We start from the raw sequence: 918,160 nt of genomic DNA, 5'->3' as shown, positions 1-918,160 counted from the left end.
ACATTTTAAAGTTTGTGGGATGAAATTTCAGGCACAAATGAAGCTAAATTACCATTAGATGTCTACCATTAGGCTTTTGGGCTTTCAGCATCCAAAAAAAAGGATTCAATCAAGTATCATTGTTTTGCCAGATGTTACTGCTTTTGATATGAAGCACAACTACCATGGTGTGTGTGTTTGTGTGTGTTTCCTGTTGTGCCACTGATGTCTAATATCACCTGCAATGTTTGTATTAACAGTAGCAGTATTCAATAGTAACTAATGACTCTCACATACAATAAAGAACCATGCCTAGCAAGCACAGCAAGGGGATGAATCACAAGTCCACAGATTAAAGAATCTAATGCCACAAAATGAAAAATGATATAAATTAAGTATTTATGCACATTATTTTGGAAAATAATGAAGTCAGATAGATTTGGGCTTTTTCACACTTGAAAGCAGATTTCCCAGTGTATTTCTATCCTCCTTGGCTGTAATATTATAACAATAATCAGAATGCTTGATGCAGTTTTCTAGCAGGTCTTTCTGACTTTGTGGAACCATCAAGCTTCTTCTATGTGCAGTGCACTAGCATAATACCGTTGCAATCCTATGACCTTATAGAGCAAAAACAGGAATAAACTGAGCAACACCAGCAGTTAATATCATAGCATCCATGGCAACATCATCACTAGTTAGCAGCAATTGCAGTGCTGCATCCTAATGGTGACACCACAATATGCATGTTCAGAAGAATATAGTAAAGGTACACATTGCAACATCCTCATGATACTACCACGCATAGTACATGGTGGCATAGTGGAGCCAGGAATCACATCAGAACCACATGGGACTTTTTGATTGGTTAGGGTAAACAGATATCATTTTCCTCTTCCCCAAACTTACCTGAAACAAAATTTCACTACTGGAAAAAGAATGCAACTTTCCAGATGCCTTCTCAGTACTCATTCATCAATAATAGTTATTGCTGCAGAATAAGTTCTGAGAAGGGATCAGGAAAGCTGCACTTTTTTCCTGGTTAAGTAGGTGTCTACATCCATTTTCCAGTCCATTTAGGCAATTACACTGAACCTATGACATTATATATTGTACTCCTTATTCAAGCTCTGAACCTAGGGTTCATTAGTATCTGAAGGGTAATGCAGATTGCTGAATTTGTGTTCACCGATTTGGATCTTTGTAGAATTAAAAGCCTTTCCAGATACATGGTGGCACCTCTCACACATCAGGAATTTATGGCAAGCAGGGTCATGTTTTTGTACAGTAAATATTGATTTTCTGATTCCTAACACCAGGCACTTTTCTGACCACACCAGGCACTTTATTATTTATTTATTTCATATATTTATATCCCGCCTTTCTCCCCACAAGGGGGACTCAGCATGGCCTCACATGAGCATCAGAGGATGCTAACAATATAAATACCATAAAAACTACAACTTACAATAAAATCATTTTAAAACATTGTACATCATCAATAAAAGTTCTCCCTCATTCAGAGTTGTACAAATATCCAACACTGACTTGGATTCAGATATAAAGAATTATGAACTAGCAACACTGTAGGATCCTGAAAGCAATGAACCCACCAAAGCCTATCTCCCAGAGACTGTGAGGCAGAACCTATCAAGAGCCTGGAAATCTTGTCCCCAAGGCATCACACTCCAGTAAACCTGCTTGCTGCTGTAGTGCCACAGAGGAGGCCTATTACAAGGAACCCTCATTGGAAGAGCTTCCTGTTTAAGGTGCAAAACAAATTTCTACAAAATGTAAAAAGCTGGAAAGGGGGAAAAAGAATAAACCTACTCAGTTTAGATAGCCATTACTGGGAAAAGGCTTGAGAGCTCTGTCCAGGGTCCTGAAAGACAAGGCTTTGTCATTGTCGGCTTTAGTTGATTTGGAATTCAGTATTCCCAGAGCTGTTCACAGAAATCATGTGTGTTTGTGCATCCATGTTTGTGTGTCTAATACAAATATAAAACACAATGTAGTACAGCATCAATGCAAAGGAAAATACAGACATTTTTTTAATCTAGTAGAACTAACATTTATGATAGCAATTAATTTAACATGGAACAGCAGTAGAGAAAGGGATTAACCTCTTCCCTGTGTATTACCTATATTCTAATTAAAACATACCCCTGTGCACCTCCAGGTATTTGGCCAGGAGTGAAAATATGACTGACACCATAAAATTCTTTGGTTTTCCCTTTTACCTTAGTTTAAGGCTGCTTCTTTTTTTCCTGCTTGCATTTAACCTTTTTCCCCAAGCCTTGTATGTTTCAAAGTGGAGTGGTCTGCTTATCACATAACAGCAGTGCAATGAGCTTTCAGTTCAGGAAGAAAAATTACAGAGAAGATAGTGCTTCTTTCTCAGAAATTGATATTTGCTCATGGAATTAAAACACAAATGCTGTTCCACTAATGAAAACATGCAAGCCATTTTTGCTTTTCTTTGGACTATATCAAAATAGATCTTTTTAGCAAGTATGCATATAAAAAATCATGGGGGAAATAACTGGAGAAAAGGTTAAATTGATGACCTTTTGCTTGTTTGCTTTCCAGAATTGATCTCTTTTCAATGTGTTTTTTTAAAAAATAAACCATGTTATACTGTTATATTTATAGTTTAGGAAACAAGACTTTCATTTTTTCTGATGATATAGCAGGTGAGAGTTCAAAGGGTTGCAACCTGGAATATAGAAAGCAGAGATGAATGATCAATGGATTTAAAGATATTCTAGGCTTTGATCATAAAGAACATTTCTACATGATGATATATAGGCGGCATTTGACCCCTGACAAAACTATCTAACATGTATAAAGAGATAAAAAATGTATGCTGGAAACGTGAGACACATCAAGCTAAGAAATATTGGAGATGGATGCAAGATGGATGCAAGTGGATTTAGAGTCAGCTTTATTTCTGTTAGGACTACTAAATGAACAAATTCAACACCTGAATTTTAAATTATTACACTATATTCTGTAAAAATACTGTTGTTTCAAAAATGGAAGAACACAAATGTACCTACACAAGAACATGGCATCTTAAAAGATATTTTAAATGGCAGAAATTGACAAATTATCTAGTATGATTGAAAAGCCAGCCTTAAATAACTTCTTAGAAGATTGAGAACACTTTTTAACCTTTGTAAAAAAAAGAAGGAAAACATGGAAACGTTTGTGTGATTTAAAGATTACATTCCATAATATTTTTGTAGTTATAAGGTAGAAATCAAGACTATATATTACACTATAGTGAGAAGATGGCTACATATTCAAAGAAGTGTCTTTAGGTTGGAAGGCAGGAAATAAAATTTAATATTTTATAAGTGGGAAAGGGTTGAATTAATTTTAGAGTGGGGATTTATATATGTAACATAAAAGCAATATAATACACTTATATAATAAGTTACAGTATATAAAAGTAATATAGTATATTAGGTTTGTACTTTGATGTAACATTATATATATGTTTCAATAATAAAAAGATTGGGAGAAAGGAAAGTTCAGAATACTTAACTATTTTTATATTTAAAATGTGGTATCATCTACTGCAGAAAGGTCATAGGTTGTTGATCTCCCTACAATTTGATATTAAAAATAAAAGAACAGGAAATGAGATATAAATCTCATATTAATGTCTTATGTAAATATTCAAATTTGGAGTAAACCAAGCCAGACATTCTGGAAGGTATTATTGTATTATTCATTGTTGCTCAACCACAGGAATAAAGAGACAAGACACAGGATATTCAATGAAATAAGAGTAATTTTTATTATTACTATTTCAAATTGTTTCTTATTGATGAGCAAAAGCTAAAGCAGGGAGTAAAACTTATGTGGGAGTGACAGGAGCAAAAGGTCTAACCCAGACCACAAACCATAGTCTCCCTGGGATGGAAACACCATGCCCTCCGAGAGGAATCTCTGAAATTGAGGGTTGCTCTCACATAAGCCATAAACTAGAAGGCTAGCAAGAAAGTGTAAGCCTTGGTCAGGGCAAAGACCAAGAGACGGACAGTTTTTCCAACCCCCAGATCACATGAGACCCAGGGACACACCCCAAATCCCATCCAACACCAAAATGAACCAGAAGATGTTCACTAACTCATATTTTGCACCTATACCAGCCATAGATAGGGGTCAAGCATCTACTTAGCCCCTATCCCCCACCAAACTTAACAAAATAGCTTTAATTTTCTTTTGCAAAACACAAGAAACAGCTCATTGCCAAAATGAGATAAGTAGACTTCATCTTTGCAAGTAATTTGGGTCTGTAATAAGTGATTTCAGGGTGTAGAGTAAACCATTCTCTTATGGACAACATCTAGTGTGTGGACATAATCCCATCCCATAACATATTCCACTAATGAACCTCTCTTATTTTCAGGAAGTTTTTCCTAATGCTTTGGTGGAATCCCTGTCCATCTTTCTGACTTGGCATGAACTGTATCATGGTCTGACTTGTTTTCAAATCTATCAGATGTTCCACACTGTATTTGAACCCATTCCACTAGTCTGCAGATCTGCTTTCATGTTATGGGTTTATTATGATCCCTAAGGAGTATACAACATAACTGAATCTACTTTACAGAAACTTCCACATAATTTCATAATGCAATACAAACTTTGCTTTCTGTTTGACTCTTACTGCATTCTGGGAACTCCTTAGATCTAGGATCATTTTAAAAGCATTTTCTTTTCTTGGAAGGAAAAAAAAACACCCTCTGGGCACATTCTTTTGGCAGTTTGCATCAAAATATAATAGAGCTTTCACAGTAGACTCTATGAAGAGAACTCTATTAAAATCGGCCTTGCATCTCATATGTATTTTTCTAAATATTTACACATTAATATTTTGTTTATTTTACCTTTCTGACAACTTTAAACATACCACATGAATGTCTGATTATGAGTTATAATTGTCACAAATTCAGTTTTCATATGAAAATATGTTTAGTGGTTTGGACAGTTTGGAGTGGAAGGACCTGCTCCATTTACAGACAACAGATTTTTTTTTTTTTTAGCAGTAGGGGAGAACACTGCTTCAGCTTCTTCATGTCACTGCACCAAGCTATGGTCTGTCTTCTTGATCTGTTTCAGAATTGATTGAACAGCTTCTGTGGTGGTTCCTTGACCACCAATATCTGGGGTATGGGTAACTGGATCATCCATAGAGGCTAGGACTCCCTTGCAGATAACAGATGCGTAGTTGTGCAGTTTGAGATGGTCCAGCATCATGCAGCCAGCCAACAATGTAGCAGTAGGGTTGGAAATGTTCTTGCTGGCACTGCTCTTGCCAGTATTGCGTGTGGCCATTTCAAACACTGCGTAGTTGTGCCCATAATTGGCCCCTGGCACCAGACCTGGGCCCCTGACCAATCCAGCACAGACATTGTTGACGATGTTGCCATAGAGGTTTGGCATAACCATGACATCAAACTGCTGTGGATGGGACACCAGCTGCATTGTGGTGTTGTCAACAATCATGCTCTCAAAGGTGATGTTTGGGTACCCTGCTGCCACCTCTTTCAACACTGCAGGAAGAGACCATCGTCCAGCTTCATGATATTGGCTTTGTGGACAGCTGTCACCTTCTTACGCCCCAATTCATGTGCCAACTTGAAGGCATATTCAGCAATGCACAGGGACTTGACCTTGGTGATGATCTTCAGGCTCTCCACGACACCAGAGACACTCTCATGCTCCAGGCTGCTATACTCCCCCTCTGTGTACTCTCGGATGATGAGGATGTCAATATCGTGGTGCCTGGTTGCCACTCCCTGAAGGCTCTTGCAATGAATAACATTAGCAAAGAGATCCAGGTTGGTACGCAGGATGCTGTTCCGAGACTTGTGGGAAGGTGGGAGGTTATGGTTCTTCTCAATATTTCCTTTGAGGGCCACACGATTTTGCTGAATGGCAATCAAGGCATTCTTCATGTCCTCTTCAGATGCCGCTGAGCTCACAATAACCTCTTCAAAGTCCACAGGTACGCAAGCATGCCTGAATACTTCCTTGACATGAAGCATAAGTTCCGGCCCAATGCCATCTCCAGGGATCATGGTCACGGTGTGCTGCCCCCCATATTTGGCAGGAGGAAGAATTGTCTGCTGCGAGGCCACATTCTTGGATGTAGATTAAATTTAATTGACAGTCCCAACAAAACAGATCCACTGAATCAGTGATCTTTCAACAGAGGTGACTCATTCTTCACCAACTTATTCTATGAGTCTACTTTAAATAGATTTAGGCATAAAGCTATAATTCTATCTCTACTTCCCTTTCTCTACTTTGAGTAGACATCTACCTGGAAGTGAGTCCTATTCATTTATAGGATACATAATTTTGAGTAGACATCTAAGGATGCCCTGCAAATTAGTCATTTTGTGATCTGACTGAACTTGATAGAACATATTTGCTATAATTCAGAGCACTTCTAGACAGCATCAAAGCATGGGACAAAGAAGTGGGTTTTTAAAATGTGGGACCTCAAAGGGAGTCCAAACACAGACCTGTCAGTCCGGCTGCATAGTTCCCTACCGTTCTCACAGCTTTTTTTTTTTTTTTTTTGAAGCAGATGAAAATGGAGGGTGGATGGGGAACATCTGATGGAAGTTTTTTAAAAACTTCACTCCAGAGATGTACATATGTGCATTTAAGGTCCAGTGCGTAATGGAGCAAAAAAATTAAACAAACTTCCCTTGGATCTCTGTCTTCCTCCAATTGTTAGTTCAAACTCTGTTTAACATTACAAAGTGTAAAAGACAGACTTTGACAAAGTTGTATTTGCTTTCCACTTATGGTTTCCTGAGCCACCTGTGTCTCCATTTGACAGCTGTTTAGCTGATCAGCTGTTTCAGTCTTTTCAGAAATGCACGTCCTCTGGAGGAGTCCACACGGAGGGAGGGAAGGAAAGCACGTGTTTTCCATGACTACTGGGATACACAAACATGGAAAGATGCAAGTTTCTCAGGAAGAATCAGGTTTAAAGAGCACATTTTAAACATGTGTTTTCCAACCCTTAACCCAGTTCCTCCTGATTCCTCCTACATTAAATGGCGTTTACCCCCTTCCCTTTTTAACCTGCTTCTTCTCAGGTTTTAATGCATGTGTAGAAGGGCCCTAAGAGAACAGCCCTATGTGTACCCCAATGGAAATATGTTCCACTGAGTTCCAGGGGCCTACAGCCAGGTAAGAGGGTGCAATTGAATTTAACTGCCATGGAGACATCCATGTGCACTTATAATGAACTGTTATTTTCTGAGATTTTGCCATTTATAGATAATGTTTCAGAGCACTTTTTAATATTATATTTGCATCCTAATATTTTTCTATTGTGGAAATCAAGTATTTGTACAAAGAGTGTGCAGGCAGTTTCCCATCCACCCTACCTTGCAATTCAGATCACCATGTTCCTGAAACAGAAAAGAGGGGTGCTTGAAAAGCTCTACAGAGCATTAGCATCAAATGATTCATGCAAATAATCCAAGCCATATGTTGAAGAACAAGGAGTTCCTGTTACAGCATGTAAACTTCTTTTTTGCTGTTCTCTTCAGTCAGTGATCAGAGAATATTTCAAGAATATTAAAAGCTATTTAAATTGTAATGATAGCACTTTTAAATGTTATAGCTAAGTCTAGATTCCCTAAAAGAGGGAGGAATTGTTGTAACTAGTGAACTCTATACCACTGAGAATTCAAATAAGTATAAGGCATAGCTATGCCGTAACTTGAAGAGTTTTTCTATTATACTACACAGATCCACATGCTTAATATTTGAATATGTGTATATTATCCAACAGAACCAGAAGGAAGACTGAAGTATTAATTTGAAACTTGCTTTGGTACCTCACACTAACAAAAAAGTTGAATTTAAATTTTGTTCTAGAATGCACTTTTTTTTGAATTTATAGAACTTAAGCCAACATCCTGATAATATAATGTCTGTGCTTTGAATTGTTATTCTTTCCCAACATGACTCATTGCCAAGAAAATTAAAATGTTTTACTTTTCATGTCTTAACTTAAAAATAGCTCACTCAGCCAGCTACTCTCATGTGGTAATCTGACAGTTATGGGTGTCACATTATGCTAAATATTGTTCATGCTTTGAAATCTCCTATGGCTGCATTTAGAAAATTCCTCCATGGGATAATTGCATTTGCTGTCTGGTAATGGTGTAACTACCTTTATTGTTAAGAAGTTTCCATTGAGTCCAGGAGGTAGCATTAATTAATGAAGCAAACTAGTAAAAACAAATGTGGAGAAGTTTGAGAAAATTCTGGGTAGTATATAAGCAATGACAGAGAAAACCATACCAATGGAATGTAAAACATTTCCTCAGCCAATTTTCCACTCCTCCCCCATTACAAAAAAGACACTCTTGATGGTACATGTTTACATCTGCCCCAGACAGTGAATACAATTTTCTCCCATTCATTCCAAGGTAATGTTGAGAATTTAAATATATATATAGCTACAATGTTATAGGTGACTATTTTGTTCATATTGCCAAGACTTTGCTGAAGATGAGGTATAATTCAGTATCCAATCACAGTTCTAATATATGAGCCTCACGTAGGGAGATCATAGCACAGATGGGAAGTTGTGTAGCCTCTTATTGGCCTCATGTCATGCACACTGAGAACTCACACTAGAAAACCTTAGTGATGAAAACCATCTTGGGCACAAACAGAGCGCTTGGTGCAAAACAGATACCTAGAACCTTGAGCACATTGGTAAACACTTTCCCACTTTTTCTTGAGTGTCCTGTCTGATTTGGGCCTCATCAAGACTGCCATTTAATGTAATTGGACTGCATTGAACTATATTATATAGTAGTGGTGACACATATAATGCAGTTCAATGCAGTCAAATTGCACGATGAAACTGCATGATATGGCAGTGTAGATGGGACCTTGAACTGTAAACCTGAAGACATGGAACTGTCACATTAACAATTTCCAAGCTATTGTCGAAGGCTTTCATGGCCAGAATCACTGGGTTGTTGTAGGTTTTTTGGGGCTATATGGCCATGTTCTAAAGGCATTTTTTCCTGATGTTTGCAGGCCTTTAGAACATGGCCATATAGCCCCAAAAAACCTACAACAACCCAATTTCCAAGCTGCTCTGAGAGCCTTTGTGACTGAAGAGTGTAGCATAAATATTTCAAATAAACAATAAAAGATGGGAATATACCCCAGGAATTTGACCAGGATGCTGTAAATTGCTGAGCTGCAGCTTGCCATGGAAGCAAAGCTTTGAATGTCATAGTGGAGTAGAAGAAACAAACATTGGACTTTCCATACTTAAAGGTTAAATGCAATATTGGTGAATGTTGCATTCGCATTTATAAATCCACTTTGAAAATATGGATGTTTGAAAACTCAGTGGAACAATGTTGACAGTCATAATGATCACATATTTGTGTGTGGAAAATGACATTTCTGGATATTCTCCTCTACTACCTAATATACCCATCCTCAAAGGATACCTGGATACCTGGATGGCCTTTCTTACTATCTTTGGCTCAAGAGGTTTGTGAAACTCGCACAGTGTCTGATATTAGTAGTCACTTCTCCTGTTTCACAATCATAGGTAGTGTGTGGAGTCTAAGAGCTTCTATCCCAGAGGAACAAGAGTATTTCTTTTAGATACATTTCTTCATGGCTGACTTCAGCAAGTAATCCAAGCTATCAAAGACATCAACTGTAGAAAATCTCTGTACTAGCTCAGTGAACAAGTATCCCTGATATTATGATTTTTTAAATAAAAAATAGAGTTGTAATTATTCTAGTGAGTGCAAGAATTATATAATTATAGTATTAAATTATTTGTAAAAAATGCACACTACATGTACATTTTTACTTTAGAGTATAACAGTTTTATTTTTCATTCCTTGGCATAATTAAATTATGTGTATCTAGTTATTTCTCAGAGGCTGAAGATCAGTGGCTCAGTATAATATTATGGCAGTGACTCAAGGAAACTCATTGGGTCAGATTTTAATTTTACAATATTTTAGTTAATAATGTCTATTAAAACATCCATTAAAAGTCCATCATGCTAATTTAACTAGGAGAATCTAATAGAATGCCAATGGAATTCCTCCATTAAATTAATGATAGGGGCTTCTAACTGATTCCTTAAACAGATGTTGTTATTAAGAAGAAAAATGTAATTTTAATTAAAAGAAGCCATGGGTTTCATTGAAGGACAAAACCATTCTTATGTAAAACATTGTGAACAATTCAGTGATTAAAAAGGAGGAAGGAAGATGGAGGGGGGAAAAAAGAAACGTGGCAGCCCCTTTAAGACTAATACATTTTTCACATGAGCTTGCATAGATATAAACCCATGTCCTCAGAGATGCACCAAGTGTTATTAAGGCTTCAGGCATAAAGCATGAGATAGAACATAACAGCGGCCAGAAGAAATTTAAATAATGTCACTTGTCCTAAATTTTCAAAAGATTTTCAGATATTTAGAGTGGTCATTTATTATTGATAGGTAAAAGCAATAAATCTGCATATCAAAAGTCAGTTTCTCAGGAATCAAAAATCTCTCTCATGCTGTTTGTATGTGTTATAGAAATATTAATTAAAAACAAGATTGTCTCTTTTGTTATATGTGCAGTAGTGAGGACTTGTATTATCTATATATATAAAAAGAGAAAGGACGTTCAACGGGACAGCAAAACGCAAAAACCCCTGGACCAAAACTCCCCAAACTTGGCGCGCACAAGTATGCACAACTCTCATCAAAATAGTAAACAACATTTCAACAAACCCACCTTTTTCAAAACAAAGGGAGCATGCGCAGAGGCGCCCCGGCACGAGTCCTCTGCCGCATGCACATTGCTGGACAACGCTCCCTCACTGCAAACCATGCCTCCTCCCTTCGCCGCCCCGCCCCTACCCGCCCTGACTCAATTCTTTCCCTCCTCCACCTCCTCCGCCGCCGACCACGCCCTCTCCACAGAAGCCATGCCCCCTCCCTTCGCCGCCCTGCCCTTTCCTGCCCTGACTCGATCCTTCCCTCCTCCCACGCCCCCTCCAGGAAGTCACGCCCCCTTCCTTCACCCCCCTACCCCTTCCCACACTTCCGCTCCCTCGCCTGTCAGTCTTGCTCCCAGCACTTCCGGCGGAACCGCCATAACAACCAAGGCCTCGCCGAGCGACCTGGTAGTTGCAGCCTCCTAGGCGGCGGGCCCAATCAAGGAAGAGGAAAAACATTGAAGGAAGGAAGGAAACAGAGAAGGAAACATGGAAGCAAAGAGCAAAGGAAGGAAGGAAAGAGGTAGAGAAGGAAGACAAGAAAGAGGAAAGGAAGAGGGATGGAAAGAAATGGGTAGAGGAAGAAGGAAGGAGAGAAGGAAAGAAAAGGAAGGAAAGAGGAGTGAAGGAAGAAGAGAAAGAAAGAGAAAGAGGGGGGAAGGAAGGACAGATAAAAGGAAGAATGGAAGCAAACACCAAAGGAAGGAAGGAAGGAAGGAAGGAAGGAAGGAAGGAAGGAGGCAGAGAAGGAAGAAAGAGAAAGGGAAAGAAAAAAGGAAGAAGGAAAGAGGAAGAGAAGGAAGGAAGGAGAGGAGGAAAGAAGAAAAGGGAATGAGGGACAGAAGGAGAGAAAGAGGGAGGTAAGGTGGGCCACAGCAACACATGGCAGGGAAAGCTAGTTATATATAGTGCACGATCAGCCATTGTCTTTATTTGTATTTCTGCTAACAATTTATATTTTGTGAATATAAGTCCATCCAGCAGTTTCTCTTTTCAATGTTTTTTGTAATTTCCTGGTTCAAGGATCACAACCTGCAAATCCCTAACTGTGTGCCCAGGAACGTTACCATCTGGATTTTGAGGATTCCTGTTTCTAATGCCAGATTTGTGTCCATTAATCTTCTTGCATAGAAACTGTCTTATTTTCCAATGTAGAAGGGCATTTATGGAATATGGAAGGGGTTCTCAAACTTTTTCATCTGTGGAGCCCTTTTTGAAGCAAATATTTCTTGTGGAACCTCAAGAGATGTTATTATATTATATTATATATTACATTTATAATGTATATAATATATCAGGCATGGGCTGGGTCAGTGGCAGATGGATGGAGAGTATTTGTGTGAACTAATTCACAGTCCAAAGAAAAGAAGGAAAGAAAGAACAATACAACATAAACTTACAGCATTACAGTGGAATACCCCAGGGGCCATCCAGTCCAACCCCATTATGCCATGCAGGAAAAGCACAATCAAAGCACCCCTCCCCCTTGAGCACTTGGAAATAGGGTTTTGGAAGCAAAGAAAGTGACGGGGTTGTGGGAGGTCTAGGTGGAAAGAAAAAGAGCCTGGGCAGTGAGGGAGACAGGGGAGAAAAGGTCTGTGCCCCAGGATGCTGCTGCTATTTCTGGAAGAAGAGGCAGGGAGTAGCATGTCGCCACTGAGCCCCTCCCTATCACCTGGGGGGCCCCAAGGGCTCTGTGGAGCACAGTTCGAGAACACCTGGCATAGGGGCATTAATGGCATAGGGTAGCATGTATCATCTTGGAGGAAGAAAAAATAAATGTGCCTCTGATTCAGAATTAGTTACATAACACAAATTGCAATACAGAACCAAGGTCACAAACCCAGCTGTTATTCCAGTGAAAGGAGAACCACAATTACCGTGATTACCCTGGAGTTCTTAGGAAGCTCTGGAGCTATCTTGATATTTTTGAGCCCAATCCAGCATTCATACATATGATAGACATCTGTAGCAATGCTCTGCCAAATATTCTTCAAGGCAGGACCTCTGCTGAAGATCTAAAAATCTATGTAAGTATGTATGGGAAGATACAATTCTTCAAGTAACTAAAACCAAGATCATATTGAGCAATGTAGGTGATTTCTCACACTTTGAATAAGATCAGAAACAGACAAAAGCCATATATTTGTACAAACAATCTGACTTGGTAAAAAAAAAGCTATGGGATTCTCATATGTTTAACTTTGTTCTCCATTGTGACTTTTTAAAAAGTAAATCAATGAACAGAGTGTGCTATTTTAGAAGTGTGGTGGGCCATGCTTTCAAAGTTTTTTTCTAGGTTCTCATAACTAATCTTGCAAATCCAAGAGAACATCATATGATTCATTTTTAACCTGCTTCCCATCTATAGCATTAGAGCACAATATGACTCTCTCTCTCTCTCTCTCCACACACACACACACACATTGCTCTGATGCTATAAGAAATCATGTAAATAGAGAGATATGATTTATTAAAATGTTTCTCTTTAAAGTGAATGGTACAGCAAAGCAGACCTTCTGAATGTTGAATAGGTAAGTGAGAATCTCACTCTTAGTTTAGAAGTTGCCATTTACTGACAGTATAGAACTGAAAGAAATTTTAAAAATTAACATGGGGAATGAAGTGAAAGCTCATAGTTCTGTCTTCAGCAGAAAACCAGTCTCACATCACCAGGCTCATATTTCCTGATATTTGTCTTATCCTGTTATGATCAAAGAGTTACAATATTGTTTGGGAAAATACTAGAGGAAGAATTGGGTTTGATGATTATGTAAACTTCCCAGGAGATGCAACTTCCATTATGCATCCTGGCTTAGAGGTTGCATATTTCTAAATATAACAGGTTCTCATCTGGCAATTCCTTGGAGCTTTTTGCATGTTCCAGTCAGTGCACAGCAGTGTCTGCCATGGCAAACTCTTGAAAAGGATCCAACTGCTAAACGAACAACATCCACACATGTAATACATCTTATAACGCCAGCCAGCCATTTTGTTATGAGCTGGTAAGCAAAGGAAGCCTCACATGCAGATGTAGCACAAAACTGACAGCATTGTTCGTGTAACCTGGAGGATTCTACATGTCAAGCTATGCTGTGGCATTTCCAGCTATCACGGCGAAACAGAGTCTGAATTAAAAAAGACTGTGTTCTTGTCTGCCAAGGGGTTAAAGGCAACAGGCAAAATATCCAACCCTACCATTAGGCAGAGTGGAACAGCCAACTTAGACATTAAATTCCGAATGTCCTGAAAAGGATACTAAGTGGTTCATTATATAGCTTGTTAATATTTTCTTTTACTGTCAGGTATGGATAGGAGTGCCTGAGGGATTGTATATTTCATGTAACATAACATTTTGAATGGCTTTAAAGTGTACATTTCCTTTAGAAGGGGATGGGAAAACATTTGCTGCTATACCTCAGGCAAGACCTCTTGGATCAATTCTGACAGCCAGAAAGCTAAAAATTGGATAACTCTTAAAACATACTATATAATGGGATGCCCATGGACCTAAGCAGTTAAACCCACTCTTATCTCATGGATCTATGCAGTTAAACCAGCTCTTATCCTTCTTCCCTGCAAGAGCCATTACAGGAATCTAATGGAGCCTTAGTCAGAGCTTGCATTTCAATAATTCAGAGAAAGAGAGGCTGGGGGGGGGGGGGGGGGTTAAAGATCTATAATTTGACTTGATACAATGGGTCAAAGATCCATGTTCCAAAGATAGCTTTTCTGTATAAATAGGTTAATTTGCAAAATAAATGCATGAAGTCTTTGCAAAAGAAGTTTTAATGCAACTTACAGTGGGAGAAAAGTGCTAGAAAGAAAAATCCAAAACTTCAATCATAATAGAAAATATGGAAGTGACCTAAATCCAATGTTAGACTGGCAGAACTAGATTTGCTTTTCCTACTCCTTCACACTGCAAAATCATGAGTGTCCAGTGAAACCTCTGAGTGTACCTTTTCCACTTTCCACTGTATTGTACTGTTCTACCAATAGCAATGTAGTGCTGGAGATTGGTATGTGTACGTTTTTAATGTTTGGGAAATTTCATCCAGTTATAGCTGCCACTGTAAGCCTCGATCTTTCATTTAAGAATCAAATTGAATTGATACTTCAGAATCAACCCCAAGCAAAAGTTATGTAATGCAGATGCTCTGTGCCTGTGTCACAGCAGACTGGGGCATCACACACTTTAGATTAAAAGAAAAGAAAGTTCACTAGATTGGAACTGCCTTATCAACAAAGTTTATATAATTCCAGTTAACCATAACACAGAGTAAACAAAGATATTGCCTTGACAAGTATAAATATGAATATAAAAGAAATAAGGGTATTTAACCAATCCCACCAGTACTCTATTCTCCTCTTGGAAATTCTTATCTTTCTCTTCTACCCTCTTCTTCCAAAGCATGGGCATTGTAATTTGAGGTTCTTACATTCAACATATGTAAAGACTACTGTTTCAGAATCTCAAACATACTGTTTCCACCTTCAACTTACATTTTGTGTAGCACATTCTCCCTTCATCTTTCATTTCCAGTGCTTTCTGAAGCCTAAGATCTAATGTATATGTTTGGGAAACGCGTGAATAGTTTCATATAATGTGGTTTGTTTACTTCGTGTGTTTAACTGTAATAATTGTTTTAATTGTTTTAACTATGACTTTATTATGTGTAACTGTAACTGTATAGGCATCAGATGGTGCATTGTTGTGTAAGCCGCCCTGAGTCCCCCCTCGGGGTTGAGAAGGGCAGGGTAAAAGTAATGGAAATAAATAAATAAATAAATAAATAATTCCCACCTCTACATTAGAGCATAGTGACTTGAGGCTACTTTCCTGGTATAAGTCTTTCATGGAGCAAATGGTGCAAGGACCAGCACTCTTGTAAATCAATACTGTTCTTCAAAGTGTGTCCTGTATCTTCCACTGCACAAATCAGTGTACTTAATCAAATAGTCAATATGGCATGCTATCTAATGACACCAAAAGGACTACAGTAATGTTTTGGATTCAATCCATAAATTACTTTATTTAAAGTCTTTGGGTTCTTGTATTTACACACCAAGTTTCACATGGTATTTAGACATCCTGAATATTTTCAGATAAGTTTGGTACTGATCATCAAATTTCTACTATTGCTAGTTTTTAGTCTATTTCTAGTGGAAAGAAATTTAAAGCTTGCTGGTTACACCAAACATGTTTAATTCAAAGTACAAGTGAAATCACCAGTATCAATCTGTGCAATACTGACTAAATTTCTTGGAATTTATATAAGAGGAGCCATTCTTGAAAATATTACACACAAAATGCATTACGCTCATCACTTATATTGAACTGAATAGGTATAAGACATAGTTATCAAAAGTGTTATGGATTAAATTTGGGCACTGAAAGATTGGAAATTACTAGAATGCTACTTCTAAACTGCATTAAACAATAAAATATTTATACCAGCATAAGAATCCAGTTTTCCATCAGAACAACAACCTCATCACATGGGGCAATTATTAGCACCATGTGCCGGTTCTTCAATAGTTTTATGACGGAGTCCACTGCCTTCCATCCCACAATATAAAACTACTTCCAGTGGGAAGGTCCATGCCCCATGCTGGACACCATCATACAAGTCTGATGAGGTAGTTAGAATGTTGTAAAGGAAACTGGGAGATCTAGTCACAGATGACCAAGCATTCTTTCTTACCATGACTATGGAGGTGAAAATAGGGAGGAATATAAATGCAGCTAATATATAAATAATAAATTTATGGTGCAAGTACAACAGGAAAGGTTAGTACACTTGAATCTGTAAGGATGCACTCTGCTGATGTAAAGTCACGATTATGAGTTGAATGCTGTGATAATTTCCTTACAATGAGTGTAGAGACTAATGCATAAAATAAGGAGTTCTTTATGACTACATGTAAAACATCAAGGATGCTTTTGTTTGACAGCAATTTATCCTTCTTTTCTATTTAAGCTTCCAAGTTGACCTTGAATTTCACAAGCAATAAAGTAATCTCATCACCCAGCTTTGGATATAGCAAGCAGACTGCATAGGTACTGACTAATCTGCTTACATTGAAGGTATCTGCAACACTACTTACAACATCTTAACACCATAATAATTGCTGTCTTCTGCATATTTGGTCAAAGCAGACATTTATTATATTGCCCTAAAAGTGCCTTACTACTCAACAAGTGGGTTAGGAATGTAGCCTCTTTTTGAATTTGAATACTTTCAAGAATTGGCTTTAGAGATCCAATATTCAACATGTCTATGTGTGTGTGTGTGTGTGTGTGTGTATACACACACAAAGATGTGAATTTTTCTTTCAAAACAGAATTTTCATTTATGAATATTAAGTGCTACAGAGATATTGTCTTCCAGGGAACTTCCAAATACATTATTTTAACATTCTTCTACACACAACCATTACGGTTACTGATTTCTACTCTGATTTGGCTCATTTGCCACCTGTTAGGTTTTCTCATATAGAACATCTCTAGTTGTTATTCATTAAGGTTTTAAGGAGGGAATTAGACGTTCCAACTAGTACGGCCAATGACAAGGGATTATTGGAGTCTAATGGGTTGTAATGCTCCTGATTTCAGATGTGAGATCTCTCCTTCCTTAACTCTTGGCAAACTTCCCTTTATATTTTGTATTGGGCCAATTTTGAAAAGGCAAACTTAGCACTTTCAATGTCACACTGTTTTTAATCAGAGAGTTACTGACTTACAAAGTTAGGGAAGGTTGCCAACTTTTTTTTCTCCCAAGATTCTGAATTTTTTAACAGCTGCAAGACAGGGAAAAACCGAGTCCATGAAATATTTCTGAAAGTGAAGATGAAGTGACAGGGAAAATATTGCCTCATACATTTCAGCCCATTCCATAACTTCAAAGGCACTGATGCCTTGGTACAAAGATAATAAAGGAAAGGAAGAGGAAAATATAATGCTGTATTTCTCCATGCTCCAAGAAATTTTCTCCCATTTAGTTTGTTCCACTTACACATATGTATTCTCCCCATCTCTGTGTCTCTTATACTGCTTGCACTGCCATTCACGATTGTGCATTTGTGCATACATACTGTATTACTAATGACCTCATCAGACAGCCACCACCACCACTCCAGCTTCTAGAGGAGTGTGGGAAATCCGGTGCCCCACACCCCACATTGCCCAGCTCCAGCTGAAGGCAATCAGATAGGAGGAAGTGTGAGCATGCGTTATGCATGTAGCTTCCCCCCATGCATTCTATGGCAACATGGGAGCTCTCCTGTGTTGCCCTGCCAGTGGCATGCACCAGCTCTGCCCTCCTTTACCCATAGAGCTGGTGTGGTATCATGTGATGGAAGCCAGATGGTTCCGTGGGTGATCTGGGCTAAAATTGGCACATGCCACTGATTTTAGCCCTTTGTGAAAAGCTGGTAAGTGAGAATACAGATGCCTATGGGGAGTCCTGGAGTTGCCTGTGTTCTCTGCATAGCACATTTACTGTATGAACTATGTTTGAATTGGAATAAGAACAATCATTTGTATAGACATGTAACCTGTCAATAATATAATTACAGCATTTGTAGCAAGGTTTTCTTGCAGGTGGACTTGAATCATGGAACACCCTGTTATCCATTCCATAGGGGAGCCTTTCTATAATTTAACTGAGCTTCTGAAGTTTTAATATGACAGTAGACAGACAGATAGACAGATTGTAGGTAGGCAGGCAGATATAAGTTTCTATTTATTACTACCTATCTTACCACTCTTACATTTTCTGTGATGTCCTATATATATATATATATATATATATATATATACACACACACACACACCCTTTCACACAGCCACATAAGCCAGAATATTAAGGCAGAAAACCCCCACAATATCTGTTTTGAACTGAGTTGTATGAATTCACACTGCCATATATTCCTGTTCAAAGTAGATAATGTGGGATTTTATTCAGCTGTATGGAAGGGGTCTCTCAACTATCACTTGTTGATCTATCCTTGGATAGAAAGTCAGGTTTGTTGTTTATTTATTCAGACACTTCTGACTCTTTGTGACCTCATGGACCAGCCCACATCAGAGCTCCCTGTCAGCTATGGCCACCCCCAGTTTCTTCAAAGTCAAGCCAGTCACTTCAAGGATATCATCCATCCATCTTGCCCTTGGTTGGCCCTTCTTCCTTTTTTCCTTCCATTTTTCCTGTCTTCTCATTATGTGGCCATCTTTGCCTCAAATATCCTTCCCTCCAGTGAGCAGTCAGGCTTTATTTCCTGGAGTAAGGACTGGTTTGGTCATCTTAAGGCCCAAGGCACTCTCATAATTTTCCTCCAGCACCACAGCTTCCTCTTCATCTTGGAAAGAAGTGACAAGTGGAGTGCCGCAGGGTTCCGTCCTGGGCCCGGTCCTGTTCAACATCTTTATTAATGACTTAGATGAAGGGCTAGAAGGCATGATCATCAAGTTTGCAGACGACACCAAATTGGGAGGGATAGCCAATAGTCCAGAGGACAGGAGCAGAATTCAAAACGATCTTGACAGATTAGAGAGATGGGCCAAAACTAACAAAATGAAGTTCAACAGCGACAAATGCAAGATACTCCACTTTGGCAGAAAAAACGAAATGCAAAGATACAGAATGGGTGACGCCTGGCTCAAGAGCAGTACGTGTGAAAAAGATCTTGGAGTCCTCGTGGACAACAAGTTAAACATGAGCCAACAATGTGACGTGGCGGCAAAAAAACCCAATGGGATTTTGGCCTGCATCAATAGGAGCATAGTGTCTAGATCTAAGGAAGTAATGCTACCCCTCTATTCTGCTTTGGTTAGACCACACCTGGAATATTGTGTCCAATTCTGGGCGCCACAATTCAAGAGAGATATTGAGAAGCTGGAATGTGTCCAGAGGAGGGCGACTAAAATGATCAAGGGTCTGGAGAACAAGCCCTATGAGGAGCGGCTTAGGGAACTGGGCATGTTTAGCCTGAAGAAGAGAAGGCTGAGAGGAGATATGATAGCCATGTATAAATATGTGAGAGGAAGCCACAGGGAGGAGGGAGCAAGCTTGTTTTCTGCTTCCTTGGAGACTAGGACGCGGAACAATGGCTTCAAACTACAAGAGAGGAGATTCCATCTGAACATTAGGAAGAACTTCCTGACTGTGAGAGCCGTTCAGCAGTGGAACTCTCTGCCCCGGAGTGTGGTGGAGGCTCCTTCTTTGGAAGCTTTTAAACAGAGGCTGGATGGCCATTTGTCAGGGGTGATTTGAATGCAATATTCCTGCTTCTTGGCAGGGGGTTGGACTGGATGGCCCATGAGGTCTCTTCCAACTCTTTGATTCTATGATTCTATGATTCTAAGTGTCTATCTTCCTTAAAGAGCCTGCAAAAAGTGGAAGGAGATCTCCCAAAAACCTTTTGGTGCCTATAGAAAGATTATAAAATAAAAGATGCATGATGAGAAATGAAAAGGTCTACACTTTCTATTCAGATAGACAAAATGCTTTTTCTTCTTTTTTGTTTTATAAATGGAAATTTTTCAATAAAAACAACAAAGCAAACTGCTCCCCCCAAAAAACCTCAAAAAACCAAAAACCTCAGCTATTTATTATTACTCTCTTACACCATAATGCAAGCTGCATTTTGCTTATCTTTACACACAGCTTTACATTTCAGTTGAGTAAAAGTAATTCGGTAGTATATAATTATGCAAGCATACATAGAGTATAGCTAGTGAGGAGGAGAATGGGAGAGAAGAAGAGAGGAGCAGTAGCTCAATATGACAAACTTCAAAATATTAACAAAACATGCTGACCTTTTCAATATCCCAGTCACATTGGTCTTGCATTATTTTTCTTCTTCCCATCCATTTGACTGATAGAAGGCTCAGAAATCCAAAGCAATTATCATCAGATACAAAGGTTTCTGTAAATATATTTTCAGCCAATAATATGATATCATATTCCTAAGTTAGAAGCACCTTTTGCAGCTGCTATTGTAGAACCTGTACAAAACTGGGCTCAAAAAGGACAGTTACATTATGCAATCAATAGGCAAGGTAAAATAAAAGTCACAAGATCTCATATAGAGTTGAGATCTGCCCCATCACAGAAATTAACCAAGAGGAGTGGCTCAATGGGTTAAACCCTTGTGCCAGGAGGACTGTTGATGGAAAGGTTGGCGTTCGAATCCAGGGTGAGCTCCCGTCTGTCAGCTCCAGCTCTTCATGCAAGGACATGAGAGAAGCTTCCCACAGGATAGTAAAACACCTGGGCATCCCCTGGGCAATGTCCTTACAGACTGCCAATTCTCTCACACCAGAAGTGACTTGCAGTTTCTCAAGTCGCTCCAGACATGGAAAAAAACTAAGAGTAAGAGCCACTGGTGACAGCATTAATCAAAGCAAAAGAACAACAAAAGGGGAGTTGGAAGAAGACATGAGAATGAAATAAAGAATAGATGTGTAATAAGGTATTAACAGAATAAAAATAAATTCAGAGAGAGGTAGCTACTAGCTAGAGATTCAGCCAATCCCAAGGCATGTATCATAATTGCCTGCCTGTTTTGTAGGGACAAATTAAATGATGGCTGAACTTTTTCATCTCATCTCAGTAGGGCAATAAATCTTCTCCAGATTTTAATTTTAATTTCAAAGGATTTATCTAAGTTACTCAAGGCATTGTGGAAAGTGGGGAAAAGGAAAGTACAAGGTTCATCATCTTAGGCCCTTTCCACACAATTGAGTAAAATCCCACATTTTCTGCTTTGAACTGGAATATAAGCCAGTATGGACTCAGATAATCCAGTTCCAAGCAGATATTGTGGGATTTTCTGCCTTGATATTCTGTGTGGAAGGGCACATAGAGAGGCAAATGATGATGAAAGAGAAGAAGGGAACTAGACTTAGAACACTTAGATCACTTCCCCACTGACATGAAAACTGCAAGCCATTACTGGCTGGATGAATTCATCACTCACTGAGTACAATATTAAATGACATCATGCAAATAAATAAAAACATTTTGCTGTGCAGTGTTGTCCAACAATATAGATTCTATACATTTGTTGTTCTTTCAATTAGTAGCTGTCCATGTGTTGGAGCTAAGCAGAGAATACCATTATTTAGAATAATTTGGCTAAATTCAGCAATAGAGTTCTGGATTAATCTTAGGAGTTCCAAATTCAAGTCTCTACTGAGACATGAAACTCACTTCACAGCCCTGCTTCCAGTAAAACCTATTCTACACTGCCATATAAAATCCAGATTATCTGTTGTAAACTGAAATATATGGTAGTGCAGAAGGGGCCTAAGGGCCCTTCCACACAGCCATATAACTCAGACTATCAAGGCAAAAAATCCCACAATATCTGCTTCGAGCTGGGTTATCTGAATCCACACTGTCACATATTCCAGTTCAAGGCAGATAATGTGGGATTTTATTTCAGCTGTTTGGAAGGGGTCTACATCTCTTTAAACCTCACTTGTTGTGAATATCAAGTAGAAATCAAGAATGTATGCTGCCTGGCCTGAGATCACTGAAAGGAGGCCACAGAAATGCCAAAAAGTAAAGTAAATTAAAACCACATTATTTATTTATTATTTATTTATTTATAACGTTTATATACCGGTCTTCTCGACCTCCGAAGAGGGACTCAGGCTGGTTCACAACACAAGATTCATAAACAATAGTTTAAAACATCACACTCCAAAATACACTAATACATAAAATACACTAAAATATAATCATATAATTACATAAAGCCAAGTCGTCAGAATGAAATCATAATTCATCACCATCCGTCCGTATGGTCAAGAGTTATTGACTCACTCATCAAATGCTAAATTCCAGAGCCAAATTTTCACCCGCTACATGCCATTAAGTAATGGCATGTAGCAGAGTCCAGTGGTTTTAGAAGAAACTTTTTTTACCATTTCACATAATCACCCCTTTTCCCACTTCTCATATCCTAACACCTATCTGTGCTGTTACTGTCAAATGGTGAAAATCACAAGTTTAGCAGTTTTCAAGATGGGGTAATTTTGTAATTTTTTTCTGTCCAGTGGTGCTACTACAAAAACACTGTACAATACAAAGATAACAGAAATCTGAGATGCATGTGCAATTATCAGGACTAGAATATTATGCAGTAGTAGTTATTTTATCTACAGGAGAGCTGAACTCATAGTTTCCATCCTCGTCTTACCAGGAAACATCATAGGAAAATTTCTTTGAAAGTAGGTCATTCTCTACCTCCCTATTAAAAAATGAAATATCTTTTGTCTTCCTGCACACAGTAAATGGTTTCAAGACAGAAACTGAATTTGATACCTTAAGATGTTTTGACCACTTTTCCAAAGATGCCAAACATCCAGAAGAATAGTGTGTGTTTGTGTGGAGATAGCTATCCCAATGCTTTAGAAATCAATTCTCATTATACTTGTTGTTACACAAAATACTTTGGAAGTATATTTTTGCATGAAGGGGGAAAATGTCTCTTGCTTCATTTTGTTTTGATAACAAAACCCTGGGATAGAACTGAAGGGGGGAGTATGAGAGTTCTACTGTAAGTCATGGTATTACATAAGAGGTGGAAATGGGTGTATGGGTAACAGATGGTGAGAAGTACAAATCTGCCTTGCTAATAAGCTACAGAATGTCAACCAGATGGTTGTAAAGCCAGTCGTCATATCTGTTCCCATAAACCCTTTTAGGATGCCATAGAACTCTAAGTGGACTCACCTCTTACTTACAGAACATCAAGATAGCAAAGATCGAGCCATGAAGAAATATAGGATCAAACTGATTTGAGGGGCTTGTGGATCAAACTGATTTGTAGGACTTGTGGGAAGAAAAACTTGGAGTTGTACCAAGCTTAGAAGATGTAGAGTTTAATGCCTATAACATTTCTTGCCAACAGCTTTAGACTAAGCACCATTCTACACTACCATATAAAATCCAGATTATCTGCTTTGAACTGGATTATATGACAGTGTAGACTCATATAATCCAGTTCAAAACAGATAATGTGCTATCCAAGGCTAATATACAGTGTGTGTGTGTGTGTGCATGTGTGTGTGTGACTGGTGTAGCTTGGGGACTGCCTGTACTGGGAACACTTCCAATAGAACACTAGTTGGCCTTGGAATGGCACTTAAACAATCTAAAATGTGTGGGCATTACCTTGATAATGGAGGAACACATTCTCTTCTTTACTTGCTGGTATTGTAGCCAGGCACTTTACAAGCATTACAAGTTTGATGGTTGAAAATACCAATACATGTGTGTTGTCACCTGCTTCCAGATCCTATCATATCAGCCAGATTGGATAATACAATCTCATCTGGACACTGATCTGCTTCATCCCTAGTCCAGTGCTATAACATATTACTAGAAGCAAGAAAACGGCATGCATCAGGAAGCAGATATGTTTTCTATACCTTCTTAGAATGAGATCAAGTTGGAGAAGAAATGATTTCTGTACCATTTTCTTTAATCTACTCATGAACTCTGCTCAGCCACCTATATATGTGAAATATGGGGGGAAATGCAAACAGATAAGCATTCCCAGATATGGAACTATTACACTAGCCTTTTTGGGATTGTGAAACTGAAAAAAATTATTCTTACAACTATGCAATTTGCTTATCACTTTGTACGTTTCTGTATGTCTTGCAAAAGGAGGCAAGCAATTTTCTCCTGTGTCTTGGTTAAATTGATACATTAGTATCTGCAAAACAGGAAATGTAGCAATGCAAATTATACACACACAGAGCATACATTTGGGGAGGGAGAGAGACCATCATACTTGAGAAAGCTATAAATAAATATTAACAGAATGATACAATGTTCAGGGATCAGCAAAACGCAGTGGGGGAATTTGCTGAGAAGCAGGATATTTATATGCATACATCTATGCCATGTTGATATAAGCTGAACCTTGTAAGCACTTGTAAGATTTCTCCCTGGAAAAATATGTTGCTTTTATAAATATATTTGTACAGGTTGAGCATCCTTCATCTGGAATTCTGAAATCTGAAATACTCTAAAATTGTCCACATGGGGTGACCTTTGCTCTCTGATGGTTCAATGTATGCAAACTTTGTTTCATGTGCAAAATTATTTAAAATATTTTGCATAAAATTATCTACTGGCTATATGTATAAAATGTATCTGAAACATAAATGAATTCGTGTTTAAACTAAGCCCCCATCTCCCATTGCATACCTAGATGTCTCATTGCATACCTATATGCAAGTACAAGTATTCCAAAATCCAAAAAACATCAAAAATCCAAACACTTTGGATAGCAGATACTCAACCTGTACCATAATGTAACAATAATACTAGCAAACCTTTGTTCTTATTAAGGCAATATTCAGGTTTACGGGTGGTGGCTTCTCAGCTCCAGAGTTTCTTGGAAGAAGCTGATTATCTGGATCCATTTCAGTCTGGTTTCAGACCTGGTTATGAAACTGAAACAGCATTAGTTGCCTTGGTAGATGATCTATGAAGAGAGTTAGACAGGGGGAATATGACCCTGTTGGTCTTCTAGACCTCTCAGTGGTGTTCAACACCATTGACCATGGTATCCTTCTGGATCATTTTGCTTGGATGGGATTAGGAGGCATTGTTCTACAGTGGCTCTGTTCCTTCCTAGAGGATTGTACCCAGAAGGTGGTGCTAGGTGACTCCTGTTCGGGCCACTGCCCTATGGGGTCCCTTAGGGATCTATTCTGTCACCCATGCTATTTAACATTACATGAAACCACTGGGAGAAATCATCTGGAGCAGGGGTCCACGAACTTTTAAAACAGAGGGCCAGGTAACAGTCCCTCAAACTGTTGGAGGGCCGGATTATAATTTGAAAAAAACATGAAAGAATTCCTATGCACACTGCACATATCTTATTTGTAGTGCAAAAACACTTAAAACAATACAATAATTGAAATGAAGAACAATTTCAACAAATATGAAATTATTAGTATTTCAATGGGGAAGTGTGGCCCTACTTTTGGCTGATGAGATAGGATTGTTGTTATTGTTGTGTGCTTTCAAGTCATTTCACACTTAGGTTGACCCTGAGCAAGGGCCGGGTAAATGACCTTGGAGGGCCGCATTCGGCCCCTGGGCCTTAGTTTGAGGACTCCTGATCTGGAGTTTTGGAGTCTGGTGCCATATTTATGCAGATAACACCTAACTCTTACTCCTTCTTTCCACCAAAAGCTGAAGATGCCGTTCTTATCCTGAATCTGTGCATGTCATCAGTAATGGACTGAATGAGGGTAAATAGATTGAAATCAAATCCTGACAAGACAGAGGTAGTCTTGGTCAGTCGCAAGGCAGATCAGGGTATCGTGATGCGGTCTGTGCTGGATGGGGTTATTGATTTATTTCTCGCGCTTCTACCCCGCCCTTCTCAACCCCCGAGGGAGGACTCAGGGCGGCTTACAAAAGGCACAATTTGATGCCAACACAAACAATAAGATAAAAGTAAAACATATATAGACAGTAATTAAAACAATTAAAAAACAATCCATTATACATCATAATCAATAAAACCAATCCCTCTCCCTCTGAAGACACAGGTTCACAGTCTGGGGGTGATCCTGGATTTATTGCTGACCCTGGAGCCTCAGGTGTTGGCAGTGACCAGGACTGCCTTTACACAAGTGAAGCTTGTGCACCAGCTGCACTTATACCTTGAGACACCGGATCTGACCACTGAAGTACATGCCTTAGTTGCATCTCGATTGGACTACTGCAACATGCTCTATGTGGGGCTGCCTTTAAAGAGTGCATGGAAGATTCAGTTGGTTCAGAGATTAGCAGCCAGGTTACTAACTGAAGCTCCATACATGGAAGAGAACAACTTCCATGTTACGGCAGCTTCACTGGCTTCCAATTTTCTACCGGGTGACATTTGAAGTGCTGGTCGTTACTTTTAAAGCCCTAAATGGTTCATGTCTAGACTACCTGACAAATTGCCTCTCCTCATATGAACCTCGGCCAGATGATGCAGTCATCAGGGGATGTCCTATCAATCCCACCCCCATCTCAAGTCCAGGTGGTGGGGACCAGAGAAAGGGAACTCTCTCTGGAACTCTCTTCTGAAGGAAATTAGAATGGCCTCTTTGCTGCCATCTTTCAAAAGCTTTTAAAAACTCACCTATGATCCCAGGCTTATGAAGAGTCTAACATTTGAAGATCTGGCTTGTTAAATAAGGACTGCTCAACCAGATATGGCTTTTCATTCTGGATGCGGTTTTTAACTTTGGACATGGCTTTTAACCTTGTTTTATTGCTTTAATATGGTTTTTGTAATTGTGCTTTATTGACATTATGATAATTTATTTTATAATTGATTGTTTATATTGCTCATTTGCTTTGTTTATTATTTCATGCTGTTAGCAGCCTTGAGTCCCCACAGGAAGAGGAAGCAGGATACAAATAAAGTTTTGATTGATGGCGAGTGGCTTAAAGAGCTGGACATGTTTAGCCTGCAGAAGAGAAGGCTGAGAGGAGACATGATGGCCATGTATAAATATGTGATGGGAAATCATAGGGAGGCAGGAGCAAGCTTGTTTTTTACTGCCCTGGTGAGTAGAACTCAGAACAATGGCTTCAAACTACAGGAAAGGAGATTTTACCTGAACATTAGGAAGAACTTCCAACTGTGAGAACTGTTCAGCAGTGGAACTCTCTTCCCCGGAGTGTGGTGGAGGCTCCTTCTTTGGGGGCTTTTAAACAGAGGCTGGATGGCCATCTGTCAGGGGTGATTTGAATGCGATTTTCCTGGCCCATGAGGTCTCTTCCAACTCTATGATTGAGTTTTTATTTTAATTTTGTGGATTTGATTATCATGCAGATTTGATTAAAATGTTATCTTTAGGAATCTCTAGGCCCCACAGTGTATCAGCTTCCACCAGATGTGGACTATAGAGGGGGTTTTTTTCAGAGAAAAAAACAACAATTTTCTAATTTTGTGTTTTTCACTTTTATGATAATCCAGTGCCAGAGGCTCCTTCTACACTGCCATATAAAAGCCAGATTATATGCTTTGGACTAGATTTTATGGCAGTGTAGACTCATAAAATCCAGTTCAAAGCAGTCAATTTGAATTATTTGCTTTGATAATCTGGATTATGTGGGAGGGTAGAAGGGGCCTAAGACCAAGCAAATGTAGAAGGCTGGCTGTAGTTATTAATGAAATAAAGAGGAAAAGATGTAGCTCAAATATGGAGGCTTTACAGGTCACCAGTGAAAAAGCAGCTCATGGAACTACCATGCATTTCCTCTCATTTTCTTTGCTCAGCTACAGAAAATCATGTCTTAAGAAAGGAGATGGGCTTTCTTTATTAGAAACCATATAGTGTGTCTGTTTGTTATATATCACCAAGCCTGATGTCAGCAGGGGGACATATGCCCTGGGTTGGGCACCAGGGCTGACTCTATCATCTCTTTTTATCGAAAAGTATTTTTAATGACCTGGTGCCCTGATGGAAATACTGAGCGTATGGCTGTAGCTTCTACCATCTTTATTACCTCCTGAATGCCTCTGGGCATAGTACATAATAGGACCCAAAGATATTCCGAGGTAATTTATTTGTAGCATTTATACCCCAGCCTTTAATCAAAAAAGACTCCCAGAATGGTTTCCAAGTGAGGTAGTAATGACAGTCCATGCCCTCAGGCTTACAATCTGTTAACACACAAGAAAAAAGGCTGTAAAGGAGGAGATCTGAAGGAATTAAGTCAAATGCTTACAATAAGACAGCTAGTTGGAAATGGTTTAAGCAGCCTGCTGGAATCATGGCTTCCAGCGGGCAGTAGAGGGAGAAAAATAGAAATATTTTCCTTTGCCGCTGCTATCTCTCCTATCACAGCTGCACTGTTTCTGAGCAGTCAGATGGTAAAATGGCTTTACAAGCTGCTGTGCAAACAAACAACTCTTGGTTGCTCAACTTAGCTAAGAATTGCAGGAAAAGAGTCCTTGTCCAGCTGCAATTTGAAACTGAAGAGTGGGACACTCGATAGAACAAGTATGTTTGTACCCCAAAGCAGTGGCAGCTAGGAACGAGAGAGAAGGGGCTGTCAGAAAATACTGAAACCTGCACAACAGAGATGTCAAGGATTGTCAGCAGACACCAGTTCAGATTGTGCAAATCTGTTTTCTAAGTCAGAAATGGGGAAAGTATAGCTTTCCAGCTGTTGGTAAACTATCATGCCTAAAAGAACTAAGGCCCCTTCCACACTGCCCCTATATTCCAGGATAATCCACATTATCTGCTTTGAATTGGATTATATGAGTCTACACTGTCATATAATCCAGTTCAAGGCAGATAATTTGGTTTTTATATGGCAGTGTAGAAGGGGTCTCAGGGCCCTTCTAAACATGCAGTAAAACCCAGAAGTAACTGGGTTAAAAGGGGGGGGGGGGAAGGTGATGGCTACATTATTTTTAGAGAAAGTGCAGGAGGGATCAGGTTAAGAGGTTAAAAGCACATGTTTAAAAGGTGGCCTTAAAACCCAATTCAGCCTGAAAGAAGCACACCTTTGCATGACTGTATATCCCTGCAGTTATACTAAACATGTGCTTTCCTCCCCTTCCCTCTGTGTAGACAGCTTCAGTGCATGTGTACTTTTAAAAAGCCTAAAACAGTTGATCAGCTGACACACAGGAGGTTCAAAGGAAGTATAATTTTTAAACTACACATATTCCATTTTTCCCCCATATTTGAATATTCAAAGTTCTTCCGAAGTCTAATTTCCACATATCTCTTTGAGATGGTTCTTTGGGGGGGGGGGGGGGGGTTGACTGGCCCCATGCCACCCCTGAAGTTACCAGGATGGCATGGGGACACCGAAACAGGAAAGTCTAGTTTTTTGGGTGGGCATGGGGACAAAAACCCATGCCAAAATTGTTTTTTTAAAACTCACTTTGGTGTGGGTTTTCCCCATGTGTGGAAGTGCCCTTAGAGCTATATGGTCAATATATATTATAGCCACCAGGACATTGGTAGATTTTTCTTTCATAGATTTCCATTAGAGACATCCATGCTGGTAGTCATAATCGTAGTATTTATTTATTTATTTATTTACTCTACTTGTATACCGCAGTTTCTCAGCCCAACAGGCGACTCAACGCGGTTTACAGCAAGGATAAAAAGTCAATCAAACGATATACAATTTAAAAACCATTAAAAACATAGTATACAAAATAATGACACATCAATAACAGCACAATAACATCTCGTAACTAGAATCGTGATCCAATTCGTCGTCCATAATTCCGTTCCTCTGTTCATCATATTCCTTGCACTGTTTATCCGAATGCTCGTTCAAACAGCCAAGTTTTTAATTTTCTTCGAAACACCATTAGCGAAGGCGCTGATCTAACCACCGTGGGAAGGGCGTTCCACAGCCGAGGGGCCACCACAGAGAAGGCTCTGTCCCTCGTCCCCGCCAGCCGCACCTGTGAAGCAGGCGGGATAGAGAGCAGGGCCTCCCCAGAAGATCTCAGAGTCCTGGAGGGCTCATAGGCAGAGATACGTTCGGATAGGTAGCTTGGGCCAGAACTGTTTAGGGCTTTATAGGCCAACGCCAGCACTTTGAATTGAGCCCGGTAGCAAATCGGCAGCCAGTGGAGCTGGTGCAGCAAAAGAATTGTGTGCTCCCTGCGCTCCGCTCCTGTTAGTATCATGGCTGCCGAGCGTTGGACTAGTTGGAGCTTCCGAGCCATCTTCAAAGGCAACCCCACGTAGAGAGAGTTGCAGTAGTCTAAACGGGATGTAACCAGAGCGTGGACTACCGTGGCCAAGTCAGACTTCCCAAGGTACGGGCGCAGTTGGCACACAAGTTTTAACTGTGCGAATGCTCCCCTGGTCACCGCCGAAACCTGGGGTTCCAGGCTCAGCGATGAATCCAGGATCACGCCCAAGCTGCGAACCTGTGTCTTCAGGGGGAGTGCAACCCCATCCAACACAGGCTGTAACCCTATACCCTGTTCGGCCTTTCAACTAACCAGGAGAACCTCTGTCTTGTCTGGATTCAGTTTCAATTTGTTCGCCCTCATCCAGTCCGTCACAGCGGCCAAGCACCAGTTCAGGACCTCGACAGCCTCCTTAGTAGCAGGTGGAAAGGAGTGACAGAGTTGGACATCATCCACGAACAGATGACACCGCACTCCGAAACTCCAGATGGGTTAGTAGCAAATTTCATAGCAACTATGCATGAGTAGAAAAGTTATTTCCTTTTATCTGTTCAGAATATTTTACTCCTCAGCTTCATTTTTTTAAACATATTTCTATTTTGTCCTCTAATGTCTTTTTCACTAGGGACTTCATCCCACAAAGGGGAGGGGGAAGTGGAGGGGGAAGTGGAGGGGAATAATCTTCTTTATGTGGTATTTCATGATGTACCATCTTTAATGAAGATGGAGAATTTACTTACTCCCATCACACGGAATCTCCTCTTTCCACTTCTAGCTCAGTCATCAGCTTAGAGGAGACCCAAGGCAATGTTCTGAAGACACCACTTCTATGGAGTCCTTTACCTCTCAAGCTCCTTCCTCTAGAGTAGACATGAAATCTTAAGATACCACTTCGAAGGGGTCCTTTGCCTCTCAAGCTCCTTACTCCAGGGAAGACACAGGGCGTCGTTCTCAAGACACCACTTCTAGGGAGTCCTTTGCCTCCAGCCCCTTACTCTAGAGGGGACAAGCACTGTTTTAAAAACATTTCTTTCAATGGGACTTACACTGTTTTTAAACCACAGAAGGATCACAGAGGGGCACTTCATAAAACAGAGTGTGACAGATAACTCCCTATTCCATTGATAGATATCCATCTTTAGGAGTTTCTATGTACATGCAATGGAGTGGAGTCAATTTGTGCCTGGCTTAGAAATCCTGTTTCTACACACTGCAGAGATGGAGCCCCACACTGGGGATATGGGCCAACACTGGAAGCAGTCCTGTGTCGTTTGATGGGCTCCATAGGAGCCCATCTTTGAACCATCTTTGAAGTGTGCAGAAACAAAGGAGGAAAACCATCTGATGAAGTCCTACCTTAGAAAGCTCTGATGTTGTAACCTTTCCTCCTACAGGAATTGTTCCATTTCCATCATCATTGTACCTTTCAATCCAACTTTTTCCGTTTCTTCAAAATATATTTTAAATACAATGTAAACAGTATTTATTATTTTTGGGCATATCTCCTAAAGATGATAAAACTACTCTGAAGTTACTGGTATCAACATCATATAACTTTACTGAGAAATACATGCCTTGAAGTAAACTGTTGAACATTAATAATTGACACAAAAGGATGTATTAGCCACTTCTTGGTGACCTGTTGATGGTTCTCTTTATGCCTCTCAGTGCCCTCACCCCCATCATCTTCAGAAATTCATGAACTGGTTATTGAATTTCAACAAGAGGTTCATGAATCACTTAGATGCAGGACTGATTAAATAATAACAAGCCTATTTCCATAGAAATTGCCTCATTATTATGTTTTCAGGTGACAGTTATATGTGTATATTGGGGAGTGGGGGGGGGGGGGGTACCACTTCTGCCAAGAGACAGACTTTTTGAAGGGTAACTTCCATCAATTTAAAAAAAAGTACTCATGGAAGGAAAAAATAAATGTTATTGTTTTTAGGCATCTTTACTTATAGGTCCATATTTATATGTTATTTTTAAAGATACTTTTAGTTATTCAGGGTGGGCCAAAGATTATGAAGAAGTTTCAATATGTAATAACTCCTTTCTTTTTTGTTTTTAATTTGCAGTAACATAACATCATATGAAGTGTGTGTATATATATGTATGCATATATGAAATGGCTTTACCTTATGTATAAAAAAATCAAGTATAAATTGTATCTACAGCCATAGCATCATATGCAGTATACAGCAAAACCTCGACTTAAGAGCATCCCAAGTTGTGAGCTTTTCTAGTAATGAGCCATCTAAAAATTAATGCTATTTATATTCTTTAGGGAATCTCTAAAAGAAAGCTTGTTTTGTATGAGTCATTTTGTAATGAGGACCTATCTACCCCTCTCAGTCCATAAGCCACGCTTAATCTTGTGTGTTCTGAAAATGTCATTCATTAGTGAGGTAAACCCACAATGAAACCAACTTTTAATAAATTAATTAGTTATGGCACAGACAGAAGAACAAAACAATGGAAATGTGTTCAATTTAAGAATCATAATGGAGGTCTCCCTGATTATTACATGTATGATACAACACTGGAGAATATGTGGTCTTCCAGATATTTTTAGATTACAACCCCCTAAATGCCACATTATTGCTAGCTTGGATTGGTAGGAATCACATTTCAACAACTAATAAAACACCTGGAAGTTCGGAAAATAGACACAAGGGGTTAAATTTTGTCCTTTCTATGGTGGGACTTAAAATGCATTGGTTACTAGCATGAGATTTAAACAGCCGAAACAGCAAACTCATAATGAAATGCAAATACAATTTAACTAGCTCCTATAAACAATAGATCTCTAGCAGCAAGAATATTCAAATATGGGATGCTGCCACCAAGAAATCCATAATAACTACATGCCAACAACCCACAGGCCACACTATTTGGGGGAATCAGAGATAGAGAATCCTAGTACCCAGTTCCTGAGCTCTTTTGAACGTTATATACTAGTATAAGTAGCTTGAATTTAGCTAAAGAGCACTGACCAACCCAGGAATCATAGAATCATAGAATCAAAGTTAGAAGAGACCTCATGGGCCATCCAGTCCAACCCCCTTCCAAGTAGCAGGAATATGTACATGCAATGGACATCAGATCCATGGAAGTCAGTTCAGAGTGCTCAAGTGTATAAACCCATAACTAAAATAAATTCAAGTTTTTAAAAAATAACATTTTGCTCATAAATGTACCTACCGAGCAAGTTAAATCTTATCTACTGACCTACCATAAGTGGCAAATGCCAGAGGTTGAGGTGTGGCACAGAGATGAAAAATATATTGCAGTCCTTTATTTTATGGTTGTTTGTTTGTTTGTTTTCTGGCATACCATAGCACCATGGATGTCTCTGCTGGGATTTGGTTCCATGACCTTACCCCCCTGCAGATACCAAAATCCGTAAATGCAAAAATACCATTATATACAATGGTGGATGGTTGAATCCATGTATACTAATTCCATGGATAGAGGGTGAGCAGCTGCCTTGTGGTGGTCTGGACATTTTTGGATGCCTTTCCTCACCTAAAAATTAGGGGTTCCAGGAGTGTTGAGGAAGTCCTGGAGAGCTCTGGGTTACAAAAGGGGTGGGGAGGGAATCAGGGTTTCATATAGACTGTGGACTATCCCGTCTCCTGGCCCTATATAAGTGAATCATTTGGATATTGTACTTTGTTTTTATATTTATCATCTGAACAACCATCTTCAACAGACATGTTCGGACTCATCATCCACTGTGTCTTGATAGTTGTAGGACACTAAAATTTCTTGATATATCAACTCTCGCTTATCGTTCTCTATGTATCTTGTTTGTGTCTGTATAAGTAACACATTTTGGCATCAGCTACATTATTTAAAAAATATTGTGTGAGCCTTATTTCAGAGTTTCTTACATTTTGAAACTGAAGAAAAACTAACAAAAAAGAGGGCAATTTCCCACTGGCTTCATATAGTCATTGTGCCATACAAAACAAAAAAACAAAAACATTTTAGTACTTTCCAGCACTTGCTTTGTTTGATAGCCTCTTTCCCCCTTGAACGGCTCTATTTATGGTACATACACAAGCATTAGAGGTAAGAGTAGATCGAACAACAAAATAAGCCCTGTTCAAAAGCTTTGAAAATATGCAGACTTTTAATAACCCAGGCCTTTCTAATAACAATAATGCTTTATCATTCAACAGTAGTGAACAAGTGACAGAGGAAATTGTAAGAATTAGTCAAGAGCGCTTTATTAAGATTAATCCTCTAGCACCTAAATTGGTGACAATGTGTAATTTTCTCCTTTGCAGCCCCTGCGATAATTTCCTCCATTTATGCTGCAAGAAAGAGGTAAGCGGTATTTTTCCATGCTCTTGGCAGCAGGTTCAAAGAACAGGCTGTTTGCCAAGCATTATAAGCATCATCAACAGCAAATACAATCTGAAAGGTTAAACTTCCATCAGGGCCTTGCTTATGATTTGCTGAGCAAAAGTGTACCAGTCATCTAAAGAAGGGGAAAATATCTTCCTGTGCTTATCTAATGCCTTTCTTGATAGATGACTGATAAGAAAACACATTCATGGCAAAGAACATTAGATGTTGAACCACAAAGTAGGTACACCCTTGGCAGGGTGAAGTTTATATAAACTTTCCGAAAGATATTACAGCTTCAGCTTGATAGAGTGACTGAAATATTTATTTATATCACGTTAAAGTACTGTGTACATTATTTTTGCAATGAATCTCTGGGCCAGTTATCTTACTGCACATGCTAATGGCCAGATTAAATAACAGCACTGAAACGTACATTTAACAGGTGAAACAATACTTTACAGACAATAGTAACATTTTAGAAGGTGTTCCTTTAAACATGTTTTATTATCTAAATTGCACATGTTTAACTGTCCTACTAAAATAATTGGAAGGGTTTTTTGGTTTTTTTAAGCGACCTTGTGCTGATTTGTAACATTCTGTTGGTTGAATTTGCAATTGTTAGCAACAGGCTAGTTCTCACCTCTGTGTTTTTAAGAACATAAACTAGTACACAGGAGGAAACAGAGGACAAAGAAAAAAGAGAACAAAAACCAAGAAATATGGCAAACCTTTCCTAGAGAACATGGAAAACTTCTTTTCAGAGGAGACAATAGTATGCTGGATCAGGAGTGAGCAACTTTCACAGGTCACCTCCCCTAGTGCCTACCGCAGGTTGCATCTTTACAAAATTGAGTATGACTAGAAGTTCTAGTTTTGGGGGGAGAAACCACAAGAAAAGCATGCTTATCTTAAAGAAAGGGCCTTTGGCAGGAAGAAAAAAATTTATAGAAGAACAGCTACTCCTACAATTATATTGGATCAGCAACACTTCTTGTTTTCAATCCAAAACCCAGGAACTAGCAATGAGCCTACGGGTCCAAGGGCACCCAGAGACCCACAAAATGAGCTGTGGTTTCTTCACTGTGGTCTGGATACGTAAATCATTCTGCCTGTTATAAAGTTTCTTCCTATGTTCTTGTTAGCCATGGTAGGAAACACAACTGAATGCATATTCATGTTTGTCATTTGATAACTCTACTTGAGGAGTCCAGCACTCTCTCAGGGTGGTTCCAGTCAGGGGGAAAGACTGTTCTGTTCCCATACCAATAAAAAATATTGTGCTTTCCCGGGGGGGGGGGGGGGAGGCATCCAGGACACCTGGTCATAAAAGGAAACCACCCAGAAAAGCACCAAGTCACAAAAGAACGCCTTCCCCCCATTTCCCTGGTTTTGACCTTCTCCTACCACATAGAAACAACAGGCCAGGAGAAGGGGGTGATGAGTGATTTTCTCCCCACCCCCGCCTCCGCCTCCGGCCCCGCCTCCGCCTCCGCCCCTGCCCCCGCAAATCATTTCTATGCACTAGGAGAGAGCCAGTAGCATTTCTGCCTTATACTGAACAGGTATTTCCTAGTCATGTTACTTTTCATTTTGGTACATTGTGATTGGTTATTAAAATTACCTCTGACTATTATTTGCCAAAAACCCAAATCCAATGAAATTCATGGGGCCACCATAAGTTGACAAGCAATTTAAAGGTATGTTCACTTGGCAGAAATTTTGTGAATGGGCCACGTTCCCTAAGTCATTTTATAGGACTGCATGACATATTCTCACCGTTTTAAACTAGAAAATTTGGGTTTTATACTATGCTTTATTTGCATCTCAATATGACACTGTTTTTTTCAGTTACCTCCACAGAGAGTGATAGAGTTGTGGAAGCTAATATGAGTTTCAGTGCAGCTCAAAAGCTACTCTGCCATGACTTTCCCTTGAACAGCTTGTTGGCTATATACTCTATAGAAAATCCCTTTCATAAATTTCTCTCTGTTCCTGCAGAAAGCGGTTTGGCAATTTTCTACTCTGAGTATTTTCTTTATTGCACTCTCGACCAAATACCATGATTATAATGTGGATGTTACAGGGATATGAACCTACAGCTGAATTTGATCATGAGAAACTAGGTACGCATAAATACTTTACAACCTCGGGCCTTGCTTTGATGCCATGGGGTGCTTTTCATCCTGTGTTTTCCATTATGCCTAAGCTCAAGACAGTGTTTTAAGTTTTTGCTTTCATGACCAAAAAGTGTGCTCACAACTGGTTAAATTTTCTTTTCCCATTTAAGTGCATTCTGAAGCGAGACAGCTCAGAACTGCATGAAATTGATATCCACCCAAAAGCTGCAAGATGCCTTGGCAGGGATTAGTTCATCTAGCTTTATTAAAATAATTCTGGGGAAAAAAATCAAAATATTTCAGAGGGAAAAAAATAAGGGATCACCAACAGCTCTGCTTGAGTATAATGTACCTTCTGGGAAATAATATGAAATTACATGGAAGCTAAGCAGGGTCAGTCCCAGTTAACATTTGGATGGGAGACTGCCAATGAATGCCAGGTGTTGTAGGCCATATTTCAGCAAAATGAATTGACAAAACCACTTCTGACTTTTCTTTGCCTAAACCCTATGAAATTCATGGAGTTGTCATAAGTGGCCAGCCACCATGAAGTCATGTTCATACACATTAAAATGATAGCAAAGATGGTAATTATAATACTATATTTCTGTGATTATACCCCTGAGAGTCAGCCAAGATGTCCACTTGGCATAACTCAGTTCTCTCAAAGTCTGCACTTCTAAGAAAACCTCAGAGGTTATTGGACTGCATATCACAACATTTCTCAACATTGGCTATGCTAGTTTGAGGAGATGGGGTTATTCCAATAACATCTGGAAAGTGCCATAGTATATCTGGTCCCACTTCTTTCTTTGTGGTGGGAGGCAACTCGTTGGATAAATCATATCTCCACTATCAAAAACAGCAATCTCGTGGAATCATAGATTCCAACTTCATCCTAATGCCATTGTTTTATTGCAGCTTGATCCCATTGGCTCAAAAGAAGACGATAAAAAAAGATGATTTGGTCCTTTAGCATTGTTACATCTCATTTCAAACAAGATTTGGGTTGCCAGATCAGGGCCTGCTCCTGAGTTTCCAGTTTTCATCAGTCATCTCTAGTCAAAAAACAAGGGCACAAGTTCTCCAGTTTTAGGGAAAGAGAAAAGAACTGTATATAAATATCCATCTCAGTAATGTGCTTGGTGCTTAATCAATAATGTTCAACGGTAAGCAGATGCTTGTCCCTGAAATGTGCTGGTGATGGAAGTACAGGAGACATGGGTAGGTGAGCACCCTGAGTCACATTTTTGGAGGAGAATCCAAGTTTGGAACTCCTATGTATTATGGGATCAAGGAGTTGGGAAAAAATCCTGTCCTATGAGCAAGTCTCTAAGCCTTTGCCTCCACCAGGGGCCATGTGTATTGAGGGCTTATACAGTACCTCTGCTCAACCTTCCACTGTGCAGGGATTCCTCTTGGGGTTATGGTGCTTCTACTTTTAGTTTTGCTCATCACCCAAAAACAATTAAATAGGTAAAAGATAATGTAATAAAATTGCTATTATTTCATCCTAGATCCTGTGGTCAGCAGGAGCTATCTCTAGGTTTCAGGTTTTGTCTTAAGAACCTTGGGGTCTAGTATGATCTTGACTTGGCAACCCTAACTAAAGTAAACCTTTCTAGCACCTTTGCCTCCTATATCTGATGTTCTGCATCTTCTAACAGCTCCTTAAACAAGATCTCAAACATTCAGTTAGTTACAAACAGATGGATGCAACTCTATGAAAAGATTTCATGGCTAGTTGGAGCAATATTACCTTTTACCAAAAGCCAAATCAAGGGAGGAAACCTCTTTAAGGGTGCCACAACTGGTATCGATGATCAAGGTTTCACATTATCAGTGGAGACTAAATGGAGATAATCTATCAAATCTGGTTTCCTAAAGAACACACAGTCCCTCTAACATGAAGGCATCCTTCTGGTATTTGTATGGCCTGGCCCTATAGAGAAATTGACACAAGATCAGGATTACATTTTATCATTATGTATCTTACAAGGCTGGTATCAAGTGATATCCAAGAGTAATCTTGAGTAGTTCAGATGATATGGGTTCAACTCCTTATAATATAATGGCCGATATCAAATGCTATTTTTCTCTCCCACTTCCTCGCAACACCTCTTTTCACCAAAGTATAAATGAAATGAACATGAAATCCTTACTCTTAGTACTGAACATTTGAAGAAACAGATGCTACCTCTGGTACTCCAGATCTGGTACTCCAGATCCCCATGGACTCTTTGAGACATCTGAGTTCACTTCTCAGCTATAAATGAACTTTGTCCTAAAGGCTTCTACAAGAACACCAGGTAAGTTTCCATTTTTCTAATTATCAGAGCCCTGCCATCTCCCACTACTTATACAAAAAACATCTGAAGTCAAGGGTTATTATACCAGAGGAACCCAACCTAGAATGACTTTTAAGAGGCATGCTTTTAAATGGTGTTTCTTAGCTAACAAATCATTACCAGAAAAATGAGTACTCCAGAGGATGTTTTCATGCTCTGTTTTGCTTTTATTATTAGACTAAATTAATGATGACTCTTGGAACATATAAGGGATCTTCAGCAACAATTGCCTAACCTTGTGGAAGGAAATAACAAGGATTTTTGCAAATTGTACCTTAAAGTGCACAGTTAGTAAAGAAAAAATAGCCTTGAAGGAATTATAAGACTGCAATTCTCCAAGTGATTTTGCAACAAGATTGATTTAGAAGCCAAATTGTATTGTCAGAGAGGAAGAGATACACAATGGATGTGAACAAAGTACAATTTCTTACAGCTGTCATGTTTTTTTAAAAGGTAGAATGATTCATAGCAGTGTAAATGGCCAGTTTTCAGGTTGTAGTTATGTCCTCTTATATCAACCTTCAAAAGTAAATAGCTTTGCGGAATATACCACTAATGAAAACAATCTTTTTTTCTAAAATGAAGCTTTGAAATATTACACAATTAAATTGGTAAAATAATCTTGATCAACCAATAAAGAAAAAAAGGAGACTTTGTTATATGTGGTCCTATAGATGAACTTTTCAAAAGTATGTTTCAACTGATTTTACTCCGATAGCCAGATAATAGGCCATATAGGCCTATCATAAGCTGTTCTGTTGAACTGACTGTTTTTGTATGACCTGACAAGACTCTTTGGCTTGCTGTAATATGTGAACTTGAGATAAAAGCAGTAATTCTTTCTGGTCTTGAATGCTAAGCAGGGTCAGTATTGACTAGTACTTTGATGGTTTTATATGTAGTTTAGGAGAAGCAACAGGAAAAGCAGCTATGAATATTTCTCATCTTAGAAAACCCTGTGAAATTCATGGGGTCAGCATAAGTTGTCAGGTGACTTGAAGGCGCACGTACACACATGGATGTGTGACAGAGGAGCACATATTTATATTACAAATAATGGATGTGACATTAGTCATCATGTTATTATCTACATTCCCTACTAAAGGTCAACGATGCAGGCTTGTTAAACTTCTGTTTAACCTTTCACCAGTAGCTCATTGTCCAAGACAGAGGGCAGAATTATTCCTCACCGCACAGTGGCCTTAGTGAGCCCTCTCCCTGCACAGATTCCAAATGATCAGTGGCAACCATTTTGGGAAAGTAAGAAGCTAGTTCATAGGGGGTCAGATCATTGGTCTACTTAGTTCTGATTCCTCTACAATGACTGGAAGGGTTTTCTAAGTAAGTTTCTGACAAGAGTCTTTCCCAGCCTACTTAATACTACAAGGATTGGGCAATTTAGAAAACTCCAAATTTACCAGTAAATTTGAAGTACAATTAGTGCTACCAGCAAATGACTTGTTGTTGTTGTTCATTTGTTCAGTCGTTTCTAACTCTTCATGACCTCATGGACCAGCCCATGCCAGAGCTCCCTGTCAGCCGTCATGACCCCCAGCTCCTTCAAGGTCAATCCAGTCACTTCAAGGATGCCATCCATCCATCTTGCCCTTGGTCGGCCCCTCTTCCTTTTTCCTTCCATTTTCCCCAGCCTAATTTTCTTTTCTAAGCTTTCCTTTCTTCTCATGATGTGGCCAAAGTACTTCATCTTTGCCTCTACTATCCTTCCCTCCAATGAGCAGTTAGGATTTATTTCCTGAAGTATGAACTGGTTGGATCTTCTGGTGGTCCAAAGCATTCTCAGAACTTTCCTCCAACACCACAGTTCAAAAACGTCTATCTTCCTTCGCTCAACTTTCCCTATGGTCCAGTTCTCACATCCGTAGGTGACTATGGGGAACACCATTGCTTTAACTATGCGGATCTTCATTCCCAGTGTGATGTCTATACTCTTCAGTATTTTATTGAGATTGGTAATTGCTCTACTCCCAAGAAGTAAGTGTCTCATGATTTCCTGGCTGCAGTCTGCATCTGCAGTAATCTTTGCACCTAGAAATACAAAGTCTGTCACTGCCTCCACATTTTCTCCCTCTATTTGCCAGCTATCAATCATTCTTGTTGCCATAATCTTGGCTTTTTTATGTTTAGCTGCAACCCAACTTTGATGTTTAGCTGCAACCCAGCTTTTGCGCTTTCTTCTTTCATGTTGATTAGAAGGCTCCTCAGCTTTCGGCCATCAAAGTTGTGTCATCTGCATATCTAAGGTTGTTAATGTTTCTTCCAGCAAGTTTTACCCCAGCCTTGGATTCGTCAAGCCCCGCACATCGTATGATGTGTTCTTCATACAAGTTGAATAGGTTGGCTGAGAGTATACAACCCTGCTGTATGCCTTTCCCAATCTTGAACCAATCTGTTCCATGGTGAGTTCTTACTGTTGCTACTTGGTCCTTATACAGATTCCTCAGGAGAGATACAAGGTGATTTGGTATGCCCATACCACCAAGAACTTGCCACAATTTATTATGATCCACATAAAGGCTCTATAATAGTCAGTAAAACAGAAATAGATGTTTTTTCTGAAACTCCCTGCTTTTCTCCATTATCCAGCAGATATTGGCAATTTGGTCTCTTGTTCCTCTGCCTTTTCTAAACCCAGCTTGTACATCAGGCAACACTCTCTCCATGTATTGCTGGAGTCTTCCTTGCATGAGCTTGAGCATTACCTTACTGGCATTACCTTACTGGCATGAGAAATAAGGGTCACAGTGTGAAAGTTTGACTAAATGATTAAATTTCCACAAATTTAGCAAATGACTAAATTTCCTCAATTCAAAACAGAATTGGGAAGTCGGATCTGGCCACAATGGTCCACGCTCTTGTTACATCCCGAATAGATTACTGCAACGCACTCTACATGGGGTTGCCTTTGAAGACTGTTCGGAAACTTCAATTAGTCCAGCGGGAGGCAGCCAGACTGCTCACTGGAGCGTCATACAGGGAGCATACCACCCCCCTGTTATGTCAGCTCCACTGGCTGCCGATCCAGTTCCGAGCACAATTCAAGGTGCTGGTTTTGACCTACAAAACCCTACACGGTTCCGGCCCAGCGTATCTGTCCGAACGCATCTCCCTTTATGTCCCACCTCGGAGTTTGATATTGTCTGGGGAGGCCCTGCTCTTGGCCCTGCCTCTGTCACAAGTGAGATTGGCAGGGACGAGGAGCAGGGCCTTCTCAGTGGTGGCTCCTCACCTATGAAATTCACTCCCCGGGGAAATTAGATCAGCAACATCCCTCCTTTCCTTCAGAAAGAAATTAAAAACATGGATGTGGGACCAGGCATTTGAGCAATCTGGCAGATGAATAAAGGACTGTGACGACGGATAGGAATGGACAATGTGGAATGAAATATGACTCTGAGTTGGCGAACGCTGTGTCTGAATTGGCTATCGATTGTGAGATATATTGTTGTTTTAATTGTTTTAATTGTTGACCATTTAATTGCTGTTTTTATATGTTATTGTGGCAAGTTCTTAGTGGGATGGGCATCCCAAGCCACCTTGTCTCTCTCCTGAGGAATCTGTACAAGGACCAAGTAGCAACAGTAAGAACTGACCATGGAACAACAGACTGGTTCAAGATTGGGAAAGGCGTACGGCAAGGCTGCATACTCTCACCCAACCTTTTTAACTTGTATGCAGAACACATCATGCGATGTGCGGGGCTGGATGAATGCAAAGCTGGGGTGAAAATTGCTGGAAGAAACATTAACAACCTCAGATATGCAGATGACACCACTCTGATGGCCGAAAGCGAGGAGGAGCTGAGGAGCCTTCTAATCAAGGTGAAAGAAGAAAGCGCAAAAGCCGGGTTGCAGCTAAACGTCAAAAAAACCAAGATTATGGCAACAAGAATGATTGACAACTGGAAAATAGAGGGAGAAAATGTGGAGGCCGTGACAGATTTTGTATTTCTAGGTGCAAAGATTACTGCAGATGCAGACTGTGGCCAGGAAATCAGAAGACGCTTACTTCTTGGGAGGAGAGCAATGTCCAATCTCGATAAAATAGTAAAGAGTAGAGACATCAGACTGGCAACAAAGATCCGCCTAGTCAAAGCCATGGTATTCCCTGTAGTAACCTACGGATGTGAGAGCTGGACCTTAGGGAAGGCTGAGCGAAGGAAGATCGATGCTTTTGAGCTGTGGTGTTGGAGGAAAGTTCTGAGAGTGCCTTGGACTGCGAGAAGATCCAACCAGTCCATCCTCCAGGAAATAAAGCCCGACTGCTCACTGGAGGGAAAGATACTAGAGACAAAGTTGAAGTACTTTGGCCACATCATGAGGAGACAGGAAAGCCTAGAGAAGACAATAATGCTGGGGAAAGTGGAAGGCAAAAGGAAGAGGGGCCGACCAAGGGCAAGATGGATGGATGGCATCCTTGAAGTGACTGGACTGACCTTGAGGGAGCTGGGGGTGGTAACGGCCGACAGGGAGCTCTGGCGTGGGCTGGTCCATGAGGTCACGAAGAGTCGGAGACGACTGAACGAATGAACAACATATGTTATTGTATTTGTGTGGGCACCAAGATGTGCCTTTTTGTAAGCCGCCCTGAGTCCCCCCCTCAGGGGTTGAGAAGGGCGGGGTAGAAGTATACGAAATAAATAAATAAAATAAATGTAAACATTCCCTGAGTTTCTGGCCTTTACTGTAACTGATACATGAGTGACTCAATTTTACTAAATATCTGTAGCAGACAGATGAAAACTGGGTGAATTGGAACATGACTTGCTCTCAGACAAATGGTAGGTTGATGTAATTTCAAGTTATATGGTGGAAACAAACAAATAAGTAAACTACCCACCCACCCCCCTTTTACCTTTCAGGCAAAGTTCATTCTGACCTAGATCACTCTAAGGAAGCAGCAAGATTTGAGTAAGTAGGTGGGAGGGGGATTAAGAGTGAACATTATTTGATTTCAGTGGCTTAACTATAACTAAGTGCTGTGATTGAGCCTCTGTATGTTAGAGCATAATACTTTAGATGTGATAAGGAAGGGCAAAGACTCAGAATAACGTTTATCATTCAAACAGAATATTTAGAGTTCATGGGGGAAAATAGCTCTTTTGTGAACAACAAGCAACTTTCAATTGGCTCCATATTGGGAATGGAGAACTTTGCTTTTTGGGAGTTTTTTTTTTTTTGCCTTTAAGGGCGATTTCTTGAAAAAAAAGGGTCTGTAGCATATGATGATGCTAAAAAGGGATTTGTTTACAGTGTGTGTACACACATATACATAAGGAAAGAACACCATAAAAGTTTGCTCAAAATTAAAACTCCTTTCCCCTTATCTTTGCCCTATCTCCCAAATATTTCTTCTTTCCTGTGGTCTCCTTTTTTACCTTGCTGTCTATTCTGGCATTTATTTGACTTGCACCGGTTTTATCAACATTACAAACCCTTTTGTTTCGCTCACTCTAGTTCTGCTTCTCTTCCTCCTTTTCCTTTCTTACTGGTCTTTTTTTCTACCTAGGTGTTCTTTTAGCATTTTCACCTCCTGTCTCCCCCACTCCCATTACCAGCAACTAGAAGCCATTTCTTTCATATTCTCTCCTTGGGTTGCCATCTTTTAGGGTTGACTGGCACTTATACATACCTAGTTTCCCTCTCTGAACATTCATTTTAAAGATTACTTTATAGTGTAGATATTTTTTCAACCTTGCTCTTCTAACATGTGGCTTCATTTTCTTAGATTCATAACATGTAGAGCAGTTGAACCTCCAGGGGTATTCCCCAGTTGGGAAGTCAAGAAGTTCTTTCTCCTCACAGATTTTTTGTGCCTTTACGTTTTCATATTGCAGATATTTAATAGAAATAATTTCCCTGGGAATTAGGACTTACCAAAGTTTGAGATCCAACCACCACTAAGCTCAGCATTCTTGCTGTTGCCACTGTAACCATTGTTAACACTATCATGTTTATTTCTGTGCCAGTTTTTGGTAAAAAAATATTCTTAAAATGTCAGTAACATTTTAAAAGTTGCATAACACAATCCAACATTTTTTAATAATTTGATAAAACAAACATCAAGATTTCATACCCTCCAAAATTTCACAGATGAATCCGGGGACAGATGTGGCTAAGCAACACTGCATGTAATTAAAATGGAAAAATTATTAATGAGGAAGAACAGACAGTCTAGGGTAGCAATTTGATATTCTGAGTCTACTGGAAAGGCACAATCCCACCATAGTCTCTCCTTACTCCCTGCTAAATCAATTGACTGTAAACTATTTCTGTACTTTGAATTCATTTTGCAGCAATCAATGTAAAATGAGAACAAAGGAGAAACTGAAGGAGGATACAGAAACAGATATTTTACAAACAGCAGAGAAAGTGGGACAAGAGAGGGTTAATTGATACTTCTTCATACAATTTGGGACAGTTAGGGGAATTACATTTTAATAACAATTTAATAACTTAACAGTAAGAAAGATATACAATCCAGTAATAATTGACCATACAGCCTAATGAAAGAAAGATCTGAATAAAAGTTGTTATACCAGGAGTCAGTCAAGATTACTTAATGTATGTTTGATATTTTTTTAAAAAAAATGCTATGTGTTATTTGTGAGTATATGTGCCTTCAAGTCACCTATTAAACCATTAATTTTCATAGGTTTTTATTTGGCAAGGAATACTCACTGGTGATTTTTTTTATTGTCTTCCTACAAAATAGCAATAGGACTATAGCACCTGTTATTCCTTTGGTGAACTTCCATCTGAGTACAACTTAGAACAGAGTATATCCTGGTTACTTTTCAAAATCAGACGGGATGTGGAGCTTTCAGGGTATTTTTGTTATTTGATACATAAGAAATAATGTGGAGAAACAAAAAATCTAGAGGAGTAATTGCCTCCCATTTTCAGTCTGACTTGGCCATGGTGGTCCATGCTCTGGTTACATCCCGAATAGACTACTGCAACACACTCTACGTGGAGTTGCCTCTGAAGACTTACTGGAAGCTCCAACTTGTCCAACGCTCGGCAGCCAGGTTGCTCATTGGAGTGGGGTACAGGGAGTGCACAACGCTCTTGCTACACCAGCTCCACTGGTTGCCTATTAGCTTCTGAGCACAATTCAAAGTGCTGACTTTGGCCTATAAAGTTCTGAACAGTTCTGGCCCAGTTTACTTGTCCAAAAGTATCTCCCGCTACGATACACCTAGGACCCTAACATCATCCGGGGAGGCCCTGCTCGTTGTCCCCCAATCATCACAATTGTGTTTGGTGGGGACAGGGGACAGGGCCTTTTCTGTGGTGGCCCCTTGGCTGTGGAACTCCCAAATGAAATTAGATCTTCTCCATCCCTCTTGATCTGCTGGCAAAGCAACGGCTTTAATGGACTTGACGGACTGCTTTTAGGACGATGACTTAAATCGGTGACTGTTTGAGTGTTTGAATGTTTTTATACTGTTATTATATTGTTTTTATTTAAATTGTATATTTATGTTTTTGGTTGTGGGCACCATGGTGTGCGGATTGTTAACTGCCCTGAGTCCCTGTGCGGAACTCGAGATAGGATGGGATACAAATGTCCGAAATAAATAAATAAATAAAATAATTGTATCTGAACTTGTGTAGAAGGCTTACCATTTTAATATGAATTTTATTTCTCTTAACAATGTCAAGAAACAGTGCATTACTATACATGTCTAACTCATAAGTACATTTTAGTTATTATAACTTACCAATGGGTAAGTGAATTTAGGATAGATTGTAGCCATGTCCATCTACACAGGCAATATATCCCAAAGTGGGAGAGAATTTTCTCTGTGGTATTTACATAATGCAATTTACATAATGCAATTTACATAATATATATATTGCCCACCTACATGGGGCAAAGCTGCTTAACACAGTTTTGCCACACATTAGGTTAAGTTGGGGAATGCTTTTCATATACATACTCCAGTGTATCTGTAGAAAGCTGGGCTGCTTCTGATTTGGAACTGGTCTAGCTTTTTTACCTGGGCCAGTGCCCACCCCACTTTCTCCATGCTCTGTGGCATGGGGAAAACAGAATAGCCCTTACTTTTGTCAATTTTTAACATTGTTGCAGCTGCCATGGGGCTCCAGAGAGCTCCTGGACATTGCTCAGTGCCTTTTCTGATTTTATCAAAGGTGACCATGCAATTTGAAGAGGGGAGGAGGACCACATCCCTCCTTTCCCCTCTTCCCTCCCCAAGTCATGTGGATGTCTTTGTTGACATCAGCTGTCCATAACTCTTATTGTTATCCAATTGAAAATTTCCCCTTCTGCAACTCTATCTCACATGATTGTTGCATGGATATGGATCTGCAGTAGTGGAATAATAGATAACGGCCCTTCCACACAGTCCTACATCCCAAAGTATTGAGGCAGAAAATCCCACAATATTTGCTTTGAACTGGGTTATCTGAGTCTCAGATAATGTGGGGTTTCTTGCCTCAATTTTCTAGGATATAGGGCTATGTGGAGGGCCCTAAGAATGTCCAAAAGATGGTCCTTTAATTCCAGGTTATGTTGGAATATAGAAATTTGAATTAAACATCACAGTGCCCTGCTTTTCAAGAGACATCTTACCATTGAGGCAGTTATAACTATGAAGGAGCTGTCTTATTTCCAAGGGTCCTGATGTCTGCCACCTGGCAATTGAATATGGTGCTGACAGTTTTTAATAAACTCAAACAAAATAACTATAAGAGAAACACTAGACTTTCAAGTTTTGTGGTTATGGAGCTATGGCATACCTATTTATCTTCTTTTTTATTATTATGGGCATATAGAGAGAGTCACAACAAAAAGATCCACAAGTATGTGTTTTCAGATGATACTTAGATATGATGGATACATTTCAAAGGTCAAATGAAAATAGTCAAGGTAGCTTTAGGATTACTTTTCTAATTCAAATGATAAGGATTAGTATTTCCATCAGAACTGCATGGTGGTGATCTCTAATGATGAACAAAGTCTCCCACCACATTGGGTTATCTAGATGATAAAGTGACATTCATGATGTTCATTGGAAAAATGGGCGGGAGCTGTGAGATTAATCTTTTCATACCTTTGTCCTCAAATAGCTAAAAACTCTTGAACGGATTAGAAGAGATGGTTCCCATGAACTAGCACTGGGCAAGTTTAAGGTGTAAAATAATCTGTGAAAGGGAAAAGCCCTATAGTAGAAGAATATGTACCTCAATGTAAAGTTTGTTGCAAAAAAATTGGACTTGAAAATGATACTGGAAATTATCAACTAATTTATATCTAAATCAAAGTGATCCCAAAATACATACCCTTCATGTCACTCTTAGATGATACTATAAAGACACCCAGCTCCCTCTGATGATGATGATAAAATCACCACTAATATAGCAAGAAATTCACAAGACAAATATATTATTTCAGAACCTCTAAAATCAGCATCGGTGCCAAATTCTTCACCTTGAAATCCAAATATAGGTAATAATAATCACTGTCAGGGTTGCTAGCTTCTGTGTAGCAGCAATGGCTTGTCGCCGCAAGATGCTGACATAGCCTTAGAAAGTTTTAATATATATTTTACCATTGACAGTCTAGTATCTAAATGTTTAACACCATTTTAATTATCTTATTCAATATTGGGTTTTAAACTTTGTTTTAACATTGTTTCTTAATACCCGGATGTGTGTGTAACCTGATGTTTGTATATTTATGTACACGTGCTTGTACATGTGTGCATACTCTGACATTTGCACACCCTGTCACTTGTACCTTTTGATGCTGGTCATTGACCATAATAAATGTTTATTTATTTAATAATAATAACTTTAGTTTTGTATCCCACCTCCATCTCCCCGGAGGGACTTGGAGTGGCTTACATGGGAACAAGCCCAATCAAAATAGTTAAAATATAATACACTAAAATTAATAAAACAACAGTATAAAACAAAATAAAACAACAACATTATAACACAGTATAAAAACAACAATCGAACCAACAGCCAATGGCCTGAAATACTAAACAGCTTCTGTTTACTAGACTTTTAATGATGTCAAAACAATGCAATAAAGAACCGATTACAAAAATTCATTTGAAAGTACAGTAATGGAATGGTTCACATTTTAAACATTCCATCTAATTTAAGTGTTGGGTTTGTTAACTGCTGTCAGATTTCTTTGACTTATGGCAACTCCATGAACGACAGACCTTCAAGTTACCCTATCCATAACAGCCATGGTCAGGTCTTGCAGACTCAGGGCCGTGGTTACTTGATTGTATCTATCAATCTGGAATATCTTCTACCTTATCAAATGTTTTTATCTTTTCTAAGAACACATATTATCTCATTATTATCTTTTTTAGTGAGTCATATCTTTCCATGATATTAATAAAAGTCCATTGTATCCATGGAACTTTTCTCTAGCAGCACATTTCAAATTAGTTGATTTTCTTCCCATCAACATTTTTTAATGTCCAACTTTTAGAGCCATACATAGAAATGGAAAATACAATGGCATTAGCAACCATAACTTTAGTATTCAATTGTATATGTTTACACCTTATGATGGAAGGACAGTTTCCTTCATAACTGCCTTTGTAAGTGCTAGTCTTCTGAGACCGTAGTTTCTATCTTTTTAAATGACTGAGCCAAGGCATGGAAAATCTTGAACTATTTCAATGCCGTTATCTATTTTAAGGTTATGTAAATTATCTGCGGTATTGCTGATTGCCCATCCATTGGAAAACCAAGCAGGGCTATCAAGAAAGATACCCTGGATAATTTGTAAATTAAGAGAAAGCCACATTTTTATGTTAAATGCAAAAGTATAAAAGTAAAATCCAAGATACCTTCAGAAATACTTTTAATCTCTCAGACAGTAGGAAATGAGAAGTCAGGTGCAGGACTGAGGGAAGGAAAGATAAGAAAAGAAGTGAAACCAAAATTGGACTCTGTTGGAAATGCAATAGCAGTCAGAATTGAAAAGTTCAAATGTATATTAGACAGAGCAGCAGCAATAGGGTAAAACAATGCTTCAGTGATCCAAGATCTTATCCAATATCCTAACCTCTCTGAGATGCAGACTGATGATAATTTTAAGGATCATTCTACTTCTTGCCTCTGCCTTCTCTTTATTACCTCAAGTAGGTTTAGTCCTGATCTCTGTTTCTGCTTAGCCTAGCTTAGTTTAGCAACCTTAGAGAGCTTTCCTATCTATAATGGAGCTCCTCTAATTAAATCCCTAAGTTGGACTCCTTAGTATTGGAAGGTAGGATTATGGCTGGGAGAATGTGTGCACTACAGAGGGATATTACAGGGGAAAGGAAACATTTCCCTTAAAGGATATAGTTTTGAGGTATCCCAAATTACAAACTTTCTTGTACTGCTGGAAAGAATATAGGAAATTGAAGGCTGTTTATCCTTGAAATATATTATTATTATTATTATTATTATTATTATTATTATTATTACTGCGCTTGTATACCGCTGTTTCTCAGCCTACATTGGCGACTCAACGCGGTTTACAACACTACAATAATCAACAATATTCAATATAAAAAGCATAAAAACACATACATAATATACAATATTGGGCCACCAATATCGAACCAATGCATCTCTTAACTAAAAACGCAGTCCAATTTCATCGTCTGTGATTACCAGTCCTTGATCATCAGATTCATTGCACCGAGTTAACCGAATGCTTGTTCGAACATCCATGTCTTCAGTCTTTTTCGAAACACCATCAGCGAGGGGGCTGATCTTACCTCTATGGGGAGGGCGTTCCAAAGCCGAGGGGCCACCACAGAAAAGCATCGGTACTCATAGTGGCAGGAGCAGCTCTCCACTCATGCTTTTAGAACAGAAGGAAAGTACTTTCTTTTCTATAAACTCCATCACACACACATGATTTTCACCTACCATATAAACATTATTCTCAGTAAGAATTCAAGTCTAAAAAATTCTGCCATTGTCTCTTTCTACTCTGGTGTTCAAAGATCTGAGGTTCTTTATCAGTAACACTAAAGGCGGAGAAGTTAGGTAGAGCTGTTTTAACCATGCAAAATGCAATAATTGGTCAATTCATACTGAATGCCTATGAAATCAAATCAAATCACTTATTTCGGTCATAGACCAGCACAGGAAACAAAAGTCACATTTTCATACGAACTTGGTATGCTTAGTACATTTAAAATGGAAATATAAATACTGAAGCAAAATAGGGGGCAAGGGAGCATAAAGAGAAACAGGATAAAAACATACAATGCATAGGTCTATCAGCAAATTATAGAATCAAGGAAGATGATTACTGGATACACAGTTAACTTTTGGGAGCAGTCATCCCCTGATGGATTTTGTATGCTGCTGCACAAAACTTTGCAACATTGTAGGTTGTAGCTGAATTAGTATCTACAAGTAGCAGGGAGGTATAAAATTGTCCTGAACAGTCTGGGTACTTGTATATCAGAGATAAGATAAGCCTGGCACAGATATCCCTGTAGAACAGGCACTGGAGGAGAACATGATCTATTGTTTCTATATGACCCGAGTCACAGGGGCAGAGTCTCTTTGGGAGAGGGATCTGCTGGTAGCGGCCTTTGAGTACAGCTGATGGGAGAGCATGGCATTGAGCCAGGGTGAAAGCCCTTCAATGAATAGGAACTTCTAAATTTGTTAAATATGCCACAGGGGAGGCAAGATATCTGCTGTATTTGTTGATAAGGAAGATTGGAATGGAGGCCAGATCTATCTGGCACTCTGTGTCTGTGATACGTTGTTTAATAAGTGCTTTGGCTTCATTGTAATCCATATTGAGTAGTAGACATGGAGAAATTTCAATGAGGAGATTTTGGATGTTATCGCTTGCTTCCATGTGGATTGGAAGTCATCCTCCATGGTTAGGGTGCACAAGATATTCTGAGCCAGAGGTTGAGTATGGCCACCCACACTCTGGCCTCCACCCTCATAAAGCCTTTCTCCAGTCACAGGGTGGCATTACAGATGCATTTAGGTACCTGCAAGGCTGATCTCAGAAACTTTGACTGAACCAGCTCTAATGGGGCAAAAGAATGCCTATAAATACGATATATAAAACTATCAGATACAAATGAACTTTCTCAATATGAATAAAGTACATCTAGTTCCGAAAAACCCAGCCAAGCAAGAAATCGAAAAAGGGACAAAGAATTAAAAATAAGAAGAACAAAACCTGTGGTTACTTTAATTCACACCCTTCAGTTAAATCAGCCTTTCTTATACACCCTGCTAAGTAAGTGCAGTGTACATTTTTTTGCTAGCTAGGCCCCTTTTGGTGATTACGTCTCAAAGTTCTTAGAAATAGCAAAATTAGCTATAATTACACCTTCTGTGTACAAGTTGAGCATGAACTTCACACAGGTGCAACTGCTGGTGTGCAAAGCATTTAAAAAATAGCAGTGAGATTATCAAATACAGAAGATACCTACTGGGTGTGAGACTTTCTTACAAACTGAAGCAGTGTTAGTAGAAAATGAAACAGAGGCAAGCTGTGCCCTGTTCCTGTTCCTAAACATAGGAACGTGTATTCAGGAAAAAAGGACAAAGCATACTGTGTGGACCTTAAGTTACCTATGCTTATTGTGTGGAAGAAAAATACTCATTGTGTCAAGAATTTGAGTCTATATAGCAACAATTCATAGGTGGCAGCAACTTATATCCTAAAACATGCACTTATATATCTGCCCATTTATTGTGAACTGGAAACTCTTCATTTGCTAGCACTCTGTCCAGATTTTGAAGAACTTTTGGTCAAGATGTCATTGGTGGTCCTACACCTCTATTTTCTCCATCTCTGTGCTGTCATTGATGTCTCCACATTTTTTGGACCCAATCCAGAGCATTGCACAATTTAATTGCTGCTGATATGTTTCTGCGCACAAGTCAAAGTGCTAACAATGGCCCCTTCTACACTGCCATATAATTCAGATTTTCAAAGAGAATAATCCACATTATTTGTATTGAACTTGATTATATGAGTCTGCACTGACATATAATCTTGTTCAAAACAAATAATCTTTATTTTCTATGGCAGAGTAGAAGGGGGCTATGACTTTCAAAGCCCAGTTGTGTCCAGATTATTTGAAGGAGCTTTTCTCCATCCTCACACCATCACAGGTACATTTGATGAGGATGCAGTGGAGAGCCTCCTCTGTGATTGCTCCCAAATTGTTTATTTATTGGTTTCTACCTGTACTTTGCTTTCAGGCTTGGGTCCCATACCAAGAGAGAAGTCAATATAAATTAGAGAAATAAACAAATTTTGTAATGGCCCTAAGGGTTGAATTGGAACTAAAATGGTCTACCTAAATTTGCAGGACCCTCACTGACTTACCTTTTCATATCTAGTTTATATTCATTAGCTTTTATTCAGATGTAGAAATGAATGGCATGCTTTGATATAGATCAGGATATTTAAATGTGTTAAGCTTCTGGGCACGCAGAAAAATCCATCTTTTTCCCACAAGGATAAATGTATGTAGGTTATTTTATTATTAGTTTTAATCTATTGCATCAGTAGTCACCCACTAAGTTCTCCTCCTCTTCCCATTAAGACCAGAGCCTTCCCCTCATTCATTGTGACAGTCTTGAGTCAAAATGACTTATGGATAAAGCTGACATACTTTTAAAAGTAGACATTTCAGAACTACAGTTGATTTTTTCTTTGTTCCAAGTAATATTTTTCCCAAGCTTAAAAAGTTACCTCTAAAGACAAATTCATTGCAACACTTTCCCCAGAACCGATAATCATCATTTCAATTTTGCTGCTTCTCATAAATAACTAAATTTAACTTTTCCTTTTTAGAATGTACAAGGTGACATGCAACACATGCCAGCATTTTAATCAAGTGATGTTCTTCTAACACCAAGACTGCAGTCCTGTAGCTAGGAATCTAATTAAAATGTCACAGTTCTGCTGCAAAGTAGTAAACCAGAGCTACAATCAGTCTGCAACATAGTTAGTGCATGAGCTATTAAGGCCCCTTCTACACTATATAAAATCCAGATTATTTGATTTGATCTGGAATATATGGCAGTGTAGACTCGTATAATCCGATTCAAAGCAGATAATGTGGATATCCTGCTTTGATAATCTGGATTATATGCAAGAGTAGAAGGCGCCTCAGTGCCAGCATGTGAAAACACTGAAATCTTGAATAAGGCTTTTGTTATTCAAAGCAAATCAACTGAAATTTTTGAGAGCAGTGCAAAAACTGGTATATTTGGGATAACATTTTTACAGAAAAACCCCTTCTAAATATGGGTGGGATTTGATGGCAGTCTCATTGTTTCTGAAGTACCAGAATTTGAACTAATTCCCCAGTATCAAACCTCTGTGGCCCCTTCTACGCTGCCAGATAATGTAGGTTATCAAAGCAGAAAATCCACATTATCTGATTTGAACTGGATTATCTTAGTCTACATTGCCCTAAAATCCAGTTCAAAGCAAATAATGCAGATTTTATCCAGCTGTGTAGAAGGGGCCTGTGTTTGTGTGTGTGATGATGAAATGCTCCAAATAGGTAACTCACATCTTTGCCACAGTGACCCCGCAGTTAGCAATGTGACCCCATCATTAACAATATCCCAGTCCTTAGATTTTGGGGTCTCATGTGAAGTATAAGGATGGTCTTGGTGACGTCACATGTGTGTTTGGTTTTGAGTAGAAAAAAATGATAAAACTCAGTATAGGTTAACTATCTTTTATACGGAATGCTTAGGACCAAAAGGGTTGCGGTTTCCAGAGTTTTTTGTATTTTAAAATATCTGTATTTCCATATATGTGCACAATGAAATATCTTGGAAATGACACCCAAGTCTAAACATGAAATTCATTTATGTTTCACATACATCTCATGCACATAGACTGAAGTTAATTTTATATAAAACTTTTTATAGTTTTGTGCATGAAATAAAGCTTGTGTATATTGAATCATCAGAAAGCAAAGGTGTCACTAAGGGGCCTTCCATACAACCATATAACCCAGAATATAAAGATAGATAATCCACAATATCTGCTTTGAACTGGGTTACTTGAGTCTACACTGTTATATAAACCAGTTCAATGTGGATTTTATACAGCTGTGTGGAAGGGGCCAAAGCCACCCATGTGGATAGTTTTGGTTTTTGGAAATTCGGATAAGTCTATTTAAGACTCTTTTTTTTTTACTATTGCTTCTCGTCTGTCCTTAACTTTTTGAATAGTGTCATCTGCTGTCCTTTAAGGCTTCTCATTCTGTCTGGTTTTAGATGGTGTCTTTTCCCATTCCTCCTTTAAAATGGCTTAAGTCCAGAGTTGCCCAGGCTTAACTCCAGTATTTATTTATTTTATTCACTTCATTTATACCCCGCCTTTCTTGCCTCCATAGGGGGACTCAAGGCAGCTTACAACTCTGGCAAGATTCAATGTCACTTAAAACATAGTCATAAAACCTATCCCATATAGTGAAAACAGTATTCTTTTGATCAATTATGCTCAATAATGCACATTAATTTTTTTCTATTATCTTTAAATTCTATGGGAATACTCATCAGTTTGTATTTTGGCGCAATAGTTGGTATTCTTTTTATTGAATAAAATCCACATATAACAAAAAAGAAATGAAAAGTGTAATAGAACCAAACTACAAATTACAAAAACTGGGTAATCTGACTCAAAATGTCCCATAATATCTAAGTTAGCTCACTCACTTGACGTACTACAATGTCTGAAGATTCCATTTCTTTTTGTACAATGTCTAGCTTCTCCTGATTCATGTTCTTGGCATTACATGTTCCTATAATATGTGATCTGCAGCTTCAAACTTTCCTTTCACTTCTGGGCATGTCTTTTCAGTCTGAGTCTATAGGATGTTCCAAAAGTCACCATGCATAATCCATTACATATGTATAATATGAGTTTGTTAATTTTCCCTATGTATGGTGAGTTTTGGGACACCTTGTATGTGTCATTAGCCAGAATACTTGGTCCAGGAAGTCATTAAGTGTCTTCTGACCTGGGAGTCTCATCTTTTGGCATAATTTCTTGTTTAATTTTGGACTGTCTCATTATAGCATGTTTAAGGTTGTAAGCTTCAAGAGTAGTTTACCATTTTGATCTTCTACCCAATACTAACAAGTGGTATCTATGATGCCTCTGCTGTTGTCTCTGAGAAATTCTCTGCCAGTGTCACCCTCCACTACTGCTGCTGCACAATAGATATTTGGCACATTTAGTTTGATTCCTCAGCAAAAACCTGTCTTAAAAGCAGCACTGCTACAATCAGTATTGCCTATTGCTTCACAGGAGCAAGATTTCCCACCACCATGGGAAGGCAGTAACACTGGTTAGAATTATATTACAATAGATTTCCAATTAGGGCTAGTGCTACATGACTTCTTGGCTAAGCATTGCTTTGCCATCCAAGAGGATTTTTTTTAATATTTCTATCTAATTTCAGACAACATTGTCAACATATATATTGGAGGTGGGGGGGGGGGGGGGGGAGGAGGAGAGAGAGAATTATCAATGAAGCTTTGCATACCACTACATGTAATTCTGCTGCAGCTGAGCGATTGCTAGGCAACAGAGAATAGATTAATCATAGAATCAAAATGTATAGCTAGTCTCTTATGCCAGCTTTTTCTTTGGCAGGGCATAAAAATATTTCCAGTATTTACTGTTCAGAATTCCATGCATCTTTAGAATGCAGAGAGGAGTCTCTTCAGTCATTTCCATAATTTACAACCAAATTTACAAATACCACATTACGACATGAATATGAAAAATGCAGTGTCTGTCCCTGGGACTCCAGTATAATTTGCTCTTATGTGCTTGTGAAGCAATTTTTGTTATAGATTATGTAACAGTGCTGCACTCGCTGTGCATCCCTAAGGCGAAGGAATAATCACTGACAAATAATCAACATTTTCAGTCAGTTTTCTGTGCTGAGACATTTTGTTGTTGTTGTTAGTAGCACATAGAAAAGTTATATTCTGATCTGAAATCTCAGGGCACAGAGAGCATCAAAAATTAAGTACCGAAGTCTTAGTATTTCATCAGTCAGAGAGTTAGGTTTGAACTCCCACTATGAAATAAAGAGACCAGACACAAGAAAACGGATCTAAAGGGCCTTGTAATAACCTGTAATGGAAAAATTTGTAAAACATATAACATGTAACTCATGGGTTAATGACCACCTAGTGAGCCTTGTCCCTGGGTCAGGTGTCAGTCCCTCTGACCACCTCCAAGGACATGCTTGCACCAAGGATCCCGAAAGCCAACCAAAATACTTCGATTGCACCTCTGAGCCTGTTTCCTTCACAGGGTCTTTCAAACTGCCTCCCCCCTCACACAATGCTTTAAGCCTTACTCCGCTGTGGGTGGGGCATGTGCTTAGTTCTCTTTTATTAAAATCACTAGAATGTTATTGTTATGAACTTTGTAGTCCATAGTGGACTGTAAACTATGGTCTAAGTAAAGTGGGGGAAACTACTCAGGATTTGAGATTGAATGTTAAAAGATGGATTAAAAATGTGTGTTCATGAAAAGGTTCTGTGATCAGGATGGCTCCTTTAAAAATCAAGCAAAAACCCAGATTAGATTTCTTGCCCTACTAATATGGTTACCACCATTTGCCACTGTCCATATTGGAAAGGGAAGAAGTAGATAGATTGGGAGCCACAAGTCACCACTAATTTTAGGCCAGGTAGCATGGGTCTTCCCACTCATTACACAAGTCACATAGCCATTTGTTTTTGCAAGCTAATTTGTATATATTATGTATACTGAGGAGCCCCCGGTAGCGTGGAGCCCCCGGTGGTGCAGTGGGTTAAAGTGCTGAGCTGCTGAGCTTGTTGACCGTAAGGTCGCAGGTTCGAATCCGGGAAGTGGCGAGAGCTTCTGCTGTCAGCCCCAGCTTCTGCCAATCTAGCAGTTCTAAAACATGCAAATGTGAGTAGATCAATAGGTATCGCTCTGGCAAAATGGTAACGGTGCTCCATGCAGTCATGCCGGCCACATGACATTGTCTATGGTGTCTATGGGCAATGCCGGCTCTTCGGCTTAGAAATTGAGATGAGCACCACGCCCCAGAGTCGGACACAACTGGACTTCATGTCAGGGGAAAACCTTTACCTTTATCTATGTATACTGAACCATCAGAAATTAAAGAGTGTCACGATCTTAGGTTATTTGCTTTTCCCTGGTCTCCCTTTGGATTGCTTTGTTACTACTGAGTGACCATGCATTAGACTGTACAACATTAAACTCAACTTTTCTGAATTTCTCTGGTGTTGAAGTATCATCTGCAACTACACCTGTGCTCTTTGCTGCAAAGATCTTGGTTCAGCAATTTAACTATACTGAAGTTGTAGGTCAGCCAGTCCTTTGCTGGGAGAGCATTAGAAGTGATTGATAATACACATATATTCTTAGCCTGCTGCTTCTCTTAAAAAATTAAATTCAGATTCTTGATAATTAGCTCCTTTTGTCAAAGCTTCAGTTACAGTTTGAGAGGAAAATATTCCTAAATGTCAAGAACCATGCAGTCTGATAAATATGGATGACATTTAAAAGCAGGGTAGGTATTTTCTACAAAATGATAAGAGACAAGAGGGAACAGAGTGTGATTTTTAATATTATTATTCTTGTTTTAAGAGCTTAGAATGCTGTTTTAAGAGTAATGTGTTAATTATTAGACTCTTGTTTTAAAAAGTAACTTGGTGATATTAGTCATTAAGTATAAGTATGCTTAATTATTGTTCAATTCTTTCATTAAAACAAAATAGAAAAATTGTCCAACATTTTCCAAAGTTTTCTTCAATTAATAGTTTAGAAATAATGAATACAAATTATTTCTTTTATCACTGATATAAAAAAATGAAGTAAAGCTAAAGAAGAATTCTTTAACCCAGTGGCGCAGTAGGTTAAAGCGCTGAGCTGCTGAGCTTGTTGACCAAAACCGGGGAGCAGCGTGAGCTTCTGCTGTCAGCCCTAGCTTCTGCCAACCTAGCAGTTCAAAAACATGCAAATGTGAGTAGATCAATAGGTACCACTCCGGCAGGAAGGTAACGGTGCTCCATGCAGTCATGCCGGCCACATGACCTTGGAAGTTTTATTTATCGTGTCATCAGGAACCATACCATTGTATTACATTTATAACAGAACAAAACAAACAAACAGATAAAAAAACACAGATTTTGCAAACTTGGTAGTTGATTAAATGTCCTTTGACCAGTATCTGGCCACTTGAAGTGCTTCTGGTGTTGCTTCAAGGAGGTCCTCCATGGTGCATGTGGCAGGGATCAGGGTGCATTGCAGCAGGTGGTCAGTGGTTTGTTCTTCTCCACACTCGCATGCCGTGGATTCCACCCTGTAGCCCCATTTCTTAAAATTGGCTCTGCATCTCGTGGTGCCTGAGCGCAGTCTGTTCAGTGCCTTCCAAGTCGCCCAGTCTTCTGTGTACCCAGGGGGAGTCTCTCATCTGGTATCACCCACGGATTGAGGTGCTGGGTTTGGGCCTGCCACTTTTGGACTCTCGCTTGCTGAGGTGTTCCAGCGAGTGTCTCTGTAGATCTAAGAAAACTATGTCTAGATTTAAGTCGTTGACGTGCTGGCTGATACCCAAACAAGGGATGAGCTGGAGATGTCTCTGCCTTGGTCCTTTCACTATTGGCTGCTACTTCCCGGCGGATGTCAGGTGGTGCAATACTGGCTAAGCAGTGTGATTTCTCTATTGGTGTGGGGCGCAGACAACCTGTGATAATGCGGCATGTCTCATTAAGAGCCACATCTACTGTTTTAGTGTGGTGAGATGTGTTCCACACTGGGCATGCGTACTTAGCAGCAGAGTAGCATAGCGCAAGGGCAGATGTCTTCACTGTGTCTGGTTGTGATCCCCAGGTTGTGCCAGTCAGCTTTCGTATGTTGTTGTTTCTAGCGCCCACTTTTTGCTTGATGTTCAGGCAGTGCTTCTTGTAGGTCAGAGCACGGTCCAAAGTGACTCCCAGGTATTTGGGTATGCTGCAATGCTCCAGTGGGATTCCTTCCCAGGTACTCCTCAGAGCTCGAGATGCTTGTCTGTTCTTAAGGTGAAAGGCACATGTCTGTGTTTTAGATGGATTAGGGATCAGTTGGTTTTCCCTGTAATAGGCAGTAAGAGCACCTAGAGCTTCAGAGAGCTTCTTTTCAACCATCTCAAAGCTCCCTGCTTGAGAGGTAATGGCACGATCATCAGCATAGATGAAACTGTCCCTTCTGGCAGTGGCTGGTCATTTGTGTAGATGTTGAACATGGATGGAGCAAGCATGCTCCCCTGAGGCAGGCCGTTCTTCTGTTTTCGCCATCTGCTTCTCTGACCCTGGAACTCAACAAAAAAGCTCCTGTTTTGTAGCAGGTTTCCTATGAGGCGGGTGAGGTGGTAGTCATTTGTGATATTATACATTTTTCTCAGGAGGAGGCAGTGGTTCACAGTATCATAGGCTGCTGACAAGTCTATGAAGAAAGCTCCTGTGATCTGCTGCCTTTCAAAGCCATCTTCTATGTGCTGAGTCAGGTTCAGCACTTGCAATGTGCATCTTTTGCCTTTCCTGAAGCCAGCTTGCTATAGGATCAGACAGGTGTCTATATTTTCCATAATTCTATGCAAAATAAGTCTCTCCAGAACTTTGTAGAGGTGGCACAACAGGGAGATTGGTCTGTAGCTTTTTGGATCATTACGGTCTTTGCCTGGCTTCAAGATGGTGATGACTCTTGCTTTCCTCCAGATTTTGGGGATCTGACAGGATGCAGTGCAGTTGTTCATCAGCTCCATCAGCCAGCGCCTTGCTTTTGGGCCAAAGTTCTTGATTTGTTCCATCTGTAGATCATCCAGGCCAGCTGCTTTGCCATTTTTACATTTATTGAGAGCCATGTCCAATTCAGTAGATGTAAAGGGTTCATGAAGGTTGTTCTCAATCTCTGGTTGTCTGGCTATTGGTTTCTTTTCTACTTTGGTGGCAAGGTTGGGATTCCCATTCTTCAAGAGTATGTGTGCTATCTGATCTGCCTTTATGTTGGCATGGGTATTGATTTGTGAGGGGTCATTGGTCAGCCATCTTAGCAGCCTCCACGCCTTCTGGCTGCTCCTGCCCATGTCGACCTCTGTGATCAGCTTGATCCGAGAGGCTGCAGAACCAACTACCTTCAGCGCATTACTCCTGAAACAGCTGCCTTGTTGGAAAACTATTACAGGCTCCACAACGAAGACCCATTTAGTGAGCAGGCCCTTCAGGCAGCACAGAGCATTGTGTCCTCCATCTCTGAAGCCAAGAAAGAACAGTGGATCAAGCTGATCACAGAAGTCGACATGGGCAGGAGCAGCCAGAAGGCATGGAGGCTGCTAAGACGGCTGAACAATGACCCCTCACAAATCAATACCCATGCCAACATAAAGGCAGATCAGATAGCACACCTTGGAGGTGTCTATGGTCAACGCCGGCTCTTCGGCTTAGAAATGGAGATGAGCACCACACCCCAGAGTCAGACATGACTGGACTTAATGTCAGGGAACAACTTTTACCTTTACCTTAAAGAAGAATTCTAAAACAACGATTATGAAAAAATACAACTCAAGAACATCCATGTAGAATTCAAAGATAATGTAAAAAAATATTTGCACTATTAAATCCAATTGACCAGTAGCCAGAAGAATTCTGGATTAAACCCAGTGATATTGTCAGAAAGCGTCCGTCTCTGGGGGGTGGTGCTCATCTCCATTTCTATGCCGAAAAGCTGGTATTGTCTATAGATGCCTCCAAGGTCATGTGCCAGCATGAGTATATGGAGTGCCATTACCTTCCTGCTGGAGTGGTACTATTGATCTACTCACATTTGCATGTTTTCGAACTGCTAGGCTGGCAGAAGTTGGGGCTAACAGCAAGTGCTCACCCCGCCCCCCAGATTCAAACTGCTGACCTTTTGATCAGCAAGGTTTAACCCACTGTGCTACCAGGGGCTCCAACATATTCACTTGTTATTTATTCTAATAAGGATATTGCTTTCCTGTGGACTTAACTCCTCACCTCATCATTAAGGTGTGAGTAGAGCAGAGATTTTATTTTTCAGTGTCAGATCAAGGAAATTCAAGCTGAGATGAGCTGCCTTTTATGCCGCCCCCAACTTTTTACAATGTAGTTGATGCTTCATGTTTTATATTTTATACAATATTAAGATTTTAAAAAAATATTGTATGTCCTAGTTTAGTATTACCAGATGATGTATAAAACGATTTAACAAGCAACTATTACTCATGACTTCTGTTTCTTTCTCATTCTTAGAGAAGTTGTATTGGTAATCTTGTCCACTCACTGCACATGATGAAACCATTATCTGCTGGAACATGATGAAAGGCAAGTGAGTTCTAGGGCATGCATAAAATTTAGACTTTTTCCACGATTATCAATTGATTTATAACATCATTCACATCTGTTATGGCTCTGTCTCACTTCAAAATGGACTCTTCAAAGCAGACTCCGGTAGGTGTTTGACATTTTCTCTAATAATCAATAGGAGGTTTGAGGACTAGCCTTTTAAAATCCAGCCTTTGCATTCTCATGAGGAGAAATCTTGATACCAACTGTGCTTTCTTGTAGAGTACAGTGTGTGATGGAACAACCAGATGGAGTTGTTTCTACTATATCACAAATAAAGAATAAAGTAGGAAAGTGAAATAATAATAATAAAATATTCTGGTTAATTGGAGCTTCGAAACTGGGAAGTATAGTAAAAGTAGAGAACAAAGTACTTTGGGAAGGAACAGAGATTGAAACTGTCATTCTTCAACTGCCAGCATGTATTACCATTTTGACACTTAACTTTTACACTCCCACTTAGTGTCATAGGCCCCATTTACATATCAGATAATGCAATTTGAATCTGCATTATATGGTAGTGTAGATAGAGCCAGAATATGGTTCCTTTTGACCCCACTGTGTTTCCAATGTATTCTATGGTTTCAAATTATCAATTTAGCCTTATTATTGTGTTTTAATTGTCTTTTAAACTCATTTAATGAGAATGCTGCAAGATGCCAAAACCTGTAGAATTCTTTGTAAATTCTGCAACAAAGCACGACTATGGGAGAATAAAGTATACCTAGATCATATAGGATGAGTATCTTTTATCCAAAATACTTGTTACCAGAAGTGTTTTGCAATTTTTCCAGATTTTGGAATACCTCTATTTTTATATGTGTATGTCATGAGATATCATGGAGATGGAACCCAAGTCTAAACATTAGGCCTGGGTAACAATGCAAAAATTTGTTTCTAAAATCGATTTGTATTTGGGGTTTTTTTTTTGTTTCGATATTTAAAATAATTACAAAATTTTCCTTTTAAAAAGTTCAATATTTACGAAATTTCGTAAATGGTAAAAAATTAACGAATCGATTTCCGAAACAATAACGAATTGATTCGTTAATGGCGGACGCGACCGCGAAATACGCTAAAAAACCTCCAAAAACTTCTGAAGCTTCCCTCTCCCTCTGTTCTTGACTGTTGGTGTGATATTATAATTTTTTTTCACTAATTAAACCATAAAACTGGCCCAGACATGCGGAAATAATAACGAAACGACCTCAGAACAATAACGAAACGAATACAATAACAAAATACGAAGCATTTACAAAACGTGTTTAAAAATTCATTTTTTTAATGATTGCTCCAGAATGGTTCGTTATCGTTTTGTAATTGGAAAAATTAACGAATTATTAACGAATTACGAATTAACGAAACGAAACCGCCCAGGCCTACTAAACATGTAATTCATTCATGTTTTATATATGACTTATACACATAGCTTGCAGGTAACTTTATACAATAGTTTTTAAAATTTGCATGAAACAAACCACCAGAAAGCAAAGCTGTCACTGTCTCAGTCACTGATGTGAACAATTTCAGATACTAGAGTATTATGGATTTTGGAAATTTGGATAAGGATTCTTAACCTATATTCAGTGAAATTATTTTATTTCAGTTGCCATATCAGTCTTATTTCTCACTTATCCTTCTAAATTTTTGCAGTGTTTTCAAAGTGCAGATTTTCATGTATATTACCATTCCACAAAACTTTGAGTGAGCAAAGAGAAGAAAAAAATCACTGGACAAGTCACATACTCTCCACTACAGACAGAAGGGAAAGGGTTGCAGAAAGAGTGGTATCTTAACTCTGATACTTTTAATTCACATCTTAATGAAGGATACAAGGAAACAATGCCTAAAATGAAGAGAAGGGGAAGCCCCCCACCCCATAATGGTGCTTCTTTAACCATATTGCTGACACACAGGCTGCCTTGAAGGGAAAAAAGGAAAGGGTCCCAGAAAGAGTGCTTTCTTAACCCTGTTGCTGACACCCAGGCTACCTTAAAGGGAAAAAAAGGAAAGGCTCCCAGAAATGGATCTGGCCATATTTTTTGGGTGAGGGCCACAAAAGGCTATCTGGCTACCAGCCCATTTTCGGAAGGCATGCAAAAAACAGATTCAGAGGTCTACCGAAATCCGGCCAGCAAAAACAGACCAAGGTTCAGCCAAACTGCACACGTGAACTGAGTGTCTTTCTCTTCCATATAGGGAATTGCACACAGAATAATCCTGATGTTTCATAAATCAGGTGAAACAGGTGATATAGCTTGATGTGATATTATTATAATACCAACATGTTTAAATGGCATGCTGAAAGCACAGAGTTTAGAAATTGACAGAGGGCAGAGTTTGAAGCATCTCAAAAACTATGAAGTATTTATGTTGAAAATCTTGTTACTCTCTCTTTCTGGTGGCACTCAAGAATGTCTCGAGATCAATCTGTGCCATAGTCTCAAAAGAACTCTATGATATGGGAGCTGGATTTAATATTCTAAGATTTAGAGAAAAACAACTCTTTAACTGCTCCATTTTATGTTCAGTGACTTGAATCCTTCAGAAAACAGAAGACTATGCTTCATATAAGGTGCCTACCCAAGATTTTAAAAAATGCAAAATATTTATATACAAAACCTAATGCCTTAATTCTTAATGCTTCCCTATAACAATCAAACTGAGGTAGAAAACATGTAACCTTTAGCCTCCTCCCAGATCACAACATGAGCCCATCCAAAGAAGGTGAACTGTTGCTTTTTGTTGTTGTTATTTCCAAAATCAGAAATGGGAAATGTGCATTGCGTGTATATATATACACAGAGAGAGACAGACATATGCTTCCCAGTGGTTGTTGGAGAGAATTTCCCACTTGAAAACCTTGGAGATTGTCCTTATTTAGTGGGAAAGGCTGTCAAAATACATTACAACAATTTCATTCAAAACAAGCATGAGTACTATCAGGCCCGTAGCCAGGATTTCGTTTCGGCGGGGGCTAAAAAAATTTCAGGGGGGGTTTCGGGGGGGGCTGAGTTTCGGGGGGGGGGGCTGAGTCTGAGTGAAAGAGGGTCTAGCCTAGCAAACCTTTTGTATCATTACCCCAATACCCCCATGCATATGGGATATATTGAGTATGGTGATCAGATCATGATATGAATAAACATAACAGTTTAAATAATGCACCAGTAAGGCCTTTTCGCGAACCACCATGAGAATTTCGGGGGGGGGGGGGGGCTGAAGCCCCCCGAGCCCCCCCCCCCCCTGGCTACATGCCTGAGTACTATGTTATATGAGCACCACATTACAATATAGTAATTAAATGACTAATTTTGATTCTAGTATAAATGCACACCATTCAGAAACCTATACAAACATATGAATTCTAAAAGATATGCATCTGCATATTTTGAAAACAAGTTCAAGGCATATGTTCTCTGGATTAGAATTAGAAATTATCTTTGCTAGGAAAACTATAAATTATTTAGAAAACAACCCAGAAACTTTGAAATGAAGATATGTTATAAATATAAAGTTCTTTTTCTGTAGCATAAAAAGCAGCAGAGCAATAGAGAAAATCACAAATACATTGCTTCAAAACATGATTGCTTCAAAACATGATACCACAGATAGGGAGCAGATGCTATAATGATAGTATCAAAAGCTTGTTCTGCCACAACAGGCAACTTTTTTTCCTTTTATCGTTCACTAAATACCAAGACCACAGAAGCTAAATCCAATTTCTCTCCCTCTCTCTCCCCCACTCCCAATTCCATGGAATCAGCAAACCTATCCAGAGTTACTTTATGGTAAATATAATAAAACAGCTACCTAATCTCAGATGTGTTCTAGCTGCAGGGCCCCCATTGGAAGCATACTTTTGCTTTTTTTTCCTTAACAAAGAAATAAAAGAAAAAATATATGGCTTTCCCCTCAACATTTCATGACAAATTTGGTTGCCTTGGATGGGATAGGGACCAATGAGGGCTCTCCAACTTTAGAATTGCCATTCTAGGTATGTGGAGTTTTGTGTCATAATACTATTTACTGGAAGTATAAATCATCATGAAAAATGATTCTTGGTCCCTAGCAAGCATATTTAGAATATGAGTCGTAACGGTCCATTCAAAGTTATTAGGGGAATAGATACCTTACAAAAGAGGGGTGTTTTGCAAATCTGCTTTGAGCAATCTGTGGATCTACAGTTTATACATATTTTGAATAAATAATTAAGTAAACAGTTAAATAAATAAGTGATTCTATGGAATTGCAGCTCCCATCAACTGTCACCTCTGGCTATACAAGTTGGGCATGATGGGTATGGCAGTCCAACAACATCTTGAAGTCACATCGTCTCCATCTCTTCATGATGCACTCTTATTATTTTTGAAGGGTGTTTTAAAAAGCTGTTTGGTGTTTTGTCTGTTTTTACTTGCTTGACATTGCCTCAGGATCTGTGGTGATCTGAGACATGATAAACAAATATTTAAATAATTAATAAACAAGTATATATGAATCATTCCTCATTAGAGACAGGATTTATCTGATGAAATAGACTTAGTCTATAGAAGCTTATGCTATCAATGCCTCAAATGTGCTATAAGGTCCCTTTGTATAATGATCCAGAATAACATGGTAATATTCTAGGGATTAACGTCTTGTTATATGCCTTTGATTCCTGCATATGGCAATTCCCAGAGTTGTGTGTGTGTGTGTATGCATGCAAGATTTTTTTCAGAGATGGTTTGTCATTACTTTCTTCTGAAGTTCAGATTGTGACTTGCTCTCCAAGACCTCCAGTGAGGTCCAACTCACATTGATCAGATCATAGGGTTTCCTTCACAAGATTGATTCAAACTAGGGTTGTAATTGCTGTCTTCTAAGACTGAGACTGTAATTTGCCCAACATTACCTTGTGAGGTTCCATGGCTGAATGGGAATTCCAACCTTGGTCTCATGGAGTCATATATCAAACTCAAACCACTTGTTATTATTTGGCATCAAATTCTCTGTGACTTATGTCAGCTTTATGGAGAATCCTTCAAGAATCGAATAGTTAACTGTCCCACTGAGACTCTGCAATTTAGGTCAATGATATCCTGGATTGAATCACTCCACCTGAAATGTGGTCTTCCTCTTCCTCTCTCTCTCGCTCTCTCTTGCAGCTTTTCACTTTACCAAGCCTTACCATATTTTCCAGATTTCTGTGACATCACATGATATGTTAAAAGCATGATAGCTTGAATTTAGTCATTTAAACTTTTAAGAAGAGTTCAAATCTGCTTTGCTCTGGAATCCATTTATTTGTGTTTTTGGCAGTCTTTTGGTATCTGTATAATTCTACTCCAGTCTCACATTTCAAATCAAAGTGGGGCATTTTCTAATGTAAAGAAGCAACTTAATTAAATTTATTTTGTTAATAAGCATGATTGAATTTGGCAGACTTTAAAGGTACTTGTTAACATAAAATTTATTTTAATTAAGATGTTAATTAAATGAATCACATTGCTAAAGGTCTAACAATCTTTTCATTTTGCTGCAGGGTTTGCGAAAAGCCTAGTTCCCTTAGAATTATTTATTTAATTATTTGTTGCAAAGTATGTAGCGTATTTACAATGTTTAGGTCACAGGTTCTAAACTATTAAATTCGGTTCATGGTTAAAAGATCATAAATGTGAGCTTGCTCAGGTCCTAAGCTGCTCAGGTGAAGCCCTTCTCTCGATCTCATTACTGTGGCCTTCCTAATGACTACCATTTTCTAGAGAAGTCAGAATAGTCTCCTCCTTGCTGCCCTTCTATCAGCAAGGAGATTATATATATATATGACAACACAATACAGCAATAAAATCAAAGCATATACATCAGACAACAACATTATCAAAATGACATTAAAATAATAATAAAATAATAATATAATAATAGTAATAAAATACAAATAAAATAAATAAAATTCCAATAGACCCAATCACGATAGAGATGACAATGGGTGGGCCACATGTTCCGAATAAAAAACAATTAACAGACTATGATGAGATAAAATAGGAGCAGGGAGTTTAAACAGATAATTACGCATATATATATTGGAAGGCTTTTAAAACATTGCACTGGGAGTGAGGCATTGTTTTATATTAAAAGCTATTTAATTGCTTTTATCTTTTAATTGAATATTTTGAAGTGTAAGTTTCAGTTGTTTTAATATTGACATTTAATTTATTGTTTTTGTGTATTTTTTTTTTCTTTTTAAAATTATGAAACAAGTTTATTTGGAAAGAAAAGCGAGATAAATATGACAATGATAAAAATAGTTTGTATAAACAGAATTGGATTACTTATGTAATTTCAAGTTGAAAATATTTTAAGCCAACATGTAGTCACCCCTTCCCCCCTTCCTTCCTTCCTTCCTTCCTTCCTTCCTTCCTTCCTTCCTTCCTTCCTTTTTTCTTTTTCTTCTTTGCATCTAGATGATTTTCTGGCTCTTCATTTGTTCTGGGATGGGCCAAGAATTCTACAGGAAATATTATAATAGAGTTAAGGGAGGTTTTCAAAAATGTATGTTATTTGTTTTCTTTTTTTCCCAAAGTCAAAAGAGACAAATGGAGATGGAGAGAATAAAATCATGAATGGATTTTTTTCTACTTCTGTGAAACTTTTAGCACATGCATTTAACTAAAATTTAAATGATTTTTTTTTATTTCGTGTCAGGAGCGACTTGAAAAACTGCAAGTCGTTTTTGGTGTGAGACAATTGGCCATCTGCAAGGTCGTTGCCCAGGGGACATCCAGATGTTTTGATGTTTTGCCATCCTTGTGAGAGACTTCTCTCATGTTCCCACATGGGGAGCCGGAGCTAACAGATGGAGCTCATTCACACACTTCGGATTCAAAGCTGCAACCTGTTGGTCTTCAGTCCTGCTGGCACAAGAGTTTAACCCATTACACCACTGGGGGCTCCACATGATAATTTAACTTTACCTTAATAGTTAATTCCTGACTTCTAATGTAAATGCAGCTGAATTATATTGCCTGCCTTATAAACAGTTAATTACGCACATCACCTGTTTTCTTCTAACTTTCCTATCTCAGACACTCCCCCTGGAGTTTCTCCTCTCAAAACTAGGTGGCTCTCAGATTTGTTTTGGGCAGTCCATGGTATAATAATAATAATAATAATAATAATAATAATAATAATAATAATAACAACAACAACAACAACTTTATTTATAACCTGTCCTATCTCTCAGAGGGGACTCAGGGCGGTTTTCAACAAAGCTATCAAACTCTCCTCCAGCCTCACATTTCAAATCAATGTGAGGCATTTTGTTCCCAAAATGGACAACAGTTGTTCAAAAAAATGTTAAATTTTGTAGTAATGAATATGAAGTCAATATAATGTATTTATTTGTTTATTTCTTTACTTATTTCTAACCCACTTTTTCCCAGATCAGGACTCAAAGTGGTGAACAACATGTAAACAAAACATTGCATAGCATACACATAAATATCACCATTAGACAAAAACATATCTGATTAAAAAAAACCCACAACATACATATTACAAAACTAGCAAAAACACAATTGAAACTTTCAATAGATATAAAATCCAAACTAATGTCCATTTCTATAGGCCATTGTCAGCCCATAAACATTTAAATATGCTTTGAAAATTAATATGAAATCCATAGGAACAAAAGTAACATTGCTATGACTTCTCTCTCTTAAATGGCAGCAAATAGATTCAAAAGCAAAGCAAGAGCAAATATTGCTGATCAACCAAAAGTATAACAAGACCAGTCACAAGAAATGGGATAAAATAAGGGCAACTTTGTTAATAGGTCTTACCTATACTACATACTCTAGATTCCCCTAGATGAAAACACAGTAGTCCCTGAAAAGAATATCTGAAAATCATGGCTAGTTCTCCTGGCCAGCTACAAAGCTGGAAGGCTGACCAGAGTGTGTGAAACTTCAAGCTACATGGTTCCTGATGAGGGAAAAGACCAAAGACTTCAGACGGTCTTCGGGCTCTGAGCCCCACAAGAGTCCCACGTAAGCAATCACATGATGCAAGGAAACATCTGGTGGGATTCTGTGGTGCTCCATTTCCTACGCATATGGAAACAGAGCCCAAAGACCATATTCTGATATCTGGTGTTATCTATCTCTAAGCAGCAGAATGCAGGGTAAAGCGGGGTGAAGACAGGGAAAGATGCAGTAAGCACGTGGGAAGGCCAATAACCAATCTCTCTCACTGCCATTATACTATGGTGGGAGAAATCAAATTCCAAATTATTTTCTGGATATTATTTGGCTGACTCACCTGACAGGCAGTTTGCCAGTGAGAAAATTATGTCTGTATCTGTCAGCAGAGTAACTTGTGGAGAAGGTTGTTACACTACATACTTCAGGTTACCTTGTAAAAAGTGCTAAATTCGGAAGTTTGGAATTACATTATTTCTTGTCCTTAAGTCAACTAAGATTTGATATAGAAGTAATGTTATAGATTCATTTTCAAATATTAATTAAATCCCAAAATTTACAATTTAGCACACAAAACACAAATGTACACATCATGCTTGCATTCTTTCAAATATGGCTCAAATAAATCTTGAGACAGAATATCAGAGTGACAGATAAGTACCATGGTAACAGTATAGTTTTCACAGACTTAAGCCTTAGTGTAGATTCCAAACAGCAACGTAAAGTCATTTCTTCAAAACCATCTGTCCCAAAAGTTGCTTAAATAAGCGAATCTGTAGATTTATCTCCAGATACAAACTCCAAAGTCAAAGTTAGTTTGAAAGGTGGTTGATGGTGATATATGAGCTTAGAAAAAGGTATCTATCACAGAAAATAACTCCACATCTTATAAAAACTGTAGAAGGTTTGGGGGAAAAAACAAAACCGAGCATTGAAGAGGATCATCTGACCTTACAGAAATGTTACACACACACACACACACACAGCTCTTTGCAATCTGCCTTTGATTTTGATTCTCTGGATTCTGATAAAGATGTGAAGCATAAAACTAATCTACCTGTGTTAATAATATTCACATATCTGTGTGAAGTCTAGCTATGCTTTGCAGACAGTTAATATAATCACCAACAAAGAAGCATTTTTGTCTTGCATTATGTTCTAGCTTCTTAAAAACAGTAAAGTATGTTAAAATCCGCAGTAGACACTAATATTCATAAGATTTGTAAACAAGTCAATTTTCTTTTGTTGTTGCTGCTGCTTTAGATTGCCTTGCCTTAGCTCTAAATGAGCTTTGCAGTTTTGCATAGTAATGAAGTTTAAATTTTCTATGAGCAGGTGATTGTGCAGTACAGGTTTAAATTCTGCATGAGTGGGTGAACATTAGTCATTATGATCACATTATAAAGAAGAAGGTTCTGGTAGATTTCCACTATGCCTACTACATTATGGTAGAAATAAGCAATCCACTCTAGCTGCTTAATCTGACCACTGAAGCAGTTCAGAAATGGCCACACACAACATCCCCAATGCACTGCACAGAGACAGAGACAGCTGGACAGAGACAGATCTCACTGGATTGTCATCTTATTGTCCCTGTCATGATCCCCTCCTCCTCTCTGGTTGCCTAAAGTATAAAATGGTTGCCTATCTTATAACTCTTTTTTCTTTGCTGATGCCATCATGGGGCGCCAGTAATGACTGGGAATGGAGATGACAATAACAGAAGCAATTTGTCCCCTTCTCCCTGTGTTGATGAGTGCAAGAAAATTGGGAAGTGGTGGCAGCAGCCTGTGTGGACCCGGTCCTGCTGTGCACCCTGTACACAAGCTCTGGGATTGCTCTGGAGTTTTAGCCAAACTTTGGAGTATTCCATAATTTTCCTTAACATGAAGCTAAACCAGATTAAACTGGTTTACCTTGCAATGATTGGAAGTCCCTGAACATCTTGAAGACAGCCAGAAGTGACTTCAAGCTAACTGTGGACTATTAAGCCCTTGCAAATGAACCTTAGGACATCCCAACATGCAGTTCTCTCCAAAGAAGCTGTGATGTTTTTAGGCCTACCCTTTCCCCCCTCTGTTCATTTCCTTGTTTTGTTCTCTTTGGTGTGGACTGTTCCATTTGTGCTGAGTTTTAGGGTTGGAGCTTAAAATCCCCCTAGAGGCCTGGCTCTGATGGTTTAGCCCTGCTGCCTCAGAGCCTGTTTAAAAGGTCGTCCCACCCACTTTTCTGAGGCAGAGCTTTAGGGCCAGAAAAAAGGGCCAGAAATAGTCTGGGGTTTTGGCTTGGCAATCTAAACACAGGCATCCTATAGCACGTACATACCTCATAGCCTTGTACATACCTCAGAGTTTCTATAGTTCTGTACTTACCTTATAGCCTAGAGTACATACCACACCCTTGTACATACCATAGCCTTGTATAGACCACTTAAAGATTATAGCCCATACATACCACATACCTCAGAGTTAATATAGTTCTGTATATACCTTATAGCTTTGTATTCTTACCATCATTACAGAATTTACCATATAGCCATCATTGTAGCATATACCTCATAGATTCTCATAGCTGTATTTACCAACTATACAAACCTCATAGATCTTTATTAGCACTATATACCTCAGAGTCACCATAGCTGTATTTGCCACCATATAGCTTAGTATTTACCAAGTAGAGTCATTATAGCTTGTACTTCACCATTTTAGTTCAGTATTTTACTTTAATAGCCAAGTACCTTACTGAAGCCAATTTAGTCCAGTATTTTACTTTCAATAGTCAAATATTTTACCTCATATTCTATGAGTATAGTCAAGTGTTTATTTTCAGTGTAACCAAATTCAGTCAACAAACTGCGTCTTTGTAATATTTTGTTTTGGTTCACCTTTCAATAACTGACTGAAGTTCACTTTGCCTTTGTTTCCAGTAAACTTATTTGGTTAACCTTATTCCTGTCTCAAGAGTCTTTATTTTCAAAGAACTGAAGTACATCACAGGGTATACCAATAGCCACCGGGAGTAGGTAGACATATAGGTTTCCTTTCATCCCGGCGTGCCATCACAGAAGCTTTGGGATGTTTGGCTGTAGAAGTATGGACACTCAAAAGATTTTATGCAGATCACAAGACCTCATTCTTTATCATTAGTCATATAACTGGAGAAGATGTAAGCTGTATAACTAAAACTTGCCTCACTTTTTGTTAGTTCTTAATTGTAGCATTGAGGAACCCGTCAGAGTTGCCACAACTGAGTTATCAATAATGCTACTGGAGTGAATTAAAGACCTTTAGTATACATAATCATAGTTGTCTGTGAAAGGGGGAAACTTTGCTTTTCTTACTTGAACATGTGTAGAAGGGATCTTTGATAACTTAATCAAATTTAGAGATGGGATCACAGTATATAAGTAGAATTTAAGACTTTCATCCCGTGCTACTGTCTCACTGGCCATGCCATTTACACACACCCCACTGAGTTTTGTGGTTAGGTATGTTTGACCCCATTGTTTGCTTACTTGCTACAGCTCATCAATCTAACATTTGCTTGGAAAATGGCTGTATGTTGCTTCATTTCCCATTTTAGGAAGCAAAGGATTTGTGTCACAGACATCAGTGATTTGTTGTTTATGCCATTCTTCCACTTGGCTGTGTTCATTTTGAAGATTGCTTGTGTTGAGGGAGTGGCATAAATCAATTCTCAGTGATAAAGGTCCAGAAAGTACACTTACTACATGTTCCAAATAAGTCACTGGGAACTTTCTTACTGGTGGACAGATTTTTTTTTTACAGCATTAGATGTTGATTGAGTAGGCTATGCTTATCTCCAAGAGGCAAGGGTTCTGTTTCTGTTAGGAATCTGCCAAAGCACAGGTTTTATTGACTAGATTCTCCTATGAACTTTGAATTGCCATAGAAAAAAAAAATATTGAATGTACATATATATATATATATATATATATATATATATATATATATATATATATATAAATGACCAGAGCATCAAAAATATACAAACGTCAGGAAAGGCAAATATGCATTTAGATATTGTTGTAGTAGAGCCTGAGAGTAACGTTACAAACAGTAGTATGGATGCCAGAAGGAGGAAAAGGGTTACTTGGGAGCAGGAATCTGATTATGAGCAGCAGAAAAAGAGGATCCAGACGTACTTACAGCACCTACAGATGAGGAGTCGTTTGAGGGATTCTCTGAGGACAATGGGTCAATGAGTGAAGGAGAAGAAGGAGACACCATAGATTGGACTAAGATAAGAGAAGTGCAAGCTATTTGTGAGGAGCCAACAACTAGTGATACCTTTGTGGGATTCTCTGGGGGTGAAGAGTGGCAATCAGGATCCAACTGAGTCCTGGGGGGATCTAAGTCTTGACAGGAGATGGAGGAATTGGAGGGATAGTCAAGGGAATTCACGTGAAGAGCTGGGAGCAGCTGTGGGGTGTAGTGATGGGGCAGTGGCCAGTTCATCTTCTGATGATGATTTGTAGATAAAAGTGGGTTCAGGGATGAGGGGTCTTTGCAGAAGGCAAGGTGTTGATGTGTGTTCATGCGCTAGGTGCTGTGTATTGGGAAAGAATCTTGTAGACTTGCTGCTGCCTGTTTCGTGTTCGGCATTGGACCTCCTGATCATTTGTGTGTTTTTCACCCGGATTGGCTTCTTGTGACTGTGGACTTCTCTCTTCCTGGACCTAGACCAGTTTGGCTAAAGATGCTGCTTCCGTGGACTCTGGAGCTACGCTGTTTTGGATTTCTCCTGCTTCAACCTTGGACTTCGGCTGATGACGCTTCTCTTCCTTCGGCTCCTTTTGTTAACTATTTGTGTACTGTGCCTTTTTGCTTTGCCTCAGAGCTTTGTTTGATTTGTTGCTTTTTGCATCCAGTTAATCTGGATTATATTTCTGTTAACCTTTTAGGAGCAGGTCTGGTTTGTTTCTTGAGTTTTGACCAGTGGCACTGAATTTAAGTGCCTCTGCATCCCTTTTCTGCTGTGTTAATAAACTCTGTTTTGAAGCTACTTTTGTGTCTGGCCCTTTAAGGAATCTGTGATTCCAACAGGTATTAAGAAACAATGTCAAAATTAAAGTTAAAACCCAGTATTGAATAAGATAGTTAAAATGGTATTAAACATTTAGATGTTAAAATGACAATGGTAAAAATTGAAATAAATACTAAAACTTTCTAAGACTGTGACAGCATCTTGCGCCGACAAGCTATTGCTGCTGCACAGAAGCTAGCAACTTTAGCAGTAATTTTGGGGTGTTGGCCAGCCAAAAGATAATCAACATAAAACTTTACAGATCTCCCTGGTAAACTTTCTAAAATTGGATTTATAAAATGTTTACAAAGGTCTCGGTAAAAAGAGCAGTACAACAAAATGTGCTCCACAGTTTCCACTACCTCTGCCTCAAAGGGACATGGGCGTTCATTGTACGGTACTTTGTTATATCTTCCCTCCAGTACAGCAGAAGGGGGTACATGGAATTTAGCCAAAAAGAACATCTTCCTATGTTCTGGGATAATGAGGTTGCCTAAGGACAGCATGAAGGAGTGCCCCTCCACTGTCTTTGAAGACTGGAAGAGTCTTCATTTAAATAGTTTTGCAGCTCAGTGTCCCAGATACGCTGTCGTATGTTTTCTTTTGGCTTTTGTATAGTTCATAGGCAGAATGGTATTTGGTGAAAATCCAAGATTTAGGATTTTCTCATGAATTATATTTTTCCACCTTGATTGGAATAGATCATCAAGGCTCAATAGGGCCAAACCTTTAGGCATAAACATTAGTTTTAACCAAAAAAATAGTTTATACATCCAGATCCGAGACTCAACAGAGATCCATCTCTAGAAGTAAAATTTACATAGACACAGAGCTTGAGATGCTCTGAATGGCTTCTAAAGCCTTGAAACTTTTAAATGCACACAGTTATGCTCCATATAACATTCGAAGCAAAATCTTAGCATTAAAAACTTGAATTGCTGAAGGTACATGCTGGCCTCCTTTACCATAAAAAATGACATAAGTGCCTTGTAATGCCACTATGCAATTGCTATAGAATGGGACACTTGAGCTTTCCAGGAACTGGTGGACTGGAAAATTACTCCTAGATATTTATAGAGTTCAACTTGTTCTATTGGGTGCCCATTGATTTGCCAGTGGTGTGTGCATCTTTTCCAAGTAAAAACGAGCACTTTTGATTTGTCAAAATTAATTGCCAGCTGTTCAGTATTACAGTACACATCTAACATTTTTAGGAGCCATCTCAGCCCAACACATGTTAATGATAAAAGTACTGCATCATCTACATAAAGTAAAACTGATATTACTCTCCCAGTCAATTTATTATGATTATTATCATTGTAATGAGTATAAGGCTCAAAGTTTTTGTCATGCAATTAGTTTGGCATTCTTGGATGATAAACAATGGCCACTATTAGTGGTCAAGAGAATTATTATAGAAGTTCATTTATCAACCACTGACTAGGAAATAAAATGTGAGGGGTCCCTGAAAATGGTAGCATTTTGGTTCCCCTTTCATCTGTAATCACAGGCAACTGCCTTTAACATGCCTCCACTGCACTTCTGTGCTGCTCTTTTCTCCCTGCCTCCATACTTGCTTTGAATCAATAGCACACTGAGCCACTGTCTCTCAGTCAAGACAACCCTTAGTGGCTTACTGATTATTATGATTATAGCTTATTTACAAACTACTTACAGGTCAGACAGTCATGGCAGGAGATCATTTGTAAAAGAGAAAGATCGTCTGCCTAGTCGCTGCTTTTAATAGACTCCTTATCTTCAGTTACCACCCATGGATATGGTGCTTCTTGACTGGAGGTGTTGTCCTGGTCTGGTCTCTCTAGGCAGTCATTCAGGCAACTTAAACCTTTAATTATCTGGTGGTACTGGCCACATGTCTTGGGGATGATTTTTTCCTGTTTTATTGTTGCATGAATCCACTGATATAAAAAGTAGGCAAATGCAATTCAAAGCTATGTCAAAGTTTTGTCAGAGATAAATACTGGTTGATAAATCAGAGTTAAATGCACTTGTTACAGTAAAGACAATTTACATGATCAGACAGAAGTTAAGGTTGGCAAGCGTGCTTCAGTCTGGGGCTGTTTAAGTACAGACATTAAAAGAAACTGAAACAACAGAGACATTCTTTTTTTAAAAAAAACATTCCTACTTTTAATTACTCAATTGTTTCAATTTGCAAAACCAATCTTTAAGGATTTTGCTATCTTTATAAATATTATTGGTTCATTTAGATAATACCTGGATATATGACCATAGCTTGTAAAATGCATGCTACCTCCTATATTGTAGCTAGGTATTTCTGAAGGAGTTGCAATTTAGCACCTCTCCAGAGAAGGAATTTTTTTTCCAAGACATTGAGCTAATTGATACAGACAAAATCATACGATCTTCCCTTACTTCCATGTTCTACCCACCTGGGCATTTAAGGTTCCCCTTTAGTGACAACAACCATATAATATTGGAAATTAAAGACACCTTATACATTTCCCCATTTGTCAGGGGTGGGGAGGGGAGGAGTAAAAACAGCAAAACAGTAAGTCTTGTTTTTTTTTTAAAAAGCCTTTATTATAGAAATTAATCAGGCTAACAAAACTACATCCTAGGCACACCTTATCTGGAATCCTAAAATCTGAAATACTCCAAAATCTGATATTCTCCACATGGATGGCTGCAATAACTACACCTTTACTTTCTGATGGTTCAATGTACACAAATTGTGTTTCATGTACAAAATGATTACATAATTCAATAAAATTAGCTTCACATATATCTTCATAGATATGATATATATGAAATATACATGAATTTAGTGCTTAGACTTGGCTCCTACCTCCAAGATTTCTCATTATGTATGTGCAGATACAAGTATTCCAAAATCCGGAAAACAAAATCTGATTTCCAAAACAACTCAGGTGCCAAACATTTCAGATAAGGGATCCCCAACCCATTTTAAATCTCTGAATTGAAGATGAGATTAAGGGAAGAGAAGGAAAACCTGAAATCTTAACCTCTGATATGATGGTTTGGTATTATAACAAAGGGTTGAAATAGATGACCATCGGTCCTTTCTCAATCTATGGATCCACTAGTGAAGCTATTTTTTTTCAATGGGACCAAACAATTAAGTAAGAGGTCTGTGGTGTGGTCATGTAAGATTTTTGAAGTACTGGAATTGGGAGCATTTACAATCAGCATCTTTTACAACTTTCAGCTCATTCTATTTTTTTCTTGATTGCCTTCTCATTGATTCTTGCTGTTCGGTCAGAATGACCAAGATAATCAAAGTTAGGAGCCTTGAAAAGGTCAGCATTAGTTGCATTCATCATCATAATTTCCCAGACCTTCAGCTCCTCATGCACAGTTTGGTAAAAACAGATTAACAGGAAATGAAATATGTACATTTGGGCCTCTGCTCTCTTCATCAGGACTGCAATTGGCTGCCAAGTAATAAAAGAAGTCTGCAATATAAAAAATCTCACATGCTAGAGCAACATTACATTTCTCAAGATAGGAGTCCCCTTGCCATTCTTTTAAGTTTTGATTTCAAATATAAGCAGATTCAGTTGGTGTAATAATATGTCTGTTGCCTCCAACTACCATGAATGTTGCAGACTGGCATTTTACTATGAGTTTAGATTAAAAGAAGTCTTTTGTACTAAGTATTTTTGTCATGTCCCTCTGAGATTTGTTAGAAACCACATTACTGACCCTGTCTTCATAGTACTTCAGCCACACGAAGTAGCATAAGAAGCCTAGAAAGATTTGAACAGCTCCTTAGGAAGACACAAACCTTTCAACAACATAAATGTGGTGGGGAGACCTAAAGTGCTGGAGAAGGGACAGTAAGTGAATGCCTGAAGACTAGTGCCCTCTATTCACTTATATGGAAGTTACTGGAGTCATTCTTTGGAGATGGGAGGCACAAGGGTTATGAGTCTCTTTTCCTGCTCTATTTATTTAATTAAACATATTTTCTGATTTTATATACTATTATGTGGTGTGTGTTGCAATGACTCACTTTGTAGTTCTTTACTATATTTATTACTCACTGTAAAGGTGCATCTACGCGGTAGAATTAATGACATTTGACACCACATTTACTGGCATAGCTTACTGTTATGGACTTAATGGGAGTTGTCATTTCACTAGATCTTCAGCCTTCTCCGCTATATAGTGCTCATGCCTCTCACCAAATCGCAATTCCCAGGCTTCCATATCATTGAGCTATGACAATTAAAGTGTATAAAGTAAAATAATAAAATTAAATCTACAGTGTAGATATACCTTGGGTGATTTTGTGAAAAACAATTGTCAAAAATCTTTCCAATGCAATTCTTCCTTTCAAAGGGTACATTTACATTTTAAATTAATTCAATTTGACACCACTTGAACTGCCATGCCCCAAAGCTATGGTATCATGGACATCATAACTTGGCCAGGCACCAGCACTATTCACAGAGAGAGTTAAAATTCTTGTAAAACAATAGTTCCCAGGATTCCATAGCACTGAGTCATTACAGCAGTAGCTCTCAACCTTCCTAATGCTGTGACCCCTTAATACAGTTCCTCATGTTGTGGTGACCCCCAACCAAAAATTTATTTTTGTTGCTACTTCATAACTGTAATTTTGCTACTGTTATGAATCATAATGTAAATATCTTATATGCAGGCTGTATTCTCATTCACTGGACCAAATTTTGCACAAATACCAAATACGCACAAATTTGAATACGTAGCACACAGAACTCCCATGTCCAACAGAAAATACTGGAAGGGTTTGGTGGGCATTGACCTTGAGTTTTGGAGTTATAGTTCACCTACAGCCAGAGAGCATTGTGGACTCAAACAATGAATGCTCAATATACCCAAATGTGAACACTTGTGGAGCTTGGGGAAAATAGACTTGACATTTGGGAGTTGTAGTTGCTGGGATTTATAGTTTAACTACAATCAAAGAGCATTCTGAACCCACCAATGATAGAATTGGGCCAAACTTCCCATACAGAACCCCCATGATGAACAGAAAATACTGTATTTTCTGATGGTCTTTGTGACCCCTCTGACACTCCCTCACAACCCCCCCCCCCCACCCAGAGGTCCCAACCCCCAGATTGAGAAACACTATATTATAGCTTAAGTGGTTCCAAACTGCACTGATTCTACTGTACAATATAGATCCATCTTTAGTTTCTCCTGTGCCCTCATGTACTCTCACCTCATCAAACCGCCAGGCAGTGTTCCACTTAATATGGTTTATGCCAAGTAAAAAGGGAGCAGCAGGGCAAATCATCCTGTGTGTTGCTTCCTCTTGATGACACTTTCCTCACCACATCAGAAAAGCATTACCCTTGCAGGGAGGCCCCGTGCTGGCCTACACCAGAAGCCACACAATGTTGTGTATCCTCTGGTGTTGGCCTCCTTCCCTCAGATGGGTAAAAACATCCTAGGACACTGATTTCACCCCATCTGATGAGGTTATAAGTGTATTACATGATTTGACAGATCTGGTTGGCACTATTAATGACTGATATTGGAACAAAATGGTACATGAAGCCAAACTCATACCTTGCTATAGCTTTTCATTCCTTTTTTTAGAAATAAGGAAGTCTATTCAGAAGAAAGTGTCATTGAGTTCAGTGAGACTTATTACAAATTAATAGACATAGGAGTGATGCATCTATTTTTAATGAGGGGATGAAAGGCGAAGTTAGAACCAGCAAGACAAGGCTTCCTCTTTGAGTAGATGTTTAAGGCTTTGTTAGCAAAGACGACTGGCATTCAATATTGTAGTATAGATTTATAACCTAGAATTATGGATCTATATCTGCTTTGAATTAATCAAGACTATGTTGCTTTAATGTAAATGACACCCTAGCTCACCTTAAAAGCTATTCACTATATTGAGAAAAGGGGGGCATTCCATTTCCAAACAGATATTAGGATAAATGCAGTGCAGAGAGTAATGAGCTTGTTATATATCTGCTCTTTTACTATGGAGATGCCATGGACCGAACTTGAGATTCCTATCACTCACAGGCAAAATAGTGCTCTGCCACTGATGTTTTGAGACCACATTTTTTGATTGGGAATGGGATGCAGTGATTCAGCTTTGCAGAAAAATGTTCTCTATATGTTCAGAGGTGTTCAAAGCATGTTTTATCGAGAATCTTGACTTTTGATTTACTCTCTGATCTTTCTAACGAGCCACTTGTTGCTGTACTTCCAGTGAATCAGTGTCTTCTAACTAAAATAAACTCACAATTCCTTATTTATTAAACCCATTCCTTATTAACCTTTAAGAAAGATGGCATTTGAAGGGTGATTATTCATCTGGTGTTGGATAGCGGTGGGAAGTAGGAACGACAGATATTGATCAATGACAAAAGTTAACTGAACGAGTTATATAATGGGACAATTTCTAGATGTGTTGGATTCCCATAATCCCCAGCAGAAATAAAGCAAAAAAAATAATCCATATTATGGATTTGTAGGTCATTTGAAATAAATGCCAGATTAGAAAGGCAATATTAAAATTACAAAAATGTTTTTTTTTGCAATGTAGCAACAAAATGTTTCCCCTGGAGCAAACTCTAGTACATTCAGAGATTTCTTTTCTTAAAAAAGACGAATATCAATTAAATAATTAACACCATGGTACCATTAAAACAATATATAGTTAACTTTCTCAATTGTGTCATTCAGTAGTAACAAATTCATTTTGCAATTGTAGCATGGTAAACTCTGACATCTCTCTCCCCCCCCCCCCCCCCCCACACACACAAATTTTAGCATGAAGGATACAACATCAACCCATTAAATTACACACAGAATATTACTGCCATTACGTAATTCCCACATTTGCTGCCTGAGATAGTTGCCTCACTCTGACTAACAGTAGGGCTAACCCTCCTGGGGATTATAGCTTCTTCCACACAGCTGTATAAAATCCACATTGAACTGGAGTATATGGCAGTGTGGACTCAGATAACCCAGTTCAAAGCAGATATTGTGGATTATCTGCCTTGATATTTTGAGTTATATGGCTGTGTGAAAGGGCCCATAGTTGTTTTCAAAGACATTAGAGGACAGACTCAATACAGTTGCCTCACTTCCTTTGTCCATATTATTTTACAATGTTTTTTTTCCCATGTGGACAAGAAAGTTTTCTTTCCTTTAGAAAGTTTTATGTGCACATCAGAGTTATCAGCAACACACCTAATGAAACTTTGTACTACTCTGTAATGTTTTTGAGTATGGCAGTGGCCTGTGTTTGGGATTCCCATTGAAGACTGTTCAGAAAGAACAGTTCAGAGCGCAATGATAGAATTGGCAAATTGGGAGAGAATAGAAACACGATATGTTTCCAATGTTACAGCCTGCCCACCCTATACATTTTGGATGACATTAAAATACGCTTTGGACCAGAACGCCTTATGAACTATCTCTCTCCATCCATATGCACTGGCTAAACTTTTAAGCTCTCTCAGATGTGTTCCCTGTAGCACATAGGGATTTGCCAGCTGTGGGAGGCCTTCTCCAAAGCGCTTTCTTTGATGCCATGTTGGAAGGCCTTTTTATTTGCGTGGGCCCTTAATCTGTTCCTGCTTGACTTTTTATCTGTCATACATTTTAGCATTGTTTAAATATGTTTCACAGTGTTGCCTTAGGTATTTTATCTTCTTTTCTGTTTCTGAACCATACTGAGAACATGATAATAAGATCCATAAAATATATTTTAAATGAACTAATTAATAAAATGCAAAATGGTTTGTATTTATTCATGTTGCTCTTCTCATTACTGATTTATGTATTATTCTGCATTTGTTTACTGTTGATACAGCATCTTGATGTTACTGTTCATTGAAATGAATGCAAAAAAGGAATGTAATATATTTTGGATAGGCATCAGCTCTTCTGTGGGATGTAAAAATAGGCATGCAATAAGCACTGCTAATACTTATCTATGTTGGAATGACTTCATTACTTGTCCAAATAATCCATCAGGCCACAAAAGCTTTTGCTAAGAACCATAAATGGATAACAGTAATGGGTATAGCTACAGCATGGGGCACCGTCTTCTCCCCAAATAAGAATTCTTCACCAATGAATTTTTCTTTCAGTACCTACATTTCCAGCATTGCACTGACTTAAATGTACAGTGAAGCATTTAGAAATATAGTTTAGGCATCCAAATAAAAAGGCAGGAGAAGTGACCATAGGAATGTGAATACATCAAATAAAAGAGTTTTATGGGTGAGCAGTTTGAAATGTCCCATTCCCTGCTATGTTAAAAACTGAATCCTTATATTAGGAGAAAGATGGGATAAAAATAGGGAGCTGAGAGAGAATTCTTATTGGAAGGTCAATACCTTCATTTTGGTTGTTCCATAAAGTACACCTCTGATAACAGTAAAGGATTGCCTGTCTTTCTATCTAATGGGATATTTTTGTCATTTAAAAATATGTCTTGAGTAAGTTACTTTTCACTGATGTAACTGCAACTCGGCACACAGAAGAGTGGAAGACCTGGAAGGCACTGAACAGGCTGCGCTCTGGCACCACAAAATGCAGAACGAACCTTAAGAAATGGGGCTACAAAGAGGCGTCCACAACATGCGAATGAGGAGAAGAACAAACCACAGACTACCTACTACAATGCAACATGAACCCTGCCACATGCACAATGGAGGACATAGAATCATAGAATCAAAGAATTGGAAGAGACCTCATGGGCCATCCAGTCCAACCCCCTGCCAAGAAGCAGGAATATTGCATTTAAATCACTCCTGACAGATGGCTATCCAGCCTCTGTTTAAAAGCTTCCAAAGAAAGAGCCTCCACCACACTCCGGGGCAGAGACTTCCACTGCTGAACGGCTCTCACAGTCAGGAAGTTCTTCCTCATGTTCTGATGGAATCTCCTTTCTTGTAGTTTGAAGCCATTGTTCCGTGTCCTAGTCTCCAGGGAAGCAGAAAACAAGCTTGCTCCCTCCTCCCTGTGGCTTCCTCTCACATATTTATACATGGCTATCATATCTCCTCTCAGCCTTCTCTTCTTCAGGCTAAACATGCCCAGCTCCTTAAGCCGCTCCTCATAGGGCTTGTTCTCCAGAACCTTGATCATTTTAGTCATCCTCCTCTGGACACATTCCAGCTTGTCAATATCTCTCTTGAATTGTGGACATCCTCACAGCGACACCGGAAGCACTCCAAGTTTCTGGTCAAAAGACATTTAGCATAATGCCAAGGTTTTTTAACTTTGTGTTATTTAAATGCATTTTAACTGTATCCTCAATTCTCTTCTAACACGATAAATAAATACCAATGTAACTTTGTATGTATATATAGAAAGACAACAGGTCATTTAGTTTGTACCTTTCATCTCCTGTAGGAATACCATGGTGATAAATCATCTGAATGCAGCCAATATCCTTTAAAAAGCTAAACACATTTGGTAAGTAGTCAAGCTATAAAGAATTTGGACTCCATGATACTGCAGCTGGCAGCCATGAAAGATGAGAAACTAGTGAAATGTCTGTAGGGGGAAAGTTTTCTTTGTGTTTGCCTGAATAGCACATTTGCCCCAGATTGTGTCATAACAGGAACTTTCTTTTTAAAAGATGAAGCTGCTCACCAATCTATTATGCTTTCAGGCATAGATGGAAGAGTGTCAGAAATGGAATCCCCTCAGCAGTGCTGTGCCACACTTGAAACATTTTTTGTTTGCAATGATGTATCACATTTCAGTTGCCTCTTCACTTCATCTTCATGGTGGAAGACTCACCTTTGCAATACTGATGCACATAAACAGAGGCAAAAATAACCGGCTCCCTTGTAAAAGACAGTATTTGATGTCTGGCCATGTGAACTGAAAGCATGAAGATTTTGTTATAACAAGAAATCAGAAGCATAAAGAGAAACAACAAATTCAAATCTCTCTGGTGTGATTCATATAAACTTTGTTGTTGTTAACTGAAATCAGAGTTACCCTGTGCTGAGAAGGAGTTGAAATAAAGGCAAAGTGAAAGGGAGTAAGAAGAAGGTGCAAGGTGCAAGGAACAAGAATAATAAACTAAGACAGTGACTGAAGTTCAAGGGTAGATTCAGCTGACCTCTTACAGAAGCAACTGACAAAAAGGTTGCCAGTCAGTGAAAGTACAACAACTACTGGAGACTACTCCATATATCTTTGACTGGACTTCACCTTGACATTGGGTTTTGCTCTAATTCTCATAGTAACATAGATTTTTGTATTTCACAAGCCAACCCATTGAGAATTTCCAGCATTTAGGTAATTTTACAAGGGATATGCAAAGTGTAAAGTGTTTGGGATAGTTGCTCTCCCTTATTTTTATAATTCTTTTATTTTACTATTAGCTGCTCTAATATTTTACTATTAGCTGCTCTAAAGATTTTGCAATCTTACTACTTACAATTTTACCATTTTTATTATTTTAAGTATTAATTCAATGAAACATATATCTTTAATGTATTCTCCTGTTTTTTAATAATTTGAAAGTAAGAGTAGTAACGTCTTTGTACAAAACCCAGGAGTATCAAATAATTCAGACTTTGATTTTAGGCATAGTTAAACTCTCAAAGCCATAGGATGGTCTCTACACGGGCCCAGTCACGCAAAGCCTCTGCTCTTAAAACTCTGCCAACTCTTGTCCAAAAATCAATTTTATGACCCCAAAAAATGCTGGGAAAGAATCAACAGCAAGTGAGCACCAGTTGAATCAAGAATTCACAGATCTCACCACATTTGACAGAGCAAGTACCACAAAGACCGTTTATACTGCAATGGAGACCAGAGATGATGGTGAAGAAGTGGAATCTACCTCCCTGTTCTCCCTTAATGAAGGAGCTGCAAATTGGTCCATTGACCCAGGCCTAACAGAAGTGTCTCCCTCACCAGCATCAAAAAGACAATCGTCTTCATATAAAGAAATTATAAACACTCTCAAAGAGAGGTCTGGCAGACTTCACCCAGCAGCTAAGGAGAATGCTGAACCCACAATGCATGACCTCACGTGAGACCAATGCTTCTTAGCAGAGCAGACAGCAGCAAAAAATTTTCAGAGAATGGATGTGCTGCAAAGAGAAGTTTCCGGTCTAAGGGCCACCATCGAAGCTTTGGCTGGGCTGGTAGAGCATGGGATTCTGACTGCGGCACCTCCAAGAAACTACCCAAGCCAAGAAATGTAGAGCAGAACTGCATCTGTAGATTGCCAAGCTGACTATGAGCCAGAAGTAGCCAAATTATCTGAAGAAACAATGGGCAAGCAATTAAAGGACATAATGGAGGACTGGAACCTGAACTCCAGGAAATGTCCCCTATTTGGAAAAAACGAGCTATGCCCCAACAGCACCAATTTAACCTCAGTGCTTAGTCTCACTCCCTCAGACTCAAAATTCCAGGTAATAGATGAGTTCCTGGAGAGCCATTCAGACACTCCCCCTCCTCCCTGCAACCAAAGGACATACAACAGCAAAAATAATACTACACTCAATACCGCATCAAAAAACTCCAATAGCTCTGCTGTAAAAGAGGCTTCAGTCCCAGGAAGTGAATGCCCTACTCTCTCAGCACTCCAAAAGAGACTCAGAGAAATGGCTAAAGGTAGTGGAGAAGTAGATAACAAGCTCCCCAATCAGCTGAAAAAAAAAACCCGGCCCCCAACCACAGTCAACATAAAAAGAGACCCCCTAATGGAGGGCAAGTGATTATACATAACTGGATTGTGAAGAAACCAAATGGGACAAAGATATCAGCAAAGGAACACCTAGCAGAGCTACAATCAGCCCTGGGGCACACATTGGACTTAAATGATGGTGTATTATGTAAATACCTGACACAGAATGAGCAAAGAGGGAGCATAGAACTAATATTCCAGGATCCTGAGGTGAGATGCAAATTCTGGTCCTTATTACACTCTCTCAGTGAAGATCTACTATTTGAACTAAAACAGCCACTGAATGAAAACAGGCCTTGGCATCCCGAACATCCAGCATCCTGCTTACAGGACAAGCGGGGAAGCCCACCTAGAAATGGAACCTGGAGGGGAGGGAAGAATCATCGTCATAGCACCCCACCCTTCATTACATATCCAAACAATATCCAGCTACAACAAGAACATAAGATCAGAAGCACAGGACATCATAGATACATGGTGGATGGAGCATATCTGGGCAGTCCTAAACAAGAATGTGCTCCCAGCCTTTTTCCCAGAAGCTTGGGAGGTCACCACAGTGGGATCCTCGTTGGAGATGAAAGAACTAACACTGAACATCTTCAATCATCCACTAGAAACTCCAGTTGACTGGATAAAAAGCAAATGGGGTTGGATATAGTCTCCTGGAATCTGGCCGGCTGGGAAAATAAAGTGACAGATAAGGAATTCATTGAAACTATTCAGAAATTCGACATTATCTATCTGCAAGAGACCTGGACACATGAACTTAACCCTCCATTCCTACATGGTTATAAAGCATTTAGCCTCCCAGCTGTTAAAAAAATTAAAAAAGGGTAGAGGAAGTGGTGGTTTGGTGTCCTTTGTCTCAACAGAATTAGCTGTAGAATCCCAGATGGTGGATTTTGGCCTGCAAAACAATTATCTTCTGCCACTGCAAATAATCACAGATACAGGGAAGTTTTTTTTTCTGTATAAATTTGTATTTCCCCCCTCCTAATGGTCCTATAGTGACTTCCAAAATATGGGAAGATCTAATATTCCTGCTCGAAGAGATACAGTCAAAAGTTCCCACAACATCAATCCTTATATGTGGGGACTTCAATGCCCGGATTGGAGATGCTTCAGAAGGCCTTTTGCAACCCATAGGGCTAGATTTGGAGGATATTTTTCTAACTTCACATACCTCTATGGATGACAAATATAATCAGCAGGGTATTAAACTTTTAGAATTCATATACCATCACAGCTTATACACTTTGCATGGGAGTCCAAAGGACTTATCCAGAGGCTATTACACATATCTGAGCAAACAAGGCGGCAGTGCCATTGATCACATCATGGTATCACCAGGGTTGTTTACCCAAGTAAATACCTTTGACATCCTGGAATGCATAGAAAGTGATCATTTCCCTTTAGCAGTGTCCTTAGATCCAATTCTGGAACTGACAGAATTATCCAGAACAGAAAACTTAACTGGAGAATTGTTGGGAGAAAGGAGGGTGAAGTGGTCAATTGATCTAAGCAGTTCTATCAAAGAGAAATTACACAGTGACTGCTTGATGAGTATACATCACCAACTTGGTGACAAGTCAACAAACCATCTAGAGCTCTGTCAACAGACTGTAAACAAGCTCAGACCTTGCGTAACAACTTCTACACACAAAAACTTTCAGTCCACAATGTATGGCTGGTTTGACACAGAATGCAGGGCAGCCAAAAGAGATCTGGCAAATAACATAAGGGAATCACGCAAAAATCCATCTGGAAAAAACATGGAAAATGCAACCAAATGCAGGGAAAAGTATAAAAGTCTACTTAAAGATAAGAAAGATGAGCATACAAAGTCCAAGTGGCAGGAACTGGAACAAGCACTTACAGAATGGAAGGAAGACAAATTCTGGGAACTTGTCACTAGAGGAACTCAAGGAGTAAGATATACTTTGGAAGCCTCAATCTCTGCCTCTACATGGATTAAGCACTTTTCCAGCATCTTTTGCTCCAAGACAAGCAAAATGGAAGTGGCAGGGTGGGATAAAGATAAAGACAAAGACTTCTTGACCTTACCAGAGTGGGATGCAGTCTCCAGCAAAGAGGTAAAGTCTCTAATTGCTTCCCTGAAACCCAAGAAAGCACCCGGAGAAGACATGCTTCCTCCAGAACCTTTCAAGGAAAATGTAGAGTGGTTGAGCCCCTTTCTTACTAGCCTCTTTACCACCATAAATAGTTCAGGACAAATGCCACACGGATGGAAAACAAGCATAATATTTCCAATCTACAAGAAAGGTGGTAGAAATAACCCACAAAACTACCGCCCAATCAGTTTACGTAACATCACCTCAAAGCTATATGCTCAACACCTGCTACACAAACTGACAGACTGGTTACAAGAAAACCAATTTATACATGAAGATCAAGCCGAGTTCCGGAATGGTTATACTACCATAGACCAGTGTTTCATACTAAACCATATAATAAGGAAATACACCAAGCAATACACTACTTCTGCTTCATTGACTATTCTAAAGCCTTTGACTGTGTGGATCATAATAAATTGTGGCAAGTTCTTAGTGGGATGGGCATCCCAAGCCACCTTGTCTCTCTCCTGAGGAATCTGTACAAGGACCAAGTAGCAACAGTTAGAACTGACCACGGAACAACAGACTGGTTCAAGATTGGGAAAGGCGTACGGCAAGGCTGCATCCTCTCACCCAACCTTTTTAACTTGTATGCAGAACACATCATGCGATGTGCGGGGCTGGATGAATGCAAAGCTGGGGTGAAAATTGCTGGAAGAAACATTAACAACCTCAGATATGCAGATGACACCACTCTGATGGCCGAAAGCGAGGAGGAGCTGAGGAGCCTTCTAATCAAGGTGAAAGAAGAAAGCGCAAAAGCCGGGTTGCAGCTAAACGTCAAAAAAACCAAGATTATGGCAACAAGAATGATTGCCAACTGGAAAATAGAGGGAGAAACCGTGGAGGCCGTGACAGACTTTGTATTTCTAGGTGCAAAGATTACTGCAGATGCAGACTGTGGCCAGGAAATCAGAAGACGCTTACTTCTTGGGAGGAGAGCAATGTCCAGTCTCGATAAAATAGTGAAGAGTAGAGACATCAGACTGGCAACAAAGATCCGTCTAGTCAAAGCCATGGTATTCCCTGTAGTCACCTACGGATGTGAGAGCTGGACCTTAGGGAAGGCTGAGCGAAGGAAGATCGATGCTTTTGAGCTGTGGTGTTGGAGGAAAGTGCTGAGAGTGCCTTGGACTGCGAGAAGATCCAACCAATCCATCCTCCAGGAAATAAAACCCGACTGCTCACTGGAGGGAAAGATACTAGAGACAAAGTTGAAGTACTTTGGCCACATCATGAGGAGACAGGAAAGCCTAGAGAAGACAATTATGCTGGGGAAAGTGGAAGGCAAAAGGAAGAGGGGCCGACCAAGGGCAAGATGGATGGATGGCATCCTTGAAGTGACTGGACTGACCTTGAGGGAGCTGGGGGTGGTGACGGCTGACAGGGAGCTCTGGCGTGGGCTGGTCCATGAGGTCACGAAGAGTCGGAGACGACTGAACGAATGAACAACAACAACAACACACCAAGCAAAACGACAATCATGTCTTTGCCGCTTTTATTGACCTCTCTGCTGCCTTTGACTCCATTAACAGAAATAGATTGTGGAGAAAGTTACAAAACTCTGACATGGATTGCAGACTGGTGAAAATTATTCAGGAATTATACACCAACACAGAGATGGGGGTCAGAGTTGGCAAAAACGGTTCACTGACAGAAGCCTTCACTACAACAAGTGGAGTAAAACAGGGATGTGTATTGGCTCCCACTCTTTTTAACATCTATGTGAATGATTTAGTGACATGTTTATCCAAAACAGACTCCCCTTCACCAGCAATCAGGAATAGAAAACTGAAATCAAGTTGATTTTGGACTTATGGTGTCCCCATGCATTAGAGACCCTGTTATTGACAGCTCTCTCAGGTCTTGCAGATTCAGGTTGTGTCCCCCTTGATTGAGTCTATTTATCTGGAATGTGATCTTCCTCTTTTCCTATTGTCTTCAACCTTACCATGTGCTATTATATTTTCTCATGAAACATGTCTTCTCATGATATGGCCAAAGTATGACAGTCTCAAGTTACAGAAAGCTAATGTGTTCAGAATCTCATATTTTCAATTATGACATGGAATACTAGGCAATTTCATTATGTGGGTATCAGCCAATGCTCTGTTTAATGTGAAACCAAACATAAGTTGTGCAATTCAAGGAGCAAATGTAAAGTACCAACACTTGTAGAAGTGTTAAATACAAGTTGTGTAAGAGTAGTTGGGAACAATGTGAAAAGCAAAGTGCTGAATCCCACTCTAGAGATCTGAGCACATTAAATGATAATCCATTTCTGAGCTCATTTGCATACAAATCTTGACAGGTCATATAAAATGACATTTGTTCCCTGTCATTGCCAACCTGTTGGAAACTGTGCAAAAGGTGGCAGAAATATGTGGACACAGGGGTTTCACATCATGCTTTAAAATAAAAATAACATAAAATGTGCTGCTTTTATGTGTGATTGGTGAAACAGTAAGCATTCTGTCCCCTGTGCTGTGCTGTGCTCTTCTTTGGGAGTGTGTCTCTGTGTGGTCCCTGCTGACTTCCAGGATTTTTCATGAAGGGAGCGTCACCATTTGTCTCTAACTACATGGCAAGAAAAGACCTCCATAATAGCTACTTTGAAGGCTTCAGTCTTTTTAAAAATGTGTTTTGAAAAGAATTTGACAAGAAAATAGCTCAGAATATGTTTGTATAGTACGATAGTAATTGCTATTTGCTGGTTTACACTAAATGACACCTTTAGCGGCTCTCTACTGCGCAGATGCAAGCTCTACATAATCAGTGACATACGCAGAAATTAGAATGAATTAGAAGGAGCAAGGCTTCCATGATGTGATGAGTAAAACCAAATTATTTTAAACAGTAAGAAATTCATGTGATGAGATGTCAGGATCCTGTATGCATCCTGTTGTAAAAAAAATGCAGGATGCATACTGATTAAGCATTTTAAAGTTTAAATGTGATGAGGTCTTAAAAGCTGAGAATTATAGAATTGTAGAGACTCTGACAAGACATTTTTATTTTCCCCACATGCCACCAAAGATATCTCCCATAGACTTTATTGCTTCACATATGTAGGTATTCAGTTATACAATATCTGTACTCTGGGGGCTTTGTGGGGGAGGAGAGGAGCTAATGAGTAATGGATGCATGAAATGTTATTAATGCAATAGCAAATTAATATGTAAATGTGTATTGCCTTTGTATATTGTGCACTATATTATACAATGAGTTGTCAGCCGTGTTAATTGAAACCTTGTGCTATAATGGTATTTGGTATAGGTGCTTTGAGATACAACTGACACTAAGGACCTTATCAGAGGGGCAGGGATAAAGTAGGGGACAGTGGAGGACAGCAGGTGAAATCTTGGGTAATTGGAGGGAACTGTCAAGCTCTGGCCCCTCCTATCGGGATCCCTGGTCTTCCTGTCCACAACGTTTCCCTGTCTGACCCTGATTCTTCTTTGGCTCTTTGTTCTTTCTTCACTGAGGTGTTGGTGTATAGCCGACTCCTCTGGTCTCATTTGCTGCCACACTGCCACCACGAAACCCCATGGAGTTCTGCCGGAGGTAGCCCTGCATCCTATGATGGGCTCCATTGGATTCTGTTCCAACAGCAAAGAAAAGCAGGGAGAAGATGCTCATCTCCCTGCATATGATAAAGTCATAGAACAAGGTAGCATCTTGGAATCCCCTCCCCCACCCCACCCTAAATGAAAAAAGGAATAAGAAATGACCTCAGAGAAGTCTGTATCCAATATGCACCTAGTTCTCAAAAGCTTGCAGAAAAGCTGTTTCCCACTTTAAGTGTGATAAGGTCCTATGTTTCTTCTCATTTAGCAGTTTTGTCTTTTGTGATCATCCCCAACTCATTATCTTTCCTTTACATCACCCTCTCAGATTCTTTAATTTGAAAGGCTTTGAGAATATTCCATTGTTGTGGTGGTAATTGGATGCTCCCCCACCCCACATATATGGTCAAGTATTATGTATGGTCTATCAGTTTTCGACATGTAAAAAGTAATGCATGCATATCAAGTAAAGATCTTTTAAAATGTTAAGGGTATACACCAGGAATTTATGGACAATCAGGGTTTCCTGGTTAGTGTCCCCAATGTTTAGGGACATGTATCTGTTGTTTACACTGTTTAGTGAAGAATGAAATCCAGGCCATGCTGTTATTTACTGCACTCAATATGACTACTGCATAAAGTGCAAAGTATCCTGGGCTATAAATCATTCAATATCTTAGCTGTAAGTGCAAACATTTTCCAGTGCCACCAAGAGATTTGATGCTAGAAGTACTAAATCTGCAGCATAGTTTTAAAAAGCATTGTCCCAGTTGCCCTTTGAAATATGATGTTAAATATCATCTTAGAAATATATAACAGTTTCTATTGTCAACTTATTTTCAGATTGAATTGTTCAGATCCAAAATAAGATACTAACTCTTTGTTCTTTCTTCCTTTCCATTTTGTGGCAATATCTTTATCTTTTGCTTTCAGATTCTCCTTCTTAATGTCTGCATTACTTTGGAATCCTTTTTCTGTTTATAGCTTGTGGAAAATGCAACAGGAGAAAGCTGCAATAAAAATGGGCAGAAGAAGCAATCTATATATTGCTCAGCTGTCATGAAAAATGGCATAGCTTAGAAAGTTTCAGCTCCATTCCAGATTTATAGCATAGATGTGAAGTTAATGTTGCCTATTTCAATATCTGGCATTATTTAGATAAATGTGCATAAGGTCTGATACAAATGTATTAGAGTTATAATCTACTTACCTTTGCTTACTTAATATGTATCACATTTCAGTTCACTGGCTTGAACCACAATTTTACGTGGAAGCTTTTTTTCCTTTTGCTTTCCTTTTATTCAACATCTGAAACATGTTCAAAATATTAAAACATAATGGGAGAGTAAAGGTCCCCTTTCCCTTTCTTCTGCTAAAATCGATGCATCTTTAAAATGCACAATCTACTTTGGTGGATTATGCCTAACATCTTTAAAATATGCTCTGAATCTCACAGATACAACAGCACACGGAGGTGTGACCGCTGCAGTGGATTCACTCTGGAATCATTGTTCCAAATGCAGCAATTCAAACTTAAATCAAAGTTGTTATGGTCTTATAACTACATAGTTGCTTCTCTCCCAGTGGAAATCACTGTCTACTAACAACATAAAACTTCCTCTATGGCTGGAATTTGTAGACAGTTCTGTTGACTGCCTCAGAGAGGCTATACAGCTGAATGCCTATAAAGATTAAATTGCTACACATCTTGAACTGAGGAACTATAATCAGTTGCAGCAAAACGGAACAGTGTTATATGTTCTTTATCATTATATCTATGTCCACCTTTATCACTAGTGTTCAGTCTAAAATAGCAATTCTTCTAAATTCCAGGTTTGTGAATAAACCAATTATCTAATGCAATGGTTCTCAACCTTCCTAATGCTGTAACCCCTTAATGGAATTCCTCAAGGTGTGGTGACCCCCAACCAAAAAATTATTTTTGTTGCTACTTCATAACTATAATTTTGCTACTGTTATGAATTGTAATATAAATATCTGATATGCAGGATGTGTTTACATTCACTGGACCAAATGTGGCACAAATACCAAATGCGTCCAAATTTGAATACTGTGAGATTTTTTTTGGGGGGGGGGGAGAGGGGGATTTATTTTGTTATTTGGGAGTTGCTAGAATTTATAGTTATGCTACAATTAAAGAGCATTCTGAACTCCAGCAACGATGGAATTGAACCAAACTTGGCACGCAGAACTCCCATGACCAACAGAAAATACTGGAAGGGTTTAGTGGTCATTGACTTTGAGTTTTGGAGTTCACCTACATCCAGAGAGCACTGTGGACTCAAATAATAATGGATCTCGACCAAACTACCTACACGGAGGCAGATAAGAATGGGATATAAAAGTTCTAAATAAATAAATAAATTTGAATGCTCAATATGCCCATATGTGAACACTGGTGGAGTTTGGGGAAAATGGATCTTGACATTTGGGAGTTGTAGTTGCTGGGAATGATAGTGCACCTACTATTCAAGAGCATTCTGAACTCCACCAACTATAGAATTGGACCAAACTTCCTACACAGAACCCCCATGACAAACAAAAAATATGTGTTTTCTGATGGTCTTTGGCAACCCCTCTGACACCCCCTCATGACTCCCCCAAGGGTCCTGATCCCCAGGTTGATAAACACTGATCTAATGGTTTATGAAAAATCAAATAATTCATGTGAAGCATGCTAACAAACATATTTCATATAATTGAATATTATGCCAATAATAATAATTTATGGCTTTGCAAATACATTTAGAAAAGTCAAGAGGCTGAATTCAGAAATCATTATCTCAGGCTCATTTCAAATAATGGCTCCATCTACACTGACACTATAATCAGGTAGTGGCAATCACAAAGCACACCCTTCCAATGTGTGCTGCAGTGTGCATTTAAAAGTATACACTGCATTAGGAAAATAGATGCCAGTCTATCACAGATCTAGGTTGAAATCAGGTCTGTGAAATGCAGTGTGCATTGTAGACATCTGGCCCTGCTGAAGTGCATTATAGGCTTCAAAACAGGCGGTGGCAAAATTGCCCCAAGGGCATGGATGGCTAACAAGGGCTAATGTTTTCTTGGAAGGGTAATAAATTACCTCCACTCCTACCTGTCATTTTCTCTTTTTTCCACCCCATATGTTTATTTATTTATTTATTTATTACTTGCACTTATTTACCGCCACTCTCAGCCCAGGGGGCGACTCGTGGCGGTGAACAACAACATAGAAAAGACAATTTACAGTAATCAGAACAATACATAACATGCTACTACTACTTGACATATACTTATACTAAAAATCCGCTTCGTCATATCATGGGTCATAGTCAGTCTCATAGTCGTGGTCCATTCCGGTCATCATTGCCAAGATATAGCACTCAGTTAAAGGCCAACTCGAAGAGCCATGTTTTCAGGCTCTTACGAAAGGCCATAAGGGAGGGCGCCTGTCTAACTTCAGCAGGGAGGGCGTTCCACAGCCGGGGGGCCACCACCGAGAAGGCCCGCTCTCTCGTCCCCGCCAGGCGTGCCTGTGAGGCAGACGGGATCGAGAGAAGGGCCTCCCCGGATGATCTCAAGGTCCTCGTGGGCTCGTAGGCCAAGATGCGGTCTGCAAGGTATTTTGGGCCGGAACCGTTTAGGGCTTTGTAGGATAGTACCAGCACCTTAAATTGGGCCCGGTAGCAAATCGGCAGCCAGTGGAGCTGGGACAGCAGGGGCGTTGTGTGCTCCCTACGCCCTGCTCCTGTTAACAACATGGCTGCCGCGCGCTGGACTAGCTGGAGCTTCCGGGCCGTTTTCAAGGGCAGCCCCACGTAGAGAGCGTTGCAGTAGTCGAGGCGGGATGTGACCAAAGCGTGTACCACCGTGGCCAAGTCAGACTTCCCAAGATACGGGCGCAGCTGGCGCACGAGCCTGAGCTGTGCAAATGCTCCCCTGGTCACCGCTGAAACCTGGGGATCCAGGCTCAGCGACGAGTCCAGGGTCACACCCAAGCTGCGAACCTGAGCCTTCAAGGGGAGTGCGACCCCGTCCAGCACAGGCTGTAACCCTATACCCTGTTCGGCCTTGCGACTGACCAGGAGTACCTCTGTCTTGTCTGGATTTAATTTCAGTTTGTTCGCCCTCATCCAGACCATTACAGCGGCCAGGCACCGGTTCAGGACTTCGACGGCCTCCTTAGTAGCAGGTGGGAAGGAGTGACAGAGTTGGACATCATCTGCGTACAGATGACACCGCACCCCGAAACTCCGGATGATCTCACCCAGCGGCTTCATGTAGATGTTAAACAGCATGGGGGACAGGATGGAGCCCTGAGGAACCCCACAGGTCAAAGGCTGTGGTGTTGAACAGGAGTCCCCCAATAACACCTTCTGGGTACGGCCCTCCAGAAATGACCGGAGCCACTGCAAAGCAGTGCCCCCGTGACCCATCTCTGCAAGGCGCCCCAGAAGAATACCGTGGTCGACGGTATCGAAGGCCGCTGAGAGGTCCAGGAGCACCAACAGGGACACACTCCCCCTGTCTAGCTCCCGGCGCAGATCATCGACTAAGGCGACCAAGACCGTCTCGGTACCATGTCCCGGTCTGAAACCAGACTGTGCCGGATCCAGATAATCCGTGTCTCTCAAGAATACCTGGAGTTGTGAGGCCACCACGCTTTCCATGACTTTGCCCAAGTAGGGAAGATTGGAAACAGGCCGAAAGTTTTCGAATTTGGTGGGGTCCAGTGATGGCTTCTTCAACAGCGGCTTTATAATAGCCTGTTTTAGGCTCGCTGGAATCTTGCCTTCCCGAAGGGAGGCATTCACCACCACCGTTACCCACTCGGCCAATCCCCCTCTGGCCTCCTTCAGAAGCCAGGATGGGCAGGGGTCTAGGATGGACGTGGTGGGCCTCATTCCTCCAAGTATCTTGTCCACATCCTCGGGCTTCACAAACTGAAAAGAATCCAACAAAATAGGACAAGCAGGTGCTTGTGTCACATCCACAGAGACTGCACTTAATGTGGCGTCCAGCTCAGAGCGGATCAAAGCGACTTTGTCTGCAAAGAACCGAGCAAATGCTTCACAGCGCGTGACCGAATTGTCAGGGCTCCCACCTGAGGTAGGGGGAGTTAAAAGACCTCTGACAATCCGAAACAGCTCCGCCGGACGGTTCTTTGCAGACGCAATAGTAGCCGCAAAGAAAGTTTTCTTTGCGGCTTTTATTGCCGCGGCATATGCCCTTAGAAAGGACACAAACCGTGTTCGATTTGGCTCGCTTGGGTCCGAGCGCCACACGCTCTCTAGTACCCTCTTCCTTCGCTTCATCGCTGCCAGCTCCTCAGTGAACCAAGGGGCTGGTTTAGCTCGGTTACTCGAGAGGGGACGTTCCGGAGCGATCCTGTCAATTGCCCTGGTCATCTCCCCATTCCAGAGAGCGACCAAGGCCTCAACATGGTCACCTACCGAGGTGGCGGGAAAATCCCCAAGAGCCGTCAGGAATCCATTCGGATCCATAAGCCTCCTGGGGCGGACCTTCTTAATGGGTCCTCCACCTCTGCAGAGGTTAGGGGGCGCAGTGAGCCTAAATCTGATCAAGAAGTGGTCGGTCCATGGCAACGGAGAGATAGACAGCTCCTCCACACCGCCACCCTGCTCCCATCCCTGGCAGAAGACCAAGTCCAATGTGTGTCCAGCACAGTGGGTGGGGCCAGTTATCCGTTGGGACAGCCCCATGGTTGCCATGGCGGACATGAAGTCCTGAGCCGCTCCTGTGAGGGTTGCCTCGGCATGGATGTTGAAGTCCCCCAGCACAAGGAGCTGTTGGGACTCCACCGCCAGGCTCGAGACCACCCCCGCTAGCTCAGGTAGGGAGACTGTAGTGCAGCGAGGTGGACGGTACACTAGCAGAATCCCTATTCTGTCCCGGTCACCCACCCTCAGGTGGACGCATTCAAAATTTGTGGTCTGCGGGATGGGGCTCCTGGTCAGATGGATGGAATCTCTATAGACCACTGCGACCCCGCCTCCCCGTCCTCCGGCTCTTGGTTGGTGTTGCACGGAGAAACCTGGAGGGCAAAGCTGGGAGAGATTTACGCCCCCAGCTTCATCCAACCAGGTCTCTGTGATGCACGCCAGATCTGCCCGCTCCTCCAGGATTAAATCCTGGATCCAGGTCGTTTTTCCGTTGACAGATCTGGCGTTCAACAACACCACCTTCAAGCCGGAGGGTCCGCTCACCTGGTTACACCAATTTACCTTAGGAGACAGATTGGGGGTTGTTAATATGGATAAGCGTTCCGAATTAGGCCGAATTTGAGGTCTCCTTTTTCCGCATCTCCTCCTTCCCACCACGACCTCTATGGGGGCACCTCGGCTAGTGGAAGACCTCCCCCCCTCCATGCCGCCATCCATAGTCAAGAAATTGCTTTCTACTTTGCTCGTTGTTAGATTTTTTGGTTCTTGCCAACATCCTCTCTCCCCCTCCCCCTCCCTCCCTATCCCATTTTCGTTCGCAGGCTCCAACCCACCTCCTTTTTTGCCCCCTCCGCTACACAGAAGTAACAGGGACAGTACATAAATGGGGATGGGGAACCACATGGATAGCAGCAATACAGATGGTGGTGGTGTTCCAGCCACACCAATGGGCTAGATCTTAAAGTGCAAATTTTTAAATGCAGCCCTGTCTATAGTAGTATTTAATCAACAGCAGACACTACGTGCTATCGGGCACAATCATAAAGTGCTGGGTCTAAAGTGCTCTATTCGACAATAATTAAAGTGCGGCACGGAGGGATGGGGAAGGGGCGAAAGTGCTGGTGCAATCTAGCAGCAGGCGGCAGGCGCCTAAAGTGCTCTATTATGTTCTCACCATATTGGTACAAATGACAACCAGGAATATACTAAGTTGGTAGTATATATTACCCTCCAATGGGGATGAAAGTGATGGCAAATTAGTTAACTATTGATATGATCCCCGGTGGAATCTTTAGACGGTTGGTATACAAGCGGATGGGGCTTCCGGAGGTGACAACTCAGCGGTGGGCAGCACAGATGGTCAATCAAACTCTCATTCAGTATGTATCAATATAGGGGCTGGCTTAAAGGTCTATTAAGGCTAGCACCAAAGGTCTACACACTACTGAGGCCAGCACAAGAGGTCTACACAATATTAAGGCACATACAAAGGTTCTACACAATATTAGTCAACGCTGAAAAGATGAAACTCTAGAAGATCCAGCAGTGGTGGCAAAGGTGAAATCTAGCAGCGATGACAAGGCGGCGGGCCAAATGGTGGTGGCCGCGATGGAAGGCGGCAGCGATGGCCCAGCGGCGGCCCAGCAGCTGCAGCGGTAGCGATGGAAAGGCGGCGATGGTGAGGCGAGGCGCCAAGATGGCGGCCGCAACAGCCGCGGCGTTCTCCGTGCCCTGGCTTGGCCCAACGGCCCCAGCGGTGGACCGGTCGCAGCAGCGGCAGCGATGGTGAAGACGGGGCGCCAAGATGGCGGCCTCAGCGGCCGCGACGCTCTCCGTGGCCCAGCAGTGGTCTGGTCGTACCGGCGGCGGTGAGGGGACGTACCGGCGGCTGTGTTCTAGAGCTTCTGTAAATGGGGTGAGAATCCTCACAAAGCAGCTTAAGGCTGGTTGCCATGGTTTATGTAATCACCCACCTGGCCTCAAATCAATTCCAGACTTGTCAGTCAAATCACTAGTACAGCGAAACCAGTTTCTTCCAAACTGGTTCACAGCTTCATCATAGCATCAGGGTAGATATGCCCATAGTAACCTGATTCAGAAGTAACTACCTTCAGAAGAACCTAGCTTCAGCAGACAAAGGTCCTTTGTCCCACCCTGGTCATTCCACAGATATATAAACCCATTTTCCTACTTCTAAACAGACCTCACTACCTCTGAGGATGCTTGCCATAGATGCAGGCGAAACGTCAGGAGAAAATATGCCTCTAGAACATGGCCATATAGCCCGAAAAAACCTACAACAACCTAGTAACTACTTCAGACTGATAAACTAATCTGAGAAAGATTGCTGTCTTATATGCTTCTTCTTCCTCTCTTTTCTTAATTCACAATCAAACTTAGACTACAAACTTTTCACCTCTTCACACAGGCCACCAGAATGGCCATGCATCATGAAGAATCCGGCGACCGCCATTGGGAGGCATGGGAAACCCATTGCCCCACACCCTGCATCACCCGGTATTCCTGTGCATCGTGAGATGGGAGCTGGTGGGCTCTGTGGGTCAACTAGTGATGAACCGGCATATGCCACTGAAATAAGCCCCATCTAATGAGGTCATAAATCACATGTTCCATAGTAGTCATGCAATAACTGGTATCAGATAATATCAGTACGATTATTCCCATTATCACACATTTGCACAATTGTGTCCATTCATGACTCATGGTCCCATGAGTGTATTTCCACATACAGTTGTCACCATGCCTTCCTGCACATATGCTGCATGATATTTTAAATATTATTTAAAAAGTTGGGAGGAGGTAGTCCAGGAGAAATATGTACATAATGTCGTGTTTCTTTATTTTTTTATAAAAATAATATTTTTTATTTTATTGTATATATGAGAAAAAGAAAAGAAAAAACAAAACAAAAAGGCATACATTGAAAGACAAGAAAAGAAAAAAATAACAAGATGTTATACAGCAATAAAATGCAAATCATATAAAAGCTATTATTAACTGTACAATTATCACATCTTATCAAACCCCTACCCCTCTTACTCCACACCCATGAACCCATCACCCAAGACCTCCGACACCACTCAATGTACATCTCATATCTAACAGACAACTACCCTTGTAACTTATTTTGAGAAATTCCCCTTGTGGCTACTTTCACATCTCCCTTTGTCTTCCTTTCCAAATAGACAAATGCCAGCCTCCATTTATTTGCAAATCTTCATTATTTCCTCCTCTAATGCCATTTGTTAGCTTGACCGTTTGGATACAGGCTAGTAGTTTATATCTCCAATCTTTAATGGTTAAACTCCACGCCCCTGTATAGTCTTAACAGGTATATTTCCATCATGTTTCAATGCTGCTTTGCCACCCTTGTGTGACAAATCTTTAAATCCAATGTTTGTCATCTTGGTTTGTAATGAGTGCTTAATACGGTTTTCTAATTCATTCACAATGAGAAATTGGTTTACCTGTATATATGCCTAACATGAGAGAGAAGGAAGAGAACTAACAGACAAGGAAACTCAAAACTTATAGCTATATTACAAATGTAATGCTCTTGGTCTGATAAACCACAGTTTATTTGACCAATTCTATTAGACCACAGCGATTACATTTGAACTTGCCCTGTGCAGAGACAATTCTATGTCTGACATAGGATGTACATTCAATAAAGAGCTGCAAACGACCAATCATGGCTACATGACAGGTGTCAATGTATGATTGCAGATTATGATTACACATGTTTAAGTATAAACTTTTGATATGTATAGCGGAGATTTAAAGTCCTAAATAAGGACAGATCATTGGCAAGGAAGCAGAATAAATACCATTATTTCAATATAATATCTAGTGCATCTTTTCTGGTTTAGTATTCAGGCTTAACCTCACTGCCAACTCTGGGTGTTAATTTTTCAGCTGGTTTTTCAGCAAGAAAACCCAGTAGAGCCAATCTTGGCAACATTCAGAGCAATCTCATAGTTATCAAATAGCAGAAAGACAACAGGCTAGGAACAGACAGCTGGTGTAGCCTAATATAAGCTATCTATACTCTTGACTAGCAACACAAAAAGTAGCAGCTGTGAGGAAACATCAATTGTACATCTGATTTGGTTTTGCATACCAAATATGTGCCTCATATTACCCCAAATCTTGTTAATTAATCCTGATGAAATCATAATGAAAAGTACATTGACAGTAATAGACGCAGATGAGATGAAATTTGAGACCCTCCTGACATTTCTGACATAGTTACACTGATGCTAGCATTCAGAGCTGTCTTTTCTAGAAGTGAACAGAACAAGAGCATGACTGCACATGATTACCTTACTAACAGAAGGCGGAAAAAGCAGAATTCACTGCACTTGACCTATGCTAAGAAGTTAGTAGCACCATTTTAGCATTAGAGGATTGTACAGTGTCAATGATAAATTAGAGGTCATGCTTTTCAAATTTTCAGATGCTACCAAATTAGGAGGGGACAGTAGGGGACTAGAAGGGGAACTAGCCCAAAAGTAACAAAACAAATTTCAAAAAGGAGAAATGTAAGCTACAGGCAGAAAAAATAAAATGCACAACTATAGGATGGATGACACCTGGCTTAAATGGATGACACCTGATTTGCAAGAAATATGTGTGAAAAAAAATCTATGGATCTTAGTAGATCAGAAATCAGACATGACCCCCCTCCCCCCCCCTTTCTCTGCACACATGGTAGCAAGGAACTCTGCGACCATCTGTCAGCAGCAATGTCAACAATAAAGGTAAGCTGACAGTTCAGATAGGCTAAAAAAAAATTGGTCCCATTGGACTTTGTAGACTCCATCCCACTGCTGCTGCAGGTCACATAGAATGTGTACACATCTCCAGGACCTGTCTGGAGCATTTCAACTCTGGATTGACTCACAAATAACTGGTCAATAACAAGCCACTAGTTAAGATTTGTCCCCAGTCTGTTTAATGACCTGTACTAGACACAGAGTTCATTTTTGTCCATCATTCTTCCTAGGTCTTTAAGCGTAAACTTATTTCTTAATTACTCTACTTGTTTAATTTTATTTTCATACAGTTGGAATCATATAATACCTATATATTTCTACCATTCTGTGGCTCTTTTAAGATTACAGTGGGCCCTTGGTTTCTTCTGGGGTCTGGTTCCATAACCCACGGATCCATGAATGCTCAAATCATGTTATATACAACGGTGCCTTCTCTATAACATGCCAAAATCAAGATTTGCCTTTTGGAATATTTTCAAGCCATAGATGGTTAAAACCATGGATACAGAATTGGTGGATATGGAGGGCTGGCAGTTTATATTAATTTTAAACTCCTTTTGACCTTTGGGTCTTTTTATTGTCTTGCCTCTATTTACCTTCATTGCTCTCTTTCTTTGTTATTTTTTTTATCATACTTCTATTCAAGATACACTAATTTTATTACATAAGCTCTTTTCACTTGGGCTATTTTTGGTTTTTTTTCCCTTCACTCTCATTGCCCATCAACATTGAAGAATTCTGTTTCTGTCATGTTTGGTTCTGCTTTTCTTTTTTAAAGAATGTGATATTTTGAGCAAAGAGGGTATTTTTCTACAACACATGGTGCAAAAAAATTAAGTAAATTTGATACAGGAAGGAGAATGAGAACAAGCTGCAATAACAAGCTGTTGTTTGTTCTCATTGACAGGAGCAGCCTATGACCACTTTAACTGTTATGTGACCAAAGGAGTTGCAGTTTTACAAGATCTTTAGTTTTCACTGCGAAATAGTGCCAGTGTTTCACCAAACCATAACAATGACTCCATGGCATTGAACCATGGCAGTTAAAGTGGTATCAAATAGCACCAATTCTACAGTGTAGATGCACCCTTGGTTCCTCAGGCAGCAGAAGCTGCGTGGTGTAGTGTTGATGTACCACATAGCTGTACTTTGTATCTGCTTCAGGCAGAGAAAATTATTGGCCTAGTTTGTCAAGGCAAGAAGCTCATCAGTGTGTCTCCATTCGTAACAATGAATAACGTCATTTTGAAATAAATAAATAACTTATTGAGTGCTGTCCTCTAGAACTATAATTCGCCAAAGGACTGCACTATATTTTTAAGTTTTTTCCATCTTTGGTCATTTCTACTTGAATAAATCTTTCTTTTTAAAAGCATAACTGTGAAGTGAATCTTGGTTTTTCTTATCTGCCAGGCTGATATTAGAATAGCCGTGGGTGGATGGGTAAACTGACTTGATCACCAGAACAAATCCATCGCAGGAACTGTAAAGGTTGCCAGATTCAGGTTTAGCATTTAAAAGCACTACATTTCTTATTCTAAACAGGTCTCAGTTTGATAGCGAGCTGGGAAAATATGGCTATGAATATAAAACTGAGAGAAACAAACTTACTTAGAGCTGAAGGATAGTCCCTTGTGATCTTCTCCAGGAACCATGTGAGGTCTTCAGGCTGTACTTGGCTGAGGTTACATAGCCAAGGGACTTGTCTCACAATTTATCCTTCAGTTTTTGTGTGTGTTCGTACTTACAAAAACCCTGAAATAGCTGTGTATAGTACCCAGAGTCCCTGTTTATATCCATCTGTCACAGACATTAAGGACAGCTGCATTTTGAAGTACTTCATCATACTACTATGACAATGACTCAGTCCACAAAGGCACATCTACCCAAGAGGTGAAGAAATGATTGCATATTCAGTTGGCTTTTCCTAAGTCCATCACCTCAGTAGGAAGGTAGTCAATCATGTATTCTGTCTTACATCTCTGATCCATCTACTGGAGACTGGCAGCAAGTGAGAGCATCACTTAGAAAACATGTCTATTCTTGTTACAAGGGAAATGTGTTTTTAAAAATCCCTGAAATATACTAGGAAGCTTTCTTTCTTTATTGTCTGTTCTCTACTGTTAAAGTCAACTGCATGTATTATCACCGCTCCTTTGCTCAGTGTTGACAGGCTGAATTTTCCCGCTTTTTTTCTGTTTCAAAACACTGAGTGTTATTGTCTGACTAAGTAGCTTCCAGGCTTCTATAGGTTAGACATCCATAGGTTAGCTTTCAGTTTTATCAGTCTTCTTTTCTTCTTCTCTGTCTAAGGATGCATCTACACCAAAGGTCTCCAAACTAAGGTCGGTGAGCTGGATGTGATCCTCCAAGATCATGTACTTGCCCTCCCACCCTAAACTTTAGCCTTAAGGTCACCCTAAGTCTAAAATGACTTGAAGGCAACCACAACAATCATAATTAACTTGACTATCTTGTCAGCCAAAAACAGGCCCGCACTTCCCATTGAAATAGTGGCAAAATTATGTTGGTTAAAATTGTTCCTCATTTGAAATAATGTATTGTTCTTTGGGAAAAAAATTCCACTACAAATAAGATATGTGCAATGTGCATAGGGATTTATTTGTGTTTTTTTTCCAGATATGGTCCGTCCATCCACCTGCCCCCCCCCCCCCAACAATCTAATTAAGTATGAACTAGCCCTCTGCTTAAAAAGTGTGAGGCCTCCTGATCTACACTATAAAATTAATGCAGTTTGACACCCATTTAACTGCCATGGATCAATGTTTGCATTTTTCATTTTTAAATTCAGCATGAAGCATATAAGATTTAAATATTAGCAAATAACCTTAGGTCTATTGTAAACACATTTTTTTCCAAAATGATATACAGAAAGGTATACCATTTCCAGAATGGGTTTTTTCCCTAAATGTGCAAGATTGCTGTAAGAAATTTTTACAATGTTTTTAGATAGTCACATTTTTAAATGTACAATAAAATAATCGTCCATGTTTTAAAAATGTAACTAATAATAATCTTCAATTTTAAAAAAAATGTAATTAATAATAATCTTCTATATTTTTTTTAAATGTAACATTTGAGAAACATGAAGGTGTTTGCACTAAAAGTGTATTTTTGTATAAAAACCATTTTTTTGCACACAAAACTTTCCAACTAGTCCATATTTTGAGAGAATTTGAAGTTTTCACATAATAACACTTTTCCCAGATAACTACAAGGCTTTTGTATACAATTTTTTTGTGTAAAAAAAGAGAAGCAGATAAGTCCAAGTTTTCCCAGTTTGTTGAATCAGACGTATATGAAAATCTCCTTTCTGCCTTTTCTACTCTTTGACATATAGCCTTATGAAAATTCAACCACTTCTGCTGAAAAAAGCTAAATATGGACACGTCATTAAAATTAGGCATGGCCTAAATTATTCTTGCAATATGTATTCAAGAAAATTGTTTATACCTTACTAATTTGATGAAAGAATTAGTTTATTAATTACATCCACTGATGTAATAATCCATGTATGGTCTTTACACTATAAGTGGAAGATCACAAATAGCCGTGACTCATATCTTCATGACTCTTGTTACTGTCCAAGAATCTGCTATGGCAAAAACTCATTATGTATGTTCTCCCACTTCGTGACCTGACCTACACCGGTGCTTCATATGACAAGGCAGCCTAACAAATGGCAAATGAATGAATATAAGTTCAGACTTTGAGCCTTTATACTCTATTTCAATTTTAATGCATTTCCAGACATGCCCTCATTGACAGACCAAAGAAGCATAACCCAAAAGAAAAAGAGTCAGAGACATCTTCCCCAGATACACTGAACTAATTTAAATTTTTCCTAAAAATGGGTTTATTATTACAACTCATGTCAAAAACTCTGGGCAGAAAAGAATTATTAGAGGAAAAGAAATAAATGTAATGTTATTTGATCCTTTACACTCTTGTCACTGATTCCTCAGTAACCCAAATCTAACCCAATCTCTCAAGCCAATAAGGAGGCAGGTTAGGAAGGAAGGAACAAGAACTTCATGTCTTATTTGTGCAAAGAGGAAGCCACAAAGCTCAATGAATTCCTACCTAACCTTTTTTTTGTAGGATTTTTATACTTTCATTAAGCACTTGCATGATGTTTGCTAATTAGCTATTGTTCCCTATCTTACACACTTCTAATTGGCTATCATTCTACATTCTACATATGTCATTGGTTTTCTATATATTTGATTAGCGCACATTTCCTGCCAGGTGCTCATCTGTATGTCCTTGGCTTTTGAAACTTTTCTTTTTCTAGACAAAGTGCTCCTGTTTTCACTCTTCATGAGTGCTACAATTTTTCTAAGGGTACCTGTTTGCCTCATGTCTAGTTTATCACTCTGTCATATGTATTTATATAAATATTTATGCTCTGTCCTGTACTGAATAATCTCTTGTTGTTTGATCTATCACCTGTTTACCAGTTCATACAACAATTTGTAGGCCACTCACATCCCTTCTGATGTTTTGCAGGTTGCCAAGACATATAAGAATGTCATTAAGATAGCAAACATCATTAACTAACCACAAAAACATTTGAAGATGCTACAGCTATTTGCTTTGCCTGAATATACTGGGAAATGCAAAAATGTGTTCCCATCTTTCCTCTCCCCTCCCTCCTGTTACGTTAACTAAATGCAAACCACGTTTCCACTTTGAACTCAGTCTTAAGTAACAGAAATAAGTCAAGGGAAAAAAGGGTAAAATGGGAGGACAACAGAACCTAGAACATTTTAAAAGCAGCTGAAAAAGTGGCATGACAGATAATTAATCAGAATTTACCTTGCCAAATTGGTACCATTGAAGTTCATGCACTCATACTGCTGTTTGGTTGGATTGCCTTTAAAGAGCACACAATAGCTGTTTATATAGATTTAAAGGTCAAAACCACCCCAAAATGGGTCCACATGGGTGGAGTTAAGAATATTCCAAGAAAATATTTTAAGTTACAACAGATTGTTATTGGAAGTGTTTTTTTTACTGCAGCTCCCATAATTCTGCAAATAGCATGTCCATGGGGTCATCTGAGAATTGTAATTCAAAGAGGTCTTGCAATGAATGCACATTTTTATAAATTGCTAAAGGAAGAAATATGCTTCATGGTTATAACCACCATCCTGCTTAATGAACAGTTTCTAAGAGTTACTAACAGTTGCAGACCAATTCAAATAGGCTCCAAGGCCTTTGCCCAGTGTGACATAGAAATTAATGACAAGGTAGAAGACATGGCTGTTGTCATTTTAACATTTGTTGAAAGAGTGTTGAGGGAATAGATACACTGAATATCTCCTTAACACATTTTATTAGCATTTCACTCTGAGGAATGTATTGTATTCTACTAGTAACCGATTGCTGAAATCAATTTTTCTGGACTGATCCTTGTGACATTTTTTGCATGACAGAAAAGCTCTCTTTTACATATGGTTCTCATTTCCTTAAGAACCCTGCTAAGTAAATCCTACTGGTAAAATGATCCTGTAGCACAACTCTGAGGTCTTTGAAAAATGCCTGGGAGGCAAAGGTGACAAATATACAAAAATAATATGGATCCATAGCTAATGTTGGAGGGCATAACCAGTGGGGAGATAAGGTCTGTAATTCCAATGCCAAGGATCAACAGATTACAGAATGTTACACAGGGCAAGATCAACCAAAGGCTATTTGTTGCCTGAGAAAGAAAAGCAGAGGGCTCTTTTCCACATCAAAATTCACAGTTATCAAGTTAAGCAGAAGTGCCTTGCAGTGGCAGTGAAATAATAGAACAATAATAAAATAATTAGTATTCTCCTGCCCCAAAAGGACCTTGGATGATGAAGGCATTTAGTAATATTTCAATTAAGTTCTACTATATGTTGGAGGACCATCATATTTAAATACTGAAAGATATAACAGAACTGAATGTCAATATTGAAAGCATTTATCTTACGAACTCCATGCTTACAACAGTTTTGTATTAAATGCCTCATTAAAAGCTGACAAAATAATATCAATTGCTACAGTAGCTATGCGATTTAGCATTGTCTGCTACTGTGCGATGATACAAATGCATTTGTTCTATGTACCTTAATTTGCTAGGGAAATAATTGAGACAATAATTGAAGAAGATTGAATATATAATTGTATGTTTGGATAATGATTCCCAGCTTGGGTTGCACTATGTACTTTGATTTGCCATGGTAACCATGAATTGGATTTGTGACAGTCTGCGTTCTGCTTTAAGTGGAACTGATCGAGTCAACAATTCTCAATCTTGAGTTGGATTTGATGGCTTCCAGTGACAATTTATTACACTGCACATCTTTTCCAGTAAGAATAATTAGGAGATACATGTTGGCTAAGATACAGGGAAAATGTATCTCCTCTCAGTGTTTTCTTTTAGAGATATACCTACGTTAGCAAAGGATTGGCCTACACTGTAGCTTTAATGCAATTTGATTCTGATTTAACTGCCATGGCCCAATGTTATGGAATCATAGGAGTTGTAGTTTTATAGAGTGTTCCTCTGCCAAAGGGGGCTGGTGTCTTGCCAACCCAAAACTCCAGTTATTAAAGTGGTGCTGAACTGCATTAATTCTACAGTGTAGACGATGTTCTCTGTCTAGCTGGAAGGTTTTAAAAACCACATTTGGCACTGGGAGGATGAAGAAGGATAACCATTCATTGTCACCTTGCTACACCATGACTGCAGTAAGCAATGCAATAAAGCTTGAGCTGGGAAACAATGAAATCTCACTGATCTTACTATAGCTGTGTGTGGCTGCATACAACAGATGTAGTAAGTAGTAGATGCCTCCAGAATTTCTCAGACTGCATCTATCACTTTAATTGCCATGGCTCAATGACCTGGAATCATGGAAAATATATTTGTACAAGGTCTTTAGTCTTCTCTACAAAAGTGTGATCTTGCCTCACCAAACTAGAAACTCCAGGATTCCATAGCAATGTGACATGACTGTTAAAGTACTGTCAAATTTCATTAATTCTACTGTGTTGATGTACCATCAACATATGGGAATAGCAGAACACAGAGAAAGGTGGAAACAAGATAAGATTTCTTCACCAGCTATACCTCTAGAGATCTAAAAGTTTGGCCATCAAAGTAAAAAGCATAAGGAAGGTGGAGGTTAATGAAAGAAAAAAAGTTACTGTTTTTCTTTACTTCTGCAAGACTTACTTGACCTGGTTGTTTCACTCCCCATGTATATTTTGTTAGTTAAAAGTTTCAAACTGCTCTTCTTTTCTGTGGTCAGGAGCCAATTGCCATTCTTTCTGTCTTATTTCTGCCTCTAGTATCAGATTTCCCCTTTAAAAAAGTAACTTTATGGATGGAAATGTACCTCTGTTTTGCACTTTTATTCTTTTAATCAATTAATTACAAATTAGTTTGTGTAACTGGCTTTTTTATATGTATTAGGCATAGAGTATAGCTCAGAACAGGAATCGTTCAGCTGATTCCTCCCTTTAACCAGTCCCAAAGTGACAATTAGGAATGTCATGACACAGAATTTAAAAATTAAGCAGCTCCAGCAGTATGTTCCTAAAACCACACAGACTAGTAAAGCCAGAAATAAGTAGTCATTAAAAATAATTAACAAATAAAAGTAACCAATAAACAGGCTAAAAACTAAGCAGTAAATATATCACACTTTACAACTGTTCACTGAAAGTAGTTCAAATGCTTGTTAAAATGCTGCAGTTCTTGACTGATAAAAAGTCTGGCACTTAAAACCCAGCTGTGAAGTCACCTTCATAGAGAAAGCATTCACAGCACAGGCCTTCATGTGGCTATCATCTGGTTGCCAAACAATGAACCATGTGGTTTTGTGATATCTTGTAAAATATGCTAGAATACGCTAATTCTATATCTCTCTGGGTTTCCTTGCTATCATTGGCATGGGGACATTCCAGGAGAGTACATTTCACAGATGCTTCAAATTGTCTAGCAGAATCTTTCAGACTTCCAGTTTGTCAAGAGCGAGGCAATTGGGTAGAGAACGCTGCCTGATCACCGTTATTACAAGTGAGAATGGTTCAATAAACCACTGACCTGCTACTTGTGGTTTGTTTGCTGTGACATGTTAAGACATCTAAAAGTCAAGGAGAGCTTTCCTACCTTGGGAAGTAAGAATTGGCCACGGTGGTCCATGCTCTTGTTACATCTCAATTAGACTATTGCAATGCGCTCTACATGGGGTTGCCTTTGAGGACTGTCCAAAAGCTCCAAGCAGTTGGATGGGTGGCAGTTGGTTTCCTCACCAGAGTGACGTACAGGGAACATACAATCCCCTCCCACCCCCCATTACATCAGCTCCACTGGCTGCCGGTTTGCTACCAGGCACAATTCAAAGTGCTGGCTTTAGCCTATGAAGCCTTAAATGGTTCTGGCCCAACTTACCTGGCCAAATGTATCTCCCTGTATGAACCAGCTAGAGCATTAAGATCTGCTGGGGATGCCCTGTTCTCAGTGCCTCCCCCTTCACAAGCATGATTGATGGGGACAAGAAACAGGGCCTTCTCAGTGGTGGGCCCTCGGCTATGGAACTCCCTCCCTAATGATATTAGATGGTCCCCTCCTTCTTTGTCTTTTTTTAAAAAGGGGAGACCTGGCTCTGGGATCAGAAATTTGGGAATAGTGCATGCAGAATCGATATGCATCAACATGAAGGATGACTACAGTTTTAAGTATATGGTTTTAAGACCTTTAACAGTTTATGTATTCATATGTTTTTTGTGGATGTTTAATGCGTTGTATTTTATATACTTTGTATTGCAATGTGGCACTAAAGTGGCCAATCTGTAAGCTGTCCTGAGTCCTCCTCGGGGTGAGAAGAGCGGAGTATAAATATAAGAAATGAACTAATAAAATAAATCATCTGGCTTGTCTATTGTCTAGAAAGCTAATAAAATAACCCATTATTATTAATTCTTTTGTTTCTTGGTAAGACCTAAGACAAAGTGCCAGATTTGAGCTACATTGATTCCAGTGGAATCACTATACAGTATGCAGAATTTAAAAGATTTCCAGTCTGTTGTTGTATATGAATGTGGTCATGGTGTCATGGAGAAGACTTGGCAGCCATACTGAAACTAGATCCTACCTAGGATGCATTCAATTTGGTGCCAGTACTTCTCGAAATCTTTAGAAGTCAGATTCTTAAAAACACTGGATTGAATCCTATTGTGTAGGTGGACTTATATTGACAAGAATTAGAGTTAGGAAGTTACATAATGCTCATTATGCTGTTGTTATGTTACTATATAACACAGGAAAGTGACCAATGTATATTGGACTAATACTTTACAGACCAATGCACAACAGATTAATGCACATTGAGACTGATATGCAGTGCATTACAGCCTCATCAGAAAAGCCTGACCAATCACAACACTGGAAGCCTCCCATGTTGGTGAGAAATCATCTGGATACATTTTCACTTCAATTGCGGCTGGGCCTCCACCAGAAGTCACATCACATGGGGCTCCATCCTGATGATGGAGAGAAGCATCCTAGGATGCTGTTTAAGGATTAGTGTGATGAGGTCCTTGGTCCTGATGAGCCTTGGACATCAATATGCATTGGCCACTCTTACTGGCATCCTGTTATCATCTTTACAATTTAGAAACTGGGGTTCTTAGGATATATACGCACACACACACACACGCGCGCACACACACTGTAGGACTATTGTAGGTTGACACCACTTTACCTGCTATGGCTTATTGCTATGGAAGCCTAAGTGTCATAGTTTGGTGAGGCATCAGCAGCCCTTGACAAAGAAGGCTAAAGAGTTCAAATTAAAGGAAGGGTTCAAATTACAGGAAAGGAGATTCCACCTGAACATTAGGAAGAACTTCCTGACAGTGGAACTCTCTACCTCAGAGTGTGTTGGGAGTTCCTTCCTTGGAATCTCTTAAACAGAGGCTGGATGGCCATCTGTCAGAGATACTTTGATTGTGCTTTTCTGCATGTCAGGGGGTTGGACTAGATGGCCCATGTGGTCTCTTCCAACTCTATAGATTCTGTGATTCTACGATCTTGTTAAAATTCTGATACCATAGAATTAGCCATGACAGTTAAAGTGGTATAAAACTGCATCAATTCTACAGTACATCTGCTGTGTAGTTCACACAAAGATATGTAAGATCACAAGTCAAATGTGATTCAGAGTGATCTTCTGTTTTTATATGTTTTAGGACTTTGTTTTAGAACTAAAAAAAACCCCCATTAACTTATTAAACTTTACCTTAAGCTAATCCCCAAACAACTCTTGTATGTTGTAATTACAATGCCATTCATTAACGATCACACATTCTGAATCTCCATAAGGGTTAATTTTAGCAATGGAAAATGCATCCTATATTCTATTGTGTATGTGTTTGTGTAATTTTTAATTGGCTTCTGCACCTTACTAAATTAGCAGTCTTCCTCATATGACAGTTTCCAAGGGAATGATTGAAGCATATGAGCAAGTAATTTAAAAGCAAAACTTTCATGAGCATTTCATTATTCCCCGCAATCTCTTTTAGGGATTTGAGCACACATGTCAATATTCTGTTTAATCCCAGTCATTAAATGATAGTCATTTCATGACATGATTAATTATTTTTCAACAGGTACATTTCAAGACCTTTATAAAGCAATTTTATCTTTGAGTGTAATTATGATGCACACTCTTCCATTCTCCCTCTTTTGTAGAACATGAAAATATCTAATGGCTGAAGACAGGTATAACTCTGGAAATTTTCAGATAAATGTACTGTGATTGCAGTTGATTTATTAGGGAAATAAGAACATGAATAAGCACTGCTATCAGGTTTTTTTCACACGAGTGAAGAAAATAGTGTCTAAAAAAAGACCAACAACTTAATACCGCTGTGAATTTTATTAATTTATTTGGAGTGCCTACTTCTTGTATAATAAAATATTGGTTAGTCCCTTTCATCATGCATTACTGAAAGTAAAAACACAGTATATGTTTATATAGCAGTAAACATATTGGTGCATAATGGACAATTAGTGGTATAGTTAAGTGTTATTGTGCAGCATAAAGCTATAATGTTTATGACCAACAGCATACAATTTAAAGTTGGAAAGAAGAGAACTGAGTAAAACATTGCAAAAGGCTTTTTATTTAGTTAAAATGTTTTAAGAATGCTATTTGTGACTCACGTGGTCCTTCTCATATTGTTAGGCTTGAAGTTCAAGCATTCCTTACTATGCTATGCTGGAGATGGTTGGTAAGACTTGCAATCCATCAACATCTGGAAAGGACATAATTTTCATTCTGATCCAAATAGATTCCAAATTCAAATAAAAGGGATGAATAAAATTAATTATGTAAATATAAATGGCAAAATGGATCTGTTTAATTATGGAGATAAGTGATTATTAGGGTGCCTCTAGTTTTATTTATTTATTTAAAATATCTATATTCCGCTCTTCTCACCATGCAGGGGGCTCAGGGCAGAGTACAACATATATAAGGCAAACATTCAATGCTGGGACATAAAACCATAAATATATACAAACATTAAAATCATTTATATCCACTTTAAAATCAGTTGCTTAAAAACCATCTCAGGACACTATTTTGTCTCATTGCACTGTCCCAAAGGCTTGATCCTACAACCAGGTCTTCACCATCCTTCTGAAGGATAGGAGAGAGGGGGTTGATCTAATCTCACCAGGAAGGGAGTTCCATAGCTGGAGGGCAATCACTGAGAAGGCCCTGTTTCTCGTCCTCGCCAATCGCACCTGTGATGGTGGTGGGACTAAGAGCAGGGCCTCCCCAGAAGATCTTCATTTTCACAGTGGTTCATAAAGGAAGATGCATTCGGACAGGTAAACTGGCCCGGGGCTGTTTAGGGCTTTATAGGCCAAAGCCAGCATTTTAAATTGTGCTCGGTAGCGAACAGCCAGCCAGTGGGGCTGACGTAACATGAGAGTTGTGTGCTCCCTGCATGCCACCCCAGTGGCTGCCTCTCATTGGACTATTAACCTGGCTGCCTCTCGTTGGACTATTTGAAGCTTCCGAACCATCTTCAAAGGCAACCCCACATAGAGCACATTGCAGTAGTCTATCCTAGATGTAATGAGAGCATGGGCTACTGTGGCCCATGGGCCACTGTGGTCTAATGTTGCCCAATCCCTTTAGCTGAGGAACTAGAAGATACAGTTAGCAAATTTGCAGATACCACAAAAATAGGAGGGGTAGCAAATATCCAGAGGGATCAGAATCAAAATTCAAAATTACCTTGATGGATTAGAGAGTTGGAACAAACTAACAAAATAAATTTCAGTACGACTAAGGCCGCTAAGGCCCACACAGCTGAATATATGACAGTGTGGACCAAGATAACCCAGTTCAAAACAGATATTGTGGGATTTTTTGCCTTGATATTCTGGGTTATATGCCTGTGTGGAAGGGCCCTTAATCTAAGATACTACATTTGAATTCCATCCACACTGTAAAATTAATGCACATGAACAGTGCTTTAACTGCCATTGCTTCATGCTATGAAATTATAGGAGTTGGAGTTTTACACGTTCTTTAGCCTTCTTTGCTGAAGAGTGCTGATGCCTCACCAAACTAAACATTTTATGATTTCATAGCACTGAGCAATGGCAGGTAAAGTGGTGTCACACTGAATTAGTTCTACAATGTAGATGTTAGGCATGTGTGATCAAAGAAAAATGTTTTCTTATACAATTGGAGGGCACTGGCATTTCATTTCTAAAGTGTGTCTAAAGTATCATTAGTAAAAATATTGTTACTATAAAGAAAGTAATGAAAATGTGTTATTTTTTTGTTATTGTAATTGCACAAGTAGGGAAAATTCAGGGGCTCCTTTCTCCCTCAGTTTTACAGCTATTTCTGCAGTGGTAGAACACATTTACCACTGTTTGCCCATCAAGTTTCAGAATGTTTCACTTATCCATGGAATTTTGAGGAATTTTCATTTTTTATATAAACAATATTTTTTAAAAACCTACAAGAGCTATCTCCTTGAATGCTCTATACAATAATACAAGATAACAGGGGATCATTCCCTCTATGTTCTGAAATATTCATATTTCTACTAATTTTAGGGATTTTAAAAAAGTTTTGACAAAAACATTTTTTTAAAAGCCACAACAGCTGTCACATTGAATGTCTTTCATATTAACCAATAGAATTTCCATTTAGGGATTTCTTCCCAGCCAAGCACGGAGATTTACTTACTATAAGTATCAGTCAATTCTCCTCTTTGCAGATTCAACAATTTATTAGAACTCTGGCTGGCTGCTGCTACGGAGGGACAAAACTCTCCCCTATCCTGATTGGGGCTTTCTGATGTTGAGCGGAATTCTGGGAAATGTAATTGAGGGCAGTGCCTTTTGAATTCTCTGGCATAGGGCTCCTTACCTTCCCAAACTACATTTCCTAGAATTCTGTGCTTTCTTAGTCTCTTTCCCAGTAAACTCTGCTTTCTCCCTGCACCTTCATTCTCCTAATGGCAAGAGGTCATTAATTTAAAGAGGAAAGGCAGCCTTTCTGACTTTGCTTTACTTCCTTGCGCTGAAAATGAAACTGACTTTGGAGTGCTTCCTAGACTTACAATATGCAAACAAAAAATTATTGGGTAAGTTTCGATTCTTAAGTTTTTGACATGGGCCAAAACGTGTCAGACATTGCATTGTAAGTACAAATTTAACGAATTTGATACAACTTATGTTAACTAACAAAAAAGTTGCACACCCCTAGTAGATATACCCTTGGCCAGTAAAATTGAAATACACAGATATAAAATTCATAAAATTTGACTTGCAAGCAGTTACATGAATGTGATCTAGAAGTCCTAAAAGATCTAGCCTGCAAGCAATAGTGTGATGTAATGTCCAAAAAAATCAACAGAAATTTATCCACAGGATTATAACATCTAGATCAGTGGTTCTCAACCTGTGGGTCCCCAGATGTTTTGGTCTTCAGCTCCCAGAAATCCTAACAGCTGGAAAACTGGCTGAGATTTCTGGAAATTATGGGCCAAAACACCACAGGTTGAGAACCACTGATCTAGATTATGGGAGGTAATAGTACTGGTCCATTCTCTTTTGCCAAGGCTCACCTGCAATGCTATATCTAGCTCTGGACACCACAGTTCAAGAAGGATATTGACAAGTTGAAACGTGTCCATGATTGTTATCACACCAGGGCTTTAAATTGGGCAGCCCTACATTTCTGCCATTTGCAGAATTCTGAGAAGGCGAGGATCTCTGTAGCTGAGAATTCAAAAGGCCCTACCCTACACTAAATTTCTCAGAATTCCTCATGTCACAGAAATGTGGGACTGCCTGATTTAAAGCCCTGTGAAAATGTGGAGATGTGGTAAAAGTTCTTGAAATAAGCTCTATAAGGACGACTTTGGAAACTGTGCATGTTTTTCTTGAGATCTCATTACATGGGGCAATTGAAGCATCCTACGACACTTCTAGAACACCTCAATTAAGGCCATGGTGGTGCAGTGGGCTAAACCACTCAGCTGCAGAACATTCTGACCAAAAGGTCGGTAATTTAAATCTGCAGAGTGGGGTTAGATCTCATTGTTAGCTCCAGCTTCTGCCAACCTAGTAGTTTGAAAACATGCAAATGTAAGTAGAGCAATAGCTACCACTCCAGCGGGAAGGTAACATCACTCCATGTAGTCATGCTGGCCACATAACCTAGGAGATGTTTACAGAATGCCCACTCTTCGACTTAGATGTAGACATGAGCACCACGTCCCAGAGTCGGTCTTGACTAGACTTAATGTCAAGGGGAAACCTTTACTCTTAGGACACTTCTGCCCTGGTTCTCCCATCCAATGACGTACAGCGACTTCTGGTGGGGCCCAATGGGCAAACCAGCACAGCAGCATGGTGGGATACTGCCACCACCAACACAGAGGCCACCCCATGTTTCATAAAGAACAACAGGGCTGTGATGCAGTGGCAACACTTTCCCATGTGGGATGGGAAAGTGTCAGCTGGCATTTTGTCATTATGTTTCTTGTTTGTTTTGTATGATATGTGGAGTAACTTGCCTCTTGGATCCACAATGGCATTACAATAAGTGAATTGTGGGAAATTTAACTGTGATTATCCACCAACTAATATCTTTGCAGCTAGAGGATGTCAACATAGTAAAGGGAATTCCCAGAAGGCACTCTGCCAAGGACCACCCCAAGCCTAACTTTATTTCTGGGGTGGGGGTCAGTTAGAGAAGTGTGAAAAGAATGACATGTTTCATGCTTGGGAAAAGCCTACGACTGAGAGCATACCTAAATCAGTTTTGGCTTCTAGCCTAGAATTGCATCAACAGTCTCTGCTACATTGCCAAGCAGATGATGGGACTGTCATTTTGATGCATATTATTTCTGTTTTGCTGTTGCTCTTAAAGCCAGGTTATATAATAGGTTAAGTGTGCTCAACAGAAAATAGAGGAGAAGGAAAAGCACCTGGGTTCTGAATTGTGCACCTGTCTTTAAAAAATAACGGGCAGATCCAAAATGAATCAATTAGTGGCTGAGTATATTTTTGTTTCCTGGTAGCAGCTAGGTAAATTGGCATGACTTTTTATTTTCAATATCAAGTATTCTTAAGACGAAGAAGACAGCTGTGCTTAAAACTGTGCATTTCTGGATTTTAAAAAAAGAGAATCCTAACAAGAGAAAAACAGGTTATTCTTATTCCATAAAATCTTAGTTGGAAAGTTTTTTTAATTTCTGAAATTAATAATATAAAACATTAATAATGGTGTACAGTGTTTATGAGCTTATTAACAAGTCAGAAATTCCAGAGAAAATATTTGACTTTCTGTGGATAAATTCCCTGTAAAAAGGTGAAAAAAGAACTTCCCATGGTTTTGTAAGCAGGAAGGCTGTCCATATCTTGCACCATGGCAGTGGATTTTCACAATTGTTTGGCAGGGATTGGTGGCCTAGACATGCAGCCTTTAAAATCGGATAAACATCTCAGTGCATAGTGGCAGAGCCTCCCTAATTTGGGATGCACATAGTTTCAACATTTGCATCACATCTGGGGAGTGAGGTAACACACTTCCTTCTCCCAAATGAAGGCTTCTTAGTCCAGCTGAGGCAAGCCCTTCCTTTTATTAATGCTTTGCTTTCCCTTCCGTTCTTGGAAGCCTCTCATAAAATTTACAGGGGCAGTTTTGACTCTGATGTTGGATGACCAGAGCATTCTGTGAAGTATCTCCTCCATGTTGAAATGCTCCAGTTTCACCTTGACTTGAATTAGATTCATTTCAGTTTTTTTAAGGAACAAGGTCCATTTAAAATACTACTATGACCCTTGGAAGATCATGGAGAAACACAATATTGAAATATCCTGGAGGTACTGTTCCATTGTTCAGGTGGGGCCGCCGGGGGTGGGGGTGCTGGAGAGAGAGAGGGATGGTCCATTTTGTGGGAGTAGAGGGTGGATTGAGGAAGGAAAACCCTTTCCCCCTCTTTTCCTGTTATTCCCCCACTCATGTCCCCGTCATGGAAACAACATTCTCCAGAGATGGAAAAATGGGGAAGGCCTTTACCTTTTGCTGTGTTGTATGTCATTGTTCACTGTATGTAAAAGGCTTTGAATATTTGCCTCCTATATGTATTGTAATCTGCTCTGAGATAAAGTGGAATATAAATAAAGTGTATTATTATTATTATTATTATTATTATTATTATTATTATTATTACTAGAAACACAGCAATATGAGTCCACAGCAAACAAGATCACTCTGCTAGCTGCTGTATTGGATCACACGTTGGACACTTCCCAAGTGTCTAGGACTGTGTGTATTGGTGAATAATGTGTGCAGATCCCAGTAAGGTGGCCTTTTGCAGCTGGCAGATGGTAATTTTGTTAGCGCCAATTGTGTTTAAGTGCAGACCAAGGTCTTTAGGCACTGCACCCAATGTGCTGATCACCACTGGGACCACCTTTACTGGTTTGTGCCCGAGACTTTGCAGTTCGATCTTTAAATCCTCATATCATGTCAGCTTTTCCAATTGTTTCTCTTCAATCCTGCTGTCACCTGGGATTGCAACATCAACAATCCATACTTTGTTTTTAACACGATCATGAAGTCAGGAGTATTGTGCTCCAAAACTCTGTCTGAATTCAGAAGTCCCAGAGTAGTTTGATGTGTTCATTTTCTGTAACTTTTTCAGGCTTGTAGTCCCACTAGTTCTTTGTCACAGATAGATGGTATTATTATTATTATTATTATTATTATTATTATTATTATCATCATTATTATTTAAGCAGTTTTGTGATTACATGTTTATCAAAAAAGATTTTTGAACACCATGGATAGAAAATAAAGTATAATAGATATGAATGCATTGGCGCATTTTTTTTATTTTAGACTTCCTTGGTGGATTTCCCTCTTGTGCATTAGAAGAAGTGATTTAAATATCCAGGTTGAAAATATACATGATAATTTGGTGGGAGCTAAAGACCTCATTGCAAAGGGAGAATTTGCAAAGGGAGAATGTGCAGAATTGGAATGACCCCACACTTCAGATTTCTGCTTTTCATGTTATCATGTATAAACAGACTCTTTTATTGTATGGGTGCAAAGCCTGTGTGTATTCATTGTATGGGTGCAAACCCTGTGTGTATATATATTAAAAGAATTTCCTTTTGGGTTTGTCCACCCATTTCATTTTGCAAACTTTATCTCTTTATGAATCAGTTTGCTCCCATTTGTCCCTACCTTATGTTACAAGCAGCTTGTTGTTACCTGTAGCAGATTTCCTACTAATTGTGTAGAATTAACTTTTGCCATTACTTAGACATGGCATGGTAGTTTTTCTCACCAAACTCTCCCTAATGGCAGTATTTAAATAGCAGAATGTCTTTTATAAAGCAAAAATCCATATAATGCTCAAAATCCAAACATTTGAAAATGTAATTGAGGATATTGTCTAAATTAACAAGCATATTTGTCTTAATACAATTTGAGATGAATGTGTAGTGGTGCTTATTTATCATTCTGTGGTTTTTCATAATAAATACAGTTTATTTTGTTAATACTACAGGGTCTTTTGAAGACTTACTACTGTGTTGTGATCTGCTCTAAACAATTGTTACCAAATGAAGCTGGAAGCTACAGTGTCACGAACTGCACAAGGGGAAAAAAACAAGACCGGTGATAAGGGAATAAACAAGGCTGTGTGTTTATTTGGCTTCAGATTGTTTGCATTCAGCTGATTTTTTTTCTCTTGAAACAGCCTGCTTTAGACAGTATTCCATCAATGTATCTTCATATCACTTATAAACTGTGGTTATCAACACTCTATATAATTATTGTAATATTCCTGTTGTAGTAGAACCTGTGAGTAACAGTAGTATGGGTGCCAGAAGGGGGGGGGGAGGGTTACTCAGGAGCAGGAATCTGATGATGAGCAGTAGAGAAAGAGGATCCGGGAGATATTTACAGCACCTACAGATGAGGAGTCATTTGAGGGATTCTCTGGGGATGATGGTTAATGAGTGAAGGAGAAGAAGGAGGCACCATGGATTGGACTAAGGTAAGGGAAGTGCAAGCTATTTGTGAGGAGCCAACAACTAGTGATACCTTTATGGGGTTCTCTGGGGGTGAAGACTGGCAATCAGGGGTCCAACTGAGTCTTGGGGGGACCTAAGTCTTGACAGGAGATGGAGGAATTGGAAGGAAGGACAAGGGAATTCATGTGAAGAGCTGGGAGCAGCTGCAGGGGATAGTGATGGGGCGGTGGTCAGTTCATCTTCTGATGATGATTTGTAAATAAAAGTGAGTTCAGGGGTGATGGCTCCTTGCAGAAGGCAAGGTGTTGATGAATGTTCATGTGCTGTGTATTGGGAAAAACTCTTGTAGACTTGCTGCTGCCTCTTTCGTGTTCTGCGTTGGACCTCCTGATCAAGGTTCTGAAGCTTTTGTCATTACTTCCTCAAGACTTTTAAAAATTCTGGAATGGACTTACAGCTTCACTGCCCCACTGGCATGGTGTCAAGAGCCACCCTTACACAGGCTAGTCCTGCTGTAGTGAAATCTACCTTTAAGGCGTCCAGGTCGAAGCCTGAAAGTCAGTGGCTGTCATCTTGAAGTACAGGCAGAAGCAGGAGGAGGAGTCAAGCCGACTCCTGATTGGTCAGAGCAATTAGGGGAGGAGTCGGTTGAGAGAGGGAAAGAGGCTGTCAGTTTTTGACAGGAGAGAAGTGTCTTGACATCAGACACAGAAGGAAGGGATTTTTAGGAGAGGAAGCTAGATAGAGTTCTGACAGGAAAGAAAGCTTTAAAGTGAGCCTTAAGGATAGGGAATGAGTTACAGACAAGGGCTAGGATTACTGTATTGAGAGAATCAGTAACAGAGAGACTTGTCTTCTTATACTTAGGGAAAGTATAAGAGAGCTTTTTGCCCTGTGTGTGATACAGATAGGGGTCTGTTCTCTAAGTGATACTGTTGCTAAAAATAGAGCAGTGTGTTCAAGGAAACTCACCGTTTTAAAAGCTTTAATGTCAGTGGAACTACTTGTTTAAATAACTAAGTCCCCACAACTGAATTACGCTTCTGTACCGTTCATTTTTTGAGTTGATATGTGTTTAAAGTTCAATAAACCTTCTCTAGTTCACTTTTAATTGGTGTCAGCTTCAGTCTGTTAAATCCTTTTAGAGTCCAGTCAACCAGTAAAGCAGTTACAGAAGAACCTAAGGCAAACACACCTCACCTACAACACATTCACACCTTTTGGTTCCTCAGACCAATAAAACTGAGGTGGTGGCAGCCATACCTACCAATATCATCGGTCATTACTATATTCAATCTATGGTCGGCCACTAATTATTTTACAGTGGTGTCCAGTGGCAAGTTACATTATGTATAGTCTACATTATATTACATTGGTGGCAGAGGTGGGATTGTTTGACCACCCTGTCCAAGCTGTGGCCCTTAATTTCTTTATACTGGTGGCAGCGGTGGGATTGTTTGACCACCCTATCCAAGCTGTGGCCCTTAATTTCTTTATACCTGCCAACTGCTAGAACTGCATGGCACTTGCCCTCTCTGTGATGCATATCTAACATACTCTCACAAGAGAGAAATTTCTAGTCATCCATTTGTAATTTGAACATACAGCCCCTACACTTGAAGATGCAATTTGGTTGAGCAAGACACACTCTTGTGGCTAGTAACTTTTCAATGTAAATCTAACAATAAGGGAATTCATTTTCATCCAGAACCATTCAAGATGCAAATATTTGGAGGAGTTAGCACACCATTCTGGAAGTGGGTAGGACTAGCTTGTATAACCACATCCACATTTTTTTCTGACACATTAAGTGTTTGCCAAACATTCCATGAAGAAATAGGTCTCTGGGAAATAGAAGAGGACTATCTCCAATTTAAAGGAGCCCGAGTGGCCCAGTGGGTTAAACCACTGAGCTGCTAAACTTACTGACTGAAAGGTCGGCAGTTCGAATCCAGGGAGCAGGGTGAGCTCCCACTATTAGTCCCAGCTTCTGCGAACCTAGCAGTTTGAAAACATGCAAATGTGCATAGAGCAATAGCTATCACTCCAGTGGGAAGGTAATGGCGCTCCATGTAGTCATGCCAGCCACATTTCCTTGGAGGAGTCTAAGAACAATGCTGGCTCTTCAGCTTAGAAATGGAGATGAGCACCACCCCGGACATGACTAGACTTAATGTCAAGGGGAAACCTTTACCTTTACCTGTATCTCCTATTTAACCAAACCTTGTTTCATTATGGAGAGTTTGGGATCCAATTGCAATGGCTATGAACAATAATTCATTAAATATTTTATTATCATCAATTTATACTATTAGATTGTTTTAATACATGCATCTCTTTTATGTAAGCTCAGGATTTTTGCATTGATGCAACACTGGACTGTAATGTTACAGGCAATGGAATCACATAACTGCCATTACTTTTTCCTATGGCCTCTGCTTTATTGAACACCATCTGTCATTAAGGGCGCACAGTGGTTGGTGAGCCAGAATAGCAGCCCAGAATCATTTTTTAAATGCTGGCAGTGATTTCACACAGAAGAGCAAATGAAAGTTTCACCAGAGAAACAAGAAACATTTGTAATATTCTGAAATATAAGTAACCATAAGCTTCAGTGATCATAGTAATATCAGTATGAAGAAGTGACGTTTATAAGTGCAGCATGCCAGTCACTATGTAAGATCATCAGGAATGTCCTTACTTCTATGTCAACATACTCTGAAATGTACTCCATGTTTCAGTAGAGAATTGCATACTGTTAGGTGGAATATTGGGAAATGTTTACTCTGGAAAATTTTTAGTGTCTTGGTTTTAATGTATGGTTACTCCGATTCACCAATGGGGAGATGTTTGTAGGAAAACATGCAATTTTCACTATTACAATGTTACTCCAAACATTAGTCCATTGAAACTAGAGGCAAATTTCACTGGGAGAAAGGGCTGCAGCTGCCAAAGCAGGCTGAGGAGAAGCTAGTGCTCAAAATTCACTATCCATACCTTCCCTTCATGCACCTATACAATTTGAGATCAAGCAGTTTGAAAGACTGCATCTTTTACATGTCCCTTGCGTTTCCAAATTTCTTTCTCAGTCTCACCATCCTCCAAAACAAATTTGATCTGTTATAGCCAGGGCTCCGTGTTACACTGTGAATTCACTCTAGTTTAAATCCAAATTATAAAATAATTATCCATCATAAATTCAGCACTTTGGATAGCTCCTTGAAAATTTGGAGATATTAACTAACCCATTAGCTTAGGGTGCATCAACACAATAGAATTAATGCAGTTTGTCACCACTTTAACTGCTATTTATTTATTTCAAAATTTATTTCAAACATTTGTACTCCACCCTTCTCAAACCTCCACAGGGGGACTCAGAGTGGAGTATAAGATGGTTCATGTTTTCCCTGGATCTTTATTGCCCAGCATACTAAATAATTATTTGACACAGCAACTATTCACTTATTGAAATATCTTCCCAAGATATCTTCTCCACATTTAACAGATAGAGAAAAAGAAAAGATAGAAAAGGAGAACAAAATAGACTCAGCTGTAAAAGTGCTTCATCCACATGAAAAATAACTTGAATCAGATGTTAGTAGAAATCCAGAGGCATCAAAGATTTAATTAGATTGGGATTCTTCTACTTCCTCAGAGGTGACAGTTCAACAATCATACTCTAGGTCTCCAGTGATCCCATCTTTATACTCCAGAGATCACCTTTTTCAAATAGTTCCACAGTGGGAACCATATGCCTGTGATTTCTTCATTACTTAATGTATATTGATACAAAAGGAACTAGAAATAAATCTTTAAAACTTTTCAACAGGAACTGGAAAAAAAAAAGACAAGAGTAATTGAGAAAATCAGTAGCCATCAGGGATCACAGTCCAATGGAACAAAATAATTAGCTATGGTGGCTCTTGCCATAGTCTCAGATCATGCAGCTGTGTTGGCACCATATCTATGGTTTATAGGCATAACCAACAGAAGCCTTCACACCCAATTCTTCACACTTACATGCCAAATAAGTACATCTTATATTCTGACAGTTTGTTTTTATGTGCAGATTGGAAACTTGCTTCAGATTCATACAATGTTTAGGTATGACACTAAACATTTGACACTAAAGACAAAAAGTTCAATTGAATTCATTAGCAGGCACAATTATTGTTTAACTTTTATTGAATGTACTTAACATTCTCTATAAGAATTATTAGGTTGTGGCCTCATATTATTTTAAAGACTGAATACTTTTGCTGAATCTACATTTATAGCAATGTTTGACTTACCATAAGTGCTTTTTGCTTGGATTAGCACGTTAGTGCATTCTTTACTACTACAACTATGCAAATTTACACAGAAATCAGTTCCATGAAATTAAATTAGGATTCTTTCCACGAAAGTAGATAACTTTAAGGCTATAAAAATGTAGTAAGGATTGGTCCATGCTGAACATTGTGTGTGTGTGTGTGGTAGCATATAGACATGTGTACACTTTTTGCCATATTTAATGATTGGGAAAGATGTATGATGTGCGGGGCTTGACGAATGCAAGGCTGGGGTTAAAATTGCTGGAAGAAACATTAACAACCTTAGATATGCAGATGATACCACTTTGATGGCCGAAAGTGAGGAGGAGCTGAGGAGCTTTCTAATCAAGGTGAAAGAATAAAGTGCAAAAACTGGTTTGCAGTTAAACATAAAAAAAACCAAGATTCTGGCAACTGGACTGATTGGTAACTGGCAAATAGAAGGAGAAAACATGGAGGCAGAGGCAGACTTTGTATTTCTAGGTGCAAAGATTACTGCATATGCAGACTACAGCCAGGAAATCAGAAGACTTTTACTTCTTGGGAGGAGAGCAATGACCAATCTTGATAAAATAGTGAAGAGTAGAGACATCACACTGGCAATAAAGATTCGCATAGTCAAAGCAATGGCATACCCTGTATTAACCTACAGATGTGAAAGCTGGACCATAAGGAAGGCTGAGCGAAGGAAGATAGATGCTTTTGAACTATGGTGTTGTAGGAAATTCTGAGAGTGCCTTGGACTGCGAGAAGATCCAACCACTCCATACTTCGAGAAATAAAGCCCGACTGCTCACTGGAGAGAAGGATATTCGAGGCAAACATGAAATACTTCGGCCACATAATGAGAAGACAGGAATGTTTAGAGAAGGCAATGATGCTGGGGGGAAAAGAAGGAAAACGGAGGAGGGGCAGAGCAAGATGGATGGATGTTATCCTTGAAGTGACTGGCTTGACTCTGAAGGAGCTGTGGGTGGTGATGGCTGACAGGGAGCTCTGGCGTGGTGTCAGGATGTGTCCGTCCAAGCTTAAGTCAATAAACTGATCGTCCACTCCATGACACGAGATTGGAGTCAATTGTTGGGAGTCTGATAAGGGCCACCTGGACATGGGGGGAGAGATGCTGCATGTTCTGTGGGAATGGAATGTAACTGTTAGAATAGATAAGGAGGGAGGTCATGGGGCGGATAGGTAAAATACAACCGCTTGCTGGGAACAGAGTTAGAACTAGCTTTTACTTTGCTTTGGTAAGATCGAATAAAACGTGTATCCTAGGAGCCTTCCTTGTGAGCTTGTTTTTGTTCTAAAATCTGCCAAGTGCTGACACGTGGGCTGGTCCATGAGGTCATAAATAGTCAGAAGCGACTGAACGAATAAACAACAAAATGATTTGCCTGTGCTACATTGTACATATAAGTGTATAACCAAGCCTCATAAATGTGATTCATGCATGATTTAGGAAAAATAAGTAACATATATAGGAAATACCCCCACAGAAGTGTACATGGACAAATTCTACTGTCACTATCAAATATGCATTTATTTATTATTTGCCATATTTACATCCCGCCCTTCTCACCCCAAAGAGGACACAGAGCAGTGCACATAAAGGCACAATTTGATGCCATACAGCACATATTTAGCTAATAAACATGTACATATACATTAAAACAACAGCTAAAACATTCCGACATTACAATTAATCAAAAACACATAATTCAATATCATAATCCAAGGCCGTTTCAGTTATCATTGCACCATTCAACATTCACTTATTCCACTGATAGATTATCTGAAAGTTTGATCCCACATCAACATTTTCAGTTTTTTCGTGAAGGTCAGGAGGAAAGAGGCTGATCTGATATTACTAAGGAGGGAATTCCATAACCAAGGTGCCACCACTGAGAAGGCCCTGTCTGTCATCCCACCAATTGCACCTGCAAAGAAGGTGGGACTGAGAGCAGGGCCTCCCCAGAAGATCTTAATCTCCAAGGTAGATCATAGAGGGAGATACGTTCAGATAAGTAAGCTGAGCTGGAACCGTTTAAGACTTTATAGGATAAAGCCAGCACTTTGACAGTACTATATATTTTCTAGTATCCCCATGATACAAATAACTTACATTTAAGGGTACTGTTTAAACTGGTCATTTCATTGAAAAGCAAGCTTTTTTGGCTTCTTTGTTTGTTTTTCAAAATAAAAATTACATAATGAGCCATGTTGGGATTAAAATAATCCAGCAATATGCATTTTCTCTAGTTCTGAAACTAACATTTCATTAATTATCAGAGACAGATGAGACTGTTGAAAGCTAACTTTGTGCAGGGATAGCATATTCCAATTTTCATTAATGATATTTTTAAATACATGTTTCTCTGCTCTAACAGAGCATACAATTTCATGAGAGACTGCAGCACTAAAGGATTTTTAATTATGAAGCATTGTGCTATCATTCCTATTGCATGATTTTGCCCTAAAGTCCAAAATAATCCCTCCCTCCATTTAAAAAAGATGAATTTGGGTAATAGGACACATAAGCAAGCATTTTTGTCAATGTACAGTTGTTTCTGTGAAGGGCATTTTCAAACATACAGTAGATGGAAAATTAACTACTTGGGAGATATTGTTTGGGCCATATATCTTGACATCTTAAAAGTAGAATCTAGAAGCTTTTTTGGGGGGGGGGAGGGGGGCTGGCTGTATTTACATAGAAATGACAATTCAGACATTAAAATGTTAAAACAAATATCATGAAAGGCCTATAAATGTTGCAGATCATGATATCAAATTATTCTCCACCACTTAAGAGTCTCTGTTTCTATGGTTCGTATGGAGAACAAAATAAATGTATGGAAAAGGGAGTGTACGAATTGCTTGTTAGAGCATGTTGTTTATATGTGAGGACATTTTCACTTCTGACATTCCCAATATCTAAATATGGAGGCATACATCTGGCATACATCTATGTGTTGTGGAAAACGTGTACTCTGTGTCTGCATGCATGTGTGTCAAAATGAGTGTAGGGAGAAGAGTATGCATATTTGCATGTGTGTGTATTTACATATATGTGCACACACATGTGTGGCCTTCCCAATCCATATTACAGGAGTCCCTTGGATTTGAAAATCCTATGCATACTTGCTTCAAATCATGGCTTTATGATTGTTATTCGGATTACATCTGTGGATTTCCTGCATTTTCCACCAATTGAATCATGATTGAGGATTTGAAAGCTGTCCACATTAGTGTCTATTTAGTTTATTTCTGAACATGTCTCTTGACACCAAGCAGAACAAAATGGAAGACTGTGAGCCTTGGGAGTGAATTCTACAAGATGGCCTTGACATTCCTTTTCTATCATCTGTATGTCTGGTAGAAACAATATCTTTCTTATGCTGATCTCCCTTTGAAAAAAATATGGACTTCTCATAGTACATTCTGTTTAGGTCATCTGTGCGATTCCTGGCTGCACAGTGTGTCACATTCACTGATCTCCTGCTTAATTATGTATTCTTTTTAAGTGTTTAAAACCATTTAAGTGTTTCATTATACTGTAATATAAAGTATTAAATGAACCTGGTATAGTGATCTGAATGTTGACCTTGGATTCTGAGAAATGATGTTTTGAATTCCAGCTCAGCCATGAAAACCCACTGGCAAGTCTAACTGTTTTAGCCTAAGAGGAAGCCAAACCTCTTCTTGAATAATAAATCTTGACAAGAAAAATGTAGGATAGAGGTTGATGCAAAAGAATTTAAGAATAAATTGATTTAAAAAGAACTGCTTTGATATTCCTACCACCAGGCATTACTAGACTTAGAGCTGGGAACCCTTGGCCCTTTGTAAGTGATATGCATTTGGAAGAATAATTTGGAGCCTTTTTGATAGCAAAGTGGTTTGAGATTTTTGGTTCAGGCTGCTAATTTGGTCCTATTTGATTTGTTGCTGTGTGCCTTTCATAGGGCTCTGTAAATGCAAGATTTTTGAGGTGTAGACATATTAAGGCAGTCTCCTTAACTCTTGTTAAGAGCCCCATGTAAATTATGCTTCACCCAAGAAGCTACCAGATAAATACCTAGATAACATCAATGACATGGAGAACAACAGTTGTTTCATTGTTTCACGCACCATGAAGCTGTGTTCTGGCTTATAAGTTTGTCTATAAAAATTGTATCATATATTTCTTACCTTCTTTTCCAAATTTGTACCTAGGCCTGGCTATTTCCTTCCAAGCACAGTGCCTCCTTCCCTACCTTTGGCTTACCATTGCAGGAGAAAATTAGCCATGGGAGTCAAGTGCCATCTGGACCAGCCCAGAGCTGAATCCCTTCATTCTCTGCTATGAATATAAAACACCCTACTGGCTTCTTAATGTGCATTAAAAAAATAATCACATTTCTATTTAGCCAGTTTGAGGGGGAGTTGTATGTGTCATAAGTACAGGCCTGAGGGTAATTTTTGAAATAATGAGCAACAGCATGTTGCTGAGGAAGATAATACTTGTCATTAATGCCATGCATCACCTGGAAGTATTTAACTGTAGTGTGCACTTTTATAATTAGTAAAGAATTTCAGAAAGCACAGAGATAAACTAACTAGCAAAAAGCTTCACTCTGTGCAAAAGTTGTGATAATTCAAATACTAGAAAAGTTGGCCAATGCCATACAGTGTAATTCCTCCTGCCCTTAGCAATTTTTCCATAGCTGCAAATCCCATACTGAATTCCAGCTACTGAAAAAGAAAATCTACTCAGAAGTAAGCCTCATTGTGAGAAGTGTTCAAACCATGTGCTCCATTACTGATCTTTCCAGATCATGCCTCTTGATAGAAAATAGAGCACATGCAATACTTTTAAACATTTTAACTAATGTATCTTAACTGTTAGTGGTGATTAACTGCCCAATTTTTAGTCTTCAACACTATCAAATTATTTTTTAAACCCAATGCTCAAAGGTCCAAAATTATGTAATATCCACCCCAAACCACCCCTAAGCTAAAAAAAGAACATCCAAGAAAGGTTTTGAAATAGGCAAAAAACAATTATTTTCATAACCACTAATATAGACACTGATAAATATGAGCTGTTAAGCTCAGTAGATATGCATAGCCATATCCTTTAAAAACTATTGCATTATATGTAAAGATATATTTTCTTGTTTTCATATGAACTGAAAACTTTCTCAGCTTTTCATTAGCAGGATCAAAAAGATATTTTGTGGATATGTCACATTACAAATCAGGATTAGTGGCTCCCAAGCAATGTGTGAATGATTAAAATTGGCTGAATTACTTTTGTAATTATTTAAAGCAACTTCTAATCAGGATTTAAGAACCATAACCATACTCTCATTTTTAATTACAAGCTGATGCTTGAAGGGCTTTAGCTTGGCACAAGTGCTGCAGACAAATTCCCCTCACAAATAATATATGCTGAATGGTCCACCCATGATAACAAGGTGTCATCATGATTAGTATTTCTCATTTCAGAGGGAATTCTTCCTACTTTTTTGGTATTACTACACTGAAACAATATTTATGTCAAAGGCTCTCTCAGTGTGGGAAGATTTTACTGTGCAAATCAGCTTTTAGTTGCTGATGGTTGGCTTGAACAATAGATTTGGCTCTTTAGTTATAAATAGAAAATACGACGTTTTCAAGAACAGAAAAGAAAGCACATTTATTTGAATATGAAATAGGCAAGAGGAAAAGCCACTGAATTTACAATGTTTTCCAAGTGGTAGAAATGTCCCCGTAAATCTTTTAATAAACAAAAACAGAAAAACAAGGATCTGTAAAAATTTCATGGATAATGGGAGGAAAATGCTAAGCCTCTCTGCAAGAAATAAACCACCCAAGACTAATCTTACATTTTTAAAATTGCAGTTTATTGATTCTCCCATAGCTTAAAGCAGCACAAGGTCAAATCTCACCTGCTAAATGTTGGACTACAAGTTCCATTATCCCTCATCATTGGCTATTCTAGGTTAGGACTGGTGAGAGTTGCAGTCTAGTGACATTTGTAAAAGAGTGCTACAATGTGCATGCCCCTGGACTGGGAGGAAATCAGGGTTGAGGATATGTCTTTTAGACAACCTCAGAAAATCTGGTATCCTTTTGATAGCAAGGTTGTTCCCTCTCACTGAACTACTTAGGCTTGGGAGCTTAATGTTAAAGTCTCATGCTCTGAATGCAGAGGAAATCAATTTTGACTTTAGGCTGAAGACAACAAATAGAACCCCTCTAATTCCTCATCCTGCTGGAGGGCTTCTTTTGTAACTTACTGATAATGTTTGAGCATCCTTGGCCTTTGTATCACTGTGTTTTGAATTTGCGGAAAAGACGCAGCAGGATTTAATTGCCTGCAAAGGTGGACACTCTTTTACACCTCAACTGCTTATATCTTGGGCCCATTTACACTGCATAATTATGACTCTTATTATTCCACTTGAACAATCAGGTTCTAGCCTATGGTATCTTGGAATTTGCAGTGTTTACAATTCTTTGACAGAGACCTCCAGTATCTCACCAGACTACAAACTCTGGTATTCCATAGGCTAGAACTATGGCTGCTAACACACATAATTGTGTAACACAGTGGTTCCCAAACTTTATTTTGGCTAGGGACCACTTGACTAGGGACCATTTGACCAGGGACCACTCTCCAACATTAGTACCAAAAAGGTTTTTGGTCAACCTTAGATTCAGTTTTATTATTTGGGGTGCTGATTCAGAAAATTGTATTGAATAGACCACATCAGCTGTAGTTTCTGATACAGAACAGATGCCATCCAGTAGTCACCATCTGCTCACCTACAGAAAAGCATATTTAATAAGCCTCGGCAATATAAGAGGGTTTTGTGAGACCAGTTGCTCTCATTGCAATGATGTAGTAATGGTGAGGCTGCAGAACATGTTTTAGTTCTTGCGGAACACTGGTGGTGCACAGTCCACAGATTGTGAACCACTGGTGTAACATGAGTGGGGAATAATCACACTATAATTGTGTAATGTGAGTGGGGTAAAAATATAAGAGGTCAAGGTATAAAAGGGTATTCATTAGGCATGGTTAGGTTCACTTGGAATCTTTGTAATTCAGAATAAATTTGAAAAGATTTCCTTTTTGAAGCGATTTTGAAGTTTTTAAGGAAACTGGAAGTCCCTTTGCCTTTCTGAAGCTTTTTCCGCCATTTCTTTTATGAATCAGTAAGTGAGTCGGAAATGATTCAGCTTTTCAAACCAGTGTGGATGGATTCCCTTTGGTTTCCTTTCTCTCTCAGTCAGCCTTCGGTGAGAGATGCAGTTTTATCCTGTGTGGATGGATTCCCTTCGGTTTCCTTTCCCTCCCGGTCAGCTTTGGGAAAGAGATGCAGTTTAAACCAGAGTAGATGGATTTCTTCCCTTTGCTCCCCCCCCCCCCCTTTCTGGAATAAAACAACTACTTTCAAAGTAAAGGCCACCCAATGAAATGGAAAATAACACTTTGAAACTATTAATGAAGGATTCGGAAGTCTCCGAAGTTTTGAAAAGTTTTGAATTTTTTTCTGTGAAAATCAAAATTTACTTTAGATCCGAACCACTAATGCCCCCTACATCCGAAACGAGTTTTGAACCATTTTTTTTATCAACCAAGCCTAGTATCCATGCAATGCTCGACATTCCCATTGATTACATCAATAGTGTACATGGTGCTTCTATCAGAACTACAAACCACAAAAATATCATTTTGTATAGTGTCATATAGAATCTCAGACACCCTCCATTCAGATCTGCATTGCTTGGCTGCTATGGGCTCATTTTTAAATTTGACTTCCAGTTGTCAAAACACATCTTATAGTTTTGTCAGGCTTCCACTTAATCTGAGATAGTCATAATCGGTCTGTGACTTACATACATCATATTACCTAATTTTACTGCACCCATAGTCGCCAGCAGTCCAAACAGGCAATTGTAGATGGATACTATACATGTCAGACCCCTGCCCCATTGTTTAGCTGACTTTCTTTGTTCCTAGGAAATATATCAGGACTTCATTCCCTCCCCATGAAGCCTCTGAGTGCCTCGTGTGACCTCTGGACTATACCAGAAATATCACTGGGTTGCTAATTAGCTTTCATCAAGATAAATCCTGCCCCAAAGAGAATTGTCCCCAAGGACAGGGGATCTGATCCCTGTGACTTTCAAAGCAAGTCTGCTTCATGCATCTTTTCCTCCTTTTTTTTTCTTTTGCAGGATTGCATAATGAAAGCAAAACAGATGAGAGAGATTGTCACTCATATCCATAAACAGGGGTACATATACTATTTCCTTCACTCCCCTGCAACCCATATACACATGTGAGAGGCTATCTTGATGTGGGTAATGTTAATGTGTGCATCAGTCCTTATGGGATGTTGATACCAACACGCTGTGTTTTTTAAAAGCAGGAAATAATTTCAGTGAGGGGCATTTAAGACCGAGAAGCACCAGATTAGAGACAGTGTTCTATTTATTAAATGTTTTATTGATTAGAAAAATCCCATTCTGGTGTCTGAGCTATAAAATAGGTCAGACAGGGGAAATCATGTTTTTTCAACTGAAGCTCTCTACAAACTGCATTTGCTATGATTTTTGCTGCTTCTGCTCGGTTATTAAGCAAGAGATTTGCGGGCAAAAAGAGAAAATGGATACTACAGCGATGAGAGCCTCACCCTCTGCAGCAACACAGGGAAATGTCAGTCTCTGCTGGGTACATTTAGGCAGTGTGCATTTTTAGCTCACAGATGTGTGCAGTCAGTGGGCGGGCAGCAAAAGAACACAGCCATGCCTGAGGAGAAGTGTCATTGCTTCAGTGCTCCCATTCCCTTCATGCAACACCCTGCAGCTCAGCCATCTTTCTGCTGACTCCCTTATCAGAAGATACAGTTTCCCCTGTAGCGACCTATGCTTGGTGTCTGAGCAAGGAGAGACTCCCAGAATACAGAGCAAAGCCAGCTGTTTGAGGTTTAAAATCCTTTAGGTGAAAACAATCCATGTATTTTCCATGCATTAGAAATCCAGCCTCCAAGCCCCACTGTCCTGCCTATAATATGTCCTTCCTCTTTGCAAGTGACAGAGGACCAAAGCCTAAATATATTAAGCCTTTAAAAATCATGAAAACTTGAAACCCATCTTCATCTTGTTTCAGTAGAAGTAGAGAAGCACTTTTTTTTTTACTTTTCTCCTCTTCCCTGGCTTCTCCAATCTCTTTTCTGTTATTTCCTTTTAATTTGTCTATCAAAGTTAAGGGGCCCAGAAGGAAGTACTTGGTTACATGTGTAGCAGACAGATAAGCAAATAGAGGAGGAAGCTGAGAACAAGGCATTCCTTCCTTTGCTTTATGTCTCAAGAGTGCAGAAGAGATGACTTTATAAGAGATGACTCTGTTGGCTCCCACAGTGCTAGGCTAGAATTTATAAGATCCAAGATCCTAAAGAACGATTACATAGTATATGGAGTTATGCATTGATAGTGCTGTGTAATCTTTGGGTTGAATGGTAGTGTTGTAAACAGAATGATACCATATATAAAACGGCTTCCACAAACTCGAAATGAGTGAAGATGTTCTCCATGTTTGTTTTCTACCCTTTTGAGAAATATCTGAGTTAGAGAAATCCTATCAAGAACTGACGAAAGGGATGTAGTCTTCCATCACTCTTTAAAATCTTACCAGCTGCTGCAGAAAGGTCTACAGAGTGTCCTATTGAGACCCATCTTCTATCTATAATTCTTCCAAACACATATATTACTGTTACTGTTTTCTTGACTCACATTTGGTTAGTTCAGACATCATCATCACAATTATCACAATTTTTATCATACATTATGTTTATCATTATGAAAACCATCTGCAGGGATACTCAGGTCAGCATACCCTCCCTTTCTTTCATACCAGGAAGGAAATTGAAAAGTTACGCATCCTTTTTTTTACAATCAGCTGCAGTTTGTTATGGCACCATCTTTGTTTAAATTGTGGTTACTCTTAACTATGGTTTATTGAAACATGATAATTCCAAATCTTTGTTCAGGAAGCTGTTTTATTTTAATAAACATTAGATCAATCACACTTTAGGTGTTAGAGGTTGTAGTATATCCCAGTTTATTAAACAATGGAAGTAAACTTGTCCCTTTCTCTTCATGGGTCTGCCAGAGAAGAGGAGATAATGATATGAGTGAATTTGGTGCTCTTTGTAATTCACGATCCAAACATAAGTCCATGTAGGACTTATATATGTTTAGGGATGCAGGGAAACCTAAGGCTGTATTTTTATAGTCCTAATCTTTCTGCATCTTCATACTGCAAATGAACATCTTTAATTGTACCTTTTCTGAGTCTATTAGCATTTAATGATTAATCCAGGAAGAATCTTAATATTGAATTTAAGGCCTAATCAGTTTAATTGACTCTGTTCATTATGAAAATCATAACAACTTTGTTTTTTCAATTAGCAGAACAAACAGAAATAAAACTAAAGCTGTTTGCAGGCTTCTCTGAAGTTAGCAGCTGAATAATATTCTTCAAAATAGTCAATCTTCAAAGGGTAATGTTGTCCTGAACACATTTTTTTTCAAGGTGACAGTCTGGGGTATATAAATCTCCCAATTTCCTTGTTCCTGTCCATATGATTTTTTTCCATCCTACACTAAACATGTGAAGCAAACGAGACAATTCAGCATTATACATGCAAGGAACCACTACTTAATATATCCGTGTGAATCATTATTCGGGGACTTTTGTCATCTTCTTTTTATTCCTTCCTCATCTCTAGATTGTTCTTTTTCCATGCCCACCACTGGTCCCATGATAGTGAATATGGTTTTCCTTTCCCTTCTTCTAACATTTTAGACTAAAGAGGGAGTGGGAGAGAGTGCTGCGTGTAGGCGTAAATGCAGTTTGACACTTGGCTATGAAAATTGCTGTTCATTGCAAGTGAACAGTAAATTACAAGGCTGTTGTTAATTTTTGGAGATATATCTTTATGACTAGTATATCTGCATGGCATGCTTCCAAAGGACTGAAGTAGATGGTGCTTGAATATTTATTAACACAAGGTTTATATGGCTTCTTTGGATTGTTTTGAATATATAAGTTTTTAATAATTTAATGAATTTATTTTTATTGTTCCCTTCCTTTTCCCCAATATAATACTCAAGGCAGTTTTACAAGTTAAAGCAAGGATAGCCAAAATACTTCATTGTTGTTGGGGTTTTTTGTTACTTCGAAGTGCTTCTGACTTCTGATAACCCCAAGCAACACCTATCAGGTGGTTTTCTTGGCAAAATTTGTTTGGAGTTACTTTGTCTTTGCCTTAATCTGAGGCTGAGAGAGAGTGACTTGTGCAAGTTAACCCAGTGGGGTTCCATGGCCCAGTGGGAACTCAGGCCCTGGCTTCCAGTTTTAAAACTAATTAAACTATGATACTAAAATATTGTGCAATGAACACTGCTAAAAGGTTGAGAACCACTACATTAGACCTTTGTAACAGGAAATTTCATAGGATGGAACCATGACAGTTAAAGTAGTATCAAAGTGCTATAAATGCATAATGTGAAAGAGACCCAAATTATCATACTGCTAATACTTCAGGAAGATTTAATTGTCTATACCTTATTGAATTGGTAGGAATAGGAAGTATTTGTATTCCACCAAGGGAATACAAGCTTCAATTAATGTTAATTAAGACTGAAATATAAATACTCAATATCTTACCAAAGTAATAATAGTAATAATAGAATCATAGAGCTGGAAGAGACCTCGTGGGCCATCCAGTCCAACCCCCTGCCAAGAAGCAGGAAAATTGCATTCAAAGCATAATAAATAAATAAGTAAATAAGTAAAAAAAAAATGTTCACTGCTTGCTTAGCATAATATGTTCTGAAAATTAAAGGTTGTTGTATGAACTTTGTAGTGTATTATACTTTGGGCACTACACGTTTATACTAGCTTCCAAGGCCTCCCTGCAGCATTGTAGCCACGGGGGTTAGGGGTTCAACCCCCACCCCGAACTTTTTCAAGTTAAAAAAACCTGGTTTACTCATGAATTTTAACTGGTTAACCAAATCCCCATGCTATGAGAATAAAAATTAAGTGCTTCCAGAACTGCAAGCACTATCTCAAACCAAAGTTTGACAACTTATTTACACTGCAATTACTTGCAACAATATAGCTGAAGCAATCAAGTTGGCCCACCCATAATTGGCAGGCAAAGCCTAAGGCATTTGAAGGCCCTCACGTAAGTTGGGGCAGTTGACAGGGGTGGAGATGCAGGCTATTTAAGGCTGTTTCACCTTCTGCTGTGCTCTTTGCTTTGGTGTGATGTAAGAGGCAGGTTCTTAATGGGGTATTAGGTCTTTTCCTCCTTGCTCCCTCATCTCATCTCTTCCAGATAGTCAGGTTCCCATTGCTATGTCTTTGCTTTAGCATTTATTGGCAGGGATTTCCCAACAAAACCAGGCCTGTAGCCAGGATTTTGATTCGGGGGGGGGGGGGGGGCTGAGTCTGAGTGAAAGAAGGTCTACCCTAGCAAACATTTTGTATTGTTACCCCAATACCCCCATCAGGCCCGTAGCCAGGATTTTGATTTGGGGGGGCTAAGTTTGATTGGGGGGGCTGAGTCTGAGTGAAAGAGGGTCTACCCTAGCAAACCTTTTGTATTGTTACCCCAATACCCCCATGCATATGGGATATATTGAGTATGGTGATCAGATCATGATATGAATAAACATAACAGTTAAAATAATGCCCCAGTAAGGCCTTCTCGTTTGGGCGCTGCGTTTGGTGGTCCCTATGTAGACTTGTCCACAGCTGCATGGTATACGGTAGACTCCTGCAGAGGTGAGAGGATCCCTCTTGTCCTTTGCTGAATGTAGCATTTGTTGGATTTTCTTGGTGGGTTTGTAGATTGTTTGTATGTTGTGTTTCCTCATCAGCTTTCCTATGCGATCAGCTTTCCTATGCGATCCAACAAATGCTACGTTCAGCAAAGGACAAGAGGGATCCTCTCACCTCTGCAGGAGTCTACCGTATACCATGCAGCTGTGGACAAGTCTACATAGGGACCACCAAACGCAGCGCCCAAACAAGAATCCAGGAACATGAAAGGCACTGCAGACTACTCCAACCAGAGAAATCAGCCATAGCAGAGCACCTGATGAACCAACCTGGACACAGCATTTTATTTGAGAACACAAAAATGCTGGACCACTCTCACAACCACCATGTCAGACTACACAGAGAAGCCATTGAAATCCACAAACATGTGGACAATTTCAACAGAAAGGAAGAAACCATGAAAATGAACAAAATCTGGCTACCAGTATTAAAAAATTCTAAAATTAAAACAGCAGAGAGAAAAACAGGCAGGGACTTCTAAGCACCTTTCATTAAGAGTTTGCTCCAGGCACAGTCAGCCCATTGTATGCTAATCAAGGTGGTCAGTTGAAAAGATTCACACCTAGCCCAACTTACAAAAGCCTTTTGTCTCACCCTGGTCAGTCCACAGATATATAAACCCCTTTTTTCCCAGCTTCAGCAGACCTCTGAGGATGCTTGCCATAGATGCAGGCGAAACGTCAGGAGAAATGCCTCTAGAACATGGCCATATAGCCCGAAAAAACCCACAAGATCTAAGTAAGTTGTTGCCTGGGTGAGTCACACTTTCTTAGCCTTCAGTCGTGATCGCTGGGCCAGTAAGAAGGTTGCAGACAACTCCTTCCTTTAAAATAATGCTTAATGATTATTTCAGGAAGACACAGGCAATTCCACACACTAACTGTGTCATCACATACTGAGGCATACATTTTATTGCACACCTCATATTAAGAGCTTTGGCTTCATGTTAAGCTTTGGCCTCATGTTAGGTTTAGCTCTTTAAATTATATTGAGGGAGGGAAGCTCTCCTTTGTTTCAGGCCTCATGTTAGGCTTTAAATCTTGCCATTGTATTGGGAGTGTCCATCTTATTTTATGCCTTGTGTTCAGCTTTATAGACTTTGCCAGTATGTTAGGAAGCCTTCATTTACAGGCCTGTCTCCATTTTGTTCAGACCACATGTTGGGCTTCATGCCTTTGGGCTGTTGTTGCCTCGGGCTGGGGCCAATCTGGAGGAGGCCATGTGGTCTACTCCTGTATTAGAGAGGCTCTATAGTTTCCGACTGGTCAGGCTCGTGGCCTAACAAACTAGAAGGCATCAGATCTAGCTTGTTCTGGAAGCCATGCAGTCATACAAACTTGCTGCAGAGAGCTCTAAAGGGGAGGAGAGGACAAGTTGGAGGGAAATTAGGTTTCAAAGATAAAAGCAAAGGAGAGGGGACAAGAAACAAAGCTGTTGTTGTGCCTAGAAAGGGTGAGCCATGAAATAGAAGAAAGAAAGATCCAATTATTTTAGAAGTTGTGGTGTGGATAAACAGAATTATTCCTTACATGGAGAGCTCTGTTCCACAATTTCATGAACCAGGGAGATATAGTATGAAAAGGACCATCATATTACATCTCCCAGAGCATCCAGAGGGTTAGGCCTGGCATACTAACTTCCCTGTGTATTTATCCTAATTTGTCATTGTTTGAATAAAGTGCTACTGCAACTTGAATATTGATGTTGAATAACTATGTTTAGACTCATCAGAATTCTAAAGGTGTCAGGTAAATTTAGTCTCATCCACTTGAGGTTCAAACTTCTTATCATGCCTTCTAATGGAATTAACTGGAAACTGAAATGTGCTCATTCCAGTGTTCACACTCTGACTTGCATTCTTGAGTATCCACCAAAGTTTAACAATGGAGCTTGATTTCTGTCAAAGTGTATTGACACAGTTTTCAAGTGTTTCCAACAGATGTTGTGGTATTCTTTTGTAACTATAAATTACCAATTAACAGTCATTTTCTGTTAATTTGAGACTTGAAACTTTGTAACTAAAATATAAATTTGAGATATATAGAGTGATCTTGCATAGGTAATTATAGAGTGATCTTGCATAGGTGCCATCTGAGTATTCACTCTTCAAATAAATAAAAACTCATACTATATAATCAGACACATTCTGCACTCATATCAGAAGAATTTTATTGCACTTTTTGTTGTGCCAGTTATGTGACGTTTGTGAGGGGTTAATAAGCAGAACATATACATTAGTTTATTCCAATATCCCAATGACAAAACCTCAACAACTGTCATTTCCCTTGATAGTTACTATTTTTGAAATCAAAACCAAACCTATTTAAGTTTTTAATAATACCTTTGAAACTGCCCACAATTTTAAATCCAAAAATAGAAATCGGTAGTGTGTAAATGATGAGTGAAACAACAGGTGCTAGAACAAAGACTACAACAGGATGCTATTTTACTCCATTTAAATTTTAGTCATTATAGAAAATACTGTTATGTTTTCAAATAAAATGGCCGTATTTACTGCCTCACGTTTATTAGTTCTAAAAGGTTGTTATATTTTTTTTCCAATTTTATGAGCAACAGAAATATGGTTATTGGGGATAAGTAACAGCTAGGGTTAGATTTACATGTTTTATCACTCCTCCCTCCCCCAAATATACCAAACCATATTTCTCACAGACCCATATGTGAAACTGGTTGACTTGTCCAGATACTACTTTTTCTTCTGGTCAAAATGCTGTAGCATGCACAGTTATGAAGAATATCATTTTTCCATTGGCTGTGGAATTTTTCCATATGTTCAGATTCTTTCCATATTTGGTCATTGGTTAGGGGGGATTCTAACTGTTATTGAAGTTCATCTTAAAATGGTAATGATATTCTGGAATTAGGGAAGAATTTCGCCATGGAACAGAGAATAATCACTAACACTCAAATTTATAGTGCAAGTGTATTCAGTGGTGGCACCAGAATGCAACTAATATATGCTAGCCTTTCTTTTTATTCACAATATGGAAGGAACTCCTGGTTTACACATAGTGAGGTGCATACTAGTCATGTGGTCCTGAGGCCACATGTTGGCATTATTTTGATTGACAAGTGTTTCTGTTTCCACACAAGTAATCCTTAATCAGGATTCTAGAAGCATAAATTGGAAAGAATAAAAATGCAGTTATTAATGGAAAAAAATTTTTTAGAGTTAGATGCATGTTTCTAAATATCCTTGATAAGTTGTTGGTTAGAATGAAAGAGGCAATGGACCATATTCTGTACTTCCACTCCAAAACATAGCTGCATTTTTCAGGGGTGGGGGTCGAAAACATTCCTACTATTGTAACAGTTTGCAAACAATTTAATATTAACATCTCAAGCTCTTGTGGGCCACACTCCAGCATTTTCGGGAACTGGTGCTCCTTATTCCAGTCCTGAGAAGCTGAGAGCTTACATGTGCCGCATCCTGTTTTCTATTTGATCAATTTGAGGAAACAAATTGAGAAATATTTTAAGAGAACGTCAAATAGGTGAGGAATAGTCTCCTGCAGTCTGAACATCCACTTTCCATGTTTAAAAAACACCATGTCCCCATTCTACATCGAGGACTTTCTTAGTATTCTGTGCTCATAACCAGAAAACTATTAGTGAGGAATAGAAACTTAATTTCAGACTGAACGGGACAAGAACTGAAGTTTTTTAATGTGTGACAGACCCTAGATAGTTTTAAATCTGAAGTTAACAGGCTTTCTTCCACACCTAACTCCTATAGATAGATGATCTGATGCACTCATGTCATTTCTGAAGCACAGTCTTCCCCTTCCTACCTCCATCATGCCACAACCATTTCTATATCCTGACAAATTAAAAACCAATAATAAACAAAATGTACAGAAAGAAGAACATCTAGCTTCACTTTTCGAATTAAATGGATTTATTTATTTATTTATTTAGAGCTTTTATAACCCGGTCTTCTCGACCTCCGAGGAGGGACTCAGGCCGACTAACAATAGAGAATCAATATACAAATAAACTAAAGCATAATAACATCATCCAGCAAAGGATCACCGCCTTGTCGGGGCGCTGGAGCTTGAGCACCTCAATGATGTCATGAGCGAAACCGTGAAGGGACACCCAAGACGGGACGGTTGTGACAGAGAGGTCAGACCAAGCGTGATCCCTGGGGAAGGCAATGGCAAACCACTCCAGTATCCTTGCCAAGAAAACTAAATGGACCAGTACAACCAGAGATATGTCGGTATGCCATTGGAAGATGGGACTCCCAGGTCGGAAGATGGCCAAAATGCTACTGGGGAGGAGCAGAGGATAAGTTCAACTAGCCCCAGATGTGATGACGCAGCTAGCTCAAAGCCGAAAGGAAGGCTAGCGGCCGACGGTACTGGAGGTGAACGACGAATCCGATGCTCTAAAGATCAACACACCATAGGAACCTGGAATGTAAGATCTATGAGCCAGGGCAAATTGGATGTTGTTATTGGTGAGATGTCAAGACTAAAGATAGACATTCTGGGGGTCAGCGAACTGAAATGGACTGGAATGGGCCACTTCACATCAGATGACCACCAGATCTACTACTGCGGACAAGAGGAACATCGAAGAAATGGAGTAGCCTTCATAATTAATAAGAAATTCGCTAAAGCGGTGCTTGGATACAACCCAAAAAATGACAGAATGATCTCAATTCGAGTGCAAGGAAAGCCTTTCAACATCACAGTGATCCAAATATACGCCCCAACCACAGCTGCTGAAGAAGCAGAAGTAGATCAGTTCTATGAGGATCTGCAGGACCTACTGGATAATACACCAAAAAGAGACATTATTTTCATTACAGGAGACTGGAATGCCAAGGTGGGAAATCAAATGACAACAGGGATCACAGGCAAGCATGGTCTGGGAGAACAAAATGAAGCGGGACGCAGGCTGATAGAATTTTGCCAGGAAAACTCGCTGTGTATAACGAATACTCTCTTCCAACAACCTAAAAGACGGCTTTACACATGGACCTCTCCAGACGGTCAACACCGAAATCAGATTGACTACATCCTTTGCAGCCAAAGGTGGCGGACATCCATCCAGTCGGTGAAAACAAGACCTGGGGCTGACTGTAGCTCAGATCACGAACTTCTTATTGCCCAATTTAGAATAAAACTAAAGAGATCAGGGAAAATACACAGACCAGTTAGATATGATCTCACTAACATTCCTAGCGAATATACAGTGGAAGTGAAGAACAGATTTGAAGGACTAGATTTAGTAAACAGAGTCCCAGAAGAACTATGGACAGAAGTCCGAGACATTGTTCAGGAGGAAGCAACAAAGTACGTCCCAAAGAAAAAGAAACCAAAAAGGCAAAATGGTTGTCTGCTGAGACACTAGTAGTAGCCCTAGAAAGGAGGAAAGCAAAAGGAAACAGGGATAAGGGGAGATACGCCCAGTTAAATGCGCAATTCCAGAGGTTAGCCAGAAGAGATAAGGAACTATTTTTAAATAAGCAATGCATGGAAGTGGAAGAAGACAACAGAATAGGAAGGACAAGAGACCTCTTCCAGAAAATTAGAAACATTGGAGGTAAATTTCAGGCAAAAATTGGTATGATAAGAAACAAAGATGGCAGGGACCTAACAGAAGCTGAAGAGATCAAGAGAAGGTGGCGAGACTATACAGAAGATCTGTATAGGAAGGATAATAATATTGAGGATAGTTTTGACGGTGTGGTGAATGAATTAGAACCAGACATCCTGAGGAGTGAGGTTGAATGGGCCTTAAGTAGCATTGCTAACAACAAGGCAGCAGGAGACGGGATCCCAGCTGAACTGTTTAAAATCTTGAAAAATGATGCTGTCAAGGTGATGCATGCCATTTGCCAGCAAATATGGAAAACACAAGAATGGCCATCAGACTGGAAAAAATCAACTTATATCCCCATACCAAAAAAGGGAAATGTGAAAGACTGCTCAAACTGCCGTACAGTGGCCCTTATTTCTCATGCCAGTAAGGTAATGCTCAAGATCCTGCAAGGAAGACTCCAGCAATACATGGAGCGAGAGTTGCCAGATGTTCAAGCTGGGTTTAGAAAAAGCAGAGGAACGAGAGACCAGATTGCCAATATCCGCTGGATAATGGAGAAAGGCAGGGAGTTTCAGAAAAACATCTACTTCTGCTTCATTGACTATTCTAAAGCCTTTGACTGTGTGGATCATAATAAATTGTGGCAAGTTCTTAGTGGGATGGGCATCCCAAGCCACCTTGTCTCTCTCCTGAGGAATCTGTACAAGGACCAAGTAGCAACAGTCAGAACTGACCACGGAACAACAGACTGGTTCAAGATTGGGAAAGGCGTACGGCAAGGCTGCATCCTCTCACCCAACCTTTTTAACTTGAATGCAGAACACATCATGCGATGTGCGGGGCTGGATGAATGCAAAGCTGGGGTGAAAATTGCTGGAAGAAACATTAACAACCTCAGATATGCAGATGACACCACTCTGATGGCCGAAAGCGAGGAGGAGCTGAGGAGCCTTCTAATCAAGGTGAAAGAAGAAAGCGCAAAAGCCGGGTTGCAGCTAAACGTAAAAAAAACCAAGATTATGGCAACAAGAATGATTGACAACTGGAAAATAGAGGGAGAAACCGTGGAGGCCGTGACAGACTTTGTATTTCTAGGTGCAAAGATTACTGCAGATGCGGTCTGTGGCCAGGAAATCAGAAGACGCTTACTTCTTGGGAGGAGAGCAATGTCCAATCTCGATAAAATAATAAAGAGTAGAGACATCAGACTGGCAACAAAGATCCGCCTAGTCAAAGCCATGGTATTCCCTGTAGTAACCTACGGATGTGAGAGCTGGACCTTAGGGAAGGCTGAGCGAAGGAAGATCGATGCTTTTGAGCTGTGGTGTTGGAGGAAAGTTCTGAGAGTGCCTTGGACTGCGAGAAGATCCAACCAGTCCATCCTCCAGGAAATAAAGCCCGACTGCTCACTGGAGGGAAAGATACTAGAGACAAAGTTGAAGTACTTTGGCCACATCATGAGGAGACAGGAAAGCCTAGAGAAGACAATTATGCTGGGGAAAGTGGAAGGCAAAAGGAAAAGGGGCCGACCAAGGGCAAGATGGATGGATGGCATCCTTGAAGTGACTGGACTGACCTTGAGGGAGCTGGGGGTGGTGACGGCCGACAGGGAGCTCTGGCGTGGGCTGGTCCATGAGGTCACGAAGAGTCGGAGACGACTGAACGAATGAACAACAACAAATAACATCATTGTACATTAATACATTAAAACACATTAAAATACAGATCAAGAATTACATAAAGAGGCCAAAGAGGAGGAGTACAAAGGCCTCCCCCCGGATGATCAGGAGAGCCTAGAAGTCGAGACTGCGCTAAACAACTCAGAGAGAGATGGTCAAAGGAAAAGGAGCAGGGGTAGGAGCAGGAAAGAAGAAGATGTGGGATTAATACATCTCCTACTTATGGAGTATGATCAGTTGGTGTGGCGCTTTGGACATTTTGGCGAATTGCTGAGTCGGCTAAGCAGTCTGCCGCTGCTGTGCCCTGATTGGCTACAGGAAGGGACATAGTTTGTTACAACTTGTTGAAAATGTGCTCAGAACATGTTCTGCTTCACATTTTAAACTTCAGCCTTTGCATTGTCATGTTTGCAGGAACAAACCTGTTTGATTTGCTGTCCTGATATTAACGCATATATACATGTGAATAAGTATCATTTTGCTGTATGTATGACTAATAGATACTTTCAAATAGATTGAATAAAATGGGCATTTTAACCAAGTGGGTGTTAAAACTGACCTGGATGCTTATTTTGAATCTACTAACCACTGTTCCTTTCACTTCCTGTCTCTGAATGGTAATCAGAAGGAGGATATTTATTGTGTGTGTCCATGGCTCAGGTGTGAGGATTGGCCTCAGCTGTTATACTGGGCAATGCTTCCATCTGAGGTATAATAGTGTGAACTGGGAAAATTAAATAAAATGTGGAATGTAAAACTGAGTTTGCATGGCCCTTCCTCAATACATTAGAACAGGGGTCCTCAAACTTTTTAAACAGAGGGCCAGGCCACAGTCCCTCAAACTGTTGGAGGGCCGGATTATAATTTGAAAAAAAAAACAAAACATGAATGAATTCCTATGCTCACTGCACATATCTTATTTGTAATGCAAAAACCACTTAAAAACAATACAATAATTAAAATGAAGAACAATTTTAACAAATATAAATTGATTAGTATTTCAATGGGAAGTGTGGGCCTGCTTTTGGCTGATGAGATAGGATTGTTGTTGTGTGCTTTCAAGTCATTTCAGACTTAGATTGACCCTAAGCAAGGGCCAGGTAAATGACCTTGGAGGGCCGCATTCGGCCCCTGGGCCTTAGTTTGGGGACCCCTGCATTAGAAGGACGCATGGGGCAATATGGAACCTCACAGGTTAGCTATGCACTGTGGCCAGCAACTATTGTAAAAATGCTTCACAATATGCACATTTGGATAATGGTAGCAAAGACCTTATGTACTGATGTATGTATAGAAAGCTCCTCCATGTGAAGAGGGATCCCGCGGGCTATGTCAGTTTGGATGGATGAGTTTATATATTAGAACCATCTTTTAAAAATGAACACATTTCAACTATTGTCAAGTGTTCTTTTCTTCTGTCAAACGAGAGAAGAAACAATAAAAGAAGCAATCTTCAATTTGGGTGACTGTATACCAGTGCTACATGTCAGCAAGCATTTAACCATTTGATTCTGCTAAATGCAACTGATTGATCCTATTTACAGAATAGCCTTCTTTCATAATTGATTTAATAAAGCTTGGCAGGAATTCTATTGATGGCATATGCTGGTGTAACCTTTAACATGCATATGCTTCCAGTCATTGTGGAAGAAAGTATCTAGTACTCCCTTAAGTGATAACCCCCAATCAACGTCCAAGAGGGTCCATCCTAGGCATTATCCAGGTGCAGTCTTTCAGCTGGGAAAGGGAAGAGCCATTGCATTCATTAATGTTCTAGGACAGTAGCAGCTCTTCTTTTTTTATACACGCAGAGCTATAGCCAGATGGTTCCCAGGATCGTCCTGCCATTCACCATCGAGTGACATATGAAGCTGAGTTTGTGGGCACATTCACACAGCATGGAAAATGCATGACCTCCCATGCTTTTCCCTGAGGTGTACAAAACTTGCCTTAGGTAAAAGCAAATTAATTCAAGACAAAGCACAAAAACCCTGTTTTGTCCTAAAATAATCTGACACCTGGAAAGACCCGGGTCTTTCAGAAGACCTGGTTCTGTGTGGATTGGGCCCACAGAACCCAACTGGATTGGGCCTAGAGATTGTGTCATTGGACTTCCAGACCTAGTCCACACAGCTGTTTCAGGATTTCTGGGTTTTTGGAGCCTCTAAAATCTAATTCAGCTCCACCTTCCAAAACTCCTTTTAAAAGGTCAAAACGTTTTTTTAAAAAAATCCTTACCTGGTCGGTATTAAAGTGCTACTGGCCCTCTCCTGGCACATAGAAATGATGCACCAGGAGAAGGGGAAGGAGGAAAATTACAGGTTTTGGCGGGAGGTGTGTGGACTTTAACTGAGCCCAATAGGGTTTCTTAAACCTGATTGGGTGTGAGTTAAAGGGCTGTGTGGGACTGGCCTGAGTCAATTAGTTTTACAATCCAGGATCCTGTGAGTTAGATCAATAAAGTTAGTTTCCCCCTCCTTCTTACACAATTTACATTAACTTAATTTTTCAGAGATGAAAGCAATTGGCCACAGACAAATAGATAGAATAAAGTTGGAAAATATATGGTCCTAGTTCATGGTTATATCCTGTCTTGATCAAATGACCACTGTGTGGTCTTAGGCAATTCAATCTTTCTCTGTTCTCACGTCTGTTGCATTATAGCTTGTCTTCTAAGGCTGTTAGAACTAATCCTTGGATTAGATTGGAACTCTCAAAATGTTATTGTACCAGATTTCTCCTTTCAGTCCTAGCTGCCAATAGTAAAAGATGATGGTGTTCTACGTCAGCAACATGTAAAGAGCTGTCTGTTCCTCATCTTGGCCTTTAATAATATATCTGAAATATTTCTTTAAAAGCATCATTATTTTTAAGGTAATCACCCGTAAGATTCCATTTTATATGTACTTGCCTACTTGGTTATCTCATCATGATTTAGTATTTATAGCAAGTGGAGCAACATTATCATAATTTTCTATATTTAATTTCACACTAAGGATTACATAAATGAAGAAGCCTAATGTTACAAAAGTCTTCAGCAGTGTGGCTCAGTGAATGATTCATCAAAAATAGCCATCAATGGAAAACCTTTCAAGAAAATTTCAACCACCATATCATAACAAACAAAATTTCAGATTATTGTGAATTACATGCATAACTTGGGCACACACACAATATTTTCAAAACATACTGTAACACACACCCCAGCACAAAATTCTATGGGAACACTAAATTTTACTGCTTTTCTCCCTTGTCTTGCTTTGAAACAAGCACTAGAAAGCTGTTTTTCTCTGCCAGGAGGTAAAGTGGGGGGATTCTTCATTTCAATTGAGCCAAGTAATGTAGATTAAAAGATCTGGCAGATATGTGCAGACTATTCTTTATTTGGCAAACCAAATCTCCACAACCCACATTACAATCCAGATTAAATGATTGTGTGGAGGTTCCCACAGTTATCTAATTATGCAAAGTTACTTTTTGCATCTGTAGTCTAAAGAATCTTTTCTGTCTCTATAGCTGTTAGACATATGTCTTACTGTGTTGGACAGAATACCAGCAGTATATAATTCCTCCAGTTTGTTTTTCAAAGTTAGAGATGATGATGATGTTCATGATGATGATCTTCTCCCAGTTTGGGATTCAATTTGGCTTATAAATGAAAATTATTACAATTAAATAATTATAAAAACTCATTATAATCATTACAATTTCAATATTCTTAATCAGTTGTGTAGTCCTTAGAGACAAAGGCAAACATATCCAGTCATACTTTGTTTCCTCTTACATGAATGCTAAAGAGGTTTGGCTCAGAAATCTCTAACGTAATGGAAATCCAGCTGCCATGAATCCTGAGATTTATGTCTCTTCAGGTTTTTGACAACAGGGAAGAATGGAGTAGCAGAGAAACTGAAATTGACACACAAATATAGCCTCAAAAATTAGCAAACATCATAAAAGTTGAAATTGAAATTGAATCCAGACAAGACAGAGGTACTCCTGGTCAGTCGCAAGGCCGAACAGGGCATAGGGTTACAGCCTGTGTTGGATGGGGTTACACTCCCCCTGAAGATGCAGGTTCACAGCTTGGGAGTGACTCTGGACTCATCGCTGAGCCTGGATCCCCAGGTTTCAGCGGTGGTCAGGGGAGTTTTTGCACAATTAAAACTTGTGCGCCAGCTGCGCCCATACCTTGGGAAGTCTGACTTGGCCACGGTGGTCCACGCTCTGGTTACATCCCGTTTAGACTACTGCAACGCTCTCTACGTGGGGTTGCCCTTGAAGACTGCTCGGAAGCTTCAAATGGTCCAGCGCTCAGCAGCCAGGTTACTAACAGGAGCGGCACTCAGGGAGCATACCACTCCTCTGTTGCGCCAGCTCCACTGGCTGCCAATCTGCTTCCGGGCACAATTCAAAGTGCTGGCGTTGGCCTATAAAGCCTTAAACGGTTCCGGCCCTACTTACCTCTCCGAACGCATCTCCACCTATGAACCGACCAGGACATTAAGATCATCCGGGGAGGCCCTGCTCTCGATCCCACCTGCATCACAGGGGTGCTTGGCGGGGACGAGGGACAGGGCCTTCTCGGTGGTGGCCCCTTGGCTGTGGAATGCCCTACCTGTAGACATCAGACAGGCCCCTTCGTTGCTGGCGTTCCGGAAGAAGGTGAAGACCTGGTTCTTCGAACAAGCGTTTGGCTAAACAGTGCAATTGAATATAGGAACACGGTGCAATTGAACATAGGAACATGAAACAAAGGATTATGAGAATGGATTCCGATTTGTTGTTGAGGCGCTATGATAATGATTGTTTATTGATATTGATTGTTATGTATAATGTGTTTTTAATTGTTATGATACCTTCTTGATAATTTGTACTATGTAAACCGCTTTGAGTCGCCTAAGGGCTGAGAAAAGCGGTATAGAAATAAAGTAAATAAATAAATAAATAAAGTTGAACTCAAGGACAATATATTGTTTTCTTATCTCTTGCTTACCAGAGTGTATGAGTGTGTGCTGTATGCTCAAATTCCCCCAACAACCATTTCCTTTTGCAGCTTGATCAAATTTCACAGAGATCCTGCTGTCTCCTGACTTCTGGAACCCAAGATATGGAATGATGAATTTAGCTCTTTGCTATTGGTCTCACTGTATTGGGTGTTTCAATACGATGGACCTGATTTTAAAGCATTCTATCACTACAACCTGAATCGCTCATGCATGAAAGTCTTACCACTTGAAAGGGCGGGACATAGAGCTTTAAACAATTATGGCTAGATGCCTCTCCCAGTGAACTTGAGATACCTTGACTGCACAGTTTTGTGTGAAAAGGTGCCATTGCTTGCTGATAGATTCTAGCATAGGCTTGAATCCATGCAATGAACTTTTTCCAGGCAATGGCACTTTTTCATGCAAAGCTGAGCAGCCATGGCATCCTGATTTCAACAGAAGGCACAGCCTTTTAAAAATCAGACTTTCATTTCAAAATTCTTTTTAAATTGATTAGTTGCCAAAACTAAGTTTCCAAGATTCAGAACACAAGGTAAACATTTCCTCACTGTCTTCAGTTCAGCCACCTATTTTACCTTACCCTGCTAGCCTTTTCCTTGTGTGCTTCATTTCAAATGTCATTCTGTCTACTTACTACATTCTGAGATTATTTCATTAATGTGCTTTGTGGCAAGTACATTTTGTTTTATAAGCTGTCACCTGAATGACCCCAAATAGCAATGTCGCTGAAGTCTCATATTGAGCCCTTGTTGAAAATGGCAAACATTTGAATATTTTACTCATTCTTCACTCAAATGCTTTCTGAATCGGTAGAGTCCCACTCATGCCATCAACTGCCCTTTCCAACCTTATTGGAAATGCCAAATGTTTATCAACCTTTACTGGCCATTTCATACACAATGCTTTCCCAGAATTTTTTTTCATACAGAGCTTTTTGTTCCAGTATCAATTTCTCTGTTTAAGTAATAGGATAGCTTACTTTCAGACTGTATTGATCTAGCTATCAAATGGGCAGATTCATACAGACATGTGCATCCTTTGATATCTTGATGTCTTATTATTTAGACATTGTTCTCAGATGTCAGAGGCTAGAACTCAAGAAGCCATGGATATTCAGTCTGATTTTTTATTGTGACATATGAATCCAGTTGGAGGGGACTCTCTGGTCTGTTTCCTCCCTAAAAAGCCAGGGAATTAGGTCATGGTTGGCTATTTTTCTTACTTGTTAGGAGTGGGGGGCAAGCCCAAGAACCGACGCCTATTGCACAACATAAAGCAGAACTGAAGACTGAAGTGGCATGGTTTGTTTACCTAGATACCTTATCTCCAAGTGGTAATGATAAGGCTGTGTGAAACTACACACTGCTCATATGTGGTAAGCCAGCTTTCTCACAGGAGCCTGGCTTACCGAAAACTTAACCAAGCCAGTAACTGACAGCTAAATATGGGAAGTGCCTCCACAGGAAGATATTAAATCTGAAGAGCAGAGAAACCAATTCTGTGCCAGAAATGTTTGATCAATGCTGGCTATGTCGTAAAAGCAAGTCTTCATGTACCACAATTACGTTTCCATGATTGCACTTTAAAACCCATGGAAACATCCTATGGGATCTTGAAATTTTCCATTCAAGGAGATATTTGAGCAGCTATGGCAATTAAAGGGCAATGAAAGTGCTGTAATTGTGCAGGATGAAGGAGACTCCAATGTTGCTGCCAATTAGTAAGTGAAAAACATTTGTGAAAAAAAGATCTTTATCAACCAAGAGTTCTATTCATAAAAAGCTAGAGGCACCATATTATCTGTCTGTCTATTATCTATCTATTTTGAAAGCTTATGTATTCTAATGTAATAGAACACTATTAAAACAAACATTGGCATTCACACTAAAATAATACACTATATTGTTCATCATCAGTGTGATGTAGCAGCCAAAAATAGCCAATGCAATTCTAGGTTGCTTGAATAGAATCATAATGTCAAGATCAAGGGAAATTGTAGTGCCACTCTGCACTCAGTTCTGCTTTGGTCAGACCTCACTTGGAATTCTGGGCATCCACTTCTGAGAACTACACATCAAAAATATTGACAAACTGGGAGAATGACCAAAAGTCTAGAAACAAAACATTATGTGGAACAACCTAGTTGTTATATATTCCATAAATCTATATTCATAATAAAAAAACAAAATGAACAACATTGTTTATTACTGAAATGGCATTTGTGCCATTACTTTATTAATAAAAATATTATTCTATTGGATGCTCTGTCCATTTTCACTGTAAGTCAAAGGACAGGTTGTAATAGCAGCATTCAGCACATTGGCCAGAAGTGGGGGACAAAATAGGATGCAAGCTTTTTTTATTAGAATGATGGAAACACTGACCGAGAAAACAGAATAAATTAGATAAATAAATATTTAAAAATATGCAAGTAGTGAGAGGAGGTAAGAGCTGGAATGAACAGTCTCAATCAGAGAAGGGCAGCTTAGGAATGGATTTGAGGCAGAACCACATGCCCAAAATAATATTGGTTATTTTTGGAACCTATGGACACCTCCCTTTTGAAAAACTTGGTTTTTTCCCCTGGCTCTTAACTCTACATCTCTTTTATTTTTGGTCTATTGTTTTTTGTACATTTATGTGGAAGCTGCCTCATCAGTTTATTCATTAGTCTAGTCACTGTTGTCAGTTTCATTGCTTCCTTGTGTGTTTCAGTGTGCCTGAATTGTATCATTATTATGCTTAATTGAGTTTTAGGAGCTTTCAAGCACTGCTATTATTTGTTTTGGTGTTATTTTTGATATGCTTATTGGATTGTAAGCTGCACTGAATGTTATTAGCATGTGGAATTGTTGCTGAATTATTTGTTAAATGCTACTTTAACAAATGTACATAAGTAAGCACAATTGAGTTCAATAGTAGCATAGGACTGGACTAATGATGGGAGCATAGGATTAAACTCATGATAATGCTGGTTAGATAATGACATGGTTTAGCTTGTTCTTTGTTTTGTGACTATAATTCTATTTTAATATTTTGAGTGTTTTTATATTTTGGCCTCTTTGTTTTTCTTGTATTTATTTTTGGCAGCTTTTCTTGGAAATGAAAAGTAGGTTAAAAGTAATGAATGAACATGGAATTTATGAACAATTCTTATGAAACAATCTCTTTTCACATAGCGTTCAATGACCTGAATGTCTAATCTCCTTCTGTTCCACTATCAGATCCAGGAAAAACAGAAGAAAATAATTCAAATTTCCAGATAACAGAAAAGTCTAAAGGTCACATTAACCTTTTAGCTAAGGGCAACAAGCCTGGTTCTATGCTGGACTCACCTCCTCTCTTCGCAGGTTGGTAATGACATATCCAAATCTTCTTACCAAATCATGGCTTATATTGGCTTCATGTTGCTCCCACTTTGGCAGAAACTACTGCAGGTACTGGGATCAATATAAAAACCATATCAATAGACAGTTATCTTTTGTATTAGAGAGAGATTGTGAAAATTCATAGATAACACTTGGTAGCATTTATTAGCCCGGGGGCTGGTAGGCAAATACTATGCCCATTGCGAATTCTAAGAGTTTCTAATGCAAACGAATGTTAGACATGATTGTTGATTTCATGGTCTGTGGGCATTGTGATTTCACTTATCCCATCCTATGAAACTGTAGGATTTGCAGTTTAGGAAGGGGTATTCAGAGTTATTGGCCAGAGAGCAGTAGTGTTTTAGCATAGTACAAACTCTAGGATTTCATGACATGTAGTCATGACAAAGTCAAGTCATGACAGTTAAAGTCAAGTTATAACATTATAAACAAGCGGCTCTGTTTGTGTGATCCCTAGACTCATTTGAGTGGTCTTTTCAAGAAGTGAAGTACTGGGCTAGAAAGTACTCTTGCATTGGATCTTCCATATCAGCATCAGTATTCATCCTTATTTATTGATAACAGACTCTGTTAAGCATTTCCATTTAATCAATTGCTTTGGTTAGTTTTGAGACTGATTGACTCAAGTTGAGGCTAACATTAATCTTTTCAGCTCCCATGATAAAGCTTTTCCTATGTCTGTCCTGCTCACACTAGTGACAGATCATTTTTCAATGTCATCAGGCACTGTTCATTGTGGTAAGTCTCACTTACTGGGCCAAGGGCACTGAAAGAGTGCACGGCATTTAAAAACCTAAGCAGTAAGGGGAGGGGTGTGAATCAGCCATTGGTTAAAATGCACTCACACCACAAATAGTGGCCCATTAAATACACTTCTATTAGAATGTAGTGGTATAATATTACCGTATGGGCATAATTAGCTGGCTTAAATTCTGGCTAGTCCAAATTCTGCAAGGACATACTCAGAAGGCTTTATTTATATTATAACAACAACAACAACAACAACAACAACAACAAAGATATACTTTTGTGATACCTTTCCTATTGATTTAGATGTATGTTTATTTGAATCCTGGCACAAATCTATGAATGTTATTGACGTCATCTGTCTCAGTCACACATAAGGAAAAGTTAGAGTGTCTTTTTAAAAGGTGTCAAGAGAGGCGGAATCACAGCCTGGCAACACATGTCTCTGTTACCTTGTTTCAATAATTTTTCACCTTTATCCAGATCATTTCTGGTGTCAAATTTCAGTCAAGAGAAGGGAAGAATGCTGCACAGTGGGCAAGTGAGGCAGGGGGTGGAGGACTGCTGTGTTCTCCGTATCTGTGTGCTGCATTTCATGTACAAAATAGGCTCAAATCTTCGGCTTTTAAAAATGTTTTTGTTATGTGTGACATTTTATTCCATTTCAAGTGATTAATATTTCTCCATGACAGTCCTCTGAAGTAGGTTAGGCTGTGAGACGGGAGACAGTGAAAAGTGAAATACCGAGGTAGTTTACCAAGCTTACTAGCTGAATGGGCATCTCACTCCAAATCTCATGCAATCCTGTTCCAAGATTCTTAACGACTATGCTGAAAAAAAAAAACCATGGCTGTGGTGTCACATCTAGTTTGACCCTAATGTAGTGTTTACGGGGAAGGTTTTTACAGGTAGTGAAAAAGAAAATGAGTACAGTCTTGTGTAAGTTGATTTTCTTCAAGGCCAAACCTGCCATAACAACATTCATGAAATTATTGCTGTTTAAAAATGCGTTACAAGTAGATACAGTCCCTCTGACTCTGGAGGCTAAAAGCTGAAGTCCTTTTATTTCTGCCACTATCTGAAACTATTGGGGGCACATCTGCCATTCACACAGTGGCTCATTACATGGTTTGTATGACTAATCCAATCCAGTTGAAGGTTTAGTAAAAGCATAAGCCAATTTTCTCCCAGTCGCCTCCCATGGGGCACATCCCCCATCATGCGAAATAACTCTATTTATCTTCAGAATATGATTCAAAATGGCAACCAGAAGTAACACCCCTTTTCTATCACCACTTTCAAAAATGATCTTGAAAAAATGTTTTATTTGGAAGGGTGATAGTTCTGGAAGTGTTTTCTGTGTAACAAGAGCTTTCTGAACAGTTTGGGTTGAAAGTCATACTTTTTTACAAAAAAATAAATAGGGGTTGTGGGTTTCAAAAGGACTGGTAGGAGGCTTCAAGGCCTATGATCCTTGAGGCAATGCCATCCTGTCACTCAAAATCTATGACTCAGAAGGTTTCATGGATGTTATCCTACCATGCTTTCAAATCAAACCATAGCAAATATGTGCAATTTTCTCATGGTCTTTTAATCTGCAAGAACATTCTGTTGGAACACAAATAACAAAAGTACCAGCTTTAATTATTTCTAAACATTGTGTTCCATTTAGAACTTTGCTCTCTATGGAAGTTTTTGCATCACTTTCATAGTGTTGTGCACTTAAATTATAATACAGGAAGCCCCCAAGTTACGAATAAGATAGTTCCCAAGGTTTGTTCTTAGGCTGAATGTTTATGTAAGTTCAAACAGGTACATTTTAAAAGTGTAACTCCACACACACAGGCACTGGATAGCATAGAGAAGGGTTAACACCCCTGTGGTGTTTGTTTTGCTGTTTGTGCCCTTGTTCAGAAGATTTCACCTCACTTTCTATCTCTGTGATAACTGGATTTTGAAAAAATTGGCTTGTTGTGGAAACAAGGATTGGTGAGAAAGCTTCAGTGGAGACATCTTTTCCCCATGAAAACTGTTCCAGGAGTGAATTTACCTTCCTAGGGAAAGATTTCTCTCACTTCCTGTTGTCTCACCCCTGTTCTTAACTATGAGTTATCTGTAGGTAAGATGTTTGTAACTCAGGGACTGCCTATACTACAATATTATGACAACATTTTTATCACACCATAACATTGGCTGGTTAAAAATATCAAATTAACCTGGATCCATTTTTTATTGTCCCCCAACTTTATTTATGTTTTTTGGTCATTTCGCCTAACAATGGAGGATTCTGCAGGTGAAAGTGTGTGATTCACCCAAAGTCACACAGTGGGTTTCTATGTCTGAGTGTGAAATTCAACCCTAGTTCCCAGACTTGTTCTTCAGTGCTCAAATCACTACACCACTCTAGCTCTCACAATGAATTAAAGAGGTCAAATAGCCAATAATGGTTAAAACATTTTCTTAAGTCCTGAAAATTTGTTCAGTACACAGTGTGGAGTTAGGAAGACCACGTTGTTCTCAAGCTTTCTATCCTCCCTTTGGGTCCATTAAAGTGGTTTAATATTGCTTTCTCTGAGTTTCTTGTTTTTTTCCAATTAAGTACAAGTATTAATGTTTTGACCCTGTCAAAGCTAGAATCAATGCATCATGATTTGTCTACAGGGCATATTGTCATTTATTGATTTGTTATATCTGCATTCCATCACTCCTCCAATGAACATAAGGTGGCGGGCACATCTTTCCACCTCTCTGCTTTAGCCTCATGGCAAGCTTATGAGGTGGGCAGACTGAAAGAAGAATGAGTGGCCCAAGATCACCCCATATGTTCTATGGCTCAGTGAGAAATTAGATCTCAGTTTTCTTGAATCTGCATCCAGCACTCTAATGAACAAACCACACTGCATGTCGTGCCCCCACACAAACCTTCTCTATTTTCCTCCTTAGTTAGAAGAGGTTTATTTGTTTATTTCATTCATTTGTATCCCATCCTTCTCACCCCCAGAGGAGGACTCAGGGTGGCTTTATAACAGGCAATCATTAGATGCCAAACACATACATTAAAATACACAGTTACAAATAAAATAACAATTAAAAAATTATAGCATTCAATTTAATAAAGTTCTGCCAGTTCAGAATTATAGTCCAATGTCAGCCCATAGCTGGTCACATAAAATCACTCTCTTCCTAGTTGCTACATCTACTCCTCAAATGCTTGATCCCATGGCCAGATTTTAAGTTTTTTATGTAAAATACTTAGCCTGCATATTGTAAATAACCATTATGGGAGGGATCCAGAGTTAGCCCCTTCCCTTTAAGATATCCCCTTCCCCTTCCCTTTCAGAATATTCCCCAGGGGCAGAGCCTCGCAGCTAGACTCAACTGCATCACTGGAAGTCAGCCATTAGACCAGGAGGTGTTAGAGGAGTTAACACCCAGGTCACCCAGGCAATGGTTGAGTATATAAATTAAGCAATCAATCAGTTGACCAGTTGGTTCTGTAAGCAAAGTGGCTTTGCTGAAGACACAGAACAAAGAAGAAAAGGCAACAGACAAGTAGACAAAGATAACTGTTAGAGCAAGTCCCCAACCTCTTAAGAGACTTTTGCCAGTTAGATCAGGAAGAGTTGGGATTTCAACTTTGCTATTGTTTTATTAAAGCCTTTAACAACTGTTCCTCTGAGCATATCAACTTTCTTCCAAGTAAGATCAGGAGACTGCCATGCAGGACACCTCCAATCTTGTAGGGGCAGAACACTGCCTTTCTTGGTTTTCTTAACTGAAGAAACATTCATCTTGTGACTCAAAAGGCAGAGATGATCCAAGTGAGGAATTCCTGATCCCCTCAATATAAAATGATTTTTCTGGCTTATATTTGAGATGGCTAGAAGTATGAGTCACAAGCAATTCTGTTTGCTTAGCATTTTTCCACTTTATGATCTCTCCCTTTCTTTCCAGTCAATTTTAGGGAAGTCACCAGTTTATGAGATCTGCAGCCTTTTGTTCTCACTCCAGCTGCAATGCCACTCAGTTTGAAAGCTCCATTTCCATCCTTACCATTTCATAAAAGACAAGCAGCTGCAGGGGGAAGATTATAAATTAAAGGCAATTTCTTCGGAGAAAGGGGAAAAAGATGAGGTATAAATAAATTCACATGGATTCTGCTGTTTTGTGCCTGCCAGTTATTAAGGTAGAGCTTAGAGCAACTATTTTGACGGTATCTCTGTGTTTACAGGTAATATTACAGGTTGGGCCCCATGCTGACAGAACAAACAAATATAAATGGAATGAATAAGAGAAGAAATGAATTTGAATTCTGGCATATGCATATATCTATATCCTTTTGAAGGAACTGATATCACTTCCATGCAGCAGCAGAACATTTTGCTTTCTCTATTTTGAGTTCCAGCTTGAATTAATATTCCATTTTCTTCTAAACATTATTCTCATTTAAATTGGTAAAATATTTTCTGTTTTTACCTAAGCATATGTCAAGGCTGACTGCCTTCACTAGTCCTGGTAACACTTCTACAGTCCTGTGTTCCAGTTTATAGAGATCCTTGGTGACAGTAAAGCTGATGATACAAGCATTTCAAGTGGCCGTTGCATATGAAACAGCAAACACTTGCTCAGACCTTGAAAAAACACTCTTCTTTTGCACTACATCTCTCATAATTTCCCAGTCATTTGCACATTGTACATGACCAGGCACACAAAGCAGCTCTAATGCCAGTGTAATCCTGCATTGCTGAGAAATATGGCCATAAGAGTGTTCTCAAGTTGGTCACCATTCAGAATGGGTGGGAATTTCATTTCACTTCATGGATTTACTAAAATCCAACATTTCTCCATGCTCAGGCAATGGGAGCTAGTGGTTCTGGTACTAGTGGGACTGTGCATCTGATCTAGGTTTTAATCTGAACAATAAAATAGCTAGGTTCTTGTGGGTTTTTTCGGGCTATAGAGCCATGTTCTAGAGGCATTTCTCCTGACGTTTCGCCTGCATCTATGGCAAGCATCCTCAGAGATGCAGGCGAAACGTCAGGAGAAATGCCTCTAGAACATGGCTCTATAGCCCGAAAAAACCCACAAGAACCTAGTGATTCCAGCCATGAAAGCCTTCGACAATAAAATAGCTCTTTATGATATGAGCTTTTGTCCCCTCAAAAGGTTTCAGCACTTTGGATAACTCCTTTAAAATTGGAACTAAAATCAAATGGTGTTTCACTTGCCTACTGGCATGAGAGCCACCAGCCACAATGGTTTCATAATGGAGCAGACTAGAGGTATTAGAAATGCATGTGGGCAAAATCAAAACTAACATTTTGATCTATGGCTACAAATGTGCAATTCTGAATAGTCTGGGATTGAATCTTTAAGTACTCAGCCTTGTTAGTGTTGAGTAAGGCTTGCCATTTCTATTTTTTTTTCTGAGGGGCTCCACTTCTTTAGTGCATTTTTTGGGGGAAATACATGCAGTAACAGGGCACATCTACAATGCAGGTTGACTTTAACTGCCATAGCTATGCAATCTGGAGATTTGCAGTTTGATGAGACACCAACATTCTTTGGCAGAGAGGGCTCAAGACCTTGAAAAAATTACAACAGCCACAATCCCATATCATTAAGCTATTTCAGTTAAAGTGATGTTCAACTGCACCCACAGTGTGGTTCTCTCCAGGACAAACTGAATGTGAACTTGATTTGTGCTTGGTCCACAAAGAATTTACCAAAATTGCATATGTCTTTATATCTAGGAGACACACCTTAAAGCCAGCATCCTCATACTGACACAAACAACAGTAAATCCAATATACATGTCTGTATGACATTTTTAGTTATTGCGGAAATTTACATTCTCTTCTCTTTTCAATGCCCCAAACCTCCCTTACTTCTCCAGGATTCACCATTCTATTGTGATGTATATATCTTTCCCCACATCTATTCAGTGACTGGTGGAGAATGAGGGAGTTTGGAGATAGCTCCATTGCAAAGTACTATTACTACTAGAAATACTATTTCTGGCCCCTCCATGTTCTTAATTCCACCTATCAAGAATGACTGTTACCTGCCTTCTGTTCATGCAACTTAGGGCTATAGCTACTCATCAGTATTTCTGGCTACAAATGAGCTGGATTCCCCGAAACCTGCCTTGAAAAACATGTCCCTGGTGGGCCTTACATTCTTCCCTATGGAAGGCAATGTTCTGGGATAATTTCAACATCACTTCCCATATATTGCTTCAGAGTTGCTTCCCATATATTGCTTCAAATGTTCAGAGAGAAGCAAAATGGACCACATGTTTAAATTCTCTTCTCGAGGCAATCTAAATCTAATAAAAACCAAGAGAAACCTACAATTAACCTGTTTTTCAGTTATTCTTTTGGCATTGTTTTGTAAATGAATATTTGTTCCACAGGAAAACATTCCAGCATCCAAACAGTGAGTTTTGAAGAAATGGGGGTGGCTGGGTTAAGAAGATCTGTCTCTCTGAGGTGTTTTATCTCTGTACTGCTAATTAATACATTGTTGATTAGGGCCATGTGTTTGAGACGGCTACACTTCAGGTTGTGACAGCTTTTCCATTATAAATTCCTATTTATAAATCAAAAAATCTAGCAACATAATTTCTCAGGGTACCTGTGAATGATGTCAAGGGAGTAAGATTAGCAACACACAATCAAGAGGAAGTCAGTTGTTATCTAGTAATGGATGTGCATTTTTTCTTCCTAGTGAATTTTAACAAGCTAACTTGCTTTTGCAGCCAATTCAATGTAATACAAAGAATAGTTTACTGTGGTAGGCTGAATATTTTGGCATCAGGTTTTTTTTTCCTCTGTAGATTTTGGTTAGTAAAAATCTTGATCATATTATCCAAAGAGGTTAAGCCATCCACCTTTTATTTGTTCCATTTTTATCCAGTATATGATAATGGAGAATGCAATGCATGCTGTTTTCTTTGTGATCCAGCATTTCTCAAGACTAGGTATTTGAAAAGAAGTATCAAAGATCATGTTACCACTTTAACTTCCCTGGTTCATTGCTATGGAATCCTGGGAGCTGTAGTTTTACAAGGCCTTTAGCCTTCTTCCAATTCTCAGCACTGCATAGCATTGAGTCAGGGCAACTAAAAGTGGTATCAGAAAAGAAGAAAGATGAGGAGAGGTGGAGAAATACAGGGAAGATGAAGAAGATATTTGATCCCTTCACTCTAGAGCAGTGGTTCTCAAAGTGTGCCCTGCAGAGCCCTTGGGGCTCTGCAAAGCATGCTGACGATCTCCATAGTTCCTACTCTCCTCTCCCACCAAGCTTTTCTTCCCTTTTCCTGCTTCTCCCCCTCCCGCTTGCCAACAAAAGTCCTTCTTCCTTGCCTTCCTCCCCACCCAGATCTTTCCCCCCTCATCTTACTCGCTTCCTAAAGTCTGTTTCCCTCCCACTGTTCAGGGAGTGCTTTGTTTGTGCTTTTCCTGCATGGCCGAAGAGGTTAGGACTGGATGATCCCTGGGGTGGCTCCTATTACTATGACTACTACTACTATTACAAAAGCTGGATGGCTATCTGTTGGGGGAGCTTTGATTTTGCTTTTCCTGCATGGCAGAAGGGGTTTGGACCAGATGGCCTCTGAGGTCTTCCACTGAATTACTGTTAAGTTTATATTGGTCAAAAAGTTTGGTAACATTGGATGTATATTCATTATAATATAATATAACATTATATAATATAATTAGTATGATATAATATATAAACATTTCTAAGGACTCCACAAGAAACGTTTTCTTCAAAAAGAGCTCCACAGCTGAAAAAGTTTGAGAACCCCTGCTCTAGAGCATCTATTCATTTTAAATTAGTTTCTGGCTCTTGCAGAATTCTGGGGTTTGTAGTTTAAGGAGAGGTCTTTAAACTCCTTAGTCAGAGAGGCCTCGGGCCTCACTATACTACAAACCCCAGAATTCTGCAGGAGGCAGCAACCAGATTTGAAAGTGGAAGAAAAAGAAAAGGGGGTGGGGAGATGGATAAGAAGAAAAGGGAAAGGGGTTTAAAGAGATTTTGATAGGAAGAAAAAGGAAAGCTGGATGGAGATACAGACCCACTTTGGCTCGGTGCTAAGATTTCATGGCAGGGAGAGGAGGGGAGAGGCCTGTTGGTAACTATGAGTTGTTTGTAAATCAGATGTTTGTAACTTAGGGACTGCCTGTACTGTGAATCACCCCCCTCCATTACAGAATTTCATAGTTAACAGATCTTAGTTTCAAAAATGTGCAGACATTTTCAAAGCAGGGTGTTTCAATCAGCAAACCCACAGATTATTTTTTATTGCTTTATGTGGTGAAATAGTCCACCAAGTTGTTATATGTCTTCTGTTCCATGTTTAAAAGAGAAAGAGAAAGAGGCAGAAAAATACAACCACTCCATTAGAAATCCTTTTAATCCATCAAGTACTGACAGAGTAGAAATTATTCTGAGAAATGTAGGCGTAACAATGCCTCAATCTTTTCAGTACATTTTATCTCAGGTGATTACCTACCCATTAAATTTGTCCTCATATGTACAAATGTGACTTACTACAGGTAAGCTAACAGCAGTGTCAACAAGTTGAAAATTAAACTTGGTCGAACCTTTGCAGATGTCTCCATTTTCCATGAAAAATAAAGATCCGTCCTCAAGTTTGCTTTGAACAAGAAAGTTACATACTGTGCAGATACATATTTAGTTTATAAAGTACTCAACAATATATGATATTGAGCCCAAAACTACATTACACACGTGATCTTGCTAAGAATGATTGAGCCTAGTTAGTATTTGAACAAGAGACCCTCAGCAAATACTAGGGATCCCCAGATAGGATTTGGAACAATGCTGTCTGAAATCCATAGAATCATAGAGTTTAAAGAGATCACACAGGCCATCCACTCTCTCCAGAAAAACTATTACCAACCAAATCTGGCAACACTTAACTGTATGCCCAATCATTTGACTTCCTATGTTCCCAAATTTGTATTTTTAAAATGAGAGACTGATGTTTAATAAAGTCAATTGTGTAAGATATGGGAAGGTTATCCACATATTTGGTCACCGGTATGCTGATCAAACCAAACTCTATTTCTTCTCCCTACCTACCTTCAAGAAAGCTCTTTTGGAGCTAAGCTTAGTGTGTACCATGATAAATTAATAGATGAATGCAAGCAAATTGAAACTTAATCCAGACAGGATAGAGAGTAATCATAAGAGGCAGCAGAGAATAGGGATGTTTATGGTGATACAATTTGCTTGAAGACACAGATGCACACTTTGGGTGTCCTCTAAGACTAAGGTCTGAGACTGGATTTAGTGGAGACCAGAAGTGCAGTTGCATAGCTAAAACTATTGTGCTAACCATGCATGATCCTTAAGAAGGCAGATCCGACTACAGATACATATTCTTTTATTGTATTTTGTGTGGATGACAGTAAAATACTCTACTTGGGGCTCCCTTTGAAACCTGTTCAGAAATTTCAGTGGGTCCAAAATGCTTCAGCCAGGCTGCTGGCCAAAATAGTTATAGAGAACATAAAATTTCCCAGTTGAAACTTCTTAACTGGCTATCAATCCATTCTCAGTCAGAATTCAAAGGGCTCTGTTTATGTCCAAAGTATCTTAAATATGATATCTCCATACATGAGCCTCCCTAAGTTTAAGAATTTTGTGGGGAAGACTTTGCCTCAATCTTTCCCTCCACAGTTGCATGTTAAGGGAGGACATGAGAGTGAACCTTCTAAGTGGACCCTTCTGAGCTGTGGAACTCTCACACAAGGAAGATCAGGCTGGCCCTTTCTGCCCTCTTTCACAGACAGTTAACTTTTATTTAGGCATGGTTCTTCCATTATTTAGCAGAAAAGTGTTTTCAGTGAACTGCAGTGTTCTGTGCTTTTATGTCTTGAATTTAAATGTGCTTTAAACTGTTCTTGTTCTGTGTCATTAAATAGAGTTTTTTTTAAAAAAAATGTACAACAACATTTAGCAGAATTCTATTTCACATTTTTGTAAGCTACTTTTGTGCTCTTTTTGGGATAAAGAGAAAAAAGTGTATTAATATAACAAAATGTTGGTCTTCCACAATTTGAAAAATTGGATATTGCAAAGCTTGCATACATACTTTGGGGGAAGAGTACCCCAAGAATAAGTCACAAAAATCTTCAAACATTAGGACTTACTTTGCACAAAATTCACATATGACTTTTTTAAACAGAAAAATTGTATTTCATGCATAAATTCTGCTTCCTATGGAAGGAACAATTTATGCATGAAATATTTCCTTACAAAAACTTAAGTGTGATTTTTGTGCAGAATAAGCTCCAAGGTGCAAACTGAATAATTTTTAAAGACTTTACAGAGCAGGAAGAATTTTGATTCCTCCACACAAAAAACAAAAGTAGCAAAGAATTACATCCCTAATATGTGTGTCTGTGATGAGGGGTGCATGAACACACACAGTGTGTGTGTATATATATATAATAACCTGGGTTTATGCAAATACAAAAAACTTGTGCAAGTTTATTGCAGAATAAATCCCTAACTGTGAACAGCATTTGAATTTTCTTATATCAGAAAAATTGATAGAAAACCTCATTCCTCCAAGAACAACTTTAGTGAAAAATTGGCCCCTCCCTCAAATAATACATGGATAATTCATTTTGGGATTTTTCTTTGAAGTGATAAATACATTTTCCCATGAAAGCATGGAATAATATGGATGAATACCAAATAAAGAGGTTTTTTTTTCCTGCTCCATTCTACTGTATATTTATTCTAGGATACTATGAAAATATCTATATCGTATAGTAGTTTGCTTGTTTTATGGGACACATGGATGAAGTCATCTGGATTAATTGTGTAATTTTGGAATAGCACACTCTTTGCAATTTATTAATAATAGTGATAATTTTACTAGATTATCTAAATATTGCAGAGATAGTGTATGTGACACTTCATGGACACTTAAGAAAATGGTATATGTTTTGATTATTTTATAGTTATTGACTTAGATCCTATTGCCAGTCATGAACAAGAGTAGAACCATTGAATTAATTGGATTTACTTATGACTTGACTCACACCTCAGCAATTGATACAATGGATCCCTTTTGCTAATGACCAGGATTCCAGCCATTATTAATTATGTTTGGGTGGCCCAACCCACTTTTTATAATTGGATTTTCAACAGTACTTTGTTTTAATCTTTGCTATAAACTGCTTCCATTCTGTATTGGGAGAAAGGTGAAAAAGAAATTAAATTAATATAATCATTTCCTAGTTGAACTAATTGGATTAATATTGATTTATGGTCTCATCCTAAGATTTTCTGCAAAAAGAAAATGCAGGTATATAAAAAGATTCTTTAGAACAGCTTACAAAGCAAATAGATATCTCTTTAATAATATTACAAATATTCATTTGAACTTAATTCAATATCCTGTTCATACTGAGCATCCTTATTGAAACAACTTTTCATTTGTATCAAAGAAAAATGAAGTCCACAATGGCAGCTGAGAAGTAAATGTGTGTCACATAGGCCAAACAATGCAACACATCTCCTTCAGTACTGTTACCAAGGCATCTAAATTACCAGGGGAAATGCATATTATTGCTGAACAAGCTCTGATAGTGCTCCAGGGATTTGTGTCAATTCTACATAACTGTCTTATATTATGAAAAAAGGAAATGAGCCAAAGAAAAGCCCATATAATAAAAACAGTATAATACTGTTTGGTGTCTTTGGGGCGATGGTGGTGTTGTCCTATGGGTATCTCATGTCCTTATTTGCACTCTTAATGTACATTGGTCAACCTCCAGAGGTGCCAAACCAAGGCACCAATCAGAGATAGAATAACCAAGGGTAAATGTGCTCAGTTGTTAAGAAACTTTAAAAAATCAATTATTTATAATAGATGTGCACAAAATTTAGTTTGAAGTTCATTTCTCAATGGCATTTACATTTTAGTTGTTTAGTAATTTTAGACTTTTCAGAATAAGGTTTAAATGTGTCATCCATGATTTAATTGCTGCTCTACTTCTCCTTTTTTTGAGCTTAGAAAAGAAGAAAATAAAGGCACGTATTTTTCAAAATCCCATTTTTTTGACTATGACATTTAAATTACATTCAATGCTTATAATGTTTTAACTTTTGTCTCAGGTATTTTAATATGTGTATGTTTAAATATATGCTTTTATGGTTTCATTTCTTCTATGGTTTAAAATATGGTTTTATAGATGCATTTGACTACGTTGTATTCTGCCTTGAGTGAAAGGAAAGGTGGGTATATTATTATTATTATTATTATTATTATTATTATTATTATCATTATTATTATTATCGGGTGAAGTGGATAATAATAATAATAATAATAATAATAATAATAATAATAATAATATCCACTTCACCCGACATGCACAATGGAGGACCTTCTTGCAGCAACACCAGAGGCACTCCAAGCAGCCAGCTACTGGTCAAAGGACATTTAATCAACTACCAAGCTTGCAAACTTTGTGTTTTGTTTGTCTGTCTGTTTGTTTGTTTGTTTTTTAAAAAAATGCAATGCAACTGTTTGGTCTGCCCCTGACACGATAAATAAATACTTCACCCCAAACACTTCTCTTCCTTTCATTTTATTCCTCCCTTGTAGTCATACACCATGCCTTTTCTTTAGCATACTGATCTATATGTAGATCCCACCAAAGGTTCCAGTTGTAAAACCTTCAAAATATAGTTTCCTGGGATGGAGCAGCAAACTCTATGTAGTCATGACTCAAAAAGCAAATCTGGATGAAAAGGCAATTACCTCCTTCCAAACTTGTTGATACAAATCCTTTAACCCTTGAATTTAACTAAACTGCCATACTCGAATCATGAATTGACAAATGTAGTTGGGATCCTGTGAGCAAACATTGTAATTCACCAATTTTGATGGAATAACTACTTTAAATATAAAAAAGCAGTTTAGAAAAATATCTAGGCTTTGGGTAAGGAACCAATTAAACAATATAAGATTTATTTGCTTTTTAGCATTGTATCTCATTTAATTAATTAATATTCAATCACTTTTAATTACTAATGAGACAATTATGAAATTAAATTAACAACAAAATAATTCATCACAATCAAATAAGGGAAGAAATGAAGGAGAATAACAAAGTCTGGGTCCTTATTTTTATTGATGGTCTGTAAAATGAGCTGATACTAGCAAAATATTGTATTGTATGTCTTTTTAAAAATATGTTTATTTTAAAGACTAATTACAATATGTTAACAGATGGTCTTTGTCTAACTAATGCATTAGTTCATTTATTAAAATTTCATCTTAATTTGATCTCTTTAGCTTTAAAAAAATCAAGTTTCCCCTTGACATTGTAAAATGTTCAATAACAGAATTGAATAGTATCATTCTAATAAAGTAATATGGTTCCACTCACAATATAAGAATTAGCCTACAGTGCCACAGCTGTTGATGCCTTGTAGTCTCATGGAAAGAAATCCAATTTTTTTTTAGCTCAAGAAGCTTGAGTAAGTTTCTCTCATTTTGTTGATTCATCAATAATGGGTTACCATGAGGAAGAGCTTGGTTTCCTCCTAATCCTATCCTAAGAGCAGGTTCAAATTCCTGTGATTTGCCACATCTTGTCAATTCAACTTGGACTGTCTATCGTCTATCTATCTATTGGCCACCAGAATCATATTGGCTGCTGGAATCTCCATCAGAAACCCCACCCCACCGGGAAGTATCTGCCTCTGGCTTCCCCCCATTAATGCCAATGCAACATGGGAAGCCTCTCATGTTGATCATGGTGGCATATGCCAGTTTAGCTGTAGTTTAGCCACAGAGCCCCACTGAAATTGCTGTATGTCTTGAGATGGGAGCCAGCAGGCTCCATAGCTACAGCTGAATCTGGGTATGCCATCGAAAAGAGCCCTGACTGATGAGGTTGCATATTTAATTAGATGTCAGTATTCTACTGATATTTTTTTTAAATTCCAACTGGATCATAGAATCATAGAACCATAGAATCATAGAATCAAAGAGTTGGAAGAGACCTCATGGGCCATCCAGTCCAACCCCCTGCCAAGAAGCAGGAATATTGCATTCAAATCACCCCTGACAGATGGCCATTCAGGCTCTGTTTAAAAGCTTCCAAAGAAGGAGCCTCCACCACACTCTGGGACAGAGAGTTCCACTGCTGAACGGCTCTCACAGTCAGGAAGTTCTTCCTCATGTTCAGATGGAATCTTCTTTCTTGTAGTTTGAAGCCATTGTTTCACGTCCTAGTCTCCAGGGAAGCAGAAAACAAGCTTGCTCCCTCCCCCTGTGGCTTCCTCTCACATATTTATACACGGCTATCATATCTCCTCCCATGCTCCTCTTCTTCAGGCTAAACATGCCCAGCTCCTTAAGCCGCTCCTCATAGGGCTTGTTCTCCAGACCTTGATCATTTTAGTCGCCCTCCTCTGGACACATTCCAGCTTGTCAATATCTCTCTTGAATTGTGGTGCCCAGAATTGGACACAATATTCCAGGTGTGGTCTAACCAAAGCAGAATAGAGAGGTAGCATTACTTCCCTAGATGTAGAACTTGACCTTAAAAGAAACAGTGCAGCTTTAGTCTTGCTAGGCTCCATATTGAATTGATGACAGGGAAGAAAATTATGCCTAAAAGAAATACCACTGGATTCTGGGAAGAGAAAAATTGCACAAAGGCCATAAAAGAATATTGTAAAAGTATCCAATATGGAATGGAGAATGGCAGCAATGGAAAGCTATAACAAAAGGAAATTATTTATCTTCTGGTTTCAGGGCAAGGAAACATTTACCATGATAAATCATTATAGGACTGCTTATTATAAAGTGTCTTATATTGGAATTAGTGGTATTTTAAAGTCTCAGTAAAAACTAGTATCTAACCACTCCTGAATACTTATTCACTCAGAGTTTATCACAAGAGCAATCTGTATATTGCCTGTCTGCAGTCTGGGAGTCAAACTTACTTGGAAATTTCTTTTTGTGAAGAGAATCTGTAAAATCAAAATAAGCTTCCAAACCCCAGCAGATCCCAGTAGAGTAGAAGAAAGGTCAAAGTTAGACCTTCATTGTGCTTCAATCACTCCACATTCTTTAAAGAGCTGTTACAATAACAGTGAAATTGACAGGCTTTTAAGTATGTGAGCATTTTTATTATTACACTAATTTGTCTTGGCTTTTAAGAAACTGCACACAATATAGTGAAATCACATGCTAGAGCATCTAATACGCAGTTCAGAGACCATGCATTAAATCTGTGGAATATTCATCTCAAAATAAAGTCAATTTCTTCTCATACCTTAAAAACAAAAACAAAAAAAACCCCAATGAAATATGCATACTTGTTCCTTGAGCTTACTAATATGCACAGTATAGCATGTTGCAGTTTAATTTAGCTGATAATAAAGTTTAGCAAGGACACAGCATGTATTACAAGGAAGAAAATTAGTATATTATTCCATAAGATGGTATGCACTAGATGCCATCACAGCTTCTGTATTCTTCTTATATCCTGGGTTCTTCAGCTCCATTCACAGCCCCTGAGCAATAGAGAGAACAGCAAACATCCACAAAATGCACCTTTCCATTTTTCATTTGATAAGAATATCAACAGCTCCTAAAAGGTGACATAGTCTGAAATTTATTATTGTTGTTGTTATAATATAAGTGCCCTCAATTAACATCTTCCTGGCAACATCCTGAGCGTAATACAGATTCTTTTGTATTAGGTTGTCGGGAAGCATGAATAAACCCAGGAAAGCATTGGTTTCAGTGGCCCCTCCTCATTTAATTTCATTTGGCCTTGCAGGGATGTGGTATGAAATTATTACCATTTAGATATCATATGAGACAAGAGACAAGCAATGTAAAGATGAGAAAGAGACTCTTTACATTGCTACGAGGAAACAATTAAGCTGGCAGTGCATCAGAAAAAAATGTATTGTGATTGTTAACAGGCTTTTCATGTTAATTCCCCCCCCCCCCCTTCTTACCCTTTTCACATACTGTTACTCAAGTCAAAAGATCAAGGACAGTAAATGTATTAATGTTTGCTTTGTATCAGGCTTTCCATGGCTTTCCATGTAAGACCCTGTAATAATTTTATAAAACTATGACTATAGATTGCACCAATAAGATTCTGCCAAATAAAACCTCTAGTTTCAGATTGAAATCTATATATACTTACATTATTTTAAGAAGCCATTCCTAACTTGTTGTTTGTTTCATAGACCTATGGTCTGTGACAATAATTGATTCAGCATACTAAGGACTTGCACTTTGCACTTTGTGTAGGCTGTCAGAATGTTATCATAGCACAATAGGTTAAACCCTTGTGCCAACAGGACTGAAAACCAACAGGTCAGGTTCAAATCCGGGGAGAGCATGGATGAGCTCCCTCTGTCAGTGGGGACATGAGAGAAGCCTCCCACAAGGATGGTAAAACATCAAAACATCCAGCCGTCTCCAGGGCAATGTCCTTGCAGATGGCCAATTCTCTCACACCAGAAGCGACTTGCAGTTTCTCAAGTCAGTCCTGACACAAAAAGTTACAACCTATTGAAATACTATTATTCCATTTTGTCCATGTTTTATAAAGTGCTTTGTTACAGAGCAGGGGGTGAGGGTGTTTTCTCTGCCTGCCCAAAATCTTTCTCTATTCCCATTGGCCCCTATCCCAACCCTGTCATATGATTCAAAATATACCCTTCCACAGATCTTGCAAAGTCCCCAAAGTCATGTCTGCCCTGTATTTTTGTCACGCTAATTAGCATCATTAGAGGTACTGAATGATTACCTCTGCCAGTCTTGTGTTCAGTGGTTGTTGCTAATAGTGGTGATCCTGCAGTGCCAAATCTGTTCTGGTGCTGCCAGATTGTGTGGATGACAACCAGTGTCTAAGCGGGTTTGGTGTTGTGCAGCGCAGTGTAAGCTCCTGAGTTCCTGAGCTGGCTCAAGGGCTGGCTGTATGGATTTTGGCCACACTGATCCAACACGACTGTTTCTGGCACATGTAATGGCTCCTGAAACCACTTATAAAGAGAACAAAATAAAGAGTTCCCATCGACTAAGGAATGAGAGGAGAAACAATATTTCAGATAAATAATGGGTAAAATGTTATTCATTGCTGGCCAGATCTCCAGTGAGGTAGAATACATTCTGCCATTGCAGATATTTAGAGATGTGATGGTGTATGCCATTTCCTGATACTATGTTATTTCTCACAATTTTGGTTGATAGGTTTCTGTGTTCAGCTTTGTATTTTGCCAGTTTGTCATGAATATTACACAGGAAGTCAATTACATTTTTACATGCATTAAAATCACTTTATGTATGTATTTTGAAAAATAATGGTGTTTTGTCTCCTTTGAAAATAATATGGTAACACTGAACAATATTCACCTCCCAAAATTCAAATTAGTATTCTTTGTTTTGTAAAATCTATAGTGGCCTGCAAGTTTTGCTTGCCCTCTTCCATCATGCTTCTCTTCCTTTTCTATACAAAGCTGCTGTGATATTTATAGCATAACACAAGGCACTGAAATAGAACAATAGCTGAAATGGATGTGGCATGCCAAGTGAAGCTGAGAGCTTCATAAGAGACACAATTTTACTCATTTGTTCCTTATTAGTGTTTGGATTTTACAGGATTGCTCTACAAGCTCCTGCTTTGGTTCTTCACTAAAAGTCAAATCCAATGCCTACTGATCATATGTGTTATCTCCCTGAGTTATCAAATTTGATCATCTTGAAAGAGCTCCTCTTTATATATTTATCTTCCTAAGAACTGAAATCTGTTGGAGGTGCCCCCTTTGTGTCTCTCTACCGGGGGTGATAAATCATACAGGAACATGAGAATGCCTCCATTTCCCCTTGGAGATATGATCAGTGCCAATGTTGCCTAATGTTTTCTGTTAATATCAGACCCCTCCCATTCTTAGATTCCCCACTAACTTTGTGTATGCCTTTACACATATTTATTTTTATTGTGCTTGCTTTAATCTCTGTAATCCACCTTGAGTCCCAGTTTTAGGGAAAAGACAAGATATAAATTAAACCACCATTTTCACTTCAGCTCTGCGGTGGGCAATCTTATGTTTCCTGCATGTCAGCATCTAGTTTACATATTTTATTGTCACTATAAAATAGGTAATTGATATTCCCAGGGAGGAAATTAAAAGGAAGTATTTGCACTCTTCCTAGTCACACACACATTGCAAAATACAAAGCAAAGCAACCCTGTCATCCATACCAACAGCCTTCTGGCAGTACCTCCAGGTCCTATGACAGCAACCCACAAAGATGAATGTGAGAAGAAAGTGAACAGTACTACAACATTGTACTGCACCACATAAAGTACTATCAGTGAAATATCAATTTAAGGACCCATCTGTATACATACTGAATCTCAAAGGTGAGGTGAATTAACTCTGAGATGGCTATATGATACCTGTTAACGAAAGTTGTGGATTGCTATGGAGTTTCCCTAAGAATCCAGGGCAAACTGAGACTTTAGGTCCATGTAAACAGTTGGGCCAGTTCTGAGATGGAACCAGCTGGAACTGTTTACATGGTTATCCTGTGTTCCTGTGCTTAAGTATTCAGGAAACATGGAATGACACCTAACTTTTCCCATCCAACCCACTACTACAACCCCCAACCTCAAAATGCCTGTGGTCCTCCCTTTTCCCCAATCACTTCACCACCACGGGTAACATCACAATTGTCACTGATGAAGGACAACAAACCGTCTCAAGGCTAAGAGTTACAAGAACATGGCAGATGGCCAGCAGAAGGTAAAAGCAGCAGGGTAGTCGTAGTGAATCAAGTTTACCACCACTGGATGGTCAGGAGACCCTCCCGCCTCCACAGTCACCCAGGGACAGACCGTAAAAACCATCTCAGGGCTGATCCAGAGTTGATATTATGCATTGGTCCCAGGATATTGTGTCCATGTAGAACCACCCTTAGTGACCATCTACAATGTAGAGTTAATACAACTTGACACCACTTTAGCTGCATGGCTCAATGCTATGAAATCATGGGAGTTGAGGTTTTACAAGTTCTTTAGCATTATCTGGTAAAGATTACTTGTGCTTCACCAGACTCTGGGAACTCAGTTTGCCCTCTCTATATAATTTCCCCTATGCTTCTATTACCAGTATATATGCAAGTATAACACACATAGAAATGCTGTAGTGTTGTGCCACTGAGTCCTAGCCCTATTTGGACATGAGAAAACTCCCAGTCTTTACAGCTTCCTCATATAATGTGGCCAAAATTTAACCTCCTCTAGCACTGCTTGTCTTTTCCCTTTTGTATTGTGCATTTTAGTTTCTGAACTCGCAGGAAGAAACTATCTCAGTATTTGACTATACCTGGTAAAGAAATCTTTTCTCTTTCAGACGGGTTGAACTACAACTTCCATAATCCCTGATGAGCTATCATTGAGGCCAGGAATTCTGGTAGCTCTGGTCCAAAGTATCTTCTCTGGTTTATCCTGAGCAGCAAGAGACATATTGAATCTGTTTTCTGATTAAGAACATTTAGAAATGTACGTTCAGCAGGGGAGTGTGTTTATTTTACAGACTTTTCCATATGTGTGAATACTAAGTAGGTCTTTTGTTACCAAATCATTTCTGTAGGAGTATAATACACATGGAAAAATGCATAACTGAAAAGCTGTTAGGAACCCAAGATGAATTTGGAATATCTCCTGAGAGATAAAAATGCATAATTGCTGATGTGATTTGCAAGACATCCTCTTCTCTTCAAACTTACCCATGACTACAAGCAATGTTAGTAATTATACATTTTGATAATGGAAAACTACATCAGTTGGGGCTTAAATAATGGACATAATGACTGTGCTCAAGACGTGAATATCATATCGATGATTCATTGCAATTTCCATAATTTAACTCTTTATCTAAATTATGTCTGTCTAGCATGGAAGGCAAAATATACTTTCCCCTGAGATCTATAAACAATATGTAAGTGTCAAAACTATGAAAAGCAAGTTCTAGACTGTGTAAATTAATTATGTTTGATTAAGTCTGAACATTAAAAGAGTAATAACTAAAATAAAATGAGTACTGCTTGATCAGAACAAGGATCTACTTTCCTAGGAGTATGGATGTGCTAGTTTGCAGCAAAAAACAAAACAAAACAAAAAAACTCACACAAGCTCTGAGTGGTGTCCTCCTTTTAGAAGTGGTTGGCCTTATATTCCTGGAAGCAAGGACAAGAAAACATGAGGAAGAAAGGCTCCTCCTATTAACGGTAGGTATTTAACATGAATGTGCCTACTTCCAACCATCACTACTTCAAACCACAGGTGTGTGATCCTTTCCTGTGCTATCTAAAGTCTCCCCCTCCCTCTCCATTTGGCTGGAATTACACTTAAAATGTACCTGTTCTGACTTAAAAACAAAGTCATCTTAAGAATAAACCTACATGACCTATCTTGTTTGTAACTTGTGGACTGCCTGTATTCAGAGAGGAGGGTGTAGAATAATACTGACTTGTAACATTTCAGATTTTTGGGGCTATACTATAATGTTTGGGCTTATGGAAGCTGTATCCTAAAACAATTTTTATGAAAAATTGATCTAGAGTTTCCTCTGCAAAGTATCCCATGGTCTTACCAAGATTGTAAAGGCTTTCACTACCCAACACAGATGTTTATATGATAGAAGATACTGGAGAAGATTTTATGTGACAGAGCAATAGCTTTTCTACTAGTTGTACGATACCAGGGTCTCTAAGGTTGTTTGATTGTTTATTCTTGCATGGCAACCCTATGATTCTATTATTCTAAGGTGCTTGAAGCCAAACACTATCCAGACTCAGTTGAAGCTGATTGTTGTGTGGGAATCATACTTTTAGATTGTGGGTGTTAATCTTTTTCAAATGTTGCATAGTGCTCTAGGTACGTATTCAATCAAATTGATCTCTTGGCTTGTTTCTATCCGGCAATTCAGCCATCCTCTCAGCATTGACCTTCACAAACAGCATAAACATGCTCAGTGTGTTGTATGACTATATATAGATAATGAGCTGTCACCTTCAGGTCACGATACATAATTCTCCTTGGAGTAGAAATTGCAACAACAGGGATGGTAACTGTGCCAAGATCCAGTTAGCAGTTAGGTACAGAATTGCTTTCTTCCCAAAGACAATGAAAACAGAATTGTTAAAACATTTTATTATAAATTAGGTGTGTAAATTCATAATAATTTGACTGCTAAATCACAATAATGAAAACAAATGGATACATTTTTCCTTGTTGAGTGTTATAAACAAGAACTGTACATAGCTTTCTGAAAATTAAGGAATAAAATGGGTAGTTTTTAATAAGAGCTGCCAGAATATTTAAAGGAAATGGTTCTTTTCGAAAAGGAATGAGTCATCTGTAATAATTACACACTAAATTTTGCAAAGCTGTTCTTTGTCAGGTGCACATGCTTAATTTTTTAGATTTTCAGTTTGTCAGATGGATGAGGTGGTGGTCGTGGATGCTCCAGTAACAACTTTAAACTTTGTTGTGAAAACCAGAAATCTTCATCAAAAGATATGAAAACAACATAACAGCCATGATAACTAGCGGTGACTGGACTTATTAACCAAAGTTGGATTGGAAACAGCTTTTTATAGAATTCATTTTGTCTTGTAGAATCATGTGATTTTGGCAATGACAAACTGGCTCAGCAATACCACCTAGGCTAGTATGGGCATGCTGGGGCATGCTGGGACCAATGCTGTTCACAGCAGTATCCCTTCTCATATTTTTTAAAGTCAAGTGAAGCAGCCATGTGGACATGGTTGTGCTACTGGTGCAGATTAAAGATCCACTATCTCTTTCAACAACAACATCTTGTTGAATTCTTGTGAATGTGTTTAGGAAGAGGGCACCTAAATCAAACTCCCTTTCATGACTTGGCCACAATGTATTATGATTTATGTTATTTCCCCCTTCTGCTTCTACTTCTGCTTCATTGACTATTCTAAAGCCTTTGACTGTGGATCATAATAAATTGTGGCAAGTTCTTGGTGGGATGGGCATACCAAGCCACCTTGTCTCTCTCCTGAGGAATCTGTACAAGGACTGACCACAGAACAACAGACTGGTTCCAGATTGGGAAAGGCGTACGGCAAGGCTGCATACTCTCACCCAACCTTTTTACCTTGTATGCAGAACACATCATGCGATGTGCAGGGCTTGATGAATGCAAAGCTGGGGTGAAAATTGCTGGAAGAAACATTAACAACCTCAGATATGCAGATGACACCACTCTGATGGCCGAAAGAGAGGAGGAGCTGAGGAGCCTTCTAATCAAGGTGAAAGAAGAAAGCGCAAAAGCTGGGTTGCAGCTAAACATCAAAAAAACCAAGATTATGGCAACAAGAATGATTGACAACTGGAAAATAGAGGGAGAAAATGTGGAGGCCGTGACAGACTTTGTATTTCTAGGTGCAAAGATTACTGCAGATGCAGACTGTGGCCAGGAAATCAGAAGACACTTACTTCTTGGGAGGAGAGCAATGTCCAGTCTCGATAAAATAGTAAAGAGTAGAGACATCAGACTGGCTACAAAGATCCGCCTAGTCAAAGCCATGGTATTCCCTGTAGTAACCTACGGATGAGAGAGCTGGACCTTAGGGAAGGCTGAGCGAAGGAAGATCGATGCTTTTGAGCTGTGGTGTTGGAGGAAAGTTCTGAAAGTGCCTTGGACTGCGAGAAGATCCAACCAGTCCATCCTCCAGGAAATAAAGCCCGACTGCTCATTGGAGGGAAGGGTACTAGAGACAAAGTTGAAGTACTTTGGCCACACCATGAGGAGACAGCAAAGCTTAGAGAAGACAATTATGCTGGGGAAAGTGGAAGGCAAAAGGAAGAGGGGCCGACCAAGGGCAAGATGGATGGATGGCATCCTTGAAGCGACTGGACTGACCTTGAAGGAGCTGGGGTGGTGACGGCCGACAGGGAGCTCTGGCGTGGGCTGGTCCATGAGGTCACGAAGAGTCGGAGGCGACTGAACGAATGAACAACATTTCCCCCTTTTAAAAATGTGATTGTTAAAGAGTTGGTGTATATTTTGCTTAAATGTATCAGAAACATAAATGTAATTGCCGAATTGCCGAAAAGAGGGGAAAGAAAAATATTGGGGGGGGTGGTATTTCACAACCGAAGTTATAGGTAGGACATTTCTCCTCTCTATCCCCCAAACCATTAAATCCATGTTTAACAATTACCATTGTTGCCATCATGCCACCTCTTATTGCTAATTTTAACTGTTTCAAAAGCTTCAGCAGAACGTTTTTCATTTTGTTTCCTGCTAATTTTCCTAACAGAAACAAGTTTCCGAGCAATTTTACAAGGTCAGGTTAGGTGAAAGGAGAGAGTGTAGAAGACGTTTTATGTATTCACAATATTTATAAGTATAAAGAGAGAACAAGGACAAAGCAGCCAACCTTAGGTCTAAAGTGCTTTCCAAGTCCTTCAGTTAGTTTTGCTTTTCAGAAATCTCTAAGGTTGAATCTACCCTGTATTATAAATCTGCATTATATGATTAGTGTACATCCATATGATGCAATTCAACACAAGTAAACTGCATCATATGGGTCTACACTGACCATATAAAAAAGATTCAAGTTGTGTTATTTGGCAGTTTAACCTTTTGGTTCTTTTTCTGTGAGCTCCAACATTTGAATTCTATTTCTCTGGATAAACTCAAAACTTCTCAGTACACAGGAAACCACCTGTGGCAGATGGTGGCTCTCATTTCATGGCACAGTGAATCTGCTCTGGATTTAAGTCCAAATTGTAAAGGAACTATCCAAGAAACTGATTCTATCCCCTAATTGGTTAAGCATCCTGGGCTATTTCTATACAGACGTTATAATGCATTTGGAGGTGGAGTAAAAAAAAACCCGATTTCGCTGTGCAGTGGTGGCCACAGTATCCACTAATTGTGGATTGGAACCAAACCCAGGAACTGTAGCATCTATGGCTGGAAATCAGTTTTTTTTCTTAACCAATCTACTCTGAACATAGCAAGGCACTGAGAACAAAATGGTGGAGAGTTGGAGTTCTCATGAAAATGATGTGGCTTTCTCTCCCGGGGGAATAATGTTTTACCTCCCAGACAGCTGTGTCTCAGCATTTTCCAAACTGTTTCAGCACTAGATGCATCCTGAGAAGTATTTTGGGTCTCAGATTCGAATCCTGCATCTCTGATTGGCTGCAGCAACTTATTAAGCTTGTTTCAGACTTTGTAGTAAGTTTTTTAAAAAAAAAAATAATCACTGTTTCTGCCTTAATGCATGCTGCAGCACACACTAATTCTGTATGTTTTGTAGACAACTTCAAGATAGCTTCAACCTGCATTGTATGATCTGTGTAGATGCAGCCTTGACATTCAGAAAAGGTTTCCTTCACCAGCATTGCTAGTAATTAAAATCAGTATGAGATTATGGGAGGTGCTACACAAAAGGACCCTTCTGATTTTAGCTGTAGCCTCCAGATCCCTACATTTGAAGTGAATGACTTCTGTCAAATGGGAAGCCTGGCATCTTAGTCACATTTCCGTTTTTGAGATCTTGTGTATTGCCCCATCCATTTCTGTGTCATTGATAGCTGTGTTTAAAAAAATCCTTCTGTTGCTTTGCAACAGTGTCTTGTGAGGGCTAGAGAAATCAAGGGAAAATAAATGAAGATCTCACTCCTTCATAAAGGAGACTTCATAATATATATTTCCTTCTTCATGTGGTGTTAGTTGCTAGTACATAGGAAGAGCCTTGCTGTATGACACACATGTCAAATGCAAGGCCCACAAGCTGAATTCAACCTGCCACATCATTTTATGTTACCCACAAGGCTTTCAGTGCCAGGGAAACAAAGTTACATTTACACAATCTAACAATTACAATTGGCCCTATGTTGGCAACCATAAGGCTGGTGTGCCATCCATGAACATGAGTTTGACACTCTTGCTCTGTAAGATCAAAGGCTTGTCTACTTTTTCCCCCTACAAGGGCTAACCAAATTGTTAAGCCCACAAGCAGGAAATGAGAGCAGTAACTTTCTCTTTCTATTGTTTCTCAGAACCTAGTACCCAGAAGCTTGCTTCCCTTGATCCAAGAAGCACAATATATTTTTGTGACTTTAACCTCTATTAATTTGTTACCTTTTACATCCATCTGCATTGGCTGGTAAACCCAATGAGAGTAGCCACCATGACTAGGGAAATGTTGGGGCCCCTTCAGGCTCCTGTGAAAAGTGTGCTGAGGAACCTCACTTTAAAACATTTCCCAATGTTCTCAGTAGTGAGTGAAACTGCTACAACTATTATCATGCCTTTTACCTTCCTTCAAAATATCATAAACCAGATAATTTCATTTCTCAAATGGGTTCCTATTGATTCCTATTTTTAAAAATGTACTATATAAGCTTTTATTGACACTCCAATAGAGCAATGGACCTAAGTATGCTACAAATAGAAGACGAGTAAAAGCTTAGTAATGGCCGAATAATGGCAAGTAATAAGAAGACAGCATTATGTGCTGTATGCCTTTATATCTCTGTGCTTCCCTCTTATGCCCTTTTGCCGAACTTTCATATACTCTAAGATTTCCTGTAGCAATACAATTGGAGCTTAGCAGTGGGAACAGTGGACGGAATAGTTAACCAGCTAATCCCAGTTTGGATATATCCAATTAGTAGGCAAGAGATATTTTGGTGTTGTCACCTGTCAATACATTTTATAAAGCTTACTCTTATCTGTTCTCTTAGTCAACAAATCTAACCAGTATCATCAGTCAGAGCAAAACAATGTTCTTCTCTCACACAAAGAAAACAGGCAAGCATGTTTTGAACCTAATTTTGGGGTTTTATATGAAGTATTTAGAATACTGCATGAAAATGAATTCCATAAGTCAAGTTACTTAGTATATACACAGTAATATTTTTTTTAATTTTTTTGAAAAAGTGCATCTGTTTCATTTTGTCTTTTCTCTCACTCTGGGACATTAAGATAGATGTTGCTATTAAATGATGTTGAGGATAACCAGAGGGTTAAAATATAGATAATGTTTACCATGTTGGACTGGGAAATTACAGTTTCATAGCTGAATCCTTTTAAATCTGTGAAATTCATGACAAAACCTTGGACCAGCTGCTTCCTCTCAGGCAGCAATTATCAAAGTATGCTCTGCAGAGTTGTCACTTTACTTGCTTCCAAAACCTTATTTACCTCTCACTGCTCAGAGAGTGCTTTGATTGTGCTTTTCCTTCATGGCAGAAGGAAATTGGATTGGAAGGCCCCTGGGGTTTGCTATTATTGTTGTTGTTGTTGTTGTTGTTGTTATTATTATTACAAAGGCTGGGAGTTGGGTGTGCTTTGATTGTACTTTTTCTGCATGAAAAAGGGGGTTGGACTGGATGGCCCACTGAAATACTGTTAAATTTATTTTAGTTAGAATTGTTTTTCATTTTAAATATTATATTGTTCTTTCTTTCTTTCTTTCTTTTTGCAATACAAATGAGATATGTGCAGTGTACACAGGAATTTGTTCATGTTTTTTTCCCAATTAATTCACACAAACACTCTCCATCCATCTGCCACTGGCTTGGCCCATCTGTCAAAAGGTTTGTGCATGTCTGACATATAAGCATAAATAATATAATAAATATAATATGATATTATATAATATAATAACATTTCTTGAGGCTCCTCGAGAAACATATGCCTCAAAAAGGGCTCCATGGCCCTCAAAATACACAGCAATGGCAACTGAAATGCACAAAGAACCTTTAATCGGCTATTGGGACCAAGGCATGATGAGGACCCCTTCTCTAAAGTCATCTCTTCTTTGGAAGAACAGCTGTATGGAGCCATAAGATAATTAAGAAATGGATTTTAAATGTATTATCCCGGTATATAATGTTCATGGGCTGTTTTCAGGGCAAAAATAGAGGGGGAATTGTTCATTTTCCAAACACTAAACATTTATAAAAGTAAAATTGCCACTCATCTTAAAGGTTTTATCATAAAAAAAGTAAATTAAAAATCCTTGACTAACTTGTCACATACTTCATAATAGTTGCATTCATCACTGTGTATTTCTGGCTCAGAATTTCATCATATAGACACTACAGTGCTATTCAGTGCATGTCTTGCCTTTGGGTCTGAATTAATGTGACCCTTGCTGCAATACATCATCTGACTAGTGAATCTAGGTGCTCTCTCAAGTAATAAATTAATGAGACTAATTAGCATGTTGGGGAAAGTCCTGTATTTTGTTAACACTTCAGCACAACTGTAGCCAGAGTTTACAGGCCATGTTCTGATCAATAAGGTAAACAAAGTACCAATGGTGTACAGGTATATTTTTGAGTTACTCATCAAGGTCCTTTGTGCATTTCAATTGCCATTGCTGTGGTTTTTGAGGGAAGAAGAGCAGTCAGGATCTGCTGGATTTTGTTCCCTCTCCCATTGCTATCCCTTTTTCCTTGTGTATTATATCTTATTGGATCATAAACCAGACTGCAGAGAACTCTTAGATTAACTCTCAAAGTCTTTTTAGCTGAAGCAAAGTGCATTAAATACTCCAATTAAATTAATAAACACATAGCCTAACAAAAGAAAACCCAGTTTCTTGATGTCTTGGTTTTTAGGCCTGTTTCTCGGGTTATTTGGGGTGCTGCTTCAGAAAATTGCATTAGAATGACTGCATCACCACTAGTTTCTTAAATATGGTTATTATTTTCTATGGGTTATTTGGGGTGCTGCTTCAGAAAATTGCATTAGAAAGACTGCATCACCTCTAGTTTCTTAAATATGGTTATTATTTTCTATGGGTGAGTAGATGAAGACTGACAGACAGCATATGTTTTGTATCTCAAACACAAGAGCAATATGGACTTAGATTCTACACTAAAACACCATTATGGATCTCATCTATAGAGTCTAGACAGAGAAGACAATTAGGTTGGATAAAATGGCCCACATACAAAGAAATATTAAAGAAACAATATTAAAGATACAAGAAGAAATCAACAAATCATACAAGAATGTATCTTGGTTCCAGTACAGACAACTAAGAGAGTATTACAACAAAGATAAAACATCAGAATTTACAGAAAAAGAAGCCTTCTGGGAAAGAAAACAAATACAAAAATATACCAGCCATGCAGTCAGTAGTCTGTGGTTTAGGTAATTACCATGTGCGCATCAACCCATCAGGCTGGACATACACTCGACCTGGTTTTTATTGCGGACAGCGAAATGGTCAGAGTGGAAGAGCAAAACATTCTTCCATTGTCATGGTCTGACCATCATCTGATCAGTCTTAGGCTTGCTGTGACCTCTAAGGGGTGGGAGACCAATTAAGATGGTCCGCCCCAGGAGACTGATGGATCCGGATGGATTCCTGAGGAATCTTGGGGCTTTTCCTGTCATGGAGCCTGGCGATACTGTTGACACCCTAGTTGATCGCTATAACAGTGAGATGGCCAGGGTGATAGACACGATCACTCCCGAAAATCCCCTCTAGTTGCGCAGAGACACACCATCTCCTTGGTTCACTGGGGAGTTGGCTGTGATGAAATGCACGAGAAGGAGACTAGAGTGTATCTGGAGGAAATCTCGGGGTGTCTCCGACTGAGGCTCTAATGTGGGTTAGAGCCTCACTTAGGGCCTATACCACGGCTATACAGGTAGCCAGGGAGACCTTCCTGAGTGCCCACATAGCGTCTGCATCTAATAGATCTTCGGAATTGATTTGGGTCGTTGGGGAGCTCCTTCATCCTCCGGAGTGGAGGAGGCCTTTGACGACCCAAAAACTTGGTGCTGTGAGTTCGTGCACCATTTTGCAGATAAAGTCACTCAGATACACCTCGAGTTAGACACCAGCTTAAACACAGTGCCAGGGGAGGTGACTGAGGTATCTGCTTGTCCAGTTTTGGGGATTCTTTCCATCTTGTTCATCCTGAGGACGTGGAGGGGGTCCTTGGGGCTGTGAGGGTGACCACGTCGGCTCTGGACCCTTGCCCTTCTTGGCTAATTAAATCAGCCAGAGGTGGTTTGATTGATTGGTTTGTATTAATCATTAATGCATCATTGGAGCAAGGGATTTTTCCATGCAATTTATATTAATTGTATTGTTTTGATTGTTTTGATATTGCTTTTGTTTATTGATGTACTGTGGGCTTGGCCTCATGTAAGCCGCACCGAATCCCTTGGGGAGATGGCAGTGGGGTACAAATAAAGTTATTATTATTATTATTATTATCATCATCATCATCATCATCATCATCATCATCATCATCATCATGATTCCAGGATTTCCTATGTGATAATCTGCATAGTGAAACCACTTTCTTCAATACTGGTTTGAAACTGACTTAAGTGTGCAGTAAAGATGTACCCCCAATTGCAGATAAGTTTAGAGGAAATGGGAAAGCCTGAGATGACATGATTGTCCCTTATAATAACACGGTCCTGATACTTTGAACCTATAAACTCTGCTTGAATTACACCCAGCAGAGACAATGTAGACAGAAGAAATAAGAGATAATTGTTGGGATATCATCATATTGAATGTGGTAGATATGGTAAAATACGATTTAGGATAGAATAGATACTCACACCTAACACATCCAATAGACTGGACACAATTGTGTTTAAATATCCAACTACAATAAATAGTAGTATTTTTGACACATGGTGCATTTTTATTAAATCAAAGGTATATTGACCTTGCTATAGAAAGAATTTGAAAGTTTAATAGCAAATCTCAAAGAATATTCTTCAAGAAAGACATTAATAAGGCATCAAGTCCCATTTTGAAATATCTTGTGTATTAGGTAAAGGTTTTCCCCTGACATTAATACCAGTCGTTTGTGACTCTGGGGGTTGGCGCTTACAATATGCGTTATCCCTGGGAGTAGAAATAGGATGTGTCTTGCACATGTAAAAACTTTAATAAAATGTTCTTAAAAATGACTTGCCCACCATTAGGTCATGACTTAGTTGATTAAAAGTAGCAAAGTTATAGTTTATCAGAATTCTGATCATTTCCCCGCTAGCAGCCAGCATTGTTGAAAGGTTGCGAAAAGCTGGAATTCTTATCATTCTAATGCAAAAATCTAACATCTTTCTGATTGTTCTGTTTTTGGCAGTTATTACACAGTGAGATGTGAATTGTTTGATGAATAGATTAGTACAATAAAATGCAAAGAGAGCCAATTTCCAGAATCTCTGTCTCTCCAGTGGCAAATATATTCTCTATGAGATTTCCTATGCTTTATAATATGTAGCAGGTGACAAATCCTCACATTTCTCTGGGCTCCTTTCAGCCAAGCTAGATGTGACACAGAGGATTTCTTAACAGTCTTGCTTAACATATTTTGAAAATAAAATTTACAGAAACTATGGAGTCGGGGAGGAGTTTGGACTGGAACCAAACTGCCCTTTCAGTTTTTAGGAGGCTTAAGCTTTGAGGTTGGAGAACCACACATCATCTATTCTCTGATAATTTGAAAACCTCACTACTGCAGCTCTATTTGTTTATCTTGTTTCTGTTTAGATGTTGGGGTGTATGTGTTTGCTTTTGAGAAAATATGGTTTGCCTATATTAGCTGATGCTTAATTGATTAGCCTTTGATCTTCATTAGCTTTGTGTCTTTTAATTTTACTTCCTTTTTCGTTCTTTTTATTTTTCTATCCTATTACCATACTATATTCTGTAATAGATTATTATTGTCTTGATTATCTATTCTTCAAGTGACTTTTTTGCTTATTTCCAGCAGCAAATATATCCTCCCAGCTATCTTTGCAAAACCCTCTTATACTAGGCTACCATCATCAGCCCTATGTTAGAGATGGAGCTTAAGTGAGGGCAGGCTTTTCAATCAACTGTCTTCAGGCTCCTGGGCTTGTGTATGGTCTAAACATTGATTTAAGAGAGTCAGAGTGTTTGGACCACTCTGGAGCATGTCTTAATATCATTTGCCCTTTCCTTAAGCTTGGAGAAGCAAGCTGCAGTGAGCCAGATAAGGCACCAGCCACCCCTAGAGGTTGTCTGCCAGTAAAATTCCTTTTGGCTAGCTAGCTCTACTTGATTCTTAGTGTATCATGCCTGATAAAACACCTGTCAGAGCCTACCCTTGGTATGAAATCATATGCAAATATTAGCACTCATTTCAGATGTTGTGCATATCAAGTAAAGCAGTTGCCAAGAGTTGACAGAAATGTTTCCCTTATGCATTCTTCAATTAACTTTCAAATTAAAGCTACATTTTATAACTTACCAGTTTCCTATAGCTTTTAAAATGGTTTTGCTTGATTTTCATAAACAAGAAATATCCATTTTTCAAGAACCCCTACTGCCTCACACTTAACTAACCATTAGGCCTGGGTAACAATGGAAAAATTTGTTTCTAAAATCGATTCGTTTTTTGGGGGGGTTTGCGTTTCGTTATTTAAAATAATTACAAAATTTTCCTTTAAAAAAGTTCGATATTTATGAAATTTCGTAAATGTGAAAAAAATGACAAAACAATAACGAATCGATTTCTGAAACAATAATGAATTGATTCGTTAATGGCGGACGCGACCGCGCAATACGCTAAAAAACCTCCAAATGGGACAGGGGGAACTTCTGAAGCTTAATTAAACCAAAAACAACTATAAAAACCCTTAGAAAATAAAAAACAACTATAAAACTTGCCCCAGACATGCGGAAATAATAACGAAACGACCTCAAAATGATAACGAAACGAATACAATAACGAAATACAAAACATTTACGAAATGATTTAAAAATTCGTTTTTTTAAAAAATTGCTCCAGACTGGTTCGTTATCGTTTTGTAATTGAAAAATTAACGAATTTTTTAACGAATTATGAATTAACGAAACGAAACCGCCCAGCCCTACTAACCATGATACTTTCTTGTCCTCACCTTTCTTTCTCTTTTCCTGTTTCATTTTCATCTGCCCCAATTCCCTCTTTTGCTCAGCAAACTCAGTTACCCTCTCTAACCAGACAGATAGTCTTTCCCCCACTCTCTCTTAACTGTTGAGGTATTACATGTGCCCCACAATAGGACACACTACATGGGACTACTACCCATGGATCTTCTAGAGAAATTGATACAGTCCAACCTCAGTATCCATGGGGGATATGCTCTTGGAAAAGTGGAAATAAAAAAACTGCAGAAAATAGTGAATCCTAATGAAATAAACAACATCTGGTAGAAGCATACAATAGATTCACACTGAGGAATCTAGCAAATGCCTACAGAGGACACTTGTTTAGCATTTGTATATCTTCCACTATGACTCCATGATCAACATCCAGTGGAGACATACCATAGAATTTTGCTGAAAGACTTGGAAAATGTCTAGAGATAACATTTTTAAAAGTGAAACTGCGATAATCGGCCCTGCAGATACAAGAGTGTTACTATAATCCAGGCCTGCAAAGCAGTTTCATCACTTCCCGTTCGATCAAGTATGTCTGCCATCTAGTAAATGAAAAAGTAGTGCAGGCCAAAGATAGATTTTGATTAATTAAAATTTGTAAATCATTTTAAAAAAATGCTGATGTGTATAGCATACATCAAGACAGAGTTTATAACAATTGCTATACTCCCAGAATCCCTTTGCTGTGGAACTTTGAAAGTTATAGTCCAAGAAAATAGGATTTCCAAATTCTGCTTCCAGTTCCAAGTGTCCTTGTTTCACTGTCCTGGAAATATTACTGATTCAGGCATTCATGGAAACACACATTGTCTGTTATAGATGAGCAGTATTATCATTAGCAGTTTATTTTATTCTAGTGAGCTAAGTACATTTCTAGTAATATTTTCTGTTACGTCTTAGAACAAGAAACTCTATAGACCATCACTACCACAAATCAGGTGTTTCAGAAGTATGTTATTTAAATACATGAAGAGAGGAGCTAGTCTTACCCCTTTGGTGTCCTGCTTTCAAAGTAGTAACATTTTTGAAGAGGAGAGACCATTGTACTCATGGACTGTCTCCACAAGCAAGAATATGGAGAAATCTGGTTTTTGTTCATTTGAAGAGTCTAAATGGGAGGAAGGACCTCTAATTTTTAGACATGTTGCTTTTGCAAGACTAACCATGCTGGCTGAGAATGATGAACATTCAAAACATATAAAATGTTATCAGTTTGCCAGCCTCTGTTGTAAGCAATGCTGATTTGGCTTGCTCTAAAAAAGCTTCCTTTATTCTCATATGAGCTTAAGACCATAAGATTTACCACCAGTAATACATGATGGCTAAAAATACAGATGCATCTCAACTAATTTAACCCACAAAAAGAGACATAATTTATTTAAAGTAATAAATAATTTAAAGATACACACAAGTGTAACAGGCTTATGAATCTAGGCAGCAATATATTGAATCATGCCAAATGCTTCGTCTAACTATGGAATTTGCTACCAAAAGATGTAATAATGACTACCAATTTGGATAGAATTAGACAACGTTGTGATAGGGCTGTTAACATCTACTATTCATGATGGCTATACTTAACCCCATATCAATCATAGTCTGAAAAACAGTTGCTGGGGAATATCAATGTGAGGATGCTATTATATTTGGCTTGTGAGCTTCTCATAAGCATCTGTTTTGTCACCCTGGGATCAGAATGCTGGCCGAGTTAGGAATTTGGCTTGATCAAACATGACAACTCTTGATTTTTTTTATTGTGTTCAGATAGCAGTCTGTGGTGGGATGCCATAAGTGGGGAAGTTGACAACACTCTGCTTGGTAAATCGCTGCTTGTGGTCATAATAATCAAGATAAGACCACAGCCATTAACAAAAAAATAACCAATGACACAGTAGTCAGGAACCCAAGAACAAATATTCTTTTTATGCAGATAAATGATCACAGAAACAAAAACTCTTCCAGCGGATTCTTCTATAAAATAGGTTTCTGATCTCCTATATCTCATACCAGATGAGGATGGCAGGACAGATCTACAGTGGAATGCTATCAGAGGAGAAGAAATGTGTAACATGTAACAAATAATAAGCACGCACCAAGAATTTGACAAACCTCATGTTTTCCTTTCTGGCTCAGACTATAGTCATTAATTGTCAAGCAACTGGCAAACCTCAGCACATGATTGTCAGGCTGTGTTCAGCATGATGGCTCACCATTACCAGCCAGGTTTTTCTGCTAAAAGCAATTCATCCCCAGTCTGTTGTATTTATCTAGATAGAATTTCAATTTGTTTTGCAACATGTGTAACTGTGTGCCATGTTTAAGGTGTAAGACACAACAGATTTACTGAGTTTGTATTTTGACGCAGAAATGCCCATTTTGTACTTTGTGAGACTACATATGGGAAAAAAACATTTTGACTCCAAAACTTCTACAGAATTAAGACTTGTGATGCATTTCAGGTGGGGAAAATGTGCATGATACCATGTGTATATTTGGAAAATATGATTAAAATAGCTAGAATATTTTAAAAATGGGTAGAAACACGCTTTAATGTACAAAGTAGAAAATGTATACAAAATGTTTTTAAATGTGCATGAAAACATCTGTGAATCTTCCTCTGTAATATCATAGTCCAATGAGGGTGGTTTTCAGCTGGAAAGGAAATACTGTTAGGGAACTGAGAAAATCAGCGAGATTGTACATCCCTTTTCTGAATCCATAAAATTATATTTCATCTCTTTTGTCCCTTTTCCATGCAACAGAATTGAGTGGGTAGCATTAAATACCAAAGCTGTTTTCTTTTTCCCCTCCTGCTGTATTTTGTAGGCAAAGAAGATTAGACATTCATGTTGCTATAATCGCCAGAAATGGGAAGCTGGAGTTGATAAGCTTGGCTTCCTATATAATCATTTCAGGTAAGCTGGTGACAGCTGAAATCAGATACCAGGGACAAGCAGCTGTGTCTTGTAGACGGTTGAGTTCTTTCTCCTTTTTCTTTACCATTACAGGTAAAATTTGCTTTCTGAAAAAAGTGGAGTAATTTAAAGATTCAATTAGGTTCTGCTCTTTCATATTATTCATACCCAAGGATTTCTTTTTCATCCTTACTAATATGCCTACAGGGACTAAGGAGTATTTGGCTAAGACGGCAATTTGCTATACCCAGAAACTATTAAAGGAGGACAGCATCCTTTCCCCACCACATTCTGAAATTACACTTCTTGTTTTGTCTGTTATGAACAAATATCTTTATTTTTCTTGCTACTTCTGAATTAGAGTGATGAGTAGGTCATGGACTTGTGTGTTAGCTAGAAGACTGAATCCTAGTTTTTAAGAAAGGAGTTGGGAGGGGAGACTACTGGCTATCGTGATCTATATGCTTTTCCCTAGTTAAGAAAGGATAGAAATAGCATGCTGTGTCTGAACTGTGATTGTGTACTTTGTTTCTGAGCAGCCATTCATTTTAGGACTTTCCAGCTGCAAACATAAGCAGTAATACATAAGAGGTGGCTTCAGGGATTAAGATACATGTTTTTGGGGAATAACGGGGATATTGGGTGTAGGTGAACTGAGTAGGTGATGGAGTGCCAAAATGTTGTGCTATAGAAGAGATCCATAGGCAAGATTGAAAGAATTGCTGATAAATAGTAGAAAATATGAGAAACAAAGCCAAGATAGAAGCGATCATGTAACACAGAGCTAAATCAGATATACTTAGCACAATCTTAGAAGAGGCGCTGCTTCAAGTGGTAAAAGATAAGTGTTAGTCAAAGAGCTTGATTTTCCTCAACTGTTTTGAATTGATCATTGGAAAGTAAACATTGCAAGTCTGATTTGCCTGTGTTTGGTTAACATGGTCAAAGCTGCTTCCATCCAAAGGTTCACTTTGCAAATCTGATTGCTGAAGCACAAATCACAGAAGCACACATTCTACTGTGACAAGGAAACTGTGTTAAATTTGGGAAACATTCACCTTTGGCTGAAAATATTAAATACCCATTTCTAAATTTCAAATCAAGAGGGTTCCAGGATTCTGAAGGATGGAACCATGGCAGTTTAATTATAATCATAATGCTTTGGTAATATAGTGTATCAAAGCATAGTTGTAGACTATAATGTGTGATCTAAACTGTGACCATAAAGGCTACTTAGTGGCTGCTTTTTTAAAGGAATAGGCCAAGACAAGGAACTATTTCACACATATCTCCACTGCTGTCACAAGAGTTAATAGGTGGTAGTTTTCATTTGGATGGATGCAGCTTTGACCCATTAAACCAACTGTGGGGAAAAACAAAATGATTCAGCAACACAAAGATTCAGCAATAGCTTTCATATTAGAAGCAGTTTTTTTAAAAAAGCTGCCATCATTATGTAGCTAGTTGTATTAATAAATATAGACATTTGGTTTACTTGTAGCATTTACCACAAATATTGAACCTAAGAGTACAGGCATAGGAAGACAGAGCCACAAAGCAGTGTATTTGTGTGTGTGCATATGTCCCTTCATGATTATATACAAACTTCCTTCTTGTAAATGCTACTTTTTTAATATCTGAGAAAGTAGGAAAACGGTGTGTCTATATTGTAGAATTAATGTAGTTTGGCACCACTTTGGACCACATCAAAAAGGCCCATGGGTTCACCACACATAGTGGTGAATTCATGGGCTCCTGGCCCAGGGGGTGGGGCATGGAGAAGCTATTGCTCCATGCCCTATGTGACTTGCCTTGCCCCTCATCCCATGGGAGGAAGCATCACTATCCAGCTCCCCCCCTCCCCAATTACTCATATGGTAACAAGGGAAGGCTTCTGTGTTGCCATGGCACAGGTGTGTGCCCCCGGTGGCTGAAGACCAACAGGTCAGGTTCAAATCCGGGGAGAGGCGGATGAGCTCCCTCTATCAGCTCCAGCTCCTCGTGCGGGGACATGAGAGAAGCCTCCCACAAGGATGATAAAAGCATCAAATCATCCAGGCATCCCCTGGGCAACGTCCTTGCAGATGGCCAATTCTCTCACACCAGAAGCGACTTGTAGTTTCTCAAGTCGCTCCTGACATGACAAAAAAAGGCATGTGCTGCTTCCTCTTCTCTTGTGGCAAGGAGCCCGATCAAAAGTTTCTGTGCATCGTCTAATGGGCTCCATGCTGAAAATGGAAGCGGCACGCAATGGGTAAATCGGCCCATGTGTTGAGTTACTATAACTTCCAAGACACATGGCTATGGAATCCTGGGATTTATAGTCTGGTGAGGCACCAGCACTTTTTGGAATAGTATAAAGGCCTTGTAAAACTATGAGTCCCATGATTCCATAGCATCCAGCCATAACAGTTAAAGTAGTGCTTTACTTTTAAAGAAAAGATATGTCTTTGGCCAATGAAAGTTTCTGCTACCAACTTCTTTTTCTTACTTAATTTATACGGAGCTATAAGATCCCTTTGCATACTTTTTGCACAATAGCACTCTGTTTTCCAACATTATTGTTATCATCATCATCATCATCATCATCATTTTTAAAAAACTTTATTTTTATACTCCACCTCCATCTCCCCGAAGGAACTCGGGGCAGCTTACAAAGGGACATACCCCCAAAAAACAGGTTAAAATAAGCATATCAAACATCAATATACATAAAATCAAACAGCATTATAAAAACAATTAACAGCAATATCATAGCTGAGCAAATAAAGTGCTGGGTTTTAATCCTAAGTAGAGTCAGGGAAAGTGCGACAATTGGAGGACTGGGCTAGGAAGCAAATGTTCTTAAGCTATTGAAATGTTAGAAGTGCCAGAAAGGGACCGTGTTAAAGTGCAGGAGCTGGATAGGTCAGGAAATTCTGTGGTGAACTGCCTAACCAAAGGCACAACAGTACAGCCAAGTTTTTATTTCCTTGTAGAAAATGGAGAGCCTGTCTGATCTCCCTGGGGAAGGAGTTCCAGAGCTGAGAGGCCACCACAGAGAAGGCCCTTTCCCTCATCCCCACCAACCTAGCTTGTGAGGGTGGTGGAAATGAGAGAAGAGCCTCCCCGGATGATCTTAAAGTATGTGCTGGGTCATAGGGGAAGATGCAATCACGAAGATGTTCAGACTGTCAGGGGGGCAGACCATAGATTGAGAAAAACATGAACGGATTCCTGTGTACACTCCACATATCTTATTGCTGATGACTATCCTGGTTATAAAATTATAAGAGCTGTAGTCCCAAAATAACATTTCCAATCTCTGCTCATACAATTCCATTGCCTTACAAATAATAATTATTTCATTGGTTTAAGTAGGGGTCCTCAAAAATTTTAAGCAAAGGGCCAGTTCATGGTCATTCAGACTGTTAGGGGGGCAGGACATAGATTGAGAAAAATATCAACGAATTCCTGTGTACACTGCACATATCTTATTTGTAGTGTACAAAAACATGAAAGAACAATATTACAATTAAAATGAAGAACAATTTGAACCAACATAAACTTATCAGTATTTGAATGAGAAGTGTGGGCCTGCTTTTGGCTGATGAGATAGTCTAGTTAATTAGGATTGTTGTTGTGTGCCTTCAAGTCATTTCAGATTTAGGGCAAATCTAAAATTTAAGGCAGGACTGGCTAAATTATCTTGGAGGGCTGCATCTGGCCCATGGGCCTTAGTTTAGGAACTTCTGGTTTAAAGCCTTAAACAATAATATTAAACTACCAAGATTTACTGCTCCATATATATGGAGCAGTGTACTTTGTATACCACCCTTCTCAACCGTATATGGAGCAGTAAATCTTGGTAGGTGAACATTATTGTGAACCACCCTGAGTCCCCTTTGTGGTTGAAAAGGGGGGGGGGGATATTTTAGCCCTTAACATTTGTCATTTCATTTAAATAAAAATTGGACCACTTGGTTTTTTTTTTTAAAAAATCAATTTATTTCATGGAAAAATAATGCAAGTAGAGATCCTGACGGATGTTGGAAGCTAAGGACCACTAATATTTGGATGGAGAGTGCCAAGGAATATGAAGTGCTGTAGATTACATTGCAAAGCAAGGAACTAAAAACCACCACTGAGCATCCTTTGTTTAAGAAGCCCTTATGAGATTTATGGGGTCACTATAGGTGCCTTCAAGGTGCCTGTTGATGTAAACACACACCCAAAATGCAGATGGGGCTTGTGCTGACACTCGACTCTTTTGGATGGCATTACACTCTATAATTTGCTCATTCAGATCACTGCAGATTAGAGACACTGGAAATCTGCATCCCAAAATAAAGTACCCTCTAGTGAACTCTGGCAATTGCAGAAATGTTATATCTATTCAAATTGCTCCATTGATGTACCATGCTGTATGTGAATTCTGGCAGATATAATTCAAATATTCAGATTTTCCTATCCTACAATAGAATGAGAAGCCTTAGTCTACATAAAATCTTCAGCAAAAAGTACCTATTAAGCAGAATGTAAAATATCTCCTTGCTTCTGCCTTACAGTCTAAGAGCCAAAAAGGACTTGGGCAGGTAAGAGGGAGAGATATAATTTGGCTAGTTAGATATAGGGAATGTAGCTATTCTAAGCCAAATGAAACTTCACAACAAAAGAAAAATCCTACTATGATCTGCCTGTTACTGATCTTACGCACACCCACATGGGGAGGTAACTTCTCTGTTAGCATTGGAATATGCTCCTTGTTCCTGATTACACAAGCCTTGTTACATGAGAATTGTACCATTTTTCCTCTGAAAGTAAGAAACATGGCACATAAGGATGCCAGAGACTAACAGGCTTTTTCTCTCCAAGAGCCGGATGGAGAATAACAATCTTGGAAGGCAGCACTGCCATCTGGGGGATGAAAAGCCAACAGCTAAGCTGCAGGCTGATGAGCAAACAGGCATGCTAGTATGGGCACAAACATCCAGTGTCTCATGGTAGGTTCCTCCTAAACTGTACATGAATAATGCTTTCCCCTTGGAGTATTATGCCTTCAAAGTGAAAACATTATAGTCCACTTAGATACATGAGGATTCTCCTGCCCCCTACAAAGATATAAGTGAAATTTACTCTCTTCTCTGTGTTTCTGGCATTGTGCTAAGACTCCTGTAATGAATTCAATCCCATTGCCTGAAATACTGTGTTATTCCCTCTTTGCTCAATTATAGCAGTAAACAAGGGCAGAGGTGATTTGCTGAACCCAGCTAAAAATGGCTCCGTCTCCAGCCCTGCAGTCTTTTGAAACTCATCACAAATAATAATGCAGAAATTACCATACCCTTATCTCTTGACATCTTCCTGAGCTCATTGTCACAGCCTTTACATCTGGAATTTATTTCGCAGCACAGCCTTAGCCCTGTAAACAAGACATTTCTTTGCCCCTCAGCAGGGGATTTATAATTTGGCTCACAAATCAAGAAATGGGGAGCATTTGTGTCCAAAAGCCATTGGTCCTGCTTTAATGCTGCTCTGTTGCTAGAGGCAATTTGGGTATTCAAGGGGTCCTTTTGCAAAATGGGCCATAGATCTGAAAACAGCTCTTTGTATAAAAGAAAACTGCTCAACCCCGCATCTGTCAAAATGCACTTACACTCTTGTAGTGACAATTAGCACTTCAAAACAAGTAAATTCATGCATCTGTTTGTTGCAATAAATTTTGTGACTTGATTCATTTTTAAAAATAATGTTTCAGATGAAGAGCAAAAATTGTGATGCTTGTACAATGCTAGGCTATGAAGGAACCTAAACTACCTGAGGCTACTGTAAGACTGTAAGAACACAAGGCAAATATTTGAATTTTTTGTTAGCCATACACTGTATGTCATATCTTCAAAACTATATAGGCTACATAGGGCATATGTTTCTTTCTTGGGCAGTAATTGGAGTTTGTGTGAAGCCTGGATTAAAGAGCTGATTTGATCCAGTCTGTGATAAATCAGGACCAAATCAGTTCAGGTTGAATAGGGACTCTTCCAGACAGGCCTTATGTCCCAGGATCTGATCCTAGTTTTTCTGCTTTAAATTGGATTATATGATTTATATGAATCCATACTGCTAGATAATCCGGGATAAAGAGAAAACGTGGAATCAGATCCTGGGATATAGGGCATGACTGGAAGGGCCCTAGGGCCCAGGACAACCCATTCTGTCCAGAAAAGCTCTGGATCTTTCCAGAGTGCTTAGAAGTAATTAATATTTCAACATGTGGATGAGGAATACCTGGGAAAGAACCTTATTCCTTCATTGTGGAGTGATCACAGCTTCATGGGGAGAGGTGGGAGGACAACTTGACCATTCTACTTTCCAGCCCATGGGAAGAATAATTTTAGCATGATGGTAACACCAGATTAGTAGGAGAGTGGTGTCATTTAATGTGACTGAAGCCAGATATTCCTTTAATTTTATGTCAGGCTGCTCAGAAGACTGGGAGAAGCTAGTAGAAGGACACTGGAAAAACTTAAAAGCTATATCCACCTACTTATTGTTAGCTTAGGAAAGCAAGACATTTTCCCCATTTCTTCTTTTGGATCTCTTGAATGGGATAGTGTATGATAGTTTCACCTCCCTCCCCCTTTTTTACATTAAACTTGTTAAAGCTGTACTTGTGTAGGCTGGGAGAAGACCTCCCAAATTCCTCTGTTTTAGTATTAAATTTATTCAACTGTCTGAGATAATTTTATTCAGCAATTTGAGCAATAGCCACCTGGTTTTGAGTTGAAAGGACTGCTATTTAGGGAGTGGTGGAAAATAAGTGTGTGTGTGTTCACAGCCATTGTCTATTTGTTTATTGATTTTAGTACATTTTATGGTTTTTTAATGACTGCTCAGCCCTCCTGTTCTCTTTGTTCTCTATAGCTGGCCCTTTTTTGTGAGAAACAATATTGGCATTATGAGAATGAGGAAGGAGACCTGGAGCAACACAGACTTTGGGTGTTGGCTTGCAAAGGTACACAGTAAAAAAATATAATAAAGCTACAGTTGAGAAAACATGAGATTCTGCTCTAGGTGATCCTATTTATTTATTTATTTATTTATTTACAGCTTTTATATTCTGCCCTTCTCACCCCGCAGGGGACTCAGGGCAGATTACAGTGTACACATGAATGGCAAACATTCAATGCCAATTTTGACTTACAACATATACAGACATACATAGAAGCTATTTAACTTTTTCTGGCCGCCAGGGGAGCTGTTGCTTTCATCGTCCATCTGCTTTCATCGTCCACCTCCGCATTCCTCGCATGCTTCCCCGCTGGAGTGCTTCTTTATGGCCTCATAAATTAGTTAATTTTAGCCTCCCCACACTTTTAAGGCGGTACCTTATTTTCCTACTTAACAGATGCAACTGTCTTTTGGGTTGCAAAGGTTGACAACAAGGCTACACAATGGTTGGAAACCCACTCCAACCCGGGCTGGCTTCGAACTCATGACCTTTTGGTCAGAGTGATCTTAATGCAGCTGACACTCAGCCAGCTGTGCCACAATCCCGGTCCTATTGTAACTGTGTGTACCTACCTACAACAGGCAAGGCTAACCAAAACTGCCTTCAGAAGCCTTGATAGGCATGCATGAACAGTAAAACAGAGGGGAACATGCTACCCATCCTGCATGTTAAAGAAGGATATGCCTATATGATTTCCACCCAAATGGATGGGGGTCTACATTGTTAATTGCAGAAATAATATGTTTCATGCTTATGTCTATGTTTGATGTTTTTTATAGTTTTAATGGTTTTTATCTGTAGTTATATGTTATTGATTTAGATATGTGATATTTTTATATATATGTGAGGCATTGAATTTGCCATTTATTATGTTGTAAACCACTTTGAGTCCCCCCAGGGGTGAGAAAAGCGGTATAGAAATGTAGCAAATAAATAAATAAATAAATAAATAAGAAAAGTGGAGGCTTGGTGAAAGGGAAAAAAAACATTTAATGAATTTTGAGGGGGAAAGCGTTTAAGAGGTTATGATTGCTTTTCCATGTTTTACCTCACCTAGTTTAATTCCACCTATGTACGGCAGCCCCCAAGTTACAAACATTCAACATACAAACGATTCCATTACAAACAGGAGTGAGACAACCAGAAGTGAAAGAAAACTCATAAGAAGGGAAATTCACTCTTGAAAGAATTATCATGGGGGGAAAGGTGTTGTGACTAAAGCTCTGTCTCCAATCCTTGTTTCCACAACAAGCCACATTTTTTCAAAATTCAGGAACACAAAATGAAGCAAAATCTTCTGAACAGGAGCACAAACACCATAGGGGTGTTAACTGTTAACTCTTCCTTATCTATCCAAAGCTATCTGTCTGTCTGTCTGTCTAGCTAGCTAGCTAGCTAGCTAGCTAACTAGCTGGAGTTATACTTAAAAATGTACCTGTTCCAACTTGCATACAAATTTAACTTATGAACAAACCTACAGAACCTATCTTGTTTGTAACTTGGTAACTCCCTGTACAATTATTATTTTTGCTTAAAAAGTTTGCCAAAATGTGTTCAACTGTTCTTCATGTTTGTGGTGCAGGAACATCTTCCTATTTTTGCTATGTTATTTCTGCCCCTGGGACTAAATTTTCTGTTAAGAAGTAATGTCACGAACACAGGTATCTTGTTAATTGAGATATATCTGCAATGAGAAAAGGGGCCTGAAAAATAGGGTAGGGCAGACAAACCCAATATATTGGTTGTATTTATCTCTTTCTGTAACATCCTTGCCTGATTAACTTCCTGGATCCTTAAAGTATTTCAATAACTGTGAACTGCACTGTTACTCTGTAAGAGTCAATTATTTTCCATCTATTAGTTAGGAGGTCTGCAGCATCTTGATATGAGCCACACCTGTGCTTCACCTTGATGCTTTTCTTTTCACCTCCCTGGAAGCAGAGATTACAGCATTTTATTTCTCTTTATCAGACAACTAAAAGGATGTGGCTGTGTGCATCGTTCACAATTCTTTTGCCACAGTCAGAGACCAACAACTCAAGTAAGTTTGTCCCATATTGGTAAGTCTATTTGATGCTTTCTGGTCATGAAAATGGGGGGGGGGGGGGGCGGGGGGGGTGTCTTTCATCATATGATCCTCTGTATCATAAAATCATGTTTGGCTGAATTACTATAAATTCATAGTAATGCTATAGGTATCAATTTGTGTGGCTCTGAGTGTTTGCTTATGCTTTACAATATTTATAATGTTGTACAATGTCCCTGAAAAAGGATTTACCTGCAAAAGAGGCGGAGTTTATGAAGTGTACTTTTGAGCACAGAATCTTACATTGTACCTTCCTGGTTGGTCCCTCATATTGCAATTATTTTGAGCTATCAGCAATTCTTTAATGCGAGGGCATTACATTTCTTGAAGCATTTTCCATTAGAGATATACATGTATATTTAAGCACTGAAGACCAGAAAGCAAGTGTCAATAGAACAGCATGATGATGTTTGTCCATTCCCAAAGAATTTGCCTTCATTTTAATATATTCCACTTCTGAGATATAATTCCTGCGTATGGTTCTTACAGAGGAAGTAAAATTGGTAATCAAGCAGGTGTGACTTGGCTTACCAATTCAATAAAATGATGCTGATAGCTTTAATTACACATTGCTAAAACATGTGGACACATCACAGGCTTTTTAAATGGCTGCTTCAGAGAAGACCTTTTTTCACTCCCTTGTTAAAAGTAGCTCTTTGCTTGCAAACAGTCTTGAACAGGCAGGCACAAGACGGGGGTAGGGCAAAGCTATGTTCCTGGAAATTATTGCTTTTTGACTTGAGGTATCTCAACAAGTCCTGCTTTCTTTTGAAGATGAAAAAGAAGAAGGCAGAAAAGGGAGAAGAAGAGAAAGAAATTTGGTTGCACCTTTAAGACTAACTGGTTTTTATTTTTGCATGAGTTTTCATGAACATCAGACCACTTCTTTGTATGGAGTATAAAGGATGTTGAGGATGGTGAATATTGGCTCTAATGGAATTTCAGCCTGTTGTACACATAAGAATTAGTTTTCTAGAGCAAACCAGAGTTGTCAAACTACAGCAATCTGTTTCTAGTGTCAAAAAGTCAGTTGCTTGTGATAAATACCTGAAATGGTCTGAGAATAACCTTAGTAACTAGTGAGAAGGATTCATTCAAATGTATAGTGAAACAACTGAAGATTCATCTTTTAAAATTGCATTCAAAATATGAGCAGTGTTAACTGGACAGCTTACTCTTGTTTTGCTTTAGCTGCTGGCATACAAAAGAAGTCTGTGCCATGTCCACCATGTGGAATATAGTACAAATAATGCTTATCTCTCTGGTTTGTCTGCCTTCAGGGCTGGCAACAGCTTCAATGGGCAGAGAAGGCAGTCACCTAGGGCAACAATGCAATGGCAGGTACTCTGGCAGAATCAAACGCATTTGATTCTGTGAGAAATCTAAGTTTTGGAATATAAAAATATTGCTGGGCGCATTTTGTTAGCAGTCGTAGCTTCTCATTTGAGAATCTGGCCTTCAGAGGGCACTTTTAAGGAACCCATATCCTCAGTCATATCACCGAGAAAAACTACACCTACAGAATTTTGGATTGTCATAGGACCTTATCACCACAAGGACCCTAACACAGGTGACAGCAGGGGAATTTGCCAGGCAGTATGACAAATCCATGAGGCTGTGGGGAAAACTGTCATCCCATGCCCCGCATTGCCGCCTTCCCAACTCACAGGGGAAAGCATTGCAGCCTGGCTTCCCCCTCTGCTGGCCCAGTTGTAGGCTATGAGAACATGAGTAGCCACCATTGTTCTCAGGGCCCCATCCTAGGATGCTTCCAGGTTGGAGCCCTGCTGGAAGTAGCCCTGTGTTGTGTGAAGGACTCCCGTGGGCTCCGTCCTGGCAACATCCTAAGACGGAGCCAGAAGTCCATGTGATGAAGTTGATACATAGCTGTTAATAGCTGATTATAGATATTACACAATTTCCTTGCTACAACAGCTTCATTGGCTACTGCTCGGTTTCTGGGCAAGTTCAAAGTCCTGTTTATGACTTATGAGGCTCTATCATATTCATTAAATGCTACTTAATGAATATGATAGCCACTCACTTAAAAAATGTAAACCTACTGTGTTCATCACATGACGTAGGCTTCAAGTGTAGGGTAGAGATATTTTGGGTTTAAAAAGCATTGCAAATGATTATCTTTCCAGACACTTTCTAAACTGGTTGGCAAGTTACTTTATTGCAAATTATCCAGCTAGAGATGGGGAAAATAGTCAATTCTGTCATATCATGGTATTTGTCGTTTTCAGCTTTAAAATAATCTGGTTAGGCAATTTGTGGGAGGAGCCAAAATGCTCCTTTAAAAAAAGCTCCACCATTACCTTTTGCTCACAGAGGAGAGAAGATTGGCAGTATGTTGTGTTCCTTTCTGTCTCATGCACTTTCTGGGGGCTTTCTTTCCTTCTGTGTGTTTGTGCCATGTGTTACCTCTGCCAGATGCCCCTTTCCCTCCTCCTCATTTGGTTGACTCCAAGGGCCATCTAGTACAACCCCTTTCTTTTTGCCATGTAGTAAAAGCACAATCAAAGTAACCCCAAAAGAAGGCCATCCTGCCTAAGAAATAATAATAATAAAGAAAATATGTCCCCAGTTTGCAAGTGTTATTTCCTGTTTAATTGTGTAGTCCTGACTTTGAAAGTAGTTGTTGTGCTCCAAAAACTTCTTTGTTGTGACCAGAAACCATGTTAAATTGGTGGAGACTCCACATGATATCCAGTCATTGAGAAACTAAAGCAAAATGTGCTATAGCAGGATGTCCCACCTGCAAAGATAAAGTTTTTGCAGTTTAATAAACTTTTCCCACATATTTATGATAGAAATAATTCGGAAATTACATTTATAACTGAATAACAAAAATCATAGTCCAGGAGAGGAGGTGTTTTGTCGGAATCACAGACGCCTTAAAGGGCCAGACTCAGAGTTAGTTCCAAAACAGAGTTTATTGAAGCAAAACAAAAGCGACACAGAGGCACTTAAACTCAATGCCCCTGGCCAAAAACTCAAGTGTAAAACCAGGCCTGTTTCAAAAGGTAAACAGAAATATAATCCGGATTAACTGGATAAAAGAACCGAATCAAACACAGTACTCTGAGGTCACACAAAGAAGGCACAACATGCAACTGGTAAACAAAAGCAGTGAAGCCACAGGGAGGGAAACATAGTCAGCCAAAGTCCAGGGTCGTAGCAAGAGAAATCTGATACAGTGAAGTTTCAAAGTCCCCAAAAGCAGCATCGTAGTCAAACCGGTCCAAGGACAAGGAAGGGAGAAATCCACACTCAGGAGAATCCAATCCGAGTCGAAAGCACACATGAACAGGAGCAGCAACCTGCAGATCCCAAACCCACTGCCAAACACGAAACAGGCAGCAGCAAGTCCAGACAGTACCCAGTGCACAAACGTTCACCAACACCTTGCCTTCTGCAAAGATCCCTCATTCCTGAACCCACTTTTATTGCACATCATCATCATCAGAAGATGAACTGACCACCACCCCGTAGTTATCCCTTGCAGCTGCTCCCAACTCTTCCGGTGAAGTCCTACACCTATCCCTCCATATTCTCCATCTCCTGTCAAGACTTAGATCCCCCCCCCCCCCCCCGCCAAGACTCAGTTGGATTCCCCGATTGCCAGTCTTCACTCCCAGAGAATCCCATAAATGTATCACTAGATGTTGGCTCTGCACTTCCTTTACCTTAGTCCAATCCACAGTGTCATCCCTGTCTTCCCCACTCTGTGACCCATCATCCCCAGAGAATCCCTCAAATGAATCTTCATCTGTAGGTGACATAAGTATATCCCAGATCCTCTTTCTTTGCTGTTCCTCATCCGATTCCTGCTCCCGAGTAACCTTCTTTCTTCCCCTAGTCCAATCAATTGTGTCTCCTTCTCCCTCACTCATTGACCCATCATTCCCAGAGAACCCCTCAAATGAGTCCTCATCTGTAGGTGCCATAAGTATATCCCAGATCCTTTTCCTCTTTGTTCCTCATCAGATTCTTGCTCTCAAGTAACCCCCTTTCCCCTTCTGGCACCCATACTACTGTTTGCAACGTTACTCACAGGCTCTACTACAACATGTTTCTTTTCAGAAAGAAAACAAAAGTTGAACAGTGGGTAGGAACAACTCTCTACAATGTGATGGCAAATCAACTGAGAACACATGCTTTGGGAGAATACTATTGCATTACAAAATAACATGTGCTCTAGGATGGAATGGGGAACAGTCTTTCTGGGGTTTTTTTTTCTTTTGTAGTGGGGGTAAAGTCCCTTGGTCTTTAACAATTGCTGGTCTGAAATATGAATGCTTCTGTGGAAGTATCCTGATAGTGCTGCTAGCAGCTTCCAGGCTAACAGTGCAGTCATAACTCAAATATGTACCAGCTGTAGAACACTAGGAATAGGCAGAAGCCTCTTGCATTGGTTAAACTGGCATATTGCCTGTAGAATGGCCTTTATGCTGATGTAACTTTCTTCTGCCAAATGATTGTAGAGATCAGCTGGAATAGGGGCCTGCCAGCTCAACTGCTCTTGTAGGTAAATCAAGCATGCAAAAAAGCTGGACAAGGGACAACATGAAGCAAGAGCTGAGTTAGGTCAGACACAAGGGATGGAGTTATTGTGACAGCTCACAGTTAGACCAATGCCAAAGCAATCCTAAGTCATTTCCAACATTCCTGGGCTAGGAAAGACTCAGAGTCAACACATCTCTAATTGCCCTAGGAATTGCTCATTCACATTACACAATTATAACACTATGATTTCATGGAAGCATCCTGTGGACTCCTAGTGTATGTACTTTAGTGAGCTCTAGAGCTCTTTAGTTCAATATTGGTTTTAAGCATATTTGTACTGGAGGTTTCCAAATATATTAAAAGTATGCATAGAAGAAAGAGGAAAGAAAGAAGAAAGTCAAAAACCATTACAGTTGAAGATGAATAGGGTAAAAAGAAAGTTTACAATAACTTCCAACTTTCTTTACATTCGTTATGTTTATTGTGGTGTTGGATTATTGCCAATTTGGAAGCTGCTTTGAGTCCCCTTCAGGGTTGAGATAAAGCGGGGCAAAAATACAGTAAATTAAAAAAATTGTCCTAGAGACTCCAAGTCTTTTTAGTATTTCTGATATTATCTTATTTATTCTTGAGAATGCTTTCTAATCCATGTCACCAGACCAGACCCATCCTTAGAGCTCTCATTAAAATGGCCAACATTATTATAGCCTTTTCTTCTTCTAGACTGGCATCCATTTTATTAACTGGAGCTGAGATATCAAGACTCATTTCACCACATTATCACTTGCGCCACAACATTTCTTTCTGATTGCACCCTTCTCATGGGTGAATCAATAAATGGACACAACCTTCAGAATAATTTAATGACAGTTTATTGAACTTTCCTGCTATGGCAGGGATCAATCAACAATGTCATTGTATGAAGCCAAGAACCAGTCAGGGAGCTTATCCTAGCCACACACTTTCTGAACCAATCAGGAGCCAGTGCAGTAGTCTTGAATAGCTGTCAAAATACAATAAATATATTATGTATTCAATTATGGTAAGTCAGTTCTTTGGAGTGCTGTCTCTGCTGACATCCTATTTGGCTATTAAGAATAAAGACTGTGATTTTGACTTCAAACCATCTGTGTCTCATCTAGCTTTCTGGGAAGTTAGACACGTCTCCAAACCTGCGGTTCTTGCAGAAGCTAAAATTTCCACAGTAAATCGAGTGAGGGCATAGTAGAAATATAGTATATACAATTATGCTTGGCTTAGATAATGGCTTTGACCCAGTATCAGCCATCATAGCCAGTGAAGTAAAGCCAGTCATACAAAAAATAAAGAAAAGAAAGGCCACCAGCCCAGATGACATACCAGCTGAAATTTGGAAAATGCTCAAAGACTGTGGTGCTACCTTTATAGCACCACTGTTCAACAAAATCATAACAGAAAAATCGCTCCCAGGGACTGGACTACAATTATGACCATACCAGTTTGGAAGGGAAAAGGAGACATCTGCAATTGTTCAACATATTACCCAATATGCCTATTGTGTCATGCAATGAAAATATTTGAAAGAATACTGGATGAAAGGCTAAGAAGTCACACAGCCATTACACCAAATCAGGTGTTTTCAGTAGGTATGGCACAATAGATACAATACATACTCTCCGATTACTCATGGAAAAACATGGAGAAAAGAAGAAACCACTGGATCTTGCATTCCTTGATCTCAAAACAAACAAACATACATTTGATTGGGTTCCCCATGACCTCATCTGGTGAAAACCACATGGAAAACCAGAAGACTATGTGACATGGATAAAGCTACTATACAATAATACAAGTATTATTTGCTGCCTGGCAGGGATTTCAGCACCCTTCAATGTCATTGCTGGCGTACATGGGGGATAAGCACTCTCACCATTACTATCCATATTCTGCATGGACACTGCTTCAGTAGATTTGCAGACTATTCATCCCTGGACACTCCTATATGGAGATGGCATATCACTCGGCCACCAAAAACATGCAGCCTCCAACAATAGCTGCAGACATGGAGTGATAGATTCAGTGAAAATGGACTTTAACTGAACATATCCAAAACAGAGTATCTGAATGTGACCTTCAAACTGGAAAAATAATTCAAATTAATTGACAAGTACTAAAGAAGGCCACCCAATTTAAATACCTGGGGTCACTGATCTCCACAGATGGTGACACAATGCCAGACATACGGTCATGAATAAATACAGTCTCGTTGAAATGGTGGCAAACTACTGGCATTCTGTGTGACTTTAAAATGTCTGAATCACTCAAGGCTAAGATCTACACTACGGTTGTCTGATCAGTAGCCCTCTATGGGGCAGAGTGCTGGCCAGAAACAAAAAAAAATGAACAAGCCCTTAACACAATGGAAATGAAAATGCCAAGATGGACACTTGGTTTGACATTTCTTGACCATGTACCAAATGATGACATCTGATAAACACTAGGAATAAAAGTGATCAGCAAGAAAATGCAGGAAGCAATACTATGGTGGTACAGGATGTCATGAGGAGAGAACCAACATCAGTAGCACAAACAGCACTACATTTGGAAATTGGAGGACTACATCCACTTGGAAGGCCAAAGAAAAGATGAATGGACACCATCAACGAAGACATGCATACTGCCGACCTGAAAATGTCCAAAACAAAGCCCTGTGGAAATGACAGTCACAATTCTAACCCCTCCATTAGGAAAATAGCTTAGAAAGAAGAATAAGATAATGTCTCATAATGCTAGAACCTCAGATCATCCAATAAAGCTGAATGGTGGGAGAGTCAAAATAGATGAAAGATAATACTATTTGATTGCTTGCATAGTTTAATTTTTGGAATTCATTATTACAAGATGTAGTGATGGCCACTCACAAATAGCTTTAAAAAGGCTATGAATTCATTAAAGACAAGGCTGTCAATAGCTAATGGTTATGATGCTTTTTTGTGGCAGTAAATATCAGAACACAAACTAGAGAGTGCTATTGTGCTTATGTCATCATTAAACTGTGTGGGCCATTAGCTGGCTACTGTGGGTAATGAATACCAGACTAGATGATATTCATTAAACTGGGGGAAAATATTCTTTCACAGAAGGGTACGGGGAAAAGATGGTTGCAAATAGAAAAGCCTTACTGCTAGTTCACCTTGGAAAGAGGCTCAGAAAACTGCCTTTTTTTTAGCATTGATGAAGGCAGTTTTTCTAGTCCAATCATTAAAGAAGGCTCTTTAGAAAGTGATTTCGTGTCAGAGGCTGCCCTTTTTTGATACCTATCACCTTTTTGGACTGTAAAATGAGGAGCTTTAATTGGAAAAAAATGTGTCTGGTTAAAAAAGAACTAGGGTCACGAACTCTTGCCATAGTATGTGCCTGTAGGCAGGAATCAGGCCAGCTTTGTTAAGTAGGCTTTTTTGTGAGCTTGAAGAATTCTCTATAGAATTCTCCATTTTGCTCATAGCTTCATCTTCCCTCCCCAATCTCCTCCCTTCGTGTCTCTATCTTTCTCTGGTAGTGAACCAGTTCTAATGCAGCCCTTATCCATCTGAAATAAATCTCAAAAGGAGAAAGGCTTTCTGATTTCTTTCATCAGGGTGAGGCAAGGTGAAAGACAGGCCACAAGCTCTGAGTGGCAGAACCCTGCCGCAGGTCTATAGTCAGGTCAGTTTTGGCATCCACTCTGAACAGAAAAGAGGCTAAAGATCCCCTAAGCTCCACTTACAGTGTATAAAGCCATCCTGGCTTATACTGTCCTAGATATTTTTAGAAACATCATGGCATTTTTCCAGAGAAATAAAGCACACCCACATACATCTGTGCGTGTGTGCATGAGCAAACACACACAAATCCCAATTTGTAGAAGAAGCTGCAAGTCAGGCCAGAGCTTAAGCCTTGGGCTGTGCAATCACTAAAGGACGAAGCGTGTGTGGGGGAGGAAGGGAGGAAGTAATACATATGTACAGTCCTATGCGTCCTTCATGTGGTTTTTCCCCTCAAAGAAGCTAAGTGGAAAACTCGGAAAGGTTACTTTTTGATCAGTTGCAACTCCCAGGATTTGGGGAATCGTAGTTAAAACAAACAAAACATTTCTAGGCTCAGAATAATTGTTCATAGAATTTCAGCTACAAAGTAGCTTTCAGATTCCTAGGAGAGCTATTACACATTTCCTGATTGAAGTGTTCTGGTTTCTTTTTGCTGATCCAGTAAACTTTTTTAAAACCCCAAAACTCTGACATAAAAGACATCCACATTGCATTTCTCTTTTATCCACATAAACCTCTATTCTCCCCACCCAGTCACAGAGAGAAATAGTTTACTGTATTTCTGTTCACCTGTTAGAACAGTTTTCAATTTGAAAAAAAAACCCTATCTTTTGGAATGTCTTCTAAACATCTATCCAGTCCCCTGACTGCCTATTGAACACAGCAATAGGATTAGTGACACCTCATTTCTCCTGTCTTCTGCAATCAGCTGAGCAGTTGGAAAGGGAGTATAAAAGCCCAATAGTGGAAGTTGCATGGGGTAGATTGATTCTTTTACCCTGAACATCTCCTGCCCATGGTGGAAGTTGAACAGATTTCATCCAGTTCCCTTGGAGTTTCATAACTTGTTATTCATTGTTCCAGTGTGTTGCTCCTGTCACCTCACACTGACCGGAGACAGGCCCATTTAGTTTTTCTTTGTCAGAATAGCCACAGTGAACACCAGGAAAAAAGGTCTGTCACTCTCCCTTTAGAAATCAGCAGATGAAAATGGAGAGAAAATGGCAAAAAGAAGTTATCTTAAAGAGATATCATTGTTCTCAGAGTACAGAAATAACAGAAATACAAGAGCTCATCCCCAGTGAAAACTGCCAGCTTAAGAACAATATGGGTTGGATCCAGAATGTGGTTCCTGCAGATGGCAGAGCTCTTCCCATCTGCAGGAAGATTAAAATCCACTGAAGGGGTGGACTGTGTGTCACAGCCATATACAGCCCAAAGGCTTTTTAAAAATGCACCACCAGTGAATTTCTGAAAGGTAGGCTCCTGAATTTTGGTGCCAGATAATGTCAATCAGTTTTGGTGACAAATAGTGAATCTGCTGTGGTGTGGTGAAGTCTCCTCTGCAGTTTTTAAAGCAGGGATTGAATGGACATCTGTTGGAAGTGCTTTGAGTGATCCCCCCCCCCCCCCCCCGGCAAAGGTTGGACTGGTTGGTCTCTGTGGTCTGTTCCAACTCTATGATTTCAACCCCACTTAAAATAAAACATACAACTAAGTATGGCTTATACCACTTACCTGCTGAATTTGATGGTGGTGGTGCACTTCGTGGGAGGTCCTACATGAGTGAAATTAGACTTTGGAGCCAGAATTATAGAGTTGGAAGGGAGTGCAAGGGTCATTTAGTCCATGTTTTGCTAGAAAAAAGTTGGTGTTGAGTGAAGGATTGAATAGGGATGAGAAGTCAGGAGTCGTTGCCTCCCTATCAACATACCCATCAGCTGGGTAATTTTGAACAGAACCAGTTAGCACAATGTCCCCACATATTGGGAAAATCAGATATATCTCACTGTGTTATTTTAAAATGATGTTCTATAGGGATAATGTGACACAGAATACTGGGGACAGGTGGTTGTAATAGGAAGAGCTTCTCTCAGGCTACTTTTAAAGAAGCCTTTGCCATCCAGTTCTGAGTCACTGCAATCAACCTACTCAGAAAGCCTTCAAGATCTCATATCACTGGGAACAATGTTGTGTAATAGGAAAAGTTTACTTTGGAAGAGTGAACGGCCACATTCAGGGTTCAGTGGGGAAGCTTGAGACCTGGTCTATGGGAATATCTGCAAGTGGAGAAGGACCCCAGTTCTGGGAGACTCCCTTGCCTAACATTTCAAGTTCAATTCCTCAGGTAAACTTATTATTGCATTTGAACTCCTCGGCAGCATTACCAGTACTAAGAAACGATATGAGTTTCTGTCCAACAGGATACAGACACATATCTCCTTGCATTATGGGCATCAACTGTATGTAGATATGTGCAATATAATAGTGAAACTTTAGCTAATAGTATCCCCCAGGGGTGAATTACATATTTTGAAATAGGCTTTCATCTCCCTAGCATGTTTTCTTAATCTATATAGCTCTGAAATACAGGGGCGTGCTGGACTGGGGTTTCTGTCCATAGTGGAGCAATGGGACAGCATCTCTTTAACTGATTTGGCATTGCATTGGACTGAGTAAAAAAAAAAAAAAAGCAGCCACCTACATTCACAAGAATGATTCTGGTGTTGTCCAAAGTCTGTCTTTGAAGGGTTTGTGTTGTTACTTTGCAAAAGATGACATGCTGAAGGTACATCTTGGTTCATGAGTCTATTATTTTTCATCTCAATAATTTAGAATTGTGTATCTGCAGGGAAACAATGACTTTTGACATTTGGCAAAGCCTTTCAGCTGGATGTTTATCTAAAATAGAATAGCTAACTGCAGATAGCTGAGAGAACCTAAAATCCAGTATCTCTGCTTTGTAAGCTACTTCAATATTCTTGTTACAGCTGTGTGCTTTCTTTCTTCCCTTTCCCAACATGTCCTTTCTTCTCCTTTCTACTGAGTGCCTAGCCACATATTAACTTTTCTTTCATCTCAGTAAAGTTTTCACAGATTGCAAGTTCTAAGTGTTATTTGCAGTCTGAAATAAAGAGGCAGACACTAAATTTAGATTGCATGTTGTGCACTCTTTTATTTAGCACCTGCAGGCTATAAGTAATTTATCTTGACAATGGTAAATACAGGGGAAAGGGCACGAGTCATTTCTGTCTGAGGAATGCATGTATAAATCTAGAATATATAGTCAAAACATCAACCCAAAAACCCTAAATGGACTTATCCATGGGTCAAAGTAAGTCCTGTATTTTAACTCTTATTAAAAAGGAACCATCTCTGTTAGAATTGAGTAGTGAAAGGCAAAGGCCTTCTTGGAAGAACTTGAAAGATGCACTAACCCTCTCTGCTTTCTATAGTGTGGTACTGTTTCTCACTTTTTTGAATGCCTAGTTGGGGAAATTATTGCAGCTAGGGCCAGCTGGTTCCTTGGGGCATTGGTGCTTTCCCCACTCCATAGAGTTACCCTCAACTTATCAATTGGTCAAATCAAAATCCATAATTTTGCCCCCCAAACTTGCCCCTGACATACATGGGGTTGGCTTATACATGAATATATATGGTAGTTTGGGTGTCCCTCTGCTCATGCTTGAGCCATTTATCCACAGTGGAGCCCTATGATTTAACATATTGACTAAGCACAAATCCCGTCTCCAGTAATTTCCAAAATCTGCCAGGTGATTCCTATTCTCTCCTATCCAAGTCAGTGGTTACAGCACCTCCCACACTCTCTGTGGATCAGCCATCTGTGCAAATGTTTCAACACTTACTTTTCTTTTGCTTTTATTATTTAATAAGTTATGAGAGAACCTACTTGCTGCCTAGTCTTCATCAAGACTGCTTCAAAAATGTGCCCCCACCTATATCCTGCCGTTGTTTGCATGCATATGTAGGTTTCTTGTTTCCTATTAGATTTCCCTATGACCAACAAATGCCTTCAACTGGGTGCTGGTAGTTAGACCATTGTTCTTCCTAGTACCCTTATTGCCTTTTTGTTCATTGAACTAGATGTAGTCTACTTTGGTTTCCTTAAAACAAGTAATGCAAGAACAAGGTCCTCTACAAAGTTGTCCATGTAGTCTCAAGCATGTATGGTACCCTATGATATTATAACTCCATCAAACCTGAATGCCAGTATTCTCATCTGATAAGCAAAAGGAGGTTGTTTTGGGAATTATGACTATCAGCCTTTTGCCTTGGTGAGATTCAACTTCCAAATGATATGACTAGAAATCTTTCTGGTGTTTGTGTTCCACTACAGTGGAGTGGGCACTGCGGCCAGGCTGAAGGCCTTCATTTTTTTTTCATGTCAGGAGAGACTTGAGAAACTACAAGTCACTTCTGGTGTGAGAGAATTAGCCATTTGCAAGGACGTTGCTCAGGGGACAGTCAGATGTTTTGAAGTTTTACCATCCTTGTGGGAGGCTTCTGTCATGTCCCTGCATGGAGCTGGAGCTGACAGAGGGAGTTCAAACCATTCTCCCTGGATTCAAACCACTGACCTGTTGGTCAGCAGTCTTGCCAGCACAAGGGTTTAACCCATTGTGTCAACGGGGGTTCCAAGGCCTTAGTGATACACTTTGGAATGAGGGTTTATTTTATGCCAAAATGGCATAAATTGGCTACATATGTATGGCAAATAAATTTTAAAAATTCTATGGTCTTATTGTATCCTCAAACCATGCACCTAAGGATTCAGCCCACCAGGGATTAAAAAAAAATACCAGAAAGTCTTATTCAAATTTGGGTTGCTCAGTCCTCTAAAAAAGGGCAACTGTAACTTTCTCTAACAGAGCTTTCCTCTAATTTTTCTCTTCAGTTGCTTCCTGTTTACTTACTAAAGTAAATCCATCTGTTTTAATCGGGAGCCCCCGGTGGCGCAGTGGGTTAAACCTCTGTGCTGGCAGGACTGAAGACCGACAGGGCGCAGGTTCAAATCCGGGGAGAGGCGAATGAGCTCCCTGTATCAGCTCCAGCTCCTCATACGGGGACATGAGAGAAGCCTCCCACAAGGATGATAAAAAACATCAAAAATCATCCGGGTGTCCCCTGAGCAACATCCTTGCAGACGGCCAATTCTCTCACACCAGAAGCAACTTGCAGTTTCTCAAGTTGCTTCTGACACGACCAAAAATCTGTTTTAATACAGTTTGGTAGGTGAAATCTTCCATAAGGGACTACTATAATTTTTACCTGGATCTGGCAAACTGATATAAGGTTATACCCTCTTGTTGATTTCCAGTTATTGTCAGTGAGAATCACAAAGATCTGGACTGCTAAACTGAGATTTGGATTCAGATCAAGCAAAATTGGGTGGTCTGTGAAATCATTTCAGATGTATTGGGGTGTTTTCTAAATCACTGAACTGGATGTGAACTGAATCTTGTAGTCAGTGCATACTCGTAGCAAAGACCGGATGCTTTGTTATGTAAACATGCTTGATTTCTCAAGCATGTTGCAAGCATTACTACAAGATGATTTATGTCGCAAATAAGACAGTAATTATAGCATTTATTTTAAATGACGCAATTTGTATGCATGTAGGTGGTTTAGAAAAGAGTTTCTTCTCCAGCTTGTTAATGGCATTTATTAGCCCCATGAATTTTAATTGTATTAATCACATTGCGATAAGGGGGAGGAAAATGCTAAAATATAAATTGTGATGCATAATTTGTTTGCCACTTAGGGAAAACGGAGGCACCTTTAAAATGGACATCACTTGGTCAGTGGGTGTATTTTTCTTCCATAGCTACCAAAAAGTCAATTGGCTAAAATCAGGCCTTTGATTTAACTGCAGAGTTATCCTACTGTTATTTGAAAATTTGGTAACATCCTTCATTCATTGAACAAGAAGATATTATAATATGCTAGCTAATCTATGAGCAAATGGCCAGAGCCAACAATGTTTTATTCAATACTAGCTTGGGGACCCGGCGCTGCATGGGTTATTTGAGATAGGCATTATTTGTCTGTTCTGTAGTTTTAGTCTAGATCCAATGTCTGGTGGTTCAGTGGCTGCGGGTGAACTACAACTCTCATATGCAAGTCCCATTGTCCATGGTCCATCCTCTTCCACACTGCACAAGGATGGTGGGTGGGTCATGGGGGCTTTGTTTGTCAAGTTTCTTCTTGATCGGTCATTGGTGTGGGATGCAGTGGTCTCAGGAAGTGAATGAAGATACCCATCATCCATGGTGTCTCATCCCACAAACCACACCAGGATATAGAATGGGTAATGGAATCTCTGTATGCCAAGTTTGATCTTGCTCAGTCACTGATGTAGATCAGAACAGTCTGAAGAAATGAGTGACGATACTGTAATTCCCATCATCCATGGTCTAAAGTCTTTCACACCACACCAGGATTTAGAATGGGTTATGGGGGATCTGTGTTCCAAGTTTGATCTTGCTCTGTCATTGGTGAGGGTAACAGTGGTCTCAGCAAGTGTGTTTAGGTACTGCTAGTCCCATCATCCGTGGTCCATCCTCCTCCAAACAGCACCAGGATGTAGAGTGGCTCATGGGGCTCTGTGTGTCAAGTTTGGTCTTGATCAGTCATTGGATGAGGGTTGCAGTGGTCTCAGAAAGTGAGTTAAGGTACTTGAAGTCCCATTATCCATAGTCTGTTCTCCCCAAACCTCACCAGAATTTTGAGTTGGCCTCTGTGCCAGGTTTGGTCTTTTTTGGTATTTGGGTGAGTGTCGCTGTGGTCCCAGGAAGTGAGTGAAAGTCCCTTCCTGGGGAGTTACGCGAGTCCCATAATCCATAATCCATCCTCCTCCAAACAGCACCGGGATGTAGAGTGGCTCATGGGGGCTCGGTCTGCCAAGTTTGGTCTTTATCGGTCTTTGTTGGGGGCTACAGTGAACCCTGGGAACCAAACTATTTGAAAGTACTACAAATCCCATAATCCATGGTCCACCTCCCCCAAACCGCACCAGGACATAAAGGGGTTCATGGAGGTTATGTGTGCCAAGTTTGGTGCAGGTGTGTCACCCTTGTTGGTCACAGTGGCCTGTGAAAGTGGCAGCCAAGCAGAAAGCTGCCACATACACTTCCATCCTTCCTCCCTCCCTCCACATACACACATACATACAAACATTCTCTTTTATTATAGACTAGCTTGGGGACCCGGCATTGCCCGGGTTATTAGAGAAAGTGGGTAATGGTGGTTCTGTATGCCAAGTTTGGTCTTTATTGGTCTTTGGATAACAGCTGCATTATTTTCAGGAAGTGAGTGAAGGTACTTGAAGTCCCATCATCCATGGGCCATCCTCCTACAAACAGCAGCAGGATATAGAGTGAGTCATGGGGGCTCTGTGTGCCAAGTTTGGTCTTTATCAGTCATTAGATGAGGGTGTCAGTGGTGTCAGTAAGTGAGTGAAGGTACTGCAAGTCCCATCATCCAAAGTCCATCCTCTTTCAAACTGCAGCAGGATGTAGAGTGGATCATGGGGGCTCTGTGTGCCAAGTGTGGTCTTGATTGGTCATTAGAAGAGGGTTGCAGCAATCTTCGGAAGGGAGTGGAGGTACTTGAAGTCCCATCATCCATGGTCTGTCCTCCTCCAAACTGCAGCAGGATGTAGAGTGGGTCATTGGAGCTCCATGTGGCAAGTTTAGTCTTGATTAGTCATTGGCGAGGGTCTCAGTGGTCTCAGGAAGTGAGCAAAGGTACTGTAAGTCCCATCATCCATCTCCAAATTTTTCCAAACAACACCAGGAAGTAAAGTGGGTCATGAGAGGTCTATGTGCCAAATTTGGTCTTGATCCGTCATTGGATGAGGTTTGCAGAGGCCTCAGAATGTGAGTGAAGGTACTGGAAGTTCCATCATCCATGGTTCACCCTTTTCCAAAACTGCAGCAGGATGTAGAGTGGGTCATGGGGGCTCTGTGTGCCAGTGTTGGTCTTGATTGGTCATTAGATGAGTTTTGCAGCAGTCTTGGGTAGTGGAGGTACTTGAAGTCCCATCATTCATAGTCTGTCGTCCTCCAAACTGCTCCAGGATGTAGAGTGGGTCATTGAAGCTCCATGTGCCAAGTTTAGTCTTGATGAGTCATTGGCGAGGGTCTCAGTGGTCTCAGGAAGTGAGTGAAGTGACTGCAAGTCCCATCATCCATTGTCAAATTCTTCCAAACCGCATCAGGATGTAGAGTGAGTTATGCAGGCTCTCTGTGTAAATTGTGGTCCTGATCCATCATCGTTGGCAGTTGTAATGGTCTTAGGAAGGGAGTGCAGGTATTGCAAGTCTCATCGTCCATGGTGCATCCTCCTTCAAACTGCAACTGTCTTGGAAAACACGTCCGCCCTACATCCTACCTACCTCTGCCCTACGTCGCATACAAACTTTGACTTTTATTACATATATAGATAGATATAGATATAGATATAGATATATAGATTATAAACAGAGCTATCCACACAAGGTAAATTACAATATGTTTTCATTTAAAACCACAACCAAATATTAGAACATGAAGAAATCTTTGCCCTTCATCCAGACGTTTTTGATACAACTATTTATCTGAAACACCAACCCTTGGCAATGCTATTTGTCTTTGACAGAATGCCTCTCAGAAGCATCTTTTCCAAACACAAATTTGAAGCTTGACTCTGTCCACTACTTGGTAGACCCATTTAATTGAATAGAACATTACTTAATCTTGACTTCTTTTGTATCCACAGTTCTTCAGTGGTTCCCAAGCTTTGGTTCTCCAGTTGTTTGGACTTCAACTCCCAGAAATCCCAGCCAGCTTACCTGCTTACAAGCCACAGGTATGATGGTTATTATTGTTGTTGGCACCTGCAGGACAAAGGGTGGGAACCACTAGTCTACAAGAAAGTATTTGAAGGATGTGGGAAAGGGGGATACTCTATATGGGAACAAGAAGATAAAAAGGCCATTCTTTACTTGGCTATAGATTATGGCAGAGTTATTGTAATAACCTCAAAGAAGAGCAAAAATGGCTGCTGCAGACATTCAGGACATTTTGAATGGTAATATTAAGGTGGCTAACCATTGTCCTCGCAGTCATATTTTTCAAGGATGCTGAGATACCAAAGTGAAAATTGGCATATGTATTCAAGACAATGCAATGCTTCATTTTTGAACCCATGCTTCATCTTCTGAATCCCTGTTCAGAAATCCTGAGAGCAAGTGAAATACTCTAATGCTGTTCTTTAAACTTTTTCCTTAAAGTTATAGGCTGCTTAATGACATGAAAAGCTGGAACTATAAAAAATAAAATAAGCAATAAGTAATCTTACAATCCACCAAGCTGAACGCTGCCACCCAACATTCTGACTTGGCAACAGAGCTATTTATTTTTTGTGACAGTTGGCCAGCAGGGATGGAAAATACATTCTGTGCTTACATGCACATGTAATGTCTAAGAAAGAAAGAGGCACATATATTCTGAATGATAGTCTACTATCTGTCTTGGAAAAAAAACCCTATAAATTAAGTCAAGGAAAGCTGACTAAGGGATTATAGGAATTGTTATCCCCCCCCCCCCCCACCCCCAAAATACTGTGTGAAAAATTGAGGAGGGAGAGAATTACCAAACTTATTCTGAACATTTTTAGGGCATGTGAAAAGATTGAATCTTGCTCCCCAGTTGCCAACTGTGGCTGAAATATCTCTTCACCCAGAAAATGTATGGAAAATGAACACAGACAATATGGGGCGCAGAGACTGTTTTTAAAGTAATTGTAGCAATTGGTGTTTGAAGATTGACTGCTTCATGTGAAGCAAATAGACAATTCTCAGCAAGACAAAAAAAAATCCCAGGGAGCTCTATTTATCAGGCAGGCATTTCTAAAAGACAAGTTACTCCACATTTTCTTTTTAATATTGATTAGCTATACTGTGCTGTTCTTTTATTCATACCAAAATGGAATTGAATAGAAACATGCATGAAGAATAATCGGGAAGATCGAAAACTGGATAGTCTATTTGTCTTTTTGCCCAGTCAGGTTTATTATTAACATATTTATATCCTGTTTTATTGCTAAGTATCTCAGTGTAAAAGTGACTGGATGGAACAAAATAATGTAAAATATAAAACAATGAAAAAATACACATTCCTATCACATTAAAATATCTAACAATTAAAGGATTTACAAATGTACAAATAGAATAACATCATTACACCCCAGAAGCTTTAATTAAAAAGAAAAAAATGTTTTAATGAACGTATCAGAGTATAGCCATGATGACAGGGAAGGCAGCTCTTCCAGACTGAAAATTCAGCTTCTCAATACCTCAATCCATTGATAGAAAGTTAATGCATATCAGGATTGGCTTGACATGCCATCCTTTTGACATGTTTGTCCCCTTCGGCCTCCATTCATGCCTCTTCGAATTCTACAGCACTGCTGGTCACAGCTGACCTCCAGTTAGAGCGCACAAGGGCCAGGGCTTCCCAGTTCTCTGCCACCATTTTTAAGTTTGGCTTTAAGCCCACTTTTAAATCTCTTTTCCTGTCCACCAATGTTACGTTTCCCTTTCTTGAGTTGGAAGTATAGTAAGTGCTTTGGGAGACGGTGATCAGGCATTCAGACAACATAGCTAGTCCAGTGGAGTTAATAGTATAAGAACATTGCTTCAATGCTGGTGGCCTTTGCTTCTTCCAGCACACTGACATTTGTCTGCCTGTCTTCCCAATATATTTGCAGGATTTTTTTGGAGGCAATGCTGATGGAATCATTCCAGGAGTTGAGTGTAACGTCTGTAGACAGTCCACGTTCTGCAGGTGTATAGCAGGGTTGGGAGGACAATAGCTTTTTAAACAAGCACCTTGGTCTTTTTATGGATGTCTCAGCCTTCAAACACTCTCTGTTTCATTCAGAAAAATGTTGCATTCGCAGAGCTCAGGCAGTGTTTTATTTCAGTGTCAATGTTGACTTTTGTGGAGGGGTGGTCAACATTTTCTAATGTTACACCATTAAGCTCTATTTCTGGCATTGCAGAGGGATTGGCTGGTGACTGCTGGAAGAGCACTTCAGTTTTCTTGATGTTCAATGACAGGCTGAGCTTCTCGTATGCTCCTGCAAAGGTGTTTAGAGTGGCTTGTATGTCATCTTCTGAATATGCACAGAGTGCATTATCATCAGCATATTGTAGTCCTATAACAGATGTTGGTGCCTTGGTTTTGGCTTTCAGTCTGCTGAAGTTAAATAGCTTGCCACCTGTCCGATAGATTATTTCCACTCGAGTGGGAAGCTTCCCATCCACAAGATGAAGTATCTTGTGGATGGGAAGCAGCTGAAGAATTCACCATGGAAGTACTAAACTGTACATAATTCCAAAGTGTATATGGATGTGTGTACGTGTGTTTGTGAACAATGAAATGGAAAAATGTATATTATTAGATCATTCCTATAAGCAATGTGCTAAATATTTATAATAATAATAATAATGTTAAAGATGCATCAACCAAGCTTTAACATTATCCTGTTTTGAAATCTTCTTCAGGATAGACATTTCTTCCACAGGGCAAATGCAGTTTTTGCATAGAATCACACTGCACATTGAGCCAGCATTGAGCCCTCGGTATCTGCTCAAGTTTGGTTCCGGCCAACCTCCCCCTTCCCCCCGCACACACACACACACACTGATACCACTATGTGGATGCTCAAGTGCCATTATCTACAATGGTGTCATAAGAGGGCACAACTTATATAAAATGGTGAACAACTCAAATGAGTGCCAGAGAGTCTGGAGATTTATGAAATGCTACAGAAGATTATGCCTACATATTAGGGCTGGGCAATTTGTTTTGTTAATTCGTAATTCGTTAAAAAATTCGTTAATTTTTGAATTACGAAACGATTACAAAACTTTTTTTTTAACCTGGAAGTGTTTTTAAATATCAAAATGGCAGGCGCCAAAAAATTTTGTATTTCCGTCCATTTCGGAAATACGTAAGATGGCCGCCTGCCGATGCTTGCTGGGAGCTCTCCTCTCTCGGCGCCGGCTGAGCAAGCGAGCGAGAGGGGCGAGCGAGCGGCGAGCGAGCGGCGAGCGAGAGGGCCCGCCAGAGTGAGTGCCTGCCTACCCCCCTTAATAATAATTTTAATTTCTCCTCCCTATTCTACTAAATTAATAATTAAATTTAAAAAATATTTTAAAATATTGAAAAAAAAGGGCGCCATCTTTACAAAATGTTTTGTAAATATTTACGAAATTTCGTAAATACCGAACTTTTTTTTTGGAAAATTTTGTAATTATTTTAAATATCGAAACAAAAAAAAAACCCCCAATTACAAATCGATTTTAGAAACAATTTTTTGCGTTGTTACCCAGGCCTACTACATATATGCCTTGATGTGTGACAAAAACAGGGTTTGCTTTTGGGGGGAAAGTATTTGAAGTAGTGGTTAGCTGAGACAAGTTTGTGGTTGTGATGATGTTGTATCTGGGTAGCTACAGAATGTACAGTTAATTTGTCCACATAATAGATAAGAAGGGCTGACTGTACCATCAAATAATTTGGAAATTTAGAGATTTGAAGTGTAGGATAACTTCCAAAGCAACAAATTATGTGGTCAAATTAACTGTACATTCTGTAGCTACCCAGGTACAATATCATTACAACCACAAACTTGTCCCAGTTACTCTCTGAGAGGCACTTTTGCTTACATATTCTGTTCAGGAGAAGCCAGTGCCCTGAAAAGAGGAGTGGCACATGATTCTGCTGTCAGCTTTGACTTAAGTTCAAATATACCCTTTTGCAGTGGAACTGGTTAAATGATCATTAAGATGGTATACTTCAAGTATTTGGCAAATACAAATGGTTTTCTGCATGCACTCAGAGAAACTCATCATTTGGTGGTACTGTAAAAGCTCTTCTTTGGAATATGTTAATGGTCCAGGTAGCTGATGCTGTCATTCCTAAGTGCTCTTTTCCTTCTTGTAGAGTCAGGTCAGTTCTTTGGTTTAAAAAAAGAACTGGGGGTAATGTAACAGAAGTGTCAACTATAACACAGGTGGAATAAAATGAAAGATGAATCAGACTGAGCTCAGGCAAGAGATGACTTTTGAAAGAGTATTCCCAAGCAATGAGAGACACATGGAGAACTTCTGTGCCACCATGACACATCCACACAGAAATAGCCTGACAGTTCTGCTTTCTACTAAGTCTTCTTCACAAGAAAGCTGGAGCAGATGGTGATGTGCTATGAACAATCTGTTTCAATTTTTTACATATCAAATCACTCAGTTCCACCTTGATATAGATGTCAGTATTGGAGCAGATCATGTTGATGTAACTTCTGCATTTGCTTGTACCGTTGCATTTGATTGTTTTTTGCATGTTGATTTCAAGGATGTGGATCGGCTTTGTAGGATGACGAGGTTTGCTAAGTCTTTATTTGCCCCTTTGACCATGGTGGCTGATTAAATAAGCCAAGCAGTTGGTGAGGTTGATGGTTAATACTTCTACATTTGCAATATATCCATGCTGTTTCTTAAAGAATGTTTGGATCAGTGGAGATAAGTAACTATGTGTGTATTTTTGGTTAAGGCAGGCTTTGCCAGGATAAGAGACTGAAGTTGCTTTGGTGGACAACTTGAACTTAGTTGTGAAGTATGACCAATAATAATAATAATAATAATAATAACAACAACAACAACAACTTTATTTTTATACCCCGCCAACCATCTCCCCTTGGGGACTCGGGGCGGCTTATAAGCCCAAAAAACAATTAAAACACAGAAGTAAAACACTTACCAATTAAAACATTCTCTTGGACCTATTGGCTGCTTGTGATTAACCATAGACTTTTTCTGTCCCAGCCTTTGTCCACAGGTGTATTTTATTTATTTAAATATATATCCTCAAATCTCTGTGCAGTGTATTTTACAGTGTGTAAAATAGCACAGTGTGGTACACCTCTCCTAAGGCATGTATAACCTGATGACCTGCACCTTTTCCCTTGCTGAAAATGCTGCTAAAATATGACTGGTGCATTAAAGCAAATGCACATGATTGGTGTGCAAAAGGAATAGTTTGTTGTTGTATCCAATTCTTCGTGACCTCGACCAGCCAACACCAGAGCTCCCTGTCAGCTGAGGCCACCCACAGTTCCTACAAGGTCAAGTCAGTCACTTCAAGGGTAACATCCATCCATCTTGCCCTTGGTTAGCCCCTCTTCCTTTTTCCTTCTATTTTCCGCAGCATCATGATCTTCTCCAAGCTTTCCTATCTTCTCATTATGTGTCCAAAGTGCTTCATCTTTGCCCCTAATATCCTTTCCTCCAGTGAGCAGTCGGGCATTATTTCCTGGAGTATGGATTGGTTTGATCTTCTTGTGATCCAAGGCACTCTCAGAATTTTCCTCCAGCACCACATTTCAAAAGCATCTATCTTCCTTCACTCAACCTTCCTTATCGTCCAGCTATTGCAGCCACAGGTTACTATGAGAAATACCATTGCTTTCACTATGCAGCTCTTCGTTGCCAGTGTAATGTCTCAACTCTTAATTATTTTATCAAGATTGGTCATTGCTCTCCTTCCAAGAAGTAAACATTTTCTGATTTCCTGACTGCAGTCTGCATCTGCAGTAATCTTCGCTCCTAGAAATACAGTCTGTCACTGCCTGCCTACATGTTTTCTCCCTCTATTTGCTAGTTATCAAAAGGAATAGTAATCTATTATGAGGAGAAAAGTGGATTATTGCGTTTTTTAATGGACACACTTAAAATGTGAAGAAATGTTTGAAATGGAATAGAGGGCTCTTATTGCTAAACCTCATTTATTGAAATGTTGTCTAATTACCTGCATTTCTCTGGATGCACCCTGTGTCGCTTTGTGTCAGCATGAACCCGTGCAAGCAGTGCTCCTAATTAATCATGTCACTAGTTGCTCAGATGTTTAGAATCTTTGCCAGGTTATTTGAATAAAATAGTGTTACAGTATTTAAGCATATGCAGATGATTGAATCAACAAGTATGTAGTATTATTTCTAAAGGATAACAATTATGAATGCCTCGTATCAAATAATGGATATAAAAAACCTACATACTTAAGAATAAATCTAAGATTTCTCATTACCATGACAACAATCCACTTTGGCACTTTGTTTGTTTTCAGGCAGGGAAGAGACTAGTAGCCCTATTGCACATTCAGAGGAAAGACCATACAAAATAAGACAAAGGGAAAAATATCAGCTGCATCCCAGTCTTAGACAGTTAGCACAAGAAAAGGAACAGCAATCTCCAAAGGCAGCGTTTGTTGTGAAATGATGCATCAGAATCTTTTAATCATGTAATTTACTATTCATTTAGATGATTGTTTTACCGTGGATAGTAATGCTTTCAAAAGCAAGACCTTTATTAGAATTTTCATCATTTGGCACAATGTGCCCCTTTCTGGCACCACAGGAGTTCAAGAGTTAAGCTACCAATTACGCAAACAGCAGGGGAGATGAAGTACACTGTCTCGATAACTGCATGATACAAACACTCTCTAGGCACTTGCTTGTTTAACTTAAGAGGAGGAAAGTACAATGAGATGTTTTAGGTTTTAGCCTTTGTACCCAGTGATGTCCAAAGGCTACTGCTCTTCATTTAAAACTATTTTAAATTTCATATAAAACAGTCCAATAATAAAGAATTAGTATACTGAAGTCAGGGTATAGTTGGGAGGATAGGGATGAGGGAATCATCCAGTCATAAGAATCCTGTCCACGTTTATTTTTCCCCTCCAGTTTCTAACTTTCTAGTATTGAAACTAGAAAGTTAGGTGTCCAAAAAAACAAGGAAGGCAAAAGTGGCCAAGGGAATATGAACACAGCAAATATCAGAATTCTAGCTGTAAATGGTTTTTAACTACTCACTTTCTGCAATGCTACAAACCTGGGATTTGAAAAAAAAGGTTCCTTGAGCAGAATTCTTGTTGGAAAGGATGGTCTTATTTAGTCCCCTTTGCACCATAGCCATACTCCTAAGGGAAATATAGATGAATCCTATCTAGAGACTGCATGGACTGTCAAAGTCAGAAATAAAAATGAAAATGATAGGGTCAGTGGATAATGAGGAGGGGACTGTATTCTGTTTTAAATGGTGTATTTACTGCTCCTGGAAGTTTTCAAGAAGCAATTTGCCCTTTTGTTCTGAGCTAGAAGGGTTCTCTGGTGATTCTGAAAATTTAAAGGGCCATGCAACCAGCCTTTCGCATTACATGTGACATGGGGCGGCTCAACCCATTACGCAAAGTAAGCATTTGCAGTATAGTTGATTTTACCCAGGGGCACTCCTGAGGCACTCTTGGGGGGAAACAGACCTCAACATATGCGAGTTGTAGTTACTGGGATGCATAGTTCACCTACAATCAAAGAGCATTCTGAACTCCACCAATGATGGAATTGAACCAAATATGGCACACAGAACTCCCACGACGAACAGAAAATATATATCAGTGATTGGTTGGTTGGGGGGGGGGGGCAAAATACTGCTTGCTTACCATTGAAAATTACTTCGGGCTGCCTCTGCATGTGACCAAGTTCCTCACTTTATCTCCCCTTCATCTAGAGTTTTGACTGTTCTTCTTGCTCTCACAAATAGTTACTTCATTAACAGGCAGTTATAGGCCCATGCAGAGATAGTTGGCTCATTTTGAAATATATATATGTAAATCTTCTCCTTCTTTTCCACAATAAGGATTGAATTGGTGGTGAGGATTTTATCTCAACCACTCAAAATGGAAATTCCGTTCACATTGAATAGGAGTTCTGGAGAGAAGAGTATTTTATTGATACCATTCAGATTTTAATTTATTCTCCTATTCAATATAAAAAGGCTATAAATATTAAATTAATTTAGGGACTCCAAAAAAGCATTGCTATTTTTAATTCAAGAGAGGTTTGCTGAATATAACTTTGAACAAGGGCATGTTTTGTTCCTACAATATTTAATATTGTTTTTCAAATAAAATAATCATGCAAGACCGCATTTCATTGCAACCAATGTGGAGACTGTGTGGCAGGATACAGCATCTTAAACGAAACTCAAAATAACAGGCAGACAGGAAGGTAATCTAACAATTTCATGACATGGACTAGCATTTGGTCCTAGGAGAGGCAGCACTTGGCAGCGTTAAATTAGCTTAAATCTGCAACTGTATTCCCCTAGACTCAATTGGCAGTTTCAAAATCTTGTTACATTTATTGCCCTATTCATTCTGAGGCCCTGCATTCTAATTTGTACCATGAGGATATATTTGTTGCTCATTTACATGTGAAGATACAGAATAGTACAGTAATGATCCAGGCACATGATAGACAGCAAAATTGCAACTTGCTCACAATTTTAAATAAGACTTTGATGCCTATCGGCTAGCAATTTACATTTGCAACAGATGAATTGCATCTTCTTTCTGCCCAAGTTCATCAGAGCTACTTCTGCTGGAATTGTACACACATATCTGGAGATTTAGGATTCATCTGCATTGTAGATTGTGTGAAGTTTGACACCTCTTTAACTGTCATGGCTCATTGCAATCTTGGAAGTTGTAGTTTTATAAACCATTTAGCTTTCTCTACCAAAAAGTATTCCTGGTTCATCAAACTACAACTCCCAAGATTCCATAGCTTTGATCCATGGCAGTTCAAGTGGTATCATACTTGGATAATTCTGCAATATAGATACACCCTTAGTCTCTAAGGGTCTTACCTCTGAATAAACATACTGATATATAAGAACATTTGCTTTAGTTTTATTATTTTGTTTTAGGAAAATCAGTGAGGCATATAGTGAGCATATTTCCTTGGAAAGAAAACACATTGAATTCATCTAGGCATATATCCAAGTAAATATGTACATGTTTGGAGCTTTAGCTTCATTTTCCATTCTGTAAAATAAAAATAGGGGAGACCTACACTGCTGACCGGTCATCAAGTTGAACTGCAATTTGTAAGCCCCATTGTAAATATAGAGTAATATCCCTTACAATCAAAAACAATAAATGCAGCGGTCATTACCTTATTAAACCATTCTTTCTATCTCCTTTTCTCATTACTACTCATCCATAAATCATATGGTCACATGTAAATAGCCAAGTGTCAAAAACTGATTTGTTAAAATGTATGTCTGAGATTTGCTCTAAGCAAATGCCTTCCTTGGATTTCCCAGAATTGTTAATCCTGTTTCCTACAAACAAGCCTAGACGTGCTGATGAAATGAGGAGGGAGGAAGATGTTCAAAGAGTCAGCACTTAGATGGTGCACTGTGTACATTCTCTAACACTTCAGAATGACATTCAGAGCTGGCGATGATGGTAGAAAGCTGATTTATTTGTTCAGGACAGCACCAGTATTTTCCTTGTGCTAATCTACTTTTATACAAATATGAATGTGAATACAGTTTAGGTCACAGTGCAAGACAGATACTGTGCACACACAGGGAAAAATATTAATGAAGCATATTAACAGTTGTCATACACTGCTGTGTATAGCAAAATTAGGTCGCTGCACATCTAGAACTCCTGTTGCAGAATAAGAAGGTTCTGACATATAATGGGGACGACTATAAATACAACAAGAAGGGATGTAAGGGGAAGGGATTTTTAAAATCCCTTATTCTAAGGCACGCAGTTACTGAGTCTGTACCTTAGGTATCTTGAACTAGAAAGACATGGGGAATATGAAAATGGGAAGATTATAGGATGATATTGCCCATATTTAGTACCAGTAAGGTTTTTGTATACTTGGACCACAGTCCAAGGCACAGGAATGTTTTTTAGGTCTCGAATGGTCTTGTGCCCATTTTAAAAGACTAAAAATGTATCCTAGTTGTAGATGCAAGTTGGCCATGTTATTGGCCCTTTCTGGTTTATTCTCCATGCCTAAAACAAACCCAGACTATCTAATGCAGGTCAGCCAAAGTCATTTTCATCAAGGGATACATCAGCCTTATAGGGCTGCTGAATCCATGGATGAAGATTCTGTGGATACAAAGGGCCAACTATATATTTTTATAGTTTTTGGGGGTTTTTTGTCATGTCAGGAGCATCCTGTTGTGAGAGAATTGGCCATCTGCAAGGACGTTGCCCAGGGAATGCCTGGATGATTTTGATGTTTTATCATCCTTGTGGGAGGCTTCTCTCATGTCCCCACATGAGGAGCTGGAGCTGATAGAGGGAGCTCATCCGCCTCTTCCCAGATTCGAACCTGCAACCTGTGAGTCTTCAGTTCTGCCGGCACAGGGCTTTAACCCACTGTGCCACTGGGGGCTCATTTTTATAGTGGTTAGTGCTCTTTAGTTTTTATCTAAATTGAGTAAAACATATGTTATTGAACAATAACTCCTGCCATATTTGATTAACTGCCATGTGGACTGGGAATAATGGGAATTGCAACCCAACAGCACTTGTGGTCCTGAGGTTAGGAAATGGTTAAAATAAATTTAAAAGTCAGTCATCATATCTCCAACCTTATATCTAAATTCAAGCTGTACTCTCCTGACTAAGCAGAACAAACTGCATTCTTCCAGATGTTACTGTATCACAACTTCCAACAGCTCTAGTCGTGATGTCTAATGATGATAAATATAGGAATTGTAGTCCAGCATATGGAGGGCCACATAAAATGACATGGAGGAAGGGATTCAGCCTGTGGGCCTTCAGTTTGACATACGTGATCTAATGAGAACTTGAAAAAAGAAAGGAGAAAAGGAGGGACAATGTAAAAACATAAACTCTAAGAGAAGCAGGCATGTAGCCAGGGGGGGGGGGTTCGGGGGGCTTCACCCCCCCCCCCCGAAATTCTCATGGTGGTTTGCGAAAAGGCCTTACTGGTGCATTATTTAAACTGTTATGTTTATTAATATCATGATTTGATCACCATTCTCAATATATCGCATATGTATGGGGGTATTGGGGTAATGATACAAAAGGTTTGCTAGGCTAGACCCTCTTTCACTCAGACTCAGCCCCCCCCCCGAAACTCAGCCCCCCCCGAAACCCCCCCTGAAATTTTTTTAGCCCCCCCCCCCCCCCCGAAACGAAATCCTAGCTACGGGCCTGAAGAGAAGCACAGTGAAGGTTTAGTCCTTTCCGGTCTTACAATAAATCATTAACAGACACAAACACCCGCTCCCAGTCAGTTACGGCTTGCTTGTTACATTTTGAATGCCACTTCGTCCTAATAAAAGACATTACTTCCCCGATTCTGTGACATCTGTTTTAGTTTGTCTCTAGATTGCTGTTGATCCCCTGCAAGGAGAAGTGCCAGCGGGGAAATTCAGATTGACAAGCAGTCACCTGGTCACTCTGCAAGCTGCATGTCTCATGACAATCTTCTGTGCAAGGGGGAAAAAAACCTAACAGCTGCGTGCTAAGCTTTGCTGTCTGTAACTAGGGTGTGCCAATTCTGGATGCACACTGCTGATGAAAACCAGAGCATGAATACACACACAAGCATAGATATTGGTCTCTCGGCTACCATGACATTCACAATCTGATATTCCTCAAACAGTCTCCCTTTCAGGAAAAAACTCAAAATACTGTTGTTGTTTTTTTAAAAAAGAATCCCAGAGTTAGTACTCCTGCCAGTTCTCCACTTTGAAAAATTAGGTCAGTATAATAAAACTATGTTTCTGGACTGCCCTCTCTCCCCGAAGGGACTCAGGGCGATTTACACACAAAAAAGGAAAACATAAAATGTCCTAAATAAATACAAACACATAAAAATTAATACAGAATAATGCAGGATGATAACCGTAAACTTATAATAAAAGTGTTAAACATTGAAATGAAAACAAAATAGAAATAATCCAATAGGACATAACACTAAAACACAAATTAACATTAAGGCATATAACCTAAAAAGCAATTAAGATATATTACATTAAAAATGACTATCACAGGTGTTCATTTAAAATGTATCATAGCCCCTGGTGGTGCAGCGGGTTAAACCACTGAGCTGTTGAACTTGCTGACCAAAAGGTCAGAAGTTTGAATCTGGGAAGTGGGGTGAGCTCCCACTGTTAGTCCCAGCTTCTAACAACCTAGCAGTTCGAAAACATGCAAATCTGAGTAGGTCAATAGGTAACACTCTAGCAGAAAGGTAACAGTGCTCCATGCAGTCATGTAAGCCACATGACCTTGGACAACTCCGGCTCTTCTGTTAAGAAAAGGAGATGAGCACTACCGCCCAGAGTCAGACACGACTAGAATTAATGTCAAGAGGAAACCTTTACCTTTACTTTAGCAGCCACATGGTACAAAAGGGTTAACCAGTGTTCCAAATCCAGTGTCTTAGTCCTCCTCCTCTCCATATGGTGTGTGTGTATGTGTATGCATAGGTGCATTTTCATGAGTTTTTTTAAAAAGGAGAGGAGGGGTAGGGGCCATTTTTATTTCTTTAGAGAGGGAGTTCCAGAGATGGAGAACGATCACAGAGAAGGCCCCCTCTCTTGTTCCCATCAGCCTTGCTTGAGACAGGGGTGGGACCAAGAGCAGGACCTCCTCCACTGACCTCAGTGCACAAGATGGCCTACATGGGGAGATGCAATATAAATATGCAATATTTTATGAATGTGTATATGTGCTTCTCTGCATTAATTAGGCTGCTTGTGTGTGATGCAGGAGTTTGCAATGCACACACACAAGCTAGAAAAATAGCAAAATAGATCAACAAACACACAGTCACAGAGCAGGTTACAGAGCTAAAAAAGGCTTTTTTATATTTGGGTCAGAGGGAGAGAGAATAGGCAGACACCCAACAACACACAGTAAGATGATAACAGAAGGATTGGAGGGGAAGTCAGGCAGGTAAGGGCTGGGATTAGCTAGTTAGCTATGAATATTGGGAAAATATGTTTTGGGGGTTCGGATAATTTCAGCAGAAGAAGATAGACTAGATAAAGGGACAAAAAAAACCCCCAGAATTCTCAAAAAACTAGCATGTAGGTAAAGGCTGGGCAGGGATTAGCTAGCTAGCTAGGAGAATTTGGAAAATATAAGTTTGGGGAGTGGGGCGGGGAGGTTGAATTATTTCAACTGAGATTAGATAGACTGGATGAAGGGACACAAAGAAACAATTCTCAAAAAGCTATCTACTAAAAAATTTTAAGAAACACAAAAACCGAATGGAGCTCCAAAGGACCCATCTCCCCTGCAAATGCCACACCACCTAAATATAGATGCTGAGTGGCCATATATAAGACCAGCTTTGCAGAAAGTCACGTGATCAGCTTTCTTCTTCTGATTGGAAGCCAAGGGGAAAAAAACAGCAGGCAGCTGCCTTTGTCATGCACGTCAGCCCCAACCCTCTCCTACCCCAGGGTGATGGAGTATGTTACATTGGAAAAAAAGAAAGATCTGAGTCAACAAATATTTTAACAAACTTCTTTGAGAGTTTCAGAGCCTTTGTGTATTGATTCATAATGCTTCGGAGGGGTCCTTTGCCCCACCTCATGTCTCTGTCACTTTCTCTCCTCCCACTTTAAAATTCTTTTTAACCTTTCTTTCTGTTCTTATGATTTCATTGCTATCTTTTAATGTTCTGTGACCCCTTCCAGTTCATAGGATCTTATTCTGTTATTTCTTTGCATTGCTTTCTATCCATACAATTTCAGCATTTTTCTCTTCTGCCCCACCCACCCTTCTCTTAACTTGTTTCACTTGCTCCATGCTTATCCTACCATGCACCTCCTTTTCTCAATACATAGGCCTTCCACTCCCATGTGTACTTCTGTATCACAAGAACATTTGCTACAGGTGTGTCTTCCTACCCATTCTTCCCTCCTTTGTTATGGTAGTAGTTACACTCTGGGCTGCTAGATGATGTACAGTAGTGTCCAACTAAGTGTTTGGGACTCCAACTCAGTTATCCAGTTCCAGTTATCAACCTGGCCTTAGCTATCTTGTCCAGTAGCCAGGAATTCTGGAAAGCCACAAGTCGGATACCATTGTTTTACCACATGCATAAAGAACACTTGCAAAGGTAACAGAGAATAATGGGGTCCATGACAACCTTCTACTGTTTCACACCAGAATGTCCAAATTCAAAATATAAAGAAGCCCCTGTTGTATTGCATTGGATTTTGTCAAAAAATGTACCTGGCTTGAAGGTTGTTTTTTTTGTTGTTGAAATAATTAATGCAATTAATATTAATAGATCAATTTTGATCTGTGAATGGAATTGTGGGGCTGTTATCTTTATCTCCCTCTCATAATGCTAGGATGTGGAGTCACCAGTGAAGCTGAATCGCTGGAATCTGAGGACAGATAATTGCAAAAAAAGTACTCCATATGTATCATTGAACTATGCCATTCTTGTCCATAGTATGCCTCTGAATAACAGTTGTAAGAAAACAATTGCAAGAGGTGTATCTGATTTGCCACAGACATGATCTTCTTAAGAATATTTAAGAATATTTATTTTGACAACAATCAACACAGCTTAAATCCGAGGACAAGATGGTAGATTCAATCGTTTGTGTGTGTTCCTTCAAGTCCCCTGTCAAATTATAGTGAATTCATTAATTTCATGGGTTTTCCTTATGCAAGGAATACTCAATTGCAGGAGTTTGTTTCACTTGTGCAGCTCTAATGTTAGAAAAGCGATTCTTTTGAAAGAATGTTGCAAAATAGATTCAGAGGTGATTGCTAAGTGACATGGTAGGAGCCAGAAAGTTTTAACTTTAATGGGGGTACAAAATTATTATGTCATTAAAAACAGTTGGAAGGCACAGTGTATGTGCTGGAGTTGCTCTGAGTTTACAGTTCACATTCATATTTCAAGTATCCCTCACTTGTTTCTAGTTTTACTGGGTACAAGTTTTGCAGCTGTGACCTGCAACAAGTGTCATCTTTCATCTTTTGCTTTGAAGTTGTCATAGGGATTTATTGGAAAGACAGCATTTGTGTCTCTTATATCTGTCACACTTAGCAGCACAATGCCTCCTATTGATTAGCAGGACCAAAAGTACTCACTTTGTCTAGACATGACATTTACTATTATCTCTTTGCAAAACATGGTGATCTAAGGGCAGTGAAAAGAGGACTCCACTATTGATTAGAACAACCCGAATTTATTAAGAATGCTACTGACATTTCTCGTGATCTGTGACATTCCTTCTTTGGCTTCAAACACCATAGTCATTTATTCTGCAATTCTTATTTAACTATTCCGGACCTTAAGAGCATAGCTTACTTCTTGTTTATTCTGTGCGGCTGGTAGCTATTATAGTCTCATTCTTAGAAAATGCCTGTCTGGTAAACTTTGAGGGTGAGCTAATATAGGACAAATAAAATCTTACTGATGATTTACACTGATTAGGGCAGGCTGGCATTGCAAGGATATTACTACACTGCTCTGCTGTCATCAGTAATAACAGATGAAATATTGAGAAGATAATGGGACTGAATTGGAAGGACTACTCTATCCTTAAAACAGGGATGTCACTATAACTCCCTACACCTAATATGAAACATGAGGAAATAATTTGAATGGTACAAACTAAACTAATTCACAGTTGCTGAACTAATAGGTGTACAGTCAATTAATTTTATATTTTGTGCTGCAGTTTTGTCCCCAAAATGTCTGGAATCCTATTGGGATCCTACTTCTCTATAAATGAAGTTACATCTTGGGGATAAGTATTGCACAGTTGTGTAATAATTATATCCAGTAGAAGACTTCTTTTGTGTTATGATGTAGCACAGCTGAGAAAATGTCTGGTATACATTGGTGCATGATGTGCATTGATGCTCAGTAAGCATTGACACACAGTGCACATCAGTCCATAGAGTGCACGGATAGGCATTGCACCCTTATAGGCATTGTGTATCAACACAGATTGGGTTTATGCACATTGGCGCTGTTTCTTGTGCCCCTTCTACACTGCCCTAGATCCCAGGACTTATTATCCCAGATTATAGGGCAGTAGAGACTCATATAATCCAGTTCAAAGCAGATAATCTGGGATCGGATCCTGGGATATAGGGCCATGTAGATCCAGCTTTACTCCTACTATATAGCTCAGTATATGCAAAATTACATAATGTAACAGGTCATGTCGGATGCTGGCACATGTATGTTAGGAAAAAAGTTAAGAACTGATACGGTAAATTGGAAAGAGTATAAGAAGATAGAAGACAATTCCAACAGAAGATAACACTAATACTAACAAAGCTATTGGGGACTTAATAAGTAAATAAAAATGCTAACACACTCCATGTCCCACTTTCCAACCGAGCACAACCCCCTACTTTCCCTGAGTTGGATCGCACCCCTCCCCCTACTTCCCTTTCCCCCCTCTTTTCCCTCCCCCCTTATTGGTTAGGTCCCAGCCTTCCCTACCCCCCTTACCTACACTACCCCTAACATTTTAAATATATATATATATAATAGATATGTCAATGATTAACACCTTTTTGATGTATTGTAATCACAAAACTTCAATAAAAATTATTTTTTAAAAGGAAAAAATAGTTTGTAAAATTCATATTAGGAAAATTGCAAAGAAAATATTGCAAATTGCAAAGAAAATATGCTTGAAGTCAAAATAAATTGCTGCTACAAAATTTCAAAAATGTTAGAAAGTGAAAACGGCACACTTGTCAAATATCAAGATCTTGAAAATGAGTTGAAATCTTTCTGTGATAATTATTCATTTTGACCTATCATTTCATATATCATAAAGTTCAACTTTTATCTTAAAATTCTAGTTCTTTTAGGGCAAAAGACTCACATTTGTTCAAGGTTGACTAGAACCCACATTGCTTTCAACAGTAGTGTGAATTCACATTATTAATTTTATGTAGTTGAACAGTTTTTAAGTGCCATCTCCAGCCTGTTTTGATCATCAGTCCATTGGAAAAAGTGGATATTGATTTCTATGGTAGCACAATTCCACCTCAGATATTATTTACACGTGATTCCAAAATTAACATTGCTCTTTTCATGAGTTGAATGATGGTTTTGTAAATGTTAGAAACTAGGCCTCTGTATTTACAAAAATAAATATTTAAATAAAAGACTTAGGACACATTTCAAACTTTTGTGGTCTCTGATGTTCAGCAGCACCTGTATTATCTCCCTTGCAAATTTCTCTCTCTCCTGTGCAGTGGTACTTTAGTCATTCTCTGACATCTATAAATCAGCCTCCAAGTAAGTACAGGTTGTTGCCTCAAAAATTCATAAATAAATAATATTATTAGAAAAAAGCTGGATTTGATTTTCAGAAAGAGACAGTCCATCAAATGTCTGACACAATGGAAACAGCATAGGTCATTATGCTGCCTTATGCATAAGATTTATTTATTTTTCTGATATCAGTTTAAAATTTCTCAATTTTCAAAGTAAAATGCCAAAGTACTTATGTCCCCTCCACTGGAGTTGGTTAAGAGCAACCTGTCTTTGATTTTTCTAATAAAAGCCTGGTGCAGTATTAGAGCAAAATGGATTTGCTGCCAAAGTGTGATTTGCAAGCTGAATAATTCTGTATTAAAGGAAAATCTGTTCAGTTTTGTTATATAAGAATAAAGTTATTTCATGTATAATGATATATTCTTGGAGAGAGTAATATAAGGAAAAATACATTTTTTTAAAAAAGTGAAAGAAAGAAATAACTTTAAACACACTAAATGTCTCCCATTATTTCATATTCTGTGTGTAAAGCTGTAGGGTAAAATAAGAACCCTTTTGTAAAAGATAGTAACGTTATATTTAAAAGTGATGTAAAGAACTTGGTATTTCCACTGTGAAAAGTTCTTCATGCTTCTGTTGAGAAACAATGCAAACGGCCTTTTAATTATTTTCAGTGTTCTTGCTTGCTTGAAGGACTATAGATTGTGAAGTGATTACGGATGAAAATCTCTCATTTTTTTATTCTGCATTCAAGAATGGGGGAAAATCCTATATTTTCTTCATATGGCTTGAAGTAGCAAGAGTAAGTTGGGCAATGATTGAGTTCAATGTTTCAAGGTTCTGGGATTTAATGTTTCAATGTTTCAAGGTTTCCCGGTTCAATGCACCGGGATTGTGGCGCAGCTGGCTGAGTGTCAGCTGCATTAAGATCACTCTGACCAAAAGGTCATGAGTTCGAAGCCAGCCCGGGCTGGAGTGGGTGTCCAGCCATTGTGTAGCCCGTTGTCGACCTTTGCAACCCGAAAGACAGTTGCATCTGTCAAGTAGGAAAATAAGGTACCACCTTGTGTGGGAGGCTAAATTTAACTAATTTATGAGGCCATAAAGAAAGAAGACTCCGGGGAATGTGGAATGCGGAAGAACTTCATCGGTGTCGTTGATGGACGATGAAAAGCAGCAGCTCCTCCGGCGGCCAGAAAAAAGTTAAATAGCCTTTGTCTGTTAAATGTTGTTTGTCAAACTGGCATTGAATGTTTGCCATATATGTGTTTACTGTAATCCGCCCTGAGTCCCCTGCGGGGTGAGAAGGGCGGAATATAAGAACTGTAAATAAATAAATAAATAAATAAGTAGCTGTCCATGGTTCTGAAATCTTTCTGCCCTTTGAACTTAGCTATGACCTCATCAGTTGGTCTGAAATTTGGCAGTGCATGGGTGGCAACATGGGAGGCTTCCAATGTTATATAATAAAGATCAATTGGAGGAAGCCAGGTGGCAGGCACTTCCCCTCATGGAATGAGGTAAGGGAGAAGACAGATGATGCAGGGCATGGGGCGACGGGTTCCTTACACTTCACACAGGGCACTGCCGGATTCTCCACAATCCATAGCAATTTTGATGGCAAATGTAATGAGGTTCCAAGTGTAGAAAGGAGCTGTAAGCATAGTTTGACAATCATGCCATGAAATCCTTTGTTACTATGGTATAGAAACACCTTGTGCCTGATATATGTGTAATGTTACAGCCAGTTGGTAGTTACAATTTGAGCCAAAGGACTTTAAACATCTAGAACTGCTTTGATAAATGGTTGTGCACCTGGAGTGATGGGAATCATAGTCTTACACATCTGAGGGGCAACATATTAGGGCAGGCTGTTCTAGAAGCTACTTAGCTAAATCCACATTGGATTTGAAATGAACCTCCAAGTGAATGATTAGATTTCTGCTTCTGAAGTAGAGCAAGCATTCAAACTAGGTCAGTATTGTGGAGAGAATAAGAATTCCAGAATATCACCAAAGAAGTTGACACGGAGCTCACAGCCAGTTTTTCAGAAGGAAAAGGGTACAGAGGCTTGTATTTTTCTGTTAAAGAAACCTTTCCCCCTTGACATTTTTTTCAAGGAGAATACAGAAAATCATTTAAACTTTCTTAATAACGGAAGGAAGGGAAGGATGGGGGGAGGAAGGGAGGGGAGTGGGGGGGGGGGGGAGAAGAAAAGGGACCTGTATTCTGTATGCCCAAAAGATGAATGTCCCATAAAGTTTCTATGGCTTTTTGTGGTGATGAGTTGGATGAACTCCCCAATTTGAAACAATATCAGCAATCACTCCAAAGCTTCTAACATATATATTGTTGCTGTTGAGATAGAACAGGGCAATGATGAATCATAGAATCAGAAGAGACCTCGTGGGCCATCCAGTCCAACCCCCTGCCAAGAAGCAGGGCTATCGTGTTTAAAGCACCCCCAACAGATGGCCATCCATCTTCTGTTTAAAAGCCTCCATAGAAAGAGCCTCCACCACACTTCGAGGTAGGGAGTTCCACTGCTGAACAGCTCTCACATGATCTCTAATTAAAAAAATAAACAGTAAAGCAATATATGAAAAAAATGACATATAAACCAAAGTAGAATAGCTTCCAGAAAATCCTTGGTTCCCCTCCCTTTTCAGATTAATCTTGGCTTCATCCCCCCTCCCCTTTGCTTAGCCATGAAAACCAATTGAGTGACCTTGGGCAAATCATATTCTCTCAGTCTCTGAAGAAGACAAGGGCAAAATTCCCTCCAGACAGAAAAGCTGCAATAGGGTTGTCCTAAGGCAGAAGTGTCGTAAAGGCACACAACAATTATGAAACAACAAAAACAACCATTGAGTAGAGTCTTGCATTCAGACTAAGCGTATATTAGCAAAAAATATCAAATAATGCAAAACTATCCACCATCTGAAAAATGAATAATAGAAAAGTAATATAAACTAACCAATTATGAGGAAGCATTAATTCCATACTGCACATGTCATACTTGAGATACAGTATCTTCTAACTAATATCTCTTATCAGCAGAACATTCAAAATGTCCCAAAATGTCCTGCTCAGATTTAACTTAACTTGAATTATTACATACTTAATATTTTCTACATGTAAGCAGACTTTTTCCTCAACATGGCACAACATTGTCTAGGCCTTACGTTCTGAGAGAGAGAAACCATCTCACTTGGCATAAGGTGAATATGTCTTTTTAAACTATACCTTTTCACCTTATGCCAAGTGAGATGGTTTCTCTCTCATTGTCTAACCTGGTATTGCCTATTCTCTGTTCTGACTAGCAGCATGTCTCCAGGTTCTCAGGTACCTTATTTCAAAGCGCTCAGTACTATTTATGAAGGGCTACCAGAGATTGGCTGTGCTTTAAGAGCTGTAAAATTGAGATCTGATTGAAGCAGAAATACTAAAAATGGAGATCATGAAGGACCTTTAATTTCAGATATTTTTGTTTTCATTTGTGTGTGACCAAAAGGGAAAAACATTTCTCTAAATGTCATTTAAAAACCCACTTCTAATTATTGGACTTGTTTGATTTTTTAAAAAATGGCTCAAAACTCATTTCGGATGTAGGGGGCACTGGTGGTTCGGATCTAAAGTCAATTCCAATTTTCACAGAAAAAAAAAGTTTAAAATTTTTCAAAACTTCCGAGACTTCTGAATCCTTCGTTAATGGTTTCAAAGTCTCTCCCAAGACTGACAGGGAGGGAAAGGAACCTGAAGGGAATCCATACACACTGGGTTAAATTCCTTCTCTCGCCCAAGGCTGGCTGGGAGGGAAAGGAAACCGAAGGGAATCAATCCAACTGGGTAAAACAGCATCTCTCGCCCAAGACTGGTTCCTGTAGAATAGACCCAGTGAATCAATAGCAGACTGGGAAGTCAGTATCCCATTGATTCAGTAGGTCTACTCTAGCTGAAATAGCGAGTAGCCACTTTTAAATGAATATTTAAATATTAATATTTGTGAAGACTTTAAAAAAGTATTGCAGAAATAACAACAACAACAACAATAATAATAACAATAATAATAACTTTATTTTTATACCTCACCTCCATCTCCCCAAAGGGACTTGAGGTGGCTTACAAAGGGACATGCCCAATGGAACAGGTTTAAATAAGCATAAAAAGAGCAATATCAAACATCAATAAACATGAAATCAGACATCATTATAAAAACAATTAAAAGCAATATCATGGCTGAGCAAATAAAGTGCTGGGTTCGGTTCATAATTGCAAAGTGTAATGAATCCTAAGTAGAGCCAGGAAAAGTGTGACAATCGGAGGGAAGGGCTAGGAGGCAAATGTCCTTAGGCTATTAAAGTGTTAGAAGTGCCAGAAGTGTCAAAGAAGGAACAGACTTACTAGTCAACATATGCAGAGATGACCTAGAAACAGATTAAGTCATTTGTTCATAGCTGTTAAAGAGGATAAGGGCCTGTAGCTCTTTAGTTGTGCAAAAGTTTACAATGGTTTTGATTGTTCAGTTGGATAACACTTCTGTTTGAGAGTACTGATAAGGAAAGGAAATGGTGTGTGTGTGTGTGTGTGTGTGTGTGTGTGCAAGAGAGAGTGTGTGTCTTTAGCCTTATCCAATCATTAATGATGGTACATGAGCCATGGCAGTTCAAGTGGTGCCAAACTGCATTCATTCAAATATGTGTGTGTGTGTGTGTGTGTGTGTATAGTGAACTCACATTAAAGAAACAGGACATAAGCAATACAGTAATGACCTCCTTTAACTTTGTGACCTTGGGGTGAATTAGCTAGACAGCAGTGTCCCTTTTTAATTTTTTTTTCAAGGAAAGGAGAAGTTGCATCTATTGAGTAAAACTGTGGCTTTGTTTACTCTAAAAAAACTGATTTTGTGCAATGAAGCAAAAATTATATTTCCAGCACAGTGGGAACTGATTTGAGTGCATCCACAGAAACTACTGAAATGACACTCAAATGCTATTTTGCAGCTATTGGGAGTTTATTGCAAGCCTCCATAACTAATTTGGTAATTGAATTGTAAGTACGCTGCCTAGTGTGCCTTCTCTGGCTATTGTGCATAATGTGGAAGGGTCATCGCTTGTAGGCGTAACACAGGCTTTGCATGCAAAAGGTACCAGTTTCAAACCTGGCATTACTAGATTTGGTTGACCTTCATATAGAAGATCTTCATCTGTAATTTCAATGAGCCACAGCCAACCCAATGTTGACATGGAATATCCAGCCTGACACCTTCCAGACTTACTTTTATATTGTAGCTCATATTATTCATTATGACTGGTGTCGTGGGAGTTGTAGACTGGCAAATATGAAGGATACCAAGCTGAAAAAATTGGATCGATACTAGTTAACTAGATGGACCAATGGTCAGATGTAGTTTCTCATATTTCTAATGTGAACTAGCAAAGTATCTAGAATGAACCATAAGGGCAAGTAGGGCTTTCAGCATTGTGACAACTGCATTATTTCAATAGCTTGTAGTGCATTAAAAAATACTGAAATCATCCTTTTAAAATCAACATAAAAGAATGTCTTGATATTATTTCCTTCCACCGAAAGGCTCCTTCATCTTTTGCTTACCCTTTTGCTTTATAGGCAAGCATTCACCATGCTAAGAAACTGGATGAGTCATGCATAACGATTTCCTTGCATCTTTCATCAAAGTAAATTGTATTGAGTATGGAAGAACAACCTGTTTCAGTAGAGAAATTGGTTTTTAAAACATAATAATACTGTGCACTGAAACTGGAAAGGTTTCTCTTAATTTGTTTTATTTTAAAAAAGCAAAAAAGATGAAAACTACTGGTCACACCCTTTACCCTAAGAAAAGCCAGACAATTTCTAAAGGCTATTTTCCTTTAATGCCATTCAACAGCTAAAACATGGCAATTACCTCCAAATGCAACTGTCACTGAGTGGAGGAAATGGGGAGAACAGTCTTGAAAACCTATTATTTCCTCAGGAACACTGAAGTATCTTTCCATTCCTATTTTTTTCTTTAAACATTGCTTCCCATTTTCCCCTTTAATGTCATGTGTGACTTTCTAATAACGTTTAATAGGAGCCACATACCCATATGTGCATAAGGTAAAGGAGAAACCTTTCAGAATGCAGATTAACTGCATTGAACTGGATTATATAGTATGTATACACATATAATACAGTTCCATGGATTTAATCTGCATTTCGAAACTGCATTATATGACAGTGCCAATACAGCCCTACTGGCAACATGAAAGAAATATATTTTCTTTGAAAACATGTACATACCATCCTTCAATATGAATCTTGTATTGTTGAAGACTTTCATGGCCGGAATCACTGGGTTGTTGTAGGTTTTTTCGGGCTATATGGCCATGGTCTAGAAGTCTTCTAGACCATGGTCCTCTAGACCCTGGCCATATAGCTCAAAAAAAACCTACAACAACCCAATATGAATATTTCCAAGTGTTTTGTGTGGTATATATCCAAATATAAATATTCCCCTTCTTCTTTTTAGTGTCAATGTGTGTGCACGATATCTATGCTCATTTATGTAAGTTTACATTTTGTCTTCTCTCTCTCTCTCTCTCTCTCTATATATATATATATATATAATAGTTGATGTTCCAAATATAGCAAAAGTCAGGTGATGTGGTCACGTATTTTATATATCAAACCACAAATAATAAAGCTGTTTTTGAGGGCCTCAACCTTTGAAACCACCCCATTTTGAGGAGTCACTGCCACTTTCTCAAGAACAAATGAATGAAAAATACCTAGCTATTCGTATAGCCAGAAGATGTATAGGGAGGAACACTTTTGGGAAATGTTTTTTTATATATATACTTTGATCCTGGTAATAGCAAACTCCATCCCAGAGAAGCTGCAGGAAAATATCTTTCCCCTGGAGAAATGTACTGAAATTATCCTCTCTCCATTTCTTTGTACAAAAATAAAGTTGAGAATCCATGTCAATATTTGTGCACAGCTCTGGGTTGTATTTAATGCCTTGCAGTTTTGTACTGACGATATTTCCCCTCTATTAAAGGGTCAAGAATAGGTGGCACAGAAATAATAGAAATCTTAGCTCCTAACCAGGGAGCCTGAGACTACATACCTGGGACAAATTTATAAGGGCTCTCATCATAATGGAGACATGATAAGAAATAACATACTGGCAGCCTTGTGACCACAAAATGCTACAAATCATGATGATATTAGGAATGACATGTTTTTCCGCCTATTATTTGAAATAACACCACAGCCATTTGACTAAGATGATCTTGACATTTTGAGTACTTTTGGAACATTCTAATCAGTTAAAAAGCAGGGATGAGCTCAGGTTTGTTAATGTTGTTTGAGCAGATGGGGAGGCAGACGGTGCATACAATCATGTGGCAGAGGAGAGCAAGAGAAGCAGCTTGCTTCCATGAACTGCTGCTTGTAGGCGAGGGAAGAAGGTTTGTTTTTTCTTTAATGTGATAGGGACCTGGATCAAGCAGAACCAAACCCAAAGCTGTTGATAATGAAGTCAGCTCCAGTTCTGTAGACCTTCCAAACAAAGAGGTGTCATCATCTCAGTAGATTGAGCTAGAATTATCTTTACTTCCACCTTCACATGGTTTGATGGTTTGGGGAAAAAAAAATATTGAAGAATTCCATGCCTAGTTAGAGAAAATAGAGCTTAAAAGAAGGGACATGACTTGTAGTTAAGGGGTTGTAAGAGAAAGTAAGACAGAGTAGGCATTTCATGAAATAGTGGATATACTAGCAGTTGATGCAATTGTGAACAGAGGTAAAAAAGAAGATAATGGGGCTGGGGCAAAATCCTATCAGAAGGTAGGAATGGAATAGGTGGGAAAAACAGCTTTGCAAGCTGGAAAACATTGGATCACTGAGCCGAGAAGGAATAGGGTCTTGAGAAGGTTATTTTTATTTTTTGTCGTGTCAGGAGCATCCTGTTATGAGAGAATTGGCCGTCTGCAAGGATGTTGCCCAGGGGACGCCCAGATGATTTTGATGTTTTATCATCCTTGTGGAAGGCTTCTCTCATGTCCCCGCATGAGGAGCTGGAGCTGATAGAGGGAGCCCATCTGCCTCTCCCCAGATTTGAACCTGCGACCTGTCGGTCTTCAGTCCTGCCAGCACAGGGCTTTAACCCACTGCGCCACCAGGGGCTCCTGAGAAGGTTATGAGAGTTGCAAAGAAATTTAAAAATGCACCAGGTTAAACTCCGTTATAATACTTCCCTGATCTCTTTCCTTTAATGGTGGTGTTGGGTCTTAATTCCAGAGAGAAAACCATCATCATTGAGAAACTGAGGTAGAATATTCTCTTCCTCTTTCATGGCCAGAGTCTAAAAATAAGCACAGTTACAGTTTAAGTTTTGTCTTTGAAACACACAGGAGCCCTCTCCAGCCCTATCTTATTTACCTACCTAGTGTCTATCTTATTCTTTGCAGTTTTTCTGGCTTGTGTGTGTACTCCTGCACCAGCAGCCTATTTCCTCCACCCCTACCCCGGTATATCACTGTCTCAAAAAGCCCTTTGTTAGTTGTTAGCTCAGTTCTGTGACACTTTGTAGAAATATTGACATGTTCCTAAAAACTGGTGGATAACTGAAACTTGGCAGGCTTGCAGATGTAAATATAGCCTGCAAGTGTGGCAAGTTAGGTCTCAATAAAAAAAATGACTGAAAGGTGAGCCTCTCAAGTTTCCCCATTGGTGCCAAAGGACCAAATTTTCCTGGAACAAAAATGGAAATCTGTATTTTGAATTATGGATCGAACCACCACCACTCCTCTCAAAACTTCCAAAAATGAAATGGGGTTCATTTGGAATTTGAAATAAAAATGGGATTTCTACTAGGCCTGGGCGGTTTCGTTTCGTTAATTCGTAATTCGTTAATAATTCGTTAATTTTTCCAATTACAAAACGATAACGAACCATTCTGGAGCAATTATTTTAAAAAACGAATTTTTAAATACGTTTTGTAAATGCTTCGTATTTCGTTATTGTATTCGTTTCGTTATTGTTCTGAGGTCGTTTCGTTATTATTTCCGCATGTCTGGGCCAGTTTTATGGTTTAATTAGTGAAAAAAAATTATAATATCACACCAACAGTCAAGAACAGAGGGAGAGGGAAGCTTCAGAAGTTTTTGGAGGTTTTTTAGCGTATTTCGCGGTCGCGTCCGCCATTAACGAATCGATTCGTTATTGTTTCGGAAATCGATTCGTTAATTTTTTACCATTTACGAAATTTTGTAAATATCGAACTTTTTAAAAGGAAAATTTTGTAATTATTTTAAATAACGAAACGCAAAAAACCCCCAAAAACGAATCGATTTTAGAAACAAATTTTTCCGTTGTTACCCAGGCCTAATTTCTACCATTTTGCACACCCCTAGTTTTAATTATAAGAAAAGGGGGTCAATATTAGGAAGAAACTGATGGTATAAACTCTGCAGTAGTAAGCAAACGGTCTTTGAAAGTGAATTTCTCTGTTATGAGCACAGACATATATCAAAGAAAATTAATGTGTTGCCAGTAAACCATAGATTTTCCTCCAACATATGTTTTGGCTCTATTAAATGTCTAGTCATAAGTAACCACAAAAGAGTTCAGTTGCAGCTATTTCCTAGAAGTGTGAAGGAATGCAGCCAAAAATGGCCCAAGGGAACAAAGAGCCCTGCTTATGATCTGAAACTCCTCCTGGATTCAAGGCAAACTGTTACTGACAGATGCATTTCAAAGCATGGGTAGCCATGGGTGAAGAGCATGAAGTCATCTCAATGTGGAAGGGTGAGTTGGAGGGAGGAAATCACATACAATGGTGTGCCTTGATATTTTGGAAAAAGTGAAAGACCTTCTCTTTAGCCATGAATGTACTACAAATCTGTAAATCTGGCATATATTCTTCCTTGTTTTAAAAAATTGCATCAATTTCTGTAAATCTGGCTTAAGGGACCCTATGACCATCAGGAATATTTCCAAGCAAGTCTATTCTGTTTACAGCAAATTGGAAAGGAATGTGAAATTTAAAGCTTATCCTTCACTCTCATTTTTTCTCATATTACAAAATTATTCCAATTTTCCTGATAATGTTCTTAAATATTTAAGAGTGACAGCTGCTAAGCTTTCCACCAGAGACATATTTCCTATCCTATCTAAAATCTATTTGTCATCAAATCTTTTCTTTTCTGACTGATTTGGTTAACAAATTCACTGTAACTCAACATCATTAAGGACTGAGGGCTGTTCAGTGACCTACATGGAATGAGCTGGTGATCCCAGTCCAGCTGTTTACATCAGCCCTTCTAGCAGGCACTAATTAGTAGCATAAGTAAGTGATGAATATGATCTACTAGGAAGTTCTACACAAACCCCTTTGAATATAAGTTGTACAAAGCCAGTGTGCCCTTGTGCAGCATCCATTAATTTCTCAGTTGTGTGTATGCTGAAGTATATCTGAAGTTTCTGATGCACACACACTCTGTTCCAAAACCATAATAATGATGTTATTAGTGTTACAAATTCCATCTTAAATTGTAATTTTATGTAAGGTGTTCACATTGTTATCCCTGTACAGGAATGCAGAGTTCGTGTTGTCAAAACATAAGAGTTGTAAACCTCAGTGAAAATTTAACTGTAATTACAAATTAAATTATAGCATTTCCCTATAATTGGAATTTTTAATCCTATTAAAAATGTATACATTGGGGGGGGGGGGGGGAGACAGAGAGAGAGAGAGAGATGCCAAGAAATATAACCAGAATCTTAAACTGTTAAAGAGTGTACACTTTATTTCACATTGCTATATGTTTGTGTGATATCAAGTGTGCATACATTATAAACCAAATTTGTAACATCACAGAAGGAATGTGAATATGAATTGGGAAAGAAGGTAACCTGAATCGGGTAAACATGATTGACTCTTTACCACAGCCAGAACCTCAAAGCCCTGTGACCTCCAGGTGGGTCAGATTGCAGTTTCCATCAAATACTGTAATTATGGCCAATGGTGACCATTCTGATTGGGCAAGGAGGAAGGTGTTGTTTAAGATAAAGATCCTGTTGGTGCATTACCCTAGCAGCTGCACTTTCCCAAGTTTTCACAACAGTAGCAAAGAAGCTGCATTGGCTACCAATTCACTTCTGGTCTGAATTCAAGATACTAGTGATGACATTCCAAGCATTAGGATGCTGATGCTTGGAGGTAAACCTCTTCTTGTGATTACCTGCCTTTGGCAGATGTGGTTTTAGCTCACTGATGGTGTATTTAAATGGTATCACCTGTGGGCTGTGGGTGACAGCTAGTGGTGCTTTGTCATGTTTCAGTTTGGGTCTTCCTTAATATATTGTTTGCGGTGCCAGTTTTGCCTTTCTGAGTTCCTTTCTGGGTATTTTTTCAGCTCCTTATATGAGGTGGAATTTGAGAAATGCCTACTGCAGTAAATCCATGAGTTTTAAGCCACTTTTATGGGTTTGAGTAGGTGTCAACAATCAATATCAAGTAGAAGACAGGTTGCTTGCGTGCAGAAGCTGAGCCTGTGTTTTCTCAGGTCAGTCATGAAGGTGTTTGCTGCAGTAATATGCAAGTGCCAATAGTAATTCCCTTAATTTGAAGGTGCGTATTATTCTCAAAAGGGTCAGAGTTGTGAGTAGTGAGCAGTGGGTAGACATATTGTAGTCCCATTCAGAACATTACTCTTGATAACTGGTAGTCTAGCCTTGTGTGGGATGTTGGTGTACAGAGATTTTCACATCTATAGTGGCTAGGATGGTGTCCAATGGGATTTTGAGGACCAACTGTTACTTTCCTTAGGAAGTAAAGTGTATTCCTCACAAAGCATATAGAATGTTGATGGCACGTGATCAGAGAACTAAGCCCATGCCCCCAATACCTTGACATTGAGGTTTGGGGTGGTTTAGAAAATGGGCTATGCTGAGCTGTCAGATTTATGTCTTTTTCTAAATGCCTCCCATCTCTTCCTGTTTATGCTGCAACCTATTACTGTGGTTAGCATTTTGATAATAATATTGAGAATGTATGCTTTAATCATTACACTACACTTTAATTACATTACACTTTAATCATTACAATAATGTATTTTGGTTCTGTTGAACAGTGCAGGGATGTGAGAAGAAGAAGTAACTGAAAGCTGTAGGAAATTAATTGCTTGTGCAGTATATACACTTGGGATTATGTGGAGGAATTCATTATACATCAGGTTCACAAGAAATATAATTCCAAACTACAAAATATGGGGAGAAATTCATAAAGTCCCTTGTACAAAACTAGTTCAACTCTATCAAACAGAGAAATATCTACATAGCTCATAGCAATCAGTGAGTTGTTCATTGAAAATAAAGGATTAACAACAACAAACACCCTGCTGCTACCAAGCATCTGGTCACCAGATTGCTGTCAGCCACATGCAGAATCTCACTTCACATAAGGAGCTGAAGAAGATCTTCTTGGGAATGTGAAATTATTTTTGTAAAATGTGAGCATTAGAAGATTGGACAGAATTGTGTTTCCATTAATACAGTTGATGTAATCCAAATTAGAATGGCCATGATTGAAATTGTTGGTAACCTCAAAAAAGCTTTAATCCAAAATGAATTCCATTGAACTAAATCTTTGGTCACTATGCATAGAATAGTGATGTAAATGGATCTACTGTTTAGGTTTGTCTACATGTTGATATGTTCATGGCAGGGGGGGGGGGCTCGGGGGGCTTCAGCCCCCCCCCCCCGAAATTTTCATGGTGGTTCGCGAAAAGGCCTTATTGGTGCATTATTTAAACTGTTATGTTTATTCATATCATGATCTGATCACCATACTCAATATATCCCATATGCGTGGGGGTATTGAGGTAATGATACAAAAGGTTTGCTAGGCTAGACCCTCTTTCACTCAGACTCAGCCCCCTTAAAACTCAGCCCCCCCCCGAAACCCCCCCTGAAAAAAAATTCAGCCCCCCCCCCCCCCCGAAACGAAATCCTGGCTACGGGCCTGGTTCATGGTATACCTGTTGGGGTTGGAGTTGCAGGATTCAGTGCAGTTATTTTCCTTTAAAAGCACATGATAATGTGGGGAATATAGGAGACTTGCTCTGCTTGTGTATGTTTTCATATTCTGACTAATATCTTTGTGTCATAATAATGATTGGAAAGTTACCAAGATTGGTCTGAATAAGCTAGTTTGCTCTTTTGAACTCCAGTAGAGAGCTGGAGGTAATTTCCTTTCCTGGGTGTTTCTGTAGCCCCTCTCTTCTAATAAAAATGGAGCTTCCAGGTTTTGAAGTTGGCTGCTAAGACTGTTTTTTTAGATCTAGATGTTGTTGCCCAAAATAGATCTGGGGATGCCCTCTCTGTAAACATCTGCTCACATGTCTCTTAGCAGCAGCACACATGGGTGACTAACCTTCCATGCCCCCTAGAGGCATGGAGGAAATGTCGTATTCAGTTATTTCAAAGCATTTTGCCTCTAAAGTGAGCTAAATTTAGAAACATGGTTTCACATTGTAGCAGAAAGACACACGCTCAGGGTCTGCTATTCTGTTAGTGTATTTGTTGCATGGAAAAATGAAAAGGAAGTACAGTAATGTATCGGGTTTTTAAAAAAACTGGTCACCAAGTATTCTGGGAGATCTTGTCCATTCTCCCTGTTAATAACCTATTTGTTCATTGCAGGAAGTTGGAATAGATGGCCTTATAGCTTTAAAAAGCTATAATTATGTGTCTCTAACATGTTGAGCTAGATTTACATACTTAGACAAATATATTGTCTTCCCATTATAGTCAAAACAAACTATTGTGTATTCAGCTGCTATTTGATAGTATTTGATATTCAAGTTCCATTTTTTCCTTTAAACAGGTTAACAAATAATTGTATATGCTTCTCTGAACCACTCTTGATCTTGAAAAAAAATGCTCTGAGTGAAATTGTGTACAGAGACAAATTTCCCTCAGTTTCTCCACACACACCCTCCATCTTTTGGTTGCCAGCACAGGAACTTGGTTTTCCTCCTGTAGCTTTCCATATATACTTTGATACTTCTTTAAAGGGGTGAAAGGATAGAACATGCAAAAAGCTATGGAATCTGGGCTTTCCACAGAAGTTGAGGAAGCAGGAATCCATTTTGTTTCCTTCTGCTTCAGGATAAGCTTTGTTTAAATTTAACTGCTTTCAGTGCTGCTTTGTTTGAGAGGCAGGGCTTCCTGAGTTTAAAAATTAACTGCTTTGTTTGAGAGGCGGGGCTTCCTGAGTTTAAAAATTAACTGCTTTGTTTGAGAGGCGGTTATCCTATATAAACCATATCCTATATAAACCTGGTTATCCTATATAAACCAGCGTCGCGCGCGCCTCACGGCGCGCGCAAACTTGTACACTCAGTAACCTATACTTTCACCCCTGCATACAGACAACAACATCAAACACACACCAAGAGGAGGTCATTAGCAACCTCCAGATGGAACAAACACGAAAACTTCCCATCTCATGCACAAGCTGTGGCATGTTCAGCTTTTTCACACTACAATTACTCAATTACATCTGCCCCAAGTGTAAACAGATCACTCGCATGGAACACAGGATCCGACAACTCGAGGACTGTATTAAGACCCTTAAGGACATTCAGGAACTTGAGCTGTTCTTAGACACCACACACCACACTGTCCTAGACACGCAACCCATATCACACCAACATTACGGGGAGCCTCAACAGAACAGCACCTCAGATGTGGACAACCCTCAGGCTTGGAGAAATGTCACCCTTAGAAGGACACATAGGACCCGGAAGCCTCCTCAGAATACTTCCGCTCAGCTGCAGTTACACAATAGATTCCAAATTCTCACACAACTATCACCTGACCAAAAAACACAACATATTGGGGAAGACCAGAATGGCTTAGATACTGATCAGTGGCCCATCCTTGATCAGTGTGCAGGGGATAGCCCTGACTGGGACAACACTTCACAACATTCACACTTGCACAATCGTGCAGGTGTACCATCCCCAACCATAGACCAAGTGCAACAGGAACACATACAGGAGAACCATAGGCTCTTGGACGAATCTCAATGGATTGTCCTTGACGAATGCACCGGGGATGTCGAGGAGGAGGACAACACTTTTCACCTACACAATTCACACCAACAGGATCACTTTTCTGGAGACCTACACACTACATTGCACAAAAGGGGCCCTGTCATTCCCGAAAGTAAACAGGTCTTGGTAGTAGGCGACTCCCTCCTTAGAGAAACGGAAGCTGTCATTTCCAGACCAGATGGGATGGCTCGAGAAATATGCTGCATTCCGTGGACACAGATACTAAAAGACAAGGGAGTTACGGATGGATGGGAATTTTTCAAGAGTGAAATACTCAAGGCGCAATTGCAAACCATGCCAACAAAGAGAAAAAATAGGACAAGTGCAAAGAAGCCAGAATGGATGGCCAAAGAACTTCTAACTGTGCTAAGACACAAAAGAGACATGCACAAGAAGTGGAAAAAGGGAGAAATCACCAAAGAAGAATTCAAACAAATAGCCAACACCTGTAGGGAAAAGGTCCGCAAGGCTAAAGCAAAAAACGAGCTCAGACTTGCCAGGGACATTAAAAACAATAAAAAGGGCTTCTATTCTTATGTCAGTAGAAAAAGAAAAAACAAGGAGGCGATAGGACCTCTTCGAGGAGAAGATGGAGCAATGCTGACACGGGATAGGAAAAAGGCAGAACTACTTAATGCCTTCTTTGCCTCGGTCTTCTCACAAAAAGAGAGTCTTCAACCTCAGCAAGATGGAGTGGATGAGGGATTGGAGGACATCCAACCCCAAATTGGGAAAGAAGTCGTCCAGGAATACCTGGCCGCTCTTAATGAGTTCAAGTCCCCAGGGCCAGATCAACTACACCCCAAAGTATTGAAGGAACTAGCGGAAGTCATTTCGGAACCATTGGCAACCATCTTTGAGAGTTCTTGGAGAACGGGAGAAGTTCCAGCAGATTGGAGGAGGGCCAATGTGGTCCCAATCTTCAAGAAGGGAAAAAAGGATGACCCAAACAACTACCGTCCGGTCAGCCTCACGTCGATACCGGGCAAGATTCTGGAAAAGATTGTTAAGGAAGCGGTCTGCAAACACTTAGAAACAAATGCAGTCATCGCTAATAGTCAACATGGATTTATCAAAAACAAGTCATGCCAGACTAATCTGATCTCTTTCTTCGATAGAGCTACAAGCTGGGTAGATGCGGGGAATGCCGTGGATGTAGCGTACCTGGATTTCAGTAAGGCCTTCGACAAGGTCCCCCATGACCTTCTGGCAAGGAAACTAGTCCAATGTGGGCTAGGCAAAACTACGGTGAGGTGGATCTGTAATTGGTTAAGGGGACGAACACAGAGAGTGCTCACTAATGCTTCCTCTTCATCTTGGAAAGAAGTGACAAGTGGAGTGCCGCAGGGTTCCGTCCTGGGCCTGGTCCTGTTCAACATCTTTATTAATGACTTAGATGAAGGGCTAGAAGGCATGATCATCAAGTTTGCAGACGACACCAAATTGGGAGGGATAGCCAATAGTCCAGAGGACAGGAGCAGAATTCAAAACGATCTTGACAGATTAGAGAGATGGGCCAAAACTAACAAAATGAAGTTCAACAGTGACAAATGTAAGATACTCCACTTTGGCAGAAAAAATGAAATGCAAAGATACAGAATGGGTGACGCCTGGCTCGAGAGCAGTACGTGTGAAAAAGATCTTGCAGTCCTCGTGGACAACAAATTAAACATGAGCCAACAATGTGATGTGGCGGCAAAAAAAAGCCAATGGGATTTTGGCCTGCATCAATAGGAGCATAGTGTCTAGATCTAAGGAAGTAATGCTACCCCTCTATTCTGCTTTGGTTAGACCACATCTGGAATATTGTGTCCAATTCTGGGCACCACAATTCAAGAGAGATATTGACAAGCTGGAATGTGTCCAGAGGAGGGCGACTAAAATGATCAAGGGTCTGGAGAACAAGCCCTATGAGGAGTGGCTTAGGGAACTGGGCATGTTTAGCCTGAAGAAGAGAAGGCTGAGAGGAGATATGATAGCCATGTATAAATATGTGAGAGGAAGCCACAGGGAGGAGGGAGCAAGCTTGTTTTCTGCTTCCTTGGAGACTAGGACGCGGAACAATGGCTTCAAACTACAAGAAAGGAGATTCCATCTGAACATTAGGAAGAACTTCCTGACTGTGAGAGCCGTTCAGCAGTGGAACTCTCTGCCCCGGAGTGTGGTGGAGGCTCCTTCTTTGGAAGCTTTTAAGCAGAGGCTGGATGGCCATTTGTCAGGGGTGATTTGAATGCAATATTCCTGCTTCTTGGCAGGGGGTTGGACTGGATGGCCCATGAGGTCTCTTCCAACTCTTTGATTCTATGATTCTATGATTCTGAATTAGAAACCCATCAGAGTTAGCAGAAGTGATCCTTCAGAGGTGTGCACATGCATAATAGAAAAGAGAGATAATTTGTGAAATGCAGATGTTATTTATTTATTTACTTACTTACTATACTTGTATACCGCCTTTCTCAGCCTTATCGGTAATGTCAGACAGAGATAGGATAGCCAGGCATTCTTTTCCAAAGAGAGTTGCCCTTTATCTGAAGGTATCCAGAAAGATTAGAGATTTTGAAACTGCCTAACAATAATTAACTTACTTATGAATAGACACAAGTAGGCAATTTATCATGATCACGACCTTTCCTACTCATGAAATATGTGATATATGTTGTATTTATATTTAAAGAAATTATTTTATGTAGGCATCTGTATTTTCAAATTAGCATATACTGATGTATTTTGCCTGTTTATTTTGCATGTGTTAAGTGGCTAACCCAGAGAGAGATGGAGCTAAAGGTGCCTAGGAGAACACACAATCTTTTTCTGAATCCATCTCCTGACTGTGGCCCCTTCAAACTCCACGTAACTCATCTTGAGGATTAGAAGGACCCCTGATACAGTAAGGATCTTGAATGTTGTTGGGCAGTGGGCATATATGAAATTTTGAGAAAATGGCATGAACATTGCCACAAAATGGCTGTCTGGAGAGGGCTCCCATTCATTTTGTGGAGGCATGTATTGTTGTTGTTGTTCATTCGTTCAGTCGTCTCCGACTCTTCGTGACCTCATGGACCAGCCCACGCCAGAGCTTCCTGTCGGCTGTCACCACCCCCAGCTCCTTCAAGGTCAAGTCAGTCACTTCAAGGATGCCATCCATCCATCTTGCCCTAGGTCGGCCCCTCTTCCTTTTACCTTCCACTTTCCCCAGCATAATTGTCTACTCTAGGCTTTGCTGTCTCCTCATGATGTGGCCAAAGTACTTCAACTTTGTCTCTAGTATCCTTCCCTCCAATGAGCAGTCGGGCTTTATTTCTTGGAGGATGGACTGGTTGGATCTTCTCGCAGTCCAAGGCACTCTCAGAACTTTCCTCCAACACCACAGCTCAAAAGCACCTATCTTCCTTCGCTCAGCCTTCCCTAAGGTCCAGCTCTCACATCTGTAGGTTACTACAGGGAATACCATGGCTTTGACTATGCAGATCTTTGTTGCCATTGTGATGTCTCTGCTCTTTACTATTTTATTGAGATTGGACATTGTTCTCCTCCCAAGAAGTAAGCATCTTCTGATTTCCTGGCCACAGTCTGCATCTGCAGTAATCTTTGCACCTAGTAGGCATGTATAGTATACAACAAATAGCTCTCAAAAAGAAAAACTGTGAAATTAACTAACTGGTAATTTACCAATTTAGATCCTGAATTCAGATCCAGGTACTGTGGGACTCAGGATCTGAATGTAGATCCTGAGTCCCACGGTACTAAACTTTCCCCTTGAGTCCATCATTTTCTGTTGCATATGTAATAGCCATTTCATAGAAAATCCAGCCAATTAATTAGCAGAAGGACTGTAGCAAATAACACACAAGGGAGTCCACATCCTGCATTGCAAAAACACAAGAAGTGACATCTTATTTTAATTCTTACTGACGTGAAGGCTGACATTTTTAAATCTGGACTCCTGTTGATTAGTCCCACTATTTAGTGAGTTCACCGTTTACTTAAATTCCATCAATTTGATGGATCAACTCTAGCAAGGAGTAACAATTACTGAAGTTACTCAGTTTAAAATAATAATTTAAAGTGTTTTAACTTGGATAATTTAAAACAGTATTTATTTCTTAATCATTTTGAGTGCTTGAAAATGGTAAAACTGAAGGGTGTTCAAATGGCAATATTCTTGTTGTGTATATAGAGCAAGTTCCAGTTGGTAGTGTCAAGCTGTCAAAGTAAAATGTTAAAAATAAGAATTAGTTTACACAGCTGTAGGTCTTGCCCTTTTCTTCTACAAGAAATACAATTGTTTTCCTGAAAAGCAATTAAAGTTAATAAATAGTTTGAAAGCAAAATTGATTGATGAACATAATAGAAACCATTAACATTATAAAGCTCTGGCCACAGAAGCATTTTGAAGAAGATTTATGTAAATGGAAGGGATTGACAAACAATGTAAAATGTGTAATACGTGACAAATGAAAATAACTGCTTGGATGGAAGAAATGCTCAATCCTGCAGGAGTTATCCTGAATTTTGATACAATTTTCTTCTAACTGGTATCTTTGGTATGGCACCATACCAAAGTTATGGTGTCTAATTCTAAATCCCATTGACTGCTGTTACCTGGCCTAACTGATAATTTGACTGTATAAATCCATAAATGAGCTAGAACTGTTGGAAATAGCATCCTTCTTTAAGTCTTCACTAGTTATTTGTTATGTATATAATTCAGATTGATTACTGTATTGTATATGAGTGTATTGATTTGCAGTTTTTCTTTAACTCTTCATTTTCAGTGGGACTGCAGACCATATGATCAGGTCTGGGCTTGTTCAGGACTCAGACTCCATTTTAGAAACTATGCCTTTAGACTTCTGTAGAAACTGTATGCTTTAGACTTCAGTAGGAACAGTATGCTTAAGGACCCCATAGGACTTTCAGATTAGACAGAGACTCTATTAGACACTCAGTCTTTAGATTATGGACTGATAATTCTACGAATGATGCCCTGTGTTACCTATCCAGAGAAACTACTTCAAATGCTATTTGTAACTGGATTGATAAGCAAAGTACCTGTATGCTGAATATTTGAAGTTTGTGAGTAACTACGTTACTTTTAAGGAAATCCACTTATTATTGTCTCTTGGGAGCATAATTTAAACGCAAATATATTTTAAGGGAGAGTAGTTTTTTGGCAATTAAAAAGAAACTCTTCTGAAACTCTGCTATATACATATATGTGTGTGTGTTTTGTGCATTGACATATCTTTGTCCCTAAGACATACCTAGATACATCAGTTTAACAGCTAAGAAACCTAATTGCCTTGCATGAATGCAATTTTCCCAAAAGGTCATGGCTCCAACAGGTTATGCTTTTTACCGAGAGGTTATGGCATCATTTTTCAAAAGGTTATGACTTCTAACAAGGTCATTCCTTTCCAAAGATCATAAAATCTCCAAAATGTTTTGGAGATTTCCATCTTCAAAAAAGAACTCAGGTACTTAAACCTTTGTGAGACTGTTGGTTAAATTCAGCTAGGGAGGCTCTGCTTGTAGTGCCTGAAAATACTGCAGGATGGTTTTCTAAGGCCATGCTCACACAACTGAAATAAAGTGGACTCACAGCTGTTGCAGGAAGGCTACACGATAAATGGTAGGACTTGCTGCAGAAGTACTGCATCTAGCCATTAACATGGGCCAAGGGGACATGGTGATCCCAGTATTTTGGAGATCTGGACAGTTGGATTAAGCTGATTCTGGGCTGATCCACTGGGTCCCTACCTCCAATGGATCAATTGCTACATCACCACCAAGAAGCAGCCCCCATTCAGAAGAAAGGCAAATAATCACAAATCCTTTCTCCCCTATCTGTGTACTTCTAATATGAATAGGCTTTCCATACCAAAAAAAAAAATCATTTAAGGTCTTTCCATACAGACCCAATATCTCAGGGTCTGATCCCAGGTTTTCTGTTTATCTCAAATTATCTGGTAGGGCAGGCTCATATCATCCAGTTTAAAGCAGAAATCCTGGGATCAAATCCTGGGATATAAGGCCTGTCTGGAAGGGTCTTAGAAACTAGTAACAAAAGTTCAGATGCCTTACAAAATTTCTAATATTTTCTGATATTTTATTGGGTTTCCAGCCTATTATGGAGGTGTGGGCTTGTCATGACAAAATTAACAAGAAAGAAGCATCCTGGAGGAACAATCCACTTAATAATGTGAATACTATTTGCAAGAATTGAAAAGGGGAAATGGGAAAAGGAGAGGAAAAACTGGGACATTTTGAAAAAAGTTGAAAAATGGGATGGCAGATGATTAATTGAGGTTGTCCCTCCCAAGAGTATGGAGCATTTTTCCCATCAGTAGTTTAAATGCTGGAATCTATCATGGACTATGAGCTGATGATTGTTGCTGGTAATACAGATCGTGGATTGTGTGATGATTTGCAAGACAAGTCTCCCACAGAGCAAGAGAATGCTTATAAAGAGGTATTTTCTCCCTCTGACCTTTTTATTCCTCCTCTGTTTATTATCCCCTTTCCTTAAGCTATACTGGTTTATTTTCTTTTAATAAGAAAATAATCTAATTGATTACAATTATATGTGAGGGAAACTCACAGCCAAAAGGCAGTCAAAATATTATGTTGTATGATAAACTTGATCTCAGCTAGAAAGATGCTCTTGTTAACAATGTGATCACTCTGTACTATTTATCAATGTTTACTTAAGAATGTAGTTGAAGGAGGAACAAACAAAAAGCAATTTAATGTAGCTGACAAGCCACATGGAATGCTCCTTGCATAATTTATCTTCTGTGACAGATTCCATTTTCTGCTACTGTTATTATTATGTAGAAATACATTTGTATGGTGAGAGTGTGTTCATTGCTACAGCATGACTTAACTAGTGGTATCAGCCTTTACTATGAACGATATTGTTATCAGGACAAACTAAACTTTTCTCTTGGGAACAATGGCTGTAATTCCCCAGGGAATTTACAAACACATAAGCTAGAGTTGTATTTGTAAAGGCTTTCATAGAATCAAAGAGTTGGAAGAGACCTCATGGGCCATCCAGTCCAACCCCCTGCCAAGAAGCAGGAATATTGCATTCAAATCACCCCTGACAGATGGCCATCCAGCCTCTGCTTAAAAGCCTCCAAAGAAGGAGCCTCCACCACACTCCGGGGCAGAGAGTTCCACTGCTGAACGGCTCTCACAGTCAGGAAGTTCTTCCTCATGTTCAGATGGAATCTCCTCTCTTGTAGTTTGAAGCCATTGTTTCGCGTCCTAGTCTCCAAGGAAGCAGAAAACAAGCTTGCTCCCTCCTCCCTGTGGCTTCGTCTCACATATTTATACATGGCTATCATATCCCCTCTCAGCCTTCTCTTCTTCAGGCTAAACATGCCTAGCTCCTTAAGCCGCTCCTCATAGGGCTTGTTCTCCAGACCCTTGATCATTTTAGTCACCAGAGGAATGATCCCTAGTTTGGGAAAAACATAAGGAATATGAAAATGTTCCACTTCCTATTTATCAGGAAACACCACTGTGATTGATGGGGGTCCATTTGTCTGTCATTTGGGAAGCAGCTGATGGGTGTCCTCATCTTCCCTTTGCACAAGCAATCTCCAGTGTGAGGGAAAATTGCAATGTGGACTCAGTTTCTGCCTGTTTCAATGGAGATCATTCATGGGAAGAAGAAAGAATGTGAGTCAGCTGCTTCCTGAATGACAGGGGAACAGATCATCCTTGATTTCAGTGACTGCTTTCCAATAAATGATGATAAAGGCCGTCAGGTTGGGAGTCTTTCTACTGCTAATGAACTATGTTGGGTTTACTTTGTAAATCACCAATAGGATTCTGGTCTATCTTTATTTAATGAGAACCAGTTGTGAGAAATACAAATAAAATGGCACAGCTTTTTGTGTGTGAAAATCCTTTAAATATCTAAAGTATTCAGCATTCTGTATTTGCCATTATTTATTTATTTATTTATTTACTGTATTTATACCCCGCTCTTCTCAACCCCAAAGGGGACTCAGAGCAGCTTACAGATTATGGAAACATTCAATGCCGCATCATACAACAAATAAATATAACTTATCAAATGATAAAAGAATTAAAACATATAAATGCAATAAGTGCAACAACAAATAATAAATATATCAAATTATGGAAAAATTAAAACATATAAATACAATGAAACATATGAAAACATAGTTTTAACAGAGCAGATGTCCCATCAGGGGAAGAATGAGATGCAGTGTTCACTCAGGGGAGGGCTCAGGTGGATCAAGGGCCATGGCTGGAAGAATCAAATGTTGGTACCTCTGTGCTGACCCAAGGATGCTGAAATTGAGACCAATCAAGATAGCACCAAGTGGTCCCCAGAAGCTGAGTAAGTCTCTAGAAGCTGAGGCAGCAAGGAAACACTGCCCCTTCCCTCAAAGCCCCTGGTGATGTACCTTTGCTTCTTGCTTCGGCCTGAGGCCATGCAGGTGTGGTTCTTTTTATGCCCCAGCCTCTGGGGCAAGCAGGTGTTATTGCTGGCCTTGAGCTGCAGAGTCAGGGCCTCAGTTCTGCCAGGAATGAGTCCACAGGAGCTGAGTCAGAGGCAACAGGAGAATCAAACACTGCCCCTTACCTCAAAGCCCCTGGTGATGGTACCTTCGCTTCTTGCTTCAGCCATTGCAATCTGGAAAGTCATTTCACTTTTCCTGAATATGTGACTAATAAATAACAGTGCAGATGAATAATCAAATAAATGTAATTATGTAATTAAATAGTAGCCAGTTATACCTATAGAGAAGATATGAGTAACTCTAAGTCATATAGGACCACATCACATTGAGGTCCAATTATGGGCAATATGGGGGGGGGGGTTCACTATGCATTGTGGTGAATCTGGCGGGCAGCGGGAGAACCCATCACTCTGCATCGCCCACATTGTCCACTTACTCATTACATAAGGGGAAGTATTGCAACTCGGCTTCCCCCCGCACTAGCTTTCTACGAGAGCTTGATCTTTCTTCAGCATCCTAGGATGCTTGCAGCATGCTGGAAGGATGCAGCTCTGCTGGAAGTAACTCTGCATCGTCTCATGGCATCTAGCATGCTCCATCCTCCCAGGATACTGCAAGGGTCCTAGGACTCTAAAAATCCCTAATATGATGAGTTCTGTAATCCCCATAGTTTATAGCTGTGAAGCAATATGCATCCACTGTCTTTGGTGTGATGAGGCCATGGATTTTGATATTAAATTTCTCAGCTAAAGAGGGTGAACAACGCTGAGTATCATACAATTATTTGGTGCAACTACTGCTGTGTATACAGAAACATAACAGGATGTGACAATGGCTGCTGCAAGGATGTATGGAGGAGAATGCTGGTAAAAATTATTTTCATCAGAAGGGAAAACTGCAAGTTTCCATACAACTTGGGAGCCAACTGTGCAGTTTTTGTTACCACAACTTCTTGTTCTGATGCTGTAGTCCACTCAAGAAGTGCATTATGCAGGCCTAGTGTTTCTCTGTGTAAGATGGTGAGGTTCAAAATTATTTTTCAATCATTACCCAATATTCATTGACATAGAAACACAGTCATAATCAGGTATCGTGTATTTGAGACCACATAATTCTTTTGAAGGTTTCATGTGGCTATAATTAGGGCTTCGCAACTGCCTGCCTTTTATATTGAGAGAATACAGATATAGATTATAGTTATAGAATTTTGCCCATCTGTTATATTGTCCACTCTCTTGCATTGATCAGTAAGGTATAACTAGGTAAAGTCTCAGTGTTTTCTTTTTAGGTGAATGACAGTACAATTTGGAGAATCCTTTTACAAATGTATACAATTTCTAGAATAGTGTTGGATGGTTGTCTGGGCAGGGATTGGAGGCAGACAATGTCTTGAGGGGTTTTACATGTGACTTGCAATGAAGCTCTGCAGTTGTTTCTGGCTTAAATCATAATGTTCTTTCCACCTCTTCAAATATTACTGCCACCAGTTTCTCACTATACTACTGCACAGATGATTTTATGCCTTTTTACTGCAACAGCTCTTTCCCTTTTTATCTGGCTAAAGGATTGGATGCAGAGGCAACCATAAAATGACATTGAATCAAATGGACACATCATTTCTTTGTTCTGAAAGCCCCACATGAAGGTGTTCTGGAGGATCAAGAGAAGGACAGAGACATTGATCTCATAATGAAACACAGAGCTTCCAAGAGCAGATATTCTGTTCCTGGAAATTGTTTTTGGCCTGATCTTCCCCCATTTCTCCTTGGCTTCCTCAGCCACAATGCACCTTATTTGTTGGTCCAAGAGAATGGGGTGGAAAAGGAATAAACCCCATTTCTTTCACTTACATCTGGATCTAACTGTGTGTATTTAAGCCATCGGGGTTTGAAAGGCAATTATATATGTTATAACAGGGGTCCACAAACTTTTTAAACAGAGGGCCAGGTCACAGTCCCTCAAACTGTTGGGTGGCCAGATTATAATTTGGGGAAAAAAAACATAAATGAATTCCTATGCACAGTGCACTTATCTTATTTGTAGTGCAAAAACACTTAAAACAATTCAATAATTAAAATGAAGAACAATTTTAAAAATGTAAACTTATTAGTATTTCATTGGGAAGTGTGGATCTGCTATTGGCTGATGAAGTAGGATTGTTGTACTTGTGTGCTTTCAAGTAGTTTCAGACTTAGGTTGACCCTGAGCGAGGGGCGGGTAAATGACCTTAGAGGGCCGCATCCGGCCCAAGGGCCTTAGCTTTAAGACCCCTGTGTTCGAACTTTCCATTCTTCAGCATTAAGGGGAGAGGACAACATGTGTTTAACTAATGATTTTCACATGGGTATTCGTTCCATTGGGCAGGGAAATCATGTTACCATCCCCTAAAGGCTCCCAGGAATGGGTACATATGCAAACAGTAACATTCCAAAAAGAAGAATTGTGAGGTGCATTTGCATGAGTTCTCAGATTACTTTTCTAAAGGAGTGTACATTATTTCTGTTTAAGCCAAGCTATGACAAGGCCGATGGTTCATCCTGGAAGTATATCTTATGCTGTAGCAAGTCCAGCAATTCTTACAAGAAATGGACTAAAATATCTTCTATTTTTATTTTTGAATGCTGCACATTATAATTCAGTTTAATGTAAAAGAAATTGCCATTTTAAAGAATATAAAGTTACACCAACATTCTCATGGGTTTGTTTAAGGCAGAGGTGGGAGTGATGTAACTTTTTAAAGGTTGTTGAAACACAACACACAGCATTAGTTATAATTGGCAAAGCTGGAAGTTGCCAGTTGAATAGCATCTGACTGGCCACATATGTTTCAACCCTGGTTTGGTACTTCTCATGTTTGCTTGATTAATAGGACAATGTGTGTGGATCTTTTGTCACACTAGTCATCTTTGCTGTTTCTAGACCCTATTGCAGTTACGGATTCAAAATCTAGAGTTACAGATTTGTAACTATTCTATATTATAACATTGCAAGAGTATACAGTGGTAGTAGAAGAAAACCTTATTTCTCCTTTAAAGGAGTTAAAATATATGCTATACCCATGCCTAATGTCTCACATTTGAGAGGTTGTAAAATACTATTCCTACTCACCCCTTGTGGAGAAATTCTGTCAAATAGACCGCATTTTCTGTCCATAAACATGGTAAAAAATTTTAGAACTACTATTATTATTAAAGTTCTTAGTGATAATATGTGACTTTTCAAGCTAGTTGCTCATGTAGGAAGGAATATGCACAATAATGTTTCTATATTATTGGGATATGGCTGAGCTGTTCCGAGTTGTCAGAGGACTATTAAATCTGCCTCAGAGCGAGATCCCTGACAACTCGGCAGATCGCTGTGAAGCATTTGCTCGGTTCTTTGCGGACAAAGTTGAACTGATCCATTCCGACTTTGACGCCACATTAACAGCAGTCTCTGAGGATGTAACATGAGCACCTGCTTGTCCGTTTTTAATGGATTCTTTTCAATTGGTTCAGCTCGAGGATGTGGACAGGATCCTTGGAGAGGCGAGGCCAACCACATGCATCCTAGACCCTTGTCCATCCTGGCTGATCAAAGAAGCCAGAGGGGGTTTGGCAGAGTGGTTTAAGGTGGTGGTTAATGCCTCCTTACAGGAGGGCAAGACTCCGGCCAGCCTAAAACAGGCTGTTGAAAAAACCATCACTGGACCCCACTCAATTAGTCAACTTTCGGCCAGTTTCCAATCTTCCATACTTGGGCAAAGTCATGGAACATGTGGTGGCTTCGCAACTCCAGGGGTTCTTGGTAGACACTGATTATCTAGATTCGGCACAGTCTGGCTTTAGGCTGGGACACGGCACTGAAACAGCCATGGTTGCCTTAGTAGATGATCTTCGCTGGGAGCTCAACAAGGGGAGCGTGTCCCTGTTGGTTCTGCTGGACCTCTCAGTGGCCTTCAATACCGTTGACCATGGTATCCTTCTGGGACTCCTCGCAGAAATGGGACTTGGAGATACTGTTCTGCAGTGGCTTCGGTCCTTCCTGGAGGGTCGGTCTCAGAAGGTGTTACTGGGTGACACCTGTTCAGCTCCACAACCATTGTCTTGTGGAGTCCCTCGGGGCTCTATATTGTCCCCCATGTTATTTAACATCTACATGAAGCCGCTGGGGGTGATCATCCAGAGTTTCGGAGTAAGCTGTTATCTGTACACAGATGGCATCCAAATCTGTCACTCCTTCCCACCCATTACTAAGGAGGTTGTCCAGACCTTGAACCAGTGCTTGGCCTCTGTGTTGGACTGGATGAGGGCTAACAAATTGAAATTGAATCCAGACAAGGCAGAGGTCCTCCTGGTCAGTCGAACGGCCAAACAGGGCATAGGGTTACAGCCTGTGTTGGATGGGGTTACACTCCCCCTGAAGATGCAGGTTCGCAGCTTGGGAGTGATCCTGGATTCATCGCTGAGCCTGGAATCCCAGGTTTCGGCGGTAGCCAGGGGAGTTTTTGCACAGTTAAAACTTGTGCACTAGCTACGCCCGTACCTTGGGAAGTCTGATCTGGCCATGGTGGTCCACACATCCCGAATAGATTACTGCAACATGCTCTACGTGGGGCTGCCTTTGAAGATGGTTCGGAAACTTCTGTTAGTCCAACGGGAGGCAGCCAGATTACTAACTGGGGTGGCATACATGGAGCATACCACCCCCCTGCTATGTCCGCTCCACTGGCTGCCAGTCCATCTCTGAGCCCAATTGAAAGTGCTGCTCTTGACCTATAAAGCTCTATATGGTTCTGGCCCAGCTTACTTGTCCGAATGCATCCACCCCTATGTCCCACCTCATAATTTAAGATCGTCCAGGGAGACCCTGCTCTCACGCCCATCAACAGCACAGATGCGCCTGGCGGGGATGAGAGACAGGGCCTTCTTGGCTGTGGCCCCCCACCTGTGGAACACACACTCAAATGAGGTAAGATCCGCTCCCTCCCTCCTGGCTTTTAGGAAAAATTAAAATCATGGGCAGTAGAAGTAAATATATGCAGCATTTCAGGAAGACAATGACTGGAATGGCGATTTGACGAACGAGACTGTTTTATTGTTTTAATGATTGTTTTATTGTTTATGGATGTATGGTTTTAATTTGATTTATGTTTAATTGTAGTGTATAATTGTAATTGTTTGTACTGGCATTGAATTTTGCCATTACTTATGTGTAAACCGCTTTGAGTCCCCCTCGGGGTGAGAAAAGTGGCATAAAAATACTGTAAATAAATAAATAAATAAATACTTATCTTTCACATCTTATTTAAACTCATTTCTCTCTCTTTTTTCCTTTGTTTTGCTCTTGAGAGGCTGTCATGTAGAATTGTGCAGCAAGAGGATACTTGATATCCAAATAGTTCAGGCTGGCATCCTTTTCAGTAATTGCAATGTCATAAATATCTTATTCTTTTTAATGGTCCTAATACATGCAACAAGCAAACCCTCCTCACAAAGTCTACCGTTTAGCAGTACAGCCTGCAACCCACAAGATGGCCATTGTTTCCAACTGCCCTAAGTCGCCCTCGGGCTGAGAAAGGTGGTATATAAATAAGGTAAATAAATAAATAAATGTTTCCACCGAGTGGAAAGAAGTATTCAGACCTTGGGTGTTGCAGATGCCTATTACAGCATATTCATAAAGAGACTCAGATGTATCTTTGCTTACTCCCCAGCAACATAGTTATGGTTGTGTTGGGAGGGGGCTGTGTTGCTGAAAAGATAGATTTTGAAGGGTTGCACAAGAAGACATAGCTATGCTTCCTAATGCCACAAAACATAAATATTACCATGAGATTGCCTAACAGTCTTGATCTCTTACGTGCAAAGACAACAGACTCAACTGTCAATAAATAATTCCACTTTAATGGCAAAGTAATAATTTAGACAGATACAGTGTGCACACCTGCAAAAAATATATGCAAGCTGGTTTACAAGCTAGAAGAACAATAAATCAATAGAAAATACATCATCCAGTTAAGTCTGATGACACCAAATACTTATTATTAGGGCTTTACAAAGACTACAAAACTTTTCAGATGATTTATCTCACTGTTTCTGTCTATTTACATGATATGTTACATCAAAAATGTACAAAATATAAAATGTGTACAGACAAATGTTTCACAAACAAATTTTTAAAGTTGTAAACTAGGTGGATTCACCGAGATGTATTGCAGGGAATGTTGTATTACATGGCACACATATATAGGTTTTGTGTAAGTGTGTGCATGTGTGTTGGAAGTGGCAGGGACGAATGGTTTGCTTGTTGTTTTAGACCACATATATAATAAAGACCAGCTGATGTTATAATATTTGCCAGAGTGTGACATGCTATTTAACAATATAAGAAAAGAATCTTAATTTTGGTGCCTGACGTAATTCTGACTACATTCTGTGTGCATAAAATCAGAGGTTGATTGTTTTTTGATTAGGGCAATAGCACCGCGTAGGAGACCTGTATCTTCAGTGATACAGCAAGGAAAACTGCACTGGTCTTAGTGTGACATAATAGATGGCCAAAAGATGGTCACCAGAGTTTGTAGCACCACTTGGATGTCCTGAAGATAGCCATTGGCTAGCTAGAACCAAAAGTGCTTCACTGGCACACACCAGGCAACTGGGCATGCTTCAAGTGAGTATTTTCAGGACTGGGACTCCAAATGTACAAGTCCGTATCTACACAATGCCATAGCCCTTGGCTTATCTGTGTTAATTTGAATCAGCACATCCAATTACTCTGATCAGTTTTCATTCATTCTGGTGTAGCCTGCCAGGATAGTTAGCAACGTAATTTTTTGTTTTCTCCTACAATTTATTGGCTTTATAATGTAAATTGAAACATGCTCACTCTAGCACAAATAGCTCCTGCATAGTCATAACAATTCTAAATACAAGACAAACACACCAGGTGAGATTAAAACAGATTGTAAAGTTTGCGCTCTGGATTTTGTTTGTAACATACAGATCATCTCAATAAATGAAACATCTCTTAACACCAACAGGATAAAATACAGTTTCTTATTTTTTGTTGTTGCTGTTTGTTTGCTTTCATTTGTGCAAGGCTCTTTTTTAATATTTACAATACCCCTCCCAGTAGACTGTGCAAAACCAACCCCCTCCCCTTTTACAGTATAAACTTTTCTCTCTTCCACAGTGGGTATCACTGTGGCAGTGTTCATAATGCTGAATTTCTTCATGTACAACAACTGCAATTAAAACAACATGCTTCAAACTGGGGGGAAAAGAGGAGGGAAGAAGAATAAAGAAAAATTGTGCTCATGCTGCAACACGCTTACCCAGCTCTGCTGGGTGCTTTCCCCCCCAACTATTTATCTTTCAATCAGCTCGTTCCATAGGACTAAATGGGTTTGAGCCAACCATCTTGGGCTTTTGTCTTTAACCATAATTAATTGGGTGTGGCTTCTGAGTCACTTGAACATTTTGGATGGTAGGCAATCTACCCACAAGATAAAAAATACTATCTATATATCTATATCAATAGTTCACCCTTCCAGCCATCTCATTTTTACACATCATGGCATACAGACATGAAGCTTCTGTGTTCATGGATGCTCTCTCATTAGTAAATGAAGAAAGAAAACAGTGTAAATAATCAATGGTTTAACAAATTAAACCAACTGTAAAACTGTTCTAGAAATTGATTTTAAGGCAGTGAGACAGCACCATAGGAAATATTCTCTTTTATTTCCCCTCCACTGAAAAGGCTCAAAAACAAAGCCCTAAGAAAGCCTTTAGTCAGTGTTGGATGTGAAGTTAAGAGATGGGCAGGTGTTTATAAAATACCCTTGTGGTTAAAAACAACTTGTATATAAAACAGATGAGTTTTTACACAAAAAAACCCAGAAACCTTGATGGACCATATCACTGCAAACATGGCAGTTTAGTATCAAATTGGCACTTATCCAGCATATCACAGTAGCGTTTTTTCTGGCAATTGCACAATACTTTTGTGCTTATTGAGTTTACTCTCATGTCCTCCCCCCACCCCATTCTACCCCCCACCCCATAAACTCATTTTGGAATGGGCAGCAGTGTACAACTGAAACACTACTGGAGTCCTGTAAGAAGTGCCGTTGGGGCACAACAGAGGTCAGAGGAGGTGGATCAAGAAGACCACCAATGCAGCACCTCAGAGAAAATTGAAGTGTAAAATAAAAATACTGCACTGTAAACCTTTGAGACAGGAAGGAAAAAAAAAACAAACCCAAAGAGGTTCCAGTTTGGCTAACACATGTGCAATCAGATTAGTTGCCCTCCTGTGAAAAGGCTTTTTCCAGTTGATTGATGGGGTCTCACTCAGCTCCATAGATACTGAAATGTCTTGAAATTAAACTAATTCAAGCTTTCCTTTTTGATTTGTGTTCCTGACTTTTTCAGAGTGAAGTCGACCACCTAAATATGACACAGCTTTTTTCTTCCTTGCTCTCATTCTCACTCTCTGTTTCTTTCTCTCAATCTCTCTCAATCTCTCTCTCTCTCTCTCTCTCTCTCGGGGCGCCCTGACTTACTGCTTCAATACTGGCAGAACCTGAAGCGGGAATAGGTTTACCAACATCCTCTACCCATGCACAGTCCCTTCTAGAGTGTTGATTCAAGTGAGGGGTCCAGGATTTCATCATGGTGACTGGCAGTATCGCTGTCACAGCTCTGTGCACTTGAGTAGCTGGCTGCCTCTTTGAGCCGCATTAGCATATTCATCTGAAAAAGAGGTAAGGAAATGCTTGTCGTTTGATGTATGAATTAACACAACGGTATCTATATTTTTCAGAGCCCCACAAAAAGCAAAGAGGATGGGATGGTCACAATAAAACTTCACAATATTACAGAGCTTGGAATACTCAAGACTGAATACACTGCCTTCTCCAAGGTACACCTTTGATTTCTTCTTTTTTGGAGGCCTGAATAGTCATAAATGAATAGAAACAAGGGAAAAAATGCAAAGAAATGGGAACTGAAAGGTGTGGGAAAGGGAGCTCTTGATCTGAGCCAGTCATTTTCCCAATGCCACGGTTTATCTAAGTTTAAGAAGGATTCACGGGGGAAGAAAAGGAAACATGATCCCTTTCATATTTGCATCTCTGATAAAGGGGAGGTGGAATGTATGAAGTGGAATGGGCAGAAGCCAGCTGCTGAATGCTAGAGCACCATCTGCTGTCCACAAGCTGACCTTGGCAAGAGAAAATAGCACACCACAGCTGTGAGGCTGGGTTCCAGTGCAGACTTTAAGCACATCTTACTTAACATCAAGAGCCCCAGGGACTCCTGGGATGCTCAGTGTCTAAAATTACCATAATTATAACTGATATTTATAAAGCTTCCCTCTTGTCATGGTGTTCAGGGAAATGATCTACACTGACAGCATTTTTAAATGGTGCATTATTTAAAATGAAGAGCAAAGTTGTCTTCCATCAAAAATCACGTAGAAATAGCACTATGTTTTAATCCACCCTCCTATGTCCATCTTACACATGCCCATCTCTTAACTTAACTTATTTATATATATACCTCTAATATTCTCTGGATTCTTTTGCATTTCTCCCTTCAAACATTCCTAATGTGTTCACTCTGTCACTGCCTTCTCTGTGCTTTTCCATCCTCACAATAGTTTCTCCTGAGTTTTCTGCCCATTATCCATCATTCTTCTCAATCTATCTTTATTCCCTTACAAATGCAATCCCCCCGCTGCCTCCCAAAATTAATGGCAGCCATTCACCCACAAGAAGTAAGAATTAGATTCAAGAAAACTTTTAGGGAAGGGAACAACTTAAATAGCATGAAGCAAATATGAGCATATCTCAATATCACTAACTTCTGTTCTGCTTTTAGCTCATTCTGATGTGATATGGAATGTTAGCAAACTTTGTGTATAAATTCTGAGATTTGGCTCTTAAAGTAATTTGATCTTGAATGTTAGGATATCAATTTTTTTTTCTCCTGGTGTCCCAGGATGACAACACATATTCATAAAAACAGATGTCTGTTCTATACTTTCACATTTTTAGCTGGGAAACAAACTGAATCCATGTACATTTATTAATGATGAAAAGCAAACAACATAGCTTATAAAAAATAATAAAAAGTTTTCATTTTACCAAGGGATCGCCTTCAGACTCTGTTTGTGGAATGTGCTTTGAGGTCGTTCCTTCTTTGGCAGATGCATAACCTTCATAACCAACATCTTCAGGTCTTAACTGAAGTAATGATGACCAGTCATGCTGCAAAGAACTCCATGGGCACGTCTCTGCTATCCACTTTGAGGGATCTTCCCAAGGTGCTCGTTTACCATACATCTAAATGTCCACCCCAAAATAAAAATGAAGAACAAAATTCAGTAAGTGATTTGTACTTTCCTAAATGGGCTCATCTGTAAGAAATAAAACAGAGTCATTTCACAATGTCAATATTCATCAACATGTCCTACATTATTACATAGCCCGTGAAGTGACTGATGTATATTTAGACAATGGTTTGTAATTGCCAATATACATTGGTATAACCCAATGTGCATTAAGACACTCTCATCAGTGCCCTGATTCATATGTTTGCAATTCACTAACAGGGTTTTTTAGATGCTGTGCTATGAAGGTAAGTATTAGGGTGTGCGAAACGGCAGAAATCAATTCTGTTTTCAGTTCTGTTTTTGGTCCCCCCCACCATTCTGTTTTTGGGAAAATTCAGGAGATTGGGGGGGGGGGGGGTGTCAGATTCATAATTCAGAATCCTGAGTTCCATTTTCATTTTGCTAAGATTTGGTCCATTGGTGTCAATGGGGATACCTGCACCCTTTGGCTTTCCATCATTTTTATGGCTATCAGGATAAAACTTGGCATACTTGTAGGATACAGTCACATCTACAAGCCTGCCATGTTGCAAATCATTTTGCTAATCCATTGATTTTTGGGAAATTAAAAAAGTTTTAGAAAATAACATTCTTTTAAAAAACCACAAGAGGGGTTTCTGGGATTTGAAGCCCAAGCCAGTGCATGCCACAAGATGGGAGGAGAATGGCCACAACAAGCCTGTGTCTGGCTGAGAAATTGATGCAGCTGGCTGCATTCAGAAACATGAGGGGGGGGGGGGAATTCTCAGTCATTTTATGGCTATCAGGAGGAAATTTACCACACTTTAGGACATGTTTATGACTGCAAGCCTCCCAAGTTTCAAAACATTTCATTAATTCACTGATATTTGGAAAAAAAATTAAGTTTTTATAAATAACATTTTTTTTAAAAAGGTGTCCTATGGAATTTCTCCATAGTGACAGAACAGGAGTAGGGCATGATTTCTGCCAAGTTTCAGAAAGATCCACTCATCCACTGATTTTAAGGACATTTTTCCAATTTAAGCCTTTTGGACAAGTCACATGCTTTGAGGCCTGATTTTTTTTAAAAAAAAGTTATTTGAATGAAACTTGTCAGACTTGTAAGCCACATTTATGATTGCAAGTCTGCCAAGTTTCAAAATATTTCACTAATCTACTGGTTTTGGGAAAAAAATTAAAGTTTTTGCCAATAAGATTTTTATTTTTTTTAAAAAAACCATAAGAGGGGGTTCTGGGATTTGAAGTTCAAGCTAGTGTGCACCACAAGAGGGAAGCTGTATGTACAGAACCAGGCCTGTGATTGGCTGAGAAATGTGATGCAGCAAGTGTGGCTGAGCTCGTCGTTTAGCCCCTTCACCCCCACCACCGAGAGATTGCTTGCAAAATGAACGGTCAGATAATCAATGTGAAAAGTAAACCCAAATCAATGAACCGTTCCTGAATTTTTAGCTGAATGATTAGGTGGTCCACTTTTCATTCTGGGAAGGTTCCAAAGGCATCCTTCCTGGTACATTTCAAGCAGTTCAGCTGCTGGATCTCTGAAATTATCCAAAATCTAAATTGGCCGACGGAATTTCACACACGCCTACTAAGTATATATACATAACTAAGATAACTATAGAAAATTCTAACCAAATAAACACACATATTATTTCCTTTTGTTTGAAGAATGCTGGAGCAAAAATTATAACCAAATACCATCTTGCTCCAATGTGGACAGAGGAAAGGGGTGGAGATGAGCACTGACTAGTTTTGTTTCAATTTCAGGGAACAAAATTCTCCTTAGTGTTTATGGCCACCATGTTTGCTTCCCTTGAATTTCCACAATAATGCTACTTTGGATTATAGCATCATTTCATGGACCATTTTTATGAGAAAATAGTGGTTTCCAATGAGGATTTTGCTTATTTTAGAATGTATCTCCACATTGCATAGTATTATTCTGGACATTCTGTGAAAGAAGAAATGGTAGTTGGCAGTGGCAAGAACTACATATGCAAAACTTGAACATAGCACACTAAAGTTTTACCTGAAGTCCTTCTCTCACAGCTTCCATAATATATGGTACCAAGGAATAATTCCAGAGATCTGTGAACCACACCCTGGAACCATCAACGTCTATAGGGCAGGGTAGAAAAAGGCGAGGACCTGGAAAAATACCATATTTGTTTTTTAAAATGTGCTAACAATATTATTTATAATATTAATTGCCTGTTCATTTAAAACATCAAAAATAATAGAAAATGTTTTTCTTTATGTTGTTTATAAAGTCTTAGAGTATGGCTTGTAAAAACTACATTTATAAAAATACATTTCTTCATAACTTCCCGTTGGTATTTACTTATGTTGGGAGAAACAATAAATCATACTTACTTTAAAACAAGGCACGCTGCCTCTTAAATACTTTGAACAATAGCTCACTTACTTGTCTATACTGCAGCTGCTCACAGCTGCTGTGTAAGTGACTGCTAAATTGAGTTGGAGTTTCTTTAAACAAGAAAGCTCAGTTAAAAAACTCTGTTTGTTCTTAACATGTAAAATGATGTTATTCTTGGGCACATTATTCATGTAATTATATCCTTGGTCTTTGAACCTTCTGCCTTCTCTGTTTCTATTAGTGTTATTGGCTGATATATTTTGATGCCGTAGCAGGGTCTAGGCAAAGATTGTTGGAGGAAAATGTGAGGAAAAAAAATGTGTGAGTTAAAATGTACTTCTCCTTTTGGGGGTTGTTGAGGGAGTCTAACCTGCACATATATAGTAATAGTTGCTTTGATATCACAAGCGTGCAGGGAACTTTTGGATTAAGCAGTATAATGCTGAGAAGAACTAAATAAACCTTCAGAATTTGAGATCTACTGAAATACAATGAATTGGAAATATTGGCCAGAATACTGTGTGGGAATTATGTCCATTTTAAATTGATTTATGTCTGTTAGAACAGTTTTGTAACATTTACATCCAGCAGAGATAACGTGCTATGTAGCAGAACCAGAAAAGTAACCAATTGGACCCAATACTTATTGGGACTAATGTACAACAACACAGACTGATACACACTGGAATTCGATATGCATCAGAACAGCAGCTAGGGAAGGCCAATGCATCACAAGATCTATTGATGTTCATTGCAACACTCTTGCTCAGCCATGGGCAAACTTAACCCCTCCAGGGGTTTTGGACTTCAACTCCCACAATTCCTAATGGCCTCTAGGCTGTTAGGAATTGTGTGAGTTGGAAGTCCAAAACATTTGGAGGGCTGGTTTGCCCATGGCTGCTCTTGTTGGTGTCCCATTATGCATCTTTGTTGTTCACTAACAGGGTTTCTTAGTGCCTTTGCTTGTAGTTAAGTAGATTTACATTTTCACAACATGGATTATGGTATAGGACTCTGGTCCATATTTGAATTAAACATAGTTACTGTTTTTGGCAGGGCATTATCTTCCAAGATATCTTATTGGCAATGTGTGTTAAGTAGGTTGTAGTAGCAATATGCAGAGATAGGCCAAAGGAAATACAGTTCATGTTCAAGAACAATAATGCTGTGATGTTGTTTCCCTGATCTACTCTACTGGTGGATGTTATTCCTCACAATTGTCATATCAGAGCTACATTTTCAAAATGATTTTCTATTTAAATCCTAGGCACAAATATGCCATTCTGCAATTTCACCAAACTAAATAAATTTGTTTAAAAATATAGTGAAGATGGTGTTAGGATTGTTTAGAAGTGTGGTGAATCCTATGAGTTCTTGCTGAGCTGATAACGTTGTACAAAAATGAAGAATGAGCTCAGCCAATATACTGCAGCTGTGAAGCAGATGTCAATGATTTTGTGTCTTTTAGCAAGGAAATTTTCATTACAGCTCTTAAGCAGCAATATGAAGTTCACAAATACAACTTCCGATTCAACCAACTTCCAAATGTTTTCTTTAGACACAAAAGGTTAGCTGCCAATTATTCTGACATCAGAGAACCAAACTGAAAGTAAGCCTGTAAGTTTAGATAAGCCTTGAGGTTCCGTATTGACATTTAATTAGCATTATTAATTGAAGAAAGGCCTCACCAATGGTTACATCAGAAGAACTGTGTGTTTCTAAGAAGCTGTTGAGATGATGCCATATCTTAGGAATCCAGTCAATAATTTTTATGAGGTCATTATTGCGGAAATTTCTCTCAATTTCTGTCTCAATCAATTTCCTTCTCAAATACCTAGATAAGAAACCTTTGACTGGCTCCATGTGATTAGCACACAGCACCCACCTACACAGACAAAGACAAAAGAGATAAAGATAGTGGATTCAAGATACACAAGTTCTGGACTACACACTCAAACTGACAGCAGAGTCATCCTCTAGCATTTCAGTAACTTCAAACTTCACTTAATGATTTTAAATACAATTTTGGGCATCCAAATAGAACAGGTAGTCAAATATATCATGGGAATGCAAGCACAAGAAATAGAAGACTTCTATAGGTGAACAATTTTTGGTGTCTCACTCTCTGGAGTTTTAAAAACTTGGGGACTGAAAAATAATAATTTATTTAACAGATTTTTTTTGTGGGGATATTCTTTTATTTTTCCCTCCTATAGCTATTTTCCTAATATCCATATTAGAAAGAACAGAGATTTAATCACTCAGGTATTCTAATTAAAAATAAATCTTCCAGAAAGGTCCTAAAATTGGTATTTCAGGCTGTAATCCTATCCAGACTAATGTGGAAGAAAGGTCGATTCATCTCAGAGGGACTTAATTCTTAGTTGGCATGCATAGGATTTCACAAGCAGAAAGAACACTTACCTGAAGTTCTGGTGCAATTCTAGGTTAGGTGAAGATGAAACTCCCTGGTTCATTGTTCCAATAATATAGGGGCTAAAATATTTAAGGTTGAAGGTGTTAATTCATTTATTTAACCCATTTTGACTCTAACTTTTAAGTTAAGAGCTCATCCAAAAAAGAGAAAAAAATCACTATTAAAATTCAACAAAATACTAAATCAATTGAAGGGTGGAGATAGAATAAAAACACAATAAAATCAGGTTCATTATTCATGCAAAACCTAAGTAAAATGAAGTGTTCTACTGGAGGCTTCTTAAACTCCAGTGGAATAGCATTGTCAGACCTCCTCAATGACAGACAAAGCAATAGCTAGTAGAAAATATTATTATTAAGGTTATACTGCTATGGTGAATAAAGATCAGTTTGCCATTTTATTATAAGCGGAGAAGACTTAAAGCAGTATGCTAAAAATGTCTAGTTATACTGAACTGTTTCACTGAGTAAGGCCTTGAATAAGGTCTTTGTTTCAAAAGAAACATTTCAGAATTTTATCATTAACATTTAAGTTTATTTAACCTCATGCCCTAAAAGTATACATACAACATGCTTAACAGACAATAATGGAATTGCTCATGTTTCTTAATTAAATTGGACTGATTGTACACAAAATTAATCTTCCATCTGCTATGCTAATCTTTATGTTTAGATTTATTTCACAACAAGGTAAAGACAAAACTTACCATTTGTTATATTTACAATTAAGGAAACCATTGAAGATGTCACTCAAAGAACCAACATGGTGGAGGTTGTCAAGAATTATTACCACTGGGAGGTCAGCACTACTGTTGTCAGCACTGCACTGTTCAGCCAAATTAGCAAGATATTGTTGCACATCCTTGTAGAAAAGAAAGGCAATAGAATAAAATGGAAAGATTTATACTGGTCTCCTCATGTCTACCAAGCTTCTGTTAAAGCAAGGGCTTCCTGTTGTCATTTGCCTAATCCCTGTTCTGATAGACAAGATCAGTAGTTCTCAACCTGTCGGTCCCCAGGTGCTTTAGCCTACAACTCCCCAAAATCCCAGCCAGTTTACCAGCTGTTAAGATTTCTGGGAGTTGAAGGTGAAAACATCTGGGAACCCATAGGTTGAGAACCACTGGACAAGATGCTAGCTACAAGTGAGCTTGAGGGCCTGCTAATGCTTCCTGTTCCTGCCCTACCAGGGATGAAGCTCTGACAGGTTCTTACATGAGACAATGGTTTCTGATCATGCAGGGTTCTTGATAGGAGATAGCATATAATACAACACACAGTACACAAGCAATAGACTGAGGCTACATTTTCTTCAAGCTGTTAATAATGACATTATAGTCAGGCTCCAACTGATTATGTAATGCGGATTCCACTGCCACTCACCACTCTCTCTCTCTTGTAGTCCCATTATTTATTTATTTATTTATTTATTTATTTATTTATTTATATTTAGAACTTTTATATCCGGTCTTCTCACCTCCAACGAGGGACTTAGGCCAGTTTACAACAAGGGGGTTCATACACAATAGTTTAAAAACATCACATCGATAATATAAACACATTAAAGTACTATCATATAATTATTATTTTTTAAAAAAATATTTTTATTGCATTTTTGTGTGATTACAAGGAAAGTGGGGGAATAATTGTGAAGGAGATAGTAAAGTAGGAAATGATAGTAAATATTGGGTGTTGTGTAGAGAAAAGGTCTACACATACACCAAGAAAGAAAAAAAGAAAAAAAAGGTCTCAAAAAGTGCAAGAAGAAAAAAAGTAAAAAATCGAAAAGTAAAAAATAAAAAGAAAAAAAATGAAATTGGTGGACTTCCATCTGTTCTTTGAAGATCTGTATTTATTTTAAAGGAAATAAAAATGGAAAAAGAGATAATATCCAAGTCCATAATCTGGAAAAAAGTTGTGGTGTCCTTCATTACTAATGGTTCTATATGCTTTCCTGTGGTACAGTTATTTTTATTTTGTTGTGATTTTCAGGAAACGACCTCTATATTTTGATGTTTGAAATAGTTTTTCACCAAGTCCCAATTTGTTTGCTTTTTCGGTTTTCCTTCAATCGGTGTCAGCCAGTACGTCAACTCATCCATGTTCATCATTTCTAATATCTTACATTGCCATTCTTCAATTCGTGGTATCTCACTCTGTCTCCATCTTTTAGCATATACAATCCTGGCTGCTATAATCAAATAGTTAAAAATAATGTCTTTATTTTTATCTCCAGTTGTATTGTACATTCCAAGCAGGAAGAACTCTGGTTCTTGCTTTATTTTTATCTCAAGTATTTTTTGTATATTGTTATGAATTGTATTCCAAAACTTTTTTGCTTTCGGGCACGTCCACCACATATGGTAGAAGGACCCTATGTGTTGATCACATTTCCAACACCTGTCGGGTGCCTTCTTGTCAAACTTTGAAATTTTTTGTGGTGTAATATACCACCTATGTATCATTTTAATTTGATTTTCTTTTAAATTATAGGAGTAGGTGTATTTCATTCTCTGGTTCCAAATCTTCTCCCATTGTTCTAAACGAATTTGATGGCCTATATTTTGTGCCCATTTAATCATAGATTCTTTTATTTGCTCTGTTTCCGTTGTCCATTCTAATAGTTTTTTATAAATTTTTGTTATTATTTTATTGTTTGTCTTGATAATAGTGTCCCAAAATCCCTCCTTGTTTCCAAAATTTGATTCTTTATCAATTTTATAGCAGTCCAATATTTGTCTGTAATTTAACCATGATAGGGTGGTAAAAATTTTTTTGATCTCCTTTTCTTCTTTTAGTGTAAATGTCCCCTTTTCTGTCCTAATTAGGTCTTCATAGGTGGGCCATGTTTCCCAGCCAAGCTCTCTCCGCTGAAATGCTTCCAAGGGTGACAGCCATAGTGGTGTTTTGTTATAAAATCTTCTTTTATATTTTTCCCAAATTTTGATTAAGCCAGCTCTAATATAGTGGTTTGTAAAATTTTTCTCAATCTTAATTTTGTCATACCACAAATAGGCATGCCACCCTCGCCTTAGGTCTGCCCCCTCTAATGTTAAGACATTTCTCCTTTGTAAAGTAGTCCAATCTTTAATCCAGCTAAGACAGCAAGCTTCATAATATGTTTTCAAGTCCGGTAGTCCAAGGCCGCCTCTCTTTATTTCATCTGTTAGAATTAACCTTTTTATCCTCGGTTTTTTCCCTTGCCAAATGAATCTGGAAATGTCCTTATTCCATATATTAAAGATATTCATATTTCTTATTATTGGTAGGGATTGGAAAAGAAATAGCATTTTTGGGAGAATGTTCATCTTGATTATCGAGATTTGTCCTAATAGAGAAAGTTTTAAGTTTTTCCAATTTTCTAGGTCTTTTTTAATTTCTTTCCATTTTTGTTCATAGTTATTTTTCATTAGTTGCGAGTTTTTTGCTGTCAGTGTTACGCCCAGATATTTTATCTTCTCTACTATTTGGAATTCCGTTAGGCGTGCGAGTTCCTCTTTTTTCTTTATTGGGAGATTTTTTGTCAATAACATTGTTTTTTTCTTGTTTATTATTAATCCTGCTACCTTCCTGTATTGGTTGATTTTTTCTAGCCATTTTAATATGTTTTCTGTTGGGTTACTAATAATGCAGATTATATCATCTGCGTAAGCCCTTACTTTATAATTTTCTTTGTGAATTTTGATGCCTCTTAGTTCCGGATCATTCCTTATGTTGTTTAGTAGAGTTTCTATCGCCATTATAAAAAGCAGGGGTGAGAGAGGACATCCCTGTCTTGTCCCTTTATTTATTTTTATGCTTTTGGACTCTTGTGAGTTTATTAATATTTTGGCTTCTTGTGTGTCGTATATTGCATCTATGGCATTAATAAATTGATATCCGAGATCCATTTCTTTCATTAGTAATTTGAAGTAATCCCAATTTAAATTATCAAATGCTTTTTCAGCGTCTAGGCTTAGCAGGGCTAGTTCTTCCTGATTATGTTTTTCAAGATACTCAATTGTGTTTAATAAAATTCTTACGTTATCTTTAATCTGCCTGTTTGGGAGGAAGCCTGATTGTTCTTCTTTCACCCAATCATTTAGGAAGCACTTCAATCTTTCTGCAAGGATACTCGTGAAAATTTTATAATCAGTATTTAGGAGTGAGATGGGTCTGTAATTTTTGACGTCTCGCGGGTCTTGGTTTTCTTTGTGAATCATTGTGATATGGGCTACTTTCCATGATTCTGGCATTTTATTTTGATTGTTTATAATTCCATTCATCAGTTTTTGTAGGTGTGGGGTCAACTCATCTTTCATAACCTTATAATAAGAGGCTGTGAAGCCGTCCGGACCCGGTGCTTTGTTTCCATCCATTCTCATTATTGCCTTTTTAATTTCTTCTTCCGTTATGTCTTTATTTAAATTTAATCTTTGTTGCTCTGTTATTTTTGGTAATTTCTGTTTTCCCAGAAAAGACATGACCTCTTCTTTTTTTATTTGGTCTTTAGCATAAAGTTTTTGGTAGTATTTATAAAATTGCCTCATAATATCTTGATTGCTTGTATATTGTTTGCCCTCTACTACTATTTCTGTTATTATTTGTTTCTGCCTTTTCTGTTGTATCTTCCTAGAGAGCCAGCGTCCCGGCTTGTTTGCATGTTGGAAGTCTCTTTGTTTTATATATTTTAATTGTTTGGCTAATTGTTCTGTTTCCAATTTCTCTCTTTGGATATGCCATGATTTCAAATCTTGTTCTATTTTTTTATCCATTGGGTTCTGTTTTAGACTTCCTTCTAAAATAGTAATCTGTTGGGTTATCTTTTCCATTTTTTGTCTTTTGAGTTTCTGTCTATATGCATTTTGCTGGATGAGATGCCCTCTCATTACAGCCTTGCTGGCATCCCAGATTGTTTGTATTGGCACTGCTTGGGAAGTATTAAGTTGGAAGTATTCCTTTAATATTTCTTTGTTTTTATTTATATCTTCTTCTGACTTTATGAGGCTGTCATTTAATCTCCACCTGTAGGTTCTTTTTAATTCATTAAATACTAATTCCATAGGGCAATGGTCTGATAATATTCTCGGCTGAATTTTGATTTTTGCTGTTTTTGTAGATATTGTTTTTGAAGCCCATATCATGTCAATTCTGGACCATGATTGATGGCGATTTGAGAAATAAGTATAGTCTATTTCTTTTGGATGTGTTATTCTCCAAAGGTCGATCAAATCAAATTCTTGTTTCAAATCTAAAAATTTTTGGGGCAATTGGTTCATTTTATTTCCTTTACTCCTCTTTTTCTTTTTAGATTTATCCAATTTTGTTTCCATTACACCGTTGAAATCGCCTGCTATTATTAGGCTGTCGAAGTTTTGTTTAAGGAGATTTTCTCTTAAATCTTTGATAAATTTTGTTTTAGGTCCATTGGGTGCGTATATGTTACAGAATAATATATTTTGACCATTTTGTTTTATACTTATTCCAACCATTCTTCCTTCCTCGTCTTTAAAGGCTAATTTGGGGTCTAATCTTGGGTTAGCATAGGTTACCACTCCTCTTTTTTTTTCTTTTGCAGAAGAATGAAATTCTGTCCCTATATTTTTTTGAGTTAGGTGTGAGGTTTGTTTCTGGTTTATATGTGTTTCCTGGAGTGCCACTAAATCAAATTTTCCTTTTCTTATTTGATTGTAAACTTTTTTCCGTTTTTGTGGGGAGTTCAATCCATTGACATTAAGACTCCAACACTTCAGTTGCATCATCATTTTTATTTATTTATTTAGTCTCAGCCAGTCGGTCCAGGTCCAGCTTAGGGGGGTTCGGGGTCAGGGTCATCGTTAAGGTCGGGGACAGAAATCTTGCCCTTTTCGTATCTCTATCATCTGGATCATCTGGTGACATGTCTCTCTTCAGATCTCTCATCAATCTTTTGTAAAAATTTTTAGCTTTTTCTTCTGATGTTACCCAGATTCTTTCTTCTTTGTATGTAATCATCATACCTTCTGATCTTTCCCATCTGAAGCGGATTTGGTTTTTCTTTAGTTCTTCTGCTAAGAACATATATTTCTTTCTCTTCATTTGTGTACTTACTGGATATTCTTTTAGAATAAGAATCTTTTTTCCATTATAGAGTTGGGGGTTTTTGTTATTTTCTCTCAAAATTTCTTCTCTCAAATTTCTTCTGGCCAGATGAACTATGATATCCCGAGCTACTTTATGTTTTTTAGCATAACTTGTCGTTATTCTGTAGGACTTCTCCACGTCGTCCGATATCTCCTCTTCCGTAGCACCGAGTAGTTCAGCCAATATCTTACATATTTTGTTTCTTGTGTTTTCTTTTGGTTCTTCTTCTATATTTCTAAATCGTAATTGGAATTCTGTCTCCTTTTGTTCTAGCCTCTCCTGCCTTGCCTCCAATTTGTTACATGCTGCCTCCAAATTCTCTACTTTTGTCTGCAATGTTTCTTGTTTTTGTTTTAGTTTTTGTTCTTCTTATAATTATATAAAGCCAAGTCGTTAGCATAAAAATCACTATTCATCTCCCTCCATCCATCCGTGTGGTCAAAAGCCATTGCCTCACTCATCAAATGCCGGTTTACAAAGCCAGGTTTTCACCAACTTTCTAAAGGTCAGGAGGGAAGGGGCAGTTCTAATCTCCAATGGGAGAGAGTTCCAGAGTCGAGGGGCCACCACCGAGAAGGCTCTGTCCTTCGTCCCCACCAGACGCAATTGCGAAGATGGTGGGACGGAGAGCAGGGCCCCTCCAGAAGATCTTAACAACCTTGATGGTTCATAGGGGAGAATCTGTTCGGACAGGGAAACTGGGCCGGAGTCATTTAGGGATTTATAGGTCAACACCAGCACTTTGAATTGTGCTTGGAAGCTAACTGGCAGCCAGTGGAGCTGGCGCTCCTGTTAGTAATCTGGCTGCCGCTCGTTGGACTAATTGCAGCTTCCGGGCAGTCTTCAGAGGCAACCCCACGTAGAGAGCATTGCAGTAGTCTAAACAGGATGTAACCAGAGCGTGGACCACCGTGGCCAAGTCAAACTTCCCAAGGTACGGGAGCAGCTGGCGCACAAGTTTTAATTGTGCAAAAGCTCCCCTGACCACCGCCGAGACCTGGTGTTCCACTACCTATTTATCTTCAAAACTTATTTTGTGATAATGGAGAAAAAATTTAGTGCACAAGGGGTATGGGAGACTCGGTAATTCTGGAGGAAGCAGAAGGATTCAAAGACGGGCCAAAAACATCTGTATACAGCACAAATGGCTGGATGGCTTTTTTTAATGTTCACAAGGGTTCTGGTGAGTATCCCAGGGTAGTGGTGATGGCATTTTTGTACATTTCATGTTGTCCCACTTAGCTAAAGTCTGAAGATACTCTGGAACTTATTTGAAACTCCAGAGTATTTGGGGACTTCAGGTTAGTCTAGACACTGGGTTGGGTCCCATTTGGCCAGACATGTTGTCCAGGCAGACATCGTCAGCATTATCCTTTCCCCTTGCTGATCAGGGAATGAGATGGTTTACACCTATGTAGTCACCACTGTCACTGCTAGCCAACTACAGAACTCAGTCTGAGTGCCTGGACACTGCCTGTCATGTCTCCTTCCTGCTGGTCATGTGGCCACCTCATTGTGACATCAGTGGATATGACCACAATGGTCAGCTAAAAGTGGTGTGGAGCCCCCGGTGGTGCAGTGGGTTAAACCCCTGTGCCGGCAGGACTGAAGACCCACAGGTCACAGGTTCGAATCTGGGGAGAGGCGAATGAGCTCCCTCTATCAGCTCCAGCTCCTCGTGCAGGGACATGAGAGAAGCTTCCCACAAGGATGATAAAAACATCAAATCATCCAGGCGTCCTCTGGGCAACGTCCTTGCAGACGGCCAATTCTCTCACATCAGAAGTGACTTGCAGTTTCTCAAGTCGCTCCTGACACGACAAAAAAAAAAAGCTAAGAGTGGTGGCAGGTGCACTGATACAGAAGTGACAGCCCCAATGGGGCCTATGCAGTCCCAGTCTGGACAATGGCCTTGATTGAGCACATATTTGCTGTGTCTGTAAGCTGCTCTGGGCCAAATTGACACAGGAGTAAAAGCATTTGGTTAGTGCAAGCAGAAAGATGCGATTTATGATTTTTCAAAAAGATGAAAATGTTCAACCTCTCTTCAGAAAAAAAATCATTGTATTCTATGTAAATGCATATTGTATTTTTGTAAGATATTCAAATTTCCATTTGTATTTGTATTTACACTGGCTGGGCAATATACAACAACAAATAGATAGGTATTTGTATCTGTGTATGTTTGCATGTTTCTCTCTTAGATCTTACCTTACTTGATTTGTGATCTACATTAAAAATAGCAATGGCATCTTCTGTTTTCTTCCTTCCAGATTTAGTTATCACATATTCAGCAAGCTTGTTGGCTAAATAAGTCTTCCCGGTGCCACTGGGCCCTGACAGGATAATTCTATGATGCTCCATCAGTAAATTAAAGTACCGTTGACTAACGGGTTTAGGAATTAATGTATCAAACACAAAGCTGTCCAAACTATTCTCCTCCACTCCTAAAAAGGGAGGAAAGGGAGAGAAAGAAAATGCTGTTTTCAAGAACATGCGGACTAATTTCAAGAAAGAACTTCTGTGTTTCCCCCTTTTTTCTTTTTGTAGTTGTTAGTGGGTACATGTCTTTGGTACAAACCTTTCTTCCAGGTTTTGAAAAACCCTGGAAGTGCATAGATCTTATTTCAGGGCCAAAAAGAGAGATTAAACAGTGCCATAGCCACATGACAAGATGAGTGGAAGCAACGTAATCAAAGCAAACGTGAAGCAAAAACTCAGTGGGGCAGTGATGTATATCTGAAACATTTGAGTCATTTAAAAGAAAAGGGTCAAAGTGAAAGCAGTAAGGGTTAGCAGGAGAGAGATATCACACCAAATGACACAAAGGCTTTTTCAAGAACCTCAAAATAGAAAGCCCCCATGTCTACATGAAATATTTAAAGTCCCTGTTTGAAGTGGTAGATTCAGGATTCTAACCCCTCATTTTATACTAAAATTCCATTTTGTTCTAATTTTATATACTAAGGGAGGAAACTCAGTATTGAAATAGCAAGCTGTGATCATGATGTGGTTAGGATAAAATACTTAAAGTCTGAAGGTTAGATCTAACTTGTCCTATTCTACACAAATACATCCTCTTCACTCACCAATAATTAGTTCACTATGTATTATCCCTTGATATATTTCAGGGATTTATTTGGTCTGCTCTGCTAAAGAAAAACACCAAATCACATTGCACTTCACCAAACGTTGTGATATAGTTTTGGATAAACCGGTATAATGAAGTGAATATACATTGCATAGAGTGTGAAATAAGAAAATACATTGGAATGTATTTTTCTCTGCATTTTAAACAAATTGCAGATTGATGCAGATAAGAGGTGAAATTTGTGACTTGACATTTCCTAAACTGAAATTGATTAGAAATAGACTGATCTATCCAAAACTAACAATCACATTAATATCTGATTGGGGTCTCACCATGTAATATCTGATTGGGGTCTCACAGGGAATTAGAATCTGAACCACACCTTCAAATTCAAGGTTGTTAGAAAAGGCAGCTGCGCATCTCCATAAGCAGTATGCATCTTCACTATAAACATAACTTTTACAAATGTAACTATAAAAATGTTTTGTATGTTTTTCATCCACATGTGTTTTTTACCTGTATCTCTTTCTATTCTGTAAGATGCTTTGAGTCCCAGCTTTGGGAGGAAAGCGGGATATGAATAAATAAATATAATACAATACATACATGCCAGATGGCTTAATGCAAGTTTTGAATCTGATTAATACTCCAAGGTACATTTTTACAGTTTGCTACCACAGAGAAATTCCATTTTCTGTTGGGATCCAATAATTTTAAAGCACATTTTGCAACATTAGCTTTACTATTAAAAGAGATGCAAATATTTGAGTATTTCATTCTTGCCAAGTAAAGATGAGTAATTTCCAGTTTTCTCCTCATTGCAAAGAAAACGAGCACTTCTTCACAATTCTCACTTGGCAGTCACACATTTTGAAATGTTTCAGGAAATTGTTCTGAACAGAAATGGATGAGTCTTGTTGCATTAAAAGTGTTGTTTTTTGTGCCAAAAAACCACTGGGTAGTTTTCTGTTAGATATTTACAATTGTTTTCACATTTGCAACTGTGGTACCATTGCAATGACCACAAATGCCCCCAAATTTACCTTAAAATCCAGGCATCTGTACTGAAAGAAAAAAAACTGTGATGCTGGTGAACATACAACCACTCACTGATGGGCCACCATTTATTGGTGCGTCATTCCCTAGTACTACAGAATGTTGTCCCTCTGTATGGCTGCCTATATTTAAGGGTAGCTTCAGTGTTATGAGTGGGAGATGAGGCATTTTCATAACATATCTAGGTGTGTGATGCATGGGCAAAGCCACTGTTTCCAGACAGCTATTTATTTTTGTGCAAGGTTGCTATTTCTCTGTGTTCAGAAAACAGAAATATTGCACCAAAGAACCATGTGCATTATTTTTGTGCAAGATTGCTGCAAGTGGGGGAAACGTTGGTGCAGAAAACAACCATCGTGCCAAAACAACCATCTGTCTATCTAGAAAGAGTGTGCAAAAGAACATTTCTGTTCAGCATCAAATATCAGTATTTCTGTGCAGAATTCTTCCCTGAAAAACATAAGGAAGCATGAATACTAGGCAAAAACTGTGCAAAATTATTTCCAACCCATCTTTTTTTTTTACCAGAAAATGAATTAATAGCAGTAACCATTATTTTCACCCCTCCTCATATTTTTACTGACAAAACTGATCATGCTTGATATGTTAATTTTTACTTAAACATTCCAATATTAAGCTACTAAACTCAATGCTGAAAAAAATGAAGAAAAAATTATTTGGGGTAAGTAAAGAAGAGGGATATTAAGAAAAATCCAGTATTACCTTTAAGGTTCACGGTGATTATGTTACTATCTCCAACCAGATATCCACAAGGTAGTAGTTCAGGCACTTCTTGGCTATGTGATCTAATTACATCACCTATACAATAGCTAGCTATACAGTCTGAGCCTAAACCAAGGCTAGTACCTGGATCCACTCGGAAAACATATTCCTAAATTAAAATATAAACAACAAAAAAACGGCATTATATATGATAGGACAGAATAAGTAAATGTACCCACATCTCCAAATGTCAGCCTTATTTCCTTCATTTGCAGATAAAGGACATTTGCTTTGTTTGAGGTTTAAATGTCAAAAGGCAGGTTCATAACACAAAGGTATTTCCCACTGGACCTCATGCAATCTTCAAAAGTTTTGACATTTATTATATATGTATTATAATGTAGCTCATGCAGAATGAAGGAAAGGAAGCAAGATTAAGGTAGGGGCATAGCTGTATTAAACTGGGGCCTTTACAGCAATACTTTTGCATATATTGTCTACTTTTTGCATGTGGTAAAAAGTATTGCTCTCAATGGGTAAATCAGTGAACATTTTGGTAATCATTCAGATATACATCCCAGTGGACATAACTAGCAACAAAATGGAGGATCTTTAGAACAAAAACAATTAAGTGTGGTTTGTCCTTGTTGTTGTCACTATGGCCCTTTCCACACTGCCCTATATCTCAGGATTTGACCCCAGAATATCTGCTTATCCCAGATTATCTGGCAGTGGAGGCTCATATAATCCAGTTCAAAGGAGATAATCTGGGTTCATATCCTTGGATATAGAGCAGTGTGGAAGGGGCTAAAATTATCAAGTCTGATTGGTTCTAGTAACCTTGATATAACATATCATGTGAAGGGGCATAATGTATGGGAAAGTGCTAAGGGATCACTATCAATCCCAGTCACACATTAATCACAGGCACCTGTTTAATCAGGATCCTAAATTGCATGGAGAGCTACATTTCTCGTACAATAACTGATTTCAAACACATAGATTTCAGAAGCAGGGCTGACCGCAGTATATGACATCAATGTAGGGGACATTCAAAATCAATGTCCAGAGCCACTTCATGGTTCTATCTAACAGGAGGATATCATAGACCAGCACCCTGTATTACAGTTATAAATGCGTGTTGCAAACCTTTAGCTATACATTTGTGGCTGTTATGTATTCACTGTCCCTACATAGATTACCTTTTAGATTGCACAGGGACCATGAAAGTCCAGAAATCTCCATTAACCAGGTAGCAGCCATTGCGATTGATGAGGAAGGGGTCAATTCCCTTGTTGCTTAAGAATCCGTGGCTGCCATTCCCATTATCACTCATACAAGTGATTTCTAGTGTAAGGGACCCTTTTTCTGTCTCTCGTAATGGGGATCACTTGCAGGGAACAATGGAAATGGCAGCTAGTTGCTTCCCTAGTGATAGAGGCATATATTTATTGCAGTCACTCATCTCTAGTAAGTGAGGAATGAGGGGTAATGCCAGGATGAAGGCATAGCACTGTAATTACAGTGCTTATCTATATACAATGACTGGACAGGATTCCAGCCTAAAGTCTTATCAAGATTAGCATTCAAAATGTTTCATTTTTGGATATTTAAGCAACTTTGTTCCACACAGCAGCCATGCTCTAGGCAGAACACTATGATAATTAAAAAACATGAATAAACATTATTCATGATCTAATTGGTTAGGCAAAGCAATAGATAACAGATAAATCATCAGAGTAAACTGGAGCCAATGCTCCTACTAATAGACTGATCGAAGTCTCACCTTGAAAATCCTCCTGATTACACCATCCAATACATCCCATTTTGTTTTACCACTGACTCCGATAGAACCTACCAAATATGCCTGTATTTTTTGGTCCTGCAGAGTTAAAAGAGGAAGTGAACAAAAGCAAGAAGGGGAGGAATTTCACAGTTCAACAAAGTATTACTGTATATACTTGTGTGTAAGACCCAAAAAACCTGGGTCAACTGATCCATGATCAATGTAAGTAATCTACCTTACCTCTTACCAAAAAAAGGAACCGTCTCCTGTTTTGAATCACAAAAGGCAGGGGCTTATTTTGTCACAGGAGAATCTAAAGGAAGCACAAACCCCCTCTAATTCTCTGCCATGGCACCACTCCTAGAAATTTTTAATGCCAAGGGAGGGGTTAAATGGCAGCAGCAGTAGTGATGGCTGTTGGGTACTTCCCCTCAAAGGAACACCAAGAGTGCAGAAGGCATTGGAGCTTCCTTTAGGTTCTCTCAGGATGGACTAAGCTCTCACTCTACTAAAAGAAGGCTATGGTTTCCTTTTTTTGATAAGTCCTTCATGTTTATCAAAAAATGAAAGCATTCTCTTCTCTGAATAAAGTAGCAAAAGGTCTTTTTGAATGCCTGGCCAGGAAAACAGTGATAGTGTGGCAACCAAAAGGGGCTGCCCTCCCAAGGTGATGCTAATGCTTTCCTCTCTCCACAGAATGACTTGTTGATAAGTCATATATATATATATATATATATATATATATATATATATATATATATATATATATGATCCAAAACCCATCCCCAACGTATACATGAAGTTGACTTATACATGATAATATATCATATTTTGTCAGTGTTTTATTTTTCATGTCAAGAGCAACTTGAGAAACTGCAAGTTGCTTCTGGTGTGAAAGAATTAACCGTCTTCAAGGATGTTGCCTAGGGGACACCCAGGTGTTTTACCATCCTATGGGAGGCTTCTCTCATATCCCCACATGAGAAGCTGGAGCTGGCAAATGGGGGCTCACCCTGCTCCCCGGATTCGAACCACCAACCTTTTGGTCAGCAGTCCTGCCGGCACAAGGGTTTAACCCATTGCATCACTGGGGGCTCCTTTGTCAGTGTTATTTGATTATTTCCCCACAGAATAAATTGCAACTCTTGAAAATATGCTTTGGACAGTACAAAAATAAGGTACATTTTATTAATTCAGAGATCCCACTATAGTTTATAATGGTTTCCTTGCTTATATTTTCACTCAGCAATAGCTTTAAGGATAGAAACAGTAGCTTTATATTCTTAGATCAGAAATGTAGTTATGTCATATTCCCTGAATATTTATAAACAACTATTAGAATTGGCAAGATGTCACAAATACACGATGAGAATAACATTGTGTTCAATGTTACCTGTTGGACTCTTAAATGAATATACTACATTGTTGGTAATGAGAGAAATACAAGTATCTTGATGGACACAGCAATAAAAGGGTAAAGTCTTAGTACCTGGGATCGACCATAGCCCTTGTTTATTGTAACTATAATCTTAACATTCTGCCCTTCTTTGTGGAGTGTTCCATCTGACACGTCTTCCAGTAAAATATCTAGCAAATAAAAAAGAAACACACATATCTTTAAATATATATATTTAATTTGGCAAATGGTATCTACTTGATTTTTTTTATAAAATTCTAAAATCTACTTCTGCTTCTAGGATCATTTCACATTTTGAAGGCAAATCACTGACATTTGTAATGAATAGGTTCCACAAATGGTTCTGGTTCTCTAAGGGTTTTCAGCATCATTGGTCCATGAATTATGGATTCATTTTAGTTAATGAAGCCTAAAACATGGGTTGGATGTGTATGTTTGTGTTTGTTTGTGTCTTCAAGTCCCTTGTGGACTTATGGTGACCCATTAATTTCATAGAATTGTCTTTAGCAAAAATACTTAGAGGTGATTCTGCCAGTGCTTTCCCCTAAAATATACTATACAGTACCTGGTATTTGCTAGTGATCTCCTATTCAAATACTAGCAGGAGTTGATGCTGCTTAGCTTACAAGATAAAACTGAATAAGGTACCTTATTAGGGGCATCTTTCTATTATAGATCCAGTTGTTTCCAGGAAATAATGTAAGTGATTGATTTGTTTTATCTACTCTCTGAATTACTTTTGGAAAAAAATATTACTAAATGTTTGCAATTCATAATTTTAGAGGTTACAATTTCAGGTGATTTGTGATATTTAGATATGTATTTGCAATGTGTGATTTTAATTGATTTGATATTTGATTGTAAGACACTTGAGCTCTTAAGAGGCTGGGTGGAGTATAACTCTACTAAACAATGATGAGTTTTGTTCCTTTCCACCTTTTCCCCTTGGTTTGCCACTCTGTCATTCTGATAATACAAATTGCACATTATTATTTATCATCAATAAACTCATTTACTTCCAATTTTAAAACAGAAGACCTTATTTTTATAATGAACAGCATTTCAGCATTTAAAATATGAAATTGCTATACAATATGGCAAGGCATTAAAAACTGTAGAAAAGCAGAAAAAATTGATTTACCTGATGTAACTGAATCAGTGATGTTCAAGTTATTCAAGGAAAGCCCCAAAGACTGCCGTGAAGAAGAGGAAGATGTGCTGCTTGAAGATTCTGAACTTGGCCTGGTGGGTTTGCTAGTATTTGTAGTCTCTGCCTTTAAACGATCGTTCTCCGCTTTCAATATCTCAATCTCATTCTAGTATTTAAAGTACAGGAAATCAATATTTAACAGTGGGATAGTAGCAGTGGTAAACAAGGAATTCAATATAAGTGAATGAATTATGGATATGCATAATATGTCACCCAAAGTAAAGTAAGTTTCAGGGCTATAAGAAGGTCAAACTAGAATTTTCAGCAGCATATCAGCTGAAACTTTTATGTGACACATTTTTATTTACTTAGTCTAGTAAAGATCGCCTCTTTGATTCTATGAAAAAGGATCTAGATAAAACATATATACTGGAACTTCAAATTAATTGTACCATTAGGCTAAATCTAATTTGCAAGTCAAAGAGGCTGAACATTTCATTCATATTTATTCCTGTGCAGTCCAAATGATTTCGCCACTGTCTGACACAGGGACCCTCTATTAACATTGTAAGATATGGTAAACACAATCACCGCCAGAAAAATAGGATGGCTGGCTGGAATAAGGGCACAGTGGTACAAAATTATGTTCTACATTTTCATGCTATTTGCTTTGTCCAGCAAACAGGTACCAAACCATGACTCTGAGAGGCTCATTTTTCCATTAAAAATAGGAAAACACACCATCCAAGGAAATTAACAGTTTGGAATTTAATAAACTCTCAGTTTTCAGTACTTTTACATGTTTCTAGCGGCCTAAATAAATATCTGTAAATGAGACCCTGCTGTATGTATGTGGAATCTGGCCATGATAGAGACCCACCATAATCAATAACAAAGATCTAATCCTCCAAGGAAAGTTTTATTTCTAGATAAAACCTATGCACTGTTAAATTATTACTCAATTGATACTAATGGCATAAGAAGATACATGATGCTAGGAAGTGAGTTCTTGGATCAAATCAACATATTGACTGCTTCATGAAGTTCAAACAACTATGTGCTATGAATCTAAAACTATATTTTGATCTCAAATTTGTAACATCCTAGTGTTGTAGGATTATTAAAAGATTTTGCATTCACATTCTCATCATAAAGAAAAACAAGAAACTGAAAATGACAGCTTAGAAAGATTAAAAAACCAATTAAGCAAGAAACTAATTAAGCAGTTGGGAAGAGGTAGAGCTGCCAAGCAATGGATAACCGTGGTGCCTCTAAAATGTGCCAAAAATACACAACTCCTTCCAATAGCTTTTGGGAAATGGCAAAAATCCATAAAACTACTTGAGTGGCTAATAGAAAGTTGAATCCCAATTGATATGTGCTCTGAATAGCCCACTGAAATGAGTAATGACTTTACTTACTTCATGGAACTAGTTCCATTGGAAATTCCAATTAGAATGAGTACTAACTCAATTGTAACTTGGTAAATTATCATTTATTAATTTGATTAATATTTTCTTTTACTGTTGAGATGCAATATATTATGTGTGTGTGTATGTGTGAGGTGTGTTTGTGTGTGTGTGTGTGTGTATGTATATATATACACACACAAGCAGTCCCCAAGTTACAAACATCTGACTTACAAATGACTCATAGTTAAGAATAGGAGTGAGACAACAAGGTGAGAGAAATTCACTCCTAGGAAGGGAAATTCATTCCTGAAATAGTTATCATGAGGAAAAGGTGTCTCTACTGAAGCTTTTTCACCAATTCTTGTTTCCACAAAAAGTCAAAATTTTCCAAATCCAGTTATTACAGGGACAAAAAGTGAGGTGAAATCTTTTGAACAGGGGCAGAGACAGCAAAATAGATACCACAGAGGTGTTATTCCATCCCTATGCTACCCAAAGCTGATAGATAGACAGATAGATATGGCTGGAGTTAACACTTAGAAATATACTTGCTATAACTTACATAGAAATTCAGCTTAAGAACAAACCTAGAAAACTTATCTTGTTTGTAACTTGGGGACTCCCTGTATAATATATATATATATATATATATATATATATATATATATATATTAAAGAGTCTATTGTGTGTGTGTCTCTTTAATATGCAGTTGTTGCTACACCCTTAAAAAAACTATGCAGACATCATATTGGTGCTAGTCCATGAGCTTCAAATGTGCAAATGCATTCCTGGCCATGTCTGAAATAGAGGTTCAAGGATGAATCCTATAACACCTCCTCTCAAAACTGTTTAGGGAAAATCTGATCACATCCAGCATAGTTTGAAAGCTATTTTCTGACTGCCTTTTGACTGATCAGAAACACGTGCATTTTGAATGGATCAAACTTCAATTTATTTGATCCATCCAATTCATTACTGATTAAAGAGCTTTATCTCAGAATTAGAAAAAAGAACGAGAGAAGGGCGTCATTAGCATATTGTTATACCAAATTCCTCAATTCAGAACAACCTATCTCAGTAGTTTAAAGTAAATGTTAAACAGCACAGGCTGCAAAACTGAGGGATGCTGCAGTTGAACAGCTGGAGCATGAAACAGGCATCCTCGAGCACTACTTTCTGAACTTGACTAACCAAAAAGAACTGAAGTCTTTGCATAATGGCATTTCCAAGTATCACCCAAGAGAATTGACCCAATAGACTACTGTGGTATCAAATGCTGCTGAGAGGTTCAGGACCAACAGAATACAGTATCCTTAATCAAGTTCCTAATGTAGATTGGCCATCAAGACAACCAAAGTTATCTCCTTCTCTTAACCAGATTGAAACAATTCAATAAAATTAAACCCATGATGGCATTTATGTTTATAAATAACCATATTTAGGTTAGGACTGTGGGCTTCAGGCCATGCCCCTATAAATAAGTCCTTCTAAAGTTAGTGGAGCATACCTATGAGTATACAGTATTGCATTACACAATTAACTACCTTGTATGTGCCTGCAACTAATTGAGTTTAAAAATCTTAGTAAGTATTATCTTACAAATCAAACTGGTTTACTATCTTGGAAGCCTGGCTATTGGAAGAAGATGATAACAGCACAAAAGCACAAAGCTGGAAAAGACAGAATTTAGGCCAAGGGTTAAGAAGTCATAAAGACTAGCGTTGTGAAGCCTGGAAACAGCTAACATTCTTCTAAATCCCCAGCAGCCATTCGGCTTCCTTTCTAAGTAGATTATTTCTTAGGACATTTCTGCAGAGAAACTAACAATTATAGGGGATCATTGCCAATGACTGTGACAGGCAAAATAGCACATTTCACAAAGAGACAATAATCTAAGGATCTACTTCTGTATTTATTACATTATTTTCCAGTCACAGCTAAATTATTTCCACTGATCCCATTTCTTTCTTCCATAGTGATTGTCATTTCAGGTTTAAAATACATGGCTTTAGTGAGTAATGTTCTAGTCAATTATTCTGCTGATCTGACCTGCATGCGATTCATGGCTTCTCGAATCTGGTCAAGATGGTGTGCTGAACTGAGAGCCTCAAGACGAATATCTGTTAACTTGAGCTCTTTCTCCCTGAGCTCATTTTTCAGTTGCAGAATTATTTCAGCTTCTGCCTCTGTGCATTCACAGATCCTAAAAAAGAAAAGAGAAAGTAAAGAGGCAGAAGATTAAAGAAATGTTCTCTCTAAATGGTACAGTGCCATTGTTCTGTGTCAAATAATAGAAAAGGGTTGCTGTGTGTGACTCCTAGGTCCAATAGGGACAATTTCATGAATTCAGTAATGCAGTGTGAATGGGCTCCATTTAAAAACATAAAAGGAGCAAATATCTAATAACCTTCCTTCTATAGCTTTCCTACTTAACTCCATATTTTTGCATTTATTATTCTGCATACTTATTTTACTGTATTTTACAAAACAGCTCTTGGTTTATAATGCAGTTGTATTAAACGTGAAGTATTTTCCAATGGTCATGATTAAAAGGAAAGTACTAAAGTGAACAGTTTGTTTATATTTGTCAATATTCTCTGCATTATGCAATGAAAAAAATACATGGTCAATTTACCTGTGCATTACTATTTCTTATTTACTCAGTATTGGTATCATTCACTTGTTTTTGCAACATGCATTGTGAACACATTCTATTAATATATTACATTGCTTAACATCAAGTTTGGACATTTGGAGATGCCATAACTGGGTATTTGATACTTGATGGAGCAAATTATCACTTGGTGTTGGATTCCAGAAGTGATAAATGGGAATGTTTAAATTCACCAGTTCAGTTGCTTCATCCGTTAATATAGTCACATGAGGATCTCTTGACGAATGATTGCATATGGCAGTGACTCCACACTAAAAACTATCCAAATGTTGAGGTTCTCTGCACACTCTAACCAGTTCACCGTGCAGGTTTCAACCTAGCTACAGACCTAACTGCACTATCACATTTCCTTGAATATCCATATTGGGGTTGACATATGATGCGGTTCAATATTTTTCCTCCTGGAGACACATAGGAATGTAAAATAGTAGCCTAGTTGCATATTTATAGCCTGCCTTGCTGCAACTTTCTCACACAAACCAACCGCTCTAATACAAGGGAGACTCCTTGCTCTCTCCCATGTGCAAAATGGAAAGGACTGTTACATGAAGCTCTCTTTCTTAAACCAGATGAGAAGTAATTAAGCCTAAAACTAAAAGTAAATGAAAGAAATTGCTTTCCTCTTGAAACATACTGAAATTTTTTTTTCAGTTGTTGTGTGAGTGAGTCCTGGACAGTATCCCTCTACATAATCCGACTATTAAAACACTACATGTTATATCATGCATGCTATCTTACAGCTGCAGTATAATGTAAACATACCCCACCCCCAAAAAAACAAATAATGACAACAAAAATTGACTGGGGGGGGGGAGATAACTGCCAATTTTATTCTAGTTTTTGGAAGATATCATTTGAAGCCCCACATGCCAGTTTACCGGGATCTATGTTTGTAGATCACGTGACCGTTTTGTCTTTTCTTTGGAGCCCAGATTAAGGAAGACCTGCATATACATGCATTAGACAGACAGATGCAAGTGAAAGAAAGTAAAGGAAATGATTTAGAAAATGGGAATCAGGCCAAAACAAAACAAAAGGAACATGAAAAGCCAACTATGCAATAGAATGGAAATATAAGATGGTTGGGTGGGTAATGAATGATAAACTAAATAATAAAAATATAGCATAATTTAGATTTTAGATATGCCAATCATCATCAAGCTGAATGGATACCTCTTTGCACAAACACAAAACAATCTATGTGTAATGTCAAAGTGTATTATCAAAAGAGCATATAGTATTCCGTTTACCAAAATCCCCAGAACATAGCTCAATTCAGTGGTACACAGAAATCAAAAGGAGCAGCCGCTCTCAAACATAACAGTTCTAGGTCTGGATAAGGATTCCACTGTATATAGGCTTCAGGGATACATTCAATAAGAAAAGTCATATAAACAAAGTAAGTATTGAGTCATGAGGCTATATGTAAACTGAAGACAATAAGGAGGATGAAGCGCCACTCTCAAAACAATCTTCATGGAAAAGATCCAACTAAAGTCCAGTGAAAATGGAGCACTGCTTCTCAAAATAAGTCTTCAAAGGAAAAGTCCCAATGGCATTCAACAGGGGTGCCCGGGTATTTTTGTACCCTGTTTCGGGGAAAGCAATCCCCTTCCTCAGGAGTTGATAAAGTCAGCAACTCTAGACTATTATATCATGCCAAATAGCTTATACAAAAAGTGACTGCTTGAAGTAAATTCACACTTGAAATGGAATACTATATGCACTTTTGATAATACACTTTGACATTACGCATAGATTGTTTTGTGTTTGTGCTGATATCTTACAAGTACTCTGGGATATTGTGTAGTGGATACCTCTTTGCCACAAAATCAGACAGCAAGTAAATGTCTGAATGTATGATCACCATAAAATGTGTGCAGAATTGCAACTTCAATTTTCAAATGCTCTCTCATGTCAAAGCCTTCCTACATAAACAAACTTATCTATATATGCTTGTCTAGATCAAGAAAAATATATCAAGAAAAAGCTGTTAGGAAAGTATGAGAGATTATTTTTTATATATGAAGGAAGATTTTGGGCATGACAAAAAGTTCCAAACTATCAATCAAAAACCTGAAGTTATTTTAATTGCACATTTTTAATGCTTAGGCAGAGGAGTGGGAAGGAAGCAACATTGGCAATATATTTTAATGCATCAGTGCAATCTATAAGGAAAGCATATGTTCAAAGGTATATAAAAGCAATTAGCTTGTTTTGTATTGCATTGCATTTGGCGTTTATATTTCTATTTTGGTAACTTGTTTTACAAATTATTATATTGGTCATGTTACTCTTTCCTTCTCATTTTTGGCAGGACTGGCTGCCTCTTGTTATTTATTATGTGAAGTGCCATTACATGACAGCAACAGCAATTATTGCTTCACAAGCCAAGCCACACAGTGTTTTGCAAATGGCAAATGTCCCAGGGAGCATCTTTAAGTGCTTTGGTGGACAAAACCTGGAGTTAATTGGAGTTACCCATGTCTAATGAGAGGCGGTAAAAGCATTAAACTTGAAAGTAAATAGCTTATTTCACTACTAGAAGGACCTCTTCCCTGCCTTAGGTGTTTTAGGATGCATCTCATATTGCAGTGTCTGCTCACTATAATATTCTAAAGACACTAAAAACACCTGATATCAAAAGATCTTAGAATCTAAGCAGTTCGGCCCTAATTAGTATTTGGATGGGAGATTGCTAGTGACTACCAGGTTTTGTAGGCTGTGTTTCAGGGAAAAGAACTGGCAAAACCACTTCTGAACATTCCTTACCTAAGAAAACACTATGTAAATAAGGCAACTTAAAGGCACATGTGTACATACTCATTACTACTTATATGATCATATAGTCTCTGCTGCATTTCCTGGTCTATTGACTGGATCATATGCTGTCTAATAAAGGGGAATATTTTAACAATATTTGTCTCACTTCCCATTCTACTTATATGCATATCTAGGTGTGTTAACACATGTATCCTGTCAACACATGTGCATACATGCATGCTTCATCAATTGAGGATTACATTTTGTGCATCTGATAGGATTATGACAATTTATGCCATAATGGATTCAGTTGTCTTCAAAACACTGCAAAAATGTTGGTCCTAGATAGTGGAGGAGTGTTGCTTTTAGTTAGAAGAGAAGTGTCTGAAAGATTTTGAGGCAAGGCAAAAAAAACCAAAAGACGGGACAGTCAGTCAGACATGTACCTCTCTGCTCCAAAGGAAGGGGGGGGGGGGAAGAATGCTAGATCTGTATTTTTCAAGAAAGTTGTAAAGCAAGCATATGAAGCTAGAAAACAGCCAGGATTTGGCCTAATTTCTAAATAGTGGAATAAGAGGTCTAAAATTAGAAAGGAGTAGTATTTACATGGGAGCACCAGACCAAAAGTTCAGAGGCAGAGTCAATACTTTACCAATCACAAAACCAAGGGTTGCTCCTTTAACTACTATGTTGATCATAAACAATCTTTTAAAAGAAAATCTTGTGCAAAAAGAAGAAAACATACGCAGATGTTGATTGGGATGGCTTTATTGATGAAGATGGACACTCTCCATAGCTGTGGGGCAATTTGGGCGAGGAAGGAAGAGACGAATCTGTCACTTCTTCTATGTCAGAATGTGAAGAAGGAGGCTTTGTAGATTTCTTCTTCCCAAAGGCCTGTTTGAATGAACTTCTTAGCTAGAAAAAAATGAAAACAGAATACATTTATTTGGATGTCTTTTGATGCTTTGGTTCACTTTATGTTTTTCTTTTACTGAAAAGTTAGTTTGCAGATGCCAATCTAGCTACTGCCTGAAGTCAGTATATAGATAAGCAGGTATTAACATGTGCAACACAGTATCTTTAGGAACATGAATGAAAGAGTTCTTTTAAAAATCAACTGAGCACAGCGTTATGGAAAAGGTGCAGGATCAAGTAGTACAGCTAAATAGATGCTCATTTAAAACCCTACACCTCCCGTGGAAGCCTGTTTTTCAGGCATTCCCTTTCAGGTGACTGGTTTTAAATTGTTTAAAATTCATCATTTTTTTAAAAAAATACATTCCAATCAATATGATTATGTGCATTGTTCATGACTAATTGTTTTTCCTTTAATATTTTGAACCTATTACTTCTCAGAAGCATAGATTAAAAATAAGCATATTCAAGCTGCAATAAGGTGCTTGTCTTTTGCTAACAAGAAGCTGAAAGGATCGGGAAAGAGGAGGCATTTACTGCAGTTCAGTTTTAAAGAAGCAAGTTCACATGTACAAGCACTGCCTTTTTCTTTTTCTTTTTCACTTTTTGTTGCTATAGAAACTTTTATCCATTGTTGAAAGGGACAGAATAGCCAAAGAGCCATTTATTTCAGAAACTGAGATGGCAAAAGTTAGGTTTTCAATGAGTATGATGCAGTTATCTCTTGAGTTGTCATATGATTCTGATCGATGCACGCGGCTACACAGACCAAAGGGAAAAGTTTGTTTTACCCCACTCCCCTTCCAAAATAATTGCTTTGATCACCCAAATTATTCTTCTGTGAAATATTGGAGCACTTTATTCTACAAACATCAGTTCAAGAATGAAAGTATAAGCAATAAGCATTGGATTGGATTGCAATAATTTATGCTCTTTCTGGATATCTAAGAAGAAAGAAATGGATTTTGGCAACACTCCCCCTTTCTAGATTTCAAAGTTGGAGGCAAAATGAATAGAGAAAAAAACTAAGGAGACATAAAGAATAATCTGTTTTAGAAGAGTATAAAAGCCTACTGCCAAAATGAATAGCAATCATGCCAAGATAGAGTTCTTTGAGATGCATGCCAAATTTTCCAGGGGTTTATATTCACCTCACTTCCTCTAGAGTTCACCTTGCAGAAACATGAAAGAGTGTGCAATTACAAATCAAGGGAATGAAGTTGGAGTCAGTATTTTTAAAAATATTACCTGTGTAATAAACATATTTTAAACAATAGAAGTAAATTATCCCATTATTTCAGCAAAAGCTAAAGTCCTCATGATACGTATACAATCTTCTCAATGCAAAAGCTTTATATTTATTTAGGTTTAAACATTTCCATCAGATTTCCTCCACTGTATAATAAAGTATTCTGGACATTTGACCCATCATACAAAATGAACAGGAAAAAGCTAGAAAATGCTGTAGCTTACATATGTGTTTAAAATGATATAAATACATTTGGTTTGCCAATATTGCTACCTCACACATGCAAATGGTTCCATATCAATCTAGCAACAACGGCAACACACTAACATGGATATTTATATACGCCGTATTTTTTGAGACAGGGCAGGGGAAATACAGAAGGACAGTAAAGCAATATTTCTAAATCTGTAAAACACTTACCCAATTTTTCTTTTTCTTTTTCTTGGAGTCAGCATCATTACCACTGCCCATGCTTGAATGGCTTGTGCCACTGTTGATGCTGGAAACGCTTTCTGAGGAATGCTGTCGCCTTATTCGCAGATCTATAAAAGATTTCAGTGTGGAAATACCTTTCTTTTCTTTGTTTATTTTTTGAAATTTTTAAGTTTGCACATTTGTTATTATTAGTAGTAGTAATTGTAGAAATAGTAGTAGTAGTAGTAGTAGTAGTATTCATATACCACTTTTTCTCTCCATACGGAAACTCAAAGTGGCTCACAATTAAAAGCATTACAATACATTTGTCAAGAACATCAATAAAAATATCTATCATCTATCTATCTATCTATCATCTATCTATCTATCTATCTATCTATCTATCTATATCTATCTATCTTTCTATCTTTCTATCTATCATCTATCTAATATTTACCTATATCTAGACCAGTGGTTCCCAACCTTTTATTGACCATTTGACCAGGAACCACTCTCCAACATTAGTACCAAAAGGGTTACAAATAAGTTTTGGTCAATGTATTGTCGAAGGCTTACATGGTCGGAATCACTGGGTTGTTGAAGGTTTTTTCAGGCTATATGGCCATGTTCTAGAGGCATTCTCTCCTGACGTTTTGCCTGCATCTATGGTAAACATCCTCAGAGGTAGTGAGGATGCAGGCCATAGATGCAGGTGAAACGCCCGGAGAGAATGCCTCTAGAACATGGCCATATAGCCCAGAAAAAACCTACAACAACCAAGTTTTGGTCAACTTTAGATTATTTGGGGTGCTGATTCAAAAAAATGCATTGGATAGACCACATCAGCTCTAGTTCCTGGTACAGAACATAAGCCATCCAGTAGTCGCCATCTGCTCACCTGCAGAAAACCATATTTAATAAGCCTTGGCACTATAAAAGGGTTTTGAGAGAACAGTTGCTCTTATTGCAATGGTGTAGTAACGATAAAGTCACGAACCATATTTTAGTTCTTGTGGACCACTGGTGGTCAATGGACCATAGGTTGGGAACCACTGATCTAGAGTGTAAATGCTCCTATTTTTTTAATTTAAAAATTCCATGCAAAAATTCTAACAGATCAAATTACAAGGCTTTCTATAACAACCTCTCCCTCTTTCTTTTTACAAAGTTAAGACATAGCTCCCAGTCTATGAAAAAGTTTTTGTGAAACATCTTTCCTTTCAAGGAAATTTCTTGATCCAAAGTGTCAACATTTTGTGTATTTTTATTCCACCAAAATGAAGGAAGCTGGACAGGCTCCTAAGAATCAAAACAATCCTAAACCCTTAATTCACCTTATAAATGGGAATGTTTTGGTGTAACTACAGCAGCTTGCATAATGATGCTCTGCTATATATTGTGATTATTCTTGCATCTTAACTTTTCTTCCAGGAATGAAATAGAGTTCATGTTTGTAGAACAATGCTTTTTTTTCCCTTCTCATTTCTCTTGCAGTCCCCTGTGTCCATTGCAAATGGAAATGGAAATATAATTTGTATTCGCTTTGTTTTAAATTGTGACCAAAGTGTGTGATTGTTAGAAGCCTTGAGTCCCCCCTGGGAGAAAGGCAGGCTATAAATAAAGTAAAGTAAGTAAATAAACAAACAAACAAATATCACAGATGGAAATGGGTCAGTATCCTGCCCGAAGGAAATGTCCAACCAACATGAATAATATTTTTCCTGATTTCTATGAATAAAAGTTAAACACACATTTTCACTCTGTTATTCCTTAAGAGAGGCACATTTAACCCACAAATATAGAGAATGAAAGTTGTTATCTAAATTCAGCTAGAGAAAAAGAGAGTAATCTAATCTATGTCGTTTTCTGGAAGTGGTTGAATAGAGCAAGGAAGGATTCCATTGTCAAGATCAGTAGTTCTCTACCTGTGGGTTCCCAGATGTTTTGGCCTTCAACTTCCATAAATCCTAACAGCTGGTAAACTGGCCGGGATTTCTGGGAGCTGTAGGTCAAAACACCTGGGGATCCTCAGGCTAAGAAGCACTGGTCTAAACAGAAAGCTACTATCACTAGGGTTTCCTCTGTGTCCTTGGAGAGATTTGCAACTGGAGGACTGCTTGGCAATAAAAATGTAGAAATCTAGGATGCAAGTGGAACCTACTCTAGAAGTTCTGGATTCCAAACTATTTTTCTTTCCAAAAAAGCACCATCTAAACCTATATCTTATTCTCCTCTCCATTTTTATTTATTTATGTATTTATTTATTTTCAGCATTTATATTCTGCCCTTCTCACCCCGCAGGCGACTCAGGGCAGATTACAGTGTACACATATATGGCAAACATTCAATGCCAATTTTGACATACAACATATACAGACATACACAGAGGCTATTTAACTTTTTCTGGCCGCCAGGGGAGCTGTCGTTTTCATCGTCCATCTGTGACACTGATGAAGTACTTCCGCATTCCCCGCATGCTTTTTTTTTTTGCTGGAGTCTTTTTTATGGCCTAATAAATTAGTTAATTTAGCCTCTCCACACTTTAAGGTGGTACCTAATTTTCCTACTTGACAGATGCAACTGCCTTTCAGGTTGCAAAGGTGGACAACAGGCTACACAATTAGTTGGAAACCCACTCCAACCCGGGCTGGCATTTTTTCTATGAATGAGTGAGATATTAAACAAAGTAAAATATGCTGGGCTAGAAACCAAACAAAACCATTTTTGCTCTGACTTTCTATATTGGCAGGAATGTGCAAACAGGGTTTTGAATGTGATGGCTGCCCCCTCCCAGCTGTTCCTCTAAGTCTCCTTGACCATTTTCAAAATATCTTCCTGCCCTTTGCAATTCCTCAAGAGAACTCTGATTAACCAAACAGCTCCCTGGTATTTTGTGGGATATAAGCAATAATGTGAGTTTTTCCCAGAAGCAAAAAACAACAACAACAAATACTGCAAACATTCTGTGAGAATAATATCTCAAAACCAGAGGATGGGAGAGTTGTTTACAGCAACTATGCTGGCCCCAGTATTTGCCAAGCTCTTGTTAAATAGTGGCACAGATTCCATTCTTCTAAGCAACGGAAAATCAGTAGTTTAGCAAATCTCTGGAGCATAAATCTATTCTCAGTGCAACACAAACAAACAAAACACTGTACCTTTATGAGTGTGGTCAGGGCCATTCAAAGCTCCTTGAATAGCCGCCTGTGCAGCCGAATTCTGGGCTTTCAGCATTTCAATGGTTTCCCGTAGTTCTATGAGCTCCGATTCCTTTGGAAACAGCGGGAAAAGAGTAAAAATGTATCAGAATAACCATGTTTTTTCTCCTCTAGGGTAACAATTTACACAATGCTAGCATTGTATTGTGGGTGAAAATGAGGAGAAATGATTTTTTTGAATCCTGGGTCAAAATTCTCAGATTGGAAGTTTTTAGTGTTTACAGGACTCTGTAATAAGAATTAATGCTCTGTGGGGGAAGAAATAAATATTCCTTAAGATTTCTTTTTCATTCACAAGACATGCAATAACAAAATATCTGGGTTGTTGTAGGTTTTTTGGGCTGTATGAACACGCTCTAGAAGCAGTTTGTGAGGATGCCTGCCATAGATGCAGGCAAAATGTCAGGAAAGAATACTTCGAGAAGATGGCCTTAAAGCCCCAAAAACCTACAACAACCCAGTGATTCCGGCCATGAAAGCCTTCGACAATACAACAAAACTCTCTAGTAGGATATAATTTAACAAGCAGAGTTTGAATTAAAACTGCTTAGATTATTGCCATTTCATGTTCTCATTTTATATAATGGAGATTAAAGTTGCTAAAGATGTTTAACCTTAGCTGCAAGGAAGTAGGAAAACAAATATCTGAGAAAGCCTATTGAGGTTAAAGTAATGAATACAAACTCCTTTAAGAAAGGCAGCAATTTTACAAAATATGGAATGAACAAAATGGAAGAAGTTTATTTCGGAACATTTTATTTAAAAGGAAACCAACATCTGAACTGTTTCAAAATGAACTATCTTACTGTATGTAATTGTTGCTCAACTCGGCATAGGAAGAATCTACTTCTTGGGTTATAGGATTCCTTAATTAAGTCAAACTAGAAGGTAAGGTGACATCATTTTGCCTACAATGAGCCTCATTTCCCCCTCTGCAACTCAGTTTCAGCAGTAAGGTTTGAAAATGTTTACTTTGAGTGATGGGCATATGCAAAAGAAAGTAAAAACATGAACTGTCCTCCATCACCCCCCTTCAAGAACACTTAATAAAAGTCTGAAAACTGTCTTTCCAGCCTCCTTTAAAAAAATCTATCATCTCACATTAAGTATTCTGATAATGTGATCCAAATGGAACAAACACTCCATTTGGTTTATGACCAGCTTTTGTTGTCAAACCTTTCAATACAGATTAAATCCAGACTCGTAAATGTTTTAATTAAAAACTGGAAATGAAAGATTTTATCTTCACTCTGCCTTCTGATATAGCTACATTAAACCTGATGGTGCACAATGTTATTCTTATTGAGACTTTATGAAGCTTCGATAGGGAGGGTCATGAAAAAAGGATGCACCCATCTGTTTATTCTTACAGCTGTCCTTTCACTCAGCCCTCAATGTAAACTTTAATATAAAGCAACGACTTTTTCCACATTACAGCATCTGCTGTTTCAAACATACCTTTTGTTCAGCTGTCATTGTTAGGCTTTGCAACCGGCCTGTCATATTTCCTAAGCTCTTTTCAAATGCTGCCACAAGATGGGCCTGTGAAAAAGAGGGAAGGGGGGCTGTTGAAATGTCACCACACTTCAAATGACTGTAGAAAATCTATAAAAATATGCTATAATGTACCCTTGCTGAGAAAACTATATAAACAGGTTACCTCTGCTTGTGACTGCTACAGCTTTATAGTCTCTGGGAGAAAGGTAGGCAAGAATGAGTAAAAGAAAGGTAGGCAACAGCATACCTGACTCTGTCCTGATTTAGCTAGGACAACCCCAATTCATCTTTAACTGTCCAAACTTTTCAGCTGCATTTCAAATTTCCTAGTTTCTGACTTATCCTTCAGTTTTCTCATTTTTGTCATTAACTTACTTCAGTTGCTAAAAACGCAGTTGACTGGTATACCTCCATTGCCCTTCTCACAGGCAATGTAAAATCAGTAGGCCCTTGGTAGCCACGGGGATTTGGTTCCAGAGTATCTTGTGGGTACCACAATCCATAGATGCTTAAGTCCCATTATAATGGTATAGCAAGATAGAAATCCTTATATGAAATGTCAAAATAAAGTTTTGTCTTTTGGATTATTATTATTTTTTTTTTAAAAACCATCTGTGGATATGGAGTGCCACCTGTATCTGTAAAGCACTATAAAGATGTGAATTTTCCATGTTCTTAACATTATTGAAGTTTTGGAAAACCATAATGACAAAAAGGCTATTTTGATTTTTTAAGATACTCAGAAAAACAACAACGACGACAACAACAGGCTCTATCTGCCTAAAAAGTCTGGTGGCAGAGGACTATTATAAGTAAAACAAGTAGTCAAAAAAGAAAAACATGCCCTGGCAGAATATATAAAGGAAAGCCAAAAACTTGCTTTGATTGAAGTCAATAATCGGAAACTTCTCAAAGCACAGCAAACAAAGAACCAATACAAGAAAACCGCAGTACAAAGCACAGCTGACAGCTGACACAACAAAGCAATGCATGGACAGTTCCTTGACAAAATTGAAGGAAGAGTCGAGAAGGAGAAGACCTGGTTATGGCTCGCGAATGGAACACTGAAAAAGGAGACAGAAGGCCTGATTCTTGCAGCCCAGGAGCAAGCCATCAGAACAAATGCCATTAAGGCCAGGATTGAAAAATCAGCAAATGACCTAAAATGCAGACTGTGCAAGGAAGAGGATGAAACCATTGATCATATCCTCAGCTGCTGCAAGAAAATAGCACAAAGTGACTACAAGCAGAGGCACAACTCTGTGGCCCAAATGATTCATTGGAACTTATGTCACAAGTACCATCTGCCAGTAGTAAATAACTGGTGGGATCATAAACCTGCAAAAGTAGTGGAAAAAGAGCACACAAAAATACTGTGGGACTTTCAAATCCAGACTGACAAAGTTTTGAATCACAATATGCCAGACATCACTATTGTGGAAACGAAAAAAAGTTTGAATTATTGATGTCACCATACCAGGTGACAGTCACATTGAGTAAAAACAACAGGAAAAACTTAGCTGTTATCAGGACCTCAAAATTGAACTGCAAAGGCTCTGGCATAAACCAGTACAGGTAGTCCCAGTGATCATCGGCACACTAGGTGTCGTGCCAAAAGATCTCAGCCAGCATTTGGAAACAATAAACATTGACAAAATCACAATCTGTCACCTGCAAAAGGCCACCTTACTTGGATCTGCACGCATCATTCAAAAATACATCACACGGTCCTAGACGCTTGGGAGGTGTTCGACTTGTGATTTTGTGATATAAAATCCACCATATAGATCTCGTTTGCTGTGACATACTGTGGCTTTGTGTCAGTAAAACAATTATTATTATTATTATTATTATTATTATTATTTGTAACCTACCCTATCTCCCCGAGGTGACTCAGGGTGGTTTCTATCAGGGAATGGAAAACATTCAATGCCACAAAACATTAAAAAACAAATAATCCATAAATAAAACATCAGTAACAAATTATAGCATCTAATATTTCTTGGCAGTACTAAACTTAAATATTGAGAATAAAGGACTTTGGTGAAAATATTATTTGGGCAATATATTCAGTTCAAAAAGCCAAAATTTTAGTAAATGGCAATGCAACAAGACTAACTGAAAGGATATCTCCTTACACTTTTAATGTTTATTTGGGTGTTGGTTATCTATTAGGCTTGGTTGATGCAAAAAAAATGGTTCAAAACTAGTTTCAGATGTAGGGGGCACTGGTGGTTCGATTTGGAATTGAATTCTGAATTTTTCCAAAAAAAATTCAGAATTTTCCAAAATTCCATCTTTTGTGGCAACACAGAGCAAACCAAGGGAAAAAAGAACACAGAGAGACCTTTTGGCCTTGGAAGCTGATTTCACAACTTTAGGAAGGAGAGTTTGTGTTCAAAAAGTGGCTTGAATTGATGGGAGAACTAGTTCTTTTGAGGCAATGTGCAACAAATTAAGAAACACTGAGGCCAGAGAGATCTGCCAGGCAGGCAACAGCCCTTCTCCCAGCCCTTCTCTGCTTGATTGCTTGCCCTGCTCTTCTTCCAACCTCCCTTCAACACAACCTCCCTTCCCTTTCTCTTTCCCTTCTCCCTTCCCGGGTTCCAAATGAGCCTCTAAGCCGTGTGCTCCTCTTTAGATAGAGCAATATAGAGCAATGGCTGCCAAAGCCCCTCACCTCCCCAAAACTTCTCCCCTGATTGGCAGGGAGGCAAGCAGCCTCCAAGCATTCAAGCTGCATGCCTCTCAGCATGCTAGAGAGCTGAAAAAACATGGAACCATTTCCACCGAACTTCCTGGGTTGTAACAAAAATGGTGAAAAAAGCTTCAAAAGGGCAAAAGGACTTCCAGTTTTTAAAACTACCTCAAAATAGCTTCAAAAAGATAATTTTAATGAATGTATAACTAGTTACGAATTATCTGATGTGGACCTATCCATGGGTATTATCTTTTGAAAAATATCAGACAAAGTGACAGGATTTATGGCATGAAACAAGAGAACAGTATAACCTGAGAGTTTTCATGGTTGATATACAGCCTCATCAGACGGGCAAAACTGGCCATCATATGACACTTCCATTTTACTTGTGGCACAGAGCCTACTGGCTCCCACCCTATGACATCAATCCAACAGATCTCCATGCCATAAGTGAAGTAGAAGCATGGTAGGCTGCTACAGTGGCAATATGAGAAGCTTCCCATGCTGCATAAGAAACAATGGGGGAAGGTGGACAGTGGCTGCTTCCTTGTGTGGGATGGGATGAGGGGGAAAGCAGGCAATGCAGGGTGTGAGATAAAGGGTTCCCCATGCTGGGCCCTGCTGGATTTGCCACAATGCGTAGCTAATCCCAATGGGATAAGGTCCCTCTAGAATCTAGACAATCACACAAAACCCATTCAATGAAGGCTCTTTTTAGTACAAAATGAAGGTATTTTGGACATGCCCTGTGTTTAAAATGCATTTTGGCAATGCAAAACTATTGACTAAAACATGACTTTAGAAGAGGATGAATAACTAAGTTTTAAAGTGGAAAAAGTGGGATTAAATATCTAGGTGTTACTATTATAAAGGACAAGAGAGTATTATTTCAAGACAACTATGAAAAAGTCTGGAAAAATTAAAAGACACTTACAAAAATGGGGAAAGTTAAATTTATTATTTCAGGGAGAATTGTAGGAATAAAAGTAAAGCTCCTATTTTTCCTTCAAATGAACACTGTTTTTTAAAAAAGAATATATTTTGTGGAATGGCAAAAAATACAGAATGACATTAAACCACCATATGATGCTAAGGAAAGAGGTAGCTTGAGATACCTCAATGTCAAATATTCTGTTTTGTTTTCTAGGATTCCTAGAAAGAAGGTTGGGTCTGCCATCATTTGCAGGTCTAAGAAATCTTGATCCTCTCAGCAAATACATATTTCAGGAAAAGTCAGAGCGAGTAATAAGGCTGCATAGTCATAAAAATAACTATGTGTTGCATGATCCAGAACATAAATTATTTCACTAATTGCATGAGGCAGTGAAGTATTAAAAATTAAACTGAAAGCACTTTTTAAATAAAAATCAAAATAACGTTCAGCATTAAAACAGAAAATTACATTCCAAAAATGAAAGCATGTCTGCTGCATTTACTCATACCAAGATTGAAAATGCTTATTGCTAGGCAACTGTCATTGCTACAGGAAAAAATAGACTTCAAGAATGTAAATTGGTTCTTGTCTTGCACAGTGGAATTTTATATTTTAAAAACTGGAATAATGATCTATCATTTCTCTCAATAGCAGTATATGTAGCTGAAATCTTGGATTTATTGACAGTATGAAGGTTGGGGACAGTCCCTCGACGGACTGTCACCTTGTCGTGGTGAGGGGGCTTGCGTGTTCCGATGAACCTGTGGGCACAACAACTGGAGTCGTGCACTCCCAGGAGTGGCCGCGGGGGAGGTCCCAGACCAAGCACAGTCCGAAGACCCAAAGACCTCAACGGCGGAGCAGGCGGAGGATAACATGGCACATGTTACAACGGCTGCGAAGGCGGAAGAAGGCTGCAACAGACTGAGAAGCCATGGTCATTGTGTTAAACTACATCACCAGTGGAACCTCATCTGTGAAGACTGTGTGTTGTTCAGTTGTGCACTGACCTCCACACATTAAAAAAACCCACGCACAGGCATCTTCCAAAGAAAATAAAAACCAAGCAACCAAAGTCCCATGGCGATCAGCGAGTGGCGACGGGGGCAGGACTGTGAAATCTGGAAGCCCCTAGTCACAGACTGGCACATGGGCGGTGGGTATGGACTCAGTCGTTCTACCTCAAGGTCCAAGGCAGTTGAGTAGTTCGGCAGCTGTATCCGCGACTGAGCAGCCCTTTTTAGGACCCACTTTGCTCACCCCACACGGGGAGGGGGCTAGAAAAGGTGCCCTAAACATAGACTGCCTCACTTATCCCTGACTGGACTGCCGCGTCCAGTGGGGTCACCATCCTGCGGCCAAAAAAGAAAAATGAACTTCGGTACGTGGAACGTACGGACACTGATGGACAACAGTGACAGTGAACGCCCCGAACGCAGAACTGCCATCATCGCAAGGGAGCTGGGACGCTTCAACATCGACATAGCAGCCCTTCAGGAGACCCGGAGAGCAGGAGAGGGACAGCTGAAGGAAGAAAAAGGAGGCTACACCTTCTTTTGGAAGGGACTGCCTGAAGAAGACCAAAGAATGCACGGAGTTGGCTTCGCTATAAGAAATGATCTGATGAAACATCTGTCCGAAGCACCCACTGGCATCAACGAACGACTCTCCACCCTCCGAATTGATCTTGCCAAAAACCAACGGGCAACCATCATAAGTGCCTATGCACCAACACTAGACGCTGATGAAGACATCAAGGAGAAATTCTACTATCAGCTGGACACTGTTCTATCGGGGATACCTAAGGAGGACAAAATCATTCTCCTGGGGGACTTCAATGCAAGAGTCGGGCGAGACTTCGACCTGTGGCCAGGCACCATAGGAAAAGACGGGGTTGGAAACAGCAACTCAAATGGCATCCTACTTCTCACCAAATGTGCGGAGCACAACCTTGTCATCACCAACACGCTCTTCCGCCAGAAAAACAAGTTCAAGACATCATGGAAGCACCCCCGGTCAAAGCATTGGCACCTCTTAGACTATGTAATCACACGTGCCAGAGACCGCCGTGACGTACTCCTCACAAGAGCCATGACAGGTGCTGACGACTGCTGGACCGACCACAGGCTAATCCGATCCACGATGGCTATCAAAATCGCCCCCAAGCGCAGACTCCAAGGAAGAAAGACAAGGCGCAAAATGAACACCCAAGCCCTTCAAGAGCCCTCCAGGCGAGCCCATCTCCAAACAGCACTCAAGGACCATCTACCCACAGTACACCCCGAAAATGTTGAGGAACATTGGAACAAACTGAAGACCTCCATCATCCAAGCCTGCGAAGAAACTATTGGATACCAAGCCAAGAAACATCAAGACTGGTTTGACGAAAATGACATCGAGATCCAACAGCTAATCGACAAGAAAAGGAAAGCCTTCCAAACATGGCAGAGAGACATCAACTGTGCTGCTAAGAAAAAGATCTACGCCAGTGCAAAAGCTGAGGTCCAAAGAAGGACAAGAGAACTCAAGAACATCTGGTGGACAAAGAAGGCTGAAGAAATCCAACACCTGGCAGATACCCATAATGCTCAAGGATTTTTCAAAGCCACAAAGGTCATCTATGGGCCAAGAAACCATGGCATACAGCCTCTACGCTCATCAGACGGAACCAAACTCCTGAAGGACCAAAAGTCAATTGCACTACGTTGGAAAGAACACTACCAAAGCCTCCTAAACCGCAGCTCCAGTGTGGCCGAAGAGATCCTCTCACAAATCCCGCAACAACAAACCAGGGACGAGCTTGCAGCACTGCCTAGTTTGGAAGAAGTCAGCAATGCCATCAGCCAACAAAAGAACAACAAAGCCAGCGGACTGGATGGGATCCCTGCTGAAATCTTTAAAGAGGGAGGACCTGCGCTGACACACCAACTCCACCAGCTCATAGAAAAAGTGTGGGTGACCGAGAAAATCCCAGCAGACTTCAAGGATGCCACCATCATCACCCTCTTCAAAAAAGGGGAAAGAACAGACTGCGGAAACTATCGAGGTATCTCCCTTCTAACCTCTGCTGGAAAAATCCTCGCAAGAATCCTTGCAAACCGCCTTCTGCCCCTCTCAGAAGACACCCTCCCAGAATCCCAGAACGGCTTCCGCCCCTCCAGAGGAACTGTGGACATGATCTTCACTGCACGACAGCTCCAAGAAAAATGCAGGGAACAAAACCAACCTCTGTACATGGCATTCATCGACCTTGCAAAGGCATTCGACACAGTGAATCGCAGCGCTCTCTGGACCATCCTCCAAAAAATCGGGTGCCCAAGCAAATTTGTGAACATCCTGCGGCTCCTCCACGATGACATGATGGCAACAGTCTTGGATAGCAATGGCTCCCAAAGTGACCCATTTAAGGTGGAATCGGGTGTCAAACAGGGATGTGTTATTGCCCCAACTTTATTCTCCATCTTCATCGCCATGATACTACACCTTGTTGATGGGAAGCTTCCCACCGGAGTGGAAATCATCTATCGGACAGACGGCAAGCTATTTAACCTCAGCAGACTGAAAGCCAAAACCAAGGTCACAACAACATCTGTTATAGAACTCCAGTATGCTGATGACAATGTCGTCTGTGCGCATACAGAAGAAGATCTACAAGCCACTCTCAACACCTTTGCAGAAGCATACACAAAGCTTGGCCTGTCACTGAACATTGAGAAAACCAAAGTGCTGTTCCAGCAGTCACCAGCCGCCCCCTCTCCAATGCCAGAGGTACAGCTTAATGGTGTAACACTAGAAAATGTCGACCATTTCCGCTACCTTGGCAGCCACCTCTCCACCAAAGTCAACACCGACGCCGAAATACAACACCGCCTGAGCTCTGCGAGTGCAGCATTTTCCCGTATGAAGCAGAGAGTGTTTGAGGACCGGGACATCCGTAGGGATACTAAGGTGCTTGTCTATAAAGCTATTGTCCTCCCAACCCTGCTATATGCCTGTGAGACGTGGACTGTCTACAGACGTCACATGCAGCTCCTGGAACGATTCCATCAGCGCTGCCTCCGGAAAATCCTGCAAATCTCCTGGGAAGACAAGCGGACAAACGTCAGCGTGCTGGAGGAAGCAAAGACCACCAGCATTGAAGCAATGGTCCTCCAACATCAACTCCGCTGGACAGGCCACGTTGTCCGGATGCCTGACCACCGTCTCCCAAAGCAGTTGCTCTACTCCGAACTCAAGAACGGAAAACGGAATGTTGGTGGACAGGAAAAGAGATTTAAAGATGGGCTCAAAGCCAACCTTAAAAACTCTGGCATAGACACTGAGAACTGGGAGGCCCTGGCCCTTGAGCGCTCCAGCTGGAGGTCAGCTGTGACCAGCAGTGCTGCAGAATTCGAGGAGGCACGAGTGGAGGGTGAAAGAGAGAAACGTGCCAGGAGGAAGGCGCGTCAAGCCAACCCCGACCGGGACCGCCTTCCACCTGGAAACCAATGCCCTCACTGCGGAAGAAGATGCAGAGCAAGAATAGGGCTCCACAGCCACATGCGGACCCACAAGGAAACCCATGATGGAAGACCATCTTACTCGTCCAACGAGGGATCGCCTAAGTAAGTAAGTAAGTGGGGAGTGAAATTTTATGCTTTTTTCAGAGATTGGCAAAGTTACTTTTTTTCCACAGCTCTGACAATTCTATAGCTGTGATAGCTCGGGGACTCTTGGAGCTGTAGTTCAAAAAGTAATTTTGAAAAATTTTGATTCTTCCCTGCAAGAAATAATTTCATGAGAATTGCTAACAATGCCAACATTGCCATAAGAAAGATGTGCTAGATGAGGATTGGGTTTCTGGTCTCTCTATGCTGCTGTTCTGCTAATATACTCCAGATACTACCAATTGTGAAGACTAGCAGAGGAATGACAGCCTATGATTCTGAGTGATTCTCCTCATGTGCCTGAAGTTCAGAGATTCAGTGGATATTTGGGGAGCAGGAATATATTGTGGATGCAAGGAACTGTATATGTATTCATGCTTGTATCCATGACATAGCATATATGTTAATATGGATTCTCTTGAGCTGTTATGCTGTTCTCATCTGAAATCACTACATGCCTCTGGGACAAGGAGCAAAAACAGGCCCAAGTAAGATGTTGCAGGAAAGAGCAAAACCTAGTTTGATAATCCTATATTGTTGGTTCACATGTGTATTTTATTATATTCCAATTGAAGTTCATAAATATGGATGGTGGCAAATTTTAGGGCCCCATTTTTCTCTGTCCTGATAGGCATGAGGACACATTTATGACTACCCCCATAACCAATAATGGAACATCAACAGCATATAGGTTCCATCTATAGTATACATGTCTTGTATATTAAAGTATACAGCATATAGTCATTGACCTATGGGACCTTGGTGACACAGTCTCAACAATAAAGTTATGAAGGCAACTCAGGTCTTCTTCCATAGGAAGGACACATTTCTCTCTTCTCTCTTCAACATAAATGGCTCCAGTGTATAGTTACCTTTCCCAGCTGTGCTCTAACCATGTATGGAAGGTGATTTTAGCTTTGTTCGGGGTGGTTAGAAAAGAGATATCTGTCCTAAACCCACACCATCTAGTCTTTCAAATATTCCAGTAACACCATGCAAAGCATTCATTGGATGTGAAATATGGGATTTTCCATTCATGTGAAGCTGGGCAGACATCCTATCTCCCCAAAAGGCTACATGCTGCTACCTGTCTCAGGGAGGGGCATGATGTGGGCAACAAATGAGATCAAGCTGCTTTAATTTCATTAGCATGAGGAGCTGACCTGAGAGAAAACTGTAGGCTTCACTCATATCAGCCTCAGGATCATTTAAACTCCTGCCAGGTGCTCAGCCAGGCATTCGACTTCTTGTTCTAAAGATAAAATTGGTGTGTGTTTTGTAACTGGACGGAGTGGCATAACTCTATACATGTAAAGGAATATAGATAATCTATTTTATTTCTTTTATTTGTGGAGTTAAAACTGTTAATATTATTTGAAGAGATGCTTATGTCTCTTAGCATGCGTTGATCTCTTCTTCTTGTGTTTTTTCTTCTTTTGTTTCCTCCTCCTCTTCCTCCTCCTCTTCCTCTGATTCTTCCTCCACATTATCCAAATTCATTATTTCTGTGCTGCTTTTTATATTCATGCTGTATCCCTCTGGGTCTATATCTTCTCATTTCTGAAGAATTTACCACTTCCTGTTTTCCCACACATGTTTTCCTATGTAGTTAGTTTCTAGGTAATAGGTTCAAGACTTAGTTCCATGGCTAAGTCACAATTGGTTATATGTTGACTTAAATACTATATGTTTTAGCCTGTAAATTCATCAAATTTATATGGCAAGAGAAACTTTGAATACAGCTGAAGCTAACAAATCTGAATGAAATTGGAGCACTATCTGATCAAGTCCTATAATTTGATTTTTAAAAAAATTGCAACTATCCTTCATAAAAATCAGTAGTGAGATTTTTCCTTCAGCAGCACAGAAACAAACAAGATAAAACTCTGTCTTCAAAAAGAAGTATCTGTAAATCAAGACATCAGCAGCAGCTGGAGTATATTAAATTGTGGAAATTGAAGGTGCCTTGGGCTTTGTCAAATGAGATAAATAATAAGATAGTGAAAACATAATGGGAGTTTCAGATAAGAGAATTCTGCCAAACAAACAAGAGATAAAAGACAGGCAAGAAAAATTAAGAACTCCAAATATTTTGTTAGTATGTCAAAAAACAGGAAAATGTAAAAATATGAATTTTTAGTTTATTTTTACAATTATATAATTTTTCAGATTATGGATACAAATCTGCTTGTGGATTGGGTAAACAATTAGTCAATTGAGAATACTATTGGTTTAAATCAAATGAATGTATGGCAAGGCTTGTAATATTATGCTCATTTATATTAGGGTAAATCATGTTAAATCCAGTGGGATTTGCTTTTGAATAGGTTGACATACAAATGTTTTATTAATCAGAATCCAGCTCAGTGAGTTCAATTCCAAGTTACTCTCATGTAAAAAAATGAATACAAATACATAGCAAATATCTATGCTCACATAAGCCACCTTATCACATTGGAGCAAATTGGCCCCTTGCAATACCTTGAGGACTGGGCCTGGTGACTGCCATCAGATGACGCTTGGCAGGTGCCACCCAATTGATCCTCGAAGTGGCAAGGAAGCATCACAGGATACTTCCTCAGCCACGACAGGAAGGTAAGTGATGGGGGGAAAGGCAATGCAACAATGCACATTGCTTCCCTTTCCTTGTCTGATAGGGGCTGGGACAGGATGTCAACGTGCCTTTTTCCATTGCCCCCATCTGATGGGGGAAGAAGGGAGGGTGCATGGGGTCCCCTGTGTGGTGCACAGCTTCATGTGAAGAGGTTCTTAGTGTATTGTACTTTTTTTTTGAAATAGATACAGTAATTATTGTCATGTACAAAAACATACCTCACATGACAGATAAAATTCATATGTACACAGTGGGGGCTCCATATGGACAGATTCAAACAACCATAGATTGAAAATAAAAAAATTGAGGTGGAAGGTTTCACTGAATCTACACAAATGAAGACCCTTTGTATAATGGACTTTAGAATCCTTAGTTTTTGGGATTTGCACCAATTTTCTGTAGATAAAAACAGTTGCATGTGTATCCTGAAAGCAACATGTACTGCTATGTTATGACACAAGCATGGGAAAAAAATAGTAATCTCTTCCAGTAGCAGTAGAGTGTCTACATGCCCAACTTTAGAAACAACAGCCTTCTTTTAAAGAACTATCCAGGGAAAATCCTTTACCTGAAGATATCATCTGTTGAAAACTTAGTTTAATCCAAGTCCATTTTAAAAATAAAGAATTATTAAGAAGGGGGACGACTGCGGATGGCATAGTTTCCCCCACTATGAAGGGCTGTATTGCAATCTACTTGAAGCACAGCAATTACATCCCAATTTGTATTTATAATATAAAAGAGCATATGTAAAAATGTAAGAAGTAGCGTCTTCTGCCCCCCTTTCGGTGAAGTTTTTTACCATCTTAGCAGCACTTGTAACAAAGTAAAGAAAACTATGCTTTTCCAAAGATTGAAGATATAAGAGCCAAAGGATTTTTGCTGCATGAGCTGTCAATGGATCGATTCCAGCTGAAAGCTATAATAAAGCAAGCTGGCATTTAATACACACAAGCCTTGAAGTTCTACTCAAATTCTGGACTGCTATGGCGAACAGGAAAATGATAAGTTAAATAATTAATGATTTACCGCTCCTTCATGACATCCCATATCTGCTGCTGGAGATGGTGAGTTCATTCTGTCTTATGAAATGTAGGGCAAAACCCCTTCATTTCAAAACACATAGCAATTTGAATTATTCTGTAAACACCCACCAATATCACAAGGTGACATCTGACATTTCCATCTTTGAAAGCTCAAAATTTCAAATGTTACCTCCTTTACTTCTTTAGTACATTTTTATGACACAGTATAGAGTTCTTTGTGGGCTGGGTACATGACAGAATCAAATATTGACTTGCTGATAATAGGAATTATCGTTATTATAAGCCTGAATGCTTGTGCAAGCTTCAGTTATTTCCGTCAGAGCTTTTTGTGAGTGTCTGTCTGTGTGATGGAAGTCCCTTGTTTCTAAATAATAATGATAATACATTGTGGGGGGAAAACAGTAAGGAAAATCACTTTTGCATTTCTATTCCTTTTCATATATAATGGAGTATGAAATAAGGTGAAATACAATACCATTCAATAAGAAAGAATAAAAAAAATGCCTGATGTAAAAGCAGGAAAGGTTTTTTTGTAAGATAATTGTTTAGATGAAGAGCAAAGTTGTAATACCAAAACTTTCATTTTTATAGATTCTTCAGCAAATGAATTTCTCCTAAAAATATGAAAGTTGGCCAAAAAGTTTACCAAATGTTGAGAGACACATGTGCTGGATATCATAGCATGGCTTTCAAAGAGTGGCCAGTTGTTTTTTTAAAGTCATGGTATTGTGTAGAATCAGTGCAAGCAACAGTTAACTTTTGAGAAGTCAAATTGGCAAGGTGCTATAAAATACCACTCTTACTGACAAGTTTCTCAAGGAAAAAGAGAGGGGTATGCTACCTTGTTAATCTTCCTAGACGATTGATACCAGAGCTTAGAGGACTCTGGTTCAGCTGTTAAGGTATTTGGTGCCACAAGGGTACATCTTATCCCTCCCATAATATGAAGTTGTGAGTGACGTCATAAGGATATTTGGAGTGGAGTGCCAGAATGCTGTGTTCTCAGAATTAAATGAGGTCATACAGAGGCTGGATCAATGTCTGCATGGTGTTATAGGCTGCATAAACTGAAGCTGAATTCATAAAAAATGAAAGTTCTAGGGACTGCTGGTTCTAGGAATTGGACAAATTATGTGTCTAGATGGTAATGTGCTCCTTCTTAGATGTATCTTTGTCATCAGATGCTCAGGTTGACCCTGTGACCTAGCTTTGACTGGTTTGCCACCTACAGCTGTATTGGAGCATGGATAATTTAGTGTCAATACTCCATGCACGATGTATTGGCCTATTGTAATATTCCAATACACATTGTCTAGAGCTACCACTGAAGTTGCCCCTGAAGCTTGGGCTAGTGCAAAATGCAGTATCTAGACTGGAACACCATAAAGAAACCTCTTATAGCAGTTTTAAAGAACTGCACTGCCTAACAATACACTTCAGGCCTGCATTAAAGGTGCTGGTAATGATATTCAATGCCCTAAAGGACTTGGGCCTGACTATTTTAAGGAGTGCCTCTTCCTATATACAAATACCCTTGCCCAGGATTTAGGTCTATTGAAGGTGTCCTTCCTGGATAATATATTATAGGAGGATGTGAAACAGAGTTTTCTCCATCTTGGTATCCCAGTTATGAAATCTCATTTATGAAACTTGCATCAAAACTGTTGCCATTCCAGCAGCAAGCAAAGACAAGACTATTTATTAATGTTTTGAGGGCATGATTGCTTTTGCTCAAATATAAATGACTGGTTTAAAACTGTTTAAATTGCATGTAAACTGGCCCATTTTAAGTGTTAAATGTTTTAGTATGCTTTTTTAGCAATATTTTACAGTATTTTTGCCACACACACACACACACACACACATATATATATATATGAGAGGGGGGGGGGGAGAAAGAGGATGGAAAGGGGAAATACCAGGAAGATCCTCTTAAATGTAGCATGCATATTTTTTTTCTTGGGAAGGCAAGCTGCAGATTGGGGAAATTCTGCAGTCATTTCCAGTCTGAGATAGGAGAATGTGGGGAGGACAGGAGGATACCCTGCTGCAGGTACATTTGATTGGATGCCAGATATAACATTAGGATTTAGAGAATGTGAGCCCTTTTCACTCACATTCACAATGGGAAAAATGAGCAGAGCTGGGGAAAATGTCATTGCTATCTCATATTAGTGGTAACAGCAAGATTTATCCTCCAGGCCTCTCTCTCTACATAGATGTCATCAGCTCTCCTTGCTTAGACTATACATTTCAACACTTCACAAATGAAAAGCAGTGAATGTGTGGCCAAGCAACATCAGAGTATGGTCCAGAGAGGAAAAGTTATTAACACTGCCTTTCAAAATAATTGACAACCAGTTCTGTCTGTATGTGTGTGTGTGTGTGTGTGTGTGTATACACACACACACACACACACACACACACACACATATACAGAGAGAGAAAGAGAGAGAGAGATTATTTTATTGGCCAAAACCATTTTACATGAACTAACAGCACTACTGTTAGTGCTGTGTCCCACCAGACATAGCATTTTATCCATCTATCTATATCACCCACAGGTTTTATTTATTTATTTATTTATTTATTTACTATATTTATATACCACCCCTCTCAGCCCAGAGGTGACTCGGAGCGGTTCACAAATTGGCAACAATTAAATGCCTCAACAATTATAACAAGTAAAAACAATCAAGAAATTCTGTTAAAAACAATAACATATGATTTAAAAATATGCTATTTTTATCCTTTGCATTTGGCCCAGCTCGTTGCATTTCTTTTAGCATTCCATTCTTTGTTTTATTATGGCATTGTCATTATTTAATTCCATTACAATGTCACTGTTAAGCATTTTTATTTGATGTTGTTGTCTGTTCTGTATGTATTTTATCTTGCTTTATTGTAATTATTTGGGCTTGGCCTCATGTTAGATGCCCCGAGATGGTGGCGGGGTATAAATAAAGATTATTATTATTATTATTATTATTATTATTATTATTGAAAAAATATGTTTCTTTGATGTTTTGTCATTACGTATACTTCTGACAAGATAGCTAAAAATAAGAGCGTCTTTTTGAACAAAAATTAAAAAGATGATGTAAACAAATCCTGTTTCTAATCCTCAAATAAAAAATACCTGGCAACTATAAGCCTTAACACACGTATTCATGTGCACCAACAGCTCCCCTCTGGTGGTTTGTGGACACAGATGGCCAGACATAAAGGGGTTTTCTTTTTACACACACTTACAGTCTCAAAGTATCTGAGAAACTGATGTGGCACAATTGAGAGCCACCACATCAATCTCATTCAGTTTTTCTCTCTTTTTTTCTCTGATTACATTAATAAATCCACAATGTCTGCAAGCTGGGAAAGTCCCTCCTCTGCTGGCCTTCTTAAATGTCAAGGTCTATTTTCCCCAAACTCCAGCAGTGTTCACATTTTAGGCATATTGAGGATTCGTGCCAAGTCTGGCCCAGATCTATCACTGTTTGAGTCCACAGGGCTCAGTAGATGTAGGTGAACTACATCTCAAATGTCAGTGCCCACCAAACTCTTTCAGTATTTTCTGTTGGTCATGGGAGTTCTGGGTGCCAAGTTTGATTCAATCGCATCATTGGTGGTGTTCAGAATGCTCTTTGATTGTAGGTGAACTATAAATTCCAACAACTACAACTCCCAAATGACAAAATAAATCCCTCCCCCAACCCTACCAGTATCCTAATTTGGGCATATTGGGTATTTGCACCAAATTTGGTCCAGTGAATGAAAATACATCCTGCATATCAGATATTTACATCATGATTCATTACAGTAGCAAAATTACAGTTAGAAGTAGCAACAAAAAAAATGTTATGGTTGGGGGTCACCACAACATGAGGAACTGTATCAAGGGGTCATGACATTAGGAATATTGAGAACCACTGCTGTAAATGGTTTGGTTCAATGACCTGTGAATACATATATATATATATAAAGGGGAAAATCTGTGTGCCAACAGTCTATAAAAAGCAACCCATTTGTTTTTATAGATAGTTTCACTCAATATTTTCCCTTTATTTAGCACTGATAAAAAGTATAAGCACTGTAGCATATATCTACAGAACTAAAAAGTAAATGGGCAGTGAGATTTTAAAACTTTGTTTTCATAGTTTCTGCACAATTGGCCTCATGGAGGTACATTATGTTTCTGGATGATTAATTTTAAACCTATGTACTTTTTAATTTTTTTTATTTAACTAATATAGTTTTACAATTGTGTTTTAAATGGGTTTCTCTTTAAAGATACCTGCTTCTGAATGGGAATCTGTAATGTCTGATCATAAAACTAAATAAATAGAACTATTTGTCTGACACTTTTTTACATCAGTAGTAAAAAAAAAATCCCCATCATTAAAAAGAAAAGGATAAATAAAATTTGGTCTAAATATACCATTCTCCTATTTTTTGTTTAATAATTTAAATGAATGTGAAATAAGATTTAGGATTCTAACCTATGGAAAGTCTTTCATGTGATACTTTGGCCATGAAATGGAACAACTGTCCTAATACATGGAGGACAAAGGATGTTGTCTGGTTGCTTCCAAACAGTGCCAAAATATGGGATTAAAAAGGAGGACAAAAACAAGGGAACTCAGAGCAAGTCCCCACACAAACTTCCTGGTCCCTCCTCAGTGGCCTCCGTTCTATGTGGAGGAGGGTGGATGGGGGGCATCAGCCAGAAGGGTTTTTTAAAATGTTTATGCACTGATCTATATATGCGCATATGCACATATTCCAGTGGAATGAATACAAGTATATGTGCATGTGCACATATACAGATCAGTGCATAATTGAGGGAATTAAAAAAAGCTTCTGCCGGATGTCTTCCTTCCTTAATTATTTATTAAACCTCTGTAATATTATACAGTGTAAAATAAAGAGTTCCAGGGAGTTTTAATACTTCCCCTTCGTGCTTCCTATCAATCAGTTGTGCATCCTTTTGACAGCCCACTCATCTAATCAGCTATTTTTGGGCTTTTTAAAAGGGATGGACCAGTCTCCACAGTGGGAGGGAAGGAAAAATAAGTTTTCTGGCATGCAGGATCACACATACATGTGAAGATCCATGTAATTCGGCCAGAAACTGGATAAAAGAGGACATTTTTTTCTCAGGGCTTTGCTTGCTTTTCCCAGTAGTCTCAAATAATAGCAAACAGCTACATTCTCTCTTAACTTTAACATCTTGACCATATTTTGATGTAACTTTGCAATATGTTTCAGTTTACACCTGAAGTGATGTAGGACATTGCCATCTCATGTTTTATGATGGAAGCACTGCAGTATAAATAACTATATTATAAGTTTTGGAGGTTGGGAAACAAAAGTTTAAGGATTCCTAAGGACTGTCCTCCCTAGCAGAAATCCTTTTGTTAAGAAAATTGCCAATAAGATGGCTACTGGTGCTATTGGATGATTAGGAAATAACTATATGGTCCTGGAACTGAGCATGCCTTTCTTTCTCCTGCCCAACTAAAGATGACAACATCTATGATGTTTCTATGTGACAAAAAATATAAACACAAATTTAAATCAGGATGTTAGGAGAGAGAGAAACTGAGAAACAGGAAATAATTTTAGCCTCTTTAAACTGACAAATATTTGTGCTTCTCTACTTCTTTGTGTATGTCTGAAATGAGGAAGCAAATATTGATCTGGAATGTTTGTCTCAATCTATGTTCAGTCTGCATAGTTGAAAATAAATTCAAAATATTAGGAATTATCCCAACCTTCTAGTGGTCCCTTCCATAAAAAAATCCATAGCAATGTAAATGCACTGCTTGTAGAATTTCTCATGGTGCAGGGAAATTGGGCATAGCATAACAATAATTAATATTCCCAAGCCACTTAGAGTTTCCTTTAAGAGAGAACCAGTCGGGTATAAATAAATACAGTAATAAAATATAATAGCAAGATCTTCCCACTTGCTAACAAAGTAGAGAAAATAACATTGTACATTGAAAGGACTTGAATCACACATTTATGTTCCATGACATTAATGAATTTAACCAAGTTCCATTACACTCAGAATATGTTTCTCTTAACTCCAAGTCAAACAACATTTTCATCATAGTTCTGCTGTAACACATTTTCCTTTATAATTTACAATCCTGTTTTGAAGAACAATATTGAAAGTTTGCAAGTAGATTCATTTTAGAAGGACTCATTTGAAATATGAGAAGGAAACATTTGACTTTCCTCCAGATTCTCGCTGTTATCACTCTGGCCTGTTTTTCTGGACCCTACCCGCAATATCATTGCCATTGCTTTTGTTTCTGAAAAGAGAGGCCAGTATTCAATGGACTTAATTTTCCCATACATCATTCTTTTTTACTTTTGTGTCCTGCTTATAATTATTTGTAAGCTGTTCTGAGAATCTTTTGGCTGCATTGGACAGTATAAATAACATATATAAGGTCACCTCTATTATTCCATTTTCATTGATAGCACCAGTGAACATCTTCACATGAGCATTGTGGTTTAAATGTTGGTTGGAATCATGCAGAAGTAATGAATGGCAATAATAAATGACTTACATTTGCTGACAGCTGTGAAGTAAGGGTGGCCACTTTTTCCTGTGATGCAACCAATTCCCTTCGTAGTTTGTGAATTTGCTGGGTATAAGAGCAGACAAATTCTACTTAAAACATGCTTGTATACTATTATGTTTTAACCAAAAATCATTTGGCAGTCTAAATTACTTCAGGAAAAAACAGCTGGTATTAATTTTTCCCAATATTTCCACATTAAATACTTATGACCTCATCATATGAGATCCTTTTTCAGTGGCATGTGCCAGTTCACCTCTACTTTTATGATGGAGCCTGTGGCTCCCATCCCATGATGTAGAGCAACTTCCACTGGGACTCCATTGTAAAAGTAGAGGCAAACCAGGACATGCTGTTGCAGCAACATGGGAGGCTTCCTGTGTTGAATACAAGTCAACAGGGGGAAACTGGGATGCCAATGCTTTCCCCCATGAGACTCAGCTGAGTGGGACAATGTTGGGTGATTTTGGCAGCCCATCTGATGAGGTCGCTAATCAAAACAACAGGAGAACCATGCTGACTGATACCACAGGCCCGTCTAGTACAGCATGCTGTTTCCACTATGGACAATATTAAATCTGACATACTAGACACCTTTGAAAACCTGATCAGTTATTAATGTATCCAATGCTTTAAAGCTATAAATGTAGACACATCTCATGCATAGTCTACAAATAAAATACATCATCTGCATATTGCTATTTCTTTCTCTCTGTGCTTCCCTGTCTCTCTCCTGCAGAAGCAGAACAGAGAGTGTGAGAGATAAAAATATATGTGCCTCAAGAGGATTTGTCTAAAATTTATGAAGGATGAAATTAACTCATATACATAAGCATACGATTAAGCATTTGAAGTAAGTATTTACTGCTTTATATACCCGGTAGCATAATCTCTCAAGAGCTCTACCGAATGAACAAAAGGTATTAGTAAATGCCCAGTGAAATGTGTACTGCACTTCATAGGATCACAGAAAGATCTTTACACTAAGTCAGGACCTTTTATCCAACCACATAATTTAGCAGCAATGACCCTTCATTTATCAGATAGAATTCTTTCTTAGCTCTGTTTGGGTATGAATCTCAAACTTTCTGCATGTAAAAGATGTGGTCTACTAATGAGCTACAGCCTTCCATACCATAGAACACTGACTGAAGGGCTAATTGATGCTATTTCGCTACTATCAGATAACATGAATTCTCACAGAGAATCAGACTAACTGGGAAATTCTAGAAGTTAACAGTCTAAAGAAGGTAAAATAGTCTACACGAACATTAAAGTAGTATAATATTTACCTCTGAATGTGCCTTTTCTTCAGCCTACAGGGAGAGAGAAAGCTGTTTTAATATAAATAGATTGATACCATTTTCATTGCAAAATAGTTGCCACCACGTCATAGTTGCACCCTCATTTTTTTGCTCCCCATTTTTGTTTTTTTGTTTTCTCCAAGTAATCATCCCAAAGTACCCTCTTCATTGGTTCGCCCATGTGTCTGCCCCCTTCCAGCTACAGGACTTCACTTGACCTATTATTCTTATTTTTAAATTTTTTCTCCCCATAAGGACTCAAAGTGTCTAACAATGACACAACATGATACAACAATTTTAAAGGCAAATACATATACATATACATATACAAATACATATACAGATGAATATATTTTAAAAAAAAATTAAATAGGTAGGAAAGGGGTAATGCATAAGTTGTGCACTTCCCACACCCAATTCAGACCTAAGATAAATAAATATAATAATAATGATTTTCTGAGAAGCAGAATAGGTACATTTTAACCTGAAAATGCAAGTAGGAAATAAGTAATAATGATCGTCTAATATCACAAGAGAAGGCAATGTTGTTTTTATGCTTGACACATACATCACTGATATCAATATTTTCTTTGATGTTTCTACTAGAGTGCAATTTCTTGATTACGAACTGCATAATTATGTGAGCATTATTCCTAGGTGATGGCAAGAATCAGCAGGAGAAGCACTGATTAAGGATTATGACCTTCAAGTACAATACAAATTATCAATCTATAACCCCAAAAGCTCCTTTGTCCTTAACAGACATGTTCTTCAGCTTCCATTATCACAGCTAGATACTGTGAGGCTGAACAAGAAAAGTTGTCAAGTGGTTGGAAATGAAGATGTAATGGCTCAAGATACAGAAATCTTAAGAAGGCTGTTTCGCAAGTAATTTGTTATATAATGCTGCATAATTTGGCTGGCCTGGCAGCATGGCAAAAAAAAAAATCAACTCAGTCTGGAAATTCCAAGACATTGTGGGTTCTATCATACTGCACAGTTATAACACTACTCTAGCTGCCACAGTTCCATTTTATAGGATCCTGGGATTTGCGGTTTAGGGTTTGCAGTATTTAGAATTGTCAACCAAAAAGCTTCTGTGCCTCACCAAACTGCAAAGCCCAAGATCCTGACTAGTATAAATCAGAGCTTGTTAATCTATGGGTAACTGGATGGTTGGGGTGTGTGAAAGCCTTCCTCCCTCCTCTTACACAGGGCAGGTGGGTCTGCTGCTGCATAGAAGGAAGAAAATAAAAAGGCAAGCCCAAAGTACTAAGAGAAGGGGAAAAGGCCCAGCCATGTAGATGGATGGGGGAGAAAGGAACCAGCCCTGCAACAGAGGAGGCCAAGGAGAAAGGTGTGAGTCAAGGAAAAGAAAGGAGTCATGTAAGGGTGAAGGAGGTGGTGGAAGAAACCCCTATCAGACATTTACTGCCAAACATATCCCGAGTTGAAGGAAATCAGATTAGCATGTGTGTGTGTGGGGGGGGGGGGGGGGGGAGGTATTTCAAGGATTAAATCTTAATCTTCCCACAAAGCTTGGCTTGGAATAGGATGGGCCCTATTTATCCATGAATTCAACCATCCATGACTTGAAATTATTGATATATATGTATTTAAAAGCAAAGCTTGTCTTTGCCATTTTATATAAGGGACACAATTTCACTGTACTCTTGTTTATGATTAGACTTGAGCATTGATGAGTTTTGGTATCCACATAGGGTTCTGGAACCAAACCCCAAACAACCTCAGTGGATTCTGAGATTCCACTAAATTTTATTTAAGGAGTCTGTTTTTTTAAATGTATTTGGGACTTAGGTGTGCAATAATTGGTCCTCTGTATCCATCCGATATTTTGCACTGATGTAGCATTAGGGGTTGTGCAATATTTCAGATTTCCATTTTGCCAAATAAATTATGTTGTTAAAGACTGTTTGGAATTTGAAACATCATAAATCAAGTTACAATTATAGTGTTTAGAACAGTGGGGTTATGCAATGATTGTATTCCCAGGAAAGAAGTTTTGCCCTAGTTGCATTCTCAGGATCATTACACAAGGAGTGAGCAACATGGTTGTTGGTAGGACAAGGTGTCTTGTGGTAATTGGGAATAGAAAATGGTTGAAAGTTCTGGGTGCCCTACTCCTGACTGGAAAAAATTCCTCATATTTTGTGGTACCCTGCTGTGTAGTGGGTTTTTCAATATAGTGATTTATTGGAGAAGCAACTTAACTATCACATCGCAAAGTTATACATTGCAGCCTGGGATGCATAATATCAGCTTGGATTGTATATCTTTTCCCATTTTTCTATCCATATTTTGAATATTATTTTAGTTTCTTTTAAATCTTCAAATGCAGTTTGGATAAAAATATGTAAATTGTGGGGTTTGATCATAAAATGTAAACCATACATATGAAATGTTCATTTTATATTATGCCCTTAATTTCATTATGAAAGCACTACTTTAGTTTTTATAGAATTTGTTATATTTCAATTGGGGGAGGAGTTTAACAAAAAGCAGTCTGATGGCATTAATTTATATAGGGGCAAGTGATGACCACAATCAGAACCTTGGTTGAATAACTTAATTCAGTTCATGTAATGCTAATATATTTCAAAAACCTTTAGACCTCCTCCAAAGGGAGGCCTTATCTCTATATTCCTATATGGGGCAGCGGGACAAATTTGGCAGGCAGCCAGGGAAACTGTCGTCCCGCACCCCACATTGCCCACATTGCCTCTTCCCCATTTCCATAATCACTATCTGGCTTCCCACCACGAAGCCCTGAAAGAAGCAGCCCTGCGACATGACATAGGATCTGGTGGGATGCATCCTGGCTCCATCTTGGAAGCATCATAGCACAGAGTTGGCCCAACGTGATGAGGTCCTAAATGACCCAGGTCCCCCTTCCATTAAATGTTTAAATGATATTTTCATGAGTATTAACTACTGCAATATAATTATTCAATCCATAATATTATTCTGCTTCTAATATTCATCATAGGAAAAACCTTTCATTTTGTTCCAGAGAAGAAATATGGCTAATAATTAACGTTATCTACTGTCTAGTTCCAAAAATATCATTTTTTGATAGAAAACAGTGTTGCTCAAAACAACACTGTAATTTCAGAGTAATCTTCCACACATCAGTAAGCTTTGTTCAACACAGCAAAAGTAATCCAGCAAGTTGTCAATTTCTGCTCTACTGTCTATCAAAGTGCAAAAAAAAAAAAAACCCTGAAAAAAGAATAAGTGTGAATGGCAATGTAACAACTACAGGTGGCATGCAAATGGGCTCAAGCAGATTCTTTACAATTTGGCTTTCAAGGGAAAACACAAAAGATTTTCCATAGAGCCAAATTTAGCACTGGTATTTTAAAAAGTACTAAGAAGATGTTAAATTCAAACAGCCACATTTTACATTGTCCCACCAACGTTAAACATTCATATTTGTTTTTGGGGACCATTTAACAAGCTTTTCATAACAAATACAATCTGAGCTCTGTCAATACTTACCGTGGAGTAGAGAGAAGAAGTGCTGGAAACTAGTGATAATGAGGACCCATGTACTAAAAACAGAGAAACAGCAAGAACATTATTACAAAAATATTGATGAAACAACAGGGGTTATTTGTTGTCAGGCTCAATAATAGAACATCTCTTTCAAATGAAAACAATTTTCTACAAAAAGAAAGCTATTATAAAGGCTATCCATTTAGAAACACACACTGTGTTATTCCTCTTGCGCTGAGAATGATTTTTCTCTACAGAGAAACATTTAGCTACAAAGATTTTAATGGTGCTTTATTTTCTAGTGGTAAACAACATTTACCTCACTTTGAGAGCAAAACACAATTTGAATACTGCCTTTTGGCAAATTAATGTTTGCCAAGGCAAATGTATGACTTCTAAAATGTTGCTTGAAATCCAAATTGTCTTTACGATGAAAGTGAATCTTGCCAGGCATACAACTCTAGGGTGTACTCCGTTTATTTTTAAAAGCCATTCACACAATCACTAATTGCTAGTTTGATCCTTAGAATCAACAAGACAACTTAATTTCAGCTTCAGTCTATAATATCCACTGGATTAGATTACTGCCTTCCAGTTTTAAAAAAATTGGTGCATTGATTTGTACATTTAACATCCCCAAAGTTATCTCATGTAGCTAATATAAGATCAAAAGCTAAAAAGACATCACATGAAATAGCCCTTTTTTCAAGGAGCAAAGTTGAAAAGAACAAAATGAAATAGTTCCAAAGAATTACTAAGAAAATTTAATTAGGAAAGGCCCATTCCTCAGAATAACTCTGGGTCATATTTAAGGGTTTTTTGGAACCATACAAGAAATATTTAGAAAAAAAATCTGAAGCAAAACAGTAAAAATATTTCAAATATTTTTACTGCTTTGCTTCAGATTTTTTTTTTCTAAATTGGTTTACCAATTACCATTCTTGGTGATCCAGGTGTTTTATTCCTTATTTAATACTTCTGAACTGCTTTAGTTCATCTAATGTCTAGTGTAACCCAGTTATGTCTATTGTATTTATTTATTTATTTATTTATTTATTTATTATTTATTTATTCATTTAGGGCATTTATATCCCATCCTTCTCACTTCCAAAGAGGGACTCCGGGCAGCTTACACAGGCAGCCATTAGATGCCAAATAAATAAATAAATACACAGTTAAAATTAACACAATTAAAACAATTATAAGTAATCAATTAAAAACAGTTTGCTGGTTCAAAACATAATCCAAAGGAGTCCTTTGTGGTCTACTAAACATTCTCTTCCCAGTTGATCCATCTAATGCACATATGCTTGATCCCAAAGCCAGGATTTGAGTTTTTTTCTGAAAGGTCAGGAGGAAGGGGGTGGATCTGATGTCATTGGGGAGGGTGTCCCACGCCGAGGGGCCACCACGGAGAAGGCCCTGTCTCTCATCCCCACCAGTCATAACTGTGAAGGAGGTGGGACTGAGAGCAGGGCCTCCCCAGGTGATCTTAATATCCTTGGTGGTTCATAGAAGGAGATACGTTCGGACAGGTAAGTTGGGCCGGAAGCGTTTATGACTTTATAGGCTAAAGCCAGCACTTTGAATTATGCTTGGAAACTAATAGGCAACCAGTGGAGTTGGCATAACAGAAGAGTTGTTTGCTCTGTGTACCCCGCACCAGTGAGCAATCTGGTGGCTGCCAAGCATTTGAATAGCTGGAGCTTCTGAGCAGTCTTTAGTGCATTGTAGTAATCTATTCGGGATATAATCTATTCGGGACTTGGGAGATCAAGTCAGATCTCTCAAGACACGGGCGCAGCTGGCACACAAGTTTTAATTGTGCAAAAGCTCCTCTGGCCACCACTGAGACCTGGGGTTTCAGGCTCAGCAGTGAGTCCAGGATCACTCCCAAGCTACGAACCTGCGCCTTCAGAGGGACTGTAACACCATCAAGCACAGGCTGTAACCTTATACCCTGTTCAGCATTTAGACTGACCAGTATAAGGAAAATAAGGATAAGAATAACTTAGCCAACACTAGCCCTTCAACTTTCTGCTGCAGTAGAGATGTGAAAAAAGTTCATATTGAAATATCTGCATATAAATGTGTCCAGAAATGATAAAGTGGGATATTGCTTCTTGTTTCCCTGACATGCTTGTATTAGTGGCGCTTATTTTCTAAGCCATTGCTTCCAACCTTTGGTCCTCCCAGTGTTTGAGACTTCAGATCCCAGAATTCTTGGCTAAGTTGAATGGGGCAAATACCTGAGCACCCAAACAACTGAAGAACCCCTGCTCTAAGTCCATGATGTTTCTTCATTTTAAGGAAACATCATTTTAAAAATTTGTATATCCACAACATGTAAAGAATCATCACTTATCAGATCAATGTTTCCCATTTATACTCATATAGCTCAACAATATCCCTAGATTTTTAAATATTGATATTCCTAGCTGAGCACAGATGGCCATGGCCAGCTCAGTATGTTGGAAACTATGTGTTAAATTGTAAAATCAGCTGGAACTGCTGTAACCAGAGTAAAAAAAAAAAAAGGATGGGAAGCTTGGGTTGCTGTCAAATGTAGACACACCGAAGAGTCAAAGCACTGGAAGAAGGGGAGGAAGGCACCTCTGGTTTTGTGTAGTTAAGAAGTGTGAGAGAGCTTAACCAGGCAAGTAGCCAGCAACCTTTATGCACATTGTGACAGTAGAGAGACAAAAATAATGTTGTTGATAGTAAAATCCTAGGAAAGCTTAGTAATCAGAATGGCAGAATGATAAATGGCTCCTTAAAGCATAAGAGTAATATCAGTGTTGGCATGTAACTCCAATGATTTTAACCACATTGCCAGAAAATCTAATGAACTGGCAACCTAACACACTAATTAGTTCAAGACTTCTAAGTAATAGACATCTTGATTCAGATCTAGCCTTTAAGATATTCTGCCTAGGATGTGATTTAATACCAAATCATGGATTGCTACTAGGATTGGATAGGTTCACTCCGATGTGGCGTAATTTGGAAAAAAATCAGATGTTTTTGCCTTCCGAAGGGACTTCTACCATGTTTCTGTGAGGCTGTAGTACCTTATAGTTTCAACTCGCCTTGCATGATTGATTCCAGGAATGCAGAAGTGAGTCAGAACTATGATGAAGAGTTTTTAATGCAACTAAGCCTGCTGGGAGGTGATGCTACATTTTCTAACCTTGCTGGGCCGCAGTTGCACAAATGGTGCCTTCCAAGAATATGAATGTGTCTGAAAGTTGGGGGGAGTGATCCCCTATAACCTTTTGTTATTTCCTTAAAAATTCAATGAGGTAGCTCTTTTATTTTAATTTTAATAAATTATTTATAAAACTGATTTAAAAAATTCCTAGAAATCTGCAGATCATCTGAACAAGTTGAAATTTGGTATGCTAACAGAGAAGGATGTGTTGTAGCAGTATGTCAAGTTTCATTAAGTTTGGTGTAAAATTAGGGAGGGAGAAGGCCCTGGAGTTTCCCTATTGCCAGTGCTGTTTTCCGCATATTGTGCAATCGCCTCCACCATTAACGAAGTGATTTGGTAGTATCAGAAGCTTTGAAAAGTTCTGACTTTTTTTGGAAAAATTCAGAAGTGACTTTTGAATCAAACCACCAGTGCCCCCTATATCCTAAACAAGTTTTGAACCTTTTTTTTAAAATCAACCAAGCCTAGTTGCTACAAATCTGATCCTGTCATGGTTTTTCTGGGCCAACAGACCAGCATCAGAAGTCACAGTCTGAAGTTGGTTTGCAAACCAAAACATGCAATTCTAAGCAAACAGACCTCTGGAGAACCACAATTGAGGTAATCACTCTTTCTTCATTGGATGTTGATTTATGGAAACAAGAGTTGTTCCCCCTCAACAGGTAGTTGTACTATGCAGGTAGAAGAGAATTTAGGAAGTGGAATTATGAACCAACAAGATGTAAAAACCAATTACCAATTGAAAAGTCCACTTTGACTGTTGCACATCATGAAGCTCTAATTATGGTGTGACTGCTTAACTATAGTTAGCACAAACCATGGTTTTCTATTAAGTTTGAAAGTATCTTTTGCTTAACACACATCACACATTCTTACCTTCTTCCATGCTATCCCTGAATGAACCAGAATGACTGATTGCACGTGGTCTGTCTTCTAAGGATGTTGCACTACCACAAAGTTGTGAATCATCATAGAGATCAAAAGAAGAATCTTGTGCAGGGATGCTGTTTGACCTCATCATACTTGGACCAGGAAGTTTGAACTGAGACAAATTTGTAGGACTCACTGCAATAGCAAACATAAACTGTGTTTAAGAGAACATTATATGTCAGCAGAAAAAAATATTTTAATGCAAGAATTAACACTTTCAAAAGCTCTTTCTTTACTGGTCAAAATAAATGTTTTCATACTGTCTTCAGAACTTTCTCTGAAAATTTCATTTTCAGAAAAAAATACTTTTGTGCAGATTTTTTTGCAAAGTATGCTGTCTCCTATGAAAATATTCTCTGTGCAATTTTTCAAGTTTTCAAAATGAATCTCATCACAATTGACCCCATTTTATGGGATGTTAGGAAACCTTTTCTATCATGAATATAAAAATATCTGAATATTTTTTTCATCCCTAGTTAAAAGAGATATCTTTTAAAATATTAAGCTATTTTAAATGTTTTATGATAATTATTTTGTCCAGATTATAACTGCATAAAATGTATCTTTTTACTGTTTGTCCCTCCACCTACATTTGCAGTTAAAGTGGGAGCCTGAATTTTACATGCAGGTTTTGTCTAACAGAGAAGTAACTGATTTCTTTTCAGTTCAAATGCTAAATTCACTTGGAAAATCAGTTTTAAGAAAACCTTCATGGAACATTTTCAGCCCTTCTAGTTGGAGTGGAATTAAGGCCAAGGAAAACAGAATTTATCTGTCTGCTTTCAGGCTGTCAAATACTTTCAACTGATGTGGTAGACCAAGACCTTTCTAACAGTTCTGTCTGTGTATCAAATAAAAATGTCTGAAAGAGCCCCCCCCCCCCCCCGGCACCAAAAAAAGTTATGTAATTCAATAGGAAAATGGCGTGTCTAGAAAATAAATACTGGGTTGAAGGAAAATGTTTCCAATAAGCACCTGTATTGCAGACAACCCTTAAGAAAAACAAATTTGTTAATATTTCTTCTAAAGTCACATTTTAATTGTCTATATCTCAATTAGAAGCAAGAGTGCAAAACATCTATAATAGAGTCCAGAAATAACAAGTTACAAATAATGTAGATACTCTTTTTTGTAATTAATAACCTCTAAAAGTGAAAGTACTTTACTTGTGAAACAGTTAATAGTTTATAGTTAATATAAATGTTCTCTAAATTGAATTATTGAAATTATAGGAATTTCCCATGCTATATGCTACTCCTTTATCAAATCCTAAGGGTTTTTCAATCCCCTCCCCCAAAAAGAAAAGAAAAGAGTGGAAAGTTAATGACCAGGTCAATAAAAAGATCACTTTAAAAAAAACTACATTTAGCAATGGCAATGAAGAACTTTTCAAGAATTCTAAGTGAAACTGGAACAAGTACATTTCCCTTAACAAGTCAAAAGAGAAAAATGGCCATTAGGCTTGTGCATGGATTCAGATTGGTTGGTTCCCTTTGGCCAATCTGGTGTGTTTGAGGCCAAATGGCCATAACAACAAGGTCCCAGCTATCACATTTCCACGTACATAACAAGACCACATGGCAGCCAATCATGGCTCCTTCTCCCCTATTTGACATCTTAGTTACATCCTGGCATTTTGGCTTGGCTTCTGGATTGGCCTCTCTCTCGGATCTTTTTGATTTTCCCTTATTTTCTTGATTGGTTTTATTTAGAGAGAGTGACTGAAAGTTGGGAACGTGCAGGACGGGTGGATTGGGGTGTGCACGTGCATTTGGGGGCTTCTTTTTCTTCTCCCTCCCTCTCCTTCAGCAAATACTTCTAAAAGATGATAATAATTATCATTAATAATAGTAATCCCAGCAAATAAAAAGAAAAGCCTCATTCTCAGAAAACTACTACCACCTAGTAGCCTCTCCTCTACAGTAGAAAGTCAAAACAGCTTTAAGAAACCATTAAACCCAAAGCAGAAAGGCATGAGGGAGGGAACGGCACCATTCCATGTAGTGCCTGCAGTGTAAATCAAAAGAAAAGAGAGGGCTTTTTAAAAGAAAAGGGTAGGATAGCTCCAGGCCATTGCTCTTCCTTCCCTGGGAAGTGTGAAGCCTCCTTAAAATGCCTTGGAAAGCTGTGTGCAGGGAGAGGGCGTGCGTACTTGCAGCGCCTGTCTTCTATAGAGAGGAACACCTTTAAGGAAACATTAAACCCAGGTGTCCTCTACAGACCAAGGGGAAAGGATTCCAGAAAGAGTGGTATCTCAACTCTAATGCTCTTAAATCCAGGTCTTAATGAAGGATATAAGGACAAATGATGAAATTGCCTAAAATTATGGGAAGTGGAGCCTGGGAAGCCCGTCCATTGCCACCAATGGGCCAGATCTAGCCACATTTTTTGGCTATGGTTCAAAATCGTCCATCCGGCTGTGCACCCATTTTTGGGAGGCATGCAAAAACAGATACAGGAGCCAACCAGTATCTGACCAGCAACTACGGATCAAGGTTCAGCCAAAATGCACAAACCTAATGGCCATTACAGAGATGGTGGAAAATTATGACGAACTCATGATGACTATTTGCTACTAAGATTGGTTAAGTGAGAATATATTCCCATTTTAATATACTTTTTTGAACCAACCTGTAATTACAGAGAGAGCTAGAATGTAGATATGCTCCCATCTTTCTGGCTTTTTACTGTACAAAATCAATGTTCAAACTGTCACTATCAGTTTCCAAAGTGTCCTTATAGGATTTCAGAACTTTTAAATTGAATGCAGTACTTATTTTTTCAGAAATTATCATAGTATATTTCAGAGTGATTAGAGAAAGAAAGAAATCTGCTACAGCAGGGGGTGAGGAGTACACATCCCTCAAGACTATGTTGGACTGAAGCTCCCAGAATCAATCAGCACTCACTCTGCTATCAAGGCCTACTGGAAAAGGAAGGGCCAACAACACCTTAAAGGATGCATATTCACTATCTTTTCTCCAGAAAGCCAGCCAACTGAAGTTAGTAAAAACCACACCCAGTAAATGCTCAAAGAAGTAAGTCATATTCATATTATGTTTCAACATAATATGAGCATAAAAACATGCGTACATGATTAAGGCAGTTGGAAGAATATGTTCCTCTGTACAAATCTTGCTTGCACAAAATGAGCACTTCTAGGGAAAGTTGAAATTATTTTGTTTTTTACCTAAATTGGAAAAATATTTTCCAGTTGCAGATGAAGACATTGCTGTAGGAGAGATCAGGGGAGACTGATTTCCAGTATCTTGCAGACCTCCTGTAGAATGGGAGCGTAGCCACTCTTTCCCTTCCTCTTGACTGGCCTGCCGAGAGGATGGTGTATACCTGAAAAACACCACCACTTGCAGACTTAAAACTTCCACAAGTGAGATACACGTGAACTATTCTGAAGAAAAAGTTAGTAGTTTCTCTCTAGTATAATCATATAGTAGTTTCAGCTGATTTTGAACAGGATGCTTGGCTTCCAAGAAACAGACAGACAAAACAAGATCAATTTGTGTATGATGGAAAAGACATAAAAGAAAGCTGTTAGGGTGTTAAGAAGAGGTTGTGAAATCCAGCACAGGAGAGGAAAAGGCATAAAATTGACTGTCAGGCAAACAACAGAGCTCAAGAATGATAGACTGGTAAATGAAGACAGGTGATCAATTTGGACATGATAAAAAGAGCATACTATATAGATAAACTGAGAGAACAGTATAGCAAGTTTTAATTCATTTGTTAGTCACTTCTAGCAGAACAATGTGCAGTGTTTGTTTCTCAGAATGTTGTTCTGCTCTGTCCTCTCACATACAACTGATAGATTTAAGGCAAGAAAAAGAGATACTCACATATACAGAAATATGCACAGGAACAAAAGCTTTGGAAACCAAATCTTTCACTGACTTTTTGCCAAAGACAAGAATGTAACGGCAGCAGTGCACTACAGCTCACTGGCCAGACTGTGTGGCAGGAACTGAGAAAAGCAAATTCTTGAATGGATTAAGCTGGCAAGTTAGCATGTGCAGGCATTTCAGGCAGTTCAGGTTTCATCTCAAGAGCTTGCATTTTCTGTGTCAGCCCACCCAAATTACTCCCAAATCTATACATTCTGCTTGGATAGCTGGGCTTTTTAAAATTGGGATTTGATAGAACCTAATCTGTAGCTATGTTGCTCAGGGGATTCTGGGAAATAGTAGTTCAAACCCTTTTATGCTCTGAAAATACCCATAGAATGGGAACAAAAAAGAGGATCAAAGGAATCTAAACTCTGTAATTCTGGATTATATCCCTCTCTATTTTTCCTAAGAAAACAGATTGAGCCTAAAACTTAGTTGGAAAACCTATAACTGAATTGGAGTAAATATTCACAGAGATCAGCTATGGCAGTTTTTTTTAAAGTGTACTTTTTTCACAGAATTGTACTTTCCTTCGTAAAAATATTCAGTGTTTCAAAAGCACATAGGAAAATCTGCTACTAAATGTCAACCTATGAATCTAGAGAACATTATCATTTGTGGTATGTAGAGAGAGCATTCTGAAGATCTAAGGATGAAATAGGTTTTTAAGAACTATTCAAAAGTAATCGCTACCCAATAAGAGATGCTGCTTATCTTTTATTTCTTTCAGTAGTTCTTATGGCAATGCCCAAACTTCAACAGGATGGAGGGGGAAAAACTGATGAGTGCAAAAGAACCATCTTAATCTTCTGAATCCAGAAGATATATTAAAGTGTTCTGCTGAGATCACTATAACCAAAATTACTGCCAAAGGTTTTTCTTTTTTTAAGTATTGGGCAAGGATGGAAGTTGGAAACAATTTCTCTCATTTTAATTTCCAAACACTCTTGTAAACCTGATCTTAAACTGCTGCATCAGTAGAGTGACAACTCAGTTTGTTACAATACAAGTAGAACAGAAAGGACTTGTAATCTTCCCCCCTGAAAATATCAATGCTGGTGGTATTAGGCAGTGTAATAACCATACTAATTCAGTGTGTGTAAGACTAAAGACTAAAGTTGCAGAAAGATGATAATTTTGATTTGGAAAAGAGGTGGCATTTTAGAGGATATCAATCTTTAGGATGGCAAGAAACATAGACACGTGGTAAAGGGAAGTTACCTTTGTGCTACTAATTGAGTCAAAATTTGATTACCTAGTGTCTAGTTCCCACATGAGCAAGTGGCTGTTGTCTGCACTGAGATCTCTGCAGACCATCTTAACTGACAGCAGAAGGAACTCTGAAGTGATATGTACATTAGGTGACTCTAGCATAATCACATTTCTTGTCTTGTATTATTTTTTTATCTTCATCTGAAGAAGGGGGGCAGTGGAGCTTCAAAAGCTTATGTGTGTATTTTGATTGCCCAATAAAGGTATTGTTCTTCTGTGAATCTTAAATTTTGTTTAGAAGGGATGTCAGTCTTTTCTAATTTCTCTCTCAAAGGAAGCAAAGGGTATTTTACCAATTTTCTTCCTGATGTGATAAAGTATGTGGAAACTGCTGTTTTTGAACACTATTTGCAGCTCGGGATTTGTTCTGCCCAAAATTTGAGTGTGGTAATTTAATTTTTTTGCAAAACTCTACAAAAATATTGTTATTGGATTTGGTTCCGAAAGATTTTGGAGAAATACGTTTGCAACAATTTGAATCTTCCAATGTAAACAGAGAACTTGAAGTAGTTAGAAATGCAAAATCACAATTAGTACAATAGACAAGCAATTTCAGTTGTTCCAAAGTAAAAGAGAACATTTTTAAAGGATTGCTCAGAATAAATTGGAATTGTATTGTGTTCTTCAAAAAACAGGGTACACAGTGACAGGAAAAAGGATGAAATATTATAGAAAAGGGTTACAGAATAACAGAGAAACAGCAGTCATGCTGAAAAATATCATATACCTTAATCCCTTTTTGGGTAGTGTATTTCTGTCAAGCTGCATGCTGTTAAAACAAAGAAAACCCCTAAGGACACACAGCAAAAAGAATGCTTAAACTGTAAAGTTCTTTAAAAAGTCTATTTTTATTAATAAATTATCTTTGGAGTTATTTTAAAGTATGTTTTAAAATATATCCCACAAAGAAAAAAAAAACAAAGTATGAAAAACCTTGCAAGGATTGGCTTGCCCTTTCTTTTCAGCAGAAAGAGAAGCTACATCAATATCCATAACCATATTCCCCTTACTATCCCTAGTTATCAGATAATTTGAACTGTTCAACTCTTCGTTAGAATTATTTAGACTGTAAACTTTGGGCACTTACCACATTCCAGTTACCTGTGCTATTTTGATTTTCTTCCTTAAACATTATTCTCCTGAGCATTGGAGAGATTCTGTAAGGCTGCATCTACACTGGTCATTTAATGCAATTTGAAGCTAGCATCAAACTACAGTGGCTAGGCAACAAATACCCACAAAAGCATGTAAAAGAAAGCCCTTAATATGCATCAGTGCTCTGTGGTTTGTGTAATCACCAGTCGGGTCTCAAACTGATTCTAGGATTTGGGATGCAATTATAAAACCACTTTATTCAATACAAGTCTGAAACTGATTTAACTGGTCAGTGTAGATGTGCTCCATGTCACAAGGATTCCTTAGGCCATTTTGAAGCTATTAAATTTTAAAAGGGGTTTGGACAATGGATTATGTTCAACGTCCAAACTTTTTTTCATATGACTTTATTTTTATTTATTTCATACATTTCTACCCCGCCCTTCTCCCCAAAGGGGACTTGGTATTGAAAGTCTCCACACAACTATACCAAATACATTTTGGGTAACCTGTACCTGCTGTATTCAATGATGCCAGTGACACAACTCTGTTCATGTGTGAAGCAAAGCACTGCTGAGGGTCCCACTCCTAATGGTGACTCATCTGCTATCTATGCCCTGCAGCAATATTTCCAAGTATTTAGCAGAATCTCTGCTTGGGTGCACATATCTAATTTCACACATGGAAGGGAAGATTTGAATTGTACTTTACAAACGTCATGCTTCTCACTATTACACTGTAGTTCAGGGCTGAATTTCAGTATACCATTGCTTCGATTATAAGGAATAGTTTGCCTTGGAGTAGTGGTTCTCAACCTGTGGGTCCCCAGATGTTTTGGCCTTCAACTCCCAGAAATCCTAATAGCTGCTAAACTGGCCACAACACCTGAGAACCACTGCCTTAGAGAGGAGTGGGCCTTCCATCTTTGGAGATTTTTAAACAAAGTTTGGAAGGAGTGTCTTAGAGTGTCTTCTGTATTGCTACATGGCAAGGGATTGAACTAGATGTTCTGCATGGACCCTTACAATTCTAGGATTGTAAGATTCTGCAATTATATGGAGGTTGTATGATAAATTGGCTAGGAGAAAAGATTTATTTAGGCATACAGAGAAAGATGGTGATGCACTGGCATAAGTGTTAACCTTTGTTACTAGGAGCAAGATACTTTTACTATTTTAATAGAATGCAACAAACGTATCTTATTTAACTTTGTTTGGCTTCCACCTCCTTTTGTGAGAATGAAGAAAAGGTTTAGGGGATGCATGTAATAACAATGGCACACAGATTAAAAAGAAATGAGTCTTACTCAGCATTCACATATGCAAGTCAACCTCTGAATGACTTAGATTGTTAGTCAGATCAAACATCATAGGTCACTGCAGACAAATGTTCAGTTACTCAGTTACTGTGTAGACCAGAGTACACTTTTCTGGAGTAGGTTGGTGATTTCATACAAAAATGAATTAAAAGCTGAGTGGAACAGACTAGGCCAGAAGGTAACAGGTTGGAAAACTCAATGCCACACCCGATGCAGACTATGGTATGTGCATCCATGGCGATTGCTTATAAAATATCCACAAATACCCACCAAGACATGAGAGTACTGAAAATGGAATAGTGAATTTTGCAGACACTGTTAGAAGCAGCTGGGGAAACTTGAAAATGTTGTGGTCTTCTGGTGGGATTAAAATGTAAACTTTGCTTGAGGGCATGCAGTCTTTAATGCTTCAGCTGTGTGATAGAAGATGTCAAATCTGTCATAGCTCACTGAAAAAGCCCTCACCATTAAAGGACGAATCACCAATGTTGTTCCTGTCTTCTTGTCAGATACTAGTAGAACACTTCCATTACAAGGCATCAAAACTCTGTGAGTTACTATCAACTAAACATATGGATGTGCTGATATGCTGCTTTGCTAACTGCTGTGCTTCTGCTCAGAATTTTCTTGCTGTTATCTACTTCACTTCATAAGAATGATCCAATATTGCTGTCATTCTCTCACTCAGAAAAAAAACCCTAATAATGTGCCTTATAGATTGTATTGTTTGCAATATGAAGGCCAAGTCAGGTTTTGTTCTGACAAAGTAAAAAGTCATGACTTTCTTGCACATTATTTTATGGCCTTCTTGACTAATAGGGGCTTGTACCAACTCCACAATTAACAGAGTTTGAAAGCTGATATATTGTGGGAACAAATAACACACATAATTCAAATAGGAAGCATTGATTAGACCAGGAATCTCTTACAGCTTTAAACACTGAAATAGAAACCTCAACTGAAATATTAAAGTTGCTGGATATACAGGGCATGTTAAGGTGCCAGAGATTGCTGAATTCACTAAATGAACCATGCAACAGATTTATTCAATGAATAGGCTGTTGTCTTTTGGTGGAGAAAATGGAAAAGATCAAATATCTTATTAGGTAGATGATAAGAATACTAGTGACACTGAAGACTGACAATTAGATTCATAGCTCATACACTAATACCACAGGTCATTTCTTGCTGAGCAATGAGATGATCTCCATCCTGTGTTTGGTAGAATGTTGATGTTATATCTAGAAAACAGATTTGTAACAGAGATAATGATATCCTATGCTAAACTGCCCTGAGTCACCTAAAAGCTGAGAAGGGTGGTATACAAATATAGTAAATAAATAAATAAACCAAAATACATTTAAGTAAGATGCTGCCTACATTGAATTGTATGAATTCACGTGACTTGTCATGGCAGTGAAAAAAGCAATATTGAGAGAACCAAAGTGGATCATCACACGGATGGCATGGGATCAAGCCTACCACAGGATGGCAACTCTGGGGACTGGTTTCTAATAGCTCTCTGTATAAAGGTCCTATAGCATGATTTTTATCAAAAGTATTGTCAAAATCTTTTCCTGCATGGCTGGAGGTTGGACTTTATGGCTTATGTGGTCTCTTCCAACTCTTTATTATTCTATGTTTCTATGAATCTGTTTTCTTCTATCCCACACAAGAATAGGAAATGACAACAGTGGGTCAAGAGAAGATATGTGGAGAATAGATAGTGTAGTTATCATGCCCATTACTGACTATTATCACCACCACTTAAAACTCTCCTCCCCCCCCCCCCATATATACTTATATCTATATTTAAGGAGGGAGGGAGGGAATTGGATGGAGTGGTCAAAGTTGCCAGCTTGGTTACAAGCTCACTTTTATTTTAATCAGCTCAAGAAAGCAGAAGACAAAATGTTTTGCTATTAATTGAGCTGTGAAATTCTGTTTTCAATTACTCTAACAAATATGTATTTTCAGTGATTAGTTGCATCATTTCAAGAGCAAGAACAAACCTCTTGCTTCTTTGATTTTAAAAATTCCAACACAGCTAAACTTAATTCTAGCAAATCAATGTATTATCCAGTGCTTCCCTAAAAGATGATGAAAAAAACCCCCTGAGGATAGGAGCTAGATAGTTTGAGTGTGAGCAGTGAAGGTGTAGGGCTATTTCTTTTTTTAAGTTCACTTCTAGTGTGTTCTGGAAGAGATTCCATGTATGCACACAACTGCATAACGATGGGAATGCAGGAGAAGGCCTTCTATGTGAGTGTTCCCACATTTTGGAAGACAGGATGGCTTCTTCTTTGTTGTCTTTTTTTGGTGACAGGTTAGGACAGTGGTTCTCAACCTGTGGGTCCCCAGATGTTTTGGCCTTCAACTCCCAGAAATCCTAACACCTGGTAAACTGACTGGGATTTCTGTGAGCTGTAGGTCAAAACATCTGGGGACCCACAGGATGAGAACTACTGGGTTAGGACCTTTCTTTTTCAGCTAAACTTTGGGAATTTATTTGTACCAAAAAGGGCTTTTTATGCCATTGTCTTGTTTTTAATATGTGTGTTAAATTAAGATTTTAAATGGTTTCAATTCTGCTGCTATTTAATACTAATTTCTGTATTTTTAACTATATCTGCTTGTTTTGTAATTTACTGCCTTTTCGTAAACTACCTTGAGTTCCAGTCTGGAAAAAAAAAAAAAAGATAGGACAGCTGCCTTGAGTTCTCACATTGGGAGAATGCCAGGATAAAAATAAAACAAATAAGTATGTGAATAAACAAATAAAATGAGATGAGATATAAATAGAGAAATGGATGGACTCTCCCAACATCAGTAGGACTGATGGCTTCCTTGTCAGTTTTAGTCCATTCATGGGTTTAGTCCTCAATTTAAAGGCCCTGTCAGAGGTGGGAAGGGAATTTTCCACCTTTGATGGCTCCTTCAAAGTTCAGAAAGCCAAGTGTGGATTGAGGGGACCCCCATTTATATGGAAGGCATGAGCTGCCATTGCCCCCAAAAAGTTATACTGAAGACCTTTTTCATCGTTTGATAACATGATTGTCTCAAGGCACATTCAAAGATATCATTCTGGCTGCTTTGACTTTTGTGCCTTAGGTATGATTATGGCCGAGACACTTCTCTCTGTCATCAACTCACCTTTCGGAAAGGGTAGATCTCACGCTGCCAGTCCTCATGAGCAGGCTCTGCACCTCTTGAGTACTTGTAGTCAATCCTGACAGGGAGCCATGATGGCTGAGAGGAAGGTCAATGGATTCAGAGCTCGTGTGGAGGCTCGTCATTGACTGGTAGCTTGGTGTATCCTTACTGCCAGCAGAGGAGCTGCTGAGGTTAGCAGCCCACACAAGACCGCCTGATGTGAAGGAGTGGGCTGAGGCTGGGCTAGAAGCCAAGGAGTGACTTAAACTTACAACATCTGTATTTAAGTCTGAAGGTTTGCTGAAAAGGGGGCTACTGCTGCCACTCTGCCCGCCTGTGCTGCCCATGCTACCTGTACCTGAAGATGGAGATTCCAAGCTGCCTTGCCGAGCCAACGTGGTGCTAGGGCTGGGCATTGCAGATGTGGATTTCACCCCTTCCGTATTTGGTGTAGGGGCAGTTTTGCTGCTCGCTTTAGCACCGAACAACCTATAAGAAAACAAACCATGTCAGCATTAGAAGCCAAGGCTTCACATATTAAAAGTCTGAAATCCAAGGTACACACATCATTAAAACAGCCAACATAATACCCCGTTGTCCCCAATTAATTTGCTTCTCACAATCAAATCTACTTAAAACCTGCTTTACTCTAATGTATTTATTTTTTCAGTTTCAAAGCATTCATTCAGGATTTGTCTTCTAAGAGGTACAGACTTTCCCATGGAGTTGAAAAGCACAACAATCCCTTGTTATATGATTGCATAAAAAGATTAAACTTTCACCCAAATCCAGCAATTAGTTCAATGTTTTCTACAACCAAGATGTGTTATTTTGAAATTAAGAGCATTTCAGAGCCAGCCAAATACTGCTCACAGATTTCTTCTTATATTCAAAAATACTGATTTATTTCCTTTTTAAAGCTTGATCTCCTTTCTTAATGTACCAAAAATATTTAAAAAATAAACTTTGCATATTAGGACATTACATTTCCTAATATGCAAAAAAAAAAAAAACGGAAAAGGCAAAGCTAGAGGTATGCTAGAGGTTTGTTGGCAGGTATCATGTTCTACAGTATATTCTAAATATACTGTATATTCCGGCATATAAGACGACTGGGCATATAAGACGACCCCCAACTTTTCCAGTTAAAATATAGAGTTTGGGATATACTCACCGTATAAAACTACCCCTCTTCCAACACACACCCTGAAAGGGCCCTAAGTTATTCTAAACTGACTAAACAACTTTGTTTTGGTCTGTACATTGTCATTTATTGCAGCTTGCAACTGTTTGCCTCTTTCTACGTTGCCATATAGTGCTCCCGCATATAAGATGACTCCCATGCATAAGGCTACGCCCGCGTATAAGATGGCCCTGACTTTTTAGAAGATTTTCTTGGGTTAAAAAGTAGTCTTATACACCAGAATATACAGTACCTTTCTTTTCGAAGGGTGTAACATTTCCATTTCTAACTATGATGAACTATTTTACATTATTATGACCAAAAGCCGGGTAGTATTTTCTGAATTTATAACATAATGTCTTAAACAAGCTAAAGATTACACCGCAGAATATTAACAATATGGGAAAGTGAGATATTAGGTAATAGGTATCATTGAAAATAATTATTTTGGCATTTGGCCACAAGAGGGCAGCATTGGCTTTGTTTCAGGAAAGTAATGTACTTTTTTTCTAAGTAGATTTATGGATTTGGAGAAAATTATGTCTTGCTATGGTATATATTCCATAGTGGCTAAGTTCAGTAAATTTGATATCCAGATGTTGAACAGAAATATAAAACAACAAATTGGATTAACTCCTACCCTCACATTAGAAATAAACAAGAAATAAACAAGACTGGCCCTATTAAAGCAGCTCCACTGGTTGCCAATAAGTTTCCAGTCCCAATTCAAAGTGCAAGTTATGACTTAGAAAGCCCTAAATCAGTGGTTCTCTACCTGGGGTCCCCAGGTGTTTTGGCCTATAACTCCCAGAAATCCCAACAGCTGGTAAACTGGCTGAAATTTCTGGGAGTTGCAGGCCAAAAACATCTGGGGACCCCAGGTTGAGCACCACTGCCATAAATGATTTGGGTCTTGCCTATCTTTGTGACTGCATCTCCCCCTATGAACTGGCATGGATTCTAAGATCTTCCAGGGAGGCCCTCATCTTGCTCCCACCACCATCACAAACACTGCTGGGGATGACGGAGAGGGCCTTCTCCGTGGTGGCCCCATGACTTTGGAACTCCCTCCCCAGCAAGCCCTCGACCTGTTCTTCTTTTGCAGGGATCTAAAAACCTGGATTCTTCAGCTAGCATTTGAGAATGGCTTGCCCCTGGTTATAAATGCCCAGTCCTTAGGTTGCCTGATAATATTTCATTCTCTGCACTTCATCCAATATCCTGTCCCTGTGGTACGCTGCTTTGTTCTATCCCATGCCCAGCCCTTTTTATAGTCTGGTGATGTCCATTGTATTACTGGTTTTGGTTTTGTTGAGCATTGTTTTGAGTTTCAACATTGCTTTTTATATTCTTATGTTTTATTTAATTGTGTCTTTATCTCAATTGTTATATTTTACTATGCTCTATTTTAATTGTGCTTTTGTTTTAATGGATTGTTTTGCTTTTATGTTTTGTGGGCATTTTGACCCATATGTAAGCCGCCCCAAGTCCCTTTGGTGGCAGGGTATAAAAATAATAATAACAACAGTTGTTTATTGTTATTGTTGTTATTAGTAGTAGTAGTAGTAGTAGTAGTAGTAGTAGTAGTAATACTGGTAAAGGAAGAAAGTCCTCCCATGTAAACATATTAAAGTATACCACCCCAATTAAGAAGTTGGGGAAAAGTTTCTTTTTTCATTTTTGGACTCCAACTGCCAGAATAACCCAGGTGGCTTGGGAACAACTCTGCTCAAAACTGTAGCTCTCAAAAAACAACCTTTTCCAGCTTTAATTCAGCCTAGGGTGACAGCCCTGTGTCTGTGGATACAGAGTTCCAGGTGCATCTTCCTAGATGGATGGAGTGGGAAACTGTATATGCAAATAGCTATTCTGCATGAGATTTCTTAACCCACAGCATTGCTGCTGTAGTCCCAGTTAGAATGACATCCACCAGCTGTTCAAGACTGGATTTAGTTCCTCCTCTGGTCTGTTCTCCTTTCAGGACAGCTGGTGGGTCCTCTTTCAGATTTCCCAAAATTGGGTGTACAAATATGTGCCGATTTTTGACTGAGCCACATATGAAATGCTTGTGATTTTAAATTCAGCCACATGTGATGCTTGTAATTTTCATATTTTTAAGGCAACAAAGTTGCAATGACATGAGACTGTCACATATTACTTTGCCAGAGGCATTCTTAAAAGCCTCACTAGTTGTATCCCAGAATATTCAAATAATTACTTACACAATTCAAAAAATTCTGAGTGAACTGGTCATTAATGCTTTTAAGATATCATGTTACTAGTAATTTTGAGGTCAATTCTCCTTTTGTTGGAATTATTCTTTTAAGTGTGTGTGACTGTGTTTGAGTGAGAGACTATAGGTGTGAATCATACTTACACATACACCCTGGTAACCCATCTTCCTGCACTACTGCTATTTTTAAAATCTTTTCATTTTTATTTTAAGTATTATTGTGCAATTCTAGTCAGGTAACACCCAATTGAGTCTCTCTTTGTATCTGCATGCTGGCAAGACAGATTCCCACAGGCAGCCACCAGAAGTGACCGTGCATTATTAGATGGCCTCCATGGGACTCCATTTTGCTAGCACATGAAAACAGAGAGAAAACAAGGGGAAACTTCCATGTGCTAAGGTACTAAATGGAACCCATTAAACAGAATGATTGAGGAAAGTGGGAAGAAGGCAGGATATGGGATGGCTGACCATCCCCAAAAGTGGACCTTGCCAGGGTAAGTCAAGTCCCACTCTTCCAAATGTTTCCCCCCATTTCTCTCCTGCCCATGGGATAACATCTGTGGAAACTCCCTGAGGATGCTTCTGACTTGAAAAGGTGGTATAAAATATTCTGAATAAATAAAATCTGTTCAAAAAATCCATATCAATTCAATCTTCTGTGATGAAACTTCCTACTGCCTGGAATTTTGCTATTTTCATGGCCCACACTGTCTGAAGGGGATGTTAAACAACAAGGGAGAGTGACTTTGGCTGCCTTTACACCTTGACCAGCTGCTCTTATAACAAAGAGATAATTAAGACAGTTGGAGTCAAAAGATCATATGAAACTATACAGAGTCAACCTCCTGTTGCATAAAGTCAGCCTGATCTCCACAACTGAGGTGCTTCCCTGTCTGATGTATTCATCAACCTAGCCTTCCATGGCTGTAGTACACCATACAGGGTCTCCCATAAGGATATCAAATTCCAGACAAGTTTATATGGGAAGAAGTTGTCTTACAAATATCATTGCAGATAAATGATACTAGTCTTTTTTAATTATAGTTGCCTTTGGACAGAGTGTCTTAAGAAAATGGTAAATGAAAAAATACTTGTCACAGGACAAAATGAGTGAGTTGTGAAAGAGCAAGGAAGTGCTGTCTTTAACTGGAAAATCATTAAGGCATGAACCACAGTGGCCAAATCCATTTTTGCTAGAAAGGGTCACAGTGTAAATCACATGTGGGGCAATATATTTGCTGTTGGGGCATTTAACATTTCATGCTGTTTGTTTTTACCGATATGCCTGAATTCAAATATTACTTACTGTTCTCATTCAAACCCAAAAAAAAACAAGTTCACTCTCAGCCTTTCACCTCTCAAGTGGAAATTACTTTCCATAGAAAAACTCTTACCTTCTAAATGTGGGCGATGCAATGTCAGGGTATTTTGAGCCTGGCTGCCTGAGACCTGGAGTTGTTCCACAGGCATTTGCTGAAGTTGGGCTTGATTTTGGAGAGTTAGACAATGATGCACTCTCAGAATCAGATACTGCCACTTTTTCTTTCTCTTTGTCTGTCTGATTGATGGTAACCGGACTGGACCGTCCTGAGCCAATCTTGGTGGGCTCCCTCAGTTTGTTGGTGGCAGTTGCCCCTGCAGATTTGCTGCTGACATTGGAATCAATGCTACTGGTGCTGGATCTGTGCCCACCTCTACCAGGAATCCCACTGGTACTTGATTTTGAGGGACGTGGCAAACTTCGGTACTGCAGGGTGGTCTTTGAGCTCACATGCAATACACCGTCATCTTGGTTCTGTGAACCATCTAGGCTGGTTTTCCTCCCTGCATTTGACTTTCCACCAATAGCAGCAGACTTGGGCATTTTTCCTAAAGTTGCTGACCCACTTGTTATAGTTGCGCCACTTGCTGTGATCATTGTTGAAGAGCTGACCCCAGCTTTTTTGAAACCAAAGGAACTTGTTGCTGTTGATCTGCTGATGCCTGAAGGAGGTTTTTTCCCTTCATCTCCACTGCTTTTACCTGCATCTGAAGGGGAACGTTGAATAGAAGTTCCTTTAAGGGGAGTTTTGCCTTTTTCTGAAGCCTTTGCATCATCTGTTTTTCCTACCAAAGAGGACAGCTTCAGGAATAATCCATGTTGTATCAATACATTTTTAGTAACATGTGCATGCATGCAAGTTAAGAGATTTGTGTTTTTTTATTTTAAAAATACATAGAAGATTGTTTGACCTCAATTGGAATTTCTTTTCAATACTCAGGGTGATCTGTGTGTGTGTGTGTGTGTGTGTGTGTGTGTGTGTGAGAGAGAGAGAGAGAGAGAGAGAGAGAGAGAGGAATGTGCTGACATTGTCAGTAGCCACAGTTTGTCTGAGAAATGTAGTTGATTTACTTGATCCTCCTTGCTTTCTCATGCTTCCTACCATTAACACTACATTGCCTGGAGATGGCTGCATGCCTTCCTCACACTCAAAATCCATTGAACTCCTATAATGTGACTACAATTAAATTAAATTAAAAATACACAAAATATGTTTACACTTGGTCTAAATACCCTGAAGGCCTTAGATCCTGGGTGATCTTGACAGCTCTGGATTTTTAAAATAAATTAAAGCAATCATCTACATAAAAGTACTTAATTATCATTGTGGACTTTTCCTGCTCCAAAACAAAAGATATGACTTTTTTTTCCTAACCCACTCTTAGATTCTAAAATGGCTTGGAACATTTTTAGAAACACAGCAGAACTGCTGAACTCAGGCATGTAGCCAGGGGGGGGGGGGCTCGGGGGGCTTTAGCCCCCCCCGAAATTTTCATGGTGGTTCGCGAAAAGGCCTTACTGGTGCATTATTTAAACTGTTATGTTTATTCATATCATGATCTGATCACCATACTCAATATATCCCATATGCATGGGGGTATTGGGGTAACGATACAAAAGGTTTGCTAGGCTAGCCCCTCTTTCACTCAGACTCAGCCCCCGCCGAAACTCAGCCCCCCCCCCGAAACCCCCCCTGAAAAAAAAATCAGCCCCCCCCCCCCCCCCCCCCCGAAACGAAATCCTGGCTACGGGCCTGGCTGAACTCTTATCTTACCGGGTGTTTTGAGAGTACTTGTTCCTGTTTTGTGTCTGGATGATGTTCCTACTTGTGCGCTCATGCCTCTTCTCCAAGAGCCTGTCTGAGAGACAGTCAAAGGGTTTTTCTGCCCTCCCTTCTCAGCATCTTCAAGCAGTCCAGTGGGGTGGTTCTTCCATTTCCCACTGCTGTCAACATTGCTGTCGAAATCTTCTTCAGGCTTCTTCAGTTCTTCACTGCTGCCCCATGGTTCTCCATCTGTGACCAAACGTTTCTCTGAATCAGTCTTGAGCTATGGAAAATACAGATATTGTTATTCAGCAATTGCCTTTTCTCTGTCATTCTTTATAGTGAGAGAGTTTCAGTCATTAGAAAAAAGAAACAAGTATTTTATTTTAACAGTTTTCTTGATTTTCATTAATGGTATCTGAGAAACAATCTTCTTCTATTAGTTTTCACAAAACAGTATGTTTTTCTACTGATGCTGAATGAGTAATCATCTGAGAATTTATTACAGATTATAAAACTAGGAGGGGCACTAATTTAATAGCATCAACAGGGTTTTTTTTAAAAAAATTGATGTGTTCTGTTTTTGTTTTTTGTTGTTGTTTTTTTTTTTGTTTTCTGATCCTGAGCAATTTTTATTAGAACAGAAGTATTGCCTGAGATGCCCGCAAATAACTGCCTACACTTTCTTTCAACGTAAATTTTCTCATACTAGGTTTCAAGCTTTCTTACAATCAGTACATAAATCCAAGGGTTTTTCTAATTAATATCCTTCATTAATATATTTTGCCCTCTTGTATCCTGGCTACATCCTTTTGACTATACTTTGATGTTGTTCAACCACATGGTCCTGGTTTTCATCTGGAGGATATGAGAAAGGAGCATGATATGCCACAAACCAGACACCTTTATAGTTTTAACAGAAACCCACACACAAAATGCAGTGCAGAACATCGTTTTGGATTCTTGGAAATTCCATGCTGTGATCAATAGAAACTTTGATGGTGTCATTAAACTCCAGCAGTGTTTACTACTCTTCACAGGCTTTGATTGGGAAATAGGTTGTCCTTTCTGATAGATGAAGATACATACACAGAAGGTGGCACTTGCTTGCCTTTATTCAATTAACAATTTCATTGTGGTTTTATGACAGTCCTATATCATGGGATTGCCAAAATAGAGATCATGTTGCACTGGGGGAGACTGAGGACATACAGTTATTACAAATAAAATTGGATAGGATAAACACAAGTAAAAACTGGGAAAGATAAGTTAGCCTGTGAAATTGCCAGCTGAAGCAGCTCATCATTCTTGTTCAGATAAAAAAAGAGAAAATTCAAAACACCTACATGGGAATGTGTGTTCTTTTTTGAAGAGGCAGTAATATTGGAGTAAGAGCTGATGGATGATGTAGTGTTCAGGTCATCTGTGCTGATGTTGTCCAAAGTATCACTGAGGCCACTGCTAACTGAGCTGCTATCATCCCAGCTGTAAGAGAAGTAAAAAGGAGAAAGAATGAGCATTTAATCTAATTTCTCCATAAAAAGACAAAATAGAATTCAGCTTGCAATAATAATAATAATAATAATAATAATAATAATAATAATATTCCACATCACGATTGTGGAAAAGAGAAAAGTTTGGATTATTGATGTCGCCATACCAGGTGACAGTTGCATTGAGGAAAAACAACAGGAAAAACTCAGTCATTATCAGAACCTCAAAATCGAATTGCAAAGGCTCTGGCATAAACCAGTACAGGTGGTCCCAGTAGTCATCAGCACACTACGTGCTGTGCCAAAAGATCTCAGTCAGCATTTGGAAACAATAAACATTGATAAAATCATGATCTGTCAACTGCAAAAGGTCGCCTTACTTGGATCTACACGCATCATTCGAAAATACATCACACAGTTCTAGATGCTTGGGAAGTGTTCGACTTATGATTTTGTGATATGAAATCCAACATATATAACTCATTTGCTGTGACATAGTGTTTTTGTGTCAGAATAACAACAACAAAACAACAACAACAATATAAAACTTTATTTCTAGAATGCCCTCTCTTCCCGAATGGGAGGGCTTTCAGCCTTTGGTAGAGCTAAAAAATATTAAACCATTCTTACTAATATACAACTGTGTGTTTAAAGGCACTGCTAATTAACCATTTATTGCAAAAAAAATGCCTTGCTAGTAGCTTAGTCAGTGAAGATGGAGAGGTCCTTCAAAAATCCAATTTCAATTTTTAGCCAGACCAGGTAGCAGTTGATAGAGCACCCTGCTTCATGGTCCACTGCAACCACATTCAGCTCACTGCCAGGGGGATTCATTAAACCAACCTAAGCTTTATTATGAGCTTGAAGCACTTCAATGAATTTCTGAGGGAAAGAAAAATAAAAGAAATATTTCTTTTGGCTATAGTCAAGCTAACTGTCAAGGCCAATTTATGTTTTAGGTGGTAGATTCAATTTCCAGTTTGTCCACTGTATGTTTTCTAGTCAACATCAATTATGCCTAAAGGGTGAACTTTTGCAGCAGTGAGAATATACAGATAGAATGTCTCTGTTAGAGATAGACAATTGCATGCTTTCAGTATACTTGCACAACTTACACCAGATCGACCTAACCCTCCATCCACCAATCATATGGTTTGAAAACTATGTCTTGCTTTGGTTTGTCCTGAAAATGTATCTTTAAGATAATTTCCTGTAATTCTGCATATCTTTTATTTTTGTATTTAAAAACATGTTCTTAAGATTCTTACACATTATTTCCGGCCAAAGAGCAACTACTTCAAACTTTCATCTTTAATGAAAAATGTGAGAAGTGGCTATTCCATCTGAAAAATGATATAATAATAAGTAAAAACACCCAGTTAACATAGTTGCGTCCCATTCCCAAGTAGAAGTCACTGGTGAAAATTCACATCTGAAAAAATAGGTTTGGAAAACACTCACAGTAACCATTGTGGAAATTCATCATTCCACTGCAGCTAACATGACAGATTTCAGTGTGATACATGTACTTGTGAATATTATGAACTTAATTGTTATGTTAATAGTGATGTTACATTTGAAAAAAATATATTTCATAAAGGTAAAGGTTTCCCCCTGACATTAAGTCCAGTCATGTCCGACTCTGAGGGTTGGTGCACATCTCAATTTCTAAGCTGAAGAGCCAGCATTGTCCGTAGAGATCTCCAAGGTCATGTGGCCAGCATGACTTCATGGAGCGCTGTTACCTTCCTGCCAGAGTGGTGCTTATTGATCTACTCACATTTGTATGTTTTCAAACTGCTAGGTTGGCAGAACCTGGGGCTAACAGCAGAAGCTCACACTTCTCCCCGTATCTGAACCTGCGACCTTTCAGTCAGCATGTTCAGCAGCTCAGTGCTTTAACCCACTGCACTACCAGGGCTCTTTCTCATATAAAACTTGAAAAATTCTTTTTTTCAATCTCTTCAGTTTACTTTTTTCATTTTACCTTATTAATACTAAGCATTATGTTAATGCTTTTTCCTTAACCAAGAAACTAGAATTTTTCCAGATGTTATATTTTTCTCAACTTATTTCTGATTTAAACTATAGATTTTTACTAGGTCTGTGTGATCAATGAAAAAAAGTTTCAATACTCATTATGAAATTAGCATTTGGGGAAGAAATCATTCCTAAAGCATTTATGATATTGGACAGGGTCTGTATCGTAACTATAATGAGTTAACTATTTTTGTGTTACTTTTTGTTAAGTAATTGTGCCAATGGGGAAGCTCCAAGGGCTGCTTTCTTCCTCATTGTTAGAGCTATTAGCATGAAACTTGCTACAATTATAGAGCACATTTACCACTGATAGCCCAACAAGTTTCAGAACATATCACTCATCACAGATTTTTGGGGAATTTTCAAAGTTTTTACAAACAACATTTTAAAAAATAACTACAAGACCTAGTGCCATGAATGTTTGATAAAATGACACAATGTATCAGGGGATCATTCTCCCCAAGATTAAGATATATTCACACATCTACTGATGTTTTGGAATTTTTAAAAGTTTTGATAAAAACAGTTTTTTAAAATTTTTATAAAAGCCACAATAGCTATCTCATTGAATGTCTTTAACCAACAGAACTTCAATTTAGAGATTTCTTTCCAGCCCAGCATAGATTTACTTACTAGTATTGAAGTATCATTCCGTCCTCTTCTCAAGAATGTATTGGAACTCTGACTGATGCTAGGAGAGGCAAATCTATCCCATTTGGGTTTTCTGATGCTGAGCAGAATTCTGGGAAATATAGTATAGGGCAGGATCTTTTGAATTTTCTGCCATAAGGCTCCTTGCCTTCCCAAACAACATTTCCCAGAATTCTGTGCTCTTATAGTCTCTTTCCCAGCTCACTCAGCTCGTTCCACCCTGTTGCTTTCCTTTCCTCATGGCAAGACACAGCCTATCTCTTCTTAATTTAAAGAGGAATGGCAGCCTTTTTGGCTTCACCTCACTTGCACTGAAAATAAATATATAGAAAACTTACAAATTATATATGCCCTTAATTTTTATAGTATGCTCAATTTTTAGTTGCAAATATCAAACTTAGTTGAAGTCAATTACACATAATCAGGTTTATAGCTTAAATATCATTAAAAGAAGAAATGTATCAGTTGCACAAGGGAGCACATTTGGGGTAGAATGTCAGTACTGGATATCACCCATACCATCTCTTTAATAAATTCTAATTGCCCTACCCTGGAAGGGTATTCCAATTTATGCTTGCACGACAGTGTAGTGTAAGAAAATATGTCTGACTATGCCTTCCATATAACACTACTGTAAACAATGCTATTGGATACTGACCTATTTTTCCACTCTAGCTTTTCTAATAAATGATATCTGCATACCCTTCATTTCCTAGTCTATATCAATATTTCTGTATATCAGTATTTCTGTAACCATAGCCTTTAAGATATGGGTAGAAATGTATAGCCCTGGTAAAAAAAAAATCCATAACATTTACAAAAGAGGCTTTAAATAAAAAATAAAAACCAGGGGGTGAGGGTGGAGTGAGAAGTTGTTTTGTTCATTTTTTCCCCAAGGGGCACCTGTTAATTTAACATCACTCTTTGATCCCATTGAATGAAAAGTTCCAGTCTACCTTAGTAACAGGGGGGAGTTAATCTGTAATAATGAACACAATCTGTCACTTTCCATAATTGATCTTAGTTTACATTCTGAGATACATAAAAAACCATCCAATCTCATATTTGGTGTTCATTCGTTCAGTCGTCTCCGACTCTTCGTGACCTCATGGACCTCATATAAAATTACATATATTAAAAAAAAGGTACAGTATCTAATCACAGCGCTATAGTGTTATGAAACAAATATTCTACTGATTCAGTCATTTTCTATCAAGTTTGGGATCAATATGTTGAGTTTGATTGGACTTGGCCAGTATTAAATTGCAAATCATTGAAATTCTCAGCCATTTATACTGATATAAATTTTTCACTATTTTTAAATATGGAACTGTTTCCCCAGTCTAGATGCATATAAATTAATCATGTGATCAATTCTTTTCAACACTTCCTTTAAAAATTACATCTCTTTCATGTGAGCTTACAAATCAATTGCCCCTATTCATTCTTTCACCAGATCAATATATTCTCATTCATGTTTTAAATAAAGCTCTTGAATTTTAGAAGCTTCAAGAAACTGTAAAGGTAACAACTAAATACTTCTTGTGTATATCTCAAATCCTTGGGTAACAAGTGGTTTGCTTTAAAGAAAACAATATACTTTAACAGGATGAGTATGGAAAAGGATCTTGCAGCATCTTTAAACGAACTCAGAGAAAGAGGCTGGTAGGATAGGATTTCATAGACTCAAGTCTACTTCATCACATACAACATCAAAAATAAGATTAATATTCTGCACTATCAGGGCGCTCCCATCATCAAAACCTTTGCACCCAAATATTAGAAGTCACAGCACCCTTTGCTCCCCAAATATCAATATTAATTGAGATTATGCTGGATAGCAAAAGCAGCAAACTCCTCATAAACCATTTCCACTGAGGCCCATCCAGTTTTTGTTTTTCCAACATGCATGAAGAAATTCTCCATTTGGCAAGCATTTCACAGAAGGGGATTATTTAAGCTTGCAGTTATCATGACATTGTAATTCCTTTCCAGATTTTAAAAATTTAGTATATAGTTTAGTATTGATTTGTAAATTATATTTCCATGCAAATATGCAAACTCCAAAAATGTTTTGGCCACAGGATTGAAGCTTAACAATTCCCTTTTAGCTCATTACCAACCATCTGCACCAGGATCCAGACAATCTATTACGGTCATTAATTGTGTTTAATATTCTGTCTGGAGGAGAAATGTTGCATTCAGTCTATTCATGTTCAGGACAGATTGGGGGAGGGGGCTTAACCAAAGAATATTCATGCAATAAAATAGTCCAGATATGGTTCTTGGCTGATTTAAGTAAGAGGTGACTAGTAAAAATCAGTTCCATGCAGCTTGTTGAATGGGGTTGGATCATTTCAAGTTGATTTGCAGTCACAGCATTGGGTGAAGCATTTGCAGTATGCTCTCATGTGCATTACTGCCACACCAAGACAGATAAATGCCAAAGTATGAATGGGTGCTTTTTACTTGAGTGTACAACATTAACTTTTTATATGACCCTTCTTGATGTGTAAGAGAAAGCAGCTGTTGCTCATCCCACAGCTGTTTCCTGAACAACACCCCCTTTCCCAATCTATTAAAAGAGCTGGATGCCACTGTGAGGTAGCCAGACATGTTGGAGCTGGGTGATTAGAAACACTTTACAAAAGAGAAACTTGATCATTTTAGGAATGTTACCAACTGCTGTTTTATAGAAATCAATGGAACTTTCATGATTTTTAAGGTTTTGTTATTCCCCAAACTACATCAGTGTTCACACTCCTGTGCAATCTAAAAAGCATCATTATCTTAAGTAAGAATTTTCTTAAGCACTTGCCTGTGAAGAAGATAAAATCATTATCTCAAACTAGAAAGTGTCATTAATTCTGCTTCCTGATTTAATCAGCTTTCACTGAAACATATGCTCTTGGAAGTGAAATTCAAACACATTACATTCACTCCAACTACTTGGAAGACTTTAGGAATTCATCACATGGAAGTTATCCTTCATTTTCTGTTTTAGCACGATGGCAAAATGGAGTCCCACTGAGGCCATCCCATGATGCACTGCCACTTCCAGTGGTTATCTGTGGGAATCCATCTTGCAAGTGTGCTAAAACAAAAGACTCTGTTTGCAGGAGTCAGGTGTTACCCAACTCTTGATTCAAGAAAGCAGGGGGAAGGAGGCCAAAGAGGGGAAAAGATGGGAAAGGATGTTGGATGGCAGTTCATCCCCAAAGATGGACCTTGCCAGGAGAAAATGGGTAAGATGGGTTGCCACTCTTCCAGCCACTTTCCCTTGCTCCCCTCCCTGCCATCTGATGAAGTTCTTAAATCATACTATAGTGTTGAAAGGGACTCTGTGGGTTATCAGGTCCAACTTCTTACTTAATGCAGGATCCCCTGCTAGAACATCCAAGCAGGTAGCTGCCCAATTTCTTTTTGAAGACATCCAGAAAAGGAGACCCACCACTTTCTAGGCGATTTGTTAGTCTTACTATCAAGAGCTAAATACGGGAAATCAGGGATGAAGTGTTATTAAGGTATAAATGGAAACACTGAATCTTCTCTTCCTTTTTCTTTAATGGCCCTATTTTCCCACAGCCATTTTTTATTTCTCAGGTATTGATTTATGATAGGTGGAAAATAACTTACTTACTAACAAACACAATATGGATTTTGGATTCTGAATTGATGTTCGCTTAGATGTTTTCACCAGTCATAGAGATAGGTTTTTAAACTTCCATTATCTTCTACTGAAATTGAACATTTCCAATGGTTTTTAACCCATTAAAGAAGTTCTCCACTTCACCTTCTAAGATCACAAGTAACATAGTTGTCTTGACTGAAAGTAATTTTTCTCTATCACTTATAAAATGTCTTTAAAATAAAATACAGATCACTGTTTTGTGCCAAATGTGGAAATGTTACTTTTTTTTTCTAGCTAGCATAGCCAGTTCCAGTAGATGGTTGCTGTGAATATAGCAGGTTTATGGAAAGAGTTCATACTTAATGTCCTTTCACATGAAAGCATCCCATCCCTCCTTGCAGGGGATTGGCCATGCTTTGTGAGAGACACCAGGAATTTTTGTTCAAAAAGTAAGTTTTCCAGTTTTATAATTTCAGTAAAGCAAAGTGCACAATGACAGCAGCAAATGAGCTGTTTTACTGATCATTAAAATGGCGAACAATTCAGGCTGCCTGGACTCACAGCCGGCTACGCTCATTAAAAAGCAAGCTAAATTTAACTTGCAGGCTGAATTAGGGCAAGAAAATGATTTTATAACTGATTCACCAACATTCTTCTGATTTATATTTCATAAAGCGAAACAGATAACAAAAACAACAGGACTACTTTATCTAGAAAAAGCCCTCCTGGATATATTGGCACATCATACTGGCCAAGGCTGCTCCTCTCACTATGACACAAAGTCCAAGCCACTGTTCATTTTAGTGTCCTATTTTTGGCATGGCTGCTAATGAGTCATAAGATAGCAGCAATGAGGCTGTCTAGTCAGATTCAAGATGACAGAGACTTCATAAAAATCAAACCATAGAGAGTGCAAGTCAAACTAGGCAATGAATCCTTCTTGGAGTTTATAAGGGCTATCAATTTTGCTATTGCTATTCTGTCTTCATAGGTAAATACCCATGAAGGCCATCAGACTCATACGTTACATTCCTTTCCACCACAAATGTAATGCATTACCTGTCATCTTCTAACATGACAAGCACTGAAGTGTAAATTCTGTATTACCTCAGGGTCACAAAACAGATTTAATTAGCGTTTTCATAGATAAAATGTTTGCTGCTACAAAAAAACATATATAAGAACAAACAAAAGCAATCATTTTGTTTATCATTCCTTAGGGTTGCTTTTTCATTTGGGGCAAAAACATAAAAATATTCATTTAAAATATACAATGAAAATAAACAAGCCATTTTCCAAATATCAGTAATTGGATATTGTTGTTTATGCCAAGTTAAGGAATTTTACTCTCTTGCATCTCTCAGTATTTATCATGTAATTAACAAAATGTGTAGAGCTGGGAGAGAAAAACAATTCAAAATTAAAATTCTAGTGAAATAGGGTACAGACTTTGTAAACACAATATAGGCATCAGCAATTGGCTGAATTAATATTGTCTGGAGTCATTTTCAGCCATAATTTCCCTATGAACTACCAGTAGTGAAGGAATATTACAGATGTCTAACAGAGGCAGCTGTGGGACTGGTAACAAAACATGATTAAATGTATTAGCATGGCAGGAGAAAGGTGGGATAGAAATCAAATCAGTCAATCAAATCTGCTGTTGATATCCATCTTATTTTAAACTGATAAGCATCAGTATAATATTTAAGTGCATTCCAGAATCTATTTAAATTTAGATATTTGTTTCACATGAACATATGCAAACTAAGTTAAAACAAGAAAATTATTCAGTCAAGAAATTATAATTAATATTATATAGTACTGACATGCAAGAACAATGATTCTGTAATTATTGCCTCTCACATGCCTTTAGTTACAAAACATACCGCTTGCAGCCATGGGACTGTTTACATTTTTCACACACAGATGCTGACAAGTTAATTAACACTAGTTAAATTTAGGCCAACGTGCAGGAGGAATACATGAGGTCTTTCTTCAATTCCAAGACACCAATTGGAAGACAGACACTAATTTGAGCACCACCAACAGAAAAAAGTGTGTGTTTGTTTGTGTGTGTGTGGCACCACCCATTTTTACAAATGTTTATATTGGGGATAAAATGCATATATGTTTATATATCTACGAACATCACACTCAACTCCTGGAATGATTCCATCCTCATTGCCTCTGAAAGACAGGCGGCAAATGTCAGTGTGGTGGAAGAAGCAAAGACCACCAGCATTGAAGCGATGTTCCTATGTCATCAACTCTGCTGGACTGTCCATGTTGTCAGAATGCCTGATCACCATCCCCCAAAGCAGTTACTATACTCTCAACTCAAGAATGGGAAATGTAATGTTGGTGGACAGGAAAAGAGATTTAAAGATCGGCTTAAAGTCAATCTTAAAAACTGTGGCATAGACACCAAAAAACTGGGAAGCCCTGGCCCTTAAGTGCTCTAACTAGAGGCCAGCTGTGACCAGCAGTGCTGCAGAATTCAAAGAAGCACAAATGGAGGGCAAAAGGGAGAAATGTGCCAAGAGAAAGGCATGTCAAGCCAACCCTGACCAGGAACACCTTCCACCTCACTGTGGGAGAACATGCAGATCAAGAATAGGGCTCCTCAGACACCTATGGACCCACCACCAAGCCACTACAGTTGGAGGACCATCTTCTTCAGGCTACGAGGGAAAACTTATTGAAGAAATATAGCATGTGAGTTATAAAATTTTATTCACCCTTTTCCTTTCTATTTCAGTAAGACAAAAAAACATTTTCTGCTTCTGTCAATTTTAACTAATGGCACCATATTGTTACCTAAAAGATTCAGAAAATGCATGTTCAATAATATTAAAATGAAACCAGCAACATATTTAATGTTATGTTTCATTTATGTGATGTTGACTACTTCTGGCTTGTTCCCTCTGGCTGAGTTTCATATCTTTGAAACAAAATGAGATAAAAACAAAGACCCATGTGAAATATATAATTTCACTAGTTCAAGGCCTGTTACCCATTTTCAGAGTTGGCATGAGGGCAAATTCATGATGAATTGTGGTTGTGCAAATGGTTATACAAAACAGCAGAATCATGTAAAATGCTTACAAAACAAGTTGTACAATATAGCTTGATATAATATCTCGTCTGTAACCAGTTCTGCAATATCGTGCACAAATGGAGGTGCAAAATTGTCATCCAAGTGCAACTGTGTTAATGAAAACTTTCAGTCTGCTTGTGTGGAATTAATGAGTTTTAATTTTCTTTCAATAAAAAATCAGGGATAAATCTCAGTGAAAAATCATTTACTGGTTTCAGGTACACAAAAATTCAAGGATAAATATACAATTTACCTCCATGCTTTTGTGGCAACCAGTGGTCAAGTTGGCAATCCAAGACTTTATATGAAATTGTGTTATGTCCTCTTTTGAAATTTTAGTTTTAATGTTCCTTTTTTCACAATTCAAGATAGCTGCCTAGCTAGTCAATCTGCTGAGGAGGGTTCTAAGGTCCTGGTTTTTGGTTGTTGTTTTGTGTGTGTGAAGAGCGACTTGAGAAACTGCTAGTTGCTTCTGGTGTGAGGGAATTGGCTGTCTAAAAGGACGTTGCCCAGGGGATGCCCGGATGTTTTGATGTTTTACCATCCTTGTGGAAGGCCTCAGAGGGTGAAACAGCAATGCTGTTTTTCTGACCAGATGTTTGCTCAGAAGTGAACAATGACAGGCAGGCTTGCTCAGATATGCATTCAGCTCTTGTATTTGCTGGCTGATAAGGAAAGGGCAGCAGAAGCCTCAGTAAATTTACAGCCATTGCATTGCTCAATGTATAGACATTGTTAGTAACTTTTCATAAGAACCGGTTAATTCCCTAATAAGCATTCAAGTAATTATGCACAAAAGATTAAGCCGTGCTATAATTAAAACCAGACATTAATATGGTTAAATGAAGATAAGCAATAAATTTCTTCAGGCCATTCCCTTTATAGAGTTATCACTTTGTTCTTATAACAGCTACAGTTAAATATTATTTTTCCACACTTAAAAATATATGTGAAATGCATCACAGCAAGGTATGCAGAAAAGGTGATGCTAATCCTCAATGTGTCAACATATTCCACAGCACAGAAATGACCTGTAAGGTTTTTTTAACTGCATATGCAGGTGAATGTTCCTAAAAAAAACCTCTTCTTTTTAAAAAAATCATTTTTATTAGTGTGTAACGTAAACAACCTTGACCACATAAAAAGAAAATATAGGTAAAACGTCATTGACATGACTATGATACTGGTTCTTAATACATTGAAAGTTGGTGAGTAGGTTTAGAGTAGTTTTAGAGAGTTCAAGTTTTAGAGAAAAGTAGAAGTGTAAAAATGGGGAAAGGAGAGAGGGTAGAAAGAGGGAACAATCCAAAGGAAAAAAACCAGGATCTATACAATACATACATATATACATTTTCCTATCACTTCCAGATCGCTTCGTGTGGTTTTTTTTTCTTCTTTCCCCTACATATTATTCCTATTATATATGTCTCTTGCATTTCTCTCCTTTGGTTTGCCTCATTTGGTGAGAACCACATTGGCGTTTTGGCGTACCATCTTCTTTTATATTTATTCCATGTCTTGATTAATGAGGCCCTTATAAACAAAAACCTAAAAACCTCTCCTGATAGCCCTATAAACAATATGACTTGCATGAACAGTTATGCCTTCCCTTTTTGTATCACATCTTTTAAAATGGCCACGAATGAATCCAGGAAAAGGAGGTGGGAATGGTAGAGTTGGAAGATTTCAGAAAACTTCTATTGCACTGTCTAGATAACTGAGTTTCTGTTTTGACCACTTTTGCTTTCAGTAGAGTGGATACACAGCCTAGTAACGATCTTGCCAATAAAGCTGGTGGTGTTCATACATCTCTCCAAAGGTTCTATGTTTCAACCGAATGTGGGGAAATGGGAGACAAACCTAATCTGGGCACTATGGGCACCCAAAGCCTATAGACATTATGTAGCTCTGTAGGAGAAATATGTATTATATCATTGCCTATTGCCAGAGGGCTTTGATCCGTTTCTTTTGTTAGAATAAGCAATGTGACTTTTCAGTTAAGACTGAGCCATTTCTTCTCTGTTTCCTTTGTTTTCTTTTGGCTGAGAGAAGATAGATGAGGAAAAAGCTGCCTTTTTCGGCAGGGCAGTGATGGAAATGCACCTTAGCTAAGTCCCCTTGTTGGATTAAAAAAACCACATGAACAGTTCAAAAACAGAGAGCAAAAGAACCTTAAAATGCATTGCTAATATAAATGCAGTAGATTAATATACATGAAAATACGTAAATTACAGGAGAGAAGGTTCATCCAGGGTTCATCTGCAAACAAGTGTTCAACCCCCCTCCCCCCAAATAACTTCTGTTTTGCATTTACTCTAGGATCTGGCAAAACCCAAAAACATTCTAATGATTTGCTTTCCTAAAGATGTATACAGCCAAGATATGGCCTTCGATCGTACAAACTGTTAGGTGAGCAGCAATACTGATTGGATACTCTAGGAATCAATTAAATTCATTTTATGACTGAGTTCTTTATAGAGATTGTTCATGGCATTGGTTCTAATAATATACTAATTAACAGTCAAATTACATTTTTACAGGATTGCAATTAAAAGCATACAAAATATGTTAATGTACTTTTCAAGACTTACATTTATTTCTATCATTACCATTAGCTACAATCAAAATGGAGCACTATTGGTATAGACTCTATGTATATAAGCATAGCAAACTAAAAAGCTAATTATATAAAATCATTTTGGATTAGGTATTTTGTATTTAATTACTAAAAGACCACAAAATAAAATAAGTATTGGTTATTGTCACAGAAGCAAAGAAAAATCATTATGCATTTGAAATATGAATATTCATATAATGGGGTATACCTAAAACAACTAAAACAACTGTTAGTCATACAGCCTAATCTGTCTCCATGAAAGGTTTGTCATATTGGACATGCCCTGTAGAGCTTTTACAGCTCCACTTAAAAACGATTAAAGTTTAGATGGATAAAATTTTTCAAGCAGCATTAAACATAACAATTTTAGTAGATTCCCATTAAAATTCTATCCTATTTTTCAAGTTCATCCATTTCAGGGAGATAAAAGCTAAAAGATGTGGAAGGACATATACTAGCCTAAGAGCAATCGGCCTCATACTATACTATGTTTGAATATATATATATATATATATATATATATATATATATATATACACACACACACACACACACACACACAGAGAGAGAGAGAGAGAGAGAGAGAGAGAGAGAGAGAAATAAAAATGTCATCAAGGTAAATATTATATAAGAGTGCTAGGGATAGGGAAGATGTTAAATGCTTTTCCTTTGTTCTTGGTGACAGGGGTGGTGGGGTGGTGGTGGTGATTTGTGATATAAATTACATTTAGCTCCTTCCCAAAAAAACAATAACTCTTGTAGGTTTTATCACCTAAAACAACATTTTCCAAGGTATCCTGATGTGGGAAACTGGGATTTTTTTTTCCCATACAGTAGGACCAGTAGCATATTTGTACCAATTACTGACAATTGTTTCTTTATTTCCTTTAAATTCACCAGGGTCTGGCAGCTGCTCATGGATCATAGGTTTGTGTCGCACTGACTTAATTGATAGTTACAGGAACAACTATGTCACACTCAACTTCCACACTAGATGTTCATTTGCAATTGCCATGAGTACAAGGCACAATTTATTCCTTTCTTCTTCTTTTTAAATCAGATTTACCCAATTTGGACCTTATGAACTTAGACAGTGATCTGAATGCAATTTGTGGGTTTAAAGAATGCATACATTTCCAAGTTTGTAAGATATACGCATACAGTTTGACCCTCATACCCACAAGACGAATACCTGCAGTTTCACCTACCTGCATCCAGAAAATTCTCTAGGGATTTTCTAAGTCTTCCAGGTGATTCTATGGTATGCTCCCACTGAGTGGTACCATGGAATTACCAGGAATATACTCCCTAGGAATTTGCCAGTTCCTCCATGGCAACTCTATGCTGACTTCTGGCAGAAGTTGAGCATTTCAAAAGGTGTTTATTATCAACACTTTCCTGTTTTAACAGTAAGTCCAGGAACATATTCCTTGTAGACATTTGGGGTGGGGGTGTCATAGTGTATTTGAAAAATTCAAACTCAATTCAGTTCTGAAATCCTCTGAAACATACTTTACTTAATGAGCAAATCACATTAGAAGTATTGGGGGGGGGGGGTTATGCAGAGTATGCAGACTTGGAAAAAAAGAGTTATAGCAGAAAGTGGAGAATCTTAACAGGCTCTTTCTTATTGACAACTAGCCATCCCCTGCCATGCATTGCTGTGGCCCAGTCTGTGTATATGTGTTTTGTGTGTGTGCATACGTGTGTGTATATATTTGTGTATATCTGTATATATGTGTGTTTGTGTATATATGTGGTTTTGCGCATGCGTTGTAATGTAATTTTTTGCTTTTAAGTCTCTTCTGCTGTGTTTTCAGTGTTTTTATGAGTGATGGTCATTTGTTGGCATGACAGGTGTATACTGTCCAAATTTGGTGTCAATTTGTCCAGTGGTTTTTGAGTTATGTTAATCCCACAAACGAACATAAAAATTTTTATTTATATAGATTAGGTTTGATATGTGCACATCATTCAGCAGCAAAACAGAGGTATTTATCACTTCAGTTTCCCACTGGAGTGTATTGTTTCTTTTTTGCATCTATTCATTTCCTCCCCTCCCCACATCTTTTTGGGAGTCCTTGAGGGTATTTTGGTATTTTTATTTTAAAATATTCTAAAAGATAAAAACTAAATTTTATTTGGAAGCATGGTGAGAAGATGTGACCCCCCAACCCCTAACTGGAGGTTGCTGAAGATTTTCCTCTTCTCCTGGAAACTGCCTACTCTTTGCTGTATACAATGGGTCTATTACAGACCACAGCTACTCACTACCTAGGCTGTCTGTCCTCCCCTGTCATCATACTCTGGTATGCCCCTTCCCTCTCAAGTTTCAGATTTCTGTGACTTGGTGTGAACAAAATATGGAGACAAGACAACAGAAAGGGTACATGGGAGAGAAAGATGAACACCATCCTTATCTTTTACCCTCCCACTGATTTGCTTTCAAAATGTTAAGAATTGCTTTGCACTTCAAAAGTTGTCAGTTTAACATCACAATGAATATTTAAATTATTATTGCTGCAAGGAAAAATCAGCCACATTCAACTGACAAGAGCAACTAAAATGTTCTCTATGAATAATTATGCTTGATACTGAAGCACAGTAATGAAGATTTAAATTGAGATGCTTCATTTGTGCACTTCTACAGTTATTTTTCATTTACTAAGATAGATGTTGGTGAGATCATGTGCCCAATCCACATTTTAAGAACCTGTACAGTTTCTCTATCTTCAGAGGTATAGTGTAACACAGCAAATGTTCTCGCAAATGGGTTCATAAATGGAGAACTATGACAACATATAGGCCAGAACTAGACCATTGCAGGATTTCAGCAGCCAAGTGTCTGTTTGAGATCCCTCTAGGGGCAAATGGGCAACTGACAATATTGCTCTAAGACAAAACTCTACTTCCACTTTGAAAATAATGGTAACTCTCCGGAAAGAAACCGGAGAGTATTCGGAAAGTGTCAGAACTAGAGGAATAGTGCAGAGCAGCCGAGTCTCTTCCTAGGTCTGCAAAAAGCTGAGCCGCTTCCTAGGTTTCTTCCTAGGTCAACAAAAGGTAAGAGAGACCTGACCGAAAGACGGGATAAGAAAGCAAAAGAAGTTATAAGGAGTTATAAGGAGGCACGAAAGGCATAAGAAGAAAGAAGGCTAAGCTAAGACGGGAAAAGGCTGTTCGCCGCAGCTGGGTAGAGTAGAAGCTCCCTCCCCTGTAAGAAGGGGACAGCAGAGCCGAGAGCCCCCTGACCCCCAAAAGGCGAGCCTTAAAGGGCTGCTGAGAGGAGGAGAGGGTGGCCGGAGGCATAGCGGGCGGCGGCGAAGGACAAGAGACGAAGGGAAGAAAGAATAAATAAATTGTCGACCCTTCCAGAGAACCCATAACTATACTTTGTACCTGCACTGAATGGCCTTGAAGACGCGCTGGAAGAGCGCCAACAAAGAGGTGGAGACCCATCCTTATCGGTGGTGACTCGAAGTTGGCCTTGAAGACAACTCGAGGAAGTTTGCTGCTTGCTACCTCCTACGCAGACACTGCAGATCGACGCGCAACGACCTGAGGGGACATCACGTGACGTCGTGGCAACCTCTCGCGAGAAGACGGGGGGTGGTGCCAAATAACGCAAGATCTCCGAAAGAAGCAGGTCTCGCGCGAAGAGGAAGCCTCGGAGAGCGCTTCAAATAAACTCCCGCGAGAGGAGAATAGTAAAGAATAGTAAAGGACAACAGGAAGCAGGAAGCGAAGAAGAGAAAATCTTAGGGAGGAAGTGGCTGCAAACCCAGCTCCCGAACTGAGGGTCAAAGTAACGGACAGAGGAAGGAAGAGAAGAGTAATAAGGTACAGTGAGAAGAACTCAGATCTCAGAAAAGGACAAGGAACGGACAAAGGTAAGAAAGAGACTATATTATTAAATACACCATATATAACGGTCCAAAAAATATTGCTCTTCTCAACTATGGCAACACAGAACACGAAGGGGAAGAACCCACAGACATATAAAGGGCAATCAAGACGAGATTCTCTTTGCAAAACAGACCCCCCTCTTGAAGGCCAGCCCAAGAAAGATCAGCCAGCTGAGGACTCTGTACTAACCAACATCCTAGCGGAAATAAAAAAACTTTCTGCAAAGCATGAGGAGCAACATAAAGAACTGAAGTCAGAAATACATACGATGAAAAAAGAACTGAAGGAGGAGATTAGTAAAATAAAAGAAGATATGGACAAAATTAAAATAGAAAATCAGAAACTAACGAAAAATCAAGGGAGAATTGAAGCCAAGGTGAGTAAAATGGAAACGACATCCCTAAAAATACAACAGCAAGTCGATAGACTAGAATTCAGAGAGGCTGAATTTCAATTACGTATCAGAAACTTGAAAGAAGATAAGGATGAAAATGTCAAACAAAATTTGATTGAGCTGCTGGCAGAGCTGATGGATGTCAGCACTGAAATTATAGGTCAAGACGTTGATAGGGCATATAGGGTGCCGACAGGCTATGCAAAAAAGCATAAGACCCCGCGGGATGTTGTGGTCAGTTTCTGTCGGAAAAGTACCCGCGATGAAATCCTAAAGGAAAACACCAAAAAATCAATCCGCTTTAAGGACCAGAAAATAATCATTATGAAGGAAATCCCTCCACAAATATTGGCGAAACGCAGGAAATTCTCCTTCCTCACAGAGCAACTCATAAAGAAAAAAATCAAATTTAGATGGGAAAAAACTGACGGGATAACGGTTACATTCAATGACAAAAAATATTGGCTAAATTCTGAGGATAGTGCACGGGCCTTCTACAATCTCCATATGAAAGAGAAGATGCCAGACTCAAACCAAAGGAAATTCCATAACAGCACAAAGGAAAACAATACAGAAGAAGAAAGAACCGACCAAAAGAAGGAAGAGGAAATAGTCAACGAGGAAGATAAAAGCGGACGAAACACATACAAATGGACAAGGGACTTAATAGAAGAAGACGACGCTAGAGAACTTAAAAGACTGAGAGAGTTCTCCCCGGAGAACTATCAGCTGGTGGTCCCCCAAGAGATGATACAATGGGAAATGCCCGAAAATAATGATGAATAGGAGAACCGTCAGACTATATTCGAATAATATTAATGGTGTAAACTCTCCGAGCAAGAGAAAGAAACTCTTCTGCTTCTTAAAACAGAGGAATATAGACCTCATATGCCTGCAAGAAACACACATAGCGGACAGACACACAAAACATTTAACACAAGATAAATTAGGAAAGACTTTCTGCGCCTCTTTCAGTGGAAAAAAAAGAGGAGTGGTAACCTACGCAAAAGAGTGGTTAAACCCAACACAGAGTTTCAAAGACACAGAAGGAAGATATTTAGGAATCACAATTAAAATAAAAAACCAAAAAATCCTACTGTGTAACATTTATTGTCCAAATGGTCCAAAAATCAAATTTTTGAATGACTTAATTAAAGAAATAAATAAGGTGGAATATGATGAATTAATTCTAATTGGAGATTTCAATGGGGTTGTTGACGGGAGATTAGACAGATCCCAACACAAAGGGAGAAAAAATAACGAGAATAACAGTAGTGGCCTGCTACCTAAAAAAATTCACAGCCCTTCTAGATAAACTGAATTTAAAAGATACATGGAGACATCACAATAGCAAAACAAAAGACTATACGTATTATTCGGGCAGGCACGATTCGTGGACACGAATCGATATGGCCTGGATTACTAACGCCCTAAATTTAAAAATTAAAAAAATTGAAATATTGCCAAGGGTCCTCTCAGACCACTGTGCGCTCGAAATTATAATTAAAGGGGCTGACAGCTCATATAGATGGAGACTAAATGAAAATCTATTAAGAAGGGAAGAAGATATCGAAAGAAACAAAAAATTGCTAAATGAATACCTAGAGATAAACTGCAATGAAGAGACCTCATTAGGCGCCCAATGGGAGGCAATGAAAATAGTCATGCGAGGCTATTTTATACAGCAGGAAGCCACAAGAAGGAAAAAGAAAAATAAACAACAAGAAGAAATAATGGAAAAATTAAGCAAAATTGAAAGCTCCCTTAAGGAAAATCAAAAAGATAAAACATTACTCCACACATCAAAAATGCTAAGGAAACAATTAGAATTATTACAAACAGAAGTCATAGAAAGACAAATGAAGTATACAAAAGTATACCATTTCCAAAATGCCAATAAAGTCGGAAAATGGTTAGCAAAGAAAACTAAACAAAGGAAACAAAAGCAGGTTATTACCAAAATAGAAGCAAAGGGAAAGACATATACGACAGATACAGCTATAGCGGACCAATTCCTACAATTCTATCAGAGCCTATATAAAAAAACAAACATCCCCCCAGAAAAGGTCTCAAAATACCTCGGCAGTTTAAAACTTACAAAATTAACAGAAGCCCAAAGGGAAACTCTAAATGGGAAAATCTCCACCTCTGAAATAGACGAAGCTATTCGTAAGCTTAAATCAAATAAATCACCTGGCCCAGATGGCTTTACGGCCACATTTTATAAGTTATTCAGAGATGAACTAGCCCCTTTACTAAAAGACATTTTAAATAATATTGTGGAAAATAAAATAATACCTAAATCGTGGGAAAAAACAAATATTACCCTAATACAAAAAGAAGGATTGGACCCAACACAAGTCAAGAACTACAGACCCATATCACTCCTAAACACAGATTATAAGATCTTCGCGATAATTATGGCCGAGAGACTGAAAAGCTTTCTAAAAAATTGGATTTCAACTGACCAAGCCGGGTTTCTATCCAATAGGCAAATAAAGGATAATATTCGAATAATAATTGATACAATAGAATATTATGAACACCATAATGAGAAACAACTCGCCCTTATGTTTATTGACGCCGAGAAGGCTTTTGATAGAATCAATTGGCAATACCTCAAATCTTTAATAGATGAACTAGACATGGGATTCCACTTTAAAAATGCCATAGATGCGATCTACTCGAATCAAGAGGCCACACTCATAATAAATGGAGCGGAGTCCAAAAATACGATAAAAATTACGCAAGGCACACGTCAGGGGTGCCCGCTGTCCCCACTGCTCTTTATCCTGGTTATGGAAACGCTGATAACAGCGATAAATGAGGACAAAACGTTAAAAGGAACTAAAGTAGGAGGCCATCATTTTAAATTACGAGTATATGCAGACGATGTAGTATGCATAGTAGAAGACCCAATAAATAACATCAAAAAATGGATAGAAAAGATAGAGAATTTTGGTGAGGTGGCGGGATTCAAGTTGAATAAACAAAAAACGAAATTATTAACTAAAAATATGAACCAAAAAGAAAAAGAGATATTACAAGATCGGGCAGAATTAAAAATTGAAAATAAGATTAGATATCTAGGAATAACCATCACTAAAAGTAACATTAATCTAATAAAAAACAACTATGAGCCTCTGTGGAATAAAATACAGAAGGACATGAACAGGTGGAAATACCAGAACTTTTCCCTTTTAGGAAGAATTGCTTTAATTAAAATGACAATACTGCCGCAATTCCTATTCCTTTTTCAAGCCCTACCGGTCCTAAGAACGGACCACCTATTCAAAAAATGGAAAAAAGAGATGACAAAATTTATTTGGAAAGATCACAAAGCGAGAATTAGCTTAAAAATACTTACTGATGATAAAAAAAGGGGAGGCCTAGGTTTACCAGACCTCAAACTTTATTATGAGGCGTGTAATATGGTCGCTATAAAAGAATGGGCCACCTTAGAGAACCGCCCACTATTGGCATTAGAAGGGCACGAACTTAGGGCTGGATGGCACGGGTACCTATGGTACAACAAGAGAAAGGTCGAAAAAACATTTAGTAACCATTATATTAGATCAGCCCTTATAAAAACATGGGAGAAGTATAGACCCAGGTTATATACGAAAACTCCGCTATGGATATCTCCCACTGAAGCGAAACACAAAAGAGAATTAGAAGAAAAAAAATGGCTAACTTACCAGCAAATACTAAAAAAAGATGAAGAGATTGGAGGAGGAAATCTAAAAATAAAAACACTGGATGAAATTAAACAACAAAATGAAAAAATTACGTGGCTCAATTATCACCAGATCCATCAACAATATAAGGAGGATAATAAACTGGGGTTCAGTCAAGATATAGGAATATGGGAATCGGTTATGAAAAAAAGGAATAAACTAATAAAAACCCTATATCAACAGTTACTTATGTGGAATACAGAAGAAGAACAAATAAAAGAATGCCAGATTAAATGGGCGAAAGATCTCGGACATAGCATCCTAACACAACAATGGGAAGAAGTATGGAAATTTAAATTAAAATACACGGAAGCCACCGATCTTCGCGAGAACTGGCATAAAATGTTCTTTAGGTGGTATTACACTCCAGAAAAAATCGCTAAATTTAATAAAAAAGGGTCAAATAGATGCTGGAAGTGTGGAAAAGAAAAAGGAACTTTTTTTCACCAGTGGTGGTCTTGCAATTTGGTTAAAAAATACTGGAAGGAAATCCATGAAGCAACCCAAAAAATTATCAAAGTTAAACTCCCTTTGACACCAGAAATTTATTTATTGGGCATTACAACCACAAAACTAGATAAAAATCAAGATAAGCTATGCTTCCTCCTTAGCACGGCTGCGAGAATGCTCCTCGCCAAGGTCTGGAAACGAAAAGAAATTCCAACATTGGAAGAATGGTTGAGGAAAATACTGGACATTATACAAATGGACAATCTCTCACAAAGGCTCAAAGGAAAACACAATGACACATTATGGAATGGATACACCAACTTTATTAAAAACAAAGGCAACATATTCCAAGTGGATCTGTCCAGCATATAAATTTAGACAATAGGACGAAGGTCGACGCTGACAAGATAGGAAAAGCGTAACCCGCTAATCATAAAGGCAATTGACGATTCAAGAAGACTGACGGGAAGTCGCGACAACCCTCATCCCCCCCCTTCCTAAGAACCCCCCCTATCCTCCACCCCCCACAATCTCCCTCTCCCTTTCCTGCACCCCCGTACCCTTCAATACCTAACCCCCCCACCCACCACTCCCCATATCCCAAATACCTGATGTAAGAGCAACTAAAACCCAATAAAGATAACTTAAAAAAAAAGAAAGAAAATAATGGTATTAGTAGTAGTAGTAGTAGTAGTAGTAATGACAGCAGCATTGAGCAACAGGAAAGCAACAGGAAAAGCTCAGCCATTATCAAGACCTCAAAATTGAACTGCAAAGGCTCAGGCACAAACCAGTACAGGTGGTTCCAGTGGTCACTGGCACACTGGGTGCTGTGCCAAAAGATCTCAGCCGGCATTTGAAAAACAATAAACATTGACAAAATCATGATTTGTCAACTGCAAAAGGCCACCTTACTTGGATCTGTGCGCATCATTCAGAAATACAACACACATTCCTAGACACTTGGGAAGTGTTCAACTTGTGATTTTTTTGATACGAAATCCAGCATATAGATCTTGTTTGTTGTGACATACTGTGGTTTTGTGTCAGAATAATAATAATAATAATAATAATAATAATAATAATAATAATAATAATAAATAATGAACAGTACTGTGGAGGGCCGCAACCCATTTAAAAAATGAATTGCTGCACCAGTATACTTCCAAATCAGACAATTTATCATGTTTAGGCAAGAAAAAGAGTAGTCTCAGGAACCTGCAAGGATCACGGCTACCAAAACAGTGGCTAGACCTTGCACATACTTGACACAGACATTGCATAAGCACAATAGCCAAACATTATGCCATACAAAGAAGATTTTTATTATATTAAATATTGATAGTGTCTCATATTGTTTCATGGTCTATATTTTAATATAATTTTGATCCACATGTTATAGAAAACTTCTCTATTGTTCATTTTTATATTATTGCATAAAGTCTAAAATACGGTATATATTTTAAAAAGTACTTTCTTTCTGCTACAATTGAATAATTACAGCAAAATGCATTAATAACAATGTTGCCATCAAAATGAAAAGCCTAATTTCAACTGCATTAGAATCAGTGGCTAGAAAATATCAGCTTGTGATGAACAGTTATGTTGAAAGAGAAAAAAATGAATAGTAAGCAATATTTTCATTCAGACACATTCATTTTTCATTTTTAAATTTTATTGGATATTTTACATTAAGATGTCAAACTATTCCAATTAGAATAATGATACATTAACAGTGTACTGAAAAAAAGAAGGTCATTAATAATATTCCTGCAATTATTTTCTAATTCTCTATCTTTTTTTTTACATTATGGAAATAATGATTTCATACTCATTTCAAAATATTGTTACTTTCACTTTTCACAGGGGAGCGTGCTTGCTCCATCCATGTTCAACATCTACACAAATGACCAGCCACTGCCAGAAGGGACAGAGAGTTTCATCTATGCTGATGATCGTGCCATTACCGCTCAAGCAGGGAGCTTTGAGATGGTTGAACAGAAGCTCTCCGAAGCTCTAGGTGCTCTAACTGCCTATTACAAGGAAAACCAACTGATCCCTAATCCATCTAAAACACAAACATGTGCCTTTCACCTTAAGAACAGACAAGCATCCCGAGCACTGAGGATTACCTGGGAAGGAATCCCACTGGAGAATTGCAGCGCACCCAAATACCTGGGAGTCACTCTGGACCGTTCTCTGACTTACAAGAAGCACTGCCTGAACATCAAACAAAAGTGGGTGCTAGAAACAATATCATGCGAAAGCTGACTGGCACAACCTGGGGATCACAACCAGATACAGTGAAGACATCTGCCCTTGCGCTATGCTATTTTGCTGCTGAGTACGTATGCCCAGTGTGGAACACATCTCACCACACTAAAACAGTGGATGTGGCTCTTAATGAGACATGCCGCATCATCACAGGGTGTCTGCGCCCTACACAACTGGAGAAATTACACTGCTTAGCCGGTATTGCACCACCTGACATCCGCCCGGAAGTTGCAGCCAATAGTGAAAGGACCAAGGCAGAGACATCTCCAGCTCATCCCTTGTTTGGGTATCAGCCAGCATGTCAACAACTTAAATCAAGAAATAGTTTTCTAAGATGTACAGAGACACTCACTGGAACACCTCAGCAAGTGAGAGTTCAAAAGTGGCAGGCTCAAACCCAGCACCTCAATCTGTGGGTGATACCAGATGAGAGACTCTCCCCTGGGCACACAGAAGACTGGGCGACTTGGAAGGCGCTGAACAGACTGTGCTCTGGCACCACGAGATGCAGAGCCAATCTTAAGAAATGGGGCTACAAAGTTGAATCCACGACATGCGAGTGTGGAGAAGAGCAAACCACTGACCACCTGCTGCAATACAACCTGAGCCCTGCCACATGCACGATGGAGGACTTTCTTGCGGCAACACCAGAAGCACTCCAAGTGGCCAAATACTGGTCAAAAGACATTTAATTAGCTACCAAGTTTGCAAAATGTGTGGGTTTTTTTATCTGTTTGTTTGTTTTGTCCTGTTAGAAATGCAATACAATGTTCTGGTTGCGGATGACACGATAAATAAATAATACTTTTCACAGTTACTCTTTCATTTTAGAAAAAAAAGGCACCACTTACTCCAAGAAAGGGTATTTTCAGGGGAAAAAGTAACAATGAAACCCTCTCCAGGTTGCATCGGGCATCATTATTAGAATGGAGAGCAAAAAATATTTTTATTGGATATTTAAAAATACAGATTAGATGCTCTATATGCATGCGTACAAGTGTAAACACAATGCAGATGAATAGCGTTGGGAAGCTATCTGCTTTCAAGCAATACACCCCACTGATGTAAAAAGAATCCCTTGGTGACTTTTGTTGAGTTAAATGCACAGTTGACATGTTTACCAGTGAAACTTTCCTTCACTGCTACTGGGGGAGGGGTGGGTGGGTTGGAGATTGGAATTGTTCTGAGATATCTTATCTGGGTAAACATGAGATGACAGCATTGCAGTAGGAGAGGGCATTTTCATATTGCCTGTTTCTACAGCAGCTAGGAGAGGGCATTTTGCCAGTGCAGTGGTTTCCAGCTGTTCACTCTCTTTTTGTGCTTCAGTTATTATAGAATTCTCAGACAAATAGCTTTTTATATTCATAATATCCCTGCTTTCGGATTTAGAGAACAGCATTTAGAATATCCCCATCTAATTCTCATATACACATCAAATAAACAAATACTTGTTAGACATAGACTTTTAAATGTACTTGGTGTGTTTTTTTCTTATTTATTAGTGGGGCACTAAAGGTCACTTGAGCCTCCTTTCTAAATATTTTAACTTTTATTTCTATTTCTACCCTGTCTTTTGAGCCTAAAGGTTTTCTGAAGTATATGGATATGCGAAGTGAGCCAGAATGTTGCTTCACCTACTCCTGTACTGTATTTTCTAATTGGAAGCAGCTTTCTATGCCACTCATTTGTAAATCTGCTAGTTAGGTCTGCAGTAAAACTGCAGGCAGAATATATTCTGTCTCATTAAAATTTGAAACCACAAAACTAACTATGGACCCCATCACATTGGTGCTTTGCAGCGTCCTAGGATGCTTGCAGCACACTGGGAGGATGAAGCCTGCTGGATGCCATCAGAGAACACATGGCAATTTTAGGTGGGACTCTGTCCCTACAGCATTCTGCAAGTGTCCAAGTGTACTCTTAGAGTATAGTGGGGGTAGCATGAGGGAAGCCAAGCAGCAATGCTTCCCCCTGTGAGCTGAGTAAGTGGGCAATGTAGGGCCACAGGTTGCCCCATTGCCTGCTGGAGTCACCATGATGCATGGCAAATTCCCTTGCTATCATCTGTAGATAGGACCTCAATATGATGAGGTCCTTAAGTGTTTTCTCTTATCAATGTAAGTGATGATTTCTAAGTGAAAGATTCTTCACAGGGAAAACAACAACTAATCTTAACCATGCGAACTGTCAGTGCCTATCAAAGTGAAGATAATTATTCCAGCATTCAAACAAGAATCTATAATATAGCAATAGCTGAGAACTGTTCAAGAGAGTAAAAGAAGGAAAGATGCCAAAGTGAACAACAGCCAAGGGGGACCTTGCCAGCTATGGTCACACCACTTTGTGTTATTTTCAGACTGGTGGAGATGATCAAAGAAGTTTCTTCAGATAAGCTCCAATTTATGCTCTCTAATACTGTTTAGGCATTTTTTTTCACATCTGCCATGGCAAAGACAGACAGAGCTAAGAAGAAAGATCTGCCAAAGGTGGGTGTTTTTCCCACAACATAAGTAATGCCAACCTGTGTTTTTTTAACAAAGAAGAATTGAAGAACATTTTGTGAAGTTCTATACAAAGATTACAGCTGTGTGGTGAATTTATTTATTTCGAGTACTTCTACCCCACCCTTCTCAACCCCCTGGGGGGGGACTGAGATCCATCAACAGAGTTCTTATGACATCAGTCAGAGAAAGCTTCGCAGATACATAGACGTGAACCTTATAAGATTCTTTCTCAATGGATTATATTGAGGAAGGGATTGGGAAACAAGATTGATATAAAAAGTGGAAAAGAAAAGCAGGAAGATGCATGCCTAGAGAATGAAAGATAAAAATGATGAAGATCAATGAATGTTGAAATGGACAAATTAACTAAGCTGATGAAGGGAAATATTTGTCCAACTTCAAGCAAGATTGGAACTTACTAATTTACTAGTTATAATAACAAGGAGGATGTTTGTTTATGGTGGGTTTTAGAAATTAGTAAAATGTTAAAAGTAGAAGGTTGAATATATAAGAGAATTTAAAGGGAATTGTGTAAATAGAGGTAAGAATCAACATGGAGTGAATGAGGGGTTTGTAGATGTTCCCTGTTTGTTAGTTTTGTTCTAAACAAACTCGAAACTGTAATTTGTGTAAGAACTGCTCTAGACAGCTTTCTTCAAAGAACTGATGTAACTGTACTCAGATCAAAAGCAGTTACACAAAGAAAAAAATGCCAAATCTGCTGGTTCATGCAACTGTACTTCAGTGATAACAGGTATAGTCCCTATATTAAATGCATTGACCCAGAAGATTCCATATTTTTAACTGGCAAATCTGAATAGTACCTTAGTGGGTTGTGATGTAGGGCATATCTATACAAGTTACTTATCCTAGGGCTAATTCAACGTGAATCATGCAGGCACCATGTTGGCCTAGCAATGGGAGGGAGTCCACACTGCCCATTGGTTTGGCACCAATGGACAGCCCCACTTACCACTGGCATCCTGTTGCCATTGTAGCAGTGCCAACAGAGAATGAAATTGCTCCTAGTTGTTGCTTTTGCTCATTCTGTCTCTTACAAAAGTACCAGCATGATTCAGAGATGGGCGGGGGATCATCCCCTCTTTCGGTCTCCTTTTGATTGCACTAATGCTTTGGAATGGGAGAATGTTGTAGAGCAAACTGACCAAATGTCAAAAAATCAACTGGCTTCTAAAAAATCAGCTTCTATCTATCTATCTATCTATCTATCTATCTATCTATCTATCTATCTATCTATCTACCCACTATTGGTAAAAGGAATTTAGAGATAACAATATTCTATTGCATTGAAATGGTCATCCTCAGGACTAGGCCTGCCAATATTAGGTTACAGAGACCTCTAAAAAAGCAGAGACCAGTTGTTTCTAACATAAATTCCAGGAATTATATTTTTCACAGAAGACAGATGGTTGGACTCACACCTGATATTGCTAAAAGTCACCCCAAATAAATGGAAATAGATTGCCTTCTATTTCAATCTAGGTAATTTGAAAGTGAGTACTTTCCCTTTTGCTTTAATCTAGCATTCTAACACATATTTCACTTCTGAGGAATTATATCCTACAATCTGTTCATATTTTCTTGCACTCCTTGTGCCAACACTTTTGCTTTATAGATGACTCATATAGGCTTTGATTGCATTCTGTGATAAGCTATCTTGGGCACAGCCTTTTACTTTTCCAAACTGTTGTTCTAAGCAATCATAATGATGTTGCTGGCAAACTTTAAAAGCACTGAAAGCTAACATCAGCATCCACAAAATCATGCCATGATGCAGGGATATAGATTAGTGATTATAAAACAGAAATAAATTATTTCTATGTAAGACTACTGTTTTTGCATTCCAGTATTGATAGAAAAGTTATACTGCAAATGAGAATTTGTGCTGATGGTGATTTCCTACTGATCTCTAAAGTCTGATGCCAGTATGACATCAAATAGATTGCATATAGTGGTTCAGCATTTTATGTATGTGGAAACTTATTTTCAAATACTGAATATGTCTGAACTGAGCAATGCTGTACATGTATTTCAGCTGTGGCTTTTACAAGATAATAAAAAGAGTGCAATTCATATCAAAGGAGGCACACCAAAATATAATGGCAATAGACAGGACAAGCCTTTTAAAGGGTTAGATATTGAAGGTGACAATGCAAGAAAAAAATGAGAGGAGGGTTAATTTGGAGAAATCCCAGAGATGTCCAAATCAAAACAGAGCACTTTTGAAGTGGACCAGGTCCGAATATAAACCCTAACAAAGTTTCTTTCCTAGAGCCCTCAGAACATATGCATTCAGTTAACAACTGTAGGAATGGGGTTGCATATGGGGTGCTATTGTGCTTAGTACACATTCACATTCACATTTAGAGACTCTTTCACACTGCACAATGATAGCATTATGTTTCCCATGGAATCCTGGGATCCGCAGTTTGGTGAGGCACTGGAAATATCTAGTTGAGAATCCTAAATTATGCTTCCTAAACAGTAAATCCCAGGATTTCACAGGATGGAACCATGACAGTTGAAGTGGCATCATTATTTTACAGTTGTGTAGTGTGAAAGGTTTCCAGTTGTGCATTCTGTTGTGCATAACTTCCATTCAACCATCAATGTACAACTCTACACAAAGATATTTATGTTATACAGTTCTGATGTATGATATTGGTTCTCATTATTTTGTTTCTTTGAAGCTCACAAATGATTATGTACAAGACTCTAGATTCTAGAAGAACTTCCTGACTGTGAGAGCCATTCAGCAGTGGAACTCTCTGCCCCGGAGTGTGGTGGAGGCTCCTTCTTTGGAAGCTTTTAAACAGAGGCTGGATGGCCATCTGTCAGGGGTGATTTGAATGCAATATTCCTGCTTCTTGGCAGGGGGTTGGACTGGATGGCCCATGAGGTCTCTTCCAACTCTTTGATTCTATGATTCTATGATTCTAGATCAATATCTATATCTAGATCAATATGACTATTGAATCAGGCTTAATCATGGTCTGAATTAAATCTTAAGCTCTGTGCTGATTCCAGCCAATAATCACATAGTATATTATCACTTTTGAAAGAATAGCCTCTTTCAAATAATCTATTGTCAAATAAACATTCTGTATTTGTTAAGAAAATCTGGCGATGTTCTCAAGGGTGATTTCAAACTTATTTTAATTCATCGGAGGGGGGAAAACTTCAACAAAAACAGTACTCTAATCCCAATATTAACATTTTAAAATCAAATAAATTCACAGTCCGTACATTTCCAGACATTCCTGCTACCTTTTCCTTGTAGGCAATAAAATATTGTTCTATTATTACTCTGTTTGTTAAGGTCATGTTTGCTTAACATTTTGCTCAGATTAGACAGACGTTGACACTGTGAATTTATATAATTTTTATATAAAGTCGATAAAATGTTTTATGCAGAGATAGTGGCAGTACAGAACTTGAGTTGAAAACACTAGTCTACATACTGAATGCCAAAGCAGAGGTGTCAAGTTACAAAATTTCCAAGCATTTTCAATAAGGCATTAATATTTTACAGATAGATGCAATACTTGGACACATGTGCCATGTGCTCCAAATTTGAAGTATTAAAAGCTGTTTCAAATCCTGCTATATACAGCGTGTAGAACATGTGGGTATAGAAAAATATATGAAAAAGAGTGCTGGGAAATGTTGGAAATGCAGCAATGCTCACCATTTAAAATATCTTGGTACTTCATCACACCAGCAATCACTTTGTTGAAGAAAAAAGTAACTCTCCACTGATATATCAGCTTGAAAACAATCATTATCACACTAGTCTTCAATTGCATTATTGTGCCCCATACTTTTCTTCTCCTCTCATCTCTAGGGATCTTATCATATTAACCTATGGACTCAACATGTATCATGGCAAATCCATGGAGGCCCAGGAGCGGATGTGGGGAACCCACCACCCCACAACCCTCCTCACCTGACTTACCCTTGGCCCTTCCCAACAGGGGGAATCATCCACCACCTGGCTCCCCTCACATTATGGCAAATGCAACACAGGAAGCCTCCTGTGTTGCTGCTCCAGCAGTGTATGCTGATTTTCCCCCTTTTGCCATGGAGGTGTTGGGAGTCATCCTGCGTTTGAACCTGAGCCTGAATCTCTGATTGTATTGCCTAACATTGATGTTAATGTTGATGCAAATGTTGATGGGCCTAATTTGGATAGTGAGGCTGAAGTGATCAATGAGGACGAGGCTCAAGATGGAGACACTTTGGGCAGTAAAAATCCTACAGGTTTTGATTTAGAGGCTTTAAGGGAAAAGTCAAGTTCTCATGAGAAAGTTTCTCTCAGACCGAGAGAAGAAAATTCATTCCCTTTTTCTCCTGGCCCGAGCTTGCAAGATAACTTGACACCTGGTCGGGTCAACGATAATAGTTGCAGTTTAGAGATAAGCCAGAACCGCAGGGAGGCCCAATATTTATGTAGGTCCGAGAGAATCTGACAACTGAAACCAAAGACTAGAGTTAGTCGGAATCAGTTTCTGGGATTTAAGAGTGCCCGTGAGGGAGATTTCCTCAGACCAAGCATCGTTTAGAATCAAGTACAAACCTCATGGGTTTTCCAGTTTCCAGTGGTCTGGTCTCTAAGGGAATTTCTGGCTTCAAGGGCTAATCAGTTCATGGATTTCTGTTGAAAGTTCTGTGGACATTACTGCTTTGGATTTCCTGCAAGCTTACTGGACATTGCTGTTTGCTGTTTCATTTTGGCTTTTTTACCTTTGGACTTCATTCTATTTTATATTCATCATTCAATAAAAAGGACTGCATTTTTCCTAAACCAAGGTGTTGTGTATTAATGACAAGAGGGCCCTGTCTCCTGATCTGGAGTGCAACAGGAGCCCTGCTGAAAGTAGATGCATGTCATGGCATGGGCTCTGTGGCAAAAGGGGTAGGAGCCAGCATTTTGACAGGCAAAATAGCCCATATGATGAGGTTGCACACCCCCTCTTTCCATATTTTTTTATATCTCCCCTCCTCCCATCTTTCTGTATACTTTGTAAACTGGTCTTTCCACTCCAAAAATATTTTTGTATAGTATCAGAAAAGAAAGAATAGGTTCCCTTCTCTCCTTTGTCTCTATTTTAATTTCTCTCTTTTAGATGGAAAAAACTCTACTGGCAAAAAGGGAGGAAGGGGAAACAATTGAATCAAAAAGAGCAACTGTTCGCTAAAAGAAGAGGTTGTTTCCTGCAGGGGAAGGAGTGAAATCAGAGCTAACCTTGCTAAGCCTTGACACAAAATATTTAATTATGGTTTTTTTTTTATTTTTATATTTATATTTTAATGCATTTATTCTGTTTTCAACCATATTGTGTCATGTTTTCTGTTAGCTGCCATGTATAAAACCAACCTCAGCCTACTTAAGAATAGAGAGGAGGAGAAACCACAGTCACTCATTGAAGCAATGTGATTGGGAACTATTATTATTTTCCTCATCCCACTGTCTATGAAAAGGTGGACTCCATAATGATTTATCCATCAACAGGAGTGATACATCATGTGACAAGTACCAGCTAAGGACATATTATCTTCTTGTAATTGCGACTTGCCAGTCTCTTGTGATACAAACCTTAGAAAGGTGATAAGATTAATGAGTTTTTCAGTGACTTAAAATCTGATCATGTCTTATTTTATCCTAGCCTATCTTAGTGTGATATTCTTAAGGATCACTCTGCTTCTTCTCTCCACTTCCCTTTTGCTCTTTCACTATTCCAAAGTTAAAACTAATTCTAGCTTAGTTCTTGTGGGTTTTTTCGGGCTATATGGCCATGTTCTAGAGGCATTTCTCCTGACGTTTCGCCTGCATCTATGGCAGGCTTCCTCAGAGGTCTGCTGGAGCTGGGAAAAAAGGGGTTTATATATCTGTGGACTGACCAGGGTGAGACAAAAGGCTTTTGTAAGTTGGGCTAGGTGTGAATCTTTTCAACTGACCACCTTGATTAGCATACAATGGGCTGACTGTGCCTGGTGCAAACTCTTAATGAAAGGTGCTTAGATGTCCCTGCCTGTTTTTCTCTCTGCTGTTTTAATTTTAGAATTTTTTAATACTGGTAGCCAGATTTTGTTCATTTTCATGGTTTCTTCCTTTCTGTTGAAATTGTCCACATGTTTGTGGATTTCAATGGCTTCTCTGTGTAGTCTGACATGGTGGTTGTGAGAGTGGTCCAGCATTTTTGTGTTCTCAAATAAGATGCTGTGTCCAGGTTGGTTCATCAGGTGCTCTGCTATGGCTGATTTCTCTGGTTGGAGTAGTCTGCAGTGCCTTTCATGTTCCTGGATTCTTGTTTGGGCGCTGCGTTTGGTGGTCCCTATGTAGACTTGTCCACAGCTGCATGGTATACGGTAGACTCCTGCAGAGGTGAGAGGATCCCTCTTGTCCTTTGCTGAACGTAGCATTTGTTGGATTTTCTTGGTGGGTTTGTAGATTGTTTGTATGTTGTGTTTCCTCATCAGCTTTCCTATGCGATCAGTGGTTCCCTTGATGTATGGCAGGAACACTTTTCCTCTGGGTGGATCTTCATCTTTACTCTTGTGGCTTGTTCTTGGTCTTTCAGCTCTTCTGATGTCTGAGGTGGAATATCCGGAGATATTCCACCTCAGGAGAAATGCCTCTAGAACATGGCCATATAGCCCGAAAAAACCCACAAGAACTGAGTGATTCCGGCCATGAAAGCCTTCGACAATACAATTCTAGCTTAGCTCAGCCTAGCACACTAGAGAGCCTATTTATATCTAATGGAATTCCCATAAACAAAGGTCTATTTTATTTCGTATAGTCATTGATGGCAGTTCCTCCTAATCATAGTAGCTAGTTACTGCATGCATGAATTCTCTATCAAGAAAAAAGAGTTGGGATTTATTACAGTTTTCTTTACTACAACTCTCACAATCCTTGAGTCAGCATGATCTCTTGTAAAACCCCTGATGTACAGAATATCAAATGCACTGGTACAAAGAAATCTGTTTTAATAAATCATTGCCAGGGCACCAGACAATCATTTTGTTTTGTCTCTTAGTATCCCAGAGTGCTCTTATTTTCTGTAAATGTCAACTTGAATTTCAATAGGCAAAGGGCAACATGCAAGATTTTACTTACAAAGTAAAACCATACTGAAAATGAACAAGACAAAGGAAAGGCAAAAGCAGTAATCTTATGCAAAAGGAGCACATATCTTCATGAATACATTATATGGACAGCCTTTTCAAAAGGATACTTAGCTTGATAAGAAAGCAAAAGGCAGCATTGACTTAAAAGATGACCAATATGTCATTTAAATAAATAAACTTGGAAAAGGAGAGAGGTTAAAGGGTTCAACTTGCCATTTCAAATGATGAAGTAAATGAAATGCTGTGTTTGACAAAACTGGAAAGTCAGAGCAAACACCATTCATTAAGCTGAGAAAATATTTGTTTCCTCCCATTTTAAAAAAACCCAACAAGTAGCAAGAGAGCTTTCAAATGTCTTTCTAAGAAACAGTTGAAAGATCAAAGATTAAAACTGGTATTCTCAATAGAACAGAGGATGGCAGCCAATTAACAACACACATTCAATCAACTCATGCAAAGACAAGATAAGGACATAACACCATCCATATGGGAAAAACTGAAAGGCTACAATATACCAGTGAAAAAATTAATGCTGAAACAAGCTATTAAACCCACATTTGAACATTAAAATTTTAAATACACATTTGAACAACTGCAAAACAGCATAGCACTGCTATTTTAAAATACCTATTTTTGAATTCCTCCAGCAAAGGATCACCGCCTTGTCGGGGCGCTGGAGCTTGAGCACCTCAATGATGTCATGAGCGAAACCGTGAAGGGCCACCCAAGACGGGACGGTTGTGGCAGAGAGGTCAGACCAAGCGTGATCCCTGGGGAAGGCAATGGCAAACCACTCCAGTATCCTTGCCAAGAAAACTAAATGGACCAGTACAACCAGAGATATGTCGGTATGCCATTGGAAGATGGGACTCCCAGGTCGGAAGATGGCCAAAATGCTACTGGGGAGGAGCAGAGGATAAGTTCAACTAGCCCCAGATGTGATGACGCAGCTAGCTCAAAGCCGAAAGGAAGGCTAGCGGCCGACGGTACTGGAGGCGAACGACGAATCCGATGCTCTAAAGATCAACACACCATAGGAACCTGGAATGTAAGATCTATGAGCCAGGGCAAATTGGATGTTGTTATTGGTGAGATGTCAAGACTAAAGATAGACATTCTGGGGGTCAGCGAACTGAAATGGACTGGAATGGGCCACTTCACATCAGATGACCACCAGATCTACTACTGTGGACAAGAGGAACATCGAAGAAATGGAGTAGCCTTCATAATTAATAAGAAATTCGCTAAAGCGGTGCTTGGATACAACCCAAAAAATGACAGAATGATCTCAATTCGAGTGCAAGGAAAGCCTTTCAACATCACAGTGATCCAAATATACGCCCCAACCACAGCTGCTGAAGAAGCAGAAGTAGATCAGTTCTATGAGGATCTGCAGGACCTACTGGATAATACACCAAAAAGAGACATTATTTTCATTACAGGAGACTGGAATGCCAAGGTGGGAAGTCAAATGACAACTGGGATCACAGGCAAGCATGGTCTGGGAGAACAAAATGAAGCGGGACGCAGGCTGATAGAATTTTGCCAGGAAAACTCGCTGTGTATAACGAATACTCTCTTCCAACAACCTAAAAGACGGCTTTATACATGGACCTCACCAGATGGTCAACACCGAAATCAGATTGACTACATCCTTTGCAGCCAAAGGTGGCGGACATCCATCCATTCGGTGAAAACAAGACCTGGGGCTGACTGTAGCTCAGATCACGAACTTCTTATTGCCCAATTTAGAATAAAACTAAAGAGATCAGGGAAAATACACAGACCAGTTAGATATGATCTCACTAACATTCCTAGCGAATATACAGTGGAAGTGAAGAACAGATTTGAAGGACTAGATTTAGTAAACAGAGTCCCAGAAGAACTATGGACAGAAGTCCGCGACATTGTTCAGGAGGCGGCAACAAAGTACGTTCCAAAGAAAAAGAAAACCAAGAAGGCAAAATGGTTGTCTGCTGAGACACTGGAAGTAGCCCAAGAAAGGAGGAAAGCAAAAGGAAACAGTGAAAAGGGGAGATATGCCCAGTTAAATGCGCAATTCCAGAGGTTAGCCAGAAGAGATAAGGAACTATTTTTAAATAAGCAATGCATGGAAGTGGAAGAAGACAACAGAATAGGAAGGACAAGAGACCTCTTCCAGAAAATTAGAAACATTGGAGGTAAATTTCAGGCAAAAATTGGTATGATAAGAAACAAAGATGGCAGGGACCTAACAGAAGCTGAAGAGATCAAGAGAAGGTGGCGAGACTATACAGAAGATCTGTATAGGAAGGATAACAATATCGAGGATAGCTTTGACGGTGTGGTGAATGAATTAGAACCAGACATCCTGAGGAGTGAGGTTGAATGGGCCTTAAGAAGCATTGCTAACAACAAGGCAGCAGGAGATGATGGGATCCCAGCTGAACTGTTTAAAATCTTAAAAGATGATGGTGTCAAGGTGATGCATGCCATTTGCCAGCAAATATGGAAAACACAAGAATGGCCATCAGACTGGAAAAAATCAACTTATATCCCCATACCAAAAAAGGGAAATGCGAAAGACTGCTCAAACTTCCGTACAGTGGCCCTTATTTCTCATGCCAGTAAGGTAATGCTCAAGATCCTGCAAGGAAGACTCCAGCAATACATGGAGCGAGAGTTGCCAGATGTTCAAGCTGGGTTTAGAAAAGGCAGAGGAACGAGAGACCAGATTGCCAATATCCGCTGGATAATGGAGAAAGGCAGGGAGTTTCAGAAAAACATCTACTTCTGCTTCATTGACTATTCCAAAGCCTTTGACTGTGTGGATCATAATAAATTGTGGCAAGTTCTTGGTGGGATGGGCATACCAAGCCACCTTGTCTCTCTCCTGAGGAATCTGTACAAGGACCAAGTAGCAACAGTCAGAACTGACCACGGAACAACAGACTGGTTCAAGATTGGGAAAGGCGTACGGCAAGGCTGCATACTCTCACCCAACCTTTTTAACTTGTATGCAGAACACATCATGCGATGTGCGGGGCTGGATGAATGCAAAGCTGGGGTGAAAATTGCTGGAAGAAACATTAACAACCTCAGATATGCAGATGACACCACTCTGATGGCCGAAAGCGAGGAGGAGCTGAGGAGCCTTCTAATCAAGGTGAAAGAAGAAAGCGCAAAAGCCGGGTTGCAGCTAAACGTCAAAAAAACCAAGATTATGGCAACAAGAATGATTGACAACTGGAAAACAGAGGGAGAACCCGTTGAGGCCGTGACAGACTTTGTATTTCTAGGTGCAAAGATTACTGCAGATGCAGACTGTAGCCAGGAAATCAGAAGACGCTTACTTCTTGGGAGGAGAGCAATGTCCAGTCTCGATAAAATAGTAAAGAGTAGAGACATCAGACTGGCAACAAAGATCCGCCTAGTCAAAGCCATGGTATTCCCTGTAGTCACCTACGGATGTGAGAGCTGGACCTTAGGGAAGGCTGAGCGAAGGAAGATCGATGCTTTTGAGCTGTGGTGCTGGAGGAAAGTGCTGGGAGTGCCTTGGACTGCGAGAAGATCCAACCAGTCCATCCTCCAGGAAATAAAGCCCGACTGCTCACTGGAGGGAAAGATACTAGAGACAAAGTTGAAGTACTTTGGCCACATCATGAGGAGACAGCAAAGCCTAGAGAAGACAATTATGCTGGGGAAAGTGGAAGGCAAAAGGAAGAGGGGCCGACCAAGGGCAAGATGGATGGATGGCATCCTTGAAGTGACTGGACTGACCTTGAAGGAGCTGGGGGTGGTAACGGCCGACAGGGAGCTCTGGCGTGGGCTGGTTCATGAGGTCACGAAGAGTCGGAGACGACTGAACGAATGAACAACAACAACATTTTTGAATTCACACTTAGAAATATCCAGATTCAGCGATGTCACAAGATGGCATTGATTAGTCATTGATCAGTCACTGTGCTTAGCCCAAAGTACATCAAAGATTTGTTAGAATCAAGTGGGAATGGGTATATTAGGGAACTAGTTTTCCAGGTTGGTTCTTGTACAAATGAACAAACTCCTCCCATGTGAGAGCGGCAAGAACTTGAGGATGCATATATTACTATCATCCTCATTATTTCTACACTTGAGCTATCCACTTGAGTTTGGTTCCAGGACACCCTGTGGATACTAAAATCTGTGGATATTCAATTCCCAGTATAGATAATGTCCTGGTAAAACTGTATCCCTTATAGAAAATTGCAAAATTAAGCTTTGTTTTTGGGTTTGTTTGTTTGTTTTGTTTTTCAAATGTATTTTCAAGGTGTAGATAGTTAGATTTATGGATACAGAAAGTTCCCTCCTCTTCTTTCCCTCTACAGACTTCAATTATTTTTGCACTTGAACTCAGTTTGCAGCAATGAAAGTGAGGTGAGAACAAAGGGGGAAGTGAGAGGACAAAGAAACTGGGCCATTTTAAAGGATTGAAACTTGGGGACAGCAAAATATTAATTTGGACTGTCCCTGGATGCATCTATTTTGTTTCATGAGTACCATCTTAAATACCATACAGAAGTACTTTTTCACAAGTGTCATTTTAAATGCCATACAGAACTGCTGCTTCATGAATGACATTGTAAATGCCATATGGAACTACTGCTTCATGAATGCCCTCTTAAATGCCATATAGAACTACTACTTCACTAGTGTCATCTTAAATGCCATACAAAACTACTACTTCATGAGTGCCATCTTAAATGCCATACAGAACTACTGCTTCATGAGTATCATGTTAAATGAGAATCATGTTAAATGCCATACAGGCTTCTCCAATTCCCAACCTTCTTCCATGATAATGCCATCTTTAATAATATTAAATGCCACAAAGAGGTTGAAAATAACAAACAAGGTTATACTTCTTCTAAATAAATATCCCATCAGAAGTGATGAAGGCAACCATTGTCTGTCTGTCTCTGTCTCACTAAAAACCTGGATACGACAGGCTTATTGTCCTTTCTCAAGAAAGACAAATCAGGAATTGCTTTAGTTGAGGGGATGAGCAATGATTTTTTTCAGAGAATAATTTCTGTTTTTCTGTACTTTAAAAAGCATAAATGTATTAATCAATTCACTTTAACTTCTGGCTTTTTCTCTCATTACATTTCCCCCCTGACTATACTGATTCCTCAGTAAATATGCAATATCTGGTGACAAACAAAAGAGGCAATGAAAAGAAGACAAAATCACTACTTTAATTTATAAGCAGTAAGAAGCCTCTATCATCATTTCAAAGACTCTCAGCATCAAAAAATTCAAGCATGTATGATACCAAAAGCTCATCCTTTTCATGCAGTATAAGGACCTGGCCTTTTATAGAAGAAAAAGGAAGAAATCAAACACTCTCAGCCATTAAGAAGTTTGAAATTCCCTTTAAGTGGTTTATACCAAACGAGTTTGCTTAAAATAGCCAATATCTTCAGAGGCATACAGTTTGCTTTTAATATATCCTTCTTCTAAACAAGACAATATTAATTTAAACTTGACAATAATTATACAGGTTGAGTATCCCTTTTCTGAAATTGTCCATATGGCTGGCTGAGATAGTGCCACTGTTGATTTCTAATGGTTCATTACACAAAAATAATGTGTTGTGCACAAAATTACTAAAAATACTGTATAAAATCACCTTCAGGCTATGTCAATAAGGATGCACATGAAACACGAATTTTGTTTTAAAACCTGATTCCAACTCCCTCCCTCTCTCTCATTCTCCTGGTCCAAGTCCAGATCCAGATGTACCATCATGATACTTGATACTGCTATCCCAAACAACATTTAAGAAAATTAATCTCAGATGTGAGAAGATGAACAAACTACAGTTTCTAATCACATCAATGATACCCATAGCACTTTGTACTTTCTATACAATATGATTTCTATCATAGTCCTAGACATATAAATACCTTTCAGGCTAAGTTGGGGTTTTGGTTAGAGACTGTTTCCTATCTATAGACTGTTTTGAAAAGAATGCTTTGGCTTGTACTCCTGTTCTCAGTCAGAAAATATTATCCTCATACATTTCTAGCAGGAAACATCTTAACTTTTTTGCACCAAGACTATCTTACATTCTCACGTGAGATTAGAGATACGCAGATGAGATTTTAGAAACAACACACTCCCAATGCCATAGAATGTTCAGGATCAAGATCAGCAAGTTGCTAGAGCATCATACAAGTCCCAGCAATATGTTCAACAGAAACAGTAGCACAATGTAGAAAATAAACTATACCACTACTGTTGCAGACCACCAGTGTCTGCAATCAACATTTTATCTTATTTAGTCTATATAAGCATACCACCAGACGGAATCCATATGCTTTACATATTGCAATTTAAATGCAAAGTTTAGGACTTTACTGCATATTGTTAACAGATGTACCTAGTGTTTGTTCAAGTATTTGTGCTGCATAGATTTCAAGTGGCAGATCTATATGACATTGGAAGCATTTCTACCAATGTTCTGGTATCTGTCTGCCCTATTTCTAAGCTATGTATGGCAAAGTTTCCCTGGTCAAAGCAGCATCTCCTGGAATTACTGGAATTTAAGGTGCTGGTGCTAACCTACAAAGCCCTAAACGGTTCCGGCCCAAAATACCTTTCGGACCGCATCTCGGCCTACGAGCCCACGAGGACCTTGAGATCATCTGGGGAGGCCCTTCTCTCGATCCCGCCTGCCTCACAGGCACGTCTGGCGGGGACGAGAGATAGGGCCTTCTCGGTGGTGGCCCCCCGGCTGTGGAACACCCTCCCTGTTGACATCAGGCAGGCGCCCTCCCTTATGTCCTTTCGGAAGAGCCTGAAGACATGGCTATTCGAGAAGGCATTTAACTAAATGCTACAGCAACTGGAAACGACAAATGGAACGGAATGTAGACTACGAGATTGGTTGATCCTATGATAAGACGAAGCGGATTTTTAGTGTAATTAGGTGATAGTGTATTATTGTTATGTTGTTTATAGTGCCATGGTAGATTATTGTATGATATGTTTGTTTATGTTGTACACCGCCACGAGTCGCCCTAGGGCTGAGAGCGGCGGTTAATAAATGAAGCAAATAAATAAATAAATAAATAAATTACAAAACATCTTCCAGCTCAGAAATTTGCAGTATTTGTTTCTTCCTAATAATCTCTGCATTAAGAAATAAACTGGAGCCTTTCATGGTCCATTGCTAATGCATCAATCACCAAGTATATTTGAATTTATAATAATAAATAATAAAGTTTATTTATACCCTGTCACTATCTCCCCAGTGGGGGCTCGGAGTAGCTTACATGGGGCCAAGCCCAGACAACATTACAATGAAATAAAACAAAAACATAAACGACAATCAACATCATCATCAAAATTACACAGGAAGAAAGAAAAAATATATTTAAAAAACATTCCAGTAACACAAGATTTCTTAAAGCTTGTTAACTGCAGATCATGGATAAAGTGAATTCATTTCCTTTGTAACATACCTATATATTTTTAAAAGGCTAAGTTATATACAAAGGATTTGGCATATAAGCAGTTCAAAATACATTGGATCTCTTCACATAGCTCTTTCCGAAAAGGGAAAGCACCCAGGGTGGCTCGTGGGGCCCTTGTGTACTTTCCCTCCTTCCCCCATCATATGGTGAGGACAGGACAGGGTGCGTTGGCACCCTGTGACTGTCCCCATCAGATGGGAGAAAGGGCAGCAATGTATGGTAATATGCATTGCCCCGCTGCCCTTTCCTCCATCATATGGGGAAAAGGAAAGAAAAGTGAAAGTAGCTCTCCATTAGAAGAGCTACTTGCACTTTCCTACCCATGGAGGTGGAGGAAGTGCCTTTCGGTGCTTCCCCTCCACTTTGGGAGGAATATAGGTGGAGCCTGCTGAGCATTGTCTGCTGATGCTCAGCAGTCCCCATCCCGGCCTGTCAAAAGCAGCAAAACAGAGATGTTTTAGCCCTGTGTAAAGAGGTCAGTAGTCACGTCATTTCAAAACTAGCACAAAATTATTCACAGTATGATTCTAGCATCTTTTTTCTTGGCGGGGGGGGGGGGGGGGGGAGGTTAAACATTATTTCCCAACAGTTTTCTGGTAAACAGTTGGTTTATTTTGAATATAATCAAATAATATATGTCTCCTTAAAAAAGGAATAATATGCTTATCATAAAGTTTAAGACTTTTAAGGCATATTTCTAGCTAAAATGCCATAAAGCATGATGAATACCTGCTCTATCAATTATTATTCATCCCAAGGCAGTGCAATTATTTTCAAAACCACACATTCCTTTAAAATCCAATAAAGCAATTTTTGCTTAATGAATCTAGCCAGTCAGCAGTATTTAGTTTAGCCAACCGTTTTATATTCTGGTTTCAGTCTGAAACATGTTGCTAGGTACAATAATTCCAATGTGACTAAACCTTTTAACTACATAGGCACACAGCCACATTTCTTGTGAGAAGAAAGCAAAATGTAAAGGAATAAATTTGGCTTTTCCTTCTATACAGTCTATGCGATGCTGTGCACCTACCAAAGAAATATGATCTCTAAAGCAATGTTAATATTGGCTTCAAGATGAGTCATGATTTTTTTCTGCACTAATTTTCAATTAAAATAAGCAGTTTTACTATTTATTTTTTTTCAAAGAGATTTGTCTTCTGTATAAAATGATCCACTTAGCAGGTTTAATAACCTATACTCTTTTTATCTACTGGGGAAAATGATTATTTAGTAAATCTCATTGTTAAATGTATGCATCTGATCCTGCTTAAATTATAGAAAATTTCATTCATCTTATGTATTAAAAGTGGTGAATCCTGATGCCAGACTGCTGGATTCATACATTTAGAGCAACTGATGGGAGCAAATCAGGAATCACTGCCATTTGAAATATTGTTGACTACATCAGTGGTTTTCAAATTTGAGGTTTCCAAATCTTTTGGACTTTCAGTTCCCAGAATTCTGGTTTATTAACCAGGCTATCTTGAATATCTAAGCATAGAAGTACAAATGATCAACACTTAAGAAGCTCTGATCTCTGTATAACATTATTGTTGTTTATTCATTCAGTCATTTCCGACTCTTTGTGACCTCATGGACCAGCCCATGCCAGAGCTCCCTTTTGGCTATCACCACCCCCAGCTCCTTCAGAGTCAAGCCAGTCACTTCAAGGATACCATCCATCCATCTTGCCCTTGGTCAGCCTCTCTTTCTTTTTCCTTCCATTTTCCCCAGCAACATTGTCTTCTCTAAGCTTTCCTGTCTCCTCTTTGCCTCTAATATCCTTCCCTCCAATAAGCAGTCAGGCTTTATTTCCTGAAGTATGGACTGGTTGGATCTTCTCGTGGTCCAAGGCACTCTCAAATTTTTCCTTCAACATCACAGTTCAAAATCATCTATCGCCCTTCACTCGGACTTCCTTGTGTTCCAGCTCTCACATCCATAGGTTACTACGGGGAATACCATTGCTTTGATTATGCGGATCTTCATTGCCAGTGTGATGTCTCTGCTCTTCACTATTTTACCGAGATTGGTTATTGCTCTCCTCCCAAGAAGTAAATGTCTTCTGATTTCCTGGCTGCATCTGGAGTAATCTTTGCACCTAGAACTACAAAGTATGTCATTGCCTCCATGTTTTCTCCCTCTACTTGCCAGCTATCAATCTGTCCGGTTGCCATAATCTTGGGTTTTTTAAATGTTTAACTGCAACCCAGCTTTTGCACTTTCTTCTTTCATTTTGATTAGAAGGCTCCTCAGCTCCTCCTCGCTTTTTCCATCAAAGTGGTATCATCTGCATATCTAATGTTGTTAATGTTTCTTCCAGCAATTTTAACTTCAGCCTTGGATTCATCAAGCCCTGCACATCACATGATGTGTTCTGCATACAAGTTGAATAGGTTGGGTGAGAGTATACAACCCTGCCATACGTCTTTCCCAATCTTGAACCAGTCTGTTGTTCCATGGTCAGTTCTTACTGTTGCTACTTGGTCATTATATAGATTCCTCAGGAGAAAGACAAGGTAATTTGGTATCCTCATACCACCAAGAACTTAGCTGCAATTAACAATACTTTTTCTTTTCACATATGGGCACTTCTGAGTGCCTCAATATTTAAGTTCTACTAGAAGCATGGTTCATATCTTTAGATAAATTGGAACCAACAGGTTTATTAATGTGGACTGGGGTACATTAGAGCGGATGTCAATAAAGCTAGAATGGAATAGAATACAAAGAATGTGCCAAACAAATCAACCAATACAAAATTGTCTTAGCTACAACATCTAAAATCTCTTAAGGTTTAAAACTACACCTTGTTCAACAAAATTGATATTTGGGGTACACTGGAACCATCTACTTGTTTTAGCAAAAATCTGACTACTACAGTTAAATACTGCTCCTTGTGACATATGATATGAGCCTACCTAGAACTCATACTTTTCTGGTTAAATGTATCAATAATTTACTATTATATTTAAAAATATCTTTGCTATATTTATCAATGCATATTTTCTTTTTCAACTACCATATATTCCTGAAACTTGGGATTTAACTCAAGGTGAGTATAATTGGATCCCATGTCCTCTTATCAAAGCCAACAGACTCCAGTCTTGAAAAGACAAATATTTATTATCTATTGTTCAATAGTCAGATGATCTTACTGTTTTACCCACACATACATACATAGTCAACATATGTCAACACCAAGGAAACATTTTATAGACATATGGTCAGCTAGCATTAATGTATAAAACTACTTAACATTGATAATCCCCCATTTTCTTACTTTTTATCACTCCTTCTAATAATCCAGTAAAATATATTAAATCACATATAATCACAAATGAAAAAGAACACTTTCTAACAAGTAGATACAGATACAGTTTTGATTAAATTTAGTTTCGCAAAGACGCAATCTGCAAGCAATCTATTATAATAAACATTTGTTGTTAAAAGTATGATAAGACGAAAAACCCTCCACTATCAAACTGACTAAAGGAGAGGGTTATCTTCAACAGAGAGGATCAAAAAGAGCTTACATATGACATACTTTAGTTTCACAAATCAGAAAGTGACAGATATGAATGAAATAGATCTCTTAACAAAAAAAGGTTAACACATAACAGTGTTCTGTGCACAGCTATACATTGCGACTTACATTCTCTGGAGCAAGCTGCATTTTTCTTCCTTGATTAGATGCTCATGGCCTGGCAAAGTAATATATGGTTTTTCCAAGATTCTGAGTCTAAACTGTCTTTGCTTTCATGCTTATTCCTCTCCCTATTCAACCAGTGTTGTTTCTGAAAAAATCTTGTTTATGTCTAAACACAGAGGAAACAATTAGATTGTTGTAGATGTTGTCCCTGCTTTCTAGCCACTCCCTTCGTCAAGGCCTTTTCCCAGTCTCTCAGACCTAATTCTGAATACATGCTTGTTCATGACCCAGCCACCAGTTCCATCATCTTCAATCATCCAAATCTTTCCTGTTCTCGCCACAATGTCCCGCCATTTCTTTCTTGCAATGTCTGGAACTTAACTGACTATCTCACTGATTTCTTTGTATGCATTGTTCAAATCCACCCTGTTTTTGACACATTTATTTCACCAACTCTAACAAAACCTAACTGGGTAATTAAGGGATCATTTCCTCACATTTACCCCAGTCTTTATTTACCTTTTCTTCTTCTGATGCTTCAGAAGAAGATCCATCTCAATTTTTCATTTTTAAGATCCACCGATAAGCAGTCAGACTTCTACTATTGCTGTCATAAGTAAGCAAATAAATAAATAAATAAATAAATAACTATTTTTGGTTTTCTACAGAGAATTGTAGAATTTCCTTCTTTGGGTAAAAAATCAAAAATCCATAGCCAGTATACCTGTGAGTGCACTATCATGTTTACCATATGCCCCTACTTCTTCCAGAGGCTAGGGTTGCCTCTTCACTACAGAATGAATGTGATTTGACACCATTTTAATTGCCATGGTTCAATGCTATGAAATCCTGGTCTTTGGCAGAAAAGGCTACAGCTCTTTTAGACTACAACTCCCAGGATTCCATAGTACCGATCATAGCAGTTAAAGTGGCTTCAAATTACATTAGTTCTACAGTGTAGATGCACACTAGATTTTGCAATCTAGATGCTTTGAGCTGGAATACACTATGCACAAGAGATCTACCAAGAATAGGATACACTGCAAAAATGTTCCACAGGAGTGGGAGCTGTTATATGTATGCCACAATATAGTCAATGCATGAGAACAAGAATGTTCAAAGACATTTTGCTGCGTATGGTGAGGGATTCCTCAATTCTATACAGTATATCATTATTAAATTGACTTCCAGATGAATCCTAATTCAATTCTGAATCCTAACTTAGCATGGGAAAATGCAGGTTAATCTAGAGCTTTTTTTAAAAAAAAAAAAAAAAAAACAGGGACCACTCTTCAACATTAGTACCAAAAGGTTTAAGAATCAGTTTTTGGTCACCTTTAGATTCAGTTTGGTTATTTGGGGGGCTGATTCAGAAAACTGCATTGGGCAGACCACCTCAGCTCAAGTTTCCAATACAGAACATATGCCATCCAGTAGTCACCATCTGCTCACCCACAGAAAACCATATTTAATAAGCCCCAGCACTATAAGAGGGTTTTGTGAAACCAGTCGATCTTGTTGCAATGGTGTGGTAACAGTGAGGCTGTGGACCATATTTTAGTTCTTGAGGACTGCTGCTGGTCCAGGGACCACAAGTTGGGAACCACTGATCTAGAGGGTACAAAGTAGGGAGCCTTCTGTAAGCAGGTTCTTTTTCTTCCAGCAGGTATAAGGGACTTGCTGCTCTGGAAGTGTGGGCGGAATTCTATGGGGAGGGGGATTGTGAGTTTTAAAGCTATTTTAAGTATATTTATTATATTTTAATCTGTTTTTATCTTAATCCACACTGTATTCTTTAATTTTTTAAAGTATTACACTTTTTAAACAAAGATCAAAGTGTGGAATTATTAATAGCCACCTTGAGTCCCCACGGGGAAAATGGCAGGGTATAAATAATGACAATAATAAATAAAATAGGGCATTCACAATTCTATCCAATACCAGATGGGAATAAATGGAAGGCTCTTCTGTTCTCTCCACAACCAACAGCTCTGCATTTGCTACACCCTAACCTCACATAATGGAATGGGAGCCACTGATATCAGGCCAAATAAAAGATGAGGAACACTGGAATCTCCGCGTGGTTTGGACTTCAACTTTTGGGAAACCAATTGTGGGAGCTGCAGCCTAAAACCAAAGGTCTTCTATCAATAAGTCCTACTCTGCTGTAAAGTAGCAGCCTGGATTTTTGTCAGTGCAGAAAACTTATAGCATAATTATAAAACTTGAATTATATTCATATATGTATATTAAATAAAGTAATACAATCACACCTAGTTCACTGAAAGCAGATGTTCTCAAAAGCTTAAAGTCATTAAACCAAAAGGAACTTTGTATATTTCAACAATACTGCCAATCTAATGAGAGACAGACTATAGATTTATTTTCTTCCCATTGCAATTAGTTGCAGTGAAACCAGAAAAATGCTGGCACTGCAGGTGTATTGAAGGCACTGTGCAAAACTGAGACAGCCGACTGCACTACATATATTGATAATTTCAGCTGTAGTAATGGGCTGCAAAAGAAACCCTGCTAAATTTTCCCTCAACTAGGATAATTGAAATTGAAAGGAAATGAAAATCTAGCCTCCAAGCAAAAAAATGTATAATAAAATATGGGAATGATACAGAAATCAAGGAAACAAACAGAATGGCTGTACTGCTGACATTTTCTATAGCAGTAAGTCTCTGAAAATTAGCATTCAAAGGATGGAAAGGCTAAAACTGCAAGCTCGCAAATGTCCGTTAAAAACTTGCCTTTTATCATCTTTTTTATTGTAAAAAAAGCATTTTATTCCAAACATTTTTAATTCAACAAGTAGAAAATGTAAGTGTTCATGTTTCAAATGCAGATTAAGACTAATAAAAAAGAACAAACAAAAAAACCAAAGCAAAGTCATATTTTTATTCAGTGACTGTTCGCTAAGTGCTTGCATATTTGGACCAAATAATGTTTGTAATAATATTGTTCCCTACTTATGGATATGCATAAATTGAGATTATAGAAAGCAATATCCCAGTTACTTTGGAATCTATGATGAAGCTACTCTTCCATACGGTTTTTCTTCAGTGACAGATTAGTACTGCTTACAATTAAATCCATGCTATTATACTTTACTAATATTTTTATTAATTCCTGGTTTCTCCACAGTCCATGACACAAGGTAGCTTAAAGAGGTTAAAACAGAAATAGCTTGAAAATCTGTATCGTAAAAAATCTAAAGATGCAAGTAACCTAATAGTAGAATTGAATGCATGCCCATTAAAAGTAACATACCAGGAGATTCTGATTGGCCTTTTCCTCTGAGAAATCTTTGCTCAAAGACCTGCCAAAACAAGATCATCACCTGGCTACAGAAGGACAAGAAGAAGGCCCATAAGCTAACTTCGACAGGGAGGAACTTCAAAATCCTTATTCCATTGGGGTATACTCCATTTATATCAGTATGCATCCTGTATTTGTTTTAGGACTAGATGCGTACAGTATTCAGATGGGATGCATATGTTTTAAAAATGCTGTGCCTTAAATTATAAAACCACAGAAAGCTAGCTCCTTCCAATATGTTTGAATGCCACACTCCCCCCCACCACCCGGCCCTAATATTGTGCTGTGACATAGCCTGGAAGTCTTGAACTACCACCCTCATGAGATTTTAGTTGACAAAATGCATACTAATTTACCATCACACATTAAAAACAGCACCTCAAAATTGTATTAAATTAAAAATAACATGATTAGAATCCCCATGTGTCATTACTCAATTTCTGTGATATTTTGCAGATAGATTCCAATGGACTACTGACAGAATGGAACAAACATCATGTGATAGGATCTGATGGGAATCACATCCATAGAATCTCAGAAATTGATTATATCCCGATATGATGAGGTCCAGAGAGAGCCATCTCTTGTGTTCCCAATAAAACTACCTGCCACACTGAAAGTTCCCAAAACATAGGCAGGCTCATATGGCAGAAGCAGGACCTGAGATGTACTGATTTGAATTGACTTGGTCCCAGAACCAGACTGGCAGTAAGCAGAGCTACTGCAACAAGGGAGATGTGTAGTTCTCTGTAGTCAGTACAAGTTAACAGTCTGGCTCCAGGTCTTTGTACTAACTGAAGTTTCTAAACACTTTTAAAACACAACACTGCATATAGTGCATTATAGTAAAGTAAATGGGAGGTAACCTAGAACCTCATCAGATGGAAATCCTCCCATTTCCACATACTTCAAAGACATTTCAGGGACGAAATGCCACTGAGCCCTTCACACGACATAAAACTACTTCCAGTTGTCATGCATTGCACTTCATCCCTGAAATTGAGTAGAAGTTTAGAGAAAATGAGAGGGACAGGAGATGGTGAGACACTCATCTTCTGAGCTCCCAATGGAAGAAAATTATTAAAATCACATGGGATGGAATCTGACTGATTCGCCAGTGATGTGGAAGAATGGGCATTCCTCGCCCCTTTGGCTTTCACTGCATTTTCGCCTTAATAGTAATATAGGCCCAAGCTCTTACTATCTTTTTAACATAACAGTGGTCAAATGGAGGGAAGGAAAAAGATTTCCTTTCATTTTCGACAGTCTTTTGGACTATTTATGACCAAACACACACACATAAAAGATTACAAATCTATTTCATTTTGGATTTAACTCTACAAAATCAAGGTACTGGAAGCAAATGTTTATATCTTCATAGTTGTATCCCATGATTAATAACGGTATCATACAATATCACAATCTGCATACCAACCTTCAGGTTATCAGCTTAAAAAAACAGATTTTTAAAGTAGTGATGGGAGTTACTTTATCTAAAGAAAGACTCCTAAATACCTATGCCTCCTATGCGCATTGATATATTTGAAACAATATGGTCTGCAGTTACTCTTATTTAAACCAACTATAAAAATCCAGGATACAAAATATCTAGAATGTTTTTCTCTATTAATTTTCCTTTTTTAAAAAAACAGCATAGAAGAACCAGATGTAAAATGGAATCAAGATTTAGCACAAGACAATAAAATTGCAGGATAAAATCGATCTAATGGAAGCAATTATCAGAGGTTTTTAGAACTAACAGATGTTAGAAAAGAGTTATAAAAACTGAAAACTAATAAAGAAAGTGTAACAATAAAAGGCATAGCTAGATGGCCTTAAATGGCAAAGGCTTTAACGATCTCTTTCTGGTGATTTTTGTATTATATTGGAGGAAGCCCACATTGTTATTGAATTGTTCATAACCCACTGGATGCCCACGAGGTCTCTTCCAACTCTATGATTCCATGATATTTTCCATCCTGCCCTTCCTCTTGGCTCAAAACAGTAATACATGGGTATTGTTATGACACAGGCTGAATATCAAGGATGGCAAGCACATATATCTCTTGAAAAATGTTTTGTATGAGTGCAACTGTGGCTGGTGAATTCCATATCACTAGGTATGAAATCCACACTTGGTTTGAAGTCAAACTTAAAAAGAACTGTCCAAGGTGCTAGTTTTGATATTCTGGGTCTTGAACAGTTCCCTTATAGTTAAAATCTAAAGTTACTGTATCACTCACTTGCATGGAAGCCTTCAGCTACCATTGATCGAATAAATAATTCGCTGATGTGGAAATGCAACTTTTCACCTGATGTTTAGCAAAATGCATTTCACTGTGCAGCCCATTTTTTTAAAGGAATTGCATCACATAGTGTTTAAACAAGTGATAGAAGTGCAGCAACCACTTTCTCACTAATTACCAAGAGCTCATGGGAATAGGGATGAAACTGCCAATGTAATGAGAAACAGATGGTCAGCAGTGATATTCAGGCAGGCAGATAACATTTACCAAACAGAGAATCAGTCTTAGGAATTAAATTCAACAACATTTCAGTGATTTTATTGCACAGGGCAAGATATTTGAACAGGACAGGGGGACTGTAATCCATAAGAGGGTAATTCACTGTTCACAAAACATTTATTAAAATTTTCTCTGATCCTTCTAGATTTGTATGCAATAATGTTGACTTTGCAGTTCAGCCCTTTAAAACTCTCATTTGCAAGGACAGGAAAAGATACTGCTATTTAAACCCATCTCTTAAATCTGACACCAACATGGAATTCAGAGGCTGGAGCAAAAATAGTACATTTATAGCTTCTTTGCAATAAACTACACTGATAGACATTTAATTGAGCAGCTCATCAGATTATCCTGAAATGAGTCTGTGACAACTGTCAAAACCATTATATGGAAAGAGATGATGCAGTAATGTGGGAAAGGTCTAAACCGGAAGTGGTTTAGCTGGAAAATACAGTTGTTTTTTCAAGCTGGTCAGTGGGCACCGTTCCTGGAGAAGGGAAATCACTGTCTCTCATGCACATGTAGTTGAAGATAAGCTATGCCGTGAAACAAAAACTGCAGTACATTTAAACTCTATTCCAAAGGTCCTCAAACTTTGTAAACAGAGGGCCAGGTCACAATCCCTCAATCTGTTGGAGGGCCGGATTATAATTTGGAAAAAAAAACATGAATGAATTCCTATGCACACTGCACATATTTTATTTGTTGTGCAAAAAAAACCACTTTAAAACAATACAATAATTAAAATTAACAATGTTAAGAAATATAAACTTATTGGTTTTTCTATGGGAAGTGTGGGCCTACTTTTGGCTGATGAGATAAGATTGTTGTTGTTGTTGTTATGTGCTTTCAAGTCGTTTCAGATTTAGGTTGACCCTGAGCGAGGGCCAGGTAAATGACCTTGGAGGGCCGTATCTGGCCCTCGGGCCTTAGTTTGAGGACCCCTGCTCTATTAAAAAATCAATTTATTGCTGATATCTGAGAGCAAAATTAATCCAAATATTGATAATGGACATTGTTGTTTGAAAGCTTCTCCAACTTCATTTTCTAATAACCTGTTTCATTGCATTATGGTGAAAACCAAACAGTGACAGCACTTAACAAACTAATTTTGAACCTTCCAGGCTGCTACTGAACATGCCAATAATAAGAAATTTTGTTAGGATATCATATTTTTGTTTTTCTCTGTATATATCCAATGACTACAGATATAAAACACGAGGTTCCAAAATTAAAACATAATGAGATATATTAAATTGTTAAAACTGACTTGAATTAAAAGCAATTCAAAAACACATTAATAAAAATATAGAACCCTAATTAAAATCCTGATAAACCTGTTAATGGTCAAAGCTGATTCAAATAAATGGATTTTTTTCTTCTGCAGAGAAGAAATAGATGCAGAGAGCCTAACCAAGAAGGTCTTACTACAGTCACCCAGCAAATATGAGAGTGGCAGAATCAAGAACCCACCAATAATTGCTGGAAGCCCAAGGAACCTTGTATAGGATAAGAGCATCTTTTGAATAGCTTGGACATAACTTGCTAAAACGGAAGTTAAACCTTCTTTAATCATTTAATGTTCTTTATTTTTGGATCTACCCCTCAAAATGAGGTTTTACCTGTCTGCATCCACAGTGACATCATGTACCCCTCTTTGGATGACATCTCGGGAGGCAGCTATATCTGGTATTCGGTTCAAACTCCTTGTATACAGGTTGAGTCCTCCATCTGTCATGTAACTGAAAATAAAAACATAATAACTCATAAGAAAATTCAACCATCTGGTGCTACTTATTTATATTGTACAGTCAAAGTAGCACTTTTACAAAGCTAAAGAAAGAAATGACATGTTTGTTCCACACAATTTATAGTCTAAAGCAGGATTTGCAAACCTGTCAAAGTAAGCATCATAAAAGCCAAACTAGATGTAATGTGATGTAGCCAAACAGGATCTGATATAGCTTTAAAATGTTAATTTGAGTTAGAAGTCCAGTGCTAGAAGGGAGAAAATTACAAATATTTGAGGGGGGGGGGATTGAGAGAATTAAAAAATGTGGAAAAACAAAGATGTTTCTCAGTGTTGGATACCCCTGATGAGGAAAATGTAGAACTAAGATTGCTGCACACCGCACACTGCACTTACTTTATAATCCTACATACCTCCTGCCACATCAGCACTTTTAATCTTGTACCCATTACTCTGACCTGGCCCAGTTTTATATTGTCTTGATGTCTTGATGTATTGTTGTTGCTGTTGTTTATTTCTGCTTAACTGTTTTTAATTTGCTGTAGGTATTGTACTGTTGTATTGTGTTTTGAGGCCTTGGCCTATGTAAGCCGCATCGAGTCCTGCGGGAGATGCTAGCGGGGTACAAATAAAGTAATAATAATAATAATAATAATAATAATAATAATAATAATAATAATAAAATTCTGGATTCTTTAGAGTTTGGGAGTTATTCTTCGCAAAAATAAAATTCTGCACAGAAAACATTTTTTTTGTAAACAATACAGTTTTGTGCCAGATCATCATTTTCTCTGCAGAATATGCCTCAACCTGTGCAGACAATGCTGATTTATGTGCAACAACAACAACAAAAACCCATGTGAATTCTGAACAGAAGTTCAAAACTGTGAGGAATTTGAATAATTTTCAAAAACTTTCTAACAGAAGAAAAAACATTGCTATAATTACTTGTTTCTTCCCTTGAGAATGAAACTAGCAGAGAATCACATTTTACTTTAACATTTCTAGGGATTAAAAGGACCCAGAACAAGTTGATACAGCCATCTCAGCTCAATATTAGAGAGAGAAACTTTCAAGTCTACCCAGGGTTTCTTTTTTGGATAGCTCTTGCCAGGCAATGTTAATCATTTGTATGATATTCCATGGAACAAATAGCAACTTTGGTGATGTAATTTTAGTGGTAGGAGAAATGTTTATTCTTCCTTTTTACTGTAGCAACTAGGAAGTATTAGTGAGTATCCTAGAGAGAGAAACAAAGTAGCCATTTTCTGTAAGTGGAGCTTCTCTATGCAATTTTCAAGTACTGCTTTCAAATCCCACAGACAGATCCTTTACTTTAGAAAGAAACTCTCTGTGTGGACATAGAAACAGACATGATGGTGGTGGGTGACATGCATGCTCCTCTGCCTCAAAGATGATGATGATGATGATGATGATGATTTTTATTATTGCTGTCAGAACTATTGGAACAGGTTTATTGGAAGAATTCAAAATGCTACCCTATTGCTTCTTTCATTTACGCAAAATATTAAAATAAGCAGAGAGTCAATGGTTGGCACTGAATCTCTTGGCCTAATTCACTTCTAATTTATATAGAGATTGGCTAGGAGAAGTTTTCTGGGATCATTGGAGCAAATCCTACATAAGCCAAAGTCCCTGACATCTCCAAGTGAGACTAGAAAAGTACGATATGTTGGAAAGCCACTACCAGTTAAGCAGGATAATACTGAGTTAGATGGAGCAATGGTCTGGTTCACTATAAAGCAGATTCTTGTGGATTAAAGATTTTTTTCCCTATGAAATTAATCCATGCATGTCCTGCAAATGCACCCACATTTCATGTGATAAATTAGGGTGCATCTACACTGTAAAATGCATGCAGCTTGACAACACTTTAATTGCCACGTCTCAATTCTACGGTATCATGGGAGTTACATTTTCACAAAATCTTTAGCCATCTCCGTCAAAAAAAAATGCTAAAGCCTCACCAAACTTTATATACCTATTATATATGGTCTTTTAACGAATTTCAATATTTTAATATTTAATTTTTAACTTGTAAATTATTTGTTTTTAAAACCTTATACTTTTATTAATGCTATCATATAGTTTTTAATATGTATTTTAAAAAAATATTATGTTAGATGCCTTCAGTCCCATAGTAGGTGAAAAGTGGGATAGAAATGATCATGATTATTTATATCTCGTATCAGGAGTGAACCAATGCATTTGAGAAAACACAAAGTTTAAAAACTTGGCATTCTATTAAATGTCCTTTGACCAGTAGCTGGCCACTTGGAGTGCCTCTGGTGTTGCTATAAGAAGGTCCTCCATTGTGCATGTGGCAAGGCTCAGGCTGCATTGTAATAGGTGGTCTGTGCTCTTCTCCACACTCACATGTCATGGACTCCACTTTGTAGCCCCATTTCTTAAGGTTAGCTGTGCATCTCATGGTGCCAGAGCGCAGTCTGTTGTCCAGTCCTCTGTATGCCCAGGAGGGAGTCTCTCATTCGATATCAGCCATGGATTGAGGTGCTGGGTTTTAGCCTGCCACTTTTGGACTCTCACTTACTGAGATGTTCCTGTGAGTATCTCTGTAGATCTTAGAAAACTATATCTTGATTTAAGGCTTTGGCATGCTGGCTGATATTCAAACAGGGGATGGGCTGGAGATGTCACTGCCTTGGTCCTTTCATTATTAGCTGCTACTCCCCAGAGGATGTCAGGTGGTGCAATACTGGCTAGACAGTGAATTTCTCCAACAGTGTAGGGCACAGACAGCCTATAATGCAGCATGTCTCACTAAAAGCCACATACATTTTTTTAGCATGGTGAGATGTGTTCCATGCTGGGCATGTGTACTCAGCAGCAGAGTAGCAAAGCGCAAGGGCAGATGTCTTCACTGTTTCTGATTGTGATCCCTTGGTTGTGCCAGTCAACTTTTATATGACATTGTTTCTAGCACCCACATTTTGCTTGGTATTCAGACAGTGCTTCTTGTAGGTCACAGAACAGTTCAGGGTAACTCCCAGGTATTTGGGTGTGTTGCAATGCTCCAGTGGGATTCCTTCCCAGGTAATCCTCAGAGCTCGAGATGCTTGTCTGTTCTTAAGATGAAAAGCACATGTCTGTGTCTTAGATGGATTAGGAATCAGCTGGGTTTCACCTGTAATAGGCACTAAGAGCGCCTAAAGCTTTGGAGAGCCTCTGTTCGACCATCTCAAAGCTCCCTGTTTGAGTGGTGATGGCACAATCGTCAGCATAGATGAAACTCTCTGTCCCTTCTGGCAGTGGCTGATGTGTAAATGTTGAACATTGTGGAGCAGCACGCTCCCCTGAAGCAGGCTGTTCTTCTGTTTTCGCCATCGGCTTCTCTGACCCTGGAATTCAACAAAAAGCTCTTGTTTTGTAGCAGATTTCGTATGAAGCAGGTGAGGTGTTAGTTCTTTGTGATACTATAAATTTTCCTCGGGAGAAGGCAATGATTTACAGTGTCATAGGCTGCTGTCACATCTATGAAGACATCTCCTGTAATCTGCTGCCTTTCATAACTGTCCTCTATGTGCTGAGTCAGTTTCAACACTTGTGACATGCAACTTTTGGCTTTCCTGAAGCCAGCTTGCTGTGGTATCATAAATGGGTCTATTTGGGTCATGATGATAGCACTTCATCAGTCAATGACCTCTATGAGTGACATGTATGCTAAAACTGTAAGCAAGTACAACAGTGCATGTGATACATGCATTTAAGCATTATGCGGTCCACATGGAATGCTTACACTGCAAAGGGCATAGAGTCACAAAATTAGGAGGGCAGCTATGTAGATATAATAGTGCCTTGTGATCTATTGACATGAATATAAGTTTTGCTACCACAGCTTTATGGTTGGACATTTTTTTTGTTTCACTTTCTTTTGATGTTTATTATTAGCTGGTTTAGTCCCTAGAGACTGTGGGTTTAGTCATGGGAATAACCCTGTGAGTGAAATGGGTAATGGGTTTATCTTATATCTATGAATTCTCTAAAGCTCAAACATGGAAATCAACTTCACTAGAATAATATTAGATTAAGAGAGGGGCTCTAGCAAGAATTTATTTTCAATGTGATACAATATTCTTTTATAAATATATATATTGTATATTGTGATTTACAGGGTAAATGAATAATGAATTGTAGCTTTCATTTGTATACTACAAACTCAAGAAAATGAAAGAGAAAAGCAAGCCCTATACTTGAAGGCATTTTGCTTTTTTATTTTTGGTTAATGCACTAATGGAGAAGTTGAACATATGAAACAGGCATCATGTTAATTCTTAATTACTACTGGATTCTCATTTCCCAAGTGTTTAAAGCAATTAAAATGGGAATGGAAGAGGAAAAAGTGATAAGAATTAACATGCCCGAATAAACCATTAATTTTCAGTGCTTATTATTCGTTTTTTCAATATTTTTTAAAAAAACCAAACCAGAAAGTGTACTCAAAAATGTTCTGGTCAAGAGCACTACTGCCTACTAATGTTTTTCAAGGATTTCTCATTACCTGTGTCAAAAAAGATAACTTAAGTTATTCTCTGGGGTGATAAATTAATTGGTACATTTTAAAAGACATGTAACACCCAAAAGAATGCAACAGAAGGAAAACATTTCAGGAAATCAACATGGAATGCATTTTACATGTTAAGAACATAAAGATGTCTGTCTACTACATCTACTGGATGAGACAACAGACTATCTAGTTCATAATTTTGTTTTCTCAGTAATCAAAGAAAACATACCAATGGGAAGCCCAAATGTAGCACACAGTGACAGTGTTATATTTCAATTTGTGTTCTCCAAGAATTCGAAGGCTTCTGACACTAGATATATATAGTCATGATGAACAACAGTCATTAAAAGCAATACTTTTTATGTATAGATTCAAATTATTTTGAAGACTTTACAGTTGCAATACTGTTTGGATCAAGAAGTAATATCAGGGTAGTAGAGATTCTTTTTTAAAGCATAGTTTCACATGCCACCAACCAAAAACAGAGCTACACAATTGTGATTTGGGAACTACTCAGAATCACAGACTCCCATTATATAACTAGAAATCATGGATGAGTAGATAAATGTGAGTAATGAAACATGGGTTGGATACTTGAAGATTTTTACAAATTAATTCTGCACAAGCCTTTGCCAATATAAAGGCAGATATGGAAAAGGAGACTTTTGTAACTTCTATTCCTGAACTGGACCAAGGATCATTGTGCAAAAAGAATGGGGTTGCATACACTACTTTCATTCTTAACATTCCTGACTTCAACACGTTTAATGGAAAAGTATAGTGCTATCATTCATGACTAGAGTTTTCCATACTGAATTTATCTTATTATAACATCTCAAACTCTAAAAAGATGACAAGCAGAGAGTTTAAAATAATATGTTAAACTGAAAAAGAGCAGGATTCATACTGGCTCATTTCATGCAAAAAAATAAATATAATTCTTCACTCTCTTTTTCTCATTGCTATGAATCATGAGATTGCTATAGGTTGGCAGGCAATCTGAAGGCACATGCTTGCATACATCATGAGCTGAGTATAATCTATCAATCTATTGATCTACTGACCTACATAAATACCTTAAAAGTACCAGAACTTGTTCGATATTGGAAGCTAACCAGAATCAGCCCTGGCTAGTTCTTGGGTAGGAAACTACCAATAAATGCCAGGTGCTATAGGCTATGCTTCAGAGGAAGGGAGTGGCAAAGCCACCTCTGAATGAACAGACACCTATCTATAAAGTCGACATCTGTCTGTCTGTCTGTAAGTTGACATCTATCAGAGATTTAAAAATAAACCAACAGTAATTCAGCCAAATTTGATTCCAGAATCTCTTTCTCTCACACCATATGCCATCTTCATTTGCTAAAGATAAAACTGATCTACATCTAAGAACACTCTGCTTTCAACAATTTTAAACGTATGAACATATTATCATCCAAGTTAGAAGTTCCCATCATTTGATCTTCCAGGTGTTTTGAACCTTAGCTCCCAGAATTCCTGAAACTTGACCAAGCTGGCTGTAGCTTCTGAGAGTTGAAATTCCAAACAACTAAAGCATCAAAGGACGGGAATCGCTGTTCTAGGACATGTGGTAATATGGCTTTAAGTTTATAAAGCCAGACATTTTCCTGTTTGACCAAAATGCCTCAAGGAGATGCACTTCAATACAAAAAAAGGACAAATCAAAGAGGTTGTAATGTTTCAAGTTAAAATGTCTGGCCACTGATAGATCAGGATTGCACACTCAGGATTCCTGAGTTGTATATTCTGGTCTGTTGTTGTTTTGCCCAAATATTGCAGATGACATTCTGTATTATTGAACCTGATCACACAGACACAGCAAGATGACTATTTAAAGAATATCTATACTGTCCTTCCCTTTCAGCACTACTAATTCCTGAATTTGGTATAATCAGAGATGAATGTAAAGGTTCATTTATATGTCCATGTCAGCCATCAGTTCTTTCCTTTGATTTCTACACAGTGTTCAAGTTCCTTTTAACTTGTTGCATTCGCCACAAAAAGCACAACCTATGAAATAGTCCCTTTTGGTTCCTTGACTCTTCTTTGTTGAAACTCAGTATGACAACTCAAGTAACTCAGCATGGTAACTTAAAAAAGAATTGGTTTTGATGCCCAACTTTGATTTCAAGCTCCTAATGCCAAGTTTGATATGATACAAAAGATTCACCATTGAGATCAAATATAGTTTTTAACCTATATCTTCCCCTACGCTTTCAAGATATAAACTCTCAGAGGGAGAGAGGGAGAGGGAAAGGGGAAGACACACACAGCACAAAGATCTATTAGATACGTAGGGAAACGAAACAGGTATGAATGTTTCACTTATCCATCCTCTTTGTTGTATGAAACAATTTGAATTAGAATTACTTAAGGATCAGGTTTAAATATTGTCTTCTAGAGCACTATTTTCTTGATCTTTCAAGTAAATGTGTGAGGCTGTTTAATAGTAATATTTTTGAATTATTGGCTGAATAACATTGTACTGATTTTATACTATGTGTGATTATTTTAAAATGCAGCAAAACATCTGGGACTGGTGCCTGCAAACTGTGAAAAATATAACCTAGCCCCACTGAAAGTGTCTATGTGATGACTATAAGCTCTGAAGAGAAACATCTTTATATAAGTAAATCTCTATTTCAGTAGACATTATGTTGAACATGGAAAAAAGAAATTCAGACTGGCATTAACATTTAAAGCCCTAATTATCATGGGACCTCTGTATCTTGAGGAATACCCCCCCCCCCCGTGTGTGTGTATCTGCTGACAAAATATCCACAGCTTGTCTCTCATCAGTTAGGCTGAATATTTTTGTCTCCTGTTTTCTGTCATTCTGTCATTGCTATGATCCATTTTATAATTTGTCCTCATTTCTCTCCCTCCCTGAAATCTCCTGATACAGTGGGATACAAATGTTTCAAAGACTAAATAAACTCTTTCATCTCACATATTTTTGCAATAAGAACAGGGAAAGGAGTTAAAGCACTATTTAGAAATGAAGTATAATCTTACAAACAGAGATAATGTCTGGGACCATTTCATTATATCCCCTGGAAGAATTCTTAGGACATTTATGTAAGAAATCACAATAGAGGAATCAATACAAAAAATCTCAGTAAGAGAGAAAAAGACTGGTGATTTATTTTTTCCAATAAATAAATCTGTATCAGAGATTAATCTATAAAACTTATGAATAACTTTGCTAGGCAATCATTTTAAAGATGCCTATGTTCCTATTCAGACACTTCAGAGAAATCTTTTGTGCTTAAACGTAACAATTTCACTATCAAATTGCAAATATCTTCTGACATATAGAAAGAAAACACAACGAAAAATAGTGCCTATTAAATAAAGGTAACAAGTGATATCTTCCTATCAATATTCATGTCCTCAACTATAATATGCACAATTACAACAAAACTACAGCAAAACTAGCTATTCAGTTGACTGCTATCTGAGAAAAGCAGCAGTAAAACATTCATGCATATAATTAAAAGCTTGGGACCCCAAAACTTTGATAAAACACCTCTCCCATTATGAGACTTCCTATACCTGATACTTCTGAGGCAGAGCTTTGGAATAGCAGCAAAAGAGAAGGGGGTCTTCTTTCCCTGCCTACTCCCCCACTCCAATCTGTGGAATGCTCCTCCTTCTAAAGCCTATCAAATCCAGACACCAGGTGCCTCTAAACTGTAGAATTAGTGCAAATTGACACCACTTACAGTTTAGAATTAATTGCCATAGTTTAGTGAGATACCAACAGTCCTGCCACCTCATCAACAGAGGGTTTTTGCCCCTTACTGCGCTGGGCACCTCTTTAGCCACAGTTTGATACATATTGCATCAGATGATGGGGGATGTGGCTCCATCCCATCTGTTGTTGAAGCAGTGAGAAATGTAGCAAAGAGGCTTCCTCACCACCACAGTAAGCCTTCCATCTTTTGGCTAGCTCTGAAAATCTTGCATGCATTTTTATGTTGTATTGATACTTTCCTCTGTCTGATAGGGAAAGCACCAATGCGGCAACACTCCTAGCTACAATTCTGCCATGTGATGGGGAAGGAGGGTGAGCATGCTGCCTGCAGTGAGTCACCATGCACACCTTCCATTTCGCAGATTATTGTAGGTGAAAGAGGGGAGAGGCTCATAAGTGAATTGAGGTCCATGGACAAAGGAGGTTAAACTTTGTAAAACTACAACTTTATTCATTCTTAAGTGTAGATCAGGAGTGTCAAAACTCATTTTCATCAAGGGCCACATTAGCCTTATGGTTGCCTTCAAAGGGCTGGCTGTAATGGTAAGACTGTATAAATGTAACTATGTTGCTCTGGTACTGAAAGTGTCACAGACAACATAAAATGACATGGCGGGCCAGATTCAGCCCACAGGCCTTGCATTTCACACATGTAGTATGGGTCAACCCTTGGTTATCATTATAGCAACAGATTAGATATTTCTCTACATCCAGGCATTAGATATGATGCAATTGGCTGATTTCTTTTAATGGCATAGTGCCAATTGACTGCTCTTATAATTTGTAACTCATTTATGGGGGGTATTTGTGTGGACTGTTTTGTATTTTGTATTATTTTTTTCTCTTTAATTTCTGTATATTTTTATTTTTGTAAGATGTTTTAAGTCTTTTTTCAGAGGAAGGTATCTAAGCATTTTAAAAACTGTAAAGGGATTTTTTTTTATCCCATTTGATGTATATCTACTATTGGCAAATAGTAATAATAATTCTTAGCAACATTTTTAAAAGCATCAAAATAAAAAGTAAGGTGGATTAGAATCAGTTCTGGACAACCAATGATCCACAAATCCAAACTCTGTTCCTCAGAGAGGTGCAGTAGCCCACCAAACCCTTAATGTCTGTTAAAGAATTAGCAGGAAAAGTTCAGGTGCTGATTAGATCGCAATACTTGACCCAAATCTTACCCCAAGAAATATATGAACAAGGATTAAATCATAGCTTGGTGTATTTCCAGATATTTTCAGTTATAATGTGCCCAAGGCAAAGGACAAAAACATTGCATCATGATCAATTATTAATCTTACACCTGGCATTTCTGCCAAAAGCTAGCACTTAGGCCACTGCAAGATAAAATAGAAATTTGAACTTAATATACTATACAAATTTAGACTAATACTGGTGCACAACTGCAACCAAATACCATTTCAGATAAGATGACCTTCCAAAAAAATTAAGGAATATTATAATCACAGCATCCTAAGGATACAAGAATAAAATAATTAAGGGCCCATCTAAATTCAACAAAGAGGGAACAATGAGTCTTATTACTGCAGAGAGCACTATACAGAAAAAAAAACATCCTAAGGTGCATTTGGAGGAAAATTTGAAGTCATCTCTAGAAGATTCCAAATATGGACTATATTTCCAAATGTGCAAAGGAAGCACATTCTTTTGCTATAAAATGCATTTTTACAAAATCTGTACCAAAGTGATTTGATACATTTTGATAGTTTAGATCAGATCAAAATATTCTACTCCTAGCCAACAATGTTCTGCCACCTATAACTCATTTTTCATTATTATTATTATTATGGATTTAGTACCTTTTGGAAACAAACTCTGTGTTTCTATTAATTGAGGGAACGTTTATGTGACCCAATTGTTTCATTTCACATGAGCACATCTTTAATTTGGAACAAAAAAAATCTGATGACATATATTGAATTATCCTTTTGTCTCATAAGAAGCTATGACCCCATTATTTCCATTATTTCTGTCTCTGGTTAAAAAAAGTAATGTCCAGGAATGCATTTGTTTTGTAACTGAGGTATATTTGTATATTTAACTGTAGCTTGGACTATACTTGGGTCTAAGATGAAGAAATAGAAACTTACCCACTGTTAATGTCATCAGCTCGAAGGCTTTTCCCAAGAATATCCCCATCACTCATATACCCTCCAACGTCAACATCTGAGGAAATATCAAGATCACTAGTTCCTTTTTCACTCATGTCAATCTGGGGTATGTTCCCAAGGCGAGAAACAGCTGCACGGCGAAGAGGCGTTGTGTACATGAATCGAGAAGGGTCAGTGTGGATGAAGCGACTAGCACCACTGCGCGGGTACCCAGCACCCAGGGAAGGAGCATCACCGGCCTGGAGACGAGGACTAGATTGTCCAAGTCTCCAAGTCATTGGAGAAGATCGACTTGTCAAGGCTGGAATGCTTCGCCCATTGACTTCGGTTGTCACAGTACTGTCAAAGGTTGTCTCCAGTGTGCTGTGAAGCAAAACAGAAATCAGTGAACTGTGCTTTTGAGACTTCTGTGTATGACGGTGGGGGACAGAATAAAGTAGCACATAGAAACAAGCAAGCTTATGAAAAATTGTCTATGATGTAAGCAGCAACTTTTCTTCAGTGTTGAACAATAATCGATAAAAGTATAATAATGATACTAAGCCCCTTCCACTGCTCCCTATCTGAAAATGCTTTCATCTTAATGGATATGGGTTACTAAATGAAAAGATGTGCATTGTGTGAAGAAAAAAAATATAAGTGCTTAATTTGAAGATTTTTTTACATAATAAATTCTAAACTAAAGACGTAAACAGTTATAACTTTGGATGTGTAACAAATCTAGTCTGTTGCTGAGATGTGCGCACACACTCAAAGTCATCTCTCTCTCTCTCTTTCTGTGTGTGTGTGTGTGATTTCTACCACCCAGAAACAGATATGGGCCAGAAACACCTTTCTGGACATTTTAAGATTTAATAAACATGTCAAATAAAGTTAATGAATACAAATATGCTTAATCCAAGGATGGCTCTCCCTTTTAGCCTGAGGGCCAAATACAAAGGGTGTCAAAGGGTGAGAGCAAAACATCCGCATATTTTAGCTGAAAGCTGTCTTTGCTAGTGAGAGAGAGAATTCAGCTTCATAGAATGGGGTAGGAGGATCATACAAACTTGAGAAACCCATAAATGATAGAGATTGATTTAGATCTGTGGAAAGGTTGGATTAGAACCTCCTACTTCACAATTGTTCCAATTTTATAGGGATACTAGCTGTCCCCTGCCACGCGTTGCTGTGGCCCAGTCTGTTGATCTGGAAAATAAAGTAATGAGAAAGCGTTGGTTTCTAATATATGTAATTTCCTTATGCTTCTGGGTAAACAGTATTTCTTGCTGTTTCTTTGACAGTGTTGATGTGGAGAGTGTCTGGTTTGCCTACTCTGGAACATGCAACATATAATTGTGCTTCTTCAGGGGTCCCTTTCAAATCTATGATACTATATCTGTGTTTGTGTGAATCATATATATCTATATCTATGACTGGATGGCTGTTTGTCAGGAGGGCTTTGATTACGTTTTCTTGCCCTGATGAAGGGAGTTGGACTGGATGGCCTTGAGTATTTTCTGTTGGTCATGGGGGTTCTGCGTGGGAAGTTTGGCCCAGTTCTGTCATTGATGGGGTTGAGAATGCTTTTTGATTGTAGGTGAACTATAAATCCCAGTAACTACAACTCCCAAATGTCAATTTCCCCCAAACTCCATCTGTGTTCATATTTGAGCATATGGAATATTCATGCCAAGTTTGGTCCAGATCCATCATTGTTTGAGTCCATGGTAGTCTCTGGATGCAGGTGAACTACAACTCCCAAACTCAAGGTCAATGCTCACCAAACCCTTCTAGTATTTTCTGTTGGTCACGGGAGTCCTGTATGCCCCGGTTGGTTCAATCTATCATGCTATTTAATTGTAGGTGAACTATAAATCTCAGCAACTACAACTCCCTATCTATCTATCTATCTATCTATCTATCTATCTATCTATATCTATGGCTGGATGGCTCTTTTTCAGGAGGGCTTTTGATTATGTTTTCTTGCCCTGATGAAGGGAGTTGGATTGGATGGCCTTAAGTATTTTCTGTTGGTCATGGAAGGGGGGTCTGTGTGGGAAGTTTGCCACGATTCTGTCATTCATGGGGTTCAGAATGCTCTTTGATTGTAGGAGAACTGTGAATCCCAGTGACTACAACTCCCAAATGTCAAGGTCTATTTCCCCCAAACTCCATCTGTGTTCATATTTGGGCATATTGAGTGCTTGTGCCAAGTTTGTTCCAGATCCAAGTGTGGTTCAATTCCATCATTGATGGAGTTCAGAATGCTCTTTGATTGTAGGTGAACCATAAATCCCAGCAACTACAACTCCCAAATGACAAAATCATAATTTTTGAGTGATGGTCACTCCTTGTGTTGTGAGATGTTTTGTTGCCAAATTTGGTATGATTTCGTTCATTGGTTCTTTTGTTTTTAAGGTATTCATCATGCACAGAGCATTTATATATATATAGATGATGGAAATGCAATGTTGAGGAACAGTTCTAATATGTCTTCCTGTAGTGTTGAAAAATTCAGAATTCTTTTTCTTGCTAAAGACTGAAAATTTACCATATGTTTTAAAATGGTACATTTTCAAGAAACCACAAAGTTTTATTTGGAATTCCAAAACATTGTGAATAACAACTATACAGTTATAGGTTTACTGCCAGCCATAACTCTTTCATTTTGTATAATATTTTGAGAAAGAGGAAGGAGAAAGCACAGGAATGAATGAAATAGATATCAGAAATCAATAATTCAAGGTCTATTGTATATTGGACTTCAGGACTGCTTTTCTAGCCTTGCTTGACAGAAGGGTCAAACATGAAACAACAAATACCTCTATCTGCTTTCACACTGTATTCAAAGCACCCCAAACAGTGGACTCTCTGTGTTCCAAGCTTACATTCCCCTTCTTTATTGATCTGCCTGCCTACTCCAATTTCCTGATCCCATCACATCCCTACTAAGCTTCATCCCCATCAAGGCTACTCTTTTCCTGCTGCCTCCTTCTCTCTTTATCAGTTCCCACAAGGGTCATTCAGTTAAGCCCCCTGCCTGGCAGGAACGTACAGTCAAAGCATTCCTGACAGATGGCCAACGAGCCTCTGTTTAAAATCTACCAGGCTCCAAGGCAGCATATTCTTCCTCATTATCCTGTCCACCGTTGGATGAGGTTTGTCTTCATATGTCACAGTTTTCATCTGTGTAATATAGGAGGATATGGGACACCAAAACGGTTGAATTTGGCCCCAGGCCTCATATTTCCTGCTTCTGCTTTAGTTATTAGATGTTCATGTAAACAATACAATCTGAAAACTGCACAAAATTCACAAGTTGTTTAAATATGCAAATTAAAATTTGGTATTTGCCCCTTAACCCCCAAAATAACGAGACTGGACAACAATAGTTTGGATTCAATTTTGGGCAACTTTATTAAATGTTACCTATTTAACTTTAACTGAACTAAACTATGTGTCTAGGAACTTGGTGTCCAAACCGAGGCAGCGTCCTTGGCTATTCAGTGTGTAATATCTGTGTCCCCTGGAGCCCAAACTGGGCAACCTCTAAGGTAAAGGTCTGGAGAAGCCTGTATCAAATTATTGATCTTAGACTCTCCCGTTTCTGTGCCATGTGATGTCCCCTCATCCATTTGATGACCTCTAGGTTTGTGTAATGACCCCCACCCTTAAAGGGTGCCTTGTGTATACATCAATATCTGTGTTTTACTATGCTATTTATGCTAACTTAATTAAAACACACCATCCCAGCTAGCCCCTAATAAAGTATAGGGTAGGCGAAAAACTCCCCCAGAACATAGGGGGCAAAAAGATCCTACCCGGTTCCAGATGGCAACCAAATAATTATACTGTCAGTGGGTGGGCGTGGTGGGTTGAAATCTCACAACAGAATGAGGGAGGAGGCCGGCTGCAACAGTCAGTCAACCCCCGCCCACTTTTCCAGATGGCTCCACTGGAACCATCCATTCTCTTCATTCGTGGGGAGAGGCAAATTGCTCCCCCCACCAACTTCACTGGTGTGGAGAGTCCCTTCTTTTCCATTTGAGAAAAAACCTCAAGGAAAAAGCACAGAACAGAATTCAAGGTGGTAAAAGGAGGAAGTAAATGGGAATAGACTTGATAGATGCACACATTCCATGCCACAACCAAACTCTTTATGTGTTTTTAACTTCTATGTGTTGGTGGCTATCATTTGGGAAGTTATATCACAGGTTGAACTGGGCAAAACTATCCCTTGTCCATCCCATACACAAATCTCTTTCTCCTGCCTACCTGTAACTGATGGTTCATTTGAACAGAACATATGCACATAAAGTCCAACAAATATAAGCCTTTTAAGCATTAGCAATATTTGGGGTAAATTGAATTGTTGGCACAATTTGGGTTTGTTTATGTTGTATTTTAGACATCCATGTCTCATTATTTCCTGAACCACATCACTTCAATTAAGGTCTTACTGAGGGCCAGGGAAGTAGAAAATTTATCTCAGAGAAGGCAAATAACAGCATCACGTATAAGCTCATTCTGTAGTGAATGTTACCTGTGGCTTATCTGAGTTCCTCTAAGGCTGGACATAGTTTCTTCCAAGTTTTGCCTCAGATCTGCTATATTCTTGACAGTTCTCATACGTCTTGTTTCGGGATCTTCCCCTGAAAAAATGTATATAGAGATAAAACAAATATTATTTTGCACATTTTATTTTTCTATGCTTGCATGTGTGTTTGTGTGCATGTGAACCCTAGTTTATACCAGTGTTGTCAGCATCCATCACACTAGAGTGGTAGAGTGGGTAGGCATTATTGGTGCTTTAAAAGGTCACTATTTCCTACATTCATGATATTATTCTATCTCATACACATTTGTATTTATATCCTAGCCTACATCCTGAGATGTCAAGTCAGCATATAGTGGAATTGAAATGAGACCAGTGTTAGCATCAATCAGGTATCCACATTTGGGATGCCACAGCCCTATCTTTTCACACCATATTGGCCCCACTGGTGAAAATAACTGGCTTGAAAGAAGACCAAAGTGAGTGTAAATACCCATTTCTTCCTGAAGTTGCCCTACACAACAATCTCAAACATCTTACCAAAAAGAAGGATATCACTGATAGGACAGCTGCCATATATGTCTTGGTCAAGGGAGGTCCTCTTCAGAAGAGAGTTCCCTACAGTCTGCTTCAAGTCAGAAGACACGTCTCTCCGACAGAGTGAAGCAATTCCAATATCCTAAACCATATTGACTAGATTCTACCAGCCAAAAGGGGAATAGAGCATGTTTATATGCTGTAGGACAAATTGATTCACTCATTTGGATGTTGCCTTGGGTCCTGCTCCAAGAGCAAGGCAGTCTCATAAAATAAATTAAGACACAACATAATAAAATAAAATAAATTATTCACAGCACCAATCAAGGGGTTCACTCCTGGTTTTTCTGAGCCTGATCCCAATATATAATAATAATAATAATAATAATAATAATAATAATAATAATACCCACCTCTCCCTGCAGCTTGAGGAGTGATACAACATCTTTTAAACAATATTTTTTTTAAAATCCACTATTAAAATACATACAAGATGATACACAGAGTTAAAATTCAAGTTAAAATCCACTGATAAAATGCAGATTAAAATGCATAACTTAAAACTGAATGTTCCTGCTAGAAGAGATGAGTCTTCAATTGTGTCTTAAATTCTGACAGCTGATTTAGCTGTCTAATCTCTTCCAGCAGGTCATTCCACAGTCTTGGGGCAGCTAATGAAAACTTCCTCTAGGTGACAGTTGGGCTCTGGCAGGCTGGAGTAGATGCCCCCCAGAGGACCTAAGTGTGTGGGTTGGATTGTACAGAAGAAGGAGATCCTGTAGGTAGCCTGGACACAAACCATGTAGGTCTTTAAAGTCAAAACCAACACTTTGTACTTTGCCCAGAAACTAATTTGCTACCAGTGGAGTGACTTTAATATAGATGTAATATGTTCATTCCTGGATGTTCCTGTGACCAATCTGGCTGCTGTGTTTTGAACTAATTGGAGTTTCTGAACTTGGTACAGAGGTAGCCCAATGTAAAGCACATTGCACAAGTCCAAACTTGAGGTTACCAGGGCATGCAGTACCATCTTTAAGTTCTTGGATTCTAGGAATCTCTATTTGAAATAGTTTATCTGAGTGACATGCTAAGAGTTAAATAATTGAAGCATGATTTTTTTGTCAGCTGCACTGCTGTATAGCAAATACAGTGAAGTCTTTTTGCTCATTTTTCATCACACTCACTCGAGATCTATTACATAAGCATTCTAGCCATTGTCCATCCTATTCATTATCCACAGCTTATTGGTAAATGAGAGTGAATTTTGGTCTCCACAGAGCTGGGTCAAGTGCTTAGGAAAAACTGTCTCTTTCTATCTCACAATGTCAAAGTGATATTAGGTGTTCTACTGAATTGCAAACCCTGTCAGTGAAAAAATCTCTTATAGCATTCAGGAATACTTCAGGTTCCATTAATCTCTGGGTGAGTGGACCTTCCAATAGCACAGGCTTTGAACCTCCCCCACCCATCCTATAAAATCATCCTCCATCCACCCAGCAGCAAAACTAAGTCCTGCAGTTCTCAAGTATCACCCCTGAGTCCACCTCAACCTGGTCTGGCCAGCAGGGTGTGTGATATGCTGCCCCTTCAATCTAGATCAGTGCTGCACTGAATACCCAGGTAGATAAAACTGGTACAGGCCTATTCCAACAAGCACATCCACCCAGCTCTCTTTATGAATTGAACAATTTATATAAAGCTAAATCATGGATTATGGTTGTTTTATTGTGGGCAAGCCTGGCATTCAGGCACATCACCAATAGAATAGCAGGCATGTGAGATGGATCTTGAAAGTCCAAGAAGAACCACATATGAGATCAACTGGAAGGTCAATACTGCTCTCAAACCTCTGTCCCTCTCCAGATTTATATAAATCCTCAAGAGCAGCAGGCATGTGAATTCCTGGTTAGCTTGGCAAGATTTTTCAGGGTTGCAACATGATTCCTTATCTTAAAAATACTAGCAGCTGGCACACATTCTGCCTCTCACTGATACATTTCCTGAGCTCTCTAATTCATTATTTTGAGCCAAGAAGGCCTCATTAATCAACGATTAGCCCACCTCTGACTCACCTAATCTTGTACTATGCTTGATGATCCATGCACAACCTACCTCTTCATTTATCATGCCTCATCTATCCTCCTATCATGTGTGGTAAAGTTAAACTTACATTACAATGAGATCACACATCAGAAATCTGTCAAAACTTTCCATCAGTTAAGAGGATATACATATTGACCTTATATATGATGTACATATAGGCCTAAATCTAATTCGAAGTTCCAGCTAAGACGACATCTAAATATACTCACCATTAATTCAGTGTGCATATTAATTAGGACCAACATGAATTTAGATACTGGTAAATATTATTCTTTTTAAAATATTTATATATAAGTAATCATATTTCTTTTGTATGTGTATTAATCCTTATGGAGAGAAAAGGATTAAATAAACAAATAATAATAATAATAATAATAATAATAATAATAATAATTGCATGATGAAAAATTAATTATTTATTTTCAGATGAGAAAACCGGGGCCTATGCAGTTGTTAAAGTATAGTTTATCTCAAGTCGACTTAAGATCCATTTTGGGGACAAAGGCAGCATACAAAAGAGAAGTATTAGTTGCACGATTTTCTCAATGGATAACCACTGTTTCATTGCTACCTTACCTTAATATTGCTGTGATATAAAATATTTCCTTTGTGAATAGTCACCACACATTGTGTTACTTACTCATTGCTTTTCATCACAACACCGGTTATCTCTATGAAAATATGCCCATTCCCCAACTATCATTATTAGAGAAATGTGCTGCCTGACAAAAGTAAAAAAAAAAAAAAAGGAATTTCCTCCAAGTCATAGAACACATCAGTGGTACATCCAAACAAACACAGATGTTCTGATTTACAGAGTCTATAATCTCTGGTCCATAAGTGTATTCCAGTTCCACATAAACCATACCCTACATATAATTTTAGCTCCAATCAGTGCATCAATGTATACTACTGGGAAATCTGCAAAATACAAAATGTGAGTGAGACTTGGCCAGGCAGGCACAGAATTACAAAAAAATAATTATATAAAACCTCTGAATTCAACACTTTGAGCAGCCCACGCTTCTGAGTGAAGGGAGATGAAAAGTGCAACCAGCTGCAGATAAATCCTTTGAAGCACCTTTGGCTGTGGATTATCGGGTGCCTACTTGCTTGCACTGATATAGCTGGTATGTGAAGCCTTGGCACTCTCAATTCCACTCAAAGTATGTATTTATGGATGAGATTTCTGCAGGGAGTATTATGAAGCTAGAGCAGAAAGTAGGGCATAGTATTGCCTAAATAAATCAAACCTTATTAAGTCTGCAGGTTGCACAAGTTTATACTAATGAAGTGGAAAGTTATTAGCACAGAAATAGCATAGTTGTGAATAAATTTCCAAAACCTACGCAAATACATGACTATGAGTAAGGGCCTTACAGGTGGGAGAAGGAACAGAGACACCATCATGCAATTCTCCCCAACCTAAGAAAAATGCATATGGCTACATGGCACTCCTACATATATATATATTTTTAGAAAGAAATTCAATATAAGGATGAAGAAAAATTAACAGCTTGCCATTTTTTGTTGTTTGATGAAACATTGATGCAGATAATAATCCATGAATGCAATCTCTAAATCTAAATGAAAGAATATGAAAAAGCTCTTCCCTATTACACTGAGCACAAACCCAATTGTGTCTCTCAATATTAATGTCAACAAATTCTTATCTAGACAGAAGTGCTAGTGGTTATCTGCCCATGTCAAGCAAAACTTAACTTACCTAAAAAATCAGTGTAAAGGGCTTGTTCTAAGTCTCCAAGCATTGTTATTATAACATCCTCATCCAGCTGGGCAGTTCCTTCACGTAAGCAACCTTCTCCTTCTTCCACCCAGTTCTGGCTAGTGAAATTTGGCTTAAAGGGCACATTTGCACCAGCCAATTTGCTCCTTTCTCCTGGGCCAGATTCTTCTGTTGGGTAGCCTTTGAGCCTTTTGCTAGGTTTTCTGCTTCCAACAGGTGGGAGCTCTTCCATTTCACAGGTGGACTTGTTGCTGGCATAGTAAAGGGAGTGTGCTGATTTTGATAGTGCCTTACTAAGCAATCCTCTGCTTCCAGATTCTCTCTCCCTCGCATGAGGAACCTGGCTGGACCTGGAGGCATTTCCAAACCAGTTTTCTCTGTAGGAATGCTTCCCCTTTTCACTCTCACTCAGAAGAGTAAGATTGGTTAAAGATTTCTGTTTCCGAAGACAAGCACCCCCATTTCTTGCATCCTTTCCCTTGAACACGGAGAGCTCAGCCGGTCGTTGCATAGTTTTAGCCAATTGTTTGCATGAAATGATGTTTCACATTTCCTAGATGCTCGGGAGACAAAATCTTCAAGCTGCATCGGAAGCTAACATTTCAGCAGCATGCGATTTATACACCATGCAGTTCTTCTCTCCACCGGTACAAAAAAGGGAAAGAGCTTAAGCATCTAGCGTACATGCTGCAAATGACTAGACAGGCACAGTGGTTTTTGTTTGAATTTATGTCGCTTTTTATGCCAATCCAGTTCTTTCCAGTCCTGTTAATCTGCAGTACTTACAGTCATTTTACTTGAATTTCCTTCACAGAGAGGAGAGTTGATCAAACATTCTTCTCCAGCACAGAAGTAATCCGAAAAGCCAGTGATGCTTCTCCCTTATCCAATCATCAGTTTCATCATACTGATGGGCCTGCATCTCTTTTCTACAGCCTCTGTAGTTGAAAATCCAGAAGTACAGCACAAGTGCCGGTGACCATGCTTCTCCCACGCTCCCTCACTAGATCATGACTGACTCCTCTGCACAGCTCTTTACTTTACAGGGGCTGATAGAGATGCAAGTGCAGCCAGCACGTCAGAGCTCAATAAGAGCCAAAATTAACCAGCGAAGCAAAGCTCGGGAAAAAGCTTCCTTGCATTTTAGTATTCAACCTGCATTCCCAGATCTGTGACTGTGCTCTGATACTGCAGCGGATGTTCCCGGCTGCCATGGCAGCGAACAGCTTGGCAAATTAAACTAGAAAGACCACCTCTGCCCAATTTTGCACTGTCAAGGGTTTCAGTACCCAGCCTGAGCTAAATGGGGATATCCCAGCATAAGCTTTAGCACACTCTAGACTATTAGCTTTATTTGTCTGTAAGGTAAGATTCGAAAATGATCACTTTCTTGCCCCAGTTAGTCCTGATGTAAGCAGTTTAAAACAAATTTATGAACGATTCTCGAATCTTTCTGTGTATGCTGAATAAGCTTCTTCCCACAGCAAAAAAAAAAAAAAAAAGCATCAGGAAGAGATGTTCATTACTCTTTTAATTTGCACAGAAGTGAATGATGAAATAAATAATTTCATTTCTATCTTGAAAGTAATTAGTGGCTTAAGATTTATTCCTCTTTAAGGAATTGTTTAAAATGTTGAAAAAAAATCTAAGTTTTTGCCATCTTCTGCATAAAAAAACCACACCTTATTCTATGAAATAGGTTACCAGGTATCCAAATAAGATTCTTTTTGCTTTTTGTACAAAAGAAAGACATAAACTCTAAGTATACATATACACCAACACAGACACCATATCAATACTGTAAGGGAAAGGAAAATAATGAAGGTAAGATAATTTCTACTTCAAAATAGAATCTTGTAATTAAGAACTGTACAAAAAGAATTCAATATTCTAAAAAGTGGCAATAAAGGTTACTATGGCCTCAATCTTAAACAGACATTCAGATACAAATAAGACAATAGAATCTAATATGGACAATTGCATTTATCTACATCAACTATAAATAAGTAAGATTTCGAAATAAGGAAACACACTTCTTTCTGCAGGCAAAGAGGTAAAATGGACTCATTATTTGCACTTTCATTAACTCTTATGATAGATGCAAACCATTTTAGTAGCCTGGTTTAGATCTTAAACCATAATTGGAAATTCATTTAAGAACCAAATTGATTGTGATCTTAGTAGCTATCATATTTTGCTCGAGTGTAATGGCAATCAATTAATCTAAATTATGAGTAGGATCCTCCCTCATGGAATGTCAAGAAGACAGGAAAAAAATGTCATAAAAAAAACAGATTGATGTTTTTAAAAAATGTAAACTGAATTTTGTACATCCATCTTAGACTATCACCAAACAGCAATTGTAACTGAAATTTTTAAAGGAGATTAACAGATGATGTGAGAAGAGGAAGAGTAGAAAATGTTATTGAAGATAATCATTGCTTGTTTGCTTCTTTTAATAAACAATATCCATTTGCCTAACCTACTAATGCAGCAAAATTATGACTCCAATAAATTAAGTGAAGGGAAGGGTGTCTTCAAAACGTTTTTCGATATTTGATAAAACAAATATAAAAATGTAGTGAGAAATGAAGCTTACAGTTAAAGGTGAAAAGAGGCATCCAGGTTTTTTTTATTACTCCTCTACTTGCCAACATAATATATTCAATATATGAAATTGAGCACATATATTATGCATATAAATATATGTGCAGGAAACAGAAAATGTTCTGGGTCTTTCTGCATTTCTTCTGGCATAGTCAGATCTATTTGTTGAGGTTCAACCTCTCTGTCCTCCTCATAGCAACCCATACATTCACAATTCAAATAAGAGACAACATAATTAACATGTTAATGCATTACTACTGGTTTCTTCCTCAGTTTTTCTAATGACGAATATGAAATGAATACATGCTGATGATATATTTGCATATCTATGTTATAGGATATACTTCTTATATATGGCAGTAGCTACTGGGCCCCACCATGTAGAAATGTTTAGGTTATATGAATTTGATTAATTTCCTATATCAGTGCACATTCATGCTGGATAGATGCTATAATTTTCTCTTGTTTGCAATGTCATCTCAGTGCCAAAGATTCCAGTATTAATGTTACATAGTTTCTTTCATTGAAAAGTGAAAGAATGTCGCTAAAGCTGAATGTGTTGCAATAGCAAATGCCTGCTTCTAATTAGATAGATGCTTACATTTGTTTTAGAATAAAAGGAGATTGATAAGGCTGTAGCATTTATAGTAGTCTATGCAAGTATTTGCATATCATATGGGAGACTGTTCAGCAAGGAAAGATACTCCATTTTGTATTCAACCTTTGCCACACAGATTATTAAATAAAGCACCTGAATGCATGTTGCTCATCTCTAAATGTGCAACACAACAAGCTCCCAGTCATTACCAACTCTTTTAAATAGTTAATTTTACATATCCTCCTGATGTATTCTATCCATCTGCAGCACTGGCACGTCTATAGGGCAAAATGTGGATGTTCCCAATTTAATTTTGTTTTTGCAAATCAGCCTTGTAACACTAGTTATTTCCATAGAGTACAAAGTTTTGAATTTACATTTTACAGTCTAGAGGTGCTGAATAACATAAATAATGAGTTAATAACATCTCACAATAGCTTGATTCTTAACCTATAGTTTAGTTCCAGACTGACACACAGAAAGATGTATCAGTTTCCAAAGTGGCAACCTTTTTAGTCTGCTGCACTGAATATAACCAAATATGTGACTTTTAAAATGTAACTTCCCAAACAAAACCTAAAGCTTTTTTATTTTGTATTGTCAAAGGCTTTCATGGCCGGAATCACTGGGTTGTTGTAGGTTTTTTCGGGCTATATGGCCATGCTCTAGAGGCATTCTCTCCTGACATTTCGCCTGCATCTGTGGCAAGCATCCTCAGAGGAGTGAGGTTTGTTGGAAAGTAGGAAAATGGGTTTATATATCTGTGGAAGGTCCAGGGTAGCTTTCTGTGTTGCCATTCCTTCAATGGGGGAAGCCACATGCTCCGTATGCGCACCACACTTCTCCCTGTCTTTCTGCCTCATTCATGCTTACATAAGATTAACTGGGTTTTCTCCCAGTGATTTCTCTAGCTACATAACAAGTTCAGCGTACAACTGTAAATAAGCAGATATTTAAAAAAAATAAAAAGTGGTTTGTTGTAGGGTTTTTTGGGGGGGCTATATGGCCATGTTAAAGGCATTCTCTCCTGACGTTTCGCCTGCATCTATGGAAAGCATCCTCAGAGGTAGTGAGGTCAGGAGAGAATGCTTCTAGAACATGGCCATACAGCCTGAAAAACCTATAACAATCCAGTGATTTCAGCAATGAAAGCCTTCCACAATACAAGGCTGCAACAGATTAGAAAATGTCATCTTTGTGTTAACCATGCCACTGGTTGGGAACCTCATTCTGTGAAGACTATGTGTTGGTCAGCTGTGTATTGACCTCCACACATTGAAAAACTCATGCACAGGCATCTTCCAAGAAAAATAAACAAAACCAAAAGTCCTATGATGATCAGAGAGTGGCGACAGGGGCAGGACTGTCAAATCTGGAAGCCCCTAGCCACGGACTGGCACATGGGCAGTGGATATGGATTCAGTCATTCTACCTCAAGGTCCGAGGCAGTTGAGAAATCTGGCAGCTGTATCCATGACTGAGCAGCCCTTTTAAGGATCCACTCTGCTCACCCCATATGGGGAGGGGCCTAGAAAAGGTGCCCTAAACATAGCCAACCTCTTTCATCCCTAACTGGAATACCGTGTCCAGAGAGGTCACCATGTTGCAACCAAAAAAGATGAACTTTGGAATTCATTCACTAGATCCTCATGAAGATATCAAGGAAATGTTTTACTGTTAGCTGGACACCATCTTATTGGATATACCTAAGAAGAACAAAATCATTGTCCTGGGGGATTTTAATGTAAGAGTCAGATGAGACTTCAACCTGTGGCCAAGAACTATAGGGAAAGATGGGATTGGAAACAGCAACCTGAATGGCATCCTAATTCTCACCAAATGTGCAGAACATAGCCTCATCTCCAACTTGGGCAAAGAGGTTATCTTGCAAATCCCACAACAACAAACCAAGGATGAGCTCACAGCACTGCCTAGTTTGGAGGAAGTCAGCAAAGCCATCAGCCAACAAAAAAAAAAAAAACCAACAAAGTCAGTGGACCTGATGGGATCCCTGCTGAAATCTTTAAAGAGGGCGGACGTGAACTGACACAACAGCTCCATCAGCTCGCTGAAAAAGTGGGTGACTGAAAACATCCCAGCAAACTTCAAAGATGCCATCATCATCACCCTTTTCAAAAAAGGGGAAACAACAGAATGTGGAAGCTATTGAGGTATCTCTCTTCTAACCTCCATTGGGAAAATCCTTGCAAGAATCCTTGCAAACTGCCTTCTACCTATTTCAGGCCATTCCACACAGCTCTATATCCCAGAATATCAAGGCAGAAAATCCCACAATATCTGCTTTGAACTGGGTTATCTGAGTCCACACTCAGATAATGTGGGATTTTCTGTCTTGATATTCTGGGATATATGAGGGCTGTGTGGAAGGGACCTCAGAAGACATCCTCTCAGAATCCCAGAAGGTCTTCTACCCCTCCAGAAGAACAGTGAGTATGATCTTCACTGCACGGCAGCTCCAAGAAAAATGCAGGGAACAAAACAACCTCTGTACATGGCATACAGGTATTCTACATTATAAATTGCAGTGCTCCCTGGACCAGTCTGCAAAAAATCAGATGCCCTGATAAATTTGTGAACATCCTATGGCTCCAACGTGATTTACTTTTTGTGTCAGGAGAAACTTGAGAAACTGATGGCAACAGTCTTGGACAGCAGTAGCTCCCACCGTGACCCATTGAAGGTGGAATCAGGTGTCAAACAAGGATGTGTTATTGGCCCAACTTTATGCTCCATCTCCATCGTTATGATACTGCACTTTGTTGATAGGAAGCTTCCCACTGGTGTGGAAATTATCTATTGGACAGATGGCAAGCTATTTAACCTCAGCAGACTGAAAGTCACAACAACATCTGTTATATGGTGATGATAATGTGGTCTGTGCTCATTCAGAAGAAGACCAACAAGCCACTCTAAATGCCTTTGCAAAAGCATATGAAATCTTGGTTTCTTACTGAACATCAAGAAAACCAAAGTGCTCTTTCAACAGGCACCAGACAATCCCTCTGCAATGCCAGAACTACAGCTTAATGGGGTAACATTAGAAAAAGTTGACCATTTTGGCTACCTTGGAAGCTACATCTGCACAAAAATCAACATTGAGACTGAAATACAACACCATCTGAGCTCTGCAGGTGCAGCATTCTTCTGAGTGAAGTGGAGAGTGTTTGACAATTAGGACATTTATAGGGAAACCAAGATGCTTGTTTATAAAACTATTGTTCTCCCAACCCTGTTATCTACCTGCAAAACATGGACCATCTACAGACATCACACTCAACCCTTGGAATGATTCAATCAGCATTGCCTATGAAAAATCCTGCAAATCTCTTAGCAAGACAGGCAGACAAATGTCAGTCTACTAGAAGAAGCAAAGACCACTAGCACTAAAGTTATGATCTTCCATCATCAACTTCGCTAGACTGGCCACGTTGTCCAAATGCCCGACCACCATCTCCCAAAGCAGTTACTCTACTCCCAACTGAAGAATGGAAAACAGAAGTCTGGTGGACAGGAAAAGGGATTTAAAGACGGGCTTAAAGACAACTTTAAAAACTGTGGCATAAACACTGAGAACTGGGAAGTTCTGGCCCTTGAGCATTCTAACTGGAAGCCAGCAGTTACCAACAGTGCTGTGGAATTTGAAGAGGCGTGAATGGACGGAGAACATGTCAAGTGGAAGGGATGTCAAGTCAAGCTAACTCTGACCCAGGACTGCCTTCCATCTGAAAATCGATGTCCTCACTGTGGAGAAACATGGGGATCAAGAATAAATCTCCACAGTCACCTACTGACCCACCACCAAGACCCTATGCTTGGAACGCCATCCTACTTGTACACAAATGATCACTGATGAGATGAGGTTATCAAACATATAGAAAACAATTTTGGAGGAAATTCACTTCACCGGTGGCAGCAGTAGGCTAAGGATATATTATTGTTTCTGCCTGAACTCTTTTTGTGCCTGAAGGAAGCTGGTAGTCAGATACTAAGAATGTCAGCCTTCCTTAATTTCACTCTCTCAAGAAAGAACAAATTATTTGTTCATACATGGCAATGTATGGTTGGAGGAGTGGAGGAAGCAGCCAATTATTGTCCAGTATACTCTGATAGATGGACGGATAATGATAGAAGTATCCTTTCAGACCTCTCAAGGATGTTATAGAGGATCACACCATTGTCATATGCTGAACTGACATAGTGAGATGATGTTCAGCTAATTCCCAACTTTCCCAGGCCATTAAATTGCTGTGATCAGACCTAAGCAAAGCAATATATTTTGTCCAAAAATAGTAACCTTAGAAATATATGAAGCAGACTGACTGACAGCCTGATAGTTTGCTGCTCTGCCCCATCACATGTTTGGGACAGCAACCAAGACTGGTTCATTCATAAGGGCCTTCAAATGCCTCTCCTCTTGTGCCATAAGTTTTGCTTGTCTGTGGGTGTGTCTTTAGTAAAAAAAATAGTAACCTTATAAGGTGATTCTAAAGGCCTATTTTTTTTTCAAACCAGGAAAACTGCAACCACAAGAAAATAATAAGTATCTGGGGGGGGGGGGGGGGGAGTGAGAGAAAGAAGACATTAAAAATTAAAATTAAAAAGCCCTTCTCAGTGTGATAATGCAAACAGTGGCTTCTCATTGGGGGTCAGGTTCATCAGCAAATCTGAAATTTTTACCAAAGCGTTTTTCTTGTTGCGGGTTTCCAATACTCCAAAAACCCCTTTTTCCTCCCACTTCTCCTTGCCATATGCATAGGAAGAAACATAGGAAGCTGTCTCCTACCAAATCAGACTATAGATACATCTAGCCAAGTACACTAATATGATCTTGTACTGGCAATATTTGAAGGTGTCTTAGGAAGGATTTTTTTCCTTCCCTGCTCAGCTTCTGAAATCATGTGAGAACAGTTATTCAAGACATGATTGTTTCCTAAATGGTACATCACTAGCATTTGGCATATGCTGAAATACAAGGATTTCAAGAACTGGCTGAGATCAGGTCACCTAGTGCATGATTTCTATTAGTGCCATAACAATGAAACTGAAGACCACAAAAGTAGAAGCAAGGAGCACAGTATTATTACAGTTTTATAAACCAAATGAGGAAAATGTAGACATTACAGCCTCTTCAAACAATGCTACTCATTATCAGGAACATGAAAGCAAGCGGTATGTCTGTCATGAGCAACATTTAAATGGCCTTTATCTGAAAGTGTAATACATCTGCCACACTTACATGCTAGCTCACCCACCACCAGAAATACAAGATTCTGGAGTATGTATGGGATAAGAGCCTTTCAAATGTTACACCCAGCACATAGAGAATTGATGTAAGAAACTGCTTTTTGGCAGCCACTCAAGGGAAGTAGTATTGTTTAACTATAGAATGACTGACCTCAGCAATCAATGACATCTCCCAAGATGTTTTCAGAAGCAACTGTATAAGATGCCAAATAGTTAACAATGGCTTTTCACACCAATTCCTTCGAAGAACAAAGGAACTGCAGATACCAAGGTAAAGGTGATAGCCCCCACATACTGGCAAAGGTAATAGCAAGATTCACAAAACAATCCTGTTTTTATGCCAACAGGTATTTCTTAACTGATAATATTCCTAGGATGATGAGAGGCCCTTAATATATGAAAACACCTGTTCTGTAACTGAACCATTCTGAAAAAATGCACTGCAGAGCCAATACACAAATGTTCTCAATCTGCTCATCAATTCCTTTTCCAGCTAATAATTGTTCCTGTTCAAAAAATTGTGGTTCATTTTAGCCTTGCTTCACACATTGCTCACAATGTTGTAAGGAAGCTATGAATGACATATGTCTGTCCTCTCAATCCTAGTATTTTCGATTTACCACGAGCAACTAACTAAACTGTCACTAAGATATTTGTAGGCTGCTCAATCTAGTGCTATTGACATTCCAAAAATGAACTAAAAAGGTCTTTGATCACACACTGATGCCTATTTCTACCTTCTGTGTCATTTTGGAGCAGGCATGTAAAATCCATTAGAGCAAAAAGACTGGCTATTTGCTTACCCATCTGTCGTCTATCTTCTTGATCATTTTTGCTAACCCCAACAAGAGCATATGCGTAAGATCCTACCAAAGGACCTTTGGAAGCAGTTGTTAATACTGGATACTCTGAGCATCCACAGCAACAAACTCACTTATGGAAAAGGCTGGAGGATATGTATCATATTCAAAGGATCAAATATTGGGACAAAGAACAGGAATATTTGTTTAGGAAACAGGGTTAGGCAACTGCAGCAACAGACCATGGTTGTCTATTATTAAACATATAACCATGTCTCTGACATCCAAAAACCCTGAGGACTAAGATCTAGCTGATATTTGTAACAAGATAAGCTAATAAATGGGGAAATAGAGAAATAGTTTTATGAGAGGAAGGATTTTTTTCTCTACCTACTTTATCCTGCTGCTGACTTCATAAGATAAAAATCTATCCTGGCCTTCCCTAATAATCGCTTCTCTAAACTAAAAACACCAAAAATGTTCACCACATATCAAATGGAAACATATTTTTCTCATTCTAACTAGTTCATCATTCTGGGATCCCCCCCCCCCCCCCCGTGCCTTTTGTAGCATTTTTGTTCTAGAAAGTATCTATTTTACATGGCCTAGTTTAAACCATCTAAAATAAAAACAAAATTCAGCTTACTTTCCTGTAGAAAAAGTAGAAATCTTGAGCTGAAGCATTATACATATCGAACAATAGGCGACATATTGTATTTTATTGTTAGAATCATTCCCTGGTCCTAAAACAAAACAGCATTATCATTTGCTGCCTAAGTAATAAAAAACCCTTATTTAGTCCTTGTGTCTGAAAATGTATTGGTACACAATCTACAAGCAAATATATCTCTGTTTCAGAATCTGAAACAAAGTCCACATCATGGAAGAAAAAGTTCTCAACAAGTCTTTTCATATGAAGTCAGTGAATGTCCAAGAGATGTGACTGAGCCCAGTGTTACATGACTACAATGAGGATGGTGGTAATTAATTCACTTACCTCATCCTCATTTATTTTTCTATAGTAATCCCTCAAAATGCTTAATAATAGTAATAACACTTTATTTATAACCTGCTTTCTCTTCCCAAAGGTCAGAAAATGTTTGCTGAATGGAGTGGCTATGGTGTGTGGGAACTGGGAATTAAAGCAGGACTGCCTTCGAATTGGGTGAAGACTTTTTTGAGAGTAGAAAAGGTTTGTACACTACAGGCAGTCCCCAAGTTACAAACAAGATGGGTTCTGCAGGTTTGTTCTTAAGTTGGATTGGTATGTAGGTTGGAACATGTACATTTTTAAAGTGCAACTCCAGCCATATATCTATAAGATTTGAATAGCATAGGGAAGGATTAACACCCCGTGATATTTGTTTTGCTGTCTGTGCCCCTGTTCTGAAAATTTCACCTCACTTTCTGTCCCTGTGATAATTGGATTTAGAAAAATTGGGCTTGTGGTGATAACGCTTCAGTGAAGATACCTTCTTCCCATGATAACTCCTTCAGAAATGAATTTCCTTCTATGGGGTAGATTTTTTTCATTTTCTGTTACCTCACCCCTGTTCTTAATTATGAGTCATTTGTAACTTGTAACTGATTTGCCACCATGGATTTAAAGGATGCATACTTCCACATTTTCATAAGCCCAGTACACCGTCACTTCCTTGCAGGGGGTGAACAAAGAATATCCAGTCCATCCTGGGTCATATGCTTTCAACAGTCATTGTCACCTCGAATGCACATCTTCAAATATGACCCCCTACAGAGATAGTTCTTGGATGCATTCAACCCATTGACAGATCACCAGACATGATCCCAGTTGATACCGAGGCCCCTCCTCCAAAGACTGCTATGGTAGATGAGACAAAGTCACATCTGACGGGGGTCCCATCCCACCCCCACAACCATTGGAGGCAATCACCACAGGCTCATTGACATATGGATGGGGAGCCCACTGCAGGAGACTCCAGATACAGCGCCTCTGGTCGCAATCAGAAAGACAACACCACATCAACTTTCTGGAAATACTAGCTTCAAGATGCTTCGAGCATTCCACACTCTGATCCAGTGGTTCTCAACCTGGGATCCCCAGATGTTTTTGGCCTACAACTCCCAGAAATCCCAGCCAGTTTACCAGCTGTTAGGATTTCTGGGAGTTGAAGGCCAAAAACATCTGGGGACCCCAGGTTGAGAACCACTGCGAGTCTGATCCAAGACAAGGCAATATAGATCCAAATGGACAGTATGATTTTGAAGATGTATTTTAATGATGTTTTTAACTATTTGATTTTAATGCATTTGCTTATTTTATTTTTATGTATCTTTTGGCATCAAATCATTGCCTTTGTAAGGCCTCTCTGAGTCCCCTTTGGGGTGAGAAGAGCAGGTACAAATGTGGTAAATAAATAAATCAATATAGACACCAATAATTAGGATCATCCTGGAACAAAAAATTACATTGGACCATTAAGAAAAATAATTTCAAGAGACACTGTTCAATTTGTTGTTGATCCCCAGCATGTAAAAGAATAAAGCAATTCTATAGGACACTTCTATTTCCTTCCCCGTAATGGATTAATTTCCGAATAAATATTACAGAGAAGAATTACAAGCCATTTCGAAAGTAACAGGATAGGTCTATGTGCTCTGTGGAATATCTGTTTTTAACCCCACTTACCCTACTTTCCCCAACTAGGCAAAGTTGGTGTTAATGGACTTTAATGTGAAACCAGCCATAAATCCTTTGCTTAAATTGGTTTCTCTCTTTCACTTGATTTAGGTCATGATTTTATTTACCATGGTTTAAATCAATCTGTCTTTGTGACCTACATTTTGCAAATCCAAAATAGAACACAGTGGTCAACAGGACTGTGAAAACCCTAGATTAATTCAGAGAGATATACATAAATATTTGTAGCTTTTTAAATAACTCAATATACTTCTACATTGCTTTCTTATGCAATATCCAAGTTGGTTCTGCAGAATGTGAATACAGAACTACAATACAATATATGCATATTACTCACCAGATAGTTCTTCTAGGCACTGTTTGGCAGTCTTACTGTATGCCAAATCCATTTTTGTCGGACTGGTGCAGAAGTCAGAAGGTGGGAGAGTGGTACTATCATTTTCTGAATGAGTTCTGAAATTAATCAGAGACTAATAGTTACATCTGCAAAAATCATGGTAGTAGTAACTGTTAATCAAGGGGATAGGGGAGTGGTATACATTTCTTTTCCTCACAAGCCATATTCTGGAAATATTATTAACACCTCTTTTTACACAACTAAAGTATATTAAATTCTAATCTAAAGAGTAAATATTTTAGCCATATGGTTCAAAGGAGGAAGGTTTACCAGTACAACATGTTTTTAGTGCAAAGCTATAACTAGACAAGGTGTCAAGGACTAAATGTCTCCGACAAATTTTTGAGAAGACTCAAACAAGTGATGAGAATGACTAATAATATCCACGGATTATGTAAGTATGAATGTATTTAGAATGCAGGGGATCTAAAAATCGCCTGTTTGGGTCTTTCGTAATATTAAACAGGAAAGCAGCAATAGGTCATTGTTAAAAGCCACCACTGTAACAGAATCTATAAGGATTCTATTGTCAAAAGTGCCATTTTTTCATTAGGTTTCTTTAAAATATTTTTCTTTAAAGCTCTAAACTCTTGCAACAGTTCATGTAGTTAAGGTTATATAATTTATGATTTCATTCTTGCCCTCAATAATGAAAAATGTCTAGAATTTCTATGTAGCAAAATTACAAGAGTTTTGGAACACCTTTCAATTATTTTTCACATGTTTGAACTTTTCAGTGCAAAAAAATCAAAAAAATACATCAAAAATATTTTTGTGCAACTTTTCCAAAAAAAATTGGGAGAGGCTGTTGTTCATACTACTTAAGAGGTTTCTTTCTGAGCAATTTTTTGCCTGTTGGTGCTTTCAAAAATATTCCTGAAATGTGAAAAATTCAAAATGACTCACAATTTTTAATCTATTATCTTGATGTGTTAATCCACCCTTTCTCACTGACAATGGGGGGGGGGGGGGGAGACCTCTGTAAAAACAATGTTTACATTCCTAGTTAATGTTGAATTTCTTATCACTTTTTCTAGATGCTCTTTATCAACTCAACATATTAGAATTTCCCTGTAAGTAAATCTCTGTAGGATTGGGCTTTAAATGAAATTAACTATGATATTTCAGAAAGTTTCAAATTAAATTAAAAGCTAAAGAAAATGGTCATAGGAAGAAACTTATTTAAGTTCCATTTTATTTTCTTGGAATATCTGTATCCAAGAAAAGTGAAATCTAAAACTTCTACAATATTTTTGAATGAATGAATTGCTCAGTCTCTCTCTCTCTCTCTTTCCGAGGCTGGAAGGACATTAGACCATTGTAATATGCATGTATATTTTAAAAATTAGCAGATATATACCACTGGCTAACACACATTTTGGTGCCTCTAATGTTAGCCCTGTTTCTGGGTATATTTGAACTCCTGATTCCAAAAAATGGCACCAGTTTCCCCCTATCAGCTCTAGTTTTTGAGATGCAGAACATATGTCATATACCAGTCATCATCTGCTTGTCCATACAAAATCATATCTAAAAACTATAATTGATGCAGTCTATCCAATGCAGTTTTCTAAATCAGTGTCCCAAATAACCTCAGGTACTGGCCTAAAAACCAAGGCACCAAGAGCATATCACAATTACTATTGATGTAAAACAATCCAGTCTTGGTGAATTTGGGTAACAGCAAAATACCATAAATCTAGAGGTCTAAGAGATAAGTAGTAAAATCACAACATTGTTTTCAGTTTTCTTTGGAAGTTACTTGTAATAACAAATTCCAGATTTCTGATAGATTGAATTTGATGTCTGAATTATCTATAGAAAAAGGACAACCCACATTCAAATATATTTGTCTCATATATAGAGCTAGTGTGCAAATGGAATATTTAGAACTATAGCAGTAACTATTTGGCTCTTTTCAGCTGAAACAGAGGACACCTTGGAATGCTTTTCTAAAATCATGTCTTTCACAAAATAACAACCTGTCAATGCTTTTGCTATGTTTACTACTTCCAAGCTGCTTATCTAATGGGTTTGTTCAAAAGCATGCTGAAACGGATGAGGAAGCACATCTCTGAGCTGAATGCATGATCCTGATAATACTTTTAGAATGTTTTAAAGGCATCATAACCAGAAACAGATATTTTATAAACTATAGTGTTTCACATTCATTTTTATTTTATTTTTTATTTCCAAAAATGGTGATAGTAGACAGTTTGCTGTTATGCTTGACTTTGGCATCTGTGTGTACCCATTTGGATCAAAACAAAGTATGCCATGAGCTTGGGGACATTAATTTTTGAACTACAACTCTATGAATTGTAGTTCAGTTGTTGTAGCCAACAAGCCTGATGACCATGTTTGCTGGGAGATTCCTGAAGCTGTAATCCAAAAAAGACAAATTTTCCAAGGTTTGGGTGTGCCAGATAGTGCTCAACATCTGAAGCAAAAGCCTTGTTTAGAATTAATACTATCATCCTATTTAAGATCTTCCCACCAATCCAGATATAAAATGTTATGTAAGTTACCCTTCCAATCCAAAGTGCTCCAATACTGGATCTTCAAACATATGCTAATCCCTCTGCTTTAGGGTCCAAGAGTCTTGGAAGGAAAATGGGGGCTGGACCTGGTGTATCTAACCAAATCATGCTAGCTGACATACTTTTGTCCTCTTGAAAGCTTACTGCTGGGTGGGCATGGAGGAGATGTGTGAGGGAGGAGGTACAAAAGCATAACATATATTTTGGACCATTCAACTTGGCGTGCTGCAAAGGATGAACTCTAGGGCAGCCACTCCCCATCCCTTCCAATAGATCAGTGTAACAAGGGTAATACATCACCCTCTTTTTGCTACATTTTCTTACTTTTGCCACAGACAGTTATGAGAAGATTGACCAAGAAAGCTACAGAGAATAAATGACATAGTCATCGGTGCTCTTTAGTTTTTCCCCAATTTGAGTCCCCAGATGTTATTGAAAAACAACTTCCAACACTTTTGATTATCAGCCATGCACACTGGCAATAGTAGGAATTGCAACCTAATAGCACTTGTGGCTCTGAGGCTGGAGAAAGGTTAAGGAAACTTTAAAGTTAGACATCATATACACAAGTCTGGTATCTAAATTCAAACACCACTATCCTGATTTAAACAGAACAGCTTTCCAGAGGTTACTGTACTACAGCTCCCATCAGCTCTAGTCATGATGTCTAATGATGAGGAATCCAGGAATTGTAGTCTAGCATCTGGAGGGTCACATTAAATGACATGGTGATCTGGACACGGCTATAGAAGAGATTGCCCTATGATGAGAAAGTCTCTTCTCAGGACCAAATCAAAATGATGAAAGATAGCTACCATTAGGATCTGTATTCATGTATATAAAGTGCTTGTGAAGAAGATGCACATTCCTGTGAGGTTGTAGCTTTGGGAAGAACTTTAGCTCAGAAGACAAATGTAATAGGAAAAATATTCCTAATCAGTTCAGTCTCAATTTGCCCAGTACCAACCCAGTCCCAGCAGTTGTTAATGAGGTAGATGAGATCTTATTTACAGTTGGTCCGATAAGTCTAATGTCTACTTTATGTCTTCTTAGAGCAAAGATCGGGAACATGTAGCCTCCCAGATGATTTTGAACTACAACTATGAGTATTCCCATCAGTGCACCCCCCCCCCCCCCGGTAGGGCTGATAGGAGTTGTAGTCTACCAATGTCTAGAGTATGTTGGTTCCCTTTGCCTTGCAGGGGTGAACCTTTTGAAACTCATGTGCCATAGCAACACACTGAATTCAGAGGAAGGATGCTGGGAAGGAATGAAAAGAAGGGTACACTGACTTGTTATAAGGATCTGCCCCCATATTCTCATTACAATGAGTACAGAAGTTCAGCTCTTAGTTCTAACACACAGGTTTTAAAGCAAGTTATTTTATCCAAATCATAATACTTGTTCTCCAGTTGACCAGCTACATTAACCTAAGTTATATGGGAGGATAGACCATATTCAGAAATGTTATCTTCCTAGTCTGTGTTCTGCAGTCTGCCCTCAATTAACCCTTATGACTTAATGATTATTCTTGCTGTGTTAGTTGAAAACAGAAACCACATCATTGTACTTCCTCTGTTAAGAGCATTTATTCTGTGTCTGAACACCCTTGCCCACAAATATCAAAGATCTGCTTTAGCTATTTTGACATCCCAAAAGCTATGCTATTAATATGCCTTATAGATCTTGACAGGTTTCAAGGTTTCAGCTGCCTTTAATAGCTTTTATGGCTTTTTAAATTTCAGATTTAAGGTATCATCATAATTACACCAATGCAGGATGTTAAGAAAAATGAATAACGAATCATCCTGTTATACAATTAGCTAAGAAATAAGTACAAAAAATATCACTGTGCCTGCATTTTTCTTTCTATATGTAATATCTTTTCTCACTTACTATATCTAAAATCTAACACATCATTACACATTGTACCGCCTGCAGTATCCTGTTTGACCCAAAATACATACACTCAAACACTGGCTCACTTTGAACTATTTTTGTTGGAAATCTTTGTTAGCATTGACAGGCAGTGTTTGGCCTATTGCCAGTTTAATTTCACAGGAATGAGTCTAAGTGACTTAAAATGTAAATGTATTGGTGTGTTCATGCCCCTGATTTGCCATATTAAGGATGCAACAGCTTGCAGTAAGCTGACAATTATGAACCCTATATCTCAAGATAGTAGCAGGACATTTAAGATCTGGAATGGAAGGGGAACAAAGAAAGCTTGATGGGTGGGTAAAATTAGCTAATAAGATGTTTATGAACAGGGCTCAAGTCAATGCTTCTGTTTTTAACAGCACGTTGACATCCCACTGAGCAATAAAAGGTGATGTTTTGTAAGAATTGAATCTTCTCGAGAACATCATATTCAAAAAGAGCATGGAGACTTCCATCAGTATAATTGGATGTAGTTGATGCAAGGATATGAAGTTATACAAAAAGTTAACGGAAGAGTACACCACTCAGTATAGAACACATATAATGCATAATGCACTTTGACGTCTGCTTACACATAAACTTGCTCTGTCAAACTCTGTATGATCACATCACACTTTTGCCTTGAAGCCTCATGAACATGTATTTTCTACTCATTTTATACTTAAGTGGTAAATTCACTTTTTAAAAAACCATCAGCAATGACAATATTTTTCTAAGTGCATGAAAAAATAAGAGCTTGTCTACAACTGCCAAATATATCAGGGCCAGTAAAGAACAGAAATGGCCCTGGATTGGCTATGGAGGTTTGAAATGCTCTGTTCCTGACCTATGGGAGGGTAGAGTCTTCATGGTCCAGCATGATCAAAATTGCTTTAGTTCCACTGGACTGTGATCTTACCTTTCCTGTTCTCATTGCTGCTGTCAAATGGCTGTAGAGAGCTCCTTGCCATTAGAAAAGGAATCAGGCAATGTCCAGGAACTCTCTTGGGGCTTTATGAGCATCTGCTGTAGTGACAGGGGTGACACAAGCCCAATGCATACTTTTTTTCATGTGCTGATGAGCACAGGGTAAAGTGGGTGGTGGCACCATCCCAAGTGAACAGTAGACTTTAAACACATTGGAACTGGTCACGTTGTCTGCACTCCTCCCAAGTGTGGGACTGTTCCAGAGTTTTGCTGAAACTCCAGGACATTCCTGGGAAAGAAGCCAAAAAAACAGCAGCAAAACTTACTTTATATATCTCTCCCCCCCCCCCCCTCTCTCTCTCTCTCTGTCAGGAACTTGGAACAATATGTGGATGATTGGGAGGATAGCTTCATCCCAGCAGCAGAATCTGAGATCAAGCAGTCTGACACTGTAGAGATTACTACAGCTGAGCAAGAGCAGAACCCTCCAGGAATGAAGGCATCTGAGTCTGGGCAGGATGAGGCTCTTCTGGAGAAAGAGCAGTCCCTGCCCAGCTTCAGCTTAGGGTTGATGCCATCCAGCGGTGAAGGTCCAATCGGCTGGCTCAAAAGAGGATCTCACTGCTGTAAGGACTTTTCAGGAACAACATAAAGAGCTGGTGTTTGTAACAGATCTTTGCTGGGAACCATTGTTGTGTTGGTGCTATAGCTGATAATTTTATTGGTGACCCCCATGCCATGCTCTTTGGACTTTGACTTCTCAGTGAGTCTTTGTGCATCTGGTATTCTTGGAATTAGCTTTGCTTCCCCCTTTTCCTTGAACATACTATGGCTTGAATCTTGGATTGCCTGTGACCACACCTTGGAAGAAAGGCTGCAGACCCTGACATTATCTATCATCTATCTATCTATCTATCTATCTATCTATCTATCTATCTATCTCTTGCTTAGTCATTTGTGGCACTTTGAGAAATTGAAACAAGAAATAAATACATTGTTTCCTAATTTAAAAAGCTATAAAAACAAGATAAAATGTGTGGCTGGTTATCTGCATAAATTTATTTTACTTGCCTGAGGTTCTCAAACTAGTGTGTTTATAAGCTCAGAGTAAAGGTGGTTTTCATACAGGAATCTTGCAGCAGCTTTTGCTTAAATCAGTTTGTAATGGAAATGTAAAATCTACATGAATCAGATTGCTCATTTGAATTACAAATACATATTTTCCACATTAGCAGGAACCATGCATTCACATAAATAGCATAAGAGAGTCACAAAGGTAATTTTCAGTCTCAAATGTAAAATCAATGATAGAATCTACAAAGAGGTGTAAGAAATGGGATTAGCACTTCCTGAGCCAGAACACCTGCAATAGTTGACCAGGTATAAGCACTGTGTCAATTTTTATCTGAATAAAGATTACTGTTGATATAAGGCAGACCTTGGACATTAAAGGAAATGTGAAATCAGATGGATAACTACAGCCTAATTCACATATCCACCCAAAAAGCACAAATGATCCGTTAATATCAGAATTCACACAGATAAAAACTTCACCCCCTTAAGAGTTGCTCAAATGTCCTAGGTAATATACATGTTTAACATGGCCTCTTACTCTTTTCTACCATCTCTACTGAAAGCCAGCTGGGTTCACTTATGTGTTCCCTTCTCTTTTCTGAGTAGAATAAAATGAAGCCCAAATCAAAAGATGTGTTGTTGGTATTTTTTTAATGGCCTTCCTCTCAGCTGCTGAATTACTGCAACAGCTTTCCTGTCAATCCATTTCTGGATCCCTATACTTTCAGTGTTCTTCATTCAAGGACACAGCAGCATGGTCTCTGGCAGGAACAGCAACAAATTTGCAAACAGATGTAAGCCATGGCTATTTAGTAAGAGCATCCCATCACACAACTGGCCAGTCACATAAAAATAGAACCAGACAACCTAAGTTGGATGAAATTGCCACTTACTGAAAAACTGAAATAATGTTCTGGTTGCTGATGTGAAAGCAGAAAAAATATATATTATTTCAAATGCTTATTACTTAAAAACAACCAACCAACCAATAGATACCTCTGGGGTTTAAGAACCAGTGGCATGATGGCACGTATGATGTAGCCCCAGAGAAAAATGATGTAACTCTGATGTGGATTATGTCATTGACCCTGGTAATATTACTTCCAAGGTAGCTGGAGATTGTAGAAGACCATGAGTTCTATATTTATTCATTTATTTATTTATTTAGAACTTTTATATACCGGTCTTCTCACCTCCGCAGAGGGACTCAGGCCGGTTCACAACAACAGTATCGTTTAAAAACATCACATCCCAGACAATCGTTTAAAAACATCATATCCCGTAATACACTAAAACATTAAAATACTAAAATACAGTCATATAATTACATAGGCCAAGTCGTCAAAATGAAATCGTAGTTCATCACCATCCGTCTGTATAGTCATGAGTCATTGACTCACTCATCAAATGCCAGTTTCCGGAGCCAGGTTTTCACCTGTTTTCTAAAGGTCAGGAGAGAAGGGGCAGTTCTAATCTCCAGTGGGAGAGAGTTCCAGAGCCGAGGGGCCACCACCGAGAAGGCCCTGTCCCTCATCCCCACCAGACGCGATTGCGAGGATGGTGGGACCGAGAGCAGGGCCCCTCCAGAAAATTTTAACAATCTTGTTGGTTCATAGGGGAGAATCTGTTCGGACAGGTAAACTGGGTCGGAGTCGTTTAGGGATTTATAGGTTAACACCAGCACTTTGAATTGTGCTCGACAGCTAACTGGCAGCCAGTGGAGCTGGCGCAACAAAGGAGTAGTTTGCTCCCTGTACCCCTCTCCTGTTAGTAATTTGGCTGCCGCTTGTTGGACTAATTGGAGCTTCCAGGCAGTCTTCAGAGGCAACCCCACGTAGAGACCGTAGCAGTAGTCTAAACGGGATGTAACCAGAGCGTGGACCACCGTGGCCAAGTCAGACTTCCCAAGATACGGGTGCAGCTGGTGCACAGGTTTTAATTGTGCAAAAGCTCCCCTCACCTGGGGTTCCAGGCTCAGCGATGAGTCCAGGATCACTCCCAAACTGCGAACCTGAGCCTTCAGGGAGAGTGCAACTCTGTTGTGCACAGGCTGTAACCCTATGCCCTGTTTGGCCTTTCGACTGACCAGGAGTACCTCTGTCTTGTCTGGATTTAATTTCAATCTGTTGACACTCATCCAGTCCGTTACAGTGGCTAAGCACTGGTTCAGGACTTGAACAGCCTCCGTAGTAGCAGGTGGGAAGAAGTAACAGAGTTGGACATCATCTGCATACAGAGTTGGACATCCTCTGCGAAACTCTGGATGATCTCTCCCAATGGCTTCATGTATATGTTAAACCACATAGGGGACAATACTGAACCCTGCGGGATTCCACAGAACAAGGTCAAGCAGAACTCCCCTAGCAACACCTTCTGGGATCGACCCTTGAGGAAGGATTGGAGCCACTGCAGAGCAGTACCCCCGAGGCCCATTCCCGTGAGGCATCCCAGAAGGATACCATGGTCGACGGTATCGAAGGCCAATGAGAGGTCCAGCAGAACCAACAGGGACACACTCCCCTTGTCTCGTTCCTGGCAAAGATCATCTACTAAGGCCACCAAGGCTGTCTTGGTACCATGTCTGCCTAAAGCCAGACAGCGCCGGATCCAGATAATCCGTGTCTACCAGGAACTCCTGGAGTTGTGAGGCTGCCACACATTCCAGGACTTTGCCCAAATAGGGGAGATTGGAAACTGGCCAAAAGTTGACGAATTGAGTGGGGTCCAGTGATGGCTTTTTCAACAGCGGTTTTATGACAGCTTGTTTTAAGCTGGCTAGAATGTTGCCTTCCTGAAGAGAGGCATTAACCACCACCTTTACCCACTCTGCCAATCCCCCTCTGGCTTCCTTTACCAGCCAGGATGGGCAGGGGTCTAGGATGCATGTGGTTGGCCTCACCTCTCCAAGAATCCTGACGACATCCTCGAGTTGAACAGATTGAAACGGATCCATCAAAACTGGACAAGCAGGTGCTCGTGTTACATCCTCAGAGACTGCCATTAAAGTGGTGTCAAAGCCTGAATGGATCAAAGCGACTTTGTCCACAAAGTACTGAGCAAAGGCTTCACACTGAGCAAAGCCTGTATCTCTAAGTCCTTTCCTGTCTTTGTTATCAATATAAATGGTTTCTAAGTAATCCTTAGATGGGCTGCCTGACAAGATGAACAAACATTGTTTCTCTTGAGGCTCTGAGCCTGAACTCTCCTTTGAAACAGTATCTGCTTCTGCCCTTGGTGTTTCTTTCATTTTATTCACAAAGAAGGTTGTTTTCTCTTTCTTTAACAGGGGACATTGATATTTTATATGATCCAATGCTCCACATTGAAAGCACCGTCTTTTTACCTCAGGAGCAGTTTGTCTTGTTACACTCTGCCTCCTATAGATGGTGTTTTCTAAGTCAGAACCCTTTTCTTGCTGTGGGCGCGTTTGTTGTGGATAAAATGGCTGCCTGTTTGTTCTTTTGTCACTTGGCAGATCTTCCCTTTTGAATCCTTCTTTTAAGGTTGTTATTTGATCTGCCATAACCGCTGCCTCTACAATAGTGGATGGCTTGCGATCTTGAATCACCCAGCGAATATCATAAGGCACTAATTGAAAAAACTGTTCCAGCTTTAAAAGTTCTCTCAGCTGTTGATAATCTTCCACCTCAGACGTCCTTAACCAACTATCGAACAGTTGAGACAATCTAGAGGCCACCTGAGCAAAACTTTGAGTTTTATCTTTCTTTAATGACCTGAACTTAAATCTGTAATATTCAGGAGTCAATCTAAACTCTTGTTGAATCTGTTTCTTAAACAGATCATAGTCTCCATAAGACTCCTCAGGCATCTGTCCATAAATCTGCAAAAGTTTCCCACTTATCTGAGGCCTAAGGTATGTCATCCATTTTTCCTTAGCGACCCCAAAATCTCGACAACATCTCTCAAAAGATATTAGGAATTTCTCTGGACAATCGTCCTTGGTAAATTTTGGGAATTTCTTTGTCAATTCTGGGGTATCCCCTCCAGATCTCCCTTCCTGGACATCACTGGATGTTTGAGATAAAGCTAATCTTTGTTTCTCTAGCTCAAACTCCATTCTCTTCAATTCTAACTCCCGTTCAAATTCTCTCACTCTTTGTCTTTCTTCAAATTCTCTTTGTTTTTCTTCAAATTCTCTTTGTTTCGCCTCTCTCTCCATCTCCAATTCTCTCTCTCTTCGTTTTTCTTCAAATTCTCTTTGTTTTGCCTCCATCTCCAATCGTTTCATCTCTAATTTGTACTTAAAAGCCATTTCTGACATAGGCACTGGCTCTGTCTCTGTCTCAGAGCTCGAACTTTCTTCTTGGTCTCCCTCTCTTTCCTCAGCCAGCTTTCTCTGCCGCCTGGTAGCCATGTTTTCAACAACTTTTACCTCACAACTTATTCCTAAATTAAACTTAAGGCACTCGATCAGTTGTTACACGAATCCCGTCGTCTGCCACCAAAAATGTAAAGAACCATCAATGCCACCAATAAAATGTAAAGACGTGGTGTTAATCCCAACAAATGGGATCACCAAAAATGTAAGGAAGTTCCTAGACTGCTATTAAATTAAACTGCCACCAATATGTTTAAAGACGCTGGTCTTAAAGTCTCTGTTTATCCCTATTTGCGTTGTGAGGTAACTTTGGTAGAGTGGAATGCACCGAACGTAAAATCAATGGAGGAGGCAGGTTTAAAATACAAAGAGAACAAGTTTATTGTTAAACAAAGCGTAATTGTTGCAATATTGAGGTGTTGAGCTTGGCATATGCTTGATGGTTACAATATGGCTTGGTTGAGATACATTCAGGCTTTAGATGTTACAATCTTATAAACTCCTTCTTCAGTGAAGTGCTTTATTATTTCAGTGTTCCCTGTTGTGAATATTCACACTGTTTGTCCTATACCGGATCAAACCACTGATCTCCAGTCTTACACTACTGGCGATCCTAAAACCTCCTCTATTAGATTCTTTTTACTCAAGCAATCTAACAAGGTTTCACCTTCAGCTCCCTTGCTGAAGAAATATTCACAAATACTAAGAACTAACTGAATTTACACTGCTTCACACCACAGAGCCCTAACTGACTCTGCTCCTCTTCTCAGGGTCTCTTCCTCCTGACTGAAACTACTTTTCCAGAGTCCTATCTGACTCTGCTCCTCCTCTCAGGGTCTCATCCTCCTGACTGAAAATTAACTGTCACTTTCAAACCTTTTTCTCCTTAAGCTCCGCCCACCTCCTCTGCTGCCTTGTCACCATGGCAACCTATCCCTCACAGCTAGGCCATGGCAACAAATGTAAACCACAAATACAGTTTAAACACAGTATAATAAACACTTTATAATAAACATTTCTCTATAGCAATATTAGCCGAATAGAAGGAGATGAGACCACTGCATCAAATGCATCATTGATGAGATACAACCATTTCTGGAGGATGAACCTCTTCGCACTTACCTTTATTTTTGTGGTGGCAGTGGGGTTTTAAAGCTTGGCTCTGTGGCTCCATTCCAGAAAACTACTTCTGGGATGGCTCCGTGGCTGAACTGCCACTGCAGCAGAAAAATGGTGGTGGTGGACAACAGCAGGCTCCCCATCTTTCCATTAGGAAAGATGGACCAGGCTGCCAAAAACACGCTTCCCCCATGTGATGAGACAGGAGGGAAGCCACAAAGGAGCAGGACATGAAGCAACAAGGTGATACCCATGAATACCGGTGGTGCATGTGACAAGGTGGTAATATAGCCCTCACTTGCTATGTGAGACAAGTTCTTGTTGGCTTACAGACAACGTCCAAATCTTACACTATCACTCCCTTACAACAGAATGCATAACATGAATAGTAACACAGGGATTCAACCTTTCCACTAACCTAGACGTTAGCTGTCTGCACATATACTCTGGGAACATGATTACAGGGGATAATAACATCAGAGGTACATTTACTTGTTCTTCCTCCAATGTGATATGTGTTAGTAATGCTGCTCTATACTCTACACTAGACAAACAGAACAGTCTCTATGCAAGAGCCAACTGCAGAACATTTTAGCCTTCCTGGACATACACTACAGAATTTAGGTGTTGTGAGCCTTGCACAAGAAAATTACAAAGGAAGACCTGAAAAAGAAACAGCTGAATTAAATTATATTCTCAATTCCAGGCCATTAACAAAAGTGTGAGTGAAGACAATGGCTTCATGGCATATTACTTGGATTAGTACAAGAGTCCTTGCTGCTATAATAAAATGAGTCTTCCCAGAGAAGAATTTGAACCCAAAGAAACTGAGTTTTTGGTAAGCCGATTTATTGCTTCTATAAATCAATAGTAACTGACTCCATAGCTCAGAAAGGCTTGTTTCACCTTATGCAGTATTTTGAAAATTTAGGGCATGTGACATGACTTGCAACTTTCTGAGTCTTATTACATTCCATCTCACTTCCACAACTTTATGCTTTCTAGCTTGAGTGTTATTATCACTCTGTACTGCATCTGAAGAAGTGGGTTTATATCCATAAAATTTAATGCAAAAAAGAAATCCAATTACAGGCAGTCCCTGAGTTACAAACATCAGACTTGCAAATGACTCTTAGGAATTGGAGTGAGAGAACAGAAAGTGAGAGAAATCTACCCCTAAAAGGGGAAACTCATTCCTGGAAGCATTATCATGGGGGGGGGGGGGGGAGTGTCCCCACTGAAACTTTATCACCAACCTTTGTTCCCAGTCAAATTTTTCAAAATTTAATTATCACAGGGATGGAAAGTGAGGTGAAATCTTTTGAACAGGAGCACAGACAGCAAAGCAAACTCCTCGGGGTTATTATGCTATACAAAGCTTATGTAATTGGAGTTACATTTTAAAAATGTACCTGTTCTGACTTACAAAAAAATTCAACTAAAGAACAAACCTACAGAATCTATCTTGTTCATAACTTGGGGACTGCTTGTACCGCTTGATAATGTAAAAGTGCTGTTACAGTATTTATCCCTCTCCCTTATTTGTATGTTGCAAGAGATTAAAATGACTCGTTAAAAGCACACTGTTACTGTAATGTGTGTAATTTCAAACTTTTACATCTATTCATTGAAACTTGGATGTGTATAGTTTTTCCCTAATTATCCATGCTGATTTTGAAGATATGAGTTATACAATCACACTTTTTCTGTACTTCCTATAACTTTCTCTAATCTTTAATATTTTTAATGATCAATACAAGTTAATAACAAAAAGTATTTTAGGCTATATTGATTTAATAGTGCATTCTTCACTATCTCACATTTATTCTTTTTAAGCTTTAATTTACCCAACAGAAAGAGCTAAAATTATTAGAATGTTCACATTTCAAAAGTGTATTAAACTGCATTATTACTACTTATTTAACCAGTCCCAGAATTTTCTATATTTTCAGAATATATTCACTATGTTTCTACTATTCACTACAGAAAGCCACCTTTAACTATGAGGGTTTGATCTTGGCATGGGATGATGCAAAGATATAATTTCTATACCACCCAAGAACATTTTAAAGATGAGCATATAGGGCTGAGATTCAAAAAGACTTCCCAATGACCCACTGACTTCACAGTCCCACACTTAAGGAAAGCTCCATGCTGCAGAATTGCTGGGCTGCAGTTCATGAATGGGGCTGACCTTATTATGCTTGCAGAAATGTTCTACTCCATCCATCAAGAAGGTTCCACTATTGCTGCCTCAGCTAATTCCTATACAACTGACTACAGTGTCAGCCTGACACTTCTCCATGCAGGCCTTACTCCTACTCATGCATACAATGCTTCTGGGTTTTCTTTTCTTGGAACAGATTTACACAGACCCAAAACGCATGGTCGATCCAGTGTGCTGGATGCCAGACTGGTCCCAGGTATGGTCCCCACAGGGCCTGCCCCAGTTACCACAGGGGTGACCTACATCTACACCAATCTAAGTGGGCACTGTAGATGTGATCTCTATTGCCTCACTTTCTTCCTTTTTGTCAGCTCAGGTCCTTCATTTCCTGCTTCCTCCATTTTTCATCTATCACCTCTTCACATGGCCCTTTTGGTCCATTCTGTTGTGCAACTAAAGGGAAAGCATGCAGGGAGCTTGGGATGCCCCATGTGCTCTCTCTCCTCCCCTCATCACACAGTGGGTATGGGGCAGGATGGGGATGGAACAGGGTGCACTGGTACCCTTTCCCTCCCCCCATCAGATGTCAGAAAGGGCAGCAATGTGCATTACCCCGCCCACCTTTCCGCCATCACACAGCAAAAAAGGGAAGAAAGTACAGGTATCTCCACTGAAGCTACCCAAACAACACTTTCCTCCCTGTAGTGGTGAAGGAAGCACCTTTTGGCACTTCCACCCCACTTTGGAAGGAATGTGGATGGGGCCCGCCATGTGTTGTGTGATGGTGCATGACAGCCCCCATCCAAGCAGCACATAAAAGTAGCAAAAGGGGCAAAAATGCCCCTTGTGAAGAGGTCACTTGTTGCTCACCTACATACTCTGGCAGTTCACAATTGAAAATCAGGACACACATGGACAAGCAACATCAAAATGTGGTCAGGTTAAAAAAGTTATTAATGAAGAAGAACACCTAAGATAGGAGATGTTGCAACAGAGTGCTTTTGCTGGAGTCGAGAAGGGCAAATTATTCTGGACCCTGTGTCTTTTGCTTGCTTGCCTATGTACGTATTTATTTGCCGCAGCAGGCTACAATTACTACTCTGATGGAAAGCTTGTTAATTTTATTCTGATAACAAAGCATTTTTACACTCCTTGCCAAGATACTTTGTTCTGTCACATTTCTGCAGTCCTGTTTACAGGCATCTCTGTAAAAAAAAACTTGGTTTTGTTTCAACTGACAAAATTATTTCTACTTCAACCGAGAATCACTCCACAACTGAAACCTCTATGAATATGTTGCCTAAATGCTGAGAGATTTCTTTCAGGTTTCTCTTTGGTAAGCAAATCAGACTGCACATTTTGCCTCGTGTCTTCAAGGGTCAGAGATGTACTCTTTAAAAACAAAACGCCTATAATCAAGGTTAACTAATGGTTTAAAGGGATAATAGAAAGCATGCTTTGAGTACAGGTTAAATTAGGCCAGTTAAATAATATGGCAACTTTGGCACAGCAACAACAACACAGCCAGGAAGGAGATACTGGCCTAGTTTGCATCCAAGAAATAACCATGATTTAGTAATATGTGCTTGAGCTGTACATTAAGATTACACATTCTCCTTTTTCTTTCTTCAATTTTGCTGTACTCCATTTATGATTACTTTCAGATTGGAGACTGATTTAAAACACATTTGTTTTGAAAGTTATCAAGGTTTCTTTTAAAAAACATAAGAACAAGTCAGCATTCACATAAGTACTACTCATTGCTCTTTTCAGACCATTAGCAAGTATTTCAAGTATCTTTTTGGTAAAAAAGTTGAAACCCCTTCTAATCAGCTGTATCTCAGACATGATACCATGCATAACACTCCCTATTGTGTCAGTGACATTAAAAGCTAGGCATACCTGGACTGCCGTTTGATCAACCTCACTCATTTCTCTTGAATGTTGAAAAGCAGTTATAGAATAATTCCCTTTTCCCACATTTCCTTTGATCTGAAAGATTCTACATTTCCCTGTTTTTCCCCTCTGAATTAATTTCCACTGCCTCAGCTCTGCATAGAATCATTCCATTTTCCTCCACTTTTTTGTGGTATATGAATACATTCCTAGTCTGAAAAAGTACCTATTTATAGATTGTGCTTTCATTCCTGTTTCTGTTACTTCCAGGATTTTGAGATGTGTTCCATCAGGAGAGTTTTCAAGTTTATTATTAACTGGTAGGGCTTAACATTTGAAAGATTAACAGCAACGTATAAGGCAGGAGATGTGACCTATGGTTGAAAGGACTGCAGTAAGAAAGTGGCTTCTCATAAGCCTGCCCAAGCATTCAGGTTTTTATGGCACAGTCCTGAGCATTTTAGCTCAGATGTAGTCCCACTGTGCTCAGCTACCAGGAAGATGTATACAAGACTTCAGCCCTAGGAAGAAATATGTAGTCATCATATGACAGTCTAAATTTTGTACTGCTCAGTTCTGAACATGAACACAATATTCCCATCATATAAAGGGATTTATTGTTGCTCCTCCTTGTGGCAGCAAAGATAGATCTTGCAAAAAGACAAGAGAAATAGAAGAGAAAAAGTCTAATAAAATGCGATTGGTTTCACAATTTATAAGACTCCTCACCATGAAAAATTTCACGCATTAAATGAAAGAAACATTGGGTCTAGGTAAGTCATGATCCTTTTAACATGGAAGCAGCTTTAAGCTTATACATAAATTGCTAACAAGCTCTAAACGCTTATCCATGTGTCTATTTTTCCAATCAACATTCATTTTTAATCAACAATAAAGATGTGTTTCATATCAGTGCTGATGCTAAATTGGTTGCTCAGAGATATATTGCTGGAATAATTAAAACTATACTTATTGAAGATGAAGCTAAAATATTGTAGGCAAGTTATTACATTAATGTTAACTATAATTACTTTAAAATGTTTTATCATAATTTCTCATTTATCGTTAAATGGAAATCATAGCTACTAGGGTTGTTAAGTTTGGTTTGGAAAAACCTAAAATTTGGAAAAACTTAAAGAATTTGGACTTTTGAACCAATTTTGAACCATGCAGGAATAGTGGGAGGAGCAATTCCGAATTTGAACCACTTACCCATTTTTCAGATGTCTCCCACAGTTATTTTGATTTTCAGAACCATTGAGCAACTTTGGCAAAGCCTAAACAAATGATTTTAAAATCTTGCGGTTTCCCTTCCCTGGCACATGGCAATGATGCAAAGAGGGACGAGGTGGGTGTGGCTAAGCAGCAGCACAGCTCTTCTTGAAGGCCACGCCCCCAGTGGTAGAGATTGCAAAAGTTCTTGCTGTTACATTACAGGACCTTTTGCAATCTCTACCACTGGTGGCGTGACCTTCAAAAAGAGCTGTGCTTAGCCACACCCACCTCATCCCTCTTTGCACCGCCACTCATCAGGGAAGGGAAACTACAAGATTTTAAAATTGTTTGTTTAGGCTTTGCCAAAGTTACTTGCTTAATGGTTCTGAAAATCAAAATAACCATGGGAAATATCCAAACATCACAGAATAATTCCACACTGCCTTGCTGCTCATTAGCCGAGATGGTTGAGCAGCAGTCTTTGTCTAAATATAAAATAAAGTGAATCTACAAAGATGTCTCTAAAGAGAAGGCAGCAAAGCCTTTCCCTGCATTAAAGATAGCATGTGTCCACCACAAAAGGGGAGCTCCATGGCTCTCCATACGCACACACAGTTTGTGCTACACAAAGTTTCTGGAGTAGAACAACTACTTTTCAACTAAATCTGGCTACCAGTATTTAAAAAAACCCTCCAAAATCAGCACAGTAAATAAAGAGCAACACTCAAAAAACAGGGGAATTCCAGACAGGAAACAATCAGGACCAGCTAACAACTCCCAACAAAAGATTCCCCAGGCAGGAAGCAGCCAGTCTTTGAGGCCATTCAATGTTAATCAAGGTGAACAATTGCAACATTCACACTTGCCTCCACCAGACAAGAGTTCTTTCTCCCACCCTGGTCATTCCGGAGATATATAGTCCTCACTTGCCTAGATTCCAGCATACTTCACAACCTCTAACTGCCAGAGAGTGTGAGAGAGAGACTCTCGCACCCACATTCATACAAAGAAACAGTGCAAAGATCGAAAGAAGATAAAGGTTCCTATTCTCCCATGCAATCCAATGGCAGCAAAATAGCCATTAGGAGAGCTCCCGCCATGGAAACAAAATCCTCCCAAGCCTCCCTGGTTCAAATCCCAGTCAGGGACAAAAACGTCAAAAACAGGGGAGTGCACGGAGGGTTGCCAAGACACCTGCCATTAACAAAGCAATTCGGAAATTTTTAATATTTCTGATCTATTTTTCCAGAACATTTCAGAAATCATTTCAAAATTTAATTGCCAGCGCCCCTACATCTCAAACGAGTTTTGAACCAATTTTTTTTTATCAAACAAGCCTAATAGTTACATTACAACAATATGTTTCCCATTCACTTAAGCCTCTTTGCTGAATAATAAATAATAGGGCTGGGCAACCACGGAAAAAATTGTTTCTAAACTCGATTTGTTTTTTGGGGTTTTTTGCGTTTCGATATTTAAAAGAATTCCGAATTTTTTCTTTAAAAAAGTTCGATATTTACGAAATTTCGTAAAATTATGAAACGAATATGAAACGAATGCAAAACGAATACGAATTGATTCGTTAATGGCGGACGCGACCGCGCAATATGCTAAAAAACCTCCATATGGGACAGGGGAAACTTCTGAAGCTTCCCTCTCCCTCTGTTGTTGACTGTTAGTGTGATATTTATAATTTTTTTTCACTGATTAAACAAACAACAGCTATAAAACTTTCCCCAGACATGCGAAAATAATAACGAAACGATTTCGAAACGATTTTGAAACAAATACGAAACGAATACGAAGCAATTACGAAACGAATTGAAAAATTTGTTTCGTTTTTTAGATGCTCCTGAATGGTTCGTTATCGCTTCGTAACCAAAAAAAATAACGAATTTTTAACGAATTACGAAATTACGAAACGAAACCACCCAGCCCTAATAAATAATGTCCCTATGTATTCATTCAGCTCTGTCTTGTCATAATGACCACCTCTAATTTCCACTGGAATGCCAAACATGGCTCTAATGCAGTGGCTCTCAATGTTCCTAATGCCATGACCCCTTAATACAGTTCCTCATATTGTGGTGACCCCCAACCATACAAATATCTTTTGTTGCTACTTCATAACTGTAATTTTGCTACTTGTATGAACTGCAATGTAAATATCTGATATGCAGGATGTATTTTTATTCACTGTATAAAATTTCACACAAATACCCAATATGCCCAAATTTGAATACTGGTGAAGTTGAGGGGGATTGATTTTGTCATTTGGGAGTTGTAGTTACTGGAGTTTATAGTTAACCTACAATTAAAGAGCATTCTGAACTCCACCAATAATGGAATTCAACCAAACTTGGCACACAGAACTCCCATGATCAACTGAAAATACTAGAAGGGTTTGGTGGTCATTGACCTTGAGTTTTGGAGTTATAGTTCACCCACATCCAGAGAGCACTGTGGACTCAAACAATGATGAATCTGGACCAAACCTGGCATAAATACTCAATTTGCCCAAATGTGAACACTGGTGGAGTTTGGGGAAAATATATCTTGACATTTGGGAGTTGTAGTTGTTGGAATTTATAGTTCACCTACAATCAAAGAGCATTCTGTACCTCACCAATGATAGAATTGGGTCAAACTTCCCACACAGAACATCCATGACCAACAGAAAATCCAGTTTTTTCTGATGGTCTTTGGTAACCCCTCTGACACCCCCCTTGTGACCCTCCCCAGGAGTCCTGACCCCAAGATTGAGAAATGCTGCTCTAATGGTATAAAATAGAGGGTTGGAATCCTTAGTTTTTACTGTATTATCATTTATGACAAAAATGAGTGGACAAGTCTTATTATAAATGTTTTGATGCAGGGAATAGGTAGTAGGAAAAATAAAATCATTACAAAGTGTTTTTTCCTCCTGGGTTCATCTATATTTCACCACAGAATGTGGTATGAAGCTAGCTTCAAGCTGCAGCAGCTAGATAACACAGCACAGGTTAAAGAGTTTAAAGTGCACCAAACAAAGCTGGGGGAAAGTACAAGATAAGACCTGAATGTGTATTAGCAAGTCCCAAATGTATACGGTAAAATTAGCTCCACAGAATGCACTTCAGATACCCGTCTGTGCTGAAACATTTTGAAATATTCAGAATACATGGTGGGAGCTACCGAAAAATGCCTCAAGGACATAGCTGGGCAACAGGGGACCAAATGGCCCTCTAAGACTGGTAATTGCTTCCATTACTGTCACTTTTTCTTCTTGTTTACCCCTCATATGCCTCTGGAGCACTGGTGCACATCACACTGCAGATTCTGAACCAGGTTTGAGGCCATCTTAAGTGGCTAAGATAACCAACCGTCTGGCCTCGAACCTGTTCCAGAAATGACAATCTAATTATCAACACAGTGAAACCAATTTCTGCCAAAATGGCTCCAGACCAAACTAAGTGGTCAGTGTAGATGTATCAGGTTATTCCTTCATTATTAGTCTTCTTAGAATGATACCTCTTTATGATTAGATTTATGTTTCTCCATTAGCTAAATCAGACACCTTTTAGAAAATCGGAAATTTAAAATAATTATAGTCTTTAGAAATAGGCTGCCAAATTTACAAATCAACATCATTATAAAATATGGCAAATTAATCTTACCTGTAAATAAATGGTGCTACTGTGGCCGTATTTGGGTGACTGTATTGCTGTTGCTGAGGAAGTTGGACAGTACTGTTTCCTGTTGCTTGCCCACTACTTGCAGCCATTGAAAGAGTAGTGGATGAACATGGGGTAAGAGCTATATTAGATTCTTTTCCTTCAGTTGTGAGACAAGATGGAATACCAACTTTCTCATTAACCTGGCATTTTGCTGTTGATGGGGGCTGATTTCCTTTTGCACATCTCAATTTTTCAGTTTCTTTGCTTCCTGAACATGCCGGTGAAGTACTTTGCTTCGGTGTTGGTACTTTTGATCCAGGTTTTGGTATCCCACTAGATGAAGGTATTAAAGTTTCCTTCTTGGCTGATGTAGCTTTGTTCCCTTTTGGGATCAGGCTTGCAATTTTTGAGGTCTTTTTTGCAGGTGCCTCTGTGACTTGGTCCTTCTCTTCTTTTACCATTTTCTCAGTGCAAACTTTATTTTTGTCCCTGCTCTTTTCCTCTTTGTCCTTTGGCTGTAGCAAAGACTTTTTATTGCTGAGATTTTTGCTTCCAGCTTTTGGAGGGGTTAGTTTAGGTGATATTTTTGGGCTGCTGGTGGTAGAGCCACCACTGTTAAGCCCAACGCTGTAGCCATCTGTTTCACCACACTCTAAGAAGGCTTCGTCTTCTCTCCCACTGTCACTTGGGCCTGAACTTGATGATAAGGGAGGCCGCAAAACAGTCCTTGCATTAACCAGCTTGAATTTCTCCAGCATGGATTTCTGACCAGAGGATGGAGTTTTGGGTCCTTCAGAAAGGGGTGGCTTGAGCCTGTCTGAAGGTGGTGGCGATGTTGCGGGACTAGGCTGCTTGACAGAAAGCATGGTAGAGGTGGCACTGTGTTTGACATTCATGGATTTGCTGCGCCAAGGCTTGCTGGCACTCGGAGAGGGGATGGCAGAGACCGGCTGCTGCCCAGTGCTGGTGGGATGATGTACATTTCCATTCATGCCTGTAGATGGGTGAGGACCTTTGGGTGATTCTACTATAAAGAAGGAGAAAAAGAAGGCAGGGGAATGGATTAAGAAAGTTACTTTTTCCAGGCTTTCTAGCCTTTATTACCATAAAGTCTCATCCCAATAATTTGCATATTTTGAAGTTCCACTTCAATAACGTCGTTCAAAAGCCTGTTGTTTCAAAACTCATTTATATATCCAAGCCTCTTCTCCATCCTTGCTTCAGAATTTCCGTTCCTTGGTTTTTCAGTATATTAGAATATGAAAATAATCATGTTGTTCCTGAAGTGAAATTATACTGATATAATACATTATAATTGATAGTTTTGTAGTTAAGTTTTAGATTAAAGCCAGCTTCACCCCCACTGCCATAATAAAAATTTCTGATTATAAAGAGATAGAGTACAGTGCTAATAAGTAAAGTGAAATCTCTTGAAGATTGAATTATCACATTGGCAATTTAAAAAACTATTTAATTGCATGGAAAGACTGCTATGAACTAAACCAAGATATTGTCCTGGAACAAAAAAAAACCTGAGCTGTGCTACTAGCTTTATAATAGCTCTCACTGAGCAGCCAAGTACAAGTCTTTATGGTGAAAAAAAAAACCAGACTGGTTGAGTGTGTAGTACGAATTGTCTTCAGGGCTTGAATCTTAAGAGTACTAAAGGAACTTGTTGATGTACTCTCAATAATAATAATAATAATAATAATAATAATAATAATAATAATAATAATAAAATAAATTATAAACTTTATTTATACCCCACCACCATCTCTCCGATGGGGACTCTGGGCAGCTTACATGAAGCCAAGCCCAACAACGCAATACAAAAATGAAGTCAAAACACAAACCCCACAACATAATAAATTACATAAAACACAAGAATACAGCAAACAATATAAAATTACAATAAAATCATTCATAACACAGTAACAGTGTGCGGGCCGCATGTACAGGATAAAATACTAAAGCTAAAAACATGGGGTGAAATAGAGATGAAGCAGATTATTTATGAGGGAGAAACTCTTCAGGAATGGGGTTGAAAAGTGCCTTCTACAGATAAATGTTGAGGGATAACAGCAATATAAGATTGCATGGTTAATCTCCAAAAGCGCAACAGAAGAGCCAGGCTTTGAGATTCTTCTTAAAACTCTCTAGAGTGGGGGGCTCACCTAATGTCACCAGGCAATGTATTCCATAGTCAGGGAGCCACTGAGGAGAAAGCTCTCTCTTTTATTTCCACAAGGTGGGTCTGAGATAATGGCAGGGGTGAAAGGAGAGCTTCCCCCGAGGATCGGAGGGATCGGGCAGGTTCATGGAGTGAGATACGGTCACAAAGGTAGGCGTGTCCCAAACCATTTAGGGCTTTATAGGTGATAACCTGTACCTTGAATTGGGACCAGAAAATAAATAGCAGCCAATGGAACTCCTTAAACAGGGGAGTTGTCCACTCCCTGTAATTCGCCCCCGTTATTAATCTGGCCACCGAGCGTTGGACAAGTTGTAGTTTCTGGGCTATCTTCAAGGGTAGCCCCAAGTAGAGCACATTGCAGTAATCCAATCTAGAGGTAACTAAGGCATGGACCACCGTAGTCAAGTCTGACTTCACGAGGTATGGTTGCAGTTGGCACACAAGTTTTAATTGTGCAAAGGCCCTCCCGGCCACTGCCAACTCCTGTGCATCAAGCATCAGCGCTGAGTCCACGAGGACCCCCAAACTGTAGACCTGTGACTTCAGGGGGAGTGCAACCCCGTCCAGCACAGGTTGCCTCCCAATACCCGATCAGGCAAACGACTGACCTGGAGGACCTCTGTCTTGTCAGGATTAATCTTCAGCTTGTTTGTCCTCATCCAGATCGTCACAGCAGCCAGGCACTGGTCCAGTATCCGAGGGGCTTCCTTGGATTCAAGTGGAAAAGAGTAGTGCAGTTGGGTGTCATCTGCATAGAGGTGGCACCGTACTCCAAAACTCCAGATGACCTCTCCTAGCGGTTTCATGTAAATGTTGAATAGCATAGGGGACAAAATAGAACCTTGCAGGACCCCAGAGGTCAACGGCCAGGGGTCCAAGCAGGTGTCCCCCAGCTTCACCGACTGGGAACGACCCTCCAGGAAGGACCGGAGCCACAGTAAAACCATGCCCCCAAGTCCCATCCCAGTGAGTCTCCCCAGAAGGATACCATGGTCGATGATATCGAAAGCCGCTGAGATGTCCAAGAGAACCAACAGGGTTACACTCCCCCTGTCAAGTTTCCCTGTGGAGGTCATCCACCAAAGCGACCAAAGCCATCTCGGTACTGTGCCCAGGCCTGAAGCCGGACTGTGAATGATCCAGAAAATCGGTGCCACCCGCTCCGGAACCTTGCCCAGAAAAGGGAGGTTAAAAATTGCTCTGTACATACATACAGTCGGGTTAAGATAGGTGTTTTTAATAAAGGTTTTACCACCGCCTGCTTAAGGCAAGATGGGAATTTCCCCTGGCCCAAAGAAGCATTTATTATGACAACAAAGTAGTCCACAACCCTGGCCAGTTTAACTAGCCAGGAAGGGCAAGGATCCAGAACGCAAGTGGTCGCTCTCACAGACCCAAGGACCCCTTCCACGTCATCCGGCAGAACAAGACAAAAAGAATCCCATAAGATTGAACAGACAGGCACCTTGGTTACCTCATCTTGCACTGCATTTAAACTGGAGTCCAACTCAAGATGTATCTGAGCAACTTTGCCTGCAAAGGGGTGTGCAAAATCGCTACACTGAGTTGCCAAGTCGTCCGGAAACCCCCAACCTCAGGAGGCTGGAGAAGCTCCCCAACAACCCAGAACAACTCTGATAGTCTATCTGCTGCAAACACTATGTGGGCAATCGAGAATACTTTCTTAGCTGCCCACAAAGCCACAGAATAAGCCCTAATAGCAGTTTTAGCCCATGCTTGGTCAGATATGTTGCGAGATTTCCTCCAGATACATTCTAGACCCCTCCTCCAGCGCTTCATAACACCCAGCTCCTCGATGAACCAAGGAGTCGGTGTGACTCTGCGCAACGAGAGGGGACGTTTGGGAGTGATCGTGTCGATCACCCTGGCCAACTCGCTATTATAGCAATCAGCGAGGGCGTCGACAGGATCGTCAGTCTCCAGGACAGGAAGATCCCCAAGAGACCTCAGGAGTCCTTCTGGATCCATAAGTCTCTTGGGGCAGACCACCTTAATGGGTCCAGCACCCCTGTGGAGGTTAGAGGGCACGGCAAATCTTAAACAGATCAGATGATGGTAAGACCATGACAATGGGAGAATATTTTGCTCTTCCACTCTGCCATCCCACCGTCCAAAATAAGGTCCAGGGTGTGTCCTGCTTGATGTGTGGGGCCAGATATTCCTTGAGTCAGCCCCATGGTCAACATGGCACCATGAAGTCCTGAGCTCCACCTGTCAATGTGGTCTCGGCATGGATGTTAAAGTCTCCCAAAACAATAAGTTGTTGGGAGGCCAAGGCCAAATTTGAGACCACTTCTGCTACCTCAGGCAGAGCTGCGGGGTGAACGGTACACCAGCAGGATTCCCAAACTGTCTCAGACTCCCACTCTCAAGTAGACACACTCAAACCTCATAGATTCTGGAATGGTGCATCTGATCAAGGCAATGGACTGCTGAAAGATCACCACGACCCCTCCTCCCCGCCCCCCAGACCTAGCCTGCTGACGCACCACAAAAACCGGTGGACACAGCTAGGTGAGATTTATTCTCAACCACTTAAAGAAGAGTTCTGAAATGTGTTAAGACTCAATGAGGTATTAATTGAAAAACTATAGCAAAATTTGCTCGAGGGAGTCGTGCATAAACAACATTTTTGCCCTCCCCAGAGATATTAGATATTAGATCAGCTACCACTCTCCTATCATTCCAAAAAAAAGTCAAAACCTGGCTTTGCGAGCAGGCTTTTTCAAATGCAATGTTGTAAATAATTACTTGACCTCGGAACTGCTGGACAATGCAATCAGATGAAGATTCTGGAAATTAGATACGGAGGATTTATGTTTTATGTTTTATTGATTTTATTGTTTATGGAATTGTATGGATGTTTATATGCTTTTAACTGTTTATATTATTGTGGCATCGAATTGTGCTGGTTTTGTAAACCACCTTGAGTCGCCTTCAGGCTGAGAAGGGCGGTATAGAAATATAGTAAATAAATAAAAAAATAAATCACACCAAAGCTAAACCAGGGACAATTTCCAGCAGAATTGTTTCATGGGAACAACTCTTCTCTGTCCCATAACAATCCTGATCCTCTATTTCCCTCTTTCCCAATACCAGAATGGGTGCTTTTTTTAAAGTAGGAAAAAATGAATGTAGAAGGAAAAACTGTACATTTAATGCAATGCTAGTAGATTCCTCATAAAAAGGCAACTTCCTATGCAATCATAATTTTAGAGTTTGTGGGGAAAATAAATCAGCTTCCCGTTCTGGAACTCACGTCTTTTTCCACCCCCACCCCTACCCCATGCTTAAAATGCAGGATTGCAGACTCTGTAATCATAGTATCTTCTGAAAAGTAAAGCAAGTTATGGTAAAAACCACATGAACTGGTGATGAGCCTTTTCTACATTAAGCCCATATTTCCACATGTAAATCTGAAACTACTACCTCCCCATTAACATTTTGTGTAGAATTAGAGGAACAAAGTGTTAAGATCGATCCAGCTTTAAAATGCCACCAGTTATGTTTGCTTATACATTTGCAAAATTTAAATATTTAGATCATGTGTTTCCAGTTGACTTAAATAAACTCCTAAGAGGATCTGTGCTATTTGTTTCTACTTTATTTCAAAGAAAATGGGTGGTACATTTGTTGATACATAAACTGTGAACAATAGAAAATCTTGCCGATCAAAAGGTTGACAGCTCTAGTCTGTGTTGCGGTGAGCTCCCAACCTTCAGCCCAACTTCTGTTTACTTAGTTCAAAAACAGTAATGTGAGTAGATAAATAGGTATCATTTTGGTGCCCATGCGGACATGCTGGCAATTTGATCGGAAGAGTATCTAAAGGCAATAAAGCTCCTTGGCATGAAAGATGGAGCGACAGCAGCCCCCCCCCCCCTCCAATGGCTGGAGTTGAGCACAGCCTCCAGAGTTTGGGCCAGGCTTTAGCATAGTGGATTAAACCACCAGCTACAGAAAATCTTGCTGATTGAAAGATCGACAGTTCAAGCCCAGGTTGGGGTGAGCTCCCAACCATCAGCCCAGTTTTGCTCACTTAGCAGTTTTAAAAAAGTAATGTGAGTAGATAAATGGCAAGGAGGTAGTAAAAGGTGCCCATGCGGACATGCCAGCAATTCAATCGGGAAAGTGTCTAAAGACAACAAAGATCCTCAGTATGGAAGATGGAGCAACAGCAAACACACCCCGTAGCTGGAGCACAACCTCCAGATGCCAGAGATGGAAAAAGATGGGAAGCCTTTACCCCTGTTTATGTACTGTCTGTCTTTGTTAACTGTATAATGGCATTGAAAGTTTGCCATATGCGTGTACTGTAATCCACCCTGAGCCCCCTTGTGGAGATAGGGCAGAATATAAAGAATGTATATTATTATTATATTTTTATTTGAAGGATTCAGTGAATAATGATCATTGTTAGATAGGAAGCTTTAGCAACACTTCTATGTGCTTGTAACAAAAATTATGGAATGTTGTTTCTTACTTCTTCATGCTCATTTATAATTGTATTGACTTAGGAAAAAAATCAGTAACTAATTTCAGCCAAAGCTATTTCCAATAAGTTTTGTCAAAATACTATATACAGATCATGCCTCTAGTTTGTCTCATAATACAGCTTTTTTCAAGTTTACCATTTCAATCAATTGAATACTTGCAGATTTCTGTTTTCATTTAGTAACCACATTTTACCACAGAGCGAGCTGTGCTAGTTTTCCCACCTTCATGTTTACTAGATTTATCCCTGTAGTAACTGTAAAAGGAGGACTGATTTTTCAGAGTAGTAGTCTTCAGGAAAGAACTGAAGTAAGGATAAGCAGTATACATACTCAACACATATATCAAAAAGATACACATTTGAAAAGCACAGTATCTCATGAGTGCTTAAGTACTTGTCAAGAAAACTCAAAAATTGGGTCTCCCTAGGTTCACCGAAAGTAAAAAAAAAAAAAGTACTTGAAGGCACACAATGACTTCTTATAGGCTTGTGTACTTGAAACATATCCCTTGGTTATTTTTAAACGTTGATTTAATAATCTTGTAAACAAAATAAAAATACTTTTTTTGCTATATTATTAAGAATGCTTTAAAAACACAAAGGCAACTGTAGGGTAAATTTCCACATGCAGTGTTATATGTTAACTGTTTTATAGGATCATCTGTTAAATGAGAAGCTTGTGCAGCTCAACCAGGCCAAAAAATATGCAACTCAACACACAAGTAAATGTACATATGCATCTAAGTGCAATGGCACCCCATGTGCAACTCCACTTGTACTGTATGCAGCCATTCTGTACTGGAGAAAAAGATCAAAATATTTTGTAAAGGAACAAACACCATAGAACATAAATAGGATTTTGATTATGATGATGTACTTCTATATAATACTTCATTTATAACCTGCCCTCTCTTCCCGAAGGGACTCAGGGTGGTTTAATTCTCTAAATAACAAATGCCCCATAGACATTGGGCATTCTCACTAATGATCTGAGTCATAAACTATATTTAATTCCAAAACAAAGTGGAAAATGAAATATTTACTCTGAAAAAAAAATCTCAATATTTTGTAAAGAAAAAAGTCTTGGGACAGGTACCACTAGACAAAATGTAATTGGTACAGTAATATTTAAAACCCAAGTAAATCTAAATATTTTATTTTTCCAACTATATGTGTGAGCAAACTATTTTTTGAGCTTGCTAAATACTTACAATTGAATAATGACGCTTTTTGATGACTTCTACTTCCACCTTGTGGTAAATTGGTACATATCACCATTCTTTAATACTTTTGTATTGCTATAGTTTAAAAAATAAGCTCAATGTTGGGACTATTGCCAATCAAGCCCAGTGAAGAAAAATGTAGGAATATGTAACATGGTGAAAACCATTCCCTTCTTAATGCAGGATGCCTTATAATTCAGCTATTGCATTCAAAACTAGCTACATTCAACAGCGACTTCTTACATTAGCAATTCATCAATATTTCCGGATTCAAATCTATCCAAAGAACACTTAGTTATTATTTATTTTTTTATTTATTTATTTCTTGCATTTGTTAACCGCCGCTCTCAGCCCTGGGGCGACTCGCGGCGGTGTACAGTACAAAAAGACACTTTACAAAGGAATCAGACAACAACTAACATCACTAATACATAACATCTAAACTACACTAAAAATCTGCTCCGTCATATTATGGAATCATAGTCAATCTCGTAGTCATAATTCATTCCGGTTGTCATTGCCAGTAACATAGCACTTAGTTGAAAGCCTGCTCGAAAAGCCAAGTCTTCAGGCCCTTACGAAAGGCCATGAGGGAGGGGGCCTGTCTGACATCAGCAGGGAGGGAGTTCCACAGCCGGGGGGCCACCACCGAGAAGGCCCTCTCTCTCGTCCCCGCCAGACGTGCCTGTGAGGCAGGCGGGATCGAGAGAAGGGCCTCCCCAGATGATCTCAAGGTCCTCGTGGGCTCGTAGGCCAAGATGCGGTCCGCAAGGTATTTTGGGCCGGAACCGTTTAGGGCTTTGTAGGATAACACCAGCACCTTAAATTGGGCCCGGTAGCAGATTGGCAGCCAGTGGAGCTGGAACAACAAGGGCGTTGTATGCTCCCTGCGTCCTGCTCCTGTTAGTAACATGGCTGCCGCGCGCTGGACTAGCTGGAGTTTCCGGGCCGTCTTCAAGGGCAGCCCCACGTAGAGAGCGTTGCAGTAGTCAAGGCGGGATGTGACCAGAGCGTGTACCACCGTGGCCAAGTCAGACTTCCCAAGATACGGGCGCAGCTGGCGCACGAGCCTAAGCTGTGCAAATGCTCCCCTGGTCACCGCTGAAACCTGGGGATCCAGGCTCAACGATGAATCCAGGATCACACCCAAGCTGCGAACCTGCGCCTTCAAGGGAAGTGCGACCCCATCCAGCACAGGCTGTAACCCTATACCCTGCTCGGCCTTGCGACTGACCAGGAGTACCTCTGTCTTGTCTGGATTTAATTTCAGTTTGTTCGCCCTCATCCAGACCATTACAGCGGCCAGGCACCGGTTCAGGACCTCGACAGCCTCCTTAGTAGCAGGTGGAAAGGAGTGACAGAGCTGGACATCATCTGCGTACAGATGACACCGCACCCCGAAACTCCGGATGATCTCACCCAGCGGCTTCATGTAGATATTAAACAGCATGGGGGACTTTTAGATTTTATATGCTGTTCAAATGCAACGTAAAACTTTGGTAAATGCCTGTTATAAGTACAAGAATACTCAACCTGACAAATACCTTCATGACACTATGATTATATATCTAATCTCTTTTAAGAATCATGTATAATTATTCCAAATTATTATGGAATCGTTTTTGGTCCTGTATGCTCAGTAAGATAACATTGATTCAGCACTTACCTTTTTCATTTCCATTTGCATATTGTGGAGGCTTGGTTTTATCAATGCTATTAAAGCTCTGACTTCTTCGATTTAGATTTGAAGCTCCCTGGACTTTGGTACTGCTGCCTGCAGCTGGCACCCTTGAGGGCCCGGGAAGCCTGGAATAGGATAGTCAGAAATAAAATTGATGCACACCATAAATCACACAGGAGAGGAATTAGAGCTGATCAGCAATGATTTGGGAATAAAGGCAATGACAATGAACAACAACATAACTCATGGTTAGTTAGACTCAACATTGCCAATGGAAGGTCATCCTTAATAGGTACAGGTGCATGTGGGAGAGATGCTGTGTAGCACCACAGACAAACACATATGGATCCTTTGCATTTTCCATCCATACTGCTAAAAAGATTCACACGTGTTCTTCATACAACCTTTCATTAAAGCAATCAACTTCTGCTTATTACTATAAATATAAAACTAAAACTATATAGGTATATAGCTTGTCAAGTCTAGATTCTTGATAGTGTGATTGACTGAACCCCTTCGGGGTGAAAGAGGGCAAGGTATAAGTATAGTAAATGAGTTTTATGTCCTCTATGTTCCCAGAAACGCAGACATTTGCAATAGATATTAGATGATGAGGTGAGGAATTAATTGACAGTGTTACTATGTTCATTGCTTTAAGTGAAAGCTTTTGACTGAAAGTAATCCATCCATTTTACAAGACTACAGCTCAAGCTATGTATTTCTCACTTGTTGGTATTTGCTGCCACCATCTGTAACATTCTAGGTAGCAAAGTTTTAAAAATTAATAAAGAAGTCATGGGATGAAATATATATAAATTCACAACATATTCCCTCAGCTTTTGTTACCTAGTTTAGTTACCAAGGAAAAATATTCTGAGTTAAATGCTGCCCATAAACAGGAATTGCCCCAATATAGTGCTTGAAAGTGAGAATCCTGATAAAATGTTAATGACAGGTTATTGAATTCAGGTCAAGATTTTGAAAAAAAATGGTTACTATCATGTGATGTTAATTTAAAATATATCAAAAGGCATTGCCATGGTAAAATGCTAATAATATCATATATATATATATATATATATATATATATATATATATATATATATATATATAAGGAAAATGTTAAAGAAATAATTTTGGGGATGAGTTTTACTTTCTTTTATAAACTGCTTTGCGTACTACATTAGTGCATCAAGAAATCACCTTCCTGCAGAGAAATTGGGCCAGAATTGTTACATCACTCATCTCTTCACCTGCTGTGAAAAAAGTATAACTGGAAAATGTTAGATGTCTAATAAGTCTGCAATTATTTTTCAGTTCTGGGTCTTGAGTTGTTATTATTTATTTATTTATTTATTTATCTATTTATTATTTACTTTATTTATATACCGCTTTTCTCAGCCCTCAGGCGACTCAAAATTGTTCTTTGGGTAGTTGTGGTTAGACCACATCAGATTTGTCAGCTCTAAATCTTTTATGCATACTAAACTTTTTCATCATCTGTGAGAACAATATATCTATTGGGCAACTTGGTAGTCCTTGAACAGACTCAGAAGTGGAGTTGGCAGATCAAAAGACAACCTGGCAAGATGGCACTACTTAGAAGAATCCGTCACTTTGTGCGACTGTGGAGAAGAACCAACAACTCAGCATCTGTATGCTTGCCCACCATGTCCTGACTCTTGCCCAGAGGAAGAACTGTTTAAAACTACAGATAATGCAGTCGCTGTTGCCTGTTTTTGGTCTAAAACTATCTAGCAGCTTTTGATCCCTTTATTTTATCCGTTTAGAGATACTATTTTATGCAATGCTTTTTACATGAAGTAAATGAAATCTATATTAATGTAATAAAAACATTTAAAACATGCATTAGGGAAGCTAACCAAAAAATGATCTAATTGACATTTGTAGTTCTTTCTTTTTATAATTCCTGAAGTTATATTTTAGAACAAATACAGATTCTAGTAACTTAGATCACTAAATAAAACCCTTTTGTTTTACTATTTCAGTCATTTTTCCACAGAATCGTTTTAAGCAACAAAGGAAATGCAAAGTGTAAAGCAGCAAGTAATTCACAAGCAACAGAGTTCTGATCAACTCTTCACTGACACTGTTATAAATCGACAGTGTTAGACAAACAACTGTTAGCTCCCAGACAAGATGAACTGTGAATGAGACAAGAGTCCATAATAAATGTGATTTAAAATCTAATATTACAGGTGCACAACAACTGCACTCTGGTATAGCTCATTTGAGACTATCACCAGTGGCTCTGTTGGTGTTATTGAATTGAATACACATTGGATTACAAAACTGATGGTTCATTGTCAGCAATAAACTGTACAACAAACAGTATTGTTGGCTTTTAAAAGACTTACACTGAATATATTATAAACTCACACTGAATACCACAGCAGGAGCAAGGAATGCTCATTTAGGAAACAAATACATGAATTTTAGTGCTCGTAAGAGAAAAGCCCATAAGGCTTAACAGAGACAGAATAGGCAATGGACATGTGGGCTGTCTTAAGCTGTAAGATTTCCATTTGTTTCAGAATTGTTCATTATTGTGCTTTACCCCAGCTTCACAAATATATAATTGTCCCTATGATTTTGTTCAAAACTTTGATAAATGCAATTTAAACTAGATTAGTATTTCCATTTCAGTGGTTTTAAAAATCTTTCCATAGGAATCTACCTACTTTGAAACAGATTGGCAATAGTGGAAGGTTTCAGGTCATAATCTCGGTCAGCTGGACTTCAAGATCTCCAGGTCTGAACCCGAGACTCTTTGCATAAAAAGTAAAATTGTAATGGCAAATCAGTTTCAAAACCAGTGTTCTTTTCCATTTGAAAGTCAACAATTAGGCCACTTCAGTTGAAGAGAAGCAGTTGTGTTCTGTTGGGGTTATAGTTTCTCCTTATTTCAGTAGGTCAATAAACTAAAAACATGAAGATTTTGAGAATTGATAGAAAATTCCAGTGATCAAATGATGTGACTTCTTTTCAAATGTAAACTAAATCATAGAAGACAGAGATAATAGTAATACAGAATATTGATAGAACCATTACAACTGAATTGGTAGACAAGTATATACATCCCAATCTATAATACCTCTCCATTGTTCATTTATTCACTTCCAACCTTCTTTGGGTGAGGAAAAATAACAATGAATCACTTAGATAAGTGGGAAGTTTCCCAGCTCAGGGACTCAACTATATTGTATTTCTTTAATGCTTCTCAGATGAAAAAGAAGAAGCAGAAGATGGCAAAGAGCATAAAGGGATAATAAACAAAACCAGTTGTTAGTCCCAACTAGAGTGGACCCACTGAATTCAGACTTTGCATTGATTCAATGGCCCTGCTCTAATTGGGAAAAACAAGTGGATTTAATTCAGTGTCAGCAGAGATGGCATGACTGACAGCTGGATTTGTTTGTATCCTTGTCTGGTAGCAGTTCAGTTGCAAAGGTGGCCCTGCAGCACAATTGAAGAAAATGATGGAAATCTTTTATATGATATTTTTCTCTTGCCTATGTGTTGAACAATAAGCTGAGCACTAAAATCCCTCTTGAACGTTGACAGCTCATTAGAATAAGTTATTTTACATGCAGTATGCTAAATTGCAACACACAGATATGCCTACAGGTATTATATAGAACTGTTATTTTTGGTAGTCCTGGGCAAGGTTTTCCACCGGCCGACAAAAAATTCTGCAAAGCTTGCATTTAAAATATAATGATAAAGAGCTTAATGTCTATATTGCTTAAAAGAATAAAATTGCCAGTGGGCAGTGACTCCATTAAGCATCACTAGCAAGCAATAAATTAGAGATATTAACTGACCTAGAAGGCTTTTTTTGACTGGTTGCAATTCCACTGTGATTAGACTGAGTTGCATATCTGGCTGTCAGACTGTATGAGAAGAAACAGAGAAATTGAATTATAGAATTTTTTGAATATGCATAAAAGGCATAAACTTACCACTAAACAATGAGAATGTAATGCAAATAGAACATGGATAAAAACAAAATAATTAAAAGAAGAGTTAAATGTAATGTTTACAACATGAGTTTTCAAAATACAGACTATGGAGTAATGCAATGTATTGTAAGCTCTCCCATTTCCTGAAGTAAGGCTCACACTGTCTTGAATCCAAGCATGGGAAATGGTCAACTTTCTATTTTATAATGTTTTAAAATATCAAATGTATTTATACCTACATATCTCTAAGATAACTGCAAGCATAAACATATTCTTTAAATATTGTTTTAGTAGTATACTGCTGATCTGATCATTAGTCGAACTGACTGCCTACATTTTAAAAAGCCATTCTTTAAAAAGACACTGAATACCATTAATGGTAATCATAAAAAATGTATATAGTTCAGATATACATTTCAGGACTTTATGCATCATTTTAGCCATAGTTCATGTAAAGACATTTTAGGAAGAACTAATGAGAATGTCAGACCATTAGTATAACATTGTATAGTAGATAGTTCTGACTTTTCATTTTTATATGACACAAAATATTATTACTACCCAATTCACTGTTAGGAAAATATACTTGGGCATGCAGTAGGTGACCACTTATTCTGAACAAATACAAAACAGTGGCATGGTATGAAAACTATAGCAAAGTGCATAGAAACAGAGCAAGTGCAGAGCAAGAGAAATGACATGAATATTTCCTGCAATGTGGCATGACAGAGGATATGATATGACTAAATAGCTTATTAGGTGGTAAAACTTTTCTGGACTTCAGAAAGTAGGTAGGCCAATGTTTGACCATCCCAGAAGGTAGAACAAAGCAAAGTGTGCAAAAGGACCTTATAGCATATTAGAGATTGTGAGAATAGAGGTGGTATCACTAGATCTTGTAGACTAAATATACTCAGATGCTTCTGAGGGCATGGACGTATTCTACAAAAGCTTATGCTACCAACACTATTCCCACAGTCAGTTTCTAAGGTGCTACTGATATCTACTGATATTCTAAACTACGTCTTTGAATTATACTCACAGAAAGTTAAGTGTCACAATTTCTTCATAATCAGTGAAGGACAACACTCAGGCAGAAAGAAAGGTTGAATGGGGAAAAGGTTGAAGGAGATAGCAGTCTGAGATTCATTCAAGTTGTCCTGACTTAAAGCCAGAAGAGGCAGTACTAGCAGATGTATAGATGTAAAGTCTATATATTTGGAATCAAAGCAACATATAATGATGGAGCCCCTGGAAACTGTTAGGGAAGGAGAGGTAACTGGGTATGGCCAAATAACTGTCTTAGATCCATTGGTTTCCCAGTTGGAAGAACAGCAGGAGGAGATTACAATGTGGGAGGGAGGGTGCTGGCAAATAAAGGCAAAGCTGACAGCTTGAACAAGCATTCAGGTTGCTGATATAGTTTCCTGTCAAATTTATTGGGGGAAAAGAGAAAGAACTAAAAATGTCAGCACTTTGATGAAAGGTTTAATGTAAACCCAGCCACTTTTCCATGATGGTATTTCACATCAACAACTGCTGACAATTAGCTTCTGTATGATAGGCTGGCATTATTTTCCATGCTGTTCCTGGAAACAAAAATGTTTTCATATGGAAAAGGGCTAAATAATTTGAATGACTCACAATTGGAGCTGGCTAGTTACTGCATAAATGGAACATTGGGATGACTATGGGGCAGGGTGGAGTCTAGACCACAGTGCAATGGACTACTTGAAGCCAAGTGAGATCAAGAATCATAGCTTCATCAAGAAAGAATATAGGCCTGTGGTAAATGCTAAAATTGATATTGAACCCATGATTTACTACTGAAGTCTGGGTTAATAAATCAAAGTGCTTCAGTGAATTAAAACCATGGTGAAAAGCTAAACTGATATGACTGCAATCTGGAAAGCTAAATACAATTATAATTCTAAGAGTACAAAACATTTTTATTATATTTCTTTTCTGTAAGAATCTGTTCTGGAAAAATCATAATACTACTCATAGAGCTAAAAATAAAAACACAAATCATTTTTTCCTAGTATTCTTAATAAGCTCTCATATTTGCAGCTACTTTGTGATGGTGAAATGGACATATGATACAATGCTTGCTTTATAACTAGATACTATAGAAGAGAAAGAAAGACCAAAAAAAAACCCACGTTGTCAGGAAAGACAGTGTTCTATAGAAGGGATGAGCAACTGCTATGTTTATTTATTTATTTATTTATTTATTTATTTATTTACTATGCTTCTATACCGCCATTCTCAGCCCGAGGGCGACTCATGGCGGTTTACAAAACAGATTGTTATTGTACTCTAATGGGCTAATGGGAACTGCAATCTAACAACATCTAGGAGCCTATGATTACCTAACTCTGCTTTACAGTAGCAACAAATGACACTACAATAGTTTTAAAAGAGCGTGATAGAATAGCCATACATTCAGAAGTTTTTCTGCAAAATCCTCATTTGAAGGAGCAGGAACTACACAAGATAATTATTATTTATGAATTCAGCTCGGTGGATTGGACAGCAGGAGAGTTCAGGAAGAGCAAAACAACCATAGCACAAACTCTAACTGCTACTCCACATTTCAAGAATCTTTGACTTAATGCAGCCTATCTATCTGCCTTTTCATGGGTCTAGCTCTACTCATATTCAGTAAGAAGGCTGGGGAAGACCAGAGCTACATCCTCTGGAATCATAAGGTGTTTTGTATGCTTCTGGCCTGTTTTCATATAGATCTGTGAAGTAAATGTCTGCTGTTTTTCAACTGAAAGCACAACACATTCAAAATGAATGCACACCTTTCCCTTAACATTACTGTGGTTCCCACTTGTGAAAAAATGCCCCACAGGTTTGTTTTCAGGAGTCAACTGAAAAACTTTACTTTGGTAACCAATTTTTTAAATCTTACACTTAAAAATCTAAGGATTAATTGTCACTCACTATTTGAACACAAACAAGAGAAGATAAACTAGAAACATTTCTCACATAGTTGTGATTGTAAACTAAAATAATGACATATATCAGTCATTGTAATAACCTATAGGCATGAATGACATTTATATGGAAAAACAGCAGCTCACAAGTTTATGAAAGTCATATATAAGCCACAAGGTCAATGAGACTATGACATCAATGGTAATTTTTTGCATCTCAGAGCAGTCAGTTATGATATATTCAATTAAACTATGCAAAATTAAGTGCATAAAGGAAAATAAAGGAGGAAAACTAGGCTTTGTTGTTCTTGTTGTTGTGTGCCTTCAAGCTGTTTCAGATTTATGACAATCATAGAATCATAGAATCATAGAATCAAAGAGTTGGAAGAGACCTCATGGGCCATCCAGTCCAACCCCCTGCCAAGAAGCAGGAATATTGCATTCAAATCACCCCTGACAGATGGCCATCCAGCCTCTGTTTAAAAGCTTCCAAAGAAGGAGCCTCCACCACACTCCGGGGCAGAGAGTTCCACTGCTGAATGGCTCTCACAGTCAGGAAGTTCTTCCTCATGTTCAGATGGAATCTCCTCTCTTGTAGTTTGAATCCTGCGAGAGTTACTAAAAGTTCAATCAATTAGAATTCTATATTGTAAAAGGTAACATAGGAATATCAGTATAACAATGTAAGGTTGAGTCTTACAAAGCTGATTATACCACAGATCTGCCTAGTTCCTCTTTCAAATGGTCACCAAGGCCCCTCCTATACTGTCATAAAATCCAGTTTTTAATCTGGATTTTATAACAGTGTAGAAGGGGCCTTGGTGACCATTTGAAACTTTGAACTGGATTATATGAGTTCACTTGTTATCTGTAATATGTATTTAATGTCTACCAGGATTAAGAGCATTTGCTTGCAACAGAATCTCCTGCACCAGAGCCGACACCCGGGATACCTTGTTGTAACCTGGTCACCGTTAGAACTCTTATCTGACACAACTTTGGATGCTACAAATAGTCCTTCGAAACATCTACAAGTGACTCTTTAAAATCATCAGACAAATTGGACTATTATATTTATCTACATGAATATCAACATTTATCCATGACAAAGAGAAGTTGTTCCTCTATATTGTATATATAAGTAATAAACCTGTCATATGACATCATATTTGAAGTTTCAACAACAATAACATAATACTTTGTGTATCTTAGCATATCTGTGTTTTTATATACTTCACTTTCAGTCTAGGTCAGAGAAAATCTAAGTTGGCAGATGCATTGCTACATTATGTTCATGGTGCACTAAGCATTTTGCTGAAATGTACAGTTATTCCTTCTTATGGGGTGATTTTACCTCCACACTTAAACACTAAAGACCTGGCTGTTCAAAGTTCTCATAGTTTTCATAAAAATGTAAGCTATGGCCTTGGACACTTGATATTGGATTCCAAATTGTATTTTCATGGTTCATTATTCACTGCAGGCTATCAGTCGTAAGGTTATGCTGTTTTCCTGTATCAGAAATTTCTGAATTATAACCAAATGTATCCTTCATATCAGGCATCAGAGGTTGTGAGTCTCAAGACAGCCTTTTCAAGACATGGAATATTTTATTTTATACAAATGTGAGGAAAGATGGTGTATACATCCACATACTGTATACATTTTTTGTCAGACTGACAAGAACAATGGGACTATTCCCACTCTAGATGGCTGAGCATGCACATCTGTAGCTTCAATCTATTACCATGGAGTATCCATTAGTAATACAAACACAGGGTAGCATTTGTTTCAAAATGTCATAGAAGTTCACAGGTAGATGAGTATAGAAACAAAGACAGAACAATAGTTATAGCTGCCTTGATCTCAGTTTACTATTTTCCACTGTGTCTATAAGCATCTTATCAAATATGCCTATTTAAATCTATCTAGAAGTAAATCCTTTTGATTCAAGTGAAGTTGTTCCCAATTGTGTATAGGATTGCAAGATTAGAATGCTAAGAAGATGACTGGTAAGAAATCGGACTACTAGTCTATCCTGCATACTACTATTTGGCTTGACAAGCAGAAGACCTCCAGGGTCGGAAGTGCTTTCCAGAATTATCTGGAGATGTCACAAATTGAACCTCTACATGTGAAGCATAAATCTATGACACAGATTGAACTTCTACATATAAAGCATGTTGTTATGTCTCTTCAAGTTGATTCAAACTTTTTGCAATACTTCATGCTTGGCAAGATTTATTTAGAGGAGTTTTACTATTGCTTTCTTCTTTAGCTGAGAGAGTGTGGCTGGCCCAAGGTTTTCAGTTAATTTCCAGGACCAAGCAGGAATTTGAAACCTGAGCTCATGGATCATCAAATAATTACATGACACTGGTTCTCTGCCTATATGTATTACCTTCAAACCTGTTGGCTTCTCAGTAGTACTTTATTCATGTGTCATTTGTTCCCTCTGACAGCACTTTTATTCTGTTAGATAATGTATTTATTTAATCAGTTTTGCTTAGATACAATTGAAAATGCATGAATTAGCAGAAATGAACAAATTGGCAATGTTGATCAAGGAAAGGTCCTTAGTTAGCTTTTTCAAAATTTTGGGATTTATTTTTTACCTTTGTGAAGATAAAATGGGGATATATTGCAACTTTGGCTTTCAATATACCATAGAGAAAATAGACATGCAGCTGAGATATCACATAATGAAAGTTTAAACATATATTAAGTATAACCTCTGATCAATGAAGATATGTTGTCACTTCCTGAGTGTGTTCAAAATGTACATAAAGTTGGCTGTTGGTATCTGCTGGGATTTGGTTCCAGGACCATCACCACAGTCAATACTAAAACCCATGATATATACAATAGTGAACTGTTCCCTCATATAAAATGACAAATTCCAATGTAAGGCGTAGTTGGCTGAATCCATGGATGAAGAAAAGATGGATAGAAGTGACCAAATGTATACAGGACTATTGCATACAAAACTAAAGTAGAAGTTTCTACTTTGTAGGGTATTTCTGAAAGGTGAGAAGATAAGGCATTTTTAAAGAGGAAGAAAGGAGGATGGTTTGTTTCTTCTGCAGAAAAAGTTGCTGCAATAAAAGCTTAAAAGAAAATCCCCACTGTTGCCTAGAAATCTACAACGTTTTCAGGAACCATAAACATAAGCACTGGCTTTATTATGGTCTTGCTAGAAAATAGATTAGAATGATGCCTGATTTCATGCTGTCCAACAATCCACAAATGGAAAATTGGACATGTGTGGCCAAGCAACATTAGAGTGTGGTGAAAATGAGAAAACATACAAGATAGGGCATGCTGAAGCAAATTGTTTTTGCCTGAGTCAACTGGGAAGGGAAAGATTCTGTTAAGTGCAAACTACTTTTTTTCTTTTTGAACTCCATTTGCAGTATCTGAAGTATGTGAGGACAAAGGGGTTAAGTGAGATGCAAATAGATAAAAACATGGGCATTTTAAAAGCCTTTGTAAAAGTAGAACAGCAAAGGATTAATTAGTATTGTTTATTCCAAATTGGGACACTTGAATTGTATGTTATATATGTAACTCAAAATGTATATCAAATCTCTTTTGATTTATCCACAATTTCAGTGACGTTCACCAGTCCCATTGCTACATCTGACAATAATGGAAAGCAAAGTATAAGCCATGCTATCATGCCTTTGGTGGAAAACTGCCTTAAGGATCAACTATGTGAATATATTCAGTTTTCTAAAGTAACACTATAAACTTTAATGAATCAACCAAATCCATCTGGCTCCCAGTCTGTAGCATCTATGTCTGTATGTTGGTTTGTCTGCATCTGGAAATTTTGTTGACAGCTCCCTGAATTCAGTTACTGACTAATCCATGAACGAGGAGAAACTTCCATCTGCATATGTTTTCTCTTAGTATCTTGGTGGCTGAACAATCAGCACTAGAGCAAGCTCAGATATTTGTTGCAATGATGAAATACAATGAAAGGATCAGGGCATAAAATTTAATGCAATCATTGGTGCCATGCATTTCTACTGATAAATAAGGCCATCAGCATTGTGATGGGAAAAGAATTAAATTAAACAAAAATTTAGCTGTGACTAATTTGGAAGTATTTTAGAGGAAAGGGGAATTCAATCAAAGGAGTTAATACAGACAAGTTAATTCCATTTCCAGAACAGAATTTAGTGCATGTCCCAAAAGTATTTTTTTAAAAGTTTCATATTAAAATACAATCTTTACACTTTTTCTCTATATGATTCCCATCCCTTTCAAGATATCACTTTTGAAGAAATTTCATTTCTAAATATGAAAAACTTCTTTTAATTTAATTTGTATTTACAAATCTTTAGATAGGCAAGGAACAGCTTTTTTCTAATTAAAGCAGTAAGGCACCATTCTTCTTGTAAGGGACTAATGAGGCTTCTGCACAAGGAAAAATAATGTTTTAATTAAAACATTTTAACTGATTTCTGCATAACTAATTTCATGCACTATTTCTGTACTAAACTGTTAAGCATCTTCTTTGGGATGTTTCTTCCTCAGGAAGATCTTTGGAAAGTAAGAGAAGTAAAGTGTTTCACTTTTTAAAGACATAATCAATTGGAGAGTGTACACATTCTCAGTGGAAAGCTTGCTACATTCTTGTCAACCTTGAAGGTGACTTACACTGACCAAGGGCCTAGCAAAAGTTAATTTACAATCTACACAGCTTATACTATGATGCCAGGCTTCTTTTTCATACTGTTTCATTGGAGCACAAGGTATGGCTCAATAGTTCATTTGCACATTCCAATAAATCAAGATAAATATAGACAATATTTTCTCCTACACACCTTTTAGCAGCAGTCATTAAATTCAATTACTCTGCCTGATTCAGAAATGTAGTTAATGTCACATAAAGAAACTTACTGATTGACCTTTAGGGGAAAAAAATACTTTCTGGATCCGACAATTATTCTTAATCTAAATCAGATACAATATATTTTCAATAATGCAAAGTTTAGAATGAATACTATATTTGTTCACTTAAGCACGAATTAAGACAAACCATTTATGATGTTACATTGGTGAACAAGTAATTTAATTGATATAACTTTCCATTTAAACACGTTCACAATGGAAAGAGATTATAGGATCCAAAGTATGCTTTTTTTCCCTTGTGCTGTCAGTCACTTGAATAGTTTTTGGAACTCTCTAAGCAGGAGGTTATTTATCCTTCACCTCCTGCTGTTCTTGAACATAAATCTCCATATCAAATTCTTACATAACTTCTGTAACATCCAAAGGACTTCCTAGGTTTTGACTCTAGCAACAGCTAGCAGCAAAATACACCTAAAGGTAATTCAGTGAATACTTTTACAAGAATTCTATCAATTAATCCACAACTCCATAACGAAAAATATTTCTGTATTTCTAAAATCACAACTAAATTCAATAAAATTTGCAATAAAATCTGAAGATGCATTGCTCTGATTTATGAAGATGAACACACACATTGCTGCTAAAATCTTTTTTAAAGACCCCCACAATTATTCTATGGATAATTTTACAGTGTTTTAAAAAATCAATAAGCTAAGAAAAGAGAATTGTATAATATTAAATATTTGACCAGTCAACATGATGGTACCATACATAGCCAACATGAAGTTTGCCCAAGTACAATTCTAACATTAAAATACATCATTTAAACCTTTCAGATATTATTGATTTTCATTTTTATCTTTCAGACATTTATTTCTGATCAAATGCTCAGGTTTACATCAGACTCGTTCAGAACGACAAGAGCAGTTTTCCAAATAAAGTTGGGAAATGGCTCAGCTAATTTCTGAGCCAATCACAATTCAGCTTGGCTTGCCTAGCTAAACAAAACCCTTCCCTTCACCCAGAGAACTTATTTTTCCTATATGTAAATTTATTTTCTTTTTCTCTCAGAGTCAGTTACAGTGACAGACAAGCTCTCAATGGGGATAGGATAAGGTGTTTCCTCAATAGCTGCAGTAATTTTTGCATTCTTAAAAAAAATATCTACTGCAAGTGACTTCAAAGTATACCAGCACCAGGCATCAACCAAAGAAGAATGGAGAGAAAAGCCTGCCTTCTTCTGTCACTTTAGCCAAATCATTGCTGCTGCTGTTGCGACCATGTTGATTTAAAGGTCACAAGGAATTTGGTGTGCTATATTCCAATAATAGATTTTCCCAAGCTCTGTTGTCAAGGAAGGAAGAGACTGGTATATGATATTGAGGAACACAAGTTGGAATACTAAGCTCCATGGAACTAGCACCTGCAGTTTCATTATTCATTTCCAACAAAATATGGCTTCTGACAGCATTTTCTATTACCTCCAATGTGATTCTGTGACATTCTTGAGCCAGAAATCCTTCATTTCTAAGATGTACGGTTTCATATATCTACACAAATTCAAGGACCGTATCCTGCATAGATACGAGCATTGCACTATATTCATTAATGTTTCAAGAAATGAAGCAATCGCATCTTTCCCCTCCCACAGAATATAATGACCTGTGAAACCATATTGTAGCACTCACAAGTTTTACTTCTTCTATGTACAACTTAGCCTCTTTATTTTCTATAGTGAATCAAGAAAGTCTGAGTAGAGGAAACCTATTCCACTTTCTCTTCCCCTATTTTGTTCATACAACACACACAATAAATGCTAAGATAGTACTCCTCTCTCAAAAATTATGCCCCTCTTTGTTCAATTTATTGACCTAGCCTTATTACAAAATCTTACCCTTGAAAAGGAGTTGTCATCCCATCTTTCATACCAACATTCCTCACAAAGAACAACCCAGAAGTTAAAAACTCAATATATAGTTTCTATTTGAAATAATGGTTAGACTCAAAGCAAACTAAGTCTGCAATCCCATGTAAACTTACATCAGAATGTACACAATTGAATTTAGATGTATATCCAAATAACCACACATTTAGGAATATACACTAGATTGTAGACATTTTCCTTCTATTTCGTGGATCTTAAATACCCTTGATACAGAATGAAAATAATTAAATCCCCATTGTTATCCAAAAACCTACCTGGACTGCATATCCTGCTGTGTTTTGGGCTGGCCAATTTCAGTGGGAGGTGAAGAATGAGAGACGTGTTGCTGAAGTTCAACTAAAGACTGGTAGTACTGCTGCTGTTGGTGCTGTTGCTGTTTATATCGAGACAAACTGAAAAACAGCCCCAAAATGGCTTTCAAATTTCCATTCCTTATTTCTGTAAAAGAAAAAACAACAGCATATGAATTTATGGTGTTAATTTCTCATCTTCATAGGTGTATGCAACAGACACTGCATGGATCAAAGAAAAGTATACTAACCTTTTATTAAATGTCACTTTTAGAAGCAGTTTGTTTTGGGGGGAAATCCCTATTTCATATTATTTTCTTGAGTAAATTGCACACTACTCATTGACTTCATGACTATTCAATTTATTAGAAATATATTAAGACAACATATCAAATAGTGAAAAACATACAATAACTGTAAAGGTTCTGAGTCATTGTAGGTGGACTATGCCAAAAAGAATGCAAATTATTTAAGTTTTAGAAAATGTTTAAATTGCTTCTATTTCATTTTCAGTTATTAAATAAATGTTGTGCCAATTGCCAGTTTCCCTGGCTTTTTGAATTCCCAACATCCATTAAGAAAAGAAAAAAAATGAACTGGAAGAAGGAGGTGATATTTGAAGTTTAGCATTTTGTTGATTTGTTCTCCAAAGAACCGGCATCCCAGATCTGGAAAGCCTGAAGAGTTTGAGAGTAAAGCTTCTAGCAGTGTTAATGCTCTTATAATGCAAGGTTTAAGAAACAGGGAATTTTATATTTCATTAACTTACATGCACCCGGATTATGATAGCTTTCCACTGCCCGAGGTGAACTGAGGCAAATATGACTCCAAACAATAGTAACAAGAGAATATTTCCTAGCTGAAGTAGCAATTCACATTTAAACCTACTACCACTATTTTATGGTAGAAGACTCATGATGGTCCTATACTGAATTAAAACCGAAGAGTAATTATATTGAGTGTATGTGTATTACGCAATAGTAGAGAACTATATGCTTATATTTCAGGGTTTACACTCTTAATCTCAGCACTCTCATGCTCTCTCTCTACATATTAATATTATACTTGGTTCGGCCACCCCAAACGAAATTCAGTTCTGAAAACACAGAAAGTAGGAATCCACAGTTAAGTTGTTGGATCTCGTATCCGTACATAATCAACAATTTTGGTTTTGCTGAAGGAAGTGGCCAAGATCAGTAAATAGCCATGATCTTCAGTTAGTTCTTTAGAAAATGTGTGAATCAAACCATACCATGAAAATCATATGCCTTATATTTATAGATAGAATGCAATACTAGACAAAAAAATATCAGATTTTATTTATTTATTTTTGTCTAGAAATCAGCTATAAACTGTCGGGAAACCTTTGGATGTTAAAAAAACAAATCAAAACAATTGATACTTTGCAAATCCTAACAGACAAAACAAGGTGTAAATATGTGAAATAAAATCTAATGTTTCTGCTTCAAAATGTAAAGCTTTTAAAATAATAGAAGTCCTTGGCAGAATGGACTGTTATTATTCTTTTGTTCGTTTCAACATCATGAGTCCTGCAGAACTAACTGTGTAATGCACAATACATTGATTGATTGATTTTTCAGGCCAGACATTTAGACTTTGTTTTCTTTCTAAAATGGCAAAATTATTAATAGCTATAAGCTTTGTTTGATGATTATATATAATATACCTTTTATGGTCATAATTCATTCTGCAGCCATAACAGCAATTTCCTTCATATAAACAACCTGGGTCATAAATGGGTACAGAAAAAAGTGAACACATTTTTGTACATAAACTTACTCTTTATCCATTTTTTGTGAACAATTAACATATCTGATATAAAGATATGTGCATCTATAAAACTATGCTGCTTGTACTTCAGACCACATATCTCTTTAATGTGTACAGGAAAAATGGGCAAACTGTGATTTAACCTAATGTTTTTACCTATTACATAATGTCATGTTTTTACTGTGTTTGTATTTGTAGGCATCGATTTGTTGGCAGCTGTAAGCCGCCCTGAGTCCCCCTTCGGGGTTTGAGAAGGATGGGATACAAATGTTTGAAATAAATAAATAAACAAATTGGACCATGTCAATGATCTTTATATATTTAGGGTGGTGTGAGAATGGAAAAAAAATACTTAATCTGCCCTACCATTAGTCAGAGTGATCTCTAGGAACTAATTTGGGCTGTAATGGAAGGACAGTCTAGAAGAAAGCAAGCATTTACTGCAATATGTTTGCATATTGTGCTGAAAAAACTTGAGTTGGCTCTGTGTACTAGACATCTTAACTTTGGGAAGAGGCTTGAGTTGTATAGTGTTGTCCTTTCTTTTTGTACCCTGAGCAGTCAAATGTCCAAAGACCTCTTCACCCAGGGTAAATTTTGGAGGCAATTCCAGTTCCACAGCAGCTTTGCTATGGAGCTCGCCAGCTCCCATCCCACACTGGAGAAGTACTCCAGCAGCTCCATGGCAAAAATGCTGCAGAACTGGAGTTGCCACCAGAAAAAGGCAGTGGCAGCAACACGGGAGGTTTCCTGTGGTTCCATTGCCCTCAATGGAGCAAGCCAGTTGGCTGATGCTTCCCCACCTCTGATATGGAGTGGGGAAGCCAGGATGGTGTGGGACGGTATGATGTGGACATGTACCGCCGAAATCGCCACGATCCACAGTGATTCTGGTGGCATATCTGAAGAGTTCCTTAGTGAAATCCTGGTATATAAATAAAAGAAAGAGAAGTGTGCCGAGAAACTAAAATCATTGCATTACCCCAGAAGATAGATATCTGAACTAAACTTGGTTTTTATTTATTTCTAGAGACAGATGAAAAATGTCAAGCTTATACATATCTGATTAAATTAAAGTGGTCAACAGAATAATCCTATTCATCTATCTCCATGAGTAAATTGTGTTATTTTCCAAAAAGGTTTACTTAGAAAACTATGTATAAGATTACAGCCTAAGGTTTATGCAAGCATTTAAAATAATAATAATAATGTGTTTCACAAATCAACTTTAATAGGAAAAACACAACAGGTTATTTTTTTTATAGACAGCAGAAATGTGATTCTAATACTCTATCATTTGTGGTTTTGGGAGTTCTATTTATAAAAGAGATATAAAATGAAAGTGGATAAAATCCCAATGCATTATGTCATTCTGCAGAAGATTATATCTATTGCTTGATTTTTTAAAGTGTTCATAGATTCAGTTAGCATCTTCGGTTTACTAAAGGATGTCCTTCAGTAACCTCGGGGATTGCCACTTTTTCTAAGAACATTTATAGTTGCTTTACACATTCAGGATATTTATTATTATTTATTATGTGAGAGTAGCACCAAAACTACTTAAAGCTATAATAAGAATCAGTTATCATAAAGATAAAGAGTTATTACACAGAAACTTTGCAAAACCTTTCAAATATTTATTTCGGATATGAAAAATGCACATCATGCCACAGAAATGAAATCTTTCTCCTGCAATTAATTAAAATGTTATTCTATTACTTTATTATTTCTGTATTGCATCCCAGCCCCCAAGGACTACTGAAGTGATGAAGCAATAAGAACCAATAAAAACAATACAAGATAAAAAATTAAAACACATTAAAATTCTTTAAAAACACCTACAAGTAGTTAGAAAAACTTTAAAGACAATTGAAAAACAAACACAAAACTTGAAGTGAAAAGTGGTGAAACATTTAAATTGTTATAATATGTGTAGTTTACAGAAAAAGGTTTTAACATATACATTTTGCTGAATGTTTTCTGATAATGTATTTTAGCTACCATATATTGTGCCCCATTGCAAGATACGAGGAAAGGCAAAAAAATAAATTCATTTATTAATTAAGCATTATTAATGAGCATTATTCTCAAGCAAATGATTTCAAAATCCAATATTACATGATGTATATAATTCTGTGCATAATCTATGAGCACAGTTCACAGCCTTTACATGAAATTTGTTAAAACAAGCCTTCAGTGGGCTATGGATTATAGCATATTGCAATTAATTTACCCATATTAATTTCTAAAATATTATTAATAATAAGAAATAAACATTTTAGAAATTAATATGGGTAAATATAATTTTACTCCAAGCTAGAGCACACCTGTTCTGCCGCCACGCTATCTTAACTACTTGGAAAGTGAACTGGCTTTGAAGGGTACAGGGAGACTATATAGTTGAATCAAATAAGAATTTATTAACTGACCAGAATAGACTTTCTCTCCTCCTGAGCCTCACTACAAGTTTTTATGAGGAGAGGTAAAGTCTTTTGAGAGACAGACACAGTTCTGACTGAACTGAGACTCTTGAATCTTTATTTCTTCTCATTGTTTCTTTCCTGCGTGGTGTTCAGCTGTCTCTAAAATGGTCTCAATATTTAACTCTGACTGGACTTGAATACAGCTCCGTCTGGGCTTGCTATTCTGTAGACCTTCCGGCCGTCACAAAAATAACCAGAAGAGCCTTCCCTGAGGCTCTACCTCTGAGGGATTCTTAAAGGGGCAGGGCGATGGAGGCTTCAAATGCAAAGAAGTTGTCTAGACTGACCCGCCAGAAACTGTACATAAAATATTAATCCCTTTATCTAAAAAGGACTTAACTAGGGGTAAACAGTGAGGGTCTTCATGGGGCATTACAACACTCATTGATATATCATAAATAGAACTAAAATGTCCTATTTGTTTTAATGGGTCTGTTTTAGTTGGGAGTTAAAATTTAATTTATCCTGTGATATTATTTTTTTAAAAAACAGCTTGAGGAAAATAGAGACATTTATATGGTACACCCACAAGACAAGAAAAAATGTGTTTAAAATATATTACCAATTGCAAATATTTATATACATTTTCACATTCGCATAAAACATAATTCAGTGATATTCACTTGAAACATCTGAAGGAGATTTGAAGGATGGAGGAAGAAAAGATGGACAGAAGTAATCAGTTTTAAGGATCATGAAATTAATTTACTCTGGCTGGTGTGGATGGGATGAAACTACTAAATATCAATATTCTCAGTTTAAATTAAGAGACGTTGGCTGTTGCCTTTTCAATATGTTTCAGCAAACATATTTCAGCTATTTGACGCTTTATGTCTTGCTCTCAACAACACAATAAATAAACATAATATAAGCACAGCATGTAGACAAAAATAATTCCACTCAGATATTTAAAATAGCCATAATATTAGTATATATAATTTATTCTAACTGCACCATACAATGACTGGTACACACAGAAGAGAAAATTCTATAAATGGAGTATTATTCTCAAGCATATGATTTCAAAATCCAATATTACATGATGTATATAATTCTCAGCACAATCTAGGAATACAATTCACAGCCTTTACATGAAATTTGTTGAAACTAGGCTTCAGTAGGCTGTGGATTATAGTGTATTGCACAGAAGACTATTCATGTTCAAGACTATTTCCAAGGTGTGCTGGGAGGAAGAAAGAACAGTAACATGTGCAAAGAAAGGTTCATTTTGTAGAAGTGTGTATGTGTGTGTGTGTGTGTGTGCATGATGCATTTGATAAATAGCAAGAATCCTCTAAAATGGTAGAATGACAATAAAGATTCAAGACATACTTTTCATTCCTCTGACTGTGTTTTTCTTACCTTCGGCAGAAAGACCTTGGACATTTACACCTCTGGCTGCCAGAAAACTAAGGCAGACATCAACATTCTCAACCTGCAAAACGAACACAAAACAGCAAAAACAGTTAAAGGCTTTTTTACAAGAGGGACTTGACTGCAGCAAATAGCTTGAAGGAAATGAATAGTTTACATTCATCACATACTCCAGTTCTTTAGTAAAGTTTAACAAGAATGATTACTGCTAATTGGGCAGCTGCTATAAAAGCTTTCATTGTCCACTTTGGTGTTTAACAACAATTCATAAAGGGCTGATCCAGAACAGCATGCTGCTGACAAATCAGCAATCCACCTACTTACCATGAAACTGGATTCTGTACACTCCAATAAGGAACAATGAAAGCTTCCATACAGAACTGAGAACTGAGTACAAAGATGTGCATGACCAGCTGTTCCAATGGGGAAAAAACAACCAAAAACAGTTGCCATATATGTCAAAAATATATGCCTGGAATGAGTTTGAATATTATTACTAAACAACATACTTTTTTCTTGCCTTATACATAAAAACTCCCTTAAATTATTTGGCTGTAATTTTTGAAAGAAGCTCAATTTACAATCGCTTTTGACAAAGCCTGTTTTCTTTAGGCACTACCTTATTACCTTATTTATTACCTAACATCAATCTTCCCCAAGGTGACCTCTAGAAGTCATCACTATTTTAGCTGATCACCATTGGACAGCATGCTTGATAGGAGCCGTAGTTGAAAGGATAGGAATGAGGAAGAGCATCTCTTATTATTTAGTGTGATAATATACCAATACAGACAGAACAGACCTGTGTTGCCCTGATCCAGCATTTGTAAGAGAATTAGTCAGAAGAAGAAGTTGCCATATACAGTCATATTCTGGGTTGAAATGTACTATAAACATGTCTTTCAAAACAACAAAACATACTATAATGCAATTTGGACAGCACTATCAAGAAAGGAAGAGTGAAAGCTCATCTGGTGTAAGGATAATAAAATCAAAAAAGTGAAAATAAATCCTTATTTACAAATAAGAGTTTATTTTCACTTGTTTGATTTTATGATTTTTTATGGCCAAAACATGTATATGATGATTTTTTTCCATAGCTCTAAATGTATACCAAGATAAACACCACATGTAAGCATTATTCTTAATAGGTACCAAAATGTATCAAATTCTGTATGACCCTTCTTTTTTCTAGGTTCCTGAGACTTAGTGGTAAACCTTTCTACTTAACCATGGAGAGAGTTATTACTAGCACTATTCCAGTTCTGTGCTATTTTGAGTCCTGCAGAGAGTGACATAAATATTTTTTCAGACTTTTATATGAAAGGTTTATGTTGTCTCCTGACAATAAAAATACTAATTTGAAAAGCCTGGGGAAAATGTAGTTTTGGACAGCATTGTCATCTCAACAGCTGTGGACTAGTCCAGTCAAAAAACGTTTTATTTGTCTCAAATTGGAATTGTTTTATCTAGCCAGAAAAAAAACCCAATGGTTTATAGTAAAAACATTGTACACTAACAAGGACTATGGAATAGAAGCTCTCATGTTTTTCATTGATTGTAGCACTTATAAGTATTTCAGTTTTGTAGGATAATTCGCCTTCTAAAAATATACTGAAACCGAATATCTTAAATGAGCATACATTGATTGACAAATCTGGAACTAATGTAAATCCATGAAATACATTCACTAGGCATGTGCAAAAATTTTGGAAATTCCTCAAATCATAAGAAAATCGGAAGTTTTGTAAGCCGGAAGCCATATCCAAAGCGTTCGTGAGGCCTACACCAAATATTTTAGAACTGAAACTTACCCCAAACTTTTTTGTTTTAGCTTTGTAAATCTTGGAAGCTTCCCAAAGTCAGTTTCATATTCAGTGCAAGGAAGTAAAACCACTAAGCCAAAAAGGCTGCCTGCTTGCCTGCCTACCTGCCGGGAATTAATGGAGTCTCGGCATTAGGAGCCATGAAAAAAGGGAACAGTGCATTTTGGGAACAACATGAAGCTCTGGGAAATGTATTTTGAGAAGTAGAGGAGTCCTATGCCAAAGAATTCAAAAGGCTCTGCCCTAAGCTACATTTCCCAGTATGCTTTAGCATCAGAAAGCCACAATTAAGAGAGGAGATTGGTCTGTAGCCAGCCAGAGCTCCAAGGCATTTGTTAATATTCTACACTATGATTTCTGTTCCTAGGTTATAAATGGCAGTTCCTAATTGGTTCTGTCATAAAAATATGGCAAAAGTTTATTACACTGCAAAATTTTGTCTTCGTGCAGGGGACGTCATCTTATAGCACATTTTGCTTTGTTGAGTCTCCACCAATTTAACAAAGTTTCTGCTGCAGAATATTCTTCAAACAGAAGAGACAAACGGTACCTCTCTTATGAGGAATTTCTGTTAGAAGTGCAATATTTTATGTTTTCATGTCTTAGTTGTGTAACCTATGCTATAATATGTATATTAAATGGCTACTAAGCTATGAGATGCCACAAGGTTCCATTCTGTCCACCATGCTCTTTCATATCTACATGAATGGAATCTGAGTGGGACCACTAAAGCTTTTACAGTTAAGTTTCATTGGTATGCTGATAACACTCAGCTCCACTTCTTCCACTGGGGTGTGCAGGAAATGGATGGGTGTTTGGGTGTTGTAATGGACTGGATGAGGACCAATACAATGAAAATGAACCCTGACAAGAAAGAAGCTTTATATATTCTGCATCATAAGAAAAAGGAATTACACGTAAATCAAAACATGAAAAGCAAAAAGTCATGTACAAATTCAAACTTCTGTGTCTCCTTGGTAGATGTTTTCATCGGGAACACAAGTGTTCAACTCTCCCCCCCCCCCCCTATTGAGTTTTCCAGATTATGTAGAACAGTTAGATCATCTAGTATTGAATCCTTGCCATCAAACTCTAGGCTCTGTATCTATCATTACAAGATCAAAGAAAGATACCAAATCCTGTGCCTCCAATGTTGTGTTTAGTTTAGTATTATCTTTTTAATGCCCTGAAAATCAACTGAGTTGGAAAACCCAAATTATAGCAAATTCCTTTTTTCAATAAAGATTATAGAGTTTACAGTGCTACATAAATCTAAAAAATGTATATTCTAGATATTGGAAGGCAGGTGGGTCTGACTTCTTACAAGCCAACCACACAGCATCTTTCTTTCATTTGTTACACAACTTACACCAGAATTTGGCTGAAATAGGGATGAACTGCATACTGCCAGAATCTCTTTCCCTGTTAGTGATATATCTGGAAAAATTGCTGTAAATACTTCCAGTCATGTCTGCAATATAAGATTATTCCCAGATTCCCCCCAGCTTCAAATTGTTTTCCATTTATTTTTTATTTAAGTCTTTACTGTTTGAATTGTGGAGCAACAGACACATAGAAAGTTCAAAAAGAAGTCTTCATATATACTTGAGCTGAAACTACTTCTAAATAGGACACCACATGAATGAGGCACTGAAAATTTGGGGAGTGGGAGGCAGCATCATAGGAGGTCACATTCTTCCAATCTTCAGCAGAAAATTTTTACATGAGGAGCACTAAAGTCCCATAAGAATAAAAAAAATCTGGAGCATCAACAAAAAAGGCACAGAAAAATTTTGAGAGTTCACAATTTGAAAGAAAATACTTTTACTAAGAATTGTATGAAGCCTTATCGTCATCTCAGCTTCTAGTCAGATCAAGGTAACTATTATAAATTTTCATGTCCATTGTCTCGCTGTTGTTGGTTCATTTTTGTTTTGGATGGGGCAATAATCCCATGTTCTAGAGATTTACCTACATTTTTGTGATATCTGACCATTTGTCTCAGATCTAACCTACCTGACTTTCAAAAGTATTTGATTACTCCTGAAAGCTAATTTGATATACATAGATTGTCTGATGTAATTATAGTAGGTAAGGTCCCAAGAATTATTTCCAGTGCCCTGAAGGTGACAAGCAGAAGTCACATTCAAATTCCCCTTTGCACACAAACCAAAAATCTTTGCACATGAGACCTTTACTTCAAACCAGTAAACTGTTGTTATCATAATGGAGGTGGGAGATATAGCTTCATTCAGCACAGACTGAACCTTGATTTCCTGGTTTGTGTTTCAACTGAACAGAATCACACTGTTCTTGTCAAGAGTAAGTTTCTGTTTCTTACCCTCATTCAGTTTATAACTAGTATCAGATACTAGAAAAGCTTCTGTCGATTTAGATTTAATTCATTCTAATAGGAAATACGAATTGGATGTCATCAGCATCCTGGTGGCACTGAATTTCCAAACTGTAACTCCCCTCCCCCTTAGGATGGCCACACAATATAAATCTGAGCAACATCATATAGCAGTGGGTAGGAAATCAGATGGCAGAACATTAATGCCACTTTCTGAAATCACCTTTTATAATCACAGCAGCAGAAGTATCATTTATGGCAAACACTTTAAAAAGTTAAAATGGGTAATAATATAAAAAGCACCAAGAAATTTGGTACAGACAGTAGAGATATTCTCCCCTTATCCACCTCCCATTGTAGATCAACCATGAGGATGATTAAGCTGTTTCTTCTCCAAATTTAGCCTGAAGTCAGACTGAAATGAATTTAGTTAAAAAGTCTACATAGAAATTCTTGGCGTTTTTCAAATTTTCTCTTCTTTGGCACATCAAAACATCTTGTTTTGTTTTTTTTAAAGATTTTTTTTAAGATTTACAAGATTTTGTTTTTACACTTTGGCACTTATTCAAAAATAAATAGCCCCAAAATGTGCCAAAATATCAATGCATTTTAACAGTATATCTTTTACATCATTTTAAGTGCTGATATTGTGTAAATAATTTTTTTGGCCTCAAAAAATTCAATGAATGAAAACTCATTCAAAAAGTATGAAAAACACCTGTAATCCTACCCATATGACAACATAAATAAAATTAGCTAAGAGTTTCCTTTCTAACATTTCTACCATGGAGCTGATATGATGCCTTTGAATTGTGACAAATCATGACATACAACTATAGTCCCATACATGTCACTATAAGAAAAAACAATGTCTCCAGCATGCCACATCCAATAATATAAGTTGCTAAAATTTCTTCTTGGTTCTAACAAGCAGAGGGCATCCTATGGAAAATTCTAGGAAGCTGGCAATGAAAAAAGCTAACACACTGAATCATTAACGACTACGAGACCACATATTTCTCTTTGGAGACACTTTCTCTTCTGTCTCAAAGTGTCCCTACAGAGAAACAAATCTGAATTGCTGGTCAGTCCTCAGTTGTTTCCCACCAGCAATGTCATTGTGAAGATTTGGGAGCTGGGTAAGAAACAGAAGGCAAGGATGACTCGCTTTCCTTCTTGTATATCAAGGGAATGCAAACAGGTACTCAAAAAGCTGACACTTTTCTGAAATGCAGACTTCTTTAAAAAGAGAAATGAGACAAGAGAGTTTATCATGGTATTCTCTTAGGAATATGCCACTTGTGTTTTACAATACTTCAAAATTGTCTTTAAAAAAAGTATATCTTCCAGGAAAACATACTCTACTAGTGGAGATTAAAAAGAAGGCATAAATGTTTTCCCTGCTGCTACTACTACTAGAAATGTCTTTTAAAGAAAAAAATATTTTTGAATACAGTAAATAGAAGAAGCACTCTCAAATTTAGACTAACACTCTTTTTAACATTGGTGCTTATTTTGTGAAGAGAATTTGCCAAAAGTTCACATACCTACATGTCATGCAGATAAAAGGATATTAAGGTAATGCTGCACATTTAAAAAAATCCCAAACATTTATAAAAAAATCCCAAACATTTATAATAGCATAGCTATTAATATGCTATCAAAACAGTCTTGAAAAGCATATCCATAGCTGTCAAGGATAAGGGCAAAAATAAATCTTCAATATATTGTTGTATAAACAGCAAAAACTTAATAATGTGAGGGTTCATACATTAATATAAACACATTGTTCAAGTTCTAGTGATACTTTTATATAAAAGAGGAAATATCTAATTCCAAATTACATTAGTGTCTGAAAAGTCAAAAATGCCATTTCATATGATATATAGATGAGGTAACTATGAAAGCATAGACTTAACAGTGATGGTGATGAGCCATCACCACTCAAGTAGGGAGCTTTTAAATGGTTGAACAGAAGTTCTCCGGAGCTTTATGTGCTCTTACTAACTATTACAGGGAAAACCAGCTGATTCCTAATCCATCTAAAACCAGGCTTGTGCTTTTCATTTTAAGAACAGATAAGCATCACGAGCTCTGAGGATTACCTTGGAAGAAATCCCACTGGAGCACTGGAGCACACCCAAATATCTGGGAGGTACCCTAGACCATTATCTGACCTACAAGAAGCACTGCTTGAATATCAAGCAAAAAGTGGGCACATATGAAAGCTGACTAACACAACCTGGGGACCACAACCAAATACAGTGAAGACATCTGCCCTTGTGCTTTGCTACTCTGCTAATGAGTATGCATGCCCAGTGTGGAACACATTTCCCCATGTGAAAACAGTGGATGTGGCTCTTAATGAGACATGCCACATTATCACAGGATGTCTGCACCCTGTACCATTGGAAAAATTACACTGTATTGCACCACCTGACATCCACCGGGAAGTAGCAGCCAATAATGAAAGGACCATGGCAGTAACATTTCTGCCCCATCCCCGTTCGGATATCAGCCAGCACGCCACAATGGAGGACCTTCTTATAGCAACACCAGAGGCACTTCAAGTGGCCAGGTACTGGTCAAAGAACATTTAATATAATGCCAACTTTTTAAAAAAAAACTGCGTGTTTTTAAATACATTACAACGGTACCCTTGGTTTGCTCCTGTTATGATAAATAAATAAATAAATAAATAGCATAGTTGAACATGCCATGAATATCTATTTTGTGAAGCAGATTTTGGCAAAAGTTACATTACAAAAGGATTTTGTTCAAAAACCCATTATGCTATGAAAAGAGTATTATTTTTTTTTTAGTCACAGCAATTTTGAAAAAAAACGAATGTACTGCTTAGGCATTATAATAATAAAGCTGTTGCTCTTCTTTGGCTTAAAACATGAAAAAGAAAAACATCCACATAGCAAAAAAACCCTTTAAAATATAAATCAAACATAACTATTCATTATTTATTTATTTATTTATTTGCTATACTTGTATACCACTGCTTCTCAGCCTAGCCGGCGACTCAGCGCGGTTTACAACAAAATATAACAATTGGCAATATACAGTTTAAAAGCATAAAAAACATAATACACAATACATATATCAAAAAATTATACTACTCAAATGGCTTTATTACCATGCTTTAGGTAGGTGTTGGAATATAATTTTGCCTTTGATCTCATTCCTAAAAAGATGGCTAAAATTATTGTGTGAAAGGTTTTTGATTCCACAGAAATGGGGGGGGGGGCATTTAGAGATGTAATTCTTAGGCCTGGGTAACAACACAAAAATTTGTTTCTAAAATCGATTTGTATTTGGGGGGTTTTTGCCTTTCGATATTTAAAATAATTACAAAATTTTCCTTTGAAAAAGTTCAGTATTTACGAAATTTCGTTAATTTCGTTTTTAGAATATTTTTTGATTTTTTTTGAAATATTTATTTATAAATATTTTTTGAAATATTTAAAAATGGAAAATTAACAATGCTTGCCCTGTTGTGGAGCGAACACAGCCACAGGACAGGGACAAACTCACACACACAGGCACACAAGGGTCTTTTCTTTTTTTAGAATATTTTTTGAAGCATAAAAGAAAGATATTTTTCAGAAATATTTAAAAATGGAAAATTAACAATGCTTGCCCTGTTGTGGAGTGAACACAGCCACAGGACAGGGACAAACTCACACACACAGGCACACAAGGGTCTTTTCTTTTTTTAGAATATTTTTTGAATTTTTTAAGAATAAAAGAAAGATATTTTTCAGAAATATTTAAAAATGCTTGCCCTGTTCTGGAGCGAACGGCAAAGCCTCCCCGCTGCTCCCAGCCCAGGGAATGAATGAATGCAAGCAATGAATGAATGCAAGCCAAGCCTCCCTGTTATTTTAATTAGTTGCAATTCCTAGACTTACATAATGAAGATTGTGTTAACTTAGGAAGATTTACTTCTGATTAAACATCTTGAAAGTAGATTGTGTTTTCTGAACTTGAACTAGAATTCCACATGAGCACTGCTATTCCAGGTAAAGAAGGCTTGCGTTAAATGGTTTCAGTAGGTGCTATGTCTACAAAATCCATAATTCAATGGAAATGTAGGCACAGTATGTACTAGGAAAACCAGTTTCAGCAAAATTAACAATGCAATGTGAAACATGGCTTCTTGGAAGTAAATCCTTCAGAATGAAATAGGGCTTACCAATATTTCCAGGTCAATGGGTTCAAGATTGCAACTTTGATACAGTATTGTTTAAGATGTCAAGAGAATGCGTTTAACAAAATGATACAAAAAGCTTGTTAAGCTGTTGTAACACATGTTGAATCTTCAATGTATTCCCATAAACAGCTAAATGGAAAGAAAACACACACTTCACGTTTTCATTTTCAGATTCAGCAACAATTTAGTCTTCTCCTGCTGATCTGTTTGAAATGAATAATCTCAAACTTTATTGAATACATGTTTTCTTTCTTTAAACTATTAATACATATTTTCTTAGCATTTTAAAGAAAGTAAACCACTAAACAAGCTTGGTTGACATAGGGTAAAATCCAGTGACTGCCAGCTGATAAATTTACATGAATAATTCACTTGTGCGATAGTAATTCATCATTACCTTATCTTTTAAAAATGTCTATTTATTATCACTGATTAGAGTATTACCTTCCTCTGGTGGATCTGCCTTTCCTGCCTCCAGACATGATGCATTATAGAATGAACATAACATAATTAATGATGAATAATCCAGCCAACACTGACCTCTGCCTGCCTGGCTGCCTGCCTTTTCTCCTTCTTTCCTTTTATCTTCTACTAGCCTTTTTGTTCTGTTCTGGTTTGCATTTTTGCTGTTATATATGTGTTTGATGTGTTGATATAAACTGAAACAAAGCTACAAACAGAGAACTGGACCAAACATAATGCTAACAGGGAAAGTACCAGATTTGTTGTGCTATTAGCATGTAGTGGGGCTGAACATCATCTTCCAGATGTTGTTTTAATTCCAACAATGGAGTCAATGTATAATAAGCAATGAGAATACCACAGTTTGGAGGAAGCATTCACAAAGCACATAGCAAAAAGCACATCATTTTCCTATCTCCGCTTCAAACTATTTGCTCCCCTATCCCATTGCTCTTTTTTCGGCATACACCATTTCAATTCTGAATGGTGGGTGTAAGACCTTAAAAGAGAAAGAAAGATCACCAGTCGATTGCCTGAGACAATACACCCAATCCTTGGAAAAAGGAAGCGGAAGCTGGGGAAGAAAATTGAGGAGATGGGACCTTTGGGGAAACCAAACGCAACCCTTTTGGATGAGAAGCAGCACCTGCAACAAAGACCTGGAACCATTTAAGAGACATATATAACTCTTCTGAAAGTCATAGATCTTAAGTGTTTTGTGTGGGTGCCCCTTGTGTTTCTTAATATTGCATTGTATGTACAAATCTTACAAAATTGATATGACACACGAGGTAAAAATGAAATTTTGCACAGCCCTAGTAATTAATACAGATTATTCAATGCATAATAATTTTATATACCTATGCAATTATGATATGATTTCAAAACACTGTGAAATATAGCTTCTTCAGTCTACCTGGAAACTTACTTTGCACATCTAGCTCCTCTGCTCCCAGTTTTGTATAGTCCTTCTGATGTCAATAGCCTTGGGGCTCTTTCACACAGGCATATAAAGTGGCTCAGAACTGGCATGAAAAATTCCAGTTCTGAGCCTCATTGGGGCCATGCAAGGTTGTCTTGAGCCACCTTGGTGGTGGGACACTGGCCCCACTGCCCAGCTGTGCCAAAGCTAGTTAGCAAGTCTGGAAATGAGGCAGAATTCCAACAACCCCCAGAACTCATTTCCTCCCCCCACCCACCTAAAAGCAAGGAAATCCCCCATTAACAGAAAGTGAGGTGAAATCTTCTGAACAGGGGCACAGACAGCAAAACAACAAATACCGGCACTGCCTGCCTTCCTGTTTTATCATCATCAAGTGATCAAAGCAGCTTGGGAGGAGTGAGTCTCCTCTCCTCCTCCAAAGTTTCCACGCTCACTTAATGATGAAGAAATAGGAAGGGAAGAGCAGGCAGTGCTGGTATTTGTTGTTTTGCTGTCTGTGCCCCGTTCAGAAGATTTCACCTCACTTTCTGTCCCTGTAACAATTGGATTTTTTTTAAAAAATAATGTGGCTTGTTATAAAGCTTCAGTTGAAACATCTTTTCCCTGATAACTCTTTTAGGAGTAAATTTTCCTTTGGTGGAGGTGGGGTAGATTTCTCTCACTTCCTGTTGTCTCATGTCTGTTTGTAACTATGAGTCATTTGTTAGATATTTGTAAGTCGGGTACTGCCTGTACTATCTTTCTCTTTTATTTCTTTAACATTATGAAACACACAGAACACAATTTAATCAGTATCATCCACAAGCAGATTATTGAATCATCAGAACAACTCAAAACATCCATCGAATTTATATTTCACTTTGATACTTCGTTTCAGCTTTTCTAATTCACGAATTCTTCCTGGCAATAACAAAAGAAATTATGCATTTTTGATCATGTGGAGTACATAAACCAAAAGTCTGTCTAAAATACAGATGGTCTTAGCCACAAGAAAGTACCTCTGCAAATGAAACTATGCAAGATATGTTGGGGACATACTTTTACATAGAAAAGAACAATTCCAGGTATGCAGAAGATCTTTTGGATAGGTCTTCTGAAGAAATGATGCTGAGTTCCAGATTATATTTTGTCCCCAGGCCATCAGCAAAGATGAACACATAATAATGCTGAGCATCAACAATGGTCAATGTAGTTTTCAATGCATTTTGACAATTCGACTCAGCTTGTCTTTTTAATTCAATCAGTGGAAATGTACAATAAACAATTGGCATACCACAGTTTGGAGGAAGTATTTACAAAGCACATAACAAAAAATACCTATTCCTTAGACAGCGCAGTATGGTCTCCCTTCCTCCATTGCTCTATTTATTATTAGTGAAAGTACTGATTCTATAAACAGATAGACACATATAATTCAGTATAATTGCATATTTGTTTTGAGGCACTGTGTATGTGCATTGTAAACCACCTTGAGTTCCCCTACTGGGGTAGAGAAAGGCTGGGTATAAATATGGCAAATAAATAAATAAACATTTGTCTTTCTGTAGACTTACTTACTTACTTACTTTCTGTAGAATTGCATAGGTGACATAAGTATTAAAATATACTCATATTGTAAATGAGTAATTAACTCATCTCCAGATGGGAATAAAGTCACCTTTAACTTGCCAGACAGACCTACCACTCCTGCTGATAAGTAACATACTATGTAGTTATCATGTAATGCTAGGCTTGCTTGATGACAAATCTTTGTGGATAGCAAAAAGTATCATACCTCTCTCCCTTTCCTCCAGTAATTTGATCATATGCTTTTGTGGAGGTCAATAGGTTAACCCAATAGGAAATATGAAAGTACAGCTTTTTATTCCTCTTTTATTGTACATTCCAGTTTAATCAACAAGGACTGGGACTGTAGAGTAAATAAATACTGAGATAGCTTCCAGTTTTGTAAAATACTTCACAATAACACCCTCCAAAATTATATCCATTTGTTAATTTTTTTCCTGCTGCTAATTACAACTCCTGCTATAAATGGTATGAAGGCCCAAAATTAAGAAATAATTCCAAGCAGGAACAGATGAAATTAATTACTCGCAAATGTTTAATCACAGATAAAGCTCTTTATCTTTATCTGTCATTTGACACACCGGGATCTGGATTGTGTTTAACAGATAAAGTAAGCTTTCCATGCTACTCTCTCTGTCTCAGGAACTTCTACATGATATTAATATTTATATACATTTAAATTTTACTGAAAAATTGGGAGTGCTTTTTAATGCTTCAACTGTCTCCACCAATGGATAGCCACCAGCATACTCGTCATTTGCTCTTTCTGCACTACTAACGATTTTTTGCTTTTTGAAGACACTTTTTATGCAATTTGGTTTTTGGAGGGGTTGTTCAAAGTTTTTTGTTGCCATTTTTAAGGATTCAATTTTGTTCTCTGTGCTTCTAGAAGTAAAATGTTTGAATTTAAAGCAGACTCTACAAATGGGGTGACCAACATCACTTTCATATCAGGTGGTGAACCCTAGTAGCTGCTGTCACCATTATTCAGCCACCTTTATAGCCTGACCCCATTGGTTCACCTTGTTATCCAGACCCAATGAACTCTCAGATTACCGAGACCCAATGAACCGTCAGATTGAGTACAGTACCCCCAGCCCTGGCCCAACAATCTATGTTGCACAAGTCCATGCCCAGCCCCCGCCATCACTAATTTTGATTGCCCCCAGCCCTGGCCTTACAATCTATTTTGCACAAGTCCATGCCCAGCCCTCATAATCTCTAATTTGATGCATTTCCATTCCCAGCCTCCGCCACCTCTAATTTTGATTGTCCCCAGCCCTGGCCTTACAACCTATTTTGCACAAGTCCATGCCCAACCTCTGCCACTTCTAATTTTGATTGCCCAGTGTAATCCTGGTTTTGGATATTGCAATTGGATTTGTTTTATTGTAATGTTTTTATATTTTATAGTTTTAATTGTTTAACTAGCTTGTTATATGTTGATCTGTATTTTTAAATGTATTTTTATTGGTTAACTTTGTTATTATGGCGCTTGGTCCTAACTGTAAGCTGCCCCAAGTCTCTTCAGGGAGATGGTGGCAGGGTATAATAAAGTTATTATTACTACATACTGACACCCATTTACATGGCTTTCCCTTGCCATTTCCCTGGGTCAACATGAGAACAAGAAGTGCTGCCCACTTGAAGTCAGTACATCTTTAGACAGATCTTGCAGGATGAAGCTGGCATTTTTTTTATGAAGCAGGTCAAGCATGTAAGAAGCAGAAGGCTGATGGTGCAGACTGAAATGACCACCCAGAAGGCTTGGAGGACTATTGTTCTATAGTGATTGGTACACCTTGTCTCTAATGCACATGCACATAAATGCACATATTAATGCTGTAGGCTAATACACTTATCTAGGAATTAATCCCATTGAACTCAGTGCACAGGGCAATCATGTTTTCCCCATATCTTTTAAACATAAGAATGAGTAGGTTAATGGGTCTGAGAAGCAACCTCATCTCCTGGTCATAAGAGGGGCTCCTTTATTGGGTTGTGATTCCGTTCAATATTACTCGGCACATGGATTGGGGTAACAGTTTTGGTGGCTATTTGGAATAACCAGTGACTATATTCTTCCCATGACAGAACTCCTTGAGTCATGTCCAACAAGACCTATGATCATTTGTAATGCATTATGTGTCTATGTGTAATTGCTGCTCCCATATCACACCCCTTTAGTCTACGGTGTTGATACAAACTATAGTGTGGGATTTTAGTGCCTATCTGTTAAGAAAGGCTGGGGTATGGATATGATAACTTTTACATACTGATCTTTACAGTCTTTGAACCATTGGAAGCTTAAATGACTTCAGAAGTTCCTGCTGCAGGAAGTGATTCTAAGATTTTTCTTCAATTCCAAGTCATTCTGGTATTTAGAAGAATCCTGTTTAAAAGAGTGACTAAAATCCCACAGCAACAAGTTGTCTACTCCTTTTAGAGCTCTTGAGATAGAGAACAGCTACAACTAGGCATCTTCCTAGTGCTAAGTTAAAATAGTTTTCTTTAGAGATGTTTGGGGGACTTCATGAAGTTAATGAGGGGTCTCTAGGTTATTCTGCTCAACATAAGAGCTATCTCATACTGAGCCATATTATTAGTCCATCAAATTCAGGATCCCTTAAGATGAGTATCAGGAACTTTGCAGATTTTCCAGATGACAATCCACACCAGACTTACCTGGATTGCCAGAAATAGAATCAGGGATTTATTTGTAAGCAAATAATAATAATAAAGATAAATGTGCTCTCTTATACAGACCTTCTATAATAATATGAAACATTGTGGCTAGCTGAGTTTAAGTTTTATTCTGCTTTTTGTTTCATCTTTATTTTATTGCTTCTTGAACAGTCTGTATTAAGTGTTACATCTGCTTCCTTCTCAAGCCTGTTCCAGTAGGGTGAGATGTATTTGTGAAATAAACTAAATTAACTTAAATTATATTATAAAATTACATGGTATAATTTCTCAAAATAATCTTCAAATATGGGTGGGAAATAGCCTAGGGAAGTTAGTGTCAACATGATCCTCAAGCAGCTGCTTTGGCCCATTGTTGGTGCATGTGATGTCACATTCACTTTGGGAGGGGGGATCAGCTCAGCATTTTGAAGAACTCCCCTATGCTTGGTTAAGCTACATGTTAAATTTGCCATTGTTTCAAATTTGGAGGAGGGGGAGGATGGTACTAGTCCTAGTTGTCTGGCTATGCTCATCTTGCCCATCACTACTGCCCACCAATGTAGGATAAGCTAGCACTTCATAGACAGAATAAGAGTTCTACAGAGTGTTTTGCAAATTTGTAGCAGATGCTACATGTTTAAACACACTGGAGTGGGGAGACATTCTGGACATACTAATCTAGCACATAGTGCAAAATCATAATTAGAAGTACTCTCAAATTAGAACTATATGCCTACGCAGGGCATTTTAATAAGGAGGATCTGAACCTTTCTACTTATACTTTGTAATAGTACACTGTCATGCCCCCACTCCCACTTGTGGTCTATGGTTCCATTTATTGTTGAACACTTGGATCTTAATTGTGATTAATAGTCCAATACTCAATCTCATTATGTTATTGGCTCATGTTAGGTCCCTTTTTATTGACATCGTTCCTGATTCTTGATAATGAGCTTGACTTCCTTGGCAGTGGTTCATGAACATACCCTGACCAGCTGGATTTCAAGTCAAAACAAACCACATACTAAAAGAAATGTTTGCCACTCTAGTTGTCCAAATGTTTAATTGCTCTTAAAGACAAGTGCAAAAACATCGATTTTCCCCAAGAAGCCCAAAAATACTAATCCACTTCTCCAGACTTCATAAATCAAAGAAGCTTCTGGTTTGTTGTAGGTTTTTTGGGGGCTATATGGCCATGTTCTAGAGACATTCTCTCCTCTAGGACATGGCCATATAGCCCGAAAAAACCTACAACAACCCAGTGATTCCAGCCATGAATGCCTTAGACAATACAAAGAAGGTTCTATTGTTCACTGTGAGTTTCTCAGACAAAAATAGATATGTCATTGTGTCATTTCTTCCAAGTACAGCTTCCACTTGGTCCTGCATTCACTGTATCAATGCACACTGAACATGATGATGTTGGTACTGATGCTATTTTGGACATCGGGAGGCATTCTGGAGATTCTTGATATCCTTAGCATGCTAACATGTTTCCTTTGAAAATACTGTATAAATACACTGTGATGCAACCAACATATTTCCCTAATCCTTCTGTTATCCCAACAGAAATGTATTCATTCCTGCAGCCAACAGGTGCACCTAGAATATTCCTATCATGTATTTTCTTTGTAGTTTTACAAGGACAGGTTACAGGGTTTGAACATAAAGGGCCCTTTAACACGGTGCTCTAGCTCCATTTTCAACTGCAATGTCTGCATCTTATGAAATCCTGGGTTTTGTAATTTGATGGTAGCACTCTCTGGCTGAAAATTGTAACTATCCCTTCCAATTATTTGATTGATTGAATGAATAAATGTAGATTTCAACTCTCTCCCAAAGTGATATTGGAGGTGGCTTACAATTGTTTCAATAAGATGCAGCTAAAACATTAATTTACAAAAATTAAAAAGGAAGTAAATGTCACTGTCAAAATCATACTTGAAGTAAGAGAAAAACACTTAAAATATGGGTTTTTTTAAAAAAAATCTAAAAGCACAGGACTTAAACATACATTAAACTTTCATAATTACAATTTACAGTTCAAATGCGTGTTTAAACAAAAACACCTTCACATGCAGGCAGAAAGAGAACAGGGAGAGGGCTCACCAGACCATCTTGGAAGAAATCTACAGTATGGGAACACTCATAAAGAAGGCACCCAAACCTGAGAAAGATGATGGAACTGGGAAAAAGCCCTCCCCTAAAGATCTTAATGTTCATGCTGGGGAAATGGCAGGAGCAGATATGGCCCTGACACTTCATTTCAAAGGAATGCAGGAAAAATTGAGGGGGTAGATACTTCAACTATGGTTTCCTTCTGGAATGCCTGGAGGTTTGGGAATTGGAAGTAATGTGTTGAAGTGCTTCCGGTCTTACTTCTTAGGCAGGTTTCAGATGGCGGTGCTGCTTGGGGATAGCTGCTCCTCAAAAATGGAGCTGTTATGTGGCATCCCACAGGGTGCCATTCTATCCCAATGCTTTTTAACATTAAAACTGCTGGGAGAGATCATCCAGAGGCACTGGGAGGTATGCTATCAGTACACTGACAACAACCAAATGTTTTTCTCCATGCTTTCAAAAACAGTTTCAGCTAAGGATAGCATGCCTGAAAGAGATAATGGCCTGGATAAGAAGGGGAAAGATTGAAACTGAATCCAGAGAATACAGAGGTGCTTGCCACTAGGGATGGAGGTGTTTCATTCACTTCTGGACAGGGTTACATGCTCCCTAAAAAAACTGTGTTCACCACTTGGGAGTGCTCCTGGATCGATCTCTCCAAATGTGAGCCAATAGATGTGATGGTCAGGAGTGCTTACTACCAGCTTTAGCTCATATACCAGATGCACCTTGTCCTAATTTAGAGAATCTGAAGATGGTAGTGCATACACTGGTAACCTCAGGGTTGGATTTCTGCAATGTGACTTACATTGGGTTACCTCTGTACCAAATTCAGAAGCTACAATTGGTTCAAAACAAGGCAGCCAGACAGGTTACAGGAACATCCTGACCAAAAGGTTAGTGGTTCGAATATGGAGAGTGGGGTGAGCTCTCATCTGTCAGCTCCAGCTTCTTATGTGGGGACATGAGGGAAGCCTCCAACAGGATGGTAACACATGTGGGCATCTCCTGGACAACATCCTTGTAGAAGGCCAATTCTCTCACACCAGAAGCAACTTGCAGTTTCTCAAGTCACTCCTGACACACAGTCACTCCACTGGTTGCCAATTAGTTTCTGGACAAAATACAAAGTTTTGGTTTTGACCTTTAAAGCCCTACATGGTTTGGGTCCAGGTTACATAGAGGATCATTTTCTCCCATACAATTTGCCCCTTAAGACACTTGGGTCCTCTGGGGGGCAGCTCCTTCAGGTCGCCAGAATCTGACTGGTGACTATCACCCAGAGGACCTTTTCATCAGCCACCCCAGAATTGTGGAATGAATTGCCAAAAGAGATCCAAGTTAAATGAACTATCAAAATTTAAGAGACAATTGAAGACCCATCTCTTCCAGCAGACCTAACCAGTCATTTTTTAACTATGAATTTTAAATTCATGTCCTGTATTTTGCTCTTTGTTCTTTGTACTTTAATATATGTATTTCACAGAAATACATTTTAATATATGTGTTTTACATAATGTTTTATAATGATGTGTTTTAACTGTGTTGTTTTTGGAAAGTTTGATCTTTTAGAGACCATAACCTTTGGAAAACCAGGAATCTCCAAAGCCATTTGGAAGTGTGACCCTTTTTGGAAATTAATTGGCATTCACACTACTTGGAATAATTATAACCTTTTGGAAAAGTATGACTTTCCTGAGAAGAGTTAAATACTCATTTGAGTGAATATTCTACTTAGTGGTAAATATCCACTGGTATTCATGCAAGGCAAATCAGGCTGCTCAGCTGTTATGACTAATATACCCTGTTATCTTTCTAAACTATTAGGACCAAAAATATGCCAATGCACAAAATATATAGCAGATGTTCAGAAGTGTTATTTCAGTTGCTCCCCTCCCCCAATCTACTCTCCCGTAAAATATATTGCTGTTAAATCATGCTCCTGAGAGACCAAAAAATAAGTAGTTTTTGTTAAAAGTTTAGGTAGTTGATTTACTTACAAACTTCATGTATGCAGCATACATGATTTAATACATTCTTACTGGTTGATAGTTTAAACTATCAACCAATAGTTGATATTTTACATTTCTTATTGGTTGATAGTTTAAACAGTCTGCTCTCTAAACATTTCTTATTGGTTGATAGTTTAAACAGTCTGTTCTCTAAACATTCTGTTTTGGTCTCTTCTCTGTTGCATACAGACTAATGTTCATTGAACATTGAATCAATAAAAAACTGAACACTGAATCAATAAAAACGGACTATACTTCAGCATACTGACACTGACTTCTGAAGTAAACTCTAACACACACTGTACTGACTGACTTGTAATGCAAATTGTATTGTACTGTACTCTGAGGTAAAATGGCTTCCAAAATGGAGTTTCAGTCTGAATAGTGCCAGATCTGGTCACATGGCCAGCAGTCCCTCCCACAAGCTCAAACAACATAGAATTAAGGGAAAACTGCATACTAAATCATATACATACAATATAGTAAGCAATCTGAATTATATATATTACAAATAACTAGTGTAGGAGGCTTGTAGAAGACTGCAATTTCCAACAGTTGCGCCCCACCTCGAGGTGGGTAAGGAATACAAATTATATTATTATTATTATTATTATTATTATTATTATTATTCTTTTAGATTCTCCTGAGACAGACTATGCTCTCATGTTTAGCCACTCAACTCATGTATAAGTCAAAGGTAGGTCTGAGTTATGAATGTTGATGTGACTCATGCAAAGTCGAGGGTCATTTCACACAGAGAGAAAAGACCCAGCACTGTCCTGAGGGTCTCTCTAGCCCTTGTCACTACTGGCATTTCCACAGCCGGTCATTCAAAAATGCTGTAATGGAAAGAGTAGAGATGGTTAGTGCTTCTTTTAGGACTAAATTTTTGTCTTTTGCCACTCGACTCAGAGAAAGGGATGGTTACTTTTTTTATAAGAATTGAAATACAGGGCTTACACTGAACTCCAGTTTCCAAGTTGAGACAACTTATCTCTCTCTGAAACAATACTCACATGCATGCACATGAAACAATCACAGCCATCAGAAAGAAATGCATAAAACATGCAGTTAATTTAACTAATAAAAACAAGAGGGTATGGAACAAATATATTGTCATGATTAGACTCAGTAGATAGAAATGGAAGGAAAACAAATTTTGGGTAAATCTTGAAAACATCCTTAGTCACAGTTCACCCACTAAGTCCTATTTGTAGTAAGTCAGTATTTTGGCATGCATGCAGTTATATGGCATGTCAGGAATGACAGCAAGCCAATCAGCAATTTTGTGTAGGAGGATGAATTGTTGGGCAGCAAGCCAGGGCCCTTTCAGCTAAAGACCAAGAATTTCCCTTTAATTTCCATGGTAACATAGTATGGAATCCTAAAGTAGTTTGAGTGATCCACTAGAGCTCTTTGTCTGAGAATTCTTAAACTGAAAATTCCAGGATTCCACAGGAAGCAACCACGGCAAGTTAAGGACTCTAAAAAGATGATTTTCTGAATTATACTTTTAAAGTTTAAATGGGTACCACTACAGACCTAGCCTGTACTACTCAGTACTCTTATTCAACAAAGATCAACATGACAAAAGGACAGTGGACCAAGAAAAGGAAGAGTGCCAGCATAGACAGAAGCAGGGACATCATGAGGTCAGCAGAGTGACAGTGGCTTTGGCACAGAAGAGTGAGAGTTCAATACATTCCTTTTGTAGTGATTCCCAACCTCTGGTCCTTCAAGCTGCTTCAATTCCCAGAAGTCCAAGCAGCTTGACCAAAAGTCAGGAATTTGGGGGCTGGAGTTCAAAGCAGCTGGAGGGTGAAGGTTTGGGGAGCACTGTGCTGTGGTGTAGCTTGTCGTAACCTCCATTCATTAACGGTCTGTATGTATAGTGAGTTCTGAACTATTGCCATTCTCATTTCTGCAGGTCCCCCAACAGAAATTATATTCTGACATCCCTCTTGCAAGGGCAGGAAAGATCCAGCATAATCAGAGTAAGTATTTTTATTCTGAAAGCTATTAAGAAAAGAACAGATTTCCTGAAGGAAGAACCAGGAAAATACGATTCTGACTATAAATAGGTCGGCTGCTATCTTCACCTTGTTGCCTTGTTTTCCTCATGTTCTATTTTGAAATGGTCATATGACTGATCAAATAAATAAATATTATTACCATTCTCATGTGGCAGCTATTAGTATGATCCACACTGGTGTCACCCTCAAAGTTTTCTCACAAAAAGATGGGAAGCATTTTAGTTAAAAAACAATTGGTCAATAGTTTGGCCTAATGCAATCTAGAAGACATTTGCAATGGTCTGGAAAATACATCTGACCATGACTGAAGCCTAGCACATCTTCAAAAAGGATACTATACCCTACAGTCAGAACTGCAACTTTCTTCTTGGAACATGACTTTTAGAGATGGAAGCAGATTATCTAAATTGAAATCATAATGCTCAAGAAAATATCCTAGACAAAACCTGTGGGAAATCTTACAATAAGAGACTCATAAAGAGTTTGAAACTCTAAGCTCCAACCAAACACCTGTGACATGTTAAAAGGTTCCAAAGGCCTGTGAATCCTAGAAGAATTTGACATTGAGATGGGTAGCCATTCATACCCTCCAGACAGAGGCTGATATTTTTGACTTTTCAGAGTATTCGGATACAGACCTTTCCATTCCTTCCCAAGAGAAGACAAACCAACAGAGAAATGAAAATGCAGAAAGAATATAGGAAAAGACTAGACAGGATATTTATTTGTATTTATGTAGTTTATTTTTATCCTGTTATTCTCCCAACATAGGGACCCAAAGTGGAATGCTCCTTGACCATAACTCTGTTCTAAGCAATATCATTGAAAAAAAATCCTGATTCTCTTTCACATGTTATACTGTAGTTTCATTTTGAATACTCTCTGTGTGCAATGTTAGAAAAACGTAACATTCATCAATATAAGGATGTGAATACATTTTGCCATTTCATGGTTTAATCCACAAAGCTTTGAAGGTTAGAATTCTCTGAAGCTAAACATTTCCTTTTAAAAACCAAGTTTTAAAAAGGATGACTAACCTAACTGCTAGTCCTGACAATATCCATTTAACAAGAAGCAGACTCATTGCATAAAGATCACACTAGAACTTGTAAGTATTTCCAGGTTTCCAGTTTTTCAACGAGTCACAAAATACTATTTTAAAAGAGAGAGAGCATGTAACAATATTGGGTGTTTATTCATTATATAATTTGGGTGCCATGTTTTCACTTCAGTAATAGCTGTTGTCTGTCACCTATTAAGAGGGGAGAAGTATTACCTAGCAAATTCAAACTGCAGAAAAGACCTAGAGAGGGTGCTACATTTCCATGGCCATATAAAATGCTGTATTTACTCAAATCTAGTGTGCCATCAAATCTAATGTGCACCTCAATTTTCAAGACCCTGAAACCAAAAAGGAATTTGCTAGTGGGGAGAAAGGAGTCTTGAAAGAATAGGCAGAGAGAGGGAAAGGAGGTACAAGAATGAAAGGAAGACAGAAAAGACAGAGAGAAGGGAGGGTGGAAGAGAGAGAGAAAGAAGGAAAGGAGCTCTGTGGCAGAGTAGCTAAATCCAGCTCCACTGAGGGGGAAGCCCCAACAACCCAGGGCAAAGGAGGCCATTTTCACCGTCTTCTCCTCTGCTTTGGGACCTGTGGCAAGCTGCTAGGAAGGAAGCTGGTCCTGGCAAGGTGGCAGAATGGGAAACCAAGGAGGAAGATATCGTCTATTCTCCGCAGCCCCCAGGTGCTTTTGCCAGCCCCTCAGTGCAGACTCCACTTGTGCCACATGTAATGCTTTCGCTGCATGCCCCGCTCACATCATTTACCATAGATCCCAGGAGCCAAAGAGACTCCTCCTTTGCCACTGTCATGGCCACCTTTACCTCTTCCCCCCTTGGCTCCTGGGGCCTGCAGCAAGCAGTTGACGGGGGAGCCAGCCCTGCAAGGCGAAAGCTCTGGCAAGCCAAGTAGATTGTGGATTGAAGTAAGCAGGGAGGCCATTACCGTTTTACGGAAACCGAATGTGCATCCCAATTTTGGGCCAAAAAAAGTGTGTGTTAGAATTGCATAAATATGATATTAACTATTTTTACAAAACCACCTAAATTCTGACAATGCAGGTTAGTCTATAGAACAGTTATGGGCAAACACAGGCCCATGGGCTGGATGTGGCCCCTTGGGGTCATTCCTCCAGCCCCGGCCCCTGGAGCTGGATGCTTTTAAACTTGTGTCTTATGTTTAATTTTCTTTTTGTATATTTGAATATGTATTCTGTAGAAATATGTTTTAATATGGGTGTTTTAGATAATGTTTTTAGATTATTCTATTTTAGTGATGTCGTATCCTGCCTCAAGCCATGAGGACAGGAAGGTAAGAAATACAATTATTATTATTATTATTATTATTATTAATCTGACACAAAAGCACAGTATGTCATAGCAAATGAGATATATATGCTGGATTTCATATCACAAAATCACAAGTCGAACACTTTCCAAGTGTCTAGTACTATGTGATTATTTTCAAATGACGTGCACAGATCCAAGTAAGGTGGCCTTTTGCAGTTAACAGATCATGATTTTGTCAATGTTTATTGTTTCCAAATGCTAGCTGAGATCTTTTGGCACAGCACCCAGTGGGACCACCTGTACTGGTTTATGCCAGAGCCTTTGAAGTTCGATTTTGAGGTCCTGATAACGGCTGAGTTTTTCCTGTTGTTTTTCCTCAATGCGAATGTCACCTGGTATGGCGACATCAATAATCCAAACTTTTTTTCTTCTCTACAATTGTAATGTCTGGTGTATTGTGTTCCAAACAGTCTGGATTCAAAAGTCCTACAGTATTTTTGCATGTTCATTTTCCACTACCTGTGCAGGTTTATGATCCCACCAGTTCTTTACTACTGGCAGGTGGTACTTGTGACATAAGTTCCAATGAATCATTTGGGTCACAGAGTTGTGCCTCTGTTTGTAGTCTGTCTGTGTGATTTTCTTGCAGCAGCTGAGGATATTATCAATGGTTTCATCAGCTTACTTGCACAGTTTGCATTTTGGGTCACTTTTCAATCCTGGCCTTAATTGAATTTGTTCTGATGGCTTGTTCTTGGGCTGCAAGAATCAGGCCTTCTCTCTCCTTCTTCAGTGTTCCATTCATGAGCCATAGCCAGGTCTTCTCCTTATCAAATTTCATTCAATTTTGTCAAGGAACTGCCCATGCAATGCTTTGTTGTTCCAGCTGTCAGTTCTGGTTTGTAGAGCAGTGTTTTTGTACTGATTCTTTGTCTGCTGTGCTTATTATTATTATTATTATTATTATTATTATTATTATTATTATTATGAAACAGACACTTATTATTCAGTTTGAAGCTAGCTGAAAGGCAGGGTGTCCATAAAATGGACACTCCAATCCATGATGCAACACCCATCAAGAGTGATAAAATACTTTTAAAATGTTCCTAGGAAAATCTGAGTTCTGTAAAAAAATGTGTTGCAGCAGATGCCAGTATATCCTTAATCTAGGATGAAACCGGCTCCACAAAATGAGGAGCGACTGTAGATAGCCAACGCTGCTGAAGTACAATAAAGGATGCAGAATGGTCCAGTGGCATTACTAGGCAGCAAGGGGTTAATTGATCCTTTGGAAGGTAACTGGTTGCCTCTATTCCATGTTTAATGTAATCACCTGCCTGGCCTCAAACCAGTTTTAGGCTTGTCAATCTAATCACGTCACAGTGAAACTGGTTCCTTTTAATTCACTTCCAAACTGGATTATAGTGTCTGAGTAGAATTGCCCTGTGTCTCCTGTCTAATAGTCTGTTGATGCCATTAAAAAGCCTGACCTGTAACAAAAGCTCAGAGCATGTCAGCAAAAATGTCTCAAAATTGTTTGGGTATTTGTAGTTTAATTTTACCTTCATGAACTTATAGGACTTCCAATGCAATAGCCTTTACCATAGCAGCTGATCCTCCAGATGTAAAGCGAATGCATACCACATGTCTGGAAACACAGCTACTTTGCTATGAAGAAGCCAGTGGTTCTGTTGATTGCAAAACATTCTTCTGAAGCAGATTAAAGGTTTGTTCCTAGTAGTATGTTTCTAATAGTGCCCATATAAATAGCCTGAGGAAATCCTTGAATCAGACATCAAGTCAAGAGCTTTCCCACAGTTTAAGTCCCCAGGTTTTGGATTCGGAAGTATAGAACCTTTAAATATGGAGGTTAAATGAAATGACATGGCTAAGAACTATTGATATTGTCACCATGATTTCATCTAACCTTTTGGGGGGAAAGGCAAGTTATTGCTAATAATACACAAACTAATTATTTGGGAGGCGTGTGTGAAAGAACTTATCCTTTTCTCAACTCTGAACATTCAATTTAACTGGGTAACAGTAAATTAAAGCATGACTGAGAAAACTCTCTCCATATCATGAATATTTGTATAAAGTTTCACGACTTTGCTGTATGTAAGTTGTATCCTGTAATTTAAGGCTAGTGAATGGCCCAAAGTCACCTTCGTAGTATTCTCGCAATATGTTAAAATCAACAGCAGCATGAGGAATAACAACAGCAACAACAATAATGGATTCTAAGGAAAGGAGGAAACAATGGTTCTAGGCATTTTAGGTAAGGAAGACTCTGAACATATATACTCTACACAGTTATAAAAATTTCATCTCACCTAAATTGTCATGTAGACGTGCTAGGAATCTTCTGTTGTAGTGAGGAATTATTTGCTAGAAAGTGCTAGTGCTATACTTCAAAAGTGTGGACCAGAGATCTCTAGTATTTATCACCAAACTACAAATCCCAGAATTCCATAGGATGACAGTTAAAGAAGTATTACTACCATAACTGTGTAGCATAAATATGCTCTCTGAAATTGCTCCTTATTTCTTCACATAGTTGCTTGCCCTAGAAAGTAGACCTTTTTTGTATCAATAACATTATCAAATTGGAGCCATGTTGGCACAGTGAGTTAAACCCTTGTGCCAGCTGAACTGCTGACCCAGGGTGAGCTCCCATCTGTCAGTTCCAGCTTCCCATTCAGGAACAAGAGAGAAGCCTCCCACAGGATTGTAACATATCCAGGCAACATCTCTGCAGATGGCCAATTCTCTCACACCAGCAGAAGTGACGTGCAGTTTCTCAAGTCGCTTCAGACTTGATAAAAATTACCAATTTAAACAAATGTTTGTGCTCTTAAACATCATCACGAACTGCTGCTTAAAATAATGATTTAGCAAGCAACCTGTCTATAAATGAGTAGTATTTCCACTTTCTCATCTCATACTGAATATTAGCAGGCTAAGATTCTGATATCTAACTGTTTTCATTCAAAGTATATCATTACACCATTAAGCCTTATATGAGTCTATGAATTCATAAAAACAAACTGCAACAAATACAAAAGAAATTAATTGAGGTTGCTGGGAGAACTAGCATCCCAAGTGTCATTTACACAGCACTTATCAATAAACTTTTCAAACAGCTAGATACATTGATATTTAACAAAAATAAAACTCGGTTCTCTATTCCAAATCATTGTTATGAAATATACACCATCTACCACAGTTTCCTGCTTTTAGCTGTCTCTTCTAGCAGAAGTAACACGTGCTTTGAGACTTAAAACCTATTTCTAAAAATCATAGGGATTTAACTGGACTTCATTGGGGACAAGCAGGTTATTTATATTCATTAAAAGTTGGCCAACCCAGTTGTCCCAACCAGGAGTCCAGACATAAAGACTCCACTTACGACGGGTTCTGTTCTGTGCTGTCTTTAAAGTGGCTTTGAAATGAAATTATCTGTATACATCTGAAGAATACAGAGATTTGTTAAAAGAATATATTAATAATCTATCCGTAAATGCTTATGTTTGTGTTTGGCTTATGTTTTTAGCTAACAAGATTAAATCAAATCCATGTATAAGAAATCTCCTCCCCCCAAAAAACCTTATCAACATTAAGAAAAATATACAGTCATTAGTATATGTCTCAATATAACGTAGACATGACATCACAACACAGAAATATTATTTTTATCCTTACCATTTGAGACTGGCTTCGAGGACAGCCATTGATATCTTCAACTTTTTCATTTGCTGAAGGAAAACAGTGAGAATGAAAAAGGGTACTCAAGACCAGAAAAGAGAAAGTAAACAGGCACACACATGAGTATTTTGTAGAGACCAAAACTTAAGTGTGCTAAAAGCTCACACACTCTCTCGCTAGCAGCAGTTGCTTCCCATGCACAAATCAAGCAAAGGGGCAGTGCAAAGGAGGTTGCTACTAATTCTTCAGCCTCTGCCAAATGACTGCTGACATGAAATCTTCCACAATTGTCTTTGTGGGATCAGGATACAATTTCAAGGCATCACAGAAAGTATAAACCACTCCAGCTAATAAAATGCACACATTGGAGACATATGGCTTAATGAAGCATTCATATCAGACAATGCCAAGTAAGTGAAATATAGTTATCTGGTCACTGAAAGAATGAATGGTGAAGCAGACAGTTAAAAACTACACTAGGTTTTTGTTGTTCTTGCTAAACTAAGTAATGGGAAGGAAAAATACACACACACATTTCTGGAGAATTTCAGAGGCCGAATTGGGTCTCTATGTTCAGTGCCCATCTCGCTATTAAAGTTTGCTCCAGGATGAAAAATGCAATAGAACAGGCAGATTCTAGAGCTTACCAATAATTTGAATGATGTCTGCTAGCAGAACTCCATCTGCAATGTCCTGTTGCAAGTCCTTGATGAGCCGTTTGTGGCCAGATTTTGCTAGATAGTGATTAGCCCAGTCAGTGTATATCTGTAGAACAGAGGGAGAAAGAGAGACGATAAAAATTCTGAAGACAAATGTTGGCTGATACATAAGCAGAGCTCTGAAGTACATTCCAGTTTAAGGAGTCACAGCAAAAAAAAAAAAAACTTTAAACATTTTTAAAGTCTTTTCCTGTGCCACATTTTTTTTTATTTGAGCCTTCAATGAATCATTTTATTGCACAATGAAACATCACAGTCACAGCCACCAAAGCGAAAGCCCCTATAAGACTGCCAAGAAAATTGCTGTCAAAAGTCAGTTTCATTTTAATCTGGTTCACAGAAATAGGCTTAGATTGAAAACTATGCTGCTTTAAGCATCCTATATGACATTCAGTCTTCTAGGTGGCTTTTATTTTAAGTTTACTTAATTTTTTAAAAAAGCTTCCTAGTATCTTCCTACAGTTCTGAGGTGTGACAGATCCAATAAAGAAAAACACACATTTCTAAATTTCTTCCAGCACTTTCTATGAAAACAAGCACTTCACTTCAACTTACAAGTTATGTGCACATCAAGAGAACATCTATTTGGCAGTTGCTTGTGATTCCTAGAAGGCAATTTAGCAGTAATAGCACGTGCATGTCAAAAAGACAGTTACCTTTTGACTTATTCTTTCCTTCAGTCTCCAAACAAACAAAAGGAAAAGCACAGTGCATGCATGTGCCCCAGAATCACTGAAAAAATGGGTGAACAAGATAAGGTGGGTAAGGGCTGAAGATCTTTACGTGTATGAATTATAACTGACATTATCGCACTATGGTCTATTAGCATATTGGCATAATAATCCTGTTCTCTTTCAGCCTCATCAGACAGGTCGATTTGCCCATCATATGCTGCTTCACCTCCCTTTCTGGCACAGAGCCCTTCACACAAGGTAAAGGGATTTTGACTGGGCTCCATGCCAAAAAGGGAGATGAAGTAGTGCCCACCGCCACCATAGCAATATGAGAACCATCCCATGTTGTCTTCCTTTCAATGGGGGGAAGCCTGATGGCAATGCTTCTCCCCCCCCCCCCCCGCCGCCCCCCGCCATGAAATGAGGAGGAAGACAAGGTGGGTGATGCAGGGTGTGAAGTGACAGCTTCTCCATACCCCGCACCAGGAGCCCATGGATTTGCCCCAATGTGGGAAGAATCCTTGGGCCTTTCTGACAAGGTCCTTTGAAAATGGGAACACATGAGATATGCCCTTCTTACTATTTGATGGTTCCTCTAATAGAGCCCTATTAACAAAAATTGTGCTATCTACTTACTGCCCTACCTTGTAGACTACCCATGCTTTGTCCTTCCTAGGGTACACACCTGATTTTTTAAACCAGAAGAACTGTGAGATTTTGAACTTTGGCTCATAATAATAATAATAATAATAATAATAATAATAATAATAATAATCTTTATTTATTACCCCGCCACCATCTCCCCAATGGGGACTCAGAGCGGCTTACATGAGGCCAAGCCCAAATGACAATTGCAATAAAGAAAAACCAAAAACACAAACCGAAAACGCGAACAATAAACAATAACATCATAGTTACATAAAACATATGAATATATAACAATATATAAAAATGCACAGACACAATACACTATTTCGTGTTTTTGTTAGTACACAATTGTACAGTTGCATGATACTACTTTTCATAATTTTTGTGTATTCGTTCATCGCCCCATACTTGGTATCATAATAAATATGGATGACAATATACTATAAAACCCAGGGGGGTTGTGTATTTAGCAGTACCAAAACTAGTTTTGGTGTCCAGGTGCCACAGCCATAGCACTCCAAGGATTCCAATTGCAATGTTGATCAATTTGAATCCAGCATACCACATCATAATTAAAGGTATGCATCCTCATTCACAAGTCAACAACTAGTTAACAAATCAACACAGTTACTATCTGCACAATTGTAGCAGAACACATGAAGTGATAGCTTTTCCACAAACTTCTCTGAAGTATATCCCACATGAAAGCAATGATTATGCAACTAACAAAACGTTGGTCTGGGGACAGACATATATAAAGAGAACATTACTTCAAGTGTCAAGATCACAAGCCATTTAGGGCTTTGTATGTAATCACAAGTGAAATAAAACCAGAAGTGTATTGGCAGCCATTGGAATTCCTTGGAAATTATATGTTGATTACATGATACTCCAATCAACAACTCAGCTATTGCCCACTGCACCAACTGTAGCTTCTGTATTATCCGTAAAGGCAGCCCCAAGTTCAGTGCATTAGAGTAGCCCAAACAAGATGTTATGAGCATATGACTAGAGTATTATATTAAACCAACCTTTTAAAATGTTTTTATCTACCCCTGTTTTTACATAGTTTTCTTTTTATTCCCTCAGCCACCTTTTGGGAAAGGGCAAAGTTTTAAATAAGAAATATCCAACAGCATAAAACAATCCAATATAATATATATTACTACCACCAATATCAGTGGATGTATGATTCTTTACACCAGTTGATTGCATTCACAAGCAGGAGGGTGCTATTGCACTCATGTACGGCTTGTAGATATCAAGTTGACTAATGAAAGAACATGATATCAAATTAGGTAATCCGATCCAGATGGATTTTATGTTTGTTGTGAGTTTACTGAAAGTGTGAAGCTTGTACAAATAACCCTATTCCAGAGCTATTGAAAATAAAGTAATAAAGGTGTGATTGTGAGTGTAGTTGAGATTTTATTTGTTGTTCACAACTCTTTGAGTAACTGTATTTCTAATTCACTGTATGCAAGCATTCCAGCTACTTGCTCTGGTTAGACAGTTTCATTGGTCCTGCCACCTATGTTTAAAAGTGCTGAAAGCCCTCACAGGACTGTGAAAATAACACATACACAGAGGTCACATTAGTACTGCTTATATTCTAGAAATATACTGTGTTGACAGTTAAGAGCAAAGATGTTAACAGCGGAAATAAGATGGCAGCTTAGGTGGGAGATAGATTGAACCAGAGATGACAACTAGAAACAAGAAAGAAATATTGCTGTCTGATGTGAACACATAGCTGTGTTAGTACATAGCCTAGGTTTTAAAACATCTCACCACTTTAAAGCTCAGCAAGTGCATTAATAAGACAATGTTTTTGAACTAGACTCCACACCATCATATGTTGAGAAGTAAACAAATTAGCACTACATCTTGCATGGCTATTCACAGAAGCATTAGTCATCTGCACTTCTTTCTAATGATATCCTCAGAAGCCAGAATTTCTAAGTTCAAAAAAACAATCAAACAAACAAAACAGAAGGAGCACAGGGACATCAATGGTGTGATTGCTCCTTTACTACTTTATTTTGAAAGAAATTCCTTATAAACCAACACATAAATAAACACACTATCCACTCTCACAGCTAGCTTTCTGATGAAATTGTGGTGGGGGGGGGAGGGGTAAAGTCCCCTGTGTGATAAGGTTGAATGATCCGGCACCTCCAGAATAAATTCATCATGAGGAAGCACAGGAGAGGGTTTGGAACTCAATGCTATAGCATATCCTGTGAATGTAAAATGCATCTATTCACACACTGGCAAATAAAATTGGGAATTACAGCTACCTCAAATCCTGAAAATATAAATGGACCAATACGCCAACTCACAGTAAGGCAGGTTCTAGTTCCTATGTTCAACCAAAATTTAAATATTTGAATTCCCAGTAATTTCTATTAATTTATCACACAACTCTGTGTTCTAATTACTCTCACTTCTGTTTGTCTTTTTACTTCACTTGCTAGTACATACATGACATTTCTAAAGTATTTATAATACAGAGGTATTTGCAATTTAAATAAGCACCTGCTTAAAGTTCTACATGCCTCATATACATTCTTCTAATGTTTCACTGCTGACTCCCATTCCCCATGTCATTTGCATTCCAGATGTGGTATTGGTTTAATCTGTATTTTCCATCACAGGCTTCTATTTTAAAATAGAACTATCAGCTACAACAGCTGATAATTATCTAATGCTCCTAAGCTACGCAGTTTTATATTTCAATTTCCAATTATACCGTAGGAAGTAATGGGCCAAGCCAAAGTGAGAACATGGCTTTGTGCATTCTTCCAGTTAGTTCCTTTACTATTCTATTTTGAAAGAAATTCCTTACAAACCAACACATAAATAAACTCACTGTTCACTCCCACAGCCAGCATGCAAATGACAAAGATGATGTTTCAGATAAAAGGGTATGAGTCAGCCCTTTATTTAAAAGGCATCTATTTTGATTGGGTGCCAATTATTGTGAGAAGTTGTGCCTCATCAGTTAAAGTGGAAAGGCATCCTCATTGGCAAAACATGTTTTCTTGTTTATTTGTTCATTCAGTTTTCAATTATCATTTCTGTTAGAAATTTTACATTGATGGATAAGCAACATGGAAGGTTACATTTAAGTGAAACACATGGAAAGTGTTAGTCACTGCCAACTATATTCACAGAGTCATAACTGAACTTTGCTAATGCTTCTTGGTAATCAGATTCTGGAATGAACTGTTGACTTACTCATTTCCTTAAAGTGTTCCCCCCTTAACTTGCTGTCCTTTATGAAACAACATTCAGCGCAAATTACTTACACCATCGCCAGGAAGCCAGAATTATCTGAGCCCTAACAGAATAATCTCAACAAGATGACAGCATACAAGAATAAATCCTGCATTTGTGTGGTCCCAGAGTGTGTGAGAAGTAGACCATAACTACTTGTAATATGAAACATTAGACAGGAGAGGGCAATTTAAGCAAGGAAGTAGCTTCCTCTGGTATTATCATTTCAAAAATTCTTGAACTATTTGTAATTCTACTTAAGAAAAGCAAAGGAAATTATACAATATCTGATGACCAAATAAAGATATAAATTTCACACATAACTACAATTGGAAAAGATCTGAAATAACTCACTTTGGTGGGGGTGGAGGGGATTTAATACAGTTGCAGGATAGCAAATGATTTAGCTGTATCATCCTATTTGTATAATAAGATCTTCTGTGAAATCAAATCTTACACCAAAAAGTTAGTGTCACCCAGAAGTTCATGTATTTCCTCTGCTAATCCCCTTTAAGAAACCAAAATAATGTCTATAAGCAAGTGACAAACTTCCTGTACAATGAGTTCGGTAACTCATCAGTGCCCATGGCCATCACGTCTGCCATCACGCTACTACTTCACACTGCCTCAGAAACTTTGGCAAACACAGTTTTGCCTTGTCACGGACCACATTTCCTGCTCATTCAAAGGTGGTTTGTAGAGTTACTTTCTTTTAAAACATTCCCCATGGACCCAATGCACCTAATTTTTTTTTTAAAAAAAGGAGATGTTGTAGGCTTAAAAAAAAACAGTCCACAGTATGATCACTGCTGTTTTATTGTGTGTATGGAGGCAACTCAAAGAAGAGTTGCTTCAACTTTATAACCTTCTTCATGTGTTATTCACATGAAGAAATAATAGGGATACAAAATTGGCTGTAGGGCATGTTTCTGTTCCTCAGATGTTGATTGATAACATGGACAGGGAACAGACTTTTCTATTTACAGAGACCTCTGGCATGGTTTGTATCCTTAGACCACTTCCTGACTAGTGCATCATGGAAATTCAAACCTTTTCTAAACCAGAGTCACCTGTTATGTCCCAAATTGCAAAATCTGGTTTAAAGTTGAGTGGTTAACCAAAATATTAACCCATGATCTCTTGACTGAAGGTAGCACATAAGCAAGAGAAGAGGGACAAATATGCAAATTCTAATGCTCATTCTTAGCCTATCTAGCTATGTCTGTATCTCCACCCAGCTGGGGAGGAAGTAGAATAGGAAAGATTTACCAGTTTTGTGCAGTGATGAAGGACTGTCCTGCCATCTACCATGACTTGGACTGGCAGCAGTGACTTGGGTTGGCTGCAGGAAACGTATCGTCCATGCACATGCAACCAGTTTCTTGTAGTGATGAGGGACTGTCCTGTCATCTACCATGACCTGGACTGGCAGCAGTGACGTTCCCCCAATGCATCTAATCAGCTTGTTTGTTGGGTTGAACAGTGGAAAGTCATCTTGCTCAGAACTGTATAATGCCACAAAATACCAATTACCAGGACATCTTCCTGACCCATTTTGCTTGTTTTGTTGTGCATTGCTATGATCTGACTTGAAGTTGCTTGATGACAGAGCTGGGAAGGATTTTTACACATAGAACAGTGAAGGCATTTGGACAAAATCCAATTCTATCGGCAAGAAAACATGCTCATGCCCATTTTAAACATTTCTATTAAAGAAAACAAACCTTCAAACATACACACAAATAATAACATATACAGAAAAACAAATTACACAAAGCAAAAGACAACAGCTCCCAATGCTTTTCTTCATATAAAAAACTAAACTACAATAACAGAATGCAATCATCCTAGCTACTATAACCCCACACAACCCACCTGCTAAACATATACTACATACATCAGTAAAAACTAATCTATAAGCCTCACTCTTTCTGCCTGTTGATTTTAACTTCTCAATTTTCTGCTCCCTTAAAAAAAATCACTATATAACCACTTTTCTAAATGAAAAAAATAGTAGAAGTTTGTCCCCCATCACAGTCTTTCTTAAAATTGGTCAAGGATTTCTTTTTTATCAGTATCATCAGCTTGTCCATCTCAGCTAATTCACATAACTTCATAAGCCAGTCTTCTTACATGTTTTTCCATCTCTGTGTCCCCCATTTTGAGAATGAAGGTTTTCAGGAACATACTTAGTTGTTGTGCTGTTGGACCAGATTCACTGCCAGGTGGTAAGAAGAGTGACACTGGCCCAAGTCCACATGGTCTCCAATAGCCTGCCATTCTTGCTGGCAGTGGTGGTTCATTTGGCAGCAAGCAGGCCATGCAGTGCCTAGATCCATTGTCCTGTTGTGAGCTAAAGTATGTTAGCTGTAAGCAGAGGAGTCCTGGCAATTTCACTCCAACAGCATGTTAATGTTTTATCTCTGCTCTCCCTCCATGCAGTTTTTATGAGATTGTAACTCTTTAGGAGGTTTAGAACTCTTTAACTAGTGTTCATGCTATACAACTATAGCATAATATTCCACTTTAACTCTCATGGCAATATCCAATCGAATCCTGAGATTGGTAATTTAGGGAGGGGCACTATTAGCCAGAGAGTTTGAGTACCTCCCCAAACTACAAGGCCCATGATTCCATAGGATGCAGCATAGCAGAGGAATATGGTTTTATATTTATATAATGTGAATGAGTTCCAAGCTAGCATGGTTCTGCTAAACCATCTTCCTCCTTTAACTACTAAGGGTTCAAGTCATTATTTATGAAGTAGACCAGTGGTTCTAAACCTGTGGGTCCCCAGATGTTTTGACCTACAACTCCCAGAAATCCCGCCTAATTTACCAGTTGTTAGGATTTCTGGGAGTTCAAGGCCAAAACATCTGGGATCACAGGCTGAGAACCACTGAAGTAGACAATGTTACATCAGAAAAGCTAGTGTTCCCTAGGGCCCTTTCACACAGAATATCAAAGTAGGAAATCCCACATTATCTGAGTCTGGACTCAGATAATCCAGTTCAAAGCATAGATTGTGGGATTTTCTGCCTTGATATTCTTGATAAGTGTGGAAGGGCCCTCACTTGTATCAACAGGACAGGAGGAATACAATCTGAAAGACAGCTGAAAAAGGACAAATCGGAATACCCATTCTATAAATTGTGGTTATTAAGTTCAGAGGTGACCTACCATGGAGGAATGTCCTAGATCTAGAGCATAACTTCACCTATTCATTTACATGGAGGAAAGGCTGACATAAAAACACTTGCATCTGTGGATAGTACTTCACTGGACAAAACCTGTTAATGATCCCTAGCAATGTGGATTCATTTAATCTTTCACTGCTGGGACCCATAATGGTATAGAAATAGAATGAATAAAGTGCTGGACATGAGAAATAAGCATATTTCCCATTCATATTCATATTTTCTCATACCTGTCCTTCATAATAATTACTTACCAATCAGACACATAGAGGTGTGATAGTACAGCACAGAGCACACTAGATTCCACAGTGAACTCAGATTTGAAAATCTAGCCAGCAAGAACAACAACAAAAAACCCATACTTTCTTGGCTTATGCATGTTTTTTCATGCAAACGGGTTTATTGGGCTGTTGCACTACAGTGCCAACACTCTACAGCCAAGTACAAGCTACAGCCAGGTTCCATGAATACAAGAAATTTGTACATTTTCCACAGCAAGCAAATTCTGGACAGTCTTTCCAGGCATTAATTTGGCAGCCAGCATGAGACTCAACAAATATAGCTGCCAAGCATGTACCAACCTTTGGCTGCCTAGTACTGTGACCCTTCCATAACCTCCATGGGTCATATTAATGAGAGCTCAGAGACAACTTTTCCCCTGAGCTATGAAATGAAGGAAGGAAAACTACATTGCAGAATGAAAATTGTCTTTTGCAGATTTCTATCTTATTTATAAAACAGACCATCCAACATCACAGTTGAAAAGAATGTTCTACCTGATGATGTAACTTTGAAAAATCCTGTTTATTACAATTGACTGCTGTATTTAAATTAGACCAGGTCTCAGATCAGAGCAAAAAAGTAGCCCTGGTAGCATTAGTCAATGGCTTATGCTGGGAAACTGTTGCTTCTTCTGGACACTGTAATGCAGTAGTTCTCAACCTTCCTGACGCCGTGACCACTTAATACAGTTCCTCATGTTGTGGTGACCCTCAACCATAAAATTATTTTCATTGCTACATCATAACTGTGATTTTGCTACTGGTATTCATCGTAATGTAAATATCCAATATGCAGGATGTATTTTCATTCACTGGATCACATTTAGCACAAATACACAATATGCCCAAATTTGAATATTGGTGGGGTTTGAAGAGGGGGATTGATTTTGTCATTTGAGAGTTGTAGTTGCTGGGATTTATAGTTCACCTACAATCAATGAACCCTATCAACGATGGAATTGAACCAAACTTAGCACACAGAACTCCCATGACCAACAGAAAATACTAAATGTCTTCTGAATAAATCCGGTCAGGAAAACCTTGTAAAAGGATCACCATAAGTTGATGATAACTTGGAGGCACACAAAGACAGCAGCAACTACTACTACTACATTGTGCCACATGCACAATGGAGGACCTTCTTATAGCAACACCAGAGGCACTTCATGTGGCCAGCTACTGGTCAAAGGGCATTTAATAGAATACCAAGTTTGCAAACTTTGTGTGTTTGTGTGTGTGTTTTAAATACAATACAACTGTTTGTTTCACTCCAGTCACAATAAATAAATACTTTGAAATTCATGCATATTTCAAAGCTAAAGTGGGAAATATTTTACAAAAATTTAACTGATTGTATTCAACTGCCCAGTATAAAAATTGTTGGAATGGAATCAGGGCCAGAACTTCAGAACAACTGAATCGGTGCAGTTTACTTTCTATGCACCAGTTTTCTTCGAGATACAGTTTTAGGATCATAAAGTCTCAGTGACTATAATCACATATATGCAAATGTGCTGTGTTCTAGAGTGGTCATATTCAAAGAGCTTGTGCACAGCCTACTTAGAATTCTTACATTAATTTTGTTCACACTCACTTGGCAAATTTCTCTTTGTGGTATTTTAACTGTATTTCTAAATGCTCGAATAAAATTATTTTATTGGGAACAGAAGGATAATTTCCTTGAGATGGCAGAATCCTTACTATGGGATAATGTTTCCATCTCCCCTTTCATAAGCTACACCCCTGTCCTACTGTTTTCTATTCCATCACTTTCTGGCAGAGATATAGCAATTAAGCCAATAAACCATCCTGTTAGTTTTGCTTTATTTCCAAGTTGAACTGAAAATAATTGTTAAGTGATAAAAATGTTTATCGTAATTGACAGTATGAACATTTCAAAAAAGAAGATAGCCAGTACTAACCTTTTAAAAAGAATATAGCATAAATAAACACAAAGCAAGGTGCTCATCCTTGATAGTAAGAGGAATAAGAAACCAAAAAGAAAATTGGTATTAATGTAATGATGTTATTAGGGCAATTCAATATGAATGTTCGATGCAAGTTGTGGTGTGTGCTTTCAAAAAAAGACACATCTCCTGCAAAACAATAAATAGGAATGTGTGGTGTGCCCTGAATTCTTTATTCTTTTATTTGGGAGTTCCAAGAATTTTGTTCTATGCAGTCAAGTAACAGCTCTTCTTGCAATATCTGCAGACCACCACAGGAAGGAGCTGCATCATCATACAGCAGCTGTAAAAAGCAGGAGGCTAGACAGCTGATGTTTTTCAGTCTTGTCTTACTGACAATAATTATTCGTCAGGCAGTGACACATCACACAACTGTTAATTGTGGTATTGAGTGTCAGCAGTTATTTAGAAATCAGTAGCTGTCAAAATGATCCCAGGGACAAACATTACTTAAACTGAATAATCTTTTTTTTTTAAAAAAAAAAAAACACCACTGATTGGCTTTAGATTTCTAGATCTAGACTCACCATCTAGATTCACTACCCAGTTGAACAATAATCAAAAACCATTGCAATAAAACTAGAGACCACATTGAAATATCATTCCCAAATGAGATCCCATTAGGGGAAGAGAGGAGTTCTTCTCCATAAAGCAATGGTTGTACAACCAGTCTTAGATCTCGTTGATAAATGGTGGGCACTGGCTTGCTGGACTAAAAACTGGAGAGGGTTTCTGTTTGTATGACAAACAACATCTACAGAAACTCTTTCTCTTAAATACAACCTCTAAAGGCCCAGGAGCTCTTCCCAGTTTTTGTTTTGGCAACCCCAGAAGAAGATAGAAAGAGAAGTTGTAAATGCCTGCTGTACTTAATGACAGGTGCCAATGCTGCTCAAGCTTTGAATAATAACAAAAAAAAGGGGGGGGGCATTATGTGTTGCCATGAACAATAATACTTGTTTTTTCCCTTCAACTAGAAGATCAGTTGCTCATTCTTTTGCTTGGTTTAGAACAGTGGTTCTTAACCTGTGGGCTGTGGACCACCAGTGGGTTGCAAGGACGAAAATCTCATCTGGGAGCCTCCTTCTTCTTTATTTATTTTATTTTATTTCTGCCACTCCTTCCCTGTTGCTGACCATGGCATATGTTCTGTATCAGAAACTAATGCTGATGTGGTCTATCCAATGCAATTTTCTGAATAAGCACCCCTAACCGAATCTAAAGTTGACCAAAAACCGATTCGTAACTCTTTTGGTACTAATGTTGGAGAGTGGTCCCTGGTCGAAGTGATCCATGGTAAAAAAAAAAAAAATTGGAACCACTGGTTTATAAGGTATATAGGGATCTGCTGATTGATCTTTGAGTAGTTGAAGGTTTTCTGACTCGTAATAACAAGACTTATTCTTTCCTAATCAAATTTTTTTTAAATGTGTTAGTAATCACACAGGAAAGACTATGAGAACTATTTATCCATGATGAGAACAAATTCCTGGAATCAGCACTTCCACCTTTCAACTATATGTCTATTAAGCATAACCACCGCTCTCTTAAAATACTTCTATGAGTTTTCACTATTGGGTTTATAATCCAAATTAACTAGTACTCTACCAGCAATTTTATTAGTTTAAAGGATTTTATTAATTTAAAGGATTATACATTAGTTTCTATACAGGTAGTCCCCAAATTACAAACAAGATAGGTTCTGTAGGTTTGTCCTTAACTTTGTTTTTAAGTCACAACAGGAACATTTTTAAAGTGTAAATCCAGCCTATGTTTTGGATAGCATAGGAAGGGTTAACATCACCGTGGTGTTTGTTTTGTTATCTGCCCCCTGTTCAGAAGATTTCCACTCACTTTCTGTCCCTGTGATAATTGGAATTTGGAAAATTTGTCTTGTTGTAGTTCAATAAAGACACATTTTCTCCATGATAACTCTTTGAGGAGTGAATTTCCCTTCCTAGGGGTATATTGCTCTCACTTCCTGTTGTGTCACCCTCCCCTTCTTAACTATGAGTCATTAGTAAGTCAGATGTTTGTAACTCAAGGACTGCCTATATTTTGTTATTTGCACATCACAGACAGAGGTTGACAATGAATGGAATTTTTAAAAAGTAACCCCCCCCCCCTTCCCGGCCAGGCAAGTATTCCATTTTGTCAAAGGCACTGATGCCAGTACAACTGAAACTTAATCCAATCATTTCTTATTGCACTGATCACTTGATAAATGATAAAATGACTAAATCATATATTAGTAATCCATCTCATCTCAAATAAATTGAGTAGAAGGCTAAATTAAATCTCTTCTTCACCAGTGGATGAAATCAGATGTATACCCCAGCACTGCATGTATAGCACATAAACACTCTGCAACATTTCACAGATGAAAAACAGGACAACTGTAGCCAAGAAAAAATAGAGAATTGTCAAGACAGCAAAAGTTATGAGGAACACACAAACTAGGAGAGACTGCAGCAGTTTGCCATTTCCTGAACCTACAGAAAAGGACAAGACTCCAGCTTCTCCTCCTCTCTCCCTTTTCTGAAACAACTGAATGTTAACTATGTCTGCAGTAACTGAAGTTGGACAAGTTTATCCAACTGAGAACAAAAAGGGAAAGTGGGAAGGGTAGAAAAAACCTGGAACATTTTAAAACATCTGAAAACGTTGGATAACAGACTTTCTCTACCAAATTGAGGTAATTGGAAGATATCACATCTGTTCAGATGGGGTTCCTTCAAATTTCCACTAACTCTATATTATTAGGTCAAGGGGTACTCTACTGCTAGCCAAGTCATAATCAAGCAAGTTCCACTTTTCAGTCTTGACAGGTGGGAGGAAAATATTCTAACTGAATGACACATACTGAATGCTCCGTGTGTTGATGTTAGTCGAAATGATAGAACACAAACAAGGTTCACTCAGTGTGCCATATTTAATTACAAAACATTGGAAAAGATATGAAAGTAAGTGCTTTAATGTTTATTGCCAAAAAATGGAGCAGTGCTAATTCATGGGACCTAGAAAGGCCTGCCTGTCAGTGGAAAACTGCCAAAGACCTTATTTGGCAGGAAGTAACAAAATGTTCATGTTTAAAAAGTGTTTATTATTAATTAACAAGAATCCTAAAGAAAACTTGACCAATTATTCCCCTCTACCCCATTAGCAATTATGGATTTAATTGGTAAAGTCAGAGTGTGTGCTATGCCCTGGTTCTAGCATACAAAAAACCAAACACATAGATCAAGTTTAGATATGTCCTATAATCCGAGAGAGAGAGGGAAATCCAAAATTGCTACATGAAAGAGCAATGGAAATAAATATGGTTTATACTACATTGAAATGAATCAGATGAATAAACCTGTTCAAGTTACATATCTACATTTCTCTCTGTGCATCTCACATAGTCATAATCAAGCAAGGAAAACATGAAGCCTAGTCTTGTATTCTGGAGTCAAGTACATTAGACATCTAGGATTGTTTTGGGCAGATTAGAGCAGTGGTGGCAAACCTATGGCATGTGTAGTGAATTCCCTACCCGTTAGGCTAGGAAAAGCCTAGGAAAGTAGGTCCAGGAAGTTCAGCAGCCATTTTGGAAAGGGTGCCGGGGGCATCCATTTTAAAATCTCATTTCCTGACAGGGGCAAGCTTAGGTACTTGGCAGGAAATGACAGGAGTTGGTGATTGGCTGGGAGAGAGTGGGCGGAGCTTAACTTAGAAAAGAAAAAAATGACTTTAAGGGGACGTTTTCAAACCCTGTCAAGGAGATTGAACCTGGGTGTCAAAGGAGAAGGAGCTAGGAGCTTGGAGTGGCGAAGAGATTAGTGAGAGAGGCCTAAAGTGCTCAGTTAGCTAGCAAAGATAGCTAGTAGGAAGCTTATAGTTATTAGGGAAGATAGCTGGGGAGTGGAGTGACAGATCCCAAGAGTAAAGGACTGTCTGTGTGGAGTTTGGGGTTACTTTCAGAGAAGAAATCCTGTCAGTAATCTCTGGAGGGAAAAAGGAGTGTTACTTACAACTAAGTTTTGGAACTGCTTAAAGAAACCACACACTTTTAAGACAATCTTCAAGTTCAAGTTCTCTTAAATAAACATCATTGTTTTATTGTTCACAACATCTGCCTCATGTGTGCCTCAGTGTAAGAAGTTTTAAAAGCAATCTACTGAAGAAGTAAAAGGTCTAATGGTGGCAGCGTATATTCTAAAGGAGAAAGCCTTTCAGTGTTACCTCAATGCACAGTCCTGAGTGCGAATCCAGCACATTCTAGCTAAAGATACCTGTAGTAAGCCAAGGGCTTGACATTGCTTTTAAGTTTGGTGGGTGCCAGAGTTCTTTCGAAAGGTTTTCCGGGCAGAAGAATGTTCCAGCTTTCATTACAGCTTTTTGATTTTGGTTTTTAATTACCTAAAGCCACATTCTATTACAAGTGGTTGACAACTGCTGGGATTTATACACCCCAATTAAGCCTCAATCTATTATTTTTGGTTTTGCAGCCGTTGGGATTTGTTCACAACTAAATCTCCATTCTTTATAGCATGCATGCCAGAAGAGGCATGCAGTTCTCTCTCTCCTAGCACATGTGCCATCTCCCCACTCACCATCCTGCCCCCACTTGCTCCCCATTTGCTCACCTATTCCCCCTGCTCATCCATTTACCCATCACCCTTGCTTACTTGCCCTGCTTGCTGCTCACCCACTTGCCCCTGCTTGCTCACCCACTAGTACAAGCCCCTCCCACTCATCCACCTGCCTGCTCATTCCCCACTTGTTTGCCTGCATACCTGTCTGTCCCCCACTCACCCATTTACTTCTGCTTGCTTGCACCTCACCTACTCACTTGTCTACCGGCTTGCTTGCTTGCCTGCCCCCCACTTACTCTATTCCCCCTCACACACACACACACACCCATTATTTTACTGCAACTGTCAGGGTTTCACAGCTGGCCCCTAGCAGCTTCTCAGTAAATAGAAAAAGAAAAGATATAGCACCAAATTATGGTGTTTATTCCACTTGAAGAACTAAAGTCAACATACAAGGCAATTCATTTAATTTGATTTTGCAGAAATGAATAAAACTAAGGCCTTATCTTCACTTGCCACTAGTTTAGAGCAGAAGTGCTTTGGACTAGCCCTGGAAGTAACCACAGACACCATCCACAACCCTTAGTAGAAACAGGACAGAGTCCAGCTGGTCCAGTTGAGCCAAGGCAGCTCCAGCCCTGTTGGACCATCACAGTAACAGTAGCAGCAACACAGGACTGATCCATCCCCCTTTCCTTGCATTAAGTAAAGGGGAAAGCGGATGGCATCAGTTGCCCATGTGGACAATGGACCGATCCTCATCAATCCTGGTCATGCATTGAGGACAACTCAAAGTATCTCCCAACTTTTTCTAATGTGAGGCTAAACCATATTAACTCAGTTTACCCTGCAATAAGTAATGGAAGTTCCAGAACATCATGGGGAACGGCCAGGAGCAACTAAACATTGAGTGTAGGCTCATAAGCCCATGTAGATGAACCCAAATAATATGATTTTATGGAAATTAAGCAAAACTCATCAAATTCAGACCCTGTCAATTGACTGGTATGAATATATGATGGATACATCTCAACCTAAATCTGCAAAATATTTTGATAAAACATTTTTAAGCTTCATTTTCTACACATAAGGAAAGCACACATATTCAATAATAGAGGAATTTGCTGAGCAATTGTTTCACTTTCTGGAAAAAAATACCCTTCAACGTGTAGTTTGTTACTGCACTAAATTCAAAATACTTCTTGCTTCATTTAAAATATAATCCAATCAATTTTTTAAAAAAATAAAATAAATGAGGTTCAGAAATGATGGTATCGAGCAAAGGTCACGGACTTTGTGAATCAAACTCAAATTTACTTCAGACTTACCAGTTTTACATAAGTTATACTTCACCGACACAATTGTTCTTCATATATGAAAACTGAAATTACACATTATAGACCTAATATATTATGCAAATTAAATTTTAAAATCAACAGCTTCATACTGGTTCTAAAGCAGATTAATATAAAACAGTAGGTATATTCAATTAATCATAATGGATTTTGTGTTTTTAACTTAACTGTAATTTAATTAAATAAACAGAATGTACAAAAGGAAAAAACACACACAATGGGTCCTAGAACTCTACAAGAAATATGGTAGTTATGTGAAAATATAGGCTTGTATCCATGCTCAGAATGGACTAACTGAAATATGAGAAGTTAGTCATGACCTACGATCTCATTGCACTGGGCTAAAATCAGTGGCAGCCATCACATGATGCTGTGCCGACTCCATGGGTGAAGGAGGGTGAAGACAGCACATGCCACCAGCAGGGCAACACAGGAGAACTCCCATGTTGCCATACAATCTATGAGAGGAAGCTGTGCACTCATACTTCCCCCCATGTGATCGCCCTCCTTTGGATCCGGATGATGTGGAGCATGAAGAGCCAGATTTCTCACACCCCTCAGTGAACCTAAGTGCTACTGCCAGCAGTATGATAAGGTGGCAATATTGACCTCACCAGATCCCCTGAATAGAGCAAGACCTGAATCTAACCCAGAATATGGTTTGCAAAATAAAATTATGATGTCAGTCTTTTTCTACAAGGTGACTGAAAACATTTCCTTTTTCACTTACAAAACTAATTGATTTATAATTACTGTACACAACTCTTTATGTATTTAATAATATGCTTTGCACGGATAGTTGGATGCATGTAATTTATCTGTCTACACCATCTATACACATAGGCAGATAAATTATATGTATCAACTATCAGTGCAAAGCATCTTATTAATTACGTGTTTAAAAACCTGATGTGTTTTGATCTCTGGATAGTCTTAATCCCTTCTTCATTGTTTTATATAAAACAGCACAAGAAGATAATACATAGCTAAAGGAAGCATTTCTATCAGGCGGTTTTATACTTCCTTGCACAATGAAGGAAAATATAGAGCAAGAGTGGGAAACATGGATTTCTCCAGCTATTATTGGACTGCAATGTCCAATAGGGTTATCAGGGCTACTGAGACTTGCAGTTCTATAGGATCTTGATGAATATTTAACTCTTACCAATGAAGAACTGTACACACAGAGAGGAATTGCACATTCTTTTGATTCTGGAAATATAAAACTGGGTATGAGTTGGACAGCTCTTCAGAAAAGCAAGGATGGAGAAGACATAGACTCCCAGATATTATTCAGCTGCAAATCCTAGCATGCTTACTATTGGCAATTCTAATTATTACTGACGAAATATGTAGTTAAGCATATCTGGAGAGTGAGAGATCACCAACATCTGGCTTTTAAACAGAGGACTCTTCCTTGAAAATGATACAAATAGAAGGTTCTCCATTATAAAGTAGGGCACTTGGCACCCTTTTAACCATCTCTTATTGTCTCAATTTAGACAGTCAACCAGCCAACAAAAGCAATGAGGATGAACCAAGATCTGTCCGCCATTATTTGAAAAAGTTCCTGTATTCCCTTTCTATGGCTGTTACTTCTTTATTTTACTGTCCAGACAATTGAAAGACCCAGTTAAGTTTGAGGATGGTCTGAAGAGGTATAAGCTTGGTGTGCGAAAAAACATATCGCAACCTAAAGGTCAAAACCAACACTTTGAAATGGACCCCAAATGAATTGCAATTCACTGAACTATCTGATAATGCAGCACTGGAATTATGTGTTTCTAATCACAGCAGTTGCATTTTGTAATCATTTGTACCTCATAACTAATGAACACACACAGAGGTTAGTTCGGCAACTGAACTTTTATATTAATCAAGACATGAAAGATAATGACTAGGTACATCTGGTCCAAAAGGCATAGTTGGCATAGTAGTCACAACTAGAATATTAGCTAAAACACAATTACCAAAACATCAAGATGCACCTCCGATTACCAGAGCACTCTCCAAGAACGGACCTGATTCTTTTTTTAAAAAGAAACTCTTTTGTAATAGTGCACTCAACTGACTCCACTTGGGTCATCCCATTAAAGTACATTAAAAATCCCAGTTCCCTCCTAAATCCTATATTATTAACTATGAACACTATTAAAGCTTTGTCGCCACAGAAGGGATATGCTCCAAGCTGCTATTAGCATGTAACATATGAGGTGAGTTTTTGTTTAAAGAGAGGTACTTTCAGTTCTTGGCTTTAGGGTATTTGGCAGGAAACCCAGTAAAATCTTTACTTCATATACATCAATGTTTTGAACAGTGGCAAAGACCTATTTCAATCCAAATAAATCCATAGTATTTATCTTAGATATATCATTTTCCATTTCATGAAAGCATTTTCATAGAATAGAGTTTAAAATCATAGCACAGTAACTTTCTCATATAGACCTTATTCCACTGAAATACAGTTATGAATCTTTTCTTAACCTCAATTTCCTTTAGAAAACAATGTAGGTTCAGGACTAATAATCCTATTAAATAGCTGACATGTTCATAAGTACCCCTCCCAATAGATTTTCTTCATGACTTTTTTGGCTGTGTTTAAAAAAGACTTTAAATATATTTCCAATCTGAAATTATAGCTGTATGTATCTTCTCATATTATAAAGAAAAATTTAAACAGTCTTTAATATAGATATATGATGGAACAGCCGTGGGGGGGGGGGGAGAGTTTTGATATAGTAAAAAAAAACACAAATATTTGTTTTAGTTATGTTTGCTTTTGTTTTAGCTCTTTTAGCTATCCAGATATTTATGAAAGCTAAAAAATAATTAAAATACAAAGAACTCATAGTTAAGAATGGGGCCGAGACAATCGGAATTGTGAGAAATATACCCCTCAAAAAGGAAATTCATTCCTTAAAGTGATATAATGGAGAAAAGGTTCTCTACTGGAACTTTAGAACAAATCCTTTCAACAACAAGCCAATTTTTTCAAGCCAATCCAGTTATTACAGGGAATGAAAGTACAGTGAAATCTTCTGAACAGGAGCATTCTGAAGGGGTACAAAGGAGCATATGAACTACTGAAAGAGCATGCAGTAAGGAATCACATTTTTTTCATCTTTTTCAGAAAGCTGAGTCTGATCTAGGGGGCGCTGGTGGTTTGATTCGGAAGTCAATTCCAAATTTTTCCAAAAAAAAATGTCAGAACTTTCCAAAACTTCAGAATGGCTTCGTTAATGCAGACACACTTGTGCAATATGTGGAAAACAGCAACTGGCACTGGGCAAAATTCAGGGGATTCACTCTCCCTCATTTTAGACCAATCCTGATGAAACTTGCTATAGTTGTAGAAAACATCCTCCTTTGTCAGCATACCAAATTTCAACATGCTCAGACAATCCACATATTTTTAACAATTTTCAAAGTAATTTTAATAATAATTTATATTACAATGAAAATAAAAGAGCTGCCTCCTTCACTTTTTATGGAAATGTCAAAAGGTTAAAGGAATGGGAGATGTAGTTTTTTGTGGCAATATACAAACACAGAGACCTCAGAGAGGAGCAACCCACAGCAGTGGTCCTGGGCCTTTTCAAAACATTGGAAATGAGTGTTTGGGGTTCAAGGGTGGCTTGAAGGAGATGTAGTTTTCAGTGGGACTATACAAACACACAGCCCTCAGCAAGGAGTAACCCACAGCAGTGGTCCTAGGCCTTTTGAAAACGTTGGAAATGAGTGTTTGGAGTCCAAGGGTGGCTTGAATGAATTAATGGGAGATGTAGTTTTTTGTGGCAATATACAAACAAACACAGAGCCCTCAGTGAGGAGCAACTCACAGCAGTTGCCCTGGGCCTTTTGAAAACGTTGGAAATGAGTGTTTGGAGTCTAAGGGTGGCTTGAAGAAATGAATGGAAGATGTAGTTTTCTGAGGCAATATACAAAAACGGAGCCCTCAGAGTGGAGCAACCCACAGCAGTTGCCCTGGACCTTTTGAAAACTTTGGAATTGAGTTTTTGGGGTCCAAGAGTGGCTTGAAGGAATGGTAGTTGTATTTTTTGTGGCAATATACAAACACACAGCACTCAGAGAAGAACAACACACAGCAATGCCCCAGGGCCTTTTCAATACATTGGAAAGATGTGTTTGAGGGCTTGAAGGAAAGGGAGATGTAGATTTTGGTGGCAAAATACAAACACACACAATTACACACTCGATATTTCTCTCCCCTGCTCGTGGCTCCAAGCAAACAATACAAACCCTCCCTTTTCCCTTCCCTTCCTCCATGCTCCTTCCACCCACGCCATGCACCCACACACCCTAAGACCCATGCAGCCCACCCTAACCCCAACAACAACACACAAGAAGTGGCAAGGCAGGAAACAGCCTCTCTCCCAAAACTTTCCTTTCTCCTCTGCCTGCCATGCAATTCTTGGTCCACCCCAGGCCTACACCAGCACCAAGGCAACAGCTCCACAACCTCCCCTCTCCCTTCCCTGGCTGGAAATGAGCCTACCAGCCACATGCTTCCCTTTATATAGAGCAATGACTGACAAAACCTCTCTCTTCCCCCAAATGTATCCCCTGATTGGCTGGGAGGCAAACAGCTTAGGCTTTGTTTCCCAGCAGGCTAGATTGTACCAAAAATGCTTCATCATTTCTGACTCACTTCCTGAGTTGGAAAAAAGGGGCAAAGTGGTTCAGGGACTTCTGGCTTCATACAAAGAGCCGGAAGTCCCTTCGGAAAGCTAACATTTCTTATTTTATTACGAGTTCCATGATATCCGAAGAAATCTATTCATCTCTAATATATATATTCTCCAACAGTTCATAATGGAAATTAAAGACACACACATTTCCTTAATATAGGGTTGGGAACTATGTGTGTCTGCAGATATTTTTTGCATACATACATCTCTATCTACATGTATGCTAACATGCCTAATGGTGAGTAATGCTAGGGCAGCTGAAAATGAAATGCAATGTATTTATAGTTGGACTACCTGTATCAGGATAATTTTTGTCCTGCTACTATTATATTTGCCTTGGCTATTGACAGAACTATGCCAATGCCAAGAAATGTCTTTGTCTCAAAGGTGCTAAGGATTATTTCAGATGGTTTTGTGCTGATACAGAACAGCATGGCTGTCTTTAAATACTCAGCTTCCCTTTCTTCTTGGCTCTCATGTACTTGTACTTGTATGTGTGCATGATGTGATTCTTAAGTGAAGATCCAAAGAAGGCAAATGAAGGGGTGGCCAAGCCTTAAATGGCCTCTGGTTCTGCTTGATCCAGTGTTACATCTTGGCACAAAGTGCCACAAAGAATAATCTTTGGTTTTATCCCTGAAGACCATTAAATGCATTCTTTCTCCTACAACACCATTTGCCATTCAAATCCAGGTACATAATTCTGTTGTACTTCTGTTATATTGCTGATAATCTTATTTGAAAGTATTTTTAAAAGCAATATTTAGAGCCTTAGTCCATGATAATAAATTGCTACCATCTTTTATTTTTGAGTTGAAGTGCTGTTAACTACCTGTTTCATCAATAAGTATTATAAAATTGTTAAACGAAAAAACAGGAATAACAACTTATACCTTTTGCACGTATAGTGAGGATGCCCCTATGTATGGGCGGCACTTATAAGCATCACAAGCACTCAGGCTTGAACATCAATCACAGAAATAATGATAGTGATGACTGTCCAGAAAGTTTGTATACTACTAGGTCAAGGTCATTTAGATATAGTGCCTAGCAGAATAATTTAATATTGCAAAGTTATTGCGTGCTCTTTTAACTTCTTTTGTGGGTCATGAACACATTGTAACCAATCAACAAATGCTAACACAGGTGGAAAGAACAGATCATAGTAGCATGTTGTTATTTAGAGAGTTTTTTGAAGACTTGAAAAAGATTAAACGTATGTGTGCGCACACTTTGCAAATAATTGCCAAATATCCCTTTTAGTGCAGAATGTGAATAGAGGCTTCATGTTTAATCCTCTAGTCCCATATGTGTTAATTGGCTACTAAGCATACTGCCCACAAATCTACCATCCTTTTGGGGACAACAATAGGACAGGTGTCAATCAGTACTGCATTGAAAAAGCCTATTCCCATAGTGCAAGCAGATGACTTCTGCTCACATGCTAGAAATTGCTAATTTCCCAAATTCTGCCTGCAGCCCTTTCCCCTGTCATATGCCCACTCATTAAAACATGCAGAGAGAGTCAAGCTTCAAGTGCATGGGGGTCTATCCTAATCCTGCCATGTGTAAGCTTAAGTACTTCTGCTTATGTTGAATGAAAGATTAGATCCAATTCCCTGTGTGCTAAACAAACAAAATTCTGATGAAACTTGTCTTCAGAATGAAAACCACTGAAGTCGGAGAGAAATCGATGATCTCTTCCAGCCTGAGATCATTTTAATATATTTTGAAGGCGGTCCAAGCCTGTCAGAGTCTATTAGAACCTGATTTTTCACATCCATCTTGCAGCAACTCTGTTTGATAACTGATTTGTGGCCACTCTCTTGGGTGGCCACTCAAGGCATTTCATCTCCTATTCTGTCAACAAAAAGTTACCTAGCCCATTAATAGATACATAATGTTAGGCCGAAGTCTCTCTTATAATATGATACCCAGCAGGATTCATTTCCAACAGTGGAGATTTCATTAATGAACAAAGCAGATGCATGCTTCAGTCCTAGCCTCCTATCGTGTCAGATCTAAGCACGGTAAAATAACCAAAGTTATTTTATAACAAGCCAGTAAAATTTGATACGAAAACTGGTAAGGGCAATCTTGGAAATCTAAAATGTTTTTTGCAGGTTTATGAACAGAATAACTTTTTCCATGATATTGTGTTACAGTCGAGCCCACTGTAAAAAGCAGCAGTGTAGTAATCACATATCCATTTCCCTCAGCTTTGGGAGTGTAATTCCACCATTATTTATTTCTGTGCATGTGTACTTACTAGAGTCCTGAAATTTGGCAAGATCAATCATATTTGCCACAAAACAGCAGTCTTCTCTTTCTTAAGGAGAGGCCCTGAGTTGTTTTAAGAGACTGATGGTAAAGTATCATTGAGATGCAGAGTACTTGCACTTGCCAAGGGAAATGTTTGGCTTGGTTTCTTTAAACAATATTCCCCCAACTTCTGTGGCAATCCACAATCATTTTGGATACCAATAGCCATAGATTGCAAGTTGCGAGGCAAAACTCTTCAGCTGTTTCCAAAACAATGGGCAAAATCCTGAAGCAACTATGTCTGTGTTTTCAAGGTGGAACCCTGCAAAGCCACACATAAACATAGTGGAATACTTTTTTCTCTTTTCTACTAATTTGACATCATAGGGAATACACTGGCTCACTGATTTTTCACATTTGTACCTCATTTTTTCTCTGCAAAGAAGGAAATCTTCAGAGCAGCTTACATAAGTTTTAACTTGTGCAAATGCTCCCCTGGTCACCGCCGAAACCTGGGGTTCCAGGCTCAGCGATGAGTCCAGAATCACACCCAAACTGCGAACCTGCGTCTTCAGGGGGAGTGCGACCCCATCCAACACAGGCTGTAACCCTATGCCCTGTTCGGCCTTGCGACTGACCAGGAGTACCTCTGTCTTGTCTGGATTCAATTTCAATTTGTTCGCCCTCATCCAGACCGTTACAGCGGCCAGGCACTGGTTCAGGACCTCGACAGCCTCTACGTGGGATTGCCTTTGAAGACAGCTCGGAAGCTTCAACTAGTCCAACGCTCGGCAGCCATGATACTAACAGGAGCAGGATGCAGGGAGCATACAACCTCCCTGTTGCGCCAACTCCACTGGCTGCCAACTTGCTACCGGGCTCAATTCAAAGTGCTGGTGTTGACCTTTAAAGCCCTAAACGGTTCCGGCCCAAGCTACCTTTCTGACCGCATCTCGGTCTATGAACCCACCAGGACTTTGAGATCTTCCGGGGAGGCCCTGCTCTCGATCCCGCCAGCTTCACAAGCACGGCTGGTGGGGACGAGAGACAGGGCCTTCTTGGTGGTGGCTCCCCGGCTGTGGAACGCCCTTCCCACAGATATTAAATTAGCACCATCTCTAATGGTCTTCCGCAAAAAAGTAAAGACCTGGTTATTTGTGCAGGCGTTCGAATAATTAGTGCAAGACTGGTAATGACATAGGAATGGAACAATGGATGACGAATCTGGATCATGTTTTTAGTGACGAGACGCTAGTGAATGGTTATCATAGTAATTGTGTATTAATTGTGTATTAGATTAGGTTATTAACTGTTTTATATTGGTGTTTGAATTCTGCTGTGTTCTGTGTCTTGTGAACCGCTGTGAGTCGCCTTCGGGCTGAGAACAGCGGTATAGAAGCAAAGTAAATAAATAAATAAATAAATATCTTATATGCTTGCACATAGGTTAAAATAATTTTGCAAAAACATCAACCCAAACTGGGTCAATTTTTCCATGGGCCAATGTAACCTAGAAAACACTGACTCCCTTTAGCTTCCCTGCTGTGATGCTGCTTCTGGTCTTTGCTGGAAGATAGGGATGTCACGTCTTTGATGCCTCTCCTTCATGGTAGGGAAAATAGAGAGGGTTAGTCAGTGCTTCTTCTAGGTTCCTCTGGGGCCTCATCTACACTGCCTTTATAATTGGATAATATATGCAGTGTAGGCTCATATAATTCAGTTCATTTCAGTTCAGTCTTCATTATACTCATTATATGAGTCTACATTAACCATATAATGCAGCTCAACCTGCATTATGTGGCAGTGTAGGTGGGCCTCAGACAGACTAAGACTCAGTTCCCTCTGAACTTTTCTTCCACCTCACTCCCACCCCAAAAAAATCCAACAACTATCTGACCAAACAGTTTTCACAAGGGAAACTCATCTTGACACTGAGGCAAGTAGGATGGCAAGTAAAGCTTTTATCTGTAGAAAAGCAAAGTCCTGCCACCAAGAACCCTTCAGAGGATAACATTATTATCCAGAGTTCATTGTAGCTTGCTGGTAGGACACTAGTGGGGTTTTGTCATTTGTTGAATGGATGAACCCACGGTTCTTCTGCTTGCTCTTGAATACAAAATGGATAAATATTAGCTGCAGCCACCAGTGCCTTTGCAACTTCCTAAAATCAAGAGCCAGAGGGAAAAAAGTCCAGACACACTGCTGAAGCAACCAGCTGGCTAGAGAGATAGACATCCCTGGCTGTTGCAGAAGGAGGTTTTGGAATCTTCCTCTACAAGTTCCAAAGAAATGCATACACAAACTTTAGTCCAGATAGGCCACCCTGTTAAATGCCTGCAAAATGTGGACCGTCTACAGATGCCATACTCAACTCCTGGAACAATTTCATCAGCTTTGCCTCCAAAAAATCCTGCAACTCTCTTGGGAAGACAGGCGGACAAATGTTAGCATGCTGGAAGAAGCAAAGATCACCAGTAATGAAGTAATCTTACTCCGCCATCAATTCCACTGGACTGGCCACGTTGTCCGAATGCCCAATCACCATATACCAAAACGGTTACTGTACTCCCAACTCATGAATGGAAAAAGGAATGTTGGTGGATAGGAAAAGGGATTTGAAAATGGACGTAAAGCTAACCTTAAAAACTGTGGCATAGACACTGAGACTGGGAAGCCCTGGATCTTAAGCACTTTAACTGGAGGTCAGCTATTACTGTACATTATTATGGAGCCCCTGGTGGCACAGTGAGTTAAACCCCTATGCTGGCAGGACTGAAGACCGATAGGTCGCAGGTTCGAATCCGGGGAGAGGCGGATGAGCTCCCTCTATCAGCTCTAGCTCCTCATGTGGGGACATGAGAGAAGCCTCCCACGAGGATGGTAAAACATCAAATCATCTGGGCATCCCCTGCGCAACGTCCTTGCAGACTGCCAATTCTCTCATATCAGAAGCGACTTGCAGTTTCTCAGGTTGCTCCTGACACGACAAAAAAATGTAGTGCTATTTATTATTTTTTAATATTTGGTGAGGGAAAATATGCTCTGGCTTCTTGTGAGAGAAGGAGCACGCACACAAACACCACAAGAAAAATATAAGTGAGAGAGTCAAAGAGGTGAAAAAACAACTCACAAAGGATTATTATTATTATTATTATTATTATTACTATTAATTTTTAAAAATACTTGGGGTTGATGAAGGCTGCTAGACTGTTGCCAAAGTACACACAAACCAGAGGGTGCACATACACACACACACACAAGCTAAGTGAACTGGGCCAGGGATATACATAAGCCAAAAGGTAGGGCAGGGGAGGGAAATAAATGGGAGAGTCAGTCAAAGAGGTGGATGAAAAGAAGAAAGGGCTTTTTTTGAAAGAAAAAAAGCATTTGGGGGGGGGGGGGGGACTCCTAAGCAAGAAGATAGAGAGGGCTGGGGAGGGATGGCAAAGAAATTTAAAATTCTCCCCATGGGGACTCAAGGGCTTCAGGCTTAGGCTATCCCTTGCCTTTCCTAAGCCACCCAACAAAAACAGTAAGAAATATTTAAACAAACACACACACAAAGACCTTTTAAAACACTCACAGCCCCCCCCCAATGCATGCCCATCACCTACCCTCACCTCCCTAGTGAAATAGAAAAAAAGGACTTAAAATGTTAAAGTAAGTAAATTGAATTAAATTGCCAAAAGAAAAGTATTGAGGCCAAAAAATGACCCATTTGTTGTATCTCTCAGTAACAGCACTGAGAAATACAACAAATGAAACTAGCTAGCACACAATCCCTCTCTCTCAAAAGCCAGGATGCCACAGAAAAATTGAGGCTCTTGTCCCAGTATTTGTAGACCAGCTTGGCTAAAAGACATGCAAGTGGCTTTCTTCTTTTGATTGGCTCAGGCAACAGGGCTCACAAGGAAACCCCATGCATGTGCATGGCTGCTGATCCACGTGTAATCAAAAGTGGGCATTATTGGCCACTGCATGTTTTGTTGTGACTGAAAAAAATATGGCCATGCTGCTCGTTCTGTTTTGGGCGATTTGGCACGTTAAAATGTTGAATCATCTGGAGCCCATTTTGAAAAATGGAACAATGGTCACTCCTAATAAACAACACATAAGTTGCTTGCACATTTCTTAAGGCTGATAGATCCAGACCAAAATAAGATACACACATCACTGTATCATATTGTCAACTTCTGTTCAAACTATGTGCTATCATCCCTGCATTTTTCCAAAGGATTGCAGTTTAGCAAATTAATGCCCGTCTTCTGCTTTCTCCCATCCATGATTGAATACTTGATGACACAGCATTCAACACTGTGTAAAATGCATATTTGTCTGTCCAAATCACTAGTAATGAGGACAGCTGTGGGCTGAGAGAAAAACTAAAAATTGACAATAATTGCTTAGTTTTCCTGTTTTCCAAACAAAATACTTCCAGATTGTTTTCAAATGCATATAGAATAGTTTCAGGAAATTATGTTATGGTTTTTGCTTTTGCTTTAACCACACGTACTTAACACATAGGCAGTTTCCTGCTTTTTCTACATATTTTTGTCATATTGACTGTATGGATTTCTAATGTTTGTTAAACCTGGCTGAAATGTTTTGGTCACTTTCTGTGTGTATGCTTGGCTTTATATATTCTTAGGTTGTTCTCTGTAAAAATTAAACAACCTTCTCCCCCAAGATTTTACTTTATAAAGTAATTGTGAAAAGGCATACAAGAATGATGAAATATGCATTATTAATTTTATAAGCTTAGATTAAAAACTAGAGTTTGAAGAGTTCCCAATCCTGAATCCCTAGAACTTGTAGGGGTTCAGGCTCAAAATACAACTTTTTAAAACTCTAAATCATGTAGCTAGCTACTATCAATCTAATGATTGTAGAAGTATTGTAAAACAAACCCTAACAAGAAAATTTTAGAAAGAGCATTTGTCCAGTTTGGGTTTTGGTCTGAACTAAACATTATCCAAAGTTAACACTTCACTAACTTACAAAAACACTGTAAATAGACAAGAGAACTTTGTCATGCATGTACACTTTACTACATGTAGAGCAGAATGTAAACATCCATTCTTAGTTTTGGTACATCTGCTGACACCTCACATGAATTCATGCTTCATCCGAAAATCTCGACTTTTGACAAGAACTTATTTCAGGTGGACAGTTTATTCACAAGTTGGCAGAGAAATTACACCCCATTAGACTTTATTAACACTTCAGATCATGGCAGTAGGATGACCTGAACAATGTGCATTTAATTCCTAGTTATTTTCTCTTAGTTTACACAGGATTTGTTTTAAGAACCAGAAAGAAGAGGAGGAAAGCTAGAGAAATGAAATAAAAAGACCTCTCCCATGTTAGAGTTGCAAACTTTCTTCTCTCCTCATCAAAGTTTTTAGTGGTATCAAACTGCAGCTCACTCCACGACATGGCACCAAAATGATTGCTCCAATTCATAAACCACCAAAACCATGTCCACTATTGCAGCTTCTCCTCTTACTATTCCATGATGGCCTGTAATTTGAGAGTTCCCCTTCCCATTGAATTTGTGACCTTGCTGTTTTGTTAGATAATGCTGATTTTTTGGCTACTATTTTAAACTCTTGTTTCAAACTACAGTTCCATGTTAACAAAAAGAAAGAAATTAATGTGTTGTTTACTGCTATTTCTGACTATGCCAGAAATTTCAGTGAGTTGAAAATACGCATTGTATATGCATACATTCAATTATGCACCGAGCAATGTCTCAATATGGTAATGAAAAGCAGAGACAGGTGGACTAGTATTTAGCTAGGCACTGGTGTAAGTATGCTTGTGAATTCCATCTGAAGTTCATCTCCAATTAATCATGCAAAACTCCCAACATGCCAGATCCTCGGAAACAGAAACACTTGGGGAGTAGAGGGGAAAGATGAATCAATAAAAGCTGCTTCTCTGCTTCCACTGATGGGACTATGCTATGAACAAAACTCTGCTTGGGAGCCTGCTTTCTGTGAGATCAAACCCAGGGCTCTAGGGCATTAACTTGAAAGGGAATTTATAAGGAATCAATGACTTCTGGATTTCAGTGCATGTTCATCACAAGGACACCAAAGGGCAGGAATAAAAGTGTGAATGCAGGAGAATACCAGCTATGAAAAAGAAATAAATTACTTTTAGACTTACACAAAGAAAAGTACCAAGATGTATTTCAGCATACTTTTGAAAAAGTAGAATAACAGGAAGCTACCTTGGAATTTAATATCGTCTGGGGAGGCCAGGCTCTCGGTCCCACCTCCTTTGCAGGTGCAACTGGCGGGGATGAGAGACAGGGCCTTTTCAGTGGTGGCTTCTTGGCTGTGGAATTCCCTTCCCAGGGGTATTAGATCAGTCCCCTCCCTCCTGACCTTCCAAAAGAGAGTGAAAAAAAGGCTTTGGGATCAAGTCTTTGGAGAACAATTGTAGTACAATAGATGAGTATGGAATTATGTGCAATGACCACTGGAATGGCCCGGATTACAATTGCAGGTAGTGATGTTAAGAGTGAATGCAATGTTTTAATATGTTTTAATATGTTTTAAATTCTATCTTAAACTGTTTATTTTAATTGTACATTGTTTTAAGACATCAAATAGTTGCCTATGCGCAAAGCCACCTTGAGTCCCCTTCGGGGTTGAGAAGCATGAGGTACAAATATAGTAAATAAATAAATAAATAAATGGTGTATTTGTTCTCATTCGAAATTTGTTTTTTCTCATTACACTCTTACGTGCCTGTAATACAAATGAGTTACGTTTTTATGGTTTAGATCTTTCTAACTTGATATTCATTTTGTTAATGATCTTAATTTAATGCTGACTAAGACACACTTGTTTTAACATCCAGAAGTTACAGGAAGTCCATACTAACCATTTCATGTTTACTGAACAGATTTAGCAAAGATTCATTGTATTTGTTTGTGTTGTTGTTGTCATTGCCAATGTTATGTGCTTTCAAATCATTTCCAACGTATGGTGATCCTAAGCAAACCTATCATGGAGGCTTCATGACAAAATTTCTTCAGAGAGGATTTTGTTTTTGCACCCCTCTGAGAATGATAAAATGTGACTTGCCAAATGTCACCCAGTAAATTTCCATGGCCAAGCAGAAATTTGTACCTTGGTCCCCGAAGTGTAGTCCAATGCTCAAGCCACCCCACCATATTCGTGTTGCTTGGTTTCTTATTGAAAATCATTTCATGAAGTTTGGGTTCAGGCCAATTGTACAGCAGGTCAAACAATGCAATTCAAGGAAAGAAAGTTAGTTTCTGTGGGACAGGGTCATAAAATTCATAAGCTGAATTACACATGAATTGCTCCTTCAGACAACAGTACATTAGGAAAGCAGTCTCACAGCTGCACATTTCTATTTGCTGATCTGTTGAATATATGAAATCAAACCAAGACTTAGTCTAATATGAGAGAAAATCAATGGATATAGCTTAGTACTCCTAGAAAGTTTGCTGTACCGATGTGGAATTCATTTTAAATGAGCAAGGAACATCTGGAAAAATCCCTTTGGAATTACAGAAAGCCAAGTTTAACCATTTAAGAAGAACTTCATGGAATTCTAAATCACTTCCTAAAAAAACACAACAAGGAAGAGAAAGAAACCGACTGCAATCCTGTCTACATATGTGGGAGTTAACAAAGGAATATTCAGAATAATACGACCTTATGGTAAGATTTTGCCTGTAATCATGAGGAGCAGGTTCATTTCTTTACAAGACATTATTCAAATTTTAAATCTGTTATTCTATTAAATTACAGAAATGTATCACCTTTATCTAAAAGTGTGGTTGTAACTGTATCACAGTATATTAAACAGTTTTAACACAAGGTGTCTCTCAACAGAATCCAGTATCATTCTATTTGGAAATAAGTCTGAGTTCATCAAACTTACTTTCAAATAGATGCAGATACTTACATGTAAACCAGTTTCAGAAACTGGGGAAATTAGTTCCCATAATCGACAACTCCCAGAATCCCCCAGCCAGAATGACCACTCTAATGGCTATGTTTTTGGTAAGTCATTGGGCATCCTGGCTGGAGGCATACTTTTCTTAACAAAGCCTCTTAGAATCATAGAATCAAAGAGTTGGAAGAGACCTCATGGGCCATCCAGTCCAACCCCCTGCCAAGAAGCAGGAATATTGCATTCAAATCACCCCTGACAGATGGCTATCCAGCCCCTGTTTAAAAGCTTCCAAAGAAGGAGCCTCCACCACACTCCGGGGCAGAGAGTTCCAATGCTGAACGGCTCCCACAGTCAGGAAGTTCTTCCTCATGTTCAGATGGAATCTCCTTTCTTGTAGTTTGAAGCCATTGTTCCGCGTCCTAGTCTCCAAGGAAGCAGAAAACAAGCTTGCTCCCTCCTCCCTGTGGCTTCCTCTCACATATTTATACGTGGCTATCATATCTCCTCTCAGCCTTCTCTTCTTCAGGCTAAACATGCCCAGCTCCTTAAGCCGCTCCTCATAGGGATTGTTCTCCAGACCCTTGATCATTTTAGTCGCCCTCCTCTGGACACATTCCAGCTTGTCAATATCTCTCTTGAATTGTGGTGCCCAGAATTGGACACAATATTCCAGGTGTGGTCTAACCAGAGCAGAATAGAGGGGTAGCATTACTTTCCTAGATCTAGACACTATGCTCCTATTGATGCAGGCCAAAATCCCATTGGCTTTTTTTGCCGCCACATTCCATTGTTGGCTCATGTTTAACTTGTTATCCACGAGGACTCCAAGATCTTTTTCACACGTACTGCTCTTGAGTCAGGCATCCCCCATTCTGTATCTTTGCATTTCGTTTTTCCTGCCAAAGTGGAGTATCTTGCATTTGTCACTGTTAAACTTCATTTTGTTTGTTTTGGCCCATCTCTCTAATCTGTCAAGATCGTTTTGAATCCTTACAAGAAGCTCCTTTCTATAGAATTTTAAGACCTGCCTAGACTCCATCTTTTTCTCATTTTGGAGGTTTTCAGCAGTATTTGCATTAAGAAAACAGTGGGTTGGAGTAACAGTTTTAGCATCAGGTTTTCAGCACATGTAATGCTTCATTTCTCAAATTAATATAACCATACAGATAAAAAGGAAATATTTCCATATCGGGTTGTAAGATGCAACTAGTGATTGTTTCAGTCAGTGCTTTTCTGTCTTATTAAGCTATTAGTCCATGTTGTTATCTCTCTGGTAGGGACAGGAAAAACTCAGCATCTCAACTGTGAAAGTTGATTATTATCTTTTTAAATGTCAGCAACTTCCTGAACTAGAAAACCCATGTTGCCAAGCTGCACAGATAACCTCTGAATCTGATAATTCTTTTTCAAAGAAGCACAGTTTAAGTGATGCTTGCACTTGAAAGCAGGACTGTAAATTCCATGGTGAGTAGGCTAGTTGGGATTCAGAATAATAGCCATCTGATTCATTCCTAGTTACTTTCTCATAGAATAATTGCACCGAGAGGAAACAGTAGATTTAATTCTAGTCTTTCATACAATTATTATGACATCTGTAGGAAATCCTGACAGAGACAGATGTACACAGAAGTTCCTGTTAATATTTGGAGAGCACTTCACTTCTATAACTGCTTGCACAGCTTCTAAAGAGGTTCTAACTAATGCTTGCAGGTTGGTTGTAGCTTCCCTTCTATAAGTTTCATATAGATGTTTATGATTGAGAAAGGTATTTGTCAAATCAGGAAAGAGTGGATATAACAAGGAAGTGTACACAGATGATTTAAGCTGCACATACTAGAATTTCATTTCAAACATACTCCAGACCTCTTCACAAAGGGTGAAAATCAGTGGCATGTGCATGCTGGTGCATGCCGCCACCAGGACAACATGGGAGGGTTCTCGTGTTGCCATGGAATCAATGGGGGGAAGCCAAGTACTTCCCCCAATGTGATCATCCTCACCTGGATCTCTGCGATGCAGGTTGTGGAGTGCCAGATTCCCCAGGCCCCCCGATGAAGTGGAGTGACATCAGCGGCCATGTGACAAGATCATCCATGATGAAGTTTTAAAAGTGACAACAAAAGGTCTGCAGAATAAGACCAAGGGGGGGGTTAGGGGGGGAGGTCTCTGTGTGTGTATGCATCAGGAGCAACTTGAGAAACTGTAAGTCACTTCTGGTGTGAGAAGATTGGCTGTCTGCAGGGACGTTGCCCAGTGGACGCCTGGATGTTTGATGTTTTTACAATCCTTGTGCGAGGCTTCTCTCATGTCCCCACATGGGGAGCTGGAGCTGACAGAAGGAGCTCAACCCGCTCTCTCCAGATTTGAACCACTGACTTATTGGTCAGCAGTCCTGCTGGCACAGGGGTTTAACTCATTGCACTACTGGGAGCTAAAACCAAGGTAATATATAGCCTTCTACACAGATTTATTGCAGACGAATCCACCATTGGACTACATGCTATATAAGAAATTACTTCTTTTTGTCTACAAAGGAAGAAGAAAGAAACTGAAGAAATTGTGTGGTAGTGCTAATCATTATTTTCATGAATTAATATATACAACATGAGATATATTTCCCTTTTCCATAAAGGAGCAGAAATTAATTTGCGTTTCTTCATAAAGACAGGAAAGAGAGTGGGTCTGCTCAGCTACTCGCCCATTGGCCCTAAATTCTGAGTGAGTAAAGTCAAGGAGAAAGACAGGAACAAAAGACAAAACGATTAGTACTGAACCTGGTTAACTATCAGTAGCAACTGCATAGGACTGCTCCTTAATTAAAGGTAGAAAAATGAAATGGTGTCCCTGATGAAATGAGCAGCCAATCACAACTTCAAATTGCACTTCAGAAACATTTGAGGGTTTTGTTTTTATACAAACATCTTTTCTTCAGATTACTTTGCATTTGTAAAACAGGCTTTCTAAGCATGTAATATGCTTTGTACCCATGGTTTCCTTTTGGGAAAGCATCCAACAGAAGAAAAGTGGAGCTTATATTACTGGCAATGTTCTACAAAATTGATGTAAAATCAAAATGTAAAAATGGTGATATAGATGAAGTTGCCTCACATTCCAAACATGAGGGTGGACTTCACTGAACAGTTCTTGAATCATTCTTTTCAAGAATCATCTTACATCTATGTGGACCCAATTTAAATCTACAAGACCATGGAATGCATCATAAGTTTAACCAAGTAATTAATAACTTGGATGAATCATTTTTAGCATGAGCGATTTTTAATATAATTCTCAATCCTTATACAGGGGAGCAGTGAACTGCATTACCGTCCTGCCTATACAACATATCATTCTCTTCCATTCACTATCTATCCTGTCCATCTGTCTGTCAGCAGTATCAACAAATATGGCAAAACTGGCCAACTCATCAAGTTTCTCAATCTTATATCTTTATTTGATTTCAAAACTTTTGTAACATTTTTGTTATATCTGTGTTTTTAATCATCTATCCATTTTTGCAACCCATTGCTTCAGTGCATGTATTTTTGTATTGGTTCTCAACCTAGGGTCCCCAGATGTTTTTGGCCTACAACTCCCAGAAACCCCAGCCAGTTTACCAGCTGTGAGGATTTCTGGGAGTTGAAGGCCAAAAACATCTGGGGACCCCAAGTTGAGAACCACTGGCTAGAACATGTGTGTGTGAGAGAGAGAGGGGGCGGACTGCATGGCTTATTAGTGTAATAGCTAATTAAATTTGGCGCATTGAAAATACACCAGAAAGCTTGCAAATGTGTTTATTTCTGAGGCAGAATGTGTTTAGTCCTGTTTAGAGTTTGAGGGATTGTGATAAGGACATTTTGATATGGAAATAGGAATGCAATGGATTTTATTCCCACTCTTAAATGTGAAAGTCTGAAGGGAAATGTTAAGCCTGTTCAGCTGGATGCACTTAGAAGCCTTTCTCTAATCAGGAAGTCCAATAATGCAGAGTTCCTGATTACACGGAGTCTTCTGTAGGCATTCAGCTGAATGGTCTTAGAATCCCCTTTGGACCTTGATGCCGAAACTGTGAAGGACTGGAAGAGAAGGAGAATGGCAAGCAGGATGAATGCTGGAATGAGCTCATATCCATGATGATTCAAGCAAGGGACTTAGGAATGGCAGTTAAATTTAGCTCCTCAATATTAGTGTGTTCCATATTTATTACTGTACAGGGAGCCACTTGTATTAATCCTAGAAGTCTTTCAAAGCAAAATGAAAAAGAATTGAAAGTCATATTAAGGAAAATAAAATATATTGTGGGCAAGCTTTCCTAAACCATAGCTTGTGAAATGAGATGCATCACATTTTGCATTAAGTTTTGGCTTCCTATTTTTATACAGTATCAGCTTCCAGAATATCTGATCAAGGGTTTTCTGAGGCTTTAATCAAGAGAACAATGTTGGCTTCGAAGAAAACCTACGACCACCAATTTTAGAACAGTGAATAATGTAAACAAATTTCAATACATTCTTTTGCTTCTATATTGTCTGAATCCCAAAGTTTTTAATGTATGTGTGATTATTCTTTTACAGAAATTGCCATGGGTGGGGTACTCTTCAATAGCCATGGCTGCTATCCACAAACCAGTCATTCAAGTATAAACCCCCCTGCCAATTGATATTCCCACACAGCAATGTTAAAAAAAGAAAGAAAGAAAGAATGCGGCCCTGTATCCCAGCCTCAATGTACATCTGTAGTCTAAAGTATCTGCCTGCATTTGTGCTATGCTATACGGATCCAAATGTTTAATCTTGGAGCCATCAATTTTGATGTTATATCTATGGAGCCCCCAGTGGCACAGTGGATTTGAAGTCAGAGAGAGTGCAGATGAGCTCCTTCTGTCAGCTCCAGCTCCCCATGGGGGGACATGTGAAAAGCCTCCCATAAGGATGGTAAAACATCAAAACATCTGGACATCTCCTGGGCAATGTCCTTGCAGACGGCCAATTCTCTCACACCAGACGCGACTTGCAGTTTCTCAAGTCACTCCTGACACACAAAAAATCGAATCAAATGAAATACCAGCAAGATTTTGACTTTTCCACAAACTTTTTCTTGAACAAACATTTACCATATTCCCTTTCCCCTTTATGGTGCACATTTATTACCCAATTTGGATTAAAATACTTATTGTTTTATTCTTTATTGACTGGTTTAGATCCCAAATGCTTTCATGTAAGTTTGGGACGGATCAACAATCTGCATTGTTTTGCAAAATTGGTGGTTGTGGACCATTTTATATGGAAGACAGTGTGACACACTCAAATCATAAGTGAAATTATAAACATGTGCCCAGGAAACACTAGATAAATTCCATAGCAATATCATGAAGAGTTGGCGTTCAATCCACCTATATTCTTCCTTTGTGTATAGTCTATCAGATACTGTTCACAGTGTATCATAATCATGCCTTAATTATTGCAGACATGAACTAATTGAAAATAACATTATTTATAACATATTTTCTCCAAGCTTTGCTCAAATGAAATTACATACATTTTCCTCGAACTTTTAAAAGTTATTGATCCCCCGTCCCTGTCCTCGTCCCCACCCCTGGCCTGGTAACATGATGCTGATAATTATCTTCATCTCAGGTCAAAGTGCTCAAGTGCTCTTGCTCTGAGGCCCCTTCTACACTGTCATATAATCCAGATTGTCAAAGCAGATAATCCACAATATCTGCTTTGAATTGGATTAAATGAGTCTACACTGCCATATAATCCAGTTCAAAACATAATTTGAATTTTATATAGCAGTGTAGAAGGGGCATAACTCTAGGTCATATTGAACATGATGGATTCCATCTAGCTTCGATATTATTGTGAAAATCACTGTTGAATGGTATTATGAAACAAATATCTCTAAACAGTGTAAATGTATTTCTCTAACATTAGTATCTCTAGAATTCTACCCCAAAGAGAACAATATTAGCATTTCAAAACTTTCAATAAAAATAAAAAAATAAACTGTGGGAAAGGGATAGCAACCAATGTTTGTTGAAGACAAAAAAAACTATGACTGAAATGTAAGGGCAAATTCTCTAAGCTGGAACAGGAGGGCTGCTGTAGATATCAGCATTTCCTCAGAGCTTTTATATAGTCATATGCAATATCCTTTCCTTGTCTGCTGTTCGTTCATAAATGTGTTGGATTATACATTGCAGAAACAGACAGTCACAGAACTGCACATTGTACAACTTCATATTGTGGTCAGGAAGCTAAGGTCAGTTTGTGCCAATTTGGATTATTCCCAGTAACTGAGGAAAACACAATAATATAGTGTTCACAGTAACAAAAACATATGCTCCCTAAGATGAAAGGAGAAAGCAATCTAAATATTCAGCTTTCTAACAGTTATAGTTTTGTGGTACTTCCCTTTTTAACTCCACATAGTAACAAAACAACCGAGCACAGTTCCTTATACACAAATTGCTTCCTTTCTTGGTAGAAAAAACATCTTGAAATTGTTTCCTTCTGCAAATTTAAATGTAATATTTCACATGCTGGGTAACTGCAGTCATATATATCCACAAATGCAATTTTGTCTTGCATTAATGTTGATGAACCAACAGTAGAATGACAGAAACAGATACTCTTTCATAAGAGATATTTCAAGGAATACAAATTATGAGCAGAATACAATTTCTGAAGAACTCTTCAGACAATGTGGTTCTTTGAAACAACATCTTGAAATATCTTTTTAAAGAGAACTATATCAAACAGAACCCAATTGTTTGTTCATCAAAATTTTAATAGCCATACAAGACACAGTTTAATCATATTCATACTTAGAGTATGATATATATCATATTTTGATATGTGTCCCAAATCAGTTGGACTAGACACTGATTTGTACTTCTAAATCTACCCCTATTTTATTTATTTGCTTCATTTATACCCTGCCTTTCTCACCTCCGTGGGGGAACTCAAGGGGGCTTACAACTTCGGCAAGATTCAATGCCTTTTAAAACATAACCATAAAACATATCCTGTCGACTAAAACAGTGAAGCAAATAAAACACATAGAATAATAACAGATTTAAAACATATAAAGTGCATGATACCATTCATCCATAATATTGCTCATAATTCTTTTCCAGACTGTGTCGAAACCATTATAGCTTATTCTTCAACCGTTTGAGTGCAGAGCCGCATCTTTATCTTTTTTCTGAATTCCACAGCCGGGGAACCACCACCGAGAAGGCCCTGTCTCTCATCCCCACCAGTCGCATTGGGAAGGCCCAAAAGCAGGGCCTTCCCAGCCAATCTTAAAGCTCTTGTTGGCTCATAGGAGGAGATGCATTCGGACAGGTAAGTTGGACCAGAATGTTAGGGGGTTTATAGACCAAGACCAGCACTTTGAATTGGGTTCGATAGTGAACTGGCTAGTGAAGTTGATGTAAGAGAGGAGTAGTATGCTTCCTGTATGCCACACCAGTTAGAAATCTGTCTGCCGCCCATTGGATTAATTAAAGCTCCTGGGCCATCTTCAAAGGCAACCCCATGTAGAGTGCATTGCAGCAATCTATATGGTATGTAACAAGAGCACAGACCACCGTGGCCAAGTCTGACTTCCCAAGGTAGGGGCACAACTGGTGCACAAGTTTTAATTGTGCAAAAGCTCCCCTGGCCACAGTTAAAACCTGGGGCTCCAGGCTCAACGATGAATCCAGGATCACTCCAAAACTTCAGGAGGAATGCAACCCAATCCAACACAGGCTATAACCCTATACCCTGTTCAGCCTTACGACTGACCAGGAGTACCTCCATCTTGTCTCGATTCAATTTCAATTTGTTCCTCCTCATCCAGACCATCACTGCCACCAAGGACTGGTTCAGGACCTGAACAGCCTCCTTAGCATTAGGTGGAAAGGAGTGATAGATTTGTCATCTGTACACAGATGACATCCTTCTCAAAATCCACTGAAAATGCCTGCTTTGGTTCTCCTGGTTGCCTTCTATTTGCCAGGAAGAGGAGTAAGAGATGGAATGCCCCCTTGATCTGTAGATTTGGATAATGTTTGTAGAGGTAGCAATGGGAGTGGTAGACATGACAGTAGAAGCAGGTCTGTCCCATTTGCTCCCACTGATCTTGTGTCTAAGAGGTTGATGGAAAAGGCGTGGCCCAAAACTTCCCTTAATTGAAGACCATTACCAGTTATTTTTATTCTACTTGTGTTATAGTATCATAGAAATGCAAACTGAAAGAGATTACAAGGGTCATCTAGTCCAATCCCCTGCAATGCAGAAACATACAATCAAGGCACCCCTGAGAGATGCCTACCCAGCCTTAGCTTTAAAACCTCCAGAGAAAGATACTCTACCACACTCTGAGGCAGCATATTCTACTGCCGAACAGCTCTTGTCATCAGGAAGTTCTTCCTAATTGTTTAGGTGGAATCTCTTTTCCTAGAATTTGAATCCATTCCTTCCCATCCAAATCTCCAGAGAAGTAGAAAACAAGCTCACCCTCTTCTCAATGCAACAGCCTTTCCAATATTTGAACATGGCTATCATGTCCCCCCTCAGCTTTCTTTTCCCCAAGCTAAACCTACCCACTCCTAAGCCACTTCTCAGAAGACTTGGCTTCCAAACTTTTAAACATTTTGGCCATCCTTCTCTGGACACATTCCAGCTTATCAATATCCTTCTTGAACTTATTGTGTGCAGAACAGGTGGGGTCTCACCAAAGCAGAAGAGAATTTTGGTTCTTAATCACTGACTAAAAGAAGCTTGCCCTTGTGCCAATCCAGGACTCCAAAACTAGCAGCAACTTCCTATCTGAAGCTTTTATCCATGCATAACTGACCTAAAAATTCATACACTTGCCACTGCATCAGCAACAAACTGGAATAAGCAAGAAAATGTGCCTAAACATGATATTTTTGGGCTATAGGCAGCCAATATTACTATGGTAGTCTGAGGTGTCTTATTGGTTGCTTTGTGTTTTATTCCATCTTCAAACAAGATCTCAAGGGACCTCATCACATTTAAAGTTTGAAACACTTAATCAATATGCCTACAGAATCCTGTCAGGATGCATACACCCCCATCACATGAAAATCTTACTGGTTAAAATAATCCATTGTGACTCATCACACCACAGAAGCTTTGTTCCTCCCAATTCATTGTAATTTCTGCATACATCACTCTGCCTCTTTTTTAAAATGTGCAGTAACGCTGCCAGATGGAAGTCTCACAGGCATGTATCACAAGATATGTAGATCCTGCATCTGCTCAGTAGAGAGCTGCTATTGCTTTCATTTGGTGCAGACTGGCAAATAGCAGTTACTATCATGCTATACAAAGGTATTCTGAGGTATTTTTGAAAACACATTTTAAAAAGGACTGAAGATTTCAAAGTAGCCATTACAGAAGGTCTTCTCTCATCATGTAGTTAGAGACAAATGGTGACAGCTCCCTTCATTACAACTCCCGGGTCCACAGGGACTGCCCAGAGACATGCCCCCAAAGAAGATGTCACAGCACAGGGGATGGAATGCTTACTGTTTCACCCGTCATACATAAAAGCAGCACATTTCACGTGATTTATATCTTTAAAAAACACTGTATGAAACCAGTGTCCAACTGCTCTATTTTTTTAAAAGTAAAACAACATTTTATTGAAAAAAACAGAATTTCCTTTTCCTAGTTGCCACTGTGAAGTCTTTGTGAAAAGGAAATCCTATAAGCTTCTGCAGCCCTATTCTTAACTCAAAATGTGACTGCTGTTGTTTTACTATATAGATATCAGATGTGACTACTATTATTTTACTATCTATGCTACAATGTCACTATATCTTACTTTTCTCTATATAACTCTATATGACTATTTATCTATCTCCGACTGGACGTGAACTACTGTGCACTTTCTATCACTCAGTTTCCTTCCATACCTAGACTCCAACTGATCTGCCTAACTGTCAAAACTGCTATTCTGGAGCCAAAGCTTGAGCTCCTTCCACCTCTATGGGTTCATCCTGTAGAACAACAAAGTCCATAGTTGGTTTCTTGACAATTCTGGATCCCAATGTCTTCGTTGTCTTCATTTTTACCTCTGCTCTATTTTTGAAACCTTTAAGACAGAGATTCCAATGGATTGAAGATGAAAGGGGGCACATTTGATGGGACCCATTGAGATTCGTATGCAAACAAACTCAGCAACAGAACATCACTTAATGCAATGAGGTCCAAGATTTCATATGAGACATTCCATATTTGGAAGCTGGAAGTTTGGTTCCATATCAGGGTTGCTCAAGGTGTTCCAAATCCCATATTCCTTGTTTATCAAGAATAGGCACAGCAAGAAGGCACTGCATATCAAATACTGAGGATTTGCCTGCTGGAATTATAACTGACATGGCACCACTCTTCTTCCTAACCAGAAAAAATAGAGCAGATCCAAATTATGCCTCGTATTACCCCTTCAATCACCTATAGAGTAGAAACTGTGGGTGCCAGCCATTGTGCAACAGATGAACCATCGGAAACCATTTTTGCTGTGTTCCAAATGTTCTAGATTGGTCTAGTGGTGTAAGCTACACTCACGATTGATCAGTACTAGGAACCAAGCATGATACTGGAAAAGAATTTAAAGTGAAATGCTAGAGAAGGTTATACTAAGTTTTCACCCATACTGCCATATAATGCAATTTCAAACTGCATTATATGGCAGTGTAGATAGGGCCCAGGTTAGAAGGACAAATATCTGGTTCAGCATAAGGCAACTTGCTATGTTTAATATCTCAAGAAAATTTGGAATATATTTTACCATACTATTATATTTGAAAAAAAAATATTGTATCACTACTCCTAATCGCCTAGCATATATTTGCATACACTAGGCATATCTAAAAATTAAACTCAATAACTATTTGCCATAACCATTTGACAGTTTATCTGCATTTCTTGATCAGCAAAATCAATAGTGACTTATTATATGGTGGGACGCTGCTGTTACCTTTAAAAGGGAAATCATCAGTATGCTAGTCTCCAAAGCACAAAAGTAGGAAGGAAGGAACAAAAAGGAAGAAGATAAGATTACTATCATTATGAAGACAATAGTTGACAGAATAAGAAAAGACACCAGCTACCACTGCAGTCTCATGTTACTGACATTGATTTTATGCCACAGGTGTCATGCCACTGTTAAATATTCTCCCACTCCATTTGACATGCTAGCATTCAGAATATAGATAAGCATAACCTCTGTGCCACAGTGTTGTGCCCATGTTGCTGCATAAACCTTTGAGCTCAAGCTGAAGTGTGTCCTCTTTTAAGTTCCTTTAGACATGTATTGTGCTATTAAATAATCATCTACAGTTAATTATTTCAGGAAAAAACTAAGTGGATGGGAGTACATTAAATTTATACAAGCCAGCTACACTCCTGAAGGCTTCCGTGTCCCATCAGTAATATCCTACTAAATAAGGAGCTGTATCACACCTATTCAGACAAATGAAATTAGCACTGTTTGCCTAGCAGCTATCTTCTTTTCTACAATTTCATTCATGCAAACTTGAAAGCATTCCACAGTTGGGACACTATGGACCTCATCTCATGAAGTCACCCAACATGACAACAGCACGGGGATTAACCAGGCAGCATGGTGAATCCAGCAGGATCTATCATCCTGTGCTCTGCAGCACCCCCTTTCCTATCCCATGGGGGAAAGTGTTGCTGCCCACCTTTCCCCTGCATTCTCTCTATTGCGAGCAACATGAACACAGGAAGCCTCCAGTCTTATCATTACACCGTCCAATGACACTTTCACCACAGTTCAGGGACAGAGCCCCACTGGAAGTAGCTATACATCATTTGATGTAATCCGGCAGGGTCTGTCCTCAAACTGTGGTGAAAGTGTTGTAGGATGGGAAAATTTGCCCATGTGATAAAGTCCTATAACTAAGAAGGCTGTATGCCAATGATACCAGTGCTGGGGCACAACTGAGGGCTCCCTCAGTAGAGCTCAATGATCAAGTTAGCAAGAAACTGAAACAGTTTCTCATCCGGAGTTTCGGGGTACGATGTCATCTGTATGCAGATGATGTCCAACTCTGTCACTCCTTCCCACCTGCTACTAAAGAGGCTGTTCAGGTCCTGAACCAGTGCTTGGCCGCTGGAATGGTCTGGATGAGGGTGAACAAATTGAAATTGAATCCAGACAAGACAGAGGTACTCCTGGTCAGTCGCAAGGCCGAACAGGGTATAGGGTTACAGCCTGTGTTGGATGGGGTTACAATCCCCCTGAAGACGCAGGTTCGCAGCTTGGGTGTGATCTTGGACTCATCGCTGAGCCTGGAACCTCAGGTTTCAGCGGTGACCAGCGGAGCATTCGCACAGTTAAAACTTGTGCGCCAGCTGCGGCAGTACCTTGGGAAGTCTGACTTGGCCACGGTAGTCCATGCTCTGGTTACATCCCGTATAGACTACTGCAATGCTCTCTACGTGGGGTTGCCTTTGAAGACTGCTCGGAAGCTTCAAATGGTCCAACGCTCGGCAGCCAGGTTACTAACAGGAGCGGCACTCAGGGAGCATACAACTCCTCTGTTGTGCAGCTCCACTGGCTGCCAGTTTGCTACTGGGCACAATTCAAAGTGCTGGCGTTAGCCTATAAAGCCCTAAACGGTTCTGGCCCTACTTACCTCTCCAAACGCATCTCCTCCTATGAACCAACTAGGACATTAAGATCATCTGGGGAGGCCCTGCTCTCAGTCCCGCCTGCATCACAGGCACACCTGATGGGAACGAGTGACAGGATCTTCTCAGTGGTGGCCCCTCGGCTGTGGAATGCCCTTCCTATAGATATCAGATCGGCCCCATCCCTATTGGTGTTTCGGAGGAAAGTGAAGACATGGATGTTCGAACAAGCATTCGATTAAGCAGTGTAATGAATATAGGAACACGGATTAATGGATGATGAGATTGGATTCTGATTTTACTGATGAGATGCTAATGATTGTTATATTGTTGTTTAATTGTTGATGATGCTATTGTTTTAACTGTCCCATAATCATTTTATGATGTTTTGCATTGAATTTTGCTGTTGTTAACCGCTTTGAGTCACCTGAGGGCTGAGAAAAGCGGTATATAAATGAAGTAAATAAATAAATAAATAAATTTTCAAAAGCCAAACTTGGGCAACAGCTAATACCTGACCACAGAACTTTGAAAATCTGTGATTAACAGCTGAGCCTAAGGTCCCATCTACACTGCCATATAATGCAATTTGAATTGCATTATAATGGTCAGTGTAGACTCATATAATGCAGATTGAACCACATTGAACTGGATTATATGAGTCTACACTGCCATATAATTCAGTTTAATGTAATTAATCGGCATTCTGAAACTGGATGATATGGCAGTATAGATGGGGCCTAAGACTGGATCTACACTGCCATATAATGTGGTTTCAGAATGCAGATTAACTGCTTTGAACTGGATTATAGGAGTCTACACTGCCATATAACCCATTTCAATGCAGTTAATCCCTATTCTGAAACTGCATTATATGGTAGTGTAGGTGGAGCCTAAGAAGTGAACAAAATTTAATGAGCTACATAACTTCAGTGACTTCAAACAATTTCTCTTCATATGCACCATGACTGATGGGCCCTGGTGAGATGCTTGTTCCAGGGTTTATGCTGTAGCTATAAATGGCCAAACTAGTGTTAGTTTGGGTGGAATATACATGTTTTAAACAAACAAATGAATGAATAAATAAATAGTTCCTATCCTTGCCCATCGCCTGGCATGGCCACATGCTTGTTCTAGTTATTTTTGACTACTGAAATCTCAGATTGACCCCAACCACTTTGAATCATGTTGATCCATTTTGAAATAAATTAGGCCAAACTAATCTGTTTAGATCCAAATTGACACTGTTGGTATCAGGCTTCAGACAGATTAATTGCACAGCCCTAATACTACAAAAAAATTAAGGATATCCCCTACACACAACACACAGGTAAAAGGTCCTGGAAAGTCATTTGATTCTGAACATTTTCCAGTAATAATGAAATAATGGGAGTGTTTTTCAAATAAATCCGATGTCACGATCAGTAACACAAATGCCCCATGTCTGGTTCATATTATATGCATTCACATTCTGTACTCAAGTGTCAATCTCTTTAAAGTAATACATCCTGAACACATAGTTTTCTGTCTAAGGTGGTGTTTCTAAACTATATTATCCACTGGATAACATTCTGAATTATTCTGAACAATCTGCGTTTGCAGCAGAAAATCCTGTTTACTGGTTGTCATACTTTGTCAGGAAATCCTATTGTTGCTGTTAGTGGTAAGTAAAAGTTTAACATGCTGATTTATGCCTTACTCACTCTAAAGCATGTATGAGCCATACAGACCCTTTCCTGCAGGATGAAAGCACTCCAGAGCAGTTGCTAAGAAGTTGGATTTCCATGCATGACCATCCTGATTACTAAGATGGGGTGGTTTTACAGATGTCCTATAAATCAAAGCCTGATGCACAACAGGAAGAAGAGGCTGCCAAGTCCTTGGGAGTCCAGCACAGCATCATCAAGATGTCGGACCAGGTGCTAGAAATGTGGAATGCAGCTTTCCTTAAAATATTTTAAGGGGAGAAATGCTCGGGAGATTCCATTGCCTCCTCTTGAACTCATTTTTGAGATGAATTCCAGCTGCATTAATTGGATATCTTCAGCTAAATAATGATTTTGGAAAGTGCTGAAAAGTGGACATTCCTAATGTAAAAACAGGCTGTATAGTATGAAAAACCACAGAAAATCAGAGTAGGCTCAAATCTCTGTGAGAAGTGGTCACAAATTTCCATAGATTATAAGAACAACCTTTATGCTGCAAAATCAGCCCAACTGATTAATTCACTTAGGAACAGTGAAAATACAGAGTGGGAAGATGCAGCTGTGGATGGTGATCAATCTCACACCAACCTTTGTGTGGAATTTATATGTGGAATACAAGAGTAGTCTCATCCTATCAGACCTCCATCAGTCGCAAAATGATTTTATTATGAACTCCTCTCCCAGAAAGGCTTGACCTCTCATTTTTCTCTACCTCCATCTATATTATTAGATGCCAGAATCAACTATTTTGAACCCTGATGCTACTTTTAAAAACTTTGCAAGTTTAACAGTTATTCAAGTAATCTTCCAGACCAGCAGTTCTGAGCCAGTAGATCAAGCACAGGGTTTTCATAACAATAATGTAATGACATTATTAATGTGATGGACATTATTAATAATGTCATCACATTTTGAAACAACAAATTGAATCTCTCTCCCCACATTAAGGTTGCAATGTTTTTGTACTTTAAACACACTGTAAATGATAAAGATAATAATGGGGTGTCACATGTAAGGACCTCATCAGACAGGGTTTGGGGACCGTCTCAGGACACTTCCCCACCAGTCCAGTGATGGATGGGCATGCTGTCCATTCCACAACATTGGATGGCAGAGGCCCTGCCCACAACAGAAGTGGAAGCTTCGTACAATGTTTCTCTCCCAACATGGGAGCCTGTCTGTGTTGTGCTGCCTCCAATGGAGTCATCATGGACCCTCGCCATGTGGGCAACAGGGAAGCATCTTCACAAGGGAGCAGTACGCTGGGAATGGATTCATCCTTCTGCTTCTCTGTTCTACAGCAAAGCCAAGAGAAGCAGGACTATTTGCCTAGTTCATATGATAAAGTCATACATGTGCTTCTCAGAATAAGTGGACTTTATTTCTGTCATGGTGGGACCCAGGTTCTCTGGTAGAACAGAAGATACAAAATATTGAAAATCTCTCTCCGAGGCAGATAAACACTGATATGATTTTCAACTTGGTCAGCATTTCTCATGTTTTATACATTCAGGCAGCAGACATGGTTATTAGTTGGCAGTTCTTCAGCCTTTTGTACCCACAGACTATATGATCCTGCTTAACCACTTCAGGATTAGGTTGCCTTTGATTTGACTGGCTTATTTTCCAAGTTCTCTAAACTCCGTTTATACAGTGCTTGCATAAGAGCCACAAGAAATCTGTGTGCTTCACACAGGGGAATTATGTACTTGTACATACCAGACAAAACATTGTGAATTCTTTCACTGAGAATTTCAATATGTTATGCAATCTTTCAACAAATTTGACCATTCCAATAAAAACATTTCTTAACAACTTAAAAAACCATCACAGTACTGTAAAATTCATTGAAAGGACCTGGTTGTTAGGAACAATAGCACCAGCTACTCTGGTCACAAAAGAGAAATAAGCAAAGCCATGCTGCTCTGTGCCAATATGAAGCTCAGACAGCTAGCAAAGCTTGGCCACTGTGTGGCTATGTAGAGCTAAACATGAAGAAAGAAAATATGATTATGAGAAAATCAGTTTGGCATGCAGAGATAGAAACATTAATGCTTAGAAGGCAATGTGAAGAGGTGGTGGGAAATTCAAAATGGTTCATCCAACTATTACCTCCTCTCTTCAGAGAAGAGAGGAGAAAGAATACTGTAGTCAATGGACTTTTAATGGCCAAAATTTGCCAAATTGTTTATTAACTCAGATTACATCATCACACTACAGAATGAATCCACTTTAAATCCAGTTTCTGCCTCCTGCAGAATTCTGGGATTTGTAGTTTAAGGAGGAGCCTTTAACAGCCTCACTAAACTATAAACCCCAGAATTCTGCAGGAGGCAGAAACCAGATTTCAAGTGGATTTATTCTCTAGTGTGATGAAGTAGTAAAAGATGAATATCAGAAGTGGTTGTGTTAAACTCTTTTTTACCATCCTAATGTCTAACATTACAGCACTCTGATTTCCACATAGAGAAGACTGATATTTGGACAACTATCTTTTATATAGTTTGGACAACTATCTTTGGACAACTATCTTTTATGGATTTACATGGGATGTAAATCATAAAAAATAATAATCGTTCAGATTCACAATATCTCATTTCTTATCTGTCCCAGAAGTTATAATACAGGAGAAAAAACATTAAATAATTTTGAGTTTAATTATTCAGATGCAAGCTAATCCTATAGTTTTAGTTTCTAAAATATATAGTGTTTTATTATACATTCACTACAATAATCTAGAAGAAATGAAAGAAATTACTAGAAAATGAAGTTTGTACGTATCTTCCAAAACCAGGGAACACTGCTTTAATTATTTCAAAGGTGATATTTATTTTCATTGTGGTTAAGTTATATCAACAATATTTCAAGTACTCAGTATTGGATAGAATATAGTCAACTGAAAACGTACACGCATAACAGCATGTGGCAATTCTGGTCCAAACGTATTAGCAAACAACCAAAACATAATGTTCCAGAAATAAAATTATGCTCTGCTTATTTTGGACATAGCAGTAAAATGCAATATAGAATACTAACTTGGTGCTGCAATTTTGACAGGATAGAAATGGCAGTGGCCTGAAAAATGGGTCAAATAATTTTAGTTGAAATAGCTTCCAGAATCTTTCCACTGATGGAAAACTTCACAGAAGTTAAGGTGATGAGAAATGCTCAAACCCATGATAACTACTAGGACATCTGTATTATGTTTGCCAATTATAATAGGTATGTCTCTATTCCACCCTTCAAAATGGATTCCTATGGAAATACACCATGGATTGATTATGATAATATTATATTGGGGCCTTTACAATATTTGTATCTCTGGCTAACTTTTGTTATTTCCAATTGCGTCTTTTAACTGTTGTGAGTTTTTGGTAAACATTTTTTACAGGGTTGTTGTAGGTTTTTTCAGGCTATATGGCCATGGTCTAGAGGCATTATCTCCTGACGTTTCACCTGCATCTATGGCAAGCATCCTCAGAGGTCTTGGAACAGTTTCTTCCCGTAGAGATGTCCACTGAACTTCCCTACGGGGAAAAACTGTTCCAAGACCTCTGAGGATGCTTGCCATAGATGCAGGCGAAACGTCAGGAGATAATGCCTCTAGACCATGGCCATATAGCCCAAAAAAACCTACAACAACCCAGTGATTCCGGCCATAAAAGCCTTCGACAATACCTTTTTTTTTTTTTTTTACAATTTATACATTTTCATTTTCTTCATCTGAAACATGTTGATGCATTTAAGACTATTAAATTATTTAACTAATTTAAATATTATAAACCTCTGTATGTCATACCCTAGAGTGCTGTTACAGAACTTCCTTCTATTAAAGATCCATTAGTTGTCCACCCTTGTATTTCAGACCACAGTTAAAAATCTTTATTTGTATAAGCTTTGGGAATATTCAAATATAAAAAATGATATTCCTATTGGCGATTGCCTAGATTACTTTTCCTTTCATTTCCCAGAAGTTTGCACACATGTGACTTACAAATCTGAAATTACAAATTTTAACTGATTTTAATGTATATCTTTAGCTAATGTGAGTCCTTAAGATTTATCACAATCACCACCACCACCCCCAGCTATTCAGCATATTGTTTGGGAACTTAAAACAAAGCGCAAACACAGCAGTTCCAAGTTAGGAAGAAGGATCTGGAGAGTCATGAACTGATTTATGCAGCTGCATTCCAAGTCAGACTTGGCAGTATACAAACGTCTGGGAGCCAACAAAGGTGTCAAAAGTCTCCAAAAAATAAGAAGGGTGATACACAAAGGCCACAGAGGAAGCAGCTGGGTGGCAAAACCAAAACAACCTGTACTGCATGCACTGACATGTGGAAAATACAAATTTATCTTGGAATTCAGAGCACTTTGAGGCTATATTTAGAATGCACCACTGGTTTCCTACATGTCAGTCATAATACCTTTCTGATAGGAAAGGTTAACAACTATACGATTTCTAGAGTTGCATTTCTAATTCACTTTAAAAGCCAAACTAAAATCTGAAAGCAGCAGCCAAATATAAATGTAAACCAGATGATTAATTCAGATTTTCCATTTATCTTTAACAGATAGAGTCATCATTTTTCCTCAAATATGAGAGTTCCCACATACCCAATTATATTCCATAATTGCCCAAACACAAGCAGATTTTCCTTGCCTTTGGAAATTCTGACAAGGTATTCATTACACTTTGAGTGAAAGAATTTTTATCTGATCTGTGTCACTGGAAACATTCCTAAAGGTATAAAAATATACACTAGGAATACCATGTGTTTAATACATTTGCTAATACCTAAGAAATTTACCTAGAAATATAACTTAAGCTTTGAGGAGCAATGATGCAGAATACATATCTGTTTCTGATAAGCTGAAATATAAACCTAATGGCAAGGCTCAATTCACAAAATACAAAATGACCATTAGTTTATGTCTGGAGTTCTGAACTTGGGATCTCCCTAAACACATATCTGTGGGTAAAAATCCAAATACAAGTGTCTGAATCCACTTGGTCATCCACTGACTTGCTTACTGAATGATAAATTAATATTTATGTATAATCCAATTATTTAATTGCTTTATCCTAGCTGGGATTACCAATAAGATCCAATGAAGATCTCTCATGTTATGTGACAAGTTCTGAACGACTCCCCAAATCCCCAATGATTGACCATGCTAGCCATGTGTTCCCCATACCCACTCTAGGCAACATAATTTAAATGTCCATTTATTCTTCTTGCAAGGCAAAAAGAAGCAATCATATTTTACTCTGTCCACACTTCAGATTTAAACTTGTTTCAGGGACTTATAAAAGATCTTTACCACAAAACTCTCACTAAACATATAGAAGCAATATATGTTTGTAACAGTTGAAGCTATTGTGTAAATCAACTATTTGAAAAGCAGGCACAAACACTGTGCAATGCTGAAAGCCAAAACTGCTACTTTAGCACAAAAGCCATCAATTTCCTTTTGGAAAAGACTATTTAGCCACAGGAAAAAGCTGATATTTTATGCATAATTGCAACCTAACATAACAAGCTATAATAGAGATCAGCCAAAGTACTTAAATTTGGCTGATTTAGAACCATTGTATCAATTGAGCTAGAGTTTCATTAAAATCAAGAAGATGACACATCAGTCTTTAACCTTCTTTATGTAGAAGCCCTTTGGATTTCAGTAGAAATTACATCAAATCAATGTGCTTGAGACAACAAATTAACTTAAGAGGATTGGTTTATTGATCTGCAACCCAACAATTTGTCACCTCAAAAATATATAAGGTCTAATCTCAGTCAACAATGTTAGTTGCTGCTCAATACAAGTTGCACATAAGAAAGGCATCTGAGGATATGGAAGTGGCATTCAGGCTTCAAGAAGCAAAATTCCACCAATGGAATTGGGCACTCTTGGATTTCTCCTAAAGAATTCCAGAAGTTTGAAGAGCTTTCCTCCCTGTTCTACTTGAGAAAACTGTGAGCACATCTCCATTCAATTGATGGAAGACAATCTTCTGTGAACAGGAACACACCTTTGAACCCCACTCAAACCATAGTCGAGGACAATGATTCTCAAACTTTGGTCCTTAAGATGTTTTGGACTTCAATTCACAGAAATCCTAGCCAGCTTACCAGCTGTTAGGAATTGTAAGAGTTGAAGTCCAAAACGCCCGAAGAACCAAAGATAGACAACCACTGGTCTAGAAAATTGCCTATCAAAGGGACTACAAAATGAAGTGATGCAGAAAAGCAGTCAACAGGACAGAAAACCATGGTGATTTCAATGGTTCATAAAAAGCTTCATTGGAATTAGTACATGGTGCTGAACAACAATGCACTTTGACCTTAGGAAAGTATCTATTGGACTAAAACTCCCATATCCAGAAAAATAAAGCTAGATTGGCCATGACCATACAGGCTTGAGGCATATGGGAGTGAATGTCCAAAAAAGTAAATGCTCTAAACTTGAATTGTACCCTTGAACTCTGTAAATTGCCTTATGTATCAGTCCTGCTTCATAGCACTCCATAAGCTTTGTAATCAAATGCTGTGAGAGCCAGAGATATGTGCAAAGGTTGCAAACACAGCTTCTCAGTGTTTAGATGTTGGTAAAATGCAAAGTTCCATATCACATGTATGTAAGAGGTCTGGGAAGGTGACAACTGCCACTTGGATAATGGCATAAGGAAAGTCTTACATCCTGGCCAATGGTTATTGAAATGAGGGGTGGGAGTGGTATATCATTACATAGCAACTCATGGGCAACCATTCCTGAAGGAGGAACTCAATACCTCCTTTCACAACATGAATAAATATGAAAAAATAGTGACGCTAATGTAACCTTTGGTTATGTCAGAGTAAACCGAAAAGAACATATGCCAAAGTCTCCATCATCACAGTAAGGAACAGACTGTGAGCACAGTTCAGAAAATGTTAACATCCCATCCCATACAGAAGAATGTATAAGCATTTAGGATGCTCCCATCATTTTCAATAGTGCCTTAGGTGGAAATATTTTCTAGAATGATTAACAATAAAAATGAAACTGCTTGTGTTCAGCTTTTTTAAAAGTGAGAAACCTGGGATCTCCTTTTTCAAAGCAATGCTCTTGACAAGTGATAACATTTAAAAAACCTGCTTCCTCATAGTAACCTGGGAAGATATTATATTAAAGAAAACATTCTTTATCCTTTTCATTTATTAAAAAGTACACAGGGTTCCATCATAACTAAGATTCTGCACATGCACTCCAGCCAAAGGTTTTGACTCCATCAAAATGTTTGCTGAGGAAAACACGCAGTTCTTCTTATTCAATAAAAAAAGATATTAATGTGGAGCAGTGGAGAAGGAAAATAGTTGTGAACCTGTTACACCAAGGCTTTTACCCAAGCAAGTAAAAAATCCCAGAACTATTGCCCCATTCATAAGTGATCCTTTCAAGTCTCAATGGACATCCTACTTTCACAAGCCATTGTTATTAACTAACACGTCCCTCACCTTATATCATTAGCTGAAATTCAAATAGTGGCAATGAAACAAAACTATTTTTAACTGGCCAGTTGCTTTATTGCATTTTTGTTTGTTGTTCTGTGCCTACAAGATATTTCCTACTTATGGTGACATAACATGAACCTATCACGGGGCTTTCCTTGTAAGGAGGTTTCTCTTTGCCTTCCTCTGAGGCTGAGAGAGTATAACTTCCCAAGGCCATTCAGTAAGCTTCCATGGATAAGTAAGGATTTGAACCTTGGTTTCTAGAGTTTTCATCTCAATGTCAAACCACTATACAACACTGTCTTGTATATCATTTGAATGAACTGCAATGTGTGTAGGGTCTTCTGTCAACTAAAAGGCAACCTTATGAATTTCATAAGATTTTCTTTGGCAATAAATACCCAGGGGAAGTTTTGCTAGTTACTTCCTCTGAAATATAACCTACAACACCTGATATCCCTACAAAGGACTTTTAGAAAAAATTAAAACAAATACGTCTTTCTAAATATCTTAAACTAGTAAAAAAATTAGGATGCATGCTATAAGGTATAATACCCTGGTTTTAATATTCAAAAGGACTTGTGAAATATTTAAGATCCCCAGTAAAGTAAATGCTTTTTTTCTGATATCAAAATTATATTGCTATATAAAAGGTACTTAAGTATAAATATCAATGATCAAAAAATCCACCAGAAACAAAGGCTGAAAAAGACTATACTGTCTCACTAGTAAATTCTTTATAGAATATCTATATTTTCTGGTTTCTAGAAAATATCTAGCTATACAGGCTCAGAAACAGAAAAAATATCAAGAGTGTTTGTTGTTGTTTTTCAGTCTGGAAGCACTTCCCTCCGGGAACCAGGGTGAGCGTGGGAACTCTGTGTTTCTTAAAATACAGTACACACATCAGCCAAATGTCAATATTTCCTTAACCACTGTCATTTCACAGCTCTGCTTATCTGAGGCTCTGCATGAGATTCAAGACATTACTAAATAAAAAAAAGATCATTTACCACCTCCCATCTAGCTCACTGTGTGTATTGCATATACACTTCTCACACCCAACACAATATTAGACAAACATCAAGTATAAGTAGGTCACTTTCTCCAAAGTTCATCTCTGCAGGTAAAGTTCAGAACTAACCTTGCTATCCTCTGTCTCCTTGGTTTTTCCTTGGAGTGCTTTGATTTCTCCAAAATCACAGGCTGAGTTTAATGCAAACTGACAGGAAAGCATTGAGCTCTCTGCCCTAGGAAGCTCCAGAGACTTTGATGAATATTGCTGTGACCTGCTCGTGCCAAGATTTGGTATTGGATGGGCTGTATGAACAGGCTTTGAACCCATAGGTGGCTGCCTTAGCTTTGAGGCAACACCAAAGACAGGCATGGCTTCTGTAAAGGTCTCCACTTTCTGCCCAAAAAAAATGAAAGAAAATTGCTTCTCTGAACCTCAGCTGAGTAGACGTAAGCTTCAGCAGATTCCAAAATGAATGCTTTAAATAAAAGTTACAGTCATCTTTTGAAAATTGTAAAAACAATATAACGAATTTTCACAAAGAGGCAAGTCTTTTTGTTCATCCCTGTTCTTTGCTCTCCTGCACAAACAGTACTGAGTGAGTCAGTGGCTGTGTAAGACTAAACTCTCCTTGGGGCGTGAACTTTCCTTGAAGGTAACTGCCACAAAGCCGTCTGTCTGGGATTAAAGAGCTCATAAATTTTCTGTTTTGTTTCCTTACACCCTTAATTTGCTATCCATTAGCAGAAAGAGAGGAGATCAGAAGAAAGAAACATCCTCAGTTGGAGAGAGCTGAGTCCAACACTGGAAACAGACCTTTTCCTGACTATATAAATAACCACCCCACATCTTTTAAAAATCATTTTGAAAGAGAGAAAAAAATGAATCCAAGTGATCGCCAAAGCAAGCAGCTGTTAGAAGTGTTTTTAGCCGGAAACAATCATTGCAATGAAGCTGTTTGTCCCATTCCCAACTATTTTTCATTGCTGACAGCCATAAATTACATTATTTCATTCCCTTTTCTTCCCATGAAATCAGATTAAATTCACAGATAAAGTAACAGATTCTGATTTGTGTATTGATTATGCATATGTATTTGCTGAAATAAATCAATTCATATAAAATGCTAAGGGAAGCAAACATATATGCATCATTTTAAGATTTTCTCCTGATAATTTTCAGAAGTATCCTGTTTATCTTGGAATTTGCAAATACACTGTGAGTTGCACATTCCAAAATGAATGCCATGTTTCATCCACTGTTCATCTACAATATGTAAAACTCTGATTTCCAGACAAAAAGATATGAAAGAATTAATGTTCAAGTAGGACAAGAACCATTATAAATGTAATGCTCTTTCCATTTAAAATTTAATACTATTGAGTAATCCCACTAACTCAATTGAAATCTCTCCTAGAACAACCCATCTCTCCTACAAAACCAGACTGAAGCATGATTATTTTGAATAGCAAACAACATTTTCTGACAGGAATGTATATTTCTGTACTTAAATGTTATTTTTGTTATGCAGAAAATATTTTTAAAAAACATTCTGTGCAGAAAAAATGTTTTTGGCACAAGACAACTACCTGAGAATTTTGTGGAGAATAAATGCTAAACCATTAATAACCTTTAAAAGCTGCATGGTTTTCAAAGAATTTTTTAGCAGTGGAAAGAAAATTGTTTAACTTATTCATAATAATAATAACAACACTTTATTTATATTCTGCCCTTCTCATCCCGAAGGGGATTCAGGGCGGATCACAGTACACATACACGGCAAACATTAAATGCCGCTTTGTATAGACAATACACAGACAGAACAGAACAGGAGGTGCCATGGAAGGTTGGGCTTGAGTCCAGGGGGTGCTGTTGCTCCATCCTCTATGACGAAGAGCCGTCAGGACTTCCACCTTTCTTTTGGTCGCCTAGCATTCTCTGATCTTCTTTTTTTATGGCATCGCAAAACACCTCCCCCGCTTTTTTAGCGGTACCTAATTTCTCTAATCACAGCTAAAGCTGTTTTCGCACTGCTTAGGTAAACAATGAGATAGGGCTGACAGTTGGCTGCTCACGCCAACCCAGGGCTTCGAACTTGCAACCTTTTTGGTTGTGATATCTTATAATTGCTGATGATTTACCAGCTGTGCTAAACCTCCAGCCCTACTACTTTCATCACTACTTTGAAGGAGAAACTTTATGAAGAATTGCATCCCAAGTATGTATGATCCTTCAGGAATCCTGACAACTTATGGTGACCACATACATTGTATAGGTTTTTTGGGGGGAACAAGGAATATTCAGAGGCTGTTTTGCCAGTTTCTTCCTGTAAAATAACCCATAGCACACAGTTTTCATGGGCAGACTTCCATCTAAGTACTCACCAAGCTGACTCAGCTTAGATTCCAAGATCATATAGGATCAGGTGCCTTTAGGGCAGAGGTTCTCAATCTGTGGGTCCCCAGATGTTTTAGCCTTAAACTCCCAGAAATCCTAACAGCTGTTAAACTGGCTGGGATTTCTGGGAGTTGTCGGCCAAGACACCTGAGGACCCATAGGTTGAGAACCACTACTTTAGGGTATTTAGTTCACCTCAGTTATTGACCAGGAGAATGCACAACTGAATAAAGACCTGGGATAATCTTGGATTTCAGGATTCAATAATTGTCTTGTTAATGTCACTGTCTCTAAGTCTCAGTTCTTCATGAGGAAAGTGTTGACCTATTATGAAGGCTGTAAGGAGAATGAATATTATAAAGGAACTTGAGAATTAGGAATGCCTGATAAATAGAAATGGGCTAAATATAAGATTAGAACCACTTACATAAGTGTAATTGAAGTGCATGGCACTTGTTGAACTTTTTTTTTTTTAGTCAATCCTCCTTTCATGTGGTCCTCTTTTCATCTTGTCTTTCACTTTGCTAGGGATTATAGTATTTTCCAGTGAGTCACATCACCTCTTGAATGTCTAAATTATAACAGCCTCAGTTTAGTCTTTTAAGCTTCTAGTGAGAGTTGAGGCCTGGTGCTGGATTCATTTATTTCTTTTTTTGGCCGCCCATAGTATCTATAGAACTTTCCTCAAACACCACATTTCTTCTTGTCCACTTCCTGCACTGACCTGCCTTCACATTATTACATACAAATTGTTATTTGTTAGCCACCATTTATCTGAAATGCCACCAATTTCAATGGTTTTAATCTAAGTAGCACTAAGATTGCATTTAGTTCATCAAACTGAATGATGAACACAAACACATTGCTTGTAAATTTCTTTTGTTTATACTGCATATTATGTATTACTGCCAAGCTTTTAGGAACTTAAGTGTCTGGTCTAGTTTATACATCTGACCATTTGCCTCATGCATAAAGAGACTTCCAGGATGTTGCAACACATATTTGATCTTCAATTTAGCATGCCTCCACAAAACCAACCAAGGGCGTGGCGCCCTCTTCCCAACGGCATAAGGAAACGATCAACTGGCCAGGGCATGAAAGTCTCCAAATTTGGTCTTGTGAAGGAAATTGTGGGAACTAGGCAGCTTTAATGTTAGAATTAATAGCTGCATGACAAGAATGAAGAAGATGGTGGCCATCTGTAAGTCAGCTGCGTGGCTAGAAAAATAGGCACGATCAAACCAGCTGAACAATATCCATAAAAGAGCTGGTCAAAAGGCAGGCTGTGAATGGATATGCATAATTTTTGCTCAGGTTTATAAGCTGGAAGTTTCAGAACTAAAGAAGGAATGGAACATAAAATGAAGAATCAGCAAAAAAGCGACCCAGACTTTTGAATATGATTTCAAAGACACATTATATTGATCTGGAAACTCTGAACAAATTCTAATCATTCTCACAAAACACACAAACACAGTTGCTAAAACAGTGACACACTTAGTGTCACTTGACCTTTGTGGAATTTTGTCAAGTCTAATTTATTCTGTGTGATTTGCTTCAAGTATTTCCTGAGCTGCATCCGCTAGCTCCCTTTAGCAGATATTAAACAGATACTATAGATTAAAAAAAACTACTGCATATTTACTCAAATCTAATGCTCACCTCTTTTGGCTAAGTGACCTTGTCAAAATTGGGGTGTGCAAAATTGGGATTCACATACTGTAATGTTAGTGCTGAACCAAAGCAAAAGGAGAAGGTACTTCAGGAGCTGCATGTGGATCTCCTCTTTGAAGGGTGTCACCTGTAATTAAATGGCCAGGACTCATTGCTATGCAATCCTGGGATTTATAGTTTGGTGAGGCACCAGCATTCTTTAGCACAGAAGGCTCAAAATCTTGTCAAACTGCAGCCCCCAGAATTCCATAACATTGAACAAAGGCAATTAAAGTGGATTCATTCTACAGCATAGATGCACCCCAAAGTTTTATTTTCAATTGCTGGAAGTTTTGGTGTTGTAACACAATTGTTTATAATGAAGGAATTATAAGCAGGCAGCAACAGTAATACACACCTTTTTTGGCCAAATTACAAGCAGCACACTTTTTGCCACTGCACATTACATTCAGCAGAAAATACTTTTTTTGGTTTTAGCGTTTTGAAAATTGAGGTGCACATTAGATTAGTTGGTGCATTAGACTCAAGTAAATACAGTAATCTTGTGATCTGGAATTTTTAGCAGTTTTGGATAAAGTTTTTCATGTTAAAGTTCTGCAACAAAAACAACAATGTCACAGTACTATAGTATTTAATTAGAGCATGGGTTATCACAGACAATAGCACACTTCAACACATTAAATTCCCGGCGCACTTCATCACATCACATTTCCGGTGCAGATAAAAGCTAGCATTTCAATCTTTTCCCAAAATTCAAAAATACTTTGACACCCCAACACATCTAGAAATATGTACTCAGTGCCCCCCAGACCCCCCCCCCCCCCCAGCATTTGTTAGATTGAGTGCTTACCTGTATATTTCATTTTTACTGGGGTTGGAGACCAAAAATACATTATTTTTTAAGATGTTATCTCATAGGGGAAGATATAGGTTTTATTTGAAAAGTTTTCCAGAGAGTAATGTATTGTTGAAGGCTTTCCAGAGAGTGCCTTTCCCTTCTTTAGTTAATAACATTGTTCTCCAGCTCCATTTCCTGGCATCTCTTGTTTCTATTATATTTTGTCTCTTCCTTTCTACCAAACTTGTTGTCTTCTATCTTGCAACAATTTCTCAAGCATAATATTCTCACTAAAATGCTTCTGGGATCTGGTTAGAATGTGTATTTCAAGTTAGAATCAATAATAATCACCTGTAGTTGAGAAGCATCATCTCATTCTTACAATAGTTATGTCAGAAAAATCATGATTTGTGCCCAGAAATATATAGCAACACTGCTGAGACAAGAGCATGGTACAACCCCACTAACCAGGCCCAGTAGCAGTCTGGCTGCAGCTTTTTGGGCCCACCGAGCTTTTAAGAATTTCACAAAAATGATCATCAATCTATACATCTCTATCAATATCTATCTATTCATATAATAAAAGTGAAAATATGTATGCAAGTATGCGTGCATGCATGTATCTATTTATTTTTTAAGATGGCTGTCACATCCAGATAGCCCTGTGACTCCTGCCAAAAACAGATCGTGACAAAATTTGCCACACCAACACCCCCCGCCCCCATGACCAACAGAAAATATTGGTGAGGTTTGAGGATGTGGTCCCAAGATGATGGGAGTTGCAGTCCACCAACTTCCAAAGAGCACTGTACCTCCCAACAATGGATTTAGACAAAATTTGGCACAAATCTGACCCATGACCAAAATACAATACTGGTGGGGTTTGGTGTTTGTTTGTGTGTGTGTGTGGGGGGGGGGGGTCCTGTATTTCTGCATTGGGGGTTTGTTTTCTTTTCTTGTTAATCTTACATCTCTGTAGCAGTTATTATCTCTTAATGTCATGTAAAACCCAACGTTTTTATTTTCTTCTCTTCTTTTAAAAAGTCAGTAAGTGCTGTCACTCTTCTTAAATTACCACTTCATCAGACCATTCCATGCTGATTTAACCCCTCTTCAGGCATGGTATTCTTCTTAACCTCAAAGAATATTTCTCACTTGGAGTTATGTTGAGTCTCATCGGAAAGCCATTTGCATCTTCTTTTGTGAATCTCCAATTAATTTATTTTCTGTTTTTGCTGTTCCTGCTTCTTCAAAATTCCACTCATTGTATCTTCCATATGCTGCATATCTTTCTTTGTGTCTTGTTGACCTTTATTTAAATATTCCTCAGCCTGTGTAATTCTTGTCAATCTTCATTTCCAAATTTTTCATTCCACCTGTAACAGTTCTCAGTGGGTCAAATTTTCTCTCATTGGATTTTCCTTTTGTGAAAGAGATCATCTCCTGGTAGATTCTTTCTAGTCTTTCTGGTCTTTAAATCTTGGTTATGACATTGCAGTCATTTCTGTAAAGCTGTCTTTTTTTTAAAAAAAATGTCTAATTTCCAAATATGTCTCCTCTGGCCATTTTCACTTTTAATGCACTGTTGCTTACAGCCTTTTTAGTTGATTCCCCATTTTCTGTATTTCAAGCAGTATTTCAAGCTCTATGTTTTCTCTATAATGTTCTCTATGGATTTATCTCTATGGTTCATTTCTATAGTTACTTCCAGTCTTATGTCCTGTTTGGAATCAGTCCAGAGGCTCCATGCACTTCCAGAATGTTATTGCTATCAAGTTTTTAAACAATTTTAGTTCCCATGGTTCTTACAGTATAATCTTTTTAAAAACTATAATTAAATCACTACAAAGGCATGTGGATGAGGTACAGCAAGTTTGATGGTCAAAGGGGGTGGATAGGAAAGGGAGGGAAGGGGGGAGGGAGTATACCTAGGAAGAGGGGAATGTACCAAGGGAAAAGATAAGGGAAAGTAGGGCCAGGTAGGTAGTGGGGGACGATTTGTTTGAATCTTTAACAAATTAATTCACGCTCACCTTTTGTAGTTGGTCTCACCAGATAGTTTTATCAGGCAGATGTAGAAAACAGTACCATTAATTAGATTATTGTAGTTCTTTTTTATCTCAACAATTTCTAATGAAGGAAAAATAATACAGTTTACCTCTCAGAGATGTCTTGTCCATAAAGTCTGTAGGCTTACAGCATATTTAAGGGCATGTTTAAATTTGTTTTTTAGACATACAAATGTAGTATTTTAAGAAGTGAAGTGAATTGAAGCTACTTTTGTCTACATCTGCTTGCATGACAAGGTCGCTAGGGTATGTACGCAATGTTTCCCCCTCTGCGCTCCCCTTCTCCTGTCTCAGTGGGGAAGGTAAAATCCTTTATTTATTTCAAGGTCTCATTTAAAGAGTAAATATTCACAACTGTGAAGTAATCCATACTTTTCAATTGTTCCTGCATGATATGTACTCTCTCTATTTTTCACTAGTCTATCAAATTAGATGTACATTTGTACCTAAGAAGTATATGTGCAGACTTTTTGATTACATAATAACCTCTTTTTCTAGAATGCTGATAAGACAGCGGTACTTGCCATTAAGGGTTTTAACCTAGCATTGGAGATGTGTCAAATAGTTCTAGATGGGTTTATACTGCCCCTGAAAGACTATATTTGCACCTTGGAAATGTTCCTAGGTCTATCTCTCCAAATGTCAGCCCAGGTAGATGCCCACTGCCCCCCCTCCCTTCCTAGAAACAGAAGACCTAAAGATGGTAGTTCACATGCCAGTAACTTCAAGGTTGGACTACTGCAATGGACTATATGTTAGGCTACCTTTGTTCAAAGTTCAGAAATGCCAATATATTGGGTCAGTATATGGCTGGCATATTGGTTCTTGAGAAATCTAGGGGTGAACATATTACACCTTTAGTAAAGTTACTCCACTGATTGCCAATTAGTTTCCGGACAAAGTGTTGCTTTAGATCGTCAAAGACTTACATGGTTTGGGTCCAAGTTACCTACAGGACAGCCTTCTCCAATACAATTGGCACCCTAGGACAGTGAGATCCTCTTCAGAGTGTCTACTTCAAACTGCCAGAAACTGATTGGCAGCTGTCACCTGGAGGACATTTTCATTGCCCCACGACTGTGCAATGACTTGCTGAAAGAGATTTGAGCTAAATCAGCTGTCAGAATTCAAGACATGATTGAAGACCTATCTCTTCCAGCAGGCCTACCCAGTCAATATTTAATTGTGAATTTTAACCTGCATTTTATTGGTGTGGTCTTGTGTGTATGTTGTTATAATAGTAGTGTGCCTTATGTTGATGGACCCAAAATGATTTTGAACAGATATTTATAGGAAGGCAAATGCAGATGAAGTATAAGCTCCTAGAACTACCTTCAATCCTTCAACAAAGCCATTTATGGAGTACTATTTAAAAAAAAAAACCTTAACAGTGAAGACAAATTTACTGGTTGTGTGCCAAGAAGTGGGGAGGTGACAAGCTAATACTTTCATGTTCTAGAAATGGACTTTTCTCTCCAAGGATAATGACTCTGAGCTCTTTGATGCTGTTCAGTTTTTGTTACTATTGGTTAGGTTCAGAGTTTCAAAAATCACAGTTGTGCTGGCATTCATTTCTGGACTATAGTACAGAAAATTACTCCATACGGTTCCCATTCCTATTTTAAAAAGGGGAGAGGGAGCAGAAACATCTGTTGTAGTCATGAACAGTCTTGGCCAACTTTAGCAGCAGCAGTTGGATACTTTGAAGTCAATCAACTCTGCTATCACCAACAGATATTCTTACAGTCACTGGAAATTCCAACACAGAAGATTGCAAGTTAAGTCATACAAAATTACAAGCAAAACAACAGGTGAGGGGAACCATTTGTGCTTACTGAAAAGAGAAAAGGAAAGAGACAGTTTAACAGCCTAGTACAGATGCAGAATAGTTCAACTTACTTTAGCAGTATGACCCTTGGAGACATGCAAGTATGATTTCACAGAGTTACAAATAGGTCTATATAAGAGTACAGCAGTGAATCTTGATTAGAAGATTTAGTACTGGGTCAAATGCTAATTGCTGGATTTCTTTCTTCTTTCTCTCTCTCTCTGGAAACCACCCCTGGGTATGCAAAGCAACAGAGATTGTAACTCATAAACCAGAATTTATACAAATACAGTTTTATGTGCTTCCAATTACAATGAAAAAAGTTGAGATTTCTTCAAAATCACATCTACTTCTGCTGAACACCATGATTTCAAGTGAAAGATTATAAATGGTAACACAGAAGACAACTGCTTAAAATGATCATATCTTAACTGATAAATCCTTAAAAAATAGAAAGAACCTCTTAAAGGCAACACCACTGTAGTGCCATTGGAGAAAGGGAAAAGATATATCACAAAACAAATAAAAGCCACAGTAAAATGATGGAGTCTTTGGCTTTTCTTGATTTACTTTAAAATGGGCAATATCCCTTTATAATTTAAAAATAGATAGCTTTCTTTGCTATGAAATTTTGTAGCAAATCATTAAATGCACTACTGTATAGTAACTTAAGAAAAATATTGCATTTCCTACATAATACAATGAGTCAGCATGCTGATTCAAATTCGCATCAACCAAAATGGTCAGTGTATGGCCTATGATTACTGTTCATTCCAACTATGTAAACTGAATGAAAAGTACATATTGTCAAGTATATGTTGTGACAGTTTCATTCACCTCTATTTCTCGTATGTGGCTGCTGCCCCCTAGGCTGCCAACCTATGCTGCTTACCTCCTTTTTAAGGAAGGATCTTTTGAGAGGTAAGGATAACTGCCAGAAGAAATCTAATTTGAAAAATTATGCAATTGATAACAGCACTAGGGATAATTCATCCACTACTGAAGTTTCATTGGAGCTAGATTTGTGTGATGGACCTGCAGCCATTTATGCACAGATTTTATGATTTCTTCTGAAACCAACATCATCCCTGTTCCAAAGCCAGACTTTTATCATGCCATTCATGCATCCTTTAGAAACAGTATCAAGTGATCTCAGAATTGGCCTATGCTGTTTAAATTAAATCATCAATATCTGTCCCACAGAATTATAGAGTTGGAAGAAATCACAAGGGCCATCTAGTCCAATCCCTTGCCATTCAGGGATGCCCAGCCAAAGCATTGTCAACAGATGGCAATGCTGAACCCTTTTTCTTTTCCTGTTTTCACTGAAATATGCTTCACCAATTTCTGTGAAATTAAAAAGTCTCTTGTTAGCAATAATTCTTGGGGACTACAGTGCCATCTTCCAAATTTATTTGTTTACTCTCACTTAACAGAAATTATAGTATAGTTTATCTTGCATCTCCATTTCAGGCAGAAGTGTGTGGAAAGCCTATTCAAAAGCCCTATGCACTTCCACATCGCCCTAAAAGAGCTGACCTAACAAACAAAGGAGGTCCACTCAAGCCAGAGTTCAACATTTGATTTACTTTCTTTTCTCTTGGCAACACAACAGAGAAAAAGATCAAAGGAGGCCTGGGTTCTCCACCTTGTCCCTGCACTTTAATTGAAAAATAGTATTTAACCTATTTCTATATCCAACAAAAAGGAGGGAAGATCCATATGCTCACCTCATCTAGTAGCTTGCATCTTCTGTCAAACACATGTTAATATTTGTTTGAAGATTTCTTTTTGAAACTCATTTTGGATGAAAGTAAATGCTATTTTTAAGATTTGATGTACTGCTTGGGACTCCATGAAAAGCAGCTTTAGCCTACAATCCTGTGTAGTCTGTCCTGGGAGCAAACCTCATTGAATACAATCTTATTTCTGAATTTTCTAGTTCTCATCTCCCCTGCCACCCACTCCAATCTGTATAGCAAGACAGAAGTGAATAGATACCTGCTGTAGCTTTCATATCTTTTTACACCCCCCCCCCCAATACACAATTGATTGATAAATAGATAAACACCAGGTTATAAATAACAGTATTTTACAGACTGACACAAGGTGTTGTGGTTCAGCACCAACTTGATGGGAATGATGGGAATGGGAGTGAGGAGCGTGCAGATGGGATTGAGAATAGTGCAGATGTGGGCTCTCAGCTTTCTTCCCATGAATTTAGAGACAGGCAATTTAGAGACAGGTCTGTGTCTTCAATGTCTTCACAAGATCGGAATGTGGGTGATAAGACAGTTGCTGGGAAGCAAGGTCAGACGGTCGGTGGGATGCAAGGCCGCGCAGGACAGGTGGTGCGAAGGAGTGCGCGGCTGGCAGAGAAGTGTTGACCTCATCTGTGGGAAAACTGCTCGTTAAGGCTTGTTTGATGTTTGCTGTTTTGCTGTGAAACGTATAAGTAATCTGCCTGGACAGGGATCCTGTGTTAGTTCAACGTTGCAATATGGCTTGCAGTAGCCCAGTTCGGGGCTAGGGATTTAGCAACGGCCTGCTTCATGTAACCTTAAGCTGCTTCCTGCTTTGGGGCTTCTTGTTTTGCTTCATGTCTTCTGCTTAAACTTCAAAGGATTATATTGGACTTTTTACCTTGTAACCACTGAATTTTTACTGCTTTTACTCTGATTGTTTCAATAAACTTCCTACCTCTCAAGATTGGCTGGTTTTGTCAGAGAAAGCAAGGTGAATCTATTCTGAGGCACAACAGTTTGAACTAACCACCAACAAAGTCCTTGCTTCTCCCAGCCACTATGAATCCCGCTGAAGCTCAAGCGATGCAACAACAGCTGGTGACCCTTCAGCAGCAGATAGCAACGATGCAAGGGCAAGCAGCAGCCAACCCTCCGGTCCAGCCGCTAAGGACTCCCATGGCGTTGCCTAACAAGTTCTCTGGAGACAGCCAACGGGTCAAGGACTTCCTGGGGCAGTGTGATGCCTATCTCACAGTGCGGGCAGCGGAGTTCCCAGATGAAGCCGCCAAGGTGGGCTTTGCCTACAGTCTGTTGGAGGGCCCAGCCCTCTCCTGGGCCACCGCGTTACGTGAGGCTGCTTCCCCTGTGTGCAACACCGCCAAGGCTTTTATGGATGAACTGCATAAAGTATGGGGAGGCCAAGTGCACCGGGAGATGGCGGATCGTAAGTTGCGAGCTCTCAAGCAGAAAGAAGGACATTTGGCCGAATACATTTCAGAATTTCGTGTTTTGCAGCGGGAGCTTGCCTGGAATGATGCCGCCTACATGAGTGCTTTCAAGGCGGGGCTCACCCAGGAGATGCAGTTGGAGGTGGCCCGTTCCGCTGTTCCAGCCGATTTGGAAGAGTTGATGTCCCTGTGTATCCGGGTTGATGGGACTATGACTACCCAACGCCATATCCTTGCCGGCTCTCGGCCAGTTGGTCGAAGGGGGGCCGATGCAGGGGTACCACGTCGCCTGGGACCGCCGCCAGCCCAGGTGCCTGACGCAGAGGAGCCCATGCAGTTGGGTTCCATGCGCCCCAAAATCGATGCGGCGGAAAAGGCGCGGAGACAACGGCTGAACCTGTGTTGGTATTGTGGGGGCAGTGGACATTTTTCTCGGGAGTGCCCCGTAAAGAAGAAGACGACCCCTCGCCTGGCGGGGGCCTCTGGTTCAGCGGAGGCCGTGGCGCCCCCGGCCCAGAGTTCGGGTGAGCAATGGGCCGAACAGCCGGCGGGGGAAGGCAACGACCGAGTTTAGCTGGGCTCGCTGACTCGGTCTCCATCCCGTTTCCAGAGCCCGCGACTGGGGTGCTGTTCTTTCTCTTGGTTTCGTTTTGTATAGCTCAAAAGACTCCCACGGCGGTGCACGCCTTGGTCGACTGTGGGGCCACTAACAATTTCATGGACAGTCGGTTTGTGGAACACCTTGGATTACAATGCTTAGACCTCCGGCCTCCCCGGGATGTACAAAACTTTGATGGTCGTTCGCTGAAAGCCGGGCCGGTGGCTCGCTATACGGCGCCCGTGCAGATGAAGGTCGGGGACCATGTGGAAGAGATCTCCTTTTTGGTCACGGACCTTCCGCACGCTGTGGTGTTGGGAATCCCATGGCTGGCCAAGCACAACCCGACCATTTGGTGGTCCCAGAAGCAGTTACGGTTCACTTCGGCCTTTTGTAAAGACCATTGCGGCGGGGAGCGGAAGTGTCGGCTCGCAGAGGTTGCCGCACAGACTACGGGTCAGCTGCCCGCCAAATACCAAGATTTCTGGGACGTTTTCAGCGAAAAGGAGGCGGAGAGACTTCCCCCCCACCGTCCGTACGACTGCGCTATTGACTTGATTCCGGGCGCCCCGATTCCGCGTGGGCGGTTGTATTCTCTCTCGGAACCGGAGCTGGCAGCTCTCCGGGAGTTTTTGGATACCAACCTACATAAGGGGTTCATTCGTCCCTCGCAGTCGCCGGCCGGCTCCCCAGTTTTGTTCGTCAAGAAGAAGTCAGGGGAGCTGAGACTCTGTAATGACTATCGAGCATTGAACAACATCACGATCAAGAACCGCTATCCGCTTCCCCTCATCCCGGAGTTACTCAACCGGTTGCGAGGAGCTCGGATTTTCACCAAACTGGACCTTAGGGGGGCTTATAATTTGGTGCGTATCCGGGAAGGGGACGAGTGGAAGACAGCCTTCCAGACCCGTTTCGGGAGCTTTGAATACAGAGTTATGGGTTTCGGGCTCTGCAACGCTCCAGCCACGTTCCAGCACTTCGTCAACGACGTCTTTCGCGATTTTTTAGACCGTTTTCTAGTCATTTACCTGGACGACTTCCTGATTTACTCGACGAATCCCCGTGACCACACTCAACAGGTGCGTGCGGTGCTTCAGCGCCTGAGGGATCATGGACTGTACGCGAAGCTGGAGAAGTGCGCTTTCGACCTAGAGGAAGTAGACTTCCTGGGACACCGCATCTCGGCGGAGGGAATCTCCATGGACCCCACTAAAGTCTCCGCGGTGTTGGAATGGAAATCCCCTGGGAGCAAAAAGGACATCCAAAGATTCATGGGGTTCGCCAATTATTACCGCAAATTCATCCCCGACTTTGCCCGCTGGGCGGACCCTATTACCCAATGCCTGAGAGGTAAACGGCCGTTCCTATGGACTGAGGCGGCTGAAAGAGGGTTTCAGCGGCTCAAAGAACTTTTCACTTCCCAGCCTATCCTGCAACATCCTGATCCTACTAAGCTGTTTGTGGTGCAGGCCGACGCGTCGGATGTGGCGGTCGGGGCAGTGTTGCTACAACCTGCGGGGGATCATCTCCAGCCCTGTGCATATTTTTCTCGACAGTTGACTGCCCCAGAAAGAAACTACACCATTTGGGAAAAAGAGCTCCTAGCCATCAAGTCAGCGTTTGAGACTTGGAGACATTGGCTAGAGGGTGCTCCCCAACCGGTGGAAGTTCATACGGATCACCGCAATCTGGAATATCTCCGTACGTCCCGGAAGTTAAACCAACGACAGCAGCGTTGGGCATTGTTTTTTGAGAGATTCAACTTCCGAATTTGCTATGTGCCGGCGGCCCAAAACAAACAAGCAGATGCTTTGTCGCGCAAGCCGGAATATACTCGGGGCCAAGAAGACTCCTCAGAGTCCTGTATTTTGCGGCCAGAAAACTTTGCATTTACCAGCACAACGAGGCCCCCTTCGACTTTAGCTGAAAGAATCCGGGCACGGCAGCAAGAGGACTTGTGGGTGCAAGAACAACTGGAGGCCGGATTAAAGTTCCCATTTCAAGAAATAGATGGGATGCTGTGTCATCGTTCACAGGTCTATGTGCCGCTCGGCCCCGAGCGGGAGGAAATCTTAAAACTATGCCATGATACCAAGCCGGCGGGACATTTTGGGATTTTTAAAACACTGCAGCTAATACTGAGGGACTTCTGGTGGCCCAAGATCCGGCGAGAGGTCGAAAAATATGTCAACGGCTGTCCTGTTTGTCACCGCGCCAAGAATCCTACTGGCAAACCGGCTGGTTTGCTACAACCTCTGCCTACTCCGAGTCGGCCCTGGGAAATTGTGTCGGCCGATTTCATCACGGATTTACCAGAATCCCAAGGTTTCACTACCATTCTGGTGGTGGTGGATCTTTTTACCAAGATGGGACACTTCATTCCCTGTGGGGGAGTGCCTACTGCCAAAGAAACTGCCGATTTATTCCTAAGCCACATTTTCCGTCTTCATGGACTTCCAAAGAGCTTGGTGACCGACCGTGGGGCTCAATTTACCTCGCACTTCTGGAAGGAGATACAACGACAGTTAGGCATCGCGAGTCGGATGTCGTCGGCGCATCATCCACAGTCTGATGGCCAGACCGAGAAGACCAACGCCACCCTTGAACAATACTTGAGATGTTTTGTCAATTATCAACAGGACAATTGGGCCTCGCTTCTTGCTGTAGCCGAGTTTGCCTACAACAATGCTACTCACGGGTCGACTAAAGAGGCCCCGTTCTTTGCTAACTATGGATACCACCCCCGGTTCTTTCCCTCCGTGATTGGGCCTGGGGAGGTCCCTGCTGCTACCACTTGGCTGCAGGAGCTCTCAGCGATTCAAGAGATCTTAAAGGCTCAGCTTGAACAGGCAAAAGAGGATTACAAACGGATGGCTGATACCCATCGTCAACCAGCTCCACCGATTCAAGTGGGAGATCGTGTTTGGCTGTCCACTAAACATCTGCCTATCCAACGCCCCTCTCGGAAGCTTGACGCACGTTTTGTGGGACCATACCCAGTGGTGGAACAGTTAAATCCTGTGACCTTTAAACTAAAACTTCCGCACGGCATGCGGATTCATCCAGTTTTCCATCGATCTTTGCTGCGACCCGCCACGGAAGTCCGGCCGGATGCTGGCGGGGCTCCTCCGCCCCCCCCCCCCCCCGATTCTACGCGATGGCGAGGAGGAGTTCGAAGTAGCGGACATTTTAGACTCTCGCCGTCATCACCGCAAGTTACAGTACTTGGTAGACTGGGTGGGCTATGGGCCTGAGGAGCGTTGTTGGGTGGATGCTCGGGATGTTCATGCTCCTCTCCTAGTGTCCCGTTTTCACCGGGCCTACCCGGCCAAGCCCGGGCCGGTGGGGGGCCTACGGGGGGGCCCTAGGGGGGGGATAGTGTTGTGGTTCAGCACCAACTTGATGGGAATGATGGGAATGGGTGTGAGGAGCGTGCAGATGGGATTGAGAATAGTGCAGATGTGGGCTCTCAGCTTTCTTCCCATGAATTTAGAGACAGGCAATTTAGAGACAGGTCTGTGTCTTCAATGTCTTCACAAGATCGGAATGTGGGTGATAAGACAGTTGCTGGGAAGCAAGGTCAGACGGTCGGTGGGATGCAAGGCCGCGCAGGACAGGTGGTGCGAAGGAGTGCGCGGCTGGCAGAGAAGTGTTGACCTCATCTGTGGGAAAACTGCTCGTTAAGGCTTGTTTGATGTTTGCTGTTTTGCTGTGAAACGTATAAGTAATCTGCCTGGACAGGGATCCTGTGTTAGTTCAACGTTGCAATATGGCTTGCAGTAGCCCAGTTCGGGGCTAGGGATTTAGCAACGGCCTGCTTCATGTAACCTTAAGCTGCTTCCTGCTTTGGGGCTTCTTGTTTTGCTTCATGTCTTCTGCTTAAACTTCAAAGGATTATATTGGACTTTTTACCTTGTAACCACTGAATTTTTACTGCTTTTACTCTGATTGTTTCAATAAACTTCCTACCTCTCAAGATTGGCTGGTTTTGTCAGAGAAAGCAAGGTGAATCTATTCTGAAAGCAAGGTGAATCTATTCTGAGGCACAACACAAGGCATCCAAGAAAATATGCATATAACAAGTTAAAAACATTTTGTTAGTTACAGCAAGTGAATGAAGCAGTAGTAGTATCAACACTTCAGCACTTCAATATGTTGAAAAACAAGAATACCTTTGAAGAAACAGGGTGAACAGCTCTCATGGTAGCTAGTTTCAAAGCTGCAAAGTCATTTTCTCCATCCTAAAAAGTTACAAAGACCAAAAGCAAAGCTTCTCTGGCAGATTTCAAGGAATGGTAAGAGTCCTACAACCTTATCAGATGCAGCCTTCTCTGCATCTTCTCCCCATAGCTGAAATGGAGTCCCACGGAGCCCATCACATGCTGCAGGGCAACTTCTAGTAGGACTCTGTGGGGTTCCATTTCATCAGCGTGGAGAAACAGAGCCCAGAGTGAGTTTGGAGAAGTTGGGTGTTACCCGACTTCAATTGGAGAACATAAAGAGGAAGTGAGGAAAAGACAAAAAAGACAGAGAAAAATATGGAAAACCATGTGGGATGGGAGGCCATTCCAGAAAACAAGAAAAGACAGCAGGGACTGAAGGAGGATGGTTCCCTCCACTTTCCCTCTCTTTCCACCTGCCTGAGAGACCAGAGGGTTCTAATCTTTGGAGATAATAATTTGTACCTGATTTTGGCTAGATAGAAGATAGCTTGGCAGTGAAATCCACCTTATTAAAGCAATCCCCTCCCCCATTTCCCACCTGTTTCATTTAGAATTGGATGTGAACAATAGCAACAATATACATAGGGTAATAAAATTCTGTGCAAACATTCAAAATAGAAAAAAATTGTGCTGTAATCAAATGCTCATTGTCTCCTTCCTTTTCCCCTGCAACCATATAGCAGTTTAGTCATATGACTGGCTTTAAATCAATGGAATCCTATTGAAGTTTGAAACTGAAACTGAACTGAGGAAAATGTAAAAGTTCCAACTTAATCGACTCATGAACTACCCAGTCTGGCTCCCATGTGTGTGCTTAAAATTCAAGTCTGTTTCCTTGGCAATTCACCTCATGTGTTTTATCTTTTACAAATTAGAGTGATCAGAATAGCAGACAGATGTAGAAGAGAAATTCTGATGCTACAGATGTTGGTTCCCTCCTTCCTGCTGCTCAGTGTTCTGTTCAGAAATATTACCTTACAGATGTACCCTGCATTTCAGTATACTTATTTATTCAGTTGGCGTAGCTTCATACCCTCCAACATCACAGATGAAAACATCGGTGTGGTCAAGGTGGCAATAACAGAGCATGGTCTAGATCACTGCTTCTTAAACTGCAAACCCTGACCCCAAATGGGGTCCCTTTAGCTCAATGCTGGGGTCATGAAAAACTTGTCAACAGTCAAAAGCTTTTGAATGTCATCTAGACATTTACACAAATCTGTTAACAACAACATGAAATGTTTGCAATGGATTCTGCAGAAATGGCTTCAGTTGTACTTCATAAAAGTGAAAATTAACCTGTTTTGCAAGCCTTTAAAACATTGGCTAATTATCAGTAAATTATAACTATTTTATATACTTATATACCTGGGGTCACAAATATTTCTCTGACAGAATGGGGTTATGAGGGGGGGAAGTTTTAGAAAAAATTAAATGACAGAAAATATTAATGAGGAAGAATACAAGAAAAGGCTGCAAAAGTTTGCTTTCATCAACTCAACAGGAAAGGGCAAGATCCCGCCCTCCTCCCCTGTCTCCCACGCTAAGTTAATGGACTGCAGATTATTTTGGGACATTAAACTCAGTTTGCAGAAGGTGAAGCAAACCAAGCACAAAAGAGTACAGGAGGGGTGGACTTGTCTACACTAGCCAGAACCCTCAAATGGACATCCAAGGACTTCTGCCTATAAATTGAGTTTTACCCTGTGTTAGCAGAAGTCAGGGAAAGGGTGATGATGCTTACCTAGGTTGTTTTCATCTACTATGGCAGTCCCATGGGTATCCATCACAGGGTACCTTTGCTAATATCTGGCACACTCAACCTTCATAACTTAGGGAAAGGGGGGGGGGTCATCATTGCTCAGGTAAGGGTGCCTGTCCAGTGTGGCTGAACTAGCTTTGGCCCAACTAGACAGTTCGGATTACAACCCCACCATTGCTGTGTTTTGGGACCAAACAGTGTAACCAGCCCTGCTGAATCCATGGCCAGTCAGAAGCTTAAAATAAATGTAAATTATGCTGATCTTATTATTTGAATAAGAAATTAGGATTTTATGGATATTTCTCCAAAACAGTGATGATAGACCCAAATCAACCCCTCTGTAGGAACAATTTCCTTCTTACCTCTGGCTTGTTGCTTAACATGAAACCCAGAACTGTTTGGGTACAACCAATATAAAATGGATATAATAAAAAATAAAACACTTTGCTGTACTTGATTCCCATTATGTTCAAAGGAAGAAATTTTAGTTGTTACCTAACTTTTTAAAATGTCAATTTTTTTTCCCAACTGAGTGGCTTGACCATGCAGCTACCAACAGATTACATCCAATGGTTCAAAAGTTAGGTTTGCACATTCTGAATCTTACCAAAACTTTTTGAAACCTTTACATTCTATTGTAATCCTATAAGGCATGCTAATGATCCTCTCATAAACTTTTCTTCCTCCCATGTGACATTTTACTTTTCATTTTATATCTCTTTGCCTTTTGAAAAACATAAAAGGACACTTGGCCGTGCAACCTTTCTGCCCTTTCAGACCTTTGACTTTCTAACTAGAGTCTGCTGTCATTTGTCCACCACCATAGTTCCAAATACTTGACAAAACATACTGTAGGCCATACAAGACATTCATCTTGTGACCTAACTGAATTATGTAGTTCAATAAAGTTAATAAAAAGAAGTATTTAAAAAGATATTGAGATAATATACTTAAATGTCCGTATCCTTAGTCTGTGGTAAGTATGGAAAACAGTTACCACAAACAATTGTGAATCTCACTGTTATGTATAATTTACATCTACATGTGGTAATTGTTTTAGTGGAAAATGGATAAATATATTCAACACATACTTGCATCATCAGAAGATCCTTCACGTGAAAGGGTCAAATTCAGCAAACATTGGATAGTGTTACACTCCCCATCAACTTTATAATTCCTACAGGCACTATCTCCCCCCTTAAGTGTTTTTGTAATATCAACATATAACATTAAGAAATTTTCTTTATACTCTGTACATCAGTGGTGAACCCTGTAGGTCCTGTTTGGTTTCATCTTGAACATTTTCAAGGTGAACCAAAGACGTTTCGCCATCTTTATTTGACACTGCTTCTACTGGCAACTACCTGGTATTGTTTTTGTATATTTTGTTTTCCTGTCTTGCAACTTGACTCTCAAGCTCAGGATTACTATTGCCTATGTCATCAGTAAGCAATTGTGATTCCCCAGATGTCCCATTCAGTCATAACCTATAATGTGTTATGCTGGGAGAAGCAATCCAGCAACATCTGGACTAGCACATTTATCCAACAATATGTATATAATGGGAACTGAACATTTTTCCTTACATTCAAAAAGTATAAACCTTGAGACTCTTGCTCATACTAGGGAGGAAACAGAACCTCACCCCATTCTGACAACACAAGCATTACAGTACATGTATTTATTTCTGCTGTAACTTTAACTCAGTTTGGGAGTTTTACTGCATCCTATTCCTCAGTTCTACATATCTATCTCATATACCACTGGCCAACACACATTTTGGTGCCTCAAATGTTAAACCTGTTTCTCAGTATATTTGACCTACTGGTTCCAAAACTGACAGCAATTTTCCCTTGTCAGCTCTGGTTTTTGAAATACACAGTATATGTCACATACCAGTGTTCATCTCCTGGGCCATAGAAAATAATGATAACTATATAATAGGACCTCTTCACACAGTCCAAAATGTGGCGACAGGGATTTTTGAATTCAGCCATGGAGCCCAATTGCTTCCATCACACCCTGGAAAAGTACTTCCAGGGTGGCTCCGTGGCTGCCACAAAATTGCCAGCAGCAGTTGACAGGTGGCTTCCCATCTTACCACTAGGAAAGATGGGTCAACCCAGCTCAAGAAGACTTTCCCCATGTCTGATCATATAAGTATGATTGTGAGGGGTTTGGGGCAATAGCCCCATATGGCCACCACCAGTATCACCACAATCCACAATGATAAACAGAGCATGTGAAAAAGTCCTAAGAAACTAGAGTTGATACAGTTATTCAATGCAATTTCCTGAATCAGCATCCCAAATAACCCCAGGGACAAGCCAAAAAAGGAATACACCAATAATATTTTTGTTGGGCTTTGTAATGTGTCTTCTACAGGTACAGCAGCAGACTCCACACGGTACACCTAGCAGTGATAGAATCCTTGAACATTAGGTCTGAATAACAGCAACAGGAAGAGCCCTTTAAAAAGCAGGCAGCCTGCACATTTATATTCCCCAGCAGGCCACTTATATTGTTTCTGCAATAAAAGGCCAATGAGAATTACACTGTGGGAAATAGGGTTGGCTGGTAACATCACCTATCCTCTTAAGGCTTACACGGAAGAGGAAATATCTACAGGTGTTGCATGTTACTTGGTAGTGTGACAAGCAACTCCTCCAACGCAATCATTTCAGGCCTGTAGCCAGAAAAGAGGGGGGGGGGGGTAAGGGTTCAACCTCCCGAAATGTAAAACCTGGTTTAATTATAAATTGGGTAATCAGTTAAAATTCATGAGTAAACCAGTTTTTTTAACCTGAAACATTGGGGGGGGGTGAACCCTTAACACACACACACACACAAGCTACAGGGTTGCTAAAAATACAGGAGCTGCTGCAGTTTTCAATCTGGCAGCCCTAAAAATATGTACAGCACACTGATTAGTAGGCTTGTTTGATAAAAAAAAATGGTTCAAAACCCGTTTCGGATGTAGGGGGTGCTGGTGATTCGATTTTGAAATGATTTCTGAAATTTTCTGGAAAAAAAGATCGGAAATATCAGAAATTTCCAAATCTCTTCATTAATGGCAGGTGTCTTGGCAACCCTCCGTGCCCTCCCCCCTCTGTTTTCGACCTTTTTGTCCCTGACCGGGATTTCGAACCGGGAGGCTTTTGTTTCCAAGGCAGGAGCTCTGCCAGTAGGCTATTTTACTGCCATTGACTTGCATAAGATTATAGGAACCTTTATCTTCTCTCAATCCCCATCCCCTGCCAAGGAAAATTTTTCAATATTTTTTAAAGTTTTTTTAAAAATAATAATAAAGGAAATATGTTCCTGGTTTGCATTTTGAAAGTGTTCTTCCTGTTTCTTTGTGTGGTCTTTACTTTGAAAGTGTTGCATGAGGGAAAACAACCTCCGTCCTCATGGTGTGGCATGGTTCCCCCAGGGTGTGGCATGGTTCCCCCAAGAACATCACTCGCTCTGTTCTTCCTCTTTTGTCATTTCAAAAAAAAAAAAGGGGGGGGAGATACACAAGGGGAATCTTTTGCCATCAAAAACATGTCTTGGCAACCCTCCGTGCCCTCCCCTGTTTTTCCTGTTGATTTTGATGCTTTTGTCCCTGCTCTGGATTTGAACCGGAAGGCTTTTGTTTCCAAGACGGCAGCCCTGCCAGTGGGCTATTTGCCACCATTGACTTGCATAGGAACCTTTACCTTCTCTTGATCTCCATCCCCTGCCAAGGTGTTTCTTTGTGTGGTCTTTGCACTGTTTCTTTGTATGGTCTTTACTTTGAAAGTAGTTGTTCTACTTCAGAAACTTTGTGTAGCACAAACTGTGTTAATTTGGGGTTGAGAACAGAAATCATATCCAGAGCAGACCCCATCAAGGGACATCTAGACTAACCCCCTTCTTTGGGATTAAGAACACGGTTTCTCACCAAAGGGAAGGGAATGGGTTTCAGAACCATTAAGCAAGCAACTTTGATAAAGCCTAAACAAACGGTTTTAAAATCTTGCGGTTTCCCTTCCAGTGGTGAGTGGTGATGCAAAGACTCTAGGATGAGGTGGGCATGGCTAAGCACAGCTCTTCTTGAAGGCCACGTCCCCAGTGGTAGAGATTGCAAAAGGTCCTGTAGTTTAACAGCAGAACCTTTTGCAATCTCTACCACTGGGGTCATGGCCTTCAAGAAGAGCTGTGCTTAGCCACACCCACCTTGTCCCTCTTTGCATCACTGCCACTCGCCAGGGATGGGAAACTGCGAGATTTTAAAACTGTTTGTTTAGGCTTTGCCAAAGTTGCTTAATGGTTCTGAAAATCACAATAACTGTGGGAGACATCCGAAAATAATTCTGAACAATGGGTAAGTGGTTCAAATTCAGAATTGCTCCTCCCACTATTCCTGCATGGTTCGAAATTGGTTCAAAAGTCCAAATTCAGTAAGTTTTTCCAAATTTTAGGTTTTTCCAAACTGAACCTAACAAGCCTAATGATTAGTCCATTCACACAAGCTTAACATTCTTTCAGTGTTGCCCCCTGAGCTGCAAAATCCAGGAGAATTATCACAGCAGACACAGTGATGTGCCTTCCTTCTGGTAAAACAATACTGATTATCTGGAGCTAAAAATAAAACAATTTTAAACCGGAACAATATCTTCGGGTGCTGGGGTTTGCTCTAACTAATAAAGTCCTTGACATTGTGGGGACTTGAATGGGCATGCCCTTGGTTTCCCTACCAGTAAATTGCTGCCTGGAGGGAAATCCTACTGCAGTGATGGCAAACCTTTTAGGGACAGAGTGCCCAAACTGGGGGGTAGGGACACTCGAGAGCTAGCAAGTGGGGGGAGGCAAAGCAAGATGGGAGTGAGAAAACAAGTCAGGGGAGCAGGCAAGCAAGAAAGTGGAGGGATGAATGAGCAAGTAGACAAGCAAGCAAGGGGATGGGCAAGCAGGATGAGCAGGGGGCGGGTGATGGCATGTGTGCACCCAAGATAAAGTTGATGAGGTAGTCTAGAGTAGACATTCTGGCCTCAGCTGAACCCACATCATGTTGCTTCTCCCTCTTGTTCCTTTCCAAGTTCAATCCCAATAGGGATATAGATCAAATAAAATGGTGATCATTTAACCCAAATCTTTGTGACTGGTCTAGTTGTCATCTCATGGTTGCTCATGAAAAGAAGTCATGAATGCAGAAGTTTTTGAAAGCCTAGCATACAACTTCTGAAACATTTGTCAATATATCTAAAATACTAAAAAAAAAAAACAGATCTGAAATAGGGGTATAACAATGTTACGCAGTCTTTCCTACACTTTATATAAAAATGCAGCATCCTTTAATAGCTTAAGAAAGTTCTGATGGAACTCCAATATATGGAAGAACATGAAGAGGTAATTATCTGCAAATATGGATTACTTTTCTTTTTATGTTACATTTTTTTCCATTTAACAGGGAAACACAAGCACTTAACATTGGCCAAAGGTTTGCTTTTCCAATTCATCACTTCTCTACAGCCATTTGTTCCCTGTTTTCCCAACCCCTCCTCTATTATTACAATAAGTCAGGGGCTCTGGACAAAGGCTGCAGACTGACTTAACCACATGTCTGCCCTGGAGTTGTTGACTATGGACCTTACAGTATTTCTTGGCACAGTGAGCCATAATCATTTTCAATTTCCTCTCCTTGATTTATTCCTTGTCCTCAGGAGACATGTACGTTAACTGCTATCTAGCACGCACTTATCTTTCTTTATACTAATGGGACAATTCCAATGTCTCTGGCCAATTTGCAATAAATGGCTGAAGCAAACTTCCTCAAAAGAAATGAGTATTGACATCCCCTTTTATTTTTATTTCTACATAGCACTATGATTTTAATCATAAAAAGAACCTCTAGTTTGTTTATTTATTTTAAGAACCTAATCAATTATCCTTCTGTAGTATGATAATAACCACTAAAGCTATGAACCAACATGAATAAAATGCCAGGTGATTAAACTTTTACTTTTTTCACAAAATGTCCCAAAACAGGATAGAAAATTCTAGACTAGTTATTTGACTCAGGCTAAAATTGCTTTATACAAACATACATGCACACAAACATCTAAGTGGAGGCACCCAAAATCATGTCTTTTAGGTGCCTCTACTTGTCAAAAAGGAAAGTCATTCTGTCCTCAAGGGGTGCATCCCAACCTTTTTTTGACCAGGGACAACTTTGACCAGGGACCTCCCTCCATTAGTTCCAAAAGGGTTACAAATCAGTTTTGGGTCAACTTTAGATTCAGTTTGGTTATTTGGGGTGCTGATGCAGAAAACTGCATTGGATAGATCAGATCAGCTCTAGTTTCTGATACAGAACATATGCCAATCAGTAGTCACCATCTGCTCGCCCACAGAAAACCATATTTAATCATCTAGAGCCGTGGACCTTATTTTAGGCCTTGTGACCCACAGGTTGAGAACCACTAATCTACACTGTAACTAAAGGGTAAAGGTAAAAGTTTTCCCCTGACATTAAGTTCAGTTGTGTAAAAAAGGTAAAGGTTTTCCCCTGACATGAAGTCCAGTCGTGTCCGACTCTGGGATGTGGTGCTCATCTCCATTTCTAAGCTGAAGAGCCACCGTTGTCCGTAGACACTTCCAAGGTCATGTGGCCGGCATGACTGCATGGAGCACCGTTACCTTCCCGCCAGAGCAGTACCTATTGATATACTCACATTGCATGTTTTCGAACTTCTAAGTTGGCAGAAGCTGAGGCTGATAGTGGAAGCTCACGCCGCTCCCCGGATTTGAACCTGTGACCTTTCAATCAACAGAGGGTCCCCTCTGCAGAGGTGGGGGACCCATTAAGTTGGTCCACCCCAAGAGGCTTATGGATCCGGATGGATTCCTGACGGCTCTCGGGGAATTTCCCACCTCCTCGGTTGGTGATTCTGTTGATGCCCTGGTCTCTCTCTGGAACAGGGAGATGACTAGGGCAATAGACACGATCGCTCCGGAACGTCCCCTCTCAAGTAGCCGAGCTAAACCAGCTCCTTGGTTCAACGAGGAGTTGGCAGTGATGAAGCGAAAGAAGAGGAAACTAGAGAGCGTGTGGGGTTCAGATCCGAGCGAGCCAAACCGAACATGGTTTGTGTCCTTTTTAAGGGCATATGCCGCGGCAATAAAGGCCGTGAAGAAATCTTTCTTCGCGGCCACTATTGCGTCTGCAAAGAACCGACCGGCTGAGCGGTTTCGAGTTGTCAGAGAACTTTTAAATCCCGTCACTCAAGACGGGAGCCCTGACAACATGGCAGCCCGCTGTGATGCTTTTGCTCGGTTCTTCGCAGACAAAGTTGCTTTGATCCGTTCTGGTCTGGACACCATATTAACGGCAGTAGATGAGGATGTAGCTGGAGCACCTGCTTGTCCGGTTTTATTGGATTCATTTCAATTGGTGAAACCCGAGGATGTGGACAAGATACTTGGAGGAATGAGGCCTACCACATGCATCCTAGACCCCTGTCCATCCTGGCTCGTAAAGGAAGCCAGAGGGGGATTGGCCGAGTGGGTGAAGGTGGTGGTTAATGCCCCCCTTCGGGAAGGCATCTTTCCAGCGAGCTTAAAACAAGCTATAATAAAACCGCTGTTGAAAAACCCATCACTGGACCCCACTCAATTCGACAACTATCGGCCAGTTTCCAATCTCCCCTTTTTGGGCAAAGTCCTGGAACGTGTGGTGGCCTCACAACTCCAGGCATTCTTGGTAGATACGGATTATCTAGATCCGGCACAGTCTGGCTTTAGGCCGGGGCATGATACCGAGACAGCCTTGGTCGTCTTAGTGGATGATCTGCGCCGGGAGTTCGACAGGGGGAGTGTGTCCCTGTTGGTGCTGCTGGACCTCTCAGCGGCCTTCGATACCGTCAACCACGGTATCCTACTGGGACGCCTCGCGGGGATGGGTCTCAGAGGTACTGTTCTGCAGTGGCTCCGGTCATTCCTAGAGGGCCGATCCCAGGTGTTACTGGGGGACACCTGTTCAACCCCACAACCACTGTCTTGTGGGGTTCCTCAGGGCTCAATACTGTCCCCCATGTTGTTCAACATTTACATGAAGCCGCTGGGTGAGATCATCCGGAGTTTCGGAGTACGGTGTCATCTGTACGCGGATGATGTCCAACTCTGTCACTCCTTTCCACCTGCTACTAAGGAGGCTGTTGAGGTCCTGAACCGGTGCTTGGCCGCTGTGACGGTCTGGATGAGGGCGAACAAATTGAAGTTGAATCCAGACAAGACAGAGGTACTCCTGGTGAGTTGCAAGACCGAACAGGGTATAGGGTTACAACCTGTGTTGGATGGGGTCGCACTCCCCTTGAAGACACAGGTTCGCAGTCTGGGTGTGACCCTGGACTCATTGCTGAGCCTGGAACCCCAGGTTTCACCGGTGACCAGGGGAGCATTCGCACAGTTAAAACTCGTGCACCAGCTGCGACCGTACCTTGGGAAGTCTGACTTGGCCACGGTAGTCCACGCTCTGGTTACATCCCGCTTAGACTACTGCAACACTCTCTACGTGGGGTTGCCCTTGAAGACTGCTCGGAAGCTTCAAATGGTCCAACGTGGTTACATCCCGCTTAGACTACTGCAACACTCTCTACGTGGGGTTGCCCTTGAAGACTGCTCGGAAGCTTCAAATGGTCCAACGTTCGGCAGCCAGGTTACTAACAGGAGCGGCTCTCAGGGAGCACACCACTCCTCTGTTGCGCCAGCTCCACTGGCTGCCAATCTGCTACCGGGCACAATTCAAGGTGCTGGCTTTAGCCTATAAAGCCCTAAACGGTTCTGGCCCTACCTACCTCTCTGAACGCATCTCCTCCTATGAACCCACCAGGACATTAAGATCGTATGGGGAGGCCCTGCTCTCGGTCCCGCCCGCATCACAGGCGCGATTGGCAGGGACGAGAGACAGGGCCTTCTCGGTGGTGGCCCCTCGGCTATGGAACGCCCTACCTGTGGACATCAGACAGGCCCCTTCACTGCTGACATTCCGGAGGAAGGTCAAGACTCGGCTTTACGAACAAGCGTTTGGCTAATAATGCAATGAAATACAGTAAGATGGTACAACTGAACATAGGAATTGGTATAAGGATTATGATTACGGATTCTGATTTTGACTTGTTTTGCTGAGGCGCACATTTATGATAATGATTGTTGTGACTTGATGTTTTGTATAATTTGTTTTTAATTGCCTTTTTGATGTTATTGTATTAACCTTTACTATGTAAACTGCTTTTAGTCACCATTTCGGCTGAGAAAGGCGGTATAGAAGTAAAGCCAATAAATAAATAAACAAGCTCAACAGCTCAACACTCACTTTAACCCATTGCGCCACCAGGGGCTCCTACTGTAGAATTTATGTAGTTTGACACCACTTTAAGTGCCATGGCTCAGTGCTTGGAATCACTAGAATTGTAGATCTTTAGTCTTCTTTTCCAACTAGTAGTGGTTACTCACTAAAATACAACTTTCAGTATTCCACAGGATTGATCGATGGCAGTTAAAAAGTGGTGTCAAACTGCAGTGCAGATGCACCCCTTGAGGACAGGGTGGCTTATGTTTTTCACATACTGCAAGCATTAATAGTCAGATGTTGCTTTGGGCTGGTGTGGTAAGAAATGCTTTAACATGGAGTTTGCCTTTGCCTTCTTCTGAAGCTAAGAGAGTGTGACTTGCCCAAATCAACCAGTGGATTTCTATATGTATTTGGACATTCAAAATGGGTCTTAAATGTCATAGTCCAATGCCCAAACTGCTACACCATGATGGCTCTCACTGAAAAAATACTTTGAACTTTTTCACTTTTTCAAACAACTAGGGACACTAGAAATAATGACTAGACTATGTCTCACATCACTTCAGTCCCAGCTGTTATAGCTCATTGAATCTAGTTCATGAAATCACAGCCCGTCTGGTGGGGGAAAGAATGTGTATTTTTTTCTTTCGCTGATATTAGGGAAACCACCTGCTTATGGGAAGCTATCCAGGAACACTAGCCAACATCTGCTGCAGTACTAACCAAATTATAACCTTTAGAACAGTCTTGTCTTGCACTGATATTTCAAAGGGAAAGAAATATTTAGTGCTTACTTAGCAGCTATATTGAGAAGCAATCAGAACTTTAAAGCTAATTCTCATTTTCCTGTAAAGCAATAAAAAACAGATAGCTTAAAACTAAAAATAAATCATTCATAATACCGGAAGACACTTTGAAATGAGTCAAGGTATTTTTTAACAATCAAGAAAGAAAATGGCTCTCCGCTATCTATATTACTATACCGTTTCAACTAATTTTAGAATCTGTTTTCAACAGATTCTCAATTCTAGTTGATTCCCAATTGAATGTTTTTATTACAGTGAAAGTAAAAGCAACAACAAAATATCTGGCAACTCAGTTTGTAATGGAGTAGAACATAAGGAACTAAAATTAAGACAGAAGAAATAGTCCAACTGTGGTCTGCAACTTTTGAAAATAAAGAATCTGCTGGTCACGTTCTGGGTTAAAAGAACTTCTGTTGTGGAGTTACCAAAAAAACAAAATAGATTACTTTTTTATAATGTGCAAATCTGGGGGGGAAATAAGAATATCCTCTGTGATATCACCACACATATAGTTTGGGTGGGCAAGTCAGCAGCGAAATAAGATACTCCTGAGATGAGCCTTCTGCCTCAAGAGCAATCTAGAGATATCTGTAGCCCTCAAACCTTAACACATCCAAGAAATAAATATCCTGTGTTTAAATGTTATATGCCAATGAGACTATGAATTGACTCTGGGAACTAAATTCGACTTTCGAAGATGAAAGGGGTGATTGCAAGTAGAGATGGATAAGAATTTTGATTTAGTGTGGTTTTGAATCACCAATATTTGCAAAATAAGAATGCTGTTCAACTCCACAGTGTGACTCAACTTCTGTATTTGGTGGAAGTTTGCCCAGTGTTATTCCATTTACTCTGATGCTTTGGCAAGAGGATGGCCAGTATCTTTTCACATATGACATAGTGATACAACTGTTGAACGTTAAAAACATCAGAGTACACCCTAACCATATCTACCACAAATCCAACACACACGCATACATAGAGCCCCCACTACTTACCAAAGCACTCCCAGGCATTTCAATCCAGGAAAGGAGTTTTCCAATCAGAAAATTTCCAATGTATTTCTTGTTTTCAAGGTATTCTCCCATGAGTGTAAAATGGCCCAATGAAGCAAAATGCACCAAAACTGGTGTTCATTCCCTTGGAAGGTGTGTCAGAGCATCTGGAGACTGAACAGAATTCTTCAAAGAAACATCTGGAATTATTTGAGACTCTGAAGGACATAAAATTGGCATTGAAGACCACACCTTCAGTACACTTAGAGCATTCATGGACAGGAACAGTTAGTGCTATTCAGCTTCAATATATCCAACACACCCATACCTCAAAGGCTGAATTGATATTTATAAAAGTGTCCACTTTGTGTTGATTTAAGAATATGTGCACAGATGATCAAGAACATATTCCTTCCGAACAAATCACATACCTTAAAGACTACAGATGAAGCTGTCCCTTGCCCAGGGAATGAACTATAACATTAGCTTGTTCAGAATCTTATAATACATCACCTGATCAGGGTACTTTGCATCCTTTTTTGGCATTAGCAACTGGTAAATCAACTCTGAGTTTTAGTTTCAACTGTAAGGGAACTATCCAAGGTGCTGAATCTAATCGAGATATAATTTTCAGGCCCTTGAATAGTTCCTTTAACCCAGGAATGGACAAACTTAGGCTCTCCAATAGGCTGTTAGGAATTGTGGGAGTTGAAGTGCAAAACACCTGGAGGGTCAAAGTTTGCCCATGCCTGGTTTAAACACTTATAATAACCAGAAATGGTTGGAAATCCAGGCAATAGCCTTGGGGACAGATTGATTGTGATCCCTGATGTGTTGGAAAAGAGATGAGTACCATGTCCAAAAGAATTCTTTCAAAACTTTAATGCTATGATTCCACTTTAACTGCCATGGTTCCATCTCTTGGACCCCTGGAATTTTCAGTTTAGAGTAAAAGCATGTAGAAGTCTCTGCCAGAGAGCACCAATGCTTCCTCAACTACAAATCGTAGGATTCTATAGGATACAGCCATGACACTGAAAGCAGAAACATAACACTATAACTGTGCAGTGTGAACTGGTCAAACCACCTCATCGTATCTCCTGCACCCCACACCCCATATTGCCTGGATCCAAGGAAAGGCAATCACATGGGGGGAAGCATGAGTGTGCATGGTGCGCATGGCTTCCCCCATAGACTGTAAGGCAATATGGGACCTATCCTGTGTTACTCTGCCGGCAAAGTGTGCCGGCTCATATGTCTAAACCAATTGTGGGAATGCAAGCTGTGTACTGCCTGTGAACAGCCTTATGTATATGGAAAATACATAATTTTAAATTTATATAGAGTGCTTTCAGCCCAGACACTATCTAGGTTGAAATAATTGACACCTACAATTGGTATTGAGATTTAATTCTTTAGTTTAACCTTTAACTTTTATCTTAAAAGTTTAAAATTCTTTCAATGACCAGCTTATTTTCTATGGCCTCTGGTAAAATTGAAAAGGGTTAATTGCAAGAAGGGTGTTAATATGTTTGGGAAATCTCCCATAAGTTGAAGTCAACTTGATAAGAGTAAACAACTACAAGAACTGGAATTAAAGCTAGGCACAGTTCGGAACATCTGGCACACTTAGCAGGACACCAAGATTTGGTTTTTAACAGTTTAGAGAATGAATATGAATATCTCTTTTGTAGTAATCCTTCCCATTAATTTGTTCAGACAAAACACAAAAGCTCCCCATGGAATCGATTGCTGAAGTCCCTTTAGAGCTGTTCAGCAGTGGAACTCTCTTGCCCTGGAGTGTGGTGGAGGTTCCTTCTTTGGAGGCTTTTAAACAGAGGCTGGATGACCATCTGTTGGGGGTGCTTTGAATGCAATGTTCCTGCTTCTTGGCAGGGGGTTGGACTGGATGGCCCACAAGTTCTCTTCCAACTCTATGATTCTATGATTCTAGGTCCATTTTTTCTCCCACTATGGTTTCATCCTCCAACCTATCTATTTTGCTACACATGATTTGTTTTCTCAGGTATGCTCTCCAATCTAACAGACAGGCATCTGTTGGGGCGTCACTGTTATTAAAAAGCCAAATGAATCCCTCTGAAGATATGGCCCCCTATTTTGCCACTGTACAAACTGCAGCTGTGATTTACTCAATGCTACATTGAAACAGAGGATCTCATATTACTGCCTGCTCTTTGAATTGCAAGAGATGGCATTGACAGACTCATTGGGCCATATTGGTATTCTAACAGTTTTCTGCAAGGTTGATCTAGAGATGTAGATTGTCTTATTTTTTTCAGCATCTAGCTTCTACCTTTGTGGGGTAAGTCATCCCAAATGTAACCTACCCTTGTTTCTTAAAGAGCTTTAAACCCATTAAACCTTCTGGTTTCAAAGCAAAGAATAAAAAGAGCAGGTTTTTTTAGAAGTATATTCATCACAAAAGTGTGGATTATATTCAGTTTAAATTAACTTGACACGCTTCATAATTGGTATCCACAGTAAAGTGTATTCTTAAATCATCTAGAATTTCCTAAACCAATGCTTGCACTTGTGTTGCTACATACGATTCAATCTGCTGTTTCTTAATCATTTCTGGCTGGGAAATTTTGCCCATCTAATAGCTGCAGGATAAGGTAAGAATGTGGGCATGGGATGAATGCTATGATTAAAAGCTCAAGTTACTCTTCTAGTCAAATATCAATATTTATTTCTACAGTGAAATTATTACCTATAATATTTTTTCATTCTGTGAAAGCATTATAAATTATCTTAAGAGAAACCACAGAAATCAGATCTTTTTATGATCGCCACACTTTAAAATAGTGCCCTTGTACATCTGTATCACTTGGATTGTTTTCCTGAATCATACTTATAGTAGCTTTAAAAAAAGATATTTCAGTATAACAGAAAGAGGCTATTATTGAATATTGAATAAATATTTTTCTTTAATCATGAAATAGATACTTTTAGACAGCTGCTGTGAAGGCAAAAAAAAATGCCTACTAAGAATCCATGACTGTTACAGACTTTGATTTATGTTTCCATGCCTTTGGAGAAATGTTCTTCCTTGCTTAACAGATAAAGTGCAAGCAAGCAGCTGGTCACATTGCACAAAATAGCCATAGTGTATTATTCGAAGGGAGAAGGCAAAATACAGTACTAAAATGAGAATCTCCATCATGGAGCTCCAGCTCCATCCACCAGCAGTTGGGAGCTCCTCCCACTAACTCCAACAGTCACTCTGAGGTCAAAGAGTGAAGAAGGGGCAACCAGGAAGACACAATTCCATTGTCTCTCATGCACCAGCAGTTGGGATCCCCACCAACTCCAACTGCCAGTCTGAGGCTACAAAGTGAAGGGGGGCAGCCAAAAAGACACAGCTCAATTATGTGCTTTGAATGTGATTTTCTGCTTCTTGGGAGGGCAGGCATGTAGCCGGGAGGGGGGGCTTGAGGGGCTTCAGCCCCCCTCTGAAATTCTCAGGGTGGTCTGCAAGAAGGCCTTACTGGTACATTATTTAAACTGTTATGTTTATTCATATCATGATCTGATCACCATGCTCAATATATCTCATATGCATGGGGGTATTGAGATAACAATACAAAAGGTTTGCTAGGGTAGATCCTCAACCCCCTGCCCCTCAATCAAAATCCTGGCTATGGGCCTGTGGCAGGGGGTTTGACTGGATGGCCCATGAGGCCTCTTGCAACTCTATTACTCTATGATTCTATGTGTCTCATCCACCAGCAGTTGGGATTGAGCCTTGGAACTGATGGAAAGACATTTGGCTACAGGGTCACAAGGGCAAGCAACCCAAATGACTTTATGGCCAACATTCTTTGAAAGTAGACTGTATAGTCACCCTGTAGGGCCTAGAAATTCCTAGAGATAACGTATTAATCAAATCTGTGTATCGAAACCACAAAAACTTAGCCCACAAATGTGGAGGGTTGACTGGAGCTTATTTACTGCTTAACTCAACAATTATTTGTTTTTAACTGGAAGAACATTTCCTGCAACACAATACCATAGAAGTTTACAAAGCCCACAAGCAAACCAAAATTAAAGTGCTTTGTAATAACTTGTGTTATTGCTAAATGTTTTCGGAAGCAGTGGGAAAAAAGAATGCTACCTGTTTTTTCTTAGAGTGATTTCTGAGTTCAAGTTAGTTTCACATAGGTTTTCACAATATGTAACATGTCTGCAACTATTGTAATTTTGCTTGGAGTATTATGCAGAATATGTTCTCCAAAAATGCAATGCCAGCAAAATATGTTTCACCATTTTGCAAGTGAAGAGAACAACAGCAACAACACAACTACAACAACAAAATGATTGTTCTCATGCATGAGAACAAGAATAACTGCAGTGAATCTGGTGTTTCTGTCTTTGTACTTGGAATGGTAAGAGATGGAATCGGCAGACTTTCATTGAGCTGTATGGCTCCCTGCAACACACCAAAAAAATTAAGGACTTACCTTCCTACTTGATTAATTTTTTAGATGGAACCTCAGTTTATGGGACTAACTTTCACTGAACTTAACCAACTGAAGTGGTGGGGTGAATCAGCATTGTGAAGTGTCAATGCCCTCTAGCATACACATCTAGAGCATTTTTAACCAGGACTCCCTATTCTTATAGCAGTACGTGAGGTTGGATTCAACCATCCACAGCTTGAAAATATGTTTTGAAATAAAAAAATCAAGCCTTGGTTTTGTCATTTTAATAAGAGAAACCATTTTACTATTCCATTGTAAATGGGGCTAGAGCATCAGTGGATTTTGGTATCCACAGGGGGTCTGGGAATCTAATCCCAGTGGATACAAAGGATCCATCATATATCTATGTCTACTGAAGCGCTATAGACTACCAATTCTCTTCTACATATATTTAAATGGACAGGTGACTGCAAAAGGGTGTATGAAAATAGTTTTCTTTCTTAGCGCAGCTTATTGAAGACTAGAACCATATTTTGATTTGAATGAGTAGGATGAGTAGAAGAACCAATAAGAACCATGTAAGTGGCCATAGGGATGAACCAGGAACTATGTATATGTATTTCATAGCAATGAGTAGTAGTCAGTTTGAATAATGAAAACCTGCTAGATCATGTGGTCTTTATCCCTTGTCATGTGGTCTAATGCTATTCTTAGTCAATGTTCAGTTTGGTAAATAGGGCTATTAGTAGCCTGTGTCTTAGCTGAAAGTTGGTGCTAGTTCTTGCCAGCCATTAGATCAACTGTTCTGAAAGAGAAATGTGTAGAGTATTTTCAGTTGGATTGTGACACTGGAGACCAGGATTTAAATCTCACTTGGCCATAAAATGTCCCTGGGCAATGTTGGGAAAGTCACACGCCTTGAGTTGCAGAAAAAAACAAAGTGAGCCATTCGTCCCAAACAAATCTTGTCAAGAAAACAATATGATAGAGTCATCAAAAGTCTAAAACAACTTGAAGCTACATGACAAGAAAAAACAATGAATTCCCCATATATTATTTTTGAAACTTTTTTTCAGGAGCCATTCCTGCAATAGACAAAAGAAGTACTGTTTGAGGTACAAACAGTATGGTACGTAGTCAAGAAGACCACAACCACTGAAAAATAACAACTATTTAGGTACCGGGATCATAGCCAGTGGGGCCATGTTACCCAAGTCTAACAGATTAGATAATGTTTCTTTATGAAGCCTAACAAATCACTGCATGTTAAACCTAAAATGGCATTTTGCCAATCCTGTAAATGGGGGATAAAGTAATCACTAGATGCCCAACCCAATCTTGAGATTTTAAGACCTCGGTGGAACAGTAAGATCTGAACAAAGTGTCTTGTGTATACTCAGCCTTTGATTTGAATTTATGAAATATGGCAAAGAAAAGGAAATGAAACCATATGTGCATTATTAACCAAAGAGTGGAACTCTCTAAAGGCTATTTCAAGCTATTCCATGGGGTGGGGGACTTGAATCAGCTCAACTCCCCCAAACAGAAAACACAAATTAGATATGAAAGATTGCCTTCAGTTATTTGTTTTGTATTATATACATGAAAGTAGCATGTGGGTAACTTTAAGATCTCTAAGACTGACAGAACAACCAGGATGGAGTTGTAACATTATTTTTTATCAATGACACTTTTAAAATCTGTTTGATTTATTTTATTGGATACTTCCCATAGATCTCTAGATAGGGAAAAGGACATAAACATTTTAATAAATAAAATAAATACATAAGTAAATACCTAGTGTTCTTCAAGGTCTTTTCTTCAAATCTTAAAAAATACCTTTTTTTAATTTAAGTGTGATTACTTTAAAAGTAGGCTGTTAACCTCAGTATTGTAAACTAGTTTGAGTATATGAGAGCAAGCATGTGGAGCCTAATTTTGTGCCAAATTAAGTCATATGCTTTTACTTTTCTCCAATGTTGCAGTTTGCAAACACACACATCTTATGCACTAAGAAAGTGAAACATGCAAGGTAGGCCCAACATCAGCATCTTCCATATTTAGGAAACTGGTAGGATGCACTTGTACCGGTCACTTTCCTCTGTAGAACTTTACTATAATTGACCTGAAACGTCTGTTCATCTGGTATGTACTATTATTGGCCTCCCTCACTACTGCCACTGAATAGACTTAACCGGTGATAGTGACATGCTTCATATGGTTCTTCCGCTCTAACCAGTATTTTGCATTTTCTTTGGGGACATGCTATAGCGCAGTAGTAAGAATGACAGCATATGTGCTTTGCATTATTCTGAATACCCACATTCAGATCCCTAATATCTCATGTTGGTCTGGGACAGACTCCCAATTAACACCATCAAAAACTACTGCAGCCTGCATAGCCAATAGCGAGCCAGTCTGTCCATGATATGACTGTTGAAGGCAGGCAGCCACCACAGCATTGCCATCACAGAGTATGACAAAAAGGGCTATTCATATTGTCTAGTTTCCCTATAGCATGCTGATTAATAAACAAGTAAAACCAGCGGTGGTGCCCATGCCATTAAGGCTGGACAAAAGAGCCGAATCAGTTGGAGCCCATTTTTTTAAAAAATGGATCTATGCACAGCCCTATTAAACACTGCAGTAGACCCCTGCAAGTTATAAGGTTAATTCCCAACTCCTGGATGCTTCCAAGAAAGACAGATATCTGTCTGTCACATTTTTAACCTAAAAAGAGACATCTGGAGTGGCAAAGAATGTGAGGGGAGGTTGCATGCATGCTGATGACCCCTTGCCTTAAGTGAAGTGAGAAACGATTTGACAGCTCGGCTATCTTGATGTCTCTTAATATACATCTAGTTAAGCCAAACAATGTTGCTACAAGCCAAGGTTGTGATATGGGCAAACTAATTCATCCAATAGTACCACCGGTTTCATTGAACATAGAATTGGTTCTTATTGCTCTCAAAACCCACCGAGATACAGTGACTAAATCAAATAACCTAAAGATATAGATACAGCAAAAGTGAATCATCATAGAGAAACTGACTCTTAAGAAGCCCATGAGAAGCACCAGCACTATTGGAGAATATTTTTAAAGGATTCACTATTTTGAATGTGTATTAAGACTGCTGGAATATGAAGTATTATTAGCTGCTGAAAAAAATGACTTTGTAGTTTTTAAAATTAATTAGAATAAACAGAAGTTTGAGAGTTCTAACCAAACTTTTAGATTACAGTGCCAAAGAAAAGACTCCCAAATGTTTAAAACATGGAACTTTATCAAAATGCATTATGTGGTCTCTGGGTTTCCTTTAAGTTTCCTCAGCAAATCTGCTTGTATCTCATAATATTCTTTACAAAATGGAATATTTGAAAGGAATGATTTCTAAAATAAGGGTATAGTAAATCAGACACAGATGAGACATGAATACAATTGAAAGAGGTAAATGTAAATGCAAAGTAATGGAGAAAAATGCTTTAAAAAGCAAAAGAAACTGGACTGAAAATCAATATCCTGGGAAGAACAACAAAGAATAAAGGGGTTTTTTCCAATCAAAAACATTAAAGTCGAAGTGGCCTTGAAGAACCCAATCACTATCAAATTATATGTAGAGAGTTGAATTATTGGGAATTTTGTGCCACAGTCTCCCGTATAATCTTTAAAATCCCTGGTTGAACTCTTACCTTCACTTTGAATTCATTGAAAGACAATTGTTCCAGAATGTAACATCAACCACTACCATTCTCCCAAGCGATTAACAATACCAGGTTAATTTACTGAAATGTTCAAGATTTTCTGAAATAACATATATGATGCAATCTGAGATTTAGGAAACTATTATAAAAATGCCACTACTAGTAGTGTGTCTTGGCACCAACAACAGAAAATCCATGTTAACATCCACATCCTTTCAGCATTGGATTTTTTTATACAGAATGATAGGATACTTGCTCATCAGAGGGTTACCTAACTTTAAAGTACAAATCACAGAAAACTCCCACTGGGCTTTGTACTGGTTTTATCAGCTTTTAAACGTAGAGAAGATACCTCTGAGAAGGAAGCAGCAGTAAAGCAGACTGGCAAACTGCCACCACATCCAGAGTGCTACTTAGAATTCAGGAAAGCATGCACATTCACCTGTACTATAATTGGATTGAGTAAATTCAGAAATCTATCTAATCCAACTCTAGTTAGTCTTCTTTCTGGACATGTTTAAAGAGATCGGGGGTTTGAGAGAGGTTTCATTTAGTTTTGCAGGTTTGTACGTGCAGAGTGGTAACAGAACAAGATCAAATTCATAAGCAAAATGCACAACTAGGAACTCAAAGTATCTCAGTGTGGTGCAGGTAAAACTGTTTTAAAGAAACTAGGAATGAAGTAAATCTTCTAAGAACTGGATAAGCAAGAAGATAAAAGCTGTGAGTAGATATGTTGTATAAAAAGGCAAACTTAAGCTTTGATTTTTGTATTTGTTGTTGTTGTTTGGAAGATTTTCAAGTCATGGAAGGTTGAGTCAGTGGATTCAGAATCCATGGTCAAACTATAAACCAGGGGTCCTCAAACTAAGGCCCAGGGGCCAGATATGGCCCTCCAAGGTCATTTACCCGGCCCTCGCTCAGGGTCAACCTAAGTCTGAAACGACTTGACAGCACACAAAAACAACAACAATCCTATCTCATCAGCCAAAAGCAAGCCCACACTTTGCATTGAAATACTAATAAGTTTATATTTGTTATAATTGTTCTTCATTTTAATTATTGTATTGTTTTAAGTGATTTTGCACTACAAATGAGATATGTGCAGTGTGCATAGGAATTCGTTCATGTTTTTTTCAAATTATAATCCGGCCCTCCAACAGTTTGAGGGACTTTGACCTGGCCCTCTGTTTAAAAGGTTTGTGGACCCCTGCTATAAACCCTAGCTATTGTCATCATTTGAAGGCAAAGTAAATACAATTTCACTGAAGAATACATGTTATAATAACGATTTCAACAAGGTTACAAATTCCATCCAAACTTACAATTTTACATGTTAGGGTCTGTGATGAAGATGAAAGGCCCTTTCTGTCCAGCATCTGGGTCAGCAACAGAATTGGAGCAGCAGCCTGACTCTGAAGAAACTAGCTCTGCAGAGCTAATGCAGGAGCATAAGGGTAATATAGAGGGTAAGTTACAGCAGAATCAAGTTACAGCAGAATCAAGAGAGGATGAGCAAGAGTTAAACATCCCAGCTTGGCTGCAGTTGAGAACGAATGTTATTCAGCTGGGGAGGTCTAATTGATTGACCCAAAGAAGAGCCAACAGGTGAGAACATTCAGAAAAGTAGCCTAAAAAAGTTGAGAGTTTAACTGGAAACTGAGAGCAACTTTTATTGAACTGTACAGCCAGAATTCTTGCCTTGGATCTTGACTCTTGTTGGATTGACTTCACTTGCCTTGAACCTTGACTCCTATTGGATTTGACTATGCTTTAGAAGATGGTTTGGATTTGTTGATACTGCTTGGCTTGAACCCTGGACTGAACCCTAACTATTCCTATGCTTTGTTTCTGCTGATACGATTAATGGATATGACCCTGGATTAACTGACATTGTGGCTGGTGAGCAGCTGCTTTTGCAGGAATTCCCTGTATAGGTTTCTGACAGTAAGGTGTTCAAATTGACACCCCTGTATTACACGCATTGACAAAGCACATAGGTGGAAACCTCACTTAAAGTTTATCTTGTAATTTCATGAGAATTCTCTGCTACTGGAATTGTTAATCCTGTTAAGGCTATATAACGTTTTGGGGAAAAAGGCCAAAATACTGGGTTGTTGTAGGTTTTTCGGGATGTATGGCCATGTTCTAGAAGCATTCTCTCCTAACATTTCATCTGCATCTATGACAGACCTCACAACCTCTAAGGATGCCTGCCATAGATGCAGGCAAAACATCAGGAGATAATGCTTCTAGAACATGGCCATACAGCCTGCAAAATCTACAACAACCCAGTGATTCCGGTCATGAAAGCCTTTGACAATGTATGGCCAAAATAATCCTGAATTATCAGCTGTCTATGGTATATACTGTATTTTGGAAGACTGCTCAGGTTGTCTAAAGCTTTTCCATTCCAGTTTACTAGAGATCCCATCCTTCCATTTAACTTTCCTTAGAAAAAATAATTAAAAATAAGCATGAAATAAATATGTATGTTATTACAGTGGCGGGTTCAGTATTATAATGACATCCTCACAATAGGCAGCAAACAATCCGTGTGACAATAAAGTACAAAAGCGTATCCATGGAATAAATACTAATGGTTTCTAGATAGTCAAGTTCGACCGTCTTCTCGGCGCTCCGCCAGGGCCGTGGCCCTTGTTACGACTTTTACTTCCTCTAGATAGTCAAGTTCGATCCGTCATTATGGTCCACACGTGCATAATGGTCCACCAAGTGTAGTTAAATACGTACTCATGGTTTCATCTACCAAAATATGACAAAGTATGTCCTTTCTAGCTTCTCCAGTGCAATATTATGGTATTCTTGAGCCACATGTCCTTCATTTCAATAGTTTGAAGTGGTTTTGCCTATCAATACAAAATCTGAAAATGTATCCCTGTAGCTACTGTGGTTGTACTGTACTACTTCACTGTATTCTATTGATTGGCATGCATCTTAATTTTAAGAAAAGGCTTTCCTACAGTTTTAGAAAACAAGACTCAACAATTAATGCCACATACAAACATCAAGACTGTAACTAATTTTCAAAAATCAGTTGATAGTAAACCATGTATTGCATTTCTCTAGCAAAAGAATTATACCTTGCCCTCTAACTTCTGAGTCTCCTCTTGGCCTAACTCAGTCTCCCCAGATTTCTTGCGCTAGCAAACTGTTGATCAGCCAGGACATCTTTCTCCAATCTGTGCAAGTTTATATAAGATCTCATCACATGGATGTTTCCTCTATTTTTTCTCTTTTTTCACATGCTGGCAAAATGGAGCGTCACGGAGACCATCCCATGATGCACAGCCACTTCCAGTCACCTGTAGAAATCTTTCATGCTAGCATGCTAAAATAGAGAAAAGTCTCCATTCTCAAGAGTTGGGTATTACCCAACTCCTGATTTCAGAAAGTGGAGAAAAGTGAGAAGAAGACAGCAAAAGGTTGTGGGATAGCTGGCCATCCCCAAAGTTGAACCTTTCCAGGAGAGAACGGGTAAGACGGTTTCCCTACTATTCTCAATGCTTTCCTCAATTTCCCTCCTGCCCATTCAATTAAGTCCTATTCTTAAGGACCTCACAACCTCTGAGGATGCCTGCCATAGATACAATTAAGACCTCACAACCTCTGAGGATGCCTGCCATAGATGCAGGCAAAACATCAGGAGAGAATGCTTCTAGAGCATGGCCATACAGCCTGAAAAACCTACAACAACCCAGTGATTCCAACCATGAAAGCCTTCAACAATACATAGTCCCAATCTTGTTTGCTAACCATGATATTTTCCAGCTTCCTAAGAGGAAGAGAAAATGATGAAGACAGGAATATGTAGGAAGAAGTAGCAAAGACAGACGCTGAGTATTTTTTAAAAAGAACATAGTATGATGCTCATATCCACTGAAGATATATTCTAAGTTCCTCCTTGATACCGCAAACCATTGATAATAGCGAACTTTGGTTAAAATTGCACTGAGAAGCATACCTAGAGAAAAACACAAATATTTCCAAGGAAATATTTTTTGAGTGTGGGTAAGTGAAACTGTGGCTTTTGAGTTCACTTGTAAAGAGGTCATACTATAGTTACAAAATCTTACCTTCCAAGTTCTGCCTACCCTTAGCTTGATGTCTAAAAATACTGATTCAGATCCTTGAACTATCGTGCAGACAATAAAATGATGGAAAAACATCTGGCAGAAATGACCGCCACTACTGCCAGTGAGAAAATTCAAAGACTGAATGCTGTCATAAAAAATTGCTCAATCTGGATATCACAAAAGAGCACTTTGTTCATCAACAATTATCCTAAAACCAGTAAAAATGTAAGCTTTGTTACTGATTAGTTCAACTGAGTCAGGGAATTTGACTTTAACCTAAGTTCTCAAATTACTACATATCCATCAAATGCTAATCTCATAATAATAGTAGTCAGAAGCAACCATAAATTAAAATAAAAACCCTAACATAATCTGCTGCTATGGGTGAACATTTCCTGGAAGAATCCAACTCTATTTGATGACCTTTCTTCAAAATTCATCCAGGCTCAACTTCCATGTGTGCTTCTAACAATTCTGGTTTGTCGAAAGCTTCTACCGTACTTGGTTATCATCACTGTTTCATCCAAAAGGTTTTTTTTTTACTAAAATAAACCATATAAAACCCAGAAATAATAATATGAATTATTCTGAAACTCAGGGCAAAGAGGTTATTGGGATATCTACAACTCAAAACATTTTTAAAATAATTCCTCTGAAAGCTAATATATTATTTAAATTTTAAAAACTGTGTCTTATATCACATTTCAGAAATCTCAACAATTTTTAAATTGCATTAATCAGGAATTAATTGTATGTATATTGCATTTCTTCTTCCCTTCCCCAAAACTAAAAATCTGGATGATGAATTGGGGATTACAGTTCTGAAAGAAAATAAAGTGATTGGCTTTGGAAGAACTATGAGGAAAGTTTACTGTATTCATCATCACTTTAATCAGTTGGCAGCAGTAATAAAAATACTGATTTCTGAGAATATTCAGTTTCCTCTTTGTGTATAAACCCTGAAACACAGGTTTCCACTTCTAGGCTCTTGAAAAAACCAAACCCATTATCTTCAATGTCAGCAGAAAAAGCCACAATCTAAATTAAGTTAAAATTAAAATACTTAGCACTAGAAATAAAAGCTAACAAAAAGCTGAATTACTTTTAAAAATAAATTGGTTGTGGTAGGCAGAAGGCACCTTGGCATTGCAGATGTCACTTAATGTGATTCAGAGACAAGGTCTTAACTGTATTAGTAAAATCCTTGGGGAATAGGTCAGTTGCCAGCAACTGCCAAGTGTAACTTGGATTTATAGTGCCACATTTCTAGAGTTTCAAGGACTATGTAGAATTTCTATTATGTCAACAAAATGTAAATAAAGGGGCATCATGGGGGGATTCATTTCTCACATTTAAATGGGATTCAGCCTAATCTTCTTACTCTTCAGAAATTGTGGTTGTTATGGGATCCTGAACACACATTGTCGAAAGACAATGGTTGAAGGGAGCCTTGCCTTGCTAAATGTTACTGAATTCCTAAAATTCCTGACTTTTTCTGGTAATGACAGAAATTGCAATCCAATAACATTTGGAAAGTGCAGATAAGTTATGCCTGCCCTTTCTCATGTGATGATGGTATCCGAACTTTCTCTTGATCAATAAGGACAAGTCAGTTGCATGGGCACTACTTCTAGATAATGAAGGGTAGATTTAGAGACCAGCATGGCACAGAATCTTCTTAAGGGGCTTGATCAGGCAGCAGTATTGAAAGGGTTTCTTAAGAGAGGAACTGGGTGCTGATCATGCCTTCCAGTCCTCCTTCACTCATTTTCATTCGTTCTGCTCTCATAAGACTTTCAGTGCTTCCACTTACTTCCGGATGCAATGGCAGTAGCAAGGAACAATTTATCTGCTGCCACTGTTGCTACGGAGTAGGCTTTCATCTACACTGTAGCCCGTGCTCAGTCAGATTCACTTTGAGTTCTCCAACATTGCTCTAGGCTCCATCTCACTTGCTTCATTGCTGTCAACTCCTTGTAAAATCAAAGGGGTTGGTTTGGCTCTGCTCCGTGAGATGGGAGCAAATGTGTCCACCACCCTGACCATTTCCTCATTCCAGAAGTCAGCCAGACCTTCAACAGAATTGCCTGCCAAGTGACAGGAAAATCTCCAAGAGCCATCAGGAACCCATCCAGATCCATAAGCCTTTTGGGGCAGACCACCTTAATTAGTCCCCCACCCCTGCAGAAGTTTGAAGTTCCAGCCAGTCTAAACCTGACCAGTTAGTGATTGGTCCATGACAATGGAACTGTGGTAAGTTCCTCTACACCCCAATCACCATCATCCCATCCCGCACAGAAAACAGGGTTCAAAGTGTGTCCCACATCATGGGTAAGACAAGCCATCACCTGGGACAGACCCATGGTTGTCATGGAGGCAATGAAGTCCTGAGCCACTTCTGCCAGCATGGATGTTGAAGCACTATTAGTTATTGAGACTACAACCCAGAGACCACCCCAGCTAACTCAGGAAGGGAGACTGTTGAGCAGCGGGGTGAGTGGTACACCAGCAAAATCCCTATTCTGTCCCAGTTACCCACCTTTAGGTAAATACACTCGAATGCTGTTGATTATGGAATGGGGAACCTGGTCAGTGGGATGGAATCACAACAGACAATTGCAACGCCTTCCCATCCCACAGGCCTCACCTGCTGCTACATAGAGAATCTTGGTGGGCAGAGCTTAGAGAGATTACTCCCCCACCCCAGTCTCATTCAGCCAGATGTCGATGTTACACAGCAGGTCAACATGCTCATCCAGGATCAATTCCTGAATGGAAGTTTTTTGTTTACTGACCTGGCAATCCGTTAACTGTTCTGTAGTTGTGTGATGCCCCCATGCAGATACAACAACAGGAAGTCATCTGATAGCTGCCATAACTCCCTGTAAATCTGACAAACCAGCTCCTTTTTGCAGAAATGGTTTTATGAACACGCAATTCCCCCTTTCCTCCTTATTTCATATTGAAAGTTTCTTTAGTAACATCAGCATTGGGAGAATTGTGAGAGAGGGCTGGAGACTAGTAACACTAAACTGAGAGGTGTTTCTGGTTGTACTCAATATGGGCATGCTTTAAACTTACAAAATCTTGTCTACATTTCTAGTTGGCACATTGAGGTCTCCCAGCCACATCAGGTTGCAAAATAATGTTTTAAGAAGGTGAGCACACAACTGTTGGACAAAATGCCTCTTTGGTTAAATCCTCAGGTTTTCATTTCTAGAATCACTTGCATACAAATCAATTCACTTCTATTTCATCCCAACCATGCTTACCTAATTAAACAACTGGAAGTCAGAAATCTCTTGATAATCTACAGTAAATCTTGAAGATCTAGCAATAGATCTGATCTATATTACACTTAGACTTCTCTTGATTTTAGGTACTGAAACAGTTATCATTAGTGCAGACTCTGGTATTCATAAAGAAAACAGCAATTCTATTAGCTCCCATAACCTCCAAGTGTTGTGAATCTGGCCATTACTTGAGCTCTATGGCATGATTCAAAAGGCCACTCAAAATATTGGTTGTCTTCCCGGGTAATTCAAAAGCTAACAAAAGCTTAAATAAACATGGAGTCTCTGGAACTGTTTTAAGATGTAGGAGATCAACATTGGCATGCAGGGTGTAATCAGTTGAACCTACTCGCAGGTAGCTGAAGGAGGCAAATTACTTTTCTCATCCATTATTACTGAAGCATCCTTAAACCCTCTTACAAGCATAAAGTTTACTTAGAAGTTCCCTGTATGTGCTCTGTGTATTCAAAAGTAAATTTTCATAAGACAGGTGTCATGAAGCCTTTATTATTCCTGGCGCAGGCTTCAGCCCCCCCCCCCCCCCGAAATTCTCATGGTGGTTCACGAAAAGGCCTTACTGGTGCATTATTTAAACTGTTATGTTTATTAATATCATGATTTGATCACCATTCTCAATATATCCCATATGTATGGGGGTATTGGGGTAATGATACAAAAGGTTTGCTAGGCTAGACCCTCTTTCACTCAGACTCAGCCCCCCCCCCCAAAACTCAGCCCCCCCGAAACCCCCCCTGAAAATTTTTTAGCCCCCCCGAAACGAAATCCTGGCTACAGGCCTGTCCTGGCGGATTATTTCTGTGTTATTGATGCCTCCATTACTCCCAGTCAGCCACAAAGCTCTATGTGAGCTTCTGGCCATTGACAGTGCTTCTACTAATGCCAAACAGGGTGCCCATGAGGCCAGCAAAAAGGGTCCAGCAATCTTCTCTCCTTCTGGCTGGTCACATGAATGCCCCATGATAACATCAACAGAGGTGCCTGTGATGGCCTGTCATGAATGGAGCTCCATGGCTGGTGAGGAGTGGTGTCAGTGACAAAATAAAAGGAAAAGCAACAGTCCAGTGGAGCCAGTGCTACCTTAGCTCAGTTGGACACCCATGTGGTGCCACAGCAGGTTGAGTATAGTGTCTTTGGCTGCCTCCAACTTTAGTGGTCAGTATAGAATTGTCCTATGTTAAAAAATTCCAAACATTATGCTTTCTTTCATATGCAGAGATTTATGAGCATTTTGTGTACCTAGAAATTCCTTCATGGGGTCATTGTTGTTTATTCCCAAGTAAGTGCCCTTTGTAAGCTGTAGGATCAACAATAACAGTGATCTTAACATTACTTAGTATGTGATCATATAGTACACTTATAGTTGATAATTCCCAAGGGACATAACTTCATAAGAGTTCAAGTGGTCTAATTTTGCCAAATTATTTCTGGATGTGATCTTGGAATCCCTTGCTACTTGAAAGACAGGACTGATCCCTGCGTTTCTATTTAATGTGTGCATTTTCTTGTCAAAATAAATTGTGATTGTGTTTGGCTCTTGTATGGTTATATTTGTTGAAGAGTGGGTAGATTTATCAGTCTTCTGAAGGAATCCCCTTGAAGGATCTTAGAGACAGTGTCCATTAGCAGTTTATAAGCTCATATGCTGTCTTAACTACCAGTGGTGTCAGTGGCAAATTTTCTTTTTAAAACAATCACTTCTTTTCTCTCAAGAAGAGTTGCTATGGTCCTTTGACTCTCTTACCTTAGTGTCCTGAAGAATAATTATTCCTTCTGTCAAAATTTCAATCTCCATGAATGTGTAAAACATGCCACACATATTTTTTTTGCTGAGATGTAGCTGTGGGTTTTCTGATTGCATTTCTCTATTCACATCTAATTGATTTTCTTTGGCCCAAGAGCCACATTTTAAGTGGCATAATTCTAGAAGACATCCATATTTGCTGAGCCGTATTCCCTAAAGCAGGGGTCCTCAAACTTTTTAAACAGAGGGCCAGGTCACAGTCCTTCAAACTGTTGGAGGACCGTATTATAATTTGAAAAAAATGAATGAATTCCTATGCACACTGCACATATCTTATTTGTGGTGCAAAAATACTTTAAAACAATACAATAATTAAAATGAAGAACAATTTTAACAAATATAAGCTTATTAGTATTTCAGTGGGAAGTGTGGGCCTGCTTTTGGCCGATGAGATAGGATTGTTGTTGTGTGCTCTCAAGTCATTTCAGACTTAGGTTGACATGAGTGAGGGCTGGGTAAATGACCTTGGGGGCCATATCTGGCCCTTGGGCCATAGTTTGAGGACCCCTGCCCTAAAGGGAAAAAGACCATGTGTGATAGAAAAGTTTGGATAGGATTTGCATGTGAAAGAAAAGCATCCAGAGAAGTTCCTCGTTGATTAACAGCAGATTAAACAGTCATCTTGATCTTCCTAGCAGATGAATTGGGCAATTGGTACTGACTGGTGGGCAGATAAACTGAGAATTTACATTCATGGCTCTGCAATGTGAAAATCCCACCTCTTGTGATTTCTTTTACCAGGGTTGGGGTATCCTTTATATATTATCCTTTATTTGTTTTTTCTTGTTTTCCTGTTCCCCTTTGGCACTGTGGTACAAGGATTGCACTTGTTGTCTATTAAATACTTCAGAGCAAATCATGAGTAAAATGATAGCCACTTAAAGAAAGCACATTCTTGAAGAAAGTACAAAATAAGAGGATTTTACTATGTTTTCCATGTTCAGAAGCAACATCAGCTAGAACAGTGGTTCTCAAACTTCCAAATGCCGTAACCCTTTAATACAGTTCCTCATGTTGTGGTGACCCTCAGTCATAAAATTATTTTCATTGCTACTTCATAACTTCATGCCTTAGGACTGTCCACGTTTGTGTGACGATGTTGTTCTTCAGACTACAGGGTGTCCTTGAGTTACAAATGACCCCAAGACAACAGGGAAAGAGATGAATCGATCCTTCAGAAGAATTTCAATCCTGAAAGGGTTATCAAGAGGAAAAGAGTCTGCACTGATGCTTTATCTCCAATCCTTGTATCCATTTTTTTTCAAAATCCAACTCTCACAGGGAAGGACATTTGCTTGGGGATTGCCTGTGTTTGCTTAAGGGGAGGGATGAATTTGCAAAGACTTGAACAGGGATGTGAATGAGGAGGTCTCTTCTTTAGATGGAAGCTGCTCTGATATGACTTCGAACCAAGCCTGGCTTTTAGAAATCCTAGGCCAAAACTATAATTGTGTTGTCCCCCTTGCCTTCCTCTGAACTGAGAAAGAAATATAGGAGAGAAGGGACCACAACTTCCCTAAACCGAAGAGAGATTGTGAATTTCCCCCTTGTGTCCCTCCACTAGCTTTCTAATCAAGAAGAGATTTCTGTAAGTAAACTGGAAAGGAAGCTGATTTTTAGTTTTTTTATATATATATACAAGATCAGAGGTCTCAAAATCTGCTTCAAAAGACTGTACTGTAATTTGGAACAATGTGGGAATTGATCTAAGGAGGAATCCAAACTATGAAGGGAAGATGATGAAAGAAGCATCTGTTAGACTAAAGAAATTTCGATCATGGAGGCATTTTGCAATGTAACTTTAAGAATCACATGTTTCAATGTTTGAAAAGTCTACATATGAAGAACAAACCTGTAATTCTTATTGCAATGTATCAAAAACTCAAGAATTTGACTGTATGTATATGTTCTGTGTTCAGAAATTCTAAACTTCAAAACTAAGTACATTTACATGAAAAGTAACAGCACTGCAACCAAATAGATTCTACATGTGTAGAGTCCATAGCATGATATGATTGTCAATTAGAAAGATCTGATCCATTACAGTACTAAATTTAGAAAAACAAATAGGAACGAATGAACAATGACATGCCAAAACTGAGGGATATATTTTGTAGTTTGTATTGACAATTTATTTGGCCTCCAAAATGGATACAGTTGACTCTATATATCCATGGATTCTGCATCAAGAGATTCAATCATCCACAGCTTGAAAATATATATTTGACTGCTCCAAAAAAACAAAGCACAATTTGACTCTGGGACACAATTTGACTCTGCCATAATGGGACTTGAAGAATCCATTGATTCCAGTATCCATGTTAGGTAGGATTTGTATTTCTTCTTTTATGTCGACACATGGGCATGCTGGAACCAAACTCCAGCAGGTACCAAGAGCCCACTGCATATATTTTCTTGAATTCTTACAATTCCTTCTATTTATGCAGAGGGGAATGGAATTCAAACAACTTTGATCGTTTGTAGAATATATATCCTACCTAACTCCCAGACTGGAAGTTAGTTGTACATAGAATTCAGCTGGCTTCACATAATTTCTCATCCTATTCTGTGGGCAGAGAAAGTGACCAAATTTCTCTAGAGACTGTCAAAATTCTACCAAAGCTTCTCAGAGGAACGGCTAATGATTAGTAATGTCAGGAACTTTGCCTTTTCCACTTTTCTTTCTTTTTCTTCTGTTTTTGCAAGTTCCAGGTGCAACAATAGCATTTGAATCCTCATAGCACTCTGCTGTCACTTTGGGGCATTTGGGGTCTCCCAAACATTGCAGAATAGTTGAAGGAAATCCTAGTAGTGACCTATTCTTTTGTGGCAGAAGGGATAAAAAGAAAAATCATATGCATTGACTTGGAAAAGAGCTTCCAAGAATTTCAGCTCAGCTCTCAATTAAATAAATCATTAAAAATGTCTGCAGAGAGATTTCTCTATTGAGCTTTGGCAGTGAAAGGAAAGGACTTTCACAATACAGGTAGAGCCAAGTACAATTTACCACTGCTGTGGAATTTGAATAAAGCACAGAAGTCTTTTCCATAAAACTGAAACCACAGCACATCACAAGCAAAGGAGTTGCCGCTTAGCTTCAGTGTCATAAGGGAGGCTGTTTCATGTTTTACACCAAAGGGATGCACTCTGCCAAGTTTAAATTAAGAACAAAAGCCAAAGTTATATAGTGCATCACTTGTGGATTTGGCAACCGGAGAAAAACTATTGCCTCAAAGCAAACTCATACCTTTTATGGAAAACAAATATTGACCACAGTTGGCACAGAGAAAACTGCATGGACAAACAGAAATGCTAAAAAAAAAAAAAACAAATCAAAATTACATAGGAAGCTGACACCCATCCTTTAAGAGTGGAAATGCAAAGGCAAAATGAGTAATAGATTTTGAATTTTTTGGACAAGATAAGCTTATGTGTCTGCTAGAAGTGCATGATTTAATTTGTCATGAAACATATAATTGTTCCAATATTGTTCCTAAAACTCTACCCAAACATTCAAGCATGAAGACAGTTTAAAATAAATACTATTCCGGAACGGAAGATGCTGATATTCTTGCATAGAAGATAACTAATTTGCATGCAAAGAAAGCTATTTCAATAATAAATTATGCCTCCCCATATAGTATGGGCCTGCAATTTAGAAATGTGGTGGGTGCAATATATTCTAACCAAAAAGCAAGGCTAAGGATAAATGGTCAGTTGTCAAACTGGATAGAAATACAAAAGGAAACAAAAACAAGGTTGCCCATTGTCATGCATTTTGTTTATTTGGAATTTAGAAGTATGAAATATTAAGATCAGAGAAGATAGACATATCTAAGGAATGAAAATAAAAGAGCAAAACATTAAAGTTAAGGCATATGCAAACAATATGGTGGTCAACACAGAATATCCTATAAAGAACATACCATATCTGATGGGAATAATTAGAAAGTAAAGAATGTGGCAGGTTTTTTTTAAAGTAAACAAAGATAAATCTGTTGTGTCAGCAGAGAGAGATGGAGCCTAGAAGAGTTGGGTGAACTCCTGATTCATCATAGAAAAAACACAGAGAAGCCAAATTGGAAATGGATGAGAGCAGGGAAACACTATGGGAAGGGCTACCATGGACCCAACAGTAGGGAACACAGTGTGACAGTTCCCTATGCTGCCCTATGATTTCCCTTGCTGTCCCCTGCTTTACCACCAGATGAGGTCCTTGGAGTAGAATTTTATGATAAATAAATTAGGTGATTAAATCATAACAATCCTTGTACATTTTGATACTATACAACTTATCCAAACATTAGAACAAATGTGCTGATAGGTTACTCAGAATCATGGTGACTGTACAGCTACTTTTGGCAAGAACCATTCAGATAAGTTTTATGCTTGTATCCCTCAGTTCTACCTCAACACTTACTACATCAAGAGACTTGGCTGATGATGGCTGCCCCACCATTAGGTATAATGAGGCAGCTCCCATGGGCATGTGATTCAAAAGGTCAGAAATTATAATCTAGTGATTATTAACTGCTAGAGAGTGAAAACATTTGAGTATTTTGTTTTGTTTTTACTGTTTGTGCCAAAAGTTACTTGCCTTACCTTGAATACTAAGCACATTAATACAGTTAGCAGAGTAATCAAGTTCCCCCGGTGTTGATGTAGTTAAAATTTGTTCAAATTACATAGGCAGACCTGGTAGACATCTACACGGACACTTAACTCTGAAGGATGTGGGCAAATTGGCTCACTGTGGCTATGTAACAAAAAAGAGCTCATTCAGGTTAATGTAGGCTAAGGCTGCTTAATGGCTTATCAAAAGTTGGGAGTTGCTCTGCAGTTTCCCCAATAATCTGGAGTGAACTGTGCCTTCAGGCCCATGTAAACAATTGTGCTGATTCTCCAAGGTTGAACCAGCAGCAACTGTTGATATGGTCATCCCATATTCCTTGTAGGCCTGAGCCCAGGTGCCACCATCGTAGCAGTGACTACTCATCACAAAATGGCTGGTGGTCATTGTTTGTCACCTGGAGCGAAAACAGCTGTAGTGCAAGGGCCATCGGAAGAAGGTAAGGTGGGGCGATTCTTCCTTTTTCCTTCCCCTCTCCTGCATTGCTCTGGCATACTAGTTGATATCACTCAAGTTTATCTTGTGGTAACTACTATGACAAGATATGAAGGGATGGTAAGGGCGGCTCTTCAGTGGTGCCAAACCACGTTTGGCATCATTAGACAATCAGGACCCATTCCCACATCCAAAGCAACTGAGGGACTGATGGTAAGAGCCAGTTCACCTCTCTGGATCAGCCCCAGGATATTGTATCTGTATAAAACCATTCATAATTAAACATATAGTAGCATTATGGGTGGTCACCCATGTTTACATACTACACAACACATGATCACTGAATTACATCAACAGATTTTGGGTATCGGTTGTAGCAAGGAGAGAAGTAAACTTAAATTCAAAGATATCAAAAATTCTCTTTAAGAAACCACAACTTTATGTTTATTTGTTTTAACGGCCATTCACCATTTCAGCTTGCTAGACTCAAAGCATTCTGAGGTCAGCACCATCCTTAAGTACCAACATACATCATTTAGCACGTCATTGATATAAGTCCAGGAAAAAGAAGCAATTTGGATAAAGTTTTAACTATGTTGATCTACTTTTTTAAAAGGCTACATATGACACATAATAAAAAAAACAAAAAAATACCATTGTGGCACTTAGTGTATATGTGGATTTTGAGTGACGCTGCTTGAAACGGTTACTGTGTACTCTCACATATCATCTAACAGAGCAATATAACATTTGTTGACTTCTCACTTTTGCTCAGCAAAAAAGTAAGTACACACAAAACACATGGGCATTAAATGAAATATAAATGCATTGGTGACTTTAATAAAATGGTTCTGACAGAAGTCCTACCACTTTATAGTAAGAGTCTAGCTGAAAATAGAAAAAATGAGTAAGGACAGGATTAGCCTCATATAAATAGATGCATCTCTCTCTCAGCTGTAAATGTTATATCCCAAAATCAAAGTTGTCATTTTGATTCCTTCAGTCCTTGTATATTGCAGATCTAAAGTAGTATTGCATTGTATTATATTACGTTATGCCTAACTTCACAGTATTCAATAAAATATTTCCTGTAAAAGGGCTGTCATCTAAAGTGTATTTGGAACCGTTGTTCTTTTTATAAACTAAATATATTTACAACTATTAGGTATGCTCAACCGATCTACAAACCATAGTATTTGTGATGAATGACATTTGAAAAATCTCAAACGTATAAGATCACTAGCTATATGCAATCAGAGAATCATAGAGTTAGAAGATACAATGGTCATTTATTGTAACCTCCTGCCATGCAGGACTTCACAATCAATGTACTCTTGTCAGATGATCATCCAACCACTGTTTAAAAACTTCCAAAGATGGAGACTTCATCAAACTCCAAGGTAACACATTCCTTATCCAAATGTCCTTACCATCAGAAAGTTCTTCCTAATGTTTAGGGGAAATCTCATTCCTGTAATTTGAATCTATTGTTCAATGTCCTAATTTCAGAAGCAGTAAAACAAACTAGCTGGTATTATATTCAATACAACATCCTTTCAAATATTTTAACATTGCTATCCTGATAACTCTTCTCCAGGCTAAATATGCCCAGGGCCTGTAGTGGTTCAATCATTGGGCTGTAACTCTGGAAAACAGGGTCTGAATCCCTTCTTACCCATGGAAACCACTGGGTGACCTTGGGTGAATACTACTCTCTCATTTTAGGGTCACCATAGGCTGGTAACAACTTGAAGACACCCAAGAATCCAACAACAACAACAACAACAACAACAACAACAACAGCAACATCTTTACAAAAACACATCCCCCAAAACTTTCCTATGACATTCTTGAAAGTATGTTTACACATGTATGTGTGGGTATATATGCATGCACTAACATGTACATATTCCCTTGAAAATGTTTATTCATCAGAAAGATCATCCAAGGAACTTTTTAATTTCTTTTGAAGACTAGGTCCCATCTCCATGCAATGTAGTTCCTTGAATATTAGGACTAACAGTCGAAATTTCAATACCAAGGCTCAGTTTATGGCTACTAATCATTCCATTTTCATGTCACTATGCTAAAACAAACATGATGATTTTGATGCAAAGAATAAATGTGCACTTGATGCCAATTGGTTAACAACAACTAATATTCAAACACACATGTATTATGTATATAAACTATAAATCCTTTATGTAAAGGTAAACATTTTCCCCTGACATTAAGTCCAGTTGTGTTGGACTCTGGGAGGTGGTGCTCATCTCCCTTTCTAAGCCGAAGAGCTGGCGTTGTCCAAGGTCATGTGGCCAGCATGACTGCATGGAGCGCTGTTACCTTCCCATCAGAGTGGTACCTATTGATCTATTCACATTTGCATGTTTTTGAACTGCGAGGCTCACCCCACTCCCCGGATTTGAACTAGATACCTTTCGGTCAGCAAGTTCAGCAATTCAGCAGTTTAACCCACTGTGCCACCTGGGGCTCCTAGTGAATAATAATTCCTGCCACTGCAGTTCAAAAGTTACAAAAAGAACATGTATCATTTCTGATTATTTGAAAATGCAAAATATTTTATTTATTTCCAACTCCATGAGCTGCACCAATTCCTTTTGCCCTGTTAGCAGCCTTCACAAAACCTCCATAAGACCAAGAATATTTCTAGACTGGCCCACCAATGAGATGTTTCTATGCAACAGGAGAAGATTGCTTCTTTCAGTCTTCTTTGAAATGTCATGGCTCTCTGACAGCCTTGATGTCTAACAGATGGAATCAAATGATTTGTTTCACTGAAATAAGACCATGTTTCATTAAATCAATCCTTTCTCTTGGCAAATGTCAGTATTAATGCCTTGTTTGCATTTATATGAAATTATGCACTCCAAAGAGAAAATGATGAGTGTGTATGAAGTCCAAATGTCTTTCTGGTGATATAAAATGCATTCTAATGTACAATACCAACTTGTAATAAACTTTATATTATTGTTATGTATGTCACCCACCAATGGGTGGGATTGTATGCTTCTGTGAGGCAAGAGGCTTTTCTAATGGCATCAGTGCTGCTGGTAGGGTCTCTCATATCGGGGTTTTGCTGAAGAACTAGACTATATGCCTCAAAATACAAGCTATACAGTAAGAAAATGAACTCATTTGAAATGTGTAGGAGAAGATTTCAATGGATTCCATGGACTGCTAAGGAGACAAATGGGTCATGGAGCAAACGAAGCCTGAACTCTTCCTAGAAGTCAATATGAGACTGTCGTACTTGGAACACATCATAAGAAACATGACTCACTAAAAAAGACAATAATGCCTTGTATGGTAGAAGGCACATAGAAAAGAAGAAGACTGCATCGCAGAGGGACAGAGTAATTCAAGAAAGCAATGGCCTCGAGTCTGCAAACTTTATTTGGGCTGTTGATGACAGATTGATTTGGAAATTTCTCATTCATTGGGTCACCATAAGTTGAAGCTGACTTTATGGCAGTTAACAACAATGCATGTTAACTCAAAAATGAGCACTTTTTAGTACACCCTGCAGCTAAAAATGCATTCAAGGTTCTCTTAATATTAAAACATTAACTGAAAGCAATAAATATCCAAGCCAACAATCAAGCACCATCAGTTTAAGCTTCTATAATTAATATGGGTGTAGATTTTTAACAATGTCTCATACAGCAGAAAATACTTTTTAAGATATACTGGTCACCACAACATCAATTCAAGAAAGGGCTTTCTAAATCAGCAGGTTGTTGGAAATGTAATACTTCTAATGGTTCCTTAACTCATATGTTTTGGAGTTGTCTCATAACTACATTTTGGGAGAAAATAGTCACACGAATAAGAACCTTATCGCATGGAGGTATTTAAACCAGAGGACAGGGGAATCCATCCGGCATCAGGGCAAATCTGTTTGGCAGCAGGGAAAACCGGCGTTAAGCACCCCGCATTGCCCACATTGCCTCCTTCCCCATTACATGGGGGAATCTGTCTCTGCCCAGCTTCCCCCTGCACTGTCTCTGACTAAGGTAATGAGAACACAGGTAGCCACCTGTGTTCTCAGGACTCCTTCCTACGATGCTGCCAGGACGGAGCCCAGCAGGAAGTAGCCCTGCATCATGTGATGGGCCCCAGTGAGCTCTGTCCTGGCTCTGTCCTGGAAGTGTTGTAGGACGGGTCAAAAGCCTCATGAGATGAGGCTGACAATCTGGTTTTGGAATGTTCCTTGATATTTAGGAATGTGCACGTTCTTTTGAATTATTTGCCTGTTTCTTGAAAATTAATAAATGGCCATCAGACATGGATGTTTTCATGCCCTGACCACTAAAAGATTGATACTTCATTACATAAAATATAATTTTTCTGTGATCCAATGGATAGAAGATCTAACAAGACTTGCAATATTTGAAAAAAAAATGATGAATAGACAAAATTTACAATGAACTTATATTTTGACATTTCGTCATTTTTTATTAAACATACATCTAATGTAGTTATTTTCGCCTTTTTTTATGTTCCTTCCTTTTTTATACTGTAACTGAGATCCCTTTTAAATGTAAATAAATTGTAATTTTAAAAACCCTCAGAAATAGGGTTTCTGAGGGTTTTGAAGTGGAGTTCACATGCATGTGAGGGGCTAAAATATTATAATTTCCAAGATTTTCTTTTCCTTTTTCAAAAAATATGTTAAAAGATATATGGCTATATTTTATCCACTATCAGCAAGAAAAAAAATATGATTGACATTGCTGTGTCAAAACCTGAAAAATAATTATACTGTGAAAAATATATTATTTATTCATTTGCTCCTTTTTTCAAGTTTGTACTATTTCCATTTTTTTATGATTCATGATAATTATTTATGCAAACTTCTCTAGAGAGAAGCAGGAAGGGTTAATGATTCTTGCATGGTAACGATGCTAAATTCATTTCCAGGTGCGCATTATTTACTTGTTTTCCTGATTTTGTTCCAAGAATCTTCCACAAGGTTAATTATAAAAAAATGGCTAGTTTTTATTTATGTTTTTATTTATGTTCACCATTACCATTTTTAAATCATGTCTCATTTGGAAAAGCTGTCCACACTCTTCTAAGAACAAAACAGGGTTGGTAAGACTTGCTCACAAATTACATTTGAGGGAAAACTGATAGCATGAACAGCTATTTTAATAGATGTTTTACTTCCTAAAATGAACTGGATTATATGAGTCCACACTGCCATAGAATCATAGAATCAAAGAGTTGGAAGAGACCTCATGGGCCATCCAGTCCAACCCCCTGCCAAGAAGCAGGAATATTGCATTCAAACCACCCCTGACAGATGGCCATCCACCCTCTGTTTAAAAGCTTCCAAAGAAGGAGCCTCCACCACACTCCAGGGCAGAGAGTTCCACTGCTGAACGGCTCTCACTGTCAGGAAGTTCTTCCTCATGTTCAGATGGAATCTCCTCTCTTGTAGTTTGAAGCCATTGTTCCACGTCCTAGTCTCCAGGGAAGCAGAAAACAAGCTTGCTCCCTCCTCCCTGTGACTTCCTCTCACATATTTATACATGGCTATCATATCCCCTCTCATATCCACTTCAATGCAGTTAATCTGCATTCAGAAACTGAATTATATGGCAATATAGATGGGCCTGTAGTTTTTCATGGTCTTTAGACTTCTCTGCCACTGCTTCTTCACTAAATTACAACCTCGGGATTCCATAGCACTGAGCCATGGCAGTTAAAGTGATTTCAAACTGCATTAATTCTACAGTGTATATGCACTCCAGATTCAATTAAACTTCCACCTAGGAAAATACATATAGGACTACAGTCTAAGGCCCCATCTACACTGCCGCATTATTTAAGCCTACATATTGACCATATAATGTAGTTTCAAACTGCATTATGCGGCAATTTGGATCTCATTCCTCACACATGTACAGAGCAGATCAGGATACAAACTCAGTGTCATCAAAAACAGGGGGAAGAAGAACACTGCTTGTGTGAAAAGTTCCCATGAGAGAGACGTTTTGTAAATGATTAAAAATGGATTTGTCATCTGCCATGTGAGCTTGACAGCATCTGCATGCTGCACCCATGGTCCCATGTTGAGGGACCTTTCTGCGTCTCTAACTGGATGGTTACAAACAGAACAGGGCTAAAGACATACAACTCCATCAGAAATCAGCGGTCAGTTTAAAATCTGCTTCATGCCATGAGAGAGTGTATAACACATACTTGGGAAATAGAAGCATGCTAACCAACATGTACAAAACCTCGGGGTTTTCCTCTTCTCACAATGCTAATCCAACCTGACTTTGCAGATCATCTGCCAATTCATTCTAGGCTTTGCATATATTTCAGATACATGATGCTAAATCCTCTAATCTTATTAAAGGGAACAGCACAGAATATAAAACAAACAAATGCTTTGCTAATAATCTGAATTATTAGGAGTCAAATGAAAATAACCATAGATTTCCTTTACATCCCTTTCTTTCTCTGCAATTCTATTCATTTTGACAAAATCCTAGTAGAGGGTAGACTAAATAAGGCCAGACAAAAGTTGTCATTGTATTTGTTAAACCTGAGGATTAATTTGGAAAGCACATTGGATAGAAGTTAATTTGAATCTAATTTAGTGGAATAATCTAGATGTCAGAAGGGGTTGAGCCCTTTAAAATAAATCCTGTTTCTTGCATTTAATAAAGCAGGAGGAGGCACTGCAGCATTATGTGAGTTTTAGTCAGAATCCTGGACACAGAGCAAAATCTATTTTATTTTTGCTTTGAATTCTGGCAGTGGGGAATTTATGGAGTTCAAAGAAACACTGAATGCTAAAGGGCATTCATGGCCTATTATCTGTTTTTGAACACACTTACTACAAGTTATACAATGATGACTAATATGTCAAATGGATGAATAAAACAAAGAGATTTGTTTTTCAAAAGGCATACCATGTAGTTAAACATAAAATCGTATCTGCCAGTTCTCATTCCTTACTGGTTGTTCTTAATGCTGCTATACATCAGCATAAACCCAGAGATCAGCTGGATACAGACCCACACACTAGCTTGTATTGTACAAAGCCAGGTGGTTGAGGGGCATATCAGGTTTCCCAGAATATAAGCCTGGTCATCTCAATCTTTTTGTTGTTGTTTTTTGTTGTTGTTGTTTTTTTGTCTTTGGCCTAACTAACCTTGCTGACATCCACCCAGTTTTACTTGGTGTAACACATACTTACAGAAAAGCTCCTTAAATTCTAAAAACCAACAAATGAAAAATCCATACTTTGATCAAAAGTCTCACTGATTATACAAAACTTGTATGCAGCATGGAAAGCACCTTAGAGCAGTGGTTCTCAACCTGCGGGTCCCCAAGTATTTTTGGCCTACTACTCCCATAAATCGCAGTCAGTTTACCAGCTGTTAAGATTTCTGGGAGTTGAAGGCCAAAATATCTGGGGGCCCACATGTTGAGAACCGCTGCCTTAGAGACTAACATTAGAAACTAACCACTTCATCACAAAGGGCACTTTTTAGCAGTATACACTGCCTCCACCCTACGTCACCGGTGGCACTCCGTAGGTGATGTAGGGCAAAGCTAGTGCATGCCGCCACTGCGGCAACAAGGGAGGCTTCTTGTGTTGCCATAGGAAGCCATGGGATGAAGTCTTGAGATCCACGCTTTCCCCAAGGGGTCAGCTGGAACAGGAGCCAGGATATGTGGGGCTTGGGGCATCAGGTTCCCCATGCCCCCTGACAATGCAGGGTGATTCTGGCAGCAATGTGACAAGGTCATAATTCAGAGAATGAAGTTGGTAGCAAATGCTTTTGTACAGTACATCTACTTCCTCAGGCTTATGCTACCAACTTCCTTCTATTAGTCCTTAAAGACTTGATAGCATGAAACTGTTATTTCATGGTGATCACAGAAAGCGGAAACATAGTGAGATGAGCACCTTCATTATTGTACCTCTCTTCATTGTGCAATTTATTTATTTATTTATTTACTGCACTTGCAGACCGCCGTTCTCAGCCCTGGGGCAACTCACGGCGGTGTACAACATATAAAATCAGGTACAATTTACAACATAAGCAATATCAAAACAACATTAAACAGCATCACTATCAATAATACAATTACACTAAGTCATTCGCGACGTCTCATCGTTGAATCACAATCCAAATCTCATTATCCATGTTCCGTTCCAGTCGTCATTGCCAATTGTTGCAGCACTTACTCAAACGCCTTCTCAAACAACCACGTCTTTAGTCTCTTGCGGAATGTCATAAGGGAGGGCGCAAGTCTGATGTCCACAGGAAGGGTGTTCCACAGCCGGGGGGCCACCACCGAGAAGGCCCTGTCCCTCGTCCCTGCCAGGCATGCCTGTGAGGCAGGCGGGATCGAGAGAAGGGCCTCCCCGGACGATCTCAAAGTCCTCGTGGGCTCATAGGCCGAGATGCGGTCAGACAGGTATTTTGGGCCGGAACCGTTTAGGGCTTTGTAGGCCAACACCAGCACCTTGAATTGGGCCCGGTAGCAGATCGGCAGCCAGTGGAGCTGGTACAACAAGGGCGTTGTATGCTCCCTGCGTCCCGCTCCTGTTAGTAACATGGCTGCTGCACGCTGGACTAGCTGGAGCTTCCGGGCCGTCTTCAAGGGCAGCCCCACGTAGAGAGCGTTGCAGTAGTCAAGGCGGGATGTGACCAGAGCGTGTACTACCGTGGCCAAGTCAGACTTCCCGAGGTACGGGCGCAGCTGGCGGACGAGCCTGAGCTGTGCAAATGCTCCCCTGGTCACCGCTGAGATCTGGGGGTCCAGGCTCAACGATGAATCCAGGATCACACCCAAGCTGCGAACCTGCGTCTTCAAGGGGAGTGCGACCCCATCCAGCACAGGCTGTAACCCTATACCCTGTTCGGCCTTGCGACTGACCAGGAGTACCTCTTTCTTGTCTGGATTCAATTTCAATTAGTTCGCCCTCATCCAGACCGTTACAGCGGCCAGGCACCGGTTCAGGACCTCGACAGCCTCCTTAGTAGCAGGTGGGAAGGAGTGACAGAGTTGGACATCATCTGCGTACAGATGACACCGCACCCCGAAACTCCGGATGATCTCACCCAGCGGCTTCATGTAGATATTAAACAGCATGGGGGACAGTATAGAGCCCTGTGGAACCCCACAAGTCAAAGGATGTGGCGTTGAACAGGTGTCCCCCAATAACACCTTCTGGGTGCGGCCCTCCAGAAATGACCGGAGCCACTATAGAACAGTGACCCCGAGGCCCATTTCCGCAAGACGCCCCAGAAGGATACCGTGGTCGACGGTATCGAAGGCCGCTGAGAGGTCCAGGAGCACCAACAGGGACACACTCCCCCTGTCTAGCTCCCGGCGCAGATCATCCACTAAGGCGACCAAGACCATCTCAGTTCCATGTCCCGGTCTGAAACCAGACTGTGCCGAATCCAGATAATCCGTGTCTCTCAAGAATACCTGGAGTTGTGAGGCCACTACGCTTTCCATGACTTTGCCCAAAAAGGGGAGATTGGAAACTGGCCGAAAGTTGTCAAATCTAGTGGGGTCCAGTGATGGTTTTTTCAATTGCACCAATATGCTGAACTATGGGCCCACAATCGTAGTTTCACATACCCTCATAATTGTGTCCTGCCACATTTCTGCTGTTCTATGATTTCTTTATTTCTTTATCTTAAAGAGCAATTTCACAGTTACAGCAATAGCTTGTGAATAGAAAGAAAGTGGCAGAGAAGAAGAATCCCACCCCCACCCCTGCATGGCAGCATCACATAAGTTAGGTGATAGGAATATTACCAGATATGCAGCTATTAACAGACTTTTTCAGTCAACTATGGAACAAGTTAGTCATTAGGCCTGGGTAACAACGGAAAAATTTGTTTCTAAAATCGATTTGTATTTGGGGGGGGGTTTTGTTTCGATATTTAAAATAATTACAAAATTTTCCCTTAAAAAAGTTCGGTACTTACGAAATTTCGTAAATGTGAAAAAAATTACAAAACATTAACGAATCAATTTCCGAAACAATAACGAATCGATTCGTTAATGGCGGACGCGACTGCGAAATACGCTAAAAAACCTCCAAAAACTTCTGAAGCTTCCCTCTCCCTCTGTTGTTGACTGTTGGTGTGATATTATAATTTTTTTTCACTAATTAAACAAAAAACTTGCCCCAGGCATGCAGAAATAATAACGAAACGACCTCAGAACAATAACGAAACGAATACAATAACGAAATACGAAGCATTTACAAAACGTGTTTAAAAATTCGGTTTTTTTTTAATTGCTCCAGAATGGTTCGTTATCGTTTTGTAATTGAAAAAAATAACGAATTATTAACGAATTACGAATTAACGAAACGAAACCGCCCAGCCCTATTAGTCATAGGGGGAGGCAGATCAGCCAGCAGGATTTGCATGGTGCTGTATGATAGTTATTGCCACCAAAGGTAACAAAAGGTCTAGCTTCATTGCCAGTTTACTTGCCCCATGCAATAAAGTCCTAAGGTTCTGCAAGATCACCTTGCATACTGATATTCAAGTCTAATATACATTTGCCTTTTAACATATATAGCAATTTCACTTTGTTTTGAGGCCTTACAATTAACACAGCAGCCTGTGATCTCTGGCTATCACCAAATAATATCTGGAATAAGGCGCATCTGCAATAAAACTGGGGCAATACATTTATCTACATGAGTTAAGTAAAGGCTATCTATATAAAACTGGGTTCACTTGGTGGGGGGGGAACAAAACAGGTAAAAGCAACAGGCTAACTATATATATCAAGCTGATTACATTAAGCAAGATCTGGGAGCGCAGTATACAAAAAGTCTAATACTCTATGCCAGGGGTCCTCAAACCTTTTAAACAGAGGGCTGCTCCCTCAGACTGTTAGGGGTGAGCAAACTATAGCTTTTTTTAAAAAAATACATGAATTCCTATGCACACTACACATATATTATTTGTAGTGCAAAGAAAATCATGACAGAACAGTACAATATTTAAAATGAAGAACTATTTTAACCAACATAAACTTACAAGTATTTCAATGGGAAGCGTGGACCTGCTTTTGGCTGATGACATAGTCAAGTTTAAGATAGTCAAACTTTGAAATATTGTATATAATTATTTTCGGTCTATGAATTTATGGCAGAGATTTTGTGATAGCATTGATACTACCTTTCAAATGGTATCCAATTTTTTTCACCTAGAATTATGGGGCTCGGAGCATTTGCTGACTAAAGGTTTTTTCTCACTACACACTTATGCTGCTATGATTCCACTGTAAATGTAATGTTAAACCCTTGTACCAGCTGAACTGCTGACCTGAATACTTGAAGGTCAGCAGTTCAAATCCATGAGATGGGGTGAGCTCCCATCTGTCAGCCCCAGCTTCCCATGCGGGGACATGAGAGAAGCCTCCCACAGGATGGTAACACATCCAGGCATCCCCTGGGCAATGTCCTTGTAGGCAGCCAATTCTCTCACACCAAAAGCAACTTGGAGTATATTCTCAATTCACTGCTACACAATTAAAAAAATAGGAACATTTTGAATTATCAGCCACAGAGTTTTATGCCTCATTGTATAACAAACCTCAGCATTAAAAAAAGATGCTGTTGTGGCAGTTAGAAGTTAATCATAATGTTATTTTCTTTGTGTAACTCTTTAAATTATAAAATAAGGATGACATTTTTTTAGCAAACAGAATATTGCACTTATCTTACTAGAAAGATGAAAGAATTCTAGGATTCCTTTAAAAATTGAGTTCCAAGAAATCAGTCACACCTTTCTCCTTGTTTGTGCCTCACATCCAGACCACCAATTCATTAGGTTCCCAAATCCATTAGCTCAGCATTTTAAAAATACCGGTATATTTTATTTTAGCCAACTGGCAACTCTAGAAAAGACCAGTAGATGGCGCAGGCCACATTCAAGACAAGTCAAAACTCTATACGTTGCTATGGAAATGTTCCTTAAGAGGTATATGTATGTGTTGTATGTAGGTGTGAGAATCTACATAGATCTGCCATCAGAATAGCAACATCTCCTTTCAATATAACATTTACTATTCATGAAAAATATTCCATTCGTGTCAGCAAAATATTTTGGATGGTAAGAAAAGCCAAAATCCTGATTGAAAGTGATTTAAAGAGCTTTTGATCCTAAAAAGGATATTAATTACTGCAATATTGGATCCATATGCTACGTAAAATTTTAATTCAGAGGCTGACTTTCCAAACTGCATTCTTTTTGTTCTAGCTATTGCTTCTCACTTGTCTGTCATGCAGATTGTAGAGACAACAAAGAAAAGCGTCTAGTCTTGGCTGAGTTACAGAAATGTCTGAAATGCTCTTGAAGGTTAAAACCATATATTCAATGAGATTGTTTAAATTAGAGGTGGGAATAATTCAGTCCTCCAGATCCCATTGCCTTCTATCTCACCAAGTCTGATTACCTTTTCCAGGGATTTCCCCCACCCCCACCGGACCATATCCAAAATACAATAGTCTCAGTTTGTTGTTGTTCATTCAGTCAGTCATCTCCGACTCTTCGTGACCTCATGGACCAGCCCACGCCAGAGCTCCCTGTCGGCTGTCACCACCCCCAGCTCCTTCAAAGTCTCAGTTTAGTCAAGGAGAATTCAGACATTCTTTGCCATAGGAGCCATTTATTGGTCTGTGGTATCCATGGAACTCTTCTCCAGCACAACATTTCAGATGAGTTGATTTTCTTCTCATCAGCTTCATTTCTCAGCTTTTGGAATCATCCATAGAAATTGGAAATATGTCCAATCCTAACTTTAGGAATCAATGATATATCTTGACATTTTGAATTCTTGTCTGGTTTCTAGCTAAGTAAAATAAAAATAGTGATCTCCTAACAAAGATCACAGCTTTATTCCACCATGGGTGGATCAGTTCAACAGGAAAGTCATCAATACAAGAAAGAATCAAACTACAAGGCATTTAGCTGGGAAGATGGGCTTCATAGGGGTCAAGTACAGAGGCAGATCCATTCTTCAAGCAACACAACTTGAAGTGGATTAAACGCCTGTCACGTACTGCTGTTCCATAAATGATTAAATAATTATGGCATTTTATATTCAAAATTACAGTAGAATATGAGGTCTGGAAAAAAAAGGTCTGACTGTACATGTTTGTATAGAATAACCAACTATATCCACACTCTGATCCAAGATTTGTCTTATTCTAATTGTTTTAGGGGGGAAACTAAATTATTTTTCAAGACACAACACGTCACAGTCTTTCAAGCATACAAGTTTAAATTCATTGAAAACTGGAAAGGTTCCTGTCAAAATGTTTAAGTCAAGTTTGACATTTATTTAAACGCTGCCTTCAGAATTGGAGGTGGAACTATAGCATAAGCACCTGCTAACTAGAGATACAGAACACCTACTACATGGGAAGCCTTTGATGACACTATAGAGGGCTTGAATTCTACCATCTGTTGAGAGAAGCTGCAGAATGTTAATCAGCTTTTTAAAAGTTTGCAGATAAGTTATGTATAAAATATACATTTAATATATCCAGGGAAAAGGATGATTACTCCATCAAAGCCCCTAACTATATGGCTTGTATATTTTGAAATATTTGGATGTGTGTAACAGAGCTTCTCTGTTTCTATCATCACATGGCAGTCCTCTAAAAAGTCTCTTTCCCTCAAGATCTGGAAAAGCCCAGGAGTGATACAGAAGTTTTAGTGCGCAGGGACATTAGTTGCAAAAATCAATTTTCAGACATTCTGTCCCTCCTCTGCAGTTCTCTGAGATATTCAAGAAGGGCCGTTGGTGGAGTTCAAGGGGTTGAATAGGAAAGAAAAGAATCAAAATGTTGTTTTAGTTTGTAAGAAGTTGCAAAAATCCTCACAATGAATGTTGACAATAACATGCTGAAGGTACAATGTAAAAAGGGTAATTCCACAAAATGTATCATTGTGAATAACCTGAACTACTGTAGTATATGTCAAATGCCCAGATTTAAGCAGCCATGCCTTTATTCATCTTAACATTGTATGGGCTCATTGTTGTATTTCCCAGCCTTAGCCATATTTTTTTTTTTTTGCTGACACTAACAAAATACCATTCAAACATCTTGACATACCAGTATAGAATTGTACATTTCCCATAAGGCAATCCCCCACCAAGTGAATGTACATTGGGGTGCTGTACTATGAAGGAATGAAAATGGGGGAACTGGACAATGCAGCCAAGCAATTTGATACTTCTGACAACCACCAAGTAACCTTATAGTTTATTTATTTATCACAGTCATAAATCATCAATATATATAAGATCTACAAATCTAGGCAACTGAAAACATTTTAAAATGCCATATGTGGGGCAAAGAAGCCTTTTTCTTGAGAGAAAAACAATCAAGGAAAGCTCCCATCCTCTTTTCAGCTAAAAAAGATTACATTTTCCATGTAATCTAATCAAATTATACAGTTTAATGTATTTTATTGACTTTATTGTTCTGTCATTTTATTGCCACTGCAGCTCCCAGGCCAAGAAAGCCAGACAAAGCATCAAAGCTGGATTTCAAACAGGGTTTTAATTTTACGTTAAAGCAATCTGCAATGGGGAAAGCACCGAAATGTACAGGCCTCGTTCTTATCCCAAGAAAGGGAATCTCTGTTCCAAGGCATATAAAATGCAATGCCTCATTGTATTTGATCTCTGCCATGTTCCCAACACATATGCAGTCCAGGATAGGATGGTTGTTGTCAATAAGGTCTCACAAGTTGTCTTGGTGAGGACTACCTGGCACATTCCAATTTTATGCACCTTACTTCTTATTGAACAACTGCGAAGACACCCTGATTGAGCAAATCTTCCATTATCTTATAACTTAAAGGCATACATTTATTGAATTTATATATCTGTCCCTCATCCACAACATTTAATCAATAAGAGGTTGATAAACCAAACTGAATATGATATACCAAATACAATCCCAAATAATGTTTCAAATAGTTAAATAAACATAAAACAATGGACCAACTAGCTACATTCATAAAGCTATAATGAACACAATGGCAACTAAACAATGGTTCAGATAGCTATACTGTACTAAGGGCTTGTCTAAGGACTGTCCCAAAATCCCATCCTCACTGTGAATGGACAGCTGGCAGTTTGCATGGTGAACAAGGGGTGGTGGTGAGTATTGTGGGTTTTTCTTTGCTTTGCCCCATGTTAACCAAAGTCAGGGAACATTGTAGAATTTGCCAGAAACTCCAGAGTACCCTGGGGACTAATATCAATCTAGATAGTGGGATTGGTCAGGTTTGCCCTAATGTATTGCCTAGAAAGTCACTGCTAATAGAGCTGTGTGTCATTCCTACCATTTCTACCATTTATTTTGTGTATTCGGTTTCTTCAGGAGCATGAAACAGGAAGCCCACTCCCCATACAAAAATCTATTCGACACAAAAGCCTGTTTTTGTTTGCAGCCAAATTTGCACCCTTGCCTTGGAAAGAGAATGCATGTGTGGCAGAGCAGGCAGGAATGCCTGGATCATGCCTGCAGCTGAGCATCTTACTCTAGAGTAAAAGGTGCTAGGCTGCAGGCACTGGTAGGTGCATGTGCTTTCCTTCTTGCTGGCCATAGAGGCACAATATACTGGCATTCCCAGAGATATTGGCAATGGCCAGGAGTTTGGATGGAGCTTTATAGTTGACTAGGAATGCTAGCAATATAGAGGAGGTGACAGCCCAGCAGATTTACACCTCCAGAAAGAAAATTCCTTCCCACCCCCAGTCAGGTGCAACTTGAAATAGGTAAAGGAATGACCAGTTTTTAAAAAATCATCAAACAATATTATGTATCCACAAATAGGGTAAATGGAAAAGCTCTAAGCTGATATATCATGGATGCCAAGGTACATCCTGCAGTAAAAGGGGTTCTGGAATGCAGGGAGATGAGAGCGGCTTTCCTATCAATCACCTGGCACATAACAATCCCACATTGGCTGGCCTCCTTAAAAGATTTAGGGGTGGTAGTTTTGCTGTGGTTGAAAGCATTCTTTCCTTCTGACATCTCTCTTCCCTATGGTATCATCCTTATAACAGTTTATCCAAAGCATGCTTCTTTAGAAACAAATGAAATGGGATTATGTATCCCTGCATGGCAGGGGGTTGGACTGGATGGCCCTTGTTATCTCTTCCAATTCTAGGATTCAATTAAAGATCTTCAGCCTCCCAGAGAGTATAACAGAAAAGAAAGACCATCCCTGCCAACTCTACAAATGACATCCAAAAATTAAAATGGAGAAGCATGGACTCTCAAATTGGAGCCATTCCAACATTCATGAACATATTAAGAGTAACCTGCCGGCCTCTTCCATTCCCCCAATAGATAGCTGCATAATTAATACATAATAACATACAGAATGTTACAGATGAAGAAACCAAATTGGTTTCTCTCCTGAAAGAGTGTGTGAAAGGTAAAAAAATACATACTTCAATCCACATGAATTGACTCGCTTTCAATTAAAAACAGGGTTCTATAACAACCTATATGTACATCATTATTATGGGACATGGAAAAATACTTTCTGCTGGCAAACAAAATGTGGATCTGTACTTTGAATTGATCTTCAGAAACAATAAGAAAAGCATAGAGAATAATTTTATGGCCTAACTAACTTTTATGACCAAAAAGATCTAGGATTAATTTTTAACTACAAGGGAGAAGTGAGTGTTTTGGGGGACAGGGTGGGATGGGACAGTAACCAAGAAAAGGATTATGACTCAAAATAATAGAATAATAATATCATCTCACAAATATTTCCCTTATTTCTATCCCTTTTATGTCTAATTTTGCATATAGCAATAGAAAACCATACAAAAATAATAGTTTATGTACTGATTAGTTGTCTACACTCAACATAGTAATCAAAATGGCTGCAAATATGCAAAAATGATCAACATTTATGTGTAGAACTTGCTTCTTCCATACCATGAACATGCAAAATTACTCTGACCCTGTCTGCACTGGAAACTTCAGACAAAAGATTAGATTAAAATCACATAGTGCAGGAATGGAATAAAGTTAGCTCCTTTTTTAGTAGCTACTGTTATATAGACAAAAAGCTGTTGACATCTTACAGGAAACTGGTATATTTCGGCAGAACTTCCTGCACCTTAATTGCATATACATGCATTAATTAGATTTTTTACATGACAAATACAGTACAATTTTTTGAAACATAGGACAAATCAAGCTTGAATGGCCCCTAGATGCCAAGATGACTACAATGAGACTTTGAACTTGTACTTTGAACTTATCATGAGAAGGTATAACTCACTAGAACAGTCAATAATGCTTGGTAAGGTAGAAGGCAGGAGGAAAGGAGAAAGGCCCAATAACAAGTACATAGACTCAATCAAGGAAACCAGGGCTCTGTGTCTGCAAAACCTGTCTGTTGATGATAAGGTCATCAACAGACATCATGAAAGAAAGCTGACATCATGAAAGAAAGCTGACTTGATGGCAGTTAAGAACAACAATAATTAGGTTAAAGTGAAGACAATGCAATAATAAAGGTTATGACTCAGATTTCAGATTAAATGTGTGAAATATAGGGAAATGCACCCGAATATTGTTCCGATTCAACATACATGTTAAATACCACATTTCTGATGCTGGTAACAAATTTGTTTATTAAAGATTGAAAGTAACATGATCTGAAATAAAGCCCTATGTCTAATCCTACATCTTGGGCAGCTGTTGGATCTATCTGAGCAGCTACAGGATGAGTTGTGGTAACATCCAAAGTGGGTTGGCCATTTCTATGATGATGGATCCACTAACTTCTCATGTCTTATACAAAAAGACTGCATACTTAGGCTCATGCGTTGTTTTTGTATTCCAGTCACAGAGCTATGCATTGGAGCATGGGAAAAGTGTATGCTCTAGTCATAGAGCTACCCTTCCCCGATGCAGGTAAGAGGCCATAGTGGCAATCTTATAAGTTCTTGTTTATTTATTTTATTTATTTACTTCATTTATATACCGCTTTTCTCAGCCCTTGGGCGACTCAAAGCGGTTAACAATAGCAAAATTCAATGCTCAACATCATAAAAAGAGTTTAAAAACAGTTTAAAACAATGATATAATAAACAATCAGTTAAATATAACTATAACATCTCATTAGCGTCTCATAGGTAGAATCAAGATCCAATCTCATAATCCGTTGTTCCATGTTCCTATATTCAATACACTAGTATTTTCTTAATTCAGAGCAGGCTATCCTGACCTGAAACCACCAGCGGCTATTATGTTTTGGGACTGGGCTGCCTCTCATGAAAACTGCACTCCCAAGAACCATAGGCTGAGTAGCTCCAAAGGTATCACAATTCTAATAAAGGTAGCTAGCTCTTGTAATCCCAGACTGAACACTCAGTCACTGGGAGGAATCTCTCTCCCATTAGCTTGTCTTCACACCTCAAAGCCATCTTCTGTTCTGGTCTAAATGAAAATCAAGTAAATGCTACAATGTTCCCTGCAGTTGCTCCAAGGGCATGCTAAGCAATGAAGGAGATGTACATTGCTCATGTGTGATCTCATCTGTAAGTGTTGCAATCTCTCTTCAGCTGCCTTAGAAATATACTGCAGTAACAGAGGAGATGGTTATATTTTTGGTCTCTGCACAATGCTGCTTCTCTTCAACACATCGCAAGGGAGCCATTTTGATCATTTTGGGAAAGCAGACCAATAGCAGTCTGCTGCACGTCAGGTAATTGCTATTCTAGGGTAGACACACCCTGCAGTCCTTCATCTACATTGCCATCAGGAGCGAAGACTCTTGAAGGGATCTGTCAGATGCACCATATATGGGCTAACCAAAAAATGCAGCTGCCTGCCTTTCAGGCCCTCTTGCACTCATCTACTAGGAACTGGCTGAGGATTCATTTTCCTGTGAACTTCACAAATCATTTTGAGACCAAATTTCAGTATTCTGAACATATAGAATGTTGAAACTGGATGTTTAAATCAGAAATTATTTCTGTGCTACTGAAATTATTACTGAAATAATGTTGGAGGAGAATTATTTGGCTCTAGGATAATAATTGTTGCCTCATTCATTATTTACCATTGTAGATATACTTAACAAGAAAATAAGCTCCGTTCTCTTCATGATGCATTTTGTATAACTTATAAGATCTTTGGTGCATAATATATGAGATAACAAATTTCTGTTTGTAAATATTTTTTTCTATTGCACAACACACCTTTGACTGTATATGTATGCCATGTGGAGGTTAGGAAGTAGGAATACCTACCTTTTCCTTGACCATATTCTAACAGAATCTTACTGTGAAACACCAATTTTTGAAAACATGCTTACTACTTACCAGTAGTGTTTAGTAATGTGATCACTTTCAATCATTCATAAGAAATTACTAAGGTAGCTATTACGATCTACTGAATCATTCATGCAACATGCTAAGCACAAGCCACTTGTCATGCAAGCTGATTTGAAGAGATTAAATTTTAAATTCAAAGTGTATGTGAGCTGTAAAGGCAATTACTCAGTATCACTGAAGCTTAACTTCCTTCAAGAAAGCCCAGAAGCTCATTCTTTGCAGAAGGAAAATTGAACTGAAGGCCTGTCAATGGGTGAGGGAAGGGAAGAAAATGAGCCACATCCAAGTGTAGTTTTAACAATTAGATATCATTCACTAAACCAAAACCATTATATTTGAATATAAAGATATCCTGAATCAAGAATGAAGTTGTTTATTGTATTCCTAGCAAAAGGGAAAATATAAAAAATTACACATATCAAATTATCAAAAGGGCAGTCTCAACAAGAACTTACTTTAAAAGACCAGATTAATAGTCCTATGAACAGTTATTTTATGTGAAACATATACAATTAGTTGAGGTCTGACAAATCAAAATGATTACATAAATGAAGAGTACCAGTATGTTAAATTGAATTGGGCAGACTTTATCCTTGGCTCTCCAAGACATTCCTTTTCGAATGCTGAGTAACCAGTCTTGAGAGGTTGAATTCATCTGTGACTTTAACATTCTATACTTCAAAGACATCAAATGCTTCCTCAATGTGTCCACTCTCAGTACCTTGAAATACAAAATTCTTGCATTACAATAACAGGATTGGATTTCACAATTTAGTGTGATACTTTAAGCAGTAACCATCAGGGCTTTCACTCAGTGACAAGTTAATTATTCCATGGGCCAAGAATTCATTTGCAAGACCATATTAAACTGTAACTATGCCATATCTGCCTTTCATTTATCCAATACTTCTCTGCTGGAATAAAAATATAAATGGAACTGCATTAATGAAGACAACATTTTGCTGTTTAAACTAACTAGTGATTTTGAAATCAGTCAATAAAGCAATTAGTAGCAGATTTAATGAAAACATTTTAACAATTTACAGCATTATTTATTATGTCTTTTCTTGGTGACATATTTGACAACAACATTCAGTATAATAACAAAGTTATTATCCTCTGTTTTCTTGGATCTATCATATCACACTTCAACTCTGAAGAAACATTTCAAACTCCAAAACAACTGCATAAACTGGTAACTTCTCACTGCTTTGCTGTTCAGCTGGCAGCACATCTGGTTCATAAAAGATGTATCCACTATTACAACCTTATCACTGATTCTTGTAGTAACTTCAGCAGGCAATGCTCTATCCAGTGCACACTGTTTCACATTAGAGAGGCTTGTTCAAGCAGAGAATACAATTTGCCTAACCAAATTGCATCAGACTGTTTTGGTACTTAAACACATTCTCACATCCATAGCAAAGCAGAGGCAAAGCATTAGACTTTTAGCTTGATATGGGAAAATGCATAAAGTATGATTTCATTGTTGCAATGAAAAAATAACTGAAATTTTAAGACCTGGAGGTTTCTCCCTCCCAGACACTTGTTATGTACTGTTTTCCCTTTGAGCCAAATTATAAATAAACTCAGTGAGGATTTATTAAGTGTTATTGGAATTTTGCAATCACTAAACTTTGTATACAGTATCATTTTTGCTAAAATCTCACCATCAGTACGAATGGAGATTTTTTTTTATGTAGACAGTGTACATACTACTAGTCTTGTGCATTGTATAGAATCACTATCTGTTTTGGTTTGTTTCATTTGGAAGGCCTCGTTTTCATTTTCAAGCACATCTCCCAAAAACTGGAGCCTTTCTGAGTGAATTTGTTTTTGTTCAGTGTCCAAAAGAACAATTTTTTTAGGCCATTGGCCAACATGGGCAGCCTTCCCAGGCTCCCCTTCCCCTCAGTTTTAGGACTAGAGGGGTGAAAATTGCCACACGTGAAGGGCACATCAACCACTCTTAGTCCACCAAGTTTTATAACATTTGGGTTATCCTCCAATTTTTAAGGATGTTTTTCTTTCTAGTAATAAAATCTCCTTAAAAACATTCCCTCTTTCCCTTCGTCTCGATCTGCAGAGGAGACCTGAGGTTAAAGGCAGGGCTTAATAAACCACTGATTCTGAGAGGTTTTCCTCTCAATCTGCAGAGCAGACTTGGGGTTAAAGGCAGGGCTTAAGATACCACTGATTCTGAGATATTTTCCTCTCAATCTGTAGATGAGATAAAATAAGGCTGAATAGATGGTAACCATTCACATGATCTTTTGTTTCAGGCCTATTTCCGTATTGTAGGGGCCATCACTGTTTTGTGCAAAATGAATTAAACAAAAGGAACAAAACAACAAATGAAAAAAGTAAAAAATACCATGCATATGGCTACATGCTACCCAAAATGCAAAGTACAATTTATCATCCTTTGCTATACTGTTTTGCCTTTCAGTTTTGGATCACTCCATAAACTTTCCCAGAGATGTATAGTAATGATTTTAATGACTTTTCAGATGCAGGATAAAAACAAAAGGATTTTTTAGATGTTCTGTACATGGTGATAATTTGCATAATTGCTAATGGCTAAAGTACAATATTACTAAAATGGTGCACTTTTTCTACAGGGTGAATATTGGTTCTAAATAAATTTCCAGATGTTTTCTATGCTGATGACCATAAAACCATGCTACAGCTAAGGCCTACGGAAACTGAAGTGCACTGTACAAAATAAAAAACTGTAAACCTACTTACCATAAGATAGATTAAATTCCTCACAGAATATACTTTATATTGTGTTCTCCATATCTTCCAGCTGTTTCCCTCATTTTACAGCATGATCCTACTGCTATCCAGATGGAACATAAATCAGCTAGTTTAATTAAAGTCTCTAGTTTAAGAAATCACTGGGAAATAATTTCTCTCTCTCTCTCTCTCTCTAAACAACAAACAAATACATTAATAAGACTTTTAGACAGGTAAGTGAAAAGGTGGACAGATAATTAGAAAATTACTTATTTAAAATAACTGTTTCATTTGAGCAAAAGTTTGCTTTCAGCCTAAATACACGCATAATAATTTTATAAATGAGAACAGGAGAAACCCAACTGATTCTAGTCCTCAACTAGTCATATCTAGTTGTTTTATGAAATGGATTGTATCAAAATAAGTCTTTGACTTATACATGAATATATATAATATGTAAGTTTCTTGACTGGCTCAGGAATTGGGTGGATATGAGCCTATACAGGCAAATAAAAGGGATGGGCAGCCAAACTATAGTACAGTCTTACATAACCATATGGGAGGATAACTTTTTTCAATGTGATCACAACTGAGAAATTATGTAACAGGAGACTTACTATGCATATAATGATACTACAGTTGTAATTGAATAAGATACTTCTTTTGTATTTATAATTCACATGTTTTTAGAACCAGGGTCTTCAAATTTGTTTTACATATTGAAACCTTGTTCAAAATCATAACTCTACAATTTTTGCCAAGAAATAATGTGTTACACTTTAGACTCTGTACAATTCATTTAAACCAGTTAAGATAATGTCTATATATGTGTACCACATGTTAATATGTGTCCATTTTTCTTCATATGCTCCCAATAGCATGAATGAAAATGCAAATTACACACTTAGTATGAATGCATAAAAAAGATTAATCCCTCACAGGCTGGAACATCTTAATTATAACAGTTTAATGTTGTGTACAAGAAGGCTTTTAAAAATAATAAATACAGATTTAATATAAGCTTTGAAACCAAATTCTGCATTTAAACAGAGATTTAATAAAGCCTAGAGACTCAGAATGAAACAAAACGAAAGCACAAAATACTAAGCTTCTTTATTATTATTAGAAATTACTGAGTTTGTTTTTGGCTTTGTTCCCCCCACCCTCCACTTCAAGTATGATATATCAACCTATGCCAAGAGATTTGAAGCTATAATTCTGAAAAGGTTACTGCAGTAAAACTGGTAAGCTTGCACATGCACATTCAGAACAATGCCCTGTAAAAGGAAATGGCTTATTCAATTTAAATGAAGTACAATAGTGTGCTGGTTTAATGTTTGTTTTAAAGGATCTATAATCTTTAGTTCAAAGGCTATTGCAAATTTCACCATTACATCCTAGAGTGAATACTTTTGTCCATCCACATGAGAAAATTAATTCTTCCTATATTCAAAAGTCTCAAAGTTAAGTTTTCTGTGCAGATATAGTGAACAAACTCAGAATAAATGAACCCCAATAGCAATTGGTTTTTCATTTTAAGACATTTTGCTGTTAGCGAATGCTCAAAGGGCAGTCTGTTATGAACACAGCTGGAGACTAGTCTTCCTCTATCACTCAAGCTTTATGGTTTCATGAAGACTTCTACAGAAATGCCCCTCTCCTTTTCTACAGACTGACTCAGATCTTGGTCTTATTGGTGGTTTTTCAGGGTGTCTCAAGCTCTTCTTCCTGTCTTCTTCACCTCTCACTTTCAACCTGTTCTGCTGAGTCATATCTTCATAGTGGCCAATGTTCTATCAGAACTTTATCATTTAAAATTTAGTACCAATCAATTTGGAATATTGATAAACCAACAACCAAATTTTCAGATCATTCCCATTGGCAGGTAATAATAATCTAACATAAATGCACTTCTCTTCCGATCTAAACGTAGACTAAGGACTCATCTACACCTGTAAATGTGCTCTGGAGCAGCCCCAGATTTAGTAGGTTTGTGTTGAATCTGGAGTCACAGGGACCATCCTGACAGGCCTATATCTCGGAACCTGTTGTGATTTTACCGGAGTCATCCAAATGATGCCTCCAGTAAAACCAAATTAATTTGAGAACAAAGCAGGGTTTTGGTATTAATTAAACACCTGTTAAGACTCAAATCTTAGGGAAGATCCAGGTCATACCAACTGTAGGCCCTGTTTGGATGGGCCCAGGGACTGTGTTATGCGATTCCCAGCCCTAATCCACACAGCCTTCTCTGTTTTCTGGCTGCATGAATCTGAAAAACAGAGAACATGCACCCTGTCCCCCAAAACAACCCTTAAAACTTTTTTAAAAACTTACCCAGCCATCATTATGGTCCTCCTTAGAGTCTCCTGACACAAGGAAAATGTGCATCAGGAGACAGATGGTGAGGGTCCTTGCCCCCACCCCCCGGTCTCCTGGCACATCATTTCCCCATGCCAGGAGAATCTGAGGAGGATCATAATGGTGACCGGGTAAGTTGTTTTAGGTTTTAAGGGTTGTTTTGGGGTTTTTTGAGAATTGATATTAGAATGGCATATAGCATGTAGCCACCCCATCCCCCACCCTTCAGAAAGCCAGGTTTTTTGGGGTGGAGACAGAAATGTGTGCCAAAGCAAGTTTTTAAAAACTGATTTGGTGCACATTACTAGCTGTCTGGAAGCACCCGCAGTTTACATGCCCAAAGACTGAAGCCACTCTTTTGTGGTGATGAACATCTTACTTCTTTTATGGAACCAGTGCCACTGCCTCTCCTAGCTGGCCATGAAGCTCTATGCAAGGTGCCCACATGACCGGCATGAAGAAAAATGGTGATGCCCCCTCCTTTTTCCTAATCATGCAAGTGCCCTTTGCTGACATAAGCAGAGTCACCTGCATGACCAGGAAGGAGGAGGAGTGACTGCCAATGTAAGAATTGGGTATCTGCATAAACAGAAGAGAGATCAATCCCATTCTTCATGCTGATCATGCAGCCATTCCATTATCAGCAGATGTCTCTATGCCAGCCAGAAGCTTGCACAAAGCTTCACTTCTAGCTAGAAGTGATGTCTCAAAAGTGGTCATGATTTATCTCTTTTCCTGGCACAGATGCCCTGATGGCACTGGTGTCTTGTCAGGATAGCAGATCAGCCTGATTTTCACCTAATCTAGCTCTCCAGACTGCTCTGAAGTCACTGGATACTAGAGTTTCCAGCAAACTCTGGAATAGCCCCAAAAACTTTCTAAAGTGAGGCAAAATCAGTTTAACACCCCCCCCAAAAAAAAACAAAACAAAACAAAACACAGGATTCTAACCAGAAGTAGCTGTGTCTTGTGAAGACAGCTAGTCTGGCATTCTTGGTGAATACGGGGTTTCAGCAAAGCCCTAGAGACACACCATTTCTCCATTATTCAGCTAAGTCCTTAAGAAAGAAAGAAAGAAAGAAAGAAAGAAAGAAAGAAAGACATAACAAACATTTTCATCTTTTACCACACAATTGTATAGCCTCTCCAGAGTAATATCTGAACAGCCAAAGCCTCCTTGCCTCCTTTTTCAATTTTTATTTCCAATATCTGTCAAATGAAGAGTATTTTACATCATCCCTTTAGCTGTTATTTGTGATGCTACGTCATTCATGTACATTCAGAAGTCACTAGGATTTATAGGATTTAATTTCAGGTGAATGTCTTTATGATCACAGCCATGGTCATTTTATACTAGGGGATAAGTAAACCAATGGATCTCTACAATCTTATATGCAGACTATTAAAACTATCCAACAGAAGAATTTTAAAAGTCTAGTTCATGAAATTTCCATTGTCTAAACTGGGTTTGTTTATATTTTTATTTAGATGTGAAAATACTATTTTATATTTCATGCACGTCTCATGCCTTAATAAAGTCCCAGCTCTGCCTTTCATGCTTAAGCTCATTAAGCTAACAAACTGGGCTGTTCCAAGTTCCCATTATAGTATTCCCTTCATTGGGTTTTGTTTTTCAGTCATGCTTATTTCCATGGACATATCTACAATGCACAAGAGGGAACATGGTGACATTCTCTGCAGGATACAGTATGCCAATAATCTCTATGTGAATGTCTTTATCTCTCACACAGAAAATACAAGACACATCTTAAGAATTAACTTGTCCCAAAAATAGATATTTTTACCAGTGATATTCTCTCTTCCACCCATTTTAGATTATAATTTTGGATGTACGAAGTGAAAATAAGCAATTAAAATGTAAGCATCTTCAAGTCAATATATTCTGTCTTGCTGATTTGTCCTATGGAGAAACTGTGACTTGCAGTTTCTCAAGTATCTCCTGAAACACAAAAAAAAAAAAAAATCCTATGGAGAAAATGAGGTTGGTGTGTTGGTTTATGTAGCAGAACATGTTCCTGTCCATCCCTGCCCAATACGGAGAATCAGTTTAATGTTTACAGTCCTTGCACTCCATTAGATAATAAGATACTTCTATTATTGTATACATCATAGTTCTACGATAAAAGAGACTGTAATAAAATTACCTCCCCAAAATCATGAGTTCCCAAAAGTTACATTAGTCTTTGTTAGGTAGAGTTGACTCTCCGTCACCCATGCAGATTGGTAGATACTACAAAAATGTAGTTTTTCGTTCCTATCTATCATATCAGAAGCGTACTGAAGGTACAGTTGTAATGTATTTAAAAAATCACAAAGTTAAAAAAAACTTGCCATTTTACTAAATGTCCTTTGACCAGTAGCTGGCCACTTGAGAGTGACTATTAAAAATAGACCTAACTAATACTATACCATACCATAAACTGTATTGACTTGATATTAATATTGAAATACAATAATTACATAATGACCTATTTTATAATGCTCTTATCCTTGCTGCTGCTATATGAACTATGTACTTTGCTCACTAGCCCTATCCTCTGAAATGTTGTGGCACTGGTCCTCCCATCTGTGATGAGACATTCAACTTTCTATTGGTTATTGGTTTGATCACTATTTTATATTTTGTCACGATGTTGTTCTTATTTTGTTTTGTTTTACATTGTTGTTTTAAATTTTAATGTATTATGTTTTAACTGCTCTGTTGGGCCTGGTCCCATGTAAGCCGCCCCGAGTCCCTTTGGAGAGATGAAGGCAGGGTATAAAAATAAAGTTATAATTATATATTTTTTTCCATGTCAGGAGCGACTTGAGAAATTGCAAGTGGCTTCTGGTGTGAGAGAATTGGCCGTCTGCAAGGATGTTGCCCAGGGGACGCCTGGATGTTTTGATGTTTTACCATCCTTTTGGGAGGCTGCTTTCTTGTCCCTGCATGGGGAGCTGGGGCTGACAGAGGGAGCTCATCCACACTCTCCCCGGAATCGAACCTGCAACCTGTCCTCCTGGTACAAGGGTTTAACCCACTACGCCACTGGGGGCTCCATAATTATTAAATTATTATAATTAAAAGGAAATAAAGGCAAATAAAGATAATAATTTATTTTTATTTATTTTGCATCAAAATTGCATAAATTAGTATAAAACTGATAAAATGAAGGGAGCACAAGCAGTTAAATAATTTTGGACCAAAAATGGGCAACATTGTAGATTTAAACAGTTCTTCCTCTGTGCATGAGGCAGGGCATTGTGGGCAAACATACAGATACTGAGTTGTTGGTTCTGCTGCACAGTCGCACAAGGTGGAGGATTCTTCTAGGTAGTGCCATCTTGCCAGGTTGTCCTTTGATCTTCCAACTCCGCTTCTGAGTTTGTTCAGGAACATCCAAGTTACCCATTCATGGTTTTCCCTTGGAGGAAGATCCTTGTGGGGGGCAATCCAGTTGGAATTGCCTGATTTTGCCACCCACAAGTATATTCTTGCTATTGCTGGAGGGACATTTAGAGGAGTGATGGTTATTATGAAACCTTTCCTTGATTTAAGTGTACTTGGAGGAGGCTGACAGCCATACGTCTATTATAGCATATTTCAAGTACACTGCAGATAACAGTAACTTGGATAAATTCAAAAAGTAAGAGGGCAAAGGGATTTTGATGGTGTGCACACAACCACCTACCCTTTGTGTATATACAATAATACATTAATTCATTGGGATGAGTGAATATAATCTACACAATCTTTATGTTTGGTTTGGAAGCATAATGCATACCTTTGAAAAGCACAGAATAAAGATGAAAAAAGACCTAGAGTACACTGGGAAATGTATGAATGTGTAGTTGTCATATACATATGTAGATAGGTTCTGCATTTTAGCATCGAAAAGTCTATATTGATTTTTTTTTAAGTATTCAGATTTGCTTACATATCCGCTTAGTCTACTTTCCTATCAAATAATATTAATCTCTATAAAAGTAAAGATGATATTTGGACTGCCTTCTGTTTTACACTTTGCAGTTGAAAGATTTCAGTATCGTAAAGAGACTGGGCAAAATATACAGTAAGCAGTTGTGTGACAGACATGCTTTTCTTTAGCTAAGAAGGTATAGTAAAAAAAGTAACTACTAAGTCAATAAAACTGGCGATTATAAAGAACTTTAAGGGGAAACAAAATCAGCTTGCCAGCGGTATAGTCTCTTGAAAACAGACAAGCAAAGAAGCATTAATGTATGCTATCTTGTTCCTCACAGCTACAATTAATCCAGACAGCCATATCTCAGTCTTCCACAAGGGGAGGAACCCAACCAAATATCCAGAAAAGAATACGTAGGGAAAGTTCAGATATGGGATGCTTACTATTAAGTCAAGTGGTCTCTATGGGTTTTTTAAAAAATAAAAATCTTTAAACCAGGGTGAGCAGCTATATTTCACAGCTGGTTGCTGGTCAGTTTTTTTTAAAAAAACTCTTAATGAACAATGCGTGGAACTTTGCTCCATGATGACACAGTTTCATTCCAAGCAACATTATACTGGGGGAAATGGAGGGTTTATGTCTCATAAACCCATCATTTTTCTTACTGGTAACTAGATGCTAAATGCTTTGGCTCACTACTATAGTTTTTAAATAAAATCAGAAAAAGGGGAAAGAGTAGTAGTAGTAGTATTATTATTATTATTATTATTATTATTAATAATAACTTTATTACTAGACCGCACCTCTCCCCCAGAAGGGACTCAGGGCAGTTTACAATACAAAAACAGGTAAACATTCAATGCCTTACAAAACAACATCAGGAATAATACAACATGATAAATAATTATTAACAGTGAACTTACAATGAAAGGATTAAACGTTGAAATTGGGACTAGATAGTAATACCAAATTATACAATAAACTAGGAAATGTGTAAACATTAAATATATATCATTAAAAGAGTTAAACATGAATTGTATTTAAAATGGTTAACATAAGTGTTTATGAAAAATGTATCATAGACAACATATAGTGCCACTGCATTCGCCAGCATTCTGGTGGAGTACTATCTTAGTTTTCCTTCTCTCCATATGCTAAAGCACTAAGGTGCTTGTCTATAAAGCTATTGTCCTCCCAACCCTGCTATATGCCTGTGAGACGTGGACTGTCTACAGACGTCACATGCAGCTCCTGGAACGATTCCATCAGCGCTGCCTCCGGAAAATCCTGCAAATCTCCTGGGAAGACAAGCGGACAAACGTCAGCGTGCTGGAAGAAGCAAAGACCACCAGCATTGAAGCGATGGTCCTCCAACATCAACTCCGCTGGACAGGCCACGTTGTCCGGATGCCTGACCACCGTCTCCCAAAGCAGTTGCTCTACTCCGAACTCAAGAACGGAAAACGGAATGTTGGTGGACAGGAAAAGAGATTTAAAGATGGGCTCAAAGCCAACCTTAAAAACTCTGGCATAGACACTGAGAACTGGGAGGCCCTGGCCCTTGAGCGCTCCAGCTGTGACCAGCAGTGCTGCAGAATTCGAGGAGGCACGAGTGGAGGGTGAAACAGAGAAACGTGCCAGGAGGAAGGCGCGTCAAGCCAACCCTGACCGGGACCGCCTTCCACCTGGAAACCAATGCCCTCACTGCGGAAGAAGATGCAGAGCAAGAATAGGGCTCCACAGCCACCTACGGACCCACAAGGAAACCCATGATGGAAGACCATCTTACTCGTCCAACGAGGGATCGCCTAAGTAAGTAAGTAATGCTAAAGTACATAAGTGCATCCTCAAAAGTTTCTTATTTATTTATTTATTTATTTGCTTTATTTATATATTATTTGCTTTATTTATATAGTTTATACCGCTTTTCTCAGCCCTCAGGCGACTCAAAGCAGTTAACAACATCAATGCAAAACATCCCAAGACAAGTATAGGACAGTTAAAAACAGTTGCAACATCAACAATTAAACATCAATATAACAATAATTAGCACCTCAACAGTAAAATCAGAATCCAGTCTCATCATCCATTATTCCGTATTCCTATGTTCAATTACACTGTTTAATTGAATGCTTGTTCGAACAGCCAGTTTTTCACTTTTATCTGAAATGCCAGCAGGGAGGGTGCCAATCTGATATCTGTAGGAAGGGTGTTCCACAGCCAAGGGGCTACCACTGAGAAGGCCCTGTCTCTAGTCCCCACCAGGTGTGCCTGTGATGCAGACGGGACCGAGAGCAGGGCCTCCCCAGATGATCTTAATGTCCTAGTTGGTTCATAGGAAGAGATGCGTTCAGAGAGGTAAGGGCTTTATAGGCTAACGCCAGCACTTTGAATTGTGCCCGGTAGCAAACTGGCAGCCAGTGGAGCTGGCACAACAGAGAAGTTGTATGCTCCCTGAGTGCTGCTCCTGTTAGCAACCTGGCTGCCAAGCACTGGGCCATTTGAAGCTTCTGAGCAATCTTCAAAGGCAACCCCATGTAGAGAGTGTTGCAGTAGTCTATATGGGATGTAACCAGAGCGTGGACTACCGTGGCCAAGTCAGACTTCCCAAGGTATGGGCGCAGCTGGCGAACAAGCTTTAACTGTGCGAATGTTCCCCTGGTCACCGCTGAAACCTGAGGTTCCAGGCTCAGCAATGAGTCCAAGATCACACCCAAGCTGCGAACCTGCGTCTTCAGGGGGAGTGTAACCCCATCCAGCACAGGCTGTAACCCTATGCCCTGTTCGACCTTGCGACTGACCAGGAGTACCTCTGTCTTGTCTGGATTCAATTTCAATTTGTTCGCCCTCATCCAGACCATCACAGAGGCCAAGCACCGGTTCAGGACCTGAACAGCCTCCTTAGTAGCAGGTGGAAAGGACTGACAGAGTTGGACATCATGCACATACAGATGACATCGTACCCCGAAACTCCGGATGATCTCCCCCAGCGGCTTCATGTAAATGTTAAACAACATGGGAGACAATATTGAACCCTGTGGAACCCCACAAGACAATGGTTGTGGGGTAGAACAGGTGTCCCCCAATAACACCTTCTGAGATCAACCCTCCAGGAAGGACCGGAGCCACTGCAGAACAGTACCTCCAAGGCCCATTCCCGCAAGGTGTTCCAGAAGGATACCGTGGTCGACGGTATCGAAGGCCGCTGAGAGGTCCAGCAGAACCAACAGGGACACACTCCCCCTGTCTAGCTCCCGGCATAGATCATCCACTAAGGCAACCAAGACTGTTTCAGTTCCATGTCCTGGCCTAAAGCCAGACTGTGCCGAATCCAGATAATCCGTGTCTTCCAAGAATACCTGGAGTTGTGAAGCCACCACACGTTCCAGGATTTTGCCCAAAAAGGGGAGTCGAATTGAGTGGGGTCCAGTGATGGTTTTTTCAACAGCGATTTTATTATAGCTTGTTTTAAGCTCGCTGGAATGCTCCTTTCCCGAAGGGAAAGTAAACTTATTAGCCTATTAGCCACCTTTACCCACTCGGCCAATCCCCCTCTGGCTTCCTTCAAAAGCCAGGATGGGCAGGGGTCTAGGATGCATGTGGTAGGCCTCATTCCTCCAAGTATCTTGTCCACATCCTTGGGTTTCACCAATTGAAATGGATCCATTAAAACCGGACAAGCAGATGTTCCAGCTACATCCTCAGAGACTGTCGTTAATATGGTATCCACACCAGAACGGATCAAAGTGACTTTGTCTGCAAAGAACTGAGCAAAAGCTTCATAGTGAGCTGCTGAGTTGTCAGGGCCCCCATCATGAGTGGTGGAATTCAAAAGGCCTCTGACAACGCGAAACAGCTCAGCTGGGCAGTTCTTTGCAGACGCAATAGTGGCCATTACAGGAAAGGAGGGTGGTGGCCATTTTTATTTCTTTAGGGAGGGAGTTCCAGAGATGGACAGCAATCACGGAGAACAACAACAACTCTTTGAAAGGTCAGCATTTGCTTAATTGCCAGTAGCCTTGTAATCTGAATGGAATTGCTATAGATATCATGAAAATTCTAGCACCTTTGCAGTGGAGAATGAAGATTCTGCAAAAGCGGGGGGAGGGGAATATTCCAATAACCTCTACTGATGAATAAAGGTGGATTAAAATTACATTTCCAAGTATCTGAGAGAATATAAACATTCACAGATTTTTAAGATATTATTTTTGAATAGTTATGTATAGAACATTCACACATTTTCATCTTTGATGAGAACAGGCATCTGAATATGTTATGACTTTCAAGAAATTTTATTCTTGCCTTTTTTGTTGGAGAATGAGGTTTGTAGGCACAGAAGACTAAAGGGAGAACAGAAAAAGAAGTGACAATGAACAAGTAAACACACTGTTGAAGTATAAATGAGCAACAATAGATTGGGCAAATCCCATGAAATGTCCAGGGCATCTTATTACTTTAATCTTATTCAAGGAAAACAGTGGTCACCACAGAAGATGACACCAAATATTCCTCAAACTTCTATCCTACAGATTTACTCTACAGTTCAAAGACATCTAGATGGGCATAAGTTCCTTATCCCAATTTCAAGGAAAACTGGAAACCTGAATTAAAGGGGCTTAGAAACAGGATCAAACAACAGGTCCCAGAACTCTTGCCAGAATTTTTTTCAGCATCTCAATTGCAATCTTGCAAGAAGTTTTGGAACAAACTCCACCTTTTTCCGGACCAGAAATTATCAAATTGTTCTCCATAAATTTTACTCAAATAGTCCATGGAAAGACTGGAGAATAATTAATACTGTCTATATTTGCCCCTATAGTTGATTTATTTTTGCTGACAGCAGGGATTGAGATAGTAATTGCCAGGGCTCGGTTAACAAATAATCCAACAAAACCATAGCCTAGGGCCCATGATTTTCATAATATGGTCTTCCTGCCATCTACAAAAGAAGACACATTCATCATACTAGAATGCCAAGACTGTATTAAAGGGAAAGTTATGCATGTGTTTGAGAGAGGGAGGCAAAGCAGTTTGCCTTCAGTTCTAGGAAGCCATGCAGACGGTTTTATGTAGCAAAACTCACTTGAGACTTGTACGGGCTCAGAGTGATGGGAGTAAGTCTACAAATTAATTTGCCAGATATTCATATTTGATATTTTAAAATTTTAAAAGATTACACCTATTTTTCTTTTTGTAGTTGAAGTCAATGGAAGCTGACTAGCAATGTGGATTTCCAAATCTAAGTCTGATTTGATCTGATCAGACTGGGTCTGCACTGAATTGGAAACAGATTTAATTATCAAGTCAGGCTTTGAACCAAATTCATGAGGCTGTGAAAAGCCCTGTTAACAACACTGATGAAGAATGATTGTAATGAACTTTGCAACTTCATTGTTGACATATTTGTTATTTAACAGAAATCTTTATAAAATATTCAGTTGTTTTGCATTTCCTAGAAAGGTAACAGAAACAAGAGAACTGTGCAGTACAAAATGTTATCCAGTTCATAACAAGTGATAAATATGAACATAAATTAGATTACACTACCGTAATAAAAAAAAGTGAGCTTCCTGAAATGCTCTCCCATAAATAAACTAAATGAACCCAATTAAAATTAATATGGCTTTAAATGTACTGCTTGCACAAGAGAAAAAAATATTTCTAAGTTGATATTAACCAGAGTATACAGCTGATTGGCAATGTGATCCCTTAAAAATGTGACCACATTTGCATCTTTATCCAATTTTCCCAACTTGTGTAAGAAATATAGAAATATAATGCCAATTATAATAGAATTTTCACTTTTTCAAATTAACTTACAATATGACTGCAATTGTTTCAAATTAACCTCATTATTAAAGACTGAATTTTTCCTATTATAAAAAGAATTATACAAGTTTTTTTAAAAAAAAAATAGTAATAATAACATGACTCTACTGCATTCACTAATTCATTCTAACCCTGGAGGGAGGTACTTGTCTCAAATACTAGAATCCCAAGGCTGTAGGCAAATGGTGAGAGTCTGTAAGATCAAAAAACCTGAAAAACAAAGTGTCATTGCCTATTGACTATGGGTACATCTACAGTGATCACTGAATATGGTTCAAAGGCAGGTTAAGAACCCAAAGTTTAAATGATTCATGGCATGAATGTGCACAGCAATGTGCATTAAATGTTATAAATTGGAATAAGCAAGGTCAGGGGATTTATTTATTTATTATTTATTTACTTCATTTTCTACCCTGCCTTTCTCACCCCACAGGGGACTCAAGGCAGCTTACAAACTCCAGCAAAAATTCAATGCCACATCTTAGACATAGAAATAAAATTAATATAACAATAAAGATGCACTATTCAAACTATAGAACCATCAAAAATATGAGCAAATAAAACACATAATACAATAAACCAGATTAAAACACATAACATATTAAAACCTAAAGTGCTGAGTCTTGATTAAATACTTATTAGTTAGTCCATAGTCATTATCCAAACTGTTGAGATCAAATTTCTTATTAGCCTATTCTTCAAATGTCTGCATACAGAGCCAGGATTTAGTTCTTTTCTTAATACCAGGAGGGATGTGGCCTGTCTAATGTCACTAGGGAGGGAGTTCCACAACCAAGGGAACACTACTGAGAAGGCCCTGTCTCTCATTCACACCAGTCATGCTTGGGAAAGAGGTTGGACCTACAGCAGGGCCTTCCCAGCCAATCTTAAAGTTCTTGTTAGCTCATAAAGGGAAATGCGTACAGACAGGTAAGTTGGACCAGAACCATTTAGAACTTGGATACCCCAAAAAAGAGCCTGTAATGAACATCAGTGCACTTAGGTGTAAACTACACCAAAAAATGACATGGGGACCCTGGAAATCCACATATGCACATTACAGTGGGGAGAAGTTTTAAAACTCCTGAATCCCCTACAGCCACAAAGCTGCAGATACTATGGATCCTGGAACCAGTTGAAGCTAACTTCTGTGGTGTACGTAAGTATCATCCAAGCCTTGACCCAATTCCAGAGCTTCCCATTTAATCAGCTCTGCCTTCAAATCATTTCCTCCTCTGCCAGTTTCATGCCACCTTTAAGTAGTCATGATACATCTGCCCTCAGTCTCTGGAGACAAGAGTTTGATTCCCCACTCACTCATGGAAACACACTCTCAGCCTCAGAAAAATCCTGAATCAGGATATGAGTAAAAAAATGAAAACAAACAAGCAAACAGCAGCAGTTCTACAATGGCAGGACATATAGATACTGCCATGCTGTACTTTTTAAAAAAATTGTTTTCAATACGAAAAGGAATATTTTGTGAAGGAAAAATACTGAAAAGAGTGCAAAATAAACTGTTGCCTGAACGAAATACTAGCTGTGAGCATGAAAACAAGCATTCTATGCATGCTGGATTTTGTTTGTAAAAGAAATCCTAAACACATTTTTTTTTACTGCTGTTCTTTTCCATAGAGGGGTGATATAAGTGCCCATTGTTTTTAAACTGAGAATATGAAGAAACAGAGAAAAAACAGTATTGGAATCATAGAATCACAGAGTTGGAAGAGACCTCATGGACCATCCAGTCCAATCCTTTGCCAAGAAGAGGTATTGTTCGCATCTCTCTTTAATCACCATTTTTAATCACAAACATGAAAAATCTATAAATATTCAATATATCACAAATCCATTGCCACAACCCCAGTACTGTATACCATGAGTGTACCTATTACTGTTGAAGATTACATTCTATTTGAACAAAAATAACAGAGTATATGTTATACCTATCTGTCTGTCTGTGTGTGTGTGGTGGGGGAGGTATCCTAATGTCTCACTTCTGGGGGCAAGAGGGACAAATGATATGTGGCACACAGATAGGGGATTTCTTCAACAGATAAGAATTGTAATATATAGAATTTACATGGGTAGACAAGATTTTGAGAATTTTTAAATCTCTTGCTTGCTAAAGAACGTTTAAATTAACAGTATCATGACGTATATGATAGTACCATATCATGAGGTTATATTGCTTCTCAGAAGCCATGGTAATATTACTAATAATGAAAACACATGGTACTAAGCAGGCCTTTTGAGGTGTGTGTGTGTGTGTGTGTGTGTGTATGTGTATATATATATATATATATATATATATATATATATATATATATATTGTTATTACTTGGAAAACATTAAAGAAGTTGTTATGTTGTCTCCTGTTCTTCCATGCATAACAATAAGGAAAGGCTGTAAAAAACAAAAAGGTTGCCCTTGGAATGTCACGGGGAAACATTTTATCTGTGAAAGGTTTTTATTGACTAAATGCAATTTAAGCCGCTTGTTATTTGAAACCAAAACAAAGATAGCTATCCGAAAGATACATAGGTTCTTCCTTGCACTGTGATATGGATCCTGATAAGATCTTTTATGTTACAATGTTCTTCCTAATAATCTACAAAGGCAAGATTGTATTCACAATCCAAACACTGGTGGAAAAACTTGATAAAAATTGATAAAATGTAGAAACTTGGTTTGCATTGACAACTGCATAAGAGAAATAGTTTACAGCTAGAATACAATCTGCAGAGATGTCCTAGGCTGCATCTACACTGTAGAATTAATGCAGTTTAGCATCACTTTAACTGTACTATGAAATCATGGGAGCTGTGGTTTTACAAAGTATTCAGCCTTCTCTGCCAAAGAGTCCTGATACCTCACTAAACTAAAGATCCCAGGATTCCATAGCATTGAGACATAGCAATTAAAGTGGTATCAAATTGCATTGTGTCTACAGTGCTGAGCCAGCCTTAAGTGACATGACTTTATGTTGTGGGATTGGGAACGGCCCAGAAATTCCACTCTAAGAAGAAATAAAAGCAAGGCTATATATATTAAACAAACAAAGAAAATAAACCATGAAGTTATATTTTATACAATTAGCTAAATGCTGTTATCATACATTGTCTTACTCAACAGTATAATGTATAAGGTAAAGGTTTCCCTGACATGAAGTCTAGTTGTGTCCGACTCTGGGGGGGAGATGCTCATCTCAATTTCTAAGCTGGAGAGCCAGCGCTGTCCGTAGTTACCTCCAAGGTCATGTGGCCATCATGACTGCATGGAGCGCTGTTACCTTCCCACAGAAGCGGTACTGATTGATCTACTCACATTTGCATGTTTTTGAACTGCTAGGTTGGCAGAAGCTGGGGCTAACAGCTGGAACTCACTTCACTCCCCAGATTCGAACCGCCAATCTTTTGGTCAGCAAATTTAGCAGCTCAGCGGTTTAATCCACTGCACCACCAGAGGGCCCCAATATAATGTATATGTACTTTGAATGTGTTGTAAACTACCTTTGGTCCTTTATCAGAAGAAAAGCAAGATATAAACAAATAAGTAATTCAGATTGTACAAATATGTAAACAAACAGAAAAGTCATGTTTGCACTCCAGCTTTATTAAGGATTCTAATTTATATACACAACACATTTTCTACACAACGAACATGCTAAATTGATTGCCTGTATGAGCTCATAGTGAAACACAATGTTTTGTTATCGGCTTTAAATTTTAAAAATGCCTAACATACACCAACATGAGGAATCAAAACAGCCAACTAAAAATAACCAAATTGTTGGAGTGACCTTAAGAAAATAGGAGAACCATGCATTTAGCACTTTTTTCTGCACTTGTCCTCTGTCAACTTCTCCCCCACCCCACTCCCCTGGGTATCCTATGGCATTTACTTTCTTCTGTCTCTCCACATTTCACTCCATACTGCTTCTCATATCTCACTTTTACATACACAGCCTTAGAATAACTGACAGGAATCCAGCTGTCATGGTAAGCTTTATTATTCTGAACTGAAAGTCAAACTGCAAAGTAGGATACAGTATAAGAGACCACTGGACTGTACTATCCTCTGTATCTCTCAAAACAGTCTCATTTTTCTCTGTAGGGTTCCATCTGTCTTTAAAAGTTGGCTCCTCTAGTTCTTCCTATTCTCTCTGCCCCATTTTTTCAACCTTCATACTTTTCCCTTCCTCATCTCCTTTCTGATAGCACTGTGGCCTTTTCTCTCCTTATATCAAAGATCTCTCTTCATCATCATCATCATCATCATCATCATCATCATCACCACCACCACCACACTACCATCATCATCCAACAATTGTTGTTATTACATTTTTGATAAGGACACTATGGATTCATAGGCACAAAGAGGGCACTCTTCAATGTTTACATCAAATTAGCCTGTGAAAATTGTGGAACAGAACGCTTCTACTGTAAATTCAGGTCATCTCAAAAAGGGAGAAGAAAGTCCTTTAGATAGCCAGGATCCATAATCAAGGAGGGCTATATATCTAAACCTGTGTCAATACTTGACATCCATGATCCCTGACTGAACTTACATCACTCTCAGTTATTCTAAGGATGATGGATCAAACGACACCCCATAACCATCACACCTAATCATGTTTGATCAGGATACTCCAGTGATACTCTATTCAAGTTCCAACTACGTCTGATATCCATAGCACGAACAATAGCAAGTCTGACATGACAACTTTGTCCTTACCTGTGGCTAGCATGGTATAGACAATTACCAGTAGTCTAAACTGTGCCCAGAAACAAGCCTGTTGCTCATGGATCTGTTCTAACAAGGGACTTGTGACTAATAACTAGCCCTAGCCAGGTCTTTGGATCAGCTGAGCTATCAGAACACATTTTAAAGGTAACCCCACATAGAAGACATTATAATAATCTATATGGGAAGTTACTAAAGCAAGTGTGATATGGTGAGACATCTCCAGATGCCCCTAAATGCCCCCTAGTCAGACCTTACTTCAGTCCTTTTGGGTTCACAAACAGCCATTTTCTTTAAGCAGAAAGTAAATTAATAGTGGATTACCTCCTTTTTAAAAAAATGCTGGGTGTAAAATAATCCAAATCATGCTGAAATTCTCCCCTGCTCTCTAGAATACACTGAAGGTCACTTTAGAAACAGTTTTCACAAGTAGGAAGGTTCTGCAGAGACCTGTCTGTTGCATACTTCTAATTTAAGTGCAAGTTTTTTAACACTGGTAGAACATTATTTTTCCATAAAAAAGACATTTTTAAAATAAAAAAAACACAAAATGGTATAAACTTTGTCCTTCCATTGGGAGATGAATAATTTGGACCCATCCACAATTTTCAGTCAATGTCTTTGGATACATTATTTTGTCTAAGCAGCTGCAAATATCATCCCAAGACATTACACATTACTAGCAATTATGATGTATATAAATGTGTAATGTGTTGCCTGCATGCTTGTGTGCGGGTGGGGTGTTCTTAGTCATATAGGAAGAGCTTATGTTGTTTAATTATTACATGCTCAAATTTGTGTGGGTATTAAAACAAGATTTTTAATCCCCGATGAAAAAGACAGGCAGCACTTATAAAGAGCAAAACATCAGCCATGAATCCTAAGCTTTTCATATTTTCTCTAAATGAAGTCAGTCTACAGGGGATTCACACAGTTTCAGTTGTTTAAGAAGAACGGAACAATCTATACTGATGAATAATTAAGATAATTTCGGACAAGAAAAGGGTCAAACATAAGTTTCCAAATTTCTCACCGGACCTATTTTTACATTAATTTTATCTCCAACTAATTAGAATCTTCACTGTAGGTATCACCAAAAATTCTAGCAGCTAGAGTGGAAACATTTTAAAAGCATAAATTAATTTTCCAATGTGTTTCAGCGTAGAGGGAATAGGAGCTGTGGGAATAGAATAATGACTCCTCTAGTTTTAATCCAACAAGCGATTTGGGAAGCAATTCCCTAGGATAAACTTTTTCATTCCACATGGGCCTCCTCCTCAGACAGCTTCCTGAACAACATAAGTGGCAGCAGTATTTACCTTTTAAAAACCTGAAATAGAACTACAATTAAGGATATGTTTTCCACATTACTTTGCAAGCAAAGAGGATGGCTACAGGGCCTCCAATGCTAAAAAACAAACAAACCCCTTCTCAAGTCAGTGATTCCACCCCAATGATAGCTCAGCTCTCACCCAGTTTTTTCTTTGTGTCTTGGTTTTTCGATCTGTTCCTGTGGTTATTTGAGGTGCTGATTCAGAAAATTACATTGGATGGACCCCATCAGCTCTAGTTTCTTATGGTTGTCATTATTTTCTATGGGTGAGCAAATGGTGACTGGATGATAGCATATGTTCTGTATCTCAAAAACTAGATACAGAACATACAGGGGGGAAGTACTACCACTTTGGCAATCAGCAGTTCAAATATACCCAGAAACAGGGCTAACATTTGAGGCAGCAAAATATGTGTTGGCCACTGTAAGTTGTCACCATTATTGAGAGCCAGTTTTTAACCAGCCAAGGCTGTCAAGGTATCCAGTATATGTCTGTCTCCTGATGGGAAATACAAATCTATTCAGAATAAGCTATTGTAAAGTATCAGTGGAAACTATTTTTCACACCTCAATAGCAAGCAAGGGTCAAATTTATGGTCAGTCAATAGCTAGGAAGCTAGGAGCCTTCTCTCAAGAAAAGCTACATTTGAAATAAGAAGGCCCTTACCATTGCTGTTGTACAACTAATCTCATAAAAGGATAAAATCAAGGCTTAGCCATATGCTAGGACACAAAGAGCAGGGATATACAGTTTGGCTTTTGTTTTCTATGGATATGGGCCCAAAGGATGATTTGAGAACATGGATCCCCTCTTGCAACTACACATGAAGACATTAAAAAGGTTATGCCCAAGCCTGGTACTATTCTTGTTATTGAGCTTCAGCAACATGTTCCCTGAGCCTGACATGGGGAAGCCATGACTCCTACTAGACAACTTCTCGTATTCAGTCTTACATTTTTGTGTGTTCCCCATTCTCAGGTTGTCTTACTATTGAAATACCTAATTTACAAAAGCGAGGACAATTTATTTATTTATTTTGCATCAAAAACATTGCATAATTTAGTATAAAACTGATAAAAACAGAAGAAGCACAAGCGGCTAAATATGTTTTGGCCCAAAACGGACAACAGCAACCGCATTGTTTGTAACCTCAAACAATTTTTCCTCTGTACAGGAGGCAGGACATTGCAGTCAAGCATATAGATGCAGAGCTGTCTGTTCTTCTCTACAGTCGTACAAGGTGGAGGATTCTTTTAGCTAGTGACATTTTGCCAGGTTCTCTTTTGATCTGGCCACTCTACTTCTGTTCTGAGTCTGTTCAGGGACTTCCAAGTTAGAATAATAGAATCATAGAGTTAGAAGAGGCCTTGTGGGCCATCCAGTCCAACCCCCTGCCAAGAAGCAGGAAAATCGCATTCAAAGCACCCCTGACATATGGCCATCCAGCCTCTGTTTAAAAGCCTCCAAAGAAGAACCCTCCACCACACTCCAGGGCAGAGAGTTCCACTGCTGAACAGCTCTCACAGTCAGGAAGTTCTTCCTCATATTCAGATGGAATATTCTTTCTTGTAGCTTGAAGCCATTGTTCTGCGTCCTAGTAGCCAGGGCAGCAAAAAACAAACTTGCTCCGTCCTTCCTATGACTTCATCTCACATATTTATACATGGCTATCATGTCTCCTCTCAGCCTTCTCTTCTTCAGGCTAAACATGCCCAGCTCTTTAAGCTGCTTCTCATAGGGCTTTTAGTCACTTTAGTCACTTTCCTCTGAACACATTCCAGATTGTCAACATCTCCCTTCCATTGTGGTGCCCAGAATTGGACACAGTATTTCAGGTGTGGTCTGACCAAGGCCAAATAGAGGGGCCCATTCTTGATTTGCCCCTGTAGGCAGACCCTCATGGGGGGGGCATCCATTTGGGATTTCCTGGTTTAGCTAGCTAGAGGGATACTCTTGCTGTTGCTGGGGGAACGATAAGAAGAGTGGTGGCTCTAATGAAGCTTTTCCTTTATTTGAGTCTATTGGAAGGAGGCTGATAGCCATGCAGTCGATGGCTTTCACAGTGTTCAACCTTGTTTCTTACACAGTTAGCAGCAACTTCCCATCACACATTGGGGGAGGGGGGTAAGCTTGTAGAGTTTATCAACAGGTGTAGGTTTGAGATATCCTGTGATTATTTTGTATGCTTTGTTCAATACTATGTTCTCCTGCTTCATGTGGGCAGACAATGAGTAGGGTGAAGAAGAAGAAAAGCAAAACGAGGATTGTAGTTTACTTAATTAAATGATAACAAGGGAACTTGTTTTTCAAGAACTGCTAGATTGGTCCATTTAATAGCCAAAAGAGGGAGATAGCTGTATCATATGTGCAAAGTGGAAATAAAGCTTGAAACTGAAAGGTCCTAAGGATACAATTAAAAGAAACAACAGACAGAGGAAATAGGGATAACTGTGCAATATAGATTACCACTGAGTGTGTTCAATGGAAAGCTGTCACTCTTAAAAGACTGAATGGTGCTGCTATCTTACCGTTCCACATAAGTGTGAAAATGTTAAATACAAGACTTGATAAAACACAGAACAACTGCAATGTGCACATATATATGTGTCTCTCTTGCTGGACTCACCTTTCTGCAGCAGAGTTACAGTGACCAGAGGCTTGGGCACTGTCCAGTAATCCTAGTCCCAAGCAATCCAAAAAAGGCATCCTTAGTGTTGTGGCTCAGTGTGATGAAAATGATGGGATTCAGATTCCTAGCTGTTTTTCTGTGCCTCAGCCCGAGGCTCTCACAGACAGGGGAGATTCAAGCAAGCGGTTCTCACTGGAAAGGAATGCCAGTAAGGGAGTTAGCACCCAGGTGTCTTCCCACACTGATAGTGAAGGCCTTGATCAGTAGACGAGAGGCCAGATCGGGGAAAGGTCATGGGACCACTGTGAGAGCAGAATGTTTTCATGATTAGAAAAAGGTATTTAGGCTTCTCACAAAGGAAGCGAAATTGTCAGTTCAACGTAGCTTATTAGCCTGGAAGCTTCATGGAATAACCTTAGCCTGGAAAGCAGTACGTTTGGGATTCTTGCATTGTGATTCTTGGGGCAAATGTTTCATAGCTTGTACCTGGGACACTGGTTTGAACTTTGCCAATAGGATTGTGTCTCCTGCTTTTACCTGAAGATCTTTGGAACTATATTCTGCATTTAACCTTAATCTTTGGAACTTTGGAATGCTTATTCTTTATTTTGACTTGGATTTTTTCCTCAATAAACTGTAAAACTACAGCTCTTGTGTGGTGGTGTTTGGAAGCAAGGTGAAGCCTACTCTGAGTTGCAACACTTAGCACCTCAGCCAGTATTCATATACTATCAGTCCCAGAGACCACAAAAGCTTTTGACCAGTTTAAGCTTCATAATGAAGAAGATTGAGAGAACTTATAAGCACCAGCTTGTAAAACATTGCTTTGCACCTAAGACAGGAGACTATCAAAGACTCCAGAGAGACGACTGCAACCAGCAAAATCTCTTTTTGTAATGTATTGTCTTAAGTTATATTATAATATTCCCGGGTGGAGATAACCTTTTATTCATCTTGTTTTCAGTAAACTATTTTTGCCTGTGTTTTAAGGCTCTTAATCTTAACAGAAGGTATACAGATAGCCCCCAGAGTAAAGCCAGACACTATATTGTCAAAGGCTTTCATGGCCAGAATCACTGGGTTGTTGTAGGTTTTCCAGGCTATATGTGGACAAGTCTACATAGGGACCACCAAATGCAGCGCCCAAACACGAATCAAGGAACATGAAAGGCACTACAGACTACTCCAACCAGAGAAATCAGCCATAGCAGAGCACCTGATGAACCAACCTGGACACAGCATATTATTTGAGAACACAGAAATGCTGGACCACTCTCACAACCACCATGTCAGACTACACAGAGAAGCCATTGAAATCCACAAGCATGTGGACAATTTCAACAGAAAGGAAGAAACCATGAAAATGAACAAAATCTGGCTACCAGTATTAAAAAACTCAAAAATTACAACAGCAAAACAACAGAGAGTAAACAATCAGGCACATCAAATCTCCTCTCAAAGAAAGATTCCCCCAGACACTTCCAAGCCATTAAATGCTAATCAAGGTGGTCAGTTGAAACATTCACACCTAGCTCCAGCAGACAAAAGTCCTTTGTCCCACCCTGGTCTTTCCACAGTTATATATACCCATTTTCCTACTTCCAACAGACCTCACTACCTCTGAGGATGCTTGCCATAGATGCAGGCGAAACGTCAGGAGAAAATGCCTCTAGAACATGGCCATGTAGCCCGGAAAACCTACAACAACCTAGACACTATAGTTTTTCCCAAAGGCTCGGGCATGCCATCATAATATAAAAATAGTATGAAATGTTTTATTTGAGCCAGTGTATGCTGAGGTCCCTTGTTAACCCATAGGAGGGATACCTTCAGTGAGGTATGTCCTTTACATAGCTTCATTGTAGCATTGGGGCCATAAGAAAGCAAGCAAGTATTTGCATGGTTATTTTGTCATTCAAAATAGTATTCCTTTTTACAGCATGAAGCATTTCAAGCATTTCAAGCATTTCAAAATGAAGATTTAATTAGCCAATAAATTGGCCAAAGATATTTTAAATGATGAATCATACTGTTTTCTGATTTTATTTCCATACACCAAAACTTGCATTCATAATTGACACAAGGCAGTTAATGGAACATAGACTAGGGTTGCTATGGAAACAGTGGATATGCCCTATCACTTAAGAAGGAGAAAATACAGGAATACGTAATACACTCTAAGCAAATGGCATTCTTACCCTTCGTATAAGGTACTAATTATAGGAAACACAGTCTGTGATGCTTGTTACTTACTTTCACAATATAAAACGTAAAGAATATTGAGGACAAAACTTAAGTCAATAGTAGCTTTAATTGCAACAGCGGCACACTGTTGATTTCCTCATAGGAAGCTGATTCAGCGCCTAATGAAATGCTAACCCATTTACAAATTCTTCAAAACTCAATTTCATGGTAGCCTCAAACATCCGCAGTCCTCATTTCACTTTAATTTGGGCCCAAAGTATTAGCAATGGCGAGTCTGAGCATCAATGAAGGAAACTTTCCCATAGTTACACAGAATTGCATGTCCTTGTGGAATAAGTTTTCAGAACGAAGATGACTCTAAAAAGTCTATTTGAAGTTCTTCAGCAGCTACTATTTTTGCCCTGCCCAAACACAGAACGCAGCCTAGTTATGCAGTTATTAATCCTGAAGATAATGTTCCCAATTTGCTTATCAGGAGTTCAAGGATAATAACTGAGACACCCAGCCAATTAATCTCAGGCTACTCAATCTATTCCTGACCCAACTTTAGAGCTCTGTTCTACAGCCATATGAAGATTTGAATGTCTCCATGCACTTACATAATTCCTTTTGATATGTTAACATTTCCAATACTGCATGGAAGTATAGATAAACACAGGATCAAAACCCTTGATTTCAAACAGAAACCATTGTTTACTTTCACAGAACTGGTTTTGCATAATTGCTTTATATACATCTCATCAATCAGAAAATGAAAGGACTGAGCTGGATTCCTTTGGGCAATCTATAGTGAACAGTTTCTGTATTACAAATGGCAGCTGGAATTTAATGAGTGATCACTGAGGAAAGAATTCTGCTGTGTTTCTGATGAAACACACCAGCCAAACCGTGGCAATAGAAAGGAAGGTGAATACTAGAACAAGGTTGTGAATGCTCTTTGGGAAGATCTGTAAAAGGCTGTCCTCAAGCTCAGCACAAGCAATTGCTTTTTGTATCATAATACTAGCTGTAAGAACTTGACGCTCTCTTGTTTTACTACTCAGATACTACATTCATTTTCCTTTCCAGACATTCTGATTCTACTCACCAGATAGAGAATTCTTCACTAAAATACAAAATGATTCAAAATCCATATAAGAGCAGTATCTTTATTGGCCAACTGAAATGCACAAAATGCATTCTACATGCTTTTGAAGTATTTCTTTCTCTAAGGAGCAATTCATTTTAGCAATTTTCTTCCTGCTGTGAGAAAACATTTGAAAACTATGCAGTTCTGGAAACCTGTTTGCCATGTAGGAATAATTCTTGGCAAAACTCACAGAATTCATTGAAAATTGGTACTTTCCTTACAGGAAACAGCAGTTATATTATTTCCTGAACATAAAATGATATTTCCTGTGTAAAGAATGTTGTTCTTGAAGAAAATCAACCAAATGAGTAAGTCGAAATATTATTTTACATGCACAAAATGCTGTGCTCTGTACAAGGTTTTATACAAAGCAACCAATCAATCCAGTTTTCTTCACATCAGGGTTTCCCAACACCCATGTTTTTGAACATTTCATGAATATTTCTAATTATTCTTTTCATCCCTGGGGAGAGCTGGATGGCTCCACCTTTTTATTGGTTCCCTCTTTCCTCATCTTGCAGTCCTCCATCCCTTGAGAAGAAGCTGAGTGAGGGCCTGAAGTAGACAACTTGCTCTGTAATTGCGATTGCTGAAAATTTGGCTTCTAACTCATGGGTGGAGCATATATTCTTTTAGGGGGATCTCTGAAGCAAACCTGGCTCTCTGACAAATTTTTAAATTTTATATATGCCAGAAAAAGTATTCCAGAGAAAAGTACTTCACTAAATCTATCTCCTATAATAACAATATATCACAGACCAAATTACTATTTCTACTTTGGGATGGTCAAGTCTTCCATATTGGAGTAATAATTTCTGGAACTCCTTGACAAAACAACTAATCGAAACCTGAAATGTTTTACTAATGAGCACATGTATTGAGACATTATCCATGATAGTATGGATATGTTAATTAGTTGCATGGTTTTCTAAGAGTAACATAATCAGTTTTTAAAAGCATAAATCCACGATGAAATCTAAGATCAAAGAAAAATTAATATTGGGTACCACAAGACATAGCTTTGTTCCTGAAATCTTACATTGTCAAGAAATTGTCAGTTTTCTTTGATAAGTTTTGTCTGTTGCTCAGAATTAAAGTTATCACAAAAAATATCAAAATTGGGATGGATATAAGATTCCTTATGTCCAACAAAGTATAACAAAAGGCATAAAAATCACTACATTTCCTAAAACCTGAAAACACCTTATGATGACAGATTTGTATTGTCATCATCAGCATCATCACCATCATCCAATATTTTGAGGAGAAAAACCAAAAACTGTATCTTGTTTTTGTCATTTTATATAAGGGACACAATCTCACTATATCATTGTGTATATGAGAGTTATTTGGTATCCATGACAGAGGATTGGGGTCCTGGAACCAAACCACAGCTTATTTTGCAAACTTCTGTACTATAAATGACTTTATTTGGATTTTGTTTTGTTTTTTGAGTCCTACACTGCAACAAAGGTTGGATTATTATTTTCATATCATTAGCATCATCCAACTTTCCCAAAGAGATCCCTTATAACAGATAGATCTTCTCCAAACTTACAAAGTTAGAGAGAACTTCATCCACTACAATGCTATTTTCTGCTTCTGCTAGAATCAGATGTGACCATCTTCATATGGTTAACATATTGTTTGCTACAGATTTTTCTCTCTCTGGTGTGGTTTCATTGGCTACATAACACAAAAATAGCAGTGTCAACAGCCTTCCATCAATGATTTTTGTTTGTTTGGAGTTTATTGTCAATCTTGCTTTTAATTTGTTTCTCTCTCTTTTCGTGAGCAAAGATTGTCCTTGTATTTGGAAGCATGACAGAAATATTGTTAATGTTACAGATGTTGAAACACTGCTATATTGATTGTCTCTGAATTCAGATCAAATGGTACTGCACTGTATAACTGACTTACTAGGCTGGGTTAGATTTATTATTCTAATTTCAGTTTGCTTTTTTCTTATTTATCATTCATTTGCCAGAATACAGCTCCATTTCTAGAAATGCTGCTGAATATGCTTTACTTGTTAAAATATGCACAGGCAGCCCCCTCTTCCTATAGCTCTTATATTGTGTCCATAAACTTAACTGTATGGGTTGTCATAAGCTTAAGGAACTACAGCAGGAGAAAGCAGTTTCTTCCCAAGTTAAACAAACTTAAAACAGATGTTGTTTTTGCAGGAAACCCAATTTTGATGTTTGATGAAGGACAGCAATAGAAAGATCGGGTTAGAAATTTTCATATAAGTTGAAGTTCTATGAAATTTAAAGGCGCTACTAACCTTATCCATATGATGGTTCCACTTCTAATTATTCAAGCCATTGTAGATACATATGAGGACTTTCAGCTTATTAGTTAAAATTTCAAATATCAATGATCCTACCAAATGTATATGGTCCAAATTTACACTGAGCCAGAATGATTCATGAATGCTTGAGCAATCTGGTCACCATCACTTATGACTATATAATATTGTGAAAGTGAGCTTTAATGATATTATCGACTAGAATCAGAAATGTTAGATTCTTTCATCCTTGTTTGTGAAGATGAATAATTACTGTAATTTTCTCCCTAGCTGAATGCGCACCTCAAAATAATTCATCCTTACCTCAATACTGATCAAACACTTCATTTCAATACTTGGGGGAATTGATGCTTTACTATGGGAAGGTAGGAATAAGACTGGTAGGCCAGGGCTGCATATGGGAAAGGATTCTATGGCTTGCATGGTTGAGGTGGAGGATATTTGCAGTTTTCCATATACATGTGGGTCCTGGGTTCCCAAACCTTGTGAATGTGGGAGACATATAAAAGACCAGTACAGTAGCAAGATATTTCAAGAAGGCAAAAAAAAAAAAACCCTCTTCCCTATTATTAGGAAAGGGCCATTTAAAGCAAAATACATCAGTTCTATACAGAAGATCAAATCAACTAAAAGTATTGATTTAGTTTTGTAAGAGTTATCTAACTTTTTTTTAACTTTCATCCAAACCCATGCTGACAAGTCTGTTGAGTTCTCATAATTTTTGTCTCCCAAAAGGTCTAGCTCTTTACATTAATAACATGCGGGGAACTCAGCTAAAGTAACTTGTAAAAAAATCTTTTGCACTATTTTCTGTGCACAACTACTATTTGCTTAACTAGAGAACCTCATATTTTCACAAAACTTGAAATTAAATAGTATGCTTCTTGATGGGATTGTCAAGGCACAAAGTTATCATGTTCTGCTTATGAGCTTTGATGAAGCAAGTGGATGCAGGAATAGGCATTTAGATGTGTTCCATAGAACTTTCCTTGTGCTGTTTTTATGAAACATATGCAACAATGTCCACCCTTTATATTAAAGCTGACATGAGACTAAATGAATTAGGCAGAGCTAGTAGAGTTTTGGGGCTCTATGGCTTTATAATGTAATGTATTTTTAAAAGATAGAAATGCAGTGCACTAAGGAAAAAATGTTGGTACAGTATATCTTTTCTTCTGATAAATGTGTGCTTTAAAAAATAGTGCTTTTCAAAATACAATACAATACAACAATACCTTACAACACAACTACTATCCCATATGAAGGCTTCTACTATCATATTCTGCTTAATGTTTTGAGTGTCCTAAGAAATGGATTGGGAGCCAGAATAGAATTTTGACTACAGAGTCCAGGGTTTGGATCTCTTTTCATCCGCGAAAACCACCAAGTGATTTTGGGCAAGCTATACTCTATTTGTGTCAGAGAAAGCCAATGGCAAGCCTCTTCTGGACAAATCTTGCCAAGAAAATCCTGTGATAGGTTTGCCTTAAGGACATAATAGTTGGAACCAACTTGAAGGCACACAACACCAAATAAAATGCCCAAGTAATGGATAAATGGAGAGTGTACATCCTATTTTCTAAATGAAGTATGGTCAAAATATGCATGATTATCTTCTTTGTTCTGTGTTCCTTGTTCTGCCAGATCAACATGATAGAATTACATTTGTATACTTCATATGTACAATTAATTGTCTTCAAACAAGTTCCCTTATTAGTTACTACTACATTTGGTTTCCCCTGATCAAATGACAGTGTTGAGAAAAGAGAACACAGAAATAATTACAACTACCTTCCTGGCTAGTTCGCTGAGATATTAAAGGCATCTATCACTTGAACAGCCCACAGACAATTAATGCAATAGATCATATGTGACCTAAACTGACAAGGCACACTATCCAAAGCTCAGTGAAACATCTTTAGAACAGATACTGCCTGCTTAAAATTTTGGAAATGATGGGGGGGGGGGGAGAGAGAAGCATCCAGTTTACAATACATCATAATCATATTACCCTTTGAAAATTCATTTCTTGTTCTTTCTTTAGCAAGATTAAAGAAAGTGTGAAGAAAAATGATATATTGAAAATCATACGTGACTTTTTAGTTAGTGCTAACCAATTTATGGAAATAATTCCCAAACTTGCAGACAGGGGAAAGCACTATATGGAAGATTATTTATCTTGTTCAACATTAAAACCAGGGAAATGTATAGTTTTGGGAATTAAAATGCTTAATATTTATCTTATCATTAATTTAGTATGTGAATTTCAGCTTGTATCCCCCAACCCTACTACTCAGTTCATTCATTTACCTACTGCTAAAAATGGCATCCTAATCAAGAAAGGTGCATTTAGGTATCCTGATCAATAAATATGCTGAAATTGCAAAGAAAACATCCAAGTTTAAAGTTAGGGTAATGGTTCAAGGGATTGATTATTAACCCTAAATATCAATGAACAGAAATACTCTAAACATTGTCTATATATGAACATTGGGATTTGTTCTTATTCAGTTATCAAATACAAGTTAATTCCCTTATCTGGAGTCCCAAAATCTCAAATACTCCAAAATTTCCACATGGGTGGCTGAAATAGTAAACCTTGCTTTCTGATGATTCAGTGTACACAAATTTTGTCATGCACAACATCATTAAAATATAGTATATAAGATTAACTTCATACTATGTGGATCAGGTATATATTAGGCTTGTGCATGGATTTGGAGTGGTCAGATCCCTTCGGCCAATCTAGCCTGTTTGGCTTGGCTGGATGGCCATAACAGCAAGGACCCAACCATCACATTTTCCCATCCGTAATAGTACTATGTGGCAGCAGATCACAGCTCCTTCAGCTGTGGCACAAAAACAGCCGTCTGTCTACCTGCCCATTTTTGGGAGGTGTGCAAAAATGAATATGAGGTCTACTGATTTCTGGCCAGCAGAGACAGATCAGCTGAAATGAACAAACCAGTATATATGAAACATCAATGAATTTTGTATGTAGACTTGGGTCCGAACTCCAAAAGATTTCATTACATACATAGATGCAAATAAAGATACTCCAAAGTCTGGGGGGGGGAAACCAAAAAATATTCCTGGTTCAAATGTGGTGTTGGGGGTTGTGCAATAGTGATTAGAATGTGGATAGATTGGTGCTTTGTTTTGTTATTGTGCATATACAATGTGATTGGGGATGGTATTTAATTTCATTGTACAATGTATTCTATTATATTTTGGATAAGCAGTAATTGACCTATATTGTGAATATGTAGTTAAATGGAAAGATGTGGGGATACATATCTGCCTTCATTTAAGATCTCAAAAACATCTAGGGCTGATAATAATTTAATTAACTTACCTAAGATATATCTCAATTAACTCAATTGGACTCACTTATACATGATCACACAGTAAATGGGTGAGATTGCATAAAATACATGCTTTCTCTACTGTCCTTTTTTTTCTAAGGGACCCCATCCAGACAAATCCCAGTGACCAAAACTTGTGAGAAATAGGAGGTAGCGATTTAGAGATCAGATCTATGAAGCTACTCTAGCACCCTGTATGCTAAATAGTTACATTCGTAAGAAAGATTCCTGTCCTAAATTCACTGTACTGAACTCAGAGCTAAAGAAAAATGAGAGGTATAAAAGGGAATCACATACACAAATAGACATAGAAAGTAGTGTGTGCAAGAGCAACCTCTTTATTTTTTAGATTTATATTTGCATTTGCATATTTCCAAGATTGCAAAAACCCAGCAATAAAGTCATTTAAGAATATGAATAGATATGTCAACAGCTTATAGAGCAGAACAAACATTCATCTTCCCAAACAATTTATAAGTCAGTAAAAGAAAAGAAATTAGATACAGAAATGAAATCTGCTTTTATAGGAAAATAGATTTGTGTTAATCTGCACAAAAGGAGTTTGTAAGGAGAAGACAAAATTAACATTTCCCAAGAATGGCATGACAGAAATGTCTCCCAAGACAAACTGGTTTTAGGGAGTCTTTCAGCCAAGGAGTTTTTTTGGTTCCCTCTACTCCATTTATTCGTTAATTTTTCTTTATAAAAGTCTTTAGGACTATCAACTGCATTTTGTTTCAGGTCAAAGAAGCAATTTCTTTTAAAGACTTTTGGACAGAGGGTTCCTATGAGCCTTTCCCCCAGGCAAGTGTGGATAGGCATCTCCACATATTGCCGGACAGAATCACTACCTGAAAGTGTCTTCACTACAAATAATTCTGGGGGCATAATTATTTGTAGTAAAGACACTTTATTTATTTATTTATTTATTTGTATCCCATCCTTCTCAATCCTCGAAGGGGGACTCAGGGCGGCTTACAATTTGGCAGTCATTGGATGCCGACAAAGAAACAGAGTACAACAATTAACATGAACAAATCAACAAACGTTTCACATCCCTTTGGTTGTGTGGCTTCAAGTTATTTACCATTTATAGTAAGGTGGTTTATCATGGGGGGGGGGGTGACAAGATTTCCTCCTTTGCATTCTTCTGAGGCTTAGGAAATGTAACTTATAAAAGATCAATCAATGAGCTTCCAGGGATTTGAGCCATGGTCTTCCAGGGATCTAGTCAATACTCAAACCACTGCACACATGTCAACTAATCTACAATCATCTATCTATCTTTCTCTTACATTTTGCACTGAACTCACCCCGATGACCAAACTAGCACTGGGAAGAAAATATATTCAGAAATAAAGAAAGCATTCGAAAATTGGAAACATTTAAATTTATCACTGCTGGACAGAATAGCGACAATCAAAATGATAACTTTACAAAGATTCTATAGCTTTTTCAAAACCTACCTATAATTATAAATTTGCAAACTTTTAAAAATTAGAATAAGAATCTGTCAAAATTTATTTGGCTGGGGGAAAAAAACCTAGAATCAAACTGCTGAATTTAACAGATGACATGAAAAGAGGAGGGTTTGGGTTTCCAGATTTAAAACTCTATCATGAAGCATGTAGCTTAATTTAGATGAAGGAATGGACAACACTACAAAGACCTAAGATCCTGGCACTGGAAGGATTTAATCTCAGAAGATGGTGGCACTCATATATTTGGTACTGGAAGAAAAAAGTAGAAAAAAACTTTAGTACATTTCATTCATTCAACTCTTATAAAAACATGGGAAAAATATAAAGAAAGGCTATATTCCAAAACTCCCATGTGGATATCTCCTTTGGAGGCTTGCCAAAGAAGAGAAATGGGAGAAAAGTCCTGGCCCACCTATAAGGACATACTAGTTAAAGAAAAAGGACAATATCAATTAAGAAAAGAAGAAGAAATAAATTAAAAATTTAAGCATATCTCATTGTTCCGGTACATCCAGATTAATGAATATTTTGGGAAAGATAAGAAGGTGGACATTATAGAAAATTATCCCTTCTGGGGGAAAATAATGTCAATGGAAAAGAAAATTATCCCAAAAAATTATATCAAAAGTTATTAGAATGGGCCATGGGGACAGAGCAAATTAAGGATTGTATGGTTAAATGGGTGACAAATGTGGGATCAACCATAAAATTACTAAAATGGGAAAAAGTAAAATAACAAAATTAAATATAAATATGCATCTGATCTCAAGGAGAATGGGTAAAAATTATGTACCGGTGGTACATCACCCCACATAATTTGCAAAATGCTACAATAATACTTCCAATAAATGCTGGAAATGCAAAGAACAGCTGGGCACGTTCTACCATTCATGCTGGCTGTGCAATAAAGCAAAAAAGAAAAGTAGGGAAATTCATGATAGAATACAGAAAATTTTACAAATAAAGATAAAAATGGAATCTAAATACTTTCTCCTGGGGATGCTAGATATAGAAAAAGAAACAAATAAAAATATATTGTTTAATTTTATGGTCACAACAGCGAAAATGATCTATGCTAGATATCAGAGAAGCAAAGAAATGCTGACAATAGACCAATGGCTATTGAAAACAATGGAAATTATGAACATGGACAGGCTGACATATTGGTTAACAACAAATCAGTCAAGATGGAAAACTGTAATGGACTGGCAGTTATTTAAAGACTATTTTTTTTAAAAAGAAATGTTGGAAATTTGAAGAAGAGGGCTATTATTAGAGAAATAACAGTTCTTTAAGTACAAAACAATAAGGAAATGCATCAGGAGATAAAAATAAGGAGGCAAGAATATTATAAGATGATTACAACAGCATGAAGTAGATGGAAGCAAAAATGTGTGTGGGGGGGGGGGGTTCTTGTTTTTTGTACTTTTTTATTACTAGTTCCCCTGCCCCCCTTCTCCTATTCCTTTATCCCTTATTTCCCTTTTCCACTCTTCACATTATCCCAATTTTCTATATGAGACCATGTCACACCTGTGTCTTTAATTTTTTAAAAAAATGCAAAAAAATAAGCTATTTGTTACATACTAATGGTATATAATATTGAGGCCTGAAGAATTTTGGAGTATTGTAAAAAAAAAAAAACTTTAATGCAGCTAACAAATACTTTTTGATGAAGATGCAAAAAGAGGCCCAAAATCTAAACAAAAATTAATCTGATATGTGGGACAGACAAACAATATTTCACTGTAGATATAACCATGATTCAATAGTATAGAGGAATAGATTCCAGGTTTTATAGTTACAAATATAGAAATATTTTATTTTGGAGTTGGAAGTTAGAAGTATGCATTTAAGCTAGCACAGAATTAATAAATAAGTTAAATTGCGTAGCCAGTCCACAAATATATATGTACTTGTATATGTATGTATAAATTTAATTATAAGATCAACTCATATTATATTTTTCTAAGGATATTTTCTGAACTCTGAGCTCTTTTGGTGCATTCCCCATGCCACCACAAAGACTACTTGGTTTGCAGCTGCAGGGATTATTCTACAGTGCTGTCGGTGCTCTTTTTCTTCTCAAACCCTTAATCTCTAGGTCTGCAGGAACAGTTACTCTTCAATTTGTGAAGCAAAGTAATGTAATTTACAGATTCAAAGCTGCCCTGGAAGTTAAGGAGCTTTCAAAAGTATGTCTTAGATAAGTAATCTGTAATACAAGATTCATGCCCCCCACCTTTTTATAGCTCGACCTATGAATCCTCTACTGTCAGCACTAAAAAAAACCAAGGTCATTTTAATGTAGATTCAAATAGTTGTAGGAAAAAGCTCTTCTTTCTTACATGCGAACAAAATCAGATTCACTGATTAGTAAAACCTCTAATTTGATTAAAGTAATTCTTGATCATCTCTAAAATAAAGATGCGGAATATTTTTGCATCCCATTATACGCAATTCTGTTTATCAAAACATATGGGTCTGCTGTTCTGGGTCAAACCAAGTTAGTCCAGTACTCTCACACAGAAATATAAAATTCTGGAGCAGGGGATTTCAGAAAAAAAATGATGAAAGTTTTTGATCCAAAACCAATAGCAGGCAGAATAACAGTGAGAAAATTGATATTCCCTCCAGAAAAGATAGGGTGCTTCAGGTCAATCAAGAGACAGATCACAAAACAGAATACAGTGTGTGCAGATGGGATAACATTCCCATAGAAACTTCAGGTTTTCTCCAGTACACCACATTGACCCAGGTTTCAATGATGTCCAGGTCTACATTTTCACAGCTAAAGCTAGTTGCATACCTTCTTGGAAATATCTGTTCTAGCAACAAAGACACATGACTTAAAAACAACTACCGGTAATTGATAACTTGGGATACATTCTACCCCACAATATTCTACTATAATTGGCTCTACATGGAGCTGCCTTCAGAAACTTTGTGGGTCCAAAATACTGTGGTATGTTTATCAAATTAACCTGTGATGTTGCTAAATCTGGATTATTTTTGAACAAGTTAAAATATTGGTCAAATATAGCCCTTGGCGGATCCTATTCTTGACATAGTCCAAGTAACTGGTTCTAGTAGATCAACCTAAGCTGCTCATCCCTCACTATTATGTATAATAGCTGGGGCTGATTAACGCTTCAGGTCTAAAACACCTGAAGGGCTACATGTCCTCTACTGCCATTCCAAGCACTGGAATAAAATAAATAGAAGAAAGGCATTTTTGTTAATTTAATATTTTATATAATTCTTAATTTGATATTTTATATTATTTTATTATATCTCTGAACACCAGTATGCAATAGTTTGTATATTAATTGAATATAGGATTACAAATGTGAAATGTTTTACTCACACATCTTGCCCTTTAGTATTACATAGAACAATGTATGCAATATTAAAACAATCTGACAAATGACTAAAAATGATTTCCCAAACTGTGATACTCCATCTTTAACAATAATGTATCAATCCAAATATTAAGAGAAAAGAATGAAATCATTTTTCCACAGGGGATACATTTCTAATACCTATAGTATATGAACCAGCATTCCTCTGCAATTGCCTCTGAATATACCACCCTGGTGAATTTCCTCTCCCAGGGAGGCCTTCCATTATATCTTCTGGAAATAACAATAAAAGAGCAATCCATCAAAACCACTGAGCTCCCATAAAATAAATTATCTGAACACTTACTTTGGAAAAGAAATCACTGATGGCAACCATCTTAATGAAGGAAAGGATGGGCATTTACTTGCACAGAGAAAGGTTTTTATTGTGCTTTCTTTGTTGCCCATAAACTGACAGGAAACAATATTTACTTTCTGCAGCAATCTGCATTAAAGCCATTATTTTTAAAAACAGGCTCATTAGAAAGAAATATAAGGCCTTTAACTACACTTAAATCTTTTCTTGAAGCTAAACTTCCTCTTCCCAGCATTCCAGGACAAATTATCTCCTAATTAATGGCTACATGGTCAGCTTTGGATAAGAAAAATATTGAGTTCCAATCAATACCGAACATATGAAGTAATATTTTATTAGCCACATGTGGTCACATAGGCTCTGTTTCATGATCGGTCATGAAAAACATGGCAATAAGGAACTGAACAACTAGCTCGGCAACCAAGAGTGCTTTGGGAACGCATTTATCCAACAGCAACAATTCATATTTTGATGCTGTTGGAAAAGGAGTGTTGTGTTGATTCACTGCAGGACAACAGAGTTGTATAGAACCTGTATCCCAAATGAAATCATTATCTGTTTTTTGAAGATAAACTTTTTATCAACTTTTTCTGTTTTGCTGCTGTTCTTGTTGTTATGTATTGTTTATTGAAAGTGTGGCTAACCATGTAAAATAGTAAAATAAGTTTGAAGAAGTTATCTGCAAAGAAAAACTTTTAATATAACAAGGATCTGGTGTTGTAGAGCACTCCAACATGAGCTTTTTTATGTAAAGAGCTGGGAAAGTCCATGACATAACATGGATCAATAAAAATAGAATGTAAAAATTTCATATTTCATTTTCCTTGTTCAATAGATGTCAATATCCACATAAGTAGTCTGCATAACTGTGTCAGTGTATCCTTTATAACAGTCAGTAGCCCTGCTCCTCATATTATTACTATCCCAATGTCACACCGTTAATGATAATGATCTCAAACTATTATTTCATTGCATTTGGAGGGTGAATGGAGAGATTTTCCAAAACATCCATAGTACTAGCTACTTCACAGTTATATCTCAAGCTGTCCACTTTTAAAATACACACACATATTTCGCTGCTGTTGGGAAAGGAGCTTTGCATCTATGTATCAAGGTCTCATACAAAAATAATTCCTTATGCTTTTATTTTAAAGGGTGCATCTATACTGTAGAATGAATACAGTCTGACACCACTTTAACTGTGATGGCTCTACACTGTGAAATCATGGGAGAGGCCAAATAATGCTACAAAGTTCTCTGCCAAAGACTGCTACAAACCACAGCATTCCATGGCATCAATCAATAGCAGTTAAAGTGTGTCAAACTGCATTAATTCAACTGTGTAGATGCACCCAAATAAAGTTTCTGTCAAAATTCTTTCTCAGTATGATCTCTCCCTTACCAGAGGCTCAAAAAAAAAAACCTCATTATGTTTCACACCCTCCTCCATCTGTGACAATTTGGTAAGAAGAGTCCTGATTAACCATCTGTGATTCCACTTTTTTACCTCTTTTTAAATATCCCAGTTGACTCTTCCCTTTTCTCCTCAGCTTATTTCAGTTCCTAGAAACCAAATTCAAAGTACAAAGGTATATTTTGCACTTAGTGTGAGGAGAAAAGAGTGACGGGAATCTTCCCCTTCTCAGTAGGACCAGGTAAAAGCAAACTTCTACCTTTCCTATCTTTCCCTTCCTCATTAATGGCATTTGCCATTTTGGTCATACTTGGCATGTCCCAGTTTTCAAGTATGAAATGTTGTAGAGTGCGAAGTTTCAGTTGAAGTTTTTGTGCTATGTGAATAGACATATCACCTATATGATAGGTCCACTCCATTATTTTGTCTTCCCATATGCTGGAGTCTAATGCAAGTAAAACAGTTTCGTATGTTATGCCAATTTGAATTTGTGCTAGTCTCAAGAGATATTTTGTTGAACACAATTAAAATCCACGTATCCCTTGTTCCAGACCATGATTACATGAAATCATTGATATGACCAACTGCAATTCTATGACAACCTTTGGAGGGAGCATACCATAGAATTTCCCAGCTGACTGAGCAAATTCCTAGAGATAATTTTCCCTCGTGATTGGGCAACTGAAAGCACAGGTATGAGTTCTGTGATTACAGTGGTCTTATTGGAATTGCATCATTCTGATTACTGCATCAATCTCACAACAGAAGACACATACCCAAGCCAGATTTGTTGTAGGTATGAATAGGATTTGGACAAGAGAAGCTGAGCTCCGTTGCAATACTTCCTAATAAATGCCACCACCTTTCAGACTAACCTACCAGACAGGTTGGCGTATAATGAAGGAAATGGATTATATGCCACTTTGAGATCACTGAAGTGATGCATAGAAGATAAACATAACTCCACAGACATTAATAGATGTGGCATTTTAAAACAAAAACATGGAAAAATAGCAGGTTTGAAAATAAACAAAAAACAAAAGTTCTTGCAAGCAAACTAACAGAAAAAGAAAAGAACAAGCTAAAAGAAATATCAGGATTACAAATAGAAAAAGGTAAAATACTTAGGAGTAAAACTCAGATAAGAGGACAACATTATTTCAAGGCAATTATGAAAAAACATGGAAAGAAATAAAATCAGGTATACAAAGATGAAACAAGTTAAATTTGTCACTATTGGGAAGAATAACAGCTAGCAAAATGACTATACTATCAAAAATATTTTTTATTTATTTATTATTTATTTACTACGCTTATATACCGCAATTCTCAGCCTACTGGCGACTCATTGCGGTGTACAACATAGAAAAAAAGGTGCAAAATACAACATAAAATAAAATGCTATTTCTTTTTCAGAATATTCCAATTATGAAAAATGATGCACCTCTTAAGCAATGGGAACATTTTACCAAATAGGCCTTGAATTAAAACTAAGATTTTTCAAGACAAAAAGCAAAGGGGAGGATTGGCTCTACCAGACCTAAAAATGTATTTTGAAGCATGCACATTAGTTTGGATGAAAGATTGGAAAACCTTAATAAATGAGAGACTGTTAAAATTAGGATGCCATGATTTATGTCTTGGATGCTCACTCTAATTTTGGAAACATAATTTAGCAAAAAAAAAAAGTGAGCATTAAAGTCAAGTAAATACAGTATATCTTTTAGCTTTGAATAGCATAGGAAAGTTTTAATACCCCTGTGGTGTTTATTTTGCTGCCTGAACCCCTGTTCAGAAGATTTCATCTCACTTTCTGTCCCTGTGATAATTGGATTTTGAAAAAAAAAATTGGCTTCTTGTGGAAACAAGGATTGGAAACAAAAGGAGATCCTTTTCCCGACAATAGCTCTTCCAGGAGTGAATTTCCCTTCTGAGGGATACATTTCCCTCACTTTCTGTTGTCTCACCCCCATTCTTAACTATAAGTCATTTTTAAGTTGCATATTTGTAACTCGGGGACTGCTGTACAGGTTGATCATCCCTTTTCTAGAATTCTGAAATCCAAAATAGTCCAATATCCAAAACATTCCAGAAGGTTGCTGAGATAGCTACACATTTGCTTTCAGATGGCTCAATGTACATAATCTTCATATTAACCACCTCATCAGACAGAGTGTTTTTAGCACCCTAGGACACTTCCACCCTGCTGAAGGACTGATGGGCTCATTGTCCATCAGATGCCACATGTAAAGCTTCCTGTGTTGTGCTGGTTCCAATGGAGCCAACACGGAGCCTCTCCAAGATGGGTAAATTGTACAGGAAGGAGTTCCACACAGGGTGACAAATTTGCCCCGCTGACCCCTCTTTCCTCTCTAGTAGAATGCCTAACAACATCAATAACTTGCACAAACTGATTTTTTAGTCTTCTATCACACTCCAGTCTGAAACTGTAAACTCCAGATTATGATAGTTGCCATGACTACTGTACAGCCAATACAATTTGTGATCTGCAAATACTTGGATGTAATATATGAGAAGTAAAACACACAGCTATTTCATTTCCTAGCCCACTTCATGGAGTAGTGTGGGTTTGCAAATGCCTTTGCTGGCCTTCATGGGGAGAAGCCAGATTAAATGAAGTCACAGTGTCAAGCATGGTAAAACAGCCTCCTTCTTTGGATCTTTAGTGAAGAAGGACACAGATCAGAGCAAACAGTAGCACTGCAGCAAGAAGTAGAAAGTGATTTGGTGGTATATCTGACAGTGCAGTGGCAGGTTTTCCTTGTCTGTTCACAGCATGCTGAACATGCTGATGTTTTTGTATAGTGGAATGGCCTTACTCTTGTGGTTTTGGATCAGCTGGAAGCAGGGCCATAGCCAGAAAAAATTTTTTGGGAGGGGTTGAATTTTTTTTGGGAGGGGTTAAAAATTTCACGGGGGGGGGGTGAAATTTTCAGGGGGGGGGTAGGGTCACACTGAAGCAAAGAGCATAGCAGAGGGCAGAGCAGCCTTCCATAGCCTGCAGCTCCGCCCCTGTCAACCACCTCCACCAAGTCTGGCCTCCTTAATGAGAACATTCAACACACACACACACACCCAACTTGGTTGCTTCACTACATCGGCTATTGCTGAGAGTAATAACAGTGTGAATAAATTGTCAATATTTGCCTGAGATATTACTTGCAGTTCTGAAGGGACTCTTAATTTTTTGCATCTCTTAGACTTAGCATGGGGATTTGGTTAACCAGTTAAAATTCATGAGTAAACCAGGTTTTTTAAAAAATCTGAAACATTTCGGGGGGGTTGTTGAACCCCTAACCCCCCCCCCCTCGCTACAGGCCTGGCTGGAAGGTCCATATGCTGGAGGTGGGGGGGGGGGGTCTGTGCAGCCTATGTATTTCAGCCTGGTCAGCTGTTCTTCTTGGTCCCTTAATTGGCTTCTCTATACTATGCCCTGGACAACCTGATTTTTACCACCATGTATTTGTAGTCTATTCAGATTATATCACAGATAGAGCTGTTCTATCTCTTTTCTAGTCTGTTTATTGGTCTATTTTGTTTGGTTGGTTAAAGATCTTGGCTTGGGCTTGAGCTGAGTACTGGAGCAGGATTGTTATCCTAGTACATACAATTTGGGATCCGTTAAACATCATACCTAACTTCCCTGGATTTCATAGTTTTCCTCTACAAGGAATATTCAGAGGTAGTTTTGCCAGTTCTTTCCTATCGAACATAGCCAACAGCACATGGCATCGCAAAAATGAGCTGTGATAACTTTTGTTCCAACATCATAAAATGCCTACCACATACAATGTAGTATGTATTCTGCAACAAAACATGACCATATGCAACTAAAACATCTCCAATGGAATGAGAGTTAGTGTACTTTCTTGCATGTCTTAAATAACGCTGTAGTTCATGTTCTTCTAATGAAATACTCAAGTATTACATATATCTCAGTTCACATCCAGCAAATTAACTTAAAGTGGACATGAAAAAAGCAACAGAAAAGCAGTACTCTTAATAGATTGACAAGTAGATATCTTGGAAAAACCAATGATTTGTGTAATTTGTGGTCATTTTGTCTTTCAGTGTTCTAAAATTTGCAGCCTCAAATTAAGGTTATTAACACCAAGTTCATACACTACAACAACTTCATGATTAAAAGTGTGTTGCATGACAGATGAAAAGTGTCCCATTTTAAGACCAGTGGCATCTAGTCTACAGATACAGATACTAAAGAAGACCACTGCTTATTTCCATGCAGTTCCATCAACAAAATAGCTTTAACATATGTGAAACTAAACATCCTATTTGAAATGCTACAGAAACAGCAACTCACAATAATTTAAAAGAATAACGTATGTATCTTGGAAGGAGGGGAAGAGGATTACTAAATGGGTCAACCAAGAAGATTATTTAAATAAAAAAAAATGAAAGCAAAAAAGAATTATGCATTATGAAATAAAACTAAAAGAAATAAGTTTCACTTCAGCACAATATCAGCTGAATTCCTCTAAGTCTGCAAAGCACAAAACAGATATGGGATCATGTTGTTGAAGGCTTTCATAGCTGGAATCACTGGATTGCTGTGATTTTTCTGGGCTGAATGGCCATGTTCCAGAAGCATTCTCTCCTGGCATTTATGGCCTTGGCCTTTGTAAGCCGCATCGAGTCCTTCGGGAGATGCTAGCGGGGTACAAATAAAGTTAATAATAATAAAATAATAATAATCCCCAGAGGTTGTGAGGTATATTGGAAACTAAACAAGAGAGGTTTATATGTCTGTGGAAGGTCCAGGGTGGGAGAAAGAACTCTTGACTGTTGGAGACAAGTGTGAATGTTGCAATTGGCTACCTTGATTAGCATTTAATAGCCTTGCAGCTTCAAAGCCTGGCTGCTTCCTGCCTGGGGGAATGCTTAGTTAGGTGTTAGCTGGCCCTCATTGTTTCCTGTCTGGAATTCCCTTGTTTTCTGAGTGTTGTTTTTTCTTTATTGTTCTGATTTTAGAGTTTTTAAAGGGCTGGTAGCCAGATTTTGTTCATTTTCATTCTTTCCTCTTTTCTGTTAAAATTGTCCACATGCTTGTGGATTTCAGTGGCTTCTCTGTGTAGTCTGACATGGTGGTTGTTAGAATGGTCCAGCATTATGTGTTCTGAAATAATATACTGTGTCCAGGTTGGTTCATCAGGTGCTCTGCTATGGCTGATTTCTCTGGTTGAACTCGTCTGCAGTGCCTTTCATATTCCTTGATTCATGTTTTAGGCACTGCATTTCGTGGTCCCTATGTAGACTTGCCCAGAGCTGATGCTATACAGTAGACCCCTGCAGAAGTGAGAGGGCCCCTTTTATCCTTTGCTGAATGTACCATTTATTAGTTTTTTTAGTGAGTCTGTAGATAGTTTGCACGTTGTGTTTCTTAATCAGCTTCCTTATGAGATCAACAAGATCCCTTGATGTATGGTAAGGACACTTTTCCTCTGGGTAGGTCTTTGTCTTTCCATAAATATATAAATCCCACTTGCCTAGTTTCCAACAGACCTCACAACCTCTGAGCATACCTTCCATAGATGTGAGTGAAATGTCAGGAGAGAATGCTTCTGGAACATGGCCATATAGTCTGCAAAATGCACAACAACCCAATAAGGGAACGTTTACATGGAGAACCCCTCTGGATTGAGAGAACATTCTCAACAAAGAGGTTCTCTGAAGAAAAGTACCATATACCGATGAGTGTCTTAAAATTTACACATTTGTGCTTGTCCATTTAAGCTTTCATTCATCTTTATTCAAAGGCCCCAATTTCTCCATAGAAATACAAAACTGATTTTCAGTACAAAATGATATGTGTTCTACAATAACAAGGAAAAATGTAAAGTGAAAGCATGACACTTCTTCCATACCCGCTCCTGGATTAAAAAGCAGATTTGTGTAGCCGGAAAAAACACTGACAAGGTCTTTTTTTCTTTATGTATGGAAAGATTTCTTTGTGTATAGCAATAACGGAAGAAGCTTGATTAGATACACAGTTGTGAAAGAAATGCGAGAGCAAGTCCAAAGTGCATCCTGTTTGTCACTAGAGTATGATGGATTTTCTTCTTTTCTTAACTAGATACAGTTGAAGCTGGTTCTCATTTCAAAATCTTCAAAACACTAGATGTCACATCCCAGACTACAGCTGCATCTGAGAGTGCCAGTTTTAGCAGGAGCTACAGACTTCAGTTCTTCAGGCCTGTCATGCTTCTTAACACTAATTAAAGCTAAGTGCAAAAAAAAACTGGAACGAACAGTATTTTGTCTGCATACATCTGTCCAGAAATAAAGAGTTAAAGAGCATACTATTCAGCTAGTCTGCCTAATTGCAATGCTTACACAAATTCAATAAACTAAATTATAGATAAATTATTCCCATGCAACAGAGCTTAACCAATACATGTGTTTCCTTGTGGCTTCATTCCTCATAACACATAGAAAACTGTAATACAATTTCCCAAAGTTAGTTCTAAACACAGAGACTATTTGCTTTTATCAGCTTACGAAGTTATATTAAAACATTTCTATCTTACCTAATATCAAAAGATTTCAGTCTGCATCACAGGCAGTCAGACAGTTTAAAACCATGTTAAATACTTTAATATAGTTTTAAAACACTTTCACATAGTCTAAAATTATTCAGAATACCTTAAAACGCTGCATATGGGATGCACTACATCACAAAATTAAAACCTAGCTAATCCCTAGTAACTTTGACTTTGGCAGAAAGCCAAATTGTAACCTGCCATCAAAAGGACATCAATGTCAACTGCCCCTGCAAGTTTACATAATGTGTTGCTGCTACTGGTGAGACATAGAGGAGGGCATCCCCAGCAGATCTCAATAATGCTGCAAGCCTATAGCGAAAAAGACATTCCTTCACCAGCCTTTTAAATTTAGTGAGACGTGTATTGGCAGCCAACACCTTCTGTGCCAGTTGTGTTAGCGGTGTGCCATCTAAGCCTACAGCAGACCAATCACAATGCTTCTTGGCAGATTTGTTCAGAGGAGGGTTGCCTTTACCTTCCCTTGAGAGTATGACTTGTCCAAGGTCATCCAGTGGTTTCCATGGTTGACTGGAGATTCAAACCCTCATCTTCCAGTGTCCCAGTTCAGTATATACTGTGTATTGCACTACCTGCAGCCTTCCTACCCTCTTCAAGGGCATATAGACTGCATTATAATAGTCTAAACAGAAAATCATCAGTATATATAATATTGTTGTCCTGTTCCTACTGTCCAAAAAGGTGCAAAAGCTGACAGCCCAAGAATATCTAGCCCAAGATGCCCTAGCTCAGAGTTCATCTGGGCCCTGGTGACAGGAATGGATCCAGAAGTTCTTCCAGACATTGCACTTGCTCCTTCAAGAGTGCAACCTGCTCAGGAGAGCATTTTCACAAAAGTCCCAAATCTAGGAACTAATAGTCATTTACTCTTCATAGTTCAGAACAACATATGTACAATGTGATCAGTTGCATCAACTCACATAATGTCCTTTTATGAGAGATTTAAAATGGTCTTTCTTTGTCCGTGTAGATAAACTCCTTCAGCAGCTCATGAAACGAGAGCACACTCCAAACTCTGTCTCTCTCTGTTTCTCTCTCTTTCACTTTCCATTACCTGCATAGCTCAAACCTGAACAAAAATGTAACAGCATCCAAAAGTCCCAGGCTCAGCTTGCTCCTCAGACATAGCCCGACCAATCCGTTTCATACACCTTATTTTATAGTTGACACACACACACACACACTCACTGATTCCTTACATGCTCCAACAAAAATTAAGGGTTCCACTCCTGGGCTTTCTCAGACTTTTTACCCATAAAACAACTTTAAAAATGAACCAGTTCACATACAAAAAAGAGGAGAGTTTGCCCTTTTCATCATCACATAGCAAGCACAATGAAAATATTTTGTTAGTTTTCAATTATATTTGATTTCTATTTATTTATATCCCACATTTGGACTATAATATTTCAAAGTAACCATTTTAGCATGTTTGGTTTATTCTTGCTTCATTTGCACATTTCTAAAATGGTATTTTGAAGCTCAGATCCCTGTATCATGTGGTGTACATAAAAAAATCCCTAGTTCCCTCTCGTTCCCTCCCCATCAGAAGTTCACTGTGTCAAACTTTTCAGCATCTGAATTAAAATAAACCACAAACATTTTAACATGCGGATGCCTCAGTCTCATTAAATTACTTGCACGGGCACAGCAATGTCACATCTGACACTGGAGCTCAGGTCTAATAAGGACTATCACCACAAAGCTTTTGGCAGAGGTTGCAGGCTGATGAGCTCAGAGACAGACGAGGCCTTTCTGCTGTTTACAGCCACAGAGAGATACAAACAGAAATGATCCTGATTTTTTCCCCCTAATCCTCTTGGCATCTATGTTAATACAGTATACTGTTCCAAATGACATAATGTGGGAGAGAAGAATGTTCATGAACTGCAAGCACATTTTCAGCATGATGGATGTCATCCACTTGTACAAAAATTGATTCAAATCTATTATTTAAAAAAAGGAGAGAAATTGCTCCAGTAATATGGCACATGAATAATTAATACCTTCACTACACTCTCCAAACCATCTTTCTTGCTAAGCCTTGCTTTTTCCAGATATCATTTCATTCTGAAAACAGAATATAATGAAGACAATGAATTGATTTGCATGTTGCAGGGACAGGAATTAACCAAAGTGACAGTGGATAATTTAAAGTAAGATGCATTTTAGTCACTGACGAACAGATGGAGTCACATTTTCACTGAAAATAAAGGTTCCTAGTTTGGGTGTATTTCTGGTCTCACACTTGAATCTGAGCTCCTGGGGTTTTGAGGTGGCCAGGACTATTTTTGCACATTTAAAGTTTGTGTGTCAACTGTGTCCATTTCTTTGAACACTGAATCTGGACATTGGTGCATGCCTTAACTGTATTATCTGCAGGCTACTATTAACATGCTCCATTGGGGGCTACCTTTGAAGGGTGTTTAGAGACATCTGCTGGTCCAAAGTATGGCAGCCAGACTGTTACAGAGCCCATACTACACTCCTATTAGAACAGTTTGTTTCTGAGGAAAACTCAAAGTGCTAGTTGTGACTCATAAAGTCTTACATTGTCCATGCCTAGACTACTTGGCAGACAATAACTCCCTCTAACAACTTCTGAGATCATCAGAAGAGGCTATTATCTCAGTCCCATTACCTCAAAGTACAGTTTGAGGTGACATGAGAGAGGGCTGATTTCGGCCCACAATGTCATTTTATGTGGCCCGTGAGCCTTTCAATATCAGGGCAACATAGTTACATTTGTGCAGTCTTACAGCTACAAATGAGCCTTTGAGGTCAGCCATAAGGCTGATGTGGCCCTCAGTGAAAATGAGTCTGAAACTCTGGCCCTAGACTCTAGAATTTCCTTCATAGGGAGGACAGAATGGCCCCCTCCTTGATGTCCTTCTATCAGTAGGCTAAGCCTTTTATTCAGGGAGGACATATTTAAAATGTAACACTTTCAGGATAGGATGTATTGCATTGTTTTAATGGAATTGTTTTTACCTTTTAAATTGCATTTTATTTTTTTCACTGAGGTGTGAACTGTTTAAATACTATAATTCTGTTTCTGTCACTTTTTGTATATTTTAATTGATCTGTGCTTTTTCACTGTGAGCTGCTTTGAGTCACAATTTGGAGGAAACACAGGATATTATTTATTTATTTATTTATTTATTTCGAGTACTTCTACCCCGCCCTTCTCAACCCCCGGGGGGGGGGGGCTCAGGCCGGCTTACAAAAAGGCACAATTCAATGCCTACACAAAATACACATACATACAAAACAGCAGTTAAAACAATTATCACAGTTAAAAACAATCGGTACATAACAATCAATAAAACTAATCTCAGCATTCATCTTTCAGAGTTCCATATTCCATTCCACTTAGTCAATTCCTGTCCATCGTCAAAGTCCTTTCTTTATCTGCCAGATTGTCCGAATGCCTGGTCCCAAATCCATGTTTTCAATTTTTTCCTAAAGGAAAGGAGGGATGTCGCTGATCTAATTTCCCCGGGGAGTGAATTCCACAGGTGAGGGGAATTCACACATAAGAAAACATACATATACATATCCACATACATACATATATACTAGAGCTGGGCAATTCATTTCGTTAATTCGTAATTCGTTAAAAAATTCGTTAATTTTTGAATTACGAAACGATTACAAAACTTTTTTTTAACCTGGAAGTGTTTTTAAATATCGAAACGGCAGGCACCAAAAAATTTTGTATTTCCGTCCATTTCGGAAATATGTAAGATGGCCGCCTGCCGATGCTTGCTGGGAGCTCTCCTCTCTCGGCGCCGGCTGAGCAAGCGAGCGAGAGGGCGAGCGAGAGGGGCGAGCGAGCGGCGAGCGAGCGGCGAGCGAGAGGGCCCGCCAGAGTGAGTGCCTGCCTTCCCTCCTTAATAATAATTTTAATTTCTCCTCCCTATTCTACTAAATTAATAATTAAATTTAAAAAATATTTAAAAATATTGAGAAAAAAAAGGGCGCCATCTTTACAAAATGTTTTGTAAATATTTACGAAATTTCGTAAATACCGAACTTTTTTTTTGGAAAATTTTGTAATTATTTTAAATATCGAAACAAAAAAAAACCCCAATTACAAATCGATTTTAGAAACAAATTTTTGCGTTGTTACCCAGGCCTAATATATACACAAATATGCATATAGACAAGCACACACATATACACAATATGCATGTACACATATAAACACACAAAAACACAAATATGTACACACACACACATATATACAAACACACACACACACATATATATATACACCCACATATATATATATATATATACACACACACACACACACACAAAACACATATACACAGACTGGGCCACAGCAACATGTGGCAGGGGACAGCTATTCTATATATATAAAAATGCAAATTATTATGACTGAACGCCTCTAAGTCAGAATCCCCCGTAAAGGGAACGATACCACAGCGCCGAGGAGCCTTGGTGGGTCCCGGGGGGAGCTGGCCCCAGTGCGGAGAACCGTCCGTCTCGGGAGCGGAGCGCGACCGGAAGGGGGCCGCCTCTTCCCCGTAGCGCAATGCACATTCGTGGGGAACCCGCCGCTAAATCATTCGTAGACGACCTGATTCTGGGTCGGGGTTTCGTACGTAGCAGAGCAGCTCCCTCGCTGCGATCTATTGAAAGTCAGCCCTTGACACAAGCTTTTAAAATTTAAAATTTATATAAAAATGTAATGTTCATTTGTAGGACTACATAACTCAAAAACCACTGGATGAATTGCCCCCAAATTTGGCCATAAGACACCTACTAACCCAAGGAGTGACCATCACTAAAAAAAAAACATCGATTTTGTCATTTGGGAGTTGTAGTTGCTGGGATTTATAGTTCACCTACAATCAAAGAACATTCTGAACTCCACCAATGATGGAATTGAACCAAACTTAGCACACAGGACTCCCGTGACCAACAGAAAACACTAGAAGGGTTTGGTGGGCATTTACCTTGAGTTTAGGAATTGTAGTTCACCTACATCCAGAGAGCGCTGTGGACTCAAACAATGATGGATCTGGACCAAACTTGGCAGGAATATTCCATATGCCCAAATATGAACACAGATAGGATTTGGGGAAAATAGACCTTGACATTTGGGAGTTGTAGTTGCTGGGTTTATAGTTCACCTACAATCAAAGAGCATTCTGAACCCCACCAACAACAGAATTGGGGCAAACTTCCCAACAAGACATCTATCAAGCCAATGAGTGAGCATCACTCATAAAAACACTGAAAACACAGCAGAAGAGACTTTAAAAGCCTAAAAACAAAAAAATACATTACAATACATGTGCAAAATCACACACATGTACGCAGACACATATATACACAGACTGGGCCACAGCAACGCATGGCAGGGGACAGCTAGTAGATAAAAAATGTGTAATCCTTTTATAAATAATTCCCATTTGATTAAATCACATTTTTTTAAAAAAAAAATAGGCCTATGCTAACATCAGGAAATTTGAGGAAATGGTCTATGTGCTGCTAAAAAAACGCACAATTTGAGAAAACATGGTAGTCACCACCATTAAAATGTCTATTTTGAGGATGGGGATATGACAAAATCACATAGGCCACAAAACCAACTGATAGTCTCCCAGTTTCTCCCTTGCAAATTGCCTCTTTCTTCACAACTCAGGCCTGATCCCAGGCATATTTATTCAGAAATACTGTTAAGTCCCATTAAATTCAGAAAATGTGTTCAGATTACAGTATGAGAAGTCTGAGGACAACATGTAATCCAATTTACAGGAAAATCTTGACACAGGCCAAAGAAGATTGCAGTGATTTACTACAAGACTGCTGGTGGGAATAATTTGGACATCATTTCCGTGCATTCCAGGTTTTCCTTGAATATTTAACCAGGCAGAAACCAGGCAGAAACCTCAAATACATAACGAGGAGAAAGGAAGCAAGATGCATTGCAGAGCTTTATCATGCATACAATGTTCAGTGGCTTTACGCCCAGGAAAAGGTGTATAAATAGAAATCTAGTTCCACAAGGAAAGGTCTATGTCAGTGATTCTCAACCTGTGGGTCCCCAGGTGTTTTGGCCTACAATCCCAGAAATCCCAGCCAGTTTACCAGCTATTAGGATTTCTGGGAGTTGAAGACCAAAACATCTGAAGACCCACAGGCTGACAACCACTGGTCTACATGGTCCCATCTGATCTGGTCAGCTAAGAAGGGTCAGCCCTGGTTTGGGCCTGGGTGGGAGGAAGTTGCTGTTTCAAAGGGAGTTGCTATTTCAAAGGAGGGAGCTGGGCAAATAGTTCAAAGGCTCCTAGCATGAAGATTATGAGATCCCTAGGAGTCGACATGTAGCCTTACTTTGAATCATCTTATGTTTGTGAGCAGATGTTTCCAATTTTGAATTATATCAAATCTGACACCAGAAACAGACTAACAAATGACCTGAGTGCTGCATGTGTTGCTTTCAAACTTACAAAGCACGAGCCAGGGTAAGACAAATTATCTGTATGCATAGAACAGCAACAATCACATTAATTGTTCAAAAGCATGCCAAATGCAAACTTTTACCATTCAATAAAAAGTTGTTTGTATCATTGAAAACTCTGTTACTTTGCTTTTCTTTTAAGACAAAAGATGTATGAGCTGTTTTTTTAAAAAAAACTAAAAAAAAATCAGTGTTCAGGTTAAATTGCTGTTTTGGCAATGATAAATAAATGGGTTTTATGATAAATAAGTGGGTTTTGGGTTGCAGTTTGGACACTCGGTCTCAAAAAGGTTCTCTGTCACTACCCTATATCCCAGACATTGAGCTGATGACTACTATTTATTTCTAGGCACATTTTGCTTCTCTTCCTCCATTGCCTCCTGATCAAATGAATGCATGGTGCACTGGAATAGTTAGCATGATCTTTGCAAGACCTCCATTAATGAGACTCATTTGTTCCTTAAGTAGCACACAGCTACAGGAAACAATAAAAGGATGACAGGAACTGTTTTAAGGAGAAGATCAGATGACCAGAGCCAACTGTGAGGAAAACAATTAACTTCTTCTTAATATGTACATCATAGGTGTGCTTTCTGAACCAGTACTGATACTACATGCTCTAGTGTCAACGGTGATTATGAAAATATTGGATCAGCTTTATCTTGTATACCAGCTGTTCCCTCTCATGGTTTGGCTATAAGCATTTATGACACAGAAGCTTTCAGCCTGGACTGATCTAACACTCTCAATATGGAGTCAATGTGACTGGTGGCTTGCACATCAGTGCAGTAGTGAAACCTCCAGGTTTTAGTCAGAATTTTACAAGAGAAATACCAGATACCTAATCTTTTCTGTACAGGACTAAGATTCAGAACCTTGGGAGAAACTAGCTGTATACTACTGCCAGTCTGTTTATGTTGGATAAACGAAACTCTACTGTATTTGGAAACTTAACTGGGTTCAAAATCCTGATGCCAGGCTCTTATCTGGTATGATGCAGGATATAGCTCTCCTCCTGGCTGAACAATACTTTTAGCCTATCCATTTCCAGAAAGAAATCATGGTGTTGATTCTTCTCTTTAAAAGTTCAAAAGCTTCTTGAAAAAAGTGGACTCTCTTTATTACTTAAAGTCTCTCCACTGATAAAGTTTTGTCTGAATGTGCCAAAAAACAGGGCATTTTGGAGATACTCTGGAGCATACTTCCTAAGACGTTGCACATGTTAGCCTTGTAATATGACATCCAATACCAGAAATTGGAAGGACTGGCAAAAGCAGTTTCATTTAAAAAAAAAAAGGCTAATAAGTATGATTTTAATTTTTTTTATTGTTGTGTTTGAGGTTATGCAGTTTATGTTGTTCTGGTGGTTAAAAAAAACCCTTTGCCTGTGAGCCTATTATTTATTTATTTATTTATTTATTTCAAACATTTCTAACCCGCCCTTCTCAACCTCCGAGGGGGGACTCAGGGTGGCTTACACCGGCAACAATTCGATGCCACAAGATAAAACACCATAATAAATAAAAATCAATTTAAAACAGTGAATAAAACATCAAGGTAAAACAGATTAAAATCCCATTGAAACATTGTCAACAATTCGTATAGCCAATTCCAGTCTGACTGAATATCTACTATGACCATAAATAAAACCATTATACCTTTCCTCTTCAGCTTCTTTTCTAAGACATGCCTTTGCTTCCAAAATTATTGTGGCATTAGAATCATGGCATCATATTTAACTTATCTAAAACCATAGCTTGTGTCATCCTATTGAATGATGCTGTCTTTCATCATTTTGATCACCGACTATAAAGCAAAGTGGGCAAAGTGCAGCCTTTGGACTACACAGTCTTCCGGGACTCTTAAATGTCCTCATAATGCTCTCAAAGTGGGAGTGGGACAATTTTGCTATAGGAACTGTTTGTTACTTCCAGGTCACTTTCTGTTGCTAAGAAAGCCTAAAATGTCTTGGGGACCCAAAGCACAACATACATTCTCTCTAGAAGGGACAAAATTGAGCATTTGGAGGCATTTTTCTAAAAAAAAAAAAGTGGTCAGTGTGTTCCTCAAGCCTCCTCCACTTGTCTACTCCCTGCTGTTCTTCACCCAAATATATTGCATGCAAAGCTCTAAAAGACTTTAGTCTTCTAACCTTGGTCTCTCATTGGAACACCGAGATGACTAGGGCAATCGACACAATCGCTCCGGAACGCCCCCTTTCGAGTAACCGAGCTAACCCGGCCTCTTGGTTTACTGAGGAGCTGGCAACAATGAAGCGAAAGAAAAGGTGGCTAGAGCGCGTGTGGCGCAGGAGTCTGACCAAATCAGCCCAAACACATCTAAATGCCTTTCTAAGGTCCTACGATGTGGCAATAGCGGCAGCACAAAAAACATCTTTTGCTGCCAATATTGCATCTGTGAAGAATCGTCCAGCTGAGCTCTTCCGAGTTGTCAGGGGTCTGTTAAACCCGCCGAAAAGCGAGATCCCTGACAGCTCTGGAGCTCGCTGTGAAGCGTTTGCTCGATTTTTCGCAGATAAAATTGTGCGGATTCGGTCGGTTTTTGACACCACTTTACCTGCAGTCTCTGAGAATGTAACGAGAGCATCTGCTTGTCAGGTTTTGTTGGATTCATTTCAATTGGTTCAGCTTGAGGATGTGGACAGGATCCTTGGAGAGGTACGACCCACCACATGCATCCTAGACCCCTGTCCATCCTGGCTGATAAAAGAAGCCAGAGGGGGTTTGGCAGAGTGGGTGAAGGTGGTGGTTAATGCCTCCTTACAGGAGGGCAAGATTCCAGCGAGCTTAAAATAAGCTATTATCAAACCGCTGTTGAAAAAACCATCACTGGACCCCACTCAATTAGACAAATATCGGCCAGTTTCCAATCTCCCCTATTTGGGCAAAGTCCTGGAATGTGTGGTGGCAGCACAACTCCAGGGATTTCTGGTAGACACTGATTATCTTGATCCGGCACAGTCTGGCTTTAGACCGGGACATGGAACGGAAACAGCCTTGGTCGCCTTGGTAGATGATCTTCGCAGGGAGCTGGACAGGGGGAGTGTGTCCCTGTTAGTTCTGCTAGACCTCTCAGCGGCCTTCGATACCGTCGATCATGGTATCCTTCTGGGACGCCTCATGGACATGGGTCTGGGGGGTACTGCTTTGCAGTGGCTCCAGTCATTTCTTGAGGGACGGTCCCAGAAGGTGTTACTGGGTGACACCTGTTCGGCCCCACAACCGTTGTTGTGTGGAGTCCCACGGTTCGATTCTGTCCCCAATGTTATTTAACATCTACATGAAGCTGCTGGGGGAGATCATTCGGAGTTTTGGACTGAGATGTTATCTCTATGCAGATGATGTCCAGATCTGTCACTCCTTCTCACCTGTCACCAAGGAGGCTGTCCAGACCTTGAATCGGTGTCTAGCTGCTGTGTCGGACTGGATGAGAGCTATCAAATTGAAATTGAATCCAGACAAGACAGAGGTCCTACTGGTCAGTCGTAAGGCCAAACAGGGTATAGGGTTACAGCCTGTGCTGGACGGGGTTACACTCCCCCTGAAGATGCAGGTTCGCAACTTGGGAGTGATCCTGGACTCATCGCTGAGCCTGGAACCCCAGGTCTCAGCGGTGGCCGGGAGAGCTTTTGCGCAATTAAAACTTGTGCACCAGTTGCACCTGTATCTCGGGAAGTCTGATCTGGCCACGGTGGTCCACGCTCTTGTTACATCCCGAATAGACTACTGCAATGCGCTCTACGTGGGGTTGCCCTTGAAGACTGTTCGAAAACTTCAACTAGTCCAGCGAGTGGCAGCCATATTGCTCACCGGAGCGACATACAGGGAGCATACCACCTCCCTGCTGTGCCAGCTCCACTGGCTGCCGATTCAGTTCCGAGCACAATTCAAGGTGCTGGTTTTGACCTACAAAACCCTGTACGGTTCCGGTCCAGTGTACCTGTCCGAATGTATCTCCCTCTACGTCCCACCTCGGAGTCTGAGATCATCTGGGGAGGCCCTGCTATCGACCCCACCACTCTCACAAGTGAGGCTGGTGGGGACGAGGAGCAGGGCTTTCTCAGTGGTGGCCCCTCACCTGTGGAACACACTCCCGGGGGAAATCAGGGCATCATCATCCCTCCTCGCCTTTAGGAGAAGGGTGAAGACTTGGTTATGGGACCAGGCCTTTGGGCACTCCGGCAACTAAATCAGACAACCAGGCGAGTAAGACCAGCAGGATTGATGAAGTGGAACGTAAAACTAGATCTATGAGTAGCGAACGCTGACCATGTAAGAGGAGAAATTGGGTTTGTATTTGGTTTTATTGATTTTATTGATTTTATGGTTATAATGTATATTTGTTGTTAACTGTGTATTGATGTAATTCTGTGTTTGATTGTCTTTATGATGCAGGCATCAAATTGTGCCTTTGCTTTTGTAAGCCGCCCTGAGTCCCCTTCGGGGTGAAAAGGGCGGGGTAAAAGAACCCCAAATAAATAAATAAATAAATAGTGTATAGGACTAAATAAGACAACCCTTGCTAAAATAGGATTATCTTACATTGGTGAACATGTTGAAGCCTACCTGGCAATGGAGGTGGCAGCAAATAACATTATTCTAATGGGTGATCTTGAACTGTCATTTATATTTCCCACCAAAATTGTGAGAAATTCATTTCTCAATGCTGCCAGATGGGGAAGGGGGACAATTTATATTTTCCCCAGACCCCCAAGCTAATATATTAAAACACTGCAAGAAAGGAGGAGGAAAGATTTTGAGACCTCCTCCTACTGGCACACCATCTGGTGCCCATTGTTTTATGGGGCAGTTCAGGAGTGATAACAGTGCTGGACCTTGGCAATGGAGCAAGAATATGATGTGCCAACAATGCTGTTGATGGTCTGCCTTTCTGGGGACCATCTGCCTTTTCCATTTGTGTTGGCTGCTGGTATCTATTGCCAATGACAAAAGGTTATCCAGGGCATATTTATTTGTCTGCATGTTTATTTTGACTCATATACAAGTGTCACAAGGGGAAGATTACAAACAAAGTCAAAGAGATAGTCCTGGCCTCTTAAAATAATGATTGATTTTCATTTTCCTTATGGATCAGACTATATTTATTTACTATAGTATTGCTGAACATTCCAAAATCACCAGCACTAAATACATGGAAGTCATGCTTTACATTCCACTAGGTACACAAAAATCATGTTTTATACTTTATTTATTTACTTACTTTCAGACTTCTCCAGAGTTTGTTATTTTTATGGTGACTGTTGTTATTGTTCTTACTGCAACTTCCAGAAGCTTCCAGCCAGCATGGAGACTTGGAAATACACTTCTCAAAAAAATCAATTTCTGTAATACCTAGGCATTCCCAGACTTTTATTTTATTTGGCCAGTTTGTAGGAGCAATCTCTAGCCAGTTTGTCTAACCCAGTGTCTAACAGAAACTAGCTAATTAAAATTAATTATATTCTCAACTATTTTAGAAACAAACAGTAAAGTTATAGAATGACTTGATAAGTTTTTTTCTTGAATTAAATTGTTAAGTAGGTTATTAATTAAATAGATAAGAGATAGTGCTAAACAGCCAACAACTTTTACATTTATCATCTAGTTCTTTAATCAAAGTGAAGCACCTTCTTTCCCTTAGTCCCTCAAGGCTGAGGAATTAGAAGGCTAGTTCTCAGGATTCATCCCATTCATTCAACACTAGTTCCAGTGGGATTTTAGAAAGTTTTTAAAGTTAGTAGTCTCAAAAGCTGATTCTCCTCTAATACAATTTTTAAATGATAATGGAATTTTATTACTGAAATCAGACATTTCTTCTGTTTCTACAACTTTCAGATTTTATAGGACTTCGGAAAGGTGCAGAAGCAGTAAAATCCATGAGATATAAAAAGCGGGGGGGGGGGGGAGAAAGAAAAAAAATACTGGTACTGTCCCATTATCTGAGCAGAGGCCACTAGGGCCTGCTAGAGAGAAGGATACTTCATTTTATCAAGGGGAGAGTTGAAGGAGAAATACCATTTCCCCCATTTTCACTGGTTATTGATTTTATTGATTGATTTAAGAAATTTATATCCTGTTTTTCCCCACTCAAGAGCCCAAGGTGGCTTAGGTAAAAAGAAAAGGTTCTCCCTTGACATTAACTCCAGTCGTGTCCAAATCTGGAGGTTGGTGCTCATCTCCATTTCTAAGCTGAAGAGCTGGCATTGTCCATAGACGCCTCTAAAGACATGTGGCTGGAATGATTGCATGGAGCGCTGTTACCTTCCCACTGGAGTGGTACCTATTGATCTATTCACATTTGCATGTTTTCAAACTGCTAGATTGGCAGAAGCTGGGACTAACAGCAGGAGCTCACCCCACTCCCTGGATTCAAACTGGTGACCTTTTGGTCAGCAAGTTCAGCAGCTCAGCGGTTTAACCCACTGCACCACCGGGAGCTTACTGGCAATAAAACATACAATATAAAAGATAAAACCAAGTTAAAACCATGAATATTAGACATGCTGTAAACTCTAATTAAAATTCAATAAAATAAATTATACTAATCCAATTGTATAAAACAAATCCATATGCATTCCTAACCATTCTGTATCACTGAATTATGATCCTCCAAAGGCTTTCTTGGACTGGAAGGTTTTAAGGCACTTTCTAAATATTAGTAGAGAAGATATAGATCTAATATCAAGGCTTGGGTGGTTTCGTTCGTTAATTTCGTAATTCGTTATTAATTCGTATTTAAATTAGCTTACGATCCAATATTGAGCCATGCAGGACTACTGTGAGGAGTAATTAAAAATCGAAACAATTTTCCAATTTATTTCGTATTGTTTCATAATTGTTTCGTAATTGGTTTGAAATTGTTTTGTAATTGTTTCGTAATTACTTCCGTATGTCTGGTGCAAGTTTTATAGTTGTTGTTTGTTTTATCAATGATAAAAAATAAATTATCACACCAACAGTCAACAACAGAGGGAGAGGGAAGCTTCAGAAGTTCCCCCTGTCCCATTTGGAGGGTTTTTTAGCATATTGCGCAATCGCGTCCGCCATTAACGAATTGATTCGTAATTTTACGAAATTTCGTATATTTCGAACTTTTTTAAAGGAAAATTTTGGAATTCTTTAAAAAAACGAAACACAAGGTCTCCCCTAAAAACAAAACGAGTTTAGAACCAAATTTTTCCGTTGTTACCCAAGCCTACTAATATTATATGGCAGGGCATTCCAGGGGGAGGGAGCCACTCCTGAAAAGGACTTCATTCTAGAACTCTTCAAATGTAGGGTGCCGTGGAGGTTAGAGCATGCTAACAATTCCCTACTAGACCTAAGAGATCTCCCCAGGGTATACCAAGGAACCTCTCAAATAATCTGTAGCACTCCCATGTCGGGCTTTAAAGCTCAACACCAGCACTCTGTATCTGGCCCGGGAACTAATAGGGAGCCAGTGCGGCTGTTTAAGGAGCAGAGTGGTGTGTTCTCTTATGTTTGCTCCCAACAACAAACTAGTTGCTGATTTTTGAACATATTGGAGTTTCCAAACCATTTACAAAAGCAACCCCACACAGAGCATGTTACAGTTGGCCAGGCAGGATGTAACCAGGGCATGTACCTCTGTTGCCAGGTCAGATTTTTCCAGGAATGGTCACAGTTGTCACACCAGTTTAAGTTGTGCAAAGGCAACCTTGGTAACCTCTGCCACCTGTGTTTCCAGGATTAAGGAAGAATCCAGGATCACCCCCAAACTGTGAAGTTGAGCTTTAAGGGGAAGTGTAACTCTATCTAGCTCTGGTTGTAACCCTATACCCTATTCTTCTGAACATGGACACAGGCAGCAAAACAAACACTACAGTGGTCTTAACCCTTCCCTATGATATTCAAAGCTATATCTATATAAATGAATGTAGTTACACTTAGAAAATGTACCTGTTCCGACTTATATTCAAATTCAATTTAGAGCCAACCTACAGAACCTATCTTGTTCGTAACTTAGACACTGCCTGTATTCCAACATTCATGAGCAATTTCCTTCTGTGCCAAGCTCAAAAAAGGGATGACGGAGGTGAAAAAGTTCATTGCAGATTTTCAATGTAGACATTTATCTTAAAATTAAAGAGCAGTTTAATTGTTACATTTTTCTACTTCCAAAGTAAAATGCATTAACCATTTTCACTAGCTTTCCTATCTAACAATTGTAGAGGCAATCTTTATCCAGCTTCTTTTTATCTTTGGAAGCCAAGAAGCACATCTTTCATCAGTATGTTTCCAAATAATTACACTTCAGAGTGGTCCAAGGTAGTTTTTCCTCTCTTAATCTTCCATGCTCTTTTCCATGTAGCTTCATTATGCACAGACCTACACACAATTAAAGTGGCTCACACAAGGACACAAAAACCCCGAGGTGCTTAACAAAAAATAATTAGAACTTCACAATTCCAGAAGGTCTTGCACACACAGTTGCAAACAGTCTTTCCTCTAAGAATATCCTCTGCTTCTGGGACAAGAGATCAAAGCTGATAGTAACCTTGTCTGCTGACTAAGATTAAATGTTAAGCTTCTTAAAATATCATCATAGTGGTATGAAATAGTAAGAATAGTGCTGGAAATAATTCTCCTTCATATTTATCAAGTTGAAAATACTGTTTTATTTTAATTAAAATGAGCTGTCTTCTCTTCCCTGTTCAAACAAATGGAGTTTTACTTTGTGTGTGTGTGTTTGCGTGCTGTGTGTAAATAACTTCACGGTTGAAATCCCGACGTGTATCGAGTCTCCTGTAACTTTATGTATATCATATAAATTCAGATGAGGCAACTAAGCTACAGCGGTGAAATGCCTTCCTGTCAGGTTATGTCTCATCTCCCAGGTTCTTCTAGTGTCAGAACAAATAGAAGCAGCATTTTTGCAAGCCCTAAAGGAGCTCCATTCCAGCCAGAGAAATAATACAAAAATACTGCATATGTGTTTGGATTCCAGCACAAGGATAAAATAAATTATTTATGTATTAATTACTGAAATCGCATATACTCAACCTTTCCTTTCAAAAAATGAAAAGCTCAAGGCAAGCAAAAATCGGTTAATTAAAATCAATATAATAGCACATAAAGACTAGGAGCAGCACACCACAAACACACACAGAAAATACAAAGTAGCTATTTAAGAAATCGAGCATTTTCCATCAGTAAAACAAAAATTAATGTAAAAATGTAATACAAATTATACAGGAGGTCTAAAGCAATTCATGGCCCTAATGAAGGGATTTCCAAACATTTTAGACATGCACCATTTTGTGACACAGTAATTCAGTTTAATAATCAAACTAGAGGTTAAACTCATCCCTTATAAGAGATGCAGACACATACATTTTTTTTCCCACAAGGATGATAAAAACATCAAATCATCCAGGCGTCCTCTGGGCAACGTCCTTGCAGACGGCCAATTCTCTCACACCAGGAGTCACTCCTGACATGCCAAAAAAAAAATCTCATGAAAACCTTTCATTCATATTTTTCCAAAAATATATGATTTAAAAAATAATAACATACACTTCCAATATATTTTTGTCATTTCTGAGTAACAACATGTAAATATGTGCAAAAATTTAAAACATTCTACATTCCTGTGACACACATTTTGGAGAGCTCTGCCCTAATAGCATGATAAGGGGGAAGAATTTAACTGTCTGGTAGCTGAATAGACTGAATGGGTACAATTTGTTTACTTGTGGCTTTCTTTCATTACCTTCAAAATGGAGAAGAACATATGAGAAAACATTAACTTGGACTCAGTCACCCATCAGAATGAGCATAAAGAAGCTCTGTGCATATGGAACAGAAGTCCATATATAACATCCATTGCTTCCAGAGAAGTTCCGTCACAATATCCTCACCTTTTTGTGGGGGAATGTAAGGGTACTGCTGCTACAAAAGGGAGGAAACCTCCTCGTGGTTTAATTCTATATATATTAGAATGGCCCTGCATAATTTTAGATTTATTAACCAATAAATACAATTTGAGCATTAGGTTCTTGTGGGTTTTTTCGGGCTATAGGGCCATGTTCTAGAGGCATTTCTCCTGACGTTTCGCCTGCATCTATGGCAAGCAATTTGAGCATTCTTTATTCAGAGTTTCAAATATCCAAAATATTCTGTAATTGTCAACAGTGGTGCTTGAGATAGTGACACCTTTGCTTTTGATAGTTCAATGTATGCAAGGTTTGTTTCATAAACAAAATTATTTTAAAATATTGTATGAGATTACCTTCAGGATATGTGTATAAAGTATATATGAAACATAAACGAATTTCCTGTTTAGACTGGCAATCCCACATTCAAGACTTCTCATTTTGCTTATATAAACAAATATCAGAACTCTAAAAGGAAAAAAAATAACAGAACTCCAAGACATTTCAGATCCCAAGCATTTTGGATAAGAAACGCTCAACCAGTTAGATAGACAGACAGACAGATAGAGTGTGGGTGTCTGTGTGTACATACTTTGTGTATTGTTGTACCTGTTGTTGTCACTGTGTCTTCAAATCATTTTGAATCTATGGTGGTCCTAAGGCAGGCCTGTACAGTGTGCAGCCTCGGGTCCAGATGGGGCCCTCACAAGGATTTGGTGGCCCACAGAGGCTCTGAGGTCACACACTGAGCTACAGCAGAGTAGCAATCGGAACCCACCATGTCTCCTCCAAATATTTTACCTCTACACCAACTCAGCACAGATTGCAGGCCTCCAGATGTTTAGGTCTTCAACTCCCATAAGCCCTAGCCAATGGTTCAACGGTAAGGAATTCTGGGAGCCAAAGTCCAAAACACCTGCAATAATAATAATAATAATAATAATAATAATAATAATAATAAATATTTTAAATTTCCTACCTGCCTCTCCTCATGGCTCGGGGTGGGTCATAGCACAGTCAAAAAACACAAACATTACAGAAATTCTATAAACGCACACATTAAAATGTAGTTCTATAAAAGATACAAATTAAAATGTATCTATACAGAATACATATTAAATACACAGGACAGAGATTAAAACACAGGACACAAGTTTTAGATTCATGCTTAAAACTCACTGGAACGCTGCAAGTTGTGCAGGCCTGCTCTACACATTTCCTTTCTGTTTGCACCAAAGTTAGCAAACTAACCTATAACAATGGGGGCACCACAATACATATTTATTTATTTATTTACGACATTTATATGCTGCCCTTCTCACCCCAAAGGGGACTCAGAGCAGTTTACAAGTTATATGTAAATATATTATATTATTAGCATAGCACAATATTAGTAACATACATTCCCATATTGTACTACACCAGTATACTGTAATATTATTAGTAATATTACATATAATATGAAATATATAATTATTATATTGTATTATTGTTATATTGCATTACTTATAATATTATTATCAATATTATATGTGTATACAATATATTATATTATTAGTGTAACACAATAGGTAGTTGGACTCAGGTTGGAGTAATGGGGAGCAGGGATGAGATTTTAAGGTGTATCACACTTTGGGGGGGGGGCATATAATTTTGGGCTCCAGGTTATGTTAGATTGACCGTTTTAGAGGGAACAGAAGGCAGCAAAGAAAAATAGCCTCAATTCTTGGGTCTGTCACTTTTCCTTTTTCTTTGCCTCTGTCTTCTCCTTATTCGGAAACAAAACTACAAAGTCTGCACCATTCATTGGCTACACGGTTCTCCCTTTTTCTTTGCCACTGAATTGCCGCTGTTATCTCCTCCTCCTCCAATGGGGAAAACCACCAACTCCTTGCCATTCGTTTCCCTCCCTTGTGAAGGAAAAGCATAGCTTCACTATGAAGTTGTTGTGGGTCTTCATAGTGAAGCTACCTTTCTCTCACACAAATGAGGGAAATGAATGGTGCTGAATTGACGGTTTTTCCCTCCACCAGGAAAGCACTGCAACTCAACACCATGCTGAGGGGAGGCAGAGAAATTGAGGCTAACCCACTTGCTGCTTGTTCTGAAGGAAAAGCACCCTCTCACAAGCCCTGAGTGAGGCTAAGAACCTACCTGCAGTCCAAAGAGATTTAGCCTATTTAATTTCAGCTCCTTATGGCTGTCAAGTTGTGTGGGTCTGCTCTAAGGAAGTGTATCATATGGGGGTTTTTTTGCAAGATTTGTTTAGAAGAGCTTTGCTATTACTTTCTTCTGAGGCTGGGAGAGTATGACTTGGCCAAGGTCACCCCAGTGGCTTTCATGGTTGAGCAGGAATTTGAATCCTGATCTCCAGTCATAGTCTACTGGTCTCCAGTCATAGTTCAACACTCCAGTCACTACACCACATGGACTCTCATGCATCTCTGTCTGTGTCTCTGTCTCTCTATCTATCTATACATACACACACAAACACACAAAACACACACACACAGTATATAGCATGTTATATAGCAGTGGTTCTTAACCTGTGTGTCTCCAGGTGTTTTGACCTCCAACTCCCACAAATCCCAGACAGCTATTAGGATTTCTGGGAGTTGAAGGCCAAAACATCTGGAGACCCACATACTGAAAACTACTGTTATATAGTATCCTGCACACTATTCCATATATATTTTTCACTGCACTTTCTACTCACAGGAAAATACACACAGAATCATATAATATAGTTTACTGTTGGTTAAGTTTATTATAAAGATCATATCGACTCTGACTTTGCTGGAATCTTGCCTTTCCAAGGCTTAGTCTCTCCTGTGTGCTCATACTTACCAACTACTTTTGTCCTTTTAACCATACATTTATATTGCTTGGGTACATGTGTGAAATGTTGGAGGTGTGTTCTTTTTAATCTAACATTATCATACTAATATTACCCCGAAAAGTAAGTAGTTATGGTTACCAATGTTACTTTTACTTTGTTACTTCTAAGTGCTTGGATTCAAGTTCTGGAATGATATTATTTATTTATTTATTAATCAATTTATTAATCAATTTTATATACCGCCACTCCCCGAAGGTTTACAATATACATATGCGATACATTACAGTTAAAATCAAAGAAAAAATTCAATCAACAAGATTCAAATGCCAGCCTAAATAAATAAGTTTTACAAGCTCTACGAAAAGATAGCAAGTCTCACAGAGCTCGTGTTTCCTCTGGCAAGGCATTCCACAGGTAAGGAGCCATAATATAATGCAGCTTGACTCTGGGCATATCTTTTGGCAGGATCAGAGGCAAATCAGTAGTAAAAGAATAGGCGCACTCAGCTCTAGATATCTACAGATTCTGTATCCACGGATTCAACCATCCATGGTTTGAAAATCATGAAAGCAAACCCTTATTTTGCCATTTTAGGTAAGGGGCACCATTTAACAATACTACTATATATGAGATTTGGGAAATCCATGGATTTTGGTATCTATGGAATGACCTCAATCCAAACCTCAGTAGATACCAAGAGCCTACTATATGCAAAAAAATACTGAAATTTTTGTAGTTGAGAATCACAGATCATGTGTCTGGCCATTAAGGTAACCTATTCAAATATCTATTAATGGTTCTCACCACCCAAAATTAAGGATTGCTTGTCACATTATTTCAGATGTAGGATAATTCTCATATAGTCTGAGTCTCTTTCAGCAACTGTATATGGCTGGACTTGTAAGAGAGGCAAGCTCATTTGTTTCAGTGCAAATGTTCTATAAAACAATCTATGTTCCCTGAATTACTTTCCTGGTAGCCATAATTCTCTCAGGCAAGAAAATAATGGAAGATCTGAGTGCAGAAAAATGTAGCCATGCTTATTCATTCAACAAGAAAACAATTACACAGCAGAAGGATTACAGAGAAATCACTGGCAAAATAGCAGCAGTTGATTGATTCCTTATGACTTGCAGGAGGAAAGATGCAAGCTAGAAACTCTAATTAGAAAAGGGAGTGGTACTGATTGCACAGGTACAGAAATAATGTACTGTGTGAAAGACCTGCTTAAAAGAGTTGTGGACTTTCTGTTAAATATAGAACTCTGTCTACATAAGTACAGGTTGAGTACCTTCTATCCAAAATGCTTGGGCAAAGAAGTGCTTTGGGTTCCAGATTTTGGAACACCTGTATTTGTGTGTGTCTGTGTGTGTAATGTAGTATCTTTGATATAGAACCCAAAACAAAACACAAAATTAAAAATTTCAGCTCCATGTATTTCTGACATAGAGCCTGAAGGTAATGTTATACAATATAGAACACGACACTAGAAACGATCACTAGGGCCAACCAGTCAAAACTCCTGCCATTCAAGAATACACAATGGTCATCTAGCCTCAGTTTAAAAACTTCCAGTAAGGAATCACATAATAGTATTTTTATTAATTTTGTACATGAAACAAAGTTTGTGCGCATTGAACTATCAGAAAGCAAAGATATCACTATCTAAACCACTAATGTGGACTATAAGACCTCATCACACGAGAGAATGAATCCACTTTAAATCCAGTTGCTGCCTCCTGCAGAATTCTGGGGTTTGTAGTTTAGGGAGGAGCCTTTAACAGCCTCACTAAACTACAACATCCAGAATTCCGCAGGAGGCAGAAACCACATTTAAATTGGATTCATTCTCTAGTGTGAGGAAGTTACATTTTGGATTGCAAAAGTCTGCATAAGAGATGCTGAGTCTGTAGCAACAATGTTGAATTAAGTAAATCATAAATTTCCAGATCTCCAGGTCCATCCACATAGTGTTATGTTTATTTTCTCTCTCTAATAAACAGACAAACAGTCTTGTGTAAACCCAATATTGAGGTGGCACTATAGTGGTAGTGTGACATAATCATCTCCATTTCTCTCTGCAGCTCTTGGTGTCACCAGAAAACTGTTTCCAAAGAGTTTCCCAGTCCCCAAAGTTCATTTTTTAGAATCAGAGGGGCAGGACTGCAGTGAGAAGAGAGGACATCACCCCCAATTTCACTCAGAAAAGCAATTTATTAGTGAATGTACACACTGGCTTTAGGCCTAAGCATTTCATATTCCCAATCTTGTTCGTCTTCTTAGATATCTGAAGAATGCCATGCTGAGATGTGAATAATTACTGGTCACATGGATGCACAAGGATAGATCTTTTAGAAAAAAATAAATTTCTAATTCAGTGTCTAGGATGTAAAAATGATAAACCGTGGTTTACCATGTTCCCAGAAGTATTTCCATATTGCCAAACACAGATAAAACATTTTGTGAGATCTTTAATGAGAGAATAAAATTATGTGTTCAAATAGACATCATTCAAAACCTGAGATTTAATATCTAAAGGAATAAAATTATGTGGACAACATTCTTTAGACAGGCGACATACAAGGCTGGATCTATTGAAATCTTTTCTCCACCAAAGCAAGTTTGAAGGAGGATTTGATCAAAAATGAGACTGGACAGAAAAAGACTGTTTTCCAGATCAAAATACTGCCCCCAAGCTCTTTTTAACCCAGTGGAGGGTAAATGTGAGGAAAATGTTCTGTTTGCCTGGAAACAATGCTGAATAACAGAAGTATTGTGTTCGGGTATACCTAAGGTAAGGAAGCATTAACAGCTGCATCTTTTTCTATCAAAGCACCCCTGAGGAAAGAGAGGAAGGCAGTGTTTAACTCCCATTTCTTCCACTGGCCCCCTCCATCCATACTCTGTTTCTGCCATATCAGTGTTTATTTTGTAAATACATGCCTAAAACCCGTTTTATAAATTTTAAAATTGCTCTAGGGGACATACCTTTAAAACACGATAAAAATTGAAGAAAATGTGTTTGTTTTTTTTTAACTGGAGCTGGTGAGAGAAAACAAGATTCTGTACCCTAGAAACATTACCCAAAATACATTATGCTTTTATGTACCATGAGGCTTTAGGCTGGGTTTTCAAGGTCATGGTTAAGCATAACAGGTAACAGAGTGACAGAAAAAAGTATAGCAGTGATGATTTAAGCATCACATCCAATGAAATAAAATAGCTAAACAAGAAGGAAGATTAACTATGAAACACACAGTAGACGCTACTAATTACAGAGGGAAAGAGAGAGTGTTCAACTGTATTGAATTCTGTCAAATCAAGTAACACTTTTCTATTGAATTATTTGACCTTTAGAATGTTCTGAACCAGCTTTTCAAAAGTCAGCTTCATATGTTTGCACACAGACAACATGTTGTTGTTGTTGACTTATTTATTTACCACATTTATATACCGCCTTTCTCAGCCTGAAGGTGACTCAAGGCAGTTTACAGTCGGCAATCAATGCCCCCAACAACATAAAATATAATTAAGAACATTAACATATAATATAAGCCACATAAAACAATAGAAACAATAAAAACACAAGTCCTCAGAGTCTCATTACTAAAATCATTATCCAGTCGCATCATCCAATCACTCCATGGATCTAAATTAGCCTGTTACACTACATTTGCAAATGCTTGCTCAAAAAGCCAGGTTTTAACTCTTTTCCAAAATGTTAGGAGGGAGGGGGCTGATCTGATATCTCTAGGGAGGGCGTCCCACAGCTGAGAAGGCCCTGTCTCTCATTCCTGCCAATTGCATCTGCTAAGGAGGTGGGACAGAGAGCAGGGCCTCCCCTGACAATCTTAAACTCCTAGCTGGTTCATAGGGAGAGATACGTTCATACAGGTAAGTTGTTGCCATTGTTGTTGTATCTATATCTTCTCCCCTCCCAAAACTGGGATTCAAAACAGCTCACCATTTAAAAGAACAATGCAATTAAAAACATACAAAAAGTAAATACAAAAATATAATTATACTATTTGCAAACCTCAAACAATTCACAAACCAATAAAATAATTAAATGCAATTATAAAGATTAAAAGGTGATTTAACCAGCCCAGTAAGATCAGTAGCATCCCAAAGCAGTGCGAATGTCAAAATGTCAGTATGCAATTTTAAAACATTTATAATTGCCCTATGTACTTCCTGCTCTTTTCCCTGACCTATATTTTTTATCTTGAAGCCAGCAGGAAAAAAAAACCCCAGATCACTGTGTTTGGATCCAGTTTCAGATGAGAGCCACTATTCCACCTAGCAGCAAATATGATCAGTCTGAGCAGCAGAGGAAAAACTGCAACAAGATTTCTTCCATCATGACCTTTTCTGCTATATGATAGGAAGCCCAGCATAAAGTTATGCATTTTGTTGTATAAACTGCTGAATAAGTATCTTATTCAGTGGTTGTTGTGCAAGCCCCTGAATAAGTATCTCATGTAATTTAGTATTGCTGAGAATGGTGACTATAGGAAAGTAATTTTTGGCATCACACACAAGTAATGAAAATACATACATTTCCAGCATGGCTAAAAAATCAGAAGTCAGCCACAAAGAGGAACTATGGATAGGAATTATGAACTATGGACAGATGCCAGACAGGTATACTACAGCTATAGATGATGTGCCCAGGACACAATGAAAGGAGCTATTGGAATGCATCAGATAAAATGGAGCATAAAATGTCAGCAGTCTAGATAAATTAGCCATTTCTTTAGAAAGTGTGCTGTTATGGATTGTGACTGGATACAAATATTATTACTGTATTCAACAAATAGGGAATAGATATTGTATATGACATTGGAACAATATTATTTACTAATATACTGACATATCAAATTGCATTTTAAAGACTATACTGTATTTTCAATTAGAGTGCATACAATTCCTGTGTGTGTGTGTAAAGAAATGTACTCCTCGTTAACTGATAAAAAGAAATGGGAAAATATAACACTGGTTTCAACAACAAAATGTTCAACGATTACCAGACTCAAAAAAGTTTTCAGAAGCAAAATGTTTCAAAAACATGACTTTTTTCCCAAAACTTCTGAGTCATTCATGAATCTTTCTCATGGACAACAAAAGTATTATACATTACAGGTCCAAAGCTAATAGTTGATACATTTCTGAACTTACATAGAACCAGGAAATTGTGGATAATAGTGAACCTGGGTTGCTATGAGTTTTCCAGGGTGTATGGCCACGTTGCAAAGGCCTTCTCTCTTGACATTTTGCCCACATCTATGGCAGGCATCCTCAGAGGTTGTAAGGTCTGTTGGAAATTAAACAAGTAAGGTTTATATATCTGTGGAATGTCCAGGGTGGGAGAAAGAACTCTTGCTTGCTTGAGGTAAGTGTGAATGTTTCAATTAATCACCTTGATTAGCATTGCATAACCTTGCAGCTTCAAGACCTGGCTGATTCCTGCCTGGAGGAATCCTTTGTTGGGAGGTGTTAGCTGACCCTGATTGTTTCATGTCTAGAATTCCCCAGTTTTCTGAGTGTTGTTCTTTATTTACTGTCCTGATTTTAGAGGTTTTTTTAACACTGGTTGCCAGATTTTGTTCATTTTCATGGTTTTCTCCTTTCTGTTGAAATTGTCCACATGCTTGTGAATTTCAATGGCTTTTCTGTGTAGTCTGACATGGTAGTTGTTAGAGTGGTCCAGCATTTCTGTGTTCACAAATAATATGCTATGTTCAGGTTGGTTCATCAGGTGCTCTGCTATGGCTGACTTCTCTGATTGAATTAGTTTGCAGTACCTTTTATGTTCCTTGATTCATGTTTGTGAATCATACCTGCCTCAAATAGACAAGATTTCTTTCTCCCACCCTGGACATTCCACAGATATATAAACCCCACTTGCCTAGTTTACAACACACCTCACAACCTCTTGAGGATGCCTGCCATAGTTGTGGGTGAAACATCAGGAGAGAATGCTTCTGGAACATGGCCATACAACTTAGAAAACTCACAGCAACCCAGTGATTCCGGTCATGAAAGCCTTCAACAACACAATAGTGAACCTTCTTGAAATGAGTAGATTAAGTTTGGTTATAGAAGGAATGGTTAAAAAAGAGGGAATAGATTGGCTTAGTAATGATTCAGGAAAAGTGGAATATGAAACTTGGAATATATTTTTAAAACAGTTTACTAGAAAAGAAATGAGGGAAATTAGAAACCCAATGCTGAGCAACATACTGAAAGTATGGAATAAACACAAGGGGAGGTTAATAAAGGAGGGATCAATTATAACCCCAATAGTGATGGAAAAGAAGTTCCCAAAATTTTTTTTAAAAGTAATGGATAAAAAGGTAAGGGAAATAAATTTAGATAGGATAGGGGATTGGATGAAGGTGGAAATGAAGAGGGAAATGATATTGGAAGAGTTTGAAGAAATAAAATTGTCATGGTTTCATTGTATACAATTAGAACAATGGTTAATAAATTGGGGAAAAAATAATAGAAATGGAAGCCAACTCAATCAATTCGAACAAATAATACAGAAGGGAAGGGCTGTAGAAGAACACGAAAACTTGAGAGGTATAATTAGCAAAATTTATAAGATACTAATTGAAATGAAGGATGAAAAAATAAAAAATTGCACCCTTAAGGAGATTTGAGAAGAGGATTTAGGGATAAAAATAAGTGAAATAGAGTGGCAACAATTATGGGGACAAAGACATTTAAAAAATTTATCGATACGAGTTAAAGAAAACTATTACAAGTTAATATGGAAGTGGTACTTGACACCGGTAAGAATAGCATATATGAATAAAAATAACTCAATAAATTGTTGGAGAGGGTGTCAAGAACCAGGAACATATATACACATGTGGTGGCAATGTAAATATGTAAATAATTTTTGGGAGAAAGTATTTAGAGAAATAGAAACTATAATGAATATAAAAATAGATAAAAGACCTAGTATAGCCTTACTATCATTATATAACAATAAGCAATTGAAAAAGGAGGATAAAGAAGTGATAACAAACTTACTAACTATAGCAAGACTGCTTATAGCAAGGAATTGGAAAAGAGAAATGAATATACAAATAGAGGAGTGGTATAAGGAAGCGTGGAAAATAGCAATAAATGATAAATTGACATGTATATTAAAGGTTAAAAAAGGTACATGGAAACAAAGCGATTTTGATGCTGTATGGGGAAGATTTGTGGTAAATGGATTAAAAAATAAGGAAGGAAAATTACCGTCACAAGAAGAAATGAAATTTTGGACAGATGAAATGTAAGAATGATGGCTTGAGACGAGTGGAGGGGAGCACTGTGGTGAAAAAAGGGAAAAAAAGAGAAAAGGGGGGAAAATGTCAAAGCAAAACAACAAAACAACATGTTAAAAAGGCTGATGTACAAAATGCAATAATATGTAATAAATGTGATAAATCAATAAAAAATTATTAAAAAAAAGAAATGAGTGACTTTCACCAGAATCTACCATAAAGTCATATTAGAGAACCTATAAACCCTCTCTGGGAATTTACTACATCTTTCAGCATGTCTCTTTAGTTACTTGTAGCAGAAGCATACCATGAAGCATACGAAGGACATACTAAATTCCTGGAAAGAGAGAGACACCATATTTTCTCAGATGTTGTATATGAAACCGCAGCTATGAGTCTGCAGGTATGGATGGTCAAATTTTATAAATAATTTTCCTCTTCCTCAAATATTCAAACAAAATAGCTACTTGGCATCTCTTTACAACATTTTCAAGACCAGCTGCAGTGAGGTATAATTGAAAAGCTTGTTCCCGGTGCCTCTAATTTTCAGCCAAATTACCTTGCAAAACAAGAGGTGAAAGCCATAATAAGTTTATTACATCCATTCAACAAACTCTCACTAAAAGTAAAGGAAATTTCACAACAATTTTTTTGCATCATGGAATGTCCATACTCCAGGATAGTATAGTAGAAAAGATTTACTAAACACAGGAGTCTAATTGTAAACTGTAAGGATGTGTCAGTAAACAAAGATCAAGTTTATGTAGTTGGTTGCCAGGAGCAATCAGAGATTTCACACTAAATACTTAGGGCCCTTCCACACAGCCATATAACCCAGAATATCAAGGCAGAAAATTCCACAATATCTGCTTTGAACTTGGTTATCTGAGTCCACACTGCCATATCGAAGCCAGCCCGGGTTGGAGTGGGTTTCCAACCAATTGTGTGTCGACCTTTGCAACCCGAAAGACAGTTGTATCTGTCAAGTAGGAAAATTAGGTACCACTTTAAACAGGCCCGTAGCCAGGATTTTGTTTTGGGTTTTTTTTGGAGGGGGGCTGAATTTTTTTCAGGGGGGGTTCGGGGGGGCTGAGTTTTGGGGGGGGTGAGTCTGAGTGAAAGATGGTCTAGCCTAGCAAACCTTTTGTATCATTACCCCAATACCCCCATGCATATGGGATATATTGAGTATGGTGATCAGTTCATGATATGAATAAACATAACAGTTTAAATAATGCACCAGTATGGCCTTTTCGCGAACCACCATGAGAATTTCAGGGGGAGGGGGCTGAAGTCCCTCAACCCCCCCCCCCCCCGGCTACATGCCTGACCTTAAAGTGTGGGGAGGCTAAATTAACTAATTTATGAGGCCATAAAGAAGACTCCAGCAAAGCATTCCAGCGGGGAAGCATGAGGGGAATGCGAAAGTGCTTCATCAGTGTCGCAGAAGGACGATGAAAGCGACAGCTCCCCTGGTGGCCAGAAAAAGTTAAATAGCCTCTGTGCATGTCTGTTTATGTTTGTATGTCAATAATTGGCATTGAATGTTTGCCATATATGTGTACACTGTAATCCGCCCTGAGTCCCCTGCTGGGTGAGAAGGGTGGAATATAAAAGCTGTAAATAAATAAATAAATAAATAAATTCAAGTTCAAAGCAGAAAATGTGGAATTTTATTCAGCTCTGTGGAAGGGGTCATAATCCACCACTAAGACCACCATATTAGTTCTCAGTTCAGTCTGACTCATTTGTAAAAGTACTAACCAACCAGGTTGTGGAATATGGAGATGCCTGACAGGATTTCAGCACATAGGGGTGGCACATGGATCTACATTTGGCTTAAGGAATCTTCATGCACTTCCTGAGAAAGAATCATTTGGCTACAGCCCTTCCATATCCACATAATAGCACGTTGTGTAAAATGGCTTTAATAACAATCAGATTACAATAAAAAGGATTGTGTTTAAAAGAGAAATAAAAAATAGCAAACTATCCCCTAAATAACTAAGCAAGATTAAAGTCACAATTCATGTTTTGTCCAACATACATTTAAAAGAGAACAAAGAAGACAGATATAGTGTATTTTTTGTACTTCTATGGCAATTAAATTTCATTAGATTTGCTGCTAGAAAAGATAAAAAATATTCAGATTTAATAGTCCTGCCACTGGCCTCGCGAGGTTAAGTTACTCAGAAATACATAGGCTATGAATATGTATTTTACCCTTTAGAAATACATATGTAAGTCTCATAAGAGTCATCTTCTTGAAAATCAAAATATTTGGCACTCTCGCCACATGATTAGGAACTGGAATGCCTGAAGGGTGTTTATGTTTATTCAGAGAGAATATGCATATAGGACAATCTACCTAAATTGGCTTTAAAATTTAAATATATCATTTCTGCATTAAATTTATGGATCAATTACATTGCTTTAGTGTTTGTGTATTCAGAGAAAGGAACAGGAACACATGCTTTCCTCTCTTCTCCTTTACCAAAGTCCTGGATTGAACCGAAACATTTGAAATAGAATTGAAATAGCATTCAGCTGAATATGGCTACAGTGCCTTACACAACTGAATGCTCCCATTGCACAGGATCTCTGATCACACATGCTCTAACTATATTCAAGCAAAGATGTTTAAATTTGTGCTTCAGACTTTTCACCAGATTCCTGGATCACATGTAATGTATATTACTTTTTGAGATGACAACATAATTTTTTGGAAACCAGTAGAAAAAAACAGAAGATAATATTTACATCTGTGTCTTACAGAATCCTATTAGGAAGGTATACCTTGTTTGCTACTGGAACCCTATTTATCTGGGACTAATAGTAGCCTCTAGATACAATGTTATTTCTTTCTTCCAGATATGAAATCCTTATGTTTTTAATCCATCAGTGATGAGTATGCAGAAGGCAATTTATGCATCCTTTTTTTTTAACCTGATCATGATGACAATGTATAGAGACAAAGCAGTCAAATGGCTGCACAAGAACTCTGCATGAGCATTTTGCTAAAAGAACAATAACATGGTTTGAATAAAAAGAAAATATTTTATTACTTTCTAGTTGTGCATTAACTTAGGGCCCTTCCACAGAGCCATATAACCCAGAATATAAAGGCAGAAAACACCACACATCTGCTTTGAACTGGGTTATCTGAGTCCACACTGTCATATATCCAGTTCAAAAAAGATGTGGGATTTTATTCAGCTGTGTTGAAGGGGCCTTTGAAAAAGGCAGGAGTAAATGGTATTGTGGTGAAAAAGAGGAAATACCGAAGCTGTCCTTAGATGGCATATTGCAAATTTAATACATGTCTTCTAAGAATTAAGTTTAATTACATGCAGTGAAGGAGATTTCTATTTTTCAAATCTCTAATTATTTAAAAGCAAAAGGCAACTATCTGGAATTTAAGTAGAGCATAAAGTCGGTCTACTGTTGCCTAATAGTCCAAATAAATCAGTGCATCCTTTCTTGCTCTTTACACAATTGTATGAAGATCTTCCACTGCATTGGGTTCTACTGAAAGGGGACAAAATAAAGGAAAGGAAGCTTGTTGGAAGTTTGCTTGAGAGTGTTTTTATTCTTAAAGATAGCCTTTAAACACTCATCTATAGTGATATAGATGATATAGATGATATAGAAACGGCGCTCCATGCAGTCATGCTGGCCACATGATCTTGGAGGTGTCTACGGACAACGCTGGCTCTTCGGCTTAGAAATGGAGATGAGCACCACACCCCAGAGTCAGACATGACTGAACTTAATGTCAGGGGACTACCTTTACCTATAGCGATATAATATAATAGTGATATAATATAATCTTCTATATATCTATCTATACTGTATATCTCTATCTATATAGAGATATATAGATATTCTATATACACACTGTGGCCCCACAAATCTCAGACCTGGACAGAACTTGCCACACAGACACCCCCACCCCCATGACCCACTTTACATCCTGGTGAGATTTGGGGGGTGACGGACAATGGATGGTGGGAGATGCAGTACCTTCTCTCTTTTCCTCAGAGAGAAGCCCCAATAATGACGGATTGGGGCCAAAGTTGGCACACAGAGCCCTCATTCCCCACTCTACATTCTGGTGCTGTTTGGAGGAAGATGGACTATGGATGATGGGACTTGCAGTATTGTCACTCACTTCCTGAGACCACTGCGACCAACACCAATGATGGATCAGGACCAAACTTGGTACACAGAGTCCCCATGATCCACTCTACATCCTGGCGCAGTTTGGAAGAGTTTGGACAATGTATAATGGAACTTGCAGTATCTTCACTCACTTCTTGACACTGCTGCAACCCACACCAATGATGGATCAAGATCAAACTTGGCACACAGATCGCTCATGACCCACTCTACAACCTGGTATGGTTTGTCAGATGGTGAACCATGGATGATGGGACTTGCAGTACCTTCACTCACTTTCTGAGACCATTGCAACCCACACCATTTTTGGTCTAGTAAGTTTCGGTCCATTGGTGCCAATTTTTAGGCCTATCAGGATGAAGATTATGTCTACACAGTTCGCCAACCAAAAGTAAACTGTTTTATCAGTATCATACACACTTGGTTTATTAGAATGTTTATCCTTTCTCTATGGATGGAACGCAAGACCCATTGTTTGCCTTTAACAGAAGTTTTTCTCTTAGCATAATTATTTATATTTAAGCAATACCTTCTCTCACTATCTTTCTGCTTGCTTCCATTGTATTAATTTGGAGGAAGGGGTGTGTGGGTGGCAAGAGAAAATAAGAACAAGCAAAGAGATTCTTCTCAATTCTCATTTGCAACATACACCAATCATTTTATTTTTATAAGATATCATCAACAAATCTTGATTCTCAATAGGAGACCAAATGATTTGAAGACACAAGGGTTCTTTGGACATTATTCTCCTGTCATATAATGAGACCAGGAGACAATTAACATTAACATTTCCTCCCCAACCTGTTTTTGGCTCCCTCCAACCCCTCCTCTCATAGTTTGATTTTATTTGTCCTTTTTTCTATATCTAGCTAGCTAGCTAGAGAAGGGGGGATGTAATAGCCCCGAAAGGGCAGCAGCCTATTGTAAAACTCTTGCAACCATGACAACAACAAATTCTCACAATTCCGTTTCATGTAGGTAAAGTCTTAATTATCTTTTCTCCCCTTGACCACGTTACATGCCTGCAACTTCAATCTATACACATAATAAAAGTGAAAATGTGTATGTGGCAGAGGTGTCCACTTAGACGGACAGACTGACACTTCCCCAAACAGTTATAGTTCCCACTGAGCAGAAGACACCCATGTCCCTGAAACCCTTCCAGTGTCATACTGCCCCCACCCCAGTGAAGGCTTTCATGTGGGGACAATTTCCTCCTAGATGCTCTGTTTTTTCTCCACATCCCAGGGTTCCTTTCTCTCTCCATTGCTGTGTAATTTGCATGACCCCTCCCACTGCCTCTTCCTTATCAATGCTGATCAATTCCTGTTTGTTAGCACACAAAAAACAGTAATTGATCAGCACCTGAACAAGAGATTTGGGGAGAATTCACCACAGTTTACAGAAAGCACTGTTAACCCATCCAACGATGTATCTGGACCAAACTTGCCACAGACAGTGGAACTTGCAGTACCTTCACTGATACTGTGAACTCCGTCAACAATGGACTGGGACCAAACTTGGCACAGTTTGAAGCCCCATGAGAAGCCCCATGACCAACTGAACATACTGCAGGGTTTTTGTGAATGGACCTTGATTTTGGGAGCTAAAGTTCACCTACATCCAGAGAAACTGTGAACCCCACCAACAATGGACTGGGAGCAAACATGACACAGAGAAGCCCCATAACCAACTGAGCACAAAGAACATACTACAGGGGTTAGTGGGGATGGACCTTGATATTGGGAATTGTAGTTCACTTGCAACCAGCAATCCTGTGAACCCCACCGACAATGGACCAGGACCAAACTTGGCACAAAGAAGCCTCATGACAACTAAACATACTGCAGGGGTTTGGGGAAATGGATGTTGATTTTGGGAGTTCACCTGCATCCAGAAAGCACTGAACCCAGCCTACGATGGATCTGGATCAAACTTGGCACACAGACCCAACATGGCCAACTACAAATACTGTCAGGGTTTGGGGTTGATTGCCCTGGGAATCTGGGAATTGTAGTTCACTCTTATCCAGAGAGCACTGAACCCAGCCAATGACAGATCTGGACCAAACTAACATCCCAAAATAAACAATGCCTTCTAATAACACCGGCATCACCAGTTCCCTAAGCTAGTTAGTTTATAAAAGGCAACCTGCATCTTGTTTCTTGTCTGTGTGAAAAGGTCCAAGCTGGGAGCTAGCATTACTAAAACACGGAATTTAAACAGGTTGTTTTCTAGCTGCAACTCCCAGAATTCCCCACCAGCAGAGGCGGCCCTAGGTAATTTTCAATGGTAAGCATACAATATTTTGCCCCCCCCCCCCCACCACCACCACCACCACCAATCATTGATATATATTTTCTGTTCGTCATGGGAGTTCTGTGTGACATATTTGGTTCAATTCCATCATTGGTGGAGTTCAAAATGCTCTTTGATTTTAGGTGAACTATACATCCCAGTAACTACAACTCGCATATGTCAAGGTCTATTTTCCCCCAAGAGGGTCTCAAGAGCTCCCCTGGGCAAAATCAACTATACTGCAAATGCTTACTTTGCATAATGGGTTGAGCCGCCCCTGCCCACCAGCATAGTATGCTTTTTACAAGATTTGGGAATTTATAGTCTAAAAAAAATGTCTATTATAAATCTCTTGCATAATGGTATAATGAATTCTGATAACAGAGCATATTTACTGGTGTGAAATCATTGCTATAAGTGAACTCAGGACTGGAATGGAAACCAGGGACAAATGAATTGACACTAGCTTGACTGTTTCATATATCTCTTTGAATTTTGCAAAGCTAAGCAGGCACCTCCAACTTTACTTCAAGTGTTGTCTTACAATATTTGAATCTTTATCATTTTACTGTTCTAGTTAGACTGCAGGTTCCGCTTGCAACTCATCAGGAACCGGCTGTAAGAGACCTCACTTCACCTTTGATATGGAAAGCTCTGCAACTTAAGCTTATAAGTTGCAGAATCATCCCCAGTTTCCCCATGTATTCCAAAGATAATTTTTATTGCTGATTTTAGCATCAGCCAATTGACTAGGTTCCCTTGAAATTGCTGCCTCGAAGCAGTTTAGTTTTTAATTACTATGCAAGCATTTGTGGAGTAGAATTTGAGGCTGCCAATTGTAGACTCTGCAAGGGGCCTCTGAATGGAGACTAATTACTGAAACATAGGTTTTAACCAAATGTCTTAGGCCTGCAGGTATACATGTTAGATTAAAAGGAAGACATTTTGATTACATTGGCCAACACACATTTTAGTGCCTCAAATGTTAGACCTGTTTCTGGCTATATTTGACCTGCTGATTCCAAAAAGGGCACCAGCTTTTGACTATCAGCTCTAGTTTTGGAGATACAGAACATATACCATATACTAGTCATCATCTGCTAACCCACAGAAAATCATGATCACAAAATCTAAAAAACAAAAGCTGATGCTATCTATTCAATGCAATTTTCTGAATCATCACCCCAAATAACCCCAGGAACAGGCCTAAAAACCATGACACCAAGGGATATTTTTTGTTGAGTTGTGTTATCTATGAAGACTAAAAGGTGTAAAAAGCACATCTGCCTTAGGCCTAAGGGTAACAAGGGTCCAATGGGAAAGGGTCACATCAGGGAAGCAGCTACAGGGCTGTCAATCCAGTGCAGATGATGTGTTGATCAAGCTTTCAGACAGTCCAAAGGCCATTACATAAATCCAGCTATCCAAAGCCTAAAAGGATAAGACAAGGAATGTAGCTAATCCAGGGGTCATAAATGGCAGAAAACACAGGAATGGCAAGATCATATTCTTTTAAAGAGGCTAAACTTTCAGCTATAGTTCCAGAATGTTACAAAGTTTTAATATAATACATATTATTAGGAAAACAATTATACAACATAAGTACATAGACATTTCTTTTTCACTTGTTTACATTTAAAATATTTTAAACATGCTGGATCAGACCAAACGTCTCTCATGACATGATCAACCAGTTGCCTAGGGAAAGCCCACTACCAAGGCATGAAGGCAACAATGTAGTCCAAAAAACTGATAGTCAGAAGTATAGAGCATATTGTACTAGAGGGAGTATACAGCTAGCTATTATAGACAGACATTGATTCACATGAATTTGTCTTATTGCCTTTTAAACATATTCAAGTTGGCAGACAGCAGTACATCCTTTGGTAGTGAGTTCCATAGTTGTAACAAGAGCTCAGAAACAATACTTAATATTTCCCACATTGTTCCAAAACAATATCCAAACCTTCTTGATCAAACTTGGGGGGGGGGGGTGGAGTTTTTTTCCCATACCCTTATCATCCATACCCATTAACAAAGCTGTCTCTTGGAGTTAAAGACCATCAAGAATGCAACAGATAGGTGTCACAAACTGCAATTTGGAATACATTAATGAAACCCCAATGCCCTAATTTGAAGAAATAGAAGCATTCTTCACTTAGTACAAAGTTATCATTGGATATCAGCCTAATCCTTTAATCTTGAAGGCTTCCCTGCCATGGATAGGGCCTTCTACTATCCATTCATCTCCAAGTTAGGGCACAACTATTGACTGAGTACACAGAAGCACTATCATTTACCAAATAATACATTAAACCTCTAACATGATATTTTGGAAGCTATCAAATATATGTAAACATGTAAAATTTCAATCATGTTACCATGCATTTTTCCAGACTAATGATGGGACTGCGGTAGTGTTCAACAAGTTTATATAATTCCGAACTGCACACCCTTACAATCGGAAGAAGGGAAAGATTACATACAACTCCATGTGAAATATGAAGAAAAGTCTCCTACTGTATGCTTCATTTGTCATTTTTCTTCTTCTGAACAAGTTCCAGAAATTTCAGTAAAAGAATTGTCATGACAACAAGAAAAAGGAATTGAAAATATATTTAAAGGTACTTTCAATTAAATGAATGTTGTAATTTTTAGATTATTTGCTGTGATAAGTTTTTGTGTTTCCATAAAATAAGTTTGAAAATGAGACAGTCTCATGCCCGAATTATTTATTTGATTTGTGGAATGTTACTGTGGCTCTGACCTCCCTAGTATTAGTTACACATTTAGGGATATCACCTGGTTAGGAGGGGAACTGCATCTCTTTCTAGTATAATTGAAATAATACTGTCCTCTCCCCACCACAAATGGCAAGGAGGTGTACATGGAGAAAATCTCTACAGGAAGCCAGTAGCATCTCTTTTTCTAAGCACTCTAGCCACACAGGCGTATGTTTCAGTCCCCAGCTGTGTCAGGGGAAAAAACGATAATTCTCCCTTTCCTGTGCATTGCATTCTAAGCAAGATCCAAGACTAAAGGAAACACAAGACATATCAGCATGCTACATTTCGGGGAAAATCTAGTTTGACTCTTTTTTCTGCGAAACATTACATAATGGCAGTGCCAGATTTAGGACAAATGAGGCCCTCTGCTAGTTAAGTTATGAGACCCCTTACTTGGGCACTAAAGGAGATAGGCCTGATAGGCCTATACTGCCTGCTTTGTGGTAAACTCCAATAGACTATCAGCTCTAGCATTAGGTTTGGAATCACTCTGAGATAGAACACCTTCAAATTTAGAATTGCACCACATAAGCAAAATCCATCATAAAAATTGTTTTTGGCAGGAAGGAGGGCTCCTCTGGCCAATGGGGACCTGTGCACACTTAAGCACAATAGTAAATCCGGCACAACATACTGGTGGTGTAATAATAGTGTCTGCTTTCCCTTGTTAATTCACTGAAAGTAGTGAATTTACATGTGGATGAATATAAACATAGCTGATTGGTACAGTACAAAAAATCTCTGTGTTTATGCTCTTTTGTGATCCATAAGGATGGAAATATTCATGAGCACTAGAGGGGTTTGGGGAATACAGAAGATCAAAACTTATCTTCAACATTCTAATCTGCTTGAGGCACACACACAAAACAACAGTCAAGGACACTTCAACTCCAGATCTTGTTTCAACAACTGATTGCCTAGACCAGCAGATTTTATTTTCATCTGCATTTCTGCCATGTCGATATAGATTTTAAGCTATGATGACAGAATTAAGGCATGATAGTCAAGTAAGGCATTCTTTGGCTACAAATTTCAATACATATCTGAGTGCCCTAATGGATGGAAGACAGTAAATGAATACCAGGTATCATAGGGTATGCTTCAGTGGAAGTAACTAGCAACGCCACCCTAAGTATTGCTTTAAAAAACCCTATGGAATTCATGGAGTTGCCAAAAGCTCACAGGTGACAGGCACTATCTACACAGGTCTTATAATCCACACAAACGTGGATTATAGGGAGGTGACTAAATGACACACACCCATAATCTGGGTGGAATCACATTAAACAGAGAAAACACATGTTCAAAGAAGTTCAGAAAAAGTCTGGGTTTGGCTGAAAAATGCACTGTGATGGCATGCAGAAAATGTAAGACTTAGTAAGATTTCCATGCAGTGTACTGGTGTGGACGGCACCAGCACATAATCACATTTTAAAACCCCAGGCAGTCATGCACTCTGCACATACGCTGCAGAGCGTCTCTATAACTACATGTGCTGCAGTGCATCTCCTGTCCATCTGAATAGTTCCAGATTAATGTGAACACCCTGGCAGGACTGTTCTGGGGCAATCGAGCCAAGTGGAGACACTCCAGAAGGTAACAGGTTTTTGAAAACCCTCTTTATACTCAGGATTAAATGCCTGTGTAGAAGCATTCTCAGAGGCACATACATACACTTTATCAGTGACAAAGCGGGGACAAAGTAAATTAGGGAAGTGCAATTTAACTTATACGACATACTTCAACCAATCAGACATTTTCTAGTTTTAAAAAAAGAACAGTGATGAGATTACTACTGAACATGTATTCTCTTTATCAGGACAAATGGAACAATGAACCTTTCTAGAAAAATACCTCCTTTCCCTTTTTAGTTTAAATCTAACCAACCTAACCATGTTATAGCACTTGGGTAATACATTTCTGTTATGATAAAAGGATCTTGCCATGAAATGTAATATAGTACTTAAAATGATAACATTGACAATCTTTTTTGAAAGATTGAAATGTTGGAGATTGCTTTGTTGTACTAGACAAACTCTCTACATGTACTCTCACAAGTTATGTAGTAATTGTAAGGCAAGAACTACTTAGGTAGAGTAATTGTTTTAAAACAGGTTCACCATTTTTAAAAGTGGAAGACTGTGTGCAGCATAAGTAAGTAAGAAAGAAATTAATTTGGAGAACTGAAACATCCAATGAAAAGGTATGCTTGGATGACATACTTATGGATGCTTGAGATTTATATCTCACTTTTCAACAGAATAAGCCTCAAAATGGCTAACAATTGTGCAAACTGAATATTTCAAAAGCCAACACAGAAAGCATACAATCCTTCAGCCCTTGGACTGAAGGGTTCTCTATCGCAACCAATGAGAAACCAAGTTCTCCACATCCAGAAGGCTACTTTGATTTTCTTTGTTATATCATATTTCTCCTGGAAGCAGGGACACCATCTTCTAAGTATCCCTTATTGCAGTGGTTCTCAACCTGTGGATTCCCAGATGTTTTGGCCTTGACCTCCCAGAAATCCTACAACTAGTAAACTGACTGGGATTTCTGGGAGTTGTAGGCCAAAGCACCTAGGGACCCACAGGTTAAGAACCGCTGCATTATTGCCTTGACCAGTCACAAATACAGGTAGTGCATCCCTTTAGTTTTGCAGTTTCCAGCCATTTCCAACTTGAATAGGAAACAGATCTTTAAAATTCCTGTTCAAATAGTTTTGTCCCAATCATTCTCCATCAAACAACAATCACTCATGGCTAATGATGAATGAAAAACTAGTACAGGGTGAGGCACCATAACTTCCTTTTTTCAAAACTTAATAAAACCCATTGTATGAATCAGATTTTTTATTTTTTTATAATGTAGGCGCATACTTAAAGTTTTGTTTTATGTAATTTTGAAGATCAAATTAGGTAGGTGATGTCCCCCATTCTCCATTCTCCATACACTGAGTAAACCGATTTCTGGTGTTGTAGCAGAGCCTGTGAGTAACAATGCTAACAGTAGTTTGGATACTAGAAGGGGAAAACAGGTTACTTGGGAGCAGGAGTCTGATGAGGAGCAACAAAGGAAGAGGATCCGGGATATGCTTAATGCTCCCACAGATGAGGAATCATTCTTGGGCTTCTCTGGGGACAATGGGTCAATAAGTGAGGGGGAGGGAGGAAACATCATGGATTGGTCTAAGGGAAGGAAAAGCACTACTAGGGAGCAGGAGTCTGATGAGGAGCAACAAAGGAAGAGGATCCGGGATATACTTAATGCACCCACAGATGAGGAATCATTTATGGGTTTATCTGGGAGTGATGGGTCTGAGAGTGATGAAGATGGGGAGGACAAATTGGGCTGGACTAAGGTACAAGAGATATAAGATATATGTGCAGAGCCGATGTCTAGTGACACATTTATGGGTTTCTCTGGTAATGAGAATTGGCAATCAGGAAATACTTCTGAGTCAGGGGGATCTAAGTCTTGACAGAAGATGGAGAAGTTGGAGGAATGGGAGCAGGAGTTCACATGTGGAGTCAAGAACAGCTGTAAAAGATAATGATGGGGCGGAGGTCAGTTCATCTTCTGATGATGATGTGTAAGATAAAAGTAGGCTCTGAAATGGGGGCTCTTTGCAGAAGGCAAGGTTCATGCATTGGGTTCTTGTTGCTGCCTATTTCGTGTTGGCATTGGGCCCTGGATCTACAGGTTTCTGCTTCCGTTCATGTGTTCTTTCGACTCAGCTTGGATTCCTGTGAGTGCTGACTTCTCCCTCCCCTGACTTCGGACCGGTTTGACTACGACGCTGACTACGTGGAACTTTGCTACTTTGAATTCGTCTTGCTTTGACCTCAGACTTCGTTTCATGACACTTCTTCCTTGTGGCCCTTTGTTTGTTAACTGTTTGCTTGCTGTGCTATTTTTTGGGAACTCTCGGAGCGCTTTGTTATAATCCAGTTCTTTTCTCCGGATAATCCGGGTTATTGCTTCAGTTATTCCTTTTGAACCAAGACTGGTTTCTGCTTTTGAGTTTGGCCAGAGACACTGAGTTAAGTGTCTCTGAGCCCTTTTCTTTGCTTAATAAACTTTACTTTGGAACTAATTCTGAGTCTGGCCCTTTAAGGCGTCTATGTCTGACATCTGGCATTTGTCATGACTCTTGCCAGCATAGCAGGCATTACGTTGGCAATTTCTTCCTGGATGTTGGTCTTCAAATCTTGTAGGGTCCTTGGACGGTTCACATTTTCAAAAACCCCATAGAAAAAAATCACAAGGGGCCAAATCTGGACAGCGGGCCGGCCACTCCAAATCCGCTCAAAAAGTAGGCCTCAACGGCAAAAGCACGCTCCTCACTGTTCCAACACAAGATGGCAACTGAACTGTGTCAGGACAAAACTTTATACTCCCGCCTCTCGAATGAGACCACTAACGCTTCGCTATGTCTTCAACCGACTGAATGGCACACATTTTAAAAAAGGATGTTATGCTGCCTCACCCTGTAGCAGCTGCCACCTGGTTCATGACAGACTAACAATGTGCTCTAACTATAAATGCCTTGTGGATTGTCTCCACACAAAAGTGCCTCTTTATTGGCAAAACAGATAGTACTTGTATATAGGTGATCCCTCATGACCATAGATTGCACTCAGTATGTAAAAGCTGGCAGAACTAGCTTGGAGTAAGGAGTCAAAATTGTATCAATAAATGCATCCATTAATTCTAAATTAAAATGACTAGGCTTTCGACGCAACAAAAAACAAGCATTGCTCATTCCTAGAATAATGTCATATATTTGCTACAGGTATGAAAAGCTATTACACTGAGTCATTTAAAAATACAGCTTTTGGAAATTACAAAGATTATGTTTTGTTTTTTCGCACACACATTTTGCATTTTATTTTAGGAGACTTTATACATCATGTCACATTTTTTTCTTCATTTCATTTGTGTATCTATGTGATCTTGGCAAACCTTTCTCCATGGCTTTAGAAACACTGGAGGGCATTTTAAGTGTTGACAGCTGAGTTTGTTATGATTTCAGAAACCTGGAGTTTTAGAAAAATGCTCAGATGTATTAGACTAGTAATGAAATAATGAGAGGTGGCAGTTCTTACAAGATTCCCAAGATGGTGCATCAATCTGTTTAAAAAGAGCCCGGGTAGTGTTGAATACACAATTACATCAGGCCAAGAAAGTAATTGGATCCTTCTCCCCTACAATGGCCCCTATCAGCACAATTTATTTCAATAACACAAAGCTGTGCACTGTGTGGGAAATCTCTTGACTTTTTTCAAGAGATTTACTTTCACATGCAATATTATGAGATTTTACAGTACTTTGCCCCAAAGTAATCTGTGATCTGCAAAGAGTCTTCAAGAGTTCTCTGAAAGTAGTGTAAGCTATACAAATATTATCTGTTTAATAGATGGGAACAATAGTCAATATCTACTGGAATTTTCAAGTCCCCCCCCCCCCTTCATAGAGGTGACAGACAAATGGGATAGTCAATATCAGTAGAAGCATAGATTTCTTTTGAATTGCAAGAATATATCTATATAAATAAAAATGCAATGTTCATTTGTGGGATTAACAAAACTCAAGAACCACTGGACGAATTGACACCAAATTTGGACTGAACACACCTATCAGGCCAATGAGTGAGCATCACTGATAAAAACACAGAAAAACACAGCAGGAGATACTTTAAAAGCCAAAACATAAAATTAAAATACATTACATTGCATTACAACGTATGCGCATAACCACATAAATACACATATACACACAAAAAGCCACATATACACAGACTGGGCCACAGCAACACATGGCATGGGATGGCTAGTTTTAAATATAATCGCAATATTATAGTTACATGTTCTTCAAAGAGTTTCTTTGAAGGGTTAGAAGGCATGATCATCAAGTTTGCTGATGTCCCCAAATTGGGAGGGATAGCTAATACTCCAGAAGACAGGAGCAGAATTCAACAGATTAGAGAGATGGGCCAAAACTAACAAAATGAAGTTCAGCAGGAACAAATGTAAGACACTCCACTTCAGCAGAAAAAATGAATTCAATGGAACATTGCAGAAAGAGGGACGTCTGGCTGAACAGAAGTACATGTTAAAAAGATCTTGGAGTCGTCATGGACAAGTGAAACATGTGCTAACAATGTCATGTGGCAGCTTAAAAAGTCAATGGAATGTTGGTCTGCATAAATAGAAATATAGTGTCTAGATCCAGGGAAGTCATGCTACCCCTCTACTCTGCCTTGGTCAGACCACACCTGGAAGACAGTGTCCTGTTCTGGGCACCATAATTGAAGGGAGATGTTGACAAACTGAAATGTGTCCAGAGGAGGGTGATTAAAATGGTCAAGGGTCTGGGGAACAAGCCCTATGAGGAGCAGCTTAAAGAACTGGACATGTTTATCTTGCAGAAGAGAAGGCTAAGAGGAGACACAATGAGGGCCACGTATAAATATTTGAGGGGAAGTCATGGGGAGGAAGGAGTAGGCTTGTTTTCTGCTGCCCTGGAGGCTAGGACACAGAAGAATGGCTTCAAACCACTGGAAAGGAGATTCAACCACATTAGGAAGAACTTCCTGACTGAGAGCTGTTCAGCAGTGGAACTCTCTGTCTCAGAGTGTGGTAGAGTGTGTTTAAAAGCCTTAGGGGGCTTTTAAACAGAGGCTGGATGGCCATCTATTGGGGGTGTTTTGAATTTTATTTTATTTATTTATTTTTTGCATTTATTGACCGCCCCTCTCAGCCCGAGGGCGAATGTGATTTTCCTGCTTCTTGGCGGGGATGGACTGGATGGCCCATGAGATCTCTTCCAACTCTATGATTCTATGGTTCTTCCCTTTTGGTACTACAAAATGTAGACTTCTGGCTGCTATTGGCATTTCTGTCTTTTCATGTCTTTTTCTGAATGTTTTCCCTATCTTTTTACCTTAAATGGATTACAAAATTTCACTGTTATAACACTACACATTTTTAAGTTGTTGTTTTAATCATGTGATGTCAAAGATGTTTATGAAGCAAATCAGATGTTCATCTAATGAAGGTGACAAAAGCTTTTACTACAAACTTCTTTCTATCAGCATCAAAGGTGCTATAAAATCTTTTCGCATGCTGATACAGACTTAGATGGATATGTCTTAGAATATTAAGATGTATTTAAGGAATAATTGGGGAATATTCATTTGGGGCCATTTCTAGATAATTTATATTTATTTTCCAGTTACAAACAATGTCTCAGTAATGATAACAATTAATGTAATTAACTAATTTTATAATATTTACTGAAATAAATTATGTAAGTTAATTTGAACTAAATGTTAACAGGAGTTTGTTAAATAGCATTTCCAAGCTCTGTTCAGAACACAGATACTGTATGAACTACACAGAAATGCATCAGTTATGAAATGACACATTATTTGTTATGTTTTGTTGTTTATAGGCAAAACAGAAAGATCTGGTTATTATGGTGGCAGATCGTTGGAGCATCCAAGTATGGATGTACAGCTGGTGCATTACGATTTTGCTATAGGCTTTATTTGTTTATCAAGCTTTTGCCAGTTTTGTATCATTTGAACCGCATCTCTTTTCTATTTCAAGGACACATGGAAATCATGGAAGTAACTGTGCTTTGTTCATATGTGTTTTCTCTTTCCATACTCATATCTATGAATAGAAAGCTACCATACACTAGAAATAAACAAATTCCACTAGTGTTGTATGATGGCATATTGTATCATGTGATTAAATATCAAAAACAAATTCATTTTCAGCATACAGTTATTATGGAAGACAATTGTTGTATTATAGTATTAGTACAGGGTTAACATTTGAAATCCTGAAATCCGAAATACTCCAAAATCCAAAACTGTCCACATAGATAGCTGGGATAGTGACACCTTTGCTTTCTAATGGTTCCTTGTACATAAATTATTTTTAAATGTTGCATAAAATTACCTTGGGCTCTTTATACTACATACTATACTAAATTAATTCGGTGTTTAGACTTGGGTTTTATTGCCAAGATTTGTCTTTTTTTACATATATGCAAACATGGGAATTCCTAAACCCATAATACTGGTTTTTATGCATTTTTGTATATGGGATATTCAATCTTTATTTATTTATTTAAAACATTTATATTCTGCCCTTCTCACCCCGCAGGGGACTCAGGGCAGAGTACAACATATATAGAGCAAACATTCAATGCCGGGACATAAAACCATAAACATATACAAACAGTAAAATCACTTATATTGACTTTAAAATCATTTGCTTAAAAATCTTTGATAGTAGACACATGATGAAATAACATTTTTATTATCTTATATACTATGAGGCTATATCTTTTGATATGGATGCAATTAGATAAAACAGAAAGCAGTCACCAGAAACAAATCTTTCATAGTAACAGAAAGACACCATTTTGAGTCATTTTGAGGTAGCATTATGTATGTCCAAGTAACAATCTCCACTTTCCCCAAAGCTAGACTATTAACATACAAAAGGTCATGTTTACGTGGAGTTATTAAACATGGCTCTTTGTTACACTCCCAAACATTGTCTGCCACCTACACATAAATGTGTATCAACTTTAGTAAAAACAATAATCTCAATACCTCCATATCTCCATGCATTTTAAGAAAAATGTTCACATATTGTACAGAAGTGCTTTGTGGAATGTTTATAGAAACACAAAATATCCATCTTGTGAAATGACAAGGCCACAGCTGCATCAGTCATTCAAATGCTTGCCTTTGTCAGCCCAAGGCTACCTTTCTGCAATAATGAACTATCTGAGTAGTTTCTTTCACACAAATGACATTACCTGAGATTCTCTTTAAAACAACTTAATTGTAGAAGCTCTCTGGAAAAGAATAACCAAACTGAGTTGAAGACTTTAAGAATTGTTTTCAGTGACAAGTTTTTTGTATATTTTTGTTCACCATAAACTAGGAATGCAAGAATTGCTTTTTATGTCACAGAATTTATTTAGAAATTAAAACTGAGAGACTTCATACCATTAAGCTGCATCTCATAACCACAGCTAGCAAAGCCAAAACATCAACAAAGGCACCCATTCTTTTATAATCTTGATTAAAATCCAAATCACAGTAGCTGGTTACATCAAAAGCTTAGATATATAAGGTAAATTCTTCCCTTCACATTAAATCTAGTTGTGTCCGACTCTGGCAGGTGGTGCTCATCTCCATGTCTAAGCTGGAGAGCCGGCATTGTCCACAGACACCTCCAAGGTCTTGTGGTCTGCATGACTGCATGGAGTGTTGTTACCTTCCCGCAGAAGTGGTACCTATTGATCTACTTACGTTTGCATGTTTTTGAACTGCTAAGCTGGGCCTAACAGCGGGAGCTCACTCTGCTCCCTAGATTTAAACCACCAACCTTTTTGTCAGCAAGTTCAGCAGCTCAGTGGTTTAACCCGCTGCACCACCAGGGAGCCCAATATATCTGCATAATAATATCTGAAGTCCTGGGTCAACCAAATGTCAAATCTACCAAGAGCATGATACTGTTCATCCACAAAGAACAAATATATCTATGCACCCTGACACAGGTTTCTAACACCTTCACTGTTTCAATAATTTTCTGGTTTTTGAAAAAGCAAAGATGACATGGCAAAAGTTAAATTTGGGCACCAAACTGATCTAGGTTCTCGCCTAATTTTCAAAAGATGCAACACCCATAAACCAATGTATTTGATTAATGCCATTCTTGATTAATGCCATTGAGCCATATGCTGTTTTTCACTCTCGGTCTCTGAATGTGCTATCAAACCACACAGCATTCCTTGCTATACAGGACAGGTAAGAGACTAACAACGTTTTACCAGAGTTCATCTTGTGAAGTGAAACAAGCCACTTAGTTTCATTTTCATTCCTGTCAAAAAGGATCTCCAATTGACTGTCAAAAGACTCTCTACAGTGGAAATTGCATCTATTTTTCTTCTTGAATACTAGAACCAACTGTGCAAGAACCACCAATGACTGATTACTAAGAGTCGTTCACATTTCCCAGTTATAGTGCTATGAATCCCTTTCTCCAATTTAACATTTACTGTGATCTCTAGCAAAGCTCTAATGACTCACCAAACTGCAAACTCCAGTATCCCAAAGGATGCCATCATTGCCATTAAAGTGGAATCATAGTGCTATAACTGTATATTGTGAAAGATCTAAAATTCTGAGGCCATTTGGAGCAGCTCAGAAATATTTCAAAATTCAGAGTTAATTTCCGAAGAACTGAGCTGAAGTACAGGTGTAATGTCAATATTTATGGCAATCCAGAGCCTGACTGCAATGAACTTGGAAAACTAAGTGCAGAGTTTGGCAAATAATCAAACTCATATGCATAATTACATATACAGAAACAGGTACAGGATGCTCAAATACTTATTCTTCTGAAGGAGATATAAGTGACTTGTCTGCAAATGACAACCTCATTCCCCATACTTCTGAGGGACACACTGTTCCACTGAAAGCACAGGAAGCAATCTTCCTTATTAATCTAATAAATTCCCTAAGCATCATGAAAGCAAACCTCAATTAGATGAATGTATTTATTTCAAGCATTTTACATCTCATTTCAGCACTAAATTAGTAGACAGCATGTCCAGTAAATCAAAATATTCCATTCCTTCTGATAAAATAGTTTTCAAAAAAATTAATTCAACGATTCAACCATATCATTCCACATATAGTGTTAATAATAATTACACAGTAAAACACTTTGGGAAGTTCAAATATCATTTTGATAGCAAGGAATGAAGCACTCCAACAAGGTCAGCACAAAGTTAGCAGTATTGCTTACTACAAGAGATTTTTGGCACAGATACAGAAACATCAGGAAACTGAATGCTTTGACATCAAATGTGCTAGATAACTCCAAGACTCAGATTATCAGGTAGCAATGGAAATTAGCTGCGCAAAAACAATCTACAATGGAGCAATAATCACATGCCTGCAGGCATATTTAGACCACAGTTTGTAAAATGTTACATATTTTATAAAATAAAACTAATTGAAAAGGGGGATTTTTTACCTTCTTTTGATCTTCTAGCTTGTGGCTGAGTGGATTTCTCCCATGCCTGTTCATTTCTGAAGGTAAATCCATCACATCTGTTCCTTGTCTCTCAAAATGGAATGAGTACTCCACAACAGCAAACTAATCCACAGGGTACTGTCGGCTGACACAGAGACACGCTGATATTTCCATCACACACCTTTGTGAAAATTCACTGACCCCAAGGAATGAATTAAAATTCCATGGACTGTGTAGATGAAACAAATTTCATGATGCTCACTTGGGACTTTCTGAATCAACATATCGTTCTTAAAAGCCAATACATCCAAAGAGAAATGATCACTCAATCCTTGAGCGCCAACTGCTATCTGTTCCTTTCTATACACATTTCCATTTTTGAATGTTACATCCTTTTGGTAAATCTGTTGAAAAAGAAAAAGAAATTATAACTGGTTGCTTGTATTTTGCATTTTAGTCTTCCAATTGTTTCCCCATTATGCATAGACAACGCTGATTAACTGGTTTAAGAGGAAAACTTATTGATACAAAATATATGTCAGTTCTCACCCATAATTGGCTACAGTTGACAATACTTTGTACATATTGATAGTTTTTCCCCAGTTGAAAAACATACATTTTGCACTACTATTAATGGCATTCAAAAGTGTAATACATACAGTAGACACTAGGGCTGGGCGGTTTCGTTTCGTTAATTCGTAATTCGTTAATAATTCGTTAATTTTTTCAATTACAAAACGATAACGAACCATTCTGGAGCAATTATTAAAAAAACGAATTTTCAAAAACGTTTTGTAAATGCTTCGTATTTCGATATTGTATTCATTTCGTTATTGTTTTGAGGTCGTTTCGTTGTTATTTCTGCATGTCTGGGCCAGTTTTATGGTTTAATTAGTGAAAAAAAATTATAATATCACACCAACAGTCAACAACAGAGGGAGAGGGAAGCTTCAGAAGGTTTTGGAGGTTTTTTAGCGTATTTCGCGGTCACGTCCGTCATTAACGAATCAATTCGTTATTGTTTCGGAAATCGATTCGTTAATTTTTTACCATTTACGAAATTTCGTAAATATCGAACTTTTTAAAAGGAAAATTTTGTAATTATTTTAAATATCGAAACAAAAAAACCCCCCAAATACAAATCGATTTTAGAAACAAATTTTTCCGTTGTTACCCAGGCCTAGTAGACACTACTGCACAAAATCATCTGGTTACAGATATGACAATAATAATAATAATCTTTATTTCTAAACTGCCCTCTCTTCCCAAAGGGACTCAGGGTAGTTCACACCCACAAAAAGGCAAGCATTCAATGCCTCAGTTGAGCACAAAAATATCAAAATAATACAAAATAAAGCAACAGTAATAACAGTGACTTTACAATTAAGAATTAGGCATTGTGATAAACAATAAAACAAAACAATCCAATAAAACATAGTTAACTAAAACATAAGTAAACATTACAAAAAATACCCTAAAGGCAATTTAAAATACAGTTACACTGGCTGGTGCCGGTGTTCATTTGAAATGTAACGTGGCAGCCATATAGTACAAGTGGAACTAGCCAGCATTCCAAGTAATTAAAGTATCTTAGTCCTTCTCCTCATCATACAATAAAGAGCATAGGTGCGTTTTTAGAAGTTTCTTAAATGAGAGGAGGATGGTGGCCATTTTACTTCTTCAAAGAGGGAGTTCCAGAGACAGTGAGGGATCATGAAGAAGGCCCCCTCTCTCATCCCCACCAAATGGGCTCATGATGAAGGTGGGACCGAAAGGAAAGCCTCCTCCATTGACCTCAGTTCATGGGATTGTCTGTATAGGGAGATGCGATTAGACAAATAGCCTGGACCCGAACCATTTAAGGCTTTATAGGTAATGACCAGAAGTTTGTATTTAGCTTGGAAGCGGTCCAGCAGTCAGTGGAGCTGCCGCAGCATGAGAGTTGTCCTCTCACAATATAGCGCTCCAGTTAGCAACTTAATATACTAGAATATACCTGATAGTCATGAGAATCAATTGCATTATGTAACAAAATTGAAATCAATCTGTTTCTTGTTTGAAAGTGTTATTCCTGTTTAATTGTACAGAACTTCTTTGAAGGTAGTTATACACCAGAAACTTTGTTATAGGGCTGCAAACTATGTTGAATTGGTTGAGACTCAATGAAATATTCATTAAAAAAACTGTAGCAAAATGTGTTGCAGAATGTTCCACATAAACAATCTTTCTACAGTTTAATCAATTTTCCATGTTTTTATGATAGAACCAATTAGGAAATGACATTTATAACCCAGGAATAAAAATCGTGCTACACTGTGTTATCTGAATCTTCTTCAAATAAAAGAGATATGCAGAGAAAGTGCATGATCTATGGACAAAACAACACACAGTGGGAGTAGTTCCATATTAAACTCAGATGTACCCTCTCTATTAATAAATATTATGTTTGATGATGATGATCCATGTATATTAAATTCCTGACTATTTTTTATTACACCACATGAAATGATTGAATGGATTTCACCAAATGTAGACAAATATTTTTGGCATAGTCTGACTGACTATATAAGGTCTAATATGAATTCCATATCTAGGCTATGTGGCATACAAGAAACTCATGTAGGTCCTGGAAAGCACTCTAAGAGTTTTTCATTGATGGAACAATGTGAAATATTTTGATGGAACAATGTGAAAAATGTTTACACATAATATTACAGATAATGTAAGTTTCTGCTTTTTTGTTTGCATATTTCTACATCACATGCAAACTAAAGAATTGATTTCTATCAAGCGTGAATGTTTGGGATGATCTGGCTGAACATATCGGCTATATGACATACATGAAATTCGTTTCCCAAATAAATAAACACTGATCCTCCAGAGTAGCTGAAATAGAATACTAATTAATTATATTTAGGAGATCCTCAATCACTTGGTACTACAACTAGTCACATATAAACTAGATAAAGGTTTTAGAACAAAGGGAAGAGTAAATTACTCTTCCACACCTTTTGGATTCTTCTTCCCAGACTCCTTTGATAATTAACTGAACTCTAGTACTAACACTAAGATCACTCCAGAGACCCACATTTGGAGAGAGGCTGTGAGAAGGAAAAACCCTTCATGGGATTGCCACCATTAGTTGCTAATTTGTCTCCAGGCAAACATGATAGAACGATCAAAGCCCAAATTAGAACAGAATTACTAAACTTACTTTAGTAAAGGATGATAAACTGAGAGAGTAAAATATGTAACAAAACTAAAAACAGCCCCAATGGGTGAAGATTATTTTGAAGAATGAACAAAGTTATTACATGGTTGAATTGATTACTGAAAATGTCAATTTTATCTGTACAGAATTAAATAATAATGGAAATTAAAAAGTAGCCTTAATGCTAATTTTGAAAATATGGCATTATCTCATGGAAAAGCATGGGAATACTGAGCTAAATTTAATTCTTAGTCTTAGACAGAGTAGACACCTTGAATCAGTGGAATGTATGTAAGTGTAACTGAAGAACTCAGATTAATTCAAAAGTCTTCTCTCTAACAACAATTAGCAGTGGAACCCTCTGCCCTGGAGTGTGATGGAGGCTCCTTCTTTGGAGGCTTTTAAGCAGAGGCTGGATGGCCATCTGTCAGGGGTGCTTTGAATGCAATTCTCCTTCTTCTTGGCAGGGGGTTGGACTGGATGGCCCATGAGGTCTCTTTCAACTCTATAATTCTATGATTCTAATTAGATTACTCAATAAAGCAGTTTGTCAATATGGACTTCATTCAGTTATCTTTGGATCATTCCTTTCTACCAAGATGAAATAGCTGTGTTCTTTAAAATCACACAGATCTGTAGGTACTACCTACTCACACCCATGCTAAAATTCTGCTTTTTTTCCTAAGGAAGATTCAGCAAGGTTGGTTACATTTTGCATTTCTGTAACGATTCAGTAATATTTATGTCACTTCATCATCACATGTATAAGTATATTATCTTGTCTAATCAACAAAGAACTGCAACCAATACATTTGCAAGCAAAATGACAGAATACTTCTATGTTAGCATTTCACTTGAGAAGAGTCCTGTTTTGGAGATACATTTTGTGAGAGAGGCTCAATAGTTACACACCATTTCTTAGGGGAAGTCCATTACCATTTATTCTCTACCAAGAGGTGGACGCTCTACCGATTCATAAACTCTCAAGAATGATTAATCATTGGCACACAGATTGTTATTTCCCCACAAAGCATTCTCAGACATTTATCCCTGGCTGAAATTGGCTTGGATTCTGGCTCTGGCCCTGTCAAATGAATACACCCTATATTTTCTCCCTGTCTCATTTTCAAGTTAATAGTAACTTCTGTGTACAGATTGAGATGCCATGCACAGAAGCCCAACCTTCAGCTATTTATCATTTTATTTCAATCTTGGAAAGGCTGCCAGACAAGTCTGCCCTTCCTTTTATCTCCTCCATCATTCAATTTGTGGTCACTGAGCAGAAGAGAAAGAAAATATATCCAGGGTGTATTTAAGACAGGTAGTCAATAGCAATGTACTTTATTCCTGCTTTTCATCACAATTTTCCTAAGGTTTTTTTAATGTGAAAGACGGATGCATCTAAAGCATTATTCCTGCCCCATGGTTTCAGAGTGCATCTGAACTGTACAATTAATACAGTTTAACACCACTGTGACTCAGTGCTGTAGAACGTGTGGTTTGTAGTTCTCTCTGCCAGAGAAGTCTAAACAATTACAACTCCAATGATTCCACAGAACTGAGCCATGGTAATTAAAGTCATGCTGAACTGCATTAATTCTAAAGTTTAGATCTACCCTACATCTGAGTGCCACTATTTAAAACAAACCAGGTTAGAGGCCAAAGCTAAATTTCCAGAAGACGTGGTTTAGGCCACATCTTCCTGCTATTGGAATCTATGAGTAATATTTTAAACAAACATATAAACAAACAACAGTAAAAACAACAGAAGCCCATACTTTACAATCCACTGCATTCCCAAAGAGGAATGTGGAGGGGAAAGAAACATGAAAATGGCATGCATGGGTCCATGTGTAAGTTGTACTGTAGTCAGAAACATGCATAAACATATGAAAATTTAACTTATGGCTGCTGGACTAATCTATCAACTATCTGAAAGACAAAGGCCTCATCTATACTGGCCAGTTAATTTGGGGCACCCACAATGACAAAGAACTTTCATGGAGCTCTACCAACATCTACTAGTTGCAACAGCAGTAACAAAGGCTCGATAATGCCAGATGTCGAGCGCAGGGAAAAAAGGATGAGCACAGGGAAAAGGAAATGGATACAGTGCCCATGTGGAAAATGGATTGGTCCAATAAAACCCAGTTCTGCTGTCCACATTGCACCGACGTCAAGGGTTTGTTCCAGAGTACCAGGTAAATTATGTGCATTCTCAACACAGTATGGATATTGAGTATTGGAACATCATGGGGATAGTGGGAATTGAATAACTAGTAAGTAGGGGTTATTAGGCCTGTATAGATAAGATCCGAGTTCAACATTATTATTTGTATGTCCATTTCACTGATCTGCTTAATTGCCAACTACAGGGTCTGACTGGCAACCTCATCACAAAGGCTGTCAGAATCATCATGCCACACCCCATATCACCAGACTCACCGGAGTCCACATCCCATAAGGGAAGCCACGACTGCCCAACTTTCCCCCATTGCTTCTGGTGCAACACAGGAAACATTCTAAGATGCATTCACAATGGCATGTGTTGGTTTCTCAAGAGTTTTTCAACAGAGCATGCGGGAAGTGCTTCTGCATTGTGGGATTGGAGCCAGTGGACTCTGTCATAAAACTATTGAGGAACTGGCACATGCCACTGAAAACAACCCAATAGGATGAGGTCTCAAGTAATCAAAATTTAATCCAATCACATCGTAATGAGACTTAAAACATATGTACCAAGTATCAGTAAAATCTGGATAATGTTTTGTTTCCAACGAAACTAATAAAACCCCTCTTATGACCTTCAGTGGTCTTTACATAAATACACTTTACTGAGGTTTTGTGTATTTTAATACTAGTCAATAATATATATAGTGATGTTTCTGAAATAGCATACATACAATTAATACATCAATTTACAAACATGATGCATTTTTCTCTCTTGCATTAGAGAACCTAAATTGCACACAAATGGGTCTTTCACAGAAAATGTTGAAAAACAATACATCTAAAACAAAGAAGAAAAATCTAAGACAAGAGTAAGAAGAATGACTGCATTAATCCAATAGTCCTTTTACTTTGGATCTAGCTCAAGCAATCTTTACTCCATTGTCACTAAACTCATTAGCCAATGTGATTTACTTACCTTTCAGGGCAGATACACTTTAGACTTCCTGATCACTAACCTATGGCTGATTTACAATACCCTAATGTCGCTTTACATCTCAATTAGCTGACTACACTGTATTCACTCATGTCTTGCTGACCATATTTATAGGTATTTTAAGGAATAAAAATCAACTTCTGACTTTAAAAACTACCTCCAATATGTTTTTACCTAAATTCAAAATAATAAATAATGATAAACCATATAAACCTAAGGATAACAGATATGCCACAGTGTGTTTCAATGTAGCTCTATATTCTAACTACACCATAAGACATCAGATGGGACTTATAGCAGAGATTCTGTCAAAATAGAAACATATTAGAATTCTGTCAACAATATTGCTAAAGCCTCAGAAGTTGCTTTATGGATGTCTCACAAACTAACTGTTAATGGAGAGCTTTCTTTAATAGCTCTTTAATAGTCAGAGGCCTGCATTTCTGCAACTGACTTGTTGGTTTCTTGTTGCTGTTGATATTGCTTAGCTTTCTCAGGGCACCATAGTTGCAAGTTTAATTTGTATTGCTGAAGGCTTTCATGGCTGGAATCACTGGGTTGCTATAAGTGTTTTGGGCTGCATGGCCATGTTCCAGAAGCATTCTCTCCTGACGTTTCACCTGCATCTATGGCAGACATCCTCAGAGGTTGTGAGGTCTGTTGGAAATTAGGAAAATTGGGTTTATATATCTATGGAATGTCCAGGATGGGAGAAAGAATTCTTGTCTGTTGAAGGTAGGTGTGAATGTTTCAATTGGCTACATCAAAGTGTTGAGGAGCCAGACAATAAAAACTTTTCACAAATTGCTTAGATTAATACTTGAAAATAGGAAATATATATTTTCCATTTAAGTCCATCATTCCAAACAGCAAAGTGTTTTAGCCATGATACCACACAACTATGAAACTTACTAGCTGTTATAAGAATGGTGTTCTGATGTCAATTCAGAGTTCTACAACATGTCAGAGCTTCCCATGGTGATGTGCAGTAATGTCATACTTAAATTGGGTCCCTCTATTGAAAAGCAATGGTGGCAGGGAATGTCTATCCGTAAGATGTTTCAGGACACATTCGCACAAACCTTAGACACTATATCTAGGCAAAACCCAATTGTAGCTGTTGCTGGGCCCAATTCTCATGACTCTAAATTTCTAGTGGTAGAAATCACTGTAGTGTGAAATATGTTGTAGCAAAACCAACAAAGCACTTTGCAGTGTGTTAAAGACTAACAGATCTATTACATCATAACCATTAGTGGAATAAAGTTTCATTTAGCAAAAGTACCTGATGAAATTAAGTGTCTCTTCCAAAATTGTACGCTACAACAAATGTGCTATTTTTCAGGATGCTTCAAGAGTTTGTTGCTGCTATTGTTGCAAAAGGCCAGCTCCCTGTATGTCTACTCTCTGTATACTCCATGCTTTCTGCATGTCAAGTACAGAATTGAAAGTCTTGTCCATACCTTTCAGGGTCCTCAATCACAGGATTACAGAAGCTATTTGGTGTAATATAATCAGCAAGGGAGTGAGAAGTCTTGGGCTTACATTGCTGGAAGCCTTCTCTCCTGTTAGAAGTCTGACCTGAGTCCCAGTGCTTAAACTTTAAATTCTACATTATTCCTTGGCCATAGAAAGGAATAGGAGCTTGGAAAATATCCTTTCATCTACCCCTGCTGCTGCAAAATGCTGCCCAGAGCACCTTTTTAAAGCTACCTGATGATAAACTGAGTCCTACAGCCATCTTGGAAAACTCATTTCCAAAGCATAATATGTAAGCAAGTGGTATTGCACTATTGCTGTCCCCCTCAGGAAAAGGCATGACATTCTTCAAATGGTGTTGCCATATAAAAATAAGATGGATTTCAGCTATCTATTCAAAAAACACAATGAAACATGATTCACCTTTCACATTTCACATCCTTAGAAGATATTAATTAGGCATACAATATACAATATATTTTATTAAAATTATTTGCAGTCCAATAAAATTGTAAACTACTCAATGAAATATAGAAGTGACCAGGCAAAACTGGCATTATTAATTGTAGAACAAAAATTTCTAATAGGCAGCTAAGGTTCATGCAATACAATCAAGAGCATTCTTAACCTGACCAAGAAACTGTGACATCTGGGGACAATTCAAAGCACACAAATAATGTAAATGTTCGACTAAATATCTGTGAAGAATTTGTTGAAAATCTAGCAAAATGAGTAAGCAGTCTGGAATAGTCATTACAGCAGGGTCTCTCCAGTATTCTAGAGGTCGGACTGCCTTTCTACAAAGCATTGGTGGGCTACACTGCTAAGCAAAACTCAAATTGGAAGCAACATGATATCACCTCCATTTTCCTTTTTGGCCGATTTCTAACTCATTTGAAGGCGTTGTCAAGAAGGGCCAGTGGAGGAGCAAAGCCATTCTACTTTGTACAGTTGCCTGTTTCATAAGACTGTGAAGCTACACAGTGCCTAGGGATTTCAGTAGCTGTAGCTTTACTCAGAAGGGAAAGACATGGCCATAGTGAACTCTGACAGGTTTGAATTTGAAAGGTTTACTGTATCACACTAAAGCAGTGGTTCTCAACCTTCGTAATGCCACAACCCCTTAATATAGTTCCTCATGTTGTGGTGACCCCCAACCATAAAATTATTTTCATTGCTACTTTATAACTGTAATTTTGCTACTGTTATGAATCGTAATGTAAATATCTGATATGCAAGATGTATTTTCATTCACTGCCCCAAATTTAGCACAAATACCCAATACACCAAAATTTGAATACTGGTGGGGTTGGGGGGATTGGTTTTGTCATTTGGGAGTTGTAGTTGTTAGGATTTATAGTTAACCTACAATCAAAAAGCATTCTGAACTCCACCAATGATGAAATTGAACCAAACTTGGCACACAGAACTCCCATGACCCACAGAAAATACTGGAAGGGGTTGGTGGTCATTGACCTTGAGTTTTGGAGTTGTAGTTCACCTACATCCAGAGAATACTGCAAACTCAAACAATGATGGATCCGGGCCAAACTTGGCACGAACATTCAATATGCACAAATGCGAACACTGATTGAGTTTGGGGAAAATAGATTTAACATTTGGGAGTTGTAGTTGCTGGGATTTATAGTTAACTTACATTCAAAGAGCATTTGGAACTCCAGCAATGATAGAATTGGGCCAAACTTCCCACACAGAACTTCCCATGGCCAACAGAAAATACTGCGTTTTCGGATGGTTTTTGGTGACCCCTCTGATGTCCCCTTGTGACCCAACCCCCAGATTGAGCAACGCTGCACTAAAGGCTACTCTAGCAGCTGGGCCTGATTTATATTCCAGAAGTACACGCTGGTGCACTGGTATTTTCCTCAGCAAATTAAATGTTACATAATTTTCCAGCAACATATTTAAAGCTTGTTCAAAATGTTAATGATGGAAAAAAGGAAGTGTTAAATAGCTCTTTAAGGGATGCTCTGCACATATTTCACAAAGACAGTTCTGATATTTAAAAATCTATTAAAATCTAATAACTGTCAGCTATAAATATCTTCTTTATACCTGTTGGTATCTGAGTTTTCTTACTTTCTCTGACAGGCACAATGTTGCAGAGTCAGCCCACACTTAAAATAAGGAAATGAACACAAACCATTCACAGAGGCAGGTGATGAGGAGGAGTTAAATAAATGTTGTCTTAAAATAAAGCAAAAGTCTTCCTTGATGCATAATGCCAACCCTCTCTTTGCTGAGAATGAAAAATCAAAGCCTAAAGAAGAGGATTTCCTGATATTGTGATGACATGTGTCAACTTCACTTACTATCAATAGTGTGGGTGGGGAGTCTAGGCTATGTTTGTCACCGATACAAAGACATGGGATGGCACTAATTAAAGAGGAAATGCTAGGCTGTGCGGTTAAGATGAGTAAAATGGGTATGCTAGAGGGATGAGAAGATCGCTAAGAGTACTAATTCCAGCTTCATCTTTTGTTTATAGTACCACTGTTATGCTAGTTGGTTCTCTAAGTTGTGAGAAACACTCCTAGCAAGTCCAGCTCCCTGTTAATAAAAGATTGACAAAATATTTATTTCCTGTTAATAAAAATTCACCATCAACACACTTATGGCATGTTTGTAATAGATGTTTTCTTTACAAGAAGAGCATAAGTGGAAGCAAGGCAGAATTTTCACAAGCCAAGTACTATCAGTCTTGCTTTCTGCTTTTGTTTCTTCAAAACTCCCAAATCTTGTTCCAAACATGCCATCTGCCGTAATACTCCACTCAGAACTAGGGTGAATCGTCCACTCAGGAAGCTTCTGTAGTCGTTATTTTGTGCAACATTTTCAATTCCCATGCAGAGTCATTTTCAGCAAAGACAATGTGACAGAGCCATTCCCAATAATCAAACCGCCAACTCTGAGCAATACTGAAAACAAGGAGCAACTGATCTTAAGAAAGTGTTTTTCATTTTCTACTGTAACCTCCCAGATGAATTGTTTCTACACCATAAATTTGCTTTTACAAGCACTGCAGAAACTTTTGAGCTTGGCCACTTCAGCAAAAATCATCGACTTCTGCCCGAAGCAATTTATCTGAAGATGTCACATTGCCTTTGTGTGTGTGTACGCGCCCGCACGCGCATGATAGAGAGCACTCTTACTTTTTTAACAATATAATTTATCCTCATATTCTAGAGAGAGGCTTCTTAAATTATTTAATTTTAGGGACTAACAACTTCCCTCCCCCTTCCAATGTGCCAGATGGTTTGAGACCATTGACTACAACTACTACTTTATTTCACAGAAGCTCTCCAGGGACTGGCAGCAAATGAACCAGAGACCACCATCATTCCACAGACTCCATGTTTACATGAGGTATTACATGGGCTGACATTTCAACAAGCTCAAGCACTAACCTACAGAATGTGCATTATCATGGACCTCAGGTCTATGTCTATTTTTCTTTTACAGAATCAGTTATCTATACCTTCTCTTGTGAAAGAATGCAAGACCTACCATGAGAGCTTTCACTCCCCACACCAAAAGGACTACACTTAATTTTTGGCAGAAGGGAAAGAGGAGAGAAAATGTGTTTGCAATATTCTGTGATACTTTGAATCCCTACCACTTTGAATTCCTACCAATGTCCATGGTACCTCTCATACCTTGATGATATGAGAAGGTGAATGAAAAGAATGAAGAGAAAAAGGGTAAGACCATTACAGGAATATGAGTTTGTTACCATTTGATCACATGTATATAATATTGGCAGAGTAACTGATATTACAGACTTTGTATTTCTAGATGCAAAGATTACTGCAGATGCAGACTACAGCCAGGAAATCGGAAGACATTTACTTCTTTGGAGGAGAGCAATGACCAATCTCGATAAAATAGTGAAAAGGAGAGACATCACACTGGCAATGAAGATCTGCATAGTTAAAGCAATTGTATTCCCCATAGTAACAACCTATGAATGTGAAAGCTGGACCATAAGGAAGGCTGAATGAAGGAAGACAGATGCTTTTGAACTGTGGTGATAGAGGAAAATTCTGAGAGTGCCTTGGACCATGAGAAGATTCAACCAGTCAGGAAATAAAGCCTGAATGCTCACTGGAAGGAAGGATATTAGAGGGAAAGATGAAGTACTTAAGCCACAAAATGAGACAATAGGAAAGCTTAGAGAAGACAATGATGCTGAGGAAAATGGAAGGAAAAAGGAAGAGGGGCTGACCAAGGGCAAGATGGATGAATGTTATCCTTGAAGTGACTGGCTTGACTCTGAAGGAGCTGGGAGTGGTGATGGTCAACAGGGAGCTCTGGCGTGGGCTGGTCCTTGAAGTCACGAAGAGATGGAAGCGACTGAACAAATAAACAACAACAACAAAATGATATGCAGCTCTCAACATGAAATCAATTCATCAAAAAGATTCTGAGTGAACAAATTTAACATTACCTATCAGATTCAATAATATGTTCACAACAACTGTGATTAGAGAGCAACACAGGAAGGCTGGGCTATCCAAGGCTACCCAGTCGGCATCAAGACAGAATAGTAATGTGAATATGAGACTCTCCTCATATGCAAGCACCACAATTTCACATCTTTTTTTGTAAATTGATCTCACTTCGAGAGCTCAATTTCTGTCAATATTATGCACTTGTGATCAAACGGTAACAAATGCAAATTCCTGGAGAAAGAATGATCCTGTCCAATTTTTCTCCACTCTCTGGCAGCTGTGATGGACTGGATGAGGGCCAACAAACTGAGGCTTAACCCAGACAAAACAGAGGTAAGTCGCAAGGATGGCAACCTGTTCCCGACGGGATTACACTCCCCGAGGGCACAGGTCTGCAGTCTGGGGGTCCTCCTGGACTCAGCGCTGACGCTTGAAGCTGAAGTGTTGGCACTGGCTAGGGGGAGGGGCATCGCACAGTTAAAACTGGTGCACCAGCTGTGACTGTACCTCAAGAAGCCTGACTTGGCCATGGTGGTCCATACCTTAGTTATATCCAAAATGGACTACTGCAATGCACTCTACATGGGGCTGACTCTGAAGATAACTTGGAAGCTGCAGTTAGTGCAAATATCAACAGCTGGATTGCTAACTGGGGATAACTTCAGGGAGCATATCACGCCCCTATTAAAGCAGCTCCACTGGCTTCCAACAAGTTTCTGGACCCAATTCAAAGCACAGGTTATAACCCTTAAAGCCTTATATGCTTTGGGTCCAACTTATCTTTGAGATCACATCTACTTTTATGAGCCAACAACGGCTCTAAGATCTGCCAGGGAGGTCCTTCGGTGGGACGGTCCCACCACTGCCCCACATATGGCTGGTGGGGATGAGAGAGAGCCTTCTCGGTGGTGGCCCCCTGGCTCTGGAATGCCCTCCCTAGAGAGATTAAGTTAGTACCCTCACTCCAAGCTTTCCGATTCAGTTTAAAAGCATGGCTTATAAATGGTTATAACAAACAAAAATAACAACACAATCTGCAAGTAAACTTTATACATAAAATGACTGAAGGAAAAGTTGCATCTTGAACAGTACACCCAACACACTCCTGGTTTTACAATTAAACTATTCATCTATTAGCAAAAAATTCCAAGGAGGTTCAACACACAAACAGAAATTCCAATACATTCTTTATAACCTGTTTTTTTTTTCAGACACAGCATTTCTATATATAGGAATAAATCTGGATGGTGCTACCTCACTGAGAGGTGTTTAATGCGGTGTCAGTTGAATAGATTTATTCATTACATTACTGCTGTCAAAAAAAGATATGTCAGTGGGGTGTAGAGTTTCAAATAAACCAGCTCTCAAGCTGTCAATATGACATATTACACATCAGTAATAGATACCAATTTTCTCATCATTAGAGAAACAACTACAAGAGGTAGCTTCCATTGTTACATGCCACTGATCTCCCACAGACAGAACGCCTGATTGAAACAGACAAAGACTTGCTGCATAAGCAATCCGGCTCCTGAACAAAGAACCAGGAAGACTTGCATTAGAAAGCAGCTTTTCCCATTTCGGATTTTTCCAATTAGCAGTTATGTTTACTGAAATTATATTTGGAAACATAGTATCATGGATTTCAGCCATAATCCAGCAGTATTGGCATGCCTAAATCTACTGAAATGAATGTTCATAAATGTGCTCATTCTGTGCTGAAGTATCATCCATATATGTCTCTTGCATGACAGAATATAAACCAAACAGAATTGCTTATTTTTGGTCCATACTTTCCATTCTTATCTGGATTTTCTTCATTGCATTGCAGATCCAAAGATAACATTATGAGGTTTGCATTTCTCAGCATAACACTAAACTTGTGGTCATTTGATTTTTGAACTTTAGCAGATGTGTTTCAAAGAATATATGTAAATTACACTATTAACTTGACCACTTGCCCATGAGCTCTTAAAAATACAAGAATAAATATCCCATATTCCCTATTTTGTCATATAGCTACTATGGCAACTGTGTATTTATTCTCCTAACTGGTATGTAATAACATTCAGCTAAAAGATGTGGAAATCTCATGATAAAATAGTAGTTTCATTATGATCCACAGGTCCATGAGCACAGCAGTATTTTTATGCAACTGCTGCAATCACAGAGCCAGATATTTGAATTTCCTTTATACAGGATATACTCTAACATTGCTAGATTAAAATGTTACCCTGTAGTGTGTGCCAAGAAATATTATAGTAGAGACACTTGAAGCAATTTTCAAATGTATGCATTGCATAAATTCACTTTAAAGATCTTTAGTGTAAAGAAAAAAACTTTACCATTCACCATTTTTTTAAAAAAGCATGACATCTATAGAACTTAAAAGTCCCTTTTATGCTTATTTCCATAACTATTTTTGAAGTCTGTGGTCCATAGTGATTGCCTATGCTGAGAACCCCCATTAAAATAATTTCTATCACTCTGTGGAAGTCATTTCCACTGTTCCATAAAACATAACGAACAATGTACAAATTATTTGGGATCAATTATGTTCTTTGATTCACTTCAAATTTTGTCTTATTTATGTCAGAATATTTTAATACCTTTGACATTTTTCTATATAGCTGAGGGCTTATCAGCTGCAATTCAGAGTATACATGGAGCTGCCCCATGTTTATTTTGTTAGCATCACACGTACGTGTAATATACCATGACGACACTGTAATACCCTTCAAACTCCAAATTCAAATTTCCACCATTTTTATTTCTCCTACTCTGAAATTATTTGCCATTACCTTTCTTTCCACTTGGGCTTACTGTCCCTGCTGCTTTCCAAGACAAAACACTTCCTGAGAGAGCCCCATTGAAGAAGTGGACAGCAGGCCCCATTTAGGACCCAAAATCTTGTCCTCAAGCTCTTTACGATTGCTATATCCAAATCCTTAATGATAAATTGCTCTTATCTTCATCACTGCTATATGACATTGCACTTTACCAATTAGCTCTATCCTTTAACATTGTGGCACCAGTCCGCCCACCCTTGATGAGACATTGAACTTTGCTTCTGGTTCTTTGGTTTTGATGTTGTTTTATATACTGTTCAATGTTGTCGGTGGCCTTGTAGTCTGAAAATCAGCCTTGAAGGATACATCAGCCCACAGGCTGTGTTTTGTTCATTCCCGATCTTGCCAATATTGTTTTGAACCAGCTTAAAATGATTATTTGATTATAGAGCATAAAATAGATATACAGTCCATTGTGTTGCTTTTAAAACTGAAAGGTAAAATATAAATTAACTTAACAAATGAAATAAGAAATAAGCAGGTCTCGCAACTGTATTTTCTTAAGAGCTTTATTCTGAATTAAACAAAAAGGTATTTTATAACCCATTCCGATATAGATGATGCTATCTATAGATTTCTAGACTTCCGAACCCCATATGACATGCAGTCGGAATAACCTTGCACGTTGCTATGATACACCAATATATACAAGATAAATTATTTTGTATGGGATTTCTGAAGGAAGTGCCAATATATATTGGAGGCTTCCTGGGTTCAATGTTTCATATTATGATCTCATTTGATTTCTAAGGGACAATAGCTTCACATTACTGCTCCTAAGTTTGTAAGAGCACCAACTTACTGCTAATGTTAAACAATGCAACATGGCATTTATCTTTTAGTTTGATTTGCCTAAAGATATTAAAACCGTGTCCCAGCAAATGATCACAGCCCTACAATTTTCAAGGGGAAAAAAATCTGCTTTGAGAGAGTCTAGTTATAAAAATGTTAGCCATTTGCTTAATCCCTGTGAGTTATTCAAGCAATTCAATGAATCCCTGAAAGGGGTAAAAGAAATACATCAATCATTATTGGTGAAGATAAAATGTGGAGGGAGGCAAGGCTTCTAATAACCTTACTTTCATTGCAGAGGCCATTTTTCACAAGCTAGAGTCTTGACAATTTTCCATGGTTAAAAGAAAATTATCTTTCAATGCCAATGTTTGAAATATTAACATCTCATTACATAGAAACATTGAGTTGGAAGAGACTGCAAGGGCCATTCAATCCAATCCCCTGCCATGCAGGAATACACAATCAAATAATCCCAACAGATGGTCATCCAGTTTCTGTTTAAAAACCTCTGAAGAAGGAAAATTCACCACATTACGAGGCAGCCTTTACCACTGTCAAACAGCACTTATTGTCAGGAAGTTCTCCTTAATGTTTAGGTGAAATTGCTTTCCCTGCACTTTGAAACCATTGCTCTTTATCCTAATCACTGGAACAGTAGAAAAATCTAGTTCCACTTCAATATGATATTTTTTCAAATATTTAAACATGGCTATCACATCATCTCTTAACCTCTCTTATCCAAGCTAAACATACCCAGCTCTTTAAGCCATTCCTCATATGGCATGGATTCTAGAACATTTGGCATTTTGGCCACCCTCCTTTGTATACATTTCATGTTATCGATATCTTGAATTTTGGTGCCTAGAACTGCACGCAGTATTCTAGGTGAGGTCCGACCAAAGCAGAACAGAGTGCAGTTACTGCATCACACTGTTGATTCACATTCAGCTTGTGGCCTATTAAAATTCAATTTAACTACACTTGGCGGACCATTATGCACGTGTGGACCATAATGACGGATGAATACCTTGTATTCATATATGGTTTTATTTACTTATGTACTTATGGGCAAGTGTGTATGTTTTGTATGTTCTATATGTTTTGATATGGTCAAAATTGACTAATCAATAAAGAATTATTGTTGTGAAAATTCAATTTTAGATGTACTATTGTCAAGCCAGGTATCCCCCATCCTATATCTGCACATTCTGTGTCTTCTGTCAACCAGTTGGGATCATTTTCACTGCACTACAAAACAAGCCTTAAAATCCCAATTTTCATAATTTTACACATAACATATTATACCAAAGTGATGTAATAAAATACAAGAGAGATATAGAGTCAAGGCCCTTTGATGCCCAAGCATATAATAATGCACTCTGAGCTAAACAAGGCCATTTTATTTGACCTAATTAAGATGGAAGCTACCTACTGTAAGATCAGCAGAGGATACATATCATCCATTACATCTTCAGCTTGCCCTTGCATGGAACACATGAGCCCCAAAGACAAGTCATTAACCAGATTTCTCCCTACAAGGTATCTACTGGAAGGTAGACCTGACACACACTCATGCTCCTCCAATCACTCAAGGTGGCATTACAACCCTGAGGTCCACCTCAAGACTAGGAGTCTTCGGTGGTTCAATGGGTTAAACCCTTGTGCCGGCAGGTCTGAAGAGTGACAGGTTGGAGGTTCAAATCCAGGGGGAGCATGGATGAGCTCCCTCTGTCAGCTCCAGCTCCCCATGCAGGGACATGAGAGAAGCCTCCGAGAAGGATGGTAAAACATCAAAAAAATCTGGGTATCTCCTGGGTAACGTCCTTGCAGATGGCCAATTCTCTCACACCAAAAGCAACTTGCAGTTTCTCAAGTCGCTCCTGACACACACACAAAAAAAGACAATCCTCAAGACTACCACACAATAGTCCTACCCTGCAGCCAATAGAGCTGTTGCAAGAAGGGAATTTTGTCCTCCCTAATTAAATAACAGATGTTACTTTCTTTAATTTCATTTCAAAGATTTGCTGTAGCAAAATAAAAGTGCAATCAGTACTGAAGAACACTCTAGTACTGAACCCCCCCCCCCCCCAAATTCTCATGGTGGTCTGTGAAAAGACCTTACTGGTACATTATTTAAACTGTTATGTTTATTCATATAATGATCTGATCACCATGCTCAATATATCTCATATGCATGGGGGTATTGGGGTAACGATACAAAAGGTTTGCTAGGGTAGACCCTCTTTCACTCAGACTCAGCCCCCCCCCCCCAATCAAACTCAGCCTCCCCCCCCTCCCCCCCGCCCCGAATCAAAATCCTGGCTTACGGGCCTGTGTGTATCTCTCTCTCTCTCTCTCTCTATCTGAGGGAATGCTTCCATAAAAGCTTTACTTCTGTTGCAAGGAAATCTCTTGTATTCTTCTGTTTTTCTCTATAAAGTCAAGGCCAAAGCATCAAATCTAATCTTATCTTTCACTTCTTGATGCAGTTTATTAACCTCCCATTTCTTTGTCTTCAGTTGACAACTTCAGCTGACACCACTTCACATCATTTGATTTCAAGTCTTTAGTCCAAGGTACAACATTCTCTTCACATTCATTTTTCAACATTTGATTTCAAGTCTTTAGTTCAAGGTACAACATTCTCTTTAGATGCATTTTTCAGATCTGCAGCCCTCTTTCATTTCAATCATCAGAAATATCTTTACAGCCTATAAGCACTTCTCTGCTAGAAATACATGCCATCCTTTCAACAACCCAAAGAAAGATCACATATTCCTGCCCTGTGGAATTACATAAGAATTAATTTAGTCGACCATCTCTATTCTTAATTTTTCAGCCTCCGTGAGTGAGATCATAGAAAGTTCTTAGAGTCCCATGACATAAAGGGCTGATAACAGTAATGGAATGTCAGTTTATGATTAAACAAGCATGTCTGGGAAACAAAAGATTGTACTATCATGACCACCAAAACATAATGGCCCAAACTTTCAAATAAGCCGCTTCTATGTACAAGTGCAGGAACATGTCATTAACTATAACTGGAAACTACATGAACATTATTATTATTATTATTATTATTATTATTATTATCATTATCATTATTATAATATGTATTTATATCCCACTTTTTCTCTCCATCAGGAAACTCAAAGCGATTTACATTTATTTATTTATTTATTTACTTTGCTTGTATACCGCAATTTCTCAGCCTGGTAGGCAACTCAACACGGTTTACAACAAGAGCAAAAGTCAATCCAACAGCATACAAAATTTAAAAACCATTAACAGCATAATATACAAAATGACACATCAATAACAACATTAAAAACATTTCCGTAAAATTCAATATCTAGAAATATATAAACATTAAAACAAAATTAAACATAATTAGTATTAAAAAATTCAGGTAAAATCCATTTTAAAATTCAATTAACATCCATAAAATATATTCAAAACTGAAAGCCACAGCAACCCCTATGTAATCTTATATAATATGTAATCTTATAATTTTACATATCCATTCCTCCAAGGCATTGTAAGTATAACTGTTGTCACAAAAGTGTTTCTTCTTGAGGACTGCTGTCCAAAAACATGTCTCAACTAAGGCATATGTCTTCAAAATGGGTACCTAACCTCATATAGTTGGACATCTTGAGGAAAGTCTGTTAAAATTAATGTAGTTTTCAATTGGATTAAAGGAAGGATGCACTCTTTCAGGTGTCCAATACCAAGGCTACATATGGTTTTCAGAGGCAAGCACACTAGAACTTTGAATCGTGCTTAGAAATGAACCTAGAACAGAAATGGTCTGTATTCAATTGCTTGTTTTGACTTTTATACTGTCCTTGGAGTTGGTCTCTGGGGGCTTAGCTCTAGTTAGAAGTAAAAAGCAGCTTTGGGGGCTTACATCCCTTGGTTAGTCTTCCAGGATAAGAACTAGCCTTCGAGCAACCATGTGAATTATGGATTGCTCTTAAGGGTTTTGATATAATGCTCAAGGAAGGTTGGGGGCTCAAGCCAGGGATGACAGACTGCCTTAACCGCTCCCATATCAGATTGCTTCCCCAATTCATTTAATTATCCTCAAGAAACAGCAAAAATAGGAAACTATTCAATAAAAGTTGCCCTTAGTTCAATCCATTACTGTTGAATAGTATCTTTATGTATCTGCAAAATAGTATTTGCTATGTTTTTCAGGAATGGGGGTGAAGACTGCACTGTTATATATTACTCAAATTACATTTATATTCTGTCTTTCTTCCACAATTTGTTCAGCTATCCTGTTTAGTACATTTGTTTGGTTTCTTCAATTTTCCAAATCTTATAATACTAACAAGAACTTTTAGGGATTTCTTTTTTAAAAAAGATTGTTATTTGCAGTTTCGCTCCATTTACATAGGACTACACCAAGAATGAACCTATACTGTATAATTAATGCTTTCAGGGTAAATCATGATACATGACAAATATCAATGTGTAAGATCTTTGGGGATTGCTTTGTGTATTCCTGCATGGCAAGGGCTTGGACGGGATGGCCCTTGTGGTCTATTCCAACTCTGATTCTATGGATGCATCTACACTATAGAATTAATACAACTTGACACCACTTTAAGTGCCATGGCTCAATGCTATGAAATTTTGGAACCTATAGTTTGGTGAGGCACCAGTACTCTTTATTTACCCATAATTCCATAGCACTGAGCCATAGCAGTTAAAGTGGCATCAGATTCACTCTAGGTCCAATGAAGAATACAAAATATTTGACATATCACATAGGCTCAGCTATTTTTGTATAAAAACAACTTTCATTTAAGACAATCCTTAGATTTTTTTCACTTGCAACAAAATCTTTGTGTTAATGAACATGTAAAGACAATACTGATGTTGTTACTCACAAAACAGATTTCTTATCCATTTAACTTTTTACTCTTGAAGTATTCATTTTTCAAAAACAAAAGGTGTAAAGATATCTGTGATTAGTAGCTTGTCTGTAAAGTCAATATTCTTTTTAGACTTCACTCTAGAGATGTTCTAGCCACATTCATCAGAAACCTAAATGCCTTCTGGATTTAAAGAACTTTCTCCCAAAGATGCACAAGCATATTTTGTAGTAAAGAAAACCATAACAATGAAAACAGATATCAAGCCTTGTACAATTCTCTGCCAACTGGCACTTTAACATTTTCACCCCCAGAGAATACCTGGCAAAACCAAAGAAACATTGTGCAAGTATCCCAAATCCATTTCACACACAAACATAACCATGACTTCCTCATTTATCCTCCAGGAAAGATTTTGAGACATTGCATGTAAAGGGAAAGGAGGGGAGCCCTGAAACCAAAAATGGATTATTCATGTGTGTTATCTCCTCATGGATTAAATGAGTCGAATTTAAATGGCACCGGTTGTTTCATTAAATCCTGTTTTTGCGTAATTTTAACATTTTTATCCATTTTCAGCTGAAAGCTTTTCCTGTCTCCCCTCCAACCTCAATTATTACTTCTCAGTGTTAATCCTCACCCAAGTGGCCCAGAATTTTATCACCCTTTTGTTGTAACATCATATTCTTTAGAACTTGATGCACAAATTCATTCTTTTACCCTATAATCCCTATGTGCCATTGCATTTGACCCAAACTTTTAAACCACACAATCATTCCATTCTCTTCACTCTTATCCTTTATGTGCTTCTCCTCAGCTCTCCTTGGAAGAAAAGTCTTCCTTTCTTTTACAAGTTGAATTCTTTAGTGTTTTTATTCTAGGCAAAGTGTCACCCATAGTTACTTTACTTCCTTGGGGCCTTTCCACACAGCCCTATATCCCAGAATATAAAGGCAGAAAATCCTACAATATCTGCTTTGAACTAGGTTATCTGAGTCCATACTCAAATTTTCTGCCTTGATATTCTGGGATATAGGGCTGTTTGGAGGGGCCCTCAAATTCTATCCAAGGCAAGGACTACAGATCCCATCTTCAGAACATGACTATAGTTCCCAGCAGTTCTAATCACTGTAAGTTTGCTGGAACTTGTAGTTTTATATCTGAAACACAGTTCCATTCAGAATTGACAACTGCATGGAGACCAGAAGCTAATTCTCCCAAACCTCCCAAACCTTTCCCCAAACCACACCTATTCACAGCAAATCCAATTATATTTCCCTCTTTGCAATACCAGTCAAAATACTGTCATTTTGAGAAGGATTGAAAGTAGTATGGGATTATAAAGTGTTAGCATGGATGGTGTTACATTTTCCAGTGTTCCCACATATTTGGTGGCTTTCAGCCTGCTTTTGGGAGCAAAATGCACCTAAAATCTAGGCTGAAAGCTTTATAAATAAAACTTGGAAAGGGTTGTGGATTTTGATTTATTTTATTTATTTATTTACAACATTTCTACCCCACTTTTCTCAACGCTGGAGAGGACTCTCAAGGCGGCTTTTACATAGGCAGCTATTTGATGCCATTAAAAACAATGTAAAATTAAAATAATTATTCATAAAATATATCAAAACATTTAAAAACATTTGAAGCAATATCATCACTGTTAAACCACACTATTCATGCTATTGATGGGGTTGTTAGAGATGATGAGATTGTTAGAGATGCTTCTAATACCAGTAAATTGGTTCCAATGGCTGAATGTGGTCTACAGGCCATAGTGTCCCCACCCCTGATCTAGGGTTTCCATTTTGTCTAGTATTTGCATGGCATTTTGGATATCATATAATACAAAGTAATTATATGATGTTGTTTAAAGTATACAATAATAACTATGAAATTTGCATTTTAGAAACAAACATAGTGATGAATTGTATTGTTGAAGGCTTTCATGGCCGGAATCACTGGGTTGTTGTAGGTTTTCCGGGCTATATGGCCATGTTCTAGAGGCATTTTCTCCTGACGTTTCGCCTGCATCTATGGCAAGCATCCTCAGAGGTAGTGAGGTCTGTTGAAAGTAGGAAAATGGGTTTATAGTGATGATTTATTTTCCATGGCAGGGAAAGTTATTTTTTAATCAAGGCAGATCTACAGCAAATAATGTTACAAGTTGAAGATGAAGCTTTGAATTGGGGTGGATGCTGCTTTTTCAAATTGCAATTTAATTTTGTTGTTGCTTTTATACATTTCATTGTTTAATAACCTTTGCATTGTTTAATTGTAGACTTTCTTGATTCCCACCAGTGAAAAAAAGGTGAGTTATAAATCAAATAATGAAATACACTCAGAATTGGTAAATGGAATGGGGAGAGCAGGTACATCAACAATGGAGTAGGGCGAGTAGGTGCCCACTCCAAATCTTCTCCACCACCACAGAAGCATAGCATTGGAAGAGACAACAAAAGCAATTCAATCCAACCCCCTGCCACGCAGAAACACATAATCTATGCACTCCTGACAAATGGCTATCCAACCTTTGCTTAAAAACATCTGGAGGAGGAGACTCTACCACACTCCACTTCCTTTTGCTCAACCTAGAGCATGTTTGATTAGATGGATGAAAGTGCTAGAACTATAGGTGGATAAGCAGTAATGTGATGATAACAGACATGGCTGTGTACAGGAAGTCCCTAAGTTACAAACATGTGACTCATAGTTAAGAATGGGGGTGAGACAACAGGAAGTGAGAGAAATCTACCCCTATAAAGGGAAATTCGTTCCTGGGAGAGTTATCAATGGGAAGCTTTATCACGAATCCTTGTTTCCATAACAAGCCAAATTTTTCAAAATCCAATTAACATGGGGACAGAAATGAAGTGCAGTCTTCTGAACAGGGACACAGACAACAACAACAAAAAAACACCACAGGGATGTTAATCCTTCCCTATCTATCCAAAGCCATATATATGGCTGTGCAAAAAGACATTTGTGCCTCATAGGTTGGATCTATTTCTTAAGATTCCAACATACAACACAATATTAAGAAATGTGAGTGGCGCCCATGCTAAAAACGCCCATGCTAAACACTGACCTATAGTTACATATAGTTACAATACAGACCTCTTACGATTTATTTATTTATTTATTTATTTCTGTTACTTATACCCCGCCCTTCTCACCCCCGAGGGGGGACTCAGGGCGGCTTACACAGACGGCACAATTCGATGCCCTTATACAAATACATACAAATATAAAAATATAAAAAACAGTAATTAATAATTAACAGATTAAAAACAATTAATATATAGCACCATAGCACAACAATAAGCAATCTCATGGTCAGTGTTCGCGTTCCATAGGTCCAATGGTTAAAATAGGTTCCTACCATATTTGCCTTTCATTATGGTCCTTCTTTTTAGCTGCCAGAGTTTCCGAAAGCCTGGTCCCATATCCAAGTTTTCAGCTGTTTCCTGAATGAGAGGAGGGAGGGCGCTGTTCTAATCTCCCCGGGGAGTGAGTTCCACAGGCGAGGGGCCACCACTGAGAAGGCCCTGCTCCTCGTCCCCGCCAGTCTCACCTGCGATAAAGGCGGGGTCGAGAGCAGGGCCCCCCCAGAGGATCTTAAACTCCGAGGTGGTGTGTAGAGGGAGATCCGTTCGGACAAGTACTCTGGGCCGGAGCCGTATAGGATTTTATAGGTCAAAACCAGCACCTTGAATTGTGCTCGGAATTGGATCGGCAGCCAGTGGAGCTGGCATAACAGGGGGGTGGTGTGCTCCCTGTATGCCGCTCCGGTGAGCAATCTGGCTGCCTCCCGTTGGACTAGTTGAAGTTTCCGAGCAGTCTTCAAGGGCAACCCCACGTAGAGTGCGTTGCAGTAATCCAGCCGGGATGTGACAAGAGCGTGGACCACCGTGGCCAGATCCGACTTCCCAAGGTACGGGCGCAGCTGGCGCACAAGTTTTAATTGTGCGAAAGCTCTCCCGGCCACCGCTGAGACCTGGGGTTCCAGGCTCAGCGGTGAATCCAGGATCACTCCCAAGCTGCGAACCTGCGTCTTCAGGGGGAGTGTAACCCCGTCTAACACAGGCTGTAACCCTATACCCTGTTCGGCCTTACGACTGACCAGTAGGACCTCTGTCTTGTCTGGATTCAACTTCAATTTGTTAGCTCTCATCCAGTCCGACACAGCAGCCAAGCACCGATTCAAAGTCTGGACAGCCTCCTTAGTGACAGGTGGAAAGGAGTGACAGATTTGGACATCATCTGCGTAGAGATAACATCTCATTCCGAAACTCCGAATGATCTCCCCCAGCGGCTTCATGTAGATGTTGAATAACATCGGGGACAGAATTGAACCCTGTGGGACTCCACACAACAACGGTTGTGGGGCCGAACAGGTGTCACCCAACGACACCTTCTGAGACCGACCCTCAAGGAAGGATCGGAGCCACCGCAGAGCAGTGCCCCCGAGCCCCATATCCATGAGGCGTCCCAGAAGGATACCGTGATCGACGGTATCGAAGGCCGCTGAGAGGTCCAGCAGAACTAACAGGGACACACTCCCCCTGTCTAGTTCCCTGCGCAGATCATCTACCAAGGCGACCAAGGCTGTCTCAGTACCATGTCCCGGCCTAAAGCCAGACTGTGCCGGATCTAGATAATCAGTGTCTACCAGAAACCCCTGGAGTTGTGTCGCCACCACACGTTCCATGACTTTGCCCAAGTAGGGGAGATTGGAAACTGGCCGATAGTTGTCGAATTGGGTGGGGTCCAGTGATGGTTTCTTCAACAGCGGTTTTATAATAGCTTGCTTTAAGCTCGCTGGAAACTCTCCTTTCTGTAAGGAGGTATTAACCATCACCTTCACCCACCAGAATTCATTAAAAAAGAATTCATTAAAAAAAGCATTAAGTATTGGAGAAATGTTGCTTATCTTATACTAATTCATAGACAAACGGTGTTTCCATTTTTACAAACAGCTTGATAGTATCACACAGATAATTAATGAACATGATAATATAAAAGGAAAAAAATATTCTGTTGCGTTTAAAAACAGTTGCATTAAAGGCATCATTAAAAGTGCACTGCTGAAGCAGCTTTGACTTTGAGAAAAAGAGGTGGTACTTCTTTTTTTTTTAAGGTGATTTCAGATACTGTCCTGATGTGAAGGTGGTTAGTGATGCATACTTGGCTCTCTTTTCCCAAACAGTTATGTCCCATTACAGCTTCTCCGAAAGATGTTTACTCAGATGTTTACGATATTTTAGAAACACTTTAGAAACAACACCACCACCACCACCACCCTCCCCAATTTTGTAATAAGTATTGAACTTTTTTTTACATTGATCAGACAGGCTCTCTCTATATCTATATCTATATCTATATCTATATCTATATCTATATCTATATCTATATCTATATCTGTGTGTGTGTGTGTGTGTGGCTGGAATTAGACTTAAAATGTACCTGTTCTGACTTACATACAAATTCAACTTAAGAACAAAGCTACATTACCTATCTTGGTCATAGCTTATATGATTATATGATTGTATTTTAATGTGTTTTATATCAGTGTATTATTGGATGTGATGTTTTAAACTATTGTGTATGAATTCCTCTGTGTAAACTGGCCTGAGTCCCTCGTTGGAGGTGAGAAGACCGGTATATAAAAGTTCTAAATAAATAAATAGCTTAGAAACAGCCTGTATACCACATAGTTTGCACTATATTCTGTAAGTTACTCTGCTGTTCTCAGATACTCTGGAAGATGCTGCCGAATCTTGAAAAAAGTTCTACTGCCAAGCACGGTTGGTTTCTGCATGCAAAATGTGTAGCCGAGGGCAGAGAGAGACTATTCTTTCATTCTCAATGGGTAACATAAATGTCTCGGGTAGCCTGCATCCACTGCTACATAACTAAATGTTCCTTTATCTGTTACAAATGCTGATCATTAAATATATGTCTTTGTATGAGAAACAATATTTCCTATGAGAATAATACAAGAATACTGCCCTTTCATCACTATCTACCATTTGCTGGAACTAGAATGATAACTACTGAAATTATAAGCCAGAACAATCTGTAAATATGCTTTGTTTTGGATAACCTTGGGGATTTTTTTTCAACAATTTTTCTTGGCTTGGTGAAAGATTATACTGAACTATGCTGTGGAAGCATCTTATCTCTGTCAACAGATTTCAACAGGTGCCAATATCAATCACTGCCCAAAAACTTGCTATTGGTATTATTTATTTATTTATTTATTTATTTGCTTAATTTTATTCTTTCCTTTCCCATCTCTCTCCCAATAATAAGACTCAGGATGTCCAACAAAGATCAACAGCAGTTGAAACATAAAAGTTATTTTAAAAACCTAATAACATATGAAGTTCAAAACTTTAAAAACTAAACATAAAGAACATATATAAACTATATTAATGATGCCATACACCACCAAAAAACCCATCTCAGTCAATTTCTAATAGTCTGACAGCATAAAAATGTTTTGATTTAGGACCTCATCACATTTGGAAAATTCCCTGTCATATTTATTTATTTATTTATTTTGCGACATTTATATGCCTCTCTTCTCATCCCAAAGAGAACTCAGAGCAGCTTACAAGATTTATAAAAACATATAGAAAGCTTTGCCAATGTAGCCAGCATGGAGCCTGCCAGAACTCATCACATGACACGGCTTCATGGCAGGGCTCCATGATGGCTATGTCAATGAAATGTTCTATGATAGGAAATTCTGGAGACTATCCATGTTCAGGTAGAAAATCATGGGAACAACACAGGAGCATGCCAGAAAGGTCATCTTTCCAGTGTGTGATGGGCAAGTGGGTAATGCAGACGATGCAGAGCACTGGGTGGTGGATTCACCTTGCTGCCCCATGATTTATAATATAATAATCAAACTTTATGTATGGACCACCCTCTCTCCCTGAGGGGACTCAGGACAGTTTACAACACAAAAAGGTAAACCATTCAATGCCCAGAGAAATGCAAAAAAAAAACAATTACAATAATGCAATATAATAAACGTAAGAATGACAGCGAACTTGTTGTATAAAAATTGATGTCAAAACCTATGGATCCCCCCGCTTTCCTCCCCTGCAAGGACCTCCATGTGATGAGGTCCATACTAAATGGAAGGAAATCAAGAATAAGCCCATCCTCACCTCTCTGAGTAAGGAGCACTATGGTTTGAGAGCCCTTTCACACTTTAAACAAAACTGGAATGTAAGACTGTTCTGTTCATGATGAATGGATGTTCATAATGTTCATTGAAAACAACTAAACTGGAAGCTCTTAAGGGAGAGGGAGTGGGAAAGATGAAATCATTTGTGTCTCTCTGTGATTTTCCATTTCCAAGACAGTTTTAATAAAAGCTATTCTACTGTCCCTTTCATTGGTTTTAGAACTTTATCACATGATGCTGCTATTCCATGCCATTCATGTGTTGTGCAAGTGTTGTGCAACTGCAAAACTTTGGCAGTGTGTAGTGCCATAGTCATGCTTTCAGGTGAGAGCTGTCACACTGCCTGCTCACTGTGCTGTTTCTCCTTTATTTATTTATTTAATTTGTTAAAGGCACTTAGCAATTTCCCAAAGTGGAAAGAAAAAAATATTTTTTGTGAGGGGAGAGTGGAAGATGAGAACAATTCCACTTCCTGACATCACTGCCATACCAGCATAGAAGCACTTGAGATCATCTCACCAGACAGCTTGCAGGAGTAGTGTGATCAGAGGCAATTGATGAGTTTACTTATCAATAGCAGGGAACAGGCTTGTCACAGGGAGGTGGTGGACTGGCAATGGATATCATATGTTGCTGTGCAATACCAAAAGTGACAGTCCTGCTTCTATACTGGTTAGCTATCTCTGAACAATATTCCTAAATGGCACATGTGATCTATATACCTAACGGTATATCCTAAATGGAATATGTGATCTATATACCCAATCCAAACATATTTATCTCAATACCTTTTATTTTTATAGCTGTTTTATATTGCATGACAATATTCATAAGTCTATTTTTAAACAAACAAAGCATTAAGTGGAAGTTGGTGAATGCTTGGGGTCAGTACTACCTGTCAGAATTTTACTTATTCAGAAACACGGGAAAAAGAATGACTGAAACAACCAAGAAGAACATGCCCGAGAAACTATTTGCTAAGGCTACATGCACTTCCAAAAGACTGAATCCTGGTTTCTCAGAGAAATATAAGTAATAATCTGAGATGCCTGGAGGGCAAGCAGCAATGACTACATGTAATGTAGTCTTATCTGAAAATCTTTAATATGCAATATCACTGGAAATATGTAATTAAGTACAGCTCTAAGGGTCTTCCCAATAAGCTCAGTTCATTACGCACTAATTTGCAAATTTTATAAATGTTAATTAAAAATATGAAAGATTGAACAGTTGCATGTCATATCTTTGTTGAAATGAGGAGCATATTAAATAGTCGCAAAACACTAAGAATATTTTATTGTGGGGCTCTATTTAACAGTGTTGTCTCTTATTGTCTCTTATTTTCATTGACATTTTAAGACCTGTTGGTCCAAAGTGGCAAAAACATGTGGCTATTTCCAATAAACCAGAAGTGACATAAGGTTATTTCTGCTTGTGGGAGGTAGATGAAATAATGCTGAATCCCATGATCTGTCACAATGGAGGAAGGAGAACAAACAGACTCAAACTACCTTGATTGCATGCTAGTTTTGTTTTTTGTAAGGCCCTCAGCTGTATGAAACACCAGAATAATTATTGACCTCTTTGAGTTTGCCAGCTTGAGGAACAAGGGGAAAGAATCTGAACAACAGAAAAGATCTCAACATTAATAAAAGATGAAAAAATATTTCCACTATTTCTCCATATTGTTAATGGAACCATTCTCATAACAAGAACAGAGAGACTGAAACAAAAGAAATGTATTTATATGATACTATACATCCAGGAACAGACACTCCAAATGCTGATAAAATGGGAAAATCTCTGAAGATATGCAATTCTGCGTTTTAAATTAATCTCACAGCATTATCAAGACTAGGAATATAAGGATGTTTACTTCTGCAACACTGATTATAGGCATTTATGCATATAAATCCACCATTCCACTATGCTTGTGTTATCATTGATAGTGATTACATGTTGAGTACTCTCAGTATCATATTTCTCTAAATTTCACACAATTTGTGCAGATTCACCAGTGAGAAGCCCTGCGATCAACCTCATAGTTCTGCCTTCTCACAATTCTGCTGATTTCTATTTTTATTTTTAGTGCAATAGCAAAATTCTTGTATTTAAAAACAAAAAAGGAAAATATATAAAATATAAACTAAAAGGAAAACAGCCAGCTTGGGATTAGCAATGGAGGGGGGAGGTGGAATCTTGTTCCCTGGTGTCACTTTGCTGTTGGCATGCTGGCACAGAAGTGAAAGTGACCTATCACACCAAAGGCACTGACAGGAACATTGCAAGATTGTAAGCTATTGATAGGTTTTGCCTGTTAATAGCTAGGGACATGACAATCATGGGATGGAGGCAGCCCACCAGTGGGATACGCATGATGTATGTTAAGAATTATCACTACAGGTGACATTTAAGCTGCAATGTCAGTTTGTCTGCCTCATGTGACAGAGTCCTTAGAAAGAAAGAGCATTTTGAATTGGAAAAGGATAAACAAACATAATAAAACTATCATCTATAAATCTGCCCAACTAGTCCATCTATACTGCAAAAAAGGAGGAGGAGGAGAAAGGAGGAGAAAGGCAAGGAGAAAGGAGCCAAGGCAGTGCAGAAGCTGATGCTACGTCAACCCCCTGTTTTGCCTATCATCTAACTTCTGGTTGCTCATTTGTGACCCCAAGCTACAAGGTCATGGACATCAGTCACAAAGTCCAGTCATATCTACTACACTGAATGTGTTCCTTCTTGCTTTTAGTAATTTCACTTTTATCAGTACTTTCTCTCACCGGTTTTTAATTTGGCAGATAAAATTTTCTTCCAGGGATAATAAATCAGAGATTTTATTTCAAAGAGTTTTCCTGGCAAACAGGGGTATGGATCTTAGGTTTGCTGAAGAAGTTCGTGCTATAGATGAAATTGTGACCAGAGGGTACAATTTTTCTCCAAAGAAGTGCTCATATAGTTCCAAGTCGTATGAAAAAAATCCCTGTTCTGGGAACCTTATGTATCATATCAAAGAGACCTCATCTAAAATGATTCTGCACCTATATTTCAGTCATGACATTTTAGGAGTGAATTTATTTGACTGAAATAGAAACAACCTGTGTAGATGTTAAATGCAAGGCATGAACACCTCTGTGAATTTTTTAAAATGTTATTTTAATAAAGTTTTATAAAAAGTGATATTGGAAAGCTAATAACGAATTTGAACCTGGAAAAGCATAACATGGATGAAAGGCAACCAGGTCTTCAAAAGAAATGTCCCTGAAAATTGGAGATGTCAAGCAGGAAGAGGAAAGGAAGGGGGTATTAGAGTCTAGGAATGTCAGATCTGTTTAAAAATAAAATTAGGATTCTCTGAACAATGTAGTAAACCTACAATACAGAATATGTTGTATGGAAATAGGATTGTAAACATTTTAATAATAATTATGTAACTCTTATTTTGGATGCCATTCTTCACTGTTAGATAACTAGATGGTTTTCATATGCCAGCATCTCTTCTCCCCTTGTTTAGGAAGGTCCTCTACCTTTCTGAAAAGTTGTTTGGCAGGTGAATGAAGTTCTCTGCAATGTACACATACTTGCATTTGTTCACTCACACAGGTGGGAAGGGAGAGGAAATTGGAGGGGAGGGGAGCATGTCCATGCATTTGCTCTGTCACATGGTGGGGTAGACAGGCGGAAGGTGTACACACATGCATTTGTTTGCTTACTCACTCATGTAGATAAGAGGAAGGAAGGGGTATGATGGATGTCTATTTTCTCCCTTCTCCTTCTCCTCTCATCCCATCCTCTCCCACACTGCCCGCCCAAGTAACTAAGCCTGGGCAGAGACAGTAGAGGTACTTTAGTGTTAAATTTGATTTAGTAGGCCAAGAGATATTTCTGTCTTTCCACTTTCAAAGAATTCCCATACTTCTGCAAAAGCGGAGTGCCAACTATGTTTTAATCTGTTTTCCCTCATCTCAATCCATAGAAAAAATGGCTAAGAAATTGGTATAGTTGTTTGTAGTGATGATGGTGGTGGTGGTGATGATGATTATGATGATGATGATGATGATGATGATGGGGATGTAGTGTCACAATGAGCAATTTCTGTTGCTCCTTTGAAAACTGAGCTCCAACATTTCAGTCAAGCATCAAGCAATTCTATGAGGAATGAAACAAATTGTCTACCTTCTCCAGCAGAAGAAACATACCTTATTGGGAATGGGTTGTTTTCAAGTATGTATCACCAGAAACATTTGCTTTGGCTTCTGAGATTCAAGCTATATCTGTAGATACTATTATTTAAATGCAGCGGACTTATTTAACCCTTAAATAATATTTCATTCAGACTTATACATATTTCGTTTCCAGGACCTACTGGTTCCTAGTTTCACTGGTACAGGAAGTTAAACTTCTCTCAGGCTCTGCACTGTCGTATGCTATTAGGCCTAGGCTGTGACTTCCAAAAATATTTTCATATTCTTTCCTCCTTTCCTTTTCTGCTTCAAATTGTCAAAAACCATAACTGAGGATAAGTTAATTTATACCCAAGGTGGAGCTGTGTGATAAGGACTCATCCAGTATCCATGGATGAATTGCTTCAGCAGCTACAGCTCTGTATTTGCCATTACTGAAATCATTGTGGGTTGTCATTTTTCTCAAATAACTACTTGGCCTTCCCAAATATTCAGACCGTCTATGCATATGCTTGTGAAAGGTATCTAAAAATCCATCATTGCCTGCTACAGGGTTAATATATATAGTCGATACACCGTAACTTTATCATAGACTAGAGAAGTGATGGAAAGTGCCTGCAAAGGGACTAAGTTGCAGGACTTTGCTACATGCATATCTAGAGCAAGCACTATATATGCATACAAACAACTCAATAGCATGCTAATCAGTACTAGCAAGGTGACAGTGAACATGAAATGTTGTGTGCTTTTTCTTCCTTTAGTTAGAGATGTGGCTCCTTCTTCACTAGCTGGATGTTTAAATAAGTAAACAAATCAGCACTATCCTATTTAAATGTTGAGTGGAGATCACTAGTTCCTTTCTACTGCTGGCTAGGCTGAGCTGACCCAATTATAAATAATCAAGCACATTGCTTCAAATGTACACTTCTTTGAATATATAGCAAAAAGCATTTGACTATATAGATACATTTTAAAACATACTTATAATCTAGCTAAAATAAGGGCAGGGCATTTGTAGTACGCAAGCACCTGAAATCTCCTAACCCATAAAACAGGAGTAATTGTGAAATTGTAACTAGGTTTTTCCTTTAGGGCTCAACAGAGAGCTGCAAACAATTCAAAAATAGTCTAATTAATGCATTCTTGTCTGCAGATCCCAGTACCTTCTGGGGAACTTGTCTTCTTCCAGTGCTGCTGTATGCCCTTATCATGTGTAACAGAAAAGTAACATTCCTTGAACTTTAGTAGCACTAATATCCCTTAAAGCTAAGCAGCATCTCCCTTTAAAAAGGTGCATGGAATGATTAGTATTCCTAGAAACACCCCAAGGTTTAGCCTTAATAAGCTTCAAAACAAGGCTCATGCCTCCATGTACCTTGTTTTAAAACTACTCATTTTAAAAGATAATTTCTGGTGGCACAGCAATAGGATGTGTGGCACGTCTGATTTATTGCAGGACAATAAGGTCCACCACCTAGACTTTGCATGACCTTCTCTTAAAGACTATATATTAAGAGGGTCAAAGAAAGAGAAAAGTAATGAGATCCTATAAACTAGAGAAACACAAATAAAAGTCAGGCAGGAAAAAGTCATAATATCAATTTTAAAAGTGCCAAGAGAAGCAAGAAGATGACAGGAGAAAAAGCACTAATGGGATGAGACCAGACAACTTAAGACAGCAGGCAATGATCTGAAGAAGCAAACTTTCAACACAAGGGCAGCCATGTCTAAATGGAAAACCACTCCTCACAGTACAACTCATAAGTGATAATCTTGGGAAACATACCATTCCATTCTATTTTACTATTCCAATCATAAAATCTACTTCCATTTTCAAGACATTATACTAGTCCAGAATCACTTCTGCATTGCTCATTCAAGAAAAAGAAGCACTTTATGACCTTTCCTTTAAAGAGTTAAACAGAATAATTAAATGCATTAAATTATAATTGAAACCTACAGTGCCATTATTGGCAGCTCAGCTTCTGAGATTTTACCTTTAATCTACACATCACATCTCTTGATAATGAATAGTACTATAATTAAATGCATCTGCAATGATAATAAGAAGGGACTGTTTAAGTCCAGTAATGTTATTCACAGTTAACAGAATCATAAACAGACGGAACAAGAAAATAATTTGATTACAGTTCATTCATGACTAGAATACATGTTTTTAACTTATTTTCAATTAACGTTTTTGTGAGACCCTGACTAGATTACCAATGTCTTATTTAAACATCAGCAGGCAAAAGGCACAAGAAAACATGTGAAATGAATTTAATTTGACTGAACATTATATAAGCGAAGTTAATAAAAAGCACCTGAAGCCAAAATGTTATGCACATTTTTTCTTATTCTATTTGTGCACAGAGTAGAACAGAAGTTAACGATGACTGATTATATTATCTTCTGATTTATCCCCATTTACCGAAAAATTCTAGTTTTCCTATATTAGAATATCGAAATGAACAGCCACAACCCATGCCGCTTGCCATGTCACAAGAAGGTTGTCGAAAGAAACAAGAATCTTTAGAGAAAAGAAGAAATGACAATGATCCTCCCCTGAATTTCACAAACTATCCATGTTGGTACACTGGTCAACTCATGGTCAAAATAGATACAAATGGAGGTGAATAGAGAAGATGATGCAATCCACGGGAAAGCTGAAGAACAGATTGTCTAAATATCTAAAGGGAAGCATCAACTGTGGGCGAGACGGGGCACGAGGTGTCGGAATTGCCCTGCTGATTTGGCATGGTTGGTGGTGAATCACCTCGCAGGAGCTCATCCATGTGATGAGGTCCTAGGTTTGAATACAAACCACTTTTCCACTTGGAATGCAGTTTGCAGAAACTGAAGTAAACTAAGGAAAATGACATAAAAACTTGAACATTTTAAATTCAGTTTGGAGAGTGGGAGGACAGATGATTAATTAGGACTGTTCCTGCCAAAGTGGGAACACTAAACATTATGAAATACTTTCTATTGAACAATCAAACTTTACCATTGTTCCCTAAGGCCCCTTCTACACTACCCTATATCCCAGAATCTGATCCCAGATTATCTGGATTAAACTGGATTATATGAGTCCCCACTGCCAGATAACCTGGGATAAGAAGATAATCTGGGATCAGATCTTGGGATATAGGGCAGTGTAGAAGGGCCCTAAATCTACAATTTGTTCTGAATTCATTTCTATCACTTTTCATTCTGTATTCATTTAGGCTGGATCCACACTGCCCTACATCCCAGGATCTGATCCTACATTATCAATTTTGAACTGGATTATATGAGTCTACGCTGCCAGTTAATCTAGGATAAACAGAAAATCTGGGGTCAGATCCTGGGATATAGGGCAGTCCATAGTCTTACACACACAGCAAAGATGGTGAAAGCACACAATATCCTCAGCTCACATTGATTTAAGCTAAGTACGGAGAAAAGAATACTAATGATCATTACACCAATACTGCAGTTTTGTTTAAAAATAGATATTATATATTTTTATGATCTACAGATCAATATACAAATTGGAAATCTATGAAAATTATAAGACACAATATTTGTACAGCATTGTAATTGTTAGCAATGTAGTATTAATTTTATTAACAGAATAACGCATACACCAATGACAAGGAAAATTTGGAAGAATACAGGAACCAGCAATTCAATAAAGGATAGCACTTATTAAAGTGCATAAGTTAATTCAGTAAAATAAATTAGGTGATTGTAACTATTAAATTAAAAGAGAAAGCAATTGAGACAAGATAAACTTTTTTTGAAATGAAACAAAAAAGGCATTGTAACAGAGACTTAATATAACTCTAATTATCATCTGTGTTCTTTCTAGAAATCTTTATAGCTTGTCATATTTTATAGATTTTTCATTACAACTACCCTGTTCTGTGTAGGCGACTTTTGCTTTAGTTCTATAATAAAAGTTTTTTGCCATAATTTGGTAAAAAAAGTAATTGTATTTCCAGAAATCAAGCTCCCAATAAGATAACCTTAATATGCATATTATAAAAAAAAAACCAAGGGTAAACGTACTGTAGTAATTGCATAAATGGTTTTTGTTAATAGTGGCAGAAAGCATTGCCATTACATTTATCAGCACATACAGCAACTGTGGCTTTCACAATGAAATCTATTTCTACTGAAATTTAGAATATAGTCTCTTGAGTACTTTTCAACCACACAAAAAGTATGCAGGAATACACAGGGCAAACAGCAAACCCCTCATTATATACATATTGCTTGGGATGACTTTAAAGGGCCCACACTAATGTTTTGTTCTTTTTTATTTTAGTTAAATCATGCTTTAATCCAGTGGTTCTCAATTTGTGGGTCCCCAGATGTTTTGGCTTTCACCTCCCAGAAATCTTAAGAGGTGGTAAACTGGCTGGGATTTCTGAGAGTTGTTGGCCCAAACACCTGGGGATCCACAGGTTGATGAGAACCACTGCTTTAATCCCGTAAGGCATAACATGGTGGACAACACAGATTATAACAAAAATTACCTAAAAGAACAATCCTTATAACAAAAAGACTATTAAATAAGACATTGTATTCATAACAGTTTTCATTTAATAGTTTTAAATATTTAGAACTTGATGCTGAAACACCTGCCCAGCACTATTAGAACACTCTTCTGGAACAACCAGGCAATAGCCAAAAACATACGGATGCTAAATCTCAGGGCTTAGTTTTAATCCCCAGTTTTCATGGATTATTTCCCAGGAAGAGATGAAGGTACAAATTCACCCATTCTGGTGGGATCTGCTCCACACAAGGGCAAACGGTCATGTAAAAATCTCAGTTCCAGCTAGGAGATCAGCAGTTTGCTACGATTTCCAAGGTTTGATTGATTGATTGCCTAAACTAAAAAAAAATTCTACGAGGTTCTATTTATTTACTCAGTTAGCTTCTTCCTTCCCTACCAGTCCTTGTAATACTAGAGCTACTCTGCATCCACTTTCTGGCTAGATGTAAAGGCTAGAATGATTGTCAAACTTGTGTGCCTTCAAGTTATTTCTGATTTATGGAGACCCTTAAGACAGATTTACCACAGGATTTTCTTGAAAAGGTTTGTTTAGAGGGGGTTGCGTTTGCATCCTTCTGAGGCTGAGAGGATGCAACTTCCAAGATGATCCAGTGAGAAATTGAACCCTGGTCTCCAGAGTCGAAGTCCAACATTCAAATCACAACACCATGCTGGCTCTCTTGAAGCTCGATTAAATATTCTAATCCGATCTCCCTGGATCACAAGGCTGTACATGGTGCAACTATGGAACAAGTGTAGGTAGGGAGTGTTTCACAATTAGTAAAGAGTTTTCTAAAATTCAGAATATGTTTTGGCCCACATATCCTTAATACCATCTGAAATTTTGTATAGACAAGCAACACTGAAATGAATGGAAGCTATGCAAATACCTTACCATGTTCTTTTCCACCCGCCATTCATTCCAGTGGGGCTTCACCAATAGTAATGCATGGTGGGAGTAGGCCCTTTGTGAATTCTGTAATAAATGAATCAGAGCCTTTAATGTCATACTTCAAAAGAATTTTCCTCATATTTTCAAGTTTGCTAAACTCAAAGCTATAATTTTCAGCTTACTAAAATGATGCAATCATATGACTTTACTCCATTTAGCCCATTAATGGGAGTTACAATTCTTACATGGGTTGACTTGTCTCCCAGTAGCATTTATTTAATGAGTGTGACAATCCCATCATGTGTCTTCTTTTCAATAACTAATTATCTTGTTTAAAATCCCCATAGCCTAAAATTACAATTATACCATAATACTTAAATGTTTTCTTATCATTCATTTTTTTTTATAATTTGGATTCCTACAGAAAGAGATTATAACCAATTCCATATTTTGTTAATAGAGGTCTGTTCCAGAACTCAGTTATTATATAAAGTTGTTTTATCTTTGCATTTTTAAAGTAATATTAGAAAGTACTTTGCTTGATACCTGCAGCACTAAAAGTAACAATTGTGTTGTAAATTGGGGCACTAGCAAACATACTTGAGCCTGGTCTGTATAGGAAACATCCCATAACAGACACATTAATAACTCTATATCCCAATTTAGTAAGGGGGTTATCTCTCAATAGTAAAAACAGATGCTACTCCCAAAAGAAATAGAAATAAGAATAGGAAGGGAATTGGAGTAAGATAACATTCTCCTTGCTTTCACCTACCTTTCTGAATCATAACACTATGTGACAAAGTATTGTCGAAGGCTTTCATGGCCGGAATCACTGGGTTGTTGTAGGTTTTTTCGGGCTATATGGCCATGTTCTAGAGGCATTCTCTCCTGACGTTTCGCCTGCATCTATGGCAAGCATCCTCCTCTAGAACATAGCCATATAGCCCGAAAAAACCTACAACAACCCACTATGTGACAATTTTTTTAAAAAAAATCTGTTCCTACTTTGAAAATGTTACTTCCTGTTTAATTGTGTAGTACTTACTTTGAAAGTAGTTTCTATACTCCAGAAACTTTGTTTTTGTGGCTGCCACAAACTATGTTGAATTGGTTGAGACTCTATCAGATATTCACTGAAAAACTATAGAAAATATTATGCAGGATGTCCCTCAAAAACAAAGTTTTTTACAGTTTAATAAACTTTTTCCATGTTTCTATGGTAGAACCAATTAGAAAATGATATTTATAACCCAGGAACAAAACATGAGTTACATAGTGTTATTATTGGGAGTTCAATGGCATTTATGAACAGCCAGGCTTTTAACAATGTGCATGCTTCTTCAATGTGATTTTCCCTTTATTGACACATCTTGCATAATGTGTTTTGTGTATCTTGATTAGCCAATAATGGTATTAGTTTTTATGGATTTCAAATTTTCTTTTATGGTCAACATGGCTAATGTGAATGGGCAATTCACTAACTTAAATGCAGCCAAACATCAACATTCAGAGATGAGCATGAGGGAGAAGCAACAACTGTCAAATCCGAGGACCAGGGAAAGCACATGGAGATTTTCTAACTGGAAATGGAAATATTTTATCACTTATATCACTTTTCACAAGTTACACAAATTGCTACCAAAGTCTGCTTCCCTGTAGATATCCCTGTTTACCTCTTCTGGTTTTAAAAATAAAAATTAATAGCACCCTTCCAAAGAATCCATATACAACAAAACAGGGGAGGTATGCTGCAATCCTATACCCATACAGGCAGTCTCCAAGTTACGAACCATATAGGTTTTGCAGGGGGGTTTTCTTGAGCTGAATTTGTATGTAAATCAGAACATCTATCCATCTATCTATGCTTTGGATAGGATAGGAAAGGGTTAACACCCCTGTGGTGTTTGTTTTACCGTCTGTGCCCCCCCCCCCCATTCTGAAGATTTCACCTCACTTTCTGTCCCTGTGATAATTGGATTTTGAAAAATGGTGGAAACAAGGATTGGTGAGAAAGCTTCAGTTGTGATACCTTTTCCCCATGATAACTCTCCCAGGAGTTAATTTCCCTTCCGAAGGATAGATTTCTCTCACTTCCTGTGTCTCATCCCAGTTCTTAACTATGAGTCATTTGTGAGATGTTTGTAACTCGGGGACTGCCTGAACATGGGAGTGAAAAGCACTGAATCAACTTACTTCCATGTAGACATGTAAATGCTATCATGTGATTCCTAAAACTTTCACTACTTTTTAGAATAAGTGCTATTTTTGTTGTTTGTTTGTGTTTATGTGTGTTATATTGCATTTGCACTTTTATCAAATTGAGCCTACATTTTCTAGGTTCTCAGCAAAATTCACTTAAGATGAATAGATACTATGTCATTTCATTAAGACATAAATTATTTCCAGAGAAGGGTATATTTCAGCGGAAGTAACTAGCAAAAAACCACCTATGAATATTCCTTGCCTAAGAAAACCGTATTAAATTCATCCAGTCACCATAAATTGGCAGGTGAACTGAAGGCACAAACATAAAAGACTGTGGTGTGAGAACCCACAATCTATAAGAAATCTACTTCTGGTTTTGAGGAACAAGGACTTTTTAAAAGTCCATGGGGACACGTAATGTATTAAAAATGTTATTTAAGATATTTTCAGAAGAAGCAAGCTTTTTATTTTAAAAAAGCAGTCCAGGGAAAGTTGGTGGTGGGGATCTGCTTTAAAATAGTTTAGAAATTGAAATCCAAGAGGATACTTTGCCCACCTCTGCTGCACAAGCTGAAATGTATCCATCATGTCATGATCAGACACTATCCTACTGCATCCATCTATGTCTCAGTACCAATTATGATGTCCACATTGGCAAGGATATCAGTCAGTTTTTCTGCAATGTTGTTACTGCAATCCTCTGAGGATGTCCTCACAAACTTTAAAAAGCTCTAGCACTACCAACATTGGTTAGATGTAATCAGAACAGGAGACTAAATTTTATTTGCACAACAATATAGGATCCAAAATAGGAGAAAGCCAATACATAGTTGTATTCACAAGAAATGTCTTTTGTTACCAGATAATTACTTGATTGATAGGTCTTAAGTTTATAACCAAGGAGCATTTTTTTTTATTTGTTAGGTGCATGATGATTAACAGTTGGGTTCTGGCAGGATAGAATACCTGCCCCCCCCCCCCAAAAAAAAAAGACCCATGTTTTCAGAGTAGATTGTACAGGAGAAGGTGATCCTGTAGGTAACCTAGACCCAAATCATGGCAGCCCTGTCCTCAGAAGGTGGGCAGGGAATGTTTGTATCTCTTGGGGACAGGACAGCCTCATCTTCAGAAGGCATATCCACCTCTCAAAAATAAGGTTGCCTGAACATTCATGCATGATACCACTACACCACTTGCTGCACCCTCCCCTCTCACATCTTGGGGTCAGGGCTGCCATGTGAATGTTTGAATGACTACCCCATCTTTGAGAGGTGGGTGCGGTGGGGTAAGTAATTATTCCCCCCCCCCTCTCCAACTCACCTCCTGAGGACAGCACTGCTATGTGAATATTCACAGAGTAGCCTCATCTTGGTGAAATAGGCATATCATGGGCAGCAGGCATGTAGCCGGGGGGGGGGGGCTTGAGGGACTTCAGCCCCCCCCCCCCCCGAAATTCTCATGGTGGTTCACAAAAAGGCCTTACTGGTGCATTATTTAAACTGTTATGTTTATTCATATCATGATCTGATCACCATATTCAATATATCCCATATGCATGCGGGTATTGGGGCAACGATACAAAAGGTTTGCTAGGGTAGTCCCTCTTTCACTCAGACTCAGCCCCTCCCCCCCCAAAAAAAAAAACTCACACACACACCCCCGAATCGAAATCCTGGCTGTGGACCTGATAGGCAGTGACTTCTCATACTCCTATCTGCCCATCTCCTGAGGAAGGGGCTGCCAAATAAATGTTCACAGGGTGATCCCATATTCATGGGCATGATGAAAGGACTGATATTTCACTCCCCTGCCTCTTTCCTGTGGATGAGGCTGCTGTGTGAATGTTGCACACAGCCCTAGCTTTTGTCATAGAGTAATATCTGTGGGACAAGCATGTATTCTTCTTAGTCACTGCCACTGTGTCCCCTGATCCCAACTGTACAGTATTCACCATTTTTTTCCACTTTCATGGGGTTCTTGTGCCTCTAACCTCCTCAGATGTGCGAGGCCAGCTGTACTCTCAAATTTAATTCCAAATACTGTGAGGGAGTACCTATTTTCCAGAGCCAGTGAGGTATACCGCTTTGAGATTTGAACTATAACTCTAGAATTGGAGTTTGAATTTCTGCTCAGACATGGAAACTCACTGGGTGAACCAGAACAAGGCAAACTCAACATCAGTGGAAGGCAAAGGCAAACTCCCCCTGGATGAAATTTGCCAAGAAATCTTGTGGCAGGATTGCCTAAATCAGAAATGACTTGAACATATATTCCAAATATCACTATTTATCAGGGACAGACCCTACTTTCTGGAGAGATTGCTTACTCAGTGAAATTACTCGGTTATTATTATTATTATTATTATTATTATTATTATTATTATTATTTGAAACACAACAAGTTGAGTCCACAGCAGACACTCTGCTGGCTGTTGAATTAGATCACACGTCGGACACTTCCCAAGTGTCTAGGACTGTGTGATGTATCGGCAAATGATGTGTGCAGATCCCAGTAAGGTGGCCTTCTGCAGCTGGCAGATGGTAATTTTGTCAGCGCCGATTGTGTTTAAGTGCAGGCCTATTATTATTATTATTATTATTATTATTATTATTATTATTATTATTATTATGGATTTGGCTATATTTCCAGAGATCTTAGAAGTTCAAATTTAACTAAGATAGTGAATGCATTTTGTATTCAATGCACATGATTGTAAACACACAAAGAGACAAAGGGCATTCAGTTGCAATGAATCTGTCATTTCACATGTTGGTGAACCTCATTTTGAGGGACTGATAAGAAGAAAAGCTTCTGATCTCCTTCTCTCAGCCATGCTGGAGGAGAAGAGATGAGAGGGAGCTTTACAGCCTTGGGCTCTCTGTGGCTTCCTGCTAGATTAAACCATGGATTAACATTACATCTGAGTTCAGCCACTGAGGAGAGAAGTAAGCAGTCAATCAGAATTCCCTAGACTAATATGGAGCAGACTTCAAATATGTGAAGAAAAAAAACAGTTCATAACCATTATTCTTAATTCATAGGAAGAGAAAGAAAGTTTGTATAATTTGCAAGAGCAAAAATGATTTTTTCTAGATGTGGGTGGGTGTGCTCTCTCAAACACACAAACAGCATTAAACAAAGACTTCAATAACCATATAATAAGACCAAATCTGCTTACAATATGGAAGAGATATAAAGGAGGGATGGTACAGAAAACCTCTTTATGGTTACGTCCATTAGAAGTGGTTCTAAAGCCGACATACAAAGATAAAATAAGAACTTAAAGGGATGATTTATTTAAAGAAAAAGATCACTGGAACCTAAAAGAAAGAGAAGAACCATTGGTTTTGTTTTTATCAACTACACAATAGATTTATTAAAGATGCTAAAGTAGGTCTAATTTGGGGTGCATTTTCAATATGGGAGATAAGGGCTTAATCTCCAGATTATATATATACATTCTAGAATATAATCTAGAAGACAATAGAATGAAACCTGTCATGATTTCTTGGGCCGGCCAGAGACTTGGGGAAAACATAGAATGAGAGAAATTGGAGTATCTCTAGAAAAAGGGATTTAAATTCCATTAGAGAGAACATATACAAAATGTTTTACAGAAGCTATATAACTCCAGAGTTATTCGCTAAAATGGACAAAACCCATGGAGGGGATTGCTGGAGGTGTAAAAAAAGCAGAAGGGTGCTTTTTTCCATGTCTGGTGGTCCTGTCCGATAGTATCACAATGTATAAAGGGGTAGTTATGGAAACCTAATAACATGTTCAACAATAAGGTCAAGAAAAGCCCAACAATGCGCCTCCTAGGTCTATTCAAAGAGGGTATTAACTAGGAAGATAAAGAAATATGCCAGTAGAGCTTTGTTGCAGCAAGAATAAATATAGCAAAAGGGGAAAGAGAACTACTCGAAATCAAAGAGAGAAATTAATAGATTGCATACAAATGGCCAAATTGTCTAACAGACCTCGAGGTAAAAATAATGAAGAATTTGTAAACAAATTGTGCCTGGCCTTTGCATAACTTGGAAAGAAGTTAAAAGTCGACTTTAAGAATGCTGCAAAGGGAACTATTTAAGTAACTTATATGGGTATAGTGAGCATGGATGGAAGTCCATGGTGGTGGGTTCACAGGTGTGGGGATGGAGCAAATGTATTGTCTACTGTGTTTGCAGTCTCTGTACGTTGTGTGCTCTGTTTGTAAATGTATATCAGTTGTTTCCTCTTTGTTTAAATAATAATAAAATTTATAATGTAAAAACACACACACAAACAGCAGAAATAGCTGTCATATTCTAAGATGAAGCATGTAAAATTGTGTCTTCTGAACAATGATGCCTCTCTGCAACTGTTCCATGAAACATTTGAGTCTTTTCACACTTGAAGTGCAAAACAAATAGATCACTGCAAACACTGGCCAAAATCCAGCTGTTGTTGTGATTATTATTATTTATTTATTTATTTTTACCCTGCCTTTCTCCAGAATATATCCACTGAATGGAAATAGCATAAGGATCAATTCAGCAATTTATTAAATGAGTTTCTTCTTGTTTGGGACTAGCAATTTAAATTAGGTTTTAATTTTGATGCATGCATTTTACACAGATAATATATGTTTATTGTCCTTCTGCATTTATAAATAAATAGTCCTGTAGCATATAAAAGTTAATACTACCAAGAATTTTTGGAATTTCCCAAAAAGTTGTTAAACATGCAATGCCTACTCAGAAAACTTTTGCTTGAAACATTCTTATTTGACCAGTTATTACAAAACTACAATAGCCATGAAAAACTTCACATATAGATTTGAAAGAGATTAGAGAAACCAATCCAAAAAGGTTAGTATAACCAACAAAGGATGTAATTTTCTACTTTTTCTGAAGTGTCCAGGTGAGAAAGTGTATGGAGTAAAATACTAGTCTTGGTACATGAGAGAGGTTGCAAGATTGTAAGAACACGTGGGAGAGAAACATTAGACTGGATGGCAGTGGGTAGCAAATGAGTTCTGAAGCAGAATACAGGACAAAGAAGAATGAGTTAAGAAAAATTCATTACAAATGAAGAATCACAGGGGAAATTGTTTTTTTTTTAAAAAAAGAAATGTTGGCATCATGCCACAAGAGCAAGAAATGGTAACTAAGGAGACTAAAAGAAAAAGGAAGCTGACAGTTAGATAGGATTGATTATCCAAGACAAAGAAGAAAATGAGATGTATGTAATGAAGGAGAAAAAGGTCAAACACACATAATTTCCTTACCTTGCTCTATCAACATTGACATATCACACATATCAGTGAAAGTCAGGCTTTTTTCCCGTATTCAGCAGGGAAAAACTTCCAAAATATTCTTCATGCCTCTATGTTTTTGAATATCTAAATGTTTAAACCAGGCTGAAAAGAATTTATTATAAGTACTGTACATTGATAACCAAGAAGTCTTGCTCAATACTACTTAGTAATAGTCCATCTTATTGAGGATAACTGTGGGTGTATTGATAGTGTACCAATAGTCATTACACAGATGTGTAGGTTTCAAGCTGGATTTTGTCCTAGGTACTGTGGTCATTAAAGGCTGATCTTAAAAATATTCCTTTAAAATATTGTGCACCATGGTTTTATTTACATAATGGCAGCTGCTGAAGTTTTATTTCTCTAGTATGCAATTTGCAATTTAGTTCAATCAGAGCAAATATGAGAGTCAATCTATGGAGCTTAATTACATTCCTTCCAAAGACCTCAGGTTTGAAGTAGGACAGGGAAGGAGTCAAGTTGAACTAAGAGAAAGACTGAAACAGGGGTAAAGGGACAAGAAAGAATTGGCATCAGTGCAGTCAGTACAAATGTTGAGCAGAATTTCCACAAAAAGAAGAATGAATGAAGTAACATTGTGATGGCACGCCGGGAATGGAAAGAAAACTATACATGTCCGGCTATATTCCCAGTGACCATCGGTATGCCCTATATGTACTTTAATTTCCCAAAATAAGACTCTGGAGACAAGACTAAATTTAACCAATTAAATTTACTGAAACAATCAAGGTGAATCAAACAAGGTATTACAAAGGCGCAGTTTGATTATTGAATGATATAGAATTAGAATAGTGAAGTACTGATATAAAGTATAAACTCTGAGGTAAGTATAAATATCAGGAGACTATGAGTAATCATCATCATCATCATCATCATCTTTAATTACTTATTAATCGCCCTCCATCCGAGATCCTCCAGGCGATTAAAACTGCAGAAATTATACAGGATAAAACACATACATACAAATATTAAAATTAGCATGGGTCAAATGCTCTAGTAAAAAGCCAGGTCTTAAGTGCTAGGATAAAATGCCCTAAGTCACACATGGCTCTCAAATAGGGAGGCAAGGAATTCCATAAGGCAGGGGCAGAAACAGAGAAGGCCCTGCGTCTGGTGCTTTCCAAGTGCACTTCCCTAGGACCCGGTATATAGAGCAAATCGCACTGGGATGGTCGTGGCGACCTCCGATGATGGTAGAAGGAGAGACGGTCTGTAAGATACAATAGACCCTGGCCATATAAAGTTTTAAAGGTCAGGACCAGCATCTTATACAAACCATGATACTCAATTGAGAGCCAGTGTAGATGCCGCAGCACTGGTGTTATATGGCATTTCATGGGTGTTTTTGTGAGTAACCTGGCTGCAGCATTCTGGACAATACGGAGCTTTCGGGTCGTAGAAATAGGAAGGCCAACATACAAGGCGTTACAATAGTCCAGCCTAGATGTGACCGTGGCATGGCTGACTATTGTAATAAAGATGGTATGTGCTCTGAGGTAAAGAACAAAACTGTATTCTATGAGGTAAGTACTCTCTATGATGGTACAGCTCTCATCTATGGGGCAAGTACATCTATGTTCTTTAAAGCATGTACTGCTCTGATCTATGGCATGTACAGCTTAAAGTCTTTGGGGCAAATACAAAACTATAAACTCAAAAACCTGTACTGCTTAGGTCTATGAGGTAAATGCAAATCTATAGCCCTATGAAGCATGTACAGCTATAGTCTCTGGAGCAAATACGTGCTTAGGATTGCCTGTTTCAGATCACTAAGCCAGACCAGACACTTTCTGGCTCTGCCAAAGAAAGAATGGAGGGAAAAAGTCCTTCCACCAAGCTCTGATCCAGAAGGGCTGAACCACTAGAGCTCGGCCTCTAGGGGGATCCCAAGACCCTCCCCCAAAACTCAGCAAACGGAACAGTCCACCTCCAAGAGAGCAAACAGGGAAATGAACACAGGAGTAAAAACTAGGCCGAGACTTCACAGACGTCATTGTACTATTTTGTGCCTCTAACCCCACCTTTAGTTGCTTCACTTCTGGGGGAGAACTTCTGGTTTTGAAAACAAGAAAATAACTAGGTGAAATCACACTAGGAAAAGAAACATGTTGGTGGAAGTTTTTAGCATTACTTTGTACTTACCTAGGTGTCTATTAAAACATTCCACCTGGTCTTTTAAAAGTACGTAGAACAAGCTATATTCTAACAAATGAATCATAGTGCTGTCATGCTGTTGCAGCCCAGCCACCTATGTGACTCCTTTTCACCCAAGATGAAGAGCTAATTAGCCCAAATATTGCTCAGTGAACAGGAATCAATAAACTAATTAAAAATACCATGCAGCTGTGGACAAGTCTACATAGGGACCATCAAACGCAGCGCCCAAACAAGAATCCAGGAACATGAAAGGCACTGCAGACTACTCCAACCAGAGAAATCAGCCATAGCAGAGCACCTGATGAACCAACCTGGACACAGCATTTTATTTGAGAACACAAAAATGCGGGACCACTCTCACAACCACCATGTCAGACTACACAGAGAAGCCATTGAAATCCACAAACATGTGGACAATTTCAACAGAAAGGAAGAAACCATGAAAATGAACAAAATCTGGCTACCAGTATTAAAAAATTCTAAAATTAAAACAGCAGAGAGAAAAACAGGCAGGGACATCTAAGCACCTTTCATTAAGAGTTTGCTCCAGGCACAGTCAGCCCATTGTATGCTAATCAAGGTGGTCAGTTGAAAAGATTCACACCTAGCCCAACTTACAAAAGCCTTTTGTCTCACCCTGGTCAGTCCACAGATATATAAACCCCTTTTTTCCCAGCTCCAGCAGACCTCTGAGGAAGCCTGCCATAGATGCAGGCGAAACGTCAGGAGAAATGCCTCTAGAACATGGCCATATAGCCCGAAAAAACCCACAAGAACTGAGTGATTCCGGCCATGAAAGCCTTCGACAATACATTAATTAAAAGTTTATTTTTAAAAAGCATGTTCTGTAAAGAAAACTAATTCAAAAATACATTCCAAGGTTTTTGGGGTTGTTTTTTTTTTTTGTCATATCAGAAGTGAACCAAGGGTACAGTTGTAATGTATTTAAAAAACACAAAGTTTTTAAAAAGTTGGCATTACACTAAATGTCCTTTAACCAGTATCTGACCACTTGGAGTACCTCTGGTGTTGCTATAAGAAAGTCCTCCATTGTGCGTGTGGCAGGGCTCAGACTGCATTGTAATAGGTGGTCTGTAGTTCCAAGGTAAAGAGTACAAATTATTTCCAAGGTATACATAAAAAGCAAGTGTGAAAGTACATCCAAAGTATAAGCTTCAAAATTCATTTCAAAAATCTAAGTTATAGTGAGAGTATTAAACAAAGTCCCACACTGACAATAAAGCCAAACTCCACAAAACATAGACCAAAAACTGTATCCAAATGAGATCCCCCAATCCCAAACAGGAAAACACGACATGACAGCAAGGCCAGAATCTACATTCACGGACCGCAAGGAAAAGCTGACTTTGTTCATAAAATACAAAGTTGCTCTCACACAGAGCAATCCAAAGGGTTAGCTTAAGAAACCAAAATGGTTCCCACAGAGACACTATCTAACTAACATCTGAAATCCCTCTGTTTATCTTTCAAACACCGAGAAAACCTTAATTGCCTCTCCTTGACACTATCTCATCATAACTGAAGACACTGTGTTATGGGCAACAATCCAGTGTCTTCCCCCTCCCTCACATCTTTCCCAAGATTAGTGAAAGCCTCTGGAAGCAGATCCTCTGGCATCGTTTCATGTGAAACATCCTCACTAAAAGCAGATCTGTCTGTAAAACCATTCCCATCATCCAGGGAAGAACTACTTCCTACCTAATGCACTTCAGAAGTAGTGGACTCCAATTCAGGTTCCAATTCAGGGGCACATGACTCCAACAAAGAGTCCCCCACCGCCCCCTCAGACCAGGCATCATCACCTGCCTACCTTGCCCACAGTTTAAACTGCCAAACATACCAATCAACCAATTCCCTCATACACATGCACTCTTCATTTTTTTAAGAATGTTTCCCTCTTTTGCATGTTGTATCAAGCCATTAAGCAAACCCCCACCTTTTGACAGTTAAGCATTTCCAGTCACTTTTATCTATCAATTATTTTGGATCCCTGAGCATTTTAAGCCTTATCCTTGACATTTAAGTCCCCATCAAATTAATGCTTTCAGCTATCTATATTCACTCATTATTTCAGTCGTGCACATTGGCCAGGGGCTTGTCCCATTTAAAACCTCTTTCACATTTGCTTACACCAGCTTTTTCAGATGCTTGGTCCTTTTAATGTTTTTTCTCATTAACACGGAGTATCACAAGTCCTTGGTGAATAATTAACTGTAGCAGAATCCTTAACTTTCATATGTACATTTTAATTTGTTAAAATGATCAGCAAGTTATTGGTGCATCATGAAGTATGGTGTACATGCTTTATTTGAAAATGATGGAATTATTAAGGATAGAATAAGTTACTCTTTTAGATTAAGCACATAAAACCAGATAAGGGAAATATGCAGTTTAATATGGTTCAAGAAGTAAAACCAAAATCTCCTTAGACTCAGGTATAAATTATTCTAATACCCAAGTATTGATGTATCATTTTATAACACAGATACATTTGTTCAAAAGATAAGTTTGGTCTTTCTAACAAAAATCTAACGCATGCATAATGGTGAAATTCCCATTGATCTCCCATTTAAATTCAGATCAAGTGCACACCTGTCTAACTTCAGCAGTGCTGCAGTATTTAGTATTCTTAAAACATTCATTAAGATCCATTTTTTCAACCTAAAAGTGTTCCTGCATTTACTCCCATGTGCTAAATACCTTTTGAAATTAGAGTTTTTATCCCATTTCTAGGAGGAGAAAATGTACAATTCTGTCTTAAGACATTGTTTTCTCCACTCTCTTAGTGGATTGCAGATTGTACTAAAAAATAAAGTTTCTGGAAGAACATCTACTGGGTGACAGAGCTGAAAGAAATAAGCAAGTTTAAAGCTTGTTAAAGTAATGTTTTAAAGAAGATGACAGCTCAAAATGAATAGGAAGTGTTCCAAATGATGAGGAAAAGTTTTTTAAAAAGTAAGGCAACTGCTCCACAGAAACTTGAAGAATTCAATCTTATGTTTTGCAGTACAACTTGAATAAATATGGACCTCCCAGACAAATGCATGGATAAAGACACATTTGTCTGTGAGCACTTACAGATTATTTCAGAAATGACATGGAACAGACCTTTGGGTAGTAATGTGCAAAGGAAACATAGGGCCCTTCCAGACAGGCCCAAAATGCAAACATATGAGGCATCCAAACAGTGTCCCAGATAAAAGCAGGGTTTACCTGTTTTGTTCCAAGTTAGTTAGATACCCCATCATATCCGGGCCTTCCTGAAAGGCCAGGGTCTAATGGGGTATTGGGCCTGTAGGGGCTCACAACTAAGTAGTCCTGAAGCTATGCAGGAATGAGTCCCCACAGCAATCTTGCAGTTTTTGGGTCCTGGAGCCCAAAGGTGCATGATGCCCCCCCCCCCCCAAAAAAAGCCCTAAAAACTTTTTTAAAGTTACCGGCCAATACTACAGTGGTGCTTCTGTCTTCCTTATGCATAGAAATGATGCACCAGGAGACCGAGGGGGGGGGGAGGAGGAGCAAAATTGCGACTCCACCCCACCCCCCCACCCCACACACACACACACACATATCCTGTCTCCTGGTGCATCATTTCTACATGCCAGAAAGACAGAAAGACCACTGTAATGGTGGCCCACTAAGTTTCTAAAAGTTTTTCATACTTCTTTTGGGTTTTTTTGGGGTAGTTGGATGCCATCCTGGTAGTTATCAGGATGACATCTAGACACCCCACTGGGAAAGCCCTGGGGAGGGGATGGATTTAAATCCATGCTGAAGCAGGTTTAGCCCATGTCGGGAAGCGCCCATAGTCTGAGTATTTGCAGTATTTTCAGAATTAACATCTTCAGTAATGTCAGAATTATTTTTCAGCCAGATAATCAGACTACAGACAGTCCCCAGGTTACAAACTTCTGACTTACAAATTACAGGCGGGGGTGACACATCAGGAAATGAGAGAAACCCACCCCTAGGAAGGGAATTCACTCCTGAAAGAGTTATCATGGGGAAAAGGTATCTCAACTGAAGCTTTGTTACCAATCCTTGTTTTCACAACAAACCAATTTTTTCAAAATCCAATTAAGGGGGCAGAAAGTGAGCTGAAATCCTCTGAACAAGGGCACAGACAGCAAAACAAACATCTCAGAGGTGTTAACCCTTCCCCATGCTATCCAGACCACACACACACATGGCTGGAGTTATACTTTAAAAATGTACCCGTTCCGACTTACAAATAAAATAATAAATAACTAAAACTTTATTTATATCCTGCTGCCATCTCCCAAGAGACACTCGGGGCCACTTACAAAAGCATGTAGTAGTGCAACAGAATACACTAAGTACAGTAAGATACATATAACAGTGTCAATTTACATAAAAAGAATATAAAACCCTTCTAGTCTATATAAAAGTACTCAATAAACTGCAGCAATAGCTGCCGATTAAAATACGGCCATATCAATGTCAGTCACATAAAGTGCAGGAGTCAGGTATTAACTGTTGTTTTAATTACTTAACTGTTGTTTAAAACTGTTGTTTTAAACAAACAAATACAACTTATGGGTAAACCTACAGAACCTATCTTGATGGTAAGTTGGGTACTGTCTGTATATAGTATTAATTGTATTCACGCCAACAGAAGTTCCCACTGCCAATACTAAATTTATCTAAAGCACTGAATTATAATGAAAACTTTGTTCCAATAAATAATGTCCCATCTACACTGCCATATAATGCAGTTTGAAACTGAATTATATGGTAGTGTACATGGGGCACAAGATTTCAGCGAAAACTGAGCTGTGAGCAATTAATTTGAGAAGGAGAGCAATTTACAAGATCATAAATTATTAATATGATTGTCTAACAAAATAGTCTTCTTAAAAATCTTGTTGCACTTACCGATTCTACATTACCATGGTGATATCCACATCTAGACAGAACTTTCCTTTAACGCTACATATGTACAAATGAATGAATTGCTTTTTTACATTTCAGTCTCATCCTTGCAATTACTGGCCTCAACTACTTGTTGTGAAGATGTTCATGTAGTGAGTGAAGTGGCAGAACACACCAAGCACTATTTGCTAAAAACTAAACTTTTTAGGTACAAATATGAGCACCCCGTAACCTACCCTGCTAGACACAGATGGCCTTGATAAACAGGTTTTATATGCTGTTTATGTAAATTGACACTGTTATATGTATTTTACTGTACCTTGTGCATTCTGTTGCACTACTACATGCTCACCAGACCCTCCCCTGCCCCATTGGCATCAGCACTAGCCTTGTAAATGGTGGGTTTGGTACAAAACATTCCTACTACTAAAAACTGCACAAAGGGAGGGCACAAGGCAGAGGATATGGACCATGATGTGAAATTGCCTGATTGTCTTTTAACTGATTGAGCCTGACCATGATCAAATGATGCCCCAAAAGAATGGCACAGCCCTGTGAAACTATAAAAGCAAATGTACTGTCACTCCTTGTGGTCCCTGCATTTTGGAGGCACCTCTGGGACCTTAAGTTCTCTGTATTTTTCTACCTGTTTTAGCTTTTCAAAAGAAAGCTTTCTTCCTGAGAGCAAGAAACGCCTAGTTACTTTGCTGGCCATATCTCTAAAGCGGAACCTTTTAAAAGATTGCAGTGACAATGGCAGCTTAAATTCGGGGTGTTAAAATCTAAGTATTTTATTTCTTTACTTTATTTTTATCCCACTTTTCTCCCAATATAGGGACTCAAGGCAGCTAACAATAAATATGACACAATCCAAACAAAACAATAAAAATGCATTGTAATATGAATATAAAAATTAAAAACACAATTACTGGTAAATCCTTTTTGGCATTAAACCATTAAATGTAATCATATTAAAATGCATTAAAACTATACAATCAGTCCAAAAATAAAACCAGCAGTGAGCAAATAATGACTTCTACCTTGTGTTCACCCTTCCACCACCAAACAAAATCTCGAAGGAAGACTACAGAATGGGGCACAGCAAGAAGAAAAGTGGGGTCAATAGAAATCAGGCAGCAGCTCCCAACAGAGTTTTTGGATGTTTGGGCGTAGGGTGGACAAAGCAGAAGATAAGAAAAGCACCTTTCATCCATGTTACTCCATGAGTTTTCCCCAGTAGAATTTTTGTAGTATGGTTCCAACAGAACTGTTGACACTAAAACTCATTTTGAACTTTTATGGATTCTAACCCATTTTATCAGATAGATGAAGAGTTATCCACAGTCAGGTACACTATTTACACATTCAAGAACACTGTTTAAATCAGAGGTGGGCAATGGAATCAGGAGGCAAAATTCATCCCCATAGCCCTAGAAGATTTAGCTTCCAGAAAGCCCAACAGTAAAGCTTTCCTCATGGTCTGGGAAATTTCAAGTGAACAGCAACTCTCCATTCCTCATAATCCCAACAAAGTTGGTGCTCCATAGAGGAAATGAACTAGAGAAGACTAGACCAATTCCATTCCAGCCTAACTGACATATTACCAGTATGTGCCAAGATACCCTACTCATTCCTGATTAAATCATGGAGGATTTAGTCTTATTATGAACTGACTTCACATTAAACAATACCAACATCAGGCTGGATGGACTAACCAACAAGCAACCTGGTCTTTGTGTGATAAAGGCTGAAACAGAAAAAGGAATAGTCTGAAAATAACTGTTTGTAAGATGACTGTTCTAACTCTCATGCCCACAGTCACAGCAGTAGTGGCAACCCTATCTGTCTCCCTATTATATACCATTTGAATTCTAATATCTCATATCTGAATTCAGAACACATTCTATTATACACACTATCAAACACAAACTCAACTCTTCCGGATGCAAATAAGGAAGTAATACTGCCTATAAAGGACTTCTAAAGTCAGATCAGGTTTGTTTCACTTCTTTTCTGAAAATACTACTTCATGTCCATGGAATCTTCATAATCTTACAAGATCCAGGCTATAGCAAGATTTCACTGTAATCCCTTATCTCCAGCCACCAACTCTACCTAAAAGGTGTTTGGATTTCAACCCCAACTGATAGCCCATACACTCTATTTATTATTTATTTATTTATTTATTTATTTATTTATGGAACAACACATTCATAAGGCATAGAACTAGGCTGTGGAAGTTATTTTTAAAATTTACTATCTTTGGAGAATGACTACAGAATATGAAGGAGATAAAAAGTAGCAATCTTTTTTTTTACTGTCTGATAGTTTTTATGCATTGAAACTGTATGTGTATGTACCAGCTATTTTTCCATGCAGTACAATTGTATTCGAAATACTTACACTATTCAGGTGAGGCTTACTTACCACTTATAGACAATAGTTCTTTACAGATATCTTGCAGAACAATCCAGTACTTATTATGGCATCATCACAACACAATGATCTGCTTATAATGGCATTATCACAACATTCTTACGTACGTTTTTGAGTTTTTTAATTTCTTTTTACTGCCATTTGATTCTGTAATTTTTATTTCGTTTCTGCGACTACTATACTGAAGGTCAAAAAAAGGACATAAACATAAAGTCAGTCTTTGAACTACAGGGGATCTCTACATATTGTTAGAATTCTGGCATCTACAAGTGCAAATATATGCAAGACAATAGGAAGACCAGATGCACAAAGACATCTGCCAGACTCATATGCTCTTTACATTAACAGCTAACCAGAGAGGATATTTGCAACATTTGAGTCCACTGTGGACCATTCCTGGACTATAAACTGGAACATACCCTCTCACTCTTTCTAATGCCACTCCTCTGTGGAATCTTTCATGTTTTCACTTCTGGTTAAGTGCAAAAAATTCAAGGGAAATGATACTATAAGTAGAAACAGAAATATTCTCAGGGATTTCAAGAAATGCAAAGTCGTAGGAAGGAAGGTCATGCAGACAATTTTAAAGCATTGAAATTAATAGTACAGAATACAGATAGGCGATAAAGTATATGGCACAAAGCACAAAGACATCTGATGATGTTTTGATAAATCGCTTTGAGCAACTTGGACTTTTATTGCTAGAATGCAAAAGCATACCTTTACTTTTCTTCAGTCTATGCTTATTCTCCGTACAATTTAAATAAGATATAATTTCTTCGCTATTATGCTCTGACATTGAGAATGTTCTCATTTTAGATGTAGTCAAGCACACTCAAAGATTGAAGCAATTTTTCTTGAACTAGCACTAGGCTGTAGCTGATCAGAATGCAAAGTTGAATGCTGAGCTTGTGATCTGACCAATCGGATGAATCCATAAATAAAGAACAGCAATGATTTCAGAACTGCTTTAACATCCGCTTGCTATGAGCTTCATATATCAAAGGAAAGCAGTATGGCATGACAATGCTCAAGATGTTGGCTTCCGATAACCTCTAATGTCAATCTGAATGCCAGTGTTTACTGTCTATGCAGTTAATTTTACAGCCAAGCTTACAAATCCCAATTATGCATATACACATTGTTAATGAAAGCAGGATCCAGCTTCCATGCGATCACAGACGTGTCTCTTTTGTTTTAAGTTAACTCTTTCATTTTCTGTTAACAGAATAAGACTGATGGAAATGTATACAAATGTAATAAACTGCTTTTCAAATACAACCATGAATATTTGAAACAAACTTGATTTAATTTGAGAAACCCCCACAGCACAAATAAAATATCATTTCTAGCAACAATAAGGTAACATAGGAAAGTAAATGACAACAGCAAATCTTTCACGTCAAAGGTTGCTGCTTTTCACACATTATTGTAAATGTTTTTTTCCTGTGTGGAATATAAAACAAAACCATTCCATGCTTCACAATCCATTCTGGAATATGCTTTCCGAATACCATAAAATTAAAGTGCACTTCCGAATACTATAAAATTAAAGATGTAAATTTATTTGAAACAGATTAAAATCTATTTTTACACAGCAGCTAAACTCAAACCTGTGTAGTAAGTAGTAGAATGCTATGAGCCAAGATTTTGTAAGCTATGAAATATTTTCTTGGAATGTTTATGAGACTTCGATGCTTGAAAAGCCATGTAAGAACACATTAGATAGTTTTTGATATACAGTATTTAAAGTCTAATCTCAGACCAAGATCTAGATATTTAGATCTCTTAATCAGGTAAGATGTTATAAAAATGCTGCCTTCATGATTAGTCTTGTGTCTGCACATCTCCAGCCTTAAGCTGATATGTGGGAGAACGTAGGGGTAGAGATGTATCCAGACATTTGTATGAGAAACTGGCAGGAGTAAGCTCTAGGAATATGGGGATTAAAAAAAACCCCAGAAATGTTTGATTCTCCCTTTTTTCACAATATAAAACCCAGCTGTGAACTCAAAACTGCACATAATCTTATGCTACCTTATGTAACAAAACCAAAAGATGATCCTGGATAACCTTACCTTTGAGCTACTACATCCCACATCTGCCTTGCCTTCTTTATTACTAGACTGAAACCTCTTTTTAGCTTCCATTTCCATTTGAACTAATGGGCAGTCAGATTACTTAATTTTTCCCTAGTCTGCAGCTTCTGCTGTACAATTCTGCAGATTTCAATCGTTGCTCATTTCTCTTCTTATAATTTCAGTTTATTTCTGTTTTCTCTGTTACTTAATGTAATATTTAATGTGGTATGTTCAACCAATCTCTCATTTAAATATGGTGTTCAAAAGAGTGAATGATTACCGCAAAGAGCATGAGTCAAACATTGTGCATAGAGTTCCAGATATTCTAAGCCCAAGCCTGTCTTGTTGTAAGTTCATTAGTTCTAAATAAAAATGACAGTTCTCCAAAAGATCTGATTTATTTAATACAAAGCATGAGGGGCAACAGTGTTACAAAAGTAACAGAAATGGGTTGGGCACACTGAAGTAACAGAAATGGGTTGGGCACATGCATGCTATAAGGCCTCTTCTGAGCTTCGGGTAAGGTGATCTATCTATTAGCATAAAACAAGGAAGATTACTTCATTTTATATTCATTCCAAAACTGCATTATACTTTGAAAACAAGTACTGAGTATTTGGGCATCATCATAATATGCCCATCAGATGGAACCAAACTTCTGAAGGACAAAATAATCAATTGCACTGTGTTGGAAAGAGCACTACCACAATCTCCTGAATCGCAGCTCCAACATGGTCAAAGACATTCTCTCACAAATCGCACAAATTCAAACCAGGGATGAGCTTGCAGCACTCCTTAGTATGGATGAAGTCAGCAATGCCATCAGCCAAAAAAACAAAACAAAACAAAAAACATAAAGCCAGCATACCTGATGAGATCCCTGCTGATGTCTTTAAAGAGGGTGATCCAGAGCTGACAGAACAATTCCACCAGCTCATTGAAAAAGTGTGATGAAGAAAATCCCAGCAGACTTCAAGGATGCCACCATCATCACTCTTTTCAAAAAAGTGGAAAGAACAGACTGTGGAAACTATCAAGATATCTCCCTTCTAACCTTTGCTGGGAACCCTTGCAAACTGCCTTCTACCTGTGTCAGAAGACACCCTCTCAGAATACCTTCCAACCCTCCAGTGGACATGATGTTCACTGCATGGCAGCTCCAAGAAAAATGCAGGGAACAAAATCAACCTTTGTACTTGATATTCATTGAAATCATCTATTGGACAGATGACAAGCTATTTAACCTCAGCAGATTGAAAGCCAAAACCAAGGTCACAATAACATCTGTTATAGAACTCCAGTATGCTGATGATAACATAGTCTGTGCATATTCAGAAGAAAACATACAAGGTACTCTAAACACCTTTACAGAAGCATACAAGAAGCTCAGCCTCTCAATGAACATCAAGAAAACCAAACTGCTCTTCCAGCAGTCAACAGCCAATCCCTCTGCAATGCCAGAAATACAGCTTAATGGTGTAACATTAGAAAATGTCAACTATTTCTGCTACCTTGGCAGCCACCTCTCCACAAAAGTCAATATTGACACTGAAATACAACACTGCCTGAGGTCTGTGAGTGTAACATTTTTCCAAATGAAGCAGAGAGTGTTTGAGGATCAGGACATCCATAGGGATACCAAGGTGCATGTTTATAAAGCCATTGTCCTCCCAACCCTGTTATATGCCTGTGAAACGTGGATTATCTATAGACGTCACACTCAATTCCTGGAACGATTCCATCAGCGTTGCCTCCAAAACATCCTGCAAATCTCTTAGGAAGACAGGCAGACAAATGTCAGCATGCTGGAAGAAGTAAAGACCACCAGCACTGAAGCGATGCTCCTATGCCATCAACTCCGCTGGACTGCCCACATTGTCCGAATGCCCAATCACCATCCCCCAAAGCAGTTACTGTACTCCCAATTAAGAATGGAAAACAGAATATTAGTGTACAGGAAAAGAGATTTAAAGATGGGCTTAAAGTTAACCTTAAAAACTGTGGCATAGACACCGAGTACTGGGAAGCCCTGGCCCTTGATTGCTCTAACTGGAGGTCAGCTGTGACCAGGAGTGCTACGGAATTTGAAGAGGCACAAACGGAGGGCAAAAGGGGGAAATGTGCCAAGAGGAAGGCATGTCAAGCCAACCCTGACTGGTAGCACCTTCCACCTGGAAACCAATGCCCTCACTGTGGAAGAACATGCAGGTCAAGAATAGGGCTCCACAGTCACCTACGTATCCACCGCCAAGACACTACACTTGGAAGACCATCATAGTCAGACAACAAGGGATCACCTAAGTAATTAAGTAAGAAGGGGAAGATAAAAACCTAATCTAAAAAGCTAAATTCTGATAGCCTTAAAGGATCTTTAAAAATGTTTTCATTCTTGGAACAGACATTTTCCATCCTGATTAAATGTCATTTAAAGTTCATTTCTAAATAAGCATTGCTTTGCTCAATTCAAATTTAATATGTGGAGGTAGATGCCAGATTGTATCAGCTTGAGTCAAGTTAAACTAAGGCTTCCTTCCTGCACATTACCTACCTACTAGGGGGTTGAGAAAGGTGACAGGCATGTAGCCGGGGGGGGGGGGCTTGGGGGGCTTCAGCCCCCCCCCCCCCGAAATTCTGATGGTGGTTCGCGAAAAGGCCTTACTGGTGCATTATTTAAACTGTTATGTTTATTCATATCATGATCTGATCACCATAATCAATATATCCCATATGCATGGGGGTATTGGGGTAATAATACAAAAGGTTTGCTAGGCTAGACCCTCTTTCACTCAGACTCAGCCCCCCCCCCCCGAAACTCAGCCCCCCCGAAACCCCCCCGAAAATTTTTTAGCCCCCCCCCCCCCCCCCCGAAACGAAATCCTGGCTACGGGCCTGAAAGGTGAGATACAAATACCCAAAATAAATAAATAAATAAATAAATATGGATCAAGCATCAGCCAATGTAGGATATTTTACTTCCAAAGATCCATATATTAGGCTTATTTATTTATTATTTTATTTCTGGTATTTCTACCCCATCACTTCTCTACCCCCGAAGGGGGACTCAGGGTGGCTGTAATGATTGTAAGTTTGTAATGATTCGACCTAGACTATGCTTCTGTAAAAGCAGAGTCAGATTTGCATCTAGGATTCATTTAGGATTGGGACATCAGTAGTGTATAAATCACATTCATCATTATGATACTTCAGATAAGCCCGTATTTAAGATGGAGGTGGTGAACTTGTAGAACTCCAGAAGCAAATTTTCAGCTCCAGAATCTTTCAGAGGCCTACACCTACTGCCAAAATAATGCAATAATAATATTTCCAGTAATTTCCAAATACTATAACATTTTGCTCACAAAAGTCTGCAATTCACAGAGTTCCTTCTACTTTGGAATCTACCCTTTGTAAGCTGCAACTGAGGACTTAATCACAGGGGCTTCAGGAAGCAACCCAGGATACTTCTTCAATGGAGCCCAACGGAGCCCATCAGACAGCGTAAGGCTACTTCTGGTGGGGCTCCATAGAGGAAGTGTCCTAGCAGTGTGATAGGATGCTGCCCAGAGAACACAGGATGTTCCCTGTGTTCTCATTGTCAAGAATGGAAAGAAACTTCCCCCGGTGGGATAGGTAAGCGGCAATGCGGGATAGGGGGCAATGATCTCCCCCCACTGTCTGCCAGATTGGCCACACTACATAGCAAATTCCCCTGCAATCGCCCATCATGTGGACCTCAATGTAATGATGTCCTTACACTATAAAATGGACAACTAAAAGGTTATTCTTTATGCCACCACTATTTATTGCCACCACAGATGAGATATCTTTTACCAAGAATGAGGAGTTCATAAATTTATCTTTAATCCCAAATGTAGAATTGTAAGAATAACTATTGTGAACAAGGTATTTCTTTAATATTCTGAACAAGCTATGCTTACCTATTAGGAGGTTTCACTAGAATTTACAACCAAGTAGATATTGTTCACCTGGAGTGCATCTATACTGTAGAATTAATGCAGTTTGACAACACTGGCATGACTCTTTGAATGGGAATAATGGAATTTATAGTTTTACAAGGTATTTTGCCTTCTGTCCCAAAGAGTGCAGGTACTTGACCAGGATTCCATAGCATTGAGCCATGGCAGTTCAAGTGGTATCAAACTGCATTAATTCTACAGAATAAATGCATCCCTGGTTGCTTAAACTATTTAACTAAACAAGTACACAAAGTACAGTTTTCCTACTACTCCTTCCCTTGTATCTACATGTAAGAAATTAATTCAAAAATTTTATTCAACAGCCTTCTTTCTTGTGTATTACCTTCCAAATTACTAAATTTTGTACCTAATGAAAAGAAGCGGGATGAAAGTGATCCGTTAATTACCAACATATTTTAAGTGACTATTAAAATGAGATGTTTTAAGCTTAAATACTTTTCCTGCTACTCTCTTTCACTTCTAGAGAAGAGCCATTCATCTCCATCCAATTAATTGTTGCATTACAGCTGGTTTAAAATTGAATCTCTAAATGTCCAGAATGTTCATCCTTCCTAAACATGTGCAAATCTTGGCTTGTTGCTGCAAAGTTCAGATTTAAACCAATCTGATAGATGCAATACAAGTCTCCTGCTCCCTGACTCAAAAAGATATCCAGCTGTTAGTGATCAATGAAAGGAAATGTTGATTTTAAGGTTCTTACCACCAAAGGAGCTTGCAAGACATAAAAGAATTTCATATGAGGAGTTACTTGCGTCATCTAGGTCACAGAATGTCAGTATCTATTATTTGTTAAGGAGAGACATATAGCAGTAAACACATTACTGCAACTTCCAGAAGCAGCACCCTGACAGCTATTACTAATAAGATGCAAGTATATCATGAACCTTCCTGCCAAGCTAGGACTGAATACATTTGATAAGGAACCAAGTCTGCTCTGAGATTTTAAGTCTATTTCATGAGAATAATCTTGTGAAATCGAAAGTTAATGAGGCTTAGCTTTTACTGGGGAAACTTTATCACAATTTTATTCTCCATAGTGGGATTTTTTTGACATTGCCATTCGGAAAGCCACCAACCCATCACTCTAGGGACAAATAATTGTAATGCTGGTCTCCTATAACAAACTAGCTTGATCATCAGACAGTTCACAGGAAGGAAAGGGAGATGCTAGATAGGGATTTTTTCTCATGTCAGCAGTTTGAATAGCTGGGATTTCTTACTGACACACCATCCTGCTATCATTTCAGTGCATTATTAGCTCAGATTCCAAAAGGCTCAAACATGGTTACGATATCTGTTTCTTTTTTTACAGGATGATGTATAATGTAGTGTGGTAAAGTGGACAAAGCAGAACTTCACTGTTTGTTGCCACTGAGCCAAATACAGCCTACTAACCATATATGATATTTCAAATACTTGACAATGCTTCTGTTTTCTAAAAGCCTACATAATATATAATATATCTTGGTATTAGAAACAACAGTCTAGAAGTATCCACCATTTCAAAATTATGCTGTTGACAGAGAGAGTTACAATTAAATGAGATGTTGGTTCTGAAATGTCTTCAATAGCTGTCAAGAAACTACTGGACCCAATTCAAGATGCTAATACTAATGTACAAAACCTTAAGTGGCTTACTATCCAAGCACATGAGGGATTGCCTTCTCCAGTCCAATCCAACCATACTTTAAAATCAAAATTGAAATTTCAGTTTGTGATGCCCATGTATCCTATAAGGCAACTACATATAGCAGAGCGTTCTTGGCGGTTTCACCCCAGCTTTCACACTCCTTTCTTTCAATATATTTCCTCATATTGTCATTGACAGACAAGGGTCTGTTATAATGTTCTGTTCTACCTTACCTTTCATTGTAACATCCTGGGATGAGCATTTAGAATTCTTAGTCAAATGACAGAAGTTCATCAAACTACAAGTCCCAGGATCACAAAGAGCAGTGGTTCTCAACATGTAGGTCCCCAGGTGTTTTGGCCTACAGCTCCCAGAAATCCCAGCCAGTTTACCAGCTGTTAGGATTTCTGGAAGTTGAAGGTCAAAACCTCTGGGGACCCACAGGTTGAAAACCACTGGCATAGGGCAAGGGTTCTTTTTCCACTTGCAACTCCTGTCCACCTAAGAAACTTTTATGACTCCAGGATTTTTTTTCATTTTCTATATAAGTATAGAAAATCGGAGTAAATAACCCAAACTTTGACTAATAAATCAGTATGTGCCTGTTAAACAGGCTAGTTTTCCTTCTTTTTTTTTCTTTTTTTTTTTTTTGAAGTGCAGCTGAAGCATTTTCTGCATAGTCCACTGTAAACACTGCATGCTGTTGCTAACAGATTTGTGTAAATGTCTAGGTAGTGTCAGAAATCTTTTGCTGTTGCCATTTTTGTGACCCCAACACTGAGCTAAAGGGACCCCATTCAAGGTCAGGACGCCCAGTTTAAGAAGTAGTGCCATAGGGTAAGCCATGCAGTGGGATACAGTGTTATACTGTGTAGTGTGAAATGGCCCAAAATGTGAGTGTTTATTTGTGTAAACCTTCAGGAGTAGGAAATCATTTCATAAGTGTTATGTCTTACCACTTACTACTGTTTCTATACTAAGAGTTAAAATCATGGTTTTCTAATGAACCCTTGTTTTTCTACATTGTTAGCACCCTGCTAAGATGAGAGAAAGAATAAAAAACAAAATGAACAAGTAAAGAGCTGACCGACTCGCACCTATTCAGTGGAAAATAGTTCTGAAATGTTATGCTCTATTATGAGAGATAATACCTTGAATGGTAATACAGAACTGAAGGGATTTTTTCTTACTGTCAGTTTGTTCTCCAATCATCACTATTTTCAACCTTTCCTAAAGCCTTGCAGAAACATAGCTGAGGGTTAGTAAAAAGTCTCCTTTCCCATAGTTCCAAATACCACTTTACATTTCATTCACACTTGTATTCAGCAACTTTTGAGACCTCTACAGAAGAATTTTTCACCAGCAACTCCAATATCAGTGGAAAAAAATTAACTTTATAATTCCAGATAGTTTTAGGGTGCATCTTCACTGTAGAACTAATGCAATTTGAGCCCTACTTTAATTGCCAATGCTCAGTGTTATGGAATGTTGGGAGTTGTAGTTTTATGAAGTTTCTAGCCTTTTCTGACAAAGAGCACTAGTGACTCACTAACAAAAACTCCCATCATTCCATAGCATAAACAGTAAAAGTGGTGTCAAACTGCATTGGTTCTTACAGTGAAGATGCACCCTTAATTACATGTCACATTTCTAACCAATTTATTCCCCTAAAATTAGCTCTCTGTTCTCACTCACTTCATTTCAGTTACTCAGTAAGAGTGGGACTAAGAATCTTATTTCACCTACATACAAAAATAATCAATATGGGGGGAAGGGGGTATTGAACTTTGTCGGTTGGTAAGAAAGGCTAATCTTCACAATCCTACAGAAGAAAATTGAGAGGGTGGAAGATAATCACCACTGTATAAAATAAAGTCTTTTCAACATGTAAATGTACCATGACGGCTTGGCTATAGTAGCCTATGTTGTCTTCCTTTCCTTTGAAGCAAATGTGAAAGGCAGTTTAGTGAAGGCTAATCTTCCATTAACAGTATTTTATGAGTCCCAAGTAACAATGTGAAAACCCGCCTTTCATCCACATATGTCATTTATGGTTGTAGGAAATGTTGTATTAGGGTAGAAGAAAACGATAAATATTGCAAGAAGCATTTTAAAAAGAATTTCTTTAAATTTTAGTGAAATTCAATCTTAAAGACATAGACAAATCCAGCCAATGAAAATCCTGTGAATAATTTAAATATATATTATCTTTAATAATAAATTATGTAGATATTTTATGAAAAAAATGTTCATTTTATAACCAGGATGATGATGTCTGAATTTAGAATACTTTGTAAGAAAAGCATTTTATTCAGGTTTCCACTGAGAACCGTCTTCTTGGGATTCCTCTAAGAATATATGATATTCTAAATCACTTTAAATTTAACACATTTTGCCTGCTCCAGAAGCAAATTAGTGATTAACCAGGAAAATCCTGAAGCAACATTTCCTATTGTAAAATTTTCTTTTCCAAACAGGTAGAGTTCCAACACTGGGTTCATGACATTGAAAACTGGAAAACAGTACAGTTTTATAACCACAATTGTTTTGTAGCTCCCTTTGAATCAATGGGACTGATCTAAAAGTGAGACATTGGGGCAGGGTGGCCATGGATGCCTACAATTGATCTTCTCAGGTCGCTCCTTGCACGACAAAAAAAAAATCCTGTTTTGAAGAAATTTTTTTAAGACAATAGCCATAATTCAGTAGAGTTATAGACATATTTCCTGTGAATTGTGCATATTTCCCTGGAAACATGAAGCCCTTCCACACAGTCATATAACCCAGAATATCAAGGCCGATAATCCACAATATCTGCTTTGAAGTGGGTTCTCTGAGTCCACACTACCATATAATCCAGCTCAATGTGGATTTTATACAGCTGTGTGGAAGGGGCCATGAATGGATTAGCATATGTAGCTTTATGCTCAGTTGCATCTGTTGAACAGAATATTCGCTTTTGAGAGACTCTCATGCAAAGAGGTACTTTTCTTGAGAACTACTGTCTGGTTTATTTCAATGTCAGATGTAAAGACTTTGTAAGTTCTATGAAACTCACAAAGTTTTCTAGAACTTACAAAGGTATAATCTGGCCAGCCACATTCCCTTGTCTGGATCATTTCTACCTGCCCTGAAAAGATGGGCCCCTGATGGACATGATTGAGAAAATTAGATGCTGATGCTAAAGGTGCCTAGATACCATGAGTGTGGAGTATTCATTATTGTGGGAATTTTAGCCTTCCAGATATTGTTGACTTCAACTCTGTGAAGTCCAACTTCACCAATGGCAAGGGATCCGGGAATCATAGTCCTAAACGTCTGGAGAACTTGTCACCCCAATCTCTTAAAAGGTGCAGCTTTAGAGATACAGCCAGCAAGTAACCAGGCATTTCTTACTCTCAGAAAGAAATATACAGAGAATTGGAACTCCAGTGGTGCCCCCAAAATGGAGGGACTCTGAGCAGTGACAGTACATTAGCTGTCATAGTTTCACAGTGCTATGCCACCCTTTTGAGGCATCACTCAATCATTTGTCAGGCTCAAATGGTTAAAATACAAACAGGCAATTGTACATCATGGTCCATGCCCCCCCCCCCCCCGCAATGGTACTTATCAGTAGAAACCCCTTGTCCCAACCCACCAGGTACAAGGCTAGTGCTGATGCAGGGTAGGGTCTGGTAAGCCCTCACCTTAAGGCCATCTATGTCCAGAAAGGTGAGTTATGAGATGCTCACAGACTAAATGTCTCCTATCCCTGTGGTGAACTTTGAGAGGTCAGCCATCTCCACATTTTAAAACCCAGGTTGCATATCCGTTGCTCAGGATCAGAAGTGTCCCATATTTAAGATTTCTTTTGTATTTTGGAATGTAGTACCTTTCTGGAATAGCTTCATGTCTCATTCATTTGCTATTTCTGTTGTATATTAGACACAAATCTAGAGAGAAAGTGATAATCAGTGAAATAGTGATAATGCAAGCAAAGAGTTTGATGCAAATTTATGCCTCCTATCATTTCACAGCTTTTTTGCCACCAACTTAATACTCCTGCTTTTTTGGTGGCAGCAGCAGTCTTGTTTCTTCATTTCTCAGAGCCTCAGTCTCTTACTCTTTCTTCCACCTGCCTATTTCTGTCTTCCATGAAATCGCTGTAGCATTCATGCTTATTCATTTCTCAGAGCCTCCTGCGACAAATGAACAGGACCACCACCAGAAGTGTGCTGGTGGTGGCAAAAGCTTTTGGGTTCTGGAGGGTTTGGATTTCTGAGTAATAGTGCAACCCGTATTTAACTGTCATTAGCAATTTTTATATAATCTTTCTCTCCTTAGAGTGTACTTAGTCATTAGCATGTCCTAGTAAAATTACTAATGGATCTAATAAAATTACTAATGAGTTATAATTGAAATTACATAAACAATTTTCTTCCAGGAAATAATATTAGTTGGACATCATCAAATATGAATAAAATCAGTCCATTCCTGTTTATGCCTCTAATATGTATCATAATTTTCAAGAAAAAATCATTTTTACCATCAGGGAGTCATATACCATAGATAAAATAGATTCCAAAAATGATCTTTCATATTATGTAAATATTCTTTTGTATTATGTTAATCAATAAGGAAGATGTGTGAGGATATTTCTGAAGGAAACCAGCACACAGATAATTATTAATCCCATTTCATGATCCCAAGATTGATCAGATGACAGCAAAGTTTAGGGTAGGAGCTAATATTTTTCAAAACAAAAACATGATGTTAATTCCAGTCACAGAATGCTCATTCTATGTCTAGATTGGTCTTAAACATTTCCATTTTTGGTCTTGTATGGAGTTTTGTATTGCTGAAATATTTAAATAATTTAAATAATACAGGATCTAAATAAAATGCATCCAGGGACATAGCATCCTCATTTAATAGAGATGGCAGTCACTTGTGTGCACACTGTATATGTCAATGTGACCAAAGCTATTATTGCCGTCTGTCTTACAACACACTTGAGGCACCTATTAATGGCCCAGGAAAACATGACCTATCAAGACTAATTGTTTAATAATCCTGTTGTTGAAGTTCTTGATTACTCATAAAGTGGACTGCCAGCTTCTTTTTCAGGAAAATTGTTCACAATAGAGCCATCTACATCTATGTATAGCAGAAGTGCTTGGAGGATAATAAAAGCTGTTTATGTCAGTGTGCCTACCACATTACTTATTACTTAGTGACAGAGAAAATATTAAAATCAGCTCATTAAAGCATTATTTTAAAAATTGGCACAAAATGAACATTACATTTAATCTTGATTTTATTTTTTAAATTGTTCTTTGCCAGAATTTTCAACATATGTGGGGACAGATCAAGGGTATGCAACCTATTTCAGCCAGACGGCAAGATTTAATTTGAGAAAAGTACATGGAGTCTTCTCAGCCTCAGAGGCAAATCACCTCTGCCAAGAAAACCACATTATAAATTCATTTTGGAATTGCCATAATCAGAAACTACTTGAAGATAAACAACATTGGGCTGTATTTCTGTGCTGAGCATAGTCAAAGGTTAGAATGAAAAATAATAGTATATTTTATCTTAAAGTTCTTAAGTCTTGAGAAATGCACTTCATTTTTTTCAAAATATGAGAATGGAACATATAAAAACAAAGAAGCTACCAAGAGAAGTTACTATGAGCAATGAGGCACAGCCATCTACAGATTTGGACTGAGACTACAGGACAACCACATTTATTCCTAGAACCTAATGTTCTCCAGCTAGTTTACTACTATATGACATGAATCAAGTAATCACAAGATGGATTATCACATGTTCTCCATAGGTCTAATTGACTATTCTTCTCCCATACAAGGCAACTGGGGTTTTGGCAATGCCTGTAAAATATGGTAGGGATGTTTTGGCCCTCAATGTGTTATTGAGTTGAATTCCCATCAACTCTAGTTAGCATAGGCATTGTTGATGGGTGATGGGAGTTGCAGTCCAACAGCTTTGTCTATCTCTTAAAGACAAAAGGATGTAAAGATGGAAACTTTAATGTGGCATAGAATGGTGTCACCATACACCTAGTGTAAGACAATCCACCATATGACTCCTATCCTGAACCAACTGAGTAATTGCCACTTCGGTGCATTTTTGAAACCCATTTTAAAGTCCTGGTTTTACCCTTTAAAAACTTGCAAATGAGCATCTCTATAAAACAAATATGTGTTTAAAAAATTATAGCTCATGCATACTTGATGTGAATCAGACCTAAGATAAAAGTGCTTTGAACTCTAGGGTTGCCCTCAATATCTATTTTTTCAAGTAGCATGTGAAGCAGATGCTAAAGATAACAAAGACATTCTCACTTATTTAGTGGAAAATGCAAGGAGAAACCAGAAATGTGGGAATTAACAGGAAAGGAATCATGGTTGCATACAGCTGCCTTAGGTCACCCACAAGATATTAGCCAATTAGGGTTCTGCAAAGAAACTAGATATTCCCTTCTTGTTCTACAAAAATTTGGTCATCAAATAGTAAGATCAATGCATTAGTATTTGATCCTGCGATTCTGGCTGAATTAGATTGCGTTAGCCACAACAAGAAATGAAATCATTTTAAAAAATCTGTGTCCAAGTAGTTTAGGCTGGTATAAATCAAAGCTAAGCACTTGTGCTGACATGAAAACAACTACAGGTATGGCAGCATTACTTCTGGCTCTAAATCCCATGACTGCATATCTGGGAATAAGCTTGTCTTGAACATAGTAGGCTTCATTCTATTTAAAAATGCCACCAGACCCCAGAGAAAACTATCCTGAATAGTGAAAAGTTCCACTGAGCAATTGCACGTGTTTTAATACAATATCACAATTAATTGTGGTCAAAGTTCTGCGTGGCTATGGACTGTAACAAAAACTAGGAGATGAACAGACAGTTTCACCACTTTATGAATGCTTGACAAGATCCATAAAACATTTTCTTCCTGCTATGCTAAACAATGTGCCTTGGGACTTTACACTTCCAGGAGTACTAGTGGATCACTAACAAAAGTCAATTAAAGATAGACTGTAGTATAAATAATTCTAAAGCACTTTCTAGTTGAGTGAGGTCTATTTTTCAAATGTGATTTAGGTTTGGACTACAAAGCATTGTTTGGGCATTCAACAACTCCATTAGAAACTAGGGTTTAATTTTGTCTGCAAACTACCACTGACATCATGATGAAATCTACTACCACATTACCATAAAACATTTCATAATAAACTCAGTTTGCAATTTAATTTATACAACTGGGTTTTTTGTTACAAGGCTTGTTGTTAATGGCAATGGAGCTTAATACAGATTGAATTGACTAAGAAAGTTCCTTTTGAACAAGGTCTCCTTTCCACTATGGAAATTGTCTTTTTATAGCTGCAGGACTGGGCTAGAGTGGTTAACTATAAGAAAAAGAAATCCATCAAATGGCAGACAAATTTTGGAAGATACGTCATTACTAGCAGTGTTTCTTTCCACATGGATGATGACTAAGGTGTGCCTCAGAGTTATACAAGGATGTTGCATTAAATATTTTGAATAAGTACCAATTTCCCATTTTGTACAGCTGCTTCTTAGCTCATATTAGATTAATGTTATGTCAGTATTTGTCCACTCACAAGCATCCTATTTCCAGGAAAGATGCTCAAAGTTATTGCAACCACCATCAGTGATGGACACAGGTCTCAGTTTAGGAATAGGCACTGAAGTAGCCTTGGTTGCCTGGATAGATTGCTCCTTACGTCCATCACATAAGAGTAAAAGGGAATGCAAATCCTGTCTCTTAGCATTGTTTCTTGCTAGAGCATGTGAAGGAAAAAAGTTGGGCAAACCTGGATAGAACCAGCCGATCACAGCTCAGAGCATACTTTGTGGGGAGGCCTAAGGGGGAGAAAGAACGCAATACTGAGCCTTGTCTCAGACAGAAGCCAGATAAAGGAAAGAGATAAGGAAGGATTGCAGAGAGATGGAGGACATATAGCACAAGATAAGGAGAAGTAGTAAAAGAGATAGGACAGTCAGTCAGGGGAAAGAACTGCATAGAATTTGTGGGATATAAATGATTAAGTAGAACAGACTCTGTCTCAGACCATTTCCCAAGTCTCGCCCTTTTTCTCTTGGCAGGAGCTTCCGAATGGTTCCAACTTCAAAAGGACAAATAGGAACTCTTCATTTTTCCTGCCACAAGGGAAACTCCATCCACCTCTCACATCACAGAAAGTCCACAGCCAATGAAAGCATGGATCCTAACTTGACCCTTCCTGAGCCAATCAGAGGAGGGAGCAAATCTTTTGAATTGCTGTCAAAGGGAATAAAATGTCTTGCACTGGATTGTATGGGTATATCCAATTCCTTTAGGGAGGAGACTCTGTATCAGACATCTTTTCAGGTCTGAAAGCTAATTAAACCTCTGTTATTACCCTCTATGATAGATACGTTTTATTGATTGGCCTATTGGCCGTATCAAAACATTTAACACATAACACAATTAACACATAGTCATACATAGTCATACATACAACATACAATCCTCGGTATAAAAGAAGTTAAAATAAACAAGCTGTTAACAAGATCTCGTTCAGGTCAAATGTCTGCGTCACCTCCACAGTTTACCCCAATTGATTCTAAATGTGCAATTCTCAGCTGTGTTGCTTTGAATAGAAAAAGGGCTGTTTTGTGTGTTATTTTAGGGTTCTGGCCGGCCAGCAAAAATGAGGTTTTAATATATGGGTCCCAGTGTGTTTTTTGAATAATGTATGGTCCAAGGCAATGGTCTCTCTCTTTCTTATACAGCTCACAGTTGAACAATACATGTGTGATATCCTCCACCTCTGGTGCTCCACAAATACAAAATCGTTCATTATATGGGACTTGATTAAACCTTCCGTGCTTGTCCATTGTATCCAGCTGTTCAAAACGAGCTCTGGTAAATACCCTCCTAAGGTGTTTAGGCATTTCTGTTTTTAGATATTGAGCTGTTTGGAAGGTATGTTTAAAGCGGCCTAACCATTTCAGTGAGCCAGCTTTACTGAGGGTAGTGATGTCTTTTTGGCCTTCTATATCCAATACTCGTTGAGCAACTATTTTTGGGTCTAACTCTTCTAAGAGATTCGGATACCGAGTCAGAAGTCCACAGCTCCTAATGTATTTTGTCAGGAGAACTAACCAAGAGGTCTGATGTTGATTTTCTATCTGCTCTAACAGGCACAATTTTGGGAGTCTATCATTTTCCATGGCCATCAGTTTTGCCCAGTAGTTGTAGGCCCTGATTTTGGATAAGCCATCCACTGTGTGTACTCCCAGTTCCGCTCTTACTGCGGCAGCTGGGGTCGTCCTGTCCACTCCTAGGAAACTTCGCAGGTGCTGTGATTGTGATTGCTCTAATAATGGTACCTGGTTTAGACCCCAAACTTCAGCTCCGTACAAGAGCATGGGAGTAACCTTTGCTTTATATACTTTGAGAAGTGGGTCTAAGGATCCTGGTTGGTTGTGATTTGTCAGTTTAAACCTTCTCAGCAGTCTACGTACTCTTGCCCTAACTGAGCTTTTTTGATGGTGTGGTAGCCAAGAGCCAGTCTCAGAAAAAACAATTCCCAGATATGTGAAAGTGCAAACTTGCTCTATTGGTTCATCATCCAGGAACCATCTGTGTCTGTTACGTCGTTTGCCAAATACCATTGTTTTTGACTTTGATTAATAATAGTTAGAACGTTGTTATGACAATAGGAATTAAACCTTCTCAGCAGTCTACGTAGCCCAACTTGCGAATATGATAGTAAAATCATATCGTCGGCATATAGAAGGATGTTAAAATGTCTATTGCACAGCTTAGGCATGTGTACCTCTGGGTCCTTCAACTGTTCGGGGAGATCATTTACGTATAAGCTGAATAACAGTGGTGCTAATATACACCCTTGTCTGACCCCTTTGTATGTTTCTATACTGTTTGTCATGGCTCCTTGCATCCCAAGTCGCACTTTCAGGTAGGTGCTTGTGTAAAGTGCCTTGATTAGTGCCAGCAGTCTGGGTTCCATATTGAGATCCGTTAGTTTCTTCCATAACGTCTCTCTATTTACAGTATCAAATGCTGCACTAAGATCTATAAAGGCGGCATACAGTTGTTTCCCTCTGCTGTTTTCCTGGCTGTCAAAGTAGCACGACATGCCAGGGATGGATCCACTCCACTCCTTAAATAGCTTCGTAATTTCAGCTACGTGCATTGCTATTTTGGAACCCTGTTTAGAATTTGCCATAAATCCAGAAAGCATCAACGAGAATATTATTTCCCATCCATGTACAGGATCTCAGTATTCAGGAGTTTTCTACCTTGTAGCAAAGGATTAGAGCATAAGTAAATATCTGACCTGCAATTCCTATGCATCATCACTTGTTTTTACACTAGCCACCTCCATTAAATCACTACTGACTGAGAGGTCATGAGTTCGAAGCCAGCCCAGGTCGGAGCAAGCTCCTGACCATTAATAGTCTAGCTTGCTGTTGACCTATGCAGCCAAAAAGACAATTGCATCTGTCAAGTAGGAAATTTAGGTACCTCTTTGCGGGAAGGCTAATTTAACTAATTTATGACACCATAAAACCTTCCAGCAGCGTGCGTAAGATGAGGAAGCACTCCATCAAGGACTCAGTGTCACAAGTGGACAGTGAAGTGATAGCTCCTCCTGTGGACAGAATCGAACATATCCTCATGAAGCTGAAAAGCTGGAACGTTAAATTGCATCTACATGTTGTGTGTCTATGGCATTGAATGTTTGCCATGTGTATGTGCATTGTAATCCACCCTGAGTCACCTGCGGGGTGAGAAGAGCAGAATATAAATACTGTCGATAAATAAATAAATAAAACAAGGCATGTAGAATGCATCCTTTCCAATTTAAAGCTAGACCATGCTTCTGAAGTGTGATTCAGCTTTCAAACGAGGTACACACTCTCCATGGACTTCTTTATTTCTGTTCTCAGATCATCAAAATTCAGTGCACAGAGCAGCAAATTCAGCAATGGAGATGCAGCCACCAGTCATTCAGCACATTTACCCAGAAGTTCTCATCCTTGCACTAGAGAAATAATCATAGTATAGCTTATGAAACTGTCTTTTCCCCCAATATCCAGTAAGTGCTTTGTTTCACCTGCATTTTAGGAAAAGGAAACAACCTTAAGCTGTTGAGTTGCCTTGGCTTATTATATGCACATTCCTTATCCTGTGAGGCCCTTCCTTGCAAATGAGCAATATGTGCCAAAATTAGAGGAAACGGTCACCTTTTGTAAGAAATACAGCTGTTCACAGGCAGTAAATGTCATAATTTTCTGGATTAACTAAAACACATATTATTGGTGCACCCATCTTATTAACCCATCTTATTTATGTATTTATTTACCCAATTTATACCCTACCTTTCTCTTCCCCAAAGGGGACTCAAGGTGGCTTACATATAGACAATTATTCAATGCCTTAAAACACATACAATTCTAGTAACATTAAAATTAAATTAAAATTAATCCATATTAAGCATTTAAAACATTCACAGGTCAGTCATAGGAAATGGTGTTAATTGTGGAACCCAGAGTCTACTCCTTGGCAAAAGTAATTGAATTATATCTAATTTAATTGACAATAGTCCGTAAGGGAGACATCCTAAAATATGTTGCCATGGATCTCACAAAGGGAGCAACTCAAATGTTGCCATGGATGAAGTGCAACATGTCCACCAGCTGTGGCCTGCATTTACAATGTCCTTACAAATTTTATGCAAATTGTGTTAATTACGTGTAAATAAAACATGCAAATTTGCCACAGCCTTTCAGCTAATTGTGTGTTCCTAATGTAGCCCTGTGCGCTAAGCAATTCCCTTCTCTGTGGTACACAGTTGGGCACTGTCCAGTTTTGTTACCAGATGGTCACAACCTCCTTTTTGCTGCCCCAATTAGGGTGTCATCTTTTTATTACATTTATGGTAGAATTACCAAGCAGGCATAATCCATACCAGCTGTGGACATATTATGCCTTCTTGATTTTGGTTGTGTAGATCAGGTAGCTAGCACTGCTGCTTTTAAGGATCTATTATATATGACTGTGATATATTATTCCAAATATATTCCTTCTGTTCGCCAACATGAAACTGAGTAAACCTCCCAGTGAAACCACAAAATGATTCCTAGCTGCTAGAACAGCTAGCAAACAGCTACACTTTGAGCTACTAATATAATTTAGGATGGCTTCGGGTTATTAACCCATTGAAGCACTACAGTTACTCCCAAAGTTTTAGGACAAAAAAAGAATTAAAAGCTCCCTCTGTAGCTTCCAACAGTCCTGCTAATACATATATACATCTTTCATAGCTACACCATAAATCAAATGAGCTGAGCAATTTCCGAAAGTCTTGGTCTTACAGGACTAAAGCATTCTTATAAATAGACCCCAATCAGAAAAATGTGGCCAGAGATACACCAGAGACAGACTAAGGTTTGCAGATATGCCAACTGAGTTCGGAAATATCCTATTCATTCCAAAACATGTCAACAAAATGAGAATATGAAATTTAATGATTGAAGCACCAACACCAAGCATTTAGTAATGGAATCTATTGTCTCTTGTCTTCCCATAGGGCTATGTATATTTTGAAGTGAAATTCCCTTTTGTTGAAGTCTTTCACTTAGACCAGTGTTTCTCAGCCTGGGGGTCAGAACCTTTTGGGGGGTCACAAGGGGGTGTCAGAGGGGGTTACCAAAAACACAGTATTTTCTGTTGGTCATGGGGGTTCTGTGTGGGAAGTTTCACCCAATTCTATTGTTGGTGGTATTCATGATGCTCTTTGATTGTAGGTGAACTACAACTCCAAAATATCTAGGTCTATTTTCCCCCCAACTCCACCAGTGTTCAAATTCGGGCATATGAGTATTTGTGTCAAGTTTGGTCCAGCTCTGCCATTGTTTGAGTTCACAGTGCTCTCAGCATGTAGGTGAACTACAACTCCAAAACTCAAGGTCAGTGCCCACCAAACCCTTCCAGTATTTTCTGTTGGTCATGGGAGTTCTGTGTGCCAAATTTGGTTCAATTTCATTGTTGGTGGAGTTCAGCATGCTCTTTGATTGTAGGTTAACGATAAATCCTAGCAACTACAACTCCCAAATGACAAAATTAATCCCCTCCAACCTCACCAGTATTCAGATTTGGGAGTATCAGGTATTTGTGCCAAATTTAGTCCAGTGGATGAAAATACATCGTGCATATCAGATATTTACATTACAATTCATAACAGTAGCAAAATTACAGTTATAAAATAGTTTTATGGTTGGGGGTCACCACAACCTGAGGAACTGTATTAAGGGTCATGGGATTAGAAAGGTTGAGAACACTGACCTAGACTGTCTATTTTAAGTCTTCTTATGAATTTTAATCCTTTAGATCTTTCACTTTCCCTACAGAAAAATACATTCAATATGGCAGTAGTTGTAAATGCTTACACATGTATAAACACAGGCACATGCCAGGCTGAATCACATAAAGACATCATTCGTTTTGAAATAAGGTTGTCTTCCCACTTACACACTGGAGTTTCTGAAGGATCAAATGTGTTCATCAGAATTCAATTCAAAGCCTTGGCTGGCAAATTTCAAGGACTTGCTGCTATACCCTGAAGGCTCTGTAGCTTTCACCCTCATCTCTGTTTTGAGGCTGAAAAACCAGAATGTTAAAATGTAAAGGAGCAAGTCTCCTTTCTTTGCATCTAAACTCACATTGATTGTTCTTTTCTATCCACGGGGAGAGAAAACATTTTGGAAGATTTCATAATATAGTTTTAAATTAATGCCTGGCAAAAAAAATTGTCATTGTGAAGAGTGGTCTGACAGATTTTTACCTATTTGTTGGGTGAGGGGATCAGTTTCCACTGTTAAGGAAAATTAAGTTCCATTTATTGGGAAACATCACAATTTTTGGACAGCAAATGCACAGCTGTTGTTTATTAACCTTTTTCAATGAACCTTTGCCATGGTGCCACCAGTTATTCAAATTTACATTTTAATGCTTTTCTGCACATTATGCAAATACACAGTGCTCTGTAGTATGCAGAGCTTCGGAAATATTTACTTACATTAAGCCTTTGGAAAAGAAAGAAAACATCCACCAAAAACAGCAAAAATAATTTAAAAGACAAAAGTACAAAATGAATACCAAGCCTGTTGTCAGACAGCAGCCAATTACCTCCACATACTTTGTAGAGCGAGGAAATTTCTATATCCACTAAATAAGAAATCTACAATGACAATCAGCGCCATGCATTAAAAAGTATTTCTTGTTTTTTACAATAGTAGTCCACATCTGCTTGCCTCTTTGTGACAGGCAGTCCTTAACAGACGTTCATTAGTGATAAAATGATGAAGGCATGCAAAGAAGGAATGGAAACGCATGGAGGGAGTGGGCAGGCTCTATACATAACTTTGTATTTAGAGAGGTGGGCAATTTATGGCCCTTCAGAAGTTGCATGCTAACATCTATCAGCATACGAGCACTATGTAAATTTTAATAAATATATGGAAGTCAGGGAACAGAACCTGGTGTCATTATGCTATTACAAAATAGATCCATATATTGTTGGATTGCCCTTCTGAACAGCCCTAGTCAGGAGATTTGCCAGCATCATCCTAGGCCTGAAGTTTCTAAATCAAAATCTGAGATCTAGGGATGGCCTTAGTAATATGTGTATGCATTAATATCCACAGTGTTCACAGCTTGTCATTCAAGACACCCACACCTTCCACACCCACATTTTCCTGTTCAGAAACTAAGACAGCAATCTTAGCTAACAGAGCTCTTTCCGGATCAAGGTTAAATGAGAGTGTTATTGTCAGGTTTTACAATGTATTGTAATGTAATAGACTGAGTCATGCACTGCTAATGGGCTTCTATTGGGAATGCTGAGTCATGCATTGATTGTATATGGGGACTCATTTGGGGAATGCGTTCTGGCCTACTCCAGGTGATTGTGAATGATGCAATCCTGGGTTTGGGTTGGGTCAATTAGTTGGTAACCAATCAGAGATTGCTATGTGTAAATGAATTGTATATAAGGAAACCATGTACAGTGTTTATTTCTCCTTGTGTTGTGATGTTGTTTGTTGAAGGCTATATGTAATTAAAGAACCTGTCTACTAGGACAAGATATGGCTGCGTGCTATGGTGAGTCTGCAATATCACCTAGACTGGGGGAAAGACAATGGTAAAACTGACAATGGCCGGGCATGTGCTCAAGTGTTTGTAAAGGGTTCCAACGTGGCTGCAGGCTGTGGGAGCAGTTGACTGAAAAGAACTGTGCAGGCAGAAGCTATTGGAAAGCGCTGAAGTTGTGCAACTGATCTGCTGCTGAACTGTGAAGTTAATCTCAACAGTTATTCCTTCTCGCTTAGGGTGCTTCTTCACAGACACTATAATGCAGTTCAAAACTGATTCGAGGGCAGGATGTCCATAAAATATACAATCCTAATGTGCACTGTAGCCAGAAACAGCATGTCAAAAAACTCACCAGAAAGTCCAGAATAAACCAGATAATGCACTGCAGCCAAACAAACTACAGGAAGTCCCCAAGTTACAAATATCCAACTTACAAATGACTCATAGTTGAGAATAGGAGTGAGACAATAAGAAGTGAGAGAAATCTACTTCTGAAAGAGTTATCATGGAGAAACGATGTTTCCACTGAAGTTTGATCACTAATTCTTGCTTCCACAAGCCATATTTTTTCAAAATCCAATTATTACAGAGGCAGAAAGTGAGGTTAAATCTTCTGAATAAAGGGGCACAGCAAAGCAAACACCACAAGGGTGTTAACCCTTTCCTATGCTATCCAAAACACACAAACGTTAACTAAACTTCAAAATTTACCTGTTCTGACTTACATACAAATTCAACTGAAGAACAAACCTACAGAGCCCATCTTGTTCATAAATGGCCTGTATATGCCATGCAGGGCTCGAAACCAAAGAGATCCCAAATGGACATGGAAATAAGCATCAGCACATCTCAGCAGTCTAGTTAAGAAAAAAACCCTGCATTTTCCAAGGTTGTCCAGCCATGGAAATTCTTGGATTCAGTTCCAATTTGCATTCAATAAATATTGTGGCCACTGTTCTAACCTCACACCAGTTCCTGGGGTGTTTTTGTGGCTGCTTCACAGTGAAACCAGTCTGATTTTATCCGCTTCCAAACTTGGTTATAGTGTCTGTGTAGGACCATCCCCAGTTAGAGAGGCATGATAAAAACACTTACAACCTCATATATGAGTCTGCAAATCACTTCTGGTGTGAGAGAATTGGCCGTGTGCAAGGAGCTTGCCCTCGGGATGCCTGGATGTTTGATATTTTACCATACTTGTGGGAGACTTCCTTCATGTCCCTGCATGGGGAGCTGGAGCTGACAAAGGGAGCTTAACCCACTCTCCCTGGATTTGAACCACTGACCTGTCAGTCTGCAGTCCTGTCGGCACAAGGGTTTAACCAACTGAAACTTATAATTTTTAGCTAACTGGTCTATTGAGGGTGAAATTCCATTAGGCTCCCTTCTCCAGATATTTTTTATATAAGTTGACTGCATGAATTCCTACTCCAGTGTAATTTTGACTTGTGTTGCACCAGGCAAGCCAATCTGCCTATTTTTAGCAGTAACAATGGCATTATTGGCTTTTTTTAACCTACTGGCTATGACGACATGCTTCATATATTACCTTGTGCTGACAATGCTTAGCAATGGCTATCCTGGAAGGGACTTTTTAGAAAAGCCATGCTGGATGCAAAATAAAACACTTTGTAAGCAAACATACTGTTCACACTGTAACAAGTCAGCTATTTATGAAAAGTCAGATGAAACCTGTTGAAATGATAGACACTCACCAGTTGGTGGGAAGTTCCACACTTTTATAAAGAGGGTCTTGCTGTTTTGAGCAAATTCAAAACCTCTTGGGTTGTTGTAGGTTTTTGGGCAGTGTGGCCATGTTCTAGAAGTTTTATCTCCTGATGTTTTGCCTGCATCTATGGCAGGCATCCTCAGAGGTTGTGATGATGATCTCACAAACTCTGAAGATGCCTGCCATAGCTGCAGGCAAAACGTCAAGAGAGAATACTTCTAGAACATGGCCATAGAGCCTGAAAATCCTACAATAGCCCAGTGATTCTGGCCATGAAAGCCTTCGACAATACATCAAAACCTCTTAATTGCACCAACCAGATAAGTAAATGTACTATAAAAATGGGAAACAGAAAATATAATTTGTATAATATGGAAATTGATTGGAATTAGGAGTATTAAAAAAAGGTACAACATATGTTTAAGTAAAAGAGGTAACACTTCACACAATAAACTTATGATGTTTCTCTTGAGATGGCTATCTAGTCGTTCACCGCAGGAAAATTAAGCCCTATATCTTTCATCTATTTTAAAGAGGAACAGAACACATGCATTGCTGTTATCATGTCTGTTGCTAGCCAACCTGGTAAAAGCAGTAACTAGATTGCGCTTCTGTCTCTGAAGATAAAGCAAGAAAGCCGATGTTTACAAGCAGGAAAAAAATACTATAAATACATAATGCATTGGGAAGGGAAACCAAGGCAGAAAATAATATTATAGTGGCTTGGTCTAATGAGGCAACACATACACTACTGCAAACCTAATAGGCAGAACTGACAAGGTTCAATTATAAGGAAGTATGCAGCCTCATTACTATTACTGGTTCGCATTACCCATTGGTGCAAAGGATTAGCACAGTAGAAAAAGGACAAAAGGTAGACATAACAAAGAACACCATTTCTCAGTCCATTAATATTAGAAAAATGGTCTCTCATGGTTGAGAGAAGTCCAGATTTGTGAGAGTTGCATCAGTAGTTCAGATTTCCCTATCTGGGCAGTGTGCTAACAGAACAGGAACCTTTTTACCATGAGCAGGGAGAATTTACACTGCTTTATTAGAGAGAGAGAGAAATCAACATTGGTGTGATTTCTTTCTCTTTCTTTTTAGTGTAATACCCAGGTACACTAAAGACTAGTTGTGCATGTCTTCCAGGAATTGGCATTGGAGTCTCAACGGCTCCTTGTGCTGGGGGACTTCAATGTCCATGCAGAGGCGACCCTCTCAGGAGTGGCTCAGGACTTCATGTCTGCCATGGCAACCATGGGGCTGTCCCAACAAGTATCTGGCCCCACCCACTGTGCTGGACATACATTGGACTTAGTTTTCTGCCAGGGATGGGAGGAAGGTGGCAGTGTAGAGGAGTTGACCATCTCTCCGTTGCCATGGACCGACCACTTCCTGGTCAGATTTAGGCTCACTGCGCCCCCTAACCTCCGCAGAGGTGGAGGACCCATTAAGTTGGTCCGCCCCAGGAGGCTTATGGATCCGGATGGATTCCTGATGGCTCTTGGGGATTTTCCCACCATCTCGGTAGGTGATCCTGTTGATGCCTTGATCACTCTCTGGAATGGGGAGATGACCAGGGCAATTGACACGATCGCTCCAGAACGTCCCCTCTCAAGTAGCCGAGCTAAACCAGCTCCTTGATTCACTGAGGAGCTGGCAGCGATGAAGCGAAGGAAGAGGGAACTAGAGAGTGTGTGGCGATCGGATCCGAGCGAGCGAAATCGAACACAATTTGTGTCCTTTTTAAGGGCATATGCCGCGGCAATAAAAGCCACAAAGAAAACTTTCTTTGCGGCCACTATTGCGTCTGCAAAGAACCATCCGGCTGAGTTGTTCCGGATTATCAGAGGCCTTTTAAACCTCGCCACTTTAGGGGGGAGCCCTGACAACTCGGCAACTCGGCAGCTCGCTGCAAAGCTTTTGCTTGGTTCTTTGCAGACAAAGTTGCTTTGATCCGTTCTGGTCTGGACACCATATTAAGGGCAGTCTCTGAGGATGTAACATGAGCACCTGCTTGTCCTATTTTGATGGATTCATTTCAATTGGTGAAACCCGAGGATGTGGACAAGATACTTGGAGGAATGAGGCCTACCACGTCCATCCTAGACCCCTGCCCATCCTGGCTTCTAAAGGAGGCCAGAGGGGGATTGGCTGAGTGGGTTGAGGTGGTGGTTAACACCTCCCTTCGGGAAGACAGAATTCCAGCGAGCTTAAAACAAGCTATAATAAAACCGCTGTTGAAAAAACCATCACTGGATCCCACTAAATTTGACAACTTTCGGCCAGTTTCCAATCTTCCCTTTTTGGGCAAAGTCCTGGAACGCGTGGTGGCCTCACAACTCCAGGTATTCTTGGGAGACACGGATTATCTGGATTCAGTACAGTCTGGTTTCAGACCGGGACATGGAACTGAGACAGTCTTGGTCGCCTTAGTGGATGATCTGCACCGGGAGCTCGACAGGGGGAGTGTGTCCCTGTTGGTGCTGCTGGACCTCTCAGCGGCCTTTGATACCGTCGACCACGGTATCCTTCTGGAGCGCCTTGCAGGGATGGATCTCGGGGGCACTGTTTTACAGTGGCTCCGGTCATTCCTGGAGGGTCACTCCCAGAAGGTGTTATTGGGGGACACCTGTTCAACCCCACATCCTTTGTCGTGTGGGGTTCATCAGGGCTCAATATTGTCCCCCATGCTGTTTAACATCTACATGAAGCCGCTGGGTGAGATCATCCGGAGTTTCGGGGTACAGTGTCATCTGTACGCAGATGATGTCCAACTCTGTCACTCCTTCCCACCTGCTACTAAGGAGGCTGTCGAGGTCCTGAACCGGTGCTTGGCCGCTGTAACGGTCTGGATGAGGGCGAACAAATTGAAATTGAATCCAGACAAGACAGAGATACTCCTGGTCAGTCGCAAGGCCGAACAGGGTATAGGGTTACAGCCTGTGCTGGATGGAGTCGCACTCCCCTTGAAGGCGCAGGTTCGCAGCTTGGCTGTGATCCTGGATTCATCGCTGAGCCTGGATCCCCAGGTTTCGGCGGTGACCAGGGGAGCATTTGCACAGCTTAGGCTCGTGCGCCAGCTGCGCCCGTATCTTGGGAAGTCTGACTTGGCAACAGTAGTCCACGCTCTGGTTACATCCCGTTTAGACTACTGCAACGCTCTCTACGTGGGGTTGCCTTTGAAGATGGCCCGGAAGCTCCAACTGGTCCAACGTGCGGCAGCCATGATACTAACAGGAGCGGGACGCAGGGAGCATACAACTCCCCTGCTGTACCAGCTCCACTGGCTGCCGATCTGCTACTGGGCTCAATTCAAGGTGCTGGCATTGACCTATAAAGCCCTAAATGGTTCCGGCCCAAGATACCTAACTGACCGCCTCTCGGCCTATGAGCCTACGAGGACTTTGAGATCTTCCAGGGAGGCCCTGCTCTCGATCCCGCCTGCGTCACAGGCACGGCTGGCGGGGACAAGAGATAGGGCCTTCTCGGTGGTGGCTCCTCGGCTGTGGAACACCTTTCCCGTGGACATCAGGCTAGCCCCCTCCCTGTTGATTTTCCGCAGGAAGCTAAAGACCTGGCTGTTTAAGAAGGCATTTGATCAAGAAGTGCAATGACTGGAGATTTGACCATAGGAATGGAACAACAGAAATGATATCGGATTGTGGGTTTGACGATGAGACGATGTAGTAGAAATTTTGTAGTATTGTTGATGTTTGATAAGATGTTTTTGATAATGATGATTGTGGATATCTTGCACTATGTCTTGTAATTTGCACCTGTTTTTATGTTGTACACCGCAATGAGTCGCCCGTGGGCTGAGAATTGCGGTATATAAGAGCAGTAAATAAATAAATAAATTAACCTACCTGAGCCCAGATTATGTGCAGGAGTTATTTTCCCCAGATGACTTCCCTGGGCCTTAATAGTAAGTATTGTTCATTTGAGGCAGAAAGATTTCACAACACTTAAGAGTGAGTCCTGATTTTAAAAATGATTCCAGATTCATATCTTACCTTCCCATTCATTGAAAACTTAAACACACAATGCAAACAAAACTAATTTAAAATTATTAAAACCACAGAGAAAACCAAATAGCAGGAACAATAAAAAATACATTTCAGAGGGGCAACCAACCAAACCAATTGGAATTTTAAATATTAAAATGTTTTTTATCTGAAGATAAAGCAGGCATTGAAAGAGCCGGATTGATTTTTCTGGAGAGGTTGTTATATAAACTGCTGACTTTCCACCTGGCCATATGAAGATGCTGCCCTCCTCCAGAAAATGCATAACATGCACTATCCCAATGGGTGTCAGTCAAGGGAAGACTCTGTGGTATATATTTCTTCTTCTCACATGTACAGCCACCTTTTCATGGAAAAAAGGTATGAGAGAACAGCATCTGTAGCAATGGGACTTGTTTCTGGATCGTTTGGGGAATTTGGGATTTGGGCTACACTGGTACAATGAATTGATTGCTGCAGCCAAGAATATAAATCATTGTGTTCTGTCTAACTGACATGTGCTAAAAGTGCACACTTCAAGAATGGAAAAAATGAGATAGAAACAGATGCATGTAATCTGGTTCAGAGCAGATCAGTCATGCAACCAACACCAAAGGGCACCGGCAAGGTAATTCAAAACTAAAGCTTGTACAAGGTAAATGAATGTACAGGGAAATTTATAAATCCAGCTAACAGCTGGATTTTTGCTGCAGATTTTCAGAATGTTAGTAAGAGTTGATAAAAATCATTATGAGATATATATATATATATATATAGAGAGAGAGAGAGAGAGAGAATAATATAACACAATGAAGACACAGCAAAATAAGGTAAACATGGCAGGGGAAAAATCAACTAAAATGAAGTTGAAGATATAATCCTATACTATAATAAAAAGCACTATGTGGCAAATGACTAATTTCAAAACTGATTGCATTGCACTTAACCTGGATTTTAATTTTAATACCTCCTAGATGACAACCTGCTGATTGCATGTAGCTGTCTTTGCAGCATATAACACTTTATTAAGCAAAGTTAAACATCTGCATTTCTTTTTACATACATAACTAAATCATTTGCAATGTTGATATGGTCTTCTGCCTGAGATGTAGCTCAAACTGAGCTTACCCCACCTGTGCCAATGCAGAGTGACCTTGGTATCTACTGAGGTTTGGTTCCTACACTAAAATCTGTGGATGCTCAAGTCTCATTATATACAATGGCCTAGTAAAATGGAACCCCTTATATAAAATGTAAAACAACTCAAACAAATGCCAGAGAGACCATGATGATATCTGAAATGGCATGAACCTGTAGCAGGGAACATCTACACATCAGTGCAGAGAACAGCACAAAACCAAGATGTGTTTTTTTGACATTTTTTCCAAATGTTTTTGAGCCATGGTTGGTTGAGTCTGTTGATGCAGAACTTGTGGATAAGAGGCTCCTACTGTACTTGAAAAAAGCCTTTTTGCACCATTCAAACCTATCTCCTGATTTCATCAACCCCATTGCCACAAAGGTGTCCCCAGAAACAAGCCATATTCAACAAGTCTTCAGCATACAATCCCATAGCTTCAGAATTTGGCAGAGACCCTGCTTTAAACAGCGAGAACAATAGTCTTGGCGTAACGTACAACACAAACAATTGCCAATCTTCTGCTATCCAATTTAAATTGTTTCTGATCACACAGAGATAGCAATCAATGGTACCTCTCCATCAAAACTGCAAAATATTTTCAGAGTGCAAGCAATAATAAACAGCATTCCTTGGTGGCAATGAAATGCTGATATAAAATAACTTTGCACCACTGATAAATAGGCATAAACATTAACCCTACTAAACAAATGTCTATGCCTTCATTTTCTATTTTTGGCATCTCTCCCATCTTGCAGTGCTATGAAGCATCCTGTCCTCCTTGAAAGATTGTTCCTGTTTTCAGAATAGCAATTTCTCACTGCAGCCAAAAGTTTTGCCAACAGGAACCTCAGGGATTGCAACTGCTTTTTGACAAGATTAGCCTTATTTACTTTCCTGGTGGAAAGGATACTGATGGATTAAAAAAATCCCTTTATGAATGGAATCAGAGATATTGTTTTCATCATGGAAATTAATACCTTTTCACACCTGTTATAAATAATAAAGGTGTCTGCCTACATTTGACTCTGGATATTAAACAACCTCGCATAAGCAGGATTCTAAATAAGAAATTTAAAGTTCTACCATACGTAATCTGAAGACAGGCAATATATAATTTGTGTAATTAGTCCCTTTAAGCACTACAATCAGTTTATTTACTAAACTGTGTAAGGACCTCATCACACTGAGGTCCTTGATGCGGGGGAAAGCAAGGGGGCATAATGCAGCAGGGCCAATCTGTCACCCAGCACCCCACATCACCCGCACCACCTGTTTGCCCATCACAGTCCTGTGTTATCCCCATGATTCTCAACCTGAACATGGGTAGACTGTCATGTTCAGATTTCCCCCTCCTAGCATGCTTCACTGACGCAGTCAGCATGGAGTCCCGCCAGAAGTAGATGTGTGTCATGTGATGAGATCCAGCAGGCTCCATGCTGGCTGTGTCAGTAAAGCATAATAGGATAGGGAATTTATTTAATGTGATGAGGTCCAAAGGGTTGATAAAATTTCCCACAGAATTGAAGGAAGGAACAGAAATACTTTCCCAATAAAGGGAATACTTTTACATTTAGGATTACATTTACCAACACTTTTTAAATGTATATAAATAATTCTTGGCAAAGAAATCTGAAAATCTTTCATGTTTATCAAAGCAGAAAAGATAGATGGGTTTGTATTGTCGAAGGCTATCATGGCCGGAATCACTGGGGTGTTGTAGGTTTTTTCAGGCTATATGGCCATGTTCTAGAGGCATTCTCTCCTGACATTTCACTTGCATCTATGGCAAGCATAGATGCCATAGATGCAGGTGAAACGTCAGGAGAGAATGCCTCTAGAACATGGCCATATAACCTGAAAAAACCTACAACCCACAGATTGGTTTCCTAGCAGCAATATAAAGACAAACAGGAAACTAATTCCCTGAGGGTGGATAATTCCCTAAATTATGAGATTAGTTTATGTATTCTTAGATAATGCTATTCATGAGGTGGTTTGGTGTGGTTTGTAACTATGTCAATTTAAAAATAATGTGATTTTGGAGTTTTTCAAAAAGCTTCATGAAAAGCACCTTTGGTAGACAAGGATGCAGAAAACAATTCCCTAATTTTTGTGTGCCAATGAATTGTACAGTACATTTGTTGGGCTGTGCTTTCAAAGGTACCTAGAAGGATTTACTGAGAGCTTGGATTTACCTTGACCCTCACATTTATTTTCTCTGGTGCTGTTTGGGTCTTTGTCTTCATAGCTACTCAATGAGTTTAATAGGGTTTTCTTAGGTTAGGAAACTCAGGAAACTCCCTTTGGGGGAGGAACTGCCTGTTCCTCCCCCAAAATATAGGCAGCAGTATCTAGTTGATGGTGTCCCATCCAAGTACTAATCTTCTATAGCTTTCAAGATTAGATGGGATCTGATGCCTTGGTATTTGGCCTCAAGGAGGATGCAATTCAAAGGAAATAGGTGGAACGGTAAAGAGTATGTTTATCTCCATCCACTTGTCTAGTTCTATTCACATACAATACCATATCACCCATTTTATTCCACCAATAATCTCACTTCCATGTGATGAAAAACCTCCACATCAGAACTTTCCAAACTGTGTGTCACAACACATTAGTTTGTCAGCTTCAGTGTGCAGGTGCACACAAACATAAGGAAAAACCTCAGAGTCTAAACTAAAGGTTTACACGAGATATGTTGTGTCCTCATACATTTCTTTATTACAATATATATGTGTGTGTGTGTGTGTGTGTGTGTGTGTGTATGTATGTATCTCTTGGAAGGGTTGGTTTAACTAGTAAAATTGAATGACTATGTTGTGGAATGATGCATGTTTAAGAAGTGTGTCATCAACATGAAACATCTGGAAAGCTCTGCTGTATGTAAGAGTAAATGAAAACAAGTACAATTTGGGGCATAGTACAACAACATTCTTCATCACCGGGCATCTTTGTTAGGATATTAGCCATTTTCCTGGTTTGAAGAGCTTGAAGCAACATGACATCACTGTAACTCTAGTCTTAAACAGGCAGGGTTTTTTGTTGTTGTTGTTTTTAGTGTTTGAGTAACAATCATGCTTATTGTGTTGTTGAAGGCTTTCATGGCCATAATAATTGGGTTGCTGTATGGCCATGTTCCAGAAAAAAAAATCTCCTGGCGTTTTGACCACATCTATGGCAGGCATCCTCAGAGGTTGTGAGGTTTGTTGGAAACTAGGCAAGTGAGGTTTATATATCTGTGGACAAAGATTTATATACCTGTGGATTATCAAGACCATTCAATGTTAACCAAGGTGACCAATTGCAACATTCAAATTTGCCTTAAATAGACAAGAGTTCTTTCTCCCACCCTGGGCATTCCACAGATATATAAACTCCACTTGCCTAGTTTCCAACAAACCTCACAACCTCTGAGGATTTATTATTTCGTATTGCATAAATTGGTATAAAACTGATAAAAAAATAGAAGGAACACAGGCAGCTAAATATCTTTTGACCAAAAACGGGCAACAGCAATGGCATTGTCTGTAGCCTCCAACAATTATTCCCCTGTATTTGAGGCAGGGCATAGTGGACAAGCATACAGATGCGGAGTTGTCTATTCTGCTCCACAGTCACATAAGGTGTAGGATTCTTTTAAGTAGTGCCATTTTTCCAGGTTGTCTTTTCTGCCCACTCCACTTCCAAGTTGCACAATCTTGGTTTGCCCCTGGAGGAAAACCCTCGTGGGGGGCCATCCAGTTGAAATTTCCTGGTTTAGCTGCCCAGAGGGATACCCTTGCTGTTGCTGGGGGGACGCCAAGAGGAGTGGTAGTTCTCATAAAGCTTTGCCTTGATTTGAGTCTACTGGGAGAAGGCTGGTAGCCATGTAGCGGATGGATGCTTTTAAACATTTGAAACCTCTGAGGATGCCTGCCATAGATGTGGATGAAATGTCAGGAGAGAATGCTTCTGGAACATGGCCATACAACCTGGAAATCTCAACCCAATCATTTTTATTTCCTTCTCCTTCAAAAAGCAACATTCAGGCATATTTCCTTTTAATTGCATCTTCTACCATAATAGGTCATTATTTGCTACATTCAGAAAAAGTATCATTTACTTCTAGAAACAATATTTTCTAAAGAAATAAAGAAGAAAGCTGGTTTACTGCATGAGACAATGGATAAGTCTAGCAGCATGGTAACAAATGACAGCATACTAACTTGCAGTGGGAGGCTGCAGTGTCAATCCAGATCACTGGTGTGATTAACAGACAATCAATCAAGGTTCACCGATCTCATTTTAGCAATTTACCCAAAGATATGGCAAACCAAGTAGGTATTGCATCTACCTTGAGCTTGCTGCAATTTTAAACGGCTTCACTTTTATCACAGCTCTTCATCAGAATGACGGGTGCCAGCCACTTGCCAGCTTAGAATTAATAACATACTGACATCTTCAACCCCTCTGTGTCTATGACATGAAAGGGGGGGGGGGATACTTTGAAGAGAAGACAGGAATAAAGCAATCCCAGAATCCACCTGACACTATGATTGCAATTCACCTGGGAGCATGTCCCACTGAGCTCAATGGGGCTTCCTTCTAAGTGCACATATATAGGATTCTTTTCTCAGATACCTAAGCAACGATGGCATTTAAAATAATTGAGTGCATTGGTGTGTACATTGTATACATTGTTACTGTGTGTATTCCAGTTAATTCCAACCTGTGGGAAACCTAAGCTGAAACTATAACATGATTTTTGTATCTAGAGGGGAGTTGGCATGTCTTCTTCAGAGGGCCCTTCCACACAGCCATATAACCCATATTATCAAGGCAGAAAATCCCACAATATCTGCTTTGAAATGGAATATCTAAGTCCACACTGCCATATATCCCAGTTAAAAGCAGATAATGTAGGATTTTTTTTCAGATGTGTGAAAGGGGCCTGAGGCTGAGAAAGCATGACCTGCCAATACAGTGTAACATAATAAGAGTATAACTCTCCTTGTCCCTGCTCCTCCAAAAATGTTGGAGATGTCTCAAAGGAGTCATGTGGAAAACACATTAATAGATTGACTTCCAAGCATCTGATTCCTATTCAAAATGATATTTTATTACTGGCTATAGGAAATCCAAGTACAGCTACCTTTTATTTAGACAGCAACACTTAACCTCAGAGCTTCCTTGCAGACTTGTGACCTGTCAGTGCCATTTGGAGAAAGCAATGTTTCAGCCTTTGATACTAAGATGGACATCCACTGATAAATAACTCTCACACACAAATACTTCTGTGACAGTTCCTTGCGTAGAACTTCTGAACTGTGCAAAACATCCAACTGTTTTTATTGCTAGTGCACCATTCTAATATTATTATTTGAATATATTGTTCAGATGCAGCATTTAAGCAAGGAGTAATTCACAAGAGTGCTATGAGACTTAAGGATCAACATACTCAATCTTAATCTTGTTCCCTCGGTATAAAAACCTTGGGGCAGGCTCCCAGTGGCATGCTTCCATTTACCTCCACTTCTAACGCATACAACTGAGAATAATGAAGTGTTAAAATCCACTTTGGCTGAAAGGACCTGCCTCAGTAGGTTGAGGCTAATGCTTTGATAAGCTTTCATCTGGACTGAATAATAGAGGGAAGGCAAGGAGTTCAAGTAGGTGCAATGAACGCCTTTATTTTGGACATACCGAAAACATGTATCAGCTTTTCTCATGCCTGCAAAGACACTCTGGCAAATGTAATTGCTTCTATTTCAAAATATACATCCTGAGAGTTTATTATGTTTTACTTTGTTTTTAATGGAAAATATCTATAAACTACTTGGAATATTTGAATAAGCAGAAATATAGTGTGTGTGTGTGCAGATGATATAGATAGATAGATAGATAGATAGATAGATAGATAGATAGATAGATAGATAGATAGTCAATAGCAGGATGTATCAGGTAAGTAGCTGCTCTTACCACTGGAAAAACAGTCTGCCTCTGTTAAGATCTTGGCTATTAATGTAGTTGCTTGAGCACTGGACTATGACTCTGGAGACCAGGGTTGAAAGCCCCATTTGACCATAAAAACCCACTGGGTGACCTTGAGCAAGTCATCTACTCTTAGACAAGAAAACTGCAGGGTCCTCTCAAGGTCACATAAGTCATAAACAACTTGAAGGCAAGGCACACAACAATTACTTCTGTCAAATTCCAGCAAATAGGTGACCTATCACTTACTTATTTTGTTTGAACTAAACTAGGTAGCCATTTTTCTGTATATGTTCTATAATTCAAAACTCTTGTCAAACATGTGAAATCTAAGTTTAAAACAACAACAACAACAACAAATCTGATATTATCCTTTTCTGTCCCCAAATAAGCTTAGTTATATATAGTCATATTTGGCAGTATTGTTTTCAAATGGCATTTCTCTGGAAATTCTCACTAATACAATCTTTCTCATGAGACGAGGAGGGAAATACTGTCACAAACCAGAAGTTGACTATAGAAAGTCCTAATTCTTCGCCTCCAAATCCATCATGAGGAGAAAGAAAGCATTTTTAAAGGATTTTTAAAGAGGTCGATAAACTTAATTGAGATAATTCCAGATGTTGAATAAAGGGTCATCTTCCTCATGAAGAAAAGTATTGGAGGCCTGTAAAGTTTGATAAACAGTTATTAGAGATTATACAGCCAGTGTGAAGAGCCTGTGTGTCAACAAGACATACAGACTGTGACAGTTCTTGAAAGAAACATAACTCATCTCAGAATCAGTGGATACTTAAACCAGCCTTCTCATGGCCATATAGCCCGAAAAAACCTACAACAACCCAGTGATTCCAGCCATGAAAGCCTTCGACAATACAGCCTTCCCAATCTTTGTTTCCTCCAGATGTTTTGGACTATGATCTCTCACCATGTTAGGCCCCTTCTACATTGTCATATAATCCAGATTATCAAAGCAGATAATTCACATTATCTGTTTTGAACTGGATTATATGAGCCTACACTGCCATATAATCTAGTTCAAAGTAAATTATCTGGATTTTATATTACAGTGTAGAAGAGCCTTGGTTAGGTTTGATGGGAACTGTAGTCCAATATACATGGAAAGCACCAGGTTGGAGAAAACAACCATGAATGTTTCCTTCAATTAATTTCCATACTGTGGATTATCTGGATCTCAAGAGAAGTGAATTTTCAGTTGGAGTTGAAATGTTACTATCTGTCTTTGGATGCTTCCAGATAGCCCTACAATGCAGGACAGGGAACCAAGTTTTAAAAACATGATACATGAGAGGCAGTCCAAGCAGGGAAAGCTGAGCCATGGCAGGGATACACATGGAAAGATGCACTTTTTTCAGGAGGCATAGGGTTTAAAGGCTCCAGCAAAGGATCACCGCCTTGTCGGGGCGCTGGAGCTTGAGCACCTCAATGATGTCATGAGCGAAACCGTGAAGGGACACCCAAGACGGGACGGTTGTGGCAGAGAGGTCAGACCAAGCGTGATCCCTGGGGAAGGCAATGGCAAACCACTCCAGTATCCTTGCCAAGAAAACTAAATGGACCAGTACAAACAGAGATATGTCGGTATGCCATTGGAAGATGGGACTCCCAGGTCGGAAGATGGCCAAAATGCTACTGGGGAGGAGCAGAGGATAAGTTCAACTAGCCCCAGATGTGATGACGCAGCTAGCTCAAAGCCGAAAGGAAGGCTAGCGGCCGACGGTACTGGAGGTGAACGACGAATCCGATGCTCTAAAGATCAACACACCATAGGAACCTGGAATGTAAGATCTATGAGCCAAGGCAAATTGGATGTTGTTATTGCTGAGATGTCAAGACTAAAGATAGACATTCTGGGGGTCAGCGAACTGAAATGGACTGGAATGGGCCACTTCACATCAGATGACCACCAGATCTACTACTGCGGACAAGAGGAACATCGAAGAAATGGAGTAGCCTTCATAATTAATAAGAAATTCGCTAAAGCGGTGCTTGGATACAACCCAAAAAATGACAGAATGATCTCAATTCGAGTGCAAGGAAAGCCTTTCAACATCACAGTGATCCAAATATACGCCCCAACCACAGCTGCTGAAGAAGCAGAAGTAGATCAGTTCTATGAGGATCTGCAGGAACTACTGGATAATACACCAAAAAAAGACATTATTTCCATTACAGGAGACTGGAATGCCAAGGTGGGAAGTCAAATGACAACAGGGATCACAGGCAAGCATGGTCTGGGAGAACAAAATGAAGCGGGACGCAGGCTGATAGAATTTTGCCAGGAAAACTCGCTGTGTATAACGAATACTCTCTTCCAACAACCTAAAAGACGGCTTTACACATGGACCTCACCAGACGGTCAACACAGAAATCAGACTGACTACATCCTTTGCAGCCAAAGGTGGCGGACATCCATCCAGTCGGCGAAAACAAGACCTGGGGCTGACTGTAGCTCAGATCACGAACTTCTTATTGCCCAATTTAGAATAAAACTAAAGAGATCAGGGAAAATACACAGACCAGTTAGATATGATCTCACTAACATTCCTAGCGAATATACAGTGGAAGTGAAGAACAGATTTGAAGGACTAAATTTAGTAAACAGAGTCCCAGAAGAACTATGGACAGAAGTCTGTGACATTGTTCAGGAGGCGGCAACAAAGTACGTCCCAAAGAAAAAGAAAACCAAGAAGGCAAAATGGTTGTCTGCTGAGACACTGGAAGTAGCCCAAGAAAGGAGGAAAGCAAAAGGAAACAGGGATAAGGGGAGATATGCCCAGTTAAATGCGCAATTCCAGAGGTTAGCCAGAAGAGATAAGGAACTATTTTTAAATAAGCAATGCATGGAAGAGGAAGAAGACAACAGAATAGGAAGGACACGAGACCTCTTCCAGAAAATTAGAAACAGTGGAGGTAAATTTCAGGCAAAAATTGGTATGATAAGAAACAAAGATGGCAGGGACCTAACAGAAGCTGAAGAGATCAAGAGAAGGTTGCGAGACTATACAGAAGATCTGTATAGGAAGGATAATAATATTGAGGATAGTTTTGACGGTGTGGTGAATGAATTAGAACCAGACATCCTGAGGAGTGAGGTTGAATGGGCCTGTGAGGAAGCGTTAATGCCACCGCTTGTCTCCAAAATTATGTGAAGAAGTCTTTATCCCACCAAATGGGATTACCAAAAATATAAGGAAGTCCCTAGACTGCTATTAAATTAAACTGCCACCAATAAAATGTAAAGACGCTGGTCTTAAAGTCTCTATTTACTCCTATTTGCGTTGTGAGGTAACTTTGGTAGAGTGGAATACACTGAACATAAAATCAATGGAGGAGGCAGGTTTAAAATAACAAAGAGAACAAGTTTATTATTAACAAAGCGTAATTGTTGCAATATTGAGATGTTGAGTTTGGCATATGCTTGTTGGTTACAATATGGCTTGGTCGAGATACATTCAGGCTTTAGATGTTACAATCTTATAAACTTCTTCTTCAGTGAGGTACTTTATTATTTCAGTGTTCCTTGTTGTGAATATTCACAATTGTTTGTCCTATACCGGATCAAACCACTGATCTCCAGTCTTACACTACTGGCGATCCTAAAACCTCCTCTGTTAGATTCTTTTTCCTCAAAGTAATCTAACTAGGTTTCACCTTCAGCTCCCTTGCTGAAGAAATATTCACAAATACTAAGAACTAACTGAATTTACACTGCTTCACAGCACAGAGCCCTAACTGACTCTGCCTTCTTCTCAGGGTCTCATCCTCCTGACTAAACTACTTTTCCCAGAGTCCTTTCTTGACTCTGCTATTTCCTAGAGCCCTTAACTGGCTCTGCTCTTCTCCTCAGGGTCTCTTCCTCCTGACTGAAGCTTAACTGCCACTTCCAAACCTTTTTCTCCTTAAGCTCCGCCCACCTCCTCTTCGGCCCTGTCACCATGGCAACCTATCTCTCTCAGCTAGGCCCTGGCAACAAATGTAATACATAAATACAGATTCAAACACATTATAAATAACACTTTATAATAAACATATCTCTACACCTTCCCCCCCAGAAACATTATTTTTGTACCATTCTCGATCCCAGAATGGCAAAAATAATTCCACATATTATTCAACAATATACACATATACATCAATTCTGAAAGGGAAACATATTAGGGTTAAACACATTTCAATTACATATACATACAAACCTTTAACCTATGGAATCCTAGATAAGGCGTCCGCAACTAAATTTCGTTTACCTGAAACATTCGAAATTAAACATGTTTCAAATATAAAATCCTGTAAACATAAACTCCATCTTAACAATTTGTTATTCGTACCCTTTACATTTTCTAGCCATTTTCATTTGTTGACATGCTACATTTATCAGAATGCCAATTTTTACTTAAAACTTCCACAACCTCTCTTCTCTGTGGTTGGGACAATTCTCTGTTCATATCTATACGATCTAAATTTTTGTTCTGTTCACGATCACCCTCCCAAAAAGAAAAGGGACCGGATTCCTCTTCTGAAACAACAAAACATACATTCGCAGACCTTTTAACATAAGGCTTTAACATATTTACATGAACTCTTCTTTCCACATTGGAATGTTCATCAAAAATATCATAGTTTATGTGGTTGTGCTTTCTGATGATCTTCCAGGGTCCAGACCAATCCATTTGAAGTTTGTTGGCTTTGTTGGGAGATAAAAATAAAACTTCATCTCCGATGTTGAAGATCTTTGGTTTAGCAGTAGAGTCATAATAGTCTTTTTGTCTCTGCTGAGCCGCAAGTAAATGTTCTTGAGCAATGTCTCTAGCTAGCTGCATTGTTGCTTGCAGATCTTTTAAATATTCCGACACTGGAACTGGATCTGTCGCCGGACTTTCTTCCCAATATTCTCTTATCAGATCCAATGGACCACGAGCTTTCCTTCCATATAGTAATTCAAATGGACTGTAGCCAGTACTGTCATGAGGGACGGTCCTGTAGGCGAATAACAGTTGTTGCAATTTGACGTCCCAGTCATATGGCTTCTCTTGACTGTAAGACTTTATCATTTTGACTAGAGTCTTGTTCATATTTTCAACTAGTCCATTTGTCTGTGGATGATAACCTGTTGAAGTCAGGTGTCTGATTCCACATAACTCAAGCAATTTCGACATAAGCCTGGAAGTAAACTGGGTTCCTAAATCCGAAACCAATTCTCTAGGATATCCAGTTCTTCCCCAAATGGATAACAGGGCATTGGCAATTGTTGTTGTTTCGATGTTAGTCAGAGCCACAGCCTCTGGATATCTTGTGGCGTAGTCAATCATGGTTAATATGTATCAGTAACCACGTCTGCTTGGTTTACAAAGAGGCCCTACTATGTCAATGCCTACTCTGTAAAATGGTTCTCCAATTATTGGCATAGGGATCATAAGAGCTTTAACTTTATCCCTTCCAGTACTCAATCTCTGGCAGATGTCACAAGACTGGCAAAACTCTTTGATCCTCTGGAACATGCCAGGCCAATAAAAGTTCTTAGTAATTCTCTTCGTGGTTTTCCTCACACCCAAATGTCCACCTTGAGGGTTTTCGTGTGCCACCCTCATCAGCTGTTCTCTAAAACTTTGAGGCACTACAATCTGACTACATGTTACTGATCCTTCTGTAGAGTTCACACTTCTGGTTTCTCTATATAAAACACCATTCTTTAATACAAACTCGGAGGGCTGTTTTTCTGCCGATACTGTGGGGTTTTGAGCTAAAGTGAATAGAGGTTTGAGAGAAACATCGGCTCCTTGTTCCTGCCGAATCTCTTCAACTCCTCCCGTCCTCTTAACAAGCTCAGCCACTGTAGCGCTGGTTTCTGGACTCTCGTCCCCATCTTGTTGTATGGCAAAACACATGGCTTTTTGTTCAGGGCTTTCATTGTTACATTCTTTCTCCCCACACGCCATCTTACAGTATTTAATCTCCTCAGCCAAATCATTTCCAATTAAACATTGATATGGTATGTCAGGACTGACTACAAAATCCCACATATCCTTCCATCCTTCATATTCTATTGGCAAAGTTACCACTGCTGTTGGTATCGCAGGACCTAGGCCTTTTAATCTTATTTCAGAGGTTGGCTGCTGAAACTTCTGAGGTATTATTTCGGGGTGCACTATGCATACTTCGGAACCTGTATCTCTGAGTCCTTTCCTGTCTTTGTTATCAATAGAAATGGTTTCTAAGTAATCCTTAGATGGGCTGCCTGACAGGATGAACAAACATTGTTTCTCTTGAGGCTCTGAGCTTGAACTCTCCTTTGCAACAGTATCCGGTTCTGCCTTTGGTGTTTCTTTCATTTTATTCACAAAGAGGGTTGTTTTCTCTTTCCTTAACAAGGGACATTGATATTTTAAATGGTTCCATTCTCCACATTGAAAGCATCGTCTTTTTACCTCAGGAGCAGTTTGTCTTGTTACACTCTGCCTCCTATAGATGGTGTTTTCTAAGTCAGCACCCTTTTCTTGCTGTGGGCGCGTTTGTTGTGAATAAAATGGCTGCCTGTTTGTTCTTTTGTCATTTGGCATATCTTCCCTTTTGAATCCTTCTTTCAAGGTTGTTATTTGATCTGCCATAACCGCTGCCTCTACAATAGTGGATGGCTTGCGATCTTGAATCACCCAGCGAATATCATAAGGCACTAACTGAAAAAACTGTTCCAGCTTTAAAAGTTCCCTCAGCTGTTGATAATCTTCCACCTCAGACGTCTTTATCCAACTATCGAACAGTTGAGATAATCTTGAGGCCACCTGAGCAAAACTTTGAGTTTTATCTTTCTTTAAGGATCTGAACTTAAATCTATAATATTCCGGAGTCAATCTAAACTCTTGTTGAATCTGTTTCTTAAACAGATCATAGTCTCCATAAGATTCCTCAGGCAACTGTCCATAAATCTGCAAAAGTTTCCCACTTATCTGTGGCCTAAGGTATGTCATCCATTTTTCCTTAGCCACTCCAAAATCTCGACAACATCTCTCAAAAGATATTAGGAATTTCTCTGCATCATCGCCCTTGGTAAATTTAGGGAATTTCTTCATCAAATCTGGGGTATCCACTCCAGATCTCCCTTCCTGAACATCATTGGATGTTTGAGACAAAGCCAATCTTTGTTTCTCTAGCTCAAACTCCATTCTCTTCAATTCTAACTCCTGTTCAAATTCTCTCACTCTTTGTCTTTCCTCAAATTCTCTTTCTTTCGCCTCTCTCTCCATCTCCAACTCTCTCTCTCTTTGTCTTTCTTTTGCCTCCATTTCCAGTTCTCTCTCTTTTTGTTTTGCCTCCATCTCCAGTTCTCTCTCTCTTTGTCTTTCCTTTGCCTCTATTTCCAATCGTTTCATCTCTAACTTATACTTAAAAGCCATTTCTGTCATAGGCACTGGCTCTGTCTCTGCCTCAGAGCTTGAACTTTCTTCTTGGTCTCCCTCTCTTTCCTCAGCTAGCTTTCTCTGCCGCCTGGTAGCCATGTTGTCAACAACTTTTACCTCACAACTTATTCCTAAATTAAATTTAAGGCACTCGATCAGTTGTTACACGAATCCCGTCGTCTGCCACCAAAAAATTATGTGAGGAAGCGTTAATGCCACCGCTTGTCTCCAAAATTATGTGAAGAAGTCTTTATCCCACCAAATGGGATTACCAAAAATATAAGGAAGTCCCTAGACTGCTATTAAATTAAACTGCCACCAATAAAATGTAAAGACGCTGGTCTTAAAGTCTCTATTTACTCCTATTTGCGTTGTGAGGTAACTTTGGTAGAGTGGAATACACCGAACATAAAATCAATGGAGGAGGCAGGTTTAAAATAACAAAGAGAACAAGTTTATTATTAACAAAGCGTAATTGTTGCAATATTGAGATGTTGAGTTTGGCATATGCTTGTTGGTTACAATATGGCTTGGTCGAGATACATTCAGGCTTTAGATGTTACAATCTTATAAACTCCTTCTTCAGTGAGGTACTTTATTATTTCAGTGTTCCTTGTTGTGAATATTCACAATTGTTTGTCCTATACCGGATCAAACCACTGATCTCCAGTCTTACACTACTGGCGATCCTAAAACCTCCTCTGTTAGATTCTTTTTCCTCAAAGTAATCTAACTAGGTTTCACCTTCAGCTCCCTTGCTGAAGAAATATTCACAAATACTAAGAACTAACTGAATTTACACTGCTTCACAGCACAGAGCCCTAACTGACTCTGCCTTCTTCTCAGGGTCTCATCCTCCTGACTAAACTACTTTTCCCAGAGTCCTTTCTTGACTCTGCTATTTCCCAGAGCCCTTAACTGGCTCTGCTCTTCTCCTCAGGGTCTCTTCCTCCTGACTGAAGCTTAACTGCCACTTCCAAACCTTTTTCTCCTTAAGCTCCGCCCACCTCCTCTTCGGCCCTGTCACCATGGCAACCTATCTCTCTCAGCTAGGCCCTGGCAACAAATGTAATACATAAATACAGATTCAAACACATTATAAATAATACTTTATAATAAACATATCTCTACAGGGCCTTAAAAAGCATTGCTAACAACAAGGCAGCAGGAGACGACGGGATCCCAGCTGAACTGTTTAAAATCTTAAAAGATGATGCTGTCAAGGTGATGCATGCCATTTGCCAGCAAATATGGAAAACACAAGAATGGCCATCAGACTGTAAAAAATCAACTTATATCCCCATACCAAAAAAGGGAAATGCGAAAGACTGCTCAAACTTCCGTACAGTGGCCCTTATTTCTCATGCCAGTAAGGTAATGCTCAAGATCCTGCAAGGAAGACTCCAGCAATACATGGAGCGAGAGTTGCCAGATGTTCAAGCTGGGTTTAGAAAAGGTAGAGGAACGAGAGACCAGATTGCCAATATCCGCTGGATAATGGAGAAAGGCAGGGAGTTTCAGAAAAACATCTACTTCTGCTTCATTGACTATTCTAAAGCCTTTGACTGTGTGGATCATAATAAATTGTGGCAAGTTCTTAGTGGGATGGGCATCCCAAGCCACCTTGTCTCTCTCCTGAGGAATCTGTACAAGGACCAAGTAGCAACAGTAAGAACCGACCACGGAACAACAGACTGGTTCAAGATTGGGAAAGGCGTACGGCAAGGCTGCATCCTCTCACCCAACCTTTTTAACTTGTATGCAGAACACATCATGCGATGTGCGGGGCTGGATGAATGCAAAGCTGGGGTGAAAATTGCTGGAAGAAACATTAACAACCTCAGATATGCAGATGACACCACTCTGATGGCCGAAAGTGAGGAGGAGCTGAGGAGCCTTCTAATCAAGGTGAAAGAAGAAAGCGCAAAAGCCGGGTTGCAGCTAAACGTCAAAAAAACCAAGATTATGGCAACAAGAATGATTGACAACTGGAAAATAGAGGGAGAAAATGTGGAGGCCGTGACAGACTTTGTATTTCTAGGTGCAAAGATTACTGCAGATGCAGACTGTGGCCAGGAAATCAGAAGACGCTTACTTCTTGGGAGGAGAGCAATGTCCAATCTCGATAAAATAGTAAAGAGTAGAGACATCAGACTGGCAACAAAGATCCGCCTAGTCAAAGCCATGGTATTCCCTGTAGTAACCTACGGATGTGAGAGCTGGACCTTAGGGAAGGCTGAGCGAAGGAAGATCGATGCTTTTGAGCTGTGGTGTTGGAGGAAAGTTCTGAGAGTGCCTTGGACTGCGAGAAGATCCAACCAGTCCATCCTCCAGGAAATAAAACCCGACAGCTCACTGGAGGGAAAGATACTAGAGACAAAGTTGAAGTACTTTGGCCACATCATGAGGAGACAGGAAAGCCTAGAGAAGACAATTATGCTGGGGAAAGTGGAAGGCAAAAGGAAGAGGGGCCGACCAAGGGCAAGATGGATGGATGGCAACCTTGAAGTGACTGGACTGACCTTGAGGGAGCTGGGGGTGGTAACGGCCGACAGGGAGCTCTGGCGTGGGCTGGTCCATGAGGTCACGAAGAGCCGGAGACGACTGAACGAATGAACAACAAGGGTTTAAAGGGCACCTTTTTAACATGTATTTTTCAGCCCTTAATTCAGGAGCCCCCGGTCATGCAATGGGTTAAACCAACAAGACTGCTGACTGACAGGTCAGAGGTTCCAATCCAGGGAGAGTGCTGATAAGCTCTTTCTGTCAGCTCCAGCTCCCCATGTGGGGACACGAGAGAAGCCTCCCACAAAGATGGTAAAACATCAAACATCTGGGTATTCCTTGGGCAACGTCCTTGCAGATGGCCAATTCTCTCACACCAGAAGCGCCTTGCAGTTTCTCAAGTCACTCCTGACATGGAAAAAAACCCCTTAATTTGATTTCTCTTGATTCCTCCCGCATTTTGGCTACACATCGTTTAGCCCCCCTCTCTTAACCCGATCTAACCTGTGTTTTCATGCATGTATAGAAGGGCCCTTTGTTTTCCTAGTCCTCCCATGGCCAATAAGGGGAGTCTGCACTGAAATCCATCAAGACCATTTTGACTGACAACATCTCAGACAGAATGTAAGCCTCTGACATCATCATTTTTCTCTTATATATTTTTTATCACACTTGCCTGATGAAAAAGCTAGCAAAGGTTTGAAAGCTTGCATTTGATGGTGTGCAGCCCCTCACCCTTTGTGGATTTTGTTGTATCTTGACAATCACTAACTCTTTCTCAATATGTTTTGGCTATTGTATCCTGAAGCACAGCCATGTTTTCATTCCCGCTATCACTAAGGCCCTTTCTACACTGTCCTTATATCTCAGGATATGATCTCAGGTTATCTGCTTTAAACTGGATTATATGAGTCTCTAATACCACATAATCTGGGATATGAAGATACTCAGGGGTCAGATCCTGGGATATAAAGTCAGTGTAGAAGGGGCCTAACACCCCTTCTACACTGCCATATAAAATCCAAATTATCTGCTTTGAACTGAATTATATGGCAATGTAGACATATAATCAGGTTCAAAGCAGATATCTGCATTATCTGCTTTGACAATCTGGATTATATGGCAGTGTAGAAGGGAGGCACAAGTAATTTTCAAAAAAATGTTTTGAAAGATGGTAATCTCTTCTTCTGCTACAATACAGTTGTATTCCTAGTCTTATTTACTCAAAAAAGGCCTGACTACACCTGGTATTCTTTAAACTCCTAATTTGCTTACTGCACAATTTAATGGGGGCCACTGCTAAGACACATCATGATAAACACAGGAAAACAAGCAGTTTTATGAGAGAATGAGAAGAGGAAGAGCAAGTGGCCCATGGCATTTCCTATTCTCACAAATCATTCTTTCTTCATAGTACCTACATGTAGAAGAAGAGTTCAGCTCTAGTACATATTAAATACAGTCCTTTAAAAAGGGTAAGGCAAGCAGTTGTAAATCACACTCAGGCCCTGTTCCAGCAGGAGTGGCCCCTTTTCTTGTAGGGCCATTGGAACCAGATGTTCCATGGACAGGATTCCTAAAGAGAAAGGCAGGCAGGCAGATCCCCATATGCTGCATTTCCAATAGACAGCCCCTCCTTTTTCCCCCAAGACTGCTTCTTTTCTCAGCTCCCCTGTCCATGTTACAGATACTTATAAATTATTTTAAACATTGTTTACAGGTATTTTCATTGATATATTTGTTTTTTTATCTTACTTGTAAGATACTTTAGAGAAAGATTTATCCTGGAAGATAAGTGTAACTAAAAAAAGGTAGCATTTTTAATGAAGTAGAAATATCAAATTGAGAAAATCTGAATATTGTCACTGGGGATTGTGTCAATAGCACTGGGGAAATGTCCCTGCATTCCTTACAAATAGAAGCACTGACAAATTACCATACTAAGTTTGTGAATGGTGACTCAAAGAGCAACAGAAGATATATGGAAGAAGTTTAGGATGTAGGTGTGGCCTACATTTTAAAATCATTTTAAAATCCAAGATAACAACAGATTTGAACTTGCGACCTTTTGGTCAACAAGTTCAGCAGCTCAGCAGTTGAACCCACTGCACCACCGGAGGCTCCTACAGTATTATATATCAGAAATGATGTAAGTATTTGAATTGTTTTCCATTTCAAGCTAACATATTGTTTGCTTTTTTAAATATGGAACATATCTATTTACCTTATCACAAGCAATCATCATTTTATCCAAAAAGAAGTAAGAAAGGAGATGACAGTCTACAAGAAGGAGAAAAAGAAGATATAGAAAGTGACAGTGATAGGTGGAAGGCAGAGGAAGTTAGTAGACAGGAAGAAATAGAATTCAGCATGAAACAGATACTTCTAAGATTGGAGAGCAAAAGTCATCTGGGAAAAGCACATAAAGCTCGAGAAAGTAATTCAGAAGGTCATATAGAAGACACTTCACGTATACAGTACATGTAAGCCCAAGTATCAAGACAAAGGATCAGGGAGCAGAAATATTTGGAAACATCTTTCCGGAGCTACATGATGCCAGGTATTACTCTGATTATATCAAATATACAGGGACTTACCAAGCATTAAAGATTGCATATGCCTTGTAATTAAATATTGTTTCACAGCAGGTGGAGAGTATATTACAAAGAACAAAAATATAGGAACCTATATATAGGTGAAGAGTCTCCAGCCTGCAGAGCCTCCTCAGCTTGGCTATGACTTCAAATCACCTGTTCTCAACAATTAGGCTTGAAAGAGGAGGGCTCCCACTACCACCACTAGAGGCGCATTTTTCAAAATTGTATCATAGTGTATGTGATTGTAGAGGTTCACATCTGGAGAGTGAAAATACTGCACTCTCCAAAAGACGTCTCCTTGTATTGCAATTGTGCTTGGAAAATGTCTTCTCTCCAGTTTATGTCTCCACACTCCTACCTCGGTCCAACTGTAGTCATTGAGAGACAATGATGGGAAGGATCATATCTAGGAAAGGCAGGGTTGGTCCTTTCCAATATCACTTAACTTGGGTAAAATCTCTTATGGTGCTTACAGTAGGGTTCTTTCAACTCTAACTATAGTACAAGTGGTGACTATAAATATTGTTTTGGTCTCAATTAGTAGAAATATAATGTTCAAGTAAAGGAAGTAATATTCTCCCTATATTCTGTGCTGGTCAGGGCTCACCTGGAATACTGTGCTCAGTTCCAGGTCTCACATTTTAAGAAGCATAAATACAATTTGGAGCAGGTTTGGAGAAAGGTAATAAGGATAATAAGAAGTATGGAGTTCAAAAAATACAAGGAAAGGTTAAAAGAGTTTGGCATGTTCAGTCTGGTGAAGAGAAGAATGAGAGATTGCATGATTCAACTGCTATCATACGGAGGAAGATGCAGGCTTACTCCACTGCCCCAGAAGGTAGGAGCAGGTGTAATAGCTTTAAGCTGCAAGAGGGTGAATAACAAAACTGTTAGAAATGACAATCTTTTTCAAGCCTTCTCTAGTAATATTTCTCTATGATCCTGTTGCTTACTGTTTCCTGTATGTATGTTCTGGTATGTAGCTTCCTTTACTCTATGGTTCTGAGAAGTTATAAAAAGAGTCTGAAGACCACATGATCACTATAGCAGGCTATAGCAGACAGACAGACTACAGAATACTTCAGACCTCAGATCACACACTTGCTTGCTGTTTTGCTGTAAGAAATGTCCTGGCCAGATGGCACAGAGAATTACCTCAAACATATCTGAAACTGGACTGGTAAGTTTTGTACCGGTGTATGCTGAACACATGAAAGTTGTGAGTAAAACAAATATGTTATTTTTATCAAAAACTATTTCACTTTTGTCTCGAGTGCATGATATAAAACAAGTTGCTTTATGGGAGAGTATATATAAACTTATTGGGCACTGAAAAACACTTCTGAAACAAAGCTGTTTTTAATGCACTGGCAAAATCTCTATTTTCCTAACAGATCAGTGATAACAGGTTATTCAGTCTAACAACTAAAACCATTGCCTTGCAAAATTAAATCTGATTGTGTACCACAAGAGAAGATTCTACTCTAAAGGGTTTTTTGGTTCTTCTCTGAAAGATCATGCTTTTCTAAAAAGTTTTGATCTCCAAAAAGTGTTTTTCTAAAACGTTATGAATGCCATTTTCCAAAAGAAACATGGCTTTTCTCACTTTAGCCTTGACATGGAAAGTAGGTGGACATGGAATGCTGCTATGGAAGGGTTCATGGATGGAATATTGCTTTCAGGTCAAACAAGTTAATTTCACTCATTAAACTGAGTTGCTGCTGAGCTGCAGCTCCTACCAACCATAGTGACTAATGATGAGAATTGTCATCCAACAATATAAGGAAAGCCACAAGTTACCCAGTTCTACTTTACATCTATTTATGTATCCATCCATCCACCCACACTACACACTACTTAATAATAAACTAAATGCCTGAATCAATTTACAATGGCAATGAGGCTTCATTCAACTGGGCAGAGTTCCAACAGTTGTCAACATGCCAGATTATTTTCATTGCTACTATTATTGACATAAATCCTACTAAAAACTTTATCTTTAGCTACTTTCCTCCTAAAAAAAATTATCTGTATTTTCATAAGCAGCCCGTTAGTCCCAGGCTCAGCAATGAGTGAAGTATTAGTAGTAGTAATAGCACGTCAAGCTCTCCACATTTACTGGGGTTAAGTATACAGGATCCCTGTGAAAGTGTAAATACAGCAGGGAAAGAAAATGGTATTTTCTTTACCTGAGAGAACAGCTCTCTAGGAATTTTTAGGTATTGCAGAACAAGTCCACTGGGGAGCCTACAAATGTCTAGAAAATTGCTCTCCCTAAAAATGCTAAGTCCCCCAGTATGACTTTTGGCGGAAATGAGGCACTGGAGTACCTAGATATTCCTAAACAGAAAATAGTAATCAAATCCCTGAATTATCAAATCCACAAATGTCAAACCAGCAACTGGAGAGGATTGATTATAGTAGCATCACTATTATCTTCATCATCAACAACATTGTAGGTTTTCCTTATAAAGACCTGTCCATTTATCTTTCAAAAAAGCGGAGTTTTGACCACACTATACAGAGACATGATCTCTATTTTTGTAGTCTGTTTCATTGCTGTGTTCTCCCCTATTAGCATGAAAAGTACGCCATTCTGTATATAAATTATGCTGCTGTCTAGCTGAATGTTTAAATTAATGTACCTTTCCCACTCAAGAGCTTAGGGTTTGTGTATATGAAAAGAACCTTCAGTTGCTTGATTTGCAGTTTAAATATGTTACCGACATAATGATCTCAAAGTTTCAAGATATATGAAGCAGGTCATACCACACAGCTCAGGCAAATACATTATTTTAATGTAATGTTTGCTGGTCAAGGGAAGATGGTGAATTACTCTGTGATTCTACTGGAGACAGCAGCATCATAATGTCCTTTACCTGTATGCCATATTATATACTTCAGGTAGGGAGAAAGAAGGATTCTTTGAATCTCAGTTGCAAGCAAAACTTTATTTGAAGAAGCAAAAGAAACCAGAAAAAACAAAGAGAGGCATGTCTGCCCAACAGTCATTCCATCTCACCTGGGAACCTTTTAATCCCAGGACAATTTGTGCCTAGGGGAAATAGTTGTACTTGAGAAAAGAATGGGAAGCTTTCAAAATACCAGAATCATTCTAAGTCCAAATATAAGTCAGGTGTCCTTGTTGCAGTACTAACTGGATTGAAAATCTAATTGAACAAGCTTATCTTCACCTTGCTGAAATTAAACTTTACAGGAAATGATCATATATGTGTTTCAGATAGGAATAAATCAAGAAAAAATATACAGAGTTGCTGGAGTATTGTGTGGTGCTGTATGGCTGTGTTCTAGCAGCATCTTTCTCCTGATGTTTTGCCTGCATCTTCAGAGGATCCATAATATGTGGGATCTATAACCTGATACTCTCCAGGTGTTTTGAACTACAGCTCTCAATATTGGCTAAGCTGGTTAGAGTTGATGGAAGTTGATCACAAATGTCTGCAATATACCAGGCAGATCTATATTACAAATCAGTACCACCTTTGAATGAATCTATCAATTATCTCCCTTTAAGATAAGAATAGCAGTATGTGGACTATACTTAAGGACATAGGAAACAGTCGCCTGTTTAGCTCAGCATTGACAATAACTCTGTAGGATTACACAAATGATTGCTTTCTAGCCCTACCTGGAGACCCCAGTATATTCTATGTTATTTTCCCACCCAAGTACTAACAAGGCCTGATCATGTAAAACAAGTCAGGACTGAGTGTGTTCCTGGTGGCAGATTGATTCAGAATTTCACCCGGTATATACATTCTTTTAAACAAGTGATGGTAGAAAATAGAAATGCATTCATATCCAATGACAGGAACCACAATCATAATGATTTATACTTTTCTCAGTATGTGATGCCCTAAAGATTCAAAATTTTCTATTAGCACATGAGTAGTCTCTCTCATTCATATATATACACACACCTCACTCCCTGCTGATATCATTGCTAGCATACATGCACCCACAAACCATCTGCTTGTTCCCAGAGCAGTTAACTCCTACGTGCTATCATTAGCCAGAAACAGCTTTCATTCCCCAGAGTCCTCCCTCAATAAGTTCAACATGAATCCCCCAGAGTTATTAGCTGTACATGTCTCCAAAATCTCAAACATTTGGGTGTAGCAGTTATTTCCGCTCATTATCATATTAAGGTACTCAGCTTCTACAGTTGCAAGACATCCCCAAATACATGTGCATACACAGTTCTTCCTAGCAATAAAGAGTTATCACTTCCCACAAGAAAGAAAGACAGACAGACAGACAGACAGACAGACAAAAGAAAGGTGGCTATCTCCTTTACTCAAAAAGAGTTCATATTTGTCTGAAAGCTAGAAAACATTTTTAAAGCCCAATACCACTATTCCAAAAAGATACTTCAATCCACAATGTGAAGGGCAAAAGAGAAACTTTACTGTAAATATTTAAAAAAAACATGTTATTTAAATATGGGTCCATCTACACCAGTGGTTCACAACCTGTAGTCCGTGGACCACCAGTGATCTGCAAGAACTAAAGTATGGTCCGTGGTCTCACAATTGCTACAGTGCTGTCAGGAGGATGTCAGGAGGTGAGATGCTGTCTACCCATGAAAGACACGACAACAAGCCTCCTGACAGCTGCTTCTCCTCCTCCCTCCCCCTGAGCAGAGCCATTCCATGTGGGGCCTGGAAGCAAGGTTGCCTTGGTGTCTTCATTTTTAGGCCTGTTCCTGGGGTTATTTGTGGTGCTTGTTCAGAAAATTGCATTAGATAAACCACGTCATCTCTAGATTATTAAATATGGTTTTCTGTGGATGAGTAGATGGCGACTATTGGATAACATATGTTCTGTATCAGAAACTAGAGCTGATGTGATCTATCCAATGCAATTTTCTGAATCGGCATCCCAAATAACCAAACCAAATCTAAAGTTGTCCAAAAACTGATTCTAAAAAAGGATTGGGAACCATTGATCTGCACTCAGGCCTATTAGCACTTCTTTGTAGAACACAAAACATTTTTGTTCCAAACAACCATGTGCAAATTTTGTGCAGAAGTTCTAAAGTATGAATATTCTCATCACTCCAGGATTCTCTTGCCAAGGTCCTTGATACTTGAAAAATATGCTTCTCATTCCTAGTTCTATGGGAGGGTTATCCAAATGCGTAAGGGAAGCAGAAAAATAAGAAGTAACAGTCTTCCTTGAATTCCATCTCTTACCCTGACCCCTTACCTCTCAAAACACCATAGCACCATGGCTGAAAACCAGATTGAAAGGGCTTGTTTGGATCATCCTGAAGTACCTGCTCAGCAACAATTGCCTGAACTAGAAAGGAATAGCTGCAATCTATTCTATATTTCCCTAAGGAGGGTCTATTGCTGCCTTTTCCAAGCAAGCTACCATGACACTCCCTATTTAAGAGGTAATAATGAATACTGCACAAAATCAATATTTTGTCATGGTTTAAAGATCTACTAAGACTGTTTCGAAACCACTGGTCCACTGATTTACAGAGAAAGGCAATTATTCTAATTCAAGCTATAACCCAATAGTGATCCATCTGTGACAAAGGAATATACTACCCAAAAACTGGGTCCATATGGATCTCTTCTCACTACTCAATAATTATTAGAGATCCTACTTGGATGTGCAGAGAGGTACATAATACATACCAGACTGGTTTTGTCAAATTTCTACATATTAACATAATCTTGTGATGTTGCCAGAATTCACAATATTTATCTCTATTATTAATCATATGATACAGAATCATATGCAAAGCTTTCTCAATTGGCTACTGACACGATAAATAAATAAATAAAATATGCAAAGCCGAATAATAACTACTTACTTGCCATTTCATATTAAAGAAATCACCAAAATACTGCATCTTACAAAGTTATGGTAAGCTTTAGCACAAAACTGGATTATATACATGCAGGTGCACTATCTTTAAGGGATGCAGATATTGTTTTTTGCCACAAATACAAAGCAAACAAAGGTTCTTTATACCATGACCCATTTGTTTAAAGGAATCTGGAATTAAAGATAAGAATAAACCCACAGAGGTTGCTAACTACTTAAAACAGAACATTTCAAGCCCTGCAATGTATGCCACTTAGCACATTTTGCTGACAAAGATGCAATCTTCCATTTTAAATGGTTCCCTGAGGTCATTGTGCCATATTGTCCTATGAAATGGGAAGAGGGGGTTGGGATTATCCTCTCATGATTCAAGATGGAATTAACACCCATTGCATCGAATGTGCAGTGTCAACAAGTAAATCACTGTGAACACTTGATGAGCTGAAAATTGTACCTAGGCTTCTGCAGAGCTTGCAACACAGCAGGCTTGATGGTTACCATAGTAATCATGTGACAGCTCCTGATTTATTGCCTTGTACTGCGTGATTGTAAAGGTTCTCAGGCTACCTTCTGTGGCGTTTCGAGATTCGAAAGCAATACCATGATAAATGTCAGCCATCTGAAAGCAGTACTCGGTGGAACGCAACATCCGAGAGCAGCGCTTTAAATGCAAATTGCGTGCTTTTTTGCCCTTCCAAGAACATTAAAAACACATGAAGAAGATGAGCTCCAACCTCTGACACCATGATTCTTTGCTGCAAAGATCGTAATTTCCTTTGGTGCAGGCTACTGAATATTTAAGTAGGTTAGAACAAAATAAAAAGGAGGCAATAAATTCCGCTAAAGATAGCCTAAGTAGTGCATTGATTACAAAGGCGAACATGCTTGTGACCAGTAATCAGGGAAGTCACATCACTTAGCTCCATGCATCTTAAAGCATTTCAAATTACTCTTGGGCAGACAATAACATGTATTATTTCATTATATGTAATTGACAATTTTGACCACCTATCATATTTTACTTTGTGTGAGTATTACCTATGGCTGTTCAGAATGTTAAAATTAGATTTAATTGGAGCTTCACATAATATAATGCATTATCTACCCTTCCCCCTTGTACAGCCTACCATTTTTAGATTCAGCTCCCTACAGAATGGAACACAGCAGTGCTTTTGAGGACATTGTTCTTTATCAATGTTCTTAGTTTTGAAATAGTATGTTTGCTAGGATTGTTCCTGCCCATCATACTTTTCATTTTCTCCAGAATAAAAGGCTGAAAGAAAACAGGCTTTTTTGCTTATGGTGTACAAGCGCTCCCCCACACACTAATTTGTGTATTAGCAGGTCCCAAGTGGGCACCACATTATTGATTCGGCCATCTACATTCTACAGTTTGGCAGGAAGGAAATTGCATATAGGTTTAATAAATAGATCTCCTCCAGCTGGATGGTTAGGCCACTAGTTATCAACCTGTACATTTTAAAAGCTTTTCATCAGCTTTGAATGAAAAGCAAAAGAAGGAATCTTCTTGGCAAAGCATATACTTCTCCCAGCCATCCATTTTGTAAAATGTTTGTTGATTAATAATAACCAGCCTACCTTTTAAATGCCTTGACAGCAGAGTGTGTCTCATGGTTGTTACTCAATTAATTGCCATTTGTATTTGGGAGGTAGAGGAGTGTTTTATTCGTATGTTGCGGCAATTACAAATATTTGCTAATGTGATCGCTATTGAACATTACGATGCTCACATCATTTTTAAAGTTAAGAGTCCATTTTTCAGGGGCAGAACCAGTTTCAGCAATAAAGAGCACAAAATACCTGCTAAGTGGGTATGTTCTTTTTTTAAAAGGTGATTTGAGTCAGTAGACATTATGCTTTTATCCAAATTAATAAAAGGAAAACTAGACAGCTCTCAACAGCAGACAGATACACATGAGTAAGCACTCCATCCTAGTTAATCGAATCTGTCTTGGCTGTTCAATACTACAGGGAGATCACAGGAATGTCCCATGAGCCCCCTAATGGACGAGCCTATTGGTTTTAAATCAGACACACAAGGGAGCAAACTTTAAACATTGCAACAGTGCTTTGAAAAGTCAGGGGGATGAAAACACTTCAGTGACTCACCTAATGAAGAGAATGAATGTTCAAAAAATATTACTGACATTTGTTCACATTTCCTTTGCTTTGTGGAACTGTAACTCTACAGGAGGCTTGCTGGAAAGAGCCTAAACAGAGGCAGATCATGACATGTTCCAAACCTTCTAGAGGCATATCTTAGGGGTTTAATGACAAGATATTTCTCCCCACTCATTTTTCTTCAGATGAACTGTGGCATCCTAGCTCTCGTTTAACATTCTATGCTAGCTGCCAAAAATGTTTACTTGATTTTGGTTTGGAAACTCAGGCTAGTTCTACACCGCAAAATAATGCAGCTTGAACTGCATTATATAGTCAGTGTAGAATAGTGATACCCAACTTTTTTTTTTACTATGGACCACTTGACCATGGACCACTCTCCAACATTAGTACCAAGAGGGCCATGAATCAATTTTTAGATTTGGTTTGGTTATTTGGGGTGCTGATTCAGAAAACAGCATTGGATAGACCACATCGGCTCTAGTTTCTGATACAGAACATATGCCATCCAGTAGTCACCATTTGCTCACCCACAGAAAACCATATTTAATAATCTAGAGCTGATGTGGTAGTATAATCTTTCATGGGTAGTCAGCCTCTCCCCTCCCAACATCCCCATTGTCTTGGCACTATAAGAGGGTTTCACGAAACCAGTTGCTCTCATTGCCACATGGTTTTGAGGCAATGGTGTAGTAATGGTGAGGCCACAGACCATATTTTCATTCTTGCAGACAACTGGTGGTCCACAGTGTAGAACATGATGATGATGATGATGATGATGATGATGATGTTAATTTTTATTTGTTACCTGCCTCTCCTCATGGCTCAAGACAGGGTACAAAAGTTAAAACACATCACCATAAAATACATACAATAAAATGGACATATTAAAACACATGACTATTAAATATATTAAAATAGATGGTACAAAGATTAAAATATAATAGTTATATACAGTAGAGTCTTGCTTATCCAACCTTCACTCACCCAACGTTCTGTATTATCTTATGCAATCTGCCTCCTACCCTGATCCACAGCTGTTTCAATACATTGCAATGTTTTGGTGCTAAATTCATAAATACAGTAATTACTAAATAACGTTACTGTGTATTGAACTGCTTTTTCTGTTGAGTTATTGTAAAACATGTTTTGGTGCTTAATTCACAAAATCATATCATAATTTGACATTTAATACGCTTTTCCTTAATCCCTCCTTATCCAACATTTTCACTTATCCAACGTTCTGCCGGCCCATTTATGTTGAATAAGTGAGACTCTACCGTAATGTAAATTTAAAGTTCATGGTTGAAAATTGATTGCCAGAAGAGATGGGTCTTTAGTTGTGTTCTAATAATTCAGTTAGCTTCCAGATCTTTCCACAGTCTATATAATGTAGCTCAACACAATTCAAACTGCATTATATGGTTCTGTCCTAACCATATAATGCATTTCAAACTGCATGATTTGGCAGTGTAGAACCACCCAGGAGTCCCCATTAAGGTTGTTACATACAACGTCAATTGCCCTTTAAGCCTGGCAGTTTATTTCTTTAAAAAATGTTTGACATTCTAACAAGACTAAGACATGAGAACTAAATGATGCAATTTGAATAACTGTTGTTCATCAGCTCTGGAAACATTGAAATATGTTTTGCTTTTTTGAAATTATGCTTGTTGCTTGAGAATACCTTTCCCAGATCGATTGTGGACAACAATTTATTGTAGGTGACAACAGTAATTGGCAGAATCCTATTTGCCTTCTGCATGTATGCCAGTAAGTAATGCTGCTACCACCACAGGATTAGAGTCAATAAACCTGTCTTGCAGATGTATTTCCAAATCCTTATTTATACAACCACCGCTAGGATGGAAACAAATGTATACATTTCCAATGCCAGATTTTGAAAGTCCATACAAGGATGTGATTCAATAGTATCAAGTTCAATGAAAAATTCCTTATTAGCTGATCTTTTTAAAATATAAATTCATAGGAAAACTGAGTCAATGTACTCGAAGGTTGGACTATAGCTGTGGAAACCAGGGTCCAAATTCCCACTCAGCCATTGAAAACCACTGAGTGACCATTGGCAAGTTACACTCTCACAGCCTCAGTAGAAAACAATGTCAAATTCCCTTAAATATTTACTAAGAAAACCCTGTGACTTGAAGGATTGCCTTAATGTCACAATAAGTTAGAAATGACTTGAAGACACACAACGATAACAGTATATGTACACTTTCTTGTCCAGAATTTTGACATCTCAGGGATCCTTAGCGAACCTTACTACATTTCCTGGAATATGTAACAGCATCACACTGCAAATACCTGAACATTTTATTTATTTATTTACCCTCTTTATACCCCCCCCCTTTTTTTCTACCCCAAAGGGGACTCAAGCCAGCTTACATATAGGCAATTATTCAATGCCTTAAAAACATACAATTCTAGTAACATTAACATGTCTTATTAATGTATGTATTCAAGTCTAATGTGTACCTTTTGGCTGAATTACGAGGGTTATTTGGAAAATAAGGTTACAAGGCACATATGGTAGGTCTCGTGGGGAATTTTCATGGGAGAAGTTGGTATCACTGCTGTGAAGAGGAAAGCCAGTGGAAGTGAACAAGCAGTCCCAGTCACCAGTAGCTCATCAACTGGTGTTGTGGTGAAGGTTAGAGATAAGTGTCCTCATTCTATTTCCCACCAAGTGTGAAGTTCATGCTTTAATATGCTACCTAAATACTAAAGGAATGAATGCTGCTACAATTCATTGCGAGAAAAATCATGGTGTCAGTGTTTGGGGACAGAAAAGGGGTTTGGTTGACTTTTTGGAAAGAGGTGAAACACTCAATGCTGCAAGATATTGTGAGACCACGAAGAAACTTCACAGAGCCATCCAAAACAAACATCATGGGATTCTGATGGCGGGAGTCTGTCTCTCTTCATGACAATGTGTGTCCTCACACCACTCATGCAACACAAGAGTTCTTGACTTCATTTGATTGGGATGTTTTAAGTCACCCCTCTCACTGCCCTGATCTCTTACCCAGTGACTACCATCTGTTCAGTAAATTGAAGCAACACCTGGGTGGAAAACACTTTTCTGATGACGATGAGGTGAAAATCGAATTACAAACTGGCTGAAAAAGGCAGCAGAAGACTTCCATGACACAGGCATCAAAAAACTCATTGCGCTGATGACAAAATGTATTGAACTGAATGGTGATTATGTGGAAAAATAATGTAATACCTATGCTATAATTCATGTAAGTTTAATTAAAATATATTCATTCTTTGTATTTAAAAAAATCTTGTAACCTTACTTTCCAGATATCCCTCATATATTACAAAAATAGAGGTGTGCATTAGATTCAGTGGCATGTTAGAATTGTGCTCATGAATCCCTCTCCTCTCTCTCTTCACTGGCCCTGCCCTCGGGGAGCCAATGTCATCACCTCCTCCTCTCTTTCCTGTTGGGTTAGTCACTCACACAACAGCTGTCCCAGCTCATTTGGTTCCACCTCCTTGCCTTAAACTGGCAGCCTGATGGGGGGATCAAGGCATCCCCAATGTTGTGGACTGCTCTTTTGATTTTGAGGGAGAAGGAAGACAGGTGGTGGAAGAAACAGCACTTGGGGATTTAGGGTTGAGTGGTGAGGAGGAGGAAGAAGGAGGAGGAGAGGCATCAGATATATCAGAAATCCCTACATTTGTGGAACATCGAAGGGAGAAAGAGGGCAGAAGCAGATCAGTTAGACTAGCAAAGAAAATGCTGAGCTCAGACCGCACCCTAGGAAAAGCTGTGCTGGAAAGTTCAGGGCTATAAATTAGCAGCAAGGTCAGGGGCTCAGTGCTGGCTGCAACTGACCTATTTTCAGGGCAGTTTCTGTTACAAGCACTGTATTGTTGTTCCAGCATCTGATCTCTGAAGGCTCTTGTCATTTGCAACTTGTAAGCCTGTTTACCAAAGACTTTATTTTGCTGTCTGATGTGAAGACCTGTTTTATGTTACTTGAAGAGTGTGTATTATCTTTAATTTGTCTGAAATAAAGCCTTTTTTGTTTGCTTTAACTTGTGTCAAGGCTGTTTATGGTGTAAAACTGGGCACCCTTGCCTATTGACCAAGCTCTCAAGCTGCTGGGACAAAGTGAAGAGGTGGAGTCGAGCGAGGCAGGACAGCTGCTGTGTGAGTGACTGACTGACCTGACAGGAGAGAAGGAGGCAACGGCAGCAGCTGCAAGGCACCTGCCTTTCTCCTAGAGATGCCAGGGAGGAGGAAGCAAGAAAAAGCAGGGAGCAGGTGCCTCACAACTGGGCTCATTCACAAGGCCTTCAAATGATAGATTTCCAAGCCTGCCATGATGCAGTAATTGAATTTTGATCGAACACACATGACCCATAGTGTAAAACTTTCAGAGCATTTTGCAGCTTTTAAATATCCAGTCAGTTTACTGCCAAAAGTACAATTCTGAAGATGTGCATGACAAAAAAAGGCTTTGCTTTTGACTGTAATGTACCATGCCCCTTTTCCAGCCATGTGCAGTTCCCAACTTGCCTTATTCACAAGGCCTTCAAAACCTCTCAATGGCACATTACAGTCAACAGCAACACCTTTTTTGTAATGCATACCTTTAAAATTGGGGTACACATTACATTCGATGGCACAATACCCAGCACTTCACAAGACCAACTCTCCTATAAGTAACAACATCCAAAACCAGCAAATTGCAAGATATTCAGTAATAATTTGCTCACTAATAAAAAAACAGGAATCATCCTAGAAACACCACGGACAGCAACTATAAGTCAGTACAAAGAAACAACAGTGAGATCTTGGTGCAAGCCTAATTGCCTGTCGTGGAGATAAAGTTTCTGTCCATTCTTTGCCTATTACGATGTTTTGAAATTCACCTTAGAGACAGCAGACAAAGAAAGGCACTGTGCTCTCATGACTGCAGCTTCTATGGCAGATCATGTGTGTCCTTTATTCTTGAAAAAAAAACCTTCTTGGTGTAGAAGGAAGAACCTAAAACTGAAGATGAAATGTCATCCAAAACAAGACCAATGCAAATGTATTAAGGATCATTCCAGGATACACTGGAATACAGGCAGTCCCCAAATTATAAACATCTCCCCCTACCAACCCCAGAGATCCCTCCATTCTGAGGACCAAGATTTGTTGGAAATTCCCAATGTCAAGACCTTGCATGTAACAGCAACCAGACACAGAGCTTTTACAGCAGTGGCACCATCACTCTGGAATACTCTGCCACCTGAAGTCCATGCCTTGCGGGACCTATCAGCTTTCCACAGGCCATGTAAGACATATCTGTTTTGACAGGCCTTTGATCTTTGATATTGCTGTTTTTAAATTGTTTTAAATTGTGTTAGATTTTAGCCTGGTCTTGTAAGCCGCTCCAAGCCCCAAGGGAGTGACGGCATATAAGTTTGAATAATAAAATAAATAAATAAATGATTCATAGTTAAGAATGAGGGTGAGACACCAAGAAGTAATAAAATCTAACTTTAGGAAGTGAAATTCCTTCCTGAAAGTGTTTTCATGGAGAAAATGAGTCTCCACTGAAACTTTTTCACCAATCCTTGTTTCTACAATAAGCCAATTTTTTTTTCAAAATCCAATTATCACAGAGACAGAAAGTGAGTTGAAATCTTCTGAACAGGGGCACAGACAACAAAACAAACACTGCACGTGCACACACACAAGCACACACATATATATATGGAGTTGCACTTTAAAAATATATTTGTTCCAACTTGCATATAAATTCAAACTAAGAACAAACCTACAGAATCTATCTTGTTCATAACTTGGGGCTGCCTGTATGTATATATGTATGGCCTCACTTCACCAACTGAGAAGAGTGGGCATCACTGTGATGGAAAATAAAATGACTACCTCGTTCGTCATTCCTTCCTCCCCTTGTCTTATTAGATTTGTCCCACTGGATCACAAGACCAACAATCCAAATGGTTTGGAAAACCCAAGCAGATTTGATCAATCACATTGGATTATCCAACCAAACATTTGCTAGCACGGATTTAAAGTCACAGGCCTACTCTGCTGTGCTACCTCTAGCTCAGTAGTTCTCAACTTGTGGGTCCTCAGGTGTTTTGGCCTACAACTCCCAGAAATCTCAGTTTACCAGCTGTTAGGATTTCTGGGAGCTGATGGCCAAACATCTGGGGGGGACCCACAGGTTGAGAACCACTGCTTTTATCTCTGAACATTGATGGTCCATTTGGGATTCATTGTCATAATACTTGAAAGATCTTCCATATCATCTATAAATTTTATCTTCTTTAGCACCATAAAACTTCAGCTTCAAGCTTAAGATCCTAGCTTGGTCCAAAGCAAGCAATCAGAATTTCCTGATTCAAATCAAATAGGAAACTATAGTTTGCTAGATTCTCCCTAATTTAGCTATGTTTTGCATGGAGGAAGTATACACTTCCTCCATGCATACACAGGCAAAATAAATCTGATATTTTAATATGCCAAGATATGGTTATTCAAATTAGCTTTAATGTTTTATACCTTTTGTAAACCTATTGTTTGTCAGTTTCAGTGATGTGGATGAGGCTTTAGCTTTACCTATGACTTTCAAGATTTCTTAAACTTGTTCATCATTCTGTATGAGCATCTTTTTTTTTTCTCTCACAGGAAATCAAGATAAACATGCACTCACTGGCTTACTCATGATTCAGCCACTTGATAATCTCATTTGCTGTCTTGTGTAGTTTGCCAAGACTTGGATATTCTTTTTATTTCAGTAAAAGTGAATAGCAGATGGCACAAGCTGAAGTCTACCACATCTGAAGAGCTCCAGGTTGACGAAGGCTGCATGGGCTGATAAGAAATATAGACTGCATTCTAATCATAGGACAGATTTACATAAAATTATAATAATACTGACATTTCATTTTAAAGCACTCTCCCTAACATACAGATTCAAACTCAAGAGGTTAGAGGAAACAATGGCAGTAATTTCATTTCACATACCTAGGAAACCATAGTACCAGAGTGAACAACACAGCCACAACGCTATGTGTGCAACATAGCTTCTTATTTTGCCTCTTTTTGTTGAATTGGAAAAGGTATTTTAAAAGGCCAGAAGATAAAATACATCTCTATGGGGGCGGGGGGGGGGAGCTTTAAACATCTTTAGCTTGTAATAACTTTAGCTTGGAAAAATGGTAAATGGTGTAAAGGAGCAATAGAAATGTCAATAAGGATATATGTTATAAAATGTGTTGGCTACTATTAACTTGGTAGAGGTGTTATTGGGAGTCAGCATGGTGTAGAAATTTGAGTCTTTGATTAAGACTGTGGAAACAAGAGTTTGAATCCCCACTTAGCCACGGAAACTCTCTGGGTGACTCTCTTGGACAAATCACACTTTCTCAGCTTCGGAGGGAGGGAAATGCGAAGTCATTTTGAGTAAATATTGCCAAGATACCCCAATGATAACGTCCACCTTTGGGTTGCCACATGTCAAAAACAAATTGAAGGTACACAACAATAACAATAGACAAATTCATGGAAGATAGTGCTATCATTATATTGTGGCAAGGTATTAATCCCCTATATCAGGGGATATTTGCCTCCCAATTACTGGGAAACACAACTGGATGTTATTGTACTCACATCAACCTGCTTGAGGGCTTCCATGTAAACATTCATGTCAGTGTAAATTAACTCTGTGTATTCTTCAAGACTTTAATGGAGTTATTCACCAAAAAAAAAGGTTTGGTATTTTGAACTACTCTTTTAAAGTTTAGACTAAAAATCAGAGTGGATTCACTGCAGACCTGATGGCACACAGCCAGAATGCCACAACAAACCGGTCTCGCTTTGTGGTCCAACTTTGTTTCAGTTAATTGTGGCATTACTGGGTCAGTGCTCAGCTCATATGACCATTAACAACCCTCTTAGAACATTATGGATACTCTTCCTTGGATTGCCTACTGCATTCCATATTTATTTTATGTAAAGATTCTTGCAAAGTTGGCGATTTTAAACATTCCCTTTCAGAGGGCAGTCAAGCCTAAGTGCAGGCAAGGTCTCTTTTCATAGTGAAGAAGCCAAATCTATATTTGCAACATGGGTGAGAAAAGATGTGAGTAAATTCACTTCTCCCACAAAACAATCCTGAATATCTACTCACTGAAACAACCAGTGTTTACCCTATCATAACGACAAGCTGACAAAACATGTTATCTGTTGCTTTTGAGTCGCAGAACTCATCAGCGGATGTATTTCCCATATTCTTACCTTTTTATTCATTCCACAAATCTTGTTTTTACATTTATTTTACCTTATTTCTATTATGTATCTTTGTTGGAAGGTATTATCCACTTCCATTACTGCTATTACAATAACGCATTCATTTATTCTGAAACTTTTCATTTCAGTAATCTAGCAAATTACAATGTGTTTAAAATAGTCTGTGGCAAGCTAATTTTGGCTAACACAAACCTTTAAAGTGCAAATATGTACAGTAATGCCTGTTAACTATAAATAGATCATGTAACCGTAAAAGTGAGTAAGTGAGAAGAAACAGACATAGAAACAGATACAGGCATGCAGGGTGTTAGAAATAAACCAAAATCCCAACAGCAATAAAATGTCTACTACTTGGACTCGTGTATAATTCTAGAATTGTTAGTAAAAAGTCAAAGAAAAATCCTGTCAATGTATCTATGAGTCAATGTAGGTATTGTACCTAAATTCCTATATTCAGAATATAGGAATTTTATTTACAGTACCTAACATTTCTAGACTTATACATGAGTACAAGTAGTAGACATATGTATATGTATATGTATGAACCATCTCCTTATCTGCATTTAATGGGAAAAGGTGTGAACCTAAAAGATATACCAACATTCTCTACTTTTTGCTGCCATGCTACTTCCAATCTTTTTTAATGAATGGAAGGAAAATCTCAGTCAGTCTTTGGTGCTTCCCTTTAAAAGAGCGACAAGAGAGCAGAAATGATCCGTGCTTATTTAAAGTTCTCCCAGGACAGACTAAGCTCTCCCTTTTCATCACTCTATGCAGAATGGTTTCTTTTTTTTTTCAGAGTAAGAGTTAATATTGTAACTTAACTTTTATTTTAAAGTGGGGGGGGGGAGCTCATCCTTTCACTAAGTTGAGTGGTGGAAAGCATTGTTGAATGTGTAGCCAGGAAAATGGATAGTAGCCATTGGCCTCCTGGGGTGGCACTGGTACTATTCCCTCTCCACAGAGGGCCCTTCAACACAGCCGTATAACACAGAATATCAAGGCAAATTATACACAATATCTGCTTTGAACTGGATTATCTGAGTCCACACTGCCATATAATCCAATTCAATGTGGATTTTATATAACTGTGTAGAAGGGGCCAGAATGACCATAAACTTATCCATGGTCATATCAAAAGCCATAATTTTGGTTCAAATGTTTATATATGAGAGTGACTTATATGTAAGTATATACAGTACATATATACATCCCCCATATCCATGTTCAGGAAAGATCTGCTAGGCTACATTTAAGAAGCATTAGAGAGCTATTAATTTACATGCTTAGCTGTAACTGACAAAGCTAAATGCTCTATTTAATATTTTACATCTTCTAAAGAAAACATCATGAGGAAGAAAACAAAAACAAAAAACTTAAACCAGACATTAAAAACAATGCCATCAGCCTAAGGCCAAGCCAAGATACTGAGATCAGCAAACAAGTGATTGTCTTTTACCTTTTCTGGATGGGAAAAAGACATAAAAACACAGGACAGCAAAATTACAAGAAGCAGGACTGGATGGAAGATAGGCTGAGTATTAAATCCAACTGCCAGAAGTTGGTTTGCACACCCCTTCTGACAGTAAAACATTGTGAAAATCAATTTAACTCCAACAATATTAAAATGGAACTTTGTTGTACATATATCTGTGTAGTTTTAACTGAAAGAAAAATAAAGTATTGGTGCATTCTATTAATATTCCATGCAATGTATTTCATATCTTGAGGCTTTGATTTACTAACAATTATTACCAAAAAGGAAATTAAAAATCATCTCTTATGTGGCATAACATGAGGCATTAAATGAACATAGGTAAAGGTAAAGGTTTTCCCCTGACATGAAGTCCAGTCATGTCCGACTCTGGGGTGTGGTGCTCATCTCCATTTCTAATCCGAAGAGCCGGCATTGTCGCTAGACACCTCCAAGGTCATATGGCCAGCATGACTGCATGGAGCGCCGTTACCTTCCTGCCGGAGCGGTACCTATTGATTTACTCACATTTGCATGTTTTCGAACTGCTAGGTTGGCAGGAGCTAGGGCTAATAGCAGAAGCTCATGCCGCTCCCCGGATTTGAACCTGCGACTTTTTGGTCAACAAGCTCAGCAACTCAGCGCTTTTAACCCATTGCGCCACCAGGGACTCCTTAAATGAACATACATGCACTTATTAACAATGCAGGGTGGACTCTGGGAATCACTGCTCATGTACCAAACTAGTTTGGTTTTTCATATGAAAATGAACATCATACCAAAAATAAGCACTCAAGAAAATCATGCTGTATCTCTTTCAAAGCACAAAAATGCACAAACACACATTATTTATGCCTTACTCATCATTTTAATATTGCTGGGAGCCCCCAATGGTGCAATAGATTAATCCTTGTGCCAGCAGGACTGTTGATCAAAAGGTCTACGATTAAAATCTGGGGAGCAGGATGAGCTCCTGCCTGTCAGCTCCAGCTTCTCATGCAGGGACATGAGAGAAACCTTCCACAGGATGGTAAAACATCTGGGCATCCCTTCATCGTCCCCAGGGAGATGAAGGCAAGGTAAAAAAAATACAGTTGTTGTTGTTGTTGTTGTTATTATTATTATTATTATTATTATTATTGCAGACTGCCAATTCTCTCACATTGGAAGCGACTTGCAGTTTGTCAAGTTGCTCCTGACACAAAAACAAAACAAAACATTGCTGGCAATGAAAATGTAGTCTTCTGATATCACTGTTGATTGAAGGCTCATTTGGCTTTCAATTTTGTATTCCTTTTCTCAGTATCCTCTCTTGGGTCCCAGCCCTGTCTCAACTCAGTCCATTTCACAAACTTCTATCTGTCAGCAAATTATATCAAGGTGTAATTGCTATGGAAAACCTGTAAAGAAATCGAGATGCTATCAGCCTCAGGGCAATGCTGTGCCATAGGAAATACTAGTGGTTTCACGGGTACTTCCCACAGCAGGCATAACATCGAGTATTAACCTCACTGTGTCTTTTGCATTACCACCCTGATACAGTTGAAGAGGAACATACATGAGCACAAAAAACTACTGCCAAATAAACTGAAAGAAATGTTGCAAGGTCTTGGCATATGACCTTATCCATTTTTGCTGATCCAAGACCAACTCAAATAGAAATTAAGATGGACTATTAATGGCTTCTGAGGTTAGAATCAAGACTCTGAAGTATATCCTCCAGCAAGCAGAGAATCAATGAAGTGTGCTCAGCTTGGGTGTGATATGCTCTTGAGGAATGTTCTCGCTCAAAACGGCATACTGCTTCATTTATATACTTGAACATCTCTGCATTGGCTTTCACCTTACATATTTCTTCTGATGCTGTCATTTTGACCTAAATCAGAAGTTACATAAACTGAAGTGAACTAACAGATTTTTGCCTTAACAACTGTGTTGCTTTCAATTGCTCTGAATAATCTAATTGCCTTCAGTTAGAAAATTTGATCTAACAGACATACCAGTATGTGTTTGCGTGTGTACACCACATTCACCACCAAAAGTTCACCCCTAAAAATCAGCACAATTCATTTCTGTACTATTAATGGCTAATACAGAATACCATGAAATCCCCTGGCCCAGTCACCAATGCTTACACCTAAAATAAGTCTGAATTGTATCTTGATTGTAATGTTATAGGGTTGTTGTAGGTTTTTTGGGCTGTATGGCCATGTTCTAGAAGCATTCTCTCCTGACGTTTCAACCTGACATTGGCAACCGCCAATAAGACTGTTGCTTGCATGCAACCTCTATGTTCTCAGAGGTTGTGAGAACATAGCCATACAGCCCGAAAAACCTACAACAACCCAGTGATTCCGGCCATGAAAGCTTTCAACAATACATTGTAATGTTGTAAATCGGCAATCAAATTTCAGTGAATAAGACAACCACTTTGATTCCCTAAAGCAGTACCTGATTTAACAAAGAAGCATTAAAGTTCCTAATGGCTATAGATAGCTAGTACGTATCTCCATTTAATATGCCATGCTTTATTAAAAAGAGGAGACTTGTAACTGCACGCTCCTTTCTCTGGAACACAAGAATAAAGTATTTCAAATGTCTATAAAACTATAGTATTCTTGTCATACCTGAACTGGGGAACAATTCTTTCGTCTCAGATGACAAATTAGGACATGAGAGGAAAATTTAAACTATAAAGTATTTTTTAATGAACACAGGTGAACAAAAAGGTGACAGGATGGAGAATATGGTGCAACAAAATATCTACAAAACAAAATTTCCACATACTACAGAACTGATAGCTGTGATTTCACCTACCCACACCTGAGAAAATATGTCATCTCTAAGAATTTTCTAGGTCCTCCAGATGAATCTATGGTATGGTTTTGCTGGAAGTTACCATAGAGTCATGTTGGAAAACATTATGAATACCTCTCTAGGAATTTTCTAGGTGCACCAAGATAAACTTATTATAACTTCCAGCAGAAGTCATTCATTTCAATACGGTTCACTGTTATCCACACTTTCCTGTGTCCACTGTAAGTTCAGAAATGTATCCCCATGGATAAGGGGGCTATACTGTATACATGATAAATTGGCCTAATATGTCACATATTTACAGTAATGTCATTGATGAAAACACCAATTCCAGACTTCCAACCTCTTTCCAATCAACATGCACTTTTAAGTGAGACATTATCTAAAAAATATTGGTGTTTTACAGTTAACAGATCTAGAATAATACTGGCAGTGACATGAAAAGGATATTACAAATAGTTTAACAACAAAATCAAGAATTAAAAGCTGAGATAAGCATAAAATATTCTACAAACACTTAATAAACTCCCAGCAAGACCCAAAATAAATGCTAGATCAGGAAGCTAGCAAAATAGTGCCAAGGTAAAATGTAGTTTAACCAAATTTTATTGGGCTCTGAAAAACAGGAACACACAATTGTTGCATAATGCAGCTAAGCGAACACTTGCCAAACAAAGCAAAGAGGCAAGACCCCATCAACTGGGGTTCCAATAAACAAGGTGTCCAAACCTTGCCTTGTGCAAAAGCCAGTATTAATAATTTCAGAGATTGTCAAGAAACATGGGACATTCAGCTCTAGGAACTTTATAGAAAACGTACTTCTATGATAACAAAATCTGATATAAAGGCTCAAAAATAGATACAAAATCAGAGTTACCTTACCAGAATGTTCCTGAGCACCCATGTTATTAGATCTGGCAAGAGGAGGTACTTATACAAAAACATGTGTTCGTATTCTTTTGCTATAACTCAATCTCTGTCGTTTAATATAATGAAATTTGATCTCAAAACATCATTTATAATTATGAACACAACACCTGTCCAGGAATAACATTTGGCTAAATTAATTATCCCGGTTGGGAATGGCAAAGTACAAAAGTCATGTTTTGAGGAGAAACATGTTTTTCAGCAAAACATAATTCGCCACAGATATGTAAGGGAAAGATTTCTACCTGAAAAACACCGCATTGCTAGGATGTAGGAAAAATGGGCCTGGTTTCTACCCTACATCTGAATTAAAGATGTAGAGAGTTTTACAATTGGCTGGGGAAGCCTTGCTCTCGGTTCCACCCTCTTCGCAAGAGCGATTAGTGGGGACCAGAGACAAGGTCTTCTCAGTGGTGGCCCCTCAGTTGTGGAACCCCCTCCCTAGTGACATCCAGCAGGCCCCATGCACCCTGGTCTTCGAGGGGGGGGGGGGACTAAAGACCTGGCTTTGTATGCAGGCATTCAGAGAATAGACTAATACAAAATTCGACTTCAACAGTTTGGATAACGACTATGGACTAATTGCTAGGTATAAAATCAAGATTTGGCACTTTATGTTTTTAATATGTTTTATGTTTTTAAGTTGTTTCATTGCCTTATGTGTTTATTTGCAGGGTATAAATTAAGTAAATAAATAAATTAAAAGCCCCTAATTAATCAGTATTGCATTTAATAATACAAGATATGTGTTTTCAACATAGTTAATCAACAATTACTTTAAAACCAATGCAACAAAACTTAGCAGGCACTTCCCATTACACTTAGTTGTGACAGGCATTCAAATCCTCCAAATTTCCTTAAAATCTCAACATTAATATCTCTGATATAAATGAGAAAGCATTCAACACATGATATAGAATTATACTGCCGTTTCCTAAATCGGTAGCATAGTAGGTCACACATCAAAGTAATCTCATAGTTTGCAAATTACAGCAGGGGAAACATATCACCAATATTTAAAAAGAGATTCAACCCAAACATTATTGTCTCACTGGCCCCTGTTGTATCCCTGCTCCTATGCGCCACCAATGAGACTGTTTCTTGCATGCAAGTCTGAGTCTGACCCAATACATTTTTAAGGAAAACAGATTTTTGAAGGACAGGAGTAAGGAGGTTCTTGAAAAAAAACCACTAACTTGGTGGGGAGCTGGCATTTGAAAGAGGAGGAGGAAACAGGCTGAAAACATTTCATGCAGTCAAATCTATTATTCTCTGCAAGGTTGTCCTCCTCTAATTCACAGAATATAGCTAATCCTCTTGATGAATGCAGCATGTGTTGCACTGTAAATGAAAATTGTATAGCCTCTAAACAAGAGAGGCAGTGGCTGCTACAAATGCAAATCAAATGACTGTCAGTTTCAACACTGCCTTTTCATCTTCCCCTTTTCTGTAAGCAAACAAATCAGGCAAGATACATTCGGAGAATACTGCAGGGCCAAGAGAGGTCGTCTCCAAATATCGGCTTAAAATGCCAAGCAAAGCATTTGTTTAAACAAATGAGAAGGCATGGATTAATTTGCCTGCATTTTGAACTTCATTATCTTCTCATCCTCATCTTTCAGTCATGACCCTACATCTCTCTTTCCCCATATTAGAGCTGAATTGGAGTCTGGTAACTCTCGGTGCTGATGAGGATATTGACAGAATGTTTACTCTCTGCTGGCCACTCTTTTCCAATGGGAGTCAGGAGTTACTATTGTACACAAGGAAGCCAACAGTTTGCCATAATGACCCAAATGTACTCTGGCTGCTCTGGGCCCTTCCACACACCCTATATCCCAGAATATCAAGGCAGAAAATCCTACAATATCTGCTTTGAACTGGGTTATCTGAGTCCACACTCAGATAATGTGGGATTTCCTGCCGTGATATTTTGGAATATAGGGCTATGTGGAAGGGCTCTCTGAGTTTTATAAGAAGGAATTATCTCTCTAACATGGACTAAATATACATTACCTTTGGGTAAACATGCCTATGATTGTGTCTATAGTGAAAAAGAGTCTGAAGTCTAAAAGCCCAATGAAAAGTTGTTTATTTATTCATTGACATGTACATCTCCGTTTTTCTTCAATGAGTTCAAGGTGGCATACATGGTTGCCCTCTTCTTAAATTCATTCTCACAATAATCTTGAAGTAAGTCAGTGATCCAGTGAGTATGACAGTCAATAAACCTGGATCTCCAAAGTCCCCATTCAGCAATCAACATATGACATTCGTTCTCTGAATTTTAAGCACTTTAAGCAAACCTTGACAGAATCTTACAAGTTCAAATAATATGCTACGCCCTTTCTCAGATAGGAACTTATTGTAGGGTCACTAACGTACAGTAGGTATAGGCTAGTAATTTCAGGAGACCTTATCTTAGGTGAGCACAGAAAACTCTGATATGTTTGTATTTATATTTGAACTTTTGAAATATGGAAGACATGGAGGAAATTTTTTTTTTGTGAAGATGAAATCAGCTTACAGCTTTAAAAGTTGTTTTAATATTTTAATTTTGAGTTTCCAGCTGACTGAAATTTTGACAAAATCATTAACATTATGAAGTCTAAATTCAAGATTTTAGTAATTCAGTATTGTAAGACAATCATGGCACAACAGTTTATGATCAGCCACCTGGTATTCATTATTTATTCATTAATTATCCATCACCATAATCCTCTCCCATTGGACAGGATATGGAGCATGATGTCAGTTCCTTCCAGTTCATGTTGTGCTGATGGAAAAATACTTCCATTGTCTAGGGATCTGAAATTATAGGTTTTTAAGTGTTCAAGTTGATTGTTTTAGATGTATACTGCATGCATCTTATAGAAAATTATTCAACGTGCTAAAATTCACCATATCCTTTGCTCTATATATACATACACTGGTTGTGGCAACATGAGCAAAGTAATAATAACATTAATAATACTTTATTTGTATTCCACCCTATCTCCCCGAGGGGACTCTATTATGCGAGTCTATTATGAGAATAAAGACTTTCACAGAATGATATTCTTTTATAGTCCCATAAATAAGGCAAGTTGGTTAACATTTCTGAATGAACTACAAACTACAATCCTATACAATATTGTTCAGTTTGTTTTTATAATGGAAAAGAAATAGTCACCAGAAAGATTCTTAGTGAATTACATAAATTTTAATTCCAGGGAAGACACTGCAGCAATATTTGTGGTCAACATATTTCAGATGTATAAAACTAATGATCTCTAACCATGTTGTAAATGTTTGTGTGTGTGTACATACAATGGAAGATGCCAATTTTCAAAGACAACTTATACCAGTTACCTGTATCCAATTAATAGTCAAAATAGCTACTCTACAAACCAATAGGTGGTCAGCTGCTTTCTAGCTTTCCACCATTATTAAAGTAATGATATGGATTAATAGTTGATCAATCTGCTACATTAATACCACAGTAGAAGCTCCCTTGTAAACAACCATCTGAACTCCTATCAAAAGGACCATATATATCATTGTGTGCTGCCTGCTACCTTTACAGTTCCCAGTGTTCTCTTCTTTCAGTGAAACCGACACATTTATAAGTAACAGAAAATCGTAATAAATTGTCTCTTCATGCCACATTTCATAACTAGACAATGTTCCAAGAGTATTGTTTCCTGACTACTGCACATACCGTTGCCATATGAGCACCCCCTGGTGGCAGAGGAATGGAGTCATAGTACCTGCTTCTGAGAAAAAATGTTAGAGTTGTATGGCATATCCTTATACAGGTGCCACTCCACAAAGTAGAATTGTTCCTGGGTATTAGTTCTTTAACAGAAAAATTGGTACCAGAAGCAAAAAGTAACATTGGGTAAAATAGAGATTCTTACATGACAAAAAAGAGGAGGAGGGGGGGAAGTGGAGGAGGAGGGGAAGGGGAGAGGGAGGAGGAGGAGGGGGAGGAGAGGAAGGGGAGAAGGAGGAGAAGGGGAGGAGGAAGAGGGGGGAGAAGGAGGAGGAGGGGAAGGGGAGAAGGAGGAGGAGGAGAAGGGGGGAGGAGAAGGAGGGGAAGGGGAGGAGGAGGAGAAGGTGGGAGGAGGGGGAAGGGGCGGAGAGGGAGAAGGAGAAGGACAGCTCAATAAATGTTTTATTCAGAATTAACAACATGAGCATATTACATTTTACAAAGACCAGGCCACATTTGCCTTGCATAAGTAAATGGAGGCATTCCAAACCTTCTAGAGAACATTTGAAAACCTCTTCAAAAAGTATCTAAGGATAACCTTAGATGAGAGCTAACCTTTGGTTTCATCAGCTGCCACTTTTCTTGCAATTTCTATTTTGTTATCCAAGACATGCTTTTTCAACTTGTTGGTGAATGCTGGTTAAAAAAGACTTTTCTAATCTCTGGAAGAAGCTACTGTTTACCTTGCCTGTTGTAGGCTGCTACATAACAGCTACAATAGGAATGGGTTGAGTAGAGTTCCATTTTTTCAAAGTTCATACTGCAACATGGCATCAAAAATCTGTGATTCTCCATTCTTCACTAGCCTATCAATGCCTAATGCTTCTGTTTAAAAAAAAACCCTGCTAGACCAAGGACAAGGAGAAAACAGACTTGCTAGACAGGTATAAAATATTTTATGAAAAGTAGCTTGATTGTTAGAGATTTTGTTAACTGAGGTATGGCTGTATTCAAAATACTAGAAATATACATAATAGAATCAGAATCACTGATGGCAGAACACTATGTCTCGTGTACATGCTTCTACGGAACTGGATGATGCCATTTCCTTTGGTGAAATGGTACTGTTATTAGAATAAATTATGATCAGGTCTGATGCATGCTTTAATGAATGATCAATGAAATAGTTGAGTCCATTTCAATAAACACAATGCATAACACCTCCCCAAAATTAATGCTTAATAACATTATTTATTCCATTGTATACTTCTGTATAGACTTAAGGAATATGCTCTTTTCCACCAGAGACTAGGAAATCCAGTCTATTTCCTCCAGAGGAGGAACCTTATAGCTTGGGTCACTTCAGTACTATCAACTATTTTATGATAAGAAAGCCTTCGGTAGAAAATATTTCTTTCTCTACTGAACTGAGTTTCCTGTAAATTTCAGTGCATTGTTTGTTTGCAAACAAAGAAGAATAAACAAATACTCTCCCCTCAGGCCAACTACTTTTCAAAGTTCGAATTCATTCATGCACGCATGCATTCATTCAAGAGCTGGGAATGAATTGTAAAGAACTGGCAATTTTCCTGCCAGAATACATAGAACCTACTTCCATTATTCTGCTATTTGTTCCCTGTGAAATAAAAAGGCATTAGCCCATAGCAAAAAGTCAGCAACCCTATAGATAGGGTAAGAAAAAAAAACAGAAAATGTATGCCAAGATCTACGAAAATCAGTTAGCTTCCCATTGAGCCAAATGTAAGAATCATTATGCAGCTATAAAAGTAATAAAAAATGCAATCCTATTCTCCGGTTTGTATACAATTGATTTTTGTGAGCACAAAAGGAAAAAACAAACCATTAACATCAGGAGAATTTGCAGTCAAGGCATCTAGCAAACAACAACTTTTATTGTTAATATTTGATAATGGCCACAATCCAAAAGTGATTTGTCAACATAAGGCTGTGTCCAGCAGTCCACAAAAGAATATGCATATTAAATAGGCTGTGATCCAGGCAACCACAATGCCCATTTTGAACACTCTGGATTAATCTGAGGTCTTACACATGGGCTTTATACAATTATGCAGGCTTATCTCAAGGCAACACATGAGTGCTCAATTGCTACTGGTCTACATCAATGAAGCAGAATAAACTTATATAAGACAAAAAGTTGCTACAGATGGTCCATGATAATACAACTGTTTTATCCACAGACATAAACATTATCATATTGTGAGAGAGATACTAATTATTGGCCAAAGATTCCCAGAAAAACAAAATAAACTGATAAGATCATCAGTCTGAAGACATAATGTGATATACCTAGCCAAGTTATACAACATTACCATTTTACCATATAGCTCAGTCAGTTTATCATTATTGTACACAAATATCAACTAGTCTATACAACATAAATATTTTTGTTACATCACTGTTAGAAAGACAGTCACTGATGAATAATTTAAATCGAATAACCGGGGGGAAATTCATCCCCGTTGGAATGTGCAATCATTCAAGGAGTAATAGAGATGATGCCAGTTACATTTTTTCCTTTTCTGTCTGCACTCCTGAGTCACAGATTGTCAACAATCTGAGCTTTGCTTAAGTGCAGAAAAGAATATCTATAAAAATAGGATTGAGCAAGGACATGACTATCCTCTGAGCAAGTAATGCTGACAACCAAAGAGACCAAGAGTAATAGATGCATCTATTTTTTATTTTACCTGTGCAAATGGCTCTTTGTGAATATTCAACTTTAAAGTCAGTCTTTGTTGTTGGCATCATATTAAAGAATGTGTAATTCTTCCAAACCACAACATTCTGAGAAGTAATAGGAAATTCCCACGGTAGATCATGGTGAGGAAGTGTGATTAACTTTCTGGATATTAACTTTAAAAACTGCCTTTGGCTTTATAGTATACAGGCAGTCCCCAAGTTATGAACAAGATTCTGCAGGCTTGTTTTTAAGTTGAATTTCTGGCCCAGTCTATCTATCTGAACGCATCTCTTCCTACGAACCACCCAGGAACTTAAGATCGTCTGGGGAGGCCCTACTCTCGATCCCGCCTGCTTCAAAGGCATGTCTGGCGGGGACGAGAGACAGGGCCTTCTCTGTGGTTGCCCCCTGGCTGTGGAACTCCCTCCCTAGCGATATTAAATCAGCCCCCTCCCTCCTGACTTTCCGAAAAAGAGTAAAAATTTGGCTCTTCGAGCAAGCATTCGGAACCCTAGAGTTGGAAATTGACCCAGGAATGGCCAAGACAATGTAATGAATGAAGATTTGAACAAGAGAAAATAGTTTCTTTTTAAATTGTTTATTATGCACTGTCATTTATATTTAATTGCACTTGATGTTTTTGCTTTATCAATGTATGTATTTTGTTTCGGCATCAAATTGTGCCAACTGTGTATACCGCCCTGAGTCGCCTTCGGGCTGAAATGGGTGGGATAGAAATAATGTAAATAAATAAATAAATAAATAAATGTAAGTTGGAACAGGTAACTCCAGATAGATGGATGGACGGACACACACCTATTAGCTTTGGATAGCATAGGGAAGGGTTAACACTTCTGTGGTGTTTGTTATGTTGCTTGTGCCCCTGTTCAGAAGATTTCACTTCACTTTCTGTCCCAGTGGTAATTAGATTTTGAAAAATTTGGCTTCTTATGGAAACAAGGATTGGTGATTAAGCTTCAGTAAAGAAAGAGTAGCTGTAATTCAGCTTTCACCATAGTAACATTAACTAAGTTTATCAGATAAACCTGATTTAGCTGAAATGCTAAATTAATGTTGTATCTACTTAGTCTGCTGTACCAAGAATAATAACTGAAGTGAGGTGTACAATCCATGAGAACATATTCCATTTTCATTGTGTCAGAGGTGAATTGGAGTCGTTTCTAGTGTGAGAGAATTGGCTGTTTGCAAAGACATTGCCCATAGGACACCTGGATGTGTTGCCATCCTGTTTCTCTCATGTCCCCACATGGGAAGCTGGAGCTGACAGATGAGAGCTCACCCCATCTAACAGATTCGAACCGCCGACCTTCAGGTCTTCAGGTGAGCAGTTCAGTCAGCACAAGGGTTTAACCCATTGTACCACTGCAGCTCCTAGCATATTCTATAATACAAATAATAATAATAATAATAATAATAATAATAATAATAATAAACTTTATTTCTAGCCCATCCTCTCTCCCCAAGCAGACTCAGAACATCTTCCAGAAACAAAATGGCAAACATTAAATGCCACGTGTAGTATCAAAATAAGCAAAACAAAATAAACAATTACAATTAACAATTAAAATAGACAGATTAAAATCACCGAAGAAAACAACCTTAGCAGGAAAATATACTGTCACTCAGGCCTCATTTAAGCAGTTAAGATCTGTATAAAAATATAGAAATAAAAAAATGGCTGTTTCAATAAGTTAAGATACTCTTTGTCAGCATGGTCAGTCAAGATGGAATCAGTGCTAAACTACTACTCGTCCTCCCCTAAAGCTAATGTGCAGAGGTAGGTTTTTAGTTGTTTTTAAAAGGAGAGGAGTGATAAATCAGTTCTTATTTCTGTGGGGAGGGAGTTCCAGAGGCAAGGGGTAGCCACAGAAAATGCCCACCACTCTCGTTCCCATCAGCCGCGCTTGAGACAGGGATAGGACCAAGAGGAAAGCCCCCTCCAATGATTGAAGTGTCTAGACAGATTTGTAGGTGGAAATGTGGTTTGTCAAATAGTCTGGGCCCAAATCCAGTTTGTCAAATAGTTGCTAGTTTTTAAGGTTTCTCAAGACTCCCATATTTTAATCTTAATTGAGGTGCTAACATTACTCATTGAGTTACGACTATCAATTCACATATTAATGTGTTGCTAGTGAAGAGACTATTTATGTCTTCATCCACCAGTTGTACAAATATATACAAGACGGCAAAGGTTTCTATACAGCAAGGTCATGTGTAATTCTCGTTAATTTCAATCTGACGGCCATGCCGTTGATTTTTGGTGAAATATGTCCATCAGTTTTAATGAAAAAAATGTTCATTTATAACTTCATGAAAGGAAAGCTAACTCTGGAAGCTAGTGTAACTCTTAGAAGGAGAGATTTGATAAATATTTCACATGTAAACCAAGGAATGGCCCATTTTGATTAAAAGGCAGAAAGAGTGCAGGATTTAAAATATAGCTTATTCAATCTACTACATTTTCTGCATTTGCTTTAACGGATTTTTATTTGAAAATCAACTTTAAGCAATGTATTCTTTTCCAATGTATATAAAGCAAATACAAAATAGTAAATTGAGCCACATCAAAGAGTGAGAAAATGGGAAATAGCCTGGGGGGGGGGGGGGAGCAAGAACTAATGTACACAAATAGCGGAGTAATATTTTCCCTAACATCAGACACCTTTTCCAATATTTCAATCATAACCAAGACTGACTTCATCTTGAGGATTTTATTGAACAAAGCCAATGTTAACAAAACAATAATGACAATATTGAGAGAAGCAGCATTATTTTAGTGATGTGCAAGAAAAATGTGGGTTTATGTCATTATTCGTAGATGTCCAAAGTGATAGCACATTTGCATAGAACTCAGCATTTGTTATATGTCATCTCCCATTACCGATGGCAAGAAGTAAACTAAGGATGAACGGTAACATTTTGAGAAGGTTAAGAATGAAGTTACTATTCAGATTGTTACTGTATCAAATGTTATGAAGAATTGATTATCATATTACACTTCATGGAGATATCCTTCCACATTTAACACACTGAATGGAGAGAAAACAAAGCATTTTCTTTGCCTACAATGCTTACCAACGTTTTAGGATTACTAAAGATATTGCTAGACGTGAATGTCCATCACAATAAGTTCCGCATGCACTATTCTATGCCAAGCCTATGCTTCCCAATGAAAAACCGATATGTAACTGAATCACAAGCTAGTTGCAAATCCATAACTGATCCATATCGACATATGCTACATATGCACAATTTTGGCACTATGGCCACAATCATAAATATCCCCCAAGAGCACCTGTAAACCCAAGAGTTTCAAATGCAATTTAGGGCCACTTGGTGGCACAGTGGGTTAAACATTGAACTGCTGAACTTGCTAACTGAAAGGTTGGTGGTTCGAATCCATGGAGCAGGGTAAGTTCCCACTGTTAAGCCCAGATTCTGGCAACCTAACAGTTCAAAAACATGCAAGTGTGAGTAGAGGTACCACTTCTGTGGGATGGTAACAGTGCTCCATGAAGTCATGGACATCTACGGACAATGCAGACTCTTCAGCTTAGAAATGGAGATGAGCATAACCCCCCCCCCCCCCCCCCCCCCCAGAGTCAGACACAACTAGACTTAATGTAAGGGGAAACCTTTGCCTTTACTATTGAAATGTAATTTAGCATCTTAGCTGGGATTTTTCTCTCACTTTCCAATGTCCAGAAGTTTTATACACTTCTATTGTTACATAAACTAAGATGTTCCAAAACCTTGAGTCCTATCATTCTCTTGATAGTTTTAGCCACCCCTTTTCTGCCGTGGAAAAAAACCAATTTAGATAAATATAATTCCTCAAGAAAATATTCCAAGCATATATTCCAAGAAAATATTCCAAGCAAAATATAATAGAACTGAGCAGGTGACAATCTGAAAAGACAACATACACAAAGCCATATCTGCTGCACTGGATGAACTGAATCAACAGTCATTTTAAAATGTACTGGCCATGCTATCCCTGCAGCTCAGAAGCCAGAATTGCTTAGAGGAATTGGGCAACATTGACAGTGCCTTGCCAGCTACATGGCTAATCCCCATTTAATCTTTAACACAGTGGCAGTATATTTGGACCAACACAGGAAGGAGATCAAAGACAAACATTGGAAAATTAAATTATTCTATCATTTTCTAGAGGAAAAAGAATCCGAACACCAGAAGGAAGCTTGAATGCAATAGCCTGTCTTTCTAGAATAATTTCATCATGAAAAAACAGAAACCCAATGAACGTACAAGTTTACTTCAGCAAACAAACAATAAGCATACAAGCCTCAGCAAGGCAGACGTTATTGGATTCTACTGAATAATGATGTTTGCCTTCTGCTTGTGTCTGCCACTAGAGAAATTGCCAATCCATCTCTGATCTCATAGCTTCTCATTGTTTTGTTGTCATGAATCATTCCACCCCCACCCCCCTTTCATTTTAGCAAGGCAAGCTCTAGTTCAACAAAATTGTGACATATAGCCTTACGAGAGTTTTCCAGACAGCAGCACAAGGCTACACATACCATTCTAGAAAAGCAGAGCACAAAGAGGGTTCCTGCCAGTCAAATAAACAGTCATTAGATTTAAGATTTGTCTACACTACACAAGTTTGATGTCACTTAAATGCCATGTGCCTGTGCCATATTATCCTGGGATGTGTGGTTTTGTGTGATACAAAGAATCCTCTGCCACAGAGCTTTTGTCCATTCAACTTATGACATATTTCATCTGCAAATTATAAGAATTCTCTATAAGTTTCAGACAAGAACCCTCTACTAGTGAATTTTAAGTTCTTAACCCAAACTAGATATTCCAGACCAAAGATATAAAAGGTGAGACTACAAGTGACAAAGATGTATATCTGCATACTAGATAAAAGAAAAGATTCACTGCAAGCATGGTGTGATAGCACAACTCTCCAAGTAGGGGTGTCAGGAATAGCATTAACAATATAAGTTCTATAATATAACTACATTTGTTTACATTTTTACACAACAGCCTGTTTATTTATTTATTTAGTTCATGGGGGAAGAGAGGGAACACAGAAAGTCTCTGAACTTCACTTAATAATCCTTAATATTTACAGTGGGTAGCAATAAACAAGCCCCTCCTTGTGGCACAGTGGGTTAAACCGCTGAGCTGCTGAACTTCCTCACCAAAAGGTCGACAGTTCAAATTTGGGGAGTGGAGTGAGCTCCCGCTGTTAGCCCCAGCTTCTGCCAAACAAACAGTTTGAAAACATCCAAATGTGAGTAGCTCAATAAGTACACTTCTGTGGGAAGTTAACGGCACTCCATGCAGTCATGCTGGCCACGACCTTGGTGGTGTCTAGGGACAACACAGGCTCTTTGGCTTAGAAATGGAGATAAGCACCAGCCCCCAGAGTTGGAAATGACTAGATTTAATGTCAAGGGGAAACCTTTACCTTTACCTTAGCAATAAACAAACAAGAAGAGATATATTGCTAATTTATGGTGTTTCTTATTAGCAAACCAGCCATGTACTCTCTCACTGTACTTATAATTGCAATGCTCTTAATACCGGAACACTAAAATATATCTGATTATATATTTCTGGTAAGCCAGTGTTGTTCTGATTCCAAAGATAAACCTAAGGCTTGCTTCTCAATTCCACATCAGAACTAAAAAAAAAAAACACAACAAAACCAAAGAAAACCCATGGCTGAAAATTATCCCCTGTGCTATGTCACAATATTTTCATCATTTCAACAGGAAGCGCAGCATCATTAACTTTAAATTGCAATGATACAGGAACCACATTGCCTTGGAGGCTGACTTAAAAGGACAAGTATGGAAACATAAATGTAAATGTAGTCTACCAGCTTGCGGGGAGGAGGAGGCTTACAGTCTCCAAACACAACATTCAGTCCTTTCAGACATAGCTGAAAAATGCCATTGATCTCTAGAAAACGATAAGAGGAGTCCTATATGATGTTGTTCATTATCGTGGTCAGCTTTATATGTCAATAAATGGAGTAATGATGTAGTGGAAAACTCATAATAATATGAATGGTCAAATAGTAGAATTTTCTAGTGCTATGCCAAAATGTTTTCAGCATAAACGTTCTGGTGCATTTGTAGGAAAAGTGAGAGTCGCAAAGAAAGCAGCAGAGAATGAAATGGGATGCATAGCTCTGAAGATTTTCAGAGGGAAAAGACCTGCATTTTTATTTTTTAGCAACCAGATGGTAACAGTACCATAATTAGCAGCTTTTTTTTAGAGCTATGCATGTTCCTTGCTTTACAATATTTTTTCCCTAGGAATATGCTTCCTTAGAGTGCATTCAAACTGCAGAATTAATGCGGTTTTACACCATTTTATCTGCTATGGCTCAATGCTGTGGAATTCTGGAAGCAGGAATTTAATGAGATACTGGTGCCCTTTGGCAGAGAAGTCTAAAGACCTTGTGAAACTACAACTCTTATGATTCCAAAACATTGAGCCATCACAGTTAAAATGGTGTCAAACTACATTCATTCCACCTTCCGACATATGGTAAAGTAAAATGGCCCATAACAGAGGACTGCCACTTCATTGTAACAAGAAACCAGGAGTAAAGGCTGTTTAAAAGAAACAAAGGGGACAACTGTCAAAATAATTTCAAGAAAAGAAGCTGTGTTGGTCTGATGAAGCAAAAGCAACATTTTGTGGCAACTTAAAAACTAACAAATATATTGTGACATAAGCCACAGATGGGGACAGTTCATTTATCAGAAACTGCTTAAGGTGCAGATGTACAGTCTAGGAGGGAGGGAGACAACTGAATGAGACAAAATTCAAAAAGTACAGTGACGATTACGTTAAAGCTTAACACCAGTCACTTACAGGGAAGCACTGATGATAAGCAATTCAGCTTTCATAATTTATTTTAACTGTATTTATTTATTATATTTGTATCTTGTTTTTCCTTTAATGAGTTCAAGGCAGTGTTCCTTTTACTTTATTCTCAAAATGTCCCCATGAGATAGATCACACTGAATAACAGTCACCTAGTAAGTTTTGTGATCCAATGCGGATGAGAACATGGATTATACAAATTCCAGTCTGGTATTTTAACCATTATGCGATATACTGCCATGGCCAGTGCGATGGAATCATGGGAGTTGTAGTTCCATGAAACATCAGCACTCTTTTGGCAGAGAAGGCTAAAGACCATTTAAAACTACAATACACATTGTTCCATAGCACTGAGCCTGACATTTATGGTGGGGTCAAACTGCATTATTTCTACAGAATAGATCAGTGGTTCCCAACTAGTGGTCCCAAGAACTAAAATATAGTCCACGGCCTCACCGTTACTACACCATTGCAATGAGAGAGACTGGTCTCGCGAAACCCTCTTATAATGCCAAGACAACTGGGATGTCAGGAGGGGAGAGGCTGACTACCCACGAAAGGCGCAACAACAAGCCTCCTGACTGCTGCTTCTCCTCCTCCTCCCACCTACTGAGCAGAGCTGTTTCATTTGGTGCCTGGAAGCGGGGGCCCTTGGTGTCTTCATTTTTAGACTTGTTCCTGGGATTATTTGGGGTGCATTGGATAGACCACATCACCTGTAAATTATTAAATATGGTTTTCTGTTGGCGAGCAGATGGCGACTACTGGATGGCATATGTTCTGTATCAAAAACTAGAGCTGATGTGGTCTATCCCATGCAATTTTCTGAATCAGCACCCCAAATGACCAAACCAAATCTAAAGTTGACCAAAAACAAGTGGTCCCGGGTCAAAGTGTTCCCTGGTCAAAAAACTGTTGGGACCACTGATATAGATGTTCCATTCTGGAAAGTCATTTAAGTTTCTCCTTAACTTTGCATTCAACCAATAATAATATCTAGGGATTGAGCCATTTTCTGTCCAGTCTTATGGGCTCAATTTGTGCCAAGAACTACATGTTTGCTTTTATCATCTATTTTATACACAAAAGCTCAATCAAAGTCTATGAAAGAGTACCTGTTGAAGTTCAGAATAAATTTCTGTTACAGTACAGATGTAGAGGTTGGAGGTCCACAAAAAACCTCCAGCAGGACTGCCCTCCATTGCCCACATCATTTAAAAAAAATTATCCTGCAGTGGTTTGAAATTCTAGTCTTGGCTGTTCTGTTCCAGGGTGAGTTTGGGAACCATAGGGAGCTAAAGGAATGCTAACCAGAAGAGGCCAGACAACATGTACCTTTTGGACTTCTCTTTTTCCACACCCACTCTACAAATATTTCTATCTGTGGTTCTTGGATATGTCCAAATAGGTTTGAGCCATGGTGTCCCAAATAAATGCCCTCTGGAAAAGATTAAATCTACTATTACCACCACTTTATCCCTACCCCATTCTCCCGGGGGACATGAGAGAAGCCTCCTCGCAGGATTGCAAGACATCCGGGCGTCCCCTGGGCAACGTCTTCGTAGACGGCCGATTCTCTCAACCCAGAAGCAACCGGAGACAACTTGAAGCATGCAAACAAGGAAGCAAAACAACCAACGGTCCTTTTCAGGACCAACCATGACAATAATCGCAATCAACATCGAAGGAATGTCAGCTGCCAAAGAACAACTGCTCTATGAACTGTGCCGAGATAAGAAATGTGACGTGCTGTGTGTCCAAGAAACACACAGGGATGAACGACAGAAACGACCCAAAGTTCCAGGAATGATCCTAGTAGCGGAAAGACCACATGCGCAGTATGGAAGTGCTGTCTTTGTCAAACCAGGCCTCCAAGTCAGCAGTGCCCACAACACTGAAGAAAACAATATCGAGGTTATAACAGTAGAGCTTAATAACATCACCATCACCTCTGTGTACAAGCCCCCAAATGAAGATTTCTGCTTCTCCTCCCCCGAGAACTTTGACAGGCACCAAAGGGCGGTAGTAATTGGTGACTTCAACAGCCATAGCCATGTATGGGGCTATGCCCAAGAGGACAGAAATGGAGAGGCTGTCCTGTCCTGGTCTGAACTGCACAAACTATCACTCATCCATGATAGCAAGCTCCCACCATCCTACAACAGCGGGAGATGGCACCGAGGTTATAACCCAGACCTCTTATTTGTGAGCGACAGCATCGTACAGCAATGCACCAAATCAGTGGGACCACCAATCCCAAACACACAGCACCGACCAATAATATGCCAACTGTTCCCAACAATAAGGCCTCAGGAAGTTCGATTTAAACGAAGATACAACTTCAGAAAGGCAGATTGGACTAAATTCTCAGACATGTTAGACGACATGATCACATCGGTCGCGCCAGTCCCTGAGGAATACGAACATTTTATTGAAATAGTGAAAACCTGCTCACGGGCCTCTATACCGAGAGGCTGCAGAACCCACTACCTCCAGGGCATTACTCCTGAAACAGCTGCCTTGTTGGAAAACTATTACAGGCTCCACAACGAAGACCCATTCAGTGAGCAGACTCTTCAGGCAGCGCAGAGCATTGTGTCCTCCATCTCTGAAGCCAAGAAAGAACAGTGGATCAAGCTGATCACAGAGGTCGACATGGGCAGGAGCAGCCAGAAGGCGTGGAGGCTGCTGAGACGGCTGAGCAACGATCCCTCACAAACTAATACCCATGCCAACATAAAGGCAGATCAGATAGCACACCAACTCTTGAAGAATGGGAAACCCAACCTTGCCACCAAAGTAGGAAAGAAACCAATAGCCAGACAGCCGGAGACTGAGAACAACAACCTCCATGAACCCTTTACATCTACTGAATTGGACATGGCTCTCAACAAATGTAAGAATGGCAAAGCAGCTGGCTTGGATGATCTACGGATGGAACAAATCAAGAACTTTGGCCCAAAAGCAAGGCGCTGGCTGCTGGAGCTGATGAACAACTGCACTGCATCCTGTCAGATCCCCAAAATCTGGAGGAAAGCAAGAGTCATCGCCATCTTGAAGCCAGGCAAAGACCGTAATGACCCAAAAAGCTACAGACCAATCTCCCTGTTGTGCCACCTCTACAAAGTTCTGGAGAGACTTATTCTGCATAGAATTATGGAAAATATAGACCCCTGTCTGATCCCACAGCAAGCTGGCTTCAGAAAAGGCAAAAGCTGCACATCGCAAGTGCTGAACCTGACCCAGCACATAGAAGATGGCTTTGAAAGGCAGCAGATCACAGGAGCTGTCTTCATAGACTTGTCAGCAGCCTATGATACTGTGAACCACCGCCTCCTCCTGAGAAAAATGTATAATATCACAAAGGACTACCACCTCACCCGCCTCATAGGAAACCTGCTACAAAACAGGAGCTTTTTTGTTGAGTTCCAGGGCCAGAGAAGCAGATGGCGGAAACAGAAGAACGGCCTGCCTCAGGGGAGCATGCTTGCTCCATCCATGTTCAACATCTACACAAATGACCAGCCACTGCCAGAAGGGACAGAAAGTTTCATCTATGCTGACGATCGTGCCATTACTGCTCAAGCAGGGAGCTTTGAGATGGTAGAACAGAAGCTCTCCGAAGCTCTAGGTGTTCTTACTGCCTATTACAGGGAAAACCATCTGATCCCTAATCCATCTAAAACACAGACATGCGCCTTTCACCTTAAGAACAGACAAGCATCCCGAGCTCTGAGGATTACCTGGGAAGGAATCCCACTGGAGCATTGCAGCGCACCCAAATACCTGGGAGTCACTTTGGACCGTGCTCTGACCTACAAGAAGCACTGCCTGAACATCAAACAAAAAGTGGGCGCTAGAAACAACATCATACGAAAGCTGACTGGCACAACCTGGGGATCACAACCAGACACAGTGAAGACATCTGCCCTTGCGCTATGCTACTCTGCTGCTGAGTATGCATGCCCAGTGTGGAACACATCTCATCACACTAAAACAGTGGATGTGGCTCTTAATGAGACATGCCGCATTATCACGGGGTGTCTGCGACCCACACCACTGGAGAAATTACACTGCTTAGCCGGTATTGCACCACCTGACATCCGCCGGGAAGTAGCAGCCAATAGTGAAAGGACCAAGGCAGAGACATCTCCAGCTCATCCCCTGTTTGGGTATCAGCCAGCACGTCAACGACTTAAATCAAGACATAGTTTTCTTAGAACTACAGAGACACTCGCTGGAACACCCCAGCAAGCGAGAGTCCAAAAGTGGCAGGCCCAAACCCAGAACCTCAATTCATGGGTGATACCAGATGAGAGACTCCCCCCTGGGCACTCAGAAGACTGGGCGACTTGGAAGGCGCTGAACAGATTGCGCTCTGGCACCACGAGATGCAGAGCCAATCTTAAGAAATGGGGCTACAGGGTGGAATCCTCGGCATGCGAGTGTGGAGAAGAACAAACCACTGACCACCTGCTGCAATGCACCCTGAGCCCTGCCACATGCACCATGGAGGACCTTCTTGCGGCAACCCCAGAGGCACTCCAAGTGGCCAGATACTGGTCAAAGGACATTTAACCAAATACCAAATTTACAAAATCTGTGTGGTTTTTTTTTCTTTCTTTTTTTTTTCTTTTTCTTTTTAATCTCTGTGTTTGTTTTGCTCTGTTGGAATTGTAATACAATGGTTGCTGATGACACGATAAATAAATAAATAACCCCATTCTCCCCTGACATCATATGAGAATGTTAGGAAAGCAATTTCAAAGGAGTGTAGATTTGGATACATAGAGCAAAGTACCATGAAATGATTCTCTCTGTTCTCTGTTTACATGGAAGGGTAGCTGAACGATTCTTTCAGCTGAAACCTGGCACAGAAAATAATTCAGCCTTGTTTACAATTAACATGGTTTGAACATACTGATTTACTTATAAGCAAAAATAATCCCTTGCAGATTTACATATTACAGATCCAATGCCACTGTTTTAAACTAAGCCATTCTTACTCGTTAGATGACTAATCAATCTTTTCCATGACTAATCAGACTTTTGCATGCCATGAGCAATAGCTTCGCCTTGATGATATCTAGCAGGAAATAACTCTTAATGAAATAATTGTGCATTTGTCTGGCCCAGACAGAGACCAAATATTATCTATTTCCATTATGAAATTCTAAAAATTCCTCTATGTATCTCTCATAATAAATCTCAATTTATCTTAATATCATCATAATTGGACATCTTATCAGTTTAGATATGCCTTGGTCCCTCCTATAATCAGAGTAATGGCAGAAATCTAAAGACTCGTTTATAGAAAGCAACATTCCTGAAGGAATTCCAAATGTATTTGCTGGAGAGGGATTTGAGACAGTCTTATTTAGAATCCTTCCTTACTCCACCAGTTCTACTGCTATCCATTGAACAACCAAGATGCCACATTATTTCATTTTTTAAAAAATCCTTCCCTAACAGACTTTTTAAATAAGCTTAACAGATTATGGTAAATACAAATATGGACTAGACCACAGATCGAGAAAACAGGATCCAGAATATGTTCTTAAACTCCAGTCCTAGCTAGGAAAACCAACAATGAGTGATGATGAGATTTAAAATGCAACATATTGAAAATGTGTTGTTGTTTTTTAAAAAAGAGGCAAATAATAAACACTACAATCCCACCATGGCAAACACTGCTTTTGTCCTATATCAAGGAAGTATGAGCAAGCATGAAGACAAAATGCATATATTTCTTGAGACAATGTAATAGCAATAGAAGCGAAGTTAATACACCACAGCCGAAACCAAGATATAGAGTAATAAAGTTGTAAATGTATGCTGCATTGTTAATATTATTGAATGTAAAATTAAAAGTCTTGGCAATTATATTTTGTCTTTATTGCCCAGAGTGCTGGCAATATCCTTCTCACTGAGCAATTGAGAACACTCCCTCCATACTTCCTCAAATATTTGCAAAAAGGAAACATTGGAGATTTTAACTGTAGGGCAGCGGTTCTTAACCTGTGGGCCTCAGACCACCAGTGGGTCACGAGGATGAAAATCTGGCGCATGAGTCTCCTTCCTCTTTATTTATTTATTTTATTTCCTCTCTTTTTCTGCCGCCTGCCACTCCTTCCCAGGTGCTGACCATGGCATGTGTTCTGTATCAGAAAATAGAACTGATGTGGTCTATCCAATGCAATTTTCTGAATCAGCACCCCAAACCAAATCTAAAGTTAACCAAAAACTGATTCGTAACCCTTTTGACACTAATGTTGGAGAGTGGTCCTGTTGAGGCTCAGCGTCCTGGCAGTGAAGCTACTACCAGTTGTAGGAGGAAAAGGAGTGATGCTGAGTTAGAGGAGGAACAGCGTCAGCTGAAACGCATTCGGGAGATTATTTTGGCACCTAGTGACTCTGAGGACTTTGCAGGGTTTGGGCCCGAAGACTTAGAGGAATTAGATTACAGGGGAGTAAAGCGCTTTGCCAGTGAGTCTGACAGTGATGAGGAAGTAATGAACAAACGGCTTAAAGATATAGCTGACAATTGCAGTTCGTATGAACAGGGATCCAGTGATGGGGAAATAAAAGAGGGGCTGGACTGGACACGTGTTAGAGAAATTCAGGACATATGTACACAGCCCATGTCTAGTGACGAGTTTGAGGGATTCCAAGATACTTGGCAGGCAGGTATGTCTTGGCAGGATTCTGGACAAGATCAATGTTGGCAACGCTGGCGAAGTAATGAGCCAGCAGCTGAAGATAATGATCCAGGTGCAAGTGATGATAGTCAATCCAGTGATAGCGACTGCTAATAAAATGAGGGCTTTGGGATGTGTAGCTTTGCAGAGGACAAAGCGTTGTATCGGGTGTTTTGTGCTGCCTTATCTCCTGTTTGGGTCCTGGGAATACAGCTATCGTGTTACCGTGTGCCTTGACTCTGGATTGGACTACGTGAGTGACTTCGTCTTGCCCTTGACTACGGAACGTTTCTTGACCACGACATCTGCCTTTCGGACCCTTCTTGCTGCCTTACTCCGTGTTTGACCTAGGACTGTTTTGACTTCGCTTTTGCCATTGCTAGTTTTGCTCCAGCTTTCCTTTTTGAGTGACTGAGTTCTGAGAAAATCCGGCTTTTCTCCTCCTTTGTTAACCTGCCTGAAGTCCTTTTTGTTTTGCTAATTAGTACTGCAGTTTAAGTGCTATTAGCCTTGTTAAAGACCCATTAAAGACTCTGTTAACCCCTTATTTGCTGTGTTGGACAATCTTTGGGCTCTGGGTCACGACAGGTCCCTGGCCAAAGTGGTCCCTGGTTAAAAAAACACTACTATAGGGGAAGGACACAGGCAAGCTAATATTTCTAGAAGGAGCTGGGATATCTGTGACAAGTGAGTCCCTACAAGCCTCTCCACGTACAGAGTATCTTGAAACAAACCAATGAAATGAGAAAACCATGAAAATGAACAAAATCTGGCTACCAGTATTTTTAAAAAATTTAAAATCAGGGCAGTAAGTAAAGAGCAACATTCAAAAACTTGGGGAATTTCAGAAATCAATCAGGGCTAGGCAAGACCTCCCAACAAAGGATCCCCCAGGCAGCTACCAGACAGGCTTTGAAGCTACAAGGCCATTAAATGCTAATCAAGGTGGTCAATTGCAGCATTCAGATTTGCCTCAAACAGACAAGATTTCTTTCTCCCCCGCACGCCCCAGACATTCCACAGATATATAAATCTCACTTGCCTAGTTTCCAACAGATATCACAACCCCTGAAGATGCCTGCAATAGATGTGGGCGAAACATCAGGAGAGAATGCTTCTGGAACACGGTCGTACAGCCCGGAAAACTCACAGAACCCATTTATTCTGGCTATGAAAGCCTTCAACAACACATTAACCAATGAATAATAAATCAAATGTAGTCTGAGATAACCATGGGTATAAAAGTACTTTAACTTCAAAAGGTCCAGGCAAAGTTTACCCAGCAACTGGATGAGAGAGAGGTGCAATATATGGCTTAATTCTGAAGGCAATGGCTAGGAACAAGAACCAATATATACTCTCTCAGGTACACCATGAACAATGCCATTCTATTCATTTCACTTGAACATTTGTTGTTATTACTTGCCCTGGGCTAAAATATAAAAGCTTTTATGCCTGGAAAAGAGTCAGCACAGGGGAAATATCTTTCAAAAGACTGTATCTTGTTCACTACATCCCATGTTGCATTTTTCTTCCATGGCATTCAAGCAGGTATATCAAAGCTTGAAAATGTAGTTTGTGGCCTTCAACTCCTGGAGTTGCCAATTAGCCATACTGGCTGGGGTATTCAGTGAGTTGTAATCCAAAAACGATTTCTTTTCCAATTTCTGGGTCTTACATAAGCCAGTCAGGGAACCACTGCAATACTCATTCAGCTTCGACTTCTCCAAACTCCTGCATTTCATTTAATTCTTTCCTTTACTATATACCACCCACACAGCACAGACCTCTGGGCAGTTTATAAAATTTAAAATCATAGCACATTCAATACCTAAACATCAAATACTTTACATTTCTTTAAAAGAAACCATCAGAGTACAAACTTCACAGATGAAATAAAGCCAGCAACAATACCCAGAGGGGGAAAATTAAACATAGATGATACTTATGTGCCTAGAGATCATGCCCTGAGACCCACATGAATCTTTGATGTAACAAACCCTGTCCTGCGCCAGGAGAATTATGCAGCAAATTATGCTTAAGCATATTCTCCAGGCACACTTTTCCAATTCATGCATACACCTCGTACATGCCACCTTACTAAGCTATATTACAGTGCTTCTCAACCTGGGGGTCAGGACCCCTGGGGGGTTATGAGGGGAGTCAGAGGGGTCACCAAAGACCATCAGAAAACACATTATTTTCTGTTGGTCGTGGGAGTTCTGTGTGGGAAGTTTGACCCCATTCTATTGTTGGTGGGGTTCAGAATGCTCTTAAATTGTAGGTTAATTGTAAATCCCAGCAACTACAATTCCCAAATGCCATGGTCTATTTTCCCCAAACTCCACCCATGTTCACATTTGGGCATATTGAGTATTTATGCCAAGTTTTGTCCAGATCCATCATTGTTTTGAGTCCACAGTGCTCTCTGGATGTAGGTGAACTACAACTCCAAAACTCAAGGCCAATGCCCACCAAACCCTTCCAGTATTTTTTGTGGGTCATGGGAGTTCTGTGTTCCAAGTTTGGTTCAATTCCATTGTTGGTGGAGTTGAGAATGTTCTTTGATTTTAGTTGAACTATAAATCCCAGCAACTACAACTCCCAAGGGAATCCCTCCCTTCAAATATGGGCGTATCAGATATTTGTACCAAATTTGGTCTAGTGAATGAAAATACATCCTGCATATGAGATATTTACATTACAATTCAAAACAGAAGCAAAATTAGTTACGAAGTAGCAACAAAAATAATTTTATGGTTGTGGGTCCCCACAGCATGAGGAACTGTATAAGGGGTCACGGCATTAGGAAGGTTGAGAAGCACTACTATAGAAGCTATCCAGTTGATGTGTCCCCAATGTAGGATCGTATCAAAGTAGGTTTTTATCATGTTGGCAGTTAAGAAGCACTCTGCAGTTAACTTCTTTAAGGCAACAAAAAATAGGGAAGCAAAGTCAGGAAAATGAGGAAGGTTTGGTAGTAGACAGTAACATCTAAGGTCCCAAAATTGGTGACAGAAGATATTGTAATGAAAGCCTTAGCTTAAAGATCTCAGGAACACAGCAAAAAAAGAGCCTCATGTGACATCAATTGTGAAGGGGACCTGTGTGCCCCTGGATAGGATCTGCAATTCTTCTTTTATCAACTTTTAATGTGGTAGAGGGAACGAAGTCCAGCTAATTGGATGCTCTATTCCTTTTACTGGTGCATTTATTTCAGTTAGAAAAAAGTAACAATTGTCTCCCTTGCAGGCAAAACCAGATACTAAGTCATTGTGGAGGTGTCTGGGAACGCCATTATATCACAAAGTATTACTTCTTTTTTCCATGTTCACTGAGGGTGAAACAGAAAACAGCTATACAACACACTTAGCTTCTGGTTTGATCTTTCACAGGAATCTGAAAAGGCATCCCTGTCTCACTGAGAACCAATGTGGTGTAGTGGTTAAGTGCCAGACAAGAATAGAACAGATCCACATTAAAATCCCTTCTCAACTGCTTTGAATAGAGGTTTTTATGTTTATCGTTTACACTATATCTTTTACACCATATTATTCAGTTTACTATCTTGTAGGCTTGCTGTGAAACAGAGTATACTGTCCGGAGCACACCAAAAGAAAGGCAGGATTAAAACTATATTATAATAATAGTGATAACAAGGCATTACAATCCATGGGATCTCACAACTTTCACAATTGTAAGAATGAATTAAAATTTCAAGGACTCTCAGGACCTCTTCCTCTTGTTTGTTCTATGTCCGTAGGAGAAACGTGAGCCTCATTGTCCGGATGGTGATGAACTTCTGTTGCCATCCTCCCTTAACATTATCCAGGCTACATGGGATAGGTGGGAAGAACGATTATATCAGGAGGACATTCCAACCCCAGGAGCCACAGTGATGTAGTGGTTGAGAGTGTTGTGCATGAAATGGAAACCAGGGTTAGATAGTTACCCCATTTAGCCATGAAAACCATCAGATTGATCTTGGGCAAGTCAAGTCACACACTCTTAGCCTCAGAAAACCCACCTTATAGTTGTCAGGAGTTGGAAACAACTTGAAGGCACACAACAACAATTCTAACCCTGCTCCGTACAGTTTCCATAGCCCAACTCTAACCAAGCCACTCTAAACACCTTTGCAGAAGCATCCAAGAAGCTTGGACTCTCACTGAACATCAAGAAAACCAAAGTGCTCTTCCAGCAGGCACCAGCCAATCCCTCTGCAATGCCAGAAATACAGCATAATGGTGTAACATTAGAAAATGTTGACCATTTCCACTACCTTGGCAGCCACCTCTCCTCAAAAGTCAACATCAACACTGAAATGCAACACCATCTGAGCTCTGTGAGTGCAACATTTTCCCAAATGAAGCAGAGAGTGTTTGAGAACTGGAACATCCGTAGGGATACCAAGGTGCTTGTTTATAAAGCTATTGTACTCCCAACCCTGTTATATGCCTGCAAAATGTGAACTGTCTACAGACGTCATATTCAACTCCTGGAATGATTTCATCAACGTTTCCTCTGGAAAATCCTACAGATCTCTTGAGAAGACAGGCAGACAAATGTCAGAATGCTGGAAGAAGCAAAGACCACTAGCACTGAAGCAATGCTCCTGCACCATCAACTTTGCTGGACTACCACATTGTCCAAATACCCAATCACCATCTCCCAAAGCAGTTACTCTACTCCCAACTCAAGAATGGAAAACCAAATGTTGGCAGACAAGAAAAGACATATAAAGATGGGCTTAAAGCCAACCTTAAAAACTGTGGCCTAGACACCAAGAACCAGAAAGTCCTGGCCTTTGAGTGCTCTAACTGCAGGACAGCTGTGACCAGCAGTGCTGTCGAATTTGAAGAGGCACAAATGAAGGGCAAAAGAGAGAAACGTACCAAGAGGCTACAAAGTGGAATCATCGACATGCGAGTGTGGAGAGGAACAAACCACTGACCACCTGCTGCAATGCAACCTGAGCCCTGCCACATGCATAATGGAGGACCTTCTTGCAGCAACACCAGAAGCACTCCAAGTGGCCAGATACTGGTCAAAGGACATTTAATCCACTATCAAACTCACAAATTTTGTATTTTGTCTGTCTGTTTGTTTGTTTGTTTGCTTTGTTCTGTTAGAAATGTAATATAATTTGACTGGTTGCCCTGACACACAAAAAAAAACCAAGAGGAAGACGCGTCAAGCCAACTCTGACCAGGACCACCTTCTACCTGGAAACCGAGGTCCTCACTGTAGAAGGACATGCGGGTCAAGAATAGGGCTCCACAGTCACCTACGTATCCACTACGAAGATACTGCACTTGGAAGGCCATCATATTTGGACAAAGAGGGATCACCTAAGTCTAACCAGAAATATCCAAAAAGCACACTTCTACCATTACTCCTAAGACTGGAGTACAGATTCTCTCTGGACCAGAATAACTAAATCAATTCAAGGGAAAGGACTTATGTTCAGTGTTGTTTTTTATTGTTTCCAGTAACAAATGAGTACAGTTCTTGGTCCATGAACATGCATATACAATCTAAATGTGACAAACACTCTTTATGAACATTGTTTCTGAACCACGGGGATACATTAAACCATCTTAATAAAGTTCTCAATTTTCACTGGATCAAGGTACCTCTAGCCTGTATGCCACAAGATGTCTCTTGTTATGAGGCTTTAATCTGAGAATGTTGTCAGCTAAGCTTCTTGAAGCTTGGCAAAGCCTTTTTCCCCCAAAATTCCAATTTGCAAAGAACTCTGCACAGAAGCTGTAGCCTTTGCACTAACACTCATAGACATATTTACATTAATTGGTTGCTTCCACTCAAAATAGCATCAGTTATAGCAGAAAGCATGTCTCCTAGTGATGATGTTGCTGAGGCAAAAAAAAAAAAAGGTGGAGAAACCACAACTGAATAGTATAGCAAATGCAGAAGTACACGGGTTCATTTCCCAATATATTGTAATAACCCCCCCCCCCCCCAACAAACAAAAAAGAAACCCTTAATCTGAATCTATTGAGATTACCAGTTAGGAGACAGACTAATAATTAGATGCCATAGCTAAAGATTTTCATCCAAAATACACATCCCAATTGCTAATGCCCTATGGAATTCTTCTTGAAGTTACAGAAGTGGATTCTATGTCATCACAGTAATACGAAACTTAGCCTGGGATGCAGCTATAGTGTAAAATTTATGCAATTTGAGACCATTTTGACTGCCATGGCTCGATGCTATGGAATCATGAGAGTTGCAGTTTGGTGAAACACCAGCACTATTTGTCAGAGAAAGCTAAAGACCTTCTAAAGCTACAACTTCCATGATCCCACAGCATTGAGCCATGGCAACTAACATGATGTCAAAAGACATTAATTCAACAGTATATAGATGCACCCTGAGTTAGGCAGTCAACAGCCAAAAGAAAATGTCATTGTTATGCATCAGCACTAAAGGCTATTGACAGCGACTTAGTGGGAAATCAAGTAAATGTCTTTAATTCTATGTACATTTAGCTTATATTCCCTTCCAAATAAATATTTGGATCAATATGTTGGTCCTTATATTTAAGCACTCTTCTTTTCCAAACCCCCAAACTGGACATTTTGTTTTATCAACTGCAATGTCTATCCACCTCAATTGGCACTTCCTTTATGGAATGGTGTCCATTCCTAACTGCTTCAAAATTGTGTTGTCAAAGGCTTTCGTGGCCAGAATCACTGGGTTGCTGTGAATTTTCCGGGCAGTATGGCCATGTTCCAGAAGCATTTTCTCCTGATGTTTTGCCCACATCTGTGGCAGGCATCCTCAGAGGTTCTGTTGGAAACTAGGCAAGTGGGGTTTATATATCTGTGGAATGTCCAGAGCAGGAGAAAGAACTCTTGTCTGCTGGAGGAGTCTACCATATACCATGCAACTGTGGACAAGTCTGTATAGGGACCATCGAACACAGCACCCAAACACGAATCAAGGAACATAAAAAGCATTGTAGACTAAATCAATCAGAGAAAACAGCCATAGCAGAGCACCTGATGAACTAACCTGGTCACAGCATATTATTTGCGAACACAGAAATGTTGTGCCACTCTAACAACCACCGTGTCAGACTACACAGAGAAGCCACTGATATCCACAAGCCTGTGGACAATTTCAACAGAAAGGAGGAAACCATGAAAATGAACAAAATCTGGCTACCAGTATTTAACAAATTCTAAAATCAGGACAGCAAATAAAGAACAACACTCAAAAAACAGAGGAACTCCAGACAAGAAACAATCAGGGCCAGCTAACACACACCCCCAACAAAGGACTCTCCCAGGCAGGAAGCAGCCATGCTTTGAAGCTGCAAGGCCATTCAATGTTAATCAAGGTGACAAATTGCAACATTCACACTTTCCTCAAGCAGACAGGAGTTCTTTCTCCCACCCTGGACATTTCAGAGAGATATAAATCCTACTTGCCTAGTTTCCAACAAACCTTACAACCTCTGAGGATGCCTGCCATAGATGTGGGTGAAATGTCAAGAGGCAATGTTTCTGGAACTTGGCCATACAGCCTGAAAACTCACAGGACCCAGTGTTTCAAAATTCCTCTTCTTCCAAAATACCATTGCACATTTTTGCCTATCAAGTGGAAACTTCATGAGTACAAAAATAATTGAGTATTCATGTCCCAAATTTGAAATAATTATTGTTATTATTGAAATATTTTTTAACCTGGACATGCCTTAAGAGCCCTTGTTTTCCAAAAACTGAATAGTTAAGTAGTCACTACAGGGCTTTCAGCATCATACATGCTCCAACTTTCAACAAAGTTGTTTTCCCCTATGTGAAGGATATTGGGGAAACCTGTCAACATATCCTGCAAAACTGTGTATGCTTACCTAGAAGAAAATCTAACTGGGCAGAGTGAGATTTACTTTTGAGTAAACAAGGAGTGCATTCTTAATGTTCAGGCAAGGTTATCAAAATATTCATGCAATGTTATCAGAATGCATCCAGTTAATTGTCTACTTAATTTAAGCCTAGACAAAATAAATCCAATTAGCATATAGTTATCATTTAAGAATTAATTCTATTATGCTACCAGCATCGTCTCTTCCTTTTCTGAATGCTAAACCTTTAGACATATCATCCACTAGCCAGGACATATTGAGAAGGATGGATAGTAAGGCCTGAACAAGTACTCCAGCCTGACTATAAACAAATGAGAGTGAGGCTATAATGTGGTGGAGAGCCGACATACTGTAGTGATCTGTGTGTTTGAACTATGACTGGAGACCAGGGTCGAAATTCCCACATAGCCATTAAAACCAACAGGGCGAGCCTGGCAAATCATGCATTCTCTTCTCCAAAAGAGTCCTGTTCACCTTTGGCTTGGCATAAATCAGAAACAACTTGATGGCACATGTCAACCACGATAATATTTTGACTGCACTGAAACAGGCTCAGCACCTTGGATAAGCACCATCCAGGCCTCAAACTGGCTCTAAGACATCTTCGTGTAAATATCCACACAGGGAAATAAGTTTTTTCTCTGCCTGTTTCACGCTGACCTAAGTGTTCAGTGTAGGTGTGCCCAAGGGTGTGCTCTTCCACCTGGCAGAATAAGAGAGGTGCGTCTACACTGTAGAATTATTATATATTGACACTACTGGAACTGCTGTGACTAAATACTATAGCATCATAGGAAGTATAGTTTTACAAGATCTCTAGCATTTTCTGCCAAATAGTGCTGATGCCTCCCATGATTCCATAGCTTTGAGCCATGGCAGTTCAAGTAGGGTCAAACTGCATCAAATCTACAGTATACATGTATCCAAAGTGATGGGGGAAAACTTCACAAGACCCTGGCGAGAGCAATTCAATTGTTAAAGCCTGGATTACAGAAAGAGACACCTTTATCTTCTAGAGGTGTTTCTAAACCAGGCCTGATGGTATTTTGGACTTCAACTCCCAAAAGTCTTGGCTAGGGCTTCTGGGAGTTGGAGGCCCAAACACCTGGAGGACCACAGGTTATGCAGGCTGGCTCTCAATTGTAGAATCAATGCAGTTTGATGTCACTTGAACTGCCATAGTTCAATGCTAGGGAAAAATGGGAGCTGTATTATGGTGAGGCACCAGCTCTCTTTGGCAAAAAAAAAAATGGCGAAAGACATTGAAAAAGTACAACTCCAAATTTCCATAGCATTGAGCCATGGCAGTTAAAGCAAGTCATACAATCACAGAGTTAGGCCCCTTCTATACTGCCACATAATCCAGATTATCAAATCAGATAATCCACATTATTTGCTTTTAATTGGATTAAAATGAGTCTACACTGCCAGATAATCCAGTACAAAGCAGATCATCTGGATTTTATATGGCAGTGTATAAAGGGGCTTAAAGGGGATTCCAAGGGCCAATCTGTCCAAACCAATCCTGCTGCCTTGCAGGAACACACACATCTAAGCATCCCAGACAGATAGCCATTTAGCCATCCAGTTTAAAAACATGGCATTGACCTTACATAAGATTTTTAAGGGCTAGTTCGAGGAGTTATTGTTGGTGTCAGTTCAGCGCTGGGTGTGTGCCAGTTGAAAACAACCTGGTTTTATCTGCAGCTATGGCCCCTTCCACACAGCTGAATAAAATCCCACTTTATCTGCTTTGAACTAGAATATATGGCAGTGTGGACTCAAATAACCCAGTTCAAAGCAAATATTGTGGGATTTTCTACCTTAGTATTCTGGGATATAGGACAGTGTAGAAGAGCCCTATGACTATGTTTTATGAATTTCAATGTTTTATGACGTAATTATGTGTGTGCATGATTGATTTCATGCAAGGGGCCCTTCCACACAGCTCTCTACCCCAGAATATCAAGGCAGAAAATCTGACAATATCTGCTTTGAACTGGGTTATCCAAGGGCCCTTCTACACAGCCCTATAGCCCAGAATATCAAGGGAGAAAATCCTACAATATCTGCTTTGGTTATCCAAGGTCCCTTCTACATAGCCCTATACCCCAGAATATCAGGGCAGAAAATCCCACAATATCTGCTTTGAACTGAGTTATGCAAGGGGACCTTCCACACAGTTCTCTATCCCAGAATATCAAGGCTTTGAACTGGGTTATCCAAGGGCCCTTCTACACAGCTCTATACCCCAGAATATCAAGGCAGAAAATCTGACAATATCTGCTTTGAACTGGGTTATCCAAAGGCCCTTCTACACAGCCCTATACCCCGGAATATCAAGGCAGAAAATCCCACAATATCTGCTTTGAACTGGGTTATGCAAGGGGCCATTCCACACAGTCCCATATCCCAGAATATCAAGGCAGAAAATCCCACAATATTTGCTTTGAACTGGGTGATGCAAGGGGCCATTCCACACAGTCCTATATCCCAGAATATCAAGGAAGAAAATCCTACAATATCTGCTTTGAACTGGGTTATGCAAGGGGACCTTCCACACAGTCCTCTATCCCAGAATATCAAGGCAGAAAATCCCACAATATTTGCTTTGAACTGGGTTGTGCAAGGGGCCCTTCCACACAGTGCTATATCCCTGAATATCAAGACAGAAAATCCCACAATATCTGCTTTGAACTGGGTTATCCAAGGACCCTTCCACACAGCCCTATATCCCAGAATATCAAGGCAGAAAATCCCACAATATCTGCTTTGAACTGGGTTGTCTGAGTCCACACTGCCATATATTCCAATTCAAAGCAGATAAAGTGGGATTTTCTGCCTTGATATTCTGGGATATAGGGCTGTGTGGAAGGGCCCTTTGAGACACCAGAAGCTCTCCAGCAAGTGGTCCTAGATGCCTCCAGTGTGGAAACAGGGAGGGCGCTAGGACCGAGAAGGGCCCCAAGCAGGAAAGGATGCAGGAACTGTAACCTAGGCAATTAACAACAGGCTGCTTCCTCCATCCACTGTCACCTCCCCCCTCCCCTCCCTGGCAGCCCCCCCTCCCTCCCTCCCCACCAGCGCCACACACAAACCTCCCAACTGTCAGCTTCCCCCCGACGTTTTCCCGTCCTTCCTTCCCTCCCTCCTTCCTTCCTTGCTTTCGCCCCTGATGCTGCTGCCACCCCCTTGCTTGAAGGGAAGGATGCATAGTGTCCAGCACTAGTCACTCCTTTCCAAAGGGTTGCTTTGAGGGGGATCCAAGGGGCCACCCACCTCCTAGAGAAAGACCAGCCAGTGCCATAGAGCGTGCCTTGTGGTTTCTGGGCGTGTTTCGAGGCACACATCCCTTTGGAAGAGAGGGGGAGATTAAAACCCAAGCTCAATAAAGTCCTAACCACCTGCCTTTTGCAAAAAAAAAAAAAAAAGGAGGAGAAGGACCTTTTCCAGGGGAGATGGAAGTCCGGCAGGCATGGTTTTCCCTTTCTCTCCCTTTGCAACAAAAGAAAAGGGGGAGAAAGGTATATATATATATCGGAGGGAATAGATACCGGCAAACAAACAAGAGGAGGAGGAGAGGGAAAACTGAAAGGGGGAGGAGGGATGCTCCAGTCGGAAGGGACAAACAAAGAAGGGGAGGAGAGCGGCGTCACCCCGGTATTGGCCTCTTCACCCTGCAAGTCAACCCAAAGTCCAGCCTGGTGTGACTCCGGAGCGGGCAGGCACGAAAGGGCTCAGCACGCCTTCCTTGTCTCTCTCTCTCTCTCTCTCTCTCCAATGGGGAAAATAGGAAGGAAGGATGGATCTTTGGGGAAAGAATGAAAGAAAAGGACCCCACGCACCGTCCACCCCAGCAGGGCAACCCCAGGAAATGGCGTCATTCGTTTCATCTAGGTCTCAAATTGGGGAGAACTTTGGAGGCGAGTCGGCAAGGGGCCCGCCAGAGCGAGAGGGCTCCTTCCAGGGCCAGGAGGAGGCTTACCTGTCAAATGCCATCCTGGAAAGGCCGGGGAGACCCAACCCATCCCCGTTGGAACAGGTTACTATGGAAATGGTCCTCAGGATGCTGCGGAACCAAACCCCCTTTTTTCCTCTCCTCGGAGGAGGATCAGAAAGAGAGGAGCAGAGCCCAAGCGGTCCCCGCTAGCTGGCTCTGTCTGGAGGAGGGAAGGGGCTGCTCCTGCTGCTCCTGCTTTGCTCCCTTTCTCTTCCCTGTGCCTCCTTCCTTCCTTCCTTCCTTCCTTCCTCCCTCCCTCCCAAAGGGACCCGGCGAGGCGATCAGATCTTCTCCCGGCTTCCAGAGCTCGGAAGTGGAAGGACAGGCTCACACCAGCAGCAGCCCCAGCCCCAGCCCAGCGCTTTGCAAAGAGAGAGGAGCTGCTTCTTAGCCACACCGCTGGAATTTAAAGGGGCAGCCGCGCTTAGCACTTTCCCCATCTCCTCTTACCTTGTAGTGTGACTTGGGCCCCAGCTACATTGTTCACTGAATGCAATGCAAAGCTAGCTTGTAACTGCAGCCGCTGCCAGACAACAAACTCCCACCAAAGCCTACAAAAGGAAGCCCTGAATGTGCATCAATGCTCTATGGCAGGGGTCCTCAACCTTTCGAATGCCCTGACCCCTTAATACAGTTCCTCATGTGGTGGTAACCCCCAACCATCAAATTGTTTTCGTTGCTACTTCAGAAGTGTCATTTTGCTACTGTGATGAATCGTAATGTAAATATCTGATATGCAGGATGTATTTTCATTCAGTGGACCAAATTTGGCACAAATACCCAATATGCCCACATTTGAATACTGGTCGGGTTTTGAGGGGATTAATTTTGTCATTTGGGAGATGTAGTTGCTGGGACTTATACTTCACCTACAATCAAAGAGCATTCTGAACCCCATTAACAATGGAATTGAACCAGACTTGGCACACAAAACTGCCATGACTGGAAGGGTTTGGTGGGCATTGACCTTGAGTTTGGGAGTTGTAGTTCACCTACATCCAGAGAGCACTGTGGACTCAAACAATGATGGATCTGGGCCAAACTTGGCACACAGAACTCCCATGACCAACAGAAAATACTGGAAGGGTTTGGTGGACATTGACCCTGACTTTGGGAGTTGTAGTTCACCTACATCCAGAGAGCACTGTGAACTCAATGACGGACCAAGCCCAAACTTGGCACAAATACTCAGTATGCCCAAATGTGAACGCTGGTGGTGTTTGAGGAAAATAGACATGGCATTTGGGAGTTGTAGTTGCTGGGATTTATAGTTCACCTACAATCAAAGAGCATTCTGTATGCCACCAATGATAGAACTGCGCCAAACTTCCCACACAGAACCCCAAGAACAATGGAAAATACTGTCTTTTCTGGTGGTCTTTGTTGACCCTTCTGACACCCCCTCAAGACCCTCCCCCCAGGGGTCCCGACCCCCAGGTTGAGAAACGCTGCTCTACAGTTTGTGCCATCACCATCTGGGCCTCAAACTGGTTCCAGGGTTTCTTTTGCCACATTCACATTGATCATTGAAGCTAATTCAAACTGGGTTTTGGGAGTTTTCCAGGCTGAATGGCCATGTTTCAGAAGCATTCTTTCCAGACCTTTCGTCTACATCTATGGCATGCATCCTCAGAGGTTGTGAGGTCTGTTGGAAATTAAATTGGGATTTTTATATCTTTAGATATATAACAGCACTCCATGCAGTCATGCCAGCCACATGACCTTGGAGGTGTCTACAGACAACGCTGGCTCTTCGGCTTAGAAATTGAGATGAGCACCAACCCCCAGAGTCGGACACAACTGGACTTAATGTCAGGGGAAAACCTTTACCTTTACCTTTACCTTTACCTATATCTTTAGAATGTCTAGGGTGGGAGAAAGAACTCTTGTTTGTTTGAGGTAGATGTGAATGTTGCAATTGGCCACCTTGATTAGCATTTAATGGCCTAGCAGTTTCAGGGTCTGGCTTCTTACTGACTGGGGGGATCCTTTGTTGCATTTCCCAGGCAGTAGGAAGCCAGACCTTGAAATTGCTGGGCCATTAAATGCTAATCCAACAAACAAGAGTTCTTTCTCCCACCCTGTACATTCCACAGCTATATAAACCCCATTTTCCTAGTTCCAACAGACCTCACAACCTCTGAGGATATTTATTTATCATATCAAGAATACAGTTGTAATATATTTTAAAAAACCCGAAGTTTAAAACCTTGGCAATTATATTAAATTTCCTTTGACCAAGAGCTGGTCACTTGGAGTGCCTCTGGTGTTGCTATAAGAAGCAAACCTCTGAGGATGCCTGCCATAGATGCAGGCGAAACATCAGGAGGGAATGCTTCTGAAACATGGCCATACAGCCAGGAAAACTCACAACTCAGTGATTCCAGCCATGAAAGCCTTCGACAATACATAGCTTCAAACTGCAGTACCCTGACAAGAAATTTCCACAAAGGTTCAAGAAAGAAAGGCCTTCATGTGTATCAGTGCTCTGTGGTTTATCTCATCACCACCCTCAGGCTAGTTCTAGGATTTGTTTTATAATCATCTGCACAGCAAAACCACTTCTTTCAATACCAGTTTGAAACTGTGTTTATGGAACAGTGACAAGCCGGCAGGATGAAAATATTCTAGGGATTAGTTACTGGTCAAAAAAGGACCTCATCACACTAGACCAGTGTTTCTCAAACTTTGCTCCTTCAAATGTTCTAGATTTCAGCTCCTATAAATCCCAGTCAGCTTGCCAGCTGTTAGGAATTGTGGGAGCCAAAGTCTAAAACATCTGGAGGAGCACAGTTTGAGAAGCGCTGCACTAGAGCATCTATCCACTTAGATCTGGTTGCTTCCTCCTACATACTTCTGGGGTTTGTAGTTTAAACTGCTCAGCCAGAGAGGTCTTGGGCCTCACTAAACAGACCCAAGAATGATGCAGGAGGCAGCAAATGGATTCAAAGTCGATAGGTGCTCTACTGTGATAGTCATTCGACATATCCACTAGAGTTGTGCTCGGAATTCGTTTCTTCTGTTTACTCCATTTCTTTTTGTACCTTCGGTACTTTGGGAGCTCATAACGGTAAGGGCCCACCCGGTATGAAAATCCACCCAACACAAAAGCAAGAGGGAGCTGATCTCAGCTCCTCCTCTGTTTTTCAGCATCACCACTTAACCTTTTTTATTAATCCCTCAGCAAACAAAAAGTAAACCCTCATTCCCTGAAAACTACTCTCCTCTTCCAGGAAGTTATTACTCTTCAAGTGGGAAACCTCCTTAAAATGCCTTGGAAAGAGTGTGTGGCTGCTGGTATGGTGCAGCCCGGGAGAGAAAGTGCATGTGCCTGCCTGCAGCTAAGTGCCTCCTTTAGAGTAAGAAACAGAAACTTGCCTTCTTGCCTTGGAAAGAGTTTGTATGTGGTGTGCAGGCGTGTGCATCTGCCTGCAGCCAAGCACCTACTCTAGAGTAAGAAACAGAGAACTTGCCTTGGAAAGAGTGTGTATGTGGTGTGCAAGCCCAGAAAGCGTGTGCATCTGCCTGCAGCCAAGTGCCTCCTCCAAGTGCCTCCTCTAGAGTAAGAAACTTGCCTTCTTGTCTTGTCTTACTCTAGTGTATGTGGTGTTCAAGCCCAGAAAGCCTGTGCATCTGCCAGCAGTCAAGCGCCTCCTCTAGAGTAAGAGACACAACTTGCCTCCTTGCCTTGAAAAGAGTGTGTGTGTGATGTACAAACCCAGAAAATACATCTGCCTGCCTGCAGCCGAGCTCCTCTCCTCTATAATAGAAAAGGCTTAAATACATAAAATGACAGGAAGGAGAGCTTGGGAAGCCCCCTGCCCTGTAATGGGCCAATAGAACACAAATCTTTCCTTTCGGCATCTCAGAGTGAAAACAGATATCTGCTCTCCCAATTTTGGGAGCTCCCTTCACTGAAAGCTGGGGCACAAAATGGGTCAAAGTTTACCCCGAATGCACAACACTAATATCCACTAACTGGCATCCTGTGGTATTCAGTGGCTCAATGTGTCACAGTTAGGGTAAAAGGTAACAAGTGTACCTTGCACTGAACAAGGTACATCAACAGTGTAGAATTAACTCCTTGTGAAGCAGGAATGGACATAATTCCATAAAGGAAGTAGCTGGTAAAATAAATTGTCCAGCGCTTGGCTTTGTGGTGACTAGGAAAATAAAAGTGTTAAAATAATAGGACCAACATATTGATCCTAAACAATTATACGGGAGTATAAGCAAAATGCACCTAGGACCAAATAAATTTACTTGATTACTTTCTAAGCCTTTAGTGCTGATGCAAACAATGATATGTTCTCTTGGCAGTCTGACTGCTGAAACTTGGGATATATCTACACTGTAGAATTAATGGAGCTTGACATGGCTTTAACTGCCATGGCTCAATGCTGTAGAATCCTAGAAGTTGTAATTTTACAAAGTCTTTAGCCTTCACTGCCAAAGAGTGTTGGGGCCTCATTAAAGTAGAAATCCTAGAATTCCATAATATTCCAATTGAAGTGGTATCAAACTGCATTAATTCTACAGTGTAGGTGAACCCTTAAAAGGAGAACAAGAAGGACACCTTAAAAAGTATAATTCTGAGTCATGATGGAAAGGCAAAAAAATTGTCACTGGGATTAGATTTATATCCCAGAGACTACAAAAGAAAATGAATTTATTTGGATGCCAGTTTTTGAAAGAATGGCTAAGGACAGATTAGGAATCACAGCTGGGTGCTGTGCATTGGCTATATATAAAATACACACAGTAACAAAGTTAAATGAGGATATTGTTTGTTTGTTTAGAAAATGATATAATTCATATCTTAGGAAAATTCTTATTAGTCAAATAAGATAAAGCCCCAAATAACTGTACATGGGTTCACAGTCATAATAGTCAGCTATGTTGGTAGGAAGTGTTTGGTAGTGCAGACATCCCCCAAGCAAGTGTTTTACACAATGTGTTTGAAGTGTTCATATTCTACCCTTTAGTCAAAAAGTTTCCTAGAGTAGCCTGGAAATATGTGATATGCCAGTTCTTTGGCCTCAAGAATATTGTCTATTGACATGTGCTTTGTAATTATTTCAAAGCTTGAGGCAATCTCAAGGCACCCCTATCTATCACAGGGTTTTGGGGGGGTTTTTTGGCAAGGTTTGCTCAGAGGGGATATTGCCACCACTTTCTGAAGCTGAGAGAGTGTGACTTGCTCAAGCTCAGCCAGTGTGTTTCATGCCTGAGCAAGGATTTGACCCCTGGTCTCCAAAATTGTTTTCAAAGATTCAAACTACTACACCACACTTTTACATAAACAATTGCAATATTCAAGAAAACCATGAGTGATACTTTTATTGGCCAACCAACATGTAAAATGTGTGCATTTTAGTTAGCCAGTAAAGCTTTCGTACAGCAGGTTAACCACCAGCTGCAGTAAATCTTGCCAATCAAAAGGTTGACAGTTTGAAGCCCGAGTTGGGGTGAGCTCCTGACATTTACCCCAGCTTCTGCTAACTTAGCAGTGCGAAAACAAATGTGAGTAGATAAATAGCAACCGCTTTAAAGCCAGAGGAGATTTAAGGCACCCATAAGGAAATGCCAGAAAAAATACCAGTGATTTGATCAAGGAGGAATCAAGGAGGTAGTTTGCAAACAAAGGTCTTTGGCAGGGAAGATGGAGCAACACCCCCTCCCCCCGTAGCCAGAGCCGAGTACAGCCTCCAAGATGCTGAAGATGGGAAAGCCAGGATATACCTCCATGCACAGTTGTCTTTCTTGTCCGTGTATAACAACATTGAATGTTTTATAATACAAGTGTTCTGTGATACGCTCTGAGCCCCCTTCAGGGTGAGAAAGGTGGAATATAAATACTGTAAATAATAATAAAGGTATCACTCCATTTTGGATTTTGTTGTATTTCATTGCATGGTCAACACCTTGAGTATGTTTCCAGATTGCAATATTGCCTTTTAGGTTATCACGACATAATAACACTAGTAAACCAAAAGCACAATCAAGTATCTGTTTTAGCCAGTGTCAGACACAATAGTAGTAAATGAAACGTAGAATTTTTGGAGCAAAGTTGAAAAAACGGTTCCATGTAGACTCCTCCACAACATAAAAGAAAGTTATAATCATATTTCTAAGACACACACTAAGTTCGGTACCACAACAAAAAAAGTGTGTGTGTGTATACAACACACATACATATATATAAGGTAAGGTAAAGGTTTTCTCCTGACATTAAGTCCAGTCATGTCTGACTCTGGGGGTTGGTGCTCATCTTCATTTCTAAGCCGAACAGCTGGCATTGTCTGTAGACACCTCCAAGGTCATGTGGCCAGGATGACTGTATGGAGCACTGTCACCTTCCTGCCAGAGTGGTATCTATTCATCTACTCATATTTGCATGTTTTTGAACAGCTAGGTTGACAGAAGCTGGGGCTGACAGAGGGAGCTCACCCGCTCCCCGAATTCGAACCAGCGACCTTTCAGTCAGCAAGTTCAGCAGCTCAGCAGTTTAACCCACTGCGGTACCGGGAGCTCCCATATATACATACATATATAAACATCCTGCAGTTCCAAGGAAAACTTAAGGGTAAAACCATGGAGATTGGCTTACCTGGGAAGAAAATTCAACAACTGTTTGTTTCTCTGTTTAATCCAGTGCATTGTCAATGGGAGGCAGGGGGTGCTGGCTTTTTGTCTCCCCATCCCATCACTTAGAAACATTTAACTTCAGAATATAATTGTCTGTTCTTCCATTGTAGCTTGAAGCTAGCTTTGTGTGCACACCTGCTCCCAATCGGACACAAAGCAGAGAAAGAAAAGCTCCTCAGGTGCCCAGACACTCAAATTCCCAGCACTGTCACCATTCAAAAGCAAAGCACTTCACTCACTCCTCAAAGCAAGGGAAAGAGCATAACAAAATATCTGTATTTATGGTAAACAGATTTCTATCTTTTGAAGATGACCAATAGTGTGCTTGAGACACTAACAAGGTATACAGCTAGAAAACACAGCAGGTGATTATCTTCGACTACATATTCTCTCAACCTAATCCATTTCATGCCAATTTTGTAATGGGAGATGATTTTTTTCTATATAAAAAAGGACCATATGTTATTCCCTATACTCTTTAGAGAGTCCAGCTAGGAAAGAAAAATAGAGTTTCCCAGTGAAACCATTTCCATACTGGAAAATCTTAATTGACATTTAGAAAGTGTTGTCAGAGGCTTTCATGGCCAGAATCACTGGATTGCTGTGAGTTTTTTGGGCTGTCTGGCCATGTTCCAGAAGCATTCTCTCCTGATGTTTTGCCTACATCTATGGCAGGCATCCTCAAAGGTTGTGAGCTTAGTTGGAAACAAGGCAAGTGGGGTTTATATATCTGTGGAAAGTCCAGGATGTGAGAAAGAACTCTTTTCTGTTTGAGTCAAGTGTGAATACAGCAATTGATCACCTTGATTAGCATTGAATGGCCTTGCATTTTCAAGGCTTGGCTACTTCTTGCTTGGGGGAATCCTATGTTGGGCGGTTATTAGCTGGCCCTGGCTGTTTCTTGTCTGGAATTCCCCTGATTTTGAGTATTGTTCTTTTTTTACTGTCCTGATTTTAGAGTTTTTTTAAAAAATACTGGTAGCCAGATTTTGTTCATTTTAATTATTTCCTCCTTTCTGTTGAAATTGTCCACATGCTTATGAATTCCAATGGCGTCTCTGTGCAGTCTGGCATGGTAGTTGTTAGAGTGGTCCAGCATTTCTGTGTTCTCAAAGAATATCCTGAGGATGCCTGCCATAGATGTGGGTGAAACATCAGGACAGAATGCTTCTGGACCACAGCCATATAGCCTGAAAAACTCACAGCAACTCACTGATCTTTAAAAGCTTTTCTTCCGCTGCTAAAACTGCAGGATATTGGGGACCACTTAGAGCCTGCTAAGTGGTATCCCTTTGTAGAATTTCCATTGAAATGAGGTTTATTTGATATGGGATTCCTTCAGCTATCAAGCTGAGCACTATACAAAATTATTTTGTGACTAAATTCAACTCAGAATTGGTTTTATTTTTTAAATTTTCTCTGGTTTTCAATTTTTTTAAAAGTTGCTTATGTTTTATGATATGGTCATCATTCAAATGAAAATAAATAAATAAAATCTTTCAAGATTCTTAGGGGACAATAAGCAAGACCAACTTGCATCCCAGTCTATAAGTCTGGAATAACACTGATGTCTTCGATCAAAGCATATTCCGTAACATCCATTCCACTTCTTCTCAGCCTTCCAAGAAACTGAACCCAAATAGATTTCCAGAATGATTTATTGCTTTCCAAAGAATCTATGAAACATTGTGCAGGATCCAGCTTCAGTTTTGGTTGCTTTGTCGAGAAATCAGCATTGCCTTAAAAAACACCAGAACTTGATCAAATGATCCATACAGTCCATCCAAATCTACTATAGATCCTTAATTAGAATCTCATGAATAATTTGGAAACCATTAAAAACAATTGGTCTCTGCAACTTTAATGCTTAGGTGGGCAGAGGCGGCCCTGGGTAATTTTCAATCGTAAGCAAACAGTATTTTGGCACCCCCCACCCCAACCAATCACTGATATACATTTCCTGTTCGTCGTGGGAGTTCTGTGTGCCATATTTGGTTCAATTCCATCATTGGTGGAGTTCAGAATGCTCTTTGATTGTAGGTGAACTATACAACCCAGTAACTACAACTCGGATATGTCAAGGTCTATTTTCCCCCAAGAGCGCCTCAAGAGCGCCCCTGGGCAAAATCAACTATACTGCAAAAGCTTACTTTGCGTAATGGGTTGAGCCGCCCCTGCAGGTGGGAGATCATTCAAGCTGTGTCTATTGAAATTCCCTTTGTAGCATAGCTATAAAACATATAGGAACTGTATTCTCTTCTTGCTTCTGATCACACAGTTTTCTATGTGGGGTACCTTGCATATGGCTATTTTAATGCCTGTTGATGAATCAGGTCTGAATCCAGTCTAGCATAGATACTTCTTACCTCTGTTTGAAATTCTACCTTTTTCGAAGTTTGAACAGAAATTAGATTTCAATATGGCCTGAACAAAATTACGTTCTGTGTTGTCCTGGCCACAGCATAACCACCAGGTTGCTAGATGATCAGGAAAAAAAAACATACAAGTTGGGCTCATTTACCTTAGTTTGCCTTATCTCTAAGTATACCATTATGAAACCGCAGAGAGTAGTTTTGCAGATCAAGCTTTTATACAGATACATAAACAAGTCTTGGTCCAAACGCTGGCAACCTTACAAAACACACATAAGGTCCTTACTGCCAATTTACTTGCTCTAGAGACTATATACTGCTTTAAGATGTTTGGAAACAGTGCAAAAGATCAGTGCAATAGGTTTTTTTCCCCAAAGTATCTTAAATAATATGTAACAAAAAGTGGGCACGAATTTTCTGGCAAACCAATGACTGAGTTCTCATTGTTAATGTCTGCAAGCTAATAATGATACTAAATCAAAACAGATGAAAACAGGTTGTGTTTTGCCATTAGCCAAATCCGATAAAGCTTAATTGGACCACACCTAGAGAGGAAATATACTGATTCATAGGCTTATAAAACAAGGCTCTTAAAAGTGTAATATGTCAAAAACGATACTCTTGAGAAAATAAGGCATCAAATGAGAAGACTTTCTTATAAAAGAGAAATGAGCAAATTGTTTGGCTCATAAAATATTACGGACTTGGTGACTGATATTGGCACAGTGAGTAACAATGCATATAATATAATTTGCATATCATTTCCATTAATACATAAATGAAAACGTCAGACATGAACTCCTAATATGAAAAACCATGACTGTTCCCCAAAAAATGACAGCTGTGGCAATCATGAAATTTCATTTATTGTTCAATGTATTTGATGGTGTAAAGCTACATTGCTTCTGGTTTATGTGTCACTGTGGTGCATTTGCATTCTCATGCTTGTTTATTTGTTTTAATTTTAGCAACTGCAAACTGAAAACATTATGCAAACTTCTTAATTCACAGCATGAAATCTCTGCCACATGAAGACCAAAGAAAAGGATACTTATGATCAAGGTCAAGGATTGGGGCCAGCCCTGCTTGCTTGACAGAGCAAGAAAAAAATTGATGGGATGTTCATATATACTAGAGGTGTGCAATTTGGCCTAAAGGCATGCCCTTTCAGGGTCCATTTTTTGCTAATCCTCATTCTGTTTAGCAGGAAGTTACTTGAATCGGGAGGAGTGTTGCCATTTTCATTCGACAAAGATTCAGCCCATTAGCTACAATGGAAAATTCTAAAGGCTCAATCCTCAGTAATTTTAAGGCCTATCTGCATGAAACCTACTTCAGTTTTAGACCCCATTTACAGTAGGCCTGTCAAGTTTCAGAACAATTCACCAATCTACTGATTTTTTAGAATTATTTTAATTTTTTACCATAACATTTTAAAAAATAAGACAAACCACAAGAGAGGGTTCTGGGAATTGTAGTCACCAGTTGTGTCCATTCTCTGCCAATCAGAGCATGGACACAACCAGACCTTTTATTGGCTGATAAACAGAGAGCAAGAGAAAAAACTTCAACTCCCATCATGCTCCAAGAGAAACTCAGAAGCCTTTCAATGCCTGCCCCATGCAAGTGCTGCTGGGAAAGTGAGTTCCCATCACGGCCCTATCTGGAGTAGGAGCCTAGGAAACTTTCCCACTGCCGGGGAGGGAGAAAAGACACTGCAGACTCCTGCCTCAGGTACAATGCAGACTTAACTCAGTCCTCTTGATAAATCCGGCTCTCTTGATCCATTTTGGCAAGCTTTTCAGTTCCCTCCTCCCCATTCTGTTTTTGGGGGATTGCACAAAAATAATCCCTCAAAAACAGACCAACACATATTACAAATCACTTTTGGTCAAACTGATTTGGGCCCAGTACCTGCCCGAGCTCCTTTGAGGAATTGCAGAATGCATTTATGCGTAGTTTGACTTATAGATAGTTACAATAGTCAATAAAATTCACTTGTAGAAGCCTCATGAAAGAAGCATTCCTCACTTACAAATATATTAGAAGTGGATAACTATGTACTTCTATGTACAGCCAATGGTAAAGGATGATAGGCCTTGCAGCCCAAAACCATGGGTGTAGGGGCATAATTTCCACCGCCAGGTAAAATCCTTATGTCCCTATATATTGCTGAGAAGTTGAAGCCTGACACACAAGTTATCTGCTCCTGAAATATATAGCTCAGCTTGTATGTGGTGGCCTCATTCACTAAGGAGCAATGGGCTTCAGATGCTGTGCTCGTTCCATAATGAGTGTGATTTCACAAAGTTATAGATCTGTAGGAGTGACTTCGTTTCCTAGTTAGATATTATGTTGGAAGTAGGACATGATGTTAAATGCATCCTTAGATTTAACAAGCAAGATGTTCAGTGGTTGTTGCTGTTGTTTTAATGTAGTATCAGAACATTAGCTGGGAGAGACTGATAATTATCATGTTTGCTCCAAGTGTGGAAATTAATTTAACTGCTTCCTCCTTGCTACAACCCTGCAGCAAATCTCTCATCTGAAGCTGCTATTTGCTTTGGGGATGAAACAAGGCATCTGTGCCAATGAGGGCACATTTATACTGTAGAATTAATGCAGTTTGACACCACTTTTAACTGCCATGGCTCAAAACTATGGAATCCTGCGGTTTTGGTTTTAACCTTCTCTATTAAAGAGTGCTGGATCCTTACCAAACTACAGTTTTTGGGATTCCATGACATTGAGCTTTATAACCATTAAAATGGTATCAAACTGAATTAATTCTACAGTGTAGATTAGTGTTTCTCAACCTGGGAATCAGGACCGGGGGGGGGGGGGGCTGCGAGGGAGTTTCCAAGGGGTCAGCAAAGACCATCAAAAACATATATTTCTGATGGTCTTAGGAACCTCTTTGACAGAGAAGGCTGAACAACATCTTTCCACCTGTCCTTCTCTTCCTTTTTGGAAACAGACGGCGAATCCTCCCACCAAAAGCCTTCCTCTGCTGTGATTGGCCGGCCCCACAGCCAAGAGGAGGGCTCTTTCTGAGACTCCAAGCAGGGAGGGGAGAACAGGTGTGCTCAGTTCATGGCAGTGTAGGAGAGGAAGAGCATGCAAGGCTAGAGGGAGGCTCACATCCCTTCTAGGTGGGGGGAAAGCACCCACACAATGTGGGATTGAGAGTGGCATAGCATCACAAAGAGGAGCAGAAGTAGAAGCAGTTTAGGTAATTTGTAATACTATATTAGAAAAATTCAGTCTTTTGGTTTTTTTTATTAATGCTCTCATTAGAAAATACATAAGTATGTGAGTGAACTTTAGCTCCCAAAATCATGGGTCAATCCTCCCTAAATCCCACCAGTATTCACAGTTGGCCATGTTGGTTCTATGTGTCAAGTTTGGTCCAGATCCATCATCAGCTGGGTACAGTGCTCTTTGGATGCAGGTGAACTACAACTCCCATATGCCAAGGTCAATCACCCCCAAACCCTGCCTGTATTCACAGTTGGCCACATTGGGTCTGTGTGCCCAGTTTGATTTAGATCATCATTGATGAAGGTCACAGTGTTTTCTGGATGCAGGGAGAACTACAATTACCATCATGTTGGATCACGCCCCCCCCCCTCCCAAAAAAAACCCACCAGTATTCAAAATTGGTCATATAGATCTATACGGTTCTGGCCCAGCTTACTTGTCTGAACGCATCTCCCTCTACATCCTGCCTTACAGTTTAAATCATCTGGGGAGACCCTGCTCTCACTTCTGCCAGGATCACAAATACATCTGGTGGGGAGGAGAGACAAGGCTTTCTCGGTTGTAGCCCTCCACCTGTTGAACTTGCTTCCCAACGAGGTAAGATCAGCTTCATCCCTCCTATCTTTTAGGAAGAAATTGAAGTCACGGTTCTGGGACCAGGCTTTTGGACGGCACTTTGGATATGGAATTTGACTGGAATGATGATATGGCGGTTAATACTGTTTTTATTGTTTTAATTAATATTCTGTGTACTGTTTTAATTGTTACATTGCTTTGTTATATTTAATGGCATCAAATTGTGCCAAATGTAAGCTGTCCTGAGTCCCCCTTCGGGGGTTAAGAAGGACGGGGTAGAAATACTGGACATAAATAAATAAATAAATAAATAAATAAATAAATAAATATAGGGTGTCAGGACCCAGTTTCCAGGGCCTTGCTTTTGGCGCTAGGAACCAGGGTTCTGACATAGGACACTAATAAGACACCTGCGGCTGCTGGCCCTGAAAGTAAATGGCCAGCGGTTTGGGCGGGTGAATTACCCGGAGGTTTTGTGCTTGGCGGGAGAGACATTTTTGAATGAGGGGGAGGGTATATAAGGAGGTGCCGGCTTTTTGAATGTCTATGTTTCCAGTAGTAAAGTTTCTCTTTGATACCAGAGCGTGGTCCTGTGTTTTCATTGGGAGCAGCCGCTGTGAGCTGACAATAGGGTATTTGTACCAAGTTTGGTCCAGAACCATCAGTTAGGTGCACATTGCTCTGTTGATGTGGATGAACTATAACTCCCAACCTCTGAGGTCAGTCCCTTTGAAACCCCACCAGTATTCAAAGTTTGGGCGTATTGGGTATTTGTGCCAAATTTGATCCAGTGAATGAAAATATATCTTGCATATCAGATATTTACATTATGTTTCATAACAATAGCAAAAATACAGTTATGAAGTAGCAACAAAAATAATTTTATGGCTGGTGATTACTACAACATGAGGAACTGTATTAAGGGGTCATGTCATTTGGAAGGTTGAGAAACAGTGGTGTAGATGCACCCTAAGGCATTTCCTAATTGCATAAATACAGTACTGTCAATCAAAATACTAGTTCAGAAGTTTTCCTCAAAACTACAACAGGCAGAAAAGGACTAAATCCATCTTTTCCATCTACTTGACCTCTAATGATTATTACTCTCTTCTTCCACCTGATGCTACTAACCTGAGAATGGGTATATCTTTAATGCAAAACAAAGTGTTTAAAACAGGGCTGTGCACATAAAGCAAACTACAAAATACCACTCGTCCCCTCCATTTCTTTTTCACAATATGCTAGCATTTTGGATTGGAGGCTCCCAGAATCTGCCCGTTGATGTAAGCATTTCAATTTGTGGTAAGACTGGCCCTGATTTAATGTCATCAATAATTTGGCCTTGAACTGTAGCACCCTTCTCTTTTCTTTATGAAATAAAGTCTTGTAACTGTATGTTCATCCCAACCAAATATTCACCAGTACAGATTTAAAAACTTGCCTTATGCACGAGCATGTAAGAGTGGAAAATCCATTGCTTAATTACTCTGACTGTGACTACAACAGGGTGGTTAAAAAGTGTTAAGGGAAAACTAATCCATGCTAAGTGATCTCAAGCATCTTTCTTAAAAGCATGAATGCATCATAAATAACTTCTTTGGGACCACAAAGATCTCCTCTCCTCCCCCAAGATATAAACTGTTAAGCTTGTTACACATTTTTTGCCAAGGTATAATTGTCAGAGGAGAAATCTCATACAAAGGATTCAATCTAATTTCTGCCCACTTACCAGGTCAGAGCATCAGTCTGACAGATAATACTTCACTTTGCAGGAGGTCCTTTTATCAAATGGCTATCTGTCAAATATCATTTGCCATTTGCTAAGGCATTAAGTCTTTACTGAGTGCTTGCCTTACATGTGTATCACACCTACTTACACCCCGTCTCTGGCACTCTTTGCCCATTGGTACCTATGACACATGGTACATTTCATTGCACACTTGTAGGTACTCATAGGCAAATAAACTTCCACAAGTACTTTTTTGTAAAATAGGAAACAATCAACTTCATTTATCTTTAATTTCACATGTCAGAAGTGGGGTTTTTTCCTGTTTGATGGATAGTCCCGTCTACAGCTTGTCTTCTGTGCCAGTGATTTGTCTTTGAGGCCATGTTTTGACGTTTTTTTCCCCTCCTGCTCTATTCTCTATCAAAACAGCCAGAAGTACACTTTTGGTGGAGTTAGAGAAAGACCATGAGTAATGCCATAAATGTTGTCCACTTTCCTGTTATTGTTTCCTTTTGTAATTTTTTTGAACTGCACAGCTCTGTAGGAACAAAAAAGATGTTTTGTCTTTCTCTGTTGGGACAGAGGTCACCAGCCTGTGTGGTTGTGCAAGATCCCCCCCCCCCCAAAAAAAAACCTGTGTGGTAGTGCAATATGGAAACATGGCATGGATTGTCAGGAATCATTTCAGCAGTGTGATAAGTCTGACATGCATTATTTTATTTGATATGCAAGGGAGAGAAGGATGTGAGATGGCGTGAGTGGGTATCCAGTCGTCATCTAGCATTCTTAAATGACAGGTTGCCTGACTGAAAATGCATTTTCCGAAGTGTATGTGATAATATCCAAAGTCTTAGAGGTTGTCTATACCAGCAAAATGATCCAGCTTCAATTCACTGGAACAGCCCCAGTTTCATCCTGTTAGTACCACATCTACTCATCTACTCATAATGCACCACACTGAAATTGTATTAATAGTATTCCCCTCCATAAATTCAGGCTGGCACCCCCTCACCCCCCACTTTTAACAATCAACAGCCATCAATACAACAGCACCAATTATCATTGTTTACACTATGTCTTCTGCCCATTGCATCTATTTCTACTGAAAATATTGTGACTGGGGACAAGCCATGTCCTTGATCTGGGATAGTTTGGGGTGGGGGGAGAAAATGAAAGATAAGATGTAGAAGAAAAGGCAAGAAAAATGGGGGAGGACAAAGTATCTTCTTCCAGCTACTTAACCCAGCATCTCCATTGGTCAAGGAGAAGAAAACCAGTGTATGATATTCACCCTTTGCTCCTGTGTTGTGCCCCCACCCTGCCATTTATCTTCCCACTGCCTTTTTGACAGTGGAGATGCCAATCTACCCCATCACCATTGACCTCATGACTGGTCTGAGCTGGAAGACCGGGTAGCAGGTCACGTACTCTTCATTAATGATAAGATAATAAATGGGATCAACTGTTAAACAGGTATAAAGACCCTAGCAAGTAGCACTGACCTTTTTTAATGTTAATGCTTTCCGCCTACTAATTTGTTATGCCCCATGCCACCCAATCCAGATGGACACAAATAGCAAAAGAATTTTTTTGCAGAGCAAGAAGTGAATTCTTAAAAATTGCATTGAAGTCTAAAAGAAATGCTCTCAATATTAAAACAGTTGTGCATTGTGTGTTTCTATAGTACTGGTATACAAATGGATACAGATTTTTGCTGGTGTAGTCAAACCATAAGTCACCTGTTGCCATATTAACTGTTAAAAGCACGGTAGTTTATTTTATTGTAGAGAAGAGCTGCTCCTACAGCACAACAAACAGACCACCCTATGTTCTATTTTGGTACTGTAATAATTAGGAAAATTATCTCCAAAGAAAAGGAGAAAATGGGGACATAATTTCTGCACACTCCTCAGATGTTTGCTAAATTCTGAATAAGAGAGCATTAGGCTGATTTACAACGTAGTTTCTTTCCCCTGTGATAAGCAATGCATACACTTCATGCAAAGCAGGAACTTATTCACATCTCAATGTGCCTTTTCAATATTTAGGACAAATAGAAATGATGCATTAATTTTAAACGTCAGTATTTTTTTCCATATTGAAACTAGTTTAGTTATCCTAGATTGTGTGTGTAAGTGGACTGCAAAACAAAGAAAAGCTTACAATTGCAAAATAATAACTCCATCCCAGTGGAGTACATTTTTTCAACCAATTATGAAATGACATCATCGTAGCTCGACATGTGACCTTGTCCACAAATCCTAGAGGAGTCTATCACCAAGCATAAAGAAAGATGAGTATCACATTTTGGTTTACTAATATGTCCCTTGCTCAACTCATCATCACAAACAAAACCCACGGTTAAGAGATGTTTATTTTTCCTCCCTCCCAACACATGTGGAAGTTTAAAAAACATTAAGTCAGAAGGGAGAGACTGTCTGCTAGATTTAAAATGTGGCCCCAATACGCTGTCTGAAACAGAACAAGCATCATTACTATTAACAATGATCACCCAGGAGACAGAAGAGAGGGAAGCAGGAATAGGATATGGAGTGTTTTTCCCTGATGTCATTAATTTGTAATATCATTTTACTATGCTAAGAACTTATAGATGCTGCTGAAACATTGGGATAGAACAGGTATCTTTCACATTATTTCAGTAGCATGCAATTGGAAAAGTCATATGCTCTTCCACTTTGAAATCTCGCAAATGTCAGCGGAACTAACATCTGCAGTAATATATTTTGTGTTTGTGTATGTGTGTGTTCAAGTTGCGTCAACTTATGGAGACCCCATGAATTTCACAGAGTTTTCTTCGGCAATGAATATTCAGAGGCGATTTTGTCATTTCCTTCCTCAGAAATATATTTGTGAAGAAGCAGGTTGTCCCTTCTCTCTGCCTTACCCCTTCTGAGCTGAAAATGACTAGAGAGAATGGGGGAAAGAACTAAGGTCTCTCTCTACAACGTGTTGCTGCCCCCAAATACTTAAAGCGCTTTAAACTATTCTCTCCAGAGGAATCTTAGTGGGAAAATGGGACTGCTTGACACAGCAATTTGAAGACAAAAGGCAAAGGGTCGCATCTAGAAAGATTTTGCTTCTAGCGGCAGGTTGGCTGTCACTCTCACTTTTGTGCAGTGGCTGCTGTGTGACTTGCGCTGACCCCGATAGTCTGTTTGGACTAGCAGCGATCAGCACAGACCCCCATGTGGATTTTGAGTGTCAGGTGTGTTGATTTGGTATGCTTGTCACTTGCAAATCTATCCATTCCCAAACACGCTTAAGGTCTTGCAGTATATTAAAATTTCCAACATATTAGCACAACAATGTAGTACGTAAACCATGACTTGCCCAATTTCTAAATCTTCAATTTTCTTTTAGGTTCATCCTTACATAGTCCAGTTGCATGCATGTTTAGTCTAATCTAACTCTGGTGGAGTTTGGCAGGACTTCTTCTGAAGAAAGTGTGCAGAGAATTGGGTTGTTGTGGATTTTCTGAGCTGTATCGCCATATTCCAGAAGCATTCTCTCCTGACATTTCACCTGCATCTATAGCAGGCATTTTCAGAGGTTGTGAGGTCTGTTGGAAATTAGTAAAATGGGGTTTATACATCTTTAGAATGTCCAGAAAGAACTCTTGTCTGTTTGAGGTAGGTGTGAATGTTGCAATTGGCCACCTTGATTAGCATTTATTAGCCTAGAAGTTTCAAGGTCTAGCTTCTTACAGCCTGGTGGAATCCTTTGTTGGGAGGTGATTAGCCCTAATTGTTTCTTGTCTGGAATTCCCCTGTTTTTGAGTGTTGTTCTTTATTTAACAACTACCATGTCAGACTACACAGAGAAGCCATTGAAATCCACAAGCATGTGGACAATTTCAACAGAAAAGAAAAAACCATGGAAATGAAAAAAATCTGGCTACCCGTATTAAATACTTCAAAATCGTAACAGTAAATAAAGAACAACACTTGAAAACAGGGAAATTCCAGACAAGAAACATATGGGTGAAATGTTAGGGGAGAATACTTCTGGAACATGGCCATACTGTCCAGAAAACTCACAACAACCCAGTGATTCCGGCCATGAATGCCTTCGACAATACATTGTGCAGAGAATGTTAGCCATGAAGCTGGATTCTGTACATGTTTGCTTGGTGGATAATCCTACTAATTGTAGCCCAGTGGGGTTTGTTGACAAGTATGTATTGTGTATTTGTTGCATTTATGTCTAGTATTTCAAAGAGCTCAAGGTAGGGTGCATTGTCAGGTATGCTTGGCTAGGGATAATAATATGTCAAAGGCTATAAATACTGAAGGAACCTCTGAGCCAAGGGGGAACTTAAACACAGGCCTCTTCCATCCCAGCCCAAGTCTCTAGCTACCACACCACATTCCTTCTTTGTGAATTTAGGATTTCATCTTTTATCTGTTAGCATCTGAGGAAACAAGCAGGTCTATTTGGAAATTTAATCTTCCATATATGGCATGTATTAAAAGATTGTCATCATCATTACAAAGCCCATTGCCATACTGACAATATTGTGAGATAGTAACCATTGCGTGCCTATATTTTCTAACAGTTTCCAAACTTGCAAAATCCTTATTGGTTTGTTTTTAAAACCCACTTTCTTCCTAAATCACTTCAACCTATGGCTATATTTTCTTCTTTTCTTTGTCCTTAATATGTTTGGCTAGAAAAAGTAAAGGTTTCCACTTGACATTAAGTCTAGTTGTGTCCCACTCTGCAGGGTGGTGCTCATCCTCATTTCTAAGACAAAGAGTCGGCGTTGTCCGTAGATGCCTCCAAGGTCATGTGACCAGCATGACTGCATGGAGCACCTTTACTTTCCTGCTGAAGCAGTACCTATTGATCTACTCACTTTTGCATATTTTTGAATTGCTAGGTTGGCAGAAGCTGGGACTAACAGTGGGAGTTCACCCTGTTCCCTGGATTCGAACTACCAACCTTTTGATCAGTAAGTCCAGCAGCTCAGCGGTTTAACCTGCGGTTTAACCTCTATGTTTGGCTATGTGCAAGTAAATGTATGCAAATCTATAGTAATGTTTAAATATTTTACAAAAAACATTTCTTCTTTTTCTCAGGTAGACCTTGTGAAGAAATGGTTGCTCAGCTTCTTCTTGACAATTTCATAACTCTGCTTGTGAGATACACTGTTATCAAAGCCCAAATGAACAATACTGGCTTGTTGTTTGACAAGAGAAGTCTTCTTCTGCCCTGCACAACAAATGAGTATCATAGGGATCATAGTGCTGCTTCTGTCTGATCAGTGGATGATAACGGAAAAGAAGGGAAGACACTTTGCTGAATCTTAACATTGTTCCTCTTTTGAAAATCGATATTGTGGCTACGATAATATCTTTGAAGAAATACAGAGCAATCAAGAGTATGACCCTTTCCTCCCACTTGGAACAGATTACTACTGGTTTGATTATGTTATTTAACCTGGAGTAAGGACAGAATCATCTCAATATTTCTAATATCAAACTGGGGTGTTCTTGATGCATCTGTCCCCCTTCAAATTTTGTACAACCCTTTCTTCTGCGACAGCTATATTTCCAGGCCACCCCCACCCCCACCCCCCACGTCTAAGCTAAATGGATGCAAAGAGAGAGAAAATACTAGAATATTTTCTGGCTCAATTTAAACCACTAGCTCAGATGACATATCTCCATGGCAATATTTTCCACTGTTCTTTAACAGCAGCTGTAATCAGCAGGGATACCTAAGCTGACAGACCCCACAGGACTCATCACAAAAGATTCAGAGGATCTTTGTGAGAGGTGGGGGGTAGATATTGCTGACAAGGTCAGGGAGTGATGGGTGTATTTGTGTCCATTTGCAACTGTGGCACAAGATCCCTTTCTTTTGACAGTTATCTGATGGGTCCTGAGGGCAAATAACAAAAGCTTAATTTGTGTCAAGGTTCAGCTTCAGAACATATTTAGGCAGGGTAGTTTAATAATCCAGAGACTGACAGGTTTAGTAGGTCCTAGACTTATTGCAGGCTGTATCATCCCATACAGAACTTTCCAAACATTTCATGTTGGTGATACACTTTTTAGACGTGCATCATTTTGCAACATGGTAACTCAGTTTTACTGACAAAGCAGAGGTTAAACCAACCTCTTATAAGTAATATGGACACATACATAACTTGTAATAATGAAATGTATGTGGACACAACATATTTTATGAATACCTTTAATTTATATATTTTTTAAAATATAAGGTTTGTAAGATTTCCAAGATAGTTATCATTTCTTATTACGTCCACACTGTGGCCAATACTCGAATGTCTCATGACACACAGTTTGGGAAGCTTTGGACAAGAAGTCCCTCCTCTGGTTTCCTTAGAAAAACATATTTTGCTCAAGTCAAAGTGTAGAACAGTGTTTCTCAATTTGGGGGACAGGACTCCTAGGGGGGTTCACAAGGGGGTTTCAGGGTGATCACTACAGACCATCAGAAACATATATTTCTGATGGTTTTAGGAACCCCTTTGGCAAAGAAGGCTGAAGATCTCTCTCTCTCCACTTGTATTTATTTATCTTCCTTTTTGGAAACAGACGGCGAATCCTCCCAGCAAAAGCCTTCCTCCACTGCAATTGGGCAGCCTCTCAGCCAAGGGGAGGGCTGTTTCTGAGACTCCAAGCGGGAAGGGAGAGCAGATGTGCTTGGCGCATGATAGTGGGGTGCATATGCATGGGTGAAGGAGAGCATGTGAAGCGGGAGGGGGGCTCGCACCAGCAAGTCCCTTCAAGGCATGGGGGTTCAGTATGCGAAGTTTGTCCCAGTTATATCATTGGTGGGGTTCAGAATGCTCTTTGATCCCAGCAACTAAAAGTCCCAAATGTCAAGTTCTATTTTTCCCCAAATTCCACCAGTGTTCACATTTTGACATATTGAGTATTCATGCCAAGTTTGGTCCAGATCTATCATTGTTTGAGTCCACAGTGCTCTCTGGATGTAGGTGAACTACAACTCCCAAACTCAAGGCCAATGCCCACCAAACCCTTCCAGTATTTTCTATTGGTCATGGGAGTTATGTGTGCCAAGTTTGGTTCAATTCCATTGTTAGTGGGGTTCAGAATGCTCTTTGATTGTAGGTGAACTATAAATCCCAGCAACTACAACTCCCAAATGACAAAATCAATCCCTCCCACCAGTATTCAATTTTGGGTGTATTGGGTATTTGTGCCAAATTTGGTCCAGTGAATGAAAATACATCCTGCATACCAGATATTTCTATTATGATTCATAACAGGAGGAAAATTACAGTTATGAAGTAGCAACAAAAATAATTTTATGGTTGGGGGTCACCACAACATTAGGAACAGTATTAAGGGGTCGCAGCATTCGGAAAGTTGATAACCACTGGTGTAGAATCGTGATGTGCCTTGTTCTAAAAAAAATCTGTTTTCTGAAAGTTTTGCATGATTCTTAGGGTTTTTAAATGGAAAATGTTGGGAGTATGTGAAGAATTGTGCAGGGGAAAATATTGGCAATCTCTGGTAAATATCAACTATATTTACTGATATGCCTGTACTCACAAATCCATGTTGAACTACCTGCAAAGCCAGAACTATATAACAAAGGTGCATATCTCATCACTATACCCTTCAGATCTCTCAGTTTGGCAGGGACAGTCCAGGCCAATCCTCTGTGCCAAATTTGGTCCAGTGAAAGAAAATACATTCTGCATGTCATATATATACAATTTTTTTTAAAAAAAACATGTAGAATATGACAGACCACATGTATAGACTGTCATTTAAAAAAATAGAAAGATTGACCTGGGTATCATGTCATAAAGGCTGTGTGCTGTAAAAAAAAAAAAAACAACCCCTACTTTCTGTGCAATTATTATGAATTCACAATTGGAACAAGCTTCAGTTATATGACTACACATTTGAAATGTGTACTGATTTATACAGAGACCTAACCATTATTGTCCTGATAACGAAGCATTCTAGTCTGGGGACATCATATTGCCTTGTGTAATGCACATTCTTATAATAGCTTGACCTTTTCCGTGCCTTTCAAATTAACCATGCCATTTCTTTTCTTTTTCTGATGATGCCAAATATCTTCAGCATATAAAGTAATGCCAGTAAAATTATAAGATGTATTGTCTCTGTTTATCATCACTCTCTGAGTCCATGCACCTGTCTCTTCAAGGCTGGGTACAGGGTAGATATGGTGCGCCTGGAGTTCTTCAGCTTGCCAGCACTGCGGGCATCAGAACTACAGGCTTGTTTCTGAGGCCCACCACAGGTGGCCTGTTGTATGTTTCAATGGTTGACCAGCATTGCCCGCAAATTGTCAGCTATCTGATGAATTATTATGACAGCATGATAAACCTCTAGCAAAATAGATAATGCACTCAACTTTCAGCAAACCAAATGTGTCTTGTTAATTAATGTCTTTTTGTACACATTAGAGTCATCTGTTACATTGGATAAACAAAGGCCCAAAAGTCGATGTAAAACCGAAATATGATGCATTGGAGCTGTTGTACAATACCAACCAGGGTTGCAAAAATGTTATGATTTCTTTGCTCAGCATTTGCATGGACATTTTAGCAGGAGACACATCAAACTGGTATGGTGAGAATGAGACTAATGGATCCCCTGTCAGTTGATCTGTCTTCTCCCTCAAGTGGAAAAATTTATTTGTCATTCCCTTGGTCAACTCTCTACTACAACTCCAAGAGAGGCTGGACATTGGTGGCTGTGTTTCCCTTTATTTTATTACAAACACAGGGATGGGGAAAGGAGGCCAAGTGAATAAGTCTCTTGCATCCAAGGATCTACTGCATCGCCAGAGGCACTGCCACTGCCTGCCTGGGCCCCAAGATAAGCTTGTGCTGAAGTAGATGAAGGAGAGGCTGTTGGGGGGCGTTAAAAAAACATGGGTTGGTAATAGAAAGAAATTGCCTTTCAAGCTCAGCCAAGGGGATTGACATTTGTGGAGCATTCTCAAATGATTCATCTTTGGGGTGAGAAGCCTGCTGTTTGCCTATCCTTATGCCACATGCACATGTATATACACACACTGAAAAAGAAGATAACTTATCTGTTTCATTCCTACTGAAATTTTACAAGAACCAAAAAAAACCATAAACTAATTTGTCATGCTAATGTAAATACATGAACATGTGTGCACACATAATTGCCAAAGGTCATGTTGGATGGAAAAACTTGGAGAGTTGATTCTGTTGGACAATTCCCAGAATTTTATGTCAACGTGGTAATATTTACAGGGGTTATGGGAGCTGTAGAAGGAAAAGGTAACTTTTCAAACTATTGGCTAGAACAACATATGTTTCACAAGCTAGGAAATATTTATGATGACAGTGAGTGAAAGCTGTTCAACAGTGGAATATGTTGCCTTGGAGTATAGTGTGGATTCTCTTCTTGGAAGGACTGAAACAGAGGCTACATGGCTTTGATTTCTTCATGGTAGGGGCTTGGAGTAGATGGCCCTAGTGGTCTCTTTCAACTCTATAATTGCATGATTCATTTCAAGAAATGCATTTCCAATGGGTATGGATGTCACAATGTGGCTGTAAGGCATTACATTCCTAGTAGCACCATATCTTCTTATGGGTTACATTGCTTCCCCTTATTAAGTTTCCAAGGCAAAGAAGAAGCAATGGCATTAATCTGCAATGCTGACTCCAAAGGCAGGGTCTTCATACTTCCAGAGCTGTTTAAAATCTGATTTTAAACAGTATTACTTAGAGAATTGTTGTCCTTGCTGTAAATTAAACAGGAACTTGTGAAATACATAGGATCTATAACACTGGTGTGGTTTCAATAGCTAGTCCCAACTAGGGTAGGGCAATTTTACCAATGGAATTTATATAAGTTTGATTTATCACATTCCCATTCTACTCTGATTGGTATGAGCTATTGATTTTAGACCATTAGGATTTTTAGTCCTTCAAGAATTTCAAACCCACCACAATGCAAACTATAGCAGCTGGTGTCTCTTCAGTAAAGAGTTAAAAGACCAGTTGTGCATTGGTCACTAAGGAAGCAGTTTATGAAAATAATATTTTCAGATCTTGCATTTCAACATTTTATCTATACAGACGAAAAGGATAAATTTTGTTTAAAATGTGGAAACTGGAACTACATGAGACCTAGGGTGGATGTATTTGTAGGCTCTATTTTCAGAGAGAGAGATTAATAAGTCACCAGTTGTGCTAGCCTTTCAAATGCTATGAAATTTGTAAGGTCATCACAAATCAAAAGCATACCCACACATTATATAATTAGTTCAGTATTAAAACTATAGTTTTTTTTTCTTTCATTTTCCTTCTTTTTCACTCTGTAAAAAGTGCACAATTTCTGGTTATTGGAAGCTGTATCAATTAATCCACGTCCTGGAATTATTTTTATGCTCTGTGTATGTGTGTGTGGGGGGAGGGGGGGTGTAGCCGGGTCTCAATATTGGCAAGCAGGTTGTTTATAATTTTACCTTCTTGCAAATACTTACACCAGAAGGGAAAATTCCCTTACATTATCATTGTAACATCTTTAAATATGACTCATGTAAGTATAATGCATAATTGGAAGTGGGGAACCCCATGTGCTCACTGAAGCTTATTCCCAAACAGGTGTGCAAAGACTACATTGTATGGAGTTTTTATTATTCCTAAAAGAGCTCAACAGAAATTGCTGTCTTAATATTTATTAGTGCTCAATCCACTTCATACAATTCTAATTGCTGCTTCCTGAGGAGGCATGTCTGGGTAGGAGTATCATTGTTCCAATTTTCTCAGATCATTTCAGGAGGGCTCAGCCCATTTTTGCCTAGGCTTAGGAAAGTAGGGCTTGAATCTTGGTTTTAGTGTAGTTTGAACCTCCAATGCATCTTCCCATTCTGAGGTTCATGATTCACTTCGTTTACACATATATTTTTTTCCATAATGTAAGTTTTTCTGCTTAGGATATGAGTTTTGCTGGGAGATTTTCTTTCTTTTCTATTTTGTCAACAGTACAGCTAATATTACAATGTAAAATATAGACTAAATAAAGTGGATTAAGTGAATCCATTTTAAGTGCATTACAAAAAAAGTGATTCCTAGTTTATCCACCATCTTGACTCTCATTATTGAACAATCTATGTTGTATAATAACATATGATTATGAAATTGCTGATTAAACTTTTGATTCCAATATAGCCAAATGTTGAGTGATAATGCATTAAGAAAACCATGGCTGGACATTTGGATATCTTTTATTAAAACATATTTAATACTATTATCTTGAATGGTAACTAACACCATGGAAAGATTTTAAAGAAAACATATCACATTATTTGAAGAAAAGATGAATCATCTGCTATGTGCATTTTCTTACAAGGACCAAATATTTGCACTGCAGATGTATAGTTTCTATTTCCCTGTAAGATATTGAATTCTGATAACAGTGGGAAGTTTCTAACTCTGTACTATAGAGTTAGAAAATCCCTAAAGGTATTTGTCTGATTTATGGTAAGATACAAAGAATAAGGGCTGATTCACACTTCATCTTTGCCACTGTGTCATTACTTAAATACTGAGATTACTACATAAACAGAGTTGAGGCTGATGGAGTTCAGAAAATAAAAAAACTAAGGACCCCATAAGAAAACAAATCAAGATTGGTGTGTGTGTGTGTGTGTGTGTATGCATCTCTCTCTCTCTCTTGCTAGATAGATAGATAGATAGATAGATAGATAGATAACCCTAACCCTTTAGAAGACTCCTTAGATAGTTCTTGTAGTTCTGGATTGTAGGGAGTGTATATAGAGTCACCCAAATAATGAGAAGATATCCAATTAGCAGGTAGTTTTTGAACTATAGTAACCTGGAGCTTATTGTAATGCTAAAAATCATGTTCAGGGAGAAAATTTTAGTATGGCAATGTTCACACACACACACACACACACACACACTGGTTATTATGGGTTATGAACACAAAACACATGTGCAAAGATATATGAGATTTTAGCAATGATCTCTTTTCACTTTCTTTGTTGTTTTGCTCTTGCTTTCCACAGCTATGTTATTTAGTATGATGAAACTTGGCAGAGAGAAATAAACTGCTTTTGGTGGGGGAAAAGGTATATATTCTTTATTTTGGAAACCTAGTTGTGTAAATTGTTTGTTAAATCCAACTACGCAATCGTACTGTTAGAACAACAACTCTATGGAAGAACTGTCACTTGAGTCAATCGCTGAGCTGCCACTGATGTCTTGAAAAGATAAGTGATAATAGCATTTTAAGAATATAAAACAACTGTTTTTCACCATCTAGTCACACTCATATTGACAGAACTCAACGGTGCTAATGGGTCTATGTCTATAGGGAAGAATCCTGTTAACTACCACAACCCAGGTATGTCCTGGTACGTTTCTTCTGAAGTAGACCAATTTTATTAACAAAGAAAATAGTTCAGTGATTTTGCATCCTTGTAACTGTAGCAAAGAAAAGGAGAGGATGGCTGCTACCACATGCATTTCTTTTATTAAAGCTACCCCATATGTTCCTCTAATGATTTCAGGTGGTAAGTGGTAGGAATTGAAAAATTCCACCCCAAACAAGTAATACCTTAAAATGTTTTTTCAAAGACCAGGTGCTCCTTTCAAAATTAATCTGTTTTCTATTTCTTGACTTAAAGGCATACAATAATAACTGTGTGGCATAGATATGTAAAGGAGCTGGCACTATTTCACTCAGTAAGTGGTGACCTGATGGAATATGTAAGTAATAGGGCATATTTCCAGTGATGGTGTGGGGAGGGGAGAATTGTTATCTCCCAAGTATCACAAAAAAGATGAGTCTGTTAGAGATGAGACAAGTGAAGAAATGGGGATGGATATAAAAACACACACAAAGAGAGACTTCTAAAGCCAGTGGAAAATAGAAAATGTACAAGGGAAAACTTGTCGAATGTACCCAATGGGCCATTGTGTCAATAAATTGTTTCATGTCTTTCAGTCATTTAAAACTTATGGCAGTGATAAGTAGATGTTTTTATGTTTGTTTGCTTTTGAGCAAAATTTGTTCAGAGGAAATGTGTCTTTGCTTTCCTCTAAGATTGAAAGAGTGTGACTTGCCCAAGGTCACTCAATAGGTTTCCATGTGGGGATTAAAACCTGATCTTCCAGTGTCCTAGTCCAACAGTTTGACCCATTTCAAACTAGCTTCAGAGCAGGATGCAGAGTTGAGACTGCCTTAGGGATGATCTCCATCTAAATATCGACAGGGTGAGTGTGTCCCTGGTGGTGCTTCTAGACCTTCCAGCAGCCTTCTGTACCATTGACCATGGTATCCTTCTGGAATGCCTGGAGGGACTAAGAATCAGAGGTACTCTGCTTCAGTGGTTCCAGTCATACTCTCAGGCATAAACCACTAGGAGAGATTATCTGTAAGCATGGGGTAGGGTGTTATCGGTATGCTGATGATACCCAAATATATTTCTCCATGCCTTCAAAAACAGCTTCAGCTAAAGATAGTATGTCTCCTCTGAATAAATGCCTAAGGCAGGTAATGGGCTAGATTTTTTTTGGTCGTGTCAGGAGTGACCTGAGAAACTGCAAGTTGCTTCTGGTGTGAGAGAATTGGTTGTCTGCAAGGATATTGCCCAGAGGACGCCTGGATGATTTGATGTTTTATCATCTTTGTGGGAGGCTTCTCTCATGGTCCCCGCATGAGGAGCTGGAGCTGATAGAGGGAGCTCATCCGCCTCTCCCCGGATTCGAACCTGCGACCTGTCGGTCTTCAGTCCTGCCGGCACAGGGGTTTAACCCACTGCGCCACCGGGGGCTCCATAATGGGCTAGATGAGGAAAAGCAAATTGAAACTGAATCCAGACAAAACAGAAGTGCTTGCCGTCAAGGGTCCTCATCTGGGAATAGAGATGCGTCAACCGGTTCTGGATGGAGTTACACTCTCCATGAAATACTGTGCTTACAGCTTTGGAGTACAGCTGGATCTATCTCTCCAAATGTCAGCCCAAGTAGATGTGACAGTCAGGAGTGCTTACTATCAGCTTCAGCTGATCCGCCAGCTGCGCCCCTTCCTAAATTTGGAGGACCTGAAGATGGTAGTGCATGCACTGGTAAGGGTAGCCTCAAGGTTGGACTTCTGCAATGTGTTTTACATTGGGCTACCTTTGAACCAAATTCAGAAACTTCAGCTGGTTCAAAATGCAGCAGCCAGATTGGTTACAGGAACATCTAGGAGTGAGCATATCACACCTATCCTAAAGTCACTCCACTAGCTTCCAATTAGTTTCCTGGAAAAGTACAAGGTGTTGGTTTTGACCTTTAAAGCCCTACGTGGTTTGAATCCAAGTTAGCTAAAGGATCACCTTCTCCCATAAAATCCATCCCATGCACTTTGGTCTTCTGGGGAGGGGGGGAGGGATTGTCTGCTCCAACCAGCCAGAACAGAACAGAATCACCACCCAGGGGACCTTTTCATCGGCTGCCCCACAACTGTGGAATGGCCTGCCAGAAGAACTCCAACTGCTAAATGAGCTGTCAGAATTTAAAAACCATGTAAAGACCTATCTCTTCCAGCAGGCCTATCCAGACAGTCTTTAAACATGAATTTTAAGTGTCCTTTGTTTGATCTTTGTTTTGTGCGTTTTAGTATGTATGTTGTAGAGATACGTTCTGGTGTGTAAAATTTATGGAGGTAAGTTTTAGTGTGCTTACTTGTAGTGTTTTTTTTCCCTATGCTTATATATTTTAATTGTTTTGTAACCCACCTCAAGCCATGAGGAGAGGCGGGCAAGAAATAACATTATTATTATTATTATTATTATTATTATTATTATTATTATTGCACTTCACCACATTGACCCCCAATTAATATCTTGCCCTAAATCCAATTGTTAGTTCCAACTACAGCTGACTTATTGATATTTACATAAATATTCATCCAATTGGTATCTATTGTAGCTAGGACCAACAATTGAATTTTGGCTCATTTGTTCACCAGTTTTTGTAGGGTTTTTTGAGCAGCTGAACTTAGAAAAATAACATAATAATCCTTTCTAGAACCTCAAGAGCCTATATATCACATATTTCTATCTTTTCCTTTCCATATAGCCTTCCCACTGATATAGGGTCAATTCTCCTTTCATAAACACAGTCTCCCTATCAAAGAAGACACCTAGTGGTCTTTTATTCACTCAAAGGCTCTGCAATTGTGGTGCTCTGTCACAATGGCATCATGTGCAAGAATGTATCCTTTTCAAGAAATCATGCCATGTTTGAGAATCAACATAACTGCCAATCATCTCTTCATATTTCAGAAAAGAAAAGAAGTCCATTTTATCTTCTGGGTCATTTTGTGGTGTATGTGAATCAGAGTATATAGAAACACATAGAAAGCTATCAGAAAAGGTTATTTGAGGCATTAGATGAACAACTAGGAACAGCCACAATTGCCCATGTGCAATAATAGGTAATATGTCTTTTGAGATCAAAACCTTGAAATCACTGTGAATATAGGAAAAGATCAATAAAGGGGACAATGTCAGTCTAGACTCTTAAAGAGGAAAAACTGAACTAAAGCTTGGTCTGGGTTGAATGTTCAGCTCAGCAGAATGTTCGATATTTCAGGAGGATTATAAGCCTGAGATGACAAATATTCATGGGATGTTATAGCACAAGGTAAATGAACATGTTCCTTTTAAATTTAGATGATAAAAGCAAGCTGCAACTTAGCAGATATGTTCCCTCACACTTTAATAACAATGCTACTTAATGTTTCAGTCTCATTCCTGGGCAACTGAACCTTCATTTTAGGTGGATTCTGCATGGACTACATAATGCAACTTTACCTGGATACAAGCCATGTTCAGACACATAATATTCATCTCATTTTGATGTGGAAATACTTATTTTCAATGTCTAATGGGTTTAAGCCCATTAAAAAACCTCTTAAATGATCCTCACGAATCCCCACCATTTTGGGGAAGAAACCTTTTAAGAAGTTATTTAAGTCACTTGATAATTCCCACCATGGAAGGACACCTCCCTTGTTTGTATCAACATCTAGAAAAGATACCGTTGATTTTTTTCCCTTTTAAATTTGCTGTTTATATGCTAATCTTTGCATACAAGCTTCACCAACCTGTTGACACCTTGCTTTACGATGACCCAACCCATTCTTTCAATGCATGGAAATTAAACACAACTTCTATTAATTTGGCAATGGGCCTTTTCTTCTGTCAGTTTTTCTTGCCTAAAGGCTTACTTGAGACTGCTTGCCTATAAAAAAAAGTGAATCACTTTTGAATATATGATAGCTTTATCACACATTCAAAAATAATATATCCTATATTATTTACATTTTTCAGTGGGCAAAATTCATTTGCAAGCAGAAATAACCTGGGTTCCATTTTTCAACCAATTCACATTCTGACAGTGCTCCAATCTATGACCTATCAAATAAGTGCATGAGTATATACTGTTGCACACATTTGAAAGTCAAAATGTCACCTCCCCTGCTCTATAGTTCACTTTACAGAAGCAAAGGTGGGTAATTACAATGATGGATAATCAGAATGATTAAGCAAATGGGTACAATGCATAGCAGGAGTGGAAAAAACCCACAGTTGCATGTACCAGACAAACCGATATAGCAAACATATTCACACCCTCTTGCACTAATGTGGCTATGTAATTAAAACAGATGTGTGTGTCTGTAAAGAGGTCAAACCTGGACAGGGATACTATGCAGTCAAATGTGGATTAAAAACCTCATGTACACTGAGTCATGAAAAATATGACAGCTTGGATGCCAAGCTACAACTTACCTTTGTAAATTAAATTAAGCAAGCAACACATCCTACACTCAATAGTGTTATGACCTGTGGCCCTTGAAGTTTCAGCAAAAGGTTATATCAACTAGGGCTGATTCAACAGCAGTAGGATCTGTCAATCTCTGCTGTAAAGCCTCACTTGACTGTGATTTGGCAGTCCCATCTCTGTCTTCTTTGTGTGCAGGAGAAGAATACAAAAATAAGTATAATACTACTGAAGACATACAGGAGGCTTCTATTCCTTGCTAGGTGAAGCACACTCACTATCCAAAAGAGCACAGTTCACCATACATTAGGAAAATTATTACTGAAGAATATGGTTCTTCACTGAACAACTCCTTGAAATCTCTGTGTCATCAGGCCTTGGAAGCTGTTTCATAAAGTGACGTGGAAGTATTGAACTGGAATTTCTGACTTTTACTGGATTTGTCTGAAATAATGCCATCATAATATATCCCAGAAGTTACACTTTGTCTTGTTTTCATTGCTGATTCATCACTGGCTAGACCAGCACTTTGGAATGTTCATCCCCTCTCCCAGAAGCAGCGCCCAGATAAATGAAGTTTAGTTTTTAGGGAGAGATGTTTATGTGGGTGCTTATTCTATTACTTCATTTTTCCAGTTCTCATTTTGATGCTGTACCCAGTTGACTTCAAGTGCTCAAACTATACCTTATCTGTCTTATGGCACTGAATATCATAGATCATAAAGGTCAACTTTCATGACAGTATTTCTTAAATGTCACTTATAAATATCTCCTTTGAAGGCATACAGAATTTCCATACAAGCAGAAAATCATATTACAGCCCATATCATGGTTTCTAAAAGAAATTCTGAAATATAGCTAAGAACTACTGAAAATAAAGTAACTCCATGTGTCATATTGGAAGCTATTATTATGTTTCTTGAGGGAGCTCCCTATCAATTTCCTCCAATTAATGCCAATGCCAATATATGGCCCTGCTGGCAAGTGGTAGGACTCATTTCTTAAAGATCAGATTGAGACAAGCAGCAGTCCTCTCCTCCAGGCTTTTATTTTCCCCACAAAGACAGATATGCCAGGACTCTACCAATGAGCTCATTCCTGCATCTATATCCTTTTTCCAGAATGTTCAGAAGTACATTTGGTGGTGTAACTAGCAGAGTTACATGACCCTACAATCATTGCAGCACTGTTGCTAGACCACTTCTTCCACCACCTTCAATTTCAGACTGTCCCTAGTGATATATATTCAACAGAAGCATCCTCACCGTAGCCTCAACAATGGAATTTATTGGTGTTGACTGTCACGCTGGGCATGAGTGATCTATCTCCATATCTGCTGCATTGGCCAGCACTCTTGTTCATTGTCACAGGCAACTCAGTTCAGGACAATGCCCACAACTGAAAAGCTTACAAGGGAGGACAAGGCCTGCTGGGAGGCACTGATGGCATTGAGGACAGGAGAGCACACTTTGCCTATGGCTCTTTCAAAGCTAGCCCTGTCTTCCATAGTAGTCAATAGCCCCCTGCTGATCCACTGGGAAGGAAAATGAGACCAACACATAACCTCCAGGAACAGTCCCAATTAATCCTCTGTCATTTTTCAGCTGCTTTTAAAATGTCACAGTGTCCCCATTCTCTTCCTTTCTCTGCTTACTCTGCTTACTTTAAACTGAAAAGTAGTTTGTACTCAATTAACACAGCAGGGAAAAGAGGACAGGAGAGTCTGAATCTTGTATATCTGGCAAAAGCAAACAGTTGCAGTCTCTCCTAACATGTATCCATCCTCAATAAACCACCACCTTGATCACACTCCAATGTTGCTTAGTCACACATGTTCCGGTTTTCAACTATGAAATGTTGGGGGTACACTACCAGCAAAAAGTTTACTGATTGTTCACAGGAATCCCAAAGAGACCAGAAATCCTCCTCAAAATGTATATCAGAATTGCTGGTATCTATCAGTGACTTCATTCTCTTCCATGACTATTTGTATTTCCTCTGCAGTGGTTTCACCAAACATATGACTTCACTTTACCCAGAATAGTAGGTAATATATGTTTTACTCTAGTTTTAGTTTTTAGTTTTAAAAAAACTTCATGTGGATTTTTAATTTCATATTTTTCAATTTATTGTAAGCAGCTTTTAGTCCTGAATAGAAAGAAAGGTGGGAAATAAATTAATTAACATTAATGACAAGGAGGAGGAGGAGGAGGAGGAAGAGTTACAGCAAGACTGATGGAAAAGGGAAAGCCAAGAGTCAAAACTGACAGAATAAAGTCCAGTTTTCTGCAAAGTATTTTGTCCTCCTTTTACCTGCAAAGTCAAGGCATGAAGAAAGCCCTGTGAGTTTCCTTTTTGACAGTATGTCCATCTACAGTAAAGCTCTGATAGTGAAGTGGCATATCGACTTGTCCTCACAGCCAATCTAAAAAAGACATCAGAGGTTACAGCACTGATCCCTGTCGGGTTGTGTCTCAGTCCATCGAGATCAATGGGTTTAAAGTGCAGAAGAGATCACTCAAGATACTTTGTAGCAGGAGTCAAAGGACAAGACGACATCACTGTACTATTTTAATTGTACTATTTTAAAACTGCTTTTCGCTGTTTTTCATTGTGTATCTTCAATTGTTTTAAGATTTCTATTTCATTATGTTTTAATATTCAGCTTTTGTATGCTTTAGCTCTCTATCTATCTATTGTTTGTAAGCCATACTGAGTCTTCATTTTGGGCAAAAGGTGGGGTATAGATAAACTTGGTAATAATAATTAGGCTGAGCCATCACAGGTGGCAGAACTGAACAGGCAAAATGGCAACCACTGTAGCTACAAGTTGGTGGCTTGGCACAATCGGTGGGGAAACCCTAAGGCAGGTCTTTGCTTATTAGATCATTTCAGAAAGAGAGAGAAATCTGGAGAGGAGAGCAGATGCAATAGCCAAGAATAAGGATTAGCCCTTGTCATCTTGAATTAAGTAACAGATTTTAAATTATGTGTTTAGGAGGGCATAAAGGGTAAAATCCTTTTAGTGGAATTTCTCTAATGCATTTGCATCTATTTTATATTTTTATCTATGGCATTGAGTTTGCATCCATGGTTGCATGCTCTTGAGAGGCATATAGAGAGGAATTATGCTCATAAGTCATGTATAGGCACTTCATTGAATGCATGAAACATGGTGAGACTGGATGTGTTCAATTTATTATAGAACATGTTGTATAGTATAGCTGGTTCATTTAATAATGGATTAAAAATTAAAAATTATTTTAATTATTGCAATTGTTTTTGAAGTACACATTTCCAGTTGGCCACAGAATCTAAGAAACAGATGCACCTCTATGATTCTATCTAATAACAAGGTCTAGCCTAGTTCATCTTTGGAAATGTGACATGGGTGACTCACTTGTGCACATAGTAAAAGAAAAACCTCTGGAGAGTGTTTCTTAAAACGTAGCCATTCCCCTAGAGAAGAACAATCATTTTTCAAGTTAAGCGGCTTTTGTCTTCCTTTAACTCGGGATGCTTTGATCTAAATTTGACAAGGGATGAGTGTATTGCAGTTACAAGACTTTTTACCTT

At 38.9% G+C, this 918,160-nt stretch overlaps 2 protein-coding genes across 18 annotated transcripts; both read right to left on the bottom strand.

Moving 5' to 3' along the window:
* Nucleotides 1-5,047: 5,047 nt before the first annotated feature.
* LOC132777165 (isocitrate dehydrogenase [NAD] subunit gamma, mitochondrial-like) lies at nt 5,048-6,135 on the bottom strand. The gene is given in 2 exon segments (XM_060779533.2): nt 5,048-5,543; nt 5,546-6,135. Coding segments are annotated over 2 exon segments (1,002 nt in total). The 5' UTR covers nt 6,075-6,135; the 3' UTR covers nt 5,048-5,070.
* A 257,514-nt stretch (nt 6,136-263,649) lies between these two features.
* Nucleotides 263,650-883,519, bottom strand: NAV3 (neuron navigator 3). Of its 17 annotated transcripts, XM_060777419.2 has the most exons (42): nt 883,147-883,519; nt 764,421-764,501; nt 726,734-727,137; nt 508,676-508,793; nt 508,026-508,078; nt 481,743-481,815; nt 476,071-476,254; nt 465,929-465,997; nt 462,069-462,208; nt 452,470-453,496; nt 431,557-431,672; nt 414,868-414,976; nt 410,322-410,705; nt 399,756-399,875; nt 348,522-348,660; nt 347,185-347,458; nt 345,484-346,195; nt 340,671-341,159; nt 335,832-335,873; nt 333,121-333,278; nt 329,877-330,065; nt 325,790-325,842; nt 322,259-322,282; nt 320,955-321,032; nt 302,397-302,480; nt 300,879-300,990; nt 297,727-297,848; nt 297,209-297,229; nt 295,885-296,057; nt 293,255-293,320; nt 291,752-291,905; nt 288,281-288,455; nt 287,212-287,309; nt 285,723-285,818; nt 283,937-284,105; nt 281,278-281,513; nt 273,672-273,826; nt 272,953-273,024; nt 272,217-272,413; nt 270,181-270,299; nt 267,922-268,119; nt 263,650-266,527 (listed from the first exon to the last, which is right to left on the bottom strand). In XM_060777419.2, the coding sequence occupies exons 3-42, from the start codon at nt 726,803-726,805 to the stop codon at nt 266,408-266,410; spliced, it is 6,990 nt and encodes a 2,329-aa protein (XP_060633402.2). In that variant the 5' UTR covers nt 726,806-727,137; nt 764,421-764,501; nt 883,147-883,519; the 3' UTR covers nt 263,650-266,407. The 17 variants fall into 17 exon arrangements, with proteins under 17 accessions (XP_060633402.2, XP_060633401.2, XP_060633403.2 ...); XM_060777418.2 differs by lacking the exon at nt 764,421-764,501; XM_060777420.2 differs by lacking the exons at nt 293,255-293,320; nt 764,421-764,501.
* Nucleotides 883,520-918,160: the final 34,641 nt, after the last annotated feature.

Source organism: Anolis sagrei, chromosome 5, assembly GCF_037176765.1.
Source record: "Anolis sagrei isolate rAnoSag1 chromosome 5, rAnoSag1.mat, whole genome shotgun sequence".
NCBI lineage: Eukaryota > Metazoa > Chordata > Lepidosauria > Squamata > Dactyloidae > Anolis > Anolis sagrei.
Note: the sequence above shows the minus strand (reverse complement) of the source record. Positions and strands in the feature narration are given on the sequence as shown.

Bases quoted from the DNA above. Each gene is read 5' to 3' on its own strand.
- NAV3 (XM_060777411.2), bottom strand. From the start codon at position 562,906: ATGCCTGTCTTTGGTGTTGCCTCAAAGCTAAGGCAGCCACCTATGGGT. The intron at 410,706-414,867 runs GTAACATTCACT...TTTGCTTCACAG, and splicing joins GGAACTCAGATAAGCCACAG to CACACTGGAGACAACCTTTG. The intron at 284,106-285,722 runs GTGAGACTTCGA...ATTTTAATTTAG, and splicing joins TAATCAGGAGGATTTTCAAG to GAATATGTTTTCCGAGTGGA.